Raw genomic sequence first — 1057397 nt, forward strand, 5'->3', positions numbered from 1 at the left:
CCCCCAAATGCAGGCTTAAATACAAAGAAATGTTAATTGATTCATTGAACTTTTGAAGCAACTATTTAACATTTTCAATAAAAAATAAGCCTACCGCTAATCCCAGGTGACAGTTTTACTAAAGACATACATTATAATTATGTTTCTGTTTTGCTTCCCTCCTAATAACAGACTGGGAAAGCCTGCTTTCTACATCAGGATTTTAAGCCATCATTTAGACAAAGTTTCATTAAACCCCACCAAACACTAAAGGTCAGTGTGGTTTCTAATGTTTGCTTTGTAGCAACCAAATGTTGCATAAACTCTATCAGCAGCCAGCAAAATTCAGAAAAACTGGAAAATGGCAAGAGTGAAATGAGGACATAGGTAATAATTTCATCTGTTCAACAAATAGAAATGCAGATGAGTAGAATAGAGTTCTTTTCCTTAAGGAAGTCATTGACAATTATAATATTTCATGTAAATGCAAAGTTGATTTCCATTAAATAGCTGGACTGAGCTGACTCAGGACATTTTCATCTCCACTTCAAACATATAGAAGTGTCTTTAAAATAGGAAAAACTCCATGTAAATACATAGCTGAGCTCAAAATACAAACAAGAAAAAAATCTCCAAATAAAGAAGGAACTCAAAATTGGAGCAGTGAACGGAAACTGAAGCCTTCCTGGCTAAGGCCTGGGCCTCTACTACCCACTATAAGAAGAAGAGACTCCTTGTTCTGGGGATTAGAAATGAACTACCACATAAAACAAAGACTTATAAAAACTGATCCAGTCAAAAAATTGAAACTAAGCAAACTCTTAACAATCCAGGTAGATAGCACAAAAAACTTACAGCTTGCAAAGGTCATGGACAGAAAGAAATTACTTGAAAAGAATCATAATCTCAGGTGTTGTTCCCCTTCTGTGAAGTCCAAATTCATATGCCACCATCCAACTCCTCCCAGGGAAAGAGCCTGTTAGATGCAATATTTCTGAAGAGATACTCGTAAACCCAGGAAAAATAGAACCTTTACTGAATATAGCCCCGGATGAGAATGAACTTACCTTAAGAAATTATAAACCATTATTTTATTATGAAATTAATATCAAGAAATAGAAAGAGTCAGCAAGTACACCAAATAGAAGAGAATTGGAAATAACAAACCAATTTAAAGGAGAATTTTAAGTAAGTAAAATTTTAAATGTTCAGACAGAAAAAGTAATAAACACTATAAGGACTCTACAGTATTATATAGGAAGAGACACTGTTTAAAAGCAACCAAACACATAGTCTAAAAAGCAAAAATGCAAAATTATTCAAATTAAAAGATAATAAACTTTCTTTGGATTAGTTGACAATTATATTGGATATAATTGAAGAGTGAATATATTAAGTGGAAGACAGAGAGTAGGAAATCATCTGAGATAATACAGACTGACTAGAACATAGAAAAGAGGTTATAGGAGATGTGGAGGACAAACTAAATGCTGGTATTCCAATGAAAGAAGAGATAGAACAGGGGAAATATAATACTAAGAAATTTCCCATATTGATGAAAGTCTGAATTTTCAGATTGTCTGAACTCTCTAAGTCTTGAATAGGGTGAATATAAATATCCACACCTAGCTGAATTATAGTGAAATGATAAAATAGTAAAGATAAAAATAATTATGTTTCCTGAAAGAAGAGTTATTTTTATGAAGCAATGTGAAATGGCCCTACAACAAATATTTCAATAATATCAAATCCAAAACACTAAAATATAGTTTCATAGCACAGAAGAAATATAACTGATCATCTTGAATTTCAAAACAAACTTAAACTTTAAGGATAAGGTAAAACAAGGGAATTTTCTATCGAAGATTGAAGGAATTTACTTCTTCCAAATCCTCACTATTAAAACTACTGTGAATATGATTCAGCAAGAAGGAAACCAAAAGGAAGGAGTGAAATGAAAGAGGTAACAAATGTGGATAAATCTGAATAAGCATTGACTGTAAAAATAGGATTAACTTGGAAAGCATAGAAACTGGTAGAACTAAAATACCAAACATTAATAGGGAAAGTGAGAATTAGAGGAGATCGTTTTTAAAGAATTTTAATATTTTTACAATAGAGAATGTTAGAGAAGTGGATTAACTTCTCTAACTTTTTTCAGTATTTGTTAAATATTTAAGTGTAGATACTAAAACACACAAAAAATAGCACGTACATCTTTCCATCAGGTAGAAGAAATACAAAACTAAACAAAACACTTGGCCAATTCAACTGTTAAAAGAAGACATAAAATAAGACTATGTAAATAGCCCTAGTGTGTCAGTAATCACAATAGAACATAGTTATTAAACTCAAATGTTTTACCAGGATCTAAGGGATTACAAAAATAAAATAAATCAAGCCAGCTGCTAATCAAAGGAGTTTTATATACAGTAAAAATAACTTTTAAAGATTATTATAAAATGATGAAAATAAGATCTGTGCTAGACAAGTTCAAATATGTTCATTATATTAGTTTGAAATTTCAAAATATTGGAAAATACAGAAATGTATTTTAATAGGGAGAATTGACAATTATTTATAGATTTTTGTTTTTTATTTAAAAAAATTTTATTTTACTAACCAATTAATTTTTATACATATGAATATAATTACTTTTGGATATTTATTTTGGAATTATTTACATTCTTAAACCTTGCTAATTATCTAATCCATACATATTTGTACATTAGCTTCTTCTTTCTGGTTGATGGAAAATAGTTAATCTTATTGTATTGTGATTGCTAGTCTCCATAGAAATATTAAGAGAGCTGGTGAGAGTTGGTATATTAGTTTTGTCCTGATCTCAATGGGAATTTCTCTAGTATTTCACTATGAGACATGACATTATTTGTTATTATAATGTAAATTTTTATCCTGTTAAGGTAGGTTCCTCAATTCTTATTTATATAGTTTATATAGTTTTTTTGTTATAAAGTGTAGAATTGTATTAAAATCTATCAAATCTAGTGAGATTATCAGTTTTTTTTGCCTTACTGATAAGAATGTTATTAATAGTTTCTTGTTATCATCTGTCTTTGTATTTTATGTTGAAACCTAATTGGTTATAATCTGCATTACTTTGTTACATTAATTATTATGGTTGATATTTTATTTAGGATTATTGGATGTATGTTTTTAAGAGAGATTATACTGCCATTTTCTTGAAAAATTTGTTTTATATGAAAAAAATCTATCATCTCTAAATTAAATTAAGGCAGGAGCCAGGTCTGTTTTGGTTCTCATTTGCTTAATTTATGACTTAGCATTTATGCTTAGCACAGTGCTGGGCACATCACAGGAAATTAGTCAATATCTGTTGAATAAATGTAGCAATCTCATTTTTATCAGTGGGATTCTGCTTAAACTAAGCTTTTTAAAAAACCCTTTATTCTCCCCATACTTCTTTTTTCTAGTTCCTTCACTGGCAAGGTAATTGTCAAAGATCTCTTATCGTGAAGAAAATCACACTAATTTTTTTTTTAATGTCTTGTGGTTACAATACCGCTCTAAAAAAAGATTTCTCTTTTATTGATTTTTTAAAAAATAATAATTGAAGGGGAGTTAATCTGTTAAATTAGTCCTGGTTATGCTTGTTTGCTTTTAGAAATGGAAGGAATGAAATCTCTAATCTTTTAAGGAGTAAAATTTTATTTTGAGATGTTCCCTTGATTCTAAGAAGCAATTACAGATAGTAATTATCTTAATCTCTGCAAATGGCAATAACCTCTGAGCCAGTATTACATTGGATCAGAGGGAATAAAAAAAAAAAATTGCTCACCTTTTGCAGGCAATTTATTTCTGTGACTCTCTGACCTGTCTGGCTGAAGTACTGAGGCACAGGAAGGGTGCTCTGAGACAGTCTAGTGAACATGCACTTCCAGGTCACATTTAGAAAATGTTGGTCTGAACAGCTGTGTGGAGCTATTGGAAAATTTATCAGGACCTTGGACAGCGACAACGTTTGCCTAAGAAGGACAGGGCCTTGATTGGCTCATTAAAGTGAAACGTTTTGAACCAGAAACTAGAAATTATGGGAGCTCTCTAAACCTTAGCTTCTCCAATTATAAACTGAAAGTGAATATATCTGACTCAGAAGGTTGATATAGGTGTGTTCACTCTTCGGAAGAATGCCCTATGGTTCCTCGCATACAGTAGGGTCTAAAAAGAGATATACACTTGCTAGTTTCCTCTGCTGTCTCATGGTTTTATTGTGCTTTAAACATTTCTTTCCTCTCATTCTTTATTTTGTAATAAGTCAAAAATACATATTTTATGTTGGAAAAGGCAGTCTCATGCATGCAGTCTTTTGGCCCCTACTCAGCTGCATAACAACAAGCCTGGGGCCTGAAACACCCCCTTACCAAGAGATAACGAGCCCTCACAGCCGTAGCTTGTGTAGGAATATCTCCCCTGTTTCAGACTCAATGTTCATTTCTTGGTTTTGCTTAGTTTGTATCATATAGCACCTGGCCAACACTACTACTATATCTGTCTTCTGCGCGGAGGGGAGGGGTCCTTCATTCTGAGGTACAAGAGGGTAGCATGCAGGCCAATGGTGCTGTGTCAGCTGCTCGGAGTGATCCACTGGCCATTGGTGACCAATGCCCAGTGCTGAAGCTATGTGAATAAAGCGCTGTTCCATCTAGTGTTTGATTGTGTTTGCCTTGGCGACTCTGATACCAAGTGCAGTGGGCAGAAATGTTTGTACTTCTACTCCTGGCAGTAAGCAACAGATGCCACGTGTTTGACAATTTGTAACAATTTCAGCAAATTCTTGTAAGTATAGAATAAAACACGGTATTGTGTCCACTCTTACTCACTGACCCAGAGATAGCCATTGTTATAGACTTAGTGTATATGACACCAGTCATTTTTAATGATTTTTATTTTTTTGTGTATATGTATGTGTATGGGCATTTATGCTATCATCATATAATCATAGTTCACACAGCTTATATTTTTGTGGCTTTGTTTCTCTTAACATAATTTTAAAGATTTTTCTATTCTTTCTTTATAATAGCTACATAGATTAACATGATGTGGATATACCATGTTTCCCAGAAAATAACACCTAGCTGGACCATCAGCTCTAATACATCTTTTGGAATAAAAATTAATATAAGACCCAGTCTTATTTTAATATAAGACCGGGTATAACGTAATATAACATAATATAATACTGGATCTTATATTAATTTTTGCTCCAAAAGATGCATTAAAGCTGATGGTCTGGCTAGTCTTATTTTCAGGGAAACATGGTATTGTAATTAGTTTTCCTCTATCCTTTGAGGAATGTTTAGATATGTCCTTTTAATTCTGAAAAAAATATAGCCACATTTTCTTCCCAAAATAATTATATAAATTTAGAATATTGCCAATGGTATATATGAATGTCTATTGTATTATTTTTACCAACATTTGAAATAACTAATCTTTTTAATTTTTTCATATTAATGGACAGTTTATATTTTCGTGGTTTTTAGATTTAAATATATTTTAAAAAGTCATTTCAATGTCATTTTTTTTAATTAGTGATTTATTTCTTTTACTCATTTTTTCCCATGGAAATATTTGTATTTTTCTTTCTGATATGTAAGATCTCTTAAGCATCTCCCTTCAATGAGTCATTTTTCTGTATCACTACGATGCCAATGTTTTCATCCCAGTCTGTACTTTGCCTCTACCCTTGCCACATAAACTTTTTATTTAAACATGTGAGATTTTCATGTATTCATTTATTTGTTCGTTCAATTTTTCTTCGATAAAACCTGCCTCTCTTTTCCTTTATGAATTCTGAATTTTGTATCTTGTTTAGGAAGCCCCTCGCCAATGTAAGAAAAAACATATACTCTCCTATTTTTTGCTAATACATTTGTAGATTTTTCACATTCGTTTCTCTAAATCTAATTTAATATAGATTTTTTTCTTAATATGGCAAAAACTAACTTTATTTATTTATTCAACAGTGATTTCCTAAGGGCAAATTGTGTGTCTGGCACTGTCCTAGGTCTTAAGGATACAAGTGTGAACAACACAAGGTCCCTGATGTATAGAAGTTAAATGCTAGTGGGGAAAGACAGACAATAAACAAATGAATACATGGTCAGTTATGATATGATATGAAGTAATAAAGAATAGAATCAAGAAGAACAAATGAGGGTCAGGGGTAGCTATTTGAAACATGGCTTTCAGAGAAGTGCTCTCTGAGGAAGAGGCATTTGTGTACCAGTCAGAATGAAATGAATGAGTGAGCCAGGCAGAAACCTGGTGGAAAAACATTCCAGGCAGAGGAACAGCAAGGAGATAAGGGGAATTGGGACGGTGTGCAGAAGAGGCAGAGAAGCTGAGATGAAAAGTCGTCTGGAAAAGAAGTCTGGATACTATAACATTTAGGGGCTCGGAGAATATAAGTATGACTTCGTATTTTATTCTATATGTGATGAGAAGCCATTAGAGGGTTTTGAGCAGGAAATCTAAATAGCCCGTCTTGTACTTTCAAAGGATGGTCTGCTGCAATGTAGGTGCATAGAAGATAGAGGGATAAAAGTGGAAGCATGAAGATGGGGTTTAGTTTTCCTCAAAGAGAGGACTGATTCTCTCAAAAACATGTGGAACTATGTTTTTCTCACCAAGTTAAGCAAAATTTGTTAGATGTAAACGTGATTCTATTAATACATGTCTCTATTTCTTTTTTTTTTATATATATAGGACTATTGTAATTACTATATGGTTTGAATTTGGTCAAATGTCACCTCATTCATTGCTTTAAACTATTTTTACTATTGTGCACTTCTCTACTATAGATTCGGCATGAAAATTTACATTTAAAAATGTATTGGTACTTATTTATTAATGAATATGGAAGAAATTGACATATCTGCAGTTTTGAGTCTTTCTAACAAGGAATTTTTATTTAGGTTTTTTACAAATGTCACATTACTTTTCACACAGGTCTAGTACACATCTTGTTCATGTGTTTTAGGAATTGAATGGCTTTTTGTAGCATTTGTGGATGGATTTTTAATATTACACTTTTAAAATTATTACCAGTTTGTGCAAATGCTTTATGCTAATTTTGTATTCAGACACTTAATTCAATTGTATTAGTTTTAATAGTTTGTTAGTTGATTCCTTAGAATTTTCTGTGTAAATATTTACATTATCTTTAATTAGTGACTTCTTTGAATATTGTTTTCCAACATTTGTAACTCCCATTTATTTTCTTATTTTAATGTATTTCCTAGGACCCTCAACAAAAATATTAAAAAGAGATTTTCCATTCAATATCTCACCTTCATAATTAATATAGTGGGGATCATATTTTACAATTAAATGCACTTTCAGCCATAATTTAGGGAATACTTACTTCATTTAGGGAATTCTAATCTTCATAACAATCTAATAACATTGTACTCTTACTATACCCACTTTTCATTTGAGGGAACCGAGGTCCAGAATATATAGGCGACTTTCCTGTAGCACCAATAGATAATGGAATCCAGAATTTAGGGATTCTAACTTCAGAGTGTATCTAGCTACCTGGTGAATAATCTTTTCAAGTAAGAAAGTTTCTTAGTGTACTGAAGGTTTTATCAAATGTTGTATTTTATCAGCACTCTACAGAGATAATCATATAGTTGTTCACCTTTAATCTCTTAATATACGGAATTACATTAATTCCCGATGTTAATCTGTTCATGCAATGCATCTCTGGGATATACCCTCACTGGTAAGGAAACACTGGTGTATGATTTGCTAATTGTATCTATGATATTTCATCTTGAGCTATAAGTAAAATGATGTGCTTTTTATTTCAAGATGGATATTAGCCAAGATGGGTATTAGGATTAGAATTAGGATAAACTTTTAAAATGCAATAGAGAGATTTCCATGTTTTGTAATAATACAGTAATAATATTAATTACACAAAACATAGCTGAAATTTTGAGAATATGCTAAATCTTTGCATGTATAATCCACTGAATTCTTATAATAAGTCCTGGGAACAATAATGTAATTATTCACTTATTAAGAGGTAACAACAGCTAGTGTGTTAAATAACTTGGGAAGGATCACACAATTTGAAAAATGGCACCGTCTGGATTAGAACAATGAGTTTTTATGTCTGCAATGTATTTATTTCCACTCCATGCTTTCAGATGGTGGTTTAGCTTATTAAAGAGTTTAAACTTGACAGTATTTCTCTTAGCATATTGAGGTTATTATCTCTTTAGGTACTAGCATCTCCTGTCAGTCTGGTGCCAATGTGAGTGCTGACCTTGGAAGACCTACTGTATTTTCCTGCAAATAAAGTGCACCCACGTTTTTGGCCCAAGTTTCAGGGAAATAATCTTTTGTTTTAATTTTTTCATTCAAGACTTTATTTGTTTACATTTAGGTACTTGTTTTTTTGTATTAGAAAGGAATTTTAGTATTTATTTTTTTAACATATGGTACAAGAAATTTTATGGAACAAATAATTACAAAACACAAGAACAGATACAAAGTACAAGAAATTTTATGTACTGCTAACAAATTTACGATATTTACTCATCATAGAAGGCCAAGAACTCTTCATTGTTGCAAGTTCCTTATAAGTTCAACAAAACCGATAGTTGAATTCCAGGGTATTATTTTGCATACAGATATCATTATTGATTTCTAGTTACACTTTTAACTCATAAGCATAAATGAAATAATTAAAAACATTTATATAGATATGGAATTAGTGTTACCCATGTATAATGCACATCCTTATTTTTTTCTAAAAATTTTGGGCAAAAAAATGCACATTATACACTAAAAAATACAATATTTTCCCTTTCTTGAAGCTACTAAATGTTTCTGCTTATCAATGGCACTTTTTACAATTTATACGATAAGCTCATGTGGGGACTGTGGTGGGTACTGAGGTATTTTATTCAGAGGATTTTATATTTAATTCTCATTCATTTATTTAACAAATATTTATTGAGCACCTTTTATGTTCTAGATACTGTTCTAGCTATGAGATGCAAATTAGTGAATAAATAAAAAAGAAAGTCCTGCCATTGTGGAGCTTATAGTCTACTCTGGGGAGTTGGACAAAGGGTAAAATAAGTAAATTAAATAGCATGTTACACAGTGATAGCTCTATGAGGAAAAAATAAGCAGAGTGGGTGATGTGGAAATTCAGGTTTTGAAATGTAAATTTGAACAAACATGGGGAGTCACTGGCAATGCAGCATTTGAGAGAGTGAGCAATGTGTATATAGTGAAGACAGTTCTATGCAGAAAGAGCAGCGCATGTGGACATTGTGTGTAGGAGTGTACCTGGCATGTTTGAATGACAGCAAGGAGGCCACCATGGTTGTAAAGTAGTGAACAAGTGGGATGGAAATAGGAGATGCACTCAGTGAGGTAGCCTAGGTCTAATGGTATAGAACTTTCTAGGCCATTTAAAGAGCTCTAGATTTTAGTCTCCGAAAATTGTCAACTACTGGGGCTTTTAGCAGAAGAGTTTCTAGAAGGATTTATGTTTCCATTGGATCATTCTGCCTACTCTATTGAAAATAAATTATAAGAGGGCAGGAGACACAAGGAAACCAGTGTAAAGTTATTGGATTATTTTAGATTGAACATAAGAGCATGAAACTAGCACCTGTCATACTGAAAAAGCCAACCCCTGCTTATACACCAGCTTTACTCTTACAATTTAAAATCCAGGGTTATTTTGGTCCTCAGTTATTCCATCTGTGTTTAATTATGCACCACTGTAATGATAGGAAAATAGTAGCTATTTTGAGAATGATGTACATTTTTAGGCCCCGTAGTCCCCTCTCCATGTGATGCTGGAGTTAAAAAGAGGAATGGGAACCAGAAGAGGTGCAGGTGGTGTGTTTATGGGCTTTGGGGAGATGATTACCTCACTCGGCTGATTACTACCTGAAGGAAGTCAAATTACAGTTGAAGCTGTCAGGTAAAGCACACAATTAAAGTTCATTGAAAATGCTGTCAGCACACTGGTATGAGCTAGGAAATGCACCCGGGCAAACAGATGTACCCTGGAAAGTAGAAAGGGAACGTTTCCCTTCTAGAACAAATCTACTTTATCAAATCTGACAACTTTCACTTGACTTGTGGGTCCTGAGCTAGACAGAGCTTCTCATTCGGTTTAAGCAATTGGCACCTAACACACAGGTCGGAGATGAGTTGACTCATTAACTTTTGCTTTAGTAGAAAAGGTAGAAGTGAGAGAAAATATGCTTCCCTCACCACGTTTTGATCTTTACCCTCCAGATTCGTTAAAGAGCTACCAGGTATACTGCTTTATGTTTATGAAGGGCTGTGGTGATGATTCTCGAATTGGAATTATCTTATTACAAAATGTAGGGAAAAGCCATACCTCTCTGTCAATCAGATGGTGTGGCTATTCCCGGCCCATATGTTATCAATCTCTTTAAGTATCTACTTGCATTTATATGACACTAATAAGAACGAGTTCCCATAGACAAATAGCAATTCTGCTATTTGATTTTACTCCATAAGGAACTGTATATATCATTTCCTTTTAATAAAGTGGAGTATTCCCTCAGCTCACACATATCATAGACATTACTGCTAATGGGAGTTATACATGGGGATTGAGTAAAAACTACAGCGCCTACTCCCAAACCTCCACTCTGTGCTTTTCTAGACTAATGACATATATGTATATACACATATATGTGTGTGTGTGTGTGTGTGTGTGTGTGTGTGTGTATATATATATATATATATATATATATATATATATATATATTTTTTTTTTTTTTTTTTTTTTTTTTTTTTTTTTTTTTTTTTAATCTGGTCACAGTAATAGAGGTCGTTGATCTGGGGAAGACTGCCACATAGAAAATGGCAATTTAAGGAAAAAGGTTTGCTTTTCTCTGTAATAGCTGGAACAAATAGTCTAGACTAGGCCTTTTTCTATAACAGAAACTGCTTCTGACCACCTCATGACCAGCATCTCAGGAAAACATTGAGATGGGAAAAATAGAAAGTAAAGACACATGACCTTCTGGTTTGGGATGAAGAAGAGTTCTTTGCCACAGCCATTGTCTTTTCTGCTTCCTTCTGGCATGTTGTTCCCTTGGAGAAATGAACCACTCTGAGTATATCTCAATGACGTCCTCTATGAAATAATAAATGAGGTAACACATATAAAACATGTGGTAATCCCTCAAAGAATAGTAGTGTTCTCTCTCTTTCTCTCAGAATTTTTTGAGTCCAGAGTCCACAAACATTGGTCCCATGCTGTGTAAGTGACACAGACTCAGTCTCAGTAGAAATTCTCTTCACGTCCCACATCAGCTGTTTTGTCCACGGGGCTGTCAGCATACAGCCAACACTGTGTCCAGTCCTTGTATTAATGGCTTCTGGCAGTAACACAGTGTGTTCTCTTGAGTTCAGAAAGTGCATTGACTTTCCAGTATATTCCTTCTAGTACATATTTTCAATTGAAGTATCAATTAAATACAATAAGCTATAAAAAGCTTTTTAAGTAAACAGATTGATGTATTTCTATATAAGTGTGCATTCCTGTAACCACCATTACCTCATTTTAGCAAACATTATTTCCACTTTTTAGCAAAATCTCCAAGAGTACCTGCACTACCACTTCCACTTTCTTGAGTAGTATATGAAAACATTACATTCCAACCTGCTGCCTTTGGAGGTGTGTTCAAGTTATTTTTATCCTTCTTAGCCAAAGTGTCCCAGGCTTTGTGACTTCTGATACCTGAGAGGAAAGTTTGGCTACAGAAATGCAACAACTCTCACTAAACACCAGGCATTTGTATGGCAGTTGTGAAGATACTGTGAAACATTCAGAAATATGAGGGACGACACCTGATTGTTAATTACTCACTACAGTAAAGGAGAGGGAAAATAAAATGAAACTAATATTGAATCAGTGCCTACTCTGGGCCAAGGTTTGTGCTAAGTGATTTATAGAGGTGTAGCCTTTAATCTTCCAAGTATTTTCTATGTAAAGCCACACTTAATACTCTCTTGAATTTCCATCATTTCTCTTACCCACTTCTTCTAAACATCTGTGCAGTGATACTCTATCCAGAACTATTCTTTGTAGGTATTACCTTGTTCTAGCCTGTCTCTCTCTTTCTCTCTCTCTCTCTCTCTCTCTCTCTCTCTCTCTCTCTCTCTCTCTTCTTTGTAGGTATTACCTTGTTCTAGCCTGTCTCTCTCTCTCTCTCTCTCTCTCTCTCTCTCTCTCTCTCTCTCTCTCTCTCTCTCTCCTTTGTAGGTATTACCTTGTTCTAGCCTGTCTCTCTCTCTCTCTCTCTCTCTCTCTCTCTCTCTCTCTCTCTCTCTCCCCCCCCCTCTCTCCCTCTCTCCCTCTCTCCCTCTCTCCCTCTCTCTCTCTCTCTCTCTCTCTCTCTCTCTCTCCCCCTCTCCCTCTCTCCCTCTCTCCCTCTCTCCCTCTCTCTCTCTCTCTCTCTCTCTCTCTCCCCCTCTCCCCCTCTCCCCCTCTCCCCCTCTCCCTCTCCTTCTCCGTCTCCCTTACCCTCTCCCTCTCCCTCCCTCCCTCCCTCCTTCCCTTCAATTCTCCTTCCCTCGTTCTCTCAGCCTTACACTCTTCCTTTGATACTCATGAATATCCTGTCTTTCTTTCTTGACTTCTCTTCATCACTCCTCTATGCTATACCCTGATATCTCCGATTGATGAAAGTCCACCTGTGATTGGTTACCAAGGACACTATCCCCCAGTCTTGGGTGCTTGGCCATCTCATCAATTTTCTTGTTCAGTTATTTCCCACTGGCACTGAGACATTCAGAATTTTCAAAAGTGACAGCTTGTGCAGAGCGGGTTGTAGGCTGACGAGGGCCTTGCATTTGCAAGGCCATTCATAAGAGGCCTTGCCACAACATCTCACCCCCAAAAAATTTAGATAACACAAATTGGAGTCTGTGAGACAGATCCTTTAGGGGACTTTACCTCACCTTTGTGCTTACACGTTATGCCTCCCTGTTTGGCCCCCAAAAGATGGCTGGTTAGTCAATGACGGGTAAGATTCCTCAAGGGAGGGACGACCTAAGCCAGACACAGCCACATGGGGGCCATCTGGAGAACTCGACCCCAAAAAGATGGCTGGTTAGTCAATGACGGGTAAGATTCCTCAAGGGAGGGACGACCTAAGCCAGACACAGCCACATGGGGGCCATCTGGAGAACTCGACCCCAAAAAGATGGCTGGTTAGTCAATGACGGGTAAGTTTCCTCAAGGAAGGAACAACCTAAGACAGACACAGTCACATAGGGGTCATCTAAATACTCATGGGGTTGATAGAGGTGGACATAGATCGCCACCTTCCTCCTGGCCTAAGAGAGCTTCTGCCTCTGTGGCTATATTCAATAGTGTGAGTAATTGTTGATATAATAACATCAGTTCTCCATCTATTCTTTTCAGTAAGTTTCAACATAAGGTTTTGTCCCCTGGAGAGGTACATACAACAATTACTATTATATTCATGACTCTTTTGTCAGACTAGGGTGATTTGGTTTAATTCTATTTTTCTGGTTTTATATATGAGACTCATAGGCCACTGCTTAAAGCAAAAAGAGAAGGGGGGGATGTAGGGAGTCAGCCTACAACCCGCTCTGCACAAGCTGTCACTTCTGAAAATTCTGAATGTCTCAGTGCCAGTGGGAAATAACTGAACAAGAAAATTGATGAGATGGCCAAGCACCCAAGACTGGGGGATAGTGTCCTTGGTCACCAATCACAGGTGGACTTTCATCAATCGGAGATATCAGGGTATAGCACAGAGGAGTGATGAAGAGAAGTCAAGAAAGAAAGACAGGATATTCATATTCATGAGTATCAAAGGAAGAGTGTAAGGCTGAGACAGGGAGGGAAGGAGGCAGGGATGAAGGGAGGGAGGGAGGAAGAGAGAGAGAGAGAGAGAGAGAGAGAGAGAGAGAGAGAGAGAGAGAGAGAGAGAGAGAAACAGGCTAGAACAAGTTAATACAGCCCGCTTGTCAGCTTACAGCCCGCTCCCTACAACAGCTCTCTCATGGAAGAGAGCATATGCTGTTATACAAATTTGGCCACTGGTATTATCTTAGTCATTTTCCACCTCTTTAGATGCCTGATTTCTCCACTTGATTCCAGATTTCTCTATTTTTTTTAACAGTTGTAAGCATTCTTCATCAGTCTGAGCCAATATCCACATTAATCTTTTCAATTATGTTAATTATAATTCTTTAGCATCCTGTTCAAAGCAATTTAAAACAATGAAATAGCATCTTATTTGAACAGAATTGTTAATATTTCTTGGGAGCTTTTACATTTGATTCTCACACTGCTCTGTGATCTAGGCAAAGTAGGCATTATTCTTTTCATGTTTCTGAATATTGAGGAAAGAGACACAATATTTTGCATTTTGTGTTTTCTCTCTCCTCCACTACAGTACAAACTTCAGGAGAAACAGTACCACGTAAGTGTGGTTCACTTTTTATTGTTGGCCCTTATCCCATGCCAAGCCCTGATAAGTCATTAGCGGGCCAACAATTTTAACCTAGAGCTCCAGTCCAAAACTGTGTCACACTGCGGAGCTGTGTGCTGATACTGCTCGTCTTTGAGGACTCCATTTCTATTTCCCTTAATCTGAGTTTATCCTTTGTGACCTGTCAGCCCTCTTTTAGTGTACATTTTCTCCCCTTGTTGTAGCTGTCTCTTCCTCAGTAATACTCCTAATTAGAGTCCCTGATATTTCACCTGTCATGTCTTTGGGGACTTTGGGACATTCTGTCTCTTAAATATCCAGATCTTCATCAAATAATCTGCAAGAGCCTGGGGAAACCAATATTCTGTGGCCTGTATATGGCACATGAGGCAGAGTCCTTTTCACCTTATACTTAGTTTTATGGCTCCTGGGGTGGGAGACTTCAGAGCCAGCTTTGCATCTTCACACCTTTCCCTTGAGTGTCCTTTCTTATTCCAGGATCTCCTGTTGCATCTATGCTTCTATTCTTTGAGACAGGGTGGTCTTAATTCTCTAGGCTTAACAAACCCTTCCCCACATTTAATACATATAAAAACAATAATGGAAACAATAGCCCTAAGAAATAACCAGTCTTGTTTCATTTATTGCCTTTTCAGATTACAGTATGACTGTGTAAATAAATCATTCTGAATAGGTTCTTTTCTGAAAGGAGCTTTAAAAATGGTTATTTCTCTCTCTCTCTCTCTCTCTCTCTCTCTCTCTCTTTCTTTTTTTCTTTCTTTCCTTCTTTCCTTAGTCACTCACTTGGGATTAGTCAAGGTAATGTCACCAGATTAAATTTGTCTATAATGTCAGAAGAGTTTCATCTTATTCCAGAATTTCCACTGTCTTCCATTAACAGACACCTGAGAAACAAATCAGCACTTTGAAGAGCCCCAGTTTTCATGGTGAGCAGCTAACAGTAATACTCCTGTTAATGAACAGGATAGAGACCTTTGGCTTCAGGCTTAAACTAAGGCTTCCCTCCAGAGTGGACTTCACCGAGCATTATATGTACCATGCCAGTTCAACTCTGATTTTCAACGTGATGAAAATCGGAGTACCCATTTGTATCAGGTTCTGTTCAAAGATTTTGCATAGTATTAATTTATTTGAATCTTATAACAACACTGGGACCTAAATCATTTTATTCCTATTTTGTAAATAAACTAATAGACATATTAAGTAGTTGTCCAATGTCACATACAGCTGGCAGGGGGAGCCTTCAAGCAGCCTGTCTGATTCTCTGACTGCTTTTCCTTACTATCATCCCTTGATACCATTTTCTGAATGACCACCCCATGCCCAACAATCCAGGGTCAGGAGCAACAGTGTGACCGCAGCTCACAGGGTCTGATGCTCACCTTCAGAGTAGGAAGTGTTGCCCGCAAAGTCACAGCACAGACTCATAAAACCAAGGATTATTAGAGGTGGCCTTCAAAAAACGTCAGCCATTTTGTTAAAAATAATGAAAAGGGCGGGAAGTCTTGACTGGTGAGTTGGCTACTCCCTGATTGCTTTCATTCTTTCACACATTTGCTCATTTTATAGTTGGGTGTGTCTTCTGAAGCAGGTACTGCCCAGTGTCCTGGGAGAGAGCCTGAGAACACCAGACATACCCTGGGACTGGTAGCAAGCCCCCATTTGGCTCACAGCTTGTACCAACAGAGATCCCAATGACGTCCCACACTGCAGAGAGGATTCTGAGATCATTCCTAGAGACCATGAGTCTGCTCATTTACATATTCCCAGATCGTACTGTGTCCTTTGAGATCCCTTGTCACCTGCTGTACCTGAGCTCTCTTCAGGTGAGCTATTCCTGAGACATGTAGGGGTTGGTAGAGATGCAATATTGAGTCATTCTTTCTGTTCCATTCAATTCCATTCTATTTCATTCCATCCCATCCTATTACATAAAAATGTTTTCTTGAGTGCCTACTAAGTGCCTGTCACTCCTCTAGGTGCTTGCAATGCATTAGTGAACAAAAGCAATAAGAAATTTCCACATAGGGCTTACATTGCAGCGAGAGGGGCACACAATTAATATACAGAATAGATAAGTACATTTTATAAGATGTTAGAAAAGGAACAGGGTAAAGATAAAGAAAGAGTTCAGGGGCAGCTAGGAGGGAGAGGTCATAACAGTTTCAAGCATAATGGTTAGGAAAGGTCTCTTTGTGAAGGTAACATTTGAGCAAAGACTTAAAAGAGCTGAGGAATTTAGCCATGGACATTTTGGGGGACAAAGTATTTCAGGCTGAGAAAATACCGAAAAAGCTCTAAAATACACTTATGTGTATATTTGCATGTGTGTTTATGTATGCATACACACATAAATAAACATATACACACAATAATAAATACATATACACTCACACACATACCTTGTCTTCAGTAATATAACAGACTTTTATAATTGTGTGCCTGCCCTTTCTCTCCTTCTGAGATGTCTCCAATACTTTGAACTATGAGCTAATTTACCAGATTTGAAATGGTAGAGCCTGTCATGACTGATATTAAACCCCACAGGATGGACACTATAGCCTGTGGCAGGCATGAGGCTTAGTCCACATGATGGTTACAGACTTGAACACGTCAGAACTCAGAAATTGTCACAGTCGTTAACATGTTCCAGCCTCAGGGAGAGGTTTCCAGGCAGAACAGTGTTCAGTGCTGCCTCCCTCCATCTGCCCTGGGTAAAAGCCCTGTGGACCCCAGAAGGATACGGGACCAGGACAGGCAAATGGCAAATGCCTCTGTTGGTGGGTCCTTCAGCCTAATTTTTTCCTTCTCGCAGCTCATCAGAGAGACCCGTCTCAGTCTGGGGAGTGAGTTTCACAATGAGGGACAATGCTGCTATCATTTCCCAAGAGGATTCTGTCATCCTGTGCCATACATTTTTATGTCTGAGTGTAGTTCCTTTGTTTTGATGTAATCTCAGAGGCTCTGAGGTGCACCCCAGTTTTACAGAGGAATGTGGTTACAAAATGGTTGCCATAGGTCATGCCTCCCAGTATTCTGGCTTTTATGTGGGCAGAGATGGGGAAGACACATGGCATAGTCTAAGTTTAGGTCTGTAACCAAATATCTCACCGACTGTTCTTCACCACCAGGTAAAGACCCAAGGATTTCTAAGATAAACCTCTGGGTGATTTATATTTTCAGTCTCTACCACGTTTGGTTGCTGACTTCTGGATGTGCTTTGTGCTGTGTAAAGACTTTCTGTTTCACTGGCATCTAAACTTGCTTTGAATCTTATGAATTATCATACTCATATTTACCTCTCCATCTGCTTCATAGAATCACCTGTAGGAAGGAAGGTGGATTTGTTTCCCTTTTAAAAGTGGACACAGCTTTCATGCTCACAGACGGATTCAGACTCATGTTCGCACTCATGACTTTAACAGGCCACCCGCCTTGGAAACTCTGTACCAATGGCTCATTTTTTCATGGGCTCATTGCCTCCCTTTGGACACGCCTTCCTTTTGATGCTTATTTATTTATTTTATTATGAATTCTCTTAGACAATTAACCTCTAAAAGGCAGAGACCATCTGTAAATTAGCTCACGCTAACTCACTCTGCCTACTTCAGTGTTCTGTATTGTTTAACGGGTATGTGTTGACAAGCCCTGTGGCTGGGATTGCTTTAGTCTCAATGCTATGATACTGCTCCAAGCTTTGAAGACTCTTTGGAGAGAAGGCTCTGCATAGCTAAAGACCCTGAAGACCCTTGCTCTGAATAGAAGGTGTACATTTAGACAGGAAGAGTTGCCACTTGCTGACCCTGTCATTGAATCAACAATTAGCTAAAACTCACAAGAGTGATGGATGTGTGGATCTTTCTGTTATAATGCTGAAAGAAAGCCCTGGTATTCAGGACACACTTAATCAAGGTCTATCGAATGACTGACAGGATAAATTCTGTGGCAAGAGAAAAATCAAATACTGTGCAGTTTAAATCCATTTCCACTGTACCTCCTCAGTGAAGGTGAATTTTCTCAGTGGGGGAAAACATTAAGGGTGATGACTTCTCAGGGATGATGGGAGAAGGTGAAACCAGGTGACAAGTGAGACTCCATTCAGACATGAAAAGATATGATTTAGGTACAGTTTTTATTTTTTAATTTTTGGCTTTTAAAAATCTGTCTTGTGAATACAACTAAAGTAGCCTGACTCAGAGACATTTATCCAAATATTGTGCCTTTACAGTAATTTCTCATATTGTCTAATTGCTTATATCTATGCTGCCAAGCCTGGAGGGTAACCACCTAACAATGATAAAGGAGGGATAGTGAAACAAAGAAATAGTTTTAGTGGAAGCAAGATAGATTTTTTTTTTCTTTTTTCTGAGAAGCCTTTGTCCTTCTGCACACTCTCTTCTTGGAGGTGGTGAGAGGAGTATAATCTTTTGATATTGCAAGTAATCCATTTTGGATAATTTGTGTGTTAATACAAATAGAGAAAAACAATCCTAAGTTATCAAGATGTGATATACTAGTTGGGAGGAGAGATACATTATTGAGCTCTTTCTGTTTTAACCTTGTTAGCAAATGACTTATCTCAAAGTAATAGGGGTGGTTTACTTAAAAGGAAAAAATCTAATACAATTACTTGGATGAGAGAGAGAGCAAAGAGTCATGATGCACTATCTGACCATTCAAAAACATTCCGCTTTAAGGCACCTCGACCTGAGACTGGGGGAGGTGAATAATTAGCTGCTTCTCTCCAAGTTCACTAACTTTCATATTTCATATTTTACCTTCATATTATTGGGAGTATTGTCATCTTAATTGCATGCCAACATAATCTAATGTTTTTCTTCCTGTTATACACTGGATAGTCATTGCACTTGAAGCTTCTGCCTTATTCTTTAAGACTGAAGGTCATGTCAAATGTGTAAAATCACAATATGTGAGTAGTAATAGCTGAAGGCAGTATCTCTTATAAATAATTATTTCCATAGATCTAAGTGAATCAGATCCGTAAAAGACTAGAAGCTTAGACTCATTTTCAAATGATTAACACATCAGTGATTCAGAGTGAAGGTTGCACGGGAGATCCTGGGAGGAGCCGAAGAGAAAGGCTTTTGTCCAGAAAGTTACACAGAAGCTTGGAAAAGGAAAGAAGGGTCAGGGAGCAGGACGGAAGGCGTTTCCTTTTTATTTGGGCTAAGTCTGTGTCATGTTTCCACCCAAAGTATCAGCATCATTTGTAGAAAATGCTATCCCCATCACAGAAGGGCAGAAAGTTCTTGAGTTAGGTAGTTACTTAGATTGTAACTACTTCCATTTGGCTAAGTCAGTAATCATTGGTCCAACTTCTTCATGTCACTGAAAAAAATACTAACGTTTGGCTCTGGTTAAATTTTCTTTTTATTATTATTGTTTTTACTTGCTTTGTCTACTTGAGATAATACATATTTTTAAATTTATTTGTTGTAACTCTAATGGGACTGAGGAGAGAGAGAAGACACACACAATGGTAAAACAAAAGTGATTACGTGGGCTTTCTAATTTTGAATATAGCCCTCTTAGCCTGGCGGTAAGGATTAACAAGTGAAAGCATTTAATGTGAAGTTGGCACACAGCAAACACACAAGATATATCATCATCATCATTATTATCATCCTTATTACTGGCCTAGACCTTCTACCATGCATTAATTTCTGCCCTGTGGTCTCCTACCTTTGTGCCCTGACTCTGTAAGTGGTCCTTTTATTGGATTATGATGCTTAGCTCTAAATCCTGGCTCACCCTTGGAACTTGTCTTTCGACTTTTCCCTTTTAAAACACTTGACACCAGCCTAGTCTTGTCCGTCACTGACAACTATCCAAGGCTCCTCGAACCCATTCCTCGAACCAGTGTACTCATTTGTGCTTGCGTGGGAGTAGATGTTTCTTCCAAAGAAGCCAAAAATCCAGTATAAGGGAAGAGAAAAGCAGATACATAACAATAAACCCCACAATGCAAACGTTACAAAAACCGTGTACAAATAACAGTGAAAATTCAGAGAAAGTGGCAATTAACCATAAAGGAAAATGTATCCCAGAAGAGATAACTTCTTGAATTACAGGAAAGTGTCTTTTCCCCAAGATTAATTTTTCTTTTTCTCCCCACAGTCTAATCTTTTTCTAAGTTCTCTCATTTCTTTTTTTCTGACATCTGACTGCTTTCTGTCCCCTTTTCTCCATGACCACTGTTCTTATCTTAAGGCTGACCTTCATCCCATGCCTGGATACTGTACACCAAATGGCGGTGCTTGTAGCTATTGTTCACAGCCTCGTATACTCCATACACCTCTGTCAGATTAAGCAACTTCCAATGCTGTTTTGATCATGGCACCCTGTGATCAAAGAGGTAGGATTTTTCTGGATACTATTACCATGGAAGTTAGACATTTCTGGTGTGTTTCTCATATCTCCCCAGCTTTATTTCTCTCAGTAGCTGCTAAATATCCATTTCTGTATTCATTTATTAAATCAGTCAGTTAGCAGTGAGTAAGCATATATTTAATGGTTGACTTCTACTCATAGAATAAACACTGTAACCAGAACTTAGGCACCTGAGCTCATGTAGGTCCCTCCCTCACTTCCTCTCCTCTCTCTGTCTCTCTCTGTCCAGTAGATGTGCTTTCTCTCCTGGCCGGCACAAAGCGGTAAGCAGGTGGGTGTGTGAAAAATGATGAGCCAAAAGATTCATTCCTTTATTTTCTCCTAACTGCTCCAGCCTTTATAAAATCCAGTCCTATAGGTTATTGATTTTTCACAAGAAGAAGAAAAACGAGTGGGAGTGGAGAATTATGATGTTATGTCCTAAATGAATTTTTCACAGAAAAAAGAGAAGGAACGACAACAACAACAACAACTGTTCTCTGTTTGGGGCAGCTGGTCAGAAATGAGGTTTGAGGTACGGATAGGAAAGGCAGGAATGCATGTGTCCCCAGGGAAGAGAAAGCATTGATCTCTTGGGTGATTTCCCTGACTACCTCTGAAGCTGAGAATTAGGTTCAATATGTTAGTGCTAACATGTAAGTCCTTTCAAATCTCCAGGGGCAGAATCTGCTTTCTCTTCCTCTACCTCATTTATGGTTTAGTGAAAACTGACTTAACTCTTTGACTTCCAGCTTTGCTCTTCATTTATACAGAAAGCTAGGCCTCAGGAATTCATGAAAGCTTGGATGAGATGTTTTAACTATGATTTCCCCGGCAATATGTTGGAAACGAAGATAAACAAAGCTTAGTGTCTACCTCTATAGTAATTTTCCGTCTAGCTAACGTAGCAATAAGAGACCCATTCTTTTTCCTTGTCCTCTATGAAGAATACTCACTTCAGTGCAGCCGGATGGCTCCGTTGGTTAGCGCACGAGCTGTCAACAACAAGGTTGCAGGTTCAATTCTCACATGGGGTGGTGGTCTGCGCCCCCTGCAACTAAAGATTAAAAATGGCAACTAGACTTGGAGCTGAGCTGTGCCCTCCACAACTAGATTGAAGGACAGAGACTTGGAGCTGGAATGTTGGGAAACACACTGTCCCCAATATTCCCCATTAAAAAAATTAAAAAAAAAAGAATACTCACTTCAGTAGTGTGGTGTTGCTAAGACTAGACATGCATCAGAATCACTTAGGGAGCCGTTAAAAATGTACATTTGCAGATGTAACTTCAGACTCTCCGATGGTGGGCCCTGGGAATCTGCATTTATAATACTAATTTTCTTATGGGTTACACTTGCTACTAGATATAAAAAGACAAAGGGAAAGTAGAGCAAACTGCTACAGATCAGAAACTTAAAGCTGCTCTGCTGAATTCCATGAATATGGCCCCAAAGAAAGAACATAAAAAAAGCGAAATGCAATTGCAGATTTCTAGCAGCTTAAAGATTTCCCTCAAAAGCATATCTAACAATCTATTGATTAGTGTTATGAGATCTAGGGTCAGGAAAGGGGTAAGAAAGAAGTGGAAAGTAATCCTGTGGAAAAATTGCTCAATCGCTCTCGGTACTAGGGGAGGGAGGCTTAAGGAGAAAGGATACAACTAGATATTTCTATCGTCTAAAATATAACCTGTTCACTGAGAAGAAAATATGGTGAGGAACTAAATTTAACATAGTGATTCTGTAAGCTAAAGGACTTTGATTTGCGCCACACCAAGCTAGTGAATATAGAAAACTGGGGTAATATGTGCCCACGAGGCAAAATATAAATTAGCTTTGGCCTGAGGATGTTTGAAACAACAAGGTCAGGTAGAGGCTGATAAGTATACCAAATTGTTCCCCTTCAGCCTTCTGCACAGGATGTTCCAGTAATAACCAGAGTATTTCAAGAAGGAATAATTTCAAAGGGAATAATTGGAAATAAGCCAAGAGAAAAACCTATGAATAAAAACAGTAGCTTGTATTTTGGACAAGTTAATGAATTCCAAGGAAAAAGGAAGACTCACAAGTCATTTACACAACAATGACTAGGGAACATCAGACTCTAGTGAGCAAAGGGGTCAAAGAAACAGATCCTGCGCCCCCATATCTATGAGAGTAGAAGGGGTATTGCTGTGTTCATTCATAAATGTATTCCACTACTATTAATTGAGTATGTGTTATGTGCAAGTCGCTGTTCAAGGATTCAAGGATACAAGGCTTCCCAATAGAGAAAAGATCACAGCTCTCATAGAGCCTATATTATAATAGAGGAAGGAACCAATATAAAAAATAAACAAGAGAAAGGTTTTTGGGAGTCACAATAACCTGGTTTCAAATCTCAGCTGTGCCACTTACCATCTGGTATTGTACTTAACCTTGTTGTGACTATTTCCTTCTCTGCAAAATTCATATAGGGATACCGACCTTGAATTGTTATGATGAGGATAAGAGAAACTTCATGCTGCTGAATAGTGTCTGAAATATAATAAGCATTATACATATATATGTGTGTTGAATGAAAAATTGGCAGCATTAAGAAGTCAGTTAAAAGGGAGGGAATGGAATTCAAAGCACAATGGAAGAATGTACTCTTAAAGAAGAAAGATGATGGATACATACATGTCTATATCTATATTTAATCTGTATGTGTAGTGAGAAAGAAAGGCACAGAGAGAGAAGCAGAGAAAGAAGATAAAGTGTTTGAGGATATAGGTGAGTGGAGTTGGTGGGCATGGAATATAGAAAAGAGAAGATGGGGGAGTCTTATCTAGTGGTTTCTATTTCCTCTATAGCATAGGTGAGGACAGAAGAGTCTGAATGTGTGACAAGGTTAATGGTGTTGGATGGTGGTTATATAAAATAATTTCAAATAGAATGACACTGTGAGTTGCACACAATGGCCCCCACTTTTGCAGGCTCAGAACTCTAATTTTTATCATCTTATGGGAATAATTCTATCTTTCGGAGGTATCACTAGAAGTTGTTGGACACATATCTAAATAAGGAGCCTATTAATGTGTACTGAGAAATAAGATGGTCACAGAGCAGAACTCACGTGGGCATGGCCAGCTTCTCATGGTAGGAAGGCCTACATGGGAAGCCAGATGGCAAGCATGGAACTATCATATAGTGTGTTACAAAATCTCAGAACATAGTCGTTGGCTATAGTAGCTTGAAGAAAACTCTTTGCACTTCCAGGAATGGTCTTTCCCATGAGACTTGACCACTCTTTCCAAGCCCTGTCTAGATGGACGCAAGCAGCACTGGTCTCTCTGACTGTCCTTCTGCTGACCTTCATGAGACCAACTCTTCATCTGGCCAACACCGTCTTTCTTAGATATGTTAATATATTCAATTACTCTTATAATAGAATTTAATTGGTCTGGACACATTTTTAATGTAGATTTGCATTATCTCCATTTTATTACTTATCTATCGATTTATTATTTAACTGTCAACCAAGTACTAGAGGAAGAGTTTTACTTTTTTTCCCAAAGTACTAGTATGACAAGAGCCCCACAGTTCTTGAGCCCTAAGAAGAAGACAGATTTTAAGAAGCGCCTCCAGAGATAATTTCTTGGCTACATGATTAATAATTAGAGAGAAAAAAAAGTGGGTATAAAATATTCCAGAAATTCTGTAGTATTCTAATATGTTTGGAAACCCTAAGATTGTGAAGTAAGCAAGGGTAAATTCATGACAAGCTAAGGCTGTATTCACCGAGAAAGGTTGACTCTTCTGCTTACTGTTTTTGCAGTTAGGATTTAGCCTATGGTCTAAAAAGCTCCCCCCAAGCCCAATAATGCAATATGTTTTATAATTTTCTCTGTAGTATAGTAATAATTCTAAGGTTTTCTTGATAACATAATTAAGGGCTTTCTCCATCCAGTGTTTGAGTGCAGGATTTTTGGTTCCTCAGATATACCAGTTTCTGAGTCAGTATTATTTCCCTTATTTATAAACCTTCATTCTTTCCTTAATTTTCTGGTCATAGTGTAATGAATAATCCATGTGGTTATCACCAGTGATGCAGGGGGCTGTCATTGGGAATAATCAGTGCTAAGCATGTTAATGGAGAGATATACGCACTCTACAGAATTCTGGTATCAGGATGTGTTCAATTGCTTCGATCCCCATCTCCCACGGGAAAGAACAGAATTAGAGGTGCCTTTCCATTGCAACTTCAGGAGGTCTTCCATGGATCCTGGTTATGAGAGCTGTACTCCAATTTAAGAGGAATTATCTTAAAATTCAAGGGAAAACATTTTTTTTAATTTGAAAATGCCTGTCCCAGAGGTGGCTAATAATTGTGTGTATAATTAAAAGCGAAGCTCTGACTCACAACTAGATTCATTCCAGACCTCAGCTCTGAATAGCACATGCTGTTTGCATGACAATGGCTCACATCATGGGATTTCCACAGGAAAGGACACCCAGGACTATTTTTTTCCTTCCTTTTCCCCCAAATTTCATACATAAGCCCTGCCTTCCTGCTCTTCTTTATGAGGTTTATTCCTCTGTATCTAGCAGGGTTCAGTGGGTAAATTGAGTAAAAGGAAGCCCTGTTCATACTTTAGGATGCCGAACTCCCCAAAATTATTACTAGAAAGTTGCTAACCAAGGAAAACTAAACCTTGTTAGGATTTATTACATTAAGGGAGAAAACCATCTTGATAGTCTCAACAATGCCTGAATGGGGAAACCATAATTTGCATATTTATAGGGTCTGAGTTTAAGTGGTGAAGGCAGGTCTTTAAAGGTGGGAGAATTTATTGGAATTGAGTATAATTTGTAATAGAATTTGTTAAAATGACAGAACAGCAGAGTGAAGGTCTTGAAGTGAGTCTTGATAAGTAAACAGTGGTTAATAATTAAGCTGTTTCCTAGGTGTCTCTTATAAATTGATCTGTGGGAAGTTCCTGAAGTAAACTGTGAAATTATTTATTAGCTTATAGCTTATCTTTTCTGGGCAAAGCTTTCCTGGAACAAACAACAAAGTTGTTTTGAGATCAGTGACCTTGTGTCCTACCTAAATCATACTAACTCACATTGACTCAATTCTCATTTCTGTTGAACTAGTTGAGAAGGCAAGGCTAGCACAGTCAACACTTGAAGGAGCTATGAGTATTGAATGTAAACTCACCAGTTCGAAAGGAAACGAGAGATCTTTCAGAAAAGGATGGCGGTAAACACTGATGCAGGTTAGCTAGGACTTAGTGAATGGATAGGATGTGTCTAATGGAGATGGCAGAGTATTTCAGCTGATGCTAATAATATTAGGAAAGGTATGCAGGTGAAAATCATGTCCATGCATTCCTATGATTTATCTGTATGGAGCAGAGGTTAAATTTGGCCAGCTATGTTCGATAAGGTCATGACAAATCATATTATGAAGGGCCGAGAATTCTAGACAGGTTGGTTTGAATTGGTAAGATTAGCACTACTGCTCTGATTTCTGTCTCTATAGATTTGCCTCTTCTAAGTATCTCATGTAAATGATATACAATCTGTGACCTTCTGTGTCTGGCCTTTTTCACTTAGCATGTTTTCAAGTTTCATACATTTTTTTGTATGCATCAGTACTATAGTCTCTTTTAAGCTGAGTAAGATTTCATTGTATGGCTATGCCATGTATTGTTTATCCATTCATGAGCTGATGGACATTTGGGTTGTTTCCACCTTTGCTACCGTGAATAGTGCTGACATGAATATTTGTGAACATGTACATTTTCCCCAATATTTCTATAGCTCATGAAATCTACACCCCCTCACAATTTTAGGATATTTCTAACATAACAGTATAACCACCTATATCAATTAACAAAGACATTGAATGAACATTTTATCAAGATACACAAGAAAAATTACAATGCACCTAGCAATTTATCTTTGGTCCCAGCAGATACCCTGCTATTTTTCCCTTGTGAGTTTTGGAATATTTTTATGATTAACATTTACTCTTAAACACTGAATAATCTAGACATATCAATGCCCTTTCTCTTGCACAGAGGATTATTAAAATTATAAATGCCCTACATGTCAACCAAGGAAAGGATAATAAAAGCATTCTAGACACAGAGTATAGGTGATCAAAAGGTGACTATGTTTACTAGTTAATAATGCTAAGTTAGAGTTTACATTTAATACAGAATGGCCCAAAGTAGATAGTTGTCTGACCTCGTAAGTCTGATTCTGGAACAATGATGGTGACATGTTGGGAGTCCAGGGGAAAGGAATCAGAACCCATTCTAAGATAAATAGTGGAGCCAGCCAAAAGGTTTGGCACATGAGAGTAACAAGAATATTTTGCCAGATGGCTAATGTGGCAGCAGGATGGATTAATGAGTCAATACTCATGAAGTACAGCATGAATAATAGTAATAGCAATACCAATAATAATATTAATAATTTTGGGGAGGAGGACAGATAGGAGGCAGGGAGAACAGTTAGGGTAGTAGGCCATGGAAACAATACAGATATAAAGCAATGATGCTTGCCCTAGGGTATAGGCAACAAGGGAAGGTCAACCAAGTGTCAAAACAAGACAAATGAGCAAGTCAGACCAAACACTATGCAACAGTTTCTTTGCTCATCACAGTGCTTACTGTCAGCCTGAGGCCGGGCTATTGAACGTGTGACAGAGCAGCAGTGGTGGTTTTATCTGGGGACTTGTTAGAAATGCAGAATCTCCAGCTCTACCCTCACTGTACTGAATTCCAAGTCTACATTTTAATAATTTTAGGCGATTTTTTATTTCTGATTAATAAAGGACCTTTTTTCAAATCGTGTGTAGTTTGGACAGATGGGGGATGCATTTTCCTTTATAGGAAGTTGATTGGCATCTGATTGAGATATTGAGTGCATATGGCCCAAACCCTTGACATTTTCTAAGCAACTTCAGAAAAGATAACTTCTTTACTTTCTCATTCCTTCTTTTAATAAGAACTTTAAAAAAACAAAACTAATTACAACTCTAATAACCTGGAAAATCTGAACTTCCTGTACTTATTTACTCATATATCCTATTATTTTAATAATTAAGAATAGTTTCTCTAGACATCACTTGTTCAATAATGTTTTTACTTGAGAATTTGATAAAATCCATGAAATTCCTTAACAGAAAAAATGCACAGAGACACAGGCAAGCATTTTTTCCCCACACAACTGATTTTTGCGTAGGAAATATATTTCTTTCACATATATTAGCTATAAAAATCATCACAAATATTATGCCTCTCATTTTTCATGTGGAAATAAATGTCTTCTTTCTGAAAAGGGGTGAATAAGCCCAAACTGCACAAAATAAGCAGAATATAAACCATTTTATTGCTTAGAAGTAAATTTCAGTGAGATGCCAATGTTGACATCTAGCCCATTCTGACTTTTTGTTTTGATTCCAACAAGGGCTGAAAGCTCTGATATACAAATGTAAGTATAAGCAAAGAGTGTAAGTCTCCATAACTTACACTTAAGATGAAAGTAGCCTTTCTACAAGGAACAAGAGAGTTCTTTAATACCCTTCAGGTGAATTCATGTCCCAATATTTTCTTTCTTTTTCCTCAGGTCAGTTAGCAATCTTTGTCAAAGTATGCGTCATTGATGTTATTTAAACAAGCATGAGAAGTGTTACGGATTTATTACTTCCATAAATGTCCCTCAATTTTGAAATTATTGAACCAACTAAACTTTAAAAGAAATTCTGTAGTTTCTTATTTTTTTGTTTTATGTATGTTTGTTTGTTTGTTTATTTATTTATTTATTTATTTATTTAGTATAGCTGACCTTTGATTGTTGAGAAGAAAAGTGAATAAGAGTTCTCTACTCTTACCTATAGCCAATGGAAATGCTTCTTCAAGTATTTGAAATTTTATCGAAGCACAATCTGTCCCTCCAGAATGAAAACTTACCTTATTTAAGGAAGGTCATATTTTTTGTTATTATTATTTTACTTCCCATCCCCCTTCACCAGCTATGCTCATAACAATGGTTCCTAGGTTACATATTGAAAAAATTGCTTTATTGATAGGATCAAGTATATTCAAATAAGTCAATGCATGAAGAGAATCTTCCCAAATTCCCTAAAGAGATGGGTTTATTTTATTTTATTTTTTGTCTCCCAGACCCACACAAAGTAAAACATGGACTTGAAGTTTATTCAGGTGTTTTAAGAATTCCCCCCATTAAGCCTAATAATGTTTCTATAGTAGTGGTCTGGCGTGGTAGAAATTACAATTTGCATGACAATAAGGCAAGATTTCTTTAAATCAAACAATACAGAGTCACATATGTGTGGCTCTAGAAACCAATGACTAACAGTAACTTTTCTTCTTCAAAACACCAAATCATACATGGTTTATGCGTGAAGTATTTCCTTTTGTGGAAATATGTTGCCGTCTAGGTTATTTGGGCTTGATGTAGAAGAATCCACTTGGTCGGGAGAAATAAAGTATCTTACAACTTTCAACAGGCTGCTAGAAATGCCCCTTCTTGCTTGACTCAGAGATAAGGACCTTCCTTATCTTCATGAGTTCTTACATCCTGTAACTCCCTGTCTCCTCCCAATTCACTCAATTTCCAAATTCCACTCTAATCACATGAATGAAAAAGAGGCTTTTTGTGCTATTTTGTGTGGGTTCCTTTATCTCAGACTTTAATCTTTCAAATTTGGCCTGGAGATTTGAAGAAACAATTACCTAAAGCTTACATTTGGTAGGACTGGGTCTTGTCAAGTTAATTTAAGAGGCACACTAAAACAAACTGGTAAAACAACAGAAAGAAAAAAGAAGGTCATATGGAATCTTCTGTACTGACTACCCTGAGAAATCTAGGGAGACAAAAGGGAAGGGCGGCAGTTATAAGAACTCTGCTCTGCTGAGTTCTTGGGGATTCTTATTACAATAGTAGCTGCCATAATCAATTCCTCATGAAGTAATAAGACTTTCTATTCACTGAGTTTCCCTTGTCAAAGAAACCTTTTACTAGATGGCAGTCACTGTGAATCTCTAAAGTGCTTCACTAAATAAAAAGCCATCCGTCGTTTACTGAGTTTTTAAAATTTATTGTATTGTGTGATTTTTGAAGGATTATCCTGTGTCAGATGCTGTGGGAAGCGCAGAACAAACATCTCCTTTAATCCTTATGACAGTTTTGTCATAGGTTCAATGATTCTCATCTTCATTTCATGAAGAAAACGGAGTTCAGAAACATTAAGTGATATGCAGGGAGAACTAGGATTGTGTTCTAGATTGCTTTTACTTCATGAGCATTACTCCTAACTGCACATGCCACTGCTTCCCATGAAAACATCTGTATTCATCTGGTAGACAAAAACCAGAGGCAAGCTAACTGCACCAGAGCAACATGTGGTGCCATTCAATGTATTTTTTGAAAACAAACAAACAAACAAAAAGACAACAGCAACTCTAGAGTTGTTGCTTTAAAAGACATGCTCCTCCTAAGAACTCTTCAGACTTTGAAGTATTGGTTAAAACCCAAACAGACTTGCAGACGTTTATACTAGACTTGCCCATATGAGAAGCAGCTAAGTTACACACCACTGCCTGCGATTTACAATTTCTGTGTGTGTGACTTCCAGTATAGAGTTTACACTGTTTGTGTTTCCTGTACAGAGTATTTTATTATGTATGATTCTTCCCTCCTGATTGATAGTCACAGAAGCCTCTCCTTGAGCCTCACTTTTGGGGGCTGTGGAGGGAAGTGATAATCTTGAGATCCTTCAGAGCACACCCCCCGATCCCCAAGGGAATTTCATGAATGCCACAGAGACTGTATTTTAAGCCAGACCACCCTAAACACAAGCTTCCTATGTGGCACCGATTTATCCAGCTTTTTGAATTGAAGCAGTATTAGCCAAAAAAAGTAGTTTTCTGGGCATCATTGCTAAGCACTCTCTAGCTATTTAAACGTAGCAGCTGTAAGGACGAAAATACATCTATCCTGCACTCTTCACAAACCAGTCCAGGCTCTCCATGGGCTTCTGCTCTGGAAGACTGGCGATCCAAATAATGACTTCCTGTTCAACAGGCAGAAGTCAGATAGTCAGAGTAATTTTAGAGAATGAGTTTGCTTATACAGAGGGAACTTTACTTCATCTCCTATGGCATAAATAGTTCATTAAGCCATCACATCTTCTGACAAATTGAAATAATCCAGAAAAAAAAAAAAATGTGTCTACCAGAAAAGGCTCCATCTGTATTTACTCACAAACCTGCCCAGTAAGGAGACTCAGGTAGTACAGTTTTCCTGGAGTACACATCTGAGGTGTTTTTTTTTTTTTTTTTTTTTTTTTTTTTTAACCCCCCTAACCTAAAATCACAGAAACTTGCCTTGATGAAAGAAGAATTTCTTTTTTTCCAGAGTTTTTTGTCAAATCCATTTTACCACTTTATAATTTTTCATTGTTTCCATAAGTTGCCCTGTAGAGAAAGTTCAGCCAAATTTGTTTACTGACGTCAGGGGCTTCAATACAAATGTTCTTTTTTTGTCCATGGACGTGGGGCACCAGAGCTACATCCAGGCATTAAGTCTGTTTACTAAAGACCATCATTATTCTGTAATTCTCCCTGCTAGTTTTGTGTGTGAACAAAGCTTTTTGGTTTCCTGATGCTAATGAGCTTAGGACATTTCTCTTGTTTCAGGTCCAAAGCAGAGATTTTTCTTATTTTCCTTTCCTGTCATCTTCAGGTGAAGCTAATCAGCTCTGAGCAGCCATTGCTCTTGGAGCTCATGAGTTTCCAGCTTCCCTCCTCTGTGCTTCCATCTTCAGCCAGCTTCCTTTTCTTTCCCAAGTCACTTTTGGCTTTGGATTTGGCCTCCTATGTGGATGCCTCATAGCTTTCCTCCTGGAAACTGCTCTGTGGGGATTTCTTTTTTGTTTTCTGAACATGACTTTTAATTACACTTGGACTATTTGGCCATCAGCTGCTAGGGAAAGCCTGAATTAGTGCCATCTCACGGCGTTACAGTAGAGAGTGGCTACTGGCCAGAAAGGTGGCCTTTGCTCCTCTTTCTGAAATCGGCCATCTGGAAAAAAACAAACAAAATCCCATGGTCTGTGGAGACAATCCCTTATATGCTTGATCCAATCTCTGTATACAGCATATGATTTCCTCCACCCACTGGGCTTGGCAAGGGGACACTTTAAAATTATTTGAGTATGTTTTCACCCCTCACCACACCATCTCCAATTTTTAAACATTTCAATGGGAAATGTGGATATGTGAATATAAACGGCATCTTACATTCTGGTTACATCTATGATTAAAGGAGCAATTGTGCTTTACTCATTGACTGCCTTCCGTTGACATCTGGATGCGGAGTGACCTTTGCATGATTGTCCCAAATTGACCTTGTGATTTTACTGAGTATACGCACTGGGATCTTGTCTCATCTTAGAAGATTCTTAGAATTTTTGTGTATTCTTGGAGTTCTTACATTTGAGCACATTATCTTTATAGCAATAGGTTTTAGAAGATGTTTGCGAACTAATCAATGGTAAAGCTCACTGAGAGTAACATAAGATTAAGGATGGCTGGAAGAAGCTCACTTTTGAAGTAAAGGGTCACAGCCTTCAGAAGATACTTCTTTTATATAGGAATATTATAATCTAGCAGCATTTCCAATGCATTTTTCGCTTAAATTTTTTATTTGGTAAAACTCAAGGGTAATCTTCTTCCTTAGTAGACAATTACAAAGGAAATGATCACAGAGCTTTTAAAATTACATGCTAAACATTTTTATTTGACAAGACATATTTTGTTTTCTTTTGAAATACTTCATCACTTAGAAACAAGTCTTCATGCATCAGTTATTTGTTTTATAGAAATATTTGTTTCCAGTTCCTATTACAATAATTGTATAAGAGGTAAATATATGCAAATGTGGCCAGATTCTTAAAATCCCTTAGCATGGATTTGGTAAATGTAACATAAATTCTTATCCAATTAATTGTATAAGATGACAATTTATTTCTCTGGAATTTCAAATGACACTTCAGGGCCCCTTAGGAAATCTATACTTGCCAAACAAAGCAAGTGCAGCATCACAATCCTGGGGGAGATAGCACACATAACAAGGAGAAGTAAAGACAAACACATTTCTTTGACTTCCCTGTGGACACTTCTGGTCATGGCATTTAAAAGGAACAACCCAATGGAAAATGTTTTTCTGGAAGAACTCAAATATCTAATACTAACATTTACCTGGACCTAGATTCACCTTTGCAAGTTGTAACTGACTGATTTTATAAACCTGAAGTGTGCCAAGTAAGTTCAAGGTGACATCTGCCTGCACGGTGCTTTCCTCTCTGTCTCTCTATGTAGTCTGTATCAAGATCTTTCATTCCATGGAAACAGTCATTCCAGAGAAGCCAAGAGCATTGTTCACCTTAGCACTAACGTTTTGGCTAGAACAGAAAAGAGGCCTTAGATTAATTAAATATTAGTTTGATCACAGGCAGTAATAATACAATTCAAAGTGGGTTAAAGCAGTGAACTAAGCTGGACTTCTTTGCCAGTTCATTCCACCCGGGTATTGAGTGTCCCCCACATACTAAGAGCTGGTAACAGAGAACTGGACAAGATGTCCTCAAGGTGCTCACTATCTGCTGAGAGGGACAAACACAAATAGTTCTGAACCATTATGTAAATGAAGACATAGCTATATGTCGAAAGTATATGGGAGTGGTGAGAATAAGAGGAATGCAGTGAAACAATTCTCAGAATCAATCTGAACTGATTTTCTCACCATTTCCTAGAGAAAACCATGCTCATTTTACTTTCAAAAGAAAAGGAGGAATAAGTCATGGGCAATTTGTGTGTATGGCGGGAAGGGATGAGTCAAAGAGGCAGAGAGAAGATCAGGAGAAAAGACAGAAAACCTAAAAACTAGGTGCTGTATTTACCAACAGACAGAGTGGTGCTGGAGCATTAATAATAAATACTGAGGCATGCTGCTGGATAGATAGGGCCAGCAATGGAGAGCTTTGCACGCCACTATAATGTTACCCTGAAGGTGATTTAGAATAAGTGAAGGCCTTCATGGAGGGGAGTGAATATCAGATTTGTGTTCTTGGAATAATGCTTTAGTGATTATGTGGAAGGTGTTTTCGCTGGTGGAACAAGACCAGAGCAGGTGGGATCACTCAGGAGGCGCCAAAATCCAGGCGCGATAGAGATGGTGGGCCTAAACTGGATCAAAGGCACAGAGGTGAAGAGAGGAAGTGAAGAGCTATTTAGAAAGTCAAGCGAAGAGAATATTGTGCTTTGATAAACAGATAAAGGAGAAGGCAGGGCTCCTGAATGTAGCTTGAGAATTTGAATACATTTCAGTGATAAGTGATACAGCATAGCATGTTTGTTAAGGTTAGGTACCTCATTTTTGTATCTGTGCCCAAATAACTGGCATGTAGTGCATGAGATACTTAATTAAAAGGTGATATTTGGGCTAGGTCTTCAAGGATGAAAACTGTGTTGGTTGACGGAGGTCAGGAATTATTTAGACTAGTATAATTAGACCAGGTAAACTGGACATTAAAATCTATGTCCAGTCATGGTGAGAGAGCACAGGGATGAGGATATGGAGTAAAGACCCCTACAAAGACAACTAGTTTTTAACCTATGGGTAAGAATGTAGTTGTTTATTTAGGGCTTCATTGTTTTTCCTAATCAATGAGGCAAGACTTTGTCCGAGAATAGTTTAGGGAAACTAAACTGTTCTCTGGGGATAGTTTAGGGAAACTATCTTTTGCAATGTCTGACACTGGAGGGAGGGGCAAAATGGAGGCAGGGAGCTCAGGTAGGAGGCTACTGTCAAGTAATAAAAATATGAGACATACAGACAGTGGGATAATGGGGCCCTAAAAGTGGGGATAATGATAAAAATATAAATGCTGGGCAGGCAGAGCTGGGTAAGAACTTGTGTTCATTTGTTTCGTGGTAGAATTGAATTGTGTGTGTGTGTGTGTGTGTGTGTGTGTGTGTGTGTGTGTGTGTGTGTTCGTGTTCTGGTGGAGTTGTGCAGGCTTTAGCAATCTCATCATAAGGCCCAAGGGTGAACCATATGTTAACTACGAGGTGTGATCAGAAAAATATGGTGAATGTTTAAATAAAAAATAAAATTATTACAGTAAAAAGCACATTGCCATTAATCCTCCTCAAAACACCCCCCCACACACACACTTCAAACACACTTATCCCATTGTTCTTGCCACTTTCTGAAGCAGTTCTGGACGTCCTCCTTCATGAGTGTCTTTAGTTGCGCTGTTGTGGCTGCCTCCATGTCCTGAATCATTTTGACTTGTGGGAAGAGCCAGAAGTCGCATGGTGCCAGATCCAGTGAATAAGGTGGACGAGGACACACTATAATGTGTTTATTTGACAGAGGTTGCCATGCCAGAAACGATGTGTGACACAAATCGTTGTCATGCTAGAGGAGGAAGTAGAGACACTTACAAAAGAGGACTTCCAGAACTGCTTCAAAAAGTGACAAGAATGATGGGATAAGTGTGTTCAAAGTGAGGGGGAGTATTTTGAGGGGGATTAATGGCAATGCGTCTTTTACTGTAATACAATTTTTTATTTAAACATTCACTGTATTTTTTTTTTATCACACCTTGTACATTCCCACCCCAGAAGCACCGATTATGGCCTGGCAGCGACGATCGGCTACCCAGGTTTGCAAGGTACTTGAACACTGTCACAGAACATCACCTAAAAGGCTCACTTTCTATGCCAGTTTGATCTTTTTATTCTAGTTTTCTTAATTATGAAAAAAAAAAAAAAAAGATAATACCAATAGTGGATTTTAGAAAAAACAACATTTGTTTCAAATTATTACTTCCTTTATTAAAATTATTTTTTCTGTTGTCTTCCACTTTATTTTTCTATTCACATACATAGTTTTACAAAGTTCTGTATCTACTGCACATAAAATTTATTTTCCTACTTTTCTCACTTACATGTGTATTCTATATATTGCACCAGTTTCCATAATTACCATGTCTATCATCAGCTTGCCATTGAATCATATAGCTATATTATAATGCTCATAACCATTCTCTCCTTGATAAATATTTCAATTGTATACAAAAATACCTGTGTCATAGGCCATATAATGACAGACATCTTTATATGCATACAGTCCTTTCTTCTACCTGTCTGATGGAAATAAAATGCCAGGCACAACTGTGAGCTGCATGCATAACTTCACAGTTGCTAATAACTACATTAAAAAAGTAAAAAGTGACAGGGGAAGTTCATTGCAATAATATATATTTTTTTCATTTAATATAAATAAAATATTGAAATATTTTATTTCCACGTATGATCAAGTTAAAATTATTAAAGAGAGAGCCAATTTTTTTTTTTTTTTTTTTTTTTTTTGGGTCTTTAAATTCCAGTGTGTATTTCACACAGCTCATTGCAACCAGTACAGCCAGATTTCAAGTGTTCAGGGTGGCTTGTGGCTACAGTGTTAAACAGCACAGTTTGGGTGTGTTTCCTAAAATGAAATGTGTAGTCCTGGGTAACGGCTCAAGAAATTAAACATTATAAGTCTCTTCATTCATGCAGTTATTTCCTTTCCCAAATAAATGTGTCTGTCAATTTAAGTTGTATTTTTCTTTTAAATAATTAGTTAATTCAATACTTCCTATATACTGGTCCTGAGTCGGCTGTTACAGAAAAGTTTTTAAAACAAAATTTTGCCATTCAACTCCAGCATAAATTGACACTGAAAGGTGAGCTAAAATGTAATTGCCTAACTTTAGAATCACATACAATGGAAGTTTTATATTGTAAAAATAAAAAGCATTTAAATAAATTTAAGAAAATTTGTCACTTTTATAAACAAAAGATCTTGAGAAATATACCCAGAATTGTTTAAAGTATTTTTATAAATTCATCTTCCTAATAATTAATTTATAGTTAATACCCCATGATTATAGTTAAAAGAAAAGAAAAGAAAAAAGTAAAACTGGGTCTACACAAACATGTCAGAAGAAAACTGTTTAGTATGGCCAATCCAGATAACTATAGCCTACCCCAAACAAAATATGTGTTTTCTTCCTACCCTTACAAGATGGGTAACATAATTTCCTCACCAGCAAATATTATTCTGCCCAGGTAGATATATTCAAGTCGCACATATCTGGGTCTGCTTCGCTCCGCAGGGGTGAATTGCCAATACTGTCATAGTAGCTTCCGCTTGAATTTTTAGCTATAATTGTTCACATTCTTGCAGTACTTATGCTAGGAAGGCAGCAGCATCAAAAAACAGAAGCATTTGCAGTTTCTCTCCATCTACTAGGAAGCCGCCTTCTTAATCAAGTCTCCTCAGCAAATGCTTCAGGACAGTGGAAAATTCCTTGGGCGAGAGATAATACCACCCAAGGGAAAATGCATTTATAATTGATGTGGTAAAAAGCTGTCAGACAGACATGGGTTTTCTCAACCATTTTTGTAAACACTGTTAGCAGCACTTCCTACAACAGCAGAAGTCTACCGTCTCTCTATGTCTGGGTAGAAAATTATATGCAGCAAGGAAAAGCCCGTGGACCAGATCGTGTGGTTATGTCTTTTGCAGTCCTGCAAAACTGAATAATTATTATAGACACTCATGGCTTAATTCCACCTAAGTATACTTTTTTTTTTTAAAGTTTGCTTTTCAAATAAAGTACTTGATGTGCTGTTGAGCATGTTGCCAAGGATGGGGAAGCAAGGAGCTCCTAATATAAGAGGAGTTCCGTGTAAAATCGAGCTTTTCCTTTTGTTAAACAGTCTTAGAAGTCATCAGGAGGAGAACTTGATTCCCAATATTTTTGGATTATAAAATATTTCAGAGACCTTTGCTTTGCATAAAGTCAGGTATATTCTGTAATTGACAGAGTTTGATAGCACTAACAAGCTTCAATTATTTCAGCTATCAGGTCTGAACATTCCAACTGTATCCATGGAATTATGTTCTATTCTTACCTCACTTGTGGCTGCATTCAGGAAACTATAAAAGAAAACAAATACATTTTATTGTACCTGCATAATCGCAAAAGTCAGGGAAAAAACCCCACAAAACAAAGATAGGTACTACAAAACTGGGAAAAAGCTCAAGCAGAATTCAAGGCAGTTTCCACCTTTCCCAGGACACTGAATCGTGAATTATGTAATTCTACACACCTTTGAGGACAATAGTAATTTTTAAAAACCACAGTATTAAGAGTCATGTTTGAACTTGAATCTTGGTTTTCCTCATGTTTTGATTCTAAGAAAATAATTTAATCGGCATGATCCTCTATTCTCTGCCTGATAAATGAGACTCATAGTATCTGCCTTTCAAGGATGTGAAGAAATTTAATAATAATATGTAGGTAAACTTCCTCACATACAGTAGACATTTAATACACAGTGGCATTAATATAATACTCTCGTTATGGTAAATTGCAGGAAGAATAATTTGCCGATTTATTATAGAATTTGAGTGGAGTATCTTTATTATAGAATTTGAGTGGATTGTCTTATCAGCCACCTTGAATAACTCTATGGGAGTTTCCTTTCCAAAGTTCTTTTCTGGATTAAAATTCAACCTCACTATTGTTTTTAGTTTTGACAAAGGATTGACTTGAGTCTTTGAAGTGTCCAGTTGGGATTTTAATTTTATACTAAAGTTCTTTGTTACTCACTTGTTCCTTGTTGTTAATTGTGTATGACTTTTAGTTTTTCTTAAATCCATGTCTATGTAGCTCTACTGTTTAAATGCAAAACAGACAATGGTAGAAACTGCAAGATGATATGAGAACCATCACCAAAGGTAATACTTTCCTTTGTCAAGGTAAACTCTCCCCACATCCTTTCTGAAATTGATCTGATGCTCTTTCTTTCCTGGCAAAGAAAGAAGGCTCTTTGCTCTTGGTTTCAGTTGACAAGAAGAAGTCACAGGACTATATTAGTGTTAAAAAACAATTGTCTGGCTAAATTCGGACATTTGGAGACAGCATAGTGCAGAGGTAGGAGCTCAGATTACGGAGACAGACAGCCCATATTTGAATCCCAATGGTACTACTCCCTAGTCGTATAATCTCTAACATTAACTTAGTATTATCATGCTTCAGTTTCCTTCCTTGTAAAGGTTGGGGTCCAGGTAGTAAAGTGTTATACAGTAATTTCTCAAATAACGTCATTCATGTGTTCTTGGAAACTGCGACATTAAATGAATGATGTGTGACAAAACCAGTTTTACCATAGACTAATCGATATAAACAAGAGTTAAGTTCTTACGACACATTTCTGGTCACAAAAACATCACCAAACTTCTATATAGAGACCTCAAACTCCTTTAATATTAAACATTGAAGTAAATGTGAGCTATACATATGTTTATGAAAGATGAAGAAAAACAAGTAATTCTTTTCCAACCGGCTTATTTCAGCTCAGGGTTGCCAGTGACCAGAGCCTCTCCTAGCCTCAGGGAGCAAGGTGAGACCCCCCCATACCTGGACAAGACACCCTACTATCTAGGGGCCACTTACACTTACTCAAACTGGGAAAATTTTAGGTTACCAGTTCACCTCATGTGCACATCTTTGGGATGTGGGAGGAAACTGGAGTTTCTAGAGAAAACCCACGCAGAACCACATGGGGAACATGCAAGCACAGACAGTGGCCCTGGCTGGACATGTAAATTTGTTTTTTCTCATCTATGTCTTAAGGAAATGACATTGAACAAAACAACATTATTCCAGGTCCTGCTGTACTCAAAAGAGACAACTTAAGAGTTTTATAAAAGGAACACTTACGAAAGAATAAACAAGCTTAAGGAAAACTAATAAAGGCTAGTAAAATACTCTGACAAAAAACAATCTTATCCTTCATAGATCTAAAGGGCAAGTGAGACAGTGTTTAATAGAATCTTAGGAAAGCTATTTCTGTAGGAGTGGGCTAGCTGTGGAAGTTGTGGGCTTTGGCAGAGAAAAGTATCCTTGTTGAAACACAGCCTGGCAGAATGGAAGCTGAAGCCGTAAGAAGGTTGACCTTTCTCTTCTCCCACTCATCCATCGCTGACATATTCTACTGGCTGGATTCAGTGATGAGCCAGCGGGCAAAGAGCCTGGCTGGTGAGGTGAGGCTCCTGGGTCCCAGCAGGGTAAAGAATGCAGGAGACTGGATATAGAGTGGCTAAGGGAGACTCATCAGTAGAATAATAGCACAGACACCACAGAATTTTTATACACGTTAAATGAGATAATATCTATAAAGCATGAAGAATTGTGCTTAGTGCACAGTAAGACTTATATAAGATTTTTTAAAACAACAATGTTTATTAGTAGAATAATTATTATCTTTTTAAGTCATCGGACCCAAACACAGTTCAAGACTCTATAAGAACACGATTGTCTCATCTTTAGAATAAATTTAAATCTCTTGATAAATTTAGAAACAAGAGCTAGAGTCTCTGACATACCAGGATGTGCCAATAAGCCTTAGAAAGGAATGGGTGCTCCTTAGCCCGCATGTTTCAGCTGGCATTACATTGGCTATTTCAGCTTGATTTTTTCTTTGTTCAATAGCAGGTACTCACCTTAAAGATGAAGCTACAATCAGCATGGATGGAGGATAAGGATGAAAATGTAGAAACTGCTTGACTTGGTGCCTCAGGTTAAAAGGGGAAGAGGATCCTAGTGGAGATTGCTCAACTTTAATTAACATGCCATTAGCTAGAGGTAGGAGTGTAAGCTCATATCTGTACTAATGAATCAGTTTTCATTAAGCGTCTACTTACAGGCAGCCAATGTGCTACATGGGTGGGACATAGATTGATGCGCTGAACACAGTCCCAAATCTTCAGATGGTATCATTTAGTTGAGTAGCAAAGCGAGAGAAAGAAAAGTAACCATGCTAGGAAGATATAAGGCTCTAACTTAGTGCTAATGGGAATAGGTGCTTGAGGATTTGGGCATCTTGATGGCCTTCTCAGCTCAATGGCGTCAAAGGGTTAATAGCAGAGATAGATTCTGGTGGGGCCTCAGTTAGAGGATGGTTTTTATATACAGAAAAGAAATGGAAAGGAAACTTAACAGTGCTGATGGGTTCAGAGGTGAAGGGGTACTATTTGTGGAGTCTGAAAAATATGTTCGAAGGAGCATATATTGTATGAGAAGGCAAATTAGGATAGTCAGAAACACATGTAGTGAAGACATGACTAAGTCTGAAGTAGTAACACAGACACAAAAAGTGTAAGGTTTTGAGTACAAAGCCCAGAATTTTGTCATTTCTTATTTTCTACTCAGCTTGAAGAGCTGATTTCCATTTTGGCTTTCTGATATGGATACAAACACATTCTTTCTGGACTACCTAGATTTGAATCAATGATCAGCACAGAGAAATCCATGCATGTTCATCGGTTCATATACACTATGTATTTTCTGATTTGTTGTTTGGAATTTATTGATTCCTCTCAACATTCTATCTACTCCCTGATAGACAGAGAAGTCAATGTAACTACATTAGAATTGATCTTTTATTCAAAAAGCTGACCTCGAGCCAATACTAATGGATTGGGATATAGAACCAAGGCTAGACATGAGTGCCTGTCAGTCCTGCACTGGGAATGACATCATTTGGAGTGATGAAGTACAAGACAAGAGAAAGCTGCAATCTTGTAGTCAATCTGCTCAGTTAATACACACAGCACTTAGAGACTATGAAGTCAATACGTGTGGGTGAGTGCTTATGCCTTGCTTCTCTCTTTCTCAGAGTTGGAACTATCCCAATTAATTATATAAAAGAGCAAAGCAACCTTCCAGTGCTATTCTTCCCAGACTAAGATTAAGTCAAGCCTGTTACCTCCTGTGCTTAGAAGTTGTGGGGGACGGAATCATTTATAATAAGAGAGATATTGCCATTGAAGAAATGCTCACAAGGCAAACAGCCCAAAAGAAAAATGATGGGGGAAAAAAGCATCACAAAATGGAAAACCTGAATGAGGTGTTAAGATAAAAAGCTTCATAACATAATTAATAACCAGGGATATGCACATTATATTACATTAAATTACCATTTCACACCCACAAAATGAATAAAAATTAAAGCCTGAGAATTCCAAGAGTTGACAAGGCTTTGAAGGAATGAGAACCATCATATACTGCTGGAGGGGGTATAAATTAGTACAACTGGAAAAGTACTATGTCATTACAGACACAATTGAAGATGGATGAATCCTATGACCGAGAAATTTTATTCCTGTATATATACCCACGAGAAGGTAGTACACATTTATCAGGAGCTATGTACAAAAGGGTACGTTACAGCATTTTCTGAAGAGAGAAGTACTAGAAGCAACTTATAATTGTCCCTTAGCAATAAAATAGATAAACATTCATATATTCATATACCACAATGAATACTGTACAGCAGTGCTGATTCCTTTTCAATTTGCAACTTCTTACTTGGAATGTGTCAGGTTTAGTTCTATTATCTCTTCTCTATCTAGCCTCACCTCAGAAGAGTTCTCAACTAATCCCATTGTTTTAAGTAACCATCTGCATTCTGAAGTCTCTTAAAATGTTTTTTCCAACACAGAACTTTCAGAAACTCCAGACTTATAAGTAAATACCTACTCAGTGTAACCACTTATATGTTTACAGGCATCTTAACCATAACATTTCCATAACAAACTTTTCAATTCCATCCCCACCCCCAGTGTGTTCCTCCTCCAGGGTCTCCATCAAGACGTGCTGCCACAATTTACTCAACTGTTCAAGCCCCAATTTTCAGATTATCCTTCATTCCCTTTTCTCATTCTCCCAGGATTTAATCCATCTGTTGGTCTTCACTTCAGAATCTATCCCCAAACTGATCACTTTCACCATATCAATAGTTACCATCATAGTTCAAGTTTCTACAAGCTTTTACCTAAACTATAGCAATAGTATCTTGTTTCTCTACATCTATACTTTTCTTTTTCAGTCTATTTTTCACAAAACAGCTAGAATGAACCCTTTGAGAGAAAAATCAAATGAAACCAACCTACTACAGAAAACCTTCCTAAGATTTCCCATCATATTTTGATTCAAGTTCAAGGTCCTTAACGTTAACCAATGTCCTGTATTTGGGTCTCTTGCTGCTCTCCAGCCTCATCAGCCACCCTCTCTACCTTACCCTGCTCTATCTTTTTCTCTTCCTTCACTGTAGCAAATGTGATCCTATATTAAGACCTTTGTACTTGTTAATTCTTCTGCCTTTAGTAATCTTTATCCAGGTATTTTCAGGGCCATCTTTCTCTTTTGGGTCTGGTTTCTTCCTAAATGTTATACAGGCTTTCCTTGATCACTTTGTTTAACAAAACACCTCTAAAACTCTTTATCCTCCCACTCTGCTTAATTTTTATTCAAGAGATTTACCATTCCTTGACATAAACTAAATGCCTATTTTGTCTGTGTGTTATTAGCTGTCCTTTCTTCTAAAATAAAAACTTATGGAGGCAGCGACTATTGGTCATTACTGTATGTTCAATATCCAGAATGGTGCCTACTGTATTATAGGCATTCAATAAATATTAACTGAATAGATGACTCTATGGATAAAGTGAGTATATTGTTTAAGATATGGTTCCCAACTTTTAATATTATTGTTTTCCTCTTAGCTGTTCTCAGAGGATACTCATCAGTTGCTCAGAATCTCTAAGTAAATTTATGTTTATTCTTGATGCATATTAGTAGATGAACAATTCTAATGAATTAACATTTAAGTGCTATTCTCCATTGTTGAAATCATATTTGTTTTTTCCTTTTGTTTAACTCTTTAAGTGTCTTGTGTTCTTAAATGTGAACTAAAATAATGATTAGGATTTTACCAGTACAGATTGAGTGGTTTCTGATTTATCACTTGCCACATGATTGGTTATGCTGCCCTCTCTCATGGTCACTAAGAAAGTCTGATACATACAGTAATACAGAGTAAGCTTGGGCTCCACTATGACCAATATATGACCCAAGATTACATATCATGCTGACCTTTTAGACCCAATTATTTTGATGACTAATGATTTAATAGAGGATAGAGATAAACTAATTTTTCAGTCAGCTTTTTGATCGTGTCACTTAAATCTAAAATTTTGTTGATGTTATAGTAAGACAATCCATTGCTAACTCTTGCAGAGTCTTTATTCAGAAAGCAACATTAATGCTAATTCCCTGAGACTAATCTTCCTTTCATTCAGTTACCGAGGTCAATGCTGCAACTGCTTGTGGCCATGCGTAGTGACTGAATCTAATACGAATGATTCTGGCTTTCATGCTGGTAATGAAAGACCTCTGCAGTCTCACAAAATGACTCTTCTCAAGATTTATCTGCTCGTCTCTCCTCCACACATTGTCTGTTCCCACTAAAGTGAGCCCATGATCTTCTTTAAAAGGATTGCTCACTTGGAAGCTTCACCAATGATATTTCCCAACTGACCTGCTGGTCTCTCTATATCTTCTTTTCCCTTTTTATATATACCAGGGTGCCAAAAAAAGGTACACAATTGGACACTTTGGTCTACCTCGCTCAAGCAGTTGTTCGCCATAATCAGAAGTGTCTGGAAGCTGATGGTAACCACTTTGAGCACCTCTTGTAATTGCAGAAGTCAAACGTGGCTTGTAGTCATCTTTAGTTATTGGTATATATTGAGCATTACAATTTTAATACAGTTTTCCTTTCCTAAAACATGTATACATTTTTTGGCATCCTTTGTGTGTGTGTGTGTGTGTGTGTGTGTGTGTGTGTGTGTGTGTGTATACTTTCTAGGTCTATCTAATAAACCTTTGTTAAATTCTACCCCATCTAAGCTATGCTAATAAGAATAAGGAAAAAGGATTTGGGTTTGTTTCACACTGAAGAAGATAGGAAAAGCTTTAGGTTTGGACTGATGAAATCAGTGGATATGGGTGTGTGTGTGTGTGTGTGTGTGTGTGTGTGTGTGTGACAGTGGAGATGGTGATGGTGGTGGAGAGATGAGTAAATGCATACACACACACAGAGGGTGCCAAAAATGATGAATACACACACACACACACACACACACAATCACACTGTAGCTCAAGTTTTACCTAATTGAGACCTCCTCCATGGAGCCTTCCCTACTCACTAGCAGGAAGACATTTCTTCATTCTCTGAAATCTCTAAGCATGTTTGCATGTGAGCTCCATATATTTGACAGCTGATCAAGCACATTATTCCTTTATAATGTTAATCCTTTCCTCCAACACAAATATGCATGTGTCCTTGTGTATATACACTCCTAGATGACACTTTGCATTGTCTTGATAGTGGAGCTCAGACAAATTCAATATTGTTTGAATTTATTCAAACAATTCGTCTTCATAGGTTTGTGAATATTTTTCACCTTTGCAGCATGCTTTTGCACTATAAGTGGCTGTTGTCTGCATTTGATTTCTAAACTGGGTTATTATTTCTCTTTACTTTTGTGGTTTTTTGGATGCTTAGAAAGTGGCCTCCTTTTGCCATGTTTGGCTTTTTCTGACTTTGATCCACCTAGGGTGGGGCTCTCAGTTGCTTTTTGTGTCAATAGAAGATGGCTGACACTACTCTTGTCATACCTGAACTGTCTACCAAAATGCTTAAAGCAATAAAGGCAGGAAGCATAAGGTTGATTAGCTATCTAGTGGTGTTAAAAATAAAAACAAAAGAAAAAAAAAACAAGCAGCAGAAATCCCCAAAAAGGATGGCTCAGAATAACGGAGTCAGTAGATTATCCAAAAAGCTGGAGAATGTGCTGAACTTCCAGCCCTGAAGAATGACACAGTTCCCGGTACATGCCTTTTTCTCTTACATCAGTCAACGCTGGATTTACAAAGCGTTTTTCCATGATCTCGAATTCCCTCACAGCGGCCTTATGAGTAAGAAAAAGTAGAAATTGTCCCAATTTTTATATTATCTCTATCAAACAATGTTTTCTATTTCAAAAGTCTCTTTTCCCGTCAGAAATGAGGCTTTTCCCCCTTTGAAACCTTTCAGTGTGGAATCCTGCAGGCTAGGAAGCCCATTGAGGCTTCTGAAAGCCTTCAACTGATTGGCTTGCCTCTCAGACCCCCTCCTGCTGTGTACTTCTTTTCAGCCCCAAATAAGTGTCAGACAATTAGAGATGGGACTGGAGATGTGTAAATTGTACTGTCGCCTCAAACAAATTAGTAATTTCGTGATAATACACTGTCCTTGTAGCGTGGTTAGAGTTACCACCGTTACCTGCCTCTATTTGTGCTAGAAGGCCATGGGCAAGATTGATGAAGATCTTGTGTGGTGATTCATTTTCCTTCTTGACACTCGCCCCTCACTCCTCTCCCAAGAAATGAGACATTAACCAGACTCTGGGAAATGAACAAAGCCTCCATGTGGCCTCCCGGTGCTCACAGTACCTTTTGTACAGTCATTACCTGGAAGGTATTGCATTGCCTGCACTGAATGGGTGCAGAAAGGGTGTGATGCAGTGAAGGGAATAAACTCCCCATGCCTCTTGACCCAGCTCTCTTTGATCCAGTGACCTGGCCTGTAATGCGGGTTGACATTAGATTCAAAAATCTCGGCGTTTCCATTTTAACTTGAATGCTTATAAATATTAATGGCAAATATCTTGTCCTTTGTCATTTCTTAATGAGTAGATATGGGAATAATTTCTCTGCAGAGTTAATGCTTCCAAGCCTGTGATGCTTCCCAGCTTTGACCTTTCCTTCCACAGGAGGGATTTGTGCATTTCAGAAAGGTCCTCACCTTGATTGATAACTGCCAGCGTGTTTGCCTCATTGTTGCTTGGCTGATTTCTAAGGAACAAAATAACAGAATTTGAACCATTTGCTCTAGGCAGTCTCAGATAAAATGCCCATATTGGTCTGTAATTTAGAAATGAAGCAGTTTATGAGTGGGAAGGGTCATGATGCCGCCAATACACTATTTGTTAAATGGTAGGCTTTTTTATACTTTTGTCATAACAGTTTGTCCCATAATCAAAATAAATGTACCAAAAATGGATTCTACTAAAATTCCCACAGAAAAGTAAAGTTTTAAGAATAGCCCAAGGGGATTTTAAACAGGAAGGAAGAATGAATTTTGCCTTTTTAAATACTAAGATATTATGTGATTACAGTAATAAAGGCAATGTAGCAATGATATAGGGTTAACCAATTCATAGGCAGAAACTAAAAAGAGAGTCGAGAGACTGACCCAGGCATCTATGGGGAAATGGTATATGATTGGTGCAATTACAAATCAGTGGTGAAGTAAAGTTCTTTTCACAAAACAGACTAAGTAAGAGCTAACTAAGTAGATCACACGCCCAATTTTAAACTCATAGCAGATACCAAAAATAAGAAAGGGAATTTTCTAGGTGCCAGAAGTAAAAAAGAAACTCAAGTCAGACACTGGCACCATTGAAGCCAGTGGATGTACACTTAAGTCTGTGTGCCTATTCTGAGGTGGGTGTCAGCTGCAGGCTGCATATGAGGGGAGAAGCTGGAACTAGGCTCACTGCATAAATTTCAGCAGTGACCCTTGACCTTTAAATCCACCATAAAGACAGAACACATGCCCTAGGCCAAGAGTGGAAAATGTGTCATTTGTGTTAAAACAAATGCAATTTCCCCCCAGGATACAAAATTTGATACTGATTCGTGGTAATGAATCCACAACCCTGAACAAGCACAGGATTCTCAAGCAAGATTATCTCCCACCAAAGAGAAGCTCGTGAGCAAAAATTATAAACACATGAGAAAGCCCCCTGTCATAGGCAAAAATAATAAATTCAATGAACCGGAGAATTTACAAGCAAAGCCTAGATGTGAAAGAACAGCATGAAAGGGAAAACAAAACAAAAATATGTGTCTAATTTTTATTGAGAGAAAGAGAAAGGTTGACAGAAGACTAGAATATTATGAGAAATAAAACAAGCATATTTTCTTAAAAATTCAAGCAATAAGAAATCTAGCCATTGAAATTAAAACAAATAACAATTCAAAATAGGTTAAATGGAAAAATGTCACAACTGAAGGGAAAGTTAGTGAACCAGATTATAAATCTGAGAAAATTATCCATAATGTACCCTCTCCCCTTGTCCCCCAAATAAAGAGATGGAAGAAATGAAAAAGAAGTTAGGATATATGGAGGACAATCTAAAACATTCCAAAATACTTATAATAGTTCAAAAAAGTTAAGTGAGAATGGGGAAGAAAAACATTTGAAGAGATAATGGCAATTTGTCCATTTGTTCCAGATGGACAAAAAGACAAATGGATGAGTTAAGTAAGGATAAACTATTCAATAAGTGATGTAGGAAAAAACTGGTCTCATACCACATACAGCATGGAAATACTGTGTGCAATCATGAAAATAACAACCTGGAACTAGCCTACCGGCCAATCACTCGGATAATAAATCACTAGGATAATTAATGAAAAGGGACATATTCTCATATTGAAATACTTTATAGCACTTGAAAGTAATGGATTTATTTCTTTCCTCCCTTTCTCCATCCGTCTCTCTTTTTATTCTCCTTTCTGTACTTTTCTCTCTCTTTTTTCTTTTATGTCTTTCTTTCTCTTTCTTCCCTCCTCTTCCATACTCTTTGTATTGTTTATACATGTATATAAAAAAATGTAAAGAGAGAAAGCAAGTTTTGAAACAATATTTTAAAATACAAACTAATTATGTATATTTAAAACACATTTCAAAAGCCCTTTATATGTATTAATACTGTGTGTTTGCATGTGTAATGAACAAAGAAGAAAATCAAGCAAAATAAGCAAAATACTAACAGAAAAGAAAGATAAAGTCACAAATATAATTAACAATAGTGCACACCTCTAGGGAGTCAGGGCAAAGAACAGGACAGAGTACGTGGGGCAAAAGATAATACTTGTTCCCTAGAAAAAGTTTATAGTCAGTGTGACAAAAAATAAACAGTTTCCCTTCTGAGTACTGGATATGTGACATACACCCATAACTAGTTTTCAATGAAAAGAGACAGAAAATGTCTCTGCTTTTTGCCTGACTACTAGAATACATATTCTGAATGTTGTCTTCCAGTTGGCAGAGCTGGGTTTTCATTTAGCCATCTACCATAACAAGGGCACACACATATGACCTGCCAGCCAGATTTAGGAGTACATTCAAAGTCCACAGAATTCAAAAAAATATTTGCTTTTACTCTAACTTTCTAGGTCACTCCCGCCTCAAAACAGAAAGGGGACTGTTCAGAGGAGAGTAAAGTGGCAGTCATTCACTACCTCCTGTACTGTTTTTTTAGCCACTATCTAATAAACCTTTGATAAATTCTACCCCATCACAGCTATGCTGATAAGAATAAGGAAAAAGGATTTGAGTTTGTTTCACCCTGAAGAGGATAGGAAAAGCTTTAGGTTTGGACCGATGAAAGCAGTGGATGTGTGTGTGTGTGTGTGTGTGTGTGTGTGTGTGTGTGTGTGTGAGAGAGAGAGAGAGAGAGAGAGAGAGAGAGAGAGAGAGAGAATGGTGATGGTGGTGGAGAGATGGGTAAATGACATCCTTTAGGGAAGGTACATAAAAAGATTTGGTGGGAAACGAGCAAATATCCATGGATTTTTTTCCTTCAGCTTCTTCATGTGTTCAAGCCATGAAATTTGTCATAGCTTTAGACAAAGCTGGGAACCATTAGCTTGTTGACTCTCAAGTGTTCCCTGGCATAGATGTTGTTCATGGTCGGGGTGCAGCAGAGGGAAGTTTGCTGAAAGAGTAGTTATCAGCGTTCTTGGTAAATGGAGGGCGCCATAACAGGAGAAGAAGAGGTCTTTGTTGTGGGGGCGTATGGGAGAGAGGAAGGGGGAGGCAAGTGTGTCCTGGGTATGTGAGAGATAGAACGCTCAGTGTTCTAGAGACCAATGTCACTGACTTTCTCAATTTTAGCAAAACCGTTCATCTTCCTCTTAAATAAGAATCATTGCCATTTTTTACATTGAAGGATAATTAACCAACAGGCATAAAGAGCTGCTGAAATGTGTCATCACTCCAGTGTCTCATTTTTCAGAATAGCTTTGGATCACGATTGGCAAAGTTTGTGAGTCATGGTGGGGAAACACTGCAGAGTGGTAATGTCCTAGATTTCTAACCAGGCTGAACTTGGGGTGCAGGGTGCAAATGAAACTTAAGGATGACAACTTTTCATAATGTGAATTGTTTGGCTACTAAAAAGGAAATTTATATATTACTATTTTACTATTAAGTATTAACTGTGGAACTTAGCACTTACTTAGTGTTATTTAGTTTGACCCATGCAAGAGGAAAGTCAGTGATACTGACCTTCAAAAATTAATTTTGTTTGTACAGGAGAAACAATTTCACCTAAAACAGAAAAGGACAATAGAGGCACAGTTTAATCAAGTGCTTACTTTTGATTTTTTTTAAAAATTAATTTTAATGCAGATTTAAGAATTCAGGGAAGACCTGGTAGAGAATGGAAAATGCCTAAGATATGGGTAAGTAGATAAAAAGGGGTAATGCATTTCAAAAAAAGGAGCCCATGAAATAACATTAACAGTGAGAGCTTCTTTTCTTTTTTTTTGAATTTTTTGAAATTTTCACCACTCATGTTATTTCAGGAATGGCTACATAGTTGGATTACAAATATATTCAAAGATCATATTGTTAATGTTGCAATTTTTTAAATGTAGCAATGGCTTCAGGCAGGCTCTAATTGAGCTGTTGCTGTAAAACATACTAAACCACAGAGAATTTATGCAGAGAAGAAGTTTTTAATTTATTTGTATGGTCTCTTTGGAGTGGAGGCAGAGGTATTAACAGCCTAGGATGACTTTTTTGTTTGTTTGTTTTTGTAAAATCAACATAAATATGGGCAGTTGGATTAGAGGATTAATGGCACCTTCCTTGCCTGATCTTTTTGTTTTTTAAATACTCTTTTCAGACAGACTATTGTCCATAAGGATTTCTGATTATCTTCCCCGTTATGCTTAGAAGAACTTTGAAGAACTATGAAATTGGACTCAGTAGGTGTTAAAAAAGTTTATTAAATGCTGATGGAAATCTGTCTAATTCTGGAGATTTTCCAGTTCTAAGGAAATTGCCTTATTTGCAGCATTTCCATTCTATTGTTAAACGATTGTGCTTGCATCTCTTAAATATATGCCACTTGATAGGGGGAAAAAAAATCAGACAAGTTATGACAAAGAATTGTCACTGCCTTTCTCTGTTGCTATTTGATTCTCGTGTTTGTGCTATTTGCCAGAGGAGTGCAGTCTTTTATAGGTCTCTGGATTAGTCATTAACACCTTCATGTGGGGGCGAGATACATGGGCGTCCTGCAGGGAGCATAACGAGTTTGGGATTTTATTGCAGGATTGCATTCCAGTTTCCAATTTTTTCTATAGGTCACTCATATTGCAAGTAATTCTTGAGCAAACCATTCCCCATCTGTTCAGATCTTGTTATAACAAAATCAGCCATGACAGATTATGGTACATAAAACAGAATAAACTTTGTCCAGCTGGAGGTAAAAAAGTAAGGAGAGGAAGGCTATACAGGGCCCTCTGGCTACAGAAAGCTGCAATCAGGAGAACATTTTCCACAAGGAAGAGTGAAAGGTGTCAAAAGGTTATGGTGAGAGCAATGGAGGGCTGCCTATTATATTAGAAAAAACTCTTCTGGCTGCTAATCCATGTAAATGCGCAAATCAGATTCTTTTTTTTTCTTTTAAGTTTTATTTTATACTGGTAAGAACACAGCATATGAAATCTACCCTCTTAACATATTGTAAGTGTACAGTATATCATTGTGGACCATGAATACACTGTTGTACAAGCAGATCTCTAGAGCTTCTTCATCTGGCTTAACTGAAACTTCCTGCTTATTGACTAGTAACTCCCTATTCTCTTGTCTCCTCAGACCCTGGCAATCACCATTCTACTCTTTGATTCTATGAATTTGACTATTATAGATACCTCATATGAATGGAATCATGCGGTGTTTGGTTTTCTGTGACTGGCTGATTTCACTTAGCATAATGTCCTCACGGTTTATCCATGTGGTCACTTAAGGCAGAATTTCCTTATTTTTTTGGTGCTGAATAGTATTCCAGTGTATGTATATACCACATTTTCTTTATCCACTCATCTGTTGTTGAACATTTACGTTATTTCCACATTGTGGCTATTGTGAATAATGCTGCAATGAACATAGAAATGCTACTATCTCTCTGAGATACTAATTTCAATCCTTTTGGATAAATTGGCAAAAGTGAGATTATTGGATGATATCATAGCTCTATTTTTAATTTTTTCAGGAATCTCCATACTGTTTTCCATAGCAGCTGTGCCGTTTTGCATTCCTACCAACAGTGATGCAAGGGTTCCAGTTTCTCCACAGCTTTGTCCAGGCTCCTAGTCAGTCAGTTATTTATTTATTTATTTATTTATTTATTTATTTATTTAATAGATTTGTCTTGATAGGCATGCCCCCCAGGTACAACCCATGTTTCCCCTCAAAAATGTTTGCACAGAGCCCAAGCCCGTTACTGGGTGAAGCACATTCCAGGGAACACATTCTAGCTAATGTGGCTGCCATTGCTCAGAATGGCATGACGAAAAATCCCATCATTATGAGTTGAATAATCTCCCTAGTATGCGCCAATGAAAAGGCCATTTTGTTCATCACAGTTCTAAGAATCCCAGAGACTGCCTCCTTGAAGAGCTGCTTTCAAATAAAAGGCGACCACGGTTCACTTTTATAGAGACAACTATGGAGAACAGGACTTGGTTACAATACTCGGCTCCAAAATGTTTGCCCTTATAGTGAAAGGAACAGCATGGATTATGAAAGTCAAGCTAAAGGTGGCATTTTTAATGCCCATGGCATTAAAGAAGTTGATGTGCGTGCCACCCATAGGTCTTCTAAGTCTGCCCAGTGTCCTATTCCAAGATGAGCTGTAGTGTCCAGTTGGAGGTGATTTGAGAAACACATTGTCTCTCTCTCATCTTGAAGTAGTAGGACTGTTGGCCTTCTTTGTGTTGCTTTGGCCAGAAAAGCTATAGGTCCATTTTTCTTCCCTTCCTCTGGCATGATGTTGTTCATGCACAGGCCTTCTTAGGGGAAATCGACGAACTCCCTCAAATTTTCCTCCACCGATCACTAGGTTCACTCTCAGTTTTTGGCAGAACCAGTCACATCAGCAGCTAGTTAATTCAGGAAACAAAAGAGTAAATAAAAGATAATTACAAAAGTCAGTGGGCTGCTATGGCCTCCCTTCTTCCACTTAGCTCTGACAGAATAATACTATCCATTAGAGTTTCAGAGGCTATAATGGGGAAGAGGTAGTATTCAAAATGAAAGGATGAGAAAAGTTCCAGACATATGGAGAGACATCAAAGAGGCTCAATAAACCGAAGACAATCAATCAGCATGTTTAAATTTGTCATTTCAGCATCCTTGTCTGCTGAAACCAATATTTAGATTACCTGGAAGTTAGCTTTCCATTGTCTGTCTTTTGTCTTAATTTTCAAATACATTTCTACCTTTTCACATGTCATGACTTTTTTTATGGTGCAAAGAAGAACAGCACCTGCGAATGCTGTCACTTTCCCCTGGGAAATATCCACCCTGTTCTATGTTAAGCACAGAGTATGAGCAGCTAATCATCAAAGCTAGGGATTAGAATGCTCTGTGATGGGCTTCAGTATTAGTAAGACTCTGCCACCTTGGATGAATTTTTGTTTATAGAATGTGGCATCCTTGGTGTTTTGATTTAGCTCTGGAAGGTTGAGATTCACTTCTGCCTTCTAGAGTTCTAATCTTAGCTCTTTAATTTCCTGCTCAACGTTTTCAGGAGAAACTAGTCATAGTTTGAGCCCTTCTAGTTGGACTTTATTTTCAAAATACTATATGAGACCACAAGAGATTTCTTGATGAAGTTTCTGGTCTATTTCCATAAACTTTCCTGCTACCCAGAACTCAGCAAATGCTCTGTCAGTAAACCAGCTGTGCTGTGCGGGCTCCATTACCTTCTGATCTCTTTCTCCAACCTGCGCCAACCTCAAAAACCCAGTGTTTTCTCTTTCCTTCTGCAGAGTACCTCTGCCTAGGTCAAGTCTGATTATTGGCCAATGTCTAGAATACACAAATGACTTCAGGAGATAAAAATGGGCACTGAATGTTAACTCAACCAACATCCCACACTTTCCTCTCTTGAATTTTAATTCAGCTAGTCCTCAACACTGGCACAGCTCTTTTATCTCTTTTAGAATAAAATATCTGTAAGTTATCTAATTTTTAAGGTGTTGCAAATAAAATTGGTTGCCTTGATGTGATCTGCTGCATTCTACCCAAAAGACTAATGAAAAAGAAAGCACACTTCAGCACGTCATACAGAATGAACAGCAGACCAAGAATGCAAAATGGAACAGAGATGGACGGTCTTTCATCTGCAACTAAGTGGGACCCATCCAAATGATAGATACATGCACACTCAACTTATTGCAAAGCTATTGAAAGTCAATTAGCATAGGACAAGTCTAATGAGAGTTTATGGACCAGTGTTAAAATGAAAAGAAAGCTAGCCACACATGGGTGAGGAATTTTAGATAACAACATACTAGGAAAAATTCTCAACAAATAATAGGCTCTAAAAACTTGGCTGGAGGTTAGGTATCTTCATATCATAGATGAACCTAGAATTAAAAAGCTGTGGCCTCATGTCTGGAGGCACTGAATTATTGGCAGATGATTGAACCAGTCATTAGAATGGGTGTTAAAGGCACAAGCCATGGTCCTAATACTGTTGCATAGATCAGAGCAGAATCAGGATATCAGTGACTTAATCTTAAATTTTCTGAGCTCCTGAGTTGAAATTCTGCAAAGCCAGATTCTCCTGTCCAAGGGTACAATTTTTCTCAGAGCCTAAGACAATCCTGAGAGTTAAAAACATGAACCTGAGGATCACGTTTTGCTTTTCTCCCTAACTCTGCCTTGATGTGCTTTCCTACAACTAACGCTCGATCAGTCATCTTTTGACCCTTATCTGTCACTTGCCTTATTACTTACTAGTTTTTTCTTAAAGTGCTACAACTTAGAAAGAGGCCAACTATGAATAGCATTTCCCTTAGTCAAAAACTTTGTCTCACAAAGAGAAAAGACTGTAAAGACCAAAATAAATGGAAAGCAATATGATGAAGACATTGCAATTCTGGCCCATTTGCCACTGTCACCCACACAGGGCAGGCGGACCTGGTAGCAAAGAAGAAATGAGATTTGTTGGAAATAATTTGGAAACAATCAAGTCTGCCAAGTCATGGGCCTTCTGTGGCATTGAAAGGTGCCTGCTGTGGCAGTTTGGCCCTTTTTCAATGCTGGGTGTCTCAATGCAGGGTGTCTCACTACAATTTGGGTTCACTTAGATGCCCCACTTTTTCTCATGTCCCTGGAGAGATGGGGAATGATGGAGAAGCTCTTGAGTTCTCTCAGACAAGCTAGAGCTCTGAGAATGAGAACCAGCCAGGGAGAGACAGGCAAAGCCCCCCTCCGGCCCCACCGCCCCCACCCCGCCCCATAACACGACAGTGTTTTTGAAAGTATGGGTAGGACCAAGTGACTTGAAAACCAAGAACTGGACATGGCTCCATAGGTAAATGATGAAGATGATTGATCTGCCAAGGAGTGTTAGCCCGTTAGGGGAGAGGAAAAGCCTTTTTTTAAATAATCCAGGGTTCTTTGAGGATGAAGGTGTGCAGATCTCTCCTGGTTGACAGCTAGGAAAAGTTTACTAGACTAAATTGTTGGAGGTACAAATTGGTAGCCAGAGGGGCTAAGTTTCCCAACATCCATGGCAGGATATTTCCCAATTGGTGGGTATTTTTCTTGAGCACCCACCAAGATTGGTTCAGGACCTCTGGGTAAAAACTGTGTGACCAACAGCACTACCCTGAACTCAGAAGTACACGGACAGAATTAGGTAGCCTCATTATCCACAGGACAACCCCAAAAGTACTGATATCAGATAGCAAACTGGATGTCCACCAGCCAAATGCTGGCAAAAATGTTTTGTATATGGCATACTTTGTTTTTACGTTATTATAAATTAGCACTATTACTTAAATACTAGAATATTTCACAGTAAATCCATAATTTCTAGTTTTTGTTTTTTGTTTAACTTAGAAGTTCTGGGACTATTGGGAATATTGGGCCCACATTTTTTATGACAATAACTAGATGGATATTGCCCACTTTAGGTGGAACATTGTTTTCGCGTATATGTAGCACAATCCTATTCCATTTGTTTATATTATTAGCTGGATCTAATCACAAATTCAGTTAACAAACCAGGTACAGAGCAATTCTTAAAGTTGATACGTATTAGCAAGTTTGTCTTGATAGTCTCATAAAATGTCAGGAGGACAACAGAATTTCCATAAGATCAGGCATCACCATCACTAATCAAGAAATCGTTCTCTTTAGTTTGTGTTTTGTTTGTTTCTTTTGCTTTGTTTGTTTTGTTTTATTTTACTTTCTCTGTAGTTCAATTTACTCAGTAGTCAAAAATAATGGTTACAGATCAGTTTCCCCATCCATAAAATGAGGACATAAATCATAAGTCCTAAAATCTTATATAATTAAAATAATGCACATAACATTTTTCGACTAGTTACCATAATTCCATAAGTATCAAATCATTCTCTTTGTGTATCTGTTAGCTTTGTTCCAAAAACACCCCCAAAACCAAAAATGCCTAAAAACATAGTGGGTTAAAATGACCATTTACTTAACACACAATGACTTCAGTTGGTTGCTTAGTGTTTCTTGTCTGGGATAGCTAGCTAAGTTGCTGTTTCCTGGGCTCGCTCATGCAACTATTGTCAGCTAGTCAAATCACGAACTGGCTGCTGGCTGGATGACCTAGGATAGCCTCACTCACATACGTGACTGTTAACAGGTTGGTAGCCAGAACCAACCTGTTGGTAGGATGACGAGAACCATGTCTCTCATGATTTGGGAGGCCAGCCAGACGGCTTTACATGCAATTTGAGGTTCAAGAGCATCAAGAGAGAACAAGCTTCTCTTTGAAAGTCATTGTCTCGTCTGTGATGGCATATGTTGGCACCTGTCCCACTGATTGAAACATGTTCCATCCACACAAAGACTCGATGATTAAAGAAACGCACTCCACCTCTTGATGGGAGGAGCCGAAGAGTCACTTTACAGAGGGATGCACACACAGGAGTGGAGAGACTCAGTGGCCATTTTGTAATCTACCATACTTGCTTTCGCAGTTACTGTTTTTATTATTACTTAAATAAGAATATCTGACTATCTGGCCATTTCACTTTCCTATGTCACACCATTCATTGGCTCTCCATGATCATAGGAAAAGAGCCCATAAACTCTTTATACTAATATCCAGGATCTTTCAGGATTTGTCTCTCTGTTCCTCTCCACCCTCATCCCCTCTTCAACATATACTGCATGGGTTCCACTCATTATGAACTACTTGCTATTTTCTAAATATGCTATGCTTTCACAATTGTGTGCCTTTTATGTATTACCTGCTACCTAATGACAACCCAGGAAACTCCCATTCATATCTCAAAATTCTGCTTACACTTATTTTTCCCATAAAGGCTTTCCTGACCCCTCTTTCTCCCCCACAGAGTAAATTTCTCCTTGCTTAACAATGCCTCTATTACACTTTACTGAAATTGCCTGCGTAGGTTCACCTCTGTGTGCAACTGTGGGCAGGAATCATATCTTCTCTAGCTCTGAAATTATATCCCTTGCCAAGTATTATACCTGGAATCCAGTTGGTTCTTGATCAATGCTTGGGAAATGAAGAAACAAACAACAGAATGACATACGAATGACATGTCCTTAAACTTCCTCTGGAGACAAGGTTGAAGAAGCCACCATCATGCATGCTCTCATTTGTGAGAGAGTCCTGAATATCCAGGTCACAGTTGTGTGGCCAGATTGCCTTGACCTCGGATAACCCACTGTTGTTCCTCATATGTTCCGTCTCTTTCCTTTCATTCTCGGTGAGAATAAATGCTTTGTCTATGGTGGGCCATTCCCTGCTAGGAGTTGATGGGACAGGGGCAAGCATTTTCCAGATCCTGAATCAAGGTTTTGTGCAGAAGTGCATAAATGCTGTTAGTAATGTATCCGGAGAATAGCATGTAGCCAGAGTGTGCCAGGGGACAGACTGCTCTGTAGGGACAATTTATGATCTGTCAGGTGGGAACTTTTATGGTGCTGTGCTAAGAGACAAAGAAATTTTAGGAACTGCTAAAAGCAACACAAAATATGCTTTTGAGCTTAATGAGGAGAGGCGATAGAATCGGGTTGGCATGTATGGCTGGCTCCATGTGTTAGAGAAAAGCTGAAATAGTCTGAGTGTTACATATTTTGATTTTGCTAAATTTGTTTTAAGCAGAATGGGTATTTATGTCCCTGTACAATGAGCAGTGATTTCAATGTCTATCAATATAATAAGAGCTTTATTTGAAAATTGTGCCCCATGAACAATTTTTATGTGAGTTTCTCATAATATTTTTTTACAGCAAAGAATTTTTTTTTTTAGGGAAAGTAGATAATAAATCCATTCTTCATTGTCTTGGCTAAAGAAATTAACCATACATAAGATGAATATCATTTTTATTTAGCTGATTGGAAAAATAACCCTGTAGGAATGAGCTTAAATGAGAAAAAGTGCTCAGATTTGCAGTATTTCTACATATTTTCTCTAGAGTCTGTTGATATAACCACTGACCAATGAAGAGTTTCTCGAATAGAATGCACTTCAGGATGGGCAGCAATAACAGACCAACTCGTAAACGTTAGAATAGAAGAACCCTGTTAGAACATTAAATCTAAACCACGCATATGAAGAATGAGAAAACAGAGGTCAAGGAAGTTTAAGGGCCAGACCAAGGTTCAAAGACCTTAAATATATACCAAACATAAGGAATGAACTCTTTCCACACTTTAGGACTGTCATTTGGTACCTTAGTTAAATGTTGACAAAACTGTATTTCTAGCTATTCTAATCAGGCTTCCCAGAATGCTCTCAACTTCATTATAAACTAGTGGAAGAAATGACCAATTCAGCAGAATTCACTTCAATATCACTGTCACAGTGAAGGTACCCAAATCAACCACTCCTCAAAAGTGATACCATAATAACAGGTGTACATAAAAATTTTTGTTGCTTGATTTAGGAAGCAATGAAAAGGAAAGTATCAATGCATAAACATTATATTTCTTTTGTTTTTATGAAAAAAAGGAATAGGCATGATTAATATTTTCTAGATCGTCATACCTTATGTATATGTTTTCAAATATAAACATGAAAAATTGCATCCATTCATTTGTATATCCATCCTAAAAAGCACATACCTGTGTGTTTAAATTGCCCTGAAATAATGCATGTCGGTGTTTGAAAGTGCTTGGAATTTTAGGGAAAGAGGGTCTGCTGTTCAACAATTGCCTTGCTAAGTTACCTTCTAAATTAATTACCTTCTCATTGTGCTCTCGAGTCAAAAAATCTTCAAGTGTAAACAGGCTTGTTGAATCCACTGGTGATATCCAAATGACCCAGACAAGACTACATCAACCCCTTAGATCAATGGGTTGCAGAGGTTTTGATTCGCAACATCTGTGATAGTGTAGGTGAAGTGCAAAAAGGTGTATTTTTCACATTTCACATAGATGAAACTAAAAGTTAACCTGCAAGCACTGAGAGGATCATTGTTCTAGGTTTTAAGTTCTTTTTGCTAACTTGAGAAGGCATGTAGGGTAGTGGATCAGAGATTCTCCTGTGGCCTGATGAACTGTCATGTGTTTGGAGTAAACAGGACTATAGCATTTGCACAGAGATAACTGGGAGGGGGGAGGAAGGGCGGAGGAAAAAAGGAAGAGAGAGAGAGAGGGAGAGAGATACTTAGAAGTCTATCTGCCACACAGTAAATTCATAGTTTATAATATTAATATAATATAGAAATGAACTAAATTGTGGTACAAGTGCAGACAGAAGTACTAGAAGAGTTCAGTTGAACTCCTGGTGGTTGTTTTGTTTCTTTTTGTTTTTGTCTTCCATTTTGGGAAGAATGAATTTTCTCAAAAAGGAAGGCAATGCGAAGTCTTCAGGAAACTTTTCCCATGGCCTAAGAAGGAAATGATGTGTAAGGGAGAGTCCCTGGACAAAGTCACAAAGGATTTATCTTCATGCATGTTGAGTATCTTGATCGTTTTCTATCTTCTCCTTTGCAAATCCATAGGCAGACACCTGGTCTTTGGAGAGTATACTCGAAGGGCACGCCTCTTGGGTGTCCGGCAATTATTTTCCTGGCACATGGTCTTGTAGAGAGTCGAAGTAATTGAGAGATGGAGCTATAGTGTTTGTACTTTTTTACAGTCTGTGATCCTGAGTCTGACATCTATTTCTGGTTATATCACATAGTAGAAGAAAAGGATTATGAGCCTAGATTCAACAAAAGTAATATAGATATATTTCTCCTAGCAGAGGAAGATTCTCTCTCTAAGATTATATAGGGGCATTCTTTGAAAAATGCATTGGCAGATACAAGAGGATTTGCACTTAAAAAGAAGACAGTACATTGTTTTTAAAACAATCTTTCACTGAAACAATACTTATCATAAAACGACATTTAAAAAAATGTGCCGTAGTAGCAGAAATAAAATCATCCATTCCCCAATAACTGAGAGATTACAATTGATAACATTTTGTAGTGTGTCAGGTCTTTTGAAAAAAAAATTCAATATATAGCCATCTATGAGGATTATACTGGATATTTGATTTGAATCTCATTTTGTTCATACAACATGGTATTGTGACCAGGTTCTTCTATCTTCAAAATTAGTTGAAAACCTAATTTGTATTGATGTGGTCTAATGAATATCGAAGTCTTCTGCTTTTGGGAAAGTATATTGTTTCTAATTCTTTTCCATTACACATAACTATTTGTGTAATAAATTGTTTTCTAGAAAGGCTGTTTCAATTTGTGTATCAAGTAATCATATAAGAACACATCCATTTTTTTCTGCACCATTGCTAACATTGAATGTGGATAATTTTTAAATGTATAAATTAGCTAGTTAAATCAAAAAGACTCCTTATTACTATTTTGTTCTGAATCTATGTTTTACTAGTGAATATATTTTTAACCAACTGAGGATATCGAATATGGAAATGAAAATTTGTTGTCAACTTATATGATCTGCCTTAGATTCTTGACTTCTGTGCCTGTTGGTTGGGCTTAAAAATGAGCCTGTCACCATCTGTCTGTGTCTGCCCCATTTCTGTTTCTTGGACTCATGCATGGGCACAGTCACACAGACACCCCTTGATTCCACACATAATCAAGAGAAAAATTTAAAACCCCAGGAAAAAGCTTTTCACAGAATAGGAATTGCATCCTCGATCTTTACATGCTAGAAACAGTCTTCAATTTTCTCCATGGAGATCTGTTTTATGTGTTATTTTGGTTTCCTTCTAACCCTGTTTTCTACTGTAAAAAGGCAATTTCTATTGCTGGACTCTTGATTCGATGTGCAGTTGAATGCTACATCACAGCTGAGTTTTGATGTTTCACAGCGGATGGAAAAATTATTAGCATTGTTTATGTTTTCCTCCACATGTAATAACTGCTAATTCACTGGAGTTAGGGGTTTTACTGGTCTGGCTCTGATGTCCATAACAGCAGATTTTCTACCTATTCCTCAAAATTTCACTCAATAATAGTGTTTTTCGGAAAACCCTTTGGTTTGCCTATTTGACAGAATGTCAGTCTCTTAGTTATTTAATTCAAATGCATCAAATTTCTGATCCCTTTGGTCAGTGGAAGGCCAACAAAATTCAAGGACAGAAGTTAATTTGTGGTTTAGTCTGTTTTTAACATAGCTTTACATTTCACCATCTAGCCATGCAGTAACAACCATTATCTGTTCTCTGAATTAAATAATTCTTACAAAAAAAAAAAAAAAAAAAAACAAGTCTAGAGGAGCCAGTAAATCCAACTGATACTTGCAAGTTTATGTCAAACATATCAGTGGAAGAAATTAAAATTCTGAAAGCTATTCAGATTCCTTCCTGGTGGAGGAGGTTCATTTTGTGTATTTGAACTTAGGAGCACTAAGAGCCCTTAACTATATGTATGTGTATATATATATTCTGCGTGATGCAAACTGGTGAAAGATGCTATTAGGGGAGGTTCAAAGGCTGAGAGTGAAGCCCCAAAATGAGAAATCGGGATCCTCAGATGAAATGGGAAGGATGGAGGGGTAAGTGTCATTTCTAAAAGAAGTCTTTTTATTGTTGTTGTTTTGTTTGTTTTTTTCATATTTTCTCATTGGCTTCTCTGTAGGGGGTCCCCACTTCCCTAAACTATACTAAATTCTTTAAGGGCATCATGGAGCCTGACAGTTTGGACTGTAAATGCAGGTTCACCAGTTACTAGCTGTGTGACATCAGCAAATTTATTTAACTTTTTTCTTTTAATCCTAGTTTCCTCATGGGTAAAAAAAGTAAATAAACATATATCAGAAAGTTTCTGTGGGGATTAAATATAATAATATGCCCCAGTGCCTACCACACTACTTGGAACATGATACAAATTAATATATGGTATCTTTTTTGAAACATTATTTTTTTGAACCTCTACAACATCAAAACTGGGTTGGCCAGAGGATCAGCATTTTAAAGTTCTTTTTGGTTTTGAATTGAGCTGGAGTGGAGTATTTTAATATATCTTATTGATTTATTTATCCTTTCAAATACCCACACCTTCATATTTTAAATATGTTTGAAATATGTCATAAAAAGAGATGATGGAAGGAAAATAAGTCATATTATTGCAAAAATAAAGGGCTTGGCACACAGTAGGAACTAAATAAATATTTGCTGAGTGAATGAACAATGTGTATCCTCTGAGCTCTGCAGCTCAGTGAAAGAAATTACGTGTTTCCATAAGTCTCAAATATGTTATAGAAACAGAATGCAGTGAAAGGGATTTCAAGTTACCAGATATGTGCTAGAAGTTTTATTCAGCTAAATGGAGAACATCAAACAAATTATAAACTTGCTTTACTGAAAAATTAATCTCCCAAAAGGAGAAATGAAGTTCTATCTCTGTCTAGCAAGGAAGAAACAATTTATGTATTGGAACCAAAATACCTAGAAAGAAAGAGAACATAAAGACAAAATTCATGATAGTTAGGGAAAGAAGGACTGGACTTAAGGAATCTAGATGCTGCAAACCAAGAGGAAACAAATATATACGGTGTTTCATAGTGGGTGTCTTTAAATGGAGAGTTGACTCAGTCTTGCAAAGGACATCTCAAAAGTGAATTCTGAGTGCACTGTGCTAAGAGCCGGTGATGAGCAATACTGATGGAGTTTCCTTAGGGTCCCTATGAAGATGCCACGTTGCTCACAAACTGAGTCGGATTTTGAAAGAAGCATGAAAAAAGTGAGAACAGCACACAACAAAGACAAATCTCTTGTGGTGCTGGGGATATGTAAGGATGATGAGGATATTAACTTCCCAAGTAACTGAAAGGGAAGAATGAAGTTAAGCCCCCCTATCCTGAACAAAATGTCTAGTTACTTTTTCAGAAAACGAATATAACCTAGAAAAGTAAAGCCATGCTACTTGAAAATAATAAATGAATGCTTTTTTTTTTTCTCCTTAATAACCAAATTTCTTGAGTTGTCTGTATTTCTTGACTGTTGATTTAACTTCTTAGCCCAGTGACCTGGCTACGACACCTGCCACTCCACGGTAACTGTCTCATTTACAAATATTAATCCTGAGGACATTTTCTAGTTCTTACCTTGCTCCTCCTTACAGTAGCATCTTTAACTATCCTCTGGTTGCTCTGAGTCTTCTATGCCAATGCTTCCCCCCCAGCAAGCCTTGAAAAGTTTGCGTGTCTCAGGGCTCCTTTTTCCCCCATTCTGTATTTCCTCTTGCAACACATTTTTCATAACAAGCCAATCACGTCGACTTTTCTATATCCGAAGTGCAACACAGGCCTGTCTCTTCAATTTGGGTTTGTAAATCAGATGTCTCTCTTGAGCTACTGACTTGGCAGCTCCATTCAAATTCAACTCAAATTCTATGGGTTCAATGTGGAGCTCATGGCCTCCCCATGATCATTGTGTGTGTGTGTGTGTGTGTGTGTGTGTGTGTATGTGAAGCTCATTCTCTTTTCTGTGTTCCCAACCATCTACTCAGTTATGCAAACGAGAAACATCTGAGCTGTGCTTGATCATTCATGATGGTTATCATCAGATATTGTTGATTTCCCCTTGTGAATATGTCTTAATTATGGCCAGTTCGCCTCATCGCAGGGAGTAGGATTACCCTTCTCCCGAACCACCATCTATCACCTACACTAAAGCGAAAGCCTCCTAACTCCTGTCTCCTCATCTCCTTGGCCCTCTCAGAAAAGACAGGACAGCCAACGAATCTATGTAAAAAGAAGATGATCGCCTCTCAGTTTAAAACCTACAGTGACTCCCATTGCAGTTGGTCTGGCTTCTGAAATTCTTCTCCTCCTCCTCCCCCTCCTCCTCCCCTCCCCCTCCTCCTCCTCCTCCTCCTCTGTCTTCTCTTTTTTCTTTTTTTATATTTATTTCAGGTGTACCAAACAACATAACGATTAGAATTTACACTCCTCACAAATGGTAACGCTCACCAAGTCTACTACCCCTCTGACATCATATATAGCTGTTACAATTCCATTGACTGTATTTTCTATTCTTTACTTTACATCCCGTGTATGTGTGTGTGTATTAAACATATATGTATTTAAATATATATATAGATAGATATTTAATTATAGTTGACATTCAATATTATTCTACTTCAGTTTCAACTGTACAGTGCAGTGGTCAGGCTTCTGAACTTCTTTACTAACCCTGGTAGGCCTGGCAGGGTCTAACTGTCTCTCTTGTCTCATCTGCCACAATGTCCTGCTTTACCCTTTAAGCTTCTATTACCTATTGTTCAATCAGCTCATTTCTTTTTTTTCTTTTCTAGTTTAGTTTTTATTTTGATAGAAGTGATTCTATGCATGGCTATCTAAAGCTGTTGTTTTTCCTATTTATCAACTTCATAATTCTAAGTGAAATGCTTATATTAACTTTTTAATTTTTATTTAAAAAATTATGTTGTTTGAATATGTTGATGAAAAAATGCTTATCCATCTTACGTTACTCTACACACATGCATCTCATTTTTCCATCCCTAAAATATGTTTATATGATAGGTTTGGTTAAATTAATTTTAGAATTTTTATTATTTTCCTGTGAAATAATTTGTTACTGAGCCAACTAGTGTAGTGTAATTATGTTTTCTTTATACCATTTTTTTTATTTTCCTACAGTTAATAGTCCCTTTATTTGTAGTTGCTTTTTTCACTATACTTATCATCAATACACCTCTTAACTCTCAAGCAACAATCTACTTTTTTTTTTCTTGACATATTTAAGCATACTAGGAAATTTCCTAACTTAGATCTGTTAAATATATCTAGGTTTGTACGTACTGGTATGTAGTTATTTTTCTTCGAGAAATCCTCTACTCTGACTGGTTGTTCCCCAGGTCTTCTCCCCAGCTCTTGTCCTGAGATCTCCCTTTCCCATCATCTTGGGATTTTTTTGGCCTATCTTGGGTTGAATTGTTTTTTCTAAATGTGTCTTGATTAACTCACTGTTTTTGTTTTGTTTTGTTTTGCATTAATATATCACAGTATTTTTCTGAGAAAAACGTTGGGTAAAAGTTTTTAAAATTGTGTATATGTTAAAAGAATCTATATTCTGTCTTTATAATTGAATAATTTGAGGGCATTGTTTCCAAGGTTGCTACTGAACAATGGATGTCATTCTGTCTCCTAATCCCTTGTATGCAATCTATCTTTTTTTCTGCTCTAGAAGTTGAGAAGGTCTTTTATTCGCTATTGGTATTTGAAATTTCATAATGATATGTCTTTGGGTCAGGTTTCTATTCATTTTGCAGAGAATTCAACAGTTCCTTTCTTTTCAAAGATAACCGTCAGTTCTGGAACAATTTCTTGGACAATTTCATTATGTCATGAATAATTTCCTTTGATCATTACCTTCTAACCAAAGACAACCAGCACACATCTGTATTTTAACAAAATTGGTTGTATTGACTTGTTTCAATGATAGAAAATGTACACCATGATGAACCTTGGGATATCTAAGAATTAGGGTGTGAGAAAGGACTACAGGGTTTGCTCTTATGAGTCTGGGAAGGGTTACAGAAAATGGGCTCTCTCTAGATTGGATGCTGTCAGGAAGTGGGGGTAATTCTTTGGAGTATCTTAGTCATTCTCATGAAGAAGATAGGAGAAACAAAGTCTCGCTCGTGGCAACTGGTAAAGAAGCAGCAATTACTCATATTAGTTAGGAAGGCAGGCTATTTGGTCATTCTTGTGATTTAGACAAGGTACTAATTTTGTCTGTGCTCATCAGAATTATGGAATAGTGTTGTTTTTTGTCTTGCTCCATTATAGTCAGAGAGTATCATTATTTGATGTTAATTTTCTTCGAAATTATTTGTTTGACAGGAGAACAACAAGGCCTAGACAACCTTAAGTGCTAGATCACCTCTCAGCAATACTTCAGTCCAGCTGAGAGCAAAAGGACAGTGCTTGACTGCTTTTCTCTTTCTCACCATTAATTTATCTCTTTCCTTTTTTGTGGAATGTTTATTATTTGGCTGTTGAACAAGATGGGGTAGTCATTTTATTTTTTGTTCTGTCTTTGCTACTTTACATCTTTGTCTATTTCTGTTTTCTTTCTTGGAGTTTTCCTAAATTTAACTAGCATCTTTTCCAGTGAATTTAATCTTCAAGAGCTTTTTGTGGCTCTCCAGGCATTTGTTTTCATGACATTCTGTTCTTGTTCATGCATGGAATACCTTATTTTATTGCTGTAGAGATAGAAGAATTTAAAGATAGTTGTAGCTTTGTCTTTATTTTTGTTTATTTGGTTCTTTGTTTTAACTTGTAATCTCTCTGCATTATTTGTCTTTCCTCATATATCCTTTTCTCTGTTACTTTCTCTTATCCCTTCTGTTGATTTTTTTGTTTTTCCTTTCATATTTAGCAGTGAAACACTAACAAAGCTCTATGTGCATGTGTGTTTTTGTTTTTCATACCAGCGGACTTCACTCGAGAGTGATGTGATTGGGCTGCTTCATTGGAGCACTCACAACTATTGCCATCTGTAACTCTATTGATTTAGTTAGTTTAAATTAGTTATCTAATTTTGTCAAAATCTAGACATCATATCTGCCTTGGGATATAAATCTGACTGGTAGGGATCAAGGGAAGCAAGTCAGATAAGAAACTTGAGGTTTCAAACTCAGTATGTACATTTTTTATTATTCTCCTTTTTGAGTATAGTACCTCTATCCTGAGCTGGATCCAGTGTTCTAAATCCAAAGACACGTGATAGGAAAGGGTAAGGGCTGCATCCCGTTTTCACATGGTCGATGAGGTAGGGGAGTTTCTTAGAGAATCTAACTTCTCATATAGAATTTTAGCCAATTCTCCTGAGCCTCACTTGGACCTTGCTTTTAGAAATTATTGAACCTCTAGTGTGTGTGTGTGTGTGTGTGTGTGTGTGTGCGCGCATGTGTGTGTGTGTCTGTGTGCGCCTGGGACCTCTGCCATATAATCACAAGAAATTGATTCTTGTTATTCTCATTGCTGGCTTATGTATTAATTCTCTGGGGCTGTTAAGTGAGTGGCTACTTATTCACCTTCTAATATTTTTAAAATTATTATTCCCTAATTTTCCTTTTGCTTTGTCACTGAGGGTTTGGGAGTCACCGAAAGTAACGAATGGAGTTCAAGTCTCCATGTTTTAGTTGAAGTCTCAGTTCCCACATTAGAAATAAGAAAAAGTTAGATTCTGAAAGTTGAGATGACAATGGCACATATGCAGAGCTAGAATCTAGAACAGGATCTGAGAAAGAAAATATATAAGTGATTAGAAAGGAAAGGACACATTGTTTTATTAAGAGCAAGTCATATTGACATTCTCTATTTTCATAAGTTAACTAATTCTAATTATTTATGTTAATAAATTAACTGATCTGGCAGATCAATGAAATGCATTAGACAGAGTAAACTAGATGGTAAAATGTGTATTTCAAGACATAGTAGCCTCACATTATCCTTGGGGGATAAGTTCCAAGACACCCAATGTTTGCCTAAAACCACCGATAGTACCAAACTCTATGTATACTATATTTTTTCCTATACATACGTGCCTATGATAAAGTTTAATTTATAAGTTAGGCACAGTAAGATATTTGCATTAACAACTGACAATAAAATAGAACAATTATAACAACATGCTGTAATAAAAGTTATGTGAATGTGATTTCTCCTTCTCTTTCTCTGGTAACGTGTCTGATAACCAATATCACACCAAGTGCTATGGATGGGTGGCATATACAGTATGGACGGGCTGGATAAAGGGATGATTCACGTCTCAGGCAGAACAGAGAGAAATAGCTCAGCACAAGATTGTATCACGCATTCAGAATGACATGTAATTTAAACGTATTACTTGTTTACCTCTGGTATTTCTCATTTAACATTTTGTACCATGGTTAACTGTAGGTAACTAAAGCCATGGAAAGCAAAACCATGGATGAAGGGGGACTACTCTATGCATATTCACTTAATGATGGGAAATAGTATGAGTAGTGGGTAGGACCGAGGGCTCTGGGTCAACACATAACATGGGATTAAATAATGTCTCTATTAGCTGTATGACTGTGGACAAGTTACAGAACCTTTTATGTCTCACTTTCTTCATCTATGAAAATGGGCTTAATAATGCCTGTTTATTAAGGTTGTTGAAAATGTGTTAAGTGGGATAACATGTGTCTGGTGTTGTGCCGGATTTTCATAAACTCAACCTCATATTCACCTTTTCTACCCTGTTAGAAGCTGGAACTACATCCTCCCACATTTTTTTCCAATACATTTAAAAATTAGATTCTTTCAAAGAGAAACATGGGTGTGAGATTTCAATGAGACGTGAAGGGAAAGCGTTGTATTCTATGGTTGCAGTTGCAGGCAGTGTTGTCAACTATGGCAGATGCGAATGAAATAGGGTCCCTTCTCGGTGAGCTTCCTCAAACCACTCACTTCAGTAATGCAGTCAACTGAAATCAACAATCACCACCTTCCTGGACAAGCTCTTACAAATTCCATGCTTCCTACTGCCAGGCAACTGAGTGTATCCTCCAGGGACCGACCTGTGATTGCCCGGGCATCTAGATTTTGTGAACTTTTACTTGCTTACAGTAGCATCTCTGATCTTCCCTCACACATCCCTTTATACTTTTCTTTAACGTCTTACACACTGCCTTATTATTATTCCCATTGCGTTATGCTGAAATATATGTCATGGGTGGTTGGGTGTAGTGTGGGAAGGAAGATTGACCATGAGTAGATAATCATATGATCAGATGAATGAATGTATATTAGACACAATATCCAAAAACATCATGATATACCAAAGCAGTAGGGCAAATTAAATAAAAAACATTCAGTTTATCGGAGTATAAATGTGACACAAAAGTTGGGTCAAAAAAAGAAGGTATGGAATCCATAGATTATAAATGTTCTATCTTGGCTCTGTCCTAGAAAGTTTTAATTAAAAAACTTAAAGTTTGTTAGTATTCTAATGAACCTGTCATCTTTCTTTGTGTTTGCCCTGGATCAGTGTCTTATTTGAGCAAGTGACCTTGTGCTGTGGAGCTTCACATTTCCCACAGCATTTAGCACAGAGCCAACCATGTAAAATACCCTCACTAAGACTTATTAAATTAATTTTCTTCAATCCCCTCTGGACTGCCCATTTGCCTTCATTAATTATGTTAGACCTAGAGGAGATGACCTCTACTCGCTGTTGTGATTGAATTACATCTTAGACTTGTAGAGTCTTTGAAATATAACATTTTTGAGAAGAGATAAACTACTAGAGTTAGGAAATATTTATTGACTAGATGAGGATAGGAACATTCTTATCCTGCAGGAACTTTCTACCTCCCTCTCTAAGCACATAGATGCACTCTTTTTTCCCCCTCGCACACTTTCTCTTGTAATTTTTTTCTAGCTGCAAAATAATGGATTTGGAATAAGAAAGAAGAAACGCCTTCTCTTTTGTCTTTTCAGCTAAAAAAACCACAAATAAATATCAGAGTCTTAACTATTGTAATACAAAATACAAACATGCTATGTCAAACTGTATTTAAATGATAGATTTTCATTTTTTAATTGCACCCAGTATTTCTTTTGAGATTTAAGAGATTTTAAGCTTTATGAGCATTAATACCTTTGTGATTGTGATTTGCTTGCCCCTAATTAAAAGAATCAGGAGTATAGTTGGGAGGGAATATTGATGTACCAGGAAAATGTATGAAGAATACAGCAACTTATTTTCTCCTTTTGTTTCAAAGATCAAAATTCTAGCACATGGCAGAAATGAGGAAAATCTCTTATGATGGGATAATTGTGACTGTAACCTCAGTTCCATCATTCATTAACAACAGGATCAAAAATGAATCCTGGATTTTGCTAATCTGATGGTCTTGGCTTTGTTTTTGGTAAACAGTATAAATTATTTCCAGAGGAGCTATGGAGAAAAACGTGAGATACTATTGACAAATCCAACACTCTCATAACACTTATAATATTTCTGTCTGGCCCAGGAGACACTCACTACCCATGTGTCTCCAGGATCCCAGGGGAAGACATCAGACAGGTTCTCTCTCACATTCAGGACCCTCATCCCAGTTCTGGTTGCACCTGGATGACAGAGATTCTGCCAGCATTTCTTTAGCAGGCTTCTGGCTGTCAAAACAAACCAAAGCCTCATGGGGATGCTCACACTTGCCTGCTGAGGAGAAAACACTGTGTTAAGTGTTTTACATACATTATGCTTACAAAGCCTTTAAGTAACATTTGCATTCAACAAATGATGAAAAGGAATCTCAGAGAAGGTTAGATTTTTAATAAAATATATCTTATAGGTAAAAAGACTGGACTTGGTGCCTCTGTTGCTTGGGACCAAAGTGGGCAGGACGATATACTGATTTCCAGAACTGGTCCATAGGCATCATTTGCCCTAGAGCCCTCCTTATTCCATTCCATTCTGTTGATGCCTGAGATTAACTGGTGAATGATGTAAAGTGATGAAAAATGATTCTAAGTGATGAAAAAGAAAGTCTTTCTAGCCCATTGTGTGCTAAGAATGCTATCATAGGCATTTAATGGAAATATTATTAATGTGAGAATTCAAGCTTCATGAAGGAGAGGATATTTATCTGTTTAGTTCAATTGTGTATTTCAAGATCTTAGAAGAATGTCTGACAAAAGAAGGAATTCAAAAAGTAGCTGTGAATGAATGAATTTTCCAGGTTGGGATGGCTTCCAATGCCAACATTGGACTGCCTACTATTATTTTTATTTTATTGCAGAAAAGAAAGGTTGCACTTTGAAGGAATAAATAAACCTTTTAGAATTCACTGAGAAAAAAATAATAGAAGTTCCTACAAGCCACAACTAAATAGATATAAAGTCTCCAGCTGCTCTTTCAAAGTGGTTCGCCACTGGTTATAAACAATAGGCATTTCGGCTTCCAATCCACTAAAAGCATTCATTTTTCTTCAGAATAAGTTTTAGTCCATTAATCAAACCCCTACCAGCAATGGTTGGTGCATACATGGTAGGAGAAAAAGGATGCTTTAGTCTAAGCAACCAGAATACTAACTCTGCCCAAAGGAACAGCTTACGTTCAAAGAGGTTCTTTGTTTGTTCCTAATTAATGTCTTCAGTAAATATGAAATCCAGAGAGATACCTAACTTCCACAGGATTCCAGGAGCTGCTTTGGTGTTTAAAACCAAAAGAGAAGAGAAAAAATTGAAAAATAAAATGACAGAAAAGCATAAGAAGAGAGGAACCGTTATGCAAATTAGAGAGGGCAGGATACAGGATAAAGGAATTATGTGAACTGAGAAGAAAGGAAATTCCATTATATTTCAAAGAAAATGAGTCTGTAAGTTGACTATATGGATATGATTTAAAATATTATATATACTGAGAAAAAAATGTTATAGACTAATGAGTTGGGCCATACAGTAAATGATCCACATCTGAACTGCAAAGCTATGTACCATCACCTGGTCACAGGTGACCCCCATTGCAGTCATTGTGTCTAGGAGGAAATAAGCAAAAGCAAATATCAAGATTTTAAATGTAATGTTTTAACTAACCTCAATTTTACATTTTTCATAGTGATTCATATTGTGTGGAAAAGAGACTATTCTTTTTACTGTGTGGTACTGTGTGGTATCACTGCAGCAGGGGAAAGTTTGCAGATTTTCCTTATAACTATAGCATCCAGGTTTTGCAATCAAATAGGTAGTTTGATCATTTATATAATCATTATTTTTAAAGGAGCAATTCAATCCGCAAATTAAAGAGCTGATGTATGTAAACTGATACGACGCTCCCTTAACAATCTCATTGAGAAGTTACTTTTTAATTGCTTTGCTTATAATTTCAACTTCAAAGCCAGTAATAGCTTTCAAATTAATAGCTCATAGCCCATTTGATACACTGATATTTAATTAATGAGTTCATAACTCCAGCCGCACATTGCCTTTCTGACAGCTCCTCCAGGTTGTTCGTTTCCATATTGCTGACTGTTGTTGGTTAACCATTCTTAGAGAGGTCATTTTGCCTGTGTAAGCCTTTTGGGCTAGATGGTGAAGAAGAATGAACTCAGTCAGAGAGAAAGGTATCCCTTTGGCAGGTAGAGTAGCTAGCTAGCTTTGTTAGGCCTGTGGGGAATTTCCTGTTGTTTGTTTCTTTTCTTTTCACTGTAAAATTTGTCCTAAATTGGTGTTATCCACATATCACTAACTAAATAATATCTCTATAGGCTTTGGAGATGGGGAGATGGATGAGTACACATTTCTGCTTCTTTCCAGAAGACTTCCCAAACCATCCTGTAGGCGAGCATGTTCTTTCTCCCCATGCCTCTCTTTGTCACTTTGCAGCGGTTGATGAACTGTGGTCTTTGAACTAAAAATGTGTTTTAGATTTTTAAAGGATCGTAACAAACAAACAAACAAAAAAATCATGTAAATTGTGAGAGCTCTTTACAGTAAAAGCTTGCCGTTCCCTGAAGGATAATTAACACTTGCCATCAGCTTTTGTAATTGAAATCCGTCCATTGGGCATGGCTTGGCCAATTTTCCTCTCCAGTTCACAAAACACATTTTCGCTAGGTGTTGATGATGACAAGGAGGAGACTTCTGCATAACAGGCCAGCCCTGCTAACAGGCTATTCCGGTGAAGCAGGCAGACAGCCACTCCTGAGACTGCCGGGCATTCATCGTAGCCTTTTGAGGTGAATTAGCACCACTCAGTATTGTGGCCTCTTACCGGGTTTCCAAGTACAGTAAAGGTCTCTGACATTGAATCTCCCTCTACAGAATTACCCCCGAATGCCCTCAGTTATGACTACTGGCATTTTGTCTGCCATTTGAAATCAGCTTTGTTGAATTTAAAGTTATGAACTTTCAGAGGACTCTTCTGAAGGGCAATGACTCTGGGAACGTTCAGGTCCACAGTTGTAAACTATTCCCACCTTACCCACCCTGGGTTGGTCAATTGCCAGCAGAAGGCCAGGGCTAGAGAGAGGATGACACAGCACACGTACTGAGAAAGGGACAAAAGACGACACCTTAGTGTGTATCAGTCAATTCCCCTTGTGGAGAGTTCCTTTATCCAGATCTTTTCCAGGAGCAAGTCTTCACAGAAGAAAGGAGAGAAGAATGCCCCAGGAATAGAGGGAAGGAAGCAAACACAAATATGCCTACTTTAGTGTTTAGCAGAGAGCCGGCCCTGCCAGAACATTATAGATCGCCATGAAGTTAGAAGTAATTAATGATAATTGAAATAGTTGTGAGTTATTAGTAGTATTTGGATTATTAAGATAAAGATAATTATAATAAAATTAGGTACATCAAATAGTGATTGCATTAATGATTTGAATTTTAATGATTGCTTTAAAGGTGTGCTTGAAATAGATTTTCTATAAATGGACTAACAATAATACTGATAACAATAGCCACCATTTATTGAGTGCTTACTATGCATCAGGAATTGTGCTATGTTCTTCATATACATTGTCTTAACTGATTAAAAGTGTTTTGATGGTGTAGATTAATGAGAAAAAGAATCCTCTATGGTTTTGAGGGAGTATTTGCCTAGAAAGTTACCAGAGGAAAGAATTAGCTCAAGAAGTATTTCATTAGATTTCCACATAGGAGGACTTTCCATTATAAGCACAGCTCTTCTGGGCGGCATCTCCCTGGTGTCAGCAAGGAGAGAACATTTGAGCACTCTCCACGGAATCCTGAGCAGGAAGCTCATTTTCACACGCGTGAACAGGAGGCTCATGTAGCACATACAACCTTGAGAGGAGTCCTTACTCAGAACTGCCCATCAGAACTACAGCAGAAGTCATTGCTGCTCTGTACTGAGTGGGACATTTAGTCTATTACCAGCTTCTGAAAAATGTAGAGCATTTGTGCAAAGGGAATACAGGTATGTGCAATTATATCTAAACGTCTGTGATACATAAACCTGCTAAAAACCAAGTATTTATTTTGTTTATTGATTGCCCTTGAATTTGTCTCTAAAGAGATTGCATCACAAAGAGAGATCAACAATAATAAAAGGTTCTATTTATCGAGCATTTAAAATGTGCAAAGTATTGACAAACATTTGGTGTATGCTATAGCATTTAAGTGAGTGGGTAATACGATCCCCACTTTACATGTAAGGTAACTGAGGCTTAAGGAACTTTCTTGATTTCCCTAATGCCAGGCAGACAATATGTAGTGTGGCAGAGATTTAGGTGTGTGAGTATTTATAGGATCTCTTAGCCACTAAGCTATCAATTGTTTAATATGGTAGTTTGATGCAATGTTCTGTGTGTGTGCACGCTCACGCGTGCACGCCTTTGCATTACGAGCCCCTGAGAATAGGGGCAGCTCCTGTCACAGCACCCAGCAGTGTTACACATTTCATTAGCACATGCTTTGATGATGTTGATAGCATGCAGTGCTTTCCTCTTTTCTGTTCTGCCATATCTATCAACATAGATCAGGATCCTTCCTCTTTGTACCATTGGGAAACTCGCCCTAGGTGTGTTGGGAAAGGAAAATAATTAATCTAGTTTCAGTTTATTTCCCTGCTTTTGTTTTCTTATTGTATGTGAACACAGCCTGCTGCTCTAGACCTTTGAAGACTCCAAAACTCTCCGTCTACAGAGTTCAAATCTTCCCCCTCCATTTATTCCGTGAAACAGTGTCTTTCTAATCGAAAGTCTTACAAAAAGATACAAGACCTAAGAAGCATTTATATCATTGTAGAACTACTGCTCATTTTGGATGACACTCAGATTTTGCTCAGCGCACCATGGTTGGGAATTGGGTAAAACTATTAAAGCCATCATATACAGTAAAGCTTAACCACTAAAACAAAGAGAGGTTATTTCTTAAGCTCTCTGGAGATAATGCTCAAAATGCCTTTGTTCTTCCTCAGAGACACGGTTTCCAAGTATCCATGTTCCTTTCTTGTCACAGAATCAGGTCAAGATGACACATTGCGTGGATACATTAGTTTGGACACATTCACACTGAAGCCCAAATGAGGCATCCACGCAAAGATTACTGGAAATTTCCATTATTCTTAATGATCTTTTGGAATGTGTAGTACCTTTTTTTTTTTTTTTTTGGTTTATGGGATGGTAGCTTGCAGTTGGCAAAGTAAATCAGAGGAACACCCAAAGTTAAACGTGTGAATAAAATACAAGAAAAACATAGTAATGACTAATAGATGTAAATGCCAAGAAATTTTCTCGTCTTTTAAAGGAGACATCTGCGCCCTATTTTTACATGCTCATCACCATAAGCGTGTTAGCATGTTTTCCCCAATCTGTCAGCACAGACATATTCTGAAGGCCTTGAAGCTTTAACACCTTCCCTGCTAACAGAAATGGCCTGGCAGCCACTCTCCTGGAACATCTGCTGAAAGCAGGACGTCTGTGATGCAGACCCCACCCTGAGTGCTTTGTTACAGGAGTTGGCACAGTGCTGCTTCGCTAATGAAAGAAAGAACTGTGTTTCTGGGTCACCTCTGTGGGAAGATTGGCTTTGGGGACACCACGTCTCCCCGACAGGCCTCCTGTCATATGGATTCACCAGTTGAGAACTTGGCCTCGTGTCTGCATGGGAGGAGGAGAGCAGATGAAAAGCTGTCTCCAAACTGAGCCGCCTCGAGCCCACATGTTTGCACAGTTTGCAAAGTAGCAAGAGTGTGGGCTAGTCCTGTCTGAAGAGAACCAATTGGTCTGAAGTGTTCCCATCTGACCAGGGATGATGCTTATACTGTGCTTGACAGACCCTGGAAAGCTTCTAAGGAAAGATGATAGCCAAGGTTTAGGGGCCTGCTCTGCTCTGTAGGGAGAGCCTTATTCAAAGGCAAAGGGTGTTTAGAGCACCTCCAAATGCCCAATGCTTCCCAAACTACTAATTCACCTGCCTGATACCCCAGAACTTATCCCTTTCCACCGCACTCTGGAAAAGTTTGTCTTATAATAATGAGAGATGGGCTTAAAAATCAAAACCCTCAGTACGGGACAAGAGATGACAAATCTATGCTGAAGTAGAAATGTCTGATAAATTGGTCGAGAGAGCAGGATAAGGAAACTGGCCAACTGAAAGGCTGGCTGTAAGAGGAGTGAGGAAGAGGAGAGCAGAGGCAGAAACTGTAGCAGAGAGAGAGAGTCAAGAGCACTAAAGTCCATTTTCGTGGCTCTAGCATTAAAGCCCAAAGCCAGAAGGATATTCCATTAAAACATATATCTGTTCCTTGTTGTGCATTTTAAATCATATGCACTGGCTTGTTAAGTTAACCAATAATCTTATAAAGTCCTTTGCATTTTATAGATCAAAAAACTAAGATTCAGAAAAGATCAGTGACCGGATGCATGGATTGCATTGGAAAGTAAATGGAATTTGGAGTCAGACAGGCCTGAGACATGACGCCCACTGATGTGAACTTGAGCGAGTAAGTCACTTCAGTGCTCTGTGCTCAGTTTCTGCATCCGTACTCCAGGGATGAAAATATTCTCTTTTCACAGTTGTGATGAGAATGAAAGTTCACATGACATGTCCAAGTTTACGCCACTGACAAGGAATCAGCAGATAAAGCACATAGAATAATTCTCAACATGTGGCAATGGTGAATCAATGTTTGCCAGCATTAGAAGTGGCAAAGCCCGGATTTAAACTCAGGTCTCCCAGACCTATGTGTTTCATGTCCTGTCATCTGGTATACTATCCTCTTCACAATGCATGATTGCACAGGGACAAGGAACATTGTATCATTTATGCTTTTAAGGCACTACCGTGGCCAATGATAATGTCAAGATACATCGGGGGGAAATTATTCATATTGATTATAACCCTCTATTCAGGAAATAAAAGGAATTTCTGGAAATGAATCTCAGCATAGCTTAGGAGAATGAAGTCATTTCTATACACACAAGGTTTAGTCTGATGATCTGTGCTTCCCAGAGTCCTTCATTCATCACCTTCAGACTCCCAGGCCATTGATTTCAGCTTCTTCTGAGTCATTATTGTACGTAATACCTTTGACGCAAATTTTCATTCATTTATTCTTTCAAAATATTTATTAGGCTTCTGTGGTGTGTCAGGCATATTTGGGGCGCTGCAAATAGATAGAGCCGCTGCTTTCACGGTGTATGCATTCTGTGTGTATGGAAGGGACGCAGACAAGATAAATATATAATGAGTAAATAGATTGCATTAGTGTCCCATTGGATTTGTAACAATTACCACATACTGAGTGGCTTAAAATAACAGAAATAGATTCTATCACAGTTCTGGAGGCCAGAAATCCCGAACCAGTATTACAGTATTACTGGAATGAAATCAAGGTGTGAGCAGGCCACACTTCATCCAACTTCTCTAAGCCAGATTCAGTTTTTTGCCTCTTTTAGCTTCCAGTAGCTACCGACATTCCTTGGCTTTTAGCCACATCAGGTGCTGCAGTCTCTGTGTGCGCATGTGTATGTGTGTAATCTTCGGTCTCTGTCTTGTGGGGACACTTGTAATTGCAGGTTGTGCCTACCCTGACACCCCAGAATAATCTCGTCTCAAGATCCTTAATTATATCTGCAAAGACCCTTTTAATTCAAATAGAGTAATATTTGCAGATTCTGGTGTTTAGAACCTGATATCCTTGGGGTGTATTATTTGGGCTACTAAAGATAATACCGTGTTTCCCCAAAAATAAGACCTAGCTGGACCATCAGCTCTAATGCATCTTTTGGAGCAAAAATTAACATAAGACCCGGTCTTAACATAAGACCGGGTCTAATATAATATAATATAATATAATATAATATAATAATATAATATAATATAATATAATATAATATAATATAATATAATATAATATAATTAATATAATATAATTAATATAATATAATATAATATAATATAATATACCGGGTCTTATATTAATTTTTGCATCAAAAGATGCATTAGAACTGATGGTCCGGCTAGGTCTTATTTTCAGGGAAACAGGGTATTTCAGATGGTAATATGTATTCTCCAAATGAAATTAACCAAAATATGGGAGATATAGAAGGCCAGCATTGGGCTAGGGACTGTTATTTTTATATAAGGTAGGTAAGGAGGGCATCACTCATATGGTGAACTTTAAGCAGAGACTTGAAGGAGATGAAGCCATAATTAATTACGTTATTCTCTAGTATCTAATCTGCTTATTCCATTCTCTCATCCAGTGTAATTTCCACTTCAGACATTGGACTTTTCCAACTCTAGACATTTGATTTCAATTTTTTATATCTTTCATATCTCTATTTAACATGTTCAAAATTTTTGTTACCTCCATAAACATAAGGAATACAGTTACAATATTTATTTTTATGTCTTTCTTTGCTAATTCTATCATCTGTGACATTTCTCAGTCTGTTTTTATTGGTTGGTTGAATTTTCCTGCTTTTATACATGACTGTTAATTTTTGAATGGATGTCAGACATTTAACAATTTCAATGTCTTTGTTGTCTATGTTAAAGTTGCTTATTTCCTCTGTAGTCCTGACTTTTGTTTTCTTGATGTTCAAATGTAGTCCTGCTTTGGCACTTTCTTCTTTCACTTTCATCAGTAGTTTTAGATTTTTGCAACTTTCTGCCAGTAGTATGGTATCATCTTAAGTTTTTGGTATTTCTTTCACCAATTTTCACTCCTCCTTCCTCTGAGTCTAGCCCAATTTTCAGTATATTTTCTGCATATAAATTAAAGAGATGTAATGCATCACTTTCTGACACTTTTGCCCATAAGAAATTATTCTGTCTCTCTATATTCTGTCCTGACAGTGGCTTCCTGTCCACAATAAAGGTTATGCATTAGGTCAATCAAGTGCTGAGGCCACACCCATTTCTTTCAGAGCAACCCTTAGCTTTTCATGATTAATTCAGCCAAAGGCTTTGCTGTAGTCTACAAAACATAGACTAACCTTCTGAAGTTCTTAGGAGTTGCAGTATGCATTGATCCAATTAACATTCATGGAATGTTGCGCCCAAGAAATGACTGATATATATTATTATCAAGTATTCAGAGAGCATTTATGAAAAGTTATCACATACTTCATCATTAACCAAATTTTAAGACACATTTTTAAAAATTAGCTTTATACAAACCATATTCTGTGATCCTAATGAATGTAAGTTAGAACTCAGTAATAAAAAATATTGCTAGAAATACTCTCATTTTTTGGAAATTAAAAATCTCCTTTCATAACAAACATTAAAGAAAAAAAATCATAATGAAATTTAGAGTATGCTTAGAACTAAAACATGCATATACTACCTATCAAAATTGTGGAATGAATTACAGTGGAAGTCAGATGGAAATTTGTAGTCTTAAATGTGAAAAGAGAAAAGTTTGAAAATGAATGAAAAAAGCATCCATTTTTAAGTTGTTGTTTTTTTTGTTTTTCTTTGTTTTTTGTTTTTTTTTTTTGTCTTGGGAGTGAAGATAAAAGTGGGAGAAAGAGTGTAAAGTAAAATAAACAAAAAAGAAGAATGATAAAGTACCAGCCAAAGATAAACTTCGGCAAGATTTATCAGGGATAAGAGAGAATGCTCAAAGAATCAATATTAAGAATGATTAAGCAGACATAACCACAATTGGCTCAGAGATTAAAAAATTAATGAATGTCTATGATGAACAATTTTATACTAATAATTTGAAAACTTTGGTGAAATGGACAAATGTCTAAGAAAACAATTTGTCAAATCTATCTCAATAAAAATAGAAAATTGAACAGTTCTACAACCATTAAGTAATGATGAGTGGTTAAAATTCTTCCCATAGAGAAAGCATCAGACAGAATGCTTTATGGCATATTCTATCAAACACTGAAAGAACAAGTAAATCAAATGTTACAACATGAATACAGAAAGAGAAAGAGTGGGAATGCTCTGCAACACATTCTGCGAAGTTTGCATAATCTTGATTCCAAAACCTAACAAAGAGGACTAGAAATTTATTAGCCAAATTCACTCATGAATATAAATGCAAAAACCCTAACTAAAATATTGATAAATGGTGTCTGCAATGAATAAAAGAAGATAATATATCATGATCTTATTGGATTTTTCTCAGAAATACAATATTGGGAGTTTAGATTTTGTGTTTAGATTTACTATTTGGTTTGATATTTAGATTTAGGAAATCTATTGAAATAACTCACTATTTTAAAGTACAAAAGCTATTAGATAAAGTGAACAATTTCAGGAATAGTATTAGATAAAAGTCAATACCTAGCCATGATGGGAAAATACTAGCAAAATAAAAATGAAAAGAATGACAACAATATTTCTTAACATAATGAAGAATATGTTGAAATCCCTAAACACAGCTCTAGGAGGAGAGCACCCGGTACAGGTCTTTTGTCCAGACCTCTTGGCTAGTCTCCTGGGAAGAAGATTACCTTGCCTTTTAAAGAGAACTCTTTGCCGAGCTCATCCAGCAGATACCAAATGCTGCCACTGTGTTGTGTACCTAGGAGTTTGTTGTGTACCACTTAGAAGATCATACTCAGTAACAGGCCAGAAAATTGTGCTCTAACAGAATAAAACTAGGAAACTCTAGGGGAGAAAAATAATTATCTCAGGCCTTTGGACTCAGAATGAATTATACTACTGGAGTTCCTGATTCTCCAGCTTAGAGATGGTAGATTGTAGGACTTCTCAGTCTCTATAAATGTGTGAGCCATTCCTGTAATAAATAAATATGTGTATATATCTCCTGTTGGTTCTGTTTCTTTGGAGAACTCTGGCTAATACAACCAATACATGATAGGATAGGATAGGATAGGATAGGATAGGATAGGATAGGATAGGATAGGACAGGACAGGACAGGACAGGACAGGACAGGATATATGGGAACATTTTCTGTGGGAACTTGAAAACAATTAGTATTCTGCTGTTGTTAGGTAGAGTATTGCATAAATCTTGATTAGATCCTGTTAGTTGATGGCATTGTTGAGTTATTCTATATCCTTTGCTGATTTTTCTGTCTAGTTATTTTATTAATTGTTGATGAAAGAGTATTCAAGTCTTCAACAGTAGTTTCACATTTGTCTGTTTCTCGTTTCAGTGTATCAGTTGTTTGCTTCTCATATTTTTCAGTTTCCTGTTTCGTTTATTCACATTTCAGATCACTAAAGTCTCCTTGGTAGACTAACACTTTTAGATTTATGTGGTACCCCCTCTGCTTCTTGTAATCTACTTTGCTCTGAATTTTACTGTGTCTGGTATTAATACAACCACTCCCCCTTTCCTTTGATGAATGTTTACATGATATATCTTTTCCCATCTCTTTACTTTCAACTTGCCTATATTATAATATTTGAAGTAAGTTTCTTTATAGATAGTATATAATTGGCTAATGTTTTTTTTAATCCATGTTGCTAATCTCTGTCTTTTAATTGGTGTGTTTAAACCATTTATTTTTAATCTAGTTATTGATATGTAAGGATTTAAATTTATTATTTATTTATTTATTTATTTATTTATTTATTTATTTATTTTTCTCTCAATATTCTGTTTTGTGTTTTTTTCCCCCCTGTCTTCCTATGGGTTGCTTGAGCATTTTAAGATTCCATTTTGATTAACCTGTACTTTTTCTAAATGCATCTCTTTCCATATATATTTTTAGTAGTTGCTGTGGGTATTATACATACATAACATCACAGAGTCTAACGTTTTGCCAACTCTTATTGGTGACTCCAAGTTAGTGGTTTCTTCGGTGGCATGCCGAGGTTATATGAGTGAAGAGGAATTTACCAGTGTTTGCATCCTGATGTGCCAAGGAAGTCTGGTTTCCTTACTGTAGCTTTTCAGGGTTTTCATATGTTCGTTGTGCATGCAAAGTTCCAAGTTTTAGTTGTAGTTAGTGGGAGAATAAGGAGAAGTTTATTTAGTCTGTCTTCCCAGAAGCAGATCAAAGTATTTGTTTTATTTTGTTGTTTTTCATAAGTTGTAAGGTGAAATAACAAGGGTTGAGGAAATACTCTGATAAGTTAAAAACATTACCCAATAAGAGGGTATATTAGTTTATATACATTTAATGTAGCATTGAGTCAAATAAATTTGGGATTTTTTGTTGTTGTTGTTAAAGAAAGATGAATTAGTATTTTGGCAAAATCCTTAGCATGATAACACTAAAGGCTTAGTATCCTTCTGTGACTGATCCTTCAAAAAGAAATATCAAATACATAATTTCCTAGACAAACCTATATGTATACGTATGCCTATACCTATACCTATACCTATACATATACCTATATTTACTTGTAGGATTTATTTGTCTGTGGAATCTATTGTAAAACGCCTCCTAGAAAGACCCAATGAAGGACTGCTAATGCCTTCTTTTGTGAAGCATCATGAAGATGACTGCCTGGAATATTTATATAGTAATGTGTTACACGTGTGCAGAACATAGACCACTCTCTTGAGATGTGTCCAAAGCATTATAAACTAATTTGCTCCAAGTGCTCCAAAGGTCTACTTTGCCACGTTATCTGACAAAACTAAATAAATCATCTCATTTACTACTAAAGGGTCATGAAGTGTTGTAGAATTCTACACTAATCTCAACAATAAGAGATGTTCGCATATACCTGCTGCAAACTTGGCAAAACATATATGTTAATTTGTCCATTTGTCATTAACACTCATTGGGCATTTACCATGTTTTATGGTATATTCTAAGCATGGATTCTGCAAGGACTTGGAAAACATGGATCTTGCCCCTTTAGGAGCAGAGTTTAACAGAATCAGAAACAAACAAAGGAACAGACCCAGCCTGGATGGGAGGAGACTCAAAAGGGCTTCCATGAGTTGATCTCATTTCTTAAAGAAAGGGCAGGGGTGAGACGTTAGCCAAGAAAGTAGTTATGAAGGGAGAAGTTGGCCAAGTGATTAGTTAGCTGACAGAGAGGAATGGGAAGATCATGAAAAGACAGAATCTTATGAGCAAAATTAATAAATTTCAAAAGAGGTAAGTTCTGCAGAGCTCTAATAGATTTGCTGATTTAGAGTGGGGAATGTAAGGCAAGCAGTGGCAGGGGATGGAACATCAAGTATTTAGGGCTGCATTAGGGAGAATAAGACATTAATTACTTTACTGTATAAGAAAACGCAGAATCACCAAAGCTTTTTTGGACTTTCTAAACTGCACAGTGTGTTTCCTTGAGACTGTTAGACCTGAGATGCATAACCCATAGGGCTCAGTTTATCCAAGAGAGTTCACATTTATACCCACTGTTCCAACATAAACAATATAGGCCCATTTTCATTCTCAAATGCATCATAGTTTGACTTATAATAATACAATCATATTTGGACCATTGCATTATTTATTGAAGAAACATTTTAAAATTACATAATTAAGGGTGTGTCTCGTTTTATAACTTTTAACAATTCTTGCCATCTGAGACTAAAATGGGGCGGGGGGAATTGAATTGATCCTCAGAGAAACTGAGCTTTATAAAAAAAAACATGTGCCTAGAGTTTAGCTAGAATGCACACATTTAGGGCAAAAATTTGGACGGGGAGGAAGTAGGGAAGTGTGACTACAGTTAGCTTAGTCATTTCACCACAGTTGTTTAGGTTAAAACTCTGAATGTAGACTGTGTAGGTTGTAGTCCCAGCTCCACCAATTCACAATGGAAATATAACAGTGAAATTCAATAGTCAAAACTGAACAGGATACGATATGGGTAGACTTCCTGTGACTAAGGCATGAGAAACAAGTGCCCACGTGCCCTGAGTACTGAGGCAGCACTGGAAAAATTACTACTTTGAAGTAATATCTACTATCCTTACTTACTCACTTTCTGTCTTTCTCCCCGCCCCTGGCCTGAATAGAGTGTGGGATATGGGATAAAGACAGGGAACTAGCTATCATAATAATCTGGAAAGAGCAAATGAAAAAAAAAAAATCAGTATTCATTTCCAGTATGTCCTCCTGTTCAGATGTTGTAGCTGTTCTTTAAATCAATGCACAAATGTATAGACTCATTCAGTCAAAAACATTAATGAAACCCTATTGAAGGCATTATATTATGAAAAAGGATGCAGAGAAATGAGGAAGACATGTAGGTCTTCTAGATCAAGACAGAATCCGCACTTGAACTCTCCTACAATAAATGTATGCATAATTTTCCTGAGGGTTGATAAGAGTGGCCTTTGCAGGTGGAGTTAGCTGGGGAATTCACAATATTGTGACCCTGACATCCAGAAGCTTTCAGGGTTCAAGGCAATTAGGCATATCAGTGCCTACATGCAGTATTAGTCTGCCTAGATTTCTTCATGCATTATATATAGGTTAAAAGAGTTTGCCGTAAATAGCAGGTTCATAGAAAGGACAGATTGAATGTTCGAACTCTTTGCAAAAAAAAAAAAAAAAAAAAAAAAGGAGAGGGAGAAAGACTGTTTTTCACGTCCTCCCTGGACTTCCTATCACCCCTCTAATGCCTGCAACTGCAGAAGCAACATTAGTTCACCATTAACATTCGATAAGCCTTTTTCTTGATTCCAGACTGACAGGTTTCCTGCATGGTGGAAAAGCCACCAGGCTGAATGAATGGGTTTCTAAACAAATTGGGTCCAATGCCGCTTTTGCCTGTCTTACTTAAGATTGACTGGTAATTAAATGGTTGAAAATTGGTCCTTTCCAAGTGGAACAAACTTAGAGCAGGGCTTTTTAGGTTTTGTGAGACCTTCAGAGGATTGGGGAGGAAAATTATAGTAACAAAAATGGATGTTTTTGAAGGGTCTTGGTTTCAAAAGAAGAACAGCATGTGGTCTCTCATTTTGGGCATCTCTCGAGAACGGGCAGATACGTTTAATGATGGAAAATCACTCCATGGTCAGAATTACAGGAGGGCAATAAGTGCTTTCTCTTCTGGAGAATGCAGAAAAATAAATGTCCATCCACCCGCCTCCTTAAATCAAAATCAGTGATTTATGGACTGACCAGCATATGTGGAACTAAACTGACTCTTCTCTGGTGGCCTAGATAATGTTTGAAAAGTGAATTCAGAGACGCAAGTGCGGGGAAATGGAAGCCAGGAAGAAGTGTAAGTGACAGCCTAGGGTTGGTAGGTCAGCTCAGGGTGAGACTAAATAGATTGTGGAGAAAAATGCCAACTCGTTATTCATGACCCTGTAGAGTACAACTAAACATTACTAAAAATCACACTTAAAGTCACTCGTTCTGTACTCTGGTGGAAATGTGAAAGTATCTGCGTAACTATCCAGTATTAATATAATGGAAATTGTAAATATTATGAAATATGTGTTTATTAATTTCTGTCAAGCCGTAACCCATACAATCAGGTATTTCTACTGTATCTGTCTCAAGGTGACAGGATCTTATTTTTATTTCTCTAGAATCTGATAAAAGCTTCTATAGAACTTAATACAAGGTTAAATACTTCAAGAATGTGTCAGACAGGAGACACAGGAGGTACTTTGTCATTGTTGTTGCGGAGGCAGGACAAGGGCATTGAGAATTTTATGATTTTATATTTTGAGTTTTCTAGAAATGTCAAAAGTATTTTTATGCATATTAATGAAAGTCTCTGGGGAATAAATAGTTGCAAGATGCTGACAGAAATAAGACAATCAATCACACAGGATTCCTATCTTTAAAGAATCTATATATTCTGTAGGTTACAAGATGTAATTACCCTATAGATAAAAAGTTACAGGGTGCAAAAGTACAAATTATTATACTTGTTGGGTTAAGTAGAGGACTTGAAATGGAAGCGATGTGAGGGAAAGCTCTGGGAAATAGAAATAGAAAATAGAAAGCTCTGGGAAATAGGAGCTGGAATTGAAGGGTGGGTGGGATTTGAACTTGTGTAAGTTGGATGTAGTCTTTGAAGAATTTTTTTTTTTTTTTTTTTAAGCACATATGTGAGGAAGAATAGGGTAGGTACAAGTACACAGAATGGCTTGGCTGCAATGTAGGGTCTGTGAAGAAAAATACAATAAGGTGATCACCTAGGGTCAGATAGTCAGTGGCCTTAAGTATCAGTTTGAGTGTCTGGAGATTTTCCAGTGATCAATGGGGACCTACTGAAGATTGGTGAACATAGATATGTCCATGGCAGATTAACTTGGTAATGGTATTCAGGGTGGATTCAACTAGGGAGAGCAGAGTTAGGGAGTCTGGGTTAGTGTTAAAAGTGTTTCAGGGGATAATCCTTTCACAATGTATACATGCAGTTATCGAGTTACATTATACACTTTAAATAACTTACCATTTTATTTGTCAATTATACCTCAATAAAGCTGAGGAAAGAAAAGTGCCAGAAAAGAAGTACAATGGGTAAGAGACGCTGGCTTCGTAGTGGAGGAGAAAGATAAGAGAGCAATTGGTTTCAAACATGTTGAATTCAAATACCACAACCACATACTTAAATGAAGATGGTCTAATTTTCAGAGCCTTTGATTATCCATCGTTATGCCAAAAGTACCATATTGTAGTGATACTTTTGTTTTTATGTGAGTTCCTTATTTTCCTAAGATTTACATTAACCTTAATAAATTATTTTCATACTCCAAGGCAGTACTTTTCAACCTAGGCTATAAATTTAAAGCTCCTGCGGAGTTCTTGAAACTCAGAAATCCGGGAGTACTACCTCTGACATACTAGGGCTGGGACCCAAGAATCTGTAATGTTCCAGCGCCGATTCAGATGTGTAACCTATGCAAAGCTGATAAAGGGTGCTCATTTGGTGAGTCTATATTCCCACATGGAACTCAGTCCTGTATTATATGCTGCCTGTGACTGCAGGAACAGTAATTAGTGCAGTCACAGATACTTAAGTTGGGTGATTCATAGAACATTTTTAAATTTTATGAGATTCTTCAAACAGTTTATGGTTACGCATGCTGAGATTTTTAATTTTTTCCCTTTCTTTACTAGTTGGTGACCTAAGACTGTTCTTGAAAATTCATTATTGAATGCTTATGTTTAAAAACTTCATTATCATTTGATTGGTTGGAGTTAGAAATTGCATCTTTGTGTCCATTTGAAGCTGTAAAATTTTGTTTGGCTTCTGGTGTGCCTATTGAGCAGTGTACTCAGTAGAGACGCAGTGATTACCCTGAATAAGTCTATCATACTACGTGAATCAGAGTCTCAGCCAATTCTGTCTGAAAATATTGAATTTTAAACACAATTTCTAAAAAACAATTTATTCTGAAGAAAAATAGAAAAAAATCAACCATTTTTATGTATCTGTGATATGAAGTCTATTTCATTTTGCCTTCCAGTTCCTGTTTCTGTATGTACATTTGCATATTTGTAATGCAGATATTCAATAAAATGTCCTTCTTTGTAATGATTTAGATTAGTTACCTTTATATTATTGTGATTTTTCAATATTTTACTATTTGACTTCACAATAGCAATTCAATGAATGTATAAAGTATTATCAAAAGGATACACTGTATTTAACAGATCATTCCCCCATCAATAGATACTCAAGTTGTGAGTTTTTGTTATGATAAACCATGCCGTTGTGAACATGTTGTTTTTTCTTTTGATTAACAAATATTCATTAAACAATGATTTATAGTACTTGCTGTTTAGGGAGAGATTCTCCTGTAAATAAACCATTACCTGGTTTTATGGAGCTGACATTTCATAGGTAATTATATGAAACATGCAACTGTGCCACAATAGATGAATATACAAATATAGAAACACAACGAAGGAAAACTTAACCATGATATATGGAACAATGACAGTTGATATGAAGAGATAACATTTGCATTGAGTCCTGAAGGATAGAGAAGGATTTAGTAGGAAGACAAGTGTAGTAGGGAGCCCATTTCGAAAAAAAATTAAGTAAGATTTTGGCAGAGGTTCAAAGCTTATGTAAAGGAACAGAGGTTAAAATTGGAAGGAGCACATTGTTGGGTATGAGTTTAGAACACTTAATTAAAATGGTAGATTACTAGAATGAATGGGGTGATCACATTTTAAGGTATAAAAATGTTGAATCACTATAGTGTATACCTGCAACTAATATAACTAATATAAAATTGTATACCTACCTTAGAGCAATAAAAATAATAAAATAAGAAGCAATGAAACATTTTATCTGACCTAAAAAAATTAGAATGGTAGATAATGCATTTGGAAGAGAGGCAAGATCTTAATCTTCTATACTTTTTTCTTTATAATAAAATTCAAGTATAATAGTAACATAATGGTGTCAAAAATTGTTTTTATTTTTGATTTTATAGCTCTGAATATGTATTGCCATGTACTTTTCAAAAGCTGTTTATAAGCACAGCAGATTCTTCAACACATCACTGGTGTCACAAATATAATTAGCAACGTAGGTGTATAATTTGGTTAACTTCATTTGTTTAACTTTTTTATTGTGAAATACATTATGCATAATGAAAGTATATAATATGTATAGTAGAGTAAAACAATAAAAATTGAGTCCACATATATCCAACAGTGAGCTTAATAAATAAAAAGTCTTCTAGTGAATTAGAACCCTTTCTATCTTATCTCATCCTCTTTACCCACCCCTCACAGGGATGACCACTACTTTAAATGCTGTACTACTCTATCCTTCTGTAGAGTTCTAATATATATTTGGTGAATTTTTTCCCTTTTTGAACTGAACATACAAAAAAAATTGTATGTTACATATTCCTTCATTTCACCAGTTATTCTCAACATTTTATGCTTGAGATCCATGTTGTGATTGGTTTGCTCTCATTCATTTGTTTTCAGTGCTTTATAATGCTAGATTGTATGAATGGGATATATACCACAATTTGTTTGTTTATCTTGTCTACTGTTGATAAACGTTTGTATCGTGGTTGCTCTTTGGAAAATTTTATACATGACTGATGGTGGCCAATCGCTTTAAAGTATAGATCTAGGTGGGGAAAAAAAAAAGAAAGAAAGAAAAAAAAAACAGGTGTGGATATGTGCATCTTCGGCTTGAATAGGTGATTGATGTCCAACTCCTTTCCAGCATAACAGTGATAATTTACACTCCCACCAGCAACTATAAAACTTTCATTGTTCTGTCACTCCACGTCCTCATTAGTACATTTTAATTTTGGTTAGCCCAGTGCATGTGGAATGATGCTTGATTGTGATTTCATTTTGGCTCTCCTTGCTTTTTAATGATATTGAACATCATCAGTGTTTTTGAACTATGTGTGTGTTTTTTTTTCCTACTCATTCATTGTCCAGTCATGTCCAATTCTATTGAATTGCTTATTTTTTGTTAGTGATTTATAGGAATTTTGTAAAAATATGTTTTAGATAGTATTGATTAGTTATATGTTTCAAATGCCCTCTCCCAATTGGTTGCTTATCTTTTTCCTTTATAGGGTTTCTGATGAGCATGAAAAAGAGAGTTTTGTGCAATCATCTTACACACGAGAAAACACACTTAAGAATTGAGGCAACACTGAGAAAGCAAAATAGATTTATGAAGGGAGAGAAGAAGCAGGCCCTGATCATTTGTTTGAACCCTGAACCAAGGCTTGTCCCAGTGTTGTCCCTGGAATATCCTGATTCTAGTAGATTCCATTTTGTTGTTGTTGTTGTTAGAGCCTATTCAGGTTAGGTTTTCTCTTAATTTATGTTATTGTAATGGACAGTGATATCATGATATTGTGTAGGATTTAATTTACACTACTAAATTTTACCAATTGAAATTACAATACAGTTGTTAATTAAACACCCAAATAGGTTTCACTTGTCTCATTTCAAAATCTGGTGATTTTTCTCTGCACAATCCCTCTGGATTCTTCATTATTTTTCCAAGCATGTTTCTTACTTCCCTTGAATGTAGGCAACTCTTGAATGTAGGTCTTTATGAGCCAGAACAAACTTCTCCCTTAGGGATACTGGGAAGACAAAAAAACACATTTCACATTTCCACACTGAAGGACGTTTCCCTCAAGATGAATTGGTAACCTTCAAATATTGGATGACTGACTTTTCAGACCTAATTTAGAAAAGAATGACTTAATATCCTTATGAAAAATACATTGCCTACCAAAAGACCCCTCTGGTGGGCCAATCTCTCCCCTCGGACCCTGGATCTCAATCCTCCTTGCCTTACCAAGGACTTGTTCCTTCACTTATTCGTTCTCTTCTGTCCCAGCTCTCTCTGCTCTGTTGTTCTCTTATTTCTATAAACAAAGAAACCTGCCTTAGTATCTCTCATTAGTAAAAAAGAGTAACAAGCAAAACAAAGCAAAGTCCCTTTTCTCCTCATCTCTCTCTGGGGACTTTCCCACTTTACCATTCTTCTTTAGAGCAACACTTTTTCAAAACAAGTTCCTCTACACAGTGTTTCTAGTTCCCGCCCTGTCAATCTTGCCTCTAGTGCAGTTTCAGTCCGTATCACTCCACTGAAAGTGTCTTGTCAAGGGACGCTCTTCTGTCCTGTCCTCCCCAGGACTGGAAATATCTTCAGTTTCGCCTTAAGAAAGATGTTCCTCTCTGGGCCTGTCTGGCACCATATCTTCTCCCTGGCTTTCATATGACTATTTGTATTGTTATTTCTCTTCCTCTACTATTTGCCTAAACCAAGGACTGCCTCTCAGAACAATAAATATCCCTTACTTATCTCCAAATTTACCCCTAAGGTGTTCCATTATTACCATAGCTTTGACAAGTATCAGCATGATTACAACTGCTGAATCGATATCTCCAGCTGAGATTTCTCCACTAGACCCACAGTACATATTTCACACCTGTCTACTATATTTCTACATTTGGATGTTCCAAGGCCATTTCAAATTGAACACGAGGAAAACTTCATATTTTGAAACTTTTCCAGAAAACATTTTCTGCCTTATTTTCCTCATCACTTTTAAGTGTGTCATTATTACTCAATTGGTCATATCAGAAACCTAAAATATGTCTCTGCTCCTTCTTTTTACCTCACTCACAAAATCAAATTTATTGACAACTCATTAGTGTTTCTACCAAATATGCCTTGAGCCCACCCTTTCCTCTTAATTTTTTATTAGTTTCAGGTGCACAAAGCAATGTACTAGTTAGACATTTCACCCCTCACAAAGTGATAACCCCCTCCACCCTTTCCTCTTGATAATGACATCCATGGTCACATTTTCAGAAACAGTATCTCACCAAGACAATTTCTATAGTTTCCTAGTCGATCGTTCACATTTACTCTTCTATAATTAATTTTCTTCATAATAAACAGTCAGGTGTGTTTTTTTTTTCACATAAGCAAAATCTTACCATTCCCCAATTTAAAAACTATCAGTGACATCCCACTCATTTAAGAAGAAAACCCAAACTCCTTGCCTTGGCTTATATGGCCCTTCTTGATCTTGCCCTGGTATATCTTTCCATTCTTATCACGTGAGACTTTGTCCCTCTCTTGGTCATGTCCTTTCTGACTTCAGAGGCTTCACGTTCTCTACATGCTTCGCCTGCCTTGTGGTTCCATTACCCCATACTTCCAGATTCTTACCTGCCTTGCTCCTTCTTATCCTTCAGGTCTCATGTAAATCCACAACCACCTTATTTCAAGTAGTTCACCCCAACGTAGGATTTTTCCATCACCCTGATTTCTCATGGTAGTAACAGCACTTGACACAAGTCTGAAATCACTAATATGCCTGCCTAGCGCATTGTAAATATACATTAAATATTTGCTGAATAAATGAATGGCATTGATTTACTAGGAGTGAAAAAAAAAGATGTCGACAAGATAGTTATCAGTCTCACATTGGTATGGATTTCTTCACAAAGCTGTGATTTTTTGTCGCTAGCACTATTTACCCAGTTTATAGATTATAACCTGGAGGAGGGCTGTAAAGTGTTCTCCTCTATTTTTGAGGAAGTTGGACTAATTTGCCAATAAGTTTAGTGTGGATGAACTAACTAATTAAAATAAATTAAAATATTAGCAAAAATATTTAAATGGCAAACACAATCACATTGTGCAAGAAGTAAATAAACAAAGAAGGACATTTTTATTTGGCAATAGTTTTTACACCTATTGTGAACCTGCCAAATTTTGTTTGACTTTCTGGAAGCCAGCTGCTATTAAGTTGGTCCCAATGTTTAAAACCTGGGGAGAACTGGTTAGCACCCCCAGTCAGGAGGCTAACTAGTAACTATGGAGATTAAGGTGTGTCTTCCTAAACTCCTTATTCCTTCAAATTTTTCCCTCAGGAAATTTTGTTAATGTATTTCAGAGTCTGATTAATCTGCTTGAAATTTTCTTGACATCAGACTCTATTCAAGCTTATTACATGTGAGCTTAGTTTTTTTTTCTTTTTAATTTGCCCCAGTTCCTCAAATAAGAAAGTGAACTTCAAAATTATAAAACATGATGATCTGATGAGAATAAACTAAAATGTTTCTGAGCTCTTGAGGATATTTTGGGTCTGCATCTGGAGTAAGTCTGATAATGTGTCTAATTATATACTAGTTTAAAGAATGTTAGAAAGTAGTGAAAAATGTTTCATGGTCATCAAACTCAGATGAGCATTTTATTAATCACCATTCTTCAGATCTTGATAAATGGCTGAATGGACCAAGAATCCATGATACCAATCACAACTTCTTGAATAAATACAAATTTGGAGAAGTGACATACATGAATCATATACACTCATCACAGAGAGACAAGCTAAGGATTGTTAGCAATATGATGTACTGACGTAAAACAAGTAGAAAGCTCGTGGATAGAGCAAATAGCTGAGAAAGATAAATAGCCAAAGTTGTTGCTCATTGTACCAGGAAAGTTCCAAGTTCATGACCTAGGTTATTCTGTCTGTTTCTTTAAGGCTAGCACTAGGTATTGAGCTGCTTAAGGAATATGCCTTATTTACATTTATATCATAGATATATGGCAGCGTTTAGGGGGTACATGATAGCCGTCTTTGGAATAAAACAAAGAAAATTTGCTTGTCCAACTTTTATTGTCTGTTAAATAATAAAATGTTGTTGTCATTACTTTTAGCTTGAATGAGTATAACTATTATTTGTGCTGTTTATTTGGTTTTGGGAAGAAGCTATGTGAAATTCTATCAAGAACTGAGCATATATTTGACTGTGGCCCTATATGTACTTTTGTTTATATTAGAAATATGTTAGTCTTTACTTCTATTTCTTTTTTTAAGAATTGAAAGTATGGTAAAAATAACAATATATGCAAATTTAATATAATTCTGTTCTAATAAATCCTACTGTAATTTTCAGACAAAGGAAAATGACGTATCTCAAAAATTCTGATGACAACGTTTTAGGCAGGTTTTCAGCTTTCAACTAATCAGTAAAATTCAGGAGTGCCTTTCACTCTTCCTAATAACTTCACAGATTATGTTGGACATCAGGGTAAAAAGATTGAACAAAATAATCCCAAATTTTGATACACTCCCTATGAGTGTGTGTGTGTGTGTGTGTGTGTGTGTGTGTGTGTGTGTGTCAGGAAGCAGAACTAACAGCAATAATGAAGCTGTTTTTAATTGAAACATAGATGTGCCTCAAAAACTAGAGGGATGACATGGTAGTTTTTAGAGATGCTAAGAAGGCAAATTCTTGTTGAAAAGTTAAGCATCCTTTTAGATTACATCTAATCCATGTGTGGTACTTTCTGTTACTTTGTGTGTTTTTTTAAATTTTTTCTGTAATGGGACAGTATTTTCTCTGTCTGTGCTTATCACTGAAATGAAGGAAGATTTGGTTTCTAAACTTAAGAAGGGAGTTGGGGAAAATTTGCTATTTAGATCAGGGAGATATGATCAATTTTAAATTATTGAGTAATAGATAATAGCTGAATTTTACTGTGAGGTTTTGCAAATCAGAACCAGGTGTTTCTACTTTAAAAGTAATTCTACATGTTATCTTGAATGTGATATGCAAACAATGGTAGAATTTATTGTTATTACTGTTATCATAATAGTGACATTGGTGTGGACTAATTTAAGTAACTATAATGCATGCTATTCAATGATCCCGCAAGTTCTTCTGCTTGTTGGAAACCTAACTGCCTCCAGCAAGCACTAACATTTAGTGTCTCTCTTAACCCAGAGGTGATAAATGGAGTGATACACACATAGTTCTGAAAATGACATTGATTTTAGGAAGCTGATTTTATTCAAGAAAGCATAATATATGTCTGTCATTATAAAAGACACTTTGATTAAGGAATTTGGTTTGTTGTCATTTTATTATTTAAGATGAAGATAATTCAAAGTAACACAATCAGAAAAAAATTATTCAGAACAGAAGATACTGTAAGTGGTAACTTATAAGGAGGGGTTGACAACACCTTCCAGAAGAAACTACTGTTAGTTCCAAACGATATGTCACTGTACCTTCTGTGCATCTGACATTACACACAAGCCCTACCTAGGCACAGGTTAAGCATGCGTGTTGGTGTCATCCTTTGGGATTCTGATCCAGCAGTTCCCTGTGAAACCCAGAAATACACACGAGTGCTTGCAGGGCTTCTGATTTGGGTTCTTGAAGGAAAACATGTTGAGAAGTATACATCTCAATATAAAATTAAAATATAAAAATAACCTCACCAGCAAAGACCTGGAAAGAGCCTCCATATGTCATCTTTCCTTCTCTACTGAATGTTTTGTCTTATCCCACTGGTTCATCATAATACTCTCTATAAAACCTTTGCAGACCACCCTCAGCAAGTAAACGTTCTGTCCCAGAGTTCACTACCTCTCCCTTCCAGTAATACCGTCTTAACGCGTCAAACTGTACTAATTTTATTTTATATTGTCCCCATCTAGTTTGTCATATTTTTGTGGTCTGAGAATAGACCCTTTTTTCTTTTATTTATTTATTTATTTTTAAATCCTTGATGCAAAGGATAGTGCCTGGTATATAGAAAGTATTTAATGCATATTTAAATACACGAATATATTGAGACAAATGGATTAAAACAACTGATCAACTAAAGCTTTTTTATCTAAGCATGCCCTTGGCTTTGAAAGAATATGAGACACATGGAAATATCGTTTGGTAGGATCTGTGTTCTTCCTTTGTGTATGCTCTACTTTGTGATCATTTTGCATTCTCTGCACAATTTTTAAGAACATAAGTTCTTGGCAGATATCCTGGTTTATGACTTAAGTAACAAGTGTCTGCGAGTCCAGAGTCATTAGTATCTATTGTGTAAATCTATGTTTAGTATCACAAGATGTAATGGAATCCCAAATTACTGATCATAAGAAATAGCTGATTTTAAATACTGTGAGTAAAACATCATGCTAAGTGCTTTAATTATTTTTTCCTTGAAATGGATGGTTTTATTGTATCTGACATCATTAAGAAAAATGAATTCTTTGGGGGACTAAAATCTGAAAAGGCTGCACGTTTTAAGTGCTTTCTCTTTGGGTGAAGATTTATTTTATTTTAATGTGGGACCACTTAGTGAGTGAGAAGGTTGTAAAAGACTTTTGTGTGCACATTAAAATTTTATATGCTCTATGTTTTTAATATTTTACAGTGAATATCATTATATATTCCCAGAAAAAGGAGACGATTCCTCAGAATGGAAATAAAGACTTAAAATTGCCTTTTATGTGTACCTACTATGTGCTAGGCACTGAGATTCCTGCTTTATGTATATAAATAGGGGGTTTAGAGGGTTCAGTGGGAGATGGTTGCTATGTGGTGGGTGATTTTCATATTGAATGAGAGATTCTAGAGTTTGGATAAACCTTCTGACACCTGCTCAAATTTTTTCATTAATATTCTTTAAGGGAAAATAATGTATACAATGGATTTTTAAGAAAGACCTATGATCATGAGAAATACGCTTGATAAAATATATAAAATAACAATGGAACATAAATTTTGAAAGTAGTAGTCATCACAACTAGTGGCCTGAGCTTTTTTGTTGGTATTCTGAAGCTATGTGCCTTTGTAATCCCATGAATGTTCTTGGCTCTAAAGATGTTGTCCCTTCAACTGGGAAGCATTTCAGCAGAACCCTAAATGATCTTGGTCAGTAAAGAAGTTAATATGAGTCTAGTTTCTGGAAACTCTTTCAAGGGAGGATTTCTTGCTGTAGAAATACATGGTAGGCTGAGTGAAAGTAGATTCTGGATCAGATTTTATATTTAATATAATAAATTATTTTTCTATTTTCACTCTTCCTTTTGGATCCAAGGCAGAGGATACATTTTTACGTACATCAAATATGATATATTTTGCGGTAGTTTCTCTTGCATTCAGAATGTATTTGGCCTTTTCTTGTATCACTTGAGCTGATGAAATCCCAAGATGCAGCCTCTCTCAAAACTTCACCTACACATTTCTTTCCCAGTTTGAAAACAAGAGTTTCTCTTCCTCCGTCTTCTGTTTTTCTTGTTACACATAATGAGTAACTATGGCCAGTAGCTATTGAAGAAAATGAAAAATAAAATTCGATGAAAGATGATATTTGCAAAAATGTATTAAAAGGATGCATGTTGAATTGTATGTTGTTATTAAAAGCTTATTCTAATAGAGTATTAAATCGTGAAACATGATTCTGTGTAGACAGTATGTATTTTGGGATAAAAGCTTAAATTCAAAAACTGTTCTTGCACTGCTAGCTGGATGACTTGGGGCAGTCTACTTCTGAGACTCAAATTCCAGATTTGTGATATTTATAAAATAAAGTGATATCTATCATAAATAGTTCCTGTAGATACAAAATGGGTCAAGAATTTGAAGCACAAACTCCAGTGTCTGACACACACATTAGCAGCCTTAGCTGTGGTGGTTTGCTTTTCTCTCAGCCTGGACTGAGGACCTTACTGATAATGGCATGGCAAAAGGACCACAAAGTCGACATTTAGTCAAATATAAACAATAGACCTGCATGCTCTAAAGCGTTCAGAATTGTGTATAATTAGTTAAATAGAGCATCTTGGTAACCACTCACATGACAAATGCATTTCATACAGTATCTTGTCATCATATCATTATCAACATGCTTCAAAGCACACCTCATTATTGCTGGTTTATTATTACTTTTTCTCATTAACAACAAAACTAAGTGTCGTGGAATGTCTTCATTAGAATTATGGAATTCTTTAGGATTTCTAAAAACACATACATGTGTTTTAACTCTTGTTATAGATGTGTGTGTGTGTGTGTGTGTGTGTGTGTGTGTGTGTGTGTGTTTTAAAGAGATTGTCTCAAGAATGTTTGAGAAAGTGCTTGGGAAAATATCATATTTAATAATATACAGATAATCTAATCTTTCTACCTATACATTTACCCATCAGTCTTTGTTAGATTCCGCACTGGAATCTAAATCTCAGGTCTTGGTTGGTCCTAAATCAAAATACCTCAAGCATTCCTATGTTGTAGGAATCTTGGGCAAGAAATTATCCACAAAAAGCATGCCCAGGATGGCTGAAACACATGGGACTGTGGAAAGTAAAGTGCAAACCTGCCTTATAGGACTTCCTCTGTTGTCCAGAGCACATACAGTAAGTGAGGGATGACCCTGAAGATGAGTTCTCAGCCAAAAATGACAAATGTTTATGTATTTAATTTACTAACTATATTTTTCAAATCTTTAAATTTTATATAGCTATTGCAGTTTGATCTTTTTAAATCTCTTTGAGCATTTTAATCACTTTCATTTAATCACATGCACTTTAAGTTTGTTTCAGATGTTTTAATTTTTAATTTATGTTTGAATTTGAGGAAATGAGTCACCATGCTAAGTCAGCAACCAGAACAAAGCAAGTTTTGAACTCTATTTTGGACTGAGTTGTGCCCATCCCCCAAATTCAAATATCGAAGCCCTAACCCCAAAGGTGACTGTATTTAGAGATAGGGCTTTTACACAGATAATTAAGGTTAAATGAGGTCATACGAGTAGAGCCCTAATCCAGTAGAATTAGTGTCCTTATAAGAAGAGGTAGAGATATCAGAGATCAATTTCACTCCTTACACAGGCACAGAGAAAAGGCCATGTGAGGACACAGGACGAGGGCCGCTTTCTCCAACTCAGGAAGGAAGGTCTCACGAGCAACCAACCTTGCTGGCAATTTTACCTCAGATTTCTATCCTCCAGAAAATAAGTATGTGAAAATAAATCTGTGTCATTTAAGCCACCCAGTCTGTGATACCTTACTATGGCAGCCTGAGCTGTCTAATACACCATCAAGAGTTATAAAATATAATTTCAAATAAACTTAAAAAATTATGATTACAATGTTTAAAGAAACAAAAGAGGAAAAACAAAATGCTAATAACCAATTATACATTCCAGAAATTTAAAAATATATATAATTATATTAATTTACATAAATGGACATTAATTATCAGAGTAAAAGTAGATTTTTTATAACACATGGAAACCATTACAAACCTCACCCTCACCTGGCTTGACCCCAACACAAACATATACCAATGCTGGGCCATATATAACAAAAGTATAGTTTTAAAGAGTAATGGAAAAATTCAAAAGAAAGGATGGGATGGCTAGTTAGTGAAAATAAATAGGGATCTCATGTTACATATGTCAACCTGTAACTGTGGTATAAAGAATCTGCTAGGCCCTTCTGCTAACCTGGTGGTTGTATGTCTGGGGGAGAGGATGAGATTCAATGATTCTATGTTCAAACATTGAATGAATAGGGACCTACTGAAGCATGAAGTCCAGCGTGTTGCCTTATGGAAGCAGAACAATTGCGAAGTGGTGCCAACGTGGCTGGAGAGAGAGAAGGGTTATGACTGTTTGCTTGAACCTTGAGGGAGGTTACTGGAGGTTTTAGAAGAGTGGGCTACCTTCTTTACATTGATTTAATCAGACTCTGACTTCAATTCTCGTCTAAAGCTTAGCTTCTCCCAGATAGTCTTGAATTGTTTCTGACCTCACTAAATATTCTTAACCACATGTGCATTTCTAATCTGAAGTGTCATAATGCTCAGTTGGAAAGGTCTGGAAATACTATTGCTGTATTTGGAAGAAAGAAGAAAAAGGACTCGTGCTTTTATTTTTTTCTTGCTGGAAGGGTGGGGCCACTGTGAAGAGAAGAACAGCAGCTGAACTGCACCTGCCCCAGCCCAACGGGGTATTCTGTCTTCTCCTTTTCCTCCTTGTCTTGCTGCAAAGGGGGTCAGCCCCTCTTACTGTGTTCACAGGCTTGGCGCAACTTAGAAAGTGTTTTCTTAAGAAACTTGGGAATACAAATTTATTTCCTGAAGAGCAAGATGCCAATGAGTAGTATTTTTTCTTAGGGCCTCTGCTTTGTCTGTGGTTGCAGCTTTCCTAAACTCCCGTTCTTCATAGAAAATTGACAGCAATCATGGGTTATGAATATTCTATGAGATAGCCATTAGAGATGAACACTTTGCATCAATTTCTAAAATAAAAATAATAATGATGATTGCTTTTGCTTGTTGCCATAAATTTAAATCATGTTTGAGCACCATTCTTCCACTCAAGGTGACATTAGTGATAAACCTGGGGTGGGTGCTCTGTAAATATTAATGACATATCAAAACATGTAATTTATCAGTCAATATTGCTACAAAATCGGCCTGAATAATGGAATATGAGGCATCAGTGACCATTAGAACAAACTCACAACGTGCTCAGATTGATTAAAAGAATTGGAGAAAATTGTTAATATACAATTGCTTTTTAAATGTCTTTGCATTATTTGGTTGAAAGATCATTGCTGACATCAAGCGCTACATTTTAATGTCATTACCCGTGCCTTATTTTCTAGGAAAGATGTTAAGAAAATGTAATGTTTTACTTTTTATAACTACAGATTACATTTCTAACTAGGAAATAATATGCATTAAAATAATAATAGCTCAGGATTTTTGACTTTGAAATGAAAAAAATGAAAATTACGAAATATAATGTAAGTAATAAAAATATCAGCCTCCATTAAAACACATAGACATGATAGTTAAAATATATTTTAAAATTTTAAATATATATATATATATATATATATATATATATTAAATATCTGTGTAATGAGTACAGTATAAATGTCTGTACTCAAAGTCATGAGCACAGTTTCTAAGTAATACAGAGATAAAAATCTCAAAGCCAAAGGATCTATGGAAAGTCAGGACCACATAGAAATGATCTGGGGCAATTTTCGGTGCCAACAGAGAAACAGATGCCAAATTAATCTCATGCATGGTAGGAAACAAGAACTGGGTTCCCTACGTGTAAATAGAGATTAGACCCAGCACTTTTTCAGTATAGTTGACTAAAAGGGTACCATCCCTCGAGGGTGCTCACCGTAGCCACTTTGTCATTTCTGTAAAAGAAGGATAATCAGAATGACATCAGATTTTTAATCAGCAATAATATCTGTTAGAAAATAAGGATGCAATAGTTCCAAATGGTTGAGGAAAATAACTCTATTTTATGCATGTCTAAATTAGTACTCACAAATAAGGGTTGCATAAAGACACTGTCAAACTTAGAAAAACTCAGATAATGCGCTACATAGAGACTGAAAGGGGAAAAAATAAACATTAAAAAATAAAACAAAAATATTTATAAAGAATTTTGATAAAGTGTATTAGACAACCTAATTACAAATTGATTATACGTTATGATGATAACCTTGTTTTATTGTACTATAAAACACACTAGAATAAAAGTTGTAAGAAAGATGTATGAAAAATGGAAAGAGAAGTAGAATGAGAGAAGTTAAGGCTTTATTTTGGAGGATGATAAAATACTGACTATGTTTAGAAAATCTTTTAGAAATATGAAACATACTTGTTAGAACTTCTAAAAAACAAACATGCACACAATTAAAGTAAATAGAATATGTCACACTAGCGTGGTAAAAAAATAGAGACATTTTAAAAAACTTACCAGTTCATAAGTAAAGGACGTCAACACTGACCAGCCATGCTAGCCCTGAGTGATTTGGTTGAGCTTCTGTGTAAAAGACAAATGATCTTCTGGCTCATTTAAGCCTTTGAATTTCAGGTTTTCTCTGTTGTATAAGCTTAACATATTTAACTACATAATACCGAATTTAATAAATAGAAGTGCGATACGGTAACAAGAAAACTGAAATAAATGACATTGGCTTAATGTTCAGGCAACAGATAAGCGGGACACAGGTTGCAACTTAAAGACTCGGTTTCTGTATTAGTCAGGGCTCAGCCTGCAATCAGAGAAAAAGATCCAGTAGTCTCTCTAGTTCTATCTATCTATCTATCTATCTATCTATCTGTCTGTCTGTCTGTCTGTCTGTCTGTCTGTCTGTCTGTCTATCTATCTGTCTATCTATCATTTACCTAGCTATCTATCTGAGGAATTAGCTTATGTGATTGTGAGGGCTTTCCAGGCAAGTCTGAAATCCATAGTGCAGGACGTCATGAAGGATAGGCTGGAACGCTCAGGCATGGGCTGAAACTGCTGTGCTCAGGGTGGGTTTCTTCTTCTTCCACCCCCCCCCCCGATGTTTTACCTTTTTTTTTTAAGTTAAAGTTTATTGGGGTGACAATTGTTAGTAAAGTTACATAGATTTGAGGTGTACAATTCTGTAATACATTATCTATATCTCACATTGTGTGTTCACTGCCCAGAGTCAGTTCTCTTTCCATCAGCATATATTAGACCCTTTTACCCTCTTCTAGAGCCCCCCCTTGCCCCTTACCCTCTGGTTACCCCTAAACTATTGTCTGTGTCTATGAGTTTTTGTTCCTTTACTTGTGTGTCTTGTTCTTTTGTTGTTTTCATTTTTCTATATCACATATCAGTGAAATCACATGGTTCTCTACTTTTTCTGTCTGACTTATTTTGCTTAGCATTATAATCTCAAGAGCCATCCATGGTGTCACAAAGGGTACTATTTCATCTTTTCTTACTGCCAAATAGTATTCCATTGTGTATATATACCACAACTAACTTGTTTATCCATTATGGAAGGAAGCCTCAGCTCTGCTTTCAACTGATTGAATCAGGCCAACTCAGATTATCTAGGATAATTTGTTTCAAATTCATCTGATTATGGACTTCAATCACATTTATGAAATGCCTTCCCAACAATACTTATGTTGGTTTTTGACTGCATAATGGACTGTAGTGTAGCCAAGTTGTCACACCAAAAGACCACCATAGTTACCCTTGCTATGCTATGGCAAGAACATGCCAAATTCATGCCTGCGATAATTTAGAAAGCATCCTTGACCTCTTGAACCTTCCACATTAATGAAACTATTCAGATTAATTCAGAACGTTCATGTTAATTGCCTTCTTGGCACTTTAGGAAACTTCTATGAGAAAGATAAACTCAATTTATACTTAGTGAGTTTGCAAGCAGAGATGGAAGTGATTAAGCCCTGCAGAGGGAGACTCTCTCATCCTGATCTATGAGATAGAAACATTGAGGACAACAGAGAAACAAGATGAAAATAGCTTGGATCTCTTACAACACAGAGCTGCAGTACCAGCTTTCTCCTACCAACCTAGATGTTTATATTTAGATAATTAAATAATTAAATATCTTTCTTGTTTGAGCCACTCTATTTTAGGACCACCTTGTTATAGCACCTCAACCTGTATCCTAATTAATATGCACCAGTGACTGGGATCCCTTGCAAAAGTTAATATCGGCTTTAGAATTTGTAATATATAAAGCAATAAAATCAGTGAAAAAAGGTATCTCATGCTGTTGAAAAATGTACAAATATTATGAACAGGACTTCACAGAAAAGAAAACCTAAAGTGTAACGACGCTTGAAAAGTCGTTCAACATCCCTAATAACAAGGTTTGTACATTAAAACAACAGTGATGGCTTTTCAGTAGTCAAATTTTCAATCAATACAATTTTTGACAATAGCAAGTTTTTGCAAGGGAAATTGGTACTTTCATACATTGTTTTGAGGACCATGAATATTTGCTACTGCTTTGGAGAACAATTTTGCACTATGCAGTGACACTAAAAATGAACATGTTCCATGTCTCTGTAATTCCCATTTTTGGATATGTACATTCCTTACTGCATGGTTTAGAGTAGCAAAACCATAAACAAACAAATCTGGAAATAAATGTCAATTAGACGTGAATAGATATGCACAATGTAGTCTATTCATGTCATAGAAGAGACCCAAACTCACATACATACACTGACACACACGTAGAAAAACCATGGCACTGAGAGACAAAAGCAAGCTCAGGTAGATAAATAAATGGAGTCCTATTAGGTTGGTGCAAAAGTAATCGCAGTTTTTGCAGTTTGTAACCTTTTAACCACAATTACTTGTGCACCAACATAATATGTCACTTAGTGAAAATGTTTAAGCACATACATGAAATATGTTATATTATATTGTATAATAAAGGCTAGGGAGAGCATTTTAAATCTATGATATCTGTTGCTTCTAAGAAGAAGCATAGTTCATAAAACTGGCTGTGTGAGGAAACTATCTCTGATATATATATATATATATATATATATATATATATATATACACACACACACACACATATATATACACACATATATACATATATATGTATATATGTATATATGTGTATATATATTTATATTATATATATATACACAAAATAAATATATAGTAATTAAAGACATGACCAAAAAAATGTAAACAGCCACCAATTCAGGGTATTTGGAAACATAAAGCCACCAATTCAGGGTATTTGGAAACATGAGTGTTTGCTATTGTATTATTTTTAGTTTTCTGACTTTTTTCTTAAAAAGTAGCATTGAAAATTTTGATAAATATGACAAGCCCCATTGTTAGAAGCCTCCACATTTTATTTTGGCAAAATAGATACTACTTTGATTAACATGAAAATGAAAGGCTTTCCCCAGTGGACACTCTGTGGTTAATTTTAAAACTTGACTCCCTCCTGGAAGTGAAAAAAGGCCCTCTTCTCTGACTAACACCCAGTATCATAAGACCCAGTGCCCCACTAAAATGATTTTGTATGTAGAGAACCATCAAATTATTTTGTGTAAGACATTTTATTTTGGATTATGTCTTGCATAAGAAATGACCAGAGAACAATTAATTTCAAAGTGTTGAGTCAAGACATCCTGGATGTGTGTATATGTGACTGTGAGGCAGTGAAAAACTGGGGTAAGGTCTCAGCATCTAAGATGTTTACTCCTCCATTAGGGAACCAAAGCAGAGATCCAAGAAGTAATTAGAGCACAAGTGCCACTGAGTGCTCAACTCTGGTGAGCGCTCAAAGTCAGGAGAGATGTGAAATAGGAAAGACCTCCGAAAAGATTAGAGAATCCTGGGACAGGCAGAAGGACAGAGCTTTCCAGAGGCACGAGAGTTATCTATAATATTAAGGAGGATGAGAGGAGAAAGCAAGCAAATAAGAGAGACAGAGATGTGTGTTGAAAAGCGGTGGAGGTCAAGTTAGTCTATATAAGTTTGGCTCAGGTCAGGCAAGGTCCTGAAAGCCAGGTTAAAACAAGTGCAGCTGAAGATCAAGGGACCCTGGGGATCTCTGAATTTGGGAGGGGAGACGGTCACCCCTGGGGCTTGGGAGCCAAATTGAAAACCTTAGGGTACTGGATAGTGATTGTTTTTTCATGGCTTGGTCCCTGTTAGAGTCGGAAACGCGTGGTTAAAGGATAAGCCTATGAATTGCAGCAGACAGCCGCAAGTGTCTGGCCAGCCAGAATTCCTCAGTAACACCCATCGCCACTCTGAATGTCTTTTTAGCACCTCATTTTTCTTTTCCTGATGCTGGGACTGTTTAAAGAAGAAAAGTTATACATGCGGCGCTTCCACCATCTGGCAGACATGAGCATGTGCCATCTGACTGCTCCTTACAACTCACAAGTGAGCACAGTTATTACTGTTGCCATCATTCCATTGTTTTGATAACAGGATAAGCTGAGACACAGAGAACTTGAGCCATTTCCCAAGGTCACCGTGAATACATGGTCAAGCCTTGATTAAAACTCAGGTATGGGGGCTTTGAAGTGCAAGTTCCTTTGACTGCCACAGCCTTCCAAAGAGCCAAGGGCTACTGTACCAAATAGCACAGCTGAAATGGGATTTGGGCCACAGATTCTGGTTTCCAGCTCCTTGCCTTAGCCACTTGAGAGCCTGCTCTGCTCTTTCTGTGAAGGACGCCTCGAGACAGTGATTTAGAAGATGAAATGGGAAGTATTTTTTGGGGTGGGCTGGGGGGGAAGAGTACAATTTGACGAAAGACAAGCATGGCTGTATGTGAAAATAGATGCTGTGCTCCACAACCTCATCCCTCGGTGTGGATATTTCCCTGGCTGCACACAAGGGGCTATTATATGCAGCACTTAGATTATCAGTAAGTGCTGGGTATGGACCGTGGTGGGCGTCTCTCTGAGTTGCTGAGGCAGGAGATAAGCTGGAGGCTCATTCACTTGTGAAATTGGTTAAAGGGGAGAAAACAAATACCACCCCCATCCCATGCACACATACATACTCAATGCCAACCATCTTAGTGGGAAAAAGCGATTTTCCTGATGTCGAAATGAACCATTTTGTTACTGCCGCCTGCTTCTCCCTGTGTTTAAGAAATGCTTAAGTAACTTTTAGGAGATCAGATAGTTCTAAAAGCAAATACTTAATGGAGCCCTGAAGTACATAAAAAGGAATTAAAAATGATCATTGAGACTCCAAATAAAGTCTGCGGTTTAGTTAATAGAAATGTACCGTATATGTATAATAACAGAAGCCGCTTGAACAAAAGTTGTATACTTTTCTTGAGCTAGCCTTACTAGTATTAATTTCAGAATCCTGGAACTCATATTTGGAAAAAGTACCTAAAAGGATAAAGCTTGGGTAGAACTGATGCACTGTTTATCCAGGAAGTCTCCACAAATTTCAACTTATTCCCTAACATAGCATCTTATGTAATAGGAAACTGTGTGCTAGCAGAGCACCGAACACCCATTTCAATGTAGATGCCTCAATGACCTGAATCTACCTAGCCCTTTGGCATTACACTAATGACCTTAATTCTCAGAGGAGGAAAAAAAAAAAAAAAAAAAAAAATATATATATATATATATATATACACACACACACACACACACTCACGCACACACACACACACATATATATATACACACATACACACACACATACATATATTTTAAAATATCCTTAGTTAAAAATATCCTAAAGCTTCTTGAATGAGAACACTATTCACAATTTTGTACTAATTTCCTGCAATTATGTCTAAATATTACTTTCTAGATAATTAACTTTTTCTCTGTTAGAGCTTTATTGTGAGTCGGACACTATGCTTTTAAGAGGGAAGATAAAGAGTTTCTGAAGTAAGAAGAGGGTAGTAATGAGGATGAAGTAATTCTGGGCTCAATCGTGTTTTTCAAAGCATAGCTAAATACCTTAGTTTCCTCAACCAGTTGGCATTAGAATGAGAACTATAGACTGACCGTAAATTTTGGTTTGCCTGGAACAGTGCTGCTTTGTACCTGTCACTCCAATGCCCCCTCTAACCCTCAAAAGTATTGCACTTAGGATGATTAGCTATACTGTCACCTAATAACAGAATAAGTAATAGCACTTCCTCATTTTACAAGGAAAAAACAATGATCCAGTAGGATTAAAAATTTTACATGAAACCACACAGATACCATATCACTCCAGCCAGGTCCTAGAATCTTCTCTGTAGTTGCTTCGGTGATAGAGATCAACTTTAGGTAGTCATTTTATGAAAGCCAAAGCGTGAGCTGTTCATCTTGGCTTGAAGAACACTCAACCAAGAAATCCAGAGGGCCCCTGGCTCAAACTCAAAGGTATCTTTATGGGATTTGTGGCTCTATGGAAAAATGTGAACAAGTGTTATCGTGGGAGCATCTGAATTCGAATAACTTGCCAAATGCTAACTTATAATTGGCATTTGTAAACAATTTTAATAATATCGATTTTATTCAACTTACAGGGGACTTTGTCACATGGGAGGAGAGGGAATAACGATTCATAATAGTGAATTAACTGGGAATTGCTTCCTCGAAAGCAGCTGTGTTTGTAGCTACAAAACAGCTCCTCCATCTCCTCCTCTGCTGCCAGTGATAGGAGTTGAGGAACACAATGTACTGTGAGGTTCACAGACACAAAGCAATCTCGTGCTAGGGCTGGATGGGTTCCAGTGCTTATAAACTATTCACAGAAAAGCTGCAGAATTAAATATGAAAGAATCCTCCATGTACAGCATCCGTGATCGCAGAGGGCCCTTCACAGCTGACCTTTACATGAACTTAATTACAACCAGCACGAGAAAAATGCTGGGCCTTTCATACAACATAATGTAGTTTCACTAATTTGTTTACCAGCAGTGCCCAGCAAGGTCTGTCTCCCCACAGAAGGCCCTGGTGTGCAGAAATGAATCCAGGAAACCGCATAGCAGAGTCTGGCAGATCAGGCTCTGAGGTGTGCGTGTTACAAAGGGAGCAGGAGTCCTGGAAAACAAATCCCTCTTGCCGTCTGCTGTCTCTTTGGGGGTTATTTTCTAATAGGATGTTATGAATTCATTCATACAACTTATGAAACTATTTGAATCATTGATGTGACCAGGCATCACAAGATCAAAAGGTTATGATTCCTGGGGTTTTGAAGGGACTTTGAGTAATTCATAAGTAATTTTCAGGTTCACAGAATCAACACTTTTTACCTTACAACTTATAAGGATTTTTTTTTTCTTTTTAAACAAAGAGAGAAGAGTAGTGTTTCTTTTTCTTTTCTTTTTTTCTTTCTATGTTTTTTTCTGGTTAATATCTACTGGTCTAAAATGTAATTTCAACATAATTAAAATGTGCATTAGTGAATAAGTAAATGATTGGGAATTCTAAAATTTGCTGACTCTATTTCTGGTTTGATCCACGGCCCTCTGGGTCTTCGTTGAGTGTTCTTGTCTTCTAAGATGAAGTCTCTCTCTCTCTCTCTCTCTCTCTCTCTCTCTCTCTCTCTCTCTCTCTCTCTCTCTCTCTCACACACACACACACACACACACACACACACACACACACCCGCATAATAGACTGAAGAACTCTGACTCCAAGTACAAGATGACTACCAGGTTAGATTTCATGTAGTTTTCTTAGTTTTCTTTTGCAACTTGGCTGAAGAAGAGTCCATACATTGTCACTGTGAAGGTTACAGATGTCACGATGAAGGGTTGATGACTGAGTGCAGACATAAATGCTTCTCCAGCTACCAAATGAAAAAAGTATTAAAGTATTCCAGATTACATATTTTGCAAGCAAAACCACCATACCATAAGTCTTTTGTGCTGGTGAAATCTGGCCCCTTTCACAGGTAGAACTATTTGTTGTGAAAAACTTTTCTTTTGAATTCCCATTCCTTCAGGCACTGGTAAAATAAAAATAAATTGCAAATGAAGGGTTACTTTAAAAGTAACTAGTAAAATGAAATGCAAAACACAAGCCCAATATTTTAATTATTATTATATTCGAGTTTCTAATATAGAGCAGTTTACTAATATAGAAGTTCACTGACCATTTCTGTGTTTATTGAATCGTAAACTGATATCTCTCCACAGACCACACGTTGAGTAGCACTGATCTAAGGCATAGTGGTTTTAGCACCCTCATCTTTTCCATGTGTTAGGCCAGGGATTGGCAAATATTTTCGGACAACGTCCAGATAGTAAATAGTGTTGGCTTTGCAGGTCATATGATCTGTGTTGCAGGCTTTGTAGGCCATATTATTGTGTCGCAACTTCTCAGCACCACAACTATAAGATAAAAGCAGCCACAGACCGTATGTCAACAAATGAGCATGGCTTTGTTGCAGTAAAACTTATTTACAAAAGCAGGCGGTGGATTAGATTTGGCCTATCGTCTGTAGCTGGTTGACCCCTGCTTTTTAGATAGTTTTAATTATATTTCTGCATGTGCTGAATATTTTATTTGTTTTGATATATATATATATATTTAGTGTAGAGTGCTGACAGCTGTCACTGTACATTTTGAACACACATTTTGCTTTGGTTTTCATACCTTTTGGAAATTCTACGAATAAAAATAAGTTCTAATATTTTAAGAGTTAAAATATTGTGAGGGAAAAAATCACCAAGTGGCAGAGAAAGAACCCCAAATTAGAATCTGATAGATGAAGCCTTTCTTTAACTAAGGCGCTGTGGATTTTGAGGATTAGTGGAGGGGAGTCTCTGATTCTTCTTTGCAGACTTAGCTCAAATATCATAACCTCTTTCATTTAGCTCTTCAGAGTGTTTCTATGTGGAACATTTTATGTTGGAGGCATCATAGCCCTCTGTGAGACATTCCTCTTTCCTCTAGAAAATGTCAGCTGTTACTTCCCCCACAAACTCCAACCAGTTATCAATTTGAACAGAGTTGTCTGTTCATATGCCCCTTTATCCATGTAGACTATGAGCTCTTCAGGGCAGACTGAAGTCTCTCCAAGGTCTCTTTGTTATTCTCAATGCTCAGCATAGAACTGGAAACACATGGAGAGTAATTATATATATATGTGTGTGTGTGTGTGTGTGTGTGTGTGTGTATATGTGTATATGTGTATGTATATATATGTATTCACACATATATAAGATAAATGTTTATATTGTGCTTATTAATTCAACCAATAATTATTGAACACTTGCAGAGAGGATGGGATATGCTTTCATGTTTATATATGAAATTATGGTTGACCCTTGAACAACATGGAGGTTAGGGGTGCGAATTCCCCTGCACAATTGAAAATCCACATGTAACTTTTGACTCCCCAAAACTTAACTATTAATACCCTACTACTGACTGGAAGCCTTACCAATAACATAAGCAGTCAATTCACACACATTTTGTATGTTATATGTATTTATATACTGTATTCTTACAGTGAAATAAGCTGGAGAAAATAAAGTATTATTAAGAAACTCATAAGGAAGAGAAAATACATTTACAGTATTTATTGAAAAAAATTCATGTATAAGTGAACCTATACCATTCAATCTTATGTTGTTCAAGGGTCAACTGTACATATATATATATATATATATACACACATAGATAGATAGATAGATAGATTTGCTCATATATAAATGATATATAAATGAGCTATTATTAATACTTATAGGAAAAAGATGGGTCCAGATGAAGTTAAAAACAAAGCAAAAAATTAAAACATATACTGGACAAATTGTGATGTTAACTATATCAGTATTTGAGGAGGACTGAGACCACTAAAAGGCAATATGGTAAATAATTCCTAGTAAGTCAGAGGAATTCATGGAATGGTGTGAGTTGTGGCATGTCAGCAGAGGAGGTGGAAACCGACCAGCCTATAAATATGCCAAATGACGGGCTATTTAGAGTTATACAGAATTAGATCCAAATGCTGGATCAGTCCATTACCTGTTTTATGTCCTTAGGTAAGTTACTCAGCCTCTGTGAATCACAATTATTAGGATTAAATAAAATAGGTAATTTTATTATGAATGGATGAATACATGATTAATATAATCAGTTATCATCCTTTGTAATGATGGTTAAATTGGAATTAGTAAATACTACTGATAAAAAAGGGTGGTTATGTTTTTGATAAGACGAGATGAAATAAAGCCCAACTGAGCAGGGGAATATGTGAATAAAAGCTGATGGTTTGGGGAAACATAAAGTATATGGGGATCAGCAAGAAGGAGTTCCGGGGTACTCAAGCCCACTCTGATGAGTGCCCCAATTGTCCCTGCTCTGGGTCACAGAAGTCTTTGCTTGCTGCCCACGTGGTGCGGGGCATGCATTTTCTAGCCCTTTTGTCTTACACAGGTTCTGATCATTAATAGGATCCACATGCTCTTATAGCGATTGTGCAGAAGAGTTTGTACCAACATCTACATCTCACTGCCTCAGACAATGACGCTGGGGAGGGAAGGAAGGCGTGATGCCCCAGGCTTAGCAGAACCAGTGGCTGGCTCTGAGGAGGGTCTCCATGCAGGCAGACGTTTTTATTCACTGGCTTATTGCTTTGTACATAACACCGAGAATGGAAACCAATTTGCAATAAATACTTTCTGAATGGATGAATCTGTGAACAAAACATGAAATCATATCCCATACTCTCTGCAAGGGTTCAATAATTATTGGTTGAATGAAAGTGCACATATGCTACTGGAATAGCCTTCCACTTGATAGTGCAGCTCTGAAATCTTCTTCCCTTCCATTTCCCCACTTTTGTATTACTTTCTAAAGAAGAATTTGGTATGTGCCTTCCTATTCTAATATCTTTAATGGCTCCTTATTCCATATTCCATCAAGAGTAGGCTGTATTGTAATATTCAAGGCCCGTCCCGCTTTCTTTTCAGGTTATAAACCCCACTCCTCTCTTAGATGTTCTAGCTTAATAGTACTATTAATACCCCCTTCCCCCCCAGTCTGTCCAATATTTCCTTAATTGTTTAATTCCTGCTTAGGTAAGTCCCTCCACCTGCCATGATCGTGAAATGTCTATGGCTGAAGGTGTCACCTGTACCTCAAGCCTCCACTCAGAATTACTTCCTCCATGAGTCTTCCCTGGACCTTACAGTTGAAGGAGTTTCTCCAGGGTTTCTTCTGTAGTTTATCTGTCTCCCTCTTAACACATCACTCTGCACCATCTGTAACTATAAAGTGTGCATATACTGTTCCCTGAATCTGGGTGTGAGTAAAGAAAGGCCAACGACTTCGCCCTATTCACCCTGCATCTTCTTTAGTGCTGCTCATTCCATGTGCATTGCCTTAATGAAGGAAGACGAGATGCTAAATTTGAAATGAGAGGTATTACATTTCATGTCAAATATATTTTCGTCCTTTTTCTACTCACCCCCTCTAATGCCCTACCACCTGGTTAAGTTGACTTTCCCTCCTGCTATGAAAGTTTTGTTGTCTGAATGGATTAGTCCCTTTGCTCAAGCAGTGGCAAAGGGTCCTCTTTTGAATTCAGCAGGGACTCTGGACAATTAGCCACCAGTGAGATTTGAATATTTGGGGGAGATTTATGTGTTTGTACAAATTAACCCATTTCCAGGTGAATATGTTCTCACCTCTGTTTCTGACACACAGTTGTCAGAACTCCATTTGTGGTATGAAAAATGCAATGGGATGAGCCTTTTGAGAGATTTGTTGAGGTTTTGTGGTACTTCCATCTATACAGCATGGTTTATTCCCAGGACATGCTGGCTGAAGTCTTGTGATTTATCCTTACTGTTGTCCCCAAAAGCTAATGAGTGGGTGGAGACTAGTCTGTCAATGCTGCCACAAGCACAGGTAATTAACACAACAGTCACTTTTTATTGTGGTGTGGAGCCCGTGGGGTCCTTTTGGAATGTGGTTCCTTTTTCCCGGATCCCCAAACTACCTGAACATTAACACCTGTGCACACATAGGGAGGTCTGGCATTTATTCAGTGTCTCATGGTTGTCCTGGAGACTGAGTCAGTCAGTTCACCTCTCACAAAGTGTCTCTACTTCAGTTTTCTGGGCTTGTGTTTCTGTGTACAGTGGTAAAACAGGATGCGAAGGAAATAGGTTTTAGGAAATAGTACACAAATCCTCACATTGATCAGGTAATATTCCTTCTTGGAACTCTTGGGGGTTCCTTAATGACAAGTGGTTTTGGAGGTGATAAGTGAGATGTACTTACAAAAATCTCTGTTAATTTCTCTCATTGTACATGTTAGAATAAACTAGTTTGGATACCTAAACAATTTAGTTGCTTATACATGACCATTATTATTATTATTATTATTAATTATTACCTGTAAACCAGGTATATCACTACGAATTACTTATGCATATGTATACATTGGTGATTTTGTTGTCAACTCCCTGGGGACTTTTACTTTTAGAAACCAAGGTTGGAAATGTCGAGGAAGGGGCCCTTCCTACAATCTGAGAAGCAGAGAACTGAGGACGAGTACCTGCTAATAATTCTGTCCTTCTGGGAAGTGTGAAGTATAGAAGAAAAATAAAGATCAAGGGTGGGCTGAATCTTAGAAGAGAACAGATGGCTGCCAGAAGCATGGGCAAAAATAAATTTTAAAAAAGATAAAGAAAGAAAGAAAGGAAGAAAGAAAGGAAGAAAACGGCCTCTGCTCTCCTTCCCCTGTAATCAGAGAACGTGTACACCAGAGTACACTGTGGGTTGGGGCAGATGGGATGCTTAGAGAAGCAAGTCTGCCAGTGCTTTCCTTCCTCAGAAGAGCCGGCAAGCCCAGAACCTCACTTCCTCAGAAACCACAGCGTGGCCTCTGCTCTGTGCCTTGCCATGCAGAAAGGAAAACTTATCAGGAAAGAAGGCTTTTAAGAATCTGTCAACGCTGTTGACAGCATGCCCCATCCTCAGAATTAGTCCTCATTGGGAAAGATTTATTTGTTTTAATACATTAGTACAGATAGTTTTCACTCATGGCCACTGCTATGATATAATACAGTCCTGCATCAAAAGCAGAAGCATCAGCATCGCTGTGAACTTAATAGAAATACAAATTCTTGGGCACCAGCATATCCACTGAACCAGAACTATTGCGGATGGAGCTCAGTAATCTGCTTTAACAAATCTCCAGGTTATTCTGACACAGGGTGAAGAAGCTGAGGGTTGAGAACCACGTTAATAGAGATAGAGGCTCTGGGTTCAAATCTTGGACCACTCCTTTACGTGTAGAGACTTCGGGCAGACTACTCACACTTCACAAAGCTTATATCTCAGAATTGTTGAGAGAATCAAATGAGATAACGCCTGTTCAATCGCCTGAAAATGCAAGAACCAAACAAATAAATCTCTAAGAAGATAATCTGTTTATGAGAGAGAGAGAGAGAGAGAGAGAGAGAGAGAGAGAGAGAGAGAGCACTTCAAAGTAGTCACACAACTTCAGTAGAAAAGAGCGATAATCCATGTGCCCCACCGTCTCCCTTGCAGTTAGTTTGAGGCCTGGTAACTGGCACGTAGTTCTGGTAGATGGCCGGTGAGGGGAAGCGATGTGTGTCACTGCCAGCCAGAGGCAGTTAGAACCAGGGTGCTATCTCCATTCTTTTGTTCTCCTGCCATGAAACATACTTCCTGTCCTACCAGACACTCTGTGAACCTGAAATAAATCTCTGTTGTGTTCAGCTACAGAGATTCCAGGAGTGATATGTTGTGGCAGCTTGCATAAACTATCTGGGTCAGCAATGTAGAAGGAAAAACAATGAGAAAGAGAGTATGATTGACAATGAGATGTCAGATAGAGGAAGAAACTGGTTTAAAGGAAGAAAATAATATTGTTTCCTGATGATAGGAAGCAGATACTAGGCCATGCCTTTAACTCCGTAAGTCCTGGGAAGAAGACAGCAATCTCTAAAAGACTGATACCAAAAGAATAGGTAATTTTCTAGAGCAAAATTATCTAAACAATGGCTGTGAACATGACCAATTTGGCTATTCTTTGTTTGTAGTGTGAGAAGTGGATAGGGGAGCTTCAGCTTGCATCCCATGGCATGCCTACATATTCTATCTGTTAAAAACAAACTCTCTGCAAAGTCTCCTAAGGTGCACTGCATTTATTTGTATACTACCAGCCCTTCTCTGTATGAGAATAATCTGGCCCCCCTCCTTTTTCACCTTCAAGTTCCATCTCTTAACATTTCTCTGAATGCCTTCTTATTTTAAGTTTCAATCATACTAGATCACTGGTGTCTTACTGAATGCATCCTGCCCTTTCTAGTATTTCTATATGTACCCTCCTGACTTTTAGGAGCCAGCTGATGATTTTACTTACTTCTTTAGGAAGTGTAGTCTTCTCTGATTCCCTAATATTAAGTTAGTTGTTCATCTTATGGGATTTCTTAAAATATATGTTTAATATACTTCCATTGAGGAGGACAAATTGAATGGTAGCTTCTCCTGTATCTAAGGATAGAAAGTTCCAGTTAGAGGAATGTTCCTATTCAAAAATCTCTTAGTAGACATTTTCAGTTACAACAACACAAGGCATGTGGATTGGACATAGGAAGCCAAAGAATATTTTATGGCTTAAAATCTGCAATTTGCAGAGTTGATTTCTCTGGGGAAGACATGGATTAATCTATATAAATACTTCAAGAACCACTCTGCTTTTCCTTATAGCCTTCATTTTTGTGTTTCTGTCTGGGATTAGTTTAATATCGTCTAAAATAATATCAGAATTTTAAATCAGATATACTGGTAATACATTCTTTAATCTTTAAGTTTCTGAAAATTTATTTCTACTTACATTTAAAATATAATTTTGTTATGTATAAAATTCAAAATTGACAGTGTTTCAGAACATTAAAAATCATCAGATTGCCTTCTGTCCTCCATAATTTCTGTTGAGATGTTAGCTGTTAATCTCACTGTGGTACCTTTGAAAACAAGCTCTCTAAATTTTACTATTCTGAGATTCTTTTCTGTAGATTTCAGCAGTTTTACTTTATTTGCATACTAGGGTGATTTTCTTTGTATTTATTCTGCTTGCGATTTGCAGACCTTCATTAAACTTAATGATATTGTGGACTGATATTTTCATCAACTGTCCACCCAATATATTTTATTTCTTCAAGCTTTGCTTCCTTCCACTCGCTCCATCTTCTGTTTCTTTGACTCCATTACAAAAACCTTTTCCTGTGTATATGTAATGAAAAAAATGTAGGAGATCTGAATAATATTACGTTTCTCAAGGGAATGGTCACTCTTTATTCTGGTAGGCAGATAGAGATCCTATTCATATAAATTCTTAGGGACTGAGCTGATTTGTGCTTTGATTGCATTTAAGGTTAGACTTTTTTTTTTTTACTTCTGATTCATTGTTTCTCCCAGAGTGTACCCCAATAAGAATTGCAACTAAGAACCTATGGGTGTTCATTGAGGTCTCTTCTTCTGGTGGGTCTTGAATGCTAGTCCTTGGTTCCTCAGGACTAAAGACTGACAAATACTCTGATTTTCAGAGGTTTTGATTGTGTTTTATTTTTCTGAGCTTATCAGTCTCTTTCAATGTACAACTTAAGAATTTGACACGTACCTAATCATAGAACTTAGTGATATACTCTTCCTTTTTCATTAAGATTTTCGCTCTTCAACCTCCAGGGTTTCATTACCATTGGATTGTTTGTTTTGTTTTTTCTCACTAATTTCCTGAAAGTTCTACTTCAATTTATTTGTTCCTATTTTTTAGTTGGAGAGCTCAGTCTGGGACCTTTACAGATCCTCAGCTTCTTGCCTAGTGCCCAGAATCCACTAAGGCCTTTAGGTGAAAAGCAGCTACAGAAAGTTGGTTCACTTCTTTGAAGTGTTTTCTCCTATTAGATCTTCCTCTCTCAGTTGTTGGTTGCCACAGAAACCCTTTATTGTTTTCAAACAGATTTTCACCCCCTATTTTATTTGGTTTATTTTTTTAGTTGGTTCTGGTGACAGCATTGTTTAGCCACAATCTACCTACCATCACCCCCCAGTCTTTGTTGAAAGTGGCAATATGTGCTTACATGTTCTAAAGTTCTCTTTTACCAGTGAATTTATGCATCATATTATACACTTGATAGCCAACTATATATCATAATCTATGTATTATGCATTTTGTATTTGGTATGTTTTAGATGTTAATTCCCCATTAGTAAGAGATGTTGGAAGAGCTAATCTCCTCTTGCTTACACCATGAGACTTTTCAAGAAACAAAAATCTTTTTTCTTTTTAATACACAAAATTCCATTTTTTCCTCATGGTTTGCTTTTATATTTTCATTCTCTTCTCTGAGGGCCTCCTTTGATGTTTTAATACATTCTCTATTATTTTATATTTAACATTTACTAAGGATGTAAACAATAGGGAGTAGCTGTAAAAACTCTTCGATCTTGGTTTCCAATGCTATTCTCTAACAAAAGGAACCAAGTCTCCTTGAAGGAATGGTTGATTATAAGACTAGGACAGGAAATATACAAAATAAGCCTGGAAAATCTTACAGTCCTATAAAGTAAGGAAATGCATGCATGCACACACACACACACACACACACACACACACACACACAGGATAGATGGATATATATATATATATATATATATATATATATATATATATATATATATATGCATTGGAAACAATGCCGGTGAGAAGACAGTGGAGAGAAATTTTTTAAGTGTTGAAAGAAAAAACTGTCATTGTAGATTTTATACACATTGGAAATATGTTTCAAAAATGAATATGATATAAAGACTTCTTCATAAATACAAAAAGAAAAAAAATCATCAGCAGTAGACCCTACACAATAAGAAATGTTAAGGGAGTTTCCAAGGCAAAGACAAATGACACAGAGGATATGTGGCACCAAGGACACCCACAGACAGGAACATTACATATAGCAAAGATGTGGGCAATAATTTTTTCTTAATTTTTATACATCTTTTAAAGATAATTAACTGTTCAAACAAAAATAATAGCAATGTATTGGCTTTTAGAACATATTTATATGTAAAAGTTATGGGAACACTAGCCGAAAGCCCTAGGGACAAAAGTAACATTCAATATTTTAATATTCTTATTATGTACAGGTGTATAACATCAGTTGAAAGTAGACAGTGATCAATTAAAATTATATACTACAAAAAATGGCAAAACAAAAACTATAGCTAATAAGCAAAAAACAAACTATTCAATGGAATCATTAAAAACTTTTACTACAAAAGCAGGTGGAAAAATAAGAAAACTGGAGTTTAAGTAATTGGAAAAATTGAAAACAAATAGCAAGATGATAGAGTTAAACCTAACTATGTGAATTATCAAATTACATATAAGTTGTCTAAATACCTCAAATAAAAGACAGAATTGTATTTTTGATTAAAAAATAAGACTCAACTATATGCTGTATACAAATAAAATATTTAAACATATAGACACTAATAGGCAAAAAGTAAAATGAAACAGCATATATACTTTGCTCACATTAGTCAAAAGAAAGCTGTAGTTGCTATTTTAATATCAGACAAACTGTACTTCAGAGAAAAGAATATTACCTCCAATAAGGAAGGTAATTTTATACTGATAAGGGAGTCAATTCATCCACAGGTTATGCCATTTCTAAATATTTATGTGCTGAAAACAGAATGTTAAAATATATGAGGCAAATACTAATGTAAGTACAAGGAGAAAGAGGTAACACTAAATTATAGTTGGAGATTTCATTAACCCTATCTTTCTAATTGATAGAATAAGTAGAAACAAAATCATCAGGGATACACAACACTTGAACAACAATATCATCCAACTTACCTATTGACATTTATAAAATACTCCAGCCAACAACAACAGAAAACACCTTCTTTTTAAGGGCACATGACATATTTACCAAAATGGACCACATTCTACGCCACAAAATATGCCTCAATAGATTTAAAATGATTCAAGTCATACAAAGTATGTTTTCAAACTACAATGTATTTAAGTTAGAAATCAATAACAGAAAGTTCTCTGGAAAATCCCTAGATATTTGAAAACAATGTAAAACAGTTTTAAATAATCCAGGACTGAAAAAGAAAAGGGAAATTAGAACATATTTTGAACTGAATAAAAAATGAAAACACAATATATCAAAAATTGGGGAATTCTGCTAAAGCAATACATAGTGGGAAATGTATAGCCCTAAAGACCTATATTTAAAAAGATGTATGGTCTTAAATTAATGACCTCAGCTTCTACTTTCTGAAACTAAATAAAAAAAGGAAAATTAAACCCAAAATAAGCAGAATAAAGGAAATAATAAAAACTAGAGTTGAACTCACTGAACAAAGAAAAAGAAAATAAGTAGAGAAAATACATTAAATCAAGGTCTGTTTCTTTCAGAAGACCAATAAACTTGATAAAACTTTAGTCTGGCTAATAAGGAAAAAAGAGAGAAGATACAAATTACCAATAACTGAAATGACAGTTGATGCCACTACATATTATAAGAGATATTAAAATAATATAATATTATGAATAATTTATGTCAATAAATTTGGCAACTGAGATGAAATAAACAAATCTACTGAAAGACATAAAATATCAAAGACCACTCAAAGATGAAATAAATGATTTATCTATTAAATACATCAACTTTATAGTTTAAAACTTTCTGGGAAAAAAAAAACATTTCAGGCCCAGATGTTTTCACTTGTTAATTCTACCAAGTAATGAAGGATGAAATAAAATTAGTTATACATAAAGTGATCTAGAAAATTGAAAAGGTGAGAATATTCCCAACTCAGAGTATGAGACCAGAATTATTCTGAAGCCAAAACAAGACAAAGATATAAAAATACTCAAGGGTCATAACCTTCATGAATATTGACAGAAAAATCCAAATACAATTTTATTAAATCCTATTCAAAAGTGTATAAAAATAATACTAGATCTTGATCAGTTTTGGGGCTTACCCCAGAAAAGTGATGTCTTAGCACTCAAGAGTACATAAGTGTAATTCAATATAATGGTAAACTAAGAAAGAAAACATAATCATCTTAAATAAATGTGGAAAAACATTTGATAAAATTCAATAGCCATTCCTGACAAAAACTCTCAGCAAACTAGCAACAGCAGGAAATGTCTTCAACTTGATAAAGGGAATTTATGAATAACCGATATCTAACATCTTACTCAGTGGTAAAACACTGAGTGGTTTTCCTCAAAGATGAATAACTATATCATCATTTCTATTCCCTCTTTATTGCACTGGTCACTGCAATAGTGAGAAAGGATGAAATAAAAGTCATTCAGTTGAAAAAAAAGGGAGAAAAGTCTCTTTTTTCATAGACAAAATCTTTGTCTATGTAGAACATTCAATGGATTCTACAAAAAACTTTTTGAATATCTTAGTTTGTAAGATACATGATCAATACAGAAAAATAAATTTGTATTTCCACATAAGCATCAAATGAGTAGAAATTAAAATAAAAAGATACCACTTAAAATAGCATAAATCTAATTATGTAGGGATAAATTTCACAAAATATGTGCAAGATTTTCAAACTAAAAATTAGAAATCATTGCTGAGTAAAATTTAAGTTACTAAATAAATGAAAAGATACACCGTATTCAAGTGTAGAAACATTTGATATTGTTAAGATATTAGTTCTCCTCAAATTGATCTGTTGAGTAAATGAAAGTATATCAAAATCCTAGCTCAATTTTTTGGAGATGTTGCTAAACTGATAACATTTATATAAAAATATAAGAGATTTAGAATAGCCAAAACAACTTTGAAAAATAACAAAGTTTGAGAGTTCAATACTTATTATAAGGATAATTAAAACGGTGTGGTGTTGGCACAAAGATAGACAAGCAGGGTAGTGAAACACAGCAGAGTAGTACATACAGAAAGAAACCCACACACATATGAACAACTTATTGTTGACAAAGGTGCAAAAGCATTTCAGTGGGGAAAGAGTAAACTTTTCAATGAATGGTAGTGCAACAATTGTAACCAAAATTTAAAATCAAATACCAACATCAATCGTAATTTTAAGCTTTTGCCTTTTTAAAGATATCCTTAGGAGAATGGAAAGATAAGCTATAGACTGAGAAAATATATTTGCAAGTTTATATCTGGCATAGAACTTATATATGGAATATACAAAGACTTTTCAAAATAATAAGAAAGCAATTTATTTTTGTTTTTAAATAGCCACAAGATTTCAGTAGAAATCTCACCAAGGAAGGTACAAGGATGACAAATAAACACATGGAAATATGACCCAATAATTATTAGGGAAATGCAAATTAGAACCACAATGAGGAAGCACTAGAAACCTAGTAAGAATGGCTAAAATATTGTTAAAAAGACCGACCATACTAAATGTTGGTACGGGTGAATATGAAGTAATTAGAAAGTTTATACACTGTGGATGAGAATGTAAAACGATAAAAGCACTTGGGAAAACAGTTTGGCAGTTCCTTACAAAGTAAATCATTCGCATACTATGATTCAACCATTCTACCACTGGGTATCTACCCAACAAAAGAAGAAAGTATATGTCCATAGCAAGACTTGTTCATATTAGCTTTATTTGTTATAGGCCCAAATGGGAACAGCACAAATGTTAATCACCAAGTGAATGGATTTTTCTTAAATCATAGTATATCTATAGAATGAAATAATAACTAGCAACAAAAAAATGAGCAATTGATAATAATGTGAATGAATTATGGAGAGTGAAAAAAGTCAGACAAAAGAACATGTGTTCCAGAAAGTTATTTTATGAATACGAAATAAGCGATTCTAAAGTCACATGGAGAGACATAAGATCCAGATCAGTCAACACAATACTGAAATTGAAGAACAAAGTTGGAGGCCTGACACTGCCAGACCTCAAGACTTACTATAAAGCTACTGTGATCAAGACAGTGTAGTACTGGTGGAAGAATAGGAACACAGATCTATGGAACAGAATAAAACTTTCAGAAATAGATTCACATAAATATCCTCAACTGATCTCTGACAAAGGAACAAGACCATGCAATGCAGCAAAGATGGTCTGTTCAACAAATGATGCTGAAATAACTGGCAGTCCACATGCTAATAAATGAATCTGGACATAGACCTTAAGCCCTTCACAAAAATTAGCTCAACATGGATTACAGACCTAAATATAAAACACAAAACTATAAAACTTCTAGGACATAGAAAATCTAGATGAGCTTCAGCATGGTGGTGAGTATTTAGCTACTGCAAAGGTGTGATACATGAAGGAAATCATAGATAAGCTAGACTTCATTAAGATTTCTCTGTGAAAGATATTGTCAAGATAATTGGAAGACAAACTACACACTGGGAGAAAACATTTGCAAAAGACATTTGTACGAAAGGAATAGTATTCAAAATATCCATAGCACTCTTAAAAATCAACAATAAGAAAACAACCTAATTGAAAAATGGGCCAAAGACATTAACAGACCCCTCACCAAAGAAGATGTACACGTGGCAAATAAGCACATGAAAAGATGTTCCACATCATACGTTCTCAGGGAAATGCAAATTAAAACAACAATAAGATACCACTACACACCTATTAGGATGGCGAAAATCTAGTTCCCTGACTACACCAAATGCTAGCAAAAAATGTGTAGTTAGTAGAAATAAAAAAAAAAAACACACGATTCACCCACTTTGGAAGACAGTTTGACAATTTCTTATAAAAGTAAACATACTCTTAACCATAAGATCCAGCCATCATACTCCTTGATGTTAACCCAAAGGAGATGAAAACTCATGTCCACAAAAAAAAAAAAAAAAAAAAAACCTACACATGAATGTTTATAGCAGCTTTATCAGTAATTGTCAAAACTTGGAAGCAACCAAGATATCCTTCAGTAGGTGAATAGATAAATACACTGTGGTATATCTAGAAAATGGAATATTATTCACCTCTAAAAAAACTATCAAGCAATAAAAAGAAATGGAGGAAACATCATCATATCTTAATAAATGAAAAAAGCTAATCAGAGAAGGCTGCATGCTGCATGCATGATTCCAACTATGCGACACTCTGCAAAAGGCAAAACTATGGAGACAATAAAAGGATCAGTGGTTGCTAGGTGTTGTGGGGAGGGGTGCGGTGAATAGAGAGCACAGAGAATTTGTAGGGCAGTGAAAATACTCCCCGTGATACCAGTTGATTGGTACATTTGATTATATATTGTCCAAACCCATAGAATATACAACACCAAGAGTGAACACACACACACATACACTGTAAATACACACACACACACATACACACACACACACACACAGTTCATCAAAAAAACTTCTTTATAGAACAAACATTAGGGAAATCCTAAGAGAATTAATTCAGGTCTATAAATTGTTTTTCTCATAGTCTCAGAAGTGTTTTGCAGCCGAATAATCCTAAGAATCATTCAGAAGATGGAAAATCTTAAATAAGGGCATGGGTGTTTATTCTTTAAAATGACCGTTAGGAAATAACAGTGAGCAATAAAATAATGTAATAATATGTAAAAATGGCAGCAACCTAGCATAGGCAACAAGCCACGTCTTCAGATAAGAGTCATTAGTTCCCATATCAGTTTGGCCGCCCAGCACCTTCACAGAAATGCATGCAATGTAATGGAAATATACCTGTACCTCATTATACAAGTCTTCTGAATATAAATAATGCAAGAGGCCTGTTGTTTGCAAAAAGACGCTGTTTTAGAAAAGGAAAATTATGAACAGATTTCTAGTGATAGGTATTGCATATGTTTTAGACAAGATTAAGCTATAATGCATGTGAGTTGAAGTATGGATGTACAGACCCACATATACACACACCACTTAACTGTACAGGATTTGGTTTGGTTTGGTTTCCTTTTCTGTCCTTTTTTTCTTTTCTATTCCTTAGTGTCTCTCTACAGAATCTGTAATGTGAGTGTTCTTTGTTCACAGTATTGTATATGAAGCTCCCCTGAAAATTCAGGCTGTTTTCAACTCACAGCACTATTTGCATACTTCTCCCCCAGCAGGGAGCCTTTGATTTGTCTCTGAATCTCTTTATCTTCAGGCTCTAGTTGAATGGTCCTCTACCAGATCCCAAGTCGGCCTTTCACATGGATCCCACATAATATTCTTCTTCAATTCTGGACCTCATATTTGGGGATTTAATCCTGTAAGGTTCATATGATTATTTTACAGTTCCTTTCCTTTAAAAGATAAACCATATGTGTCAAGTTTATTTGATAAGGCATTACTAATGGGTTAATAAAAAGACTTCTATAATGATCATTAAGATTATATCGAAGAGCTTTCCAGGAAAGCCAAAGTGCATCTAACCCTTTAAGAGTGTAATATTAAGCCAAATCCAATTTAGTTTAATGTTGAATTGATAAATATTGGTCTCTTTTTTTTACCCTGACTCCTGGGATTGTCTCTGAGAGAACTCAATTAGAGGAACGCTTATCTGCTCCTTCATGGCCCGAGATAACTGAAGTCTTTGATGCATGGGCAAACAGTTAGACCTACTGAGAACCGGCATCCAACATGTACTCTCTCTTTTTCAAATAGCTCTTATTTCCCAAGAAAGCTCTATTAAGTATCATTAGTTAATGGTGTTTACAGGACCATTATTTAGTAACTCATGATTTTGAGGTTGAAATCAGCAATCCCTTTTAATCAGTAAAAGGCACATCATTCCCCCCGGAGATCGAATATTCAGCTCATAGGAATTTCATGGTTCTTGGCCTGTCTTAAGTGTCTGAAAATCCCCTCCTCCCATGAACCCTAATCTTCCCCTTATAATTGCAAAGATATCCTGGGATGGGTAATACGCACATACTTACCTTTCTAGTGAGAAGAATACGAAAGCTAATACTTTATTCTCTTCGATTAAATCAAATGCACCTTAGATTCCAATGCAAAGGCAGTGGAGAATCTTTCAGAAATCCATGATTAAAATTTTGAATTGTCTGAAAAGGTAAATTGAAGAAAAGAAAAGTAAAATCTTTTCATTTTATAGCTCTTACTGCGGATTTATTGTTAGAGAAGAGTGGTGAAAGCAGTGATATTGCTTTTGTAACGGCTCACATCTCGCGTGTCAGTAGGTACATATTGGCCATGTGCAAGCAGCATGAAAGCAAGAGGAACTGCCCTACCTCTGCAGTGGATTTGAGCAGCCGAGTGGCAGTTAAGAAAATGTTTACCTTCCTCTGGGTAGATTTTGACTTTTCTGTCTCAGAAAATGCAAGGCTTGCCTTTGGAGGTGGTATCTGTGTTCGACTCAGTAGTTACCATTTTGATGATCAAGACAAGTTAATGATCGTATCTGTACCTGACACTAATAGGGAGATATCACGGGATCCAGACTGGGACTGAATGTCAAGTTTCTCCTACCTTGTCCCCTAGTCATTCTCCCCTTCCCGATTTATTCTGCAGTGTGATTGTAGTATGAACTACTTACGCTTCGGAAAAGGTACTGAAGTAAATCAGTACATAGATTTTTTTCAGTGAGAGGAGACTTGGATGGATTCTGAAGTTAGATAAGCCTGCTCAGACAAGTGACTGGAGTTTCTCTAAAAGGAGGAGGGATTCACATCATTAACATGTGAACAAGAGACACTGCCCAGGAAGGGAATAAATCTCAGAACAGTGGAGTATGTCAGGAACTGGAGCATGTCCATTAGGCAATGCATGGTATGTGGAAGGTCCCATTTTTTTGTGCTTTTTGTCCCCTTTGGGTGGGAAGTTTCTTCATATGCACAGTGCTGTTTTTAAGTATTCCTTAATACATTGCAAATTCCTTTGGTTACTCGACTCCTCAGTAACATCAATATTTCCATAGATACTTGTTTTGCAGGGAATTAAACCCTGGGCAGTTAAAGAGAATATAGCCTGCCCCATATTCTCCCCTGATTTTGAAGTCTGTGAGGAACGGGTGACATCTCGTCGAGCAAGACTGGCATAGACATTCTACGTGGTTACCAGTCTTGGTGACTCCAACAAAGCTGGGCAAAGCACGAATTCAGATGCTCCCGACAGAGATGAGTAACAGCCCAAGGACACAACTTAGGGGCCAAAAAAAGACAACTTCCTCTTTGCAAATACTTTACAGGAAATGGGCCCTAACCATGAAAATTATACTTGCCTTTACACTTAAAAAGGAGCAATATCCATGGTTAGCCTTTTATTAAATCTCTTTTGTGGATGTGATGAATTCTCATTACTGCCTTTGAGAAATATCAAGATATGAAAGTTGTTTTTCCTCTTCAAAATGTCCCAAGACTATGTTGCTTTGGGGATCTGCTTTATCTCTTGGTATCAGCTCTCAGACTCACTTCTTTCCAAACAAGAGGTCTGCCCCTATAGAGGTATTCCATTCTATTTAAGCTATTGGTTCTAATCAGGTATGAGGTAGAAGACAAGTGATAGTGAACTAGAATAAGAGAAAATGTAAGTTGCGCCAGAACAATTGTTTGAGTAAAAAGCAGATCAAGTATTAGGTCAGACATCAGCTCCTCTGGGCAAGTACCTTTGACTCCCTGGAGCGTCCATAGCATACCCTACTTGGTCTCCGTGCATGTCTTAACACAGTGCACTCATTGCTTATCAAAAAGCCTGGCAGAGGGTAGGTTTTCAATGATGTTTTTAGATCAAACACATGAATAGAATATTAACTATCACCTCCTATTCCTATGAGAAGACAAATACAGCATTTAAAAAAGTATGTCCTGCAGCTCTCTCCTACCTCCATCCCCCATGTCCATAACCCCATCCCCACCTAAAAATATTATTTAAACTGGGGTTCCCACCGCTACATATTGGAATTAGTGAGAATACTCGACGAAGTTCCCATGTCTGAGGCCCTAGCAAGAACAGCCATTCAATAACACCTCTCTGAATGTGGCCTATGAAATACTTTTATTCGTTCATTCATACATTTGAAAAGGTTTTCATTCTGCCAGGTAATTAAAATTTGCAGAGAGAACTGAGAATCTTAGTCTAGTATGTTTTACTGGTTTCGATGCTCCTCACCTATGTATTTCCTATATACCATTTTCATCATCCTGTTCCTTTTCTCAGTTTATTGGAATATTTTTGACTGTATCTTTTTCTTTAGAGCTGCATGTAAATGGCATAGTTGAAAATTATTTTTTCATGTTTGATAATTTTATTTTTTAATTGTCATTAAGTGCAGATGAAAATGTGGTTAAATGTACAATTTTTGGGTGCAACCATGTTTCCCCCTCAGCAATTTATGGAAATTTCACTGTCTTCTGGCATTTGCTGTCACTAAAGAGAAACATGATACATCAAAGTAGTTGCTACATTTTTATGAGTAACTCCTTTAGCTTCATAAATATATCTCCTTATAAGCCTTTCCAAATAGGAATTAGATAGTTTCTAAAATTTCTTTAATAGAATAACTTTACTTCTGTGTTAACTCTTTGCAAAGGGTGGCATGCAAACTCTTTCTTCATATTAGTTACGCTCTTTTAAGCTATGGGTTGTTTTCATGTGTCTGTCAGTCCTTTTCAGATGGAACTGTTGGTCCAAAAATGGGATTTAGTATGGTTTCTGTGAGAGGTTGTGTAGAGTTCCTATCAAATCTTTTAAGCCCCAAAGAACGGACAGATGTTTAAATCAATTCTACCCTTTCTTTCTAAATATGAGTTCCAGATACTCATTGAAAGGAGGAAATAAGCTACAGCTGGAGGCTGCCTAACCAGAGAATGACTACTTGTCCATAGAGATTGTTTCTTTGGGGACTAAGGAGACTGAGTTGCTATTTTACAGGCTGCCTATGTGCACCTGTGGCCTCAGGAGAAGTTGGGTTCGTAGAAGCACACTGCTCTTTTGTTTGGAAAACATCTTAATGGCCTTTTTACTAGGAGGTCTGTTTTCTTTTGGTTGGGCAGACTATGGTAAAGGAAGGTGAGTAGCTCAGTATAGTAGACTGACAGGATTAGAGTTGTTCTCTGAAGGACCAAAAGGAGGCAAATATCCTGAGGAAAAAGAATGGGCTTGGAAAGAAGGTGCCCTCCATCTGTCTGGGTAGTTTAGAAAATTCAATAGAGTCATGCCTAACATGTAATTGCAAGTTGTTCACTGCTACTTGCTGTGTTTTAGAATTCTTTAGTTATGTCTAAATCTTCAGAAGTAGACTACGACCAACAGTGGAGTTGTATTAGTGGTGCTTCAGGAAATGCAGGAAGAAGGACTGAATCTGGGGATGCAGTAGTCATTCAGAGGGCCCATGGAGTAAGAGCTGACCAAGGACACAAAGTTTTCCCCATCCCAGGTATCTTTGTAAATACTGGGGAGGATACTAGACTCTCTAATGGACTCGAGACCGGAGTTATTTTTATTTCCATTAAAGAGGAAGTTCTGGAGCAATTGGAGACAAAGATTATGCTGGCTTTTCAAAATAAAAATGACTCAACTTTTTAATGTTTCTAATTTTAATACTCAAACAACTACCATGATGCTCTTACTTCATCTAAGATGTCGTTAAGACCAAGGGTAACCTGGGGCTCGTCAGTTAAACCTGGTATCCAGTACTCAAGACTGTATTTTAACTGATAATTCTCACATCCCTCTGTTGCTATTAGCCCTACCATTCTGATTTAGGTGGTGTAAGTATAGCTCCTCTGGGAACTTCATCCGCTCTCCCCAGATAGACTTTCTATTCAGATGCTTTAGATTTTACAATGTGTATCATAACCTACTATCTGTTGGAATATATAATATGTCTTATAGGAATTTCTTATCCTTTCTACGGATGAAACTCTTCCATACCAATAGTTTAATGTTATTTTATGCTTTCCTTTATATTTCTACAAATCTGAGAGGGCAGCTGGATAGCCCTATTCATCTCTTGTGTATTTAGATTACTTCTTCATATTTCCATGACGTAGTTTCAAAACTCTTTTATTTGTTGAGTTGTTTTCAAAAATGACTTTCTCTTAAATGTGAACAGAAACTATTACAATTCTAGCCCTATTTAATTAGTTCATCATCCCTACTGCCTTGGAATAGAGATGTGACATATTCTGGTACTGATGAATTTATTCTGGTGAGAGATTGGTGCATGTGTTTGTTTTCTATTGCTGCTGTAACAATGACCACAAACTTAGCATGTTTTCTTCTTCTTCTGGAGGTCAGAATTCTAATACGGGCAAGCAGGGCTGAGTTCTTTCTGGAGGCTCTGGATAAGAATCCATTTCCTTGCCTTTTCTAGTTTCTGGTATCTCCCTGCATTCCTTGGTTGTAGTCCCTCCCTCCATCTTCGGAGACAGTTTCATAGAATCTTCAAATCTCTGTCTCTATTTTTCTCTATCTTTTTTGGTCTCTACTTTGGTCTCCTCTCTGACAGTGACCCTTCTGCCTCCTTCTCAATAGAATACTCATGTTATACTGTGCCCACAAGGATAATCTTCCATCTCAAGATGCTTAACTTAATCACATCTGCAAAGTCCCTTTTGCCATGGCAGGTAGCATAGTCACAGTTTCTGGGGATTAGAATGTGAACATTGTTGGGGGGCTATTATTGTACTTACCAGAGTGAATAAAACTCCACTACCTGTAGACAATTCAGGACAATTGTTGAGGCTTGCAGTGAACAGAGAATGCTGGGTATTAAGTTATTCGACTCAGAGTTGCTCCACGGAAAACTCCTGTCCCAGGAAAGCAATTGACACCATGGAGAAGGTATGGTTGCCCCAAATGAGATAATCTCATATGGTTAGGGATCACTTTGCCAAAAACACTGTGCTTTCTCTTACCTCCAGCCTTCAAAGATTCAGGTTTTTCTACATAGAATATTTTATTGTATCCCCATTTTTCTATTCAACCTTTAGATCTTAAAATTAATTAACATTGAAGTGTTGTCAGATGGAGTTCTGTGGGCCTAATGATTTTGGACAACACTTTGTATCAGTACACCATCATCTCTGGAGTTGTGTGCTGAGTAATTTTAGATGACTAATAACCTCATAATTAGATAAATAATTGATATGGTTCAATTATCTTCTACTTTACAACTTTATTAATATTCGTGTTTGAGCTGGAGTTGCTTTTCTGCCCTTTACCTGCCTGGGAGAAAACATAATCCTCCACCGATTGGTGAAATGTGCTGGAGAACCCTTGCTACAGTCCAGGATATGTAAATTAGCCATCTTGTTCCAAGGCTTTAACAGCGGTTGTTTTTAATTACTAATGAGATGGTCAGTATTTGCTGCAGGAAAGTGAAACCAAGTGAATGGGTTTAGTGTTCATGTCATTTAGAATCAATTTATTATTCAAGAATTCTGAACCAAAGTAGTTGAGTTGCCTCGTAGGTAGCCAGAACTCAGCTGGCTTTGGTGGTCTGTGTGTCTCCAGGCTATGGATGACATGCATCATTGTTCTCTTGGGGGTTGACCTCTTGCAAGCTAGGCTGTAGTTAATAAGGTATAATTAATAAGTCGCTAAAATAGCATCAGTTAAAATAATAAATGTAAGTACTTTGCAAATGCAAAAGACATTTTTTATAATTTTCTATCACAAGGTTAATAAGACAATAAGTGTAATGTTGCTTCATTGACTGTAAAAGCATCATAGAAATGTTAAGTTATAGAAAATTACGTGTGTGTGTGTGTGTGTGTGTGTGTGTGTGTGTGTAGCTGGATTAAGTACTAGAAAATAGCAGAGGGGAAATCGTGAAGGTAGTCAAAAGGTACAAACTTCCAGTTATCAGATGAGTAAGTCCTGAGGATATAATGTATAGCCTGGTAACTATAGTTAATGATACTGTATTGTATATTTGAAAGTTGCTGAGAGGGTAGATCTTAAAAGTTCTCATCACAAGAAAAAAAACTGTAACTGTGTGGTGATGGATGGTAACTAATTGTGGCACTCATTTCACAATATACACATATATCAAATTATTATGTTATATACCTAAAACTGATACAGAGTTATACGTCAATTATATCTCAATAAAAAAAGAACTAGCACAACTCAGTGCTGATAGGAAAAATAACAGTTAAAATATCTGCTAACTTCCCTTGAATTCATCAGCTTAGTACTCTATTTACCAATAATAGTTGTTTTGTTTTTTAAAATTGTCATTTATATAAAACATCACAATCTTATTTTAAAGGAGAAATTATCATTTCTATTTTTTCTGGTGTACCCTTGGACAGGACTCTTCCCAAAAAGTTCTATATGTTTGATAATAACACTCAAATGATCTTAGACTGTGAAATAAGATATATATATACACACACACACACACACACACATCTATGCATATTTAAATATATATTTGCATATTATATATAACATTATATTATATATTACATGTATTACATAATATGTTATATATTATGTAATATATATATATATATATATATATATATATATATATATAATTAAAAAGAAATTTATAAAGCAACTATCACAAGTAAAAAAAAAATACCATTGGTTTACATTGCAGAAGATTGGAGAAAGAACTCAGGGTTTGCTTTGAATATTTCTTAGTGAATTGGCTTCATGGCCTTAACAAAAGTGAATAAAAAATGAAGACTCTATCTACTCTGTTGATTCAAATTACATTAGGCCATAAGATCTAATTAGATGATTACTGATCTAGATTATAGAACTCTGAGTGATAGATAGACCTTATAATATTTCTCCAGAACTTTCAGCTGTTCTTGGGCAGGTGTTTTAAAGCAATCAAGATAGGTGCCATGGTTCCACATACACCAGTGTAAGTTTGTTTTGTGCTATCATGAATTGGTAACTATGTTATCTTTTCAATTAAAAAAAACAAAGTGTCAAGAAGAAGATGGTATAGACAATGTCCAGAAGTCAGGAAGGTTTAACAGGGAGAAAGATTTCTACAACCGTTATTGTGGGCTCTTTTATTTACTGCTAAAAATAGCATTTCTGGAATTTCACATTCAATGAAGATGCTGTAGCAAAGCTGTGGATATCATTTTTGGTGTGTGAATGTTTGTTATAGATGTCAGTTTAATAAGCAGGTAAGTATGGCCAAGATCTATCCTCCCTGATTAGCAGCAAGTTGGTCTGTATAGGGAGATACGGACATGCTAATAGCAGGCTTGTTAACAAATGCCACTCAGCAGAGGGCTGGGATGCTCCATTGGTTGGAAACATTTAAGATCATTTGTCACAAAGATTCTTTCTGACTATTCACTCTGGGGCCATTTTAACTTTTAATCAATCATCCCTGATAAGTCAGAAACTTGAGGACTCTTTACTACATGAGAGCAAAGATAGATAATTGGCGGTCAGTGACCATGTTGAATAGCTTATGAATACCGTAGGCAGGTGGAGGGAGGCAGAGACCCACTGAATGTAGCTGTGATGGCTGGTTGCTCAGTGAAGATATATAACCATAGAGTCCATGTTCTTGCTGGATGTGGAAGATGGCTAGAAGCTGACTCTTGCAAGAATGCCTGAAACTTCACACATGTGAAGTCCTGCCTCTCCACTTTCTTACAGCATTGGGGAGTTCCCTGATTCTCACTTTTGGGAAGTCCTAACAATTTGAAAGTGTTCATCTTTTCAAGTTGATTTAGAATCAGGTTATCAGAATATGTAAACGTGTCTCTAGGTCTACTTCCTGCTGGCACGGAGGGGTGATGGTCATGTTGCGTGTCAAGTTCCACAGGGATAGGTTTTATAGAATTGGAAATCAGTAGTGATCCCTAGTAATCCCACACAGAAAGAAGGAATACAGACATGTATGAGAGGTGCTGTGTTAGACACAAGGTAGCTGCTCTGGCTCCTGTCTACTGCCTCCGATCTTCTCTGTGTAGACACCCTGCCAGTGACATTTCATGCAGGCTGAACTTGAGAATGGAGAGGGCCTTAATCTCCTCAATCTGCGTGTAAGTAGGAACAACTGTCCCACTTTCATTCTTAAAGTAGTTAGTTGTTGTGATGATGAAACAAGATGATGCTCTAAAGCACATGTTGGTCAGAACTGGGCAGTTGAGACATTATATGCTTTTTAAGTTGATTTCATGTAATACTGTCATACTTGCTATAAGAATCACAATGCTTCTTCTTCCTCCAGGAAGTAATTTCAAAACTGCCCAAACCCAGTACAGATAGCATAGTCAGCGAGTAAAAATCATTAGAAATACAGGACTAATCCTATAATAGAAATGTGTCACTCTTGCTAGCAAAACTGAAAGTGTGAACCTCTCTCTGCCACAAGCACAGACTGGGGAAGAGAAATACATTCTGTGAAGTCATAAATTGTAATTGCAAAGTTTAAACTAAATCTTTTGGAATAAAAAAGGAGGCCTTGTACTAAGTTTAAGGTAGATGCTGTAGAGAATTATACTGAATAGTGTTGCTTACAAAAATGAATGTTTTTGTTTGATTTTGTTTTACTGTTTCCCCTTTTTAATAGGATGGAGAAGAGAGCACTAGAAGGGGAAAAGGGGAAAAAGAGAAAGGAGAGACTGGAAAGGTAACTTAGCTGTGTGATAAAAATGCTCATTAGGACAGGAGAGATGTTTATTGTCTTATATGACGTCTTTGGAGTTGTTAAATAAAAGCCTGCTTTGTCTTAACATGAGAGAATGTGTCTCCTGTCTTATAGAATTAAGTTTTATTGTGTGCGCATGCATCAGCGCATGAGGGGGTGATTAGATAGACAATAGATAGATGAGAGAGAGAGAGAGAGAGAGAGAGAGAGAGAGAGAGAGAGAGAGAGAGAGAGAGAGAGAGAGAGAGAGATGTTAGAAAAATAGTTGATCATTGTGATAAGTTCTGTAAGGATTTACTCATGGAACTTTGGTAGATATTATCAGAGGGTATCCTTCTAATATTGGGTGGTCTGGATAGGCCTATCTGAGAAGAAAGGAAGAAAGGGGTCAGGTCTACAGAAAACCAAGGGAATGGAGTTCCAGGATGAGAAAAGAGCAAGCACAAAGCACCCAAGGCAGGTCAGAGAGGTCTTGTTTTTTAGGAACAGTATAACGGGAAGAACTTGATTCAAGGAGAGAATAAAAACATGAGATTATCCCAGTCTGCTATGTGTTTAAAAATGTTTTAAAGATCACTCTGGCTACTCAGATCAACCCCACTGACATAAGGATTACTCTTGCATTAGAATAAAATTCAAACTCAATGTTGAGGTATCTTGGAGTGTATTTCTTTATGAATCACAAGGAAGCATTCCATCAATTTCTTAAATAAATGATCAACTGAAGGGATGAATGAAAAAATAAACACTATATAAACAATTATTTAGCTTGACAGGGGTTTACAAACCAAAACAAATTTACAGTGTGCTTTCTCATAAAAATCTAAAATAGGTTCATGGCAGGTGGAAATTATGAAGAGGAGATCTTATCAGTAGGAGCAGCCCTCATGATGAACTGTCAGGATTAATGGAGAGAGTCAGTCATCTCTGATTTTGTTTGAAGTGGGACAATCTCTGTTAAGCAATGAGGAATTTACCACTGAATAAAATTGTAGTTTTGTGAATATCTTATTCCTACGTGTTGGTGTTTCTCAGTGTCAGTCGCAAATGCAAAATATATCTGAATCCCAGTCTCAGAGACGTTCAAGATTCCAGTGTGGGGACACACTTTTTTGTCACTATGTCATCTGGAATTGTTTCATGCATCTGAGTGCAAAGTAGCAATGTGAAGGGATCATCACTTAGGTAATAAACTGTAGACTCCTAGACAATATTTTAGCTGATTTACATCTGTTTTTCCTCTAGGATAGCTATGTTTATTTGATGTATCCATCCTCCAACTGATCTGTGATAGCTGCGCAAACATTTCCTGAGCTGTATGTAAATTGGCTATTAAATACAGCAAGCCAGGTTGTATACCCAAGGAATGAGGTCTGTTATGCATTTCAGCCATAGAAATATTGAACTGTTCATTAAGCGGGGGACACACCGAAAACTTTAAGAGTAATTGAATGGCCAAGTCACATGGTGGTGTCATAAAATATACTGATTGAGCCCTGGGCACTCCTGGAATGCTCAATAATTGATCAAAAGTAACTTTATCAGACATGATTCAGAATCAATCATTGCTTCATTGCTTGGATTCACAGAGATGCCTACATTTAAAGTAGGTATCTTACAAAATTTCTGAGAGGAAAAATACTGAATTTAAATGAGTTATGTGAGATGCTTACAAACTAAATTGAGATACAAGTCAACAGAAATATTTCATTTTCAAGGAAAACAGGATTTAAATAATTTTATTTGGGGTCATTATTGTATTTTTAGGCTTTCACCTCTTCACATCTAAGAAAAGGCAAAAATGTAAGAATAGAGAAATCTAATTTTCCAGTGATCCATATGAAGGTAAGAAAATACATAAGGTTGCTGAGTAATATGTACCAAAATCTTTGACAAGTTTGAGGAAAACTTAAGTCTCCATTTCCACTCTTGTGTCAAAAGGGCTAAGAACTTCATTAGGGGACAGACAGAAGGTGTTCAAATCTGAGTTCTGAGTTCCATTACTATTGCTGTTGGATGGTGTACCAGATACTTAAACCTTTACATCAGTTTCCTTATGTGTAAAATATATTAATAATTACCTTCAGAATTAAGTGATGTAATGCATTTATAGTATTTATCCAGTACTTGGATCAATGTTCAAGAATGGCAACTAAACTAGTTATAATACTACTAATAAAAGTAACATGTCATTTGTTTCATGAACATAAGAATGAACGGTTATAGAAAAAAGTGAACAGTAAAGTAAGAGAAGAAAGCATAAATGTGTCTAAAACAATACCACATGGAAAATCTTGTTTGGAGATATTTGTGGAGAAGCTCAGGATTTGGGAATATAATTTTGACAGTAATAACTCAGGCCTTCTCTGGTATCCATTTAGCCAAAATGCTGTGCTTGTTGGCCAGGAGTGGGGAGAGTGGAGTACAGGAAATGATTCTACAGGGCTCAGGGCATGGGTCTCCTCTTTAAGGGAAGGAGTAGGTGGGTTTCATTTGTATAAGAGATGATTGTGTTATATTATTAATGGACAGGAACAAGCAGGTGTTGCTATTATTACTGTTGAAGGTTATGGGTAAATGTCTCTATGGCTGCGTACGTGCGAGTATGTGGAGTTGCTGAATGTTGGGTTGGCCTTCTCACCTCTGTTTCACTTTCCTTCTCTTTGGAAGGCTTGGAAAAAATAAAAATATATTTTCCAGATTCTTTTGCAGGTAGGGTTCTGGGTATTCATCAGTTTCCACCAAATAAATGCCCTCAGAGATGATTAGACTCATCTCTCTGGGTCTATGTTAGCTGAGAAACAAGCTCGAATAGACATGAGTGTCTGCAGTGGATTCATTTGTTTGTCATCAGCTTCATGGGTTTGAGAGTGTGGTGGCAGTGACCGTTGTGGCAGCACAAAAGCAGACACTTCTTGTTCCTGAGTCAGTGTCCCGAAGGCATCGCCTTGAAAAGAAATTTAGTGGTAGTCCCCTTAACTTCAGCTCTCTCGCCTTTTCAGTGATTTCTGTATTAAACTGCATTTTGCCTGAAAAACTTAGAATGGTTTTGTTTTCGTGCACTGAACCTGTGTTGTCTAGGAATTTATTTGAAAGGGCTACAGTAAAACTTCTAGAAGCAACCACTTGAGACCAAAATACTTTCTATAGCTCTGAGTGAATCAGAACCCTGTCATTAGGAGGCTAGCATAGAAGGAAAATACAGAAGATTCCAAAATGAGGTTGTTTGATGAATGCATGGATGAGAGTACTTTAAGGAAACAAAGAATTAATACAACAAGAAAATTATTTGACATGTAACCTGTGTCTAAAAATGCAAGTGACATTTAGAAATAACTAACTACTAACAGAATTAAGGTTAATACAGAATGAATTCCAGAGACAAAATTAGAGCTGGCATTTCTCACATCCTTTATCACATACCAGGCATTGTCCTACATGATTTTCAAACATAACTTCATTTAAGTCTCATAATAGCTACATAAGGTAAGCACTGTTATTATTACCACCATTTTGCAGATGAAGAAACTGAGGTTCCCAGGTGTTATGTTCTGTGGTAGCTGTTATATTTGAACCCCTAAAGTTTACCTTTGGCTCCTATATTGTTAAGGACTACCCTGTACTCTCAGTGATCTTTAGGACATTTTTTCTGAATAGACAACGGGAGAACATACCAGCTAGGAGGGCACCTGAAAATCAATTTGCCCAGTGGATCTCTACCAGTGGCAATTGTGCCCCTGGGGGACATTTGGAAATGTCTGGAAACATTTTTTGTTGTCATGATGGATGGTGGGAGGTGTGCTACTGGCATTTAATGGGTAGAGGCCAGAGTTGTTGCTATGTATTCTACAATGTGCAGAATATCTCCCACAACAAAGAACTGCCTCATTGAAAATGTCACTAGTGCCAAGATTGAGAAACCCTGGGCTCACCAAACATTTCCTAAATCTTCCCATGAAATTTCTGTGTACTACAAAAAACAGATTTGTGGTTTAAAAAAATAAACTTTGGAATGTGTTATATATCCTATTCCCTTTTTTAATAATCTCTATGAAGATTATATTTTAAACCTTATTATAACATATAATTTAAAATTCTGAAAAGTCCTGTAGCAAGGACACCCACTTATCTTTGTTTACTCCACAGCTAGAGAGATACATAGTTAGGACTGCAGATGGGGGTGGTCTTGCCTGTCCATGTGACTTACCCGAGGTATTAGGCTAAAAAGCCAAAACTAAAATGTCATTCTCCTGACACCAACTCTAGAAACTGTGAGGTATGTTTTCTTGCAAAGAATACATTAAGCTTAATTTACAGAATTGAATATCTACATCTAAAATGATCCAATAAAATGTAGGAAACCACAGGTTATAAGTTCTATTTTAGATCATTGGCAGAGATCAAACTTCATATGTATACAAAATTTTATTTTATGTATCAACACATTCCTCCCAGTTGAAAGTAGAGAGAGGATAGAAGTGCCTGTGGACCTATACAGAGGTTCTATCTATTAATATCCTATGTTTCACTGCGGGTTGTGATAAATAGAGTTAGTCTTATAAGCAGGACAGGGCTGATGGCAGGTGATGGATTAACATCAGCAGGGTTGTTCCTACTTAGAGGGCTCATTCTTGATCATTAAGCGATATGCTTGCCTCAGCCTTTGTTCTCTTTGGAAAACTAACTACACACACTGTCTTGATTCCTCCTTTATATACTGCAAACTCTCCAACATCGTATGTTAGATATGCAATGCTCCCATGTTCTCTTGCAGGGTCCTTAGAATAGCAAAAAGTAACACAAATTTATTTAGCAATGTTTTTCTTCAATTGAGAGAAGACTGATAATCTACTTTTCAGTGACGTCTAAAAGGAACCCATCAAGAAAAACAAAAGCCTTGGAATGGCATTTCTTACCATGTTCCAGATTGAATTGGAAGAGAAGTGTCTGTCTTGGAGATTTCCGACCCACTCTTTTTCTGCACAGCCTAATGGATGGCTTGGCACACCTCTGGGTTCCTTCAGACTTGGGCACAAGTGCTTGCTTATTCCTTTCTCATAATGAGATTTAATCAAGCAAAGCCAAAATCATTGCTACAAGTTAAACACTCCCCAGGGAGGGGGAGCCAATGACTGGGGGAGTAATGAACCTCTATTTAATTTTCAGATTTTGTTAATAACAGTTTGACTTGTACTGGTTGGAGCTAATTAGTTGCTGCAGCTTCTCCATTAGTGGCTTATAAAATGGGGCTTACCTTGTGCATGTTAAGCAATTTTCTCAGTGTGGGTTGTTTTAGAGAAAACAGAAGGAAACTAAGTGTCTTAAGTATGAACGATGATTGTATTTTGTTGTGGTTTCCTTTAATATGGAGCTTTAAGAATGTTCACAGGTGAAGTGCTGACCACGTTAGAAACACGTACTAAGATAAAATGATTTGGCCTTATTTTGGGATCAGCCCAATGAGAGTGAGGCATTAAAGAATGGCGTGCACATGTATATCATGGAAAGTGACTCCGACAGGGTATAAATGCTCAGATTTGGTAACAGTATGAAAGGTGGGGTGTTGCTGGTGTTGAGTAATACGTCAGGGAGGCTCCTTAGTATGAAAGGTGTTCACTGTACCCTTAGGCTGATAATGTTTGGCATTGCTCCCAATGCAAATTGTCTCCACTGCTTGTATTCTCTCCCCGGATACCATTCTCAAATAAAACCAGGGAAAGGTCTTGATTGCAACACAGCACTTAAAAAAATATATCAGAAAAAGGATCACACACTACTAGAGCGAGGAGAAAGGAAACAATTCATAACCCCAGGCTCTGGTGGTTTTAGACTGAACTGTTTGTGGGAATTATGGAACATGGGGTATTTTCAATCCCAATGGGATATTCTAAATCCAATGTCCCTAGATTCCAAATGGATTTGGAGGTGGATGCCAGCCAAGCTAGGGCTGGTGGACGACAGGCATATACTAGGGTCATTGGGCTATAGGTATATTATTCCTCAACTCAATAGCTCCCTTTCAGCCCAGGCTGATCTTGAAAGGTCCTCACACCTCTAGACAGATGTTTTATGTTCTATGTGGTTCTTGCCACACTTATTTATTCTCTGTGTCTCATTTTTCCCATTTCTAAAATAAAAACTTGGAATCTGGTCTTGATGATATTTAGGGTTCTGTAATGAATAGAATTAATGTGCTATTAAAGTATATTAGCTTGGTAGTTTGAATTCCTAACAGGAAGGGCTCCAGGCTATTTCACGTCCTAGACATCTGATGGGGCAGGAATAACTGAGGAATGAGAGGTGGAAAAGGACGTAGGCCGGTCCTGATTTAGAAAGAGAAAAATCAAATTCACAATGCCAATTACTAAATCTGGTAATATTTCTGCATTGGGTTTTAAACCACTCACTCAACATCGACAGGCAAAGTTGAATAAACTTGGTCCCATTGCTGAACGTATGCCTAATGTAGCCGTACCTGACGTCTACACAACCTTGATTTTTACACATGTCACAGTTACATTTCCAAAATGTGATATATTTACCTATATTACACATTTGCATTTAAGCCTGGTGTACCCAAGGTTATACCCTCTCCATCTCTGGTGCCAAAATGGAGATGTTCTTAACAAACAGAATAAAATACTAATTTGGTGACAGATAATGTGATGCACTTTTATTTCTGGTTGTTCATTTAACATCAATCCTTCAAATGATACTACAATCCCTATGTGTGACTGTCAGTGTATCTGATAGTTAACAGTCCAGTGCTTAGCTATCTAATGAGTGGTGTGCCCTAGAAAGTAGCCCTCTGGGGAGACTGATGCCTTTTAACACTAATCTGAGAACTCTCTTTGGATTCAGACAAACCCAGCACACACACTGTTTTTTTAGACACTGAGGATACAAAACCTATGTTCTCGAGTAACACATGACTACTTCTTCGCAGTATTACAGGGTGACTGTTGCATAGATAAATGCTCCAGTGACTTCATATTAATCAGATTGAAGTCTGCTATTCAAGAGAAAGTTTTAAAACCCAGAGGAACAGAAAAATGTCATGTTTTACATTGTACTATCCTCAGTTTTTTTCTCTGAATTGGTACCGGAGATAGGCCATTTCTTCCCTGAGGCTAAATACCTCTCAGCTTTTACATAGCTTGTCTTTCTGTTCAGATTGGTTTATCTATTATAGCTTTTATTTGATGCATAAAATGATGTAGAAAGGGGAATACAGAATGCAGTGGCTTCATGGGATGTAAAAGGACGGGATGGAGGCTTTGGGAACAATAAACATCAAAAAACCTCTACTTAGAAATCCATGATTGCCTAAGTGTTCTTGAGTATAGTAGAAGGTATGTTTGTGAGACTGGGAAAGAAATGTAACTACACGTTGCTGCATATGGAAACCAGCACTCTCCATGAAGGTCTTATTAGCATCCCCTGAAAAGTGTGCACTCCATTTAGGCTCCACTAGTAGTATGACAACTGTATAACCCAAGAGTTTGTAGCCCAACCATCGTTGCCCTCGGGACTGTAAGAGGCCACTGCTGGGGAGAGTCCTGATATCGACAACATTTTTAATGTTCTCTAGAGCTGAGTCTTTATAATTTGAGGATAAATTGATTTATTAGAACTAGCTCTTAATCAGGTCCAATTACGGTGCTTAAATGAAGAGGTTAAGTCAAGGTACATACATTTTAAAATTATTTTATTGACCTGCTAGAACTAATATATGCATTTTGGTAAACATTATCCTGGCAGCAAAACAAAATAAAAATTAAAAGCCTTCTTCCCCTGCTTAAACTTCGTCTCATTCCCTAGACACAGATAGTGTCAGTATAAAATAGTGTTAAGAACTTTTTGTTTTGTTTTTATGTGGTTGTCTTTTATTTTTAAATAATGAACTCATAGATCTGTGGTATATCATCAATCAATAGAATTTTTGAGTTAACAATGAAAGTTAGAGATGCATTATATTTATACCGTTAAACATGTGCCCTCCCCAATTTTATTGCCTAATTTGTAATACCTATGTATGAACGAGTAAGCAAGTATTTCATTTCCCTTTAGGTTGACATCACTAATTAAAATAACGAGTGTAAATTATTATTTTCTTATACGTCAATTTTATTATTTTATTAGTTTCAGGTATGCAAAGCAACATAATAGTTAGACATTTACACCCATCACAAAGTGATAACCCTCCTCCCCCAAGTCTACTACCCCTCTGATATCACATCTAGCTGTTCTAATTCCATTGACTCTGTTCCCTGTGCTGTACTCCACGTCCTGTGACTATTTTATATATATATATATATATATATATATATATATATGTATGTGTATACACACACACACAGACGCACACACACACACGACTCAGTGTGTGTGTGTATACCAGGGGTGCCAAAAAATGTGTACACATGACTTATATTCATCTTTATTATTCGTATATATTATTACAATCTTAATACAGTTTTTTTCTTTCTTAAAATGTGTATACATTTTTGGCACCCACTGTATGTATATATATTAGTGAGTATATGTATATGCATATATATACACACATATATATGTGTGTGTGTGTGTGTGTGTGTGTGTATATATATATATATATATATATATACATATATAATTAATTATCATTGACATTCAATATTATTCTACTTCAGCTTCAGGTGTACAGTGCAGTGGTCAGGCATCTGCACCACCTATGAAGTGATCCCCTGCATAAGTCCAGTGCCCATCTGGCACCCTACATAATCTTTACAACATTATTGATTATAGCCTCCATATTGTATGTCTGATACATCAATTTTAGATAGAATATGTTATTCTTCATTTAATGTAAGATGTGTAATCGAGGCACTTATTGTTCCTTTACTAACATTCCCAGTAATCCTTTTCCATTTTTCTTAGTCATTTTGTTATTTTACTTCAAGTATATCGATAATTAGATTTTTCATTGTGTCTATAGTTCGATTTTAAAACATGATGGCTAATATCAATCTAAAACTTCAAGCACAATTCACTACAGAACTAAAGAGAATGAGTGGCTCTTTAGAGAAGAAAATTAACCTAATATTATTAAAATTTACTGCTTTAAAAAAAAAAAGAATCAAGCATGTGTCAATAATTGATTAATTCTTTAATTTCTGGATCAGGTTCAATTACCAATCTTTCTTTCACCCATAAACACATACTTTATTTACATTTGTTTCCAATATTGTATACCTATTAATGGTTTGACTGGATCTAAAAATCTCAGGAATATCTTTTTCATCAAAATTTTAAAGATATAATTTTTCCATAGACCCAGTAATCCTGATAAAGTTCTGAAAGTTTGGAACAAATAATTTGTTTTACTTTTGTTCTCTTTATCTTTGGAGTTGTGAGAAAATCATGAATGAATGTTCAGGTTTAATGGTTTCTTTCTCATTAATTTAGTTTCAGATAACATAGACGTTGCAAATCTGACAATGTTTTCCCTTAGATCCATTGTTTCTCTAAATGTTTCCTCCCTTCCATTATTTCTGCTTTTTTAGTCTGAACCTCTTACTGGGAATAAGCTGAAAACCTATAGCTAACTTTTCAGTATGCTTACTTTTCACTCCTCTTCCGTTGCTTTGTTCTTTGTTTCTCTGTATTAGTGGCATTTATATCAACTGTCTTTATAGATAACCATCTTATTTTTTTATCCATATCCATTTTTTGATTAGCATTATGTACTTTTTAAAAATTTAAGCAATTAATCAAGTTTATTTTTTATGATTAATATATAACACATTATATAATTATGCAAGTATATGTATACGTATATGTATATAGACATATAAAATTTATTCTCAGATTGCTCCATTTAAAACAATCTGGTTTTGTTTTATAAATACCGTTTAGTTTTTTTCAGTTTGCCTCTTTTTACTGATTTGTCTACTTTCCTCAGGGATCGTTGTTTATTATTTTATTGTTGGCATTCTTTTTCAAATTTATTTTCTCTTCTTCAATGCTTAATTATTTCTAATTATCTGAGAATACCTGTGAATAAAGAATTAAGTTAGGAAGAAGTTGCAAAGAGAAGCTGCAAACATGGTGAATGCCCATCCTCTATCTGAGCAGAAGGGTTTCTGTTTTTGGACTGAAATCAATATGAAAATGAAATAACGAAATTAAAAGAGATAAGGAAATAAAATAATGAGACTTTTTTTTTTGTCTTGCACATTTGCTTTATTAACAAGAGTGATAATTAGCAGCTGGACAATTAGACCATCTCTAGAAGCACAATATACAAAAATAATGACCCTTTCAAGAAAAAAACTCAATTGGTTGTAAAATCCAAGTCTGTCAGTGTTATTTTTATTTTGAAGTAATCGTAACTCATAAAATGCCAGACAAAAATAAGAAATGATGCTTCTTATTTGATATTATTTCAGTCTCATGTCCAAAAAAACTGTATTAATATGTTGGGGATCCACGCCCACTGATACTGAGCATTCTATGAAAAGCACATCTGGGTGGATAATAGTAGATCCATTCATTTATTTACTTATTTAATGTTTGGTCTGCTTGTACTATGTACCAGGCATACATACCACTGAAAACTGGATTTACAGTGGTGAACAAAACACAGTGGATCTCATTCCAAGAAGGCTGAGGAAGATAAAACAGACACAGAACCAGTAAATTACAGATATAATATATGAAGGAAAATCACAGTGTTTTAAGAGAAAAGAAATAAATATGACTCATTAAATGTATTCCTTAGAAGAAGTAATATTTAAGCTTAAAAATTAAGAGGAGGAGAAAAAGAGGTTCTCTGATAAGACAGTGTGGTCACGTAACCTTTCTGGAGAAAGGGAATGTTAATCGTGAAAGCCTCAGGCAGGAATAAGGTGGATACTTTATGAGATTAATTGAAGAAAAATATTATTTGGAAGGAAGGGAATTGTACAAGGCAAATTGGGAGAACAAGACAGAGGCCACAAGATGTAAGGCTTTGTCTTAAGAAAATTAGAAGTTACTGAATTATTATAAATGTGTGTGTGAGGTGATTGGATTTGTAATTCAAGGATCAATTTGCTTCTTTGTGGATGATGAACAAATCAATGGAATAGAATTAAGAGTCCAGAAATAAACCATACATCTATGATTAATTGATTTTCAACAAAGACACAAGACAATCATTTGGGGAAAGAATAGAATTTATAAAAAATGATATGGGGCAACTGTATATCCATGTTTAATTCCTATGTCACACCATATTCAAAAACTAACTTAAAATGGCTAAAATACCTAACTGTAAGATATACAACTATAAAAGTCTAAGAAGTAAACATAAGCCTGTGTCACTAGATTAGGCTATAGTTTCTTAGATATGACACCAAAATCATAAGAAACCAAAGAAAAATGGAAAAAAATGGATCTCATCAACATTAAAAACTTGCTTGTGTCAAAATACACTATCAAGGAAGGGGAAAAACCTCCCCACAAAGTACAAAAACACATTTGCAAAACATATGACTGATTTAGGCCCAGTATTCAGTAAAAGGAGTTCTTATAGCTCAACAATAAAAAGACAAATATTCCAATTAAAAAACAAGCAAAGGATTTGAATAGATTTTTCTCCAGTGAAGATAGACAAATAACCAATAATCTCGGGAAAAGAACATCATTAGTCATTAGAGAAATTCAAATCAAAACTGCAATAAGACACTACCTCATACCCTGTAGGATGGCTGTAATCAATAGATGAAAAATAGCAAGTGCTGGTAAGGATGCAATGAAATTGGAAGACTATGCAATATGAGTGATAATATAAAATGCCCACATTGGAAAGTTTGGCAGTTCTTCAAAACTGTAAACCTAGAGTTCCTGTAGGACCCAGCATTTTCACTACTAAATATATACTCCAAAAAATTGAAAGCATATCTTGACATAAAATTTGTGCACAAATGTTCACAAGCAGCATTATTCATAGCAGCCCAAATATATATTAAAAAAAAAAGTCCATGAATGATGAATTGGTAAACAAAACATGGCATATCCATACACACATGATTTCATTTATATCACAGGTTTAGACTAGGCAAATCCATGGGGACAGAAAATAGATTACTGGTTGCCAGGGGCTGGAGGAGGGGGAAATGAGGAGTGGCTGTTAATGGACACAGGGTTTGTTTTGGGGGAAATACAAGTATTTTGAAATTTGTGCACACATTTCTGAGTATACCTAAACCTTCTGAATTGTACACTTTAAAAGAGAGAATTTTTTTATAAGGTGTGTTTGTTTCCTAGGGTTGACATAACCAATTACCACAACTTAAAACAATAGAAATGTATTTCTTCGTAGTTCTGGAGGCCAGAAGTCCAAAGTAAAAGTGCTAGCAGAGCCATACTTCTCCTGAATCTCTAAGGAAGAATCCTTTGCCTCTTCCAGCGTCTGGTAGCTCCTGGTGCTCTTTATTCTCTGGCAGCATCACTATCATGTCTTCTGTCTTCTTCCCTGTGTGTCTCTGTATCTGTCAAAACTCCCTCTATTATAAAGAATCAGTCATTGGATTTAGAGCCCACCTTTAGTGCAGAATCATTCTATTTTGATAGATATTTAGTTAGAACTGCAAATGCCCAATTTCCAAACAAGGTTGCCTTCTGAGGTTTGAGTGGACATGGATTTAGGGGGATATTATTCAACCCTCTATAGTATGAACTATATTTGAATTAAAAATAATGGCTATTAAGAACTGTAAAATATTTAAAATATCAAATGCCTCGTTCAGGTCCTTCATTTTTGTCAAAATGTCCCTTAATTACCCAAAGTTAAGAAGCAAGTTTTATGAATTTTTATATTCTCGGTACCTAAAACAAGCAAATAAAAAAGTAACCATATGTTGCCAATAATCATCAGGTGAGTAACCATATTGGCCAAAAATGTGAACAAAATAGACTAAATCCCAACAATTAGGGAGCTAATGATCTTAACCATGCGTAAACCAATAAGTATTTAAGGATGTTCGAGAAATTAATATGTTTTCTTTTCAGTGTAGTATTTTTAAAGAAGTTATATGATCTCTCCCTTGTGGCCAAATTGGCTGATATATACAGAGGGTGCCCCCAAAATATATACACATTTTAAGAAAGGAAAACAGTATTAAAATTGTAATACTCAATATATACCGATAACAAAAGATGACTACAAGTCACGTTTGACTTCTGCAATTACAAAGTGGTTCCCATCAGCGTCCAGACACTTCTGGTTATGGCCAACTACTGCTTGAGCAGCGATGACCAAAGTGTCCACTTGTGTGTATTTTTGTAGCACCTCAGTATATATATCCCACACCACTCTTTGAGCACCATTGTGCCAGGTACTGTGTCATGCATGTGTTAGTTCACGTAATTCTTATAAAAATTTTTAAAATACATAATCAGGTTATTATAATTTATGGTTTAAAAATACAGAGACTGCGAGTAGCTAAACAACTCTGTTATAGTCACACTATTACACGAGTTTCAGAATTTATTTACCATGGACACTGACTTCAACTTGAGACATCTTTATTGTTCATCCACAACACGCAAGTCTCTATCTGATTGGAGTAATTAATTTTCCTAAAGGAAAACTGTTTTGTGCTGGTATGACATAGTCTCCTTCTAACACGCCGAATTTCAGGACCTAATAGTATTGAGTTGCCGTTTGGTTATGCCTTTCCCATTTTAATTCACGTTTTAATGTGTTTTCATTTGATTTTCACAGCAACACTGAAACAAGGCTTAGTAGGAATTATCCCCATTTTACAAATGAAGAAAAGAAAGTTATTCAGCTAGGCCATTGGCTTCCACTTACTCTGAGGCTGACTCAATGGGTTTCAAGGCCAGTTGTGTAATCCACAGTATTAGTCTAACTACATTTCTAATGTTTCATTAATGCTGTGAATCATTCATACAAGTAAACTTTATTAATAATGATTTATCCATTCTGTCAGACAAAGAAACACTCTGAAGTTCTCTATGTTTTATCTCACGTGGGTTGTTTAACTCTGGGCTGTCCTCACAAATTTCATTGTTCATTATCGCAATACTGCCCTTGATCTCAGGGGAGAGAAATGTCCCATTCCTTCAACTACCCAAGGATAAAAGGAACTAGAGGATACATTGCGCAAACAATTAGAAATGAAGACCTAAGGTATACTGATTGGACACACACTAAAAGGGGATGACAGACTTAATGTATTAGGAAAACTGAGACAAGAATTGAATTTATTTCATGCCATTCTGCTTCAGCTCGGAATAGAGTCAATGCTAAGATGTCAGTGTTGGCTGTAAGAAAGAAAAAGTTGTTGAGCTGGCATGTGAAATTAGGGAAAGGAAGAGATCCTTGTAAGCGTGAAACGTACAATTCTAAAGGGTTCACTGGAGCTCCCCTGGGCCGTTAACAAAGGTCCTGCAAAAACATGCATTGGCAGATGGGTGGCTCTGAACACAGCTTCACCTGAGACTGATCAATAATTGTAGAAACTTCAGCCAATCTGGGAATAGGGGCCCCGGGAAAGAATAACAGAACAGAAAGCATGGGTGTCTAAGACATTATTTCACAGCAGACGCAGCAGTTTAAAATGCGTGGTTCAAAAGAGTCTCGGAGAAAATCGCCTTTTAATAATGGGAGATTGTGAGAAGCAAGTAAGTGGAACTGCGGCTTTTGAAATATTTACCTTCAGGGTAAACTGGAAAAGTCCCTGATTATAAGGAGTTTGGGGCTGAGATTTAAAGCTTCCTCAGCAGCTTTAGGCTTCCCCTAAGGCTGGGGCAGTCTCCCCAATATGTTATAAAATATCCCTTTGGTTTTATTAATTTAAAAAAAAAAAGTTTCCAAATGTCTCTCTTCAGTCCATAAGTGTTTAATTGCCTAGAACTGAGCTGTACCTCAGGGCTTCACCCATTGGAGGTATGGTCTTATTTTCATCTAATCATTATTTAAAAAAAAAAAAAAAGAGAAAGAAAAGAAAAAAGAAAAAAACTTTAATTTTCCATTATGTTTATAGAATTTCTCAACAAGTTTTAATTATATTGACAGATTCTCTTTAAAGTATTGACATCTCAAAAATGTATGAATATGGCTTAAAATGATCAAACTCATATTTCTAAAAGCCGCATTCACACTTGTAACTTTTACTAGAAGAGAATCTCAGGTTCTCTTCTAGTAAAAGGAAACTTCTGTTTGGGTTTTTGAGTTTGTCCAAAAATCTCACCAAATCTTTGCATTCACTTTTGAACTGGAAGGATTGATCATCCACTAAATTGTTCTCAGGTAGACACTGAGAGCTTGGCGAGTAATTAAGTTTATATTAAGTAAAAGCCCGTTTAGTCTACCAAGATTTTCAAAGATCTGGCTTTCAGGAAGGCATTGAATTCTACTAATGCATTCAAGACACCAAGCACCATGCCTTCAGGATAAATCAGGGTCTTTGGTTTTCATAAGATATATCATTTAAAAATGTATGGTGCTTAAGCTTGTAATTAGGCACACATAACAGATATTTAACAAATTTCACAACAATCCTGCAAGTCAGATGATATTACTGAAATGTTGATATAGGAAACTTAAGCAAAAAAACGCTCCCAACTTTCCTACAGCTAGAAGATAGCTGAGCCTGTGTCAATCTCTATTTCCCTACTAAAGCCTGAGCTCTTTCTAGCAGGCTGGGCAGTCTCTCCCTCCATTACCATTTTATGAGGCTTCAAGAAATATCTTGTTATTTGAGTTTCTGTATTTTGGATTCCAAAATAAATGTTTTATTACATCAAAGCCAAGTTCCCACTGGTGTTAGAGTTCCCTGTAGCCTCTTCACAAAACAATGAAGCGGACACGCTGTCCCAGACCCTTTCTCTCTTCTTTCATATTCCAGCAGCAGGATGAATCTGTGTTCAGCCTCCTTGTAAACATAAGAAAACTGCCCTTGCATTTGGACAGTGCTTCAGAACAAGTGATTTTTGTGACAGGGTTTATGATTTTTGTCTGGTGAATGAATAAATTTGAAGACTTAGAGGATTTGGCTCTTCTTATGTCTTAAATGTAAAATGTTTCTAAAGCCAGTGTTCCTGCTTCAAATGAGAGTCAACGTGCGCAGCTCTGTGATACCAAAGCTTAATGTGGCCAGACCTTGAACTTTCTGTCTCTATCTGACTCTCTAACACTTAGCAGCTAGAATACAAAACTGTGTGCCTGGGCTCTGCCTCCCAGGTGTTAGAAAGAGCAAATACTGAAGGGCTTTCATCTCAGTGGTCTTCACACAAACTATACCCCAGAGAGAAAATCTAAGCAGTGCTTCAGGCAGGTGCATGATGTGGTTCAGAAGCAGAAAACATTTGATTCATGAGTAGGAGGCACTGAAATAGAGCTTTGGGAAGAAAGAAAAGATCAAGCAGAAGTGGAAGCAATATCGCGTCTGAGTGCCAACATTGGCACGACTTCACCTGCCATCTCTTCCTCATGATGTAAGGTTCCGAAAAGATCAGACAGAGCAGGAGAGGCCAAGGGTCAACATGAAGCAAACCAATCCCAAAGAGGGAAGGGGCATTATTCCTTTCAAGAAGGAAAGAAAGAGACTTGCATCCCCCAAAGGAAGAGATTTCCAGGAATTTGTGATAGGCAAAGGGCAAAAAAAGGTATTAAGTCCACGTGGAGTTTTCTGCTTTCCTTGAAAGCAGTAAGGTGGTATTGGTGTTGCCACTGCTTTCCTCAGCATTGCCCCTCCCTCTCCCTCTCCCTTCCCCTCTCTTTATTCCCTCCTCCCTCTCACTTTCCTTGTTAATTTTTTATTATGATGATGATTGCTCTGAAACAGGCTTTGAAAAATTTGTAACAGTTTTTTGAACACCTTGTGCAAATCAAACTTATTTTGTGTGCTTCCAACAAACTGATTAGGTTTGTAGTGACTGCTAAGATGGGGGCAGTTTTCAGGGTTTGGGGGAGAATTTCATGGACTTAGTGACCAACTGGTGGTTAGTGTTTGCTCACCAGGGGGCTCTGGACATCCTTTCCAGGACAAAATCCTCCTATGTGAATACTGTGTAATCAGAAACTTTGCATTCCCTCCCCTTTTCATCATCTCATAATGAAAACGATGGCTTAATCTAGGACCCATGGCAATGAAAACAGAATACCATTAAGTCAACAAACATTTAGGTGTACCAAGCACTCTGCTTAGCTCTCAGGAGCACTTGGAAATCAAAAATGGATTTAACACGGTGTTTGCCCTTGTAGGCTACTTCTTCTAGATATATTTGATTTTGTTTTATTTTATTTGGTTATATCGGTGATATTAGTCTCAAAAACAAAACTCCTTTAAGGAAAAGTCAGATTTGGTAGAATAAATAGTGAGGCCTATGTGAATACTGTTGATTCTTAATACAGATCTTCCCAAAGGTTGTGCATCTTATGGGTTCAAGTTACTTGTAATATTGATCCTCTCAGCCCCTGTGGAGGCTGGAACAAGCCTGGAGGCTGCATTAGCCCCTGGGTTCATCACCTGTAGTCTCAAACAGCCTCATCAAATTATCACAGTCTCCTGTACAAATATTGTCATATGTTGTGTGTACTGATGTCGCTAAGGCCTATGCCGCCTTGTAAACTCTAATAATTTGATGTCAACAAACATGCAAATGAATAAACAAACAAAATAGTGGGAGATCTTTCTATTCCCAGAAGACCAGACTCATGCTCACTCAAGAGGCTAATCTTGTCAAACTATATTAAAGCTATAACTATAGTATTGTCAAGTATTGAAATCAATGATACCAGACCTTTTACAACTTATTTTTTTCCCACAAGAGAGGATCTGTTTGTGAATTATTCTTGTGGATAATATATAGATAACTCATTCATTTTAATAGATGCAAGTTATACAGCTGACTGTATCTCTCAATTTTATTCCATTACTGACGGTCTCTTAAGCTCTTAAATTTCTCACTGTAATAGACACTGAGAATATCTGGGTGCAAATATGCTGGAAAGCTGAGGTCAGGGGAAATGGTTCAATGTGGTTGGTGTATTGTCCTCCTAGGGTGTGTTTGGACATGAGTATGTGCAGCTTTTTTTATCATGATGTCTGGAAAACACTAATGGTAATTAATACTAGGGGGCTAGGGATGCCTAACATCCTGCAGTGAATATCTGGCACAATAAAACATTAGCCATTCAAAGCACCAGTGCATCCCCTATGGATAAATGATGCTCTAGGTTGTGTGCTTAGAAGTGAAATTGATGGATATGATGGAATTAGTAGATCAGTGCTCAACTTCTATTTCAAAGTTTTTCTTGTTTGTCTGACCAAGAAAGTTAGAAACTCTCTTTTATCTGCAGTTGCAGATTTATGTTAGATTTGCCACTCAAATGTTCATATGAAGACTTGGAAGGAAAATGTGAGGTCAAGGCTGGGCTCCTCTGTTGACAAGCAGCACAGAGGACTTTTGTTTATTTATATTTTCCAGCAGCAGACAATGTCCCACATCAAGATCCAAGCTAAGGAGCACATCCTTTGCCTGTGGCCCTGGAATTGACAATGTGGTGACAGCTTTGTAATCTGGGGTCACAGCTCGGTGGTGGTACATTCCATCCTGAGTCCCCAGTGCCCTTATTGAGGCAGGGAGAACATCATCCCAGGTGGCCAGAAAGAGGGGTCGTGTGGGAGTCATTACAAAGGCTGTGCCCAGGGTCTGTTTCTTCAGCCTATCTGACAATTTTCTATGCCCCTCCACTACTGTTTTGAATATCTTTCTGCTTCAGATATCTACATTTGTTTTCATTATATTCAACAGACAGAATGGCTGAAGCATTAGATGTTAGGAATTAGATGTCTTTGTTTTTACTAGATTTTGCCATGCTGCCCTTCCAAATATAGTTGTCCCTTGAAGGACATGGAGGTTATGGGTGCTGACCCCCAGCACAATCAAACATTCATGTATAAATTTGACTTTCCAAAAACTTAGCTACCAACAGCCTACTGTTGACTAGAAGCCTTACGAAAACATGGTCAATTAACACTTATTTTGTATGTTATGTGTATTATGTACTGTATTGTTCTAATAAAGTAAGCTAAAGATGATCAAATGTTATTAAGAAAACCATAAGAAAGAGAAAATACATTTACAGTACTTATTGAAAAAATCCACATGTAAGTGGACCTGCACAGATCAAACCCTTATTTTCAAGGGTCAACGTATTGGATGAGTTTACACCGTACATATGTTAGTGGTAGTTCCTGCTTCCTCATACCCACAACATTTAGAGTTGTCAGATTACTACCACTTCTCCTACTCCCCTTCCTCATTATTACCATAATTATGTGTCAATCTGATAATTGGAAAAGAGCAAACTGTTGTCTCTATTTGAATGCCCTGATTATTGAGCATTTTTTCATGTTTACTCCTTTCTTTTCTTGTCCATTGTACTTTTTGTCTCTATGATTTTGACTAAAATAAGTATCTCATATACATGAAATCATACTCTGTGTGTGTGTGTGTGTGTGTGTGTGTGTGTGTGTGTGTGACTGGCTTATTTCACTTAGCATTATGTCCTAAGCCCTTAGCAAGTTCATCCACATTGTCACAAATATCAAATGTTCTTTTGTTTTCTTTTTTTTTTTTAAACTAAAGTTTATTGGGGTGACAATTGTTAGTAAAGTTACATAGATTTCTGGTGTACAATTCTGTATTACATCATCTATAAATCCCATCGTGTGTTCATCACCCAGAGTCAGTTCTCCTTTCATCACCATATATTTGATCCCCCTTACCCTCATCTCCCACCCCCACCACCCTTACCTTCTGGTAACCACTAAATTATTTGTGTCTATGAGTTTTTGTTTCTCATTTGTTTGTCTTGTTCTTTTGTTGTTTTTGGTTCATATACCACATATCAGTGAAATCACATGGTTCTCTACTTTTTCTGTCTGACTTATTTCGCTTAGCATCATACTCTCAAGATCCATCCATGTTGTCACAAATGGTCCTATTTTATCTTTTCTTTCCTCCAGATAGTATTCCATTGTGTATATATACCACAACTTCTTTATCCATTCATCTATCAAAGGACATTTTGGTTGTCTCCATGTCTTGGCCACCGTAAGTAAAGCTGCAGTGAACATTGGAGCACACTTGTCTTTATGTATAAATGTCTTCAGCTTTTTGGGTAGATACCCAGGAGAGGGATTGCTGAGTCATATGGTAATTCTATTCGTAATTTTTCGAGAAACCTCCATACTGCCTTCCATATCGGCTGCACCAATCTGCATTCCCACCAACAGTATATGAGGGTTCCTTTTTCTCCACAGCCTCTCCAACACTTGTTACTATTTGTATTGTTGATGATACCCATTCTAAATGGGATGAGGTGATATCTCATTGTGGTTTTGATTTGCATTTCTCTGATGATTAGTGATGTTGAGCATTTTTTCATATGTCTATTTGCCATTTGTATGTCCTCTTTGGAGAAATGTTTCTTCAGGTCCTCTACCCATTTTTCAATTGGGTTGTTTGTTTGTTTTTGTTGTTGAGTTGCATGAGTTCCTTGTATATTTTGGATATTAGCCCCTTATCGGAGGCACTGTTTGCAAAAATCTTCTCCCATTCAGTTGGTTGCCTCTTTATTTTGTCGATGGTTTCTGTTGCTGTGCAGAAGCTTTTAAGTTTGATATAGCCCCATTCATTTATTTTAGCTTTTACTTCCCTTGCCTTTGGAGTCAAATTCATGAAACGCTCTTTGAACCCAAGGTCCATAAGTTTAGTACCTATGTTTTCTTCTATGCAGTTTATTGTTTCAGGTCTTATGCTTAAGTCTTTGATCCATTTTGAATTAATTTTGGTTCGTGGTGACAGATAACAGTCCAATTTCACTCTTTTGCACATGGCTTTCCAATTCTCCCAGCACCATTTATTGAAGAGGCTGTCTTTTCTCCATTGTATGTTTTTTGCTTCTTTGTCAAAATTATCTGTCCATATTTATGTGGTTTTATTTTTGGGTTCTCAATATTGGTCTATGTGTCTGTTTTTCTGCCAATACCATGCTGTTTTGATCATTGTGGCCCTACGGTACAAGCTAAAGTCAGGGAATATGATACCTCCAGCATTGTTCTTTTTCCTTAAGATTGCTTTGGCTCTTCGGGGTCTTTTATGGTTCCAAACAAATCTGATTATTTTTGGTTCTATTTCTTTAAAAAATGCCATTGGGATATTGATGGGGATTGCATTAAATCTGTATATTGCTTTGGGAAATATGGCCATTTTAACTATGTTGATTCTTCCAATCCATAAACATGAAATGTCTTTCCATTTCTTTGTGTCTTCTTCAATTTCTTTTAAAAATGTCTTATAGTTTTCAGCATATAGATCTTTCACATCCTCGGTTAAGTTTATCCCTAAGTCTTTTATTCTTTTTACTGCAATTCGAAAAGGAATTTATATATATTTCTTTTTCTGAGATTTCATTGTTAGTATATAGGAATACAATGGACTTTTGTACGTTGATTTTGTACCCGGCTACTTTACTGTATTCGTTGATTGTTTCTAATACCTTTTTGGTGGAGTCTTTAGGGTTTTCTACATATAGCATCATATCATCTGCAAAGACTGACAATCTAGCTTCTTCAAACCCAATTTGGATGCCTTTTATTTCTTTCTCTTGCATGATTGCTCTGGTGAACACTTCCAATACTATGTTAAAAAGCAGAAGTGATAGGGGACAGCCTTGTCGTGTTCCTGAACATAGAGCAAAGGGCTTCAGTTTTTCACCATTAATTATGAGATTAGCTGAGGTTTTGTCATATATGGCCTTTATTATGTTAAGGTGTTTTCCTTCTACACTTATTTTATTAGGTGTTTTAATCATAAACGGATGTTGTATCTTGTCAAATGCTTTTTCTGCATCAATTCACATAATCATATGATTTTTGTCCTTTATTTTGCTTATGTGATGTATCACATTGATGGATTTGCAGATGTTGAACTGTCCTTGTGCCCCTAGGATGAACCCCACTTGGTCGTGATGAATAATTTTTTTAATGCATTGTTGCATTCGATTTGTTTAGGATTTTTGCATCTGTATTCATCAGAGATATTGATCTGTAGTTTTCTTTTTTGTTGTTGTCCTTACCAGAGGTGTTGGTATCAGGGTAATGTTGACCTCATAAAATGAGTTAGGGAGTACTGTCTCTTCTTCAATTTTTTGGAAGAGTTTGAGCAGGATTGGTATTAGATCCTCTTTGAAGGTTTGGTAGAATTCACTAGTGAAGCCATCTGGTCCCAGACTTTTGCTTTTGGGAAGGATTTGGATGACTGATTCTTTACTGGTGATCGGTCTGTTTAGATTTTCCAGTTCTTCATGGTTCAGCCTAGGAAGGCTATATGTTTTCTAAGAACTTGTCCATTTCTTCTAGGTTATTGAATTTGGTAGCATATAGTCCTTCATAGTATTCTTGGATGATCCTTTGTATTTCTGTGGTGTCCGTGATAACTTCCCCTTTTTCGTTTCTGATTTTGTTAATTAGTGTCCTCTCTCTTTTTATCTTAGTGAGTCTAGCCAAGGGTTTATAAATTTTGTTAATCTTTTTAAAGAACTAGCTCTTTGTCACATTAATTTTTTCTATTGTCTTTTTGTTCTCTATTTCATTGAGTTCTGCTCTGATTTTTATTATTTCTTTTCGTCTGCTGGCCTTAAGTTTCATTTGTTCTTCTTTTTCTAGTTAAGGTGTAATGTGAGGTTATTTATTTGGGATTTTTCTTGTTTCTTGAGATAGGCCTGTAATGATATAAATTTCCCTCTTAAAACTGCTTTCGCAGCATCCCCAAAAATTTAGTAGGATGTATTTTCATTCTCATTTGTTTCTATGTATCTTTTGATCTCTCCTCTAATTTCTTTTTTGACCCAGCCATTCTTTAAAAGTATGTTGTTTAGTCTCCATGTAGTTGCATTTTTTTGTGCTTTCTTTTTGCAGTTGATATCCAATTTCAAAGCCTTGTGATCAGAGAATATGCTTGGTATGATTCCAGTCTTCTTAAATTTGCTGAGGCTAGTTTTATGTCCCAATATATGGTCTATCCTTGAGAATGTTCCATGTACACTAGAAAAAAAGTATAGTCTGATGTTTTAGGATGAAGTGTTCTATAAATGTCAATTATGTCCATTTCATCTGATGTGTCATTTAGGACTGCTATTTCGTTATTTATTTTCTGTTTGGATAATCTATCCAAAGCTGTCAATGATGTACTTAGGTCCCCTAGTATAATTGTGTCTTACTCAATTTCTCCCTTTAGTTCTGTTAGTAGTTCCTTGGTATAATTCGGTGCTCCCTGATTGGGAGCATAAATATTGATGACTGTTATGTCTTCTTGTTGTACAATCCACTTTACCATTATGAAATGTCCATCTTTGTCTCATTACCTGTTTCATCCTGAAGTCTGTTTCATCTGATATCACTATGGCTACACCTGATTTTCTCTGAATACCATTTGCTTGGAGTGTCAATTTCCACCCTTTCACTTTGAGTCTATGCTTGTCCTGGTAGCTGAGATGTGTCTCTTGGAGACAGCATACGGTTGGGTTTAGTTTTTTAATGCAGTCTGCTACTCTGTGCCTTTTTATTGGTGACTTCAGTCTCTTTACATTTAGGGTGATTATTGCTATATGAGGATTTCCTATCATTCTATCTTTAGTTTTCTGGTAAGACTGTGTCTCCATTGTTTCTTTGCCTTTTTGTTGTTGTCTGTGATTTCTATGTGGTGGTATTCTATGAGTTTCCCCTCCGTTTCTTCTTTTATTACAATACAAATTTCAGTTCTGGATTTTTTTTTTTTTTTTTTTTTTTTTTTTTTTTGAATGGTTACCATTAATTTTATGTAAAAGAAAGTTTGATATTTAGAGTATTCCATTTTCTTCAGCATGCCTACTTTTCCATTCCCATATTTCGGTTCAGGCCTTTACTCTCCCCCGTTTTATGTTTTGGTTGCAACAAATTGTCCCTGTTGATGGTGGTTGAATAGCCTCCTTTAGTATGTCTTGTAGTGCAGGTCGTGTATTAGAAAATTCTCTCAGCTTCTGTATGTCTGGAAAGGTCTTTATTTCTCCTTCATATCTGAAGGATATCTTTGCTGAGTATGTCATTCTTGGCTCTTAATTTCTCTCTTTCAATAGTTTGAATATTTGGTTCCACTCCCTCCTGGCTTGTAGAGTTTCTGCTGAGAAATCTGATGATAATCTAATGGGCTTTCCTCTGTAGGTTACTGTCTTCTTTTCCCTGGCTGCCTTGAGGATTCTTTCTTTATCATTGATTTTAGATAGCTTCAATACAATGTGCCTTGCAGAAGGCCTGTTGGGATTGAGGTAATTAGGTGTTGTATTTGTTTCTTGGATTCAAGGATCCGGTTCTTTCCACAAGTTTGGGAAGTTCTCATATACTATTTGTTTGAATATACTCTCTGTTCCCTTCTCTCTTTCTTCTCCTTCTGGTATGCCCATTATTCTTATATTGCTCTTTCTGATGGAGTCAGAAAGTTCTTATAGAGTTCTTTCATGTCTCTTAAGTCTCAAGTCTCTTTCTTCTTCCATCCATGTCATTTCCAGGTTTCTATCTTCAATGTCACTGATTCTTTCCTCCATCTGGTCAACTCTACTACCTAAACTGGCTATTTCATTCTTCATTTCTTCTATTGAGTTCTTAATCTCCAGAAATTCTATTTGGTTCTTTTTTAAAGTTTCAACCTCTTTGGTAAAATGTTCATGTTGTCCTTTGATTGTGTTTCTGAGATCATTAAACTGCCTGTCTGTGTTTTCTTGCATCTCTTTGAGTTTTTTCAGAACTGCAATCTTGAATTCTCTGTCATTTAAGTCACATATTTCCATATCTTTAAGTTCATTTTCTGAAGACTTTTCACTCTCTTCCTGAGCTATCTTGTTGCCTTGGTTATTCATGGCAATCAATGATTTATTATTTCTCTTCCTAGACATCTACAGGAGTGGGTTCTGCAACAGGTTGATAGGAAGAGGTCTTTCTTTTGTTTTCCAGTCTGTGTTGGTAGAATGTTTTATTTTCTTTCCGACTGCTGCCTTTTTTTCTCTCACACACTGTAGTGTTAGGTTTTTCTGCACTATTCCAGCTTCTGACACAATGGGGGGATTCCCTGAAAGATGGGCTTCTCCTCTGTTAACAGTTCACCTGGGTCATAGGGCACTACCTCCGTGTGGGGATGTGGAGAGCTTTTAAAGTTCCAAAGCTCTTCCTGCACCAGATTCAGAGCCCGTGTGTTTCACCAGTTCTGTTTACTCCTGCAGGGATCCACCTAAATAGGTGGGGACAGGGACAAAGTGGGTTGTGAGAGGTGGCCCAGAGCAATGGTGGCGACCACCACCACAGCCGGTCCTGCTTCCACAGCTCCCTCCCCTTTGCCAGAACTAGTTGGGCTGAGAATCTGTGTCTGTGGCCCACAGTTCTCAGAACTGCATATATTCTGTTCTTTTGATCTGACACTGCTACTGTTCCTCTTCTTGCACTGGGTAGGTGGGGGTGGGGCGAGCTCGGGGAGGGTAGAGAGGGGGCGGCTAGTCTCAGTGCCTAAGGCTTCTGTTCTCTGCTCGGCAGTGAGGGCTTAAACCACCGTTTTTAGCCTCCTTCCCTCAGTCTTTGCTCCAATGTCTCTACTGTGAGTGTTGGGTTTAGTCGTGTTATATGATGTCCCCTCAGCCCTGTGGACCATAATCAGAGCCCTAGCAGTCCGAGTTCTTCCCTCTCCCGCAGCTGCGGTAGCTCCGGAATGCAGTGAGCTCACAGCACTGAGCTAGGTTTGAATCCTCTCCCGTGCAGCCCCGTCTCCACACTTGTCCCTTCCCTCCTCCCCTACTAGTGCAATTTGCTCATCTTTAGGTGAATTCAGTAGTAAGCCTCTTCATCTTGCCTTGTCTGCTGTGCAGGGAGTCCTTTGTGGAGGTATAGTTGTTCAATTTGTTGTAAATTCCCGGGGAGATTTCCAGAGGTTCACCTCACGCCACCATTTTGATGACGTCCTACTTCTTTCCTGTTTTCAAGGCTAAATAATATTCTCTCGTGTGTGTGTGTGAGTGTATTTGTGTGTTTACACACACAAATCACATTTTCTTATTCATTCATCTGTCAATGGAAACTTGGGTTGTTTCCATGTGTTAGCTGTTATAAACAATGCTGCTATGAACATCAGTATACAAATATTTCTTTGAGACCCTACTTTCACTTATTTTGGGTATATACCTAGAAATGGAATCACTGAATCACATCATAATTACATTTTTAATTTTTGAAGAACGGCCATAGCGTTTCCCATAGCACTGTACCTACCTACAGTGCACAAGGGTTCCGATCTCCACATCTTCACCTACACTTGCAATTTTCGGGTTTTTTTTTTTTTTTTTTTTTTTTTTTTTGACAGTAGATGTCTTAAGGAATGCAACATGGTAAGTCATTGTAGTTTTGATTTGTATTCTCCTAATAATCATTAAGTGGTTATTTATTATGCTTATGTTGGATGAGACTTGAGGCTCTATTATTATGGTGCCTATCAAAGACATAAATTATAGTGTTGTTAGAATGTAAACTCATAGGTAATAAAGTTAGCAGTCCCTGCAGTGATTGGTCTGGCAGCTTTAATGGATTAATTTCCCAGGAATTCTCAGATGCAGGAACAATTGTTTCTGGTTGTCTGTCCTTATCTACAAAAGACTTGCCGGGACTTATTCCAATCTCTCCTGAGCATATTCAGAATGAATCAGCATTTGAGTAATGTATATCATCATCAGAATAACATAATAAAGAATAGAGAGAAAATCAGCTTAGGACAGTGTAAAGCTAATTTTCTGTATGGTTGTGATAAGAAGGAGAAGGGATTCTTCCTGTGTGATATATCAAGGTGATAATGTGCCCCATTAGGACAATTTGTTTTATATTTCTTAAAATAGGTATGACTAAGAAAATGACAGATGGAGGTCAGGAAAAAAATTCATGAAGTCCTTCAACTTATGTTCATAAATCAATGACTTGATCCCAGAGAGTTGGCTAAAAATATATTTCTCTTTCAGATGAAGGAGATTAGGTTGTGAAAAGAAGAATGTGTTGACTGAAATGACTGAGAACATCATTTCTGTCATTAACATGATACCATAGCATTATGCAAACCAGAGGGAAAGTGATTATTGTTTTCTTTCACTTCTACTCTTCCAGTACCACTCAGGTTTCTCTCTCCCTCTCTCTCATACAGATTTTCATTTTGTAGATGAAATGTGAGTTTATGGCCCAAGAAATAATTGGGTTTAGCTAAATGTTTGGCCCATGAAAGGTGAAACAAAGAAGAAATACATTAAGTGAAAATATATCATTAATTTTCATGGGGGAAGAATTAGAAGAAATATCCAGAAGAGGTTATACTGAAATAATACTAATGCCTGAAAATGTAAACTTTATGTTTCACATTCTATGAAGCCAAAATCAGCATCAACTCCCAAAAGAGATCATCATGTGAAACGACAATCTTGGGTTGAGAATGCAGTCATTAAAGTTTAATGTGAAATACCAGTTAAAAAAAAAAGATAAAAAAAACAATTCCTGAGAAATATAACTGTAACCTTTTAAACTTATAATCAGGTACAACTTAAATTATAATGGAGGTACTTAACGTGTCAGGAAACAAAAAGAAAGAGTTCAAATGGCAAGGTAGCATTGTGAATTTCTAGTGAGATTTACACTCTTCTATTTTTTATTGCATTTCATAAGGGGCACAGAAAAAAAAAAAATCTTTTAAAGAAATACATCCTACAGGTCATCACTCATGTAGGAGAAAACTCATTTAATGCTCTTGTTGGCCATGATATTAAAAATAAGTCTTGATTGAGGGAAGTACAGTTATATATTGAAGTACACAAATAGACATGTTTGCTTGGTTTATTCTCTAGCCTTGCTGCATGAATGCAAATGAGCTTTTCCAGACCCAATTTCAAGTTGTCAAGTGACAAAGTGGGGAAGGGGCAGGAGAAAAATCAATTGAGTTAACCTAGCACAGAAGTCTACAGATTAATTATGTTTTAAAGAACTGAAAACAATGTGTTTTTTTGTTGTTGTTGGCAACTTGAAAGATTGGTGCCTGAAATACTTCTCAATATTATGTAAACAAATGGAGTCTAATCAATTGCAGAGAACGCAGTCACCAAACCTTGTAAAGGGTGTAGAGTGAGGTTGTAACTTTCCTTTCAAATAAATGAGTTGGGTGCAAAAGACAGGAGTCTTTTGCAGCTGCAGATAGAATTTATATATTGCTTACGGTATAGTGACAGATGGTCACTGTGGCTTCAAATGCCAAGTAGGTATCAGTGTACCTATTGTTTCTGTTGTCACTCAAGAATCCAAGAACTTCAAGAACAGTTAAGTAGGCAAGTTGTACTCTGAATCTTTCTCTAGCATTTTGTAACAGAAACATGACCTCTGAGACTTACAAGGGGGTGTGTTATCTTCACTTTTTCTTTGGGGGGTGAATTCACTTGGATAGATTAAGCTCAATTTAGTACCCAACCGATATACAGTCATTAATTCAGTAAATAAAAAATTTTAACATACATTATTTTAGATCTTGACCCAACCCTGATTTAAATATTGGAAAATGTACTTTTTTACTAGTTACTCATTGTTGATTGAGAATCTAAGGATGATTAGCAATGTGTGCTAGGATAAAAAAAAAAAGTGAAGTTGAATTATGAAGGGTTCAGTGGAGGTGACGTAACTACGTGGAATTTCAGAGAAAGGCAGACTAGCTTCAAGCAAAGTAGCAAAGATGGAGGGACCCTGAAAATAACAAGTCCCTTTGATCTTACCCACAGTATGTAATCATTCAAACATTTCTGAGTAATCACAAAAATAATAATGAATAGAACACAGATCCAGAGGAAAGGAAAATGATTCTGTGTGATTTGAAATGGCACATGTGCATCAACTGACAGGAAGGAATTAAGCAAATGGTAGGAGATGACAGTAAAAGAGGATAGGTTAATTTGCTTGACATACAATGCAAGGAAGCTAACTTTAGTTTTTGAAATTTTAGATGAGATCAGTAATTTTTCAGAGATAAGATGCAGATTTTGTGGAGAGGCACTAAAGAGAATAACTTTCTGATATTATTTTTATTTTTCTGATATGAGAAATTAGAAGACAATGCAGTGGACTGGAAAGGTAGACTACTTTGAAGACACTTCCCTGTTTTTAACTGAAAGTTAAATAGATATGTTTATATTATAGCTAGCGATACAATGTTGGTTAAAATCTGCAGCAGAAAATAACGAAGAGCAGGTTATTAGTTAGGACTCTTGTTTTTGCACATTTTAAAACAAATTTTTCATTTATTTTATTAAAAATGTATCTACTATTCTTAAATTGTAAAAAGTATCTATTATCTTACTCATTAATCCATTCCTAAATAGGAATAAGCAAAATTATAGTTTGTTGAATGGACTTATAATTACCTAGCACATCCCTGCTGTGTAATCTCTGGCTTCACTTTATTAATGAATATGTTTCATAACCGTGCGCTCCACAGAGTTTCAGTTTAAAGGTTTGAATAGGTTTGTCCTCCTGCATTTACTATCATGACTTCCTTAATAGTCATATTGCACTTGTTGAACAAGGTTCTTAATGCAGGTACTTTTTATTCTTTGTTAGAACATCTTCTCATGCCTATTCTGCAATGAATAAATGATTCAGAAAGAAAATTTACTGCGAAGAAAGAAATGTATTTGCCCATTAAGTTGTGTTGATGAATATCAAAATGCACTGAGTAACTAAACAAGGTACAGATGTGGAAAATTCCTTTACAGATTTGTGCTTTATGTATACGTATACACACATACATACATAGATACATACATTTAAATGTGAAGGTTGACATTCTAAAATTAATTCCTTCTCACAGTAAGCCAAGTTACAGTAGTTTGTTAAGCAAAAGCATTAAATTATTCTCATCGTATGTATTGCCATCTGGCATACTTGTACTTTCTTGTGAATCACAGAAAAAGCAATTCAAAGCCAGACATTAAAAAGACTCATAAGTAATTATCAATATATTAAGTAGATTCTGAAGACAGGTTTAAACATGTACATTCCAACAGGATTTTCTTAGGTTGCTAGCCATAAACTTTTTAGTTGAGACAAATATTTTATAATATTATTGTAAAATAATTTGGCATGTGTTTCTATGTACATCTGCTTGAATAGTCTTATAACATGCTACATTACAAAAATAGTACTGTACTGTGATTCATACTCATCCCCTCTTCTTTGATATTTTTCCATGTTTTATTAGTGGGGAAGGGATCCTCATAATGAAGATTTTTTTTTTTTTTTTCCTGAAAACACCCAGATTGTTTTGCCTTACAGATCTCAGGAGTCTGTAGATTTGGAGGGATGATGGATGGAGCTAACTTGCTTTATTTTGTGGATTTGGTTTCATATCAAAAGGGCCACTCAGAGATACTCCCATTAACTGTGTGAAAGCAACATAATGATGTTGCAGGAAAATTGGTTCCATTTTTTTCCACAGTTTTAGTCTTGAGAAATGTGCCTTTATTGTTAACCAAAACAGATGTCCATGCTAATACAACTATGCAGGAGGAGTTCGTAATTACACATGATGACCATTCGGAATTTTGGTCACACTAGCTTACAGGTCATTGATTCTCTTTGAACGTGATCCTCAGAACTGAATACAATACTTCAAATATAGCTACGCCTTGTCAAATATTTGAGAAGTTTTCACTTTTGATTTTCCTAACAGAAATATTATAATAATTCACAGACTGCATTGGTCTCATCAGGAGACATTGTAAACTGCTATTTAAAACTGATCATGACTCATACAGATCGGGAATATTTATTAAATCTTTTGTCTCCTCAAATATTTATACCTAAACATAGACATTTATATTTAACCCTATTAGACCGATTCTATTAGTTGTTTCTGATTTGAACTGCTAGAAAATATTCTTTGAACACCCACTTAATTTTTATGACCATAAAAATTAAATATCTTTTAGCACAGAAGAAATGAAAAAAGACAAAATAGACAAATATTAGAGAAAAGTGGAATAAATACATACTAAAATGCCTAAGACATCACCATCACAATTATGTGTGTAACCGTTTTATATGCTGCTTTTTTCAGATGTGTGTGTGTATGTATGTGTATGTATGTATGTAAATATATACATTTCTTGAGTGAGTGGGGAAAAGGAGAGAATCCAGGAGGTTTCTATTGTGTATATTATCATGAGCTGTCTTATATCTGACTCTTAACTACGATTTGAATTTGTTATGTAAGGGTAAATGGTACATTGTAGCTTCAGACTAGTCCAGAAATTTACACCTTGTGTGTGGGGGCTACGAAGGTACCAAAATTGACTTGACCTGTATTTCACCCTCCCTGTTTCTTTCACAAACATTTTTATAACAAATGGAGCAATGAAAGTCTAAAATTTTGGTAGGATCTTACCATTACATGAAAAACTTACGTGTGAAATTCACCCAGAGGTAACAATAAAACTACAACCTTTAATGGTATATGGTCAACATTGTTGTTATTTTCTAAGACAAATACTCCATTGAGACTTTCTTGGTGGTTGTGAAGTTTTATTTAGTGAAATCTACAAGGATTTGAGTATTCTGGGCTAGGCACAGTGCTAGACATTGTAGTTTATTTAAACTAATAAAAGAATGTCCATGTTTTTCTGAAAAATTTCCTCTCTAATAGGAAATACTGAAAAGTAAATATAAGCTGTTATATAGATATGCACAGAGGTCTATGTGAGAATCCCTGGGACACTCACTCAAAAATTTAAGGATAAAATTTTTATCCTTAATCTGTTCTTTCCTCTTCCACTTTAACTAACATCCCCTTTCCTCCCTACTCACCTACCTCTGTTCTCCAGTGACTAAAATAATACAATGGGACATAAAAGGATAATGACTGGGCACATAGTGGACAAAGAAATAGAATTAAACAGAAGTACACTCTAACCTAGACTCTGTTTTTAAAGAAAACTAAATTACCTTTAGGCAAGACCAATCCAAGAACATGGGGGCAAATTTTGCTAATGGTATATTCTGACACTTTGCTTACTACAGTATATACCTGTTGTCTTGTCACGAAAAAGAGAGAGAGAGAGAGACAGAGAGAGACAGAGAGACAGAGAGACAGAGAGACAGAGAGACAGAGAGACAGAGAGAATGAAATCAGATCTGCATCCTAGATAAGCTGATGTATCTCTGTGTTAACACCACTCATTGTTGATTGACCAGTGAGAGTTCCTTTGCTGCACAGAAACTTTTTGCAGAACTAAACTATAGAAGAGCCATGAACACAAAGAAGAGAACAGAATGTTCAGTTTTTCAAGTTAGAGGAGACACAGACATCAGTCCTCAATCAAAAAACTCCTAAGATTATTACTTACAAGTCCCACTTTATAGTTTCTATAACCATGGGAACTATTGTTCCCTCCCTAAAACTCACAAATTGGCAGACATTTTTGAGAACTCAAGCTATTATATGCACATCTGTAATGACTAAATGTGGAAAAAGGGTACAGATAACGATAGTTTGAACCCTAGTGCAAGTACCAGTGAGGGAGACAATGAAGAGGTAAAATAGATGGGAGTGAAAATTATGTTTATGTGGCTGTATCAGAAGTGGGTGTGAGAAAGCCCAGGTACACAGCAAGGAACCAAAGGGCCAGCAGTATTCATATTTATGGTTATGGCCACCAAAATACTTCCTGAGCTATAGCTCCACTTACTAAGTCAAAGGTGTGCACTGCACATGTCAGGTGTTAAGAGAGAAAACTCTAAAGCTCTAGGTGTGTGTGAGAGGGTGGTGGTGAGGAATGAGTTCTTCCAGCGGAACTTCCTTGTATTTCTCAGAAACATCAGCAAACAGGTCCCCATCCAGGTCTAAATCATAGATGAGATGGCCAAGGACCAATGCCTATTGACAGTCAATAATTAAGAACCATTTAAGGAAATAAGAGTACATGAAGGCAACAAGAGAAAGCAGGTAGAAGGAAAGCCAAAAGATATGGTGTCACAGAAATTAGGGAAAGAAACCTTTCTGAAAACCCTGTGATTAAAAACAATCATGTGATACTGAGAAAGGAGATGTGATCTTGACAATAAGGAGCTCACAGACGACCATTGCAAAAGTGAGGTATCTGGATAACAGAGTAGGATAAAGCCAGACTGTTGTGACTTGATGAGTGAATGGAAGGTGTGAAAATTGGAGACAGGAAGAGTAGATAATTATTCCAACATTATTTCATGGAATTTGATTTAGTGAGAGAGAGACCTGAGGATGTTTAAATTTTTATGGGCTGTACTCATTATACAGTAGCAATCATTATACTGCCTACGTATACGGTGTCACACATTTCAATCTTAATTCTAGCTCTTCCATGTTCAAGTGGCATGACTTGGGGCATTTCTCTAGCTCTCAGTCTTTTTACCTACAAATGCATGTCCAATAATGTTAGCTAATTGTTTTCTTTAAAGATATTAAAGGAAGAGAGAAAAATCAATGTATTAATAGCAAGGTCTCTTGAGATGTAGAAAGTTGCCGATTCCAGAATTCAGGTAAATGAATTAATCTTTCAAAGGAGGAAGGTCTCTCTTACACTGTAGTGAGTGCAAAGGACAAAAATAATGATACAGGCATGTTTCTGGTGTTGACAGATTTTCAATTTTAATGGCATTTATTTTCTCGGAAAGAAGAGGTAAAGCAACCAGCCCCAGATAGGTTACAGAGTTGGTGAGCTGATGAAGAAGATAGCCAAGATGTAAAATAACTTTAAAAAGTTAAAATTTACTGAGGACACAGAATTGTCAGTCAGTCCTGGGTGCCCATTTGATACTGAAGAAAATATAAAGGAACAGTACTTTGTGAGACTCTGGTTTTTTTGTTTGTTTGTTTGTTTTTTCTCTCTCTGAATAGTGTACTTACCCTGACACTTCATTAGGGAAGGATGATAATGGGTGGGGTACAGAGTTAGTGTTCTAGGGAGACATGACAGGTGACCAAGTGAAGGGTTATAGAGAGTGGTTGACTTGCAATCTATTCAAAATTGAGAAGGAAGTGGGTGGGAGTAGAATATAATATAGATGATAAACAGAAAATATAGAAAAATGGAGATCTTGGTCAAATGAAAAGCAAGTTGGGATAAAACTCTGGAGAGCTAGGATGGGTAGAAAGTGCATTTAAAAAACAAAAAAAAAAACTGGGCTGTTTATGTTTTATAAGTGGAGATTTTCTAGAACTTAAGGACCAGGGAAGTACCAGTATGAGTGGGTATAACAGAAGGTCGGAGTTAAAGGTAAGGTGACTCATTTTATGCTTGTTGTTCTTACAAAATCATTAATAGTCCCTCTTTCATTTTTTCATAATCAAACATTTAATAAATTGTTTATTTATTTGTTAATCAATATATAATATATGTACACTGAACCTAAAGACATAAACAATCAAGAATGCATTAGTAATCCATAGGCAGGCAGAATGAGACTCCATTTACACATGGATTTGAATGTTTTATAAATAGCATAATCATTGCATCCCTATACCCTGTATATGCGTTGTTTATAATCTCGTTTATACTATCCATTCTCCTTAGAAAGGATGAATTCTATTTAGTTCTAGTTTGTATGTTACAAATATCAAACTAATTCAGTTTTACTGTATTTGAGGTTTACTTGATAAAGTACTGATCCCTTCTGCCTTTTGTTTCATACTTATATATGCATACTTGGGTAAGTTATGTGTCTGTATGGTTTTGTTTTTAAAGTTTATATGCTAAAAGTAGCTGGCACACAAACTTGCTATGAAAAATGACCCTTCAGTTCTATTCTAAACTTACAGTTCTGTTGATTTTATTGTCCTCATCTGAGTAGGTACAGCTGTCACTCACAGGAGAAAAAAACACTGGAACCCTAAATCAAAGTGGTAATTTACATTATTTTGCTTTATTTACACTATTTAAATTATTTTGCTTTTGGTTATTTACATTATTTTGCTTTATTTACACTATTTAAATTATTTTGCTTTTGGTTATTTACATTATTTTGCTTTAAATAAGATTCATATTTAAATATAAAACAAAAGTTAATCTACACAGTTTCAGAGATATTTTAGAATCCTATGTTCTGACCATGTCTTTCTTGAAGAAAATTGATGCGTAATATCTGGATAATTTAGAAAGAAGTTATGACCTTTCTGACTAATTTTAAAATGAACATTTTTTACATTATCAAATTTTTTAATTAATTTTTTTTAATTCACTGGTTTCTAGAACTTGCCTTAAGCAAAGGTCTGAAACTTTCCAGCAATCACAGAACCCACTCCCGAAACGTAATTCAAAGTGTTTTAGAATTGTTTTTCAACCTGAGGGAAACAATAGATTCCACTAAATCTTGAAATTAAAGGTTGAAAGGGCCTGCTATACAGGTTGGACCCGCAAAGATAACTCCATATTCTACTATGAAGACTTAAAAAGTTTTTTCTTGTAGATAAATGCTGGCTAGTCTCAAAACTTCTCAATTGACAGTATCTCTGCCACCAGTGCCTTATAAACCAAAGTGGTTGGGGAACAAGAAGTACATTTTTACTTATAGAGCACCAAATATGACTACCAAATTATTTTTTATATGGAAAGAGTATTTTAAGAGGCTCTGAACGATCAGAGAAACTAAGAATCAGAAGACTAAAGGGTATCTAAAAGTTTAACATTAAATCTTTCACACAAATTTTTCTGCTTATTTATATGAAAAAGTATTAAATAAGTTACATTTAAATGGTATATTAAATGTAACTTATTTAATACTTTATTTAATACTATATATATGATATCATCTATATATATGATATATATATGATATATATCTATATATACCAGGGGTGCCAAGAAATGTATACACATTTTAAGAAAGGAAAAAAATGTATTAAAATTCTAATACTCAATATATGCTGATAATAAAAGATGAATACAAGTCATGTATATACATTTTTTGGCACCTTCAGTATATATATCTGATTATATGTATTAATATAGATATCATATATATCAGATATATATAATCAGATATACACACATACAAACATGAGGTCTGACAATTAAGTTCATGAACTTGTTTTCAATGATGTTGCTAACCTTTTTTGAGATCAGAAAGTTTATTCATTATGAATTTATAACAACTGGACAAACAGTTAACTAAGTTTACTATCTGGAAGTGCTAAAAAGGCTGCGTGAAAAAGTTAGATGACTTGAACTTTTCACCAACAATTCATGGCTTTTGCATCATGACAAAGCACCAGCTCACACGACACTGTCTGTGAGAGAGTTTTTAGCCAGTAAACAAATAACTGTATTGGAACACCCTCCCTACTCACCTGATCTGGCCCCCAATGCTTCTTTCTTTACCGAAAGATAAAGGAAATATTGAAAGAAAGACATTTTGATGACATTCAGGACATCAAGGGTAATATGACGAGCTCTGATGGCCATTCCAGGAAAAGAGTTCTAAAATTGCTGTGAAGGGTGGACTAGGTGCCCATGTCAGTGCATAGCTTCCCAAAGGGAGTACATCGAAGGTGACCGTAGTGATATTCAGCAGTGAGGTCTGTAGCGCTTTTTCTAGGATGAGTTCACAAACTTAATTGTCTGACCTCGCGCACGCGTCTCAGATGCTTCTAATGTAAGAGAAACTGAATAAGAAGTAAAATATGAGGAATGGGTTAAAGGATGAGCAGTACACCCAATTCAAATTACATTAAATCCCAAACATAAAGTATAAACAGCAATTAAATTTTCTAAAACGCCCACCCCCCTCCAAAGTAGGTAAATTAGACTAAATAGAAGACATATGCATGAACAGATACTTCCTTGCTTTGATATATGAAAAATAAATAAAAATATATTTCTTGTTTCTCTAAATCTTTAGGGTTATCTTGTTAGAAACATGTAATTCTACTCTTATGAACAAGTCAACTAGGGGAAATAAGTAAGCACGGTCATTTGAATTGGTTATCTTCCTACTGGGCAAAGCTTACTTCTGTCTTTTTTAAAGCTTTATTGTGGAATAATTGATAGATAAAAATTTGCATATGTTTAATGCATAGATTTTTATGAGTTTGGACATATGCATACATTCATTATACTACCACCTTAATCAAGGCATTGAACATATCCATCATCTCCAACAATTTCCTTGTGTGCTTTTGTGTCTTTGTCTATGTGTGTGTTAAGAGCACTTAACATGAGATCTATCCTTAACATACTGTTAAGTGCAGAATATTGTATTGTTAACTAGATCCCCTAGGTTGTACAGCCAATCTCCAGAACTTATCTTGCATACTTTTTAAAGTCTTCTTGGCACATTCGAACATGCCACACGATGTCTTGTATTGCCATGGATACTGCAACTGTTTTTAGGTCGGCCTTGGCAAATTACACAGGGATCAATGGCTTTAAGGGGAAAACTAGATGCCATATTTTCTTCTTTGTCCTGTGTTTCTTCCCACTGAAACCCATTGACATCTCAGCTGCTGTAAAGTGGTGATTTTAGAATTTGATGCCTGAGAATGGTGCTTATTTCTTGGGATTGTGAGGCTTGTGTGGTTTTTTTTATCATCATTTTCTTCAACATACGACTCTTGGGAAGCAATCAGTGTATTTTTTCTTTTCTTTTTCATAATCAGGAATATCAAAGCTCTTGTCTACTTGTGTTGAGTTTTCTAGTTTGGCTTTCTCATACATTTTCCTTTTATCTTTCTGTTTATCTTCAGGAAGCCAATTCTCAGAAGGGGCCAACATCTATTGCAATGTGGTAAAGAGGAGGATTCATTTCATTTCATAAACTACCACTAGCCGGCTAAGGAAATTTTAAGATATTCTTCAATTGAATCTATATCATGCTCCCCTGCCTAATACACAGTAACTCAATTTACCTCCTCCTCTTCCTCTGAGAGTTATTCGTCTGCACTAAGGCTATTATCTTTTGAATTGAGACTCAACTTCAAATTCCTCAGTGAATTAATATGAACCTGAATCCTGATTCAACCACCAGAATGTTCACCTACCCACCACCAAGATCCAGATTTGATGGAGTCTCTGTGGATTCATGGCTGCTGCTTCTTTCACAATACATCTCCCCTTTTACACACAAAGCAAGGCTTTCCTCAATGAAAGGAGGGCACTATCAGATTTCTGGTGCTTTCTTTGTTATGCACCAGATAATTCATCCAAATTTTCTTCTAATCAGAAGTCACTCTTCTTCCTCTGAATTCCCCAAACACTCTATACTACAAGCCTTGGGGCGCTCAAATGCACTAAGTCCCGAGAAGCAGGCTCCTAGATGTGGAAGCTTGAGGACCTTGATTGGAGGAGGGGTTGGGCATGTCTATCTGGCTTGGCTGCTCTCTCCATCTTTCTTCCCACCACATAGGTCATACAGATCCCAGAAGAAGCCCAGGACCCTGAGGTCCCCCAGTGTGCCTTAATTGATATTTGCATGTGCACACCCAGGCCCCACCTCTTCCACCAATTCTCTCTTTCATTTTCAAAATTGTTCAGATTTGGATACAAATTCTCTTCGCATACTAAGTAAAGGTCATTGGAAATTATGAGGCCAATTAAAGTAGAGAGCATGGTATTCAAAAGGTCATCCAAGTGTGTGTAGAATTCATGGTCCAGCAATGAGGGGAAAAAGGACTTTAGTAGAATAGAGTATCCATAAATGAGTATACATAAATAAAACATAATTAGGTGAAGTCTAGAAGTTCAACTTTGAGTTTTTACATACTGTAGACAGCAAGCCAGTAGAACATTGGGGACCTAACATGCATAAAGCATCTAACATTCACAATAATGAATGATTCTGTGCAATACTATTCTGATTTAATTACCTTCAAAAGTCCAAGTTTGGTTCTTTTCAGAATTTAGCATCTATTGCAAGCTTAATGCGTTAAAAATTGGAACTGGAGAATAGAGCCATTACAAAATAAAGGTAATCAACAAACTCTTATAGATTTCCTAAAGCAATGATTCACAGAGGATTTCACACAAAACTCCCATTAATGCTAATGAAATTGGTAAGTTACAGGCTGAAACTTTCCCATACATTGATAGGTGAGTTGTTCCCTGAAGTACTTACTTAGATGAAGGAACTTAATTTTCTCTGCACTAATCCTCTATGGATAAAAAATAAGAATCCATGTTTCACAAGTTAGATTTCTTTTTCAAATACGTTGCACAAATTCAGATCATTGGAGTGGATTTATCAAAAACCACATTAGGAGACTGACTAGCTCATTTTTGACCAATCAAATCATCTTCCATTCAGATAGATACCAGTTGGCCAAAGTCTTAGCAAATTAGTCTTATCCATGGCTCTAAAGGTAATCCATTAAATTAATTCAATCTTGCTTCTTGGAGATTCTAGAAAAAGAAACTGTGGAATTATGTGAAGGAACTAGTAGAGAAGAAATGGAAATTCCTGATTGCCTTGGTATGAATTAAAGAATTCAGTCACTGATTTAATTAGCAACCTAGGGAAGGAAAGATCATGAAATGTTGAGTTAGTAACAACATAAGATCATTCAAAGACTTATACAAAGTGATAGTACAGGTGTAACTAAGTTTCTGGGGGGTTTTTTGTGGTTCAGAGAGAAGTAGCAACTTTCATTAGCATGCCAGTGTTTTTGCTTGATATTAATCATTATAATATCAACTTGGTTGTGTACAATCCTTGACTGGTTACAGTTCTAGCAAATGGTTACAATTCTAGTGCCAAATACATATTCTATTTGCTTTTCAATTTATTACAACTTCCTAGTATATAATTAGGTCTGTGGATACTCTCTTACTTTACACCTGGCAAAAGAAGGCTCAATTTAGTAAGTTGCCTCATGGAAGAAAAGTGGTAGGCCCTCAAAACAGGTATTAAACAAATTATAAATAAAGTAAATATGTTGATTTGATGATGAGAATGATGTCACAGAAAGGAAAGATGTTTAAAATCTCATTTAGGCTAACGTCCCTTTTACAGCTTAAAATGGGAATTTCCTGAAAAGCATCACCCAAGATATTAATGTCAGAAGAATTATATTGTTTTGCCTTTTGTTTAGTGATATTTAAAAAGTTTCTTAAATAGCAATAGATCCTGAAATACCAAAATATGTCTATGATTAAATTATGCCTGAACACATACATAATTATTATTACATGCTGCTCAATGAAAAGTATCTGATACTTCTTATTTTGACTAAAGCCCAAATTGCATTCAATTTAAGCTTCAGCAGACACATTATGTGGGTCTAAATAAATAAATGAAAATTTGCTAATCCATTAAATATTAAGAATCACTACCACTACACCTGGTGTCTTAATAATGACTAGTCTAAAATCCACAATTATAGTTGGATGTATCTCTGTAATTCATGGAACAAGTAAAGTGAAAAATCAGTAAACAAAAGACCTGAACAACATTATCAACTAACTTGACCTAATGATATTTTTAGGACCATGGGTAGAATCCCAACAACACAGAATGCACATTTTTTTCAAGTGCACACACACTGTTCATCATATATATTTTGTGACACACAAATTCTAGAATGAAAATGTATAACATATGTCCTCAGACAATAATGGAATGAAACTATAAATCAATAGAAAATAACTGGAATGTTCTTGAATATTTAGAAACTTAAAAGCATACTTCTGAATAAATCCTGTGTCAAAGAAGAAACCAAAAGGAAAATTAGAAAATATCTTCAATTAAACAAAAGTCAAAATATATGTCAACATTTATGTGTTGCAGCTTAAATAGTACTTAAAAATTATATAGCATTAGGAAAACAAAGAAATGCCTCAACTCAGTCTTTAGAGATTCAACCTAAGAAACTGAAAAAAGAAGAGCAAATTAAATTCAAAGCAAAAAGAAATAATAAAGAAAAAAGCAGACGTCAGTGAGATTGAAAATACAAAAGAAATAGTGTCAATCAATAAAAGCAAAACTGGGCCTTTGAAAAGATCAGTAACAAAATTGACAAAACTATGGCCACACTGATTAAGGAAAAAAAAGAGAAGACACAAATTACCAATATCAAGAATAGGAGAGGGAACATCGCCTTGGATCCTACAGACATTAAAAGTATAAAGGATCATTATGAACAAAATTATAAATTTGATGTCTAAGGTTAAATGGACAAATACTTTGAGAGAAACAGTTAAAAAGGGTAAATTTTAGTATACATAAATTATACTTCAATAAACCTGACAACAGTAGAAGACAGAACTTGGTCTACTCACGAAAGAAAACCAAACATACCAGTTATAGTTAGTTATAACTAACACCAGATGAATTTTTAAAATAATGTTGCTTTTATTTAATTGTTTTTATACCTCAGCCCAACATTTTTGGGCAATATCAATGTTATACGCAGGTACTTAGTGTTCAATCTCTTCATATCTGAGCAGTACACACTCTCCACCACCCATTACTCTTTTTAAACAAAACTTGTATTTAAGACAATTCACTTCCATTTTTGGATAATTTCTAGTATAAGAGAAGCTGTTGGCTATAAGAAACAGAGGTAAGAATCCTTTTCCTGACCCAAGATGTAGTAAGTCCATTGGGCCACCTTAATTTTTTGCCCCTTCCTTTGAATTTGACTAAACTGTATTAAACCTAAAGGGTCTACGTAGACTGCTATGTTTTGGGAGGTTTGGGATGATCACATTACTTTTTGTACCTCATCATAGTTGTGGGCTCTGTGAGCTGGTCGTTAATCACTGGTATGAAGTGAAAATGCTTTCTAATATGAGCATTAAGTATTCATTAAGTTATTAATTCTCCAATAGATCCAGGAAGAGAAAAAATAGATTAAGATCATCTTTAGTAGTCGAAGAGATAATAATAACACGATAGCTATAATTTATCGTACATTTATATGTGCCAGTGTGCTAAGCAATTTTCATTCATTACTTAAATTAATCCTCATAACATCATTAAGACATGAGAATAATTCTCTTTGTACCACAAGGGTCTGATTCTAAAGGCTAAGAAATAGTCTTCCAAATAAGTTAGCAAAATTGAACGGGGAAAAATCTCCAGTGTTGGGAGTGGATGTCGGACAACGCAGGCATCTAAACTTGCATTGCAGGTGGGGGGTTAAATTGGTAAAAACTCTTTTATTAATTTCTAATATATATCAAGAACAATAAGGGTGTTTTATACTGTTAGAATATATGCAAGCCTAGGAACATAGCCTAAAGGAGTAATCCAGACTACAAACTCACACACACCCACAAACCAAAAACCTAGCATTACTGATATTAATTTGAGTCGTAGCCATCATATTATTTAATTTATTTAACAGTAATAAGATTTAATAATACTTATTTAACAATAAGTGTTCAGTGAAATAATGTATAGCCAGATGACTTTATATTAAATATGATGATATATACACACATATACTCGTGTGTATATACACACATATATATGTGTATAAAAATCAATACAGCTCTATATGTACGTATTTTTTAATTAAAACTATGTGCAAAGCATGCACAGACTAGATTGCAATAGGCCAAAAATTTAATTTCTAACATTTCTCATCATTTAGGTTATATTTCAGAACAGTGAGTACCCCAAATGAAGCTGTGACATGTGCCCCGATTCATGTGTTTCTTTTTCCTGGAATGACCTTCCTACCCTCCCTGTCTCATTTTAGCCCAAGTTATCTTTTAAGATAAAAATCCAGGAATTATGTTTCCTAAGAATCTGTTTCTGTGCCCTTTCCATGAACATCTAATAGCTATATCCTCAAGTCTGACACTTCATTCTGAAATGGTTCTTTGTACACTTTGTAGGAGTATGCCATCTCCACTGGGAACTCCTGGGAACTCAGAGACTGTTCCATTTGTTCTTCATATTCCCCAGATCTAGTTAGTTCTGGGTATGCAGGAACATGACAAGCGTCTCAGAAACTGAACCTGTATGACCTGAAGTGCAAGCAGTGTTTGTATTCAGATAGTATAAATAGATTAATATGGAATCAGTCCCTTTTTTCTATTTCTAATAATTTTATACTGTGGTTATATTATTTTTATAATGACCAACATATATGCATTTAAACAGAATGGACTATAAAGCCATTAAATATTAATATCTATAATTGTTTCAATACCACTCTTCAACCAGCACATTTTAGAAAGAACTAGAGAAATAATTATATTTTATGACAAACTTTAAATGTTTATTTGAAACCTGGGGTCAAATTTGAAGAAAACCTACATGAAAAAGCAATGGTGCATACCCTTAGAAGTCAACTGTGTTCCACTGAAAAATATATTCAAGCAAGAAAACTGCACATGATTTAGTGAAACCTAAACTATAAATATTGTTACAAAACACAGTATATAGAATTAAGGATAAACTAATTAATAAGGAAAGCAGGTGTCCTTAAAAAAATTAAAAGAAGGAAATAACAAATGATATATAATGTATAATGGATGGTATATAATGTACATGGATGTACAATGGATGATATATAATGTACAGATATTGAAAATATTGATCTAGGAAGATATTCTTCCATAATCGTGCAATTTGAGTGCATCCTGCCCCCACCATAGACATGAAACACTATCTCAAGTCCCTGTGGTAGTTGTGATTTCTGGGAAGTCAAGGGTCAATAACAATTAGAAAATTATCTTAAATTTCCGGAAAACTGTGCAGAAACGTTGTACTCTGATATAGTCCCATTCATTTATTTTTGCTTTTACTTCCCTTCCTTTTGAGGCCAAATAAGGGATTAATATCCAAAATATATATTAAAAAAAACTAATATAGCTCAAACACACACACACACACACACACACACACACACACACACACACACACACACACACAGAGAGAGAGACACCAAAAAAAGTCCAAATAAAGAATGGGCAGAGGACCCGAACAGACACTTCTCCCAAGAAGACATACAAATGGCCAATAGATATATGAAAAGATGCTCAACTTCACTAGCTATTAGGGAAATGCAGATCAAAACCACAATGAGATACCACCTCACACCTGTCAGAATGGCCATTATCCACAGGACAAGTAATAACAAATGTTGGAAAGATTGTAGAGATAAAGCAACCCTCGTAAACTGCTGGTGGGAATATAAATTGGTACAGCCACTATGAACAACATTATGGAGGTTCCTCAAAAAATTAAGAATAGAGTTATCATATGACCCAGAAATCCCTCTTCTGGGTATCTATCTGAAAAATTTGCCAATATTTATTTGTGAAGATAAATGCACCCCTATGCTTATTGCAGCATTGTTCACGCTGGCTAACATAGAAACAATGAAAGTGTCCTTTGACAAATGATTGGATAAAGAAGATGTGGTACATACATACCACAGAATATTACTCAGCCATAAGGAAGGATGAAATACTGCCATTTGTGACAACATGTATGGATCTTGAGATTATCATGCTAAGTAAAATAAGTCAGACAGGAAAAAATTGAGAACCATATGATTTCACTCATATATGGGATATAAAACTGAAAATGACAAATGAATGAGACCAACAAAAACTTGAGGACAGAGACAATAATATGGTGGTTACCAGAAGGTAAGGGGGTGACGGTGGTAGAAGTAGGTAAAGAGGGTCAAATATATGGTGACGAAAGGAGAACTGACTCTGGGTGGTGAACACAATGAGATATATAGATGATATATTATAGAATTATACGCTTGAAACACATAACTTTATTAAACAATGTCACCCCAATAAATTTAATAAGATTAAAAAAAATCCTGAAGACACTTATTTAATTAAGCTTCGTAGATTTACTGTGCATCAACAGAGACAGCTGAGTAGTTGTTCTGGGCTTGAGTGGAGACATGATTTAGGCCAGTCTATACTAGCTAATTGCTTATTGCATATTAAAACAGGAGTAAAACAATAAAACCTATGCAGAAATATTGAGTTTCTGTGACGCGGTATTTCTCTTTCCAAATACCAATAATAGGATACAATCTGACACACTAAAAGTTATGGAGGCCAAAAAGTTTACATAAAAAACACTATTGTGAGACTCTAACTCAAGGAATCACTAAGAAAAGTGAGCCAAAAAAAATAAGCCAAAAAAAAGAAAAATCACAGAACAAAAGGAAATAACGAAGTTAAAGCACAGACATGATAACTAAGCACGGAACAGAACAGCTTTGACCTTAAACACATATCCAGAAACCATCAAAGGCAAATGTTACCGGTAAAAGCAATAAAAAGCATTACCTCAAGAGAGTGAAGGAAAAGGCACATATTTAGATGCACTGTTAGAAGAGAAAACAAAACCAGGCAAGCAGTGAAAGACCTAAAACTTTAAAGGGAAATCAAATCAGTGGCTTTTCTGCCTCATTCATCTGCCAGCACCCAGACAGCACACTTTGGAGTCCAATCGAGTGAAAACAAGATCGGGCAACTTCAGCAGAAACACATCCTCTCCATTTTTTAAATAATGAAAACAGTAACAGAGGCATGACTAGGAACCAAATGGAAGAAACACACGGGAAATTGCACAAGGGACAGTCAGAGAGGCAGTGAAAGGGAGTTTATTCACTGGACTGAAAATTTTATCATGGTTGGACCAGGCTACATGGACCAATGGCCTGGAAGAAATGAGTTAAGAAAAATGTGAATCAACTAATGATCACATTTGGTCAAGCCAAAAAAAAAAAAAAAAAAAAAAAAAGGGTCCTGGGCTGCTTGGGCTGAGCCGGATCTGTTTTTTGAAGAGACGTAATGAGACTTTAAATTGCCAGTCGTGGTATCAGAGCCCTCATCACCTGCCCACAAGATTCCTCATCAACTCCTTGCCATGGCCCCTGTGTCTTGGTCACAGCTACCCTGAGAATGAATCCAGACCCTTTACTGATGTTTAAAAAGACCTCTGCCTTCTGGCCCGTGCCTTCCTGCCAGCTTCTCTCCTGTCATGCTCCCTGATGGTTACTAAGCTCAAGCTACTCTTTAGTTCCACCAACACTTTGAAGCTCATCCATCAAATTTGTCTCTTTTCACATGTTATTCCCACTCGAAAAAGTTGTCTCCGGCTCTGCTCCTTTGGATATCACATTATCAGAGAATATAGAAAGCAAAAATCTGGTTTGTTCACCACTCAATCCTAAGCAAGTAGAAGAATTCATATGGTAAGAATTCTGTATGGTAAGAATTCAATAAATGTTTCTTTAATTAAGGAATAATGGATTGGCAGAAGAACGGTGACGATCCCAGCCTTGAAGCGAGCATGAGACAACAGATATACGTTGAGGCCTAAGTTGTTCCAGGAAAGGTGCTGGGTGTGTTATAAGCATTATTTCATTGAATCATTCACCAAACCTAAGACATAGTTATCATTACCCCTGCTTTTCACTATAGCAATTGAGGCTAAAAACAGTGAAATGATTTAGCCAAAGTCATGTAACTACTAAGGGGAAGACATTTGTTTCAAATCTGATACTGAATTCTGTGTTCTATCTAATTTACCATACTGATCTTTCTTTACTTTGATCATTTCCTCCCCTAATTTTTAAAATGGTTTTTCTGACCACAAACTACATGTATGACTTCTCTGTTATTCATAAGTTTAACATCCACAATATTGATAATTTGTAAATATGGTGGACACCAGTAGTTCTTATGGATAACTGGATCTTTGTTCTGTCTTGCGCATATATGAGTCTGAAATCTCTGTCCCTTCAGTTAGGTGGGCCCTGTGAGGACCCAAAAATGTAAACAAAAATAACACAAGTTACTTGCTGATACAATGAAGCGGCCCATGGGGTTCTCCAGTCTCTACTTCCTCTGCCACAGCTGTGGCAGACAAAGCCTTTTGCTCACATGGCAGAACCAAAGGACCGAAGCAGCACAGGTTATTGAGTGATCAAGTGCCTTGGAGAGTCCTCCTGACTTTCAGTAACCTTTATGTAAATGGAGTGGGTGGTGGTGGAGAAATGCTTTTGCTTTATTAAGACAATGAAGTTAAGGGTTCTTTTTATTGTTATCGTGGTATATTCTAACATGCATGTGCAAGAAAGAGTTAATTCATCAGGTCTTAGTTGCTTAAAACTTACACCTTCCCAGAAGAGCCTATTTTTCTTAACTGGCCCTTGGTGGGTGACTGTGAATTGAGTGTTTGGAGTGTTTTAACTGATAAAAATGGTTTGCATGTCTAGAGCTTTGAAGGAAACTGTACCAGTTTGTCCCGATAGTTTGTGCAAACAATGTACTGTATGGTAGACACCTACTTTCTTTTGGGCAGTCTGTAGTTTTGGTAACTGTAGTCAGTCACAGAGGCATTGTGTGTTTATGTGGTCGAATCTCAGACTCTTAGGTTCAAGCAAACTTCCCTAGTAGACAGCACTTCGCACGCATTACTACCATTTATAGCAGGAAGAATTAAGTGTGTCTTGGGTGACTCCCTTGGGAGAAAACTCTGAGGAGCTTGGCTCCTGGTTTCCTCCAAACTTTGTGTGTTGCACAATTTGCTGATTTTGCTTTGCATCTATTCACTGTGATAAACCATGTCCGTGAGTATGACGACTTTTGAGTTCTATGAGTCCTTTTAGTGAATCACTAACCTGTGGATGATCTTAGGGACCTCCAAGACATTGCCCTAATTAATATAGAAAATAGTACTAGAAGTGGAGTGGTGTCACAACAAAAACCTGAAATATGTGACATTGCTGTTATAGGTGCCTGAAAATATGGTGGTTTACATTAAAAACTGGCAGAACATTTATGGTAGAATGGTAAAACTCTTGTCGGGGGGTAATTTGAGAGCTAGATAATGTAAATGATGAACTTGTCTGGTTGACCTGAGAGTCTAGAGAAAAAGGTTAGAAAATAGAATTTTATTAGTGTGTTTTAAATGAAATTGACCACACATTTCAAGAAAGTGATGAGCTCAGAAAAGAATAGCATGGAATGGTAGAATTACAAACATTCCAGGTTTTGCAATAATGATGAAGCTGACTGCTTTTGATCCCAAACTGTAATTGATGATATAATAAAGATTTGAATGTGAAAAATCTATAAAAACTCAGCCATGCAACAATGATTAAATTAAAGGCCTTCCCACCTTTTCTTAAATTTTCTTAAAAGACTTAAGTGCCTTAAAAAAATCAGATTAAGGGTCAATGCCCAATAAATTAATACCAATATTTAAAATATCTTGAGGTAAACATAAGACTTATGGTAGAGGCTTTTCATCTGCCATTCCAAATAGACTCAGTAAGTTGATAAAGAAAAGTAAGAGGAAAAAAATAAACAGGAAAAAATACTGCACCTGAGAAACTGTAAAGACTATTTTTGAAGCATCTCTGGGTATGGGTCCTACTACATGGATCTGAATGGATTCAAATATTTAAGTGCTCTACTGTGTGTGTGTTGTGTGTGTGTGTGTGTGTGTGTGTGTGTGTTTATACATCTGGTCTTCCATATCTACAGGTGCCACATCCATGGATTCAATAAAATGGAAAATATTCAGAAAATAAAAAAGTTGCATAGTTAGTTGCTTACGTGTACTGTGTAGTTAGCCTGCTATAGTTGTGTCTGTATTGAACACGTACAGATTTTTTTTTCTTGTCATTATTTCCTAAACAATATGGTATAACAACTATTTACACAGCATTTACATTGTATTAGGTATTATGTGTAATCTAGAGATGATTTAAAGTATACAGGAGGAGGTGGTAGGCTCGTATGCAAACCTGATGCCATTTTATATAAGAGATTTAATCATCTGAGAATTTTAGTATCTGCCGGCGGTGGGAGTGGGGAGTCCTGTATCCAATCCCCCATGGATATCAAGGGATGCTTATTGTATTGTGTTGCTAAAGAAACTTGAAATCTAGACTGAAAAAACCTGTGATTCTTTGAGACTTGAAAATGACCTTTGCATTTGTCAAAAATGTTGATTATGTTCAACTACTTCAAGAATTACTTCTAAAAATTCCTAAAACAATTGCTTTAACTCAGGGGTATGAAACAAATAGACGTAAAGGAAACATTGCTGATTGGTATTAGGCAGAGCGGGGTTTGGATGCCAGTTGCATTATAGATGAATTATGCAACACTGGGCAATTTAAATAGGAATATTTGTAATGCAATTTCAAAAGGCCATTGCGAGGATTAAATGCATGCAATTGCTTAATATAATTTTTATCAGATAGAAAATACCCAATAAATGTTAGCATTCATTGTCAAAGTGATCCTTGGGCTCCTGTGCTTCTTTCGGTAGGTAATGGGTTGAGAAACTGTTATAAAGGGAACCTCTTTCAGAACAGGATAAGGGTCTCATCAAGGAATATCCCCTACGCTCAAGATAGGTGGTTCATGCCATGTCTGCCCGGTGGGATTTCAGAATTTCTAAGGACAGAAGAATGCTATGGATCTCTCCTTCTCCTTTCAAAATGAGAAGGTTTATTACAATTATCCTGGGTGTATCACAGCATTGTGCACTAAGTGTGAATGGTATTAGGCAGAGCAGGGTTTGGATGCAAGTTCCATTATAGATGGAACAATTCTTTGTTGATAAAGTTCATAGGTTTCCAGCCTAAGAGGAGCTGCATCCAGATCTGGTGGAGAGATGACAAGCGCATAATCCCTAATCCTGAGATCGTTGCTGGATGAGATCTGGATGGTCTTGTTGGTGTGAACCTTGGCAAGTTGGTGTGAATTCTGCAGGAAGATTAAACTGAATCTATTAGAAGTGGGAGAACAAACTGTAGTATAATTTACCAAAGCTCATCAGTATCCCTTTGTCCTTTCCTTCCCGGACGTACAGGAACTGTACTTCCCAACCTCCTTACAGTGAGGTGAGGCTATCTGACTGCTTGTGGCTAATAAAATGCATCACTTTCAAACAGAGGCAGCAAAATACCCTGAGTAGTTTCCAATCTCATTATCCTGCTGTTTCAGCTGTTTTGATGGCCATGTCCCAAGAGTGTAGCAGGCTGGATGGAAGAGAGCTGCTACTGAGTTTCCCAGGGTGAACTTTTCTAAACAAGAAATTAGCATTGTTGTGTGAAGCCAAGAAGATTTGTGATGATCTGTTAAAGCAGCATAATTTAGCTCGTGCTGACTAAAAACAGTGATCACTTCTGACTATCTACGACTGGAAATTGTTTTCAGTATTTCTATGTATGAATTTGAATCTTTTCCTCAGTTGGGCTATTTGCTGGTTATTGTCAATTTGTGCTCTCGAAGGCCAGTGTGGTTGAAGCATGTTAGACACAGGAAAAGGTAGTACAAGAAAAATTCTAAATGTAGGAAGTCTAAATTATAAAGGATTGTTTTAAATGCATAGCAGTGTGAGTGTGGGCATTACTTTTCTAAAAGCAATGGAAAGAGTTTAGAGATGTTCAACAGAGGAATGACATCTGATATACATTTTGTAAATAGTCTATGTGAAGGTCAAAAATAGAAACAGGGATAATACTTTTATTGGTTATTGTGGTTCTTCAAAAAAAGATGATTTAGTTTTGACTAGAATGGTCATAGTGTGAAAGGTGAGGATGGATTCCACATATATTTTGTAGTTAGAAGCAATAAGACCTGCTGATCATGGAAATGCACTAGAAACTTATTTCTCTTGAAGGGAATGTAATTTTTGAGAAAGTCAAGATACTATACAAACTTTTCTGTATTTGCAGAGCTAGAAATTTGCAAAGATCTTGGGATTTATCCCTTGTAAATGTCAAGGCTCTTATGATATCTGCTTATTGTAGAAAACTGGAAAAATACAGATGTACCCAAATGTCACTGAGAAGTAGGGATTGCATCTATGCCACAATTGCATTTTTTCTAAGCACTTCCAATTTCATCTCCTACATCTCCGCAGCACAAGGAGGAATAACTTCCAAGTGCATGCCTGCTCATTATTTCTGGGAAACACCCGAGAGGATGCTTCCCACATCTCTCCACAGATTTCTGTAGATCATCCTCTCTTTTTTGGCCCCCAAATTTCCCAATTAGCTCCTCCCCATATATACACACACAAACAAAACATGTTTTTGTTTGAGAGCCCCAGGACTGGTGCTTCTATACATTCTGTCAGGTGAGCACTAAAATTCACAAGATATTTTTAAATGATACTTTAGAATTTTCATATAAAAAAGCTTTCTTTTCACCTCTAACTACTTATATCTTGTCCAAACTCTCTCAAGAAAGCAATCTAGTCATAATTGGGCTCTCACCATTCTATTTATATCATTGCCTCTAATGTCTATAGATTATAATTTTCCCTTCAGTTTTGTTTTTACTACAATAATCAAGCCCACAATCATCTCTTTATGGGACTATTGAATCAGACTCCTACATGGCAGATTTCCCTCCATCCCATCTTGTTTACAGTCAATCAGCATTCTACGATGCAGCCAGCATAAACCCACTAAAATGTTGACCTGGCGATGCCCCTCAACTAGCTCTATTAAAATCCTAAAATCTTTCTATGTTTTCTCACTGTCTGGTGGATAGATCCCAAGTTTCTTTACATGCTTCTAGGAACATTTAAAATTTGTCACTGCCCACTTTCTAAAGCCTCATCTTCTTAGTCTTTCCCCATAAAACATGCACTTTATGGCCCAATCTCAATAGCATTAAGTTCCTCAAGTATGTCAGGGGTCTCTCATTCCACAGCCTTCATGCATCCTGGTCTTTCTTTCTGTAAGTGTATTACTTAGATCGCTTAAAAATGTGAGTCACACTAGCCCTTCCTCTATAATTTGTCTTTGACTTCTTCCTAAACCAGATTCTGTGTTCTTAATATGTAGGCTCCAAATACCTTACATTGCCCCATTATGCCGTTCATTACTTTTGTATTGATATTTCATGTTTTATCATATATAGACATCACTTGACTCCATGAACACAGGGCATCTCCCTTGCCCAGCACATAGTAAATGTGTAGCAAATGCTTATTGACTTATTATTGTGTTGTTAGGTTTGTGTGCCCTGATTTGTCACTTGCCATTGGAATACAAGACAATAGACTACTATGCAGATTTTATGGAGGAGGAAAAATGATCTACCTTACAGACGCGTGTAGTGTGAGTTCCCTCACTAATTTCTCTATCACACTAGAAGATATGTGGAGAAAAACAAATTATTCAAAAGGGGAAGAGAAACCCTAATATCCAATTAATGTGTTTCTATCTCCTGTACATGCCCAGTAGATAGATTGAAAACATAATTAGTTACAGACATCAATAAATAAGAGAGGGTTAGATGAATGGGTAAATGATAGTTATATTTGATAGCATACTGAGTGGGACTATGTGTATAGTTTTTCTTCATTGATTTTGTTTTTGGAGTAATTTTTACATTTTTTATTTTAACATAATCTGGTGAACTTTTCTACATTTAATTAAAAATTGTTCCTAATGCCCACACGATATTCGAATACATGATGCATGTTATTTAGTTAGCCTTCACATTTAGCAACACACATATTATTTCTATTTTTTCCTCATTATAAATGATACCCTAGCAAACATTTCTGTCAAAGTCTTTTTCTGAATCTGGGTGTAACATTAATCTTGACACTTCTGTGCTTCTTTATTCTGGTGCCTGGTCATTCTATGGGAACTTCAAAATTTTGGTACATCTCCACAGAGACCCACTTTCAAAAGTCAACCCTCATCTTTATCGACCTTCTCCAGCTGGGTGTGGCAGCATCCAAGCTGCAGTGGAATCAATGCAGTAGAATTGTGTAAACTTGAAATTCACTTAGATGACTTGAGTCTTGGTTTCCTCATTCTTATAATGATAATCACCTTAAAACGTGTCCTATTATTGCACAGGTACTTTTTAATTTCCTTCTGTGATTTATGGACCATTGAGCAAGGGACTGTAAGGAAAAGCATTTAACTAAGAATATTGTGTATGTGTGTAAAAATGGTTAATACGTTTTGTTTTATTTGAAATGGTGTTCATGTGTTTTGTAGCACTTGGATAAAGTACAGAGGCTTGATTCATACATCATGTGTCTGGATTGCATCCAGGATCTGAGGCTTGGCGCATAAGGTTCTTCTCAGTTCTACTCCAAGTTACAGCTGCAAACTCATTGCGTGTGTGTGTGTGTGTGTGTGTGTGTGTGTGTGTGTGTGTGTTCTGTGCCAGATGTACTTACCTTCCCAGGTTTTGCTAAATTTCAAGGTCCTTTCAGCACATGGTGTCTTTAGACAAGCTCGTTCCTCTACTTGTAGTGTATTCTGCCAATCGTGCCCCACTCCCAAGGGCTAATTGACACAAATCAAATATTGAAAAGTATCGACGAGTCGTTTCCAAATACGTTCTAAACGACACTGTGTGTAGGCATGTGTGCCTGTGTACAGAATGTATCATATAATATTGTAAGATATGTGAATTTCATAGTGTGTGTGTGTGAGAGTGAGAATGCCTGTGAGTAGGAGTGTGTGTGTGTGTGTGTGTGTGTGTGTGTGTGTGTGTGTGAAGGGAATATATGTTGAGGACTGAAATAAAATGTGTTTTTTTCCCCCAGAGTTTCTATGTGACAAAGCTTCCAGTCAGTGAATGTCTAGTTAATGGAAAAGCAAGTCGAGGATTGCAGGTCTCCTTAGGCTTTTACTCAGAAGCAACAGGTGATGGGTTCCCTGAAGGTTACTACACCCGCACTGCCTACAGCTGCGTGAAGCTGTCAGCTTCCTATCAGGAGATGACCTCACACAGCGAGGTGCCAATGATTCCCTGTGTTAGTTGTAACAGTATTTGTAGAAAGAGAACGGACAGGCACTATGGTAGGGAAAATTAACAGCCAGTGTCTGGAAGAGAAAGAATTGGAAATGACAGGTCAGTGTTAGAGGCCTTTTGTTTGGGCTTACATTTTTCACCAAGAAATGGACACAATTACGGAAAATTAGAAACGAAGCTGGGCTTTATACAATGAAATGAGATAATTTTAAGGCCAAAACAAGTAGGCTTATGTTGAAAGGAAAGCCATTAAAATATACCTAAGCAGTAAGTTAATGGGGGAGAAATTCAATTTGAAAATGAGAGAACATTTTCAGATAGAAAGGGCAGGCAGTGGAACAGTGTGCTTAATGAGGTACAGTAGATATATTCAAGTTTAATCTAGATAATTTTAGATAATTACATTAAAAGCTTAGGCTAGTTTTTAATTTTTTTTTTTTTTCTGCTTTCCCCCCAACTGCTTGATGCCAAGGATTTGACTGGATCAGAGACGAAAAAAAACAAGCAACCAAAAATACACTATCATCTTATTATCTGTTGTTTTGCATAAAGTCTATTTCCAAATAGTAAAATTTCAGAGTTATTCCATAGATAGCTAGATGTCAGTGCCACAAAGGAAACGCATCTGGTAGTCCAAGGCTGCTTCCAAGGTCATTATGGGATTTCCCAAGGACAAAAGCTTCTCAAAGTTTGTAGTATTGTTTGTGCTCATTGTAGCATCCTCCTCATTATTTTCCTCAAACTGTTACCCAGGTTTTGCATTTTACTCCAGATCTCTGAATTATGTTCATTATTTCTTGAACAGCTTGTAAGATTTTAAGATTTTTTTTTTTCCCCTTCACTACCTAGACTATATTGATTAATCAGGGCTTTGGGTTTACCATTACATAGCTATAGGGTATACAAAGGCAGAAAGGAGTGTTGTACAGGAGATAGGTGGTCTTGACTCCCCTGTCTGCTGAGGCTTCAGACCTGTTGGGACACACTTGGTGTCGTCAGGCAGGCTCAGTTGGGCATCTCATAGGTTCCATGATTCAGACTTATTTTTGTATTTGGCACGACTAATATTTCTGATCAAGTGCTGTATGGTCTTAGTCCTACTAAGAGCGCTTCAGCAGCTTATATGTGTGAGTATTCTACTCCATAGAGAAAGTTTACTGAAATTGGTAAGGATGCAGATTTAGGAGAGATGTAAACCTAACTTCAGGTTCCTACTAGGTACTCATTTACTGTGAGTTCAGTGACTAGTTGCCTTATTTTTCCATAAGACTTAGTTTTCTTGTCTTTTAAAACAGATATAATAACTTTATTCAATTATCAGGTTGTTAGGAGAAATAAATGAAATGGATTGCTTTTAAGTATAGAACATAAGCTATTTCAATTGTAACTGATAATTAATGGATAAATTTTAACGGTGACTGTGGTAATAAATGAAGTCATAGCTCTTACTATCACTATTATAATTATCATTTCAGGTCAGAAATATTTAGGGAAGTTACTATCATATGTTCTAGTTTAGTCCAGCTCTAAAAATATGTATGTGGTTTATACCAACTTATCTAGGAAGATAACTCAACAGTTCAAAGCCACTAAATGAGGGAGCATATATTTTACCTTTCTAAATGTGGTATAGAAGCAAGTCCTGGGTTTGGCTACTGAAATGATGAGCATTACATCTGACACTAATGTCTAAGGCACACACTCTTGGAAACCCCAGAAACCAAAACCAACTGGAAGTGTGTGTGTGTGTGTGTGTGTGTGTGTGTATACATACATACAATTATTAGTTTCAGGTGTACAAAACAATTTGATAAACGTTTCATCCCTCACAAAATGATAACCCCCTTCCCCAATCTATAGCCCATTCTGACATCGTATATATCTATTACAATTCCATTGACTCTGTTCCTTATGCTATACTCCATGTCCCATGACTATATATATATGTTAAATTATAGTTGACATTCATTATTGTTCAGCTTCAACTTCAGGTGTACAGTGCAGTGTTCAAGCATCCGCACCATCCATGAAGTGATCTCCCTACTAAGGCGTGTGCCGATCTGACATCCTACAGAATCTTTACAAAATTATTGATTATAGTCCTCAAACTGTCTTTCGTATCCCTGTGGCAATATTGTATTTACCAATTTGTGCTGTTTAATCTCTTCCCCTTCTCCCTTATCCCCACCCCCTCCCATCTAGCAACCATCAATTTTTCCTCTATATCTCTGAGATTATTTCTGTTTACTTTGCTCATTTATTCAGTTCTTTAGAGTCTACATATAAGTGGGAGCATATGGTATTTGTCTTTCTCCAACTGACTTATTTCACTTAGCATAAAGTTCTCTAGGTCCATCCATATCGTTAAAAATGGTAAGATTTTATTCTTCTTTAAAGCCGAGTAATACTCTGTTGTATAAATGTACCACGGTTTCTTAATCCAATCGTCTACTGATGGGCATTTCAGTTGTTTCTAAGTCTTGGCTATTATAAATAGTGCTGCAATAAAATTAGGGTGCATATATATTTTTTAGAATTAAAGTCTTGGGTTTCTCTGGATAGATATCTAAGAGTGGAATTGCCAGATAATAAGGTAGTTCCATTTCCAGTTTTTTGAGATACCTCCATACTGATTTCCATAGTGGTTGCACCAATCTGCAATCCCACCAACAGTGCACAAGGGTTCCTTTTTCTCCAAACCTTGCCAGCACTTGTTGTTTGTTGATTTATTGTTGATAGCCATTCTGACCGGAGTGAGGTAGTATCTCATTGTGTTTTTGTTTGCATTTCTCTAATGATTAGTGAGGTTGAACATTTTTTCACGTCTGTTGGCCATCTCTATGTCCTTTTTACAGAAATGTCTCTTCATGTCCTCTGTCCATTTTTCAATTGGGTTGTTTGTTTGTTTTTGGTGTTGAATGGAATTAGTGTTTTATAAATTTTGAATATTAACCCCTTATCAGATGTATCATTGACAAATATATTTTCCCATTTAGTAGGCTTCCTTTTTGTTTTATTGATGGTTTCCTTTGCTGTGAAAATACTTTTAAGTTTGATGTAATCCCATATGTTTATTTTTTCTTTTACTTCCCTTGCCTGAGAGAATATAGCAGTAAAAATATTACTCAAGGTAACGTCTGCAAATTTACTCCCTATATTTTCTTCTAGGAGTTTTAGACCATGTGGTCTAAATATATTGATAATTTCTCAGATGAAAACAACTATGCGGGCTTTCTTTTACATAATATAAAGTGGTTATTAAACTATCAAACCAATTCTCATATATGTTAACGATTCAGACTGTATTGTTCCTTCAGTGGAATAAGCTGTTATTTCTAGTTCTTCACCATTAGAAATATAATGTCTCTATAATGACTTTTCTTTCAGTACCGACCTTTTATTTCTGGAAACTCAGTAAAAGCTACTAAGATCTCAGAAACTATATAACACCCAGTAGTCAAAACAAAGAAAGTTACTACTAAATTATGTTTATATAAACCCCAAACTATACCTTTTTATCTAGGAAAAAAAGAAAACAAGCAAAAATGCCCATATGCTCAGTATAGTTGATTGTTTAGTCTCAGTATAGTCTCTTGATTGTTTGCTTGTTTGGAAATAGAAATGTTACCTAACAATGGGCAGCACAAAATAGATTAAAATTGCTTCTGTCTACATTCACCCCCTGGACAACTTCAGGAGCCATGATAATCTGCAATTGTCCCCAGCAGGTAAAAAGCATGAGTTTATCTCTTAATGAACTGAGAAAATTCAGAAGAGAACCCACACCATCAAGGAAACCTTGATCTGGGTCAAACTAATAGGACAGCAGGATTGTGGCCACTGATCCTCCTATTATATTTAGATATTCTCATTTTATATTTCTGAGCAAATTAAGGCCCAAGTGAGTTTTCTGTGATACAGGGAGCCTGAGAGCACAGGGGAGCTTAATGTGAAACTGTATTTCATTGGTCAAAAGAAAGCCTTCCCTTGGAGAACATGTTTAAGTGTGCTAGCAAGTTTTGGGAGAGCTGTTCCCCCTACCTCCATCCTGATGTTTCCGCCTGCATTGCAGAACCCTCATTGGCATAATACTCCAGGCCATTCTCTGGCCTGTCTACAACTCATCTTCCATTAGGCAAAGGGGAGCTTACCTTTTCAGTGAGTTTGGGAAGAGGAAATTGAGCATGTGTGATTCACCCCCTTTCTCTCTCTTCTCTGTTGGAAATCGGCCATTTCTCTGTGTCATAGGTTTATAGTCATGGATCATGCTCCCTTCAGTGGTGAGGCCTGTGGGTTTAGCAGCATATTCCCATATCCCCACATCTGATTCACTAAGCAGTGAATCTTAAACATTGTAAAGTCTAAATTTACACGTGGAGAAATTTTGAAGAAGCCAGGGCACATGGTATCTTATCTTCATGGTGTTCCTTCACAATTGTTAATAATTAGTTTAGAATAACTTCTGTGCACTTGGTAACCTCTATTTTTTTTCTCAGCCCGGTCTGCACGCGTATGTCACTAAGAGATATTTTATAAAGGTTTGTGATTATATCTATTATCTTTCACCAGGGCTGAGGCAAGACCAATTAGAAAATTGTCTTTTTCATTGTTTTAACATACCAATAAAATTATACTCATCAGTTGATAATTATGCTTGTGAATATTGAAAATTCAAAAAGCAGCATTATCTACTAAAATATAATAGATTTTATTAATCAACAGACAGATAAGAATGGAATCCCTTGCCAGGCTTGAATACACAATCTTTACATGTATAGAGGTAGAAGATAATAATAAATGCTTAAACAACCTCTTTATTATTATTATTATTATTATTATTATTATTATTATTATTATTAATTAACAAAGGTTTATTCCTGGAGTGACTTAATCATGAGAATTGATCTTGTAAAGAAACAGTTTTGGGGCATAGGACAGTGATGGAGAATTTGAAGAATGCTTTAGATGAATATGCGATGGTATTTTAAGAAAAGTCTATTTTTGAAAATGACTGAAGAAGATCTAAGAGAACCAACCTAAAAGAAAAAGGGTATGGAATTCAAAGAAATTCAAGGTTTTAGAGGTCATCATTCATATACAAGGGATTTAAAAATGTACTTAGGACACAATATACCAAGATGTAACTACTTTTAAGGTCTTAGCTGGGCAAAGAGGGAATATTTTTATTGATAACCAGTCTAGGAAAAGTTATTAGGACTTGAGAGAACTAACAGAAGAATATAGTGAAGATCACAGAGATCAGACTGAAATAATTCCCTTGTGTGGAGCTAGGACTCAGGAAACTATTGAGAAATGTCACCTCAAAGCTACAGATAGAGTACATATTAAGAGCTAATGGAAAACTGCCTCCTCAAAGATTGTGACAATTACAATAACAGCTTATATACATTTTGAATAAATGTAATAGGGAAAGACTAGGAGTACCAGTGTAAAATGCTCACATTATTGTCAAATGAGTTTCAAGATAAATTCATTATTGTAAGTAGAGATATAGGTATTAACCATTTTCTCAAGGAAAATATTAGGGAAATTTTATAAAATAAGAACTCTAAGTCAAGATAAAGGATGGATGATATGAACTAGGAGAAGAAAGTCGGCTCTCAGTAAGGTAGAATCCAGACCTGGGCTAGATGTGGGGTTGAGAGAAGGATTACTCTTAGATATCATTATCCACTCAGGAAAACAAAAGCAGAAATATTTTGACAGAAACAGAACTGAAACTCAACACATTTCTTGCTATAGAGGATACCAGTAGATCTGAAACATGTATATAAAGAAAAACGTAAAAGACCATTCAACAGAGAATGTTAAGCACAGCTGTTTTTCCAACAATCCAAACAATGAACACATTTATACATCAAGAGGGACTCGAAAAAATGTTTTGAGGGCAACATGCAAGTTGGAAGAAAAGACAGAATTAGGTTGATAGATGTTTAGGGATATCAGGAAATTGAAGATACCCTAATATGACTGAATGAGGTCAAACATTATTTGGAGAGCAAATAATGGGAATTGTCCAAATTATAAATCAATGTGTTGTTCCAGTGGGATTGCCTGTCATCAGTATAAACACCCCACTGTCAGGAGAAAGCAGTATCTATATAAAGGTTTTAGACTCAGAGTATAGAAAGAAAACTTGATAATAGAAAAAGCAGGCACTTAGATTCTCTGAAGAATAGCACGACCACTGATAGTCCCCATTTTGGTACTTTGGTAGGGCCAAAGTACGAACAACTGAAAAAAAAAAAAAAAAATCATTCAAAATTTACTTTTGATGCTGTGTCCTCAATTGGGGTGATTACACCTACCTGTCTGGAGAATGAGAATATTGAACATGCTTTTCTTCCTTTTCTTTCTCTTTTTCTTCTCTTCCTTCTCTACTTATCCCCCTTCTTCCTTTGTCTTTTCTTTTTTTAAAGAGACATAGAAATGTGTGACTTGTTTTCAGGAAGAAATATAACTACATAAGATATGGTGACAGAAGATTTTAATTTATTTTAATATTTCCTTTTTTAGATTACCACAAATTCACATATTTATTTTCTTTGGCTCTGTACATTATTTTGAAAAATCTGATGATAATACAAAGTAATTTATATACAAGATGGACTGCATTTTTATTGGAATTTACATCAATCTTGATATTGTCATTTCATTCCACAAAGAATTCGTGATAGACTGTTTTGGACAAAGTGGCTTGAAATAATTTGGGATGGAAAAATCAGAAAATTCTAGCCTTAAATACAGTGTGAATTAGACTGGGTATGGTAATTGCACTGTTATAATATACTTAAAATTCTTTGGGTGGTAAAAACTGTATTATCTAGTGGTATTGCCTGGAAGATACTCAAGGAGATTATTATTGGTGAAGTAGCCTGTGGGAGTAGAGCAATAATGTTGATCTCCTTCATGGTAGAAGAGTAACCACACTCTTGGTTGACCATTAGCTTGGTGACTAAGCCCAGTAAATTGCGAGACAGAAAGACATGGAATATTTGGGAAAGGGTACTTCCTCCCAGGCTGATGGTTTCTTGCATGGGGTTAAAGCCCCATTATTGTAGCAATTCCTGCCCCTCCCCTTTACTAGTGCTATAGAGAGGTAGAGTAAGTTATCATATTAGTCGCTTGAACTGGATTCAGGTAGCCAGCTCCCCTTATCCTCTCACTGAGGAACATGCTGACCAGAGAAGGCACACACATTTCATTGCTTTGGGCTATGCATAGAACATAGACAAAGCTGGCTCTTTTTTTTATGAAGGTGGGAGTGATGATTCAGTTCTTGGGAATAAATTGAATTTAAGAAATTGTCAGTAGCAAGATGTTATAGAAAAGTCAAGTTCTCCTTGAAGAATATCTCTGCTCATGTTGGAGCAGGATGATAAACTCTTGAAAACATACTCCATCCTTGAGGAGTCCCACTTATCAAAAATAGACGAAGAAATAAGAGCAGAGTCCCATATCTAGTACATTTCATGGGAGTCAAGCGATGTGAGGCTGCCACCAGAGCTCATTCTTGAAACTTATAAGACTCTAGTCATAGCCAATGAATAGCAATAACTTACTGACATCACCACTGTTTTGGGAGAAAGATGATTTTAATAAACTTACCAGTTGTCTTTTCACCATATTAACAAGAGGTGCCATCTACAGAGATCTGTATGTTTAGTCCAAGTATTATATGAATTAGCACCAAGACAATCAAAATTACATTTGCATAATTTTAAGTTAGTAAGTACTCAATAACATAGAATTTATCATGTTTACAAATTTTAAAAAGCTATTAAACGGCCCAATGCAGTTATTTAGAAGTTTGACTTTTGATACTATAAAATATATCTACTTTAATTCAATAAAAGCTCTACATATTTTACATGTTTTCATAACTTAAAATTAATGCATCAGCTTGTATTGAATAGATAAATAAGTAAACTTTCACTTTGAAGTCAACATGAGGAACTTGAAATATTTGATTTCCACAGCTCTCCAGTTCACCAGTTGTTTCATTTTTTTTTTTGGTAACTTATTTAAAAACTGACAACAAAAGATTAACTTGTAAGTTTTTTTTTTTTTTCCAATCCCTAAATGATTCCTAAATTTATAATTAATGTGCCTAAAGAAATAAACCATTTTTTTTTCGGTATCACTAAATGTGTGAGACATTAAAATAAGAACAATCAATCATTTAATTTATCATCTTTCTCACATTATGTTCCTTAGCTCAGTGATATGAGATCCTCTTACTCAATTTTTTAACAAATATGTGTTGAATAATGTGCAGAATAATAAATCTCAGTATTTATAGAGGAATATGTGTCAATGTCATAACTTCCTCATCCATGTCTGATTATTCTCCATCCTTAACAATATTCAATTTATTTTTCCTAAAGAAATTGATTTGCAGGGGAGGTAAGAATTTTACTTTGTTCAGCAAACTGGATGGTTGGGTGTGTTATCTTTCACATCTGCTTTTTGTTATTAACAATCAATTCAGCTCTACATATATAATTCACAGATTAATAAGTGAAAAGGCTTTCATTCATAATTAATGACATTTTCTTTATTTGCTTAAGACTGAAATTCAGTGAGCTGAGAACTTTTCTTAATCTTTTTAAAAAATATCTAGCAAAACTCTCTGCGAGTTTCACTATATTATAGTCCTATGATATTCTAGGGCTACATATGTCTTATAATCAAAATATTTTGAATAGGATAATCAAGTTTATTCAACTTTTATTGAGTCTCTTCTCACTGTATTTGACAAAACAGTGTAGTATGTGGAAATGGGAAATAGGTGGGGTTCTTTCTTCCCCTTAGGTATTTCTTCAGGTATTATATCCTGTTTACTATGCTCCTACCATTAATTTGTGTGTTCAATGTATAGTTATTGACCTCTTGCGATGTGCCAGCACCATTTTGGATCTGAAGATTGAGTGGTGTTGAAGACATTATTTTTACCCTCTTTGCCCTTAAAATCCAGAAGACAGATAGGAAATCAACAATAGATTGACAATTTAGTTTGAAATAACGTGAGGATAATGTTCGTTAAAATGAAATATATCTGAAATTAAATTTCTTTGTAGTTTCTTGTGTTCATGTTTTCTGAATACATATCAAAAGGATGAATCAAAATCCATTTTTCTCAGTAGTAAAGCAATGAAAATAATTATTTAGCTTCCCAAGAGGGGGCGCTACCTCAGAGGAGGACTTGTTTTGTAAGCTCCTTGAAGACAATGACCACATTTATGTAGTTCATCAGGTAGTCTCAGAACACAATAAATGATTTTAGTATATAAAGGAAAACATAAATACTGTTTTATAATTTAAAAAGTCACACTTACATATTTACATAAAAATATGTGCAAATTAGTGTTTTAATGCTTTGTGGAATTCTCACTAGATTTCCCTTGCTCACTTACACCTCCACTCTTCTGAAAGATATCATATTTCTCTCTCCTAAAACTTCATAAACCTTCTCCCCGTTCTCACATGCACAGCTGATGTCTTTCTTTCCTATTTTACTGAGAACATAAACTTGACTAGAAAAGACATTTCATAGGCTTCTGTTATTACATCTGACCACCTACCTACAGCTGGGCTCCAGTGATCTTTCTCCTTGGGTGTTATCATCAATGAATTACGTATGCTCCTGACAGTTTCCACATGAGATTTCATGACTTTTGGACATTCTACGATATTGTTTCAATATCTGCTGCCTCGTGTACCATTAAAGTTTACCTCACTACTGTGTCACTCCCGTCAGCATATACATATACTATCCTCTCATCCAACTTCCTTCCTTTGCTATTATCTTTCTCATTCCTTTGCCTTAGAGCAAAACTCTTGAAAGTGTTGTCTTTGTTCATTACTACTGATGTCTCCCTTCTCAAGGATGAATCCACTTCATTTAAGATTCCACCTCCACTAGGCTTCTGAAAATTGTCTTTTCAAAATCACCAGTGGCCTCCACATTTCTCAATCAATAGTCAGTTCTCTGACCTTGTCTTACCTGGCCTATCACAGCATTTAACAGTCCATTACTGTCTCCTCCTATAAATTTTTTTCCCTCTGATTGATTTCAAGGTTACCACAATTTCCTGTTTCCTTTCTGTCTCACTACCCCTCTTCTGTCTCATTGGCTGGTCCTTCTTCACCCCCACATTTAAATGTCAATGGTCAGTCTTCTTATTGATGCTCTTCATTCTCTATATTTACTGCCCTGGTAATCGTTTCCAGTTATATAATTTTGAGTACCTTCCCTTCATCGATGAGTCCCAAGTATATTTCCCTAGATCAGACCTCATCCCTGAAATCCAGATGTGTATATGCAACTGCCTGTTTGACAACATCACTTGGATTTGTACCTGACATTTCAAATTAACATGACAAGAAACGGAATTACAGAACCATATTCTTCTCCGTGATAAATAAAGGGTCTTCTGCAGCCTTTTTCAAACTAATTGATGGCAACCTTATCTATCTATCCGTTTGTTCAGCACAAACCTCGGAATTGCCCTTCACTCTACCCTTTCTCTTCCTCACCACATACACTCTAACAGCAAATCTGTTATCTGTCTTCTTAAAATATAACCAGGATTCGACTACCTTGCACCACCACACCGACTATCCATGCTGCCCAAGCTGTGATCATCTTTCACTTGATCATGCCAACTGTTAGCCAGCGTAGCACATTTCCACTAGCAATACGTTCTACACTCTCACCACATTCGGTATCGCTGTCAGTCTTTTGTAGTGGATTTGCAGTGACATTTTATTTTGATTCAATTTACATTTCCCTGGTTACTAATGAGTCTTCACACATTTTCATAATAGCCATTTGGATATCTTCTTTTGTAGAGTTCCTATTTAAATTTTTTGTCTGCATTTCAATAGGGTATTTTTTACTCATTGATTTGAAGACTATATATATGTATGTATATATATGTATACACACACACACACACACACACACACACATATATGTGTGTGTATATATATGTATATATATTTCCTGGGTATAAAACTTTTGTTGAATACATGAGTTGTACCCTGGAAATCTGGAGTCAAAGGCAGACTTATTTTTCATTGTACTACATTCTTATATGGCTTTAAATTTTTTTCCATAGGTAACTGATGCAATTATGTATGTGTGTGTGTGTGTGAGTGTGTGTGTGTGTGTGTGTGTATTCCCCCTACCCCCAATAATAAGATGTATACTTATCCAAAACCTGTTTTAGTAATGGGAAGAAGTGATAACAAGTGATCATCAACTCTGTCGGGACCATGTCCACACTAAGGCCTGCACTAGACATGCATGTTTTATAAAAAAAGCTTTTCACTCATCTTTGCCTGCCATCAATGTGGAATCTTAGGCACTGTGCCTAGAGCAGACTTGGTATCAAAAACACACTGTGGTTTAGTCCTTTAGCTAGTTATTAAGAGAAAAATATAAATGTAATTGCATCCATGACATTTGGGAGGCTATTTAAGGAGGTGGCCCGAAGCTGTGGGGCTTCCTGCCGTGCTCTGTTATGCCTTCCAAGAACCCTAATAGTTCATTTCTCAGAAGAAATGTCAAGCTACTCATGCTGTCAACAGAGCATCTGCTCTGCTGATGTCTTTGGGGAACAGTGTCAAGTGATTGGAAAATGGATGCCAAAGATGAACTAAAATTCTTAGCCTCATTACTAACTTTCATGATTCCAATGACCTCGTGTTTAGTTATCTATCCTAGGATTTAGTGTCAACAGTGGCCCCAGGTGGGGGAGACTCGACCATGTGATTACTGGAACACCAGAGGACTTAGCTTTCTCTAGGCCTCTTTCACAAGATGTTCTTGGAAATCATGAAGAAGAATGTATCTATTTAATTTGCTTAACTTTGTCAGAGTTTCCCCTCTTCTCTGACAACTTTTACTTTCTTTCAATATATGCCTTAAATCTGTTGTCCTTTTGTAGTGTTTTCTATTTTTTTCATGGAAAGCTTTTATGAAGACCCAAAGTAAGCTATTAAAATACAGAAATTCTAACTTTCCACGCACTTTCTCATACATTACTTTGTTTTAAATTTAAAAAATCAAATATTAGTATTTTTTTTTAGTATAGAAAATCACTTTTCACCAGGTATTTCTGAAGACCAAATTCTCCTCTTATAATTTTACATGTCTCTTGATTTGAAGAATTTACACATAATAGTGTTTAGCACTAGACAATTCCAATATTTCATTCATTACTCCAATATTTCTGGTTCCAGGAAACACAGAACACATTGACAATTTGACACAACTGCTGGCCATGATCTTTTCTGTCCTAGTGTGAAGAGTCACTCTAGTAGTCATTTCCTGGTGGTCATTTCTACATCAGGCCAGCTAATAATAATTTGACTAAATATGAAGTGTACCACACAGTCGTGTCTAAATCAATACATTATCCATTTTAATCAATAGGAGCAAATAAAAAATATTATTTCTGTATAAATAACAATCTTATGTTTTTGTTTAATTCCCAGTGTGAATTCAACATACGTTTCTATTATATTTTCTATCTGAAAATATTGATGACTCAATATTTTCCAATATTATTTGACATAGTGAAGAAATATGCAATTTCAATAAAGAAATTGAAACTACAAAATAGAACTAAATGGCAATAATACAACTAAAAAATACACTCTTAAATCAAAAAAATTGTTGAATAGGCTTAACAGCATATTAGACACTAGGGGGAAAAACCAGTTAATTTGAAGAAAGAGCAATAAGAAAGAACAAAACTAAAACACATGGACAAATTAATAATTAAAAAAATTAATGAAGTTGTTCTGTTCAGAAAAAAAAAGTGAATTATGCCTTAGTGACATGTGGGACAATATAAAGAGGTTAAACATATTATCAAAAGAGTAAGACATAAAAGACAAAAGATTTGGACAGAAAATGTATTTGATGAAATAATGGTGGACCATTTTCCAACTTTAATGAGACATAAACACAAAGATACAGGAAGCTCAAGAATCCTAAGAAGGATAAATTAGAAAGAAAATTATACCAAGACACATCCAAATCAGTCAATTTGTTGAAAACCAATGATCAGGAAATACTCTTAAAAGCAAACTGAGAACTAAGGCACAATTCTTCTCAAACACAATTCAAACTGGAAGAAAAAATGAGTAGACTTTATACTAACTTAAGCTTTTTGAATGAAATGAGCAGTCGTTAAAGGGTTATTAACCTAGAAGTGTTATAAGCTAATTCATGTTTTTAAAAGATTACCTTGGCTTCTAGGATGAAAATAGATTATAGAACAGGAAATGAATGGAAGCACAGAGACATTTTAGGAAGTTATTACAGTAAGTCAGAAGCGAGTTGATGGTGGCTTGGACCAGAGAGGAAGCAGTTCATGTGCTGAGAAGTGGGACATTCTTGTATGTATTTTAAAAGTAGAAACAACATCATTTCCTAACAGTTTGGATATGGGGTATACGAGAAAGAAAAGCGTCAAACATGACTCTAAATGTTTTATCCTGAGCTACTGGAGAGATGTGGTAGCCATACACTGTCTTGGAAATGAGCTATGGTTGGCAAAGAATGGTTGTTGTTGCTCTGGTTTGGGGAGGGGGTAGGAAGTGGTGGGAGGGAAGAGGAATTAGGCATTTAGTTTTGAACATATTAAGTCCGAGTTTTCTGTTATATGTTCAGAAGTATTGTTGCTTATGCAGTTACATATATGAGTTAGGATATTATAAATAAATAAATATATATATTTCTTTATATATATATTTCTTTATATATATTTATTTGTTTAATTTACTTCTAATATGAAGGAGATATTTGTAATTAATATTATAAAATATTTGGTTCACGTCCCCATTAAAAAGATGTTTCTTCACCATGGCCTCTTAAATTATGGCAGAAAGATTAACCTTTTGTTATGGAAGAATATTTCCATTTCAAATGAGAATTTTCTATCTTCTCCTGGCCTGCTTGTCTCTCAGCTGAGGCAGACTCAAACCCTAATACCTGCAGATGTTAGTGACGTTGATGGAGATGGAGATGGGAAATAGTGATGGTTTGGAGTGGTGTGTCTGTGTGCTTGTGTAGGCAAACCTTTGATGATATTCTACATGAATACTTATAATAACTGGCAATCTAAAATCCTAACGGAACTTTTCCAGTAACTACTAGGAATACGGCTGGCTTTGAGAAAAGAGACAATTCCTATATCAATTTTGTTAGAAAAAGAAGTTTGTTTAAGCAGTGTCAAGCTGGATAAGTGAAGAATGAATTTGTTGTAACTCCAATATACACCAATAAACTCATTAATTTTGATGGATTACAGCAGGAGGTTAAAAACAAAATGTTACTTCTATTCTAAGAAGCTACTGGGATTCTTGTCTCCCAGCCTCTTTTTCTTATTTGTGTGTATGGAGTGTGACGGACTGTTGAATCCTGACAACCTGTTGGGTGAGATCCAACAATAACCAGTCAGATCAATGCAACTCAGACTGGCCACATGGGACATGACAAGGAATTCTGCTGTCCTTTAGGATCCAATTACCCTGCTGGTGGCTGTAGAGAGTGACCTCCTTTACTCTGGCAATTATTGAATCCAGACCTAATGTCTGGTCTCATTTCAAAGTCCCTGTCTGCAATGCCTATCCCAAGGCCAAGTATAGTAGACAGTGAACCACCACAGCTGCCAAGAATCAGTACTTTGAAAAGCATCTTTGCCAGGAGATTATCATGCCTGTTCCTGTTAGAATCAACATTGCTTTTTCTGGCTCATTTAATGTAAAATGCAATTCACTTTCAAAGACAAGTACTTTAATTCACAAATGATTGACAGTAGTAGGATTCTAGTGCAGGCCCTGAACTTAAAAATAGTTCCCGTCTGATTACAAGTATTTCTGCACTGAGAAATATTTAACACAATAGGAACTGAATAGAGGATATTAGTATTTGGCTCTCTCAACTCAGGAATCAAGACACACTGAAGGTATGACAATTGAGTAATGGGATTTGGAACTAGAGTCACGATGGTCTATTTCATATTAAGGAACATTTTGAAGAAGTAATGTATAGGTTTCATTAATATTTATGCTGTGATTTATTTTATTAAACTTCTACAGTGATATATTAAACATAATTGCAAAGAAGAGGTACTTCAGTTTTTCCCAATTTGACTGTAAGTTATGTACTCTTGAGTTGAAACTTGGGGGACATATCCTTATTAAATTGGAACTCATAATTAGCATTTCTGTGCATTTCCTATAATCCAGAAGTTCAAGAGGGAACATTTAAATGTCTAGCAATTAAAATGAAAACATTTTAGTTTTACTGGCAACCTTTTAAATTTTCAGTTGATTGTATTTATGGTTGTCATTATTAGACATCTGGAAAATATAGTTATGCTTCCTATTTATATTACCAACTAAAGACTTTGAATCACTTTGTAGACATGATCTCATTAATGCTCTCTACACCTCTGTGAGGTAAGAGCAATTATCTTCATTTTATTGAGTTTAAATTACTTTCCAAGGTGTCAAAGAAAATTGTGGCAGGATGTGGGGAAAAAAAAAAATCAAGGTCTCTCAATGTCCACTCTAGTGATAAAGCCTGTTCAATAAAATCATAAAGAAATGAATCCAGTTTTAAGTGCATGGAGCCTAATTTTTTACAAGTAGTTATTTGATGTAGCTATATGAAAAATAACATTTTGTAGTTATGCCATTTCCAGTATAATTTATCAGCTGGATCCATATTCTCATGTATTTGTCAAATCAATATTTTATGCAATGACATTTCCCTACATTTTCTGGGAGAAAGTTTTAGTAAGAGGTGGAAATAAAATTTAATTTTTCTGTGAATGTTTTTACTTAGTAAAGAAGTTGTTATTGCCTTTCTAAATTGTTCATATTTTTTAAATCTTTACTGTCCACAGCTATATACATGTATTATCTAGGCTTAGTTTTTCAAGTATTTGTTTAAAATGCATTCTTCTTTATATTTTAGTGAAAGGGTAAAGGGCTTTCCAGTGTTCATCTTGTAAGTTTACTGAATTATTATGGAATCGATTGCCCCTACTCTAAATATTCCCTACTCCTAGACTTTTATCAATGCTGAATATGTAGGCAAGCATCTTCCCTACAGCTTTGTTTCCAGTTTCTCAGATATAATATGACAGATATCATAGCTGATTATGTTATTATTTTTTTTCTTTTACTATAAACATTAACCCTCACATATATGGTCAATTGGTTTTCAACAAGATGACAAGATAACTAAATGGTGGAAAAAACAGTCTTTCAACAAATGGTGCTGAGACAACTGGATATCCACATGCAAAAGAGTTTGGATCCTTATGCTACATACAAAGATTTACTTAAAAAGAATCAAGGACCTGACTGTATATATAAAACAATAAAACACTTAAAATAAAACAGGTGTAGTCTTCATTACCTTGAATTAAGGTAAGTTTCATTAGATATGACACTAAAAGCACAAACAGTATAAGAAAAAATAGATAAATTGAACTACATCAAAATGAGAACAAAAGTATGCTTTAAAAGACACAAGAAAGTGAAAGCTAACCAACAAAATGTGAAAAATTATTTACAAACCATATATCTGTTAAGAGGCTTGTATCTAGAATATACAAAAAAATTCTTATAACTTAACAATTTAAAAATGAACAAAGTATTTGAATAGACATGTATCCAAGGAATATATATAGATGGTTAATAAATACATGGCAATACATCATTGGGCAATAGAGAAATGCAAATCAAAACCACAATAAAATAACATCTGACATTCACAAGGATGACTACAGTCAAAGAGATAGGCCGATAACGAGTGTTGGCCAAGATATTGAGAAATTGGAATCCTCAAACATTGCTAAGGGGAAGTTAAAATGATGCATTCACTTTGGTAAACAGTTTGTCAGTTCATCAAAAAGTTAAGCAGGATTGCCATATGACCCAGCAATTTCACTCTTAGGTGTATAGCCAAGAAAACAGAAAACAGGTTCACACAAAAACTTGTACATGAATGTTCATAGCAGCATTATTCATAATAGCCTAAGAGTGGTAACAACCCAAACCTGCATTAACTGATGATAGATAGATGAAATGGGGTATATCCATGCAATGGAAAATTATTACCCATAAAAAAGAAAGAATTGATACATGCTATAACGTGAATGACCTTGAAAAACATCATGCTAAGTGAAAGAACCCAGTCACAAAAGACCTAATATTGTGTGACTCTATTTATATGAAATGTCAAGAACAGGCAAATCTATAAAGACCCAAAATAGATTAGAGGGAAGGGTAGAAGACGAAAGGATGGCTAGTGACTAGTAATGGGTATGGAGTTTTTTGTGATGATGAAATGTTCTAAATTTAGATCATGGCAATGGTTGCACAACTCTTGCAACATACTAAAACCCTTTGAACTGTAGACGACAAAAGGATGGATTTTACATAGGAAAAAGGGTGGAATATCTTAATAAAGATTTTTTTAAGTTAATGAAATAAAATAAACACAGTAGAGTTAATTCAGAAAACCAAATTCATTATTTGAAAAGACTAATAAAACAATGAAATTCTGCCAAGACTGTTGTAAGATATAGGAGAGACAATACATTTTTGTTTCTTAGGTATCACAAAAGTAACTTATCTACAAATAGTTTATATTTAAAAAGAGGAAAAAAATATATCCCTGATATTAATTTAAAGCTGTATCAAACTATAACTTATATAACACAAAATTGACCCACTCACTTTAAGAATATTATTCAATTATTTTTAGTTAATTTATAGTGTTAATACCACCAACAAAATCCAATTTTAGAATACTTCATCACTCCTCTAAGTTTCCATGAGCCCATTTTCATTCAAACCACACTCCCTAAGGCCCAAGGTTACGGATGATCTGCTTTCTGCATGTGTAAATTTGCTTTTACTCTATATTCCATGTAAATGAATCATCTATTATATTGTGTGTGTGTGTGTGTGTGTGCCTGTGGAATTTGGCTAGCTATAGAATAAGGTGAAGATTACCTTTGTGATCTTTCTCCTTAGATTGTATAAGCCAAGTACAATCATAAGTAAAGCATCACAGAAATTCCAGTTGAAGTGCATTCTACAAAATACCTGACTTGTACTTCTCAAAACTGACAAGACCGTCAAAAAATGGAAATTCTGAGGTTCAGTCATAGTCAAGAGGAGCTTAAAGGAGATAATGATTAAATATAATATGGTGTCTACATAAGATTCTGGAACACAGAAAGGACATTGAATAAAAATTAAGGAATACATTATGGACTTTATTAATCATGTGTCAATGTGCATTCATTTCTTGTAACAAACATGCTATACTAATTTATGTTGTTACCGGATGGGGAGGGAAAATAATTTCCCTCCTACCCATCTAAATTCTTCTGGCTGGTCTAATAATGTAATTGGAATGAGAGAGATTGACAGGAGAAAATAACCCAATTTATTATGTATGTACATTTGGGGAAGGACTGTAAGAATATGTGACTGGAGAACAGATTGGGCGTTAGGGTTCCTATGAGATTCTGGACTGAGGAGAGAGATGCAGGGGTCTGGGACTTCAAAGAGAAAGTAGGCAATTCACAGGTAGATGAGAAAGAGCAAATGTGTAGTAAACAAACTCCTGTTGAGCCACCCAGAGACAATGGAACACAGCAGGAGTCTAATAAACAGACTTTGCTTGGTCTCTCCCTGTCTGCCACATTTAGTTTGTATTATGATGCTGAGGCTATAGCTCCCATCCTTTGAGCAGGATTTGCTGTCTTGAAAACCATGGGCAGGTAAGGGGGAGGTTCAGAGCTTTTTTATCAATCTTTGTTTTTTAAAAATAACCAGCTTGAAATAATAAATATCCCAAAAGGCATATTTTGGGGTGGAAAACTCTGCTACCTTCATTCATATAGAGGACACTGGATACAGGATATATGGAAACTACTATTTTCACATTGTTTTCTATAAACCTAAAAGTGTTCAAAATAAAAAGCTTACATTTAAAACACCAGCAGTTTCCCATGTAATTCCAACAGTCAATTAGAAGGTGAAATGGCATTCCTCAAGCATGGACAAAACATTAAAATAATTAGAAATAAAAACACATAGAAAGGTCCGGGTCCTAAATAAAGAAATAGGAAAGGAAGTGGTGAACAAATACACAAGTATTTCACCTTTTTGAATGATAATAATGAATATTGTCCATGCGTTTTTTTCCTGGTTGTTGTTATTTCCTGGAGGCTAAATTCTGAAGTTCCTCTGGAGAATAAGCAGTTGAAGAATTCTGGGTCAACATGCTATATTTACACACATTTTCAGGGTGTCAGTCATACAGACTAAATAGAATCGAGAGGAAGGTACAGCATAACAAGATGTTAACCGAATTCTGGAGCTACATGCATACTTAATGCTGGGGATAGTTTTTTTTTCGTCCATTCTCCATGAAACGGGCTTGGTTGGTCTGAAGAGCATGGTGGTGAGGAGGGGAAATAGTCTCTGGAAACCCCAGGAAACATTGGCAGTGTTACCAGGAAAATGACTTTGAAAATCTCAGCTCTCCGTCTTCTTGAGGGAATGAATTTAATCAAGAGACAGAAATTTGTGTAGCAAGAACAGCAGAAGTTTAATAGTAAAAGAGAGAGTACACTGTGAGATGTGGAGTGGGCTGACCCAAGAGAGGGAAACCGCCTCGCCTTACATTGCATAAAGGCTTTTATTTCTATGGGTAGAACTGCCTTCCCCTCTCCCTTCTCATCTCTCCTTCCCCAGAGCTGCCTAGTCCTCTGGCATTTAGCAATGCGTTTCTTTGATTTAGGGACATGAATAAACATCTCCCTTTTATTTAGGGGCATGTGTAAATATATAAATATATCCCCTTGATTTGGGGATATGTAAACACATTCCTTAAGTATGTGTGAAAAAGTGTGTGTGAGCCCGGAGTCCTCCTGGGCAGCTGCCAGGGGTTTTGACCCAGGTAGCAGCTGCAGCAAGGGGCTGTCTAACCAGGATGAAGTCTCTCCTTCTCCTGCTCATTTCTACCTATCTACCTACCCTATCAGCAGGGCACTGGTCCTCTTGGAGATGGAATGCCCACATAAACTTTAGTTAAGAGTTTGTGTTTGTTTCTAAATTGCATAAAATTAGTTCCAGTTCCTTCTTAATATGAAAATGAGGTCATTTTATAAGAAATCAGTTTGTATATGATCCAGAAAGGGTTATACAAACAATATAAACAGGTACTTTCAATGAGATTGATTTTTTTCCCTTAGTATAAATCACAGACACAAGAATTCCATTCTTCTAAGGCCGGTTTTTCAATGGTTAGACTATTTTTTAGGTGAGGTTTTCTTGCTTCGATATCCTATAGTCTTATATTTTTAAAGATAAAATAGGTTTTCAAGATTGACTGGAGGGGAATGAAAAGTAAAATATAGCCTAACAACAAACATTTAGACTTCTAAGTTATTGTTGTTTTCTTGATTTTTTTTTCTTTAAAGGTGAATGGACTTGTCACTTCAGAACTGTTTTTTATTTGTCTTTGGAATGAACCTTAGTAATTCCACAAAGGCTACGAGAGCTTTTAAAGAACCAGAGAACCATGCCTTCAGGGGCTTGTCAGCACTTAGTATTGCTTGTTTTCTGTTCCCTTTGTTTTCAATAAGAAACAAACTTTAGAAATGCCGTCCTCATTAGGTATGCGCCTGTGTGGGAAATAAAAGAAGCTAGAAACTTCCATGGGGCTTTTAACCAGTGGAGAACAATGCTGGGATATTTACCACAGGACTGGGTGGTCTGGCTTTCCATAGGCTTGTATACTAGAAAACCATTATAGAGCTGTGAGAAATGGAGGTACATCTGGAAAATTAGAACCCTGTGTGTTTTTCCATACCTTGTTCATTGCCCTAAAAGACACACATGAAATTAAATAGAAGATGGCTATTTGGGGCTGTTTTCAGTAAGTTGCTGTCAGCAGAAAAGGTGAGAGAGCTAAAGCAAGTTTGCTGTAATCCTGTGAGTGTTGTTTCACAGTCCACTATATGGATGTAGAGTGTTCATAATTTACAGTATACCTTCACATAGGAGTTTCTTTATTCTAAACAAAGCACCCTTCTTTTTCCTTGCATGACCCAAATCTTCAAATTAAACCCCGAAAAACCTCCAACTGATGCTTCAACCCCAACCACCCATTAATCCAGTGAAACTGATGTCTTAAATGGTAAATCTATTGGCTTCTTTTCAAACTTTCTTATTTGACTTCTCTAGAGAACGTGATAACCTAACCATGAGAATCAGATACTCTCAGTTTCATGGACTCCTTAAAATACATACCTCTCTTAACTTAGGAGTTACCAGTCCCTGTTCTATCACTGACCACTCCATTTCAATCTTCTTTTCCTCTATTTGGATCTTGTCTTCACACCTTAAATTTTATAGTTCATAACCCCTCATTCTGTTCCCTATTTTTTCTATTTCATGCATTATCATCCCACTCGTATGCCTATGCTCTCAATCTCTACTTTGAGCCCAGAATCCTTGCATTCCAGAATTGTATTTCCACATGAACATCTGTCCTTGGATATTATATAGACTTTTCTCATGTAATATCCATTTTGGTCAAAACCAAAATCATCATCTTTTCTCAACAAACCAGCTGCTTTTATCTCTAAAGATAAAATCTAATCATTCCACTAAAAATCATGAGCTCTTCCTAGCCTCTTCCTTATATTACATTTTTTCCCCCATTTGATTGGCCACCGAGTCCTCTTGATTTTTACCATTTATAAATATCTCCAATCAGTTCCACTTTTTGCCATTCCTCTGACACTGCTGTGGCTTACATTCTCTTCTTAGAGTTTCTTGATTGATCTCCTTGCTTCCTCTCATATTGTTTTCCTAAAATGAAAATGTATTGTATGGTTCTGATTCTTGATAGAATTTGTCTCCCGAGTGACTGCAGGACAAAGTACAACTCTCTCAGTTTCATGGACTCTCTTTACGTTATAACCAGACACAAGACAGGGCCTTGAGCCTGATCTCCACTGACCTTCAGACCTCACTGTGAATGCTCATATGGCCTAATGGTTTTTGATGCTGCTGAGCGATGCATTTTAGAATATAATTTCCTCAGTGTGGAAAAACTGTTCTCATTTCAAAGACCAATTTAAAATATTCAATTGGTGGAGTCTTGTATTAATACACCCTTCTGTCCACATTATTTTTTCCCTGCGTAAATCTAATCATTCACTTTGTGTGCTTTAAAGCATTTTGTACAAATCTTTTCTCCCCCTCATCAATTTTCTCCTGTGGTACTGCTTTTGGGATTATATCATCACACATCCCAGCTCTGTTACTAGCTCTGTGACCTTTCCTCCAGTAACTGGAAAAATAATTGTGGTCAGAAACACCTCTATATTGTATGCCCAGCGTTTAACAGCTTTCTGGTAACTTAAATGCATCTGAAAAACAAGTAAACATGCACCACAATAGGAACTCTACCAATGAAAGAAGGTGAGTCCGTCTAGGCTTATCACTAACTTCTAGGTGGTCAAATTATTGAAAACATGGTATTTCACAAAGGCTCAAAAGATATGACTCATGTTTCATTCAGTAAAGATCTCCCTCTGTCATTGCAACTGGGCACTTTCCTTTCCTTCAGGGCTTGGAAAATTAGCTTTTTTTTTTCCTAAATTATTTTTTCTCAAAAATTTTTGGCATGCCTGCCAAGCCATCAGCTGGAAAGGATAATTTGTCTTTCTCAGCAATGGAACTTCAGAATTTGAACTAGAAAATATCCATATTGTAAGGCTGTGTTTAACCTGAGGTTGAAGAAAATGACATTAAGAGCTAATACTATAATATTATGTTACATTATATAAATTATATATTATGCTGCAGTTTCTACCCTTTTCCTTTTGTTTTTGTATTTCTGTTTTCTTTTTTACCTTTCCCCTCACTACCTATTACCTTCTTACTATTGAGAAAATAGCAATGACAAGACAACAAGCAAGCAATGTTTCTCAATGTAAAAAAAAAGGGCTACAATGATTGAAATTATAATAGTTAAATTATTAATTAATTAAGTGCTTATCCTGTACCAGACTCTGTTCTAAGAACTTTACAAAATAGTTACCTCATGTAATCCTTTATACATATATTAACTTATTTAATATTTAGAATATATAAGTAGTATTACTATTTCCATGTTACAAATGAACAACTGAGTCACAGAAAAATTAATAACTTGCCCAAGGTCAAATGGCTTGTTACAGATCTGGGAATTCAACCTAAGCAGTTTTTTCCACTGGCTTTGTCTTTAACCACTATGCCACACTGCTTCCTTATTGGAAAAAAAGTAACTCAGGGTATTGAATGAAATATTGAAGTTAGAACCCCTGGGTATCCATACACACATATTTAACACGCAGAACATGTCAAAGGTGAGGATATAAATAACTTGGAACTATTTAAAGACTTTTTCCATTTATAGAAATCACTTAGAGGAAACTATAATTATCCTAGAGATAACCACTTATTAATATAGACAACTTAATCATAGTTGTTGACCCATGTGTTGTTTTTAAAGAGGACAGCAGGTTTAATTTATTAAAATTCACTGTGTAATGACCCAGAATCACATTCTAACAACAGGTGATTTAACCTGTATAAAAATAAACCCAATGGCATTAATGAATCATGGAGTTTCTAGAGTTTGGTGTAAGGTGACTCTTAGAATAAAAAGCCCTTCAACAGTCATGCTTTGTACACTGTGATTTGTCAGTCTAATTTTATCTGTTATAAAGGGTTTGTAAAAAGGCCAAGTTCATCTTTTGTATACTTTGTGAATCTTATTAATTACATGTTACTTCCTTTGTCTTGATAAGCAATTTAGTTTTGTTTTGTTCCTTGCGTTCACTTCCTTCCCCAGACAAATGCATCCTAATAAGATGCTTCTGTATTTGTGTAGTCTAAATACCACACTGAACTTCAATGTCCTTGATTTTACTTCTCATATTTTGTCGTCTTTAATGGCAGACTGATAAATCCCTTTGTGGATTAGCTGGAGCTATACAAATGTGAGCTCACATCAGCACATTAAAATCCCTTTGCCTTGTATCCTCTCTCCATTTTTCTGTGTGGTTTGTTGCCCTGAAATCTCAAGTGAACCTAACAATCGTTCTTCCTGTTTTTTCACGGCCTTGGTCACATACAAAAAGATCTTGGTTGTATTCCCCAGGACCCTGTCTTAAGCCCTTTTTCCATTCTGTGATGCACTGGGTGATCATACCCTGACCCATGGTCCAACACACATAATTATGCCTATTTTTATATTTTAGATATTTAGACTTACCCTTTCTAAAAAAATTCTATGACTTCATCTCCAGTTACCAGAAAACTCACACTTCAGTGGGAAAGGAACAAAGAAAAACTATAGCTCAGAGCGATATGAAAGCCGAGAAGAGAGGCGTCCAACACAGTCTGGAGTGTCAGAAGATTCCAGATGTCTAATGTATTGAGGATGAGTAATAGGAACTGGCTGAAAAGATAGGAAGACAAATGGTGCAAAATCACTAAAGGCAACAGAGTGGAACTGCATGAAGCTCAGTCTGACAGAAGCATAGTGTGTGAAAAGATAATACAAAGGATTGTGGCTTGCGAAGTAAACAGGGCCAGATCATAATAGCCTCACCCCCTTGAATGCTATTCAATAAGTGCTTGAGAAATATAACTCGTAGTGTGGCATGAGATTAGATTTTAAAGTAGCAAGGCAAGAGTCAAGAAGACCAACCATAAGTTTATTGAAGTAGTTCTCATGACAGAGATGGATTGAATTGGAACAGTTATTTATTAGGTTGGAGATAAGTAAGTGAACTCAAGAAATAGTTTGAAACATAAAAGTGACGTAACTTTGAAATTGGATACCAGGCATATGGAAAAGGAGATCTTAAGGATAACAAAAGGTATATGGCTTGAGTAGCTAGGTTGACTATGTAAACAGGAGTTTGGGTTGGAGATGGAAATTATGATTCCACTGGAAATATGCTAACTATGGGTTTTCTATGCAACATCCAGATGGGGTTTCCCAATAGATAGCTCTTTGAATTGAGAACTCAAAATGAATATATGAGTTTAAGATTTGGTTTTGTATTTGGCAAGGGGTAACACAAAGTATATATGTGACATTATTGTTTGATCCTGAATAGATGTTCTCTGGGACTGAAAACGGTAAAGATGCAAAGGATTTAAACATACTTGTTGTTTATGAGTACGCAAGAAGTTGGCATAGGTCAGATCTGGTCTCTTAGGGTTCTTCATGACATAGGAGCTGATAGCATCTACTAGATATAAAACAGATGGGATTGGATGGCAGCTTGAGGACAGTGTTACAGTTTGGAATGGTACTGAAGGCAATGGAAAATGGAATTGATGAAAGTCAAGTAAGAGTTGCTGAGTGGTTCATAGGTCTGTAATGAGTACACAGAGTAGGAATTGATTGTGGTGCTTTGGGTGACAGATAGTGGGCTGGCCCAGTTTGTGGCCATGGCCCTGAAATAGACATGAACGTTACCAGTATAAGCACAACTATAACATGAAGCCAAACAGTTTGCTGATAACTTTGCAGTATATGTTATCATGTAAATTCCTAAAATATCCTGTAGAGTGATACTGTCATTTCCATTTTAGAGATGAAAAAGAAAAATACCATTGTTTCCATTTACAGAGAATAGTAAGTAGTTTGCTAAGGGAAACCCAAAAAGTCAATGGTGAAACCACATTATATTTGGACAAATAATATGTTTCTTAATTTGGGAAGCTTGCTTTCCTCATAAAGTGATTTCCATTCTATGAGCAGCACCATCTCTGGTGACAGCCAGTGTCTAATCAGAGACTAGTGACATCCACCTAGGGGCGCTGGCAGGGATTCCTGCCCAGGGCAGGGTTGCATATGCAGTACCTTGTAAATGTGAAATTCTGAGTATCCCTCCTTTAAATGGCAGTGACATTGTTTTTTATTTCATTTCATGATGTAAAATTCCAGAGGTGTCTGAAGTTTTAAGTAACTTAATTGCCTCCTTCTCTTACTGCTAAGATGAAATATGAGTTTGTTTAGTGTGGCTGCGTGTGTGTATGTGTGTGTGTGTGTGTGTGTGTGTGTGTGTGTGTGTGTATGCTCACACCGAGCCAGAGATTTGACTTTTGCTCTTTATTGCATTTCTTAAGCTAGCTATACTTGGCAATTCATTTCCATCAATAATTGAAAAGCCATCAGTCTCCTCTTGTCTTAAACTCCTTGCTATGCACACTAATGATATGCATGATTGGCTGTTGCCATAAAAATGCACCATAAATTTTTTAAAGATAATTCAACTACAGAGAATGAATCAATATGAACTACAGTAATAACATCTGAGAGACAATCTCTCTAATGCCACTTCAAAGCAGTTAGTGTTCCTCTTGATGAGAACCTATCATTGCCTCCAGTTGGAGTTTTAGGCAGTGGTTTAGCACTTGCCTCTTTCAAACCTTGCCTAAAGTACTGCATTCTTATCCACCTGGTTTTAGAGCAAACTCACCCCGCTGATGCGGCTTTTGCTCTATGCTTTCTGGTTTCTACTCTTTTGGGGTATCCTCTAAGTGGAAAGGATCTGGTATCTCTGATGCAGATCATAAAATTGGGCATGATGTGTTGTGTTTATTATTTAGTTCCTTTGTTCATTTATTCATTCATTCATTCACTTGGCAGACTGTTATTTATCCTAAAATTGATAGTAGTCTCATATGTGAGACTCATCCATGAAAAGGCAAGCATCTCAATGGAAATCTGAAATAAAACCAATCTTGAGGTCAGTCAGTGTTTAGGCAGAGGTATAATGTCTAAACTGAATGAGGGTTTCTAGTCCCTAAGCATGGGATGACTTTGTTTATTTTGTTGTAGCAAACTGGGGCAATGCTATTTGCAGGTAACTCATCAGCCTGGGGAGCCACCCAGAGAAAAGGATCAGAGGGCGGACACAGCTCCTTCTCCTAGCATTATCTGTCCTGAGCCAGTGACAACAGGGTCACTTGTAGAGATTCAGCTTCACACTTCAACATGTTCAGTAAGGAAGAGAGTATGGCCTACATGTAACCCCATCTCTATGCAGGTGTTTTCACAGAACGTTACTGGATGTACTCAGCAAAGTTTAACCTAAATCAAATCTTGGTCTCTGCTGAGATGTGGGTACCTTGATATTAAGGATCCCCAGGGATTGGATGGTGCTGTAGTTCCAGTTGAACAGCAGAGATTCCCAGGTTCCTCTCTACTTTGCCTCATCGGCTAGTTTCTAAAAATACACATGTGTAGCATGCACACATGTGCACACACACACACACACACACACACACACACACACACACATTTTGGAATTCACTGTTTTGAGATATGTGTTTCACTGCCTAGAGCTGTGCTACATATGTTTGTGCAGAACTGGATCCAAAAATTGTTTGCTGGAATGGGATCAATAACTATTCTTAAACCTCAAAGTGATTTCTTTTTTGAATCTCAGGAACTAAAATTCAGTGTATCATGTTTTTGTTACCTAGCAGTATTATCATTGATTAAAGAAAGGCCCTGCTTGTTTTTGTGGGTTTTTTTTTAAATGTTCCTCCTGTTCTTGATCTCTATTTGTATTGCTCTTCCTGATCAATAGATCTCCACTCTAAAGTATGTGAGTACATCCGTAAATAGTGTTGTTTGGCATGTATAGCTTTAACTTGCATACGTGTTATTGTTTTAATCTCCTTCTATTTCTTTACTCTTGAAAAGTGTATTTTTAATCTATCTTTATTACAGCGCATTGTATCTAGCCCATTGCTTCCACATATATTACTTATCCATTCTCCTACTGAGTATCCCTCAACTTTTTGCTTACAATAACACACACCCACTTCAATTGACCTCTTTGTACAGATGTCCTTATAGAACTCCTGTGAGATACATGCTCAGGAAAGGAAGTGATTAACCATAATGCTCAGTTAATTACACGAAGTACCTTCTGAATATTTCCAAAATGGCTGAGAACATTGGCATGCTCCATGTGCCTGGCCACGTCTTCACCAATACCTGGCATCATGCACCTTTCCAACGTTTGCTGTTCTCATGAGTGTTGCCTGGTATTCATTGCTGTTCATTTGCGTTTTTCACAGTTTGACTTAGTTAGAATGATTATTTACAGAAATTTCAGGTATTTTAGCTTACATCCTTCTGGTTTATTTTTGCCCATTTTTCTGTTGGATTTCAAAGTTATTGCTCCAGTTTTAGGAATAAGACAGTTAGAGGAGAAAGACCAGAGCAGTGGTAAAATGTAGGGACTCAGGAGTCAGACAGAGGTTCAATTCTTGAATTCACTATTTACAAGCTGCATGGTGTTAGGCACGTTGTTTAAGCTTCTACTTCACCTGTGTGATGTGGAAAAGGTCTTAGTGGATGTTCAATGGAGCCATCCATTTACTATTACTACTCTAGCCCACAGTAACCATTTGCAATGTTAACTGATACCATTTTTGTTAAAGAAAGCCTTGTATTCTCTGCCCTCTCCCCTTTTCACCTTGTGGGAAAATTTTGCCAGAACTGCCAAGGGAACTTGTGATACACTACCATCTTTATATTTATTGTTATTTTGACTTTCTTTTTTGATAAAGTAATATTGTACTGAAGTATAATTTATGCATAATAAGAGACACAGATCTTAAATGCTCAGTTCTATTAATTTTGACAGTTTTATACATGTGTGTAACTACCACTCAAAACATTTCCCTCATATCAGATAGTTCATTTGTGCTTCCTTTGGGTCAACCTTCTTCATGCCCATGTCCGTGAGAAAATTTTTATTTTGATTATCACATAGCGGTCCTGCCTCTTCTTGGGCTTCATATAAACTGGATCATACAGTATATGCTTTGTTGGGACTGGCTTCTTTGGCTCAGTGCAGTGTTTTCTAAATAACTTGTGTTGTTTCAAAAATCAACAGTGCATTCCTTTTCATTTCTGACTAGTTGTCTATCATATGAATACATCACAAGTGGTTTATGTACTCTCCTGGTTATAGACATTGGGTCATGTCCAGTTTGGGGCCATTATGAATAAGGCTGTCAATGAAGATTCTTTATTATAAGTGTGTGTGTGTGTGTGTGTGTCTGTGTGTGTGTGTACACACATACCGTGTTTCCCCAAAAATAAGACCTAGCCGGACCATCAGCTCTAATGCGTCTTTTGGAGCAAAAATTAATATAAGACTGGTCTTATATAATACTGTATTATATAAGACCAGGCATTATATTATATTATTATAGTATAGTATAGTATAGTATAGTATAGTATAGTATAGTACTGTCTTATATGAAAATAAGACCGGATCTTATACTAATTTTTGCTCCAAAAGACTCATTAGAGCTGATGGTCTGGCTAGGTCTTATTTTCTGGGAAACAAGGTATGCTTCAGTATTTTTGCTTTAGTATATTTTGGGAAAATGCCAAGGAGTGACCTATCTAGTGCATAGGGTTGCGGGAAATGTATATTTAACTTTATAAGAAACTTCTACATATTCCTCCAAAATGGTTGTGCCATTTTATACTCCTAGCAGCAAGGTAATAGAGCTTTGTATGTCTTACATGTCTGTCAATATTTGACATTGCCTATCTTTTTTTTAATTTTTATTTTAGCCACCTTAAAGGGTATGAAAATACATCTTACTCTGGTTGTAATTTTATTTTCTGATGACTAATTGCCCATTCATGTGTTTATCTCCATTTGTATGTCTTCCTTTGTGAAGTATCTATTCAAATATTTTGTATGTTTTTGTTTATATTGAGCTTTCCTTTCTGTTGTTCATTTGTAGGTATTCTTTATGTATTCTGTATACAAGGTCCATATTTTTTTTTAATTAAAGTATTTTTTTTAATTAAAGTTTTTAAATTAAAGTTTGTGTAACAAGGTCCATATTTTTAATATTGTATTTTGCGGAGAAGAAATTTTAATTTCAATATAATTTTATTTATCTTCCTTTTCTTTCTATGCTTTGTGCTTTTTGGTTTATTTTCTGTTTAAGAAACCTCTTATTCAAATGTCATGAAGATGTACTTTGGAATTTATCTTTTGTAAGCTTTTTTGTTCTAGCATTTATGTTTAAGATGTTTCAATCTATGATTCATCTTGAATACATTTTTGTGTTTGGAGTGAAGTAGGGGTCAAATTTTATTTTTTTTTACAAATGGAATTTCAGTTGTTCAACGCTCCTTTTTGTTTTAAAGCTTTTCTTTTCTTATGTAATTGACTTGGTGGTGGTCAAAAATCAATTGACTGAATATTTATGAGTCATTCTGAACTCTCTACTCTGTTTTGTTGATCTTAGGCCAATGTCGTATTTTATTACCAGGGATTTATATTAATCTTGAAATCAGGTAGTATAAATCCTTTAAATTTTTCCAAGACAATGTTGTATATTTTAGATAATATACATTTCTATGTAAATTTTATAATCAGCTTGTCGATTTCTTTAATAACAACAACAAAAGCTTAGTGGTGTTTTCATTGCAAGTGGGGTATGTCTATAGAAATTTAATGAGAATTGACATCTTAACAATATTCAGTCTTCCAATCCATATACATGATATTACCTTATTCATTTGAGTCTTTATGTACTCTCACCAATGTGTGGTAGTTTTTAATTTAGAGGTCTTGTATATCATTCATGAAGCTCATTCCTAGGGTTCTTTTGCTTTTTTTTTTTTTTTTTTTTTTTTTTTTTAAGGAGGGCACAGCTCACAGTGGCCCGTGCGGGGATTGAGCCAGCAAACTTGGTGTTATTAGCACCACACTCTAACCAACTGAGGTAACCATTCAGCCCCTATTCCTAGGGATTTGATGCTTTTTGATAATTTTATAAATAGCCTAAATATAATTGTAGTTGTTTGTTGATAATATATAAAAATATAACTAATTATTGTTCATTGACCTTTAAGCTGATTTTACTCATAAAATTCTGACAAAAAATATGTAGGTTTTTATTTCTCACACCAACTTATTCTCCAACTTTCTGGACAACAACTGGGTGTCCTACAAGTCAATTCAATTTGAGACTAAGTATCTGGAGTCAGTGTCAGACTCCATGGGTTTAAGAGCTCAGTCCCACAAAACTGCCTTCACCTCAGAAACCAATCTCAAGTATCAGGTCCCTAGGGGACCCACATTTCTGTCTAACAGGTGCAATGGCAAGGTCTTCCCCCAAATTCTGGATAACACTTTATTTACTATTACTGGTTTATTATAAAGGATACAAATAAACAATCAGATGGAGTGATACATAGGGTGAGGTCCAAAGGTTTCCCAAGCACAGGAACTTCCGTTCCTATGGAGTTAGAGTATGCCACCCTCCCAGCATATGTTCATCAACTCAGAAGCTCTCCAAACCCCATCATTTACAGATTGATTTATTTTTTTTGATGGAGATTTTATCACATAGTCATGATCACATACCTCACTGAGGTATCACATACCTCAATCTCCACCGCTCTCTCTTCCCCAAATGTTGGAGAGGTGGGGGATCAGTATTCCAGGTCGTTAATCAGGGCTTTATTTTCTGGTCACTAGGCCCCATCCTGAAGCTATCTAGCACTCTGCCAGGAGGAGCCATGTTAGAACCAAAGGCGCTCCTATCACCCAGGAAATCCAAGGAATTTAGGAGTTTTGTGTCAGAAACAAGGGACAAAGACCAAGTAGCTTTTTATGGTATCACAACCTTGTATTCAGTGACCTTGCTAGATTTGCTTATTCATTCTAGGATCTTTTCAGTAGGTTTCATGTTTTCTACATGCAAAAATATGTCATCTTTGAAGAATAATAGTTTTATTTTTTCTTTATCAAATTGGTACCTTACATTTTTTTTCTTGTGCTTTAATGCATAGCACTTAAAGTACCACATTTGATAGAAGTTGTGATAGTCAATAACTTTACTCATTCTTCAACTTAAGAGCAAAGTGTATAATAATTTTGTATCATTAAATATAATGTTAAGTGCATTTTTCATAAATGTACTATATCAATATTGAGGAAATATTCCACTTTTCTTAGATGCCTAGTTTGCTGAGGCTTTTTTAAAAAAATTGTGAATGGGTATTGGATTTTTTCAAATGCTTTTTCTACATCTATGAAAATGACCATATGATTTTTGTGTTTATTCTGTAAATGTAGTGAATCATATTGCTTAATTTTTTTAATGTTAAATTAGCTTTGCTTTCTTGACATAATCCACACCTGGCTATAATATATTATCATTATTATATATTCCAAGATTTAGTTATATATTCCAACATTTCCAAGGAATGTTGCCTCTATATCATGTGAGATATTGATCAGTAATTATTTTTATAGAATTTCTTTTCAATATTAGAATTATGCTGGCCCCATAAGACTAACTGGGAATTGTTCCTTCCTCATCTATATCCTGAAAGAGCTTGCATAAGAATTCTATTGTTCTTCCTTAAATTTGTAATAAAATTCACGGGTGAAGCCTTCGAGGCCTGCAGATTTCTATGAGAATGTTTCTGATTATGATTTAATTACTTTAATAGCTATAAGGCTATTCATGTTTTCAATTTCTACTTGTAACACTTATATTTGAAGTAATTTATTAATTTCATATAAAGTGTCAAAATTATTCAGAGGCATTTATTTAGTACATTCAAAATGTTATTCAACCACCACTTCTACCTAGTTCCAAAATATTTCCATCACTCCAAAGTAAATCTCTAACCCAGTAAGAAGATTTTCCCCTTCCTCTTTGAGGCATTGGTTGTTTAGTAGCATATTGCTTCGTCTTCATGTATTTGTGTTTTTTGCAGTTTCCTTCCTGGAGTTGATTTCTAGTTTCACGCCTTATGGTCAGAAAAGATGTTTGATATGAATTCAGTTTTCGTGAATTTACTGAGGCTTGTTTTTTGGCCTAATATGTCATCTATCCTGGAGAATGATCCATGTACACCTGAAAAACAATGTGTACTTTCCAGTTTTTGGATGAAATGTTCTATAAATGTCTGTTACTTCAGTCTGATCTAATGTGACATTTAAGACAATTATTATTTGCATTGAATCTGTTAATCATCTTGGGTAGTATTGAAATCTTAATATTATGTCTTCCCCTTCTTGAACGTGAGATGTCTTTCCATTTTTTTTTAGGCCGTCATTCATTTTTTCAGTGTTTTATACTTTTCATCATATAAGTCTTTCACCACCTTGATCAAATTTGTTCCAATGAATTTTGTTCTTTTGGATACCATTTTAAATGGAATTGATTTCTTAATTTCCTTTTTGGAATGTTTACTGTTGGTGTACAGAAACATGACCTGAGAATATGTATTCTTGTTTCAGCAGACAATACCATAAAAGCCTACCATAAATATGTAGACCTGTTTTTGACTGGCTGATGTAGATCACCATATTTCCCAAGTCCCTTGAACTTGATGAGATATAACCCTCAATTTCTATCTTCTCTAGGGGTTTTATTAAGGCTTAGTTTTAGTCTTCTTTAAGTTGGATATATAGTAGGTCTTACCCTAAGGTGTGAAGTTTACCCATAAGAAGTGGCCTTTCTGTTAATTTAGCTGACTGCTAGAGCTTTTAAGACTAAGCACAGCCATTGCTCCAACATCCCTCCGCATTAGTTTTCCCCCAGTAGTGCCCCACCTCTAGTATCTCTGTTCCAGCCTCAGCCACATAGCAGCTTTTCTCCAGTAAGTCTCAGTTGGTCTCTCCCTGAACACGTACAGCCCATCTCTTGACAATAGACTCATAGAGCACACTGTTGTGAATTCTGGGCCCCTGTACTGCTTACACTTCCCCAATATTCCATTCCACAGATTCAACCCATTTCAGCAGTCTGAAATTCTTATTTCTCCTCCTGAATTTCAGTAAAACAATCCTGATCTACTATAGCCGCATCAATTTTTGCCCAAATAGGGACATTTTCCCCAGGAGGCGACTGAGAAGCTTAACTCATGAGTTCCCTTTCTCTTGTGTTGAAAGTCTCATGCTACCTGTGTTCTAGTGCCTGAAAACCAGCTAACGAATGTAATTTTTCCAGTTTTATGGTTGGATGGCAGGAGGGATAGTCTGATAAATGCACTCCACCATGGCCAACAGTGGACACTGATCATAATTATTTAAATGTTTCTCTCTGTTAAATTCTATCTGGGCCATCTCTTGAGTGTTTTCTCTCTTTACGAGGAGGTTCATTCTCTTGCTTTATCATGTGCCTTGAAATTTTTCTTTGAATGCCAGCCATTTGCTGTAAAGGAATGTCAGAGATGAGATAAATGGTGTATGATTTAAAAAAAAAAAAGTAGCATGCCACTTTTTCTGTTAATACTGGGGAAGAGGGTCTAACTAAGTTTAATTTTTTGATGACCTGGGTCTGGGAATTACTATAAGTTTAAATGATTTAGTTTACCACTAATTTCAAAATTTTGAGGACCACATCATGATTTTTCCTTTAAAAATTCTTGGGATATGAACACTACTGATGCTGTAATATATGGTGATGGAAAGAGAACTGTCTCTGAGTGGTGAACACACATTGTGATATACAGATGATGTATTATACACCTGAAATCTATGTAACTTTACTAACAACTGTCACCACAATAAACTTTAAAAAAAATCTCTTCATGCTTTGCAGATAAGCTTCCAGCTTTCTAAATGCTGGGAGTATTCTCACTACAGACGAGCTCTAAGCTTTGGATTGCTGAGGAATTCTCTTTGTTATCTAATTTCCACCCACCCCTGCTTTCCGTGTCTCCAGAAGTCTGTCTCCTTTTTTGCTGCCACTTCCAACTTTCAGAAAACAGCTGCAATGTACTTGTGGAAAAAGGCTTTCTCACAGTTGTCAGTCCTGCATGTACCCTTCAGCACATTACTCAGTAGGCACGGGAATGAGTTTTCACGTGGGCACAGGCTCAGTCTGTATCTAGAGCTCTTTAGAATCTTAATCCACTTTGCCAGCCCCCACATACACTTCATAAATTTGTAGGAAGTTGATTTTTTCTTAACTCTCCTGGCCTATAGTGCGTTTGTTCTCCTTGTGCATCTCTGCTAAGGATTGTAGTAGTTACATGGGCTTTTTTTGTTGTTTTTTTTCCTAGCACGTGCTCATGACTATTTGAAATTTAGTTTGCTTAGTTTATTTTGGGTGTCTGGTGGGTTTTTTTTTAATAGCTAACTGGTTCTTATTGTTAGGTAGAAACTATGTTCTCTTGAAAATATCTCCTCTGTGCTTTTGGTTTTATGCACATGCATGTTTATTTCAAAAATCAAGTTTCCCCAAAGAAAACTAGACAGAGATCTGCCATGCTTTGAGTCTTCAGATAAACACTGTTAGAAGACACAGAAGCAGTATTTAAAAGGCATAGTTCTGAGCATGAAATATAGTTAGTATTTAGGGGTTTGGATAGCTTAAATTCTTATGTGAATAAATCTTAGAAGCCTAGAAATCACATGTAACTATTCTCTTTCTGGACTATGAGCCCTCAGAGTTCTCCCTTTGGACTACTTCATCTACTGACTGCTTAATCTACTATATATAATTGCTCCTATAAGAAAACTTTCTGAGACAGCCCATCACCTCTCTTGAAAGAAGAAGGAGGAATAAGGGAAGAAGGAAGACTCCAAAATGGGAGAATCCCAGAGGGGAGGGTAAAGGTATATATATATAGAGAGAGAGGGAGGCAGAAGTGGAAAGAGGCAGAGAGAACGGCTGTAACACTGGAAACAGCAATAGCCCAGGAGGCTCTGGGGAGAACTCAGGCCGGCTTCCTGGCAGAGTAGGAGACTGGTGGCTGGAACTCAGGAACTCAGATCCCATGTGTCCTCAGTATCATCTGTGGAGAAAGCCTGCTAGCAAAGGGGAGGAGGAGACTGGCTCTGTTCCTGTAAGTTATTTCTGGATGCATTATTCATATTTGATAAATCATTTAGAGGCAGATACTTTATTAGCTTATAAAGCACATTATATGGTTTTAAATTGTTAATACGGGCTGTTGTGATGCGTACTGTACCTCAGAAAAGTCATGCATCACTTTAATTCATAGCCTCATTATAAAGCTTGTTACAAAGTGCTGCATTATTGCATGAAGGATAGTGGAGTAACATTTCTGCAAGAAATCTGAATGTTTTATTTACATCATTGTGTCTTGGTATATTGCCCATAAGAACTGCATTGGGAGATGAAACCAGATTAGATTTTGAACTTTATGAGGACAGAGACCTAATGCCTGCCTCCTCCAGATTTATCGTAATCCAGACTTAGCAGTTAGATTCTAGTCTGCATGCATAATTATTCCCAAAGACTCACTTGAGTGGTCACTTGCTTGGCGTCCTCGGATTAGTTGGCTTGTCCACTTCTCTTGGATCCCCAGAAATGGTGGTACAAATCTATTTTTCATTAATTAATTTAAGAGACATTGATCACCGTCCATGTGCCAGGCACTGTGCTAGACATTGGAGATAAAATGGTCAGCACCCTAGTTTTATTCCTTGACCTACGAAGTTTACAAATGTTTCTAGTAAGAAGGAGAGATGGGGGGAGAGGGATGGATTTGTGCTGCAGTATTGAAGTTAACTGAATTTTCTATAATTTGTAGATGACAAGGGTAACATAGCACTAAATTAAATAAATATTCAAAAGTCTGAGTGATCAATCGACCTTCATTTAAACTAAAATTCAAACCACCTCCTCCAGGAAGACCACCTTGACAAAGAAGTCAAACAAATCTAAGTTTGGATCCTGGTTCACTGACGTACTGGCTGTTTGTCCTAGGTAGGCCACGTAGCCTCATTGGTATTCACCTGTAAAATGAGAATAAGTGTTGCCTTGTCTCACAGACTTACAATAAGTATTAAATATGTAAACCAATACTTGGATGAGAGTCTGAGACATTGCAGTTGCTCAGTACATTATTGTTTCAATAATTCAACAACTGAAAGCAGAAGGTGGCCACGTGCCTCAAACTCACCTGAAACAGGCATAGGTGTGTATCATGGTATTCACAGTTGTAAAGTATCAGGATATAATTCTATTTCACGTCAGTGTTAAAGCCTCTAAATATTAAGGGGTCTCATTAGATCATGTTCACTCTAACGCAGTACCTGTACCCTGGCATTTTTCTCTCCTATTGTGCTGCTACTCTGCGCATGGCTTCCTGGAACCTACAGCAGGGCACTGTCTCATTTGGGATCAGGCAAACTCTAGTTAGCTCATGGTGAGGGTTCATATTGAAGAATGGTTGGAATGATGTAAGTTGAGAGAGGGAAAGTCATGAGGGCATTAAAATCCGATCTCGATGAGCAGACAACAGGGGGTCAATGCTGGTCCCTAAAGATTTAGAGAAAGTGCTACATCATCAGAGGTTGACGTTTGGAAGTCGTATGGGTTCGTGTTATGGTGGGGCTGGGAGGTGCTGGCTAAATTCGAGGAGGAGACTGACTGTTGAACAGTTTGGACGGTAGACCAGTCTTAGCATCTTCTGGATTCTTCAGTTACTGTCTCCCCAAATATTCCTGATTTCTTTACCACCCCAACCCAAGTGTTATGTTCGCATAATGTTCCCTCTGTGCTATAGAAAAATGATGCCACCTGTGATTGTCATTAAGAAGTAAGTGCTTCTGTAACTTTTTAAAGGTTGCCTATGAAAAGCAGAGTTAAGAAAACTTTGAAAAGAAAAAAAAAATAATACTTGAATAATATTATTGTACTAAACTTTGGAATTGGAAATTGCCTCCTTCATATATATGGAAATGTGCAATAACATTTGCCTTTATGTTTATTGTTAGCTTATGGAACGATAAAATGTGGATGTCTGTGCCCCAAATTACCTGCATGCTGTGACTTTAGTCTTACTAGAAATAATTTTTCATAATCTATGGAACATTTTTTTGAATGTTGAAAACAGGCAAAAAAGACGGAGCTCACATATTTTAGAGTTAATGAAGCTTAATGTTAGCAAGTCATTTACATCAAAAACAAGCATAGGAAGAAGATGAAGAATCTGTGCAAAAACTTTTTTTTTAGATGAAATCTGTGCTAACAGGTGAATATACAGCTCAAAAAAAAAAAAAAAAGGAAAAGAAAAAAAAGAAGAGAAAAGAAAAAGAAGAAAATTTCATCTGGTACCCTTTGATTTCTGAATCCATGAAATAGAATAAGGGAGAAAAGTGCCAAGTTCCAAAGATGCCCCAGAAAAAAGTTACTAGTATTGACTGACATCTAAATTTTCATTTATACAACTGGCACATGTACATGTTTTCACTCTAATTTCAAAAGTCTGGTATTTGTATTAAAATAAGAGACAGATGAGTGATTAATTCTTCTCTTCATATTCACTTGGTGTTAGATATGGCAAGTCAACAGGAAAAAAACAAACCTATAGTCTTAATTAATATATAGGAACTCATGGGTCCATACAGGAATCATGACACAATCAGCATAGCCTCAATTTGTCCAAGTGATGTGCTCAGAAATAGATTGTCCTCTCTTGGTTAAAACTGCAATTTGAAAAAGAAAAAGAAACGTAAAAAAAACCCACAATAAAATAGGAATAATTAAAAACAAACAAACAAGCAAAACAAAAACAAACAAAAAACAAAAACGTTGAAATAATCTCCTATGGAATATACTCAATCAGATCCAAGGCAGTATTTACGAAGTTTAAGGAAAGCTTCCCAGGAGTCTTCAGGAATGGCTCCTCTGGGGCAGCTGGACGCTGTTAAAGGAATGAGATCTCCTTCCCATTTAGAACTGTGGACAGTGTTTCACCACTCTTTCTCTCTGCTTGCTCTCCGCCCCCAAGAACTCAGACGTGATTGCTGCCTTCTGCTCTCTTGCCAGAGTTCCTCTGCCTCCCAAAAGAGGAACAAAGCAGAATAGTTTTGCAGGTACCCTGTTTTTTTCAGAACAAAGCATGCAAGCTCCTTTTACATTTCTCTGAGGTGTTTTCTGGTAGTAAAAACAGAGTTAAGGAGAAACATAAGACATGCACGTGCCTGCACACACATGCTATCCTTTGCACATACATGGCTATTTACAATGTATGGAGCCTTACAGACAGGATCACATTGGGAAGGGGCAGTATTACTCTTATTCCTACTTTACATATGAATAAATGGAGGGCCAGAGAGTGAGAAATTCACTCTGTAGCTACTAATAGAGGAACTGGACCTACTGTCAATGCTAAGAGAGTCATGGCCACCTGCTCCTACTAACACTGCATGAGGAATATTTAAAAGTGCCAGTAAGAGTTTCTCTCTAATTTGCTAAAATGTTAGTGGGATGAAACTAGTTTTTAAGTAATTGTTATCATATTTAAGCACATAGCATTTGCCAAGTAATGTACAGAGGGTGCCAAAACAATGTATACACATTTTAAGAAAGGAAAACTATTAAATTGTAATACTCAACATATATATATATATATATATATATATATATATATATATATATATATATATATATACCGATAACAAAAGATGAATACAAGTCACGTTTGACTTCTACAATTACAAGAGATGCTCAAAGTGGTTACCATCAGTGTGCAGACACTTCTGATTACGGCAAACTACTGCTTGAGCAACGTTGACCAAAGTGTCCACTTGTATACATTTTTTTTGGCACCTCCAGTAAATATACTTATGGACAAATGCATGGACATTCGATCCTAAGAACAAATTTATGAGAGAAAAATTGTCTTCCTAATTTTATAGACTGGAGTCTTGTTTCATTCTAACTGTATGTTTCTGAACCATGTACTCAGTCCCCCTGTTTTACTTCATGTTCCATCACACCCTCTCTATCTATAGGCCACTCCACAGGATGGCCGGACATGATTACATTCCCACTCTTCTAGGCATAGATTTCCCCTATATCAGTAAGGGGGTGAGGGCATAGCTTCTCTTCTTCTCATTATTCACTGTCTGCCCCCACCAGTCTCTTCTAGACTATCCTCTAAGTGCCCTCTGATCTTCTTAGACTTTAGTTCCTTTGTCAGCCTGTAACATGGCTCAAGACTGCCATGAAGGTACGCTGGTGGCGTAGTTCAACACAAGGGGGCGCCATTTACTTTTGTAGTTGTAAACAGATGGTATTTTCCGGTAGAAGGCAGTCAAGAGTGGAGGAGCAGGTGGTATTTTCTCTTTTCTATAAATCTGCCATTTGAGCAATGGGGCTAGAGCTGACCATGGTTTGGCTGCGCAGTCTAGGGCAGGGGCCACTGTTCAGTCGTCTGGCCATGCCTCCCGCATATCCAACTTCTTTTTTGCAATGATTACTGTGGTACAAAGTTGTTGTTCCAGATAGAACATTCACAATCTAATTATTACAGGTTATAGGTATATATTACTAGATTCAACATTTGAGTCAAGTCTAAACAAGCATTTTGTTCTGAACAGAACAGATTGCTTTACATTTGTCAAGTTTGTATATTTGCTATATTTCCTTTGCATTAAAAAAGATTTGTAACATGATAACTAAATTTTCCAAAGTATATTAATTAAAAAGAAAGAAAGAGAAAAAAAGAAACCTCAACATTTTTCGTTCCTTGAACAAAATCACTGGTAGTGTTTTTTAATCTTTTTCCTGCTTTTTGGGTAATTGACTATTTAAACATTACCATTTTTTTCTCATCTTTATACCATTCTTTGGAAACATGAGCTGCTACATTCCTTCATCTGAACATTCTGAGAGCCAGTGACCACACCTGTTTATTAGACATGCAGAGTGTTCCCTTCTTTTTTGCTGTTATACGAGGTCTGACCATTAAGTTCTCGAACTTGTTGCAACGATGTTGCTAATCTTTTTTTATATCAGAGGGATTATTCATTATGAATTTGTACCAACTGGACAAACAGATAACCAAGTTTGCTATTTGGAAGTGCTGAAAAGGCTGAGTTAAAAAGTTAGATGACCTGAACTTTCACCAGCAATTCATGGCTCTTGCATCATGACAATGCACCAGCTCACATGGCACTGTCTATGAGGGAGTTTTTAGCCAGTGAAGAAATAACTGTATTGGAACACGCTCCCTACTCACTTGATCTGGCCCCCAATGGCTTCTTTCTTTCCCCAAAGATAAAGGAAGTTTTGAAAGGAAGACATTTTGATGACATGCAGGACATCAAGGGTAATATGACGACAGCTCTGATGGCCATCGCAGAAAAAGAGTTCCAAAATTGCTTTGAAGCATCAGTGCATAGCTTCCCAAGGGGACTACTTAGAAAGTGACCATAGTGATATTCAGCAATGAGGTATGTAGCACTTTTTCTAGGATGAGATCACGAACTTAATTGCCCGACCTCGTAACTGTGAGCATCTTTTTGTACATTTAAAAGTTTTTTTTTCTCTTTAAGATAAATTCTGAGAAATGAAATCATTTGGTAATACAGTAGAAGTAAGTTTAATGATCTGGAAACACAGAACCAATTGATTTACAAGGAACACTGTGTTATTTTATTCTCCTAATGGAAACATTTGAAAAAGCTTGCCTCACTGCACCATCACCAACCTTGAAACAATTTGATTGCAAATAGGACACCCATTTTTATGTGCATTTCTCTCTTATTTTCTGGGAAAGTTAAACCTTCTCTCACATGTTTATTAGCCACATTATATTCATGTTTCTTTTTTTTAAAAAAGTCTGTCCATGTTCATAATGCATTTGTCTAATATTCTGTTAGTGCTTTACTTATTTATTTTCAAGGGCACATTACTTATTAATGACTTTATTTATTTGTTTATCATATATTTGAAGTTTATTCCTGACGAGATTTTTAATTCTCTTTTTTATTTGATAAGGGTCCACTACCCTCAAGTAACCACAGAGAACAGTGAATTTTTAATTATGTATTTTAGAATTTTACTTTTTTATTGTTTAAAATACCTTAACTTATCTGGAATTTATGGGTTTATGTGACATGCATCTATGTGGTGTGGTATAGCTCGATTATCCAAACAATAATTTTTGCCAACCACTTTTACTAAATGTCAACATTTCCCAATAACTTGTGACTATTCCTTAATTCCTGGGGCATCAGCTTATCTGATGTCCATATGCTGACTATGCTCATTACCACCCCAGCTTCATGCGTAGGAGAGCCCACCTTTCTTGCCTTTTATTTGACGTGACCATCCTGATAATCATCTAAATTAAATTTTAAAAAGTTTAAATATACTATCTACCTGAGGTAAAAGTATTAAAGACCTTTCAGGTTCTTAATTGTTAAAAATTTCATTTGGTAACTTTGAACATCTTGACTCTATTTTCTTAAAAACAACAATAAAACAATGTCAGGTAAGACTGATAAATCAGTAGTAATATCCAGGCAGAATAGAAAAACATAACGGGAATGGCAAGCCACATCTCTATTGGAAGGAGATATAAATGGAAAATGGTTTTAGGTAATTGGAGAAATGGGGCTTGGGGGGGTGGGGAGGTATGTTTTTATGTTACCTGAAAGCATTGAGTTCTCTAAGGTGTCTGATATTCCCTAAGGAGGTAAATTCCATAATCATACATATCAAAAAGGGGTAGGTTTTGAGGTTTCGTGGAGTCTGGATGAGCATAAAGGGAATAGGAGTCTTTAGGAGAATTGACCAAAGAGAAAGAAGGCTATAAAGACTGTAAATCAGCCATGAGTAAAGACTTTAAATCAAGGCTATAAAGACTGTAAATCAAATAGTCTCTTTTATTTTGTCTATGGGCTGAAAAGTGAATCAGCTGTTATTTGGCATTTAACTATTTCTGTCTTAGCTGTTTCAGTAAATCTATCTAGTTATCCTCTCTCTCTCTCTCTCTCTCTCTCAATCTAAAGAGTCTGGAATTCTGTTATTCTTTCAGGTATCCAAATTATTTCACCTGATCAAGTAGTGGCCACTGCTACAGTTAGGGACTCTCAGATAAAGAAACTTCTCTAGTGAGTACATGAGTACATGAGTGCTTAACTTATTATGGGAAGTGGTATTGCGTGGATATAAGGAACTCAAACTCTCAACTCCAAAAATAAGGGTTCGGTGTATTCCTCTATCACCTACTTGATGAGACAATTAAACTCTCTGTGCCTCAGGTGTGCTCTTTGTACCTATTTCTAGTTGTTGTTTTTTTTGTGGGGAGGGTGAGTTGGGGAATGATTCAGTGATATCCCTTGTACAGGGCTGATTCCACTCTGGCCGTGGAGTGTACACCCATTATATATTAACTGTTATAATATTAATGTCCCACTCTCTAGGGGAATGTTAGCTCTTGTCTTATTGACATGTGGGGAAAAAAAAGAAAGAAAGATTATATGGCCTCACAGGGACAGCATTTTATCACAGCAAGAAGAAAATGTGATATCTAAGTTCCTTGAGAGCTGAGACTGTCCGGAGCTCTCCATGCTCAGAGCACAGTTCCTTGTCCCCAGCAGATGATTAATAAATATTTCTTAAACTGGAAATCAAATCCAATATGTTTTGACCTTGGTAAATAATCATCTCTAGGGTCTCTGCTGGCTCTACTGTGCAATGATGAAGGCAGCCATGGTTGTTTCTGAGATCAGTTCTTGTGGATCTCATTTTCTTTCCGGGCAATATGGTGGGGAAGGAGAATACAATGCTTTTCTAAGCTCCTTTCTCTAAGTTCTACAGTGTTCAAATTCTCAGACTTTTGACCCCTAGTCTATGACGAAAATATATCGCTCTGGGAATACAAAGGACAGCACCCAAGTTGGGCTGGGTGCAAAGTGGAACAAATCTGGAGGTGCAGAGTGATGCTACCTGGAGCTAAGATTTGCAGGGAATGCACACCAGGCTTTGCCTTCTTTCTCTTTCACTTAAGTGGAGCTCTGCTGCATTCCAGCTGCAAGATAAACAAAGCATTTACCCCAGTCAATTTTAACAGCCTTCTCTTTGTCCATTTGCATATAGCTTAACTTTCAAAACACCGTGGGAAGCTCCTAAAGTCTCAGCCTATGCTGACCATAAAGAAACGTATTTCTGTATATTGTTGGGTTTGTGTACTTCCTGGAAGCACTAGAGGAACTGCAGGGTCCTTTAAAACTAATGAACAGCCCCCTGTTGGGGACATGGTGCTTTGCAGTGATTTATCCTGAATGGGCATGTGGACCTGGGCAGCAAGAACTTCTACAGCTGGATGCAGAGCGGAAGGGATTTGTGAAGTGTTGTTATTTATGACACACACCTCCTATTACCCACTTTTTCAGAGAGAGTGGAGTAGCAATATCTAATGCAGCCCTATCTTAACAGAAGTGACAATAGGTAATCCTTTACGACCGTGCCGCCACTGTCTGTAGTAGTTATAGCCTCCCATAACTTAAGGTGAGTTTTCCCCTCCCCCACAAACATTACTGTGTGTTTTAGAAAGTCAGGGAAAGGTGCAATTCCTGCTGCAGCCTGTGGTGCTTCTGACGTGTTTTAAAACATGTGTGACTCCAGGACCCAGTGCAGTTATTGCTACTATAATGATTTGGGGCACCAACCGTGTCCCTTTCTGTTGGTAACAGAATGATCTGATGCCGTGAAATACTAGATTTCAAAAGTACCTTTTCCTGCAGGTGATTTCCTAGCTACAGAAGCAGAATGATTTTCAGTGGCTAATTTCCCCCCAGAAGTCCCCGGAATGGAGTTATTTAGGACTTGTTTCCATTCCCACCAACTCCCTCCCCAATATTTCCTTCTCAGATAAGGGAGTTTATTACTGACCAGCAGTAGGCAGATGGGCTTGAGATCAAACAAGAAAAATGAAAACTAAAGCTAAATTTAGGATAGCAAAAACACATGCAGGCATTCCTGGCAGCAAAGTGAAAAAGATCCAAAATGGCTGAAGGAATCTGGATCCCATCTGCCTCACGTGCTAGCTGAGTAGCCCCCAGGAGTTACAGCAGCTTTCCAGTCCTCAGGGTCTTCATCAATAAAATGACAAAATGAGACAATCGTCTCATGAGTCTTAGGCACAGTGAGCCTCCCACAAGAAAGGTTGCAAGTGGATTTTTACGTGAAAGAAACTTTGACAGCAGAATTTCTGGTATCGGAGAATTACACCACATTTGAACTACTTGGCTACTCCTGCTCTCCAGTTGGAGGTGCTTCTTCTAGGTGGAAACCAATGGAGGAGAGAGGAGAAGTTGTTGTACGGACTTGTAGCTAGGCATCAAACACTGTACTGTTATCAGAGTTCACATTTAACAAATTCCTAAAAAGCCAAGATTGTGATGGCTTTGAGTACTCTTGTTACCCTTGTTGGTTGACTTGGTGCATCTGAGTGAGAGAACCAGGCGGGCTAGGCGGTGGCATCGGCCTTCTGAGAGGCCACACAAGTCCTCCCAACCTTTTGGACTCATTCCTAAATGTTTCCATGATTATCTTAGTCTTAAGTTTTCAATTGTAAACCTTCATATCCAAGGAAGAATGATAGGACCCCATGTAAACGGTCTGTGGTCATTCAAACATGCAGATACCTCAGCTGCAGGAGATGTCCTCAACTATACGATGATAGAATTGGACTTATTCCTATGTATAGAAGAACATTAATTATTACTTAAAAACAACAACAACAACGACATGGCCGTTTTTTTTAGTACTTCTTCCATCCTTTACTTTGTTAAGTCTAAAGAGTATGAGGTAGAACGAAGAGAGAGAACAGTCACAGAGCACAAACACAGAGTGATATAATATGGATAAATTCTACTAAACAAACAAAAAACAAGTTTCAGTTAATTCAGTTACATTTGGATCTGGTCCCTTTTCACTGAAATAAAACCATTGAGAAAATATGATGTGATAACATTTAGTAAAACTCCTGAACACATGAGAGGCATTGAAAAATAAAAAAGTATAACAACATAATTATATGTTGTTTTACATTTATATAACACTACATATTTGAAAGGTCTTTTATGACCAATGAAAGACTGACTCTTACATTACTTGTGAAAAGAAAACTCAGAGGATATTTTTATCCAAATTTATGGGTAAGGCAACAGTTTCAGGGTTCAAAGTCATACAATAAATTAAATAAGATCTGCTCTGTGACAATTAGAGTTAAAAAAAATGGTCAACAGAGTCTAGAGGGCTGTTGTTTTTTAGGCTGGTCTATCTTAAATTCAATCTGGAAAAATAAATGAGGGTGAAGCAAGTCAGAGGAAGAAGAGAAAAAATATATTATATTGTTTTTTCTCTTGAAATGAATTAAATGTATCTGTAGTTATCAGAATCTGATTATGCAAAATATGAAATTAGCCAATACTAGAAACTCACAGTACCAATTTGAGTTTATGACTTACACAGTGAAACATTTTTGTACTTTTAGATTAATATACCAATTTTGTTTTCACAAGTTTAAAATAAATTCATAGATACGTATTTATTAACATAGAATGATGGAATCATGTCCATTCTATATTTTTTAAAAGATAATGAAATATAATGTGATTCTGTTTCTGTTATATATATATATATATATATATATATATATATATATATATATATATATATATGTATATATATATGTATATATATATATTTATTTGTAACATTTAACAATAGATAAAAACGATAAGAAACATCAGCACGAACTTCTTTCAGTTTTATTGAGGTACAATCGACAAATAAAACTATGATATTTAGTCTGCAATGTGATGATTGTGAAAATAGCACAGACTTTTCATAGCAACTATCCTGAAGTGGGAACATGATTTTTTTTCCCTTACTTATTTGCCTTTTTTTGTGTGAGAACATTCAAGTTCTGTTCTTTTAGCAAATTTCAACTATACAATACAGTGTTATCAACTACAGTCACCATGTTACACATTTGATTCTCAGATCTTATTCATCTTGTAGCTGAAAGTCTGTACCTTTTTACCAACCTCTTCCTATCCCCCCGCCCAGGCCTGGCAATCGCTTTTCTACTCTCTGTTTCTATGAATTCAATTTTTTTTTTTAATTCTACATATAAGTGATACCATGCGGTATTTATCCTTCTCTCTCTGGCTTATTTTATTTAGCATAATGGCTTCCAGTTTCAGCCATGTAGTTACAAATAACAGGATGTCATTCTTTTTAAAAGTTGAATATATGTGTATATATATATATATATATATATATATATATATGTATATACACACACTATATATATGTATATATGTGTGTATATATATATTAAATTAATATCTATATTAAATGAATATATATATATGTATGTATGTATGTGTGTGTGTATATATATATATATATATATATATATATATATATATATATATATATATATATTCATTTAAAAGAATTTTGTTTCACCTCATATATTTCACTAGTTCAAGCATAAGATGCCTTTTCTGCTCATTTCATTCTGAGGTGATAAAGTCGAGCTATTTATATGATGTTAGGGCTGCGATCCCAACAGCTTCCGTATCACAGAGAATTACCCCAGAGGACAAGCACGCTACGCCTCATTGGTCATTGGACTTCCTTTTCTCTGTATTCCCCTCTGCAGGCTTCCTTTTCTTTTACGACAAATTGCTGAGATCTGATCCTGAAAAACTGAGATATTGATGGGATTTGTGAGGGAAAGGAGGGATAGCTTTGGATCCAGCACTCGGAACACTTCCTCAGATTCAAAACTCAGCCTTCACGCTTACTAGTTTTGTGATTTCAGGTACATTTTTCAGAAATTCTGTGCTTTAAATTTCTTATTATAGAATTGCAGTACCTATCTTCTAGGGTTTGGTGAAGAATCCATGAGATAATGCTCAGTACCTTACAGATAATGCACAGTGAGCATGAATAAACCGTCAATGTCATTGTCAACCCGCGTGTCTGATGACTTGATTGCAAGCCCAAGACAATGACAGTTCTGCGGAGGACTGAGAAAGATGTGCACTGATAATTAATAAAACGAACTTGACGGCAAGTAGACGAATCGTGGCTTAAACAATATAGATCTAATATCTCATTCATTAAGTAGTCTGGCGGTCGCATTTCCAGGATTGGCTCAAGTGCTGACACCAAGGACTTGGGAGTTAGGCGCCTTTTTCTCGATTATTCTCGATTATGCTCAGACATCGTTTTGTCCCATGCATGATCAATGTTGCAGCTCTAGGCAGAAAACAGATGGTGGAAGCAAAATTATCTGTAAGGAAAAATTTTCCTAGGAACGGAACCGCACCCCAAAGATTTTACTTTATTACTTTTTTTTCTCATTTTCCTGAAATGGGTTGTGCAGAAAACTAACTTCGGGAAAATCCAGCAAGCAGAAATCTGGTAAAAACAGAATAAAAACTTGAATTGCATGACTCATTCTCTGGAGCAGGGCCCATTCTTGTCTGAACAAAGTAAAGGTGTCTTAAGCATGAACAGATAAGGATGAGGGAGGAACTTTCGGTAGGCAGTGTCTGTCACAAAGATTTAATTGGATATGGAATCTCAGTGCCACCAAGGCAGGCATTGTGTTACCATTCGCCCTGGGAGATTGGTATTGGTCTGTGAATGTCACAAGATTAACAGTGCTGCATATTTTGCCCTGCTTCTTTTCTTTTTCTTTCTTTTTTTTTTTTTTTTTTTAACTCTTTACCATATAGCTCAGCTTGTGTAACTGGTCATAAATTCTGGCTAAGACATACTTCTAAGTGGCGTGGAGAACTACCTACAATGAAATAAATGCTTTTAATAATAGCACTGCAAATGCAATGATGGCTTATCTCTGAGGATTTTACAAAGAACTTCGGTTTTTATTTGCTTAATTAGGTTTTACAGTGAAGACTAAACTTTCTTAATTGATTTTATTACTTGTTTCACCAAAATCTCATTTTGCAATGCTTTGCACATTACCACGTAGCTTCAGTGCTCGAAATCATCCCTGATTTAGATTTATGGGAAGAGTCTGCATATTTTACAAACATGGATTTTCTTCTAGTTCTAGCAAAGTTCATTTATTTTTTGTGCAAAAAAAAAATATATCTATTTTGGAATGCTTTTATTTAAATTCTAATGATTTATGGGCACTATAGTTTTGCTGCCCATGTAGCATTTTATCCGGCCCTCCCTAAAACCCTACATCTTTAATTGAGCAAGGCCAAACTACAGAAGCTCGTTGATCAAAGTCTTCTGGCTTTGACATTATCTCTATTGGGGGCAGGGGGGACAGGGTTCTATTTAGTTTTTGTTTGCTTTTATTATTTCCTTCAACTGTCTGGCTGGTTATTGCATTCCTGTATCATTTTGAAATTTATAGTCTATTTAATAGCATTTTTATTTTTTATGATTATGTCAGTCTCACCCATAAGAGGGTCTTAGGGAATATGTTTTGAGTTTCTTTCAATAGCAACTGCATCTAGAAACTACCTAACTGAATTATGAGTTTTATTTTTTTACCAGAGGGAGCTATGAAACAGAAATGATTTTAGATGTAGATTATAATAATAATTTGGAGGCATCTTTATGATCTGTGAGCTTCATATCACACGCATGCCTAGCAGTCTGATTATTGCTGTTCTAATACAGCGCTGCGGAACTTCTGTATGTATCCAATAACAATTGCTACATCAGGGTAGGTGAAAGGGAGCGAGGGTGTGCTTAATACTGCAGTGTTCACCAAAATGTCAAGAACAGTTTGTTCAAACTATCCCGAAAGGCAGCAAAAATTGGTATTTCTTTCTCAGGGATGTGTTTACAAGGGCTAAAACATTATCATCAATGAGGAAAACAAAGACAATTTATTGGAAGGATATAGGGATGTTTCGGGGAATCCAAAAGCACAAAGTCTTCTTATGCAGGACCAGATCAAGAAACTAGAAAGTTATCAGGTGATAAGGTGTCCTCCTGTCTGTCCGCTCTCACTTGCAGACATGTGAAAATGGGTCAGCATAACAGGTGGATGGACAGACACAAGTTAGTGGATTAAGAAGAGGGTCATAATTACAGGCAACATTATAGAGTGTGTACCATGTCCCAGGCCCTCTTCCAAGTGCCTTGAGTATACTGAACATTGAACATCACAATGACCCCATGAAAGAGAATACTGAGTAGGGAGAAGTTAAGTAACTTCTTTAAAATCATGGAAACTGGTAAACGATAAGATATGGAGTCCTAATTGGATCCCAGCTACCCAGCCTCAGCCTTGAGCTCTGTCTGTGTTTCTTTTCTCTCTGCTGACCTTCCTTTTCTGTTTTTTTTTTTTTTTTTTTTTTTTTTGCTTCAGCCTGTTCTAGTTTGTCCCAGCCCTATAATGGGATATTTTCCAAGTTCAAATGTCTGGCAGAGATTGACTAGATTCTCTTGGGTTCTAATTCCAAAATTTGTGGAGACACAATTTGGTCAAATGGGGTCAATAGTTCAGTTGGCTTTGGTGAGGGAGATGGGATCATCTACTTCCAACCCAGCTGCCTGGTGTCACTGGGAGTGGTTAGGGACAGTTCTCACAGAGGGGGAGTGGCCAGATCAGTCACACACACAAGCTGTCTCTTATGATGTATAACTTGTCATATAAACAGCCACATCTGGGGAGCTCATTTACATGATCTCCTATACTTTCCCAAACAACTTCAATTATTAATTTTAAATATATTTATTTTACATTTCCTCAAGAACAATTTCTGAAAGACGAATTAATGGTGATGTATATACTTTCTAGAGTTCATTTCGTTTCTGTCTTTTTTGCATCCATTGCCTTCCAGATGAGAGTACGTTTAGACACCAAAAAAAAACCACAATGAAGATGGCACAGTCTAAACCTTCCCTTAAAGTGAATAGCTAAATTTAATTACCTTGCTTAATTCTCACAACACATCTATGAGGCACAATGGATACTATTCCCATTTTAACAATAAGGAAACTGAAGCAAAAAGATTTTAAATTAATGTCCAAGGTCACATGGTTAGAAAGTGACAGAATCCAGATCTAAACCCAGTCTGAATGCAGGATGCGGACTTTAAGTGATGACACTAAACTATCACGTGAGCTTGTTTTCTCTCCTTTCAGCCAGTATTTGTGGGGTGCTCTCAGCTGAAAATACTGTAGCAATCTCAGACATAAAAGTGGTCGATAGAGCAAACTGTCCCCATGTGTACCTGCGTCTGTTAGCTCAGAAGTGCTCTCCATGAATCTTCCCAAGGTCGGGGACATATGGCAGCAGCTGACTCATCTTTGTGGAGCTATGAGAACTGAAAGTAACTGTACCTTAGTAGCTGAGATGGTGGTCTGAATTCAGGCCACCTAGATTGGAATTCTAAGTGCATTTCTTAAAAGCTGTGTAAATTTGGACAAAGAACCAAACCACCCTAAAGGTCATTTCTAAACACATTTGATGAGGCCTACCTCTCAATTTCGGTGAGGATTAAATGAGACATGATACATATTAGGTTAATTTGTCTGCTGTTATTAGAGCATGCTCAGTTCTAGTCTCCATTGCCTCCATCTATCCCTTTCTCTACCTTCCAGTATTTACCACCGTTGTCTTCACTGGCCCTGGCACATGTTAGCATTAGGAGCCATCTTAGAAGTTCTACTTTAGTTCTCTGGCTATCCAGTCTGCTGTCTGGTATATCTTCTCATGCCAAACTTTCTTCTGTAATAAATAAGTGAAACTCAAGGGCTCACAAATTCTCCCCGAATTTTCTGCATAGGAAAGCTAACAGGACAATACTGTGATATTTCAACTGGTGTCTGTGTTGCGAATAGCCAAAGAAATCATCTTCCATTGGAAATAGCTTCCAAGGAGAATCCAATAGACTAGAGAAATGTTAGGTCACCTCTGACTTTTTTGAGAGAACCATGAGATATATTCAGCCATCATTGATTTTCCTTGGGTGGAATAGTTAGGAAATGTGCCACATAATTTTCTAAAATCATATTTTATGATGAGCAGAATCTGTGAAGTCTTAAATCTGCATTAATAATAATATAGACCTAATTTTATATTGCTCTTTTTAGTTTTTTATGGAATACTTTTATGTAAACTTTTTTGTTGGCCCTTACAAAAATGAAGTATTTGTTATAATCCCTATTTTATAGATGGAAGAATTGGTTTTCAGGAAGATTAACGGCTTCTCACTTCATTGTTCAAACCGAGGGCTCCCATGCTTTGCAGGGAGCTTAACAGCATAGAGTTCAGAATTAAAGGGACTGGTTTCATTTGAGTGTGCTGGGTAGCAAAAATAAAGACAATAATACCTCCTTCATAAGTTGGAAATGCGTTTGACCGCAAGTATCCTAAAGCCAGTTTACAAAGATGTAACCACCTAGAAGATTATAGATTTCAAAGGAAAAGAAATGTGCACTTAGTCAACTGCCAGCATCAGGTTTTCCCTTCAACATTGTCATGGACAACCAGTCTGCAATTCCTTTGGCTTTTCCTTTCCTAGTCACCTATTCTGGAGCTTCAGGCATGGTATTTGTGTTTGGATGAAAGTTGTAGCCTCTCTGTTTCCTTTCACAGAAAAAACAAAGGCTTCACTTCCTGTAACCCCCCCTACCCCCCATAGATTTTGCTGCTCTGTCACAATGTGAACTGTTACATGGCCACCACTTGCTATAGGAGCTCTGGGGAAGAGAATGTTGAGCCTGGAGCCAGGAATGCTGCCGCCCAAATAAAATCAGGTCCCTCTTATCAAAAACAAGGAGAGGGGGTGGATCTTAGCAGGGCCAGCAAGAGTGTCTATCTCACAGTGCTTTTAGAGAGATTGTATTCCATATACATTTTTATCATAGAATGCATATGCAATAAATAGCATTATGTGTAGTATTATTACTATTAATAATGAATAATATAATAGTAAACTTGCTTTCCTTTTTCACAGACAAAAAGCATCTTTGAAAGAAAAATAGTAGTTAATAATAATTATCAAAGTCGAAAATGTTACTTTATACTTTTTATTGTGTTCCGTTTTTAATATCTTTTAACTCATTTTAGCCTCATAATATTCCTCTAAATAAGGATGGAGAATATCATCATTATATTTTACAAACAGGAAAACTGATCTTCATAGAGGTGAAGGGAATTGCTTAAATTAATGGTAGAGCCTGTATTTTTACTTCAAAGTTTGCAGTATGACTTGAATAGCATGTATTTGTCATCAAAAGCCTCTCCTTTCTCCAGGGTGATAAAGGGAGTAACATAAATGATAAGCAATGGCCATTTTTGTCGATGGCGTGCTGTTGAAAAATTAACAATAGTTAATATTCTCTTATAGTAGGAGCCTTGCAGTTTAAAAAGTACGTTCACTATTTGATATTCAAAAAGCATAACATAGACATGGCAGGTGAGATCCCAATGTAAATAAGAGGAAACCGAGTCTCTACGTGATTTGCCCTAAATGAGTCAGCTTGTGAGTAAAAGAACTGGGCAGAGCACTAGTCTTTCCAAGTTCAGCCCAGTGATCGTTTCACTCTTGCTGCCTTCCAGAATTACGCTTTTTACCAAAAATCTTTACCTCTTTTGAGAAATACTGTTCTTTTCTAAATTTAATAATTCTGATCTCCTTTAAGTCAAAGCTTACAAAATTTGAACTATAACCAGAGTGTATGCATATTTGTTTGGCCTCCACACCACGGACCCATGCACTGTTGGAAAAATATAATTAATTGCCAGTATTTAAAAAATAGATGTTTAAGATCCTATATTTCCGAGTTATCTTATAAATAGATAAATAATCTATTTAGCTTTGCCTGGACCACATGTCTGAGAGGAACTAAGAAGCTAGACTGAAGACTGGGCAGGAATTCTTCAGTTTTCTACAGTCCCCATAACTCCCTGTGAGGCCCCTATTGAAAAAGCTACGACAGGCTCCTTCACTAAATTGATGTGTATGCCTGCTTTCTGTAGGCAGGTAAGTTTACGACCCCTACTTAACTTATTAAAACGTCATTCCCTGATACTAGACTCTACAGCAGATGATACAGTATTTTTCTTTACCATTTCTGAGATTTCTTTGAGACCTCTCTAGATTCAAAATAGAGAAAGGAACATTGTTTGGTTGTTTTCAAGTGAAATGGAAAGAAAATGTACTTACCTTCGGTCTGTTTGGCAATAATTGGTGTATGGTCACCGTATGTAGTCACTCCCAGATACAGAGCTGACATTGGCAGGCTCATCCGATAAAGAGCACAGATGTTGAATAAGGTTGCTAAAAATAAGGGGAGGGACTCAGGTTGTTGTATGAAACACAGGCCAATTCAGCACAGGCTCATCTGCCACCAGAACTTAGATTTAGGCCATTGGAGGACCACTGATTGACTGCAAGCTCCATACCCACCCCATCATTAAGCTAATAGTAAAGTAGGTCTTCTTAAAGGGATTGACTTACCACAGGTTTTCCCCCACATAAATATAATTAAATATGAAAGGTAGTGATGGCAGTTGAACATCTGTCTTTAGCTTTCAGATTTTTCACAGTCTGTTGATTAGGTTATGTTCTGTATTATTCCAATGTCCACAGCTGTCAAGTGAAATGGAAGCAGGCCTGCTCCAGAATCAGGGAGACGAGGTCTGCAGCAGCTCTTCACGTTCCACATGGTAATAGCCGGTGACAGCTTCTACTCTGAACAAATTGTTTTCCATTGGTTGATGGGTCTCAGCTGTTTTAACCTGGGAAGTGATGAGTTTTGCTTTCATTTGGAAAGTAAGATCTGTTCAGAGTTGCTGGCTTCTTGGGGAGTTACTGTTTGCTTGTTTGTTTATAGTGATGTGTGATACACATGCAGTGGTACTTTGGTCCCTTTTTGACAGCAAGTTCTAAACTTACCAAAGCATAATATGTGGAGCCTTCCAAGGTCTCTGTTATTTCTGATAGATGGGAGGGAGAGATTAACCCAAGGTCAGAGGAGCATTTCAGAAAACCCCACTCCTACCAAGCTCTCTCAGATTGATTTCCCATCTTACCTCAAGAGCAGTTGTTCTCAGGCTGATGTCTTTTCCTCAAGAGTGAGGTTAGCTCACACCAATATCCCCGGGGAACACCAAACAGTGGAGTGCTAATTAAAATGCTAGGGTGGGGAAGCACGGAGGGCCTTCTTTCAGAGCTGTCAGATCTACAGACTTCATTTTATATGCTGTAAGTATGTGCATATAGCACAGAAGTTGAATATGTTTAAAATGGAAAAGTCCAAAAGATTTCCACCTAGTGTTTTCACATTCCCTTCCCTTTTCTCCATATCAAAACGTGGTCTTAGAAAAGCATCTCAACATACTTTCACCCAAAGGTATAAATAATGAATGATTTCTTGGTTACTTGCACTTTAATAAGAAACAATTAAAGGCATCTATTGCTGTCCAATACAACTTTCTGTGATGATGAAAATGTTCCATATGAAATGTAGCTAGTATAACCGAGAGACTCAGCTTTATTTTTATTTCAATTAACTTTAAATAGCCACGTGTGGCTAGTGCCTACCATACTGGAAGTGTAGAAATAGACTATTAATGGTGAGCTTTAAAGCTTTCAGCTATTTCAAATGAAGTGTGTATTTTTGAGGAGGGCTTAATTATCCTGGCATTACCAAAATGGTATCTGTCGTGCGGGGAGGCCTGCGGGGTCTCTGCTCCCGCTCCCCATACAAGAACGCAGGATATGGTGAGGCCAAAAAGGAACACCCACGGAGCCATAGGTAGGGGAGTCATACCACTTTATTCTCTCTGGCGGCACTATACTCTCACTGGAGGCTGGATACACACTGTCCGCAAACCGCCATCCACGCTTGCCAGCCCAGCCGCCGTCTTCTTGCTAGCCCCATTCTTTTTTCTCCTTCTCTTCCTTCTCCTCCTCGTAGCCACAGCAGTTATATTGTGGCCAATGGCTCACTGGTTACAGCTGACGGCCAACTAGCCACAGCTGATGGCCATGCAATCACAATTGGCCATTTACTACCTGAGCCAGCACCTGTCTATGTGAGGCCGAGAGCCTGGAAACTACTCTCTGGGGCTCCGCCCCCACACTCCACCCCTACAGGCTCTCGCCTCACAATCTACGCGACAAGCGTCTTCCGCGAGGGGACCTGTGCGAGGAGCCTGGGGGTGAATGCAATATCCTGGACACAGCCAGGCTCTCTGGGCACAGCCAGTGTTTCTCAGGGCACCACCAGTGCTTCTGGGCACAGCCAGACTTCCTGGACTTCTTAGGGTACCACCTGTCTTCCCGGACACAGCCAGGGTTTCTCAGGGCACCACCAGTACTCCTGGGCACTGCCAGACTTCCTGGACTTCTTAGGGTACCACCTGTCTTCCCGGACACAGCCAGGGTTTCTCAGGGCACCACCAGTACTCCTGGGCACAGCCAGACTTCCTGGACTTCTTAGGGTACCACTAGTTTCCCCGGGCACAGCTAGGATTTCTCAGGGCACTGCCACTTTCTCTGGGAACAGCCCGACTTCCTGGGCACAGCCAGGGTACCTTCAGGGCTCTACTACTCTCTCTGGGAACAGCCCGACTTCCTGGGCACAGCCAGGGTACCTTCAGGGCTCTACTACTCTCTCTGGGAACAGCCCGACTTCCTGGGCACAGCCAGGGTACCTTCAGGGCTCTACTACTCTCTCTGGGAACAGCCCGACTTCCTGGGCACAGCCAGGGTATCTTCAGGGCTCAGCCAGACCTCTCAGCGCACTGCCACTCTCTCTGTGCCTCTCAGGGTACCCTGCTATAACAACAGCGACTCACAATCAAGGTGCTTACATATTCTCAATGGCGGCCAGTCAAGAGACAAAAGCAAATATCCCCCAGTTCCACTAACAACAGTTCCCAAACAAACAGTCAAGCAGTCCATTAAATTAGGGATGGAAGGCAATTCCCCATAGTCCATAGTCATTCGCCAGGGCTGTCCTGGGGGTGAGGGATGACCTTGACCTCACCCTTATCTCCCACGGAGGACTCAGCAAGCGTTACCTCCTGGGACTACAAGTCCTGCATCCGGGCTGCCCGAGCAGGAACCTTCCCGGCCCACAGGGCTGCAACGACCTTCGCTTTCTCCGGCCTGTGCTGGTTGGGGAACCGTCCACATCTTTCCACCTCTCCGCGGGGCTCCATCTCTGCAGCAGCTGCATGGCTTTTCCTGTGCTGGTGGGAGAACCGTCCACATCTTTCCACCTCTCCACGGGGCTCCATCTCTCCAGCAGCTGCACGGCTCTTCCTGTGCTGGTGGGAGAACCGTCCACGTCCTCCCACCCCTCCACGAGGGTCCAGCTCGCTGGCAGCTGCTCCTCCTGGTTTTCCTGAGACTGGGTGTTCACACGCACAAACTGCTCCACCGTCCTTTGGAGAGCTTTGCCTGGCACCATATCCTGCCGACTACGCCATGTGTCATGCAGGAGACCCTGCTTGTTGCGCCATTTGTCATGCGGGACGGCCTGTGGGGTCTCTGCTCCCGCTCCCCATACAAGAACGCAGGATATGGTGAGGCCAAAAAGGAACACCCACGGAGCCATAGGTAGGGGAGTCATACCACTTTATTCTCTCTGGCGGCACTATACTCTCACTGGAGGCTGGATACACACTGTCCGCAAACCGCCATCCACGCTTGCCAGCCCAGCCGCCGTCTTCTTGCTAGCCCCATTCTTTTTTCTCCTTCTCTTCCTTCTCCTCCTCGTAGCCACAGCAGTTATATTGTGGCCAATGGCTCACTGGTTACAGCTGACGGCCAACTAGCCACAGCTGATGGCCATGCAATCACAATTGGCCATTTACTACCTGAGCCAGCACCTGTCTATGTGAGGCCGAGAGCCTGGAAACTACTCTCTGGGGCTCCGCCCCCACAGTATCTTTGCCACCTGAAAGACTAAAACTGATCATTTCTAGTGTCTAGCACAGTAGTATTAAGTCATAGGCAACAATACTATATTTAAAGAATGAATATGTGAGTCAATGCATAATAATGATAATAAATATACAATTAAAATTATCAGCTAACGTTTGTGTGAGGCAGGCAATGTGACAGTCCTGATTCTTGCAACAATTTCATGAATTACCTATTATTGCCATCGTTGTTTTGCAGACGAGGAAACTGAAGCATAGAAAATTTAAGACTAAAAAGGCTAAATTAATGAAGCCCATATCTGAATGTAGTGACTTAGATCTCCAGGGTCCCTTTATTTCTCTTAACTCAATGACTATGTTTAAAATAATGTCTATGTGCGACTAGCATAGTGTAAATACTCCACAAAAGGCAGCTGCATTCTTTTTAACGCCTCATAATTATATGACATTTGCATAAACTCTAATTGCATATGTGATATCAATCAGAAGGGTCACTGAGTCATAGATGAATCTCATAAGTGATTCTGCCCTTAATGTCACCAATGAAAAAAAAACCCGCAAAATTATGGTTCTGAAGATTTAAGGGTCCCCAAGAGAGTAGCTAAAAGCATTTTACCCCAGAGAGAAGAGTTATTGCTGTATGCAATTCTATTCTCCACTCACACTCAGCAATACTATTTATGAATGTGTTTACCAATATCACAGAATTTTTGGACTTTTAAAAAATCCTGTACCTCATCATCTAACTATTGCATAGTGAAGTTAGATGGGTGTGTCTGTAAACCATATTGGATTATTAATTCAAGAATGAATTGAATCTACCATCATTTGCTGTGAGGATAGCTGTAACTTTCTGTTCTTCATTCTCTGAGAAATGTATTTTGTGGTGGTCCCACACACAGAACCTGTCAGTCACTGCACCAGGCTCTGGGATTGGTGGAAACTTATCCACTGGTTATACTAACAAGGAAAAAATAATTTACCATAAGACACTTAACTGTCAGCCACCTGATCTGAGGTAAATTCACTAGAATTGATTTGTTTTAATTCTTCAGTATTTCTAATTGTCCCCATGCTAATTGCCAGTTATTGTTTATAACACAAAATTCAGGCTAACCATTGGATTGCTAACCTTTGCATTACCAATAGAGTCTGCAATTTCAGGGCTCCTCAATTTGATTGTAAATCCTTAATGACCATATTAATATTTTCCTCTGTTCCTCTATGACACATATAATAGTTCTGATGACACAAAATATATTCAGTGGCCCCCTAATAGATTAGCAAAGGGACCAAATGCATGGCTGGATCAAACTGGTGACTTTCTTTTGGTCCTATAACAAAGAAGACTTGTAGGTATGGTCTGCTCTGCACTAAGGTAGAAATAGGAAACTACACCCAGAACTATCTTCAGAACAGCAAGGCCTAGAAAGCCAGGCAAAAACCCCTTCCTATTATCACCCTGATAAATCTAGCACACATCTGACACCATACATAATTGTTATAATATTATTGACTATGTTTCTTATGCTCTACCCTACATCCCCATGACTACTTTGTAATAACCAGTTTGTACTTTTTAACACCTTCCCCTTTTCTACCCATCTCCCAATCTCCCTCTCATCAGGCAACCATCAAAATGTTCTCTACATCTATAAGTGTGTTTTTGTTTTGTTTGTTTATTTTGTTCTTTAGATTTCACATATAAGAGAAATCACATTGGATCTGTCTTTCTCTGTCTGACATACTCCACTCAGCACAGTACTCTCCAGGTCCATCCATGCTGCTCCAGATGGCAAGAACCCATTCCCTTCCATGGCCGAGCAATATTCTATTGTATATATGTACCACCTACTCTTTATCCATTTATCCATTGGTGGACATCCAAGCGGGCTCCACATCTGGGCCATTGTACACAATGCTGTAGTGAACATATGGATGCACACATCCCCTCAAAGTAGCATTTTGGTTTTCTTCAGATAAATGCCCAGAAGTGGAATTACCAGGTCATTCTTTGTCTTTTGTTATAGCCTTTGTTTTAAAGTCTATTTTGTTTGGTATATGTGCTGCATCTTTGTTTTTTTGGTTTTTGTTTGTTTGTTTGTTTGTTTTCCTTTTCTTCATTTCCATTTTCATAAAATGTCTTTCCCCATCCCTTTACTTTGAGTCTGTGTGTGTCTTTCAATCTGAAGTGATTCTCTTGTAGGCAGCATATGTAAGGGTCTTGTTTTCTTATCCATCCAACGACCCTATCTTTTGATTGGAGGTCTTAATGTATTTACATTTATAGTAATTGTTGACAGATATGTAGTTGTTGACATTTTATTATGTATATATATACATATATATACATATATATGTATATATATATGTATGTGTATATATATACATATATGCATGTATATATAACTTGTATATATATGTATATATGTATATATAACTTCTTTAAGACAAATATGTATGCATGTATATATACATGCATACATATTTGTCTTAAAGAAGTTATATATACATATATATGCAAGATATATATATATATATATATATATATATATATATATATATAATATGTACACACACACATACATACATACATATTTGTCTTAAAGAAGTTTCCCTAAAATTCCTTGTAATACTGATTTGGTGGTGATGAACTCCTTTAGATTTTTTTGTCTGGGATGCTCTTTATCTGTCCTTCAATTCTAAATGATAGCTTTTCTGGGTAGAGTAATTTTGGTTGTAGGCCCTTATTTTTCATTACTTTGAATATTTTGTGCCAATCCCTTCTGGCCTGCAAAGTTTCTGTTGAGAAATCAGCTGACAGTCTTTTGGGAGCTCCTTTGTAAGTAACTAATTGCTATTCTCTTTCTGCTTTTAAGATTTTCTCTTTGTCTTTAATCTTTGGCATTTTAATTATGATATGTCTTGGTGTAGGCCTGTTTTAGTTCATTTTGTTTGGGACTCTGTGCTTCCAGGGCTTATATATCTATTTTGTTCACCAGATTAGGGAAGATTTTGTAATTATTTCTTCAAATAGGTTTTCAATTCCTTGCTCTCTGTCTTCTCCTTCTGGTACCCCAATGATGTGAATGTTGTTATGCTTGTTGTTTTCTCAGAGGTCCCTTAAACTATTCTCATATTTTTTTATTCTTTTTCTTTTTGCTGCTCTGATTAGGTGTTTCTGCTACCTTATCTTCCAAACTGATGATTTGATCCTCTGATTCATTTAATCTACTGTTAATTTCCTCTAATGTATTTTTTATTCAGTTATTGTATTCTTTATTTCTGACTGGTTCTTTGTTATGTTCCTGTCTCCATTTTTATGTTTCCTATTGATTCCCTCTAATGTATTCTTTATTTCAGTTATTGTATTCTTCATTTCTGACTGGTTCTTTGTTATGTTTTCTACCTTTATTTTTATGTTTCTTATATTTTTGTTGAAGTTCTCACTGAGATCACTGAGTATCCTTATAACCAGGGTTTTGAACTCTGCATCTGGTAGATTGCTTATGTCCATTTTGTTTAGTTCTTTTTCTGGAGATTTGTTCTTTTTCTTTTTTCATTTGGGACATCTTCCTTTGTCTCCTCATTTTGGCTGCACCCTGTGTTTGTTTCTGAGTATTAGGTAGGGCTGCTACATCTCTCGGTCTTTTGTAGTAAGTGTGCCATGGAGCGCAGTGGTGCAGCCTCCCTGGTCACCTGAGATGGGAGTGCCAGGTGTTTCCCTTGTGTGAGTTGTGTGTATCTGCCCGTTATAGTTATAGTTGAGCCTTGGTTTCTGTTGGCGTGACAGTGGGAGAGATTGATGCTCAGTCTGATCTGTTGTATGGACTGGTTGTGACTATAGTGAAGGATCTGTTATATAGGAGATGATCCTGCAGAGCAGAATTTGCTTCAACAGGGCTCTGGTGCCTCCCATGTCTACCCTTTGGGTGGGTCATTTGTGGAGGTGTTTGGTTGGTGTTCTGGTGTAGTCTGAAGCTTGCTTTTGGGTGTGTTGGTTCACCACTTGAGAGGGACTTGGGGCAGACCAAGTTCAGCTGCTGCTGGTGCCCTGTCTGGGTCCACTTGGTATGAGCTACAAAGTGATCTGCACATGTTTGCCAGTTGTGTTGGGCTTGGAGGTGCCTGGGAGAGGCTAAGCTATGAACTGTGGCTGGCTCTCTTCAGGGCCAGGCTTGGGAATGCTTAGAAAGAGGTACAGGTCATGCTGATGCCAGATGCTGCTTGTTTGGGGTTTGTGAAATTTTAAGAAATTTTAGGAAAGTCCAAAGCATAAATCAAGACAGGCCATTTGTATTGAAAAGCCCCTGGAAGCAGCTTGGTTGGACTTGCAAAATGGGTGGGATGGGGTCTCCGGGAATTACCAGGGTGGGACAAGCAAAGTTAGCCAGGTTGATGGAGAGTTACATATGGCATCTGCCTATGCTTACATGCTGGGTTGTCAGAGGGCTCCACAAAGGAGCAATGACATCTTCTAGCACTTCTGTTTGGGAGAAAGCTGCCCTTCCAGCCCTTGTTTTGAATCCAGACTCAGTTTCTCCCCTATATGTCCCAGAAACTTTTGAGCTACTGCCCCAGCACTGGAGTTCAGAGTGAGTGATTCCATTAGCAAGTAAGTCTATGTGCAGGCCCTTTAAGAGGAATGCCTGGGACTCCAGCAGTCCTCCATCTCACTCAGTCATATTCTCTGCTGATTTTCACAGTCAGAAGATACGGGGAATTTTCTTCTTGGTACTAGAACCCTGGGGAACAGAGCCTGGTGTGGGGCTGGGATGACTTGCTCCTCTAGGAGGAACCTCCACAGCTAAGATATCCCTCCGGATCTTTAACCAACACATGTGGGTGTGAGACCAGTCCTTTCCATATCTGTGCCCCTCCTACCAGTCTCGATGTGGCTTCTCCTGTATATCCTTAGTTATAGGACTTCTGTTCAGCTAGACTTCAGGCAATGCTCAGTGATGGTTGTTGTGTATTTCAGTTGTAATTTTGATGTGGTCATGGGAGCAGGAGAGAGCACAGCCTTAACCTACTCCACCATCTTGACTGCTGACCAATCAGATATTTTTCTATTTGTCTCTTTCTTGTTCTTTATCCTATAAAACTTTCTTGCCTTATGTCCCATTTTTCAGTTCCCCAAAAGGAGACTGTCCACTTTAAAAAGCAAGGCATAGAGAAAGAAATATGATATTTTGTGCCAGATGGCGTTATCTTCTAGAATATGATGTCAAGCATTTACCCACAAATTTCATGTATAACAACAAATGGTTTACTGCTTCTGATCTTCAATGTCCTTACATGGCATTGGTGCTCATCTGCAGGTCATAATGATGATGAAGAAAACAAAAAAACAAAAAAAGATGATGATGATGTTTGAGAGTCGTAAGGAGGGGGAACAGCAGGATGAGAGGCCCAGCAAAAGTGGAATTATTCTCTCTTGTAATTTGGAAACAGAGTTCCTGCGAGTTGACCAAGCACTAGCTGCCTTTTGTTTCCTCAAGTTCTGGTCTCACTGTATAAACACAGTAATGGAAAAGGCAGTTTTCCAATGGATCACAGACAGCAGCCATTTGGAAGTACAATCTGGAGTGGTTCTGACATTTTCTCCAGTCTCTCCTTGCCCTCCACATAGGAGAACCAGTTTGCAAACCAACAAGGAACCAAGCCTGGGTCCAGGTGCGGGAGCAGCTGTGGGAGCCTTGGCTGTCGGCACATACTCCTCTTATATCTTTATTCTTTATTTAAGTCTTTTTCATGGACCTCCGTAATGTTGCTCAATTTTCTTCACACAAGTTCTGTGCATTTCCCAAGAACCTTGGAGAAGTTCCTGTAGCTCTTAGATTGAATTATTAAAAATGGGTCTTCTCTTTTTTATAGGCTTCGGTATATTTCTCCTCTTCTGATTTCTTTGTGGCAGGGTGGAAAGGATTGTTAGAGTGTTACCAGTGAGTAAAAGGAATAATGAATAACCTAACTGGTTCTCTCTGATAGAATCTCAGGGTCTTATTAGGACTGTGACTCTAGAGTATTACTCAGTGGGAATAGGATCAATTCCTGAGTCAGCTAAATGATCTCAGACGGGAGTGCAGAGTCCACAGCTTCCAAGATAGGTTATACATCTCTCTAGTTATGTTCTCTCTGCCATTCCCTTTCCCCTAGCTCCATCTATGCCCTTCAGAATACAGGAAAGATAGTAATCATTCTATTTCATCCTCAAATGGCAGCTCAGAGAAGTAGCCCACGTGAGGTGGGAAAGAGTCAAAAATAATTCAAGTTAACTATATCAAGGCAAACAGAGGATTTGGAAAAAAAGTTTTTTGCAATAAAGCAGCATTTCCCTCACTGCCTTTGCTACTCAGGTGTGACTATACAACTCAGTTTTGGCCAACAGGGTGTAAGTAAGAAGAGTATGTATGAATTCTCAGAAGTGTTGTCAAAGGAACACAGTTTGCTCATTTCCCTGCATTTTTCCTTATGGTACCTGGATTATTGACACAATGGCTTCCTCCAAACTTCTTGAATATGAAAGGAAAGTAAATGATTATCTTGTGAACTCACTGTTATTTTGGATTTTGCTGATAATTGCAGCTGAACTTGATTTTAACAAATATAGGATGTGTCTTTTGCAGAAGAGTTCATATATAATACGTAGCCAGTGCCACAACATATCCTATGAAATTACTGAACTTCGGAAATGGAGGAAGACACTTTTATCCAAGCAGAAGAAAATAACTCTCTCTCAAAGTGAAAAAAAAAAAAAAAATCAGGTTCACTTTCTAATTCTCCACAGCAATACTGAATTTTTACAAAAAGCTTAGATCTACAAATTCAGTGGAAAATAGCACATGACCAAAATATCACAAGATAAGTAATCTTTCCTGTCCAAGTGTTAGGAGAAGACATCCTCAATCAGGTATAAATAAACTCAGGGAACTATTCTACCTGTGTGAGAATCCTGGAAAAAAAAATTTAACAAGAGAAAGAAAGCAAAATAAAAAACAAAAATAAAAAACTTTGACCATGAAATCTAGCCAAAATAAAAAATGTGAAGACCATGTTAAAAAGGACTGGCAGTGCACATTCGTGTCATTTAAATATTACACTACACAGAAATGACATTGGAAGAAATGATATTTTCAATGTTATCCATAATAAATGAATAACAAAAGTCCTACAGTGAGCAAGGAGAAAGTGGAAGAAATTGTAAGCTCTACTTTCGCTTCCAGACTTACACATCCAAGAGTCTCCTTGATGTATCATCTTAAGCATCTGAAAGTCAATATGTGTAAAACATGTTACAAGAAGCGGGGAGGTGAGGGGATGGGTGTAAAGGGGAAGGGGAATATAGTCAATAATATTGTGATGTTTACACGGTGACAGATAATTACTAGAATTAGTCATGTGATCACATTCTAAGGCATAAAAATGTTGAATCACCATATTGTACACCTGAAACTAATAGAAGCAATGTAAAATTGTGTACCGACTATGCTTAAACAAACAAACAAACAAACAAACAAACAAACAGAGCTATGGTCTTTTTCCCCACTTTGGTCCTCTTTCAGTGTTCCCTATCTGTGAGTAATCATGCCATTCATTCACAGACTTGTTTAAGAGACTCTAGCAATCATTTTTTCATAAGGGGCCAAGTATTCTTGGTGGTCAATCTCAGGCACATACCTGCTTTTCCTCTTTTTCTGCATCTTTCTGTCTCTCACCTCTCCACCTTTCTCACTCCCTCCCTCATCTATGTACCTGCAATCAGGCATGCTTCCACCGCACCTTCCTGTGACAGGTTTACAGGGCCAGGACTCCTATATATGCCTTCCTTGAGTGGATACATTCCATTCAGGGATTAAAGAATGAACATGAACTCCAAGCTGTGTCCTCAACACAACTTGACCAAAATAGGCACTTTATTGTGCCTCATCTATATTCTTGAATAAGTTCTCAATATGGTTCAGAAACAAAAGAAGAAGCTTATGATTAATCTCTGCTACTTCAACTCACATCATTATTGTTTCTGCCTGTGTGGGTGAAGGACATTTTATCAACCTACTGTAATTTGAAACTTTGATAACCTTCTGAGTCATTTGTTTTAAGTGTGTCTCTTGTGTAGAGTATGTGGCATTTTGATTTGTTGTCCAACTGGTATTGTTTCTTTCAGTTGGTGGTTTTAGCCAATCTGCACATGCACATATATGACAAATATGTTTGGCTTTAGTTTTTCATGATGTTCTTCCATGTTTTCTTTCATTTCTCTTCATATTTTATTTTCTTTGCTATGTTTTGTGTATGTGTTCTGGTAATTTTGAGGGTTGTACATTTTCTTCTAATGGTATTTTTAAGGTAACTATATCTTTATATTAATACTTTATATAATATTATTATCCCTTAAGTCTTTTAAAGTAGTATCTATTTAGCTATAACATTTATGATTTTTACTTTCTATGTTTTCTTTCTCTTACTTTTAACGTTATAGCATTTCTACACTCTCAGTATTTATGACTAATTCTCTTCTTTAACCATAATCCCAACATTTGTTCCACTTCAGTTGCACAATTAAATGAATTCAGTGTCTTTTGACTATAGACTTATTTTTAATCCTCAGTAGTTTATAGAGAAAAACAGAAAAAGAAAGGACCATGGGAGAATCATCTGTACGTTAGCTTAAGGATGCTGGTGCTCGGTTCCCTAATAAGAAAATGTGTTAAAGTAACAATTTTAATAGCCATATAACAGAACTAATATATTTTTAAATTTCTATTCTACTCTTGTGTCTGGTTTGTGAATTGGTCAGTGTCTTTAAAGGAGGGGAGATGTTCATTACTAACATGCAGAATTCCAAAAGACAAACAACATAAAACTATACTTAATGTAGTGGGTTTGGGGATCAGGCTTCCTGTTTTGAAGCCTAACTTTACCACTTACTCTGTGAGAAAAGTACTAATATTCTCTGTAAAATTGAGATTAATAATAAGACGACAAGTTAAATGAGAATTATAAGAAAAATATAAATAAAGCTTATAGAAGTGTCATCACATAGTATGTACTCAGTAACGGCTGGCCATTATGGAATTACCCATTTTTTTAATCTTTGTTAGTTTGCTAGGTAAAAAAAAAATAGTATCTAGTTGTTGTTTGAATTTGCAGCTTCCAGATCAATAATGAATTAAGAAATATGTTTAAAAACTAGTTTATTATCCATTTGTATGCTTTCTATGAATTACTTATTAAAGTTCGTTGTCCATTTTTCTCCTGGGTTATTATTGTCATTTTTTTTTTGGTATTTCTAGACAATTTCACACAAACATACACACCCAAAGATTTTGAGAACAGATACCTAGATCAATAGATTTGGATGTTTATTTTTTTCTTTTGAAATGTTTTAATTAAAGTATAGCTAATATGTAATATTATATTAGTTTCAGGTATACACCGATAATGTTATGCAACATTTATATACCTGGAGAAGTAATCACCATGATGAATCTAGTAACCCTCTGACACCATGCAACATTATTACAATATTATTGACTTGAATGAATTTGTTGGAACTCTTTGAACTTTAGACACAATAACCTTTCCTGTGCATTATATATATTTTTGCACACTTTGTTTTCGGCCTCAGGTTTATAAATTTTGAATGTTTTTATTAAAGGGATATATGGTTAAGAAAAAGGTATAGCTCAATGAACTTTTAAAATCTGAACACATCTCTGTAACTAGCACCTATAGCAGAGAAAAAATTAAAATAATCCATCACCCCTGAAACTCCCTTCTCGGTTCATCCTAATCTTTACCGCATCCCAAGTGTAACTGCTGTCTGACTTCTGACAACATAGATTAGTGTGTTTGCATGTATTTGTACTTTGGATAATTGGAATTTTGAAATTATATGGATTTGTACTCTCTTGTGTCTGGCTTCTGTCGTTCATAATTTAAGTTTGTTTAAGTATGGCACCTTTTATTTTTAGAATAGTTTTTTGATGTTTTAAATAATTTAATTTATTAAGAACTCAGTTAAGTGAATAGAGGAAATACTTTTGCATATGATTGTGGTAAGGGGTAGACTGGTAAACATCTTAGTATAATGTGATTTTGTGGGTAATTTCATCTCCCAAACCAATGTTTTTTCATTAAAAAGAATGAAAGGTCTTACAAATTATTGGGATTCTAATGTTCAACAGTATTTCATCTAAACTCCATTATGTAGTTTTTAATGTTTTCTATAAGTCTATCTGACCTTTGCAACCACGGTATGTCTTACTCTCTGAAGCAGTCATTAAGTCAGGTCTGTAATTATCTTGCAAACCCAACAGTCTCTTCTTTGCATCTCTCTCTCAGATTGCCCTCTTTGTGCCCCTTCCCTATTTAAATCCACATTTCTCCTGATATCTAACTCTACAGCCACTGTGTCTTCAGGCCAATGCATATTTATTGAGAAACTCCTGTGTTTCATATAATACCCAAGTCTGGAGGATAAAAAAACCCAAAGTATTCCAGATAGTCATTGTTATTAATGTGATTGCAATCTAGTAGGAGAAGCATTATTTAAATGCATAATTACAATAAAGGAAGTTTGGAAATATGGATAAGCCATACAATTCGTATAAAGAGAAATTCATTTTATATAAATCAAAACTCATTGAAATTATGAAGTAAAAGCTTGACAGTCAGAGTGATATGTGATGACTGGTGGGAAGGGTGACTGAATTCCCGGGTAGAGGGAAAGGATTTTTAAGAAGAGGGAACAGATTGTGCAAAACCAGGGAGTATTGAAATGTTCTAGCGGTTACATGTAGGAGTCTCTATGTTCTAATGTATAAGGCAGAAATTGATCTGCATTTGACAAAGACTCCACAAAGCATTTGAGCAAGAGTAGGCAAAGTGGGCATTTATTAGTAGGTAAGGCCTAGTAGGTAGGTTGGGGGTCATATCATAAGAGGCTGTATCTCATAGTGTCCATAGAACAGGGCTTGGTTTACCTGTTAGTGGTGAAGTGCCTACTGAATACGAGGAGTGATTCTGTTTTACATAGATCACTCTGCCCTCCTTACGACACATGGGAAGTGACAGGGGCTTGGGAAATAGTTGTGCCACAAACGGAGTGAATTGCTACATCTGAACTCCTCTCTCACCATTACTGTCAGTTACCTTGCTACCAGCCACCTCTCTCCAGGAAGACCAGGCATGGGTGGATGTCACAATCTATACTCTCTATTTGCATGCCCGGGTGACTGAGATCTTTTGGGAACATCATTATTCCCGTCAGTGACACAGGAAATCCATATTCACCTACTATTGTAAGAGTCTCAGCATCACTCAACAATCATTTTGATGTTTCTTCCTCGGTAGGATTGCTATGATTCTTCTCAATTAATATTTTGAAATTTAGACCTTCTCTTAAACCTGTTATCCAAGTGTGTAAATGTATTCTCAGCAAACAGATCTGCTTTGTATTTCTTGAAGAATATTGGACTTCCTGAATAATTTCTCTAAATCCGTCCTCTCTCCCATCAAGATAAAAACTACTGCTTATTTATAGCTAGCTTTACCTCATTCCCCCAGAGGTCTGAGACAAGACGTCCATTCTCCTTTAGGAGGAAATTTTATCTACTTATACCCGGGACCCCATATCCCTATACTTCCTTTAGAACTTTTTCCCCCATACTCACTCCTGTTCTCTACTAGATCTTCAATTTCTCATCCCCATTTTATTCACTTTAGCTTGTATTATTCCAGACCATATCCTACAATTAAACCCAGAAGCACTAGGGATTGTGTTGCTTTGCTGGATTAGCATTCCAGCCTTAGATACGGAGAGTGCAGTGAGCTGCTTCCCTCAGTTGAAGAGTTTCCCATTTTCCCTTTGTTTCCTGTACTGTCGGGTAACACCATGGGAATGCATTGCTCTTCAATTCGCATACTGTGCATGTTAAAATCTACGTATGAGTAAAGACTATCACTTACTGCTCCATTTATAAACATTGGATTAAGTTAGTCCAACATTTCCCTGTCACTGTCACAGCTAGATCTTGACATCCAACCCTGTTATTTGGAACCCAAGAGTACAGATGGGGGTAACGGTAATTGATCCTATTCATTTACCCTTATGGACACTCTTTCCTTGCTGTGGGGACTCTCTTGGGTCAACTGACCCTTTTCTCTCTCAAGCTGAAGCTACCTGCTTCTGTTTATTTATTTATTTATTTATTTTCTGATTTCAGTTGTAAGTATTTTTACAGGTTTTGCATGGGTTGGGGCAATTAATCCTAATATGTTTCCTGGAAACCTACTTTGTCCCATGTATTGTTCTAGATCCTGCAAATGTAAATATGAATGAGAGACAACATCCATGAACTTGTGAGTGTTACATTTGGGAGAGTGGGTGGGAATGAGTAGCATGGAAACAGACCGAACGCAATTAGTTTTAAATAAACAGATACACAAATAGATTTTCTAAAAGGCTACGGTAGGGCTAGCTGGGGGGAGTTAAAATCATTTTGTTTTCTTCATTTCCTACTACCTGAGCAGAGTTTTCACCCCTGTGGGCTTCTAGTCTCTTTATCGTCATAGTGTGTTCTGCATACCTCAGCATGGCTCATTTTTACAGCCAACATTTTGCAGAACAACATGGACGTCTTTGGCTTTTAGAAAACTTCTCTAAGATCATCTGGATGCTGTGTGACTTCAAAGAGTTTTGTTTTATTTTCACATTAATTTGTCAATCTACATTTCAAAATATTGACACTCTATTTCATCCCATTAAGTTGAGATGAACACCCTTTCACATATGGGAACCCCCCCCAACCCAGTTCTTGGCATGAAACTTTGGTGTCTCACTTGTGCCCTGTATTAGTAGGAGGTATAGTACCAATGTGATCCTAATACTACATCACCATGTTGAACAAGGCCTCGTGATAGATCAGGTAAAGACCTATCTAAAACCAAACCAAACCAAACCAAACCACACATTTTAAAGAGAAAGGACTTCACCTTGGAAGCATGAAACATCTGAAACACTCAGATGGCTAATTTGGAAAATTCAGCAATCAGTCAAATCAATTATGCAGCAACATGAGGACCAAATCTCAAGCTTGTTCAGCCACATTTTGTCTTTCTACCATCTGGGTCCGCCTCCTGTGTTTCTGTCAATGGGGAAGATTTGAATGGCTTCAGGCAGCTACTTTTTTCATCTCTCATTTTGCTAATAGTGACTGAGAGAGCTTTGGCAGAGAAGTCAGGATGATCGTGACATGCTCAGAAATAGATTTACAGCCTTCTTTCATCATGTCACTGGCTCTAGTGTGAGCCAGGTCTGCACAGCAAAGAAGAAACATTTTAAACAATGCTAATACGTGGGGCCTGATAGATAACAACCCCCAAACTAAACGTTAAAATAGCACTTTATGTACATTTCTCTCTGGCCTTTAATGAGCCACGGCTGAGACAGGTTTTGTCATTTCTACCTGAAGCTCACAATAATCACTGAGTGGTCAGCAAAAGATTAATAAGACACAAGATCAGAAAATTGAGTGTTTAGCTAAAGCCTCAATCCGGGCTTATATGCAAGAAGAGGTGGGAAAACACAGTGGATTGTAGGGAAGATATTTCACTAATATCAGCTCTTCACTGGCTTTTCTCAGGGCACAGGATAAGCTAAGGTAAACATATCTGGAGGTATGGCACAAAGCATGCTCCAAATGAGTCGAATGTCTTCCTCCCCCACTGTCAGAGCACTTGTGTCACCTACAATTGATTGTCTGATGACCACGACTATTTATATCTGTGATGGTTAATTTTTGTGTCAATTTGGCTGCACCAAGGGGTATCCAGACATTTGGTTAAACATTACTCTGGGTGTGCCTATGAGTGTGTTTCTGGATGAGATTTGAATCTGTAGACGGAGTACAGCAGGTTGCCCTTCCCAGTGTGGAGGTGCCTCATTCAGTCAGTTGAAGGATGAGTAAAACAGAAATGCTGACCTTCCCCCAGCTAAGAGGAAATTGCTCTGACTTACTGCCTTGGGCTGGGATATCAGTTCTTTCCTGCCTTTGGACTTGAACTGAAACTTTAGCTCTTTCTGGGTCTCCAGCATGCTGATTGTGTATCTTAGATCTTGTCAGCCTCCATAATTGTGCGAGACAATCCTTTACAATAAATCTCTCTCTCTCTCTCTCTCTCTCTCTCTCTCTCTCTCTCTCTCTCTCCCTCCCCCCCCCCCGCGACCCCCCCATCTGTCTCTCCTGTTGGTTCTGTTTCTCTGGAGAGCCCTGACTAATACACCTCAGAAGCTCAGTCCTAGGGCCGACCTATGTGTTTTGAGGGGGAGGGCACTGGGCATGAGTTACGAGGAGACTGCCGCACGTTTCTCAGCTGTCAGATGGCTTGTCCCTCCCTACTTCTAGTTTTGCTTTGGTTCTCCTATCTGCCGACAAAGGGCTTTTGTTAATTTTGCAAATGGATCTCATAGGTAGTGCTCTTTTGATTCACTTCTTTACTCCAACTTACTCATCATAAAGTTAGAATATTTTTATGTAGTCATTAAGACGTTATAACTGGATTCCTGCCATTGCCCCCCCATACCTAAAATAACAGGCAGGATAGTGGCACGTGTACCCAAAGATAATCCCATAGCTGATTTCTGTACCGACCCTGAAGCCCTCATTCTTTCTTTCAAGAAAGACAGTAAAATGCATCCAAACATTTGAACAAAGCAAACAGTGATATGGTAAAATATGACTCAATACCCACTGAAAGGGGAAGGAAGAAAGGTGGGAAGGCAGAAAGGCAGAAAGTGAGGGAGGGAAGGAGGAAGAGTGTGCTTGCTTCATATGAACCATTATTTTCTGATGTTATGAAAATAAGTAAGACATAGGACTCTACCTTTCAGATGAATAAGCCAGTGGTGGATGGGAACTTGGGCACCATTGACTCCAGCGTAAAGTAATACTCTTATGGAACTCCGACAGCCAATGAGCTTGCCAGTGAATCCAGGCCATTCCCAACTTCTGTTAAGTGAAACATTCCAAACTTGCCATCAAACCTCTTCTTCCCTAATGCAAGTAAATGTCTAACTCTGACTCAGATAGCTTTCATGCACATATTACTTCCAGTGATAAAGCCAACAATTCCGGAAAACAGCATTGCATTCCAGGTTTGCTAAAAAAAAAAAAAAAAAAAAAAAAAAAAGTGTAGGAAGAAGGGCAAATACTCAAGAAAGGGTACTTTGTGTTCCCCTTTGCTCCATGTGTTCAAATACGGTGACAAAACCCTAACACCAGCCTTGGTATTTCTGGAGCTCAGAGCGAATTCAGAATCTGTGTTCCTGTACATTCCAGTGAGGCCCACCAGACCTCAATATCAATTATTCCCATCAACAAGGAACCTGCAATTCAAAATAACTTATGTTTATAAATAAAACTTACCTGTGGGGAGAAATTGTTTTCCTAGCCGAGTTGTCTCTCCTAGTATGTATAAGTTTAATAGTAAATTGTAATGTCTCAAGCACTACAGTAAGTACCAGTCATTTCTTATTCAGTCTTTATAATAAAATGGTAAGATGAGTGATATTCTCTGCAGTTTACAGATGAGAAAAAAATGAGGCTTAGAGTATTGAAATGAATTACCCAAGGTCACCCACCTGGTAAGTATAAGAAATAGAATTTAATCTTAAATCTTCTGGACTCTGAGATAATATTCTTGACATTAAACCATGAATCCTGAAGTTATGCTCGTGTAGCAAGGGACAGCTAAGGGACAGGTGAGGTGGTAGACAAATAAGGATGAAAAAAACAATCTATATATATCCGGCTCTCTTTTCATTGTGGCATTTTATAATCAATTTGTCCATTCAGCAGGTATATTTAGCTTCACTTTGTACCAGTCCTTCTGCATGCTGTTGCATACACATATATTAATTCTAGTTCATGGCTTCAAATAACTCAGAAATGCATCCTTTGAATTGGTGGCATTTTGCTTTCACAGTTCTCTCTCCTTCCCCTCCTCAGTTTCTTTATTGTCATTCCAGTCCTTTGTCCACTCACCTCCCTTCTCCCCAAATGCTGAACCTCCAGCTGGAGTTCAAGCCTCCTGTCGTCCAGAAAACCTGCCCTGACACACCTGCCCTCCTCAGATACTTAACATGAGATGCAGCCCAGTGATTAACTGTTCCCTCAATATTCTGTTTGATTTTTTCCAAATGGACTGTAAAATTATAAACAACAAGATCTGTAGATAACACATTTCCCCCTTACTAACAATATATTACTGAACCCATAATAATTGCTGAATAAATTCAGAATAATTTTTAGCTAGCTATATCTCTTGACGTTCAGTAATACATTACTGGGTCATCACTGAAGTTGCCCCCACTCAAGACCAATCTTTTGTTTAAAACATGAATATAACTGGCATTTTCCCAGTTATATGTGTCCTTTCCTCCCCTGCTGGTAAATATACAGAGTCTAATCTTGTCCAGCATCTCCCAGGACCAAGGAGGAGGATTTCATTCATTTGCAACCACATGTGTTCCCCATAATAATGAGAATAAACTCTGAAATTCCACTGCAAAACAGGTAGCTGATTATCTAAATGGATTTCATGCACAGCAACATAATTTTCCATTTGGATTAAAAATATTGCAAAATATGATGCTCCACACACGAAACTGTCAATGTATATTTTATGTTTAATTTTGTGAAATGTCCTGAGCTCAGATTTGGAAAAATCCCATTTTTTTCTATCAGCCAAGATTTTTTTTTCTTTGCTAGCATTCTGGAACCTTGTATCTTGTTGAGATTTGATGGTGACCTCACAGGTACCTTATTAATAATAAACCAGAGGGGCTCAGCAGAGCTCAGGTTTGGTGTAATAAATCACACTGTAAGTAAGTGCCGTGTTTGCAGTTTTGGAATTCAGAGGAATATAATAACCGAGATTGAGGGCCTGGCAAGTGGTGAGAGTGAGTAGGGTGGGGACTGGCCTTTCATAGGTCTGACACGTGCTTATGGTTATTAATTACTTGTACATTTCACATTGCTAATTGCCATTATTCCTACCACTTACAATGTAATTGCATTTAAAAAATGAAACCTCAGATGTCAGGTCCAGATATTACATTGTGCTTCTGCCCAAGGAAGTATAGATACAGTTTAGGTTATTTGAAATGATGGATAATAAAGCAAACTTCAAGGTGACTAATGACACCCAAGAGAGCAAATATTCATAATAGGAGAACCCAGGGGTTTATAAAGGAGAAATAAGATTGTAGAAAGTTAACATGTGGATTTTTGCTAGTTAATTAACCAGCATGCAATTCAGTGGTTCTGTTTATCAGAAAACTTCCTTAAGTCACGAAGGCAGATAACTGCTAGTGCAGTTCCAAGCCCATGTTTTTAAACACAGTCTATTTTCTATGCCTTTTTGTGCTTAGCACTGAGCTAGGTGGTGAAGGTGATGGCGTCTGTTTAATGCATGTCTTCCATCACATAAGCATTGCTATCTGGGCCATTTACCATTGAACTGTTTCCCCCAAACTCGAATGTGGACCTCTTGGATAGTCTAAGGAAAATGTCTAAACCTGTCCATGCACATGCACATAATAGTACATATATGCTAACACTTGCAAACAAATTGGGGACAGGAGTAGGACATCCTTGGGTTCCTGCTTTGATGGATCCCAGAATGGGAATGCCTCATGCAGGGGCAAGCTAACAATGACCCAGCTCCGTCACCACTCCAACACAGCTGTGGATATTCATCAGGATTCCTGGTTCCTAAGACAGATTTAACCATGACTGCTGTCCTTTCTTAAGAAAGCCAGTCAATGGGTGAATCATTTTTGGTTAACAATTTTAACCCAAATAACTGTTCTGTAACTAAGCCTTCTAGGGCAAATTTAATAGCGAAAATGCTGTTTATTACAACAGTCCATTCCTCAATAATAAGAGTTGAATAAGGACTCTGTCAATGAAACAACGACCTATCCAGGGTTCCCTTCTGCATTTGGGAGACCTGGACCTGGAACAATTTGCCATTTTGGCAGTCCTACTTCCTCTGATGGAGTTAGGCAGCCCTGTACAGTCTGTGATTCACACATTCCTGGAAAAGGCCAAATTACCCGCCCCCCCCCCCCCACCATTTACACCTCGAAACATATTTTTTCCACCACTGCCCCTCCCCCATCAACACTGCCTGAGACTTCATAATAATCAAAGAAGCATTTAATTGGGAGCCCAAATTTTACATAATCATAAATCTCTTTTCTTAAAGATGAGAGAACACAGGTTATGAAAAGGATAGTGATTCTTCCAATGCTCCAGTCAGCACTGGAATTGAAAATGAAAGCCAGCGGTGCGCTCTCAGAATCGGTCTTCATGTAACCATGGGGAATGCGGTTCCTTGGGAGTTAGCAAACCCGGTGTAACTGCTTTCAGGCAGAAAACAGCCTGCAAACAACATTATTGACCTCTGTTAGAGAGAAGCCCGCTCGGAGATCTAACAAAAGTTCATGTCTAATGGATGTGTTCTTCAGTGTCTCTCTGTAAGGCAAGCTGCCTTTAACAGCATCTTTGAAATTACAGTACTTTGTTCTAGTTTCACAGTAAATGCTCCAATGGCTGTGTGGGCTCTCTTGGGTTTCTTCTGTCTTTGCTGTGCTGTGAAAACACACGCTGCATATACATGGTTATTATCATTGTTGCTAAGAAGTAAGAGAGCGTGCGTTTCTACCCCATCATCTGTGTAGAACAGGGGCAGTGAATCCTGCTGGCATGTAATAACAATCTATAAGTAAACTAGTCATGGTAAAAACCTATCAAAAACGTGGCAATTTAAGAAAATATGTCCCTCAAGCACACGAAAGTTGTCATCAGAGTGAGTTAGCTGCCAATTAACTTCTACATCTTGCACAAAGGGCACAGAATTCTAGTGTAAAAATAAAATCAGTTAATGCATATCTACTGTCTACAAACAATAAATCAGAAACAAAAAACGAACATACCACTTTGCTTTGCAATGTGTGTTACCATCTTACAGAATGCTGCTGTTCAGCCTTCTGATTTAGGAAGATAACTTTCAGAGGAGACAATAATGAGTATTGCTTTGCCTGCAAATTTGAACTTCAAATTTCAGCCAATGAGCACTTATTGAGTGTAAGCAACATGCTAAGCACTGGGTCATGAAAAGTGGAACAATTTGTTAAAATCTGTCAGCTATCCATTCCTGGTATAACCAATGTATTTATATTTTCAACAAATTATTTACTTTTACACTGAGCATTCAGTTAATTCACTTTTGTCAAATTCACCTCTTATAAGATAGAAGTGAATAGAGGAAGCTGCCTATGTCTGAGAGACAGAGAGAGAGAGAAAAAGAGAGAAATGGTTAGGAGAGGAGGTGATATTTGTACATCCCTGAAGGGATACTTGAGTTTTTATCATTTCCAGCCAACCTATTAGTGTGTTCTTGTTTTGCTTCATTTACTCAGCTGAGTTCTTTCAGAAACAAGGAAATAAACAAAAATAACAACAATCACCTCTGTAACCTGCCTCCCAACCCTGAGCTTATTCACTCTGATGAGTTCTTGCAGCATTGTTCTCTGCAACACAGAAGGTTGCACAGATTCCCAGCATTCCCCCTCTCTTGGCGTCATGGGACTCTCCTGAAGCTTTATGACTGACTCTAATATAAGAATTTCATGTCACACTCTAGAGCTAGTGAGCAAAGTATGCAGTCATTGAGGGTACACAGTACTTTTTCTCTGCACACGTCCATCCACCCAGATCGCAGCTCATCACTTCCTAATTCATCTTGATGGCAACACTGTGCTCTGATGGGCTTTTCCTGGAAAGCCCACCAGCACATCTGCTATCCATTTTTACTATCAAACCTTCCCTGACCTTCCATGCCTTTGAAAGTAATGCCTTAACCTCAAACCTCATTGTTCATCACTTCTACTTTTATGCTTTGATTATTTTCCTCAGTCATATAATTCAACAAATATTTATTGAGCCTACTATATTCTAGATATTGTTGGGGAAGCTTTGAAACAGCACTGAATTAAAAAAAACAAAAACTATTTTCCTCTTTGAGTGTACCAGGTATTGTGGGGAATGAGACATTAGACGAATAAGTAGTAGATATAGTGGTAAAGCTTTGGAGAAAACTAAATTGCAAAAAGAAGTGCTTGAGTCCTGTACCATATTAGAAAGGACGATCAGGGAATGCTTCATGGAGAGGGAATAGCTCAGCAAATATCTGAAGAACATATAATTAGATAAGCATTTGTCAAGCAACTATTGTTTTACTACTTCCTGAGATTCTAAAATAAATAGACAATAGATGATAGATGATAAGATAGATGACAAACAGATGATAGATAGATAGATAGATAGATAGATAGATAGATAGATAGATAGATAGATAGATCTCTTGTCTCTGTTTCAATCCTATATTAGGCATTAAGCAGCTTAAGAGCAAAAGCTATTTTATCTTTAACACCCAATACAGAATCAGGTACATGGTGCTTATAAAAGAATGTATCAATATCTGAAGGCATGAGAAAGTGAATGCTGTTCTATAATTTTTGAGCTTTTTAAGTCTGTTTCCACCCCCAAAGAAGGTTAAGGTAGAGGCACTAATGGAAATCAGATATTTCATGAGTTTCTCCATATTTCCTAGCCCTCTTTCCAGTTAGCAGGAACAGATGACTGGTTTTATCAAATAAAGCATGAGCAGAAATGACCTGTATCACTTTGGAGCCAAGACATTTAAGAGATAATGCATGGCCTTCCAATTTTTATCATCCCCTTTCTGTGGAAATCTTCAAGGCCACATGTTGAAATGAAAAATGTCAAGAATACACTACTCTGGATCATTGGATGAAGAAGAGTCCCATTAGCTGGCAGCAGATTTTAGGAGAGAGAAATTTTATTTTGCTAAGTCATTGAGATGTTGGAAATTATCTGTTACCCTAACCTTGTCTAGTGCATTCTTATCAAATTAGAGTGTGAGAGTATCATTTTGGGAATGTGTAATCAGTTTTTCAGGCATCACTCATTAAAGTGCAGCAGAAATAGAACAGAATACAGGGAAAATTCTCAGTAATTATATTGAGACTCTTTGGTTAGTTGAAAAGTCATAATGTTGGTGTCAGGTCAGTTGTAGGAAGTAAGGGGAATTTTTCCAAGATACCCATTTGGCTTCTGGAAATCTTATAATAACAAATAAGGAAAAGAGCCCCCAACTAAATGTCTTGGAGCTTTTAGTCATTGCTGCATCCACCCTGGGTTGCATGGTAGTCAGGCCAAGGAGGAGTAGCTGTGGCTTGTTTAAGATCCTGAAGTACTTCTAGGGCACTGAGGGGACATAAAATACAGGAAGACTCACTGCCTTGCGAGGGCTCATGTTGAATATTTGCTTTGTGGCTGACAGTGTCTTCTCAGGGCTCTAACTAGACTACCCAGCTGTCCTGTGAACTCTTGGATTATGGGACTTTATAATCTCTTACTCCCTACATTCCTCACACCACCAAGAAAAAGAAGGATTAATAAATTATTGATAACATATTTGGTTGGTTAGTTCATTAGTTGGTTTCTTGGTTAGTTGAAAAACAATGACATAAACGAAAGATAGCAGCCCAGACTGGTGAGAACACACGTGTATTTTTGGATTACTTAGATTTCAGAGTTTGTATCTGGAGTTCCCGAATCTTACATTAATCACTCATTTAGCTTTCACTGGTCTAGACACTGAAGACCAAACTATCAGTAGGCATGTTCATTTACAAACAAAATAGACTAACTCTGGATGCTTCAAGCAGAAAACACAGGTGAATTGGGAGCCAGTGTCAGGGATATAAAGCCAAGGACATGCTCAGATTACCTGCAGGCTTGATATGGGAAGGATGCCACCGCCGGACACCACTCTGGCACTAAGCAATACCATTCACACCACCAATACTACTGTAAGCCCTGGGCACTGGAAGCCACCATCAATGTCACTGTCACTGTTGCCCTGGAGCCTATTCTCTCTGTAAACCCTTTCTCTCAAAGCCTCTTTAACATCTCTCCTTTGCTCTTTATAACCAATCTTCTAAGAATAGTATTCTCCATTGGTTAGATTCATTTGTCTGCCTAACCTTCACATTGCAACTCAAAGCAATTGGGTTTTATTTTCACTCTATTGACGCTGTGCTTTGTCCCAGATCTCAGTGACTTTCTAATTTGTAAATGCAATGAATTGAATTCTGATAGATTTTATACTCTTAATCATTTCCTTTTTCATCAGCACCTATTTTCCTGCCCGTGCCTAATATCCCAAGGGTTTAAGCTGCAACCTGCAGGTCCATTCGCCTACATTTCCTAGGGATCTAATCCACTCTTGTGGTTTTAATTTTACCTCTATGGTAATCATATCCACATCAATATTTCTAGCCCTGATTTGTCTTCTGAGCTACAGGCTTGTGTATGAACATCAAAGCCCATGGCTGGGAGCTGAAGGAGCCTGCCCCAGGCAGCTCTTGAGTTTTGGCCTGTTTGGACATTTCCCTGAATTAGTAACCTAACACAAATGATAATTGTTTATTAGAATTCCCATGCCTTCCATAAGCAGATTCTAATAAAAAAGCAGACTAACAAATACAATTTGAGAACAGGATACAGGATTTTGGGGGAACTAGGGGCTCAATTAATGTGGGTATTCTAGGATGTTCTATCTCCATCTTCATTTTCACATCTACGTATTCTTTTTACCCACTTCCTTCTTTTTTCCTGCTTCTTAGTCCATATCAAGGAACTTACTATGGTAAGATCCCCTTTTAGTCCATTTGGGCTGACATAACAGAATACAACCAACTGGCTCACTTGTAAACAACAAACATTTATTTCTCACAGTTCTGAAGGCTGGAAATCCAAGACCAAGGTGCCAGCAGACTCGTTGCCTGGTGAGGGCCTGTCTCCTGGTTCATAGATGGCCGTCTTCTCTCTGTGCCCTCACATAGCAGAAGGGGCAAGGGGAATCTCTGGGGTCTCTTTCATCCTGGCACAACACCCATTAATGAGGGCACCTCCCTCATGACCTAATCAGCTCCCAACGGCCCACATCCAAATATCATCCCATCAGGGATTAGGTTTCAACATATGAATGTTGAGGGTGGGGTGGGGACACAAACATTCAGTCTATAGCAAATTAACCCTAGTTGTGTTTATTTATTTATTTTTATGACATGAGTTTAAATTTAAATGAGCTAAGTTTCAGCTAGTCAAAGCAAAATACAGTTTCCTTTCGCGTTGTTACTAAAATTCTGGGGAAGAGCTTTGATTGGTATGAGTCAGGTACCTCCCCTAGGTGATGGAGAATGTTCAGGAGGCAAAGGTAAGCTGTACTATCATGACAGGTCACAGGCAACATTGGGTATTAAATGGGGAGGTTTATTTACCAAATTAAAGAGGGAGGAGGTTGTGCTCGCTGAGGGATATTACCTATCCACTAAAATGATAATCCTACACGTGTGCAATACATTTAATAACTAACAAACTAAATTTTATAAAAGAAATTCACAACTATTTCCTCATTTATTTCATGTACAACCCCTTGATCTAAGGACATTGCCCTCATTTCACAGAGGAGGAAACTAAGACTCAAAGAGAATAAGAAAATAATCTGATTTAAATAGCAAGTAAAGACTAGAGCCCAGCCATGAATAATTACCTTCATGCTTTAATACAAATGCATTGAAATGTTGATGAGCTCCTGTGGACATCCTGGAATCTGAAAATCATTGGTGACTGTCTGCATCAGGGCTGAGCACTCTGCGGGCATTGCCAAATGGAGGGCCCTCTTCTCTTCTGAAAGAAAGAAAGATATTGTTAAGCTCTTTTTCTCTATGAAACTGATTTCTCTGCTTGTAACTCTGGATTACGTCTTGAAGTTGGACATACCATGCTTATTAATTTTCATTGAGACACAGTACACCTCTGGGATTCATTAATTTACTCGGCAAGTGTTTTTTGAGCATTTTCAATGGATAATGCTGTATGCTTGACAGATGGGGGAAATATAAGACAGTCCCTGCCATCAAATAATTGATTATCAATTGGGCCAGGGGTGGATATGTGTAATTATTTACACGTGATAAAGGGCATGGAAGAGGTGCAAAGAAAACACTATGGGAATGCTAAGGAATTCTAAGGAAATTCTAAGGAAACTCATTGCCACATTAGGATCAGGGGAAGCACTGCTGTGAAAGTGTCACTTTAGTGGGGCCTCGGATGATAGAACTTAGTGGCTCAGTGGGGAATAATCAATCTTGTGTGGAGTGGGCTTAGCAAAGCTTGACTCAGACCTCAGCCCTGACTGGATCCATGAGCTCAGGGTGTTACAGTCCATCTCCACCAAGGCTGTGTGTTCACAGTCATACTGACTGTTCTTCGTCCACTCTCAGATCCATCTGCCCTCCCCGAAATGCTCACAAATCCTATTTACTGTCTATTCAAGTCTACAGTCTGTCTCATTCACTAAGTATAATCACACACATTCACCAAGGCCTGGCATTTGTTATTATAAATGCTAGAATATTACAACTTACTGCTATTTGCCCTAGTAAACACATGCCTTGTAAATAAGAAAATAAATTGGTTTTCAGTCTAATAGGATATTATTATGGAGTTGTATAGGAAAGTTTAAAAGAGAGAGATGCATGGTTTCCTCAAATGGTCTTTTTTTTTTTTTTTTCTACACTGTTTTTTCCAGCCACTTGTGCTTCTGTAGCACAAAGGTAAGGACAGGGTCGGGGGAGCTATCTGAACCTGACTTTGGCCAGGCTATAGCTGGGATAAAAAGCTGTAGTTACAGAAGTATCTTGTGAATATTTATATAAATTTTCAAATATGCAAAATCGTTTCATATAGTCAGTCAAGAATATAGTTAGAGTGGGTACTATTTACTGGATCAGCACAAAAAAAAACATCAAAATGTCCCTGATTGAGCTTACATTGTAGTTGGGAAATAGGCATTAAATATATAATATAATATGACATGAAAGGGTATGATATGATAGGATAGGATATGATATGATATGATATGATATGATACGATATGATATGATATGATGTGATATAATTTGAAACAGTAATACATGCTATCCAAAAACAAATGCAGGAGGTGAGGTCATTTTCGATAAAGGAAGTCAGGAAAAACCCTGCATTAACATTTGAGATGTGAAGGAACCAGTGAGGGAGCAGTGTCCAGTCTGAAGGCAAAGCATAGTAGGCAGAAGACACATGACAAGGCCCTGAAACTGAAATAACCTTGGTGTTTTTGAGAAACAGCAAGAAGGCCACTGGGATGGAAGAATAAGTGAAGGGAAAACTAAAAGGTTTAAGAGACAGGAAAGGGCCAGATCACGTGAGCCCTTGGAGGCCCAAGATCAGGAGTTTACAGTTTATTCTGAGCATGATGGGAAGCCAAGAGTGTCTTTAAAAAGACAAAAGTTACCGCGCTGTGAAGAAATAACTACGCTCGGTGTAGGAGGGAACGAAAATGGAGCAGAGACAGAAGTTTGGTGGCATTTGTCATAATCTAATCTTGAACTCAGTAGTTGTATAGAAGGAAAGATGTTGATAAATTTAGGGTATATTGTGAATATAGTCTTGCAAGTGAAATGGAAATGAGGAGAGAGAAAAAATAAGGATGACTCACTGATTTTTGACATGAGCAACTGGAGGAATGATGCTATCACTTACTGATATGGGGAACAGGGAAGGATTAGTCCGACTTTGGGAGAAGCAAGTGTGATGCACAGATTCGATTCCTGTAGCAGGTGGGTGACATTTGAGACATTCTCATGGAGATGTCAAGTTCACAGTTGCAACTAGGTAATAGTTCAGAGAAAATTGAGAGTCATCAGAATATAGCTGTTATTTAAAGCCATGAGATTGGATAAAACCATCTAGGGAGTGAACATACAAAAAGAAGTTCAAGGATTGAGATGTGAGGCACTCAATCAGAAGATATGTTAACATTACTGAAGCCATCCCAGTTCAATCAAGCCTTCCAAACACCTTTGGGATGTGCATGCTGTTTATTATCAGTTTGTCTTGCTTCACTCTTTTCTATCCTTCTCTGAACTCCAGGTGGCTGATGTCTAAGGAATGCTTTAACCAGGCCCCCTGCTTTCTGGCTTCAGTTTGGATTGAACCATTAGGTAGAATCAGCAGGAGGTTGGAGAGAAGAGGAGAAAGGAGTTGAAGGATTTATTTCCCTTGCTCGCTCAATACGGGGTTCTTGGCTATGATAAATAGCTATTCAGAATTGGAGTTAACTTTATAATTCCTCTAATTTGTTTGCTGTGATATTAACTAATCCCATTTAACTCCGAAGTCACATGTGAAAACACTTTCAAAAAGTCAAAGCGTTTGTCCCTGGGTAGAATCTGGAGGGAAGAAATAAATATCAGTTTATTACTGTTTCCCTCACTAGCATAAAAACTCTACATTAGCTGATGATGCTCAGTATATTTGATGAGAGAATGGATGTGAGTCTTTAATATTTTCCAGAGACCCAGAGGTGAGATTGGCTATAAAAGCAAGTGGGAACAGGAACTAACGTGGGGCGAGGGGATATTCTTGAGAACATGGAGAGAGAAGATAGAGAAATGATATCTCCTTGAAAACATCCCATTGACAAAATTAGCCTATGAGGGAGAAATGACTCAGGGCTACATATGATCTATAGATCATGACTTGGGCTCCCACCTACCTCCAGACTCTTTAGTGTCTTATGGGAAAAGAACATTGGAATTTGTGTTTCTTTTGTTTTAAATCTGGTGATCTAAGACCAAAAGCAATCTGAAGTCATGAACTTGGATATTTTTCTGCTGCCTGTTATGCTCACACAATCCCCTTGGGCCAGATGGGCCTTGTTCCAGTGGCAGGTCAGGAGTGCTAGCTGAACTGACAAAACCAGTTAAAGCAAGATGACATCCAAAGTACAGAGATGGGCAAACAGTCCCCCTCCTGTCCACTTATGTAAGAGTCCTTGTGACAGGGTGATGCAGACCTGACCAAGTGGGAAAGGTTGATAGACGTTTCCATGTGTGTTTTACACTGGATCTCACGCTGGCATGACCTTACAGCTCTCTAGCGTCCAGTGATAGTGATCAAGATCTTCCTAGGAGCGTTGGAGTGACTCGGTATCAAACCACTCAGCCAGCCATGGGCTTAACCTAACAGACTCATGCTGACGGGCCATGGCCTCCCGGTCAGAGGCTCACGGAAGCGACACGGACTCCATTCCATCCCCTGACAGCTCCCAGGAGTCCCAGCTGTGCCCGTGATTGATTTCATGCAACACGGCTCTCCAGACACATTCATTTCAGCCAGAAGCTGATGTTCTTGTTCATCATGGCTGTGTTAAATCCTCCGCAGCATAGAAAACGCTCTCTTCCTGGATGCAGAGATAAGTTGAACTTCTGAATTAAAGTCATTTTGCACAATGGATGCTTAGGCGGACCGTCTCTGAAATCATAAAAACTAGGTATCTCGTTGGTGATGAGTTTGCCCCAGGCCATTTCCCTGAGATGTTACTACCTAGCAAACAAACAAGTCCTGGGTAAAGAGAGATGGCCTTGATCCATATATAAACTCTCTTTTTCCCTGTTATAGATGTTGTGACATAGATGGCATCTGCAACAATCTGACAGACCTTTGTTTATGTGTCAGAAACATTTGTGTTGAATATTCAATTTTGCCAAACAATTAGTATTATTATACTTTTTATGGTGAACACGCAACAGTATTTATTTATTTTAGCTTTATTGAAATGTAATTGACATATACAATTGTAAGATATTTAAAGTGTGTATCATGATGACTTGATACACATATACATTGTGAAAAGATTCTGCCCATCTAGTTAATTAGCACATCCATCACCTCACATATTTATCTTTGTGTGTGTGTGTCAGAACATTTAAGTTCTACTCTCAAAATTTCAATTATACAATACAGTGTAATCAACTAGAGTCACCATATTATGCTTTAGAGCCTCAGACCTTATTTATGTTGTAGCTCACAGTTTGTACCCTTTTATCAGCCTCTTTCTAATTCCCCAACCCTCCGAGTCTCTGGCAACTAATTTTCTACTCTCTGTTTCTGCGAGTTTGATTTTTTTTCAAAGATTCTATGCAGTATTTGTTTTTCTCTGACTGGTTTGTTTCATTTAGTATAATGCCCTCAAGATCTTTCCATGCTCTCTAAAATGGCAGGATTGCTTTCTTTCTCATGGCTGAATAATGTTTATATATATATATATATATATGTATGTATGTATGTGTATATATATATATATATATATATATATATATATATGTATGTATATATATGTATATATATATATATATGTATATATGTATGTATATATATGTATATATATATGTATATATATCACAACTTCTTTATCCATTCATCCATTAGCAAACAGGTTGTTTTCATATCTTGGCTATTGTGAATAAATGGAGGGGCTGAAAGTTGAGTTTGAGTCCTGCCTCCACTCAGGGTTGCCAATGAAAGCTTGGTCAATTACTCACTATCTACACATATCAAAATGATTATAATTACAACCTGTATTATTTATAATAATTCATATTCTAGTGTATGTGAAATGAGATATTCATGAGAAAGCACTTTTTAAATACTTTCTGCAAATATTAAACCCTTATATATTAAAAAAAAACAAAAAACTATTACGACAGTAGCATTTTTAGATAAAACATTAGGCTACAGAATGCCAGAGGGCTTCTTTTGTTCAATATTCAGAACAGAGTAATATGTAAATAGAGGGAAGTTAAAGGGATTTGATGTTGATAGACCAGGGAAAATAATCATTTAAGCATTTTGGAGGGATTGCATAAAAGAATTCAAACTATTCTAAAATTCTAAGGTTCTCTAAGATTTGAGTGGGTGGGGGAGGCTTTCTCAGCATATGGATAGAGAGCTTTTGTGGTCAGCAAAGAGGGAATTCAAGATTAAAAACAAAACAAAACAAACAAACAAGAACTTGACCTTTAATCTCTGACAAAAATGTTACCAGACATGTGACTCTCACATTGCCGTTGAGATGGCAGTGGTCTTTATGAGCAGGGCTTGTTTCATCTCTCCTGAAGCAGATAGAACAGCAAAGGGTGCAAGGTCGGTGTTTGAAACAGCCTGTTGATTGATTTGCTTGTTCATTTCAGTTCCATCTCTAAATAGAATGCAAAATGCCTTTTGATGCCCAACACACAGCAACACTAAATATTTTTATGGATTTGGCACCGTGTATCTCGTGAAATGAAGACCAAGTAAATTGCTTTAAGGACACGCTCCCGCACAGGGCAGCAGCGCTGACCTGCTTTGCCGGGCTCACGATAGCACAGACCTCATTCTCCACTACCGACATTTATTAAAGGTGGAAGAATAACTCTTGGTGCTCCCACCTAAACTTAAAATTGCTGCTGCACTACACAGTAACTGTCTAGTGTTACTTATCCCTTTTCTTCTATTAATAATACATTAAACCACAGTTATAAAAAAAAACTCAGAAAAACGGAGAAAGAAAAGATAATGATTTCTTGACAGATCTTGAATGAAATCTTTAGCACAGCTTTAACTGAGCTTGACACACCATTTTTAATGTGTGTTCCTTCTATTTCCCAATCTCTTCATACTTCACTGAGAAGTCCCACTTAGGGATGAAGCAAAATGCTTAATGAACCCCCTCCCTAAAATCATTAATTCAAAATACCTGATGTTGATTATGTATTTTTGGTTATAAGTACTCTCCCCAGGGATGTCTGCATAGAAATGGACTGAATAACCATGTTTTGTGAATAGAACCCACACTGTTCAAATTGGAATGTTTTATTAATCACAGTTCTTAAAAGATATTGAACATTGGAGGGGGTAGGTCAGGAAATAAATAATACATACTCTTGAAATGGCCCTGAGATGAGTCACTGTTCTCTTTATAAATATTACAAACCTCACATAATCCCTTAGGTAAAGACACAATATTCAACACACATAATGATGAACAACAACAAAACAGCATTTTAATTTGAACCAGAGTAGCCCTGCTTATGGTTTGTTCATTCTGTTAATACAATATTCCCTTAGGTCTTATGAACTAGACTATTAGTATCCCCAAGTAATAGATAATTAGCCTGTGATGCAACAGTCAACCCACATGGTAATGCATTTGGTCACTGTCAGTAAGTAAATAGTATGACAGAACAGATAATCTATAGGCAGGAAGGGTGAGGGTATCATGTTAGTATCATGCATAGTACCAAATTTATTTGGGGCATGCATGTGTTTCTCGCTTCTTTAATCATTTACCTACAAAAACAGAATCTGAGCGTTGCTGAAATTCAGAAAATATTTTTGATTGCATTTATTCTTTAGTAAGCGTTATCATGGCATACATTAGCCCTGTAAAACTAATTGCTCTAATTAGCAAATGTTATCAGTGACAAACTAACACAGAGCATTTTATTTTCTACAACTATAATTAATAATTTGCCTTTTTAAAAACTGGAAGAAAGGAAAGGAAAATGGGTTTTCAAATAGCTGTGTGTGTGCCCATTGGGGTTCTCTTGGCCCAGAATGGCCCGTGTTTCTTTTTCCTTGACTTTTGGCTTCAGGTCCTGAGATCTAGGGTTGGTACTAGAGTACTTTGAGTCCCTGGAACTGTCTTTTCCCAGAAGTTCTGACATTTCTGTCTGGTATTTTCACACTGATCTCCCACTATCTTTATAGCTAACTATCTGCTGACATATTTCAGGCTTGTCTTTTCAAGTAGAATGAGGCTGGCTACTACGTCTAATTCATTGCTGTAAGATGATAATCTGAGCCCCAGACAGTGTCTTTTTACAGTGCCTTCACACAATAGTAGGGTCACAAAAAAAAGACAAGTTGTTTGATTGGTATTTGAATGACAAATCAATTTAAGGACAAGCAAGTTTATTTATTTATTTATTTATTTATTTATTTATTTATTTATTTACCTCTACTCTGAAAAGTCAGAAAATAAAAAAAACACTCCTGCTTATACTGTGTTTAAATAGAAATGACGTATCATCAGCTTCTAGTTCCTGATTTTGTCCAGAATGCCATACTCACAGGGAGCCCTGTATGTTTCACTTACAGAGACTCACACTTAGAAGACAGATTTTGTTTCATTTTACTAAGCAGATTTGAGGACTTACTAGAATCAAGTTATGAAAGATGCAAAAATATGTACAATAAAGCACTTTTCTCCAACTGCATTCTTGGAGATCATAGATCTAGATATATGATGGAATGAAAAATAGATATAAGATAATATATATATGTATATATATATATATATATATATATATAACAGATATAAGTTTTAAATAAAGTCACGATAGACTTGCTGTTCTCTGAAATTTTGGGTGCTTACGTACCTTGTTGAACTCACAAGTTCCCTGAGTACAAGATCTATGTTTTTGTTATTTTCTCTTATGTCTCAATTCCCAGCAAGTCCTACCAAGAAAATCATATTATCAGACATTTATCCAAAAAGGAGACTGTCTAGAAATTTATCTTCTTTTCTGATCTTTTTTTGTTGTATTTCTACAAGCTAGGAAGTGGCTGAGCTCAGATAGCCAATCTGCATGATAGGATTAACAGATTTATAACCATGGTTTTCTTCTCATTATGTGACTGGTACCTCAGTGGGAATAACACATGGAGGTCAAGAGGCAGATGTTGTTTTACAAATTGTTTAGCTTGTTCAAAAGGAACAAGGTGCTTGGCAAGGGAAGAAGTCAATTCAGCAATTTAATAATACTCTGCATAGTTCATATCTTCAAATACTTCATTTTCAAATAAACTGAGAGTTCTACAAATGTAAAAATGTAGGCATGCATTGAATGAGTGATTGAAAGGGTGAACATTCTCTGCGCTGTGTATTCAAGCCAACAACTGCAATAGGCATGACGCAATTGCAAAGATGAAGTGGACTTTGTTTAGCTGCTGAATTTGCCTGTCTGTCTTGCTCTTTTATTGGGTTAGGGAAGAGAGACCTCTGTGTTGGTAAGGTGGAGCTGTAAGTGCAGTTACAATGCAATTGCAAACATCACAACTCCGAGTGCGCTTTTCTGAAACCAGTCACGTTTTGGTATTTAAGAAGGTTGGTCCTGCATTATCATTTCCAACCACTTTGTGTTGAGTTCTGTGTGTGAGTTGGTTGAAATCCTTCTCCCATCCTGTGTGTGTGTGTGTGTGTGTGTGTGTGTGTGTGTGTGTGTGTAAAAGAGAGAGAGACAGAGAGAGAGACAGAGAGAGAGAGAGAGAGAGAGAGAGAGCTTTAGAGTGAGCAAACCCTTCCCAGGACTAAGCTAGCAGAACTACACAGAGAAACTCTGCCTAGAGAGTGGTTCAGACTTCCGGAAGGTACTGTTTTGTACAGTAAGTTAAAATGCACAGTGGTAACTGACAAGCTAACAAATCCCCACATGTTTTGCTGTTTTATAAAGTGAGTGCTCTCTGGAAATTAGAAAACTTATCCCGAAATCTTCTATTAAATTCTTCTTGGATTGTGCTTAATGAGCTGGTTTGTATCATTATTATTATTATTATTTTTTTGTATGAGTATTGTGCTAAGAACATAGGTAATCTGGGCAAGCCACTCTCCTCCCCCTGCATTAGATGGAGCACATTACTTTCTGCAGCCTCAGAAAACAAACACATCCTCTCCCATTGCCACACAAAGCCCATTTTCTTCTTCACAAAACGTTTTCATTGGAGCCTCCACAGTGAAGAAGACAAGAAATGGAACCCCAAGTTGGTCTGAATTCACGACTCCAAATGTCCAGAGAACTTCAAACAGGCCCAAGTTTCTGCTGCCTACTGCAGAGCAGTTAGCACAGAGATCTTAGGGAAGTCCCAAAAGCTCCTTGTGCCTCAGTTTACTCATCTATAAAATAATGCTAATGATGTACCATCCATAGAGGACAGTTGGGAAAATGAAATAAGTAAGCACGTGATGAGAGCCAAGAACATTCCCTGAGAAATTCAGAGGCTCCAACACCTCTAAATCCTGCTGCTGATACAGCTTCCTGGAACCCCAGGAGAGAGTCTGTTGGAGATCCACTGTGTCATTGGAGGCATGGTGGCTGAGAAGTCCCTGAATCCTTGGAGACCAGGAGCTTGACAAGCATTTTCCTAATCCCTCCTCCAGTATGGAGCATCACTCTCTTCTCCAGAGTCATTCACTTATTGGGGAGCAGGGAACCCATCTCCTCCCTGAATTTCCTGACCACTCCAGGCTGCACTCGTCTTCTCTCCCCGACTCCCTGATGGAGGTGATCTGCACAGAACATTACCTTATCACCCGTTCGGTGTCCCATGTGCTTCTGCCCTGCCATCCCCCTAAACGGTGAGGTCATGCCTCACAATGTTTTATACAACTTGAAATTTTTTTCATGTTGCAGTGCATACATTCAGAGTAGATGGGCTTGTTAAGGCAGAATCTGGAGGGAAGTACATGTGTGTGAGGGAGTGCCATTCTGGGAAGCGTATTTCCTCTCATCACCGGAATTTGATGGTAATTACACATTGTACCCTCTTTGCCCTAAAACCTATGTTTAGCAATCCTTGAGGGGGTTCTCGGAACTGTACATAAAGGCAATAAGGATTAAGTAACAATGGCTAAACCCAGTTTATAAAATAACTCTGTGTAGTTTCCTAACTCAAGCATAATTATGTATTCAGCAAATGCTAAACTGATGTTGGAAGTGTGCAAAGATTATTTCTTTCATTGTTAAATCTCTGCAGAGGCTTTCAAACTACTGTATTCTATTCTATTTTAAATATATTATTTATTTTTACCTACATGCCTCTTTCTTCTAACAAAATCTTCTGCTGAGAACCAAGCCTCTAGCCTGACAGAAAGAAAAGAGTGTGTGTGGAGGCGAGAGTGATGGAAAGCTGCTGTGTCTAAAGAGGGAGCGTTGGGTGGTGGCCCCAAGGTTAATCAGTCATCTCTTCTCCACCCCTGGGCTCCTTCCATGGACGTTTAGGGATCAGCAGGACCTACTGACTTTCAAGAGCATGCGCTGTGGAATGAGACAGGTCTGACTTCAAGCGTTGGTTCTGCCACTTATGTGCCAAATAATTATGGACAAGTCTAGTTACGGACAAGCTACAAGATACAGAGTATACTAGTTAATATATTACCTTCACGAGTTGTGAGAATGAATACATATGGGGTACAGGGCATAGTATGTCTTCCTACAAGATAGATACTATTATTCTTTCTTATGTTTTATGTCCCTGGGTGCCTTGGGCCAGCCTGTGTTGAAATAGCTGCTTCCTTGTGTAACGTGATTGGCATAGGCCCAGGTGGGGAAGACAAGACTAGATCCATCACCATTTATACCTGGTACTCATTGTTCCCGATCCTCCACATGCTTTACTACGGGAAGTCCAGAAAGTCAAGACGCAGACGTTCTCCGAAGCAAAGCTGTGCCCTCTGGGTGTTATTCCTGCTCTAACTTAAGCCTCAGGTCCCAAGGGGGCTGCCAAGTTAGCTCTACGGGTCTGTCCCTCTGCTGAGTCATCTTTTTTTTTCTTTTTTTTAACTCTTGCATTTCTCTGAAAATACTCCTAAATTGATGATGAAAACACACTACAAATGGACCTCAATATAAGAGAAAAGTTTCACTACCTGGGCAAAGGGATGCAAATTGTTTTTCATTATGACTTGTAGCTGGGGTTTCACAGAGGAGTTGATTAAATTGAAAGAATTACAGTGGTTATTGACATGGTGCTTACACCTAATGATCCCAGGAAACCCAGCCTTCCCCTGCCCCACCGCCATGCTGGCAGCTCCTGCAGAAGGTCAAAGTTTACATTCATCGTCATTGCTGTCTCTACACAGCTAAGTGACCTGCTGATTTCAGGAAGTAGAACAATGAGCCTCGGCTGTGCTCAGATGGGAATCAGAGTGAGCTTCCTTGCGCTCCAAAGTGCCATATCATTGAATGGCACAGCTCTGTCAAGGACACACCCAGCTCCCTGCTCCTGGTTATACGCAGCCCGCTGGAGGGCTCTGAATGAGATCTGGCATGAAGCGATATACTGCATACGGGAAGAGCAATCACTGTATGATATGGACTATGCCATTGTTTAATAATTTTCATAAATAGAGCACATGAATAATTGTTATGCTCACGATTATAGAGCACATGGGCTCTGAGCAGTGCACATAGCAAGTCACATCAGACTTATTAATGGATGAACCACTTATTTATGACTCTCAAGTGTGCACGGCCTGCAATAAGAAACACTTCCAGTGAGGTGCCCTCCCCACCTTCACAGGTGGTTAGTTAGCTTGGGGTAGCCCTCAAACTGCACATGTCCTCTCTTCGATTTCGTTTTAAACTCCTAAATGGAAAATTTCTACCTTTGGACCTGTTTGCAGCCCTAGGGGTTCTGCAAGGGTGAAAAGAGAGGGAAATTACCTCAGAATTCTCCGCCAGCAACCCGGAGTGGTGTACAGAAGTGAGAGGGCAGGCAGAAAGTCATCTGTGCCTGGTAGTCCATCTTATTTCCATTGGGCCCTTCTCTTCTGACTGCAATTTTCACCTCATGCAGGTGTGACAACCGTTCCTGGGGAGACGAAGATGCAAGACTCTGCGGGTTGAAGTCACTGTCCCCTTGTTACCAAGGAAGTGGGTCTGTGGCTTGGCCTCTGCTTTTGTTCAGACACTTGAACTATTCATACTCTATTAGACACATATGAAGGAAGGAAATTGGACTTTCTCAGGTTGCAGATGTATCAGCAGGGATGTACGGCTGAAAATTAATTCCCTGACACAGACTGATGAAGCCAGCAGTTTCTTGAAATACTGACATATATTTTATACATATATATACATATATATATATATATATACACACACATATATATGTATATATATAAAACTATATATAAATATATATGTATATGTATGTGTGTGTGTGTGTATATATATATATATATATATATATATATATATATTTATTTATTCATAACACATGATCTCAGTGCCACATGTTTTCCCCAATTCAAAATGCTATCGGTATTTTGACAAAGAGACCTGGAATCTTCCATTTTCATAAAACATGTTCACGTTAACTAGTCAAAATGTCAAGAAATTGGTCAGTGTATCTAGTAATAAAAATATTCCAATGAAATCTATACATCTTGTAAGGAATACAGAATGTCATTTAGCTATAAAGTGCTAGATGACCTAACACACTATTAGATCTAGAGCTTAGCTATAAGTAAAAATAAAAGGGTTCTTCTCTTTGTTTTTATCTCTAAAGTCTACCTTTTTAATGTGATCTTTCTTTTTCTTCCCTGTGTTTGCAAGTAATAGCTTAAGCATTGCCAATAACTCAAGATTCATTCTTCATGCTTTGGTCATTCCTAAGCCAAACTTGCTTATTTTAAAATCTGATCTTATATTTTTAATTTGTTTACTTTAATTTGCTATACTACAGTCTGTATAACATGAATAGCTTCCAGAGGATGTTCAGTATATTGACTGAAAGATAAGACTGTAGGATTTAAGGAGAGTTGGCAGGACTCTCTTGAGTGTGCATCAAAGCCAAATATTTGGGAACTTTCTATGCTACAGGCACCTGGTATCAGAGAACACTTCTAAAAACCAAGAACCATGCTGGAGAAAAAAGGCAGAAACAAAGAGTCGACTAGACACAGAGGTTACGAACATCCCCAAAATGCATCCAAGAATAGCTTCTTTTCAGCTCCATCAACAGCCCATGCCAGGAATGAGTTCAGAGATGAAAAGCAATCGTCCTTTTTGTACTTTAAAATGCTGAGTAATATTGGAGATGTGAGGCTTGTGGTCACCTCTCAGCAAAATCTCGGCATCTCTCTGGGTTGCAAATAAATTGCTTTATAAAGGGAGTCTTGAAAGGGATTTGAGTAGACCAGTCAATCTTACTACAAACATATGAATGACCTCCTTGTACCCCCAGTGAATGGCTTTTCAGAACCGAGTTTGGTGTGGATGCATGTGTGCGCACGCACGCATGTGTGTTTCCTTTTAAAGACCATAGGCTAATATATAACCATCGGCTAATGTTTCTGGAAGCTATCTCTCTGCAACTTAATTCTTTTTATTTTAGATAAAATCTGGGATCTCAATTAAACAAAGCAGTTTGTAAATTTGGAAAAATGACAGGTGATGGAACAAAGCACCAATGCTAAAGAAGGGAGGAAGCAAGTGACACCATTTTGACTTTAGAGTGTGTTAGTTCTGGGTTGGAAGGATCGCTGGGAGAACCAACAGGAAAGGGAGATGGGTGGTTGAAGTGGAATCCTGAGAAAAATTCTTTGAAATATGATCAGATGATGAGGTAGTCATTCCCGTGTTAGAACATGGAGACTTGCAGTGCAATGACCATTGAATGGCTTTCAGAGTCCCTGATCCTTCAAACATCAACACACATTTGCCTTCACCTCTGAGTGCATTGGTGGGAGGTGGAGGGGGCGAGTTCAATCTTCCTGGCTGTCCTATAGGAAGGCACCATTTGGAAGTTCTCAGAGTTATCTCTTTCATGTAGGCAACCTCTTGATTGTCATTCTCCTTCTCTGTTCAGCTTGTTAATATGAAAATAGATATAAAAATATAATGATAATTTAATATTATGTTCAAATACTAAGTAAGCTTTCTTGAATCTTTCCATCTCTGTTTCGTGGCACCATACTTGGAGATGTATGCTGCAATAACAGTATAAGAATAAATTTCATGTCTTGAGCTTGATAAATTAACATTATGTTGAAATGTATGGTAAAAAATAAAAGCGGATGTTACAGTATTTATCACATATGTAGTGCACTGCAAATTACCCAAGGGTTTATTGTCAGATACATCAGGGGAGGCCTGAGAGTGGAGACTTCAATTCAGTAAATATTTATCAGATACCTTTCTTTGTCTCTTCCTGAACACTTAGAACATCAAGATTAGTTCATCACAGCCCTTGGTCTCTGCTTGCTTATAAATCTTCAAAAAAAAAAAAAAAAAAAAAGGACTGGACAAGTAGTTTAGTAGGTGATCTATTATATTTACATGGGTGATTGCAAATGAGTTCAAGTTTATTCCGGAAACAGCCTGTCAGCAACCCTAGTATCAGTGTTCTCCTAAACGAAAGATCCAAATTACCCAGCATTTTTATATAATCCATGTTGAAAATTGGGAAAGAGAAGGGCTGGGTCATCTTGATCTGATAACTGAATTGGTTTTCTTTCTAATGCTTTCAAATCTTTTTGAAATCTCATTCCCATGAGTTGAGACATTCTGAAATGTTTTTCCTGTCCTTTATTACTCAGAAGACCTTTTGTTCACAAGGTTGAAAATTGGAAATAAACAGTTTGGGTATTTTCTGGTATGAAAACCAAGACCTACTCTCCCTCTTCATTTTACTCTGTGTGACATGCCAACAAAGTCCTAGTAAGTACTATTTCTCAAAGAAATGACACATCATGCTTGGCTTGTGTATCAGAAAAGACTTCTCAGAGTAGTTGGAATTTGAATAGAAATCTAAATACAGATGAAGAGTTTTGTGGGGGAGATGGAGAGAGGACATTCTACTTGCAGAGACTATGATAGATAAAAAGAGAAAAACATGTGAGGCATGATAAGGCTGATGTGTAATTATATTTTGTGGGAGCTTCGCCTGTATTCATGAAAAAGTGTGAAGGAAATCCTGGAATGTAGGTGTCGACCACATTTTGGGAAGCTTTAAATGCTAAGATATATGCAAAATTCAGTAGACAGTGAGAAAGTCATAGAGGTCTCGTTGGAAATAGTAATGTGGGTGAAGTTTATCTTAACAAAATTAGTATGGCTGTCATATGTGAATTATCTAAAATATGGCAAGTAGTTGTTAGAGAAACCAACTAATAAGCTACTAAAAGAGCCAAGGTAAAATATGATAAAAGTCTGGAGTAATCAGATGGCAATGGGCAGAGAGTGGAGAGGGCAAATGAGATCCAGAGTGTGAAGGTGGACTTTGGCATATACAACTTGGAATATAATGAGTGGTTCTGATGAACGAAAAGGAAAATGGGAGGGTGAATGAATGTGACGCCAAGAATGTGTGTCTGGGTGATTAGAAACATAAGAGTGCCCTTATTAGAAACTAGATAATCAAGAGGAGAGTCTGGTTGTTCCAGATGCTGGATGCACAGCCACTTGGCAGTGTAGAGGTTTTCAGAGCAGGGGTATATTCCTTGTAAAATATTTTAGAATGCTGAATTTGGTGGGAGTAAGAGGATGGATTGGAGGGGGGAAAGTGCTTTGAATAGCAGCTGTTTGACCATTATTAGAAACTTCAAAAGGACCATCACAGTCTGGCAGGATACATAGGTAGGAAATAGTGGGGCATCGCAGCAAATGATGATTTGTGATTGCATAACAAAATAGATTTTGTGTCTAGCAAGTGGTCACGCACATTGAATTTAAGAACAATTTTCAGGGGCATGGAGCCTACATAATTTAAATACAGAAGTCAGTTTTCACCAAAAAGGGCAGCCCTGACTACCCCTTCTGGAAGGCATACACACACATCCACAGAAAAGGAGGGGAGAACTCCATGTATTTTCATTGAAAGGCTCCCATAGTCAAAGGAGAAAGACAAGCAAGACACATATTGATAAAGAAATTTTAATAACTGGAAGGAAAGGATAACACTTTTCAGCTTACAGAACTTGAGTAAAATTACCTGACATCTATTTTTTAAGAAAGAGAAGGAAATTTAATTGAATGCACAGTTAGACATCTATCAAAATGAATTTTCTTTAAAAACCTCATATAACAATATCCCATTTCTCTCTCAGCATAATGATTTCTTACCAACAAAGCCTGTCAGTGTTTCCTAGAAGCAATATTGAAGTGACTTCTTGCTGGAAATACAGCAAATGAACTTTTCCTGCTCCCAGAATCTTTCTCCTCATTAGGCTAGTTAGAAATTTGCCCCGGGGCTCCCAGCCCTTCTTGTCTCTGATGGATGCTAAGTGTGGAGAAGCTAATGGACACTCTAACTGTTAGGGGGCTTTCGATTCAATCCCTTACAGCCTGGCAGCCCATTCCAAGTCTTTTCAGAAGAGCTGCAATCATATCCACAAATATGATGGTTAAATATGGGCTGGAAGGGAAATAGCTCCCCCTCCCAGCCATGACTAAAGGAGATACTTGTTAAAAACAGGAAGTAATTCATGAAAATTTCCAACAGGCTACACTCTCACCTGCTTCTACAGGTCTCGCCACTTGGCTGTCTTTTTTCTCGGAAGAATGAAAGAGAGAAGTATGGCCTTCCTTTAGTTCCAGCTATGCTGGTACAGCCTCCTTCTATGGGCTCCATAATAGAATAAAACAGTCTTAAAATAGTTTGAATTGCAAATAAAGAAAATTTGCTATGTACCCTGTGAACGGGAAACATGTTTCCATGTAATTGTATATTATCTGAGAATAGGTGTAATTAGCAGTTTTCCCAATTTCTCTAACACTCACTTATTTCCCCTTCCTTCTCTATACCCTTCTTGCCCAAATATCAGCACCAATAAAACTGGTCAGTGATCATTTGCTGATTGTCTGTGCTTCCTTTTTTTTTTTTCCCCCTCCGTCTAGTTGGAAGGTTTTTAAATAATCGTTTCTTTCCTCAGTTCTCTCCTAACATGTCTGGCACTAGGAGTTTGATTTTATAATTCTTCATTGCATTCTTAATCTACAGGTTAAACACTTTGGTTTGATGAACACTGGCTTAATGTTTCAGTTGGTTTAGATTCAATAATCCACAAATGTCTAGACATTCAAATGAGTACAGAAAAAAAAAATCTATTCTTTGAAATTTATTTAGCAATTTTAGACATTGATTTGGAGAATGTGTCTTCCACAGGCGACTGAAAGAGAAATTTGTTCTGATTCTAAATATGAATCAAAGTGGCAAGACCCAGACTGTCTTATGTTTCTAAATGTAGGCTCTTCGAAATCTATAAAGATGCTCCTACAAATTTGGCTGGTGCTGAAGCATCAGGGCACGGTTTATCCAAAATGACTGCCATTGCTGGAAATCAGAGCTGAATGTAAAGAGGCACTATCTTGCCAAGACATTGAAGATCAAAATTCAGTATTGATGGGGTTGTTTTTTTCCAGAAATCATGATTTCTTCAAGTCTATTGATTAATTTTTTTCTTGTAAAAAATATATGATATATTTTGTATGATGGTTATAGGACTTGATGGTATAAGATCCAGCTCATGTGTCTCCCAAAACTACATAAAAACCAAGGGCTTTTGAATCTGTGGCAATCTATATGCTGCTGTTCTGGCAATAGCATGTCTCATTGTTAACTCTGATGGCATGACCTAACATAACATGACACATCCTGGAAGAAGTAATGTGACAAAGTAGATCAAGCAGGCAATACTGCACATGAAAAATATGACACCTCATCTGAAAGCAGTCCTGATTTTAGCAAAGATACTGTCTCAAAGGGCACATCACTTTTGTCTATATCCTTCGAGCTTTTTGATAATATGAGCATCATGGTAAAGGCTATGTCTGCTATGGGCACAGAAGTACGCATTACCCAGGCAGTGACAAAAGGCCCTCTTTGAGAGCTGATATGTTCCAGAAATCAGTCAGAGGAGGTGTAATTAGGTGGTGAGCATAAAGATGAGCTGTCTATCCCCTATACCACTAGGTGTCTAGGCCTGACATCTACAACAAAGCAGTCAAGTTGTTCCTCAAGCAGATGAGGTGGAATGGACGTTAGTGAGAAAGCATTCATCTGTACCGCCAAGATTCCCTTGCAGAGAGTTTTACAGTCCAAGTTCATTTCCTCATTCAGTTATTAACAATATAGCTCATGTATTTGTTACATGTAGCAGCTAGGGTCAGGTGGGAATATAGAAACCACTCTAAAAATTTCTAACAGATCATTTAGTGTAGAAACATGTTTATAAATTATTGGAAAAGGCTATGGGAGATGATGGTGCTACTCAGAGATGAGAAAGTAGAGGAAGTCACTACCCCCTCCTCTCAGGGCTAGAGAAGGAAAAGTGAGAAAGTGGAATTAATTCCTCACCCCAACCCTCAGATGCTGTTGGCACCCCCAAGTTTCCATTCTTTGTCTGCTACTTCTGTTGCTAGGACCTAACCTCAGAATCCAACTGATAAGAGAGTCTAATAAATGTAATTTCCAGTCTTCCAACCCCTGTAATACAGAGCATAGGACGGGGCAGTGTGGGGGGTGAGGGGGGGCAGGATTTTAGAACAAGAAGACAATATTTGCCACATTATGCTTTTGTTGTTGTAATGAAAGTGAACAAGGCAAGGATATGTACACACACACACACACACACAATTGTGATATGTGCTGGAGGTAAGCATCAGGTAAATGTGTGTTGATTCTAAGCTAACTTTGTACATCTGGGACTGGACAATAATATAATAGCTGATAAGGATTTTTATCAGTGGGATGCAAAGGATGCAACATTAATCTAAAGATACAACATATTTAGCTACAATGTGCATAAAATGTTTTAATGTGGCTTATACTTTAATCTTATTTGCCAAAGCTTTGCAAATCATTTTAGTGCCATAGTTCTAAAAGTTGGAATGGATTCGAAATAGTGGGTTAGAACTGATGTTTTGCTATTTACTGTCTCCTCAACTGAGGCACAGTAAATATTTGATATTTAAATTAAAGATTGACCCTAATACCCATGGAAGAGAGATACATATTTAATATGTTACTATAAATCCCGTGTAACACCACATTTCCCTTTCTAGAGCAACATAAAGTAGAAAAATTTATGGAAAATTAAAGACTTTACATTTGAGTCTCAAAAATAATTTTCCACAGCCAGCTTTTTTTACATGCCACAGAAATGCATTAGTATGTTGACCATTATTGAGAAATGAGGTGTTCCACTTAGCTGTTTTTTTTCCACATAAGCAAAGATTACCTTTTAATTTATTTTTAATAATTGTAATAATTTAAGAGTAACATTTATTGTTTTCCTGCATAAAAAATTAATATATGATGGAGGAGTTGGGTCAAGATTGCAAACAGGTTATTTGTATGCTTCCCTTCCCATTGAAAGTTAACTGAAATGATAGAAATACCTATTAAGAAAGAATATTTTTATATAAACACTAGAAAAAAGAAAGGCTTCAAGCCATACACTTTTAGGAAATCCTGGAAGAGAGAAATTAATTGGGATACATTTTCAAGGAATTAAAGCATAGAAAATTACCAAATACCAATAATAAAAACCCTACTTTCATAAAAGGTGGGGAAACTCCAAGCTTTATGACAACAAATAAAAAAACAGTAGAGGCCAATAAGATAAAAAGTACTGAATTTGGATTAGTTGGGCAAGTGGAATGCCTTCAGTTTTCCTAATTACATATTGTGTTTCTTTTTATATACTCGGGTATGTGTGTTTTAATTTTATTGAGAAGACAACTTTGATGCTAAGATTTCTTCTTCCTAGAGTAAATCTTTTTAAACTGGATTATTCTTTATAATCTGAGAATAATTTTAAATTGTCAAATATTTTCTTAGGTACTTATATTTTAATTTATTCATTCAGTTGAAAGAGGTCAATCTGGGTTAATATTTGGCAGTACATGGTTGAAGAGAGGCATACATTTGACTAGGTCTTTTTAACTTTCACAACTTCTAAGACCATTAGCTGGGATTACAATGAATAGACATAACTAGTTACCAAATTTCCAGTGCCCTATAGCCTGGATGGAAACTGTTTTGCTAGCTGGTTTGATTTGTGTGCTTGTTTTTCTCATTATAAATATTTATTCATTCCATAATATTTGAGGGCCAACTATATGCCTTATACTGTAGAAAGCCTTGGAAATACAAAATAGTGATTAACATGAGGATGCACAGAGGATGCAACTGACATTAAACAAAAAGCACAATCTATAATTAAATTTAAGGAAAGAACCAGGGTTAGACACTATGCTGCTTCTTACCAACTGATGGCTATATTTGATCTGATATTGTTTAACTTGACTCTGAAGCACCTGGATAAAGTCAATCATTTCTAATATAGTTCAGCCTATCAAACATTTTTACCTAAGACTGCTTTCAAACATCCCGATGGCCTGGAAATACCCAAGACCAGATAAATCAGGCTGGGGGAGGACCCAAGCTTAAAGTATTCTTAAAGCTCCTCATGTGATTCCAATGTGCAACCAAGTTTGAGAATCACTGATTTAGGAGCACGTTTACTCCATATGTTTTTAATTTCTTTGATATTAACTTAGAAACCTATTTTCCCATCATATTTAATATTTCAGGGCCTTCTAATTCATGTGTCCTCTTTTTTAAGATTTTTATTAAATATAGCTAACATACAATGCTACATTAATTTCAGGTGTACACTGAAAGTCTTCAACATTTATACACCTAAAGATGCGATCACCATGATAAGGCCTGCAACCATCTGACACCATACCACGCTATCACAATATTATTGACTATATACCCTATGCTTGAATTCACATCCCCAGGACTGTTTTGTAATTGCCAATTTGAACTTCTTAATCTTAATCCCTTCACGTTTTTCACCCGGCCTTCCCACACCCATCTCATCTATCACCCTGATAAATCTAGTACACATCTGATACCATACATAGTTATTACAATATTATCGGCTATATTTCTTATGCTCTACCCTCCTTCCCTGTGACTGCTTTGTAACAACCAATATGAGCTTCTTAATCCCTTCCCTTTTACCACCCATGCCTCAACAGCCCTCCCATCTGGCAACCATCAAAATGTTTTCTGTATCTATGAGTTTCTTTCTGTTTTGTTTGTATATTTTGCTCTTTAGATTCCACATATAAGCAAAATCATATCGCATCTGTCTTTCTCTGTCTGACATACTCCACTTAGCACAACACCCTCCATGGCTGTCCATTCTGTTGCAGATGGCAAGAACCCATTCCCTTCCATGGCCAAGCACTATTCTATTGTATACATGTACCACCTACTCTGTATCCATTCATCCATTGATGGACTCCCAGGTTGCCTCCACATCTTGTCCATTGTAAACAATACTGCAATGAACATAAGGATGCACACATCCCCTCGAAGTAGTGTTTTGGGTTTCTTTGGATAAATACCCTGAAGTGGGATTACTGAGTCCTTCATTGTCTATTCTTGTAGCCTTTGTTTTAAAGTCTATGTTGTCTGGTATAAGTATTGCTACTCCAGATTTTTTTCTTTTTCCATTTTCATGAAATATCTTTTCGCATTGCTTTATTTTTAATCTGTGTGTGTCTTTTGATCTAAAGTGAGTCACTTGTAGGCAATGTATGTAAGGGGCTTGTTTTCCTATCCTTTCAGGGCCTCCCCCATCTTCTGATTGGAGTATTTAATCCATTTACATTTAGAGTAATTGTTGATAGATATGTAGTTATTACCATTTTATTATTTGTATGTATTTATTTATTTATTTATTTATTTATTTATTTATTTATTTATTTATTTATTTTTGCCTTAAAGAAGTCCCTCTAGCATCCCTTATAATACTGGTTTGGTGGTGATGAACACCTTTAATTTTTTTCTTGTCTGAGAAGCTGAGACGCTCTTTATCTGTCCTTTGATTCTAAATGATAGATTTTCTGGGTAGAGTAATCTTAGTTGTAGGTACTTGCTTTATGTCACTTTGAAATTTTCCTGCCAATCCCTTCTGGCCTGCAGTTTCTGTTGACAAATCAGTGGATAGTCATATGGGAGTTCCCTTGTAGGTAACTAACTGCTTTTCTCTTGCTGCTTTTAGGATTCTGTCTTTGTCTTTAACTTTTGTCATTTTAATTATGATGTGTCTTGGTGCGGGCCTCTTTGGGTGCATCTTGTTTGGGACTCTCTGCTTCTGGGCTGGTATGTCTATTTTGTTCCCCGGGTTAGGGAAGTTTTCTGTCATTATTCCTTCAAATAGGTTTTCATTTCATTCTTTTTTCTTTTCTCCTAGCACCCCAATAATATGAATGTTGTATGCTTGATGTTGTCACAGAGGTCTCTTAAACTTTCTTCATTTTTTGGATTCTTTTTTTTTTTTTTTCTTTTTGCTGTTCTGTTTAGGTGTTTTCTGCTACCATATCTTCTAAATCATTGATTTGATCCTCTGCTTTTAATTTATTGTTGATTCCCTCTAATGTATTCTTCACTTCATTTAGTGTATTCTTTCTGATTGTATTGTATTGTATTATTTCTATTGCATTTTTGACTGGTTCTTTATTACGTTCTTGATCTCTATTTTTATGTTTTTCTGTTTCTTTGTTGAAGTTCTCCCTAAGATCACAGAACATCCTTATAACCAGTGTTTTGAACTTTGTATCTGGTAGATTGCCTGTCTCCATTTTGTTTAGTTCTTTTTCTGGAGCTTTGTTCTGTCTTGTATTTGGGAAATATTTATTTGTCTCCCGATTTTGGCTGCCTCCCTATGTTTGTTTCTATGTATTAGGTAGGGCGCTATGTTCCCCAGTGTTAGTACAGTGGCCTTATTTAGTAGGTGTCCTATGGGGCCCAGTGGCAGTTTCCCTGGTCGCTAGATCTGGGTGATCCAGGCATGTCCCTTTTGTGGGTTGTATGTGCCCTCCTGTTGTAGTCGAGTCTTGGTTGTTGTTTGCAGGTGAACAGGAGGGATTGCCCCTTGGACTGCTTGGTTGTGAAGACTGGCTGTGACTATAGTGGAGGAGCTGCTGTGCAGGGCTGACCACACAAAGAATTCACTTCAGCAGGGCTCTGGTGCCTGGCCAGTCTACCCTTTTGGTTTGTCATCCTTTGATGTGGCCCAGTGATGTTCCAACCCCATCTGAGGCTGGACTCTAAGTGCGCTGTTACCCAGGGCATCTTGGGAGAGGCCCCATCTCAGGCCAAATTTATCCACAGCCTGCGCTTGCCCGGGGTCACCTGGCATGAGCCACAGTGCAACCCACAGATGATGCCATGCTTGCTGGGCTTGAAGGTAATTCACGAAGCTCAGCCGTGATTCGAGACTGGCTGTTGCTAATGCCCAGCTTAGTGTAGCTCAGGCAGAGGTACAGAGCATGCCAAAGCCAGATGCTGCTTACTTGGGTTTTGTGAACCTTTGAGAGATTTTAGGAAAGTCTGCAGCATGCGCCAAGACAGGCTGTTTGTATGGAAAAGCCACTGGAAGTTGCTTGAAACTTGGGTAGGGTGGGGTCTTCAATAATCACCCAGGGAAGGTCAAACAAACAGTATTAGCCAGGTTGCTGCAGACTCAAATATGGTGGCCACCTGTGTTTGCACTAGTGGGGGAGGAGCTCAACAAAGAAACAATGGCTTCTGCCAGCTCCTCCTTTCAAGAGAAAGCTGCGCCTCCAGCCCTTGCCCTGAAACCAGACAACTCAGTTCCTCCCCATATGTCCCTTGCACCTTTCAAGCTGTTGCCCTAGTGCTTGAGATCAGAGCAAGTGAGTCCATAAGTGAGTAAGTCCATGCATGGGTGCTTTAAGAGGAGCATTTGGGATTGTAGCCACCTTTGCCTTACTCAGCTGCAATCTCTGCTGGGGACTTCTCTTCCCATAAACTTCTCTTCCCAGCACTGGAACCATGGCCTGGGGAGCCTGGCATGGGGAATGGGACCCCTCACTTCTCTGGAGGGAACCTTGACAGCCAAGATATCCCTCCCAATTTTTAATGATCACATGCAAGTGTGGGTCCAGCCTATTCCATGTCTCTGCCTCTCCTATCAATGTCCAGGTGGTTTCTTCTGTGTGTCCTTAGCTGTAGAGCTTCAGTTCATCTAGACTTCAGGTGATACTCAATGCTGATGGCTCTGTCGTTTCATTGTAATTTTCATGTGGTCATGAGAAGAGGTAAGCACAGCATTTACCTACTCTGCCATCTTGACTGGGAATCTCCCTTCTGGTTGTTTTGTTTTGTTTTCAGTCTACAGAAGGAAACCTAAGGAGTGTGTATTTAGAGCCTTGCCAGAATTATTGTGTCAAGACCTAAAACCACTAGAGTGCATCACCCTACAATTTATTTAAGGGCTACCCCTTAATTTCAGCCACCAGCCATAAGTTCAGTTGGAATTGCCATTCCAGAATTAGTGTATAATGTGATGTCCTTATACAGAATGGATGGGAGGGGTATCTAGGAATGCAATGACCCTGGATACTTTAGAAATTATGTTTCCCATGTATTAGGGGTGGAATTTGAATACCAGCCTACTGGATTGCAATTTTTTCAAGTCACAATGAAAGTGAGTGAAAATTTACAAACTTTTTTCTGTCTGGACAAACTCTTCTTTCTCAGGACCACAATCATGGTTTAAATGGCTCAATTTTATCATGGGTCCTGGTAAATTTTTAACCAATAATCTCCTAAATTCCACGATGTGGAAATCCAGCATACTTTGTGCATTTTCACACTTATTTCAAATAGTGCTATATAGTCTCCTTCTTCATTTTAAAGTACAGATAGGATTATCTTCATTATGAAGATAATCAAACTTTTTTCCCCCTTTGAGCAATACCACCATTTTAACTAATTTGTCAGTAATTAAACAGCATGCAAAATGGTGGATTCGGGATTTAATTCAAGTCTCTATGTTACTAAGGCTATGTTCTTTATTTCTTTCTCTTTTTACATTTGTTTTCATGATAGCACAAATTATCAAGAAGGTGTAATTTAAAGTAGGGTTTAAAAGGTGGAAAACCAGAATGATAGAGGTAGGCATACCAAAAGGTGAGAAAAGTTGGAGAACAATTCAGAAGCCAGAAAACACATAGCATTCATGAAGACTTCTATACTACTTTGGAGTGTAGAGCATATATAGAGCAGTAATGGCAAATAAGACAATAATTGTGAAAACTTTGCACCCCAAGGTATTATACCCCAAAATGAGGAAACTATGCATGCCTCTGTAGGAGCGGAGAGTCACTAAAGTTGACTCAATTTTGTAATCTAGCAATGCACGTATGCTGTATAGCTTGGAGTGGAAGAGGTTATAAAAGCAATAAGCAAATTAAGAACATTTTCTGATTCGAGATGATTTGTATGTGGAATAAAATTAAGCTTTGTTGAAGGGATTTTTTTTTAAAGAAATGGTTAAATATAACACAGTGATTTCTATATGAGTGGCTTTAAAAATATTCAAATTATTAATTTTATCATGTTAACCTAAATGATAGGTAGGTAGATTCTTATTTTCAGAGTAAAATGATAAATTGAATCTTAGATATGCTGGGAATGAGGAGATTATTGGTTACCCAGGAGATGATGTCCAATAGACAATTTAGGTTTCGATCCATCAGATAACTGAGAGCTGAATTTTAGAGTATTCTATATGGAGGTGACAATTGTGTCCAGTACCTAGTAATTGCTTGGATAGTAATTGAATTGGCGTGAATAGGGTCATAAAGTACAACAGAGAAAAAGCAGTCAACCAATTAGAAGGCAACCAAGGTAGATAAGTCACAGTGTTACAGAAGTATAGGACGAGCAAGAAGGTAGCTCTTCTTAATCTTTGGGTGACGCAGAGCTAGGGCTGGAAAGAAGACTGAAAATGGGGACACAGAGTGGTCAATATTGTAGTCAGAGTTCAAGGAATTCTGGTCTATGGGAGTAATTTTGCATTAAAAAAAAACATGTTTATTGAAAATCTATTACAGTAAATGCATCAAATATAATAGTAGATGCCTTTCCATGGATGTAGGTATTTGTAGTTTACAAGGCAGGAAACTCTGCCAGGGGCCAAGGTAATACTGACATGAACTTAATATAGAACCTATGCCTGGGGGGCTCATATTTTCCTAGGGGAGAGAAAACAAGTGTAAAAATAGAAAAGTGAAAGTCATCTAAGAGCAGGTCACAATTTTGCCTTTCCCACAAGGACATTTTGTTCCAGTGACATTTGGTGCTTCCTTATTATTTCTTGATGAGTTCATGGAAGCATAAAATAGATTGTTCCCTTGCTAGAATGCAAGCTCTGTGAGGTCAGGTATCATGTCTACCTTGTTCATGATGCTTCTTCAGCACCTGGAACAGAACCTGTTGCAGGGGTTGCTCAATGAAACATTTTAAAAAATGGATAGATGGATGGATGGATGGATGGATGGATGGATGGATGGATGGATGGATGGATGGATGGATGAATGGATGGATCCCTGACCACAATTCATACATAAATACTGCTTTATATTACTTTCTGTCTTTTTTCAGTTGTATTTACCTACTACATATTTCTGCTATTATTTCAATTCTTGTTTTGAAAGTAAAAGAAGGTAGTAAAGTACTCAGCAGCTTTCCTGTTCAGATCTGCCACATGTGACTCAAAACCTTATGTCCTTGAGTTGTCCCATCAACACCACAGCATCAGCCAAGGTGCTTTAACAATACAATAAAAGATCCTGTTAGATTCTTTTAAAAATAGAAAAAAATGTAATTTTCTTCACTTTCTCAAAATGATATAGCTTTTGAAAAGATTAGACTTTTGACCAACTTCTGAATTCAGAGCTAAATAGTTGCCTTTCAATTACTTCCCACATGAACATGATGTGATTTGATATTGTTACCTGGTTCAGATAAATGGGAAGTATTTGCAGTTAGTCTGAGAAGTACTTAAGGACTTTTTTTGGGGGGTAGACTTGATCAGGTTTTCCCCGACTTTGAAGTCCTTGGGGTCCCTGAAACCACCCAAACATCAAATTATTTGAAGGGAAGATGAGAAAATTTGTTCTGATTAAACTGAGACCATTCTCAGTTTCTAGGCATTCAGAAAACTTAGGAGCTAATGCACACTGCACACGCTTCTTTCTGAAGTGATCTCACCTCATTTATTTGTTGTTGTTTTCTGTGTGTGTGTGTGTGTGTGTGTGTCTCTCTGTGTGTGTGCTGTGTGTGTGTGTGTGTTTTATATGAGAGGGAAAGCACAGTTCTGCACTATTTGAAGAATCTGTGAATTCTGTAGAGACAGGAACTGGGTGACATAAATCTCAGGAAGACATCTTATTCCATAAATTTTCCAGTCGATTCCTGCTATTGTGTGGGACTGGGCTCTTTATCTCTACCTCAATCAGTCTGGAAGCCTTCTGACATTACTTCATGAGAAACTAATACTCCTGCAGATTGGACCACAGGGGCCAGAGGTCAGCACATACATTAAAAATTGGTGTTCTTAAATTTATATTGTAAGTGCATGGCTCAATTTGTGTATACAGCATCTGTTTCGATATAACAGGCTTTGTGAGAGGAGAGACATTAAGCCAACCTTAGGGGACTTTTTGAAGGGAAGTCAGATAGTCATACATCTAAGAAACTATATAGTAAGGGCCAGAGAATATGGTATAGGATTTACAAGTCAGAATTTTGTTCTTTTTTCTGATCATTTCCATGGGCTGGAGAGGGCAGAGAAAACTCACGAGTGCTGAAGGCCAGGTGAATTCTAGAAAAAAATAGAAGGGCCATTGTACCCTAGTGATAAGACACAGCATTGGGTAAGAAATCAAAGATGGATGAGGAGGCAGGGGATCAGCTCTGTCTAGTACCGTGTTTCCCTGAAAATAAGACCGGGTCTTATATTAATTTTTACTCCAAAAGACACATTAGGGCTTACGTTAGGGGATGTCATCCTGAAAAATCGTGCTAAGGCTTATTTTCCAGTTAGGTCTTATTTTTGGGGAAACCTGGTAGGAGTACCTAGGAGAATTACCACAGGGAGAAGTATCCAGAAGCACCCGGGTATGTCCATCCACAAGGAATTTTCTGTTTACTGTTTGCAATGCAGATGGTTTTCTGCTAAGTGGAAATGTTTAGACTCAATCTCTACATATTTAGAAGTCACTCTCTGTCCTAGATATGAAAGAGCATTTCGATAAAAGTAATGTTTTAAATGAAATCTACAATACTTACTGATAACAACTAACTTTTTTTTTTTTTTTTTTTAGCACTTAGCTCCTGCCAGGCACTGTTCCATTATAATTATGAACTGATTTAAAACTCAGAATAATTTGATGAAATTGTTACTATTACCTCTGTTTCACAGATAAGTAAACTGATAATTTAAAAAAAAAAAAAAAAAATAACTTGCCTAAAAAAACACAGGTAATAAAAGGTAATAAAAGGCAGAGATGGGAACCAAACCTGGGCATTTTGCCTCCAGAATCTGCTATGCTATGCTTTCTCTTTGCTTAATATGTGTCTGTAATATATCTTTAAATAACAATGAAGTTTTTAAAACAAAATAACTTTCAATAGTTTCATATACTGCTTAGTAGAAATATATCAAAAAGTATTTACTCAGTTCTCTTTCTGGTAAACAGTTTGTTTTCCACTTTTGAAAAATACAATGATAAAGCTGCGTGAATTTTTATCTTTGCAAACACACCTCCAGGAAAAATCAGCTCTTAGCAGTGAAATTACTGGACCAAAGAATATGCATATTTTTAAGGATTTTGACATACACTATCATAAATCACTCTCCAGAAAGATTTTTCCAATTTGCATTGCACTGTCAGAGACTGAGATGATCAATATCCGTAAACCCGCACCAGAAATTATTAGTATCTTCTCTTTATCTTTGACAGTTTGGTAATCTCAGTATTAACTCCTTATAGTTTCAATTTGAATTTTTGATTTCTCACCAAAACAGTTGACTATTTTCATGGTTAATGGTAATGTATATCTCCTTTTTTGTGAATTACGTGATCCCATTGTTGTTTATTTATAATAATGTTTTGTAGAGTACAATTATGACTCCCTTTGTTATGTTTATTGAAAACATTTTACCTATATTTTTTCTAATTCCAGAAATGTAAGATTATTTTCTTTAATTAAAGTATTGTTAGTGTACACTATTATATGAGTCTTAGGTGTACAACATAGTGATTTGACATTATATACCTTATGAAGTGATCACCACGAAAACACTAGTAACCATCTGTCACCATACAAAGTTATTACAATATCATTGACTGTATTTCCTGGGCTGTACATATTACATCTCCATGAATTATTTATTTTATAACTGGAAGATGGCACCTTGTATTCTCTTCAACTTTTTCACCCATACTCCTCCCTCCCTTCTGACAACCATCAGTTTGTTCTCTGCATCTGAGTCTGTTTTGTTTGTTCATTTAAAATTTTTATTATTATTATTTTTTTTTTCCACCTTGGCCCACTCCTGCTTTGTCTGTAGCCTGCCAAAGCCACCAGCCATATGCTATTTATATAGCATTTTCTCCTACACAAAGCCACTCAGTCCTTCAAGATCAGGAGAGGTAGCTGTTTCATCTAATTTCCTAGATTTTCAGTTTCCTGTTTTATAGAAATAAAGAAGCTTTTTAAATTTACATAGTCAAATATATCAACGTTTGTATTTAGAGTATCGGCATTTGGTTTAATCCCTAGAAAAGCTTTCCCTACTCTCAATATTATATAATTTTCGCTCTTATTTTGTAGTGTTCTTTATGGTTTTAATTAAAAAAAAAAAAGCTATCTGCAATTTGTGTTCAAAATGATATGAAATAGGCAGGTTGCTTTTTGTTTTATTCTCAAGTGATTAGCCATTTGTCTGAAGCTTATTAAGGGGCCTTTCAGAAACTACTGTCATTATGATCATAATATTTATTCATACTATTAAATTAATTATACTAGCTACATATAATGTTAATTTATTGAGTAATGTTGAATCATATAGCTTCATTAATTTATGTGCTAATATGAATTAGCTCTTTTCCTGGAGATCTTCATCTTAATTATCATGTGTTTTTTTTTTGTTGTTGTTGTTAGAAAACAACTTGTTTTTAACTACACAAATACTACGGATTTATTGCAGCAAAAAACACACAATAGAAAAGAAAAAGACAGGTAATAATTGCTATTAGATTTTAGGTTAGGTCTTCCATGTCTGTTGGTTGTTGTTGTTGACATGCGTTTTTCAAGAACTATACATCTTCATTGGTAATCTACTTTTTAATGCAATAACAGCAGAGATTTTTGTTTACCTACATATACATTTATAACACCAAGCATAATCACTACGTAGTTTGGCACCCCAAAACAAAAAAAATGTGCTGCAGTTTATTCAACCAATCATTAATTGTCTTATATTCAGTAAATTTCCAGTGTTGCTTTTATAAACAATAATACAACACTCATATGTCTAAATCTTTGGGGAAACATGTATTTGATTGTAAGAAACAAAAGCATAGGTTTTCTGGAGAGTTCTAACATGCTCCCCATTCATTCTAAATAACAATAAAAGTCTTCTTCCTAAGGCATTGTTTTAAATTGAGGAGTAACTTAACTGAGGTGCATCTATCTTAAGTGTGCTATTTTGAAGATTTCACATACATATATGTAATATTATATATAGCCATACATCTCATATTATATACCGTGTTTCCCTGAAAATAAGACTGGGTCTTATATTAAGGTTTGCTCCAAAAGATGCATTAGGGCTTATGTTCAGGGGATGTCATCCTGAAAAATCATGCTAGGGCTTATTTTCTGGTTGGTCTTATTTTCGGGGAAACATGGTATATCCGTGTAACCACCACACAGGAGGCTCCATCCTGACTGTGCCACTTAAAGTCTGTCTACCCTTAGACACTCAGATCAGTCTCTCCGCCTCCGCCCTCCCCCAGTTTTCCTGAGCTGGAAGCCCTCCTGCTTCAGCCTCAGCATGGAGCCCAGAATGCTCTCAGTGGATGTCTCTTAGCTGCTCCTCGCCCCCATTACTCTGGGGAAGGAGGATCGTTCAGCACTCATTTTCTAACTGTCCCCTACCTTGGCTTACTCTGCACGCACTCTATGAAGGCACAGAGGAACACGTTGGCAAGGTGATGGATACCCGCTTGGTGGCTGGCCTTTCCGGGGTGCTGCACTGTCACACCATGTCAGCTCACACATGGTCAAAGCTTGATGGATGTGCAGGGGTTTCCCCTTGCTCAGCAGATTCCCCCTCCTTCTGCACTGGCAGGGATGAGAAAAATGGTCTCTTTCTTAAAAGAAGAAACTTACTTTATGTCGTTTAGTTCATTAGTTTCTTTGTGTCCTCAGCCCGCCAAGGTTTTTCAAAGACTATGTATGATACTATAGTTAGTTTCCCAGGCTTGTTTTGATGTTTGGGGTGAGCTCTTGCAATTTTCTACATCAGAACCAAGTGCAGTGATTTTAATTTGGGGATATATGTATTCCTTGTATACATATATATGGAATATATATATATATATATATATATATATATATATATATATATATATATAATACATATATATATATATACAATACATATATATGTATATATACATATTTATATCTATCTATATATATGGTTATAGCTTCTTTCTCATTTGTAATTCTGAGAACAGTATATTCTGTCATTTCACTGATGATGCTTGCTAAAATTTCTTCTTTTCTATTGGTCTTACATTTTTTCATTATTGAGTAAATTAATTATACTATGACTTCTTTCTCTAACTATTAATCTTGTTTCCATCTTTCTTAAACTCACTTCTTCTAATGTCATAAAATTTACTGTGTGATTCTTTTATAACTTTATTGAAGCCTAAATAAAGCTTTTAAATATAAAAGTATAATTCTAGAAATTTCCCCCTAGTTATACATTTGTTTGTATCCCATATGTTTTAGTTGAAGTTTTTCACAGTACTTATTGATAAATAGATTTTTATCATAGTTTTCTTTTTTTTATTTTGGTGAAATAATTATTTAGCAGAGTGTGTTTTTGTTTGTTTTTTTTGTTTTAATTCCCTACTGATCTGGTATTGGCAGACCTACTAGCAAATTATCACTATTAGTATTTAATTGTGTGCAAAGTAAATTTATTCAAATTCTCCATGTCTTTATTCATGTACACCATATTTCTCAACAAAGGGAAATCATTATAAACATTAACCTGGTGGCTAGGTGACTTAGAGACCCAAGAAACTAGAGGTAGAGCTACCATTTCGACCCCTCCCTTAAAATAGGATAGAAGAAAGTACCAAGCCAGAGCAGTGGCATACAAAGGTGACTCGAGCAATCCATAAATCATCAAACTCAAAAGATAACATATTAATCTTATACTGATATAGTGCTTTACCCTTTCAAAGTTATTTTGTATGCATTTTTCCTGGACTTATATTTGGGTAATATAGTTCCAAATCCATAGATGTAGAAATTGATAGAAACTAAGCAGTTTCTTTAACATCACAAACTTTTAAATGGCAGAACCACGACTTGAGCTACATTTTTATGACTATGAACTGTCTTCCCACAACATTGGAATTGTTTATATAATTAAATGTTCTTGTCACTAAATTAATTGAAAAACTCCAAATTATGCAGGATGCCAGTGGTTTGGTTAATTCAGAGGCTCATTTAGGGCCCAGGTATCCATTTTTCCCTCATCATTCTCAGTAAAGATGAATTCTGTATTTGGGCTCACCTCCTTATGTTCTCAAGACAGCTGTAATGGTTACAACCATCACATTCTTGTATTATAATGTATAAGGAACCCCTTCTCCCCCACCCCCCAAAAAAGCAATTTCTCTTCCTTGTATCATTTTTTAGAATTAAATAAACAAACAAACAACCAAACAAACAAAAACTTTCCTGAATACTCCTCAGCAAATATCCCCTCAGAATTGCATTGCATGCCCAATTATAGGCAAGGAAAATGAAATTATTGTTTTTAATTTATGTTTATCAAGATTTAGATCTTGAACATGAGAAGCTGACCTCTGATACTGCCAAAAATAAATAAATAAACAAACAAACAAATAAATAAGTTAATTTCTATTGTCATGAATAAGGAAAGGGAGTGGCTTTGGGTTTGCAACAGACAGTGTCTGTTACAGATACAGAGATTGGAGATAAGAGAGAGACAAGTCAAAAACTATTACAAACCACATGAGTACATCACGGGAAATTGGGAAAATAGATTATTATTGAGAAAAATAGGAAAACAACAAAGAGATGTCAGTTTTGATGGAAAGATGATAGCTTTGGTTTGGCACAAGTTGGTCAAAGAAATAGCGTTTTCAAAAAGAATTGCAGGCACCTAGTTACAAAGATTTGAAGCCCACAAGATCAGCCAAGTACAGTTTCAGTCTAAAAAACTTCTTCATAGATATGGTAACAATGTCATGGAAGTGAGTAAGATTACTGAAAGGGACACTAGAAAAGAACAAAAACTGAGCATTGGGAATCATACCTAATTAAGGGTACAAAGATATGCATAAATGAAGAAAGCACAAGTGGAAACAGAATAAATGTTATTTTTGAAAAGCCAGTGACACTCCACTGCAAACATAGACCATTAGACTCAACATTGAATTATTAACATTCTCCATCTTTTTTCTTCTTTATAAGCAAATATTTTAAAATCTTAAAGTGTTCCATCAAGTAGCTATAACATCATTTACTTACTCATTTTTCTGTGTTGGATATTTACTTACACACACACAAACTCACCACCTGCTCTTTTAATCTAGCCTCAACCTTCCATCTCAAAATCTTAGCCAAGAGTTATATAGTTTCAGATTAATAAAATAAAAATATTTTTAGCAAGACAATTGGCTTGCAAACAATGTATAATATATAGAGAAAAATGTTTGAAATTTCTTTATTATTCTGTGAAATAAGCTTGACTTACAAGACCATATATATCCTCTCACTTACTTCAGAAGTGATACACTCCCCCTCACCAATGCTTAACCATAAGGATGGATTTATTAATAGGAAGAAGGAGAATGTGATGTAAAGAAAGTAAAATGGAACCCTACCTTTCTCCTAAAGTATCATGGAAAGATAAGAAAGCAATGGGAGAAGTAGTAGTTGATCAGATGGGTGTCCCAATATTCCTTTGTCAGACTTTAACCCAGAGAAGTCAAAATGTATGATATTGATTGGAAAAAAAAAATGGAGGCTCAGGAGGCAACTGAACATGAAACATGAAAGAGACCTGCATAATCAATGGATGACAATTTGTGATTAAAAAGTGTTCTGGTTTGTTTTCCGAAGCTTCTCTTAATTCCTGAGTGGCCTGGATATTGTGTAACAGAGTTAAAGTGACATTGTGACATACACTGGAGATGGACCAATATGGTAGGTTGCCTGATAGAGGAAATGACACAGAATCCAAAATATCTAGAACCTGACCTAGAGCATAACGGCAATTGAGTTAGCAGAGAGAGAGATCATTAGGCTTTAACAGAAATGAGAGAAAAAAAATTGACTTGTGTATTATCAACCACAGATATCATCAATAGATGCCAGTAGAATGCCAATAGGTAATGTGGTAGGTTGTGTCAAAAAAGGCCACTATTTCTTTACCTCCTCTCCATGCATGATATTCCCCTGTCAAGAAATAGTCTGTGATTGCTCCCTTGAATCTGGATTTTCCTTTGGGACTTGCTTGGCCAGTAGAATGTGGTGAAAATAGTGTTCTGGGATTTCTGAGGCCAATTCATTAAGCCTTGAAGCTTCCATGTTGGTCTCTCAGAACAGCAGCCACAATGTTATGAGAAGCCCTTGGAGAGGCCATATGGAGAGGCCATGTGTGGGCTCTTCATCTGACAAATTAAAGTGAACTTTCATCCAGGGACAGAATAAACTCTCATCCCTGTGAATGAGCCATCATGGACATTCAGCCCAGAGTCTTTAGATGATTCCAGCACTATAGCAGCAACCCTAAGAGATTTAAAGGTAAAATCACCCAGCAAGCCCAATGACCGCCCACAGAACTCTGATAGATAAATATCAATTTTTGTTTTAAGTCACTGAGTTGTTGGGTGGTTTGTAATGCAGCAAACATAACTAGAGCAGATGGGATCAGTCCAAATGTACCCCAATAGATTTCTCTGAAGCCAACCTCAAAGAGCATCTGAGGGATGGCATTTTGGTCTGAGGACTCTTTCACCATGGAGGCAAGAGGTCACGTAAATCACTTTTCTAAATGCACTTTTCAGTAGAGCAGGAGTAGGAAATAGACATAAAAAAGACTGAAACTTTTTTTCTCCTAATACTCGATATTACCTAAAATCATTTTAAAATGTTTGTTAGGCTATTAAAACCAATGTAATATACTAAGTAAAGGCTTATGAGTAAGACTAGATTATCTACAGGCAAATAACAACAATGCATTTTATATAGGTTGCATTGTAATTAAACAGAGTTGTGAACAGTCCATCACAGCCTGCTTTGTCCATAAAGTTTTATTGGAACACAAGCACACTCATTTGTTTACATATTGTCGGTAACTGTTCCTGTGCTACAACAGTTGCAGCAGAGACTATCTGGCCTCTGAAGCCTAAGGTATTTATTCTCTGGCACTTTGCAGCAAAAAATGCACTGACCCCTACCTAAAGTAAAAATTGGAACCATGATTCAGACTAAGATATGAAACAACGTTTCCAATTATATTTTCAGGGCAAATCCCTAGAAGTAGAATTGTCTATCTTTCATATAATCTGATCCTAATTCATCTCCAGAAAAACTATGTCTCAGTTTACATAGAATCATATCTATATGAGATGACTAAATTCTCTATATCCTCATCAATTTCATAAAGTTGATAACCACTAAACTGTTGTCTGTGTCTATGAGTATTTGTTGGTTTGTTAAGTCTTATTAATTCATGTGTTGCTTTCAGTTTTATATCCCACATATGAGTGAAATCATGGTTCTTTACTTTTGCTGTCTGATTTATGTCATTTAGCATGGTAATCTCAAGATCCATCCATGTTGTCACAAATGACAGTATTTCATCTTTTCTTATGGCAGAGCAGTATTCCATTGTGTGTGTGTGTGTATATATATATATATATATATATATATATATATATATATATATATATATATATATATATATATATCTCACACCTTCTTTGTCCAGTCATCTATTGAAGGACACTTTTGTTGTTTCCAGTTCTTGGCCATTGTGAATAATGCTGCAATTTATGCAGGGATACATTTATCTTGAAGAATAAATGTTTTCAAATTTGGGGAGTAGGTACACGGAAGAGGAATTGCTGGATTATATGATATCTCTATTCTTAATTTTTTGAGGGACTTCCATACTGCTTTCCTTAGTGGCTGTACCAATTTATGTTCTCACCAGCAGTGTATACGTGTTCCTTTTTCTGCAAATTATTTCCCACAGTTATTTTTTGTCTTATTGATAATAGTCATTCTAACAAGTGTGAGGTCGTATCTCATTGTGGTTCTGATTTGCATTTCCCTAGTAGCTAGTGAAGTTCAGCTTCTTTTCACGTATCTCTTGACTGTTTGTATGTCTTCTCCAGAGAAGTGTCTGTTTAGTTTCTCTGCCCACTTTCTAAACTGGATTTTTGTTTTTTTGAGTTGTATGTATTCTTTATATATTTTGGATATTAGCCCCTTATCGAGGTATTGTTTGCAAATATCTTCTACTATTTGGTCTGTTGCTTCTTTGTTTTGTTGATGGTTTCTTTTGCTGTGCAGAGGCTTTTTTAGTTTGATATAGTCCCATTCATTTATTTTTGCTTTTACTTCCCTTGTCTTTGAAGTCAAATTCATAAAATCCTCTGTAAACCAAAGTCCATAAGTTTAGTACCTATGTTTTCTTGCATGCAATTTATTGTTTCTGGTTTTATATTTAGGTCTTTGATCCATTTTCAGTTAATTTTGGTATGTGGTGATAGATAGCAGTCTAATTTCATTATTTTGCATGTGGCTTTCCAAATTTCCCATCACCATTTATTTTAGAAGCTGTCTTCCTTTTACTATATGTTTTTGGCTTCTTTGTCAAAAATTGTCTGCTCATATATAAGTGGGTTTATTTTTGGGTTCTCAATTCTATTCCATTGACCTGTGTGTCTGTTTTTTTGTTGTTGTTGTTTTGTTTTGTTTTGTTTTGCCAATACCGTGCTGTTTTAATTATTGCTGCTTTGTAGGATAAATTGAAGTCAGAGTATGATACCTCAGGCTTGTTCTTTTTTTCAGGATTGCTTTGATTATTCAGGGTCTTTTGTGATCCCATACAAATCTAATGATTTTTTGTTCTATTTCTTTGAAAAAATGCAATTGGGATTTTGATGGGGATTGCATTAAATTTGTATATTGCTTTGGGTAATATGGCCATTTTCATTATGTTTATACTTCTAATCCATGAACACAGAATATCTTTCCATTTCTTTCTGTCTTCTTTGATTTTTAAAAAAAATAATATCTTATAATTTTCAGTGTATAAATCATTTACATCATTTGTTAAGTTTATTTCTAGGTACTTTAGTCTATTGCAATTGCAAAAGGAATCGTTTTTTTAATTTATTTTTTTGAAATTTCATTATATATAGGAACACAATGATTTTTGTACACTGATTTCTGTATGCTGCAACTTCACTGTATTTCTTTATTGTTTCTAATAGTTTTGGGTGGAGTCTTTAGGGTTTTTTATATAAAGAATCATGTTATCTACAAAAGGTGAAGAGATTAGAAAGTAAAAATTCGTAGTCACAATATAGTCATGGGGCTATGAAATACAGTGTGAGGAATATAATCAATAATGTTGTAAAGATTACGTAGGGTGTTAGATGGTACTGGACTTATCAGGGGGATCACTTCATATACTGTGTAGATGCCTGACCACTGTGCTATACACCTGAAGCTGGAGTAAAATAATATTGAATGTCAAATATAATTAACCTGAACCAATAAATTGCATATCGATCGATCGATCGATCGATCGATCGATCGATCGATCGATAGATAGATATGGGATGTTGGTATTGTAACAGCTATATAAGATGTCAGAGGGGTAGTAGATTGGGGGGTTATCACTTTGTGAGGGGTGTAAATGTCTAACTATGACAATGCTTTGTACACCTGAAACTAATTAAAAAAAAAAAAAAAAACTGCAGAAAGTGAAAATCTGACTTCTTCATTCCTAATTTGCATGCCTTTTATTTCTTTCTCTTGCTTAATTGCTCTGGCTAGGACTTCCAATACTACATTGAATAACAGTGGTGAGGGAATCATCTCTTCTTAACTAGCTCATATACTAGATAATGGAGGTGTAGGCATGAAATAGTCTAACTTTTCCCCAAAAGCTATGCCCAACTATGCTATTCTCTTCCTATTGGCAAATATATATCCTAACAATATTTCTGGTAGATCCCATAACTATCTTGTCACTTAGTTATTAAAAGTCAATCCAATTCAATTTAAAACTGAAATCTCCTAACTGCATCAAAGTTGTCTCTTTTTGTTGCTAGCCACAGTTGTGACTCAGGAGATCTGAAGTCGGGAGGGGAGATGGCCTGACTCCTCTATACATCTATTTAACAATATTTATTGAGTAATTACTGTGTGCAAAGATTCGATCCAGACAATTAGAATTCACCCATCACCCTTACAGCAGGGCCTGCTATATAATTTGTGGGGCTCAGTGCAAAATGAAATTGAAAGACTCTGGCCAAGGTCCCCCTCTCTCATGAACCCACTGTACAAACTCATCACAGACAGGTGAACCAGGAGCTTTAAACCTTTGTTTGGGAATATGCTCAGTTCCTGGCTGAAGGGTGGGTGAGAAGCACCCACCTCATTGCTCATGAACGTACTTTGCATTGCCAGCTCAAGGTGAGAACCTCAGCTGCCTGACCTACTTTGAGACTCTTCTGGGATTGAATCCAAACCCTGCTAGCACCCAGGCCCCCCATAAGGTTGGAGAGCAGCGGCAGAATGCAGCCCTCAGGGCTACCACTACCCTCGCCCACCCCGCAAGGATAAGGGAAGACCAGTCAGGTCCCAGGGTGCCAGAGACTGGGAAGCAGGCAGCTGGGCAGCCTAAAACTGGTCTTAAAGAGGCAGGGAGGTAACAGGTGTCAGGGCAGCCCATGAAGTTAAGAACATGAACTCTAGAGCCAGACTATCTTGAATGTTAATGCAGGCCCTCACATACCAGGTGAGTGGCCATCAGCAAGTCACAGAACCCCTCTCAGTCTGACAGAGGATGAAGATAATAATATTATCAAGTTACAGCTGTATAGGTTTGGTGTGAGAATGGAATGAACGCATACACTGTGTTTCCCCCAAAATTAAACCTAGCAGGACCATCAGCTCTAATGCATCTTTTGAAGCAAAATTTAATGTAGACCCAGTCTTATTTTAATGAGACATAAGACTGGGTCTTATACAATATAATATAAGACCCGCTCTTATTTTAATATAAGATCAGGTCTTATATGATGTTAAGACCCGGTCTTATATTAATTTTTACTCCAAAAGACACATTAGAGCTGATGGTCCAACTAGGTGTTATTTTGGGGGAAACATGGTATGAATGGCTTAGTATAGCATCTAGAATAGAGTAAATGTTATACAAAGGTCATTGTCTTATTATTACTATTACCTTTGTTATTGTTAGTCACCTACCACACATTGCATTACAGTGATTTGTCGATAATTATCTTAAGCTGCTTGAAGGAGGAAATCATTTCTCACTTTCATTTGAATAATTATAACACTCCATTTTTTCCAACAGATGTTTATTAGGAACTGTGCTAGGCTGCAGAGTAATCGTGATGAGAAAGATAGACATTCTCTACTCCATGCTGCTTACAGTCCAGGAGAAGGATGTTTAAAAAAGAAACTCTAATGAGTATTAATAATTCTAATGTGAAACACAGCATGGTGTTAGAGTGCATAGCAGTGGGATCCAGCCAAGGGATGGTAATTCAGGGCTGCTGCCTATGAATTACCTGAAATGAGTAGGATTTGGCAAGGTAAGTTGGAAAATGGAGTGGAGGTTGATTGTGGAGCAAGTCCTGGAAGAGAGATGAGATGAACAAAGCTTTACAGCTGAGGGAAAACACAGCATATTGGCAAGGGCAAAAAAAGACCATGTAATTGGAAGGCGAGTCAAGAACAGCCTCCTGAGACATTTTAGTGGGGTTAGACTATATTTTAAAGGAAGAAACCATTGAATGATTTAATGGAGGAATGAAAGGATCCTATTTGTACCATAAAAGGACTATTCTATACTTTTTGTGTAAAAAGAAATGGATGGAAGGGATGCAGGACTGCAGGTGGAGAAAAAGATTAATAAATTCTATTAGTAATCTAGTCAGTAGACTTGGACCACAAAGATAAACAGCTAGAATGAAAAAGAAGTGATAGATTAGAGATAAGTTTAAGTAGTGAAATTGATAGGGATTCTTGGTTAATGGCATATGATTATTGAGGGAAAGGATTACATCTGGATTTCTGTGGGTGGTGACATGTATTGAAATAAGCACAGAGAAGAAGGTTCGAAGAGGGAATGGTGAGCTCAGAATAAACTTGGAAATGGCTCCATTACCGCCAAGTGGTAATGTCCAGCAATGAATGTGATGTAAAAATATAATGTACAAAGCCATCTCATCTGCATGTTATTACCTGATTCCCAGAGCCATAGGGATTACAACTGACATAACATTTTAGGATCCAAGCTGACATCTGGACATACCAATTACTCACCCAAGTACATGCAGAAAGTACAGAGGAGGAGGCAGGAAAGAAGCTTTGCCCCTTATTTCTTGTCTACTGATCTTTACTCTGCAGCTCATGAGGCACTCTGTAGGCACTGCACAAGAGCTTGCAGAATGGATGGATTTTAATTTTTTGTATAGAATACAGTGGACTGTTTTACCCCATATATTGTACAAGGTTATTTGTAGATATTGAAGGATAAAGTGAGCAGACCATGAAAAATGAGAGAAATTATAAAGGACCTAAAAATAAAACTTCAACTTCATTGGAAAGGCACCTCCATTATTTGGCTTTAAGCACATTTAATTCTTTATTTTAGGAATGTATCAGAGCAAAATGATCCAAAATTGCATTCTGTGGATGGAATGCTACTTTTGAAGGTGCTGATTGCAAATTAGTCAGCATTATGAAGGATAATTTGTGGGAGGTGGTCAAAGAGAAGCAGAAATAATAAACGCCTGAACGGGTTGCCCTTAGAATCATCAGAGAAATGACATCTCATATAAGGCTATCACAAGTAGCACATTTACAGAATAAATTATAAACAAGATTAAATGAAATAGCAGTGAATAAAATGGGGGGGTGTTATGACACAAGGGAAAGAAAAATGTTGGGAGGAAAATGAAAAATTATAAATGGTTGCACATAAAAATTGCAGGTGAGGACAGGGGAACTGTTTGAATATAGAGAAATAAGATTGGAGGGTGGATGGAGAAATAAATCCCAGGCAAGGACGGGAGACAACTATGCAATTGAAAAGTGTCAGTCTGACTTACTTCTGGAAGAAGTCAGTCTCTCCAAGACCTGACAGACACCCTGCACTGAGGAGGACGCAGCCAAAGTGGAGCTGGGGGTGGGGCAACTCTTGTTTTCACCCTCCCGCCATGACTTTCCAAGCTTCCTTAATTGCATGTCCAAAGGAGAATTTTTTCTTTCCAGATACAAAGAGGGTTCAAACTCTGTAAATGTTAACTTAAAAAGGAAAAACGTATTTGTTTGTACTATTTCAGTCTTTAGACTATGATGTAGATTGATCTCCAGCCCCAATATTTGAATGTAGACGTGTGACCTGAGAAGAGGAAGTGTCAATGTCAGTAGCACTGCTGGCTGTAGCCACGAGGGGACCTTTGACAATCGCTCCTTCATTGCTCCCTGAAAGGCAGGGGAGAAGTAGAAAGACTTTCTACCCTATAACGGACAGTTCTTGGCTCTAGATGTTCGCAGAGATTCCAAAGACCGGTGTCCCCTGCAAAGGAAGGAATAAAATGTCCTCCAACCCCAAGAAAATGTTTCCCCCACAAAATTCATTCAGATTTTGAGCTGGTTACCAGTCACTTTGCCCTTTGCAGGGAATCTATAAATACTGGGGGACATCAAGTCCCGGAAATAGATGACAAGAGCTGCTTTTGTCTGTGGCTGAAACATTCTGACTCAGTAGCTCCCTGATTTCAAATTGATAGAACACAATAACCTGGGAATGCAGTGCAAATAGAGAACATTAGGGCTAATTTATCCATGCTCATCACTTTAGAACGGTTCTCAAACTTAACTGTGCAGCAGAATTGCCTGGAAAGTTAGTTAAAAGAGTTTTCTGGGCTCCACCTCCAACGCGTCGTCATCAGTAGGTGTAGGGTGAGGCCTGAAATTTGTATTTCTAACAAATACCACAGTGATGCTGGTTCAGGACTACCCTTGAGAAACACTGCTCAGTATCACACAATGATGTGGGGCATGCCAGGATTAGAGCTGGGTGACCTCAGGGCCAGCACAGAGTTCTCTCCATGGCAGTGCTCCCCTCCCCTCTACATGCTGCACAGTCAGTGCCCCACCAATTTATGTGCATACCTGTCCCAGCATTTCCTGGTTTGGATTAATTAAGCTATTATTCAATAGGACAAGAGGTCCTGTGACCTCTTGCCAGTTCTATTTGCCTGGTTTTCATCATCACAATCATCAAATAACCACCCCCATCCCCTCTTCACACACACAATTTAAACTGGGAAAGCTCTGTAAGCAGATTACTCTTATACTGCCTGGCCTGTGGGATCAGAGAGGTTCAAAGGTGCAGAGTGACACAGTATGGTCTACCCCTTTGGGCATTCTTGATCTGCTCACCATACCCTATACCCAGAAACATGTGTAAAGAACACTGTCATTACACACAGTCATTTCCACAATCCACCCCGGGGCCATTCACCCCATCTGTCCTGTCACTCCATGATCTCATCTTCCATATTTTAGCTCCTGTTAACCTCTGTACTTTTGCCCTCATATACTCGTATGCTCAGGCTTCTTGTACTTCACCTGTTCAGAAAGCAGTTGTTTTTGTTTGTTTGTTTGTTTTTTGTTTTGTTTTGTTTTTCACTTTTTTTCAAATAAGATTTTGACATTTACCTTCTGGAGCCACCCACTGCCATGTGGGTAACAAAACTAACAGGCAGGGTGCTACCTGTCACACCCCTCGTCCTGGAAATGGTGTAAGTTATAGAGGAGGGTCTGAGAGAAACCACAGAACATTATGCCTAGCATACAAGACATTGGAGCTGAAAGACAAGATTCTCTTCAGAATACAGCGTCAGCCTCACCATTTTTACTGCTGTTACCACAGAGAAACCAGGCAAAATACCCAAGTAAATCGAAGTTATTGAAGCTTCTCTTATTTATCTCTTGGAAGAAGCTTTCTAAAGAGCTGCAGCCCACATATCTCTCATCTTAACTCCTAATAAAGATTGTAATGGCTGCTGACGGTTGAGCTCTTGCTAAGCCCTGAGTGAAGCACTTTACTTTTATTAAACCATTTAATAATTGCAACTTCTCTATCAGAGAACTACTGTTTTTTCCACATTTCACATGTGAGGAAATGAAGATTTAGAGATGTTAAGTCACCTGTCCAAAGTTACACTTCTAATCCGTGTCTGAACTTGTATTTCAACCCCATCAGTCGGATGCCAGACATCGCACTTGTGCTGGTGTGATTTCTGCTTTCCTATGGCACAGACAGCCAATCACATGGCACGTTCACAGTTTTTGTTTGACAGATTTGAGATGAATGTCTTCTGAGCAAATGTAACTCAATTCAACACAGAAACGCAGGCCCCAACTGTGTTTCCGGCCAGCTCTGTGCAAGGATGCAATGCCATGGAGTAAAGGTGGGAAGAGGAAGACATTGAACTTGGTCCCTAACTGGGGAGAATTTATTAATGCTGTGGAGAATTGGAGAGGAGAACATATGGCTAAGAGGCCAAATGTGTGAAAAACAAACTATAAATACATATTTTAGTTAAAACCAAGAACTAAAAGAAGAGGCTAAGTAGACTAAATAGTATAAAGGACTATGTCCAATATCAGTGGCAGAGCAGAGCTGCCCTCAGTTCAAAGGGTGATAGGGTGTCTGTCTAACATCCTGGTAACCTGGGCATGTATCCATTGCACTGGAGGTATTTACAATACCCTCTCATTTTAATATTTATTTAAAAGTTAATTACTGTCACTGTCAGCTCTTTTACCTCAAAAACATTTCAGAGAAATGTATTCAGGCATTATGTGACTTGTAAGTAAGATTAACAAGAAAGTTCAGAGAAGTGTAATAATCAAGGGATTTGGCTGTTAATAAAGAACTTAATGAAAAACAAATGAGTTAACACTGGTTAGAATTTGAATTTGGCTAAAACAAATTCTAGAATTGCACATAGTACACTTAAGCATAGCTCATCGTACACCTAGAATCAAAATTAATGACCAACGGCCACATTCATGTGCATCTGGGCAATGAGGATAACCAATGTTAAGGGTTATTTTAGACTAAAAAGCCATGGCTTTGTCCTGTATTATTTAAATCTAAACACAAGTGTGCTTGTAGGTGGGCTTCATCGGATGTATTATCTGCATTATGCCCTCATGCACATATACACGCACACACAACTGATGAGTTGATAGAGTGCATTACCTCTGCTTTACAGATGGCTAAAGGGATTAAGCAAATATCGTCGCTGCACTACGAGGCTGAGCCTTTGTATTCATTTATAAAGTTAGGGAAGTCACTGAAGAGAAAGAGAAATCACGCAACTGGAATGGAGAAGAAAAGCTCCAATTATAGTTCCAGAATTGGCTGCCACCTTTAGTGTTAACAGAGTGTGCACGTTTTTCAGAAGTGACACCTGCATTGTCTGTTGGGAAACATTTAATCCCTGAAGCTGTATTAAGGAGGCTGGTCAGCATACAAGTGAATAGAAATGATGTCAGTTCTTTCTGTGATAGAAGAAGCTGCACTAACTTAAATAGGAGCACATCAGAGTGTTCTGTGGACCCCTCTTAATTTGACTCCACTGCTCTGTACCATTCTGGCCCTGCAGAGTACCGGGAAAGTGCATAAACATATGACTATTTAAATGTAGATACAGTCCTCATGTTCCCACTGCCCTCCGTATATGACTCTATCCATGATTTGCTTAGTTTGTGTTTCTGCTGCTTAAGGGAAAGGTATTTTCTTGTATTTACCAGTGACTTATGTCCAGTGACTAAAGGGTGATATGCATACCATTGGCACCTGGGGAACGTTTATGGAATGAATGGCAGTATATTTACAAAATCACCTCTTCAGAGTCACTTATCCCACAGCCTCACCCAGATCACAGCTGGGAGTTAGGACAGCCAGAATGGAGGTAATGGTGAGGCCCGTAATTAGAGTCTGTGCTTTATCCAAAGGAAATATTCTTGAGCCTTCACAATAACATCTCACTTCCTATCCTTATTTTGTTCCCCAGTAATTGTCACAGTGACTGGAACATAGTTGATGCTCAATAAATGAATGTTGTGTCAAGAAAGACTGAGAGTTTTCAGTCTGGAAATGATGAGTGTGCATCAGGTTTAGTCACCTGAAAACATAAGATTCCATATTCTCACAAAGCTGCTCATGGCCGTGGCTGGTTTCTCCTGTGACTCCAGAAAAATGAAGTGTTTCTGTACTGTTTGCAGGCAGCATCATGGGCTCTTCCCAATCAGAAGATCTGCGTTGCTCAGCCTGCTGCTGAGTTTGTTATGAGAGTGTAAAGTCAAGACAGATGCAGATGCTAAGAGGACGCTGACACCTTTTCAGATAACTGGCTTCATCTGTCTGCCTGTTTACGGGGAAAGCTGATTATCAGCCATGTGCAAATGCCGGGGAACCGATCTGATCGCTGTGATGTTTTACACCATAGGCAGAGTCATCTTTCTATCCAACATTCACTCAGCGAGGCAGGAAATATAATTAAGTTTTCATGCATATTCCCACAGTACCCTGCACAGTCATTCGATCATTAAAAGAAAAAAAGAAAAAATGAGTGAGTGTCACCAGAGTGTTTGAGGACAATACCTAAAAACTTAAGAGGTCTGGGAGGCAGGAAAATGGATGTAAGTGATGTGAGGCATGGATAGGATAGCGTGTTTCTTGGGAGAGTACAAAAGGGGTCGAAGGTGATCATGGGTAATTATTCTGCAATGTACTCAAAGTACATTTAAGTCAGATAAACAGAATCCAGGAAGTTTTTAATAGGAAAACTTAACCTCAACATTGAACTGCCTAAAAGAATGCAAAGTATTTGGCAGTGGTCAGTATTGCTAGAGTATGGTAATTGCTGTTAGCTGAACCTGGAATAGCAAGAAACCTTATTGAGAAAATCTCTAGAAGCTGTTAATACAAAGAAATGTTATTGGACCAACAATCCTAAGACTTGATTCACATTCCAGCTTTGTTAATTATTGTGTGAACTTTAGCAAGTTATTTAACCACTAAAGCATCAATTTCCTCATCCATAAAATGCATCTGCTTATAAATAATCATATTATCATTGTTGGTATCAAATTAAACAACATAATACTGTGTTTTCCCAAAAATAAGACCTAGCCAGACCATCAGCTCTAATGCGTCTTTTGGAGCAAAAATTAATATAAGACCCGGTATATATTATATTATATTATATTATATTATATTATATACCCAGTCTTATAGTAAAATAAGACCAAGTCTTATATTAAAATTACTGATGCTTGGGTCCTATCCCCAGAGATTCTCAAATATTTGGTATAGGATATGGCCTGAGGACATTGTTTGAAACAGCCCAGTAATTCCAAAATGCATCCAAGAATAAGAATTAGTTCAAAATATAATCCCAGGGCTATTGTTTCTAACCCTGTTGACAAATTTTTCATTCAGATTTGAGAGTAAGCCTTGCGATCTTTTTTACAAATCTCAAGGGTATGTTAAACACTCAAACGTGGTATCGTTCTTTTTTTTAATTAGTTCATTTAATAATCATATTCTGGTCACAAATGCAGAAACCATGTTCAACAAGTTCTGGCAATTCCAGTTCTCAAGCTCTCTTGTTTCTGAACTGCTACTCACCAGATAGCTTTTGGTTTGTTGTTGTTTGTTTTTTTTTGTTTGTTTGTTTGTTTTGTTTTGTTTTGTTTTTTCATACAATATGGCACATGCAGTGTTCTGCACAGTTAATTACCTATTTGTATGTGTCTGGATCACTCTTCCCTCCCCCCAAGGTGAAACCATGAGCTCCTAAACTCAGATACCCGAGATGGAAGTGTGAAGGCAAAGACAGCATTGCACAGAGGAAAGAACACAAAGCTCTGGGGTAAGATAGACATGAGGATAAACACTGATTCCACCTTTTGTTGACCGTGTGATTCTCGGAAATTTTTTAAAATGTCTCTTACCTCCGTTTCATTATCTATAAATTAGGGCTGATGATACTGACCTGGAAGAGTTGTTGTGAAGATCTGATTGGATAAGGTCCACAAAGTTCATAGACCAGAGCATAACACACCAGAGATAATCAGACAGAGGGTGCTCTCATTACTAGTTACGTGGACCATTTTTGGGACCTCAGCTGACAGCACCCACATGTGTACTGAGCAGGAATGTTGACTCTTCAGAAGGTAATCTTGCAAAATTCTTATCTCCAGGGACAGGGAAAAGATTCAGGTTATTTTATGCAAAGTGATTTTCCCTGAATTCATTATTTTCCTGCTATTAAGAAAATAAATAAATAAAGGGGAAAATAATGTGGTCACATTAATGCATAATTGTAGACAGAAAATATATGACTATTCTGGATAATTAATGTCCTTAAATAGAAATAAATCAGAAATTTTGCTTCAGATAGACTTAAAGGTATTTCTAGTAAATACCATTAGAGGCCGAGAGAGAGAACATGAAGCAGATTGGAACACAACATAACAAACACATTAGCAAGTTATTATCCATGCTAATGAAAACTACAAAGAAACTGCCTTAATGACACAGGGAGGCCCCAGAGCATGTGGGGAACTGCATGTCGTTTCAGTATAGCGTCGGAGGTTTAGAGCTCTGGCTGTGTGTCTGTACCAGCCCAAGGAACATAGTCATTTGGCGTTTACGCTGCATCAGTCATTACCTTCTCTTCTGTTAGTGGCCTGGAGACATCAACAAACATGCTTCATTTCTGTTTTATTTGGAACTTATCAACCTACTCCTGGACTGTCTGCATAGCCCTTGCTCCCTAGAATAGAACTGAAGTTGTGTGGAAAGTGAGGGCCTTATGGTCTTAGCTGATGTGTTTTCTGTGTGACCACAAAAAGTTCAGAGCAAACGTGATCACGGAGAGATGCAGAATAGGAAAGAAAGACAGGCTATCACTAAATAAATCTCAGGCCATGGATGGTCATAGCACACCTGCATCTATTACTGCTTCGATGAGTTAGTTCCTGCTTCTCTGAGGCCTTTTTCTGGGAATCCTGGCCTCTTCCCAAAGCCATCCAGCCAAAAAGAGGAATAAAATCAGAGCCTCAGTACCACCAGCTAATGGGGTTTAGAATCAGCGATGTGCTCTTCCGTAGGATATCTAGGACCTGTGGTCTCCACGTAACAGAGCCCCCAGAAAACTCTACACTCAGCTCCCACTACATGACATATGCCCTAGTCTATTCACCTGGGAACATGCCAAATTTACACTTTGGTAAACAATGAGGAATGTTAATACATGTTTAGCACAGTGCCCCGGCAAATATTTAACACTTGATAATATTAGCTGTCATTCTATTATCATAAAAAGGAGGGAGGTATAATTTCAAGCCATACAAAAAGTCTGGTAAGATAAGAAATTTGAAAAGGTTGACTGGTTTTAGTGACATGGAGGTCACTGGTAACTCGAAAAGTGCACCACTGGCAAACTGCACCATGTAATGAACAGAAGGGAGAGAAACTAGACAGAGAATAGAAAACCTTTCCAGAAATTAGCATGAGAAGCATTGGCAAGAGACTAGGTTGCAGCTAGGGAGGGAGCACTGGCTCCATAATACCTTTTTTATTTTATTTTAATTTTCTTTCTCACCTCCACTGTGGTAATGCTGATGTACCCATGATTCCCAGATCTCCTGCATCTGCTGCCTTCATGGTCTTGCTCGCTTGAGGTCCCTGTGGCATTCATTATGATTTTCCTGATGTGTAGGTACCTCCCAAGAGCAAGACTTTCTAAGACAATTGCATATTTCTGTTGAAATGGCTAGTCCACAGGAAAGATGTAAGAAATTAATGGAATAATGGTTGTTGTTGTTTTTCCCGCACATTCTTCATACAGTTGTGACTTCAAGCTGAAATATTAGTAGCCTTTTCTTTCTTAAGTTATGACATTTAGTTATCTTTCTAGGGATCAGAGGGAGTGGGGGGGACTCATTCTGCAGAAGCCTGATAGTCAGAGCCTGAAGAAAGCCCCAGAGCTGCTTGTAGGCCATCTTTTCTAAGGGGTAAACAAACAGATAGGTTCCTGACTCTGAGAAGGATCAGATTCCTTTCCCTGGAGAATGACTCAAGTCTGTTGCCTCCCACTTAGAATTGGTCATTCTGGAGGTTGCCTGGTCTTGTTGAGGTCTTCAGTTTTCTTAAAAAAGATGTCTGAGAGCTTTCGAAGCTCAGATACAAAAACATTGTGTCATCAAATCATTTCTACTCTATTTGTATTGTAGCTTTGGTTTTTGTCTGTTTTTTAGAGTATTACAAATAGACAGTTGGTCAGTAAAAATCATTCTTTAATAATCCTTAGTGCCTAAAGTCCCTTACATGCATTTATGTTCTGGATTTCCATAGGCTTTATTTCCTAATATTCTCTCCCTGAAGTGTGTTAGTGATTCTTGTGTCCTCTCATTGGTCATATATGCAATGTTTTCTTATTGACAAAATAACGGTTGAAAGCAACTCAACAATTGGACTTACAACCCTATATGTAAATTCCTGTACTTTATGATTATCTGAACCTGGCTGGTGGGGACAATTGGTAGTGCCCATTGTCTCAAGTCATTCATCTCTGTTTTGAGAAGATCACATGACCTAGAATTCAGAAGCTTCATCAATGTTGACAAAAGAATGCACTCTATGGAAAGTTTTGTTTTTCATTTTGTCTTGTTTTGTTTTGTTTGTTTGTTTGTTTCATTCAGATGGTGTGTTCTTTTAAACTCTACTAGTTCTGTATTGCTTGTAGGACAACTCCCAAATCTTCTGGCATAGTGAAAAAAGTGTCTTACAACAAAATCCTAACATACTTCTCTAGCATCATCTTTTGAGGTTTTGTAAATCTGTGTTCTAAGCTACAATCACATATTTTCCATGCATTTGCATATGTTATTTCACTCCTAATAATTCATATGTAACTCAAACGTTAGCTCTTTTGTAAAATTTCTGGCAAAACTCTATGTAGAAACCTCACTTATACTTACCTGTACCAAAAATCGTATTACATTAATTTAGTTGGCTAGCTTCACACATTGTAAGACTCTTACATTAATATCTGATTCTAAATGTCTAGCTCAGTTGTTTTTGTAAATTATAGTTAATAAATAAATGAAATATTAACATTGTATATTGTTTACCCCACATAAATTACTCATGTGATTTCCCAATTTACATAACTTGCTTAAAATATGATATTCACCAATGACTCCTTCACCAGCTGGTAGGGCTTGACATCCTCCCAAAGGAGCTTTAGCTCTGTAATTTAAGTCTTTGATTTCTGTTAAAGAATGCCCATTGCCTTGGAGAAATCAGAATGTAAATGGTTAGATTTCAGTTTCTTGGTAGCATAGATGATCTCAAATAGAAATTTTGGTGGGGGGTTGACTTCATAGTGCTTACCGTGTTTCCCCGAAAATATGACCTAGCCGGACCATCAGGTCTAATGCATCTTTTGGAGCAAAACTTAATATAGGATCTGGTATCATATCATATCATATCATATCATATCATATCATATCATATATTGCATCATATTATATTATATTATATTATATTATATTATATTATATTATATTATATTATATTATATTATGTTATATTATATTATAAGACCCGGTCTTATAGTAAAATAAGACTGGGTCTTATATTAATTTTTGCTCCAAAAGACACATTAGAGTGGGTGGTCCAGCTAGGTCTTATTTTCGGGGAAACACGGTATCTGTTATATCTTGTTCTTGCTAAATATGGAAAGAATCAAGGAGTGAGTAATTGGCCAATCCAAAGCTGAGCAGCGATATGGAATCAGATCTAAAATTAGAACGCAGGTCTCCTGATCAACACTTCTAGGATTACTGAAAATAAAATCAGATGAAGATATATGAGTCCTATTTTTGGCTCTACCATCAATAAACTGAGTGATTTAAAGCAAGACCCTTATAGTCTGGGTTTGGTTGCTTTATTTGCAAGATGAGTAAAACCGTACATATATGATAAAAGTGTTGTGAGGATTAAGTGTGGTAAAGGAGAGACAAAGAACACTGTATAAATCACTTTAAAATATTGTATCATAATTTTCATCACAAAATTAATTCTGGTTAATGCTTTTGTGGCAGATAAAGAACTCTGCGGGTCATAGCTCTAGCTAAAATCTCCCTGGCTTTGCTGCCTCCATAGTGGGACAATTTCCTCATGGATTAACTATTGGCAGCTTGTCAGAAACATGCTTTTATGTTCCTCTCATTGCACCATGCACCACTCAAAGGAGAGGTATCTTAATGATTTCAGGGAAGGAGAAAGGAAGGTCTTGGGTGCAGTGGTGGGGTCCATGTTATTCACAATGGTCTCATACCATCCCAGCAAGCAGTCACCCTTTCTAGTATATGTCTAGTCTAGTCTATGCTGCACACATCCAGCCACACTTCCTCTCTAACTACCAGAACTGTTCAACTTGACCTTAAGCCACTCTGTGGCTGATGAATACTTGTGCAAACATGGCAGCAAAAGTAGGACACGTCACTTCACAGCTTTCTGTGTTCTGCAGTTGGGTGGGATGCTTGGTAGGGGAGGATTGAAAATGTGTCCATGCCCCAAACCTTGTTTCAAACCTACCTGTATCTCTTCTACCGCTTTGCATGTAGAATAGTATCTACTACATAGATATAGATCATATATATATATCCGGTATGGAGGGAAGGTGGTCTCCTACATGGGCTGTATTTTATTTGCCTTAGCACTTACTGGGAAAAGCTGGTCAACCCCCCATACCCTGTAAACTATGGTCTTCAACAATCACCTCTTGTCCAGATTGCTAATATTGCCAAATATATATATATATATATATATATATATATATATATATATATATATATATATATATGTGTGTGTGTGTATATATATATATATATATATATATATATATATATATGCTATGTGTGTATGTGTATGTGTATGTGTATATATTAGGTAAAGTTTCCAAAGACACTGCATGATAAAGAGAGACACTGCTTGGTGGATGCCTTGTTATCTTCTTATTTTTTGAGTTGCTCAAAGCTCAGATTAACTCCACAAGACTTTGAAGATTGCCTCTATAGGGTTTTCTAAAAATCATAGCATTATAACCACTAGTTACCCTATAGCTACCCATTTTGAAATTTGGATATAGAAATGATCCCATTTTCTTGCCCTGTTTTATTTTCCCCCATGGCTCTATTATCACCAAGGGACACACAGATTTATCCACCTTAATAATACATTGCATTGTTTCCATAGAACTAGAGATAAATGGATTTGTAAAGAGAAATAGAATTGGATTTTTTTCCTTCTTTTGATAACTTAGTAGGAATTCCAAAATTATTACTTGAGAGATTTTCCTCACTGTGACTAGATTACTGTCCATGACACATTTTAATTTCTCTTGCCTATATCAACATTTTTTAAAAAAAGATATGACTCTTTAAGGATACACTGTGTTCACTCTCTCTGGATCTGAAGCAAAGGAGGTGAACAAGCTTCTGTTAATTAAAAGTGTGTGCTGGAGGGAGTGAGATACTTGTGGGTCATTCTTTTCATTGTTAATTTTGTGGTAAGTAAGCTGTACCCTGTAGCACTTCGTGTCTGATTTACTATCACTTTGGACATTTAAATGTTAGTTATCTTGGTTTTTAAAATTATTCTATCTGACTTTTCCATGTCCGGTGACTTAGACATTGTAAGCCATTACTAAGCTTGTGTTCATAAAGATATTGCAGCTTCTATTTCTTGCCCGATGGTAGGAAGCATACTTCATACAGAATTTTAAAGAGCTGACTGATAATGTTTTCCAATCTGCTGGGTTATTAGAGGAAGAAGATAGAGAATGGGGAGATAGAGGGACTGGAAACTTATATGTGACAAGATAGGGAAAGAAGGGCCGGAAGTGGAAATGAGAAGCCCTGAAGGAGCAAGTGAGAATTTGGTATATTTGATTCTGGCTAAGATGGCTGGGCACATAAGGACAGGAAACTGGCGAGAAAACTAGCCACTTTAGCAAAGCACGTTCACACAAAATTGCCTTCTTGATAATGAATCTTAACTGATCCCACCCCCCCCCCACGATTTTGTGTGCGTGTGTGTGTTTCATGACTTATTAAATAGATTAGCTACATTGATTTTTTACTTTGAGATTTCCAGGCAATCACACAATACTTGAATTTTTCAATCCTGTCGCTACATTATATGTTAATAAAAGCCAATAGCAAACATTTAAAAAGTTTTCCTAGATTAGGGCCCTTCCAAGAATCAATAATCTCATTGACACGGTTCAAAGAGCTATCCATTCTATGAGGACCACGAATGGCTGCAGAAAGCATGCATGTAAACACCACCAGAAAAATCAATGTTCTCCCTAAGTCATCGACAATTCTTGATGGCAATTGGAATTATGAAAAATATAAGATGGGCCTTATGCCTTAAGCATTTAAAAAGGATCCATGTCAAGCTAGCTGGTGTCCAGGAGAAGATGACTCTCAGGTAGGCATGTTTGATCTGATAACTTATGCATGGACAATACCTATGGGTTCTCGGATATAGTGTCATATACATCACTCTGCTGACAGCCAGTGGAGAGGAGAGCACACTCACATCATTGTTGTGAATTCTCAGAGAGAAAAATACAAAATGTACTTTGGACAAGCCACTTAGGGGAGAGTTGGAATAAAATCTCTTCTGATTCCTGTTCTTTTCCCCTTGGTGGTGATGTATGCCCACACTATTACAACTGCAAATGCAATGATTACTTCCTGTTTACCCAATTCTCAATGGGCTGAAGTTAAGCATTTCCCAGGGAAACCTGAAAACTAGTAAAGGATCTAGGGGGCTCAACTACATAGTGTACCTTACCTACGTTTATAGAATTAACACAAAAGCATATTCACTGAAGGACAAGAAGGATACTTTTCATGTCCTTCGGTTGTCTCAGTGGTTACTAGAGTATCTGGTCTCTCAAGTGGGTGGTATTTGGTATTTCTTCCTAAATGTCCCTATTTTAGAGGGAGATAATGACAAATGGAGCTGTCCTTAGTGAGCTATCCATCTCCTAGTGCAAGCACTGCCTCTTACAGCAATGAACAAATCTTTCACCCTCTAACACTGTATCTTCTTTTCTGTAACTGATTCTGTCTTTGGATGAATATTTTTAAAATACAAATTTTTAATAAAATTAAAAAAATGTTTACAAATGAAGTCTCACCCTCAAAGAAACAGAATTAACAGGAGAAAGGAATAATCCTGGGAGCTCCTCAATGCAGTAATGAATTCAACATTCTTCAATCAAATTTAAAATTTAATTATAGGTAATTGTACTTTTTTAATGAAGTACTTTTAACATAATGGTCCATTGTTGTATAATTATATAATTAACTCCATTAATCACTTAACAGTTTATTTTTCTCTATATTTTCCTTAAATATTTACATACTGTGCCCATTTTTATAGCCACAAAGCTCCCTGTAAACAGGAGTGTAAGTCAGGGTAGATAGAAGAGCTTCGTGAAGAATAGCCACTGTTATTTCTCCAAGTGTATCTCACATGCTCCTTGATTTATCAGAAAACTCAATGTTTGCAAAGTACCTTCTATATTTTTGAACCTCTGACAGGCACTCAGCATTGCATCTACCATCTGCCGACCAGCTAATATGTACCATTCAAGCATATTGCTAGTCCCGGATTCAAAGGAAAGGGATGGCAAGAGATGACAAAGATATAACATTTGACCTAAAGGAGCTCATGATTTACTGATGGAGAACCCATGAAGGATGCTCATGACTCCTTCTCTTGCAGAGTTCACAGTGCGATATATGGAGTCAAGTGCAATACCTGTCACAGATATGAGAAACTTACTAGATTTATTGTCCCAATGATGGCAGGAGAGTTTTTCTGGCCCCTTCCATTCTTCTCTGGTGATCTTGATCTGGTTATATTTTACACATTGACTTACCTCTGCCTCACACATGGGTCCTTACATGTCTGCAGTTGACAGCCCCTGTCCATGTTCACCTCCTTGCCTCTCAGTTGATATACTAGCAGGGAATGATACTGATTTTCTATATTTATATGTGACCAAATCATTACTTTTGAACTGTATTCACCTTTCTCAGGAACAGTTATCTAACTCAGCTCTGCGGCCTTCCACTGTATATCTTAAGCAGGTTACTTAACCTTCTGTGCCACAGTTTCCTCACCTGTAAAGTAGGATGTTCATAGAGTAGTGGCAATTTTAGAAATTAATAACAGTTCCTTAGAACAGTTCCTAGAACACAGTAAAAATGCAAAATGATAGGTATTATTTCTCTTCTGTTTTTATTTTTCTGTTATCATTAGGTAGAAAGACAATGACACCAGGCTGTTAGTGACCACTTTCCCGTCCAAAACTCACATCTGAATATCCACAAAAGGTTTTCATGGGAGTGGTTGTGGGCTTGAGTGTATTATAAACCATCCTGTTTTTAGGAGGCTAAAATAAAAGACATTTGAATTGACTGTTGCCTTAAAGTATTCTCTCCATCATTTTGATGTCCTCATGGCTATTTCCTATGGGTATTGCACTAGTGAGCATTCTCATGGCTAAAGTAGCAATATTGCCAAAATGATAAATAAAGGAAGAAAAGAAGAGACAAATGAAAAGGATGAACAAAAAAGGAAGAAGGGAATCTTCCCTTATTGCTGACTTCCTGCAAATTTATTGTTTAATTGCTTCAAATCCACTTACATGTGGTTTTCCTGGATTCTGGAGAATTTACTTGTAGAGGACCATCCAAGCTCTGAAAATTGACCCAAAACATATAGAATGAGAGTCTCTTTGGGAGGAGCTATTAGCTTTGGGAGGAAGTTCCTGAAGAAAGCCTTTAGGAATCTCAACGTTAGTTGAGACACCAAATGATTAAACGTTGTAGTAACAAATAGTTTATCTTGGAACTGTCCAAGGATCATTTTTTTTTCTTTTCTGTAATTAATAAAAAAGAAAAGAAAACATCATATGCTAGAGGGAACACTGATGAACACCCTGGCAGAATGGACCACCGATTATATGCTAGGTGTCCATGATTCGCTCAGCTTACCACAGAAGCATTCCAGGGAGCTGTGGTAAAGACAGCTCTCACTGGGAAAAGTGAAGTTGTCCATGGGATATAGTTATACAAGCAAATACAGCTCATTGGAAACGAGAGGTGGGATTGAATGGCACTGGGATACTGGGAAAGATGGTCAGAAATTGACCCAGGGATTTTTCTTTTTTCCTGTGTCATTCCTTATCTTGTCTCCAAACATACTGAAAATTCTTTATAGCTAAAGTGCATATATTATTTTCTTTATTCTCCAAGCACCTAGCTCACTGTGATATTCAGCAAAGGTTTATTAATTTGTTGATTGGTCATGCGTAGGAACTAAAGTGATAGGTGCTGATATTTAATAAATAATGAGCACGTGACGAGAGCTTTGGAAGGTTATACATATACATTATCTCACTGAATCCTCACAACCATTCTCTAAGGTCAGTAGTATCAGTCCCAATTGGCAGATGAAGAAATTGAGGCTCAGATAAGCTAAATAAATTTCTCATAATGAAAATCATGTTTCTGTCACAGTTCTGTCTTTAAACATTTCCTGAAAAAAACTAGGTTGATGGTACAAAATGACATCTTTTGCCCATGTATTACTTCTTTTCCAGTTAATCACTAGTATCAGAGCCCTATGTCTTTTGCATACAACTATTCACTAAGGTAGCAGAATGTTTTGAGGATTTGTAAGAAACGAAGAAGGGCTACAATTTGACTGAAGAGTGAAAAAGGCTAAGATAATAGTTTAAGCAAAAATGAATCCACCTTTAAGTCCCGATGATGGAGATGCTAAATTATGTTGAATTAATTCTACCAATACCAAGAAATGTCTATGCATTTATGTTCTTTTTAAATTGCATAGTGACCCCAAGGACTTCTTGGTGGATGGGGAAAACCACAAGTGGGTGGTGATAAAAAGCAATCATTTGTAACTCATCTGGTGACTGAATGCAGAGCTGTTGGGAGAAACCCCACAAAGGATGCTTCTCACAGGCATTTGTAATCTAACCTAATGAGGGACACCCATTAAGCGTGCTCAGAAGCAAAACCAGTTTCTTTAAAACTCAGTTTCACAGCCTATAAAATAGGAAAGCAAACACCTGCCCTCCCTCTTAACATAAAGAGAAAAGGTGTGTGGCAGTCACACGTCCGAGCTCAGCTGCAGGGCATTTTATATTGGGTTTCTGTCTTCCACTTGTGCAGAGCATTGCGTCCTCTTCTTCCCCCCTGTCCCCTGGTTGAGGTGTTGTTTGCAATGCTGATTGTTTGTGAAGGTCACTCTGTCCACTAGCCCATTCCCTCTTCAAACTCCATGAAATAGCAAAACAAGGCCTTTTAAATGCATAGCTCCTACCAATTTTAAAAAGCAGTTTTCACAAATGGACGGGGTTTTGAGTACAAGAAAGACCCGATGGGCCAGAATGGTTCTGTAGAGGCCCTCGTGGGGCTGGGGAGTCATGATGCTAGCCCTAGCGTTTAATAAGGAAGTCTAAATGTCATCCTGACAGTCCTGTCCTGGCTAAGTCAAGTACACTGCCTTGCAAGGGGACCCTTATATCATACCAGTTAGTTGAGGAGCAGTGGAAAGTTAGTGATGCCAAAGGCCATTTTCTCTGTGTGGAATGGATTCAAATGCACGGAAAGTACCAGGTCAAAAGTTCTAAGTGGTGCTTGTTGATTCTTCTGGCAGAAGTAGGTCCACAAGGGAGAAGCAGTTACACTTCGCAGGAACTGAAAAAGAAAGGATTTTAAGATGCATCAGCCAGCTCCAGTGACAGGACAGCTGCACTGCACTAGACCCCTAAGACTCCAAGAAGTTTCAGGCTGATGGGGTAACTTCATTCTGATGGGGGGCGGAAAATGTGTTTTCTCTAGTTCTGGCAACCTAGCAAGGAAAAGGAGGTATTAGCAGAAGTCGGAGCCTTCGGGGGCCTGGCCCACATCCCAGCCATATCCTGAGAAAATGGCAGGACTTCCAAAAATTCTTGTGGCAGGGATTCGCATTTCCTGTCCTAAATGGTTAAGCCATCTGGAATGTCTATTATGGAAGCGTTAAACTTATGGAGCTGTCCTCACGGGCTCCCAAAACCACTTCAAGTATTCTACAGAGTAAAAATAAGTTCAATAAAAACAAACTATGCAGATTACCAACTCTTCCAGAGGCAGAGGCACAAATGTACCAGTCATATGGAAATATCAAACTATGAAAACTACGATTGTGAAAAGTACATTCCACTGAGTGATTTCAAAGAGTAAATTGAAGACATAAAACTGAACCTGAGATCAGGGAATTTCAGCCAAGCTCATGCCCTGGGGTTCCTACAGCCACCTCCCTCATGTATGCTAATGGTCTCCACACAGACAGCACAAAGGAAGGCAGGTGGGTCCATGCGGCAACCCCCAGCTACCAAAAAGCAGCTACAGCACTTTAATGATGGAGAGACAGCCCTGTCATCCATCTATACACAGACAGCATTACTCTTCTTTAGAGGTCATTGTCACTTTAGAATGTACATGTAAAGGCACTGACAACTGAAACTACGTAACAGGAAATTTAGACATAGTACAAACATGCCCGCTCATAGTATATTCATTTTCTGTGACTCCATCACAAATTACTACAAACCCTGTGGCTTTAAACAATACCATTTATCATTTCCCAGTTATGTAGGTCAGAAGTCCAAGCAGGCTTGACTGAGTTCTCTGCTTTGGGTATCAGAAGGCCCAAATCAAGGTGTCTGCCAGGCTGGGCCCTAACCTGGAGGCTCTGGGGGAGACTCCACTTCTGGGCTCATCTGGTTGTGGGCAGAATTCAGTTCTGTTGGCCTGAGGTCCCTATTTCCTTGTTGGCTGTCAGCTGAGGGCCCTCTTGGTGCCTGACACCCACCTGTATTCCTTCCGATGTGAAGCCCCTTAATGCCCTCTCACCCTTAGAACCTCTCTGACTTTTCCGTCTGCCTGCGGTCTGAGAAAACGCTCTGCTTTTAAACGACTCATGTAAGGAAATTAAACCTGCCTGGATAATCTCACTTTTGCCAAAATATAAGGAATATAATCACAGGAGTAAGGCTGGGGCGTGAGGGTCTTGGAGTTGATCTTAACATTCTGCCTACCACACAAACCTTCGGACTCACTGTAAAGAACAGAAACAGTCGTGTGCTTTCCTACAAGATGATAGCTTTCTCTGTTTTTAAGGAGGGTACCCAAGAGGAGGCGGTCTGTATTTTTGTGTGGAATGTGCAACCGTAGGGAGTGTGTGTGATGGTAGTGGTGGTTGTCAAGTCTCCCCGTGGCTGCTGTTTAGTATAATTTAAGATGACCGCAGGCATATGTGCTACCTCTGACCACACAGCTCCTTCTGGACTTCCCCCCTTACCCCAGACCCCATCAGAGCAGTCTCCGCTCTGAGGCTTGAGGAAACCTTAGTTTCCACCACCATACTGCCCTGCTGAGTAGTTATTGGTGTTGCATATGCTCTGTCCACACTGATCCCCCTTTATAGGCCTTCGCTTCCCCAGTGTACCCTGAGCTCCTCAGGAGCGGTCGGTGGGGCCCAGGGAGATTCCACACACCTATGAATCCCCTGCTTAATCCTGTATGAAACCTGAGCCGGAGCAGGTGCTCCATGAATGACTGTTAGATTGAAATGGGTAGTGCCATTACCCTGTACTGTGTTAGGTGTAGGCAGTAACAGCTTTGCATGCTGGTATGTTAGCAAAACAGATTAAGGTTTTAAGTCTCACCCTAGCCAATCAATATATATTGCAACACAGAATCCATACACTTCTAAATGAGTTTGTACAGTTCAGTTACCTTCTTTCCCCATTCAGGTAATACAATTCCCATATTTAATCTATTGGCTGCTTTGTGAGCTTTCAGAAGCCAGGGGATTATTTTCTTTGCTCCTGCAAATGACGTCAGAATCAACAACAGTGAGTAGGCCCATATCACTTCTGCTCCAGGTAACCACATGGCTTGAGAAATAGGGCGCTATGGTCAATGAATGGACTCTTCTCCACTCCGATTATCCCAGTACCACATCATCCACCCATAGCAATATCACTTCCACCCAAGGGACCTGGGAAGCTCAGAGCCACCAATCAAAATGTGATATGTAAATCTAATGGGTGCAGCCAGATTTATAATGAAGGACTGGATGGGGAAAGGACCTACAAAGGTCCCCCAGCAGATAGCACTCAGGGTGGCGACACCTCCACACAGAAAATGGCATTTCACTGCTGCCCATAGAGCTCAGGCAGCTACCTTACAGATTTGCAGGGTGACAGTGGGAGCGTGAGCAGGCATCACTGGGCCAGCTCTGAGGAAACCCCTGATGGCAGATATTGAATGCTTCCAGTGACACAAATTTAAATATTGTCCTTAGGCTGACACAGATCCAGGGACTTTTCCTGAATAAACTATGTTTGGAGAGCAGCCAAATGAAAGGGAGGGTGGGAGAAAACTGTGTGACTCTGAATCCTAAATGATTGGACCGTGGAGCATCCCTGGGCCAGGCTAGCCAGCCCCTAAAGTGACCTGCCCCTTTGTACTTCCAGTAGATTACACACTGAATAGATGCCCCACAGTCAGGGGCAGGGCCCAGGTTTGGATACTTGAAAAATATTTACTCTGCTTCCAGCGGGCTTCGTGGTACCTCATCCAGGTCATTGCAGGCAGTGCTAGTAATTGAACACACTATACAGGTCCTGTCTAAGCCTAAGAGTGCACGAGGTTAGAAATGTAAAGAAAATAGATGAGCTGTATGTAAACTAATTTTATAAGGAAAAATAAGAAAGTGAAGATGAGTATGAAGATAACACCTTTATTGTTTACCGTGCTTTATAGGCTACCATATATTCTAACAATAATATTCTGGCCTTACACTTAGAAAGTTACAGACTAAATAACTGGTATTCGGGGTACTTCAGCATATGCCCCTCAAAAACATCAGAAAGTATCCAGAATACATTGCAAGTGTTTTGTAATGAATTACTACAGCGTTGGGATGGTTGTAAACAGATGAAGCTTTATCATATTTTGGTTGAGGTTTTGTTTTGTTTTGTTTTGTTGTTTTTCCCAGGGAGCCCTCTTGTGGGTGACAGGCATATTACTGGAACAGATTTTCGTTGACTTGGTTGGAAAAGGGTTGGGAAGAATTCTTCATATTTCAATCATGATGAGCCTAAGTATGTAGGCACTTTTTTTGACCCCACATTTTTTCTCTACTTTTGGCTTCCCAAATTCAATTACAGAATACTAGACTTCTAAGCTTTCAGGGGACATTAAAGATGATCTGGTCTGGTGATTTGCAAACTGATTGGTCATTGTCATCCAGAGAGAATGTAAAAAGGATATATCCCTGGGTAATGTATTCCAAGACATTCTGGGTTGGTAAGTCTGGAATAGGCTAGCAATCTTTATTCTCTTAAATATCCCCTGGTGGTCCTGGTTATGAATCAGACTTAACTCCCCTTCTGCTTACACTTGCTGCACCCCAAGGAATATTAATCTATAAGGTTATTCATTCTCTCTTCCAATTCAACTGTGAACTACTTGACAGGCATAGGGCTCGCTTGACTTCCTGTCCCCACTCCCCAATACCTAGTGGTGTGATGAGTAAAGAGTAAGTACTCAATAAATGTTTATTGGAGTGAGTGAGATAATTTTAGTCTACTAATCTATAGTGTTAATAGTATGCAAAGTACAGTCCCAAATAGATTTGCACTCTGGAAAACTTTAACAGAGATTTCAATATAAAATCTCACAATAATCAATCAGTACAATGCCCTTACAGAATCCAGACACATTCAAACAACTATTGCGTATATTTGTAATCCTTATGTTGAATAGTGGGAATGAAGTTGATATTTGTTTTCCCCCACTTGCATTTAAAAAGAATGTGCTGTTATATTTCAGTTAGAGTTAATAAAGCTTTTCATCCCTTCTCACCAGTCGGTGTAACATACTTGTATGAGAGCAGTAATGGAAAAAGACAATCTGCAAGGAATTGCCCAACATGGATACTCTCATTTATATGCACAATTTTGAATTCCAAGAAAATAAGAAGCAAGTTACCATGCATTTACCTTTACAAATGCTGGGATGAGACAAGGTTGGATATAAGCAATTGTATCTGACGATAATATATTCCATTTGCAATTGTTAGAGATTTATGCAAGATAGCAGATAACACCTTCCTTTTGAATTTGAAATGCTGTATAACCTTTTGAAGATAACAGGGGATATTCATCCGAAATAATGGTAGGAAATTTATAGCAAAGACCACATAATTAGTTGTTATTTTTTTGCAAGTACCGTATACTCTGATAGGAACATGGCTAGAAAAAAAAAAATCCTGCAGTAAAAAATCAACTTGTTTCTTTTTTTTTTTTTTTTCCTTTTTCTTTTTTTGCAGTTGAACAGCTTGGTTTATAGTGTATGTAATAATTTAGAAGAATATAAATAAAATGTAAGACAGCCTCCTGAAATCATGAGCTCTATTGGATTTGCAGGTTTAATTCTAATGTGTATCCTTATCAAAATAGCAAATTATATGGGTCTGGGTTCAATTCTTCAGCATGATAGACATTCTTTAGTACAGAACCTAGCAAAATTCAAAGTAAGAAGGAAGAAACATGAATTTAATTATCTTAGGGTGATTACTCTTTGCCTGATATTTTACAGCAGAATTCAACAGTAAAGCTACTGCTCCAAAAAGCTACTCGAAAGGAGCTTTACTCCAACAGGAGTAACTCAACAGGTGTTCCCCTAGTACTGTGGCCTGACAGTTCTGTTCACCTAGGCTAATATTTCCAGCTGATATTTCCAGATATGACCGTTAACTCCCTGCGTAGTTGAAATGGCTCGTGTAGAGTAAACCACTCTATTGACTCTTCACATATCTATAGAAAGTTCTCCAATGTGCAGCAACTCCCACTGAGTGATGCGCAAGATGTCTTCATCTCTGCCATTTCAACTTGGTCTGGTGGTTCAATGGAAGAGTCATTCTACTTCCTGTCACCAGGCCCTTGATATCAGTGAAATGAGGTGGAAGGCCTCTTTTTTTGCTCCCTAAAAGGCAACTTTAATTCCAACTGCTGAGCCAGTAGTTTTAAAGGCACTTCTTTTGCTTAGTCCCTTAATGTGATTTCAGAGGAAAGTTCCTTGACTACTTGGCTATTCTTCTATCACTTTTCTCCCACTTGTATACAGCCAGAGACAACATTTTCCTAAACATGGTGCTGATGGATAGTTATTTACTTCTCTTTACATTCATTCAGTGACTTCTTTCCAGGTCCTGCTTCTGTTAAATATTAACTGAGGAATGTCTTTCTCCCTCCCCCCACATCCCCCCCCAAAAAAAACCCTAAATCAAATCACTCTCCTTTAAGGAGATAAAAATATAGTAATAATAATAATAAGAAGAAGAATACTACAATGTGTTAATAGTAATATAACTTCTCATAAAATAACAAAAAAGTACAATAGACAACAAAGTCTATGGAAATTCAGCACCTGAAAGGGTTACATGTTCTAGAATAACTGAGCAAAGACTCATGGAGAAAGTGGGATGTGAGTGGGAACTTAGAGGATAAGTTGGTTTTGATCGTAGAAAGAAGGTGGGGGCCATTTGAATATCTTGTGTCTGTGGAAAATGTCACCCTCTCAGATAAGAGGAGGACCAATCAGGATGCCACTCTTAGAGGGGATGATCCCTGGGCTGCTCAAAATTTGCATATACTTAGTTACTAGAGTTGTCGGTTGGTACCCTCAGTCTTATGTCTCGCCTCAAATTAGAACTAAAATGTCAACATGACAATGAGAAAGCTTTTGTCAAAAATGATTGAGCACACACTGCTGAATGTGAATTTTATACTGGTTGCCAAACATATGACTTGGGGGTATATAGATATTTTCAAATTACAAGTGACATCCAGAAATAATTGCATTGTGATTCCTGTATTAATTATAATACTAATGCTCTGTAATGATGTGGTTTCGATCTGGATTTTACTCCTGTTTCCTAGTCCTGATTCTGTAATTTTCCAGTTAGAAGATCATTTCTTTTTTTATGAGAGTCCTTTCTCCTCCTTCTTTTCCTCCGCCTCCTCCCCCAAATCCTCCTTCTCAGTTGTCACAGAACATTGTATTACAAAACTGGTGTTTAAAAGTACAGACACACACACACAAAATTAAAAAGTAAAAGTACAGACACTCTTGGTTTCCAGAAGAGACCTCATTTTCATGTTTTTCTTTTCTTTTCTTTTCTTTTCTTTTCTTTTCTTTTCTTTTCTTTTCTTTTCTTTTCTTTTCTTTTTTAATTCTGGCCATTTCTGGTATTATTTAATGCTGTGTATGAAAGACAAAATTTAGTCAGGGCCTAACTTTTGCAGCACAAATATTGTGCTAACGCCTCCCACAAATTGCTTGTACCTGTGTTTCTACAAAATGCTTTCTGCTGCAATAGTAGGAAAGGTATTGAACCAAATAGTATATTTTATACTGAGTACCCAAGGGAAGATTTGTTTTTCCCTTTGCAATAATTGGGCTCTTGAAGTTTGCAAGGGCAAAATACTCCCAAGTTACATTAGTAAGGGGGTTCCTTCATGGCTATGAGGAAATAGTTCGTATCAGGAGACTATATCCCCTCAGTAAATATAAAATAAAACAAATTCATTTAGGATACCAACCAAGAAATACTATGATATTGACTAAACTACTCAATTTCATGAGTCGTCTAACACTCACACTGTCAGAGAGAGAGGGGATCTTTATGGATCAGTCTCTCTCCAATATGGATCACCCCACTGAGCAAATGTTTCACCAGAACTGGTGTTTTGTTTTTTCTTGCATTAATCCAACAACCCTTTAGGTACAAAAAACTGTGCTAGGTACTGAGGTCCCATTGTTATTTTAACAATGCCCTATCTTCTTAGAGCTTGCATTGTAGTCACCTTTCATTAAGAGAAATGTAGTCTTTTCTTTGTAGCTGGTCCAAACACAATTGACTTTGACTCAGGCAATAATAACTAGAAGAGCACAACTGGTTTCACTTGACCCAAGTGGCAGTAGACACTACAGTGTTATACAGACAAGGCCTCCTAGAGATTCTTTTTTATTGGAGGGGATATTGGTTTTATGAGTTTTATGAGCATTGCTCCAGAACACATTCCGCTATGGGACTCTTTCCTGTGTCTTTCCTGCCTTCTGTCTCAAGTGACCCTCCACGTTTCCCTTTTTGAAAAATAGTTGTGTTGTTCATATGTTTTATTCCTATGTTTGTATTAGTCACAGATATCAGGAAAACTGAAAATATGTGACAAAAATATAAGACGAACAATGATTTAGTAATAAAAAAAAGCATGGCTAATATAGCTTTACCGAAAAGAAAGGAATTACTCTGATATGCAGCCACAACCCTGGACAATTTAGAAAATAAATGCACATGCATTCAATTTTACCTTCATAACAGTTCTGTGAGACTGGTTCTAGAGGCATCACTGCTCCCATTTTAAAGATGAATAAAGCAGGTAACATATTTTGAAAGTGGGAGAATTAGAATTAGACTCCAATTGCCTGGCTAGAAACCCAGTTCTATTTCCATGATACATTCTGCCTCCCCTACAACTGTTAATTTGATTCAGCAAATATTGATTAAATGCATGATTGAGTTTTATTTTCCTCATGCTTGCTACTTGATTGACTAGTGGTTGGAACTGATTGGAATAAGTGGCAAATTGTACCAGGCAGCCTTCACAAAGCAAAGGGGGGCATTTCTGTGCATACTTTTAGGTGATAATGTCTAACCAACAATAGGTTTTCCAACACATTCAAAACCTAGAAATAAATGCCCCTTAATAAATTTATACCTTGAGTTATTTGAACAAATCATTTGATCAGTATAGATATAATTCCAATGCTTTAAACAACTGGAAGTGACTTAGCTAAAACTACCCGGGAGCCTGGAGATATAGTAACATAGGATGTGCCCAAAATCTCTAATCACGTCCTCCCCTTCCACTCAGATCCCTGACTTCTGGGGGCTATACCCATTTGACATACTTGAATTTCTAATCATCTATAGGCATGTATTATGAATTACTCATTTGGCTTTTTTTCACACTTCATTTTTCATGATTTATGAATGCATAGCGTGTTTTATGCACAGCGTGATTTGGGGTGAAGAATGTTTTTCTACTTCTCGGGGTACTCACTTTTTGGCACAGTGCTTATCCTCACTATGTTTAGAGAATAAAATTAAAACATCACCAAGTAATAGAAACACCCATTCTGAAAGTAATATAAAAATGCCAAAATCTGAGTTCTCAATTCACTTATTTGCCACTAGAGTCTATTAATTTGGCTGCTTAGATTCTAAACATGTGCACCCATGTTTCTAAGGAAAAAGAAAAAAAACATGGAAAGAATTTGTAGTCCTTTTAAAGAAAACATTCTACTTATTGATTCACTAAAATACTCCTTTTCCCAGAACACTTTCCCATGTTTGTTCTAAGGGAGAAACGTGGTACAAAGTCTTCAGGCAGAAATTAAAGAGAGAAATATGCTTCCACTGGGATCCATTGACTACACATTTGAATAATTCTGAAATGGAAAGAAAAGCGTTCGGTATTATCCTAATTCTCAAGTGTTGTGTTTCTCCCCTTCAGGGTTATGATGGGAGCTGTTTCCTGTGGGTCATGAAATGGTAGCCTGAGTCCCAGAAATAGGCTTCCACAGACTCAAGGCTGCACGTCCTCGAGATGGAATTAGAGAAATTTTATACTTGACCTCAAAAGAAAATCTGAGAGGTGGGTATTAAATGGGCAATATCTATTGAGCATTGTCTATGTTAGGCACAATCCCAATTTCTACCATGTTTCCCCAAAAATAAGACCTAGCCAGACCCTCAGCTCTAATGCATCTTCTGGAACAAAAATTAATATAAGAGCCAATCTTACTTTACTATAATATAAGACTGGGTCTTATATAATATAATATAATACCGGGTCTCATATTAATTTTTGCTCCAAAAGACGCATTAGAGCTGAGGGTCTGGCTAGGTCTTATTTTCGGGGAAACACAGTAAATATCCATTATTTTATGTAACCCACATGAAGCACTTGCGAGTTACTTATTGTGATTGTATTTTACAACTGAAGAAAATACATTTTGATGGTTCCAGTTATGGGGCATAAATATGGTAGCTCATCATAAGCTGTGCTTCTACAAACTGTCTTCACACAAACTTCTCTGTCAGCATGACTCAGCTGAACAAGGTTTATACATCTCTTAGCCACTGTCTTTTCTGCTCTCAATAGTGCTTTAATTCTTCAGCTTAGTTGGAGCTTTTCATGCCTTATTGTGATGGAATATAGTCAGAAACGTAACGTGCCCAATTTGGGTTGTTATTAATCTTGACATAATTTCAAACTTACAGAAAAGTTACAAGGATAATGTAAGAACCTCATGCATAACCTTTATTCAGATTTTCCAATCATTTATACTTTGACCCATTTGTTTTATAATTCTCTCCTTCTGTCCCATATATTATATTACATATGTATGTGCCCTATTATTTTTCTGATCCATTTAAGAGTCAGTTGACGACATCATGTTCATTTGCCCCAAATACTTAAGTATGAATTCTCTAAGATCGAGGACACACTCCTAAATATCATAGTGTAGGTATCAAGATCAGAAAATTAAGAATTGATGCAATAATGTTGTCTAACTCACAGTCCACTTGTAAATATTAATAATTTTCCCATTAATCGCCTTTTAATTGTTTTTCCTAGTCCAGGGTCTAATCTGGAATCACATGTTGCTTTTAGTTGTTTTTTTCTCTTTGTTCTTAAATCTGAAACAGTTACTCAGCCTATTGTTTTCTTGTGTTTCTGGACCAGGGCGATATTGAAGAGCATATACCAGTCATTTTGTAGAATTGACTTGGCTTTAGTTTGTTCTGTATTTACTAGTATTTAGATTCAGGTTACACATTTTAGGGAAAAATATTATATCACATATGTGATTTTATGTCTATCACAGTATGTCATGATATTGATTCATCCCAGTATTGGTATATTGGTGATATTAGCTTTGAATCACTTGTTAAATTGCTGTCCTTCACTATAAGATTACTATATTCTCTTTGCAGTTAATGTAATTTATGAACAGATACTAAGTAATTTGTGGTTGAGATGATGTAACTGCTCTCATCAAACTTTCACCTGCTAATTTTAGCATCCTCTACTGATTTTCTAATGTCATCACTTCTCCTATAACTATTAGATAGCACTCCACTGTAAGGAAGACTTTCCCCTTCTTCAGTTATTTATGTATTCATTTCTTTATTTATATCACTTTAGGGACCCATGAATGTGTATTCTATTCATTTGTGTGGTGACTACACAATACTATATACAGATGATGTAGTTATACTCATAGAATTGTACACTTGAAACCTATATAATTTTATTAACCAATGTCACCCCAATAAATTTAATAATTTTTTTAAAAAGATTATAACCTATTACTATCATTTTTGTTTTTATTTTGAGACCCAAGTTGTCCCAGATTAGATCAAAGCAAATCCTTACAATTTGGCTACTGTATTCTTTTAACAAGCTCCATGATTCCTTGAGCATCCATCACTTTCTGGCCCAAGAGGTTCAAGTGCACTGTCTTTAATGGGCTGTGTGAGGCTTCCTCTAGTTACCCTGGATGTACCCCTCTCCATATTGTCCTCTTATCTCGGTTTGCTACTTATGGACACTTTGGGAAAACATGTACCACCCTGGACTGCTCGTTCTCTCAGTACTTGCGGTTAAGCATGTTCCCAGGTGCCTGAATCATGTGAAATGACAGACTAGTTCCATCAAGTTCTCTCTGTTCTCCATGCATTCTAAAAAATGTGAATATCAGCGTTTGGACAGTTCCTTAAATTTATTTTCTTTTCTTTTTTTAAGTTTATTGGGTTGCCAATTATTAGTAAAGTTACATAGATTTCAGGTGTACAGTTCTAACATGCATCCTTGCCTCTGTATCACCCCCACCCCTGGTGTCAGGTTTAGCTAAAAAATTAGTCTTACGAGTTAGTTCAAAGGCCTGTAAAGCAGAGGCTATGTACCTTCATCAACAAGATGTGTACCAGTAGTACAAATGGTGACTTGAGCAGTTTCAGACTACACCATAGTAAAACCAGAGTGTCAATAAGTGGGTTTCGAGAACTCCTATTAGGTTGGTGCAAAAGTAATTGCGGTTTAAAAGGTTAAAAATAATTGCAACCACTGCAATTACTTTAGCACCAACCTAATACATACAAGTGACTGATTTAATAGAACAGAGAAAAGTATATGTTGATACTTAATACCTGTCACTTAATATCTATGTGACTTTGGAAAAGCCATTCACCATCTCTGATTTTCAGTTTCTTCATTTGCAAAAAATGGAAAATGAGACACCTGTTCAATCAAATGTTAAGAGTTTGTTTTTAATAGAATGTAACTCTAAAGATAAATAATGCCTTTCCCAAACATGTACTCAATTTATTGAGTTCATTTTGATATTCACTTTGTCAAGTTACATGTACTACATAAAATTGTGTAGGGATGATCAGAAAAACGTACAAAAAATGGCAAATCCATCAACTATCTTTACATTACAAAAACTACATAAATTTCTTTACATGACAGAGGTGATTGCTACAATGATACATAGTATATGCAATATAGTGCTGACAATTAGTGTGAAACTATGCCAGCAGCTCTTTAAGCGTTTAGATCCCAGTGCTTCCAAGACTGGGGGTGGAACAGAAACTCACTATCACTGTTCCCCTGATAATTGTCCTGCCTCCTTACTGTTCATCTAGAAGTAATGCTTCCACCAAGAGAGGAGTTAATTGGAATTGGATTTTCACAGGCCAAAAAAGAAAAAAAAAAAGAAACTTATCGAGTGGAATTCAATTCCCGATGCCCCCGAGACTGCGGCCATCTACCTTGTCTAGGTCACATGTTACCTTTGCAGTGCACTTGGGCCCAGATGGCAGAGGAGGTTTAACTGAGTCATTGTGGCAGGACAGGAAATCTAAGGAGAAGCAAAGTTCCTAGGTTCACTTTCCTTGCAGGGAGATGGAGCACAAATGGAACATCATGGCATATGGAAAACACTAGGGCATTGCTCCACATTGGTTTATAAACTCAGGAAAATGTTTCCCAGCAGACAGACAGATAGATCCTGCCAAGTTCCTTGGCTCTGGTTTGTGCCTTATTTTAATGATCTCCTCTCTCACAACTCCCTCCTTGAAATTGAAACATCTTTGCTTTTTGTGCTATCATGCTAATTGATTATACAATGTTGATAATATAGCAAAGGGAGGATCAATAACAAATAAATTATATCATGACTTATAAATATTTACTGCTGGTGTAACGAACTAGCTCAACACCTTGCAGATGCTCAGTGGGTTCTTTTAACTCTTCAAACGCATCTAGTTTTACATATGATGTACCTTGTCCAGGATGATGTTTTCCAAATCCTGGAAATGTCAAATCAGTAGTATTAATTTTATCATGATATAGTATGTTGTTTTTCTTGATCAAATTATGTAACTTAAGAAAGTCAGATTTCTGAAAATTATTTTCCACAGCCAACTACTTAGTGCAAAGTGTTGTTGACAATCCCATTAAATCATTCAAAGATTCCCTGAAAGTGCGTTCAAGGGTTCATGCTACCTGACCACAATTCTGAATGGCCGAAGTAAAACTCAACAGTAATTTGATGCTTGTCCCAAGCTAATAAGAATAATGACCAAAAGAAGGTATCTAATGCAAGCACTGTGCCAACGGCAAGGTTCCAGGGCAACACACATCCCATGACTAGATCAGAACATAAGCCACCAAGGGCAATACAGTAACTAGGCAGGCTAACAAGCTATTCACTTTTGACCTCAAACATCATTAATCTCTCACTTTGTATCCCTTCCTTCTAATTACAGCATTGCAAAACAGAGTGCCTTCAATTAAAAAAAAAATCTTGTTTTTTTCTATATATAGGGTACTGGAAAATATTTTTATAAAAATTTAGTTATTAAATTAATTATATTAATTGCAGTATGCAGATGATATAAAGTAATAATGTTCACATTTTGGAACTGTCAAATAGAAAGATCCCCACAAATAAACCTGCTGTCTACACAACCTTCAACTTCGTGGTCTTCTCTCATTAGTCAAAATAAACATGCGTATGAAAGTGGTAAAACCTTGTATGTACTGACCTATGAGGGAATGTTACACAAAATATAATGAATTGTTTGTCGACATTACACTTAAATCTCTCTACTAATGCTGATTCAGAGAGTGAAATCTTTCTCATAATCTGTAGGTCAAATCCTACAATAGTCAAAATAATAAAAAAATGTATCAAAGTAAAATTAAAGAAACTAAGGTCAGCCAGGTTTATTATAATTATATTCAAGACTTTATAATACAGAAAATAATTTGTTTATGAAAGTAGAATCAAATTACACTTTCGTTTTATTACCAGCTCTGTTTTAAGATTTCTCATCTTACGGCTAATTCACGGCAACTGACTTTTATGTGAAAAATACGTCTAATTTTAGATCTTCCCGTCAAGCTGCATTGAGACTTCACACTGAGAAAATGATTATTAAAATATGATATATATATATATAATTTTTTCAAGTATAACCTAAATTTCCTAATTTTAATACAGTTGCTAATGGTAACTAATGTATTTTGTCTATGTTTACCATTCTGCCACTTAAATGAAGAAAGCATATGCTTTCTCTCATTAGCAAAGTTGGCATGAATATAATTTTTATGGACTTACCCAAGGCTTTTTAGTCGGAAAGGGAAAATGTCTTTAGACATTCACTGAATTAAATTAAAAAAGAAAAAAATGAGCTCCCCCAAGCACCTGAAAGCTGGTTCGGTGGCAAGGCAGTCTTCATGAGCTTTGGTTAATCTGGGCTCTTATTCTTGGCAATGAGAGAAAGGTCTTGCTGGAGTCACATTTTTTAAAAAATCTTTTTCCTATAAAAATACAAACTGCAAAGCTATAGCAACCAATGCCTTTTGGAGTGAGCACTCCATGATTTAATAATTGAGAGCTAAACACTATCAAATTGAACTACTTTTCCTATTCCCTCCACAAAATATTATGATTGAGTTTTTCAGCTTCGCATTGACAAAACAAGTACATGAAACTCATAAATTCCTGAGAATAAATTATAGGGCACAGATAAGAAAAATACATCCTACTTAGAGGTCAGGATGACTCATGAATAATGGACATTTAAGACCTGCGATAGCTTTGAATTACCTAGTTAAGGATGCGTGGTCTCTTAATGGTGTTTTTGCTTCTGTCTTACCTTTGCACACTGAAGGCAGGTAAATCATTTTAGTACAAAAATCCGTGCATGTCATTCACCTGCTCAAGGATTTCTCAAGAGGTGTTTTGTCTGTGTGGGATACCCTACCCAAGATAGACATATAGTTTACCATCTCATGCCATTCTGGTCTCTACTCAAATGTCAACTCCTCAAAAATGCTATCCCTAAATACCCTAAGAGCAAACTGTACTCCCTGTTTACTCTGCTTTATTTTTCTTAGCATTTTTCAATATCAGATAATTTTGTATTCATCCATTTATCCGCAATGTAACATGCATGAAATCAGGGACTTTGTCTCGTGATCGCTAATGTGTTCCCAACACTCAGAACAGGGGCTGCCACATTCTGGATAATTAGTAAATATTTGTTAAATGAATGAAGGAATAGATACTCAGACTAGGCCAGTTTAAGAACATAAAACTCACCAAGAGTGTGCATTGAACAAAGGAGTGCCTACATGGATGCCATAACTTGGCAGGAGTCAAAGAAATGGTCCAGATCAATTTAAAGTTTAAGTGGGCAGGGAAATGCTTGAATTTGGGGAACCGTTAAATAATGTTTCCAGTTTATTAGAGAAATTGAAACTACTAAGGAAATAAGAAAATCTAAAAATGTTCTTTTCCCCAGTCATCATTTTCCATAGATCTTTTTTTCTAATCATAAATATGTGAAGAGTAGATTATCTCACAGAAAAGAATTAACTTTGCAAAGATTTTTGTTGTTGTTGCTGCTATCTTTTAAAAAAAATGTTCTCCTTGTTTTTATTTCTTAACCATTCTTCTCCTTAATGGCATAAGTAAATTTGTGATGAGTGAGCCTGTTCTGTTAATGTGTACTTGCATTTTGGACATGTTCTCTCACTGCAGGCTAGGAAAAAAAAAAAGAGAGAGAGACTTCCCCCGTGTCAAAGAATTTCATGTCATAATTATACAGTGATCTCCTTAAGGAAATGAGCTATTTTTCATCCTCTGTATACTTCTTGTAGTACATGTATGCCTCACATAGAAACTGTGCTCCAGCTCTTGATATTGTTGGATGAATGATTCAAAAACTAGGTGCAAGCCGTATATGCTGGCAGTTCCTGGGATTCAAAGAGGAGAGGGAGGGAGAACTTGGAGAAAGATCTTCCCACCAATATGCGCTAGATTCATGGAAACAGGTTGGGCTAAAGAACTTTGACTCTAGAAGCATAACAAGGTGGGCTAGTGAAGAAGGTTCAATGAAATTCATTCAATTCAGGTGCTTCCTGGATGTTACTACCTGCAGAACTGGAGGCTGCAGTCTTAAGGACCAGGATCTTTGGGAAGGTATCCTTTGAAGGAAGCCAGAGAAAACTTCCTCCTATGAAGAGTATAAATTGTACAAAGTGATAGGAGGTAAAGTTGGAACCAGGAAAGTTATAAATGAGTGTAAGGATCAGGGATGAGGCAATCCCATGTTTAGAAGAAATGAGAGATGCAGGACAGGCTTGACAACAATGGTGAGACTATGAACAATGGGAAGATGGTTTTCTGTAAGTGGCAGTAAGGCTCTGAAGTAGGGAGTGGTCCAGACTGCTTCAAACGTCTATATAGGGTGGGCTCAGCCACGATTCAGAAGTTATTGCCTATTTCAACCACAGAGTCGGAAGAACCGTGAAAATGCAGACTGCATGAATCTCATAAATCTAATCACTTAGCAGTGGCCATCTGAATATTCCATTAATGAGCAACAGATGGCAGATATTTAGGGAAGAGTCTAGATCTGAGAAAAAAAATAAAATACTATACAATAAGATGTGGAAACATAGGTTGGGGGTCGGGCAAAGTTTCTATTGAAAAATGAATAACGCAAATCCTGGTAAAACTATAGAGCAGAGCCATACAAAAGACCTTTCACAGTGACATGTCTGTGTCTGTGCCCTGGGTCCAATACAAGGACACCTAGCCACACGGTTAAGTACTTGAACTGTGGCTAGTGTGACTGAGCACTGAACTTTGCATTTCATTTTCATTGTAAATAGCCAGGGTAGCTAGCTAATGGCTACGCTATTGGGCAGCACAGCTATAGAGACATCAGGTCTAGGCTTTGATTAGCAGCATGGAGACGCTGAAAGCAGTGTCAGACCACAGAGGAGGTAGGAACAGAGGCAAAGCATTGCAGGATTGCTTGGAAGTGTGTTTTAATTTTCGGCAGTACATGCGTGTTTATGTGTCTTGGTCTCATTTGCTATCTAGATTGTTCTGGAACTTGGAAGGCGCTCAGCCTTTAGGGACAGCATTGTACGGAGTTTGTGGAGGTCTGGGAAGAGGAAAGGAGGGGGAAACGCTATGCTTTAGTGCCCTAGCTTGTAAGCTCCTTGAAGTTAAAGACTTTGTTTCTGTTGTTGTTTATTAGTACTATAAATCCAGCATCTAGAAGGTAGGCACTTAATAAATATTTGCTTCAATAATGAATGAGAGGGCATTTAATATCCCTGCATCAATGAATTGGTAGAAAGGGATTCTGAGGAGACTTTCTGTTGACCCTATAAAAGAATTTCGATGACCAAAGCAGGCATCAATCTCCCGTTTGAGTAAACTTTTTCCTTGTTATTATGGCACTTTACAGTTATTATTACTAGGAAGAAAGAACAATCATTGCTATTGCTTTTTGCAGCATGGGAGACATTTGACAATCTTGACAAGATTGGTGAGGGAGGGACTTCAAACAGGTCTTGCTTTTAAAGGAACATTATGCTCCCTTACTTACCTCACAGAGATATTCTGAGAATTTATAAATACCTGGTCTCTAAATGTTCATAAAAATGCCTGCTAAACTCCGGAGTCTGTCACAGAAGATACTTGTTTGAATGTTTAGTGGAGGCTACACTGTCAGAGAAAAGGCAGGCACTGACCGAGGAAAAGACATTCATACTTTTTGTTTATTTTTTAATGCTTGTTTTTCTTTTCCTGATTCTAAAAACAGGGGATGCACATAATAAAAAGAAAAAACATTTAAAAGCAGAAAAGTTTAAGGAAGAAGATGAACATTAACTTCACATTAATTAAATATAAAACTATTATATTTAGATCTTTTTACCTCCATGTCTGCACACACTCACATGCACTTTGAATATTCTGTCTTATTTTCTACAAGCATTTTCCTGAGGGGTCATTACATAAAACGAAATGTTTAACAATATTGTAGTCCATGTTTTTTACCTATTATGCTGATGGTGAATAGTCTTCTGCAATATGATTTTCAGTGAGAGTTTATCAGTCCTTCACCTGCACATTTTGCATTTTTCAATTCTCTGTTGTTGGAAACTTGGGTTATTTTCATTTTTATGCTTTGATAAATTTTGAGGAAATAATCACCATTTTGTACAAAACACTTGCCTCTTTCTCTCTTTACCTTTTTAAATTTTAATAGATTACTAAAAGTGTCATTGTTGGAGCAAAGGATAAGGTTCCAGTAAGGCGCTGGGTAAATTTTTAAAACTGTTTTATAGTAAGGTTACCTAAATTCACAATCCCATTAGAAGAGTATAAAACTGCTCATAAGATTCATTTTCTCTAGTATTGAAACACATTTTGTAAAAAATCTATTTCAGTGTGTGAGTGAAAAATCAATATTACTTTCATTTGCATCTCTGATTACTTGTGAAGCTGATCTTTTCAACACATTTTCTGGTGTCTGTAAATTGCTCATATTGAGTGGCCACTTCTGTATTGAGGCATGTAAAAAAAATATTTCTTAAGAACTCTTTACTAGTTGAAAATAGATGTTGCAATAATTTCTTAGTTTGCCATTTACTTCATAGGTTTATTTTTGTTTTAGCCTATAGATCGTGTGTTGTACATATAATACGGTGATCTTTATGTGATGCTACCAATTGATTTATTTTAATTTTTATCATTAAAACACAATTGATTTTCATCACAGTAAAATACTGAGAAACAAAAATAAAACAGAAGTTCACCTTGACCTTTACCTAATCACATTAACATCCCCTAAAATATATTTTTATCAGCCTTTATGTATCATTGCAGGTGTCATCTGCATATTTATTTACATATACACATAAAAGTACATATTTTACTTTTTAACAAAACTGGATTCATATATTTATTTTGCACCCTACATTTTTACTGAACTACATGTTTTGGATATATTTTGGCTGATTTATGTTTTGAAAAATTTATCTTCTATACACACATACATACATGCACAAGTGAGTATATTGAGTAGATCTTTTTGAACGGTGTCTTTTTTTTTCTATATTAACTCTTTAAACATATGGAATATATATTAATGAATTGTATAGGAACAAATCTAATTTTATTACTCTATCATATAGTATTTAACTTTTCTCCTAATATGATATCCTGAATAATTAATTGATTTCCCATTGGTATATGTTGCTTTTTTATCATAATTAGATTCTAATAAATTTTGTAGTGTGGTTTAAGACCAACTACTCTATTCAATTAACATGAGTTCTCATTCCTACACCAATTCAACTATCTACTAGTTGTAATTTTATCACTACGTATCCATTAAAACCTGGTAATTTTTTTACCACATATTGTGACTTTCTGTTTCAACATTATTTGTGTTTCCCTCCAATCAAACTTTCAGATAACTTTTTCAAGTTTCCCCTGTCCTTACCCAAAAGAGCAAAACAATCTAATTTAAATCTTGATCAGGTTTATCTTAAAACTATATATTGATTAATGGGGACGTAACACCCTTACACTATTTGCTATTCCCTCTAGAAACATGATGCATCTCATATTTTTAGTAATTTGGGTTTATTTTGTTTGTTTAATTTCTATAAGTTCCCCACATTTCTTATCAAGGTGTTCCATGTAGTCTATAATTTGTTGCCCTCATAATAGCATATTTTCTCATTGCATCTACCAATTTATTATTTCCGGTGCACTGGAAAGATTTTAATTCACTTTATAATGTCTTGAATCATATTTCAGTTAATTATCGTGGGTTTCCACAGAAGCAACTCATAAATATTGATACTTGTCTCCTCATTACCAATCACTACAGATTTTGTTTCATGTCTTCTTAACTTGGTCAGCGTTTTAAAACAATGTGAGGTAACAACAGGGATACATAGTAGGCAACTCTATCATAATCCTTATTTAAGTAAAAAGGCCTGCAGTGTTTTCCAGGAACCATAATATTACCTTAATGACTGAGAATTCATATTATGTTAGTTTAGAATAGATCTTTTGTTGAAGAAATATATTTATCTGTTCTTTTTAAAAATACTTTTCCTAATAACAATAACAATAATGGAAAAAATAACAACAATGGAAAAAAATACTGCTAATAACAATAATGGAAAAAAATCCTACTTGTGTGTCCTAATAACAATAACAATAATGGAAAAAAAATCCTACTTGTGTGTCATAAATTCTTCTATTAATATACAGTTTGTGAACAATTTTTTTTAGCAATTTTGCAATTGCATAAATAAATGTTGGTCTATAATTATGGGATATATTCATCAAGGTTTGATTCTCAGGGTGATACTAGCATTATAAAATAATTTGGTAATCTTTCTACATTTTTCCAAATGATGAAATGTTTGACATAACATTGGAATATTTTTAACAATCTAGAAGAAGTGATTAGTAAAACTGTGAGACACTAGTAAGCCTTTGATTATTTTTCATTCTTTCAAAAAAGTATTAGACATTTTTTTGTTTTCTAAGATTTCTTGAGTCACTTTTCATCATTTAAAAATGCTTTATAAAAGTATCTTTTTCCTTAAGGTTTTTGAATTTGTTGGCATAGACTTTTACATATTTTTTTTTTTTTTTTTTTTTTTTTTTTTATATCTTTCAATAACCACTCTGTTGAAATATGGCCCTTTCATTCTAAGGTGATATATTTGTGCTTTTGTTCTTTTGTTCTTGATTAAAACAGAAAGTTCTTTCGCTGTTTAATTCATTATGTTCTTTATTACTCCATAGAATAACTTCTTCAGTTTATTTTTCAAATGTCCTTTTTGAATGTATCACATCAACTGATTTTGATATTTTTTTTATTTTTCTGCTGCCCATAGGATGGTTGTCTTAATTTACAGAAGTTGAATGCTCAGCTTATTGATATATATTAATGAATAATTAAAGCATTTGGGACTGTACATTGGCCTCTGAGCATAACTTTGGGTAAATTCCACAAATTTTGATTTAAAAATGTCTTCTGGTTGCTGCAAACAAACTAAAGATTTTTTCCTGATGTATTTAAAACAAATTTGTAATGTTCTTATTTCGTTTTGTCCTCTAAACTTTTATTATTACTTTCCAGTAATGTACTTTAATGGCTTTGGTGTCAGAGAGTCTTATATGTTTATTCTTAAGTATCGGTAATAGTTTAAAGTGTAATTTTAAAATGTGAAGTTTTAAGTAACTAGTGTGTTCTTAAAATTACATACTCGGTGTTTGTAGGGTATGTATCATTAATAGTACATTATTAACAATTGTGTTCTGTATTTAAGGATGCAAAGTTTGAAAATATTTTATTCTTTTCTAGTTTTTATAAATGTGTTTCTTTTAAGACTACTTATCCACTAAAAAGCTAAACATTTCTGTCAATTTGGCCTTGTGCTCATAATAAGCTTTGTTTTATATATTTGACGAAGAAAATGTCATGCATAGGATGATGTAAGTCAAGCAATATACGGTTACTTTTCAGACCACAGTCTCCTCTTATACCCTCAGTCCAATCGTAGGTTATATACGCTATCTGCTTCCTGTTCCTCTCCTGTCTCTCTCTTCTCCTCTCTCTCATCTTTTCTTGCTCCCTGTATGTACGAGATAGTGGCAAAAAGCACAATAATATTTGATAGATGAAGAGTAAGAGCAGTTATTGAGTACATATTGTATGTGGAATCTTGGGGTAACTGCCATGGATACTGCCTCAAATAAGCATCACAACTCTTTGAAATAAGTACTGTTATCGTTCCCATTTTACAGATGAGAAAATTAATACTTAGAAAGCCTCAGTAAAATGCCTAAGCTAGTAAGTGGTGGGACTAGGGTTTAACTTAGGTTCCACTGACCCCAGATACTGGTCATCGCATTATTCTGCACAATCACCCCCTTAGGTCCAGGATATATTCATTATGAGATGGAGATGGGTGGGGGTGGGAAGTAGTGGCTGCTTAGATTTCTGCTTAGTCTTCTATGGCCTCCAGCAAGGGTTAGACAATGAATGCAATGATATAAGTTTCTGTTACCATTTTCCTGGCTGCGTGAATATTTTAGTTCAGGTGGCAGACCATACACAAAACATGATCCTTTTTTCAAGCCAGATTTATTAGTCTCATCATCAGTGAATATCGTACCCTATTTTAGTCTGAGTTCCTTTTTGTCCCCAAATTCCAGGGGTTTATAAGCTTTTTCTAAATTACATAATTTTTTTTTTATTTAATTATGTAATATGTGATGTTTTCATGGGATCTTAGAAGAAATTCTATTAATCATTAAAAGTATGCATGTTAAGATGTTAACTAGAAATCTAGTTTTTAAAAGTTTTTGAAAGTTAATTTTTGAGCACTAATAAAAACATCAGTGGTCCATGAAATAAATACATACATTGTATTTATATATTCAATTTATAAAATTAATTTTTATTAAGTTGAACATATATTTTAATAAACATTATATGCTATTTTTAAGGGCCTAGAACAATGTGGGAGTACTTCTCATAAGTCTGGTTGGGAAATTCTGGTGTCTCAGATTTTTATATTGTTATTGGGCATCCCTTATATCCTACTTTGGCTCAAGAGTTATAAATACACATGGATAATTAAATGAAGATTTTCAACTTCTCATATTCTGACTGAATGACATTTTCATTTGAAACTCTTTTCTTATTTTTAATGAGGTATTCAACTTGTAAAAATAATTCTTCGAGTTTGTATCCATGCAATAGGCTTACATTTTCCCAAAGAATAAACTCCTTCTCAGAATAGCCACAAAGGAAGCTCCCTGAGCTGTAGTGGATAAAGGATCAATTGAATTCCAACCCCTAAAAGCCAGTGTTTCCTTCTGTGGCACAGGGTTAAAGCCAGGGCACAACTCTGAGCCTGAGCTACCCATCAGGACAGATATAATACAGCACCAGAAACTCAAATGGGGCTTCTGCCCAGTCTACTTAAACCCAGAAATCATGTTCAATTCCACCTATTCTCCAGGGTATCTTCTCCATCCTCTAGTCACCCCTGTCTGAGAGCTGAAACCAGAAGGCAGAGTGTTGCCTGACTGATCTTGGCTGGGAGCATGGGGGAGAAAACCCAAGGGACTCCAATGTTTCACTGCTCTACACAGGTCCACAAATGAGTGCAAACCCTGAGCATCCATTTTGAATTTACAAACACATTTTAGTAAGTGAGTGATTGCAAATGCAGAGTCCCCAAATAATGAGAATGCACTGCCATTGTATTTTTGTTCTTTGCTCAACAAAATGCATCTCATTATGCATCCTTTTTGAATATCTCTGCTGACAGCTTTTGCTCTGAAAAGTGTAAACTGACTTCCAACCTCTTCTTCTCTTCGTGAATGATTTCTCGCATTTCCTTTTGGCCTATGTGCATGGACACATGAACACAGATGCTCACACACACACACGCAGCCATGTAATAGCCATATCATACCTTGTTCTCCGCTGCATAAAAGCTCCATTTAATTATTCATCGGCCCAATACACAAAGCAGCAGGAAATGGGACAGTCAATATCTTCTATATTAAATGCAGTAGACGGGAAGCATCGCAGTTGTTGTTTAGGACTGAGGTGTGTGTGTGGGGGGGGGATAGGAGATACCTGTAAATGGGCGTGAGGTTTCTTTTGAGGAGGGGTGGATAGAAATTTTTAAAATTATATTGTAGTGATGGTTGCACTGCTCTACAAATATATTAAACATTAATGAAGTGTACACTTTAGATGGGCAGACTGTGTGCTATGTAAATTATACCTCGATAAATCTGTTAATAAAAACAAAGTGATGAATCTGCGACACACGCACAGGCCTGCAGAATAATGGTGGGCTTATTATTACTACTCAGGAATTTACACTCACTGAGAATGCTCTATGTCCAGTGGCCGCGTTCTCGTGTGGCTTTATTATTCACCTGTCACAAGAAAGCTGCCATATTCCACGGGCTGGCATGAGCTGGGAATGTCTATTAACTTGTCAGCGAATGAAAAGGGTGAAGGGTTTTTATCTCTGCAGATGAATTGGAACAGGTGCGGTGTGTCTGCAAGATCGCTAATTAAAACTACTCAGGATTCGTATTTATTTTACACGAGAAAAGGGTTTTACATGCTTTTGAAAGCTGTACGGAAGTATAGCTTTTTAAAATTTGACGATAGAGTCCAGCTTTCTTTCTGCTTTACATCACTTTGTGAATGGAACCCTTGCTAGGGCCGTTTTCACGTTTGGATTAATATACTGGTATGTTTTATATTGCACATACGCATAGAGCAAATGTAAGCTGTATTTATTCGCAAGAGGAGTTGAATTAGTCTGGGCATGAATCTATGCTTTCAATTTGTACCATTTGTATTTGACTCCATGGAATGACACTAATATATTTTTATACATAATCTTTGGAGAGTCTGCGGCTCTTGCTCTTCCGAATTCTGCATATTTCTTTGTCTGTAGCTCAAGGAAAGAGAAATAAGGTATGTAGAGGAAGGAAGGAACAACTCGATAAGTCTGTTATTATACATTCTTGAAAAAGTCTGAATTTGAATATAAGAAAACTGTATTTGAAGAACTTAGGAAATTTTAAACAAGCCACTAAACCTATCTGTTCCTTAGATACTTAATCTCTTGAAGGCCAGCTCAAATGTCACTTCTTTCACAAAGCTTCTGGAGATCTCTTTCGCTGCAATCAATAGCTCCTACCCTCCCATAGACCCGTGCACGTCGAGTGTATTATAAGCCATGGCACGGGGGTGTGGGGAAGGCACAGCTTGACAGACAGTGTAATGACATTGTTTGGATGATGGTCTGGATTCTGAAGTCAGAGTCAGCATCTGGGACGAAACCCCAGTGTTATCGCTTTTAATGTTCCCCATCACATACAGGGGTGATAAGGGTCCAGTGCAATAGAGTGCATGGGCATGTTTTATAAGTGAGAAAGCACTGTTTAAGTACTAGACCTTATTTGGAGGAAATTGGATATTATAAAAGCCACATATATATAATTTGCAGTCAGACCTGGATTTAATTTCTGGCACATCATTCACTAACTTTGTGGCTTAGTAAATGCCTTGTCTCTGTGCATCAGTTTTCTCCCATCAATGAGGATCAGATGTTATAAGCATTACATTAAACAATATTTTAGGTACTGGATCCACTATCAAATACATAGCAGGATTTTCAATCCTTATCACAGTTTGTTTTGTCATTTATATTTGTGTGTGTCTGATCGCTCAGACTCCAAAACTGCACAGAGCTGGCATGACACATTCCAATGCCCCGTGAATGAACTCACACAGTATAGGAAGGTTTCAGCCAAAGCCTTGTGCTTCTGGACAAGTACCATGCTGCAGCTCACCTTCCACGCTTTAGACAGAAAACCAATAGATTCTGGGGTAGGTTTCCTTTGTCATACTTGAGTTTTTGTACAGGAATGAAATACATCAACACATACAAAAATACTTTGACAATTCCCAAGCCCTTTACTATAACAACATTTTTTTTTTTTTTTTGTACAAAGGCCATGTTCCTATGTCAGGACCCTCTACTCCTGCCTGTTACCTGGCTTGCCCTGCACTTTTCTTTGGCCTGGCCAACAGCTGGAGTGACGTGTGGCATCATAAATGGAATCCCATGGCATTGTGTGGGTCATAGCAGGAACGAACAGTCAGCCTCCTCCTTTGTCTCGAAAGAAGAATGGCATCTGTATTCCAGCAGGCTTGCTAGTGTAACCACTAGCCCATCAGCTTTTATGGAGTTTTGAGCTTAAGGTTATCAGTGCCACTCCTTCTTCTTGCCTCTCAGCCATTGAGAAGCAGTTGAGAAGCAATGAGAAATGCAAGGCCAAGCCTTGCCTTGAATTGGTTCCTACTGGAGTCCATAGGTTCTGCCTGGTATCCGCCTGCACTTCACAGACTTGGGAAGCAGAGAGGAATGTAGAAAGATCGATCAGGGGACTTGTAATTTGATTTTGAATAGAGGAATAAGAACCAAGATGCAAATCATATGCCAATCAGGAAAATATTTAGTTTTTCTTCATAATTTCCATGACCACAGGCAGCAACTGAGAGGTCTTGACTAACAGTGGCATATCCCTGAGCCCAACACAAAGTAACCACTGGTGGCCTCCTATAAGCAGCTCTGCAAAAAAAAAAGTAGCTCTGCCTGAGTTTCTGATAGCTGCCCCAGGGTTACTCATCTTTCTAGAGCCTTCACCATGCCAGATCTGTCAGTGACCCTCAGCCCTAGCTTTCAACATTCAGAGGAAAGTGGAAACAAATGGAAGACTCATTAAACAGTAGTGGAAATGCTTCAGTCAAGTGGCTCTTTGTCTATGTGTCTTGATCCCAGCCAATCAGACCACTGACTGATGTTCATTGACTGAAGAGTGAAGTAAGAATCAAAAGGTAAGAAAAGGAAAGGAAGAAAGAAAAAAAAACAAACAAACAAAAAAAAAAAAACAAGGAAAGAAAAGGACGAGAAAATTACTACACTTAGTAATGTATAAGAATCATGCAGTTAATTCAAACTCAACTCATGAACCCACATCTTTCTGGAGGAAGATACCTGCATCATTTTCAAAGTCTTGCTTATATGTGCCCACCTGAAGCAGTGTTATAAATATCCCCTGATGCACATTTTTGAGCAGTTGGCCAGCCCCATGGAGTTTCAAACATTAAACATTAATTTCCCCACCTTCTGGCTTTATTCTACTCTGTGTCCTCTCTTTGCTGTCACTCTCAAGGCAGAAAGAAGCCGGGTTCTGAGTTGCTCTGTGGAAAGACAAAAGAGTTTCCACAGCTTGCAGCTTATTCCATCCAGGGAAGCAGCACAGACTTCAGGTGCTTGGGGAAGCCATCTGTAGCTCTCGAGGCGGTGAAACTAGGCTGAGAACTGTGTGCTTCCTGGCCTCTCTGCTTCCAGCTGGAAAGACCACTGAAGAAGCCGATCTCACAGCACTCTCTCCAAAATTGCCTCTATCCATCCCATCTGGTGTTTTTCAGTGATGGAGAGTCCCTGAAATGTCCCAGAAACAGAGCGATGGGCTGCCAGGGTTTTCCCCCAGAGAAGCATCCGAGACTTGTATTTTCCAGGTGAATCATGAAATGCTTGCCTCATACCTGCCATGTGCAGGTGACTTGAGCCTAAGGCCAGAGAGGGGCTCAGTCACAGGTCTGAGCAGCTTGGGTGGGGAGGGAGGGATTGTCACAGGTGTACCAGGAGAAGAGAAGCTGAAAGACACGGAGCTGCTTTTGAAGTATGCAAAGCCTAGAACAAACTCTGCTCCACGAAATCACAAAACAAAACAGAAACTTTTTGCTGAAAATCTGGATGGAGTCAGACTGAGATGAAATAGAAATCTCAAAGGTATACAAAAAGAAAGCCTAATAATGGCCCGGGGAATGTGAAAAAGAAATGGAGAGGCGCTGAAGAGAGAGAAAGGAAAGGGAGCAGGAAGGGAGGGAGCTGTACTCACCCTGCCTCGCGCTTTCTCTGGAGAACAGGGGACCTTCATCTCCCTGCTGACTATGGTATTTATCAAGGCACGTGGGAGAGCAAAGGCACGGTGTGCTCTTTGTGTTTTTTCATCGTTTTTTTTCAGTGCATGCCGACTGTACCAAAGCCTCTGTGTGGCATGCTGACAATGCCCTGTACCCTTCTTTCATCCGGCCTGTTCTCCAGACTTGTCATCATTTCTCATCCCTAAGTCTTGGGCTCTTTTCATCTTTTCTCAGAAACGATTATCTTCAGACCTGTTATGTGAAAAGCTATGACATAGCACATAATAGCCAAGCCCTTTCAAATGGACCTCCTTGAAATATTCTTGTTAATATTAGATGGGGACCTTCTGGATTAATGTTTGTTCTATATTGTTATCACAAAATGAGTAAAAAGGCACCTCCAGAGGCACTTAACTGTAAAACCCAGGGAAAAGAGGAAAGGAGAAATCTGAGAGGGGGGTGTAAAATTCCAATATAATCCAGTTTATGCATTTTTAGAGAATAAATATCTATTTTTCTTGTTCGTAAATAATTTATACGTAACCTACTTTTAATAATGACTTAGGATGTCTTACAAAAATACCTTGTTCAGCAATAGGCACAGACAATTAGAATAACGAAGAGGGAGAATGATATAAATACACAAAAAATCTGAACTATTATACCATATTTCCCCAAAAATAAGACCGGTTCTTATATTAATTTTTGCTCCAAAAGACACATTAGGGCTTATGTTCAGGAGACAGCATCCTGAAAAATCATTTATTTTCCAGTTAGGTCTTATTTTCGGGGAAACACAGTAGTAACATTACATTTCATTTAGCTTCCAGGGAGCCAAAACAATTATAGGACATTTAATTATTAATAGCTGAGAAAAAAGGCATAAAGATTAATCAAGGGGAACACATATTTTTCTAAAATCCACTTCAATATATTTAGATACCTATAGTTAGATAAATAAGCATGGTAACTGAAAAATTCATGGGACTTTTGCAAGGGGGTGGGGCTTTGAGATCCACTTAGCACTTCAGACTTACGCCTCAAAAGTCTGTGCATGTATGTAAAGGCTCTCAAAACAGTGGTGTCCTCCAGCTGGAGCAAATTATATCTCAGAATTAGCACTGAGGTTTTTGGATCATGCCTGCTTTTCCCATTTCCCAGAAAATTCAGATTCAAAGGATGTAACAGTAAAGGATCAGTTCTCAGGAATATAATTGAAATAAACCTTTCCCTTCTATTCCCTTCCCTAGTGGAGAATTTGCTGGAGCCAGAGGGAAAAGTGGAGAGAAGGTAGCAGGCACTGGGGATAGCCTTGTTGTTCCTTAGATTGGGCAGGTATGATTTCTGGGATATGTCTGATTTTAGCTTTCTTAGGATACTTTCCAATATAACCCATATCTTGGGTTTGTTCTGTCCCATTAAGGTGTGGAATCTTCTAGTTTCTACCACATTGCCCTGAGCACTAAAAAAAAAAAAAAAAAAAAGAAAAAAAATTTGTCTTGTCTTGTTTTCAGAGTTATACAACGCTAGCTTGACTCAAAATGTTCTTCTACAGAATCAAAAGGTAGAAGAGGCTTCTTTCTTTAAATGATCCTTTGTGATTAGTCTTCTTGGTTCTCATGGCTTGAGTTGGGGATTTGGCGATGCTCCATCCCTTCTCTGCAGGTGGTAGTGAAGCCCTGGAAACCTGATCCTGCAACCTGGATCCCATGAGAAGTGTGACCATAGGCATTCAGGCTAAAATTTAATGATGGTCATTTGTTGATGTTTACTAAGGGCCAAGAATATATAATTTCACCAACAAACTCTATAAAAAGTATTATTCTCTTCTTAGTTTTACAGATGAGTTAACTAAGGTGAGGAGAAGGGAAGGAAGTTTTCCATGTATCATGTACCAGTTAGATGACAGGGTACACTCTGGACACAGCCATAGATCTTTCCAACAGTTCGTGTTAGACTGAACTTGGGCCACTCCATGTATCCCTAAAATCACGTTCCAATCTATCCCCTTCAAAATTTTACACCGGATAGAACTTATTTCAGAAAGTAATTTCAAGCAAGGTCAATTTCACACCGGATAGAACTTATTTCGGAAAGTAATTTCAAGCAAGGTCAAGGGCATTGCCAAATTTGAGACCGTGTTCTAAGAATAGCCACACAGATCATAGTAAGGGAGGGCCCTGCTCGTGGAGTTCATTTCTCAACTTGAGAGTATCTGTAGTTACAGTTCTGCTGCTGGAGCAGCATGGACCTTGAGGCCACATTGTCCATATTCAACTACTGCTCTGCCATTTAACAGCTGTGTTATTTCCCCCAAGTTATTTAATGATACCTCTATGTCTCAGTTTCCTTTTCTATAAAAAGGAAATGACTGTAGTGCCTCTTAGAGGTTTCCTGGGGGAATTAAATGTGTTTTTACTGGTAATGTCTTTCAGAAAGTACCCAGCTGAGAGCAAGCACTCAGTGAACTAGTTATCACGATTTTCAGTGTTCTTTTTCATTGAAATTAATATATATATTTTTTAACCTTCTTTGGATATCACACTAACCATGCTCTTTTTCTCAAGAATATGCATTTTAGGGTGGGCCAGTGGGCCAGTGCTACATGAGGCAATATCAAAGACAGCCTCCCTTCCAGGGGGAAGAACAAAATGCAAGCCAGGACTAGCTATAAAGGAAAACTCTATCTTTGTAATTCCCCTCCAAGCCTCTCTGTGGCTTTTGGCTCATAACTCAGGGCATCTAAATATGGGAAACTTTTTTTCCTGGCTCAATCTCGCTCTCTTTCTCTCCCACTCTCAACAAACACAGAATTTCTTAAGATATTTTTTTTTCTTTCCACATCATAGCCTCCTGTTTCTTGTGTTCTCAATTTTAAATGTAAAAGACTACCTATGCTGGGAATTGTTCAGTGATGTTGATTTATGAGACTTATGCAAAAAAGACTGTCTTACTGATGCACGTATCTATTTGGCAAGGCAGCAGTGATTTATAAAAAGACAGTCTAGTGACACTCATATAAAGGCAGCTTTCATGTGGCAAGTGTAAAGGCAAAAAGAAAACCTACTACAAGTTAAATGACAAAATCTTTTGCTATTTTAAGAGCAGTATAAATGCCACCCTTGCTTCAACTCAGAGTTTATCCATACAGAGCATGCCATCTCATATTGGGTGCCCAAGGTGAGCTTATGCCCTGTTTCCCTGAAAATAAGACCTAGCCGGACAATTAGCTCCAATGTGTCTTTTGGAGGAAAAATTAATGTAAGATCCGGTCTTATATTACATTATATTATATAAGACTGGGTCTTATATTGTAGTAAAATAGGACAAGGTCTTCTATTAATTTTTGCTGCAAAAGACACATTACAGCTGATTGTCCAGCTAGGTCTTATTTTCGGGGAAACATGGTAGTAACTCTTCTTGAACTCAGAAGCTCAGTGTCAGGTCACTTTGGCCTCTTTTTGTCTCATCACTTTAGAAGGCTGTCATCCATGAACTGCTCTAAACGTCATGGAAGCTCTATATATTTCATAGGTTTTTTTCATCTAGATGATCCACTGGGGAAATGGTATATGATATCAAATTTCTTCTATTTGTCCTAGAAGAATGTATTCTGCATTTCATAAGATATATTCTATGAAAATTCAACTTGGGAAATTGGACTACACTCATCAGATTTTCTGGACTATTTTCCTACGTACTAGCCTCAAGAATTATTGGTATGGTTTTGCACTGAAGCTCTTCATTACTGCTCTCAAGTCAGCTGTCATCCTGCAGTATTCCTGTCTTGCAACTCAGTGTAGTATACCACAGACAGGAATCCAGCTATGTCTCCTGACCCTTCCCTGGCAGCACCCAAGCTTTCAGACCAAATGGCTGCAGCAGCAAACACTGTCGGTGGCGAATGAGCAAACCCTTTCCGTGATTGCAGAACATCACACCTATGAATGGAAGTGCATTGTCCAAATGCTTCAAAGAAGCAGCAGTTGTAGTACATACAACTAATCCTTAGGGTAAGATGTGTCTGTGTAATAGACTGATTGGGGAAAACTATTTTGCAATAAACATATACACTGACAATTTATAGAAAGAAAGAGGAAATCAATAGTACCTACTTATCATATCTTCAGTAGGTCTACAGGTCACAAATTTTAACTGAGCAGAAATGAGATAATGACTGGCTTAACTCTTAGACACTTTGAGAATCTTCCTAGAATAGCTTTTGTAGAGGGAGATAGGCATCAACAAAATCAGAGACTCTACGCTCTGTTTGCAACCAACTCTTCCCCAGACTGAGTCAGCAAAGTAGAGGATGACCTCTCTCTCGAGAAGGAAGCTGCCCAACGTGGTAAGTGAGAGATATGACTGTGAGAAGCTGATTGGGTGAAAATGCTTTTCAGGGACCAGAAGCACTAGCCATTTCCACATAGAATGGAAATTTCCTTTCCTTCCAAAAAGGAAAACAGTAGCTGAGAGTGGGTGAATTGCAGAGAGAGAAGAGTAGAGAAATGGAAAGTAAAGGAATTGAGAAGGTGAGGTTGAGGAAGGAAAAGTGGATTCTAGTCAGGGTAAGAAAAGCAGACAGAAGAAAGCCTAGAGAAGAACTGGTAGTAGATGGTTAAAAAAAAAAAAAAAAAAAATCAAGGTAAAAGAGAATATATATATGTAGTGCTATAAGAGGCTTATGAGAAGTAGTGAGATTAGCATATTTAATTTCTCAATTTAACAAATATTTTCCCATCCTTCTATGGCAGCCTCTGGAAATGGAGAGTTGAAAAATGCACAGACCCTGCCCTCCAGAAGCTTACATTCCAGTAGAGGTGATGTTTAATAAACAGGCAGTGCAATACTGTGTAACTAAGTACCATAGAATTAAACTCAGGGTTCAAACAGAACATAGGAGGGTGACACCTCTGCTAAACAGGGAGACAAAAGTAGCAAAGGGAGAGGAAGAAAGCTTTTCTGGGATGATAATGCATGACTTTCATACTGAAGGATAAATGAGACTTAACAGTGTGAGAGAAAATTGGAAAAGTTGTACATGACAGGGCAAAGAGCAGATGCAAATGCACAGAGATGACAGAGCCATAAATGGAAGGTCACTGTCAAGGAACTCACCACCAGTTGTTTGTGTGACCAAGGCTGAAGGCGTGAGTGGAGAGCACTCAAGTGTGAATCAGAGACCAGGGTCCTTGCATCAGCTCTGCCACTGGCAAACTGGAAGTTGAGCCAAGACTTGACTTCTCTGGGTCTCCATTTTATTTCTGATAAAAATGATACTGTTGAAGTAAGTGACCTCTAAGACCAGTACGTAGCTACCCGACATTATACAAGGTCAAAGTTTAAGAGTTTTCAGAGGAGAGCTGGAGTTCCGGCAGCGCTTGTTAATTAACTGTTAGAGCAACGAGAGTAAAGAAGGATACTATATCCTGATTAAAGAAGAGACTCAAAGGCTTTTCAGGCCATCCCCCCCCCCCCCCCCCCAACTCCAGACACTCAGCATCTCTTGTCTCCCTTCTTGAAAGAGTTGTGATTGGGAGCTCATTACCACTTGAGGCAGCCTTTTTCAGTGGCAGACCACTTTAGTGTTTGGAAAATGCTCCCTGAGACTGTGCTAAAAGATTGTAGGTGAGGACTGAATGTCACTGTAGCATCTTGAAACTGCTGCACGGATGAGTGAGAGATGTGAGTCCGTGAAGGACTGACTGCAAAAAGCGGAAGCATAGGACATCAGCACCTCAAAGGAACAAAGACACAGCAAGAATGAGCGAGCATAAATTAGACAGAGAGGAGAGGACAGAATGTTAGGAAATGGAAACAGGAAGGCAGTTGAGAATCTGATGTTCAGGAAAGAAGAGGGGACTCCAATTAGGGTTAGGGTGGCCAAGAGAATAAATCCTAGACAAGAACTGGTGGATGAGAAGGAACCAAGGTGAAGAAGAATGTATTTTTTTTTTACCTATAAAGTTCAGTAGTCCTTTTAGAATTGCAAATATGCATTTAAATTTAATAATACAATTATGGTATATTAAATGTCAAATGACTGTTACAGAAAAGCACTTAAAATTAATACATATGCATGAGATAAATCCTGTCTGGTTGTCAAGGTCTGAATTCAAAGTTATATAAGCTAGGCTTTTGCACTGAATTTTCTTACAGCTTAAGGTTGCAGAGATCAATGCATTTCATTGGTATTTTACAAAGAAGCATGAGTAAAGCTTTATTCAAACTGGGAGAAAATGTGGGGTGTCCAGGCAGTGAGCAGCAAAGCCCAAAAGTTGTTCAAATCTAAAGTAAAATTGAAGGTAGTAATGGTCTTCATCACTTTTGTCAATATCCGTGTCATGATCATCACCATGTTGATTGCTATTGACAAATTGGTTGTTGAGGTACCTACATGTAGTTCTGTATTATCAAGGAGTCCCTCCCTCATCCCTTTCCTTCCTCCCTCCCTCCCTTCCTTCCTTCTTCCTTCCCTTCCTTCCTTCCTTCCTTCCTTCCTTCCTTCCTTCCTTCCTTTTTTCCATTCTTCATACTTTCCTTCCTTTCTATTTTTTACTGAAAAAACAATTATAATGTTAAATGTAATTTAATTAATTACATATATGTAGTTTTATAAAGATAGGCAATAAATATACATGCAGGAAAGAGTAGAATTTTCCTGTCACCATCAATATATCCTCCACCAATTTCACTTTTTAAAAGTAACCACTTTGTCCTTCCAAATATTTTCCTTCAAGGAAATAGTTTTATAACAAATTTGTAGAATTCTTCTAGAGGGCACAGAGAATAAGCAGTTTGTTTAGATATGACAAGCATACTTCACACATGTGTATTCTATGCAGATGGGAGCTCTGAGAGAGGGTCACCATATCCTCAGGATGGGAGGCAGATATCCTGAAAGTCACTTTGCACTCTAAAAGGTGAGTTCAAATATGTGGTTAAACATCGTAGACTGAACAAAGGTATTTACATTTCCTCTGTTCTGAAATGCCAAAACAGTCAGTAAATGGATATTTTTTTAAAGGCATAAACTCACAAAGACAAAGAGTGGCAAAACAACAGCAACACAATTTTAGAAACTGGAAAACAAATAGACAGGGATAACTGACTAATACATGGTAAACACCTCAAATCTAAGCCAGTAATGAGGAAAGTTCAGCGTGGGCTAATTTACACCAGCAACACCCGGAAAAACAAAATGTTCAGGTACAAAACAGTTATAAAAGTGAGGGTACATTTGCATTTTTAAATAACAGAACTGGTTGAAAGTGTTTGAGGATTTATTGTTGTAGCAGACTGAACTAAAAACATACATATATGAGAATTTGAAATTTCCCCAAATTTGACTCTATCACCCTAGTGCGAAGTCCATTAGTAACCAAGCACCACTCTTCCATTATGAGATTCCATCAGCACATTAGTAATTTGGGGAGATGTTAAAATACATAATAATAAAAAGAGAAAGTGTTCGGTAATAAAAAGACAGTAAAATAAGAGGATCAGTCAGAAAGTCCAAAAAGAGAGAAGAGAGAAAATGGAAAGGAAATTATCAAAAAAATAAATGAAGAAAAATTTCCAGACCTGAAGAACATTGATGTTCTAGATTAAAAGTGTTTGTCAATTGTACCAAAGGGGCTGAAAAAAATGATCCAATTCAAGGCACGCCAGCGTTTTCCAGGATGTCAGGCCTTATGAATTCAGAGTTACCTTGCCCTCAGCCAACAACTCGATCCTGTAGAATCCCCTGCTCATTTTGGCTTCTGTTATCAAGTGGACTGTCACGCTGTCCAATGAGTAGCTGTTGGAGAAGCCCATCAGAAACCCAGTGGCCATTTTTCTACTTCCTTCTTCACAGATATAGATACCGGGTAGGTCGTGTAGCTCTGGTTTTGTTTCTACCACTTATATTTGGGGGTCACAGGGAATTATCTTGTTACCTAGTTTAGTTGTAAATGTTGTTGATGGGTCTTTGGTTTGACATTCTCAGTTCTTTGTTTTTATGGGATAGTTTAAAGGGATCCAAAAAGCATATTATGGCTCCTACTGTCTCAGAATCTTCTTTTTGTAGATTTTTGAATTTTTAAAGACTATGCATGTATAAATCAACAACTTAAAACAACACTCATTTATGAGCTAGTAGTTCTGTAGGTCAGAAGTTTGACACAGCATGCCTGGGTTCTCTGCTTAGAATATTATAGGCTGAAATGAAAGTATCAGTTAGGCTGTATTCTCATATAGACAGCCTTGGAGGAAATTCCCTTCTGAGCTCATTCTTTTGATGTCATAACTCAGTCCCTTTCAGTTGTAACACTGTGTCCCCATTTCCTTGCCAGTTGCAGCCAACTTGAATTCTCTTAATCTCTGGATGTCACCTATATTCCTTGAAACAGTCCCTTTCATCTTCAATTCAGCAATGGAACATTTAATCCCCCTTATGCTTTTTTTTTTTTGGCGGGGGAGGGAGGGTCATAGAATAAGCGTTTGTTATCAGAGCATTGGTGGTCTGAGAAGGCAGCGGGTTAATACCTCCAAAAACTGCCTTAACATTCTCAGACCAGCCTGGGATACTTAAGGGGAAATCTGGGCATCCCTCTTATGCTTTGAATCTCTGCCTTCCCTTTTGCCACCAGCCAGAGAAAACTCTGTTTTTAAATGGAGCATGTGATTAAATCATGCCTACATGGATAATCGTCTCATCTAGCTAAGGTAAGGTGTGCCATATAACCTAATTTAATCAAGGGAGTCCAATCCATCATATTTGAAGTCCCAGGGATGATGCCTGGAATGTAAACAAGGAGAGAGAGTGGAAAATCTTGAAGACCGTCTTAGAGTTCTGCCTACCACAATACCTATTCTGACATTGGAATCAATTAAAAAATAAAATAAAATACAAGATGACTATCAAAATGGCAACCTTATTTCTAGTGAAGTTGATTAGAGAATGTGGTCTTTGGACTGTGGCTAAATGGGCTTGCAAATAGTCCCTCACCAAATTAGGCCATTTTACTTTCCCCATTCTTGACACCATGTACAACTTCAGGCCTCCGTAGAAAGGAAGGCTTGACAAACTTACCTCATGGTAGGACAGTAAACCAGAATGTATCTTTTATGTGGCCAGGCAGATCTGAGCGTGGGAGACTAAAAAAACAAAAACAAAAAGGAGAGTTGAGATTGAACCATTTCAACCCATTTCTATTTTTCACAACTCACCAACTAGATAATATGCTTCTGCTGCCATGAAGAAATGTATAAGCAAGGAGAGATTATTTACCACATGAGTAATGCCCTCAAGGAAAGATACCAGCCTAAAAAATTGTAATCCCCTATCCTTCTTCTAAGATCTGTCATCTTTATCTGACTGTCGCTCCTATAGTCTTTCTCATCCTCCAAATCATCTTCTGGGCCTCTACGTGATAAACTCTTGAATAATTTCAGCTGATTCTAGATAAAATCATTGAGCCACAACATACTTTTTTTGGATATTCTGATAGATATTCCATGGTATACATACTTAAACAAAGTGCTTTTTTCTGGGGGAAATAAAGCAGTAAACAAACAAACAAAAATCTTGACAACCCACTGGTGGGATCAGAGAAGCACATAAATAGCTAGAAAGCAAAGTACAAATTATATATATGCAATGAAGAAGGTGCTCACAAAGAGCCATAAGGATTGAGAGGAGTAAGTGAGGACATTTAATTCAGGATGGGAATAGAATGGGGGTGGGAGTGTAGGACATATGAAAAGCAGTTGGAGATAGGAGTGAAAGTCATGAGGAAGTCAATCTATGAAAAGGGATTCCCCACAAACAAAGGGACTGGGGAGTAAAACTCTCCAGTCTTAGATGACTAGAGGTGAGGGTTGAAAGGCAGCCTGAAGACATATACGAGGTCCGGCAAGTAATTTGGTGACTTGTTGCTAACGCTTTTTTGATATCAAAGGGATTATTCATGATGAATTTGCATCAACTGGCCAAACAGTTAACCAGGTTTACTATTTGGAAGTGCTGAAAAGACTGTGTGAAAAACTTAGACGACCTGAACTTTTTGCCATCAATTCATAGCTCTTGCATCACGACAATGCACCAGCTCACACGGCACTGTCTGTGAGGGAGTTTTTAGCCAGTAAACAAATAATTGTATTGGAATATCCTCCCTACTCACCTGACCTGGCCCCCAATGGCTTCTTTCTTTACCCAAAGATAAAGGAAATATTGAAAGGAAGACATTGTGATGATATTCTGTATATAAATGGTAATACGATGACAGCTCTGATGGCAATTCCAGAAAAAGAATTCCAAAATTGCTTTGAAGGGTGGACTAGGCACTGGAATCAGTGCATAGCTTCCCAAGGGGAGCACTTCCAAGGTGGCCATAGTGCTACTCAGCAATGAGGTATGTAGCACTTTCTAGCATGAGTTCTTGAACTTAATTGTCCTACCTCATATGCTTATTAATGCATCATGCTTGCTCTTACCCCGTCCCTGCTTATCTCCCCCCTTCAAAGGGGCAATAATCTATAGCTCCCTACTAGAAGTTAGGACTTCTCTTTCATAACTATTTACTTTAAACTTCTAGGGGGCTTTCCATGCTAAAGTGGAGAAAATATATTACAAGTCATTATGATAATAGCACTTCTTTTTGGTTTATAAAGAACCACACAGACTTCACAACATGAAGATCACAGAAACTACAATACATTATTCTGCAAGTATCTCGAGCTCAGCGTGTCTGAAACTGAGCACATTATTCTGCTTTTCCACTCAAATCCACACAGCCTCTTGTGTTCTTCTCTATCAATGTTATCAAATGAGACCAGTCTTCAAACTAGAAATCCAAGAGACATTCTTCATTTTATATCACTGATCAGTGAATAAATCCTATTTATAGAAACTATAGAAACTGTTGTGTCTAACTCCATAATTTCGTCTTCACACAATTCTAGTTAAACTCTTTAACATCGTTGAAGTTACTAATTTTTTTTTTCTTAGTAATATTCTTACTTCTCGTCTTACCAACTTCCTTTTCAAGTCTTCCTCTAACCTGATGGTAGAGGAACGTTTCTAGAACAGATCAAATTACATCATGCTTAACATGCTAATTATTTCAGCTTACACACATTTAATGAAAGTTGACTGTGTGCCACACATTGCACTGTTAGTGTTACAAAAACGAGAGAGAGAGAGACTCTGACCTTTGATAGCTTAGTGGGAAAGTTAAATATCTAAAAAGGACTCATTGTATAGGGTATCACGTACTCGAATCAGAAAAACAACAGAGTTGTATAAACACAGCAAATCATGAGTAAATTTGTCACAGCAAGATATTCAGATTGTATTATTTAGGCAATAGTTTGTCAACAAAAGACAATCAGCAATGCATGCAGTATATTTAAATTTATTGCAGGTCTATGGCACAGATGGACTAGATGCCTGCTGATCTATTTTCTTTTTCTGAGCATAAAAGAAAACAGCATTTCCCAACCTCTCTTGCAGTTAGGTTGAGATGATGTCATGGTGTCCTGGACAATGGGAAATGGGCCAAAGGTGTATATGCCAATACTACTCACAGTGTGTTCTGTGGAACACTACCTACCCATGTATTGTTTCCTACTGGTCCACAATGGCTTAAGTTTAGAAATTGAGAGTAGGTACCTAAAAACTTTGATCACAATTTGACAAAGTAATTTTATGTCTACTGAATCTAAAATTTTAAAAATGTACTTATATTATATACCTTACATTCATTTTGTTTTTCTAGTAAATCACAAATGTATACATCTTCTACATCTATTTAATAAGATATTTCATGTATTTCTTTGTGTTCTCTTTCCCTCACCATAACTGAGCACAGTTAGAGGGTGGAGTCAGAAGATGGAAGAAGCTTGGATTGCCAAGTCCACCAATTACAGGAGAACCCTTAAGAAGAGACATCTGACCCACAGTGAATTTAAATTCTTATTGTGTTAGGCCGCTAAGATTTGAAGTAGTTTGTTAGATAAACCAGCGTTGAGTTCTCTGACAAATGGCCCAAAAGATTCTTCACTCTATACGTCTTATCTCTAGTCACACAGACCATGTATTTTCACCCCTTTATTCCTTTACGAATGCTGTTACCTTAATCATCAACTGAAAAATATTTGGCCACTGACACCTGGAATATTGCCTGTCCCCATTCTCCTTCTTATCTCCTTGTGTATCCATCATTCTGCTCCCAAATGCAATTCCATTGAACAACTCCAATGTTTTAAATAACTTGGCCAAAAAAGAACATTAATGTTTACATGTTTTAAAATGAATCATAAATCTATGGCAATTAAAATATATAAGAGGTCCTAAAAAAATAGACAAATAAAAAGAATAGGGTCCTTAATAACATCTGAGTATATATCAAAATTTAGTATATGATAATAATAAAGACATTTCAAATCAGTGAATAAAAATAATACAGTGAACACTTTAGGTTGGGATAAGTAGTTAGCTATTTGGTGGGGAGAAAAATCTGGATCATTATCATAATTATTCCTAAGTATTTAAATATAAGATTTAAACATAAAATTACCAGGAGTAAAGATAGGTGCCTAGAATTTTTAATCTTAGCATAGAGAAGCTTTTGAAGATTTAATCTTAGCACAGAGAATGCTTTTGAAGCATAATCCCAACACAGAGTGGAGAAATAATAATTCACAATATTTCACATAAACAATGAATCTCTAGAAAAATATGAAGAATTTAGTAGCAGCATAAGTAAGATGCAAGAGCAATTCACAGATTAAATTAAAATAGCCCCAAAATGTGAAAAATGTTTTCTTCATTCCATCAGAACTTAAACTTCATGAGGCAGGATTCTTTTCAAGTCTGTTCATCAAGATACTCTACAACTTAGTTCAGTACTCTTGCGTTTCTCTATATCATCCTCTACATTCTAATTATATATATTTATTTCATATGGAAAAGACTGACTGAATGAATAAATGAATGAATAAATGAATGAATAATGAAACAAATAAATCAGTCTGCTATTTTCTGCTTTTGCTCATTAGGTTAGCTTCACAGTAAGAGAGTTTAACACATCTCTCTCAATAGCTGATAAAAGAAGATAGACATTGCCAAGGACAGAGAACATCTGAACAAAACAATTAATGAACTGGATTGAATTAACACACATATAACCACACCCCAAACCAGGTTTTTCTTTCTTCAGTACGTGTGGGGCATTCACCAAAATCAACTATATCTTGGACAATAAAGAGAACATCTACATCTCAGAATATTGAAATCATTCAGAGTAAATCTTGTGACTATTAATGGAATTAAGATAGAAGATACCAACAGAAACCAAAAATGTAAATCAAAACCACAATGGGATATCACAACATGGGGGGAAAGAAGAAGAAAATACTAAGACATAGTGATGATATGAAGCAACTAGAGATTCTCATATACTGTTAATTAGAACATTAATTGGTACCAGTTTCTATTCAGTTTGAACATGCGCATGGGCTATGAACCTGCAATCCCACTCCCAGATGCACAGCCAACAGGATGGATGCTCAGCAACAGCACATATCCAAATGGTCAGATCAACACTATCAGAAATAGACAACTGAAAATTACTCAACTGACCTTCAGCGGTAGAATGGATAAATACATTTTGGTATACTCACATAATGAATACTATAGAGCAATGAGAGTGAATGATATGCAATAATAATATTGATATACCCTATAAACATAATGTTCAACAAAAGTAGCCAGTTACAAACAACAGAGTATATATTATATGATTCATAAAAAAGTTTTAAAAATTGTCAAAACTAATTATATCACGATTATAGTTACTCTCAAGGATGTGGTGACTAGAAGAATATCTGGAGTGTTTGTAATGTTCTTGATCTTGTCCTGGTGATACAGTTGTGTTTAGTTCAGAAAACTCACCAGACTATACATGCACGATCTGTATACCTTTCTGTATGTATATTATACTTCTACAAAATGCTTAAAATAATTACAATTATAGAAATTGAAAAAGTACAATTTTTGACCATAGGAGTAGATAGCTGAATTAGAATACTGGTGAAGTTCATTGGAGTTGAGAATTTCAAGGATACAAGCAGCCAAAATGTGGGGTGTGTTGTTTAAATGGACATTGGATGTCCTTCACCTAAAGGCAGAACTTGAGAAAAACTGTAAGGCAGCTGCTAAAATGAATAGGAGAATGAAATGTAGAGCTTGGAAAATAACATTCCTGAGAAAGTTCATAGGATGGCTCGAGGCAGATAGGTTTTTAACAGGAGAGTGAAAAGTAATCGTTTTGAATTAAAATTGTGGAAAAAGGAGAGGCAGAGGAGTAAAAGGTAGAGTTAGAGAATGAATAAGGACACGGGAAGACTAAATACACAGAAGAGCCAAAATATTAGAAGTAACCAAGCATGAATGGCTTCTAAGGATATTTCAATCCATGTGAGTGGATTTCTAACCTTGATTATTTAGTTTGTGGGGTACACTTTTTAATGTCCTTGAAAATAGTGGTGCATACTGATAGTGGTACGCATAAGGAATGACACGGAAGGAAGGAGAAGGTTGACCTCTCTTCAGACCATACATCCAACTTTAGATAAAACTTAAATGACCTCAGTGACTTTTATCTGGGACATGCACTGGAGATCACTTACTCCAAGCATGAATGCAATAGAAGAACTCTTCTATAACATCCTTGAAAAGAAATCTTCTACTCTCTTCTTTATTACCCCAAGCAATGGAGAATTCACTACCTCATGGAATTGTCCTCTTCAAACAATTCCAATTACTAGAAAGTTTTCCCTAATCTTGAGTCCACATCTGCCTCCATGATATTCCCATATATTAGTCCTGGTTCTGCCTGCTCGAGCCAAACAGAGCAAGCCAGCTTCCCATTCCACTTGACAGCACATCAAATATTTATTGACAGTTCACATGTCACCAGTGTTTTCTCCAGGCCAGACTCCCTTAGGTCCTAGCTGTCTCAGAATTGATGGACTATGGCAACACAGATGATGTATCCTTCATTTTCCAAACCACTAACACCTGTTTCAGATACGAAATGGTATCAAAATAAATAAAACCCTGGTCAGCATTTAGATCTGGGGTTCCATTGGCATATACAAAGACAAATCTGCATATAGAAAAGCAAATGATTTACTTTGAAAGTGATACCATTGTAGTGATAAATACATGCTCCCTACTATACAAACAGCAAATATACTTCACATTCATGTGCATATTGGTTTTAAAGAATCATAATTACAGTTTCTTGGTTGGTAACTACCAGTTATAAAACACTTATTTTATGAGAATTGTAGGTCTAGGCAACTGAACCATGAAATAGCAAATGTGTCTAAAGATCATATTCTGTCACTAAGTTAAGTTATATTTGTACTCCAGAATTCTGCCTTAGAAAACTTGGGAATAAAGAATTGCTTTAGGAGACTCAAACAATACCAAGTTTCACCAGTTAATTTCTGCTTGTTTCAGAAGTGGCCTCTGGACTCACTTGAAGCAGGAAATGACAAGGGAAACATTTATTTTTTCCCTCTCTCTAGTGACACAGAATATCCACAAGGGTTGAATAGTATAACAATTATTGACTGTCGCTCTTTCTGCTTGCATTTCTAGCATGGTTTAATCATCGTATGGTAATGCAACTCTTGCCCAACCAACCAGAAGACTCCAAGCCCCTCACTGAGCAGAGTGTTAGATGCTAAGGTGAGTTCAGCAGGTGTATAAGCCGTGGTCCCGTCTTTAAAGAGCTTTCAAAATGTTTGAGGGGATAAGACTAAAACTGCAGCATGACTAGCATAGAGTGATCAACATATCAAATGTGAAGGCATGGATAATTAATAAATAGAAATGTATACATATATGTATACGTATACATACACATGTACATATACATATAATAACAGCTACGTGTGGGTCCCGGCTGTAGGACCATGGCCGTTGACCAATCACTAAATCTCTATAAGCCAATATTAGGGGAGTGATAGTGACTTTTTATTGCAGTATTAAATGGTCACTTTTCCAATCTACTTACTTAACTTCAAAGTGGCATGGAATAACACTGACTTCTCCCTTCTCATTGAAACCTGTTTTTCTCTAGGTTTCCAATAGGTTCTTCTACTCCATTTGTCTGCCTTTCTATAGTCTATTTTGCTATTTTTTTCTATCTCATCTAGAATTCTAAAATTTGGACTGCTTCGAGACTTGGCCCTATAACATCTTCCTTACTAGCTCTTCTAGCAAGTCTCCTTTCCTCCATTCTTACCCCATACACACAGAAGACAAACTAATCTTTAAAAAAAAAAAAATTAACTAGGATCAGGCTACTCACCTGCCTAAAAAACAGTTTAATGGTTTGGCAATTTATGCTAAAACACTCAAACTCTTCATGTGCCCTCTGAAGCCCTACATTATCAGCTGTGTAGCTACTGCTCTGACATCACCTCCTACAACTCTCCCCTCAGGTGTTGTGCTCCAGCCACACTGGTCTCCTTGAACATGGTGAGGGCTCATTTGGTCTTGGAACTTTTATAGTAGCTATTTCCTCTGCCTACAACTGTGTCCCACATCTCTTTACGGCCGGTTCCTTCTTGTCATCCAGATCCCTTTATCTGAGAAACTTCCTTGAATATTTAACATATGTGGAAGCCATGAGAATGCTCTCAGACGCCCAGCAGTAGGAAGCACAATTCACCCAACTGTTGCACTTTGGTATCCATTGCTGTCTTTGCACAAAAGTCATGTCTCCTCCAGCCAACAACTGAGTTGGGTAGAGATACTAAGGCAGACCCATTCCTAGGACACACCAAGTTCCCCTGACAGCCATTTTAGGATTAAAGAGTCACTGATGGCTCTGCCAAATCTTAGACTGCACCGCAATCTATGACACAGTCACCCAAACTTCCTCCCTCACTCCTTCACGCAGGGTCACTCTAGCATGAAGGTATGTTGTTCTCCCAGCTTCCTTCAACCCCTTCCCTATATTTCTCACATAGGCATTTCTGCTAGTAATATCCTTGCACATTTAAACTTTTCTTTGTGTCTGCTTCTCAGAGAACCCCAATTAAAATGGCATAAATATTTGCTCCTGGGCCATTAATAATTTTTAAAATCTACGTGAGATCATAATTTAAAAATTGTTTATATTGTTACATTATTCATCCCACATACATTATTGTCCTCATTTTATGCATTAGGAGCTGTGGCTCAGAAAGAATAAATGACTTAATGCTAAGGATCCTAATAAACGAATGTACAAGTAGAATTTGCCTTCTAACTTCAAACTCTTTCCATCGCATTTATCATGTTCCATGCTCTATACCAAGGAGGACTTCAGAGATGCCTAAAAAGACTGAAAACTCCACCAGATCTGCATCCAAATTATGCTCTGAGGGTTTGTAGTTTGGTTGTGACTGACCCTTAGGGTTATGCATTTAGTTAGGAAGGACAAAATGCTTAGCATTTTTATTGTATGTGACATTCTTCTCTGGCAGTAACATATACACTCTATGTTATGCAGATATATTTTCTTGCAGCCTCTCATTATCTTAGTGAATCAAGTCTATCAAAGGTCAATGTCTCTGTCAGCAATAGGGTGGAGACCTGCGTGTGACTTGACCAAAGCTTCAGCCTGTTAGCGGTCACTGTCAGCAGTAGGCTGGAAGCCTTCCACTCTTGCTGAGCAGGGCAGATTTCACTCTCCCTTCAGACCAGCCTAGAAGAAAGAATTCCCCTCTTTGTTTGATGTTAGCAAGCCAGATACACCTACTTCTCCAAATGCCCAGCAGAACTGCAGCTGGATGTTTGGAAGGGTCACTTTATCGAAACTTGACAGCAAAGACTTTCCACTTCTTCACTGCTATAATGCTTGCACTAACACTCCTGCTTCTTGCTTCTCAAAGAGACTTAACAAATCCCAGTGAGACCGGGAGAGTGCAGCCACCAACTCACAAATTCTGAAATATTCAAAGTAACAGAAGTTCTCAGTAGTCCTCTACACGGTATACAAGTTCTTCCCTGTGAGATTTGGATGGCATGCCATCATTCACTTCCTTTGGAAAAGCCCAGATCTGCCAACATGTTACCCATACAAACTGAACCATTTCCTCCAATACAAGTTTTCTTCTAAATTTTACATTGAGGTGTATTTTCGTTTGATATGCAGGCAGAGCAGGAAACTATTTGTTGAAAAAAACATTTAAGGAGAGAAGAAGATATTTGCTGTCAGAGTAATAGGAATAGTGCCACAGATTTAAAGGATAAAGACATGGTGTGATTCTAAAATAATGATACTGATTTTCAAGTGTCGTTTACATATACATCCATGTGAATCGTATTCTTTTGTTAAAACATTTGCATCAACTAATAATTTTGTTACATTTTCCAAAATTAGAGAACACACTGTGGTTTTTATTAGAAACCTGGTTAATAATATAAAATGTCACTATTCTAAAGTTATTTAAAACTGGAGTTTTCTGATAGCAACTTTATATGAGAGTCAGTTTATGCATTTGGCGTGCTCTTTTGGCAGAAAAGTAAAACTGAAGTGCAAAGACAAGAATTAAGTTTCCCAAGGTCATATATCTGGTTAGTAACTGAAAAGGAATTAGAATCCAGATTTGCTAGTACATAATTCATTTCCTGCTCTGGACTCGTCTTGCAAATGTACGACTACTAAGTCAACTGCTTATTAACAATACAGTCCATATATGATATACCATGGTAAGAGATCTTGGAAATGCTGTGTTTTTATATTCCTAGAGGCATTCAAAAAGTAGCTGGGAACTGCTTATTAGGAAGTTTAGAGATTTCTACCCTGGTTTTCAGGAGGTAGGACTTGAGTTTTGAAAAATGGTTAAGATTCCGGCAAATCAAAAGAAGAAAAGGGATTTAAAGAATGGTCACAGAGGAGAAAGCAGTGAGAGCATGGGGGCGGGGGCACATAGTAAATGTATTACTATGTGTAGAAGAGAGTCTGCAACACAGGCTGGAGAAGTCAGGGGTACCAAATGTGGGACTCTTGGAAGCTTACTGGAGAGAGGAGATGCTAGTTAAGAGTAATGGACTCAAGTGGGAGTTGGCCTGGATAAATAGCCAAGGCACAAAAAATGGTTGGCAATGAGAGCGATCTGGGATTTTTTTTTTTCAAAAATCTGAATTTCTGTCCGGCCCTATGTCTGACACATACTAGCAGTCAGGATTGATATGCCCTTGTTGTACTCAGTGATGGATGCATGTCTCCTGTGGCTTCTAAACAAAGCTTATAACCACATATGGGAAGGTGGTTCTTCTGAAAGCCACTATGCACTGAGCAATAACACACAGCGCAGACTCAGGAACCATGGCCTTGACCTCACAAAACAGCTCTGGAATGCAGTCACAGACAATGATAGAAGTAACATAACCTGGATTGATGCAGGAAGGAAGCTGAGGGCCCCAAAAACAAGCAGTGGCAACTCTTAGCAAGGAAGGAAAAAGAAATAGTGATAGTTTACAGAGAGAGAGCTTGAGGGGTCCAACACTACAGATGAGTACAAAAAGAAGTTAAAAAAAAATAACAATAAAAATCATGTCATCTTTCTCATCCTTGTCCCCTGGTTCTGCTTCCCACTTCCATGTAAAAGGCATCATCAGCCAGTGCTCCGCTGCCATCATGAATGACAAATGTCTTCAAAGTAGATGCAAACCCAACCGAAACATGTGTCTCAGAAGCAGATGCAGCTTTACGGAGGTTCAAGAGCCCACAATTGACAATACAGACTGTCTGTCACCTGCATAAAACATGTGGTCCACCATCAAAACTCAACAAAGAAACCTGTCTTCATATTCAGCAAAAATGCCACTAACAGGTACTTAAATTGAGCACGAACCCCACAGGTCAGGAGGATATCCGATATACTCCAGAACCAAATTACAAGGCACGAAGGTTCAATTCGCATAAATACGTGGATTAGCTGATCTGAAAACTGGGTTCAATTGTCACCTTTGGAAAAATCAAATCTGTCATATTAATAACAAGAGTATTAAGATGATCCTCCTATTCAAATATTAATCACAACAAGGGCTCTTCCACACGTTATCACACAAAATAAAACATTTTTTTAAATATAAAGATTCTGCATATTTCCAGGTAATAATACCTCCAGAGCCTTATTAAAAGTGTTCACATATTTAAATAAAATTAAATTCCAGCCTAATCACCTCAGGCAGATATCTCCCTGCGAGGTGGCTTTCCCCCGAGTCACTTCTGAACAACCATGCACAGGGGATTTCACAGTCATTTATCTCTCATGGCATTACCGATACGGAACTCAGATTATTCATGTTGTAAAACTAGTGGTTTAATAATCCAGAGGCTATGTCCACACTCTTAGCACCTAATCACTTTCGCCATGTAAAGGTGTATACGAGTGCTGATGTGAAAGAAAAAGAAAAGAAAAAAAAAAAAAAACTCCTAGAATAAGATTTATTTCTGAAGGCAAAACTGCCAAGTCCTTTTACCTAGCCAAAATGATCAATGTATATTCAAACCAGGTTCTTCGGGTATTTTGGGGAATACATGACGATGACGACACCTCATTAGTCAAAGAAGCTCATAGTCCTGTGCCCTCTGCTCTCAAAGCAACGAAGCAAGACTCGGTACCAGATTCTGAGTCCCTTAAAGATTGCTTCAACCATCTCGTCTGGTGATGAACATCATGAGGTGCCCTGCAGAGTCCTATGGATTCGTACTCATCGCCATATTAAGTGTATTAGTCAAAACAATGCACCTCCCAGCTGCAGAAACTACCAATTTCTCAATCTCTGGGATTTCACACAATCGAGACATAGTCCCACTCATATCATGGTCCGATGCCTTTTTCATCAGGCAGAATCCTGGTTTGTTCCATCTAATGTCACACCATATTTGAGGGCCTTTTCCCAGTCGTCCACTGAATTATTTACATTCACTCAGCCAACTAAGAGAGTAAGAATGGACGCTATCAGGGGACAAGAGAAAACAGATTGATGAGCCAGTCTCTGCCACATAAACTGGCTCTGTGTGTTTAACTTTAAAAAGGGGACTTTCATAAGGGAGCACAGGAGTATTGGTAGAACATGTGATATAATCCCCAAAGGAAATTATAGTTTCAACAGGGAAAAGTCTAAAGAAAAAGGTTGTGTCCCATTCACACATTCCTCCAGTCTTCACTGACATACACTGAGTACCTGCACTTTATCATAGCCTCAGAGCTGGATGTGAGCCTCTGCAACCCCCTCTCCCATGCCCAAGGGCATCCAGGTCACTGGAAGGAGAAACTATAACTAGAGGAGAGAGATGTGGTGGCAAGAACAGAGACACATTAAAACATGCTACCTCTTCAGGATTCTTCTTTGTGTCTGCTTCAGAAATTCTTTGTGACAACACAGTTGTCTTTAAATTGTCATCTCTTGGTCTCTCACAAAAGATGTGAGGACAATGAAGTATCTGTCCAAGAAAAAATAAAAGTGGAAATACACTCCAAAATACACTGAATGAAAAATTAAACCTAAGTGCCTAGTCTGTAGCAAAAACCAGAAAGGTATTAGTTCAATCTATCCTAACCATCATTTTTATGAGAATTTATCCTAAACAAATCATTCAGCAGAACCAGAATGTTATATAAATCAATGTTTTTATTGCAGAGTTAGCTACAACAGTTAAAAAAAAGAAGGAGAAATAGCCAAAGTGCCCAATTCTAAACTAATATTTTCTTGATGGGGTATGATAGACTCATTAAAACAATACTGAGTTGCAACATGGAAATGTTCATGTCACTATTTTAATACAAGTAGAAATGAAATGTGTCTTTCACATAGACTATCTATAATACACACAAAAACGAAAGTAATTGCTTTATTGGGATGATGAAATGACACATAATTTTTTTTATTCAGACATTATCTTAACTATCGCTACATCAACTTCTCAGTAATTAAAACATTTATACCATCTGTACGTAGGAGACAAAACATACAATTTATTATCCATTCCAAAACAAAGTGTCATTTACAAATTCACTAGCATTTGTCACCTAGAATTTATTATTTTGGTTTCATGTTACAGCCCCCTAACCCCACTGTATTGCTTACCTCAACAGAAGATCCTGCCCTAAATTTTATTTCTCTTGCTCTCTTCCAGCACATTCTCTCCACCATTTTAAAACGCCCTTTGACCTTCAAAGAGCTGGATTCCTGGTTAGTGAAAAAAGCTCAAAGCCTCATCCATTCCCAGCAGTCATGATTTGCAATCTTTTCCCTCCAATTCAGAAAATCCCTACGCTCTGGGGCACAAATAATTGTGTCTTGCTCTGAGTCATTCTTAAGACAGGAAGTAAAAAATAGTTTAGAGACACAACAGTAAATATCCTCTAGGATTGATCTGAGAATTTAATAAGATAATATATGTAAATTATCAAATTAGGAATGCTGGCTCTGTTATAAATAATCAAATGCTGACTCTTCCTCTTACTAACTGTGACATTGGGCAATTTATTTAAAATTTCTGTGTCTCAGTTATTTCATCAGGTGAAACAGAAGAAGGAGAAGAGTTGGGAGAAGGAGCTGCCACATTACAGAGGTGGTGGAAGGATTATGTTAGATAATAAAAGTACTTTCTTAGAACAGTACTTGGCATATTGTGTATACTTGAATGTGTTAGCTTCTTTGTCAATAATGGTTATGAAAAAGGAAAGAGATTGTATTTTCATTTAAATGTAGGTGAATTATGTAGAACTGATCAGGTATAAAATTCCTCAATTTTCTGCTCTCTTTTCTGTAAGTATTATCTGCATCTTGGATGACAGATACCCTCATCTTGGATGAGGGTATCCTTTTTTTTATCCACTCTACTTGTGCTGTTGTCCCTAGTCCCTCAAAACCTGAGTATTAATCCATACTTTTTGTCTTTTCTTTATCTTCAACCAATCTCATTTTGATTATCTTTCTACCCAACATATAAATATATTTAAATCTCTAACATTCTCTGAATAAAATATTCTCCAGATTATTTTTAAACCTACTCTCTCTCTCCTTCTATTTTCAACTAAATTTTTAGCTGTTGTAGCCATCTGTTCTATTACACTCAGTTCTCAAGCTACCCTAAATATAATAGTTTCTGGCCAGACAATTCCATTGAAACTTCCCTATATAAAGTCATGAATGAGCTGCTAGCACCAAAAAAAAAAAAAAAAAAAAAAAAAAAAAAAAATATATATATATATATATATATATATATATATATATATATATATATATATATATATAATGTATGTATTAGAGTTCTCTGATAAAACTACTCTAATTTTTAAATGATTTATTTCTGTTGTTTATATTTATCTTCTTCACTCTTTTATCCTTGTTATCTGTGTCTCCTTGCCTTCTATAATTCTACTCCCATTTTTCTGTCTGCATTCACCACTCTACATGTTTTCATTCTCAGGTTCCTCCTCCATCAACCACCTAAAGAAACATCAGCATCCCCAAGATCCTGCCATTTTAGCCCTGCTCTTCTCTCTCCCAAGAAATGCTCATCAGTCAACTTCATGAGACTCTTGGATTTACCTATAATATTTAAAATGATAACTTCTAAATCCATGTTTATATTCCCGACTAGTATCCTGAGCATCAGACTCAGGGCAACATAGCACAGAGCCTGGCACATATTGACACTTAATAAATATTTGCGGAAACAATAAATACATAATGCCTTTTAGTCACAGCATGCCAGTATCCCTTCTCCAATAATGCTTTGTCTTAGCCCTCTATTAAGTAAAAATTATTTGGGGAGAAAACACTAAAACATCCATAGAGCAGTAAATAATATAAAGAGGCTATTCAATTCAATTGCAAATGTTACTGAGCATCTATGATCTGCATAACTTTCTGCTAGGCATTGGAAAACAACTACGACTGAAATACATGGTGAGATATTTTCTGACAGATATTTTGAATAACTATCAAGTCTTCTCTATTTTCACTGTCTCTCAAAGAAGCTAGAGTGGTGCTTTGAATAGGATCCATGCTCAGTCAAGGTGTGTTTTAGAAGATAATGGACTGTGTTTATGTAGGAGAAGTTAGTGGATGGTTTCTAATTTAGAATACTTCAATGGTTTTAGAATTGCATGGAGCAAACATATAGTTTTGTGTATATTTTATGTATATTGATTTTAGGCAGACTATGACTATTGCCCCCATGGTATTGGTGTCCGCTCTCAGTTGAACTCAGACTTCCTCCATTAGCCTGAGCTCAAATGTTGTGGGACATGCTGCTGGACTAAGTTAGCATGCAACAGGCTACCAGTCAGAATTGCCCTATGAGCATCCATTCATTGCCCATCCTTCACCATGCTTGGGTCACTATCTAAAAAATTGCCTGAGAGCTGAGGGGATCAAATGTGGCAAAAATAGAAGGCTGGGGAGTAGGACTACTTCGCTCTGGCTTCCTCCGAATGCACGAGGCTTAGAGGACAAACTCACTGGGGTTCTTGAGCTCTCAGTCATCTTTACTACAGAAAAGTCAGGTCCCTGTTCCTTTCCTTTCCTGAGGTCTTGCACACTTATGCAGGCCCTTACTGTCAGCCATTAAGTTCCTCCATACAGTGGTCAGTTCTCTTTTATAACAACTCTATTTCCCTTCAATGACTTTTACTACTCTTATGAGATGAAAACTGGTTTATTACATTTCGAAATATCTTGTTTCTCAGAGACTCAGTATTCTTCATTTAAAACCTCAGTCTTTGGCTTCATGTGATTTTCTATCAGTGATAGAAAAATAAGCAAAAGGTCAGGCATCTTTGCATATCTACCACAGGGGCCAGGCAAGAGCTTGCAGCTTATAAATGTTATCAAATATAATCCTCACAACACTGAATCAGCGGTTCTTCTCTTTATTTGCAGATAACTAATCCCAGTTTCAGAGAGATTAAGGGAACTGCCCAAGCAATTCTGAATGAAAACAACCAATCAAACGTTAAACCAAATTGTATCAAACCCAACCTTTTATTGTTTACACTAAAACCGATCAGAACCCCCTGTTCCTCATGGGAAGAGGAAATAGGGCCAGTCTTGCGTAAAACAAATTCAACTCTCCTAAAGAAAGCTTATAGAATTTTATTGTGAGAACTTTGCTTGGGAATCAATAAATATTTCATAGAAAAAAAAGGGGTATGTGTATGTGCGTGTCCATGCACTCACACATTAAATGTAAGTTCGCAATAAGGTATTGTCCCTTTTATACGGCAAAGGCTTTCAAAATATTTGTATGTATTTTGAAGATTTTAAGATTTTTATTGATTTTAGATCCTTAGGAATTAGGAAAAAAGAGAATGATTTCTGCAGTGTTCATTTCTTTAGCAATCCTCAAAAAAAAAAAAAAAAAGTGACCTATACTTTCTTAGCCAAAACGAAATATAAAATCTGCCACCCTGAACTGAATAGTCCTTATGCTAACTCTTTGAAAGGAATGGCCTGTTTCCTCTCAATTCCATCTGGATCTTTCTATTCAGCTGAGACTAATGGATCTGGTTGATGAGTCACCATGTCAGTGTCTGGTTAGTTAGCAGTGGAGTTAAAACAAAAAACAAACAAACAAAAAATTCCTCCACCTCTCCTTACAGCAATTAAGTTCTTTAGCTGAAGAAAACATTCAAGAGGAAGATATAAAGTTATGAAAAATAGAATATATGCCTCTTTCTAAAGCACAGTAGGAATATTTTATGTGGCATGATCACAAAATGGCCACATTTGGATGGGTTCAGATATAACAGAGTGTTTACGAATTAGATTTGATGTTTGTTACAGCAGTTGAATAAGACATTGTGATCTTTACATACCCGGCTGCCCAAAGCATTACATATGATTAATGTATGTGAGTGTGTACATGTGGATGTGTGTGTCTACCAACTCTGCCTATCTCCTTTTCTTGGAACACAATGGGTGATGATAATAGAATGATTATTTTAGATTGCAAGAAATCAGAGCCCCTAAAATACAGGAATCCTAAATTTATGGCCCAGCTTTCTTTCTTTTCTTTCTTTCTCTCTTTCTTTCTTTCTTTCTCTTCCTTCCTTCCTTCCCTCCCTCCCTCCCTCCCTCCCTCCCTCCCTCCCTCCCTCCCTCCCTCCTTCCTTCCTTCCTTCCTTCCTTCTCTCTCTCTTTTTCTTTTTTGGAATTACACTCTCAATAAAAGAAAAGTGGGGCCAGGGCATTTCTGAGTTGTATGATTAACAGGAATAGCTCTTTTATGTTGTCATCCCAGATGATGGGCCAGAGAGAAAAGAAGAAAAGGCACGACCAGAACAGCCACAGCAACATTTCATGATAGGTGTAATGGTGAGTCCAAGTGATGGCCTAGAAATAAGGATATCTGAGGGGAAAAGATCACAGTGAAGAACTGAGACAAACTGGAGACAGATGTGCCACAGCTAAGATAAAGTTATATCTTTTAAAGAATCAGGTACCTGGAAACAATATCCCAGTATGCAGCCCAAGAGAATGCATGGTATAACATTATGGAAGCCCAGCATTTATTCTGCAAAATTTTCAAGAACATTCAAGATTAAAAGGCTCAGCAATTTTAATAAATGTCACATATGTTAGGCTAAAATGTTCAGACTCAGTTTTTGGAAAGTTGAATGGTTAAAAAAATAATAACTTGCCTCTTCCGAGAAAGGAATACAAAGGTGAGCCTGGGATGCTGACACCAGGACAATGATTGAACTCAAATCTTTGGATGTGGCCCTGGAAAGACTATTTCCAACAAAAGAGACATTTTCCCTGACTGAGAACTGAATCAGCTTCAGGAAGCTAGAGTGGCACTGACATGGAAAGGAGATCAGACAATTGTTTTCCTCAGCCTGGGAGATGGAGAAAGGCTTTGGGTGTTTAATAACTTCAGGGGTCTTCTCTAGTGGTAGGAAGTGCAGTGGATGACCATTAAAAACAATAATGTTGTTTATTTAGGCCTTATATTATGAAAGTCTAACGTTACAGATATAGTGTATTAAAAATCAATTTGACATTTGTCTATTCAACCAGATTTGAATGACCTACTTGGTCATGATGCATTATTCATTTTAAATATTATTGAATTCAGTATGCTAATATTTTGTTGGGAATATTTTCATCTATGCCATGAAAAATATTGGTCTTCAGTTTTATTTTTTATAATATCATTTTCTGGTCTTTGTACCAAGGTAATGCTGGCCTCAAAACATGAGTTGAGAAGTAGTCTCTCTTCTTCAATTTTTTGGAAGAGTTTTATAGAATTAGCAGTATCTCCCTCTTAAATGTTCAGTAGAATTCACCAATGAACCCATTTGGGTATAGAATTTTCTGTGTGGGATGATTTTTTACTAGAAATCACATTACTGTGGTTAATATAGAGCTGTTATATTTCTTTTTAAATTAGGTTTTCTAATTTAAATCATTCAAGGAATTTGTCCATTTCTTCTAAGTTGTAGAAATTGTTGGCATAAAATTGTTCAAGGTATTATCTTACAAACATTTTAATATGTGTAGAATCTATGCCAATGTCATCTCTCTCAATTCCAATATTTTCAGTTTTGTCTCCTTTTATTTGTATAATTAGTTTGATTAATGATTTTTCCATTTTTTTATCTTCAAAGATCATGCAGTTTTAATGCCTTTCTCTATTTAATTTTCTGCTGTCTAGTATACTGATTTCTGCTTTGATATTTATTCTTTCCTTTCTTTAACTTACTCTGCATTTAATTTTCTAGTTTCTTAAGGTTGAAGCTGAGGTAATTCTTTTGATAGATTTCTTCTTTTCCAATATAGGCACTAATGCCATAAATTTTCCTCTACCTATTGCTTCAACTTTATCCCATAAATTTTGATAGTTTGTGTTTTTATTTGCATTCATGTCAAAATGTTTTCTAATTTCTCTTTTGCTTCTTCTTTCACATAAGTTATCCGGAAGCATGGTATTCAGTTTCTAAATATTTGGAGATTTTCCAGAGATCTACTTTGGATTTCTAATTTAGTTCCTTTGTGGTCAGAGACCATATTTTCTATGTTATCTTTTTAAATTAACGATACCAAAATGTGTTGTTTTCTTTTTCTTGGTAAATATCGCATAGACATTTGAAAAGAACGTGAACTCTGCTGTTTTTAGGTGAGTGTTCTATAAATCTCAATAAATGCAGATTGATTAATTGTTATGATAGTTAATTTTATGCATCAACTTGACTGGGTGAAGTGATGCCCAGATAGCTGGTAAATATTATTTCTGGGTTTGTCTGTGAGGGTATTTATGAAAGAGCTGAGAATTTAAATCAGTATACTGAATAAAGAAGATTGCCCTCACCAATGCTAGTGAGCATCAGCCAGTCCATTGAGGGCCTGAATAAACAAAAAGGTGAAGAAAGTATGAATGTGCTCTCTGCTTGAGCCAGGACATCTACCTTGTCCTGCCGTTGGACACGAGTGCTTCTGGTTCTTGGGTCTTTGGACTCAGACTAGGAATTACACCATTGGTTGTCATGGTTCTCAGGCCTTTGGGTTTGGATTGGAATTACGTCACCAGTTTTCCTGGACCTCCATCCTGAAGATGGCAAACCATGGGACTCCTCAGCCTCCATAACCGTGTGAGTCAATATCTCATAATAAATGTCTTTTTATATACCTCCCTATATATATTCTATTGGGTCAATTTCTCTGGAGAATTCTGACTACTACACCTGTGTTATTCAAGTCATTTACATACTTAAGGTCTTTCTTTTTACTGATTTTATCCACTATTTAGGTAGGAATGTTGAAATAGCTGAAAATAATTGTGGCTTACCTATTTCTTTAAGTTTTATCAAGTTTACACATGTATTTTGAAGATCTATTGTTTGGAACATAAATGTTTGAGATTGTTATGACCTCTTGATGAGTTTACTCCTGCATCATTAGGAAATAACCTTCTGCTTCCCTAATAACATTTTTTCCTCTGCAGTCAACTCCATGTGATATTAATATAGCCACTATATCTTTATTTTAATTAATGTTGGCATGATATAAATTTTCATACCGTGTTTCCCCCAAAATAAGACCTAGCTGGACAATCAGCTCTAATGCATCTTTTGGAGTAAAAATTAATATCAGACCCAGTTTTATTTTACTATCAGACTGGGTATAATATAATATAATATAGTATAATAATACATGCCTGGTCTTATATTAGTTTTTGTCTTAAATTATTTTTGTCTTAAATTAATTTTTGTCTGATTGTCTGGCTAGGTCTTACTTTTGGGGAAATAAGGTATCTTTTTATTTTCAACTTACTTATGTTATTATATTTAAAGTGCATTTCTTTTGTGTCTTGCTTTTTTTATTCAAACTGATCATCTCTGCCTTTTAATTGAATTTTTAAAGCATTTGCATTCAGTACGATTTGAAATGACTAGGTTTAAATCCAATGTCATGAAAAGAGTTGTTTCAGATATTTTATCTGCCTGTTGAATTTTTGGAGGATAAAGTCAATTACTCTTACTCCATCTTGACCAGAAATGGAAGCTATTATATTGAAATTTAATTACCTGTTTACATTTCTATCTCATACTCATTAATGCAGTAAGAGCAGTAAATACCTTATTCGTCTTTCTCGCACTTTTGACATTATTGGTACTTCACAACTGGAATCTAAAGTGGCTATACTTGCACAGTAAACAATGGAATGAATACATCCATTCATTCATTTTTAACATAGCATCATCAGTTGCAAATGAGTGCTTTATCCAGAGGCTAACTTCTCTTTGCAATACTGTAAACATCATCTGGGTTTGATGTTGTGCTTCTATTCTGTGGTCTCAGACTCTGTTTTTAACATTAAAGTGGGGGCGGGGAAAGAGACTTGAACTGATTTGATGTCTTATTGGAACAGATGTTTTCTCAAATATACCACAGGTATTTCAGTGGGAGTGATAGTGTATAAAGTATGAGTTTCAACAGGATGTAAGAGAGAAAACTAGCATCATTTCCATGTCTGATTACTTCTCCTTGTCTTATAAAATAAGATGCTTACTTTAAGCTGCATAAATGCTATTGATTCAATACTGGAGCAAGACTAAAAGCAATATTTGACCAGCACAGTCATAACGTTAAGTCTGAAATGTTGGTCTTAGCTCTTTCCAAATCCTAAATGTGGAAAAGTCCAGAATCAAATTCCGAATGTGGCAAAAAACAATGTGACCTGTCTCAGTTAGTCAGGATTTTAAAAATGGTAGCGCTAGTTATTAAACCAACTTAAAGGAATTAAAAAGCAATTGACCCAAATTAAGTTAAAAAGTATTACTGCTTTCTGAATTCTGGATTAACATTAACCCAGAATTAGATAGATACTAATGCTGTAAACTTACTTTTAATTTTTTAAATTAACTTTTTCATGCTCATTGTAGTATAACAAAAATATAAGATGATTTGGTTTATTTATCAAGCCACAAATTAAACTTTGCTATAAATTTGGACTGGTACTAAATAGAAATTTTAAGGGAGGGAAAAAAGCAAGCACATCTCATATTTTGAGGATGCTATGGAAAAGATATCCTTAAAGCATGCTTTTTGCAAAAGAAAAAAAACATGACTTTCTACTTAAAAACATTTGAAATTTTTAGTGAAAGATGAAAAATGATTCTATCTCCAAACACTGAAGCCACAGGCAAAACAGAATAGTTTTATCATTTTAGGAGCTGTAGAGAGAAACAATACAGAAGTAGATAATTCTATTCTGGTTGTTCAGTAAAAGCAACTTAAGGGAAACATTTTTTCATAGATGATGATAGATACATAGATAGATAGATAGATAGATAGATAGATAGATAGATAGATAGATAGATAGATAGATAGACGATAGATAGACCTGAAGTATTATAATTGGCCAACATATAGTTAAGTTGCTATTATTCAAAGTACCGTATGTGAAAGCAAAATTATGACTGGACATCTTTTATCACAAATGACTTAAAAGCAAGATTGGGTTCTGTAGAATATAAATTATCTGCATACTTATATATTCTGTTACATCAACTTGGTGAGCTATTGACACTGCTGCTCTAGCATGTAATTTATTAATAGTAATATTAAGCAATAGTCCCTTCATTTGCATAACTGCAGTTTCCCAGGACAGTGTGATGCTATGAATAAGCTAGGATAATAATTGTTGTCATTCGCTGTCATCACTTGGAAGCTGCTCCAAAAATAGAGCTACTGGTAATAGTTACCATATTTGGTTTTGTGTTCAAGAAGGTATTAGATTTTAAGAAACTCTTGCCCTATTATGAACCACAGTCTGTTGGTCTCCTACCAGCAACATTGAAGTTTATTTAGCCAGGTTTTTAGGGAACTCTTCCCAAAGGCTTCAAATTCCCAAAGGCACACTTACTAATTGACATGAAGTTGCAATGTAAGCGCCATTCTCCCACCCAGCCATACAGGCTGGCAGTAGAGTTTATATGCACAAGAACTCCCAGTCCCAGAGTTTCCTCCCTTGAGGAATGTTTTGCAGGTTTTTCTTGAAGCACCTCATACTGTCCTCTCCTATTTAAAGGCCTTGGCCTCACACCATGGGATAATAACATGTCACTGAATAGAGAAGTGGCATTCGGAGAGCAAGTCTTGAACAAGGGAGATCTGTGGGACTGTTGCAGGAAGGATACTTTACAAATGTCAAAGATGATTATTCCCTGGGACATAAAATAAAGGTAAATAGAGAACATAAATCTTGTCTTTCTACACTAAAGATTTTATTGTGTTTTCCCCTAGTTATTGCAAATCTAATTTTCACTGGAATCCCACTGGGAATGTGGCTCATACTAATTTTTGAGCTTGAGAATTATCAGGGAATAAAATCATTGTATTCCTTTTGGATTCAAATGCAAATCTAAAATGAATATGGAATATGCATTTCTGTATGTTCAGAAAATACGTTTCTTTTCAACTTAAAAAAAAATCTACAAGAAGACATATTTCTCTCCAAACATTAAGAAACAACTGAGCTGAGTTACAAAATACCTTCTCTCCCTAGGTTGCCAGAACATGAAAAATCGCAGCGCTTCCAGGCCCTCAGCCAACCTTATTCAGGACTCAGGGAAAAAAAGAAAACAGTCTGGGTAAATTCACAACGTAAACAGCTATGGGAGCCTAGAGAGGTGATGCATCTTCCCTTCCGTGTCCCCTTACTATAATTTCATCCTGGACAAAATGCATGTCAAGTTTAAGATGCTACCTCCAGCCTTCCCTTCACTCAGCTTACTCAGGTCAATCTTACAGATTGCATTTGCACACTGTAGACACACATTTCCTAAATATTGCCAAACCAAGTGGTCAGTTTTAGCAATTAAAATTTTAAAAATTAAATATTGGTTACATCGTATGATCAAATTGACAAGGTCTAAAATCAACAAATGATTTCACAACAGCACTGGTTTTCTATCTATGCTTTGTCCCCAGATAGCTTTCATCAGTTGAAATAATCTCCCAAAGCCAATATATTAAAATGAATAAATCAGAGGGTTCTGGCGGAAAGGCTCATGGGAGTCTGTGTACCATCTCTCTGCCACCAAGTGCTTCCCCTTTCCTGAACAATTGCTAAGACCCCTGAGCACCTCTGTGGCTTCACCCGGCTCAGTCAAAGCCACCAGCATAAGACCATCCAGCTCAGACACAGCCCACATATATAACTAATATTCATTCCTAAGATTAAGTATCTCTTAAAGTGGAGCAAGATGAAAGGAAAGGATAGTGGGCATTGAGGATGTGTTAGAGTCTGAAAGAAGCCAGATGAAACCAACTCTGATCTTCTCAATGCTTGTCTAATGATGACTAAATAAAATAGTAACAACCTTTTATAGTCAGGATATCTCATTCTTTATCAGTTCTCAAGGCTACCTGTGCATGACTTTCCATCTGAACTTCCGAGGAGATGGAAGTGCTCATATCAGTATGCCACCCTCCCCACCCTACTGCACCCAAGAGGCCATTGTTTCTTCCCTGACTTCCATTTTCTGCCCGGTGCTTGAGTCTCTGATGAGGATTTGAACCTCTATGACCTTCTACAATCATCTCCCCAAAATCTCCTGTACCAGGTGTATTTGAAGCTCAAAGAAGCCCCTGCTAGAATTAAAGCAGATCCTTGTTTAACCCAGATCATGGCCATTCTGGTCTGCATTTCAAGATTAACATAACTCAAATGATTTTAGCTAGAACAGCTCAGAACCACAGTAACCATCTGTTGTTCCCATTGATACCCCTCCATGAATCACTAGATTTCCTTATACCGGAAAACTTTGCTCTGTTTTCAACTTTCTACATCGCCAGAGGCTATCAGAAATAGCATGTCCCTAGACAAGTGGCAACCCCTTTTATAACGACAAACATAGAGTGGCCCTGGATTAGCTATTAGGCCATAAGGATGCTGGTTGCTACATATCACTTCATGTCAGTATTTTCCAAAATAAGCCATTCAGGGGGCAAAAACAAAGTAAATATTTTCTCAATAGAGTATATAGCTTGCTGTAAAAAGAATGAGCTTGAGTTTTCAAGGATGAAAAATAAACAACCAGAGGCTGTGTTGGAGCAGGGAGTATATGGAAAATCTCTGTACCTTCTTCTCGATATTGCTGTGAACCAAAAACTGTTCTAAAAAGTAGTCTATTTAAAAAAAAAATCAAACTAGTCCTAAAATGAATACAAACATTTGATATAAAATTGACAACTAACTCCTTGTTTTCCCTGTCAACACCATTCTATTTTTTTAATGTTAAAAATGATGGTAAAATATACACAACATAAAATTTACCATTTTAACCATTTTAAGTGCACAGTTCTATCGCATTACATATATTCACATTATTGTGCAACAGCAATCACTGTTCATCTCCAGAACTTTTTCTTCTTCCTCAATGTAACTCTGTACCCATTAAACACTAACTCCCCATCCTCCCGCCCCAGCCTTTGGCAACCACCATTCTAATTTCTGTGTTGATAATGTGACTACATTCTAGGTACCTCATATATATATATATATATATATATATATATATATATATATATATATAAACATACAACATTTGTCCTTGCATGACTTTGTTTTTTTTTGCTTAGTGTATTGTCAATGTTTATCCATGTTGTAGCATACACAGAATTTACTTCAGTTTTAATAAAAGACCAAACAATATGCCATGGTGTGTATACATCACAATTCATTTATCATTCACTCATCAATGAAAGCTTTGGGTGCTTCGTTCTGATTTTTTTTAACCATATATTATTTTGAAGTTATCTACAATAAAGATAAAAGGATCTTCTATCATCAGTATTTCTTTAAAAAAAGAAAGAAAGAAAGAAAAAAGAAAAGCAGACCACATTCTGAGCTTTAAAAAAAAAGAGAGAGAGAAAAGAAGTGACCATATTTTGTCAGCATGAAAAGGTTTAATCAGTCATTCAAAAATCAAAGTGGAGGAGATATGACTTAAAGACTTTAGAAAGTTTCTATGGGACTATTGTAATTTAATGGAGCTTTATATAATGTCTATATTCTAATAATGGATGACATAATGTCCACATATTCACCTTTCTCCTCTCTAAATTCTCTTCTTGTTTTTATTTCAGCATCACACCGAGGATGCCTGCCCTCTCCTGCATGTATTTAAAAAACATTTCAAATCCTATTTCTTACAGAAAGTCTGAGACAGATAAAATTATCTGCCCACTCTGATCTTGCCCTCTTCATTCTGTAAGCAATTGACAACTGTTGTCCAGGTGATAAGGGTTAAGAGCTATGACTTCCTCGACTTCCTTTTGCAATGTCCACATACATTGAGGAATGTAGATTTCGTATATGCATGTTCATGAATGGATTCTTGGAGTCTTCATTTCTTTCAGTCTCCTCTACAATGTCTCACATAGGACTGGGCACAGAATTAGTGCTCCATCCATACTTACTGATGGTATATTTGCTCAGCATATGGCCATATGCCACCTCTCCAGTAAACAGCACACTCTTATCAACTGTGTATGAAACCTAGTGGGTTAACTTAAGTGATGGTAACAGAGTAGTTTAGTTTTGAGGAATTATATCTATTACCTGGCTAATTAAACACAAACTTAGGCATCTGATACCAAAAACTACTGGGAAATACTAGAAAGCATGTTGTGAGTGCCTCATAGCAGAATATACATCTCTAGATGCCTTGGTCAGAGCTTGAACTACAGGAAAAGACTCTCAGATCTGATGTCCTTTGTTTTGACTGTCACAGTCCTTACCATCCAGCACCAACCACACCCAGGTAAGAGTAAATAGCTCAGCACTGATACTCCTAGAAAAGGTGAGTATATCCTGAACCCAAACTCAAGGTATGACGGAATAGGATAAAACCATGAACATCCAAAATTCCACTCACATCTGTCTACCCATTCGCCTCCTAGAGCAGCCCCAGGTTTCTGGTTATTTCTCTCAGGTCCTTCTGAAGAGAGGGAAGCAGGGAAGATATGTGCTACTAGAAATCAGAACATCTGGGCCGACTTCACCTCTGCCACACTCTAGCTGTTTGAATTTAATTTAGTTCATATTCTCCTCCAGTCTGAGAATTCGTTTTCTCTTAAAAATGGGATCAGTAAGCCTTTCTCTCCTTTTGTGAAGTTATGCAAGATTAAATGTGATAACGAATATAAAGCTTCATTATAACCTGGGAAGGGCTGTGCACACAAAAGGGGAGTCGGTTCACATACTGTCTATGAGGGAGAGACTTATAGCATTGATAGAAAGGGTTTAAGACACTGCACATTTTTTTTTTCCATTCCACTAACATTTGCCCTCATAGTTTTGCCCAGACAGTCCCAAAGGAAAAGATTCTAGATCTCTAGTATGGTAAGAGGCATAGATGATGACAGGAAGCACGTGGGAATCCTGGAGATTGGGAGGATGGGTGCATCTTAATAATAACCTGTGCAGAGATTCAGGTAAAACCCTGTGGATACGTGCAACTAATAGGTATAGCATGCAAAAATAGATGACATTTATTGAGCATGTACAAATGCTAGGCACTGGATTGATAATAATAGCAAACGTTTATTGGTCCCTGGATCCTCGCAGTTCTAATCCCTTTATATGCATTATCTCATTTAACTATCACAGCTGTCCTAACAGCCAGTGACTATTACTATCTTATTTTACATACAAGGATACCGAAGCACAGAGAAGCTGAGAAACTTGTCCAAGTTCCCTCAGCTAGTATGTGCCAGAGCCAGAATTCCAAACCCGGCAGTTGGGTTTCAGAAAGTATGCTAAACATTTTTCTGTTCCCAAAATGACAAGACAAAGCAGAAGGCTGGCTGAGTGAGAAATGAATGATGATAAAAATGTCTATGTGAAATGGCAGCTGCCGGGTATCTCCAATCTCTCTTCTAAACCCCAAGCATACGTAGTTACAGCCAAGAGAAAAAAATTCTTAGACAAAAATTCTTAGACAAGGACCAGAATTCTCCTGAGAAGGGACGGTTACCAGTGACACAGCAAATGGGTATGTCAAGGCAATCCAACACCAAATTTTCTAGGAGGAGCAGAAGCCCTTATCCCCTGGCAAACGTGGCTGGCTAAGGTAAATGAGCTTAAGGAGGAAAATAAAAAGTCATCTAAGTACAATCTTTACAATAGAATGGCAACATATTGAACAATGTATACTGCATGACTCAGAATAAATGAAATACAGACATCAACATTTAAAAAACAAACACGATAAATACCTTTAAAGATCTAGGATAGCCTATATTCATGACATTAAGCAACAATAAGCAGTTATCAAGAAGAAGCAAATAGATTTACTGGATATAAAATATATAAATATGTTTTTTAAAATCACAAGAAATGGATAATTAACAGATTTGATATACTCACAAATTAAACTAGTGAACAAAAAGATCAGATCCAGATAATTATTTAGAAGGCATTAAAAAGACATAAAATAATTGAAAATATAAAAAAGAAGTTAATAAACAGATGATAAAAACACAATTGTCATTAACCATTTATAGTACTACCAGAAAGAAAGAAAATGCATAAATAAAGAGGTAGAAATAGTCCCATTGGAATGTCCCAGGATTTATATATATGAACACCAAAGATTAAAGGACCTTAGAATGTGCAAAATAGTATAGATTAGAAAAAACCCATGTATTAAGCAACAATAAGCATTTATCAAGAAGAAGCAAATAGATTTACTAGATATAAAAGTATAAATATGTCTTTTTAAAATCACAAAAGATGGATTATTAACAGATTTGATAGAGCCATAAATTAAACTAGTAAACAGGAAGATGAGATCCAGAAAGTTAGAACCAGAAATGTAAGCTATTTAAGAAATATTTAAGAAATTCAAGAAAATATTCTACACACCTTCAGAGAATGGTTATTTTAAATGAAAAAAAAAATCAGATTATTGCTAATCATGTTCAATATCAACACTGGAAGCAAGATGACAGAAGGCTTAAATTTTCAATGTGTTGAAAGAAAAGAATTTCAACCTTACATCTAGTTTTTTTTCTTTTTTTTCTAATTCCAAAGTGCAAATGATGCCCTGAATAAAAGAACCCTTCTTTGAAAATACCAAGAAAAGGGGCGAAAAATGCTAAATGACGCTATATGAATTTTGGGAAATGAGGAGAATCAAATACCTTAGTAAAGTTTATTATTGTCTAAAAATGAAGACCATGATGAAGACTTAGAGGAGGTGATGATGAAAACAAATAGAAGCATATTAATCATTTGTCATCATCTATTCAATCTTGCCATCTTTCTCAACCCTTCCTAGCTAGTGAATTACAATCTGATGCAACTGTCTCCCACCTACTGCCTCTTCTAACCACTTACAGGCAAAAATCAGTTTAGAAGGGTTGCCCGATGGTATGGGAGCCCAGACGATCATTGATAATACAGGTTTTCTATTATTGCATAACCAATTGCTACAAACAAGAGGCTTAAAACAGCACACATTCATTATTCTCCAGTTTCTGTAGGTCAGAAGTGTAGACACACTTAACTTAGTCCTCTGCTTTATATCTCATCAGGCGGCAATCCAAGATAACTTGGGCTGCAATCTCATCAGAGACTTACTTAACTGGGAAAACATACACTTCCAAGCTCCCTCAGGTTGTTGGCAGAATTCATCTCCTGAAATTGTAGAACTGAGATTTCCATTTTCTGGCTGACTGTCAGCAAGAGCTGATCTCTCTTCCTAGAAGCCACCTGCAATTCTTTGTCATGTGGCCTTTTCCACAGGCAATTCACAACATGTCTGCCTACTACTTCAAGACCAGGAGACTCAATCCCTCCAGCCTGTGAAGAGAAGTCATATCTAACAAAACGTAACCATGGGGAGATAGTTCATCATCTTTGCCATGATTTATTGCTTAGAAACAACTCCCAGGTTCTGCTGGCACAGAAGAGGGGTAGAGCATACAAGGACATGACTTATTGTAGGTCATCTAAAGGCATGTGCACCACCGATGCCTAGGGTTTTTCACTTTGGGGCTTACTGCCTTCCCCATTACACTGTCAATGCAGCTCAAACTGGAGCCTGGCAATTACCACAAAGATAACTAACATTCAGGAAAATATGAACTGGTATGCCCAATTTTGACACACCTACACAGGACAATCACTATACAAGAAAAATGACAAACCAAACAGCATATGCTACACGAAGCAGAATTATTGGAACAGATGGTCTACAAATATAAAATAAGCACAATAAATTTCTCAAAGATAGTAAAGTGAACCAATAATATAAAGCAGGAGTAAGAAGTCATAACAAAGTTGGAAATATTAAGTACACAGAATACAGTAGCTAAGGAATTTTTAAGTATCTAAATAGGATCAGTACAACCAAAGGTTAAATGAGCAAGCTGGAAGATCACAAATTGAGGAACTCTCTCAGAAGACACCCAAAAAGCATAAAGAAATAGAGGATGTAAGAAAATAGCGGAGGAATACAAAGGGAGAAGTGCCAACTTCTGTAGTAGTTTCAGAGAACAAAGAATAATAAACAAGAGAAAGGAAATCTTTTTAAAAAGAGTGGAGATACATTCCCTAGAATTAGAAACAGGATGCGAAACTTCAGGTTGCAAAGGCCCAGAGTGCCAGAGAGGTTAGGTAAGGAAAGTCTCCATCTAAACATACTGGAAACACTGTACATGCAGTGACATTATCCATAAAGAATGTGTAGGAAAGGGGGTCAAATATCTGGTGATGGAAGGAGAACTGACTCTGGGTTGTGAACATGCAATGCAATATATAGATGATGTATTACAGAATTGTACACTTTAAACCTATGTAGTTTTATTGACTATTGTCATCCCAACAAATTTTAATTAAAAAAAGAGAATGTATGTTGCCTATAATGACTGAATGAGACTGACATCAGACCCTAGAATTCTTTGTTTAGCAAAATTGCCATTAAAATAAGAGGGTGAAATACATCCATCCCCAGACACAATGGACTGAGAAAATTTGGCATACAAAAATCCACTTGGAAAACACTCTTGGAGGAAGCATTCAAATAAGAAGAAAAATATATACAAGGGGACATTGCAATGCATATGAGAAGTAAGAATGTTTAACTATTTTAGCACAGATTAGAGTTGCCTCTTGAAACAAGGGCAAAAGAGGAAAATAGTGCTGTATGTTGTGCATTAAACCCAGAATTAAGGAGATAAAGTGAGGAAAAATACCAAATGGCCTTAAGAATGTCATAAATTGTCTGACTTGTTAGGGAAAAGACATAGATAATCATAAATTTAACAAGTCAATATGGATCTAAACATGAGAAGGATACTTTATTTAATAATTAATATAAAAGTAGAATGTATAGTTTCAAAACCAACAAAAGAAAACCTAACATGACCAAGGAAAAGAAGAAAAGTAAAAAAAAAAAAAAAAGCAAAAACAAAACAAACAAACAAACAAAAAAAAACATTAAAGGGAAAATAAGATAACAGGAACAAGTTCTAATATAATTACAATATAATTTTATTTTATTAAACTCAATTATAATATGATTATATTAAACCCATCAATGAAAGAATGACTCACATCCAAAACAAAAACTTCCCAACAATATATCATCTGTAATATTTGAAAATAAAAGATGGAAAAAAAGATATGTCATGCAAATATTAACAAAAAAAATCTGGGGAAGTAATCTTAGTCTCTAGCAAAATATAACATGAGAGCTAAGAATCATAAGAGATCAAAAAGGATCACTATATGAGTTAAAAAGTGCAATTGTATGGAAAAAAAAGTCATCATAAACAGCTATCACTATGACCATAAACCTGTAAAATATAGAAAGCCCAAATAAGCAAAACTAAAAAGAGAAATAAATAAATTATGAGTTGTTGCTGAAGATTTTATCACATTCCTCTAAGAAATGGATAGATCCAGAGGGTAAAATAAATAAAAACAGAAGATCTGAATAATAAATACATAAATCCAGTTAACCTATGGAATAATTTAGAGCTCTACATCCAACAAACAATGAAATACATAATTCTTTTTGAGTGAGGATACAACGTTTAGAAAATTAACTATGTGTTAAAAAAGAACACTAGAATAATTTTTTTAGATAAATAATGAGGAAAGGATGGAAGGAGGGACATAAAAAGGGATTGGAAGAGGGAGGACAGAATAAAAAAGATAGAAAGAAAGCAGTATCATAGATACTACGTATATTCTATGACCAAAATGCAAATAATAATAATAATTAATAATAATAAGCTACAGACACAACGCAATTCTATTAAAATTGTAGAATTTTTGAGGGACTTGCCAAACTCATTTAAAAAAACGTTTATGGAACAATAAAGTCCCATGAACAGCTATTTCAATTTTATAAAATTAACATAAAAAGAGAACACTAACTCTACCAGTTATTAAGACTTTTACTATAAGCATTAAAAACCATTTGATATTGTCCCAGAAACAAATAGACCAATGGATTAAAATAGGAAATTCAGAAATAGCATTTTGAAATTAGTAAAATTGAACATATTGTTTAGAGAAATGATGTAATGGAAGTTCACTTACAATAAGGAGAAAAATACTGTACCTTAATTTGCATCATACATAAAGGTGGAGGTCAGATAAATAAAAAATCCAAATGTGAGATGTTAAAAGTTCTTAACCACACACACATACACAAAAAGGTAATTATGCGAGGTGATGGATGTGTTAACTAACCTTATTGTGTAATCATTTTGCAATCTATACATATACTATCAAATCATCGCCTTGTACATCTTAGAATTACATAATGTCACATGCCAATTTTAACTCAAGTACAACTGGAAAAGTAAATTAAACTGATTTTAATTTTAAAAAATCTAAATGTGGAGTGGGGGAGGATCTAAGAAGGTAATAGGAAAAATATTGAAAAGTAATTGTGATACATATGAGTGGGGGGAAATGTATTTAATATCAAAAGCATACACAATATGCAGATGTTAATGGATGTGGTTGCACAAAACTTTAAAGCTTCTGTTCATTGAAGGTCACCACTGGAACACATAAGACAGAGAAATATAAAAGAAGGGAGAACATAGGTGTCATGTTTAAAACATTTAAGACAATATCTATAAGGTCAGAAACTCCAACAAAAATGTGAGCAGAGGTATTAATAGGCAAGAAAAGAGGAGAAAATGACAAATAGGTGTAAGAAGAAGATGTCAAACTCACTAGCAAGCAGAGAAATGCAATGAAAATAATGAGATACTATTTTACATCCATAAGAAAGGCCAAAATAAAATTTTAATGACTGTTTCATATTAGGCAAAATATGTACACTTGTGTACCACAGGTGGCCATGCAATGTCTAAAAGTAACCCAGACTCCCTTGGCACTAGTATCAGTATTTAATGAGGGTACAGTCTCAGGCAATAAGCCAACAGAAATACAGGAAGGGCACAATTCTCAAAATCAGTTTGTCCTAGGTGATCTGGGCTGGCATTCAGAGTGTTCTTTCATAAATATGCGGGGGGGGGGGCGGAATCAGAGAGAAAAGACACAAGTCCCACTTGAGGTAAAGGCAGGCATCACCTAATTATTCCATGGCTATCCCAGAGGCCCAAAGCGTCTTAAGGACCCCCAAACCTGTCCTCCTGGGAGTCCCCACTCTGCAGTGCTGCCCAGTGATGCCCTACAGTGAGTGGCTTATTTTCTGAGAGGAGAGTAAACTCTGGATATGGAAGGTTCTCTCTTCTAAGCAGCAAACAACCTGCTCAAGATAACCCATATGTATCATTGTAAGTGGATGTAACAAATCAACAGCAGTAAACTCTTACTGCAAATTAATTTCTGATTAAACACAATATGATAATTACAATCTGTTAGTAGTTCCCAATTATCTGATTGGTTAAGTGTTAACATATCATAATGATTAGTTAAGCCTGATTCTTACAAGAATCCCAGAAGTACCTCCCTACCTAGTGTCTTTCCAACTCAATAATAATCAGCCAGCAGTTCTCTTCGCCTGGTGACTTTCACATAAACACACATCTTTTTGCCACATATTCATGGCACTTTGTGATTAGTGTTGTCAAATAAAAAATAAACTATCAGTTAAATTTGAATTTCTGATACTTTTTTTTTTTTTTTTTTTAGAAGAAGTATGTCTCAAATATTGCATGAGATATACTTACACTAAATCTGGCAACTCAGCTTTGATTCCACATTAGCCTGGCCTGAAACAGCATAGCTGTTGATACTTAGTATTCTCTTCTTTCTACTCACTTTTGCCAGAACTGTCTTAATTCTTCTAGTAGTTTTTTGTTTACCATACATACAAATTTGCTGCCAAGAGAAGGGAAGGGAACATGCATTTTTTTCTTAATTCTAATAAAATTATGGTGTGGGTATTATTATCCCCAATTTACAGAGGAAAAAAGCTGAGGTTCAATATATTCAAAACTGCACCTGGCATCACACAGCTAGCAAGTGGAGTCAGTGCTAGAATCTGGGATAGTCTGAGTCCAGAGTCATTCCCTTTCCACTCGGATGAGAGTAATGAAGAAATTCAGACTTGGCAGTGCATTGGAGTGTGTGAGTGAGGCAGTATTTTTGCAGATAGAGAAGCTTTGACCAGAGTGGGATACGTTCTCTAAGAACTCCAGATAATGATCTTGGGATCCTGGGCTGCCACAAAGCAATGATGGCTGGACATCTGTAGCTGCACAGCTAAGCTCACTGTGTGTCTTCTTATAGGTCTTCTCCTGGAACCCAACACTATAGAATACCCTGTAGGCAGGCAAGTGCTGGCAGAAGGAAAACCCAAAGCGGTAACTTGAAATCCCATTTACTTTTTCCTCTACCCAGAGCAGCAGAATACAAAGTCATCTTACACCTTCTTTAGTCACCATATATAATGGAAAACAAAACCCAGATTCTAAATCAAAGGATCCATTTATAAAACCCAGTGCCCTTTCTTCCACTTTTCCTCCTTCATTGAAAAGATGCAAGTCTCCTACCTTTAGGGAAATCACCCAAATTATATGGGCTAATTAGCCATAGTGTTTCTCTTTTGTTTTGCTTTATTTTGTTTTTTCCTAAATCATAGCCACCTTTAAATGAATCCAATTGCTTTTTTTAAAACAGAAGATTAAATCACCTATTAGAATATAAAAGAGTGTGCTAATTGGAGTTCAAATCAAATAATAGGACACAATTTAAATTTATACATATAAAACAAATTATCCTCACATTTGCACCCCTAACTCCATGGGCTCAAAACAGTAGAATGAACCAAAGTCACCTTGAATCTGTCCACCCTTACAACCTGACAATGATTGCTTTTGTTTTGTTTTGTTTTTAGTCTCTTTCAACCCAAAGTAACTGCTCTTCACTGTGAGATTATGCAGCTCTGTTTGGAAAGCTGTTGTGAGTCCCTGTAGTATAATGATTTTACTTTAGAGAGCATGTAATTTTAGGCTCTTGCATAACAGCACAGATTTTTATGGTATCACTAAACTTTGTAATTTTATTTCCCTCTGACAATTAAGTGCACATTGATGTTATGGAATTCTTTCTTCCTTCCATCACAGTTGGATGAAATTGGAAAAGCAAAATGTGCTGTGTTGGGAGTGCTCGTGTCTAGAAGTGTAAACGTTTTGTGATTCTCTTGTTGAAAATCCATCTCACTCATAGGCAAATCCATCACATTGAGACTGTTTGCTTTCAGGTACAAACACGCTGTAACCCAAAACACACAATGCACCAACCAAAAGCAATCAATGTGCCATTTATGCACTGCCTTTGTTTAGGAAATAGTTTAACGTGTACAGTACATTAACTCAGCTGTTTAAATGAACATTTCTGCAGCAAGTGAGGATCTTCTAAAGAACTGAATTTATTTTTCTCCTGGAAATCGTCATCTTTCATTCTTAGCCACAATTGTTTCTTATAGTGTGCACTCAGACTTGGTCAGTAATCCCAGTCTTCTGTAGAGACCTTTACGGCTTCCCTTGGCTAGTAAATGAAACAGATCACTTGTTCTAATCCAAGCAGCTGAATGCAGATAAATGTATTTACCTGTGAACTGGGCAAACCCATATGGACATATATGATTCCCTCTGTCTCTTGGAGGCAAGGAGAAGGCTTCTCTAACACAAAGATGAGTGTTCAGTACCCATTAGGTATATGACAGCCTTAGTCCCTCTAAAATGAATTTTGTAATTTATCCAAGAATCTCTAAGATTGATAATGCGTTCTTTTAATCTTCATCTGTGGGCTTTAATCCACTCCCTGATGATTAGAATTTTGCAGACTCACTAGGACTTAACCATGCTTCTCCTTTGAAAGGTTTATAATATCAATAATAGCACGATCCCAATACATGTTAGATACTGAAATCCATTCTGGCTCAGCCTCTATTCTGTGGTCAGGTTGCAGGCATTTCCCACTGGAAATCACTTCCCATAGTTGGCAGGTCGCATGTCCCTACACTCCGTCACTCACAGTTATGAAACTGTGGCATCAGATAAGTGTTTATGATCTGCCCTCCATGGAGTAACACTACCCTAAAATCTACCCATAGCTCTTGCTCTTCCCAACACTAGGATATACTCTGTTACGGACTGAGTGTTTGTGCCCCCACCTTTCAATTCATATATTGAAACCCTAATCTCCAGTGTGGCTGTATTTAAAGTGGGGCCCCAAAGAAGTAATTAAGCCTACCATTGTGTGTGTGTGTGTGTTTGTGTGTGTGTGTGTGTGTGAAGAACCACTGAAATCTGCTCTCTTGGCCAATTTCCAGCACACAGTACAGCATTATTAATTATAGTTATCATGCTGTATGTCAAAAAATCATGTTGCTCTCCTTAAATGTATACAATTATTTAATTTAAAAAACGCTGTATTTTTTAATTGGAAAAAAAAGTGATGAAGATTAAATGAGGTCATAAGGGTGGCCTGAACCTACAGAATTATGATCCTCAAGAGAAATACAGCAGCGCGTTCTCTCTCCCAGCACGCATGCGCAGAAGAGAGGCTACCTGAAGACACAAGGAGAAGGGAGCCATCTATAAACCAGGAAGAGAGCTGTCCCCAGAAGCTGGTCATGCTGGCACCCTGACCTCAGACTCTGACTCCAGAACTATGAGGAAATAAATTTCTGTTGTTTAAGCCCTCCAGTCTGTGATATTTCGTTATGGTGCCTGACAGACTCACATATATTCATATGGATAAATTAGCCTAGAAATCACCTTAATCTACTTAGGGTTTTCACCAAAGAAGTTGCAGGTGAATCTAGACTCATTTTCTACACACAAAACACCATCTCCAGAAATGAATATATGTAGATGTGTGTTCTTAGATTAAGCAGTCAGGGAAACACTAATAGGTATATTCCCTCCAAATGTTGAAGATTGTTTCTATGAACTATCCTGAATAAATACAAAATACCTAAAAATGAGAGAAGAAAAACCTTTCCTCCCAACCAGTGGTCTGTCCACTATGTCCAGTGGCAATAGCACAAAGCTCACAAGACTTTGCCAAGGTAAGGCTAGGATGCCAGCCTGCTAATTCTCAACCCCCTAAATACTGACTTTTAACATGGGTCAAACCCATCTTCTAACAACACATTTTTCAAATTCCTGGACCTCAGTCACTAGGCTGATTAGAAGACAGAGTTCAGTGGCTGTGTTTGTCTAAGTGTGAACACACAGAATAGAGCAAGGCCCCGGACACTGCCACGTGAGGAGGACGCGTCTGTGGTCACTCTATCCACAGTCATTCAAGCAATTCGCCAGCAAAACTGACCCATGTCAGCTTAATCAATAATCTTATTCAGTCCTGGAAAACTTTGATTAACACATCAATATAGATTCAGGATACATACAGAGGGAGCTAAAAACATGTATACACATTTTAAGAAAGGAAAAAAAAAAACTATTAAAATTGTAATACTCAATATACGCCGATAACAGAAGATGAATACAAGTCACATTTGACTTCTGCAATTACAAGAGGTGCTCAAAGTGGTTACCATCAGCGTCCAGACATTTCTGATTACAGCGAACTACTGCTTGAGCAATCTTAACCAAAGTGTCCACTTGTATATGTATTTTTTGGCACCCCTGGTATAGCTTCATGTCTTTTTTAGGTGTGTGTGTGTGTGTGTGTGTGTGTGTGTGTGTGTGTGTGTGTGTGATTCAGGAAGCTTTCATTGGAATTGTTTTTTAAGCATGTATTAAGCATACTCTCTATTAAAACTGTGGTTATTCAAAGATCCCAATTGGACTTGAGTAAGCAGGCCACACTTCAGGAGTTCAATCATTGTTAGATTCTTGGTTCTCATGAGTGTCTCGTTCCAACTGGTTCTCCCTCCCCCTCATTTCTCTTTCCTTCCCAAATTCAGTGCTTTCAGTGAAACCTCTTGGGTACTCCCTGAACTATGAGCATTTTAATCAAGAATAGCTAAGGATAAATAAATGTGGACCAGGGGATGAACTTAGCCTCCTAGGATGAGCTAGGTCCCAGGTACCACCTCAGTGAAGGTCTATCCAGTAAGAACTCAGTGATGCTGATTCTCAGACTGGAGACATTTTTCACCCTGTGAATTACATTTCCTCCACTTAGTAATTATGGGTTATGATTAATGCCTCTCTCCCTACTCATCTGGCCCAAATCCCTTCTACCTCCTCCTGTGGGACCAGGTAGTGAGACTAGGCATGTATTTCTCTTCCCCAAACTCCTTCTTCCATTCCTGGGGTGACTGCAGTTTCCAATTGGACAGGGCTGAGAGGGCAGCCTGTGTATAAGCTGGTCAAATTTAAAGCAGGATTTATGAATCTTGAGCAGGATTTTCATGCTGTCTATACCACCGTGAAATTATCTGCTGATTCCACTTAGTAAACAAGGCAGCAAGTTGCAGACTCTGTTCCCAAGTCCAGCAGAGAGACTGTGGCCGCAAAGCTAATGTGCTAATGCAGAAACTGAAGAGACTTCTGTTGGGGAGGGGGCCTTGTGCACCCCAGCATCGCGCTTCTAGTGCCTAAATGAGAGGCAACTGAAGAAAGGCATGTTTACACACTGTTTCTCCACTCATTACTTATGCATAGCATATATTATTCAAAATAAGCAATTATCCCAAAGAAAACAAAACTATTTGCATTTCCCAAGAGAGAACTTGCCCCTTTGAGGGAGCTAGTGCCAGGTAGAGCGCGAGAAACCACTGACTGGAGCAGAAATAGTACCGTATTCTCTCCACAGGACAAAAGCCAAAAGCTGCAGCCTGCCATGCCCACCCTCCCACATCTTGGCCCTGCCCAGCTTGATTTCACTCACTTCACAAACGCCCAACATGTTCCTCGCTATTGAGCTGGACTCAGTTCTTGTTCCAAATGGAGACTCATGTTGTAAGCACTGAAGTTTACAAAATTTGGGGTGGAGGAGCATTAAAAGGAAATAAATAATAACTTCATTTTTTTCTGTCAATTATAAAAGACCTCCATTATTCACTTGTTTTGGTGAAATATACAGAGGGTGTCCCCCCCAAAAAATGTATACACATTTTAAGAAAGGAAAAAACTGTATTAAAATTACACTGATAGTAACCACTTCGAGCACCTTTTGTAATGGCAGAAATCAAACATGACCTGTATTCATCTTTTGTTATGGGTATATATTGAGTATTATAATGTTAATACAGTTTCTTTCATTTCTTAAAACGTGTATGCATTTTTTGGCACCCCCGCTATATACTGTCAGGCATCATGGTATGGAAATGCTTCTTCTGCCTGAGTCTTTTCCCAAGCAGTCTACCCACAATGTTTTTTTTCCTGAATTTTTAAAGCTGTTGTTTTCAAATTTTCACAAGAAGCAGAATTCCCTGGGAGGCTTCTAAAAGCATGTAATTGGGCCCCCCACCCAAGAGTTTTGGATTCAGTGGGCTTAGGTTGGGGACCAATCATTTGTATTTACAAAACATTCCGAAGGGATTCCAATGCTGCTAGTGGAGGGACCAACTTTGAAAGCCATTGTTCTAAAATCACGCCGGCAGATAAGGTAGCCACCAGCCACATTTAGCTCTGGAGTTCCTGAAATATGGCTGGTCTGACTTAGGATGTGCCCTAAGTATAAAATACACATTAAATTTCTAAGACTTTGTACAAACGTAAAATGCAAAGTACCATATTCGTAATTTTAGATGATCACGTTGAAATGACACTATTTTTGGATATTTTAGGTTAAACATAAAAACACATTATTAAAATTAATTTCACCCACTTCTTTTTACTTTTTCATATGACTACTACAAGGTTTAAAAATACAGAGATGGCTCACATTATATTTCTATCAGACAGCACTGCTCTAGAGGATAAGGGTGAGATATTGTCAACATGAAATCGAAGGGCAAAAATAGATTCAAAATATGAAACCAAATTTGATTACTTCAATATTAATTGACTATTCCAAGACCCTAGGGAAGCATATGTCAAGTTCATGGTGATATAAAGGAGCTGTGAAGTAGTTAAGATAGCCCAAGTCAGAGAAAAGGGGTTGATCAATGAGAAACAAAGAACAGCCAAGCCAAAAGCATCTTGTAGAGTCAGGTTTTATAGAGAGTCAAAACACGATTTTCCATTTGCCCAGTATTATAGGTGATATCAGTGTGTAAAACAGAGCTATTAGCCCATTAATTTGACTTCTATATATATAGTATGTCCTTGGGGAGACTGCTAAGTTTCCAAGGGCAAGAACTAAATCTGTATTTTCCATAATTTGGGCACTTAACCCAGCAACAATCTACATTAGTAAATGTTGAGGAAAATTTGTATACAATCTTCCCTTCTTGGATATTCACAAAGAAATAAATTTAATGCATAATTGCACTGAGAAGTTCTTCAATTATTAAACATTTAACTTTTTCTTACTAAGCATTTTATATAAACATGAGGTAATTTTGCTTATAGTATCTATTAACTTTTCATACATGGAAGTTTCCATAGAAACCACTCTGGAAGATCTAGTCCAGTGGAAAGAGGCTCCTTGATCATCATGACCCCTTTGGGTCAGGAAAGAAGAAACAGGAAGGCTATTTGTCTGACGAATTATGTAGACAAAACCTCCTGGATACTCTTTTCTTCCGCTCAGCCAGGGAAGAAAGAATTCCACCATTTTAGCTCCATCTCATCCTTTCTGGAATCAGCAAAACAAAGTATTCTGGGGAGAGATCTCTGCATGGTAAATCCTTCCCAAGGTCCTCCATTTTCTGACCTTCCTCTAGGGATTTGTTCTGTGGATTTCTTCTTGGATCATGTCTTTCCCATGACTCTAGGAAAAAAACAATGAACACATATTTTTGGGGTGCTGATCACCAAGTCCAAGGTAGCTCTTCACCAGTATCTGCAGCAATCTGGTCAGGAGAGCAAGCAGATAGAGAGAAGATGGGGTGGAGAGGAGTATAACTGTGTTCAGGGGCCAGGCTTCCTGTTTCCAGCAATTTCCTTTTAAAAATCTTTAAAGATGCTTGAAAATGACTCTCATATAACATGTATTATTTTTCATAAAGCATATACAGTTCCCTTTGGACAAAAAGGATTTAGGTCCTTTTATCACAGCAGAGGCTAAAGTAATTTTGAAGGCAAATATTTAAAGTAAAAATATGTTGTTTGCCTTAGCCCCAAATCACAAACAACAATCGTTTTCTCTTCTGAATTGATTTGACATTCTCTGACAGCGTTTTTTTTCTCTAGCTGAACTTTTCCCCACAAACTCCAGTTTGCCTTGTAGATGACAGAGCAGAACTGAGATATTATTATTTTTATTTATTTATTTATTTATTTATTTATTTATTTATTTATTTTCCTAAACACTATGTAAGGTTGTAATGCTTGGTTATGTGTAGGCATAAGATGCAGCCAAACTCTTTAGGGTGGGACTATACAAGTAAAAGGCATTGTTGGGATGTCTTTGTTTTATTATTCTGCATTATTTCCCAAGCCTAAGCATAGAGATTTCTCTGCTGATGCGAAACCAGAAGGCACTGTGCTTAAACAGTCATTTGGCAGAGATATGCTTCAGTAGGAGAGTCAAGACACTATCCACACCACATTCTTGTGTTGGAGAATCCAGCTCAAGCTAAATCACTCTTCCTTAATTTCATAAATATTCATTTCTTCGGGAGGAATTTATCCAAGTGAAACTATGTTACTCTTGTAAGTGACAGAGGACAGGGGATGAGCGGGGTTGGCTTCCCAAATCCCAAGGTTTCTATCCTGTCAAGCGATGGCATGACATTTCATTGATGTAGTTTTCCCTTTCCACTTCGCAGTATGGTGGGTCGCTAAAAGGAGCTGATTCACTTAACATAAAATATTAGCATTCATCAAGATTTTTTGAAGCTCTGTGTGATTAAATCATCACGGAAACAAATGTAGTTTCTTAAATGAGGTGTGACTGTGCCAGCCCCAAGAAAAACCCTAGGCATGGAAATGGAGGGGGATAAAAAGTCAAGTAGACATGGAAAATCTCTCATAACTTTACTATAAGAATCTTAATTAGTCCCAAAGGTTTATCTCACTCATTTTGAAGCAAACTCAAGCAGATCAGACAATGAAATATGTGTCAAGCAATCTTCGCTAGATTCAGCCATCCTACTGACAGTATCTGACCCTCTGTACTTGGAGTCGTGAGTTGGCTAGGATTTTGCTCCATTCAAAATAGCAGATATGTAGGTGGAATTGTGCCGATAAATGAGCTTTTCTAATTGAGTTCATCCTTGTAAATTAATAAAATTTCCTGCCAATCAAACATGTGCATGTTTGCAGGAATATTATCAGTAGGTAATGGAGATAATTAATACTTCATGACATCAAGGTCTGAAATTAAAATCAAATCTGGGACTTAACTGCGATTATTAAATCTGAGGAAAATTATCTTTCAGATGACAAGTGTCACAACCTTCAGCACCTGAATTAATAACAGGGAAAGAGCCTCCAAAAACACAGCGCACACTTTTCTTTTTTCCTGTGTTGCAATAATTACCACTTTGTGACAAGAAGGACCTATACCTGGATCAAGATAATATTGCAGATCAGTGAAGTATTACTGCCACAGAAAACACAAACTTCAGGTAACTTATCTAGTTACAAAATATAATTGAGAGAGAATAGGACTGGGAGATGGCGACCCTGGCTGTAACCTGACTATTTTGAGACCTGGGTTGTAGCCCAGAATCTTGCTGATGTTTTTCTGTTTTACTTGAGCTAAGCAAATCATGTTGCCTACCTGGGACTTAGTTCTTTCATCATGTGAAACTAATTTTTGCCCTGTTGAAAAGACTCATATAAAGATCAATTAGGAGGTTTTTGTTTTGTGTGTGTTTTTTTTTGTCAGACTTCATATATTACTGATAGTGTTTTCTCTATTATATAATATATCTATCATTAAACAAAATATAATCACACTCCAGTACATAATTTATGCGATCATTTGGATACAATCAATAAGAAATAAGATGAGGATAGTCTGTCTATACCACAGACTCTGCCACATTATGTCTGTATGTGATTTTTGTTTTTCTTTTTTTCAATTAAAGTTTATTGGGGTGCCAATTGTTAATAAAGTTACATAGATTTCAGGTGTACAATTCTGTAATGCATCATCTATAAAATCCATTGTATGTTCGCCACCCAGAGTCAGTTCTCCTTCCATCACCATATATTTGATCCCCTTTACCCTCATCTACCACCACCCCCCTTACCCTCTGGTAACCACTAAAATATAGCCTGCATCTATGGGTTTTTGTTTATTTGCTTGTCTTGTTCTTTTGTTGTTTTTGGTTTATATACCACACATCAGTGAAATCGCACGGTTCTTTGCTTTTTCTGTCTGACTTATTTCACTTAGCATTATAATCTCAAGATCCATCCATGTTGTCACAAATGGTTCTATTTCATCTTTTCTTACCGCCGAATAGTATTCCATTGATACACATACCACAACTTCTTTATCCATTCATCTATCGAAGGACATTTTGGTTGTTTCCATGTCTTGGTCACCATAAATAAAGCTGCAATGAACAGTGGAGCACATGTATCTTTATGGACAAATGTTCTCAGATTTTTTGGGTAGATACCCAGGAGAGGGATTGCTGGGTCATACGGTAATTCTATTCATAATTTTTTGAGGAAACTCCACACCGCCTTCCATAGCGGCTGCACCAGTCTGCATTCCCACCAACAGTGTATGAGGGTTCCTTTTTCTCCACAGCCTCTCCAACACTTGTTACTATTTGTCTTGTTGATGATAGCCATTCTAACTGGGGTGAAGTGATATCTCATTGTGGTTTGAATGCATTTCTCTGATGATGAGTGATGTTGAGCATTTTTTCACATGTCTATTTGCCATTTGTATGTCCTCTTTGGAGAAATGTCTCTTCAGGTCCTCTGCCCATTTTTCAATTGGGTTGTTTGTTTTTTGTTGTTGTTGAGTTGCATGAGTTCCTTGTATATTTTGCATATTAGCCCCTTATCGGAGGCACTGTTTGCAAAAAGCTTCTCCCATTCAGTTGGTTGCCTCTTTATTTTGTCGATGGTTTCTTTTGCTGTGCAGAAGCTTTTAAGATTGATATAGTCCCATTCATTTATTTTAGCTTTTACTTATCTTGCCTTTGGAGTCAAATTCATAAAATGCTCTTTGAACCCAAGGTCCATAAGTTTAGCACCTATGTTTTCTTCTATGCAGTTTATTTTTCAGGTCTTATGCTTAAGTGTTTGATCCATTTTGAACTAATTTTAGTACATGGTAACAGATAGCAGTCCAGTTTCATTCTTTTGCACGTGGCTTTCCAATTCTCCTAGCATTGTTTATTGAAGAGGCTGTCTTTTCTCCATTGTATGTTTTTGGCTCCTTTGTCAAAAATTACCTGTCCATATTTATGTGGTTTTATTTCTGAGTTCTCAACTCTATTCCATTGGTCTATGTGTTTGGTTTTCTGCCAATACCATGCTCTTTTGATTATTGTTGCCCTGTAGTACAAGCTAAAGTCAGGGAGTGTGATACCTCCAGCATTGCTCTTTTTACTTAAGATTGCTTTGGCTATTTGGGATCTTTTGTGGTTCCAAACAAATCTGATGATTTTTTGTTCTATTTCTTAAAAAAAAAAAAAAAAAAGCCATTGGGATTTTGATCGGGATTTCAATAAATCTGTATATTGCTTTGGGTAATATGGCCATTTTAACTATGTTGATTCTTCCAATCCCTGAGCAAGGAATGTCTTTCCATTTCTTTGTGTCTCCAATTTCTTTAAAGAATATCTTGCAGTTTTCAGCATATAGGTCTTTCACATCCTTGGTTAAATTTATTCCTAGGTATTTTATTCTTATTGCTGCAATTGCAAAAGGAATTTTTTTTTTTAATTTCATTTTTTGAGATTTCATTGTTAGTATATAGGAATGCAATGGACTTTTGTATGCTGATTTTGTAGCTGGCAACTTTACTGTATTCTTTGATTGTTTCTAATAGCATTTTGGTGGAGTCTTTCGAGTTTTCTATATATAGCTTCATGTCATCTGCAAAGAGTGACAATTTAACTTCTTCATTCCAAATTTGGATGCCTTTTGTTTCTTTCTCTTGCCTGATTGCTCTGGCGAGGACTTCCACTACTATGTTGAAAAGCAGTGATGGGGGACAGCCCTGTCGTGTTCCTGAACGTACAGCAAAGGGCTTCAGTTTTTCACCGTTAATTATGAGATTAGCTGAGGGTTTGTCATATATGGCCTTTATTATGCTAAGGCATTTTCCTTCAACACCTATTTTATTAAGTGTTTTAATCATAAATGGATGCTGTATCTTGTCAAATGCTTTTTCTGCATCAATTCACATAATAATATGATTTTTGTCCTTTATTTTGTTCATGTGATGTATCATATTGATGGATTTGCAGATGTTGAACCATCCTTGTGCCCCTGGGATGAACCCCACTTGGCTGTGAAGAATATTTTTTTTAATGCATTGTTGCATTCGATTTGCTAGAATTTTGTTTAGGATTTTTGCATCTGTATTTATCAGAGATATTGGTCTGTAGTTTTCTTTTTTTGTGTTGTCCTTCCCAGGTTTGGGTATCAGGGTAATGTTGGCCTCATAAAATGAGTTAGGGAGTACTGTCTCTTCTTCAATTTTTTGGAAGACTTTCAGCAGAGTTGGTATTAGATCCTTTTTGAAGGTTTGGTAGAATTCACTAGTGAAGCCATCTGGTCCCGGATTTTTGCTTTTGGGAAGGTCTTAGATGACTGATTCAATTTCCTTACTGGTCATCGGTCGTTTAGATTTTCCAGTTCTTCATAGTTCAGGCTTGGAAGGCTATATGTTTCTAAGAACTTGTCCATTTCTTCTAGGTTATTGAATTTGGTGGCATATAGTCCTTTATAGTATTTTTGGATGATCCTTTGTATTTCTGTGGCATCCGTGATAACGTCCCCTTTTTCAGTTTTGATTTTGTTTATTAGTGTCTTCTCTCTTTTTATCTTAGAGAGTCTAGCCAAGGGTTTGTCAATTTTGTTAATCTTTTCAAAGAACCAGCTCTTTGTCACATTAATTGTTTCTATTGTCTTTTTGTTCTCTATTTCATTGAGTTCTGCTCTGATTTTTATTATTTCCTATCTTCTGTTGACCTCGGGTTTCATTTATTCTTCTTTTTCTAGTTCTTTAATGTGTAACATGAAGTTATTTATTTGGGATTTTTCTTGTTTCTTGACATAGGCCCGTAATGATATAAATTTCCCTCTTAAAACTGCTTACGCTGCATCCGAAAAATTTTGGTAGGATGTATTTTCATTCTCATTTGTTGCTATGTATCTTTTGATCTCTCCTCTAATTTCTTCTTTGACCTAGTCATTCTTTAAAAGTATGTTGTTTAATCTCCATGTATTTGTGTTTTTTTCTGCTTTCTTTTTGCAGTTGACATCCAATTTCAAAGCCTTATGATCAGAGAATATGCTTAGTATGCTTTCAATCTTCTTAAATTTGCTGAGGCTGATTTTATGCCCCAATATATGGTCTATCCTTGAGAATGTTCCATGTACACTAGAACGAAATGTATAGTCTGATGTTTTAGGATGAAGTGCTCTATAACTGTCAATTATGTCCATTTCACCTAATGTGTCATTTAGGGCTGCTATTTCATTATTTATTTCCCATTTGGATGGTCTATCCATAGCTGTTAATGATGTATTTAGGTCCCCTAGTATAATTGTGTTTTGGTCAATTTCTCCCTTTAGTTCTGTTAGTAGTTTGTTGGTATATTTCGGTGCTCCCTGATTGGGGGCATAAATATCGATGACTGTTATGTCTTCTTGTTGTATAGTCCCCTTCACCATTATGAAATATCCGTCTTTGTCTCTTGTTACCTGTTTCACCCTGAAGTCTGTTTCATCTGATATCAGCACAGCTACACCTGATTTTCTCTCGGTACCATTTGCTTGGAGTGTCAATTTCCACCCTTTCACTTTGAGTCTATGCTTGTCCTTGTAGCTGAGATGTGTCTCTTGGAGACAGCACATGGTTGGGTTTAGTTTTTTGATCCAATCTGCTACTCTGTGCCTTTTTATTGGTGAGTTCAGTCCATTTACATTTAGGGTGATTATTGATACGTGAGGATTTCCTGTAATTCTATCTTTAGTTTTCTGGTAAGGCTGTGTCTCCATTGTTTCTTTGCCTTTTTGTTGTTGTCTATTATTTCTGTGTGGTGGTATTCTATCATATTTCCCTCTGTTTCTTCTTTTATTACAGTATATATTTCCATTCTGGATTTTTTTTTTGAGTGGTTACCCTTAAGTTTATGTAAAAGAAAGTTTGATATTTAGAGTATTCCATTTTCTTCAACATGCCCACTTTCTCCATTTCCATATTCCAGTTCAGGCCTTTACTCTCCCCCTTTTTATGTTTTGGTCACCACAAATTGTCCCTGTTGACGGTGGTCGAATAGCCTCCTTTAGTATTTCTTGTAGTGCAGGTCGTGTATTAGAAAAGTCTCTCAGCTTCTGTATGTCTGGAAATATCTTTATTCCTCCTTCATATCTAAAGGATATCTTTGCTGGGTATGTTATTCTTGGCTCTTAATTTCTCCCTTTCAATAGTTTGAATATTTGGTTCTACTCCCTCTTGGCTTGTAGAGTTTCTGCTGAGAAATCTGATGATAATCTAATGGGCTTTCCTCTGTAGGTTACTGTCTTCTTTTCCCTGGCTGCCTTGAGGATTCTTTCTCTGTCATTGATTTTTGACAGCTTCAATACAATGTGCCTTGGAGAAAGCCTGTTGGGATTGAGGTAATTAGGTGTTCTATTTGTTTCTTGGATTCGAGGATCCAGTTCTTTCCACAAGTTTGGGAAGTTCTCATTGACTATTTGTTTGAATATACTCTCTGTTCCCTTCTCTCTTTCTTCTCCTTCTAGTCTGCCATTATTCTTATATTGCTCTTTCTGATGGAGTCAGAAAGTTCTTATAGAGTTCTTTTCTTTTAAGTCTCAAGTCTCTTTCTTCTTCCATCCATGTCATTTCCAGGTTTCTATCTTTGATGTCACTGATTCTTTCCTCCATCTGGTCAACTCTTACTACCTAAGCTGGCTATTTCATTCTTCATTTCTTCTATTGAGTTCTTAATCTCCAGAAATTCTATTTGGTTCTTTTTTTAAATTTCAATCTCTTTGGTTAAATGTTCATGTTGTTCTTTGATTGTGTTTCTGAGTTCATTAAACTGCCTTTCTGTGTTTTCTTGCATCTCTTTGAATTTTTTTAGAACTGCAATCTTGAATTCTCTGTCATTTAAGTCACATATTCCCATATCTTTAAGTTCATTTTCTGGAGACTTTTCACTTTCTTTCTGAGCTACCTTGTTGCCTTGGTTATTCATGACAATCAATGATCTATTATTTCTCTTCCTAGACATCTACAGTAGTGGGTTCTACAACAGGTTGATAGGAAGAGGTCTTTCTTTTGTTTTCCAGTATGTGTTGGTAGAATGTTTTATTTTCTTTCCGACTTTAGCCTTTTTTTCTCTCTCACACGGTAGTGCTATGTTTTCTCTGCACTATTCCAGCTTCTCACACAGTGGGGGGATTCCCTGGAAGGCAGGCTTCTCCTCTGTTAACAGTTCGCCTAGGTCATAGAGCACCTCGACCGTGTGGGGATGCGGGGAGCTTTTGAAGTTCCAAAGCTCTTCCTACACCAGATTCAGAGCCCGTGTGTTTCAGCTGTTCTGTTTACTCCTGCAGGGATCCACCTAGATAGGTGGGGCCGGGGAATGGTGGGGGGTGGTGGTGAATTGTGAGATGTGGCCCAGAGCAATGGCGGGCGACCACCCCCATAGCCAGTCCTGCTTTCACAACAACCTCCCCTTTGCCGGAACTAGTTGGGCTGCGAATCTGTGTCTGCGGACCACAGTTCTCAGAACTGCAAATATTCTGTCCTTTTGATCTGACACTGCTACTGTTCTGCTTCTAGCACTGGGAAGGTGGGGGCGGGGCGAGCTCTGGGAGGGGAGGGAGGGGGCGGCTAGTCTCAGTGCCTAAGGCTTTTGTTCTCTGCTTGGCAGTGAGGGCTTAAACCACTATTCTCAGCCTTCTTCCCTCAGTCTTTTCTCCGAGGTCTCTGCCGTGAGCGTTGGGTTCAGCCCTGTTATATGCTGTCCTCTCAGCCCTGTGGGCCATAAGCGGAGGCCTAGCAGTCTGAGTTCTTCCCTCTCACGCAGCTATGGTAGTTCCGGGATGCAGCAAGCTCGAGCTTGGGGCACGGAGATAAATCTGCATCCTGTGCCCACGTGTCTCTGTCTCCCCACTTCTCCTTTCACTCCTCCCCTGCTCACACAATTTGCCCACGTTTAGGTGAATTCAGTAGTGGGCCTCTTTGTCTTGCCTGTCTGCTGTGCAGGGAGTCCTTTGTGGAGTTACAGTTGTCCAATTTGTTGTAAATTCTAGGGGAGATTTCTAGAGGCTCACCTCACACCGCCATTTTGATGATGTCACTCCCCTTTGTATCTAGAAGTGTGTTGTTGTTTTTTTAATAATGATTTATCATTAGTTTTCTTGTATTTCTTCATTCTTCCAACATATATTGAGTGCCAACCATTATGTAGGGTGTTTGGAAAACAGAGATTAGAAAAGACACAGTTCCTGGACTCAAAGAATTTTACAACCTGGCAAGAGAAATTTCTACATAAAGGGAACCAAGGCAGGAAACCCCTCGGAATCCATGGGAGCCTTGTCTCAAGTGGCAGGAGTGATGAGGATGAGTTGCTGGCATGGTGAAACCCAGAGGAGATGATGCTGAGACTCAATCTTGGAGGACAAGCATTTTTTCACAGACAGATGAACATTCAAGGGAATAAGACAACGGTTTATAAATTTTTTTTCTCCCACTGTGTCTAGACTGAAGTGGCTGATTCCCAGGGAACTGTTACTAATGCGCAACCATCACTGGTACATGCTGAAAAAAAAAACAGGTTCCCAAATCACAGCTGCATTCTGGAAGCGGGACAGTATGGTTTATAAGGGGAAAAAAAAAAAACAGCCTGAGGACAGCCTACTAGGAAAGACTGGAGTGAGAATTTGTACCATGTGGCTTAATCAGTATATGCATGACATCATGTTGTTAAAATCCGAGACTATCTGCGGTGATGCCTGAGAGGACCTTTTCTTTTATGGGAGCAGGACCTCAATAGAACACTTGCATTGATGGCAGATGTCTGATGCAGCGAAGAAACCCAACACCCTGAAGGGAATAGAATCATGGAGACCAGGCTGGTTTGCAGCAGAAAGGAGCAGGATGGGGCCCACCAAGGTTCCACTGAAGCCCAGATTGAGGGTGGAAGAATAACTCCCTACACTACCCTAGGGTCTCTGTGCTTGCTTTGACGCTGACTTTCTCCACTAGGACTGACCCAGGAAAGGATATAGACTCATGCATCTGGGAAGGGGAAAGGAGAGGCAGGTCCCAACAACGCTCATCAGTGATGGTAGGGTGGGGGTCATGAGGATAAATCCGTGCTCACAGGATCAGGCACAGCTCTCCCTGCCGAGGACTAGATATAAAAGCTACAACTGTCCCCACTGCTCTTTTGAAATACAGGTCCTGAGGCGTTCCCTTCTCTACAAGCTGAGGTGGCACTCAAGTGGCATGCATCTATACTGGTGGGTAAAATATGAAAAATCTTCCTTCCCGATCTATGGATAACCACTGTCCAATCTTCCCACCTCTCTGCCAGCCCGGCCCCTCCTCCAGGATCTTGCAGACCTCCCCTAAAGGGATTTTCAAGCCCTCTCTCCAACACCAGGGCCAGTGTCGTTCCTGTGGCTAGATCCTGTGGTATACACACTCATTTTGAATGTCACCACTAAGTCTAAGAACAATGACCTCCTCCATGCCCTGGAAGAGAGTTTCCCCTGCCCCTGGTCACACTTGCTGTTCAAATGTGAAATCTCCTCTATGCTCAGATATAACTGATCAGAATCTGTTGGAAAACAAAAGACAAATTTGATACCAGCGTAGCTTATGGCAGCACGCAGTGCTATTTCTTACTCTCTCGTCTAATTAAAACCCTCTATATGTTACTCTCCAGCTGAGACATGAGCTGTTCAAATCATGGTAAGGCAAATGGTCTGCTAACATACAAATTCCTCTTTCTTTTACCCATCGGAGCTTGTCATTCATTATCTCATTTCTTCTGAGCCTGCCAGATGCAGGAGATCTAATTTGGGACGCCCATTAGCACTCTGGAAGCAATCTTTGCTAGAGGGGTGGTATAGTCAGTCACATGACTAAGCACAGAGGTGAGTCAGAAAGCCCTGGGCCAGAGACCTCTCTCACTACTTAATAGATTAATGACCTTGTGTAGGTAATTTCATCCCTTCAAGTCTCAGTTTTTCAACTATATAATGGAGACATTAAGAGTATCTAAAACATAAGGTTGTTGTGTGGGTTAAATGTGATCATGTACATTAAGTGTTTAGAAGGCTTTAGTACTAAATAAGAGCTTCATAAATGTTAGCTATTACTGCTGCTTGTTATTGCCTTTGCAGCCTGTTGTGCTCCAACTCTCAGGGAACAAGTGTGCTAAGTTGTAATGTTGATCCTTGAAACCCAGACACAAAGTTGTGAAGTATCATGGGAATGGCAGAAATAGTGGTAGACGGATGAGAGAGAGTTTTGAGGGGAAAGGGCTGCTTACCCTGTTGTCAGCCACCTCCTCTTACTGAGGATGCGCTGTTTCCAGACACACAGACGCATGGAGACCAATTCTAAAATCTGGGTTTCCGAGAGCCCTGCAGAATAGGGGTTTGGAATGTATTTTGAAAGAGACAAATGTATGCTGCAGTTGAAAGGTAGCTGAATTTCCAGGCTGTATCTAGTCTCCTGGGAATTTCATGTGTATTAGCATAACCAGAGAAATCATTTTTTGAGCAACCTTCTAATAGCCAGAGAAGCAATGGACTCCTTGGCAGCCAGGAACCGTGGTGGGCTGCGTGTCCACTCTATGTGCTCCAGATGATTCTGGAGCAGCTCATCCCTCCCCCACCTTTGTCACAATGCTGATTCCCTGCCTTATCCGCCAAGAGAAGGCATATATGATTGTATTTCTTTGATTTGTTGTTTGCAGCAAGGTACAGCTTAGAGGGGAGTGTAGATGTGCTTGTGTTTGCCGTGAAATTAAATAAGAGCAATGATACATAGCCAATGTGCACCCATAAATTTCAAGAAGAAAAATTCCAATGTGGCATAAGGATAGAAGTAGCTGATATATTGGAAGGGAACAACACTGAATCTTGTGCAAAACGAGAGAAATATAATTTCCGTGCATTATCTTGTCCCTTTCTTAATTGCCTACCAGGATGCATTCATCAGCTGGCTTCCCTAGGCCCAAGCTTTCAACTTGCATGCATTTTTATATAAAACTAGCATGTGTTTAAGTACAAAACACACTGCTTGTGCTATCACACCAGACACAGCAAATGGATAAAAATCTTCACTTGTCAGTTCCTAGATACAACACACTTTGCATTTCAAGACTGGGAAACAGGCTGCAAACACAGAGCACGGACAATAAATATGGGGGTTAGGAGCCTCAGCTGGGCTACATTTACTGCAGAGCAGGCTCACACCACGACCTGGGCTTCTCGCAACCTCGGTGCTGATCGGTAGAAAAGCGTGGCAAGCTCATTCTCAATTCCAGACTTGGAGCCAGTTGTTGAGGGGAGAGCTGCACTCAAGCTCCTTCTAACCCTAAGGACCTGGAAGGAAGGCAAACTCAGAGAATGTGGAGTAACCAGCACGACAGGACTTGATGGAGAAAAGAACATGAAGATGACACAAAAGGGGGCCCATAGAAAAACCATAACATTTCCTCCTGACAATAAGGCCTCTGGTATGTTCCCCCACACAGCAGAGTATAGAAGGTGAAGATGGTCCCCAAACCAGAGCGCCAATAAGAAGAAGAATGCTAATTAACCTTAAGTCCTATGATCCTTGAGGTGGCAGAGGCACACTTCTATCTGCGTGTTCATTAAAGGGTCCTATTGCACCTCCGCAGTCCGCCTCCCCACACAAATGTGACGTCTAAGAACTTGGCACATAAAGCTGGAAACATATGGAAGTGATTTCTAGTTCTGACACTAACGGTGTGATTTTTGGCAAATTATATAATCTCTCTTAGCCTCAGTTTCTCACTTTGCAATTTGGGGATAATAATATCATCATCATAGAATTGTTGTAATTATTGAATTACATATTGCAGGCTAACAGCTTAGTATAGTGTCTGCAGTATAGTAAGTGCTCAGGATATGGTAAGTATCATTGTCAGCTCTTACTGAAGTTGCACAAAAGGAATGTGTATGCATAGGAGAGCAAAGGAATGTGTTTAGTAATTTAGGTTTTGAGGTCAAGGAAAAGTCTACCCAAAACCATGCAACTAGTCAAAGCTAATATTCTTTGATTTCTTTGACCATTGATTTGTGGTTTTCATCATATAGATCTTGCACATTTTGTTAGATTTATACCTATATCACTTTTTGGGTGTTGTCAATGGTATATTTTTCTTTAATTTTATATTCCAATTGTTAGTATATAAACATGCAATTGATTTTTCTATGCTATTTGTGTGTTGTGACCTTGCAAAATGTATGTATTAGTTCTAGGAGGTTTTATGTTTGTTTGTTTGTTTGTTTGTTTTGTAAATTCTTTGGAATTTTTATATAGTTATGTCTATGAATAGATACAATTTTATTCCTCCTTTTCTTATGTATATGTCTTTTATTAGTCTTCCTTTATTGCACTATCTAGGACTTCCAGGACAACATTGAAAGGAATAGTGAAAGAGGAAATTTTGCCTCGAATCTGATATTAGGCAAAAAGCACTCACTCTTTCATATAATATATGATGTTAGCTATAGGTTTTTTAGTAGATGCCTTTCTATCAAGTCAAGGAGTTCACCTTCTATTATGAAATGCTTAAAATGATCATAACTGGGAATGTTGAACTTTTTCAAATGCTTTTTGTTTTGCATCTATTGAGATTATCATATGATTTTTCTTTTGTGTTCTTTTACTACAAATTATATTTATTTTTTCAGAATTTTAAAAATAAAATTGGAAGAATTATATTTCTAGTAGAATGATTTTTAGTTTTCCAAGGATAGGCATTTTGCTTTAGAGAACTGTAGCAGGGAAATGGAGGAGTGGCAATTCACATCAATGGTAAATTTAATCAATGGAAATCTCCAGGGTAGGACACCTGCTTCTGAGTTCAGAGAGTGCTTGTGAACTTTTCCAGGGTGTTCTATGTGCAACTGGCCTGTCTCATTACTGTTTAAAATAAACACATTTTAACACGTTATTTTTCTCCCTAAGCTGAAAATGGAGTGTATGTAATTCAGCTCAAAGGCTGAACAGTGATCTAACAAGCACTAAGGAGAGGGAACATATAAAGACGAGCCAGGTCAGCCAGAGCTGAGGGCTGCGGAAGCTGCAGAGTTTGCTGAATCAGCATGTGTAGGGAATAGGGAATGCCACAACACCTGCCATAAAGGTCTCAATATAGAGAAGACAAAAGATGGATAAAATGAATTAATACTGAGGTATTGCTTCCAGAGCTTTCCAGCCTCCAATGAAAATTTGATATGTGAGAGCTAAGATGGGTGCATTAGTAAACGACTGATTTATTTGGGTCCTGGTTTTTATAAAGGAATGTATCTTCTGTCCTCTAAAACAGTAATTGCTACTGCCTAAGTAATGTCTATGTCTAATATATTTTGCTTTTGTCATCAAGTTTAACCTCAGACTTTAATGGGTCTTTTCGGTGCTACTGTTCTTGGGTTTTTGTCCACTGTCCTCTTTGTTTCATATCCCTCTAGCAATAGCTACTCCATGAAATGAGGTTTAAAACAAAAAGCAACAGTTAAATCACTTTCACAAATGTAAGAAACAAGAATAAGTGCAACTTCTTTCCCCATTTAATTTCCTCCCTTGCAGTCTGTGCAGAGAGGAGCCCTCACAGCTCAGGTCGCTAGCAGATATTCTGGTTCACGTGTTCCATATGCAGGAAGCCATGTATTAAATTGGGATGAGCCCTTGCATTTCATCACAGAAAGAAAACGTTGGCTTGAAATGGAGGATCAACTCATGTGGGTAGGAGATGGTGGTTGGGATCATAAATTTCTGTTCCCGAGCAAAGAACCGAATTATTAAAACTCTTGTTTATGGCCTTTATCATTTACAAACAGGTGAACACACAAAAAAAGGCTTTCAATTTCCCTAAATTAATTTTCAGTTGAGGGTTCTCTTGTGTTAAAAAGATAAGAAACTTGTATAGAATTACAGTACAAGAAGTTTACAGCTGTCTAAAGGACCTGCAAGTCTAAGGTTATCTAGCAAATATGGATAAAATGACATTTGTCAAAATGACTCTTACTCTTTATGGCACATTTGAGAAATTGAAATGAGTTTGAGACACATAATGTCCTAATTCACGATTCCATCACCTGTGAACAACTACCTGGGCAAGTTCAGTAAAGTTGGCTCTAAGATATTAATTGTTGGTGATATTAATTTTCTCTAAAAAGAGACAGTTGGGACATTGATGCATTGGGAAACCCAAACCTGGTGCAATTATTTTAGTTCAATTATCAATAAGTCCTTTGCCAAAACCATTTATGACTGCTAAGTGAAGGGCTCCTCAGAATTTCAGTAAGAGAGATATTAGATTTTTTTCTCCATGCATAAACGCACACCCTATCCACACGTACTTCCATAATACTCTGTCTATATACCTCTCTTCCCATCCTCCATCCACAAATTTATCATATATGTGTAATAATGATGATGTTACAAAATTTATAACAGTAATAATGTTTATTTATTGAGTGCTTACCACGTCCAAGTAATTTACCAAGCATTTTATACATATTAGCTCATTTCTACCTCACAAAAATCCTACTTGATATAAGGACAATAACTACCCCTGTTTTACTGATGAGAAAGTTGAATATTAGGTTAGGGAAACTGCTCAAGTTCCCATCAATAGCATAGAAAGGACTCAAAGTATAATTTCTCTGATTTTGAAGCCCATGGATCTAACCAATCCATAGCACTATCAGCTCCATTAATTTATTTAACAGCTCTTTATTGAATAATTGTGTGTCCAGTACTATGCCAGGTGCCTTCCTAGATATCTACACTTCCAATCATAAACACAATCCTCTCCCCACTTCATACTTTCAAATTTAGTGCCACCTGTGTATTACAAGCAACATTGGAGTAAGTTTCTTACGACAATTCTCCTGATTCTTGTCTTTTGTTATTTAAGGTAGTGTTTATTTGTCTGTTCTTCCATCTCTTCATAAATTATGCCATGACACATTATTCTGAGACAAAGTCAAATCTCACCCCAGTGTCACGTTTCTTCTCACCACCCCAACCTATGGACATTCCTTCCACATTTGGGATTTTGCCATTTCACATAGCAATCAATTTGCACCATATGTCTTTATGTCCTTTCTGGGTTGTAATACTGTATATAATATTTTAATGTCCTTTGTGAGCACAGAACTGGGCATCCAGCTTAAGCTTGGTGAATTTGGGTGGAACGATCAGATAATTAAACAAATAACCCAAAAGTTACATGCTCAAAACAGCAATGACAATAACAGCTGCAAATAAAAAGCAATTACAGCTTTAAAAGCAAATTTTGATGCCTTTTGAGAAAAGGGTACCATATATCAAAGTCAAAGGGATGATTCTTATAATAACACAGAGAATCAGGAAGGGCCCAGGGGAGAGTAAGCCAATAATTCCACTTTTACCTTCGGAAACATTCCTCCAACCAGAGGCTATACCTTGAGCTGAGAAAAATGCCAGCTAGTCTTTTATACAAAGTGAATTGAAGCAACTGTGCTTCATGTTAGCCACCTCCTCTGGTCTGTGACCCAAAGATCACAATGCATTATTAATTCTTAATGAACCAGATGCACCCACAACAGTGTGGGGACAGATCAGTCTGGGTGAGATGGTCAGGATTCTTTTGTGCAGGACATAGGACTGATATTCATTAAATACTTTCCTTCAACTATTTTACTCTCATTATGCACAACAAGGGCTCTGGTTAGCAAGGATTAAAGAACAAATTAATCTAAAGCAAGAAGCTTTAGCCCCAAGACATAAAAATAGAGAAAAACTATCTTAAAAAAAAAAAAACAATGTAGGATTAGATTATGAACTTGTTCACTGAACAGTTACATGGCAATTTGCTAAGGTAATTATTACCATTAATTTGAGAGCCAATAATTATTATAGCAGTTCAACCATTTCATCTCTCATTTATTCTGAAATCCTAGAAGCAGGTTCGCCCCCCACCCCCCTTCCAGATAGCTGGTTTGCTTGGCTGGTCTAAAAGCCTCCCTTATAATGACTTCTATAATCGTTGGCATTTTGGGGTGGGAATCACAAACTTCTCACATAGCCTTCCTACATTAGGGAATCAATGCACTGAGATCAAAGAGGTAATTCATCTCGGTCACCCTACTTTCTGCAGAGAGTATTCCAGCCTGAAGGTTAATAGAAAGAAGGCAGTGGCTGCCATCTTGGATCTCATTCCATTTCAATTTTCTGGTCACAAGCACCATGATTTTCTAGCCATGAGGGGTGAACAGGAGCATATAACTCTCCCCTTGACGCCTTTCCCTCAGGCCCTTCAGTCTTGGAGTGCAGGACTTAGTGCTAGTTTAATTGAACCGCCATGCTTGACTTCTCTTCGAAAGAGAGAGATATATAGTCCCTCTGGTGACTTGATGCAGCAGATTTCAAACTCAGCTGGATTTTTCTCCATGAATTAAAAATTCTACTTCAGATTTGGAGCTCCGTGAAAAGAGCAACACCAGGTACTGGCATGGAAGCAAGCACTCTACAAAGGGTGTACAAAGATTCTAGTTTCTCTTCCACGTGGGCATCACACACTCACATCGTTCCATTCTCATTTTCTGACCATAACAATGGATGTGTGGAGCCTGGGTGATCATGGTGTATCTTGGTGGAAGATCTAATAAATCTGTGCTTGAGGCAATAAAATACTAATATCCTTCGCTTAGAGAAGATATTAGCTTCATAGTCTTAAAAGAAGACAATTATTTGCACTAGTACATTTGCTCATGATAGGTTAGAATGGGCTCATTTAAATTCAAATAATCTTATTACATTGATGGCTTGAGAAGAGGAGCTAGAATCAAAGGCTTACAGAATCTGGAACTATAGAATATCATAAGAATAATCAAAAGCAACTACTTGAACATAAAAATGGCAAAGAAAACCTGAGGCCCAGACTGTTAATTGACTTGTTCAATTGCTAAGCTACTTGGGGAAGGTTGAAGCCAATCTTCAAAGGTTTTTAGGTTTTCCATGTCCAAAGACTTTTTTGCTCCTTTATTCAGCACTGCTTCAAAGCACTTGGGAAAGCTCCAGAATCTACTCGTATTTCCTAATTATATTACACAGGAGAAGGATGAGATAGAGAGGGCTTAGTAGAACCACAGGAAGGCAGGATGCTTGGTTAGACTAGAAATGACAAATAGCAGACAAACACCTACATGTGTCTTCCCATATTTGGTCTCAGAATCCAGCTTTCCTCCGTATTACCTATGAGATGGGCTAATGATGGGACCAGTTAAATCAGGACGAGCACTAAGATCCAACGTTTCCATGGGTCTGCAGGTTGGGCTTGTGACCAGGGAAAAGCTCTCAATAGATAAGGAGGAAAGGAGAGTATTCAGGTGCCAGGGAGATCACACAGCAGAGAAGAGATATTGACTGGATTAGAATTGTTATTAGTTGGGCTTTCATAGGGGGTGATGGGCCTTTAATTCATTATTGTCCTTCCAGTCCCAGGACTAAAGGACTAGCATGAAGGATATTGCAAGGCAGAGCCTTAATCCAATATTCATCCTTCCTATCTAGTTTATAGCAATGAAATCCAACCACTTATTAAATCCCCTAATGTCTGTCATGCCCCATGCTTGGTAATAGATGTACAGAAATGAGTGGGCATTCCCTGTCCACAAGAAAGCCATAGACGTGTACAGTGAGAACTTCAGAGTGATGTGGTGCTATGATAGAGGCAGCTGGTTGTCCAGGGGAAACAGCTAAGAGGGACTCAGTACAGGAGAACAAGACAGAGAACTCATTCCTCACCAATTAAACCTCCCAGAGGATGGAATGGAGTGATCCCAGAGCCTTTGTGTTAGAAGAACCTGCATCCAAAGACAAGTGGGTACAGTTGAGGAGATCATACTGTTATTATAGGAGGTCAAGGGATTTTTCCTTCAAAGGCAACTCGAAAGTCAGGATGGAAATAGCAGGGAGTTCATCAGCCATGATCATCTCCCTGAATGAGTTTGGCTTGTGGTCCAGGAACTAGCCATAGGACAACATGGTTCTGCCACTTTCCCAAAATCTCAGCTGTTAAAAGAGCTGAGATGTGGCACAGGATACTAAGGTCCCCCTCCACAGGGGAACAACAATGAGACAGAACTCCAGTGTGCTGGGAGCAGCGGAACCATGCCAAGCAGATTTGCGGCATTGTTTGTGTTTTCAGTCCGTGTTTAAAAACAGGCATGATGCCTGCAAAGAGAGACAGCTCAACCTTATAGACACCTGCTTCTGTTATGAGCCGCTGTGCTTCTTTTACCTGGGCTCTTTCATAACCAGTCACTTCCTGTCTTACAGGTAGAGGCCCTCTATGCTTTGTATGGTAAATCACTTTGAGTGAAGACCCTTTAGGGTGAAGGAGTTGCAGACGATGAATGAACCCTGACTCTGCTTTTTGAACCTGGGCAAAGACTGTTTCTTTGGACCTTAGTTCCTCTCTGATATCCCTGAGGATATGGCAGATGGAGTAAGATCCCTTCCAGGAAAGCTGCAAAGAAATATTGATTCAAAGACAACATTCAACTTTATGGTTATAAAATGTAAGGAAACAGCCCAACATCAGTGCTGGATGAGAGGAGGAAGGAAGAGAAAAGAGGTAGTAAACATGCAATGTGTCCTGAAGCTGGTTCACGCGTTCAGTGCAGTCAAGCAGAGAAAACAAAGGAGAGGCTGAATCTTTCCTCGTGCTTCTGGCTCCATAGAGAGCATAAGACCATCATTATGCAGTGAAGATGCGTCCCTGAAACAGAAGGGATAACTGACACAAGAAGCACAGTCTCTCCCCTGTACAGGGAGTTCTGTGTCTCACAATGCACCTCCTTGATGAATGTCTGCTGTCTGGAGATTCTGTACCCACACAATTACTGCCCTAGCATTGCACTGAAACTGGCGGCCTGGCTAGGTCCAACATGGCTAAGGGACATAGATAATTCAGACTTATTTTTCTCCACTGGAATCCCTCTGGCACTATCCATATCCTGAAGCCATTGTGCACGCTCAAAGATACTTATATGGCTCTGGTCCCCAAGTGCTGCCATCCCTCTTAGATGTAAAATGTACTTAACCTAGTGCAAGCTGGAGACACTGAATACACTATCAGGCAAATGCTGGTGGCATGACCTTAAAAAGCATAACTTCTAGTGCCTCTGCTACTGGCTTCCTTAGTGTGCACCCTAAGAAATGTAATCTGTGACTTTACTTTTCACGTGGTGATATCCATGCATGCACTAATACATGTGGGGCTCCACATGTTAAATATCTGAGCACTTTCTTCCCGGATGGTGAGGAGGTGCTTATTTTTGCCATACTTATCACATCCATTTTTCCAACACACGTCCTTCCTAATTCCCGTGCCTTATTCCCCTCTGTTTCCCTTCTGTTCCTGCCATCCCATGAATATGCACCACCCTCTTCCAGTGTCATTTGGTTCACCCAGCTCCTCTCGTGAATAAAGCTTCACCTAACCAGAAAAATCATTTTCTTTTTGAAATGTTCCCCATTGCTACCGCATAAATTTGATTTTTCTTACTCTCTCAAACTCTGGAACTCTGGAGCTCTAATGGTGTACTAGAGATCATGAGTATGTGTTCCTAGTTCTATGCAGTTAAGTCAATATTGGTAGCTTGGGATTTGCCATGATGATAGAAGTATAGTATTCACACCATGGAAACTGGCAAATGCTACAAATCAGAGGTTCTCCCAATACTAGACTGCTTATGAAGAGCATGTGGCACAAGAAGTTACATTTAGGTGAAAAAAACATTGAATGTTTTTTTACATGCTACAGATACTTCTCTTTTGGTCTCCACTATACAAGATATTTACTTTTGTTTGTTTTTTTTTTAAGGAGAAAAATATTTAACCATTGTAGGCAACAGAACTTGGTAAAATTTTAAAGAGCATGATTTGAAACAAAAATGTTTCTTTGTTTACAAACAGAACACAGGACTTTCCATAGGGACCAAAGCATTAATGCCCTCTGCAAAGCTGGTAGGCCTCCTGCTCTCCTTCAGCAGACAGGTTTGTTGATCTGAGGATAAAGGTCTCTTCTGCCAAGAACAGACTTCTGAAAACAATTGTCAGAACCACAAAAATAACTGTGGCTCTTTATCTTTCCTTTATTTCTTTTTCCAGAGCAAGAATAGCCTTAAAAGAAATTTTTGATCTGAGATACCCACCCACTTTTTTTTTTTTTTTTTTTGGACTGTAATCTTAGCCCACATGCCATTGAGCTATGAACTTCTTTTTGATGACAAAAGCTGAAGAAGAGAGAACACGGTCTGGATCCACCCTGGGAGGCAGAGGGTGTATGGCACAAAAATAGTCACAAATCTTCAGAATTTCCAGGGAGTGAAAGGGATAGCCGTGTGACATTAATTTCTGGGTCTAAATATCCCTCAGCCTCTTATTTTCGAAGAGAGCCATATCAGTAACTATTCATGCATGAAAGGACACAAACAAAATCTGGCTCATTTAAGTAACAAAGGATATGGAGTGTCTCGCAGATTCAACAAAACTCTGGTGAACCAGACTCAGAAAACTGGCAGGAATCAAGAAAACAAGGCGGCAGGACACGGCCTCATTCATGCCCATGAAAACTCATGGGTTAGAATCGCAACGCTTCTATTACCTGTGCATAGTTTCTTACCTGCACCTAAGTGAGTTTCTTCTTCCAGATTTGAAGCCCTGGCAGGAGTATTGACTTAGCTGAGCCTAGATCACATGTTTCTGTGTTAGCTTGTCGGTTGACCCCTTTAGGCTTCTGTAAGGGGAAACAGGCATACCCTCCCATAAGAATTCTGCTCTGGGGGATGACTTCAAAAAAAAAAAAAGGGTGTCAAGATCCCGTGAAGCTAAAACAGAAAAATAACTACACATGCAGGTGCAAAAAGAAAAATAGGGAGGAACAAAACAAAACAACTCCTGACCTCCTTGTCCATTTGTCTTTGCAGGTAAAAAGAAATCCTGAAAGTCATCCAGTGCTGACATTGACATTAACGTATCGTTTGAAGATACCTATACATTTAAATACTGCGTAATTAATTTTATAAATAATCCCTTTCACTCACCTATTAGGTCAGGTAAAGTGTTTGGTCCAGCATTTGTTTACAAAGTGGGGGGCGGAGGGAAACATTTGAAAGAAGAGATGCTTGATTTGGTCCTAAAAATCTTAAACTAACTTTTGTTTTGCTTATGTACTGAAAACATTGCTTATATGAATTAACATCAATTTTCCCATTGTATCATCAAAGAACAAAGACTCCTATTTTAAAGTTGTAGAAAGTCATTTCGATATTCAGAAATCCACTAGAGTCATCACTGTTGGTTACCTGCCCCATATTCTTATATATTATTGGTCTCCTTTAACGAAAAGCTCTTTTGCTTCATATATCCATCTGTATTTCATAGAGCAGGTGCCTCAAATGCACGACCTGATTTGTCTACAATAATCATGGCCATCTCATTCTCCTCCTTGCCAGGGATTGGTTTGCAGTAGGTCTGTGACCTGACTCCGTCAATGAGATTTGAAGGGAAACCTATACAGAGGCCTCCTTGGAAGACACACAAAAAAGACCTTCACTCCTAGATGTTATTAGGTCCAGATGTGATGCCTGAAATTGCTCTAATCACCATGCTACCCAAGACTGAGGCTATCACTCGGGAAAACAACCAAGTGAAACAGAGATTCCGAGCCAAATGCATGACACAACTTGTACAGAGTCTTTCACAGAGCTTGCGAGGCAGGGGCAGAGACACAATGAATTGCTTTGCTTTCAAGAAGAAAGTAACAACATACCCTTACAATGGAGTATTCTAATTCTTTAGAATTAACTCACGTTAAAGAGCCAACCTGCATGTTCTTCCTGCCTTTCACCAAAGAAAGAGTCCACATCAGAGTCTAACGATCACATGCACTAAATGTGACATTTAAAGTAGTTTTCCAGTATTCTGAAGCTTAATGCATTTGTCATATATATCCTGTATATCATATATATTTCTATACATATAGAAATATGTACAACACTAATTTCTCAGCAGCAGGAGTTGGGAAAGGCAGTTCTATTAAGCTGGTATGCTTTAGAGAAAGAACAAATGAACTCAATTAGTTGGTTTGAGAGGAAGCAGGTCCATTGAGAAAGGGTTAATGAAATATAGTTATCATCCATTGCCTGCTAACCATATGCCCTGTGTGATTCATAATGTACCAGAATCTCAAAATCTTTAAACAACCCCACAACTTAGGTTTTATTAAACCCATTTCTCTAGGAAAGAAACTAGGTTTCAAAGAGGTTAAGTAAATTGCTGAAGATCACACAGCTAGCAATTAACAGTTTTGGAATACGAATCCAGCCTGCCTGATTTAAGATACTTATCTCTTACTACAACTCGTTTCCTGGGCTAAGAAGCCCAGTAAAAAGAAAGCTAAGCGAGGTATCATTTGGTCACCTTTTTTCTTTTTCTTTTCTTTTCCTTTCCCTGATTTTTCTTTAATTTTCTTTTCTGTTCTCATCTTCCTCTTTTTCTTTCAATTTTTCTTCATTCATCATAAAATATTTACAGCAACTATGAAGGACACAAAGCTGACTCAGAACAGATCCAACTCTCTCTGCTTCCAAAAGACGCAAATACACACACAGCTACAACTCAAAGTGGAAATTGATATACATCATAAAGAGAGACAAATAAAGGATGATTGATCGAAGTTTGGAGAGGAATGAATGATTTCATAGCAATAAAAAAATGTGTATGAAGGAAATACACAAAAATGGTTCTCTACGAAGACAAGTAAACAAAATGTGTATTTTCCTTAGGCATCAATGAGATTTGACTTTTAGAGATGACAAAATCTTGAGAAGATATAACAAGTAGGTGGAAATGTCTCATGTTCTAGAGATAGTCAATTGCCCTAGCGTATATGAGAATATCCTAAATGTGACTTCAGTCACTCCAAGATGTGCCGGGATGGATTCATGTGGATCGACTGAACCGAGCAGTGGCCTATTCCTCCAATACACTGCGTGCTCTGCCCATCATCACGACTCATGATCCTCAACTGATCATCACAACTGCTCCCAAGGCCAAATGTAGGCAAGGACCTGCCACTAAGTAGACATAAGGATCTTCCAAGACTCCTTCTATCTCTGTTCCTATAGGAAAACGTATTCTGCATGAACATTTCCCCCCCTTGGGATGAATACACAGTGTGTGAGAGAGTGAAATATTTGTTAAGGTTTTGGTGTGTTAGGGAGCTAGAGGGGGTGAGTAATATTACATTCATCATTATTCTGAGGACAGGGAGCTAATTTATCATACGCCACAGTTAAAATTGGGAGCTAGGGGGAAAAAGACTTAAACACTTCGATCAAGATAATCCTCTCTTACCCCTGAAAAGTAAGTCCCCATTTGTCTTCTTTCCACCCAGATAGCTGTGGCTAAGTACCATTATATGAAGAAAGCGTGTAGTAGACTTTAAGGGGGGGGGCATGTAATATTATATTCAATATGGCGACGTATCATCTGAGCTTTCATGAAGCTCTTGCAATAACCGTTCGTTCAAAATCATGTTTGAGAACTCCCCCTTGTTGGTTTCCCTTCTTCTTGTCACACAGTACCATCAGACAAAGGTGATTCATGAGCTTTATAAGTATGAGGGTTCCCTAAAGTGATTGTTTCCGTATTCTCTAGGAATGTCATAAAGTTACAGACAAAACCAATTGAGATAATTTTATAATCTATACTTAAAGCAGAGTTAACAGGTTATAAACATTCAAATCCACAAATCTAATAAGCAAAATAATGTAAGCAATAAGAAAATTGCGATTCCCTCTCTCAATTCGATTCAAAATGCATTTAGCACAACATAGAAGCAGACATTCTAGGAAAGTCGCCACAAAGAAGACTAGAACATGGTTCCTCAGGGAAGTTACAGTCTACTGCAGAATATAAGGCCACTGATGCATGGCTGATGCAAGGCAGAAAATGGTTACTACTGTAGGACAGATATAGAGAAGTGCATGTGATTTAGAAAAGACGTGGTTCACATGTGATTGGACAATCAGGGAAGACTTCAAAAACAGTTCATATCACAGCTTCACCCTGGAAAACTGGATAGAAAGATCTTCAGCCCATAAAGATGGGGAGAAAGCATTTTAAAATGAGTAAAAGGAAGGCTGTGGATGGTCTCAGTCAGGAAGTGTGGAGACAGTATAGCACTGAAAAGGTCAAGAAGTGGCATCAGACAGAAATGGATTCCCGACTTTCTTCCTATCTAACAATGTGACTAAATGGAGCGTACTTAATTTCTTTAGGCCTCATTTTGTTTTCCTATGTGAAATGAGAATTTTCGTACAAAAAAACAAAACAAAACAAAACAAAAAACCAATCTTAATCAGTTTGTTTTGAATATTAAATGAACTGATGCATGCAAGTATTTAGTATGGAGTCTGGCAATGGGAAGTCTTTTATTATTTCTTCTCCTACAATCTCCTCCACTGTTCTCCATTTAACAAACCTCAATCTGTCACTTCCAGGAAGACATACGGCCTACATTAAATCATTCATTCATTCATTCATTCATTCATTCATTCATTCTGCAAGTATTTACTGAGCACCGTCTACATAATTCACTTTCTTCTAATATCAGCCACAGTTATTTTCAGTGCAGCAATTACCTTAAGAGCAAAGAAATGTTTATGTTTTCTCTCTTCCCTAGTGTGAGAGTCTCTGTGGTCACGAGTTGGGACTTGTTGGTAACCTGTGAAATTGGCAGATGTGAGTGACTGTCGTGTGTGAACAAGAGAGGAAAGTCAGGGAGCCCACTCTGGGATGAATGGGTACCCCGTCTCTCTTCAGCAAAGCAGGGCTAGGAGATCCCTAACTTAGCCAGCTCTGAACTAACAGAGACAATACACCCTGGCCATCGGATCGAATTTCCCATTTTTATTTGTCACTTGAAAATACTGGCAGAATTCAGCTCTGGTTCCAGAAAGAACACACCTTGGCACAGTGTGAGGGTGTCATCAGGTGCTCACAGCCCCGTTAGGCCATTTGGAACAGAAGGAAGAATATAAATAAAAGAAACCAAGTGCATTAGCAATTCACTTTTCTCCATATGTTAACATAATTGCAGCTTCCCTTCTTCCCCACATGGCCTTCAGACACTCTAAAATGCAACATCTCACTGTTGTTTTTTTCTTTCTTCCTTTTTTTCCCCCACAGCATATGCTACAAAGAAAAGAGAAAGTAGGGTCATTTTCGCTACCCAGAAAGAAAAAAGTCAAAGGGTCAGTGAGTGTCCCATAAGCAAAGCTACTACTGAGAGGTCCCTGCGAGAATCCTTAGCCTGTGTACAAAATGAGCAGGTCAAGCTGCTTTCACTGGATCAACTTCCTTGGAACCAAGCCTGGAAAATCATACATGGAGGTCATCAGAAATACAGTTTCATGTTTGCTGCTTGTTTTGTTCTCTTTTGTCCTTTTTTCTTTTGCATTGTTATCTCTTTAGCTTCCACACCGCACCCCCATCCCGCGCCCCACTTCTATATTGTATAGTTTCTCCAGGAAAGAAGGAGAAAGACAGCCACGAATCCCTACCTTTATAGAATCAGGCAACATGTGCCATTGGGGTACAACCTGCTTAATGGGAAAACCAGTGAAGCCTTTACTACTGAGTCAGTCTCTTTAGAACCAGCCTTTACAAAGCTAATGAGTGCCCACAGTCTTGCATTATACAGAAAGAATCCACTGATAATTATCAAATGGGGATTGATATGTCAGATGGAGCTAACTTCTCCCTATCTTTCTCTCTCCCTAAATTATCCAGCCGAGTCACTTGGAAGATGTATTTAAGAAAAAAAAAAAAAAAAAAAGTATCTCAAACTTTTTTGTTTGCTTTGCCTTTAATGTCTCCTAAATTCATCCATTACAGATTCATCAGGTATCATACAACATTATGTTTAAAAGCCCAGATATTCTTGAAGAAGAAAGAACAGCCAGAACAGGAATTTAAAACAACAGATTGCTTTCCTCGTAACCCTTACAATGTAGACAGAAGTTCTAAATGGCCGGAGGGAAGAATATTACGGAATATGGATTATTTTGGACATTTTTGGACTTGAATACGACACTGGAGTCTAGAACTTTAGCCAAGAAAGACAGGGAGGGAGGGAAGGAGGGAGGGAGAGAGCGAGAGCGAGAGAGCGAGAGAGCGAGAGCGAGAGCGAGAGCGAGAGCGAGAGAGAGAGAGAGAGAGAGAGAGAGAAACTCTGTGGTGATAAACTAGGATCAGACAGTGAAGAGAGAAGAGAAAGAAATTCAGGAGGTACCAAAAGCCAACTTCTCAGTCTATCAGATGCTAGATATTCAATAGAGTAAAAACACTTCCAGAGAGTGGCAACATTCTAATTACCATGTTTCCTTCAGATAATGATGTTTATTATTAACAAAGGAAGTGTCTGGAAACACTTTCTAGCCAAGTATATTCTTGGCTAGAAGAACCTTCTCCAGATTTATCGTTTGATTTTATTGCTGTTGTTGTCATTGCTTTTTAAATTACAGTAATGTGCTCAGTTTGAAAGCATTCTTTATTTCCACACATGAGATATATCCAAAGATCTCGGGATGAGACACTTCCCCCAAACTTCACTCATCAGCATTGAACAGGGTAATGATACAGGAAAGGCTATCACCCGCCAGGGCTGACATAGTTCTCAGCTAGGATGTGTTCTTCTCAGCGTTCAGGTCACAGCACATTTAGCACTCTGTCTCGTTCTTTTCCTTGCCACATAACATTCAGTCCATGTTTGCTTTTGCTTCTGGCATGATACTACACATCATGTCTTCAGTAAATGAAGATTTGGCATGTTACAGGATTTTTTGTTTTTCCCACGCCGTGGCACTCAATGAGAACTTTCTGTTGATTCTTTCTCCTGTCAGAATCTCTTCAAGATGCAGGTCAATCCCTCCTTCTTGTGAGATGCTTTATTCAAGAGCATCCTGACTCCTGAAGACTCAGCTCTCAATGGTTATTTTTAGTACTCAATTGATTCAAGCATCTTCCAAATTCTGAGGGGAAAAAAAAAATCACTTCAACCAAAAGATTCTATCAATCACAGCGTGGTTTGCATGCTTATTTAGCTGGTTAGTAATTAAAGACAGCTAAAAATACCAGGCCTGCATGAATGGTGTGATTTTTATGTCTTAGCTCCTTTCCAGAGAAGATGCAAGTTCCATCAATCAAACAGTTGGTAGCTGAAGTCATTATCACTGAAATTAAGGCAATTATGTACAAATACATATTAATGAAGTTTCTAGTCAAAATTAGGGTCAGTTCCTAATACTTAGAAAGAAATTGTAGCAAATCTAGGTTTAATGTTAAGCCATTGTAAAGAACTGAAGGACACATTTTCCATATTAAACTGCCACTACAGTTAAGGGGGCCCCAGCACATTTCTGTTATTCCTTGTTTCAGAGACAAATGATTTTATATCCATATTATAGCTTTTCTTTCAATATTTCAAAATGGCCTATAAACCTACATTTAATATGATCATACAGCATCCCAATGAGAAAAAGGCATATATATATATATATATATATATATATATATATATATATATATGCACAAAACATTCATTGTAATTTACATTTTTTTTTTTTTTAAAGGAGACTATACCAGATGATTTCCAAGGCTTTTTTAGTCCTAACATTCTATTGTTACAGGATTCTAATGTGGAATGAGAAATCTCATTTTAAGTACTTTGGAAAAGCAACTCCTAGTACAGAGGAGTTTCAATTTGACCCTTTAGAAAGTTATGAATAGAAACAAGATTGTGAGAATACAAGGGATCTGAATTTTCTAGATATGCTTGCAGATGATTAAAGGACCCCAAATGTAGCATTCTTAATTAAATGCTGGTCGAGGTAACCAAACATTCAGCTGTATGCCTCTAAGCATGGCTACCACATCCCAGAAATTGAGATATCATTAATATCAGGGTCTATATAAATAATTTTCCTGGGGATGTGCAATGCACAGCATGTGCACCCATAGGTGTTGGCTTTGCAAAGACAATGGACATTTGATTAATTGTACCACTTGTTTTTCCTAGCTTCATGCTACCCATTAAGTACACAAGAGGGAGACAGAAAGAGAGAGAGAAAGACAGAGAGAGGGAGGGAGGGAGGGAGGGAGGGAGGGAGGAAGAGAACATTGTTCTGTGAACATTGGAAGTGGAAAAGTTGTGGATTTAATAGGTCTGAGGGTCAGCTATGCCTCAGCCAGGAAAAGTGATGAACGGGGCCCTTCAGATGGTCTCTAAAAGGTATCAAAACCCAAAGAGACACTCATGTTTCAAAAATTGAAAACTTTTGAAAGCTGGAAAACAGGAATAAGAATGAGAGAGGCAGACTACTTATGCTAGAAGGATTCTAAAAGGATGGATCTGGAAGACAATGGGGGAGAATGAACACGATTAGCTGAGGCAGAGAAAAGACACACGCAAAAGGAGGTGCATCTTAGTTCCCCCCAGTTGTGTGGGAAGATGCTGTCAAACTGGTTGAATCCCACTGGCTCATTTTTTAGGTTCTTGAAATTCTCCCAGGAATATTCAGGGTGCTTGAGAGAGGGATCACTGCAGAACTGAAGACCTAAAATAAAAGTCCTTGGCCTGGGGTGTTTGAAAATTACAACACTTGGAAGCAGGGGTATAGACTAGAGATTCTCGTATTCCTCCGAACCCTGTGGGATGCTACAGAATAACGTATCTCTGTGAAGCAGTACCCAACATAAGGCAAAGTACTATAGTTCAGCTGATTAAAATTACATGTACAGCTTTCCCACTAAGATCAGGTTCAAGGTAAGAATGGCCTCTCTTACTACTCTTTTTCCACATTGCACTGTAAGTTCTTTATACTGCAATAAGGCAAGAAGTGGAACTAAAAGATGTACAGATTGGGAAGAAAGGCAAAAAGCTCTCTTTGTTCACAGATGACATCATCATCCATTTAGAAAATTCGAATGACTCTATAAAAAAGCTCCTGGAATTAATAAGCAATTGCAGCAAAGTTGCAGGACACAAGGTTATTATACAAAAGTCAATTGTTTTCCTATATACCAACAATGAACAAGTGGAATTTGAAATGAAAAACACAATGCTGTTTATATTAGCACCCTCAAAAAATTAATTGAGCACTTAGGCATAAATCTATCAAAATATATTCAAAATCTCGATGAAGAACACTACAGAACTCTGATGAAATAAATCAAAGAAGATCTAAATACATGGAGAAATATTTATGTTTATAGCTAGAAAGACTCAACATTGTTAAGATGTCAGTTCTTCCCAAATTGAGCTATATATAGACTCAATGCAAACCAAATCAAAATCCCCGGAAGATATTTTATGGATATTGACAAACTGATGCTAAAGTGTATATGGAGAGGGCAAAAGACCCAGAATAACCAACATGAGATTAAAGGACAATAATAAAGTTGGGACACTGACACTATCAGATTTCACAACGTATTATAGAGCTATGCATTCAAGACAACATGGCATCAGATAAGGAATAGACAGATAGATCAATTGAAAAGAATAGAGAACCCAGAACTAGACCCTCCTCAGTACAGTCAACCTTTGACAAATGAGCAAAGTCAATACAATAGAGCAAAGATGGTATCTTCAACAAATGGGGCTAGAACCACTGGACACCCGCATGCAAAAAAATGAATCTAAACACACACCTTACTTTGTTTAAGAAAATAAACTTAAAATGGATCATAGACCTAAATGTAAAGTGCAAACCTATAAAACTCCTAACAGATAATTTAAGAGAAAACCTAGATGGCATTAAGTATGGTGATGCCTTTTAAGACACAACACCAAAGACACAATCCATAAAAGAAACCATTGATAAGTTGGAGTTCATTTAAGTTAAAGCCTGCTGCTTTGCAAAAGACAATAACAAGAGAATTAGAACGCAGGACACAAGCATGGGGAAAACATTTGCAAAAGACACATTTAATAAATGACTTTTATGCAAGATATACAAAGAACTCTTAAAACTCAACAATAAGAAAATGAACAAACTGATTTAAAAAATGGGCCAAAGACTTTAACAGACACATCACCAAAAAAGATGTATGACTAGCAAATAAGCTATAAAATCTTATATGAAAGATGCTCATATCATATGTTATCAAGGAATTTCAAATTAAAACAATGAGATATTACTACACACCTATTAGAATGGCCAAAATCTGGTACAATGACAACACCAAATGCTAGTGAGAATGTGGAGAAACACGAACTCTTATTCATCGCTGATGGGAATGCAAAATGGCCCAGCCTCTTTGGAAAACAATTCAGCAGTTTTGTACAAAACTAAAAATATTTGTACCATATAATCTAGAAACTGTACTCCTTGTATTTATACCCAAAGGAGCTCAAAACTTATGTCCACACAAAACCCTGCACATGGATGTTTATAGCAGCTTTATCCATAATTGTCAATACTTGGAAGCAATAAAAAATCCTTCAGTAGGTGAATGGATGTAGAAACAGCCAAACAATGGGATTTTATTCAGTGCTAAAAAGAAATGAGCTATGAAGCCATGAAAAGACAAGCAGGAAACTTAAATACGTATCACTAAGTGAGAGAAGCTAATCTGAAAAGGCCACATACTGTCTGATTCCAACTATACGACATTCTAGAAAAGGCAATTCCATGGAGACAGTAAAAAAATCAGTGGTTGCGGGTCAGGGGAGGAGGAGGAAGGGGAGGAGAGATGACAAAGCAGAACGTAGAGGATTTTTAGGGCAGTGGAAATACTCTGTGTGACATGTAATGATGGATATATGTCAGTATGTATTTCCCCAAACCCATACAATATATAATACTGAGAGTGACCCTAAGGTGATCTGTAGACTTAGAGTACTTATGATGTGCCATGTAGGTCCAGAGTGGTAAATGCACCCTTCTGGTGACTGATGCACATTTGGGGAGAAGGGGTATAGAAAAATCTCTGTACCTTCCTCTCAATTTTGTTGTAAACCTAAAAGTTAAAAAAAAAAAAAAAAAAAAAAAAGTCTTTAAAAAATCACAGATACTGAATATACACAGTATATTCAGTGTAACTGAAATCAATCTTTAATTGACACTGTTCACTTCAATACAGAGAGACAACTCCTGCCAGTTCTTACTTATATATGAGCCATTATTTTCTCTGAACTGAGAATACTTTAACTACATGGAAAACGCACGCAAGCCCCCTCCGTCCCCCCGCCCCCCACTTATCTGTGGTTTCACTTTTTGTAGGTTCAGTTACCCGTGGTCAACTATGGTCCAAAAATATTAAACGGAAAATTCTAGACATAAACAATGAATATATTTTAAGTAGCACACCGTTCTGAATAGTGTGATGAAATCTCGCCTTCCCGCTCCATCCCACGCAGCAGCGCGCGAATCACCGCGTTCCCAGCATATCCACATGGTATGTGGTAACCGACTGCGAGTCGCTTAGCGCCAGCAAGGTTCTGAGATTCACCGTCACCGTTTCACAGCTTGTGTGCAAGTCACCCTGATGGGACTTCATAAGGGCCCCAAAGTGCAAGAGCAGGGGCGCTGGCAAGTCGGATGCGCCAAAGAGAAGCCCTAAAGTGCTTCCTTTCAGTGAAAAGGTGAGTACAGTACAATGAGATATTTTGAGAGAGAGAGAGAGAGAGAGAGAGAGAGAGAGAGAGAGAGAGAGAGAGAGAGAGAGAGAGAGAGCTCACATTCACAAAACTTTTATTATATTATTATAACTGTTCTATTGTATTATTAGCTACCGTTGTTAATCTCTTACTGTTTCTAATTTATAAATTAAATTTTATCATAGGGATGTATATATAGGAAACAACAGAGGACATACAGGGTTCCGTACTATCTGGTTTCAGGCATCCACCGGGGGTCTTGGAACATATCCCCCACAGATAAGGGGGGCCTGCTGCACATACATATATACACATACCCACCCACCCACCCAAAGTCTCAATTTGAAGCTAGAATTGTGAATGACTGTACTAAACTGTAAACTGCTGGTGAATAAATGTTTTATCTTGTTTTTCCTTACCTACACATTATGAATTCTAGATAAATATCTGTTTTAAATAAAAAATGTGTTTTGTAAAAAATGAATACAGTATACAACCAATGGAAAACTCATATAAATAAAGCACATTCACAGTATTCGCGGTCGGTGCTATGACAGAGCTATTTTCAGGGTGCACTGACGTTGAGAGGGAGGGCATCCCAACCACACTAGGCATCATGGTTGTCCTAAAGCAGAGCCCATGCACGTCCTAGTTGTACATTAAGAAACCACTCAGGACAGGGAGACGACAGGATAATTAACAAAACACGAGTAGCTGCTATGTGTTCAAACACAACCCTTAGCACATGCATGCTTCTCACTCCTCTATCAAAGAACCCCCTTAGGAAAAGTGTGTTTAATCCAACAGCTTACTCTCATTCAGAATATTTTAAAGTGTACTTTTTAGGAACCAAACTATAAATAAATACATAAGTGATATTAAAAGAGATTCACTTTCAGGCATCTGTTAATGGCACATGTTAGGAAAGAATCCAGATTGCACTCAGAAAATTCTGTGTGTTGGCAAATTCTGAATTCCAGGAGTTATTCGCTGGTTTCCTGATAGCATCTACAGTAAGCTATTCTACATTATCCATATAGACAGTCCTTCTTACTACGTAGGGTAATATAGCAAAGAAAGTGTCATTAGACAGTTTTAATTTTAATTGTACTATTGTGAAACAACACACTGAATATAAAATTCACATGACTCCAAGGATGCTAATTCCTCCCACTTATCTACATATTCATTCACTTACAATGTTTTTTTTTTTAATTTTAAATAATGAATTATTTCAAGAATATAGGACATCACAGCAAATTATATCATAGCCATTTGTGCATTAAACACCAAGATGAAAAAGACATTGACATTCTGCCAAATGGCTTCAGCTCTCTTTTTTGTTTTAAAAGAAAGATAACATTACAGATTCAGCAAAATACCTCCCTCCCTGTCTCTTCCCTTTCCTCTCTAGAGATAATTGGTCCCATATGGTTGAGATGTGCATCGTTCATGTTTTATACTTTTACTATACCCATGTTTTTGCCATCCCCGAATTATATTTCTGTTGGTTTATAAAAATATAGATCATGTATTTTAAAGATAATAGAGTACAAATGAGTTTATTCATTTATTGTATTGTGGAACAGTTAGGCTGTTTCCATTTTTTTTTTCACCATCACTAATATTTTTTCAATGAATACTATTTGCAACAAGTATTTGTACATGTGAGATTTCTCTAGAGAACACTCTTACAGAGTAGTTGGGACTGCTGAGGAATTAAGAATGTACATGTTTATCTTTCCTAGATACTGCCAAATAACTCTCCAAATGATTGTGTCAATTTATTCTCACATTAGCTAAGCATAAAGTTGCCTATTTCCACATAATATTTCCAAAATTCAGGTTTATCACATTTGTAAATTTCTATCAATTTGATAGATGTAATTTTATCTCGCATTGATTTTAATTGGCATTTTTTTTGGTCTTGTTCAAAATTCTGGTTTGCTTTTACCTTTTTACAGGTGTTTTTAACATATAAGGTTTATTTTAAATACAATTTATGTAAATCCACGTACATGTACATGTATATGTATATATTTAAAATATTTTAATAGCATTTTGTTATATCACATGCCGTTTTGAAAAATGTTTTCTCTAAATGAATTTCACAGTGAACTTAGACTATCATCTTCCAAGAGCCATAACTCTCCATTCACTTAACGCATCGCCAACTGTTCACTGAGTGATAACTATGGGCCAGGGACTCATCATCAAACTATTTCTACTGATTAAGCATCGCTGTTCACATTTCACAGATGTGGAAACTGAGATATGTCGAGGGAAAATTACTCTCTGAAGAATACCCAATGGATTGCCAGAATTAGTATTTAAAACCAGATTTGTCTATCTCTTAAGCCCATTTATGATAAACCAAACAATTTCTCATGAGTATTAATAAAACCTACAGAGATGCGCCAGCTGCCTCCAGGGGAAGGGGATGCAAAGCCTTGTTTGTACGTGTGCACGTGTGTGTGCCTCTTTATGTGGGGAGGTGTAGGTGTGAGGAGAGAGTGTTTAAGACACGGTGCTATCATGACACTTGGTGCAGGCAGTGTCACTTGTCACTGATTTGTCTTCTTTCTCTCTGCTCATCCAACAGCATCTAATAAACACCTTATTTCCCTCCTCACTAACTTTCTATTTATTCAGTCCTTTCTGCTGAAAATGTCTATTGTGTTCAGGCAGATGAATGTCACAGCTTGCACACTGTTTTGTAAAACTAGGGACTATGAACAAGAATTTTACTTTGAATTGAAAAAGTAGTGGGGACAGGGAAGATAAGGAGGCTATGCAGAGGCAACAAAGAAAATAAATGTGTGTGAGAGTCTGTGAGTTTCTGAGAGAAGTGGCAATACTATGTGTGATATTGAACTTTTGTTGAATAAATAGTTAATAGTAAAATGCATCTACACATCTTTCAAAGGCAGAAACATCATCTTAAATATGCTCTTATGCCAAGAGCCTATCCTAGTAGGTGCTGAGTGGTCACTTAATACACATTTGTTAAGCTGAAAGGGTTACACATTGGGTAACCATACATTTATGCTAATGTTGTATATTTTAACACATTTCCAAGTGAGTAGTATGGTCTTAGGAATGTGCCTTGTTTTATTCTTTAGCCATAATAAGTCATAGATCGATTTTACTTTTCTAAGATATCCTGGGTCCCTTTCCTTCTTATATGGACTGATAAGATCATTTCTTGGTATCCGGACCTGAATTGTATACCTTTGGTGCATTTATCAACATGTCCATCTCACTGACTTACACACAGTAGGTCCACAGTATGTACGTCATTAACAATAAGGATTTTTGTCTCTGGAAAAATAGCATGCACACTTATTTACAATTAACTGAGTGTGGGCAGTTGGCCTAGCAAATAGGGCAGAACACAGAGTGCACAGCCAGGGACCAGGAGGTCCTAGGGGAATACACATTATGTGGTCCCTCCCCAGGCTCAAGAGAAGAAAGATTAAGAACAACTAAGACCAAAGGTCTTCACATGACTTCTCATTTTTCTGGTCTCAGCTAAATGTCACCTTCTTTAGAAGCCGGCCATGGCAACATTAATTAAAATAGGGCCCCCTTCCTGCTTCCTCTTCCCAGTTCCTCTCTTCTGACCTACTTAGAATTTATTAGAAATTGGTACTCATTTCATTTAAGTGTGTTTTTAGTTGATTTCTGAATGTCTCATCATGAGATTGGGGACCAAGTCTTTTTCACACGTCCCAAACACAAGTAGAGACTCGATATTTATTTAATGAACACATAACTCAGTGAGGCATCCTCCTTCCCCTTCCTTTTCTTTAACCAAGAAATGAGAACTGTTATTCAGAGCAGAGATCAGTCATTCAACTTGCCAGGACTTCATTGTCATGCTTGGCACAAGCTCCCTAGGCTGCACATCCCAGGAACCGAGGTTCAGAGAGTGATGGAGTCTCTCTGAGGTTGAAATGCTCGTTCCATGCAAAACCCTCCCGCGCTCTCTCTACTGCTCAGCAGCAGTTGAGAAGCAAGTCACTTGTGCAAACTCTGAAAGACTATTGATAAAAGAAAAAGGATGACATTTGCTTCTGGCAGTTTGACTCAAAGGTATGTGCCTGAAAGTCAGAGAAGCATATCATGAGCCATGGGAAGTATGAGAGATCTCCAAAGAGAATATAGGAAAAGGCTAGTCACAGGGTAGCAGAACTTTTCCACTACGCTTGGCAAGAAAAGGTAGCTCAAAGACTGAAAAAAGAATCAGGATTTGGTGAGTGAGGCCAGGAGAGAGACTCTAGAAAACTGACTCTCATCTCTTATGCATTATAACCTTAAGCCTTATCAGAGCTTCTGTGTGAGTTATACAGCCCAGTAGTAAACAGAACTCAGGCCGAGAATCCTTGAAAACACTTGGAATAATAGATTCATGAAGGACTCAACCAGGATGTAGATGGATAAATCCGATCAAGCATATATCTAGTTTGACAAGAGACATATAAAATAGATGAATAAAATATTTCTAGGAAGGATATTGGTTGGAGGAAGGAAAGAAATTTGCCCTAAATACTGTTATAGTTCAGCTGAGATTTCACGGGGAAAAAAATCACCTGAAAAATCAGCTGACTCCCAATCAGGGTCTAATGCAACCATTTATAGTGCTTCACACTGCTTCATTGCCCAGGTAATTACTTTTCATCAACCTAAAATTCTCCAATACTTTCAGCTGGAAAAGCTAGTCTTTACTTCCCTGTGTTGGAAGTCAGTGGCAAAATGTTATTGACCCAGGGCGCTGTCATCTTTCACTTCAGTGCAGGTGCATGTGTAAGAGGGTTCTGTACATTATTTATAGTTGTTTTCATGGATATTTAAAAATGGTACTTAGCCATATGGATAGATAAATGGATATATAGACTAAATGGATGGATAGATAAGAGGATGTGTTGTAAATAAGTAAATAAATGAGTGTTGTATACCAAGAATAACTTCATTTATTACAGTCATTCTTTAATTCAACAAACATTGATAGTATTTTTTTTTATTTATTTATTTTTGTTTTACTTTAAGTGGGCAATTTATCAATCAGGGTTTAACCACAAAACCAGAATCCCTTTGAGTGATCTAGACTGAGGGGGTGATTATAGGAAGTTGGCTGTGCCATTATAGGAGTTGGATAAATGGTCTACATATGATTGTTTCTTTTACCTATTGTGGTTGGGTCTGAAGTCCATGTGTTGGGAGTTAGAAAGTAACGGTGGCTGTGAAGTTCCAGAGAGAAAGGACAAACAGGAACCATGGGATGACCTAGAACCCATGATGATGAACTGGAAGAACCCTTATCAATTTCTCACTGCCTCTAAGCTTTCAGTTTTGAAGATGCAGGTTACTTACAGAAGACGGCACCCTTCTTCATGGATCCAAACATACACCTGTCCCAGAAGTTGGAGAAGCTGAAGAAGGAGACACAGTGGTTGCTGGACACACCTGGCTACTGACTGGCCAACAAGATGAGCCAGCAGATCTATGACGATATGTGTTCAGTTCAAGGGCACCTGAACCTACACCCACCTTCTGAACATAAAAATGGCTTTCAGAAATTTCTCCAGTGACTAGTTCCATCCCAAAACGAACACTGAGAATTCTGGTAAATGGAATGATGACACCTAGAATGAAGCCCACGTGAGAGGGGGATTGGTGGGGCCTCAGAAATAACTCTTGGTGAATACGAGTCCATGACTCCTTTTCATCTCCGTCAGAAACATTTTCTTTTCTGTGTTATGTGAGCCAATAAATATTTTTTGTGCTTAAGCAGCTTAAACAAATGTCTTCTGCTTGAAACTTAAAGAGAACTGATCAGTACATACATCTCACGATAAGTTGGAGTTGCTAGGTGTGAATGCATTAGGTTGGTGCAAAAGTAATTGCAGTTTAAAAGGTCACAAAATTGCAAAACTCACAGTTACCTTTGCACCAACCTAATAACTGGAAGGTAATTCAGTTACAAAAAGCAGTGTCTAATGTATTTACATACTCAAAACAATGAACTAATGAGTGAATCTGAAGTTCTAAAATGAGAGACATCATGGTGTATACGATCGTATATGTGGAAAGTACAAGGTGATTATTATTGACTTTTCCCCAGAAAATTCCATTTGCATGAAAAGAGCCTCCAAATGAGTTGGGTTTTATTGTGATTCCAAAACAGAATTGGCACATTTTTCCTGTCACTTGTTATCAACACAGTGAGTATAGAAATTTCCAAAGGTACAAGAACTAAGGCATCTATCTCCAGTTTATGAATTTGTTTTCTTTTAAGTGCTTTGCAAAGTTCTTAGCATCACTGTAGACCGATAATTATAATAAATGAAGGTAAAATTAACCTCATCATATAATTCAGAAATTAAAGCTGATCCTCTGGGGCTATCAGTTCTTAGATTCCAAGATTCTATAGTGCTGGGGTGCGGGGGAAAGGAAGTCTCAGAGATCATTGAGTTCTTCGTTTATTTTTCTAAATTTTATTTCTCCAATCTTACATGCTGGAGTTTAGTCAGGATTCCTTATGTTTCATAATCAAACCGTCTGGACATACTCTCTAGCCGTGCCTGACCATTTGTGTTTCACTCTGGTAATTCATGAGGGAAAGAAAAAGAAAAAAAAAAAAAAGAATTGCTCTTGAAAGGCTTAATGGGAAAACAACTATTTTCACTACCTGTACAAAGGGCTGCCCATCCCCTGGTTCCAGTTTTGCTGACTAGGGAATGCATTTGATTATTTTGCAATCTTTAGAAAAGGGAAAGAAATAGGGAGAAAAGTGGAGAGATTTTAACAGAAGGTACAAACTAACTGTCTGTTGTTGGAAATGCAGATGTGCAACAAGAGCCCAAGGCCAACTGTGCCTTTCTCATAGAGCTGCAGAAAGACTGCCCTGCACCTGAAGAAACTAAGGAAAAACACAAGTGTTTTCATTTATACCATGCATTTGTCTCCTCACCATGAATTTTCTTATATGGTTGTTTAATTTTCTGTAATACATCAGTTAGATCCAAATGCTGAAGACTTGATTTACAGTGGCTTAAGGAAGTTGAAGCTTGTTTCCTTATAAAACAAGAAGTCTGCAGTTAAGGGGCTAAGGGTATTTATTTAGAAGCACAATGTTTTCAGGACTGGCACGCCTGTGATTTTCGTGACATTTTTCTCATTACTTGTACATTAAGGTGGCAAGATGGCAGCCGCAACTTCAAAACTAATTTTCACGTCAGGAAATAATAAAGGGGGTGGAGGGGAAACTATACCAAATGCATTCATTTACATGGATTCTCAAAAGCAAGTATCTTCCCAGCACATCCAGCATGTTGCCCTTACATCTCAGCGGAGAAATTACATGACATAGCTACCTATATGGCATAGGAGACAGAGGTACTCCTGAGTGGAAGAAGGCTGGGCAACCAATAGTTTTGACTATATTTGCCGGATGGTTATGAGTTCCTTCAAAGCAGAGACTAAGTGCTATATATCTTTCACATTACATTTTCACTTTAAAGTTTTTTTTCATATTCTCATTTCCCTTCTCTGACTGTAATTGTGAGGAATTGGCCTGTGGCACATGATGACTCATTTAAATTAGAAATGAATCAGCATTAGAAAAAAGGCTCTCACACTAGTTGACTTAATGTTTTAAATTGACAGTCAGGTTAATATAGACATGGCCCAGTACATGATTAGTCAAGTAAGCTGGGAAAACTAAAAGAAACAAATAAAACAACAACAATAGAAGGTGTGGATCTAGGCAAAACTTGCAGAACAAATATTTTATCAGCATCCAACCAGACAAAACAAATACTACCTTATAAAGAAAAAGGAATCTAGTTGTATTAATGATCTTAAAGACAATGAAAGAATGCTAAGGGATTTTTGAGGGATTAAGAAGGGCAGAGTTCTAGAGATGCTCTTTCTTTGGACACTGTTAAAATAAAAATATAAGCTTAAGTATATGTGTTTGAAGCATAAAAGAGCTATCACTAGAATGGAAATGTTGTATATATTATCCATGTTAAGAGAAGAAATAAGAACAAAAACTTAAATAGTAGTTAAAAAGACAGTAAACTTCTAAAAAAAACATAGAAACAAAAAGCAAAACATAGATCAGACTTGAACTTCCAATTCCAGTTAACTGTTTCTGTCAAGAACATCTAGTCAACTTGGATAAAATAGAATGAAAAAAAAAGAATCTATGTGCACGAGAGCTGTGAAGCTATCAGCACTTAAGGGTGCAAGGGAAAAGAAAGGCAGAGAGAATGAAGCAGTATCTTTAAGCCTCTTTTCAGGCTCCTGTCTAATTCTTAGAGAAAGAAGAGGACAAACTAGACAGAAGGTCACAACTCAGAGGCCAATATTTACCAGTGTTACAAAACAGGAGAGACAATTTTTGAGGAGTTGAGGCCACAAAGGAAGGTAAGATGTGAGAGGCCAAGATTCCAGAGGAAAGAGAGGTACATAGAAACCAGCCTGACAGTGGTTCTCCTTCATGAGGCATTTGCTGAATTTCAAGCTGTGCAGGTTAGAAGTTAAGAGGCTAAACAGAAAGCCACAGAAAGGTACAGCTGAGTTTTTGGCAGTCCCATTGTACTGAGGAGACAATATTGGAGTCCAGGGCCTACCAAGAATAGAAACCCTAAATATCCTAGTCTCTCGGTTGGGACCCTTGCAGAGCTACATCCTAGGAGCACGTGTGAAACTAAAGTAGACTGAGAATTTCAACCCAGCCACAATCAGTGCCTGACTGGAATAAGGTGGTGTGTTTCCATTTATGTTTAGAGCAGAATTTGGTAAACCGAATCTGGGCAAATACTCAGTGTCAAGAATTCAATAAAAAATTAACAAGCACACTAAGATTAGATAGATAGATGATAGATGATAGATAGATAAATTATATATCTATACGTAGATATAGATATCCTATAACCTACCCATTCCATTCATGTCTTGTACATTGAAAGAGATATGTGATAATGTATATACAAGTGTTATTTATAATAAACCCAAGCTGAAAAAAAAAATCAAATGACCATCAACTGGCTGTAGAATAAATAATACATTTTGTGACAGTCAGAAGATTAAACAGTATACAGCAATTATACTACAAACTTGTTTCAGGCAATACCCTGGAATATTTTCACAAAATGAGATGAATAAAAGAAGCCAGGTACAAAAATTATTTGTGAAAACTATATAGGATTCCTTTTTTTATAAACTTCAAAAACAGTGAAACTAACTGCAATAGACTGAAAGTTTGTGTCCCCCCAAAATTCCTATGCTGAAATCCTAACCCCTAATGTGATTCTATTAAGAGGTGGGGCCTTTGGCGGTGATTAGGTCATAGGGTGGAGCCCTCATGAATGGGGCCTCAGACAGCTTATTCACCCTCTTCTGCCTTGTGAGGACAGCTATGAGCCAGGAAGTGCATCTTCACCAGTCACAGAATCCATGGCCTCCTTGACCTTGGATTTTTCCAGCCTCCAGAAGTGTGAGAAATAAATTTGTGTTGTTTATAGGCCACCCAGTCTGGGTATTGTATTACAGCAGACACTAATTTATGGTTACACTAGTCTGCATGGTGACTGAGGTGGGGCATGAGAAGGGTTCTTTTAAATTCCCTGTCTTAATCCGGGTAGTAGCTATATGGACATATTCACTTTTAAATATGTCATTGAGTTTTACAGTTACGATTTGTAAAATTTGCTATAGTTTTCCATTAACAGTTTACAAAAAAAACACACAAATTATCAAAATAAATGAAAACAGGTTGAGTCCTTATAATGAAGGCCAACAATGAGATTGGTTTCAAAAATTCTATTTACAACAAGTGTTGGCGAGGATGTGGAGAAAAAGGAACCCTCGTGCACTGCTGATGGGATTGCAAATTGGTGCAGCTACTATTGAAAACAGTATGGAGATTCCTCAAAAAATCAAAAATAGAGCTACCTTATGACCCAGCAATTCCACTCCTGGATATTTATCCAAAGAAATCCAAAACACTAATTTGAAAAAATATATACACCCCTATGTTTACTGCAGCACTATTAACAGTAGCCAAACATGGAAACAACCAAAATGCCAATCAACAGATGACTGGACAAAGAAATTGTGACACATCTATACAATGGAGTGTCACTCTGCTATATAAGAAGAATGAAATGTTACAATTTGCAACAACATAGGTGGGCCTAGAGGATGTTATGCTAAGTAAAATAAGTCAGAATGAGAAAGACAAATACCATATGATCTCACTTATATGTGCAATTTAAGGACAGAATAAATGAGCAAACAAAACATGAATAGACTCAAGAAAACAGAGAAAAAACTGATGGTTGCTAGATGGGAGAAGGGTTGGGGGTGGGTGAGAGGGTGAAGTGATTGGAGAGTACAAATTGGTAGTCACAAAATAGTCATGGCGATGCGAAATACAGTAGCGATAATATAATCAACAATGTTGTAAAGATTATGTAGGGTGTCAGATGGGCAATGGACTTACCAGGGGGATCACTTCATAAACTGTGTAGATGCCTGACCATTGCACTGCACACCTGCAGCTGATGTAGAATAATATTGAATGTCAACTATAGTTATACACACACACACACACACACACACACACACACACACACACACAGAGTGCCAAAAAATGTATACACATTTTATTTCTTTATTTTTATACACATTTTAAGAAAGGAAAAAACTTATTAAAATTGTAATACTCAATATAATATGCTGATAACAAAAGATGCTTACAAGTCATGTGTATACATTTTTTGGCACCCCTGATATATATATATATATATATATATATATATATATATATATATATATATGATATATAAATGTATACATATATATATATATAGTCACAGGATGTAAAGTACAGTAAAGGGAATATAGTCAATGGTATTACAATAACTATGTATGATGTCAGAGGGGTAGTAGACTTGGGGGGGATTATCATTTTGTAAAGGGTAAAAATGTATAATCACTATGTTGTTTAGTACACCTAAAACTAATAAAACAATGTTTAATTCAATTTACAACTTTTGTAAGAATTATACCCGAATCAAAATAACAAAGAACGATACTAATACAGAGATAGGCAAATAATAGGGAAATGCCTATATGTAGGCGTTTCATATATACAGCAGAGACAGTGATCTTAATATCGAAAGTAAAATCATGCAAAAAGCATTAACTCTGAAAAGGATATTATTTAATATTAGAATTCACAATGACGATACAGTCATGGACCTGTGTTCTGAATTCACTAAATCTAAAGTACATAAGAAAACACTTAGAAATACAACCAGCAAGATGAAAAAGAATAATAGTCTTTGTGGGAGACTGACATATATTGTTATTTTTTTTTACAGCTTAATTAGAACAAAATAATGGATATAGTATTAGAATAATACCATTAGTATACGTACTCAAATAGGTATCAAAAGGTATCCCTTATATAGAACAAACATTTATTAACATTGTTGCAATACATTTACAATAAAAATATTACAGTTATCATAAATTCTCTCTTCACAATGTAATAAAACCAGAAATTTATTAGAAAATGATAAAGAAAATGAATCTAATCACTTGGAAATAAAAACAAATATCTCTGCTAAATAATCATTAGATCCAAGGCTTAATCAAAGCTCTGAGGACAAGTTATTAAAATTAACTACAATAAGATTTTCTGTATCATAGTAATCTCATTGTAGCTATTTAGTCACTTATGGGTGTGGCTGAGACATTAAAAAGAACAAAATTCATTTACTTAATCATATTTTTCATTAAATATGAGATAATGAAACTAAATGAAATAAATATTCAACTCCAGAAATTAGAAAAGTTACAGCAAAATGAACCTATCAAATTAATAAGTATTAAATTAGAAAACAGAAAAACTTTTAAATGCATCTGAAAACTTTTAAAATTAAAAACCAATAATATGCAAACATATCAAGTCTAGTAATGAAAGACAAGAAAAAAACAAATGAATGCCAAAAGGCATAAAACTCAGTTATCTAAGAGACTGACTGGTATGCTGCTTTTACTCAGAATGAAGAATTGTAAAGAGTTCCTCTTTACTTACTCCATCTGATCAAACTGTACTATACATAGTGATTTTTTTTGTTTGTTTACATTACTAGATCACCCCTTTCTAATTTTCAGGGCTGCTTCAGTTTTTCCCTATTGCTATTTAAATAGTTTCATCAAAGACAACTTTCTTTGGTTGCTGTTACTGCCTTTTTTTTTTTTTTAAACCATTTTAAGGCAATTTACCCCTTCTCTTTGTTAGTTTCCAAAGGAAGGCAAAAACACAAGGAGCAATAACAATGTAAAGTGAACCTAGTATTTATTATTAGAGTTGCTTTATTATTAGCCAAATACATACCTTGTACAATACAGGGCTCTCTAAGATGTATCTGGAGTATTAGCTTAGTGGCCAAGTTCTTGGCTCAAACGTCCCTGTCTTACTACTGACCCTATCCTGGAGAGCAAGGACCCTAAAACCTCATGAGAGAAGGACAAAAGAAAACTGCAAGTAAGCAAATGTATCTAACTCTTGGGCCCTGAGCGAACCACTGAAAGAGGATGCAGCCCCTGTATGTGTATATGTATGAGGTCTGACAATGAAGTTCACAAACTTGTTGCAACGATGTTGCTAACCTTTTTTGACATCAGAGGGATTATTCATTATGAATTTGTACCAACTGAACAAACAGTTAACCAAGTTTACTATTTGGAAGTGCTGAAAGGCTGCGTGAAAAAGTTAGACAACCTGAACTTTGCACCAACAATTCATGGTTCTTACATTACGACAATGCACCAGCTCACACGGTACTGTCTGTGAGGGAGTTTTTAGCCAGTAAACAAATAACTGTATTGGAACACCCTCCCTACTCACCTGATCTGGCCCCCAGTGACTTCTTTCTTTACCCAAAGATAAAGGAAATATTGATAGGAAGACATTTTGATGACATTCAGGACATCAAGGGTAATATGATGACAACTATGATGGCCATTCCAGAAAAAGAGTTCCAAAACTGCTTTGACGGGTGGACTAGGCACCAGCGTCCATGCACAGCTTCCCAAAGGGAGTACTTTGAAGGTGGCTGTAGTGATATTCAGCAATGAGGTATGTAGCACTTTTTCTAGGATGGGTTCGAGAACTTAATTGTCAGACCTTGCTATATACATATATATCCTTTTAACACACATTGACCTTGGCTATTAGTAAACAGAAGTTTACTAGTATCCTGGCATCTGAACAACCTGACAAGGAAGCAACTAGACCTGGGAAGGTAGATTGAGAAAGGAAGAACACTGGTTCCAGCCACACAATTACATTTTCCCCCAGATGAGCATGGCCTGAGACAGGAAAGGTTACAAAAGGCTGAGTAATAAACGCACACCTTACCTCAGTGTCAAGGGACTCCAAGAGCAAGAATGAAACCCCGGTGCTGGCTTGGTTACAAATATGGCTGTGGATTTTCATTTGCTCCTCCTGATAATTTATAGGATGTGAGCAATCACCCTGATGTGGCAAACATATGTAAATGGTTCCTAATGATTGCTTAAGTATAATAACAACTATTCTGCTATGAGAGCACTGCATAAAAGCAAATTTCCTCAGAAGAGAGAGTGCCGGGAGAACAATATTTTTCTGAGCCTGATACAGAGTAGTAGTTTGAGTCCACTGTATTTTTATATATAACTATGAAAAACAATTAGCTTTCAGTAAACAAAAAGGTATCTACAAAGAAAATTATTTGGAAAATAGTTCATCAACCGAAGCCTAAAGGAATTGAAGGGAAAATAACTGTTGTAGAGGATTTAGAAACATTTTTTTTTTCTGCCTCCAATTAGAAAAACAACATATTTAACCCTCGGTCTTTACTGTTGGGTGAGATCTTTCCTTTTCTTTGTACTTTTATTCCCCTAAGATTTTCGGTGACACTGAGTGCTGAAATTATAAAGATGAATGAAAACTCTGAAGTTTGTCAGAGACAGAGCTTATAAGCATGTGTAATTCATCTTGTGGTTTCTTCTACTGAGACTTTACTGCAGCAATTTAAAAATATCAGTGAGAATTCTGTCATGTGGAGTCATCAACCAGAAATAACTTTGCATCAAATCCCCAAATGGTCTTCCTGATTGGCAGGCATGCACAGGCTGAGAAGTTGCATTTCCTCATTCTTAGACTTGCTCTGCCCTTTATAGAAAGGAGGCAGCAGTTCTAATTAAAACACTTGAAATAATAGATCTTAATGGGGATTCAATTCCACATCAGTGGCAGTTCCCTGAACTGTACATAACAGGTGAGTTATAAAGAACTTCCTGGCTGTTTACAGTAGCACATCTTAGACTATAAAATTTCAGGACTAAGTGAAATTTTAGGAACTATCCCCTTCATGGTTATTTTTCTCATTTTGCAAAAAAGAAAACTAAGATTTAAGATATTTAGATGTCTGGACAAAAATCACAAAGCTAAATGGAATCTTCAGATTCTTGACTCACAAAAGTTATCTATTGTATCGATGGTTTTATTATGCTTAACATAATCATTTTATTAATGACAAAATTTCCAGTGGCCCCACTCAGAATTCCTCCCGTGGCTCTATTTGGTTCAATACTTTGAGCCCACTAACAGATGAAACACACAGGTGATATAAAATTCTTTGTCACCAAAGGTTGTCCTGGATCCAGAACAACCTGTGCCTCAGTTGTAGTGATTTTGTCCCTAAAGTTTCAGGTCACAGGGGACATTTACATCATTGTGTTCTGTATCCTGAAACTTGTGAAGTTATCTTGATTTTATCTTTCTGAATTTTTTTTCCCCCATCTATTCCAAAGCTGCCAAAAGTCTCAGGCACAGGCAATGGTTCTTTGGGCTCAGTTGCACACACCGGCTTCTTCCCTTCCGAAAACCAGTCTTTTCTGTGCAACACGCCTTCATCTTGTTACAAAACAGGGCACATGAACCTGTCCCTGCCCAGGAAACAATCGGCATGCTGGTGATTGCTTTGAAAAAAGCATTATATGAGTACAGGATCTCATTAGGACCCCTTTCTTGGGAGCTGGGGGCTTCTGCCCAATCCAGGTGTTCACCGTGGCATTCATTATGTGTTCAGAAGCACTGCTTCTCTGCACCATCCAACGGCCTGAGGAGAGAAAATCTTTTGACCTTTGTAATTGCTACAATATTATGGAGCGTTCTTTCTTCATAGGAACAGAGCAGTAAATATTGCAGAGCTGTACATTTTTCCCCCTAAAATGCAATTAAAATAAAGGGGGGAAAATGCCTCTGAAGACTTTTCAGTGGTGCCATGCCATCCACCCTCTGGGAAGGGCATTCGTGGGGGGGTTGAGCAGTTGGTGGCAAGACTCAGGGTCCATTTGGGATCATTTCCAGCAACTGGCTTGAGGCCTCGGGTTGCAGAATTAGCTCATCCAGGGCTTCATCTCCTGGTTTCAGACTCATTAAGAATGTCTTGTCAGGATGGGTATGTGATCAGTTTCTGGACTGCAAACTAAGCCCAATAATTTGCTGAACTCGGCTTAAAAAGTTAATTACCAAATCTGGTGCATGTGGTGCAAAAAAAGGACAGAAACTACAAATTAATGTGCAGACAAGCAATTTAAAAAAAAAATTAACTTCAAAGATACAAATATTCTATTGCTACTACTTGGGCCTGAGCACAATCTCAATTCACCTCCGAGTTCCTGTTTCTTTTCTACTTGCCAACCTGTGTCCTTTTTCTGTTCTCATAAAGGTGTGTGTGTGTGTGGTGGGGGATGCACTCTGAAACTTGTCAGGTACTTGGACATATCAAACACACTGCACAAGGCAGGAGTGGCTTTTCCAGACACACTAAACACGTCCACATTCAAGCTAAACATGATGTGGATTTTTGTAGAAATATATGTTGGGTTGCAGTTTACAAGTGTTCCTGAATGGCCACTACTTTTATGAAGGAAATTCCTTGGTGCTTTTCAGATTTTTTTTGTTTTTTTCAAACTGGTGATATATTACAAAGAAATCGCTGTAGGGGCCATAGCAGTCCAAGTCATGTGTCTGTGCCTGGCACGTTGGGAGCTGTGACAGGTGACAATGAGACTCTCGGTGTAGTTATTCTGCACTGGGGGCCATTGAGAAGGACGGCTGAACCGTCCCCCTTCCACTCTGTTCTTTTTCGCCCCAGGTTTGGTGGAGTAGAGTGAAGAAGTAGATTCTGATCTGCTCTTTGCTTCCATCCCCTTCATCCTCATGAGTTGAACATATATACGGTTCCTTTTAACCGGATATGTTTGAACAATTCTAGCTTCCCTGGGCCAGGTTTAAATATGCCCAAGAAAACAGAGTTGAGCAAGAGGTGCTACAGAGCATACATTGTGTAAAAGCGGAGGCCTAGCTTCCCATTCCAGATCCCTATGATGGCTGGTAAGATTGACAGACATCTAGTCCTTGTTGGAATAAGGGGGGAAAGCAAAGCAGAGGAAATGTGATCTGTTCACTTACAAGTTCACAATCTGTTTAAAGCGACAATGCTCAAAGACTTGCATGTACATGCGGTAATAACGTCACAGAGGTACATGCAAAGTGCTTCGATCACCAAGGATGTAAGGCCTGCAGGACACGGAAGTGTTTTGATAAATATTGAAGAAACAGCCTGAGGAGTGTCACGCTCTGAATCTGCTTCACACAGATGGTTTTCTAAAAAGCGACCCTGTTTCTTATTTCTTCAGCCAAAAAGAATTAGCATTTCCAGAGTGCTTACTGGAGGTCAGGTGCCATGTGGTGCACTCTAAGTATAGTTACAGCAAATGTAAAGATGTAGAAATGGAGGCTCAGGAAATATAGGTCACTTCTCAAATGCATAGTACAAGCAAAACAAGTCTTCAAACCTAATTGTGTCTTAAGCCAAACACACCTTAAACACCAGTAATCCATCCATACCACCAGGCTATACAGCCAGAGAACAGGAGAAATAAAATGATGTCTTCTCTGGTAGGAAGGAAAACTGTATACATTTCGTCTTCCTCACCCCTAATTCTTCGAGTGCTATGTTGATTTCTTAGGTGCTTTTTTATCAATGCTTCACAATGGCTTTAATGTGCTTTATTAAAAATTAGGGGGGAAAAGGAAAGCCTGGAAAATCCACATAGCCAGTCAACACCATCTCCTCCCCTGTCCTCCAATTTATCCTGGAAAACCTTTGCAGTTGGCTGATGGCTAGAACCTCAACAAAATAACTCTTTCTCTTTCCTCATTAAAGTAAAGGGAATGAATTCAACTGATGCACTGCATCCTTGTTGACTGATGACTCATTACAGAGGCTAATATGAGAAAATACATTCTCCTATACTGATCTTTGGAGCTCAGAAAATTTGAGGAGAGCCACCTGCTGAGTGAGTATCCATTTTTGCTTCTGACTTTGTATGTATTAGTTTGGTCAATTTCCCCAAGCTGGCCTGATTAGGAAAATTTTATTAAAACAGATGGAAATGAGACTTAAAGTTAGTAGAGAAAAACAAAAGGGGTATCCGAACCACTCACATAATCTTTACCCTGGGCCAGATGTGCTGACCACTGGGTAGAGGTCTGTGGCAGAGACTGCAATGAATGCATTCTTCAAAACCTGAGGCTTTTCCTTCGTGCATACACACAGTAAGACTACATTTCCCAGCCTCCCCTGCCACCAGCTGCCATCTTCCATATTCTGTCTAACTGAGAGAAACAGGTATGCTACTTTCAGATCCCAGAAATAAAGATCCCCCACATGCACATGTATAATTCCTTTCTCTCTCTCTCTCTTGAGTAAGTCATTTTGCGAAATTAAAGTATGAATAACACCTAGAGTATGACAGGGACAGCTTCACGCCCAGTGGGAGGATAGGCTTATATAAGACAATTTCAATACTGTGTGAAAAGTACAATAGAGGTACACATAAGATATCATTGAAATTTGGGGAGACCACAGAAAGATTATTTTGGGAAATGACAATACAGCTGAATTTTAAAAGACAAGATGGTTTTGGAGAAGCATAAGCTAGAAGCAGACAATCGGCATGTTTCTCTACACACTCATTCTGCTCCAAACCCCTTACATGTCAGAAAAGTAAGCACAAATTTCTCATAATTGTTATTTAGAATAAATTTATTAAAAGGCTGGAAATATGAAAAGTACCTCAATCAGATCAAGATGGGGAATTCCTAGAAGATTTAAAAAAAGCACATGATATCAGATCTACAGGGAAACAAATTAGAAAATTACAGCCTAAACACATGCAGAAAAGAAAAATTGTTGAGGTAGAGACAGTAAGTGGAGCAGAGTGTGCTTTGAGCTGCAAGTAATGGAGGATAAAAAAAAGTCATATAGTCAGTTCACCTATAACAAAGTCTGGATATGAGCCATTCCAGGTTGGTTCTATGGATCCACTACAGCATTGATCACCTTCAAGCCTTCTTGCAGTCCTTCTCTTCTATTGGGGTTATATAAAGTTTCTTATAACTCCAAACATTATTTCCTAATTTAAAATCTCCCAAGCAGGAGAAAAGGGAACAGGGGAGGAAAGACCCTCTCATGTACTTCTTTCTTTTATAAAGGAAGAAGGAGAAAAATCTTTCCCAGAGACCTCAGCATACATAATAAGACCGTAGTTCTTATGTTCTTTGCAGCCAGATGTGGGCTACATGCTCACCGCTTGACCAAGTGCACACAAAGACAATAGAGCCTGCAATGATTAGGTAAATGAATCATCACTTAAACTCTAAGGCTGGACACACAGTAGCTGCCCCAAAATGAAGATCCTGGTAATAGGAAATAAAGGGTACAAGCTCATGTGCCAGGCATCGGGAACTTGGATTAGAGTCAAGTAGCATAATGAGCTGGAAATGACCGACAATAATCATCAGGAGGATTGTTGTTAAAACTGGTTTGAAATATAGAACTACATTAAAATAATGAGTTCCATGTATCCTTTTCATCTTTCCAGATTGTGCTTCACAGTGGTCATTGCTTATGTTGGAACCAAATAAAGTAGTGAATGTGAGTTATTGGGCTGGTAGAGCAGAGCCTTAGATGTCTTCCTAATCCGAAAAGAAGTACAGAGACTCTGAAATTACAAATTATCTGCAAAGTCCAAACATCAGCATATCCTTCCACTACTGAAATATCCAAAGGCAAACGCCTATAGTCAGAACTTTAATTCACAAGAAGGTAATCAGAGATTCTCATTTAAAAAATGTGTACATATATATACATATACATATACACATAAATCTTCCTGGAAGAGAGGTACCAAACTAAACCCAATGAACTGACAACCAAATTGAAAAGTGCAAGCATAGGATAAGCACAAAATAAGCAAATTTTGTATCTTCAGAGAACGTCAATTATTGTTTTCAGAATACAAGAACAGTCTGCTGAACAAATCACAATTAGAGATCTTGAAAAGTTTTAAAAAGTAAAAGTAATGTCAATTTTTCCTGCAAAGACAAATTAAAAATAACAGGCTCAATTTCTTCTGTTGAAAATAAGGGCATAGACTTCCCTCCTTCCTTTTCTTAGAACATTTACTTTGAAAAATTGTAATTCCAAGTTCTTTCTCTGTCTCTTTGAAATGCGTGTAAATCTTTTTAAAGGCTAAGTAAGCTTTTTGCCAGCTTTACAACCCAGAAATGTCTTTATCAAAGACCTGAGAGGCACCTCTTTGAAATGTAATCATACAAAGTGTTTGTGTACCAGGGTAAAGAGTCTGTGGGAGGGTAAAATGCATAACTTAGGTGGATCTACCCTCACCAATTTGTAAAACTTGCTCCTGTCATAAAAGTATGAGAAGTTTTTGTGTGTGTGTGTGTTTTTTCCCCCATTAGTATAAAGCCAATTAGCTAATACAGCTGTTCACCTCAACTACCAAGTGAATTTAGGATGACTTATATGTGATGAATTGTCCTGTTAAGTCCTCTTACTTGAGGACTAGTTATTGTTTAATTTGAGAACTGTATATAAAGGGTTGTATCTGCTGGGCTATATAAAAGGGTAAAATTTCCTTCTGTCTTTGCAAACTCTTAGAAAACTGCCTGCACATCACATTCTGGTTTAATGCTTATTAAATAATAAAACCATTTTTTTTCTTTTCTACTTTGTGGAGTGTTTTTAATGGGTGGTAGGAAGTTTTGTTTTTAATCAAGGGACAAAGTTTTGTTCCAAGGGACACATTATAGAGTTGGAAGAATGAGACAAGAAATCCCACTTGAAAGGTAGCGTATTAAACCAATAAATGACAAAAAGTTAAGTGACATAAAGGATAAATCCAGAAATTCTATTATATATTTAACAGAATTTCTAGAAGAGAACTTATATAATTGAGGCAAGATATAATAAAGTAAAAAGGAAAAACTTTTCAACATTGTAGGGAACACATAAGCCTTTAAATTGAAAATAAACAAACAAAATGAACGAAAACTGAGTTTCAAGGAAAATAACTAGAAAAATAAACAAACAAAAAAGATGATACTTCAACATATAGAAGTGAAATTTTAGAACTTCAATAAAATGATAAAGCTCAAAAAGTGTTCAGAGAAAGATGTGCATTCAAGTTAAAAACATAAAAAAATCATTGTCAACAGAAACAAATTTGTATGACTTATCTAGAGGACAGGGCAAACTTGTCATTGCTGAACATCTGCTCTTATAGTCCTTGGAAGGACCTCCCTCCCCTATGAAGCCCCAAGGTGATTTACCTCATCCTTAGCTCAGAATGATGTATACAGAGGGTGCCAAAAAATGTATACACAATTTAAGAAAGGAAAACTGCATTAAAATTGTAATACTCAATATATACCGATAACAAAAGATGAATACAAGTCACGTTTGGCTTCTTCAATTATAAGAGCTGTTCAAAGTGGTTACTGTCATGTCCAGTGCAACACGGGCAGTGAGGGTGCGAGAAGGGGCGGTTTGGGTTAAGTTTTTAAGAAAGAAACAAACAGACACTTAATGCAGTTAAATCTCTCCGAAGGCCAGGGGTCCCTCAGTCTCAGAGGACTGGAGCCCAGAAAAAGGCCGACTGGGGGTCTCTGAAACTCACACATCATAACAGAAAAATATTTATCTCAATCACCCTTTGTCAGTCAACAGCTGAAGCACAAGGTCCCACAATGTCCTAATTAAGGTATGTACCTTCTCAGGGTCAAGTCTCTTATTTTGTAACAGTTCCGTTGAGCTAAGTGGAGAGAACTGATCTTTATTGTTTTTGTAAATTCTCTCACAAACAGGTGCCAGGGAAAAGCTAGAGCCGGCAACAGCTTTTCCCAAGCAGGGGGAAGGGGAGGCAAGGCCCCTTCCCATATTTTTCTAAGGCAGCTCATTGGGGGTCCCCACTCGGTTCCGCCTGGCTTAGGTTGTATCTCCCGTGAGATATCTTACCCGTCTTTGGCTGCAAACCTTCTTTTGGGGACCAGACAGAGAGACATAAGGTGTAAACATAAGGATGGAACAAAGTCCCAGAAAGGCACAGTCTCACAGACTCTTCTTTCCTTAAGGAAAGACACGGAGGGACAGTTGGCTAGGCTGTTGTATGACTACAGGTTACCATCAGCATCTAGACACTTCCGATTACGGCGAGCTACTGCTTGAGCAACATTGACCAAAGTGTCCACTTATATACAGTTTTTGGCACCCCTCGTACATCTCATTTTTCCTTTTTGTCCTGGAACATCTCATGTATGTATGATCTCTGACTCTCTCTATATGTGGGGTTCCCATATGTACCAATTTAATTAAATTTGTTTTTTGTTTTTTTCTCTTGTTAATCTCCATCATGTTGATTTGATTATTAGACCAGCTGGAAGGGCCTAGAAGGGTAGAGGAAAGTTTCTTCCTCACCCACAGTGTCACCCTATGCCTAAGAGCAGGGAAGAAGTTTCCATTCCCACTTGCATAAACCCTTCCATAGATATATAACGGATTTTGCCTTATCTAAGAAAAATAATAATAATTATGTTCCCAAATGATGACTTCCTTAAATGCCATATATCAATTATATTATGGATACAGAGACACCTCTATGCATTCTCCTTAGAATAAGAGCTAGGCTCTGTAAATCCCAGGGTCTACAATAGAAGACATTCAGTTCTCTCATCTTGAAAGGCATCCATCTAGGGAGGAGGAAGGATTCCGAGTCATTTTTCCAGACTACCTTCACCCCCTGCAAGTCAGCTGGGTCAACAATTTAAGTTACAGGGCCCTTAGAGCATTATCTTTTCTTTGATCCTAGCAATGCCATGTGGATAGATTTTAAGGTATGCCTATTCTTCAGAAGGCTCAATCTCTAGTTTAAGAATATGAGTTAAGTAGGGATTTTATAGGAATTTTTTGGCTTTAGAAAATAAAACATAAGAGACCCCCTGCCTCTTACAGTTTTCTGTAAATCCCCATCTCTAATTGTTTCTCTCTTCAAAGCAAATTCCTATACGTTTCATAATGGATTAGTGAAGTCTCCAACAGGCATGTGTCTAATAACCCTCCACCATCCAGGAGCAGTTCAGAATGAAGTGATTAGCAGTCTTTGTTGTCAGGTTATCTCCAAGAGATGACAATTTATATCAATTCACTGTATGTCAAAAATCAGAGGGTGTGCCAAGGTGAAAATGCAATTCCACAGTCCCCAAAGGTGGATGAAATTTCCCGCTCCACATGTGACTTGAATGTGTTTGCCGCTTACGGAGAGGGATCTGGCCTTTGAAGACAGACAGACTCTTACACCGCCAGCCACCAGCTGCTAGAGCAACACTGCATTTGCCCAAAGCTCTTTGTTGTGACTGCTCAGAGGCTTCCTCACTTGTTCCCCACCTGCTCTCCCATCCAATCTGTGCCAACTCAAAGCTCCTGGCTCTACTCCAGTCTTGATATTCTCCTGGCCTTCTGGGTTTTTAGTTTACTTAGCATCTGATGAGCAACTTCCCCTATCAAACTCCAGCTTAAACTTGGCCCTGCCTGGTCCTCCTACCAACTTAACTGTGACATGATCAGAGGCCAAACCCTGGCTCCAGCAGTTTGTGTAGAGTCTTGGCCACACTTCCTGAATCCCCTTTGATGGAATGCAGGGTCATTCTTAATATATGCAAAAACAAGCAAAACAAAGCAATATGGCACAACCTAGGAATTAGGGAGTTATTCTCTTTCTGCCATTCAGTTATACTTCAGAGGTATTTGCCCATGCATCACTATGTCTCACTCTTAGAAAACACAGGAGAATTATAGCCACTTTGTCCACTGAGAATGCCATTCTCTGTCCTCTGGTGTGTTAATTCCAATCATATAAAGAAAATAAATCACTCCAGCTGACTGAACCTCCCCTGCAACTTTGATTTCATCTTCCCCACATCATTTGGAAACCCCTTAATCCTGCTTTTCAATTCATACCACCAAAACAGAAAGGACCATTGATAAAAACACAATATGCCAAGACAGGAAGAAGAGAAAAACATTATTCCATTTGCACTTGAACCTCTTTGACCTCTTGGAAAATAGGGGAGGGTATATCAAATACACAGGGTCTGTCAACACCTGTTCCACTAATCTCTTCCTCATTCATTTTCAGAATTCGCAAGTGTTCCTGTTTACATCCTCTATCATACACGCAGGTATCCCGAAGACAGTAAATTTCAAGTATGAAGAGCATCATAAATGAGATTTGTTGTGACGAAGCAGCTACTCTCAGTCCATCTGAGACAATGCAGAGACTTCTAGATTGCGTTTTGAGGAGAACATCAACAATTAGCATGTAAGGTACACAATCCGACCATGGAGTCAGTGATTGAAATTCGGCAAATTGCTTGTGTCCTAGTCATTTTGGGCTTCTAGAACAGAACACCAGAGCCTGGGTAGCCAATACACAACAGAAATTTATTTCTCACGGTTCTGGAGGAGGGAAAGTCCAAGATCAAGGTGCCAGCAAATTGAATGTCTGGTGAGAGCCTGCTTCGTGTTTCACAGATGACTGTCTTTTGCTCACATGGCTGAATGGGCAAGGGAGCTCTCTGGAATCTTTTTTTATGAGGGCACTAAGCCTCTATGGGAGCCCTTATGAACTAATCACCTCACAAAGGTCCGCCTCCAAACACCAGCACAGTGAGGATTAGGTTTTAGCGTATGAAATTCGGGGAGACCCATAGATTCACTCTATTGAAATCAGAGTTAACTTCTTCTTAAAGAAGAAAAGTGCTCCTTTATTACATAAGTTTTAAATCACCCCATGTCATCCATACCAAGACGTATACGAGTATGTTGCTATTGGTGCTAAGCAGGTAATTGTTTCTTGCAATGATTATGTTGTGTTTCTTGACTGCCAATGCTTAGCATATTTCTTATTTCTGGATTTACCTTTTCCTTCTTCTACCTTACCTGCACAAGTCAAATTTCCTACAAATTATCGATAAGTCTCTGAAAAATAATACCATGAGCCATCCCTGAAGTTCACGGTTATGTTAACATTCCCGGCTTATCCCACACCTAACTGCTCAGATAGCTTGACTTGGTCAACAGAAATGGAGGCCTGAGACAGTTCCTGCCTTGTCACCAGAGGACCTGCATTCCTGACATACCGTATGAGGTGAGGGCTATTTCCCTCTTGCCTAACATGATGGACGATACTAATTCCTAAGGACAAGTCGAAAAAATATCACAGAGTATTTTTCTTTCTTCATATTGCACTTAATTTTTAAAAAATGTACTGGATAGCCAGAATCTGTGGCTCATGTGTATTCTGCTTTCTGAATTCATTGCTGTGGAAAATGGGGCTGAAATGACGTAAGGCAAAACATACTTTGAAATGTCAAACTTTTGCTATGAGCCTTTTAGCCACCTTTTTTTGCCAATTGAATCATTTATAGAACATCTTATTGTCTGCTTCCCAAATCTGGTCATATGAAAAGTAATAGAGTATTGTCTTTTTTGCCCTTTGTATTGTAAGGTTACCTAATTTCCATTCCCAGTTGTACATCATGCCTACTCTTTTTTTTTTTTTTTGTCTTTAAAACAAATCTGTTGCCTAGAGCTAAATATACAGCACTTTGAACATGACAATGAAACTATTTTTAATTTCTCCTTTCGTTTTAATTATGCTGTTGGTATTCTTTTGTATGTACAACTTGCAATATTCTTGCTGCCACCTACAGGCACCCCTTTGTACCACCTGTGATGTCGGGGTATTTACCTGTTTATCTTGAAATAGAGATCTCACTTCATTTCTAATCATTATTTGTCAGCATGGATATGAGTGTGTTCAAACATATTTTTCTAAAAAAAATAATACCTATTGTTTAAAAAAGCAATTTACTTATTTCATGAACATAATAATATCTGCAAGATCCTCAGAAAGCCAGTAAATAAGACAATCCCCGCAAATATAAAGAATTCACTTGGGACACTAGAAGAGAAATCCTACACAAATGTGTTTTTAATCGTTTCTATAAGTAATAAAATCAGCGTGTTTATGAAAAATCTAAATACATAATTGATCAAAGCGATTTTCACAGTTTAAAATTCATAGCTATGGAAATAGCTGATGTGAAAAGGAAGGTTAAGAGAAAAAAACACCTAATTCTGTTAAAAAATAATTTTGTCTCATCATGACAACTATTACTGAGCTGAGCTAACTCTGAAATAACAGCACAGAAAGAGAAGCAGAAATGAAGGGGGAACAGCTATTCAGAGGCCACGCAACACAAACACACAAAGAGAAACAATGAAAAAAATTACAATCGCATCCCAGCACACTCTTGTGAATCTTAGTTTCCTTACAGCAAGGAGAGCTCAGCACTAGTGGGACCAAATGAATGTTCTCTGTTTGGGAAGTTGGCCTCAAAGGAGAGAAGAGGGTTTATCGTGGAATATGCCAGTGGTCTTTAAATAACACCTTGTTGATCTCCCATTAACTTAGACCTTCTTACTATTTCTTGTTCAATAGACACACATCTTAGAGTACAAGTCACGACTCAGAATGTGATGTGGAGCTGTGTGCCACTTTCTCAGTCTTTAACATTGCATTCCCCTGGGCCTAAAAACCCAGAATTTGAAACTCTTTTACATAGTACAAGGCAGAGAGTGGGAGAAGGGACTTGTAGTTCTGTGGATAATCCATTTAACCTCTCTGTGCCATCTTTGATTTGTTGAAGAAACTAGCACTCACTAAGTACCTACTGTGTTCCAGGCGATGCGCTTGGTACTAAGGGTTAGAGACAAATATGCCATAGCCTTCACTTTAAGGAGAATACTTTCTCAGGGATGACAGAAGAAAGTGTTATACAGTGTGATAAGAACTAGTATAGAGGTAGGTACTGGCCTGATGGTGGTGCAAAAGAAGGAAATTACTCCTCTGCTGGGAAAAAGCCTGGAAGGCAAAGGGATAGGGAAGAAAGATAAAGATAAAGATGCCAGGAAGAGACAGCATTGCTTTGTCTAGTCCCTTCAGTTTTTCTTTTCCTTGCCTTTTGTTTCTAGCCATTTGAAGAATTTTAAAAATAAATTTAAAATCTGTAGTATAGCCTTGACAATATCAACTAGGACCCAGGGCTCAGCACTTTAATTACCATATAGAAGGTTCCAATTAATAATTCATTATCAATGGTCTCTCCAGTCCCATCATTTACAATGCAAATGCTACAGAAATGTACAGTACACCCAACCTTCCCCATCACACTTTCTTGCATGAGAGCTAGAAAGAAAGAGACCTGATCAGCACTGTAAAATTGCTAAATGGGCGTTACCTGAATGGATGTGACCGTTACTGATTCCTCACATTCTTGCCCAAATACTAGATCCTGCTGGGTGTTTTTTGTTTTTTGTTTGTTTGTTTGTTTCCATTTGTATTTTTCTCCTCTACTTTTAAAATTTTATCAATGCTGAAATTAAATATAACCTACTTTTATAACATTTCAGTTTCAGAAAATTAAACTTCTCTCACATAAAATAGAAATGATGAAAAACATTTTATTTTAATAATCGTGTTCTCAGAAACTTCAGTACACCTTAACCACATGAGATCCTGTAAATAGGTATAATTTTTGGTTACATTTCTTCTCCATAAGGAATCTTCCAATGTATAGTGAGAAAAGAAAAAAAATACATAGAAGTATACATAAAAGCATGTAAGTTTAGTACTTGGAAATTTTGAAATTGATGAAGCCTATCATTAATATCTATCTCTAAATTCCCTTTTCGCACTATTTCCCAATATCCTCGAAGTAATTTCTCTCTCATCACTATGCATGACAATCGCCAGACGAGCAAATAACAATGCTGCTTAAAACTCTCAGTCTCTCTCACTGTGAGGGAGGAAATTGACCAATATGATGGAAGCTTGAATAGGCTATACTCACTAGCAGTATATGAGTTTCAACTGAACCAGCCAGAGAACACACTGTTCACACCAATGGAATAAGAGCTCCTGGTGGAAATTCACGCACAATAGGGAACCACTTGCAAAGAAGGAGACATTTAGCAACCCTGAAATCACCCAGGGCATTGTTTCACTGCCTACTCCATATACATGCAATGCCAGATCTGAAAACATAGGATGAAATCATAGAATTTATAATGTAGAATATGAAGCAAAACGGTTTAGGGAATAAACATATCAATATATCCTCAAATAGTATGGAAAAGCTCCCAGCGAAAAAAGAGCTTTGAATAGATCTTTAAGAAGGGATATGATTTGGACAACCTGAGAAATGAGTTGGGAAAAAAGAAAGGACACCCAGGCATGGCATGTATGAAGACCATTTGCTTTTCAAGAATAATTTAAATATTTTTTACTTCACCAGTAGTTTTTGTTAGTTCTAGATGAATTTCAGAATACTCAATATAGATTGACTACTTTTAGATAAAAGGATAAAAAGGGGAAAAAATAACTAAATGTTTCCTCATTTAAGAAATCTACCTAAAACACCAAATGGACATAAACACTTACGATATTTTATCATTTTCATGATTGGCTCCAAGTACAGTATTTGATTTACTGAAATAAAGTTTATGAACCAGATTTGCCTTTGAATTATTAAAGTCTAATTCCAAAGTGGGATTTTAATTAAGAATGAAAATTGGGGACTGTTTAAAAGAATTCTAGTGAGTTCCTCCACAGACAAGAGAAAATAGAAAATAGATGTAATTTGACCTTTCCCTAAAATTCCCCAGGCCCACTGATTTCTGACTTAGATCAGTATACTCTGATCGGATTCTGAGAATTCTTAAACAAGCATATTTCATTAGAAATAATATTTATAGTTGAAATGACATAAAATATTAAATATACAAAAGACTTTTTTTCCCTATCGTATCTAGTCAGATTTTATAGTTTGTTTTTTTTTGTTTGTTTTGTATTGATATAAATATTTAAGGCTATGATTTTTCCTCTAGGCTCTGATTTAACTCTGTCCCATTGATGTTGCATTGTTTTTTTTCTGGAAATTCTGAAATTTATGGTTTTTGTTTTCATCTTTAATCCAAGAGTATTTGAGAAAGATTTTATTTAACCCTATGCATTTTTTATCTTGTTATGATGTCTAGTTGATTTTCAGATGTACAGTGGCTTTTTTTATAGTCTAGAAAAGTAGTTTTAAATATCACACAGGCATGTGTTTGATGTCTAAAGTAATGTGTTCCATATATATCTTCTTGCTTGTGTTGTTAAGGAATACCATATCCTTAAGTGTGATTTTGTCCATTTGCTCGATCTAGGTCTGAGAGTCATGACTAGAAATCTCTGACTATATTAAGTCTATTTCACTATCTCCCATAATTTTTGATGCACGAAATGAACTGCTATGCTACTTGGTACATAGTGTTGATAACTGTTACATTTTACTGTAAATCATACTGTTTAGCATCATAATCTGCTCTTCTTTGTGTCAGATAATGTTCTTTGACCTAAATTCTGCCTTATCTGAAGTTCACAACAAGACCCATGCTTTCTCTGTGTTTACAGTGACCTGGTATAGCTTTACCACACTTACCTTCTTATTTATTTATTTGGTTCTTCTGAGTCACCTGTTTTAAGTGTGTCTCACACAAATTAGAGTTGAGTTTTATTTTGTAACTCTACATACAAATCATTTTCCTTTAAATAAGTGATTTAGGCTCATTTATATTTATATTTATTAATAGAACAAGCATGTTTCCTTTTAATTTCATATTTTTGTTGTTTTTCTGCTTATATTTATACATGAAGTATGTTTTCTTTGTATTTTATGTCATTATATTTGTATTTATAAAGGTTAATATTAAAGATTATAGTGCTTATCATTAGCTTATATCTTTATGTAATACTTTTCCCCCTTATTTTAAAACAGCATCACCTCTTAATTAAAATATTAAGAAAGAAATCATCTCTTAATTAAAATATTCCCTTGGTTAAGTCTATTTGTAGTATTTAAACTGGAAGAAAAATGTGATTGTATTTAAATATCTTGGCTCACTCTTTCTGAAATATATTGTAGATTGCTTCAGTATTTCCTGGTATTGAACGTTACTATCAAAGTCCGTTGGAGATTTTATTCTCTTTTCCTTAAAACAATAGTGACCATAAATTTTTGTCCAAACTGCACTTTGAGAGTGAAAGAGGCCACTATTTATGTTGATTTATGTTTATGGAACAACAGGCATAAACTGGGATTATCCCAGGGCAACTGGGCCATATGGTCTCCCCACCTGTACATGACAACGTGATATTTTGGGGAGTTTAAAATAGCATTTCTTTTCTCATCATCTTATCTATAATATTTTTTATCTTACCTACATGACATTTATCTTTCTCCTACACAATATTTTTTTCTTTCTTTCATTTATCTAAATTATGTTTCAGTGTTGACAATTCTGAATAAATCTCCTCTTAATGACTTTTCAATATGTTGTTTCTTCTTACAGCTGAGAAAAGTTTCTTTAATTTATACTTTTAAATATTTGTAATGACTGTTATTGCTTTTCTGTTGTTTATTTTCTTCATTGTCTTTTGCTTGTATTGTATGTCCATCATTTTCCCCTCTAATATCTCTACTTGTCGTTCATTTTGTTTATTTTTTTTATTTCTATCTTTATTGCTTACATGGTGTATTATTAACTCATGGTTCCCAATTAGTCATACTTCCCAGTATCCATACCCTTTTAGTCAATTCCTATATTGACTCTTGATTTCGCTATATGACTTGTTTTGGCCTACAGGACATCAGCAAATGTGACAAATGTAACAGTTTGATAAACATTTGCATATGAAAGCTAGCGCTGTTGAAATGATACCACCACCATGTGAAGAAGCCTAGTTTCAACTTCTAACAATGAAAGAGCACATGTAGAGACAAGCTTAGACATCCCAGTTTAACACAGCTTCCCGCCAATTCAAAAGCTAAATTCAGCCATGTGAGGGAGCCCAGCTGAAACTCGTATGTGTTACTGGGCACAGCCAACCCACAGAACCATGAGCAACATTAAATCATTGTTTTAACCCCTCAAATGTGTTTTTATTATTATTATTATTATTATTATTATTATTATTATTATGCATTGTTAGATAACTGATAGAGAAATGGTTGCCTAGAAGTGTGGTGTGACTGTGACAAAACCCAAAACATGTAGCATTGGCTTTAGAACTGGGCAGCAGACGGAGGCTTGAGAAGTGCGAGGAGTCTGTTGGCAAGGGCCGAAGGAGTTGCAAAGAAATGCTGGCAGAGGCTTGAAAGGAGTTGAGGAAATCATTAGTGGCAGGAAAAATGGCAGCCCACATTTCATTACAGCAAAACATTTGGCAAACCTGTCAAGTGCCAGTACACAAAAGATAAAATTGTACCAGATAAACTGGTAGATCCGGCTAAGGATACCTCTTGGCAGAATGTTAAAAATGCCAACTGGCTTCTTTTAGGCACATGGTAAGGCATAGGAAGAGGGAGGTAAGCTAGGGAGAGAATTATTTAGTCTGTAAGAGGAATTTAGACATGAAGAAGAGGCAGCACTTTCTAGGTTGGAAAATAAAACAACTTCACTTTTCCAGACTTTCCAGTTGGCAACTCTCAGTATAATAAATGGCATCTGGGTAAAGATCAAATCAAGGATATGGATGTAAAACCCCCGTTTAGACCTCAGAAAGATTTAAAGTGATCCTTAGTGGACACCCTTAGCTAAACAAAAGGGCTTCTTGGAATTTTAAAAACATTATTCCACAGCATTCTGAGACACCAAATTAGAGCGAGGTCTATCTTAAAAGGGCTATGGATGTGAACTTGAGGCATGGATTGACTGCCAGCCATATTCACAGGAAATCATTAGGATGTTTAAGGTAGTAGTATCAGCTTGACTTAAAAAGGAGAGAGTTTAAAATGAAAAGACCCCTCTGGGAGCCCACTTTTCTACATAGAGAAAATATACTGATAAAAGAACTGAGCCAAGAGCCCACAGGACAGAGCCAAGGGTCATGGACAAACACGGGTTAGGAAAACAGTCCAAGAGGTCAGAATAAGAGCTTAATCATGGAACCTCCCCTTCCCCTAAGTAAGGATTCCTGACAGCATCCACTCAGCCCAATTTCAGAATTAGTATGGACTAGTGGTGGCTAGAAGCTTCCGGTTCTTCCCCCTTTAAGTGGGAGTGTCTCTTGTGCTTATACTGCTCCTGTCTTACCGTTCTATGTCAGGTCTGTGGGGGAAGGTGAGACAGATAACTTGTCTTTTTTTCTTGGGTCTCTAGATTGACAGGAGCTACATCCAAGCGTTTCACCTGAGGAGGCTTTTCTGTATCCAGACCCAATACTCAAAATCATAGCCTTTGAAACTAAATGGACTTCAACATGATTCATCGGGGCCAGGTAACAAACTGGCCCCTAGCAGTGTTTATTGTTACATTAATGGCCTTTGGGGAATCACAACTTCCTCTATTCCGCTGTGTAAACTCCTTCCACCTTGACTCTGAGCTTGGCCATATGTTTTATCGTTTTTGTTTTGTTTTGATGTAATTTGCCATCGGGACACCAGAAAATATGACATAAGCAGAGGATTAATAAATATTTGCATATTTGGAATTTCCCATTTTGAATGTTGCCATTTCCATTTCAAGAAGCCTGTTCTAGACTCATCGAAGGTGAAAACCCACAGTGAGAGAGTGGTCCAATTATACCAGCCATCCCAGTTGACCCCAGACACCAGACAACCCATCCCCTGAATGTAGATACATGAGGAGCCCAGGCAAGACCAGAGCTGCTCAGCCAACCCACAAAGTTGGAAGAAAAAAACACATAATCATTATTTGGGACCGCTAAGATTTGAGATGGTTTATCAGAGAATAAAAGAATGACAGAATTCCTTATTGTAATTCCCATCTCCCTTTGGCTCCTTGAAATATAATTTCATTTCTTAAACAGTTTTGTTGTTTTCTGTTTTGAGTGTTTTCTATATTCTTCCAGTATTAATTTCATCTCTTTCTATTATTTAGCCTTTACCTCAGGCCTTCCTTCCCTGAGTTCTTTACTTCTGCTGAGTAACTTCCTTCATAGTAACAATGGCTGCATTTGATATTTTTTTAATTCTTGTTGGAATACTGAATAACAAATTTATTTCTGCTGTCTCGCTACAGTTTACTCTGAAGTTTTGTTTTGTTTTGTGGAGAAGCTTCTATTGCTATTTTGCGCGTTCTTCCTGTACCATATTTGTATAGCTGTTAAACAGGTTCCTTTAATTTAAAATACCAATGAGTAGAATTTTCACTGAGCCAGCTATTTTTAAGAGATGAGGGATTGTGCGGGGAAGGGAAAGGTCACCCATATTGGCTGCTATAGCAATAAACCATTTTTTTTTAAGCAGGTGCTTCTCTGCAATACCTTTTCTTTGTACCTGAAAAGCTAACTTTTTAAAGACTTCTATCAATCCTATGATTTACTTATTTTTTTACTTCAACATTAAAAAACAGAGCCTCTGAATTTTAAGTGACCATTGTGTTATAGTATTTATATACAGAGGGTGCTGAAAAATGTATACATATTTTTAAAAAGTAAAAACATGTATTAAAATTGTAATACTCAATATATACCGATAACAAAAAATGAATATAAGTCATGTTTGACTTCTGCAATTACATGAGGTACTCAAAGTGGTTACCATCAGCGTAATTTTAATACAATTTATCACCTTTTTAAAATGTGTACGGGTGTACACTTTTTTGGCACTCTCTGTATTATCCATTGGTTGTATGAGATCTTCCATTTTGTGCAGCACTTAAGCCTAGTTTGTTTGATTTCAGCCCTTTTTATAGTATTTTCCACTTAGGGTAGGGTCCTCTTTCTAGAAGTAAATAATTTCTCAAAACACCTTCTCTATTCTTTCTGTTCTCCATTGCTCCACCAGCTGCCTTTTCTTCAAGAACCGTATGCTCTGACTCTGCTGGTCCCAGTGATTCTAAAAGTACTTATCAATAACTTGGAGTTTAATAGTTTTCCAGAAAACTTGTAATTTCACTGAATCTGAGAGTTTTGTTTTTGTTTATTTTCGTTTTCTATGGATTTGTAGAGTTTTCAAGAGAATCGAGAAATGGACTAGACCACCATCGTGTTCTTAGAAGCCCTCTCTTCATGGATTGTTTTTGGCATTAAAATGAAATTCAGCATAATAACCATTTATTGATAACCTACTGTGTTTCAGAGCATGTGCTAAGCTTTGCATCAGGCAGCAAAATAATGCCCAGTCAAAGCAACCAGGACTTGAGAGCCCAGAAGTAAAACCTGACAGAAGTACATACGTATATTTCCCAATAAGTGCAATGCCAGTTAGTTGAAAGATTCTCAACCCTTAGGTGTCCATAAACTGGTAAAAATAATTTTATTTAATTTAGGTCATGTAATTTTGAAAATCTTTTATAAGAAAAGACTTCCACTGGTGTAAAATTATGCTATTGATGAATATTTCACTCTAAACAAAGTAAGTCATAAAATTATGCTTCCATGATTACAAAACATAGAATTACATCATTGTCTTGTTTTGAGGTGTAGTATATTTTCCCATTGTTAGAAATTAATGAAAACGTGTCTTACCATTAAGACTGTGGTCATTATCTTTGTTAATAACATGTATGCCTTCCTTAGGAAGATTATGCATTCCTCATCTTTAACCAGAATCTCAGTGTGCTGGGACATAAAACTAATGGTAGTTTTCACCAGGCAAGTTTTCAGTAGAGGAAACCTGAAACCTACTTTACATTCTTCCATCCAAAAGAGAGAGCAGACAATTTACATCTTGTCCATGAGCTCAAGCCTGGATTTTAAGGACTCAGCACTCAAATTGATCCAACACAAATGTTTTATTTTAAAATATCCTATAAGATTTCTTATCACGTTGCCAAGCTAAACACTTAAATAAAGAGGTTTACTGCAACTGAATGCCTTAGAAATTTTGGAGTTGGTTTTTACTTTGGTCAGAATGAAGAGAGCTGAGTCGGTACTTCCGTCAGTGTTCAGAATCAGTGACATCTTTCTAAAACTGTGTAGTAGGGAATGGAAGATTAACAGCCAGACCCCATTCTCAGCACACAATGGGACAAAACTACGAATAATTCTCAAAGCAGTAAGTTTCTAGTTTTCATCTACTAAGCGGACTTTTTGAAAAACAAATAAGTTGTTGAGATCTCTGAATTATGGAAAATATTCTTAGCCAAGCAAACTTCTATTGGCAGAAAAATTGCACTATTTTGGGCACTTAGGGAACAACTTTAATTCTTGACAGCAGTGTAGTTTTATTGTGTTGGCGAAAAAAGGAGCTACATAATTCACGTTGGCTCTTTGCTTCCTATATGGGTATTTAGTGTCTGCATAATTTCTGCCATAATTCTGGAAGAATTGGCCCCTTAGGCCCTGAAGGTTAATTAACTTTATCAGAGCCTTAAATTCCTACCTATACAAAGTATTTTATCCAAAAAAGGTCAAAATATAATATTAAGTTACTCTCTTTTACACAGTAATTTATTGGATTTCTAGAAAAGAAAATATGTTTAGAGTACTTCATTGAATTTTAGTAATTTTTTTTCACTTTTTTTTGAGATCGAAGTGAATGCCCGTTCTCAGAACACTTATCAAAGAAGAATTTATTCATAGAATTCTTGGAAGATATTTTTGGACATATGAATGAAGCAAATCTTCTGAATCAAGGCCTGGGATTAACTATTTTAAATGGCACTAAAACTTTGTGAGCAATTTTGGATAAACTGCCATTTTAGAAGCAGAGTTTGAATGCAAACAGCTTTGCAAACTTTCCAATATTGGAGGAAGAACTTCTGAAGACTGGAGTCTTGACTAACTGAGAATGCCAATTTTTCTGCAGTCAAAAATCTGCATAAACATTTTGCAATTTTTAATGTGAACTCTGCTCAAGAAGCTTTAAATTCCTTTTACTATCAAGTATCGCAAAATTTACAGTGTTAATATTTTCAAAATATTTAACTCTTTTTCATTTAACTCTTTAGACCTTTGGAAATTATGTTGTTATATTACATGAGGAGATAATCTAATTTTCTTCTACATACTAAATGTTCTCTATTTCATTTGTTGAGTGTACTCCTTTCTCTGTTTTCAGAGACTTCTTTTAAAAATCGCATGTCAAGTTATTATATAGTAAAGATACGTCTATTATCTTTTTTTTTTTTTACATGAAAGAACAGGAAGAAAGAAGAAAGAATGAAAGCAAAGAAGAGAGGAAGGAAGGAAAGGAAGAAGAAAGATTAAAAACTAAGCATTTTGCTGAGTAATTTTACATAAACTATATATACACACATTATATATATATATATATATATATATATAAACGAATAACATATGTATATATGTTATTCATTTATTTTTTTTAACTTTTATTTATTTTAAGTGTGTTTTTCCAGGACCCATCAGCTCCAAGTCAAGTAGTTGTTTCAATATATTTGTAGAGGGCACAGCTCACACTGGCCCATGTGGGGATCAAACCTGCAACCTTGTTGTTAAGAGCCCCGTGCTCTAACCAACTGAGCTAACTGGTGGCCCCTATAAGTTATTCTTAGGTTAACTCAATGTATCATACTTTTATGAACATGTTTTACAAATTAGGAAAATGAACTTCAGAAAAATTAGTAGCTGATACTTTAGGCAGATATATGTAGGAAGACTTGCCCAATAATTGATTATGAAGAACTAAGCCAAGATGGTAGACAACTGGGTATAACCTTACATATACATATCTACATTTCCTGAGGTCTAACATGCACATTGAAATTTTCTAGAAATGAAGGTATATATGAGCTTTCATTAACTGAAGTAACTAATATAGTGGCAGGTCCATTGTTAACATTATGTTAAACTATTCCAACTTAGCCCGTCCTCCTCCTGGCCCTGTTGCCACCAGTGTGCTATTGGTTGTATGGCTCACAGAGACACCAAGTGACACACCCATTGCTGTGCTATACTTCATTTACCCCAGATGTAACATTCTGGGATTTAGATTGAAATTTTTTGGGATGCTATGATATGCCAGTCTTTCAAATAAATACAGTCCTGCTGATGGCATATATTTAATGTAAATCCAAGTGATATTTTAGAAATTGTATAATTTTCTTTAAATCAATTAAAATGTTTGTTGAAAAATGCTGTTGTTTAAAAAGACTTTTGAATGAAATATTTGGTATTTCTCCAATAGCTCCTTACGTATTGTCAATTATAATCGTTCCCCAAACTGCTACATTCCTCAGAGAGATTCAAATAGTTCTCTGGTGAAGGTTTTCCCAAATCTGTCAGAGTTTGGCAGTCCCTGTGCCCTCTTACACTACTTTGTCCATTATTACCACACTTAGTACAGTGAAGAGTGACTGCACATCAGCACGTGTGCTTTCACCACTAGACCTTGGATCCCTTGAGCTCATTGCATGACTTTTGTCTCTATAGCTCACAATCTAAGAAGGGTCTAATAGAGCATAAGATAATGATAAACAAAAATAAAAACTATAAGATAAAACTAAATATATATCACTAATATTTTAATATGCTATAGTCTTTCATATACATATATACTCCATCAAAACATTGCTTTTACTATATATTATGTTTAACGTATTTGAAAACAACAGTATACTTTTGAAAATATTTCACAAAAATAATTATTCAACAACAGAAATATTTTTATTTGTAATTATGGACATTTAAACCCTATACAAAATTAGAGACAATAGCATCTTAAATCCCTACATACCTTTGACCGAACTCAACAATTATCAACTTTTGGCAATTTATGTTTTACCTATATCCTCATTCACTTTCCCACTTCCCAATAACATTGGGTTATTTTAAAGCAGATTCCAGGTATCATATTATTTAACTGGTGAATATTTCAGTACATGCCTCTAAAAAATGAACACTTTTTAAAAAAGGTACGATTCCACTAGGACCCAAAATTATTTTAAATAATTCTTAATATAATCAAACATCTTGTCAGTGTACAAATTTCCCTGATTGTCTCTTAAAGTGGTTCTTTTACAGTTGGTTTGTCAAATCAGTGACCAATGTCTTCATAATGAATTTGGCTGATTTGTTTCTTAAGTCTAATAGTTATCCAACATAATTTTATTTTCTCCTTGCCATTATGTTATAGCAGCATTTCAACACCTTCATCCTATTCCATTGTATAAATATAACATAATTTATTCAGTTCTCTATTATTGAGCATTTAGCTTATTTCTAATTTTTCTCCTATTAAACAATGTTCCAATGAATATGCATACAGATAAATCTTTGAGCACACCTAGAATTATCCTATTAGGATTAATTCTTACAAGTGGAATGCCTCATGATTTTTTTAAGCCTTTAATACAGCTTGTCAAATTACTCTTCAACATGATTGAACTACTTTACACTCACACAAGCAGTATGAGCATATCGGTGCCCCACACCCTCATCAACACTGCATAATATCTTTATTTAAAATATTTGCCAATTTGATAGACCAGAAAGATATCTTGCTGTTTTAATTTGCATTTTTTCATTTTTTTCTGGATTAATAGTAAGAAAGAGTACCCTGAATCCCTGAATCCTTATTCAGCGCTTACTCTGGCCACAAAACTACTTTCTGCTAAGTCTACCAAGGAGACATAAGTTAAAGAGGAAGGCCAGGAAAATGCAGATTTTTATTACTCGATTTAAGCAGAAATTCTGGCCCTGGTGAGTCTATAAACTGCAAAAATTACTCATTTTTTCTTAGTTTTGAGGTAAGTTTAGTGCTTTGAAAAATGTAGTATTTCCCTCACACACTCTCACTAGACTGGTGACACTTCCCAGTTGGGACACAGCTCCATGTCAATTGTACTGTGTCAGACACACCGATCAAAAGTGCCTGGTCCCTAAAGATCTTTTAATGTCCTTGTCACACACACATACAAGTAACAACTCCACATACCATGTAGTAACGTTGGCATTTTCCTGTCCAGCACCAAAGCTCTTCCTTCTCTGGGGTGGAATTCCTGGGAAGTGGGAGATGAGGCATTGTGGTGATCACGGGGTAGGAAGGAACTGACTTCCCCTAGAATACAGGATGCACAGCCAAAATAAACTGTTTTCTATATGACTTTTGGTCATTAGAGTGTATCTTTTATGAATCACCTATTCATTTTCCTTGTCAATCAAAGAGTGATGAACAAATGAAAGAATGAGTGATCACGTTTGGGGTATAATCTTTCAACCAGTTACAAATCAAGCAAATTGCACTGTCTTTTGGTCCATATTTCATTTTCTTGTCAACTTTTATTGCAGGAACTATCCAGTCTGGTAGCTATCTATTTTAAAGCACGCTTTTATGTCTAACTTCTTTCTCAGAATTCTTCAAAGTAACTGAAATCGTCAGGGTCTTATCTCTATGTACCCTTTAAACGAGGCCAGTCAAGATCCCACTGGTCTAAAAAACAATGGATCAAAGATAACAGAAATATTGATCGTGGGTTTGCTTCTTTCAATTTGGTGTGATGAAGAGGGTACTTCCTTTCTGAGAATAACCTTACCGTGTGCCCTGCATTTTTATTCAATTTGTTTTCCCTCATCCAGGCCCTTCCTCCACCAGTCACCTCCTCTCTCTTAGGTCATCAATCTAACTCTGAGAAGAACTGTGGTAACAAAACACTTTATCCCAACTTTTCACAATTGACTTAAATATGAATTTCTCTTTTGGTTTTTACAGTACTTTATTAACGGGGGAGGGGGTCGCACACTGCAGAAAATATAGACTTGGAAAATTACAACGTACTGACATTTGTTATCTTTACAAACTCATATTGTGCATTGTCAACATAATTAGATAGAAAGGTAGATATAGATAGATTGATAGATAGATAGATAGATAGATAGATAGATAGATAGATAGATAGATAGATAGATAGAATTCTCTATGAGCTTTAGAGCAGCATTTTCTAATTGGTCCTCCAGGGAACCATAGAACTCTTAGATTGTTACTCAGCATCCTCAGATTATGTTTTTGCAGTCAAATACATTTTAGAAATGCTTTTTCCATTTGTACCACTTGAGATTCATAATACATATGAATATTACCATATTAAATCCTATAAGAAGTTTCGCATTACCTCATTTAACTGACAGTCTTCAAATTTATTTGACCACGGAATCAGGTTTTTTGTTTTGTTTTTTTAGTGGAGTGCCCATAAATATTTTCTGCAGAACTGTTGGGGGAATCACTATGATAGAACATAGGTAGAGGTATTTGGAATGGCATATCAGAAAATGCTCTAGACTGTATATCCCCTTGTCCATCTTTCCTTTCCTTTCCTATTGTTCTCGCCCAATCTCTCTACCTCTAATCCTAGAACAGTAGCTTAATTAATATCAAAAGTCTTATGCTTTTTTGAACACAATGCACTTTCTAATACTCCCGAGTTTTCCTGTGTCGTTCACTATCTCCAAAACACTCTTTCTCAATTTCACCTGCAAAGTCCCACATACGTGTTATTTCTTAACATGCAGCTCATACAACAGCTATTACAAGACTTGTCAAGATTCCAAATGTTATACACTTTTCTTCTTGGCTACCCTAGAATTTTATTTGCTCCTTTACAATATTCTATCCATACTATATTATCTATGTATCTGTCTGATTCCCTGTTTACCGTTTTCTCCGAGAGGTCAGGCACCTTAATTTATTCATTATTTTATACCTACCATCCAACAGTATCTGGCCTGTAGAAGGTATTCCGTGTCTATTTTATAAGTTAATTCATTCACTTATCCAACAAGTTTTTTTTCAATTAAGTTAGAGGGAGCATACATATCTTATATACTATTCTGACTGTGCATTTCTTTGCAATATTTTCAGACTGCACTGTGCTGCCTTAACAGAAAACAAAAATAGTTTACTTGTTCCTTATTGAAATGATGAAAAGCATTGCTGTCCAATTGTCTGGGTCATTCCGTTAATTTGGCCGTGACTGAGCCACAGAACCATGAACTCTCAGAATTAGAAGAGCCATTCAAGTCAGCTAGTTCTGCCCCTATTATCTCTTCATTTATTGTAGAGCTCTTTATCTTTTAAAGAAAATATTTTAAAATGTAAGTGTGACTGTGCATATTTACACTCATTGAAGTACATAAAAAGATCTACACATATAAAAACAAACTGCCAATCAGTCATAATTCATAAGACTCAAGGTCTCTTAAGGGTCATTGATGCTTTCTAGAAATTGCTCTTTATCTTCATGAAGAACAGAGATGCACTTCCTCCTGGGCTGTTAAGTACAGGTCTGTGTGGGGTATACTATCAGGTATGGCTCTAGCATCAACAGCATCTGTACTTCTGTCCTTCTTAAAGTACTTCTAAAAGATCCCAGGGGAATCGTTCACCTGGCATCACAATGACATATAGAAGACATAAATGGGTATTATATGCTCATGAATAATGAAAAAAATTATTCAATGTGTGGTATTTTAGTCACCCTGTTATTAAGGACCAGTATATCTGACGAGTCACAAGGAAATCAAAAGTCTTCATTACACTATTTGAAACATACACTCCTCAACTATCATTATCAACTCAGATATTCAGAAACCTGAATCCCACCCAGAACCCATCATTTGTAATGCTCCTATGTTTAGGTGTAAGCACTCTACTTGAAGAACTAAAATGCCATCTATTGTACGAATCATTTGCATTCTATCTGGCTGGAATCAGCAACAAGAATCAATAAAAATTTCACAAAGTTCGAGCAACTGACACTCATTCACTTGGGCATCATCCAAGTTATATAATTTCATGTTAATGCTTCATTTAGAGTAATACTAACAGCTAAGCCCCACTGTTGATTTATATACATTCATCCATGTATCTGTTACTTCATTCAATCAATTATGTGATAAAATAGGTATCGAATACTTATTTTGGACATGATGGTGTATGAGGCACACGTGGAGCTTATCAATGTAGTCCTTAAACTTCAGGAGCTTGAGGTTTTGCATAGGTCAAATGCACATATGCTAGTAATTTACTGTGGAGAAAGCAAGTGTCTCAAGAGGCATATTCAAAGACAGAAAAAGTGTCAAGCTTAGAGGACCTTAGTAGAACTGATCTACTAAGTATATAGGTACAATACAAACACTAATTGTATAAACATAAACAGTAATTATCTATCCGTGCTGTTCAGTATGGCATCCACTTGCCACAGGTGGTTTATAAACACTTAAAATGTGACTATTCTGAATTGAGATATGCTGCACATAAACGATACACATCTAGTTTTGGAGACTTAGTATGAAAAAAATCATGTAAAACATGTCATTTATAAATTCACCTTGATTACTTGTTAAAATGATAACATTTGGGATGTATGGAATTAAATAACACATTACTAAAATTAATTTCATTTATTTCTCCTTACTTTTTTTCATGTGGCTAGCAGAAAATTTAAAATTAGACATGCATCTTACGCTAGTTTTATTTTTATTGACCATCAGTGGTAGAGATGATTTGTGCACACAGCGGGTATTGCAGGTTGGCTCACACAACATCTATTCCTACCAGTTTCCTATATTGCAAAGGCTTAAACTAAAAATTCATTTCCCCCAAATCCCTTACAGTTATTGTTTCGGAGATGATTTCGTTTCATTAACTTGAAATATGAGCAGAAGGATCGAATCACAGACTAAGAAGGAAAGATACACATCACTTCGCTGGTCCGGATTGTGAGAGAAGTGACAGGGTTTGGAAATAACAGCTGTGTCAGTGCATTCCCAATTGAACAGGAAACATTTATGATTGTGGCAGAATCATCAACTTCCTTGATGGTTCATTTCTGTTGTGTAACTTTAGGAGTCACTTCCGAATGTCCTTTTAGCTTTGTCAACAATCGCAAAAGCCATTTAGGAATCTATAATAACTATTTCTTCTTAAATTAGCTAATGTTGACTGTTCTCTGCATTTGCACACTTCCCAATACAGGATTAGTGGAATAGTACTACTCAATTACCATTAAACGTATAAGTTAAAGCACATACACACACAAGTCACTTGCTAATATCTGTTTCTCTTGCTTCCTATAAGTACAGATGCATAGCGGGAGAACATTTAATACTATTGAATGCATGTATATAAAATAAGGAAATATAATTGAACAAATGACTGGAAGATCCATACATTATATTTTAATATGATCTCTTTATCATCTCACATTTGTTATAATAAATTACAAAGATTTGCAAAAATTACACTATTTTCTATAATGTGTAAGACAACAATTTTTCTTGATAAGTGGGTTATCAACAGGGCTTTGAGTGGTCTCCCTTATATCAAAACTGTATCTTTTTTTCTGTTTTAATCATAAAGATTATACACATTGCTTTTGATATGACAGAATTAATTCAAACCTTTTAGAAATTGCAGCAGAGTTCCAGATGAGGTCATATCCCTGGTTTATCCACCTATGGGCCTGGGACCATGGTTTACTATTTAGTTCACGGCTTGACATCTCACCAAGAAAATCAAGAAATCTGTGAATGCTTTAAAAAGTTCACATCAAGGTCAGAGCAAGCTAAGTTTGGCCATGATCAAGCATCTGTAAAGTGGCACAAAGGTCAAATGCATTGGGGTTTGAGATGGTCCTGATCTCTCCATTAGCCAAAGTCCAGAACAGTCACAACCGTCTTGGGACCTTGTGTGCTGCAGGTCAGAGACAGCACCAGACCGTTCCATAGAGGTCTAAAAATACAATTAAGGGTTTCCTCCTTTAATTTTACCAGTTAATTAGCTCTAGAGAATGCTTTGAATTTTATACTCTTTTCAAGTATGCAAATTTTTAGCTTTCTAAATCAGTGGTGATCATCCTAACAACTGCTTTGTGGGGATAGAGGAGACACACTTCTATAACCATTTGTAGCCTCAGTCTGGACACTCCTTTGCATAACTCTTTTCCATTTTGACTGATTATTCCATTTATTTAATATCATTGCTCAACTCTCCACATGCACACAACTGATTATCATTGAAACAGAAAGGGTAAGAATTGCAAAAATATCAAAGTGTAATTTTTTTTTTTTTTTTTTTTTTTTGGCTTCTAAGGAATATGACCTTATCAAGTGAAAGAGAAACATACAGAGTAGCTAGAAGAGGATTCAGTGTTAAGTGAGAGATTTGGGGAGTGTGTGCGCTTGTGCATATTTGTGTTTTAAGATCAGAGATTAAAGAGTAAGCAAGAGAGATAAGAATGATGCAAAAGAGAGACGAAAGGAGGCTTTGAGGAATAGCGTTTGACCAGATGGGTTCATGTCCTCCCCATAGGTAATGCTATTATAGTATTCTGTTCTAATGCAGAGAAATGCAACTTTATGAAATGGACTTTGTAAAAAAGCCATTTCTATCTTCAGATAACAAATTCAGCCCTCAGGCATGATTAGTGTTCCAGTGGACCTGGCCCAAAGTGAAATCATTACAGTCTATGCAGTCCGTGCCTTCCAATGAGTCATTCCTACAAGAAATTGAGGAATAAAGAGAACTGTATAAATGCAATGTTCCTCCCAAAAGAGATATTAGAAAGTTTAAAACTCATCTTGGCCCCCAGTTGGAGGCCATCTATAGATCCTAGCAATGAGTTCAGTGAATCTGAGTCTTGCTCACGCAGAGCAATACTTCTCTCTGATCCCATGAGCCCATTCCCTACCGGGATTCAATGATGCCGTGGGAAAGCACGACAGCCTTAGTACAATCCGCAGAGGCATCAGAGCTATGCCTGTAAAATCCTCCAAGGCCTCTTAACTTACTGCTGTTAACCATCCTGAAAAGCTGGGTAGTACGAAGCACATCTGTTTTCAGGACACATTTTGAGAATATAACATGTTTCTTTTTTTTTTTTTTTTTTTTTCCTGGCCCCTCAAGGCATATTTTGGGTTCCTCTTTCTTATATTCTGAAATCTTCTCCCAACTCCTAGAAGTCAGTATACCAGAAAAGCCTCCAGAACATTTGCAAAGGGCTATTCATTTAGGGTCAGCCCATCTAATCCCTAACAACTTAATCTTTTCTCCATTTAAAAACCGAAACTCCCATTCATCATCCCAGTGGCCTCAGACTGATGTTAGGAGGAAAACAATGTTCTGAAATCTCTTTAGAGGATGGCTGATTTTTAAGAAAATTGTCTCCATCACTGGAAGTTCTCAGAGACTTGCACATTTTCTATTATAAATGCTCTAAAAGGCATTCCTAACCTTGGTGGGAGGTTTGACCAGACCCCTAAGGTCCTTTCAATCTCTGAAATTGGAAGTTACGAGTAACCTGTGGACCACTCAACTCTCCCACTGTAATACATGTTTTTAAAGAGCAGGTTGAGGTGATGAATATAGAGTTAGGTACCAGGGGCCCATTCCCAGCATAGAAACTGTTGGAGGCAAGACAGGTCATGTTTCTATTGCTATTTCCACACCTGACTTAACACAAGCCCCAGGAAGACAATAATATATCATCTTTTTTTCTCAGTCAGGGACAGATAAAGTCTATAAAGTTCAACAAAAAGCCAGTGTGACCCTCATTTTTCTCCTCTGAATGTACGACCCAGGTCTCTGGGATTTTGACTCAATTATGATTTAATTTAGGGTCAGGAGAAGAAGAGAACAGGACGGTTGTTTGTTCTGAAATTGGAATAGAGTTGTTTTCCGGCACATTAGCAATTGTGGACATTTAGGCCATTTTGGCTTTAACATCTCTGCCTCCTGGACTTTATTTGTTAGTTGAGTTTGCACTGTTGTGGTAGCAACAGTTGTGGCAGCTGTGGGAAAGTCACAGGTGCCAGCCATCCAACTGGATGAAGCAGGGACTGAGGCTGGGACAATAAAGTCGGTGCTTAACAGCTGTGGGCACAGCAGATGTTCTTAAGATGGACTAGAAGGAAGAAGGAAAGATATAATACGGAAGTTACTGAAAAATGAGTGAGCCTGTACATAATAGAGCTAATATGATTTCCTCCTTCAGAAAACATGTAATTTGCTCTCCTTTTCTGGCCAAGGTACTTGAGATGTCATATCCATTATTATACAAAGCCATTTCCTTAACAAATAAGATGGGAAATGATATATTTCACAGTTTTGCTCGAGATCACTCAACCCAGCATTACAAACAATTTCTTTATTTTTTTTCTGAGCATAATTATTTCCCGTGGAGATACAAAGAGCAGCTTTCAAAACTAGCTCAGCCTGAACTCAGGCCTGGATAAGGTAGGCTCTGGACTGGGTGTTACGGGTATTCTCCAATGTGATTTGAAATAAAAATAATTTCACTTGGGCCAGGATTTCTATATTTAGCATAAGAATGCATTTTGGTTCACGTGGTTTAGGATTTGGAAACTTGGATCCAGAGACTAAGGCCCAGCAAATATTGGCCCCATGTTCTGTCTGTATCAGTAAAATCCTCCATAGAAAGATACTAGTGTTATAAAAATAGTCACGGGGCTGTAAAGTACAGCATGAAAAATGTACTCACTAATATTGTAATTACTATGCATAGCGGGTACTAGGTGGGTACTAGACTTATTGGGGTGATCACTTTGTAATTTATAGAAATATCTAATCACTATGTTGTACTCCTGAAACTAATATAACATGATATGTCAACTGTAATAGAAAAATATAAATAAATAAGACTCTAGTAAGGATACAGAACATTTAAGTTTGCCTAGGGTGCTCCCAGAAAGTCAGCCGGGAAGACAGAGAAGGGGATGCAGTAAGACAATAGGTATGATGTTAGTAAATTGAATAAATGTGAAGAATTATAAACTTTTTTATATAGAATTTATCTCAGGAGCACTGGTGGAAACCCAACCTGAGAAAAATCAATCTGTGTCAAATGTATGAATAATATCAGTGTTTATAAACATTCTGTACCTAATCTACATGATTCGTAAAAATCACTCTTTTGGGTGCACTTAGGAGAAAACAATGTGTCTCTTTATTGAATAGATCCCCATTTCAGGGCCCAGAGGCTAGTGCATCTGGAATGTTGGCTTCCTCTCTGGCTGACACCTCTAGGGTGGTTTCCTTATGGTCTACATTGCTATCTTCTTTCTCTTCTCACCCACCTCCAACATGAGCAGCCTGTTTTACTCACATAACCATGTACCAAGGAACAGGACAAGGGCTAGTGCAGAGGGGGCCATCTCTGGAAGGTTGGATTGCCAGGAGGCAGTACACTTGCAGATAGACAAAAGAATGATACATTTTTTAATGAAAAATATGCATACTCTGTAGAACTACTTCTTCCTAGTATGGATTGAGAGTCTTAAAACATAGGGGAATTTTTAGAATCACAGACAGCAAATTAGGTTGCTTGAATTTTGGCTACAGTTCTCAAACAGAATAGATATGGTGGACTCGCAGTGTGGAAAATTGTGTATTTCACCCCTCCCTATGACCCACTCACTTGGTATTGTCTGTACAGTGTATAGCTTCCTGAGATCCAAGACATGTTTCTAACAGCTTAACAAACATTAGGAGAGAAATGATCATTTATTTAATTAAAGAAAATACATTTAAAGATTGTTCTGTTGTCATCCTTCCTCCAAAACAAAAGTTGGGATTAAGCCTTTTTTCTTCTTTTGGATTTAGAGATATTTAGAATTAAACTCAGAATCGCTTTCAGGAGACTCAGACTTGACTTCAAAGATACTGTATTACCTCTAATTCTATTACATGTGACCTTGTGAACATCTGCAAACATCTGCAAATTACTAGACCTAAAATCTCCCCAAATCCAGTGTGCTTTTTCAGAGATTAAGGACACTTTACATACGATAGTCCCAGCAAAACACATAAGAGTAGAAGAACATCACCTAAAGCTAGTCTGGTCATGGTTGGATTGTCACCCCAAATTAGTATTCATGAGGGTCCTTCTGACAAATGGAGTTATTATCCACAGATGCTGTAAACATAAATCAGGAGGATATCATCAATAACGTTGCATTCTCTTTGTCCTCATCGTGTTTACAGATCTTGCTTTGAACAGCACATAAATACTTAGAGCATATTGTGGGAAATATGCCACTCATCTTATTAGCTTGCTCTGGCTCCAAGCTCTGATGCTGCTCATCCCCTGACAGTGTTTGCCAACAACAAAAGAAGCCTATTGATCACATTGCTTCTCCCTTTGGCAGCCTTTCTGCCCACGATTACCTTGCATCACTTGCCTTAAGTCAAATGTCACAGAACAACTTACAAGGGATGTATCTATCTAGTAGAGCAAAATGTATTACTGTGAGCTTAATTGGAGGAAAATCCTTTGGTATTATGAATTGTTTACAATTTGAAATTTTATTTCTTGGTGCTAATGAACAGTCACAATCAAAGCTTACTTTGTAAGCTCCAAATCCATAAAATTGTTCTCATTTGCAATTTATTTTCTGAACAGTTTGCAGAGTTCCGAATATCTTGGAAGCTGACCCATCAATCATTCTCAGAGTCACCCTATGTATGAACAGTTTTCCTGCTGGCCTTTTCTTTCTATAAAAGAGTAACTCTATTGAAATTTCCTGGTAATGTTTCATCTGTAGTATAGTCTTCATTTGTCTTTTTACTTTGATTCTAGACAGATACTATTGAAGAACACATTATCTTTTGTTTGTTTAAATTGAAAAGAGTACTTCACAGATTAAGAATTCAGGGATATAATTGGGATATGCATACTCTATGTGAAAACTAGAAAGGCTTTTGTGGGATTCTTTTCTGGGGGTGGGGATAGGGGAATAATTGTATAATGGAAAGCCATAGAGAACAGGTGCTCACATACAAAGGCAGTCATTTCATAACTGGTCTCTCGATACTTTACAGTCTTCACTCTGTTATCTATATTTGTGTGGTGTGTGTTAGACTCTTCAGAGGCACTGTCTGCCTTGATCTAACTCAGTTAATTCACTGAAGCTTATCCTGTGCTTTGGCTGTTAGTGTGTCCTTTCAAGCCCATGCCCACGGACAAGTATCATGGAGATCAGCCATCTTTACCAAGTTATCTGATCCTGTTTCTGTCCTTAGGTAAATCTTGAAATTTCACTTGCTCTATCTTTTCTACTTCTGCTGACTTGGCTCTACTACTTAGCTTAGTGTTCAGTTCAAGTATCTGCTATTTGAATTACCTGCCTGATTTTTCTGTCTTTCCTTCCTTCCAGTCCTTGACCGAGTCTCTGATTCACAACCTCTTTTTAATTTTATCTCCAGGACCTAACATTGTATGCAAAGGTCTGACAATGAACTTCTCAAACTTGTTGCAACGATGTTGCCAACCTTTTTTATATCAGGGGGTTATTCATTATGAATTTGTGCCAACTGGAAAAACAGTTAACCAAGTTTACTATTAGGAAGTACTGAAAAGTCTGCGTGAAAAAGTTAGACGACCTGAAATTTTCGCCAACAATTCACGGCTCTTGCATCACGACAATGCACCAGCTCACACGGCACTGTCTGTGAGGGAGTTTTTAGCCAGTAAACAAATAACTGCATTGGAACACCCTCCCTACTCACCTGATCTGGCCCCCAATGACTTCTTTCTTTACCCGAAGATAAAGGAAATATTGAAAGGAAGTCATTTTGATGACATTCAGGACATCAAGAGTAATACAATGACAGCTCTCATGGCCATTCCAGAAAAAGAGTTCCAAAATTGCTTTGAAGAGTGAACTAGGAGCTGACATTGGTGCATAGCTTCCCAAGGGGAGTATTTCAAAGGTGACTGTAGTGATACTCAGCATGAGGTATGTGGCACTTTTTCTAGGATGAGGTCATGAACTTAATTGTCTGACCTTTGTATGCTTAGCCAATTGATGGAATCTATTGGACAACTTAGCCCCACAGCTACCCATCCACCTCCATGTAATGTGTCTCTGGAAAAACAGGGGGTGCATAAGGGTACCAAACCAAGAGGTCTGTAAGTATGAACTCTAAGAACAGGAACTGAAGAGCCTATATTCTTATTTGCCACGTTTAACAGAAAAGGCTAAACATGGCTGAAATGGAGAGCATAAAAGTCATAAAATGGCTGAAATGGAGAGCATAAAAAAAAAAAAATACTGCATAATCTGCCAAATACAAACTGGAGGAAATACTACATTAAATAAGGATTCCTTGAATTCTCCTGGAAGCTACTGAGACTCCACACTTTAAACACAAACATAAGTACATTGATGTCATTCAAGAAATGACATATTTTCTAAATCCCTATGTCATTCATTAAGTGCCTATTATGTGCTTGGCTATTTTCCTTGATTTTCTGATACTAACCGCTTATATTTTTCCTTTGTGTCTTCAAACATTTAAAGCAACTTCCCATTTATTTCTCATGGAACAGTCTTCTTTGAGCGCCTTCTTCTCCAAGAAGTCTAAACTAGTCTTCCAAGAAGTTTAAACTAGCGCACGTCAGCCAGTTTGAACATCAATCATTTTTGACTGGTTCATAGCTGACACGTCTGGCCTGGACTCTTGAACCACCACCTTTGTATTGGCTTTATCTGGCTATATGATTCATTGATTGAATCATTCATTAATTTATTCATTAATTCAGAAAATAATTGAGAGATAAGCATGAGCGGGACTATATACCTGGAATCGTGTAGTCAGCAACAAAAAAACAATCAAGGCTTCCATAATCCCTAGTATTATCTTGGATTTTTTTTTCTTTTTCTTTTGTAAACATTAATGAGTTAAGCAACAAGAGCTTTAGACCCTGAGGATGGACTAGGATCAAGTCTTCAGCTCCAACTGTGAAAATAAAATCATGCTACACCGGCCCCTGCGAAACTCACTTCTTCATTTACCTCTCTTCTTTTCCTAAGGATATTTGGTAAATAATTGAAATAATTGCAGAGATACATATTGAAAGGCTCTTTGTAAATCCAGGGTACTATAGCCGTTATAATTAGGCCGTGCACAGTACATGGAAATCTTGATGAGAGTACGGCTTTTTCAAAAGCTAATTAGTTTGCACAACAATATGTTTCCTGGATGTGTTTTCAGAGCATTGTTTTATACTTTCTTTCACTCCTGTCCCCAGAGCAAATGAATTGAAGTGTCCTCAAAGGAAGACTTGGAACCCTGAAGGGTGAAACTGCCCAGTAGACTGATGAGGGGACATTTCCCTGCGCTGAGGCAAACAGGTGACCAAGCTATCGGGAATCTGTCAGCAATCCTGTTATTATGTCAGAGGCAGAGACCGCCAGGGCTTTATCTCTAGAGTAACTTTGGAAATTTTCCCTGTCAACATACCCTTCTCACTCTGCTCAGATGTCTTGAAGCCTTTCCTGATCTTCCAAAGATGCAGCGCCCATGTAGCATTTATTTGACTAATGTTGTTATTGTTGTTTAATATGTCTGTCTCCTCTACTTGACCAGGATCTCATCTCCCAATCTCTATGCCAAGTTGAAAGGAAGGCATAGGAAACCATCTCACCTGTGCTTTAAGTCATCGGCCCTAAAACTCTCTGGATCTCAGACTCCTATGAGTTTATTGACCCTCCCAAATGAAATGTACATATACACAAATTTTTCATAAAGTTTCAAGAAATGTATAGATTTCCCCCACCACTCAAAACACATACACTTGCTCCAGAAGAATCCTCGCATGACTCTGTCCCCTTCCCCCAAATGGCCTTGAGATTCTAGCATGGGCTGACAAATCTAAGACCACCACAGTCCTGCATCTGAGTTTTGGTGTGGTGCATGTGCAACAAAATTGGGTTGTTTCTGAGTCCCTTAGGAAAATCATGGGCATGTTTTCAGTTGCTGATATTTACTTCTAAAAATCACAAGGGCTGCTCCAGCATATACAGCCATTATGTGAAACCCACAGATGTATGTAGAGAAATGATGGGAGGGAAAAAGTCTAGGACTCGTGCCTCAGTTGAAATCATTTCTGCAGGGAATTCTCCTTGGTGGTTTGAATTTGTGTTTTGCCATTGTCAGCAACAATGCACTCATCATAGACTTCCCCACTATAAATGCGGGATGGATCTCAACTGATATTAAGGGAGGGGACAACATCCAAATCACTCAGAAGGCTTTCATTAAAGTACATCTACCTCACTTCCCTCTCCCATGAGATGGGAACATGCAAGGAATGCGAGCTGCTGTATTGAAAGAAGTGACTTTCTGGGAATAAGGGAGCCTGTGCTACTTTTGCAGATGGATGGGCATTTATAACTAAAACAATTTCATAAACGTATAAAGAAATTTACTGAGAATTAAATACATGCAAGGCATTATTCTAAGCTCTTTATTTGTAATATGCTTAATATCACAACAATTCTAGGACATAGATATAGCTGTTGTCTATAAATTGCAAATGAGGTAACAGAAGATCAAAGTTCACACAGTAAGTGGCAAACCCAGATCATCTGGCCCCATCGAGTGTGCTTGGCATCCCCCTACTACTTGCTTCCTTGGGTAACTGTGGCATCCCCACCCCCATCCTCGGTCAGGCGGGAACTCCTATAATAGGATTCTAACTGGGAAGTCAGCAAAGCATCCATCCATCCCCACGAAGCAGCCCCATCACCTAAATCCCCCAATTATCTTTCACCCTCCCTGCACCCTCTGCCACTTCCTCTAACGTTGCCCATGATTAGAAACACAGATCCTCATTAAAGTCTATCCCTCCATCCTATTGGCACAAATTAAAACTAGCAGTGGTCCATGCAGTGAACTCAATGGGATCCCAGCTAATCATTTTTGTAATTTGAAAAATAGACTTTTTCTTCATAAGCACCATCTGTACCTTCAGGACATTCTTATTAACACTTTCTTTCCTGGGCCATGTTTTCCACTAAAAATAACCAGAAGCCAAGGTCACAGAGCTTCCCATCTTTGTGGCCTCTGAGATTTTTCTAAGGGGCTCCAGGCAGCTAGCAGCTTACCTGGCCATTATAGCAACGTAGTGAAGTCTGTAAAATGTGTGCTACTATATTCACGTTAGAGATGAGACTACAGAGCTCAGAGACTTGAGAGTGATATACCCATTTACTGAGCAAAAGTTGTTGAATGCTCAGTATGTAACAGGCATTATTACAAGTTCTTCAGATTTGGAAGTGAGCAAAACAGTGAAAACTGAGTCAATCCTAGACCCTCAAAGGGGATTAGCCTCTACACAGTACAGCAGGGGATTCCAACAGTGGTCCTGAGGGAACACGAGATCACCTGGAGGTCTGAAATCCCTAGCCAGCAGCTTTGCCACAGCAGATGGTTTCAACTACTCTGTCACCAACTTTTACCATGTCTTCAAACCATGAGTAAAACCAATTGGTTATAATTTGATTAAATTTGATGATTCAGCAGAACTTTTTCTGAGATACATTGTGTGAAGGGCATGATGATGATGGTAGCTATGAATTGTGGAATACCTACTATATACCAGGCACACAGTACGTGCTTCACATTCACTGTTTCATTGAATGTTAATAATAAAATGAAGCTTAAGAGTGACACGTTCTGTGTCCAAGATCACACAGTAAGATGTACAACCAGGGTGAAACCCAAAGGCTGTCAGACTACAAAGCCCCTTTGAGTTTTCTTGCTTGCTTGGGACCTGGTATCGGATCCTCAGGAGCTCCTCACAGATACAGTGCAGATATCATTGGTGCTCACGGTACACTCAGAGAGCTGCCCACTCCCGCACAGATCCGGCCTCTGTCTGAGGGCTCCCTCTGCAGCCAGGATCTTACCGCCTAGATGGCGAGGGAATTCGCCTCTCCAGAGTCAATCCTGGTCAACAAGGGGCAGGAATCAATGGATGTGCACCTCAGTACCCCACCCCCGGTGAGACAACACGGAATTGCATTCTACGGCATTCTTCAGAGGATCCCTGAGACTGAGCCCTGGATGGTAACCTCCTCTTTAACACACCCTTTATCAGCAGTTCACCATCCTTTCCATCACCTTTGTCCCTCCCTCATCTATGTTTCCTGAGATCACCTCCAAAATAATCTGCCTATACCCAAGTCCTTGCCCTAGCATCTGCTTTTAAGGCAACACTGCCTAAGAAAGTGGGAGAGATCCCTGATTAAGGACACAGCCATTTCTTCTTCTGGAATAATTAGTAGAGAAGTCATAGTAACTAGCATGTATCAATTGTTTTACTTATGTCCTTATTACATATTGACTCTGGCTGATTAAAGAGCCAAACGTCAATCTAGTTGCTGATGGCCCTGAGCTTTGTGCTGTAAGCAACCAGTGAAAGAAATGTCAGACCCAGGGCCTGTCCAGGGGAGGTTTATATTCTGCACGGAGAAAAGGGTGACTCTCGTGCTACATTCGGAGAATAAAATAAGACACGGAGTTACGAGGAGCAAGTTTGAGAGACAGCTGCTCGCGTGACTTCCAGGTTTACAGACAGTAGGGACGGGTAGAGGCACTAAATAATGCAGGTCTCTCCAGATGTGGGTTTCCAGGATTCTGTGATTTACAAGATGTAAATTGCCTCCGCTCTTCAGTTTCCAACTCCAGTCACAGCAAGTTAAGCTCAGCACATAGAAGCTGGGACGGTAGGAGACGGGTAACGAAGCACAGCAAGTAAGAGTTTCAAATACACTCGGGGCTCAAACCCTCCTTCCACATGAGGTGGCTGGAGTTCTGGGACAGGCAGGAAGCATTTCCCTCGAGGCAGCCTTAAGGAGCAGGGTCACACATCACACACACAGAGCTGGATGCAGAACTGAAACCGGTAAATCCTAAAATTGCTCATCCCAGATTTCCCAGTCGAATTACATGGGATGTACATTTTGTCTTTGACAAATTCCTGCAAATGGGATTTACAGGAATCCCAACGCACAATCCCAAGCACAGCAATGAACAAAGAGGGAATTTCACATTTGATTTCAGTCATACAGGCAATGAATTGATTGTGATTCTGGCTTTGTGGGCAAAGCCAGCTGCCTAAGCCCAAGTCTGATGTGTGAAGTTTTTAGGGTAGTTCTGATCCAGAGTTCATCAAGTAATCTCTAGTGAGATTCAAGTAACCAGAGAAATGTTTCACATTATTCCTGTAACCTTTACGCCAAGCGCATCGAATAATACTATGTCCATTTCTTGAATGAGGGATAATATGCCCAGAATGGTCACACAGTTCAGGAGAGCTGGCCAAAATTTCAGGTAGGTCTGATTCCAGAGCCCTTGCTTCTAACCACTCTTCTGTTCAAATTTGGCAAACAAATAACATTGGACATGTGTGTACGTATATCGTAGTATGGGGGTAGGTAGGTAGGCTGTATATAAAGTGCACTGTACATGCACATGGACTCATGTGATTATCAAAACTCATGCATTTGGCTGATAAATAAGTTGCGTTTTCCAACTGGTGAAACAGCACACTGTTGCTTTTCAAATGCCTTGTCCAAGGTATGAGACATGGTTGGCTTCCTTTATGTTTGCTAAGTGAATGAATGAAAGATTTAGAATTCTGCTACCTTTCATTTCCAAGGCTTTTCTATTTTCACTAACCAAAATGCCATGTTCCTATTCAAAGCAATATTAATATTATCCATGAGCAAATGTGTGTGAGCTTGTCCTCTGGTGTTTTGTTTTGGTTTTGTTTTTTGCAATTGCAATAGTGTAGCTCAGGCAACATTTCCACGCAGCTATTGAACAAGTAAAGGGAGATAATGTTTCATAAAATTAATGAGGCTTTATTTGTGGGTTCACTAAGTTTTCTTTTGTGCTGCAGACATCATCTCTTATAAGAATGTTCATTTGTTTTGGATTACCTTTTTTTAAAGCAATTTCACATAGATTTTCCCATAATGGTTATATAAAGCTGGCAGGGCATTATAATGCCCACTTAGAGTGGAGAAAATTGAGAGTCAAAGGATTCACAATTCTTTTGAGCACTATGCAGCCAATAATGGAGTCAGGATTTTACTTCAAAATGTGTGTGTGCGCGCGCGTGTGTGTTTCAGTGTCAGATGCGCATTTTACTGAACACACATAATGTATCAGTGTGTAGAGATGCAGGAGTTATGGACTCAAATTAAGGAGAAAAACATGTAAAAAGCCATTTTTCAGAGTCACAGTTATCATCATAGAGATGTAAATAAAATACAAGGAGAGCATGGGTAGGGGAGAGAGAAACTCTGTCTAGGGCTGGGAAATCAGAGAAATCTTTCCAGAGCTATTTTTGTGAGCCCTGGGGAAGAAGAGAATTGGGACAGACAGAGAAAAGGGATTCCACGCAAAGGTCATCACGTGAGGACAGTAAGGACCTTTGCAGGCTGTGAGTTCTCCAGGATGGCTGGAGTCGAATGCAAGAAGGAAGTCACGATGAGTTAGGTGAAAAGTGAAGAGGCAGCAAGGTTACCAGCACCTCTTTAAGGCAGGCCCAAGAATGTGGTCTTTATTTGCTAGGAATTGAACAGATATCAGAATTTCCAAATGGAATGGAAACAATGATTTCTGTGAGAGGACTAGGGAAGGGGTAGGGACAAGTTGATAGAGATTTATGGGTGACGAAGAAAGCAATGGCTCCTCTGTGAATCCTCCCTTGACTCCCCCAGGTCAGGGGAGCTGCTTTTCCTCTGTGACCAACAATACCTTCCCAGGAGCCTGTAACAGCACTTAGTATATTGTGCTTTTCATTGCCTGTATCTGTATCTGTCTCAATATGTCTTCCTCTTCCTCTACCTCACACAAATCACTGTGAACAATTAGAGACAGTAGCTACCACTTCATATGTACCTCATCTTTATATCCAAGCTCTCAGCATATTGATTGGCTCACAATAGGTGTTCAAACAAAGGTCCATTGAGTTTCATTGAATGGAATCCATAGAAAAGAAGACAAGGACAGATGAAAATATTGATGATTTTTAGGTAAAATGAAAGTAGTCAAGAAATTTCATGTCTGATGAGCATTATTTTCTCAGTGTGACAGGAAATAAAGTCATCTATTGTGAGGAAGAGAAGTATGAATTATGTTGAGTTCTTAAGGAAATCAGTCAAGGTTTGGCCTTGGAGGATGTAAGAAAAATCTAAAGTAGAAATGGTGGGGGCTTGACATATTGGGGAAGGCATCTAAAATTGCACTGCATGTGCAGATAAAAATAAAATGCATTGTTGTAGAATAGAGCATGTAAGTTTGCTTCCACAGATGGTTTAATGACCTCAAGTTGGGAATCTACCACATGCGTGGGTTCAAGTGGTCCAAAGAACTGAGGATGCTGGAGAAAGAGTGAAACATTATAGATGAATAGGGTCGAAAGGCAAGAGAATGTGAAGGGAGATAGTCCATTGGGAAAATTTAAGGAATTGACACAAAAAAGTGAAGAGAGTAAAAATCAAGTTCTACAGATAAAGGAGAAATATATCTAAGACCATTGAAAAGATAGATACATGGGAGCCAAATAGACCTTGTTTTTTGTTGTTGTTGTTTGTTTGCTTTTGTTTTTTATTTGTTTGTTTGTTTGTTTGTTTTAAGGGACAGAAGAGAATTTATTTAGCTTTGGGAAGCTTTTCTTTCACAATTACGTAAGACCAGCTCCACTACACATATTAGCCGTGACCTGCTTTGAAATTACTAACCATTCAGAAACTTGATTTCCACTCTAGGAATAGGTATCATCACATAGTTTTGAAACTGAGTTTTCTGCACTTCCAGCCCAGAGCTAAGAACCAAAGTACCCCACAAATGGAGTTCGGAGAATCAGTCACCTCCGGGTAAGTAGCACCAGGCACCAGCAACCCACCACTGAGTGCTGCTGGAAGGAAGGCTACCCAAGTATCAGTGAGGAGAGACTGTCCTCCCCTCCCATAGGTGCCCCCTGCTTACACACTATATCCTCTGTCCACCCTTCTCCACCCTGCTCTAGTCCCTGAACTAGTGATACTGTGAATTGCAATCCAGGCCCCTTTGCCCTCTGGCTTCTGGTTGGTTTCAGCTATTTCTAGATATCAGCAGGAAACTGAAGGGCAGAGAAGAAAGAGGTTAAGTTACTTATCCTCTGGCTATCTTCCTGTCAGATCACGAGTTGCCTGTGGCAGTGTTTCTAAGACCAGAGCTCCTGCCAGTAAAAGTCTCCCATAGTCACAACTCTTTTTCATCCACATCCCTGCTGGGTAAGGAGACTAATGAACAATACGTCATCCTTCTTTTTTGATCAGTTGACTGTCTTGCATATTCTTAAAGTCATCAATTACTCCAGGCACAAAAACCACAGCACATTTCATAGAAATTTAACTTCTATGGTCTATTGGTTGTTTTAATATGTGCGGTTTGTGTGTGTGTGTGTGTGTGTGTGTGTGTGTGTGTGTGTCTCGTTGTTGTTGTTGTCGTTGTTGTTGTGTCATATTCTATTGAAATAAATCACGGAATTTTGCTGAGACATTCTCCTCATCTTAAAATGGAAATGTAGCCAAAAGCAAAAGTCAAACCACTGAACTTAAACAGCAGTTTCCTGAGATTCTGGTTAATTGAAGTTGACAAAAATACATATGCTGAGAAAGCAAAATAAAACATTTCCCATGGAAGTTCTGCCTAACAAACTTTATAGGATTTACAAATAATGCCTGGAATAAAGCAGCCTGCAGGACCCGGAGAATATCAAGCATTACATTTTTCTAGACTCTGAGAGACATATTAAAGAAGAAGAAAAATCCCCGGGCTCCTGAGCTGCTGTTGATGAAATTATGAGGAACTTTCTCACAGGATCAGCGCAGAAGCTAATGCAGCCAGCTCTGCCGGAAGCTGCCTTGTTCAAAGAGCACCCAGGGAAAGTGAGCCCGCAAGCCCTTTGCAGCTCACCTCACAGTGGCTGTAATTTGTGTTACTGGGAGGCACATAGAAAGCCTAAAAATAAAATCTGCCACCTCCAAGTATTCTTGCCTGTTCACGTTCACTCAGGTTAGTTTCTCACTGCTCTCTACTTGTTCAGGATGACAAAGCCAGAGCAGCCATTAATTTGTTATTAATAAAAAGCACTTTTAAAGACTTCATCATAAGTATCAAATATTCACCAGCTCTCCAGTGTCAGGTTCCTCACTGAGAGCAGGCAGTGGCTCAGATTCTGTTCAACCTTTTTTTTTTTTTTTTTTTTTAACAAGGGAATAGAAATTTTGGTTATTTTTATTATAACCATCCAATGAGGAGACATATTTTGATTAATAAACCATGTGGGGCAGGTGGACTTAGGTAATTTCTAAGCATTGAAATCTATTCCTACCCAACCACACACACATTACATGAAAGAACGAGAAATGTATTCTAAAATAAATGACCATACCAGTGCTATTAAGAAACTAGAAGGTCCCAGGGTTTCTTAAGAGACAGATAACAAGCAGAATTAAATCTACCTAAAAGCAAATCCGGAGGAAAATATAGCCCAATACAGATGAAGATGGCTGCAGAGCCAGAAGCAGTCCTGGGGAACTTCAACCCCAGACTTACTAGAATCAAGGAGTGGTAGGAAGAGACAAGGCCTTAAACAAGTCCTCTTAAATATGATTTGGAGAAGTCGACAGCACAGCTAAGCCAACTGGCATTTCTGGTGTGAGGGCAGCAGAGGGATTTTTCAGCTTCACCAAGGTAAGGAGACTGGTGGGCCAGTGGTGCCCCTGGTACCTTCTAATCCTTTAATTCCCGGAGAGACATCAGCATACCCAGTTGTTGGGTAATCACTACCTAATCACCACCTCTGGCAAGTTCCTCCTTCACATGGAATGACTGAAGGCAGACCAGGTTGAACAAATTCATCACCAATTCCACATAAAGCGAGACTCATACACACACAGGTGAATAAACAACCAAGTTTGCCAAACATGTGAAAGACAGTATTGCTAAACTTCATTAGCCATTGTAATGCCCAAAGAAATTAGTAGAACAAAGAGAAGACATTCTTTCCATCTTATGGGAATGATTCTTTTATTTTTTTAAAACGACTTTTAGAAAATAATTTTTGTCTCAATAATGAAAATGTATGTATTCCTGAGTAAATTTGCAGACATTATCATTAGTAATATTTTTACTGATATACCCCGTTGGGCAAGGGAAGCAAAAGAAAAAATAAACATGTGGGATCACATCAAACTGAAGTTTTTTCACAGCAAAGGAAACCATCAATAAAACAAAAAGGCAGCCTACAAAATGGGAGAAGATATTTGCCAATGATACATCTGATAATGGTTTAATACCCAAAATTAAAAAGAAAAACTCACACAACTCAACACCAAAAAGACAAAGAACCCAATTAAAAAATACGCAGAGGACATAAAGAGACATTTCTCTAAAGAGGTCATACAGATGGCCAACAGACATGAAAAAAATGTTCAACGTCACTAATCATTAGAGAAATGCAAATAAAAACCACAATGAGATACCACCTCACTCCTGTCAAAATGGCTATCACCAATAAATCAACAAACAAGTGTGGGTGATGATGTGGAGAAAAGGGAAAGCTCCTGCACTGTTGGTGGGATTTTAAATTGGTGCAGCCTCTATGGAAAACAGTATGGAGGGTCCTCAAAAAATTAAAGCTTAGAACTACCTTATGACCCAGCAATTCCACTCCTGGGTATTTATCCAAAGAAACACAAAACACTAATTTGAAAACAGACATGCATCCCAATGTTTATTGTAGCACTATTCACAACAGCCAAGCCATGAAAACAACCGAAACGCCCATCGATAGACGATTGGGTAAAGAAGCTGTGGTACATTTATACACTGGAGTATTACTCTGCCATAAAAAAGAATGAAATCTTACCATTTGCAAAGACATGGATGGACCTAGAGAACATTATGCTAAGTGAAATAAGTCAGACTGAGAAAGACAAATACCATATGATCTCACTTACATGTGGAATCTAAAGAACAGAATAAATGAACAAACAAAACAGAAATAGACTCAGAGATATAGAAAAAAAAGCTGATGGTTGCTAGATGGGAGGGTGGTGGGGATGGAGGAGAAGGTGAGGGGATTAGAAAGTACAAATTAGTAGTCACAATACAGTTATGGGGATGTGAAAGGTAGTTTGGGGAATATAATCAATAATGTAAAGATTATGTAAGGTGTCAAATGGTCACTAGACTTACCAGGGGGATCACTTCATAGACTGTGTAGATGCCTGACCACTGTGCTATATACCTGAAGCTTAACAATATTGAATGTCAACTATAATTAAAAAAAAAAGAGAGAGGGGCGTGGTCACAGGATGTGGAGCACAGCATAGGGAAGATAGTCAATGGTATTTTAACAGCTATATATGATGTCAGAGGGTAGGAGATTGGGGGAGGTTATCACTTTGTGAGTGGTATGATTGTCTAACTATTACACTGTTTTGAACACCTGAAACTTAAAAAAAAAAAAAAAAAAAATTTAAACAAAAATAAATAAATAAATAGTATGTATTCCTGAGCCTCCAAGTTGACACAACTTTACACTAAAATAGCATCAAATCTCATTAAAATGAAGGTAATTGCTTCAGTAGTTCATATTAATTATTCTTATGTAATGAAACAATATGTTTTCCTTGGACTTGCACTTTATAATTTGCCTGATTACTTCTTCTCCATAAACTCTTTTGTAGATGCTAGAAACCGGACATGTAAGAAATATTTGGCCTCCCAGATTAGTAAAGTTTACCTTTAGTTTAAAGTTGGCTCAATTTTGAAAGGACAAAATGAATCGAAGAAAATAATGTATATGACATCACCCTCTCAAACAAGGTTTTCATTATAATGATCATTTGGTACCATTGCCTTAGATTATTCAACGGTGAGTATTCTTAGTCAAGCACATAGGACGACACAAAACAGCTAAACAGCCTGGAAATTTTTATGGTAACCTGTTGCTCAAGAAGTGTCCAAAATTCCAATTCAAAGCAATGTTCACTGGCTGAGTTTTGAGAATTCCTGACACTCAAATGGACATATGCTGGGGTGGACTGTACACAGCTGCCACATCAGTGACAGAGCTCAGGCCGGGGGCAGAATGTACAAAGAGAATTAGTTCCCAGGAAGAGACCGCCAAGGGATTCTCCTGGACTCTCCAATTCTAAAGGAAAAGCCGATAAAAAGTCTAGCAGGGGAATTAAGTGACCATGGAAAAGAGACCCAGAAATTCCAGCTAGATAAAATAAGAAATAGAATAGAAAGACATCAACAAATAATAACAGGAGAAAAAAAAATGATTGAGTTCTTCTGATTCATAGGCCAAGCAGGCTTTTTAAAAAAGATTATACGTAGACAATTCAATGTCTGAAAATGATGGTTTAGAGAAAGATATGCCAAGCAAAGGATAAAGGGAGAAAAGATGATATAATAAAGCTAAAATAAGATTAAATGGGGGAAAAAAAGGCTGCAAACCAGACAAAGTGAAACATACAAATCGATTCACCCAAAAGGCTATAATATTTTAAAATATTTTTCACATGGTTACAGAGCTCTGAAATATTTAAAACAAATCTTATAAAACTACAAAAAAGAAATTGAAAATCCATAACTTTTGTTGGAGAATTTAATGCCATCTCCTTGTATTAGATAAAACAAATAGATAGATAAAAGCAGATAAGGGTATCAAGGATAAAATAAAACAATAAATTGAAAACAAAAAGTCCTACCATGCAAAATAAACCACCACACTCTGTAAACAGAAAAAATAAAAACGTTCCTGCAAATGTACATGAAACATACACCCACATATGATAGCTTGAAAAAAGAGCCCAGTAAATTACAACCATATTTTCTAAGTAACATATAGCAAAAATAGAGATTAAACATGAATTAGACTATATATAGACTTATTAACTCTGAAAGTTTTACACTGTTTTTTAAATAACTATTGGGTTGAAAAGGCAGTCTAAACGCCAATCTGGTTCCAAAGGGAGAGTTTGAAAGCCTTTGCAAAGAACTTTATATAAAAAGAACAATCTCTGTCCATGTTAAAGAACAAATTCAGAGACACTGATGGGGCATATGGAAATCAAAACTTCTTCCCTCTCCCAGACCTACGGTCATACCCACTCCGAAAAAGAAAAAAAAAGAAAAGAAAAAGGAAAAAAACAGACCCACTTACATTGATAAAGAGTAATCTATTATATTTTTTGCTCTAACAATACTACTTCTGGAAAACTAACCTAAAGCAATACTCTCACATGTACAATGTTATATAATTCAGAATGTTCCTTGCAGTACTACTTGTACTAATAAATAATGGGAAACAAAATAACTGTAAATAAATAGGGAACTAGTTATATAAGTGGTATTTCACCCATTTTATGAGATATGAGGCTTATTTTGTCCATTTTAATTTTTATTTATTTCATAATGAAGTATAACTATATGTCCCAACAGGAAATTATATCCAAGACATATTATTATGTGAAAACGTGCAAATTACATAATAATGCATGTAATGTAAGCTCGCTTACTTTGAAAAGATGTATATTTGTGTGTGCGGTTATAGATATATAGATATGAATAAAACCTTAAAATGATGATGCGATAAACATATTTTAAATGCATAGAGAAAAGAAAACGGGACAATGTGAAGGTAGATGTTAATTTCTGTACTTCTTGGCCTGGGTATCTTAAGATAGTCTTAGGGGTCACGTTCCTCTCTTAATTCTGAATATTTAAGTAGCCTGGATCTTAAACAGTAAAAATGTATTCACAAATTATTTCTGAATAAAAACAATAAAATTGTTACACTATTTTGAAATTTTTTAAGATACAAAATAATAAAAAAGTAGAACAAAATTGCTCAAAATTCTACCAAATTCACCCATAGCAAGCAGAGTGTACATCACACAGGGTGTTCTATTCAAAAATATCTGGGCCAACCACTGTGGTATGTTCTGTTTTGTGTAGAGTCACTTTTATCTTTCATGCCTTATGTCAGCCCTGAATAGTGACAACCGATATTCAGAATAATGATAGTAACAACCCACAGGAGCATCAGGCAGAAAAGAAATAGCCAATTTCTTCGTTAGACTCTACTTAATAAAGTACAGAAGTGGGTTAAGACATTTTGAAAGGTTTTTGTTTTTTTTTTTCCTAGGAAAGTTGATTTGTACAAATTATAATATTAATATTGTCCTACTATTTTAAAAAAAGCCTTAAAAATACCATTTAATTCTCTCCACTTCTGCTGCAAACTTCTTTGCTATGTCTTACGCTTAGCAAATGGCTCAACCAATTCAGCATTGATTCTTGTTCATTCCATAATGAATCCTCTTTCGTTCTCATTCCTCATTCAATTCAACTTCCCTGGCTCTTTTTTGAAAATATGTCTTCAGCTGATCCTTTTGTCATCACCTCTACTGCACTGCCATCCAAGCCACCCCATGTCTCCCCGAAGGCTTCGGCATAGGCCCTCTCTCGCCACTTTTCCCCCAACACAGTCTTTACTTCACAAAGAACGCAGTGTTATCTTTTAAAATATAAACTGTAAAAGTATCAATCATATAATTTACTCCCTAGTCAAAAATACACATGCTCAGAAAAATAAAACTCCATATGCCTTACCATGACCTGTGTGATTAAGGCCTCACCTCAAGCTGCTTTGCTTTCTCAGTCCAGCCCAGTCCAGACATGGCATCTCGCTGTTCCTCCCCCTTAGGGTCTTGGTTCTTACTCTTCAACCTGAGACACATCTCGACAGGGCCAGTGGGTCATTCTGTTACACGTCACTTCCTCAGAGACTTGCCCCGAGTGTCCCATCTACAGTGACACCCGCACTAGCACCTGACCTTACCTGGCTTAGTTTCCTCACAGCGAATCACTACCTGATACTATAAGTTATAGAAGCATGTGTTGTTGGTCTCCCTGACTAAAAGGTAGGCTCCATCACACCAAGAATTATGTCTTGTTCACTTCATCTCTTGCGTCAAAAAAAGTGACAGGCGCATCTAATGTAATCCTGGCACTCAATAAAAATCTGTATATTTGGAAGAGTGGATATTAGGGGATTATTTAAGAAGATAATGGCTGAACTTGGACTACAATCATGGTGATGGAGACAGAGAGAAACAGTCAAACATAAGAGCTATTTAAGAGGTAAAATCATCAGACATGGTGACAGGTTGGACAGGGAATGTGAGGAAAGGGAAGGTGTCAAGAACTGGTTATAAAAACTGGATCAATCATTGTGCCATTGACAGAGACAGAGAACATTGAGATGTGCCCAGAATGCGGATATGGAAAACACAGAGGTAGTCACGTTTCCTGATAAGTTCGGCTTGGCACATGTGTTGGGGCGGTTGATTTTGGCAACCAGTTTCCAGTCCAGAGAGAAGCGTTTGCTCAGTTGAGACTTGTGTTTCTGCATTTATCTCATCAAACATCCTGCTAGCAGGCTTAGTCCTGGAATATGGACCTCTCTTTTCATCAGTCAGCTGTGTTGATGTAAGTTTTTATCTCCAGTTGGACACTTTGGAATCTTTGACTGAAATTGAATGAAAGGCAAATCAGGTATGACCAGGTTGCTGTGATAATATCCAGTTAAGTCATATTTTGTTGAACTCATTTGAGAGCTTTTTTTCTTTAATAGAAGTGTTTAAAGTTATATGTTAATTTCCCAAACTACACCTATGTTGATTTCTGTCCTCCTGTTTTGTGCTTTCTGGGCAGATTTGTTCTGTTTTGAATTTTGCTACCTTTCTCTTTCCTTTGGCTCTGCCTTTCACTACATGGGACATTTTTATTTATTTTTTTAACCTTCTATGGACATTTGGGAAGCAGACAAATTTGCTATAATTTCCTAGTGACTAGTTTCACATTAAAAACAAAAGCAAAAACATGGTTTGGCATATATTTACAAAATTGTCAAAATAGACTAAGACTGAACAAGACTAAAATAATAACTCTATAGGAATTTGTGTGTGATGCTTTATTTCTCCACATATCATGTTACATCCTCAAAATCCAGTCAGTCAAGCTGGAAACATGGAAGGCATCTATGGGCACGCCCTTCCCTTCTCTCCATCAGTGTTTTTAGTGAATCACCAAATTCTACCTAAGTTCCTTCCTAAGTATTCCTCACATTCAGCCTGCTTTTTCCTATAACTACTTCCCTCTTATTATTCCAGGTCCTCATTATTTCTCCCCTGGACTTTTGCAACAGCCTCTCAACCAGTCACCATGCATGCTCTGAGAAATGCATGCTCTGAGAAAGAGCCAGAGTGTTTCATGTGTCATGACAATGTTTTTACTTCTCATAAACCCTTCAATTATGTCCTATTACCTCAGGATAAAGTTTCCACCCCGGCATATAAAGTTCTCGTCACTCTCTCTTGCTTACTCTTCTGGTGGTTTCTGGCGGCGCACTTCTTCAGCCCCTGGTTTGGACTCCTTTGATCCAGAAACAAGAAACTATGTATATTTTCCCATTAAAATGTTACTTTTTTTTTCCTATTATTATTTGCCCATATTGTCCTGCAACCTTAAATATGTATCTTTTCCATCTCCTTGTAGCTATTCCTTGAACATAATTAATAGTTTACATTTTATGTTCTCTTAGAAGTCTGCTCCAAATGGATCAACCATAGACACTACCAACCAACTTTGCCTCATTTTGATGCCACCACAATAACTTGCATCATTATTGTGTCTATCATCAAATTTGCCATATTTTAAAGAATTATATTTTTGTGTGTGTTTCTTCCAATAGACAGGTAGCCCTATGAGGAAAAGGGACTATTTTTTGCTAATCCCTTTAATCAAAGTATTAAGCAATATGGCCCCCAAACATTAGGTCCTCAGTACATGTTACTGAATGTAACTCTTGTTTGCTTCAAAACATAGAAAGACTTTTTATCTGAAACTCCATTTCTTGAACAGCTTAGGCAAATATTCTGCTGTTATTGTGATTTATTTTTTATTTGTTTGATTCAGCTTCATTTGTTCTGGTTTCTGCTCTAGAAAACCCTGTTGTTCATCAGCTAGCTATCTGCTGTCTGCCCTCATATCTATGCATCCCTGGGACCTTTTACATCACATTCTGATTTTTCTTATACAACACTAATTTAATTTTGTGCAAATTTGTTGTCTTCTGTAAGAATTTTAATTCTTTTTTTTTTCCCCAGGCTCTTTTTTTCTTTTTAAATTATATCTCTATCTAACACGCTGCTTAAGAATACTTACTCCAGAGACAGTCTCATTTGGTGTAGAGAAACCAGGTATATGTGACCTCTTACAAATAATTTAGTCTGAGCTTCAGTTATTTAATCAGCAAAAATTAGACTTATACTAGTACCCACCTCACAGAATTGTTGTGAGGATAAAATATAACAAAATACAGAAAGCACTTGGAGCTGGGCACAATCGTAACTTTGCAGGTAGAACCACATATTCCCACTGCTGATGTGTCTTCCAGCAACTAACAGAGGAATATTCCCATCCCTCTCTCTCTTCCCCATCTCTCCATCTCCATTCAAGTTACCTGAAGGACTGGTATGAAATAAATTCTCAGCCTCCTTCCTCCCTTTCTTTTGGAATCTCCCTGCTTACTTGAAGATAGTGGCATGTGTTCTTGATTACAATCATCTAATCTTTAATTGTTCAATAGATGTGTTATTTCAGTTGTCATACTATGTTTTCACTGCTTTATCCTTTCAACTGATTGGTTCAAACTCAGGTGAGAAAGAGGAGTATTATTTATTGTACCACCTCAAATTCCTTATATCTGGTTTATTCATCTGGGAATTTTTTCTTATTAAGAAAAAAAAAATTGGAATGAATTGTGGGAGATCAAAATAACATCTGGAATTTGAGGCTTACGGCACAGCCAAGCAGTGTAACTACCAGCCTGGAAATTGCAATGTCCACATGGGAACTGCCTTTTTCGTATGTTTCTATGTTTGTTATCATAACTATATATTTAATGCTTACAAAAGAAACTTAAGGATCCCCAGATTGGGAGAAAGCATTTATTGTTTCATGTGAACATCATCCTCTGTTCTGTTCCATGCTCCAATATTTATTGTTTAGTGTGTCATTTATAGCTCTTGCTCTCATCTGAATACCAACGGCGAAAGATGTTATCTCTCTACAGCATCCCTAGCTTCCTTGTTCTTTGAACTCACCTTAATCATAGCAGAGAGAATTTCACTGAGCTTGCACTAATCATTGATGGTTTGCACCTTGCTAAGTTGCTGGGGAATAACTTAACCCATGGAAAAGGCCAGACGTTTGATGGAAAAGTTTGTTTTTCATGTAGACTGGTCTTCACGTAGCTCGTCAATTTAGGATTTTTTTTAACCTATGTTACTTATTCTCTATTGTCAGGCATTGATATTGTCAGAAATCGTTTTCTATCATAAATACAGTTGTAATAATCAACTTTGAGATTATCTTTCATTTTTAATTACTTTATTAGAATAAGTCCTTAGATGTAGGATTATATCAAAAAGTTATTACATTTTAACTACAAATTGTACCCTAGGAAATTTTTACTAACATATGCTCTCACCCAGTGTAGGGGATGAGAAAGTTTATTTCTTTGCACCTGTGTCTATATCTATCTATACATATCCACATATCTATGGGTATCTACTTTTCTATCTATAGCTACACCTACATTTTTGATAAGTGGTCTTTGAAACTACTTCCCCAGGACTCTCCAGGAGACAGGTTTTATAACATCACCAAGTATTGGAGGGGGCAACTAGAAGTGAATTTTCTATCATTCTTGAGTTAATGTAAGGGGCAGATATCACAGATACAACAACCCTGAACTCACAATTCAGTTCCATAAATGTGTATCTAGAGACTGGACACAGAAAGAAAAACAATCAGTTCCAATGTTCTCCCTTGGTTCAATTCTTTCTTTTTTTTTTTTTTTTTTAATTAGTTTCAGGTGCACAAGACAAAGTACTACTTAGACGTTTATCATTTATATCCCTCACGCTGTGTGAACCCCCCTACCCCCATCCACTATCCCTCTGACATCGCACAGAGCCATTACATTTCCACTGTCTCTATTCCTAATGCAATTCTTTATTTCTGAGAATGATACGTTATTCTTTGTGCTACCCAACTCAATCTCCCTCCTGCCTATCAACATCCAGCCAATTTTCCTGAGCACACGGGCCATTTGTCTAGGAAAAATCTATGGAGCTGACCATACAACAAGCACTTTGCAAGGTCTGGAAAATAAAGAGATACTCAATTATAGAAAATGTAGAGATGTCTCTCTCTTCAATAATCCTATAGCATTTATTATCAGCACCCGTCTTTGAACATAAAAACATACAAGCTGTGGTAGGTAGATTAGGTTTCCCAGGAAACAGACTCCGAGAAGGTGATTTGTGTTCAGGTGGCTTATTGGAGAGGGCTCTTAGGAACAACAAATGCAACCAAGTGAGGAAAACAGAACTGGGCATAGAGAAATGTTGAATGGTGATGCATTGCAGCACAGGTTCTAGCCAGTCCCATGGGGAGCTCTATAGCTAGAATGGCCCTTCAGAGACCTCCCCAAACTAGTCAAGAGGACTGAGCCTTTGCACCTCCCCAAGGGTAATTCATTGGATGGGAATTACCCTTGGGGAGAGGGAGTAAACTTGGGTGAGGAAACTACCTCAGGCCAAGGGCAGTTTCTGGAGAATAATCATCTGTGAGCAATCAAAGGGCAATACTCTTGAGGAATGTGTTATTTTTGTGGTAAAGAGGCAGAAACGGAGAGGCATGATACAATATACACTATACAGCTAAGCTAACTTTTATTACAGAGCTGGGCTCCAGTTCTTCTAGTCACACGAAGAACTTGCTTATTTGTGAGTTATATGTCTCTAATATAAACTGCAAACTCTTGGAGATCAGGAATGCTATATGAAACTTTTTACTGTTTATGCATAGATCTACCATAATGCTTTATAAGTATTAACTAGGCAATAATATCCGCTGTTAAGGTTAAAAAAAAAGTCCAACCTCTTTTACAAAATACTGCTTGGCTCTGCATTTTCTTTATCACGTATAGCCGCCATCTTTGTCTAAACATTCATAAACTGTTGCTTGGATTGTTGTTCAAAGTTTATAAGTAGTTCTTACATTTTATTTCTTCAATAAAATCTCTCAAGTTTAGCAGAAGATGGTGGATTGTGTCCTTATGGCTAATCAGTATGGGTGTTGAACTTCAAACACAGTATTTTAGAATGGAGTCACATATTAAATATCCACTTTCTTCTTTTGTATAATGTGCACATTTACTGGGCATATATTTATGCGTCTGATGACAGGAATTGTGTCTGCATAACCTTCTTTCCTGAGCATCCAAGTCCACGTTTGTGGACTTCTAGCTGAATAGTTAAATGATGCTTCATGTGAAGTCTCAAAGTAAAAGCTGAGAGAGCCTGGATGAAGCTTCACCAGCAGGCATTTGAAGCAAAAGCCACACCAAGATTCCGACCCTGTTCTCATCAGGAGGTATTGCCATTCAGAACCAACCCTACTGCTTTGCCTAAAATTCTTTGCTCAAAGAAATTCCAGTTCTTCTTCAGAAACAGAATCCCAGCTTCTGCTTCTCAGTTTATCTTTTCTCTTCAATCAGACGTGATGTGTCTGTCAGTAGGAAAGAGGGAACTTGGAAGTGGGTGTGCGTACTGCCGTTCAGGCAGGCACACGAGTCAGGGTACACATAGAATTGGTGTAAGCCTGACTTGATCTTTTTGTAGAAATCCCAATGTGTGTCTATTTCTCCCTGATGCAAATACAAATACTTATGGAGACATAGCATATGAATTTTCCATCATCTGTTTTATCAAAAATGTGGTTAAATTAATTTTCTTTCTGTTTTTGTCTTTGCTGTTCTCTTGTTGGATCTCCCTCCCTCCATGTCCTCCATCTTAAATGGTTAAACATCATTTTGTGAGTTTCTGTTATGAGCCAGGCATCCTACCAACTGCTTTATATTCAACATCTCAATGTATCTAACCCTCATAACACCTGTTCTCTTTCGTGATTATCCCTATAGTACAGTACTTGGGACTTAGAGATTTTTCATTTCTTGCCAAAGGTCACATTGCTAGCAAGGGCAAGACCTAAAACTATGGAATCATCCTTATTTGTCCCAGTACTACATGCTCCATTCACAAGCACCTGGACGGAATATTTCTTATTGCTGGGGTAAAAAAGAAATCAATAAAGACTAAGTCCAGTCTTCTAGATGATCTAGAGACCTGTTCTAGATCTCCCCACTCTAAGTCTGCCTGCTCTACCAGGGCAGAAGCCAGCTAAGAGCATCTCCTTAGATTGGCAGGTGAAGAAAGCGAAGCCCAGTCAAGAACAAAGCATATAATAGCAATGCGGGACTCCATTACACCTTACACAGGTTCCATGTCAGGTATCTGTCCCAGACAATGCTGACTCCTTCAAAGCATCACATGTGTGTGACCGCTAGTACACAAAGCTCTGTGAAATGGGATGACTAATCAATAAACGTAAGCATGAGATGGAATAAAATATATGTTAAGACATATACACGGTGTTAATTTAGCATAGGCAGTAACATATTTTGTAGATTTTCTTGCACAATGCAGTGACACACCACTGTGTTATTAATGCCTTGGAAAAATTTATTTATTCTGTTCCATTAGTGTATTTTAACAAACATTGCTTTGGGACAGTATGCCTGCCAATTTATGTTTATGAGACTGTCAACATAATTTACATGCAGACAAAAATATGATACAATATTGCCAATGCAGAATCAGCTTGTCAAATGATATTGTCACCAAAAAAAATGAAACAGTACCCCAGCTGAGGAACTAAGCATATCCATCACTGTTGGCTGCACAGAATTTGAGGTGACATGCTGAAATACATTTAATGCCTCTTTTTCATGCATCAAATGAATAAAAAGTGAATGAATGAGGTACTTCTGACTGCCATATACCATGCAAAAGCAAATAGATTTCTTGTTTCCCAAGGGGGAAAATAAAAAATAAAAAATAATGCATGGGTTTTCCGAAACAGTTGAAAAATTATACTTATTATTCATCTGGAAAACTGAGGATGCAACAAAAAACACGAATGGTTCTAAGTGTCCAGCTGCAGTGATGCAGTAATTGCAACTATAGTGGAAGGAGGTCCTGTCAATTTAGAGTTCCTGATCTACCCAGGATGAAGAGCTGGGGCAGTGGGGAACAGCAGCAGTTATTTGGCCCAGGAAGTTACAGAAACAGTCCAAGAAGTTTTTCTAAGTCGCTTCTTTTAGAAGTGAAGAAGGAAATGGTGGACTTGCCTTTGCTGCACTTTGAAAACTCCAACCCCAAGGCCATGGTTTCTGGACATTTGATAAGTTCCAATCTTGGTTCAACCTGAACCTATCTGACCTGCAGTGGTATATGTGTGAATACTTCAGGGAAAGGTTTCCTAATTCTCCTCGTACTGATGCTCTGTGAGTTTGGAGGATTTCACTGGCCAAAGAACACCCAGTTTGCCCCCAGAAAGGACAGCAGGTATGATGGCAGAGCTTCGCCATTCTAGAACGGATTGCCCTCCAGGAACTGCCTTCACTCCTGGATGATAGACCCTCCATGCCGGAGGCCTCTCCTGGCTCTGTGCCCCCCCCCCCCCCACACTCAAAAGTGACACACACATACCTGTGGCTTTGCTGTTGCCCGCTGCTCTAAGGACAGTGGGCACTCTTACTATCACGGCGGTCCCTCTTATCGCAGATGAATCCCCAATGTAAGGCAACATGGCTCTAGGAAAGTTTCCTGTGGTTATAACATCCATGCTCACACCTCATGTTTCCACCGGAAGAAAAAAAAAAACAGTACTGGTAAGAAACTAAGGAAAGCGGCTCACGTTTACAATCTATGGGCTGTTGGTTCCGCAGCACATTTGAGGACACTGAATTCACCCCTGAAACTTTTAGCATTCCAAATTGAAACGTGGGAGGAACAAAATGAGGTCAGGAAGGACTTGGCATGGCTGTAGGGCAAATGCTACGACTCCGGTCGGAAGCCCTCACGCTGCCACGTACTGTCTGATCTGCTCCTCAGTGTCCCCGTGTATCAAACAGAAATAATATTTACCTCACAGCTTTGCTGTAAGAAGTAAATGGGAAACTGTTGAACCACATGAGCTGCCTGATATTCAGCTATTTTTGATGAACAAACAAGATAATATGTGATTCACTAACCATAATTCCAGACATGTAATAAATGTATATTGGATGTTAGTTGAACAGAATATACCAGATTAAGAGTTAAAGATTCTAGGCAAAAAAGAAAAACATGTATTTTTACCACTAGTGGTAGTGCTACTGCGACTGCCATTGTAACTATTACTATCCTAACCATTATTCTCCATCAATGGTATTTGAAATGGAATTTGTGAAATGCAACACTCCAAATACTTCAGTACCACACATCGCATGTGATGAAACACAAGAGTGTCTATCTTAAAATAGATTCAAATTTCTGTAGCATGTATTTAGAACTTTAGCTATTTATCTCCATGGTCCATGAAAACATCAATCCTATCAGAAAATATTTTCTCTGAAACTGACCTCTAATTCAAGACCCTGAAACCTCTATTTAAGCCAACATCTCTCGTTAGGTAGCAGAGAACTTGTTATTTTCCATTTTACACCCTTATTGGCAGCATTGTCACAACGGCAGCTGGCTTCTGCAATTCAAATCAGAAGGTCAGTGAATGTCCTAATTAATGGCTGGGCAGAAGAAACCACAGGAGAGTGTGGGTGGCCAACACAGCAAGATGGGTGAAGGGACAGACATGGCTTCTGAGAGCTCCCAAGCCCAGACAAATATACAATTTATTAGTAAACTGGATGAAGAAAAGGACAGGACATGATGAAGAAAACTAAGAAAAAGACATCGAGACAGGAAGTAGGTAGAAGGAAGGGCAATAATGTAATGGAGAAAAATTGCTGTACAAAAACAGGATGATTCATCATCAAGAATATCCCACACCTGCTGGGTCTGAGAGAGGAAAGTGTGTGCATTAGGCACCAATTGAAGTGAATTATATGACACTTTTTCTCTGGCCAGGAACATTTCTTCCTGACCCCAGCTGGTGATCAGATGGTACCCTGGAGAATGAAGATGAATGGCTCTTGTCATTTGGATCTCGATTGGAAATTACCATTGCTCTCCTTATGAAAGAGTTAAATTCATTTCCAAGAAATTACATTAAAGAAATTTACCCCAAGAATAATTTGCAGCCAAATGTGGATGGGATAGTTTGGGGGAAGAGGAGTAAAATTTAGAACAACCAAACAAAATACCTTCTTTCCAGCTCCCTGCCAGCATAAAAAAATTAAAGTATATTTTATTCTTACGTAATTGTATGGAGTGATGTGCATATTGGTCAAAACCACTATTGAATTTGACAAATTACTGAATCTGGACTTTTTTTTTTTTTTTAGCTGAAAATGCAAATGAATTCTGATAATGTACACCAAACATATTTGCACCTGAATCGGAATATTTATAGGCTCTGAAAAGACCATTGAAATGTGGAATCAGATATAAGTTGGGTTGGGATAATTTCAGTGTCAGATACTAATCAAAGAGCCAAATAAATTACTCACAATAATCAAAACTCTTTAAAGCCAAGCAAATAGGGCAAGACTGAAAAATGTCTCTGAGTGAAAGAACTTTTATATACCCTTCACTGTGTCAGTCAGCGTACTCAGATGATGGTTATCTACATAATCCAGAATGCAGGTCATCGGCTCTAGCACAGACAGTGAATCACAGATGACACAAACATTTGACCAGGAACCTACCAACCATTCTCTAGATGACAGGAATCAATGTGTTTCTGAAGGGTGGTATTGTGCTATTGGTGGGTGGCTCCCATGAGAGTTTTATTTGGTACACAGACCAGTATTGATTTATCTATATAGATATCTGATACAGCAATCCCATGCTATAAAATTATTTTAAAATTAATTCATATAAGTAAAAACACTGAGTTGATGAAGAAAAACATTCCATTTATAGCATGCAGATTAACGTCAAATTTGTGATGTTGGTCCTCGAATGATTACAGTATGCAAAACACTAGCTTAAATGAGGGTGTATAGGTGGCTGTTAGCCAAATTTCCAGATAGGGCCAAGCTAACAGGGCTGGACCAATGTCTGATGAGAGAACCTTGATGCGGGGTAGGGGGATGCTGAATTGAAACTAAAGAAGAATAAATTAAAATAGCAGAAATGTAGATTTTTATATTCTAGGTGCAAAACAACATCAGAAAAAGCATAAAGGGTTGTGGGACCTCAATTCGGGGCAATTTATGTGAAAATAACGTGTTGTGTTAATAATACAAAAATGGTATGCTTGTGTTTGCCTTTACAGCATCTAGTTGCATTCGCATCTCTTTTCCCTTTCAGCTTTAGATGAGCACAGCTTGTTATGAGTCAAGAATTTCCTACAACTTTTTAATTTATGATGTAAATAGAAGAATATAATGGAAGAGGAGGGCAGTGGTAATCAGACTCCAAAAAGGAAGAGAGAAAAAGACAATGAAGTCCTATCACTCTAATCATGTTTTTTGATATCGTAATTAAGGTGAAATGGAATGTTCCCTATTTCCCACCCTTTTACAATAGCTTTGTTCTTTATTATACTCCTGTTCCCCTTTGTCAATAATCTGGGAATTCATAGCCACATTAGTCTTAATGTCATTAATTTGACAATGCGTTGTTGTTGTTTTATTTTTTTAAATTTACATTCAGTTTTAAAACTAGAGTTATAAAATATTTATTTTTACTTTTTAAATGGGTCAACTTCTATCTCTTTATGTCATGACATCTACATTCTTGAGACCTTTTGCTTCTTTTTTTCCCTTCTTCCTTATTTCCTATCAGAATACCATGTCTTCAAGAGTGTATATGTGTGTGTGTACTGAATGTACTTGGCTAGTACAAGAACTGATCATTGGCTTAGCTGAAAATATTTTCCCATTGCTTTTCTACATTAAAAACAAGCAAACAAAAAATAAATAAATAAATAAACAAGGAAGCTGGGTAAAATATTCTCAAATCACAAAAATATTCCTTCAAAATTCAATAGATTTTTCATCTATTATCTTCTGACAGTTGGTATTGCAGAGCAAAAAATTGAGGCTACCCTGAAATTGGTTTCTCCTGAAGACACCATATTTCTAGTTTTGCTTTTTTCTCTTTACTGAATGCTTATGAGTTAGTGTCTATCTATATTTATTGCAATTCAAATTTTTGTTATGATGTATCTAGGTATTTTCTTTAACTGATCATGCCTGCAATATTGTGAGATACATCAATCTACATGTAGGTCTTTCTTCAGGTAAAACAAACAAACAAACAAAATGTATGTCTGATTTTTTTCCCCTGCTACATTTTTGGATATTGATTCATGTTATCTTGTATTTTTATTCTCTGCCCACCATATTTATCATGGCTTTATTATTTTTATTTTTTTAATTTTTTTAATCTCATTGCTCTGCTTATAAGAGATCTCAAATTTGTTAACTACATGACAGATTAACTTATTGCAGCATCGTACCTACTTCTTATGACCTCATCACTCTCTTGTGTTCTTCGTCCTCTTGTCATTCTTCCTCATCTCATCTCTCTCTTTTCATCTTCCTTGTTGCTGCTCCAGCACATCCTCTTACTCTTTGTCCCCTTATCATTTTTATTCCTATTTTATAAAGTGCAATCTTCTTTCACTCTAAGGAGAATGCCAAATAGTGCCCTGAAATTTTCTCGTAGAACTTAGACTACATTATTTTCAGAAATCTTCCTCTAGTCTCCCTTTAGTTGGTAGTATTTCTTCATTGGCCACAAAATTCTCCCCGACCCTCCACAATTTCTCTTCTCATCCTTGAACCAGGCAAGATGAATCCGTAGCCATTATTTGTCAATAGACAGAGTGCGTAGTTTGTCTTCTTTCAACCAGTTTATCCCTTCCTATTCTTTATCAAGGAACTACCATATGTGTAGTTGTATTAAAACAAACAAACTTAGGAATCAACTTTGATACTTCTTTCTTTCATACTTGCTATGTTCTAGTGCCTTAGCAAGTCCTGCGGGTTTAACCTGGCAAATATATCACTAATATGTTCACTTCTGTGCTGCCATCTTCCTAGCCCAAGGCACCGTAATCCTTGGCTTGGATAGTATAGTCAGTCTCCTAACTGGTTTCTCTACGTTTGCTTTTCTCTTGTCCAGAGTGACATTTTTAAAGGCAAACGAAATTGTAACTTCCCAGGTGAAAATTCTTCCGTGATTTCCTTCCTATTGATCTTAGGAAGGAAAATCAATTAATTTCAGATTACCTACAAGATTCTGCATATACTGGCACTTGCTCAATTTACCAGACTTATCTGGTACTCTTGCTGAGATTTCCTCTAGGTTCTTATACAGTGCTTTACCCCTTCTGTCACAGGATCTTCGCATTTGTGGATTCTTATGCCAGGAAGCCTCTTTGTTCCCATCCATATAAAACATCTGGCTAATATTACACAAATTTTAATCTTTCACCTCAAATTACATTTTTTGGGGAAACCTTCCTTGACATTTCAGTAAGAATTAGTGTTCCCGTTACATATTCCAAGATTACACTTTCATTTTCTTTTATAGAACATTTCACAATAAACTATATTTCTACCATTATTTGACTATCAATTAATTCCTTCCACCTAACTGAATGCTCCATGACACAGTTAATAACTGTGTCTGTTTTGATCAACATTTGTTGAACTAATAATTGAATCTCTTTGTCCTCTTCTATGATCTACAGTTAGTAGAAACGCACGTTGAAGTGCAAAACTCCTAATTCAATTCAACATTTCAAACAGGCTTTCACCTAACTCCCTCACGCTCTACTGAAGAGGCATGTTGCGTATGAAAACTATAAGTCTCAGCATGCACTAGAAACAGGCTTTTTGGCCTTACCCACAGTAGCTTACATCTAAGGTCTCCATCTCCACCCGAAATGTTGGCTCTACCAGTTTATTAGCCAAAAATCCTCAATCAATTTAGAATCTAATTTATTCTGGTTATTCTGGACTTTATATGAAAGGTCAACTCCCTGATATTGATAAACTTGCCTCTTCAATTCATTATATCATACCCCCCCCATTATTTTTTTTTTCAAAATAACATAGTTGATTGGATTCCTTATTATTTTCTTGACTCCTCAAATTTCTTGAGCACAGAGACCCTGTCTGTTTTGTTTCCACTATATCCAATCACATAGGACAACTGGGTAACACAAGGTTAAAATGAGAGGTAGAGCCATCTCATCACCAACAAAACTGACTTAATTCTGAGCTGTTTTGCACCTCCTTGGCTCCAGGAGCACAAACATCACCAAAGAGAAGTCCTTTCCTCAATGTAGTCATACCACTCTCCACAGACCACTGGTCCACCTTAAAATATATTGATGCAATTGTATCCTCATTGTAAGTCAAGTAACCAGAAGGAGAGTTGCTCTGATCAGTTCACATATGCTTCCTTTCCATGTCCCAGGGGAGCTAGCAGAGCAGAAGTGGAGGTAACAACAAACCAGAGAAAGCCTGTGACTTCAACCTGCGCGGTGTGTCCTGGGAAGGGACTCCAACTACAGGCACAGAAGCTGTCTAGAGTTCCTCTCATAAACATCTTTGGGAAGGAAATTATGAAGTGGAGGAAAGAATGTGTTGTAGGTAGGACTCCTTTCAGGAAGCCATAGAATCATCCTCTGCTCAGAAAACAGCACTTCACTGCCCGCTATCCCTCCCTCACCCTACCAGAACAACCTCATCCCATGTTCTGAGTCTTGGGGCCTTCAGCTCATGTCTCACGTGATGAAGAATGAGTGGCATCTGTACAGACACAGTCCTTGCCATTCAGATGTAAATGGTTCCAGCGCCAGCTGCTTCCACAGAGAGACTGAGCCGTAAAGGTATTCTCAGAGCAGGAATGACCTGCCAGAGATGGAACACAACTTCAGGGCAATAAGGTGGGGGCTTGATCAAACACGCTTCTTCCTCATGTGATTTAGAAAACTTGGTTAGGGGCCATGCTTTTCCTGCCTCATTGATCCCAGGTGATGACTTCGGTCTGAGAGCCTAACCTAAGAGAAATTCTATATTGACATTGTTGCAGGGAATGTAGTCTCCCTCCATTGTCTTAGAACAAAAATTGGTATTTTTCCTTCTTTCCTCTCTCTCTCTCTCTCTCTCTCTCTCTCTCTCTCTCTCTCTGTCTCTGTTTTTTACCTCCTGTTACTTTTTGTGCTGTAGAAAGATTGTTATGTCCAAAGACTTGTGAAATATTCCAGATGTATTGCACTGAGGAAGTGTGTAGAACAAATCAACTTGCCTTGAGCTTCTCTGATATATAGCCAGTGTTTTAATGTTCCCATTTATGGCGATCTGTAATACATCTTCATAGTGTTGGCTTAATCACAAATGACAAGGGTGGAAAATGTAATAAAGACAGGGGCACATTAATCTACTTTGTATGAAAATGTGGAAAGGTAATCCAATTTTGAACTGCTTGCTCTTAAAAAATATAAAAGTTTGTAAGATTTTTGTGTCTTCGTTGGAGACATGGCAGTCAGGCCTAAAAAGCAATATTTCAGGGTAATGAGGTTTTGGTGCCTTGAGTGTGTGCACAGCCGTAGTGGGCCTGGGCTGTACTAGGAAGCCGGGCTTTGGGGACCAAATTGCCTGACGATCTCCTGGATGCCTCTTTGTCAGGAGATCAACATGCAGACCACATCCAGGCGAGTTCATTCTATGTGGGCCGCAGAGAGGTTCCAGGGCTAGGAACGCTTTGTGCCTCTTCAGCACAACCCCTCAGGCTAATTCATATGAAAGAGATTTCTGACTCCACTCCCTAAAGACAAGCTACAGTTCATTTTGTGAAAAGTCTATAGAAGGGAGGTAGACAGGGCTTGAGTGCATGTTTCTAGCATGGGAATTGGGGTGATGATGGCAGGTTTGTCTTAAACCATAACCGATCTTACTCCAATAATTACATATGCCTGTACTTGCCAGGGTGGTGATCATTGCATGTGCGGACATGCTGTATCTGAAGCATTTACTCCTGACAGAAGCACAGTGAGAAAAACATGAATTCAGGACTTAAAGGGACCAGTTTTAATCTCACCTTCCATTTGCTGTATGTCATTGAGCAAGTAGTTTAACTCCTCTGTACTTCAATTTCCTTATCACTAAAACATAGATTTACTACTTGATTCATGATATTGTTAGACATACAAAACCTAGCAATCCCACTCCTATGCTTCTACTCAGGAGACATGAAAACTTTATACAAAATATATACAAAAGCTTATACATTAGTGTTCATAGAAGCATTCATAATAGTCAAAAGGTGGAAACAACCCAGATGTCCATCAACTGATGGAAAGATAAACAAATACGATACATCAATACAACGAAATATTATGCAACCGTTAAAAGGAATGGAATGCTGATAAATGCCACAACATGTGTGAACCTTTAAACAGTATGCTAAATAAAAGAATCCAGTCACAAAATAAAACATATTATATGATTTCTTTCATATGAAATGTTCAGAAAAGGGTACTATAAAGAGACAGAATATAGATTAGTGGTTGTTTAGGGCTAGTGCGGAGGGGATTATTAGGGAGACAATAACTACAGAGTAAAGAATTCCTTTTTGAAGAAATGAAAATATTCTAAAATTAACTGTGGTTTTTGTTGCACGTATCTGTTAGTATACTTAAAACCAATGAAGCATACATTTTCAATGGGTGAAATGCATGGTATGTGCCTCATACCTCAATAAAGCTATTTATAAAAACAGACATATGGGGATAATGTATGAAAATACTTATATTCCTAAAGTAGGCATGTGATAAGAACTGAATAAGTAACTGGTATTATTCCTCACCATCCTCTCTACCCCAATATATACACAATTTACACTTTCTTAAATGTGTAGAAAGTACAGAGTATACTAAGTTTATTTTGCACTTCATGTTTTGCAGACCTGACCAAAAGGGGCCTACCATGGAAATTAATACAAAATCAGTAATAATTTATATAGCCTTGAAACCACAAGAGTCAGCTCAGCCTTCCTCCATGACCACACAGCCTCATCCTGAGGGCAGCGCTCCACCTTCACAGATCACACCCTTACCCCTGGGGCAACAGGTTCAAGTATCAGTCCTTCACCATGTGGAAGAGCCTGGTTGAGTAAATCAAATCAGCCCTGACCTTGAGTTGGTAAACAGCTGTCTTCACAGAATATAACAGCTGGGAGTGGATCTTACTTTCCCTGAGAAATCACTGCATCTGGGCAGACACACGGCCAAGTAGTACCGAGTGACTAAGGCAGAGGAATTGACCTCAATCGTCATATGCCACGCACTGCTCTATGAGGGCAGCTTCTAGTCAGCCATTCGTGCCCCGCTGTGGTGGATTGGTGTTGTGCCAACCTAGCTAAGTGAGCACTGCGCTCCCCTGCAGAATTCTGGGTTAGGGTGGGCCACAAAAGACATTTTTCACAAGATTCAGAGGGCCAATGTGAAGCAGCAACCATATTCTTCATAATGATGGCTTCTCGGAATAGGTTCTGGATTGTCTAGAATTGATACTCTGACCTGATTAGAAAGTTAAGTGTGTTACTGACCTTATCTACAAAGGAAAAGGAGACAAATAGCTCATGTCATTCATTAACACAAGAATTATTTAATTAATCATGTGTACACCCCTTTAATTAAGGACCTATAAAAAGTAACCAGGTATTTGCTGTCATAGAACATTGTAGGAAAAATAAGTTTGATAATACGGTTGGTTGGTCAGGTCTAAGAGCACAAGAGAAAGTAGAGAAATAAAATGGTAAGTTCAAAGGCATTAAATTTCCAGTTCATGGTCTGGGTAAGTGTGACAAACAAGATTGAGGTGACACCCAGTAAGTTGTGTCATTGTATGATTTCCTTACTTTGAGTGCTGGTGAAACCTGTACTTAGTTCTACTCAATAGAAAATGGAAAATATAGAGATCCCCTCATAATGCAATTAAAAGATGAGAGAAAGAGAGAGAGAGAGATCCTTCTGCCAGTTTTGAAATCATAAATGCTCAAGGAGTTTGGTGAAATTTTTAATCCTGCTTTAAGGAAAAACACATCACCAGCACCCAAAAGCTCCTACTGGGGTCCCACCTATACCTCTACAAGAGTAACTATGATTCTTTTGTTTAAAAAAAAATTAGTTTTATACAAATAGAACTGTACATTATGTACTCTTTTATGGCTGGCTTCTTTTGTTCAATATTATTTCTTGAGACTCATCCACATTGTTGCATGTAGCAATGCTTCATTCATTCTCACGGCTATTAAAGTTGTATTGTATGAACTTCCTACCAATTCTTAAGCCATGTTTTACAGATTAATGCCTGACACAGATTTAAATACAAATAGTTCAGGCTCTGGTGACTCAGGTTAGTTGAGGAAATGCGAGGAAATGTCGGGGAGGGGAAGATAATATTAGACATCTACTCTGGATCATCTTTGACACCAAACCATAATGATTTTTCACTGACATAGTGGAGGAATCATTTCAACAGAGACTTCCACTTTCCTGTGAATATAGACCATTTAATACATTAGATTGAAAATTAATTTCAATTCAAACTGGTCAAATTTACAATTTCTTGGGTGTTTCTACTGGATCTGACCAAGCAGCTGAGATATTGAGGTCTATTTCACTAGCAGGAATTGAAACTAGGAACCATTGGATCAAGAAAGTGATTGGTAAGAACAGCTGAAATCAAAACTGTGGATCTCAACATCTGGAATGGGGAGAACTGAGAAGTTATTCTTACAAAGGGAAATATGTCACCTCTTAGTTTGTGAAATAAATTTCCACATCTTTCTATGAAAGAAACTTTTCATCCTTTCACTCTCTCTCCCATGATCTTTATGCCTGTCATTTTGCTTCCTGGTAATAAAGAATATGCAGCTCTCTAAGCCCTTGTTTCCTAATTTTTAAAATGAGAATAATACCTATTTACACAGCAATTGTTGAGGGTATTCAATAAGTGAACATATATACAATGACTGGTCTTGTAAGTACCTATTAAAAAATTTATTTGAATTTTTGGAGAAATGTCTCTGCAGGTCCTCTGCCCATTTTTCAATTGGGTTGTTTGTTTTTTTGTTGTTGAGTTTCATGAGTTCCTTGTATATTTTGGATATTAGCCCCTTATCGGAGGCACTGTTTGCAAAAATCTTCTCCCATTCAGTTGATTGCCTCTTTATTTTGTTGATGGTTTCTTTTGCTGTACAGAAGCTTTTAAGTTTCATATAGTCCCATTCATTTATTTTAGCTTTACACACATTTTCCAGCAGTCATTGTCCATTTAATATACAAATATTAAGTTGATAAATATCAATGAGAGCATAAGCTACTGGTTTTCTATTTGATGATAATTTGTACACAGACTGAAGTATTGATATTCCTGTATCTGATAGAGACTAGGAGAGATGTTGAGATGTCATCTTTGCCATTGTCTGTGTCCCGAGGGACCTGCTTGGGGCCCCTCTCATTCTGAATTACGGAGTATCTGGTCTGGCAGCTGCATGGCCCACTGAGCAGGGCGAGGATCATCACAGTCCTGGCTTCTTTATGAAATTTCAAACCCTGGATGCTGTAAGGGACCTTACAGGACACATGACCCAACATTTTCCTAGGCTACGATCTATGGCACCCTTGACAGAGGTCTTTCACCTTCTGTTTGAACACCGTCAGTTACAGGAAGCACTGTGCCTCACAAGGCAGCCTGCTCTGCTGTCCGTCTGCCCTGATTGTCACCTGCTTCCTTTTCACATTGAATTGAAACTTCCATCTGGTGGTCCTATTTCTGCGTTCTGGGGCTAGGCAAGCAGTTCTTACCCTCTTCCATGTGAGCCCTTCAGAAATATTTCCTTTCCCTTTAGAGAAACACCACTTACCAAAAAGAGGGCTGGCATGTGATCTTCAAACCCAAAGTGTTATATAGCGGCTCTTGAACTTCTAGAGTAAGGTGTGTGTATGTGTGTGTGTGTGTGTGTGTGTGTGTGTGTGTGTGTGTGTGAGCGTGTGTGTTGAATTTTAGATGGATATGAGGTAGATTATTCACCAATGAGGTCCATCAAAAACATTCTTTTATATGAATATAGCCTGATGAAGAAATAGTCCAAAATTCAACTTCATCAATATCTTGAATCTATACTGTCAGGCAGCCTGGATTTTGTGATAGTTTTGGAGAAAATGGGGAGTGTTTACGAATATGAGCTATGAAGCCTGACTGAGTGAAAAATTTTGCTTTTCTCTCTCCTTTAATACCTGTGTCACACTGAGCAAATTTCTTATCTCTCTGAGCTTCAATTTCTTAATTTGAATTGTTTTTTGGGAGCCTGAAATGAGAAAATTATTATGAAATATTTAGCTCAGTTTAGCACATAGTGGACACTCAATCAGAAAAAAAAATTACGATAATCGTTATTTTGATTATTGAAGTTCTGTAATGCCCATCACCTCATTTGAGCACAATAACCTAAAACACATTTTTTGTCCCCAAAAGTCAGTGACTTATCCAAGACCACATAAGTAGCAAGTGTCAGGATAAGAAATTAAGTTTAAAGCACCTGACATTAAATTTTGTGCTTTTGTTACTAGGCCCAAACTGCCTTCATATCACAAGACTAATGAAATAAGCAAGCCAGATCTTCAGCAAACATTGAGACTCACTCTTCTAAATAGTCCCCACAAGCAATAATACATATATATTCCAAAGAGAGTGCCTTTGCTCAGAGTATGTCTGGACTCAACTTCAGAGCCAGTTGATTTTTTTTTTTTTTAACTCTCAGTGGTAGCAAATTATGTCTTTTATTGCCAAAAGATAAAATCCAGCCTCACTCAGAGGACATTCATGGTCAAGTCTGTGAGCAAGCTTGGGGACAAAGCCGGGTGATAAAGCATGGCCCTGTGCAAGCGAAGCTGAGTCCCGTTCCCTCATGTGACTCCTAACTAGGTTCCAAAGGCAGTTCCCAAAAGGGTTTTCATAAGGTTCTGAATTTTTCTCACTAGGTCAAACCTACACCACCAAGAAAATGATTTCAGGAAAGAGCATGTTTATGTAAAAACTTAAGTTCCCATTTATTTTGTTTAACATAAGTCAATCCCATTAGTTAACCTAAACACATCAACTTGGTGCAAGATGTGCTAAATACATTATACTAAATGCAGAAGGACAGAGTCACTTACCATATGCTATCTAAAAGGCAGCCACGGAAAGAAAGAAGAGACGCCTCAGGATTGGTTTGTGCATGGGGTGCGATGAGAACACCAAGCAAGGAGTCTAGACGCAGAGACAAGGTTGATAGCCTTGTTGGACAAGGTGACTATTTACTGACTTCAGTGGGAGCTCTGGGAGTTAGCCAGCAGACAGTAAGGAGAAAGAAATACCAGACAGAAGAAATAAAATGAACAAAAACATGAAAGAAACATGAAAGAGAACGGAGCCTTCAAGCAGCTAAAGTGGAATGTTTACAGAGTTGTGTTACAAAAGAGATTTACCGAACCAGGTGGGAGCAGTATGACAAAAGGTTGTGTTTGAAATATTAAGAAGTTCAGCTTTAACATTGGAAAACTAAATAGGAGTTTACAAGCCCAGTTTTACAGGTTAAAAAAAATTACCCTGGCAGCAGCATGGAGGAACTGGAGGGAGACAAAACCAGGCTGCAGCAGAAATTCATTTGAGATGCCGGGAATGTGTGGATGGAGGTGATATGATCAGGATGATGACAGGGTATGGATTTTAGGTAGGAACGACAACAGGATCAATTAAAAGCACTTGGTAACCAACAGAAAGTGGAGAGTAAAGGGAAGGAGGGTGACAAAAGGCATTTTTATTATAATTTGGTTCACTTAGGACCTTTGCATTTCTGCAAAGGCTGAGCATGATCAGAGAGGGTATCTATACAATAGCATCTGAAAGAGTTAAACACACACTCTGTATTAATGAATATGTTTCATTCTTTTTAATCAATCACAAGGCCATCACATAGAATGTAAGTGATGCATGAGGCCAAAAATAATTTTAGACCTCTGTGTATGGCACTTATTTAAGGTTATTATTGAGAGATAACAGACTATGTGCTCCTTAGAACAGAGCTATCGTTGTTTTAGAAATTAACGTAGCAACTGGTGAAATGCCTAATGCATGGCAATAAATATTTAGCTTCTTTTAGTTTCTTTCTGAGATATGGGGTCCAAGGTGATTTTAAAGAGTCCTTGGAGACTGCTGGGAGTTTTCCACTGATTTCATATGCACAGAGGCTTCAGGTGGGCTCTAAATGGTGCCTATTGTAACCAGTTTTAAAGCGGAAAGCACTTACTACCAAAAAAAAAAAAAAAGCCATTGAAATAATTTCAGGCCTAGAGAAAAACAGCAACCACCAAGGACCTATGCTTTGCCATATCTACAGCTACCTTATTGCAGACAGAAATGTCCCAGACAAACACCCTGATCTAATGAAAGATTATTCATCGAGAGAAAAGCCCAAGGAGGTTTGAACAGTGATCTGAGAGCACATTTGGTTGGAGCAGGAGGTAAGATCACTAGGGCACCAGTGACAGGAAAGGGAAGAAGAGCATCACAGAAGAGTTGCCTGTCTCCTAAGTTGGGGGCCTGGCCTCACAGAAGAGCCATGGGACTAAGAACCCACATAGAGCACGCACACAAGTTAACCGCCCTCTCTAAACAAGTCAAATTGGTAATAGGCTTCAGCAAAGTTATGTTTGGCCCCTTCTTGGCTTCAAGCAATTGCCTATAAAATTGGAGGACTATGAGTGGGAGTTGAGCACATTTCTTGGCATGAATAAAGTCATAATCTGGTGGTCAGCCCTGTCCTAACTCTCTCCCATTATAGTACAAGATGAGTAGGGCTCAATATCAAAAAATCAGTGCAAGTAACATGCTGAAAGAGCAAGAAGGAGATAATCAACATGGGCTTCCTGGAAGAGACAGCATTTGAGTGGGACAAGTTTCAGAGCGGAGATGGAGCAGTGTTCCCCTCAAGTGGACACTGTGTTGAGAAGTGTGTATATGGCACATGATTTCACTGTCAGTAAAGAAGTCATCCTTTGCCTTCTGTAATCAAGTGGCATCCCCATGTGTCATAATTGAGTAGGCAACACCATGACCTCGGACAGTCCCTAAAATATCCCTCCATCTGCCTAAAGGACATCACTAGATCTGGCCTTAGAGAATTAAATGGACACTTCCAGATTCATACCAGTCTGAGATCTGCCAGAGAATGAGATTATCGAACAGCATGACATGAGGAAAGTATTTTGGGAACCCAGAGCGCTTATATTTAGAGCAGGCATGAATTGAAAAGCAAATCTGCCAAGTGACCAACTCTTAATTTATAGCACTCTGGGTTAAATCTCACACTTTTTAATCCCTTTGTTAGCCCCACTGTTCCCTCTTTTCCTCACTTCTCACTACAACACCAAGGTACCAAGCATTGGTCTAAAATTTACCGTGCTTCAGTGTCCCCTGAAAATCATAGAAGAGTAAAACTGGACCATAATTTGAAGACAGACTGAACATTTTCGGTCCACAAGGAATAATGAAGAAAAAGAGCCAGGTTTCACCTTGAGGCATAAGCGTTTCTTTTTACTGTGGACACTCTGAAAATCCTAAAACAAAAAAACAGATCCAGGCATGTAGGATGTAGGGGATTCATCATGTGAAATCTCTTGAGTGACGCAGACCATTGAAATCTACATGTTTGGAAGAATGGAGAAGTCTGTGTGGAGCAACGGCCATGCTGAGGCTGCAACAGTGAGGGCGTGTGAGTCTCAGTTCCTCCATGAGATGAGACAAGGCTCAGCTTGCTGGATCTCAGGCTCTCCAAACGCCAAGATTGCTCTGCTGGCTCCCAAGTCTGTTGTGTGTAGGTCTGCTGCGTGGCTCCATCCCGAGTCTCTGAAACCACAGCTGAAATATGGCACATGTCTCCGGAGCATTAAGTTAACTTGAATATTGAGGAATAGTAATCTAAATAATCTTTATTAAAATAGTAGCTAATACTTACTGAGTACTTTTAACTGCTTAGCACTGTCTTGAGTGCTTTATCTAAATTAACTGATTTATTTGCTCCCCTCAGCAATAAGAGAAACAACTGGAATTTTTATTTTAAAAATGAGAAAACTGGTGTACAGAGAAGCTACGTAATTGACACAGGCTGTACAATAGTAAATGGTGGAGTCAAATAATGGACTCAGTTTCTGGACACAAATATGTTATGGTGCAGAATAAAAACAATTTTTTTTTAATTAAAATCACATATGCAATGTCAAGGAAATGGTGAACTTTTAAACCCATTTCTTAGAGTAAGGTCCTTATGCTTCTTTGCCTCAGGATATTTTTATAGCATGGCTTAAAACATACTAGTTCATGTATGCCAAATCGTGAGCCCAGCACATTGATGAATTTGACAGAAATGAGAGAATACCTGCCTTCAAAGACTTTGGGGAAGAAAATGCACATGCAGCAAAACAGCAAATGACACGTATGTTATTTTAAGACAGCTAGCTCTACGTCTTGACGTTCACCAAAAGATGAGGGCTGCATAGCCTTGATAGTCAGGGCAGGTTTCCATGAGTGTTTAGAGTTAAAGTAGGTCCTTGAGGAAACACAGATTTAGGTGGGGAGGGGAAAAGCCCAGGGGAGAGAGTCAAGCTTAAACATAGTGATAGAAATAGGATGGGGATTTACACTGAAAACAGCAGGAGGAAGTCATGACAGGCAGAGAGGATCCATGTTATTTAGTTAGAAAAAAAATGTTGTGAGGCACAGTGAAAAGTTCTGGTAGAGATTCTTGAATGTCATTCAACTCCTCCCTGCACAAGCCTTTATTTAATACTTTCTATATTCGGTCACTGACAGTTCAGTCTAAACTCGATCCAAAGAGACGGAAAACATATAAGGGAGTGCTAAAAAAAAAATGTACACAGTAGACACTGTGGTCAACATTGCCAAAATCAGAAGTGCCTGGACACTGGTGGTAACCATTTTGAGCACCTCTTGTAATTGCAGAAGTCAAACGTGACTTGTATTCATCTTTTGTTATTGGTATATACTAAGTATAATTTTAATACAGTTTTGCTTTCTTAAAATGTGTATACATTTTATTTGTCACCCTCTGTACATAGCTAGAAGGTAACAAGTTGACAGTGGTTTTCAGGAAGTTTGAGTAGAATGGAAAAAAAATAAAACAGAGGGGAATGTATGGAGATAAGAACTTGTCAATAGGTTGTTTTGCAATAATGCTGTTCAGAGATAATGAGAGCTTACACTAGGAAGGAAGAAATGGTTAAAGACAAGGAGGGCACATTTGAGAGGTGTCGTGAAGAAAAAAAATCAATATGCCTTACTAATAGATTGAACTTACTGACAAATTGGCAATGTAATAGAACAGTCTGGAAATCTGGAAAATGGTGGTATCCATGGCTACAAGAGGTAGACCTGAAAGAAGCACTGAGTTAGAAGGAATATTTTGGTCTTTTGCAGTTGCATTTTAGCTACAACCTGAGAGAATATCTAGGTAAAGCTGTCTTGTAGGAAACTGACCATTTAAAGTAGACGTGAGTGAGCTAGTATATACAGAAACTTTGATTTCCCTGTCAAAGTTTTTAGTTGAACTCTCAACTTGGATGAGGACTTTCAGTTAATGATAGTAGGTTGGTTACATAAATTGGATTCAACCATGACCAAAAAGTAAAGATACAAAACAATGTAAGGAATTGTAGAAGGACGTAAACACAATGGCAAAAAGAACAGAAGTGGAAACAACAGCAATACAATTTGAAGCTGGAAAGTAGTCAGTGTTAACTGCCTTAGCTGGCTGGAGAATGCTTAGTCCTACTCGGGGGAAAGCTAAGAAACAGACTCATTTATATCCCTAAGTCCTCAAAGGCTCTGGAATTGGAAGAGCCAGGTACCTAGGAAATCTGTGTTTGTCTTGGAGGGTGGTAATATAGAGTTCAAAACAGGATGATTCATAGAAGCAGTGAGGCCCCCAGTCCCTCTTCCCTTTCCATGCAACTTCTTCCCCACTGCAGAAATCTCAGGGATTTTTCTATGGAAAGAATAAAACAGAATTTCTCAGGACTAGAGGATACTGGGCACCAGTGAGGACAGAGATAATGAAGGCAGTGTAAACAGAAGGATTGGTGAAGCTCAAGATTGCCAACCGAATGTTTACACCAAAATTCTGAATGAAAATAATACCCAACTAAAATGCCAAACCAGTCAAACTCTCAGTTGGGTTTGAGGGTAGGAAAAAGAAGCTTTTACGCATGTAAATATATATACATACATGTTTAAAATAACTTACCTCCCTTCCATCCTCTAAAAACAAGCTCCTAAAAGATGTACTCAACTGAAATGAGGGAGAAGACAGGGAGAAAACCCACAGGATATGAGGTTAAAGGAATCTTCGGTATGCAGTTACAGGAAGATTCCCATGGTGCACTTGGGCAGCATATTCAATAATCAACAAATCCAGGTTGAACAGGTAAGAAAATTTTGGGAGATAATTCTTCAAGAAGAAGGAACTGACAATACCTAATTTGATCAGAAGGACTGAGAAGGGATTTACACAACTGGGAGAGAGTATGGGATCACTGAGAGATAAATACATAGGAAATTGAGCAAACAAAGAAGTTTTGCCAGAAAAAAAAAGAAAAATCATGATAGTATAATTCAGCTATGAATTGTATTTATATAATAGTAGCAATGTAAAAACTGCATTTGACTTCATTTTAATTTAACTACTATGTAAGAAGGATGAAGGGATAAAAAATGGACATAATTTATAGGAGGTTAAATATCAGGTAGCTAAATCCTCATCTTCTGTAATTATGTATTGACTGATACATAATTACAAAAACCGGAAAAAAACTCAAGAAATTCTAATTTAAGAATTACTTAGAAATACTGGGGTAATTACCAAGTAATTATCTAAAAGTGCTGACCGTGGGTACCCATGGTCTAGTAGGCAGAATATTGTCCTTACACCAAAAGATGTCCATTTTTTCCTGGAATCTGTGAATATTATTTATATGGCTAAAGGGACTTTGCAGATATAATGAAATTAAAGGACCTTAAAAATGGGGATAATTATCCTAGATTATCAGGGTGGGCCCAGTCTTATCATGGGTCCTTAAAAGTGGAAGACAAAGGCAGAAGTTGAGATGGGACGGATGGAAGGCAGGGTGGGAAGGCTCCTAAGTCCTGTTGCAGTTCTGAGATGTAGGAGGCCATGTGCAAGGACCAGGGCCCCAGGGCAGTCGTGGCCTGACAGCCAGCAACTGTCCTACAGTTCCACGGAACTGAATTCTGCCAACACCTGAATGAGCAAGGGACCAGATTCTCCCCTGGAACCTCCCGAAAGGAACGCAACCCTACTGAAAACTTCATGTTATCCCAGTGAGACCATGTTGTTGGACTTGAGACTTCCAGAACTGTAAGATAATAGATTTGTGTTGTTTTAAGTCACAAAGATTGTGGTAATTTGTTTTGACAATAGAAAACTCATATGCATGAGAAATGGGAAATATTGGCAGGGGAGCTGGGACTGCAATTTTTCGTAAGAAACTTTGAAGAAACATTTGGCTCTTCAAATCATGTTTATGGATAACCTTAATAAAAAGTTTTAAAAAATAAATTGCAAAGTAAATATAAGATATTAGGAGCTATCAAACTCACTACCAGAAATGTATAACTCAAATTTTTAAAATTTATGAGTTGAAAAAAATATGACAAGAAGCATGGAGGAAAAGCTAGAATTATATTATCGAAAATAATTATAAATGGGTAATAATCATACTCACTTGTAATTACAGATTTGTGTTTCAGTTTTGTTTAAATTATGATAAATATTTACATTTATTTGATATATTATGTTTTAAAAATAGGCATGTTATTCCACTATGTATTTTGCTATTTTTAAATTAGCTATGTGGGAAGCCTTGTTTCTGGGAAATCATACTCAAGGGAGGTGTACCTAAGAGGAATTAAATAAAATTTCGAGCTCTGGCTTTAAAATAATATCCATTGCTTGTTCATCTTTCGGTGATTTATAGCCACAGCTTTTAAATGAAGTATTTCACTTTTCTGAAAACAAACAAACATGAACAAGAATAAAAGAAAAGAAAAAGGAAAAAAAAAAAGGTAAAGTGAGTGAGAAAGGGGAAAAACCTAAAAGCTAATGAGGGAAAGACTTAAGAGGAACCCCTGTGGTTTGAAGCCAGAGCATATAACAAAAAGAGCTGGAAAAATTGACAGAGAAGGGACAATTGGAGGCAGGGGTTGGTGTAGTGGCTTAAACATGGAGGAAGGTGAGCGTGTGAAGATTCATTCATTCAGCAAACCTTTCCTGACTTTGGCAAGAGCTCTTTTAGGCACTGAAGATGCACAGGAAATGAACATGAGAGAAAAGAGGAAGAGCAAGAGTATTTGAGAACAAGATTTCAACTGTACCACTCATAACCAGTGAACCACAGCTAATTAATGACATCAGAAAGAACATTAGTATCTTGCTTGGTTTGGTAACTGAAAAGAAAGAGGTCATCAGGGACACTGAATCCTTCAGTCCAACTGTTCATCCAACTGTGTGCTCAGCAGGTGTACCTAGAGACTGACTCCATGGACAGATTACTCATTAGTATCAGAAATTGGGAGGGGGCAGCCAGAAAGGGAATGGAGAAAAACATTCCCCCTGGTCAGCCCCGAGAAGGGGAGCTAAGCGTCACAGGAGCTCAGCAAATGCAGAGGCCATGGACCCTTCTGCCCCCACTAGAGGGTTTTAACATCTACCGTTAAAACATCTACAGAGGTACCACCTATATATACAAGGGTAACCTACATAAATGAGGGTACATGGCCTAGAGATCACACAGGAGCACAGAGTGAAACTTGTTCTGATAAAGTGCACACGGCTTTGAAGAATTTGCTTTGCAATTTGAATCATTTTCATGTTTTTTAAAGGTTTTTTTATGGTAATATTTCATGTAAAGGCCGACTAGTAGTGAAAGGCGCATGCTTCTCTTGGTCCTTTTATGTTGTCTTGTAAATGTTGGGTCTTCAGAAGTTGTATTATTTTTGTCTCTGCTCTGGACGCCTGCTGTTTCCTTAATTGACATGGTAGCATTTGACTGGCTTTATTCCCGTAGTCACATAATCATTATTTTCCATATCTCAGTTGTTGCTCCATTTCATTAACTTTTTCAGAAAATTGTTCCCTATTTATCTATTTATAGGTTTAGAATGCATGTAGTCTTTGTCCAAAACCAGTATGATTTCCTTTATCTTCTTGCTTTTGATCTTTAATTTTTCTTTGTTCAGAATCAATCATTTCTCCCCTCGATACTTCCTTTGATATTCCCTTTTTGAGCTGCTGCCACAGTAATTGGAATTTTCTTGAATTTGTACTTTATTTAAAACCTTTGGATTATGTGTGGTCCATTTGGGGGCCGGCAGTAGTTCTCAGTTCCCAAGTCCTAATCATGTGCCCAGGCTCTCAGCCCCTTCCACCCCCTTCCTACCAATCAGCTGCCTAAAAGGCTCCCTGGTCTCTTTCTTCCCTCCAAGCAGCTTTTCCTCCCTTCTGTTGAGTTTTTCTGTTTCTGTTTCCCTATCATTACCTTTACAATATAGACTCACCGTAATTTTTACTCCTGATGTTTTTACTACACGTCAACTTATTCATTTCAAGTCATTTTTCACATTTTTTTTTTAATTAACTCCTAGTAATACCATTACTTATGGATTTAAACTTTTTAGGTTTCCTATTTCTTTACTTTCAATGAGTATGTAAAAATGGCCTTTATTTGCTCCACATACTCATTGGCTTAATGTAATCTTTATCTTGTAAGATCATTGAGTCCATTTAGCTGATTGATTCTTTTGGCATCCCTTATCCTCAGACTTCAGCCAAGAGGAAACCGTGTAGTAGAGTTCAATATCTATCTGTGGAATGAATGAATGAACGGAAACCCATGTGTATTGGCTCACGGGCGCAGTGCCGAATATCTCACCATCTCATTCTGTGTTGCTTTTAGTGATGTACATTTAGATCCAGTCAAGAAAGATAAGGCTGTGAATCTCCGGTTTCTCTGATTTCAAGATTTTACTAACTGTTTATGAAACCCTTTATCTAGTTAACTCAGCTGCTTGCTATTAAGATGTGTTATCTTCTTGGCTCAGAACTAAAAGTCCCAGGGTAAAGAAATAAAGAGGCCTAGTGTTCCCATCACTGAAGCCCTGCTTGACTATCCCAGGCTTAAGCTTCCTGGGGCAAAATTATCTATCACAGATCTTGTTTTAACATTGTAAAATGTAAATTCTAAGGAATGAGGGAGTGCTTACCTGAGCCTGAGAAGCCCGTCGCTCTGAGGAATGGTATATGAAAGGAATAAGTAAGGCACAGTCATAACCACTTTACCACTAAAAATAATTTTCCCCCAGGATCTAAGGGTTCCAACACCTCTTACTAGCATTGACTGTGTACCAGCAGCATTCAGTTCCCTGTATTTAATTTGCAATCACAGGACTGTCTCTGCTGGAGCTATACTGACTGCCTCTGCTGGCCTACAATCTTTTCCTAATCGAAGTACTCAGTTCTTCCAGGTTTTGTGTCATCTATGCTTTCCCAGACTTGGTCCTCGCTACCACATGTCCCATTCCAAGCACCCTCTCTCAATGCTCTCTAATGTGTATTTCTGGTATTTTCCCATTTGTTCATGGAAATGTTTTATAGCTACCACACTTCTACACCAATCATCTTAGGTAATATCACTGCTGTTCCTTCAAGTACCTTATACCAAGACTGCTATATGATACCAAGCCCACAGTGCTTCGTGCCCCTCATTCAGGGCACCACTGTTGCTGCCTACTCTCTTCCAGTAAGATGCAGTCATATCCAGGAAGATGCCACTAGCTCTCATTTTCCCTAGTCATTGGCACACTGCTGCCCCCTTAGGCATGTGGCACTCATGCTGCAACAGGTACTAAGCATGGCTGCTCCAAACAGGGTGTGCCCACTCTGGCCCTGCCTGCCACCATTGCCAGGAGTCCTGCTACACGCACTGAAGCCCTCAGTGTGCCCTGTCTTCTAGTTCTAGAAGGATCTGTCTTCTAGAACTCTCACTGTGTTCCAGCTCATTGTGCATCCCTTGCTGAAGGAGGAAAGGGCCTCCTTTTCCACCTTGGAGTTATGCTTTGTTACATGGGAACCAAATAGGCCTTCCTCGGCACACACCTTCTCACTGAGATTTCAGGGGGATTCTTTTCCTTCATTTCATTGTTTTCATTCCTTGTTTTTGTGATAACCTTCATCTCCTAGGGTTCTGCTAAAGGGAGTTAGGGTTGTGGGGTTATGGAGAAGGTGGAAGCCAGGAGCTGGGTAAGTCACACACTCACAATTTCCCCTCCCCCTTGGACCTACTGGCCTGGGAGCAGCTTCATGTGCTCAATTCTCTTCTCATCAATTGTGTTCTCTACCCCGGGAACTCCCGGGGAATTGGCACAACTAGACCTCTTTGGGCTCTGCCCCAAGGGCTTGCCAGCCTTAGTCAGGGGCATTTGAATCCTGGAGTGAACCTAGCCTATGTTCAAGGTGATACTTCTCCCTCCCCTTGATGTATTGGTATGAAAGGACATTAGCACTTGTAATCCTTTTCATTTTCATTTCTCATAACCCCTCCTATTCCACACAGAGCTGCAGGGGACAGGTATTTTCACACCAATCGCTCCATTAGTTTCATTATAACCCTGTGATTTATACAGTATAAGTATTATTATAACTGTTTTAATCCTGAACCAACTAAGAACCACAAAGGTGCCCATTATCCAGTCGCATGATGAATGAGTTGCCGAATTTGAGCTGAGCTCATCTATCTGTTAGTTCTTGTGACTTTACTATATGACTCTAGTCCCCCAAATCCCTGAGAAACAGTGTGATGAAGTTTGGCTAGGGGTGTTCCCTTTTTAATCACAAATAGAATTCATTAAGATGCATGAAATGTTAGCAAAGTTTGGAAAAAGTAAAACTTTTGTAAACTATGTTGGAAATTTGGTAAGACAGTATTTTCTTAAATAGAATTCCCTCATAGCTAATAAACATGGTATGATTTCAGCTAACATAGGGAAAAAGGCAATAAATTGATGAATTGAATTCCTGTAAAGTTATCCAGAGGGATGGCCCCACTTGCCAGGTATGAAGGAAGTGTTTCAATTCAGTTCACCAAGCATGGACCCAAGCTGCCTCTTTGACAGACTTTGTGCTAAGGTGTGAGGAGGGTTTGCAAAAATGATTACAAACTGGACCTTAATTTTAAAGTGTTCACAGTCTGCTGGGGAAAATAAAACATGGACACAAATAACTATGAGACAGGTTGAATGTGATAAGAATCAGATAAAAAGCTACGGCAATCCAGAGGAGTAAGAAATATGATGAAAACATTCTTTAAAATGTAAATAGCTTTCCTTTGCTGAGGAATATGAACACAGATCAAATCCAGTTTATAAATGAAATATACAGAAGATGTAAAATGACCTCAAACACCCCACCACAGCTACTTAAGAGTCTGTTGTCAATACAGTTGACAGCTTGGTCCTCCCTTTAGCATTATGTTTACAAGGGACTGTACTGTATTATTCTCAGTCTGGGGCCGATTTTAGGATCTTTGGTACTGACCACTGAAAATCAGGCCATTTAGCTACATGGGTGATGTGACTCAGCACAGCCCGCTTCTGTCACAATTGATGTGACATTAGGGGCAATAAGCATCTGCAGGGCAGAGTCCCACTTCAGCAAAGTACACACAACCCACTAATGAAGATTTCAAATGAGAAATCCGTGTGCATTCATATAAATCGAGATCACACCTTCATCTTTGGAATATAGTTGTAATGACCTTAAAGACACATTACAAGTCTGTCGCCTCTCGTTTCATTTATCGTGTGTGTGAGTTCTGCTGGATCACTTCATGTCCTATTCAATTGCTGCATCTCCTTTGGACTCAGATATGCCTTCTCTGGTACAAATCAGCCACACACCCAACAGTTCCAGTGGAGAAGTGAAAGGAAAAGCCATGTCCAACTAAGTACATTGGTCTAATAAGCACAGTTGGGTTTTTGGTTGTTGTTTTTGTTTGTTTGTTTGTTTTTTTGTTTTTTTCAATTCCAAAATGTGGATTACGGCCATTATGCCCAGGCACTGCCTTCATTGCCTTTAATGAGACAAAGCCTTGTTGGCTTATACGTGCTGCATCTCACATTTGCTTTTCTCTTCTCTGAAGTGGCCAGGCACACCCTCTCTTCACTTCACATGCAGAGATGTGGCAATGGTGACCATAAACATTCAGTGCTTTGGGGATAACTGGATTTGTGGTCAAACAAAGGCTACAAGACCCACTCTCTGTGAGAGCATTTAAGGCTTTTTCTAAAAATAATAACCCATTAGACTTTTATGTCTGTTTTTAAATATTGAACATTTTCCTTTTTCTAAATGTTAACTCACTCTTTCCAATATACCGTGTTTCCCCAAAAACTAAGACCTAGCTAGACCATCAGCTCTACTGCGTCTTTTGGAGCAAACATTAATGTAAGATCCGGTCTTATATTACATTACATTATATAAGCCCGGGTCTTATATTATAGTGAAATAAGACCAGATCTTATATTAATGCTTGATCCAAAAGACGCATTAGAGCTGATTGTCTGGCTAGGTCTTATCTTGGGGGAAACACGGTATATGTATATATACACATACATTTGTAGGTGTATGTGTGTGTATACAAATCCATTTAGAACTACTGAGTAGATAGGGCTAATCTCATTGTCCTCATTTTACAGGATAGACATAAAGATCCAGACATGTTTTTAAAAGAAGAAAAAGAACCATGTAACACAGTCACTTAGTGTTGGAGCTACAGTCCACATTGCCTCGTGTGTAGTTCTGTAAGCGTTGTGGGCACTGATCGTGCATTGAACTAGGTGATGCGCTGGGCATTGTGCTAGGTGATGGGGATACCCAGGTAGTAAGACATGGGCTCTGCCCTAGAGAGCTCTGTCTGTATATGGCGCTGCCCTCCACGTGGCAGGAAAAGCACTGGCCTGGGAATTGGACACCTGACGTCTACCCGGGCCTGTCCCTGACAACCATGCTCACCGTGAGCAAGTACTTGTACATGTCTGAGCAATAATAGCCTCGCCTCTGTCTATCCCTTGGCAATTGTGAGATTCAAAGGAGAAAACTCATAGAATGAAGCTTGGAAAGTAGAATTTGCTCTAAAGGTATATGTCTGAAGTAATAGTAGGAATATTTAGAGCTGTCAGAAACACACATGTGGGTAGAACACAGAATATACAAGCTTAGTAAAGGACTCCACTGATATATACAACTTGAAGGGTAGAGTAGCTTATCACAGATAGTGGTTTCTAAAACCCTTGTATGACTAATGTGTGGGATGAGTAGAGGACAAAACAATTCATCAGCCAAATGCAGACTGGCATAAACTGGAAATGTTCTGGGTAAACTGGGTATGGACTTATACTATGCAAAAGGTTCTAGATTTCTCAGATTCAGCCCAGGATATATATTCTCGGTCAGGTTGCCCTGATGGTCAACGTGCTTTCTACCTAAGGCACCACTTCTGTCACTTCCACCATAGATGACCTCACCCCTCTCTAATTCCCTCTGTCCACCCCTCCCTTCCTGTCAGAGGAGTCCACAGAGACTCCGGTCATCCTTACAGTTTATGTGTTAATACCTTTTGTAAAGAGAAATCCCACGAGGGGTTGACAAATGCTAAAACACTGGACATCAACCTATCTTCCCGTATGATTGTAGTAATTCCTTTAAAATAATTATCTGTTCCATGGTTTAAATCTTAAATTCTGGATCTGAGAGTGCTTTATACATTGGTAAACTTTTACTTTTGTTGTTTCATTCACTGTTGGCAATGCCATAGATACCTTTTAATTTCTACTCTCTGCCCCACCTTGACCTGCTGTTCTGAGCCAGACTGCAATATCAGCAATGCCAAGTAGAATAGTTAGTTAACAGCCTGTCTACCACGTGCGATCCCAAGTTGTGGGTACCAGGATCTGTCAGATTCTCTACTATCCTCCATGCCTGCGTGTGAGAAACCCACAAGAAGCCCTAGTGGAATAAAAAATATAAAACATTAGATTTGACTCCTCTGGCTCTTAAGACCATCATACACTGTCATTGGTTAGTTACTGGGAAATAGAATCTAAAATATTTAAAGTAATCGATTTTTTTGTTCCCCTGTGTAAACAGCTTCAGAGATAAGCTAAGGGTTAGCACATTATCGTTACACTTCCCTTCACATACACTGGGGAGAGAAGGGAGGAACGATTGGGAAGATGCAGTTATAATCTTTCCCAGCTGAAATACCTAATTATACTCTGGTCTCGAATCCCCAAGTTAGCATATTTTGCCCATTCACTGCTCAATAAATATTAATTGGTAGAGATGGGTTATAATTTATCACGTGTATAATATATAATTTGCCCGCTACCTATAATTATTTTCAATGTTCAAATAAGGGAATTGATTGGACTGAAAAGAAAATAACTTACTTAACTTTAAAAATGTCATTATGATCTAACTCTTCATAAAATCATCCACCTTCAAACACAATTTCACTTAGATAGGCAAACTATCTCAAGGAAGACAAAATTTCCGGTGATACTGAGCTCAACTTCATGTATGCTCTAAAGTTCTCTTGAGTATTAGGAATATCCAGTGGTATTTGTCCAGCTCAAAATGGCCACTTTCCATGGACACTGCCTCCTTCATAACGCTGGTGCCCCCTGTGGACATAGAGCAGTGGGGCCAATCCCCCAATAGCCCACATTTGCTAATTCATAAATGACTATACCATGGGTATACTCTGTTTTATTATTTTTTTAATTTTGTTTGTTATTATTATTTACCAATGGAGAGATGCACTGTATTTACACCAGCAGCTCTAGGGGCAAGGTGGCTACACAGTGTTAGTTAACTATTGGGTGTGGACTGTTGATTTAAGCCAATCCCATCAGATTGTCTCTTCTAGGATTATGGAACTGGGATTTGAGTCAGACAGTACCTTCTCTGTGGCTAAAACTGAGAGACTATAACTGGAAGTTTGTTGGGCAGAAGAATACTGTACTTGAATATAGAGAATGACAAATAAGACCAGTTTCAGAGAGAGAAAGATTGAAGAAGTGAAGAAGAGCAGAGGCAGAGACAAAGGACAGAGACAGAGTCCCCACTGTATGGTTTCCTGATGGCTCTCCATTCCCTTCCTCCATGCCCTTGGAAGGCCCCACTGCGCTGCGTCCACAGGGGACACCAGCATTCTGACAGTAAATCTACTTTCATCCCACCCGCCTCTTTTATTCTTAAATCAGTTCTAACTAGCTTGTTTCTTTGCAATTAAAAACAACAAACAAACAAACAACAACAAATAAAAACTCCCCTCCTCGACCTCCAAGGATGCTTATGTCATTCAGATAAAGGCCAGTGACTTCTCTGTTCCTCACCATGTTTTTCCTGAGGAGACTCTACAATCATTGCCCACTGTCAATGGCCTACATTCCATTTTTCAATCAACAAGAAGAAATCATTATGTCTACCTTGGTTAATCCCTATTGGTGGAGATGAGAATAAAAACATGGTCTTTATTCTCAGAGAGACAAACACTGTCCCAGCCAAGAAATCCGGGGAAACTGAGTGGCAGCTGCCTCAGGACTCACAGCCCTGGTTTGGTGGTATGAGGAGTGTTAACTAATATAACCAAGGGGGGAAGAGATGCCCCCACTCTTGCTCACTTGCATACACATACCTGCCCAGACACCTGTGTACACATGGGCGCTCCTGTGTACACAGCTAAGCCCGATGAAAGAGAGAGGAAAGGACGGCTCAGAGGCCAAACCCGTGCTGTCTCTGTGAGGTCCTCATTCTCCACGTCTCTGCAGTCTTTCAGGAGCCTCTGAAAGCATTCTACCCAACCCTCCCCTGGAGCTTGTAATCATAATTGCCATTCAGAGCCAGCTCTCAGGGTTCCTTGCTTTGCAGTTCTATTATTGTTTCATGAAAACTTTAAAACTTTCCACTCTTCCTTCATTGTAGTCAACTTTAAATAAATTCAGTGTCACTTGTTAAAATAAATGACATTTAAACAACCTCAGCATGGTAACTCATTCCTCATTATCATAGAGAGCTCTTCTGAAAGGTCTATAGTACATTATCTCTACGAAATGGATTTTACCTTCAATATTAACCTCATTGCTCAGAAAGGACAGGTGCTAAGCACTCTGGTGAGAGGTGGCATAGAAATGCATAGGTAGATTGATAGAACCGAGCAAGTGACGACGAATATAAAACAAAAGCAGGGAAAAGGTTTAGGTTAAATATTAGGTAGCAAAGCGAGAGAGCTGTGATGATTGAGCAAGCTGCCATGGAAGACGGAAGAACATTTTTATTATTTCAGCTACTCAAAGCTCACTATGCCTGTGCTCCTGGCAAAAGAAAAGCCACCTGTGGGGCATGTCTGATGACTACAGTGCACCTGAGACAAACCCTAGGTACCTGCTAGTCCAATGCTTTCATTATACAATTTGGGCAACTGAGGCCCAAAGCAGGTATTGCCCTACTTCAGGGTGCTTAATGAGTAAGCAATGTCACTCAGACTAGAGCTCCAAAGCCATGTACCAGGAATGAGGTTATGGCCATTTTATGAGCACATACATTCCCACCATCTCTGCATGAATATTCTCTCCAGCCTGGCTGCCTCCCTACCTACAACCGCTCTCTGAATCCAACACGTCACCCTGCAGGAATCTCATGAGGAGTAGAGTCTCTTGCACTCTGGTCAGGGGCTGTGAACTTGGTGAAGGGGCTGGAATCTTCTAACTACATCTTCACTAGCACCTGTGCTGTGTACCCAGCCCTGAACACACCTGCTTAAGACATTAGCCTAATAAAGAACTGAGGCTTTGATTTATTTACAGCCCAGGCGTAGATGGGGAAGGAGGCATGCTTTACATGCATGAGGCAAAGTAAGAATACATGACAGCACCCAGGGGATATTTAGTCTATCACAAAAATGAAGCAAAGAAGTCAGTGGGGACCTGGGTCAGAAGGCAGCTAGAAAGAGCATTGTGCGTGAATAGGTATGACTTTTATAACCTGAAAAACGAGTCTATATTTTTCAAAGAAAGAACTCAGGAATGAGAGTCCAGGGACGAGAATTACGGTCACAGCCCATAAGTTTCCATGTGACCATGGAATTGGTCCCCCTCTGTGGATTCCCTCCCCTGTGCTGTCATGGCACCCAGGCTCCCTTTGGCTATGACCCACTGTCTCTGCAGCCCCTCCTCTGTGGATCATATTGAATGATAAGTGAATTCCCTGAACACAGCCATCTGCTTCCTCCAAATTTCCTCTGGGGCCACAGTGACTCGCACATCTTTTACATTTTCTCTCAGGTTAAAAACATTTTCATGAGGCCCAAACAGTCCAAAGTGTATCTTCACAAATCACACCAGTAAGTGTTTAAAATAACTATTTACTGGCAATAATGAAAATATTTGAGGTGCTCTTACAAAGTTCTAGTTGTGAAATATCAATAAAATAATTGCCTAATTCCAAACTGTGTACTGTTCTAATTAATTCTGCATGAGGCATTTTTTTTTTTTCAGCTTCAAAGATTGCTTTACTTGTATTGCATAACAAAATAATGGTATAATTAGGAATAAATTTGTCACTTTTATAAGTAATTCCTTTTTATTATGTGTTTGGAAGCAAAGCACAAGCACGATTAAAGCCCCCTTTAGAAGGTTATATTAATTATTATGATTATTATGGATAATAAGCATCCACAAGCTGCAGAATGTACCCCAGGCAAGATGAACGAAGTCACAAAACATGGCGGAAACAAGAATGGATGCCGGATTCATATTTCTTTATTCTCTGTGGCTCAAGTCTCGCCATGTGCGTGAGGCAAGGGAAGCTGGGAAGATTTCACTTTTCCTTCCCTCCAATCTCTGGTCAGGCACCCTCCCCACTGGGCATTACAATTAAGCAGATCCCTTTGTCCTCAACACCCTCTTGCCTCTACTCACCTCACTTCCAACACCTTGTCTTGTCAAAGCCTAATCACTCCTCAAAATTCAGCTCTGAGAGTCTTCTGCCAGGGAGCCTCCTCGGGCTGCCACTCTACACTTGGTCCCCTCCTGACTGATCATTCCTGTTCTATTCACTGGGGGTTGAGCAACTTGAGGTCAAGGCCAACATATTGTTTTTACTTGTGTTTTTCTTATGTGTCCAAGACAGAAACAGTTGTAGTAGGCATCCAAGAACCTAAATGGGTCAATTGACAACAGAATAAATGAATAATAAAAGCCCATCTACATGCATTGCCTAAAACCCATGGATTGGACTCTGCTAGTGAAGATGGATGCCCGGAGCCTGTTATACAGCCAGCTGTCCTGATGACTAACTGGGGTAGCTATGACCTAGAAATCTTTTCCTCCGTAATATCTAAACTACCCCCATTTGAGCATCCACACTTTAACTTAATAATTCCTTACCAGCATTCTCTCCTCAGTGACTTAACATGAAGCCACAGGGTCACAGATCATCACAGCTGCAAAGGCCCCCCGAGGTCACTTTGTTCACATCTCTAATTTTACATAGGAGAAGAACAAAGACTCAGATAAGTGTGGAACTCACTCAACATCACACTGCTGAGGTGATAGGGGACTTGGGATTTCTGATTTCAAGACAGACGCTCTTTACTGTGAATCACCAGTTTATCTCCTTCTTCTGGAGACTGAAGAGGCCGCTGTACTCAGCTCCCTGGATGCCTCTGAGAGCGGCAGCACGGGGGATGATGAAGAAAGCCCATCTCTACCACGTCCTCCTTCTCTGAGCTGTTTCTTGTGTTCAAAAACATTTCACAGGCATTTGGGGGGTCGTAAGACTGTCAGGGCTGTCGGTCCACTTCACTTCCCGAGGCCACACCTCTGCTTCCTTCTCTTCCTACAAAACTCCCACCTCCCTCACCCTCACTCCGACTGTCAGCTAAAAGGCAGCCATATCTACCAGAGGATGACACCATCCCCATGGAAACCACGTAAAAATGAACATGAAGCAGAAGGCATATGTGTTATTTTAGATCTCCAGCCTGGTTTTCTAAACGTGCGCTGTCTGACTTCCTTTAATCCAGCCCTCATTTCTGCAATTGCCTGTCCAGGGGCACATTTGGAATACAGATCTGCCCTGAAAAGGAGCTTAGGCTGAGCTATGTGAAGAGAGACTGATGATCTCTTCTGAACAATAAGTAGGGCTGAATTGGAAAGTTATTCTCCATGACTCCGAGAACCACACCTAAGAGAAGTGTGGCTGTTCTGGCCCCTAGTCCCCGAATCACCCTCCCACAGCAAGAAAAGCGGTGCCTCGTCAAGAGGAGCTGGAATAGCACTGTCCTCTGCACCCTTGCCTGGCCTCACGGGACATCCTCAGGAGTCATGCAGAGGTGCCCATGACTAGTCGTAGCAGCAGAGTAAATGAATTTGCTTTCTTTTAATCAGTTCTTTGCAAATCCTTCCCAAGTACCCTTCTATAAAGATTTCTACAAATATCTCATCCAAAGGACCCATTACATTCTGGGAGAAAACCAATAGGGGCTTCTCTGCGAGTGACACCAGGCCTGAATGAGTGATAGAGTGCTAGGTGTGACTCATATGGCCTGGAATTTACCCAAACTCCATGGTCCAGGTGAAGCAGATATGGGTCTAAACTATGCATGAGGAGGAACAGAGAAGGAAACAGAGAAGGCTTCCTGTTGGGTCAGTCAGGTGGGGCAGACCAGCCACAAAACATGAACCCAGACGTGGGATGGGAGACAGGAACATGGCAGTACTGGGTCTGAGTAGACATCCCAAGAGGAGGATGTTAAGAATATTAGTTTGAGTGGCACCCCAGGAGGGAGCAGATTAGAGCAGGGGTAACTGTAGAGGGAGAAGCTAATGCTGACCTCCATTAAAATCAGTACCACCTGCCACATTTTCCATGTACTGGTCTTTTCTGCTGCCACCTTCAACATGCACTTGGTTTCCATACACACTTTGTTAGGTCTTGAAAATGTTCAGCCAGAGGTACCTGAGCATCTCCCCAGCCCAGCGAGGTGGAAAAGGGGGAAAGACGGGAGGCTTGAGGACAAGATCAGAGCCTGGTCATGTTCTGAGAACATTATAGGGACACAGAGGTTTTCTTCATCTAGCAGATGAAGGACAACTTTCCATGATAGAACTTTAGTTTCATTCTTTCGCTCACCTTCTCCTATCCAAAAGACTTTTTACCACTGAAAATAAAATCACAAACTTCATTTCAGTGACCAAGCCTAATATAAGGCCCTGCATTTTACACACTAGAGAAAACTGAGCCCTCTGGTGAAATGACTGGTGGGTTGGAAGGTCTGGATACCCCCATCGTCTCCTTGGAATCAAGTGCCATCGTTTCCAATTTACAAACACAACTCAAGTCCCACCACTCTGTGCGCCCCACCTGCTTTCTCTGTCCTGTCCTGATCACTCCCTCTAAACACCCATAACACATATTCCATGAACCTATGTAGTAATTCATTGTCTTCTGTATTTATTCTCTTCTGACCCGTATCCAGACTGTGAGCTCCTTAAGGGGCAGACACCGTGGCTTCCATTTTTCTTATATCCTTCACAGTGCCAGGCAGATAGAAACCATCTATGCTCTCATGCAGTCACTTATTCCTCAAACATTTATCGAGCACCACTCTGTGCTAGGACATACTCTCTAGGCACTAGACTTGCAGAGATGAATTAAACAGTTCCTGGCTTTGGGACCTCTCACTCTAGTGAGAGAATCAGCCATGTGGCCATGTAATGACTCTATAGTACAGTAATCATGGCACAGAAGTGCAAGCAAAGGAGTTCTATGAGGGCACAGAGAAGAAGGGGAGACTCGGGGACGGGGCGGGGAGGCGCGGGGAGGAACAGTAGTGAGATTGTAAGCCAAAGCTGTTCAATAAATATTTGTTGATTAATTACGGGAGGAGTACACTCTTTAGGGATTACAGGGATAAAATGTCCTCATTAGCTGATGATGAGAGAAACGTTTTCCTTATAGTCAGGGAGCTCAGGGGAGCTGGCAAGTGGTAATCTGTGTATTAATAATAACAAAGGGAAGAAACACTGGCAGAAGCTCACAGTCATCTTGAGCATCAGATAAGCCCATTATATTTCTGGGCCTGCAGTGCCCTGTCCTGTCCATGGGACTATCTCCTGCCTGCCTTTCTCACCTGTCCAGGGAAATGCTTGCATGCAACGAGAGTCACGTTCTAATAATCCAGCCCCAGGAACCTCTGTTGGCTCAGACCAGCAGCTGAAAGCCTAACAGATGTGTAGGTCTTCCTTCAAGACCCTGGCCTGGCATGGGGTGGGAGGCTCTCTGTATGGCCTGGGCTTTGCCTGCACAGTTTATTTATTCGGCAGCATATGCTGGCTCAGCACATTAAGGCAGCTCCAATTTTCTGTATTCGTTTTAGTCCTCCCTTAACTCTCGTAAGTTGCTTTTTGCAGCCATCTCACCCTTATGGCTTATCAGGGAAGCAGCTGTGATTTTTCATCTTTTGAACTCTTGAGTCAAATGACTCGACACTGTCCCTGGTTACCCTCTCCCTTAGACGGGATGACCGGCCGCATAGTAGTTAGTAACAAGCGTCTTCTGCAAGGCTGGTCATGTGTTTATTCTTACACCCCACTTCCCACTATCACCGTGCTTGTATGTCCTCAATCTGTCCATCGATCACTGTTGAGGTGTAAGAAAACACTAACGAGTAAGCAAGTGAAACTGCTTTGCTCAGGTAGATGGAGAGATTTAATCGTACACGCAATGCGAGGAGTATGTACACCCCCTTTCAGATGATGTTCTGTCACTTATAATGGGCTCTTTTTCTTGGTCAACTTCACAATTCTTATGAATCCCCCACTTCTTCTGTATGGACGATTATAACCCAGGCCTCCCAGCTGTCCATATTAAACAGTAAAAGACAGAAGCAGGTCTTGTTGAGCCATCAGTCAGAAGAAAGAACCGATATTTTTAATTCTATTTATGCTCAAAAGAGCAGCAATGGAAAGGAAAAAATTTACATTAAAATCCCTAACATTAAAGCAATTAAGATTTATATGGGTCGATCGTCTATCTCTACCTAGAGTCATAAATATTATCAATCAATATTTAAAGTTAAAAATGAGGTTACGAGTATACAGTGTCAACCATCCTTCCTCCTTTGGAAGTTCAAGGTTCAACAGCAACATATCCAATACTCCAACGTTCACACTTGGTTTTAACACTGAATCTCTTTAGAATATTTCATTGTAGCATTTAACTTGTCTTTCTAAAGTTTGCCAGCTGGAGGTCTATGTACCACATAAAAATGTGTCTTAATGTTCCAGCTCTTGCCACCTAGATGGGGAATTTCCAAAGGGAGGGAAATTAATTCAAAGAACTTAGGAAACAACAAGGCTGGAGCAGAATACAGACTGCTACAGAACTTGTATTTCACGTGTAGTCTCTCTTGGGGTTCATATTTAACCTTGAACAGAAATATTGGTCACTGGTTAAGATGCTGAGCTTAGGAGGAAAGCCCAGTGGAGGCTGGGATGTTGGAAACATGAGGGAAAACAAACTTTACTGAAAGGGAAATCTAAACATGAATCAATCTCAGCCCCATAAAATGAAGGCTGGTTAGCCTCTGTTTTTGTGCCTGGTCTTCTAGTTCTGGCCCAGACTAATGGGCGCCTTGAGAGTTGGTAGCTGGTGCTGCTGCCCATGGACTGGCTCTGAGATACAGTCACACTTCACCAGAGTACGGAGTGGGCCCTGGCACTCCTGAGCAGAAGCAAATGGCACAGCCAACACATGTGTGTGGCTTAGAACAGTAACTGCAGAAGAGTTTGATATGAAGAGGAGGGGTGATTTGTGTTTAGCGAGTGATTTAAGATTTTAGAACTTAGTTCCACTCTGTCATTGAAAAGAATGTGTAGGAGGCATATGCATACTGTGGACCTGATGATGGAAGGAAATGGCAGAAGCTTGATTTCTAGAGGCCCCACTAAGTGGGAATCATTGGAAGGATGGCAGGATATTCATATTGAACCTCCCTCATCACTACCTAACACAGGCATTGCTCGAAGAGTGTTTCTCCTACTCCTCATGTGACTGCCTCTGTGCGTAGGTGAGCGCGTCACAGCCAGAACGGAGCAGAAGGTCACATGATTCAGAAATGCAAGTTGAAGCCGTGGTGTCACAAGGCAGCACAGCTCTGCTGCACACAGGCTTGACCCCGGCATATTGATCCACTCTTCTGGGGATATAGAGAGGGCAATTACACTTGCTGTTTCTCCAAAGGCTGCAGTGGACTCGGGGAAAATTTTAAACTTGGGAAAAAGATTTTCTTCATCTGAAAAGTTCTTTGATATGTAGCAAGCTCTTCCTTGACTCTGTTGGTCCAATGCACATGACTTCAACTCATGGTAGCTGCCATCCTGTCAAGAGACTAACTACAGCCAGCTAGGCTCAGAAATGCCAAAGCTGAGTCTCGGCAGCAAGAAAGGTGCAGATCAGAGATTCTGGGCAGCAGGGATCCAGGTGTCTGGGAACTCCTGTATCCCCAGATTGTTATCACTCTATAGAGGAGAGGTTCTCAACTGGGGTGATTTGTCCTCCATACCAAGGTTATTTGGCAATATTTGGAGGCATGGTTGGTCGTTACTATTGAGGGGTTGCTACTGGCCAGGGATGCTGCGAAACACCCTACAGTTCACAGGACCACCCCCCACTACCAAGAATTATCTAGCCCAAAATTTCAAAGTTGAGAACCCCTATTCTAGAATCACCAGAGTATGGCAGAGCTAAAAAGAATTTTTTATCTGTACCTGGGATTCATGACACCCACTTAGCATGACCTGCCCAAAGTGGCAGGTTTCTATACTCTTCTGAGGCCTCTCCCTCACTACCACGTTACCCTTATGTCACTGGTCCCTATTCCAGCCCATAATATGTGCTTGCACAACATTCATTGTATACGTGCACAGATTCCCATAGTATTCACAATGGTGCAGGTGGGCCTGTTGCGTGGGAAACAGAGTCAGGACTTGCCATTAGAATATTGAAGTTGATGCCTTGAACGTGGCACGTATTCAGTATCGGTCGTCCTCTCTGAAGCCTTCAGAAAATGTGTGGACAGATTCTGCTGGTATTCCCCTCTCTGGCCTCCTGATTAGGTCAGATGTCTTGTCCTTAGTATGAAATGCACTTCATCCATGAAGAACTTTCTGTCCCCTTGGCATAAATCATTAGTCCTTTATGTCCTAAGAAGTTCCATGTCTATCACCCACCTTCGTGACCCATTTCACATCACATCTCTGCAGGAAAGCCTTTCTTACCTACTGTAGTTCACATGTCTCTCCTTTTGCTGAGCAACAGAGCACTGAGTGTGGAAAATCCTCACACCCCCATCTTACGTTACGTGATTATTGATTATATAAATCTTATCTCAGCAATGAATGGTTATTAAAGACACTGGGTATACAAAAATGGAAAGTAACACATTGTTCTGTAATTATTATTATTATTTTTGTATTAATAGTAGTAGTATTAATAATTTCAGTGTTTATCATGGGCCAGGAACTATGCTAAATATTCTACACGCACCACCTTAACTTTGCGAAAAACATATCATTGTTCCCATTTCTCAGATGGGTACACTGAGCTCAGATAATTCAAATAAATAAATAACACTGCCAGCTTTTAAATTCCAGGCATTCGATCTGGACTTGGATCTGTGTGACTCTAATAACCTATGCTCCATCACGCAGCCTCCCTCAAGGTGTTCATAGTCTAATGCAAGGACACACATATCCATCTGGAGGAATAAAACCTCCACAAGCCAAGTCAGGCTAATGAGCTTGTTGGTGACTAAGCATCTACAGGCTCCAGGCGGACATCCCACTGATGACTTTAATGCACCTTTTCTGAAACCAGCCTTGAGGACCCAGCAAATACGTGGCTCAGCATTGCACAGTCTTATGAATAATAATGAAATCCAATCAGGAACAGAGGCCTTTGATTTTAATTGAGCTATCCTTTAAAGGACTGCTTTGCTCGGTGTCAAGGTCATGTTCTCCTAGCTACAGCAGTCATTTTATGTGTGCAGCAGAGATAATAGGCACTGGAGACACATTGAGGACAAGTGGCATGCGGCATGAAAGAAAGAAGGAATATACGAAAAGCAATCATTGAAGTATATACTATAGACCTTCCCATTGATAATAGGTTTAAATTATTAAAGCACATAAGAGGTTATTCACTAGACAGAGTATAAATTACTTTTTTTTTTTTTTTTGCTGAACATGACTTTTCAAAGTCTCCCAAACTTCCACTTAAAAAAAAAAAAGTTTTAAATGTAAAGTCATTAGAAAAAATATCTTTAAAAAATTATCTCCAGAGTGGAGGGATGAGGAGAGAGCAGATGCTTCATGAATTTGAGATCATGTTACCTGCCATGAGAATATAAAATGGGAAATGAAATTTAAATAATGCTAATATTGTTCAGGGGTAGCTGGCATGGGCTGGGTCTAAAGACTTAGGCTCGCAGGCCCCCAGACTGAAAGCACCCCTGAGGGGTTGGGACAGGTAACTGAAAACATACCCTCAGAACTTCTGAAAAACTCTGGGAACATAGTGGCATCAGGATAGAAGGGAGCATTTGCAATAAACACCGTGGGGAGGGACCTGAGACCCTATCTGGTCACCACCACCGTGTGGGGAAGTGGAGGAGAGTAGCCGAGCCCAGGAGGTTTTAGGAACAGGCTCAGCCAGAGAAAAATGAGTGACATACATCTTCCTTCCTGTGCTTGAGATGCTGATTTATCGCCCTGTTCTCCAAGTCCTTCCGGACTTTTCTGCAAATAGGTCTGATGAGCCTGTTCTTATGTAAGGCTGCTCCAATCTTCTGGGGCTCTGAATTAGCATTTTTAGGATGTACTGTTCTGGCAAGAGACCCTATATCTAGTAAGGCCAATTATCTCCTTGGATTCTCAGTTCTATCTTTATTCATTAACTCCCATTTCCTCTCTCAGAAATGAGCTCATTTGGGTCGCTTGCCTTTTCTTTGAATGACTTTTCCTCCTTTTGGCCTAAATCCAGGATCCTTTTGCTGGAACTCTCTGTAGACCTCCTCCTCTGCCCTGTGATTTCCTCACCTCCTCCTTTTGTTTGTCAGTGGTGCCCTCGCGGAAAGAATGAAAATGAGGAATAAAACTGTTCCCAGCCCAGGCCAAGCTCTGTTGTGTCTGGTCTGTCAGGATGACAAGTATGCTGCAATTACACAGCCATCTCTTTCAAGGTGGTCATGATTCATCATTGCGTGGGGTAAGAGGACATGAAACAGCGTGCCTAACACACACACACACACACACACACACACACACACACACACACACACACAGAGTAGTGGACACCTTCCACCAACCCTCAGAATTTCTTCTCTTTTTGTAACTCATCCTCCCCCAAGTCCAGCCATATCCTTGCAGGTGCTGACAAACTTGTTCAGGATCAGACTCCAGCCAATATGACAAATAAGAATTTTCCCCCAGAATACAAATTCTTTTCAAACTAAAAATAAAAAAAGTATTTTCGACTCCGGAAAAGACTGGAGGAGTCAGAAGTCCCCCACCAGCAAGAAGCTGTACTGCAGAAAGAGGGGATGATGCTAGCAGCCAGACGCAATGAACGGTGAGTCAGGGGGGCAGAGAGCAGAAGCGCTAATGGAATTTGAGGCTTGGGTTCTCCTTATTCTTTTTTTTTTTTTTTTTTAATATATGTGGGTTCTCCTTATTCTTGTGACCTCACTAAATTGAAATATTAGCCTCTCCTTTGACTATGGGATCTTACCAGATGTTTTTCCAGTAAACCTCTTCTCAATCAAGCTCAATTAATCCACTTACTGTTGTTTGTATCCAAAGGACTCCTGAATAACTTAGTAATACATTCTTGAATGATATACACCAATATATAAACAGTGCTTATCGCTGGATTTTTTTCTTCTATTTACCTGCATTTATCCCTGCTTTGTAACAAACCTGAAATATTTATATAATATTTTGGTCATGACGATTTGTTCAGATGATTTATCAGATTAAAAGAGAGAGATTTGTCAAAAGAACAGCAAACATAATTATGGAGGAAGTCACTAGATACGAGGTGACCCCACAACTGGATCAGGATCATATGTTAGTCCTGCAAATATTTATTAATATTGAATCCCCAGTACTACCAGGCACTGGAGGTACAAGAGTGAGAAAATCTGGACCCTGTGATTGTAAAGCTTGTGATCTGGTGGGGAATATAGCAGTATCAGCAATCACCCAAGTACATTTAAGTTGCAACCATGATGAGTGCCATGAAAAGAAGCAATTTGGAAATAAGGAGATATGACCAAGTTAGAAAAGTCATGAATATTTCCTGGAGAGAAATGACACTTACACTGAGACCTGGCAGATAAACAAGAATTAATTGATGATAGAAGAAGAAAGAATGGAAACTGCATATCAAAGTCTCCATGTCAGGAGAGAATATGGGACATCTAAGACATTGAAAGAAAGTCTCTGAAGTGGAAAGATCAAGGGAGCCATAGTATGAGAAGAGACAGGAGAAATAGGCCATGACAAGACTGAGATAACTTTTGAGTGAAATTAAGGAATTTTATCTTTTTTCTCAGAGCCTGGGAGGGCTATGAGTATACATGTATGTGGTGTCTATGTGTTATGTGTGTTTGGGATGTAGGGAATGAAATATGATCAAAATTGCATTTTTTTAGACATCACTCTGACCATGGTGTAGAGAGCAGATTTGAGAAGATCCAGAGAAGATAAAGGTAAATTAATTAGAAAGGTCTCCACAATGGGCATGCGCTGGGTGTGAGATGATGGATGGTAGCTTATCCTAAGTTGGTGATGATGGATAGAGAATAATAAGAGAGATTTTTAGATGTATAGTCACAGTTCTGTTTTCAGGAAATTTGATTTATGTCAGAGGCAGGAATTCCTTTGTTACATGCAAAGGAACTTGAATATATAAAAATGTAACATGGGTAAGTACAACTGAGCTAAAATTTGTTGAGCCACTTTTCTATCAGAAGTAATTAGAGAAAGCTTAACAGCAGAGGATCCCAGCTATGTCCTAAGTAATAGGTCAGGTTCTATCTGAAGGCAGAAAATTCCTATAGAATTTAGCAAGAAACAGGAGGCATCCTCAGATTGGGTAATTGAGGAGGGTTTAATGAAGGAAGTATTTATAAAGGTATGAGCAACGTGTCTAGAAATCACACAAAAAATGATGAAGTATCACAGATCCAGTAATCACCCGTAGGACTGACACTTTGAAGAAAGGAAGTGACCACTAGAATTCAGAAAGAGAGTGCTGTGTAGAGAAATGTATCTGATGTGAGCTGAGGTGTTACAACATGAAGAAAGCAAGCCCATAATGACCCTGAGGAGGGGGCCATGGAAATGCAAACTCTTGCCTCACTCTCCTTACTTCCTCCAGATCTCTGAACTATGCCCCTCAGTGGCTCAACTCAATTACAGCAATAAGGAATGAGGGCTGTCTGGTGAAATATATGCACATCAGTCTCCTTGGGCACAACACAAGATAAAGAAGGATGGAGGGTCTGTCTACAGGGGAAAGCAAAAGAAGATGCAGCACACGACCCTCAAAACCCATGGAACAAATCTAATAGACATTCACTAAATATGGACTGGAATCTTAGTTAACACTGACAGTGATACAAGCCCATATTGTACATATAGGACCTCAGAGTCACGTGGACGGAAGACTACATGGGCATTGAAAACATTAAGTAAAAATACAAGTGACAAATCAAAGGACCAGAGAACAACATAGGGTGTCACTTGGAAGTCTGAGAGCAATTACCAGGGATGTATAAAGTTAAAATGCACTGCCGGCCATCAGAGGTGAAGGACACTATAGCCTGAAGTGACCATAAAAGAGTTCTTAAAAGAAGGGCCATGATTTGAGTCTAGCAGGATAAAAAGATTCCAACAGATAAAGATCACAAGGACAGGTATAGCCTTGTAGGCTAGGACATGAGTGACTGAAAAATGGCAGAACAAAAGAAATGCATGTCTTGTTTGAGAAATAGTGACTAGCTGGTTATTATAAAGACCATACAAGCAAACAGAGATCAATCGTGCTGGAAATGCTATTTTATTCATTGATCTCTTTTTCAAATTGAGCATCCAGTATGTCAGACACTGCCCTTGATGCTAAGGATGTAGCAGCGAACGTTTCGGACAAGTACCCTGCAATCGGAGGGTTGATATTCTAGTGAGGCAAATGGAATATAAATACACACATTAGGTAAACATCAGATAGCTTCAAGTCTTATGGGCAGAATTGATATCAGCTTATGTACTAGAGAATGGCTAAATAATAACGGTACTGGATGTTCAAGGAAAACCTCAGAGAGGAGTTCTTTGAGCTGGGATGAAACCTAAATACCTCGAATTACTCTTGTCCTGTGTCAGGATCAAGTAGAACAGCAATTTCAGTAAGAAAGAGAAATGGTACCCAAGGCCTAAGATATCAGGTAGGTACTTAAAGAACGTGTTTGAGGGAACAGATGAAGACCAGAGTGGCTGGGGCATTCTGATGAAGGTCTACACCAGGTGCCTTATGCTGCCTAGGGAGAGACAATTGTTACATTTTCAGGAATTTTGTGAGCCAGCTGACGTCACCTTAGCAGCTTGTAATTTGCTATGGTAGAAGTATTTACAGCAGAGAAACTGGAAAATACTATAAATCAAGGCTTCCCTCGCGTTGCCAGCCCCCACCCCCCGCTCACTTCCCATCCAGAGAGCCTGTTCGTAAACATTTACAAGCTCACCACAAAACCGATACGAGTGGAAGCTCGAGAAGCAACCAGGGACCTAACATTGAAGGCTTTATAAACCAGGGAAAGGAGCTTTGATTTGATTTTAAATGTGATAGAATGTCAGTAGAGGGTTTTAAGCAGGATGTGAACATGATCTAATTCGCATTTTTAAAACATAATTCTGGCTATATTGCATGGCACTATAAATGGCTCTAAAGGGGCAATAGGAAAGTCATTGTCTGGCTACTGCATTAGTCTGGGTGAGAAGCAATGTTGACTAAGAAGTGGTATGACTAAGGTGAAAGTGAAGAAAAACTTAAATATAGACGTAGGGTCTACAGTTTTTAGCCATGGTTTTCATGCAGAAGTCGAGGAAAGACAGAAACCAAGGATAATTTTTGAGTCTTGGATGGGGAAACTAGGTCTAGGGTGCTGCCATTTACTGAGAGGTAGAGAATTTATGTAAAAGGAGAAATTAAGACAATTATGCTCATCCTGCTAAGTTTATGACACGCATCTGGAAATGGCAGAGAGTGAGATATTCATACTTGGGCTGTTGGGGAGAGATAAGAACTAGAGATATAATTTGCAAGTTGTTGGCATATAGGTAGTGTTTAAAACCAAGCATGGGTTAGACTAAGGGAGAGGGCAAAGCAAGAGAAAAGCGGGAGGTCAAAACAGAGGTAGAGCAGAAGGGAAGCAGCCAGCAATGAAGAGTGAGGAGTGGTACAATAGCCTGGAGAAGAACCAGGAGAGTCTGGTGCCACGATGTCAAGATAAACAGCTTCAAGAACTAAGATTGAACACGGCACCTTGAGCTGAGCTGCCTCCCGGATGGCTCGTTTGTTTGGAGCACGGGCTCCCAACCACAAGGTTGCCAGTTCAATTCCTCGAGTCCCGCAAGGGATGGTGGGCTGGGGTTAGATATGGGTTGGGGTTAGATAGGTGTGGGAGTAAGGGAAGAGACAGCGCTCTCTGTTAAGTCACCAAAGAGGAAAGATGGCTCTTTCATATAGAATCCAGTTTACCATAATCCTTGACAAAACGTGTGTGTGTGTGTGTGTATATATATATATATATATATATATATATATATATATATATATATATATATATATTTAATGCTATTGGAGATCTAGATAAGAAAAGTGAAGTCACCTGAACTGGTGACAAAGGGATCGCTAATGCTTCCTACAGTAACTGTGTGAACGAAGTAGTGAGGACCGTGTAAAGCCTCCTTGGAATAAATTCAAGAAAGGATTTGCAGTGAAGAAGCAGACATGATTATATAGGGGAGGGGGTGACAACAGCTGGAGGAGGAAGTGAGGTCAAAAGAGGTTTTATTTGTTTATTTTTTAGGTAAGAATAATTAGAGTGTGTTCATATCCAGATGGGAATGATCCTATAGAAAAGGAAACCTCAATGAATAGGAGGAGAAGAGAGATGCAGGAGCAAAGTCCTTGAAAAGGTAAGAAAGAAAGGGATCTGGAGCACAGAAGCAAGTGTTTCCGATTCAACAATTACTAAATGCTGCCTATGCACCATGTTTCATTGTACAGATTTCTGATATCCCATCTGGAATATTATCCAACATTTATTTCCCCTGTTAGATTCCAGCTGTGTAAGGACCAAGACCTTAATTTGTTCTTGTTCCAAGTCCCAAGTCCCAGCCCAATTTCAGACACACAGTAAGACTTAATAGATATTTGTTGAATATGTGTTAAATGAAACTAAATTGTTTTAACGTAAACTATCACCATCCGCAGTTATTTGAACATTTGATTTAATTATAGCATCGAGGAGGCAGATATAACTAATAAAAAATATACAACTTCAATTACAGAATTTTTTTCTTACTTTAAATTTGACTTGGAATAGGTTGGGGTTAGATAGGTGTGGGAGTAAGGGAAGAGACAGCGCTCTCTGTTAACTCACCAAACAGGAAAGATGGCTCTTTCATATAGAATCCAGTTTATTATAATCCTTGACAAAACGTGTATAATTGGAAATGTGACTCCAATGTTCTTAGGAGTAGTGCATAGTGTCAACTTTTTAGTGTGTCATCCTCGTGTATCTTCTCTACCATCTTCATCTCCTGGACTTCCCTGGAGGTCCACTTCTGCCGTTGCCATGGGCCCCCAAGGCCAGTGAGATCAATGACCATTGTTTCCCCTAATCCCACCCCCATCCCATCACCAACACTTCATGTTTCGTCCTACATCATGTGCTCTCTCCTCTGGAATTTTTTATTATCCATAGTCTTCTCATCATCCATCATTCTTTTCAAACCCCACCAACTCTAAGAATCTTTCTATTAAGGGAAAGAAATCTATCCAATTGCTTAAATTCTGTAGTATTTGGTGCATCAAGCAATTGTCAAATTATACCCAATTGATTTGATTTTTCATGAGCATGCATGTGAGAGAGAGGTAGATAGCTAGGGATAGAGACAGGTAAATAGATATACTTGTAGATGACAGACAGATAGATAGATGATAGATAGATAGATAGATAGATAGATAGATAGATAGATAGATAGATAGATAGATAGATGTCTGTCTGTGAGAATTTGACCTAACAGCAGATGACAGGTATCCATCAGACAACAATTTGGCTCTAGCATGTTTTCTGCTCCTCCACCCTCAGCAGCCAGAGAGCAAGGTCAAAGACAGTGGTCTTGGGAAATTCAGCTGCAACTGCGGTGGAACATTTGTAATTGTGTGCACCACATAACTGCTACATTAACCACATCCCCCGGCAGTATGTTATTGACAATGTTCTTTAAAAACAAAACAATATGCAAAAGGTAGAAACAACCAGATATAAAATAAGTTAAGGGGATGCAAAGTACACAGAGTGACTACAGTTAATAATACTGTATTGCACATTTGAAAGTTGCTAAAACAGTAAATCTTAAAAGTTCTCATCACACACTATATATATATATTTTTTTTTCTCTTCTTTGAAAGCTTTTCTAAAATATATATTTTTTAGAAAAGGAACAAGGATATTCAACCAGTCAGACAGATCATGACATCACATCTAGAAAATGAACCAAGGCCACTAGAAAGGAAGTGGCAGAGCAATGGGGTTAAGTGGAGAGCTCACAAAATGGCTTCAGGAGACCTGGAACATTCTTAAATCTGCCTGGAGCTGTGTGATCTTGGGTGAGTCAGCTCCCTTCTCCAGACTCTGGGGCTGTAAACTGAAAGGTTGTGAATAATGATCCCTCAGGTCCTCCCAGCTCTGTCAGCCTGCAGCTGGAGGGTTGTGAATGAGATCTGAGTTTTATCGCCATCCTTTGATCAACAGTGCAGGTCCTGCTCCTTCCTGACAGGCTGTGCTTTCTAGAATATCACTGAAATAACGTGGGTGTCATATCTCTTTTATTTCCCCAAACATGGGCTGGAATCATGAACTCTCCTCATTTAACCTTTCAACAAACAGCTCTGTTTGCTTCAGCCAGGGGCAGTATAAATAATTATAATAAAATATCATCATATAAAGAGGGATGGATAATATTCAAGCCACCAAATTAGATAATATCCATGTGCCCATATGGCATCCAGAAGTCACCCTTCCATTAGCGACTGGCTTTCACTTGGTGAAAATGCAAATCGATTTACCAAACACCATGGCCAGGCTGAAAATGGAGCTGCCCAAATATCCCCATCAGTGTTGTTTTCCTTGTAGGGGTTGCTGCAGGCTAGCAGTACCCCCCAAATCGCACGCAGAGATGGGCAGATGCCCTCTGGCAATCTTTCCCAGCGCCTGCTTTGGCAGCAGAACTGGCTGCCTTTTCCTATTTGTCTCCTTGCTCCTATCAGCCTCATGTGGGTACTTGTTTCACTAAAGGGTTTGCTTCGCTCACTTGGTATTAGACTTAGGGATCAGACAGAAGAGAATTATTCAGCCTAGAGCAGCTTTTATCTGGTGCCGCCATTTTTAAGTGAGCAGCCAGTTCCGGTAATGCAGGGGTCTGTGTTCCACCGGGAAAACCACTCACAACCTGACTGGAGTTTTGTATAAATGGAGAGAGGCCTCTTAAACCCGTTATCTGCTGTTACCTTGAAAATAAAAGGAGATTCTCCAGCTTTTCCCTGAATTGTGGAACCCTAGGAATCAAGCACAGGGCTCTGCCATTAGCATCTGTGAAATGCAGTTTGCATCTTGCCGTTCTGTTGGAGGAGACCTTCACCTGTGACCCCCAAAACTCAGATTTTCTTAACTATGTCTGTCTATTGAACAAGTCAGGACCTGTACTTCAAGAAGGCCTGGCCCACTGCCTTTGGACGACTTCAATGTCAGTGTCATATGCATGGTTTGGGTTCCTGGTCTCTAATTGCTGCTTCTAAGAATTGATAAGAAAGGTGAGCATTGAAAATTCTTCAACACAGAATTAAATTTATTCTGCTTTGTTGTTATTGTTGTGGTTGATAAGGCTGCATAGCATAGCTTCTAAGCTAGTTCTGAAAACTTTCCATGTGCCTACCAGCCCCGAGTGTCAGGATTGTGGATTAGTTCATCCGATCCAAATGACTCATGGAGAGTATTTAGCATCTGAAGATGTGGAAACCACAGATAAGGACTTTCAATCATTCTTCAAATATTTAATGAGTAATCATGTTCTGAGTTCTGTAGATAAATGGTATTTGCCTTCCTAGAGATCATGGTCCAGCAAGATAGACAGAAAATTGAACAGACACAATTACTATAAAATAACTAGGTACTGTGAGAGGCATACCACAGAGTGCAATGGAAGCAGATGGCGATCGCACATTCTAACCGAGCAAGTTGGCCCCAGGATGGCTTTTTGTAACACATTCCAACCCATCCATGCCTTATCTTCATGTTGATGTCTTCTTTTCTGATGTTTCTATTAAACCAATGTCATCACTGAAAATAATGATGTATGTGTATACCTACCTACACACACACACACACACACACACACACACACGCACACACGCACACACTATAATGCTATCCCTGTTCAAAGAACTTAGCTGGTAAGTGAAGGAAGAGACCCAATCTTTACTCCTAAGGAACTTACAGTCTATGAAAACATTATGCAGAAAACACAAATATGGTATAAGGTCTAAGTAAACAGTCAAAAGTGTAGCATGCATTCCAAAAACTGTTTTATCCATAACTACATGTCAGGTAAGTCAGGACAGTCTTCACTGAGAAGGACCATGGAACCCAAGCTGTCAACATCATTAAATATTTCCTGTATACCTTTCATATTTCAGGACTTAAGGACAAGACATGTGGGGCCTGCACTCCAGGACAAAATTAAAGCCCCAAGGAGATGCAGAAAAAGGTGTATTTGTTTACAGTGTGGCCTTCATAGTCAGTATTTTCAGATCCAAATCTTTGCTCTTCAACTTACAAGCAATGTAACTTTGGACAAATTTCTCATCTGTAAAATGGGCATAATTGGTACTACTTACCTTATAGGGTTATTTCTATTTAAATGAGATAATATGGTTAAAACGCTTGACTTATATGGAGCGTCAATAAATGATAGCACGCTTTTATTAAATGAAGCACATAGTCTAACGGGGTCCTCTCACATCTTCTTCCAGGTCAAGATAACTACAGTCACCTGAGAGATAACGGAATCTAGCAGAATGAAAAAATTATTCTAACCAATGGATATTGCTCCTAAGAGGTATTCAGCTTTGGATCTTAACCCCTCTAATGACCAAAGAAGTAAAAGTACCTTTCACAGAGATTTGATTGACTTAAATGCTTAATTTTTCACTATGCCCACGTGCAGCACATAGCATGAAGGAAGCCTGTTCTGAGCCCAAAGACACAGAAATTAGAACATTTATGACGTAGCACTTTGCCCTACGGTTTCGGACCCAACTTTGTCCGAAACTGAGGCCTCTACTCCTTATTCCTATAAATGCATCATATTCTACTGCCTGTTCATACTCAGTAATTGAAAGGTTCCTGACACTTTTGTCAAACTTTTACCTTAAAGTATTTCTTAGGTCTCTAGAACCTTTGTGCAGTAGTAAGATTCCTCTTGCAAACTGTTTCACATTTTTGGAGATAAGCCACACTGTTAATACTGGGGGACAGAGGGCATTGGTTCATTCTGAGGATCCCCAAACAGGTTTGCAGATAAAATACAAAGATGGCAGACTTGACCTTGGCAAGCTTCTACAACTAAAGGATTCACGAACAGGTGGACTCAACTCAACTCAACTTTATGGAGGAAAGACTGATAGGTAGAGACCCTGAGGCGGAGGCCAGATGCAAACTACTGAGGTGGGGGAGTGGGGAGCACCTCCAGAGGTTAAAATAGGAGCTAGACGTCTATTGGGGTCTAGATTTAGTCCAGGCTGAGCTAAGTGTGGAAGTGGAGAAAAGTCCTGGGGGGAATATTTCCAGGAGGGTGCTTCTCTCCTCCTTTGTCCCAAAAGGAAGCTCTTTGGAAGCCAATGGCTGAAAAGATTCCTGTCTGTGAGAAATGGAAATCAGAGTCATACTTCTGTTTCCATTAACAAATGAAAATGAGATGAATTTGATGGACACAAACAGGTAATGTCTATCGACAAAATGACTCTGGAGCTTGGTGGAAATCCAGTGCCCTTAGGATCTGTTTTCTTAGAGGGCAAGGTCACCTTTCCACGTTTCCACGTCTGCACCCAGGCCTGCTGGCCGCAGCATCACTTTCAGTGGATTAATTACAGCTGCCTGACGAAGGACAACCTCAGCAAGAAGGCTGCTAGCCCAGGATGAGAACTCTGTGTGGCCACGTCAGAGAGTCTATAAACTTCCATCACAGGAATGCATTCTCCAGTGGTCCAGGCTCACACCTGATGGTCCTTGTGTTCTCTGGTATTATAGATAAGGGAACAGGCAGGTCACACAATTCTTTGCTGCATTTGTATGTTCTAAAGAGAAAAAGAAAATGCTACCCATGATGGGGACGCAAATAGGCCCATGGTGCAGCTAAGAGAAAAGAGTCTGGAGTCAGTCTCCCTGGGTTCAATTCCCAATCTCCACACTGACTACCTGTGGACCTCAAGATGTTATTTAATCTTTCTATACCTCAGTTGCATCTGTAAAATAGAGATAATTATAGTTGCAATTCTAGGATTATTGTGGGGAATAAATATTCACATATAGAAAGCACTCAGAAAAATACCTGATACATAACAAAAGGTTATCATTATTATCAAGAATTGCTCGTTTTTTGTGTTTTTTTTTCCATAACATAACTTGGACCTTGGGAGAATGAGAACCAGGTCCTCCTATGCAGGCCTTTGGATAATAATACCTGCATCATGACTTCCTCGTGGAGAGAAAAAATAACTTTGTAGGAGGCAGATCCCTTCTCAACATTTTCCTGTTCATTCCAGGGGCCTGGATCCATATTACAGTAATATGTATGAAAACCAAGGAGATAAGCTATGTGCATTACCAATAAGACTCCATGTCACCAGGAGCACTGTTGACGAAGCTGAAGGAAAGTCAGTTCATTTGCTTGCCAACCACACCAGAGCCATCCTTCAGACCTCCATGACTTCAGCAGTACCAATAACACTTTTCAACAAGTCTTGTGCTTAGGACCTGATCTATGTGTAACTTAGCCAAGACTCCCCCATGAGGAAAGGGCATGCTTCTCCCATCAAAGCTACCAGTTTGCTTAGGAAAATGTCCCATCTACAGAAAACAATAGGCAAGACCCCTGAGATCCTGCTGGTTGACCCTGTCTCTTAGGAGTGTGTGAAAACAAAAGCACAGTGATTCCTGCAAGAGATAGAGATGGCTGCCTCCAGAAATGGAGAAAAACTGAGGCCACTCAGAGCTCTGGTCTCTGAGCTCTGGGCCCTATGCTTTCTCCCCAAGCATCCAGGAATCACCAGCACTTTTTCTTGCTATGTGGATACCCATTAGCTCCTTCTACCGCATCTGCTTCCTTTCCCCAAATCTTGCTTTTAACGGTGCTTCAAATATCTCCAATCTACTTAACTAGGGCACCTAAAGAGGACTGGCTTACCTTAAAAACCAAAGGTGTCATTTTCTGAACATTTTTTTTTTCAATGCATCATGATGCAGAAGAAAAGATACCAGTTTGGAAGTCAGGAGACTAGCATTAGACATGGCTGCCGCTATTCTAACTTGCTGTGTGACTTTTGGCACCTTCCTTATCCCTGGGATACATGAGTCTTCTCTTGAGTGACATTTAGATAAATAATGTGGGTGCTTCCCAGTTCCATGGTTCTCTGATCAAGTGAGGCCGTAATGACCTCCTTTCTAAAGCAGAAAGCAGTTAGACATATTAGCAAAGAATCTGCAGTTTCCAAAATGGAGTCTAAGCTATTTCACAGTTGGAGGTTAGTGGTTGACAAGTTAACTCTATGAAAACTCTGTGATATTTGCCAACTGAAGACAACCACTGATAAGAAAATAAAAAAATAAAAAAGGACTAAAGAAAACAATACAGTTGCCAAAAGAAAATAAAGAGGGAGACTAGCCCTAACACGTCCTTTAAAAGTATCCATTTTTGTTTTGAGAACTATATCCAAACTATTTTCCCATTGGCCTCAGTCATAAAATAATAACTCAATTATGAAAAATATCTCAAGGAAGTTTTTATGAAAAGCTGAGCACTGGAATTGTAAACTTCTGCCATATTTAACTTTATGGCCATTTCTTAATATTCCCAAATAAAGAATTCTTTCCACCTCTCCCTAGACATGCTCACACATCTTCTTTCATTGACTAGCTTGTGCTGGTCGGTTCTGATGTTATATTTACTAAAATTTCCCATTGCTAGGCAAGTGCCAAGCCCAAAGGGAACTTCAAGCTGGATAACAGAGTGTGGTCCCAGCTTTATTAACACAGGACATTGGATTTTGGATTAACAAGTATCAGCAGGAAAAGAAAGCCTGCAAATGAAAGACTTCAAGTGCATCCAAGGAGGAATCACATATCACCATTTCCTTTCTTGAATCATCACTCATTGAATTTTGTACATTATCATCAACTAGATATCGTGTATTATTTTAAAATAGATCATTTGAATTTTTACAGTTATGTATCATCAGTGCCTAAATTTAGATATAGGCCATCTAGAGCTGCATGACTGTGTGACAATGAGTGATTATGAAACAGATTCATATTTTAAATTTTATTCTTTGTTCTCAACACTTCATTGGGAAAAGAGGAAATCTTCGTTCTCAAACAAGGAATATATAGTTGCTGAATGATGGATGGAATGCTGCCATCTCTTGGTAATCTAGCACAGAGGAAAACAGGTTTCAGAAAAGTGATTTTGCATTTTTATCGGCTGAAGGCAATGCAGTTAGGAAGCATAATTCTACTCTTCTGGTGTCAGAACAATCTATAATTGCTGTTATTATTTTTAGCATTTAATGCTTACGGTGCATATTGAAGCTATTCCCTGACAATAATACCATATTAAAAAGAATCCATCACGAGGTTTCACTGGCTTAGTTTTCACAAAGCAAGGTCTAAATTAGGTTGGCCCAGCATCTCCTCTCACACCTCTGCTTTTTTGGATCTGTGTTGAGTACTCAGTAAAGTTCACAAGCTGTGCATGACCCCTTTGAGTTCTGTGCATCAGCTAAATTTTCTCTCTTCCAACATACAAACCAGACAGAAAATGGCTGGCCCCTCAGATTGGCTCTAGGTAGAATAAAAAAGCTGGGATTTAGAAACCTGTGGCTCTGCCACATACTGGTCCTACATCTTTGACCAAGCAAGTCACATCTTCTCAGTTTTCTTATCCGCAAAGTGGAGACAGCAATCTCTGTTTTATCTACCTCACCAGGTGACTACAAGTATCAAACAGAATTGCAGATGTGAACACGTTTTGCAAGGAGCAAAGCACTGTACTTGGGTCAAGGTCTATCAGCGGGAATGACATTGTTCTTATTTTTTAGAGAAGATTTACCAGTAACTCTAAATAATTTGTATTTGGCTTTCTTCATAGTTGATTACTATTGCTCTCAGAGTTGAGCATGTGATGATGCTAATAAAACAATACAAACTAGCCAGCAGACTTATCAAGGTGGTATTATCATTCATAAGCTGTCAAATCAGGCAAAGTGATTGATGCACCATATCGGTTCATGGCTCCAACAGTATAATTTTGGTCATCCAAAGGCACAGAATATTCAGGAGGGCCTGGAAAGTTGGAGAAATCATCCTGCCTCACTGTCATTGTATTATATCCTCCATATACCTTCCATAGCAGTCGTCACTCTTAAAGCTACTTGATTCCCAAAGACTAGGACCTCCTTGGTTTACTAATATGTGTGTCAGTGGAGCTTAACATGGTACCTGGGGCTGTATTTGTTCCATAAATAGTTATTTGATTGTTCAGTTGAAGTAAACTAAGTATTATGAACCACTCACCATATTCTGGGTGCCAAAGAGCCCAGAGGAGAGAGTTAAAATAAATTCTATGTGTAGTCTACATATAAAAAGAAATGTACCCATCTGGGGAAGAAATGGAATTTTTGGAAAAGAAAATAAATTGAGAATGTCACAAAGCAGTATGTTGTTTTGTGTTTTTCTAAAGTCTGAAATATTTTGATGGGATGTAGAGAAACCATGTTTATTTGGGAGCAAGAGGTGAGTTGAGGGAACAAGGAAGATGCTGTGCTTCAGCTCAGCCCACACGACGGGAAGCTGCTGCTGGCACAGCCAGTGAGATCTGGGGTTGCTTCAGAAAAAGACTAATGCTCATAATATCGAGTTTACTAGGCTCACTCTAATCTGTATATTTATAGACCTGAAGTATTATATTAAGTTATTAGCTATTTATGTGGAGGATCCTGGGAAATTTTCCACAGAATGGCAACGACATAAAGAATATTCTGGGGAAAATGAGAAGTAGAAACAAAGACACTAGGTAGGGGTACGGAAGAGAAAACAGAACTTTTAAGAGATATGTCAACCATACTCAGGTCTCAGAAAACTTTCCTGTGAAAGATGTTGCGAGTTGATGCCTAAGTGCAGAAGGTAAGAATTGATGTCATTGAAAAAAATGACAAGAAATCATCTTCTTAGTATAAAACAACAGCAGCCAGAACTTTCTAATGGGACCCTTAAATGCTGCAATGAACTGTCCAAGGTGAAGATGAGCTTCTTGCCTCAGATGCAGGTTAGGACAGGACAGAGGGTGTGGGGGACACTAGCAGGACGGTGACAGATGATTCCTTCATGGGATAAAGGTTCTCCCTAAGTGAAATAATAAATTCTCACTGTTTTAAAATAAAATATACCCTATAACTATCTTGTATTCAATTATATGTTTATTAACACCATGTGGAAATATTGCAATTCATATTAAAAATATGGCTTGAAAAGAAAATGGGGAAAGCAGAATCTTCAGCAAGGAAAGCATAAAACAAATTTGCAAATTTTGACAGAATCCCTAGATATGAGTCATAGCTAGTTGCCGCAGGGTCAGCATTTATGTACCAGCTCTAAGGCATAACATCTATCTAGATGCCCTCTGTAATCTATAGGTAGGGAGGTCTTCTTCCATATAATCACTAAGTGCAGTCCTTCATCAAGGTGAGTTTGTCTTATATTTAGATAAAATGATTATAAGTGTTTGCTTTTGAGATTGTAACATCGTCTGTACCAGCTCTCCTACCTAGTACATAATTAACCTGTCAACCCACCCTGCAGTAATAAGTGTGATAGACAGGAAGTATATTAGGAAGGAACTTTTGTGTGATGTGCTTTCAAGCCCTCATTTATCTTTCAACTATCTTTCCTTTTAATTAGCACTTGGGTAACAGCATACCTTAATGAATTACCATATTACTGTTATCAATAAAATTTATTTTGGGTCTAAAGTAGTCATTAAGATGAAATGTGTAAGACCTATTCCGGATAGTTTATACAGAGATAGTTGGAAATTAAGTCTACTTTGTATATTAATTTTAAGTGATTCAGAGGATTCTCGGATTTGTAAATACATATTTACTAAACATTAAGATGTGACTATTTTGGAGATATAGGAGAAGGAATAAATGTATGTGTCTGTGGAGAATACAGCATTGATGTATTAAAGAGGACATTTGTTAAAGAAGCCATAGTGAGCGAACACATTTATCTCTGCCACCTCTCTAGAAACCTGACTAAAGCATAGCAAGAGCACTATTTACATCCCAAATACAAAAGGAATGGGAGAAAAGATGATAATAACCAAATACTGCAGGCGAGATAGCAGAAGGATGAGTGAATCTAACTTGTCAGATGTGAGCATATCGAATACTCAACTTGTGGTAGAGAAAACAAATGAGTAACCCAATATATGCCCCACAAAAAGTCTCTTGTAAGCTTAGGAATTGCCAAATCAGCTATCTAGAGCAATGGAAATGAATGTGATGTGAAGAAGAAAAAGATTAGGTAAAAGATCATATAAGAAGCTAGATAGGAGATGCCTTTCTCCTTCTGGATCAGGCTGGGCAACTTTCCTCCCACATCCTGCTGGTAGATTGGAGGTGGCAGTGTCATCCTTGGACAGGGTAAGGAACTAGACACAGTTGAGAGCAGAGATATATGCTACTCTTCTCACACAAGTCTCTAAGAGTGTCAGCAGCCAGAATTATACAATGAAGGCAAACAATTTGCAGTCCCACAGAAATAACTTAAAACTCCCAATGATAAGTTTAAGTTTAAAACTCCTAACCAGTTTCACCTAGAATAAAACCTATCAAGCCACACACCTGATTAGCATCTAATCAGACTTTATATGTTATTCTCTTAAATGAGCAGGAAGAAAAAAAATTAAAAGAAATCCAAGGAAAATAACCATGCAAAAGACAAAGAACAAAATAAACAGTAAAAATATCTTTTGGAGAAAACAAGAAATCACCTAGGAGGGGGGCACTTAAAAACAAAAACTGCTCTAATCATATCCTTAGTAAAATAAAATATTGCACCCCCTAACAGTAACATAGAGTTACACAAAGAGTGTAACTATAAGACAAGGAATATCAGAAAATGAATAAAAGAAGGCACAAATTAAATCTGAATAAACGGATTGAACCACATAGTTGTGAGTCTTTGCAGGCATCTTCCAGAAAGTAAAAGACAGGATGGAAGTCAGAGACTAGAAAAGAAAATAAATTAATAAGATTGCTATTAGTTTAAGAGATTTCATATATAAATGATATAAATAGAGAAGAAAATAATTCAAAAAAGCTTCCCAGATATATTTATGTGAGTTCCCAGAATGAACAGCAACATTAAGTTCCCTGCAAAAATGAATAAAATATACTACAAGGCTCAGCCTCATGAAATTTTAGAACCCCAGAATAAAAAGAAAAATCTAAAAATTGAAGAGACAAACTGTTTTAAAAGCAAGCTACTTCAAAGGATGGAGAATGAGAAAAGCTTCAGACTTCTCAAAAGTAGTCCTTGAATTTAGATGATAAAGGAACAAAGTCTTTAAAACTTTGAGGAAATTTATCTCTAACTTTGAATTCTTTCTCAGTCAAACTCTCTCTTAAACGTGAGTATAAATAAAAGCATTTTGAGACTTATAATGACATAGAAAATTTGCCTTCCAGGTAGCCTTTCTTAGGAAAGTTCTAGAAGAGGTTTTACACCAATGTAAGGAAGTAAACCAGGAAATGAATAGACATGGGATCTTGGAATCAAGGCAGATAAAGGAAATCTCTTACTTGATAATAGAAGGAGATACCAGAAGCAATCCTAGAGACAAACCAGTTCAGATTAGAGTAGATCAGAAAAACCAAAAAAAAAAAAAAAAAGATTATTCAAGAGGGTGAAAGTGATGGAATATATGACGAGTTTTAACAAATTAAGAAAAAAATTATGCATTATAGATAAGAATTTAGGGATGAATTTGTGGTGAGACCATGGAACTCTAAACATACAAATGATACGACTAGTCTTAATTCCTGGGAAACCAAGAAGCTTTGCAAGAAAGAAAAAGCAGTCATGGTATCGTACCGGACTTAAGTGTAAATAACACTGACACGGTTGTAATGATGCAACATCTTAATTCTGATCTGACTAAAATTATGTCATAATTATGATTGTTGGGGGGTGGATGGGAAGTGAACATGTGGAAAGTGTGTAGTACAAAAAAGAAAAAAGGCACTTTATCTTCCGTAGTGGGAAAACAACCGATAATGCTTTAAATGGAAAAATTAAGAAGTGTAAAATGTAAGTGTAGTATTAAGAAACATGGAGATATGTATCTGCTAAAGGAGAGCAAAACGATTTGAAAGTTGCTGTTTTCTAGGGCAGCAATTGAAGGGGGCTGGGAAGACAATCATAATTTTCATAGTTAGTCCTGTAGAGTTTGCATCTTTAAACTATGTGCTGTGTGAAAAAAAGAAAAGTATTGCATGTCTGTAAAGTTCAGGCCCATAGCTACACATTCTCTTTTTTAGAAGCCTGAAGCTAGCCTCAGGGATGGAAGGACCTCCTTAGAAGATGCCAACAAAGATAATATCTTCTGCTAATCTGTTTTGAGGGCATAAAGCCTCCAGAGGAGACCAAAAGTAGCCAAACGAAGTAGCAGAATGAAGAAGGAATGTTTAAATCTCACTCCTCAATTTTTGCAGAATGAGAAATGTTCTCATTTTCTATTCCCCAAGAGAGAAAGACATGGAGACATTTTCTGCTTTCTTCCATGACCTCTGATGAAATTAGGAGAAGGCACGAGTGCACAAGGCTCAATTACTTCTATGGATTTTTCTTCTTGCTGCGTGAATTGCCCTCAGGACATAAGTGTCCTCTGCTTGTCCAGGGGAACACGTGCCAGGCAGTGTCTGGCCCTGAATTTCCAGAGAGAGCCTGCAGTTTGCAGGATACGTTCAATTCCAGAGAGAGGGTATATTATCTAGGGTGATTACTGAATGAAATCAACATTCTCCAATTCACTTTTGTCAGTGATAAAACTGACATTTAACACCATGTATACAATGCTTGTATCTTATTTCTCAACTGGCTTCAAACTCAAGACAAAAATAAAAAAGGTGTTTTTTACTGGATCCCCCTCAAAACCCAGCAGACATTATTGACTTTTTGAGCTCCTTGACAAGTGGTAACACTGGCCACGTGAGTGTAGTGGATGTTGTGATTTGCTGTTCAGCGTTCCTTTCAGAAGTGAAGAATTTGGTTTCTAGCTACTGGGACGGCTGCTCTGCTCACAAACACCATTCACGAATTGCCTCACTCAGAGAGTTGCCCCACCTGAAGATACACCCCTTCCCCAAGGCAAACTACATTCACTTACTGGTTACAGAGAGGTGTCAAACAAGGCCCAGCCCCTCACCCCAGCTCAGGACAACTCTAAAGTGTCATCTCAGTGGCAGGGCTCTCCATGAGGTCAGCCGAAATCTGGATTGAAAAACTATCACAACATAACTTCTCTCTTTGGCAAATCCTGTTTTCTTCCCAATCCTGCCCAATTCTGCATCCTTTAACGAGTGTTGATTCCAACAGCGCTCCATAATAAACTTCCTGAAACTCTCCATTTCAGAATTGGATTCCCAAGAAATTTAGCTTTCAAGAGCAATATGCATGTTATTCTATAGCTAAACCCTCCTAGGCCATTAAGGATTATGACAGTTACCACAGTGTTCCCTATGTGTGAGTTAATCTGTAAGGCATTTTACTATTAACACTTTTATGTGTGTGTAATAACAACACAAAACACCAGGTAGGTATTGCTATCTTGTCCAGGATGAGGACAATAAATTTTAGAAAGGTTCAGACAGAGAGCGACAAATACCATATGATCTCACCTATGTGTATAATCTAAAGAACAAAATAAAAAACAGAAATTGACTCATTGATACAGAGAACAAACTGACAATTGGGGGGTTGGGTGAAAAAAGTTAATGGATTAAGAAGCACAAATTGGTTGTTACACAGTAGTTATGGGGATGTAGGGTACAGCATAAGGAATATAGTCAATAACATTGTAATAACTGTATGGTGTCAGGTGGGAACTAGATTTGTTGAGGTGATAGATGAAAGGGGGTTGGGGGGCTGGGTGACAAAGGTGAAGGGATTAAGATGTACAAATTGGTGGTTACAAAATAGTTGTGGGGATTAAAATAAAGCATAGGGAATATAGTCAATGATATGGTAATAACTATGTATGGAGTCAGGTGGGTACTAGAATTCATAAATTAAATAAATGTCTAACCACTATGCTGTACACCTAAATCTAACATAAAATAATACTGAATGTTAACTATAATTAAAAAATAAAATAGAAATTGAATAAATAGGAAGATTAAGTAAATCACAAGCAGCTGAGCTGATATATTAATCAAGTTAACCTGTCTACAACTGTCCTCTTAACCTTCTCTCCCCAGTTCTCTCTTTCTGAAAAGTCCAATTCCTATACCCTGACCCTGTAGGATTGGGAGAAATTTGCCAAAGTGGAACTCTTTTCAGGTAAAAGTTCTCTGCCCTAAATATCTTGCCTTAGCAAGTAAACAGTTTGTATCACAGAAACAGAATCCCAGGTCTACCACTGTCTCCTTTATGTGAACTGAGGAAAGTTAATTTTTTGAGATTTTAATTCCTCAACCATCAGCCTGGAATAGCTGGGTTGTTCTGTGAATTAAGTATAGAAGTATAACAGAAAATAAAGAAAAGTGGAGAAAAAGTATTTCCTCTTTTCCAGTTTCCATAGTCCTTTTTCCCCCTCCCTTGAGTTATCTATAATGCTATTCTTCAAAACTAGCTCTCTCTGAAGCAATCTACACTTTTCATCCCCTCATGCTCTTAGGGAGCTCTCCATGGTACTGGCTGCCATCCTGTCCAAAAAAAAATCAAGCACAGGCAACTGGAAACAAAAGCGAATTTACAGATAATCTGTTCCAATGTTCAAAGTGATTTTGGCCTTTCAATGACTCAAGAGATACAGAATATCTCAGATGCTTGATACAGAAAAGTTTAGCTAACCTTTATAAAGCTGTTTAGCTCAGCATAACTTAGGTTTTGGTGGGGGTGGGTGAAGGACAGTCTATCTGCATTTATACATGATACTCAAAACCACTCTTTAATATTCCACCTCAGTTATATCAGGGATGATTCTGAAACATAGCACAGCATTTTGACACAAATCTATCAGACTCTCATCCACACCTTAAACCTACCTCCCTAACGGAGAGCTTGAATGTACTGCGGCTCTTCTCTTTGTTCCTGTTTCCAAAACTGTATTGGAAAAAAGAAATCATATTGTTGCTTGCTACCCACCATAGTTTGCTACTTTACTACTCCCTTCTCTATCTCCTCTTCCTTCTTCCCTTCTCAAATTCCAACTTTTTCCTATCAATAATACTACCAATATTCCTTATGTTACATTTGGACAAACAGGCTCCTGGATGGGATGTAACAAAGTTAGTAGACTCATCACCTGGTTAGATAAGCCTTTCCTATTTTTTGAGTCTGTCTCTGTGTAGAATAGCAAGATCCTATACAAATGTAATGGGAGCCACATTTGTAATTTAAATTTTCCAGTAGCCACACTAAAATGTAAAAACAAATAGGCGACTTTAATTTTAATTTATTTGATAGCTTTAGATATCCAAAATACTGCTATTTCAACACAAAACCTATATAAAATTAGTAACATCATGTTTTATTACCCCTTTTTCATACTATATCTTTGAAATCTGGTATGTATTTTATAGATAGATGCACTTGGACTGGCCAAATTTCAAGTATTGAAGGGCACATGTGGCTAGTGGCTTCTGAACTGGAAATGTAGGTATAGAATCTCGACCAAGAACCTGACTGAGCCTTTTCTTTATAACATCTGCCAGTTACATGAGGAATATTGCTTGTGCTGAACACACCAATAATGCAAAATTTCCAGTAACTCCACTAGTCCTGACCTCTCTGTCTCGCCATCCAAGTTTAAGTTCATCATTGTGTCAACCCAGCTTTGACTCTCTAACCTTACAAAAGTTCTTCATTAACCCAGTCCTGCAACCTAAAGTAACCTAAATCAAAAGGCAGGAATTGTACATACTCTCTCCAAAGAGAAGCTAATAAATCAGTCAGCCATGCAGCAGAGTGAAGCACAGAAAACAAGGCTGAACATGCCATTTCAGTCTTGGGTTTACCCTCTTAGAGGTTATCTGACTCTCATCTGTTGCCTGAATCCCGTTTACTACCTTGGAATCATAATTTAGGAGGTACTTCATCCCCTAGAAACTGCTCTGGTTACTTATCATCCGATGCTACTAATCAAAAACTGCCAGAAATTAAAAGGGGAACTCAGATGGCCGCCAGGCTTGAGAATTTCAACAGGGATAACAGTGAAAGTACCTCTCTTCAATCATTACTCTGTTTGTAAAACATGAACAAAACTCTTGAGTCAACAAAGTTTCCAGACTCCTTGCCCCACTTCCTGAGATGGTAACAACTTCATGTTTGTGCCTGTGTATCTGAGTATGTTTGTCAGAATGTGTGTTTGTATTTTATGATGTAGCCTTCTCCGTGGAGCTCAGAGGTGAGCTGAATCTATTCGTCTTGTATGCATGTCACTGGGATTGCAGAAGTAGTGCTATTTTGAACCATTGTACGACATTGTCTCTATGCTAAGACCCTCACTTTTCCACTATGTCTAATGACCTCTCGTAAGATGCTAACCATTACTGGCCAGGCTAAGTCTCCTCTGTTGTGAAGGTAGTGTCATATCTCATCAAAAGGCGAAAACGCACAGGATTTGTGAGAGCGCTTTTACTTCTGAGAAATCTGTTTAATTTCAGCTGCTTCGTGAGGATAGGGTGGCTGGAAGTATGACCTATGGACAAATGAGACATTTCTTTATGACTTATTCTGAGTGAGCACTGAGACTGAAACTCAGTGCTCTAATTCCTGAATCAAAGGTAAATCACTTGTGTTGGGATGTAAGTTAAACAGAAGGTAAATAAGTAGCTCGGTTCAAATAATTTAACAACTATTTCCTGGATTATCATTACCCTCAAGACGTTATGTAAATATCTAGCGCTATGTATGCACATACATACATGAGTGTGTATTCCTTCGAATATGTATAGATTCCTTTGGATCCAAAGATGACACAAGCCTTCTAGTGTGGCATTCTAAAATACTGCCAGAAAATACCAGGAGCTTGGTTCAGCCAGTTGTTCGTATTCTCACCACATTCCCCTTTACAACCAACAGCGCAGCTTTCGGCTAGTGGCGTGGGCTGTCGTTATGGCTCATACTAGCTATGGGAGATTAGATGCACCCAAGGAAAACAAACTGAACTTGTACATAAACAAAATTGTGATTTTGACTCTATTGCCACCATGGATTCTATATGTCCCTTGACTGTATGTTGTGATACATCATCAGAGACATAACAGCAACTAAAGCAGACAGCGGTTCTTCAGATTCAAAGTGACGCATGGATTTAATCAATCAAAAAGTACTGACTGAACTTTCACAGTGCACAAGGTCTTACACGAGGACCGGTCTGAGGAGGAAATGGGACCGCGGTCTTTATAATGAGGAATGAAACACAGACATAGCTAAAATTAAGAAAATGGGAATTGAGACACTTATTTCCAGTTATCCGCAATATCTGTGCTAGGATCACTGTCACCCCCTCGGGACAAGATCCCCTTGACATCTGCACTGCCCAGAGCCCGGAGCAAAGCCATAGGCCTGAAGGCCCAACCACAAGCCACAGGTGTGAGAGACAGGATATCCGGGCCTTCTCGGAAAACAGAGCCCACATGACTTTGGCTTTGTATGCATGGATCACTGACCTAAATTGCCTTTAAAATTTTCTGTGGAATAAATATGTCCAGCCAAAAAAAAAAAGAAAAACTTCTTCCCTCTTCCCCCAACCACAGATATACATACACAGAATTAAACCCTGATCAGTGAGCTACTAATAAGATCATTTTCTTTCCGAAAATGCATCCCAGGTCCATTCCTTCCTGCACAGTGTGGATTAAAGATAGCCACAATTTATTTCAGTTTAGCTATTTTTTTTATTTTTTTATTTTTGCCACTAATCACACAGAAAATGTGGTCTATTTCCCTTAGCTTTGTATCTGAGCTGGTCCTGTGATTGCCTTTGACCAATAGGAAGCAGCAGAAGTAACACTGTAATTTCTGAGGTCAGGCCTTAAAAGAGATCACCTTCCACTTTCTCCCAGATGGAATATTCTTCTCTTGCATCCCAGCCACCACACTGAGGCTTCATCCACATACAGAGCCCTCGAGGACCGGATCAAGGAGCTCTGGTTGACAGCCCAGCTGAGCTCTCCCCGACAGCCAGCACCGACCGCGCCCTATGCGATTCAGTCATCTTGATATTACAGTCTCGTGGTGCCTGCAGAAGATGGGAGCCCCCAACACCGCACAGAGCAGAGGGACTGCCCAACTGAGACCCATCAGACACAGAATTGTGAGAGATGATAAAGGATCGTGTGTTGAGCCATTCAGTTGTGGGAGTGGTTTGTCATATTGCAATAAATAACTGGAGCACTCCCCGTCTCTATTCACTTTTAGCCTCAGCCGAGACCCTTACTACTGTCAGTGGTTTGGAAATACACTCCCAAGTATCTGGCATATAATAAAGCCTCAATGAATGTCACCTGAATGTGCGTGTGGGTGTGTGTATGCAATCCACTTCTCTGTATACCACACGAAAGTTGCTTCAGAAAAGTAACTGGTAACTGTACGTCCTTAGTGATTTTAGATCTCTCAGGGGACATCACAATTCTGTCTTGGCCATCACAATACTAATTTAGAAGAACTGTAGACAAGCAATATCTTTATATTCTCCTGCTGCTCACATTCCCCACCGGTGTCCCATCAGCCCTTTCTAGGCTCCACATCAATAAATGCCGCTGAATTCCCTGTGGGTTTCCCATTGTCAGGAGGAGGAAATAACTTTTCCTTTCCTAAAAGTAGGTTGTCGCTGTGACCTAAACTCCAGAATTCAAAGAGGAAACACTCTGATACTAAGGCTGCATTTTCAAAAGACAGAAGAGAACATTTTAGAGGCCTGTTCAATGCATAGATCATTCCAACAATAATCATAGATTAGCATCTTTCATTCATGATTATTTTTTCCCTTCTATTTTAATAGGTCTCAGGTCTTTCCTATACATGTTTAAACTATGGGCATTTTCCTTTACATTTTTATCACCCCAGAAATACTGAAGACCCTAACTAGGGGGTCTTTAATGAAATATTTAAACAGCATACCACACACATAGAAAATTCCTGACAATTTTTAAAGTACTTTAAAAACACTATCCCCTTTGTTTCAGTCTCTTTATGAATAAGATTCTTGCTTTGGGTCTTTTAAGGTTTGCCTTCTAAGGAGGATAATTGTATAAGGGCTATTGATCTAGCAGATGTCCGCCTGCTCCTCTCAGATGTTTCTCCAGTCTATTGTCTTTGCTCCTAGGCATTTCTAAAGGCAGGAAATACACAGATGTATTTCATTCTGGGACTTTTAGTAGCTAATCACTTTCCAACAATCATTTTGAAAGAGCAATGGCATCACTGACGCTGTACAATTATGTAAATCCATGAGAGGAGAAGAAGAGCCATTACTTTCTTCTGCTGTGAAAGCAGAAGGGTGGGAGTGGAGTTGGCTGCAAAGTAGGCCCCAGTGAGTGACCTAATTAGACAGCATTAGCAAAGTCCATCGTCCCTTGTTCCATTTGCCGTCCTGGAAGTGGAAATGCCACCTTTGATGACGCCTCCATTTTGAGAAATACTCCCATAATTATGGAATTAAATCACTTAAATCCAGGTGCCTCAGCTGACTACATAATGTGATTTTACTCATTACTTACCCCAACATCTCACCTATCAGCCCTTCCATGGAGAATTTCTGGCCACTCACACATATTTTTTTAACCATGAAATGCCACTTTCCACACCACCCTCAAGAGGGTAATTAAGGAGAGGAGAAATGGAGATGTGAAAAAAATAAAAAAACAGATCACAGAGCAAAGCCCTGGAGAGAACGCTTGTCACGTCATGGGGTATTTGCTCTGAGACAGCCCTGACTTCATATCCCATCTCTGACATTTCGTACACTGTTTAAACCATCTATTATCTCAATCACTGCATTTATAAGTTGGGAAAATAATGGTGTTGAATACATAGAGTTGTTAGGAGATAACATGTATGATGTGCTTAGCACCTACGTGTTCACGAATCATTATTATCCATCTTACATTCCTCGGATACTGCTTAACCCACTGGCACGTGCTAACTCTGTGCCAGGCATTGACAAGGAGGATAGGACACTGTCTGGCTGTGCAGGGACAAACACTCTACTTAGGGAAGTATGACAAACAGACTAAAATCTTTAAGAAGCATGAGAAGTAAACAAGAACCCAAGGGAAGTACACACCGAAGGGGAACGTATGTGGTCAGAGAACACTTCTTGGAAGAGGCAGATATCAAAGAAAGGGCAGATTTTTGAATAAGTCGTGGAGGGAAAAAGAAAAGAAATCCATGAAAGCAGAGTTAGGTGAGCATGGCTATAGATGAAAGGTCACACTTGAAACAAGGATCTGGGTGTATTTAATGAGTTTGGGAGAAAGTGTACAGACCACTCCCTTATACTTTACCCACCCGTGAAATAAATCTCCTGTGCTTCAGTGGATCATTGTACTCTTCCAAAGTCAATGTCCAAACATGTACAAATACACCAAGTGGTCAATGACACAAAGAAGCAAGTATTTTTAAACTAATGGGATACAAAACAAAATGTGATAGGAAAGCAGACCATGAGGAAGTCACAAGCAAACGTGGAGCTGCCTAACAGAGGTGATAATTCTCTGCGAGTGCATGCTTCACCATCAGGTGAGGGGTCCTGTGCATGAATGAGAAGAATTCTCTTGTGGATTTGCATGAATAAGCATGAATAAGCATGAGAACCATACTTCCTTACACCAGTGATTGAATTCTGGTATTGTTCATTCCTGTTCCCTTCATTGCCCCTAATAAACTTGCTGATTGTTTTTATATTGAATTCTGGGTGAGAGAAATCAGAATGGAATTAACAATGAGATGAAATTAGAAGTTTCACAAATATAATACTAACAAAGGTTGTTATACTAGAAATAAGCTCTCATTGCATTCAAAGGCCAACCCAGTTTGGGAACAAAATGAACGTTATCTTTCCATTCCAGCAAGATTCCAATAGTCAGCATCCCTAATACTTTGCACGGACACATGCCAATTTCACCTAAAGCACAGCAAAGATTTAGCAACCGAAAGTAAGGCAGAGCTGGTCCAAGATGGTGGATCAGGACTGAAAAAATAATAACAATAAGATAAAATATCTATCAGGTTGGTGCAAAAGTAACCGTGGCTTTTGCAATTGTTTTTAACCTTTTAAACAGCAATTACTTTTGCACCAAACTAACAGATGCGAAATAAAAAAATAAAAAAAAAGGTAAGGCAACCTTTGTCAAATCATTAAGCACATAATGGAACCATAGAAAATAAAACAGTTCAAGTCTAGAGAGGAAAACAAACACTTTTGATGACAGAAGAATCAATTTAAATTTATTTTTAAGTCATTTTGGTGAAATGGTCTTTATCAAGAGACTACGGATGAAAGCGGATTGGGTGTTGAGGGAAAGCAAGGACTTTTTACAGCCAACTCACTCAAGACACATTTTCTTCAATACTGTTTTGGACTTTATTCTCCCCATAAGCTTTCAAATTGCAATCACTACCCCCACTGAGTCTGGGGAGAAATTGATAAAGAAAATAATATAGCAGACAATCACAAGAGAATTGAATTTGAGCACAATTGAGATGAACTGCAGTGTTTAAAAATAGAATTATTTTAGAAATGGGCTTAAGGGAGAGCATTTTTTCTCTTATGTGTTGCTTAAATGTTTGAGACCAGAAAGAAGAGAAAAAATTAGAAGGGCGGGCAGATCAGATGGGGGAAGGTTGTGCACTGACTTGGCTAAATGTTTATTTAATTCTTTCAGCTTTTGTTTTTGGGGGCACTTCTTAAAACGACCTGCGCAGCACTCGAAAAAGGGAAATTGTTAAAATAAAATGATGTTGTCCACAATCACCAGTGAATTGAATTTTTCCACATGGGCTGTGGTGTGTAAAAGCCTTTTCTTTTTAAGGTACATAATCACTGAAGTTTTGAAGAGGAAAAAACAGAATCACAAACTCAAAGACTCTTAGAACTGAAAGGGACCTTATAAATTATCTTAGTTCCCAAATTAAGCTCTACCATCAGAATCCTCAAAAGAACTTAAAAATGATTTCCTGATCCTGTTTATGATCTACTTCATCAGACTCCCTGAGGCTAAAGTTCCAGGATGGGTGACTTAAAAGCTTCCAGAAAAATTTAATGAAGTCAGACCAGTGTCCGGAAACTATGATTCAATATAGCTCTCATGATTTACACTAGAAGAATCTAAATCTCAGAGCAGAAAATTCATACAGATATTCAGGAACAAAGCAAAGAAGAGAACCAAGCATTCCAGAATCCTGGAGTATTGTACTTTCTACTACTCCAAAAAGAGGATGAAGGCATATAAAAGTTTCTGGATTAAAAAGAAATCTCCCCAGGAAAATATGGATGCCCCTAGCTGACATGATATAGGATTCCCAGGTTATAGACTAACAGGACCAGAAGTGCTTGGCCTTTTTCTAGGCTGAAAGCTGAGGGAATCAGCACTGCTTTAGTTAGAAATTGTAATGCTGAGCCTCTGGCTTTGGTTTCTTGAAGCACAGGCTCATTGGGCAATAATCACTGCCTATATATTACGAGGCAATATAATTAATAGGCTACAGTCCTGACATGAGCTCAAGCCAGATGATGGGAAGATACAGGTGCAAGGCTTTACCCACAAGGCTTATACGAGGCTTATTCAGGAAAAAGCTAATGCTGTAAAATATCTGGAGAACAAACCAAATTGACATTTCCTGTGAGCAGCTCTTTCTAATTTTAGGGAGCTGCTCATGCCAATAGCAGATTCTCAGAATGTGGAGTGATTTTAAAATGCACTTACTCCAACCTTTCACCCAGGCAGGAATATAGTCCACAATACCCATGCCAGGTGGTGAGCTGGACTCTGCTAGGACATATTCAGGGAGGGGCAATTTTCTTGTGTTTTTTAAGGTAACCATTTTATTGTCTCATCATTCATTGCTAGGAGAAAATTTCACCTACTAATACATTTTTTTTCTTCTCTGTGATTTCCAAACTTGTCTGCTCCTTCTGGAGGGCTTAGGTTTTTTGTTTTAGTTTTGTTTTATTTTGTTTTTAACAAATCTGTTTCTTGTACTCAATACCAGCTCCTAAAATAGTTGCAGAAAGCTATCACGTGACCCCCTTCTTTGCCCCTCCTCAAACAAACAGAAGCACTTCCACTGACTTCCGCCATGTCCAACAGTGTGTTAACCAGTTGTTTATATTACTAATATCTATTTCATCATATCACAGTGCAGTGTACAGGACCTTTCCCACCCACTAGACTGTGATCTGCTTGAGAATGGACACCTGAAAATTGATGCATTTATTCATCCCTGTAATTCCTATTCTCCAGCATAATTTGTGACACAGACCAGGTATTTAAATGTTTCTGGTAATTGAATCACACCTCATCGTACTCTCAAGTTACCTCTTCTTGGGCATAAATACCCTAAATTTCTTGACTCTCAAGTCTTCCTGAGATAATCACTGGTTTGTTCATCATTATACTGTAATACCTATCACAGAGTACTCAATTAAAACTCTTCAATTAATTTGGCAATGTGTTCCAGGTCCTTTGTAAATCTTATTACTGTGTTCTTCTGGACACAATGCATTTTAAAGGCTCTTGTTATAAATCAATACCACCCCAAGTGGGGTCTTGATCTACAGTAGGACTATTGCTTCCCTTGAAGTAGACACTTTGTAGCTCAGATTTACATTTGATTTTTCAAACAGCTGTCTTACATCTTTGGTTCGGATCGCCCTTGAAGTTACTGAAATCTGAAAGTCCTCTCGTGGATATGAGCAGTTGTATTTCCCCAATCTTGAACAACAGTTACAAATTTTCCCTAAAATATAAGGTATATCTTAAGGTATATATAAGGTCACCTAAGGCTATATTAAGACTTAAACACCTCAGAGCACAGGGGTTAACGACACAGGTTCAAATCCTAGTTCTGCTACTAGCTACCTACGTGACCTTTGACACGTTACGTCACTTTTCTGAACATCCATTTCCTCATTCATTAATGGGGCATAATTATAATACCTACTTCATAGCTTTTTTATTTTTAATTTGCAGAATATATATTTGACAAGGGCATTTGCACAGAATTTATTTTTTTAATCGTATAACTCAACCCAATAAAATCAGCAAAATATTTGTATACACTCTTTTTTTTAAATTTATTGGGGTGACAATTGTTAGTAAAATTACATAGATTTCAGGTGTACAATTCTGTATTACATCATCTATAAATCCCATTGTGTGTTCACCACCCAGAGACAGTTCTCCTTCCATCACCATATATTTGATCCCCTCTACCCTCATCTCCCACCCCCCACCCCCCTTACCCTCTGGTAACCACTGAACTATTGTCTGTGTCTATGAGTTTTTGTTTCTCATTTGCTTGTCTTGTTCTTTTGTTATTTTTGGCTTATATACCACATATCAGTCAATACAGGAACATTTGTATACACTCTTGATAGCTGGACGTAATGCACAAAGTAGAAGGAACTGATATAAATGTGCTGTTAGCGATGCGGTGGGAGGTGGGAGGGAGGGGACACGTTCCACAGTCCTGTGGTTACGTCTCAGTCTTTCATTGAGCCTGTGCTCCCAGACGGGGAACTTCATGAGTGCTTCTTGATTTTTTCTCCCCCCTTAGGTGGCACTGGATGGCTGGAGTGGGCAGGAATTGGCTATTCCCCATCCGCTAGGTCAGTTAGACTCTGATAAAACCCTAGCAGGTTAGACCCCAGTTAAACAGTTTCTCTTGAAGGCAGATCTTGCGAAGAAGGACATAATGCTCTGGCATATTTCAACGTGGAGGACTTTTCTCCAATATTCACTATGAGGACCTGGTAGAGCTTCTGGAGGTAAAACTCACAAAAGCATGGGAGACTCTCTTCTGACTGAACCCCTCTCAGACTTGTCCACAGTGAGCCTCCAGCACATTGGCAACTGCAGTTCAGATTGCCCTGTCTCAGCACTGGGTCCCAGGATGTTCTGGCTCATGGGTTTCCGCTCTGGTAGGTTACATGTGATTCTTTGTATTCATTTGCCTGCTGGTCTCTCCAACTTGGGGGACAGTAATTTGTCCTGTGACCTCACCACTCCTACGGATCTAAGAAGAGTTGCTGAATTTTCAGTTTGTTCTGCTTGTTAAGGTAAAGTGATGACTTCCAAGCTTCTTAAACACTGGGCAGGAAACTGGAAATTCCTTCATGTCTCTTTTTTTTTTTTTTTTTTTTTTTTTTTTTTTGTGCATTGTACGTAGCGTTTTTGAAATAGGGTATATACAACACTTTCTTCTGCATCTAGCAGATAGTAAATGTTAAATAAATGTTTATGATTTTATATGTTTGGGCCTATTTTTCTAGGTTGGCAAGGTTATCTGAACCCTGTCTGTCAAACAGCTTATTAAATTGACCCTTCTAACTTTGGGCCAAATGAAAATGTAATTAGTCTGTCTCCAGTGTTTTCAGACATTGCATTGATTGAAAAGATATAGAGATAGAGCCCTGATCCAAGTTATCTTAGACATATTGATCCACACATCTTTTGATGCATTTGCTTAATTGCTTACATAAATGAATCTACAACATAAGTCATAAAGCTGCATTCTCTCCTTCCCTATAAATTTAATCTCAGTGTGTCAACTAATGTGCTGGCCTGACATTATGAGGGACATCATCTTGCTCTATCAGCAGACATATAGCCTATATTTTGTGTTGTTGCAAGAAAGCAAAACTAATTGGCTTGCAATCAGTAGAGGGACTACTTATATATTTGGATCAAAAGGGCTATCTGCTCACCGCTGCTATTCTGCCACCTCAAGGAAAGCTCTGGGAGGGATGTGGCATACTATGGTGAGCTTCACATTTCAGGGACAGGCTTATATGCTAGCAGCAGGGCCACCATTTTTCACCCTAATTCCAGAATGTCTCGTGTCAGTCTCTAAATAATTTGAGCACGAGTCTTGGTTCTCTAAGAACACTGAGCAACTCTGTACATCCCATCATCATTCTCACTCTGCCTCCTCAATGGAAAGAAAGCTGGTGTTAAAACACTATGCCCAGGATATTGTGAGATATAAGCAGAATATATGGCCCTTGGATCCTACTGATAGCTACAAGCTCTCCTTGTTCCCACACTTTGAGGTTCATTGACCCAGAATGGAAGTGAGAAAATGAAAAAGATAGAATCCTTACACCTTTCACTGCGTAAAAATCTGAGATACTGTTTAATGTTTAATGGTCACACTCTACAAACTTCCTACCAGATTGCATGTTACTAAGCACACAATACAATGAACACATACGCACACAACCACATACTTAGGAGCCATTACTTGTATCTTCGTCTGAAAACAAACAGCAAGACTGCTCACAGTTTCTGGACCCTGCCCTAGAATTCTCTTTTCTAAGTTTTCCACATTTCTGTCTCCGGCTCACGTCTCTCCTGCTATACATTCTGGAAAAGCCATTTAGAAAATATGTGCTAAATATTTATGTTGTGTCTAGTCATGTGTAAAATCCCTGTCCAGCTTTAGAAACTTAAAAAAAAAAAAAAAAAAAAATACTCAGCTCTACCTTCAATGAGCTCACTGTCATCAGGAGGGAAGGGACACCACCTGAAAGGTTGGGACATCATTCCACACTGCATCCAAGATGAGAAGGCTGACTTGTATATTATAGACCATAAGTGCCAAAGGGCTTTGGAGGAGAAACAGCACAGTGACAGAGAAGGGACTGGGAATACCTCATGAGAGGGCCGACCCGCAACTTGTTGCATAATCAGGACTATGTATAAGTAAAGTAACGTTTCCAATTTTTATCAATCATTAAACTGCACTGAAGCCTATATACATCCCATTGCTTCTCTTTATTCAGTAAAACAAACAAAGAAACAAACATGAAACTCAAAGCCAAAAATGAATCATGGGCCCCAGGCCCGTGCCTGTAAAGAGCTGCCTCTTTTTTCCTGAGCTTTCCCAGGGTGAGTAGCCCGGCCGAGGACAGCAGGAAAACTGGATGAACACCAATTTTGTGTGCCACTTACAGAACACGATTATTTCCTAAATTGCAGGTAAGGTTCGTCATACCAAGAAAGCATTTTTGAATACAGAATTATATATTTAACTTATGTTGAAGTTTAATTATGATGTTGAAATCCATTTATATCACCATAAAAATAATTAGAATGATTTAAGCGAAGAGACAAAGTTACTCAGATGATGATGACGCCTGACTAAAAAAAAAAAAAAAAAAAAGGAAGAAAGAAAGAAGCATTTAGAGTCCTGACAGAACTGTCTGGCTTTAGACATGTAATGAATTTCCTAGAAATCTGCTCAAATAACTGGATCTTCTAAATACTCTAGAAGATCAAAATGGTCTTAATGCAAAGAATTAAGTAACAATGCTCCAGGGTCTATAACCAGGAAATGGCCAGGAGATACGAGCTGGAGTCAGAAGCATCAACAGTGATTTCGTCCACAAACATTTGTTGAAAGCATGCTATGCCAGGTACTATGAGGAACACTAAGTTTTCCTAGAAATGAGCTACTGAAACAAAGCAGAATCTGGTAGGAACAAGTTAAATTTAGATTTTAAGAGCTCTGTGCTCAGGGTCAATCCTAAGCAGAGAAGCTCATGATGAAAGAAGGGGAGTCAACAACCACAAGAAATGTTAAAAAGTATCTGCATGGGGAACATTCTTAACTCACCTCAGCACCAAAAGGGGAAGAAAGGAAATGATTGTGAGTTCAAACAATTGCTTTACTGGAATTATTTTAATACTTCTAAGTTCGAGCTGGCATAGTACATGGCACTGATAATTTTTCTCACCTCTCTGTGACCCTTCAGCGTTTTTACCAAGGAATAATGATTTTGCTTAACAAATGCATGCATATATATATATATATATATATATATATATATATAAATGTGTGTGTATTATATATACATATGTGTGTATATGTGGGTTATATACATACACATGTAAGTGTATGTGTATATATGCATGTGTATTATATATCACATATTTATGAATATGTGTGTATATATATATACATATACATATACATATACATATACATATATATATATATATATATATATATATATATATATATATATACTATAGGTCAACAAATATATTGGTTCATTTTTAAATGCCATAGTATAGTCACAAAAGTTATTTAAATAGATGAAACTAGGCCTGAAAATTGAAAAATAAAATCAATTTTATTTTCTTTCTTTTTCAGGCACAATTATCTACAATTATGTGAACACATAAACATATATAAAATGATGTATTAGATTAGTATGTATAATTATTTATAGCTTGGGAAATAAAAGACATATAGTCATTTTCCTTCTGAGACTGTCACAGAAGGTTGAACAATGCCAGCTAAGTTGAGGGAAACAAATAAAAGGCTGCAGCTCTGTGCAGACATGTTTCCGAGGCGTTGGAGTGTAGAGGGAAGCAGGGGGCTGGGCCAGTGGGGACAAGGTCACAAGCACAGTGGTTAAAATCCAAAGGAGAACGTCCGCTTGTTGTGGCTCAGGCTCATTCTTAGGACTGGACTCAGCCAAGAAAACTGCATAGAAAAGAAGTGAACTCATCACCAGGGAGCTGAGCCTGGACCTGGGCCATTTGTCAACTCAGGGTCCAGCTTATGGCACTGCCCAGCTATTGGTCTGGGGGTCGCATCCCAGGGGTGGCATCTGGAGCTAGCAACCATGTCAATGTCACTGAGTCTTTCTCAGCTTCCTTGTGTTAAAGGCTGTGTCCCCACTGCCTACCTGGACAGTGCTACAGATGACCGCAGCCCATAAGGCCTGCCAGAGGAGCCAGGAGGGGCTCCTGAGCTCCTGTGTCAGGGACAGCTCGATGCGCGAACTCAGTCTTGCACACCATCCAAGGGGGGGAGACTGCAGTCTCACTAGCCTCCTTCTTTTTTAACAAGTGCAAAGAAAACCCAAACAATGAAATTAAATGTTGTTATTTCCATCAGAATGACACATGAGTAGCAATTGTTAATAAAAAAAAAAGGCAAAGACATCTAATTCCTTTATCTAATTTTCTAGTTGGAGACAATTTTCTTTTTTCCTCACAATGTTTGGATAACAAATACTCTAATGTAATATTACTTCCACATCCCCAAAACAAGTGAAAGGTAGACAAAGAGAACACAAAAGCAAGATGTAAACTGTGGAGAAATTCTGAGATGGAAAATGTGTCAAGAAAGGATGTTAGATAGTACATTCATAAGCTATAATTAGGAGTAAACATCCCTGAGAGGATATCCTCGCTTGGTGTTTGGTTTTCGCTGTCTTGGTAATGACGGTCTCCACACGGCACTGGTACACAGGATGGGCAGCTGGGTCTGATGAAGAGACTCTTCTCCCTGCCTAAGACCAAGCATACATATGTTTTTTTGATAGGTTCATGAGAATCTTGACTCTCAGGAGACCATTCAATGCTACAAAACTCAAATGTATATTTTAATCTGGAGACTCATCAGAAGGACTTACATTTGGACCCTGATCCTATAAAGAGAAAGGAAGCAAAGGCAGAGAGATGTGCAGAAAATGGTGGGAGGTGGTTAAACATTTATAGGACCATGTCCACATCATCCCAAAAGACACATGACTGAAATGAGCACTGTTTATAAATATGCATCCTTACACTCCTTGGCCTCTTATGAACGTGCACATCATTCAAGCAACCTTCGGTATGGACTGAAATCAACAGGGTCACATAGCTTCCTTTCAAAAATCTGTGTTTTGACTGTGATTAAAAAAAATAATTGAGGGAGAGAGGGTCTCTTTCTTGAACTTGACAGTCCAGAAAGAAAAGAACATACAGAAAAACTCTATAAAGCTAGAAATTCAAAGCAATATCAAAAGTGCTTCCTTGAGAAGTGACAGTGTAGACGTCCCATACACCCCTGTATCCAGAAAGCTTATTGCTCATCAGTGTAATAACATCATACCCATTTGGAAACAGTGTCAATAGTGATTAGGCAGCAGGTTTTTATTATATTGTTATGATGTATTCTTGCTATCTGAATAGGAACGCTGAGACTAATAAAATTTGGACAAAAAAAATTCAACAGAAAACCTATAGACCCGTGATTTTTTAATTACGCTTTCGCTGGGGTAGTGCTGCCATTTATAGGCTTCATCTGTGTGGTCAGGAGACCAGAAAAGACAATGTGACCTGCTGCACCATTCCCTGTCATGTAACCTGAAACAGGACAGGAGATGCTCTCTCTTTGTCCACCCCAATCAGCTAGTTCTGCATTTGCAAGGTCAAATCCCCAAACACTGCAGCATGTAGCTCTGAAATCATTTATGATTTGCATAGCAGAATGGGGATTCTTTCTTTTTAATGAAAATGATCACATTTTTATGTTTTAATTAAAAATTAATAATGGTAATGATAATAATATGGAAATATTTGAAACTTTAAGTACAGGTGTGAAAAAAAAGGTGATGCATACCGGTGTTCCATCTAAGAATGAGTGAAAAGAAGAAAGGTCTGAGAGACCTCAGGGCCAATACCCCTTAGAGCACTCAGAAAAGGGGTTGAATTTGTCGAGTTTTTATACCCTGTTTCCCTGAAAGTAAGACCTAGCTGGACAATCAGCTCTAATGTGTCTTTTGGAGCAAAAATTAATATAAGACCAGGTATATATTATATTATATTATATTATATTATATTATATTATATTATATTATATTATATTATATTATATTATATTATACCCAGGCTTATATTATAGTAAAATAAGACCAGGTCTTATATTAATTTTTGCTCCAGAAGAAGCATTAGAGCTGATTGTCCGGCTAGGTCTTATTTTTGAGGAAACATAGCACAACTTGAGTTAACAAAGAAGTGCGGCTGCCAAAGAACTCCTTTAGACGAATTAACAGAATTTTAATGTCCAGATCCACAAAGGTGGTAGGTAGGACAGTCCCCTCATGTACCAGCGTAATGTTTCCTATTCTGAACACCGGGATGGAGAAAATAATGGCAGCCTGCAGTGCTGAATTAAAATAGCTGAGGGTCTAGAAATGTATGATTTAGGGCAAAATAGAAAGCAGAGAGGACATTTAGCTGGTGTAAAGAGATTTGGGGAGTTCATGGAAATTGTATTGAAATATTTGAAAGTTTTCTGGTCGAGGAAGGAAGAGTCATGCTCTTTGGCTCTAAAAGGCCAAAGTCCAGCTGGTAACCATTGTAGGATGTAAGCTCTTTACTCCATGAAAGGGGTCATTTTGACCATTCTGGGGAGGTCGTCAACTCCCGATCACAGCAGTGTTCAAGAAGAGAGTGAGCATCCACTTACGGAGGATATAGCATCAGATGGAATGAACGCAGAGGTTCTCCCAATGTAGCAATTACTCTCCTACAATCCCTCCATCCTCTTCTCTCCGAAGGTCACCGTAAAGGCCACATCATGTTGTGTAACTTTCATCCCTTGTTCATTTTTTTATTTTTTTTTTCATTTTCCAAAACTGCTGCTCTCATCACAGGGTACAACAGCGTACCGACGTCTCATGCTTTCTTGCTCCCTTGAGGAATGTTCCAGTTTGGGTAATTACATTCTGCCAGCCTAAATTATCCCTGCACTTTACATGAGTCAGGCATTTTTCTTTAATATCTATCCTAAATTGTTGCATAGTGTTTCTGTGTACCAGTAAATATCACATACATGCCAAGGTAATAGTCAGAACCTTGCAAACAGCCCACCGCATTTATAGGAGAACAAGGAAAGATTAAAACTAATTAAAATTTACTCCGATTATTCATACACTTTCTGCATGTTTGGGCCTTGATTCTGGCTGTTAAGGGAAAATGGCTTCATATACCCTGCACTTACTTTCCGGGGTTTGGTGAATTTTCTTTCAGTTCCCATTTCTTTCCAGTTCCTGCTTTGCCCAAACAGCACCCCAAAATAGCACCCCAATATAAATATAAATTAAAGGTGCAGTAAAGAGGTAGAGAGTTGGCCTGGACCCCTTCATCCCAGAGGTAATTTTTAAAAACAGCTTTGCAAATTCTATCATTATCATGGCTATTCCACTCAGAGGCTATATCCCTTAAATATATATTTTTTTCTTTCTTTTTTTTTTCCCCCCCATTTTGTTCATCTGCCTCCTTATTAGGAGTATTTATTCTAGTTACTTTCATTGCTGACCTTGGGAGTTTATTGCAAATATTATTTCTCTTGCTTGCTTGCTCTCACTCTCACTCATTCTAATACACACACACACACACACACACACACACACACGGCTCTGACCTCATTCCTTTAATGGTCCTAGTGTCTCAAGATAGGGTACTTTCATGTACAAATCATTTTTTTCCGTCTATGTTTTGTATTAGGCAAGAGGCACATGTGGGCACACACCAGCTTGTTTGGATGCTGTGAGCATCAATGAACAGTCTACTGATGCTGGTACTCATTAAGGTGTGTTATAGAAAATAGATTTTGGGCTCTGAGGTTCTACATAGCACAGGCTGGGTCTCCTTATTCTCATCGCTCAAGGGTTAATACAAGGTATAAAATAAATGGATGCCCAGGAAATACAGTTTAAACTCACATGAATGGAATGGAAAAAGTAAACTGTATGAGAGAGATTCTAATCTTCAATATCCCAAAGCCCTGTTTGGCATGTGCCCGAGGTCCACGAGCTCCGTTCTCTGATCTCCAGGTTCACCTTTCCTCCTTCAAGACAGACCTTTATGTTTCTATTTCTCTCTTCTCTAAAGCACAGAAACTTCCCTCATAGGAATATTCTCTGTCCCTTTAAGACTTGGGTCTTTTCTGTCTGCCATTTATTGCTGGGTCAAGATACTCACACATGTATTTATGTGTTTATCCTTTCATGTGACAAATACTTATGGAAATGCACTATGTGCCCAGAATGGTGCAATTTCCAAGGGTACAGAGATAAGAGCTGTGCTCATGAAACATACAGTGCAGAGAAGACGACAAATATATTTTTAAATGTATACAAGTAATTATTAAATTCCCATGTTAAGGATATCAAGTCCAGAATGGGAAGAGCATAGTAGAGAGAACACAATCTCAGAGTTATTACTGGAGGCAAACAGGCACATCTCAGCGATCATGGATGTTGGGCTGGGAAGTGCTGTCTCCATTGTCACCCATTTCCAGTATCTTCTCGCTACACAGGCTGGAGAGCAAGCAGGACAGAGGAGAGTCAGGGACCAGGAGTTCGGAGACCTCAGGGTTGTTGCTTAGACCCTGCCCAGACTCCATGGCAGTCTCGGAGAAAGCCCCTTCCTTTCTGGGTCTGAGATTGTCTAACAGTGAGGAGGGCTGACGGCATGATGCTCGTTGTGGTCCTTCAGGTGCTGACATTTTATGCTTCTCCAGGCAGATGCCTTAACTTACAGTAAACAGAAGGCAGGAATGACTGGGCCTAAAGTCGCTAATTAGGCAAAGAACACTCCATACGTTTCACTTCATCTGAACTTTAGGTAATTTTTGCTTTATGGTTTACTCTTTCCTCCACACAATTTTCTTATCTATTCTAAACTGATTCACAAATGGTTGCAAGAATTTGGGGGCTTACGTTGGCTGTTTTGCAATTCAGACAAGTGATTAGAATATTCCCAGCACATACACTTAATCAAAACAAGCCCAATTAAGCTCACTACTCCAGATTCCACCTCATTAGCTTTCTGTTCCTAAAATATAACAGATGTCATTGCTGCAGGCCCGGAGGTACAGACACATTTTTCAGCTAAGCACTTACAATGCAACCTAAGTTAGAGGAAGATTTAATTATTACTTTCATTGTCATGGCTTCCTGTGGAAGCTCATTTTTCACTTAATAGCAATGTCTTTCTATCTAGTTGCCCACTGCCACCAAAATAATGTGTCTTTTCCCTCAAATGGTGAGTTCATAAAAACTTTCATTCCAATCCTCCCCTTTTCTGCCTGGTAAATTGATTTTGATTGCTCCTGGATTGATCCGACCCTGCACGTTTTAAGTGAAAGAAAGGAGGAAGAAATGGGATGTGATGATTCCTTCACCTTTCTTAGTTAACCTCTGGGCTTTTTTTTATGGGCTACTGTGACACCATACTCAAAGAAGTGTTCACATTTCTATTTTTTTCTGCACTTCAGACAATATTTTCTTCCGGCACCAAGTTTGCATTGTGATTCCATGCCTGTATTTTCTCCTCAAAGTCATCAACCCTTCTAAGCCTGGACCCTAGCCTTATTTTTGCCATAATCCCAGCTCTGAACACACACTGGCACACAGTAGGTACTTGTTTTTAAGAATGGAAGACAAATAATTCAAGGAAAGAACTGAATTAAACTATGCTCTGGGCCACAAAAGAAACAAAAATGTTTCATGGGAGAGCGAGAGCTGATGACTTACTCTTATAAGTGGAATAATTGGTGATTATTTGTCCAAAAAGCAGCTAGCTGTAAATCTCAGTCTTATACATTATTCACTGATTCAATTTTTCTAATCAATATTAGCATTAGTTCACTAGGTCCTACTTTTTAAAATTCATATGTTCTTAATTATTGTGGAAATGCCATAGTTGGAGATACTAACATTCAAGGAAGTCATAAGTATTCTGGCAAGTCATACGTACAATCGGCCCCTCTGTGCCTTTCCTTGCAGCCCAGGGGAAAAAGTACGTCAGACCGAGGCCTCCTCTTCAAGGTAAATTGGGCACCTTGCGTATTTCAAGATTAGGTTTTATTCATGGGTATATTTCTTCTCCTCCCCTCAGTTTGCATTGCTAGGTAAGTACTTATTTTCTAAAGAGATTCTAGCTTTTTTATTTTCCTGGAAACATTAAACAATAAGAAAGACATAACCATACCCCATAGATGTATCTCTTACTTTCTTTAGGTTTGTAGATGGGTGTGGACTTAGAATTTATAATCTGGTGGGGAGTTAAATCAGATGCGCACTATCCATCCATCCCTTCATACATATATACATACACACACACACAATGAAATCATAAAACTATGATTTGTAATATTAAAAACTGACAAGAACTTATCCATCCAAATGAGTGTCTTTCTCTTCAATAGTGTGTCCCTGGTGAGTGGAAAATCATTCTAAAAATGCTGACATCATTCAGAACTTTCCAAAGCTTCCTTCACGACATTTCCTAAGAACCATATGGTAGTCAACTCAGGTTAGCATGACAAATGCCACAGACTGTGTGGCAGACATTTATCTCTCACATTTCTAGAGGCTGGGAAGTCCAAGATCAAGTTGCCCACCAGTTAAATTCCTAGTGAGAGCCTGCATCCTGACACCTTCTCACTGTGCTCTCCCATTGGCTCTCTGTGCCTGTACACAGAAAGAAAGCCACTGAGCTTTCTGGTGTCTTCTGGTAGGAGGGCATTAATCTCATCGGACCAGGACCTCACCCTTCTGACCTCATTAGACCTCAGTCACCTCCAAGAAGGTCCTACCTGCAAATATAGTCAATCGGAAGGCAGAACTTAATATACGAATTTCTGAGAAGCAAAACCTTCCGTCCATAACAAACTGGTTTAATAAAAATAATACAAATGTCAACCGAATTGTCTTGAAACCAGAGACTTTGTGTTTCAAGAGGAGAAAGTATAGTTTGCTCTCCTTAGTCACCCCTCCTCATCTTACTTATTTACTTGATTTGGCTTCAAATAATCTTTGGCAGTTTCTAATACTGAAATTCACCATCGACATGTAAAAAATTGTCACTAGAGAAATTTAAAGACTGCATTACGGAGGCTGAAGGCAATTTTCAAGGAGGAATTCAATATTTCTCTGGAATGATTACAGTATTATTGGAATTAGTGCACAGGTGTCTGGGTTGACTATTACATGGGCAGAAGCATTTAACATGATTGAAAATGCGGGGTATGTTGATCAAGGCAGCCAATGGCCTGTGTGTAGAGTGACACCTGGTAGTCATAACACACCTAAAACGTACCTGCGATTAAACAGCATCATACCATAGAAGAGTCAGCAGAACATAGTGAAGTTAAATAATAAAAACAAAATGCTTTTATTTTTAAATTCCTTGAGGGTAGGGCAATATTTGTCTTGCTCATGACTTTATCTCCAGGGCCTAGAATAATGCTGAGCACAGGGCAGGCAATTAATAAATGCTTATTGAATTGACTAGATAGGTAATTCTCTAAAAGGCCAACTAATCAGGTTCTATAAAACCTAAAGCCTCTTAAATATACAGCAAGGCTTGGCAAACTATATCCCTCAAGTCAAACCTGGCCTGGCACCTGTTTTTGTATGGCCTGTGAGCTAAGAAAAGAAAAAAAAAATTTTTTTCATTTTTAAAAGGTTGGGGGGAGGCAAATCAGAAGAAGCCACGTGAAAATTATACAACATTCTAATTTTAGTGGGCTTTATTGGAACATAGTGTTAACATAGTGATTTTTATTAATAAATCTAGATTTATTAAAGAGGATTTTATTGGACAGGATTATTGTGGGGCGGAGCCTATGAAAATAAGGAGAGTTGAACTTTTGCGATATACAGGAGGCTTCGACTGCAAGATTAACAAGTGTCTCAAGGGTTAGGCATAAAGGGCTTCTCTTTTGTAGAAAGGAATGAGCCAGACTAGAAAGAACTGAGGGTGGTAGTGAGTAAAATGTGGGTGGGATCAGATAATCGAAGGGAGAGCAGACGATTTTATGCTGAGGCCAGCTGACTTTCTGGGAGCAGCCCTTACATATGGGCTATATGCTGGCTCAGGCTGAAGGTTGGCCAAAGTTTGGGGGCAGTGAGCATCTTAACCAAACTTTGGCTAAAAAGGCATGTTGTTCCCATTCATCCGTTGAAATAAAAGTAGTTTAGCTAACTATGTATGAGGCCAATAATGGGAATCTGGAAAGTCGGTACCTGGCTTGGTCATGGGTAAACAAGGAGGCGATGCATGAGTCTTATCTAAGTCATAGGGGAAGGGCGGTTCTTTGCAATAAGCCATTTTCTACAAGACAACAGGGTAGGGGATTTCTTAACCTCTCTGCTTCCCAGGGTCACAGGGCTCAGGTAAAGTCAGGAGCCACATGCATCCATTTCTATGTTATCTGTGGCGGCTTCCACACTGCAAGGCAGAACTGAGTAAATTCAGAGACTGAATGGCTCACAAAATTAAAATAGTATATCTATCTGCCCTGTTATCATTAAAGTTCGTTGTCCCCTGATATAAAGGAATGGGTTGGGGAAGGGATTTGGATTGAATTGGTAGAAATTTTAAATGATACAATATACTCCAAGTAATGCAGCTTAGCAAATTCTTAATTAAACTCCTAGATTTCAGGGACATCTCCCGGAAGACATCATTCCTATCTGATTGCTGCTAGATGCTGTGCCAAGTTCCCCCCCTGAGCTCATGACACCCAACCAGGCCTCCCTCTTAGTACTCACTCACTGCCTTGAAATGTATGTCTCCTCCCCAGGCACTTAGTTTCTTGAGGGAAGAATATGCTTTTGTTTCCTTCTTTGAATTTTTAACACCTAGAACAGAGCCTGAAAATCTGGAGAATGAAGAAAACAACACAAGAACAAACAAACTTTGATATTCAAAGTCATTACTAACAAGTATTGCCAAAGACAAGCCTGGCTCTAGGGAGGAGGTAAGAGCAATCTTTAATCACACTGTGCATATGCAAAGCTACTGTTAGAGTGCAAAGAAACACTTTGTTCGCTTTAGTAGGTTAAATATGCCTCTCCACAAATGTGTTAACACCCTTCTTTTGCTTAGCAAATCCTCTTTTCATGAGCTGTTCAAAGGTAAACTGAATCCCCAGGTTGGATTATCATAACCTCCCTATCTGTGTGCATGTATTAAACTCATCTCTCCCATCTTAAAAAGAAATTACTCTGCAGCCCCATATTCGTCTCAAATATCAACGAACTTTTCTCTTCACTTTCAGAGTCAAACATCTTTAACAAGTCATTTACATTCTCTCCTGAAAACTTCTACCTTTAATGACTTTCCTGATACCAAGCCTCCTTTGGGGCTCATTCTTTGTCAACTCTTAAATGTTAGTGTTTCTCTAAGCTTCCACTGCCATTCCCGTCTAACACTATGCAGTCTTCTTGAAGGAGCTCACCTCCGAGGCTGGAAGGACTAAGGGCTCATCATGGGTAAACCAGCACTTGCAGCTCTAACATCTTCTGTGAGTTCCAGGACTATGATTACACATTGTCTACTTGACACCTGTATTGGAATGGTCCACAGATACTTAATGCCTCTAAAACAAAACTAAAGCCCCTTCCCAACTCCCACGTCCCTCATCTTGGATTTCCTTTCTCAGAGAACGCCACCATCATCTACCTTGGACTCAAGATTATCCACAATGTCCCTCATAAAACTAGTCACCAATGTCTAATGATTTTACTTCCCAAATAGTCCCCCAATACTTTCCCATCTCACAGTTCCATCTGCTTCTATGGTGCTTCTCATAACAATACTTTCACCTGGTTTTATCCCAGTAACAAGCTCTTAACACTTTTCCCAGTCCTCAGTTTTACACATGGGAATTCTTCATTCTAAGATGAAAATTTGATCAAGTCACACGCCTGCTTTAAATAGTTTAAGTCTGAATATGCACAGTGTGATTAAAGATAACGTTTTAACTTGATATAAAAGAAACTTTGTGACCTGGGACCTCCAGACCCCGTCTTGCTGTCTGCCTTACACCCCATCCCTCTCTCTCACACCCCATCTCACACAGCAGCCTCCAGCCACACAGAAAACAATTGTCTTCTCAATATGTCTTTCTCTCTCTGGCCTCCCATCCTTTTCCCAGGATGTTTTACTTTTTCAGACTACCCTTTGCCCACCCAAACTTTACCCTTGTTCCTAGCCAAACCCTACTCGCCATTCATATCAGAGCTTACACATCGATTTCTCTAAGGAGGCTTCATATTGCCCTGCCCCACCCCCATTTGGGTCTGTTAGGGGTCCTTGCTATCTCTCCTTTAGGACCCTGTACTTGTCCTCTCACAGCATGGACCACATTGGGCTGCAATTGCCTACTTCCTCACCTAAATCCCATGTAATTGGTATGTTTCATAAAGTCAGAACACATGTTTATATTAGTCTGCCATGTATCCCCAAAACCTGTTACACTACCTGGCACATGGCTGGCGTTCAATAAATAAATGAGAAATAAATAGAAGAATGAAAACTTTTTATACTTCAAAGGAGATTGGTGAAATGCATCCCTTCTTTTGTCTTTTTATTAAACAAGTGACCAGTTTGTTAGATTATTAAACAAGGGACCAGTTTATAGGCCTAAATCTACAGTAATAACTTGAAAAAGTTAAAGGCCTGTGGAATATAGAAGATTTTACACAAAAAGTCACTGCTTTGTTGTTACTGTTTTTTGGTGTTTTCTGCCTTTGTCCTGTGACTTTGAAATATATTTCTTTGGTCAAATTTGGTAACTGAGGGTAAGGTCTTGAATGTGATCAGAACTTTCACTTTGAGGGATGATATGAGATATTCATAAATGCTAATTAATATCTAAGTACGTTTCAAAAGCATAACCTTCTAAGAATCCTTGATTCATCCAGGCAATTGCCCCGCTTTTCCTGTCCCCCTCCCCAACCTGTTTTGTGAAGCCCACGTTGAACTGTGTTTGCCTTGCCTCTGCTTCCCTCCCGAGAGCCCACGTGCATGCATGTACATTTCATCCATCCCTGACAAGTCTCTAGAAAATTGGGACAGAGCTTTTAAAATGATACAAATCACTGTAAGTTTGGCATCGTCCACAGCACCCATGTCAGTTGGTTTGCTATTAGCATCTGTGCTGAGGCTGGGAGGTGGCTGCCAAGCCTTGACTGTCACTGAGATGAAATTTAGCTGGTGGGGCTGAAGCCAGGCTTATTACTGCTCAGATTGTGGAGTTTCATGATTGTCCTCTCTTGTTAGCATGCTTCCATTTGATCACAGAAAGCGTAGATTGCTTTGCAAAATCTATCTTAATTAATCATAAATAGTGCCTGATGGGAAGATTGCTGCTTTCATCTTAGTGAAGTAAAACACAATCACTAAATCCTTTCCTTGCTCCAGGTTTTCAAGGCATTGTGCAGGTTGCCTCCTTGTACGTCTGAGATGCTAGGAGATCTAATCACACAGTGTGTTACTGACAGCCTCATTAGGCTGTACCTTCAAGAGCTGTTCCCGGCCCCTTCTCCACCAGCAGACTCAAATCCCAACGAGTTAAATGGGGACACTGGAATGGCAAAACAATCCCACTTCTTCCCAGCAGCTAATTAAGAAGGAGGGTAAAGCATTGCGTTAAAGACTTCAGTGAGTTTGCCTGGCAGTTCTTCAAGGGTGACCTTGTAGCAAATGGGGAAAGTACAGAAGAGAGTCACTGTTGCGTGGTAAATGATCATCAGGAAAGTTCAAATGCTACCGAATGGGTGGCTAAGTATGTTAGAATGAGCTTGCTTTGTTCTCTGCCCCTTTGAACTCACAAAATTTCCTTTCTGTACAGATAGAGAAAACGAATAATGAAGAACTTAACCCTCTACTTAAATGGACAATATAAAATCAGTCGCTTGCACCAATAATATAAATGCTACATATTGGGGCTTGAACAGTTTACCATGGGGCACCCATGTAAGTTAATGGGCCTAAGTATCTGCATAATGAGTAGTGTAATTGCCCTCCTCTCTTGCCAGCCTCTATTTAGAGAGCTTAAAAGAGAAAAAAAAAAAAAAAAGCTAAAAATCCAATTTCCCATCTTCTCTTGTACCTTCAGGTGAGGTCCTGTGAGATGATTCTGACCAATGAAATACACGGAGAAATCTGCTGATACCAACCCTGTGCCCATATTCTTGCCGCCTGGAATGAGGAAATGTACCAGTACTTGGGATCAGGAAGACAGAAGCCACATGCTGAGGATGGCAAGACGGGAAGACAGGAGCCACCTGACTCCCTGATGCCATGTGAATTGGCCTTACAAGCCCTGGGTTACCTATGCCCACCTCTCAGTGCATAACGTCAGCTCCTGTGTTTTTAAGTCACTATTTATTAGTCAGGACACCTGTTCCGGAGAGCAGAAATCTTTCCCTTCTGATGGAGAACACAAAGGACTTATGATTATGTCTTGCCTTTTTCCTGAGAACTTCATGTCTGTTTCACTCCGTGGGTCCAGACGATATGTGTGAGCATTGAATGAAGATGGGCATGTGAAAGCAGATTAGACCTGATGCATTTCCTCTTCTGAAATATGGAACAGGTTCTTAATATTTAGGAATTAGTGTCCTGAAGAACTTCAGTTCTCAAATTCACAAATGTCTGGTGCTCTTCTCAAGAGCAATGGAAGCATCTAATTCCTTTTCTTTCTCTCTCTGGCCCCATAACCCACCCTCATCTTCTTTCCCTGCTGCTCCAGATTAATGGCTGGTAGTAGAGTTAGTTCCTTTGGGAGCTTCTGTCATTTCACTACTCAGGAAGACATTTCCTTCTCAATAAATGAACAGCCAACTGGCTATTCCTTCCTTAAACTGACTTTACCTTCAGTCATTTCATGAAACTTCTGACTTGCATATGGCACTCGTTCTGGTTTCTTGGCCTGACATAAATATTGTCTTCTTATTGTAATTCTCTTTTTTTATTTTAATAAAAAGTCATAAATAAGTGTAGTTAAATGCCAATGGACAAATTGCCACATTTACCAGAATCAAACCACCAGTTTCTGTGACCTCTTCAGAATATCTTTATTTTCCATTCTAGAAGTTCACTTACATTTTGTCAAGTAAATAGTTTGAATCCTTCTTTCAGAGTTAACATTTATATAAGGATTTACAGTCCCACATCCTAGCAAAAAGTGTGTGGTTCAGAAACCTCACAATACGGCAGGTCACACCATTTGCTAATAGACAAAAGTTCTGAAAACTAAATATGCATTGTATTTTTAAGCACATTCTAACTGATGGTGGATCAGGTACCACCTATGGATTTACAAGTTTTATCAAGAGAAACAGTTTGGAGGAGGAAATATCCGTGATTATCTTAGGCTCAAATTTTAAGCTAGATTATTTATCCATGAAGCGCCGGATGCAATTTTGCAGGGCCTTGTGGGTAGCCTTGAAGCAAAGGAAAGAAAAATGAAAATGCCATTCCAAGAGTGTGCTGCTGCCTCAGATTCAAAGCAGCGTGATGTTCATCAGAGAAGTGAAATTCCATGTCAGGTATATGTCAGTAAACAATAGAGAATACTGGTTTCAAAACACCAGGAAAGCTTTACGTCATTGTGGCTCCTTAGTAATGACTTAGTAGAGTCTGTGTCTGCCCTTGGTGTTCTTGGAGATTCTTGCTCAAGGTGACAGACACGTGCCACAGGTCTCTAAGACAAATTTGCTTGACTAAACATGGAATTATCAATATGGCCTAAGAGTCCCTGCTTAGATTCAGTATGTCCTCCCCTCGCCACTAAAGAGTGACTTTATGAATCATTACTAATAGCTGCAACAAATCAGCATGTACTTGTTTATGAAGTATAATAAAACAAATTCTGTTAAATGGAGGAAATGGAAAGGAAGGGAAAGAACCTTTGGGGATTTAGGTTAAGGAGTCCTGATAATGGCATCTTGCAATTTAAATACAAGAATCCTTTCCTATTTTACAAGCTAGTATATCTTTTCAACAAACAGAGGACTTGTTAGAATTGTAATAAAAATTACATAATAATAATGAGTTCAATAGCTGTTGGAGATTTGCCCAACACTGAAGACACAAAATATGGGAAAGGACTGTGATACTGAATAAGAACAGAAGGATGGAGGGTAAACTTCAGCAAACAAAAAGCTCAAACTGGGAAAGTCACCTCATGCTGTCATTATTAAAAATGGGCCCATCAAAGAATCTGCCAATGTTCAAATACAGCTCTTTATCAAATCTGCCAAGTCAAATAAGAGCCTAAGTGATGGTCAGATGATGGGTACAAATCCATCTCTATCACCCATCTGGATGCCTGTGAAAAGTGACTTGAAGGAATATCTAATTCACATATGCCAATAAAATATTACTAAGTAACTGGATACAGGCATCAAGAATAGGCAGGTTTGATGCAAATTCAAATGCATTCTCAACTTGAAGACCAGGCAGCAAGTATTCTTTTTTCTGTTCTTCAGTTTGAATCTCAGCACATTTACACTCCCCTGAGGGCAGTGATCCCAGCAATTGCATTACTGCTTTATTAGACACACCCCATTCTCTGAGTGGATTTGGGTCATAATGTGTCCTCAGGTACCTACAGCTAACACTCCTGTGGGAGACAGGAGAAGACGGGACGAGAAAGGGACAAGTCCAGGTTTGCTAGATGTGACAATGTCAGAATCAGGAAGAACAATCATATAAACTTAGGATATAAAATCTATTCACTCATCCTATGCCGTGGAAATCCACCCAATATTATGCCACTTGGAAAGCATATCACATATTAAATTGATTAAAACATGCTTTGAATTAAGTGTGGGTCATGACATCTCAAATTGAGATCTTATTGGTCACCTCCTTTGAAAGTAATTGGTTGACTGGCTAGCTTTACACAGAGGAATCAAGGTTAGGTAAGCCTAATTAACTTGAATTCTAAATCAAAGAGTCACTTTGAATCTAAATGTGACATTTCAATCAGTCAGCAATTATTATCCATTTGCACAAGACCTTGTGTTCAAATATATATAAGGAGATCTTGGGGAGCTCACAATCTAATTAATAAAATAAGGGGAATCATTTTTTTTTTTAGAAAAACAAGGACAGGCCATTATAATTCAGTTCTTCACTATGTAGTAGAGACTGTACATTCTTTAAGAGTTTAGGGTTAAAACAATGAAAATAGATGAGGTCATCTAATGAAAAGGTATCGCAGGAGAAGAGGAGAGGCCCACAAACATCTGTGTTTAAGGGGATATACAGAAGAAAAATCCTTTCCCAAGATGGAATAATAAGAGCGAAGTGACAGCATTGTTTCTGAGCAGCAGTTCCTCACTTGTAAAATGTGACAAAAGTTCTACTTTACAAATTCTGAGGGTAAAATGAGATCAAGTGAAATGAAAGTCCTTTGTAAAGTGTAGATGTGTTATAAAAGATTATTTCCTGTCACTCCAAAAAAATAAATAAGTACTAAAGATAAAAAAAAATAATAATAAAAAAGAGTTTAGGGAAGGTGATTCCAGCGTGGGTCAGAACAACCAGAGAGACCTGAATTGAGGTGGAGAGATCTGAACGAATGCTTCATCAATAGGATTTAATTGAAAGGGGTAGGATATTTGGGGCAAGGGACACAAAACACAAGCAGAAGCAAGGAGAAAGGAGTCGGGGGAGAAACAGTTTTCTTTGAACTGCAGTAAATAAGCATTTCTTGCCTCTTGACTTTTCTGCATTGTTTTAACAACTATCTCTGAAATAGTTGAGTGATGAATGGCCCCAGAAAAAAAGATGGAGCATACAAATGACTGATAGTAGATTAGAAAAGAGAAAATCATCAGGAGTTGAAACTATAAAAGAAAAATTAAATTGCTGGGAGTATATAATGGAGATTCAAATTTTCAGTCACAAACTGATATATGCAAAAATGTAACTTATTTTTCTATAGTCAAATATAATTTCTATCATTAAGCTCCCATTTCTGCTCAGTAGCAGAAAACTGATATCAAGTTGCTTTCAGGTAAATTTCTTCGTATTCAGGCACTTCTCAGTCAATTCAGGTTGATAATACAGCCATATTCAGATTTTTTAAATTGCTCTCAGATTTTATTCTCTCTCCCCTTTTCCCCATATCAATTCAAATTTCTAGGAAACTTAAACAACCACTGTTACAAAAGCAATAATAGAGAGAAAAAGAGAACTTTCATTCAATAGTTCCTTTATGGTTAGGTCCTAAGCTGCCCTCTGCAAGACGTATGTTGTCTCATGTTGTCTTCAGACATGTCTGCTTCATGCTGACACCCATTGAGGTGACCAGTCATTTGGTCAAGGTTTTGGGTTGACAGTCTCTCTTCCTGCTCACTTTACTGAAGTATCCAAAGTCCTACCTCAGCCTTCAGGTTGTAGGTCCAGTATGGTTACTTAGAATCTTCCTGGTTCACATCCTCAGGATTTTCATATTTTTTCAGTCTTTCCTCAGCCCTTCTCTACCTTTCCCATGGGCATTGGGAAGGTTAACCTATTCTGTTAGCCCATCCTGAGGCCCTAAAAGGCTTTGAGTTGCCAACAGACAGTTATTTTGCCCCTAACAAACCTCCAAGCATCTCTTCTCCAGAATTTCTGCACTATTGTATTCAAGAGACATATCGCTTATCAACTGCCTACCACCAGAACTCAGGGCTGGACAGACAGAACTCAGTTACTCACCACTCCTGCTAACATTTGTTCACCCCCTTCTCATGTCCGTTAATCCCCAGAGAGTGATGCAAACAATGTCACAAACTCAATAAATGCCCTCTCTCCTTCTCTACTCCTTTTCCTGATTGGAAGATGGTTAATTGACTTTATTCTAAGAATTGGGTAAGATAAGGAAATTGGATCTTCCATATCTATTCCTACTTTCAATTTTCTGTTGTCTTATACCGAGGGAATACCTTATGAACTTTAACGCAAAGAGTATGGTATCTTTATTATTCCTCCTCTGGACAGTTCAAAATTGGAAAGGTTACCAGCCACTAAACTAAGTGAGTGAGAGAGAGCACAACATACACCAAAATTATACTTCAGTGATCAGTCTATCACATATAGGACTTTTGATGTCAAAAAGTAGAATAATAAACTGAAATGCAGTGGCAACTTCAGACTGGAGCAAGCTTTCAGTATGAGTTCTACGACTCTGGGACAGAAATTCCATTAATTCACTATTCATTCACTCATTCATTTATTAGTTTTAAAATATTCATTGAACACCAATAAGTTTCACATACTGAAATATATCAGCAAGTGATATTCCTGTTCTTATTGAATTAACAGTATGATGGGGAAAATACACAATAGACAATCAACAAATAATTCCTAACTGTTATAAGTGCTATGAAGGAATTAGGATATTGGGATTAAAAATTCTGGAGGTGGGGGATACTTTAGATTAGTGGTTAGGGTGATAAGAATTTTTTTTACTTTCTCTTACAGTTTTTAATCAAGTCTGGACTTTCCAACCAAATAGTGCCTGAGAAGGCTGTCTGTTTACTGCCTTACTGAGCTAGAAATACAACTAATGAGAATAGGCTCTACAGGCCTTCCTCCTCCTGAAATGGAGCTTTAAAATACTTGAAAACAAGCAGTGCTCCAGACTCCTGTTTTGTACTGCTTTTGTGAGAGTTTAATTGCATTTGAATGCATATGAATGTCAATTCGAACCAGGCTAAATATGTCCTCTTGGAGAGAGAGCATTTGGTCTTTCTTTCAAGTTCTTTTGTTTGCTTGAATTGGCTTTGTACTTTAACAGATGTTTTTGGAGGAAATGGAGAAATAAGCTTTTATAATGCTGAAAATTAAATGAGAAACAATACTCTTCTCTTCACCTACCCCCAAAACATGCAACCCTGCAAAACCGGCAACTTACCTTACACAGCAGAATATCTTCACTTTTAAAGAGTACCCCTTACTAAAATGAAAAATATTTTGGTGTACCTGGAGTTCATTACATATTGTTCATTCTTTGGGGAGATACATAATTGAATGTGTAAGTGATTATCCTTTCAGCCTTGGGGAAGGATAGTGTTTCCTAGATTCATCAAATTTCCTCCCTTTAATTAAAAATTCAGTAAAATTGCCTTAGGAATATGAAAGCATAGATCTTCAGGGCCAAGACTACCCCTCCAACCTTCTGCTGTACCACACAAGCAAACTTCTTGTGGAAAGTCAAAGGACCCCTACACACATTCTCTCCATGTTTCTGCCACCTTTTCATATATGATATTGTTCCCTTAACTGGGCTCCTTTCTCTTACCCAGATCCAGTAATTAACATTACTTGTGTGCTACCCTTGCTCCTAGAACATGATTGTAAGGTCCTTACTAGAAGATAATAGAATACAAAGAGAATCAGCTTTGAAACCAAACCTATGCTAATTCTCACGCTATAACTTTCTGCAATATGATCTTGGACCAGTCAATTAACCTCCCCCAACCTCAGTGCTCTATTCTGTAAAATTAGGATGATCTACATAGAGCTACTTTGTGACTATTACCTTATATAATACATCGAAGTGTCTGGTACTTGGTTGTCACTGGAGAAAAAGAAAGTCACTCCCTTTGAACATGGAGGCTAAGGACTTCTGGCTTCTGGTCCAGCATGTAAAGTGCTTGGATATCATTATTCCTACTCACACAGTAAGAAAAACCTGAACATAACACATCAACAACTCTTCTTAAGTAGTCAGAGAACTGAGGTCACTGGGTAAACTCCCAATAACTGGGAGACAGACAAGTGGTCACAGAGAAGCTCAGCTTACCTGGAGCAGAAGTCCAGGTGCAGAAGCCTGCAGCTGAAGCCAGAATCGTGGGAGCCCTTTACATTGTAATTGATAATTTGCTGGAGGTTCGGGGTGAACTAGTAAGAGAGTTCAAACTCTGAGAGGGCCCATTTTTTAGGGGAATCCCACTTTGGATTTTTACCACCAGTACCCCTACGAGGTTCTCACTGTGAAGACTGGAGAAAAATCCCTCCTATATCTGGTAGGGAAAGAGAAAAAGTAACCGTGCTGAAATATGCTGAGCACTCAATGTACTCTTTCACAAGGTTTACACCCAAGAAAATTATTTTACCAGAATTTAAACAACTGGGATTTCACCAGAGCCTAACCAACCTAGAGAATGGAAATACCCAACACCAGCCCTCTTTATACTTTGACATGGGGGAAAGGAAATATCCAACTCAGGCTCACTGAAAGACTGAGATCTAACCACAAGACAATAGAATGCTTACCCTCCTGTATAGCAAAAGTGTATTATACCTAAAAGAACTATAAGCCTCAGACCTTATTTAAGGAAGGGACACCCAAACACAAACAGAGAAACAAAAACAAAGACAGTAGGGATATTTTAGCCTCTGACACCACAATTACAGCAAATAGTTAACTCAGCCTAGATCCTAGCCAGAGAAACATAAAACCTCACATTAAAGACCTATCTACTTCATTTATTTTATCCAATACATTATATTTGGCTTTTAACAACAACAACAAAAATTACAAGTCTCACTACTGACAAATATCAGCCTAAAGAGACAGAGTGAGTATCAGACCAGACTCAAATATGTCAGAGATGTTGGAATTATCCAGCTTTGAGTTTAAAACAACATGATTAATATGCTATGGGCTATTATGGAGAAAGTGGACAGCAAGCAAGAACAATGTATAATGTAAGTGAAGTAGAAACTCTAAGAAAGAATAAAAGGAAATGCTAGAAATCAAAACACTGTAACAGAAATAGGAAAGGTTTTGATGGACTGATTAGTAGACTATACACAGTCAAGGAAAAAATTTAGGGAGCTTGAAAATATGTCAATAGAAATTACCCATACTGAAATGCAAAGAGAAAACAATAAAAAAGACAGAATAGAACATTTGTATAATGTGAATATCACGGAGGGAGGGAGGGAGGGAAGGAGAGAGGGAGGAAGGGAGGAAGGCAGGGAGAGAGAGAGAGAGAGAGAGAGAGAGAGAGAGAGAGAGAGAATGAAAGAAAGGAATAGAAAAAGTATTTGAAGTAATAATAGCTGAGAATTTCCCAAAATCAATAACAAATACCAAATCACAGATTCAGGGAGCTCAGAGAACACCAAGCAGGATAAATAATAATAATAAAAAAGTCTACATGTAAACATATTGAGACTGCACAAAATCAAAGATAGAGTCTTGAAAAAAGACTGAAGAGGAATAAATCACTTTATCTGTAGAGGAATAAGGATAAGAATTACACATGACTCCTTCAGAAGCCATGAAGAAGAAGAAAACAGAGTGAAATATTTGAAGTATTGAAAGAGAAAAACCACCAATCTAGAATTCTTTACCCTGTGAAATTATCCTTCATAAGTGAAGAAGAAATACTTTCTAAGACACACATAAAATTGAGAAAATTTGTCACCAGTACAAGTGTCCTGCCAAAAAAGTTAAAACAAGTTCTTCAGAAGAGAAAGAAAATAATACAGGTCAGAAATTCACATAAAGATTTAGAAGAAGAAAAGGAAGGAGGATGAGGAGGAGGACGAGGAGGAGGAGGGGGAATAAGGGTAAAATAAAACACTTTATTTTTCTCATTTTTAAATTTTCTAACAGTTAACAACTTGTTCAAAATACGAATGACAACAAATTATTTGATGATTATAGCTGATACACAAGTGATATGAGTGACAACAATGTTATAAGGGGTGTGATGAAATGACTGAGAACATTGTTATAATGTATTGCACTACCTGTGAAACAGTGTAGTGTTATATGAAAGTAAATTTGAAAAATGGGCGTCATATCATCTACTCCTCAATAGGTGACTCAGTTTGGACCCTTTTAGATAAGTCAAAATGGATAGACACTGGCTCTCATAACTAGAAAGTCCAGAAATAGGGCTGGCTGGTTTCATGTATAGCTTGATGTTTGATTAAAATGATGCCTTTATATGAATTTCTTTGTATCTGTCAGAAAGGCTCTGTTCTTCTCTGTGAGTCAGTTTCATTTTCAGAAAGATCTCTTGTGTGTGTGTGTAAGATCACTGCATGAGCTCTTGGCCCCTCACTACTTCAAGTCACCAAAGAGGAGAGAATGTCCTACCAAACACCAAAGATCCAGGATGATTTATCAGGCGTAGGTCACAGTTCCATAGCTGAATATATCACACAAATCAAGGGAACACCATGTGTCGATAATGTTATTCATGAGCTCCACAACTAGATCTAGGAGCTCTGTGAATTCTATCAGAAACACAGTATTGAGAATAAAGGAAATGGTGGCATGTAGGACAATTTTTCAAACAGTGGGACACAACAATTTGTGCACCATGAAATCACTTGTGTGAGTCCAAGTGTCCAAGTATTCTTTTTGTTTTATTTTTGTTTTTACTTTTAGTAGATGAAATAGAAGAGGAAGTATGGAATAGGAAAATGTGAAGAGGAGAGGAGAGAAAGTGAGGAGAGGGGAGGAGAGGGGAGGGGAAGAAAGGGAAGGGAAGGGAAAGGAAGGGATGGCAAGGAGAGAGAAGAGAAATATCAGAGGATATCAAGGGTAATAAAGTAAATATTATTTTACAAAATTTTTATTTCATGTTAAACAGCATTTACGGGGGTGCAGTGTTAACTACATTCTTATGATAGGTTATATTTTTAAAAATTGAAAATAAGTGTCCTAGTGGAAGATTAAAAAATGATTATCAAAGAAGGTATGGATGGTTAGCAAGTAAAAAACCTATAAAAATTCACTATATAAGGAAAGATTATATAATGGGTACTCAACTGGTATTTAATGAATATTTTTAGACCTAATATTTTCATTGATATCCCTCTTGTCATTGAACTGAGTTTAATCACATCCTCTAGAAGGCAATAGTTTACGCCTCCATGGCTTATAATTTCTAAAGAAATCATCATAGGATTTCAGTTAAGTGTTTAAATGGCCCAGGTTATTGAGTGCCCTAAACTGAGCTGCCATAATGAGGTATTCCAAAACCAGGTGACTTTGGCAACTGCAGAGACAAATAGGAGCAAGAGGAAACGTATGAAATAAACACAACTTGACTTTGATGCCACCTCTCCCTACAAACTACCCACTCTCCTTCCTCTAGTAATCCACTGTCCGCATTAACCCAAACCAGGCACTGCACCTCACGTTTTACATTCCCCATCTATTTTCATAACAGATGTCTGTAGAATGAACACTGATTCAAAAGCAGGGTGATTTACTCTGATGGAAGGTACAAGAAAGATGAGGGAAGAGAGGAAGGAAGGAAGGAAGGAAGGAAGGAAGGAAGGAAGGAAGGAAGGAAGGAAGGAAGGAAGGAAGGAAGGAAGGAAGGAAAGAAAGAGAGGGGAAAGGGAAGAAGAAAAGAAGAAAGGGAAGGAAGAAGAAAGGGACAGAATACTTTGAGGTTTTCCAGATCATGAATACCTAGAATAAGAAAATGAACCTTGGAAGAAGTTAATCTGACAACATTAAGGACACAGCCAGAATTTTTACATAAACACCCAGGCACACAGCCCAAAAGAAAAATCATAAAAGCCAACATTGGCCACAATAGTCTTATAAAATGTAGTAATGATATAGCCATAGAAAAAGTAAACCTGATGACAACATGCCTTTTAATTGTAAAGTCACTAGTAAACATTGGAGATCTCTCTCTCTCTCTCTCTCTCTCTCTCTCTCTCTCTCTCTCTCTCTCTGTGTGTGTGTGTGTGTGTGTGTGTGTGTGTGTGTGAGAGAGAGAGAGAGAGAGAGAGAGAGAGAGACCAAAAATAACCACACAATTCTTAAATATATTATAGAAAATGAACAGCACCATATAACTAGGTTATGAAAGATCACTCTTTGGTGCCCCCCCCTCCCCGCCAGCAAAGAATACAGTGATTGGAATCCTGATGCAATGAATAATTTTGTGGATAAACTGAGACAAAATTACCTCTATAAATTATCTTCATCTACATCATAATCTCCTGTATTCATATTGTACTCAATGAATTTTATTTCATTTGATCACATAAAGTCAGAGAATGTCAGAGCTGGAAGGGATCCTAGATAACTCCTGTCAAAACCCTGCATCTTATTAATAAGAAAACTGAGGCCTAGAGAAGTTAAGCAAACTTGGTCAATAGTATCAAGATAATCAATGTTCGAGCCAGAATTATAATTAGGTGTGACACAACAACCAATGTCTGTCCATTACTCCTTTTCTGTAGAAAAAGGCAATGCAGTTGGCAGTGTTCACTGACTGAGCTGATTTCTTCAAAGAGAAGATGCTGAAACATGACTTGAGATTGGTCTAGTGGACAGTTATGGTCCAGCAGAAGCAGCAACACAACAAGAAGAAAAGTGCTACAAACCAATTACCAGCAAGACAAGTTTGAACAGTTTTGATCAATGTATTGAATTTCACAGGAACTGACCAGACAATTATGAGTGTAGCTTTCATTAGGACTGAAACACCTACCAGTAATTCAGGAGTTTGTCCTCCAGTGAAATAAAAACAAGGAATCCGGTCACTCACCAGGCATCAAAATGACTTTCCTTACCTTTTAAATGCATTTAGTTTTGAGGCTCAGTAAAGAAAATGATAATCCTCAAAAGCACTAAATTTTTTTAAAAAGCCAAAAAAATTGCATACTTCTTTCAATTTAGAGAAAACTGTATCCACATAATGTTTATCTTTCATCATGAAATACATACCAGAAAGTGATTTTGTCTGGTTTGTGATTTCAAGATTTATAATCTTAAAATCCTGCATACTTAAAAAAAAAAAAAAAAATCCTGCATACTTAGTCTGACACCCTGAATATGGCATATGCAATATTTAGTAAAAGCACAAACTTCCAGGAATTAAGTCCTGGGAATGTCATGTATAGCACGGTGAGTACAGTTAACAGTATTATATTGTATATTTGAAAGTTGCTAAGAGACTAGATCTTGAAAGTTCTCATGACTAGAAAAAATAAATTTGTAACTACGTGTGGTGATAGCTGTTAACTAAATGCATTAAATATTGTGGTGATCACTTCACAGTACATACATATATCCAATCATTAGCTGTACACCTAAAACTAACACTGTGTTATATGTCAATTAGATCCCGGTAAAAACAAAAAGAGGCATAACACTGTGTTACTGACAGGTCCTTGCCCTTCAAGAGACATGAGATATTCACAAGGGAGAGAAACAAAGACACACCAATACCAAACACATACCAAGCAAAGCTCCACAAATTTTGTCAAAGTGACCCGACCTGATAAAAATGGGAAAGTCTAACCAGAGGCTTAATATGTATCAGCCAGATTAATTTGTTAAGAAACACGTATGGTCCTTTGGAAAAAGATGCGGGCATCAAAAATTCAAAGAACTGTCACTGAAAGTATTCTTTTTCTTCCGATTTTTTTCTCCTTTTCAAGTTGGAAACCCAATCGTATTAAATATTTAGGGATGACATTTCTTCTAGACATTCAAGAGGCCACATTTTGTGAACACAATGAAAAAGAATAATTCTTAGCAATATAGTTGGTCATTTTTTGGTCTCTGTTGGTGGCGTTAAAATTATTCAAGGCACAATAACTTTTTGCTGAATGTCTCTCTTCATATCTGGGAAGTCTTTCAAACACTAAATGCGCATCTCAACTCTCACAGAGCAGCACAGTAAGCTTCCTCTGAAAAACTCAGTCATCATTATTCCTTCTTCTTGCTACAGTGAGACCCTGTCAAATACACCTCAGAGAACTCAAATGACATGATCCTTTTTTCATTGGTTGTTTATGGTTTGAAAACTTCAGGCATAATCCCAACCCAGAGAGGTATTTGTTTCTATTTTTGTTCGAGAAACAGAGTCAAACACATTCCAGTAGCCTTATTAGAAATCATGGGCCTTTTGTCCCTGAGTCTGCATGCTGTTTAAACTAATATGACAGGCATGGGTGCTCCATAGGTATTCACTAACCCCTGAGAGTTCACTAAACTTCTACCGTGTGGCAGCTCCACTCTAGGTATTTTGTAGGCAACATACGAATATAAGGCATGACCTTGTCCCCCCTGTGGCTTAGAGTAGAGCTCAAAATGCACAAGGTAAGTATACTATTGATATACAATAGCTCATTATTCTCGTATTTACTGGGCATTACAAGCAGTTAATGCTACAAACATTCAAAATAAGGATATCCAGATGCAAAAACAGGTGTTAGGGGCAAGAATGAGAGGAGATTTAAGCTGTATCTTTAAAGTTAGAAGTTCTATCTCTCTCCTCTGGATTCGTTATAGGACTTACAGAGTGGACCTGTTTATAATCTACACACCCAGAGCTGTACCTACCTTCCCTGAACACGTAGTCATATATACCCCCAGGCTTATACTGAATATTATATATGTATGTGTAGATGCTAAGTCAAATAAATTATAAAATTCCTCCAGTTCTGCTGTGTTTCATTGCTATCTCAGACCTTACCAACCCCCGAATGTTTGGACAACTCAACTCAGATAGGATTAGGTGATTTCCACGTATTAATCTCTAAACAAATGTCTTTCATTACAACAAATATTTATTATTGAACTCCTACAGATGTGACATGCATCAATATATGAAACATGTCTCCTTACTCAGAGAACTTACTCAAAGAGAAAACAGATACATATGCTATGCTACGCTAGAGGTATGAATGTAACGTTAAGGCAGCACAGAGGAGGGTCACGTGGTCCAGGGCAGTAAGAGGAATAAAGTTGGATGGATAAGATAGTAGGAAGGAAGGGGTTTCAGGGGGAAGGAAAAGCATGAGTAAAGTCACCCTGCTTACTAAAAGAATAAGTAAACAATGAATGAATGATGCATGAAAGATTGAACAGAACTTTGCAAGGGAAGGATACTCCATAAGGAGAAAATAATATGAGAACCAGTATCATGGAGACAAATTTAATCAGATTAGGAATCTTAGGTAGAGGAGCTTTGGGGGAAAAAATGCAGACAACTTGATTGGGGCAAACTGGGTAAGGCTCTCTGATTAAAGCCTGTTTCAGAAATAGTGCTGATTCCTTCTTATTCTTGACCGATACAGCCACTGTAATAGCAGGGCTGGGAAGCCTGAAACTGACCAAGCTCTATCAAGGCCAAATCTGTTAACCAATAGGGTGTTTAGAACAGAGGAAGAATACTGAGAAGAAGGTATGACAGTCCTCGACCCGAGAAATGTCATCAACCTAGGTGTTGATGCACACGAGGGTACCACTCTTCTACATGCACGCACGCACACACACACACACACACACATTTATCCTAGGGCAGTGATGAACTAAGGGATTCTAATCCAGAGCAAATTATACTAATGCCAGAAGATGTTGAGAATTTGGCCTCCATCTAACATTTTATATGAGGCCAAGAGTGTGGAGATTGCAGATCTGTGCTGCAGCCACCAGAGACATCCAAGTAGACTCTAGATCCCACCTAGTTAGGACTTCATTAAAATGAATTAGACCTCCAGGGATAATGTGGTTAGCAATTTGCCATGGAAACTATAATGCAGTTGATTGACTAGACTGTGCAGTGGCCAGATCAGAGTATTTTTGGAGTCTAGCTACTAGGTTTTGGATCCTCTTATCAGCTATGATTTGGGGCCTTGTTGCCTAACCAATGTGAGCTACTTTTTACTCATCTAATGAATGTTATCAATTGTTGTTAAATGATAAATTTAAAAAATTCTATAAACCCTCAGCCAGTGGTTGTCCACTAAACATTTCTTTCCCCCTCTCTGGCATCTCTTAAATCACCCTGTTATTGTTGCCTAGTTTTCTCTCATGCCACACTTTGACTTTTCCATTGCTCCATTTCCTCTGCCCACTCTTTACATGTGTGTATAACCTGGGCCTGTGACCTCATCTCTTCAGTCTTCAGGAGGAATCTCGTCGTCTTTGATGGCTTTACTACAACTTAGGAGAAAGTGTTTTTTATGCCCTTATCACTAAGCTTAGCTTCCTTTAACTCCAGACTCCTGCAGCTGACGGCCTACAGTACATCAGCATAATCATAACTGACATAGAGCTGAGTAGAGTTTAGACTTAGTCCCACTCTTCTTCCAGGTGTCACTGGACCAGGTAAGCAATTAGGAGCAAAAGCTGGCTGACTGGCGCCAGGTTCACTTGTCACATTTGGTATACATAGTGGACTGAAAGGCAGACAAAGAATCGTGAAACTCAAAAAATCCTGGAAGAGGAGATAAGAAAATCTGCGCATCAGTGAGGGTAATAACTGCAATGGATGGAAGCACTTCAAATATTCTTAAATGCATGAAAATCCATCTTTATATTTCTTTTCTTAAACATCCTGGTCATCTTGGAAAGATGCTCAGGAACCTAATAAAAACAGGTAAATAAAGGGAAAGAATCAGGTATTCCGCCTGCCTTTCCCAAAAGGAATATACCTCAAGGTAAACAAGTAGTTAATGAAGTAAAATTTCTCTTTCTAGCAAATATTCTAGTTATTGAATAAAGAAAGAATGAGAGAATTAGACATTACTATGTCCTGTATAATGTACCATAATGAAATAATGAACTCAGATGTTGATAATCAATGGCTTCTGACATCACAGAAAAAAAGACGAGCAGATATGACTAGCCCCTAATAAAAACAAACAATTTTCTATGTGCAGTGTTCTTTCTCAAAGGTCAGTACCTGAAACTGATCACCCCTCTAAGTCTAACTTCAACTTACAAGAAATGAAAGGAACAGAGGAATGTAATCAATACTTGTAGTAAATGTAACCAGAGATATAATCTGATATAATCTGGTTTCTTCAATAAATAAATATCAAGGGGAACAAGTTATGGATGGAGAGGAAACTTAAAACAGATCTATGAAATATATCAACCAAGGCCACTGTATGTTCTTTATTTGGCATCTGGTTGTATAAACTAAAGATAGACGATAGACATTTGAGAACATTTTAACACTTACTAACTGTAAATCTGCTAATATTAAGGAATTATTGTTTATATATGGATAATGGCGTTGAGGTTTTTCTTTTTAAAAAAGAAGATTCATTTTCTTTTTTATTATTTCATTTCCTTTTTATTAGTTTCAGGCGTACAAAACAACAGTGATTAGACATATTGACAAATTTACAAATGAAATGATATGATGCCTGGGATTTGTTTTAAATGAATCAGGGGGAGAGAAAAAAGTGATATATAGAGGAAACAAAACTAGCTCTGAATGGTTAATTATTGAAGCTAGCAATGTGTATATAGAGAATTTTATTAAACTAGTCTCCCTCCTCTTACATATGTTTGCAATTTTTCCTAAGAAGAAATCTCAAAATTTCTGAGAGTTGATTGAAGTAAGGTTTTAATGCATCCAGACACTTATTATAGAATCGCCGTTAGGGTAGGAATCAGTTCTAGGGTGTGAGTGTCCCCGACATCAAAGATGGCTGACAGTAAGTGGTACCATAGGCACAGAGTACAACATGGAGCTATTGGTGCACAATTGATCATTAAAGAGGAAGGAAGGATGTTGCCAAGGAATAATTGAGAGTTCTCGCAGCCCTTCATATCAATTACACTAGTAAACATCCTTGTAGCATAAGCGTTACCTCGGACACTAATTAAGTTCTAGGACCCCATACAGATCCAATTGGGAAAGATCTGGGAAGTTAGAGGTTTAACTAGTTCTCCAGATGTTCACCATCACAGTTTGGGAATCAAAGTTTTTCGTTTTACAGTACAATACCATAGTCAATTGGGAATACCCTGTAAGCAGTTGGAGGTTGGTAGAATAGAATTAGATGAACAAAGAATGATACAGATTTAGGAGTCATTTTCATAGATTTTCAAAAATAACTCAATTGTCACTCTCCTAAAGTAGAAAAAGGACAAAAACTACAGCAGCAAAAGGACACTATTGGCAATTTTGTGTGCCAATTACTCACCATTCTTGCACGTAATATCCCAACTGATTGAGAACTGCACACAGAGACAAATAGGGCTAACGTGTCAGTTGTTTTCATGGCAACGAATGGAAGAATGTTATTTGGACCTGATGTCAAAATGGCGATTCCTACTCTTTCCCTAGCAGGATTGAAGTTATGCACCCCAGGTAACGGGACTCACCTGATATACATGTCTGTTCATCTGAGCCTTCAAGAGGTTGTCTGGCCTAATATTTCACCACTGAAGAGGTCTGGATTAAATCACACGCCCTTCTAATTGATCAAGGAGTTAGGGACCTGTTTCCTGTTTTCTGGCATCGTGAGTCTACTTGGCCCAATTGATGTCAGGTTCTCCTCCAAGAAGAGTACGGAATGAGAAGAGACCAGAAATGTTCCTTTTAATGGAATCGCTGTACTCATAGGCCAACGCAGGACTTAGAGATTAACATTATTTGCTGCTGGCCCTATTTGCACAAGTCTGTCTATCCTTCTTTGATATTTATTCAAAGATTCCATGAAATGAGGTAGCAGGCTCTAGGCATAACGGAGAACAGAAATGAGGTTTCCAGGTTTATTTTGGTTCCTTTCTATGACTAAAGAGAGATACATGGTGATAATTTTATTGAAAAAAATTATCAAGTGAAAAGTTTAGTTTTCCATCTTTTGTTCATTGAGGTAATATATGTTATGTGCTTCAAGTTTGTGCTGTTGTTGAATATCTGTTAAGGGATATAGCATTTTTGATAGAGTGTTTTAAGGGAATTAGTTTGCTTCATTAAACCTAAAAATTGTAATATTTATTATAACCTTAAATTGTTGAATCTGCCCTGTTGAATCTTGATAAAATACAGACATGGGTGTGGGTCCTATATGGTGTGCAACATACTTTGTTTTACTAGCAATCAACAGAAAGTGTCGCAGTTTAGAATTCAATGCAGTTTAAATCTGAGCTCTACCATTTACAGCCTGTGATGCCTTAAGCTGATTGGCCTCTGTGAGACTCAGGTTCTTCATCTGTAAAATAGGTATAACACGTAGTTCCCTTGGCTATAAAAGAGGGATGATAATATTACATCCTTCAAAATGTTGTTGGAAGAATTAATGGAACCACATTAGTAAAGTGTTTCTCTTAAAATCCAATTAAAATATAATGCTCATGTAGTGTTTTAGCATTTTAAAAGTGCTCTTAAATATGTTGTCTTTTAATTTTAACTATTTTTTTTAAATATCATGACTGAAACAGGACAGATACTTGTATTTACATTTTACAACCATGGAGGCCAACATTCAGTGAGTCACTTATTGTATTCATTTTCTATGGCTGTGTAATGATATTGCCACAAACATAGCAGCTGTAAACAACTCATATTTGTTTTCTTGCAGTTTTTGTGGGCCTGGGTCTGGACATAGTGTGTCTGTGCCCTCTGCTTGGGGTGTGGCATGGCTGCAGTGAAGATGTCATCCGGGGTTATAGCCTCCTCTGAGGTTCACCTGGGACAGAACTCACTTTCAAGTTCACTCGGGCTTTGGAAGAATTCAGTTCCTTGTTGTTGCAGGACTGAGAGTTTCAGTGCCCTACTGGCTTTTGTTGGAAAAAGCTCAGCTCCTAGCGGTCAGCCACAGTTCCTTGCCATGTGTAGCTCCCCAATGTGTCCACTTGCTCCCTCAAAATCAGCAAGGGAGACAGAGAAACCCAAGCACGATGAGCACTACAATGGTAGGCAATGTAATTATGTAATCTCAGACGTCTCATTACCTTGCTGAGTTTTATTGATTAAAAGCAAATTGTGGAGTTGCCTAGACTCTAGGAGAAGGGCTCACACAAGGGTGTGAACATCAGGAGGTGGAGATCATAGGGCCACTGTCAGAGTCTGTCTGCCACACTTACCCAAAGGCATATTTTTAGGAGCAGAGCCAAAATTATAACCCAGTACTGCTAGTTCATATTTTATGTTCTTTCCACTTATGCATTTAGTCAACGTTCAGGAAATATTTAATGAGTGTCTACTATATACAAGGTATTACTCAATGTAAATAAGGGCTGCAATAATGAATATGACATGAAAATGATCCTCAAAGAACAGGGAATATAGGAGGTACCACAGCAATCATTCTACGCTAAGAGGAAAAATGAGTTACAACTGATAGGAAGGCAAAACTAGAAAAGTAGTTACACTGAATGAAGAAAAATATTGGGTTTGTGGAAATGGAGTGGGTGCTGGGAAAAATTGTAATTTTCAATAAATAAGGAAAAAGTTTTAACTTTGTTTTATACGCAATGTATACTAGATTTTATTTTTTGCTTTTCAATATCTGTTTTTGAAGAAAAGTAGTATGTTCAATGTGAGGCTTTGGTTATCCTCAAAATAATGCTGCTAAAAATATACCGGAAGCAAGTCATAGTTAACTTGGCCACAATTGTCATTTCCTGTTCAAAGACATTTTCTAAATATGAAAATAGAATTTGGTAAATGTTGGTTGTTTTAGTACTCTGTGACGTGCTCTATAAAAAAACCTCATGATAAACACTGGCAATGATACAACCGTTATTTCCCCTTACATGTCTAAGAGCAAGAACGACTTCAGCTGTTATAATGTTAAGCCTTATCAGTGGAGGTATTGAATTGAAAGGCTTTAAACTGAGGAAAGAAAAATGATTTAAGGGTTTGGATGAATGGCGCAGGCCCATAAAATGGTTTTCAAATCAGTTCTGAAAAGATCTGAAGAGGGCACAACACCGCAAGTGTGTTACACTTTGGTATCATTAGCGAATGATTGGACAACATACAAGAGGGAAGCGTGAGATAGAATATCAGAATTACACAAGACACTTCAAAGTCTTAAGAGGCATCTGAACCGTGATAGGTGACAACTAAGCTGTCGGTGTTCCTTATCACACCGCGAGCGAGCACTGGGACAAAGCTTGCTCTCAAAGCAGAACTCCCAGAGCCAGGGACGGATAAAGAAACTCAGCCACAACATTCTGTTTTTATGTCTTGGATCAATTCAAGCACGCTGTGGCCATGTATAATTGTGGCCACCTGGGAAATCACACTGGCATTCTTAGGACAGCTAGACTTCCAGTAAGGGAGAAGGCCAGGGCAATGTTCAGCAAAATGAATTAAGTAATTACTGTTTTAACCTCTATGTCCAAGGCCCTCGTGGGGTCTCTTGGCTGTCCAGGGTCCCCATCTATGGCTCCATTGTCATCCAAAATGGTTGTTTTCAACCCCTATGCAATAGGCTTTTCAGTCAGGAAATGGAGGGAAACATTTCAGCCAAAGATAATGACTAGTTTATTTTAATACCTGTCTTTCCACACCTGCTAGAGATGACAGTGGTATAAATGCACACAACAGACAAGAGCTGATTTTTCTTGAGGAACTTGTATCACTCACTGCCTGTTCTAAAAATGTTCCATGTCTTATTTATTTATCCTCATAAGAACCCTATCAATCCACTTTCAGATGAGGAAACTGAGATCCAGAGAGGTTAAACAACTTTGTGAGAAGCTCATAGAGTAAACAAGTGTAGCCAGTGGGCCCTAGCGAACGGGCCCAAGCACCTCCACTCTTCTCCACCACACTCCAGGGACAGCTAGCAATGTGGCCACCAAAAGTTCCTCACTTGTTAGCAGTTGGAGAACAAGTTCAGACACTACCTCTGGCGTGTTACCTCAGCGTACAAGCCTCTGCACTTCTGTTCTTATCTGGTTCTCAGAGCCGGATACCTGGGTAGCAAGAAAACGCAGGAGATGGGAAAAGGATGCTCTGACCCACCCCTGCTGACATTTGAAGTAGTTCAGTTAAGAACAGTGATGTATTCTCACTTAAAAGGCGGGGAGTTGATATCATTACTTTTATGTTTACAATGCCATAGAGGAAAGCAAACCAATATGCTATATAGTGGAGGAAGGTTTTAAAATACTAATGAGCCCAAAAATGAATGGAACCAGGTGCCTAACAAGACAGGCCCTCCCAGGACAACTCCTATGTCCTGATCTTTTCCCTCTAATACGGGCCTACATAGTAGTTGACTAGTCTGAGGCTCATTATCCATAGTTTCCCATTCAGTACCTGGAGCTAATATTATACTTTAATTAACTAAGGCAGTGATGACGATAGAACATCACAATATTGCTCCTTTGAGTACACCTCTACTTTCCAAGAGCTGACACCTGCTTGAGGCACAGATTTTCAGTCTGGGATGGCTAGATCACCTGAAGGGAAGTCAAAGCCAGGCTAGACATGAGTCAAAGCAGAACTCCATTTGTCAATGTGGTTGCAACCAGATATTGCTATGGCCAAGGTAAGAGAATGCACAGCAAGTTTCTAAGATGAGGGAGATACTCATCAGAAGAGACAACAGGTGCTGGACACACTCTAGCTCAGGAAAGCAAAATCTAAGGATACAGCAACGCTGCAGACCAACACTTCTCAAAATTTAATGTACTTAATAAGAATGCCCTGGAGATTTTGTTAAGATACAGATTTTGGTTCAGTAGGCTTGCAGTAGGGCCTGGGATTCTGCACTTCTAATAACTTCCCAGGGATATCTATCCTGCTGGTCTGTAGAGCATGCCTGGCATAGCAGAAGTGCAGAACAAACAGAAAGATGGGCCTTTAGTGGCACCGGGTAGGAGAGAATGGGAGGCATGCCAATTCCCTAGCAGCACCCAGAAGGGCAAATGCTCAGGCAGCTTTGGAAGGGAGCACAGCCATCGGGCTTTCTCCTCAAAGCCAAAGTATATATTCAGCTGACTGTATTCATCCAATCACTGGTTATTAAAGAGCATTTATGCTGGACCTAGTTCCTGTGACAGAGTCAATCCTCTGCCTCTGGGTAGAGGAGATACTGTAGCGAATGGTAAGGGCAGGGATTCTCGAGCTATGTGATGTGAGTTAAGTGGAGTTTCCATCATCTCCTTGCCAGTTTGCCTCAGTCAGTTTTTTTTTTTCTATGAGTCATTCTTTCCTCAATGGTAAACCTGGCACCTAGTACCTCTTCTGCTATATTAATCGAAAAAGGCTAATCACCTTAAGAAACAGCTCCCCAAATTTAATGGCTTTATTTTTTGTTTAAATGACAGTTCAGTAATGGTGTTTGGCAGTTGGCTTTTGACACTATAATTGAGGAATTCAGGATCCTCTCTCCTTGTGGCTCCATTCATCTCTCTATCATCAGAGTCCTCCCATTTCAGCCAGTGGATCGGGAAAGCCCATGAAGAAACACACAGAAGGATTTTTGTTAGCCTGTTTGAGTAGAGGCACATATCAATTCTACATGTGTCCTATTGACTAGAATTTAGTCACTTGGCACCACTGCACTTCGAGGAAGGCTGAGAAAAATAGTCCATCTTTGGGGTCAGAACAAAGAGGAGATAAGGTTGGTGAATGTCTATCCTACGCTTTCTCAGCTGGAGAATTAAGTTTTAATGCCCGATGACACCCATGACATGTAATAAATTAACTTCTATGCATGTAGAATGGAGACTTCTATGTAGTTTCCCTGGAAAATTTGAGAAAATCAGCACTCTGTAGTGCTTGGCCAATCTTTGCTCTACCTGCCAGCCACTGAAGGTGGAGAGAAGATAAAACAAGGAAATACAGGTACTTACTCTAATGCTGCATAGGACTACATGAGTAAAAGCTGTTATAGAAGGGAAGAATAAATGAACCAGGCTGGAGTCAAGGAAGTAGAAGCTGGAGTGATAGGAGAGGTACCAGTCTCTGGGCAAGGTGGTTTCCTTCTTCTGCATTTCTTTGGCAATCTTTTAAACTTCCTGGCCTACCTGATGACCTCTTCATCCTTCAAGAAGTTTCCCTCTGTAGTCACTTTCTCAAGAAAGCTTTATCCAACTCTTCCCTCACGCCCAATGTGTCACTAATTTCTCTATACACTCCAAGCAACATAATGTATTCCTCAGTTGGCATATTGCATGTGTGCACTTATTTATTTATATACTTGCCTCCCACTAAGAACAGAAGTCACTTTGTATTCCTCCTCCTTTGCTTGGCACATAGTATTAGACATTTAAGTCACATGTTCTGAAAAGCTTCAGAGTTTTCTTCAGAGCAGAAAGTCCTGTTGTCTGTCTGGACTCCCTGGAGGCTCCGTAAGCGTGTTCAGATCCTCTGAGGTTCAAGGGCAGGGTCTCCAGCAGCTATCTCATAGTTCTCATCCTGATGCAGTCCATTTGTTGGTGCCATTCTTAAACTGGTTCTTAAACACATCCTTACATTGGACCAGGGAAAATAGTAATCGATGGCACTTGGCATGCATAGTGGTGATGGTTTCCGAATCTATGGCAGGCTGGTGCAAATGATCCCTGGGGGCTAAGAAGGTTTTCTCAATGTTCCCCAAATTATGCTTCATAGATATTGACATATAGCACTAAATTTAGGTACATGATGGCCTGAATATAATGGAGAGGTACATTCTTCCATCACTCTGTCTTATCTGAGAAAACAATTTTGTTTCTCAGAATGGTTTGAAGCCATGGTTTGTGTCTCCTGAAGAGCTCTGTTGAAAAGATGAAGATAGAGGACTGCTTTCTCTGTCACTCACTGAGGAGTAAAAGAGATGAGAAATCTGTTTTGCAAACCACCTTTCTCAATTTAGTTGTGCCAGAGAATCAAATAAACGTGTGTTTTATCTACTTAATCTCATGAATTCTATGCAAGCCTAGCGAAGGGCTGACGGTGACAAGCCATCAGAAATCTCCTCTTAATTTTATATTTCCCCATTTCACAATTGCTTGATAAATGATTGCAATCTGACAGCTTTTAATACATGTAAGAGTGATCATTGGTGATGAGGGCTTTGGAAGAATTGCATGTATATCGTCCTCCTTCCGCATCGCTTTACCTGCTTTCTAATCAACAGATACGCCACACACTGACAGGGTCTTTCATCACATGCTCTATTCAGGGCTTCAGTACAATTTTGTTGCTGGTACATGATAAACAGTAAAGATGCACGCGCTACTACAAAAACAGATTTATTAATAAATACCTGACACTTTGTACTTTTGTAGAATACCAAAGCAATTAGTGACAACAGTAGAATGATTTTCAATACCTACAGAGCAAAATATCATATTGATTTGAGCTCAAAGCTTTTTCCAAATAACAGCCAAGGGATTGTCTACTGTATTTGGTCAATTATTTTAAATAACAGGTGGTAAAAAAGAAAATACATCAGTAAAACTGCTTTGAAAGTCCTTCCCCTTGGTTCAACTGGATATATTAACCACTTTACCAGTATAGTAGAATAACTGGGAGGCTGACAATATAAAAATTTTTTTTGTTTTCTTTTTATCTCATCTTTGCAGATATCTGTATATGTATGTGCATATATATGTATTTTGTTAACATATATAAAATATATATCACAATAAAGTTCATCATCTCTGGATTTCATGTAAAATTAAGACATTCATTTGATTTAAAAGCAAAAAAATAACTGTGGGGGGGAAAATGGAACATTTAGAACATGAAATTTTAGAAGCACAAAGTCAGTACTATGAACTAGAAAAAAATTCAAAGAGATGGACTAGTCCATCTTTTTCCCTGGGGAAATGCAGTGTTTTTCCTACTCCCAACCTCTCCCAAATCACACAATATGATAGATAACACATGGAAGGCAGGGAAGAGAATGTGATTATACAGCAAATAAGAATTTGAGGTGGATCAGGAATTCTGCACTCCCCAGTTCTCAACGCCTTCCCCCAGGATGCCTTCATTCATTCATCCCATGCCTGCTGTGTCCTGAGAACTGGTCTAGGTGCTAGGGAGGCAGCAGAGAACAAACACAGACAACAATCCTGCCTTCACAGACCTTTTGCTATACTCAAAAGAGACAGGTCATAAATACATAAGAAAAAAAAATGGTATTTTAGGGAATGATAACTGCTATGGAGAAAAGCAGGGCAACCAGAATAGGGTATGCAGAGGGAGGGGGTATGATGGTCAAGGAAAACCTCATTGACAAAGTCACGAGTGAATAGGGACCTGAAGGAAGGGAAGGAGGGAGTCACATGGCTCTCTAGAGAGATGCCTTCTAGACGGGCATCCCAAGGTGGAAGCAGGAAGCACACTTACTACGCTCGCATGTGTACCTGCTGCATGCTTACTTTTCCTTCAATTTATTTTATCACATCTATGCCTTTCAATTTCTTCATTGAAACTGTTTTTGCTTGTTTGCTTGATTAGCTCCCCAAATCATCACCTGCTTCTGCCATGGCTCCCGAACCTTGGAGCTGCTCCATTTTTCAGTCACTTCCTTTGCTTCCATTCCAGCCTCTCAGGATAATTGTCAACCGCCCCCTCTCCTCTGCCCGATTCACCTCAGGACACCTCCCAGTTCCTCAGCTCAGGGGAGTCATACATATTCTGTCCTGTCATATCCAATACCTGACTCTGAGGCTTATTTGACCCAATGTTTTTCTGTTGAATTTTAGTTCTAGCTTATGCCTAATCCTTGGAGAGAATGATGAGAGGAAAGGGTTGGAGAGATACAGGTTACAAAGTGGGTCTTATCTTGAATAGAATTGCAAATCAAACACGCCTATTTACTTGCCAGTTACTGGGGCCCCACTCTGTGCTAGGCATCATGCTAGGTGTTGGGGATACTGAGAAGCCCGTCCTCAAAGTGTTTTCAAGACACTGTCTTTGCCATAAACAATTACCATGTGTCTGAATGCAGTACAATGGGAGGCCCACCACCCAGTTCCTTCCTAGACCCGTCCACATGCGAGTATTTGGAGTGGAGGAGTGTTGCCTTGTGTACGCGTGTGTGTTTCAAGGTGGACAGCCCTGTATTAGATGCTATATGGTAGAATAAAAAGTAAAATGTGTAATTTCTCCTAAAGAGTAGGCTGCTTACGGTAGTTGGTATGGCGAGATATAAATATATGCCTGGAAAGTTATATAGCAGCATGCCATGAAAACCATAATTCAAAACCACAGTAAGAGTCTAATAAAACAAAACATACTGCTTCTCCTCCAGGAATTTCCCAACATTATACTCATCTACTCCAAGGTCCAAGACATGCTAATGAAGCAACAGCATTCCCGCGCACATGGCTTTGGATATACTATCCATGATTTTCTTTATTTTTGTTACAAGTAGCAAAGATATACTTTCTAACATAAATTTCCTATGAATTCTATTTTTGGAAGGATCAAGATGCATCCCAAACCCAGATTCTAATTGTAGGTACTGAGGTATAGGACTCCATTTGCCAATTTCCATTTATTTTAATCATCTTAACGGTTCACCTATATTTGTGTCTTTTTTAATCCTACATGCTCACTATTTGGTAAAGGTGGTGGAAAATGTCTGCTGCAGCACTTCGGGCTATTTTTTTTAAATATTCTCAAAGTACTTTGCTCCTGACCAGCCTTCCTATCTGAGAAGCTTGTTCCACCTTTTACATTACTCTTGCATACGGAAAACTGTCACAGTCCATCTAATTTCCTGTTTCTTTCCTTCTGCTGCTCGGCTCATGCACGTTAGCATTCCACACATGTAAACGGCTCCACCAAGCTTCAGTCCTGTTACATTAGAAGTAAATATGTAGAATAATATATTCAGACATTAACTTTTCTGGTTGAAAAGCTCTAATGAAAAGGGAATGCCTGTGCCAAAGCAGGAATATTAAAGTTAGAAATGGAGGAGCAGCTCTGCCTGGATGGCGGGCCCAATTTTGCCCAAAAGGATAGGATCCGGATAGATGTATTTTCCAGGCGTCATCATTTATTTGCAGGCTAACTAGCAAATGTATTATTTATTTATCCTCATGTCAAATTATTTTCTCTGATGCGAATGTGAACATCCCAGGCAACGTTAGGTCTGAAATCTTATCTGCGAAAACCCAGCATTCTGTGTACATCGCCATTACGAGCTTGTCCCCGAAACAACAGATATGGTGGAGGATGTTCAGGGGAGCGGATCTTTCTAAAGATCACCCCACGCAAATCCCCATTACAGGCCCTGGATGACCAGTCAGATCTTGTAGGAGATGATAACAAGTGTCCATCAGAATGCGGAAAAGTCCTGCTTCTCTTTGTTCGGGATGCTGCACTAACAGACATTGCAGCTCACAGAAGCCACTACGGATTCTGGATCTCTGCTTACGGTAAAGGGTTATCCATTTAATGATTTAGTGCCTGAAAATCACCCCCTGTTAATTAAATGGGTAAGCTAGCACCCTTTCATTTTCACCTGTATGTGCCTTTTTAACATGTCAGCTTTTCCTGCTTTTCCCTTGTGGATTACATGTCAACGTTTGAGCCAAGTCCAGCATGAGATTGGAGTGCATATTCTGGCCCGACGACCTTGTCCTTGCATCGCCCAAGCGTGCGTGTGAGGCTTGTTTATAAAACGTGCTCTCCCTGTGTTTCAAGGGTTCCTATCCACATCACTATGAGTGTGCTTTAGTCAGCCCCGAAGAAGCAGCCAAGCACCCCTGGACTTTTGAGGACTATAGGAGAACTACAAATCTAGCAACTCATTCATTCTGCAGGGATATTGTCTGTCCTCTTTACTTTCTAGAGTTTTCCCTCTCACCAGACCTTAATCTTGTGGGTAGGAAGGCAGATGGTTAACAAAACAGTGAATTTGGATGGCTCAAAGGAGGAAGTGGGCTGGAGGTATGTTTTCTTACCTGTCTGTAAATATCTTCTATTAATTAGGTTGAAAAATATCTGAGTGCGGACTCTTTGCCGTGTACGGTGCTAAGCTCCGTGTGCATCTTCAAAAAGCTTGCAGTGTTATAGAAATGTGCATGTGAACACGCCGTGAAGGTTCATCCACCCCCAGGTATTTAACCTGTCATCAACATCTCCCTTTATATCCACCACATCATAATTACCACTTCCTTTTATATCCTCTCATATCTCCCAAACTGTGGCACTTCAAATTAGATCCAGTATGCCCACAGATGGCTGACAAATATAACATAAACTGGGTTTTAGATTCTATTATCCATCCAAGAAGCATGTATTAAGGACCTAGTAGACTTTCAGGGAAATAAAAAGGAGCTCAAGAACTGTCCTCTCACTCCAGGTGCTCAAAATCTGCAGTGACAAAAGAGATGTGCATGAAACATGGGGCAAACGTGTGGAACACAGTTCATTAACAGAGGTGAGGCCCATGGGTGGCCAGACAAGACAGAATAAGTATGTGTTGGACAGGCAGACAAGGCTGCATGGCAGATTTGGAAACTGAGGTGTTCCTGAAAGAAATCTGCAGAGTGGAAGAGAGTCTGTAGACTTCATTAGACCCTCGTGTGGTGGTATTTATTTTTGTTGTTTAATGAGCTATCCATTGATGGTATCCCCCATGAGTTCTCACATCCACCTCAAAATAGGTAATATACAACATGATGTAAATAGTCAGGATATTTAAGGCAACAATTTTATCTTCTAAGTTGTAAGTCCATTCTCTCAGCATTTCTCAAGATGGAGTTGGGCTAACATTGAGACCACTAAGCATACTTGATTAGGGCACAGTGTGTTATCTCCAAGAAAGGAAACTCTACTCATTTAACAAGTATTAGCCTAGTTTATATGCTTTATGCATGGCTGTAGTCAGCACTATTGGAAAGGTAAGACAGGAAGATGTAGCCTAGTGGTACTAGAAAGAGTGCTCACCCAGGGGTCCCTGAGGTCAAGTTTAGCCCTGGGTCTTTCAGTTGCTAGGTTATCACTTTGAACTAATCATTTAAAGCCTCTCAGCCTCAGTTTTCTTATTTAGAAAACAGGAACTATTACATTTGCCTCACCTTCATGATAAGGTTACTATAAACATAAGATATCACAGATATAAAAAAGGTCTTGTAATTATTGAAGTACTCTCAAAAATCCTCCAAATTTCAAATCAAAACCTACTGCTGTGAAAGTTAAAGAAACAAACAAACAGACAAACAAACAAAAAAACAAAACAAAAACCTTAGTGTCATTACGGATGAACTCTTCAGTTGGAATACAAACACACAGGTACATATATATATATTGTGTGTGTACATATATATTTAATTTAATTATATTTATACCTCTATTTCTCTCTCTCTCTCTCTCTCTCTCTCTCTCTCTCTCTCTCTCTCTCCACATATATATATATATATATATATATATATATATATATATATGTATGTATGTATGTATGTATGTATGTATGTATGTATGTATATGAATGAATGAAACAACTGGAAATCAACTTTAAGTTTAAATTTAATTAATATGCCAAGGCAATGACAGTTTCTGGAATTGCTAACAGGCCTGAAAGTACAAGAACGAAATGTGTGGGAGAATGATGCCCAGAATCCTTCCTGGCAGAGATGTGAATCCATGTGGGCCTTGGAGGGAGTGAAAGGAGATGGCTTGCCCCACCAAGCTGGAATACATTCTTGAACCTTGAGTTGCTGAACTATGATTATATGTTCCCGACAGAGCCTCCCAATGCCCTTTGAAAAGATCTATTTTTCAACTTCCCTTTGGATAGAGAAATGAGAAGCCATCTAAGAGGCATCTGTTTTATGTATTCAAGATGGCTATATTCTTAGATAAATGGGGGGGAAAGAGTCTTACTACAGAGTGATTATAAGGGCAGAGTCACCTCGGTTATAGACTTAAGATTTAACAATCTGAGGTGAACTCATTATAACTCTGTTCACTTAGCAACAAAATGTCATTTCTCATGACCTAATAAATGAAGTGTAATTACTGAAAGTACATAAATGATAGAACTGAAAATTTGCTCCTCCTGATCATGCTCATGGAAAGAAGCAATTTCACATATCTAAAGAACTGATAACTAGAGAGAAACACCCAAGACAAACCAAACACTTTGGACAGAAGGTTGACATTAAAGATCATGTTAAATAATCAGTCTTTTAGGAGATCTTGGGCTTTTGACACCTGCTAACATCCTAATGTGAGTTTCACTGTCTCTTAGGAAATATTTAACTCACATTGAAATTTACTTAAAGAGACAGACACCTGGCGAACATGACTGAAAAAGCCTGTGTGCCCCTTGCCTTCTAAACCAAGAGCTTTGACCCTTTGAAACTTACCAGTGACTTCCTATGATCCCTTCCTATTTTAATCCTCTGTGGTGCAAAGATTATAACCAAATAATTCTGATCGCTTCTAATGAAAATATTTATAAAATTCTTCCTATGCTAGTGAAGTGAAGTACACCGTTCTGTGCTTATCTAGGAACCCTCAAATCAGTCCTTTATCTCTGTCAGTTTTGGACCTTTGAATACTCAATTTTTAAGCATTATTAGAAAAAAAAATATATATATATATTTAGATAATAGAAAATACATATATAAATACATATATATAGAGAGAAAATACATATATATAGAAAATACATATATACAAATATATAGAAAAATATATATATATGTATATATGTATATATATATATATATTCTGTCAAGTATGTCTCTGAGAGAAAATCTGCCTAAGTAACTTCTTATTCGTAAAATGATGCCAATTCCTCTCCTAGAACTCTACCCACCGTTCAATGATATATGATGAAAAATTATGAGGCCAATTTTCCAAAGGTGTTTCTTCATTTGCATCAGCAAAAAGAGTGCTTGTAATTGTCCATGCAAATCAAGGACTTTCATATGCAAATACTTATATGTGGATATAATTATGCTTCTCCAATACATGGATTGAGGTTTTAATCTGTTATACAAATAAGTGTGCAAATATGCATTTGCATTTTTTGTTCCACTAAGAAAAAAAAATTGTGTCCATATGTGTAACTATTGATAGGAATAGAAATGAAAGAACCAGCAAGGGTCACCTGTTATACTTCAGATAACATTATTTTCACCAGACAATACATTACAAGCAGAACTGCCTCTTTTCTCACCCTCATACCCTATTGTAGAATCTTGATCATTAAGCCAGATTTCATCTTCTATTAGGATAAATTTACTCTGTGGAACCTAGTTACCCTCCCTTTGCATTTTGGTTACTATTGATTCTACCCATCCTCCTGCCTTGCAGACATGCCTGAACTCCATTACTGTGTGATTTAGTTTCCCAGTAGGTGCCTCAACCCCACATAAATCAGACTACGAAATTGATGCTGGGAAGAGGGTGTCAGTTGCTCTACCCAACAGAAGCTCAGTTCTAGCCCAATGGGAATACATGTTACATATATATTTGCCCAAAGTTGCCTCTTTTGCCATATACTTTTTGAGAAATCAGTTACCCCAGAGAGAATAGTTTTTAAGGGGATCATCGTGTGTTCTAAAAGTCTAAACCATTCAGCCAATACAAAACTAAAGATTTGTATAGCATAATAAGCTCTCCGTTTTGGGAACCTTTTTCTCTACACAATGAAGCAGTACAAAGTGACAGATCTATTTACTGGAGAAGATGCTGGTACTAATTGACAAGGTGGCTCATTTCAGTTTGACCCAGAGAGGATATTTCACTGGATAGATAAATTATACTATGTTTTCAAACCTGGACCATTTCTCCTACCTTCCCCCAACGGACAGTGAAAACTTATGACTGGAATAGATTTGCCTCGTTTGACTATAGATCATATCCTATTTTATACAAAGTCTGAAAAAGAGATTTATAAGTAACAGTTAGCGATCCTCTTACTGGAAAACTTTATAATATAAGCTGTGACAACATTTTCAATCTGAAAGTGAAGCTCATGGTCTGAATAATTATATTTATCTTCCTTTCAGGGCCAAGGAGAAACTGGGATGATGTGACCTAGATGAAAGATATTCAAACGACTAGAACATTTAAATGGTTTAATGGAAACAGCAAAGCAAAACAGAATACTGAAACAGTAGATATAATTAGAGTAAACCACAGCATAAGAGGAGAATAATAGATAATTCTATTTCAGTTTCTAAGAACACTAACTGGCCCATGGGTCACATAAGAGATTCTGGGGTTTCCCAGAACTATTTGGGAGAAAGGACTGGTGAATGTACAATCGTGTTTATAATTGTTACTGAGATGCTATTCTTATTCCCATACTGGTATAACCTGCAACATGTGAATTACAATAACAACAATATTGCCAGTCTATACTCAGTCAGTACAAGTAACCCTTCCAAAGCATTTTCATGGATAAAGCAACACTATTAATTTTGCTGAAATCTAAAATGGTCATTGGATATTCAGACCTGGTTCAACTTCAATCAAATTTAACCCTGGGCAACAGCATTTGCTGTTTAAAAGGCATTTAAAAATTTTATTGGACTCAAAAGTTTCATTGTTGCATCTTATCCCTGTGGCAACAGCACCAGTCTATTATCTCATAAATCTGGACTTGAAGCTACAGAGACCTGTGTGGATAGTAAGGAGAGGGTTAGAATGAAACAAAGATCAGACGGTAAGTGAAATGCATGCATTTGTCCTTTCAGAGGGGCATAATGGATAAAGACAAGCACAATGTTGAATCAGATAACGTTCTGCTAAGACATGTGCATTTTTCATCACAGTGAGGTGCACATCTGTATTATGGTATCTTGCAGGCGATATAGACAAAATCAAAAGACAATTCTGGCTTCCCACTAGAGTGATATGCTTGTTCTCCACGGATCTAGGGAAAAGCATCAGATCCACTTTACTAATTTAAGATGGGGAAATAATATAATTGTAAAAATACAGAGCAAAGCCTAATCCCCAGTGTCTAACTACAGAATCCTCCCTTCTTTTAAAGACAGCTATAGAGATATAATTTATCACCCATCCATTTAAGTAGATGCATTCAGATAATTTCCCAAGATTGCTCTTAATGGAACTATATGAGTATCAGTCAAAAATATCACAAAATCCAATGTTAATCCCTTGTCTGATACAAGTTAAAAGACAGTTTGATCTTTCATGCTGCCAACCAGCCCCCAGCCCTGCATTGTGCTCTCTCTCTCTGATTTCCATCATAGACAATTTTATCTCTCACAAGAGCCTGAAGTATAATCACATTGTAATACAACAGGGGTGGTGTGTACTTGTAAGCAAATGCTTCTCTTTGGGAAAAAAACCTCTCTTGATCTTATACCCTACTAGGACTGGCAGGCCCCCCCATCTCCTGCCACTCAGCACAAATACATCTCAGCATCAAGCAGTTAATAGATATTGACACATGAAGCACTTTTCCTTAATAGATCTTTATTTACATCTAGCTTGTTTCAAGTTCAATTTGCAAAGGAGCCTTATCTTGGTTGCTATCAAATATGCTACTTACCCTGCCATTTCCACCTGACAGCACCTAAAGGTACAGATCTCATTTTGTGAAACCCATGGCGCCTTCCCCACTTGTACATGTCTTCTGGGCTATCACACAGGTGCGCGTCATCATGTGTATACTCACAGTGCTTCCTGTTCCCTTCCCTTCATCTCCCTGGCCAACCTTCTGTATCTTCAAAGCTCAGCTCGGAGGTCACTTCCTCTACCAAGTCTTTCTTGACCTTGAGACTTACTGTGCAATTGACCACATCCTCTCTTGGAGCAACATTTCCAACAGAGCCCCTATGATACATTTTTTGCCTCTATTTATTTTTGACTATGTCTCTCTCCATTTAGGATTTAAGCTTTGAAGACAAGAATGGGGCTGTATCCACGCTTGTATTTCTAGCACACAGTACTATGCCTGCACATAAGTGCTCAATACATGAATCTTCATGGAATCTTTGCAGAAATAAGACATTTTTGCTTATATCAGAATTTACTTGAAAAAAGAAATTCCTAAACCGAAATCTGTTCTCATTAACAACCATTCTTCTGTACCTTTTCTATCTGAATTTTTGGTACTGTTTCCACTTTCCTAACATTTGTTCCCAAGGGTTTTCAAAATCCTTAATTGGTTCCAAATAGCATAGTCAATGTATCAGGACAATATGGTAACTCTAGAATCATAGAAGGATTGTAGTAAAAGTCATTTATTTGAACAGTGTAATTTATCATTCTTGCCACTCCACCAAGTGTCTGAGCATTATTGTGAACTGAGTATGAGTAAGCACATGATCTAATTTTCTTCCTCTCCCCTTTGTACAATTTTAATTCAGCAAACAATTGAGAGCCTACTGTGTAGCATACACCACGCTAGACACTAGTGATTCAAAAAACTGATAAAACTGCATCACTTCCTAAGGAGCTCATTTTCTTTAAAATGAGTTTATTGTCACAAAACTTACGATTTGTATAAGAATAATCCCTATTCTAAAGGAGCTCATTGTCTAGAAAAGGAGTTTACTGACACAAAAACCAGTATGATATACATGATAAGAGGTAAATGATGGAGGTAAACACAGAAACCAAAAGGGAAGGAATAAGGGACTTCAGAGGCACCTTCCATTTACAATCCCCCATGGAGTCCCTAGAATGATGTTTGTATGAACAACAGCAACTACTTCCTTTGGCTTTTACATCTACTTTTCAACTGACACCAAAAGATCTCTGATTTTCACTAAAATCCTAATAGATCAATCCAAATTATATAATAAGGAGGAGTCCCCTAATCTATTGGATGTCAAAACATTTTCTCCACATTATTTAAGTCTAGGAGGTTTTTTAGCCCATGCTATTTTAGTTGATCTAAATATTCTTACATTATTTGCATTGGTTGACAAATTGGAATGATCCTGAATCCAGATGCACTTACTCCATTTAATTTCATTGTCAGATTGGATTGCTCATGAAGCAGTTCAGCTAAACGTTTGATGAACAGCCATAACATAAATGACCATTTGTCCAATATTTGTCTAGCCTAGTGATAAAGACACTATCACTATACCAGTGGCATCCAAAGTTGTAATGTTGACAACTGTCTCAATCCACTCTAATGTGAGTCTTGGAAGCCAGCTCCACCAGTTGGTCATGCAGGAATATGATTTAAATATAGAGGTATCTTACCCAAGTATACTAATCCTAGGGGGAAATAAATGTAGCAGACAATAAAAATGTGTATTTGTGTGTATGTGTGTGTGTGTGTGTGTCCATGTGCCTGTGTACACACAAGCGTACATGGGTTTAAGTACTAGAGGAGATGGTTGGAATCTGACTAACACCAGAGGTTTGAAGAGTTTGGAAAGAGAGAAGAATCATGCCATATGGTGGTATAAATGACCCACTGAAAATGCTTTGATTATATGTTGTCTCTGAAGATTATATGGGAAGAATAGCTGTGATTAAACAGCTATGCAGAGAATTTTAGTGACAGCTACTGAACTGGTAACTCAGATTCTATTCTATGCTTTCTTGTAAATATTAAGCGTTTTTGCTTGAGAAAAAAAATTCTGTAAAATTTAAACTGGCAGTATGATTAAGCTAAACCCAAGTGTAACCATTATGTTTCATCTATTTTATCTTTTATGAGGTCAATTATTTATTTCAGTCTTCATTCTTGTCAGAGACATAACCTAAGCATATTAAAATGGGCTGGCTGGATTGGAGTTCTTGGTATGAAATAAGAGGTTGGAATATTCTACAAATATCCTGAATTAGTAATCCTTCTCTAACCAACAACAAGCACTGGGAGCTGAAATCAAAATGAAAATGCTGCCTAAATCATGAACTACAATTCCCTTACTTGAATAACAGCTGGAGTCTGTCTTAAGCAACATGAGGTCTGTAGATGTGTCTAGAAACTGTCATAAATTGGCATGTGTATATACAACTTGTTCCACTTTATCTCTAGGGACCATAAGTCTTGTTAGTTAATCACTCTGAGTTGAAGACCAATTATCTCTAGAATATGGCTCTTGTATATACTTACAAAAAAACACAACAAGCCATTAACTTACACTTGGGAATCCCTGAGGTGCATAGGATAACACTACTTTTCTTATTCCTATGGTCATTTTTTTTAATTCAGTAAAACATAAGAATCCACAGTGAGCCAGGAATTGTGTTAGGCACTAAGAAAACAAAAATGTATAAAAGTCTAGCATATTGGAGTTAGGAGGTCAACAAGTCTCCTCCCCAATAAACAACTATGAAGGTATATGAAACTCTCAAAACAACTTTAGAACTCCAGCAACTGACAAAAAGCATAGAAAAAAAAAAAAAAAGAAACATTTATTTATGTAAACTACTGAACTGCAAATAGAAACAACGGGAATCTGTCATGTTCTCACCCAGGACCATTCTCATGCCTGATTCCCACTATGATAGTTCAACCAGGGTGGAACAGGCTATGAATACCAGCATTTCATTGCCACTGCAAGTGGCATGGGGATCACTTGACTTCAAGTGTTGTCATTATGGATTCACAAACTAGTTGGAAATATTAAGAGGGACTTCTAGATGATTGGGTGGTCTCATGAGGCCTGATCATTTCTCCACATAGCCTGGAAATACCCAAGATTGTGTGCACATGCAACATAGTCTAGAGGGGGTGACATAACCCTATAGCTGATATAACCTAAGTGCGTGCCCAGAGGAGTTAGGAGAGAAACTGTCAGAAAAATTAAATCGGGTGAGAGCTGAAATTAGTCTAAACTATGAATGCTATTCCAAGCTTAAACGCAGATCAATGAGCAAAATATGGAAGACTTATTGGTTTGAGACATTTGAGAACAACGTCTTTAAATCTCTGCCTCTGAAGACACAGGCCAACACATAGGAATCTGAACTCAAATCAAAAATTGAAAAAATAAAACTGATTAGAGACATTGCAAGGGAGAGAGATTTCACAGATTTAGTCCAGGTAAGTTATGTTTATTAACCTATAAGCAAACAAACAAACAACAACAACAAAAATTCTTTAAGGGGATGGATGAATTAAAACCCAGAGTGGCTATAATATAGAATCTAAAATATCCAGTATTCAACAAAATATTACATATGTAAAGAAATGAAATATAAATGACCCATAATAAAAAAAAAGAAAAAAGAAAACTTCAAAGCACAACAGGAAATTATGTTTAAAGAATTAAAGTATGCCAACGAGTCAACAAATAGAGATTCAAAAAAACAGAAATGATGAAAAAATGAAAATTCTGGAGCTGAAAAAAATCAACAAATGAAATTTAAAATTGACTAGAGGAGTTTAACACTATATTTGATGTGATATAAAAACTCATCAGTAAGCCTAAAGATAGATCAATAGAAATTATCCAATCTGAAGAACAGAGTGAAAAAAGATGAAGAAAAATATACAGGTCTCAAAGATACATGAGATAATATGAATCATTCCACAGATGTGTAATGGGAATCACAGAAAGACCACAGGTTTAGATGGGGTTTAATATAAATTTAATAAAATAAAATTAAAAAGAAAAAAAAAGAAAACCAAAAAAAAAAAAAAAAAAAGATACAATAGTGGTAAAAATATCCTAAATTTGATGAAAATCTAATGGTCTACAGATATGAGATGAAAAAAAACTCAAGTATGATAAATACAAAAAGAGTCATACCTAGATCTTCTGCAGTCAAATTATTGAAATACAAAGATAAATCTTGAAAGCAACAAGAGCTAAAAACAACTCTTTATATACAGAAGAGCAATGAATGGATTAACGGCTGACTTTTCCTCCAAAACAATGGAGTCCAGAAGACATTGAAATGACATATTCAAACTGCTGAAAGGGAAATGTATATCAAAAAAACATTCTATGTCCAGCAAAACTACCTTTCAAATATGAAGCTGAAATAAACATATTTGCAGATATACAAAGACTGAGAAAAACTGTTCCTAACATACCTAATTTACCAAAAATACAAAAGGAAATCTTTCAGGTAAAATGAAAGTGAAACTAGAGCATAGCTCAAATTCAAAAGAATAAGTGAAGTAATAAATGCTTTGGTGAATAAAGAAGACTTTATAAACATATATAATATTTTACTACTTTTATCTTAAATATTTAAAATATGAAATAAAGCAAAAACATAATATTTTTGTGTTTAAAATATATATAGTTATAGCATGGAACAATGTTAGCACAAAGGAGGGATGAAAGGAGATACATGGGAACAAAGATTCTATATTTTAGTGCAATTAAGTAAGTATTATTTTGAAGTAGATTGGGATATGTTAAAATACATACTGTAATTTTCTCACAGAGAAAATTTAGACATAAGTGGTATTACTGATTTATACTGAACATTGAAAGAGAAATAACACCATTCCTTCACAAGCTCTTCCAAAAAATATAATAGAAAGGAATACTTCCAAAGTCATTACATAAGGCACTATTACCATGACAAAAAAAACTTACAAACACATCAAGAAAACAATAGTATAGACCAATAACCATTATGAATACACATGTATAAATCTTTAACATTATATTAGCACATTGATTTCAGCAACATACAATAAGGATTATACATCACGACCAAGTGGAATTTACACCACAAATGCAAGGGTGATTAAATATCTGAAAATCAATTACTATAATGCACCATACTAAAAAAAGAAAGGACAAAATCCACATGATAATTCCAACAGATGCAAAGAGCTTGTGAAAAAAATTTAATTCTGTACTCTTTCATAATAAAATTTTATACGAACTAGAAATACATGTGATCTTCTTTAACAAAAATGTAAAAAAATAAAAAATTTAAAAAAATCTAACATCACACTAAATGTTGAGATGCTGGATGCTTTCCCCCAAAGGTGAGGAAAAAGGCAAATACATTCTGCTCTGTTCACTCTATTTCTATCCAACATTGTTATGTATTGACTGGCACCTTAGTCAATACACTAAGGCAAGAAGAAAAAGGAGCGTGTGAAGGAGAAATTAAAGAAATTCAAATCTGAAGAAATAAAACTGTCTTTATTTGCAAATGACATAATCCTATATGTAAAGACTCCTAAAGAATTCTCCCTCACCACCCCCCAAACACACAAACTCACTAGAATAACTAAATGAGTTTAACAAGGTCACAAGATACACAATCCATACCTAAATTCAATTAAATTCTATAGAGTAGCAATGAGCAATCAGAAAAACATGTTTTACCCAGAATAGTACCAAAAAGAATAATTAATGCACATTGCAATAAAGTTAACACAAGATGTACAAGACTTGTATACTGCATACCATAAATCATTGCTTCAACAAGTTAACTTTAAATAAATGAGGACACATGCCATGTTCATGGATCGAAATGTTTTTTCCACAAATCAATGCAGTTTTTCCCCAAATTGATCTACAGATTTAATAAAATCCTTGTCAAAATTCCTGCAGGATTTTTTTTTTTTTTTTTTTTTTTTTGTATAAAATAGAAAGCTAAATTTAAAATGCAAAGCCCTAGAATAGCCAAAAAAATCTTGCAAGAGAAGAAAAAATTTGGAGGACTCACACTACCAGATTTCAAATGGTACCATAAAGCAACAGAAAAAGAAGACAATGTGGAATGGCATAAGGATAAGCACATAGATCAATGAAACTGAATTCATAGTCCAGAAATGAACCCTTATGTGTATGGTCAAATTGTTTTTGACAAAGGCAATTCAATTCTATTTTAAATAAATGCCACCAGTATAGATATCCACATGCAAAAGCATGAATTTAGATGCTTACCAAAAAATTCATTCAGAATCAATCATTAACCTAAATGAAGTTGTTAAAACTTAAAACTCTTCAAAGAGAACATGAGAGTAAAATTTCTAGTCTTTGGGTTAGGCAAAGAGTTATTAGATACAAAATCAAAAGCTGACATGCAGCGTATATGTGTGTGTGTGTGTGTGTGTGTGTGTGTGTGTGTATATGTATAAATTATAATATATAAAAATATATGTAAAATAAATTATACTTCATTAAAATGAAAAACATTTACACTTCAGAAGATGTCATTAAGAAAATGAAAAGACAAGGCAGAGACCCAGAGAAAATATTTGGAAAATATATATCAGATAAAGTACTTCTACCTATAATATATATTATATGAGTATAACATAATATATACTATATAATTTAATTGCATAACATAACAGCATAATATGGTATAACAAAATACTATATGACAACTCTAAGAAAAGTGACCTAAAATTGACAAAAACTTATACATACCAAAGAACGCATGCAAAGGGCTGAAAACTTGCTACACAGTAATTAGGAAATGAGATTAAACCTACAATGAAATACCAGTACACCCCTATAAGAATAGCTATAATCAAATAGCCTGACCATACAAACTTTTGGGAAACCTGTAGAGCAACTGGAACACTCACACATTGCTGGTAGAAATGTAACGTGGTACAGTCAATTTCAAAAACAGTTGGGTAATTTCTTAAAAAGTGAAACATAAACTTACAATATGAGCCAGTAATTCCACTCCTAGTTATCTACCACAGAGAAATGAAAACCTGCCCACACAATGATTTATACACAAATGTCCATAGAAGCATTTTTTATAATGGACAACAACCAAACAATCCAAATCTCCATCAAATGCTAAATGGATAACATAATAAGATGTGGTATATAGCCATACAATCAACTATTCAGTTACATAAAGGAGTGAAATACTGATATATGCTATAACGTGTATGAACCTTAAAGCCATCACACCAAGTGAAAGAAGCCAGACACTAAAGATACATATTATAGGATTTCACCTATATGAAATAAGACAGAAAAAGGGTAATTTTATAGAGACAAAATCATATCAGCAGTTGCCTCTGACACGAATACTGTTTGCAGTAGAGAATAACTGCCAATTTGCTCAAGGGAAATGTTTAGAGTGATGAAAATTTCTATAATTGGATTATGGTGTCAGTTGCACAATTCTATAAATTCAACACATATCGCTGATTTGTATACTTACAAAAAATGAATAAGGAGCAGTTTCTATCCTCAAACCTCACCATGAACCCATTTTGATGGATGCAGAATGAGGCACTCTGCTATGGTGTTACACCCAGCCACAGAGCTAGCTTTTTAAAAGAATATCGATAACACTGGAATTTAAATCCCATACTGAAAACCACAAGTTAGCATTTGCAAATGCAGTCAACATTATCTTATGCAAATCAGAGTTTTGTAGATGTCCCCAAATATTTTAAATCTCCAAATATTTGGGGATTTAAATCCCTCCCCAAATATTTGGGGATTTAAATCCCCAAATATTTAAACAACATGTTAATGTCTTTCAGGAAGAATTAGAGTCATAGAAGGTAGCTACATGTTGAAGCAAGGTTAGCTCACTGAAGTATCATTCATTGAGAACCTAGCGAATGGCAAGGACTGTGGACCTTCTGAGGATTTGAAGGTGACAAAGTTCAGCTTCCTTCCTCTACTGAGCACAAGTCACAGACCTTGGGCAAAATATTAGACTCCTCTGTGTACCAGTTCCCCTCTCTGTAGAACAGGAATTCAATGAGAAAAAAATATGTGAACTACATAGTAGGCATAGTAGGCATAGTAGGCACTTAGGAAATGTTTCATGCTCACTACATTTCTAAAATAAATGGGAAGTAGAGGAGATATATGCTGGTGGGTTTAATAATTATGGGTTTTCAGAGAGTTGCAACTGAAGGCGGGCTTCATCACAGGGATTTAGAAAAAGTAGCAGATGTTCTTTGAATAGAAACCTGCTGAGATAAGCCATCCAAAGTGTCCAACCAGGTAAATGGAATGAGTCATGATTGATATTATTTCTTACCTGTGGAGCTTCACTGTTGCCTTTCCAAATTTGGAGCTTTGTTTCTGAAAAAGAAAAGAAAAAAAAACAACAGAATGTCAAGGAGCTATTCCTCTTGAAGCCACAAAGCTGTCTGGGCTTTTTGGAAGTTCCTGAGAGTCAGAGCTCCAGGGTTGGGAACATGAGCAACAGTTAGGAACTGTAGTGGGCAGAAAAGTAAAAGATCCTAGGAAGGGGTGAGAGAGAAATGCCTAACAATTCAGTCAAGGCACATGCAAAATCTGGAGGAAAGACACTGGTGCTCAATGAAACCCAATGGAACAAATGGTTTTTGAAGTTTAAGTTGCGGCTAAATCTACTCCAGAATCTAAAGATATAGAGTCAAAAATAAGACCTGGCCCCACCTCTAAGGACTGCCCACAACCCTTGTTGTTCGCTAGGTTCTCAGTGAATGATGCTGAAGTGAGCTCACATGGTTTCAAAATGTAGCTACCATCTATTACTCTATACTCTTTCAGAACAATGTTAACACATCATTTAAACATTTGGAGGGCATCTACAAAACTCCTCTTTGCATCAGATGCGTAGGAGAGATAGATGCTAACAAATAATTATATCCTGTGAGAAATGCAATAATGGGACTATGTACAAGGAAAGAGCAATCACTTCTGCTTAGATGACCCAAGTTTTATAAATTCCAGCAATCAAAAGGATTTTTTTTACATCAAGGAAAAGAACTGATTTAGTAATGCAATTTCTAGGGAAATTTTCCTTTTGACCTATGAGTAAGGACTTTTGGACTGAAAGTGCTAGAAATACAAAACCAATTAGTTTCAACAAAATAGACAAGCTTTGAGAAAGGTGGGGGTGATGCTGAGCCTCAGAGATGACCACATGACTGCGTAGACTCAAATAATGCCACCCGGGATTTCTCCCCACGTCCCCTTCCTTTCTTTCCTCCTCTCTGTGCATTAGTTTCTTCCTCCTGCAACTCAGTGGGCTTCTTTCCTGCAACTGAAACCATGCTGAGTGGTACCTGCAAAATTTACATGTTTCAGATTCTCCAGGGAGAGGTCTGACACTTGCATGTTCTACCTTGATACAAAAATCAGGAGAAACATGATTACAATATAGGTGAAGTCACTGTCCCTATGTGAGCTCCTGAAAAATGTTGTTTTCACACCACAGCCACACAGTAGGTCTAGAAGAAGTCAATTTCTTAGAAGGAAGAAGGTACATTTCCCAGAAGAAGGGTCAGCTGTGGACAAGCAGAAAAAGTAACCCTCTTTCACTACATTGTTTTGCTTTAAATTGTGGGCCATCCTTTTTCACATTTCTTGAATCCTAACTTCACTCCATCCCCCATTCAACCCTAGTACAACTCTCCTCTCTCCCTCCACCCATATTGCATGATGCTGTTTTAAAAACCAGGTTGTGGAAGGAGATAGTAACATGTCTTCTAGCTTCTGTTCACCTTCAGGGTTGTTTGTTAAAAAAGAGGTCACAAGGGACTGAATTGCCCCCAGAGAGGGAGGCCAAGGAGCCAATACCGAAGGCGCTAGTCAAACATGGAGGAAATGGACTGCGACGTCATATTCAGTAATTAGAGAGGCATTTTAAGTGATCTAGAAAACACGAAACTCTCTTGACAGGTATTTTGAGTAATCAAATTTCTTTACCTAGTATAAGCTCTGAGTGCTTCTAATAATACATTACATTTAATCATTTTCCCCCCTTTTACACATAATGGCACATCAGCCATCAATAAAAGATAGTAGTGATTATCTTCCCAAAGAAATATGGACTAAAAGCAATTTCTGCAATCCCAATGTCTTGTTTATCTCTAATAAGATGAGTGCGTGTGGATGCATGTGTGTTGAGCAGGGGCAATGGGCAATGTCAATCAATTGTATTTCTAAACACAGCTTGGAGGCACACCCTGCATAATTTAGACTGGCCCCTGGCTCGCTGCTTCTGCAAGCTGGCATGCTCATGTAGCATTACCATTTTGATTGAATGAACAGGGTCAATAATGTCACTTTTTCTCATCCAAGGCAAGAAAATTATTCTGAATCCAATCATCAATCAATGTAAGTAATCAGTCTGTTTAAAACACCTTGGGCTCTCATACAACTGGCTATTCCTAGGCACACAGTTGAAAAAGCCATAGTTTGGGCTGTTTTGTTAATCCTACTATTTCCCCCACTAAAGTGTTAAAAGGCCAGCTAGGATTCAACATGTGCTCTGCTATTAACAAAATTATGGCAAGGGATTCGTTTTAGAAGTTTTATATACACATATATATTCATTTAAGAAGGGATTCATCTGAGACTCATGCACTCTGAGACCTCTGGTATCTTGCCTTCATTTGCATATAATTGTTTATCCATTACTTCGCCATACCATACAGCTACTCTGCTTTTTTCTATAATTTCTGGAGGTTAATGGCTTTTTCCCCTCCTCTAATTCAAAGTCAACACAAACTGACACTAGAGTCAAGAAAATGGTGCTTTTCAGAGCGCTGTAACAACAGTTGGCAGTCTGTACATTGTGAAAAATGTATTTGATCAAGGAACTTTTGCTAACAGCATGCCAATGGATCTACACTGATTTCCTTGAGAAATAAAGGAATTAATCCTCATCTTCCAGTTAGGGATAGAAAGCAGACTGAGACATCTTGCACCGCACAAACCTCTGACTTAGCCTTCACTCAGCCTGCTGTGCAAGTAAATACAATTACTGCACAAAAGAGAGGAACAAACGAGCAGATTTTGACTCTCCCTGAATGGCCAGAATAATCACCAGGCAGCTGGAGATGACTGGATTGTAACTGCAGCTATCACGTGCGTGAATCCTCTGCCTAGGCACAAGTGTTGGGGAGATCCAGCTGTGGGCAAGGCTGGAAAATGTGACTGGATAAACTCACCCAGCACTGTTTAGGTGTGCACCTCTGATTCAAACGATAGATACTTCCTTCCCTTGCTTTCAACCATCATATACATGTGCTTTCTGCTTCTTAAACGTCTCCAGAGAAATACTATTTCTAAACATGCTTCAGCTGAGTACCTGACTAATAAAACTAATTTAAAATCATTTGTTAAATATAGTTAAGGCCGTGATAAAGAAGGGCAAAAGTCAGATGCCAGAAACGCTGAAAGCCATTGGTGAGCTAGCACTGGAATCATAACGAATGCTCCGAGGACATCTGCTAATATGTAGGGGCCTAAATTCAGCCTTTTACAAAATGATTTTAATTATGATTAAAACACTTATAAAATATGCCATTTAACCATTTGTAAGTGTACAATTCAGTGGCATTAATTACATCCATACTGTTGTGTAACCATGATCACTAGTACTTCCAAATCTTTTCCATCACCCCAAACAGAAACTCTGCACCCCTTAAGCACTAGCGTCCCATTGTCTCCTCCTGCAGCTCCAGGTAACCAATAATCTACTTTCTGTTTGTATGAATGTGGCCATTCTAGCTGTCGTGTGCACGTGGAATCATACAATACTTGTCCTTTTGTGACTGACTTATCGCACCTAGCAAATTATTTTCAAGGTGCATCCATGTTGTAGCATGTGTCAGAACTTCATTCCTTTCTAAGGACTATACAGATTAATCCTCCTCCTAAAACCGGTCTTCGGGAACAGCGGCGCCTCAGGGTCACCCGCCAGCCTCCTCTCTCATTGCTCTCGGTAACCACCTGCCATTAGTTACATGGCCTTGCCACAAGGCCACAGAGGCCCCTGATTGGTGGTCTTCACACTCTAAGGAACTTTAAATGTTTGGTAGACATTAACAAACAGAGCACCCTTCTCTGTTTTCCTCATCAGATGAATACCAAAACCCTTGTCAAGGTGACAGAGCTATTAAGTGTCTATTCACACAGCAATCAGAAATTGGAGCATCAATCAGTGATCATAAAGTCAGGGGCATTTTCTCACAAAGTCAGGGATTCAGAGGGCTTTTGCAAGCTAATCAGCAGGCATCAAATAGACAATCAATCTAATTAGCTGCTCACATTCGAATGGCAATCAAAGCAACACAGTGCGCTTCATTAGTAATGATATTGAAAATTGTGATCTGTGCAGTGTTCAGCCAGGAAATGAATATCCTTTTTGTGTAAATAGGTAAGGAGGATGTGGCTGTACTGTGTGTACCATGTGCCAAGTCAAAATGCAGGCACTGGAAACCCGATTGATTCTCCTTTTGCTGTTCTGTTGGCCTCGAGGTAAAGAAGCAGGATAGGACCATTTATCATTAAGTCTGACAATAGCACATCAGTAAACTGTGGGTGAAGTAACCCACCTTAGAGGAAAAGCAAGGTAGACGGAAGTGAAGGGGAGGTCACTAATTCTGCAAAGCTGCTGTTCTTTAGGGAAATGCCATTGTTTACCTCTAAGTTCAAGCCCTTCTGACTTTCAAAATCCAGGACTTTTCTCCTATGACGACCTTCTTTAAATAAAATGGGAACCAAAGCCCTCCATGATAGGAGGTATCTTAAGAATCACCCTTCCAAAGCGAACACCAGCCAGAAAGCTGGTGACCTTATTTGTGGTTAAAGGCTTTCTCCCACAGAGACTGAGTCGGTCTTCCTAACCCAGAATGACAACTATGGATCACAAATTGGGCCAGGCATATTGAAGGTAATAAGGGAATAGATGTGGTCACTGTTCTCCAGGAGCTCATCTTATCTTTGGGTAACACTAATGGAAAAAAATAGCAAACATTAAAAAATAGCATGTTGTTAAGGGTAAAATCTGTGCTACAAATCTGCATATTTTAGGACTTGAGAATTGAACAGAAGGAAGAACACTGATATATCAAATGTCAGAAGAGCCTTCTGGAAAAAGCTAGAGGCCAGGAGCTGGTTGCTTTCAAAACGGTATATTTCCAAACTGCCAGTGTTTCAAGAGAATTGATATTCATTTTTAGTGAATGTTAGAATATACTTCAGAAAGCTGGTACAAAATGGTCACGTAATGGAACTGAAGGGAAAAAGCTTACAAATAAACTCTCGTACATTTTGCTCAGTTTAGCATACTTTTAAGGGCCAAAGTTCACTCTCTATAAATCTCCTTGTTCAATACCGGTTTATGAATGAGAAATATTAAAAATGCTCAGATACCATGTCACAAAAAGTGCCCAGCTACACTCTAAGTAAGTTCCTTAAGAGGACAGTCCCGTCTCCCTGGTTTGGGCACATCTGCCTCAGAGCGGAGGGTGGAGGCAGGTTTGCATTTAAACACTCCTCTACCTCCAGTCTTTGCTCCAAGGTCATCTCTAAAAAGGCCCCTTGACCCTTGTTCCACCTCAACTGGTGTTCCACCTACTACTAACGCCACCCAGACTTCTAACTCCCCCCTAGACCTACAAAGCTTCCCTATACATATTTATTTACATTTTTAAATCCCTCTATTAGATTGTAAACCCCCTTAGAGCAAACCGTGTTTCTGAATTGACTTTGTAACCCTATTCGTTAACAAGTGTCTGATGAACAGATTAATGAATATTTTCCAAGTAGTTCTGGTTTATGGGAATACTTGAGTTCCATGGAAGGAAAGTACTTTTGACACCAAGGAAGCCATTACAGGGATTTATGAAGCACACTTAGTGCCCTGCAGGCTGTGTGTGAGATCTAAAATCTCACATCCCTGTCTCACCAGAGTTTCTGTGCCTATGTATGACAGACCACTCACGGATTCACACTGCAGGAAGTTTAATATGAGGGTTGGAGAGTACAAGCATTGAAAGAATAAAAAATCTGGTTTATCACAATAAAAAAAATTCTAAGAGGTGATCAAGGGGCTTGTTACATAGAAAGAAAGGTTTGTCAGGAAGGGAAATAAATGAGGACGTGGCATCTTAAGGGAGAGAGCAGGAGCAGGCCTTCCTTTATACAAAGAAGCACACCAGTGTCTTAGAAAATGTATAGTAATTCTATTGAAGATATTTAAGCGTCTATGTTCCAAGATAAAATTTTCAGATGAAAGGTGCTATAAATGAAGTAGGAAATAAAATCCCCATGAGGAATCTGTGAGTTCCATTTGTTTTCTTTCTTTTTGGTGTCTCACCGCACAGAGCACAACCGAGGCAATCGTATACCTGACAATGGAGGTGGGAGCCTGGAGCCGCGGACACAGCAGCTGCAGACCCCCGCGGGCCCGCCCCCTACTAGTAGGCACTGAAGGAGGTGCTGCAGGGTGTGCGTCCCATAGGCGTTTGGACACTGAGACTTGTCATTACAATTATCCCTGAGATGAGTGACAGTTCACTGCTGCGCTGTGCAGGAAAACCTCAATGCTCTGCAGAGAGGGCCACCTGGCAGATATGGAAATGCTATTGCAAGAGGTCTTATGTCTGGGGGTGGATATTAGTTTGCTAGGACTGCCATGACAAAATACCACGGACTTGGGGGATTAAACAACACACATTTGTTTTCTCACAGTTCTGGAAGGTAGAAGTCCAAGATCAAGGTATTGGAAGAGTTGGTTCCTTCTTAGGCCTCTCCTTTGGGCTTGCAGAGGGCCACATTCTCTGTGTCGTCACATGGCCTTTCCTGTGTGTGTGCATTGCTGGTGTCTCTCTCTGTGTCCTCATCTCCTCTTCTTACCAGGGCACCAGTCACGTTAGACTAAGGCCCACCAGAATTTTAACTGAATTACCTCTTTAAAGGCCCTGTGTCTAATACAGTCACATTCTGGGTCCCGGGGTTAAAAATTCAACATGTGAATTTGGGGAGAATACAATTCATTCTGTAACAGGGAGAAGTAGCTGCCCCTCAATATCTACCTGCAAGCTTCTTCAGAAAGCACCTTCTATTTTCAGACATATAGTTTTTCATTCATCCAATAATAAGAAAAAATGCTAATATTTAAAAGAGGGTTTACTATTGCCAGGTATAATTCTAAGCACTCTATATAGGTTACTTATTTAATAATTACAATGATCTCATGAAGTGGGTATGGTTATTGGTCTCTTTTTGTTTGGGGATTCCAAAATAGATTTTCTAATGTTGCCCACCTTTTAAAACAGATTCTTAAGGTATAATTGATAGAAAATAAACTACCCATAGTTAGAGTGTAGAATTTGATAAGTTTGACACATGTACACACCTGTGAATTCATCATCCAGGGAAAAGTTCCTTCCTGTCCCTTTCTACAATCTACTCACTTTATCTCCAGGCAACCATGGCTCTGCTTTCTGCCACAATAGAGTTGCTTACATTTTATCACATTTTTTTACTGACAGAATTTAGAGTATGTACTCTTTTCTGTCTGACTTCTTTTCCTCAACATAATTTCTTTTAGAATCACCCATATTGTTGGGTGTATCAAGAGTTTATTCTTTTTATTACTGAGTAGCATTACAATCAGTACTACTATCTTCCCACTGTAACATAATGGATTGACCACACTCTCTTCTTGATCCAGAGAAACCATTCTTTATCTCATTTGGAATCCATTCTGTGCTATCATCAAGTTTTTATCTCATTGTCCCTTAGAAATTCTAAAGAGCTATCCTTATCACAAATAATCACACTACAAATCAAGAATTGTTAGATCCTTTCCTATTACTTAATGCAGTAACCAGGAACCAAGAGAGCCTACACTATTACTGGGGAAAAGTGTGTTTTCAGCTTTCAAATACCATTTATGAGCTATAGCGCTAAAGGACTGGTGTAGGGTTTTTGTATCTACACATTCTTACTAATGACATAAATTCTCTTCCTCTTTCCCAACTCTTTTTTAAAATCACTGTACTTTTCTCTTTCTGTCTGCAGTATAATTTAACCTCCCACTTGAATATGGAGCATAATTCAATTGAGAGGTGTGTTTATATCACATGAAACACAATAAAGCATGATGAAGTGTTTCTTAAATCGTTTGCAAATGAATGGCTGTAATATTCCCCGGGTGCTCTCTGTTCTCCCTCAAACTAAAAGCAACTGTGTCTATTTATTAATATATGGATCCCAGATGCCTGCTTGAGATATTTAAAAGCTGGATGAGATGAGCGTGACCTAATGGAACATCACAAAGAAAGACATTGAATGGAAGATGTGTGCTGAGACTGAGAGAATTTTCAGATGGAGAATAACAGAAAAATAAACCATTATCTGATGCCATGGTACAAACTATATAACAACAAAATAAAGTGTCAAGAAATGACTCAGGAACCTCATAAATGGTCAATGCTCTGGCTGAAATTTGAGCCAAGACTTCACTCCCAGGTCTCTTGACTCCATGTCTACACTCAAGTGGAGGGAGGGAGCAAGAGGGAAATCCACCAAAGCTGGGCATCTGCCCTCCTGGTTCACCTACACTTAGGTGCCAGCCAGTCCTTAGTCTTCTGTTATAGGAACCATTGTTCTGTCATATTAGCTCTCTCAGTACTTCAAGTATTGTTTTTTCCCTTAGTAGCTATTTTTATTTTAAATCGAAATACATTTTTTTCATTATTCTATTTTTTCAAAGCAAGGTTACTCATATTTCTGATAATAGAAAAATGTCACCATAACACTTCCACTTAAATACTTCTTTAAAAATCATCTTAAATGCAGGGAAGGGCTGAGGAGGTAGTAAGAAGCCATTAGGCTAAAGTGTAGTGGAAACAGCAGCCCTGAGCAGTAATCTGGAGATGCAGCTCTGGCCCTACCCATCAACCTCATGAACGCCTCTTTCACGTCATTAGCAAATTAAGAGCAAGAGTAATTTTATAATCTCATATGGCACAGAAAAGAGTATTTGACAAAATTCAGGAACCATTCATAATAAAAATCAAGTCCCTTAGCAAGCTAGGAAAAGAAAGGAACTTGTAAATCTTAATAAAAATTAAATGCATGCATAAAAATCTTGCAGCAAGACCAGCAACAAAACAAAAAATTACTCTCTCCTACATTCTATTCCACATTGTATTAGAGGTTCTGACCAAGACAAGGAGGCAACAAATAGAAATATATGGCAGAACAATAAGAAAGAAAGAAACAAATCCATGACGATTCACAGATGATTAGATTTTATAAAAGTGCTAAATGAGTTTAGCAAGAATTCTATATACAAAGTCAACATACAATAATAATTTTACTTCAATAAATCAACAATACTTATAAGAAAAGTTGTCAGAATACTATATGTAATATCACTAAAAATGTGAAATATCATATAATTATATGACTAATGTGCAAGATTTCTACAAAGCAAATGATAAACCTTACTTACATGTATTAAAGAAGAGCTATTAGGTTGGTGCAAAAGTAATTGCGGTTTAAAAGGTTAAAAACGATTGCAAAAACCACAATTATTTTTAAACAAACCTAATAAATAAAGGAGATACATGTTGATGGGTTGAAGATTCCAGTTTTAAAGTTGTCAGTTCTCCCCAAATAAATCTATAGATTCAATGTATGACCATTCAAAATCCAACAAGTTTGTCCAAGTGTGTAACTTGACAAATGGGTTGTACTTCTATAGAAATGCAAACAAGCCAAGATTCACTTAAAGAAGAATACAGTGGGAAGATTTGCTTTCCAGATGTCATATCATATTACTAACCTTTGATAATGAGAAAAGGCTAATAAATAAATGGGAGAGAATAGAGTGCTTAGAAAGAGATCTGTCCATATATGAACACGTGATTTATTCTGGGGTGAAATCGCAGGACTCTGGGGCAGGAACAGATTTTCAGTAAATGTTTCTGATATTACTGGATAAGCCATAAGAAAAATTAAATGAAATTTAGAGCACTACTTTATAGAAGATATTAACTTCTGGTAAATCATAAACCTAAATGTGAAAGGAAAAAGAATTAAGTTTTCTTAAGTCATTAGAGAAAAATATCTATAAATTTGAATATAAAGTGATTGTTTAAATAAAACAAAAATGTGATAACTATAAATAGGCATAAGTACCAACATATTCAAATTAAAAATATATGTTCCTTACAAGATAAGATAAAAAAGAAAAAACAAACTAGAGACATAATTGGCACACATATAAACAAAGAACTTTATTCATAATACATGAAGATTTCCTACAAGTCAGTAAGAAAAAGATAGACAAAAAAGACCAGCAAGACTGTGAAAAAACATTTTATCATAGAGGAAATCTCAGTGGCCAATAAAGATATGAAATTTTGTTCAACCTTATAAATTATGAAAGAAATGCAAGTTAAAACTAAAATGTGATACTGTTTTACATACACCAGATCAGCTAAAATGTAATCTGTTGATAATACCAAGTGTCGGTGATGATGTGGAGCAAATGGGACTCATACACAACTGAAAGGGAAGTCAATTGTTTTAACCAATTTGGAAAACTGTTTGATAATATTTCCTAAGGCTAAGACTATGCATCCCCCATGATCCTAATCCTAAGTGTATAACCAACGAAGTTACGTATACATGTCCATCAAAAACCAAATATAACAATTTTATAGCAGCATTATTTGCAATAGCCAAATCCAGAAGGGATATATCATATATATGTAATATATATCCCTATATATTACACATATTATATATCATATACATTTTATTTATATATATATTTATATATAATATACATACATATCATATATGTTATATTATATATTACATATATTATATATATATGTTTTATATAATATATATTATATAAAATATATGTATTTTGTGTATATATGTTATATATTATATATTTATATATATATATATAAAGTATGGTAGTATTTTCATTAAAAGGAACACGAAATAGCAGTGAAAATAAAAGAACCACAGCTACACATAACTAGCATGGACAAATCTCCTAAACATAATGTTGAATGAAGGCATAAAGATATAAAATAATATGCAGTTGTGATTACAATTATATATAACTCAAAAATAGACTATATTGTTTAGCGTACAGGTTTCTACGTTAAAGAAAAGGCCATTCTTACTGTAATGGGGGTGCAAGTGGAGGGTGGGGGAGGGATAGTGACTGATGGCATGAGGACTTCAGGGGACCTGGCGTTGTTCTATTTCTTGACCCAGGTAGTGATTATAAGAGCATACCCTATAATGTGTTTGTATGTTATTAAATAACATTTTTAAAAAGTTTTAAATATCCTCTTTAATCCCCATTAGCAATCACTTTTGACACTTTGTATACTGAGTTTCAGAACCATACAACTTGTTTTTGGCAATCTACTTTCAAAGATCTGACTCATCTGATGTTCTCAATGATGTGTCTTATAATTCATATTGGTACATTTATTTCTGTAAGTTCTTGGTTGAAACTGCTAATTAGGCCTCATGTTTTTTTTATTTATTCAGGTAATTAAATTTCACCCAATGGGATGCAACCTCTTATTCATACTACATGGAGCACAGTGATTTTTGTGATCTGCATTTTATGGTGGTTTATAATATTTTACTTAATTTTTTAGTTCAAGAAATATTTTTCCTCAATCTTTTGATTTATTCCAATTGTTTCAACTTACTTCTCTGAAGTAATGATCATGTTTACTTTAGATCTTCGATTACTCCTTTCTCTTTTATCCTCTCTCATCATATTCTCATTTATTCATCAGTTTCCATCTAATCTAAGAGGATTTCTCAAATCCATACTCTATATTATTATATCTGTTTCCACAGTATCCATTTTTTTCTTTCTGCCTCTGTGTGAATTTTGTTGCTGCCATTAATCCCTTAAATTTTCTCATAATCGTTTCTTTCTTTCCCACCATTTTTTTAATATAACCCACCATTTTTAAAAAATATAATTTCTTGTCATTTGCTGTCCGTATGTTACTTTTTGTTATCTTCAAACACAGGAGCAAGAATGCCACATTTTGATTTAAACATTTTAAATTATTTTTCTTCTCTTTCCTCTAATAAATGATCAGAAATAAGCTCTTCCCGGTCTTCAGAACGATCTTTCCTTCCTGGGCTATACAGAGCCCTGTTATAGGCTCCCTGATGGTTTTCTTCTGTGACCTCATCCCTGGGTGAGGAATTAACCATCTTCTTAGATTTAACATTTGTTAAAAATCATGATATTGAAATTCCCCTTCCTAGTGGATTACTGTATGTCCAGTTGGAAGGTAGCTTTATGTATATATGTCAACATTTTCTCTAACACCATTGCTTTGGTATATAGTATGTTATACATTGATTAAGTAGATAGCAAACTGAAATCCCCAAAATGTTTTTCTCAACTCAGTCTTGCACATAGCTTTTCTTTAAGGTCCATGACTTCGAAAGTTCAGTGTGCCACCACAGCCCTTCCCCTCTTCACATTCTTTGTGCAGTTGTATTTTGATTTAAGTCTTTTATTAAATGGTAAAAAAAAACAATACAGCTATGGTTTGAAGATACAGTTGGGATATGGGAGTAAAGTGGGAAGTAAGAAATAACAGCTTTCTAGTTATCTTTTAACAAGCTCTTATGCAGTGAAGAGAGATTTTTGGGTTACTAGAGAGCTTGTGTATCTAATCAGAAGAACAGAGAATTTCTGAGGGAGGGAGGGATTTTCTAGCTAGATCTCTCCTGAGCTTGGAAAATGGACCATCAATTCCACATACTTTTCAATCTAGTTCAATCAATCTAATAGCAGAAATTCCTTCTAGGTTTGTCAATGGGTTTATTGCCAGTCTTAATTTATCCTGTTGTGAGTTACTTTAATAGTAATTCAGGTAGAAACCAGATGTCTCTCACCTTAAATATTGTTTTTTAATGAAATGGTCATTTTTTAAAATGTCAACTGACCTTATAGGACATGACATTCTAGACACATGGTGGACTCAGCCAACAAAGAAAGAGTTGTGCTTATACATAAGAGTCAAATGCTGGTTTGATGACATATATTCTACAACCAAACTTGTACTTGGCCTCAAAGGAAAGAAATGGAAATTCCTAAAATCATAGAAAAGGGGAAACAAAGAAAGGATGGTAAACTAAGAAGTCAAAATTACAGTGGTCCAAGAAATATTATATGATATGTCAGACTACTGGGTGTAGCAGCTACAGGGCTGTGTGTAGGAATCCATACAAGGAGTGGAGATGTGATATTTCATACATAAGAAACCTCCATGATAGTGAGCATAGAAGGAATACAGCCACTAGCCTAGACATCAAAAAAAGAAAATGTGTCTCAGGAGGAGTGTGTGAAAATATAAAGGATCGGGGAAAAAAATCATACAAACCAAAAACTAATTTTACAAGTTCTGTAACCAAAAGGCTAATCTTTTGTTAGGTAACATAACTGTGTAAGGTAAAGCTGTAAAGCCTAAATTTTCTCTACCATTATGAAATGCATACCTCCAGAGTGAAAAATGAAGTAAAAATTGGTTCTAGACCTATAAAATCTCTGTACTACTGGAAATTAAAAAAACAAAACAAAACATAAAAACACTTTATAGCAATGTCAACACTTCATAGCAAGGGTTTATGGGACCAGATACCCTGGAAATAAAATAATGTTTAGGAACATAAGCTTACAATTAAACAAACAAACAAACTTAAACCATAAGAGAAAATAATCCTCCATAAGAGAAATATTAATAAACAGGAATATTCAATCCCAAAGACTGAATAGTAGATTGACTGAATAGCAATAGTAGAAAAAATAGACTCCATATATAGTATATTCAAAATGAATACAGAGGCAAAAGAAATAAGAGAAAATAAAAGGGAAAACTATTTTATAGGAAACTATGGAAAAGAACTAGCAGCTCTGAAAGTAAAACTTAAATGTAATATCTAGGAATTACACACAAAACATACATATAATGGTTTTCAGAGAAATTAAACCTTCAGTGGATAAGCAGTCCTGAAGATTGAACTGGGGAGCTGGAAGTTTCCTATATTGATTACAATGTGGAAAATGGAAAATAAAGGTTTAGAAATATGGATGATAGAAGGAGATATCCAACCTATACTTAATAAATGTTCTACTAGGAGGTTAGAGAAAATATTGAAAACTCAATATTTGAAATAATAATGTCTTAGAATTTTCCAGAATTGGTGAAATGCGTGAATCCTCTGATTAAAACCGTACCCCAACAGAGTTAGCATATTTTAAAGACTCCACACCTAGACATATTGCCACAAAACTGCAAAACACAAAAGACAAGCAGGGAATCTAAGAAACAATCAAAGAGAAAAGGCAAAATATTTACAGAGAATTAATAATTAGACCTATCATAGGCAAACAATAGAGATCAAAATGTAAGAAATTCATATTATTGAAATACTACAGGAAAACAATATAAGAATTTTATTCCCAGGTTAATTATAACTCAAGAGAGACCAACAGAAACATTTGCAGACAGACTTATCAATTCATAGAACATTATTGAAAGGAGCAATAAAAGATGTACTTCAGTGAGAATGAAATTGAATCTAGAAGGAAGAGTTTGATATAGATCCCTCCATATTTTCTTTCCCATTCACAACTAACATATACACCGATGGTAGTAATAGTAAAATCAAATAATATATGCCAAGTACTTAGCACATGACAAGCGTTCAATTAATTTGCGCTATTAGGAACAATATTTTAAAATTGTGCTTTTTAATCTTTAATTGCCAAGGATATGAAGAGACCAGAGGTTTTGCATATCGATCTTAGTATTGGCCACACTGTAAACTTTCTTATTAATTCTCATAATTTATCTGCAGATACTGATAACTTTTCTGAGCTTGAATCCCTTGAAAATTAAAGAAAAAATGGTTACTAAGAGGTGGAGTTGTCTAGGATGATTTCAAGATTTCTGGATTGAGTCAATAAATAGCAATGATGTCAAAAGTGGATAGGAAAGGATAATTCTGAGAGGAGCTGACATCACAGGACTTTGGCAAAAGTTTCCTCATTTGAAAAACGGATATAATAATTGTACCTACAACATGGATTTGTAATTCTCCCCTAGAAGAGGTCCATCTTCTTTGTAGCCCTTACATTGTCACCAGAGTGCCTAAAATTTAAATTTAAGCATCAAATGGTACCAAGTACAGTATCAGTTCTTTATAAAACAGAGCACTTGAAAAGAAGAACCAGAAGGACTCTATTTCAAGTGTCAACCAGGAAAGCCATGATATGAGTTCAGATTTAACTAGCAATTCCTTGCAAATAGATTAAAACTTTGATAATTTGTCCCTATGTTACTTTGTAGGATGTGCCTATGATTGCAATTAGCAAGCAACCCTTAGCCCTGTGTCGTAGATGGCAAAGCAAAACAATTAGGATGGAACCCAAGATGTCAACATCATTTCTACCAGACTAAGATTTTACCCATGTACTGTTCTTTGGGAGGCTTTCGTTTCAAATACTCAGCCTCTAAATACACTCTTTCAACAGCATATCCTGTTGGATGGGAGGCTGGGAGCTGGGATGAAGTTCCTAAAGCATCCTAGGTTTCCTTACAAATACAGATCTAAGGGCTTCCTAAGGTCACTTAAAATCCCCCTCACACACACACACCATCCATAGTGGCCCCAAGCCCGAATTTCCCTGGGTAAGATCCTTAGGCCTAAACCTGATGGTCCCACTGGATTCCACTTGCACAGATGGCTGCCTCAGGGACAGGACCTTTTAGAAAACTTAACCCTTAGGCTAGGTCTGAGCCTTTGTTCTCCAAACAGTGGGAACCCATAGTGAATATATATCTCCCTCTGTTTCCTGCAGGATGAGTGTTCCAGCACAGTAGCAAGACTCTGTGCCATTTCTGTTTTGCAGCAAGCAGGGAGTTCTGGGAGGTTTCTGGCTTTGTTTTAAATTTTAACGGTTTTAACCATGGCATCTGGCAAGAGAAGAGGCTTGAGGAATACAGGTGAAGTAAGTGAAATGCTAGAAACCCCTTCCAAACTATCAACAAAAGATACAGTCCCCAGAGGGAGTTATCACTCAGCTAATGGGAGAGGAATCAACCAAGCCCTGTGTGTGGCAGCCTCTGTCATGAAAATGTTCTTTCCTGGTGCCCGCCATCCCCTCGCCAGGATTTTCAGATATTTTTTATCATTGTCTTCCATCGTCTGAAAATCCTACAGCCTTTGTACCTAACATAGCGCCCCACAGCTAACAATTATATTATCTACAGCTATATGTGGTCCTTTTCAGATATGAAATCTTGTTTCCTTAATGCCATCCCAGGTATAGTGTGGGCCGGCCATCTCAGATTCCCTTTATGATGCCAAGTGGGTATAATAACATTTCCCATTAATCTAATGATTACTCTGGACATCCCTTTAACCTCTTTCTTATTCTGAAAACAGGTATGCACAACAAGTTGCATTCTATTTTTAAAGAGGAAACTGAAGCACATAAAGTTTGGTGGCTCATCCAAAGGTCCTCATCAAGTTCAATACTAAGAGCACTAGAACATCATAACCCCTGTGTTCATTTAGACGTCTTCTCACTAGAGCATGCTCTTCTCTGTCTCCTGATTGATTTGGCTGACAAACCCCAGACCCTGGACGAGAGAGAAAAAACAAAAGGCAAATGATTGAGTCATGCACCTGTCCCTGACTAAGCCCAACAAAGCAGATGCTGATTTACTGGAGACAGAGTGCTACTAAGGAAACACGATTTCACATCTGGAGCCACCAGAAAGTCGTGTACCAGCTACAGGGGCTGTAGAATTTTCAGACAATGAAAGACAGTGATAAAAGATGTCTAAAAAATGCTTCAAATTAATTTTGAAGGCTAGGAAACATGTGGAAAGTCAGAGGTGACAGAGGAGGGCAAACGGAGAGCAAAGGTGTAAAGGTGAGTAGAGACTGGTCTGCACGGCTGCTTCTCCCAGAGTTTTATTCTCAGGGCCTCTGGTGGGGCTGGAGGAAAGAACATGAGATGACCACCATCCTCACGTGGAGTCTCCACCACCAGGCAGTCCACCTGCCATGCACTGCTTGCGCAGGGCACTCTAGTAGGTGAAGCAGAGCCTAAGGAGGTTGTGAGAACTCCAGGAGTCACTCCATGAAAACATCCCACCACAGGAACTGCTTACCTGTGGCCAACACACCTGATGGTTTAAAGTGATTCTTATCTCCTTTAAATATGCGGAATAAATATTTCTATAAAGTGACTCTGGTGGAAAATCATCTTTCCATCTTATATCTTTGCATTGAAGTCATTATTTAGGACAACCATGAATTGGGGTCTCAAAATATCAATCTAAGTATTTTTATTGCTCTTCAAGGATGTCTCAACGTAGATATTTTGGAGAGGGAATTTTTGAAGGCAAGGATTTCTCACCTGTTAACAGCATATTTAAATCTCCCTGTTCCTGGAGAGTCTGAATGGTGCAAAGATGGCTATGGCAGAGGCAAATCTGAACAACTGCTTAGACAGAAAGAAAGTGCCTGCAGGACTGGCCATATCTCAGAGGTTTTCTCCATCTCCCGTTGTGGGCCAAACGGCCCAAGCTCCTGGCTGCCTTCTAGTGGTCTTTCCTCCTCTTGCCTGCTTTTCTTAACTCTTTCTCTTAATCCTCAGCTTATCCTACATGAGGCACTAGCCTGGATAAAGAAACAGACACGCTAACAGATATATGAAAAAATGTTCAACTTCACTAGCTATTAAAGAAATGAAAATCAAAACCACAATGAGATACCACCTCACACCTGTTAGAATGGCCATCATCAACAAGACAAATAATAAGTGTTAGAGGGGCTGTGAAGAAAAAGGAACCCTCCTTACACTGCTGGTGGGAATGTAAATGGGTACAGCCACTATGGAAAACAGTACGGAGGTTCCTCAAAAAATTAAGAATAGAGTTACCATATGTCTCAGCAATCCCTCTTCTGGGTATCTACCCAAAAAAGCTGAAAACATTTATCCACAATGATAAATGCATCCCTATGTTCACTGCAGCATTATTCACGGTGGCCAAGACATGGAAATAACCAGTGTCCTTCAATAGATGATTGGATAAAGAAGATGCAGTACATATATATATGATGGAATACCACTCAGCCATAAAAAAGATGAAATATTGTCATTTGCGAGAACATGGATGGATCTTGAGATTATCATGCTAAGTGAAATAAATCAGACAGATAAAGTCAAGAACCATATGATTTCATTCTTATGTGGGATATGAAACTGAAAGCAACAAATGAATAAGACAAACAAACAAACAAATCACAGATGCAGAATCAATTTAGTGGTCACCAGAGAGTAAGGTGGGGGGGACTGTAGAAGAGGGAAAGGGGAGAGGGCAAATATGTGGTGGTGGCAGGAGAACTGACTCTGGGTCGAGAACACGCAATGCAATATATAGATGATGTATTATAGAAATGTACATTTGTCACCTATATAATTTTATTAACCAATGTCACCCTAATATATTTAAGAATTTTTTTAATTAAATAAAAATTCAATTACATTTTACAAACTTTTTTTTAAAAGAAAGAAACAGACACATGTTCTATACGTCCTTCAGCTAAAACTCCCAGAAAGTTATAGACTAGCTTCTTTCCAGTCCCCAATTTAACATTGAACATTGCTTTGAAACTTCTTGCCATTCTAAATTATCTGGTAAAGTATAGGTTTTATAAGGCACCTTGAACAGTGTTTTATAAGGCACTTTGTAGGTGCTGCCATTAAAATTAATTGTTTGAATTATCATTAAAAGAGATGCCTCTGAAACAAAAGTCATTCTCATCACCTCTTTTCTCCAGAGTAGCTTATCACCTGTTGGCTTAGCATTTCCGTTAATACCAGGGCTCACACTACAGCCAATGCCTCCTTCTTCTAGCAAAGTGCCTGTGTGTTTAGCACAGCATCTGATATGCCTTCTTGGCCCAGTGGCATATGTGTGATGTTCTGGGTCCCTATGAGAAGCCTAAAACTGGATTTAGATGTGAATTTTTCTTCTACACTCTGTTTTCTCTCATCATTACTGACAGCAAGATGCTGTGCGTTGGGGGCTGGATGGTTTCCAAATCTTTCACACCAACCAATTTCTGGGATTCTCTTGGAAGTCTTTTATTTTATGCCTCTTAATCAGTCTAAGAAGTCAGTCCCCTTCAGAGAGAAGCCCTGCAAAACAGGACACACTTAAACTGAGGAAGCAGAGAGCAGGTTTCTAGGAAGGGACAGGGAATGATGGGACAGAACAGGTGCAGGACTGGGGAGTAAGGAAGAAGACAGGGAGAACCAAGACCAAACATGGACCTCAAGGCTTTGCACTAGGCCAGTTCTGACTCCTAAGCTTTTGATTAATAGTTTAAATTTGTTTTTGTCCAGGTCCACCTTCTCACAAAGATTCAGTTCTCAGGTGTACCTTTGGCACTCAGAAGTGATGCTGCTTCCAGAACACATTCTGGTTTCATGACTACTCTGAGTGACCTTAAACAACTCACTCAACCTTCTTCTCAACTCAAGTGTTCTGTTCCTTGAGCATTCCTGGAAGACCACCTGCATCAGATCCATGCTGAAATGCAGATTCCTGTGCTCTGCCACAGACCAACTGAATCAGAACCTTTGAAGATAGTGCTCAGGGAATCTGCATTTGTTTTACAGCTTCCCAGGTAATTCTTAGAGACAATGAAATTGGCACACCACTCACCTGACTTGTCAGGGCACTGCCACTATGGCATTTAAATGATTTCAAAGCACTATTTTCAATTGAGACATCAGAGGAAACACCATCTTACCATTCTATAAAAAGCCCCTCTTCCCAGGTGAACTTTTTCAGAACAACCTTGAAATGCCAACATGAAAAACGAAAGTGCCATTAGGCCCCATTTAGTAACTGCAGAGTTAATGGGTAGTTTTATGTTTTCTTTTTTTTTCAAGCCATTGGGTACAAATTATATTTTCCAATGTGTCAGCATTTTCCTAATTCACGTTGTCACTAGTAATCTGTTTTGCTGTGAATACTGGGTAAACTTCATGCCCAGCAGCTAAAATTTTTGGAAGCAACAACTCATTTACAGAATTCACATATATTCATCAAGGAATGAAAGCATGATTTTATAGAATTGAATTTTAGAGCTCTTATGCAACTGAAAATTATAAGGACCAATTTCCTCATTTTAAATTAAAAGCTTTAACATGACTTTTCTTTTCCTGTCCCTCTCTCAGTTCCCAACTCACCATAGCTTGCCTAATTCTAAACATCCTTCAGCTCAAATGCCACACACTTAGCCTTGCCAGATCTGTTCTTTCCATCTTCTGCGCTGCCTCAGCACTTTGTCTCAACCTGTTTAAAGTATGTAGCACATCTGTCTGATATTAGTTTCATTTATTTATATTTTCACTTCCAATGAATCCTTGAAAATGGAGACTGCATCTTGTCCATCCCTGTAACTTGCAGGCAGTGCAGGTTACTCAACGTTTGATAAATTTTAGATGGACAAACAGGGCACAGGGCATGCTAGAAGATAGTGGGAGAATTGCTACCTCTATTATTACTAGTAACTACAGACGTGCATTTAGTTCTTACTATGCATAGGTTCCCAGTGCTTTATATCCATTATCTCTCTGAATTCTCACAACATATCAAAGAACCAGGCATTATTGTTTCCCCATTTTCAGTGTTGAAAAAACTGAAGCATTGACAAACCAAATAGCACACCCCAATTAAATGACTAGAAAGGAAGAGAACCATGATTTGAATAGGGAAGTCTGAATCCAGACACTTCTCCTATTACCACACTACATTGCTGCTTATACTGGCGCATGAAGGTCCTCCATGCACAGCCATGCTTTCTCAACATGCACACGCCTTTAGGAACAAAGATGGGAAAGTTGGGATCATGAAAGCTAAGTGCTCAAGATATCATGCTCTATTACACATCAGAGCTACTGAACTTTACAGCATGGCCACACAATTGTGGGATATCATGAACAGGACCAGAATTGATATATTTTGAACATCTTTATAGATTTCTCATGGTATGAGCATGTGGGGCCAGAGATAGATGAAATCTGCCCATCAATAATTGTTAAAATCATAAAAAGTACATAAACACTCATTTTTGTGCTACTCTATCTACTAATTTGGAAGGAAAATGGTGTGAGAGATATATATGGGAATGCCAAAGTCTTTCTTGGAATATGACAAACTAGCCAATGCATATGGAGAGGACAGGAAACCAATGCAGAATGTAGCCTTGTGTTCACCATCTATATAAAGTATCCCAATTCCATGACTTAATCCCAGAACCCTACGAACTACTGTCCAGTAAGGATCTTGCTTTTCAGCTACCAGTACCCCTTTGAGGCTTCTTCTCTACCTCTATCTGAGTTCTTCCCCAGTTTCATTGCTCCTTGCCCTCCAATCTACTCAATCCATCTCACCACCAAGTAGGTGGTAGTTGGTAAGTTCATTCCATTGATCAGAAACCTGAGCTCGCCTAATTTCTCTGTGGCCCTCTCACATGCTAAATCACGTGGCCACCTACCTGCTTCCTTCCAACATGTCACCCTCACCTGAGAGACACTGTCACTCTGGGCTTCCATGACTCTCTTATCTCAGCACAACTCAACCAATCCAGGTTGCTATACTCCACCGTTGTTCTTATCCAGTCCTTATAGCAACAACTATGCAATCTTACATGCCCTACAGGCATCTTTATGTAACTTTTGCTTTTTCGTCTTCCTTACAGCAAAACATCTCAATACTGGTGATTTTGAAATCATTATGTGATGACAATCTGTCGCACTACATATCTTTTTATTTTTCCTTTTTTCTTTTTAACTGGTCTTTCCCACAGAATGCCTAACATAGTACCTTGCTTATAGAATTTGTTTAATAAATATATGCCTAATTTAATTGGACAAAAATACAGAATAAAGAAGATCTTTGATCTGAATGCTCAGTGTTTACTTATTCTGGCACCTGCCCCACCTCTGGTGAGTTTTTTTTTTTTTTTTAATTTTCTTTTTTGAGGGTTTTGTTGTAGATTTCAGACAAGCCCCCAGTCCTTCATGCCCGTGCTCGTGTCATGTGTTATAACTTGATGTTGCAGCGCCTTTCATCCAGAAGTGGAATCTGTTTCCCCTCCACTTGATTCTAGGATAGCCTTGTGACTTGCTTTGGGCCACAGAATTCAGTGGAAATGTTTGTGTGCCAGTTCTGAACCAGCCCTCCCAAGGCTGTGCGTGATCAGCTTGCTCTTTTGGAACCTTGGGACCACCCTGAAGACAAGCCTGGTCTAGGCTGCTGGAGGACCGCAGATTTTCTCCTTGTCAGTCATCTTTGTGCCCCAGCCAATAGCCAACCAACCTCAGACGGATCGCTGCCTGGCTGGCCTGCAGCTGATTGCAAACACATGAGGGGGCCAAGAGGAAACCCAAACTCAGCTGAATCCAGCTGAAATTATAAACTGAATTAATGGCTGTTGTTTCAAGCCACTAATTTTGGGAGTGATTTGCTACTCATTAGTTAGCTAACTGATACATGTTCTAAGTGTTGATGTCTAGTGATTTTAATCCCCATTTGCAGTAAACAAGAACCTAGAGCTGAGGCCTCAGAGGCCATAACTACAGGCTGGACTCTTCCCTGGTTTGTTATTACTCTTCTGGTTTGGGGTGGTGGACAGATTACCAACATTCCTCACTGCTTTGGCATCTGCTGTTGCTCTCCAGGTTTGCTCAAACTTGCAAGTTTTAATCTCCTGTTAATAAATATCTGGCTGTTCAGGCAATTTGTTTGGGTATAATTATGCCAGTCTCCTAGGAAATTACTGCCACCTAAGTTATTACAGATTCACCTTGGAGACACTGCAGCTGGCTGGTTCTTGTTCAGTCAAGTGCTCCCTTGCCAGAGACCGACACATAATGCTCTAAAGCTCTCTCTGCTTAAATTCCTCTGCTGCCTTGGCATAACTCAAGCCAGCAACACCTAGCCTAAAACACAGCCGTTATTTCCAGGGGCCCATGGCAGCAAGGAAGTAAGAGGCTCTCAAACTTAAAAAGACAACACTAGATTGAATTCCAGTTCTTACGTCTCTTTTAGTCTTCCCATCTTGAAAAATGAGGCTGTTTTTGCTTCTATGAAATGGGCTGCCTCGTAGAAGAATTGACAGAATGTTCAATGTCCAGTAGTTAGATCTCTTTGATCTCTAGGGACTTTGTGAAAATTCTTTCACTGGAAAGTCTGTTTCTATTGGGTCCTTTGAAGAATAGTGATCCGTGGCCATAATAAAGTAGATAAATTACATTAAAAAAAAATACCTTGGTGCTGCCAAGCAGTGGCATGCCAAGGCCAGAGTGTTGGGATATATCCACCCCGGGTACAACTAATAAAATAGAATGTTATCTGTAGAGAATTTAAAAGCAATGATAAAATGGACAAAATCGTCTGCTTTTTATTATTACCATGAGCCAGCCCTTCTGAACCATCGTCAGTGATGAGATAGTGCTTATTGCTAGGACCCCATCACCCTGACCGTGGTTCACCTGCTTCCCTGTGTATGCTCTTCTCTTCAGAGGAGCCCTTTAAGGAGGCTGCAGACCTATCTCAATGATTCTGGCAGAGCTAAAGCATTTCAGAAACCTCCTACAGGAGCTGCATTCAGTCATTCTTCCCAATAAGCATTCTTCTCAATAAACAGTCTCAACAGGGAGCAATGTGTATTCTTAGAGACTGAAAACCAGACTGAGTTTTGCTACCCAGGCATGTAGCCAGCAGAGATTGTGAGGGTTCTTCACAGCCACCCCAAACCCCATGCTCTAATCCAATTCCCTCTCCTGCCTTCGGGGCACCTGTAACTCATATATGTAAGTCATATAGTTATATAATTTATATGGGCACTGATAGCTTCGTATGGTTTCCAGCCTCTAAGAATTGTGCTTTCCAGACCAACCACATCACATCAGCATCATCTGGGAATTGACTGGCAATGCAAGTTCTTGGGCCCATCCTATACATACTGAATCAGAAATTCGGGGAGAGATCCAAGAAGGCGAAGTACATAAACACTGTGCCTGCTTCCTTCCATGAACACATTAAAAATACAACTAAATTATAGAACAATCAACCTGGAGAACCATCTGAAGTCTGGCTGAAAAGAAGTTTTATAACTAAGGATATAATAAAAAAGCTACATCGAGACTGTTAGAAGGGGCAGAGACACAAAACTGGCTGGCCCCAAACCTCTGTGTGGTGGTTAAGAATCATGAGGGATATCTCGGCTGTGGATATTCCCCCCAGAGGAGCAAGGGACCCCAGCACCACCACAAGCCCCCCAGCCCAGAGTACTGGTTCCAGAAAGAGAAGCCCCCACAATATCTGGCTTTGAAAATCAGTGGGGATTCTGACCATCCAGGTGGGATAGAAAGCTGTGGGAAAGCCAGATGTCCTGTTAAACATCCCACACACAGAACTCACCCTGGACCTTGGCGGAAGGATGGTGATTCAATGGGCATCGGAGGATTAAGGAGGGAAGACTGAGGTGTGTGGCTTTCAAGCGTGGGCTGGAGAACAGTCACCACATTGCCTGTATGGCGTCCTCTTCCCATACAGCCAGCAGGCAGGGACCATCTTTTCTTTGTTGGGCCCTCCCCCACACAGCCAAATCTGAATCTGATTGGCCTGGTGAGCTCTGCTGAGACCCCGCCCCACCCTCCCCCAACGCCGGAGGCACTTTCTCCCCAGCAGCCAGCCCCACCTGCATTGCACTCTTTCTTGGAAAACTATCAGAGTCTGTGGGCTTCAGGTGGGCAGCGACTGGCCTTGGTGTGCTCTGAGACTTTTGCTCCAGGCTCAGCACTGGCACCAAACCAGAGTCTACATTAACCTACCGACCACAACTCTTGCAACTCCACTGAATCCCTGAGACTATGCCTTACCCAACTGGCGTAATGCCTGAGACTTTATCAGTGGCTGAACCTGAAGGGGATCTTGGGGTGTCCTGACTTTTTGTGGAGCTACCCCAAGCCTGGTACTTGTGGCAGCCATCCTCAGTTTACAGAGTGGCCTCTCCCACGTGCCTCCGACTTTAACACAGGCAGCAAACAATTGTAGATTGCTTTGTAGTTCCTATGAGGTAGTTCCTGGCCAATTACAGGCAGTGGGTGACCTTGGCCTGCACTGGAGTTCCTCCCAGAAGGCCCCAGAAACAACATACTTGGAGGTGGGCTTCAGACCACATCAGAGCACTGCCAATTAACCCCACAAGTGGCATCCACAAAAGGCAGTCTTAACAGGCACCAGAGCCCATTGGGGAGAATCCCACACAATGGGTTAAGCCCCACCACCACAGCAGCCCATAAGCTGTGGACATGGGAAAGCCCCACAGCCAGTCAGCCTGAGGGTCAACCCCACCCACTGACATGCCAACAGAAATCAAGGCTCAACTATAACAAAAGGGCACACAAAACCCACATGAGGGGCACTCCTGGAGCACCCACAGCAGGAGACCATGCAGATTGTGCCAGGGCCCCACAGGACCCCACTACATAAGGCCACCCAGCCAAGAGGGGAGACATAGCAGCCTTACCTTATACATAAAAACAAACACAGAGAGGCAGCCAAAATGAAGAAACAAAGAAATATGTCCCGAATGAAAGACTAGGAGAAAACTTCAGAAAAAGAACTAAACGAAATGGAGGCAAGCAACCTACCAGAGCGAGAGCTCAGAACAATGGTTATAAGGGTGCTCAAGGAACGTAGTGAGAACTTCAACAGAGAAACAGCAAGCGTGCTTCTTCGTTCCAACAACAGAAGCAGCCACCTATTTCTCTAAGCTTTTTTGTTTTGTTTTATTTTATTTCCAAAAATAACCTCTAATCAGCTTCTGGTAACTAGATCTGGAGACTTAAGCACTTCTTTTTATTCTCTTTCTAAATTTATGTATTATTACTTTCAATCTCTCAGGAAGAAGGAGCAGGAAACTTTTATCGGTAATGTTCACGTGAATATGGCATTGCACTGACTTACTTATTTTTTATCTTTTTGGAGAGACAGCACCAATTAAGAGTCCCATCCCCCCCACCCCGCCCTTCTTCCATAGGGTTATAGCAAAATTCTAGGGAATATTTTCAGTGTCCATAAATCATTAGGGAGAAGAACCCTCATCTGAGACTATCCCATGAGCTCGACTGGTATCCCCTAAGATATAACTTGCCGCATCTGTCTTTGGCTGTGGACATATCTGGTTCTCAGAAATTGGCACGCCTCCAAACTCATTCCCAGAGCCAGGCCCCTCCTGTCTCTACACTCACCATCTATACTACCAGTCTTAGGCTATGTCTCTCACCCAGCTCCTAAATTCCTTTGGACCACCAGTTCTCTCCTTCAGCTAACTTCTGTCCCCGCTCAGGGGTAAACATAACTGGTTTGGCTGTGCTGTTTTCCTTTTTTTATTTTTCTTTGAGGGAAAAGGAGAGTCTTCTTAGTTGTGTCAGCCTTGTGCCTTGCTGATGGGCAAGTGATGTAGTGTAAAAATAGGGTAGAGATTTCAAGTCTGGCTCTCAGAAACATAGCGTGACGGTGATTATAGGATTTAGCACATGAAGATTATGACTGAAATCAAAAGTGCCAAATGTATGACCTTCCAAACATTATTCATGCAACACATGTTTATAAGATGTGTACTGTGTGCCAGAAACCATTCTAGCAGCTGAGGCCACACAGGACGATGATCAGACAGACAATCTCCGGCTTTCTGGAACTCACCAACTAGAAGGGAAGCAAAGAGCGGACAAGTAATTCCAGGTTTTGCATCAACACGGGGAAGACATCAATGTGCTACAGGAGCACCTGAAGTGGGCCTGACTCTTGGGGGAAAAGGGAATATTCAACAGTGTTCTCTCCTGATTTTAATTAATTAATCAATCAGTAAATGTTTTTATATTCCACATAATGTGCCCAGAATTGCACTAGTCATTGAGATTCTTAGATTTGAAACTCAGAAATCCTGTCTTAAAACAAATGGTAATCCTAATTACGGTATAAGCATCAATTAAGACTTTAATTCATAAATTTGCTAATGGGTATCCCTGCTGTTCAAAAACAAATATAAACGTGACTTTCTCACTGCTCGATTGCCCTCAGTTCTGCCTTTCCACTGAGATTTCTCAGCAGCATCTACCTGTGACAATCACGCAATAAAGAAAGAGTTGACAGCAATGAGAAGTTGGACTAATCTTCTAATCTTATGTTAACCAGGCACAAGAGCCATCTTGGTTCAGACTTAACCAGTGCCCAGACAAGAGTGAGCAGCAGATCAAAATGTAGCAATCCCAAAGCTAGAACAAACGCCACATCCCTTGAGATGGCAGTCTGCTTCCTCAGGTACGGTCAAAGTTATTTTCCCATAGTGAGACCAAGACAACTCCTTTTTGGTGCTCAGACTATTCACAGCTGCCATTGACATCCCGTGGTGTCTGCTCCAGAGGTCAGGTTGTAACTTTCGATTCACATCATTTGATTAAAAAAAAATCAGAGATGTGTTGCCCTTGGAAATAGGCTGCAGTAAAAATAGATCAAAATATCCAGTGTCTCCAGGAAAGCTCAGGTTATTGTCTCTTTATCCAATTTCTTTAAACTTGTAAAGGCAGGAAGAACTCTAGGTCTCTGAAGAAATTGTACAGCTAAGAGTAGATTTAATAATATAAACTTTTCTCCTGCACAATAATAGTGACTCACAAAAATTTGAACTCACAAAGCATTTAGGGTTGTGACATCTTGGGAAAAAGCAAGAAGTTGGAGCTCATATTTATCTTTCTTTAATTAGACTTTGCTCTGGCTGTCACAAGGAACATCGCGGTGCTCTGAGACACCAGCAGCATTCAAATTTGGAGTGATGCTAAAAATGAAAGTAGATTCCACTTTCAAGCAAGCTGATCGGTTTGGAGAAATATCCCAAAAGAAGGCATGTCGTTCAGAGTGGTTTTTAAACTCAATGGTTTCTCTGGAATTACGTCCACCTCTCAGGCATACTCGTTTACTTGAAAAAGACACAGGCTCCACATTAAACATCTCCAAAGACCCTTTTGGAAAGAGAGATTAATGTGAGGGGTCATTAAAAGCTGTGTCAGGGTCTCGTAAACACGGGCACCGTGCAGAGTTTACAGTGCCATCCATCAATCAGCAGGAATCCTTGAGGGCCTGTTCCAAAGGCAGCGGGAGCCATGGAAGGTCCTGGACCAGATGACTGCCATATGGAAAGGGCTGTCTGTCTTATGGAGATTGTGGGTTGGGTATGAGGACAGCTGGAGGGGAAAGCCAGTTAGAAGACAGTGCAATGGATAAGGGCCCTTTGACGGCCCAACCTAGGCAGTTGACAGTGGATGTGTCAGGCCTTAAAAACAGACAGAACAACCAGACTGGTGTCAATTGAAATATAGGAGCCTGAACAAGTGAACGTAGGTCTGGAATCCAGACAATCATGTCGTGGGAATGAGGAAGCCAGTGCAAGCATCTAGGTATAAGAAGGTCAGAACCTAGAACAGCCTTGCGAGGGAGATGAACCAGAGGTCTAGGTAATGTCAGAGCGATTTGAAAAGTGTGGAGTCTTTAGGAGTGTTTGAGAATGAGTTACAGCTGGGTGGCTCAAAGACCACATTTTGACTACCCCAGCCCTCTGCCCCATTCCACACCCCCATCCATTGACTTGCTCTTCCCTTGGTAACCACACGTCTCAAAGCAGCCTCTGCAAGCTTCATTCTCATTACTGGCTGCTGGCTCCTGCACTGAACGTAAGGCAAGGCAGATGAAGTCGACTGTGCACACAGCCATCTCTATCTACATATCCCAGGGACTCCCAAGGGAGGAAAAGCACAAAGTGTTTTGGAAATGTAGACATGGTAAGGGAACAGTCATGTGTCAAGTCCACCGGAAGCAGTGTGAATCCAGGAAGGCACAATTAGCAGCTGCAGAGATTACTGCCTCAGCAAAGTAGCATAGAGAGACGCAAAGACATAGCGTCATGGGAAGAAAATAAATCAGGGAGGCAAAGAACAAACTTTAAACTTTCATAATGAAGCTCTTTTTATTTACAGTGGAGCAGAGCAGGTCACAAATAGGCTTCAGTTAATTTTGTGCTGCTACGAAGGTCGAGTTTTTCTTCTATCTTTCCGTTATCCTTATTTTGTCTATTGTCAAGTCACTGCTTTTGTTTAATCTAGCAAATGTTTGCTGAATGTTTTGTGTCATATAATACTCTGCTAGATGCTAAAGGGGGCTGGGTGAGGGTAGAGGGTGGATGGAGGGAAGTGGGAAAATAGTATACGTGAAAAGGCACAGTGCTACGGAGGGAAGCTACGTTCAAGGTTCTAAAGTCAGTTCTTCCAAGTCCATCAAAGCAACCAAATGGATGACAGTGAAACAAAGGATGGTTGGAGGGCAGGGGAACAAGCTAGAAAGAAAAGTCCCAGCGGAAAATACTGCAGAATCAAATAGATGGACACATTCCAATGCTCCTCAGAGAAGAATGGAAGTGTTCTCAGATCACGCAATGCAGATTGCAGGTAACAAAACACGGTCATGGTGGAAAGTGGAATGCACTGAGAGTTGGATGATTACCCTGGCTCTTCCCATCAGTGGGCATGTGACCTTAGCAAAGCCCCCTGGGCCTCAGTGTTCCCAGGTGTCCAAGAAGGAAGGCGAGAGGCATACTTCCTGTCACTCTGGGCTAGCTCTGCCTTGTGTTACTCTCTTTGGCAATGCAGCCGGTCTCTGCTCTTCCTGACAACATTCTTAGTGACATTCATTCTCTGCCCCCCAAGGACACTTTATCTTTGCCATAAAGTTCTTTTTGTTTTTCCTGATAAGTGAAAATATTGTATTATTCTCCATTTACTGCAAGTCCTACCTGAGCTCACCCACAAGCAAAATCATAAGTTACACCCACCCTAAAACTCCCCTCAACTGTCCTTCAAAAAGAGAATTATTGCTAGAGTGAGTGATCTGTTTTCATACATCACAATGCAAACTTCCTTGTCAGTCGCTGGGGAAAGAGGAAGCAAAAGAAACAAGGGAAGGGTTGACTCTTGAGGTGGAAGCCAGTGCATATTAAATCAGATATGACCTACCTTTGCAATATGTCATTTCTGAATTTGTTTGCACATATTAGGAGAGAGCAGATTTTCCTGATGCTATTTCATCATAAGCCTGGTCATAGAAACCACAGAAATGAAACAAATATAGTTCATTAACTCAAAGGGCTGTCTGACCCGCTAAAACCCATTTGGTGGGGCTCCATCTTTTCTCTGGGCTGCCTTGTACTCACTTCTACTGTTAGCCTTATCAGTCTAATGTAGTTACTTCTCTGTGAGAGTATTTAAAGGCCAGAAACCACACCTAATTCACCCCTGTATTGCCAGTGTATACTGTACAATTGCACGGTATATGGCACTGAGTAGGTGCCAGATAAATACATGTGTGGGCACCCAATGAACAAGCAAATAAACATGGCAAGTGGGTAATGTCGTAAATTAATACGTTGCCAATGGCTATTTTAGAGATTCAACAACATGGGCGATTGGATTTTTCTCTGCCAACGAACTCATCTGTGTGCTTGCCAATTATTTCTAAATGGTGTATGGGTAATAACAAGAGCCCTGGTTTGAGCCTCACAACATGCCAGCTCGTGAGCTGTTAGCTCATTTAATTCACACACCAACCATGTAGACACTCTCATTATACTCATTTTATAGAGGAGGTAACAGATACTCGGAGAAGGAATATAACTTTCTCAAGATTATTTCATAAGCCTGAGTTGGGGCCATCTAACTCCAAATATTGCCATCTAAGTCACTATGACACATGCCTCCTCAGAGACAGCTTAACAGACTAGGTCAGTGTCCTGGCCTGTGTTACGTCACAGAGGATTTTATGTTGATGAATCAGAGCAGCTAGTTGAAAGGTCACCAACCCAGAGTATAGTCCAAAGTCTCATATTGACTTGCTAGGTGACCAGGATTAAATGCTTAGTTTTCAAAATTCAGCCTTCTTGTTTGCAAATAATTGCTATTAAACTCTGTAATATCTTTCTAGAATATATTATGATGCTAATAGGCCATATGCTTTGGGTTTTTTTTATTTGTTTGTTTTTAATTAAAGTTCATTGGGGTGACAATTGCTAGTAAAGTCACATAGGTTTCACGGGTACAATTATGTGATACATCATCTATATGTCACATATGACCCACATATGTCTATATGATCCAGAGTCAGTTCTCCTTCCATCACCATAGACACAGACAATAGTTTAGTGGTTACCAGAGATTGGTGGGGAAGGGATAGTAGATGAGGATAAAAGGGATCAAATATAGGCCATATGTTTTAACACAAGTTTCGCTGTATCAGCTTTTTCTCATTGGCTGCATCCCCTGTCACCACTCAGTTAAAAAAAAAAAAAAAAAAAAAAAAAAACAGTAAAAACTTTGGGCTATGTGGAATATGAAAATGAACAGGATAGGATTGTTAACTGAATTTGACATTGGAGGTGACATTGCTAATTTTTACTGCCTCTTCTGTCTTTATGAAATGCACAGGATGACAGAATATCTGTCAAGGAGTGGCAGAATTCCCTGTCTTATCACAGACCTGTACAAATTTAAAAGCTATGCTATGCAGAAGGTCAATAAGAAAGAGGGAAAATAAAGGGTAATGTATGCCAGGTAATAATTGGAACCAAAAAAAAGTTTTAATGGGTTTCTATAATGCAAAAAAAGGAATCAGAAATATGAAATATATATTCATTTAGAAAACATGATGCAACCTCTCCCATTGACTTATAGGACTTTGGTAAATAATAGTAAATTGGTGGAGAGCACTGGAATTTACTCATATAATTCGGTTGACTGGCTACCATCACCACTCTTCTACATGCAACTGTGCTGGGCTATGCTGAGAAGAATGCAGGTGCGTCCTGTACATTGGGGCCGCCCAACCTCATAGGTGAAACAAGCACAAAACATGAAATAAGCAAGAAAAAATGTCAGAAAATATACGATGCAGTATTCCCAGACACAGCACTGGACCTGATGAAAAGCAAATGTTCTAATAATTGTTCAGTGGAATTGATGCAAAATGGAAGGCTTTGTAGTATGAGTCCCAAGGGGTGAAGCTAAGAGGATAAGTTGGTCCAGAAAGGTTTCACAGAGAAGATGAACTCACCCTGGGCTTTCAAGGATGAGCAAGATTACACATTAGTGGATCTTAGACATATTTAGGCAAGTATCTCCTAAGGTTTATGGCATCTTTAAAGCCGTGGTTAATGAAAGTTAGAATTTTTACCTCTCACTTGACACCCAAATTGTCTCTGACTTGGGTCAGTTGAAGAGCAAAATATTGTGAGCATAACTAGTTTATAACAGTTGGGTGGCAAGATACAGAGGCAGATTTCCAAGTCACCTTTGGGTTAGAAAGCTTTTAAATACAGATTCTTTGTGGACGCTCACTAAATAGTTGCTCCTAAATGAAGAAATGAATGAATAATTCCTTTCAAAATACAGTACTTTGGAGAGTTATATATCAGCTGATAAACAAGACCGGAAACCAGTGTAGCTCCTTGGGTTGACCCCTTCACCCATGACCTTCCACTAGAAAGTCCAGCAAGAACTGCATGTATAACAGTGACTCCTACCAAGAATCCCCTTCTAAGACGTGCACAGATCAACCTTTAATAGCAAGTCTGATTTCTCACAGTGTTCAGCTGGTTGAGATCATTAAACTAACCCTGATATTAACCAGGAAATGGGCTCAAGAAAAGATTCCCTTTATTCTATCTTCATCAGTTACTGTATTTGTGAAATGGAAAAAAACAGAGCTGTTGGAGGGAACAATTATTAACAGTGATTATGAAGAACTTTGCAATATAAAGTGCTTGTTAAAATTGAGCAGTACTCAATATACCCTTCCCAATTCCCCCCAGACTGTGAAAACCCCATTTGTAGAAACATCATAAGCTTGCCTAGACAGCAAGTATTTTGAAGCTTATGCTTCACCATTTAAATCTGTCATCTTGCAAAGTAGCTCATTATTTCAGAAATATGAGCTTTTTAAAGATGCTGCTGCAGTTCTCAATCACAAGTTTTCACTGCTTTTATTTAAAATAAGCTACCTAGAAATCGGTTTCCAAATCCATCTCCTTGCACATAGGTTTTAAACAGCAGTTACGTGGTGTGCACACGTATGTACATTTTCAACGTGATGTCTATGTGATGTATTTTTTAATTGTCCCTGTTAGAATGGTCTTTCTCCTTTAGAATCCCCATTCAGTTGCACAATAAGTGGGAGAATCCATTTTCTCTTATACACCTCATTGAAATGAGCTTTAGTGAGAGGTCAACCAAGCTAACTTGTTTGCTTTGCATAATTATTGTAATCACCCACTAAATACTACCAGTGAGTGAGCACTAACATCCTACAAGAACGTCACAGGCACTTTTTATAAATTCTTCCTTCTAGTCCAAGGAACAGATTTTAACTTCCTTCCCTATCACAGGGAGACAAAGGGAATAAAAGGAGATGAACCCCACTCAAAACCCTGAGTGTGAATGAACTCTGATTTTCCTGTGAGAAAGTGACAGAAAGTAGAAGGGTAGAAATGACAACATAAAGAAAATAGACTGAACATGGTACAGAAGGCAGCGTAACTTAGCGGTTAAGTGTTTGGGCTCTGGAATCAGACTGCCTGAGTGGGACACTTGGCCCTAAAACTCATTTCATAGGATTGGGAACGTTACTTAATTTCCCTGAGTCTCAGTTTCCTCATCTGTAATGGAGGCAATAATTGTTTGTACTTCCCATGTCTGTTGTGAGGATCAAATGTGATTAATAGGTATAGAGTACTTATAAAAGTGCTTGACTCATAAGAAATGTTAATTAATGGTTAATGGTTAGCCAGTACGAGTGGCACATATTTGAAGGAACTCCTGGGAGCAGGCACCAAGATCCCTTCTCCGGAGGGAGCTACACAAAGCGCAGCAAGCCAAGGCCACCGAGCTGTACCAACTCTTCACGCCACTGAAGGCAGTGGGAGACGGAGAAGAAACGCCTGGGAGCCAGAAACCTCACTTTCATTTCCAGCTCTGCTACCTGCGTTATATTCTTTTTGTATTCCAGACTCCACGCTAGTTGCCTCACACTGAGACTTAATTCCGTAAATGTATAAAAGGAAAAATAGTAACTCTCACCATAGGTTTGTGGTAGGCCTCAATGGCGAGAATGCATGTGAAAGCACTTTGCACACTGAGAAAAACCAGCAACCCTAGACCTGGTGGTATTCATGCTGAATACATGAGACTGTGTCTACTTTACTGCACAGTATATCTAGTTTCAGGGACTCTACATCTGCACTTGACAGCAAAGCCCAACGCTCCTAAGAGTATTCACTGTAAGCCATTTCCTCCAAGGGCACAGTGTGACACTGGGTGTGTGGAACCTTGCCCCCAGGAACCCTTCCTGCGGCTGTCCCCGCAGAGATCTGACATGAGGCACAGACACTTCAAGAGGACCTGTCCTTGCTTGTGCCAGCTAGATGAAAGCTCTCAGAATGACTCCAGCTCTGCTGTGGGGGGTAAACACATACTTAAAGGAGAGCAAAGGCCTAGGATCAGAATATCCATACAAGGGGGTGCTCTTGTTTGCTATTCACTGATCTCCTCATTCAGTGTCCCCTCTGGAGTGGCTGCTCCTGGTTGTCCCAGAGATTTGTGTGCCAATATTGTGGATAAGGAAAGGGCTAATCCCCTTTTTAATTCAACCAGTATTTATGAAGTGCCTTCTATGGGCAAGGTGCTATGCATGACCTCAGGGATATACCTATGACCAAAACCAAACCATGCCTTGCCTTTTCTTCATTGGTTCATTTAGGAAAGATGTCTTGACTGCTTACTATACGCTGGGCAATGTTCTGGTGATGAGAACACAGTTCCTGCTCCCATGCTTCTTGAGGATTGCAGTTCAGTGGGAGAAGTGAATTGTAGACTAATTGTATAATTAAATATTTCATGGCAGTTATGATCCATGCTATGAAAGAAAGGTACAGAGCACCACAACAACATTCCACGGGGGACTGGGCCTGGACTGAAAAGTCAGAGAGATGTTTGGAGAAAATGAAATGTTGTCTGAGGTCCAAAAGCTGAGTAGGGGCAAGCTGGGCAAAAGAAGTCGTGGGGGAGGAGGGAGGAAAACTTTCAAGAAGCTGAAAGTAAAAGGCCCTGATGCGGAAGAGCCAGGAACTTTCAAGGGACTGTAAGAAGGCCAGTGTGGCTGGAGCACAGGGAATGAGCGATGGTAGAATAAAGGATCAAGCTGGAATGAGAGAATGGGGCTTAACCATTCAGGCCACATCGGTTACATCAGGGATTGTGAAATGTATGCCATGGAAATGGGATGGAGCTAAAGATTTTATAAGAAAACTTACATAATAAAATCTGTGTTTTGAAAGATCATTCCATATATACTATGGGGAATGGAGTGGGAGGGGCAATACTGGATGAGAAAGCTCCCGTGGGGAATTATTACAATCGTCCCAGCTAGAGACATTGTTGGATAAGAACAGACAGTGGCTGTGAATATGGGGCTATGGAGAGAAGTGAGGATATTTTAGAGATGTTTAAGTGCTAGAATTTTCTGACTTATTGACCGAATAATTGACATTAAAAGAAAATGTGGCAAGGATGACAACACACCTGGTTTGCACACTTGGGTGCATGGTGATAAACCATTCACTGAAATAAGAAACTCTGATGGACATTCAGTGATAGAAAATGATGAGATTACATCTTTTTCTAGAGTTTTCTGTGTTTGTGGACTTCCGTGGGGAGATTTCCAACAGGTGGCCTGAAGATCAGAAGTGAAGACAAAGCAGGAGGTGGAGATTTGAGGGCATTAGGGGTTGAATTGTATCCTCCCAAAAGATACGTTGAAGTTCTGACCCCCAAGTCCTCAGAAAGTGACCATGTTTGGAAATAGGGTCACGGCAGTGTAATTAGTTAAGATGAGGTCATACTAGAGTAAGGTGGGCTCCTAGTCAAATATGACTGTATTCTTATAAGAGGAGAAGATAGAGATACAGACACACAAGAAGAGAGTACCATGAAATGGTGGAGTAGAGATTGAACTGCTGTAGCTGCAAGCCCAGGAAGGCCTAGCCCTTTACAGGCTAAAAGAGGCCCAGAAGTCCTCTGCTAGAGACTAGAGATGAGAGCACAGCCTGACAGACATCCTAATTTCAGGCTTGTAGCCTCCAGAGGGAATAACTGTCTCTTATTTGAAGCTATTTGTTTGTGGCACTTTGTGACAACAGCCCTAAGAAACTAAGACAAGGAGTCACTGGTACCGGATGGTCACTGAAGCCAAAGGTATGGGAGATCACCCACAAAGACATGGACTGGGGAGGGAGGGCCTGTGCCTAAGAAGCTGCTCTTCAGGTAGAAGAGGGTGAGATAACAAAGACCACAGAACAGAGAAGGATACATGGGTTCCTAGATGTTTGTGGTGTTCGGCAAATGAAGTGACAAAGAGTTAAATTCAGAGAGTCCCCAAACCTCTGAGCACCACAGGCAACAGGCAGATGAAGGTGAAAGGCCAAGCCTGCCCACCCATAAACCCACAGGGGTCCACTTCCTGAACCTCAAGGCAAGGGGGCTATGCCTCCTTACTTTCAAACTTAAAACGATCTTGCTTTTAGCAGAAATTAAAGTACAAAGTATAAGTATCAAAGCTTAATATCCAAAATTAATTTGAGGATTAAAATTATCATCTCATTAGTTACACAGAAATGTGAATTATTTTTACTAGTCATAATATTGAGACTTTCAGCCTGTAAGTAGAGGTTATCAACCCTGTCTCAAAGTTGATTTGCCTGCAATGTTTCTTCAAAGATATCAATGTCTGGGGCCTACTTCTAGATAACTCTGATTTATTTTCTCTCAAGTAGGGCCCAGGTAATAGTATTTTTCAAAACTCCCAAGAGGTTTCTCATTGTAGTGGAGGCTGAGATCCATTGGAGAAGAACAAGAGGCTTCAGGTGCTATATCTCCTCCTGTTTTATATCAGTGGATTAGCTCTCTAATCTGTACTAACAATGTGCTCTTACCCCTTTTGTTTCTTTCTTTTTCTTTTTTTTAATAGTAAAACTAAGCTATATGTGTATATATACGTCTGCACATTTGTATGTCTGTTTGTTTAGGTGGTTATGTCTGTTTATAGGTGTATATGGCACAGGTTCATTGATTTATTGATTCATTCAGAAAACATTTATTAAGCATCTATAAGGTTCCTGGTTATAGGCAAAGCATTAAAAATAAGATTTATATCCTCATTCCATGAAACTCAGTCTGGGGTGGAAAAGGGATGAGAACAGATTGAAACAATATGCTACGGTAAGTCTCCAATTAGGAATAAGCACAGGATGCTATGGAAATACGGAGGTCCTAATTCTGCTGAAAGCTTAGTAGATAAGACAGTTTAGACATTAAAAGTAAATAAATAAAGTAAAATAGAAACACTTCAGTGTTACACGAATGAACACAGAGAAGGACATTCTAGGCAGAGGGAAGGTCTTGGAAAAAAATGTAATGTGTAAATGTAGCCTATTAGGGAAACTGCCTAGTGATTATATCATGCTTGGTGCACAGTAAAGGCTAAATACAAGTTATTCAACATTGTCATAGCATCCACATAGGAGGCAAGATAAATGATAGAAATGCAGGCATGAAGGGCCTTATGTGCCATGACAAAGAGCTTGGCTTTCATTTTCCAGACCAGCGCTCCTCAAATTTCAGTGCTTATTCAGCTCAGGCTGCCATAACAAAATATGACAGATTAGGTGGCTTAAACAACAAGAAGTTATTTCGCATGGTTCTGGAGGCTTAGAAGTCCAACATCAACATACTACCCGACCCATCTCCCAGTGAGGGCTCTCTTCCTGGCTTGTAGATGACAACCTTCTCGCTGTGACTTCACAGTGGAAAGAGAGAGCTCTGATCGCTCTTCTTCTTATAAAGACACTAATTCTATCATGGGCACCCCACTCTCCTGATCACATCTAAACCTAATTGCCTCCCAAAAGCCTCATTTCCAAATACTATCTATCACATTGGGAGTTAGGACTTCATTCAACGTATGAATTTTGCAGGGACACAAACATTCAGGCCACAACAAGTGCATATATAAATCACCTAGGAATCTTGTTAAATTACATTGCATTCTGATCCAGTAGTGCTGGAATGAGGCCTGAGATTTTGCATTTTTTAACAAGCCCCCAGGTGGTTCCAAAGCTGCTGATTCAATGACCATTCTTTGAGTAGCAAATTCAAGACCAGAAAGGGTATTCAGAATTTCTTTCTTTCCCTTTCTTTCTCTTTCTTTCTTTCTTTCTTTCTCTCTCTCTCTCTCTCTCTCTCTCTCTCTCTCTCTCTCTCTCTCTCTCTCTCTCTCTCTCTCTCTCTCATTCTCTCTCTCTTTCTTTCTTTCCTTTCTTCCTTCCTTCCTTTCTTTCTTTCTTCCCTCCCTCCCTCCCTCCCTCCCTTCCCCTCCCTCCTTCCCTCCCTGCCTCCCTCCCTTCTTCCTTCCTTTCTTTCCTTTTTTTCTTTTTTTTTAACCTTTCCAAAGGAAATATTTTAAACATACAGAAACTCCGAGAGGATAATATAATTTAAAAGACCATATATTTAAAAATGTTGTCATATTTACTTCATTTATATTTTTGCTAAAATACTTAAATGTAAATTATAGACATCATGACATTTTAACACTAAATACTCAGTATGCATCTTCAAAAATAAGGACATTTCCTACATAACCATAATACCATTGTCACACCCAACGAAATTAATAATAATTGCTAAGTAGCATGGTCAGATTTGTGTTTTGGGAAGGTAATTCTGGTGACTGAGTAAAAAGCGATAGCCCCCACCCCATTTTTATGAGAAGTTATATACGTGTGTAAATATGTATGTGTAGGAACATATATATACCGGGGGTACCAACAAAATGTGAACAAGTGGACACTTGAGTCAACGTTGCTCCAGCAGTAGTTCACCATAATCAGAAGTGTCTGGACATTGATGGTAACCACTTTGAGCACCTCTTGTAATTGTATAAGTCAAACATGACTTGTATTAATCTTTTGTTACTGGTATATATTATTATAATTTTAATACAGTTTTCCTTTCTTAAAATGTGTATATATCATTTTTGGCACCTTCTGTATATGCATCCATCCATACTTATGTTCATGTGTGCACAGTTGTATTTCTCAGTTCTGGTGTGTGTGTGTGTGTGTGTGTGTGTGTGCACGCACATGTGTGTGTATGTCTGTGTGTGTAAGTACACAGAGAGGAGCTCAACACCAGGAATTTCCCCATTTTCCTGGCTCTCAGGAGGCAGCTGCTTGCTCCACAGAGCTGGCTGCTCAGCATGATGTGGCTGCTGCTTTTCTGCGTGGTGGGGAGCTGTTTACGTTTATGCCTGGAACCCCAAGCAGTCCTTTGGCAGATGTCACAACTTCTGTGTGCCCAATACATCTTTACCGCAGCAGGAGAGGAAATATGACAAGAGATATAAATGCGTCAAATATATCAGGATCTAAAAATCAAAGAAGAATCTGGAATTCAGCTAGGTCATGCTGAGCAGGCCATTTGCATGAGACTAGGTTGGTGAAGGGAGGTTCAGCAAGTGAATGACATGGGTGAGGTGGATGGGCACAGGGGCTCAGAAGGCCCTTGGGCTGCCCTCCTCATGGTTCTGTGAATGCTCCAGGTTCTGGAGAGAGGAGACCACTAAGTGAGGTGTTCAGGGTGCCAGTTATCAACAGAGACTTCTTAGAGACGGACTCAGTGTATGTGTATCTTTCTCCTCTCCACCCCCTCCCTCAGGATAATTATCATATTGACAACTTACTGAGGTCACAGCCAATAGGACTAAGATGTCTGAGGCTTTGCAGAGAAAAAATTACACTACAAATGATGAGTAGTTGCAAAGTGAGCTGAGCAACCACAGCCAATGAGCACCAACTCTCCCAGGGGTGAGAATCGGTAATCTCTTGTCTTCTCCAGGAATTGTTAGAAGTGACTACAGCCCCAGAGAACCAATCCAGGAATAATGTATTGCTTTAATAATATTAGAATGAGACAAATTCTGAGAGGGTGGAAACTGTGTACAAACGCCAACTGACAGCCAACATGCAGCAGGTAGTCCTGGGTGGGGGCACGGAGGTAGCTGTGCTGCCCAGACCTCTCTTAACTGCTCACTACCAGCAAAACCAATTTCGCCCAGCATTTAGTGTGTTCCCATTATCCCGCAGGTTTTGGCAATGTAGAACACATAATTAACACAGGCTTGCAAACCAAACAGATGCATGTTCAAGCCTCAGCTCTGCCACTTCCAGGTGAGGGACCTCAGCAAACTACTTCACTCCTTGGAACTTCCTTGCCTCTTTGAAAAACAGGAATGATGAGCTTGGCATTGCAGTGTTGATGGGAAGAGTGACTTTGGGTTATGACAATTGCTATTTCAAATAAGCTAAAACTCATGGAAGACACTGCCTGTATCTAATAGTCTTCCGTATATCCATAAGACACAGGAGTCAATTTAATAGGACTTGAATAAATGCTTGCTGATGTATTGACATGTTTACAGAATCTGTAACAATGTATGGGAAAGTAAGTTCATTGCTTCATCAAACAAATAATATTATGTACTTACTATGTATAAATCTTGTGACAAGGGAATCCAAGGGCAAGACGGATGGGGAACTCCCAATCTTTGCCCCTTTCAACCAGAACAACTACTCCTTTACCTATCTTGTTAGAGATAGTGGGTATATTTTGTTTGAATAATCATGTTCCTAGAACACAAACTGGAGGATGAGGAACTAGGTGGCACCTGGCTTACCTAACTACTGCAACTTTTTGATGTAGTTTGGGGTCATGCCACAATCATGTGAAACTTAGCTCCCAGCTCTTGGGCAGGTCAGTTAGGCTGTGTCAACTTACCCTTGTGCTTAATTGGTTCCCAAGAAGCCCTGGACACTTTCTAACCATAATACCCTCTCCAGACAGCTTGCATACACTGAGTCATCACTTCCTGCATGTGAGGGCTGTCCCATTGAGCTCCAGGCAGCTGGTGACTCCAAGGGGGCTGGGAAGCCAACATTCCCAAGAGTAGGTCCTGGAAGATGGACCCAGGGGAGAAGGGGAAAAGACAGGCGTGACCCGGACACTTAGCGATAATGTTTCACTCAGCCACTGACCATGCTACTCACCGGTATACAATTCAGATCATGAAGGGGTCATAAAAGGGCTTCGTTTGATTCTACTCCGTGGGGATTTCACTACCACCATGTGCTTTGTTTCTCCCTTATGAGCCTTGGCTGTTTTTTTATAAATCTCTACTCCTTACTCACCTATCTTCAGTGCCTGCCCCCAGGAAGTGGGAGGTAGGAGATCACTTTCGTATGTCTTTTTAGTTTTAATTTGTCCTTAAGAATCATGCAGGACATACTGGCATAAATGAGATTTTTCTCCCAGAGCTACTATTGATCAGCTTATTATTTGGCACAAAATGTGGGCATTATTAAAAGGGCTACATGAGAAATAATTGCATCCCGGGGGGATTGTACGTACTTTCAATCTAGCCATGACCTGACACAGAAATTGGTCTGTTTTATCATTATAATAGCCAACAAGCTGGGCTTCTTACTGAAAGTAGATTTCAGACCTAAACATATGGTTATACATTTTAAAAAGTTTTACTCTCACAAGTTGAAAAAAATTTCAAGATGTTCTAAAAAAAAAAAAAAAAATGTATGTAACCCTTGAAATTATTCTTGGGAGCAACGCATTGTTGCTGTGATGTTAGCAGGAAAGATGAGGTGGTAATCTACAGGAGAGGCTATTCTCTACAGAAAGAAACTGTGATGGATCCCCTTCCACGCTCAGCATGAGCCCTAAAATGTTTCAATATTCAGTCATGGTATAAAAAGTCCTGGACTTTTACTCTTTCCTGTAATTGCATTTGCTGCCACCAAGACTGATGAAGTCAGAGCAAGAAGATTATGAGATAGAGGGCAAATTTTGACTCAAAGAATGTCATTTAGCATACGATGAACACATCCGTTTGGAATAGCTATTTCTGGGAAAATCTACTGGCCTGAGGATAAAGGGACCTCAATTTTAGTTCCAAACCTCACTCATAACCCAAGATAAGACATTTACTTACTAGAAATAAATGGACACTTCTTAAGATGATGAATGTATATCTAAAATTCAAAGATAGAAATATGCTCAATGGAAGCTCTAAAAGTCACCATTGATGTCAGATGTGATACAAGAATGTTCACTATTTCCATACATATCTTTAAACAAGTATAAGCCAATGCAGTCAGGAAGAAAAAAGACAGGAATAAAGGTGTAAGATTGAAATTTAAAAAAAAAACGTTTTCATTATTTTGTAGATGACAGACAGTTATTATTTTACAAAACTCAAGACAGTCCAGATAAAATTCATTAAAAACAAGATTATATTTGAACAAATTTATATAATTAATATTAAGATTTTCTTATATACAAAATATCACCACAAAAAGATATAGTGAAATAAAAGATCCAATTAATAATGCCACTCCCAAAATTAAATAACTTAAAATTACCTTGAGGAATTTATAGGATCCATAAGAAGCAAAATATAATACTACTAAGAAACATGAAGTAAGATTTAATTGCATTTCATGTTCTAATATGACAAGTAAAAAGACTCAATATTGAAAAAATATGTAAATCTCCCCCCAAATTAATATATAGCTTTCAAATGGTCCAAATAAAAATACCAATATGATTTTTTTCAGTAACTTGACAAATGATGCTAAAGGTTATATCTGAAAGAATGTGTATAAAATGTTATCCAAAAAAGTTCTGAAAAAGTATAGTAATGGAGGAACTTAAGCCCAACCACATATTAAAATATATTACAAAGTTTCATGATTAAATAGTTTAGTACTGTTTTACATATTGGACTTAATTTATGAGAAATTACATTGTCACAACTGGCTAATGTTTTGGGAAAAAAAGAAAACAAAAGCTTTATAGCCCCTACATAACTCCTAGATCAATCAATAAACAAACCCATACAGTCCTAGACAAAAAGCACATTATTATAACTCTAGAGTCATAAAAATATTTCTAATCAACATAAAAACACTTAGAAGCCATGAGAAAAAATATTGGTAAATATTAATGCTTAATATATAACTTCTCTACGGCAAAAAAAAAAAAAGGAGTCAAAAAATGAACTGAATAAATGCAAACATATCACAAAGCAGAGAATTTCTTTTATGTATAAGTAGTTCATAACAATCAATGAAAAAGGTGAGTAAGACAGTAGAAAAAATCGGCAAATTATATAAATGTTCATAAAAAGGGAAACAGAAATGCCCCAAAAATGAGAAAATTTTATTCAAATCCACTCACAATTAAAGTGATACGTATCAAAACAAGTTATCATTTCTCACTCATTAATTGTATAAAAAGTGAATTGTTTAATATTATAATCAGTATTGGCAAAGATATACAGACCCTCTCATATACAGTTCCTGGATATGTCTATTGTTGTATCTTTAAAAAAAAATCGTAGAGTGTTTTATCAATATATATCTATTTTAAAGGGTGCAATTTTTCTTGCTGCAGAAATGTCACTCTTTGGAATTTTTATAAGCATCTCATAAAAAGACAGTCATTGTGTAATTTTAAGGTAAAAATATCTCTAAGCAATCTAAATGTCCATTAATTATGTACTGGTTAAATTGGGTTACATGTACAATAGAAGGGTACACAGTAATAAAGAATGGAAAATATCTGTAGGTGTCAAATTGGGGAAAGATCAGGACGTATTAAGTGAAAAGAGAGAGGTGGAGAACAGTGATTACATGACACTTGTGTATGTGAATTTTATAGGGTGAGGGTGTGTGTTTGTATACAGATGTATGTGCAAAATTCTGAAAACCTACACAAGAAGCTGTTACCCATAATACCTTTGGGTAAGGTCTCAAGCAAGGTACAGCAGTCCCACCCTTACTTTTTATTTTGTGCTGTTCTGTGTCTGCAGTGCGTTCTTTCCTTCTAAACAAAGTAAGCCAGGTGGTCATAAAATTAGGGCTCATTTTGTTTTCCCCATTTTGTTTTTTAATGGAAAATTTTAACAATCATTATTACTATTACTAATATTATTAAAAATGACAGAAAACCTTAATATTTTATAATTAATATTTTATTAGCTTTTGTATTGATATTGATAGTAGTTAATATTAATATTATTAAAATAGGAAATATTAAATTTCCAATATTAAAAAGTAATATTCAATTATTTGTCAAAAATACATAGGAAAAAATAAATATAAAATAAAGCCATAGAGAATAGAGTTAAAATCCACCAATCATCCTCTTACCACCTGGAGAGGGCCCCTCTGAAAAGGTCAGAATGTATCTTTCCATAATTTGCTAAGTGTATATATCTATTATTACTTTTCAATGCGTGTTGTTCAGTGGGCTTTTTATATTTGACTTATCATAATCATATGTCTATATCAAATATGGATTCAATTTCTCACTTTCAATGCCTACATAGGATCATACTGAAATGGCCATTTCATCATTTATTTATTTAATTATGAAAACTAATGTATTAGTCTGGGTTCTCCAGAGAAACAGAACCCATCAGTGAACATTTCCCTAAATAATACACGACTGATTAGAAATTAGAAAATCTCACAAGGTTATCATGTCTTTGTTTGGTATCCTTTTCATGATGTTTACCTGAAACAACAATATTCCTTCACAATTTTCAGCCCCAGATCTTTTCTGTGTGATTGCCTTCCGTTATGTTTTCCCCTTATGAAGAATGTATCACATTCGCTCTTCTAATTCCCCAATTTGATTTGATACAGTGTCCAACTCGCTCGTCACTGGTCCCACTGAAGTTCCTCATTTGAAGAGTCTGATTCTCATTTCCCCACCGCCCGCGGTGGTCTTCATGCCTTCCCCTTCAAGTCAAGGCTGCAGTGCGCTCTTTGATCTTGTTGAGAACACACATTTTCAATATCTTGGAGTAATATATTTCAGTTGAAGTCTGTCCATCCAGTTTTGAAGGGTGAACTGTTATTCATTTTGTTTGTTTTGAAACCTGTAGTATTTGTTGACAGGCCTTGCTTTTTCCCCTCACTTTTTTTTAAAAATAATAGAGTGGCTCTATTATCACTTTTTGGCCAAATAGAAAGTGGGTTCTGCAAGAAATTTGTGTCACGGCTCTAGAACAATAAGGATGAAAATCATATATGAAATAAGTTATAATCTGTTGCAGCTTGAGCGGCTTCTGCAGAGGTGTCAGAGCTGAGTTTCTGACTTCCCGGGAAGTGCTGAGTCTCCACACTGGGTGAGGCTGCCCGGGACAGGCTCAGACCACAGCATTTCCAGACGTCTGTTGGGTTGGGACAACAGCACCAGAGCCACGTCATCAAATGTAGGTGCAATTACTAAAATAGACTAAAATACCATTGCCTCTGGTGCCAAGTGGACTAAAAGTTAGCAGATGGGAGAAGTCGTGCTGCCTTGACGTCCAGCTCTCACTCATCTCTGATAAAGTAAAGAGGTCTCTGCTGCCATCTCCTCTACTTTCTTCCATGACAGGCTCGTGATCCCAGAGAGGAGCCACATGTTCATCCTCTAAACTTGTCCAATCTGGTGCCATGTTCACTTTCATTAGCAGGAATGCCTTGAAATTCTTGCCATGTAGTTGACACCTACCTCTTCCTAGTTTCCGTAGCTGGTGAGAGATTTTTCATAATTTGAATTTTCTACTGGTTATTTTAGTAGGGTAGGGAGGGGGACATATGCCATTATGTCTTGAACATAATTCCTCTCCATTAATTCTCAATTTTCTCTTTCATTTCATTGCCATTAGAAATAGAAGAGTTATAATTATCTTCATTCCCTCCCTCTGTCATCTTGGTGGAAGAGTTATTTTTTACCTTCATTGAAAACACCCTGGGAATTTTCCTCAAATAATTGATTAAACTGTATTTAAAGTAAAATGTTACCATTTAATTTATTTCTCACTGTTTTGATGCACCCAAATTTCCTCTTAATTCAAATTTATATGTAGTATTTTAGTATCTTTTAGTAATTGCATCTATATTTGATGAAATGTGGAAGAAGCTTACATTTATTAGATTGTAAATTATTATGCAGTGTGCAATTTTGATTAGCAAAGTGCACCACAGTGTTGTTATGGATTAATAAAGGGTAAAATGTGTGTTATTACCCAGGAGAAATGAGATGAAAATTTTAGCTCACAAAAATAATGGAAACAAATGGCTTGCCTGTCATATATGTTAAACTGCAAAAAATAAAAAATATTGCTAACATCTCTCTACCACCTGGCTCTTGAGAATACTTGAATGGTATTTTAGTATTTTTGTCCCCCCAGAATATACAATTTATAGCAGACTAAACCACCTGTAAAGTTTTTCCACTAGCTGCATTGAATGCATATTTATTCAAATATATTTTATGTATTCGGCTATAAATGCAAATATGTACATAAAAGAATATAAAAATAATGTTCCTAAGCATGATTTAATATGATCTGGGCTTGGTGAGTTGGAAATGGGGTTAGGAATATTGCTATGAGTTCAGCAGGACAGCAACTGAGTTATGAAATAATTATTTCTCTTCAATGGCTCTCACCATGACAACTCCGTTTTGAAATTCAACTATTATTCAGCTCAAATTATTGTCAAAGTTTAAGGCTTGAGTTTTATTGACCTCCTTCTAATATCTATGACATCTAATCATGTGGGTATATGAAACCAGATTATTAACAGTAAGAGAAGCTCAAAAGAGACTTGACTGCACACACCTGGACAGTTCCTTTGTTAAGCCCAGTGATGATTCAGTCTCTGGGCTCTGTTATACATGCAGAACCCCTTTGGGGCAGAAATTGAACATGATACTCGTTTGCCTTACTATCCAGCTGCAAATCTCTCACAGCCCAACATCCCAATCTGTTTTATAGTCAAATATATGTGATCTTGCGACTTAAATTGTAAATCTCTCCTCAACTTTTGAAATAAAGAAAAAAAGAAGAAAAACAAGAACAAGAACTACACTGAAGGAGCCATTAGTTATTGTACTAATAACTATGATAAATTTCCCTTGGCTTAAGACTACGTGGCCAAGTATCCTATCCATTTAACCCACTGTCTGATTTTGACCCATCTCTAGAATTAAAAGGAAGAAAAGTGTAGTTTTCAATTGTCAAGTCCAAAAGAAGCATTGCTCCTCACCCCCAAATCTGGTCCATAGCAGTTAGGACATTAGATTTCTAGTGTTGTCATAATAAAATACCAAAAACTAGGTGGCTTAAAACAACTGAAATTTATGTTCTTACAGTTCTGGAAGCCAGAAGTTCAAGATGAAGGTTTGGTTTCTTCTGAGGCCTCTCTACATGACTCGCAGCTGGTCTCCTGTGTCCTCACATGGTTGCCCCCCAAGTGTGTGTGTTGCTTGTGTCCTAATCTCCTCTTATAAAGACACGGGTCATATTGGATAGAGCCCACCTATATGAACTCGTTTTATCTTAATAAACTCTTTAGTACTTACTTCCAAATACAGTCACATTCTGAGGTGCTGGTCCTTAGAACGTCAACATACAAATTTGGGGGGATACAATTCAGCACATAGCACCACAAAGGAACCAAAAATAATTTTAGGGCCTTTTTTTGTGACTACTCTTACAAGTAAATACTACTGACCATGTAAAAATACATAGACTACATCTTATCTGTCATTAATTTACAGACCCACTAGTGAGATCAGACCTACACAAGAGCGGATTAATAATTACAGAATATCCAAATGAGTACGCAGGGCTATGGAATTGATTCTCCCAGGGTAAAATAATACTCTGTCTCTGCCCACAGGAAGCTTACTGTCCAGAAAGGGGGGCAGATCCATAAACAAATAAGTATAACTTAGCCTGTCAAGTCCTCTCAGTGTATGAGCGAAATGCTATAAAAACTCAGAGGAGGACGCTAGCCCTTGAATTGTTGAGGGAAGAAAGAAGGGTTAGGAAAATGTTGCTGAAGGGATGGTGAAGTGAATGGCCATTAACCAAGAGGAAGTCAAATCAGCCCCATTTTGGGAGCAGCGTGGAAAGGAGAGTCGAGGTGCAGGGCATGTTCAGTGTCGTCATGGGTAGAGCTGTTAGCGTTTACGTAGTTGGGAACGCAGGTGTAGCGATCAGAAGAGGGGCGCCCGGTATAAAAAAATGTTTTTTGATTGTGGAGTCACAGGCAGGACATGGGTGAAGCGGAAACTATGGGCAGGAATGAAGCGAGGGTAGAAAGGACTAGCCTTGAGAAAAGAACTTTGGGAAACATCCACATTTAGGGGTCAAAAGCATGAAGAGAAGCCAGTGAAATGGACTCATCAAAGGGACATAGGAGAAGCCGGAGTGCAGAGCACAGTAGAGGAGAGGGTTACGGAGTACATGGTCCCTGGAGACCTGGAGGCAGCCTGGCCAAGGCTTATAACATTGGGAGGAAAAGTGGGAGTGCCCCCAGGAGGTGGAGGGCAGCGGAGGAAGAAGAGAGAGACCAGCAGTGGGAGCTGGTGATGGCCCTAGGGCTGGGTTCTGTGTAAGAAACTGTAAAGGCGTCACCGCTTTCAGTCCTCTCGGCAACCTAGTACCCTGTTTGACCATGAAGAAACCAAAGCTCAGAGTCCAAGTATGAATAATTGGTAAATAGACAAATGGAGACCCAGTTCTTCAGTTCTAAGCTGTAGTTGCCAGCATTTCTTTTCACTTTGTCTCTACTGGTGGAACTTCAAGCATTAGGGAGAAAAGGATAATTAAAATATGGGGGATTAGAACCTTCTGAGACTCTTAATAGGCTGCCTCACCGAGGAGCTAGGAGTGGAGCTTAGGAGCAGAGGATGCCCTGACATGTAGAAACAATAACTCTGTCAAGTTTAGTGTGTGAAGCTGTGAGTGTGAAAGTGCCGCCACCTAAGTGATGCGAAGTGCGGTACCCAGGACGGCTCCATCATCAGTGTTGAAGAGGCATCTCTTGGCTCCTGGTGTGACCTGTTAGATGTCCTGATGCTACACAGTGATTCCAGCTGGTGGTCTAGGGGTCGATAGAGCAGGAACGCAATCTCACTGTACTCCATTCACTTCACATGTCGCCTGGAGAGGGCAACACGGAGCCGGTGGGAGGACTGGACTCTGTAGCCAGACTGCCTGGGTTGGATTCTTGGTTCTGCCATTTACCAACCATGTGCTGTGTGCCATTGGGCGAGCGATTTAACCTCTCTGTGCCTCTGTTTCCTTACCTAATGGGGATAGTTCTATGTAACAAGGTTGTTATGATAATTAAATCTCTTAATGTTTGTAAAAGGCTAGTACATTTGTTAAATAAATCAATTTGGGGCTGGTGATGGTCTAAACAACATCGGTACTTATAAGGAATAAGAATGTACTTTTTAATCATTTGCAAGTATTTATATATATATCCCATTAACTTCCTACAGAAGTTTTGTATCCCCATTTTTAGATGAGGAAACTGAGGCCAAAGAAGTCAGGTGGAGCAGCAAACAGGTTTTTGGGGGAGCCGGGCTGAGAGGCCCGCTGACTCCTCTCCAGTTTCTGTCAGCTCAGACTGACTGCTTCAAAATATCTCTGCTGCTTCCTGCTGAATTGGTGGTGTCTGACTATTATATGTAACCCAGTGGATGGTACGTCCTCAAATCAAGTATAAATGCTTTGAAGCAGTGTGGTGGGCAGAATAACTCCCCCCCGCCACACGCACACACACAAGATGCCTACATCCTGATCTCCAGAACCTCTGAATATGTTGAATATATTACCTTCCTTGGCAAAAGGATTTTGCAGATGTAAATAAATTAAGGATCTTCGGATGGGAGTGTTTGACACCACCCCCAACTGCTAAGGAGTGTACTGCAATTCGGTTGCAGCCCTGGCCCTGAATTAGTGCAGACTCCACACCGGAAAGGGCAGGTCCACAACAAGGCTTGCCTCACTTCAGACCAACTGTCTACAAGTACAGGGATTCCCACAATCCACCTTGGGCTTGGTCATTTGCTAGAACAACTCACTGAACTCAGAAACCACCTACAATTACAGTTGGATTATTAAACCTATTTTGGACGTCTGACATCCAGAACTGTCAGATAATCAAGTTGTGTTATTTTAAGCCTCTAAGATTGTGGTAATCTGTTACAGTAGCCATAGGACACGAATACGGGCAGCCCGATGTCATGGTGAGGAGCGCAGGCACCCGAGCCCGGCAGCCTAGACTGGAATTCTGATTGCCCCACTCACCAATGGTGTGGCCTCAGCCAAATCACTGGTCCCTTCTTTCTCTCAGTATCTCCACCATGCTATGCAGAGGTGCTCTAAGGGCTGAGCTTTTACACATTAAATGCTTAGAACAGTAACTAAAACTTAGTAGATATTCACTATAATGTGATATACAATGTTTAAAATGTATGAAATTACTCAAGCAAAAACACTAATGGAATTATCCAACTCTTCTTGGGAATTCTGGGCCTGACCAACATCCTCCCTGAATTTTGGCAGCCTAAGACCCTTCTACGGAATCTTGATTCCTAGTCATTATTAAAATCAATCAGTCTCTCTCTCTGTCTGTCTGTCTGTCTGTCTCTCTCTCTCTCTCTAAGGATCCAGGCAAATCACTGAGTGTGACAAATCTCTGCCTAGTCCCCACACTGCACTGTACTCTGCACTAATCTAGGATGGGGCCCGTTGATGGCAGAAGTGGCTGAATGTCCTGGCCCATCCTCGGGGACACTGAATTTTGGAGCAGCTGCCAGCGTGGCCAGAATTCCCAGCAGTTGCATTCTGTTGTTCTCAGCCATTTATTGGTGTCTCACACCCACTAAAGTAGAGCAGGCCTACTCTGCTGACTTCAGATGAAATGGAACTTCAGGAAGCTCTAGAAGTTTGGAGAAGAAGGTACATTAAAGCTCACCTTGTCCAACCATCTCATTTTACAAGTGAAAAATATGAAAACTCCAGAGGAGAATGGAGCTAAGTCACCAAAAAATTGTTGGCCTCACTCAAACACAGGCATTGGTTTAATTATTTTATCACCTGCCTCAGGTTTGAGCTCGACAAGAAAGCATCACTAAGCCTCCTGAAGGGTTATGTAATGAACTATTTCTAGACTCTTGCTCTAACACTGTTGGCCTGTGGAGGCAGCAGGACAGGGACAGCCAAGCCTAATGTTTCATCTCGTTCTCAGGCTATGAATGACTCCGAGTGATGAGTGGCCAGCCCAATTGGGAGTCACCGCTAGGAGCGTGGTGAAGTAATTGACATGATGTTTGGCTGCAGAGCTTATACAGTCAAGAGTGAGTTCTCACCACATACACAAATAAATAAAAATTTCTGGTTTCTAAATTTGAGATTGATGACAAAACTCATTTCAGGGCCAGCTGTGGCATGAGTTGTTGGCAGGGCTTAACAATACAAATGGTAAGACAGCACACCGTTCTTAGCCGTCTAACCAGGCAAGGAGCAAGTGTGTCTCTCTTCAGACACCTGAGTAAGAGGTAAGTGCAAGATAAGTAGGAGAGATCTGCTGAGACTGCAGAGAAGATGACAAAGCAACTTCTAAGAGTGCTTCTGCCGGTCACATTGACATGAAAACGGAGGCATACGCAGATCGCCTGTGTCATAGCCCTTTTTATAAGCCCAAGATGGCTTCCCACTGACTGAAAGATAAAGTCTAAACAGCTTGTTAGGGCTACAAGCTACTTCCTTCCCAATTGGTTTTTCAACTTAAACTCCAAGCATTTCCCCCATATACCTTCCCCTCAGCCATTCGAAATGTATGACCATTCCTGAAACTCACCAGAACTTCTAACTTCCCTGAGCATTTGCCAATACTGACACAGCATCCCAGAACCACCTCCAAAAACCATGTTTCCCCTTTCCTCCTCCACCTGATGAAGACCCATTTATCCTTCATGAACTAGCTCAAATGTCACCTCTCCTTGAAGCCCTGACCATTTGAGGCAGTTAGTGTCCCCTCTGCTATTGTTACTGTTCGATTACTCATCTCATTGCATTAAAGTTATTTGTATATAATTTTTGAGCTCCGAAAGAGCAGGGAACACACTTTCTTTGATCCTTTGTAACCCAGTTCCTAGCACAGGGTAGGCTCCCAGTCCATGTTTACTGAATGGATAAACAAGCAGGAGAAACTAATGTTTATTGACTGCCACGCATGGTGACACACTGTGCTAAGTGCTGCAAACACATTCTCCCCATCACCACGTGGACACTGTATCTGGGTCATCCCGCATGCACCAGGCAGGCCTGAGCCAGCTAAGCCTCACTGCATTCCTGCCATGACTTTCCCAGGAGCACTACAGTGAGGGAGATAGTGCAACACCACCACCCAATGCTGACAACTTCTAGCATCTCACTGAGGATCCTAGTGCATATATTAGATTGCTGTGACCTCCTCCAGACTTCTTATTTCCCTGAGGCATGTCTGTGTCAGTCAACATGCCTCCTATCCTGACCAGAGCAAGCTAACCACAGGCACCCTTACCCCCTGCCCTCCACTGAGGTCCTCGGTTCAAGTCTAAAGGCCCCGCCCAGCTGCAGCCCCACTCCTAGCTTCAGAGGCACTTGTATTGGCATTTCACTTCCCTGACGCTCCCCAGGCTCCATCCATGACCTTTCATCTCCAGTTATCTGGCTCTTCCTTTCCTCCTTAAGGCTTTGCATTTGTTTCTTTTCCATTTGTCTCCTGCTTCCCTCAGCTACTTAGAAGTCAAACGTTCATGATTTTATTCGTTGTGAGAATAAATAACCCAAACCGAAACATACTTAAACATTCTAAAATATCCAAACAACATGCCCAACACACATCGCCCAAAAGATGTTTCTAGAACATGTTTCCATCTTTCTGTAGGCGGAAGTAGAAGTGAAACCTGTCCAAGGGCAAGAGTGAGGTGGGGAAGTCCTAACCTTCTCTAAGGAACGTTGCCGCGTACCCGATGGCCTCTCCAGTTATGCTGTGCTCCTAGACACATTCCAGAACCACAGAGGCCCTCAAAATCACTACTCTGAAATCTCCATCCTCATTTTAAGTTGGAAATTAAGAGATTTCATGTTGTGAAAACACTTTAGTGGGTGGGATCTTGAACGACACTATTTTCATCAGCAGAGCACCGCCTCCATTTCCACCAGCCACAGGCTTAGGGGAGGATGAGGAAAGAGGCAGCCAAGGTCCCTCAGAGCTGATTGACAACTGTGGCCGTATCTCAGGAGAGCCACACACAGAAGGCGGACAGTTGGGGTGCCGACCTCATTGATTTTTGTAACAGGTCACTCCCATCCAAGCTCATTGTTCTTTCTCCTACGACATATAGACCCAGGGGGAAAGGCAGGTCTGCATCATGTTTCAGTAAGCTCTATCTGAATCTATATAAGCATATGATTCTATCTAAAACTCAATAATTCACTGAACTGGCATTCTTTCAGCATCTCTGCAGTCGATGCTTCTCAAAGAACAGCACTACAATTGAACTAGAAAATTAGAGCTTTTAGCTGGACTCCCTGGAGATGCATATGTAAAACAGAATAATAAATGATTGCCATTTCGCTTCAGAACATAGAATTAATCATGGCAAAACAGGGAGTCCGGAGTCCTGTGGGAAGGGCCACCATGGGTCACTGGTCACCATCACTTGCCAGTAATGAGGTCAGCAATGGAAGAACACATTTCCTTTGTTACCTGGACTCTCTGCGTGGAGTTATCTGTGGTTGAATGTAACCTTTAGAGAACCCACCAACAGGAAAATGATTTCCCAGTGCAGTTTTTTTTTTTTTCTTTTTCCTACTGAAAAATTCAAAAGCCCAGCCTCAGGCAGTGGAAGCACAATCAGGCCACAAACATGAGGAACACTCTTGTCACTCCTTTCAGTCAGGGCGGGGTGGGGGGGCAAGAAAGGCATGCCAGAGCTCTCAGGGAGGCACGGTGGGCAAGACAGAGGCAGTGAGAGCTTGCAGAAACCTCTCTTTGACCAGATCCATTAGGCCACTGAAAACCATCAGTCCAGTCTCTTTCAGACAGACAAAACCTAATAGCCACCAGCAACCAGACCGGTGCTGCGTTTTGAGAACCAGTTGGAGTGTGTGTCCTTGGGCACATCTGCTTAGGGGTTTGGGGCCTCTGGGGCAAAAGCAGTCAGAACCATGCTACTCGAAGTACGGTCCCTTGCATGCCCATCAGCTGCAGAACTGCAGAATCTTGGGCTCCAGCTTCGACCTACTGAATCGGAACTTTTGTTTTAATAGGATCACCAGGCAGTTCTTACACACAGTGGCCTGTGGTTCAGAGCAGTGTTTCCTGGCCTTTGATAGACACTTCACAGCTCCGCTGGTATTGGCCTACATGAGTCCTTAGCAAGGCAGAAGACAGATGTGTTCCTGCCCAGTGAATGGGTGTGCATTGCGAAGACAGGCCTCTGTTGCCCTGGGCTTCCTGTTTGGTTGGCATAAATCCATATAAACCCAGACCTGTGGCCCACAGGTCAGTATACAGGGAGAAGGTGACCCCCACTCCCTAGTCCAGCGAGAATAGCTGCCTAGAAAAGGGACTTGACCTGGAACTGAGAAGAGGCCAGAGGGGGAGCCTCTAGAAAGGGAGGATCCCAGACTGGAACATTTGGAGTATCTTTTGGGAAGAGGTTGTGTCTGCAGGAAGGAACATGTACTGGACGGCAGGTGGAGCGCTGGACTGCAGAGGAAAGACATCTAACTGTGGGCCTCTGCATTTTCCCTGCTCTCAGACCCTTGTTCTGTACCTGCATCCAGGCCCTCCCCGTCCCCCCCAGAACCACCTTCTTTTCGCGAACCAAAGCTCCCACCACAGCCCTACCTTCTCCTCTGTCTACTGATCTACTACCCCACCTCGGCTCTGAAACCTCCTCTGCCTCTCAAAGCCCCTCACGGCGCCCACCCCTCTCCTGAGGGACAGCAATCCAAAGCCAGGGAGGATGTATGGCGAAGGCCTACTTCAAACTAAAGCACATCTCTCAGAGGCTTTCCAAGTCCCCCTCCTCCCACACCTCACTGCCACCGCCCCTTCCCCTCCTAAAGCTTGGAAGTGCTACTGAAGTGGAATGGAAGGAAAGCGGAGCGTGCAAAGAAGGGTTCTGAGTGCCCAGGCCTGAGGGAAGAGGGTCCCTGAGAAGAGGCAAGGGCCCCTGCTCAGCAAGCAGACTTCCCCTGGGGTCCACCCACAAAGGAAAGCAGCTTCCAGAGCTTCTCAGCTGTTTGTAATGCTAAATTCTCAGGACTAGCAAGTAGTAGGGCTACAGGTTATCATTAGAGACTTGCAGAGTAGACCCAGCTGTGCTCATACTTTTGTGAAGCCTTAATGCTGTGTGTCAGACGGACCGAGGTTTGACCCCAGCTTCACCCCTACGAGCTTTGCAACCTCAGACAAAGTGCTGGACATCACTTTGTCCTTAATTTCTCTTCTGTAAAATGGAGACTCATAGTGATCTTAGAAGGTTACGTTGACGCACAAAATAATAATATATGTCCTCTGGCATATCAGAAAGTCAGTAATAGTTTTAATCCCATTAATTATATCCAAAGGATGATGTCTCCAAACATATTTCCTGTACAGTGGAAGTCATTTCCAATGGTTTTCAAATATCTAAAATTTGAACTTGACGGTTTATGGCTTGAATGGTGGGAATAAATGTGGGTAATGACTTCAGAGTTTGGAGACAGACTGATTCAGATAATACTTTGTCTATGTAAGTATTGATAAAATAGAGACATCAGAAGAATACGCTGGTTGAGCAGAGAGAAGAGATGGGAGCAGAAGCTTTTGTGACACTGTGTTTGTAAAATGCCTCTGGCACAATAAGAACCAAAGGAAATCCAATATTAATGTCATGACATAGCAATAGCATCATTAATCTCCTTCTCTTTGCATGTCTATTATCAAAGCTAGGCATTTGCTTACAGGCAATAACTCGTTAAAGTATTGCTGATTTCAACTCCTCAGTACTAAGTGTAGTTCTTGGGTAATGCAAACATAATTTTTGAAATGGAAATGCATGTTCATTTACCAGCAATCCTGAATTCATTAAAATAGAATCTACCTGCTTATATCAGCACCTTTGGGAATCAAATCTTACTCTTAAGACTTAGATAAATCATCTCCCAGCTACAGTATTGACCAGTATTTAGATTTCAGCCATCAATACATAGGCTAAAATAGTTACAGTTAAGTGGATGTTTTGTAATCAATGGTTAAGTGTCAGATGTAAATGTCAAGCATGGTATGTGTGCATTCTAAAATGTATAAAATGTGACAGCTTAAAAGTGTATTTTGAAAAGTGTGTACATATCGAAAATAACCCAAAGTTCAAACATCATTCTTTACTGAGTTCAGTTCAGTATCAAGAAATGTCATGCCAAGAAAGTCTAATTTTGGAAAGTTTTCACCCTAGGGGAAACAGTGTTGGTCTGAAAAGAAGCTCGATGCATTTTCCACTCGAGTGTTCACTATTGCCAGCTCTGACAGCAACATGTTGGAATATAAGAAGAGGAATAGCACAGAAAGAGAACACGAGAACAAAGGCAGCTAAGGGTTTCTTGAAACCAACACTATGTCATCAGCAGTGAGTCTCTCTGGGGACACAAGGAGACAGATGCCTCATCCCGGGTCCTGGAAGGGAAGCACGGACAGTGGCGATTGCTGCCTTAAATGCCTGTGTTCACACCAGCCTATCTCTAGCGGGTAATTCTGCTCTTGAGGGAGGGACCCCTGCTCTTGCTTAGAACACTGTGTTTTATGCATGAAAATCATCGTCTTCCAAAGGGCTCTGATCCATACTGTGTGACGCCTCAGGCTAGAATACTCGCTAGTGGATGGGAGGAAAGATATTGAAGAGTACCCCTGGGAGGGTTTTGGCAACCTATTTAGAATATGCCAACCACAAATATTCATTAAATACCTAGTCTCTAAAATGAAGCTATGAGCTGCAGGGAGACAAAGAATCAGAGAGCACCCACTGCCCAGGGGGAACACGCACAGCAGTTGCTGACAGATTCTTTCTCTTTAAAATTGTATAACCAAGAGAATTTCTAGGTATTTCATCAAGTGTGCTGAGTAACTGCCTCTTTGTCCAAGTGCAATAGACCATTCTATTAGCCACCTCTGCAAGAAAAACGATGCTAACAGTCACCATTTATTAAACCTCTGCCATCTTAGTTCTTGGAAGAGAGTATCATGATACCATGTAAATTAAATTCTGGCATTTCTTCAGAGGTTTGTGGGGGGTTTTTGGCAGGTGAAGTATATGTCGGTTGGATTTTAAGCAAGATGAATAAGAAAACCTAAAAGAAGCTCCTTATTTCCGCTGAGGACAGGCAAAAGGTCCAGAATGGCTCTTAAGATGCTTTAGCCAGGCGTAAGCCAAGCAGAGACCATGTCATTGGAGACTGCCCCACCAAGAAGGCTCAGACACCCACACTGAGCTCCATGCGCTCTGGCTGACTGGAAAGCCTCCATCCATCTCATGTGGTTTGGTTCTAAAAATCACATGCTATTGTTGGACCAGGTGGGGCTTCAAAGGTTATTTGTGGCAGGTATTCTTCTGGGGCAGAGGCCAGCTGTTGCAGTTTCCAGCGGTTGCTGCACACAAAAGATTGCTTCTACCCAGCACCACACTGCTTCATTTGCCAAATCTGAGGATGGGCTACCTCTGAGTAATAAGCGCTGCTTTTTCTGCATTCATAGTGTCAGCATGTAGAGTGCCTAGAGTACACTGTGCAGGGCCCTGCAAGGAGACTCCTGACAGCCAAGTGGATTGTGCTGGAGGCCTGGTGGGGCTTCTCTGCCTTGGATCCTATAAGCCGTCCCTCCACTTCTCAGTCTCAACCTCTCCTGGTCCACCACTGTGACACACTTGACTCAAAAGCCTAGGGAATCTGGTTTTACCTTTGTATGAAACTGCTCTAACATAATCGCTGGCAGAATTTAGTAGACGTGCAATACATTTAAGATGTCATATGTCATACCATTTAGATGGATTGGTGTTTTATTTTTAATTTTGAAAGAGACTTTGAAAAGCAATTAGTTCAACCTCTCATTTTACTGATAGGAAACCAAGGCCTTGAGACAGGAAGTGACACACCATGGTTGTCAGATCACCAGAAACTCTGAATCCTAGTCTAGAGCGCTGTCCACTATCCAACTACTAATAAACCACATCATCCATCAATGTCTGGCACAGACAATAAGATGGGCATAGTATCATGAGAAAAATAGTAGCTAGAAGCTGCCCTGTTTCTAGCATATAAAGGACTTTAATTTGGGAATTAGAGACTTACAGAAATACCTATACAACTGCCCACTATGGTCTCTGTAGAGTATTGGCCTCTCCTCTTCTACATTCCAAATGTCATGTCAATGTCACTCCTTGGTAGATTTTCCCCCAAAACCCTAGGAGCAAGAGGAGCCTGTGCAATGTGGCTCACAGCTTCTCCGGAAGAAGGAAGTAGTCTTGTTGACAACAGACAACCCAGCATCGATGGAATCATCAGTTAAAAACTAGATGATGGGGCAAGAAAGCTGTAATTCTATGAGCAAAGGGGGATTGTTGAGATATTAAACAATCAACCAGGGAAGTGACCAATCAAAATGAGTCCTTTCTAAACTCTCTCTCTCTCTTTCTCTCTCTCTCTCTCTCTCTCTCTCTCTCTCTCTCTCTCTCTCTCTCTCTCTCTCTGTTACTGCTTGGACCCAAATTACTTGGAAAATGTCCTGCCTCCCAGTACAGAACAAGTTCAAGGAAAAGTGCCATTTCAGAAGTTAGAGGCTATAGTGGGTGCCTGTGCTCTGAGGGGTCACACTCTGGCCAGGAAAAAGGGCCAGGATGATGAGTGGGAGGGAACATACTGGGAAATGTGAGAGACTGCCACCTCTGCAGAGCTAGGAGCAAACCAAGATGAGGGATCCAGGGCTTAGAGACAAACTGATCTGAAACTTACCCAGACTGAATGGCTAATATCTCCTAAACAGTTCAGAGATGTGATTTGTTGTGCAATGTTCCTCATGAAAGACAAAACCAAACCAAAGGATGGATTGTTTATCTTACAAATGTGCAGGATGGCAGGTTTTATAAGTACATTGTAATAATGCGTCCAACCTATATTTATGGAGCAACTACTACATTGTAGGCCTTGAACTACTAGTTGAAAATACACAGATGAATAAGACAAAATCCCTGCCTTCAAGGAGCTAGCAATCCAGCCTGGAGGCAAATTAACAAACAAACAAACCACTGCTATAAAACACACTAAGTGCAATGACAGAGGAGCAAAGGACAACAGGAAACAGGAAGGACTATTTGATTCCCTCTCAGAGGGACAAGCTTTGCCCAGAAGTAAATGGTAGAACTGAGACTTGTAAAGTGAATAGGCATTCAACAGGCAGAAGAGTGTGTGTGTTGTGAGTGCAGGTATAGGGATTCTAGACAATGGGAACACCGTGCAAAAGCAGACAGACACCACGTAACAGTTCAGTTTTGTGAGTCGGCTTGGCTAGATTGTGGTGCCCAGTTGTTTGATCATACACTGCTAGTCGAGATGTGGCTGTGAAGGTAGTTTGCAGACGTGTTTAACATCACAATTCATTTTACATAAAGGAGAACACCCTCAATACTGTGGGTGGGCCTCATCCAATCCAGTAAAGGCCTTAGAGCAAAACTGAGGTTTCTGGAAAGGAATTCAGCCTCTAGACTAACATAGAAATCCTGCCCGAGTCTCCAGACTGCCAGCCTGCCCTACAGATTTCAGACTTGCCTGTCCTCACAATCACCTGAGACTGTTCCTTAAAATGAAACTGGGGAGATATACGAGATTGGACAATTAAGTTAGCGAACTCATCCTAAAACAAGCGCTACATACCTCATTGCTGAATACCACTACGGTCACCTTCCAAGTACTCCCTTTGGGAAGCTATGCACCCACGCCAGCTATCCACCCTTTAAAGCAATTTTGGACTCTTTTTCTGGAATGGCCATCGGCGCTGTCATCGTATTACCCTTAATGTCCTGAATGTCATCAAAATGTCTTCCTTTCAATATTTCCTTTATCTTCAGGTAAAGAAATAAGTCATGGGGGGCCAGATCAGGTGAGTAGGGAGGGCATTTCACTACCATTATTTGTTAACTTGCTAAAAACTCCCTCACAGACAGTGCCGTGTGAGCTGGGGCATTGTCGTGATGCAAGAGCCATGAATTGTTAGCAAAAAGTTCAGGTTGTCTAACTTTTTCACGCAGCCTTTCCAGCACTTCCAAATAGTAAACTTGGTTAATTGTTTGTCCCGTTGGTACAAATTCATAATGAATAATCCCTCTGATATCAAAAATGTTAGCAACATCATTGCAACAAGTTCGTGAACTTTGTCAGACCTGGTATCCAATCTGTTCTATTTTTCTGGAGAACCCAGATGGATACACAGCAGATTCTTGGTGTCTAGGAAAGAAGAGGAAATTCACTGTGGTAGGCCTGCAGAGTGGTGGGAGATTGAGCCATGAAGGAGGTTATCACCATCACGAAGAACTTTGCATGCCATCCTCAGTAATTGAGATTTTTATACTGTACGTGAACAGGGGCCATTGAAGGTTTTTAGGCAAGGACTGCCAAGCCTATTAGAAAAGCTTTCTGTGACCCTCCAAATAGAGAATGGATGTGTTGGGACAGAATTGGTGGCAATGGAAGAATGGCCTCCAAGACACCATGTCTTTGTCGTGTCTGAGCCCTAGAATTTAGCTTCACTATCACTACTTGGGGACTATTTCACTACCTCTTGGTAGCTTCTTCTCCTGGTTTTTACAGTGTGTGCTAGGTGAGGTATCTGAGCAAGCCAGGCTGTGCTGGTCACCAGAATTCCAGGTCATCCATTCTCTCAGAAAGGACCTCAGTGAAGGACCCATGAGCACAGATACCTTACCTGCCTGTCGCCTGCCTCCCCAGGCCCATCAGTATTGCAATTGTCACCATCCTGAGTGACACCCTTGGAAAATTCATCACCATGTCACATTTGGCAGCTGAATCAACAGGCACCTTTTATTTATTTATGAGCTGAGCACGGGGGAGCAGGAAAACTCCATCTCCAGATCTGTACGGCTGCCGATTTTGAGAGAGCAGCACATTTATTCAAAACCATCCTCAGGTGCATGAGACCCTTACACATTTGTAAGTAAATAGGCTGGGATTATTCATGCCGCCTTTGCAGGCCCCCATTCATTGCCTTCCCTAAAGGCTGTAGTTGGCTCTGCAAGTGAGAAGGTTCCAGCCTGTCAGAAGGGCGGCACTCATCACCAGGTGTTTGTTTACTGCCTTTCACCTACAGGACTCCCAGCTGCATTGCAGAAGCACCACTAATCCACCAGAATAAAAATGGCCACCTTCCCAGGCTTGCTCTGGAGACAACCCCCCAGCAGGCACCAGCAGGCAGGGAAGGAATGCAGCATCACAGAGGGCCATCCAGACTTGACTTTACTGTCAACCCAGCAAGCTGAGCATTGCGTGCTCCCAACCCAGAGAAGTACACAAAATATCAAGTGCTTCCAAAGGCGTACGCCTCCTCCACGCAGGTGCCTTTCTTCTCTGAGGCTCTGAAAAGGGGTAGTGGCAAGCTAACTGGATTGGGGTACAGGAAATACTAAGATTTACCTTAAAATCAGATTGTGAAATCAGGGAATATTCAAAATGCTTTGGCCTGTGCTTTTCTTTATCTCTTCGGGGGGGGGGGGGGTGCGAGGGGTGAACTTTTAGAGTTCTCTAAGTATTGAGCAACCTAGCAAAAATCTGAACCATTTTTTTCAGACAAGTCCAAGCTACAAGGGATGATTGAAATAGAGTATTTGAAGAAATCTGCCTGACTAGTGGAGAAAGGGGAAGAGTTCACAGGGTGACAGAGTATATCCCCCCAAAGATTCAATGTCTTCTGTTTTCACCCACAGACACGGATCCCCCTCCGTTAGCTCCTCAAATCACTGGAAAGACAGATGGCAGGAAGGTTAGAGCACAGAGTGGGCTTCAAATTGGAGACATTTTTTGCAAGGATCTAGTCTGTGCTTAGAAATTGAACCTTTGCTGTTTTCCAGCAAACAGCAAACCAGGACACAGACCCTTTGATGAGGGACAGACACAGCGGAGGCAGTGCCAGAACCCTGGCGTGACCCTGCGCACATTGTCAAACAGTCATCAGGTCCAGTGCTCTCCAGCATTTGAAGGAGAAAAGAAATGTGGGGCAGCTCAGAGATCTGCAAACTCTACCTCTTGCTCCTCAAAGCCCAAGATTGACAGCAAGTGTTTCAGTCCAAGACTTCCTTGTGGGGGAACTGTTGGCCGTGTTGTGTGGTTGTTTGGTGTTAATGACCTTTCCTATCCTGTTTCCTATCCTGTTCGGCAACACATAACTGATGCTGGGCAATGCTTGGCAAGCATGGTGCTGGCTTTAGGTACGTTGTCTCTGGGAGATGTCATCGCCTCCTCTGCTCTCATCTTCCCTGCTCCACTCTTGACCGTTTCCCAGACACAAGCTCTGCTTGACCATGAGCCCTGGATACAAAAGCATAATTGATACATATGGCCACACTGTCTGGGAAGAAGGGGGACCCCTGTCCTTCCTCAGCCACTTGTCCCTCCGCTCAATAAGTTACTTCTATGGCACTTATGTATAAGTGCCTGAGGTCAGAGGTTGTCACACCAATCAAAGTACACAGATGCCATAATCTGCATAGTCATAGAACCATTTTTAAGACCACACAAAAATCTGCCAGAGCCCAATGTATTTTGAAGATGGATCACAAATGATGGAAACGTTAAGGCCCCTTTTGTAAGTATAATTAACTCAAGGACCCTCTATAAAGTGCATGTGAGACACAAGCATTTGAGATTTTGTGTGTGTGTGTGACAGAAAGAAATGGAAATTATCATAAAGTTTCCAGACAGTGACATTCTCAGAGAAGAGTTAATATTACTTAAAGTTGCTTATGACCCCTGCAAAGATGAGGCCAAATGAGTGAATTCAATGGGAAAATAGCTTCAGAAAGAATGAGCTGTCATTCCATCTTAGAATTATTACTGTATCTAAGAGTAAGTAGGACATGGTGAGATTTAGGACAAAGCTCTCTGAGACCAGGCACAATCATCCTCCCCAAACCCTGGATGCACCTGACCTGGGCCACTGGCCACAGTTCATTCATCTGAGATGGAGGGTGCTATGTCAGGAGATTCGTTGAGAGGTAAAGCATTAGAAAAGGGAATTTTCAAACGGGTGAACTGTAAGGAATGGGCCACGGTGGCTAGAGGAGACACTGCCTCAGACCCATTTCTTGGCAGTTGGTGCTAAAAACTAGAAAACTCTGACGTGACTTTAATTAATAGCACTGGTGACATTGGGAGCAGCTGTGCCTGGGAACAACAAGGGGGAGAGGCCTAAACATGGCTGGAGACAGCAGAGACATACAGAGGTTCTGGCTGGCATAGCAGTTGGCGCTTGTCACCCAGTGGGTAACCACCGCTACTACTATGACTTGCTCTGGAAAGATGATTACAAACAATGAGGAGACTTTAATGGCTGTTCTATTGAATATTTGCTAAGCATCTGTGGAGGCTCTGTCTAAGGAGGTTACTGAGATGGATAAAATACTACCCTACCCTTGAGTTGCTCCCAATCTATGAAAAAAGGCAGACACATGCGTGAGTAAATTACACAGAGGCAGTAAAATCTGACAGCATCTCCTGGGTGGAACTTAAAGGGGTTCCACCTTTAAATAAATACGGAAATGTTTATCTAATATGGAAAGTGTTTGAAAATAGATGCCATTGGTATGGGTTGATGAGTTAGACTTTAGTTTTATGAAGCAGAGAACACATGATATTTTAAGAACTCTGTGTATGTGTGTGTGTGTGTGTGTGTGTGTGTATATATATATATATATATATATATATATATATATATATATATACACTTTCTCAGCTGCATCTGCAAAGCTTTGATAGAAGGGATGGATATTTGATAGAGGCAGGACTGACTGGTAAGACGCTAAGGTTAATACAGTATCCAAGCAAAACGTGGTGAACAGTGCAGTGAGTACAGTGAGAGTAAGAAAGGCGAAAAGGCATGGGCTCCAGAATCTTTAAGAAGAAAGGTAGTTCTGCTGGAATGTGGTAATTATAGGTGATCTGTGAAGGAAACATTCCATAACCGTATGTGTTTACCCCTGGGGCAGGATGGGGGTGGGTTGGGAGGGTTGAGGGGTAGTGGTGGCAAGAGCCATTGAGAGAGAGGGGTGGGGGAGGGAGTGAGAAGAGCAGATCCAACAAAAATGGTGCTACCTCACATAAAAGTGACTTGGGATATTCAAGAAGAGGTATCCAGTAGGCTAGTGTTCAAGAAAAGGCATCCAGTAGACTGTTGGATCAGGGGATGGAACTCAAGATCTTCTATTTTCAAGATTAGATTTGGGAGCCATCACCCTACAGGCACTATGTGAACCTTTGGGAGATCAAACAACACTGAGTACACAGCTTTGCAATGGCAAGTCCTAATGGCCAAAGTTGGGATGGCAGCTTCAGGGGCTCAAGTCCCTGCTCTTCCCTTTCCCTGTATGACGAAGACTAAAAGAACACAAGCCCTGTGGCACAGGCACAACAATGTTCCCCCCAAAGATATCCACGTCCTAACCCCCAGAGCCTGTGTTAGGTTATATGGCAACGGGGAATTCAAGCTGCAGATGGAATTAAAGTGGGGAGATTCTCTTAGATGATTCGGGTGAGCCTAATGTAGTCACAGAGGTCCTTACAGGTGGAAGAGAGAGACAGAAGAGAAAGCCAAAACCAGAGAGACAGCAGTGAGAGGATTCTGCCGAAGTTGATGACTTTGAAGTTGGAGGCAGTGGCCAGGAACCAAGAAATACAAGCAGCCTCTACAAGCAGGCAAACACAAGAAAATGGATTCTCCTGAGAACCTCCAGAAAAATCTCAACACTGCCAGCATCTTGATGTTATCCCAGTAAGATCTATTTCAGACTGCGTACCTCCAGAACTGTTATTGTCTTTCTCCCACCTTTTCTTCCTAGGCCTTCACTCCTTTCCACATCTCCTTCTTTTTCCACCTTTAGGGCTCCCCTCTCCCAGGCCACGTCCCAGGAAGCAGCTGCCAAGACACCACCATCTGGGAACTCTTCTGAGAGCATTATACCCATGCCTGGGAGGAACTCTACTGAGCATCTTGGGAGCCGGCAATCACAGAATCCTGCTGAGAGAAAGTGCAGCCTGGCCATGCCCATTCCCAGGCTGCAGATGCTATCTGGATCAACACCTGGGAGGGAGTGAAGAAAGCTGATGGAGCAGAGGCTGTGAGGCAGTCACAAAGGCCTCAGACAGTCTCCTTGGACTCAGGACCTGGGATGACTCTGCAGCATTATCCCAACTTGGGACAAGGGCACCAGGCATTTGAAACTCTGAATGAAGCAGCCATTGGACGTGGGCTGCCCCCGAACAGGGGGTGAGCAAGGCAGCTCTCTTCAGCTGAGACCATAGAGCTGGGTGTGAGACTCAGCTGTCAGTCATCAACCTTCCTATGGCTGGGAAACTGAGGGCCTCAGCCCTGCAAGGCGGTATCTGTGGTGCATTAAGTAGCCAACATTTCCCCACCGTCAGGCCTGCTCCCATTCCCCTCCACTCCTCCACCTCCTTCTTCAAGATCCAACTAGACACTATCACCCACCATACCCCTTCCTGAGCCCCAGGGCTCTTTCCCTTCCTACAGACCCCCAATGGGCATTGCAGTCCCCTCATTTGGAATTTTGTGACTTGCTGGCCAGGATCCTTTCTCCACCTGCTCCAGCTCAGAAAGCCCTAGTGGATTTCCTTTGCCTCTTTCAACCCTGACCCTCTCCCAATCTTTATCTGCTCGACCTTCACCCCCTCGCCCACAAAACACACACACACAGGCGCGCGCGTGCACACACACACACAAGGCAATACATTGGCCAAACTGTACAGTGTAAGACTAGCCATGCAGGTTTGTTAAATATGTGATTGATGCATAGGAAAGAACAATGGTGGTGATGGTAGATTTAACTAGAAGAATGAGCTGGGGTGGCAGGTGCACATATTTCTAGGGTGTATGCTAAAATTCTCCTGCTTCCAACACCCCGAGTCTAGTCTAGGAAAGCTGCTGCTGCTTCTGCCCTAGCACAGAAATCACTACCTGGCTTTGCTGCAGAATAAGCACAGCAGTGCTGGACGAGCAGGAGACCCTAACACTCATCAGGCACCAAAAAAGTTACGATGTCGGAGTCCCGAGTTTGCCCCGCTCCACTTCCCAGCCATGGTCCTTCCAGCTAAATTGCCTCTCAATTATACGTGACATAAACTTTCAGGTTCTTGGTTCTTTGTTTAATAGGCAGACAAATAACGGTCTTAATTGCTCATGAAAGACCTATAAGATTATAGGAGGAAAAGCTAATAAAATGAGAACAGAGTAAAGTTGCTCTGGCTGGTCCTATCAGAATAAAGAGCCCCATTGGCATATAGCAGGTGACCCTGATTTTTGCTGTATCTTTCTTACCTTTTCATTTTGCTTGTGATAGCTGCTGGGGTGACAGAGCAGAGAATACCACTTAGTGAGCTGTTATTGGTCTGAAACTGTCTTATTGCTTTGTGGAAAGAAATTGCAGGAAGCATTTTTAGATATTGATATCTGTTTGTCAGAGAAAGTACAGTCATTCATAAAGGGTTTCAACAGGTCAATTTTGTAGAGAATCAACCACCGGGAATCTATACTTTATTATTTTCAAACATCTGGCTTCTTCTAGGATTCACAAGATAAGCCCTGAAATCTTTGACCATCCTCTCCCCCAGCCCTGCCCCAAATTTGGGAGAAATATTCCCATTCACTTTAGATCCAAGTAATCACCCGTCCTCCCATATTTTGTTTGTAAATGGGAACTAAGTTGATTTCATTATTCTGCATTATTAAGCATTGTCTGCTTCCAGATGGTCTGAAGAGCAGGGCTGAGCTGAGAGTATGTCACTGGGCCTTTGTGAATCCATCACTGGGAGCACGGGTTTGGCAGGCTCCACTTTCAATAACTGGTCTGTGTTTTTCCAAATGGATTTACATTTTTATGGTCGACTGATGACTTCTCTAGAGACATACCATGAACGTCTGGCTCACTATTATTACATGTACAAGTCATAAAGCTATGTAATAAGACTCATAAAAACATGCAAATAATCCCTTTCCAGGGAGGAAAGGAACATGATCAGCCCTAAAATCAGAAGCTTTGCAAAGCTGATTGCTCTGCTGGGAAATGAAAGGAAAGTGGAGAAAACTTCCTCCAGGATGTCCATTCCTGAAAAAATAAATAAGCCCAGGAACTCCAGAACACAGTGTGCCTGGGGAGCCACCTCCAATGGTCAGGAGAAGAGGGGTTCTGCACTGTCCAAACCGAAATGTGTTCTCCCTGCTCCCCACTATGGCCCCGGAGGGCAGTCCCATTGTTGATACTCTCCACCTCTGGGAACTCCATCTTGAAGCTCACCTGTCCATTGAAAATGGTTCTCTCACTCCTCCAGCCCACAGTGCTCCTCCGTTCTGCAGGCCCCTGCCCCATGGTGCTCAGCTCTTGGTTTAATATTCAGCCTGTGCTTTTCCTTCTCTAGGGGGCTCGTGACTTTATCTCCTCAAAAAGATTTCAAGCTCTTTAAGGACATATACTCCTTCCTCGTCCATCCCACACCCACATGCCCTGCACGATCTAGAGTTCATCCAGTCGTTGCTACAAGCGGTAGATACTCAATAAAAGCTGCATACCTGAGGTGTGCAAAGCACGCTCACTTCTGCATCCTTGCATGCCTACCTTCAGTCCATTCTTTATACTGCAGACACAGGGAAGTTTTTCATGCAAATCCGATCACATCACCCCCTAGCTTAATAACTCACCTGACATCATCCCAAGTCTTACCAAGCATAGTGCCTGCCCTCCTCCCCAGCGCACCTCGTCTCTCTGCCTCAGCTCTCCCTGCTCCAAACACACAGAGCTGCTTTATTTCTTCATACACCAGACATAGCAGCCAGGCTGTTCCTTCCATCAGAAGTGCTATTCCCCCTTCTTTGAAGAGTTAACATCTATGAAGTGATCTACTCATTATTCACGTCTCAATAGTGAAATATTTCTTCTCTCTGGAGATCTTCCCCAATCCGTTAAATCACTGTCAATCACTGTTACACAATAACATAGCACCTGATACTCCCCCTTTGTAGTATTTTCCACAGTTATAATTAACTTACGTAATTATTGAATTAATCTCTATTGACCTCAGGAAACTGTCTTTCAATGACAGTTGACTTTACCTCATTTACAACTGTAGCCTAGAGCTCCGCCCAGGTTCTGGAATTCTTTAATAAATAAGTGAACAGATACAACAGGTGACACATTTTAAGTTTCCCCTTTGTCCCTGGTCTTTTCCTGGCCCATACATCATGAGTCTTTGGGAAAATGTTCGCCACAGGTATTTAAAAATCTCACACCTACACCACCACACCCCACAATCGCCGCAGAGATGTCCAGCTCACTCAGTGCCTGCTCCTTACAACCTCCTGCAGCCACGTAATTGAGCCACAGCAATGAAGCCAAAAGGCCCTAAGAAAGGGAAGCTGTGCATGGGACAGTGAACACCTCCATTGCTGAGAGATGTGTCCTTCCTGAAATGTCCTCTGTCTTTGGCCTTCATGCTACCATATTCCCCTGGACTCCTCCGGCCCTCTGACCTCTCCTTCTCAGCTTCCTTCATGGGCTCAGTGACCTGGGTCTGTCCTGTAAATGTTAACGGTCTATTCTTGGAACTTTCTCTTCTCACTTTGAGGCTCAGACGTGTATGTCCACCTACTTCCTGCTGGTTGGCTGTCCCACAGACAGCTCAGTTCATGTCAAATTAAACTTTGCCTCTTTATTCTCCCCTCCCAAATAAAACAAATGAACAAAACCCCTCCTCCTCCCCTTGGGTTCCCCATTGCAGGGAATTAAGCCACTTTGGGTTCTTTGTGAGTCAAGCCAGCCGACTCTGATTTATCCTTGACATGTCTCAATCCCTACACAGCTCCGTGTCCTACTGCTGTCACCTCCTAAATGTCTCGCAAATCTGCCCATTCTCTGCCATCCCCACTGCCACGACTCAGTTCAGCAGCAGCATCTTTCACCTGGACAACTGTAACAGCTTTATATCTCGTCACCTGCCCCTTGTAATGTTTTAACTGCAAACCAATCGCCACATTGCAGCCTGAGTGATATTTCCAAAACAAAAATCTGATCATGCCACTTCCCTGGCTACCTCATCACTGACTCCATATTAAATCCCATAACACAGCATGGCATCTCTTGCCACTTCCTCCCATCAACTCTGGTCCCGCTGTCCTGAACCATTTGCTTCCTCACCATGATTTCGGTCCTCTTTGGGTATTACATGCATTCCACCATTTGCCTGTCCATTCCCACTTGATCTTCAGAAGTTAACATAGGTAACACCTTTTCTGTAAAGATTTCCTGACTCTGCCTGGATTAGGGTAGTTATTCTTCCTCTGTGCTCTCACAGCAACCAGCCACCTACAGTACCTCAATGCATACTCGGGGTACTCACCTCTTTAAACCACTTGTGATATTCTGCTCTCACACCCTCCCCTCTTTGCTGCTAATTACTAAGACCCCAGGTTGATCTGGACTTACACCAAAGGCATGAGCCCTTTGCCCCAAAATCTACAATCTTAAACTCATGAAGATAAAAAGGTGAAACGAAACTGACCATAAGTAAAAGGGCAAATTAAAATGGCATCTGTGCGCTAATGCTTATTTAGATGTAGGAGATAGGAGTATAGACCTATTTCACGTGGACAGAGAGGCAAATGATAAACCGGGGGTAGGACTGAAATGGAGACAGATGTTCCACACAGTGCCCCAGGCATATTATGTGATCCTCAAAGCTATTAGGCTGTGGGCAGAGACCATGTCTATCTTGTTTACCACTGCAACCACAGTGAAATCGCTGTGGAAAGAACGGGTTATAATTGTAAAAGCCACAAATAACTGGTAAAAAAAACAAACTGTAGAGTCCACTGTGCTTGAAATATCGTTTTTCTCAACACCTCATTGATTATGTATATCTTCTGAAACAAGTAATTTCTGGAAGAAGGATGAACGGACTTAACTAAGGCATCTCCTACAAGGTCAACCACGTGTCTGGGTTGCGCACAGGGTTGGGGGTGGGGGAAGTATAGAGCTGAGTAAGGGCCGGCTGCAGTATAGAAGATGGGCACTGGGCTGGGAGTTAGATAGCTCCTCCCTGTAGGACGGTCAAAAGTCTCCCATCCTTTCTGCACCTTGGTTTTCTTTCCTGGAAACACAGGGTACTCATACTTACCTTGTGAGGTTGACTTAAAGGTGAAGGAAATAACATTTTTGAAATTGTGTATCTCATAACACAAAAGGTGCTCAAAAGTATTAGTTGTATTATTTATTTCATAAACAAGACTCCTTTCTTTGGTGAGCTCAGCAGTTGGCAGGAGTGATAAGCGCAGGCATATAGGCGTGTACGAGGACATAAGCCCAAATGTAATGTGGGATGGGATCAGAGCCTCCAGGAAGGAGGAGGAGTAGGTACTTTCACAGCAGGGACTGTCCTGAGACGGGAAACAGTGTGCAGTGCTGCAGTGGGTGCTGCCACCTCCCAGGTTCTCCTTTCTTCTAGTCCTTCCCACACTTGGTTCACAGCCCCTATCCAGGCTGAAGAGCTGTTCTCTGCTGGTGCCGCTGACTTGTTAGGCCAGAAGCATAAATACTCCATGAACAACCAATGGAAGCCTCTCTACTGCCTCCACTTTTGTTATATTAATATTAGTGAGTTCCACTTTGAAATATAACTTTATCTATCGTGTTTCCCCAAAGATAAGACCTAGCCGGACAGTCAGCACTAATGCGTCTTTTGGAGCAAAAATTAATATAAGACCTGGTCTTATATAAGACCCTGTATTATGTTATATTATATTTATTATATTATATTATATTATATTATATTATATTATACTCGGTATTATATTATCTTTTATATTATATTATATTATATTATATTATATTATATTATATTATATTATATTATATTATATTATATTATATTATACCTGGTCTTATAGTAAAATAAGACCAGATCTTATATTAATTTTTGCTCCAAAAGATGCATTAGAGTGCATTGTCCAGTTAGGTCTTATTTTCTTTATTTTGAAAAGCTCCACTGCTTTTCCCTTGAAAACTGTGGTCTTCCCAGGATCATCTTGTTCCTATGGACCCCACAGCCCCCATCCTGCTCTGGAGATGCAAGGACTTGTTCACTCCTTCCCTACTCCCATCTACCACCATTGATGTATTGAGCAAGTTTCCCAAAGTACGCTCCCAGGATCAGCGTTCTGCAGAATGCCACATGTGTTCTACGTAGTTTTTAATGATAATTCCCATGATTAAATAAGTTGAGGGATTCTGAATTGTTGCTTTTCAAACTGTGGTCCTTAGATCAGCAGTATCAGCGTTACTTGGTAGCTTCATAAAAATGCAGAAACTTGGCCCCACCACAGACCAGAATTAAAAAAAAAAAATCCCTTTGTGAATCTTATACACATTAAAGTCTGAGAAGCACTGCTCTAAATTAAACAAAATTAAGCATGTTTCTTTACGTGAATTTCTCAGAGCCTTTAAGATGCTACTATACAGTGTAACTCCAAGAGGCACACGAAGTGTGCAAGGCTGTGTTTTGCAGTACACGTTTTGAGAAATCTTGTATTTGAACTTCACAATGCCCAGCTATCCTGTTGTCAGGGACTGTTTGGGAGACAAGATCTTCTCTTTCACCTTGTTGGTGACATTCTGTTAGTGGTATTTTGGTAAATGTTTAATAACCAGCTCTCCAGGGGACAAAGTAGCCCTGATTTGCTTGGCATTTTCCATGGTGTAAATACTCTCACCACGGCCAATTTCAAGCTACCATGGTTCTATCACTGGAAAGAGACGCATGCAGTCAACTCTTAGAAGCCATTAAGAGTTGGGCTGAGAACTCCACTGGCTGGGGCAGCACCCCGGCTGTGCTGCTTGCACCCCACTGATCCATGCACATTGAAGTAGAGCATCTAGTCCAGTTGTACTTCCCGCCTTCGCTCACCCTGTAGTGACAGACACCAGGCTGTACTCAGAATTATCCTTCTCTCCATGACTAAGATTTTCTTACTAGACAAACCTCGTTATGCCCTTTCCTCATCATGCTTCTCTCAGAATAAGCTCTCCCATGGGCACCCTCATTCTCTGACAGATACATTCCTGCAGGACCAATTCCACCCATCTGCCAGATGTGATCGGAAAGTTTGACGCAGGCTGAGAAATACACACACAGAGTTGGAGCTCCCACGGCACTGGGCCAGGCCTTCCACGAAGCACACCTTTGGCGTACTGTCTTATCATTGGTTCCCCTTCACTCTCCCCTGGTGCACCATGAATGCTTGCAGGGCAGAGACCTTGCAGGCACCAGCTTTACGGTCTCAGTGCACAGAACCTGACAATGGTAGGTGCTTGAAAAGTATTAATAAACATACAACCACATGGTCGTGCAATAGCTAAACTCTCACCCTCCCTACTTTTAAATCTCACTGCTATGCCCTGTATTTCTGCTCCAGGCCACCATAACTAAGTGAAAAAAAATAAATAAAAGGTAGTGCATCCTCACTCCTGGTTACTTGAAGTTTGGCTTGAGACTTTTTCCAGCAGATTGTACTGGGGTCAAGCATGACCATGGGACCGACACAGGAAAAACAGACAATTCATTTCCCTTTCTGTCACAACCAATCTGGAAATGACGTCTGATTCTGGCCTGCTGCGCTCCCCTTCTTTTCTGAAACATTTAGCATCTCTCTCTGTGGGCTTTCTAAGTTGTCTTCACTGCTAAGTTTGTATAGAAAGCATTGTTCCAAGACAGAGAACCAAGCAGATGGAGGAAAATTAAACAGGGAAAGGCGTTGATGAGAGGGACTGGAATAGCTCCTATGAAGCAAATGATCAGCTTCCCAGCAGGGCTTCTTAAACTCAGGAAGGCCAGAGTGTTCCAAGGATCGGAGATAACCACGGTGTCTAGGGAATCTGGCCTGCCTAGGAAGGTCATATGGAAAGCCAGTTTCCTGCAGTGAGAGCACCAAATCTCAGCAGCTGCCTCAGCACTAGGACTCTTGAGTTGCCTTCTGCATTTCCAGCAGGGCTCAGGCTTACAGATGGTGCACTGAACTGGACTTGAATTTCTCTATCTGCAGTAAGAATCTGCATATCAAGAACTTCCACCACAGCCAGAAAGAAATGATTAGATGGGAAGGAGCTGGAGATGCCTGGACACAGTATTGTGTCATCAAAAACGAGGGGAGATTGCTTACCCTTTCCACTTTATTTTCCATCCTCTGAGCCACACTTTTCTAACTTTGTGGGCCATAAAGAGTCCACTCCTAACTCCCAGTAGAGCTGTCATTCAACACCTGTTTACTGAGCACCTATTATGGGCCAGATTCTCTGAGCTACACTGAGATAAGTTAGAGTCACTCTCATTTCACAGAGCCATAGAATGGGAAGAGCATAGTCAGGTTCAGTGACAGAGCAGGAACAAAAATACAGACTTTTGGATTTCCAGCCCAGGGTACTTCCTTTATAGATTGCTCTTGGGAGCTGCCCTTTGTATAATTGGTAATATTTCCCAGTGAGAATCTTTGCATGTGCCAACATACATCTTTTTAAATCTTCCATAGCCTGTCTTGTAGCCCAAATAGTTGTGAATCAATTTACTGAAGATATCTGCTACTTCCAGCCTTTTGACGAATCTGACACTGGAATTACACTACCATCTTGTTTCACAAGAAGGGAAACTTTCGTTTATTCATTTATTCATTCAACAAATACATATTAAGCACCCACCCTGTGTCCAGTACTATCCTAGGAAAGCAGATGTAGGGGAGAAAAATGAATCTGCCTTTTGGTGTTTATACTATAACCAGGTTAGATAGAAATCAGTAAAAAACTTAATTTAAAAAATGATAAGTGCTAGGGTTTTATATTTGGTACCTCCCCCATATCACCCAATTATCAGGCAATCTGCTTTCAAAAGAGACTTTGTCAAATGCAAATCTCACCGTGCTACTTAAAACCCTGATTAAAACCCTCCAATTGCTTCCACCATATTCAGCATAAAGCCCACGGCTCTGGCCCCTGCTTAACCCTCCAGCGCGGTCCTTATCACGGATCCCTTTGCCACCAAACCTCCAGGCACGCTGTCCCTCTGGACACATCATGCTGCTTTGCGTGGTTCACAGGGTCTGGGAGAAGAATCTGTCACCCATTCCTCTGGGTCGGCATTGGACTCTGTCCGTCCTGGAGCCTTTGTAATATTTAAAGAACTGTACGACTGTTGCTCAACTTCCACCTCCCCTAAACGATGGGGATCATGTTTGGTCTATCTGTATATACCTATCTAGGCACAGGACACGTCCAATATTTATTTGTTGATTGGGAAAACTAACAAACGCATAGGGCACGTAACTGGCCAGTCTGTGATCCAGTGTTACAGCCTGGAGGATCTTTCATTCCCAGCCAACCAAAACCAGCAGGCATCTCATTGTATAGGCCCTGTGTATTATTTAGGTCAGGAATTGGCTATATACGGCCTGCAAACTGATCTACCGTAACACCTGTTTTAGTAAAGGAAGTTTTATTAGAACACACTGCCATATTATTTATGGCAGCTTTCACCCTACAAAAGCATAATGGAGTATTGGCAACAGAGACCACGTGGCCTGCGAAGCATAAATATTTACTCTCTGAATCCTTACATATAAAGTTTTCTTATTTCTAATCTAGGCTATCCCAGGCAGAGTTGGTTTGATCCAATTTCTAAAATGTACACAATTAGCATAAATTCACATCAGGTTAGTCCAGAAACAGGTGCAAACCCATGTATTCTACCTACTGGGGACACAGCAGTCATTTGCCACTCTGACCTTCCCTCATTACTATAGTTTTACCCATTTTCCTTCTGAGCATTAAGCATCACAACCTGGCCTCTATTATTTGGAGAGCTTACCATCCCATTGCTATTAGTGTACCTAATTTTCTAAATTCTCCAACTGTAAGCCATGGTCTTTAGAGAGAGCTACCGTGGAGCTCTGGTGCCCTTCTTTCTAGTGCATTTCTTATTGCTTTGAGAAATGGAGCATCCTCTGGGCCCTCCCACTAAATATAACCAGCTGGTGAGTTTCCCAGCCTTACATGGTACATCATATTCTAGCATGCTCATTTTTCTGAGACTTTTGATCCACCATCTGCCATAGCACTTCTGTCACTTTTACCTAACTTGATTTGAGCTATCACTTTCTCCATTCTTCCCAGAGCCATCCTAACAACATGTTAGCACCATCTCCTGGGGATTGTTAAATCCTGTATCACTGAAGAATTCATCCTTACAATACGCTCTCCCTCATCCAACTGTATGCTCCATCTTCCTTGACTCAGCACCTGCAAAATACACTGCCCTATATAAGCACCCTCGGGGGTGTATATTCCTTTTGGATTTGGTTATAATTTGTCATCCCTCTGCACATCCCTACCCAGTTTATCCAGACTTTGGATTAAGACATTAGATGAAGTCTGCCTCTAAGAAAAGGAGCAGTAACCTTGGGAGAAGGGGGTTCTTTTCAGCCAAGGGTGATGCCTGGAGTGACGTAAGCGCTGGGGGCTCTCAACCAGCAGAACTCCCAACACTTGGAGGAATGAGTTCTTCAGCAGTGCAGGGTGCTGGTTCTGAGTGGTACAACCCAGTGTCCACTACGAGTGATCTTCCAGCCCCTTCCTATGACTGGCTGAAAGTAAGACCTATCTCCCAGGAGGTTAGTTCCTGGCAGCAGGAAATCTAACAGGTATAAAACTTCTGTAAGAAAAAATGTTGCAGTCAGACTACAACACTAGAAAGGAACTTTAGGCTCCATGCTTATGCCATGATGAGAGAGCTGAGGCCCAGAGGTCAGATGATTTGTCCAAAGCTCACAGATGGTTTGTGTCTGACACTAGACTCTGGTTGGTCCCAGTCCTTGATCTAGAGATGCCCCCCCACCCAGCCCAGCAGCTCCTATCCTCAGTTTGCTTTCTCTACCCTCCATGCAGTCTCAGAGGTGAGGTGTAAATATTGAAATGAAGACTCTAAAGCTCCCAAACCCCCATCCAGAAGACTGCTTACACCAGGGGTGAGGAGGGATAAGGCACCCATCGGTGTGCTGTTCACCAGTGGTCCAAATACTGCAGACGAGTCTGACAGCACAAGCAGGTGTGTCCGCGCCAGCTCCTGGTTTGCAAAGCTCTGGCTCATTGTTCTGCAGGTGGCGAATTTCTAGTAAAAGCTGAAAAGAACTTGGCTGTGACTCTTATCCAATCTCCTTACTTCACAGGGGCAAAGGACGTGGCCCAAATCCCGCTGTGAATTGTGTGATATTGCTGAGGACAAGCTGCAATCTGGACAAGGGAAAGTCCTTTCCTCCAGGAGTTAGCCATAACTGCTCGTGGGAGTCCATCTAGCTGCAATAGAAGATGGTAGGAACTTACCTGATGGAGGATGGAAGAGGAGAATAGATGAAGCTCAGTGTTCCCTAATGACCCTATTTCACGAGTGTGTGTGTGTTTGTGTGTGTGTGCGCGCGCGTGTGTGAGACCACCAGAGGCCCAGAGCTGCCTCTCTTCCCTGGGGCATTGGATCTCATGCTCTGGTATATAAGCAGCCCAGATCAACCATTCACAACAAAGTCCAGACTTTACTTCATGTTTCCCAGAAATAGAAGGCCCCCTTTAGAGTGACCCTAGGGACATAGGTTTTGATTATTATACTTTAGGAACAGAAGTATGACATGCTTACAGGAAACCTCAGTACACAAATGGAGCTTACTCAGTCAGGGAGGGTCCCCAGGATGGGAGAAGATTCAAAACCAAGATCTTGAAGAGCAACCATGAGACCTTGAGAAGGGAACGCCTGGGGCTGGGGTGCGTCAAGGGTACTGGCTTCAGTTCTCTGAAGAGCAACCATGGAGACCTGCGTACATCTCCAAAGAGCATGAACTGGAGTTACAGGCAGGCAGCTCTCAGCTAGTCCTAATTTGTGGCTTCCTGATATCTGGAGCTGTTTAGCAATGCTCAATGGCATAATGTCTCCTCGGAAATAAGTACCGTGTTTCTCCGAAAATAAGACCTAGCCGTCTGGCTCAGCTCTAATGCATCTTTTGGAGCAAAAATTAATATAATACCTGGTCTTATTCTACTTTATATAAGACTGGGTATGATATAATATAATATAATATAATATAATATAATATAATATAATATAATATAATATAATATAATATAATACCAGGTCTTATATTAATTTTTGCTCCAAAAGACACATTTGAGCTGATTGTCCAGCTAGACCTTATTTTTGGGGAAACACAGTAGTGAATTTCTCAACACGACACATGTTCGGCAAACCATATGTCAGTAATGCTGCCGTTGGGGTTTCTAAATTGGGAGGGAGTCTTCAAGATGTGGATGCTAAGTTGCCTGCCAACAAGAGATCCCTCAATGCTGGCTGGTTTAGTGGAGAAGCAGAGGTCAGGAAAGTGACCCCTATAAATAATACAAGCTTATTTAGACCCAAGCTATTATAAACAAAATAGTCTCTTCTCTCTCTGACCTGTGGCTGGCAACCACCTGGGCAGCACCGAGCCGACACTCAATCACCTGTGCCCCTGCTAACAAACCCCCAGGAGTTACAACACGTCCCCATATCAGCTATGCAGCACAGTTCTCTACTATCAGCTTCCCTACAGATAACCGAGAAAGCAGCCCCCAAGTCACCAGCATGTTCTCAGAGTTTGGATGTGTTTGTCAGCTTAGCAAGGATTTAAACGACCACTATGTTCTCTCCTCTCTGTCACATATACTGTGACTTGAACTAATAAGACAGAGATATAATTCAGAGATCGCATTTCAAAAGCATAATATGGCTTCCGCTGACAGGATTCATTTTAAGCACTGGACATTTATGAAGAGGACGAGCTGATCACTCGGGGGGTGGGGGTGGGCAATTCTCTCACAGGGGAAAGTGGATTCACCCAGGAACCCAAGCCACTCTTATTCCCACTTCTCACTTCCAGAGGAATTCATTTAGGGGAAAAAATTAGCCAGTCACTGCCAAACATTAAAGTCATTGAAACAAAATCATTTAAGAACTGGTAAAAGAGAAGTGGCTGGCCATTTGAAAACTGGGTTTACAAGGGACAGATAAAGGGTAGAGGAGACCTAAATCGGAGTTTGGCAGATACTCCAGTGCTTACAGAGGACTGACGCACTCCCATAGCCAGTGCCCTGGTGTTAAGAGTTAAACTAATCTGCTCCCTGTACCGCTGCCTCGCCTCCATGTTGTTCGGCCCAGCAGCCTGCAGGGACCTGACGCTCACACTAGGCCCCCTCATGCAAGCACAAGCCCTGGATACCAGCGCAGAGTCACAAGCAAATGTCAGCTCCTGACAGGACTTCCCTAACAGCCTTTGTGATCACCAGCCCCCCACCCCCCCGGTACCCATTTGCGTTAGGCACCCCTTAGATAAAGCCCCCGTGGGGCTTACCGAAACCCAGCTCTTTTGGTTTGAATTGAACCATCTGGCCTGGGAACCCCAAAGCACTTCACCCACAGACCCTAATGAAGGCATGAGCACGAGGTCTTCCCACTCCCTCTGCCTGCACTCTGCCTTCACCTCCCCAACTGGCTCCTCAAGGCATGCTGGGTACTTCCTCGAGGACCCGTGAGTAATAAACGTCTCTATTTCAATTTCTCCTGTGGTCTGTTGTTGAACTGTGGCTCACCATCGGCACCATGTGCTCCATTTAACAAACATTAATTCAACAAAGTCAGAACCCTTGGTAAGGAGCTGAAAGTGAATACTATAAGCCCCAGAATCACCCGAAGCTTAGGGGTCCTGGGCCCAGAAGACAGGAAGACAGGCAGCCTGGCACCCCGTCTGGCAGTTTTATAGAAATATGGCTGCTTCTTAGAGTCATAAAACACTATGTGAAGGACCCCAAGAATCTGAGAGCAATTCCCTCATTTGACAAATAAGGAAACTGTTTAGAGTGGTATGACATCCTGCCAACATTTCAAAGGGAGTAATTGGCAGAACACAACTGGATCCCATTTTATCTGACCCCAAGGTCAGTATGTTTAATCCATCATACCACTCCATCTCCCTAAGTGCCGCTTTGGGTAAAGCTGACAATTTAGACAGTAATCTAAGGTAAAGCCAGAAGTATGTGTATCTGTCACCATCACGCCTCCTCTTCCATGACCCCTTACAGGATGGGCAGGGCCTGCTCTGCCTTCCAGAAGCTTCCACGCTCCCTACAGCTCCACCCAGGAAGGCTCTCCCCCAGAAGACTCGCTTTTCTCTCTCTCCTGGTTTCATTGAAAAGCATTTCTTGAAGGGAACTGCCCTAAGCAAGGTGAGTGTGGTCGTTCTCAGTAATATGGGTGCTTTTCTGAGCATAAGCATCCCAGAACTTGTTAATGCAAATACATCTCGGTGGGTAAAATGCAGAGCTATTTTTGAGCAAGGGCATTTTCCCTGCGGTCCTTGCCACCTCACACACTATCCCCACGTCCTAGTGCTCCAGGGGTGATCCTTCTAGATTTTCCTTCCACTGGCAGAGCACTTCTGCCAAGACAAGCACCACCAAACAGGACACATGACTAAGAAACGGGCCCTTAGAAGCCCACTTCTGCCGTCACCAGCACTGCCCAGTGGAGCCAGAAGCCGAGGAGAAGAAATAATCAACTCTCCCTCCCATGAGGCAACCGCACAGCAGTCGTGTCTAGAAAAGAAAAAAATGTCATCAGTGCCCATGGGAGAGTGTAATGACCCAAATTACAGCCTGTCAGATGAGGCGGTTCCTGCCCCAGGGAGGCCACAGCAGAAAACACGGCTCACAGAGCAGATGGGAAAGAGAAATGTGCTTCTGGGCAGCCTGAGGGACGGGACGGGAAGACAGGGGGACTCTGGCTTCAGACTCCAGCGACAACTTGTGTTTTCACACTGTGAGATTTTGAAGTCCCCTGGGCCTTCCTGGAAAACAGAACAAATCAGGGCATCCTGGATGGAGTGGGGGTGGGGCGGCATATATACAAGTTACCCTTTAAACAAGGCCATGTAACCAGTGACCATCCTCTTGACCAAAGTCCTTAAACACTTATTTTTACAAATTTTAATTTTGCAGCATTTTTTATGGAGGACATCATAGTACAATAAAACTCTGCTGCCTGAAGTGGTGAGGTGTGGAGGTAATGGAAATCTCTCTCCTGTTGTGGGCAGATAGGGCTGGGTCCCAGTCCCACCTTTACAACCGGGCAACCTTGGGTAAGATATTTTCCTCTTGGAGCCTAATTTTCCTCATAATTTGTGGTCAAAAAATACGGTCAATGTTTCCATTTTAAACATTTATTTCAGTAGAAGACAGACTGCCATTAATCCCCCTTAAAATACTCTCCCTCACTTTGAACACACTTATTCCATTATTCTCGCCACTTTCTGAAGCAGTTCTGGAAATCCTCTTTCATGAGTGTCTTTACTTCATCCTCCGTGTCATACATTGCTTCTGGCATGGAAATTTCTTATGAGTGTAAATGTCTAACTATTACATTGCTCTGTACACCTGAAACTAATTTAAAAAATTAGTCAAAACAAGAAAAACACTATGGTGTGTCCTCATCCACCTTATTCACTGGATCTGGCACCGTGCAACTTCTGGCTCTTCCCCAAAGTCAAAATGACCATGAAAGGAAAAGTTTTGAATTGATTCAGGATATGGAGGCAGCCATGACAGTGCAATTAAAGACACTCCCAGAAGAGGACTTCCAGAATTTCTTAGAAAGTTGTAAGAATAATGGGATAAGTGTGTTTGACATGAGGGGGAGTATTTTGAGGGGGATTAATGGCAATATGTCTTTTACTGTATTTTTTTAAATTTAAACATTCACTGTATTGTTTGATCACACCTCATATGACTTCATACAATAGCTCTGAGGATTAGTCACTCATTCATTCAAAAAATCTCTATTGAGCATCTATTCTATGTGGGGGCATACTCTAACAAGAAAATATTAGTAATAGTTGTAGTAGTAATAATAGTAGCTGTTATTGCAGTTGTAGACATTTCAGAAGAGAAGTAGGAATAATCATTTATTGTCATACATGGTTGCAAGCATTTTACATTAGTAATTTGTTTCAGACCTCCAATAACCCTATCAGGGAGGTCCTAATTGTATACTATTTTTCATAGTTGACTAAATTCACAAGATAAGTAAATTATCCAACAGCCATAACCACTGCAGTCTAATAACATATCCTATTGAAATAAGAGATCATTATAAAAATACAATGGGAAACATCAGATTAAAATTTAGAAAATAGCAGGTAAGAAACCTAATTAGACCAACTGGTCATTGATGATGCTGAAATGAGGGCTGAGAGGTGAGAAAGCACCAACCACGACAGAAGCATGGAATAAAGTAAGAAGCACCTAACACGCTGTCTAATGCAGAAGCGCTGCTTCATAAATACTAGCCTCCCCACTTTTATCAACCCCCTGTTATAGAAACAGGCCATGAATATCCACTAAAATGTTTATAATCATGGTGAAGACAACTGTATTTCTAAGACTGAAAAGAAAGTGAGGCAAATCAGAGTAGACTTGACCTTTGAGCCAGAGAGCCTGCCTGAATGTGTAAGACCAAAGGTGATGGCAGCTCCTGAAAAACTAGGGAATATCCTATCCCTCACTCAAAGCAAAAGACCCCCAAAAAGCCTGATCTGGCACTAGGCCAGGAGAGCACGTGCAATGCGATGGTATTTATCACCCATGAGACACTTGAGAATAATAAACCAATGGACTTGGTTAATGACATTCCTTTCAGAGATTCATACATTTGTTCTACAACCATTTAGGGATCTTGACTCTTTATAACAATTTTGATGGATAGGTGGATGGATAGATGGATGGATGGGTGAATGGCCTGTCTCTATAACATCTCTAAGTGACTTATTTCAATCATCACCTTCCTATTAAGGGACAACCAATTCATCCTGACAGTAGCTGGGCTTAGAGTTTAAAAAATACATTTCCTAGCACTCATACAGGGGACCTTTTAAGGGCTAGTAATGGAGCTGTACTTTCAAGCCAGCTATCTGTGGCAGAATGACCACTCAATATATTTTGAAGCTGCTTGATAATCCATCTAGTGAATCTTCCATATGCTGTGGCAGCCCCAGGAAATACTTCAGGAGAGGAGGAAAAAGTTAAGATGGAATAACAAGTTACAACAAGGGCGGATTCACTTCTGTATGTTTTATATGTTGGGGTTATGCCTAAGAATACATTTGAACTAAGTCATTTATTGCTAAATCCTGGATCCAGTGTAAGTTAATATGGATATTTTCCTTTGAATGTAGATCTGTGGAAAGTAGATGACAATAAGCCTATAAGTAATGGAACTTTGAAAAGCTTGGTTGTTTTAAGGATTCCACAATAGATTGATAAGACATATCATTATAAGCATGTGCTACTTTTCATAAGTAAATGAACAGTTTTAGAACATCTTATAAACAAGCCCGTAATTTTAAGATTTCCCCTGCAATCTTGTTTACACTCTTGGGCCAAATCACTTTGAATTAGATGAGAATTTCTTTTTTCTTTTATAGATGACACAGTTTAGAAAGAATAGGCCTAAGAGTTTTAGAGAACAACCAGCTCAGTGTGAGCTGTCCATTTAATGTACAGGCTGGAGAATTGGGTGGGTCGTGCGCTGAAGTAATAGAGTTATATATTCCAAGTTAAAGGAGGTGAGGTCCCTATACTAGTAGCTAAATTTTAAAAATACTAGTAACCTAGCATATCCCCAACAAAAATAATCATAGTATTAAAAATATAAATATGCTGATATATAAGAAAGTGTTGATGGACCAGAAGTTTGGGGGTTACAAAGGAGAAGATTCAGAGACACATGTGACGATCATCTTGATATATTCAAATTTGTTCTTTGCCTGCAGTGAGCAGATCAAGGAATAAGGGGTGGAAATGAGAAGGAACAAAACTTCCTGTCTAAAAAGACCTTGCCAGTAAGGGAATTGTGTGAGCTTCCTTTCCTAAGAGTGTGGGCAAAGGACAGCAAAGAAAACCTTAGGCATGATGCAGAAAACCATGGCAATGGGTAAAAGGCTGAACTACCAAGTGGACCCCAGCATGCCAGTGTAAATTCATTGCTGGGCTTTCTTATAAGAATCATTCAAGTTGCTTATTTTAAAAAACAGGGAATTTAAGTGGGGCCAAGCAACGTGGGCCTTCATGCTGGGGGAGGCTGCAGGATCTGAGTTGCAGTAGCAGAGACCTGGTGGAGAGGGGTGGTGCTGGAACAGAAAGGTGGTGGGGGCGGGTTGGGGTCTAAGGAGGGTAAGGAGGATACCTGAGCAGAGGAAACAATGGAAGTGGCAGCCCAGCTTCGGGTATCAGAGCCCAGCAGGGTAAGGGGCAGTGCAGGGGGCGGTGATGGCAGCCTGACAGCTGGTGTTAGAGCTCAAACAGGGGGAGAAAAGAACCTGTGCAACTGACAAGGGGAGGCAGAGCCTGGCTAAGTGAGAAACGTCTTCGGCAAGGGCAGTGGCAGAAGGTCAGCGGGGGACGTGGGAGCACAGCGAGAAGGGCATCAGTGCAGGTCAGCAGCAACGATGGCAGCCTGGCATGAGGGGCTGAAAGCCCAACAGAGGCAGGAGAAGCTTCTGCAGGGGTCTGGGAACGGGAGTGTGGTGCCAGCGAAAGGAGGAACTGCACACTGGGGGAAGTTTTCAAATAAGTGACTACATGGAGGGTCATGGGAGGAGCAGGCTTCCCACAGTTGGGGAAAGAAATTACAAATATGGAAAGGAAAAAAAAAAACTATAACCTAGATAGACGTGCTGAATTTAAAGAGTTTACAGTATGAATTCATGGTTTTCAATATATGCAGTAGATATACTAAATCGTATAGATAGCTACAAAAATTAGTATATATGTGTGTATATATATATATGCATATATTCCCTAGCTCTGCCCACTGAGTCCTGGCAGCACTGACACCCAACAGCAGTGAACACACCTAGCAGCGAGATCTTAGTGACTAAACACCATCCTCCACTGAAAGAAACCAGGACTCCTTGGAGAAACAGCTGAGTCTCAGGCTGGGGCAGAGAAAGTACAAAATGAGGCTGGAGCCTCTCTTTGTGCCAGAAAAGAAGGAAACGCTTGCTCAGTGAGTAACAGGAGACCGTCAAAAGGACATGGAAGCCAATTCAGAAGAGCTCCTTCTGCCCAAAGCGGGACAATTTAAGTATCACAATAATATAGGAACAGATCGTAACTCGGTAAATAAAGTAAGAATTCATCCATCCTGATATAGATAAATAAATGGAGAGGAGAGAAAGTTTTTCATTACGGTGGGATGCAAACTGATAAACACAGAAAGAATAACGGAGTTTGAAAATCACCATGTAACAACCATCATAGCATTAAGTAATTCAGGCAAGAAACATCAATGGACATTAAAACTAGTGCATGAAAGTGTGATGAGCCATGTGATAGCTTCAAAAATACCTTCCCTCAAAATATGTATTGATTGTAAAAGAAAGAAGAGTAGCTTTGCAGTGGAAAAGCCTGGCAGCCACCACCTTAGTCAAAGATTGTGGTTACTGGCAAGATTGTTTATCTTTCCCTGTTTAGGTTGCCTCTTTTATGCATTACCATTTTCATCCTTTGCCCACATTTATTAGGTTGTTTGTCTTTTACTTAGTGACTTGTATAATTTTTTTATACATTCTAGATTGTCAGTTGCAGGTGTTGCAAACATCTTTTCCTGGACTGTCATTTCACATTTAGAATATTCATGGCACCTATGGCCATGTAGAAGTTATAAATTTTGAATCAAGTATAGCAATATTTTCCTTTATAACTTGTGTATGTGGGGTTTTGCTCAAGAAATTTTTTTCTTCCCCCAAAGTCATTGAGATGTTCATATAAATTTCTGCTAAGAGTTTGAAAGTTATGTTTTACACATTTTGTCTTCAATCTACCTGAAATTTATTTTGTTTAGAAGAGATAGAAATGCAGTTTATTTTTATTTTCATATGGAAAGCCAATTTTTCTGATCCCAAATCACACTTCCCTATTGATTTGTAAGGGCTCCTCTGTCAATTACCAAACTCTTCTAGAAGCTTCAGTCTCTTTCTGGACTCTCCATTTTGTTCATTTGCCTCAATGACTAGGGTGGGAAACACACCTTGGAGCATTGGTCCCCATATCAGGGACATCGCAGAAGTCCTGCTGCTCTATCACTAATGCTGTCATTTTGCTAGCCAAGAGAATAGAAGAAAAGGCAAGATGACCAGTCCTTCTTGAGTCAGGACTATGCCAGACAGCTTCTGGCCTCCAGACAACTTGACTTTGGTCTCAGCTCTGCAGCAACTCTCCATCATCCCTCACTCAACCCATAGGCATTGAGGTAGAAGAAGGCATGGGCAAGCTTCACAGAGCTGACATTTGAGAAGGGTACAGGGCAGCAAGGAAGCTGGTCAGGCACAAGAAGGCACAAAGGACATTCAATGACCATTAAGGAGGCATTTCTGCCCAAAGTGAACATTTTGAATAAGAAAAATTGGATGATCCCTTTGACCATGTATTTGGAAGCCCTCCATGTTTGTGTGCTCAGAATTCCATATTATTTATGACCTTACAACTAGTCAAATTGCACCATCTTCCTAGCTCCTCCCACCCGGTTAAGTTTAAACAAATTTTGTCCGCTACAGAAAGTCTTACGTAAAAAGAGAGTTGATTGTCAAGGAGTGTATTCAAATATTTTTAAAATGCAGAAAGCACCTGCATCGTTTCCTTTTCTAGTTGTTCAGGTTCATTCTTGGCTAACATTTATGAAGAACTTACTCATTATACATGTTCTAGAATTGACAGTAGTAATAGAGCAGGTCTGTTTGATTTAACTCTCTCATTGCAGAGTCCTATACACCCATATTAATGTTATGTAGTGTTTTAAGTAAAATAGTGCTGCAGAGAAGGCAGGGCAAGCTTCCCCATGTCCCGCAAAGGGAGCCTCAGCCTACCCAAGAGGAGTTCTGGGCATGGGTGCGGGGAACTCAGCAAAAGCCACATGTGAGATGAGCCCGTTTTAAGTGAAATGGCTGTATGGAGAGCCCCATCAGCTCCTCTGCAAATGGACAAGTCATAAACCTGCCTAATGACTTGGAAACTCTAAATTGCTCCTTTCATTTTAAAGAATTTTTTAATGTTGTCCTCTCCAACGGGTACCATTAACAAAGAAACCCTCCACTCCTCCACATGGTTTCCCTCGTGGGCAAGTGTGTCTTCAATAGGGCTGGAGGGGAAAAGAACTCTCAGTGGGGGAAAGATCTGTGTGGAGAGAGGCGCACTGGCTAATTTCTCCAACCCACCCGATCCGCTGAGGCGGAGAGACTGCAGGGTGTGCAAACCACGGAGCAGAGCTGGTCTCGGCGGTGACTGCACTTCCAACAGTTTTCATCTCGCTCTTTCATTTGACACTGTATAATAATTCTTTCTCCAAGGAACCTTCTTTAATCTTATAATTTGAAAACAAATTCTATTTCGGCTGTCCTTCGGTAGGCGACCTTTAATGGTTTTGCTATGGGTAAAATTCTGTCATTATGTTCTGCCTCCCCCCTCAGCTTTCTGGATGTATCAAATTGCTCAGATGCTGCGGTTTTTGTCAGTGATAATATTGCCCTTTCAAAATTTCCCTGTAAACAGCCTGAAAGGATTCATTTGGAGCAGTGGTTTCATTAATTTATTTAAATGCATTTCTCAAACAAAGCAGGTTGGTTGTTTCGAAATGTCAGTGTCCGGGGGCAGATTTGAAAATATTGTGCAAAACACAATTGTCCAGGCTTTCCAAAGGAAAGAAAGCAGGCACTTGTGAAGGAAGCAAACTGCCAAGTAGCTGTGAACTATACCCAAGGGCCACCCCACCCCCCACACCGCTGCTCAAGTTCAGCAGCAGCATTCACGCCAGCCTCCGTGGGGAGATCATGCTTACAAAGTGGTTTTTGCTGTGGGTGACAGTCAGCGCTGATCTTTCAACTATGAATTGCTGCTTCCTTAAAAGAGTTCTTGGGAGGCGGATGGTTTCAGTTTAGGAAAGTGACCGGGCCCGTTGGATGGGAACCAGGATGGAGTAACTGGTATGTGCTCAACTGGGTAAACTGGGGCCTAGCGAGTATCGAGTTGGAGGAAACAGAGGGCTCTGGAGCAGGCAGGGGAAATGAAATAACGTGTTGAAAACCTGCATGAAATGTGAACAGGCCATTCAAAGGTGTTGGTTGGTCTATGTCATTTAAGGAAGACTAAAATATACCTTCTTCAAACATAGCTCTTTTCACTCTGGACTTTAAATCATCCAGATGTTTTAGTTTTTCTCATTCCCTGGCTACAAAAGCAATGACTCCCCGTTGTCTACTGAATAATATCTAATCTTCTTAGCATGACATCCAAGGCCTTCCACAAGCTGGCATCAGCTTGTCATTGAAATCATAATTTCTCACCATTGGCCCCTCCACACACACACACCCTTTCCATCCTCCAGTGAAACTAGACACCCTTCCATTTCCTAATCATTTTCAGGCATTTTACCTACCTTTAACCTTTTGTGACAGTTGCAGACCCTCTGCCTGCTCAGGCAGCCTGTCAAACCCCTATTGATTCTTCAAAGCCCGGCACAAATGCCTGGAAAATCACCCCGTGCTGCAAGGAAGGTCTTTGCCTCTGGATTCTCCTGATACTTTGTAACAATCTAAGGCCTCTATCACAACGGACTGGCTCTGTGCTGTTCTGTGTACAACTGCGCATTCCTTCAGAGGATGAATTCCTTGGAGGCAGGACCAGTGCTTACCCATCTCTTTATTCCAGTTGTCCTCAACCCTGCTGCACACCTCAGTGACCTGGGGAGCTTTGCAGAAGCACTAACACTGGGTTCCTACCCTAGAGACTCTGGTACTATGGTCTGAAGTTGACGTTTGGGCAGAGTATAGATACATGTTAACATTTTTAAGTGTAAAGTTCAGCAGTGTTAAGTATATTCACGTTGTTGTGAATGTGTTGGGCCAAGGTTCCAAACTTTTCTATACCCACTAAATAACAACTCAACACCCCATTTCCCCTTTCCCCCAGCCCTGGAAACCACCATTCTACTTCCTGTCTCCATCAATTGGACTATTCTAAGCACTTCATAAAAATGGATTCACGCAGGATTTGTCTTTTTGCCTCTGGCTTATTTCACTTAGCAAAATGTCTTCCAGATTCCTCCAGGTTGTAGCATGTGACCAGATTTCTTTTGTTTTTAAGGCTAAACAATATTCTGTTTTATGTCTGCACCATGTTTCCTTTGTCCATTCATCTGTCAGTGGACATTCAGTTTGTTTCCACTTCTTCGCTATTGTGAATAATGTTGCTATGAACATGACTGTCCAAATATCTCTTTGAGATCCTGCTTTTAATTCTTTTATATGTACCCAGAAGTGGGATATGATCCAATATGATAATTCTATGCTTTTCATAGGCGCTGCACCATTTTACATTCTCTACCAACAGTGCGCAAGGGTGCCAATTTCTCCACATCCCCACCAACACTTCTTCTTTTCTGTTTTGTTTGCTTGCTTGTTTAATAGCACCATCCTAGTGAACAGGTGATGATACCTCATTTGGGTTTTGATTTATCTGATTAGTGATGTTAAGCATCATTTCAAATGCTTGTTGGCCATTTGTAATCATCTCTGGAGAAATATCTATTCAAGTTCTTTGCCCACATTGTAATCAGGTTACTTGGTGTTTTGTTTTTGTTGTTGTTCCTGGTGTTGTTGTTGAGGTGTAGAATTTATTTATCCATTCTGGATATTAGCCCCTTCTCACACATACAATTTGTGAATATTTTCTCTCATTCCACAGTTTGCCTTTTCATTTTATTGATTGTGTCTTTTCATGAACAAAAGTTTTTAAGCTTGATGTAGCCCCATTTGTCTAATCTTGCTTTTGTTGCCTATTCTTTTGGTTTCATATTCAAGAAATTATTTTGAAACCCAATCTCATGAAGCTTTCCCCCTGTTGTATTCTAAGAGTTTTGTAGTTTTAAGTCTTATTCTTTCATCCATTTTGAGTTAATTTCTGTATATGGTGTTAGGCAAGGGTCCAACTTCATGCTTTTGCCGGTAGATATCCAGTTTTTCCAACACCATTTGTTGGAAAGACTATTCTTTCCCGCAATGAGTGGACTTGGCACCCTTGTTGAAGATTATTTCACCATATAGACTAGGGTTTATTTCTGAGTTCTCTATCCTATTCCATTGGTCTATATGTCTATCATTATGCCAGTGCCATACTGGTTTGATTACTGTGGAGTTATAATATATTTTGAAATATGGGCATTTGAAACCTCCAACTTTGTTCTTCTTTCTCAAGGTTGGTTTAGTTATTCTGGGTCCCTTGAGATTCCACAATAATTTTAAGATAGATTTTTCTAATAATTTTAAAATGTCACTGGGGTTTTGATAAGGATTGTATTGAATCTTTAGATTGCTTTGAGTCCCATGCCCTGTCAAAGCAATCGACAGATTCTGTTTTGTTTGAAGCTCCTCAGGAGTTCCCAATGCATAATCTAGGTTGAAAAACCACCATTTCTCCCTCTACAGTAGTTAACACAAATCCTTGCAAATAGGCATTAAATGAGAATTTAACTTATTAATCAGTTATTTAGCATGTTTTTGTTTGTTCTCTTGAGCAATGTGACAGTTAATTTGATTTAAAAGGAGAAAAAAAAGGCCAAGAAATGGGGCTATGATCCAAAGCAGCCAGACACGTAAGACAGTGAATCATGAAAGCAAAGCACATCTGTAACTTGTAACTATGCCTTCTTCCCAGAAGAACATCCCTCACTCAAGAAGAAAGCATGTGCCTCCAGGAAAATGAGGAAAGGGGAAGTTGTCAGTGACAGACATGAGGCTGGAACCCATGTTCAGAGTCAAGGTCAGCCTTTCCTGAATGTTTCCAGGAACTCCTGTGAGCCAGATATCAATGGAAGTGTCTTATCCTTAGGAATTCAAAGAATATTGGTTTGATTTGATATACAGAATTATTACCACCATATCATTAGCTAACACCTCCAACATGTCACATAATTACCATTTCTTTTCATGGTAAGAACATTTAAGACCGTAGCAACTTTCTAAAGTGACTCTCTTAGGAACTTTCAAGTGTATAATACATTATTAATTGCTGCAATCACCACATTGTACATTAGATCCCCAGAAATTATTTGTCTTATAACTGGAAGTTGTACCCTTTCACCAACATCTCATTGCCCCACCACCACGCCCAGATCCTGGTAACCACCATTCTACTGTTTCTATGAGAAACAGAGCTTATAGATTTCACATATAAGTGATATTGTACTGTATTTGTCTTTGTCTGATTTATTTCACTTAACATAACACCTCCTCAAGGTCTATCCATGTTGTCACAAATGGCAGAATTTCCTGTTTCTCATGGATAAATACTAATCCTATTCTTCACATCATGAAGGCCTAGAATTCCTCCCAATATCCCTAAGGATAGAATTTTTCCAAAGACCTCTAGCCTCTTACACTAACACCCAGAAGGCAGCTATCCAGAATTGTGGTTTAAAATAAGTTCTTATTTATCTCGCTTACAAAACTGCACTTTCTCCTGGTTCTCCATGCTTCCTCCAGCTTGCAGTGATGGGTACCTTGCCTGCAGTTCTCCTTCCAGGTAAGCCAGCATCAACAGTGCAAAAGGAGGGAAGCAGGGGACAGAGAGAGTGGTGTTTATAATTCCCAGAGGAAGAAAGAAATTTGCAAATCTAATAACTGTGAAAAGCACACAAACCTCTTATAAGTTATGAAACATTCTTTTACACTTTAAAAATTGGACATTTTTCATCAGGACAAGAATAAAAATCTCCCACTGGCATACTCAAATATCCTGCCCTCCGGCCTGTGCTAACTGGACAGTCCTGCAGGCTCTGAGGAAGCTCCCCGAAGTTCACATGCACGTGGGAACACAGCGCCTTCCAAGCTGCCTTGACTGAGTGGAGCTTCAAGTTCGTGGAAATGAGCTCTCCAGGCAGGACCAGAACAATGACACTCAGCAATTTGGTTTTCTTAACAGAAATCCTCTTTAAAAAAAATGATAGCAGGCTCTCTTCTAGGAGAAATAGAAAGCCTTTGTTCAGAGATTAGGCAGAGACAAAGAGGGGCCTTTGTTGGAAGTGCCCCAGTTGGATCTTCAGCCTTCAAGAGTTTTCCTTCTGAAGAAGAGAGTACTGGTGTCCAGGGACTTTCAGGAGCCCAGAGGAGATAATGTTCGCTGGATAGGAGGTGATCGTTCTCTGCAGCCCCACTCAGCTTCTACTTTTAGAATGACAGCCCTGACAGTTCAGCATGTTCTGGTTGGTGTTCTGGCCCCGGTCCCCATGGCCAGAGGAACAACAAGGATGCAGTTTACATGGGAGAGTGTGGTACAAAAGCCCACAGAAGAAAGGCAGGAAAAGGAGGGGAAGGCGAAGGCGAGGGAAAGGAGAGTGAAAGGAAGAGGAGGAGGAGGAGGAGGAGATGGTCACTGTGGGTATGGCCGCAGGCACTTCCAGGCTGATCTTTACAGGGTTTGCGGTTGCTGTAAGGTTGGAGAATTCCACAGTGAGCAGAGCTCAGAAGTGGGAGTATTGACCACATATTTCTTTTTTCTTAAAATATTGATAATGTTCATGAATTTTACTCCAGGCTAAATAATCAGAATCAATCAGTTAACTCCTGAAAACACCTCTGCACTTTCACTCTCACAGGCAAATCTCCTTCCCTTGCCCACTTACCTGCCCTACACATCCTTCTGAACGCAGCTCAGATTATATCTTCTTGTTACAGCTTCACTTACCACCCAGCATCATGTAGTGACACCACCCCCTTCCTTTTCTCAATTTCTAGAGCAATTATGAGCTGTCAGATTCACTTGGCAATGAGTCATGTACTACACGAGACATCTATGTCATTGTTCTTGCAAAGTCTTACTAAATATAGGATGGACATATGCCCACATTTAACCCAGACGATACTGGTTTATGCAGGTTAGGCCAGATTAATAATTAATAACACCCCGATTTACTCTCACAAGCATCCTGGGTTAGGAAGATAAATAATACAGTCTGCCTACTTAAATGTTAAATTCTGTGTCATTCCAGACTCCCTAATAAGAATCTAAAAGCTCCTCAGGGCGCTCTGTCATTCTCCACCCAAGCCTGGCTCCCTACACACAGCGCCGAATAGTGTTTTTATTGTGAGCATAAATCTCCCTTTTCATTTTAAAAGATAGAAAATGAACAGGCCCGACCAACTTGTGAACATGTTGAATGTAAGGAGAGAAGTTTTAATTGAACTTAGGCTCTCATTGTTTGCATTGTGTAAGACGTAAAATGCATCACATTTCAGAACTGAAGATGAGTGTTATTATCAGGCTGGCATCTGATTTTTAAAGATCACAGTGAAGGAGAAAGTGCCAGTTCAAATGCAGATGGGCCTCTGCTGATGCCCAAAGACTGCTCGCCCTCCAGCAAACTCAGGCTGCCTGAGCCTGCAGGTCACCTTGGGTTACTCTGAAATGTATTTATTCAATTTCAGTCTTACAAGAATATAAGCAGCACTGTCAAATAATGTGAAAATGTAAATGACAAACATTCTGAAAACAACAGTCCAGAAAATGAAATCTTTTCTTTCTTATTGAAACATTATGTTCTCCAAGTGAAATTGAAAGTCGTTTCTTTTTTTTTTCTCTCGCTCTTCATTTCCGTCTAATGGGGAGCAGCAGGGAAATTATTATATTAGCCTTCATCGCTTTATTTACACATCAATCAATATTTATTAAGCATGTATCGTGTATAAAGTTCTGTGGTCTGTGCCAGACAAGAACAATGAATGAAATGGACACAGTCCTTGGCCCTCAAGTAGCTTATAGTCTGATATGCAAAAGAGGCATCAAGAGTTTATAAAAGAATTATGTAATTGATTCCAGACTGTTGAGTACAAAGGTTTCTTGACAGAGATACTTAACCTGCTCTAGAAAATAAAAAAGTATCTCCCTAAGCAAGAGATATTCCGCCTCAGTCTCAGATGACGACTAGAGACCGGTTAGGCAAAGAAAATAGCAAGAACGTAGCAGACAGAGGTTGCAACTGGCACATAACCCTTCAGATGAGAGAGAAGGTCAGGGTTTTGAGAAGTGAAACGTGCGCCAGTGTTCTGAGCACAGTGGGTGAGGCAGCAGAACAGGGAAAGGCTTTACTTGTCTTGGCTTGTGGCTGCCAGGTTTGGTTTCCTACTCTTCCTCTTGATCAATCTTCTCAAATCAGTTACTAAGGCCAACAACTAAGCAGGTAGCTGAGCAAACATCAAAGTTCATTTCTTTCATTCTTAGAGTCTTTCAGTCTGGCTACCATTTGGGGAAACAAAGGATGAGGATTAGGCTTAGTAGAACTCTGAGCCCTGGCAATAACATTACTTGAAAAGACAGGCAGATCTAACCATCATCACTTCTAATCCAGTTATTCCACTTGTAAGAACTCTCATTCCTCTCAGTGCTATGTTCTAGTTCAGGAATAACCAATGCATCAACTACCCATTTTCCTGATTGCCAGCCTAGATGTAGGTTACTATGCTAAATGCTACAGAAGGAAAAAGGAATTAGTCATAGTTTCTGCCCTTAAGAAACTTAAAAAGGCAAGGGAAATGATGGGAATAGAGTTCTGGCACGGACTTTAAAGAATATGGACTTTGGAGTCAGGGAGGTTTGGGTTGAAATGCTGACTCTATCACTTATGAATGTTGTGACCTTACACAATTTTACTAACCTATCCGAGCCTCTGTATTAATCTGAAAAATGAAGATAATATCCACCTGCTTTCTAGAATTGTCGGGAAGATGGAATGAGGTAGTATTTTCAGATATTGTGTGTGTGTGTGTGTGTGTGTGTGTGTGTGTGTGTGTGTGTGTACAGAGAGGGGAGAAGAAAGATGAAACAAAAAGATAAACAAAAATCATTTCTTACACTTGAATTTACAGGGATATAGACACAAAAACAAAGACTATAATCACAATATATAATGAAAATTTAATAATCCAGAAAGATATGATGCATTTGTAATGAGGAGGAAGAGACAGATTCAAGAGATATATGTATAAATTCAAATTATGGAGATTTGAAAGTGTGATATAAGAACATTTATAAAGTTTTGTTGCATATGGACAATTTGAAATGTGAAATCCTTGAATATAAAATGCATTAACATGTTGTTCTTTTCAAAACTATCAGTCCACACATATTGAAGGTTTTTTATACTCTAACCAAAAGCAATGACAGTTTAGCTGGTAAACAGAAATGCCTGCTTTCTATAGGTTTAGTCTTAACTTACACAAGTTTTTAGCGGAACCACATCCTTACTTTGTTTTTGGGGTGGGGTAGAAAAAATTAATAAGACTGAATAAATGAATAAGGGGCAAAGAAATGATATAAGGGAGCAGAAAGAATAAAGGCTGACTTCTAGTTTTCTAGTTTATGTGACTTGGTACCTGAAGAAACTGTTTAATAAGATCACTTTGATCTGCTTCAGAAAGAAGTGAGTTCATCATAGAGAAGTGTAAAAGCATATGTTGGACAATTGTAATGTTAGAGATATTAATAATTAGATTCATGTGTCTCATTGGGTATCAGAGGAGAACATTAACCCCTATCCCCACCCCAATCAAGGGACTTTAAGATGAGGGTCTTGCCTATACGATACTTCTGCCCAATTCCCATAATTCTCAGTGTGACTACCTTTCCTTTGGATTGACTCTGCTAACCCTCCCTAGTCTATAGTGTAGCTTTAATATGTTCCAGTGTTACCTGTGCTGTGTAGATTATGAGCTCCTAGGTTGGTGGTGGTCCTAGCAGTAGGAACTTGCAGCCGTGGCAATAACGATGATATTTATATTGTGCTCACTATGTGCCAAGCACTGTTCTAGATGCTTTTCATATATTAACCCATTTGATCCCCTCATAGACTTTTGAGGTAAATAATACCATTATCCTCATCTTACATATGAAGATACTGAGGAACAGAGAGGAAAACTAACTTGCTCAGGGTCACGCAACACAGCCAGGATTCAAACCTACGTAGTCTGTCTCTGGAATCCATGCTCTCATCAACCATGTGACCCGGCCTCTCCAACACGGTGATAATTCACAGTCTCATCTCTTCAGGTGCAATGTAAGATGTGGGTAGGGGTTCTTTGGACCACAGGACCATGGCAAGGTGTTTTGCAGGATCCCTTTCCATGTAAGAAGTGGTTCTGATGGCATTAACGGACTATCACTCCAGCAAAACTTGGAAGGGGCATGCAGGCCCCTGAAGGACTCTGCTCTACTCAGCCTTTCCTCTTGCATCCCTGGTCTGTGGGTTTCCTGGGATCCAGAGTTAGAAACTGCCAAAGTCTGCAGCCACAACAACATCCCAGCTTCTCTCTTACCCTCAAGACCAGATTGGTTCTGACCATCCCAGAACTGAGAACATGTTACCTAGCTTTGTTTCTTTCAGGCAAAGGGAACTAACTCAGAGAAAGAACAATAACATACAGAGAGTCATTTTAAAACTACGTAGACGCTCTCTGCTGTGAGTAAAATTAATAATGATGACCAACCATTTAGAAAGATCAGGCAGGTGTGTAATATCTGCTGCATGTAATATCTGCCAGACTGTGAGCTGGGTACCCTCCCTGGTGTAACATTTGTGGAAGAAGGGATTAATTAGAAGTTTTAGGGTGGCTAGTGACAAAAACCCAATTCTCTATAGCTTGGGTAAAAGTAGAGATTAATTATGTAAATGCTGCTTGACCGTCTCAGGGAAGCAGGGCGAGGCACAAGGCTAGATCTCAGGAATAAATGGAACAAGGTCTCCGGATTCATTCTCCAGCACACACTCTTACGCTCGCTCATCTGTACACGTCCACTACACATTTCTTTCTCTTCCCCTCTGTTTTTTTTCTTCTTTCTTTCTTTTTCCTTCTCTTTCTCCGGACCAAATTCTGCTTCTCAGGTCCACATGGAAGGAAGCATGGCCTCTCTAGAATCCCTGAACTAGCAATCTTCCTGCTACAGGACAGGCAGAGAACTTGACCCAACTCTCTGGCTCTCAAGTCCAACCCTTGGGCCAATTAGCTGTACCGAAGGAATAAAATCACTGTCCTAACACAGTGCCTCTTACAGCCGCATTAAGGACAAGCAAGGGCACAGCAATTATTAGAAGTAGGGGCTGAAGAGAGAGCCCCAGGGGTGTCTTCTCCAAGTAGCCACCATGCCAATCAATGTAGCTGGAGGACACCGTCCGTGAGATAAAGCATGCCAAGCGGCTTTGTCGTATGCAGCCTGGAAGCTGTAGGCACCCTGCCTTGGTAAACATGTGCACAGCATGTCTGCAGTTGGTATTCTATAACAATAGTTCATCTTTATGACACATTGAATATCTGCCAAGGTAATTTAGTAGCCACAAAATCTATATAAATTTGTAATGTAATTATCTATGTTTTAGAGGTGAGAAAACTCAGTTTTGGAGAAAGGAAGTTACCTGCTTAAGTGTATACAGCTAGTAAATTGCAGTTTCAGAACTTGAATGTGGCTCTGTCTGAGCTTAGGCCCAGCACTCTTGCCACTAGGACACCCTTTCTTCAATTGAGAAAATAGGTAGTATTCACTGAGCCTGACACCCAGTGGAAAAATTCCAAATGCACATTAAAGGTGATTGAAAGAAAAAAATGTAAAATAGAACCACCAGCTTTGTAGCTGCAATATTCCAACTTTGAATCCCCTCACCCCTCCAAAATGAAAAGCTTACCGAGTTCACCTTAAGAATCTCAAATGACTTCAGAAGGCATTCCAGGGCAGGCGTGCAGGTACTCGGCAGCCTTAGGAAGAATTCAGCACCAGGAATCTTTTTGCCGTGGCTCTGCAGGGAGGTCTTCCAAGTCCCTGAAGATAGAGGAGATAATTATATGACATAAACTGTCACTTACAGACCAAGGTCAGAACCTTATGTGATACCATCCATGGCTCAGGAAGCTTTGCTGGGTTTGAGATTCTAAGTATGTTGCATGACTGAATTCAGGTTTGTTGCTATTTCTATTTTATAGGTGAGAAAAATGAACACTGAAATACTTTATTTGGCCTATCGAAGCCCAGAATCACAGACACCTCTCAGTGAAATAACCATATCAGAGATATCAGGAAAGCCAGTGCTGAAAGATTTCAGAGGAAAGACCCATCCCTGCCTGCCTCACTCCTCCTGTACCCCAGGACCCCGTCACCTTTCCTGTGGAGATGGTTATCAGACTGTCCTAGAGTTTCGTGTTTCATGTCTGTCTCCCCCACTAGACTGTGTCTTCTTCACTGTAGTATTTCCAGCATCTAGCATAGTGCCAAGAATATAGTAACTTAGGAGGTGCTCAACGTGGAAGGAAAGGAGGGATAAGGAGAAGAGGGGAAGTAGAGAGAGAAGGAGGGAAGGAGGGAGGGAGGGAGGGAGGGAGGGAGGGAGGGAGGGAGGGAGGGAGATGAATACAGTCCATCTGTGAATCTAGGCAAGTTTTGAGTAAATCACCTACAAACCTACACGAATATCTATTAAAACCTGGCCATTATTAGTTCTGACCGGGGAAAGACACCCTGAGAAGTCACTGGACCCCATAATCCCCAGGCAGAGAAGTACAAGGCCCTTTCCTAAAGTCACACAAGGCTGAGTGGCTGACTATTTCCCTCTATGAGAGTGGAAACACCTTCAACCTACACTGTGTATGTAGAAATTGCTGACTGAAGAGAATGGCCATTTATCTCTCGCTCTCAGCCCAGCAAGGAGATCCTCCTAGTTATGCCAATTAAATTTCTATTTCTCATGTACCTTAACTACTGTCTTAAGAAAAACCTGAGCTTACAAAGCAGGCACTCTGACCCTCAGCAAGGAAATAGTGTTAATTATGCATCTTCGGGCTGTGTGGCTTCAACCGTGTAAATTGAAAAAGTAAACCCAATTTGATAGATATGTAAATGACAAACTGAAAGAAGAATTAATATTTAGCTTTGTAAAAAACACAGCTCTCCTCATTAGGAAGGCTGGTTTTTCTATAACCAGAAGGAAAAATGAATTGATGGAAGCTCCTCCAAATGTGCAACTGAGAGCACCTTTATATTAATGAGGAAAGTGATGTTGATTAATGGGCAGCCCAAAAGCAAGAAAGAAGCTTTCCTCCCTTGTTTTCCCAGCAGCCACGGAACAAGTAGCGTACCAAGGTCCCCAGGCAGAGAGAGAGCACAGTCCCCTGAGTCTGCTGCTGGCTGGGGCACGTGAGGTCTGCTCGTGCTCCTTTCAATTATACTGACAAGCATGTATAGGCTTGAACAAATCGGTCCCTGTGAATTAGGCTGCGTTATGATAGAAATCCACATCTTTCAAGCCTCCCTGGCCGTAATTGATCAGGGCTTCTCTATTGTAGCCCATAGCTAGTCCAGAAAAAGATTTCCTGAACGTGTAGCTAAATGACAATATTGATTTTTACTCTTAGTATTGTCTTATATTCATCCTGTTTCTTATATTTGCCTAGTATATGTTCCCATGGCTCTATGGTCAGCATCGTGTCCTTTAAAACAGTCTAGCAAAGGACTATGGTCTGTGTTTTACAGAACCGAGTCTAAGTCATAGGTAGGTGGCAATACCTTCACCACTGAGTGAGATATGGAGTCTTTTGACTCCTAGACTGCAGTGCTTTTCCTTAGGGGTGGCTTTGAAGACAGCATCTATTGGGGGCAAAAGTTTCTATCTCACTTTGCCCCTTTCTGGGTCACATAAGCCAATAGCCACCCCAGAATGAGAAGGCCACCTTCTTTCCTAACAAATCACAAGAAGAATAGTCTCCTCTGCCTGGTCTATAGTCTGCACACCAGCCATTCTTTATTTTTCTCTGTACAAAAAGAGACCTTCCTGTGAACGATCAGAGGCCAGACTCCACTTGTTGCCCAGCTCTGGGCATTGCCACCTTTGTTCAATTTCAGGCAGCCTTTCAAACATCAATGCACTCTGTAGCTCACGAGACACTGGTCCACGTAATGGTGGAGTGGCCTAAACAAGTAAGGAAAGCCTTGGTGGCGTGTGGACTCATACTCTTTGGTCAAGAGTTTAGCCTTAGGAGAGCAGTTTTAATGAGGTCTGAAGCTTATACAATTTTGAAGGCCCTGTGAATTTGATAGTTTTATTAAAAGCAGAGGATTTAAATATATGGACATCTCCTGATATGCTTCTCTTTTTATTTCTGTCTTTAGTTAGCTCAGTAGTTCTCACCAGGTATATCAGGAATACCGCAGAGGATCATACTATTAAAACCTTGTGTGTGAAACTAGACTGCTATCTGTCACCATATGCCAAAATTACCTCAAAATGGATCAAAGACCTAAATATAAGATCTGAAACAATAAATTGCATAGAAGAAAGAACAGGTACTAAACTAATGGACCTTGGGTTCAGGGAGGATTTTATGAATTTGACCTCAGAGACAAGGGAAGTAAAAGCAAAAATAAATGAATGGGACTATATCAAACTAAAAATCTTCTGCACAGCAAAAGAAACCACCAACAAAATAAAGAGGCAACCAAATTACAATAAGATATCCAAGGTGCCTGAGTAGATAAATGCTGTGCTTGTCTGATCCCGTGAGCACATTAAAATTACAACTGAATTATAGAACAATCAGCCTGGAGAACCACCTGAAGTCTAGCTGAACAGAAGTTTATAAATAAAAAGCCACATCGAGACTGGTAGGAGGTGTGGATCCATGAAGTGGGCTGGTCCCACACCCATGAGTGGCAGCTGAAAATCGGGAGAGGTATCTGGGCCACAGAGGTTCCCCACGCAACAGCAAGGCACCCCAGCCTCCCACACCAGGCTCACTAGCCCAGAGAACTGGTGCCGGGAAGAGGAACCCCCACAATTTTTGGCTGTGAAAAACAGTGGGGATTCCGACAGTCCAGTAGGAATAGAAGCTGTGAGAAACCCAAATGTCCTCTTACAGAGCCCATGCAGGCACTCACCCTAGGCTCCATCAGAGGGATGGTGACCCTGGGGGTGTCGGAGACATATGGGGAGAGACTGAGTTGTGTAACTTCGGGGCAAGGACTGGAGGGACAGTCCTCATTTTCTCTATGTGGGACCTCCCGTGCAGCCCGCAGGTGGGAGCCATTTTTCCCATGTTGAGCCCACCCCCACAGGCCAAATCTGAATCTGATTGGCCTAGTGAGCGCTGCTGCTCCACACTGCTGACTCACTGAGACCCTGCCTCACCCAACTTGCCATGCCACAAGAGGCTTTATCTGCAGCTGAACCTTACAGAAGCTGGCAGGTGGCCGCAGGCCTCGGAGTATTCTGGAATTTTGCAGAGCTACCCCAGACCTGGTATTGGTGGTAGCTGTCCTCAGTTCTCAGCGTGGCCTCTCCCACATGCCTCCAGGTACAGCACAGGCAGTGACCAACTGTGGGTCACGTTTTAGCTCCTACCAGGTACTCCCTCGCAAGTCACAAGCAGTGACTGACCTGGGCCTGCACTAGAGACCCTCTTAAGAAGCCCCAGAACCAACATACTCAGAGGTTGGCTTCAGAACACAGCAGAACACTGCCCAATTTGCCCCACAAATGGCACACACAAAGGGGGGTCTTAACAGGCAACAGCGCCTGATGGGGCAAACCCACAGCAGCCCATCACCTGTGGATGAGGCCATACCCCACAGCCAGTCAGCCTAAGGGTTAATACTACCCACAGATATGTCAACAGCAATCAAGGCTCAACTATAACAGGAGGGCACACAACTCCCATAAGAGACACTCCTGGATCACACAGAGCAGGTGACCAGGGAGACTATGCCCCTGGGACCCACAGGACAATTACTACTTAAGGCCACACAGCCAAGACTTGGGGAAATAGCAGTCCTGCCTAATACATACAAAAACAAATACAGAGAGGCAGCCAAAATGAGGAAACAAAGAAATATGTCCCAAATGAAAGAACAGGAGAAAACTCTAGAAAAAGAACTAAACAAAATGAAGGCAAGCAACCTATAAGAAACAGAGTTCAAAACAATGGTTATAAGGATGCTTAAGGAACTTAGTGAAAACTTCAACAAAGAGATAGCAAGCATAAAAAAAGACATAGCAACCATAAAAAAGAACCAGTCATAAGTGAAGAATGCAATACTGGAAATGAAGAATGCACTAGAAAGAATCACCAGCAGACTAGAGGAAGCACAGATTGAACCAGCGATTTGGAAGACAAAGTAGTGGAAAACACCCAATCAGAACAGCAAAAAGGAAATAGACCCCCAAAAGTAAGGATAGTTTAAGAGACCTCTGGCACTACATCAAACATAACAACATTCACATCATAGAGGTACCAGAAGAAGAAGAGAAGAGAGAAAGCAAGGGATTGAAAATCTATTTGAACAAATAATGACTGAAAACTTTCCTAACCTAGTGAAGGAAATAGACATACAAGCCCCAAAAGTGCAGAGTCCCAAACAAGATGAACCCAAATAAGCCGACACCAAGACACATTATAATTGAAATGACGAAAGTTAAAGACAAAGAAAGAATCCTAAAGCAGCAAGAGAAAAGCAGTTAGTTGCCTACAAGGGAGCTCTCATAAGACAGTCAGCTAATTTCTGAACAGAAACTTTGCAGGCCAGAAGGGAGTGGCAGGAAATACTCAAAGTGATGAAAAACAAGGACCGACAACCAAGAGTAATCTATCCAGCAAGGCCATCATTTAAAATCAAAGGACAGATAAAGAACTTACCAGACAAGGAAAAGCTAAAGGAGTCCATCACCACCAAACCAGTATTACAAGGAATGTTAGAGGGAGTTTTTTAAGACAGAAAAAAATAACATCAAAAATATTAATAATAAAATGGCAATAACTATATATCTATCAACAATTACTTTCAATATAAATGGATTAAATGCTCCAATCAAAAACATAGGGTGGCTGAATGGATAAGAAAACAAAACCCTTACATATGCTGCTCACAAGAGACTCACTTCAGATCTAAAGGCACACACAGACTAAAAGTAAAGGGATGGAAAACGATATTTCATGAAAACGAAAATGAAAAAAAAGCAAAAAATCTGGGGTAGCAATACTTATACCAGACAAAATAGACTTTAAAACAAAGGCTATCACAAAAGACAAAGAAAGACCCAGTAATCTTACTTTCTGGTATTTGTCTGGAGAAACGCAAAACGCTACTTTGAGGGGATGTGTGCATCCATATGTTCATTGCAGCATCGTTTACAATGGCTGGGTGTCTGTCAATGGAAGAATAGATAAAGAGGAGGTAGAATAGTGCTCGGCCAGGGAAGGGAATAGGTTCTTGCCATTGGTGGTGACATGGATGGACCTGAAGAGTATTGTGCTGAGTGGAGTATGTCAGACAGTGAAAGACAGATGCAATGTGATTTTGCTCATATGTGGAACAAAAGAACAAAACAGAAACAAACACACAGACACAGAGGACATTTTGGTGGTTCACAGATAGGAGGGGGCTTGAAAAGGGGAGTAGAAAAGGGGACGGGATTAAGAAGTACAAATGGTTATTACAAAGTAGTCATGGGGATGTAGGGTAGAGCATAAGAAATGCAGTAAATAATATTGTAATAATTATGTAGGGTATCAGGTGGGTACTAGATTTGTCAGATGGGAGGGGAGTTGGGGGCCAGGGTGAAAAAGGCAAAGGATTTAAAATGTACAAATTGGAAGTTACAAAATAATCTTGGGGATGTAAAGTAAAGTACAGGGAATATAGTCAATGATATGGCAATAACTATTTATAGTGTCAGGTGGGTACTACACTAGTCAAGGGATCACTTCTTCAATTATATAAATGTCTAACCATATGCTGTACACCTGAAATTAATAGAAAATAATATTGAGTGTCAACTGTAACTGAAAAATTAAAAAGAGGGGGAAGGTGAAGGGCAATAAGTGGTCCAAATTTCCAGTTATAAAACAAATAAGTCATGGGGATGTAATGTACAGCATAGGGAATATAGTCAATAATATTGTGATAGCGTGGTACAGTGTCAGATGGTTGTTGGACTTACCATGGTGATCACTTCTTTATGTGTATAAATGTTGAATAACTGTTGTGGACATCTGAAACTAAAATAATATTGTATGCTAACTGTATTTGTAATAAAAATCTTTAAAAAAAAGGCAACCAACCAAATGGGAGAAGATATTTTCAAGCAACACCTCATAAGGAGCTAATATGCAAAATATATAAAGAACTCATACAACTCAACAACAACAACAAAAATTCTAACTGAAAAATGGGCAGAAGATCTGAACAGACACTTCTCCCAAGAAGACATACAAATAGCCAACAGATATATGAAAAAAACGTGCAAGTTCACTAGCTATTAGGAAAATGCAAATCAAAACCACAATGAAATACCACTTCACACCTGTTAGAATGGTTATCATCAACAAGATAAGTAAGAACAAGTGTTGGAGAGGTTGTAAAGAAAAATGAACCTTCATGCACTGCTGGAGGGAATGTAAATTGGTACAGCCACTATGGAAAACAGTATAGAGGATCATCAAAAAATTAAGAATAGAATTACCATGTGACCAAGCAATCCCTATCTCCCCACAAAAATCTGGAAACATTTATCGTAAAGATATATGTACTCTGTTCACTGCAGCATTATTCACGGTGGCCAAGACATGGAAACAACCATAGTGTCCTTCAATAGATAATTGGATAAAAAAGATTTGGTATGTATATACAATGAGATGTTATTACTTGGCCATTAGAAAATAGTGCCATTTGAGACAACATGAACAGATCTTGAGATTATCATGCTAAGCAAAATAAATCAGTCAGGAAAAGTCAAGAACCAAATGATTTCACTTATACGCGTATGTGGGATATAAAACTGAAAGCAACAAACAAACAAGACAAAGAAACAACTCACAGATACCAACAACAGTTTAGTGGTTACCAGAGGGTAAGGGGGGAGGGGGAGGTAGAAGAGAGTAAAGGGGGTCAAATATACGGTGATGGAAGGAGAACTGACTGGGTGGTGAACACACAATGCAATATATAGATGATGTATTATAGAACTATACACTTGAAACCTATATAATTTTACTGACCAATGTCACCCCAATAAATTTAATATTTTTTAAACTTGTGTATTTTAATTTATGGATAGTATAAAAGATTTTCATGTGTAGTTTTACCTATATATAGTTTTCACCTTACTCATTAATTTTTGAACTTAACCCACACAGGAGATGTGACTTCACAGTATTTTTGCTCATTAAATCAGAAAAGTAAATAATTTTCTTTTCAATGAATAATTATATGATAGACACTTTAGTTCTATAACCTGGGGGAGGGGAGGAGCAGAATGGAAATCGTAGTGTGTAGCATCCTAATAAACCTCTCTAGACACAAAAGGAAATTGCATCTTTAATCTCAAAATCTGATTAAATATGAAAGAGACGGGAGTGGTGAGAAAGCTTCACATAATCTTGGGTGACTCTTGAAAGAAGGGCTTCTAAGATCCACATCATAGGGCTTTTAATTTGGATTCTATGTTTCTCTTACAAATATGAACCTGTACTTTACTCAAGGATATTACATTTGGTTATAAACATTGAAAAGATTTGAGTTTTTATTTTTTAATATCTATGTTATTCAGATGGGAATGAAAATCAGAAATTTCAAGTTGGCAAATAACAGCTAGGAAGGATGTAGTGGGGACCCTAAAAATCTATGTTTTTACCCATCTCTTTGGACAAGTCCCACTAAGGCAGGTACAAGAGACTACCCTTCTATGTTCTCGCCCATTCCCAGGAGGTCCTAAACTCAGGTTTCCTTTCATTTCCATTAGGAATTCTTCTTTTACTCCTGGGTTGTTCAGATATGCTTTTTCACTCTCCTCTGGAGTTGTTCTCATTTTTGATGATTGGTTTCCAATCTGTTATCATTCATTCATGCCGTCAACAAATACTTACTCAGCACCTGCTATGTACCAGATACTATTCTGGGCTTTGGACTTAGAACTGTGGGCAAAAATCTCTGTAACAATCTATTACATTGACTCATCTGAAACTGCCACTTTTACAGCTCAAAAATAGTCAAGTATCAACCATATCCTGTGGTTCAGCTTAAGGGTGGTATAAACTTTGACAGTGTGTTTAGAACCTCTTCAGAGGTTATCACCCTTGACACACTGGCCTCTTGTTAGACTCACTGCCTTGGGTAGACTCTTGACCTTACCTCCTGCCTCAGCCTTGAAAACTAAAGCTCAAGGTCTCTAGGAGTCAGAAAAAAAAAAAAGAAAAAAAAAGAAAAAAAAAACCCTGCATTCAGGGATTTTCCTGCCTTCTGCTGCTTTCACAGAGTTTTTGGCCTATGATGAATCCTAACTTTCCTGCTGGCTAAATGATGGGTTAAAAAGTGCTTATCATTCTTTTTTCAAGAGTGTCAGTTATTTTTAACAGGAGGCTTGACACAAGACTGGTTTAACAGTATCTGAAATAAAGTAAGTCATGGGTGAGTATTGGGAGCATTTGCATTATCCTATCACCCTCAGTATAATCACACCTGATAAGCTAACACTTGCTGTGTTCTGATGGTTATGGCTTTCAGGGTGGTGTTGTTTCTGACAAAACTGTAAAATAAAGTTCTCCTAACGTATTAGGCTCTTCTATGGCCCTTGGTGTAGGAACCTCTCTGAACCGCCCGAGATTTACATACACCCCACATACTTCCTGAGAAAAACCATGTCTTGTACCAAGAGGTCTCCTGATAAAGGAGGAAAACACGGCTTCCCAGGACTGAGACAGTGGGTGAAAGCCCTGAAGTTGGAGAGAAGTGGTTCTGCCAGTTATCAACTGCGCATGCTTTGATGTATTATCACCTACCTGAGCCTCAGTTTTCCACATGTAAACTGAGGCTCTGCCCCACAGATTATTAAATGAGAGAACATGAAAGTGTAAATAAAACATGTAAGTAAAAGTGCTTTGTAACCTGTAGTATACAAAAGGGCAATTTTCAAAATGAGGAAATATATATATATATATATATATATATTTTTTTTTTTTTTTTTAAGTGAAATTCATCCCAGGAATTAAGGGCAGATTCTCCAGATGGCTAGATACAGAATTTCTAGGTAGTTGGTAAAGGGAAGGTCAGTGCGCTTGAGCGTGAATTCACTACGAACAGCACAGAATCTATACGTAGACATCGTTGGTGTCAGGGCAAATGGAAAGAACCCCAGTCTGCTAACCACCCAGCTTGAGTTCACATCCTGGCTCCACCCACTCCTGACAGCGAGAGCCTGGCCAAGTTAAAGGACTTGTCAGAACTTCAGTGCCTCATCTGTTAGCAGGTGATCAAAGCACATGTGGATTAAACACCCTCCAATTCATAAAGTGTTTCCACATAGAAGGGACTGTATAGTAGTAAATTCCTTACTCTATTATTGGATTGTTGTTGTTCTCGTTTTCAAGATGAAGAAACTGATGTATCCAAGGAAATATACAGCAGTAAGTAGCAAAACTGTGGCACAAACGTAGCTCATTTCCAAACCTGACTGAGGTATTTTCACCACATTACTGTTGCCTCCACTCTAAGAGATCAGGGCTGTGTAACTGGTGGGGAATGGTGGTAATTTTAAATAGACTAACCAGATGTCGCCCTCCTGAAGCAATTAGAAACACACAGGCTGCATGGAAGTGCCATCCAGGTATTTAGATGATTGAGTCCCTGACCCTAGTGGTACAGACTAATGACCTGAAGTCATAGTATAGATGGGATTTATTTCTCTCTCTGGCCCGCACGCTTCTTACCAGTGTATTTTGGGTTATTGCTACGGCTCGCCAGTTTCAAACAGGATGATATTTTCAAGGTAATGAACCAGAATGATGTGCCTGAGAACTAGATTATGACGTGTGGCTGGAGAGCGGAGGTAGTACCGAAAGGTGGATTGTTGCACCTGCTAGATGAACACCAAACAACTTTTAATGATCTTTAGTAACAAGTACAGTGAGAAGGGGCATTTGCCAGATCAATAGCTGCAGACCTGGTGCCAGGGCATGTGCTGATTTGCTCGAGCAGTGACACTGCATCTGGAACAGCAGCTGCGATGGGAATCACTACCTGAATGAGCTTATGATGACCCACTGTCATTCTCCAAGATCCATCTGTCCTCTGTGCAAGCCAAAGTAACAAGCTGAAAGAAGATTTTTGCAGGAATCACAACCTTTGCATTTTTAAGGTCCAAGGTGATGGCAATCATTTTCTGCAATCTCTAGAAATGCATTATGCTCTAAATGAGCAAGGAATATACAGAGCTGTTTCTCCCTAAGCCGGAACTTATTGGTCTTACAACCAAGGGGTTTGAGAATGAGAGTGGTCTTCATTGAGACTAGGGAGTCTCTCATTATTACCCCGTTATCCACAAGAGAAAGTTTTGCTTCCCCACCACGTTGGCCTTTTCTGGGCTATGAGACCTAGTTCCCAAGGAAGGATGCTTCCACCAGGGGACATAACAATGCCTCAGTGAAACTATTAATAGTAGTTGAGACAGCCACGGGCCACATTGAGCTCCTCCCGGCAGTAATTCAAAAGGTTAAGAAGGCAGTTATGGGACTGACTGAGATGTTGATGCTTTCAGAGGATACAGAGTTGCTGCTGCATATTGGAGGTAAGGAAGAGTTCATCCAGAATTTATGAGAGTCCCTGAGACATCTATTAGTATTCCAGGTGCTATCATTAAAGTCAGTGGAAAATTTCAACAACTCAATAGAAGCAGGACTATTAATACCCCCAAGAAACTTTAGGAACAAAGGTTGAGTCACCATACCAGGCAAGAAACCAAAACCAGCAGAAATACTTTGTAGAGACAAAGAAACACAAAATACAGAACACGTAGTAGGAAAAGATACTTATAAATACCAGCTATAACCACATGGCCAGTTGCAAAAACAAGAACTATAATAATTTTTAGTACTTCCTCATTTTAATATGAATATGTTTCAGTACATCTATACCAAATTTCCTCTTCACCATTCCCGTGTCTTTATCATCGAACATAAGATACGGTAATGATAGTTATGCCTATCTCAGTATCTAAGTTACAGGATGTCAAAGGAACAATGTGATTCAGCAAGAAGAGGAAGGCACATCACCCAAAGATGAATAGAAAGAATGTGTATTCACTTTTGGAGATAGGGTTATAATGTTTTCTGTTGTACAAGGAATAATTGCATTACGTTAGGCTGAAACATGGTTTTTCAATTGTCTTCATTTGGAAGATAAGTGTTGTTAAAAGATGCTACACGGTCAGGATGCGTCAATTTAGCTGAACTAAAGCCATGTTTCCCAGAATTCTGTTTGCTGCATACTTTCAGGTCAGTGTGAGCTAAAGGAGGAATTTGCACAAGACTAGGGAGGCAGAATGAAGCAGCAGACAGAAGGTCGATGACAGGCAGCTGTTGCAGCTCATTCCCACTGTTGCTGATCTGCTGGTCCACCCGGCTGGCTTGGGGCAGCCGCCAGGCAGGGGGTTCAACTCCAGCTCCTACCACATCTCCTCCTTTGGTTTCTGACTCTTGTGCTAGGTGTGTGTTTATCTCTGTAAGGAAGGACCCAGTTACTCCTGCAGGTCACCTGCATTGTAAATACTGAGTCCTAGAGGTAACGAGAGACTGATGTGTATTCTAGCCCATCCTGTGGTCTCCACAACATGCTCATGGGTTTCAGTGTGTCCTTGTTCTCCTCTGTTTCACACTCAGCTGGCTATGCTATTGCTTCAAATCCTAGCAATGTACATGGAAGTATCACACTTTCATACACTGTTTAACCAGTTCCCACAATTTCGTAGTTCAAATCCCTAAAACAAATGCCTTATGATATAATTGTATATATATCTCTCCCTCCTAGTGGTTCTGCTTCTCTGATCCACCCCAATGGAAGAGTACACAGATGGAAATGGCAGAGCCAGAGCCCACACCTAGCTCATTGCTAACATTGATTCAAGGTGCTGTCCACTAAACTGCTACCTCCATCACATCATAGTAATTCAAGGCCATGTAACTGGAGGGTGTTGGTGGTTTAAAATTGCATGTTGGCCATCATCCTCCCTCTTGGGGAAATGAGGACATACGGGATACACGAAGAGCTTTGAGATATTAAGATGACTGAATGCCTGCACCAAAATGTGCAGCTTAGTGAACAGAAGTCAGCGTGCAGGGGAGGTCTCTGGGAGCATGTCCCATCTCAGGGGCTTCCTTCAACTTTGGTGCATTCAGCACTTTTAGCTGCAAATTCCATAATAAAGACAGAAGGTGTGTGTTGATCAAATTTTCAGATGACACAAGTCTGGGCCAGCTAGAAAATATGCTGAGTGATAGAATCAAGAATCCCCAAGATTTGACAGGATGAATAATGAGTCACAGCTAACAAGATGAAATTTCGCATGATAGATATCAAGTCTTACCCTCCACAGCCCTGCCCTGCATAATGGTGGTACCGATACCCTCCCTACATTAGGGTATCACTTGAGCTCAGGGTGGGCAGAAGCACATGGCGCTGATGATAGGTCTGCTCCAGGGACAGGCCCCTGAGTTCAAAAATCATCGCCACCAATACAGACGTAGAGAGACTTAGCTTAATAGCAGCCTTTGTGAAATAGACGTTGAGCTCAATATCAAGCAATGCTGTGATTATGTTAAAGTATTCACTAGGTACTTGAACTTCATTATTCAAAGTATGGTGTTCTGATACAGGTTGAAGATAATCTTCCAACTTTCCCCTGCTCAGAAACCACACAGCTAAGGTTTGCGGTATAATCCTGAAGACCGCACTTTAGTTACAAATCAGAATTTGACTAAGATGGTGAGAATATGTAAGTAAGTCATACGAAGAATGTATTAAAGACAGTGTTACTGCGTGTTGGTCCCAAATAATTTAAGAGCTTTCATACAGGAACAAAATACAATTTTATTTGCACTTCTAGAAGACAGATGGACACAAACTATAGAAAAGAACACTTTAATCACTGTAAAGAATAAGCGTATAACATAGCGGTTAAGTTGGGTTCTGGAGCCAACACACCTGAGGTTAGAGTTCACGATACGCTCTCAGCCATGTGACTTGAGCAAGTTACTCAATTTCTCTGGCCTCAGCTTTCCATTTATAAAATGGAAAAGACAAGAACATTTCCCTCATACATTTGTTGTATCTAGGGATTAAGCTGAGCAAAAACAAATAGTATCTACCTCACCTGATTGTTGCAAGGATTAAGTGAGACAACACACACTTTTAAAGCATTTAGAAGAAGTCACATGGTCAGAAGTCAATAAATATTTGCTAATCTTATTATTATAAGGAAGTGCATTCTGATGCTTAGAGCAATCCCCGAATAGAATGTGCTGTAATGTGGAGTAGGTGGCATCTTGTGTCTGAATGTGTTTACACTAGGACAGGTCCTCCGCTGATCAGGGATATCTTCCAGTGGTGTTTCTCAAACTTTGACGAACATATGAATCCCCTTGGCATCTTATTAAAATGTGAGTTCTGACTCAGCAGGTCTAGAGTGGGGCCTGAGAGTCTGCATTTCTAACAAGTTCCCAGTAATGCTGAGGCTGCTGGTCTGGTTCCCACATTCTGAGTAGCAAGACGAGAAGAACGCTTCCACTGGGTGGGAAGGAAAAGAATAAGGTCCCTTCCTTTCTAAAACATTAATATTTTGTGATGTTACCAATCTGAGAATAACTATATTGAGACCATATTGCAAATGAGTAATCTAAAACAAGTGACCTATCCTCAGACCTTGTTTTGATGTATCCTGCCAAGCACTTTTTAAGAATAAGTCCTTTTTACAGCATAATACAAAGTCATCACATGGATGCTGATTTACTTCAGCAGAGGGTTTCATTTCCTAATCAGCTAAACATCTGTTCTAGTTCCAAGCACAGATTTATCTTTATCAAATACTGATTGGTCTCAGGCTGCTAGGTCCTGGTGTGACAGGGAACAGAGCAGGGCAGCTGTGGCATGTCAGGAAGCGTCAGGAAGAAGGCGAAGAAGAGCCAGAGAAGCAGAAAAGAAAGAGACACTCACAAGTTACTGGCAGGACAAAGCAGTAGCAAACTCTGCTGGCCTCAAAGCTGAACAGAACCAGATCTGGAGCTGGGTGGACGCTTAGCGATCACTTGACCCATTCTTTCAGTTTTCAGAGAGTGAAAGCAAGTTCCTGTGAGAGGTGGTGACTTCCCAGAAGTAACACAGAGAAGTGGCGTCAGAACTGGAAGTCAGGCCATGTGGCTCCTGGTCCAATGCTCGCCCCACTGGCTCATGCCTGCCTCCCATCTCCTCCTGGGGATGCTTCCCCTCGCAATGCTGCTTGGTCTATCCCGGCTTCCCCTCCATACTTCAGTTGGTCTCCAGGATTAGGAGGGTTGAAAATGATTTGAAGATACAGTTAGAGAGCAGGAGATGATTGTTTACTCAGGTTCATTCCTCAGGATGAAACTGCTCCACAAAATCTGAAAAGTGTTTCTACATCATTCACATCGTTCACTGTCTCTGCTCTATGACTACATTCAATAGCAAATATGACACAGTAACCCATGGCTCTGACACCTTTTCAAGAGTCAAGAGGCCCTGGTTGTCAATATTTCTCTCCTGTAGGCCCCTGGGTTCTCTCCTACCCCTTCTTCCTTTTATGAACTTCCCACGTCACAATAAGAGTAGAATTAAAAGGGGAGACATACTCACTTTCCTTTTTGTGAAGATTATGTCAGAAAAGGGGCAATGATTCAGAAGCTTTGGCCAGGGTAGGAGGGAACCTGGAAAGCCACACGGATTTACTCCAGCCCTGCAAATCCCCATTTCTCCCAAATCCTGTATCTTCATACTAGCTGAGAGCTTAGGCATTTTGGGGACAGAACTGAAACTCACTAATTCATACTAACATGAAATGAGTGGTATCAAGGCATCTCCTGAGAGGCTGGGTTCTAGAGTGATCTCCACTTAACTGTAGAGCCTCCTCTGCACAGGGGTGCAGGGTGGGTATATGTTTTGGTTTTCTGCAATGCCCTGATAATTTAGGAATGGAGTTTTTCTACTCTCGACCTCCTGCATTCTGTGCAGCAGTTTAGCAATGAAGTGTCATCTCTGTATATGACACTTGCTAAGAGATAAGTCTTAGGGTATGACACCTAATCTCCACCCTCTACCACGTGTTCCATCTCTCTCGTTATAAATTTGCTGAAAGTAGAAGTAACAGTATCAACCACCCATTACTTAAATAAGAGAGTCTCCATTACTTCCTGTCATAAATATATTTGTAGAAACAGAAATATTATACATATTAGCAAAAGGAGGGCCCTAGCTAGTGGTATGCTTGGGAGACATCCAGGATTATGCATTTATTCGTCACTGTTACACAGCACTGATGGTCCAACCTCTAGAGTGCATCCAAAGTCAGAAATTCAGAGGCTGCTACTCAATAGTGAGGTGACATATGGTTCTCTGTATTTAGTTGTTTGGGTAATTTTTCACTGTTTCTGTAGAAATGAAGGGCTGCCACTTGTTTATAAATCTACTCAGGTCTGTGATACTCATGGGTAGGTAGTGAAGTCAACTGCAGGCAGCAGGAAGAGTCTGAACAGGCTATTGGCACTGTCACAGCGGTTGTTACCCAAGAGGCAATGGAAAACCAGAAAGGGTCTAGGGAACTACACATTGCTCTTCCCTGCCTTTTGCCAAGAGGTCTCTCCAACATCACTTCAGACCGAAAGCCACTTACATGTTTAGACCAATGCATAGAAGTGGTAAACTTTTTAGCATACAAATTTTTAACAGTGAATGTGTTGAGCATTGGAAACAGATCGTGTTGACTATACACACACAACTTAGTCCTGCTGCCAAGCCTGCAGTCCTGTGTTTGTCAGCCCATCTTGGCTTCAAAGTCCATAGCGGTAGAAATAACAGAGCCAGTGTCAGAACGAGTCCCCAGAAAGGAGAGATGGACATTTTTGCATTAAAGAAGTACTGGTTTCAAAACTACAGCTGTCCTCAGTATCTAGGTATTCCCTTTATGGGTATTTTTCATGGAGGTCTTGGTCCCTTTCTTCCTCCCTCAGGGCAGGCCAAATCCTAGAGAGTAACAGCAGGAAGTGAGACTGGATAGAATGATCTATGAGAAATGGCCAGTATCATTTTGCTTGTAGCTGCAAAGTTATAACTAAGAGCCTCTTATCCATACTTGCACGCAATTTTCTGAGTTTGTTTTAATGGATATGACATTTCATTAATTCTGATTCATTGTGTACTCAAGCCAAAACACATGCAGTTTAGTTCCACTTACTGACAGAAAATAGAAGCTGAAAAATTCTAAGTCAGAATAATAACTCAAGGTATGTAATTACTCATTACCCAATCAGCTACCAGGTTCATGGGGCAAGAATGGTTTGGAGATAAATTGCAACTTCTGTGAGTGAATCTGACAGGCTGGGTTAGTAGGTGTGTTTCTTTTGATTAATGACACAAGGAAGAAAGGTTTAGAAAAGGTGTTTCCACTGATTCTGCTACTTCTAGGCTGACCCTTAAAATGTGTCTACCAGTCACCAAGGAAAACATAAATTATCATGAGCAAAGTGTGAATTTTATAAAAACATACAAAAATGTTATGTCCATAACTTCTCTGCTCTAATTAAAGGAAAAAAAAAAAAAAGAAACAAAGAAACTCAAGATGATAAGTCCTAGGATATGCCAGAATGGGTCATTCAGCAACAAATCTCAACTTTCTCAGAAAATGCACTCATTAAAATAAAGGAAAAAAAACACAGTTGGTTGGAGCTATTCATCATAATGAATTACAGTAAGAGTTTGAATACAGCATGGGTTTTGATATCCTTCAGTATTTTTCCAACAGATCAGATTTCTGGAGGTACAGCAGGCATTTGCCTGCTTACTCATGAAATGGGTCCACAAGAACCCATTCCAGGCCCCTGCCCTCCAAGAGCTTCCTGCTTAGAGGAAGTGGTAAGATAAACACACACACACACACACACACACACACACACACACACACACAAACACAGAAATAGAATCACAAGTATCCAGTGAACTGACATAAAGGACACAGATAGTGCTGTGATATAGGGAAATATCTTTTAGTCTTGGAATTGTTCGGGAAGATTTCACAAAGGGAGGTGAGGCTTGAAATGGGCCTTGAGGATGAGCTAGGATGGGATGCAGAGAGAGAAGTGTTTGAACAATGCAGTGGCAGAAACCACCTTGAATTGGGGAAGAGGGAGTATGTGAGTAAGGTGATGGTAAGAGGATTCCTATTTACAAAGACCAGATGGGGCCCCACTGTGGGTGGAGGGAGGGATGTAAGGAGATTCTGAATGTGAAGACCGTTAGTTTAATGCAACGCCATAGGAGTGTTGACTCATGGTATTGAGACCACGCATGGTTCTTCAGAAACATTGGTTCCAAGAACTCTCCGTACAGGACCGGAGTGGAGAAAGAACAGAGCAGTGGAGACTTGGTGCGTGTTTGTGATAGCTGGGAGAGGATGAGAGCCTGAGCTGGAGGGGAAGTAAAGGGAAAAGAGAAATGGAAGCGAGAAGCAATAAAAAAAGAGACTTGTTAGGATTTGGGGCCTGGATGGGTATCTGAGGTGAAGATGGGAGAACATTCAGATGGCTCTGAGTTTTTCAGCTTGACCAGGATATTAGGAAAAAGAACCAGCTTTGAGGTAAGATAAAGAATTCTTTGCAATAATGTGCAATAAGAATGGAAATTATGTGGCCAATGTGCCAGCCCAAATCGGAAGCAAGACGCTGTGGATGTAGGACTGGGGCAGAAGTGAACACCCAGGGGGGGTCTAGGGTGCAGGCAACAATTCACTTGGGGATGTTACAGCAGAGTCCAGCACCAAGTACTTCCCCCAATACTACTGTTGCAATAAATCCTACAGGTGTTCTGCACGTGGAGGAGCCCCTTCCCCAACCTTCCCTGACTGCAGAACCCACATACTGACCAAACACCGGACTAGCAACCAGGAAGGAGGTCAGCATGTTTATGTAGGACTAGGAGGGACAGTGTCTCGGTCTGTTCAGGCTGCAACAAAAACGTCATAAACTGGGTGGCTTATAAACAACATTTATTCCCCACAGTCTAGAGGCTGGCAATCTCAGGATCACAGAGTCTGGGAAAACCCACTTCCTCATTGATGGCTGTCTTCTCACTGTGACATCACAGGGCAGAAAGGAGGAGGCAGCTCCCTGGGTCTCCTTTATGAGGACACTGATCCCAATCAGGATGGCAAAGCCCCACCTCCTACCAGCCTCACCTTGGGGGTCACATTTTGACATATGAATTGGGACAAGCACCCAGGCTATGTGAGAAAGAGTCCTGTTAATATATTCTGTTGTGAAAATTCAGCAGTTGTCATTATAGTTGATTGTGGTGAATATAATCATGAAATCTGAGAGTCAGAGGACCCTCCCTGGGAGAGCATTCAATAGCATGTTTTTAAACCTTTCAGCCATAGAAATCTTTTAAAACTGAAAATGTGTATGGAAATGTACACAGCTAAGCAGCTCCCATTAGGGGTCAGGCCTGGGTTCAGCAGGAGCTGAGACACCTTCCAGGAAGCACTGCTTGCTCCAGTTCAGTTGCCTTATTTTATACACAGGGATACTGAAGCCCAGCCTGGAGAGCCCAGAAAGCACAGCTAAGCTGGGACTGTGAGATGGGGCTGCAGGTCCCTAAGCCAGGACTACTAACCACCCTGCTCTAGGGAAAGAGGGAAGAGCCCAACCCCTATTCTACATTACATCATCCCATGAATATATAACAGAATATTGTTTAAAGTCTCCTTAGAAAATCAATAAAAGCACATGGATCATCTTTATTCACCCACCCACCCCCCAAAAGAGTGGGAGGGGCTAATCCTCAGAGATGGGGCAGAGGAAGGAGCATCCTCAGAGAAGCTAGGAGAAAGGAGCTTCAGGCAAGGAGAGGAGCTCTGGAGTTCAAGCTTACCTCCAAGGCCAGATCAGAGGTGAAGACAACATCCAGACCCTCAGGCTGCCCCAGGGCAGGGGCCATGCCTCCTCTCCTTCCCTTAACTACACCAGGGTGTTCTCAGTGTTCAGCCTCCAAGTAGCCTTTGCACATTTTGTGGCAGGTCCCTCCCTGCAGCATCCCTGTTCCAAAGGTCACCCGCACAAAGGGTGCTACAGAGCTAGTGCTGCACAGCTCTGTCTTTGGGGAGGGTTGCCTGGGGCCTTCGCCCACATGAAGAAGAATGCAAGAGTCTAATTTGTGGTGGACTGTCATGAACAATGAAATGTTCATTAACTTTAACCGTAAACACTTCATGTCACAATCATTGTAATGAAAGGATAAACAGAAAATTAAGAGTTAAGCACCCTTTTAAAATTTCCTATCTTCTATCTTCACCTGGCCTCTTAACCAGACAAAGGCAGATTACACAACGCCCAGAGTGCCTGCCCCCAGCTCCATCTGACAAATCTTTACCCATCTCTCAAGACCCAGCTCAGATAGCTTGTCTGCTCCTTCTCAACTGCCAAGGCCTGTGGCCACTCATGATACCCCAAGGCACTTGGGCACTTGTTTTTATAATATGTTTTACTTGCCCTAAATAAGCTGAGTGACTTGCCAATCGGTGTCACATCTCAAGCATCTCTATCAGTTCAGCCCCAGGAGCAGTGTCTCCCACCAGCCATGTTCCAAGAAAATTGTAGATGGAGTGAAGGAATGGTTGGAATATTTTTGAAAAGCTAGCAAAATTTTTATTATAAGAGAATCAAAGATGCATTAATTTGTTTAGCCTTTATATGCAACTGGATTTTATATCATACTGAAGAATTCTAATAGCAATATGCCATTTTGCTATGCAATCTCACACCAAACGCTGCCTAATTACTTATATATATGCTAGCTACAATATTTACATACTGAAGTGGAGTACCTGGGTTAAGATACCCAATTTTATATTTTAATTTAAATTCTTCTTTGTCTTTGGTTAGGATAATACTCTAGTGCTCTTTGCAGTAGGCTTCAGGAAAAGTCATGATATGCCTTCAGAGGAAGGACAAGACTTGACACATGTTTAAAATTTATGTATCTAACCCCAAAGTTTGCAATCAAGTCATCAGAAAAGAAAAGCATTTCAATCCCTTTCCATGGGCAAAGTTAAGTGGGAATGGGTCCGGGAGCTGGGGTCTCAGCCTCTCAGCCAAATCAAATGGCACTAGTCATATTATTACTGCTTTAATCATACTGTGGTTAGAATAGTAATTGAAAACTATCTTTTCATAGGTTGCAATGCCTTCATTTGTATAAATGATGACTGACATTTTCTGTCCTGAAACTACTACGATTAATTACCTACAATGTCAAGAATGAACGATCCCCAACAAACCTGCTTACTTTTGCGCTGGAGTAGCTAGTCCTATAATAGTGAGCTTGTTGCATGTTATCAGAACGATAGTTCAGCAGCTTAGGAAAAAGGGGTGATAGTGTTGTGATGTGCAAACTTGGGCAGGCTGAACTGCATTTCCCAGAATCTTCGGGGAGACTTTAGGAGGAGGATAGAAAGGAGACAGCGTTATTTTGTCGCACACACACGTTGCTATTGATGGGCTGATTCACCTTGGGAAGCTGCATCAGGGCCAGGTATGTGCATTTACTTCCATGATGAAGGGTATCTGCAGGATACCCTCATCACAAAAGGCAGAGGCAACCAAAAAAAGCACTGGTTTCAGGCCACCATAGCAGGACTCTATCTAGCTCATGTTTGCAGGATTTAAGTTTATGCTTATGGTATTCCAGGCTTCCCTTCCAGACTGCCTTCCCTGTGCGTGTCCAGATCCAGCATTAGATATGAAGACAGCCTGACAGGAACTGCTTACCCAGCTCTCACAATTGTATAAGCCAATTCCCTGTGATACACTTATAGATTGATGATAGGTAGGTAGGAGATGATAGATGGCAGATAGATAGAAAGATAGAAAGAAAGAAAGAAAGAAAGAAAGAAAGAAAGAAAGAAAGAAAGAAAGAAAGAAAGAAAGAAAGAAAGAAAGAAAAAGAAAGAAAGAAAGAAAGATAGATTTCCTCTATTATACTGTTTCTGCTTCTCCAGTTGAACCTTGGCTGATACACAAGCTGTCTTCAGAATCCCATGCTCGTGACGACCACATGGGGCTATATCTGTATATACCTGGTGGCACCGGCTCTTTTGTAAATTACACTTACAAATGAGACTGTGTCATCAGAGAGGAAAAAAAAACAACAACTGCTTAACTTCTGCCTTCCTGGTTGATATCTGAATTCTACTTTACTAATGGACTTTGCAGTTAGTTCTGAATACAAGCGCCTGGTTCTGCAATCGTTTTAATCTGTATAACCTTCAAATCCACACCACTTAATTTTCACTGTTCAGTTTTCTCATCATGAAAGTGGAGGTAATAATTGCCTACCTTTAGAGCTAATATGAAGATTAAGTGCCACGATGTATCTAAAATTCCAAGTGCACTACCAAGCACAGAAGGAGCTCCCCTGACCTTCCTTTCACATCTTTCAAGTCCCATTGTTGTTCCATTTACTGCCTAAAGCCATCCCCAACAAACTCAGCTTCCAATGGCCTCCCACCTTCTTTCCTTCTATTCTACTGCGCCACCAATGTTAACACGTTTGTGTTGTATACGCTATGTACCCCATCTGCCAGATTTTATGTTTTCAGATCCAGAAGTAAGTGCTATGCTTCTCTATTAATAAAAAGGAACCACATTTGCTTAGCACTGCACCTCTCACCAAGCACTATGAGACACATTCCCTCACTGGATCCCCACCGTGAGCACAGTTACGCTTGTGGATACAATAAAATGGCCCCAGCAGTCAAGCTCTATTTCCAAAAGCATTAATCTCATTCCATTGCTGTGGTCAGGAGCAATTTGAACAAGGTAAAGCTACTAACAGATGGGCTGGTTATTAAATAAGAAATGTGGGTGATTCAGTCAATACCTAACTTGGCCCACAGAAGTTAGCGTGCATCCAGATTTGAGAAGAAAACAAACAATCAAAGGGCGTTATAGAGAACACTTGGTGGAAGGATATTGCTGAATTGCCATGTGACCTGCACCTGTTATAAGAAAAATTCTGGGGAGCCATAGAGTGCATTGTTGTTTTAGACTCACTATGTCATATTCAGTCCACCTGCTGACCCAGTATTTCTTACCAACTATTGAAGCCAGCATTGACTTTTAAATAAAGGTAACATTGTGATTCCAAGGCAAACATGCCGACTTTTCAGTGGAATGGACCCCTTTAAAATGCCCAAACGGTAAAGACGTCTCCTTGAATTTTAATATTCACTGATATATGCCTACTATTTAAACAGATCCTATGAAGTTCACAATTCTTTTAAAATAATTTGGATTTTAGTAATCACAAATGTATCAACATTTATTTTTATTTTGTTTTTTATTTAGTTTCTGTTCATTAATGAGCAGCATGAGAGCTTCCAAGGACACATCAGATGGTGGTTAGAGACACATGCTCATGGCTAGTTCCTCAGTCTTTTATCAACTGGTATCAACATTTATTTTAAAAATCATAGAATGTGGATGTAAAATACAAATATACTTTCCACCAATAGAAAATGCCAGAAGGGCACATGGATTTACAGATTCCTTGCTAAATTTCCCATGACCTCTGGGGTTCTCAGCACGCTCACTGGAAACCAGTGCTCCAAGGCAAATTATCCTGACCTTAGGTGACTAAAAGGGGATAATTGGAAATACACTTTTTAAGCCACTTATAAGTGTTCACATCAAAGGCCACTGAAAATGGATTAACCCTGGGTTTGAAAGAATTGTTGGTCAGGGATCAAAAATTGGTCTTAACATGAAAACAGAGTATGAATAGATGGGCAATTCTCTCTGCATGTATGTGTAAAGAGTAACAGAGCCAAGAAATCTGTACTAAGTGCAATTCTTACTTACAATTCTATGAATGGTAATGAAAGAAGAAATTCAGTGAGATGCTCATGTTTCAATTGACTATACGTGTTTTGGTATTAAAGCCAAACTGATAGAAAACATTTGGAGATTTCAGGAGCAGACAGAGTGTGGACAGATAAATTCAGTGTGAAAGTATTACGTAATGCAATTGGAGAAATTATTCCAATTTGGGTTAAAGAGCAACAAACTCTTAAACATCAGCTATGTCTCACAACAAGAACCTGGGAGTTTCCAAAGGGCATTTCTTAAAATTCATTAGCCTTATAGACAGCTCTAGGAAAAATGGTTGATTAAATGTTGGGCATTGTCCTAAAAGGGTAGAATCAAAACAGAAAATAGACACCTGCCCAATCTGAAGTGTCTAAAGCATTCACACCTAGATACTATTGGTGTTTGCTGCCACCACCTTAAAAACTAAAAGTCTAGAAGTAAATCATGTCAGAGAAAGAAACTTAAAAGTTTCAGTAAGCTAGAAAAATTCATATATACTAGTGTAATACATTCCCATGGCTTCACTATCTTCCTGGTATTAATATGTGTGAAATGAAGACCCAACCAAGGATGCACTTATCAAATAGTGGCTAAAGACCTTGAAGAAATGATTTGCATTTGGGCATTTCTATTTAACATACAGGATTGGTTTTTATCCACTGGAGAAGACTAGACTTTTAAGGAAACCTCAAATAAGGAAGGTAGTTCTCCATTCTCTCCCAGAGAAAGATCTGCATTGAAAAGATTATTTATAATTCCCCTGAATCTTAACTTTTTCTTTGACAAGCACCCCTCATCATAGGCCATTGTTTGCATGGGAAGTGCATTGTGTCTTATGGCAGACAGAGAACAAGGCCTATTCAGATATGGAAAACAATGTGTATTCAAATCCCCATTGAATATAATCAAGAAGGCTTGTTTCACTCTACAGAGTGATGATTCTAAATCAACTCTTAGATCTCTAGAGCATCTTCTTAGGCCTACTCAAGACACGCATGGTTTCGGGAGAGCTCATTAGATTACCCAACTTGACCCCTCAACTTCTTTCTCAGTGAGTACTCAGGCATAACTCAATGTGACTTATTTTTAATAGCTGCTGTTTTCTGACTGGCCTAAGATACTCTGAAAATGCGACATTGTTTGCCAGTGACAAATTTAGCTATTCAAATCTCACACTGTGACAAAAAGAAAAAAAATATATCAACTGACAAAGAAATTAGTAGCTAATATAATTCAGCCCCAGACTATGTATTTAGAACTATGTAACAAATTAGAAAGTTTAGAGAGCAAAGTAAATGAAAGGAAACACAAGACAATTACACATAAACTTTGCATCTTTATTCCTGTGAACTCAAAGGTCCTCTAACTGCAGACCTCTTCCCAGATTTCTGGAAATCCCAAGAGTTATCCAGAACCCAAAAGTCTGCTCATCTAATTTTCTAGGCATTTTCACCAGCATCAACTACTAGCCACTTGAATGCAAAGTTCAGGGGCAGAGCCCATCAATGGTGGGACATGCGATGTAAGCCACGCTCAGTGAAGGAGTGTCCATGAGGACACCACCTCGCAGAAGCAGAGATCAGGGAGTCCTGATGGTAGAAGTTCAAGAAATGCTGCAAACAGTTTGATGCGTCTTGTTGAGACCTGTGTTTTCTTCCGGGCAGAGCTTTCAGGAGAAAATAAAAGGGTGGGTAACACATTCTACAAGCACACTTGCCCCATTAAGTGATTTCACGATAATGTAGCTTTGAAGGGAAAAAGAGGTCAATGAAGTATGCCCAGAAAGAGCAGAGGATGGGCAAGGGGCATAGGCTTCCCTGTTTTGCCTTGGTAATGGTGAGAAGAAGTAGGAATGTGTATTATTCAGGGTCTCAACCAGTAATAGATGGCACACTCAAATTGAGTAAAGGAGCAATTAATATAGGAACCATCTGCAAGAGTGCCGGTCAAACACACAGGATTGTGTAGTCCACTGGGGACAATGAGAATGAGTCTTCCTACCCCTATGCCTGAAGCAAGAAAGGGAACAGATTCTGTAACCTGGAGAAAGAGAGGCTGTGTAGAGAGAATTGTCAGACAGGAGCTGTGACCTTCCCTCCCAAGACCAACCAACCTAAGATGACCCTATAGGGAAGATAGGGAATAACACCCACACCACACGCTCTCCTTCCTCCTGCAGAACTCCTTCCAAGGTCCCCACTAGCTGAACCCAATCCAAAGCCAGAGGATATGGAAGCCAGTGGAGAGTCCACACAAGCTGGTATCATGCTAGCACAGAGCGGGAACAAAGAGGATGGAGAATGCATCTGGAAGGTTAAAAGGAAGCTATTCAGCCTGTTATAAAATATTTCTCAGATAATCATCATCATTGGCTAGGATGATACCTTGAGACTTATGCTAAAGCACTGTGCATGTATTAGCTCTTTTAATCATAGCTATTATTTTTTTAGCTCAGCTGTCTCAGTTGCCACCTGATCCCTGACTGATTCCTTCCCTGAAGTAGCTCGGAGCCCTCAATGCACGGGACCACATATTTATCAGGCAGAGGAACTACAGCTACAAATCAGAGGTGCCATTGCACAGCCAGGAGTGCCTGCGGGAAATTAGTCTGCTGCAACCATAGTCCAAAGCATCAGTGGACTATAATGCAGAGAGACAGCTCTATAAGGGAGCAGTGGTTTAAAACCTCCAAACATCTGCTGCCACTGCAGAGAATGTATTTGCTCACTTAAGCTTAAGAAAGCTGTTTTAGATCAGTCCTTTTTCACACTTACTACTTTAAACAGTATATTGTGGGCCACAAAGCCCCAGACAGCAGTGACAGGTTGGTTGGCCATGTCATGTGAGTCATGACACAACATTCCTGACTAGGCATCCAGTGCACTGTTGGAAAGTTCATCCCAGAGGTGGATGGAGGGTCCCTAGCGATGCAACCCTGAAAGCTACAGTGAGGGCTGAAATAAAGTCCTGCCCCCTCAGATCCATGCACAGCACCTAGGATACCTCAGGGAAGGCAAGAATGACTACTGACTCTGGGTTCCTGAGCATGATTAGAAACTCTTCCAGCCAAAACAGCACATTCCTCTTTTTATGTAATCTGAAAAGAAAGATCTTGGAGTGATTTAAGTGAGATTGTGCAGAAAGTCAAAGAAATGGGTCACATAAACCCAAGATGGCTTTTTTTATTGCTTTATTTAATAAACACCTTTTGGGCCCCTGCAATGGGCCAGGAAGGGTACCTATCATCATGAGTAGAGATATGGATAATACATCTATCCACAGCATAATCTGTGAAAACAAGTCTGAGACAGGCACTTTACATTCTCCATTAAAACTCTGGGCCATATTTGGGCCTGTGTTCACACTTTCAATGGCCTGCATACTCACTAAACTACAGAATATCACAAATTTCTTTTCAAATGAGAAAGATCATCATTAATTTCAAAAGCAAATATTCAATTCTGAAATTAGACTCTTTGACAATTTAGATGGATTTTTTTCATAGCTTTATACTTTCAGTTTCCATGAAAAACTATCTTACTCAATCTCCAAAGATTTAAGCATTCCCCTTACTTCCCCCCAAATCATTCATGTTTTAATTTTGTTTTAATTAACTCTTGTTCCAATTGGGATAAAACTGACAAGATCTGAGTTTGCAAACCAAAAGCTGAAAATCTATCATACTTGACTAGCAGCTCAAAACAACTGTGAAGACCAAGGCAAAGCCCTAAGCAAACGTAAGTACGGTGGAAGGAGACATGAACATTACATCAGTTCTCCTCCCACAGACTCCCCACCGCTACCTCACCAGGCCCTGTCCTTGACTCTTACTTGGCTATATTTGAGGGAAGCCGGTCCCCAGAATCTGAAATCTGGAGATTTTTACCTGATAGGGAAGAGAATCAAAATGTCATCTATCATTCAGGAGCTGAAGAGGCTAACACAGTTCTTCAAAAATGTCAAGTATTAAAACAATTGACACTCCATTCTCCACTTAGCTCCCAGGATACCACATACTCGTGTCTCCTAGTTCACTGACTTTTCCCTCTTAGTCTCCGTTGCTGATTCCTCCTACTCCCCCTGGAGTCTTAACTCTTAATGTCTATCTATTCTAGGGTTCATTCCTTGGTTGTCTCATCTCTGTCTATATGTTAATCATTCCCTTGGTGATCTCATTAGGCTGTGGCTTTAAATAGCATCCTTATATCAATGAATCCTAAATTTATATCTGGGGCCTGGGCATTTCTCTTGAACTTCAGACTCATATATCAAACGGTCTGATCAATAACTACACCTGGATATCTAATAGACATCTCAATATTCCATATATCAGAAACTCTTGACTCTTGAACTCCCCTTCCTGCATCTTGGTCCACCTGTGGTCTTTACCATCTCAGTTGACACTTCTGGTTGCTCAGGTCTAAAAACATTAGAATCACGCTTGACCTCTTACTTTTTCTCATTTTAAAATGTACATTTAGTTTTGGCTGCAAAATATATGTGGACTCTGACCACTTCTTACTAACTTCACTGCTATCAAGTAGTACAAGCCATCATCATCTCATGCCTGTATTTTCACCGTCACCTCCTAACTGGTCTCCCTCCTTCTTGCCTCTCTCCTCTGCTGTCTATTCTTCAAATAGGAACCAAAGTACTTCTTTTGAAAGGTAACTTGGATCATAACATTGCTCTGTTTAAAATCCCTTAATAGGTCCCCATTTTACTCAGCCAAAATCTTTACAACGGCTTCCAATGTCCTATTTAATTCGGTCCCTTATTCATCACCTCTCTGACCTCTTTCTCTCTGTTCTATCCTTCACTTATTCTATTCTAGCTACACCCCTACTTCACATTCTGGCTGTTTCCTCTACCTGAAACATTTTCCCACCTATATAGCTTTCTATGTGACTCCTTAATGTCCTTCAATTTTTTTTCTTCAAATATCACTTCTTTATTGAAGTCTGCTCTATTTAATATAACATTTCATTTCCTACTCTCTCCCAGAGATAAAAAATAAGACAAAAATGTTCAGTCTTACAACTTCTATTCCAAATTGCACTGTATATTCCTGCCAGGGAAATAAGGCAAGAAAACAAAATAAAAAGCACCCATATTAGAAAAGTAAAATTGTCTCTATTTGTAGGTGACATGATCTTGTGTATATATATATATATATATATATATATATATATATATATATATATATATAACCTAAATAATCCACAAAAAAATCTTCTGGAACTAAAAAATAAGTTTAATTTTACATCTATAACTAACAATGATCCAAAAACAAATTAGGACAACAATTCCAATTATAGTAGCATAAAAAAAAGAGTAAACTACTTAGCACTAAATTTGAGTTTGAAAGAAGTGCGAGACTTATATACTGAAAACTAAATGATGTCATTGAAAGAAATTAAAGGAGCAGGCGGGTGGCTCAGTTGGTTAGAACATGAGCTCTAGGCAACGGGGCTGCCAGTTGGATTCCCACATGGGCCAGTGAGCTGCGCCCTCCGCAACTAGAATGAAGTCAATGAGCTGCCACTCAGCTCCTGGGTGGCCAGTTGGTTGGAGCACTGGCTCTCAACCAGAAGGCTGCCGATTCAACTCCTCAACGGCTGTGCCCCCTGCAACTAACAACAGTAACTGGACCTGGAGCTGAGCTGCGCCCTCCCCAACTAAGATTGAAAGGACAACAACTTGACTTGGAAAAGTCCCAGAAGTACACACTGTTCCCCAATAAAGTCCTGTTCTCCTTCCCCAATTGAAAAGAAAAAAAAAATCTTTAAAAAAGAAAAAAAGAAAAGAAATTAAAGAAGACTTAAATAAATGGAAAGATATCCCTTGTTCATGGATTGGAAGACTTAATATTTAGAGAGACTGCACTCCCCAAATTAATGTACAGATTTAACTCAATCCTTATCAAAATCAAAGCTGCCTTTTTTGCAGAAATTGACAAGCTGATCCTAAAATTCATATGGATGATATGAAAGGAACCCATAGTAGCCAAAACAATCTAAAAAAGAGCACTTCTTAATTTCAAACTTTATTATAAAGCTACAGTAATCCAAACAGTGTGGTAGTGGTATAAGGAAGGCATATAAATCAACGGAATGGAATTAAGAGTCCAAAAATAAACTCATTTACCTACTGCCAACCAATTTTCAATAAAAGTATCAAGACAGTCAAATGGGGAAGGAATAGTCTTTCAACAAATGTGCTGGGACAACAGGATACCCACATACACAAAAATTAACTCAAAATAAATTAAAGACTTAAATATAACAGATAAAACTATAAAGCTCTTTGAAAAAGGTATAAAGCTTCATGACCTTGCAATAGACCATGGTTTCTTAGCTATAACACCAAAAGCACAAGCAACAAAAGAAAAAATTAATAAATTAGACTTAATAAAATTAAAAAGTCTATGCTTCAAAAGATACTATCAAGAAAGTAAAAATACAATCCATAAAATGGGAGAAATGATTTGCAAGCTATATTATATCTGATAAGAGACTAGTATTTAAAATATATAAAGAAATCTTATAACTCAACAGTAAAAACATAAACAGTAAAAAGAAAAATAGTCATATTTTTGAAATGGGCAAAAGATTTAAAAAGAAATTTCTCCAAAGATATACAAATGACCAATAAGCACATGCAAAGATGTTCATCATTATTAGTCATTAGCAAAATGCAAATCACAACACAATAAAATACCACTCGGATGCCTATAATAAAAAGACAGACAATAACAAATGTTGATGAGAATGTGGAGAAATTGAAACCCACATGCATTGCTGCTGAGAATGTAAAATGGTGCAGTTGTTTTGGAAAAAAGCTTGAGAGTTCCTCAAAAAAGCTAAACATAGAGTTACCATTTGACCCAGCAATTCCAATACTAGGTGGAAGAAACTTGAAAACATATGGCCATACATGTACATCAATACAATGGAGCATTATACAGCCAGCAAGAGCTACAACATAGATTAACTTTGAAAGCATCATAAGTGAAAGAAGTCAGACACAATAGACAATACATTGTATGATTTCATTAATATGAAATGTCCAGAATAGGCAAATCCACAGAAACACATAAAATATATTAGTGGTGTCCAGGAGCTGAAAGAAAGAGAAGGGAGGGGGAGTGACTGCTCATGGGTACAGAGTGTTTCAGAAGGATGATGAAAGTTCTGGAATTAGATAGTGGTGATGAATTCCAAGCTTTCTTTAAAAGGGAAAATTTTGTGGCATATGAACATTTCAATAAAAATTGTATGATAAAAATGTTAAATACCTCAGTGAGAAATCCACATCCCCTCCCTCACCTTAGTACACCTATTCCCTTAACCTGCTTATATTTTTTCTGTATCACGTATCACCTTCTAATATATTACGTAAATTACTTATTAATTATATTAAAAGTGGTGGTTCTCTCCACCATAGACACTAGTAAATATGCTGCATAAGGACAGAGATGTTTGTTTCTTTCACTGTTGTATACTCAGTGTCTAGAACAGCGCCTGGCATATGAGAACATTGGAAATACTCAGTGAATGAGTGAGGAGGGTGAACTTTGTTAAGGCTTAAAAACTAAGCTTGGGTTCACTCAAAAGAGAAGTACAGCAACCATGTCCCTTCACAAAGACAAGTTGGAAAAAAAACCTCTGCTATGGAAATATGAATTGCTTGTTTGTCCTTTTTCTTTGTCTTTGTCTTTTTTTGGGGGGGAGTTCTGAGGAATTCCGGCACACTGCCCACTCTCCTGTGACTATACAGGGCTCAACAAATAGGTAAGTTAATTTTAACAGCTCTGTAGTCCACCACGTACTAATTGCTAGGGATACAGAGATGAGTTCCAAACCGGAATTCCAGCGGTCATTCTGACTTAGAGCACCAGTCCAGACTGCTTTCTCTGCGTTAAAGGCCCTCTCCACCTCCTTCTCTGCTTATCCTATCCATTCTTCCATACCTAGGCCGAGTGTCACCCTTTCCAAAAAGTCTTCCCAGCTACTCAAAGCTACACTGATCTCCCTCTGATTTGAAGATTAGGCGGTGTTAATGTGACTTACAGCGTGTGACATCAGTGTGTATGTCTGTGTGTGTGTGTCCATGACTCTGTTATTTAATAACCCCACCCCCACCCCCATAACCATCAGTGAGCTGGCATGCAGTGGGTCCCTAATAGAGATGGACGGGTGAAAAGTTGAAGATGGTGATTTGTAAGTTTTGTGTTCAGACAATGTTAGAAATCAGTCTTTTGACAGCAAAAGAAAAAAGAACAGGAAAGAAAAAGAATCTTCATGGTCTGCATAAAAGTGTGACGATTACAGGTGGCCCAATTCCCAGTTACTTTGTTCCTGACACCAGAGACCTGTTTTTCAATCAAAATTGCAGCAGCTGAGAAGCTGTGAGGCTGGGCTGGCATCTGGGTCAGAGGTTCCCCATTAGTGCTGGCAGATTTTTCATAATCAAGACACTTCTGAAATGCTGAACCCTACTCCGTGTCAGAGGTTAACGATTCAGTGTGCATGGACTGAAGCACAAAGCAGGGCAGCAGACAGCTCAGGGAGTGATGGCACCAGTGGACCTGTCCTGGCTGCTCTCGTTACATTCTGGGATCTACTGGACATTTGCCTCTTTGCCAAGGAGTCATTCAGCAGAGAGCATTCATTAAGCAGACTTCATTAATCCTATTTTTCTAACCCTGGTTCATGTTTACGCATTTGGCAGTCAAGGTTTTTGAGCAATCGCTCTGTCCACCATTGAGCGGTTATGCACAAGCAAAGAGAACTGGACAGTGAAGGGCTCACCTGCTGAGTTCAGCACAGACAGGCAATTTGGATAATTTTGCATAACAATTACAATGTGCTTTCAGTGGCAAAATATTAGTCGACATAAGAGACTTCTTCAGTCCACTTCAGTCCCATTTGTTTGTGCTAGTTCAGAGTATAATTATTGATCAAAGTAAACAAAAAAATAATTTTGATTAAAATCTGCTGACATTCCTTAAGAAGCATGATTACCTGGGTGGTGTCAGAGATGGAGAATACTGTCTTAAACAACAAACGTATCTGTAATTCATTGGGCTTCTATATCGTACTGATTTCTTTCTGTTCAAGAAACGTTACTGAGGACCTTTTATAGATCCACTCACTCTTGGATAACTTGCTGTTGTTTCAAACTCAACATATTCCAAAGGGGACTGACCGATCTCTTCTCCCTCTGCTTCATACCATTCCCAGACTTCTATGTTTCCCATATCTGTCAATAACTCTGTCTTTTAGCTTAAAAGCCTCCGTTTTTTTTCACCCATCATACATACCAACTCAGCCTTTTAAGTCTAATCAAAGCCTAAAAACGTTTCCTATAGTGTGTGTATTAGTCAGGGTTCTCCAGAGAAACAGAACCAACGAAGTGTGTGTGTGTGTGTGTGTGTGTGTGTGTGTGTGTGTGTGTGTGTGTGTGTGTAGAGAGAGAGAGAGAAACAGAGACAGAGGGAGGGGGGAAAGGAGGGAGAGAGGGAGAGAGGGAAGGAGGAAGAAAAAGAGAGAGAGAGAGACCTGTATCACTCAACCTAGTGATTTAAATGTTAGTATCATCCAAAAACATCCCCTCAGACAGTAATATTTGGCCAAATAGCTGAGTCCTGTATGCACAATCAAGTTGATACATAAAATTAACCATCACAGCATGTCTGTAAGGGCTGATCTTTCATCCCTTCTTCCTGGGTGACTTCAAAATCTCTCCTGCACTTTGTAAGAGCTCCTGGCTACTCTCCCTGCCCACAGCCTCTCCTCCTCCCTACTCTGCAGAGCACTTCCAGACTACATCCAGTCAATCCATTTAAGGATGCTTTGCAGGATCCCACTGTCCACCAGGTAAATTGCACTGATCTCAGACTTCCTGTCTCCGCTCGGCCTCTGCTCCAGTTTCTTATCCTCAGAGCCCTCCCTGATTCCAGTCTACCTGGCATTGTTCTTCTTCCCTGAAGTTTTATAACTTCTTGGAACTGTGCTGGGAGCCAGGCCTCTCTTGAATTTCAGTCTGACAAACCTGCACATTTTGTTTCCCAAGATAAAAGCAATCTCTACTTACCGCGATTATTATGTACATTACTACAGATAGAAGATAGTTCTCTCTTCATAGCATATGTTTCTCTGTATATAGTTCTACATATACGTACATAGAGAATGTGGACAGAAATGGAGACCACCCAAATGAGAACAAGTAAAGACTATTCCAAGCTTTCTACAGCAAGAGAGTCAGCCATTATCACTTGAGTTTCACAGAAACTCAAAGGTCAGACAGAGTGTGAAACCTGGATACTGAAAAAAAAAGGGAAGGCGCAAGCATGCCCTTATGTGTGGCAGGGAGAAGCTGGAGGCATGCTAAGTAAAACCAGAGACTCCTCCCTCTGTGATTCGTTAAGGGGAGCATATCTGGCTTTCTCTGATCCTAAATTGGAAGCAGGGACAAAAATTAGGGTAACTGTCAGCTCTTGATTGAGTCCTGAGTGCTTTGAGCCAATTGCTACATGAGTTGTGATTATCTTCCTGGACTGATTGCTGCCATGGGTCCGAGTTCTGTTTTTCATATGTGGTCTTACCCTTGTCCATTTGTAAAACCAGTCTCTTAAAACAGAGGCCGAGAAATTCGGATGAGATTAAGACCTCAAATCACCTAATCCTGTCCTAGACCACTACAATGTAAAAGGTCTCCAAGAGAAATAACTCCAAGAGACACATTCAGAGGACAAGGAACAGGCAGCTAAGAATGTTTTTAGCTGCTGTGTGGTATCAAGCCCTAATCTGTGACTCTGATAAGCTAGAGGATTGTTTGTTCTTACTAGGCTGGGGAGGCCTGAGTTGTACACTCTTCATTTCCCCTAAATTCAAATTGGGATCTAGCCTTTTACCACTGAAATACAAGGAGGCGGGTCCAACACCCTCCTCCAGCAGCACCAGAGGAAAGGACTAAGAGAAAAAGGTAGGAAGAGAGAATACTCGCCTCAATGACTTTGGCCTCCGCCCCCTCCTCCATGTTCACTCTATCAGCTCTCCCTATTTCTAAGAGGAGAAAAAGGAGACCAGCCAAAGACAAAAGGTGCCATTATAATTCTGGCAAGAAAAACGCAAGACAGGAGTGACTCCCGTCTGAGCATAACCTTACAATTAGACAAAGTTATTCTACCTGCTAATATATTACTCGATATAAGATGTCCAGATTTGACTATTGTATTCATCATTCTGCCAGAGAGTATGGGATGGGTTTAAACTTCCTCTCCCCAGAAGCCAATATACAAATTACTTTAAAGGTCTTTTCTGTCCTTTATTAATGGCGCAAACTTCTTCCATGTCGTTTTTCTTCAAAAAGATAGTTTGTTAAAGTTTTAGAGAAGTATAGGGCTAAACCAAAATTGATTTAAGCAATGCCCTATTATGGGCATTTATGTTGTTTCTACTTTTCACTACAGAAATAATGCTGTGCTGAGCAGCCTTACACAATAATCATTACACAAATCTCTGATTACGTCCTAAAGAAAAATTTCTAGAAGTGAAATTACTTATTGAAAGGTTCTGGACATTTTAATACTCTTAATACATGTTTCCAAATTGCCCTGTAAAAATGATTATACCAATTTACATTCTCAGCAGTAGACTAGGAGAGAGGCCAATTTACCACAACCACTTCATAATTCTTCTCTTTGCAAAGTAAAAAAATTGAAAATATATTACTTTAAGTTTTTTGTTTGATATTGGGTAAAGTTGGACACTTCTCACATTTTTATTGGTAACTTACATTTCTTCTTTCATTAATGAGTCATAAATTACATATTTTCTACTAAGGTACCAATCTTTTTCTATTGATTTATAAGAAGACATTTATTCCAAATGAAATGGTATTAATTTTGTTATATTACATGAGGTAGAAATTTAACCTTAGTATATTTCCAAAGATTAATCAATTGTTCTGATTCTAATTGTTGAATAATTTTCTCCAGGGATTTGAAATACTATCAATGTATCATGACTTTATATGTATTCTAGGGAGGTTTCACTTTTTATTCATTTGTTTATTTGTTTTCATTTGTCTCCTATTCTGTCATCAACATCTCTTTTTCTTCTTGAAACGTATCTCTCGGTATTTCTTAGTTTGTACGTTTTTATAAATGGTAAGGCAAGTCATACAGGCATTTTTTTCACAGTTTTATTAAATAATCTTTCTTCCTCATTCTGTTAATAGACTTTAGAACATTCCTATTCTTTTTTTAAATAAACAAACACTGATTTTTTTTGAAATGGTATTAAAACTATAAATTAATTTTAAGGAAATTGACATCATTATGGATCAGTCTTCCCTATTTATGAATCAGGTGATTCCATTTATACAAGATATCTTTTATGTTGCTCATTCATGTTTTGTGCTTTTCTTATAGACCTTTTAGATTTATTTTCATTGTTCACGTGAATGACACCATCTTCTATTATTTTTCCTAATTGGTTAATGTTAAAATATGGGAAAGGTAGTGCTTTTTTTTCATTTTTTCACATCTTACCAATTTGCTAAGCATTCTTATTAGTTATATATTAGGTTCACTAGACAAAGTTTGTGTCATCAGAAAATAATGATAATTTTGCTAACTTTTTCACTAGTTCAGCCTCTTATTTATTTATTTATTTAGTTATTTATTTATTTATTTATTTATTTATTTATTTTGGTCTTGCCTTGTTTCATTAGTTCAAAGTTCCAGGACAATTTTCTTAATAATAGTGAACATGCTTGTCATGTTCCTGTTTTAAAGGAAATACACTTGGTGTTTAATCCATGGGTGTGCTAGATAGAATTCAGTCTGTGATAGATTTGCAGGGCTTCCCATTGTTCCATATTTGTATCATTTGCTTAACAATCTTGGGATTGGAAATGTGTGTAACCTATAAGCCAAAGGGATGGATTCTTTGTCCACATAGTTGCTGTAGGGATTTTCTGCTCACATTTTAAGCTTATTGGTTTATTAACATACATGGTCTCGAGTAGAGTGGTTCTTAATCCTAGCAAACAGTGGATTCATTGGGGAGCTTTGAAACTTGCTGATTCCCAGGACCCAGGCCTGACCAATTCAATGGAAATCTCTAGGAGGAGGGGTTCAGACATTAGGGTTTTTCTCAAAGCTCTCCGGGTGATTGTAATATGTAGCCAGAGTTGCAATCCACTGACATTATTTTTTAGACTTAAGTGAGCATAAAAGGCAGCCAGGAAGCTTCTTCAAAATGAAGATTCCCAAGACTCAATTCCCTAAGCCCCAACCTCCCAGAGATTCTGATTTGGTATGTCTGGGGTAAGGGTCCATTATCTGTATTTTTAACAAACATTTTGAGAAACATTGCTTTGATTATCACCTTTCTAGGGGGGATACTAGCATGCAAAATGATTTGATTCTGTCAGCTAAACAAAAATTTAGTCCTGGATAATCTGAAACAGTGCATTGCAACCCTAGTTATATATCAGACTCACCTGGAGAGCCTTAGACAAAAATCCTGCCTCCTGAGTCCCCACTTCCAGACATTTTTATTTAACAGCAGATCAAAAACTCCAGCTCCAGAAGTGGTTCTTTGCCACACCCCTTCCTCTAACTTTACTGATTATAAAGCCCCTCCCTTGGTCTGCTTCTGCAACTAAATCATATAATAAAATTGGGATTTACATGCTATGAGCAGATGGAGAAAAAGAGGTACTAATCAGGGGAACTATACCATTCTTAGTCCTTTAGAAAGAGGGTTTGCTATGGTTTTTCTATCCAGTGCAGTCTTCTTCCTCATCATGTGTCTCTCCTAACCTCCCTCCCTTCTGAGCTATAGGTGTCCTTCCAATAGCAAAGGTACCTGATCCAATCGGTGATCAGATTTCCATTCAGATACATACTTTGTCATAATTAACGTCAATCCATCTCAGACACCATCGTAACACTTCTCGGCTACTAGGACTTTCCCATGTCTTCTCAGGAGGCATGGATATTTTCCTGGGGCACCCTGAGCCTGAATCAATGACTTTTGCCCAACATCATCTTAAGGGACAATCACAATTTATTTCTGTAGCAAATATTTATCAAAGGCTACTCTGTGCCAGATGCTGTTATTTCATCATAAATGTTATTTCTCACCAATAAGTACTGCATTTTTACTGACAGGTAAATTAGAAAGCCAGGACTCAGGCTAAAGTCTTTCTACTTCAGTACAACAGTCACATGCGTCTGTGGCTCAGGGCATGGAGTACGACTGGGCCAAGGGTCCCATACGCTGGGGTTCAACTGCATGTAGAAAATCTTACCTGCCTGCTGCGCTAAATGGAGCGAAGAGGAAACCTATCTGAACAATTCAAATGAAGTGGAATTTGTTTTGCTGCAAATGATTCAAATCATTAAATTCAACAAATACCCATTAAGCCTCTATTATGTGTAAGGCTCCACGACCCTTTGCAAGCACCAAGGATAAATTAGATTTGGTTTATGTGAAATCTTCCCCGTTATTGCTAAGCGGCAGTGCCATATTTTCACTTCTGCTCCACTCATTCGATCTTTTAAAAAAGAGATAGACATTTCTAATCTGTTTCAAGATCACACATCCCTGATGAACTAACTGCTATTTCCAGAAGAAAGAATAAAGGCAATGTGCTGGTTTCATGAAGCAGGTGGAAGCTCCACAGTTATGACTGTTCCCTGCCCCCCTCATCCTTCTCTGAGCAATCCTAAGCTGGCTGGCTGGGGTCCCTACTGAGTCATTCGCTATCTGGGAACACTGATTTCTCATCACCCTGCAGTAGAGTAGCCATAGCCCTATCTGTTCAACCTCACGCTCTCCATTACTAGTTCAGCTTAAAGGTTTACAAATCCAGAGAAAGTCCTCCCATACCTGTCAGGCCAGCACAAGGCCTCCTGGGGCACTGTGTCCTGCGTATTACACCAAACCACAGAAGCAACTCCATGAAAAATGCCCTACCACTGGCTCTGGTGAGCGCTTTCCTCCCAAAGTGGTAATTAGGAGATTAGAGTTTAATCAGAGCTGATCCAAATTCCTTTCTTGAACTCCCTTTTGAATACGTTCCACTGAGACCTTGGCTTTGCCACTTAATATGCAGAAAGATAATAAGGAGCTTAAGACAGACACATATCTAAGTCCCCTCTGAACTTGGGAAATCAAAATTGCAACAAATGCCTCCCAACCCTGAATAGCCTAAGGCATCAATGGAGGCCGACTGGGGAAGATGATTTGTTCTGAGTCCTCTCACATGCCCTGTGGAGGCTCTAAATAATGAGAGCTTGCACTTTGACCCCCTCCTGTGTTCTGAGAACAAGTATCTGGACACAGAGAAGGTGGCCGGGAGCGGTGTATTGGTATGTAGATCTTGACTCACTTTATCAGGCATCAGGAGCCTCATACATGAACTTTCACTCCAAGATAGCAATTGTCAGAGAAGAAAATAGAAGCCTTTGACTCCGTTCACTTATTTATTCAATAGTTATTTCTTGAATGCCTACCCTCTGCCCCACCCTTTGCTAATGCTAAAGTCAGACTGTCTTCCTGAAGATAGAGAGAAACATCAGGGAACATCCATGCTCACCCAGAGCTTCCTTCCCATCTCTGTGAGTGGTGACTGAATACAAGGTCATCTGTGTCAGGAGGCATATGAATTGAACCCCAAAATAGGGTTGAAAGAACTTGAGGCAAATGAGACCTCAATAAGCTGGCAGATCAGAAAAGAAGCTTTTAGTGAAAAGTGTTTGATCTGATAGAAGAGCATGGATGGGAGAGCTGAATGCATAAAAAAGAGGACGTTTGCATGGTTAATTTGTCCAGCAATATAGCACCCAGATGTTTGCTACAAACGTCTGAAAAGACTGATTTTAATTCGTTTAACATCTTGATTTAAGATGAATAGTCAAGAAACTAAATAATTTCAAACCAGAGAATAAGTGAATAAGGAATCTTTAGATTTAAAATAATTGCTGAAGCCAACTTTACTTTAAAAGCATTTACCAAACCTAGTTAACATGGATATATCAGTATATCAATAATTATTTAGCCATAAAAAGAAATGAAGTAATGATATATGCTACAACACATATGAATTTTGAAAGTATTATACTGAGTAAAAGAAGCTAGTCACAATAGACAACATATTATATAATCCATTTATATGAAATGTCCAGAATAGGCAAATCCACAGAGGCGGAAAATAGATTAGTAGCTGACAGGACCTGGGGCAGGTTGGGGGTGGGAAATGGGGAGTGATAGCTATTGGGTACATTTATTTGTAGGGGAGTGAGGAAAATGTTCTCAAATTAGACATTGGTTATAGTTGCACAACTCTGTGAATATACTCAAAATCATTGAATTGCAGGCTTTAAATAGGCAAATTGTATGGTATGCAAATTATATTTCAAAGCTGTTAACAACAAAAACAAAAAAAGAAAAGAAAACTAGAAGAGGGATAAAGGAGTAACTTACAAAGTCACTGGTGAGGATAAAGGTCAAAATATTGATTAACCTTAGACTTCAAGTAATGCATTCATGTTAAAATTTCTATAGTAATCCCTAAAAGAAGAAAAATAGAGTATCTGTCTAACATAAGACAAAACAACTGTAGTAAGAAAACATAAAATTACTCACAAGTGAGATCAAAAAGGAGTAAAAGAAATATAGAACACACAAAATAAGTAGAAAGAAAAATAAGATGCTATAATTAGAAAAAACAAAATTAATATATTGTATATACATGAATATGTACATAAAAATTAATATATTGTGTATATATATCAATAATTATAAGTATTGATATATAAACTGTTCCATTTAGAAGATAAAGATTGAAGATGATTTTAAAAATCCACCTCTATGTGATTTATAAGAGACACATCTAAGATATAGGATAGAAAAATATGGAGCAAAAGAATGGAAACGTATATTAGGTAAATATTAAACAATGAAAGTTCTATCAACATAGATAAATATTAAACAATGACAGCTCTATCAGCATCAGATTAAACTGATTCTTAGGGAAAAACATAGCTAGAGAAAGACAAAAAGAAGGTCACAACACAATGCTAGAAGTTTCAATTTATCAGAAAGTTGTAATCATTCTTAATGTGCACGTATCTAATACTATATCCTGGAAATATTTAAAACAAAAATTGCTATAAATATGAAGCAAAACAAACAAACACCCATGTTAATGGGAGATTTTTTAAACATAGCTCACTCAGTATCTGTTAGCCCAAGCAGGGGAAAAAGAAAAAGAAACAAAAGGCATTAAGAATACTGATTGAAATCATACTATTAACTGTATAGCCTAATGTGTATTTTGGAATATTTCACCCAACAATTAAAGATAAAAATTCTTTTCAACCAAAATAGACAATATATTGTGCCCTAAAGAAAGTTTTAACAAAATTCAAAAGTCTTGGTGTCACACAAAGTTCTCTGAGACAATGCAATTAGGCAAGAATGAGCAGCTAAAAGATAAAGGGAAACAACCTCACATTTGGAAATGGAAAAACACACTCCTAAATCACTCACATCAGAGAAGAAATCATATTATAAATTAGAAAATATCTAGAGCTAAACAACAATGCTACATATCAATTCCCTGTGTTGTAAAATGCAATTAACACAGTACTGATAGTGAAACATATAACCTCAAATGCTTACATTAGAAAAAGAAAAAAGAAAAAAAAGGGCTGAAAATTACTGAAGTAAGCATCTCTCTCAGAAAGTTAAAAAAAATAATAATAAGAGAGAGAACAGCAAATTAAACCCAAAGAAAGTATAAAAGGGAAATAATAAAGAGAAGAAATTAATAAAATAGAAAAACAACACACAATAGAGAAGATAGAACAAAAGCCAAAAGTTGGTTTGTTACAAAGAGTACTAAAATGAACAAATTTCTCAAGATAAAAGGTAGAGAACATATGAATAAACAAAATTAAGAATAAAAATAGGAGTCTTAATTACAGATGCCACAAACATTAATAAGATAAGAAGAGATTATGAAGAGTTTTGTGCCAATGAATGGAAATAGATGAAAATTACGCACAACTTTAATTTACCAAAATTAGCAAACAGTTTAAAGTGAACAGAGAAAGCATTCCAAGCAGAGAGCATTCTGTGAGACAAGAGCTGAATGTAAGCCTGACAATAACTTTGTGGGGTACACTCACTGACTTGTTCTACAAACATTTACTCAAGAGCAATCTGTGTTGCACTCTGGGCTAGCTGCTATGTGGGAGGCAGAATGTGTTGGGGTGAATATTACTCCTAAAGAGCTTGCAGCATGGTGGAAGGAAATTGAAGTTCTCTGGAGGGTCACTGAAGAAAGTAGAGATGATGGGGCATAAGTTTTGTGTTGGAATGCATCAGGATGAGGATGAAGAACTGGAGAAGGAGGGTGAAGGGACCTGAATTTGGGACTGAGAAATTCGGACTTTATTCTGAACCAATAGAAAACACTGAATTTATTGCAAAGGGGAAAACATGATCAGTGTTTAAGATTTATGAAGCTAATATAGATTTACATGTACAATGAATAGCATTTCTGAAAGTTGAAAGATGAAGTATGGGACAATTTTGGAAGATGCTGTGGTAGTCAAGATAAGCTGTGCTATCCTCCTAAATGAGGGTGGTAGAGATAACACAGAGAGAAAGAACATTATGGAGAAGCACCAATAGGCTTAGTTCCTGATTAGATATTAGGTCCAAAGTAGAGGGGAGACTTACAGGACATCCTAAGATGTCCAACCTGAACAAATAGGAATTAAATAAATTCATGATTAATCATTCAGTCATTTCTTTATTTTGAAGGAATGGTTGGGAATTAATAAAATCTTACATCAGTTCGAATTTCTCAATTCAGGTAGCATGTGTCCTACATGAGAACATTAAGGCTACGTCAGATGTGAAGACTTAGCAAGACTGTCTACTGGATCTTGGCTAAGAAATCTTTGAAACTGCTGCCTAGCAACCAAGTAGTCTGAAGGCTACACTCAAGGTCAAAGATATCTGAGAAGGGACATGGCTCCTCAATGCCTCCTTTTGATCCTCCCCAAAATGCACTGCACAGAAAGTGGGAATCACAGAGAAGAGACACAGAAAGAATCAAGTATTTGAAGATCAGAGAGGCTTGGGCTGAGAAGCTCAAAGACAGGCAACGAGAAGACAAACTATCTTTCTGTTTAGTTTGAATCATATCTATAGAGAATTAGCTTCCATAACTTATTTTCAAGTTTGATCACATTCACGTTTGCTGTCTGACTTCAGTTGGCATGCAGAAAGCTGGGTAAGAAAACTGTAGGTTACGCAGTTTTCACTCTTCGGAGATAATAAGTTCTCTGCAGGCAGGGACAATGTCATATTTATTTATATATCCTCTAAATGTCTAGCACAAGACATTCTTTTCACTAAAGAGGTACTTAGTGTTTTCTGTGTGTGTTTTTTCAGTTATATCTATATGCATATAATAATATTAACAATATTGCAAAATATGTATGACACCACAATATTCGAAGAACTCTCCCAACCATGAGCTTGTGTGATTCTTGCAGCATTACAAAGTAACTGGTTCTGTGAACCAGCTGGACAGGTCAGAATGCAACCCCAAAATGACTTTATTCTGCCTAACTGCTGTCTTTGTAAACCTACTCTGTAGGCTCATGGAGTCTTTTCTGTCACTGAATAAAATCCCAGAAAGTTCCTGTAGCTTTTCTGATCACCTCAAGATTTTGAAATTCCCAGTCCAGTCTAATATTAAAGTTTCAAACCCTCTTTCAATATCAAGTTTCTCCCCTCCCTGAGCTTGGGTTTGTGTCAGGCTCAAAAACCTACATCCGGAAGTTGGAGGAACACGGACAATCCGCATTTGGTTTTGCTTCACTTTCTCCCCCACTGACCATTACTGGCCTCTCCAAAGTCAGGTAAAAGGAAGGGAGAAGAGATAAGAAGGACAAGAAAAGGTATATCTTGCCAGCCATAGGTGTAATCTGGCATTAATAGCCCTGGGTGTAACAGTTGTCCAAATGTTAACTTGATTCTCTCTCTCCTGTGACGCTTTGGTGGATATTTGGAGACTCCCCGCCAGATCCCCAGGCTTTGACTGCAGTTCCCTGGTACCCTCCCCAGCTAATGCCCTCATGATTCTCCACAGCTCCTACGGCAATGGTACATCCGGGCTCTTTCTGGTCAACGTGATGCCCTGGTGGCCCTCCCAAAGCTCAGTAGACATGCATCAAGTTTCCTGGATCATACCTGTAGCCCTGTCCACTTGACTTTGAGGGAAGAAGCAGACAGAAGAGGAGGAAATGTACAGAACGCTAACACTCTTTCTCCAAAGAACTCTTCAGTCTTCATCCTCTTCTAATTCTTTCCTGTGCCTCCCATTGTATAACTTTGAGGAAGATGATGGCCAAGAGTGACCAGCTCATCATGGAGTTGCTCTCAGCATGGTCTCCCTCCTCTCTTCAGGAATGGAGGACAGAACATCAAAATACAGTCAACAGGAAAAGTCCCACTTTAACAATCGGTTTCAAAAGGTAAGCCTTAAAAGATGAACAGAGTAGATATAATTTTCTTCCATTTAACAGGTGAGGGAACGCGGCTTCTCCGGCCTTAGGTCATATGGCCACGAGGGGGCAGTATTGGGACTCAAACGGAACTGGGCCTCAAGCACCACACTCTACTGCCCGGTGCTCTCTCAATTCCTGAGCTTTACAGCCCGGGCCCTGCTCATCCTAACCCAGTTTAGCAAGACAGGAGACCCTACCTCGTGATACCCTGCCTAGCCCTGAAACTGAGCCCACTGGTTTTCCATACAGAAACCCTTACAAACTGAGTCTCCTGCTTTCAGCGATACTACCACTAATAGTGCTGATAATAATAGTACTTCTTAAGCGCTAGTCCAAGCATTCAACATATGCTCATTACATACTATATTAACTCACAGGACCCCTGCAACTACCCCATGAGGTAGACACTATTGTTATCTGCTGTTTTACAGATGAGGAAATAGATGCACTGAGAGATTAAATATACTGCCCAAGGTCATGCTGTTAAGTTAGGGAGGCAGGATTCTGGCCACAATTTCTCATGTAGTGACTGTCAGATTTTAGTGTGCGTAAGAAATCATCTAGGGTACTTGTTAAAACACCCATGTCCAGCCCTTCCATTTAAATATGGATTGCTTATCTGGCTTGAAGTCTGGAATCTGTGTTTTGGTACACTCCACAGGTCGTTCGGATGGAGGTCTGTGTGCCAAGCTGGGTACATCATTTATCAAAAGATAAACATGGAACTGTGAGACACTACAGTAGCTAGACCAAGGATGGAGCTTTCTACAGTAATGTGCCAAGGACACTCAGTGTGGAAGAGCAGCTAGAAACTTCTTCTATTTGCTTTCTTCCTCTACTTTCACAGTACTGTTTGTTGAATACGTGAAATGTTTGTCGAATAAACGAACCTGTTCCCAGACCCTGACAAGTGTGAAAAGTTTACTTTTAATATAGTTCAAAAACTCATAATCTAAAAACTAGCTCACACTATTGAACAACTTCAGCAAATCTTTTGCACTACCTTCCAAGGTCATAGTTTCGATCTCACCTTCAATTATTGATAGATAGCCTGATAATTTGAGAAAAGAGAAACAGCTTTTTCAAGCTTTGGAAAAGGAAAGTCCTTTTCATAAGAGATTCCATCCTGATTACATAGCTCTTATCAGAAAATCCCTTGAAAGCTGAATTCCAGAAGGTAACTATTAAAAATGCCATTGAAAAATTGGAAACTATCTGCTTACACAGCTTAGAACAGACCCCAGAGGGATTACATATTTGGTACAGAATAAGATCTAAAGATTGTTCTTGTGGCCAAAACTGGACTGGAATTTTTGAATACCTTTTCCCCCACAATTAAACCTCCTTTCAAGTTTCCCTAGAAAATGTTCAAGGAAGCAGACAAGAAGGCAGGGGCCTGGCCATTTTTGACTGACATAGTCAATATACCATTAATGATGCCACCAGTCAAGATGAGCAATGAGAGTGAGTCAAATCATATTACAGAGAAAAAGGAAGCTCAAGCCCAAAGCACTTAAACGGCCAAAGGACAAAGAGGAGATGTAACAAAGGAGAGCCCACAGGTACTGGACATGGAGTTATTTTTTTAAATGAAGATCCAGTCATGCAAGTCCTAAGGCTCTGGAAGGACTCAGATCAGGGCTAGCTAGACGATTGGATAAAGAAACTGTGGTACATTTATATTAGGTTGCTGCAAAAAGTAATTGCGGTTTAAAAGTTTAAAAATAATTGCGAAAACCGCAATAATATTCTCACCAACCTATACTCGGCCATAAAAAGGAAGGAAATCTTACCGTTTACAACAACATGGATGGACCTAGAGGATATTATGCCAAGTGAAATAAGTCAGACTGAGAAATACAAATACCATATGATGTTACTTATATGTGGAATCTAAAGCACAGAATAAAGCAAACAAAACAGAAATAGTCTCAGAGGCATAGAGAATAAACTGATGGTTGTTAGATGGGAGGGGTTGGGGATGGGGGAGAAGGTGAAGAGGATTAGAAAGTGCAAATTAGTAGTCACAATATAGTCACAGGGATATGAAGTACAGTATGGGGAACATAATCAATAATGTTATAAAGATTATGTAGGTGCCAGATGGGCACTGGACTTACCAGGGGGATCACTTCATAGACTGTGTAAATGCCTGACCAACACGCTATATGTTTGAAGCTGAAGTAGAATGTCAACTATAAGTAAATATGTATTTATTTATTTATTTATTTATTTATTTATTTATTTATTTATTTATTTATATGTATAGCCATGGGATGTGGAGTACAACATAGGGAATAGAGTCAATGGTATTGTAACAGCTATATACAATGTTAGAGGGGAAATAGATTGGTGTGTGTGGGGTGGGTTATATCGCTTTTGAGGGGTGTAAATGTCTAACTATTACATTGTTTTGTACACCTGAAACTAATAAAAATAAACAAATTTAAAAAAGAAAGACCAGAGCTAGTGCTCCAAAGTAGGACTCAAGACTTTGAGCAGGAGAAGCCAAGTGGCCTAAAATCAACAATAACTTAGGGCTGCTCTGTCTTATTGTTGATATGGGGGACCAAAGATACCCATGGATTTCTGTCAATAGGAGCTCAACTGTTACTCAACTCTGACCACATCACCCTTGAACATGGCCCAAAATATCACCTAACTTAAGACTGATCATTTATTATACTTCTTCAATTCACTCAGAGTTAAAATACTTTAAGGAACTCTTCCAGATACAAGACCAATCGTGTAAATCATGGGAAATAAACATCAATTTGCCTGTGTGCCTCCGTCTTCCCACCTTCTGGCTACCCCTTTACTGAGTTCTGGATTTCACTTCCCTTCATGAGCACCTACATGGTGGGTGCACACACTTCCAGGCTTTTAAGCTGACCTTTGGAGAAGTTACTGTCTCACTGGAGCACACAGCAGATGCTGACAGAACACGTGAAAGCCAAGCAGAAAAATGGCCTTGTTTCTTTCTTATCTACTTGGCCTGTTATTCAACCATTGAAACAGAGAAAAGGAGCCCCATCAGGACCCGTTAGTCACAGAGTCACGCTGGTTCTACCTGGTACCTTGGGACTCCTCGGTGATCAGAAATGATGAATGATTCGTCTGCCTTTACCAAGCATTGAGATTAAGCTACTAATCAGGAATTATTAAAATCTCTTGTTTCCCACTATTAAGTACAGAAACTACTATTTTAAAATCTTGTTCAGATAATCATTTAAACTAAATGTGAATATGGATTTTTATCTAGGATTAATGAAGAATATTTTTAACTGTCCTGTCAGGAAAAATTTTGCCTTTGGGGCACTGAAACAAAGAAGTCAGATTCTGCATTGTTCTCCCATTGGATCAACAGCTCAGTGAAAGAAAACTCTATATAAATATATACACATTAATATTTTCTTTCCACTGAAATATATATTTATCATATATGTATTCATCAGCTTTTATGTAGGCTGTCAGATGTGGAAAATTAGCTTTTGCATTTACTAACTCCTCTGTGGGAAAAAGGTCCTTCATATGTGTTAAACAAAAGGGAGCTTTATTGTTTATGAGCTTGAAAAATAAAGATTGCCATGGCTTTAAGATCTGGTGATTGGTAATCAGTTTTTATAAATGACCATGAATCACTTTTGTGCTGGACGGGCTTTGTTTGGAATATGAGATGGCTGTTCTGTCTTACAAGTAAAGAATTATTAATGTACCCTCCCTGGAGGGTTTCAATTTCCCCATACAAATAGCTGTATATCTACCAAGTATATGTTCAGTGCGCCTATCTATGAAATTTAAAATTATATGCTTTGTGTAAAACAGAATATATAATAGACTCTGAAATTGAATAAAACTTATTGGACTCATTTTTTATCCTTTGTGACATTTTTCTAGTAAGGGAGTTCAGACAAAAGGCATTGCCACCAAGGAGCCAAGGATGCAAAGTCCTGTCCAATTTAAATAATCACTCATTTCTGTCATGTTTTACAAAGAGATGTATTCAAACGTGCTCTTTGAGCATTTCTATATTCTGTTCTTGGTTTTTACAAATATGAGCAGGCAAAGATGCCCTCCCTATCCCATTTGTATGTTTTTGTTACTTGAAAAAAATTGTCTCATTATAAAAATGAGAGGCCTTCTTCTATGATAAACAGGACAGGGACCTGGCTTGCATGAGATTATATTTTAGTTCAGAATGTCACATTCCCCTTCTTCTCCACAAACAAGGTAAGAAGTAAATTCCAAGATAATAAGAGGTTTGTGGCAAATTGGATCACGTCACTTGCCTTTTTAAAATCCTTCGTTGGTTACCCATAACATAAGGCCCAAACTTCTTAGTTTGACTTGCAAAGGCTTTTTGTGATATACTCTCTATGACCTCTTCAATTTCATCTCCCATCTCTTCTTTGCTAACTCCTTCTTCTGTTCTCTGGACATCTGAACCTTTCAATTATAGGAATACAGCATTCTCAATCATCCTCTCTCTCTCTCTCTCTCTCTCTCTCTCTCTCTCTCTCTCTCTCTCTCTCTCTCTCTCTCTCTCTCTCTCTCTCTTCCCCCCTCACACCCCCCCATGTTGTTGCATTTAACATTATATAAACCCATGAATAGTGGTGCTGGCTGAAGCCCTGCAGGCAGGAAGGGAATACCTATGCAAGTTACATGTCCTGCTCCTGTGAAAGCGAACTTCCAGCCTCCCAGGATGAAAGGCACCCAATGTTGTCATACTGCCACCAAATGGCCACTTGATATTTTCAAGGAACGGTGCTCATTTGGGGGCTCAGCACTGGTCTCCATTGCTAGCAGGCTGGCCACTGGCAGTGACTACAGGGAGATCACTCTGGGTAAGTGAGCACGGATGCTGCTGAACCAATGTGAGGCCTCCATCTTTGCCCCAGTGCCTACTCTATCCATGCGTCCACCATCCAACACTGAGGTAGATGATGACAGACATTGGCTGACATCAACTGGCTGAATAATTTTGCCCACTTGGTTGTTTAGTGTTTCTTCTGTGGTGGATGTTCTCTTGTGCTATATGTGTACTATAAAAATCCACACATCATGACAACTCCTATTTGTCTGTTCACATATTATTAACTCAGAATTCTTTGTTCCTAATGTTTCAGTCTGTTTTCATTCACCACTGCCCATGAGTCCATATGCATTTAAACTTGGGGCCATTTCTCTTTTCATACAGCATTGAGGGTCAAGTGCATTATCCAAAACTCTTACAATTAGGAGAAGTTTCTTACCACTGCTGTCTTTCAAGACCATCCTGAAGCTATCGCGCAGGGGTTGGCTTGTACCCACATAACAAGTTGACCGATTTGTAAACCAAGATCAGTCTTTTTGTTACTGCTTCAACTGCTTGTGTGAATCCTGATGCAGCCACAGGCATGAGCTGAGGGAGTCACTAATGCAACAGTAATGGGTGTCATGTGGGTGTGGGCAACGTACTCATGCACTTGCGTGTGCCCTTGGGCCATTCTCATGTTCCACCCAGGATGCACCACTCCCATCTTGCAATGAAGTATGGGCCTACCAAATCTATGACTTCTTGGGTCTGGGAGGACTCGGCTGATAATGGATAGTTCCAGCCACATGGTCACTTGGTGTCCCATTGTCAGGCATTCTGTGTCTACTAGGACCCAGTAGTAAACCAGGAGTATTTGTTATTGTTATTATCATTTTAAAGCTTATAACTCTCCACTACAGATAACATGGGCTTATTCCAGAACACTGTGGGCCTGTGTTGTAGTTCTCCCACTGGAGTGTGTCACAAACCCCATGCAGCCATCTTTTCCCACTGATACCGCTAACACCATGGGGCCCACTGGATCATATGACCCAAGTGGCAGAGTTGCAGAACCTTTTCCTGTTCTGGGCCCTCTCAAAACTGGCAGCTTTTTACATTACCTGGCACATGGGCCAGAGTAATATCTCTATGTGCAGAATATACTGTCAACTGAACTAAAGAGTCCCACCAGGCACTACTATGCCCTCTTAGTCAAGATAGAAAGTGCATTATGTAATAGTTTATCTTTTCCTTTGGAGGGACATCATGCCTTGCCTCTGAACACTGGGCTTCAAAAAATTTTATGAATATGAGAGAACCCTGAATATTTGCAGGGCTTCTTTCCCACTCCCTAGAATATGTGTCGTACCAAGGTTCCTAGTGTGCTAGCTACCTCTTCCTCTTCCAGTCCAAACAACATGATGTAATTGATGTAATGGATGAATGTGATGGTGTGCAAAGTGTCCAAAAGGTCTAGATCGGTGTCTTCTATTATATTAGCCACATGTGGCTATCGACTATGTGAAATGTGGCTGATACAACTGAGACACTAAATTTTTAATTTTAATTAATTTAAATAGAAAGATTGAATCAGTGCAAAATACTTCTTTTGTTAACACAAAATTCATTGTTTTGGTAGGATTACATGTCATGATAAAGATTACATGGGATAATGTAATAATGTTATATTATAGAGCATGTTTCAGGGTTACACATCATTTCTAGTATTACACACAAATACATGACTGAGCAACTGGATATCAACAAAGTAATTAAGTACAAATGACTTTTTCTAGTCATCAGTGTAATAGTGTGTTTATTTGAGTACTTTCTGTAATCAGTATATATTGTAATGATGCCTATATAAAATGTAACACATAATTAAAGTGTTTATTATTATTTAATTGTAATATCATTAAACTATTTTTCCAGCTTAAACAACTAAATAAATATTTTTTAAATCAAAATGAACGTATATTGTGACGCAGATGGAGTCAAAATGCAAAGGCCAGTATTGTAACTGGAAAGGTAAAGAAAAAAGAGACTAGAAGAAAGTATATCATGATTTTCAAATGGCGATTGCAATTTGCTACAGCAAAAGAAAACAAGAACGTTGTTTGTTGTGTAAAAGAATTTTTAAAATAAGTGAGAAATATTGAGACATTTTCAGCCAATAATGTAGAGTGAATTAGATAAGAAGATGCCTCTCAACAGTGAAAAAGGAATTAAATAATAAAATTAGTTACCTGGAATCAGAATTAAATATCTAACAAAAATTTTGTAAGAGTCTTAACAGGATCTGAATTTGTAATGCTGCCAGCTAGAAAATTCCTTGGATACTTACACAAAATAGAAAGTTATTTTTTCAGATGTAGAAATTATAAAATAAGTTATTTCAGTTATAGAAATTTTGTTATAAAATAATAAGAAAAATCTACAAAAGAAATTTTTCAGTTGAAAGATCCTCAATTAATGACCATCCAACATTATCACTAGAATAATAAAATTTTCCAACAGTATCAAAAAATTACAAATCCTTTTCATTAGCTTTAGAAGGGCCATACAATATTAAAAGATAGGACCCAATTAATATTTTGGTACATTTTGTCTCAATTTGAATTCCAGACTTATAAATATCAACTTGTGAACTAAAAATTCAAACCGATGGCACAGATATTTTTAAATGCTTTATATGTCTCAAAGAGAATTTCCATCTAGACATGAAAAATTAGTTTCTATGACTATGTATGGTGTTCCAATTATATTAAAATTTCATTTACTGGTATTTTAAAACAAGACATCGATATTTCCCTTGTTGATTTATCCCACGATATGATACACATTGAAAATATTTGTGTTTAGTTTTCTGAAGCAAACTCTAGGGAAAGTGCCATTCATATAATGGTTAAAATCATGCAGTATATATGCAAAAGTCATCACCAGTTTATCAACTTTGGAAAACAATAGAAGACAATAAGTTTAATGATCTTATTTTCATTGGTTGAGTCATGGAAGTGTTGTATAAAGATTTCCCAAAATATAAACTTCAATTCTAATAAACTCCTTGAGACAAAAGGAATGTTTGCAAAATATTTAATAATCAAAGGCCAAAATATGGCAGTGCAATTTATATTTTCTTACTGATATCACACTGCATATGAAGAAACTAACTTTGAAGCTCTAAGAAAAGTTGAGTTGTGACCTACACTTGTATGCAAATTTATGTTGAAATTAAAACTTTCTGTAATACAAATCAATAATAATGATTTTACATATTTTCCAATATGAACCAATATAAAAAATTTAATTGTAATCGATAGTATTATGTAAATTGATTGCAAAACTATAAGAAAAATTTAAAGGACACTTTTTGATAATAAATTTAGTTGCTTTTCAATTTTCCAATTTATGCATTACCTCTTTGAATTCAATTTTAATAATATTGATTTGACAAAAGAATTAATTTACTTCATTTTAAAAGTTGTGGTTTTGAAACTGATGCACATTTGCTTCACAGTCAAATCAATTTTTTTTAAAGATATTGATTTGCTTGGGTCCAAGATTGTGAGATAGGTAAATTCTATGTCTGCCATGTCTTAGGATCACATTAAAATTACAACTAAATCATAGAACAAGCAACCTCGAGAATCATCTGAAGACCAGATGAACCGAACCGCTATAACTGAGGATGTAAAGAAGAGGACACATCAAGACTGGTAGGAGGGGCAGAGACAAGAAACAGGCTGACCCCAAACCCACGGGTGTTAGTTAAGCACCAGGAGGGAAACCTAGGTGGCAGAGGTCTCCCCAGAAGAGTGAGAGATCACAGCCCCACACCAGGGTCTCCAGCCCAGGGTTCCTGTGCCGGGAAGAGGAGTCCCAAGACAACTGGCAGTGAAAATCAGTGAGGATTCTGACCAGTAGTCCCAATGGGATACAAGATGGCTGGAAATACAGATATCCTCTTAAAGGGTCCATACACAGACACACTAGCTTGCAAGCACTAACTCTGGGCTCTGGTGGAAGGGCAGTAACTCAAGAGGCACCAGAGACACAGAGGGGAAAGACTGAGTTGTGTGTTTTCAGGGTGAGAGCTACAGGGACAGCCACCATTATCCCAGTGTAGAGACTGCCTCATGTGCAGCTTATAGGATGGCACCATCTTTCCTGTGTCGAACCCACACCCGCAGGGCCCACCATATTGGTCTGGTAAAATTTACATGCACATCCCCTTGGACCCTGCCCACCCAGCTAGGGTGGCATTCATCGCCCAAGGTTCTCTCAGCTCCTGGGAGGCTGGCCCCACCCCACAAGCTGAAGGAGGCTTCAATATCAGTTCAGCCTGGGAAACTTTCAGGCTGGAGGTCAGCCCCAGCTCATTCTACTCATGCTGCAGCCTTTCTTGCGCAGCTCTCAGGGATCTGTGGGCCCCAAGCTGGTGATGGCTGGCCACGGTGTTCTCTGGGCATTTTGTGGAATGGCCACAGGTTCAGCACTGGTGCAAGAATTGGACTTGCACTAACTTTGTAAAAACCACTGGCCATAGACTGTGGCAACCTGGTACACCACCCTGCCCAATTCAGGGGGAGGGGATGGAGGGGTATAGGGCACCAGGTCAGCCAGCCAGCCCACATACCTAAGGAGGCTCTTTAAGTGACTGAGCTTTACAGTCAGCTAGCTGGTGGCAACAGGCCAAGGGCGGCCCTGGGCCTTTTGCTAAGCTGCCCCAGCCTCAAAACTGATGGCAGCTGATGTTGGGTCACCATGAGGCCACTCCCACACAACTCCAGGTCCAACACAGGCAGCAGACAACTACATATAGATTTGTAGCTCCTACCAAGTAGCCCTCGGCTGGTCACAGGCAAGGCTGAAATTGGCCTGCATGGGTACCCCTCCCAAGAAGAACCAAAAACAACACACCCAGAGGCTGGCCTCAGACCACACAAGCAGCAAACCCAAACGGGGGTTTCAACAGGCACAAGAACCTGCTCAGGCAAATCCCCCTCTGAGGGGTCAGCACCCACACAACAATTCATACACTGTGGGCATAGCCAACCCTCACAGCCAATCAGCCTGAGAGAATCCAAACCACCAATATGTCAAAAGTAATCAAGGCTCAACTACAACAGGTGAATATATACTACATACACAAAGGAAACTCCGGAACACACACACAGATGATTATGGAGACTGCACCACTGCACCACTCAAGACCACTACTACATAAGACCACCTGGCAAAGTCTGAGAGACATAGGAGATCTACTAATATATAGAAGCAAACGCAGAGAGGCTGCAAGAATGAGGAAACAAAGAAATATGCCCCAAATAAAAGAATAGAAGAAAACTCCGGAAAAATAGCTAAATGAAATTGAGGCCACCAACCTACCAGAGACAGAGTTTAAAACATTGGTCATAAGAATGCTTAAGGAACTTAGTGAGAACTTCAATAAAGAGATAGTAAGCATAAAGAAGGACATAGAAACTGTAAGAATGAAACAGTAAGAAATAAAGAATAACTAAAATTAAGAATACACTAGAAGGAATCAACAACAGGTTACATAAAGTAGAAGAGACATTAAGAAAAAAATCTCATTTACAATTGCATCAAAAAAACAAAAACAAAAAACAAGGAATACAGTAGTACCTCGGTTTTCTAATGTAATCCATTCCAGAAGACCGTTCAAGTTCTGAAACGTTCGAAAACAGCCGACAGCTAGGCCTCAGGATCTTGCACTCTGTGAAAGCTGCACGACATGCTCGACTTCCGAGGTGTGTTCGAAAACCAAAGCATTTACTTCCGGGTTTACGGCGTTCGTGAACCAAAATGTTCGTCAATGGAGACATTCGAAAACTGAGGTACTACTGTATATTTAACCAAGAAAATAAAAGACCTGTACTCAGATAATTATGATATTGAGGAGAGAAATTTAAAAAGATACAAATAAACGAAAGCATAGACCAAGCTCATGGATAGGGAGAATTAATGTAATTCAAATGTCCATACTACCCAAAGCAATCTATAGATTGAATTCAATCCCTATCAAAATACCAATGGCATTTTTCACAGTACTGGAACAATTATCTTGAAATATATATGGAACCATACAAGACTCCAAATTGCCACAGCTATCTTGAAAGAAAACAAAGCTGGAGGTATCACATTACCTGACATCAAACTATATTACAAGGCCATAGTAATCAAAACAGCATGATAGTGGCATAAACGCAGACACAGAGATCAATAGAACAGAATAGAGAGCCCAGAATTAAATCCATGCCTATATGGTCATTTAACCTAGGACAAAGGAAGCAAGAATATAAGCTGGAGGTAAAGACAGTCTATTCAATAAATGGTGCTGGGAAATCTGGACAGATATATGCAAAAAATGAAACTGGACCACTCCATATAAAAGAATAAACTCAAAATAGATTAAAGACTTAGCTTTTGCACAGCAAAGGATATCATCAACAAAATGAAAAGACATCCTACTGAATGGGAGAAAATATCCATCAATGATACATCTGATAAGGAGTTAATATCCAAATTTTATTATATTTTATTTATTATATTTATTTATTAAATATATGTATATATACACATATGTGTGTGTGTGTGTATATATATATATATATATATATATATATATATATATATATATACACACCATACAACTCAACACCAAAAAAAAAATAAAAACAATCCAATTAACAAATAAACAGAAGACCTGAATAGAAATTTCCCTGAAGAGGACATACAAATGGCCAACAGACATATGAAAAGATGCTCAATGTCACTAACCTTCAGAGAAATGAAAATAAAAACCACAATGAACTATTACATCACAACTATCAGAATGGCCATCATCAATAAATCAACCAACAAGTGTTGGCGGGAATGTGGAGACAGGGAACCCTTGTGCACAGTTGGTGAGATTGCAAATTGGTTCATCCACTATGGAAAGCAGTGTGGAGATTCTTCAAAAAATTAAAAATAGAACTACCTTATGACCCAGCAATTCCACTCCTGGGTATTTATCCAAAGGAACCCAAAACACTAATTACAAAAGATACATGCACCCCTATATTCATTGCAGCACTATTTTACAATAGCCAAGATATGGAAGCAACTGAAATGCCCATCAACAGACAATTGGATAAAGACGTGATACAGATATACAATGAAATATTATGCTAAAACAAGAATGAAATCTTACCACTTGCAACAACATGGATGGACCTAGAGGGTATTATGCTAAGTGAAATAAGTCAGACTGAGAAAGACAGATACCATATGATCTAACTTATAATGTGGTATCTAAAGAACAAAATAAATGAACAAGCAAAACAGAAACAGACTCATAGATAGAGAACAAACTGATGGTTGCTAGAAGGGAGGTGGGTTGGGGGGATGGATGAGAAACGTGAAGGGATTAAGTAGTACAAATTGATAGTTACAAAAGAGTCACATGGATATAGACTATAGAGATAACACATCTGGCAAAGCAGCTGTGATTGTGGGTACTGCTTTGTTGAGCTTACGTAATTTACCATCATTTTCCAAGCTCCATCCAGTTTTTGCAAGGACTAGACTCATGAATTAAATGGAAATATGATAAAAACCATGACCTGCATCCTTGATATCTTATAAATATGACACTAATGTCTACCATCCCCTCTAGGAGGGGTACAGAGGAATGAGGGACAGGTCAGAGATTTTTTCTATGTAGCTTTGACCCTACAGACTAATGACACAATACAGTGGTTGTACCAACTGCTAAGTATGTCAAACCCAACTGTGTATTTGAGAATGGCGAAATGACCATCAGACCTTGTACAAGCCCTCTATGCACCTACTTTCACAGGAGGACCATATAATTTAGGTCTCTAGGTATCAATATCAACTCAAGTCCTGTGCCCAACAGTCCTGGAATATCTTGGCACTCCCCTTTCCCCAGAGCATAGTTACCCACGTAAATGATTTTAGCTCTCTTTGGAGAAGAACTGGGGGAATCATTACTGTGTACATATGCCATGGTGCTACATGGTCTTTCTTCAGGCAATATTCTTGGCTGTAGGTAGACTTTAATATAGCATACCTGCCATTGCTGGGCATTTAACATTCTTTGAAGTTCAACCACTATCACTATTAAGTACTACGTTGATACTTGGTTTTGAAATGAGAGATTCTTTGTATGCAACCAAAGATGCCCTCTCATTATCATTGGCCTCCTGTTACCTTTACTCACCTTCAGCTGTACATTCTCTGCACAGCATCAGTGGCATTTAGCAACAGACATCCGACCCTACCACCCTTATAGAGAGATTATTTACGCATCTCATACATTGATCTCAAAAGCCTCTTATATCGTACAATCGTACACGCTATTACATTACATTCCACCAGTTCACCCTCTCATTTCACCACCAGTAAAAGTTTTAATAAGCGAATGCTATCTTTGGCCAACGGCTGAGTCTTTAGTGCAGCCTGGTGACTAGCGATCCAAAACCTCATCAGTATTTGCTTTTCTGGACCACTCCTACGGCCAATTGTCACAGGTTGTGTTCTTTGGAAGCAGATGCCAAGATGGAGAAATGGAGCTTTGGGTGGAAATTATTGCTTCCTAGAGGAGGTAGAATTAGAGCTGGGCCTTTGAATAGGATTGAGATAGCAGAGATGGGTAGGGAGAATATTCCATGGATTTTTTATTAGAGTAGAGACAAATAAGTCAGTGCTTTGAGATGATTGGCTTTCTGAAGAGGACCAATTTGAGAGTCAGAAAAAGGACTTAGGGACTGGTTGCATGGCAGTGGAATCAAAAGAAAAAGAATAAAAGGAATAAAACAAAATAAAAGATTGCAAAGAAAGAACTGGTATGACCTAGAAACAGTTTGAATGAGATGGAGAAAGATTTAGGGCCTGGAAATCCAAGATGATAATGGCGCCCCTGAGAGAGAATGGGCGTTTAGGAAGAAGGTAATGAGTTAAGATTCCAAATAATTGTGCATTCCAGGAAAGGTGTTCTATGCATATGTATACATCTAGGAGCAAGAGTCTGGAATAGGGGTCAGAGAAAGGCATAGGCTATACAGAGTTGAAAATAAATAGTAAAAGCCTGAGAGAGAAACTTTTGAAAAAAATCACAAGCTTGAGAGATAAGGTTTGAGGGATAGTCACTTTGGGATGGGAGTAGGAAAACAGAAGGAGCTATCTGTAAGGGAGTAAGAGAACCTAAGCAGTGCCCAGAGAGTGCCATGGGAGGAGAATTGCGTACAGACAAGCTCTTCTGTGAGGCAAACCTACCATACCCAGGAGCCAATTTGCACAAGTATTACACTGATACTTAATTTTCCCCAGTTAATTTTTAAATGTTTTTTCATCCATTATTTATGATAAGTGTTGCCAGATCTTGGATTCTGCCTCCCTCAAGGTTAGAGCTCATTTCTTTAGATACACAGAAAAAAGAGAAAATGAGTCTTTGCTGAGGAAATCTCTGAAAAAAAAGATCTGGAGATAAAAATCTTTGCAAGGTGAGTTTTCCTGGCTAGTGAAACATCGTATCTAGATATCTCATCATCATACGTCAATTTGAGGGGACCATAATACAGCCAACAGCTGTGCCCAGGACACACATCTCCAGAGATGCCCTATGGGCTTGCATCTTTTATCCGTGTTCAGAGATGAGGCCAACTGGCAGCATCACAAAGCTATGGCTCCAGTCCAAATATACAAAGGCCATTTAGGGAAACTGATAGTCTCGTATTTTCACATTTAATAAAAGTATCGCACAGCTAATGCTCTCTAAAAGCTCCAGCAAGCTTCTCCCTTCAGCAGTTTTGGAAACCTTACAGCTACCAACACCCACATGCCTCATATCCAGCTTAACTTCAGCTACTCCGTCTGCAGCTCCCTCTTTCCTTCCTAAATCTGTGTCCTTCAGAGCCCCCATCCAGGTCCACACCGTCTAGGTCTCTTCAACAGCTCCTTTCACCTTTTTGTTTTACCTACAATGTGGCTTTCGCCTGAGGAATGGCTTCTGCTTCCCTCTCAGTTGGAGACAAATGACTCTCGCACATCCTCTGCTGGCTGCGCGACGCTATTTCTGGCCTCCTTCTCCACTGCTTACTTGTAAAAGCCCTCTGCTCCTTCTCTACTGCGTCATTCTGTTGACGGCCCATTTGCTACCCCTCCTCCTCATCACCTATCCACTCCCACATCAGGTCTCAGTGAAGACTGCGCAGCAGGCACACAGGTTCTTCTCCGCCCAGGGCTCTCCCAGGCCCAGGTGGATTTCCTTTCAACAACGCACTCACTCAGTCCCTGCCCTCCTCACCGGGGCACCTTCGCCTCCATTTCTCTTCCCCATCTCCACATCACGGGCAATGTATTACTGTAAAGAACCACTCCACTTTTGAAATAAAAAAGAAATCAGACATTGCGTTCTGAGCGCCACACTCTGTCACAGTGATCGCTCCCGTCCCTCTCACAGCCAATTCTCAACCCTTTTGGAGATGTTTGGTCTTTTGACCTCAGTACCTCTTACTCTACATGGGCTCCTATCTTCACTTTCTTCCCTGTAGAGTTTAAACTCCACGGTCCTCATTTAGTCCCTTTCTTGATAACGTCCTCAACTGTCTTGCCAATACACATCCTAGTCTGGGCTACCATAAGCTCTTTTCTAGACGACTGAAACAGCAAACTAATCTCCTAGCTTCCCATAGATTCTCCAATCAACTCTCGAGGGTGATCTTTTTTTTAACAGCAGCCTGATCACATCACCTCTCTGCTGCCAATATTTCAGACGCTCCCCCGTCCTGAGATTGCTCACAAGGACCTGCTTGATGTAGCCATTTTTTTCACCTCAAAGGTCATCTCCTTTAACTCACCTTCAGTAGCTTCTGCCCCCATCCTACTGCCACACTCAACTACTTTCAGTTCTGGAAATATGTCTACTTCCCTCTCCTTCCCTTCTCCCTCTTTTCCCTTTCCTTCCGTTCCTTCTCCTTCCCTTCCCTTCCCTTCCCCTCCCCTCCCCTCCACTGCCTTCCCCCTCTCCTCCTCTTCCCGTCCCCTCCCTTCCCTTCCCTTCCCATTCTATCATTTCCCTCTCCTCCCTTCCTCTTCCCTCCCCATCCCCCTCCCTAACTCATCTTTTTCTATAGGATGGTCCCTCTTTCTGGAATAGTTACTCCCCTGGCTCTTCTTATTTAGCCTTCAGGTAGGAACCCTTCCAGAAAGCCTCTCCTGGCCCCTAATTGGGATAACGTGCCTTGTACTTCACAATTACTACTTTTGCATTATAAAAGGTCTCCTGCCTGAATTACCATTGCTGTGATTCCTTAGCATTGCTGTCTCTCCAAGTGATGTTCTCCCAATATTCCCTTTGCTGCTATCATCTGCCCACTTCACTCCTGACCTTCCAGGCTGCTTCACAGATCAGAACAAACCATCTCTCTCAGCTCATCTTCCAAGTCTCTTGTAAATTGCATTGTTCACATTTTCATGAAATCAGTCCTCCTTTCCAGTCACAAAAAACTCCTGGACACCAAACTCTTTGATAGCTTCATGTCTGCATATGTCCTCAAGTCGTTAGACAAATGCAATATGGTTCAAAGTGTTTCCTCAAGTTCCACAATTTTCATTATTTATCTAAATTCAGCTATGTTTTTCAAACAATCACAACTGTCAGCAAATCACCCATTAAAATGTATGTATCATGTATTTTGCTTCTAATTAGTCAGTATTTATAGACAAAACAGTCTAAACTGTGTTGTTTATGTTTTCTCGAGGCCAGAAGAATTTGCTGAAGGCAAAGTTGGTTGTTTTGACCATACATTTCCATATTTCACAGGAAGATGTTGATACAGTTTCATTCTAGAATAAACTACAAGCCTATTAGAACAAAATTATTGTTTTGTATGTTTACTATTTTTTCTCAGCCTACCAAACCTACTATCATTTGAATGAAAAGTGTGAAAATGAAAAAGAAACAGCAAAAACTATTTAGCTCTTACTCTAGAATTTGATCAATGACTCTAATTTTCTTGAAAATGGTGTTATTTCACTAAAACATTAAAGCCTTTCGATTATTATTTATTGCGCCTCAAAACAACACATTGCTATGTTGTATTTGTGTCCTTTCTCACGGTCATTTCAAGTAAAATTAGCTCCATGAAATCACTAGTCATGCTGGGTAGTAGCCAAACATACATTCCCAGTGGATCTAACTTGATCCCTGCCCTCTGATACACACTGAGTCTGTAAAATATTGGGGAGCCAAGGAAGATGACAGGACTATCATTAGAGAATTCTGCTTTACCTTTGCTGGAATTCATCAGAAGATCAAAGGCAATAAAGTATTTATTTATTTTTAATCAATAAGTACTTATTGGGCGGCTGACTGGTACCCAGGAATGTGTGTAAGCTTTAGGGATATAGCAATGATCCTTGCCCTATAGAGCTCCGAGTCTAGCAGGGGTGACAGGTAATTAAATAAGAAGTTACAGTGTAGTGTAAGTGCTATGAGGGGAAGTACAGGGTGTCATAGTAGCATGTGTCATAGGGTGTCATAAGGTGACATATAGTAGGGTGTCAAGTATAGGGTGCCAGGAAACTGAACATTCTCTGGTTCTCAAACCAATGGATGCCAATAGGTATGTTCAATGTACTGTTAGGAACAAAAGGGAAGAATTCATTTTTCAGACTCCATAGTATGGGCTCAAAAAATATTTACTGGATAAACAAGAGAATAGATGCAGAGGCTTTCAGTCAAGGCAAAGGCAGTCTCCTTGGGTCACTGGTAACAATGCCTGGGGTTGGCCCAATACTACGTAATGACTTGGCCCAGAATACAGCAGAACAGTGAATGTTAAGCTCTTGGGGAAGGCTGGGACCGTCGGGTAAAAGACCTCACCAGAACAACTAGAGATGGAAAGTCAGTATCCCATCTTTATCATTCCCTGGAAACCGGCGCCTACACAGCTGACCCCTCAGGGTCTCCTGTGGTTCTATAACTCAGGATTGGGAGACTGTCAGCTGCACTCACAAATAGGTTATCCAAACAAACCAAACGTGTCTTCCTTACATTTTATCGAATTCCCACTTACATTTGATTTCCCCAAAACAAAGATGCCTTGGAATCCTGAAAAGGATCCACTTCCTGTACAAATATCTGGAAAACCTGTCAGTGCTGTGATACTTTTTATAATCTCCAAATCAGCTAGGCCCTCAGTATAAAGCTGTTGTATAATGGATTTGAGATTTGTAGTTTCTAGACTTTACTTGGCAAAAGAACTTGTATCTTTGCCAAACCATCTAGCAAGTGTTCACAACACTTCAATCTATCATGTATTACGTTTAATAAGGTATGTGCTTCCACAGCTACCCCACTAGGCTGATTGGAGCTTGTCACCTACTGGGTGGTTGCCATCACTCTTTTTCCAATGAGAGAGAAATGCTCATGTAATAGCAAGAGAGATAGAGAACCTCTGTCCCAGCAGTGAGTTTCTGTTTCTTTGAGGACATTTCAAAGATGGCTCCGAGAGGCTGTGACCTAGAGGTGCAGGGCAATTGAAAACTCAGTTGAATGGAGTACAAAAATGGACTATGCACCAAATGTTACAAGAGCTTTACCTCTTCTCCAGCCCAGTGAAAATTAGAGCCAAGAGCTCAGAGATGTTCAAGAGATCATTTGGTTCAGCTTGAAGTACCTACACAAACACAACTTTATTTCAGCTTTATAGATAGGGTGCAGGGAAAGAGAGCTCAGGGTGAGACAGAAAATCAACATAATGTTTGCGTCTAGAAACCCAATCCCTTGCCTGCCAATGGTCATCACCAGAGCTCTCAAACTTTTTCGACTAAATCTCTTTAATTCCAGAAGAAGGTATACACATACCCCAAGGGAAGGGGTTGTAACTTTAGTTGCTGATGACGAGCATGAAATTTCTTTGAACTCACATGTTGCAATTTTTTTAAATTTTGTAAATGTTGTGTTCGACTCAATGAAGCATCTATTGGGATAAATGTAATTTTCCCCAAAATCATTAGCCAGAATTGATGCTTCAAGAAGATGCCATGTTTGTTCCGTATCTTCATATAGCCCAGGGCTATGGACACTCAAGTTCAAGAAACATGCCCTGCTTCATGAGAACACAGTTGCTGGTTCTCTGACTTCCTTTAATCCATCCTAGCAGAGTCTTGTTATACAAATGTCATTTTGCCACATAAGCCATCTAGACCCATCTCCTGAGATGCATTACTGGTGGAACAAGATAAGAACCACCCTCTTCACACAGCTTTTGCTTTTTAAGCTCAGTCGTCCAGACTGCAAAGTTATTCCCCAGGTCTAGGCCTGGCCTAGCTCTCGCTTGGCCTAGAAGAAGAAAAAAGTCAGTATGCCCTCTGAAATCTGTCTAGGTAATTTTGGGTGCTCACCTTTCACATGTGTGCGTAGCATAGGAAGCTCAGAGTAACTCTGTGACTTGGTCAGGAGCACAGAACCAGGAGGTTATTCGGGATCCTGATTTCATTTTCTAACTCAGAGCTTCTTCTCCTGGGCAAAGTAATATTCTATAGTAGGAATCAAATTCCTTCTTCTAATAGCAATCCATCTGTCTTTTTAAATGTATTTTAATACAAATCATACCCAGACATCTGGAAGAAGAATTACTTAGGTACAAACTGTTGGACAAAAGAAAAAGGCGTAGTGATAAGTTAAGCCATGAATACCATGTGCAAACCTTACGTTAAGGCCCAAGAGTTGTTACTGTAATTTCGGAAGGTTGTGCATTGTACAGACACCACGGACTCACCCCTGTAAAATCAGGCAGTCCTTCCTATGCAGGAGCACTCCAGGACACTACACTTGTAGGGGTTAATTTTATGTGTCAACTTGCCTGGGCCACAGGGTGCCCAAGTATTTGTTTAAACATGATTTCTACGTACATCTGTGGGAGTGTTTCTGCATGAGATTAACATTTGAATCTGTAGACTGAATAAAGCAGATTGTCCTCCCCCTGTGTTGGGTCTCATCTAATCTGTTGAAGGACTGAATAGAATAAAAAGGCTGAGTAAGAAAGAATTCTCTTTCTCTGCTTGACTGTCTTCAAGCTGGGCCATCAGTCTCATCCTGCTTCACACTCAGACCCGGACCGGAATTTACACCAATGGGGCTCTCCTGGATCTCTAGCTTGCTGACTACAGATCTGGGGACCTCACAGCCGCCATAATCATGTAAGCAAATCCATATATATATACTCTATGTAGAGCATACACACATACCACATACTCTATAATATACGCACACAATTATATGTAATTGGCTGTGCTTCTCTGGAAAACCCTAAGGACACACTACCCCACTGCGGCCACTGGAACTAGAGGTGCCCAGAAATGACTCGTGGCCACTGACATCACTGTTATTGTTCCAGTTGCAATTATACAGTCAATGTCCTTTTTCTCTCATTTTGAAATGTTTCTTTTAAAATGGCAGTACGTTCTCAGTCTGTGCTGTCTCTTATGACTGTTGAATGACTGAGTTTCATGGTATGTCTATTACTAATATGCTTGGATCCCACAGAGAAATTTACATATGTTTCTTAAGTTTAATAAAATACTATGCATATGCTTTTTTTATGTTTTTGGCAAGGTTTCCATCACACTGGCTTGGTGCAGTTTATGCATTTTTCTATTTTTTATTTTAATATAGGCTTTACTGCTTGGGATTTCTATTAGTAATGCTGGAGGACTTGGAGCAGACTTTCAGAAGTAAGAGTTGTTATTTAAACCCTTCCACAATGCATAATTAAATGCGTGGCAGTGAAGGGTGATATAGTACTTCAATAGACAAGGCCAATTACCATGGCAACTTTAAGGAAAAGAGTTGGCATTCTAACCCTGGCACTGGGGCATCAGAGGTCAGATAGTTACCATCCTTCCACATTTATAGCAACGCCCAGGAGGCCACATGATCTAATAAAGGTGGCAATGGCTATGGGGCTATCTCTCCAAGGGACCCATTCCAACATTAAAAATAAAGCAATGCCCCCAAATAACTTTGGAGATAGCAAAGCTCCCACAGATTATGAGGGGGCCACCGATGTCCCCAAGCATACCCCATGAGCAGCAGCTCTTTGACTGCTGGCGGAAGGGGACTTTGTCTCAGCTCCCTGCCATCAGCCTGCCTTCCCTTTGCTCCATCCAGGAGATTTTTCTGCTGCCATGAGCCCAGCACACACCCCTACTGGAGCTGTGGTTGCCCACCCAAGCCTATTGGAGCAGGCTGGGCCCACGTCCCAAATTACCCCTCTCTCTTCTTTTTTGCATTCTATACCAAAGACCCAGAAGGAAAACATCACCTTCGCATTCTGCCCCACGTAGTCTATGACCATGAAAACCTCACTGTGTTTCTGCCACACAGGCTTCTCCTGATACCAAGCCCTGAGCCCACGTCAGATCACACAGCCATGTAGTAAGTCCCTACTGTACCAGGCCCTGCCCCATGTGCCAGGGATGCACAGGGTACTGAGACCAAGTGCCTGCCTTGGAAAGGAAATAGGACAGAAGCAGATCATTTCCATGTGATGGCGTGGGTGCTAGGACGCACACGGTGCTGAAAGCTTAGACCAGGGTCACTACTTCAGTCGAGAGCTCGGAAAGGACTTTCTGGACAGCACAAACCCTGACCTGAGCCCTGAAGGAAATTTAAAATGTTAATGAGGCAAGTGGAAGGCTTCTTTAACTCTCTCACAGAGGACCATCTCCAAATTATAATGTGCTTTGCCCAAAATAGCCAGTGATATAAACTCCAGGTCCCCAAGCCACGGGCACAGTGTCCCTGTTCCTGGAATCAGCGGTGGTCAGGACCACCCCAGGACAATCCAGGGAATCACCTGCATGCGGAAGCTACACCCACAGTCTCCCGCCCTGTTCTTCATCCACGTGTTCTGGATACTCAGCCTCCAGCATTTCATAGGGGCACAGTGTTCCCTCCACATCCAACGTGACGAGGCTTAAAAGTGCCTTCTCCCTTTGCGGGGAACGCGGACATACTGAGCCAATGTCTAGCTACCTCGGAGGAATTTCTAGAAACACAAAATCAAGGAGATTCAAGTGTCCTGATTATGAGGGAGTTATTTTCCAATCTTTAGTGAATGGTTCCTGCATCCAATTTAGGTTTTCAATCCCACAGCCTAACTCTTCATGGGAAGACAGAGAAAGAGCCTCAATTTCCAGGTTTATAAATGTTGAAAATTGGATAGTCTCACTGAAATTGTGGGGAGCACTTATGTGTTCATTAAATGTGATTGCTGTAATAAGGGTATATACCGAAACCTCCTTTAACCAACCATTTAAGAGAAAACTTAGGCTCCAATAAAGCCCCATAGGACAGCATTAAGACACAGGTGTTTTGTGTGTGTTTTTTATCCCCTTTTCCTTTTTAGCAAACCAATTACAGTGCAGGAGTGGGTGAAACACCTCAAGGAATAGTGTATAAGATCATATAGTAATTGGGCCAATTTACAATAGGTAACTGAGAAATGCTTGAAATTGTCATTTCTCCTGGTTAGGGCTGAATAGGAAAGGATGTGATTAATAAATAGTTTAAGCAGCAAACAGAAGGTACTTACAATGCGTGGATGCTCTGGGGAGATGAGGTATTGAGAAAATCATTACGATAAAGTGCAGGCAGTCCTTAAGCTTAAAGAGGCTGAAACAACTTTTCAAAACATCACATTAGAGGGATATTTGGGCTGCAATTGCCTATTAAGATTTTCTTTAAGTGGCCATTCAATTATAAGGTCAAACTCTAGGTGAGCTAAGGTGAGCTGAAATCAAAGAGAATTTTTTCAGGGTGGGGGAAAATCCAGGGTCTCAGAGCCAGGACCAGACCTTTGGCCTCTCCTCCCAGAAGACAGTACTGGGCATCGCCTCAGCAGCCTGTTGACATAATCCCTGCTCTGCGATTCCATAACCCGGGAGGGAGCAGGGGCATCACTGAGGCATCACCTGACCCATGATGGACAGCTTCAGAATGTCTCTTGATATTATCTACTCTGGACAAAACCTCGGGCTCCCAGGGGCCTGCTTTTACACAGCTGTTCAGAAGACACACCCAGTACTGTACGGATGCCATTCTTCAAGCAGGAGGGTAAATATTTGGAAGAGACAGACCTCTGGGATTTAGAAACTAGGCACTTCCGATGACTTTGGGAATGTTGTGAAGTTGAAGGGTAAGTGTATGTTGCACTCCTGCAGTCACTCTCTCCACCTGTTTCAACCTGAAACAATCTCTGTAGGGGACATCAGTTGCTTTTAACTACCTTCCCCCTTCTTCTGGAAACAGCAATCACTTCCACTGGAGGACCGCCTCTTTCCCACTGCAGACAGCTCTGAAGGGGCTCCCACCCTCCCTCTCCCCACCTACAGGAAAGTCAAATAACACAGGTGTCATCCAATGCGATACCCCTGTCCCTCAGATACCATAACCCAAGTTACACCCATCAGAAGCTTTCCTCAGGTTTTATATTTGAATGCCTCTTGTCAAATGAGTCACAAAGCTGAGACGATGGCAGCCCACAGTTGACTGTGGAACTCCTCTCCCCCCCACCGCTACATTGCAGAAGTCTGTCTGCAGTGGGAGAGAGAGTCCGAATGAGTCCCCTCCTCCCTGTCTCCTTCCTCCTCTCCTGTGCTTCTCCCCCTCAGAGTTTTGCCCTCAGATCACTGTCTGAGAATGCCCACTATGTTCACCCAATCATTTATAAGAGTGCTAACTGCCCTAGCTAGACTCAGGTGTGAGCCCACACCAAAAAGAAGCACAGCAGGTCCTTGAAGAGTGACGTTTTGTTCAATGTCATTTCGTTATAACATTGATGAGATACTAGAGGAACTTAACTCTTATTTGTATCAGTTACCCTGTGGTTTCATTATATGTCATCTTGCTTAAAGTCACAGAATCTATCGATGACGTTAACTGAGAACTCACTGTATAGCAAAGGAAGGTGAACATGATAGAGAGATTAGAAACCATGCAATTTGGGAAGTGATCCCAGGCATGGAGGACACTCACCCTCAAGTAGAGAAGACTCTGCAAGATAGGAAGATTGAAAGTGGGTGTCTTCAGTTCCATCATGTTCTAGTGGGTTCAGAAAATAGAATAAAATCCAATGTGTTGAAAGTACAAAGAGATAGTTGTGTGTTTTGTTTTTCTTTAACAATATAGGTAGAGACAGATTATTCTAATGTGGAAAGTTCTTTCCAGGAAAGATAGTGAGTTCCCTGTTGATGGACATATTCATATACTGGACGTTAGCAAGGATATTTTTTGAGAGATTTTCACATTGCAGCATAAGAAGAAATCACTGGTCATAGATTCTGTAATTTAAGGAAGAATCAAAGTAATGGCTGTAAACACGGCGCTACATGACAAGTATGTTTTATGAAGGTCCCCACTCCTCCTAGTGAAAGCAGAGGATACCAACGGGCAGCCATTCCTCACAAGGAACACATCAGACTAAACCCTAGTGGTTCTCTCATGCCTCTCTATGGGCTATAAGTCTAGCTAGAGATGTCAGACATGTTGGGCAAGCAGCTCAGGGTGAATTAGAGGACAGAGCACCTATAGATCAACCCCCAAAGTCCCTCTGGATCAGAACCATGAAAGGCCTTATGAACAAGTAACCAGGGCAACCAGAAACACTATATGCACTTTATGATGTTAGGGACCCTAAAAGGCCTGTCCTCTGCTGGACTTCTTCTCCACTCATTACAGATTCCTGAAATTCTACCACTGAGGTTTACCTTTTGTCATAAAGCTCTGATCACTGTTGAGAGAGAAAGAGAGAGAGGTATATCTTGGGATGAAATCACAAACAACTCAGTAGAAATGAAGAACTACAGGGCAGAAGAGCTCGTGGCAAAGGGGGAGCAGCCTCTCTTCCTCCCTACCCCATTGCTCTAGATCAGGTCTCAGGGTCTCTAACAACCTTTCTGCATCAGCTTCCTGAGCTAATTCCCCAGAATCTCACTTTCAAATCCACCCCCCACACTATGACCAGAATGAATGATCTTTCAAAAATCAAGACAACATTACCCACCATCACTTAAACTCTCCAATGTCTCCTCACTGACTTCAGAACACAGTGTGTGTACTTCAGCAGCACCTCACCGGTCCTCAATAACTGAGCCATAACTATCTACCTTCAATTCTAGCCACTCCTGCCTCACACGGAGTCCCGCGGCATTCTCCATATTCTCCTCGTCATTTCTCAACTCCTTGCCTTGGTTTCAGTTGTTGTCTCTACCGAAAACATCTTTCTTAATCTTGTTTGTATGAATAATTCTTATTCACTCTTCAAGGTTCAGGTCAGACATCACAATCTCAGAGTCTTTCTTGGTTCCCTGCTCTCTCAACCCTGCCACCCTTAACCAAAAACAAAGTGGCATCTCCAAAGGGACAAAGTGGCATGGGTCCAGAAGCAGGGTGAAAGAATAGTAGAAAAGGGTGCTGACAAGTACTACGTGCTTTTCATGCTCAGGACACATGTCGGGCCCCTTATGTTTAACTCTTACCAATCACATGGCCACAGCCTAAGCCAGTTGGTACCAGACCCTCTCAGGGCCCATGGTTCAATGAGGACCCTTAGAAATGTGTTCTTTTGGGAGAGAGGCTCACGTGAGATTCTAGAAACTACTTCATTCTCCAGCTTTTGCAGCCATCCCAACACCGTGGCAGAAACCACTACCACAGGTTGATTGGCTGCTGCCAAGGGAGCCTGGTGCTCAGAGAACTGAGGCCAGGGCACACAGCACACAATGAGTTTCGGCAGAGCTGCACCCCACCCCAGTGACTCCAAGCAAGAAAGGAAATGCCCTGGGCAGGCCAGCTCCAGGGAGGAAATGCACCACAGGCGTTGCTGAGCCACACCAGTCTTGAATTGACAGCACAAACTAGTGGGCTATAAAAGTCAAGAAATCAAAAAATAGAATAAAAGTATTTCTTTACTCATTCCATAAGAGGTATTGGGCATCCATTCTGTGCTTAAAGCTGGAAGCTGGAGGCTGGGGCAGGAGTCATGCGAGCTTAATGCATCCGAAGTGCCCCAGCCCCTTAGGAGACAACAGTAGAGGTAGAGGTGATATTGTCCTTGTGGTTTGCACTTGAGTCCACAAGGCCAGGCATCCGTGAAACCCCAAACACTGATAAAAGCAAGTCCTAGTCCTTGACCAGGGTTTATGGATGTATGGGGTGTGGGTACATGGTGTATGGTACATGGTGTATGGTGTATGGGGTATGGTGCATGGTACATGGTGTATGGTGCATGGTGTATGGTGTATGGTGTATGGTGCATGGTGTATGGTGTATGGTGTATGGTGTATGGTGTATGGGGTATGGTGCATGGTACATGGTGTATGGTGTATGGTGTACGGGTGTGTGAGTGTTGGCTTCAACTGCAAAGAAGGATTAGGGAGGGGCCCACTAACTCCCTCACAGTCACCACAACAGAAAAATTAGGATCTGGTGAGAGATGCTGGGACCACGGGAGCGTAAGACAGAAAAAAAGCAGGGGTGGGGGGAGAGCAGGATTACTGTGGTGCAATATGAAGATTATTTTGTTTTAAAAAGAAAAAGAGAAAAATGCATTAATACCAGATGTTTGACAGCCAGAATCCATTGCATGTCTCCCATAGATGACGATGTGAACCCAGGCTTTGGATGTGGATTGATTATCAAGCCGTTTTCATTATGACTTCACTGTACAAATTTTAAAGCAAGCTTTCTTTAAATTCAATAAATGTAATGTTTAAAAATGAAAGACCTTTCATAAAATGAACTCAGGTTAAACCAGGTTCTTAGAGTCATTACAATCACTGTCATAAAAATGAATTAAGAAGGTTGTTCTGGTCTCCAATTTAATAACATTTTTGACCGCCTTGTAAATTGTGTGATATATGGTAATATGGCATCCAGTCTGTGATTGGCTTGTTCCTCCAACCCTTCCTCATAAATTAATGTCATCAGGAACACAGAAAAGTTCTGTCCTACTTTCCCTGGGTCTTTCTTAAATAGCTATTAACCCTTGCTTGCCACCAAGACAGTATTAATGTATCAACAACAAAAAACAAACAAAAAAAAAAAACTATGATAATTAAAAGATTCAAGAATATTGCTAATAATCTATGTGACTAGTTGCAAATATTTAACATTGGAAATACCTGTTTTCTTCTCAAATAAGCAAAAGGAAAGGTTTTTAGTATCTCTTCCATACACGAGACTCCATAGAGGTTCATAGTTATGTGGAGTTCCAAATATCATGCAGGAAAGAATTCCATGGATATGGATTTCATGGATTTGTTCTAATCAGTTAATAGTAAGGGAGACAGATCATTAAAGCAGCGATTCCAACATTTTGCTGTGATGGAGGAGTAGGGAGAGTTAGAGAGGACATTGGATGGCAACAAATCCAGTTTTTGTGAGGTCAGAAAAAGCTTCTCAGAAGTTATGTCTAAACTGAGATAGGGCAGAGGAGTCACCCAGCAAAAATGTATGCACTGGGAAAGGGGCAGAAGAAATGTATCCTTGGAGGTAAAGAAAACAATATGTGGGAATGAGCATTGCTTATCTGGAGAACCAAGTGGGGGTTAGAATGGCCAAAGCATAGACTGCAAGAGGGAGAAATTATGAAAGATATGACTACAGAGGAATAAAAGAGTCACCCCAAAAAAAATTCACGTAAACCATTTGCTTTGATTTTATCTTAAGAGCAATTTCCGAGCAGGAGAGTTTTCTGAGCAGGAGAGATATGCTTAGATTTGCTTTCTTTAAGGCTCTCTCTGGCTCTAGTAAGTAGTAAGAATCAGTTTATATGAGGAAATCTGGAGGTCTGGACGTCGGTTAGAAGGAAGCCTGCGGTGGTAATCTGGGTAACAAATGATGGTCACCTGGACTTGGGACAGTACAGTGAAAATGGGGATAGATTATTAGATTTGAGGAGTAGTTAGGAGGTAGAAGCAATAGGATTCGATAATTGAGTGGATGTGACAAGTGATGGAGAAAAAGCAGTCAGTGACGATACGCATATTTCTGGCTGGAGCAAATGGATGTAGGGGGGGTCGTTCTCTGAGATGAGAAGCACTAGGGGATGCACTGGTGAGGGAGTTAGGAGCTCAGTGCTGCCTGGATTGCTTGAGACACCTGTGGAATTTCCAAGGGGAGATGTTTAGTCGACAGTGAAATATATGAACCCAAAGCTTAAGAAAGATCCGGGCTTCTGGGGCAACTTGCTTCTCAGAACTACGTAGTCATAAGTAGATGGGTGCACTGAGGCAGTGTGCAATCAGGGTTCCGCCACACAGAAATAGAACTGTCCTGTCACAAAGAGGGGAAGTTCACATTCAGTGCTGGGAACCAGGAATTGTTCAGGGAGGTGCTAATATTTGATTGAAAACCTTAAAGACAGGTTGCCTTTTGGTTGTTAAGAGAAAAAGTGGGCTGTTGGAAGCTGAGGGTGCCTAAGCAAAAGCACAGAGTGAGAAAAATTGATGGCACTACAGGGAATTATGAATATTTACATTTGGCTAAGGTTGAAGGTCTGTTTGTGGGTAAACAGGAGGAAATATAGCTGGAAAAAAGGAGTTTAGTGAAAGGCAGGAAGAATGGACCTTCATCCTGTGAAATGGATTCTTCAGAGGTATTTGAACTGGGGAATGACAGTCTTTATACATTTCACAGACCACTTCTCATCTCGCTGAGCCTTTATGAAGAAAGTAGGATTCGAAAGGTACCGGCACAAGATGGAAGGTTCTGGACTCGGACAGCTCTGGGTTATAATCCTAGCTTCGGTATTTGGAAACTATGTGATCTTGCTGAGTTAGTTCCTGCTTCATTGGGTGTAAAGTGGGCAGTACAATACCCACTTCTCATGAGTGCCGAGAACTTGAAAGATCATATTTAAGCCAGTCAGTATATTGGAGACAATTCCCACCTGAAGAACTGCTGCTGGAGTGGTGAGGGTTGAGGTAGTTGAAGTCTGTTTGTCGTCTGCTCCTCCACCAGGCCGGCCCCTCAGAAGTAGGATATAGTAATAACAGCAACCATTTCACCTGGAGAGGGGCCTGTCCCGGTGGGGAGGAGCCACGTCCCTTCTCAAAACAAATACAACACGACTATCTCCCTCTAGGCAGGAGAGAAGCCTCAGGACTCGGAAGGAGAGCCGCAATTGCTCATCAGCTCACCCCTGTGTTTCCACACACACCTGTAGGAAAACAGCAGTGGGCTACACATCAGTGCCTGGAGCCCCAGCATCCAGGTAGCTTCCAAAGGCTCAGCTTCCAGAGTAATATGAATCCAACTTTGGGACAGGACCCAGAAGTGGACATTTAAATAAGCCACCCAAACTTCTCCTCCAGGATGTACCCTGATGTCAAAATTGAACGTGGAAGACTCAGGCAGCAAAGCTTTGTGGCACATCAGAGATTCTGTCTACCCTACCTGCAAGGGGTTAACGAGTACACTGTGATGGAGAGGTTTGACACAATAGGGATTTAAGCATGACGTTTTATTTCTTAGAGGTCGATGCTAAACTATGCTTCTTGAGATCTTAATTAAGAAGGTGTCTATTCAAACTAGAATCGGATATTCCAAGCAGAAGAACTCTATCTTTGCAACAGGGGAAAAAAAAGTAACCACAAGCACCATACATTAACTGTCAGGGTCTGCAAAGGGCCTGAGATGTTACCTTACTTGCAAGCTAACAAGTGAACTTGCCACAATTTCATGGATGCTTTCTTGAGTTAGAAACAAAAGACTTTGTTGCAATAAAAGCAGTAGCCAGAGAATCAGCACAATCACAGAGCCCAGATTCCCTCAGGAGCAGAGCATACATCTCCGTAGATGGATGCACAGGAAGTGAGCCTGGGGAAGCCATAGCTTTACAACAGTGTGTAAGAAAACCCGCTCTCTAAAAAAACACCTTAAAAAATGGTCCAGATAAAGAGTGGTCAGTGCCTTGCAATCCTGGCATACCCAGCAAGACATAGGGGAGCACAGGAGCACCATAAAACAGTGTCTCTCCACACGAAGCCTTATACCACTGGGCTGTCCTCTAGCTGTCTAACTCAGCATCCCAATGCATTCTCTCTCCTTTGAAACCAGAGTCTTATTCTGAAGACTAAGGGCAGGCGGAGAGCGGGCTTAAGGCTCACCTGTATGATGCCATTCTGAAGTTGCCTTTATTTAATCAGTCTCCTTAATGACTCCTCAGTATCTATGATATGATAACTAAGGGTCACACACACACACACACACACACACACACACACACACACAATGGAGGGAGAGAGAGAAATGATTTAGCTCCTCTTCAAAACTGTCCCTGGCTTTATAATGCTGAAATCAGAATATTCCAGCCCTGGGGAAGAAACTTCTAATTCTCAAGTTCACAATCTGCCACATAAATCATAGTAATACGGTAAGCTGTAATAAGAACAGCCACACATGTGGAGTTCGATTAAGTCTTTTGTTCTCCCTCGGGAAAGGAAAAAAGGCTTCTTTACATGATAGGGCAATATCAAATTACCTGCTAATTTTTAATATTGCACATCTTAAAGTCATATCTTGGGTTGTTTGGTGGTGAAGAACTGAACTGATGAGTAATTTAGAATGGTATCTTAGCACTTCCTCCTGCATATAAAAGAAATGTAATCTGACTTAATTGTATGTTGCCATAACATTAAGAAAGCCCCCAAGGGCTATCTGGGACATGCCTGGCTTAATGAAAAGTCAAAGGACATTACTTGAATTTATATGAACTCCGTTTTCATGCTTGCACTGCATGTTTTTCTGGATATGGTGCTGGCCTCCCTCTCCTGAGAGTGTTGAGTGCACAGCAGTGGCTGCGGTGGTTCCCCTAGACTTAAAGAGCTAATTAACTGCTTATCATGATTTTCTCATTTGGAAATCAAGAGGCTTATGGAAATCCTTTGGAACCACAAGTTGGAATTCATGTAACTTCATTACTCATTGAAGTCGAAATGCGTTTGATTGTGACGGTTTTGTGTCGGTGTGGTTGTTTTCCTGGTACATCTGTAACACTGAAAGCCATGCCAGGCACGGAAACAGTGTGCCTAACTAGTAACAACAAAGTAAGTGCCTGGAGGGAAAAACATGAAGCAGAAGCGAGAATTACCAAAGCAAAGTATGCCTGTGTTTATATGAAGACAAACTGCATTCAGGGCTGGCCAGAGCATAAAGGATTAAGTCACACTTTTATGGCAAAGAACCAGATGCTGTGAAACTGATCAGATTCCATAACCTACACAAGAACTGGGAAGGGTCAGATGGTTCACATCATAAAGGTTCAACAAATGAAAAAAAGGTTGAGGGTGCGCACTGCCAAGAGAAAGGGAGGGTCAGAACACAAGCCATGAGAAAGCCATGGTCATGGACAGCTCTGCGTCCTCTTGCAGCCCCTAGATATGTGGGGCTTCTACATCCTGGCCACACAGGGCTTTTGTACCCCTGTTTCCTTTCTCAGAGGCTAACCCTGTGCTTTGCACAACTGTTGGCATGTATTGAATGAGCATTAAGCTGGAGGCCTACTCAACCTACCTTTGATGCCTCACCTCACTCTCCCCTCCCACCCCAAACATATATACTCCACATTCCAGTCTTGCTCCCATGGTCCTACCCACAGCCTTTTTCTCACTCCATTCCCTCCTCCTCTAATCCCTCTCCTTTATTCACTCTCTTCTCCTCTCTGCCCGTCTAGATATATGTTCTTCAAGACACAGCTCAAATGCCAGCTCCTCTAAGCTTTCCTCAATCTTTGACTGCCTTTTCCTTCATCAGAATTCCTTACTCCTTCATCTGTGTTCTCATGAGTTTTTATTATTACTTGTAATGTAATATGCATACTATTACTCTTTCACTCTGTTTATAGGCATGTGTACATTGCTTTCTAGCTCATTTTGGTTGAATTATTTCTTGAGCACATTACCCACGTCTTTTTTTCTTCTGTATGACTGAGCACAGTGCTTTAAATTTAGTAAATGTTTCCTAAATGTGGGCTAAAGATTAAGTTAAATTTAAGTGATCCCGGATCATTTTGGAATGGGGGAATCATTCTGAATTTCCCGGAAGACTATGGTATATAAAAATCCACAAGGAAAGTCATGCCCTACAGCTTGGTAGTTCACATGGGCTCCCCGAAATACGTGAGGACACATGAGCAGCAAACCCACCAGCCTCCTGGTCACACTGTGAAGAATGTGTTACATGTAATACAGGAGGAGGGAATTACTACATATAAGATGTGAGAAACTTAGATACCAGGCTCCGGAGGAAAAGGTTTGGGGACTCAAGGCAAGCTCTGTCAATGGCTGCAGCTCATCATCTGGGATTTCACAGTGGGCACAGAGCAGTCCATTATGGTGTTATGCAGTGACACATCTGGCCCAAAGTAAATGCTCTTTTTGCTTCTTAACTGTCACAATGTTTATTTCACTTGAACTGCCTCTTTGTGAGTTGGGGCATTTAAACCTCTTAACCTTTCCAGGTAGCAATCACAGTAAATCCCTGCTTAAGGTCTCCACGAGTGACAGAGGTGTCTTGGATTGGATAGATTAAAAGACAAAATACTCAGACAGGTGAGATCATGTCACCCAATTTCTCCAAAGACCTGTGGCTCCCCAAAATCCAAACTTTCCTTGAGATTTGTGTCTACTTGGTTCACTGACTTTCTTTAGTCAGCTTCATAAGGATGGTACTATTTAAGGAAGAAGAAGGCCTGGCAGACTCAGAGGAAGATAAGAGTGCACGGGAGTCTTGGTTGTTGATTTGAGAACATTTGAAATGAATGATGATGGAACTCAGGCAATGTAAAGATTCAAGTAAACTCCAAGTGGGTTCAAATTGATTTGAAGAGTAGAAGCTATTTACATGCCCAATAAAAGCAGAGGAAAGTTCAGCTGGGTATGGAAGTGGGGAAGAAGGAAAATCCTAACTCAGGTTCAAGGTACGAGGTTCGTCTAATGATAGTGAAGATATGGAAATTGTGGTACCGATGGGTAAATTTAAGGGACAAAAGACACAATTCCAACACTAGGATACCAAAGTTCTTAAAACCAAAGAGGAGTTTAAAAGCAAGGACAAAAAAATATTGATTCAGGTGATTAATTAATAACTGAAGAAGGAGGCAATCGCTTATGGAGGCAGTAGAGGATGGAGGTGTGGTTGTAGAAATAAAGGGGTGAACAGAAAGAATGAACCAGGATGTACAGAAAGGAGTGAAGAGATACTGGTTTATTAGGGACACTGTCACCCTGTTCAATTGCAAATATGCTTAGGTCACACTTTTAAATGATGTGTGTCATTTACCTTCATGAAGACTTTCATATTGCTTTTGATAGAAAGATTGGAGGAAATTGAGAAATAGGGGCTGTAAGTAGGCTCTGAAGTCTGAGGTAGACAGGGAGAGTTGGGGTGGGGAGGTAGGCTAGAAAGATCCTGAGTCCAAACCTTTTACCAAGGCAGGGTAGAGAGACAGCACTGAGCTGATGGGACATATTTGAAGGTAATGATGGTGGATGGAACAAACAGGGAGCAAGACATCTTCCTTGAGTCTCTATATGTTCTGTAACACAAAGGAATAAAGACCTGGTTTCCTGAACTGAGCGTATCACATTAGGACCCAACTGCTGCCTACAGATACCCCATGACAGAAGCAGAGCCTGAAGCAAAAGGCACAGCATGAAAATGTAAGATGATTCATTTTGTTGTTGTCTCTCCACCGGAATTGGGACATGAGCAGCAGCCAGGAACCACTGCTGTATCCTGACCAGTGACAGACAGAGCATGTCTTCATTACTGGGTTAGTGGCCTCAAAGAAAGATTGAGAATGGTGGTCCAACCTGCGGGCACCATTATCCTTCCAATAACTGAATAGCATTTTGATCATGACAAACTGAGCAGCCTCTGGCCCCCTTAGGGACAGTCGCTCTTCCTCAGACAACTCCAGCCAGCAGAAAGCTTCACAACCCACTGTCGGTGGCCGCTTCCCACCCACAGGCTGTTTCACAGGCTACTCAGTCCCAGACAAGGGCAAACTCTAATTTGAAACCTCATTCTGATTCGTGGTCTACTGTTTCTCTCAGAGCTGATGCTTCTCAGTTATTCCCCTCCTAAGATATCAACTTCTGACTGTTTTCCTCAAATACTAGTGAGTCTCTTCCCAATTGTGAACCTCTGGCACAAGTGACTAGTCTGAGACAACATAACTCTCCAGGCATCTCTTCTAGTTTCATCTGTACAACCAGCAATAGAGAGAAACGGGGAGAGGCTTGACCCTGTGGAAACTCCAAGTTGAGGACATGGGTTTTTTTCTACCCCACTGCTCAGGTAAAGCCTTCTGTTCCTTCTGTGATCCATTTCTACTCAACTCTGGCTACTTTCCCGACACAAACTTCTCTGCGGCATTATAAAGCAAAATGGTTCCTCGCGGCTGCATGTTGCGAGGCATTCTCCCCTGCGCCTTCATCAGTTCAAAGGTGTCTAGCAGGGCATTTTTGAAAAATCCACTTACCTTTCCTACCATTCCACCAGAGTTTTCTCTCTGCTTCTGAACTTTCTTTCCCATTAATACGGGTCCCATTACTGAGTCAAAAGCCACCAGGTGCCTCCTCCTAGGTAAGAGAGGCAGAAAGGAGAGCAGAGCAAATGGAGGATTTCTAGAGGATTTGAGTTCGGGACAATACCTAATTTCTCTTCAAAGCCCTAATGTTTTCAAAGTAGACCCCTTTTTGGTAACGTAGAACACTGAAGAATCAAGTGTCTTTAGATAGGCTTCTTGGGGGTTCCTGGTGATCTTGGGGTTCCTGATAGGCAATGATTAAAAATAAATACCCTTCCCTAAAAAAAAAAAATTCTGAAATTAAGTAAATAAATAAATAGCCCTCTTGGGTGGCAGATGCAAAGGTTACATTTTTGCCCAGCACCTGAAATTGGACGTGAATGCCGGTGCTAAGTATTGAAAACAGCAAAGCGTTCAGTTTTGAGGAACAAGTAATAATAACCACAGTGACAAAATCTAGTGATTTACTATGCACTGTAGTTATATAGCCTTCATACAATAATTCTGTAAGTAGATGTCATAATTTACCCCAGTTTGCAGATGTGGGAACAGGCTCATGGGGATTACACAGTTTATACAAATTTCCACAGCAGCACAGTGGCCTATCATTCTATGTTGGAACCCACAGCTCTGATGTCCAGAGCCGGTCCTCCCTCCCATGACGACAACCTGTCTGTTATTCCTGGTCCCTTGACCAACAGTCAAATCCTCCAGCCAAACAGCCCCAGCAATGGCTCAGCAGCTTGAGAGGCTGGTGTAAGCTGCATTTTAGAAGCACAGAGTATTTTTCATCCCAAGTGATTATGACCATTTATAGGTTTTTGTGTTTGAAAATTTTGACATCGCTACTCTGACTGCAAATGCTACTTGTGTTCTGAGTAAAAGCCAGAAACAAGATCTCCTGCCTAAGAAATGTTGAATGATGCAGTCAAAAATCGCTTGTTTCAGTTACTTTTTGGGTATCTTTGAACCCAGGGGCAAATAAAAGCCCTCTTAGGGAAGTGCGGGTCACCTGTGCTTGCCAACCTAATGAAGTTGGAGCTCGGTTAGAGGCTTACCTGGAAAGTAGCAGAGTGTAGGTGAAGGGGCACCTGCTCTACCTTGAAACAGAGCCACATGAATTTTGGCTCCCTCACTGATGAGTTGCATGGAGTTAGGCATGTCACTGAAACTCCTCTACACCTCAGTTTCCTTATCTGTAAAATGATGATAATAATACCTCCCTTCCAGGGTGATCCTGAGAATTAAATAAGAATGTGCAATATACTGGGCACTTATAAGCCCTCAACAAATATTAATACACTTTACTACTGTTCTCTTTCCAAAATAAATATAAAGAAAATTATTTTTTTACTAAATTAACGTAATATTTACAATAGTAAAGTTCACATCAAATAACTTGTATTTGACATAATCTATTACGCTAAAGCAAAATGATGATCCCTCAAACTTTTTAGATGGACTGTGTTTTTACAGTATGTGCAAGATGTCATTCAAATATGTGCCACATGAGGTCGTCCTCTTCCAGGCCTGCAGGTATATATGGTCCCAATGTGTCCCATAAACTTGATTCTAGATCAGTGTCAGAGAAATTAATACAGATAGTCATAATCAATTATTTGCAGTGGAATGAATGAAATAGAAAAAAATATATTAGTCCATCCCACATAGTGAGATGAAATACTGTGTTATAATATGTACATTTAATTTATACGTATAATCTTTATATATCTGTACATGTATATACATGTACTAGCTGACATCACCTAATATTTTTACTGTGGGTTCCAATCAAACAAGTTTGAATGCCACTGGTTTAGAATTCCCAGCAGTTAAGCCTTTCCCAATAACTGGAAAGTTCCAGAGATTCTGGGTGAAGCCTCCTCTTAGCACTTTGTGTAGCCTTGTTTTAGGCATAAGAATTGGGTTCCACTTGTCATTCATGATATCATGATGTCACCTTTATCTTTGACCACACAGCCGGCCCACTAAGAGACAAAGATCTACGGATGAACGAAGTTGTCAGAGTATAGATGGTATAATTCTGTTTGCAAACAGCTATAGTGTGGACACAACTTTTGCCACCTATCCACGCACTTGTGCTCATTCTATCTTGGGAGTCTCTGTCATAAACTCACCCAAATATATGTCGCTCCATGGATCCCCAGATGGGGTTGGGGAAAGCAGGAGATAAGAAAAAGGTTTTATTTTTGGAGTAAATACTGACTCACTCAGTCTCTTGAGATTATTTGCCTCACTTTTATTTCCTTTTCTTATGTTATAAAGAAAATGTGTTGAACTACATTTTATTCTCATATACTCATAAATATCACATTTTCTTCTAAAAGTTCTTTTCTTTTCAGTTCCCTTTTGTCATCTTGTACCACTTCTCACTTCAGAAATCTAGGACTAAATCATGACATAGGTGACTTCCCTTTAAATTTAGTTCTAGAAATAATACATAGGGTGTCAAAAAAATGTATACACATTTTAAGAAAGAAAAAAAAACTGCATTAAAATTGTAATATCAATATATACTGATAATAAAAGACGAATACAAGTCATGTGTATTCATACACATTTTTTTGGCACCCCCGATATAAATGCATACATTTTCCCCCCAAAGGATGTATTTATTTCCTGATCTCAGTAAAATGTGATTGATTTTGGTTACAGTAGTAAGAAGAAAATTTCTATGAGAGACAATCAGACCAGATAAAGAATGTGTTAATATAATCAGGGCCTCTAAGAAAAGGCAATTTGACAGATTAGAAATTGTATATTTGTGTGGCTACTGCCCAAGTTGTCAAGCCCTCTTTCCACAGTGACAGCAGACTCCCTCAAACTTCAGGGAAATCCTGTCTTCTCATCACATTATGGAAAGCCAGCCTGGAGCTATATTTGAAATTTGCTGTCAGAGAAGACTAAGAAACAGGAAGTAAAGCTCCCCACTTGAAGTTTCCCGCAGCTGCTACTGAAGCTTCCAGATGCTACCATAAAGGATCCACTTTACAGAGCTAGAAGCGGAGGTGTAAAGACAATAAATAACTCCACCTACCCTTCCAAGAATGGGGTCTCTGTTCTCCTTCATATGAAATCTGGCAATGTTTCTGTGCCCCAATTTTGTCTCAATTTGGAAAACCCAACAGCAACCAACATGGTCTTTACATTAGCTTGAAATGGAAACTTACCAGAGAGTAAATCCATCAGAGGACTGGGAGCCCAGTTCATGGCTGTGGAAGATGTGGGCAGGCAGATACAGCTTTTCCCTCTCTGCACAGCCATTAGGGACCCTCATGAGAAACTAACCACCAGCACAGGGAGAAAGAGCAGAGAAGTGCTGAGTGAACAAAGAAGCTATTTAGTGCTTATAGATAATATCCAACTCCGGCATCAGCGGAGAGCTTGGCCAGTGAGGGCATCTCCTAGGAAACCATCAGATAACACTGGGAGAGAAGGGCTGTAACATGAAAAGAGCTGCAGGGGAGACAACACACGTAGCTAGAAATGAGCCGTGTTTCACAATGCAGTAGTCATTTCTTGTACAACAAATAGGCCTGCACTGCTCATGTGAATGCACTGATGCTCAAAGCAGGGAATCCTACATTCCTCACCCTCTGGAGGTCAGCATCTCACCTACCAGGTAAAGGGGAGGAAGCAGAACCTGACCTGTTAGAGAGCAAACAACCCAACTCTCAGGCCAGCCCTGGGCACTGGAGTCACTATCCTGTTGACCACGTGGGCTTCAGAGAAAACACAATACTGGGATGGAGGGTGTCTCCTGACCTTCAGAGTGACCTGGATGGCAGCATATGTGGTCAACAGGATAGTGACTGCTGACAGAATCTGCAAGACTTCAAACCTTTCTCTCTCTGCTGCTGCTCAGGACCATGTCTTCACCACACCCTTTGCTCTTCCTCCAAACACATGTACATACATACCCACACCCACTCATGATCCTTTCAGAGGCCTGTTCCATGCCTTCCCCTTCCATTTTTTAAACTACATCCAGGATTTATTCAGACATTATTTATTTTTTAAATGTAAGATCTTTTTTGGGCAGTTCTTCCTTCATTCATCGGCCTATTTGGTCAAGAAGACGTGTAGAAGTGCCTAGTGTTTGCTAAGCAAGTTTCTGGGACAAAGCAGAGGCCAGCTGAGTATTTCCTGTCCAGCTCCAAGCCTCATGTTAATGCCAGCTGAGCCAGACATAGGACCTGGAAATGGTCCTCTCACTGATGACTATTCAAACTCTTAGTTGCCAAGCAACAATTGGTGATAATGCAATAATAACTAAACATCCCCTCAGATTTTTCTGGTCAAGAGGGCAGAGTAGGTAAACACCATGTTCTTCTTCTCTCAGGAGCATATAAACTACAAGTAAACCACAGAACAACCATTATTGAGAATCGCCTGAAGTCTGGCTGAACCATCTACAGACATACAGAAGAAGCCTCTTTCAGAAGGGTACCAGGGGCTGAGATGTAGAACAGCCTGGACCATTACAAATTGGGAGAGATATCTCAGCTGTGGAGGAGTGAGAAGTGCCAGCACCACAGCAGGCTCCCCAGCCCAGGGTTCCAGTGCTGGGGAGAGATGTCCCTATAACTTCTGGCTGTGAAAACCAGTCAGAGTGTGACTAGGGCAACTGGAGTCACTGGTGCTCTGCTTAAAGGACCCATACATGGACTTATTTGCTCATGGGCTCATGTGCTCTGAGCTTCAGCACTGGGACAGCAGCTTAAATGATGTCAGGGACTTACAGGGAGGAACTGAATTATGTAGCTTCACGGTGAGGGCTGGAGGGGCAGCTTTATCCCGGAGGGAGTTGCTGGTGGAAGCCATTGTTTCTTTGTTCAGCCTTTCCCACCCTGCATCCAGACCCAGGCAGAAGCCATATCTGAGTCTCCATCAAACTAGCTATTACCTTTCACCTGCATGACCCTAGTTATTCCCTCAGACCCCACCCCACCTAACTTTTGCGCACACCAAAGCCACTTCCAGTGGCTTTTCCATATAAACAGTCTGCCTTAGCTCATGTTATGAGCCCCCCTAAAATCTCTCAAAGGTTCAAAAAACCCAAACAAGAAGCATCTGGCTTCTTCAATGTGTCCTGTAGCTCTGACTGAGCAATGCTAAGCCCCACACTAGTGAAAGCCAGCTTTGGTTTGCAGCTTGGCCTCTCAAGGCAGCTCCAAGGACATTGCAGGTGGCAGTCATCTCTGGATTACATTGTGGCTCATGCCAGGTGGCCCAGGGCAGGGTACAGACTGTGGTTGAACTTGGCCTGCAGTGGGTCCCCACCCAGAAGACCCTGGGGCTGGCAGTCCCAGTGGCCAGCTTTGGACTGGGCCGGAGCATTACCCAGCCACCTCCAAGGATGATACACCCAAAGGGAAGACTGGATCGGCACCAGAGCCCTCCTGAAGCAAACCCTGCTCTGCAGGGTCAGCCCCTGCACCACAGCTCCTCCACTGTAGTTACAGCCAGTCCTCACAACCAACCAGCCTGAGGGTCAATCCCTCTCACTGACATGCAAACAGCAACCAAGTCTCAACTACAACAAGAGGGCACATACAACCCACACAAGAGACACACCTGGAGCACCTGGTTCTGGTGACCAGGGAGACTGTGCCACTGGATCCTGCAGAACGTGTACTACATGAGGCCACTCTACTAAGACCAGGAGACATAGCAGCCCTTCCTAATACATAGAAACAAACACAGGGAGGCAGCCAAAATGGGGACACAAAGAAACATGTCGCAAATAAAAGAACAGAACAAAGCTCCAGAAAAAGGGCTAAACAAAATGGAGACAAACAATCTACTAGATGCAGAGTTCCAAACACTGGTTATAAGAATGCTCAGTGCTCTCAGGGAGAACTTCAACAATGACATGGGAAACATAAAATGGGAATAGAAAACATAAAAAACAACCAGTCAAAAATAAAGAATACAACAACTGAAGTGAAGAATACATTAGAGGGAATCAACAGTAGATTAGATGAAGTAGAGGATCGAATCAGTAATTTAAAAGATAAGGTAGCAGAAAACACCCAATTAGAACAGTGAAAAGAAAAAAGAATCCAAAAAAAATTAGGACAGTTTAAGGGGCCTCTAAACAACATCAAGCATATGCATCATAGGGATACCAGCAAGGGAAGAGAGAGAGCAAGGAATTGGAAACCTTTTTGAAGATATAATGATGGAAAACTTCATTAACCTGGTGAAGGAAATAGATACACAAGCCCAGGAAGTGTGGAGAGTCCCAAAGAAGATAAACCCAAACAGGCCCACACCAAGACACATCATAATTAAAATGCCAAAAGTAAAAGACCAAGAGAAAATCTTAAAAGCAGCAAAAGAAAAGCAGTTAGTTATCTACAAGGGAACTCCCATCAGACTGTCAACTGATTTCTCAACAGAAACTTTTCAGTCCGGAAGAGATTGGCAACAAAATATTCAATGTGATGAAAGGCATGGACCTACAACCAAGATTAGTCTATACAGCAAAGCTATCATTTAGAATGGGACAGATAAAGAGCTTCCCAGACAAGAAAAAGCTAAAAGAGTTTCTGACCACCAAACCAGTATTACAAGGAATGTTAGAGGGACTTCTCTAAGACCAAAAAAAAAAAAAAAATGTATATATAGGAGTAATAAAATGGCAATAACTACATATCTATCAACAATTATTTTAAATGTAACTGAATTAAATGCCCCAATCAAAAGATTGGGTGCCTGAATGGATAAGAAAACAAGACCCTTACATATGCTGCCTATAAAAGACTCACTTCAGATCAAAGGCACACACAGACTAACAGCAAAGAGTTGGGGAAAGGTATTTCATGAAAATGGAAACAAGCAAGCAAAAAAGCTAGGATAGCAACACTTATACCAGACAAAATGGACCTTAAAACAACGGCTATAACCAGAGACAAAGAAGAACCCAGTAATCCCACTTCCAGGTATTTATCCAAAGAAACCCAAAATGCTACTTCGAGGAGATATGTGCGTCCATATATTCATTGCAGTATTGTTTACAATGTCCAAGATGTGGAGGCAGCCTGGTTGTCTGTCGGATGAATGAATAAAGAGGAAGTGGTACATACATAAAGGAATATTGCTCAGCCATGTAAGGGAATGTGTTCTTGCCATCTGTGGTGGCATGGATGGACCTGAAGGGTATTGTACTGAGTGAAGTATGTCAGACAGGGAAAGAAAGATGCAATGTGATTTTGCTTATATGTGGAAGCTAAAGAACAAAATAAACAAACAGAACAGAAGCAAACTCATAGATACAGAGAACATTTTGATGGTTGCCAGATGGGAGGGGGTTGGAGATGAGTGAAAAAGGTGAAGGTATTAAGAAGTACAAATCGGTTGTTACACAGTAGTCATGGGGATGAAGGGTATAGCACAAGGAATATAGTTAATAATATTGTAATAACTATATATGGCATCAGTTTATTGGGGTGATAGATGGGAGGGGGTTTTGGGGTAGGATGAAAAAGATAAAGGCATTAAGAATTACAAGTTGGTAGTTACAAAACAGTCGTGGGGATGTAATGTAAAACATAGGGAATATAGTCAATAATATGGTAATAACTGTATAGTGCAAGGTGGGTACTAGACTAGTCAAGGGGATCAATTTTTAAACTATGTAAATGTCTAATCACTATGCTGTGCACCTGAAATTAATATAAAATAACATTGAATGTCAATTATAACTGAAAAAAATTTAAAAGGGGGGAAAAGGTGAAGCAGAATTAGAGGTTCAAATTTCCAGGTATAAACTAAATAAATCACAAGGATGTAATATACAGCATAGAGAATATAGTCAATAATACTATGATAGTATGGTACAGGGTCTGATGGTTGCTGGATTTATCATGGTGATCATTTCTTTAGGTATATAAATGTTGAATAACTAATGGTGTACTAATATAATATTGCACATTAGCTATATATTAATAAAAAATCTTTAAAAAAGAATAAATAAGTAAATAAGCAAACAAACATCCCTTCAGAATAACCTTCTGAATCTTATCATTTAGCCATTAAAAATAAAACAAACAAACAACAACAACAAAAAAGACTTCCTTAGAGAACTATAGAATTCAGAGGGCTCACATGGTTTCCTCGCTGAATGTGGTGTTCCTGTCTGCATAGGGACAGGTTCCCATCCGAATGCTTCTATTGCCCAAAAGTTTTCTAGTGCAGATTGTCAGGATATATACCAAAATTATCTCATGAAGGCATGCACTGACATTAAGCTGTCATAGCTCCGACCAGCCACACAGGTGCTTTGATCCAAAGCGTCAGCTCTGATCTGATGACGAAAGCTTCCTGAAAGTCATCTGAGCTCCCATCAAGACAGACATGCTTTACCAAGTTAAGCAACGGTGGAAACAAAATCACCAGAGAATTCAAAGGGCAAATTGTTGTCATTGAAAAGAACATAAGGAAAGTGACCTTTCTGAAGGAAGAAGCTAGAACCCTAGACGAGCATTCCGGTGGGAGTGTTTTCAGGGTCTTCACATTCATTCATTAGAGGAATGGAAAGAGCATGGGCTTATGATCAGACTGATCTAGCTGAATCTTAGGTTAGTCACTTGAAGTCAACTAGTCAAGTCTCAGCTTAATCCATAGTTCAAAGAAGAAAGTGATCCTGAAAGCTATCATACCAAACTATTGTAACGATTAAATGAGCTAAGTAATAAAAAGTGCAAATTCCAGTCCTGGCTCATAATAGTGGCTTAATAAGTACCCCCTCCACCGCCCTGCCTTCTGCTGGACAGAGATGCTGTTCGTCCTGTTTCAGTTCCAGCAGCTTTCACTGCTTAAACTGGCTAGGGCTGCAATGAAACAGAGCTCTAATTCAGCTTCCTCACAAATGCAAACTGACCGCTCCCTTTAGCAGACATTAGCAATGCTTCCTGGTACTAATAGGGAAAGATTCACACTCTACATTTTTACACTCTTTCACTGTGGAACCGCTCCTCTGACTAGAAGTCCCTCCCATCACTCACTCTTCTCTTTCTCCTTGCCCTCGTCCACTGTCTCTTTCATTCTGTGTCCACCTTCAGCCCTCACCCTGGATAAGCTGCCCTCCCTTTCCCCTCGTCCTGCTAAATTTAGAGTCCAAGCTGTCTCCCTCATGTGAAAGGTTGGAAGGGCCGTGGCAGAGGGCTGCCGAGCTGGTCTTGAGTTGGCTATCGGCAGCGAGGGAAGGACAAATGTCAGGGAAACCTACTCCCCGGCCACTTTCCACAGCCCCAGCATTCACTCCTCTGCAGCCTCTCTTGACAGGCAGGGTAAGAGCTGGAGGGCACGGAGGGCCTTTGAAGTCTGGCTGCCTGTCACCGGAGCTCAAAGAGACCAAGGGCTTGTCAGAGCACAAGTCACTGGGGCTCTCTCCCTTTCCCAATTAATTCAGTTGGCTCTGGAAGGAAAGGGATTGTGATATGCCCAGAACTGAGTCCTAAGCAGAGCATACTGTGCAATGCTGCAGCGTCTACAATCTTTTCTAAGCGCCAGAAGCCAGCCGTGGCAGGTGAACTTTGTTCACTCCTCCAAGGGTGGTAGTAGCCCCCAGGCATTTGGCACAAAGGTGGGAATCCAAAGGTTCTTTCCCCTGATCCCATCCTTGGCCCTGGATGCTGGCCAAGGTCAATAATTCTGTCCTCCTTCCCTTTATTTGGGCTTCTTCTCATCCTCCAAGTCTACCTGAAAACCAGCACCAGTCATTTATAAGAACTGATGAATCTCTGGCCTTTTCTGAGAATGCGTTTGGAAAAGAAAAGCACAAATCCTCTGAGAGTGGGTATCAGGAGCACTGGGGGAGATGCCAGAAGAGAGAGACAGAGGCCTCCAGAGGCAAATGCCCTCAACTCAGCCCTTAGCCCATTCTTCACCTTGTATCACTGTCTCAACTCTCAAGTGTGAATTGTACTAATGTTTATTACGTCCCTGCTGTGTGCCAAGCCTTTCACAGGTGCATTCACCCATATTCACCCGTGTTTTGTAATCCCCTCTCCATGGAGGAGCCAGTTAGCACAACTCACAGGCACTCACTGCCCAGGTCTGGATATTTCCAGGCTCTTCTCAGAGGACACATGAAGGGGCAGAAAGCAGAAGAGGAATCAGGAGTAATCTCATCCACATTGTTGGAATGGCATCAGGTCAGCATCCAGAAGTGGAGCCCGGAGGCTGGAAAGGAAAGTGTTCAGGGAGAAAACCAGCATTTATTTCAGAAGCTTTGTGGATTCCGATTGAAAGAATTGGTTAAGATCAAACACCGCTGGGGAAAACTTGACATTCCTTCTCAGACAGTTCTTGTGTTACTGTACCAGTGTGCTGGGCAGTATAGATGGCACTGAACTAGAATTCAGAAGTCCTGAGTTCTGGTGTCAACACTGTCTCCAATCAGCTGGGTGCTTCCAAATAAGTCATTTGACATCTCGGAGCCTTAGTTTCTAGATCTGATAAATGGAGGGCAATAGTGGCCTGGCCCACCTCACAGGGTGGTGTGAGAAGCAAGGCTTCTGAGGGCGGGGACGTGCTTGGTAACCTGCAATGCGGAATTTGCGGTCATGCAGCTGGTCTCAACACTGACAAGAGAAGGCACAGAAGGATGAGGGAGGGAAAGCGATCCCCTCAGGTGTAGGTAGAGACACAACGTGACGATGAGGAGCCAAGCATGGCTTGATGGCTATCGTGTGACTCTTCACGTTTTATGGGACACGCCTGGATGTGGGGGCTGCTGACCGCATCCATGCCTCTCCCTCTGTGTCATTGTGTTACAATTAAACCCAGCAGTCGTGCTGAGGTGGGGAATAATTTGTTTGTCCAGCGCGCTGTGTCTAGCTCTTGGAAAGAAATGCAATACAGACAGGAGAGTATAAATGCTGGGGTGGACAAGTATTCTAACGTTATGTGTTACTACATCACATTTCCGCATTCTGTGGCCCAGATCTGAGCCTCCTTGCTCATTCAGTGACTACTTTTCACTAATTTGATCTCAGATTAACTAACTATTCAGGGATGTTGTTCTAAGAAAAGTCAAACCGAGAGATACAAAATGGTTGAGTTGAGCATTTGTTGTGAGGCATTGTGGGTCCTGCCACAGATCCAGATTTCCTAATCACACTAGTCCTGACCCCCTCCCCAGTAATGGTGACTGTGTACGTATCTGAAACAGTTCAGTTTGATCAGCAATTTTATGTGCCCAAGCACTAAGAAATTGAAGATGTTGGGGGTACTCCACAGGGAGAAAAAGTGTACATTCAGCGTATGTCACTCTGCTATGAACTGCAAGCAATTTCAGCAACCAAGAAGTTCTCTTCAGCCAAGAGATGCCCTGCTAGCTGAGGCCCATAGGCCGAAGAGGGTCTCTAACTGAGACTGACGCTCAAGCACCTCTGCCTGCCCTCGCTGCCGTTATCACTTGGTACCCTGCCTCCAGGTCACAGGCCTCAGCTCCAGCAAGACAGCCAGGCTCAGCAGACTGCAAGGTGCTAAAATAGTAGACAAGTCACTCTGCTACCCTCCCTGAAAGTGCGTCCTCAGTACATTCATTCCAGCCCAGTGTTATTCATTTGCAGAAACCACAGCATATGAAGAAGCAACCCTTACAAAGGAGAACTGTTCATTTGTTCAGTGAATGGGTACTGACCACCTGGTATGCTTCAGGACCCAGGATAAAGGGACAGGTGTGTACCTCCTCCCTGGTGGGTGTCCCACACAGATATACACACTCAAATATAGTGCAGTAACCGGATCTGACACCAGAGGAAAAAAGAAGTGACCCTCCGCAGAGGACACAGGGAACCTTGACTGTCAGGCCAGCTCTTCTGGCCAGAAGCTGTCACTCTCCCGTGTGGGTTGGGTGGAGGAGGCGATTTTCCTCTCCCAAAGAAGCCACTGTCAGGACTGCAGGGATCGGTACATACTAGGACTTGTGGAAGCATAATCTGACTTTATGTCCTCGTGTAGAGCAATGGAAATGAATATTTAAAGGTATAGGGTCATAAAACCGTGGGATGTGCAAAAACATCAGCCTTGGAGGCCTGGCTGCTACATGCTGCGCCATAATATGGGCATGTTTACAGCTCCCCAACGCTCTTGGCTCCATCACAGAAATGCCACGCCAGAAAACTGGCATCATGCCCTTCATCCTGGAAGTTTAAAAGTCACAGAGAGTGGTGGCGCTTCTGTCTGTAGAGCCCAGTGAGCCAAAGGCGCGGCCACCGTCCCCTGCTATTCTACCTGTGTCTGCGGCTCCACATATATGAACGTAGGTGCCCAGGATGGTGAGACAGGACAGTCAGAAAGCAGATCCTGGGGTGAGTCAAAGGACGGGTCCAGGGAAAACCGGATTTTATGATTTATGGTTCTGTTTAAACTATTCTCTCATTACGACAGCTAAGAAAATATTTTCAACTATGGGTGCACAAGTTGGAACTCAGTGTTTTCTTCTAGATTGACATATTAAAATACGAATCTACTGACTGCATTGTTTTGTGTCTTTTAATACATACATGTTTTAATACATGAGTGGGCCTCCATGGAGACACAGGCACACACGTGGATTCGTACATGCACATTTCTTCCAGAAAGAACCGGTACGTCCCACATTTATTTCCATAGATACCTTAAAATAGTTTTCCGCCTGAGCCTAACTTTTCCGATACTGTCTACATCATTACAACCCTGACCTTTCAGTAGACTAAAGCTCTGACAGGGAACGTCCTGTTTCCTGTGGCTTTCCCAGGACTACTGTTTTATCAGCAACATCGGTGTTGGCCCACCGTTGCAGCAGCAGTGGCCACGGGACTCCCTCTGGGCACAGACCACAGGGAGCTGAGGCAGAAGGACACCACCAGAGTCTGGATTTGGACCAAACTGACCCAATAATGAAAATTTGAGGCACAGGCTACAGCTAAGAACTTCATTTCCAGGAAATATCATTTCTCTCTCGGGAGTTCCTGGAGCAGGAAAGCCATTCTCCCGAAGTGTAAGGAACTACAGGAGGGAAAACATGGCTCCTGCTTGTCTCTGGGTAAGAGAATCAAGGAGGCCCAAAGCCATGGGTAAAAGGATCTAAGTGTTATGGACTGCATTGTGTCCCTCCAAAACCCATATGTTGAAGCCCTAATCTCCAATGGGGCCTTTGGGAAGTACTCATATCAGGGTGGAGACCACGTGATGGGATTCGTGTCCTTATAAAAAGAGACACGAGAAAGCTAGCTCTATCTCTTTCCACAAGTGAGGACACAGTAAAAAGACTGCAGTCTGCAAACCAGGAAGAGGGCTCTCACAGGAACTGAACTGGCCAGCAACTTGATCTTGGACTCCCATCCTCCAGAAATGAGGAAGAAATTTCTTTTGTTTAAGCCACACAGTCTATGGTATTTTGTTATGGCACCTGGGCTGACTAAGACAGAGAAGAAAGGCCAAGGCTGCCCACCCAAAAATCCTGCGTAAGGGGCCAGTAACACCAGTGGCTAGTAATTTGAAGCCACCTGAAGAGACAGCAACTGTCTCTTCACCCAGCAAAGCAGGTTCTATGCCCTTTGTTTAATTTAGCCAAGACGGCACCTGTTGGAACCTCCTGGGTGCTCAGACACTTACTCTACTCTCAGGAAACAGTTTCTGAACTCCAGAAGCCTGTAGTCCAGTGGGCCAGACACCCCAACTACAAGATATCAAAGAAGAACATGAAGAGAGAGAAGTTAAGATCTCAAATGCACGGTCTGGACAGAAACCTGAGACCATCTTCAAAATGCCAGCTCTAGCCGACATGCTTATTGCTCTTAACTCTATGGAGGTCTCAGAATAAAATTATTACATATCATGTGGCTATTGTAAATAATGCTGCAATGAACATGTGGATGAGCCAGTCCCCTTGAAGTAGCATCCTGGGGTTGTTTTTTTTGTTTGTTTGTTTGTTTGTTTTTTTGATAAATACCCAGAAGTGGGATTACTAGGTCCTTCTTTGTCTCTTGTTATAGTCTTTGTTTTAAAGTCTATTTTGTCTGGTATAAGTATTGCTGCCCCAGCTTTTTTATTTGTTTGTTTCCATTTTCATGAAATATCTTTTCCCACCCCTTTACTTTCAGTCTGTGTGTGTGTCTTTCGATCTGAAGTGTGTCTCTTGTAGGCAGCATATGTAAGGGTCTTGTTCATTGCAGCACTATTTACAACAGCCCAGATATGAAGGCAACCTGGGTGTCCCTGAACGGATGAATGGATGAAAAAGAGGTGGTACATATATGCAACGGAATATTACTCAGCCATAAAAAGGAATGAAATCTTGCCATCTGCGACAATATGGATGGATCTAGAGAGTACTCTGCCGAGTACACTTAGTCAGACAGTGAAAGACAAATGTCATATGATTTCACTTATAAGTGGCATCTAAAGAACAAAATAAATAGACAAAACAGAAACAAATTCATAGACACAGAAAATATTTTGATGGTTGCCAGATAGGAGGGAGGTTAGAGGTGGGTGAAAAGGGAAGGGATTAAGAAGTAGAAATTGATTGTTACACAGTAGTCATGGGGATGTAGGGTATAGCATAAGGAATATAGTTGATAATACTGTAATAAGTGTGTATGGTGTCAGATGGGTACTAGATGATCAGGGTGATAGATGGAAGAGGTATTTGGAGCAGGGTGAAAAAGGTGAAGGGATTGAGAAGTACAAAGTGGTAGTTACAAAATAGTCATGGGGATATAAAGTATAGGGAATACAGTCAATGACATGGTAATAACTGTATAGAGCCAGGTGAATACTAGACTAGTCAGGAGAATCACTTCCTAAATTATATAATTGTCTAACCACTATGCTTTACATTTGAAACTAATATAAAATAATATTGAATGTCAATGATAATTGAAAAATTAAAAGGAGGGGAAGATAAGAGGTTCAAAGAAAGAAAAAAAAAAGAAAATTAAGAGGTTCAAAGTTCCAGATATAAAACAAATAAGTCTTGGGGATGTAATGTACAGCATAGAGAATATAGTCAACAGTATTGTGATAGCGTGGTACAGTGTCAGATGGCTGCTGGACTTACCATGGTGATCACTGCTTTAGCATGGGGAATAGCATCAATAATGTGGTAATAGCTCTGTATAGTGCTAGGTGGATAACTATGACATACACCTGAAACTAATATAATATTGAATGTTAGCTATATTTTAATAAAAATCTTTTAAAAAATGTATTTCAGCAGAATAAGAGTGAAAGAGTGAATGCCATTTCCCCTTGCCCCTGAGCAATCTGCCCCTTCCCATCAGAGTGCGACAGGCCACAGCTGACTCCAGGGACAAGAGCATAAGACCAGAGTGTCACCCAGCAGCTGTGGCAATGCATTAAGTGCTAAATGAAGGAATACATAGGCAAACAAAAGTATTCCTCATCTTCTTTTCTTCCAGGCTTACCAATGCCTTTTCTGTCAAAATAAAAATAATCCAGTTCCTCTCCTGACTGCTTTGAATGCCGGAAAAGGCTGGCAGTGGGGACCCAGGGGGTCTGCCCCTCACTGCCCATTCCAAACCCCTGCTCTGTGCTCCCTGCTGACCCCCAGTCTTTGAGGCCCTCGCCCCAGTTCCTGCTCTGCTTTTCCCCACATATGGGCATCCTTTCTCCTGCCATTCCCCAAAGCAAGGCTGATCTCAGCTGTAGAATTTTAGAACTTCAGTGCCATCTGAGGATGAGCCAAGGGAATACAGTGCTCAAAAGAAAAGCCTCAACAGTGAAATCAGAAGCCACAGCATCCAGCATCTGTCAACAAGGCAATTCCATGATGGAGGCCGGGTCCCTCTTCGGGCAGCGCAGACCCTAGACACATGTCACGTATACAATGACGCACTCCACTGTAATGCTGGGGACTCTCCCTGACAGCATTTCGCGGGGGTCCTCTTCTTGCTCCCCAATCAGAAGCCCCACAGCGTGTTTTCCACAACTCCACCTGCGCGAGCCGAACAGTTCCCCTGAGAATAACTCCCAGAGCTTGCCCTGACCATAATGAAGTTGCAGCCCCTACATCGGGCAGAGCGAGTTTAGGTCCTCCTTTGTCACCCTCTTCCTGCCAGGTTAGTCTGTGGCCTTGCTTTGGCATCACCAAAGAGCTTACTAACAGTTTCCCAGGCCATAGGACATCGCTCCCTCAAAGACAGATTCTATGGCCACTCCTAGAATACACAATAGGTGTGTGTGAGTGTATTTTTTATCTGCATAATTGTCTGGGATCTGCCACATGCAGAGGGAGAAAGAAACATTGAAGGGCCTCCAGCACAGGTGGCTGGGGCCACCCTACCAAGTATCGCAGGGCCCTGGCCACAGCCAGTGCTTTGTCACCCGCCACAACTTCTGTGTCTCTTGTCCTTTCCCAGCCCTGCCCTGTGCAGAGGCCCAAAGGGGACAGTTAGAGCAGATAGGACCGGGCAGCGGGGGAGGGCAGCGGCAAACTCCTGCTACCACTGACATCTTCACAGCCACCAAATCTTCAAAGAAAGTACCAACCACAGGTAAAGTTCCAGACAAAATTGACTTCCAGTGAAATGCATTTACCTCTCAGCTCTTCTCCACCTGTACTTTATGACATCGTTGTCGTGAGTCTTCCTGCATTTGGTTGCAATCTTGTCAGCTTGTAAGAGCAAAGAGGGATGGAGGTGAGTTAATGCTGAGGAAATAAAAATAAAATAATAGAATAAAATAAATGTCAGTCAGGCTCCTGAGAACCTGCTGAGGAGGTGCAGGGCCCCCAGCCTGTACCCATGTTGCCCACGGTGGCACCACTGATCTCTTGGAATGGCCAAGGCAGGGGCCTTTCTGTGGCCGCAGGTCCCAGGCTGCACATGGGGAAGCGAGCAGGTAGGTGGCAGCCCTGCCACCATGAGCTAGGCCCGCCTCACTCTGTGGCCCCCACAGGCCAGGAGTGTTCTCTGTAGGGCATCCCATCAGCTCCTCCTTTCGGGATAAGGCCTAAAGTCCTTTATGGTTTATGTCCTCTCCCCCAGGGTACCTTTCACAGCCTCAGCTCTCACTGGCAGCAGCAAGGACAACGGGAGACGGGTTTGAGAGGCAGACAACCGCTTTCCTCTCCTCTGAACAACCTCTTCACTGCAGCCAGGTGTCCTGCCTGTCTTTCTACACCAAATCTTGACTGTCTTTCAAAGCACTGCTCACACCTTTCCTCACCTAGAAAATCATCCTTGACTCCTCCAGCCAGCGACAGCTTCTCCTTTCCCTGCACTGAATCCTGTGCCTTGGATCCAGCTGCACAGATTCCAGTGGAACTGAGCACGGCGCTGCTCACACCAAAGGCATGTCATCCAGACCCACCAAGTACAGAAAGATGCGGGAATGTCATCCCTTTGATTGTCTTAGAAAGACCTCCCCATATGGAGACAAACTTCTCCCAGTCCAGGCAAAAACCCAAAGCCTCGCTCAACACAGCTGGTGGAGGCTGGTGGCCTGTCATCACCGGTTATGACAATGCTGCCTCCTGGCCTGCTCTTGTTCTTAAAGTTCACGGCTTTTCTGGCAGCCACAAGGGACAGGACCATGGTATTCATAAAGAAAATCACATCTGTACCCCGGGGCTGAAGGGAGACTGAGCAAAATGTGCCATCATGTGGTACAAGAGGCTCCAGAATGATAACTGTCAACAGCTTCTGCACCCCACAGTACTGAAGTGGCCCTGTCACGGGAATCAGAGGAACTCCAGGGGTCACTGTGGAGCAAGGGGTGGGGCAGAGGGTGTACGAGCTGAGAGATGGAGACTCCTGCTGGGCCTGGCCTTCAGAAGTAATGGGAAATAGGGGGCTCCCAGGAAAAGGCACTGGAACTGGGAATCCAGAAACCTTGATCTAGTCTCAACTTGCATACAACACACTGTAGGGCCTCTGGCAAGGCAGTCAACATCTCAGAGCCTCTGTTTTCTCCTTTTTATTGTAAAATGAGGTAACCGTGCATAAGCTTTAACATACTATGAGAAAAGAGAACATTGCCCAGACCTGAGGGTACCATTGTGGATTTGGAGACCTGACCCAGATCCAGAAAGCATCGTGCAGGAGGAGAGGTCGGGACTGGCCTTGCCTTGGAAGATGAGTGACAAAGGAGGGTGTCAGGCAGGACAACTGCAAAGGTGGAAGCAGAGGAAATTGTCTTGTGGACCAGCGATATGGGCCTTAATCTGGGGAGAGACATCCAAGCTGGAAATAATATATTTCGGGTTCTTTGCATGAAAATGATAGCTCCATCTGGGAGAAGAGAGCAGTAACCGAGGTGGGGAGTGACTGTAGAAAAGCAAAGACGACCCCAAAGATCACCGTGGGGTATTAAAGCTGGCTGGAGGAACTGTGTGCGTGTCTTTCCAACTCTGTGCTCAGTGACTTCATGTTGAAAAGTTGTTTAAAATGGGCTGGGGGGTGGGGGCAGTATTTATACCACAGAAAACTGCAAACATGTTAGGGCTTGTTTTCCAAGAGCTGGTTGTTAAACATTTACCACTGCCCAAGGGCTCCTAATGTTAAGAGAGCAGAGAGACGGCCAGTCCAAGAAAGCACAAAACAGCTTCAAAGATGCAGGAGTAGAACCAGAAGGGAACAGCACGCTGAATCCAAAGCAGGAGCAATGCCCCAGAGGTAACGGTCTGTAGGTGTGGGGCCAGTCCAGCTGAGTGATCCGCACCCTGGCTAGCACGCGCAGTGACTTTGGTCACCTGCTGCTAAGACAGCTGGTTGGCCCCACGCCGGGGGGGGGGGGGGGGTGACCTTGGCATGACTTCTATGTCTGCACCACCTGGTCAGGCACCACCCATGGCCTTGGCTTCACCATGCTAGTGACAGCGCAAACTTTTTCCTGACATTTTCTCTAAACCCTTGGCTCTTTAGGAAAATGAAGGCATAATCAGAAAGCTATTTTTACAACATCTGAGTCTGCCTCTGACAACATTTAGCCATAAATGATAGAAAAATTTCATTCTTCCTGGAATGCAGATGTGAGAGCAATATGAAGGAATTAACAGCCTCGTGTATTAGCCAGGTGGCACTCAGACCCCAGCCTCATGCACCCACCACCCCAGTAGCTCTCTTGGTTCTGGGAACCTTCTCTACCGTTCCCAGACTGCGGGACTCATTCTCTGCAGAATGCTGGCAGGCGGCAGTTACATTCTGTATCTGCTCAGCGCTCAGGCAAGAAACCGTTATGTTCACGGATCATTATTGACATCCTGACATTTGTCACCTCCTTTCAAAGCAGTTAAATCTTGCTTTATCTGTAAATGTCACCATGTCATTTATTCATGAAAGGGGTCACATTCCCAAAATAGCATGCTTCAGTTTAAAAGGGGAGCGTGGCTTTATTCGCAGTGGGTAATCCTCAAACAAACTTTCTTGCTGATAAATGCTTTTTTATTGGAGTTTCTTGGCCTTAAATGACATCCTTAAATGTAGAATGCGGTTCTGTGTTTGTGGAAATAAAATCTGAATGTTGAACAAGATAGTTGAGATTAGAAAAAGTGAAGACTTTCTGTTGCCGCCATATGTGGTAAGCTGGATGTAAACAGATTTGAATTTATCGAGAGTAAGCCATAATTTTGATAAGATTGTTATGCTTCTGGAAACATGCTTGTGGCCTTTTTGAATCATTTATGCCTCAGAAACATCACTGAGATCAGGGGCTTTTTAACCTTCCCAGGTGATCCCATAGCTGGGGAAACTAGAGGGCAGAGCTCAGCAAACATGATATGCTCCTCCCCTGAGATTCCAAGGACACTTGGGGGACGTGATTATTCATCTCCAGAGCATATGTCGGCAGGAAGAAATGTCTCTTTCCTTTACAAAGCTTCCTCAAAGTTCACTTTAAAGTAAGGGAACTATATAATTTATCATCCAAACCCAGACATTTTTCCAAGAGGAAGAAGAGGTACTACTGATAATTAACAGGGATTCATTGATCTACAACAACCATGAACCCAGACAAAACAGGGCATATGGCCACCCAAACGCTAAGGCTCTATCCACTGTCTTGTTGAAGAGGTTTATATCTACTAGGTGCTAATTAACTGTTACCGAGGACAGGCCGCACTCTCCAGGTGTGGGGTCCTGCAGCTATCTGATTCCAATTCATTTATTTAACTCAATGGTGCTAAAGGTGTGGTCCGTGAAGGGAAACGGCCTGAAGAGGTTGTTTAAACTGCAGGTGCCTGGTCCTTATTTCGGATCTACTCAATCAGAATCTCCGAGGATGCTGCTCAGGCCCCTTGCATTTTAACACAATTCCCAGGTACTGGAGGTGTTATGCGTACTGAAACCTAAGAGCCAACCTCCGATCCAAATCCTTTGTGTTCTAGTCACACTGTGGTGATAGAAAGTGGGTGGGTTAATTTTGCTCTTTTTGCCTAGAGAAGTAACTTGCAGATGGGGTGTGAGCTGAAAATAGATTCTCCGTTGTGCACAAATATGGAGGCTATGACACTTCCCGCATACTGCCATTAAACATCAATCTACTCCCCCACTCAGAGCATGTGTGGAACCATTTCACACCCACTAGGTGCAGGTTACATGCACAAATACAGTCTCAGAATAGTTAGAAGATTAAAAAAAAACAACGGTTAAATGACATCGAGGTCATCACGATGGATGATCGAATGCAATTAAAACTACTCACTGTTAGAAGAGAAAAAAGCCACAGAGGAAGATTTCCCCAGACACTAATGAGATCCTTTTTGAGTGTGATAATAGGTTGTAGCAACAAGTGTCACAGACCACAGCTGAACCTAAGTTCCCGTTTGTAAGCCCCGGCCAGGGTCATGGTCATATGGCTATCACTGCCGGGGATGATGTTCTTACTAGTTCACCACAGTCATCACTACCTTGGTAACAGTAGAATGCCTTCACTCTGCAATGGCCGCTGAGAAGGACCAGCAGCAGGGAGGCAGAGCTCATTCTACCTGTGTGGTGCTTTCGCGTGCATTTTCTCATTAGTGCCTCCCTCAGTTCAGGCATAGGTGGGGCTGAGCACAAAGCCCCCCCATGACCCATAGCTCCAGGGTTAGCCTACACCTCTGTTCCCCTCTGCTTCCAGGTAAAGCACCTGGCACGAGGCCCCACATAGAACACCTTCTCAGGAAACATCTGCTGGAGGCCCTCCCATCACCACTGGGCATGGGGGTTGCCATCCTAGTGAGCCCTAGACTAGGCTAGTAGCTACTGGTTATCACAGGCCCAGGAGATGCTAACGGGGTGCCTACTATCGGTCTATCTTATTAACGGTAAAATCCTCTCCTTTGTCATTCTGCACCCCATCAGCTGAGGTACTTGTCTAACCTTCAAATGTCTTTGACCTCAAGTTCTCATTCTCATTTAACTGGACAGATTCACCCTCAGCTTCCTCCCATCTTACTGAGTCTTAACGTAAAGAGAGAAAATTCCAGTTAAAATTTCAGACCAGTTGCAAAGAATAATAGGCCAGATCCTCCCAACATGCCAGAAATTTCCCTGTGGGTTCCCACCTACTCTGCTACTCACCTACTCTCAGCCGCCTTGAAAAGTCTGCCATGACCTGAGAACTGAGGGGGAGGGGGAAAGAAGGACGCAGTTCCTGATCTAGTGGAGGGTCCAGTTTAGCTGAGAAGACAGAACAAATGCCTGTGGGGTCAAGGGGAGAGCATCTACACCAGTCAGACTATCTGACATCAGTTCTTCTTCGCTCTGTGCCTCTGAAGAGCTATATGATTTATTTGGGCAAATTCCCTTACCTCTCTGAGCTTTAGTTTCCTAATAAATGGAGAGAACATTGACCTATCGGATTCACTGTAAAATTGAGTGGGAAGATGTAATATGAAGTACTTCACACAGGGCCCAGCACACAGTAGGGCTACATGTTAACACCTTTTCTTTTTATATAGAAGTTAAATGTAAATATGGTCATCGCCTCCCAGGTGGGAGCAGGATTTTACTAACTGCAAACTGCCTCATGCTCCAACTTGTTCTGTTCCTGTGAGAGAGTAGATTAACCTCCAAATGCCTCAGGTTCCTCACCTGTGGACAGTAATTGCTGCCCCTCCAGCTGCCCAGCTCTAGTTGTCAGCGAAAGAAAAGCACAAGGCACATTTTAGAATGTCTGGGAGCCCACTGGGAGACCGTGTCCAGGGAGGATCAGGGTGGGGCTCCATTGTGACCACTGGGATTGAAAAGACAGCTCTATTTTCTACTCTGTCTTTCTGTTAAATTGAGCTTCAGCCCTGGAAATTAATATCCCCACTGCATTTTAGTGAGGTGGCTCTATTTTTACAAGCGCGGTAGAATCAAGCCCTAATCTGTTATGCTGTGACCTTTTGCTGGGCCCTGCATCAGGGAATCATAATTCAGGGCGAGCCTCAGCTTCGGAAACCTCCATAGGCCTTTTATGACATGAGCGCTATTGAATATTCTATAAAATCTCCTTGGAAAACTGGCCCACATTTCTTTATAATCTCCCCAGCCTGTTTCTGAAGTCTCTCTATAGATTTTTTTACTCTAAAAATCCATAGTGTTTCTTAATAAGGATCCAGGCCTCTCGTAAGGGGCTGCGGAGAGGATAGGCTGGATTGGGTCCCCAGGGGAGGCTGAGGTGGGGCAACAGGAGCCATTCTGTTACTGCTAAGCCCCTGGATGAGGGTTTTGAGCTTAGGGGCCTGTCAGTCAGTAGGATGCAATCATTTCCAGCAGGTGGAAATAAAGGAAGGAATTTAGAAGTTAGGTCATATCCACCCCCTTGCTCCGTTGCCTTCCACGTTCTAACCTTGAGAAGGAGAGGGTCAGTGTATGGTACCCACAGCCTATATGCCTTCTCAGAAACCCTCCACTGTGTCTTTCTTTCTCTTGGTCAGACTACACCTGTGCCAAGTTGTGCCCTCACGTCTGCCTTTGTATGAAGCACAACATTATGGAGCATGGGATCTGGTTTCTGAACACCCACTTGGGGCTCAGCGACACAATCTGAGAGTGCAACTGGGCCAACCCCCTCTGGATGTAACCAATGAGAAACAGAAATGGAAGGAAACTGGACAGAGAAATAGCCACTTTGCTCCTCAGTGTGAATTGCTTCAAAATGTGTTTTTTCCTTGCAAACGTCCTGAGAAATCCAGTGTGCCAAGGAAACATGCCTGCTGATGATTGAATATGTCTCTATCGTGCTTATCATAAACCTCCACCAGCAGAGTAACACAGAGCATTGCATTCCTTAGCATCTGTCCTTGCCTCGCTTTCCCCTGCCTGTCTTCACTCTCATTACCTTGGGATTACACCTCCCAAATAAAGTATTGGTACTTTAATTCTTGCCACACGCACTGCTGTCACAGCACCTGGGCTAAAGCACATGCAGCTCTGACAAATGTGAAGGACAGGGTGGTCAGGACAGGTCCCATCAGAAACAGAATGTGACCCTGCAGGACAGAACTTCTATTTGACTTATCTCTATGCCACATCACCCTTCCTTTGTGGACCACAGGGCTTGACGCATGGTAGATATTCCAAAAGGAACTGAAACGCATTGCTCGTTGAGTATATTAGAACCAGATATAAACCTGAGCACCACCTCTGTCAAAGTATTTTCTCCTTAGAGAAATGAGTTGTGAGCTTCTGAGCTTCTGCCAGCTCTTCCTCTTTGGAGTAACTGCACTTTCAAGAAATCCTACAAAGGGTCAAGCACCATAAACTGACCTATATTAATCAGGGTTCTTCAGAGAAACTGAACTGGGGGAGATGGGGGGCGGGGGAAGGGTGAAGAGCGGGGAATATATATAGTGGGGATGCCAAAAAAATATTTATCATGATTTGTATTCATCATTTGTTATTGGTATATACTGAGTATTACAATTTTAATACAGTTTTTCCTTTCTTAAAATATATACACATGACTTGTATTCATGGTTTGTTATCGGTATATACTGAGTATTAAAATTTTAATACAGATTATTTTTCCTTTCTTAAAATGTATATACATTTTTGGGGGCACCATCTGTATATATCCTCTTAAGAGGGAAGAGAGACTGATTGATTTATTACCAGGAATTGCCTCACATGGTAATGGAGGCTGAGAAGTCCCACAATCTGCTGCCTGCAAGCTGGAGACCCAGGAAAGCTGGTGGTGTGGTTCAGTCTGAGTCTTTAGGCCTGAGAACCAGAGGAGCCAATGGTGTAAGTCCCAGTCTGAAGGCAGGAGAAGATGGACGTCCCAGTTCATGCAGTCAGACAGGAAGAGAGATGAACCCTCCCTTCCTCTGCTTTTTGTTCTATTCAGGCCTTCAGTGGACTGGATGATACCCATCCACATTGTGGGGTGCCCAATCTACTTTATGACTTCACCAACTCAAATGCTAATCTCATTCAGAAATACCCTCACAGATACCCAGAAATATCGTTTACACTGGCATCCTTGTGGCCGAGTCGACACTTAGAATTTGCCATCACATCACTCTTCAAACTTTTACAATTTTCAAGACTCCTTCACAGATTATATTTCATTTGCTACTCATAGCAAGTCTTCAAAGCAGACAAGGTAGATAGCATTTCCATTTAATGGACATTTAACACACAAGGACACCAAGGTTTACAGTGGTGACATGGCTTGCCCAAGCTCATGCCAAGTCCAGGCCCTTCACTGTGTTACCATTAAAACTCAAACAGTAGGGGTCCAAGGCAGCAATTCAATGCCACATGTCCTTAAGACCAATCACACAGTATAAAGAGATCATCCTTTACCAAATAGCATATGCAGCCCCACTACCAAAGAGACAGAAAGACAGTGAGGCTGACAGAGAAACAAGGCAAAATTAGTTTTCAAAAAGAAATCTGAGGAGTTCAATAAAACTGAGAGTTATGACCATTTGGATTGATCAATAAACTCAGGAGAAAGAAGCATTACGAAAATATTATCCTTTCTCCCAAAGTTTTAACCACCAAAGAAAGAAAAAGAAGCATAAGGAAGTTATCTGAGTAATGCCATGCTTTCCAATGCCAGTGGCTCTTTCTCTATCTAACATTTTACTGAGGCCAGAAGCAATATTTGGCTCTGGAGCCAATCACTTGCCAAATGCTAAGTCCTCAAATATCACCTATACCTCCTGGATTTAGAAATGCCCCGAGGAACCAAGCGCTGGGCCTGGGAAGGGTTCCAGATTCTCTTCTTCCTGGGGAGTCAGAAGGGAAGAATGAAGGTATATACTTGCTCTGTTCTTTTTTAACCATCTGTCAGATCTCAGTCTGGCTCACGCACATGACTGGTTCTAACATCAGCACAAACTCTTCTCCTTAATCTTCCTTCTTCAAAAGCCTGTGCTCCTCTCTGACACCCCCCCCCCCCCGTTTGTGGGCTCTGCTCTGCCATCTCTACCTGAGCCTTCCTGGTACTGTACCCTTGGCAGAGCCTTCTGTCACAGTAGATCTCCATGGTAGACTCTGGTGGCCACAACCAGGAGATCCTGCACTCCCTCTGTTCTTCCCTAAAGGACCTTGGACAAATACAGTGATTAGAACAAAGCAGAATAAACTCAGGAAGGCAGAAGGAGCACAGGAAAGGGCAGATGAAACTTCCACAAGGTTTACTGACAAACACATGTTGTCTCAACTAAGTGGTGGACAGGTTTAAATGCATTGTTCTTGCACAGTCAGTGTGATTCTAAAAACATCTACTGGAGCATAGACAGAAACCCAGAGACATTAAAAGGGACTCTGGACCTAAAAATAGCTCTCAAAACTCCCATGTACTCACTGGACTCTAATGAAGTAAGACTACTTTTGTGTTATTCCCTGAGAACTAAAACATATGTTTAAAAATACAGATACCTCGGGCAGTTTTCCTGATCCCAGGGATAGTTAAAGAAGGCAGTGACAGGAGATATCACTAACAGGAAGAGCATTTAGAAGTGAGAGCCAACAGGGACAGTTTATGACAGAAGCTGACTGGTGCAATTTCATGCCAGAAGGTGTCACTATAGTTCAGCCCTAGAAGAAAACGGATACTCATCAAGACCAAAGAATTTAGACCTTTGGAGGGACCAAACCAATTAACAGCTTCATTTTACAGATAGTAAAACTGAGGCTCAAGGAGGCCAATATATATATATATATAGATAGAGCCGAAGTGTTCTGACACAAAGCCCACCATGTTCACCCCCGCCCCCAGATGAGCCACCCAAGCAGAAATGGTGTCCCAACTGCTGTTTGCAGGAGGAAAGGCAGGCAGCATACTGTGTCTTCCAAAAAGTTCCAGAAAGCATGTACTTCTAACCAAGGAGAATTCTGTGATCTGGAAAACACTTTTGTAAGGCAGTTCCTTCCCCAAGGACATAGGACAAGCAGGGGTCCTAGTGCCTGTGGGAGAGGGGGCAGAAATCCAGCTGTGCAGAAGCAGGGAGGTGCCCAGCGCTGTGAGTTAATAAAACCAGCAGCAGCAGATCCCTCTGCTTAAGATCTGGCCTCCCATCTCTGGAGACCTAAAGAACTAAAGATTACGCATGGCCAGAGGCAGGGAAATCACCCAGCAAGCCTTGGGCATGCTACTGGATTTGGGCAGCTTCTCTGCTGAATTTTAATGAAGTAATTAAGAGCTAGATAATAGAGATGGGGCTCTGCAGAGCAACGCTCATGGACCTAACCTCTTTGATACGTTCCTGCATCAGGAAGCGACTCTATCACTAGACGGCTTCATTAATATTCCATCCAGTTCTCTGGCTCTTAAAGTGATCTATGCAAAAGTTGGTTAGTCTTTTGAATTACCTGCTGAGTTCCCTGAAAAAAAAAAAAAAAAAAAAAAAGAGGAAGAACACATCCTGGGGAACGATGTCACAGAGCATGCTAGAAGAAGCAGACTCATTGGGCCTGCTCATTATTTCCTTTTCAAAAACTAGTCTGGATTACAAAGAAGAAACACTTACGGGACCATTCACTCTGTGCAGACAGATCAGGGAACATGGACTGTGGCATGGCAGCCCAGAAGACAAGAAGCCTGTCTTAGATGACTATCTTTAAGCGTTGGCTACTTGGTGAATACCTTAACTACTGAACAATCCAGCTGTTAACTCCTTGGCCCAGTATGGAGATACAGAAGCCTAGTTCTTGGGCTCCATATGGTCCCGGAAGATTTTTCAGAAAAACCCAATCTTCTCCCCCAGAGGTATACCTTTGTCACCCAGGATCAGAAAAGAGAGCTACCTCTCCTTTCGACTCACATGGTATGTTCTCCCTCCACCCCTGTACCTTCCTATTCTTTAAGGCCCATTTGAAATCTCACCTCCTTTATGTACATTCCTGAATAATTCTAAAAGCTTAGAGATGGTACCTAAGCATTCGATTCACCCATACACTCTCACTCTCCTGTATCACCACCTTAAAGAATCCCTGGTAGGATTTCTGGTTAAGATGGCAGAGTAGATAAATGCTGTGCTTATCTTCTTTCATGACCACATCAAAATTACAAATAAACTACAGAACAACCACCATTGAGGATCACCTGAAGTCTTGCTGAGCTGAAGCCCTACAACTAAGGACATACAGAAGAAACCACCTTGAGACTGAATGGGCTGGTCCCACACCCGCATGTGACCATTAAAAATCAGGAGGGATATCTTAGCTGCAGAGGTGCCCCTCAGAGGATCAAGGGGTCCCAGCTCCACACAAGGCTCCCCAGCCCAGGGTTCCAATGCTGGGGAGAAAAGTCACCATAACTTCTGGCTGTGAAAACCAGCAGAGATTGTGGCTGAGTGAGACCAAGGTTGCTGAAGTTCCAGGTGTTCTTCTTAAAAGGCCTGTGCATGAACTTACTTGCTCATGGACTTGAATGCTGTGAGTTCCAGTGCTGGGGCAGCAGCTCAAAGGGCAACAGGGACATATGGGCAGGAACTGAGTTGTCTGGTGAGGGCTGGAGGGGCAGCTCTCTCAAATAGAGGAGCTAGCGGAAGCCACTCTTTCATTGTTGAGCCCTCCCGCTTCTTGGCATGCAGACGCAGGCAGCCTCCATATCTGAGTCTCCACCAACCTGGGTAATACAGTTTATTCGCCCTGATTCCCTGAAACCCTGCCCCACCCAACTTTCTGGCAAACCCACACCATTTCCAATGGCTTTTTCATACAAACTGCCTGCCTTGGCTCATGCTGCAGACTCTCCTAAAGTCTCTCAAAGGTTCACAAAACCCAAAGAAACAGCATCTGGCATCAGTGTGTCCTGTACCTCTGGCCGAGCAGCCCTAAGCCCAGCACTAGCAACAGCCAGCCTTGCATCACAGCTTGGCTTCCCAAGGCAACTCCAAGCACAGTGGGGCTGACAGCCATCTGTGGATTGCTTTGTGGCTCATACCAGGTGGGCCTGGGCAGGGAACAGCCTGCAGCTGAACTTGTCCTGCAGCAGGTTCCCTCCCAGGTGGCACTGGGGCTGGCATATCAAGTGGCCAGCTTCAAACTGAGCTGAAGCATCACCAGCCACCTCCAATAATGACACATGTAAAAGGCAAACTGGGAAGGCACCAGAGCCCTGCTAAAATAAATCCTGCTCCATAGGGTCAGCCCCTGCACCATAGCTCCTCCACTGTAGTTATGGCCCATCCTTACAACCAGTGAGCCTGAAGGTCAATACCTCCAATTGATGTGCAAATAGCAACCAATGCTCAACTACAACAAGTGGTCACAGGGGTGCAGGCACAATAGGGAAATAAAGAAATATGCCCCAAATGAAAGAACAGAACAAAACTCCAGAAAAAGGACCAAACAAAATGGAGACAAACAATCTACGAGATTCAGAGTTCCAAAGACTGGTTATAAGTATGTTCAATAATCTCAGGGAGAACTTTAACAAAGAGATAGGAAACATAGAAATGGAGATAGAAAACAAAAAAGAACCAGTCAGAAATAAAGAATACAATAACTGAAGTGAAGACTACATTAGAGGGAATCAATAGTAGATGAGATGAAGCAGAGGATCAAATCAGCAATTTAGAAGATAAGGTAGCAGAAAACACCCAATCAGAACAGAGAAAAAAAAAAGAGAGAGAGGACAGTTTAAGGGTCTTAAATGTCAATATCAAAAAGGACAATATCAATCGTACCACCATTTGCATCATAGGGGTACCAGAAGGAAAAAGAGAGAGAGAAATCAAGGAATTGAAAACCTATTTGAAGAAATAATGATGGAAAACTTTCCTAACCTGATGAAAGAAATGAATATTCAAGCCCAGGAAGCACAGAGAGTCCCAAAGAAGATGAACCCAAAGAGGCCCACAGCAAGATACATCATAATTAAAAAGACAAAGGTTAAAGACAAGAAGAGAATCTTAAAAACAGCAAAAAAAAAAGCAGTTAGTTACCTACAAGGGAGCTCTTATAAGACTGTCAGCTGATTTCTCAACAGAAACTTTGCAGGCCAGAAGGGATTTGCACAAAATATTCAAAGTGATGAAAAACCAGGAACTACAACCAAGATTACTCTACCCAGCAAGGCTATCACTTAGTATCTAATGACACAAAAGAGGTTCCCACACAAAAGTTAAAAGGGTTCCTCAATGCTAAACCAGTATTACAATAAATGTTAGAGGGTCTTCTTTACGACAAACAAACAACAACAAAAAGATCAAAACTATGAATAATAAAATGGCAATAACTATGTATTTATCAACAATTACTTTCAATGTAAATGGATTAAATGCTCTAGTCAAAAGACATAGGGTGGCTGAATGGTTAAGAAAACAAGACCCATACATATGCTGCCTACAAAGAACTCACTTCAGCTCAAAAGACACATATAGACTAAAAGTAAAGGGGTGGGAAAAGTTATTTCATGAAAATGGAAATGAAAAAATAAAGACTGTGGTAGCAATACTTACACCAGACAAAATAGACTTGAAAACAAAGGTTAAAACAAGAGACAAAGAAGGACCCAGTAATCTTACTCCTGGCTATTTATCCGAAGAAACCCAAAATGCTACTTCAAGGGGACACGTTCATCCATATATTCATTGTAGCATTATTTGGCATAGCCAGGATATAAAGACAACCTGGGCATTTCTGAATGGATGAATGGATAAAAAAGAGGCGGTGCATATATAAAACGGAATATTATTCAGCCATTAAAAAGAGTGAAATCTGAAACAACATGGATGGATAGAGAGGGTACCTACTGTGCTGAGTGTAGTAAGTCAGTCAACAAAGGATAAATGTCATATGATTTCACTTATAAGTGGAATCTAAAGGACAAAATAAACAAACAAAACAAAAACAAATTCACAGATACAGAGAACATTTTGATGGTTGCCAGATGAGAGGGGGGTTGGGAGTGGGTAAAAAAGGGGAAGGGATTAAGAAGTACAAATTGGTTGTTACACAGTAGGCACGCGGTTGTAGAGTATAGTGTAAGGATTATAGTCAATAATATTGTAATAACTACGTCGGGTGGGTACTAGATCTGCTGGGGTGACAGATGGGAGGGGAGTTGGGGGCTAGGTGAAAAAGGTGAAGGGATTAACAACTATAGATTGGAAGTTACAAAATAGTCAATGGAAAGTAAAGTAAAGCATAGAGAATATATTCAATAATGTTGCAACAATGATGTATAGTGCCAGGTGGGTACTAGACTAGTTAGGGAGATCACTTCTTATATAAATGTCTACCCACTATGCTATCCATCTGAAATTAATACAATATTGAATGTCAGCTGTAATTAAAAAGTTAAAAGGGGGAGAGATAAAGGGGAATAAGAGGTTCAAAGTCCCAGATATAAAACAAGTCATGGGGATGTAATGCACAGCATGGGGAATATACTCAATAATATACTCAATAATAATACTCAATATCAATAATATTGATAGCGTGGTACAGTGTCAGATGGCTGTTGGAGTTGTCATGGTGATCACTTTTTTAGGTGTATAAATGTTGGATAACTATGGTGTACCTCTAAAACTAATATAATATTTTATGTTAGCTATATTTTAATGAGAATCTTTAAAAAAACAGAATTCCCGATAAAGAAGATCCAGTTTCTATTTGAATGTTTCCAAGGACAGGGAGCTTACAATTTCACAAGCTCAGTGTCAGGCATTTCTTGGTATAAAAACACACTTCTACTGAGAAGAATTCTGTTTCCTGAGTACTTCAATGAATTGAAAAATAGGTGTCTGGGTGGCTATAAGGAGGTAGCAAGTGAAAGTCTTATGGTGACTGTACAGTTCTCTCTTTAGTGAGGTAGTATTTACATGAAGCTGTGCATAGATACACACACACACACACACACACACACACACACACACACACACACACATAAATGGGTACATGTGAAACTGGTGAAATCTGAACCAGCTCTGGAGATTGTACCAGTCTCAGTTTCCTGGTATTGATACTGAACCATAGGTTATGCCAGGTGTCAAATTTTGGAGAGGCTGGGTGAAGAGTACATGAGACCTCCCTATACATTTCTTTGTAATTTTCAGCAAAGCTGTGGTTATTTCAAAATAAGAAGTTAAAAAAATATCTGGCGTCTCTTGAATGATTATTGTCTGCTATGCATTGTTTAAATACTTTTTGTATTAAAACACAGGTATTTATTTTAGATATCAACTCACTTAAATCTGACAACCACCGCAGAGAGAAGGTAGGTGGTGCAGCAGGGTTAGAACCCAGGCTGTTTGGTACAGAGCATTTGGCTTGACTACTACTTTGCCTCATGACACTACCGCTGGCAGGAGGAAGTTGAAGGACACATCATCAGCTTTAATGCACAACGTTAATCTCCATAATCACAGTTAACAGTTAATGTTTATAGAGAACTCTGTCCCTCAGAGGGCTTTCACATACTGTATCTCATTTGCTCTTCACAAAATCCCTGTGAAACAAGCTTTTATTTCCCACAATTCCCAGATGAGAACACTGAGCTTCCGGCCCTCAAACCCCAAATCTTAGGCTCCTACCACTTTACATTGTTCCCACTCTTCTACTGCTTTCCTGCATTTTCAGAAAGTAACATAGTTGTTTCTATATGCTGACCCTTTATTAACTTCAGTCAGCCTTTACCTAAAAACAAAGACCTAAGAGTCCAATCCCTCGAAGGGGCTGGCCAGAGGAAGAGGATGGGGTGACACCTGTCTAGGTGTCAAGACTAGTTGCTTAATGAAAAAGCACGAAGCAGCCTCCAGGGTCCCACCTCCTGGAGAAGTCCCAGGGCATTTTCTTACCTTCCAACAGCAAACCAGGTGTCAGTAAAGCCAGGCACTCTTAAAACCATGTGTGCCTTAAGCACCGCCTCCCGTAATTTTAAATAAACATCCTCCCCCCAGTAATTTTAAATAGAATCAGCTTGTACAATTCATTGCCTGCCTCTCTCTCATTCCAAACACAGAAGAAAAGGAATCATAGAAGCAGCTGAGCAGGTCTCAACCTAATACAGGAAGATTTAAGAAACCTATATAGAGGGATTAGGATGGAGGGGTAGAGGAAGCACGCAGAACTTTCCACCCAAAAAGATTGACAGCCTAATACAGGTTTTGATAGTTTATACTGATGATTCATTTTTTCGCTTAGAGAAGTCTTTTGCAACTCCTAGAATTCCCTTTAAAAATACAAATATCTCTGAAAAGGATTATTTCTCATGTCTTTATGAAATCAGGTTAGTGGGGATCAGCTGACACCCAGCCTTGGCTGGGATGAAATATCATAGTGTTGTCTGTTATTTTTTCTTAGGCAGTAAGGTGGGGAGGGTGCACAGAGGAAAGAGGGGGGAGGGCATTTATTACATAGTCTAAAGGTTTGTTTGTTTGTTTGTTTGTTTGTTTGTTTGTTTGTAGCTAGAAGGGAAATGCTATAGACTGAATGTCTGTGTCCCCCCAAAATTCAAATGTTGAAACCCTAATATCCAGTGTCATAATATCTGCAGGTAGGGCCTTGGAGAGGTAATTAGGTCATGAGGGTAGAGCCCTCAAGATAGGATTAGTGCCCTCAGAAGAGAGGAGAGTTTGCTTTCTCTCTCTCTGCATTTAGCCATGTGACAACACCAAAATGATGGCCGGCTGCAAACCAAAGCGCTAACCAAAATCCACCCGTGCTAGCACCCTGATCTCAGACGTTCCAGCCTCCAGAACAGTGAGAACTAATTCCTGTTGTTTAAGCCTCCCTGTTTATGGTATTCTGCTCCAGCAGACTGACTGAGGTAGAAAATGGTAAGTTTCTCGGTGTATTCTCTAGCAGTCCTCAGAGAACAAAAGCCACCAACATTGTACAATGTCTCAAGGCATTTCTGAAATTTCTCTTGGAGTTGGCCTTGCTCTGGGTGGGTTAGGCCTGCTGTTCTCATGGCTTCTTCTCTCATTTGCATCTTGGACACTCATAGAGAAAGCCCTGTTTTCAGAACTAAAACCTCCTTAGCCTGCTATGTTTCAATTCATTCCAGTAAGATCTAACATAAATTTATTAACTCTCTACTCTGAGGAAGGCACCAGGCTGGGTCTTGGGAGAAGTATGGGATAAATCATGGCCTATCTATGCTCTCTACAGTCTACTCCAGGGGAAAAGGTAATCTAGCATTCCAGTGCAGAAAAGTCTGAGTGCCTCTGTAAGGGGCTTGCCTCAGCCACTTGGTAGCCATCAGGTTCTCTTGCTGACTTTTTTTTTTTTTTTAATTAGAGGATCCAAGTGTCAGTGCATCAGTCAGCTATTGCTTTGAAACAAGGATGCATAACAAACAATCTCCAAATCTCTCTTATAACAACACATGTTCATTTGTCTCTCTCATGGGTCTGTGAGTAGGCTGGAATTCAGCTGATCTCTGGGCTCCACTAGGCTTGGATCTGGACTAAGGATAGAGTTCAGGTATGTTCCATCATTCTCCATGGACCAGGAGCTATCCAGAGTATGTTATTCATGACAAATAGTAGAAATAGAAGAGGTCAAGCAAATAATCCAAGCACATTCAAAGCATCTACTGCCATCATATATTCTAATATCCTATTGGTTAAAGCCATGCTCAGCATCAAAGTGGTATGCCTCCTACTCTAATGGGAGGCACACCAAAGTCATACAGCAAAACTCACAAAGGTATAATTCTATTACAGGGAAGGAGAAACGAGTTAAGATCAATAATCCATCTACCAGTCAGTAATAACTAATATACTGTGTGAGACAACGTCCCAAATCCCCAGATGCCCCTGACAGAGTGGAGCCTCTGAGGCCCACGACATGAGACAGAATCAATCAGCCAATCAGTTACACTTCCCTTCCATTGTGGCTGAGTGCAACAATGGCCCATTGTAACCAGGAAGCAGCTGTAGACACAAAGGGAAACATCCTTCATTGTGTCTCCCTGGCTTTGCTCCAGGTTCCAGGAGAATACAAACCAGAATTCCAGGCAGCCTTGGCATTGGACTAAGGTGAATCATCTCTGTATCAAAGCTGGCCATTAGAGAGAATAGAGAAATAGGGTGAAATATCCTGGGGCGAGACCTCTCTATTCACCAGGCCCTGCGTCTGTCCTCAGAGGCTTTGGTGTCCTGGCTCTCAGGAGCAGCAGTGGTCCCCCAGTCTTCGTCATCCAAGGCTTACATTAATAACTGCCATTTTCAGAGGGGCATACTATGTGCCAGGCACCATGCAAACTATTCTCTTTAGATATACTCTTCTGCAGACCCTGTGAGATGTGCCTTCATCACCCCACTTTACAGATGAGGGTCAAGGAGGTAAGATCACTTTCTCAAGGCTACATAGTACAGGCCTGACAGGTGGCCGAAGTTAAAGACAAATGAGACAGTGGTCATGGGGCTGGACCCCAGTTCTTCTGTTAAACACCGTCCAAATGGTTAAGTCCAGTTTTAGGGTGTAAGTGCTAATATTCGTTACCACCATGAAAATTGTAAGAGGCTACAGTATAAATGAGGGAAGAGCTTTGTGCAGAACTGAGTCTTCAGTGTCCCTTGGAGAACAGACACAGGAAAGCCTGGCCTATGACTTCAAATCTTACTTTATCTCTTATGGCCTATCTTCAGAACAGCATTTCTGAGCTACAGCAAAGGTTGGTGGCAAGAAGACAAAAGAGCAAAGCCTGGACCAGAAGGGGAGAAATGCTCCCTTGGGTCTGACTGTGAGCTCCCTAATCCTTAGTGAGTCAAAATGGCTTCCACAGACCGCTTTCCACCAGGTTGTTCTATGGCAGACCACGGGAAGATGGCAGCTCACCCTCTGCTGACTGATTAGTGACAGTGCCTCTGGCCCATGAGACTAATGCAGTGGGAGTTGCCTCAGTCATACGGCCACTGAGTTAAAAAAATATACTGCCACTTTCCCCAGCTATACCAGAACTTCCTGGACAGGTTGTCTATGTCCCTCAGAGCTTGAGGAACCAATTCCTGTAAGAATAGGGGGCTTGGAAAGAGAGAGGGGTTTGAATGGCTAGGCCAGGTAGAGCCCTGACCCTCTCTGGGGGCCTCCCTTCCAGTCCTATAGGATTACTCAGAAGAAGGCCCCAAATCCATCCCATTCAGAATCCCAGTGCTCCTCTAGGAAACAACCTCCAAGAACAGCTGGAGCAATAACGCTCTCGTGATGTTAATCCTAATGACACATCTTAGCCAATGTTGGAGAATGGGGCTGGCTGTTGATGTACGGGGAGAAGACAGGTCTTCCTGAGAAAGACCCAGGAGCTCCCCAGTAGCCAGGAGAACAACAAGATGAGCCGATCCCAGCCAGGTCGAAGCTGTCTCCAGAGAATGGCTCCCTCTTCCTAGCTTATTCTCTATCCTGAGTGCCATCGAGTAGGACAGACATGTGTGAGACAATGGAAGGAGCTACGGGCCCAGCATGAGGGGGTCTCCCTGCCAAAGGGCTGCAACCACAGCAGCACACCACCCACATCATTGAGGAAGACACTGGGGGCAGCCTAGACTCCTAACTCCGCTTTCAGTGTATTTTCTGCGATAAAATGTGACTGAGGCCAGAGATAGCCCCAGAAGTTTCCTTCTTCATAAAGTCAACATAATAGGTTATTTGACTTTGGAAAACAAAATAAAACCACTTAACCCAAACTTTCTGGAACAATGAACAGTTCTTTCTGTTGGCATTCTGGCCGATATTCTTTTTAATAAGCTTGAAAAAGAAAGGCATTTTGTCAGTTTTTTTCATGCCTCCCACTGTTTCAGCTCCAGGAAGCCTTGGCTGGTGAGGTGCCCTGCCGGGGGCTCACACAACTGCCATGCTCTCCATAGCACAGTTCACGTCACGCCATATCGTTTTTGCCACTTGATTCCTCCTCCTCAAGGAAAGAACATTTTCAGTTTTGTACATTCTGGCTGATGGGAGGTTCATTAGGTTTGCTGAATAATAAACAGATGAATTGTATTGTCTCTGACCCTCCTATGGGTCTCTTTCCCTCCCTTACTACACGCCTCAGAGAGCTCCTCTTCTCTGGGTTTTGGGACCCAGAAGATATGTGGCTTTGGGCACAGAAGATTCTGAGCACCAGGCTCAGGTTGAGTCTTCCCAGGTAGAGTATGTGGCAACTCAACTTCCGAGGCCATATTGGACAAGTCTCCATGCCCCAAACTCTAGCCTCTCCAATAGCGTGGAATGCAAAGCATGCGCTCAGTCAGCCTGGCCCCAGTGATGCACAGTTGTTGGTGGCATCATGCTTTGGTATACGCGAGCTCTCCAGCTGCCCTGAGAATCTTGAGCACTAAGGTCAGGATTGCAAAATGCCCTGTCTCCTGCCCTGTCTCTTGCTCTGTATCAGAGTGACCCAAGTTCCCCACAAATACCCCCATCCTATCCATCCCACCTCTTTGCAGCTGGCTTCAGGGGAACACTGTAAGTGTCCATCATGCAGGCAGGGCAGGGAGGAGGAATGGGGTGTTTTCATGGCAGAGTCAATCCCTGCTCTACAGGGAAGGAAGCTGCAGTACCTGGGAAACCAGTGAGCTCAGCGTGGACTCTGAGACACAGCTGCTCCCACTCCATCCCATCCCCGTCTCCCAGATCACACAGTACCTCCCGCCTTAAGCTGTGGTGCCCACTGACATCTCCCTGCAAGTCATTAAGGAGGAGAGGAAGCCAGAGGGAGGGCGGGAGCGAGAAGTTCCTCACAGGATTGTCCACCATTTTAAGGATCCTAATGTCAGGAACCCAGAAAAGTACAGACCCTTGTACAAACAAGACTTCCTCTTGTTGGAATCAATCCATCAGCAGATGCTCTCTGTCAACTAAATGAAGCAGATGGAGTCATTTGTGCCATAGTCTCAGCCTTCATAAAGTTCCCTGTTTGGATGGGGAGACAAGACTCACACAGAAGAAGCTAAGGACATCACACTATGGACAAATAGACTACAGGTAACGCAGACCTTCAGAGCAGCAGGAATTCACATGAAGGAGAAAGATCAGCTGCAACTGTAGGTTCCTAAAGGTGACAAAACCTGCGCTGGCTCCCAAATGAAAGACACATCAATTTGAGAGTAGGCTCAGAGAATTTTAAGTGTGAAACATTGCATAAGCTTGGGTTTTTTGGTAAGATATGCAAAACTGTAAATTTTCAGCAATGGCAGAATGGGCCATTCAATCCCATTGTATAAAATGATGCTGTCTTCGTAGGCTTGATATTAGTTTAAAATAAAATAAAACCATTTCCCGCTTGATTACAGTTAGAATCAGAGAAAGATTTTCAGTCTGACCCGTAGTGTTTAAAATAGTGGAAAAGAGCAGATAAGGCATTCAATAAAATAAATGTTTCTGATCTCAATCCAGTTACTGCTGAATGCAGCAGCGGATTGGAAAGGTAGCTCGCCTCTGGCATTCTCAGCCATAGAAATTTAACGATGGATGAAAATGGATAAAATCAAGATTCTCTGATAGAATGAGGAGGCTTCAATATCTCAGAAAATTAGGAGCCTTGTAACCAATTTTACAATGGTTGGATTATAGCTAAATAGGATTTTTAAGTCTATTGTAAATGAAAGGAAATCTAATTTAACTGGGCCACATCATTTTCACTGAAATGTGATAAATGCTAATTTCCTTGCTGGGCACCAGTAACTTGGCTTGTGATAGCTGTTTTCGAGGTGCTCAAGTCTGACCAATCTCAAATTGGCCTTTTCCAGTCCTAAGGCTGAGCCTGGAATCCATGTGTTCAGGATAGACTGGGAAATTAAGGGAAGCAATCAAAGTTTTACCTATTCTGCTCCAGGGCCTTGTCACTAGGTGCCCAAGGTCATTTGTCCACTTTTTAGAACCACCTCTACTTACCAACATTAGCCTGACCAGAGCTGCAATACAGTATCCCAAGCACCTTGATTTTAACTCTTCCCTCTTGACCTTTTTTCATTATTCCTGTCTATGTTCTAAACAAAGTAAAAATATATCCAAAGGCACTGTTTTCATATACACAAAATCCTAGAGACACAAGAGGGCCAGCCAACATGGCTGACAGTGAGCAGTGAGCATGGCTGGCTCACAAGGTATCAGATGACAGGCAATGGCGCATGTGTGTATTACTGAAACGTCCCCAAGCCTTCCAACTCTGGAGTCATTTTTTTCTTTTAATATTCAAACAAAATCACTGGAGTCCCTATTTTGTTTCCTTACCATACCACTTCCTTGGGAATGCAAACGCGTGGTTGCTCTAAGTCCCCAAAGGAACTGCAAGCCATGATTGACAAACCAACTTTCCTGAACACTTGAGGATGTCATAAGACATTACAACACTGAGAAAGAAAACTTAAAACCTAAGTACGCCTAAAATCTTCTACCTATAATGCATCCCATACTTTCACTGACCATTTCTCTCTTAGCCCTGGCCCTGTTGCTGAGATCTGCCATTTGCTCTCTCAGAGTTCCAGCCATTTGTTTGTCTTTGACAATTTCTTGTGTCCCCAGTCCCTGTCCCCAAAACCATGTAATAATCATGTTCATAACTACAGCTAATATTTACTGAGCACTTGCATATGACAGTGCTTTAGACTCTATCAGCAATAATTCATTTAATCCTCCTAATAGCCTTATAATATGGGTATTATTATATTCATATTTTATAGTTTGGGAAGCTAAAGCACAAATAAACTAAGTAAATTATCCAAGGTTTTGATAACTGGTATGTGGTGAAGGCCTGACTCCAAAAATAGTGGTGTGAAGTATTTTCTTATATTGCACATCAAAGGAACAATCTCTGTACCCAAGAAAGACCCAGTTCATTTTAACATGGAAGGCAGTCTAGCGTCCTGTGATGGTATGGCTAGGCTTTAGTGCCCAATTGTTTGGTCAAACACCAGACTAGATGTTTCTGTAAATACGTTTTTAGAGGTAGACTTTGAGTAAGAAAATCAGTAAATCATTAAAGAATAAGCAAATAAGTAAACAACAAAATAACAGGTGAATAATTGATGAAATCAGTAAATCAGTAGACTTTGAGTAAGTAAATAATGAGCTCACCCTTCGTAACGTAGGTGGGCCTCATCAAAGCCGTGAAGGACTTAAGAACAAAGACGGAGGTGCCCTGAAGTAGAAGGAATGCTTCTCAAGACTACAGCATATAGTGCACTGTACACTTGAAATGTTCTGATAGAGAGGATTTTAAGCATTCTCATAACAAACAAAAAGATAAAGGTAGCCACCGAGGTGACAGATGTGTTAATTAACTTGATTGTGATCATTTTACAAAGGATACATATAGCAAAACATCACGTTGTACACTTTTAACATACACAATTTATTTGTCAATGACACCTCAATAACGCTAGAAAAATAAATATAAATGTTAAAATAGATAATAATATTAAAAGAAAAAAAAAGGAAGAGGGGAGAAGGTCCAAGATGGCAGAATAGGTAAACACTGTGTCTGCTGCTTCCAAAACAGAAATAGACTCATAGATACAGAGAACAAACTGATGGTTACTAGATGGGAGGGGGCTCTGGGGGCTGTGTGAGAAAGGGAAAGGGCTTAAGACGTACAAATTGATAGTTACAAAGTAGTTACAGGGATGTGAAGTACGGTAATAGGAATAGTCAATAATATTGTAATCACTATGTACAATGTAATAGATTTGTTGGGATGATCACTTTGTAAAGTATATAAATGTCTAATTGCTATGTAGTTTTGTACACCTGAAACGAATAAAATAAATTTTTAAAAAAGGAAGACTGCAACATAGAAACATTGCCTGAGTTTCCCACCTGCTGCCCTGTGGATTAGGACTCAAGAGGCAGCATCAACTTTTCCCTGAATTTCCAGACCTCATCCTGCCCTTTAAACTGCAGACTTGCCAGCCACTACAAGTGAAAGAGCTAATTTCTAGAAAGATGGGAGTAGATCTATAGCACCTGTGCACACTTAGGTCTTCTGTGTCTTAAAATCTAGGCAAGCATAATTTATATGTTTGTACTGCAAGAAACCTCTCCCAGACAGGATACAGTAGAGGCAAGAAAAGGGAAAGGGGGGGAAAGGAAACTTCATCCTTCCACATTCTTCCCCAGAGGAAATTTCATCAAAGGAAAGGTGATCCATACTCCTTTTACGCAGAGAGAGTGTCGTGGGCAGCATTCTGGTCCACATATAAGGCAACCTCTGCCACATCCAGAGAGGTTTTCCTGAGGCAGATCCAACTTACACAATGCCCATTGTGAAGACCTGTTTCTTGCTTCTCTATTTTTGAACACTGCTATGGTCTGAATGTCTGTGTCCCCCAAAATTCATATGTTGAAACTCTACCCCCAAAGACGATGGTATTAGTAGGTGGGACCTTTGGGAGGCAATTAGGTCATGAGAGCAAAGCCGTCATGAATGAAATCAGTGCTCTTATAAGAGACCCCACAGAGCTCCCCGCCCCATTCTCCCATGTCTGATACAATGATAAATCTGTGACTCAAAAGAGGACAGTCACCAGACCATGTTGGCACCCTGATCTCAGATTCCCAGCCTCCGGAGCTGTGAGAAATAAAGTTGTTGTTTCTAAGTCCCCAGTCTGTGGTATTTTGTTGTAACAGCCTAAGGACAGACGCCAAGACCTCCCCGTGTTTGGTGGCACTTATCACATCCTGCCCAATACAATGAGTCACATCACTCAGCTTGAAATCTGGGGCACAGGAATTAATGTCGGCTGAGTGCAGTCTAGTGGCCTTCCTCTAGGGGACTGGATGTGCTACTCACACACTTGGAGAAGGCTTCTGTCTCTACTCCTGGATTTTGTTAGTCCCTCACCTTCCTCCAGCTCACTAGCCAATTCCCTCTCTCAACCATCAAGGCCAAAGACTCACCTGTCACCCACTCTCCTAACACACCCTACTCACTCACTCTGCTCCATCCCCCCGGCCAGTGTGTTGTTCCTCAAAGAGCCAAACAAGCGCTTTTCTGCCTGAGGGTTTTTGCAGTCACTTGATTCCTCCACCTAGAATACCCTTTTCTCAGATTGATTCGTGCCCCCCAATTTCTGTCCAGTTGTCACCTTCCCAGATAGGCCTTCCTTATCTAAAACATCTCCTTCTCTTTCCTGCTCATGCTTTAGTTTTCTTTGTAGAACTTTGACTGGAAAAAACTGACACAGAACATGTGAATGTATATAAATACATATGTATGTGTGTATATTAATTGTCCATAGAACCCCACTAGGGTGAAAGCTTAATGGGAGCAGCAGCTCGCTGTCTCTTTCGCTCACCCTTGTTTCCTCAAAATCTAGAAAGGTACTTGGCATATAGTAGGGTATTCAGTTAAAGCAATGACAGAACAAATTTGTACATGATTTAATTGAGGAATTCAGCTTTTCCCCCCTCCAAATAAATGAGCCACTCTTCCCTAGTATTTGCTCCAAATAATCCATCATTTACCTATTGGTTTTGTGGTGTTGCCTTTATCATATGTCAAGTTCCCATATTTAAGAAACTGGACTTTGAAAAGGCAGATTGAAATTATTGTTAGAAGTATAAGTAAATGTGAGTAAAAAATGTAAACTCTAGTGCCTTGAGAATTATATGTGCCTTTCTGTTGTGCATGTAGTTTTTAAAAGCTCCCTGTATGTGATTCTGACACGTTCTCTCACCTCTACCCCACATGAAGAACTACTGCTCTAACTATTTAGCACCTCATGTGGACGTAACACTGGAAGATAAATAAATGGCATAAGACATAGACTTTTCCCTGAATCACATACTGTCTCAGTAGGGAAACAAAACAGATACTGGAAACCATCAGAATACGAAGTGCTTAATTTTCTAGGAAATTATACACATGGAGGAACATTAAGATAAACGCTGTAGGAGACTATCAGAAGCCAAGAACAGCTTGGGCATGTGTGAAGGATTCATAGTAACCATTAGACCTGATTTTTATAAAGGACAATATATAAAATGCAATTCTGCTCTTCCTTTGGGAAGAAGGTTTAAGCTGGCAGTTACTTCCAGTTTGTTTTCCAGTTAAGTATCTGCAAGTGAAAAATGAACCACATTCATGGGACAAGCAAACATTGTGTAAGGACTTCTAATGTGTGCCATTGACTTCAAATTAAATGGCTATGACACAACTGTCTAAATTGAAGCACGTTGGATCTGTTACTGAATCCATTCCATACATGTGTGGCTGTGTGCATGTGTGCACGCTCCTGTGTGTGCTTATCTCTTAAAAATATATTAAAATGAAGCATCATATTCCCCCTTCCCAGCCAGGGCACGGGAACTCTATCCCAAACATAAGCTCTGAATAATCTCGTGGCTCTTCTCCAAGTGCTTTAAGTGATTTCTATGTTAAAGACAGGCTGTATTTCTGGCAATAGAAACTTTCAAAACATTTAGTGCAATATTTGTGCCCACCCCCCCCCCCCCGCACCCCTACTCAGGGAATGTACAAAAGTCCTTTTGCAGTTTTGTATTAGACTCATGGCTGATTGCATGCTTTTCTTCTTCCTGTCTTCCTTCAAACATATATTACCTGCTTTAAGTCCATATTGGCACAAGCCAAGGACAAATAAATATATACTAATTTGTAGCATCTTCTAAGTTGTTCTCAGCGTGTGGGCTCCGGGGCAACAGCCTCAGCATCACCTGTGAACTTTATTAAAATTGCAAAATCTCAAACTCTATCTCAGACACACTGAATCAGGAACTCTGGGGACAGGGCTCAATCATCTGTATTTTAATTAGCTTTTCATTGATTCTGATACACACAAAAGTGTGAGCATTACTGTTCTAATACATAATAAATTTACCAGTGCCGCAGGAATCACGAGGGAGGCCCTGAAAATGAGAGTAGGTAGGGCTTACAGGGTGATTGACCTTGGATTAGATGATTTGCTCATCTTAACACTAACACTTTGGAAAATTTCAACTGATTATGTGACTTCCAATGATTATATTGTGAACAACTCCCCAGATATCTCTCAAGCTATGTTGAAATGTCAGCTTTTAACTGAGGCCATTGGTGTGAATTGGGTTTATTTTCACTGAGAACAACTTCAACAACATTTCTGGAACTTCAGCAAGTTTTTCATGGTTAATAAACAGAAAATCTGACAAACTAGATCAGCAGTGTTCAACTTTGACAGACCTAATGCCCACTTTACTATCCTGAGATGAAATGCAAAGACAATATACCCTTTCTGTGCACAATTTTAAAATAATAAAATGTCTTATTAATATAAAATAGAAATAAAAAGAAAGTAATTTATAATGAAATAAGCCTGTATTTTAATAAGTAAATGCTTGAGCCGGCCTGTCGAAGAACACATAAAGCAGTTAGATGGTTGCCCCACGAATAAAACCTCTACCAATAAAAGTCTATGCAGGGGTTTCTATTTGTACAAATACAAACCTATTCAAATTTAGTTATTATAAGCAGCACTGCTGTCAGTGATGGAATTTTCCAAAATGGTAAACCAACAACTGGTAAAAAAATAAAATAATAAAATACAAAGTTCTCTCAATGTACATAGTGGTTGCATTCCTAGAAAATCCAGTGTATAGTAAAATGATGCAAAAATAACCTTAGTGTTTATATATAGAATGGAGTTGGTTTCTAGGCTCAAGTAATTAAGAAATGTTTTTTACCTTCCTGAATATCTGATGGGTCACTCAAAAATCATGTGTGACATAGGATTATTCATTGTGCAAGACTGTACCACATATTGCAGGACATCTAGCATACCTGGTTCATGCCCAGTAAATGTCAGTGATTCCCCCTCATCATTATAACTAAAAGTGACCCCATACATTTCCAAAACATTCTTAGAAGATAGTAATGCAAACCACTGATCTAGACAAAAATTGGTTTGAATACTTATTCATTTATCACTTACGGAACAAATTGCAAAGTTAATATGTTTCCAAGCATGCTGCTTGCTAAGTTATAGGACCACAGAGCTTGCATTCTATTAGGAGACATGGAACATATACAATCATCAAGAGACCACAAAGCGGTACATAATTAGTGCTATACGTAAAAGAGCTATAAGAAACTACAGGAACTCATAGAATGAGCACATCACTTCCGTGGGGAATCAATGAAGACATCATGAAAGTACACTGTTAGCACTGAAGAATGAGCAGGATATAAACAGGCAATGAAGGGCATTGTAAGAAGAAGCCATGGTTTGAGAAAAAATATTTGAATCACATGTGGGAAAGATTTAATCAGAATCTCAGATTTCTCAGGCAAGGGCCATTTTTCCTGATTTCCTGTTGAAGGTCCCTGAAATTCTCTTGTTACAATTTATAGGCCTTCTCTTCTTATTACTGATAAGGAAGCACCATAAACCTAACTATCTTTCAGACCCTAATAATGTATACTTCTCAGGGTCTATATACCTCCCCCAATTTGTGTTCCTCTGCCCAAGAAAGGCTTTACAGAACAATCACATTTTCAGGTACATTCCTGTGACATAAATCTCAAGTGCCCCAAGAATGCAGACCTTGCATCCCAGAGGTCACCTGACCCCTACAGGAAGGAGACATCTAGGGTGAGTCTTTACATTTTCCCTATCGCTCCTGTTTATTGAAATTTCACACATCCTATATGCTTCCAGTTCCTTAAGCATCCTATGTCTCTCTAACAGGCTGTAACTCTCCTTCTGAGTCTCCATAGACCCCTGCTCACTCTCCACATTCTATACCATCCACTCTGTCATCCAGGTGTAACGGGGTAATGGCTTACTCTTCCTCCCCACAGGATATGAGGAGACCCAAGAGAACAGACCCCATGTGTGATCATGCCCTCTCTGGGGTGACACGTTTGTACCCTTAGCCGATGTGAGTTCTAACACGTAATGCCAGGGCTCTATCTCAGACCACAGCAAACCAGCTTGAAAGGGTCTGCTCATCACAGGAAGCCAGATGAACTGTATATTATTCAATAAAGAAAGGAAGCAGGAGAGTTTCTGAGCCCAGGGGCATCACAAGTTGGGCTGATAGCATGGGTTTGAAAGCCAGGACTCTGTCAGTCTACCTAGGAGCTAAGCTAAATCACCCTATAGGAAACCGATACTCAGATAAATTGTCCACTTTTCTATGGGCCAAAAGAACTTGGTCTGCTATTATCCAGTGTTTTCAAGGCAACTTTTCATTTTTTAAAGAATCGGGGAGCCAAAGAATGAGGTGATACCAGAAGTGGGGATCTGAACATACAGGTCCAATAGAGCCACCAGTCAATCAGTGCATTCAAGGAAATGTCACATCACCGGCAGTCCAGTCTGTGTACGGAAGGCGTGCTTCCAGGTGAGGACGACCAAAGACAGGCAGCAGGCTGAACTCAGGGGCCACTACTGTGAATTTTTTCATTATTAATCTTTCTGATGCCAAATACATTTTTTAAGGACCCCACAGGTACTATCGCTGTGAACTGACCAGGCTTCTCCAGCTAAAAGCTCCTCTTACTACATCAGACTGACCATGTCATAAGATGTCAAGTTCCTTAGGGCTAGGTCTCACACCCTACCCATCTTTGTAAATCTCAGCGTCTGGCTCTACAGAAATGCTCACCAAAATGACTGCTGAGAACTGACATAGTAAATTTCTCAGTGCAAAAACAAGCTAAGACTAAAGAGCCTCTAATTCCTCATGGAATATGTGTGCGGGAGAGAGTTATAACCTTAAAATAATTTATTTGAACTTTTTTTATGGTTTTCTGATTTAATTTTTTTCAAATGAGAATATCCCTCTTTATTATAAAAGCAATACATGTTCTTTATTTTACTAAATCCAAAAGATACTGACACATATAAAAAATGAAATATAAATCTCCTGAAATCACATTCCTCAGAAATAATTAATACTTTTATGTTACTTCTATGCATTATGTACATTTATAGTTTTGAATACTCATACATGTATACTTTAAAAATGGAGTCATTCTCTATGTACTGTAAAACTGACTTTCTTAATATAACAATATATTGTGCATATGGTTTCATGTAATTACATAAATAATTTTACTTTTGGACAGTTTCACCGAATTTCATTGTATAGATAAAACATAATTTATTTAACCAATCCTTATGGATAGATACTTAGGTGATTTTCACTTTTAATTAGTACAGCAGTTCCCCCGTTATCCACGGTTTCTGAGCATCGTGATGAAATCTCACGCGGTCCCACTCTATCCTGCCCAGGACGTGAATCATCCCTTTGTCCAGCCAATACACACTGTATACACTACCTACCCATTAGTCACTTAGGAGCCCCCTTGTTTATCAGCGAAAGAGAGAGAGAGCACACTCACATAACTTTTATTACAGTATATTGTTATAATTATTCTATCTTAGTTGGTATTGTTGTTAATCTCTTATTGTGCACAATTTATAATGTAAACTTTCTCATAGGGATGTATGTATAGGATAAAACAGAATATATAGGGTTCAGTACTATCTGCAGTTTCAGGCATCCCCTGGGGGTCTTGGAACATATCCTATGGATAAGGGGGCTGGATGGGGGCTACTATATAAGCATTGCTACAAATGAAGGCCTTTTGCATAAATCTCTGCACACTTGTGCAGTTATTTTTTAGGATTCATTTCTACAAATAGAATTGCTGGGTGAAAAGTTATGCACATTTTAAACATATTATGCATTGCCAAATTACCCTCCAAAAGCTGTACAATTTATATTTTCACAAGAGAAGTTAAAATGCCTATTTACTTATACCCTTACCAATAGTGGATGTTATCAAGCCTTTAAATTTTTATTAATATAAGTGAAAAGCTATATCCCATTGTTATTTTTATTTATTTATTTATTTTTTTATTAAATTTATTGGGGTGACAATTGTTAGTAAAATTACATAGATTTCAGGTGTACAATTCTGTATTACATCATCTATAAATCCCATTGTGTGTTCATCACCCAGAGTCAGTTCTCCTTCCATCACCATATTTTAAATGACATCTTTGATTATAGAGCTTTTTGTTTTTTAATTTATTTATTGGTTTTTCGTGCTTTGATAAATTACCTTATATGTATTTTGCACATTTGCTCTCAAGTTGTTCATATTTTTTCTATTGATTTGCAAGAATTCATTATACATTTAATTTTTAACACATCGTATGCCATATTAACTATATATTGTCCCCATTTGTTCCTTGCATATAGTAGCTGCACAATAAATATTGATTGACTGAAAGAATACATGAATATTAATAGTTTGTCATAGAGAAATTCTAAACTTTAAAGTCAATTTTCTGTTTTTTTACCTTGTGACTTCTGGCCATGGTGCCAAGCAATAAAAGCCTTTTCCACTGAAAGATTAGAAGGAAATTTTACTCTAATAATATATCAGTAGGGATATAGACATGCAAAGTTCTAGCAACAAAAATAAAAATAATATGGGAGCAACAGCCTCTGATTGGGGAGTAATGAAAGATAGAAATTGATATACAAGATGATGTCAAATCATAGATGAACTTGAATCTCAGTCAAATCAATAAAGGAGGAAACAGTCTCTCAAGCAAAGAAATAACAGGATGCCATGTAGCGCTCGCTGAGATAAGAGAAGAGACAAATGGAATTAAAGCATAAATGTTCGGAAACACTACCAAATATAAATTCAATCATCCATTCGTTTAAGAAATATTTATTGCAGGAAAATTCAGCAATGACCAAACTCAGCATAGAACTTTCATGGGTTAGGGGAAGAGTCAGGGTAATAGACAGTAAGAGGCAAATATATAATATAGTGTCATGTCATGCAAAGTGCTATGAAGAACAAGCAGATAAAGAGAGAAAGAATGGTAAGGAGATGCTATTCTAATCAAGATAGTCATGGATGGTCTCTCAGATAAGATGGCATTTCAACAAATTTAACGAAATGAGAGAGTGAGCCACAAAAATATCAGGAGGAAGAGCATTCCAAGTAGAAGGGAGAGTAGGGGAAAAGGCCCTTAGACAAGCGCATGCTCAGTATCTGGTGTGGCGGACAGCAGTATAAAATGAGTGGAATGGTGGGAAATGAGGTTAGGGAAGTGTCACGAGCTAGGGTACATAAGTCTGTCTGAGTCTTGGTAAGGATTTCAATTTGTCCTAACAATGCCCTCGAGACTTTTGAGCAAGAGAATGACATGATCTGATTATGTTTCTTAAAAAACTACTCTGGCTTCTGTATGGGAAAGGAGGGAAGCAAGAGTGCAAGAAGAATAGCCAGTCAGAAGTCCAACTAAGGGGGGAAACATCTGAGAGTAAGGTGGTAGCAGTGGAAGTGATGGGAAGTGAGACTTGACATCTATGTTAAAGTGACAACCACCAATATTTACTGATGGACAAGATGTTTCCGAGACTGGGCACCTGGGTAAATAACCACCACACCATCCCTTAGCTCTGTACGGCTCTTTACTAATCTGACCCTATCTCCCACTCCTTCTGAACTTGCTTACACTGGATCCTCTGGAACTTGTGGTCCATCATCAACAAAATCTCTAATATCATCAATCTTTTCAGTGAACGTTCCCTGTGTCTTCTTTTTTATGTTTTTAAGCCACTTTATTTGGGTGTTCAACATGCAAAAAGCTGTATACAACTTGATGAGTTTGGAGATCTATATAGATTGTGGTGGTGGCTTTATGCGTGTAGACATATCTCTATGCCTTCTTGTGCTCTTAGTCTGAGAGCACACTGTTCCCCTACAGCCCACTTATATCGTGGCTATTTACTTTTCTACACCATCATACTTCTGCGCCTAGAAGTAATAGGTAGCCTTTATGCTCTTCATTGTCACTTCTCACTAATTCAAAAATGAGAAATTCAGGAACTGTGCCACCAGAGGACCAATGAAAGTCCACTTCTTGCTTATAAAATTTTTGTTGACGATGGGTGTCATCTTTACATCAGGGATGACAGGCAAGTTTGAAATTGATTCAAAGGTCTTAGGAACACAACACCTGGTTTGAGTTTTCACTTTCTTTTGTGAGTAATGATTCATGTACCGGCACAGCTCTCAGAGCACACATTGCGTCCCGAAAACAGGGATACAGACCCCAAAGCCTCATCATTCACCGTGGGAGATGGCTGTCAGGGGGAAATGCAGATGGTGAGTTCCTAATCATGAGATTTTTCTCAGTAGAATTTCCTGGTTGTGGCAGATCAGTTCTGCTATGTAAAATCTTTACATATGGATGTAGGCATGGGCTTTTTTGCATGTGCTCAAATAAGGACGAGTTATTTCTCCAAGGGGAATAAATCCCTTGGGACGTCTTCACAGTCAAGAAGATTCTACACTGGGGAAGTGAGGATGTCCAGGGTTGCCCTGACACATGGCTCATCCTCAGAGAGCTCTGTGGCATTTGCGAGGCCTGGTCCTGTCAGACAGGAGCAAGGAAAAAGCTGAGGCTTCTCAACATCTCCTCAGCTCCTTGCGCTCTTGAATACCTCCTACCACTAATAACACCCTTCACGTGTTTGATTAAAGGACAATCCGTGCCTCTTACATATTGCCACAATAACCTTTACTCAGCCCTGTCATAGTATTCATTTCATGCTACTCTTTGTGTGACTGTCTCGCTAAACCACAAGTTCTTTGAGCACATCTGTGTTCCAAGCGCCAATGCCTCTCACAGACTGGGCATGGGTACATTAAAAGAAGGCATGATTAGTTATATGAAAACTGTTAGTAAAGCACACACTAGCATGAGGGTGTATTTCCACAGTCGTTGTAACTATAGCTTCCTATACTGAGGAACTGCCTGTTCTGGGAGTCTCCATGAAGTTTTCTTTTCTCCTTTACAAAAGCTTATCTTTCAGTATTTTGAAGACAGATACCATGGCTTTCCTGCTGCCTACCTTTGCCCAGGACATGGGAGGTATATGGTGTCTAAGTTTCACAAAGGAGGCACAAAGGATGATCGCTAAATAATGTGAAAAGTGTGATGGAATTCAAAATGCAGTGTGGTATCCTGGGTCGGATCCTGGAACAGAAGGAGGATATTAGTGGAAATCTGAGGAAATCTGGGTAAAGTCTGGAGTTTAGTTAATGGTAAAGAGCCAATGTTAATTTCTCAGTTTTGACAAGTGCACCATGGTTACGTAAGATGTTAATGTGAGGCAAAACTGGGTGAGGGGCATAAGGGAACTGTCTGTACTAGATTCGCAACTTTTCTAAAATTACTCCAAAATAAAGTGTTTATTTTTAAATTGTTTTCAAAAAGCCTGTCTTTCCCCTTCTCTCAGACTTATGCCATGCTTAATAGTAACTCAGTGGAAAATTTTACTATAAGATTTAAATAATTAAAAAGTAATTTTTTTTTTCCCTTTCTGCCACAGCTAGGGATCTGAAGTCTGAAATCTGTGGGACGGACCAGGAGTGTAGAAATTCAGACAGGATTTCTATGTTCCAGGCATGAGGTAGAATTTCATCTTTGAGAAATCTCAGTTTTCGCTGTTAAGACCTTCAACTAATTGAACAAGGCCCACCCACATTATTGAAGGTAATTTCCTTTACACCATACACTGGGCACCATAGCCTAGCCAAATTGACACATAAGATTTAACCATCACACCTTCATCTGTAGTTGGACCACACATTTTTCTTCCACTATAATCGAACAGAAAACTAGAACCAAATGTACGAAAAACCTGGTTTTCGATCTCACCTGCAAGCAGCAATTGACAAGCTGACTCTTCATTTACATCAAAATACAAAGGACCTAAAATAACCAAAACAATTTTCCAAAAGAAAAACAAAGTTGGAAGACTAAATCATAAAATAACAAGAATCAAGGTAGCGTGTCAGTGGCGTAAGGATGGAAATACAGATCTGTAGAATAGAATACAGAGTCCAGGCACTTATTCACACATATATGCTCAATTGATTTCTGCCAAACCTGCTAAGGTAATTCAATCTTAAAGGACCAACTTTTCAACAAATGGTGCTGGAAAAACTGCATATTTATTTGGAACAAATATGAATATTGACTCTTACCTCACCACATACACAATAAATAATTTAAAATGGATCATAGACCTAAGTGTAAGGCTAAAACTGTAAAATTTAATTAAGAAAATATAGGAAAAATTATTCATACTGTTGAGGTAAGCAACAATTTCTTAGGTTCAGTGATACAATTCTGTTTGATCCTATAATGATGGGTACATGTCATTATACAATTATCCAAATCCATAGAATGCACAACATCAAAAGTGAACCTTAATGTAAACCATGGGCTTTGGGTGACTATGATGTGTCAGTGTCGGCTTACCAATTGTAACAAATGCACCATTCCAGTGGGGGAGGCTGATAATGGAGAAAGATATGTATGTGTGGTGGGAAAGGGTATGTAGAAATTCCCTGTACCTTCCTCTCAATTTTTCTGTGAACTTAAAACTTCTTTAAATAAAGAAGTCTATTTAAAAATGTTCCCTAGGTAGCATGCAAAGTCTCAGACATAAAGAAAAAAGATAAATTGCATTTTATCAACTGCTGAAGGTCTGCTCTTTGAAAGACACCATCCAAAAAAAAAATGGCAAATTATTGCAATAAATGATATCCAGAATATATTTTCAAAAATCCTACAGTTCAAGAACAAGTAGACAAAAAAACCCAGTTAAAAAATGGTCTTTTGTGGGCTGTCAGTTAGTTCAATTGGTTAGAGTGCAATGCTCATAACACCAGGGTTGCTGGTTTGATCCCCACATGGACCAGTGTGAGCTACACCCTACACAACTACATTGAAACAATTACTTGACTTGAAGCTGATGGGTCATGGAAAAACACACTTAAAACAAATAAAGATGTATTTTTTTTTAATGGTCTTTTGTGATTCCATATAAACCTGATGATTTTTTGTTCTATTTCTTTAAAAAATGTACTCTGATGTCCATTGCAGCTTTATTTGCAGTGGCCAAGACATGGAAACAACAAAGTGTCCTTCGATAGATGATTGGATAAAGAAGATGTGGTACATACACGCAATGGAATACTATTCTGACATAAGAAAAGATGAAACTACTGCCAGTTGCGACAACATGAATCTTGAGATTATTATGCTAAGCGAAATAAGTCAGACAGAAAAAGTTGAAAACCATATGATTTCACTGATATGTGGCATATAAAACTGACTGCACTAAGGAACAAGACAAAAACTCATAGACGTAGACAATAGTTTAGTAGTTACCAGAGGGTAAGGAGGGTGGGGGTGCTCTAGAAGAGCATAAAGGGGGTCTAATACATGGTGATGGAAAGAGGACTGACTCTGGGTGGTGAACACACAATGTGAGATATAGATGATGTATTACAGAATTGTACACCTGAAACCTATGTAATTTTACTAACCATTGTCACCCCAATAAATTTAATTAAAAATAAAAAAAAATTTAAATGAGCAAACAATGAAAGAAACACTTAACAAAACAAACATGAATGGTTAACAAGCTCATGTAAAGATGTTCAATGTGTCTAGTAATAAAAAAAACACAGATTACAACTATAATTAGATACTACCACATACTCTCTAGAATGGTGAAAATTAAAAGATCAACAACGTAAAGGTTGGTGAGGACGTGGAACAACTGAAATTCTTATGCATTGATGGTGGGAGATTAAATAGTAAAATCATCTAGAAAAATAGTTTGGCAGTTTCTTAAAAAGTTAAATAAACATCTCTACTATGACCCAGCAATTTTACTCCATGTATTTACTCAAGAGAAATGAAAACATACTTCCCCATAAAGATATGTACAAGAATATTCTTAGTAATTTTATTTATAGTAGTCAAAAATAGGAAATAATCTAAATGTCCATCAACAGGTAAATTACGGTATATTTATACCCTGCAATGCTTCTCAGTAATGAAATGGAAAAATCCATTGTTATGTGCAACAAAATGAATGAATGTCACAGAAACTATAATGACTGAAAGAAACTACACTAAAAAAAAAAAAACATATTAAATTATTTCCTTTCCATGAAGATTAGGTGCAGAGTATACTGTTCTATGTGATCGATAGCAGAGCAGTGGCTGCCTTTGGTGAGAAAGAATCATTTAGAAAGAGGCATGAGGCAACTTTCTGGTATACGGGTAATATTCTAATTGACATGTGTGTTACAGGCATGTATACATTTGTTAGAACTCAACAAACCGCACCCTTAAAATTGGTGTCTTTTATTGCATGTAAAGTATACCTAAATAAAAAGATAAATGCACTCCTTTATGCCAGCAACAATTAGAATGTGTAATTTTTACATATATATGAAATACTCATATATCTGGACTATGTATTCTGTTCTATATATTTGTATGTCCATCCTTTTGCCATTTATAATAAAATTGTAAGAGGTATAGTCATACAATTCTCTCTAAATTAATCTATAAATATTATCAATAAAGTATTTCATAGAATTTAACAAGCTAATATTGAAATTCATACTGAAGAACTAAAGGTCAAAAATAGTCATGACAATTGTAAGCAAAGATCAAATAGGGAAACATTCTCTGACAGATGTGAAGACTGACTCTAAAGCTACAGCAAATGAGACAATGTGATATTGGCATAGACATAAGCAATAGTATAAGGAATTTGGAAATAGACTCGCAATTATATGGAAATGTATAAAGGACGGAGGTAGCATTAAAATCTGTAAATAGACTTGCCAATAAATTGTGTTGAAGAAACTGTTTATCTACATGGCGTCCCACTTAACACTAAATATACATAAATCTCAGATAAACTAAAAAGACAACAGAACTTTAAAACTTTTAGAAGAAAAGATATAAAACTGAAAGCAACAAAGGAACAAGACAAATAAATGAAGAAACAATAACTCATCAACACAGACAATAATTTAGTGGTTACCAGAGGGTAAGGGGGATGGTAGATGAGGGTAAAGGGATCAAATATATGGTGATGGAAGGAGAACTGACTCTGGGTGGTGAACACACAATGCGATATATAATGATGTATTACAAAATTTTACACCTGAAATCTATGTAACTTTACTAACCATTGTCACCCCAATAAACTAATTTAAAAACAAGATAGATCCATACTTTCATGGTCTTGAAATAGGAAAGAATTTCTTGAAGAACATTAGTATATACAAATAAACAGTAAAGGATAAGATAGATACATCAGATTATATCAGTTACTAATAACTGCCTAACAAACCACCCCCAAAACTTGGTGGCTTTATTATGCTCACAAATCTGCAATTTGTGCGAGTCTTGCTTGGGGTTATCATTCCTCTTCTTTACCTCTGGTTCTGCTTCACTGAGGGTAAAGGACCCGCTTTGATTTTGTGAACGTGTGTGGTAAGAACACTAAAATCAACTCTCTTAGCAAATTGCAAATATACAACACAGTATTATCAACTATAGTCATGATGCTGTACATTATTAGATCCCAGAACTTACTCATCCTGCGTAAGTGACATTCCGCACCCTTTGATTGTTTCCCTACCACAGCCCCTGGCAACAGCTATTCTCGTCTCTGCTTTCATGAGTTTGACTTTTTTAGATCCCACATGTAAGTGAGATCATTTAGTATCTGTCATGTAAGTGAGATCATTTAGTATCTGTCTTTCTGTGTTTGGCTTATTTCATTTAACATGATGTCCTCCAGGTCCATCTCATATGTTGTCGCAAATGGCGGGATATTCTATTGTGTGTGCGTGTTTATTTTATTTTATAAACACGCTCACACATGCAGGCATAACTCATTTTATTGTGCTTTACTTTATTGTGCTTCACAGATGCACTTTTTACAAATTAAAGACAAGGCTCTCTACCAGCAAAAAACATTACAACTTGCTTTATCAAAGTGGTTTGGAACCAAACTTGCAATTTCTACAAGGTATGGCTGTGTCACATTCTCTTTATCCATTCATCCACAGATGGACACTTAGGTTTTACCGACATCTTGGCTATTGCGAATAAGGCCACAGTGAACATGGGAGTGCAGACATCTCTTTGCGGGTGATGGATTAGTTAATTAGCTTGATTGTGGTAATCATTTCGCAATATATATGTATATCAAATATCATGTGTATACCTTAAATAAACATAATTTGCATTTGTCAATGATACGTCAATAAAGCTGAGAAAAAAAATAAAGGACCCACTTTTAAGATGGCTCACTCACATGCCTGGCAAGTTGGTGCTGACTGTCACCTGGGAGCTCACCCAGGGCTGTTGGTCAGGGGCCTTGGTTCTTCACCTTGTGAGCCTCTCCACATTCTGTTGATATTTCTTTACAGTGTGGTGGCTGGGTTCCAAAAGGAAGCAACCCAAGCTAACTTGGCAGAAGTAAATGGCATTTTTTTTTTTTGTGAGTCGGCTTTCAAAGTCATATAACATCATTTCTGCCAAACTCTATTGTCAAGGCAGTCACAAAGTCCTTCCCAATTTCAGGTGCAAGGGACACAGATTCTATCCTAGGTAAGGGAGTAACAAAGTTTTAGAAGAGCATGTTGGACAGGAGGTACGGTTGTGGCTATGTTTGGAATATACAATCTGCCAAATTCATCAAATATAATTATATTGCATTAAATTAAAAACAAAACTTCATAGAAATTAAAAACTACAGAGTAGGTGAAGATTTCAACACATGCTACTCTACCACATATATATATATATATATATATAAAGAGCCCATACAAATCAATATTAAAAATTATTAAAAATGCAAAACAACCCAGTAGAAAAAATATTTGAAAACACAGGTAGACTTGCTTCAGAACAGGAAATCCAAGCACCAATAAAAATGTGCTCAATCTCAGTTATAGTAATCCAGGAAATATAGATTATAACAATGGAAGCCATTTTAAATACATCAGGTTGGCAAAACTTCTAGAAAGTTTGGGATGAGGGTAAAGTCAGTCAATGTCAAGTGTTGGCAATAAAGTGAAACCATTAGAAATGTCATTCAATTGGTCAGAGTTTCAGGGATTATGCACTTTGAATGCTAGGCAACATCTGGGAAAGCTGATGATGTACATGACCTATGATGTAATTTCCACTTGCAGGTTTATAGATTACAGAAATATTCACTTACTGTGTTTCCCAAAAAATAAGACCAGGTCTTACATTAAGGTTTGTTGCAAAAGACGCATTAGGGCTTACATTCAGGGGATATCATCCTGAAAAATCATGCTAGGTCTTATTTTCCAGTTAGGTCTTATTTTCAAGGAAACACGGTATATGCACTAGCTAAGAGACAAGTTTACAGAAGAATGTTTACTGCAATATTTGTGGAGCAGTGAAAATTAAAAACAATGCATATGTGCCTCAATAAGAAATGGGTTATATAAAGTGTGGTATATTTACAGAATGGAGTACTATTGCATTTAAAATAAATAAACTAGCTCTACAATAATAAAATATCAAAATACATGCAAGTATATAATGGGGAGCAAAAAAGTAAGTTGCAGAATGGTATGTCAGCATTACATCATTTACATAAAGTCTTAAAATTTTTTCAAAAGTGCTATGTATTGTTTATGGATTTGTACATATATTGAAAAGGACAAAACCATGTATGGTTACATTAAACACAAAATTCAGCACAATAAGACTGTCGGAAAAGGAGGGAAAGTGGGTGTAGAATGGGATTAAGTGGTGTTTTCCAGTAGCTTCAACTTCATAAAAAATGTTTTATTACTTTAAAATCAGAGGAAAAGTTGGCAAATATTTAATACTGGCCAATGTGTTATTATTATCCTCAAAGTATACAGTTGTACAAGTTTGAAATGGAGCTCAATAAAGTCCTGTGTTTCTATACCAGCGCTAGACAGAACGAACCTTGTAGCTAATCTAATGTATCCTTTTCTACCATGGGCCAAAACTCATTTTGCAGATGTAGAAACTTGTGTCCAGAAAGAAGACTAGAGTTCCTTAAAGCCACATCATGAGTTACTAATATAAATGGAATAAGGACAGGCTCATGCTTCCCAGATAAGCCCTTTTCTTCCATCCCTTACATTCGGGAAGATTTTTAAAGGGTGATCTCGGCTGCATCTGCCTGACCTAGGTAGGAGTGACAGTGGCGACAATTCCTTCCAAAGCAAATCAGGCAAAAGGGGTGAGGGCCACTGGATGGGCCTCCACACCTTGGCAGGACGCTGGGCTGTAAATGTAGGCATAACATTGCCTGCGACACCATCATTAAAGAATCATTCTTTTGACTTCACCATTGCCTTCTCCACTGAGTTCTACTAAAGGAAAATACCTACAGCAGACACGAAGCCTTCCATCCTCAGAATGCATTTAGAATGGTCCAGAATTGGTGACTTCTGGAAGAAAGGGTGCAGGGTGTGGCAGGGGACAAGGCTACACCCTTGTAGATAGTTACCTGGCCCTGCGCTAGAGGCCATCCGTTTTACCTAAGCTCAAACCATTTAGGGACGTCCCTCTAGACCCGGAGAAAATGGCCAACCACCCTACAGCCGAGAAGACTGATTGGAACGTGAACGGGAACTAGCTTATATTTCCAGACAAATATTTAAAATGTTGAAGTCTTGTAAATAATTTAAGTAGCCTAATACTCATTAACTTTAATGTATTCTCCACAACTGCCTTTATAAAATGTTAGCTATTGTTTCCTTCGTCTATTTTATCTTTTTAAGCTTCACAAAGTTTGTAGTCTTATTGTGAGCAGCAGCATTTATGATGGAAAATAGCCTCCTTGGATAGAACAACAGAATCTCTCTCAAAATATTAGAAGATAAAAGCAAATAAATTGTTTAGCTCATCCTCCCAGTTTTCCACCTGACCAAAATCTGTCTAAAACCCTGGCTGGTATCCTGGGTTTCTGAAGGCCAATACCAATCTACAACCATCGACTGCATAACGGCCACATATTCCACAGGCGTGTTGCTTCACAAAGCAGGAGGGCAGGAGATTTCGGCTGCAATCCCCACTCTGACATAAATCACCAAGTGACCTAGGGCAAGTCATGGTAGCCTCCCTGAGCGTTTTGCTTCCCTCAGTCAAATTGGCATCATGATACTGACATATGCTACACAGGGCTTTCAAAGCTTATATAAGTATGGGCAAGGGTTTTGAAATATTATTGTCTCTGATTGCAAGTATCTAGGAGGTGGCAAAGGTTCTACATTAGTGTGTGTACACCCCACATGTAACCAGGTCAGTCCAAAGAGAAAATGAAAAAGGGACAGAGAGAAAGCAGAACCTGGAGACTATCTGGGTGTTTCCTCTGTGACCAAGGCACCTTCTCACACTTCATCTCATTTCCCACTCTATTCTCCATTCTTCCTCCATTCTTACTCTACCCCATCCTTTACATCTAGCTCAAGACAGGGTACAAGTTACTGCACAGCAAGGGCTTTCATTGTCACTGGCCCAATTCCCCACCCCCTTCCCTTATTCCTCATGCTACCTCATTCTCCTAAAACCTCTTTTGACTTTCCATGTACATTGCTTTAACCCAAGGGGAGGCTCTTAACATTTAGGTGGAAATTGGACTGAAATACACTGATTTTATTTATAAGAATGCTGCAAAAGATGTTACAACTACTCCCCAATCCAGATATGCTCAAAACTGGATTATATTTTCCTGGGTTTTCTTAATCTGCATTCCAGATTAATTAACATTCTGTGCCTCTTCCCACCTGTCTTTTCTCTTATGCTTACATTACACATGAAATAGACTTAAAAAAAAAAAAAAAAGAAAAAAAGAAACCAGAGGCACCATTCACTTATGAGGTTTATACCTGGGGACAAAGGACATCATTAACCTTTGCACTATGCCCTCCTATAAACAGATCCTCACCTCACCTGTACATGGATGGTGGCTCTCATCCCCTGCCCCACAGCAGCAGGATGCCTTTTTCTATTTGAAAAAGGTGATTTTAATTTCTGGTCACATTCTCATAAATGCTCTGCAAACTCTTCCTATGATGTTTGACCCTTATAGAGAGAAGTCATGCTCTGGACATATTTTAATCAGTTAAGGTACACTGATAGGTAGTTTGATGCTTTACTTCTTGCTAGATTTATGACATCGTTTCTTTGAAATCAATCTCTTCAGTTTAAATAAGTCACTTGTACTTGATCTTTTGATTTCTCTTTAATCCCAAATACAGATTGATCTGCAAAAGAAATTCAAGATTCAAGTACGGCAAAGGTGAGATAGATGATGTACCTTATATAATAATTATTTTTAGTATACTACCTGTATTTGATTAAGGGAATATAAGAAGCAGGAGACAATTACTATTAAATTGAGGGTTTTTCTTGTTTTCTACATAATTGAATCTTCTGATCTTCCCATTACAGCTTCCAAATAGAGGCAAATGACTATATGCCTGATTTTGCAAGGTATTAGGCTCAGGGCTCTCAAATGGAGCTTCAGCAAATGTCTGTTGAGCCTGTAAATGTTCCAGTCACTGTCCTTGGTTGGAAACAAGGTGGAAAGAAGGTGGAGTCTCTGAGTTTGGGCATCTTGCAGCCACATGAGGGGGATGCAGTTACATATATAAATAATTCCAATTTTGTGTAATACATGCTATCAAAGAGGAAAGCAGGACAGAGATGAGCTCTTAGCCCAGATATCATGAGGTCAGAAAACATTAGTAGCTGGTTTGGAGGAAGAGGGAAGAGATGAAGGTAACAGGGTGAAATAGGAGGCCAGACACTGAGGACCTTATAGGTTGTTGTTGTTTTTTAATTTATCGGGGTGACAATTGTTAGTAAAATTACATAGATTTCAGGTGTACAATTCTGTATTACATCATCTATAAATCCCATTGTGTGTTCACCACCCAGAGTCTGTTTTCCTTCCATCACCATATATCTGATCCCCTTACCCTCATCTACAACCCCCATCCCCCTTTACACTCTGGTTACTAAACTATTGTCTGTGTCTATGAGTTTTTGTTTTTCATTTGTTTGTCTTGTTCTTTTGTTGTTTTTGGTTTATGTAGCACGTATCAGTGAAATCATATGGTTCTCTGCTTTTTCTGTCTGACTTATTTTGCTTAGCATTATAATCTCAAGATCCATCCATATTGTCACAAATGGTCCTATTTCATCCAACTTCTTAAAAAAGAGATCTTCTCCACCTATTTCTCCTAATTTTTCACAGTTAGGTCCAAAGGGTTTCCCTCTAACTACGTGTTCAAGCTTTCCATTGTTCCAAGAAAAAAAATCTGACTTGAGATTTAATAAATAAATATATGCATACACATGTAAATATATCCATCCCAAAATATGGTGGGACAAAGTGCTAAAATCTTTCCCATTAGTGACAATTAATAATAATTAACATCTAGATAGCAATTTATCATTTATAAAACACTTCCTTAAATTACTTTATCATTGATCCTCACAATGTGCTATGAAATGGATATTTTCATCCCCAGTTTCCAGGTTGATCAACAAAGTTTCAGAAAGTTTAAGTAATTTCCTCCGGCTTATGGAGCTCGTAAATGGTGGGCTTGGGCAACAGCAAGTATGCCTTTCTTCCAATCCCATGTTCTTTCTTTGACACTTTCATTGTACATCTTCCTTGTTCTGCTTTCATTTTTTTACTATGTGAATGTATTAATTTTTCAATTTTGAAAAAAATGAATAAAACAGTTTTAAAGAAAACAAGTAGAGAGTGAGAACAAGGTGAAATCATTCAAACTGAGTGTTAGCAAATGCTAGACCTAGAAGAATAATCTCTTCCTAATTAGGAAGAGATTATTTACAGCATCAAAACAAAGTACAACCGCATAATACATACAAAAAGATGCTGTAACTTCAAAGAAGAATGTTACAATATTCAAGAAGCAGAGAAATAGTATACTCTGTAAAAGTCTTACTGAAAGGAAAAAATAAATTAGTAAGTACAAGGAGCCACAGATAGAGCCTTAAGTGGAGAAGGAGAAGTACTCCAGAGAGGGGTTCCCTTCAGAAGCACAGCAGCCCGGGCAGAGTGAGAGAAGCTTAGCAGGGTTCAGCTGCATCATGCGCCACGTCAAGCCACGCAAAAAACAGCCATGGTAGAGACCTAATCATCTTGCGACAGGACTCACGAACCCCGCAGAGGCCGTGGGGGGATAGAGCTGAGGTCCAACTGTCCACATGTACAACGTGGGCCAGGCATTTGGCTGGGTTTGGGAACATCTCCAGAAAGTACCACTCTATAACATCCCTAGTAAGTCAAGAGTGTCTCTGAGTTCTCTGGGTCTTTGTGGGGTTTTACTAATTGGAAAAAAATATTCCATAACTAACAAATGAGAACATTTTCCCTTATAATTTTCACTTGAAGATCTTGAACCATACAGCTGGTGGAGGTAGAAAACAAACTTTATAAATTAGAACAAGTTCTTTAAATACTTGGGAAGTTTAGGGGTTTCCCTGCCAAAACATTTTCTGGTAGCCAATTTTTTTGACACCATTGTTCTTATGTAAACCTGTTAGTTTTCACCATAGAGAAACGTATTTTTTTTATTATTTTCGTTCACAAAACAATAGAACCCAGCAAAGTCTTGTGTCAGTTATGCTGGTGATATGTGTGTGTGTGTGTGTGTGTGTGTGTGTGTGTGTGTGTGTGTAAAACGACCTGCTCAATTTTACTCATATATGTTGTTTCATCTAAAGTGTTAAAAATAATTACCTTTTAAGCTTTTGGGCAGATTCATTATAAATTAATAAGTTTGAAATCATATTTCTTTTCCTATCCATAAATAAAAAGAACATGAAAACTATTAGACATATGTTCTAATTTTCTTTTCAAGTCACAGGTATTCTTAAAATAATTTAGTCTAACAGTACATGTATCTGTTTTGTTAAATTAGTAACTCCTGTTCTGTGTTGAATAAAACACGATAACAATAGAGTTTTCTTTAGTTAAATATGACAATATAAATATTTTTGTTGTTCTCATGGCATTTAGTGTCCTGGAAAAGGATAAGTAAACATAGTCTTCAGTCAAGCCTGAATAATAATGAATTGGAGGTGGTTCATATCCAGTAACTTCACTGGTATATGAATTACGATTTTAATGTATGTATGAGATAAAACATAGTTCATAGTCATTTTATAATTAATACTTATACCCAGTATACTCACTTCTAGAAATACACCCCAAATAAACTAATTTCAAATAGAAAAGAAAACCATTTCTTCAAAGCTATTTAAAAGTACTATTATTGGCAACTAACAAAAATTAGAACTCATATGTGGCAAGATCAGCTACCTGTTCATCCAAAATGAATGCTTCTCTTCTCAGAAAAGTGTTGCAGTTAGGAAGTGAATACCCATGCAGGAATTATCCGTCCTTTTCCACTTTCTTTCCCTGTTTGCTGACTAAATTCAGAGGATTCTGAGACCTTAGTGGAGGATAGAGCTTTAGATGGAAAGATCCTCAGTCCCTGAATCATCACATGGAAGAAAGTCACCTGGAAACCATGCACATTTGCATCGGACCTTTACATGAGCAAGAAATAAAATTTTATTTCATTCAGCCACTGAAATTCTGAGGTTTATTTATTACAACAACTAGTGCGATGCTAAATAATACACCAACCAAATGTTCAATAGTGCAGAATGATTAAAGAAGCTACAGCACATCAAGACAGTAATATAGATATTAACATTTCTGGAGCAAGCACTGTGTTGACCCACCTCATACCTAGCACAGTATGGGACACATGGAAATTACTATCTACTCAACAGACGTTAACACCCATTTATCCAAAGACATTTGCTCCCTTTGGATTTAACTACACTTCTTTTCCAAATGTAGTCTATTTTCCTTTCTCACCTAACCTACAACTTCTTAGACCAATCTCTTTAAGCGGTTCAGCCTTCTGCTTTAAACCAATATTATAAAGCAAACTGTGTAAAAAGCAATAGAGAATTAACTTGAGATTATCAGGCTAATGATGCAGCTATCACAGTGTAGAACACTTTGTGAAAAGACTACCACTGCCAGAGAATAAATGTGAACATATTTTCTAAGATTTCACCAGGTATCTACATCTGTGTGCCTGTGCCAGGTTTTTATTTGGTGTTTGCCCAAGCTGCTTCGGCTTTTATTCAATGCAGGGACAATCCTGCCTAATTACTATACTCCATTTGTCCTGTGCCTAAGAATAGATAGTTTATTAGTGTCACCCAGCAAAACACAATCATGACAGAGACTCTGAACTCAACCCAATTAGGGAACTTTTAAGTTGGAATAAAAGGAAGAAGCGCCACGCACACCTCACAAAATCTGCATTCCAGAAATATATCTAAAACATACAGGTGAGCCAGAGCCAACAAGTTCACTTTCCTGTCACCAGGTCACCACTAATAGGAGGAAGGACACTTCTGCATCACATAGGAATATTTCCGTATTTGCCGAAAGGCAATCACTTTTCCCTCAAGGAAGCCAACCCTTCCAATGTCAGAGGTTTAGTGAGTAGTCACTAACAATCTCCCTGACACAGCACATACAAGGAAGCAACCTACTAACTTGGTTCTAGTCAATGGACTTGGGTCCCCTTCTACTCTCAGTGTGGAAGCTACAGTAATCCTTTAAAAATGTCAGCTCATATCAGTCCTCTCTCAAAACCCTTCCTTGGCTGCCCATTTCACTCTAATCAACAGTGGCTTATAAGGCCTTTATGAACTCAGATCTTCTCCTATTCTCTCACTAATGCTGCTCCAAGAACACTGGCCTCCTCGCTGTTCTTTGAATAGAAGACGCACACAAATCCTTGATACTTGTTGGCCCCTCAATATGGAAGGCTACTCCTTCTCTAGATATTCATGATGACTAATTCACACACTTCTTTCACATGTTTGCTCAGATACGACCTTCTGAATGAGACACCCCCCATACACACATACACCCAATCTCCCTTTCCTGTTTTATTTTTACCCATACCATGTATTACCTTCCAACAGTATAAATATCTTCATTTGTTGTCTGCCTTCACTTACTATAATGGCAGTTCCATCAGGGCAGGGATATTTTTCTGTCTATTTACTGTCATATCATCAGCCCTTAACTCATAATAGGTATCCAATGACTATTCGTTAAAAGAATTAAATGCCTACTATGCACACACACACACACACACACAAAATGGTGTGCACAACAGTATTACTACTGTATAGACGATGTGATTTGGTAACCAAGCAACAATTGCAGTCTGGGAACAATGGGGTCCCAAAGACACAACATGAGATTAAAAGCCTCCTCCAAAAATAGAAAGTCCTTATCTGTTATCTTCACGAGAATTCACACTGCTATGTTTTTCTGATTTATTCTACTTGGACTCCATACCCCAGGATGCAGCCACTATCACCCAGATTTTGCTATTGAGTTTTGTTGTTCTGCTAAAAAAAAAGGAAGAAAAAAAAAAGACTATTTGAAACTGGTTCTTCTATATCTTGATTTCAAATTATCTCCACCATCCTCTATTAATTCCTGAAGACAAACTACCTAATCTGGGACCACTGACTTTCCAAATGTTAAAGAAAATATGTAGCCTTTGGACCCAAAAAGAAAATCAAGCCCATTTCTCACTCTGATAGTATTTGAGAAAACCCTGAGTTTGTTAAAGATATACTTAACAACAAACGAGTTGTTTTCAGTTTCCATATTATTTTTGTACAAAACTATTGGTTAGGCATTTTGTTTCTAGGTTTTTCCTTTGGATTTCTTCTTCATTGAAACAAATAATGTGAATTTTACAAATCAACCATAATTAAGGCTGCCTGATCATCCCCTCAAAAATCCTGTAACAAATACTTACTAATTTTTTTTCCAGTCCCTCCCTACAAAGCATTATTTTCTTGAGAAAAAATGCTATCTTATACACAACAGAAAGCATTACCCAGATACATTCCAGTTCCAGTTCAACCCCTCACGATAACATAAGCAGATACTATATATTGTTGACCCTGAGAAGAAATATACCTGCCAAAAAGGACTCCTTGTGGTTAACTGGCCCCAAATTCATAAGCAGAGTCTAGCAGCCACTATTTGCAGAGGGCTGTCATGCACATTGCATCTCAGAGGAAAGCTGCAGGCCAAACTGTCAGCCTGTGCACTGTGCCCCTGCCATCTTAGTCAACCCTTATAAGAGAGTTCTTAGAATGGAAATTCAACCAATAGGACTGAGACCTTCCCATCCAATCGGGGTTGCACAGCTATACTTTTATTTGCATCTTCACTAACCAATCAGGATGGTGCTAATTGGGCCAATCAAACTGTGAGAATTTGGAGTCATCATTTGCATGAGGATGGATCAATTAAGGACCAGGAGTGTGGACTTCTCTCTATATGTCAGCTCCCCTCTGGCTTGGGGAGCACAATTTCCCTTTCCACTGCAGGCTGTAACACCGAAGCTAAGCACAGGTGTCTTGCCAGACCAGAGTGGAGGGAAGCAAAGTCATCTCAGCAAACAGACCACAGCAAAGAGGAGCACAGCGAATCACACAAGCCTGCAGCAGAGCAGCAGACAGAGCTGAGCCGTCTAGCTGGAGAGAGGCTGAGCTGTAACACCCGAGCCAGGGCCATCTCACCCTAGGGCCACATCACAGCCACGGTGTTTCACAGCCAAGGTGTATCACAATTAGGCTGTTTACACTGAATAAAGTCTCTCTCCCCTCATGGCACCACAAATTGGGGATTCCTGTTGGCGTTGAATAGGTGGCAACAACCTTTGGTTTATAGTATATATGATAGTATTTATTTATAATAACAATAATCCTGCAATATTGGGGGTGCAAAAAATGTATACAAGTGGACTCTTTGGTCAATGTTGCTCAAGCAGTAGTTCACCGTAATCAGAAGTTTCTGGACGCTGATGGTAACCACTTTGAGCACCTCTTGTAATTGCAGAAGTCAAACGTGACTTGTATTCATCTTTTGTTACTGGTATATATTGAGTATTACAATTTTAATACAGTTTTCCTTTCTTAAAATGTGTATACATTTTTTAGCACCCTCTGTATAAGTTGGAGCATTTTACAGAAGGAAAGCTGAGCTTTCAGAGAACTAAAGTTGCTCACAACTTTGCATAACAACTTAAAGTTATGCATAAAGTTTGCACAACAGATACAATCCAAATCTCAGCCTGCAGACTTGCTGGTGTTCACCCAATCTTATTGTGCTGCCTCTGCACCAATGTGAGCCCAGTAATGACAGAACCTCTTTAACTAAATGTATGGCCTTATATCCCCTAGTGTTATTAAGGAAATGAATCGTTAGTGGCCTGATAATCCCCATTAAAAACCAAAGATGGTCAGATTAGGTAAAATAGCAATACCCAACTACATGCTACTTACAGCAATGCATTCTAAATATAAAGACACAAATGGGTTAAAATTAAAAGGCTGGAAAAATATATACCATGGTAACACTAATCAAAGGAAAGACAAAGTATATTTCAGAGAAAAGACTTCACCAAAGATAAAAAGAAACAATATCATCATTATAAAAGAGTCAATTCATCAAAAGGATGCAACAGTCCTACATTTTTCTGCACCTAATAACAGGGCTTCAAAATGCATGAAGCAAAACTGATAGAATTGCAGGGAGAAAAAGACAAATCCACAATTATAAATAGAGATTTCCATATACTATCTCAAAAGTTGATAGAACAAGTAAATAGAAAACATCAAGCAAGGATATAAAATACTTGAACAACACAATTTACCGCCTTGACCTGACATTGATAGAACATTCAACCCAACAACAGCAGAATACATATTCTTTTCAAATGAACCTAGAACATTTACCATATTCTGGAACATCAACTACGTCTCAATAACTGTAAAGGGATTCAAGTCAGAAGTAAACACCCATCAAGAATTTTCAGTTTCCTGATTAGTTCATTCCATAATATTGGTTGGGATAATTCATTAAGTCTTTCCAGCAACCCACAGACCATACTCACTTTTGCTTTCAGAATTATTTGAATACTGAACATTTCTTTTCCTTACCTCAACACCATCTAACTCTATCCACCCAACTCAAACCCACATTCATCTTAAGCTCTTTGCCAAGCTTCTATTAATGAAACATGTCCCTTCAAAATAGGATGATATTGTTTACTAAACTCTTAAGTTTGATCTACTTCTTCTGTATTATTCTTGAAGCCATGTACAAGAGATTTTAAGTTCATTGACAGAAGGGATCATGCTTTATCACTTTACTGTGACCTATGAAGTACCTTACAGGCGGTGGACAATACCAGCTTTCCCTCTTTAGACCACAAAAGGAAAGGAAGCCAAAGTCATAGGGACTTGTAAAAGAAGAATCAAACAAAGGAGAAATGTGAATATTCCACTTCAGTTATCCTAGCAACAGGTCTCCCTGCCTTATAAATTGGCATTATAATGATTTAAAAAAAAAAGAAGAAGGAAAAAAAAGAAAAAGGAAAAACTACATGCAAGTAAATACTGATTAGGGGCAAGGGTTACATTTGGTCTGGTTAATGCCATCTTAGTGAAAAATTTGGGTGTGAATGGAAGGGGTTGTACAGAGAAAAAAAAAACAGAAAAAAAAGAAAAGACAATTAAGTGGACGATTTCAAGTTATGCATAAAAGAATTGCCTTGAGCTTGAGCATTTAAGAAGATTTCAGGTGTTAATGGCCTCTTGCTTCTTTTATTGAGTCTGGTCAGGTTAATGGAGTTAAAAAACAATAAAGCTTTATATGCATGTTGTCTTACTTGCTATAAAACTTGTAGATGTCACTGTAGGACATTAACCCTGAGCTTAGGAAGGGTGGCAGCTCACTTTTGTGATGCCTAAAGGGGTAGGCATGCCCTTGCGCTGTTAAAATTGTCTACTGTACCCCTACCATACCACCCAGCAGGTCTGAGCCTGCCTACTGAGAAAAGTAGAATAGGGAGTGAGCACCCTAGTTGATTGGGGCGGAGTTCAATCCTTGGATTGAATCTTTTACTAATTTCCTGTCAATCTCAGCTCTCCTGTGTTAGCTCATGCTTCCTCATTCCTGCTTCTAAATTTAGCCCCTTTCTTGTTGCTCCAGCCATCACTGGATTAAAGAACTAGAAGAAACAAAAACACTAGGAAATCTACCTAAAGTACAGATTCTTGTAGAAGGAAAAGCAAAAGAAACATCTTCCATATCTTTAGTATGATTCTGGGCCAGAGTTATTTTCTGGAGGTAATTTAATGGGTAGTCACTATATATAACCCAGCGTTCTGGCCCATGGGAAAATGAAGCCAGCATTGATTATCTTCAATGAACACAGACTCCTACATTCATTTTTTGATGTCTAAATATTCTGTTGGTATCATTTTCCTGCCAGAAAAGAAAAATAATGGAAAACTATATTTCAAGAAAGAATGTTTTTGTTTTTCTACCCCAGAAATTATGACACGCAATATATTCATCCGTATCAGGACAACTGCATGATCACAGTGGTGTCCACAAAGCATGCACAGTGGTTATTGCAGATGTTTTTTTTTTTAGCAATTTAAAGGCATATCACAAGTAATAGGAAACTGATTTTCTATTACATTTGAAAACTCTTGCAGATAAAGCTATGTATTCAATAATGCAGATATTTGTTTTTTCATCTACTACATAGAAGAGGATGTGTTAATCGCAAGGGACATTAAAAAAAAAAAAAACTTAGAATGATGTGGGTAACCAACTTCTCCCAGTTTATCCAGGCCTTTCCCAGTTTTAGCACTGAAAGTCTCACACAGCGGGAAACCCCACAGTCCTGGGCAAACTGGGTGGTTGGTCACAGAGGCACTTTATTATTTGGAGTTGTGATGGAGACAATTATAACTATGAGACAAACTGAGGAGTCATTTACACTCAGATATGAGTCTCAGTTCTAAAATCAGAATATATCTGCATGACCTGGTATTAAGTGTAGAATCAGACATTGAACTATTTGTACCTAAGCTCCAACATAAGGAATTGACACTATATTATCTCAGAAAAATGTCTCAGGATTCCAAATTCTCTACATGCAATGCCAAGTGAGTTTGGCTGTGGCTGTGTTTTGCTGCTGTTGTTTGTTTTGTTTTGTTTTGTTTTTTAAAGAGAGACCTAATTGTTAAGTGTGAAATGGCGGGCAGGGGGCCAAAGGGGAGTGTAGATATCTCATCCCCTGGCAAGTTAAATACTGGAAAATTAGGCTCTCGTTAAAGAGTGCAAGAAAGGGTGCTGGGTTCGGGTTGTTTGGGTTAAATCCTAGTTTTATCACTTGTCAGCTTATTTTTATCCCTCTGTGTTTGTTTCTTCATAACAGCATATACCTTATGTGACTGTTGGAAGAATAAAATGAGATAATTTATGCAATGGGCTTAAAATAGAGTCCGATACAGAATAAGTGCTCAATAAATATTACTATCAATAGCTAGATTACTTTTTTGGTGCTTGAGATAATTAAAGAAGAGTCCTTTAGAAGAATGGTGAAATGACATTTTGGCTAAGAGTTTAAATTGTGGAGTACACTAAAGGTAGGCTAAATAGAAAGAAAGCATTGCATTCTCTAAACGGGAAATCATATGGTTACATTTATAAATCCATCATCAACTAAGTTATCCTAATCATCAATGTTATATTAAAAAGTCATGATAGCTGTTTAGGGTTAGGAAGTAGAATGAGACTGTAGATTTGAAATAAAAAGCAACAAGTATTTGTTGAGCATCTGATACTTGTTAGCAGTGTTCTCAGTGCTGGGGATAAAGAACGAACAAAATGGACAAATATCCCAGCTCTTGTGTAACTGCATATATAAAGATGTAATTAGATGCTAAAGGATCCTATGAGACTATATCTGCCATTGGGAGAAAAAGGATAGAAATTAAGGTTGTTAAAGACAATTAGGAGTTATTTCAACAAGGCACTATGCTTTACCAAAATTCATGACATAAGGTCTATTGATCACCTTCTCCCAATCTAAGGATTAGTGATTCAGTAATTTTTTTTTAAATCAATCAAAATCCATTTATAAGTTACAACCAATTTTATTGGTTCCTCAGAAAGAGGAACATAAACATTTTGTTCATGTTAAACTCAGAATAAAAACATCCCTAATGTAAAGTATGATGACTATAATTAATAACACTGTATTGTATAATTTGAATTTGTTAAGAGATTAGAATTTAAAAAAAAACAACTACTGCATAAGCTTAATTTTCCTTGATAATTAATACTTTAATCCCATTTAAAATATAAAAACTAAAGACTGGTGAATTGTAATACATAACTATAAATAAGTATGCACTGGATTCTTTCCTCAGAGAATCTCTTGGCACTGTTTAAAGGAAAGTTACCTACTGCAAAAGGTTAATCAACTCAAACTCAACAAAAGGTCTGACTTTAATTGAAAGTCCAAATGTCAAAATCTGAGACAGGCTTTAAATAGAGCAAAACAAATTTAACATGTGTGATGCTAAAAAATCTCGTTTAAATTTGCATCCCTCAAATCCTTACCAGGATGACAGTACATATTTTAGGAGAATGATAGCAGACACTTGCTAAAATGGAAGTGCACATTTTGATGATAATTTGAAACATGTACATGAGTGATATCAGTCTATAGCTTATTACCTTATAATGTCAAATTCATAGGTATAAAGTTGTTCATAATAGGCCCTTATTGTCTTTTCAGTATATGACTGATCGTAATATGCCCTTGTTGTTTTTTCAGTATTTAAATTCCTGATACAGGTAAAAGTATCTTTTCTATTTTTCTTTCAATCAGCCAGTCTTCCCTTATTGACCTTTCCAAAGACAAGCTTTTTTGTTTTTTGTTTTTCCTATTGTTTTCCTGATTTCAATTTCATTTATTTCTGAGCTTATATTATTTTCTTACTGTTACTTGCTCTAGGACATATTTAGTCTTTTTTTTTTTCTTTAGATCTTACATCATTGGTTTAAGACCCTTACTCTTTTGTAATATAAACATTTAACACTACAGATTTCCCTCTAAGAACTGCTTTAACTGCATCCAACAAATTTTGATATGTTGTACTTTTTTTATCTAAGTGAAAATATGTTTAAATATTCCATGAATTTCCTCTTTAACCTCTGGATTGTATTGTTTAATTTTTTGTTTTGGACATTTTTTCTAGATATCTGTTATTGATTGCTAGTTTAATTTCACTGTAACCAGAAAACAAACTTAGTATTATTTTAATTCTTGTAAATATGAGGTTTGTTCTATGGTCCAGAAAATAGTCTGTCTTGGTGAATATCCCATATGCATTTAAGAAGAATATACATTCCGCTGGCATTGGATGAAGTATTCTATAAGTGTCAACTAGGTCAAGTTGCTTGATTGTATTCTCAAGTCTTCCATATCCTCACTTGTATCGAAGTACTGAAATATCCTATTATAATTGTGAATCTACTTCTCCTTTATAGTTCTTCCAGTTTTTTGCTTCATATATTGTGAAGCTCTCTTATGAAGGACATAAACATTTAGGATGGTAGACAGAAAATCAGTAGCATTTGGAAGACTCAAACAACACAGTCAACCAACTTGAGCTAGTTGATAATTATTGAATGAAGCCACCCACTACTTCCACTTCTAGTCAACAAAATAATAATAAATATAATGAGATAAAAAATATTCATTGTGTCACTGATTACAATAGCAAAAATAATTAAAAACTAAATTTCCAGAAGTACAGAATCATATATATAAACTGTTATTTATTCATGTGATGAATGCTATGGAGTAATTAAAATGAATACATCATCTTCATGTATCAGGTTGGTTAAATCTCCAAAGCAAAAGGTTGAATGTAAGAAGCAAGTTGCAAAAGGATACACACAATGTGATGGAGTTCGGCTTTACAAAATCTATCAAATTAGTTTCTTAACAAAAATGAAACATGCAATGTAATCATATCAATATATACCAAAAATATATTTGATAAAATCCAAATAATTCTTTCTAATAAAAATACTATGTAAAAGAAAACCATGAAGAAACAGTCCAATATATTTTGAAAAATATGTATTGCAACCACTAAAAAAATGTAAACATAGAGATTTACTAATAAGCCAATAGAGGTAAATTGGTGGATTCATAATGAATGTTAAATTAATCCAAGAGAAGACAGGGAAATAGGAGAAAAGTAACAAAGAAGAGACAGCATAAGTGAAAAAACTAGCAAAATGCTAGGTTTAAATCCTACCATATAAAAAATATGAGGTCAGACAATAAAGTTCGCGAACTCATCCTAGTAAAAGAGCTACATACCTCATTGCTGAAGATCACTGTGGTCACCTTCAAAGTACTCCCCTTGGGAAGCTATGCACCAATGCCAGTGTCTGGTGCACCCTTCAAAGCAATTTTGGAACTCTTTTTCTGGAATGGCCATCAGAGCTGTCATCGTATTACCCATAATGCCCTGAAAGTCATCAAAACGTCTTCCTTTCAATATTTCCTTTGTCTTTGAGTAAAGAAAGAAGTCTTTCGGGTCCAGATCAGGTGAGTAGGGAGGGTGTTCCAGTACAGTTATTTGTTTACTGGCTAAAAACTCCTTAAAAGACCATGCTGTGTGAACTAGTGCACTGTCATGATGCAAGAGCCATGAATTGTGGGCGAAAAGTTCAGGTCATCTAACTTTTGCATGCAGCCTTTTCAGCACTTTCAAATAGTAAACTTGGTTAACTGTTTGTCCAGTTGGTACAAATTCATAATGAATAATCCCTCTGATATCAAAAAAGGTTAGCAACATCATTGCAACAAGTTCACGAACTTAACTGTCAGACCTGGTACATTAAGTATAGATGGTTTAAATAATTCAATTAAAAGACATAGATTGTAATAGTGCATTAAAAAGTAAGATCAAACTATATTTTGTGTATCAGAAATCAACTTATAAAACCAGAGTTTAAAAGTAAAAGGATGGTAAAATATATACCGGGAAATGCTAAACAAAAGGAAGCAGAAGTCACTTTTGAAAGATAAAGTAGACCTTATAAGCATACAAAGGAACGTGCATAGGTTTAAGAGAAAAATGACATTATGTTAATGGGGATAATTCATCAAGAGTATATAACAATACTTAATGTGTATGTGCCTAAGAACCAAGCTTCAAAACACATAAATCAAAAAATGACAGAAAAGAATATAAACATTCACAACTAAAGTTGGAAACTTCAACAGTTCTCCCTAATAATCAATCAAGATAAGCAATAAAACATCAGTAAGGATATAGGAAAATTAACTTAGTTGACAACTTAACCTAGTTGACATTTATAGCACACTCCACCCAACGATAGCAGAATACATATCCTCTCAAGGACACATGGAACACAGGACATATTGTAGGGAATAAAACAAACCTTAAATTAAAAAAACAAAAAATTAAAATCATCAAAGTGTTCTCTGCTTATGAAGAAATCAAGCTATAAATCAATAATAGAACATCTGGAAAAATTCCAAATATGTGAAAATTAAAAATATATTTCTACATAACCTGGGATCAAATAGAAAAAAAACACAGAAAATCAGAAAATATGTTTAGTTAAATGAAATAAAAACACAATGTATCAGAATGTGTAGGGCACAGAAAAAATAGGGCTTACAGGATGATATATAGCATTATGTGCTCATATAAAAAAAAAAGAAAAGAAAAGGTTTCAAATCAATTACCTGAAACTTTACCCTAAAAAATAGAAAAATAAAAGCAAAAGCAAGCAGAAGAGAGGAAATAATAACGATAAATCAATTAAGTTGAAAACCAAAAAACAATGGAGAAACTTAAAGCTGATTGCTTGAAAAGATCAATAAAATTGATAAACCTCTAGTCAGACAAATAAATAAAAAACAGAAACAAATTACCAATATCAGGAAATGAATTAAAAGTACAGTTACATCCATCAAAATAGATGAACTTCTATAATATACTATTCAATAAAGAAAAGTCATTTATATGACAAACTGATGTTATCTTGGGTTCTTATTTACTCATTCATTCATTTATTTAGTGTAGGGTCATTGTTTTTAAAAGTGTAGGCTGTCTTACAATAAAGCACAATTAAAATAAAATAAACTCATTTATAATCTAGCAAAAGTGTCCTAGTCCAGCACTTTACTCACGCACCTGAACATGACTGGGAGCCTCCAGCAACAAGGCATAAATGCAAATAAGGATGACATCACCACAGAATCTTCCGAAAGGTTGTTTCTCTTGTACTGTGCATTAAGTTGACTCGTCAGCTCTGTGCTTTCATGTGAAACAAGAGGATTCATAATGGCAACGCTGATAACATTTTGAAATCATTAAAAAGGAGAAACAGCTAAATACCAGCTCTAGCACAGACAACCTAAAATACTCAAGAAAAATGACTCTGAATTGTGACCCCTGCATAGCTCTTCCTCAGCAATGTCCTGCTTGCAGAAATGAAGTTTCTATACCCCCAATACAATCATAAAGACTCCACAGAATATGATTTCCTGGGTAAAGTCTGCAGATTAATCACTGTGAAAGCAGCTCTTCCCCTCCGCATGAAAAAGTAGGTCACAGAAAGGACCTCTCTTCACATACCTTTGTAGCTGCCAAATATTAAGAGATGGATGCCTTAATATTTCCACTGCGCTTTGAAATATCAGGTCAATTATGTGTGTGTGTTATTTCTCATCATGCATACTCTTAAACATTAAAGTGGAAAAAATAAACTAAACTCAACCATAACTATTCCATGAAAGGAAAAAAAGATAGTGTGTTCTGCAGATCCGTGTACAAATTTCTACAGATTCTGGGCACACATGGTGCACAGCTGTTGACTAAGTCTCACCCCTGGGGGCCAGGATAAAAGAAAACACAATTAGAGGTGAAATAAGCTGGTGTTTTCCTTTGTTTGTTTGCTTTCATTATTTGAGTGGGAAGAGCAGGATAACTTCCTACATGGCAAAGTACACAGAAGAATTTCAAACTCTTCATCTAACTGCTTTGTCTCTTAATAGCAAAGAGATAGCATTCTTTCTGGAAATAAACTCACCTCCATGTCCATAGAGTACAAGAATGGGAAAAAAAGTATTAAAATACATTTGTGACACTAAATGCTACTCTGCCCTATTCCTTAAATAGTAAATGGGCATTAATGCAGAACTTTAGCTCACTTTTTATTACATATAAGTCTAATTTTCTTATCTTCCCTATCAGAGATAAACTTCTTGAGGTCAGAAATGATATCATTCATTTGCATCCCAAACACAGATCTTGCATAAATATTTATGGAATGATTTGTATCCAGTAGACACACCAAAATATCTGTAAAACGAATCAATTCTGAGTCCCTGAGGGAAAAGCTATGAGAACAAAATCTTTTTGGAATGATGATATTTGAGACAAGTGTAGTCTATTTATACAGGTAACAAATTTCACTTGCTGGTAGTAATTTTGTGCAAGGAAACAAGGTGGACGCTGCAGGTAAAATCCTCGTGTTTCCAAAGTAGAGAGGTAAAAGAATTAGGGTTTTTTTCCTCCCTTCAACCTGGTTCTATTATATGGCTTGTATACTAATTGTATAGTTTTAAAACCCTGGGGAGCCTAACCAACACATAAAATGAAGCTGTACTATGCATGTGTGTGTATGTGTACACACACGTACACATTATACACATATGTACAGTGGGCTGATTTCAACTTAAAGGCTATCAGTATGATGTTGGCCATTACATCTCTAAGAAAATTTTCGGCAGAAGAAGATATGTGAAAAAAGCATCTTATGCCCAAATTCTAATGAGGTAGCCAGTGCTAGACTAAGTGCATGCAAGCATTAAGTGCATGCAAGTAAAAAATATTTTTAAATGAATGCTATGTTTCTATAACATACGTGTGTGTGAATGGAGAGCCCTGAAGTAATTGTCATTAGAAAAATAAAAATAGACACCTTTATTTCTCAATCTTTACTACCTTCAATATGACATAAAAACCTCCACGTACCACCACCCCTGCAACAATATTTTTAATATTTAGGGCCTCTAAAGTCTGGATGTGGCCCTGGGGAGAGACCCTTTTGCACCCTTTTTCAGCGTGATGGAAGTACCCAACTGAGAGACTCCAGGGGCGGGGGGGAGATTTTTAGGGACAAGAATAGGAATAATAACTCTAATCCCCATCACACCTCCATACTCAAGGTATTTTTTCCAAGCTTTTTCATAGTTCTGGGGCTCATTTTATCAAGAATGGTGTTACTACCTTTAAAAAGCTCTATTAAGTAAAAACCAGGAAAAACATTTGGGTTTTATATGCTTTTAAGAGGAACTTGTAAAATTTCCCCAAGGTAGAGAAAAAAATACTTAATATTGTTTATATTATATTAGCTTTTCTATAGAATTTTACATCTCTATACATAGAAAAAATAATTTTTAAGCCATGTTCTAACATGGAACACATTTGTGTTCACAAATGCACAAAAATCTTTAAGTAAGTCCTTAAAATAAAAATTTCATATATTTAAATTTTACCCAAAATTTCCATTTAAAAAATATTCATTATGCCCCATCTCTCAAGTTGACTGTCATTCTACACTTCTGATCCTAAAATCTTGTCACATTGAACTACAAAGCTAAAAATCAAAGAACACTGAACATTTGTAGTACCAGAACCTTAATTTCGGAGTGTGATTTTCAACAGCCTTATACTGTCCCTGAGTACAGGAAAAGTATTCTTAGTCACTGTCTATCAGAAGAAAGTAGACGAAATTCATCTAAGAGCCAACACATGTATATAACTCTAGCGATCGTCTCTCTTTGAACGTAACTCTGAGTGAGAATGGGGAAAAAAACATCTAAATGCTCATATCTGAATCATATCCGTGGTTATCCTAGAAAGGTTAATTTACTAATTTTCAAATTAAAAGATGAATGCCATAAAGTTTTGTCTTGGGTAAAGTTCAAAATTATTTCATTAAGTAGCTTCAATAGGTTGGTGCCTTGGATAAATTAAGGTGAAGCAGATATCCCTTTTGTAGCATGTCATCTGCCGTGTCTTCCTCCATTGGGTAATTGTTAGTTTGCTCCTAGAGGAGCAAAGCTCTCAGTTTTCCTCAGTATGGTAACTACAGCCACACTGTCCTGAGGATAATTGTGGAAACACTTGAGGCAGAAAACAACAGCACATGACGTTCACTCACCCACTGGGATAGTGCTGTGACATGGGGCATTGCTCGGATTTATTTCCACAAACCTTCAGAGCTTTATGTGATTTCAATCGGCTTTAATCTCTCACCACAATTAGTGCTCTCCACAGACTCGGCATATTATCTAACCGGTACGTCTCTAGCCTTGACAGATCTCACTGCCCTTTTACTAATTTGACAAAAGTCCTTCTTGTCTCCAGAGATGGTGATTCCCACCCCTAATATATATTCCGGGAACTTTAAAACACATGTAAAATACCCATTTAAAGCTTACAATACGTAGGATGTTAAGTCCTTTGTTCTCAGAATCCCTCACTCTCAGCAGTTCTTGAATCTTCTCAATGTTAAGGGAGCTGTACATGGGAAGGGTGGAGAGTCCAAAGGTAATTTTCTTCTATTTTATATTCTAGTTTTCACACTAGCTAAAAACACCACAATTATTTCTTGAAAAACTATCTGTTCATTTCTACATAAGACCTTGCAGACATTTTCAGGTTGTTTCCTATCTTTCTATGGCTATTTCCTTTTCCCAAAACCATTTCTTATATAAGACTAATGAATTTAAACTCAGAATACTACAGAAAAGTAGCACATAGAACCAGTTGCCTAACCACTTAATTTTTCACAGCTGCCAGCAGAGAAAGGAAGAGGAAATATGGAAACGTAATATATAAATAACGTAATTGACTAGATTTTCTTATCAGCAGCTATAAGAGTCTAAAATGGGAGATGATTAGAGTATTTGCTAGGACATAGTCTAGACTTATCAGTGGATTATTATAAGCATACATGAACAGGACAGCATTAAATTCTATGTTTTCACTACTCCCTGCCTTTATTTATGCTTTTCTTCCTGCCTTGAATGCTCTTCCTTCCTTACTCCGAAAATTCTACTAAGCCTTCAAGACTATTTCAAATGCCACTCATCAGTGAAGACATACCCCTGATAACAAGGCAAAATAAACTATTCCTTCAGTGTTCCAAAAGCAATTTTTATACATTTTACTATCATTTATAATCCAATCTCCCACTTACACACCTTCCCGCCACCATCACCAGGGTTATAAAACACACGGTGTTACATAGAGTAGGTACACATTTATAGCAAATTGAATTATCAATACGCCTATAAGACCTCTTACACAGGAAAAAAAATCAAAGGTCAAATGGCAGAGCAACACTCAATATATTGTTTTAACAGAGTATTACGTAACCATTAAAAATTTACTTACCAAAAGTTAAGAAACTGTCCCCATATAATGTTAGGTGAAAAAATAGAAAAATTAATTCTACAGAATTCTGATTTCAGCTATGTATAAAATATATTTTTGAAAAAATATTAAAATGAAATACAACAAAATAGTAACCATATCCTTCAAGATCATAAAGTGATCAAATACATTTAACTCCTTTTCTTTAAAATTGAAATGATTTAAAATAAACATACTTCTTCCCTATTTCAATCCTGAAGGAGGGAGGGGAATACAACCACATGTCAGAAATTTCTGTAAAACATACCACAAATAAGACCAGAATGAGAAAAAGGCAAATTCTAAATTGTAAGTGAGGAAAATTCCTAACTTGGAATTAAGTGGCTGGTACTGCTATCCCAAGCAAAACCTCCCTGGACAGTTCCAAAAGCTGGGTTCAGCGGTGGTAAGTGAGAGCAGACTGTGAAGTCACAAGTAGGGAGCAAGTTCTGCCACAGTAGCTCCAAGCAGAGGTGCCTACTGCAGCAACACAGCACACAGACAGGTAGCCCTTGATACTCACACCCAGCCTATCCTCAGAAGAGACAAGAGTGAACCTTCTAGAGCACAAAATTTAAGAAATTTAAGGAGGCACCCATTCTCAGGGTCCTGCAAGCCCACTAGACTAGTCACTTGCCTCACACTGGTCTGTGAGTGTCTAATTAGTCGGACTGCCTTAAAGAAATACAACCAAACATTCTGAAAAGATGCTCATCAGCATGGGGAGTGGGATGGTTGCCAAAGGATGCTGCCTACTCTTTCTCTACACCTTGCAAAACAGACTTCTAATCTAGGCAAATAAAATCAAAGGAATTCTAATATTTTCCTTCTCACTTATAAGAAATTATATAACTTCCAATATTACACAATTATACACTTCCCCTACCCCAAACACAACCATCAGTAACAGGATAAACAACAGTAAATGACCAATCTAAAGGAATTAGAACAAATAACACTTTTATGAAGCATATTTGCAGCAAAAATCAAGACATTATTAAATCTTAACTTAGTGTTCTCATGCAGTGTTCTCACACTGCATCTATAAAGAAGAAAATAATAAGAGACAGATGTTAAAACACTCTATAAATTTATAATAATTAAAAACTATGATACTAGCACCAGAATAAACAGATTTGGAAGTGAACACAATAAAAGTTCCAGAAATAATCCCAAATATATTGGGAAATGATTGATTTGAACTACATTGATGTCAAGAATTTGTGCACAACTTTAAAACCTCACTGTAAACAAAATTAATGAAATGCAAACAAAACTAAACAGCAAAGAGAAAGTGGGAAAACAAATTTTCAGCATGAGAAAGGAAATATTTTCACAACATAAAGGGCTCCTAAAAAATAAAAGGCAAACATTCCAATAAAAAAATATATAATTCAACTCAACAAATATATATTGAGCACTGTATTCACTTGCTAGGGCTGCCATAACAAAGTACTAGTCTGGGTGGCTCGAACAACAAAAATTTATTTTCTCACAATTCTGGAGTCTGGAAGTCCAAAATCAAGGTGTCAGCAGAGTTTTTGTTTTTGTTTTTTTCCCCTGAAGCCTCTCTCCTTGACTTATAAAGGGATGTCTCCTCCCTGAGTCTTCACATAGACTTCACTCTGTGTGTGTCTGTGTCCAAATTTCCTCTTACTATAAGGACACCAGTCCTATTGGATTAGGGCCTACCCCTTAGGTATCTTAACTTAATTACTTCTTTAAAGGCCCTCTCTCCAAATACAGTCACATGGTGAGGTACAGGGATTTCAGCATATGATTTTAGGGGTGGGGAGAGGAACGGCAACCTGCACAAGCACCTACTATTTTCCAGTCTTTATTCGAAGTACATCAGTGTATAGAACAAACAACAATCCTTGCCTCATGGAACTGACATTCTATAGAGATGTCCACGAGAGATGGACAATGGAGTAATTTAAGAAAGATCAGGAAGGCATGGTGGCAAGTTGCAGTTTTAAAATAGGATGGTCAATGTAGTAGACAACATTGAGTAGATGACATTTTAACAAAGATGGGCAAAAGAAGGGAATAGTAGATCACACACACCCAACAGAATTAGAAATGTTCATTAAATATAGGAAAAACTGTTCAACTGCAACAAAGCATCATTTACCATCCAGTGACCTGACCAAAAAAAAGTTAAAAATAATATCAAATGTTGGCCATGGTGAAGAATAAAGGGTTAATGGGAGTGTAAACTGTTACAATCACAAAGGGTTTGAGAAATTAAAGGAGAAAACATATGGAGAAAAGGTCCTTACATAATATCATAATCAAAGCTGAAATTCAGATGGATCAAAGATCTAAATGTGAAGGGCAAAAATAAAAATGTAGAACATAAAAATTGTAATAAGAGAAAAGTTAATAACTATCTACATGAAGTAATTATAAAAATTTGTTTAAAAGGTGAAGGAATTAGAAAGTGCAAATTAGTAGTCATAATATAGCCATAGGGATATGAAATGCAGTATAGGAAATATAATCAATGTCATAAAGATTATGTAGGGAGTCAGATGGGCAATGGACTTATCAGGGGGATCACTTCATAGACTGTGTAGATGCCTGACCAATAGGCTATACACCTGAAGCTAAAGTAGAATAATATTGAATGTCAACTATAATATATAGTATATATGTGTGTGTGTGTGTGTGTGTGTCTGTCTGTCTGTGGATAGATCTATATGTGAATAGATCTATATGTGAATATATATATATATATATATATCTCCACAGAATGTGGAGCACAGCATAAGGAAGATAGTTAATGGTATTATAACAGCTATATACAATGTCAGAGGGGTAGTAGATGGGGGGGGGGGTATCACTTTGTGAGTGGTGTAAATTTCTTAACTATTACATTGCCTTGTGCACCTGAAACTAATAAAAAATTTTTATTAAATAATATTCAAAAAGCACAAGCCATATATTTAAGAAAAAATGATGGATTAGACTCGATTCAGCAAAGTACACCACAAGCAACATTAACTGACTGGGAGAAGATGATTGTAATATCTAAAACCAATCATGGATCAATATCTGGGAAGTATTGGAACTACTTACACACAAGAGGGGACGAAAGGAAAGCTTACAAATAGGCCAAGAATAATAAAGAAAAGAATGACAGACTGGCTATCAAATAAATGAAGAGATGCTTAAACACACTAGTAACCAGAAAAATGCAAATTTCAACAATAAAATACCAATTTGTACAATTAGTTTTACAAAAATAATTGAGAGACAAATATCAAGTGTTGGCAAAACGATTAGAAGTGCATGGTTGATAGATGCTACCCCAAAACAATCTAGCCATATTTATTTGCCCAATGACCCAACAATAGCATGTCTGACTACATATCACAGACGTGCCATGAAGGGACAAATACCACATTTTGCCGTGTATACTGCGTACCTTTTTGCCCAAATTTGTGAGGGAAAAATAAGGATGCACATTACCCATGGGTAGTACTAATTCCATTTCCCTGAAAGTTTGGGCCCAAAATGTGGGTGCACATTATACACAGGAGCGTGTTATACACAGCAAAATACGGTACATGGTTGCTCACTGCTGTGTACTGTAGATAGTAGAAGAACGAAGGTTGGGTGTCCAATAGCAGGAAAATGGGAGCGTAAAATACACTGGATGTATAAAATACTATCCAGTAGTTAGAACTAGATGTTCTACAATTAACTACAACAAACTAGACATCGTACAGCAACATGGATAGATCCCAAATGCACTGTCATGGATTGAAAAAAAGAAATATCTACAGTATAATATTATTTATGTAAATTAAAAACACACATACCCACAGTGTCACTAAAAATGCACAAGGATATACATGTATTTGAGACCACATTTCAAACATATTTGGTAGGTACCTATCAGGAGAAAGAAATGAAAATAGCAATAATGAAGAAAAGAAGAAAAAGAAACAAATGAACTCAAACAAGAGAAGGTAAGGTACTGATTGATAATAATAACATGCTATGAACTAACTGAGAAGTAATATAAATTCAATTCTTTCTACCTTATGGCCACAAAAGAGAGGGAAAATGAAAACTATCCCCATATAAATTTCTGAAATTAATCTCAATTAGAATTTCAATTTTTTTAAGATGAATCAAATTTTAAATTTAACCTGGAAACATCATTACGTAAGAAAAAGCATAAAAATCTTCCAAAACTGTAACATAAGATTTATATTGCCAGTCATTAAAGCAAAGAAATGAAAAAAACAAACCACCTAAGTCTACAATAATTAACAGAATATTGGTTGCAAAATAGAAGTATAGTCAGGGAAACAAAGTTCAAAAGTGAACCAAAGACTACATTAGATTTCAGGGTGTGAAGGAATTAACCTTGCTTCTGTCAAAGACAAGTCTTTTCATCTAAAAATAACCTACAGGGAACCTCAGATTTCATCTAAATCCAGAGATGTTTAAATGGTCGGCATTAAAACAGTTTTATTTGATTTGCTGAAATATTTATCCCTTTACAATTTCAAATAGTCTAAAGAAAGAGTGACAGCCAGAAGCTGAGACTATCAGTTTTGGCTGTTGAAAACTTGTCTTGGACACTTTTCTGTTAGATAGCCTCCCCACCCATTTCCCAGGACTCTAAGTACCTTCTAAAGGGGGTTTTCATTTAATTGTACTAATAAAGCTCCCTCCACCATCAAAACTATACCAGGGATGGGTGGATGCCTGATCACTGTGCTGTACACCTGAAGCTGAATAATAATGAATGTCAACTATAATTTTGTATATATGTATAAAGTACAGCATAAGGAATAGAGACAGTAGAAATGTAACAGCTGTATGTGATGTCAGAGGGGTAGTAGATTGTGGGAGGGAGCTTATCACTTTGTGAGGGGTATAAATGATAAATGTCTAACTATTACATTGTTTTGTACATTTGAAACTAAAAAAAAAAAAAAAAAAACCTATACCAAACTAAAAAGTTTCTGCACAGCAAAGAAACCTTCAACAAAACAAAGAGACAACCAACTGAATGGGAGAAGATATTTGCAAACAACACCTCCCATAAGGGGCTAATATCCAAAATATATAAAGAACTCATACAACTCAACAACAAAAAAACAAAAAATCCAATTAAAAAATTGACCAAAAATCTGAACAGACACTTCTCCCAAGAAGACATACAAATGGGCAACAGATATATGAAAAAATGCTCAACTTCAATAGCTATTAGGGAAATGTAAATCAAAACCACAATGAGATATGACCTCACACCTGTTAGAATGGCCATCATCAAGACAAATAAGAACAAGTGTTGGAGAGGTTGTAGAGAAAAAGGAACCCTCATACACTGCTGGTGGGAATGTAAATTGGTACAGCCATTATGGAAAACAGTATGGAGTTTCCTCAAAAAAATAATAATAGAGTTACCATGCAATCCAGCAATCCCTCTTCTGCGTTATCTACCCAAAAAATCTGAAAACATTTATCCATAAAGAGATATGCCCCCTATGTTCACTGCAGCATTATTCACAGTGGCCAAGACATGGAAATAACCACAGTGTCTTTTAATAGATAATTGGATAAAGAAGATGCAATACGTATCTACTCAGCCATAAGAAAAGATGAAATATTGCCATTTGCAACAACATGGATGGATCTGGAGATTTTCATACTAAGCAAAGTAAGTCAGTGTCGTGCGGGGAAGCCTGCGGGGTCTCTGGTCCCACTCCCCATACAAGAACGCAGGATATGGTGAGGCCAAAAAGGAACACCCACGGAGCCATAGGCAGGGGAGTCATACCACTATGGTCTCTCTGGAGGCTGGGTTCACTGGACGTGCGACCTGCTGTCCCTTTTGTCTGCAACCCACCGGCGACTCTCTTTCACTCTCCTCCACTCTCCTCCATAGCCGCAGCAGTTATATTAGTGGCTAATGGCTCAATGGCTACAGCTGACGGCCAATCAGTCGCAGCTGATGGCCATCTACTACCCGAGCCAGCACCCCTCCACGTGAGGCCGAGAGCCTGTAAACTACTTTCTGGGGCTCTGCCCCCACAGTCAGACAGGAAAAGTCGAGACCCATATGATTTCACTCATGTGGGATATAAAACTGAAAGCAACAAACAAACAAAAACTCATAAACATGGACAACAATTTAGTGGTTACTAGAGGGTAAAGGGGAGGGATGTGTTTAAAAAAGGGTAAAGGGGGTCAAATATTATATGGCAATGGAAGGAGAATTTACTTTGGGTTGTGAATACACAATGCAATATATAGCTGCTGTATTATATAATTGTACACTTGAAACCTATATAATTTTACTAACTAATATCACCTCCAATAAATTTAATAAAAATGATTTTAAAAAAAAGAAAAACACCTGTTCTCAATGTGACTACATTAAATGAAGTTAAAATGTCACAATATTCTTGGTATAGTATATAGAAATGAATCCAAAACCTTGAGAGATAGAAATGCTGGAGTTTATTCATTATCAATGATCTACTCATCCTCTTTGTCTCCCAAGGCCCAAGAGAGCCTAAATTCCACTTAATCAAAGAATTTAGAAATATATTGGTTGAGAGGGAATGCCAGCATCTTTGAAAAGTGTCATAGCATCTTTTCTCTGTGGAGCCAGGATGCAGGTGATGATGCTCACAAGTGCATAGGTACCATGATTCCAATTGGACTGATCATATCTCTGGATGGCATACGCTTAGGAGTTACATTTATCCATCCAGAGAAAAGATGACACAGTTATTGTCTGAGTGAGTCAGGATATTCTGAGTAATAGTACCTTTGGCATTGAGAGGACTGAGATAAGTGAGCAGCCTTCTAAGGTCTATAAGATTTGTATAACTAAAAAAACCTCTTGAGTCTGGTGAACATACCTGACATGGATCACCAAAATAGTTACTTTACATAATACTTAACCCTGAGTTGGTTCACAGACCCTGAGCCCCTTAAAGAAAGAGGTGGTTAGCTATCTAAAGTGCATTCCATAAATCCTAATTTTCTCTAAGGGGATGTAAGACATTAGAGGTAGGGAAATACCTAGATTTTTGGAGGACTGCTGCCCATTAGCTTTGAGTTAATGTTACACCCAATGAATCCATAAAGCATTGTGGTCAACTAGTCAAAGGTAAATGGAGTTCAGACTTGCAGACAGCTCAATGTGACAATGGACTCATTCTATGGTCATTTCCCCAGATCCTTAGTATGTAGTTGAAATAGACATACTAGGAAATAGAAAAAGCCTCACATTAACTTTTAAAAAGTAAGACTTTAATGGTAGGAAAGGCCAAAGTGGAAGCCTCTGGAGTGTCACTTCTCTACCCAAATACTTTATAGGAATACTAGACATCTCTGGAGAATTACAGAATTAGTGCCACCCCCAAATTCTTGAAAGTTGCTGAGGTTAGAATCCCTAACACATCCCCATTAAACTCCAAGATATGTCTTAGAGAAGGAAAGCCTAATCAAGTGATTATATCAATTGAAGCTGTTGGTTCAGATGTGGCCTCTTAACTAAAGTAAATCAACCCAACTCCTAGCATCTGGCATGCAGCTGCTGTGGCAAATTCTTTTTCTACCATCCCATAGACAAAGAATATGCATAGTAGTTGGCTCTCACTTAACAGTGACAGCTGTAACTTTCACTATTTTGCCTCAGAGTAGGCCAAGTCTCAGGCTGTGTAAAACCATCTACATTGGCCTTGTTTCTTTATTCCACAAAGCGTGACACTAGTGCATTATACCAACAAAATCACATTGATGAAATCTAGAAAGTAGGAAGCATGAAGTAAACTAGATACCCTGGTAAGGCACATGTGTGGCAAAGAATCTGAGATAAAATTCATGGAAATACAAAGACCTAAAAACTCAGTGAAGATTCTGGACACCAGTTATGTAAGACATGTTAGGATATTCCCTACAAAGCAAAAGGCAACTTTCCATGCCTTTTGTCTTCACTGCCAAGAAACAAATATAGTGGTTGGGGGGGGGGGGGTCTTTTGTTTTTGATTCTGAGGCCACACACACGGTGTGCGGCATTGTCACCTCCTTCTTAACTCAACTGTAGCTTCATGTCAGTGACCAGTGACCAGCTGACTGAGGAAGATGAGACTGCTGCAGCATTACTACTCGACTCAACGAGCCTTGCAGAGAACAATGGGAATATCAAATCTCACCAGGGAGAAGTTTTAAATGCCCACAGGGATGATCAGAATCTTTGAAACAAGATGACTAGAGGATTGGACATGAAGACTATCGAAAAAGAGAAATGTGCACAGATCTCTCAAAATGAACAAAGAATGTGACAATATTTGTGTCCCATTTGATGATCACCAGGCTGCCACCTCTACATAATAATGTAGAAGAGATACTGTTCCTTGACCTTCCAGCTATTCTATACACTATTGCTGTTTGATTTTCCTAATAGCAATCACCATTATCCAAAATTATGTGGTTCATTTTTTGTTCACTTTTTAGTGTCTATCTTCCTCATAAGATGGTAAGCTCCCTGAGTGCTAAGAGTGGACCATTTTGTTTATAAGTATTCTCCAAAACCGAGGATGGTGCTGAAAAATAGTAGGTGCTTAATAAATTTTTGATAAATCTTAACACACTCTTCAATACTGGATTTATTAACAGTGTCTCATTCTACTTTAATTAATACATGTATACTGATGCTTTGCATGTGTTCAGAGTAAATATTTTTGAGGGGCATGTTGCACATAGCAATTAATTCTTCATTTAGGCTAATCCTACAAAGGTATGAGTTGACTTTATTGGTGACCAATTTGTACATAACTTTCAAAAGAAAAATAAGTTGTATGAAATATTATCATAATGACTATAAGGGAAACTAATTATTTACATTTTAAGACATGAAAACAGAAACGCCCTCTTTGGGTTTGTCATTTTGCCTAACAGGCTATTTTAGTTTTGAACATTAAAAGGCGAGAATTTTTAAAATCCAATTAAGTTATCTAAAGTCTCTGGTATGACATGGCAGGAAATGAATGATTCTACATGTTTCTACAAAAATAAAACTGAAAGGTCGTACAAAAACCTTTACCAATTTACTAATTGCCCTCATTTTGGCACTGAAGACCCTGAGAAATAAGAATTACCGACCTCAAAAAAAACTCAAAATCTATGCAAGATCAAAAACCACTAAAGTTAAAGAGATCCAAGGTGGCAGAGTAGATAAACATTGTGCCTGCATCCTTCCAGGAACAAATTAAAATACAATTATAGAACAATCAACTTGGAGAACCATCTGAAGTCTGAAGTCTGGCCGAACAGAAGTTGTATAACTAAGGATATAAAAAAGAAGCCACGTTGAGGTTGGTAGGAGGGGCGGAGACGCAGAACTGGCTAACTCCAAACCTCTGAGTGGCAATTAAGAGCTGGGAGGGATATCTCAGCTGCAGAGGCTCCCCGCAGACAAATGGGGGACCCCAGCTCCACATTGGCCTTTTCCAGCCCAGAGTACTGGTGATGAGAAGAGGAGCCCCCACAACATTTGGCCGTGAAAAACAGTGGGGATTCTGACCATCAGGGTGCCACGGCAAGCTGCGGGAAACCCAGATCTCCTCTTAAAGGTCCCGCACACAGACTCACTCTCAGGCATTCACCTTGGGCTCCAGCAGAGGGACAGTGACTCAGGGGGTGTCAGAGACATACAGGAGGCAGACTGTTTTGTGGCTTCAGGAGGAGGCTGGAGGACAGTCAGCATTTTCCCCATGAGGGGTCCTTCTCTCATGCAGCCAGCTCACTGATGCCATCTTCCCTATATTGAGCCCTCCCCCTACGCTTACAGCCAAGTATGAATTTGATTGGTCTGATGAGCTCCACAGCTCCACCCTGCTGACTCAAGGGACCCTACCCAACACAACTCACCCAACACCCAAGGCATTTTATCCAAAAGCAGCCAGCCCTACCCACATTGCACTCTTTCTTGGAAAACTATCAAAGTCCAACACAACCCAGGTGGGAGGCAACTGGCCACGGTGCTCTCAGACTTTTGCTGAGTAGCTTCAGGGTCAGCACTAGCACCAAACAAGAATTTACATTAACCTGGTGACCACGATTCTTCCCAAACTAGTGACTCCCTTACCCCGCCTCACCCAACTTGAATACAACCTGAGGCTTTATCAGGGGCTGAACCTTAAGGGAGCCAGCAGGTGGCAGCGGCCTTGGGGTTTTCTGGCATTCTGCAGAGCTACCCCAGGCCTGGTACTCCTGGCAAATGTCCAGTTCGCAGAGTGACTTCTCCTATGCACCTTCAGGGTTAGCAAAGGCAGCAAAAAACTGCAGATCTCTTCATAGCTCTTACCAGGTAGTCCCTGGCAAGTCACAGGCATGTGGTGACCTACACCTACACCACAGCCCCTCACAAGAGGCCCCAGACCACAACAGAGCACTGCCTAATTAGCCCCACAAGCGGCACACACAAAGGGCGGTCTCAACAGGAACCAGAGCCCACTGGGGCAAATCCCACTCATTGGGATAAGCCCCACCATATAGCACCCTGTCAGTTGTGGATGTGGCAAAACCCAACAGCCAATCAACCAGAGGGTCAATCCCACACACTAATGTGCCAATAGCAACCAAGGCTCAACTGTAACAGGAGGTCACATACAACCCACACAAGGGATACTCTTGGAGCAGCTGGTACAGGTAACCAAGACAACTGTGCTACTGAGCCCCACAGGACACCTACTACATAAGGCCACCTGGCCAAGACTAGGGGATGGAGCCGATCTACCTAATACATAGAGACAAACAGAGAGACAGCCAAAATAAGGAAACAAAGAAGTACATCCCAAATGAAAAAACAGGAAAAACTCCAGAAAAAGACTAAACAAAATGGAGGCAAGCAACCTACATAGAGTTCAAAACAATGGTTATAAAGATATTCAAGGAACTTAGTGAGAACTTTAACAAAAAGCTAGCAAGTACAAAAAGGGACATAGAAACCATAAAACAGAACCAGTTAGAAGTGAGGAATACAACAACTGAAATGAAGAATGCACTATAAAAAAATCATCAGAAGACAGATGAAGCAAAGGATCAAATGAGTGATTAGGAGGACAAGGTAGCAGAAAACACCAATCAGAACAGCAAAAAGAAAAAAGAATCCAAAAAAATGAGGAGAATTTAAGAGATCTCTCAACATCAAGCATAACATTCCCATCATAGAGGTACCGGAAGGAAAAGAGAGAAAGTAAGGAATTGAGAACCTAATTGAAGAAATAATGACTGAAAACTTTGCTAATCTGGTGAAGGAAATAAACATACAAGTCCAGGAAGCACAGAGAGTACCAAACAAGAGGAACCCAATCAGGCCCACACGAAGACACATTATAATTATAATGGCAAAGGTTAAAGACAAAAAGAGAATCCTAAAAGCAGCAAGAGAAAAGCAACTAGTAACTTATAAAGGAGCTCCCATAAGATTGTCATCTGATTTATCAACAGAAACTTTGCAGACCACAAGGGATTGGCACAAAATATTCAAAGTGATGAAAAGAAAGAACCTGCAACCAAGATCACTCTACCCAGCAAAGTTATCATTTATCAGATAAAGAGCTTCCCAGATAAGAAAAAGCTAATGGAGCTCATCATCACCAAACCAGTATTACAAGGAATGTTAGAAGGACTTCTTTAAGATGGAAGAAAAAAGATTAAAAAGGTCAGATTATGAATAATAAAATGGCAATAGCTATATATCTATCAACAATTACATTAAATGTAAATGGATTAAATGCTCCATTCAAAAGACATAGAAGGGTGGAACAGATAAGAAAACAAGACTCTTACATATGCTGCCTACAAGAGACTCACTTCATATTGAAAGACACACACAGATGCAGTGTAGAGGGATGGAAAAAGATATTTCATGAAAATGGAAATAAAAAACAACAACAACAACAACAAAGAGAATCTGAAGTAACAGATTATATCAGACAAAATAGACTTTAAAACAAAAGCTATCAGAAGAGACAAAGAAGGACCTAGTAATCCCACTTCACGGTATTTATCTGAAGAAACCCAAACACTACTTTGAGGGGACGTGTGCATTCATATGTTCACTGCAGCATTGTTTACAATGGTCAAGATGTGGAGGCAGCCTCGGTGTCTGTCAATGGAAGAATGGATAAAGAGAAGGTAGTACATGTGTACAATGGAATTTTGTTCAGCAAGGGAAGGAAATGGGTTCTTGCCAGCTGCAGTGGCATGGATGGACCTGGAGGGTATCGTGCTGAGTGGAGAGTCAAACAGAGAAAGACAGATGCAATGAGATTTCACTTATATGTGGAATATAAAGAACAAAACAAACATATAAAACAGAAACAAACTCATAAATACAGAGAATATTTTGATGATTGCCAGATGGGAAGGGCATTGGGAATGAGTGAAAAAGGGGAAGAGATTAAAAAGTACAAATTGGTTGTTACACAGTAGTCATGGGATGTAGGGTATAGCATAAGTAATATACTCAATAATATTGTAATAACTATGTGTGGTGTCAGAGTACTAGATTTATTGGGGTGATAGATGGGAGGAGGTTGGAGCAGGGTGTAAAAGATGAAGAGAGTAAGAAATACAAACTGATAGTTACATAATAGTCATCAGGATGTAAAGTAAAGCATAGGGAATATCATCAATAATATGGTAATAACTATGTATAGTGCCAGGTGGGTACTAGACTAGTCAGAGGGATCATTTCTTAAATAGACGAACATCTAACCACTATGCTGTACACCTGAAATTAATATAAAATAATACTGAATGCCAACTGTAGCTGAAAAATCTTTAAAAGGGGGAAAAGGTGAAGCAGAATAAGAGGCTCAAATCTCCAGGCATAAAACAAATAAGTCATGGGGATGTAATGCACAGCATAGGGAATATAGTCAATAATATTGTGACAGCATGGTACAGAGTCAGATGGTTGCTGGACTTACCATGGTGATCATTTATATATATATATATATATATATATATATATATATATATATATATATATATATATATATATATAATAACTATGGTGTACCCCTGAAAACAATCAATACAATTTTGTATGCTAGCTACATTTTAATAAAAATCTTAAAATAATAAAATAAATTGAGGGGAAAAATCAATAAAGTTAAATACAATGGAAGTGATAAGTGATATAATAATAGTCCAAAGAAAACCATGAGAACACAAAAGAGGGTGTTATGTCACTTTGGTTCAGAAGAATTAAAGAAGTCTTCAAAAGTTCCACCTAAGCTGACCCAGAGTCCAGAATACAGGTAGGTTCATGTTTTGGGGGCCCGACCACACTAGAGTTTGGATTTTACCCTGTACTGAAGGCGGTCTTTGACAGACATGGGCAGGTCGTCTTTGTTTTAGGCACGTCCGTCTGACAGAATTATAGAAGACCAGTGGGACAGAAAAGAGGAAAAAGCAGAGACCAGTTAAAGCGTGACTGCCATTTGCAGGGAGCGAAAGAAACTAATGTAGAGTTCACCACCCTCTCTATGAGGTTACACTGAAACCAAAGGCAAATTTTCCCTCTAATGTTCAGGTCAAATAGTATAGGCCATGAAATATTTTTCTTCTAGCATTGCCACAAAAAGACTTCATTTATTTATTTTTAATTGAATTTTTGTTTTATTTTTGTTTGAAAGCAAAGTAAATGAAACCTAGTGAAGAAAATTTTTTTTTCTTTCTGGTATAAGGAAATCATATTCACTTAGACCTTCACAGAAAACATTTATTGCTTTAGGTATCTCATGTAACACAAATTTCATGGCACTATGGAAAAAAATGATACCAAAAGTAAAAGGGATAAAGAGATTGAAAAAAAAAAAAGCCCAACTTCTCCATTCATTTAGGAAAGAACAAGCAGAATCCAACTTGCCTGGCCAGTTAGAAAATCCCTCAGAACATCTTACTGCAGAAATGTCTGGAAGCCTCCTAGGTCATGACCTCATTGCCTATACTCTGCTGTACCAGGATAGCACACTTTACACCGATTTTACCATGAATTATTTTCCCTTTAAGCACTTCCCTGACTGGCCCTTTCCCCACTAATACAAATCCCTTAGTTCCTAAAGTCTTATCACTGCACCTTACCCACACATTTTGACTTTCTTTAACAGTCTTTGCTCTTTGAACCTAACTTCACCACAGAATTAGCCAAGTACACTGATATTTGAATGATCTTCGAATGAATCTGTTCAATGATTCCTTTTTACTACCACTTGCTAACCACACCAAACATTCCTGAATATAGGCAAGAACATCTCTAAAGAGTAAAACTTGTTAGAATATACAAAACAGGAGGGGAAAAAAATCAAAGCATTTGGTTGAAGCACTTTTTTTTTTTTTATGATTACTTCTCAGATAGTCAGCCTATCATAAAAAGTCAGTACTGGGTCTCCATCTGGTGGCCAAAATTGCTACTTTTAAATTCTAAAAGACCTCATTATTTTTCAGTCAATCTTCCTGAGAGTGAAATTACAAAAGATAAAAGGCATAATGAATTATCATAAATGAATGCACAAATTCATTTAATTAATAATTTAGGAGAGTATAAGTTTGATAATGCACAAATTAAAGCCATACTTACAAAATAAAGTCCAGCATTCTTTAGAGCTGCAAATCTCCTGCAAGACAGAAAAATCAGATATGTTCTGAATAGAACACAAAGAGAAATTCTGTCACAGGCAAGTCAGAAACCGCATTTTCAATGGTATTGTAATAGCTGTGTATTATGTCAAAGGGGTAGTAAGTAGCCTTGTTGGGGTTATCACCTCGTGAGATGCGTAAATGTCTAATCACTATCTTGTCTTGTGCACCAGGAACTAATAATAAAAATATGGCATTTATTTATGTCTTATTCAGCAAATACTTATCGGGCGCACCGTATGTCAACAACTGCCCTATGTGCAGGGACTATAGTGAACAAGGTAAGCGAATTTCCTCCTTTTAAAGAGCTTGCATTCTAGTGGGGGAAAGAGAAAAATAAACAAACAAATAGATGCCATAACATCAGTTTGTCATCAATGTTATGAAATAAAATAAAGAAGAATAAGGGAATAGAGAGTTAGAGAGATGAGAATATATTACTTTAAAGACAGTGGTCCAGATTGGCCTCTATAATAAGAGACTGGAATAAAGTGCATTTCTAAGGAAAAGCAGTTTAGCCTAAGGAATAGTACATGCAAAGGGCCTGAGGTAAAAACATATGTAAGGATCAGAAAGTGAGTACAGGAAAAGTGGGAGATGAGGTAAGAGAAGCAGCCAGCGGCCAGATCAGTCCCCGTAAGGACTTTGAATTTTATTCTAACTGTGAGCGGAAGCCATTGGAGGTTTTGGACATAACCCGACTTGTGTTTTAATAGGCTCACTCAGACAGCTCTATGAAGAACAGACTGGGTATGTGTGCAAGGAGGGCAAACGGGGCAGCAAGGAGACCAGTTAGATGTGTGCTGCAGCAGTCTGGGGAAGAGATAATGGTGGCTTAGGCTCTGACGACAGCAGTGCAATGAGTAAAGAATAAGAGGGGTATGTTTAAAAGAGAGTGCCAGTCAGGATGTTTTTGAGGTATGAGAGAAAAAGAGCAATAAAGGATAACATCAGGTTTTTGTCATGACAACCGGGTGAACAGGAAGCCAATTACTAACATGAAGAACACTGGGGAACAAGCAAGTTTGGAAGGAAAAACAAGAATTTAATTTTAAACCTGTTAAGTTTGAATTGGCTATTAGGCATCCAGTTGAAAATTTCAAGGATGTAGCAGGATATATGGGTCTGCAATTCAGGGGTACTGAAAGAAATGGAGCTGTAAACCCCAAACATGTGTTTTGTTACTTGCGTTGTTGATCGCTGAGAAAATGCGGATGGCTCACTCAAGACAATCTACCATAAGGAGTTAAACACATGTCAAATTGATGGCCGAATAATTCAGAACATGTGGATACATTTTACAATTGATTGGTTTCAACGCTCCTTCTATGTGCTGACCATAATATCCCAGATAATATGATGTGTAAAGAAAATAAGTTTGTCACTGTATAGAAGCTTTTCGTTTTGGTAAAGTGACAAGATAAATTAACAAAAAGTAATTTAACAGGAAACAAGCTCTTGCTTTTGGAAAACAAGATGACATTAAGTTTTGTTTATGTATAATTTAGCTTTCTGCTCATATCCCCACCATTTATCCTTTGGGCCTTTGTGTCACTTTACATGCTTCCTGGTGAGAGCCACTGATTCTCTTCCTCTATTTGTCCTGCTCATTCCTGCATATTGCTATACATTGAAACTCTGAGCATTCTGTGTGGTGATTTCTTTTTTGGAGATAAAGTAAGTCAAGTTTGTTCAAGAATAAAAGTTATTGTGGCTAACATAAAATGTTTAGGTCAACACATGTTAAATGTTTACTATCTGCTGAGCCCCATGTTAAGTATTAAAAATTGAGGTGATAGTTCTTTAACTATTAAAAAACTGAGATGATAGTCTCTGTCCTCAAGAAATAAACATATAATCAGATATATTAAATAAATTATATGAGAGTCTGAGAACTATCTGGGGTAGGGTGGGGATAGGACTTCAATTAATAAATGTTTGCTGAATAACAGTCAATTAAAAAAAGACGATTAGTCCTTTATAAGGAATAGAGCCTCTTCCCTCAGTGTAGGGTGACATTCAGAGGTAAGGGAGAAGAGTTGTGTTTTTATCAGTGGGCAGATATTGCCCACCACGGGATTATGGAATCTTATCATGATGAGTTTAGTCTACAGAACAAAGATAAAGTGATCAGCCCGTCTAATATTCTTTTTCTTGCATTCCTGATTCAGGCAGTCCAGAAATATTCACATGAAAGCTTACTGGTCCAAAGTTTCTCTCCAAATAAACCTTTGCTTGTTGTTTTGTTTTGTTTTGTTTTGTTTTGTTTTGTTTTGTTTTGTTCTGTTTTGTTTTGTTTTGGTGTGTGTACTTGTGTGTGTGCACCTGCTCAAAAGGCCCAAATTACGTCAGTTTCCAAAAAAAATGTATCTAAAATGGGATATAAGGAAAAAGGCAAACTTCTTTAATGACTTTGAATTATCCCTGCAAATATCCATCAGCTCTCCGTATAAAAAGAGAGGGAAAGTAGAGTATGTTTATAAGCAAAAATTAGGAAGTAAAATAATGTCAGAGGCCAGCAAGGACATGGAAGAAATAAAACCCTATTATAGAAAGTATAAACTGGTGCGGCTATTTGGAAAGCAATCCGGCAATATTTTCTAAAATTAAGCATATTCATACTCCATGTTCCTGTAATTCCATTCATGTGTGTATACACTAGAGAATCTTTACTAAAGGACTAAAGGAGACACGTATGATGAAAATTCAATGCATAAACCATAAAGCAAAATATATTTGTTACATAAAAGAATTTTTGTACAATGTAGGATACTGTCAAAAGGCAGAAGATAGTGGCAGCACCCCAAAATGACTCCACTTAGTGCTATCCAATTAGTGCGCTATCCATTGCATGAGCCACTATCCACATGTGACTATTTAAATTAATGAAAACTTAAAAAGTAAATTCCTCAATCACAGTAGCTAATAGTTACTGTGCTCAATAGCTACAGGTGGCTAGTTGTCCCTGTACTGGACATACCAGAATAACATATTTTCATCATCAGAGAAAGCATTTGTGGGAAAGGGAGCGGAAAAAGGGCAGGTGAGGGAAAGGAACTGGAGGGATAGAGGAAGAGACAGGGAGAGAGATGGAAACCGGCAGACAAACAGAAATAGTGAGAGACGGAGATAGACAGTTGTGACAGAACAAAAGGAAGAAAACAGAATCTCAAAAAGAAGAATAAATAGCAAGCAGATTTAACAGAACCAAGTAGAAACCCTAGAAATGACAACGGATTCAGCAATAGCCAAGGCAACTTCAAGAACAAAGCTAGAGAGCTTTTACAACAGTTATCAAGATCTATTAAAAAGCTAGACTGGTTAATTCAGTATGGAATTGGCAACAAGAGGAACTGATCAGTGGAAGAGAATGGAGAGTCCAGTAGCAGAAACGCACAGATACAGTTCATTGACTCCATTTTACTGTAATGCAATAAAGAAAGGACGGCCTTGCAATAAGTTGTACTGGCCAACTGGCTACCCGTATACCAAAACATGCATCCTGACCCTGACCTCACAGCACACAAAAACTTTATTTCAGGTCTAAATGTCAAAGGTAGAACAATAAAGCTTTTAGGGAAAAACCCTAGATTATCTTTGCGGTAGTAGAGTAGTCAAATTATTTGTTAAATAGGAGACAGAAACTGAATGGCTTGGTTTTAACATGCAAAGGAAGAACTGGTGAACAAAAAGACAGAACTGATAGAAATTATCCGCAACAGAACACAGACAAAGAAATGAAAAATATAGAAGGCAGTTTAAAAGAAATAGGGTCTAGAATGAGAAGATCTAATTTACATCTAAATGAAGTTCCCAAAGGAAGAGATAATGGAGCAGAGAAAATATTGGAAGAGATTATGACAAGAATTTTCCAGATTTACAAATTACACTAATTTACAGATTTGAGCACCAATGAATCTAGAAGATAATTGCAACACATATTAATAAGTATTAGTACCCAAAAACAGTAAGAAAAAGACAACAATCCAACAAAACAGGGGAAAATAAAAGGAACAGGAATTTTTACAAAAGCAGTAGTAAATGGCCAATAAGACAAAGGTCTGACTAATTTATGATCTAAGAAATGCCCATTAAAACTAATGGAAGACAGCCACGGTGAGTAGAGGAGAGTTAGGTCAGAAGAACTAAGGTAGTGAAGATGACCTGGTTAATTAACCAACCAAGTGATTGGTTAATTAAAATGGAATTGAACAAATAAGTAAATACATTGAGGATTATGGGAACCAAGTTTCTCACTATTAGAGAATTATTATTTGCTATATAAATCACTATTATTGGAGAAATATGAAAGAGGGGAAGGCTAGAATTGGAGTTCTGTATAAACTTACGACTTTTAATATATAGAGATGGATGTATTATAAAAGGATATAAATGAGGAGGGAAGGCAGCCATTTAGCTCAGTTGGTCAGAGCTCCGTGCTCTTAACAACAAGGTTGCTGGTTCGATCCCCACACAGGCCACTGTGAGCTGCGCCCTCCACAACTAGATCGAAACAACTACTTGACTTGGAGTTGATGAGTCCTGGAAAAACACACTTAAATAAATAAAAGTTAAAAAAAAAAAAAGATATAAATGGATATAAATATATATGTAGACATGTATCAATAAGGGATGTGAATGTATTTACATGTATTTCTATTTATATCTCTGTCTAGTGAAAGGGTTTAGAAGACAACAATTATAAACGAGCACATTGAGGCTCAGATCTCAGTTTATAATTATTTTTCACTAAAAGAGCAGGGCTGCTTGGAGGAAAGGCTGATTTCCACGACTGGGGTACCCTAAAGTAAGGAGAGGTTCAAAGAATTACGGTCACATATCAAAATAGAGAAATCAGCTTGAAGGGGTTAACGGTGGCCAATACTGTGACAATTTAGGGATAAAAATAAATAGTGGTAGTAATGGATTATACGCTAGCAAATAAAATAAGAATACATAATGAATGAATGAGTAAAAATTTTCGTGTGTGTAGAAAGAATGATGGAATTAGAAAAGCATCTTTTGGTAACCATTACAGTAATATTTGATTAGGCAAGAATTATCAATGATGCAAAAGCTAGTAGGTGAACGTTTGATGAATAAGAGGCTATTTATAAAGCCTGACAAAATAGTTTTTAATTACTCATTGATCAATACGCATAAAATTTATTACAGATAAATCTGGAAGACACTATCCTAAGGAAATTATAGAAGTCAGTATCATCAATAATGAGACAAACTAATAGTGTGTGCCTACTGATACAAGTAGAGAAGAACAGAGCATCATTCACCTGGAATTCATGCCAAAATGCATAACCAGAATGTAATGAGGAGAAAACATCAAATGCAAATTGAGCCATTCAATAAGAACTGGCTACTGTTCTTCAAAAATATCAAAGTCATGAATGTCAATAAAATTGAGAAACTGCTCTAGATTGAAGGACGCTAAAAGACATAACTACTCAGGGCAACACATCACTTAGATTGAATCCAAGATCAAAAAGAAAGAGCAGTTCTAAAGCACACTGATAGGATAACTGGCAAAATGTTAATGGTAGGATTGTATGTCTATTTCCTTATTTTATTCAGGAAGGGTCCTCGTTTACAGGCAATATACACTAAAGTGCCTTAAGGATGATGTATGCAACTTATTCTCAAATGGCTAAGGAAATTTGATATATACGGGATCACAGCTGAGTTATTTATTTATAATGCATAATTATGCATGTATATTTATTTATACACACATACATTTATACATACAAATACATGCATACATACATACACAAATACATACAAACTTAGAGAAAAAGGAAATAGGGCAAATGTGACAAACTGGAAAATCTAGGTGAAGAGTTAAGAAATCATTTCATTTCATTGATTTCCTGATTTTGAATCTTTACATGACTGAAACAAATCAATTCATTTCATTCTCATTTCATTACCATTTCTTTAAAATTATTTCAAAATAAAAAGTTTAAAAAACTATAGTTAAATAAAATCCAGCATGTACCTTTGATATAATGTGTTGAGAATGACAATTATCCTCAGTATTTTTCTTCCCAAACACTCATATGCCCTAACTATAAGAAAAAGAAATATTAATAATTAGATCAACAAATTAAAAGAAAATTAGCATGATCGAATCAATAGATGCTGAAAAGGTATTTAATGCTATTCAGCAGCCTTTCATAATACAAACTCTAAGATATAAGTTGAAAAAAACTAAATATGAATAAAAACTATGTATTGAAAAACCAACATCAAGGTGGATACTAGACTAATTGGGAGGGAATCACTGCATAAATTACATAGATGTTTAACCACCATGCTGCACACCTGAAACTAATATGAAATAATACCAAATGTCAACTGTAACTGAAAAATAAATACATAAATAAATTTTTTTAAAAGGAAAGTATCATCCTGAATGTTTAAAACTAAATCCTTTCCAATTTAAATCAGTATTTAGAATGGTGCTTATAGTCATTATTATTCATCATTTTCTTAGAAATTTTAAGACATGCTATAAGAAAGAAAAATGAAATAAATGTAAAGAATATATTAAGATATTTCTTTTATTGGTGAAAATATTTATAACTAGGGAATAAAAAGTTACCAATCAAGTAATTTGATACACTGATAAGATAAAATATAATTATATATTAAAACAACCCACCAGATTCGCTTTAATCCAACAAAAAGCCCTAAAAACAGACATAAGAAGAAGAATGCATTTCATTAGCTAAACTAAATTTAACAAGAAAGGTAAAGGATGTACATAAATATAAGGATGAAATCTTACTTAAATATCTAATAAGATGAAAAGAAAGTAGCATCCTGACTTGCTTTGGACCAACCCTCCAGCTACGAAAACTTTAAAAAACTTGCATGTTCACTGGAAGAGATAAGTTAATATCACAAAAATATTTATTCTCCAAAATATTATACACATTCAACATAACTTTTATTAACACACCAAAAGTTTTATTTTCTTAAAATGGAAAAAATAATCTTAAACTTTACATGGAAGAATAAATACTCAAGAAAAGTATGAGAAAGAATAACATGGGTGCAAAGGACTTGCCTTACTGGAAAGCAGAACATATTATAAACCATGAAAAAGAAATAGTATTTATATAGAAATAAATAGATTAGTGGAGCAGAAGAGAAAATCCAAAAACAAAGTCCAGAATACGAGGTCTGACAATTAAGTTCGTGAACTTGTTGCAACGATGTTTCTAACCTTTTTCGATATCAGAGGGATTATTCATTATGAATTTGTACCAACTGGACAAAGAGTTAACCAAATTTACTATTTGGAAGTGCTGAAATGGCTGCGTGGAAAAGTCAAACGACCTGAACTTTTCACCAACAGTTCGTGGCTCTTGCATCACGACAGTGCACCAGCTCAAAAGACACTGTCTGTGAGGGAGTTTTTAGCCAGTAAACAAATAACTGTATTGGAACACCTCCCTACTACCGTGATCTGGTGCCCAACAACATATTTCTTTACCTGAAGATAAAGGAAATATTGAAAGGAAGTATTTTGATGACATTCAGGACGTCAAGGGTAGTATGACGACAGCTCTGATGGCTATTCCAGAAGAGTTCCACAATTGCTTTGAAGGGTGGACTAGGCACTGGCATCAGTGTGTAGCTTCCCAAGGGGAGTACTTTGAAGGTGACCATAGTGATACTCAGCAATGAGGTCTGTAGCTCTTTTTCTAGGATGAGTTCACAAACATAATTTTCAGACTTTGTATATAAGATTCAATATGCTGCAATGGTTTTAGTTGAATTCTACAGGAAAAGTATAATTTAATAAGCTTTCCAGGAATAATTTGGCATTTATCTGCAAAAAATTAATTAAAATTGTACTCTTTATTTATACTTCAGGTAAAAATAAGTAACAGCTGGCAGTAGCATTCCAGGCTGATTTGAAACAAGTGTCATGCTAAGAAAATCTAGGAGGTGGTGCAAGATGTTGGGTTAGGGAAACGCTATGCGTGCTGCTTGCCAGGATCATATCTAAATTACAACTAAATTATAGAATAATCAACCTTAAGAATCACCCGAGAACTAGCTAAACAGAAACCCCACATCAAGAATGGTAGGAAGGGCAAAGACGTGAAATGAGCAGACCCCAAACACACAGGTAGAGGTTGTATACTAGGACCTTGGTGGCGGAGGTCTTCTCTGAAGAAGGAGGGGTCCCAGCCCCACACTGGGCTCCCCAACCCAGGGATCCTGTACTGGGAAGAGGAGTCCCTGCAACATCTGGCAGTGAAAAGCAGCAAGGACTCTGTCTGTCCCTCCCAGTGAGACAGAAGGCAGGCTAGAAACCCAGATGTCCTCTTAAAGGGTCCACACATAGATTCGCTAGCTTGCAAACACTCACCTGGGCTCCGGTGAAAGGGAGGGTAATTCAAGAGGTGCCAGCGTCAATGGAGAAAGACTGAGTTGTGTGGCTTTAGGGTGAGGGCTCTGTCCCTTTGTGGAGCCTACCTCACATGTAGCTTACAGGAGGGAGCCATTTTTTTATGTTGAACCTTCCCCCAAAGGGCCAAATCTGAGACCACATTAGTCTGGTAAAATCTGCGAGTGCACACCACCTTGGTTACACCTTGGGTCCCGGCCCCACCCAACTAGTGCTACATCACCCCAGGCACTCACAGCTCCTGGGCAGCCAACCCTTCCCCACAACCTACATAAGCTTTTTACAGCAGTGAATGGCCCACAGTGGCTTGAGGAACTCTCAGTGACAGACAGTTAGCCACAACTTGAACTATAGCCTCTCTTGGGCAGCACTCAGGGATCTGTGGGCCTGAGGCAAGCAGTGATTGCCCAAGGTATTCTCAGGGTGTTCTGCAAGGTAGACACAGGCCTGGCACTGGTGCAAGAACAAAATTTGCATTGAATTTGTAAAAACCACAGCCCACACCCCATAACTCACTGAAACCCTGCCCCACTCAACTATTATTGCATCCCCAGGGGCACTCTCAGCTCTTGGGCAGCCAGCCCCACTCCACAAGCTGGAAAAGGCTTTTATAGCAGCGAATGGCCCATAGTGGCCTGGGGAAATCTCAGTGGTGGGCAGTCAGCTACAACTTGAGCTATAGCCTCTCTTGGGCGGCTCTCGGGGACCTGTGGCCCTGAGGTGAGCAGTGGCTAGGCCGCGGTGTTTTCAGGGCATTTTGTGAAGTGGTCACTGGTGCAAGAACCAAATCTGAATTAACTTTGTAAAATCCAAGGCCCACAACCCGTGACTCCCTGGAACACTGCCCCACCCAGCTAGTGCTGCATCACTGGCTCAGTCTCAACACCAAGTTAACCAGCCTGGCCCATGAACATAAGGAAGCCCTTTCAAAGGTTGAGACTTATGAGAAGCCAGCAGATGGGAATAAGCCTAGGGGAGCCCTTGGCCTTTTTCTAAGCTGTCCTAGCCCCAATACTGCTGGCAGCAGGCCTCAGTTCCCAGCGAGACCACCCCCAAACGCCCTCAAGTCCAGCACAAGAAGCAACCAACCACATATAGTTTTGTGGCTCCTACCAGATAGCCCTGGGCCAGTCATAGGCAAGGCAGAAACTGGCCTGCATGGAGGCCCCTCCCAAGAGAAATCAAAAACAACACACCCAGAAGCCAGCTTCAGACCACACCAGAGTACTACCCGGTTAGCCTCACAAGTGGCACACATAAAGGGTGATCTCAACAGCCACAAGAGCCCAGTAGGGTGAATCCCATTCTGAGGAGTCAGCCCCCACTCAGCAGGGCATGGCCAATTTGCACAGCCAGTCAGCCTGGGAGTCAATCCCATCCACTGACTCACCAAAAGCAATCAAGGCTCAACTACAACAGGAGAATAAACACAATACACGCAAGGGTCACTCCTAGAACACATGCGCAGGTGATCAGGGAGAATGCACCACGGGACCACACAGGACACATACTACATTAGGCCACCCAGCAAAGACTAAGAGACATAGGAGATGTACCTAATACATAAAAGCAAACACAGAGAGGCAGCCAGTATGAGCAAACAAAGAAACATGTCCTAAACTGTTTCTGATTAGTTCATTCACAGTTTTGGAAAAATGGAGGAAAAACTGAGGGTTGCTAGATGGGCAGGGGGGTGGGGATAAGGGGAAGGTGAGAGGTTTTGGGAACGTACAGAGGGATAGTGGATGGGGGGAGGGGGGTTCACACAGTGTGAGGGATATAAATGATAAATGTCTAAGTTTTGCTTTGTCTTGTGCACCTGAAACTAATTAATAAAAAAAAAAAAAAGAAACATGTCCTAAATAAAAGAACAGGAGAAACCTCCAGAAATAGAACTAAATGAAATGGAGGCAACTAACCTACCCACAAAAACCTACCAGAGACAGAGTTTAAAACACTAGTTACAAGAATGCTTAAGGAACTTATTGAGAATTTCAACAAAAAGATAGTAAGCATAAAGAAGGACATAGGATCCATAAAAAGAACCAGTCAGAAATAAAGAATGCAATAATGAAAATGAAGAATACACTAGAAAGAACGAACAGTAGATGGAGCAAAGGATTGAATCAGCAATTTAGAAGATAAGATAGTAGAAAACACCCAATCAAAACAGCAAAAAGAAAAAATAATGTGAAAAAAACAAAGATAGTTTCAGGGACTTGTAGGACAACATCAAGCATAACAATGTATGGATCATAGGGGTACCAGAAGGAGAAGAGAGGGAGTGAGGGATTGAGAACCTATCTGAAGAAACAATGACTGAAAACTTCCCTAACCTGGTGAAAGAAGTAGACATACAGGCCAGGAAGTGCAGAGTCCCAAACAAAATGAACCCAAACAAGCCCACACCAAGACATATTATAATTAAAATGGCAAAGGTTAAAGACAAAGAGAGAATCCGAAAAGCAGCAAGAGAAAAACAACTGGTTACTTACAAGAGAGCTCCCAGAAGGATATCATCTGATTTCTCAACAGAAATTTTGCAGGCCAAAATGGAACAGAATATTCAAAGTGATTAAAAAAAAAAAAAAAAGCAAGGGCCTACAACTAAGACTACTCTATCAAGCAAGGTTATCATTTAAAACTGAAGGAGAGATAAAGATCCTCCCAGATCAGATAAGGAAAAGCTAAAGGAATTGATTACCACCAAGCTAGTATTACAAGAAATGTTAAAAGGACTTCTTTAAGCAGACAAAAACAACAAAGATCAAAAATACAAATAATAAAATGTCAATAACTAAGTAACCATCAATAATAACTTTAAGTGTAAATGGATTAAATGCTACAGACATAGTGTAGCTGAATGGATAAGAAAACAAGCCCCATGCATATGCTGTCTACAAGAGGCCCACCTCAGATCCAAAAACACCCATAGACTGAAAGTAAAGGGATGGAAAAAGATATTTCACTCAAACGGAAACAAGGAAAAAACTGGTGTAGCAATACTAATGTTGGACAAAACAGACTTTAAAATGAAGACTATAAAAAAGGGAAGAGAACATTACTTAATTATAAAGGGATCAATCGAAAAGGAGCACATAGCCCTAGTAAACATCTATGCACCCAACATAATAGCACCTAATTAGTATATAAAACAATATTGACCAACACAAAGGCAAAGATTGATAGTAACACAATCATAGTAGGGGATTTTAACGTCCACTCCCACCAATGGAAAGATATTCCAGACAGAAAATCAACAAGGAAACAGCAGCCTTAAATGACACACTAGATCAGATGAATTTAATTGATATTTTTACAGCAAATCACCCTAAAGCAGCAGAATATACACTCTTTTCAAGTGCACATGGAACACTTTCCAAGAAAGATCAACTTGGAAAGGAGGAACTAAAATTGTCATTATTTGCAGATTACATGATACTATGTATAGAGAACACCAAAGATTCCACCAAAAAACTATTAGAATTGATAAATGAATTTAGTAAAGTATCAGGATACAAAATTAACATTCAGAAATTGGTTGCATTTTTTATACACCAATAACAAACTATCAGAGAGATAAATTAAGAAAAAAAATCTCATTTACAATTGCATTAAAAAAATAAAATATCTAGGAATTAATTTAACCAAGGAAGTAAAAGATCTGTGCTCCATAAATTAGAAGACATTGAAGAGAGTAATTTAAAAAGCTACAAATAAATGGACGTATATACCTTGCTTATGGATAGGAAGAATTAATATAGTTCAACTGTCCATAAACCCAAAGCAGTTTATAGATTCAATGCAATCTCTATCAAAATACTAATGACATTTTTCACCGAAGTAGAACAAATAATCCTAAAATTTATATGGAACCATAAAAGACCCTGAATAGCCATGGGAATCCTGAGAAAGAAAAACAAAGCTGGGGATATCATGCTACCTGATATCAAATTATATAATTTCAAGGCCATAGTCATCGAAACAGTATGGTATTGGCATAAAAACAGCCACATAGATCAATGGAACAAAAAACAGAGCACAGAAATAAATCCATGCCTATACGGTCATTTAATCTATGACAAAGGAAGCAAGAATATACACTGGGGTAAAGACAGTCTATTCAATAAATGGTGCTGGGAAAATGGAACAGATACATGTAAAAACATGAAACTAGACCACCTTTTATTCCATATACAAGAATAAACTCAAAATAGATTAAAGACTTAAATGTAAGACCCCAAACCATAAAACTCCTAAAAGAAAATATAGGAAATAAACTCTCGGATATTGCCCTTAGTAATATTTTCACTGATCTATCTCCTCAGGCAAGGGAAACAAAAGAAAAAATAAACAAATGGAATTACATTAAACTTAAAAGGTTTTGCACAGCAAAGGAAACCATCAAGAAAACACAAGACATCCTACTGAATGGGAGAACATATTCGCCAAAGATATCTGATAAGGGGTTAATATCCAAAATTTGTTTTAAAAAAAAAAAAGGCAGGAAAAAAACCTCTTACAACTCAGCACTACAAAAACAAACAATCCAATTAAAAACTGGGCAGAGGACCTGATAGACATTTCTCCAAAGAGGACATACAGATGGTCAATAGACCTATGAAAAGATGCTCAATATCACTAATCATCAGAGAAATGCAAATAAAAACCACAATGAGCTATCACCTCACACCTATGAGAATAATAAATCAATAAATCAACAAATAACAAGTGTTTGCGAGGATGTGGAGAAAAGGGAAACCTTGTGCGGTATTGGTAGGGATGCAAATTGGTGCAGTGACTATGGAAAACAGTATGGAGGTTCATCAAAAGAATAAAAAAGAATAAAACTACCTTATGACCCAGCAATTCCTTTCCTGGGTATTTATCCAAAGAAATCCAAAACACTAATTGCAAAAGATATATGCACCCCTATGTTCACTGCAGTGTTTTTTACAATAGCCAAAATACGGAAGCAACCAAAATACCCATCAACAGACAACTGGATGAAGACATACAATGGATGTCACCATTATCTTTAAATATGTTTTTGTTGTCCATTATCTCCCTTCTTCCTTTCTGGAATTCCAATTACACTCATGTCAGAAGTTTGCACTTTGTCACATTTGTTCTATGGCATTTTCATTATTTTCCATCCATTATTTGATTTACTCTACAATAAAAAAAAATGAAATCTTACCATTTACAACAATATGGATGGACCTAGAGGGTATTATGCTAAGTGAAATAAGTCAGACTATTTATAAGTCAGACAAATACCATGTGATCTCACTTACACGTGCAATTTAAAGAACAGGATAAATGAACAAGCAAAACAGAAATAGACTCCTGCATACAGAGAACAAACTGACGGTTGCCAAAAGTGAGAAGGCTTGGGGGATGGGTGAGAAACGTGAAAGGATTAGGAAGTACAAATTTGTAGTTACAAAATAGTCATGGGGATGTAAAATGCAGTATGGAAAATATAGTCAATAATATTGTAATAACTATGTATAGTGTCAGATGGGTACTAGACTTATCAGGGGATCACTTCATAAATTACATAAATGCCTAACCACTATGCTATATACCTGAAACTAATATAATATTAAATGTCAACTATAATTGAAATACATATATATATATATATATATATATATATATATATATATTAACGGAATGTAAAGCACAGTATAGGGAATATAGTCAATGGTACTGTAAAAGCTACGTACGATGTTAGATGGGTAGTAGACTCGTTGGGGTTATCACTGTGTGAGGGATGTAAATGTGTAATTGCTACATTGTTTTATACACCTGAAACTAGTAAAAACAAAAACAAAACACAAATCTAGAAAACCTGAACAAAATATCAGATACAATTGTTTGAATTTATCATTGAGCAACCACAAGAGTAAAATTGTCAGAGCCAAAGTCCAGGAAAGCAGAGAAGACAACAAAGAAGAGCCTGGCACTTGGACAACTTTACCCAGAAAGGACAACCAATTGCCAAAAGCTGTGACTGAGAGTATAAAACACTGAGCAAAGATTTTGGCAATCTCCTGCCACTGGAAGACAAGAGGGCAGGCCTCAGAAAGCTACACTTCAGAAGGATGAACTGATAAGGATAAGCCCTCAGGAAAACCGTAGCTGAGCTCCAAAACATCTCAGTACCCAGCTTAAGATGATCTGCCACTGGCTTCCCTCCCTACCAGAAGCAATTAAATCACCTGAAAAAAAAGATATCCATAATTTCCATATGCAATGTTACATACAATGTTCTGTATATAGTATCCTGTCGTAAATCAAAGGTAAACAACATAACATTTAACTGAAAGCCAACAGAAAAAAGAAAAACTGAATCAGAGGCTAATCTGAAAGTGGAATTGTAAAATATAGACTATAAAATAGCTGATTAACATGTTCAAATCATTAGAAGATGGAGAAATTTAGCAGAGAATAGGAAACGATTTTTAAAAATTCAAATGAAAATAATAGAACTGAAAATGCAATACTAAATATAGAAACTCAACACATGGACGTATTATTATTAGGTTGGACATAGCTAAAGAAAGGATTAGGCAACCAGAAGATATATCAGACTGATAGGGAAAGTGCGAAGAATGGAAAATAATGAAAATGCCATAGAACAAATGTGACAAAGGGAAAACTTCTGACATGAGTGTAATTGGAATTCCAGAAAGGAAGAAGGGAGATAATGGACAACAAAACATATTTAAAGATAATGGTGACTGACAATTCATTAATCCCCCAAAAAAATCTAGCTAAGGATTCAAAAAGTGGTACAAATACCAAACAGGGTAATTGGGAACAAAGAAAAATGTTCCAGACACATCAGAGAAAAATGAAACAAAAGAGAGAAGAGGAGAGGGGAGGGGGGAGGGGGGAGGGGGGAGGGGGGAGGGGGGAGGGGGGAGGGGGGAGGGGAGGGGAGGGGAGGGGAGGGGAGGGGAGGGGAGGGGAGGGGAGGGGAGGGGAGGGGAGGAGAGGAGAGGAGAGGAGAGGAGAGGAGAGGAGAGGAGACCTTAAAAACAGCCAACGGAGAAAAGGCACATTAATTTGAAAGGAAAACTTACAGCTTACTTTTCAACAAAAAAGATATAAGCCTGAAGATAATGGAAAGACATTTTTAAATGTTTGAAAGAAAATAACTCTTTTTAAATTAAATTCTATCCTATAATTAGAAAATAATTATTCTAAAATTCTATACCCAATAAAAATTCCTTCAAAATTGAAGGCAAAATATATTTACAGACAAAACAAAAGAATTCCTCATCGTAAGCCATGTGTTAAAGGAAATACTAAACAAGTTCTTCAGAAAGAAGGGAGAACATCCCAGAAGGAAACACAAAAATACAGGAAAGAAATGAAGACCAAGTGAAATAGTAGATATGTGGGTGAATATAGATAATGTTTTAACACTATCAAAATGACATATCATGAGATTAAAATGTATGAAAGCAACAACACAAAAAGCAAGAAGTGAGAAATGGACTTAAGGTGTTCTAAGACCCTATCATTGTCTAAGAGTAAGAAAAACAATGTAATTTAGACTCTACCAAATCAAGGATGCATGTGATAATCTCTGGGTAACCATTAAAGGAATTCTAAAATAATGTACAACTAAAGTTAATAGAAAAATGTAATTAGAAATAAACTGATTCAAAAGAATACAAGAGAAAAAAAAGGTAGGACAAATAGAAAATAAATGATAAAAGTATAAATTAAATATATCCCTAATTACATAAATATCAATGGAATAAACACTCCATTTAAAAGAAAAATGTATCAGACTGGACGAAAATAACTACAAATTTCAAATGACATACGTGCTTAAACAGAAGAACAAAGTACATTTAAAAGTAAAAAGGAGAAAAAACATTATAACATGGAAAATCATCAAAATACTAACCAAACAAACCCAACCTGGTATAGCTATAATAATATCAAAGTTGCCAGTAAGGCAAGAAGCACTACTAGAGGTAAAAAGCAGTCTTTTATAATGACAATAGGGTGAAACCACCTGGCGGATATAACAATTCAAATGTGTATGCACCTAATGACATATCTCCAAAATATATAAACATAACAGTAACTAAAGAGAAACAGACAAATGCAATTTCAACACAATAGAATATAATACATCCCTTTCACTACTAATATAAAAACCTGAAGAAAATCAGTGAAGATATAAAACACCCAAAAAGCACAATTAACAAAAATGACCTAAATGATACATTTGGAACACTGCACCCAAAAAATCATATATAGTAGTCATTTCAAGTTTGTATACAAGATTAGCAAGATTGATTATATCAGACTCATAAAACATGTCTTAGCAAACTTAAAAAACTATAAATTATTCAAGTATGTTCTCTGACCACTATAGAATTAAGCTAAAAATAATAACAGAAAAATGACTTGAAAATGCCCAAATGTTTGGAAATTTACTGATATATTTCAAAATAATTCAAGGTTCAAAAAGAAATGGAAACTGAAATTAGAAAGCATTGTAAGCTGAATGATATTGAAAATATAACATATATCCATCTCAAAAAGTTAGAAAGAGAACAGCAAATTAAACCCAGGGAAATTAAAAAGAATAAAAATAAGAAATTTAATGAAATAAAAAAGAAATTAATGAACTCACCCAGCACCCAAATCTTGGTGTCTAATACAACATTTTCAAATAAAAGAAACCAGAGCTCTTTGGAGAAATGCCTAGTTCTAGCACTGGGGTAGGGAATATATATATATAAGATGCAATTGGAGCATGTTCTGGTGTCAAAAAACAAACAAAGGAAAAAAAGAACTCAAAAATAAAACAATGGCATTATATCATAGGAACACAGAAGTCAACCGAAAAAACTCCCAGTGGCCAAAGCTGGAATTATTTGAGTAACCAAATAAAGTACATAGCTTTATAACTTAAAGTATGATAAATATTCATGAGTCCATACCCATATAAATAAATGATTAAATAATTAAATAGAAGAGATTAATATGTTTTTCATAAGAATGTCAAGGAATATATGTAAACGCACCCTCCTCAAAAAAGTAGGGCTTAACTTTCCAACCACAACTATGGAATGCACATAGTGACTTCCTTGTAAAGAGTACAGTATGGAACAAGAAAAAAGAGTAATTTTCCATGGAAGAAATCTTAACAACACTGAACAAGGTTTACATCACTAGTAATAATTCATGTTAATAACGTGTACCCTTGATATAATGTGATGAGAATGACAATTTACTTCAGTATTCTTCAATAAAACTGGCATCAGATCCAATGTAGTCAAAAGATATTCATGATTCATGAATGATTCGAAGTAGATTATTTTACAGATATCAAAGTTGACAAAAATATGTTCTAAAGAATGTATAGAATATTCACATATGGTAATTTACTAATTAGAGAAAATTAGGCAACACTTATTACCGTAATATGTAAAACTTAAATTGTGCAAAGAATTAACTGCATTGAGTCAATGGTGAAAATTCTTAGGCTTTGTGTCTCTAGCATTATCTCAGTCTGATTCCCCTGAACCCAGCCAATTTTTTACATATGAAGTAGCCAGTTTTATAAGCATATTCACTTTTAACAAGGTTCCATGTATTACAAAACAAAACAAAAAAATACAGTATCTAAAACGAATACACACTAGAAAGTATTTTCTGAGGGAAGAATTCAGCTAAACCGTGGTACTAACAAGCAGAAGATAGATTTTAAGAGCAATTGCTTGTAGATACCTTTTAAATGAACATTTTACATAAAAAGGGGGAGGGGATGGGGAGAAGGTGAAGAGATTAGAAAGAGCAAATTAGCAGTCACAATAGTGTTACGGGGATATGAAATACAGTGTGAGGAATATAATCAACAATATTGTAAAGATTATGTAGGGTGCTAGATGGGCACTGGACTGACCAAGGGGACCACTTCATAGACTGTGTAGATGCCTGGCCAATGAGCTGTACACCTCAAGCTGAAGTAGAATATTACTGTATGTCAAATATAAGTAAATATATATATATATATATACATATGTATGTATATATATTTATATACATATATATATTTATTTATATAGTCATTGGAGGTCAAGTATAGCAGACAGAAGATAGTCAATGGTATTTTAATAGTTATATATGGTAAGATGCCAGAGAGGCGGAGGGAGGTTATCACCTTGTGAGGGGTATAAATGTCTAACCACTTATGTTGTTTTGTACACCTCAAACTAATAATAAAAAAAAAATTGAAAGAGCTAATTTATTACACACCAAAGCAGTGATTCTCAAAGGGCAGCGCCATTTGTTGGCTGAGGGAAGGGAAACATATCTTAGGGACTTTTCAAAACGCAACACTATCCACCACTCTACCACTCCTACCCCTGGAATAATATTCTAATATACGTATTTTTTGAAGCATCCTACAGATTTTAATTTCTAATAGGGTAAATGTCAATCTTTAATATCCCACATAAACAAAAAGCTCTTTGGGGTCCCCCTTTTTTTTCCCAGAGTAACGGGGTCCAAAAACTGAGAAAAACCACTGTGGTTTATCCTCAGCGGTGATTGGTCAGTTTCTTGCTCTGACCTCATAAAGCACCATTGTGATGAAAGTACCAGAAACTGCACATAAGGCCCTGGCTCCGCTGAGGTTTTGTCCTTAAAGCCCAGGGAGCTGTTTTGTAGTGACCTGTCGGACTTGGACATTTTAGCTTGTTTTCTCCTTTTTCCCCCCATTTTACTTTTTCTTTTCACTAGTTTCTTTTTCTCAATTTTCTTTTAGTATTATTTTCCTTTTATTTTTCTTTGTTTTTTCTCCATTTTTCTTTTGTTCTTTTTTCTCATTCTTTCAATTTTCTCAATTTTTTGTTCTCTCATTTTTCTTTTTTTCATTATTTATTCTCATTTTTCCCTAATTTTTTAGTTTTCAGTTAGCATTGTTAGTACAATTAGTAGTTAGTTGTTGACAGAGTTAGTATATTTAGTTAGCATAGTTATTATTGCTTATTAGTAGAATTAGTAATATTTTTATATAGATATATTTAGTTAGCATAGTAAGTAGTTACTATTATTTATTAGTAGTTAGTAATATTTTTGATATAGTTAGTATATTTCATTAGCTAGTTAGTACATTGTTTAATAATATTTAGTAATATTTTTGATATAGATAGTATATTTAGTTAGCATAGTTAGTATTGTTTACTAGCACAGTTAGTAATATTTTTCATATAGTTAGTATATTTAGTTAGCATAGTTAGTACAGTGATTATTGTTTATTAGCATGGTTACTAATAGTATTGTCAGCTAGTGTAGTTAGCAGGTCACCATGACCCATGAACTTGCAGCCACCTCTGCCAACCAGGAGCCCCATCTTGGCCATTGCAAGCTCCTGAACACCATCGGCCAGGGCCACCATGCCAAGGTGAAGTTGGGCTGGCACCTTCCGACCGGGACCCAGGTGGCTATCAAAATCATCCAGAGGCGGAGCGTCAGCAGACATCAGAGATCTATCCTGCAGGAAGTTGGCTGCATGGCAGGCTTGCGTAACCCAAACATCGTGCAATTACTCGAGGTGATCAACACCGAAGAATCATTATTCATTCTCATGGAGCATGTGAGTAGAGGGGACTTGTGGAATTACCTACAGACCCATGGCCACATGACAGAAGGTGAGGCCCGTGGCACCTTCTGCCAACTTGTATCAGCAGTGCACTACTGTCACGACAAAGGGATCCTTCACAGGGACCTGAAGCCACAGAACATGCTCTTCGACGTTGAAATGAATGCTAAACTTGCAGACTTTTCAGTAAGCACGCCATTCAATGGAAGCAAACTGAGCACGTTCTGTGGCAGCCCCGTTTATTCAGCCCCAGAACTCTTCCAGGGAAAAGAATACGATGGTCCTCCAGTGGACATTTGGAGTCCGGGAGTGCTGCTGTACCACGTGGTCACGGGGACCATCCCTCTTATGGGAACGAACCTGAGGCAGCTGGTGAAGCAGATACTGAAAGGGAACTACACAGTACTTCTGGGTGTAACAATCGAACTGGACATCCTCCTCAGTAAATTAACACCCGTGAACCCCAAGGAGAGAAGCACTCTAACAGAGATCATGCCAGACCCGTGGCTGAACAAGGGCCACGTGGAGGCGCTCGCGCCTTTCCCCGAGCCACCCAGTGATGACCTAGACCGCTGTGTGGCACAGGAGATGGTCGACATGGGCTTCGAGCGGCACGAGATTCAGAACGCTTTAACACAGAAGACATACAACAATGTCACAGGGACGTACCTCATGCTAAATACAAAAAGGGCCCGGGTACGGTGTCGCATTATCCAGGTAAGGCCCTTCAGATCCACTGACATTATCAGCCTTGGTCGCTCCCCAGATCAGGAGATTCAGACAGAGCAGAAGCCGAAGGACCAGGAGTCAGGGCAGAAGGCCGAGGAGTCTGCAGGTCCTTCAGCCAGCCCGAAGTCCAGGAAGGCCACTCCCGGAACCAGCCCGAAGTCCAGGAAGGCCACACCCGGAACCAGCCCAAGGTCCAGGAAGGCCACACCCAGAACCAGCCCGACGTCCAGGAAGGCCACACCCGGAACCAGCCCAAGGTCCAGGAAGGCCACTCCTAGAACCAGCCCAAAGTCCCGGAACTCCACCCGGAACCAGCCCAAGGTCCAGGAAGGCCACTCCCAGAACCAGCCCGAAGTCCAGGAACTCCACCCGGAACCAGCCTGAGGTCCAGGAAGGCCACACCCGGAACCAGCCCAAGGTCGAGGAAGGCCAGTCTCCAACCCAGCACAAAGGGAAGGAAGGTCACGGCGCGACACAGCCCGCAGTTGAGGACCGCCACTTCCAGACCCAGTCCGAAGTTGAGAACCGCCACAGCCTGAGCCAGCCCAAAGTCAAGAATTACCATTCCCAGAACCAGCCGGAAGACTGGAACCACCAACCCCCCACCCAACCCGGAGTCGAAGAACGCCACCCTTAGCCCAGCCCCCCAGTGTGGCCCTGGGGACACCCCCTCCACCCACACCACCAACAGCAGCAGGAGCAGCAGTGGAAGCCCAGAAGGAGAAAGCCAGGACCAGCGGGGGGTGGCTAGGAGGTGCTTGGACTTTTTAAGGAAGCTCTGCCTTAGGCCGTTCAAGAGGCTTGGCAAACACAGCAGAATCAAACCCAGTTAGCTTGTCCACGACCAAGGCAGGGCTACAACCAGACTCCGGGGAAGTCAAGCCGGGCTCCCTGCATTTTAAATGCTGAACTAGATGAAGCTGATGTCCAGGGAGTCTGGCCACGTGGTGGGGGAGATCAGGCCAGAGGCTGGATGCAAACTGCAGGTGGCAGCAGTACAAGTACACAGTGTGTGTGCAAGGCGCCCTGGGCGAGAAGACTTGGTCCAGCGGACGACGGGGGTGTGCCAACTGCCGTGGCATTTTCTGCACAGGATTCATGTCAGGAGGGTACCTGGCATCGCCATGGCCTTCAGAAGCATCGCACCCCACATCCCTGGGGAGCTTGATGGAAGGCCTGGAGCCCCCTGGGGTCAAGAGGAGCGGTGGCCCTCATTGCAGGTTCCCCAGTCGGCCCCCACCTCGGTGAAACTTCAGCGACTGGACTGTTTTTCCTGGGGCCCATCTACCCTCCCCTGCTCTGTTGGTTCTTATTAAAGTACTTGATTCTTCCAAATAAACTTGATGCTTCCTTCATAAAGACGTATCAGGTACGCTTGTTTTGCATCCTCCAGTTGGGGGAGCGTTTAGCGATGTAGTACTTGGACTTATTTCGGAACACTTCTGTGCCTTTGCATGTTGTGCTCCTCTTGCTCTTCTGTTCCCTGGGCTTTGAACGCTCAGCTCCCTTATCCATTTCTCCTTTGTGGCAGGGTGGTGTTTCTTTCTCACATAGCACACATGCTCCGCCTTCTTCCTGTGGATGCTTACTCAATTTGAGAGAAGCACAGTTGGCCCAAGCTGGTTAAGTACAGTAAGGACTCCCCCCTCCACCCCGCTTCGCTAGTGATTGGATGAGGCAAGGACTCTGACCCAGTTTTGGCCAATGAGATATTACAGGAAGTCCACGTGGGCTTCTGTGAGAGACTTTCCTTCCTGGCGCTGGATGATGTCAGCAGGAATCCTCTCTCCTGACTTCTTGGCTTTGCCTCCTTCCCTCTGTGCTGCTGTCATTCTCAGGTGGACTTCCCCTTTATGAAAGCAAGGTGGCCACCAACCGCCACAGGATTATGTCATATCCCCTCAGCGCCCCAACGGAAACAGAGCTTCTCTTCCCCCATGATTCCCAACTGTCTAAAGATGCGCATCTTTAAAATGACAGCTGCCAACAGCCCCGCATCCCGTTCTTGTTAGAGCCCAGAGCCTTGTTGGCTCATTGTTATTGATGAGACTGGAACATTTCCCTGAAGTGTGCTGCAGCATGAGCAGGAATAAACCCAATGGTTGAACACCCTAGTCAGCACAATTCTTGTCAAGCCCTAGATTCTACCACCAGCTAGAGAGCCTAATATTGGGCTGGTTATACTCACAAGAGCTGCCACAGAAATGACCTCGAACTCTGGGTTTACACCACCTTTACAAAGTTGGGCAGAGAGAAACGACGCGAATGGGATTGCTTAAAGAACAGGTCCCAGGTTGCCTCTGCAGGAGGGCTGTGAATGAACAACGATCTACTTGGGCCGAGTCCACCTGGGTGAGTGAAGTGCATAAGTTTGCTCCAGTGTATGAGGTGGGGAGTGCACACCCGCCAAATGCAGCAGGGGGCGCTCTCCAGCCACTCCTTCCTTTCTGGGAAGAAAAATCCAATGTTGTCTGCGTCCCACTTCTTTCACACTTGCTAAAAATGTGGATTTTTATGGGAAGTTGCCTGAGTTTTATATTAGACTACAATCTGAGAAAACAGACATTACAGGAACTAACTCGGTGGCACAAACACACCGTACCTGTGGGTCCGATGAAGCCCCCTACGTTGAGAGTTTGCGACCTCTACTCCAGGTACCCAGAAACCTACCAAAATGTAGAGCCAGGCACTGGGGAACGGGTAGGCGGAGGGGGGCATTTGCTGGGCTCCAAAATACATTATCTCTTTCCAGATATCCTACAGATGGCCTTTTCTGACTCACTGGGCTTTTGGGGTTCTTTCATTTTTTATGCAGTGAGGAGGGAAAGATGTTATTAAATGTAGCCAGGTGAAACTCATTCCAGTGTTTAGTGTAGGATGTTACTGTCACAGACATTGCTGATTGTGTGATGCCATGTGCTCGATAAGCATAAGGGAGAACTGTCTGCTTAAGTTTTATGGGCTAATTAAAACTGGTCAGTGTGGATGGAACAACACAAGGATGAGGTAACCCCATCCCCACACGCCCAGAGCCTTGGAAACAGGTAAAACCTGCAACCAACTTACACACAGCCTGTGGACGGAGTGACAGAGTTGACTGAAAATAAGTTTTCACCACTCAGTGTGTGTGGTGGGGGGTGAGGAGGACAGAAATGAAAACTAAATTTTGTTACAAAAACAAAGCAAGGAGGCAGTCGTGCATATCTGAGAGTGTGGACTACCTTTTATGCCAACTACTGTATCAGGGAGCAAAATCTACGTCTCTTTAGGAAGTTCTACCTCGTTCTACCTGGTAGGGCCACTCAAAGTAGTCACACAAATTTTAGTCATTGATCTGGTTCATCAGGAAGCTCTCCTAAGAAGCTGTTTGATTTTTATTTCACTTTTTCACTTCCTATTGGTTCAATTTATCAGGGTACAGACAAGCTTGTGTAACGAAGTCTACTACAAACCTACAGCTTAAAGAGCAGAAGAGGCTGCTTCTCTCCTCCATGGCAGCCCTGATGTTAGGAGAACAAGGTGTTAGGGGTGGCCTTGTTCCTCATGGTCCTTCCTAGGACCAGATTCTTTACAAAGCTTTGCTCCTCCATCCTCTGCCCCTCTATCCCCTAGGATAGGGCAGGGTTCATTCAGCACAGGTCTGCTCTCTGTTTCTCTAAATCAAGTTTCACTGAAACTGCCGTTTGGTTACATGTTGCCGATGACTTTTTCCAGTGGAAATAGCAGAACTGATTAGCAGCCAGAGACCACACCTTCCACAATGTCCAAAAGATTTACTTCCTCAGCCTTTACAGAAAAAGTTTGCTAATCCTTGCCCTGGGATGTTGTCATTGTCTGCTTGGGTGAAGTTGGGGCACCACCATACCTGGGTCTGGTTCGCAGAAACAAGAATTCTTCTGAATGACAGGTTGGGCTCTGCTCGCTTTGTGATAATTCTTCAATACTGCACTTTACTTTCATATGTTATCCTTCAGTTTAAAAAGTTCATTAAAGTACTTAATTTTCAGATGGATTAAGACCTAAATGTAAAACTCAGACAATAAAAAGCTTGTAAAAAAAAGATGACATGCAAGGAACCTGGAAAAATCCAATCCATGTTGGAGGGAGACTATTAGATCTGGGAAACTCAGTCCCCAAAACAAAAGATAGACATATTTTATTGCATGAAGAGTTAAGTCTTTCTTATAAAATATTTTTCCATACAAAATATTTGTAAGTTGGATAAGCTAGGGATACCATAGAAAGTGTAAAAGTTAAAATTTAAAAATTCACAGAATTCACAGTGTTAAATATAAAAAGTTCAAATTCTCTAGTAATCAGGAAATTCATACTAATAAATCATTTTATACTCCTCATGCAGGCAAAAATGCTGAAACCAGTATAAAATTTACTAACGTTGAGTAAGGAAATGGTATTCTCATACATGTTTCATAGACATTTTATCTGTTTTTAAAAGCTACATAACAACACACATTAAAATTAAAAATACATTCTTTTACCCAGCAATGTCACTGCTAAAAAGCTATCTCAGACTAACAAAGTCACATATGTGTACTACAGCTATACATTCAAGGTAGCAAAAACCACAAAGATAAATGGCTATCAATAGAGAAAATGCTGAAAATTAAAATACATCCCTACTTTAAAAATTTTTACATTTTACATACATTTAAAAGAATAAATAGAACTATATTACTCACTTTAGATTTCAAAGACATATCTAAATGAGAAAAGCAAAATGCAGAAAATTGTGTATGATCTTATTTTTCTAAAACATAACAAAAATGTGTACATTGTATTTATATGTTTACACAATTATATTCACTCATGCACTGAAATGCATCCACATGAAGAAAATCTAGGTTGTTATCATGACCTACCTTAAGACAGGAGTAGAAGAATTATATAATGGAAAAATGAGGAAGGTAGGGGAAGCCAAGCAAATGAAGTAAGAGTGCAGGAAAAAGCTATACTTAAGAATGAATGGCATAATTATATTTATTCATTTATATTAAATTACATATGAAATATATAGATATACATCCTCAAAAAATTGCTATCCTCACTTTAGGTACCTGAAATATCTTTTCCTTTAAAAAAAGTCTTAAAAATTAAGAGAACATATTAGTGGAAAGATGAGTAGAAATAAAGCTAAAAGAAATTTAAAACATATACGACTGAATGCCACTAGATGTCAGTAAAACCCCAAAAAATATAGAAACAACTGCTAGAAAAATTTGCTCTTTTATCTACAATCTTTACTGCATAAAAATACTCAAATTAAATGTAGTTTACCAGGAATGAAGTTCCTTAAAAGATAGGCTATAACTCTTAATAAAGAGGTTAATATCAACATATAATTCCCTATTTCCTAAGTCATCTAATTTTTAAAACTCATGAATTATGCCCACTAAAAAGATGATAAACTATTTGGTCAATCGATATGCATTAATCTCCTATCTATTATGTGTAAAACATAGAGGCAAATGGAAAGAATCATTAAATTTATTAAGTTTTTAATAAAATAGAACAAAATGCAAATTAAATGGAATGTTTACAAATAAACCAGTACAAACTAATGTTCAGTGGCACATCAACTATCTAGAACTCAGATACAGCAACATGACTTAGTATGCAAAGACCAAACAAATGAACAAATAAGCCATTAGGCAGCTAAAAATGTGTGTCATAAAATTTTTCACTGAAACTCATACTTATGACCAAGCCTCTCTACTGTCTACACCAAAAAGCTTGATTCTTATAATATGGTTTTTAAGATATCCAGTTGTTCCAGTTACTACCTCAAAGTTGTATATAAAATACAACTACTTTATTAGGTTCCTGGGTCCTATAGCTTAGTAATTTAGACGTGAATGGCAGGATGGAGTTGGCTTGTCTGTGGGTAATGCCCACAGCCTCAGCAAAGATGACTCAATTGGCTACGGTGTGGAACTGGACAGGAGTCCTTATACATGGCCTCCCAATGTGGCTTAGATTTCCTCACAGCTTGGATATGGTAGCTGGAATTTGCATTATGATCAAGGGCACCAGGTACAAGTGTGTCAGAAAATAAGGTGAAAGATGCATCACTGTTTATGACCCAGCTTTATAGGGTCACATGATGTCACTTTTACCCTATGCTTTAGTCAAAGCAGCCACAAGCTGCCCAAGTCCACCAGATCTCTAGATGGGGAATGGTAAGGTCACATAGAATAAGAGCGTGTGAGATGAGAAATTACTGTGGCAATCACCGGATAATACAATGTAACATAGTCTGCGCTCCAGCCATAACAATTCACATTCCCATTATGTGGAATACACTACACCCTCCCCAAGATCTCCAAAGTCTCAATCCATTATGGCATCAGGACCGTCTCAGACCTCATCCTCTAAATCAGGTCCAAGTGTAGATTTGGCTCCCCAAAAGTGGTTTCTCAAGTAGAGTCCTCTTGATTTGAAGATCTATGAAATAAAGTGACACATTAGCCGACAGCCGTCCAACATACAATCGTGGGACAAGCACACTTCACAGGCTCTCTCGGTCCAAAAACCAGAAGAGCCAGGAGGCACAGAGTAACCACTTAGAAATCTCCAAAGCCCGAATCTTCACTTCATTAGCTACGTTTTCAACTTTCCATATTATGGCAGTAGCAGTTCAGCTAAATTTCCTTTATTATATTTAACAAAGGTCTCCATTCTTCTTTCCTCCAGGTTCCAACATTTTCCCTAACTTCCTCAAGGCCCTCACTGATAGCCTCCTTCAGGCCTGTCAGGTTTCCTCTCCAAGGTCCTTCCAGTTTCTGCCCACTGCTCTCGGTCCAAAAATTATGTAAGCATCTCACTTCTAGTACCAAAATCTGCTCCAGTTATTATTTACATATAACAACTTATTCCAAAACCTAGTGATAAAAATGATATTACGATGCTCACAGATTCTGAAGCAGAAATTCAGACAGGGTACAGCAGGTTGGCTTGTCTCTGTTCTACAGTGTCTGGGCCTCATCTAGCGATACTCAAATAGTCATTGGCTGGAATTATAAAAAAAAGTACCTAACATGGCCTCTCCACATGGCGTGGTTTCCTCACAGCATGGCAACATCAGGGTAATTGGTCTTACATGGCAACTCAGCATTAAGCACAAGCATTGCAGTGAACAAGTTAGAGGTGTATAAACTTATATGACCCAGCCTTAGGAGTCACACAGTATCACTACTCTATACTGTTTGAAGAAGAGAATGAGGACAGGAGACAGTGTTGCGGCCATTTGGGGAAATTAAATCATCTACATCAGTTTATCAAGAAAAAATGGTGAAGAAAACCAAAGTGCTTCTGTCAACAATAATGACAGGAGGAAGAACTAATGGCTGCAACATACGTACATATTTCTCTCAGCTGAAATAGATCTGCCCTTAAATTTGATCTTGATAGGATCCAAGTGATCCATTAGCAATTTCACTGCCTACCAGAACAAAAATTAAAAATCTTAAGAGGAAGATAGCATAACCCAAAGATACTACAATATATATCCACATTGTCTACCATGTAATAAAAAAAAAGGAAAGAAGCAAGAAAAAGTGATTGATAACCAAGAAAATGATTAGTTAAAGCAAACATTTATTCATGATAAAAACTCTCAATAAACAGAATAGAAAGGAACTTCCCTCAGTGTGATTAAGGGTTAAAACACCTACACAAACATCATAATCAATGATGAGAAACAGAAGGTCTTTCCCCTAAAATAGATACCACTTTTTTTCAACATTGCATTGGAGGTGCTAACTACTGCCATCTGGCAAGAAAAAAAAAAAAGGCATATAAATTAAAAAGGGAGGACTAAAATTTTACTTATTTGCATATGACAATCTTATAATGCAGAAAATCCAAAAGAACACACATATGCGGGCGCACACACGTACACACAATTAGAACTAATGAACAAGTACAGCAAGGTCACAGGACATAAGATCAAAAATCAAAATGAAATGTATTCCTATAAATGGCCAATGAACAACTGGAAAATGAAAAAAAAAACCACAGTATCTTTCATAATAGAATCAACAGAAAAAAATATTTAGAATGTGAAAAGTTGTTCAAAACTCGTGCACTAAAAATTACATACACTGCTAAGGGAAATTAAAGATCAACAAAAGAGAAATAGTCCCTGTTCATGGATCAAAAGAGTCAGTCTGTTAGAGATAGCAACTCTCTGCAAATTAATATTGATTCAACCAACTGCTATAAAAATTCAAGCTGGCTTTTTTGGTAGATATTTACAAAATGATCCTTAAATTCTTATCAAAAGGTAAGGGGCCCAAAAGAGCCAAAACAATTTTGGAAAAAAAAAACACAAATATGAGGGATGCACTTTACGACTACAAAAACACTCCAAAGCTATAGTAATCAAAACAGTGAAGTACTGGTATGAGGCTAGTCACATAGATCAAAGGAATGGAATTAAGGGTCCACAAATAAATCGTTACATTTTTGGTCAACTGATTTTGACAAATGTTCCACGACAACTCAGTAGACAAAGAATAGTCTTTTTTTAGTAAATGGTGCTATAAAAACTGAAATCTACCTGCTAAAAAATGAAGTTAGATCCCAACTCACATCATACATAAAAATTAACTCAAAGTGCATCAAAGATTTAAATATAAGAGCTAAAATTATAAAACTTTCAGGGAAAAAAACCTGTGCAAATATTTATGAACTTGAATTAAGTAATGATTTCTTGTATTTGAAAAATATAAAGCAAATGCAACAAAAGAAAAAAATATATACACTGAACTCCACCAAAATTAAAAACATTTGCACTTCAAAAGGACATCAAGAAAGGGAAAAGATAACCCACAGAGTGGGGGATAATATTTGTAAACCATATATAGGATAAGGGGTTTGTAGTCAGAATATATAAAAAACTACTGCTACTCAACAATAAAAAAGAGAAAAACTAATTTAAACGGAGAAAAAATGTGAACATTTTTATTCAAAGAAAATACACAAATGACTAAAAAGCATATGAAAAAATGTTCCATGTCACTAATAGTCATTAGTCAAATGCAAATTAAAACCAGAGGATAGTATTTCACACCCACTAGAATGGCAAAAATAAAAATGGCAGATAATAAGAAGTATTTACAAGGACATAGAAAATCAGGAACACTTACATACGGCCAGTAGGAATGTAAAAATAGTGTGGTCACTTTGGAAAACAGTTTGTTAATTCTTTAAATGTTAAACATGCATTTACCTATGACTCCGTAATTCCACTGTTGGGTATGATTCCAAGAGAAATGAACCCGTAGATTCACATAAAGGCTTGTACACATATGTTTTTAGCAGCATTAATCATAATAGCCAAACTTAGAAACAACCAAAATGTAATACAGTTGACCCTGTAACAACACAGGTTTGAACTGCACGAGTCCACTTATACACAGATATTTTTCAATTGGCGCACCTAGTTCAATGGACTGCAGTTCAACTGACCCACTGTAATTCAAACCCTCATTGTTCAAGGGTCAACTGGCAGTTGTACAGGGCTGACTTAAGTTATATGCAGATTTTCAACTACACAGGCAGTTGGTACTGCTAACCCACACATTGTTCACAGGTCAACTATATATTCACACAATAAAATTCAGCAATAAAAAAGAATAAACTACTGATAGATGTTATGACATGGATGAACCTCAAAAACATTTCGCTCAAAGAAGCCAGACACAACAAACCATATATTGTATAATTCCATTTCCATAAAATGTCCATAAAAGATAAGCTATACGGACAAAAATTAGTGTTTGCTTGAAGGCAGGGAGTAGAGGTGGGAAAGGACATGGGGATTAACAGTAAATGTAAAGCAGAAATTATATTGGGTGATAAAAATGTAAAAGTTATTTATGGTAATGGTTACACAACTTGTTAAAATTACCAAAATATTACTGTACACTTGGAAAGGGTATATTATGTTATGAAAATATGCCATGACAAAGTTATTTTTTTAAATAATGGCAAAAAAAATTCACAGAAAAATAAAAGCTGAGAACATTCGTTGTTATTAGAACCAAACTAATAATAAAGGGATATTGAAAAACATAATAATGAAACACTTCAACATTTATGGGACGCAGCTGAAGAATGCTTAAAAGTAAGTTTATAGCATTAAACACTTCTATTACAAAAAAGAAAAACTTTAAAAAAGTAAGGTCTCCACCTCAAGAACCTAGAAAAAAGAAAATTAAATCAAACACAGAGTGAGACAAGGAAAGAAATAATAAAATCAAAGCAGAAATAGTGAAATAGGAAATTGAAAAATAGGGAAAAAAATAATAAAACTCCTTTGAAAAGATCAATAACACAAATCATTAGTGTGACCAAGAAGAAAGAAATTAGAGAGGATTCTCAGAAGATGGTGTAGTAGGAAGCACCAGGAATCCATCTCCTTACCTAAATTCAATTGCACTGATACCAAATCTGATAGAACTGTTTTGGAACCCTAGAGTCTACTGAATGCTAGCAACTGCCAAAGAAAGACTTGGTGGTGAATTATTGATGAAACGTGGTTAAGTGCAGTCAATATCAGCTCTTAGCACAGTAGTGGCTACCCATCTTCCACCTCCCTCCCTTCTGGTGGCCAGCCCTGTGCATTTCCTGGAGCAACTTGCATGCAGCTCTCAGGAGCTTATTGCTCAGGTGGGTAATAAGTACTTCCCTGTTTCCCTGAAAACAAGACCTAGCTGGACAATCAGCTCTAATGCATCTTTTGGAGCAAAAATTAATATAAGACAGGGTATATACTATATTATATTTTATATTATATTATATTATATATTATATTATATTATATTATATTATATTATATTATATTATATTATATTATATTATATTATATTATATTATATTATATTTATTATATTATATTATATAAAACCAGGTCTTATAGTAAAATAAGACCGGGTCTTATATTAATTTTTGCTCCAAAAGACGCGTTAGAGCTGATTATTCAGCTAGGTCTTATTTTCAGGAAAACAAAGTATGTCCACCAAATATCAGGGATCTGTGCTTTGATCACTGATTGCAGTTTCAAATCATGGAGGTGCACACACAGAAGTGGGAAGCCATTGTTATTAGGTTAGTGCAAAAGTAACTGCAGTTTAAAAGGTTAAAAAAATTGCGAAACTCACAATTACTTTTGCACCAACCTAATACGAGCTCCCCCCCTCCCAGCTGAAGTGTCCTCTAAATTTAAATGGCTAGAGCTTTTATTTTCTTTTATTCCCTTTTCACCTTTCTCTTTTTCTCCTCTTGGGAACCAAACATTTAAGGACTAGGGCATTCAGAAGCAACCACATATACAGGGGAATTTAAAAAGTCCCTGTACATGCCTACTATATATGCAGGCTCAGAAAAGGCATTACATTTATACCCCAGAGTAATCCCTTACACAGAGACAGCACAAACCCTGGGCAAGGGTGAGAATCTGATTTTCAGTTGCCATGTTAAAAGGTTCAAATGTCCAGTTTTCAATTAAAAAATTGCAAAGTATACAAAGAAGCAAGAAAACATGACCCATTCGAAGAAAAATAAATAAATCAACAGAAACCACCGCTGAGAAAGACCAGATGGTGGACCTAATAGACAAAGACTTTAAAACAAGTGTCTTAAACATGCTAAAAGAATTAAAGGAAAATGTGGAGAAAATCATGTATGAACAAAATGGAAACAACAGATAAAAAATACAAAGTCACACCAATTAAAATTCTGGAGCTGAAAAGTGTAACAGCTGAAATGAAAATTTTACTAGAAGGATTTGAAAGCACATTTGAGCAAGCAGAAAAACGCATCAGTGAAACTGACTACAGGACAATTGAAATTATCAAATCTAAGGAACAGAAAGAAAAAAGACTGAAAAAAGTGAACAGAGCCTAAGGAATCTGTGGGACACCATCAAGACCACAAGCACACACACTGTGGGAGTCTCAGAAGAGAAAAATTATTTGAAGTAATTGCCAAAACTTCAAATTTGAGGCAACACATGAATATAAACATCCAAGAAGCTCAACACTCCAAGTAAGATGAACCCCAAGAAACCCACCATGAGGCACACTGTAATCAAACTGTCAAAAGACAAAGAGAGAATCTTGAAAGTAGCAAGAGAGAAGCAACTCATCACATACAAGATATAAGATTATCAGCAGATTTTTTATCAGAAATTTTGGAAGCCAGAAAGTAGTGGTTTGATATATTCAAAGTGCTGCAAGGAAGGAAAAAAGAAAAACTGTTAACAAGAATCCTATACCTAGCTATACTGTCCTTGAAAAGTAAGGGAGAAATTGAAAAAACATTCCCAGATAAAAGTCGAAGGAGTCTGTTACTAAACCTGTCCTGTAAAAAATGCTACAGAGAATCCTTCAGGCTGAGATGAAAGGACATTAGATAATAACTTGAAGCTATATGAAAAACTAAAGATCTCAATAACAGTAAATACATGAAAAAGTATAAAATCTAGTATTGTTCTAACTTTGGTTTGTAACTTTGCTTTTTGTATTCTACAGGTTTACTGCATTTAATAAAACAATAATTAACCTAAAAGCTAATATGTTAACTTTGGTTCACAAATCCACTTTTTTTCTGCATGATTTGAAGACTAGTACATAAAATCACAATTCATTACTCTATGTTACTGGACATAAACAACAGTATTTCTGGAAATTATGTCCTAACTTCAAAAACAATGACAACAATATCAACATATTCAATGTACATGGATGGATCTTGAAAATATCATGGTAAGTGAAATAAGTCAAGATGGAAAGAGCTGAGAAGCATATTACTTCATTCATATATGGGATATAAAACAAAAAGTAACAAATGAACAAGACAAACAAACAAAAACTCAGACACAGACAACAGTATAGTGGTCACCAGAGGGAAAGGGGGTGGGGGAAGTTGGAAAAGGGTAAAGGGGGTCAAATATATGGCAATGGAAGGAGACTTGACTTTGGGTGGTAAACACACAATGCAATATACAGATGATGTTATTGTAGAATTGTACACTTGAAACCTATATATAATTTTATTAACCGATGTCACCCCAATAAATTTAATATATATATGTATATATATGTACAAATAATAAAACTGATTGTCCCTAGCTACCTTATGAAATTTCTAAGTTTCCCAAATACTCTTTAAATCACCAACTCTAGTTCTTCAAAATTATTTGTCTTACACTGACTTTTAAGTATACTTGTATAATTTTGGTTTTATCTTTACACCAACACAATACTCATAATTTGCTCAATGTTTACTTGTAATATTAATTCCAATTCACAGGTAAATGCACTGACAAACTATCTAACCCCCTCCAACTAAAAAGCAGTGTTCTTGAATATCCACAGCTAACAACCAAAAACATAAAACCAAATTAAAAATAGATATAACTACAAAAAATTGAAAAAAAGAAAAATACAATGGTATGAGCTAAAGAGAGGGAAGGATGGGGATTAAGTCTGACTTCTATATCCTTTTAATAAATGTCAGTCCTCTAAACACCTATATTTTCCAGGAAATATGGTTATATAGCATTAATTCTCCATGTATTTTCCATGATTACAATTATAACTCTACAAAGTAGCAACCAAAACAAATACATTTAGTTAGGAAAGACACCTGAAAAATATCAGAAGGTAATGGTAAAATTATATCTAATGACTGTGAAACCACATGCAAAGTTTACCGAATTAAATGTTTTCTAGATATAGTTAACTCTTGAACAAGTTGGGGGTTAGGTGTGCTGACCTTGCGCTGCAACTTTTGACTCCCCCGAAACTTAAACTACAGTCCCTCATTATCCACCGGGGATTGGTTCCAGGACCACCACAAATGCCACAATCCACGGATGCTCAAATCTCTCATATACAGTGGCGTACAATGCATACATTGTTGTAACTATACATGAACTTCATTTCTTTGGCATGCATTCTGCTTAATCCAAGCCAGCTTGGTTTAGACAGACAGAACTATAACTCACTTGAATTCTTTCCCCAGATCCTCCTACCTGTACTTATATGCTACGTCCATCCTAATCATTAAGCCCTTAGGACATCGGGTTCTGGTCAACACCAAATTCACTTGAGAATAAAGTTTCAGGTCTATCAGCCATGACTAGGGGTACAATAACTAAATCTCAAACCATGGGTAAAGGTTTAATACAAGAAATCTAATACCTTGGCCCAGTTACATTTCAGCTCTGGACTCATGAGCCGAACAGTCCCACGGACCAGATCCTCCGGAAACCAGGGGCTGGAACAATGCTCGGACTGACATTAGGACCTGATCAACTCTCCCTGCCTTAGCCCCCACCAATCACAGAGCCCCCAGCCCTAGCGCGCATGATGAGTGATTTCCCTGATACTACAGTATATAGCCACGAGAGGCCATGGGGGAGCCAGTTTTCTGAGAGCACTGGCTCACCTGTGTCTCCTGACTTGGCGCCAATTCCTTAAATAAACCTTTACTTTCTTTGCTGCAAACTCCTGCTCATGTTTTGTTTGGCTTGGATGCACACAGGCAAGAGGACCCTCTGAGTCTACGGTAACACCACCGCATTCGTGGATTCCCAACCTCAGATCAAAAATACTGTTTCCAATTCGAGATTGGTTGAATCCAAGGATGCGAAACCCAAGGATCCCGAGGGTTAACTATATTTGTTGGAAAAAAATCCACGTGTAAGCTGACCTGCACAGTTCCAACCTGTGTTGTTCAAGGGTCAACTATACTTTAGGGATGAGCCACATTTCCTAAGCAAGTTTTTTTCAAATCAAATCATCACAATTCCTGGTCACATAAAATTTCTGTAGCATTCCAATCATTATCTCCTGGGGAAATAATCTCAACAATCTAGATTCCTTCAATGTGCTTTAATATTAAAGGTTGCCCTATGCTTACCACTTTTATTATGTATCTGGAACATCTAAAACAAAACAGTAATTACTGGGTATCCTATGTATCATTTGTTGCCAAACAGATGCATAAACGATCTGAGCTTTCAACTCCCTCTCCTGAAAAACAAGCAAAAATTAATGAGTATGGGGTACTATAATTTTCAGAGCATTGTATGTTTCATTAAGAATTACTCAAGACTTTATTTTGAAAAGTCCTACTATAAACAGAATTTCTTTTTACTTAATTCCTAGAAGTCACAATATAAAAAGTAAAGAAAAAATATGGCACAAGTCATACATACACTAAAACACATACTCGTACATATAATTATACATATACTATAATTAAAACATTTTTTCTTAAACAATTAGTAATATGTGTCCACTTTGGAAAATACATATACCCCATTCTAGTCTTTATTTAAAACTGCATGTATAATTTCCCTTATTCATAAATCCTACCTTCAAAATAGAAATTTAAGCATTAATCTATTACACTGTAAATGTGTGTATGTGTATATAAGAATACATTGTCCTAAATATTTCAATTTCTTACAGAGCAGCATGAGAAATCTAAGTTAGTATTTCAAAAAATATTTTCAAAAGAAATGTAGTTGCTTTTTTATAATGATTATTACTATTACTAACAGTGAGCATTTATGTCCAGGTACTAGTGATATGCTTTACATGTTTTAACTTATTTAAATCCTCAAAACCAGCCTTTGGAGTAGTTATTATTATGATCTACATTTTACAGATGGAGAAACTGAGGCACAGAGAGGTTAAAAAGCTTTTACTACCATGCTAGATTCAATGCAACCGATTCATAAATCCATATCCATTACTATCCCTGTATTTTCAGAATTCATTCTGGCATTTTGCATGACTGTCAGCCATTCCCCTTTGGATATCTAGATATTACCTCAAATTTACAATGTCAGATAAAATTCTTCTCTATGCCATTCCAGATTTCCTTCAAGGCTGACTTCTAGTTAAATAAGAAATTACAGGAAGGTAGTACATATGTACATGCAGCACTGCCTCTTTACCAAAAACTGACCAGACATAGTTGTACTGTTTTGAAAAGGTGGCTATATTCTCTACTTCCCATAAGTATTTATTCAAGGACTTCCAGACAAGTAACCAATTAACCAACAACAACAACAACTGCAAAACATCCTTAAATAAAGACCAGTAACTTATTTTGGAAAAAACAGCCTGCAAATAAAAACAATTACCTTAAATAATTAAATATCGATATGTTATAGTAGGCTGAAATTATTGTAAAGTTGAGCCAATTTTCTATATGTAAGGGTCCAACTTCTGTAATTAAAACAATACCTGTGCAAGATAAGATAAATGCATTATTCTTCTAGGCCATTTCTAACACAATGACATTTTTTTACTATTATATTTACTCTGAAGTATAGCACAGAATTACTGTGACTCTATATGTATAGTATGGACTCCAAATACAGGGACAGAGCCTAAGAGTTTTCACATATAAAGTCCAGAATTATTTTCTCTCACAAAATAATTCAGAAAGTTATCCGCAAAACTCCCTGGAACAGGGGTTCTCAACCTTGGCGTTACATCACCTGGGGAGTTTAAAATTTAATGGTGAGGCAACAGCCTGACCAATTAAAACAGAATATAAAAGTGAGACCCAGGCATCAGAATTTGTAAGTTTCCTTTCTTAATTCCAATGCAAAGCCTACGTTGAAAAGCACTGTTGGTGGAGCCTCTTTTCTAAAATTTTTAATAGGCAAGGCAGTTTCAAGTACTGGTGTCTTCAACCAAGAAGTGCTACAAACCATTTTGCCCAACACTCAGAGCACTTGCAGGCAGTAACAGTAGCCAACAGCAGTGGTTACTACAGCCCTTGGATGAGTAAGAGGGGTGGGAGAGTAGGCAGTATTCAAGGCAATTGAACCAGTTTTTGATGTTTTCTTATTTTATTTTTTAAACGATGTCTACAGCCAAGTATATTTGCTTATTTCTAGTCCACAAAACCATGTTACTTATACTTGTCTCAAAGTTATGATTTTTCCTTAAATGGAACTTCCAAAAAAATTTCAGAAGTATAATTTAATGTTCGGTTCTCTAACTGCTTTTGCAACAGCTACTGCACTTTAGTTGACTTCGTAATTCACTGTGTGCTAGGAATGAAGGAGGTGGCGTGAAGATGGGGAACAAAAGCAAGCTTTTTATGGAAAAAATATAAAGGTAGAAATATACACAGGTAAAGAAACAATGTAAGTGCCACAAAGTATGGGCTGATGGCCAAGAGTGTATAGAAAACTCTTCCTCAAATAATTTAACTACTTTTCAAAAGGGAGTCTAAATAATGAATAAAAGCAGACTTTGGAGTTGGAGACATCTGAGTTGAAAATAACAGCTCCTCAGTTACTAACTTTATATCCATAGGCAATTTACTGCATTGCCCTGAGCCTCCTCCATAAAACAGTCACTTGGGAGTGGGAGGCTTCTTCCCATTCCTGATGTGTCCTTCCATGTGGAAGTATTCACGGGTGAAGTGCTCTCCTAGCATACGGCTCCACTAGCCCCTTTGCTCCCTTACTCACACACCAGAAGTAGGGGCAGTGGCCCATTGAGAAGAAAACAGATACACGCTAGATTAGCCTCTACTTCTGCCCTCCCTTTCTTTTTGGAGATAACTGCTTCAAGCTGTAAGTTTGGGGTACCCTCCCCCCCATATGAAGAAGCTCTGTCTGCTGATGTGGGTAAGTCTAAATTAATGATTCAGTTCTCTTTTTTTAATTTTTCAATTATAGTTTACATTCAAAGTTATATTAGTTTCAGGTGTGCAGAATAGTGGTTAGACATTTATATAACTTACGATATAATTCCCCCCCCATAAGTCTAATTCCCCCCCCAATACCATATATAGTTATTACAATATCACTGACTATATTCCCTATGTTGTACTTTATAGCCCTGTGATTAATTTGCAACTGCTAATTTGTACTTAATCCCTTAATCTTTTTAACCAAGACCAGTTCCCTTCCCACCTGGCAACTATGAGGTTGTTCTGTATCTATGAATTTCTGCTGTTTGTTCGGTCGTATTTTAGATCCACATGTAAGTGAATTCATATAAAAAAATGAAATTTTACCATTTGTGACAACATGGATGGACCTAGAGGGTATTACGTTAAATGAAGTAAGTCAGACAAAGACAAATGATTCAGTACTGATAAACCTATTTGCCAATGGACATATGCCACATTCATCAATACTGTTTTGGGGTTTATTTTAAAAGTGATATTTTGCTCAACAATAGTCTTGCTCCTTGTCTCTCTCTAAAGTGGTTTAGAATTCAGTAGAAGAACCTGGATACTAATCATTACACTCCATTTAAACCTTAGTACTAACCACTTTAAAGAGCTGTCATAAGCTTTAAATGAGATAATACATATAAAACTTTTAGCACAGTACCTGGAACATAGTAAGCATTCTACCATAACAGCTACTAAAATAACAGACTCAAAAAAAAAAAAAGAAAAAGGGCCAATTTTAAAGCGTTTATCAATTCACTATAAAACATGTAAATATGAATTCAAATGTAATACTCTAAGGTACATCAATAAAAACAAGAAACCTCCACTCATTGAAAGAACATAACCTGTTATTAGTTATAACAAGGAATAACATACACATTTCTAAAATCAGAGCAAATATTCTTTAATTTAAGAAGGGAATACTCTTTATAGCCTATAAAATTCTCAGTAATTCTTCCGTACAGAAAATGAAATATACTGTGCATAAGCAAAATCAGACAATATTATAGCACACAAAATATTAAAATTTTATATTTTAGAATAAGTTTGATGTCTAAAAGTTTTAAAAGGAAATATGCTAGTCCATTGAGTCTATAAATTTAACTGCATTAGCAATATGCTACCAGCACATTCAAAAAACCTAAATATATTATTTCATCTGATAAGAAAAATATATAATAGAAAATTGATTCTTCAAAATGAGCCCAGGAAGCTCAGTAACAGTAGCAAGATTTATTATTTTGAGATCTATAGACTATCAGGACTTTTGTGAAACCCTTGAAATTATTTGTAAAATGTCATGCATATACTTGCACATATGGTTAAAATCCTTACACTCTGACTACATTTGCAAAGGTTACCATTCAAAAAAGGTAAAGATAGCGAAGCATCATTTTATCATTCAAATGATCATCACTCTCAATTTATCCATTTATTCACATTTTCTAGTTAAGTTTTCTTGCCAAACAGTATTTTCAATATGGATAATTTTAGTCCAGTATAGCAAACTTGTAAAGAATCAAAAATAGAATCTACTTTTCAAAAATGGCTACTTACCTTTTAAGCGTCGTTCTGATATTTTTTCGTTAACAGGCGGTGCTTTGACTGCTGTTCTCAAGACTATTGTGTTATTTTCCCGTATTCGTTCAGTTGGTAGCTTTTCAAAAATGTTTTCAATGCATTTAACATTATTCTTCACACTATTAGGTACTTCCCAAAATGAAGCTGCCGCACACTTATCAAACGTAATGGTACTTTGGAGATTATGTTTTCCACTATCAACCTTCTTCCTCAGTGTGAAATTTCTAGAATATCATCTCTAACTAATATGGCTTTTTTTTAAGAGGTTCTCATAGACATCTTTCCTCTTTATAGTTTCCTGCTTTTTTAGCTTCTGTTTCTTAGTGTGTGTACATTTTATATTTTCTCTTTTGTAACAATTTTGATCCGACAACAGGAAAATAGGCTGACTGTAATTTACATTCCTTTTAGTAGATCTAGTAGTAGTAACTGAATCAAGATGATCTGAATCTTTAGAATACATTCCAAGAGCAGATGCAACTAACATATCTGCCAAATTGTTTTTCTCATAAATGACATCTACTTTCAGTTTTGTTTCAAACTATTTTCCCTAAACTGAAAAACTAAGGCTGGTTTACTTAGGCAGTCTTGATAAAAACCTTTGCCTGCTTCACTCCAATGTTTCCCTTTAGCAGGTAAGATACCATACAAGATACAAGGATAACTTAGCTTTGGCAAACTCGAAAGTCCCTCAGGAACAATTTTAAGATTTTTTATAACAGAATAAAGTATGTAAATGGAAAATCCATAGTCAATGAACACAATAAGTAAAGACTGGTCAAAGACTTGAGAATTTCCACTCTATTCCACTGATCTCCCAATTCATATTTGAACAAACAACTAGAACCAGGAATTGTGTGCTCTTGAGGCACTTTTGTAAGTTTTCTGGTAGATCAGAAAGCAACATAAAGAGAGATTTTACTGTGTCAAATAAATTTTCTAACTGAACATTGAAGTCTGATGGCAGAAACAGCAGTGACACTACCAGAGTATTGCCTGCCACTCTGGAGCTGTGCCCAAATAAATGATCTTATTGGACATGATGACATAGGAGTCTTAGATTCCATGTTGAAAATAATGTTTGAAGATCTAAGTCTGTTTTCTTCAACATGAACTATATTTAAATTTAAATATTCCAAAAGGAACAGGCCATCTACCAAAATTTCTGCTTCCTAGGCAGAGTTTAAATATTTCCAAAAAAGGATGTTTATTTCCAAATGAGCACATAAACACACAATGGATTCAAATGGCATGTTACCAAATTTTTCAAACCAAATCCATTTACAAGGCACAGCTTGTCTTGGAATACTTCTGAGCTCACCATTAAGCACCTTAGGGCTACAGTAAAGGCACTACTTCCTATGATCACAGTACTGAGAGAAAAAAAAAAGAAAAAAAGCACTTTCTTATCCATACACTTTTGTCCTACTTTTGATCAATACCACTTCAAAGTTTTTTTTATATTTTGCCAAGCATTCTAAGCCTTTTTCAATATTTTCCATTGATAAAAAAGAGGTGTTTGCTTTACTTCTCTAGTAATTAATATTGTTAAATCTGGTAATTTTTTATTTTTCGATAACTTCACATAAAATGTCCCACTTTTTGAAACAAAGCATTTCAGCCTTTTCAAGTTGTCCAGGTTTTAACTGTTCAAAAGGAATATTAACCAGCTGTTGGTAGGATGATGGTCGAAGGATCACAGAACCTTCATATTCATTTGATCTCCCTTTCTTCATTTCATTATCACCAGGGCTCACCTTCTGAAAGACAACCTAAGGCATTTGCAACACTGTTTTCTACAGTTTTGAACATGCTGTCCATTTCAGTAGTTCACTGATGACACATTTTTCATCACAAATTATATTTACTTCCCATTTCTGTCCATGCTTTTTCAAAAATTCACAAGAAACTGTTTTGTTACTTACTCTTGAAGCAAAATAATCCACAGTTTTGCTGTCCCATATCTCATCAGGCACATTCCACTTTACTCCACTAAGAAAAGAATGGATTCCTAGCTTAGGAATTGTTAAGAATTCTCTCTTAAGTTGATACATTTTAGATGTGTTTACTACTGCAGTGTTACCATAGTCAATAAATTCCACTTCAAAAGAATTTCCTGGCAAAATTTTCTTTATAACCGCTCTGTAAATGGCATTGTCAGTAGAGTATTCTGCACCTACAAGATCTCCCACCATCAGTTTAACTGATTTTCTCTCATTCACTCTATATGCTCTTTTTTCATTTAGAGCATCTGCAAGTTGGATGATTATGTTTTCATTCTCGGCAAGCTGAATATGGAAACTTGCTGGATTACTGATATTAGACACATATCCTTTAACTTTGGCATTCAAGTAAATTTTGAGTTGAGGAAGATCTTTGATCTGTGGTCTTGTAAGATTATACAGGTTTTGTGGGGCTGCTTGATTTAATTCTCTGATAAAGGATTGTGACACGATCCTTACTGATTTCTCGCCCACATCATTTTCATCAGGACTGTGTAAAGATCCAGGGACAATTTTCACACCTTTAAGTCCATCACTCAAAGATTTCTTCATTTTGTTTTTGGACACAGGTTCTATTTTATAACAAACCGAAGGCTTCAAAAGTTTGCCACATATACTTTTGGGATTCACTGATTGATCTATTTTGCTTTCAGAATACGTTACTAGACTAGTTTTATTTATCATATTATGGTGATAGTTGCTTTCTATTTTGCCTTTCAAAGAAACAGCAAGTCTCTTCTCATTTATTTTATGACTCTTTTCCACACAGTGTACTTGGTCACAGTGTTTTTTTCCATAATCATGAAGCAACATTCGAATTTTCTGATTTATATGTTGATATCCATCATACAATTCTATACCAAGCTGGCCATCTGACTCCCTGGACAATATCATTGCCCTTAATTGTTTTCCCAAATAATTATCTTCAAACCAGCTATTGATTTCTGCTGGAATATGTACATCTCTAAGATCTGACAAAAAACACTTAATAGCTTGCATAGGTGTAAATAGCAACTCTGGACACTGATCTGAAATAGCCCTCAACATACTTCCTTCTACTAATTGCTTATTTCCAAAGTCCACAAAATAGACCAGAAAGTCAGATAATGAATCTGTTGGCATTGCTAAAGCTCTATAAGAAAGACCATCCTCTACGTACTTAGACAGGCACAATCTCATTTTACTAGAATATTCTGGACAATTTTTGAGGCTACTAATTTCTGTGATTTTTGTTTCTATCATCTCTAGGTCTTTATTATTTCTACTAAGTTGGCAATAAAACTTTTGGGGACTATATATATGAGATATATATATTTCTTCCTCACTTCCAATTTTTACATTAAAGGAGGAATAATAATAACTGTAAAGACTAGCTGAAGATGGAAATGGCTTTGATAATGTACTATATTGTGCAGAACCATGATTAATAAGAAATTCTTTTGCACTAGTAAATGGAGATCGTAAATTCACTAAATTACATAAATTGTTTGGTTGTATAAGAACTAAGGCATAGATGACACAAGTCAATAACCCTTTAGATGAAGAAATAAAATTCCCAAAGTCTCTGCACGCTTCTCTTGTCCAACTTAATAATTTACAACTAATGGGTTCAACTAAATGGTTAAGACTACATCTGAAGGCCTGGCCTTCTAAAAAAAGAAAATGTGGGTTAATAGCACAAAGATCTTTAATAAAAACTCTTTCCTGGTAACCATAATCAACAAATACTACGTCAACTTCTTTTTTAGATGCTTGAGTCAAAATAGCAGCTCTATACCACTTCCCATCTTTGGAATACTTAGCAACACAAGCAATCTGCCCAATCTGATAAGGATCAGAATGAATGCTGTAATAATTCTGAATTTGTTCCATTAGTAATTTTAGGTCTTCTAACTTACATTGAAGCTGGCATGAAAAGTCATTTGGACCACAATAATAAGAACACTTAACTTCAAGAACTGTTCCTGGTTTAAACATATATTGTTTATAAGGCCATGGTGACTCACGTCCCACAGACAAGGTGAAAGGATGTTTTAAATTTGAGAAATTGACAGATGGAGACTTTAATAAAGACAAATTACTTTCTTTTGGCTTATTTGAATGATACTTTTTAGGTTTGGGTCCTGCAAGAAGGGCAGAGAAGACCTTCTTAACTTTGTTTTTAGATTTTAAATTTAATACTGAATATTCACTTGCAGATTTTGGACAACATTCTGGTTCCATTTCCCAATATTCCGCATATCCAGCTTTTACCATAAGAGACACAACATCCATATTTTCTGAGGCTTCAATATTCTGAATATTTACACTATATTTCTCATCTTTTTTTGCTATAACTTGAAGCAAAACTGCTTTGTTCAAGACAATTTTTTTAAAATAATCAGTTGCTGCCTTCACCCATAAATCTTCAATAGGAAATACATGTGCAAGCGAACAGCACATGGCTAAGGCAGGCAACTCACAAAACTCTGGAAGCAAAATTTTTACATCAAAAAATGGTATAGAATCAGTATTTCCATAATCCAAAAAATAAACATTAATTGTACAATCATTAATTTCAGTGATCATAGCTCTGTAAAAACATCTGTCCTTGCTGTATCTAGCACAACAAAAGAATCCAGGTTCTGGGTTTCTTAGAATCAATTCATCATTTTCACACAAATCATAAAGTCTGTTTATATTTTTCATTATATCTTGAAATTCCTTGTGATGCTCCTTGGTGCGTACCCAGAAATTGTATGGGTTTAATACATATGCTATTAAAACTATGTAGGCTGTCTCTATCTCCATTTCTACAGTTTTAATAGGAAAACCTACTTTTAAAGTATCTTTTTTATTTAGAGAGTCTATCAACTGTTTAGTATTTCCAATAAAACTCTCAACTGCAAAACTGTTTGCATCAGAAGCACTAGTCTCTCTCAACATAGCAGATGTTTTTAAATCAGACACTGGACAAAGTACTTGTGTGCCCACAGTCTTCAACAGACACTTAGAATTCACTGTAGACTCTTGAGTTTGTAATGTTACATAATACAAATGCTCATCCTTATTGAACCTATCAATGTGTGCATATACTATTTGTCCTAACAAAGCTTGCTTAAATATACTCAGTTGAAGTTTTCTTGCATCTTCATCTGGACTATGTAAATATGTCAGAGAACACGGAAATGAAAATAGTGGTACTAAAATAAAATCCTGTTTAAGTTTCTTCACATGAATTGAGGGTACAGACTCACTACTGCCATAATCCATAAACCAAATTTTCACTTGATTATTGGGCAAGAGCTTCTGAAGGATTCCTCTATGCCACTGTCCACTTCTCCTTTTGGCAACACAAAGTAGTCCAAAATTATCATACGTAGGACTACTTTCTTGACTGATAATATCATAATGCAAATTCATACACACTGTCAAGTTTTCTAACTCTGGAATCCATTGAATTACTTGACAATAAAATTTGCTTGGACTCAATGCAGAGGATACCTTTACACTTTCAATACTACCTATTGACAAAGATGGCTGCAAACTATCCAGAACATGTTGGATATCTTGTAAAGTATCATTATTACTTACTGATACTTCAGGTTTCTTATGGTGTAACAAATCGGGCATTTGTCGTGGGAATTCTTTTAACATTTCCACAATAAGACAAAATGAATCTCCATCAATAAGTCTTCCTAACTGTAATTCAAGAACCTGGGATATAATTTTTGGCACTTCAAGAAGAATCATTTGAAAAGGCAAAATAGCTTGTACACAACCTTTCGTTTGTAGTCCTACTAATGACTTGAAATAATTCAATGCCTTAGGAGACCATTTTTCCCCAACTGGTAGTATGTTGGCAAAAATACCAATTACTACACGTGGTGGTAGTTCAAATAAGTTGCCACAAGCTGAAGCAACCTGCGTACTATCAACTCTTAGTTTTTCTCCACGATCTATGAGGAGTACTGTATAGAGTTCATTTTTCTTTTCCAAAACTCTTCCTCTCTGCCATTCTCCAGATACTCTTTCTTCTACCAAACAAAATTCATCAATGTCCACATTATTTTTTAATTTTGGTATATACTGTATTTCCTGCTGCAGTATGTGGTAGTCAAACTCACATTCAATATTATTTTTGCCTTGAAATTTCACCAGAATGTCCTTGGGAAGACATTCTATATGTGATATTGTCAGATCCACATCTGAAAATGTTGGTAATAGAGATGCAGAGTCCATTTTCTAAAAAGTAAGTAAGTACTAATTAGCTTCTGCACAGACAACTGTCAAAATTAAATGAAATTAGCCTTATATAAATTCAGTATGCAAACAAAAACCTTAAAAATAATTCTATGCCTGTATTTATCAAATTGAACATGGCAATAAAAGTTAAATACACTGGACAAGGTGGAGAGATAAACAAAATGCATCTAACTGTTCATTGCCTTTCCACTTTCAAAAAATTCTACTGAAATAACCAAGAGAACATAATAAATAGGGAGAATATGTGTGTGTGTGTGTGTATATGTGTATGTGTGTGTGTGTGTGTGTGTGTGTGTGTGTGTGTGTGTGTATTCACTGTAAAACAAAGAACAATATTTATTTTCAAGAAACTAACAAATTTCTACTAGACATCAGACAATGTGGTGTAACAGAAGGAAGCCAAAAAAAGCCCACTGGTGACCTCCTTCTCCTCCTGTGAGAAAACTACTTTCTCTCATTGTAGACTTTTTCCAACAACCCATAACTCAGAGGGGTGAGTGCTATAAGCAAGGGCAAATGAAGAACCAGCAGGGGACACACTGTTTCCACTCCCCACTCTGTGTCAATTAGCAATATTTGGACCCTATCAGCTTCATTACACAACCCCAAGATTCTTCCTTCATCAAGAGCAGCAGGTTGAGTCCTGGACAGCACTAAGGAAAGCCAGTCATTGAAAGACCCTGAGAGAGGTTAGGTACATCCAGGCCTATCATTGGCATGGCTGGCCACAAAAAAAAAGAAAAGGAGACTAGCACAGAGGCAAAAATCTCTACTGTATAGCTCTGCTGATTTTCTCTAGATTACTAGGAGTTTTAAACATACTGAGGAAACAGCAAAGAATTGTGTTTCAAAGGTCTGATTCCTGTGGTCAAAAAGGTCAAAAGCGAATAATGCATTTTTATATGGCTAAGTAGTTATTAAGATACCACAACTGAGATTAGGAAGAACTACATACAAAGAAGAAAGTTAAAACTGCATGGGGAAAGTTAACACAAAATAAAGATAAATGGAGTAGAAGAAAATTTTGAGAGAATACCCCAAAATTCAGAGGAAAAGAATGAAAAGATGAAAGAGCATGGAGGACAGGAATATAAAATCTTATCAAAGCATAAATGTTATTTCAGAGATAAAACAACAGAACAGGAGACCTCTCTCAGACTTAATACCCAACTCCACAAACTGAACTAGGCAACTAGAGAAAGAGGTTTAGGAACATCTGGGTACTATGGTTTTTATTTCACCCTTGAATTTGGTATGCTAATCATCATAGTCTGATCTACAGAGATTCCATGCTCTGCTTACTTGATCCTGGAGTCTCTAAGAATAAAATCAATGGGGAACACAGTCAAGACTTTCATTAGAAGAAACCAAAATATTTCAGGACAAGAACGGCCTTCTTCAAGTCACAGGCCTTTACTCAATTTCCAGACATTAGCCAGTTTATAAACCTCTAATTCCTCACATGAATAAAGACCAGGTCCTCTTTAAAAAGGATCCCATGCTAGATTATACCAAGAACATTCTTTTTGGCATTCGCCCAAAGGGTCATGTGACCATCCACCTGAGTAAATGGGAAAAGCAAAAAAAATAAACGGATTAGTCCTCCAGGAACCACATCACGCTTTTTAAGAATAGAAAGCAGATGTAGGCTGAAAGGGTCTTCCTTTAAATGAAGGTGGTATATGCAATCTAAGCCAAAGAAAACCCAGAGATACAAGAAAGTTGCATGATCAGGTTACTCAAACTACCAGAAGCCTACTCCTCTACCCTGTATCCCTCACCTCAGACAATACAAATGGCCTCATGGGGAGTTTCACAGACGAAAGGGGAAAAAATAGAGCTTGGTTTGCACATGCTCTCACTTAATCCCAGTAACCTCCATAAAGAGACTGCAGAAGCACTGCATCCCCACCCAGGGGAGGCCTTGTCGGAGAAAAAAAGGAACTAGTCACTATTTTCACTACCTATACCTGTACATCTACTTTCCCCAAAGAAGAAATTGCTTGGGTTAAGAAACTATGCATATTAATTGGCAATAGCTAATAGTTTCTACAGGATGATTAGTAATTCTGAAGAAGCAAGACAGGAGGACTTATTACAAAGAAGTCTGAAGAAGAAACATGTGGATTAGACTCTAAGAATTGACACATAAAAAGAAAATTTGTAGGTCCCACGTGATGCTCATCCAAGGGCCTCACTATGGAAAACATTCTTATTCAGGTAGACAGAACAACCTATTCTGTGGATGTCACTCAGCCTCCTTCATCTGCCTCTCCAATGCTTGCTCAATAGAATCATGAAGAAAGTCTCCAGTGTCATGGATAAAGCTCTTACCCTTGTGTGTCTAAAGATCAGACTGTAACAAGTCAGAAAAATTAGAGAAAAAACCATAAGCAGGGATTTTAAAACCAAACCAATTATTCTGCACTGTGCACAATTATATTATCTAAAGACACAACTTAAAATCAAGATGTTCTGAATCCAACAATCTTTACTCAATATTATATTCCTTAGAATATTACTGTACTCATAGAAAATACTTACTCTGTGTGTACAAGATTGAGACATCAGAAAACTTGAGTTTTATCTGACATTCAATAAATTGTGTGAAATTTGGGAACTGTGTTTTTTTCTTGGAATCAGATTCTAAATCTGTAAAATGAGAGGGTTGAATTAAATTAGGGATTTTCAAACAATTCTTTTTGCAGCAGCAGCAACAAAAATCCTTCTTATTCTAATATAAGATGCAAAAAAAATAGGAAACATAAAACATCTATAAATTGGATTCATAAGCAGTGTTCTAATAATTTCATAAACTTATACCATTTACTTATTTATAAAGCCAGTAAATGAGAATAAAACCATTCTGATAAACACCGTCTTATAGCAGCTTCATCATATAATTTGCATTATTGTATTTGGTAGCATAGTATTGAGCAAATCAGGCTCAGAAATATGTAATAGTTTCTCTATTATACATGATCCAACACAGATATCTTCAAATAAAGATATGGTAGAGCCACAACTTAAATAATAAAAAAGTTAATCTGATGGCACAAGTTAGTACTTGTCTTTGTTTTTAAATTTAGTATATCATATTTGAATGTTTTATTTCTTTTTTAAAAAATAAGACTATATATTTTAAGAAGTTAAATTCCAATCAATATTTCACAAACTCCTGAATTTAAATAAAAACTTCACAGCAATCACAGTTCTCATGAGGTTTGCAGATAATACAATCTATAACACTATTAAAACTCATATGGAAAACCCTTCCTATATTAAAATTCCCCGATTCTACAGAATACATATAACAGATAATGTCACTCTTACTGTTTTGGGATTTGTCTTCTGCAAATTCACACCTAATAAGCCTATACCAGTGGGGTCCAACAGAAATATAGTTGAATATACACATAATTTTATTTTATTTTTCCTTTAATTTTTATTTTTACTTTCAGGGGTACAAAACAATGTAATAGTTAGACATTTATCATTTATATCCCTCACAAAGTGATAACTTCCCTCTCCCAATCTACTACCCCTCTGACATTGCGTACAGCTGTTACATTTCCACTATCTCTATTCCTAATGCTGTACTCCACTTCTTGTGCATGTGTACATATATATATATATAAACTTGTAGTTGACATCCATTATTGTTCAGCTTCAGCTTCAGGTGTACAGTGCAGTGATCAGGCATCTACACCATCCGTGAAGTAGTCTCCCTAATAAGACAAGTGTCCATCAGATACCCTACAAAATCTTTATAACATTATTGGTTATATTCCCCAGGCTGACTTTTGTATCCCCGTGACAATCTTGTGGTTACCGACTGTGATTTCTAACCCCCTCACCTTCTCCCTCAACTCCATCCCTCTTCTCATCTAGCAATCCTGTTTTTCCTCTATATCTCTGAGGCTGTTTCTGATTAGTTCATTTATTCTTTTCTTTGGGTTCCACATATAAGTGAGATCATATCGTATTTGTCTTTCTCTGTCTGACTTCTTTCACTTAACATAATGTTCTCTAGGTCCATCCATATTGTTGCAAATGGTAAGATTGCATTCTTCTTTATGGCTGCGTAATACTCCATTGTATAAATGTACCAGTTTCTTAATCCAGTCGTCTACCGATGGGCATTTCAGTTTTTTCCATGTCTTGGCTATTGTGTATAGTGCTGCAATAAGCATAGGGATGCATAAATTGTTTTGAATTAGAGTTTTGGATTTCTCTGGATAGCTACCTAGGAGTGGAACTGCTGTGTCATAAGGTAGTTCCATTTTCAGTTTTTTGAGATACCCCCATACTGATTTCCATAGTGGCTGCGCCAATCTGCAATCCCATCAACAGTGCACAAGGGTTCCCTTTTCTCCACATCCTCGCCAGCACTTGTTGTTTGTTGATTTATTGATGATAGCCATTCTGACTGGAGTGTGTTGGTATCTCACTGTGGTTTTTATTTGCATTTCTCTAATGATTAGTGAGGGTGAGCTCATTTTCATGTGTCTGTTTGCCATCTGTATGTCCTCTTTAGAAAAATGTCTCTTCATGTCCTCTGCCCATTTTTTAATTGGGTTGTTTGTTTTTTTGGAGTTGAGTTTTTATAAATTTTGGATATTAACCTCTTATCAGATATATCATTGACAAACATCTTCTCCCATTCAGTAGGATCCCTTTTTGTTTTACTGATGGTTTCCTTTGCTGCAAAAAAACTTTTTAGTTTGACATAATCCCATGTTTATTTTTTCTCTTACTTCCCTTGTCCGAGGGAATATATCAGTAAAAACCTTACTCCGGGTAATGTCTGTAAACTTTCCTCCTGTATTTTCTTCTAGGAGTTTTATGGTTTCAGGTCTTACATTTAAGTCTTCAATCTATTTTGAATTTATTCTTGTATATGGTGTAAGGAGGTGACCCAGCTTCACTTTTTTGCATGTGTCTGTCCATGTTTCCCAGCACCGTTTATTGAATAGACTATCTTTACCGCACCATAAATTCTTGCTTACACTGTCGTAGATTAAATGACCACATAGGCATGGATTTATTTCTGGGCTCTCTATTCTATTCCATTGATCTATGTGTCTGTTTTTATGCCAGTACCATGCTGTTTTGATTACTGTAGACTTGCAGTATAATTTGATGTCAGGTATCATGATACCTCCCTCTTTGTTAGTATTTCTCAAGATTGTTGAGGCTATCTGGGGTCTCTCATGGTCCCATATAAATTTTTGGATTATATGTTCTATTTCTGTGAAAAATGTCCTTGGTAGTTTGATAGGGACTGCGTTGAATCTGTATATTGCCTTCGGCAGTATGGACATTTTAACGATATTAATTATTCCTATCCATGAGCATGGTATGTGTTTCCACTTATTTGTATCTTCTTTAATTTCTCTCTTCAGTGTTTTATAATTTTCTGAGTACACATCTTTTACTTCTTTGGTTAAATTTATTCCTAAGTATTTTATAGTCTTTGAAGCAATCATAAATGGGACTGTTAATTTCTCCTTCTGATATTAATATTTCAGAACTGATTTCTGAATATTAATTTTGTAACCTGCTACTTTACTAAATTCATTTATCAGTTCTAATAGTTTTTGGTGGAATCTTTAGGGTTCTCTATATATAGTATCATGTCATCTGCATATAATGACAATGTTACTTCCTCCTTACCAATTTGGATGCCTTTTATTTCTTTTTCTTGTCTGACTGCTGTGGCTAGAACTTCCAGAACTATGTTGAATAGAAGTGGAGAAAGTGGGCAACCTTGCCTTGTTCCTGATCTTGAGGGAAATGGTTTCAGCTTTTCCCAATTGAGTATGATGTTAGCTGTGGGTATATCATATATGGCCTTTATTATGTTGAGATATGGTACCTCTATTTCCATTTTCTTAAGAGTTTTTATCATAAATGGCTGCTGGATTTTGTCAAATGCTTTTTCTGCATCAATTGATATGATCATATGATTTTTAGTTTTCATTTTGTTAATGTGGTGTATCATATTAATTGATTTGTGGATGTTGAATCAACTTTGCATACCAGGAATGAATCCCACTTATACACATAATTTTAAATTTTCTAAAAGAAATATAAATTTCTTTCCTTATATTCAGAGCTCCTTATAATGCTTCAAAATTTTTTTAAAGATTTCACTTCAGTTCTAAAGGAAATTTAAATTTCTTTCCTTATATTCAGAGCTCCTTATAATGCTTTAAAATTTTTTTAAAGATTTCACTACAGTTCATTAGCTGGATCTTCACATTAAGATTTTCATTTTTCAGCTTTTCTCCCCTGGAACTGAGCTGGGCCTGCAGGTCTGTGGTGACGCGGGGCTCTGTTCACCAGGATGAGATTTGTTAAAGTTGTCAAGAATAAGTCCTACTTCAAGAGATACCAAGTGAAATTTAGAAGACGCCGTGAGGGTAAAACTGATTACTATGCCCAGAAACACTTGTTAATCCAGGATAAAAATAAGTACAACACACCCAAATATAGGGTGATTGTTTGGGTAACCAACAGAGATATTATTTGTCAGATTGCTTATGCCCATATAGAAGGAGATATGATAGTTTGTACAGCTTATGCTCATGAACTCCCCAAGTACAGTGTGAATGTTGGCCTGACAAATTATGCTGCAGCGTATTGTACTGGCCTGCTGCTGACCCGCAGGCTTCTCAATAGGTTTGGCATGGACAAGATCTATGAAGGTCAAGTGGAGGTGACTGGAGATGAATACAATGTGGAAAGCACTGATGGTCAACCGGTGTCCTCACCTGCTATTTGGATGCAGGGCTTGCCAGAACTACCTCTGGAAATAAAGTTTTTGGGGCCCTGAAGGGAGCTGTGGACAGAGGCTTGTCTATCCCTCACAGTACCAAACGATTCCCTGGTTATGATTCAGAAAGCAAGGAATTCAGTGCAGCAGTACATCAGAAACACATCATGGGCCAGAACGTTACTGATTATATGCATTATCTAATGGAAGAAGATGAAGATGCTTACAAGAAACAATTCTCTCAATACATAAAGAACAGCGTAACTCCAGACATGATGGAGGAGATGTATAAGAAAGCTCATGCTGGTATATGGGAGAATCCAGTTTATGAGAAGAAAGAAGCCTAAGACAGAAGTTAAAAAGAAGAGGTGGAACCATCCCAAAATGTCGCTTGCCCAGAAGAAAGATTGGGTAGCGCAGAAGAAAGCAAGCTTCCTCAGAGCTCAGGAATGGGCTGCTGAGAGCTAATAAACCAAACAAGTTTTCTATGAAGATTTTCATATAGGCAATAATAAACTTAAGCAACTGAAAAATAAAAAAAGATTTTCATTTTTCAGAAAAAAACATAGAAGATAAACGAGACTCAGGGCCTTGAATTTAGGTTTTCTGATTGAGTCCAGTTCTCTATGTACATTACTCCCACTGTTTCACACTGCTTTTTCAACTAAACAAGAACTAAAATAAAAGTGAAAGATACTAATCCAAAAACAAAAGTACAAACAAACAGAAATAGGCAAAGCACCCTCCTGGAATAGAATCAACTTATTAAATCTTCCTTTTTCAAGATTTAAGATAGTTTTGGTGAAACTCTGACTAGTAATGATAAGGTTACCATGTTCCAAAAGACTCATTCAAGTTGAGCATCTGTGCCCTGGTTTTCATCCTATTTTCTCCACATATTCAGAACAGTTTCTGGATTCAAGTCTTTAAGGATATTGACGGAGTTGAAATAAAACAAGTTAGAATATTTTTAATCTTCATATTTCAAAATCAGGGCTTCAATTTGTTAACATTCTTTATTAAAGTAGTCCTCAACCAGAGGCAGTTTTGTTGCGCTGGGAATATTTGGCAATGTCTGGAAATATACGTAGTGTCATAACTGGACCAGGGTAGAGGCAGGGGTTGTTACTGGCATATAATAAGTAGAGGCCAGAGATGCTGCTAAACATGCACAGAACAGCCTCCCACACAGAAAGAATTCTCAAAATGGCGGTAGTGCATAAGATGAGAAACTGCTTTACTGAAAGCAAAAACAAATACCAGACAGACAAAAGAACCAATTATTTTAACTACCTAAAAGAATTAGGAGAAAATATAACTTTTTTTTTTTCCTGTCTAACATTAAAGAATGCTTTCTTCAAGAGATAAAACCTAGAGGCTACCAAAAAAAATGAAAATAAGAAATTTTTAAATCACAGGCAAGAATATAAAGTTACAACAAAATTAAAATCAATATACTCTACCACACAAAAGATTTGCTCAGGCTAAATATCTTCAATCACCTTTGGCTCCACTTTTTTGCATCCTGCACACAGTCCACCAGGAAATCCTACTAGGTTCATCTTCAGAACATATGAAAAATCGGACACTTTCTTCCAGTTCTGCTGCTATAACCCAGGTCCAAATTACCTTCCTCTGTCATCTGTAATACCAGATTACTCATTTGTATTCCTGCTTCTATCCTTAACCCCACCCTATGCATACCCATGATTATTCTCAGCTCAAAAAATTCAGTACCTCCTAATTTCATTCCAAGTGAAAACTAAAGCCATCACAATGGCTTATAAAATCCTAAAGATCTAACCACTACCACTGGCATCAGGACATCCCCCACTCCCTTTTCTCTTACCTTATTCCTCATTACTTTAGCTATAGTGCCTCACTGTTCCTTGAACTTCTTTGTCTTTGGGTTTGGCCTTTTTGCTCCCAGAGCACAGCTTGCTCTCTCACTTCCTTCATGTTTTTGTCAGAATGTTTCCTTCTAGGTGAAGCATTCTCTTGACCACTCTATTTAAAACTGCAAGCTTCCCCTAATTTATTAATTTGGTGCAAAAGTAATTCGTTTTTGCAATTATTTTTAACCTTATAAATTGCAATTACCTTTGCACCAACCTAATAGTGTTCTCTCGGCACCTCCTTAACCTCTCTTTCTCTAGCACTGGAAGAGTTCTATTAAACCACTGCTTCTCAAATATTTGGTCTCAGGGCCCTTTTATACTCCTAAAAGTTAATGAGGATACTATTATAGACCAAGTTTGTGTTTGCCCTCCAAAATCCTTATGTTGAAACTCTACCTCCCAATGTGATGGCATTAGAAAGTGGGGCCTTTGGGAGATAATCAGGATTAGATGAGTTTATGAGGATGGAGCCCTCAAAAATGTAATTAGTGCCCTTATAACAGTCACAAGGGAGCTTGCTTCTCTCTGCTCTCTGCCATATGAGGATACAAGAACACCGTCATCTATCAGCCAGGAAGCGGGCTCTCACCAGAATACCTCATCAGCTAGCACCTTGATCTTGGACTTCTCAGATGGCCGAACTGTACAATATGAATTTATATTGTTTATAGGCTATCTAGTTTAAGGAATTTTGTTATAGCAAACAAGCTAAGACCGACCCTAAAGAGTGTTTATGTGCTTCTAGGGGTCAACATTTACTATATTTGAAATAAAGCCAACTTTTAAAATATTTCTTAATGTTTAAAATAACAGTAAGCCTATAAATGTTAACAAATATTTTCATGAAACATAATTATATTTTTCAAAACCAAAAAAAAAAAAAAAAACATTAGTGAGAAGACTGACGTGGTTTTATAAATTTTTGTAAATTTCAATGTCTGCTTAACAGGAAATAGCTGGATTCTCATAGCGGCTTCTGCATTCGATGTGATGCAATAGGCTGTTTTGGGTAAAGTATGTGAATGAAATCTGACCACCCACAGTTATGTACTTAGAGAAGGGAGGGATATTTTAATAACTTTTTCATATAACTGAGGATGTTCTTCTTTGATATTCACAAAAACTCAATGAATGATAATATCTTAGAAGCTATTATAAAATGGAATATTAAACCATATAAATGAACTTTTGGTACTGTTACCTTAAAATCCCTTGGTCTATCTTGCATTTTGATGGCATTTCTAAAATGAATTATTTTAAAGGTATTACATTGATTCATTTGAAAATTTTGATTCAGAATTAAGAGCTTCCATATATTGATATATTGCATTACCCAACATCTCAAAATAAAATTAATATCACCACCAACCTCATCAGAAAACTCAGCGATTGGGAAGCCACCACGCTTGCAGTAAGAGACACAAGTTTTCTGAATTTCTAATTTTGCCTTTTTAAGGCTTGAATTTTATCATTGACAAACATTGTCAGTTGTTTCCCTTAGAGTGTCAAGCTTGCTTCACTCATCCCCCCACCAAAAAAAATGCCTGCGAAATATCTAAATCTGAATACCATAGTTTTTACTGAAATAAGAATGAAACCACACAATGGTTGTATGCCATATAACGGAAACTACTCAGCAATAAAAGGGAGCAGCAAAGTGTTGATATACAACATTGATGGCTCTCAAAATAATTATTCTGAGTGAAAGAAAGCTGAGAGAAAATATGCACTGTATTCCATTGATAATGGAAAAAATAAAATGGAATAAGCATTGCTAAGAGTCACTTAAAAGAGAATCAGGAAGCCATTAAAGAAGGAGTCTGTGCACATCTTGTGCCTCAGTTTCAGAGCTGAGCTGTATATTTGCTAAACCTATTGCTAAATTCAGCTAACGATGAGCTATAAACATTCTAGAACTGCTGCAGTGAACACATATGGACTTTACTTCCTTCCTAGTAGTTTTCATCTCCCTCGTTTGCATATTGAAACTAATCAATCCTGTTAACATAGCCAGCAATATTTCATTTGCATGAAAGAATATACTTTGTGGGTTTTGCCTTTATAAACCCTTTCTTTGTTCTCTCCAGAGTGCAGTTCGACTTGGTACCTGAATCTGCGTCTCCTTAGGTTCCATCTCCTTTTGCTCAAATGCCTTTTGTTCTTTATTAGTCTGTATCTCTTCTTTGGTTAACACCCTCCATACAAAATTCTAGAAAATGCAAACTAATCTATAGTCACAGAAAGTAGATCAGTATTGCAGGAACGGAGGGCAGAAGAAAGTTTTGGGGGTCGTGGATATGTTTATTATCTCGAGTATAGTGCTTTCATGGGTGCAAAGTGTCACCAACTGTACACTTATATGTGTCAAGTGTCACCAACTGTACACTTAATGTGCACATTGTTGTACTTCAATTATACATAAGCTGTAAAACATACACATCCCACACAAGCCAAATGTTTATCAATGGTGGACTATTAGAATAAATTATAAAGCTCTTTTATTCTTTTAATTACTACTTTACCTTCCATTTAGCCAACATGCAGCAAAGGGTTTGTGTGTCTATTTTAAATTCCAAAAGGTAAAAAAAAAAAAAAAAAAAAAAATTTCCAAAAGGTAAAAAGTTACTTTTGAATGTGTATTAAAGTATTGCAATAACTGACTCTGCAAAAGTCAATTTCTTCTGAGCATTCCCATACTCTGAATTTACGTCTTTTGATCTCCACAGGTAAAACTGCCCCGCAACTGTATCATCACTGTAAACTGCCCCATCACTGAACCGACCCTGGGGCACACCCTCTGAACCCGGCATTTTTCAGGTCAGGGAAACCCGGTCCCCACCGGGAGGCTGAGCAGCACATGCCGTTAGGAGGTAAGGAGGGCAGCGGCAGCCAAGGGGAATCCACTACAGACTGCGGAGGGCAGGGCCCACTCCCGAAGCCAAAGCCACAGCCACGATGGTTAAAGGGACAACGGGAAGGGGGCAGGGTCACAACAGCACTGAAAATAATACCACCTAGAGCAAGCTGACCACACATAACAAGAGCTTGGACTTACCGAGAGCCCCCAGCGCAGGTCAGGCCGTCTTCCCGAAGCTGTAAGACTGTAAGAGCCCAACATGGCGGCAAAGATGAGGCCCGTTGTCGTCCTTCGCTGGGCTCGAGGCGCATGCGCAGAGCATGGAGGCCAAGGGCAGAGCAGCAGGCTTGCAGCTGGGCGCAGTTTCTCCCGCCCTGAGGTGCTAGGCTGCTTGAGGACCTGGAAGGGCAGTTCCCAATCTGAGCTCCTAGCTCCAGGTGGGCATTGTCACGGCCTTGTCTCTGAGGAATACACTTAGGGCCTGGATTAGAGCCTTGGGGGGAGTGGATTGAGGGGTGGCTATCTGTGCAGGGCTAGGGTGATAAAGGATGTATAGTTTGTATGAGGTTGTGGCACATTGAGGTAGGGTCACCCCTTATTCTTATTGTGCAAGGATTACAGAGCACAGATTATGGCTGCCAAAAATAGAAACCCAGGAGGCCCCAGTGTATGTACACATTAGTGGAAGTAATTGCCAGTATTTGAACACCTGTTAATCAGCTATTTATGTATGTTATTGCATCTAATTATATTTCTGTACTTTGGAGAAACTTGAATTGGATCTATGCATTAGATAGTAGTAATTTATGATGTTAATTTCCTGATCCCAATGACAGTATTGGGGTTACTAGGAGAAAACCCTTGCTTGTAGAAAATAGACTCTAAACTATTGGGGGTAATTGGGTATGTTGTCAGAAATTTACTTTCAAATTAGAGTGTTGTGTTCTTTCTACTTGTACCTTTCCTGTAAATTTGAAATTATTTCAAAAGGTAAACAGTTAATTTAAAAATTACAATAGCCTCATAAAATGAGCTGTGCAGCTCTGTTGTTCTATGTTCTGTAGCAATTTATATTATACAGTAATTACAGTTCTTCGAAAGAATAGGAACTCAGCTATAAAGTCATCTAGGCATGGGTATTTGGGGGAAGAAAAATTCTTTGACTTCCATATAAATTCTTTCATGCTCAGCTCTAGTCAGGTTTTCTATTCCTTGCATGAATTTTGTCATTTTATTTTTTCTATCAATTGATCTATTTCCCCTAGTTTTTTAATTTATTAATGTACAGTTTTAATAGTACAAAATGTTATCTTAAAATCTATGTGTGACCATTTCTTCCTTTACTCTGTATTTTGTTTATATCTTCTCACTTTTTCCTTGACAAATCTTCTCTATTGGTATTTTGTGTTCTAATTGTTCTCTGTTTCATATTCCTTTCTTCATTTGTATTCTTTCCTCTTTTAAAATTCCTTTGAATTAATTATATTACTTATTTTCAACTTTTCCCATTGAGTATTTACCGTCTATATTTTTAACCTCTCATTTCCTAAAATACAGAGGGTGCCAAAAAATGTATACACATTTTACACTGTATTAAAATTGTAGTAATGTATACTGATGACAAAAAATGAATACAGGTCATGCATATCCATTTTTTTTGGTACCCCAGTATGTATGTAAGCTATGAATTTTTCTGTAAGTACTGCTTTAGTTATGTCCCTTAAGTTTTTATGGCATATTTTCATTATCACTTAATTTAAAATTTTTTTAACTCCTATTGAGATCTCTTTTGTAGTCTATGGGTGGAAGATAATTTTTCTTAATATCCAGATATATGAAAGTATATTGTTAGTTAGCTTTTTTACATTAATTTATAACTTACTTGCATTAATTGCATTGTAGTCAGAAAATGTGATCTGATACCGATTACTTATAATTTCTTGAGACTTGCTTCATGGCCTAGTATCTGGTCATTTTTAAAATACATATCCATTAGATCAAGTTGTTTACTATGTTCAAATGCTCTACTGATGTTTTTGTCAGCTGTATCAGGTATAGAAACTGATTTTTGTCAGCTTCTGATAACTCTACTAATTATTTCTTTCTATACTTTGAATTTATTTTATAAAGTACGTAAAGGTTTAAAATTTCTTCCTGACGAATTTACCATTTTGTCTATTTGTAATAACTTGCTTCATGTCCAGAAAATTTTTGTTTTAAACTCTTATTTTGCCTGATACTGATTTAGCCATGCCAACTTTCATTTAATTGATATTTGCCTTCATTTATCTTTTTCTATCATTTTACCTACTAACTTTCTGTGTCCTTATATTTAGATTGAAAAATCTAATCAGTCCTCAATTTATCAGTCATTAGAGTATGAGAGGAAAAGAAATTAAGAACCACTGAACTACTAAGTTATATTTTCTCGTAGCAACCTTATTTATAAAATGCAAATTTTTCCCTTATTTATAAAATATTTATTTATGTGACAATTTGATATCTGTTTCTCTTGCAATGTCAAGTCTCATAGAAACAACATTGAGCATCTTGTTTTCCTCGGTGAATCTTAAATGAAAGATTGAATGAGAAGATGCATCACTATGCAGGTAGTATTTGCAGTCCTGGGAGCAGATGCGATTACTGGGAACATGTGAGCAGAGCAGAAGGTGGAACTCTGGAAAACAGCAGGAGATTAACAACTTGTTTTAGAGCAACAACTCGGGCAATTGCCTTTGGAGCTTTTGCCTTCTTTTTCCTTTACTCCTTTGTCCCTAAAAGGGAGCATAGTGTTTGCACACAGGAACAATACAACAGTGAAAATAACCCTGCTTCCCCAAACCAAGCTAAGATCCAGAGTACATAATTACTGTTAAGAGTGTTCTTTTCAAGTGAAACAATTACTCTAGAAGACTGATACTGGACAAGTATCTTAATGTCTTTGTGCCTCACCACCTTCACCACCTTGTAGGAGAAATGGATATTAAATACGTAAAATAAAGTAGTTTCCGTTGTCCCTTCAAGGAAGCTGCATGGGATCCCTCCGCAAAACCTACTATTTACACATGAATTTTCTTGTGCTATAATTCAGTTTAATAAACCATCTATGAGTACATAATGCACGTCTTGCCCCGGTGCAATACTTGTCGGTAATATTTTCCCTCTATTTCCCATAAAATCCAATGTCCTAAAGTAAGGTCCATTTTTTTCTGTTTCTGCCACCCACTTTATAGAATTTTAGCCATAAATAAATTAACATTTATGACTTGTTCAGATTGTTTTCAGTTTGACTAGTTTTTGTCTTGTCAGTTTCTTAGGTACCCCCAGGAGGAGGCAGCACAAACTTAGTGACACTCTCACTCTAAATGCCTGTACATTTACATTCTGTCACACCCTAAGGGAAGATGTCATTTCTGCTTAAGATGCAATTAAACTTCACCATTTTCTTTTTCAAATAATACCTAGTGTTAATGAGGGAGTGGAAGAGAAGAACTGCCATATACTGTGGTACAAGTGTTCATGGAGCAATTTAAAAACTACATATCTGAAGCCTTAAAAATGTTTGATCTTTTGTTCTGGCATTCCCCCTTCCCACAACCACTCTCCCACCCCCAGTAATTTCTCTTAAGGAAATTATTGTGGCTGTCAGCACAGATCTTGCTATAGGGACATTCAATACAGTATTGCTTATAATAACATAAACTAGAAATGATGTAATGCAAACCTTAAGAGATTCAGATCATAGCATGGAATACTGTGTGGCTGTTAAAAATGATATTGTTGAAATGTTTTCCAAAAATGTGGTACACATATATCACAAGATGTGGTACACAGGACAATTTAAATCAATCCCTGTCCTGTTCCTTCTCCAAGGCAGGCTTTGATCTGCCATCATGGATGGGTCCAGCTTATTTTCTATTTGCCAGCACAGCCCTCTTCGGTCTGGCAGTCACGTCTCACTGCCTTCAAGTCCTGTTTTATAATATTTCCTGAAATCCCCAACTCTGCTTCTTCTCCCAAGCTTCCATTAGACATGTCTGTTCTATCAATTTCTGGCACATATCCCTTAGAGAGGTCTTTCCTAATCGTTTCTAACCCACGTAACTCTCACCCCTAGCCTCCATGGAAGGCCCCAGTGCCCTTCCCCGTGCCACTGCCTCTGATCCTGAAGCTTTAGCCTTTGCTTCACCAGCAAATGTTCTCCCTTGGGCCCTTCGGTTTTTGTATGCTGGCTCTGTTATGTTCTGTCCCTATTTCTTTCTTTCTTCTCTTTTATCCCTCCACACTTCGGACGGAAGTTTTCTCGCCATTCAATTTGTTAAGTATGGCTTCCTCAAATATCTTGCTTGGTATTTAAAAAGCGAATATAAATGTCACCCAGATATATTCCTCCCACAGTGATGAGGTTAAAGTGTTCATTTTTTTCATGATAGCCACAAATATGTGGCAAGCCAATTTCTGTACACAGGTAGGAAGTGAGCTATAATTCATAGAACAGGATTTATAGAACTGGTGGATTTCTCAAGTGGAAATTAAAAAGTAGTAAATATTTCCTATGAGCTCTATGATTTAGAGCATAGTGGCGAAACAGAAGAAAAATAAGGCAGACTGCAAATAAACATTTTTCCAACTTATTTAAATCAGAACTTAAAACCTTGCTTGAAATTCATTGTAATCTTTGTGGGACAGGATTATTTTAGAAGTCAGGAATTGAACTCTGAAAAATAACAAGTTGAAAAAGAACATATGTCTAACATTCGTATCAGAGCTATAGGGTCTCTTACAAAGGATTGCCTTAAGAACAAATAGCCATTGCTATGGGCTATGGGTCACATTACTGATGATGAAGCAGAGGAGCAGCTACCTTAGCTGCTAATCTTAGTAGCTTCTAAAAATGTCATGGTGAATAAAATGTAAAGTGTATTGGAAGTAGGGCATTCAGTAGCCAGAGTTATACATAAGCATCTGGCAAGGTCAGGAAAAACAAAATTTTTATATGGATACACATCAACTTTGGCAACATGTCATTACCTTAAATCCCACAAGTGATTTTAAACATTTTTATCCACCATTATCAACGACAGAGTAGTCCCAGATAACTTAACTTCCTAGATTTATGAACCTTATTTCTTTAAGAATAAAATCTTTAAGCAGTTTTGGATAGACTTTCTATTAAATGTATTTGTACTTGTATACATTTCCTGTCTTCTTAAATGCTTTAGGTTTTACTGGATAATTCAAGATCTTCATCATGAGTTTCCAGCAAGGTACAGTGGAGGCCAACGAGGGGACTCTTAACCCCTTTAATAAATGGCCCCAGCAAGGAAAAATGATAGAGTTCTTGGGTCTGCTTTTTATTGTTTTGCTGTTACAACAGTACAAGATACCATGTCTGCATCTAACTACTCTCTCTACTGTTGGGAAACACTATTTCATTGGTCTCTTGAGCTCCTAAATATCTTACTGGTTATGCCAAAAATGTAAGGCCCTGACTACTTTTTATCTGGGACGTTTCTCAAGGTTGTGTTTGCAGCAAGCAACCTTGAGAGATGCGGTTACCTCTGCTCCCAGACCAAGGCTGCTGTAAAGAATCAGCTTTCCCAGGCTCAGTGTCCCTCTCCTATAATACAACCCGTTATATGTGCAGTATAGCCAGAAGCACCTGCATTACCCCGTGGGATTAGAATTCAAGGAACCACTGCAACCATGCTGATACTCCAGCTACTGCTTTTGCTGTGAGTAATAGTTTTTTGAGTCTGACTCAAGGAGTCTCACATCTTCTTTCAGCATCCGTGACACTGTGGCAAGCTGACTTGTTATGAATAGCATCTACCTCTGGCTGAGTAGCATTAAGTCCAGCCCTAAGCCCAGCATTAGCAACAGACAGCCTCAGTTCACAGCTTGACCTCCCAAGGCACCTCCAAGCCTAGCATGAGTGGTGACCATCTATGGATTGCTTTGTGCTTCATGCCACGTGGCCCCAGGCAGGGCACAGGCTGCAGCAGAACTTGGACTGCAGCATGTCCCCTCACAGGAGGCTCCAGGGCTGGCACACCCAGTGGCCAGCTTCAGACCCAGCCGGAGAATCACCTGGCCACCTCCAAAAAGAACACAACCAAAGGATATGCTAGACAGGCACCAGAGACCTGCTAAAGGTAATCCTGCTCTGTCCCTGTACCACAGCTGCTCCAGTGTAGTCATGGCCAATTCTCACAAACAGCATGGGGAATATAGTCAATAACATTGTGATAGCGTGGTACAGTATCAGATGGTTGCTGGACTTGTCATGGTGATCACTACTTTAGGTATATAAATGTTGACTAACTATGGATGTATACCTGAAACTAATATAATATAATATTGTATGTTAGCTATATTTTAATAAAAATCTTTAGAAAAAAAGAAAGGAAGGAAGAAAAAAGAAAAAGAAAGGAAGGGAGGGAGGGAGGGAAGGAGGAAGGGAGGGAGAGAGAGAGAAAGAAAAAGAAAGGAGGGATGGAGGGAGGAAAGGGGGAGAGAGAGAGAGAGACAGAGAGAGAGAGAGAAAGAAAAAGAGGGAGGGAGGGAGGGAGGGAGGGAGGGAGGGGGAGAGAGAGACAGAGACAGAGACAGAGAGAGAGAGAGAGAGAGAGAGAGAGAGAGAGAGAGAGAGAGAGAGAGAAAGAAAGAAAGAAAGAAAGAAAGAAAGAAAGAAAGAAAGAAAGAAAGAAAGAAAGAAAGAAAAGAATCAAGCCATGAAAAGACCTGGAGGAAACCTAAATGCATATCAGTATGTGAAAGAAGCCACCATGAAAAGAATGCATACTATATAATTCCAACTATATGACATTCTGGAAAAGATAAAATGAGTAAAAAATTTGCAAGTAGACATTAAAAAGGTCGGTGGATCCATGGAACAAAGTAGAGTCACTTGTGACAAAGAAAAAACTACTGATACATATAACCACATGGGTATATCTCAGCAGCATTATCCTAACTGAAAGTAAGCATACACAAAGTGCTACATACTGTTTACTTATATTTATATGAAATTAAGAAAACAGCTATAATAACAGAAAACAGAATAGTAGTCCGCAGGACTCACAGGTAGGCAGGAGGAACTGACTGCAAATGGTAATGAGGGAACTTTTTGGTGCAATAGAAATGTTTTATATTTTGATTGTGTTGGTGATTACACCACTGTATCCATTTGTCAAAATTCATTGAATTATACACTTAAAATCTGTGAATTTTATTATATGTGAATTGTACCTCAATGAAACTGACCAAAAATAATGATGGAACCTTTAAAGCATTCAAAAACAATAAAGAACAAGAACTAATGGGATAGAAAAAACAAGTGATCCATATCTTTGAAAACACTAGTAAGGTGAACAGACTTCTTGCAGGACTAATGAAGAAAATAGAAGGAAAGGCCCATAAGAAATATTACAAGGAAAAGAGACCTGAACTACAGATGAGGTTGAATGAATGGACGCCTGTTCAGCAGTGAAATGAATAAACTGAATCTACATATAACTAAAAATCTTGAAAATATAACTTTAAATTAAAATAACAAGTTGTAAAAGAATATGTAAAATGTTGCCCATTTGTATAAATGTTAAACAAACAATAGTCTATGTTGCTTATGCATGCATACATATGTACAAAAAAATTTTAATTTATAATTTCATTTTTCAATTTTAAATGCTCATTTAATACATGAGAATTAGAATGCCAATTTCACTACTTCAAGATATTGGTTTCTTCTGGGAGGAAAGAAGCTTGAAGGATGGGGTGGGAAGGTGCAAAGGGGACTTTAGCTATGTCTTCAATGTTTTCTTTCGTTTGTATCAGAGAAAATGACAAAGAGACAGAAAGAGATCTGAAGGCCAGGAAAGCAAAATATTATCGTCTTTTATTAGGCATTAAGGGGAGGATATGGAGATGTTTGTTATATTATTTTCTGTACTTTTGATATGTTTAAAATGTATTATAATTTTAAATTATTTGGGGGTTAAATAAAACCAGCCATACTATAAATCTTCATACAACAAAGGGCACTGTCTAGTGACCATATTTCTGAATAAACTCACAATTGACACTGCTACTAGATTCATAGACAAGAGTCAATACATAATTAGTTCTATCAGAACGCTTCCTCAGAAAATTTAACAAACTGAGGCTTATGTCAGTGGGTGGAGGATGCTGGAGTCAACACCAGTGATCCACTAGATGATTGCAACTTTTTACTCAACAGCTGCTGCTAAATTCAATGTCAGGATTAAATCATTGCTAAGGATGAGTGAGTGCCCTGTGATCCTGGCCTTGCAAATGAAGCTGGAGAGATATCTGTGCTTAGAGAGGAGGATTCAGTGTGATAAAAATCCAGTCAGTAATTAATTGGACCATGTCCTTTCATACCTTAACACTAATCATTCTGAGTCATCGTTGCCTGTCTGTATGCTAGGCACACAATGAATAACAGTCGACGGACTGACTAGTCTCCAGGAAATGAAATTCCATGAAACTGTAGAGGGATTATTCCCAACCCTAATGTGCTGGATATAGCATCAGATAGGCATGAGCAGCAGATGCGGCTGCTTCCATGAAAATTTCCCATTCTCTCCAGCCAGAAGAATCTCTTCTTCTCTAATGGGTATCCTCCTAGAATATTTCACATCTTTTCTCACAGTTCCTCATGTTTATGTCTCATGTCTATTTGCCACATTATACTACTTTTAAGTTTCTTAAGAGCAGAGACTATTTTTGTAATTTATTACAGAGTGATGCAAAGTGGGGAAAAAAATGTCTTCAAGCTAAAATTAATTCATTTTTACACTTCTCTAAGTTCAGCAGCATTATAGTGTCCTGAAAGTATGCAATTTCAAACAAATTAAAATGAATTCCACTTGCACTCATTCAGTCAGTTGGTAGCAAAGGATGGACACTAACACGTCACGCCACACTGCTGACAGGGCCAGTGAGCCTCTTTGCTCAGCTATTTCCCAGTGAACAAAGATAGCAGCCAAACACTTTCTAGGTCATTTGTTCTGTTTGTAAACAGAAAATGTATAATACGTAACAAGATGTAATCCTTTGTAAACTGGGTTTACACAGAATGAAAGAAGTTTTAAAAAAAAATAAGAGGGAACTTAATGCAAGTCTTAAGTGCTTAATGAGCCCATTAATTAATTGAGAGATAAGTAATGCTGAAAATAAACAGGAGAGGTAATGGCCTTGGAGCCATTAATCTATTCTGGGAGTACTACTAAGGTTTACAAGGTGCTTTTCTTCTGAATTAGGAGCTGAGAGTCAGTCTACTTTCACACAACAGTTCTGGAATCTGGCCAGTCATAAGAATCACGTGGAAAGCTTTTGAACAACACAGATCCCTGGGTTCTTTTCAGACTTCCTTACTCAGGATCTTAGAGGTGGGACTCAGGTACATAGACTATTAAAGACCTGGACAGGTGATACTTTTGATTTTCTGATAAAAAGCTAGCCAGGTTTGGACATCATTGCTTTGGAACAGAGTTCTCAATCTTAGTGCTACTGACATTTTTGGATGGCTAATCATTGTAGAGACTGCTCTGTGCACATGGTCCTGCTGAACGACATTTCGGTCAACGATGGACCGCGTATATGACAGTGGTCCCATCAGATTATAATGGAGCTTAATTTCCTGTAAGAAATGAAAGGATGTGTGGTTCAGGAGGATTTTTTTCCTTTGATGGGAGCAATATCTGCGGGACTTGGCAATAGACTCCCTCCCACTCACAGCAACTCAATTTTGAGCACACAGATTACAACCCGATTAGTCAGCCACTAACCTGTTTCAGCATGGGGGAGCCTGTCCCCGCAGTGCCACGTGTTCACAGGGCGCTGCAGCCCTCCCAGGTCCAGTGTGGTGGTCTTCAGATTAAACTGCTGTAAATTCTTTGTTGAGGACCTGAGATCCTGCACAAGGACACAGGTCCACTGGAGCAACCTTAGCAAGGATTAAGTGCCACGGCCACTTTAGTAAAAGCTTTCTGTGGTGGTGGGGAGCCAGCGTGTCCCAGTACTTTGGGAATATTTTCAGGTTGTAATGAGGTAAAGCATAGATACGTTTTATTTCTTCCATCATTTCCATGTCGGAGAGAGTCCTTTGTGCCAGATAGGATCGATGGAATCAAAAACAAATTCCCAAAATCAAAATATTGAGTCCTTAATTCTACATCCTCTCCATATTAAACACCCTCCTTTTTTATGAACACCACAAAGTTTCTTACTCTGTCCACTGTTGCAACATGGGATAGCCAAAATCATGCTGCCATGACAACGCCCTACGCTCCTTTACCTCCCTGTCTTATTCCTTATTCCTCCTGGTCTTCAGGCCACCTTTCACTCCCTCCTGACAGTCGCTACGATGGTGATGTACTCCTTACCCAGCCAGATTCTCCTCGATATTTCCAATCAGTTCCGACCAAAAGGCTAGACCATACATACGTCTCCACAAAATACCCTTTAAAATATTATGCTAAATGAAAGAAGCCAGTCACAAAAGACCACATATTATATGATTCCATTTATATGAACTGCCTATAATAGGTAAATCTATAGAGACAGGAAGTACGTTTAATGGTTGCCTAGGATTGGGGTGAAATGGACACCTGGGATAGTGATGGCTACTGGGTTTCTTTTAGATACGATGACAATCTTCTAAAGTTAAATTTTGTTGATGGCTACATAATTCTGTGATTAAAAACTGTGGAATTATACACTGTAATTAGATGAATTGGTATGTGAATTATATCTCAACAGAGCTGATTAAAAATTGTCAGTATAGTTCACCACATTAACAAATCTAACAAGAAAATCTGCGTGATCATATCCATTGGGGCCAAATATTTATTTTTGAACGAAAGTGGCTTTGAAAGATAAAGTTATTATCTTATTCCAGAATAGTCTCTCCCCTGGATACCACCACCCACATTTTCAAGATATTTGAAGGGACACTGCATTGTGTCCAAATGCAGGCTGAAAATCCTTGAGTATGGTCCTTAATTAACAACATGTCATCCCACTCCAGGAGACCCACTGTAGGACAATGCGTACTCTTGGCATGACCCCAGCCTGCCATGGAAAAGGCCCATCCTTGTAATTCCTGCGCCCCTTTGGCCTCTCTAGTCCAGAGGAACAATGGACACATGAACACTCTCAATGGGAAAAGATCAAAAGACAAAAAGATGCCAATATCCAGCCTAATTTTGTCATGAGTCAGGCTGGTCAGACCCTGTCCTGGAGTACTAAGCCACAGAAGAGAAACAGCTGTGTCAGATAATTAAACGTTCACTGTTAGGGCCTTGGGCTCTCCAGTGAGTGTCTATTTTCCAGTTTTCAGCTCATCCCACTCAGATAACTATACAGGAAGTGAATATGTGTGTAGTTTAGTTCTAAAATGAGATCTGATACTGTCAGGCTTATGCCGCTTGACACGGACTCCTCAGAAGAACTTGAAATACACAGAAGACAGCAAAGAGCAAATATCAAGTGAGGTGAGATTTTGCATCATGTAAACCAAAAAAGAATGCATCTAAGGCAGTTATGCTTTTATCTTCTGGAAGAAATAATGTCTCATGAAGTTAAACAGCTTGTCTAAGTGGTTAGATAGAGATCTGTTAAGAATTATGAAAAGAAAAGTAAAGACTCAGTTTGAAAGACAGGGAAGAACTGGCTTTTGAAAGAAAAAAGTATAGGGAGGAATATCAATTTAGTAACTCAGTCAGTAGACAAAGCAGTGGACCAGAGTTAAAAAGCAGGGACCCCAGCTTGTGTCTGAGCATTGCCACATTTTTTACCTTCCTTCCATTCACTGGAGATGCAGATGAATAAATACATAGAGCTTTTATGAGAAAAGCTAAGTCTTTTGGAACGGTCCTGGAAGTCTAATTTACTTGGAGGACAAGCGTCATCTTCAAAACAAGATGCATCAACTGAACTCCAAATTCCTTCTAACTAGATTAGTGGCAGTCTGCCCGTCCCTCACGGTCTGTCTGCATGAGGTGTCCCTCTTCTGCATTCTGACAGCACCCTGGACATATGCTCAGTAGAACATTTAAATTGTTTTTGGAAGATTGTTATTGTTTATCAGCTTTTCCCACTAGACAGTAAACTTCTCAAGAACCCCGACGTTGTTGGCATTTGCAGGGTTTTCAGTTTTCAGGGAACTCTTATCAGAGCTTCGAAGGCAGGCATACTTTCCCATCTCTGGTGGGTTGTGTTTCATTTTCAGATGTTCCATAGGCCAATTGGCTCCTTCCCAAATTAGGTAATTCAAAGGTTAACTACATACCTGAACTCTGCAGCAAGACCTTGTGGTAAGACAGATTGTAATGTAATACTGAGTTCCACCAGTATTTGGGCTGCACTCCAAAATGAATGCCTTATACAAAATTGCTCACTAGACTGGGTGCAGTGTCATTACATTGGCTTCAATTCAAATGTTTTTTCTGATGGCACTGTCGCATGGACGTCAGACCCTTGAACTGCACTCCGCCAGTCGGGCCCCAGGTGAGCTTTATCTATTATGTCAGCCATGCTTATATGAGATGCTAAAGAAACAAATTGCTTAGTGACACCCATGAGGCCTAAAAGAATTCAAGCACTTTCTCTGTTGCCTGTCTTCATGGGAGGGGTGGGGGTGAGGGCAGGGTACAACAGCCTTTGAAGATTCTGATTTATGTGCCAGATCACGTACCCAGATCCCAGATATGGAATCAGAAATTTTATTATGTTCTTTGCATATTCCAGATCATCAGACTTAATCTCAGATCTTGTCTTTTTATTATTTTTAAACCTCACTCTCTTTTTCTGAGTAGAACTTTTCAATTGCAATATATAATGGATTCTCTGGATAAGAAATGTGTTTTCACCAAATCTTTGGGTAATCATCTTTCCATTTGTGCCACTTAAGTAAAAGTGACAATAGACACAGTTTTGTTTCTCAGAATTGCCTGTGTCAGTGCTGACACTAATATCAGTTTGAAAAAAATAAAAGAGAGCAATAAAGTCCATGGGTGTCCCCGTGCAGCACCAGCCGGCTTGAGTTGGTCATTACCTCCAGAGCTATAAGAAGACCTTTCTGGAAATCCTCCTGCCTCTGCTGCTGAAGCTCCTGGGATTAGAGACCAGCAGACAGAAGTGCACTGTTCTGTGTTTCCGGAACACACAGACATGGGACTTTGGAGTGAAGAAATCGTATTTGTCGAAACCTTTGCCCAGAGTTATAAATCTATGTGCTGCGTGGCAGGGATGTCTCTGACTCTGGAACAAAGAACAAAGAGCATATTAGTCACACCGAGGAAAACACCAAAGATGCAGAAACTATGGGAGTGTTCATAACGTCCCCTCTCCCGTCCCCTCCTGGTGGACCAACTGCCTTCTCTTCAACTCCTCAACTAGAGATTTCATGGAGCATTCCAGCTCCAAATCTGGGATTTTTATACAATAAAACTAGTATGAAAAATCATCTCTCAGGCCCTACAGATCCATTTTGAAGGATGATGAGTTCAGACCTTTCATGGAGGCATAAACCTCCATGTGGCCAGCAACCTGAAGGTCACAGTGTTTCGCGTCATGGGAGAGGTGAGGGAGTGACTCCCATCCAACGTCACAAAGCCCCTCAGAGGCCCAACCGTCCCCACTACACGGAAGATTCTTTAAAACATTTATCTGATTCATAAATATAATAAATTTTCGTTGTAGAAAAATTTGTAATTATATAAAACTATTAAAAAAGAAAAAGTTTCACAATCCTTCCACAATACATTTAATCCAACCACAGTACATTTTGTTGACCACGTTCTTTGCGAGTAAAGATAAAACTAACATGGTAAACCTTGCAGAATAAAAAGCGAAAATGTGGCTTTCCTATTTTGATGTTTAAATCTTGAATGTTTGCAACTTATTACATAAGACATCAAAGCACACTTAGACAGGGACCTTCCTTGCTCGAGATAGGTAGTATATTACAATAGGATATGAAAAACTGTGAAATCAAGCCAGCTTCATGAGACGGTGCACCACACAACATTCTCTGTGAAGACCCTGGCAGTGAGAGAAAACCCTGTACTCCAAAGTGGCCAAATCCTGCTATCACCACCTGCCCGGCACAGCACATAATCAGTGGAGGGATTCTAGGTGTGTGTGATATTACCCCTGAGTTGTTATGACAGACACAAAAATTCAAGCAATTACATTTGAGAGAAAGCAACCTAGAGTGGGTGAAAACAGAGTGATTGTGGTTTGTGCTGATCTTGCACTGACTAGGGCTGCTGATAGAAGCCGCCAGCTGCCCTGCAGAGGTAAAGAGGCAGCTCTTCGGAGGGTGGTTCTAACATTCTGTGAAGTTATCTGGGCTCAGAAGACAGTTCTGGTGAGAATAAGGATCAGCTAAGTGCTAAGCCAGGTCCTCTCGGCCTTTAAAAACCTCCATGTATGTATTGGGACGATGCCGGATTTGGATTCATTTTCAGTCGTTCTGTAAACTCTGCAGACCCTATGAGACATCTGAAGACAGGCCTATTTACAAACGATGGCTCCCTGAATCTGGGATTAATGGTACGCCCTTGCCTTTTTTATCTTGCTTTCCATTGTGTCCTTCAATGTCCAACTTGAAAGGTTAGGGGAAAAGAATGGGCACCTCTTCTGGCTTCAGTTTTGTCATCTGCACGGTGACACTGTTGGTTTACAGGGATCATCACTGAGTTCCCTCCCCAGCTCTGCATTCTCTGCTCTGTGGTTCTAAAACTAAACGTCCAGCATTGGGCAGGAGCAGTGTGGTCACTACTCCAGGTCAGCAGTGCTGGCCTGTTGGAAAAGCTGGGCTGCTTCCTGAAGAGATGTTTCAGTGACTGCCCCTCTGAAGCCAGTTCTTCTCCTGTCATTTACCGGGTAGGAGGTAAGGACCCCCGACAAGGGGACTTCAAAGGATGGCAAAGGAAAGAAAAGGACATAGGTGAGAGTCGTACGTTTCCTTTCTTTTTTCTCAATAATGCTCTTATTTTCCTTTTTGTTTCTTTGTTTGTTTTTAGTTTCAGATACACATGACTATTAACTTATTGCCACTTTTGTTTGCATAGCACATTTCCTTAATTTTTCAGCAAGCATTTTGTTATATGATTTCTAGAATAATTTTTCCTGAATGTCAATATTCTGCTGTAAAGGTCTTTAAATGGCTTGGAATGCGGGCTACTTTTCAAAAAGTTTTATTATTTAGCTTTCTAACAACTGTGAGGTAGGAAGTTCTGATTATTCCTTGTGAGTAATGAGAAAACTAAGACACATGGACATGAAACACACAAAGGGAGCTGAATTAGTTTGCCTACAGGGTCAGTAAAAGGTGTATGATTACAGTTTTGCAGGGGGGGGAGGGACTGCCCAGCATGAGTGAGATCACAGGGGTGTCTGAACACCCCTCCACGATGGCTGCTGTAAGGCAGGTAGCTCATTGGGGGCAGCAGCTAGATAAATGCCCAGGTCATTTTATTTTCCCACTAGCTACCTTTCTCTCAGGCTTACTGTCTGAAACCAGCTACATTGTCCCTTCTTTATGCTCCAGCACCGAAAACTCATAAATTTGGACATTGAAATTGTCCCCTTTAATCTCAGGCCAGGTTTGCGATGCCTTCAAGTCTCCCTGGGGAGCAGAGTGAAACCAAATCAACAGCAGTACAGACAGCTAACTGCCCAAGATGTGGCTCAGGACCACATGTGAGCTGGGTCATCTCTGACCTGTCCCCTGAGGGTATGAAATGGAATTGATTCAAAGAATCTGCATTCTCCACAGATCAAGGAGAAAGGGGTCAAGAAAACAATATCCATCCCCAAACACCAAGGAACAACTCTCTTGACTAGTACAAATCCATTCGGTAGACCCTTTGTTACAGAATTAGAGAATTCAAAGAAACCGTGAAATCATTCAGTTTATTCTCTGCTTTCAAATAATTAACAGGGATTCACTGAATTACTTCCTACACCCCCAGACATGTACCGGGATGACATTCAACATACAGTATTTTCTCAGGACTTGAATTATCTCCAAGTATCCTTTGGTAATCTCTTCCAATGTCATACCAACATCAGAGGGCCAGTTAATATCTAACCTGAATCCTCCCTGTTCCTTATTTAAGCCATTTATATTGTCTCTGATACCTTAGGAGATATGGGAGAGCAGCAGGTCTCCTTTTCTGGAGTCTTTCCTCAGTGTGTAGACTTGCCTTTTGCTATGATTCAGAGTGAACAGAGCCTGCAGGGGACAGTCACAAAGAACATAGACTGTTTAATTCTCCAAATAATAAAAAGAATCAGGAGTAAAGTTATCTATTTGAATTTTCCACGTATTAGCTCTGTGACCTTGGGAAAGTGATGTAACATCTCTAAACTTCCATTTGTTCTTTTGTAACATAAACATTATACTTAAACCAAAGATTATTATAAAGGTTAAAAGAGGTAATTATGCAAAAAAATTCACTGTGTACTACAATACAGATAAAGTAATATTCATTTGTTATGAGGATTAAGTCAGAAAAATGATGGTAAAATAACAAGTGTAGGGAGAATGTGGAGAAACTGGAACTCTTGCGCATTGCTGATGGGAATATAAAATGGTGCAGCCCTGTGGGAAACAGTATAACTGTTCCACAAAATTAGCATATGTTTCAACAATTCCACTACTGGTATATATGCAAAAGAATTGAGAGCAAGAATTCAAACAAACATTTGTACACCCATGTTCAGGTGCTGAGTATCCTGGATTGAAGGGACCAGAGAAGGTTGGCTTCATGGACATGCAGACCTAGACTGCGCATAGTTTTTCAAATAGACACAATCAAAACCTCAATTATTTTCGGGCCTAGGAGGCAGCTTCCCAGAAACTACCTCTCTTGTCCCCAGGTTGGAAAGCACCCATTGTCCTCTCACTCCAATCTGAACCCCAGGAATCCCAAGTGATATTGATTTATTGGCAGTTTAATTGTGTAACATCTTTATGCCAAGAGCTTCCCAGAAAGCTGGAGACAGACCGTCTGAAACACCTACTTGCAGCTGGGAACTGAGAGAAACCCAAAGGCTGGATACTGATGGACAAATTTTCTGGGGTAAACTGAAATAAGCAGCAGTATATCATTTAATGTCATCAGATGCTTAATAGTTTAACCCCAGTACAGAGGTACTACATTGTTGCTATTAGTATAATCTTTCCAGTGCACCAAAAAAGATGAAGGTCTGGTGTAGTGACGGCAGGAAGAGGTTATAGTGGTGGATTTTATAAAGGATGGTGGCATCCGGCTGAGTGATACAATACAAAGAGCACAGACTGTAGTGACACACAGAAGTGGATTCAAATCCCAGTTCTGTTACTTCCTACCTTGTGAATTTGAATAATTATTACACCTGACAATAGGTATAAATTGGGTCATATGTCAACAGCATTTAACCTAGATCAGTGTATGGCGCAGAGTGCATAACAGTATTTATTAAATAGATTGTATTTATGAACCCCCCAAACAACCACCCCTTTTGTGTTTTTGTTGTTAACTGAATGAAATAAAACCTTTGGTGAGATAAATTAAGGAAAAAAGAGGAGGCACACAAAAAATTAACAATGAGTAATTTTTACTCAAACAGATATACATATATGAAAGTTGAAAGAAAATTAGAATAGTATACAACTTTATACTAATCCACTTGAAAACCTAGATGAAATGGATATATTTCCTATAACACAAATGATTAAATCTGACTTAAGATGGACAAGAAAACCTAAATAAATCAGTTACTGTTTAAAAAGAAATAAAAAACACATTTCTCAGCTGTGCTATGGGGAAGTAAGAGAGCAACCTGGATACCTGCTCAGGCCAGTGTAACAGGACCTTGTGGGACACCCCTTGTGGGAAAGTAGAATTCGGGGGTGAGAAAGAGTCAGTTCTCTGTGCTCCAGCTACCCGACTCGTGTGAAAACTTGCCAGCCTTGTAGGATCTAGATGTTATTTATTTATTTATTTATTTATTTATTTATTTATTTATTTATTTGGAGGGAGCTGATAGGTTTCTTTGCAGATGTATTTCTTTTCATCGTATTTCCATTCCTACTCAGAAACACTGTCCTCTTCTGTTTTGTGAGGAAATTATATAAGAAAATGAAAGGAGCCTATACTAGGAGTTAGAAGACAAATATATCCTCACTTCAACCAGCCACATACGTATTCTAGGGGCCAGGCAATCACTTAGCCTTATAGGGCATAGAAGTCTCCACCTGCCAGATGGGAAGGGTACTGCTAGCCCATTGATTTTGCAGGTTTGTTTTGGTTTGTCTTTGAGGATTAAAAGAGAATGAACATCTGGTAATGAATAAAGGACATAGTGGGAGATGTTAGCATTAGTTTGAAGGCTACGTGTTGAGCAAAAATGGAAAAATGTGAAGACACATCAGTTATAATGTATTTGCAACACCTTTTTGTCGCCAGGTCAGGAGAGCTCAAATACCTGTTTCCACCATCCCAAATGTGCCCTGAGCACGTCCCCTTGTATTTAGGTCCTTCCCAGAGTCAGTACACTAGTGTCACCAGCAATTTGTTCAATGTCTGCTCAATAAATAATTCTGAAAGAAAGGGAAAGGTTAGGGATAATCTTTAATCATAAGAAAAATACTATCATGGTCATTATTATCTGGAAAGGATATTCTCAGTATAGATGGATTTCCTCTGGAATGACAAAGTGAATAAAATGGTTGGTGTTAAAAAAAAGAGCTATACAGAAAGCAGCTATCTAGGGTAAACCCATTCAGAAGAGTCCAGGTGAGTTTAGAATTTGATGCATATTTTTGTAAAGCTTGGCAATAATTGGTTTTATTTCAGGATTTTAAATCTTTTTGAAAAAGAAATAATAAAGTAATTAAGACTGTAGAAAAGTTTAGTGATAAACTCTCAACATAAAACCAATGTACTGTATGAAAGGTCTTTGAAATAAAAGAGGATGGAAAGAAGCTGATTCTAATGAAATTTTATCTCTAGGGGTATATATAATCAAACTCCTCCAGCATAAGTGCTTTTTTATTATATTCTTGTCATATTCATTTGTTTGTATTCAGAGTACTGTATTCTAAAATTACATATATGGCTGAATAAACTTTTTGTGTCTGTACATTTTATATTTTAGTGGAATATTTGCATATAAATGTTTTCAGCAAATTATCAAATCAATGACAATTTACAGAACATGAAGAGCTGAATTAATAAATTTGCTTGAAGATGGGAAAAAAGCTTCATTGCTCCTGAGCTCTTAAATATTGAACTTTATGTTTTCTGAAGTGACGTTAAAATGTATTTCTAATGTCAAAAATATATAAACATATGAAAGAATTAAAATGGGTTTATATCACGGGGTTAGAGAATATGAGACTTGGAAGATAACTTTAAGCCAAATGGGTATAGAATCTTGAAAACTTTAGCTTGCATGGGACCTTACAGATCATTTGGTGTTTAATTAATCTCTCAATCTTATTTTCAGAGAAATGAGGTCCCAAGAATCCCTCCAATTTTTATGAACCCTTCCCAGGTGCAGAAGCTATCATTTGAAATGAGAAATCTGGCCTATGGACAATGGGTAACCACTGGAGATTTTCACTGGAATTAAAAGGATGGCACAATCACAATATTTTGGGGAGATGTCTTGTGGTGATTGAGGCTCAATCAGGCTGAGGAGATGTGTAAGGCCAGTTAAGAGATTATTCCATTGGATCTGAGTAACAAAAGCCAAGACAAAAGTGGTATCCAAGAAAATGGAGGGGAAAAGGACAGAAGTGGAAATATGGCTTAGCGTCTCTTGATTTATACTATAGTAGCCTTGCTTCTGCTACTAACTGTGTGGCTTAACTTCCCTTGTGTTTCATCATCTGAAAAATGGAGCTGAACTGCGTGATTTCCAAGAGCTCTGGTGTCTGCAACTGAAATGAACATCTGGAAGTAGAGGGTGAAGTGTAGAGATATAGTGCAGATCATATTCCTCTTCCTTTCCATAGATAGAGTTCAGCGGTAGATGTCTGATCCAAGCTAGTCCAATCTTATTCTCCCTCTTGGTAATCTGAGAAATACAGATTAGAAATTTTTAGTTGAGTTGTATTGATGGTAGAATGCTACCCAGGAAGGAAGTCTGTGGACTCTTGCTGTTGAGATCCCTATGTTCCTAAGGACTAATTGTTTAAATTTGCCCTGGAACTCATATAATACCCTATATTCTTCCATGAACTTCTTCTTTTAAAGTTAAATTATTGCTCATGCTTTCAAACAAAAAGATTTTGACTAAACAATGCTTAATACACTAGACAATACAAACGTTCTGGCTGTCTTTGAGTTATGTGTTCTATCAGAGAAATGTTGTCCACTGGCCACCACACACACACAGACACACACACACAAACACTGGCAACCTTGTTGTTAAGAGCTCACACTCTAACCAACTGAGCCATCTGGCCGCCTCAGAAAGACACTCCTCAGAAAGTCTATAATTAGGTTACCAAACTTTTGACTCACTTGTCAGGAAAGCATATTTATCCAGAATAAGTGAAATTGTCAAGCAACTAATTATCTTTCTCGCTTAACATTCTGTATTTTTGAGGAAATATTTTTAGATTTTTATGTTCTGATTATCATTATAATCATTATTACTCAAAAAACTACTTTAGGGTCTAAAAGTGTTCTATATTTAAGGATAAGAAAAACAATGTCATTGTTGTCATTACTGAAGAATTTTCCCAAACGGAGAAAAACTACATAGTAGGAAGAACACAGTTTTTTTAATCAGAGAGACCAGGTTCAGCATCACACTTCCTGATTTCAAACTATATTACAAAGCTATAGTAATCAAAACGCTATGGCATAAACCTACACACACACATAGATCAACAGAAGAGACTAGAGAACCCAGAAATAAACCCATGAATACATGGTCAATTAATTTACAACAAAGGAGCCAAGAACATACAATAGGGAAAGGATAGTATCTTTAGTAAATGGCACAGAGAAAACAGGACAACCATATACAAAAGAATGAAACTGTATCCATACCTTATACACAAAAATCAACTCAAAATGAATTAAAGACTTAAATATAAGACCTGAAACTGGGGCGGCCAGATGGCTCATTTGGTTAGTGCGAGCTCTTAACAACAAGGTTGCCGGTTCAATTCCCACATGGTTTAGTGAGCTGTGCCCTCCACAACTAGATTGAGAAAACAACAACTTGACATCCTGGAAAAGCACACTGTTCCCCAACATTCCCCAATTTAAAAAGAAGAAGAAAAGAAGAAGAAGAAGAAGAAGAAGAAGGAGGAGGAGGAGGAGGAGGAGGAGGAGGAGGAGGAGGAGGAGGAGGAGGAGGAGAAGAAGAAGAAGAAGGAGAAGGGATCTGAAACCATAAAACTCCTAGAAGAAAATATGGGGGTAAGCTCTTTGACGTCAATCTTGGCAATGAACTTTTGGATTTGACACCAAAAGCAAAGGAAACAAAAACAAAAATAAACGTGGGGGAATATCTCAAACTAAAAATCTTCTGCACAGCAAAGGAAGCAATCAACAAAATCAAAAGGCAACGTATAGAATGAGAGGAAATATTTGCAAACCATGTATCTGGGAAGGGTTAATATCCAAAATGTATAAAACTCACAACTCAATAGCGAAAAAATATGTTTTAAAATGGGCAGAGGACCTGAACAGACATGTTACCAAAGAAAACATACAAATGGCCAATAGGCACATAAAAAGGTGCTCAACATCACTAATCATCAGGGAAATGCAAACAAAAACACAATGAAGTATCACTTCATTGTCAGAATTCTTATCGTCAAAATGACAAAAGATAAGTGTTGGTGAGGATGTGGGAAAAAAAGGAACCCTTGTGGACTGATGGTGGTAATGTTAATTGGCACAGCCTCTATAAAAACTCAGTATGGAGGTTCCCTAAAAATTTTAAAATAGCACTACCAAATGATCCAGCAGTTCTATTTCTGGGTATTTATCCAAAGAAAACAAAAACAGAATATCAAAAAGATATCTGCACTCCTATGTTCACTGCAGCACTGTTCACAATAGCAAAGATATAGAAACAACATAAATGTCTGTCAATGGATGAATGGACCAAGAAGTTTTGATATATATAAAATGTATAATGGAATATTATTCAGCCATGAGAAAAAAGGAAATCCTTCCATTTGCGACAACATAGCTGGAACTTGAGGGTATAATGCTAAATGACATAATGTAGACAGAGAAAAACAAGTACCATATAGTATTACTTACATGTGGAATCTAAAAAATAGGGAGAGTCAAACTCATAGGAACAGAGCGTAGAAAAGTGGTACCCTGGGACTAGAAGGAGGGGTAACAGGGGGATGTAGTTGGTAAAAGCATACAGACTTTCAACTATAAGATGAAGAAGGTCTAAGGATCTAATGTATAACATGGGGACTATAGTTAATAACTTTCTTGTATAATTGAAATTTGCTAAGATAGAATTTAAATATTCTCACCAAATATACATATACTTGTAGATAGAGACAGAGATAGAGATATATGTTAACTAGATGGGCATTGTTTCACAATGTATATGTATATCAAGTCATCATGATATACAATTTTATTTGTCAATTATAACTCAATAAAGCTGAGAGAGCGAGAGAGAGAGAGAGAGAGAGAGAGAGAGAGAGAGAGAGAGAGAGAGAGATCAAATTTAAATACGTGCTTGGCCACTTCCCAGCTGTGCAACCTTGATATTTCACCAGTCTTATTGGAGTCTATCCATCCAGGACAGCTTTCAGCACTATGATATTATCCCATTGCCTCAGGCTGAAGCTACGACTTTCCTCATTTGGGAAAACAATAGGGAAAATATGATACAGGGCATCCCAGCTTCATCGTTAGTGCATATTTCTTCTGTTGTATTTCTATTCATTCTGTGAATAGAAGCCCCTAATTTTGTGGCACCCTGAGTACCCTAAGTTCCTCACCTCGCTGGCGGACTTCAGCCAAAATGTACAGTGTATTAGGGACACATCATTCAGTTTCAAACCAACCTCAGCTCCCTTAATCTCACCTCTAAGTTCAGGACCCCCTACCCAGAACAATGTGAGCAATAAAACAGGGTAGCACTCTATCCCTCCCTCCAGCTCTCTTGTAAATGTTGTTCTTGATGCTTTCTCTTTCCAAGTCACCAGTACCTGTGTGTGCCTTCCTGTTTTCCCAAGAATCGTCATGGGTTTTGTGTTACTTTCTGTGGATCGCTCTAAGATCCTTCAATCCCCTTCTTCCCTCTGTCCATCTCCATGTTTAGATTTGGGGAAGAAAATATTTATAATTTTAGAGATGAGGAAACTAACAAATAAAGATGCTTTAGTGACTAGCCCAAGGTCACACTCATAGTAAATGGTAGAGACAAGATTTGATTTCAGGCAAGCTGATTCCAGAGCCTTTGATTGTAGTGCTTTGCTGTGGGGAAGTTCAACCATTTCAAGTTAGTGGGTGAATAGAGAAATAGATCGATGAAATAGAATGAATAGTCTGGAAAGAGACCAGTACATATGAAGATTTTGTATACAATAAGAGCAGCTTTCAAATCAATAAGAGCAGCTTTCAAATCAATAACGATGTTAGCAAGAAAATATTAAAGTTGAAACTTTCCCTATGCTTTATGCTAAAATACATTACAGAAAGTTCCAAGAATTAAGTGTCCAAAAATAGTTGAAATCATATAGGCAGTAGAAGAAAACATGGAAGGATTTTCAGTAGGGAAGACTAAGAAAGAGACAAAATTGATATTCCTTATGAACCATCAATTCTACTTCTGAGAATATATCCTACCAATTGATTCACATGTTGCCACAAAGATAAGTGTACCGGCTGTTTATGGCAGCATCATTGATTTTGCTTGTTTGTTTTAATAGCAAAGAACTTGGAGGTTGGTTCAATAAATATGATACATATAAGAAGCACATGTATGTAACCATTAAAAACTATTATAGATGTAAATATGCTAATATAGAAGTATCAAAGCCAATATTTTACCCAGTTTCAGAAGCTGTCCCCATTTTCAAAGATTACCCCCCACCCCAAAAAAAAAAAGCAAGGTCTTGATCTTTCAAGACCTTACAGTAAGACAGACTTATCAGGATTTTAAAAAGGGTTGGGAGGTTACTTGTCAAGGTTGGTAAGTGTATGCGAATTATTAGTGAGAATATATTGTTTGCAGCTTTTTTGGAGTGGAAGGAAGTTTGATAATATCTTCTATCACTTACTGTGTGATGCTGAGCTTTATTCTCCTCCCTGGCAATACTAATACCTATCTCCTAGTTTCATTTCAAAAATTAAATGTGACACAGTACCTAGCACATAGTTGCTACTTAAAAACATTACCTCCTGTTAATCAGCTCAGGCTGCCGGAACAAAATACCATAGACCAGATGACTTAAAGAGAAGTTTATTTCTCACAGTGCTGGAGGCTAGGAAGTCCAAGATCGAGATGGCAGCAAGGTGGTTTCATTCTAAGGCCTCTTCTCTTGGCGTGAAGGTAGCTTACCTCTCACTGCATACTCACATACCTCTTCTCTATACACCCAGAGAGAGAGGGCCGCATGCACGCACACACGCAAGGGAGCTCTTTGGTAACTCTTCTTATGCGAGGCCCTACCCTCATGATCTCATCTAAACCTAATCACCTCTCAAAGCCCCTCCTCCAAATACCATCACACTGGGGATTGGGGCTTCAATATGTGAATTTGGAGGGGACACAAACAGCCAGCCTGTGGCACTGCCACATGCATAAGCACAGTTTTAAGGAAGGAAAAGATACTTGTTCAGAATGGTTTCTATTGAAACAGGTATTAAGAAATCTATTCCAGGATTTCATGTTTAAGCGAGGATTTCATTTTTAAGCTGGAGAATATATTCCAGGATTTTCTTTGTAAGCCCTGAGCAGGAACAGGAGCATCCTACCAAGCATAGCAGGTTTACTACCCCTCTCAGAGTTACGGAAATCAATCATTGCCTCACTTATCCATTCCAGAGACAATCGAGAGTTCAGGAGGGAGTGGGAGTGATGGAGGAACAAAGACAAGTGGGCTTTGGCCAGAGGATAGTTCCTGTAACGCTTAACTAAAATTTGTCTTCTGCTTTCTTGGCCAAGAATCCAGGAGGTAGAAACACACCAGGGATCTTTTACACATGGCCCTTCTTTCTGGTCTACCTTAGTAATAATGAGATTTTTCTATTACAATGACTTACTTTAATCCCCAAATCTAACTTTGAATCCTATTATGCTAAGCAAAAGAAGTCAGACACCAAAGAGTACTCACTGTGTTTCCACTAATATGAAGTTCTAAAACAGGCAAAACCAATCTATGATGACAGAAGTCAGAAAAGTAGTTGCCTAAAGTAAGGCAGGAATTGAGTGGAAAGGGTCAAGAGGAAACTTTCTGGAGTAATAGAAATATTCTTTAGCTTGACAGAGGTGAAAGATTATGCATTTTTTTGAAACTCACCAAACTGCGCATTGAAGATCTCTTCATTTTACTGTAAATAGCATTTCAGTTATTAAAAAAAAAAGTGAATGTACACATTCATATCAAATTACACACAATTATGAAAAATATGTATACTTTTCCTTGGAAAGATCTGATAGAAATCTAGATTTACGTCTGTATATATATAGTCTTCAGTAGCAAGCAGGAAATAAATCCAGAGCATTCTCCATAACAAAGCCCCACTCTTCAGGAAAAAGACGACCAGAGCCTTATACCACCTGGGAGACGTACCTTGCCCTCCTCCAGCCTCCTCTGCCTTTCCTGTCTTACCTAAGTGGGGATGGATCTAAGAACCACTTGGGAAAGTCACATCCCAGGGACCCAGGCATGCTAAACCACTAGGATTTAACCATAAAATTATAGAACACTTACCCTCCCCAACACCACACCAACAGGGGTCTAATATAACAGTGGATTACAGCAGAAAGAGCTACAAAACACAGACTCTGAAGAAGAGTTCTTAGGAAATCCCAAAGACAACAGAGGCGACAAAACAAAGACACTATAGAAATCTGAAGCCTCTGGCACCTACAACTACAGCAGACATTAAACATAGCCCAACTCACAGCAGACCTGCATAGCTTCATTTATTTTAGTCATTCATAAATTTACTAATCTTATCATAAGCTCCTTTACTGGACTTCTGATTGGTTACATAGAGAAAGATGCCTAACCTCGCCAATACTTTTCACAGTATATAAATGATTATATTATTGTATCATTTTGTTTCTGCCTGTCTTACTGCTCCGGTTTCAACTGAAATCCTTTAAGAACAAGGCCTGTGTTTTACTTTTCTGTTCCTTCATGGATAGACTAACTCAGTGCCAGGTGAGTGAATGAATGAAGGAAAGAATGAATGTGTGAACCAGTTTCAAACTGTCTTCGGAGGGACAAAGGCTCTGGTTGTCATTATTGCCCTGATGGGACTTTCTTGGTCCTGGACATCCTTCCCAGGGAAGAAGTGTGGCACCGTGGAGAATGGTCTAGAACCAGGAAGTCTGGTTTTGAATCTCCCATCAAATAGCTGTGTGGCCTTAGAAAGCTCAGCTCTCTGGCCTTTTTGCATATCTGTAAAATAAACATTCCTTTCAGTTCTATCATTCCAGGATTCTTGAAACCACTGGTACTTATTAAAATGAAGGGAATAAAAACTACCAAAACAAACTTCGAATTTAGCAAATGAATATTTCTTTTCTTATATCCTGTTGATGCCTCGGACTTACTGAATGCCTGCTACATTCAAGCACTGCTTTCAATGCATCACCTGTAGTGACGGATTCATTTCTATAAGATAAAACTATTTTATTTCACTTGCCCAGGTAAGGCATAGAAAACCTACGTAATCTGCATAGCTGGTGGTAGAACCAATGTCAGATCCAGGCAGTCTGGCTACCGTAGCTGTGCTCTTGATCTTAATGTTTGTCTCGTGCACAAAGGTAGCACCAGCCTTCTCTGTCCTCAGAACCACTGGCCTCATCTGTGGCCACACACTTCATTTGAAATATTAAACTCTTGTCTCAATACAAATGATGCAGACGGATGTTGTGAGAGAACACAATTTCCAGGAGAGCACAAAGAGCTATTTGCTATGACTTCATTTGGGGCAAGGGCCTTTGTTTCACTTGATATTACAGGTCCTGGATTGGGAAATCAGCGTGTGGAGAGGTTTTTGACCTGACTTTTGGACAGACTGCTATTCTTTTCCCCAAACCTTATCAAACATGGGATTGAAAGGTGAGTCTTGTCATTGCGACATGACCTATTTTCCTCCTACTGAGAGGGTTCTGTTTGATTTAATATTAAGGGAACATTCCTGTATTAGTTCTTCCACATAAACTGGACGGAGGAAGCCTCCATGACACTGCTTCCTCCCCTTGCTTACCTCAGCTCAAAGATATATCAGCTACAAGAAACATACTGAGATAGTTAAACACCTTTTAAAACTGGTTCCAGAGAAATTTGTAAACAGGAAACTTTCTATCATATGAAACATGTACTTTGAGTCCTACAAAGTATACAGAGTAACAGGTATGATAAAGATAATTCTAGAACTAACAAAGATAGTGATCAACATTCAGCGTTGCTGGCCTTCTTCCTACTCTTCCAGCCGCATGTTTCCCTCTCATTCTTTTTTCTCATTCTTACCTTCCCTTTTCTCCCTTCAACTCCTCTCTCCATCTGTCCTCTTTTCCAAGTGCCAACAGGACTGTGTTATTGTCACCTGTCCCCCTCCTAAGTAATCTAGGAAAAGAGCCTTGTATGAGCACATATTAAAAAATACATGCACGTATATATACAAAATACATGTGTATAGCATATAGTCACAGTTTGATTTTTTTCATCCATATACTATTCATTCATTCATTCATTCATTCAACAATTATTCAGTGCCTGTTCAGTCTTAATTATCCTCACTTTACCTCCCCATATACACATGTATATGTAGGACAGATGTATTTTGTGTTTCCCCAAGTACATTGGATTTAACTAGAAAGGCCCAAGATAGCAGAGTTTGGGGCATATTCTTCATTGCTTACCACTGATCCCAGATTCAGAGTCTGGCAGAAGCCAGACCTACACATTATAGCCTTAGGAAAACCAGCCATTTGGGAAACAAGCAGAAACAAAAACCTTCCTCTTTGGTGCTTTTATTGGCCTTTCTAGAATGCTCTCCTTGAGCTCTGGGAAAACCTGAAGCACGTAGGCACAAGTGTCCCTCTCGCAGTACCTATCTGTCCACTAAAGAAGCCCAACAATCTTGGGAAACTTTTCTCGTGCTAACCTATCAAATAATGGCTCGCAGAGTATCATAGGTACGGTATCATATGTGAAGTTTAATCATACTTCATAAAAGACATGATTATAAAGTATTATGCAAGCTTTGAGCACAAAGATGTCCCAAAGCACAATGTCAACACCAGGACGTGGTTTTCGACCAAGCTGATGACTCCATTCTACTGATCAGGGGTTCATTGAGCACAGCCTAGGAACCCAGTATGGTTAGGTGCATTCCTGGTCCTTTCAGCGTTTATAACCAAGTTGGGGAAGCTAGACAGATACAAGTAAGATGATGGATGCAGCATGATAAAGTGGAAATGGCCCCTGATTTGGAATCTTAAGGTTGGTTATGGTTCTCAATGTCACTACCTGTTAACTGTGAAACTCAGCTCAGAACTATTGTCAGGATTTGTTTGGGATGTTATGTAAATTATGTATGAATAGAAAATATTTTTCTGGTTTTTAAAGAAGAATTCAAAACAGAGTAAAATTTCTTGTCAGGTTCAACATACTTCAACAAGGTAAGCCAGTATTTTGCAAACAAATTGTCACCCACTGGTGGATCATGAAATCAATTAATGGGTGTTTTGGCCAGCATTATTTTTTTGTAATGAAATGGAACGGAATAGGAAATATCAGAGTATATCACATGTAGTATGTGTAACTTTTGTTTCAGGTAACTTTCATTTCTATGATATATATTTGTGTCTCCTGTATTGTGATGGGAAAAATATTTCTTAGTATGAGTCACTTTCCAAAAGTTTGGATAGCCTGGATTTTCTCTCTCTTGGATCATCTCCCCTCAGCCCTGGCCCCGGCAAGTTGCTGTACACAGTTACTATAGGCCAGGAAAGGGCAAGAGCTGGGCGGTAGAACAATCCATAATCTGACACCTGCCACATTTGTGTGTTGTTGTTTTTTTTAATGTGCAAGCAGAGTTTATTAGTGATACATTCTCAGGGAGAGAATGGGCCTAGCCAAGGTGGGGCAGAGGGGAAGAAGAAAAGAAGGGGAATGGGGAAAGAGAGAGAGAGAGAAAGTGAGTGAGAGAGAGAGAGAGAGAGAGAGAGAGAGAGAGAGAGAGAGAGAAAGAAAGGGGGAAAAGAAAGGGTGGAGAGAAAGGGGGAGAGAGCTTGAGTGGCAGAGAGCGCCCCATTTGTGTTCTTAGTATACCGTGCTTGAAGGGAACCTTTGCTCCCAGGGCATTCTCACAGAGACTTGACCTCTGCACTGATGAGCTATCAGTGACACATCCTGCCTGCATGACTTGGAGTGACTCCACTACTAAGGCACTGTTAAAGCAAGGGTGGGGGTCTCTGGGACAAAGCTGAAGGCTCTGGATCAGAGCTAAAGTTGTGTCACAGGTCACAAGTACTTTAGGACGTCTACCCTAAACATCCCTCAAAGCATGGAGCCCATAACTTAGGGACCTCCTCTGTCCCACCCTCTGTCGCGCGCGCGCGCGCGCGTGCACGCACGCACACACACACACACACACACACACACACACACACACACACACAGCAATAATCTTATGTTCACCCTGAGGAAGACCTAATTCTAACGCTGGAGCATGGACTAAATTTGAAGCCATTTACTGTATTCTTTCCACAGCACAAATTCCCTGTCAAGACAATTGGTTCTGCACCTGTGACTCAGGGTACTGAATCTCTGGCTCACTCCAGAGATTTCTCAGTGCACAGGAACAGTTATCTGCACTATTTATTGAAGGGCAATTATATTCCAATATCATGGGCAAAAGACCCCAAAACGGGGTCAACTCAGTAGCAGTGACTTCACTCATGACTTGCCCAGTGTGGTCAGGTGGGGGTTGCCCTTGATTGCCACCCACACCCAGCACTCACAATGCTGCCCAGCCTTCTCAGTCTTCTGGAATCCTTCTCTCCCAAATGCATAGATAAGAGGCAGCAGTGGGAGGACACTAGTCCCCTGGAGACGGCAGACACTAGAGCATTGAGTAGCTAGGCTTCCTGCCGGAGCTCTGGAGCTCCCGGTGGCTCCAGAGCCATTACCACCCACCCCTGGTAAATTATTTATTCCCACAGGATCTAAAACCTTACTCCAGGCCAGTCACTGAGCTAGGAAGTTTAGAGATACAGAGATGAATGGAGTATGAACCCGATCCTCTAAGAAGCCCCTTAACTAAAGATTTGGTGGGGTCCATGGATGGGTTTCAGGGGCTTCATGACCTCTTGAAGTTCTGTGCAAAATTTGCTGGACATTTGTAGATTTTTGTAGTAAGAGGATATTAGCTCTTACTAGATCATCAAAGGGCCGGACTCTGTGGTCCCAAAATTTTAAGAATGATTAGTTTTCTCAACTGTAATTTGTATGCCTTCTCATATTAGGAAGAGTAGCCCTATAACCCTGGATAAAAGCGGGTGTGAGGAAGCTGAATTCTATCTGGTTTACTGCCCAACATTTACTTAATAAGTGGTCAGCAGATTCTAGTGGTATCAGTGCCTCCATGGAAATGTGTACCCCTATGGAAGATCAATTTGAAGAGCCGTAACCAAATCTAATTGCTGATACTCATTTCCTGAAAATACAGTGTCTTATGTCACTAAATTCTATAACATTGGTGCAAGTTTCAAGTTTCTATCCTACTGTCTGTAGCTGCACGTTCAAAAATAAGTAAATTGAAGGTAGTCAGTTTGTTGTGCAATGCAGCCAATCCCCGTTTCTGTAATCAGTGTGAAGAGGGTAAATTGCCCCATCGTGAGTTCTGTCACTGTGATTGCTGTAATCAAAAATATGGAGAGAAAGGACCACGTTGGTGATAGGTCGGCCGGTAAACGAACGCGTATGGTCAGGCAAGTTAAGAAAGTTTTTATTGTAAGAGACAAAAGTTTATCAGGCTGAGCAAAAGATGGCTACAGCCCGGGCTGCACATCTAAAGGAGACTTGCAGTCCCGAAGGAGGGGGTGAGGAGGGTTTTATAGGGGCTGTGCTGGCAGGGTAGCATCGTTTGAACAGAAAATGTTGACTGTCTGCAAACCAGTAGCTGTTTTGTGGCGTTTTCTATTGTTGCAAGTTTGGCTCCATCAGCAGATGCAGGCCAACAGACATTTTGTTGTTTTCTTGCAGACATGGCTCTGTCTGTAAGTCAAGGTCTCTGAGACCTAACATTCAGAGACCTAACATTAAGTCAAGGTCTCTAACATTCAGAGACCTAACAGTTGGCTGTACCATATCCAGCTGGGCCATGATGCTTCTTTTTGAGTTGGCTTAATGCAATTCAGAGTCCCATTTGGCTAGTTGTTATTCAATCGCATTGTGTATATAGAATCTGGTGTTTAAAAATTTGAATCTAATGTCTGTGTCTATGAGTAGATTCAAATTTTTAAACACCAGATTCTATATACACAATGCTATCGAATAACAACTTACAGACAGAGCCATGTCTGCAAGAAAACAACAAAATGTCTGTTAGTGGTTACCAGAGGGTAAGGGGGGTGGGGGGTGGGAGATGAGGGTAAGGGGGATCAAATATATGGTGATGGAAGGAGAACTGACTCTGGGTGGTGAACTCACAATGGGATTTATAGATGATGTAATACAGAATTATACACCTGAAATCTATGTAATTTTACTAACAATTGTCACTGCAATAAATTTAAAAAATAAATTTAAAAAAATTTGAATCTAAGCAAATCTAAAATTTATTCTTTGGAATTGGATTATTTTGCTTCACTTTTGTTGTGGGAGAGGCATTTTTTTTCTTTGTTACCGAAGATTTTGTTACCAAAAAGTTTACCTGCAGAAATTGTCCTCTAAATTACTAACTTTTACGCAATTATGTCATCTAAATTCAGGTGTTTTTATCAAATGATTAACTGTGGCCTAATTTCACAGCTTGTAGCTTTCCTAAGTTTAAAGAAGATTAATTCCATACCTAAATTGAGATTGCTTCTTTCTTTTTGTATGAAAATACCTAATTATTTAGAATAATAAGCTTCTTACAGATACTTAATACTAGCAAAATTAATTCATTCACTTTTAAAAGCAGTGGTCTGACAACAAGTGAAAACTTCAGGCTGCAGAAAATTTAAGTTATCTTTTATTCATTCCTTCCAATATTCTAAATCAATATTCTTTATCATAACTGGGTAATTAGTGATGAAATAATAAAAGGCAGGGAAAGTTAACAGTTAACTATTCCATGTGACTTTAGTTATATAGTATTGTTTTGGAGAGTTGTGTAAAAGTTGTATAAAATAAGCTCTGGTTGGCTGTTAAAATAATAAAAAAATAATAATAATATCAGGCAACTTTATGACCAGTGAAAATGTAACATGACAATTTAAAAATATCCATTTAGTTTATGATGCTGCATTTCAAATATACATTTAGATGATAATGGGAAAGATGATTAAGTTGGCCCAGTGACATTTTTCAGTTAGCTGAGAGATGAGAAATATATTCTTTCCTTCATGGCTTTAAGTTTTATTGGTATTAATTGATAGTTGCTTTGCTGAAGAAGTGAACCAGTGGTTCATATACCAGAACATTTATACTTCCAATTCTATTTCATTTTTCTAAATCCCAAAGAATTTTACCAAAGTGAAAATTATATCTCATTACTGAGTCATAACAAAAACATTAAAAAGTAGACTCTGTGCTTTTGCTCAGAGCAAAACAATGTATTATAAAGTGTAAAGCCAGAAGGAATTTCTTGTGACACAAAAGGATATTCTCCAGGTTGTCTGACCAGACAGAGCACAGAAATTGCTAAAAACCATCTATTGCACCAACATAATATGGATTTTTCCTTCTTTATTCACAAATATTTTGAGATGTGTGAATGAAGTGTATGTGTGTGTGTGTGTGTGTTAAAAGAACTTTTGAAAAGTGAACTGCAAAGCTTCTGCAATAAAAGTTGTGTTTAACCTTTTTTTAAAAAAAAACTACTCTCATAAAATACCAATCCAAATACAACTGTGTTCAAATCCAAAATACCTGTTCAAATCTAACTGGGCATCCAGGAAGCATTCCTAGTAACATTGTGCTTTAATTCAAAAGATGATTTTTCCATAGAATGATGGAAACTGCCTTGGAAGAAAAATAGTCTTATTCATCGCATCTCATAGGCAACTGAGATTTGGGAAGGGAGCAAGTTGTGACTGATACTTGAGAACTAGTAAGTTATGAATCTCCACCAATCAAGGCATGTGATTAAATATTTGCCACCAAATGTGATGAAGATAATTCCTTCCCACACTCAATATACAGAAGATGGAAAAGCTTTGTTCAACAAATTCATTCATTCATTCATTCATTCAACAAATATGTCATATTTGAGATGTTTGTGGAACATCTAAGTACAGGTGTTTTGGTGTACCTGGCATTAAGATGACGAACTTGAAAAGACATGGCCTCTGCCCATAAAATACTCAGAGAAATGAAGAGAGGGGCAGCCAAATGGACAATTACACTACAATCACATATTACTATAATGGAAATACACACAAAACTCACACAGAGCATTAGGAGCAGCAATTCAGTCTGCTGGTGATATAAAGGAAGACTACAAAGAGGATTTTAAGTTTGTCAAACTAATGGGAAAGAGGTATTTCAGGCAGAGAAAAAGTCATTTTCAAGGACTCTGAGTCATGAGAAAGCTTAAAATACCCAGGGAACCACACACTTATTTGTGTGGCCATAGCTAGGATGTAAGTAGGCTATTGCAAAAATACAGGGGAGACATGTCCAGATCAGTAGCAGCACAGAAGGGGTAGAAAAATAGGTGGAGAGATTCAGAAAGTTGACTTGACTAGGTTTTGTGATTGACAGGATGCAGGAATAGAAGGGGGAGCACCAGGAAATATTTACTCTAGCATTTTTGCCACAGAAAGGACAGGGTTTGATGCAATGTTTGTTGTCTCCAGTGGAATTGCAATTGGCAGATAGCACCTCACCTTTACTTCACTCCCAGGATAGCTGGCACATGATGGTAAGGTGATGTCACTCTACTCCCCTTTGATTGTCAGGTTCAACTTTTGAACTGTTTACCTAATAATGAGGATAGAATAAGCCTTTGAACCCTGTATATCAGGAGCAAAGAAAAAACAAAGCAGGAACCCAGAATTTTCTTCTACTTACTGTTCTGTTTTCTGATTTTTTAAGGAGGGCAAGTATAGCATCATATACGTTTGTCCTATGTAGCTAGCACAGTGTTGAGTACTCAGTGGGGTCCAGGAAAGAACTACTGACAACATGAATGATAGTCATTAGAAAAACTAGCTTGCAGCACACAAATACAAGATAATCTTGCATTTTGCAACTGGCTTTTCAGAGAAGCTTCATATTCAAACCAGAAACAGAGGCTGGGAGAACAAGCTGCAGTGGGTCCAGCCAGAGAAATGAGTAAATAGAAACTTTAGTCCTCCCCTCCCCCACCCGTCACTCCAGGAGTTAATCATTCCTCAACCCCTAGGAAGTTTATCATGTGACAACTACAGAAGTTATTTGGGTGAATTAAATTCTCAACTGAAGTTTAAAATGATGTATATATAAAATTTTTCCAGTACTTGGGGAGGAGAAGATAGCAAAAATTAGCAAATGTTTCATCTAGCTGGTCATCTCTCTAGTGTCTTTAAGATACACTATTAGTGACAGATGAAATAAACAAATGTGCACCTGGACATTTGCTGTTAACTAATGTGTATGTGCACACACGTGTGTGTGTATGTCTATGTATGTGTGTGTTTAAATCAGAGAAAAATAATGGCACATGTTGCTTCTTGCATCTGAGTGGCCACCATAGAGAGTATTTAGCCTTGATAGGTAAGCTTCACGTCTGTATTTATTTGTCTTGGACATTTCTGAAATCATAACTACTCCAGTCTTTCCAAGGTATGCTGCCTAGCTTGCCTGCTTCCTCTCTGAGATGTAATTTGCTGCAAACTACAAGCTGCTTGGAAACATTTTCATTTGAAAAACCGCATTCTGGATATTTACATATAGTGCTAATAGGCCAAAGGCTAGACGGGAGAGTGTGAAAGGGAAGGCCTTGGAAGAAGCAAGCCCATACAAATACCAGAAGAATTTCCTGGACCTTTTGCTGTCTCTGGGAAAGTTTGTTTCACTTTGCAGTCTCATTGGAGCTCAAAGGAACTTCATCAGCTGTAACTGGGCAGAGGGGTCCACCTCTTCATTTATTTATTCAATGAAAATTTGTTGACTATTTAATATGTGCCAGGTACTCTGTGTAAATGGCTAATAGGCCCACGAGCTTTTTCTACCATTCACGCCTTCTTACATCAAAAAAGAGCCTATGAGATATACACTTCTGGGTTCTTGATTACCATGGGCTGTCTTGGAGTAACCAGTCTCTACTCCTTGTCTCCCTAAACATGAGTAAATTCTGAGCAAGGTTTGCCCTCCCCCCTCCGGCTTCCAGACCACACCATCCCCATCTTACTCATCACCACTTTCCAAAAAGTATTTTTCTTTGTTTTATACTGGGTAACATTTAAACTTGATACAAAAAATATTGTGTGTGTGTGTGTGTGTGTGTGTGTGTGTGTGTGTATTTCCTATTGGTTCAGTTCTAATTAAAAGGATATATACATATATAAGCATACATTTGTATGTTATAGCATGCATTGTATATGTCTACATAGTTTTACACAGATGATAACACTCTATAACCTTTATTTTCTTCTGCTTTTCACATAACAGTCTATCTTAGAGACTGTTCTATATTGGTACACATATAGAACTGCATAGTTTTCCACTGTATGTCTGTTTACTAATTGATTGAATTCATCTCCTGTGGATGGACGTTTAATATTCAATTAAAATTTCCAAACTTTGTTATTATAGATGATACTGTGTGACTATCTTTGCATGCCACACATGTCATTTTATATGTGTAGATACATTACATATATCTACAGATACATATTGTATCTATGATAAGCGCTTACAGGTAGAATTTCTGGACCTCAAGGCATATACATATTGCATTTTGCTTGGTCTTGCCATATTGTCCTCCACTGAAGTTAAACAGATTTACAGCTCCCCATAAATAACAGCACAATGTGTTTTCAAAATTGTTTTATCTTTGCTAGTCTGACAAGTGAAAATATGAATCTCAATGTAAATCTGATTATAGTGTTCTTATTATAAGAAAGAATAGGACATCTTATACACGTTTAAGAATAATGACCTTTACTGTGAACTGTTTATATGTTTTGCTTGGTTTCCATTGGTGTGGGAACAATAGCCCTTTGTAGTAGTCACTACTGTGTGCCTAGAAGGTAGCCCCAAAATATATAAATGCTTTAATATTAGACTAGAAGTTAATAACTGTCCCATGGACAAATTATCATCAGAATTTCCAAGTTGGGACCCTCATGAGGCAGATGGGATGCAAGGACTATTACGTGGCTATCTATGTCTTATGTATCATTATACACTAATCTGAGGGTAAAATATAAGCCAAGCTATTCTAAGTTGGAGTAATTTCTGTCCTTAGAACTCTAATTAAGTCTACTAGACAGTATTCTTATGTTAAGGAATTCAGGATTAGAATTAATAGTTTTTGTGATTTGTTATATAGAGAAATATTTTCCAAAACCCTAGTTTCATGAAAAATTAATAGTAGATGACAAAGGGTATCTAATTCCATACTAATCTAGTCAATTGTTCCAAAATCTCTTAAGGCTGTAACCCAAAAGCATTCAGGAGGTTCTAAAGCAACTCAGCTTTTAGCCCAACCATGAATATTTTGATTGTATTACAAACTTCATAATGATACATATGATGATATTTTTTATAAATTGCATAGGAAAAGAATTATTGGTTTTTCATAAATATTAAAAGGAAGAACAGCCTACCTGTTAAAACTGCCAAGATTTCTACAGAAACTCCATTGAAAACATAAAGATACCAGATAAGAAGCTGAAACAGAACTTTATAGAATGAGAAGCAAGTGTTTCTACTTCAAATAAAAAGATAAATTGCACCTAGTAGTGGACATATTTAATAAAATATAAGTGTCACAAAAGTCAGTTGGCCATTCAGCTGGCATCGCATAGAACGACAGTTGGCCTTTGAACAACACAGGGCTTAGGGGCACCGATCTTCTGCACAGTCAAAATTCCATATATAACTTTTGACTTTTTAAAAACTTAGTTTTGCCCTCAGTATCGTTGGAGGATTTGTTCCAGGCCCCACCATGGACACCAAAATCCTCCAATGCTCAAGTCCCCTACATAAAATGGTGTAGATCAGTGCATACAGTCAGCCCTCTATACCCACAGACTTCTAGCCACAGATCAAAACTATTGAGTTACTTATTGAAAAAAGTTCATGTATATTTGGAACCACACAGTCCAATCCAGTCCCGAGTTGTTCAAGGGTCAACTATATTTGCAAAATCCTTCAAAGGTGTGGATCTTTCATCATAGCATTTTCTCTCCCTTCATTGTGACCTCGCAGTTCCTTCATCTGTCCCAAAGTATTAATATTCGGGCCTACAGTCTGGCCAGTCTTATATGTCTCACTTCCTTTAGAAAAGTGTAAACTAGCAGAGAAGAACTTTTTATTCGTCCTGCGAAAATGTCTGAAGTAGACATTATGTGTGCCCCATCAGATCACAGTCATTTGGAAGAAGAAGGGAAGTGAACATAAAAGGGTATATTGACAGGCCAAAGATACTAATGCCTAATATTTACGGACTACTTACCAAGTGCCAGAACTGTGCAAAGTACTATATCTGTATTAACTCACTTAATAATCACAGAGCCTTATCGGGTAGAAACAGTCTATTACGATCCCCCTTTGAGAGATAAAGAAACAGAGGCACAAAAGATTGAATAACATGCCCCAACCACACAGCCAGTAAGTGACAGAGCTGCCACGTAAGCTCAGGCCTCTGACTGTGGCGTATGTGCTCTTAACCACTCTGCCAATCCACCTCCTAAGAAGAAGAGATAACTGAGCATCAGCACCAGCTCTGAAAAAAATGGTGAGTTTCCGGGTCTGCTTGGATCAGCGTGTCTTACAAGAAGAGGAAGACAAAGCTCTGCCTTCCTTGTTATTGGTCCCTATGGTTACTTAGAACTAACTCTGGCTAACCAGATGAATTAGTTGAACACATGTAAAAATCTTTAGGACCAGAAGTTACAAATATTTCAGCATATCATCATGGGCCTATGCACACTGATTCATACATGATATAAACACCTAATTTTCCTTCTAGGCCAATATTCCTTCCTTTACCACCGAGTGTAGGGCTAGGGATACTGAAAGCAATCAATAAATATTTTTTTGCTGATTGATTAATTGGTTGACGGATTGATAGGGGGAAGCCTTATTCTTTTTGTTTTCTGAGCCCCGGCTTCATTGATAGTCAGCTGCTTCAACACCCCACTCTTAGCAGCTCATAGAACCAACAGACAAAATCAGTAAGGGTATAAAAGAATTTAGCAGCACTATCAACCGACAGGATCTGATTGACATTTACAGAAAACAGCGCCCAACTCAGTAACATTTTTCCCCCCAAGGGATCATGAAATATTCACCAATATAGACCTTATTCTGGGCCATAAACAAACCTCAGCAAATTCAAAATAATTGAAATCATACAGTGGAAGTTCTCTGACCATAATGAAATCAAATTACTGTTGATTATTATTGTCAAACTATTCAGCACGTAATATAATGTTATTTTTGCCTTATTTTAATATCATTTTTACCACATATACTACTAATATGCCTTTCTTCATAGACTGATTGATATCAATAGTGTCACTTTTAAAATCTCCTAAATAAACAACCAAAACTACCGGGGGTACCAAAAAAAATGTATACACATGACTTGTCTTCGTCTTTTGTTATTGGTATAATTGAGTATTACAATTTTAATACAGTTGTATCCTTTCTTAAAATGTGTATACATTTTTTGGCACACACTCCCCACCCCACCCCACCCCCTGTATTTCTTCCAGCACTTCCTTGAAGAAGCCTGAAAGCTCATATAAATGAGTCTTTTTGAAATGTAGATTTTTTCATCTCTTCTTTTCTTGCAAGAGACACTTTTATTTCTCAGTTCCCCATGCAAAGCATTCACAGTACCAAAGCATTAATCTGCCCTTCCTGTTAGGCCAAGGTCACTTGCTGCCTTGTCTCTTGAGCTAAGGGGATTGCGTGTCTGCAGGTACAAGGGAATCCATAGTTCTCTGGGAGTCTGCCTTTAACCCCTAGAGATAAACTTACTGTGCAAGGAGGAAAATAGCCCCTAAAGAGAAAAAGTCAACAAACTTTATCATTCTTCTTCCTGGGTTGTTTTGCTATAGTTAACAGGTTGTCTTAATGTCCCAGGCCAGTAGTTTTCTGAATTTGTCTTATCCTTGGATTAGATGCCACAAAGTTTCATGGCTTTGTGGCCTCCAGAGTGCATCAGTGATGCTGATGCCCAGGGTATGCCCAAGAGGCATTCTCCAACAAAATCCTTCCACTGAAGCAATCACCATGCCCAAAATCTATCTCAGGAAACACTTGGACACTGAAGAAACCATACTTAAATCAGTGAGACAGTTTCAAGATCATCTGGACTATAGTCCCTAGTCAGCTACTCAGTTTACAGGATCTTCTTGAAGCTTTTCAAAGCCCTTCTTAGGAAACACAAGAAGTGTGGGTCTACATCACCGCCCACCATAAGGAGGTCATGTACTTCTGTTTGTAGTCCCCATTCAGACCATTATGAGCTCAAGTGTATCCCCCCCACCAAAATTCATATGTTGAAGCCATAATCCCCAATGTGATGGTATTTGGAGATAGGACCTTTGGAAGGTGATTAGGTTTAGACAAGGTCATGAGGGTGGGGCCCTCACGATGGGATCAGTGCCCTTGTAAGAAAAGACACAAAAGAGGGCTCTCTCTCTCTCTCTCTCTCTCTCTCTCTCTCTCTCTCTCTCTCTCTTATCCCTACTCCCCAAACCCACTCCCCTGCCATGTGAAAACACAGGGAAAAGACATCTGTCCGCAAGCCAGGAAGACAGCTGTCACCAGAAGCTGACCGTGCTGGCACCCTGATCTCAGACTTGCAGCTTCCAGAACTGTGAGAAATAACTTTCTGTTGTTTAAGCCACCCAGTCTGTGGTATTTTATTATGGCAGCCTCAGTGGACTAAGACATATGTTGAAGTCCTAACCTCTGGCACCTCAGAATGTGACTGTAATAGAGATAGAGCCTCCAAAGAGGTAATTAAGTTAAAATGAGGTCATGAGGGTGGGCCACGACCCAATAGGACTGGTGTCCTTATAAGAAGAGATCTGGACACCGACATGCACAGAGGAAAGTCTGTGTGAGGACACAGCCACGAAGACGGCCATCTACAAGCCAGGGAAAGACGCCTCAAAAGAAGCCAACTCTATCAGCACCCTGACTTGGACTTCTAGCTTCTAGAGTTGTGAGAAAATAAATGTCTCTTGTTTAAGCCCCAAAGTCTGTGGTACTTTGTATGACAGCCCTAGCACATTATACACAGGTGACGTTGGGAGTCATTGTGGCATATTCCACATGTTCCTGTATCAAAGCCCATAAAATAACTCGAAAAATAAATGATTTCACTGATAGTGAAGTACATGGTGGAGATGATGAAGAAAACAGGACAGACAACCTTAAGAGAGAAAGTGGAGATTAGGGCTGAGGTTTGGTTACTAGGGCAGGAGAGTGAGTGAGATGAGAGACTGGGAGAAGGAAGTCATACACAGGACTGCTGCCTCTCTCTCCAGGGAAGAATTTTAGGGAGGGAAACATTAGAGTGGTGAAAGAGGGCAGCTGTGATCTGCCCTAAAGATGGGGGTCCAGGCATCAGCAAGATGGGCCTGGAAGCTGCTCGAGTCATTTGATTCTCCCACCTCTCCTCTACCACCCTCCTTTGAGGAAAGTTCTAGATTCCCTGAGCATTAAGGGAGCAAATAGCTCATCTGCCCTCTAATGAGACATAGCTCTGTTATTAATGAAGTGAGAATAAAGTAATTACCTGGATAATACAGACATCCACAACATTTTCAACTTAAACGTCCGGGTTAAAAAAAAAAAAAAAAAGGTGTAAGAGTCAAGAAGCCTAGATTGATTTGAATTAATCGCCCCAATTTACCATTTTATATTAGACTTGTCCAAATTAAGTTACACAGATGTCCTTTAGCTGTGTTTATGGGTCAGCCCGTGATAGAGAATGTTGTCAACCAGTGTTGCCCCAAGGAACTCCAGCCTCAGACATGATATGGGATGAGAGGACAGACATCATTTCATATTGAGTCATTCTTGGAGGTATTTTTCTGGGCGTGTGCTCATCCAGTAGGATTAACTATGCAAAGACCATTATATGCAGGATAGTATGGAAAAACAACTGAGGTGTCTGAGCCAACTTCTTGTTTACCTACTTGGGGAAAATGCATGAAGTCATTTAGAAGGAGAAAAATTGCAACAAACGACATTTACATTAAGAGGCCATCCAAAGCAGTGACCACAGGTTGCTCAGCACATCTATGCTTAATCCCTAAACCTAGATGTTACCTGAATGTTATCGTATCATAACCTGGCAAATGCCACTAAGCCCATCGTCTCATCAGGCAAAGGATCATGACAGTATTTTCATGTTGTCTCTCTGAGCATCCTCTCCGGAGCCGGCGAAGGCTCAGGACCCTTATGCCTTATTTCTCTTAAAAAATGTCATAATGGGTCCCATATTTCCCATTCCTCTCAGTGAGATTCAGGATGGTGAAGTACGAACTACCCGGACTATGAAGTCAGAATATGTGAGTTTAAGTTCTAACTCAGCTAGTTATTATGCCAGGTGGTCCTGAAAGTCATTGAACTCCAGGAAGCATGAAGTGCCTCACCTGTGACACACAACAAAAATCTTACAGGGTTACTCCATAGAAGGATTAAAAGAAGTCATGGAGGCCAGAGCCCCTAACAAACCTTAAAGCAATGTGCAACTGCAGCTCTTGTTAATAAAACACGAGCTTGTTTCCTCAGATAGAAGGCAATTTGTGTGTGTATGCCCAGAGTCACGGAGATGTGACCTGATATTGTTCATTTGATCTCTTACACACTCAGAATCACCCCTTCTAGGGATCTGTACTTACATAATGAAGATAGTAGAATTGGGTGAGTTATACAGAAGTTAGCCCTGGATTCCTTATTTGTAGGAACGGGTTAAAAATATCTATTTTGCAGGTTTTTTCTTTTGAATATTCAACGAAATAATTTAGGAAAGTTAACTATCACAATGATTGATACATTTTTGGTACTTAATAAATATTAGGTTTTTTAAAAATATTTATAATGAGATGGCCATTGTTCTGTTGCCGCCCCGGAGCAGGCGGGTGACTACTTGCCCTGCTCAGCATACGCGTGCTGTTATCACTGGTCTGGGAAGGCCCCTGTCTCATTTTGTTGGTTTATTTGTTTCTTTATTCCCCATCCCAACTCCCCATCCTCATTCCCAACTCCGGTTCTTCTCTTCACCCCAAAGCAACCATTCTAAGTTGTTTGACGTCACTTCGTTTATTTAATTTATTTACTACTAGTTTTGTATGTTTCCTTATAAAATATGTTGAGCTGTTTGGGGTGCAGAAAAGCTTCCTTTCTCTAACCACTGCATACGTTCTAAAGGAAAAAGGAAGAATGGTTCTCAAAGCATGATGGACTCCAAAAGCAGGTGGGGATTTCGGCTTCAGAGACCAAGAGCAACTCTTTTTTTTTTTTCCTTCTGACAAGACAAGAGCTCAGGGCTGGGCCCCTCAGTGACTGTGGCTCGCAGGCCCGGATGACTGGCCACTGCTTGGAAAGCACCAGGGCGGTGCAGCTCCCTGATAAGGGGCTGAGCCTGCTCATTGAGCAAGAAGGCTGATGTCACCCTCATTGGGAACAGGTCATGCCCTATTAGCAGGGAGGCGGAAGAGGTTACTCAGGGCCATGTACAGGCTCACAGAACCTAGAAATTTCTAAAACAAGGCTCAAAAGGAGCCTTCCAGACATAAAAACTAACTCTAAATGGATCGTCGACCTAACATAAAAACTATAAACTTTCTGAAAGAAAATATAAGAATAAATGTTCTTTACCTTATTTTAGGTAATGTTTCTTAAATATGGCACCAAAAGAACAAGTAACAAAAGAAAAATGAGGTGAAGTAGACTTCATCAAAATTAAGCACTTTTGTACTTCAAAGGACACCATCAAGAAAGTGAAAAGACAATACACTGAATTAGAAAAGAAATTTGCAAATCATATATCTGATAAGAAACTTATATCCAGAATATATACAGAACACTTAACAACGAAAAAGTAAAAACAACTCAATTAAAAAGTTCAAAATCCAAAGGATTTGAATAGACATTTCTCCAAAGGATATACACAAATTGCCAATAAGAACACAAAAAGATGCCCAATATCATTAGCCATAATGGAAATGCCAACCAAACCACAATGAGACACTACTTCACACCCACTAGGATGGCTATAATAAAAAAGACAGTTAACAACACGTGTTGGCAAAAATGTGGAGAGACTGAAACCTTTATATACTGGTGCTGGAAATGTAAAATGATGTAGCCATTTTGGAAAACAGTCAGGCAGTTTTTCAAATAATTAAATATAGAATTACCATATGACCCACCAATTTCACTGTTAGGTGTATATCCATGAGAAATAAAAAACATATGTCCATGCAAAAACTTGTACGTAAATGTTCACAACGGCATTATTTGTAATAGCCACTAAACGGAAACACAAATATCCACCATTTATGATTGGATAAATAAACTGTGGCATATCTATAAAATAGAATATTGTTTGGCAATACAAAAGGAATGAAATGCTACAATATGTATGATCCTGGAAAACATGATGCTAAGTGAAAAAAGCCTACACCAAAAGACTACATACTATATGATCCCATTTATATAAAATGTCCAAAATACGCAATTCTATAGAGATGAGTGTACATTCATGGCTGCCTCAAGCTGGGGGAATGGGAAGTTTAGGGAGTGATGTCTAAGTGATACGAGATTTTTTTTTTTTTTTGAGGCAATAAAAATGTTCCAAAATTGATTGTAGTAACTATTGTACAATTCTGTGACTATACTAAAAACCATTCAATTATACACTTTAAATTGGTGTATTTTATGATGTGAATTTTATCCCAATAAAACTGTTTAAAAAAAAAAAAGTCCCTTTCCAGACTGGACTTTAGAACAACTGAAGGTGGTCATTATTTTTTTTTTTAAATAACTTTACTAAAAGCTAAATGCCAAGAAAGACAAGGAACTTCTGATATTAACTGGCACATGTTTCTAACCTCTTTCTACTTTGGAGACCAGTAACCAAGCAGACTGGATTCTGGGGATACCTGACTCCTCCCCTCCATGCTAACAGAGAGGGAAGGATATACAGATGAAAAAAAAAATCAGTAAATCTGTTAATTACTTATTTTTTACTTCAAAATATAGGTGAAGACAATGCCAGAGAAACTCCCATCCCAAACTGGTATCTTTCCCAGCTTTCCCTATAATGGATGGTCTGTGACCTGGATGGGGGACAGAAATAGAAGAAACCAGAGATGTGGCCACAAAGCATTGCTATCCATATACAGGACCCATTTGGCCATCTGTAGATTGACAGGCTGGGGAAGTTTCCCTTGTAGGGACTCTTAATTGCTATGCTTACTAAAGCATCATCTAATTTCACAAAGTCCTACCAGTTAGACAACCTCCCAATGGGTGCCCAGCTATTCTCAGATGGATAGAACACGCATACTGAAAGATGAGCTGGGTTCAATGAGCTTAATGGCCCTTTGAGACCCTAAACGTCTGTGATTCTATATACTTAGTTACATAGCACTGTTTATTCTAAATACAAACCCACAGAAAAAAATGAATTAAGTTTTCACTTTTAAGGACTAGTAGATTGCAAGGAAATACACTATCAAAGATTCCTCTTCATGAAACAATCTCCAAGCAATTTTATGTCATTAATATAGATTTAGTGCAATTAGAGTAGAATGAATACTGTAGATTATAAAGTAGGAGACCCAAAATCTTGCCCTACCTCCTTTTGTTTTTGTGGGAAAAACAAACAAAAATTCTCAGGCTGTCAAGATCTGTTTCTCTATCCACAAAATGAGAATAATAGAGTCAGTCTCTCAGGTCTTCTCTATGTCTGACATGCTATGAATCTGTGTTCCTCCTCCATGTCCCTTCACACCTCTCGACAAAGAGAAGTCAGCCATACTCATGGCCTTCTATACAGTCTAGCGTTTTAATGTCATTTGTACTAAATTTAATGCTGAATATATAATATGCAGTTTGTATAGTAACCCCTACTTAAATCAAAGATTGAAATTAGCCAGAAAGCTCTGTCTCTGGCCTAGACAGAGCAAACTGTGCTCCCTCCTGACCTGCTGCCCCACTTTTCCCCACCTTCTGAATGGACTCAGCTGGCTGCCTGGGTTACAGACTGTCAGACATGTCAAATATAATCTCAGCTTCCCGCCATTGCTCTTTCAGGGGTGCCATTCAGTCCAATTATCCAATTGCCCATCATCCAAGATCCTGCTCAAGTCTCCCTTCCTCCAGGACCCTGAATACCCACATTGGACCCCTGTAGTCTAGCTGTGTAGATCCCACACTAGGCACTTTATATACACTCATTATTAGCTGTGACGTATAATCCTGCCCTCCTTATTGGTAAGCTCTCAGAGGACAGAGGGCTCAGGCACTCCCTAAATCCTTAAAGAGACTCAGTGGTCAGTCGTGTGGGAAGGGTGAGGCTTGTTTATCCAGCCAGCCACCTGTTTATCATAAGCACTGGTTTCAGCCTTTTGAGGACCAGGTTTTCTGGTTCTTAGCCCTGTGAGAACATACAGAAAACTTAAAAGAAAAAAAAAGTAAAGAGCAGCTGACAAAAGTTGTCAGCAAGCAATAAAGCCTTTCAAAGGAAAAGCTGAGGAAGTATATCTGAAGTCAAGACAACGGTAAAAACTAAAGCTAGACATGAGGAAGAAAGAACTTTCTGAGAGTTCCCCAGCACCCCCAGGAGGGCATGCCCTCTCCTTATTTGGAAATCTGTTTTAAAGGGGTAAAGTACTCTATTTCTTAGGCAGTCTGAGTGTCTTTCTAGAGGTAGCTAGCCTCCCAGGAAATCCATCCTGCTTAATGATTCTGAAGCTTCAGCCCTTAACCGTTATGAGGTTTGAGCCCAGGATAACTTATGTATCTTTTTCAAGTGCAAAGTCTTCCTAGAATCAAAGTAGTCAGCGCTGCAATGCGTATAAGAGGTCATCTAGTCCTGTCCACTCATCACACAGATGAGGAACTGACACTCGGGGTCTTAGAGACAGTCCTATGATCCTACTTTATAAATCCTGCCTCTCTCTTACTGACTCAAGTTTACCATACATTCTAAATTAAGATATTGACATATGCAGCAACATGTATGAAAAAGAATGGTCTCACCAGGACCATCTTACCTTAAATCACAGTATTTACGCTTTAGCTACTATCTGCCTAGCCTAGTGTGAGGTGTTCACGAGGGAGAAGGGAGAGGGATAAAGAAGGTGAAAACTGCACAGTTCTTGCCCTCCAAGCTTATCTCTCTGGTTGGCAAGGTACTATGTAAACGTGAAAAATTAAATCATATTACCAGAGAAAAATATACGTTCAGAGCAACAATAGAAGGTTTATATGAAGACCCATCAGGATCAGTTGCCCTGCCTAGAAACTGACTGATAAAAGATCAGGGTCAGACGCCAAGAGGTCTTATCTGGGCTGGACCCAGAGAAAGGCTCCTCAAAGCAGGTGGGGCTGGTGCAGGCCCTGGAAGCGTAGATGGATGAGATTGTGTAGTCTAGGAAGTGACACTTCACTCACATAGACTTTACCACACACCTCGAGCAGTGCTGACTTCCGCCTTCTTGCCCCCAGGAAGGACTGCTGTTCAACATTCTGACCTTACGTCTTGGATAGAACAATGACAGAATAGGAAAGTTTCTTTTGGCTTCTTCATAGAAGGAGATTCTTTACTCATCCATCAGTAATGTCTCCATTTGGCTGACACTGGCCCATTCCACCATCTTCCACCTAAAGGCCCAATTTTTTTTCTTGACATTTCTTATTTGTGTTTGTGTGTATGTGTTTGTGTGGTACCACTGCCAGGTACAGACCACACTGGGCATAGTTCTGTTCTACAATTCTTGAAGTTTACTTTCCAGCTTCTGGGCATCATTTGCAATTTTAATGCTGCCCTGTGCAGAAAAGAGATAGCCTAATTAATCACTGTCAATACTGGTCCCTATTTGCCAAACGAGTTGCGTGAACTGCATAACTGGACATAAGTCGTATCAAATTGTATATCCTTATTTTATGCCACTGAAAGTTATTTAGCATCATGGTCACTGTATATAAATATCCTGGTAGCAATGGGGTAGAATGAATGGCACAGATTCATTCATTTGTATTCACCAAATTATGTACTGAACACTCATTTCAATATGTGAACTACACTGAACTCAGAATATTGGGTTTCTGAGGGGCATTTAATAGCTTCCATAGTTGTTGGCCAGGACCCTTCTGGCCACTGCAGATAAACAGACTGCATCGCTTCACTTCCAGAGGCCATAACTGGTATATTCTGCATTATCTAATTCCTTGGAATTCCACTAGTCAGGCAGCTTCCTAATGGGAACCCAGAGCTCTGTGATTATTCAGACCGATGGTTCCCCCCATGGGACTTTGCATTTAGAAGCTGATAAGTCATAGCCACTCGCTGAGATTAATCTTTATGACATCAGAACGTGTCTCTGCAACAGTCACTTGTCTGCTTGATGTAGGATGGCTGCCTTTCCCCCAGAGAGAACTGTGATTTCAAATACCCAGAAATGTTAGGAATCATCAGAGACAAATGGATACTCAGTCACAGCTCTTCACAGCCCTCGTGAATGCCCTGTTTTTGCTTCTGCTCCCTTTCCTCAGCCCCAATTTCCTATTTTTGTTCCATAAACCTCTGTTTGCATATACACCGTGGTTAGCTAGCTCAAATAGGTACCCAACAAATACACTTCCACTCTAACACACATAAGAAATGATAACAGTTACCATTTATTCTCTTTTGTTCGCCAGCCATCATGCAATCAATGCAGTTATTTACATAATTGTTCCATTTAATTCTCACAAAAATTCCTATGAGGAAGGTAGATATTTTTAATCCTGTTTTAGGGATGACTAAACAGAGGGCTTGGATGGTGAAGTCACGTTCCCAAGGTTTCAAACTTCACAAGGAACCCAGGTAGAACTTTATTCCAGGTCTTCTTGAGTCTAATACTCACACTGGTTTCCTTTACATAGGCTGACCCCACACAGGTTAGCGCTGCTCACAGCCAGACTAGTATCTCCTCTGTTCAATGAGTGGCTTATACTAGATTTCCTGACTCCTGATTCTACTTGATGTCTCTATGAAAACTGGTTGATATTCTTTTGAAATTTAAAACATGTTTAGGGGAGGCAACTGAGAAATGTTCTACTTAAAGGGAAGGCGGAAGGGTGCTATCTGTGGTCACATATAATGCTATAATTTCAAATAGCTTTTGGAGAAAGATCTAAGTGGATTTTGTAACTAAGGAAAATCTATGCACTATTCCTTATAGTATTCTTGAGAGTGTAGCAGTCAGCTCAACAATGCAGCGTGCGTTCCGTGGTGCTTGTGTACTGTCAGAGGCTGAGTTCTGCTGCTGGCTGAAGCCCCACACGGGGGGAGCTTTCCAGAGGAAATCAGGGAAAGAACGAGAACCTGACTCCAGTCTTAGGCTTCCTCCTTTAGAGGTCATGACAATCCACCCAGGGACATCCAACCATCCCGCAAGTTTTCCCTGCATCCAAGTTATCAGATGCATTTTTGATTCCCAAATCGTAAAAATGATGTCCTCTAAGTGCTGCTGGCTATGGGACACTGACTTCCTCTGTTCAACACAGAAAGCCTGGACTGTGCTCGTAAATTGAAGTTAGCCATCTCTGTCTGGTGTCTTTGTAACTAAGTATTCTCCCCCTTTCTCCTTAAAGTGAATACACGTGGAGGAGGGACCATTCCTTGAAATACAGCAGCTCGTCCTGTGGCAAGTTAGCCCACATAAAATAGTTCAAAGAAAGCGCTCAAAGAAATGGGGTTTCAGGACAATTACTTTTTCCAGATCCTTCACAACTCAGTGGCGTAGGGTTGGGTTGCCAGCCTTGGGTTGAGACCTTTGTAATATCCACCTTTAACCATATTGATATACCATGGAGGTGAAGCCACTGACCACTGCAGAGAGTTTAGCTACCCACAGGGACTTCGTAGCTAAAAACAACAATACTGTACATGAGTGAGACGTGTCAAGGCCTAAGTGCCGGGAACAAGACAAAAGTCGTGGTGAGAGTCTTCTGAGGGAACAGGGGTCTTTATACTATTACTACTTCAGAATACGACCCTTCTAGAACCATTAGCCTTGCCATCGGAAGATTGAAACAACGTCACAAGTATTTGTTACACCTGGATGTATATCTGAATATATTTCATAAATAACCGACTATTATAACAAGTACTGACTTGGCCACAAATGCTTCAGCTATCTATTCATCCATAGCCCCTCTCCACTGCTCCTGGGCCCCCTCCACGCCCACTGTTCACTTTGCATTCCTCCAGGAGTTGATACCCCACACAGGATAGCGCTGCTTACAGCCTGCCTTCATTGCTCACCGCAGTTTTCTGTCTACACATCTTTTCTCCCCAACCAGATTGGAGTTGCTGTGTGGCTACGGCCAGTGTCAGACGTTCATCCACCCCATCACAGCACCAACCCATCAATCACTCTTTATGGTTGCTTCAGGGTCAGTCAAATCAGTGTTACTGAGCTAGCTCTACTATGCCTGATTTCCTACAGCTGGGCAGAGGAAGGGCGCCTCGGGGGAAGTTTCCCGTGGGAAACGTCAGCACCTAGGGAAGGAAGGAAGGATTCATGGAGAAGTTTCTAGGATATTTAAGTGGAACGTGGCATGTCTAGTCCACTACTCTGCTTCTCCTCACTGGCCTCCACACCCCTGGAGGCAACTCGGGAGCTGGTTCATGTAGGAAAAAGCCTCCTCTCCTTCTTGCGATTTCCCAAGAAGATCCTGCCCAAGGGGACGGAGCAGGGCTGAAGAGGGGATGCTGGTCTTCTCCAAAGACCTCACTTCATGGGGATTCTGGAAGATTTGGGCCCCTGGACTCCTGCTGTGACTGTCACTTGGTTGTCCCTCAGGGGGACTTCTGGTTAGTCACTCACCAGGCCTCCCTCCTTCCCCTTTCTCTCTGCTCCCTCCTGATAGTCTGAACTCAGAACAGGTAACCACAGCCACAGGTACTGATCAGGATTCAGGGAGGCCATGCAAACCCGAAGTCCACCAAAATGGAGAAGCACTGAGAAGAAAATGTCTCCAACACACTGTAAAGGACTGGGTCCCTAAATGGCTACAAAGTCACAGCAGGGAGCAGGGGTGGGTTTTGTCACCTTGCCTGGTCATCTCCTGGAAGCACTGCTGGGTCAGGGTAGGCTTCTCAGGAGCCAGGCCCACTGGCCCCACCCTCTGAGGCCCTTGCTGGACAGGCCTGTCTGGAGGAAAGGCTGGGTGTGGCCACGGCTGGGTCCCAGCTGAGCCCCCTCATCGTGAGCCCTCCTGAGGCTCAGAAAAGAGCCTGGTGTGGAAAAGCAAACAGGCCCGGGACGCTGCCCTTTGGACCTTTTGCAATTTGCTCCGCCGCTGTGGCCCTGGGAGGGTGGCCTCCTATAAAATAGGGCGCGGGCGCCGGGTGCACATTCTTACATCAGTGCACAGGGACCCAGCCTTTGGGTGCCCGTCTGTGTGTTGCCAGCGAGTGGTGTGAGGCGAGTCGAGTCGCAAGGAGGAAGCCTGCCCAGGTCAGCCATGGGCCCGCCGGGGGCCAAGCTGCAGGTGCCGGCACTGCTGCTCCTGCTGCTTGCCGCAGGCGCCTGGACACGTGAGTGAGGGAGCCCCCAACCTGCCCAGAGCCTTCCGGGGTGCAGTGCTGGGGGAGCATCCAAGATGAAGCCAGAGGGGGCAGAAGCCAGTGACAGGAGCCATGGCTGGGGCATCTTGGGCCTGGGTCAGAAGGAGGGCAGTCACAGTTGGGGATAGGATAACAGGGCCAGCTACGTGGCTCCTCCAGACTCAGGATGGGAGTGGGGGTGGGGTGGGGGGAAGGAGGGGCTGGGGAGCAGGTTCTCCAGAACCAGCTTCCTCCTAAAAGATAAAAACCCTATGCAGGCAGTGTCCTCCCTGTCAGACCCTAGGACCAGTCTGCAAGATCCACAATTGTCTTTCTCCTTTTCTTACAGAAGATGAAGTGCTGGAGAATCTCAGCCCCAGCTGTCCAAGTAAGGCATTCCCCACTGGGCAAGGAAGGGTACCCCTAACCCCCACCCTACCCATCTGTGCCTCGGGATGCTGTGATGCTGTGATTGTTGTGTCCTGCTCTGAGAGCCAAGAAGCCAATTCCTTGGGCTTCTTCCCACCCCCAAGGAGTCTCAACACTCTTGTGCTTGCCCTTCTGTTCTGTCCCGAAAGCTCGGTCAGGGGTAGAGTAGGGAAAGGAGTGTCACTTTGTTGGCCCATGGACACTTTAAGGAGCCATCACCATCCTGTTTACCAGTGGTAATCATTGATTTAAAGCACATGAGGGTGAGGAAATGCTGACTTTAACCTTTGTGCAGACACCCAGACCCTCACCCCTTTGTATTTACTTGACCCCTAGGGGTTAAAGGAGCTGGCCTTGCAGTGTTACTCCGTGCCTCTCCTGAGCCCAAGCTGGCCTCTGGTGGAGCAGCACTGCCATCTCGTGGACATTTGGCATTACTGTAATCTGGGCTCGTGACCCAAATGTTCTTTTTCTCAAATTGTTCAAAACATTCCTCTCAAGCCCAGTGGAAACATCCAGATAGTCCTTCTTGGGGGTTTCTTAAGTCAGCTAGATACCCCTAACTCTTAATGAACTTTATTGAAGTATTTGGTAGAACCCAAACAGAGCCAAAGAATTATGGTATTTTCAAACTGAAAAGGCATTAGATACCTGCTTTATGGTGTCAACTCTTTAATCTTCCAGTCTCTCCTATAGACTTTCTGAGCCCCATTACTTGACACTTGCCTCCTTGCACCCAGATGATATATTCAAGGAATGCCAGCTAATTTAAACATTAGCCTCAGCAAAACATAGTGGAGAAGTTAAATCTGTAAAAGAAAATTAAGTATAATACAAAGTCAGTTAAAAATAGTGTGAGTTTAATAACACAGACACTTTTTTCAATTGTCTATGCCCTCTCTGCCCAGAATTGATTATCCTTGGGAGAGGGGTTTTTTCCTCTGTGGCTGACATTTCTCCTCACTTTAGAAGATACAACTAGATTCAAGCACCTGAGGAAGTACGTATACAACTATGAGGCTGAGAGTTCCAGCGGAGTCCCCGGGACGACTGATTCAAGAAGCGTCACCAGAATCAACTGCAAGGTATGAGGGGAGAAGGAGGGGGCCACGTGAGGACCTAGAATCCACGGATGAGCAAACCCAGCTCATGCCAGGACGGCTGTAATCTCGAAGTGCTGAGACTGACCCCCAGTGTGAAAGTCAGCCACTTTGCTGAAAAGTTGCCTGCCCCAGAATTTTTCCAACCAGATCTATTTTCCCATCAGCAGTATGCTTGGAATAGGTGGTCTAGAATACCAGCAGTGTAGGACAGCAGATTTAACATGATGAAAGAAGCCCCATGGGTGAGCCAAGGGAAGTGGTATCTCAGGAAAGCTTTGTAGAGTGCAGTTTTTATAATCTAAGTCAAATAGCATCTGTTACTAAAAACAAATGGAGAAAAAGAAAAATGTAAACATGCAGTTTGTTCTCGAATAAAGCCTTCTGATTGAGACTGGTTGTACTCCTGGACATGTTCCTACGGAACAGATCTAAGGGCCACAATTGGGGTTCAGGTGGGGAAATGAGGCCAAGAAGCTGCCCTCTTCTTTCTAGCGCCCCATCATCTGTGTGGTCAAATAAGGTAGCCATTAGCCACATGTGGCTATTTAAATGAAACGAAAGTAAAAATTCTGTTTCTTAGTCATACCAGCCACATTTCAAGTGCCCAATAGCTACCTATGGCTGGTGGCTCCCATGTTAGGTAGTGCGAATGTAGAACCTTTCCATCATTGCAGAAAGTTCTTTGAACAGTTCCTGGATAACAACTAGGGATCTGTTTAAACTCCAGCTATACGCAAATGTTTGAGTAGTCCTCCATAGATACAGTTTTGGTTTCTTTGGATTTTTTTGGTGACTTTAACGGAACATTTGCTGTTGAAACCAGTGATAGCCTTCTGCTGCTTCCTGTTTTTCTTCTTACCTCTCACTCCCAGGCTGTCTTTTCTAACCAGTGATACCTATTCCTAAAGTGAGTATATTTGGAACCAATTTAAAAAAACAACAGCAAAGAAAGTCCTTTACATGCATAAGGGCATACTTAAGAAATTTGGGACTCCAGGATATGGAAGAGATCAAAAATAGGACTAAGGATAGGTGGGTTCCTGAGAACTCCTGAGGCCTGTTAGGGACACACGTGGTGTTGGGAAGCAGACGTCTTGTTCTCCAATAGCATTTCCCCTTGGTGTCCTGATTGGAGAGTAAGCCCTGGGCCACGCAGGGGCCTCACATTCTGGATGGAGGGTCTTACTGTGTGGCTACCCTGTCTCCGCAGATCGAGCTGGAAGTCCCCCAACTCTGCAGCTTCATCTTAAAGACGAGCCAGTGTACCCTGAAAGAGGCGTATGGCTTTAACCCTGAGGGCAAGGCCTTGCTGAAGAAGACTAAGAACTCTGAAGAGTTTGCTGCAGCCATGTCCAAGTAAGGCTGGGCCTGTGCATTTGAATTTCTGAAGCTTTGGGTGCCACTGGATGTTTTGTGCGTGTGTGTGTGTGTGTGTGTGTGTACTCGCACACATGTGCTGAGATAGGAACGTGTGTGTTCTGTATTCTGTATTCACCCAGAATTGATTATCGATTCACCATGGATCAGGGAATCGCTGATTTTTCACAACAATCAAAAAGAGGGAAGCATTATTTACCCTCCCCTGGTGAAGTTCTCCTACTTATCATTTAAGTGTGTTTCTAAAAGATCTTATGCTTTAAACGCCTTGAGACAATAAAGCTGAGATGGTTTGTCCAATCACATAAATTCTTGTTTAAAGAAGTAAGCAAGAGCTGGTGCCTGATGGTCTTCAGGGAGCACCCAGCGGGACATGCTGCTGTGTCCTGCCAATGGCAGTGCAGGGTCTGGTCAGCGGGGGTAAAGGCCCAGCCTCAGGGAACCCAGGGAGAGCACGGGCCTCACAGGCCTGCACTCGGCCAGTGCACACTGACCAGGCCGGTCCTGTGGTTTACAGCTGGCTTCTCTTTGGACTGATCAGTGTCTGTGATGTTGTACCAGTTGCTAAATACTTTGAACACCACCCCTTCCTCCTCTCCAAGTCAGTTTGTAATGTCCTAAAAGCATGCAAATACCAGCAGTCATAGATCTGTGGATTTGGTAGCACTGGCAACTCCCTGCCTATCTTGGGATTTGTTGAACATTAGACCCAGAAGCCAGTCCTTTCTCCACAGAGTCGGTCTTGATGCTTCTGTCTCTCAGCAATCCACCTTATTTTATCTGAGACTTCAATGTATATGCAGGAACGGGGTGCAGTAATGGACAGAAGGGAGTGAGTAGTTACTTTTTGGTCCTTACCCTCCTCCAAACCAAATGGTCTCCTGCTCTTGACTACCTCAAGGCTTTCCAAGCCTGCATCGCCATGTCTGGAGTTTTCTGAGAGAATGTAGGGCTGTAGGAGGCATGCCTGGCCTCCTTTTCTGCTTTCTGACTTAACTAGAGCAGGTGCAACCAGGCCCTTTGAAGCCCCCAAAAGAAAGTTCCCTAAGGAAAATCCCTAAGATCAAAGTTGACCCAGGCTTCAGACATGGCCTGAGACCATAGCAAAGAGTGAATATCCATTGAATGTATGCAAAGAAGCTCAAATTCACTAGCAGTCAGAAGATGCAATTAATGTAGCAAGATATTTATCACCTTATACACATAAGACTACAAAAATGTAATCTCAAGATCCATTCACATTGTCGCAAATGGCACTATTTCATCTTTTCTTATGGCCGAATAGTATTCCATTGTGTATATGTACCATATCTGCTTTATCCAATCATCTATCGAAGCACTCTGGTTGTTTCCACGTCTTGGCCACTATAAATAAAACTGCAATGAACATCGGAGCACATATATCTTTTCGGATATATGTTTTCAGATTTTTGGGGTAGATACCCAGGGGAGTAACTTTACTAATAATTGTCACCCCAATAAACTTTAATTAAAAAATAAATTTAAAGCAGCTAAAGCACATGCTGCTGGCAGGTCTATGAGGATAGGGGTGCTCTCATGCATTGCTGGTGGAAATGAGAGCCATTAGTCAATATCAATTATAATGAAAAAAATACTATAGTCTTTGACACAGAAGTTCCAAATTTTGGGACTCTAGCCCATAAAAAGAAAAGCAGGAATGTGTGAAAATGTGTGCATAAGGTTGTTTATTTCAGTGTTGTTCATGAGGCAAAAAAAAAAAAAAAATTCCAGAAAGAAAATGGATGCCATTAAATAGGGAATGTCTATATAAATTATATATAAACACAGAATTCAGTGTTTTGCAGCTTTTTAAAAAGAATCTGTCAGAGTGCTACCAAATGACTCAGAAGGACTTTCATGGGGTATAATTAAGTGAGAAAAGCAAAATAAAGAAAAGTGTGCTTAATGCAGTGCCATTTGTATAAGGCAAGCAATCACAAAATCTTTACATGTGGGCGTTTACACCCAAACATCTATGTAGGACTGTCTGAGTGTGGAGGTGCATGGAAACCCCTGTGGTTGTTCTGTGGGGAGTACGGCAGCAGAGATGTATATATATGTATATATATACACATATGTATATATATGTGTGTGTGTGTGTGTGTGTGTGTGTGTGTGTGTGTGGGTAGGTATATTTATGAAGAAAAGATGTAAAAAGAAAAACAGTAAGTGAAAAAGAGGCTGCAGAGCTACCCAACTTATGTCCAACAGGCTCCGCATGGAGAACGGATACTTTTGTGACCACACTCTCTCTGGGACAGGTACGAACTCAGGCTGGCCATTCCCGGAGGCAAACAAGTTTTACTTTACCCAGAGGAGGAAGAGCCTAAACACATCCTGAACATCAAGAGGGGCATCATCTCCGCCCTCCTGGTTCCCCCGGAAACAGAAGAGGCCAAACAAGTGTTGTTCATGGTGAGAATTTAGAAAGCTGAGAAGAGTGACCCTCTGAACCCACCTTCACATATTCAAGCTGGCTCCCTCCGTCTACATAGAGTGGATCCTTGACTCAGCTGCACGGCTGTTTACACAGGAGGCCCTTCATTGGTGTGAAACCCCAGTGTGCAGGCTCTCCCTGTCCTCTGGGCTCAGGGACATCATCCTGAGCAGGTTGGATCTAATTTTAAAGCAGTTTCTAGGGAGTCCTGATCACCCTACTCTGTTGTCTGATTTTGTTCCATTTCCACAACGTGTAACACAGGAAAGCCTCTATGTATTTTCAACATGGAAAATAACTGAACTTGTTGCCAGCCTCTTTTAAGAATTTCAAGGTCTAATCTGAGAGAGTATTCAATTCACTCCAGTCCCATGATCATTTTTGAGCCCTTGGAATATTCTATGTTCTATACTTAGAGAATACAGACCTTCTGCAGAGGCCTTTCCTCAGGGAGTTCCCTGGACCTGGGGGCAGAACCAAGACACATATTACACAAGGCAGATTGGAATACATGCCGTAGATGAGCAGTAGAGAAAACAATCTGAGAGCACGGAGCGTAAAATCAGCTTTGGCTGCATCCTAGGAGGCCTGGCTGGAGTGTGTGTCAGAATCAGAACCACCCTTCATGGGTGTTCTCACTCCACCTCTGGCTGACTGGGCGCATGCAGAGCCCACACTCTGCCTGTGAGGAAGAAAGTGTCTCCGCATCCAAGCTGCTCCTGCCTTTTCTCCCAGGCTCCTTTCCCAGGCCTTCCCAAAGTGCCAAAAGATGTTTTCCCATGTTGAATGCACCTTTTGTATCTTCTCCCTTAGGATACTGTGTATGGAAACTGTTCCAGTGACTTTACCGTGAAAACAAGGAAGGGAAACGTGGCAACAGAAATATCCATTGAAAGAAACCTGGAGAAGTGTGATGGGTTCGAGCCTGTTAGCACAGGAGTTAGCCCACTTGCTTTGATCCAAGGCATGGTAAGTTTCCCATCAGCATTGCTATTCCCCCAGCAGTATGTTGGGTTGTTACTAATATTCTGGGAAGTTAGAGTTAGTAGGGCTCTCAGAGAAGCAGCCGCCCCACCGCTTCCTCATATAGGCTATAGTGGGAAACTGTGGCCCAGACAAGGAAAGCACTGCCCAAGGCCATGTGTCTAGAATCAGGTTTCTGATTCCCAATCCAGAGCGCTGCCCTTCTTGCTGTCATTCTGTCACTTGTACCAAACCTGCCATCATTTGAGAGTAATGACTGTCCGTCCCTGAGGAGGCTCCAAGGCTCAAAGTAGGGGAGCAAAGCCACCTGCTGCTCCTTCCTGGGCAAAGGCTGAGTGTCCCCAACTCTAAGCCTTCAGCCTCCACGGCAGTCCCAAGACCTGTGTTCTGCTCTCCTCTCCCTTACTCCTATGACACGACATAACTGAGAACATTCCAGAGTCCTGTCTTCCCATCCCATGGATGACCCTCAGTGCCTGTGCCCTCTGCCTCCTGCCTGGGCCAACCCCTCAGAACTAACCCTTCTGTGCTGTCCTTCAACAGGGGTCAGATAGCACCATGTTACCTGAGCTGGCCTAAGGCCTTGTAACAACCTCTGGGACATGAATCACAGCTTAGCTCAGCAAACACAAAGCAGTCATGCCTGGCAGTGCTCCTGGTCACTTGGGTCCTTGGCCCAAAACAGGGAGAACAAGCGCCACAGCCAGCAGAGGCCAGTGCATGGGTTTCTTTTCTTTTTTTCTGTTTTGTTTTTGTTTGTTTGTTTTTCCAAGCAGCTGCTGTGTGCTCAGCCCCACTCTAGGCAGCACTGAGGGAGGGCCAATGGCAGATGAACCATGGACCTTCCCCTCAGGGTGTTACAGTCTAGTGCAGGAACATGGTTCACACATGCCAAGAAAGGACAGTATGTGGCGTTCCTGTTAAAGTGATCAACTGAGCGGGGCAGACAAGCAGTCCTAGGCCTGAGCATGAAGGAGAAAGCACTATTCACATAGCTCATTGGGCAAAGCAACTAGTAGATCCAGTTAGAAGAAATGATGGGTGAGCGTCAGTGAGCCTAGACTCCAAGTTTCACGGAAGATGTGGAGTATGAGACTGAAAGATACAAAGACTATGTAAATGGAAGAAAGCTATAAGGATGGGCTTCTAAGAAAACATAAGGAGCAGTAGTGTGTGAAGTGTCAATGTGTGGTGGGACAGGTATGTATAGGATACCAGGCCAAATGAACTTTGTGCGGAAGGAGACGTCTCTTGGACAGAATAAGAAGAGTCCATACCTTGACTCAGCTTTGGATCTGCCGAGTTGTTGCATCCCTTTGTCTAAATGTCAAGTACCAAGTTCTCTTCTTTAACTGAGTTTGTCTAGTGGTACATAATTCCCATTCCCCTCCTCCCCTTCTTCCTTGAAGGTAAATGTCTATGGCAGAAGACTCCAGTTCAAGCCCCAGGGACTGATCAAAATGCGTTTCTCCCATCTCATTCACAGACCCGACCACTGTCTACTCTGATCAGCAGCAGCCAGTCCTGCCAGTACACTCTGGACCCCAAGAGAAAGCATGTCTCAGAAGCCATCTGCAAGGAACAAAACCTGTTCCTGCCTTTCTCCTACAAGTAGGTCACCTGCTGCACCCCCCGATTCATCACATGGGGGGTCTATGTGAGCTGAATGCTTCTCAAGTACCCTGATCCAGGCTAGGCTATGCCTGGGAGAGGGTTATGAAGAGGTACAAAGCAGAGCCCATCCCTGTCCCCCTTTTCAAGCTAACAAGAGATTTGTCAGGAAAATCTTAGGCATGCAAAACAACTTGAGATCAACAAGAGACATCTGAGCTCCAGACTTCAAGGGTTATAGATCAGGAAAAGCCTGGATCATTGCAGGCTGCCCCGGTTAGAAGGGCTTTGTGGAGGATTTGGAATTTGGACTGGAGACTTGTGTATCTAAACCCATTTGGAAAATTGATCAAGCAACTCATGTTTATGGAGTCACCACTATAGTCTTGGCACTGTGCTGTGGGAGATATGAAAGAATTTCGAGGCACAGAGTTAGTCCCTACCCTCTGGGTACTCTGAACAGGTTGAAGGTATGGGGTGCTTATGTCTTTTGATGGAAGGACAGCTAGTATGGCCAGGAGGAGGTGGGCCCTATCCATTAGGAGGGTCAGGGTGGCTGGGTTTAACCATGGTTTGAGAGGTGGACAGGATTTGGGTAGAAGTGGACATGGGAAAACATTCAACATGAAAAGCACAGTATGCTTTGGGGAGCTGGCCATCCTTGGTTACCTGGCATGCTCCCTTTGTTACCAGGAACAAGTATGGGATGATGGTACAGGTTACACAGACTTTGAAACTTGAAGACACACCTAAGATCAACAGCCGCTTCTTTGATGAAGGTAAGACTTTATATCCATGTGGTTGCCACTGCCCAAGACGTTCCATGCATCATGGTTTAGCTCTTTGCTGAGCCACATGAAACATCTGCTGACTAATGAATTAAGTGGGCTCTGGTGTTCTGGCTATGGGCTACTCTAGCGAGAAAGCATATTCATTTCAGAACATCAAGTGACAAGGGGATTCAGGAAAGGGAGAAGTTTCCCAAGCCTTCCCACATTTTTATAAGTAGGAAACTGGCCTCCTAAATCTACCTTTGGTAGTCTGACAAACTCGTACACCTTGTGATAAGGCCTAGGGCCAGGGACAAGCTGGAGAGGACCTTCTGCATCAGGAAGGTCTTTACCAATGGAAGGGACTTTAGAGATCTCTAGCCCAACTCTAGCCCTGCATTTGTCTTGTATTTAAGTCTGTCTCATGCATTATCTCATTGTTCTCAGCAACCTGTGATGTCAGGTGGTAACTGCTGATATTAATTCTACAGAAGGGAAAACGACGCATAAAGAGGGTTATTCAAGGTCAGAGAATATTAGAGGTGGTGCCAAATGAGCCCATAGGTCTAATCTAAGCCAGGATTCATTCCATTCCACCTTGCTTCCCTGCTGAATTAACCCCCTTCCGGAGCATAGGTCACAGCAGTGCGGTAAAGGAAACACAAAAGAGTCTCCTCCTCCCCCACAAACTGCTATTAGATTCAACTGGAAGAAATGATGGGTGAGCCTCAGCTGTAGCCTCATCTGTCACCCTATCAGCAGCAGCATCTCCTCACCAGTTCTTTTGGGCAAAGAGGTAATCTGCTACCAGGTTCAAACAAGCCTGGATTCAATTCCAGCTCTGCCTCTTATACCCAGAGAGGTCTTGCACAAGGTGAGTTGCTCGAAGCTGGGTCTTAGTTCCCTTATCTTTAAATTGAAGACGAATGCTAACCCACAGGGATAGTATGATGAGTCCATGAAAACACTGAAGTCAAATGCCTAGCACAGAGCCAGATACAGAACGGGCATCAAGTACAGGGTAGTTTCCTTTTCCCCTTTGTTGGAATCTCACCGATTTCCAGTTTCCAGGAGACGAAGAGAGATTGAGATGTCGAGGTAAGCCAGAATTCCTTTGATACATTCCTCTTTCCAGGTACCAAGGAGGTGGCTCTCGCCTTTGAGAGCACCAAATCTACATCATCGCCAAAGCAGGCCGAGGCCATTGTGAAGACCCTCCAGGAGCTGCAAAAACTACACGTGTCCGAGCAGAATGCCCAGAGAGCTAACCTCTTCAATAAGCTGGTCACTGAGCTGCGAGGCCTCAACAATGAGGCAATCTCATCCCTCTTGCCAAAGCTGGTCAAGGTGTCCAGGTATGTCTTTAATGGTTGCAGCGTCCTTCGTAGATTATAAACCTGTGGTAGCTGGCTGAAACCTTGGCCAAACAGAGAAGCTCGGGGACCATTGAAATATCAAGCCAGTCAGTCAATTGGTCAATCAGTTCATGTTTGCTGGATAGAGAAATACCACCAGCTAAGGTGCCTAGAGTTCCATGGGCAACAAGGTGTATCCAAGGCAGATATGTATCTGTGTGTTAAAATAGGAGGAAAATAGTTCCTGCATTTTGATGGGTGTCTTCTAATTCCTCATTCTGTTACCCTGGATGGTTTGAGAGAAAAAGAAGTCTGTACCTTTCAGAAGCCTATAGGCTAGTGGAGAGAGAACTCGGGCAAACAAAATAATACTGTGACTTCTCTGTGCTTCAAGAAAGGCGCTGGCTCTTAGTGCTGTGAAGATCAGAGAAGAAACAGGACTGAAATGAGACCATGCCAGTGTTAGTCTGGCATATTCTGTGTTCTGACCAAAGGAGTGCTGTTATGGTGATAAGTCCAGAGGGTCCTTCTTCTGACTTGCCTCCGTAGTGCCACTCCATTGGGTGATACGCATGGTCAAGGCTTCCTGGTTCTTGGGATCTGAGTTAGATTTTGAAAGTGTTTGGATTCAGGTAGTGAATAAGGGAAATAAGGGCACTCCTGACAGCGGGAACACCAGGGGCCAAGCATATTTCAACTGTCTTGAAGGCGATCTATGTAATGTTTTCTGCCCTTTCCTTCACAGCCCCGTCACTTTACAAGCCCTGATTCAGTGCGGACAGCCCCAGTGTTACACTCACATCCTTCAGTGGCTGAAAAGTGAGAAAGCCAACCCCCTTCTGATAGATGTTGTGACCTACCTGGTGGCGCTGCTCCCAGAGCCCTCAACCCAGAGGCTGCGGGAGATCTTCAACATAGCAAAGGAGCAGCAGAGCCGGGCCACGTTGTATGCTCTGGGTCACGTGATCAACAGGTGAGTTTTACACTGGTTCTCCTCATCAGAGCTGAGGAAGACCCCACATCTCTGTATTAAGATGGTACCCCTTCTTCAAAGTTCAAACTCTGAGGCTTACCCTTTGGTTTTTCTACTGGTCTTTGCAAGAGTAATGACTTAAAGTAAGAAATCAACAAATGCATGTTTGGACTTTTAGATACACCTACCTATGCTCACTGAGTCCTAACTCTTTTTCTGTAGATATCTTAAGACAGGCTCTCCCGTGGCTCAAGACCTTGAGGACATTGCTGATTACCTGTTGGAGCAGATTCACAATGACTGCACCGGGAATGAAGATCACACCTACTTGATTCTGAGGGTACTTTCCGTCTCCTGTATAATAATCATCATTTCAGAAGCACTTTTCCTGGACACCCCTCCCTTCTCCTTCTGCACCCTGATTCCCTCTTGTTGCTTTTCAATGCAGGTCATTGGAAATATTGGTGGAAAAATGGAGCAGCTAACCTCAAGACTCACGTCTTCAATCCTGAAATGTATCCAAAGCACAGAGCCGTCACTGCTGATTCAGAAGGCTGCCATCCAAGCCCTGAGGAAAATGGAAATTAAAGATGAGGTAAAGTCCACAGAGGAGGGCTGAAGGTGAACATTCTTCAGATTGACAAGGATTTGGAATGAGATTCTAAATCTCATTGTTCGATGGACCTGACTTTATTCTGCTGCTTTCTAATCGCAAATTGCAATGAGCTGATTGACTTCACTGCCTAGCAGTATGTGAACATGAGAGAAATATTTGACCTTGCTGCTACTCCAGCAGGCAGAATATGAGATTTTCATGACGTGCTATCTTTCTACCAGAATGACCATCATTCTCACTCTCATTCATCTTTGGAGAACATACCTGATTTTCCCCAATCTCTCCAAACTAGGATAGTCAACCTAGCTATCTTAGCTTGGAGAGATTGGGGAAAATCAGGCACGTTCTCCATATTTTTGGACACTACCTTATTTACTAGCCCCAAACTCTCACTATCCCTTCTCACCTTTACCCTCATATTGAAATAATTTGTGTTAAAACAACTTCATGTTTAGTTAGTGGCAGGTCTCCAACAAGTCATAACTTGGCCATAACTTGTGTGTTTTCATAAAACTGAATTTGACGTACATTCAATAGTTTTCTGAGAACCCTTCTATGAGCTGGTTGCTCTGGGGAACACTGGCAAGAAGATTCAGTACCAGCATTTGAAGAGTTATTAGAGAGAAATTCGACTTGCACATAATAAATTGCTTGCAGACCATGCCGATGTTTGCCAGCCTTGTTCTGTGTTCTGACCCAAGGGCAGTGATAACTGTCTCCTCTTTGGGCTATAGGTCCGGGAAGTCCTTCTTCAGACTTTCCTTGATGCTGCCTCTCCAGGGGATAAGCGACTGGCAGCTTATCTCATGCTGATGAAAGACCCTTCCTCATCAGATATTAGCAAAATCACCCAACTTCTCCCCCGGGAACAGAATGAGCAAGTGAAGAACTTTGTGGCTTCCCACCTCGCCAACATCTTAAACTCAGAAGAATTGTATGTCCAGAAGTAAGTAAGAGCGATTTTTCCCCATCTGATACAAAGGGCTGAAATTCCAAACTTCAATTTGGATTTAGTTACTGCCTGCTCTTTATAGAGTAGTCTTTGTTCTGGAACAAACACTTGTGCAAAAAAGTACAGCAAACCTGAGCCAAACTCTTGGGGCAAACCCATGACTTTGGTAGCAATTGGAAATTCATATTTTCTTGGGATGAGAGAAGACATGCATATGTAACATGATGTGTCGGCTCAAAATATACTCCTTCTTTTCATCTAGTTTGAAAAAATTAGTGGAAGAAGCTCTGGAAAATTCTCAACTTCCAACTGTCATGGACTTCAAAAAATTTTCCCGCAACTATCACCTTTCCAAATCTATTTCTCTTCCATCGTTTGACCCAGTGTCAGCCAAAATCGAAGGCAACCTTATATTTGATCCAAATAATTACCTTCCCAAAGAAAGCATGCTGAAAACGACCCTCACTGTCTTTGGATTTTCTCCATCTGACCTCTTTGAGGTAAGAGTCTTATGTATTCTAGCCCATTCTGTAAATAAAAAAGTCAAGGGAGCCGTGAACCAGAGGGGAGGAACAAGAATCATCTGGCAGTTAGTTCCACATCACCCCCTTGAGGCCTGCTCCTTTCCACCTCCCTCACCTCCCTGCCTCCCTGCTGGGTGGGGGTGGGGGCGGTCATCTGAAGCATGACTTCTTAGTATAAATGGACATGCAGATGTCTCAGAGAAGTCCTGAGACCCAAAATCCAAGGAAGGGGATGGGCTATGTAGTCAGATAGATCTGGTTCAAACCCCAAACCCACTTCCAACTCTGAATCTTTGCTTTAATTATTTATCCTCTCTGAACCATAGTTGCCTCTTCTGAAAAAGGGCAAAAATAAGTTCTGCCTTTGAAGATTCTACCGAGATTTAAATAATACCACTCCTGTGGAGTGCTCAGCTCAGTTCCTGCCTTGTAGTAGTCATCAAATAATTGTTTAATTAAATGGACATAAAGAGAGGAATGGGAGTTTGAAAAACAACAGTGAACTCAATAGCTTTTTTTTTCTTTTTGCCTGATTTTCTTTTTCAGGTTGGTTTGGAAGGAAAAGGGTTTGAGCCAACCTTAGAAGCTTTCTTTGGGAAGCAGGGATTTTTCCCAGACAGTGTCAACAAGGCTTTGTACTGGGTTGATGGTAAAGTTCCTGATCGTGTCTCCAAGGTCTTGGTGGACCACTTTGGCTACACCAAAGGTGATAAACATGAGCAGGTATGTTTTTGTTAAGTATCCTCTCAAGGAGAGCTTTGGGTCTCAATACAAAAACATTCTTATCAAAGTCTGGAAGTCATCAAGGAACTATCTAAGGGCTGTGACAACTATGGGTTTCATTGACCAACCCCATGGGAGTAAGAGCCAGGATCCTCAGCAGTTATGGGCCTCCTAAAGAGTCAGTGTGCCCAGGAACCAGACTCGATAGAGGGACTCTAGCATATTGATTAAGAGTGTGAAGTCGGGGGCATGGATTGGAATTCTTACCTCACTGTCTTCAAGCTATGCACACTTGGTATGTTCCTTGATACTATGTCTATCTGTTTCTGCATCACCAAAGTGTTAACCCATGTCTCACAAGGTTATTTAAAGACTAAATGAAAGAAATTATGTAAAATGCTCAGTAGAGTGCCTGACTCTGATACTGCTTGTTCAATAAGCAGATACTATTATCATTTTTAAATTCATATTTTTCATTATGGCTAACTTCTTTCTTTGGCTCTCACGCACATCAGTACATAAGCTAATGAAAGCAAAATTCATCTTGAAGCTAGCATCAGCCCCCACTTAATGAGTAGAAAATACATTGTATAATCTGGAGCTTCTTATTCTTTAAATTTTTGCTACCCAATGTGTGGTCCAGTCATTGGCATTACAGAAATTGGCTTGATAGAAATTCAGGTTCTCTGGCCCCACTGGGATTTACTGAATCAAAACCTGCATTTTAATGAGGTTAACTTGCATGCACATTTCAGTTTGAGAAGCAGAGCAATAATTTACTCCTAGATCTCACAGAGAGCCCCTCCTCCATCTTCTAAGTGGAAGCACCTCTGTCCCTTTCATCTCAATTTGAAGAAGTTATCTATCTTTCAAGAGGTGGGAGCAATTTCAGTGTCTGGCTTGGATCCCCACCCTGAGTGTTTGTGTTTAGGTCCATCACAGCTGTAGCAGACAGGCCCCCAGACCATAACAGAAACCTAAAGGTATTGGACAGTGCTAACATCTCACTAGACATTTGTTGTTAACATCCCAGGACATGGTCAATGGAATTATGAACAATATTGACAAGCTGATCAAAGATTTGAAATCCAAAGAATTCCCAGAAGCCAGAGCCTACCTCCGCATCTTGGGAGAGGAGCTTGGCTTTGTCAAGCTCCAAGACCTCCAGCTCCTGGGAAGGCTGCTCCTGAATGGTGTCCGTACTCTGCAGGGGATCCCCCAAATGGTAAGTGGGCCAGACCCATCACAGGTGATGACATTAGCCTGTGCTCTTTTTAGATCTCCCAGATTCACTTAAAATCCTGGCCATGTAAGCCAGCGAAAACGCTTATACTTCCTTCAAAGAGACAGGTCAGCCTTGAATTTTAGTGAAGAAGATTCTTGGATCACAAGGAATTGGTAGCATTCAGAAATTAAGCTATCCATACTGCTGGATATATCTTTTAAGAGCATTCATTTGTTCATCTGGAAAACAATGTTAAGTGTATTTTCCTCTACCTATGCTACTGGTTTATTTTAACATTGAAATGATGCAATGATTATGAAAGGATGTATTTGACAAACCATAATCTACTACCTAAATATGAGTTGTAGTTTTTATTATTATTAATTTATTAAGAAAGGAGAAAATATCAAAATATACTCCCTAGGACTTAATAAATAATAATGTTGGCTTTAATAAAACAGATCTGAAGGTATTTTCTAAATATGTCATACGAAATAAAAACAAATGCATACTAGTATGTATATCTTCTCAATAGCTCATTGGTTTCAAACATTTGGTTTTACCATAATATATTGTATTTCAAGTAAACACTCATTTACATTTGGACTCCAAAAAAAAGTCATACCATACTATGAGACTTGAAGTCCATAAAAATCTGAGTCCTCACAATATTCTTAAATACTTTCTGAATCACTAGTTAAAAATGATGTGATGTATATCCAGGGCAATTTTTTAATATCCCAATGTACTGAAATCAATAATCATTCATCTGTACTTATTAAATTATTCAGCTAATCAAAATATGCTAGTCCCTTCCTTTCTGGATGAAGAAGAACAATTATTGTCTGATGTATGGGAAAGTGCATTTCACAAAGCCCACTTCGATGAGGCTCACTTTTTAGTTACTCTCCCCTGTCGGATCTACAGATTGGGGAGGCCATAAGGAGAGGTTCAAAGAGTGACTTGTTTCTTCACTACATCTTCATGGACAACGCCTTTGAACTCCCCACCGGACTTGGGTTACCATTGCAAGTGTCTTTCTCTGGAGTCATCACTCCTGGAATCCAGGCTGGAGTGAAACTGGACGTAGCCGATGTAAGCCTGTTCTGTTCACCTTTTGACTCTTCAGGTTGTTCTTTTCCTTCAGAGTGGGTTTCTTGTGCAATTTTCAAATGTGTTTCCAGTTCAAGATGAAGGACCTCATCAATGTACTCACTTCATTCATTTTTATGAAAAACTTTAGGGTTCCACTAGGATGCACCACCTCGCTAGCTCCACTGGGCATGGCAGTCACATGAGAACTCAGCTATTCTCTCAATATCTGAGGATTTCCATCATCTTTTTATATTATGCTTAACGTTAACTTGGGTGCTTCTTAGTGTGGGGTATCAGTGTTGTCTGGCCCTGGAGAACTGAGAACTTGGCTTTTCTTCCTCCAAACAAACCACAATCATGTTTCTTGAGGTTTGAGCTATCCAGAGATGTTTGTTCAGGGGTGGGAAGGGTAGCTGATCTGACTTGAGGGGACTAAGGTATTGAACAAAGCTGAATAGGTCGTTTTCTGACTTACAGATGCAGGCAGAACTGGTGACAAAGCCTTCTGTGTCTGTGGAGTTTGTGACAAATATGGGCATCATCATTCCAGACTTTGCTAGGAGCGGAGTCCAAATGAACACCAACTTCTTCCATGAGACAGGCCTGGAAGCGCGAGTTTCCCTAAAATCTGGCCAGCTGAAGTTCAGTATTCCAGCTCCAAAGAGGCCAGTCAAGCTGCTCAGTGGCAGGTAATTCTTTCAGTTAGATCTAACTAGCCAGTTGGAAAGAGAATTGAGACTGTACCTGCAGGACTTGGCCAGACCAGACAGCTAATTGAGATAATTCTGGCCCCAGTGGATCTGGGGTGATGGAGCGAGAGAAGGTATGGGATTACCTAGCCTAGACTCACTAAATAGTTACAATTTCCTTGGTTTTCCACATTTTAGGAAATGGAGACTTAACACGTTGCGTACGGATCACGAGAATCTTCGTTTTTCTTCTGAGCCATGCGTTAAGGACGGATAACGAGAATTCTCATTTTTATTGTTGACTCTTTTTACTTTGCATATTTTATTGAATTATTTGTAGAATAATTATTTATAGAATAATTTATAGAATAATTTACTTGTAGAATCTATTATTTATAGAAAAATAATAAATGGCATAGAAGCATTTACGCTTTAAAGAGAAGCGTGCATTTTAAAGTAGTTTCTTTTAAAAACCTGCCGGAACAGAGGGGTATGAGGGATTTAAACCCCGCCGTACGCAACGTGTTAAGATCTACTGATTAACTAGCTGTTATTAGGTTGTGCTTGGTTGGTTGGTTGGTTGGTTGGTTGGTTGGTTGGTTGGTTGGTTGGTTGGTTTTAAGAATGAAAAAAGACTAGTTCTACAGAAATCATCCTTGGCAATGAACATGTTTTCCCAGGAAAATTACCGAAGAACATACTGATGTGTGGTAGCTGGCTCAGTAGATAAAGCATGAAGGTCCTAATCTCACGATTATGGGTTGCAACCTCATATTGAGAACTTCATTTTTAATGACATCCTCAAACATTGCTTTAGCTTAGTTTCTATAGTCCACATTAATATGATTCAAAAATAGTGAAAGCAGTATTTAATTGCCTAATATATGCTAAGCATATTGAATGAGATAGACAGGAGTTTGGACTTTTCTGAGGGCAAGTGAGTTTCAAATGGGAGCATAAATAAGGATTGGTGTTTTAGGAGAAATACTCTGAATACAGAGCGGAAAATGGATGGGCAGGAGGCACAACTGGAGAGAGGGTGACCAGTTAGGAGTCTGTCACAGTCATGCATAGGTGAGAGGTGACAGAGGCCTGCACCAGGTGAGGGCCTGGGTGTAAGGAACAGTGAGCTGACTCTAGAAATTCTTAGGAAGTAGGAATATGAGTGCTTGGTGATTGACTGGATATGGGGGTGAGGCAAAAGAAAGCGTAAAGGAGAGTAGGGGGTACCCTTCTTTGCAAAAGGAAGGTACGGAGGAAGATGACAAACTCAGGCTTGGATGTATTGCGTTAGAAGTCCTGTGAGACAATCAATTAGAATCTCCAGCTGGCAATTAGACCAATGAGTCTGAGCTCAGTAAAAAGGTTTGAGATACAAATACAAATCTGGGAGTCAGTGGCATTAGAGGTTATTGAAATCAAGGGGCAATTGATGTAAAAACTAGGAAAGAAACATGGAGAGTATAAACATGTAAAGGGGGAGAGAAATAAGCAGCAAAGAGTGAGGAGTGACCAGAGAGGCAGAAGGGGAATGAGGCTGTGGCAGGTCATAGAAGCCCAGGTGGGTTGCCCCAGAGGTCAGCCAAAGCTGGCACTTAGGGCTCTAGTTATCAACATAGGTTTGTCTTAGGGCACCCCTAAAATGAAGAAACAATACTGAGGAAAGAACGTGATATATCAAAGCATCCTTGGACGAGATCAGGGCATTGTTGAATTTTCTTGCACTTAGTAATTTTTTAAGTACATACTTGCGTGGAGGATACCATAATCTTTTTAGGGGTTACAGACTCTAAAGTCTTAGTCTGGCCAAAAGTAAGCAAGTCTACTAAATGCTTCCAAGAGATCAAGGAAGATGAAACCTAAATATGTCCGTTGGAGTTAAGAGCAAGAAGGTGATTGGACATATTGACGAGAGCAGTTCCAAAAGCAGGATGGGGGAGGCCGTCAGATCACAGTTCAGAGAGAAGGGTGTTGAAAGAAGGTGGAGACTGCAAAGACAGACAAATTTCTTGATTGTGGGGGAGACAAGAGGGGACTAGAAAGGGAAGAAAGGGGTGTGTGTGTGTGTGTGTGTGTGTGTGTGTGTGTGTGCGCAATGGAAGAGACTCGAGAGTGTTTAATACCAGTGGAAAGAAGCCAGTAGAGACTAAGAGATTTCAGATGTAAGAGAGACGGGGCCCCTCTTCCCCTAAATCATAGGTAGGAAGGGGCACACCTGAGGTCAGGTCCCAGTGATCATTACTTAACATCTCGGAGCCTCTGTTTCCTGTGTAAAAAGAGACTCCTAATGCCTACTGTTGTGAGGATAATGGATAACAAATGTAAAAGAGAACTTGGTGCAGAGTCACTGTGATCGTTAGCCTTGCTGATGGTCTTCTTACTATGATTTATTCCTGAATAAATCAGAATTTGAGGTGGGTGTGGACAGAGGGCGATAGAGAGCAAGGTAAGGGAGCATGTGCGCTGTGAGAACCAGGGGTGTTCATTTCCATTCATGACTTGATGATAACTCAGGTTTTTTCTTTCTCCACTAGTAACATATTGCATTTGGTCTCTACCACCAAAATGGAAGCGATTCCACCTCTACCTGAGACCAGAAAGTCCTGGTCACTTTGCAAGCCTTTCTTGACTGGCCTGAACTACTGCATCAACGGTGCTTACTCCAACGCCAGTTCTACAGACTCTCCTTACTATCCTCTGACCGGAGACACCAGGTAAGATGGGCCCGCCCAGCATTGCTCACCTTTTGCCTTACGATCACTTAGCAGGGCAAAGAAAATATGCTACGTGTTGTAGGCCTGTGTCAACAGCCTTAGGTGTTTACCCCATCCTTTAATTATTGAAAACAGTAGTCCTCTGCCCAACACACCTGAAGGGTGCACAATTCCTACCTAAAATTTGAACCTACCCCTGAGTTTCTCCATAGGTGGGAGGGGAGGGGCAGTGTTGGGAGGTGAGGAGTCATAAGCCCTAAGGGAAGTCTTAGCTCAAACAATGAACAACCAACGAGATTCTATCACACTCCCCCATGCAAACTGCACCCACTGACATTGAGAATCACTCCTTTAAGAACATCTCTTCATACCTGGCACCCCTCTTTCTCCCTTATGCATTAGACAAGGGGATCACAGCACAGATTTCAATTTGCTCCTTTTCGGTGTCCATGTTTCTGAGCCTCCGGACACGTTGGCATGGCCTTTCCTAGAGCCCATTGATGTGTTCAAAGCCCTCGCCATGCTTAAAAGCTCCTTGTCTTCAACTCCCCCCACTCCCACTGCTGGTTCTCAGCTTTGCGGACACAACCAGCTACACCTGCTCTGCTTGTCCAAAAACCTCTGGGAATCCCAGGCTCTGCCATTGCCTTGAGCTCTTGGAGGGACTGAAAGGGATCATGAGGATCATCACTAGTTAAGGGCAAAAAAACGATGTTACAATAAGGACCATATTTTTGTTGCTATTGAAGCTGAGTTGTTTTGGGGACGTTGTCGTGACCATGGAATGCTCTAACGTCACGCACCATATGCACTGTAACATCTTCAGGTTTGAACTGGAACTGAAGCCGACGGGAGAAGTAGAGCAGTATTCTGCCAGCGCAACCTACGAACTCCAGAGAGAGGGCGAAGGCTTGGTGGACACGTTGAAGTTTGTAGCTCAGACAGAAGGCAAGTAACCAGACAAAGAGACTTCCTCACTGCCCTCCTTCTCAGGTCCAGGATGCACAAGGAGAACAGATTTAATTTAATGCATTTAATAAATTTGTACTGATAAGTATCAGGCCTGTTCTAAGAGCTGAGGCTAGAACAGGAAACAGGAGATAGCCCGTGCCTTCATGGAGTTTACAGTAAGTAACCAAACAAGTAACTATTGGTGCTGAGGAGAAAAATAGAACACAGAGGGGTCCAGAGAATGTGGGAGTAGGACGGGGAGGAAGGATAGAGGAAGGCAGTGCCACTTGGAATGATAAAGTCTCACTGGTAAAGGGAACATAAAAGAGATACCTGAGGGAGGTAAGGGAATAAGCCAAATGAAAGGAGTGTTACAGGCTAAGGGGCCAGGAGGTGCAAAGGCCGTGAGGCAGACGCATGGCTGCCATGTTTGAGAGAAAGGGAGAAAGCCAGCATAGCTGAAGCAGAGATATCAGGGAGGTAACTGGTAGAAGAGGAGGTCATAAAGATAGGGGCCAGTGGGGAAAGAATAGTCTTGTAGGCCGCGGGAAGGACATTGGCTTTTATTAAGTGACGTAAGAAGCCACTGGAAAGTTTTCACGATTTGGTTTATGCTCGTGTTGAGGAAAGAAAGACTTTAAGGCCACAAAGGCAGAGAAACTAGTATGTAGGCTGTGGCAATAGTCTAGGTCAAAGCTGGTGGTGCTTTGGATTAGAGTGGTAGCTGAGAACGTCTGAGATATGGTCAGATTCTGGCCATATTTTGAAGGTTAGGCTGACAAGATCTGTTGCTAGAGTGCGTGTTGAGTGTAAGAGATAAAGGGAATCAGAATAACTCTAAGATTGTGGGCCTATGCAACTAAAGAATGGAGATGCCATTTACTGGGGAGGAAAAGGCTACTAGAGGAGCAGGTTTTAGGGGATGGGACAAACTTAAATGTTCACTTCGGAAGATATTTTTGTGTAGGAATAGTATGTCACCATATTAAACTAGAAAAACAAGACCCAATGGAGAAAGGGGGTGTTGTGTGCTAAAAAACAAAACAAAAAACAAATGTCATGTAACAATTTTACAAAAGATATAAAATGGGTAAGCCTATGAATTGAAGGAAACATGGGAATCTTGTTATAAAGAAAGGAGTCGGGGAGAGGAGAAGGCAGGGCAGGGATGGCAAAGAACCAGGAAGTGTGACTAGGTGGAGAGTCATATAGAGATGTCATAGCTGCCTCACACAGAAGGACCTCAAGCCCTTACTGTTCCCTGGACATGCCAAGTGTTTCCTACAGCAGGACCTTCGCGTTTCCAGTTCCCTCTGCCTGGAATGCTCTCCCCCCAGAACGTAGCATGGCTCAGCCCTTCTCCTCATTCAAGTCTCCGTCCACATATCCCCTTATGAGAGAAAACTTCTCTGACCACCACACATGAAATAGCACCTCTTCTAGCCCTTTCTAACTTTTATTGTCTTACCCAGTTGTACTTTTCTTCGTAACATTTATTACCATCTAACATAAGTAATTTACCTGTTTATTGTCTGTACACGCCCACTAGAATGTAAGCTCCACGAGAGCATGGACTCCCCTGTGTCAAGAGCAGTGCCTAGCACATGACAGGCAATCAATCAATATTTGCAGATTGAGCAAATGTATGAACACCACTGAGTTAAACATTTAAGGTAAAATCCTGCGCTGTCCTGTAAAACACATTGAGTACTTGGGATTGCTCTGCCTTTTTCTCTTTTCCTACCTAACATAGCTTCTGAATACATGTTTTAATGATCTTGTATGCTCCTTCAGGTGTGAAGCAGACCGAGGCTACTATGGCCTTCAGGTATAACCGGCAGAGTATGACTTTGTCCAGTGAAATGCAAATTCCAGATTTTGACGTTGACCTTGGGACAGTCTTCAGAGTCAGTGATGAGTCTTCTAAGGAAGAGAAGTCTTACAAACTCACCCTGGACATTCAAAACAAGAAAATCACTGAAGTCACCCTCATTGGCCACATAAGGTAAGGAAGACTCAGGGTGATCTGACCTGAGCTGCTGACCTTCCTTTTCAGCTTTAAAGCTGACCAGACCAGGGGCTCTCCTGGTCTACAGTCCAAGGGACAGACAGAAGCCTCAACATTTTGACTCTGTGCACATGTCCAACTGGATCTTCCTGTCATTCACTAGGCACTTATTGTTCATCAGGCATTGTGCTGACTGCTTTAAAGAAACTATCTCGGTACTTATAATAAACTGAGTTACCCTGTTTTCTAGATAAGGATATGGTAGCTCAGAGGGGTTAAGTAATTTGGCCAAGGTAATAGAGCTATCAATGGTATAGCAGCGTTCAAACAGTTTTCAAAAACCTTCTTCCTCCCATACCTCCCTGAAAAATCCTGAATTTGTGCTGAAATTGGCTGTACAAGTTAATGAGTTCAATCTCTGGTCATTTCTCCGAGCCATTCATGTATCTCACTTTCATCACCACAAGTCCAGCTTCTGTTTAATCCTGTGTCTCTCCTTGGAATGGACACAGTCATTGATGTCAATTGATTTTCTTTTCAATAGTGGTAGCAGAAATGAAGAAGGCAAAATAAAAGGGGTTATTTCCATACCCCGTTTGCAAGCAGAAGCCAGAAGTGAGATCCTCACCCAGTGGTCAACCACAAAACTACTCCTCCAGATGGACTCATCTGCTACAGCTTACGGCTCAACAATTTCCAGGAAGGTGGCATGGCGTTATGGTATGTGTCTCTTCCCCACATGAGCGCTTCCAAGAGCGCTCTGTACTTGAGTGCAGTGTTGAGAGCCATTGGTCAGGGGCTGACCTGATACCACTGACAACTATTTCATGTGCGTTTTCAGATGAAGAGAAGATTCAATTTGAATGGAACACGGGCTCCAATGTGGATACCAAAAAAATGGCTTCCAATTTCCCTGTGGACCTCTCTGGTTATCCTAAAAGCTTTCATAAGTATGCCAATAGTCTCTTGGATTACAGAGTTCCTCAAACAGACAAGACTTTCCGTCACATGGGTTCCAAATTAATAGTTGTAAGTACAAATCAGTCAGTCAATAAATACATGGTTACAAGTGCAAATTACATATGCAACCCTGAGTTAGGTGAAAGAGGTGATCCAAAGATGGATAAGGCATGCTCCCTACCCCCAAGGAACTCCTGGGGGAAAAAGAAACGTTCATGCATAGTTGCTCAGTTATACAGACTCTATGTGATAACTACCAAATGAATACAACTAAGCAGAAGAGTTTACTATGACTAAGATATCAAAGGAAGCTTCAGGACACTGGCTAGGAATTTCACTATGTTATTGTTCCTTTTATAAAATACAAGAAGAGATCAATGACTGACAACCAAAATTTATAATTTTCTATGATTCAGTTTTAACTTTCAGTGCATCATCCTGCTTAGTGATTGATCTGTCAAATATGGAGTGCTGCCTAATGTTAATTGTACTTGGAAGCCCATCCATGCCCATTGCTCTGAAAACTTCTATTATTTTGTAGGCAACAAACACATGGCTTCAGAAGGCATCCATGAGAGTTCCTTATGCCCAGAATTTTCAAGATTACCTCAGTGGCCTAAAAGAGTTGAACCTCCAGAAAATGGGCTTGCCAGACTTCCACATCCCAGAAAACCTCTTCTTGAAAAGGTATAAAAAGAAACCAGAAAATGTTTCTAGAACCTTCCAAAGTTAGTGGAAGATTTTACTGAGGATGATGTAGACTCTAGTTTACTTTTTGAAGAGAAATGTTTTAAGCAATATAAGGAGATTAGTAACAGTAGCATAAACACTGTGGCATGTTTGCATCATTAAACATGAAGTCAGACCGTGAACACCAACCCAGCCAGAAAGAACCTAAGAAAGTAATTAGGGATTCTGTTTCATTCACTACACCTGAATTTGAAAGCCATTCAATTTTCCTCCGTTATACGTGACTCCTGCCTTTGTTCTGGATCAGAACATACTCATAATTGTTTGTGAAAAATTCAACAGTGTCTAGTGGAATTGTTGACTACAAGTTTGCAGTTGAGCTCTAGCAGCTCAGAGCAGCCATTGAACACTGAGTGAAGGGAGCATTCTGAGAGAATATTTCACGTTAACAATATAGCTTCATCCTGACAGAGAAGTCAGATTCCCAACTAAATGTCTCAGCTTACTTCTGTCATTACAGAAATACACAGTGCTTTACTTTGTTTCATGAAAATGAAAAGGTCAGAGTATGAGCTGTAAAGATGATAGTTCTCTGTATGCTCTTCAGGGTTAAGGAGACAAGTGGCCTGTGTCACATGGGCCTTTCTATAGTCTATGGCTGAGCAGCAAAGTTTAATAGACCAGATGAGTGTGAAAGAGCTGAATGGACAAAGCGCTCATATGGACAGACACACTGAAGATAAGAGAAGAAAGTGGCAACTTCAGAGGATCCAGGAACCTCTTTCTTCACTGTTAGTGCTTCCGGCCAGCAGTCTTCTCTGCTGTGTTGAAAAGACAGGCCCACAGGCCTACAAACCAGACAGGGTCTTAGCAAGCGTCCCCCTACTGAATGTGAGGGCCCTGGACAGAACCCTGTTGGAGTGATGTAATGAACAGTTGATTTGCTTACAATTTAAAACTCTGCCATCCTACTTTATTCTTATAAGTTATTATAATACTCCATTGTATGTGCATAGTATTGAAAAGGTTGCAAAGTGCTTTGGGTATTTTTCTCATTTGATATTTAGCTCTGTGAGGTCAGCAGAAAGGGTGCTATCATTCTCACTACATAGATAACATCCCTGAGACTCAGAGAGATGAATTCACCAATATAATATTACCCATCAGTGGAAGCTAATACTCTAACCCACACCTGTGTTCTTTCTGCATATCAAGTTGCTTCAATTCAGTTTAGCAAATATATATCAAGTGTCGCCTATATACAAGATACTAGACTAGGTGCAGAGAGAAGGGGGAAAAATGGATAAGGTATAACCCATCCTCCAATGTAGCAAATCTGTGCTCATTATATAAGCAGAATTTCAACATGCTCTCTGAGATATGTGTAAGGGATTATGTCACTATAAGAACAAGAGAAATTATCATGACTTAAATAGGTTGTACGGATAAGGAAGCAGCTCTTAGAAGGGTTTGAATGGAGGTGAGTGTTTGAAAGGTGGAGGTAAAAACAGAGGGATGCAGGCATAGGGAGTAGCATGAGGAAAAGTAAGAATGGGTTTGGGAATGGGGCACACACACATTATTGCTTGGAAAGCCAGATGGCAGAGAACTTTGAGTTCTTGGTGTCTGACTATGGGGGTATCATCTTTGTTATTCCTTTTAGTGATGGCCGGATCAGATACACCTTGAACAAGAACAGTGTGAAAATTGAGATTCCTTTGCCTTTCGGTGGCAAATCCTCCAAAGATCTAAAGATGTTGAAGACTATTCGGATACCAGCCCTCAACTTCAAGTCTGTGGGATTCCACCTGCCACCTCGAGAGTTCCAAGTCCCCACTTTTACCATTCCCAAGGTGTACGAACTGCGGGTGCCTCTCTTGGGGGTTCTAGATGTCTCCACAAATATCTACAGCAATCTGTACAACTGGTCCGCGTCCTACACTGGCGGCAACACCAGCACAGACCACTTGAGCCTTCAGGCTCGGTACCACATGAAGGCTGACTCTGTGTTCAACGTGCTCTCTTACAGTGTGCAAGGTAAGCCATGCTTCGTTAGAGGATACTCAGGGCTAGTTCATTGCAGGCTCTGACGGGACAGCCTCCTCTCGGGAGGAAAAGACTTGGGCTTCCATAGAGATATTTTCCTTCTTACTTGGAACCCTATTCATTTATTCATTCATTCACTTGTTCAACCAACAGAAATATTTATTAAACATATAATATGTACCAAGTATGCTACTAGACAGTAACAAAGAAAACAGACAGATAAACTGGAAATTATAATTCAGTGTAACAGGTGCTATGATAGGGTATAGAGTATAAATACAAGGTACAGTCAAAGCATTTGTTAAGGGAACCCAGTGAGGTCTGTAGTGGTCAGGAAAGTCTTCCTGCGGGAATATCTCTTGCTATCAGATTTTATGCTTGTGTTAGAGATGGAGGAAAAGGTTGCACAATTGACCCAGATCAATGTTACCTTATTATTGAAAGTCTTACAACATAGAAATTGTTCTGGAAATTTATTGCCTAATTTAACCAATGTGTTTTCATTTTTACGTTAGGATCTGGAGAAACAACATATGACTACAAGAATACGTTCACATTATCGTGTGATGGGTCTCTATACCACAAATTTCTGGATTCAAATGTCAAATTCAGTCATGTACAAAACATTGGAAACAATCCAGCCTCAAAAAGTTTGCTGACATTCAATTCATCTAGTGAATGGGGACCACAGATGTCTGCTTCAGTACATTTGGACTCAAAAAAGAAAGAGCATTTGTATATCAAGGAAGCCAAGATTGACGGGCAGTTCAGAGTCTCTTCATTCTATGCTAAAGGTGCATATAGCCTGTCTTATCAGAAGGACCCTACCACTGGCCAGCTAAACGGAGAGTCCAAGCTGAGGTTTAACTCCACCTACCTGCAGGGCACCAACCAGATAACGGGAAGATACGAAGATGGAACTTTCTCCCTCTCCTCCACCTCAGATTTACAAGGTGGCACCATGAAAAATACTGCTTCCCTAAAATATGAGAACCACGAGCTGACTCTGAAATCTGACACCAATGGGAAGTACGAGGACTTTGCCACTTCTAACAAAGTAGATCTGACCTTCTCTAAGCAAAGTGCACTGCTCCGTTCTGAATATCAGGCTGATTATAAATCATTGAGGTTCTTCACCCTGCTTTCTGGATCACTGAATTCCCACGGTCTTGAATTAAATGCTGACATCTTGGGCACTGACAAAGTTAACACTGGTGCTCACAAAGCAACACTACAGATTACCCAAGATGGATTGTCTACCAGTGCAACCACCAGCCTCAAGTACAGCCCCCTGCTGTTGGAGAATGAACTGCATGCAGCGCTCGGCCTCTCTGGGGCATCTGTGAAATTAACAACAAATGGCCGCTTCAAGGAAAACAATGCAAAATTCAATCTTGATGGAAAAGCTGCCCTCACAGAGGTATCACTGGGAAGTGTTTATCAGGCCATGATTCTGGGTGTCGACAGCAAAAATATTTTCAATTTCAAAATCAACCAGGAGGGACTCAAGCTTTCACATGACATGATGGGCTCCTATGAGGAGATGAAACTTGACTACACGAACAATCTGAACATTGCAGGTTTAGCACTGGACTTCTCTTCAAAACTTGACAACATTTATAGTTCTGACAAGTTTTATAAGCAAACTTTTAATTTACAGCTACAGCCCTATTCTCTTGTGACTACTTTAAACAATGACCTGAAATTCAGTGCTCTGGATCTGACCAACCATGGGAAGTTACGGCTAGAACCCCTCAAGCTGAATGTGGGTGGGAACATAAAAGGAGCCTACCAAAATAATGAAATCAAACACATCTACACCATCTCTTACGCAGACTTATCTGCAAGTTATAAAGCAGACACTCTCGCTAAGATGCAGGATGCAGAGTTTACCCATCGGCTCAACACGAACATCGCTGGGTTAGCTTCAGCCGTTGACATTAGTACAAATTACAATTCGGACTCACTGCATTTCAGCAACGTTTTCCACTCTGTAATGGCCCCGTTTTCAATGACCATCGATACCCATACAAATGGCAACGGGAAACTGGTTCTCTGGGGAGAACACACTGGGCAGCTGTACAGCAAATTCCTATTGAAAGCGGAACCTCTGGCCCTTACGTTCTCTCATGATTACAAAGGATCCACAAGTCACCTTCTCAAGTCCAGAAGGAGCATCAGTTCTGCTCTTGATCACAAAGCCAGTGTCCTGCTCACTCCAGCTGAGCAGACAAGCACCTGGAAACTCAAGACCCAGTTGAACAAAAATGAATACAGCCATGACTTCGATGCTTACAACACAAAAGACAAAGTTGGCGTGGAGCTTAGTGGACGAGCCCTGGCTGACCTCACCATGCTAGACACCCCGATTAAAGTGCCACTTATACTCAGTGAGCCTGTCAATGTAATTGATGCTTTGGAGATAAGGGACATTATTGACCAGCCCCAGGGATTCACCATTGTTGCTTCTGTAAAATATGATAAGAACCAAGATGTTCACACCATCAACCTCCCCTTCTTGAACATTCTGCCGGAATATTTTGAGAAGACCCGAGTAGTAATGGTAACTGCACTGGAAACCATACAGAGAGAATTGAAACGCATCGACATTGATCAGTTCGTGGGGAAATACAGAGCAGCCTTGGACAAACTCTCACAGCAAGTTAATGACTATCTGAATGACTTCAATTGGGAGAAACAAGTTTCAAGTGCCAAGGAGAAACTAACTGCTTTCACAAAAAATTATGGAATTACAGAAAATGATATAAAAATTCAATTGGACAATTTCAAAATCAACCTTAATGAAAAACTATCTCAACTACAAACATATGTGATACAATTTGATCAGTATATTAAAGATAATTATGATTTGCATGATTTTAAAACAGCTATTGCTAAGATTGTTGATCGAATCATTGAAAAATTGAAAATTCTTGATGAACGTTATCATATCAGTGTAAATTTAGTAAAAACAATCCATGAGCTATATTTGTTTATTGAAAAGATTGATTTTAACAAAATCGGAAGTAGTACTGCATCTTGGATGCAAAATATGGATACTAAGTATCAAATCAGAATCCAGATACAAGAAAAATTGCAACATCTCAAGACACAGATTCAGACTATTGACATCCAGCACCTTGCAGAAAAGTTAAAACAACAGGTTGAAGCTATTGATGTCAGAGTGTTTTTAGATCAGTTGAGAACGACAATTCCGTTTCAAAAAATAAAGGAAATGATTGAGCATGTGAAAAGCTATGTTAGCAATCTTATTGAAAATTTTGAAGTAACTGAGAAAATCAATGCTTTCAGAGACATGGTTCTCAAGTTAATTAAGATGTATAAAACAGACCAACACTTCCAGATTTTAATGGATAAATCAGCACAGTTGGCCCACCAATATAAGCTAAAGGAGACTGTTCAGAAGTTAAGCAATGTCCTACAACAAGTTGGGATAAAAGATCACTTTGAGAAATTGGTTGGGTTTATTGATAATGCTGTTGAGCAGCTTAAGGCATTGTCTTTTAAAAACTTCATTGAAGAAGTAAACAGATTCCTTGACCTGTTGGTAAAGAAATTAAAGTCATTTGATTACCATCAGTTTGTAGATGAAACCAATAAAAAAATTCATGAGGTGACTAAGAGAATCAATGGTGAAATCCAGGCTCTGGACCTTCCACAGAAAGCTAAAGCACTAAAATTGTTTGTAGAGGACGTCAAAGCTGTGGTCTCAGTCCATCTGGAAACTCTAAAAGACACCAAGATCACCTTATTCATAGATTGGTTACAGGAGGCTTTAAATTCGACACATTTAATTTACATGAAAGTCAAATTCCAAGAGACCCTAGAATCTATACGAGACCAAATGTATCAAATGGACCTTCAGCAGGAAGTTCAGAAATACCTGTCCTTGGTTGGCCAAGTTTACAACACACTTGTCACTTACATTTCTGACTGGTGGAGACTTGCTGCTAAGAACCTTACTGACTTTGCAGAACAGTATTCTCTCCAAGACTGGGCTGAAAACCTGAAAGTCTTGGTAGAACAAGGGTTCACTGTCCCTGAAATCCAGACCATCTTCGGGACCATGCCTGCCTTTGAAGTCAGTCTCCGTGCCCTTCAGGAAGCTGCATATCAGACTCCCAGCTTCATAGTCCCCCTGACAGATCTGAAGATTCCATCAGTTCAAATAAACTTCAAAAAGTTGAAAGATATAAAAATCCCATCCAGCTTTTCCACGCCAGAATTTACTGTCCTCAACACCTTCCACGTTCCTTCCATTACAATTGACTTGGCAGAAATAAAAGCAAAGGTCATCAGAATCATTGACCAAATACTGACCAGTGAGCTGCAATGGCCAGTTCCAGAACTATACCTGAGGGACCTGAAGGGGGTGGACACCATTCTTGCTAGAATCACCCTGCCAGACTTCCATGTACCAGAAATCACAATTCCAGAATTTATGATCCCACATCTTGATCTTAAAGATTTTCAAGTTCCTGACCTTCAAATACCAGAATTCCAGCTTCCCAGTATCTCAGACACCATCAAAGTACCTGCTTTGGGCAAGCTGTACGGTGTTTTGAAAATCCAGTCTCCCCTTTTCATATTAGATGCGAATGCTGACATTCAGAATGTCACTACACCTGAGAACAATGCAGAAATCATGGCTTCCATCACTGCCAAAGGAGACTCCAAATTAGAAGTCCTCAAATTTGATTTTCAAGCAAATGCACAGCTCTCAAACCCTGAGATTAATCCACTGTTTCTGAAGGAATCAATGAGTTTCTCTAGCAAGTACGTGAAAATAGAGCGTAAGGTTGAAGTGCTATCTTTGGGAAATACTATTGAGGCAAAATCAAACACAGTGGCAGGTATACACACAGAAAAAAATACATTGGAGCTCAGTAATGGTGTGCTCATCAAGATAAACGATCAGCTTACCCTGGACAGCAATACAAAGTACTTCCACAAATTGAACGTCCCCAAACTGGACTTCTCCAGTCAGGCTGACCTGCACAATGAAATCAAGGCCCTGGTGGAAAATGGACACAGAACATGGACTTCTTCTGGGAGAGGGTCATGGAAGTGGGCCTGCCCCAAATTCTCAGATGAGGGAACACATGAGTCACAGATTAGCTTCTCTATGAAAGGACCCGACACTTCCTTCAGAATGTCTAATAAGATTAATAGCAAACACCTAAGAGTAAACCAAGCCTTGGTTTCTGAATCTGACTTCCTCGACTTTGCTAAATTTGAAATCCAGTCACAAGTTGAATCTCAGTACGTGGGCCACAGTGTTCTAACTGCTAAAGGCACAGCACTGCTTGGAGAAAGGAAGGTAGAGCTCACTGGCAACCATGATGCTCATTTAAATGGAAAAGTTAGTGGAACTCTGAAAAATTCGCTTTTCTTTTCAGCACAGCCATTTGAAATTACTGCATCCACAAACAATGAAGGGAATTTGAAAGTTAGTTTTCCATTAAAATTGACAGGGAAAATAGACTTCCTGAATAATTATGCACTGTTTCTGAGTCCGAATGCCCAGCAAGCAGGTTGGCAAGCAGGTGCCAGGTTCAATCAATACAAGTACAATCATAATTTCTCTGCTGGAAACAATGAGAACAGCATCGAGGCCCACGTAGGAATAAATGGAGAAGCCAACCTGGATTTCTTAAACATTCCTTTAACAATTCCTAAACTGACTCTACCTTACACAAGACTCACAATTCCACAGGTGAAAGATTTCTCCTTATGGGAAAGAACAGGCTTGAAGGAGTTCTTGAAAACCACAAAGCAATCATTTGATTTTAGTGTAAAGGCTCAGTATAAGAAAAACAAAGACAAACATTCCATCTCAATTCCTGTGGATGCGTTTTATGCGTTTATCAATCAGAACATCAATTCCTTCAACCGGCGTGTTGAGAAAGTCAGAAGCAAGACATTAGATTTGTTTACCAAATCCTATAATAAGGCAAAGATTACATTTGATAAGTACAAAGTTGAACAATCCCTTAACAACCAACCCAGGATCTTTCAGATTCCTGGATACACTATTCCAGTCGTCAATGCTGAAGTGTCTCCATTCACAGTAGAGATGTTTGCTTTCGGCTATGTGTTCCCCAAAGAGATCCGCACCCCCAGCTTCACCACCCCAGGTTCTGGTGTCATTGTGCCCTCATATACCTTAACCATACCATTCCTCGAGCTGCCAGCTCTTCAAATCCCTGGGGATTTTCTCAAGTTTTCTCTTCCAGAATTTAACAAATTGAGTAACCCAAGCAATATTTTAATTCCAGCCATGGGCAATGTTACCTATGATTTTTCCTTTAAATCAAGTGTCATCACACTGAATACCAATGTTGGACTTTACAACCAATCAGATATCGTTGCTCATTTCCTCACTTCCTCTTCTTCTGTCATTGACACACTGCAGTACAAGTTAGAGGGCACCTCAAGCTTGACGAGGAAAAGGGGGTTGAAGTTGGCCACAGCTTTGTCTCTGAATAACAGATTTGTGGAAGGCCATCATGACAGTACCATTAGCTTCACGAAGAAAAACATGGATGCTTCAGTGACAACAAGTGCGAAAGTCCAAATTCCAATTCTGAAAATGGATTTCAAGCAAGAACTTACTGGAAATACCAAGTCAAAACCAACTATCTCTTCATCCATTGAATTGAAGTATGATTTCAATTCCACCAAGCTGCACTCTGCTGCTACAGGGACAGTTGACCACAAGCTGAGCTTAGAAAGCCTCACTTCTTACTTTTCCATGGAGTCATCTAACAAAGGAGATATCAAGGGTTCAGTCCTTTCACAGGAATATTCAGGAACTATTGCCAGTGAGGTCAGCACTTATTTGAATTCCAAGGGTCCTCGGTCTTCAGTGAAGCTGCAAGGGACCTCCAAAGTTGATGGTATCTGGAACCTTGAAGTAAAAGAAAGTCTTGCTGGAGAAGCCACTCTCCAACGCATATATGCCATCTGGGAACACAATACAAAAAACCACTTACAGCTAGAGAGACTCATGGTTTCCACATCGGGAGAGCATGAAAGCACAGCCACCCTAGATCTCTCCCCATCGAAAATGTCAGCCCTTGTTCAGGTCCATGCAAGTCAACACAGTTCCCTCCTTGATGTCGGTTACCTTGGCCAGGAACTGTCCCTGAATGCCAACACTGAGAACCAGAAATTCAGCTGGAAAAGTGATGTCAAGGTTCTTACCTCGTCTCTCCAGCATGATGTACAGCTTTCTAATAATCAAGAAGAGGTACGCCTTGACATTGCAGGTTCCTTAGAAGGGCACCTAAGGTTCCTCAGAAATATTGGCCTACCAGTTTATGACAAGAGCATCTGGGACCTCCTAAAGCTGGATGGAACCACCAGTGTTGATAAGAAACAGTATCTTCGTGCTTCAACGGCCCTTGTATACACCAAAAACCCCAATGGCCATATTTTCTCTGTCCCTGTGCAAGCATTGGCTGATAAATTCATTATTCCTGGACTGAAACTAAATAATCTGAATTCAGTTCTTGTCATACCTACATTCCAAATCCCATTTACAGATCTTCAGGTTCCATCCTACACACTTGACTTCAGTGAAATAATAATCTACAAGAAGCTAAGTACTTCACCATTTCCCTTCAATGTACCCGCCCTACCCAAGGTGACATTCCCTGGAGTTGATGTGTTAACAGAGTATTTTGAACCAGAAGACTCCTCAGTTCCCTTTTTTCAGGTAACTGTGCCTAAATCTCAGTTAACTGTGTCCCAGTTCACCTTTCCAAAAAGCATTTCAGTTGGCGCTGCTGTTTTAGATCTAAATGAGGTGGCCAGCATGATTGCAGATTTTGAGTTGCCAGACATCACCATGCCTGAGCGAACTATTGAGATTCCTCCCATTAAGTTCTCTGTACCTGCTGGAATTTCCATCCCTTCCTTTGGAACTCTGACTGCACATGTTGGGGTGGCCTCTCCCCTGTATAATGCTACTTGGAGTGCTGGTTTGAAAAACAAAGTAGATCACATTGAAACGTTCCTGGATTCCACATGCAGCTCCACCATACGGTTCCTGGAATACAACCTAAATGGTAAGGAAATGTCCTGACTCCTCTCATATAAGAATTCTATGTGTTATATATTTTCAGTGAGAGTTGTGAATAAATAATTATGTATTTAGATATGACTAGAGGCCCAATTACTCTCTATTGGAAAATTTAAAAGAAGAGGGGACATACATCTACCCCACATGTAAAAACCATACTGTAGAAAACCTACTGACATTCAAGAGGAATGGGTTCAAAGAAAAGAGACATTTCTGTGATGATTTTAGGACTAATAATATCTCCTTCTAACTAGTTCTGTTTTTTAAAAATGTGGACCGTATGTTTCAAATATATAAGTAAGGCATTTGGTTAGAATAGATTTCTCCCAGTTTTCACAAGGAAAATGTCTGTGTCCTACAGTTAGTAATCAAATGAAAAATCTCTCCTATACAGTTGTGGGAACACACAAGATTGAAAATGCCATGTTAGTCTGTCAGACTAAAGGAACATTTGCGCACCAGGACATCAAAGCAGAATATACAGAAGATGGCAAATATCAAACACTTTGGTATGGGATTTTTATTGAAACGTCATCCTTATCAAGTCACTGTGATTTTTGCCACCTTTGTCCCCTTTTCATGAGGGCTTATCTGCTTTTCTGCTTGCAGGAACTGGGAACGAGAGGCTCGCCTTGATGTCACCAGCCCAACATTTACTGATGTCCACCTGCACTTCCGTGCAGATGAGAATAACTACTCTTACTCTGCAGCCTCCCCAGCCATAGGAACCGTGGCTATGGACTTAGAAAAGAATAAGAATACCGTAAAATGGAACTTGTACTACCGCCCTCAGGTGAGTCGCACGTAATGGGTTACATACCCACCCCATGACAAAGTATTCTCTCTGGGCTTCCTCAGACTAGGTGACACACAAGCAATGAGCAGGGTGAACCTCCTCTCTGATGAACTATTCTCCAGAAAATATCACAACAAGTCTTTTATTGACTTTAATTATTAGATGTACACATGACATCATATTGCCACTGTGACGTTATTACTTTGGGGCAAATCTAGAAAGAGGAAGGTTATGCCTCACCACCTAAGTCACAGGAAAACTCTGCCACATGCTGAGTTTCAGATAGTAGTTTCTGGAATTATCTGAGGCTTCAAAAGGCTTCCCCACAATAGAACTGTTAGATGAGATATGCCAGATTTGTCTCATGTATTTTACAAGTTCTTCTAGGGCCACATCAAAGATGCCATTAGATTTAGTAGAGGAAGAGACATTATATGGTTCTACTACTGACGTTTGTCATGGGCTTGGAGAAATGAGTGGCTCGTGGTACTGGTATTCTAGATCTCCGCGGGATGGGCTCTGGACATTTTCCCTTTTTTGCTACTTCTTTTTCTCTGAATTAGTCTTTCCTTTCTTTCTCCCCTTTGTTCTCCTCCTCCTCCTGTTTCTTCCCCTCCCCCTCTGCTCTTCAGTCCTAGGAAGGCCTTAATGTTAAGTGTTACTGTGTAAACGCCATGCATAATTTTATCCTTTCTGAGGCACATGATAAAGAAGAGTTAACACCAGTGGACTTGTTTAACCGTAAGACAAACATGCACTGACACATGAAAGATAAATCTCCCTCAGAATATGCAAGATCCTCTGATCTCGCAACTGCTAATGACATTTTAGTGTCGTATATTATATAATCAGGATCGTTGAAAACATGTCCTCGTCATCCTTTTTTTCTTTTCTGGTTTTAGTCATCTCCAGACAAAAAACTCAACATACTCAAAACTGAGTTGAGGTACCAGGAACCTAGTGAGAGATTTCAGATGCAAGTGAACTGGGAAGAGGAGGCGGTGTCTGCATTGCTAAACTCTCTGAAAGACAATGTGCCCAAGGCAACAGGAGCCCTTTATGACTGTGTCAGCAAGTACCACGAGGAGTACACAGGACTTACTCTGAAAGATGCTTCTTTAAAAGTGACAGGAAGTCTGCAGAACAGCGCTGACCAGGCCTATCAAGCAGCAGTGAGGCAGATTGATAAGGTGAACACGACACTCAGGAGGGTAGCCAGAGGCACCGCTCAAGCCTACCAGCTGTGGAATGACAAGGCCCACGATCTGTACCAGAACCTGTTGGATCAGGAGGGCCAAGTCGATCTCCAGAAAGTTCAAAATAAGGTGCTTGACAGCCTGATAGGAGTAACTGAGGATTGCAAAGTAATAGTCAATCGTCTGATTGGCTTGTTCATCGATTACCTAAAGTCCACCAGATTCCAGCTCCCAGGAAAGGGTGGGACATACACTATAGATGAACTCTGCACTATGGTCCTGAGGGAGGTAGGAAAGGTACTGTCCCAGGTACATTCAAAGATCCATAATGGGTTAGAAACACTGTTTTCCTACTTCCAAGACCTGATGGAGAAATCTGAATTAATCAAGGACCTAAAGATTAAACATCCTTTTGTTTCAAGGAGCCATAAACTAACAGATATAACCTTGGCATATGGGAAACTATTGAAATCTTCATCACAAAAGGTCCAAAATGTATTTAATGACCTCCAGTCTAACAAAACTACAGAAATGCTAGGTGATCTTCAGAGATATTTACAAAATGTTTTCCAAGAGATACAAGGAGAAATGAACCGCTTAAAGGAGAAGAAATTTACTATTCTCATAAATGATATCCAACACAAGATCAACACAACTTTCAATGGTTATATTCAATATGTTTTCAGATTTCTGAATGAAAACCTATACCCTAACTTTAACAAGTTTAATGAACTTGTTCAAAACAAACTTCAGGAAGCTTCTAGTAAGTTAGAGCAGATGCATCAGACTGTAAAGGCCCTTCACAAAGAATATGTGGTTCCAAGTGTGGTCTGCTGGACAGTGAAATTCTATGAACTTCAAGAAAAGATAATCCACCTGATCAAGGTCCTAATAGATGACCTTAAGGACTTCCATTCCAAATACAGTGCCAGAGTTGCTGGTTTTACTTCCCAACTCTCAAGTGAATTTGAACCATTCGTGCAGAATTCTATCCAGAAATATCTCAGCATCCTTGCCGATGCAGATGGAACAAGGAAAGAGAAGATTGTAGAGCTTTCTACCAGTGCTCAGGAAATAATTAAAATCTGGGCCGATCTAATGAAGAAAATCACTTCTGATTGCCACCAGCAGTTCAAATATAAACTACAGGATTTTTCAAACCGACTCTCTGATTACTATGAAAAATTCATTGCTGAGTCCAAAAGATTGATTGACCTGTCCATTCAAAAATACCACATGTTTCTGAGCTACATCATTGAGATCCTACAAACACTGAAATCGGCTGTAGTCAGTGGCATAAGCCCTGACGTAAAGATTGCTCCAGGAGAATTTACTCTCACCTTCTAATTTTCTTAAAGCAATTCTCATTTATTCTTCTACTCCAATTAAGCTTCCACATAGTAAGAGAAAAAAATCAAACTGTATGTTTGAATTCATATAATCATACACGGAGCCAGCCCTGTAGCAGGCAGCTGACTACACGCAGAAGCACATGTGAACTGGACCTGCACTGAAGCTGGCGTCAGAGCTTTGAAGGTCTCTGAACTCTGGGAGACAACATATTTTTGCAAGTTAAAGGAAATCAGGATCTGAGTTATTCTGCTAAACTTGGGGGGAGGGAGAAAAAATAAATGAATTCTTTATTGTGTATTGGACCATTCCTTGTGGCTCATTCGTATTGAAAGATAGTGAAACGAGGGTGTCGATCAAATGTCTGACATTTCAAATCCTCCAGGAGAACGCACCCTGTGTTTTGAGTGATAAAGGGGAAAGACAGAATTTGTGGAGGGAATCATTTTGCCACCTAAAAAAAAGTATTCCAAACTCTGAAGTCAACCAGGCCATCGCCATGGGTTGCCACTAAGGCCTGTCAGCTTTCTTTTTTGAACCATCTGTAGCTGGGTGGTTAAAGGGCCCAGCCCCTTTAGGGGGTTCTCTGAGTTTGCTGAAACAATTATTCCCTTCTGGGAACTCCTCTGAGACAACTCTCTCAGCACTGGTGTGGGCTATTTGTTGACTGACTGACTGACTGACTAGCCATGGCACTGAAGTACTTGTAGGCTTTCTCATAATGGTTTGGAAGGAAGGAGGAATGGGACTGAAAATCCATGAGGCTGACTGGTTTTTTGGAGAGAGACTATCTATATCCTCCAAGGATACTGAGCTGCCAGGGCTGCTCAGGGTGATGGGAAAGCAAAGTGTCTGTGTTCTTTCCTCTACACCTGCTCCCAGGCCTGGCACTGCCCCTGCCCCACCAAGAACTGGCCTCCGCCCTCCTAAACCTCCCCACTCCTGCCATGCCTGCTTGCTGCCTTCCCAGCCTCCACCCAGCCACTTCTACTTCCTCTGCCCCAAGATGACTGGGTGTGTATTTTAATGTTACAAACTCAGGCCAGTCCATTTGGTCCATTGTAAAGGTTTTTCCCACTGTCCCTCCTCCTTTCTCTGATGTCTTAGATCACTTCCTCTGCCTGCTTTATTGTCTTGACCTCTGGTCAGGGATCTTAACACCATGAGTGATGGACAATGGAAGGCCCCCTTCACTGACTGGGGCCTGACACTCTGGACTACCTTCTTCCCTTCCCTCTGCATCCTTGCTCCCATGTTATATTCCGTGTTTTTACCAAAACTCCACCTCTTCCTTCCCCTCCGTGGCACCCTGCCTCCGCATTCACAGGTCCCTATGCAGGGCTGACTCTTGCTCTCTAATAGGTATAAACTACCATGTTTCCCTGAAAATAAGACCTAGTCGGACCATCAGCTCTAATGCGTCTTTTGGAGTAAAAATTAATGTAAGACCCAGTATTACTTATATTATATTATATTATATTATATTATATTATATTATATTATATTATATTATATTATATTACATTATATTCTAGACCCAGTCTTACATTATAGTAAATGGTCTTATATTAATAGACCAGGTCTTGTATTAATTTTTGCTCCAAAACATGCATTAGAGCTGATGGTCCAGCTACGTCTTATTTTCAGGTAAACATAGTAGGGGTACAGGGTCTCCCTGTAGCACTGTGTATGAGGCAAAGCCAAGGAGCTAGAATGGAAGTTCCGAAGTCCCCAATAATATGGGATAGAATCAGACACACCAGAATCAGACACACCAACTTCTCACTCCTCTCCTCCTTCTCCCAGGGCTGCCCAGCTTTTCCAGGATCCCCATAGGGCCACAAAGTCCTGCGAAACCCTAGTGGGAATCTGGTCTCCCAGGAGTCCTCCATCAGGCCAGCAGGACAGCCAACCATTTCTGAACAGCCTACTCAGAAGAGTCCCCCCACAGCAGTCAATGGGCAGTATCCCGTCTAGTAATTAGAAGACCCTCAGAGGTGGTGTACAAAATGTAAATTTTTATAGGAAGAAGGGTGGGGCAGAGGAGCAATTAGCAAAAGAAAACAAGGGATTGTTTTCTAGGCTAGGATGTCTTCATTAGGGTGGAAGAGAATGAAAGAGTTTTACCATGTAGATTGCCTCTATTTCCTGTGGAGAAGATGGCAAGGGCCCACCCATGTGACAGATTACTTTACTGGTGCTTGACCAGAAAATTTCAAGTTGGCTCATTAAGATTATATTTCTGGGAAAGGTTGAAATTGCAATTAGGTCAGGTATTGTCTAGGTTTGGTATCATGGGCTTTAGCACAAGCAACACCATTCTGAGCCTGTGGTTTTCTTTTTAACAGTACATTTGGTGCATTTTCCTCAGCGAGGCCCCAGACTGACAGGGGGACAGGAGCTGTTTCCTGTCACCTCATTATCACTGACACATACATGAAAGTGAAGTTTCCTTGGGGAGTAAGCTGATCCAGGTTCCACTCTCACATCTAAATTGGAGCCCCTCCTGTCCCCTTGGCTACACACCATGCTTTTTCACCCACCTCCAAGCTTTGCTTACTCCCTTTCCTGTGCCTGGAACACCTGCCCCCGACTCTCTGTGGAATATTCAGGGTCCTCTCAAGTCCCACCTCTTCCAGGAAGCCTTCCAAGACCTGCCAGCCCTCTCCTGAGCTCCGTCAGCCTTAACCATCTGTCTGCCCACAGTGAAGTACCACTGTTCTCCATCAGGTCTGATATTCCCTCCGTGCCTGACCAAGCTGGTCACATGACAGCACCTCAGCACTGCCAGCCTGGGTCATCTGGTCTGTGGGCCCTCTCCCCGGAGTGGTGAAGAGGATCCCTGCCCCCTCAGCCCCTGTGAGCACAGGATTTGGTCGTGCCCTGCTTCAGGCCAGCCAGTCATTTCTTTGAGGTAGAAAGGGCAGTTTGGAGCGAAATGAGACTGGACTTGAGGAGCATGGTGACCAGGTTTGAGTCCCAGCTCTGTCCGTCATATGGTGGACCTAAATCTGCGAAGTCACATAATCTCCCTGAGCCTCAAGTTCTTCACATGGTAAAATAACTTCCTCACAGCAGCACGGAAACACCTGGTGGCAGCTGAAGGCATTGCACACTCAGCCTTGAGCACTGCCTGGCACACAGTGACGCTCAGTCAAGGTGAGGATGGAGCATGGTCAGGACTCCAGGCTTCCCCAGAGCGGTGACCCTGCCCCTGCCCAGCTCTGACTCAAGAACCAGCCTGGTCCACCTGCCTGTCCAGCACCGGCCAGCTCTCTGCCCTAGCTTGATTCTTGCAGAAACTTTCTCTTGTTGGACAGAACACACACTTCCTGTCAGCTTTTTATTTCTGTGAGGGCTTGCTTACAAGCAGGGCATTCTGTTCTTGGAATTTCTTGTTAAAATATTTCATTTAATTAAGTTTTTACAACCAGCTCTGCTTTGTGTCTGTCAGAAGGTAGACACAGCTCTCTGGGAGGCCAGGTCACAGAGACTCTGGGGAGGGCCAAGCCCAGGCCCGGGGGCCATGTCCCTAGGTATCAAGCATTCTTTGCAGCCACGAGGTCTGGGAGTGTCCATGGGTGGACCTCCACAACACGCCCCACTGGAGGCCTCGGTGCCAACGGTAAGGTAGTCTGAGCCCTCTCGGGTGGAAATCTCTCTCGGGCCAGTAACAGCACACAGTCCAGAGCAAATATGCTGTGGGTGATCACAGCCACCTCTTAGCACCCCCACACTCCATTCAAGACCCACGCCTGTTCCCTTCCTTCCCAGGACCCCTCCTGAGCCCACCCCTCTGGCCTCTTCAAGCCTTGCTCTATCCCTTCTCCCCTGGGGGCCCTCCCCAAGGCCCTTGGTCAGAGCTGCCTCCCTTCCCCACCCACACCCCACATGGTGACTGTATGCCTGCCTGACCTGGCCTTTTATCCTCCCTCTCATCCCCAAGCAGTGGGTATGCCCAGGCCACAGCTGGGTGCAGCTTGTCTCCTGACCCAACCCCAGGGCAGGGCCTCGGTGAGGAGGCCTGGGGAGGAACTTAATGGAACGTGTTCTTCCTTCTCCCCACGGCCACAGAACAGGAATTTGTGGTCAACAATGTGGCAGAAGGTGCTGTTCTTCCACACTCGTGTTTTGAAAGGATACAGACCATGTGTGCCAAACAGGCAGAACAGGAGGTCACTTAGAATAAGCGGGAGATGCCCCGGTGAATAGGTGAGCAGGTAGGTCTGCACAGGGTGTTCTTAGCAGGGATGTGGCTGCACCTGACTCCCAAAATGGAGCCTCTCTCTACACAACCAACAAGCCAGCACTTGCCCGTTCCTCTCCAGTGTCCTGTGGCAAAGGCCCCTCAGGCTGCTGGAAAGCCAGGAACCATGCAGAGGGGGCTCCTCCTGTGCCCTTCCCACCCCACCACCATGCTAAGGCCATGCCCTGGCCTGCCGCAGGGTGGCACAGGAGGCCGAGCTGCTGCCTCTGTGGGCTCCTTACCTGCAGCAGGCCTTCTCCTGACCCGGCCCATACCTGGCCTAGGGAAACCCCTGTGGCCCCTGCATAATTCCAGGCTGCTTGTACTGTTGCTAAGAGCCCGGCTGCCACCTGTCAGGAATTTGCGCTCAGGGATGTGGCAGAATGCGCTGTTTTCCCACACTCGTATTTTAAAAGGTTACAGACCGTGTGTGCGTAACAGGCAGAACATTAGGTCACTTGTCTCACTTAGAACAATAATCCGTTTTGCTAGGGGTCAGGTTGACACAAAGAATCTGTCCAGACCAGGTCTCTGGATGGGACTTAGCCCTCCCCTCAAACTAATGAAATTTTCAACTCGTGGGTACTTGAGTTAATAAAGTGTGCCACACATCTGCTTAGGCCGCTGGCAGAAGAAAGCCCTGGGGTTCAATTCTGAGATCACTGACATAATGTTTGAGTGGCCTCCCGCTGACGCCCGGTGGGACACCAAATTAAGGAAAGCCGCACAATGAATGTGTGAGAAAAAACATTAGTGTCTAAACACAGAGGCCAAGGCTCCCTGAGGGGAGGGTGAGAGAGAAGAGGCCTTGGAATTACAGAGACAGGGTCCGTGGGGCTACTGCTGGGATTTCACGCCAGTGGCCTACAGGTAATGAATTATTTTAAAGGAAATTGGCACCGACCTGATCTTAGGTCAAAAAAGATGAAAACACTAAAAAGAGCTTATTTTCAGTGGCTGTTGAATTAAGTGCTAAAGT

General features: G+C 38.7%; 3 protein-coding genes, 2 long non-coding RNA genes and 2 pseudogenes across 6 annotated transcripts; 3 read left to right on the forward strand and 4 right to left on the reverse strand.

The window, feature by feature from the left end:
- Positions 1–171169: 171169 nt before the first annotated feature.
- LOC109455741 (E3 ubiquitin-protein ligase Mdm2-like) lies at positions 171170–215759 on the reverse strand (annotated as a pseudogene).
- Positions 215760–325010: 109251 nt separating this feature from the next.
- LOC141571812 (uncharacterized) lies at positions 325011–801196 on the reverse strand. The gene is made up of 5 exons (XR_012496870.2): positions 801129–801196; positions 733376–733509; positions 636229–636272; positions 364074–364138; positions 325011–327624 (listed from the first exon to the last, which is right to left on the reverse strand). It is a non-coding gene; the product is annotated as an uncharacterized LOC141571812 (long non-coding RNA).
- A 123719-nt stretch (positions 801197–924915) lies between these two features.
- Positions 924916–926771, forward strand: LOC148758962 (serine/threonine-protein kinase MARK2-like). Its single transcript, XM_088796360.1, has 2 exons — positions 924916–926195; positions 926510–926771. Exons 1-2 carry the CDS (start codon positions 924916–924918, stop codon positions 926769–926771), a joined length of 1542 nt encoding a protein of 513 aa, XP_088652486.1.
- Positions 926772–930190: 3419 nt separating this feature from the next.
- Positions 930191–1020304, reverse strand: LOC109461063 (uncharacterized). 2 transcript variants are annotated; one of them, XR_016020499.1, is made up of 7 exons: positions 1020265–1020304; positions 1015551–1015708; positions 981553–983148; positions 979222–979315; positions 976127–976332; positions 963244–965722; positions 930191–932400 (listed from the first exon to the last, which is right to left on the reverse strand). It is a non-coding gene; the product is annotated as an uncharacterized LOC109461063 (long non-coding RNA). The 2 variants fall into 2 exon arrangements; XR_012496268.2 differs by lacking the exon at positions 963244–965722 and having other exon boundaries at positions 930196–932400.
- On the reverse strand, positions 945503–951488 carry TDRD15 (tudor domain containing 15). The gene is given in 9 exon segments (XM_019747443.3): positions 945503–945804; positions 945807–946058; positions 946061–946138; positions 946141–946229; positions 946231–946637; positions 946640–946726; positions 946728–946775; positions 946778–946874; positions 946876–951488. Coding segments are annotated over 9 exon segments (5973 nt in total).
- LOC109460989 (large ribosomal subunit protein uL18 pseudogene) lies at positions 957810–958760 on the forward strand (annotated as a pseudogene).
- APOB (apolipoprotein B) lies at positions 1014278–1052470 on the forward strand. Its single transcript, XM_019756811.3, has 29 exons — positions 1014278–1014461; positions 1014820–1014858; positions 1015869–1015984; positions 1017213–1017358; positions 1019662–1019815; positions 1020651–1020806; positions 1022308–1022432; positions 1023126–1023211; positions 1024338–1024557; positions 1025303–1025530; positions 1025753–1025870; positions 1025979–1026125; positions 1026881–1027092; positions 1027361–1027598; positions 1028169–1028345; positions 1029379–1029570; positions 1030498–1030665; positions 1031143–1031354; positions 1033889–1034068; positions 1034895–1035016; positions 1036814–1037024; positions 1037572–1037747; positions 1037869–1038056; positions 1038529–1038674; positions 1040341–1040714; positions 1041239–1048816; positions 1049225–1049339; positions 1049440–1049623; positions 1050529–1052470. The coding sequence occupies exons 1-29, from the start codon at positions 1014389–1014391 to the stop codon at positions 1052167–1052169; spliced, it is 13722 nt and encodes a 4573-aa protein (XP_019612370.3). The 5' UTR covers positions 1014278–1014388; the 3' UTR covers positions 1052170–1052470.
- The last annotated feature ends 4927 nt before the right edge of the window (positions 1052471–1057397 follow it).

The sequence above is a fragment of the Rhinolophus sinicus genome, chromosome 2 (assembly GCF_057876585.1).
Source record: "Rhinolophus sinicus isolate RSI-liver-muscle chromosome 2, RSI-T2T, whole genome shotgun sequence".
In the NCBI taxonomy this organism is placed as follows: domain Eukaryota; kingdom Metazoa; phylum Chordata; class Mammalia; order Chiroptera; family Rhinolophidae; genus Rhinolophus; species Rhinolophus sinicus.

What these genes read in the sequence shown, in the direction of transcription:
- LOC148758962 (XM_088796360.1), top strand. Translation starts at nt 924,916, where the DNA reads ATGACCCATGAACTTGCAGCCACCTCTGCCAACCAGGAGCCCCATCTT. An exon ending in ACACCCGGAACCAGCCCAAG is followed by an intron (nt 926,196 to 926,509) that starts GTCCAGGAAGGC and finishes TACCATTCCCAG; the next exon opens with AACCAGCCGGAAGACTGGAA.
- APOB (XM_019756811.3), top strand. Translation starts at nt 1,014,389, where the DNA reads ATGGGCCCGCCGGGGGCCAAGCTGCAGGTGCCGGCACTGCTGCTCCTG. An exon ending in AAGGTGATAAACATGAGCAG is followed by an intron (nt 1,028,346 to 1,029,378) that starts GTATGTTTTTGT and finishes TTAACATCCCAG; the next exon opens with GACATGGTCAATGGAATTAT. An exon ending in TGGGTTCCAAATTAATAGTT is followed by an intron (nt 1,038,057 to 1,038,528) that starts GTAAGTACAAAT and finishes ATTATTTTGTAG; the next exon opens with GCAACAAACACATGGCTTCA.